Raw genomic sequence first — 992,602 nt, forward strand, 5'->3', positions numbered from 1 at the left:
CATCCTATCTCGCAGTATTATTAAATGTACTAGCTTATCTGCATTGATATTTCCTACGTACACTCCACATTAAATCGTGTGAATGAATGTATATGTGGTCTAACTCTAGCTACACATACAGATAGATCGACACAATATAAAGTAGCACGTATATATATCATAATATGAACCAGCCTGTAACTGGTAGGCACCCACTGCGGCCAAGGTCTTGTCGGCTTACTAAGCGAAAGATTGGCGATTTCGTGGAACGACTTTTCCAACGCGCGCGTCGGATGACCTTCCGTGCACCAAAACTTTCCATTCACCCACACAGCCTCAACTCCCGATTTGGTGCCCCAGAATAGGGCTTATGCATGTGTAGAATAATAAGTTCGGGATAGATTTTCCATATATAGCCTCAAATGCGACTAAAAACACGTATTTCAGTGAAGATCACCACTAAGAGGTCAATGGCTTGATTTTATGTGCTCGGATCAAAGTTCGGTCTCGAAGGAATTAATCTAGACATCAAAGGATCTCTTAACTATTTAAGACACATTACCGGGTGGGAACTTTCTTGTCGGAGTTTAAACTGGCAGGCGTTAACCGTAACGAGGAAAATGAGAACGTAAAATAAATGCGCCATGTGAGGGATTCGAACCCTCACCTCAAGAAGTGTGGAACGACAAATCTGACATTCCATATTAGTGCCATGCGCTCTACCAATTGAGCCAACATGGCAATATGCTTTCTGCACCTTCCAATATATCTAACGACTATTTATTCAACAGTTTCTTGACCACAATGATAGTTGCACAAGCAAGCCTTTTTCTGTGAGGGTATGTCGCGATTCCTGAATTCCAATTGAAATCAGTTTACAAAATACAACTAATCAGCTGAGCTCAGATGCTGAACGTGGAACATTGCATGGAACACAGTGGCAATTATATGGTTATTTATTTTTTAAAACTATAATTTCACGTAAAAAAGCATCGGGTAGTACAACCTGACGAGAAACAAACGAGGAGATCTTTGAGGTTTTGTCATGGGTTGGTTGGAGATGAGATGCGGAAACGCTTTTGATCCCAAAATTCGTCGCCACACTCCACTGGCATTTCAGTATCGAAACTAAAAGCAACGGTTGAGTTAATCTGAAGTTTCCAAAATTCAAATTCGATAAACTCACTCTTCCTCTCGCAACGAACCTGGTCTTTCCAACAACTGTTTATCGACGTATATCCAGAACAACCAGAACCCTAATCGGACCCGTGGATACACCTGTACCCCAAAAACGATCAAAAGTCAGCCCGGCGGGCGCTCACAAACCGCTCGCCTCTTCAATTCATCTGGTGAGCTTGTGGTTTATGGGTTTACGGCGGTGCGCTCCCAGTTCAACAGCATATCGGATCTTGAGCGTGGATGGCAAAGGCGGAAGGGGTGGAACATCGGTATGAAGTCCGGTCACAGCGAAATCGCAACGAAGATCAATTTTTGTCGGTGTCTTAAATGCATCCTCCAGTTGTTCCACGAAGCTTCGTCGATCTGAAGCTCCAGACTCGTTGAGCTTGTTCAGCTTCCCAGTGAAATCGAACGACTTCTTCGTATGGTCCTCCATGATCTCATCATCAACAAGGTCGCCATACTCATCGACGACACTGGCGGGGAAGATGGGAAGATGATGGTTCCGTTTACCGCAGGAGTCCAGGCTCGACATCCTGCACTAGAGCAAGCGGTGGATCTGCCTGAGGACTCGGGGAGGCCTGAACGATAATGTGTCCTCTCGCTGATGATCCGAGTTTCCTGAAAAGATGTTCTGGAGTTCGTCAGGGTATCTGAATCAGGCTCAGATAGCTCAAGAACATCGACCGCAACATCTGAACCGCCCATGGTACCAAGCATTCGTTCAGCCCTGGAGGGAAGGGGCCGACTTGTGGTATGATCTTGCTCAAGATCGCTATTCTCGCTGCCTATTTGAGAGAAGGGAGGACCTGTTACAAGCATGTCTGCGGCCTAGGACTGATGTGACTAATCTTATGTACTTCGCTCTGTGTTACGGCATTAATACGGCATGGTCAACATATATTCATTATATACTGTATTGAGTTTATGGGATATGTACGACATGGGCCAGTTTTGGTAGTGTAATTGATAACAAGGAATTGAGTTGAGAATAAATGAATTGAACTACACCATTTAATTGAGAACAAAATTGATTGAACGTGATCGGATTCTTATCACCGATAAATAAGCAACTGAAGTCAAGATCAGCGGTGTATCGAACGAGGGGAATTAAATACCAGGCTTGAACTTGCTTTAACGTGGGGTCTGAAGTGCGCAGGTTGAACAGGTAGGCCTGTAAGTCATTCAGTGAGTTTTGGTCAAGAGAATGAGAATAAAACTTGCCAAGTAGTCCCGGTTCCAATTTCGAATGGAATCCGCTGGTTTACAGAAGTAAATGTTAGTAAGATAATACTTTTTACAAGTCTAAGTACGAATTAACCCTTTGTATCGCCTCCTCAATGATCTCAGTGACTGTTTCTTCGGCGTTAGATGCATATGGATCCTCAACCTCCATCAGGAATTTCTCGTTGTGACGAGACCCACCTTAGAAAGAGGTTGGCGAAAGGAGAGCGAAGAAATTGAGTCACTCACAGTATCGACAATTGACAACTGGACGTGCGATGGCTTCTTCGTCGAGGAGGGTGTGAGCGATTGCCTCTAAAAGAATGAAAATGTAAGTTAAAGTCGGATATTCAATACATAGACGCACCTGAAAGAAAGCGAAGTCGAGCGGGGATCTGGATGAGCCAGACCTGCTCTTCGCCTCGACAGCGCCGCCTCCACTCCCCCATCCTCCGCTTCCAGTCGTTACTGGCGCCGACCTTGACCATTATAGTGTTGGGGGGGGATGTTGCGTCGACGATAAAATAGGCATAAAGGTAGCCCGGACCATCTGGTCTGGGGGAACCCTTTGAAAGGATGTCAAGAATTCGATCTATCGGAGGACATCTGTGAGTAATTCTCGACGCAAATAGTTACTTACCTTCGTTGTTCATCGGAGGTCCGGAAGCTTGAATGTTGAACGGTGGTTGAACTAAGTCAAGCAAATGAAAATGTAAAGTACTTAGAAACAGGAAACCCCGACTCACCGGCAAGTAAGTTCAAAGCGTTGAACTATGATTGGATGTAAGCGACGAAGTAATGAACGAATGGAAAGGACTTACTAAGTAATACGCAGGTACAAACGAATTCTGGCAGTAAGTCAGGCGGAACGTAAGAGGGATTGAAAGCAGGAAACAGTAACTCACCGACAAGTAAGTTCAAAACGTTGAACTAAGATTGAAATGTAAGCGACGAAGTAATGAACGAATGGAAAGGACTTACTAAGTACTACGCTGGTACAAACGAATTCTGGCAGTAAGTCAGGCGGAATGTAAGAGGGATTGAAAACAGGAAACAGCAACTCACCAGTAGATTGTCTCCAGCTGCCTACTTCGTACTCTGCCTGCAAACTTCACCAATTTGATCGTTCGAAAGTAGCCCTACATTGCTTTTCACCGAGTTCCATAGTGCGAGTACTGAACCGCTTGCTGCCTCCAGGCTACCGAAATGTGACTTCAGATGCTGTCTAATCTCCTTCGTGAGACCAGCAGACGGTTCTTGTGTCCACAGATGCTCTCTCTCATTACCTCGCAATCTCTTGACCCGATCCCTCGAAACGTCCGTGCGGGTCCATGACTACTGAGTTATTCATAGCTTCGGCAGCACCGACGAGGGTCGGTTGAAAACTGACGATGCTCCACAGCTTCAAGACGTCGTCCTGGACCTTCTGAATGTTGGCGTGACCTGAAACGAGCTAGCTAGTCGGCATCTCCTCCACGGAAAATTCGTTATTCGGGGAACGGTGTTGTAGTCGAGGTTTGGCTCTCAACGAAAGCAGCACGAGATGGCTTAATGTTGGGACATGCAAACAAGCGAACTTTATAAACAGCAAGCGGGAAGGAGGTGTCAGGAGCAGGAGGAGTCCAGGATAACTCCATAATCTGAAAGGGATATCAGATATCGTGACATATAGGTGAACTTTCGCAGGGACAGTCTCTCACCTTGCTCCAAACGTGACTGGCATGCTTGTTCACCAGCGTCTGCGTTGGATCTCCCAACAGCAACTCGGAGACGATTAGAAAACGAATTTCTTCCTCGCAATCAAGCGCTTTTTGAAGGACGTGGCACCTGTAGCAGTTGGTCGCCAACTCGACGATACGGCCTCTAAAGAAACGTCAAGAACCGTAAATAATAGCGAAGAGAAGGAGATGAAGAAAATCTGAGGCCACGAACCTCATACACGAGACAATCTTCTTCCTCTCCTCAGCTGTCGAGGCAGCTTCGAGGCATCGCTGTACCGCCCAATTACCGAACCTAAGCACTAGTCAGAACCCTGAAACAGTAGGAGCGAGTATATTGAGCACTCACCGATGAGCCATCATCTCGTAACCTCGCACACAAATCGCATCCACAATCTTGCTTCGCTCAGTCGCATCGGCGACCTTCAGTTCTTGTTGCAGAAAGATGCTAAAGACGATACCCATTGTTAGTGCCGGTCATCGATATGATAATCCAAATGTTACCTGGCCTGTTGGTCGCTGTTCTTGATAATCCTAGCGACGAAGGAATGATACGGCGGCGAACTCGAAGGATGAAGTAAAGACAAGAAATTGATGGGTTGAAGAGGTTCATGCGAGTCCCTAGGACTGCCTTGAGTGGAGTGCCTCTGATGAGAGTTGGTGTGAGAAGTGGCCTGAGACTCCGATGGAAGAGATTGCTGCTGCTGTTGCTGTTGGCCGCTGGGATATGTGCTAGGATATGGAGAGGCGCAAGATCTGATAAAGGCGAATAATCAGTTCATCGAAAGCAAAGTGATAAGACGAAGACATACGAAAGTGATCTGAGATGCTGAGGTGCGTGAATAGAGTCTTCAATTCCACCACCGCTCAAGCTACTATGAACCGTTCCCGTACCAGAACTGGCTGCGCTTCCATAACCGACAATTCCGAGTCCTACTGCTCCACCCGCTGATGATATGGCATTCGACCCGCCGTTATGACTGATGGAAGGCGGAAGTCTCCCGTCCTCAACCATCCTTTGCCATTCGCCCAAAGGCAAACCAAGTCCAATCGAGCCATCAACCTGAGCTTGCTGCTGATGTTGATACGACTGGAGTGAGGCAGCCGTCGTCTGGTGCTGCTGCTGATGAGCGAGCATAGCTTGATGCTGCAACACCTGGGGAGGAATTTGCATTGACGCCCACTCTGAAGGTAAGGCCGCACCAGCTAAACCTCGAGAGAGCGAATCTGCCATGTGATTGGTATTGCTAAATGAAGGAAGAGAGCCCTCGACCGAACCTGATGTACGGCGAAGGCTTGTTTGGAGTTGAGCCGGTACAGCGTTGGTTGGAGATTCACTGATGCTGAAAAGCTTCTGGTTAATGTTGGCGGATGCTAAAGCGAGAGCGGCTGAATGATTGGTAAATGGAGAATAGGAAAGAAACATGTTATTGGAGGCGCTCGTAGTAGGAGATTGCTGCTCCATGAACGTTTTAAGCAAGTGAGAATAAGAAGACGCGTCAGGGGAATGAATGCAATTCGCGGCACCGGACGTCTGAGAGATTGGTCGCGCCCCGTTGGCATTATTAGCGTAGGAGGTAGAGTAATTGTTCCCTGTACGAGTGGGGGAAGGTGGGTCGTAAATCAAAGCGTGCTGCTGAGCTAGATATGCATTAGCACCAGGGCGAGCTGCTGAAACGAGGTTGGTCGGCGAGTTGAGGCCAACGTATTGCTTGTAGCTGCCGTTTTCAACGAACGAACGTGCGGGAGAAAGGTCTGTAGGAGTAGGAAGAGTGGAAGAGATGGAAATTGGTGAGAAATCGGGCGAACGAGATGCTGATTGATCAAGGTGGAGATTGAGCAAAGAAGGCTTTTGTTTGAGATGGTAAGGCTCGGGCGAATTGAGGTTTAAAGTACGAAGTAGCTGCTCTACGTGCTGAAAAGAATAGAGAAGGAAAAGTCAACACGATGTGGACGAGAAAAAGCGCATATAGCTACCGAATTATCCAGTTCAGGCGTAATCGTCTTCCTACCATCACCAATGACGCCGATTTCCTTCGTGGGTGGCTGCTGCTGATGTTGCTGATAAGGAAACCTCATATCCTTGGCCTGAGGAGGCGCTGGACCGAAGACATCTTCGCGAGTCACAAGAGGATGACCCGGCGAAGGCATGCTCGAGGAGTGGTGCAACTCTGGGCGCACGGAAACCTGACACTGCTGCTCCTGCTGTTGCGGATGATTAGGCTCTTCGCGTTCAGCTACAACTCTGGAGAAAGAGTCGAGTGTACGAGGCCACGTCGTCTCAGACGGCTGAGGTTGAGGAGCCCAGATTGAAGCGGCGGTCGTAGCATTAGCAGGAGGTGCTGTATTTAGGTGGCGTTGACGAGCGTGCTGATCGTCGAGCATGGAAGAGAGCGGTGAAGGCATTGGAAGAGTGTCCGTAGACATGAACCGTCACGTTGAGCTCGAGGATGTTGATGATGGCGACGACAACGGGGAAAGAGTGAACAAAACAAAGGGGGTTGATGGTGGTTGAAAGGAAAGAGGTAACGAAGAGGAAATAGTTGAGATTTGGGTTTTAGTCTCCGAGCCTTTTTTATACCAAAATTTGACAGAGAAGCTTTTGGTTTTGCTCTGACCTCGCTGAACACCGCGGGACCTTGACTCAACAACTCATCGACGATATCATCCTTGGCGTGGTCTTCAAGATTCTCAAAAGCATGCTAGAGATACACCAACCGATCAGGGTAAATGATGATGGAAAGAATAATCGACCGAAACAGCTTACCTGAACAACTAAGGAACCCGTTTCGTGGCAGGCCAGAGCAGCCCACTTGCCCGAAAGAGACTTGTTCACATAGGCAGAAATGGGAGGAGCAGGAGGAGTCCAGGATAACTCCATAATCTGAAAGGGATATCAGATATCGTGACATATAGGTGAGCTTTCGCAGGGACAGTCTCTCACCTTGCTCCAAACGTGACTGGCATTGCTTGTTCACCAGCGTCTGCGTTGGATCTCCCAACAGCAACTCGGAGACGATTAGAAAACGAATTTCTTCCTCGCAATCAAGCGCTTTTTGAAGGACGTGGCACCTGTAGCAGTTGGTCGCCAACTCGACGATACGGCCTCTAAAGAAAACGTTAAGAACTACTGTCTACGACGTTCGGGGTTATTCGTTTACCAATGCATTGACGAACCAGACGACATGGTGGACGGTCGCTGTAGAACCATAATTGTCCAGAGCTTGCGAGCATCATCGCGCTTTCGACGGAAAGGCGATTGATTGCGGTATCTGTGTTGGCACCAATCGACAAAGTTGTGGACCCAGATTGTACGGTGGGTTGTCTCAGCGCAGAAGGAAGGCCTAACCCGAGCAAGCAGCACTTCGTTTGCCCAGGCATTAACCTTTCTCTGCAGCTACATTGGGACTGGCAGCCAGGTCCGTGTCTCTTCTGCTTGACCTTCTTCTCCTTGGCGCCTTCTCCTTCTTCTTGGCCTTCCTCTTGGCCTCCTCTTCCTTCTTGACTTTTGTCTCTACGTCAATCATCTCTCCTGGGCCTTTAGTTGATTCCGGCTGCCTATTCTGACGAGAGAGCACATGGACCTCGTGGCTCGCAAAGTTAATGGAGTTCTGACCGTTAGACTGGTTCAGGAAACGTGTAGACCACCAGTTGCATTGGGAGGAGCAAGAAAACCTCCCAGCTTTGGTATGGCAGCACGAGAGTAAGGTTGCTGAGGAGCTGAGGGTTCGAAATGTTGCGAGTGTAACCTGGAGAAATTGTAACCTGGAGAAACGGTGGAGGATTCTAAGCAACTCAGGATTGAGTTCCGGGTGCCGACTTGAAATGATCTGGAGCCATGAAGTGTTCAGTATCAGCCGGTTACGCTAAAACGATAGAAACAACGGCACTCCTAGAGCGAGGAGGCTCAGGACGAAGAAACAGACTCTTCCCTTTACGTTGGTTTTCTCTCTTTCTCTTTCTCTTTCTCTTTCCGAATCTTTCCCCCCGGTTCCAAGGGTCCATCACTTTCTGCTTCCCTTCATTCTCTACCTTGAGTTTCAGTCCTCACCGGTTGTGTCACCTGGTGGTATGTTCAACTTCCTCTAATGCACCTCCCGATTCCCGTCGAAGCCCGCTTCTAGACCTTTCTTCTTCGCCATGTTTATTTCACCCATCTCTAGGTCATTCGTCAGGTTGACGTTAGATGTGGGAATCCACGACGTGCAGCCTCCAAAGTGCGCGGGGTGTGATCCGAAAATCAGCTCCTCTCTTTGGACTTGTACTTGTCCTAGAAGACCCAATTTTGACTTCTTCTGGGACCAGATGAATCGTTCTCAGAACGCAGGGAAAGAGCACAGTAGACCACGACTGTCTGTGTTGACAGAGGGTGTTTGCTTCTGGAGAGAGAGCGGAAGCACATTGGCGTGAGCAGCAACAAGGTGAATGCTGAGGACGTTCGGGTTCACTTGGTGAGATCAAGTAAGTATGCTGGCTGATGCTTTGGGTCGGAGGGTAAAGCGCATCGTATCACAGAAAAACTGTTTATAAATTGGAGCAAATTGTGGAGTGAGAATTTTCAAGGATTTGATAAGAAAATGTGACACGTTTGAATTAAAACCGAGGAGGGGAAATCTTACCCATAATGTGAAACCGCTCGATACATAGGCGGCGAGCATCACTTAAGGCCCCAATAGTACCTGCTACGACGCTAAAATTATAGCTGTTTAACTGCTTCCATCAACATCATCTTATGTTGCCGACTCAGGGTTCTCGTTAATAAATTAACAGACAGGACAAAAAGCTAAGAATGTATACGGTCTCACTAGTAGTAAGTCCGCCTACTCGTCCAGGCTCAGAATTCATCTCCGAAGTCACGACATAAGTCCCAAGAATTGCTTGCCCAGTCGAACATTCCTCTAGATTGCGTGAGTAGAGCGGCCAGTGATCACCCAACTTGTTTCTCTAGGGCATATAGGACCGCCAATCGGGTACCGTTACTCTTCTCCCAAGAGTTAAACCTTGGCCTTGGACTTCCATTGATCGGGCGAGTTTGATCTTGCCATTTGTTCTCGACCGATCTGCTTTGCTCTCCCTGCTGCGGTATGCGTGGCAAATTTCCTATGCTGGTCGATCTCTGCGAGCTAAGAACTCTGCCACGCTTTCAGGTCTTTGGCCCGAGCCATGCTCAGGAGCAGAAGACGATTGCCAGAGTCATTGTGAATGCTGTGCAATGGTGCAGATTCCTGAGGCGCACTTGAAGGACCCGCACTGGTGCCTGTTGTTGAGGACCACAGAGTTCTGTTTCCATGGATTGGGAGGGGTAAAGATAAAAGCCGCAAAACAGATGGAGGTAAGCTGGCATCTCTTGTTTCCATTTTCCCCACCTCGGTATTAGGAAGGGGCGGTGTGGCAAAGTTGGTGAAAGGGCAGCACTCATTTGGAGGTTGCCTGTGTCGAGTTTAAAACGCCATCACTGGCCCATTCACGGATCGTTTTTTACTTGGCACTGCTTGAATGGTCCTTACCCCATCATGTCCGCTGAACGAAGTAGTTGTTTACTGCGCTTCGTCCTCCGAATCGAACGCGACGTTGGAAGCCACTTTCGACTGGCCTGAGATTTAGGCAATTAATCAATTCGGGACCCTGTGCAGGGCAAGCATTATTCATCAAAAGGGACGCTGATTTGGGGAGAAGGTTCCCTAAGGATACGGTACTGGCGAAGCGTGCGGGGCGTTTGGTGAGGGTTCCCGAGAGAGATATTGGAAAACTTCTACAGAGACACACGCTCCATCTTTTGATCGCATTGTAGTCCTTCGTGCAAGTTGGGGTGCAGCTACCTCCTGTTCGAGAATATCTTCCTCTCGACCTTTCTTCAGAGGAGAGTATTGCGAACTTCAGGACACACGTCCATCTTTTGATCGGATTGAGCTAGTCCATCGTCAACTTGAGGCGCAGGCACCTTACATGTTCGAGATTTCTTGCCTCTTGACCTTCTCCTTCCAGAGGAGGTGTTGGAACTTCAGGACACACGCCCATCTTTTGACCGACTGGTAGTCCATCGCCAAGTTGAGGCGCAGGTACCTTCTGTTCGGGAATTTCTTCCTCTTGACCTTCTCCTTCCAGAGGGCGCAAAGCCTCTATCGCCGACGTAGTATCCATCCCGATCAAACACATCTGCCGGTGCGAATTGCGCCGTGCCACGCTTGCAGATCCCCCAGTTGCCAAGGAAGCGCATGCCTCCATTCATATGTTTCTATGTCGATGCCTTTTTCATGTTCTCCTCGATACATGTAGCGACTCGACGGCAGCCTATCCACAAAATCATGCAATAGGACATTGTCTAAGAACAGCTCGAAGTAATCGATTCGTTGATGCACCTTGAGGACGCGAACAGAGTGGCATGTAAAGCAAGGCATTGTTGCGCTAGATAATCATCCCGGATATCCAACAACGAAATTGTCAATAGGATTGTCATGCGATCCATACACACCACCTGTATCTCATTCTGTAGCCACTCCAATAGATCTTCAGCACGGCTTGCGCTCCTTCTAGACCTTTTCAAGTTTGCGAACGACGGATTTATTTTGTAATATCGCTCCTCCCACAACAAGCTACCCATCTGAATGATATTGTATGTCGAGAGGAGATCGAGGAGCCCAGACATGGTCCAGGTTGGGCAACATCTTCCCAAGATTCTTGGATGTCACCGGTAGTCCGAGTCGATGAGCTCGCCTGCCCAGAAGCAGATGATGCGGCGAATGCCATTCGATGATCCGTATCATCCAGGTTAGTAAAGACGACTCCATGGGTGAAGGTATGTAGTATACCCATACAGGTCTCGCCTCGGTGGTTGCCGTGAAGAAATGTGATCCATGGCAGAGGGAATTGTCAAGGGTTACTACATAGTGGGGAGTGCAGGGACGCATCAAGCTGATTGCACGAGAATGAGTCAATAGATAGAATGAGGGGTTCTGAGAACTCACAAAATATCGCCCGTCGCAAAATCAATGGAATGGGAACCATCGACACACTATTTTCCATGCCGGTCTCAAATCCACAAAATCCCGCTTGGAAGTCGCCGACGGGTCTTGGGGTCCGGGAACAAGCATGAAAATTAACTTGACTCCAGTCTGGGGTGCAAGCATTGTACAGTAACCGCTTGTATCAATGTGAGAAGGGTGGTTGGCAAATTTGGTGGCGAAAAGTGCCAAAAGCCAACCTTTGAAGGAGGGGGCAGCCTCTGAAGAGGGGAGATCTTTTAGTATGGAACGCCCGGCGCCTGTCATTAGGTGACATGGACGTAGCTCCTCTCCGTAATCCTTTCAATGTCCAAACAGTTTAGCTGTTTGCCACGGGCCCAACTTTGTTCTGATAGCATCTGTACACATCAATGAGACAACGACAACAGTAGTCAAGAAAGATTACGACTCACCAAACGCCAGCCTACAGCAGGACGAGGTTAGTTGAGAGTAAATCGCTTCGAAGCGCAAATATTCAAACTGTGGTTTGAGACATATTGAACTAGAACAGTACATGTAATACTAGAGTAACATTAAACTTAAATAGTACAGTTCAACTGCAAGTTGACCTAGTGAGCTCAACCTTTAGTTGAAAACTCCGCAGTTCAACCCTCAATATACTGCTAAGTTAATGACGACATCGGTTTGTATACTAATACTAATATACTAGTAACTAAGAATAATTAAGACAGTTAATACAAAATGCTACGTTATAATTGTGAGTAGTATCATTGTTAAAGAGTATTAGAGCGAACGAAGGCTGATGTTACTGATTTTGATTGTGTTACACCCGCGCGTGGGCCTTTGGTGTACTTACCATTTTTGGATGTGGCTGTGCAATCTCTACTGGTAGGGAAATTAGTCAACACATAACCCGTTATGGTAAGTGGGGAGGCAACACACATTCTATATCACCTTCCTCTCTTAGGCTCCAGATCGCTTTGGTAAAAAAATATTATTTCATGCTTCAGTACTCAACTTCTGGGTTGAATAAACTCCAGATTTGAACTTGAGGGAGTTCAACATACACAAAGTTGAACTTGAGGGAGTTCAACATGCATACAGTTGAACTTCTGGGTTGAGCTCAATTGAGTTGAACTACTGTATATATAATATTACAGCAGTTCAACTCAGTTGCCCCAACCAATATTGCAAGTTGATCTCATCCTATCTCGCAGTATTATTAAATGTACTAGCTTATCTGCATTGATATTTCCTACGTACACTCCACATTAAATCGTGTGAATGAATGTATATGTGGTCTAACTCTAGCTACACATACAGATAGATCGACACAATATAAAGTAGCACGTATATATATCATAATATGAACCAGCCTGTAACTGGTAGGCACCCACTGCGGCCAAGGTCTTGTCGGCTTACTAAGCGAAAGATTGGCGATTTCGTGGAACGACTTTTCCAACGCGCGCGTCGGATGACCTTCCGTGCACCAAAACTTTCCATTCACCCACACAGCCTCAACTCCCGATTTGGTGCCCCAGAATAGGGCTTATGCATGTGTAGAATAATAAGTTCGGGATAGATTTTCCATATATAGCCTCAAATGCGACTAAAAACACGTATTTCAGTGAAGATCACCACTAAGAGGTCAATGGCTTGATTTTATGTGCTCGGATCAAAGTTCGGTCTCGAAGGAATTAATCTAGACATCAAAGGATCTCTTAACTATTTAAGACACGTTACCGGGTGGGAACTTTCTTGTCGGAGTTTAAACTGGCAGGCGTTAACCGTAACGAGGAAAATGAGAACGTAAAATAAATGCGCCATGTGAGGGATTCGAACCCTCACCTCAAGAAGTGTGGAACGACAAATCTGACATTCCATATTAGTGCCATGCGCTCTACCAATTGAGCCAACATGGCAATATGCTTTCTGCACCTTCCAATATATCTAACGACTATTTATTCAACAGTTTCTTGACCACAATGATAGTTGCACAAGCAAGCCTTTTTCTGTGAGGGTATGTCGCGATTCCTGAATTCCAATTGAAATCAGTTTACAAAATACAACTAATCAGCTGAGCTCAGACGCTGAACGTGGAACATTGCATGGAACACAGTGGCAATTATATGGTTATTTATTTTTTAAAACTATAATTTCACGTAAAAAAGCATCGGGTAGTACAACCTGACGAGAAACAAACGAGGAGATCTTTGAGGTTTTGTCATGGGTTGGTTGGAGATGAGATGCGGAAACGCTTTTGATCCCAAAATTCGTCGCCACACTCCACTGGCATTTCAGTATCGAAACTAAAAGCAACGGTTGAGTTAATCTGAAGTTTCCAAAATTCAAATTCGATAAACTCACTCTTCCTCTCGCAACGAACCTGGTCTTTCCAACAACTGTTTATCGACGTATATCCAGAACAACCAGAACCCTAATCGGACCCGTGGATACACCTGTACCCCAAAAACGATCAAAAGTCAGCCCGGCGGGCGCTCACAAACCGCTCGCCTCTTCAATTCATCTGGTGAGCTTGTGGTTTATGGGTTTACGGCGGTGCGCTCCCAGTTCAACAGCATATCGGATCTTGAGCGTGGATGGCAAAGGCGGAAGGGGTGGAACATCGGTATGAAGTCCGGTCACAGCGAAATCGCAACGAAGATCAATTTTTGTCGGTGTCTTAAATGCATCCTCCAGTTGTTCCACGAAGCTTCGTCGATCTGAAGCTCCAGACTCGTTGAGCTTGTTCAGCTTCCCAGTGAAATCGAACGACTTCTTCGTATGGTCCTCCATGATCTCATCATCAACAAGGTCGCCATACTCATCGACGACACTGGCGGGGAAGATGGGAAGATGATGGTTCCGTTTACCGCAGGAGTCCAGGCTCGACATCCTGCACTAGAGCAAGCGGTGGATCTGCCTGAGGACTCGGGGAGGCCTGAACGATAATGTGTCCTCTCGCTGATGATCCGAGTTTCCTGAAAAGATGTTCTGGAGTTCGTCAGGGTATCTGAATCAGGCTCAGATAGCTCAAGAACATCGACCGCAACATCTGAACCGCCCATGGTACCAAGCATTCGTTCAGCCCTGGAGGGAAGGGGCCGACTTGTGGTATGATCTTGCTCAAGATCGCTATTCTCGCTGCCTATTTGAGAGAAGGGAGGACCTGTTACAAGCATGTCTGCGGCCTAGGACTGATGTGACTAATCTTATGTACTTCGCTCTGTGTTACGGCATTAATACGGCATGGTCAACATATATTCATTATATACTGTATTGAGTTTATGGGATATGTACGACATGGGCCAGTTTTGGTAGTGTAATTGATAACAAGGAATTGAGTTGAGAATAAATGAATTGAACTACACCATTTAATTGAGAACAAAATTGATTGAACGTGATCGGATTCTTATCACCGATAAATAAGCAACTGAAGTCAAGATCAGCGGTGTATCGAACGAGGGGAATTAAATACCAGGCTTGAACTTGCTTTAACGTGGGGTCTGAAGTGCGCAGGTTGAACAGGTAGGCCTGTAAGTCATTCAGTGAGTTTTGGTCAAGAGAATGAGAATAAAACTTGCCAAGTAGTCCCGGTTCCAATTTCGAATGGAATCCGCTGGTTTACAGAAGTAAATGTTAGTAAGATAATACTTTTTACAAGTCTAAGTACGAATTAACCCTTTGTATCGCCTCCTCAATGATCTCAGTGACTGTTTCTTCGGCGTTAGATGCATATGGATCCTCAACCTCCATCAGGAATTTCTCGTTGTGACGAGACCCACCTTAGAAAGAGGTTGGCGAAAGGAGAGCGAAGAAATTGAGTCACTCACAGTATCGACAATTGACAACTGGACGTGCGATGGCTTCTTCGTCGAGGAGGGTGTGAGCGATTGCCTCTAAAAGAATGAAAATGTAAGTTAAAGTCGGATATTCAATACATAGACGCACCTGAAAGAAAGCGAAGTCGAGCGGGGATCTGGATGAGCCAGACCTGCTCTTCGCCTCGACAGCGCCGCCTCCACTCCCCCATCCTCCGCTTCCAGTCGTTACTGGCGCCGACCTTGACCATTATAGTGTTGGGGGGGGGATGTTGCGTCGACGATAAAATAGGCATAAAGGTAGCCCGGACCATCTGGTCTGGGGGGAACCCTTTGAAAGGATGTCAAGAATTCGATCTATCGGAGGACATCTGTGAGTAATTCTCGACGCAAATAGTTACTTACCTTCGTTGTTCATCGGAGGTCCGGAAGCTTGAATGTTGAACGGTGGTTGAACTAAGTCAAGCAAATGAAAATGTAAAGTACTTAGAAACAGGAAACCCCGACTCACCGGCAAGTAAGTTCAAAGCGTTGAACTATGATTGGATGTAAGCGACGAAGTAATGAACGAATGGAAAGGACTTACTAAGTAATACGCAGGTACAAACGAATTCTGGCAGTAAGTCAGGCGGAACGTAAGAGGGATTGAAAGCAGGAAACAGTAACTCACCGACAAGTAAGTTCAAAACGTTGAACTAAGATTGAAATGTAAGCGACGAAGTAATGAACGAATGGAAAGGACTTACTAAGTACTACGCTGGTACAAACGAATTCTGGCAGTAAGTCAGGCGGAATGTAAGAGGGATTGAAAACAGGAAACAGCAACTCACCAGTAGATTGTCTCCAGCTGCCTACTTCGTACTCTGCCTGCAAACTTCACCAATTTGATCGTTCGAAAGTAGCCCTACATTGCTTTTCACCGAGTTCCATAGTGCGAGTACCGAACCGCTTGCTGCCTCCAGGCTACCGAAATGTGACTTCAGATGCTGTCTAATCTCCTTCGTGAGACCAGCAGACGGTTCTTGTGTCCACAGATGCTCTCTCTCATTACCTCGCAATCTCTTGACCCGATCCCTCGAAACGTCCGTGCGGGTCCATGACTACTGAGTTATTCATAGCTTCGGCACCGGCGAGGGTCGGTTGAAAACTGACGATGCTCCACAGCTTCAAGACGTCGTCCTGGACCTTCTGAATGTTGGCGTGACCTGAAACGAGCTAGCTAGTCGGCATCTCCTCCACGGAAAATTCGTTATTCGGGGAACGGTGTTGTAGTCGAGGTTTGGCTCTCAACGAAAGCAGCACGAGATGGCTTAATGTTGGGACATGCAAACAAGCGAACTTTATAAACAGCAAGCGGGAAGGAGGTGTCAGGAGCAGGAGGAGTCCAGGATAACTCCATAATCTGAAAGGGATATCAGATATCGTGACATATAGGTGAACTTTCGCAGGGACAGTCTCTCACCTTGCTCCAAACGTGACTGGCATGCTTGTTCACCAGCGTCTGCGTTGGATCTCCCAACAGCAACTCGGAGACGATTAGAAAACGAATTTCTTCCTCGCAATCAAGCGCTTTTTGAAGGACGTGGCACCTGTAGCAGTTGGTCGCCAACTCGACGATACGGCCTCTAAAGAAACGTCAAGAACCGTAAATAATAGCGAAGAGAAGGAGATGAAGAAAATCTGAGGCCACGAACCTCATACACGAGACAATCTTCTTCCTCTCCTCAGCTGTCGAGGCAGCTTCGAGGCATCGCTGTACCGCCCAATTACCGAACCTAAGCACTAGTCAGAACCCTGAAACAGTAGGAGCGAGTATATTGAGCACTCACCGATGAGCCATCATCTCGTAACCTCGCACACAAATCGCATCCACAATCTTGCTTCGCTCAGTCGCATCGGCGACCTTCAGTTCTTGTTGCAGAAAGATGCTAAAGACGATACCCATTGTTAGTGCCGGTCATCGATATGATAATCCAAATGTTACCTGGCCTGTTGGTCGCTGTTCTTGATAATCCTAGCGACGAAGGAATGATACGGCGGCGAACTCGAAGGATGAAGTAAAGACAAGAAATTGATGGGTTGAAGAGGTTCATGCGAGTCCCTAGGACTGCCTTGAGTGGAGTGCCTCTGATGAGAGTTGGTGTGAGAAGTGGCCTGAGACTCCGATGGAAGAGATTGCTGCTGCTGTTGCTGTTGGCCGCTGGGATATGTGCTAGGATATGGAGAGGCGCAAGATCTGATAAAGGCGAATAATCAGTTCATCGAAAGCAAAGTGATAAGACGAAGACATACGAAAGTGATCTGAGATGCTGAGGTGCGTGAATAGAGTCTTCAATTCCACCACCGCTCAAGCTACTATGAACCGTTCCCGTACCAGAACTGGCTGCGCTTCCATAACCGACAATTCCGAGTCCTACTGCTCCACCCGCTGATGATATGGCATTCGACCCGCCGTTATGACTGATGGAAGGCGGAAGTCTCCCGTCCTCAACCATCCTTTGCCATTCGCCCAAAGGCAAACCAAGTCCAATCGAGCCATCAACCTGAGCTTGCTGCTGATGTTGATACGACTGGAGTGAGGCAGCCGTCGTCTGGTGCTGCTGCTGATGAGCGAGCATAGCTTGATGCTGCAACACCTGGGGAGGAATTTGCATTGACGCCCACTCTGAAGGTAAGGCCGCACCAGCTAAACCTCGAGAGAGCGAATCTGCCATGTGATTGGTATTGCTAAATGAAGGAAGAGAGCCCTCGACCGAACCTGATGTACGGCGAAGGCTTGTTTGGAGTTGAGCCGGTACAGCGTTGGTTGGAGATTCACTGATGCTGAAAAGCTTCTGGTTAATGTTGGCGGATGCTAAAGCGAGAGCGGCTGAATGATTGGTAAATGGAGAATAGGAAAGAAACATGTTATTGGAGGCGCTCGTAGTAGGAGATTGCTGCTCCATGAACGTTTTAAGCAAGTGAGAATAAGAAGACGCGTCAGGGGAATGAATGCAATTCGCGGCACCGGACGTCTGAGAGATTGGTCGCGCCCCGTTGGCATTATTAGCGTAGGAGGTAGAGTAATTGTTCCCTGTACGAGTGGGGGGAAGGTGGGTCGTAAATCAAAGCGTGCTGCTGAGCTAGATATGCATTAGCACCAGGGCGAGCTGCTGAAACGAGGTTGGTCGGCGAGTTGAGGCCAACGTATTGCTTGTAGCTGCCGTTTTCAACGAACGAACGTGCGGGAGAAAGGTCTGTAGGAGTAGGAAGAGTGGAAGAGATGGAAATTGGTGAGAAATCGGGCGAACGAGATGCTGATTGATCAAGGTGGAGATTGAGCAAAGAAGGCTTTTGTTTGAGATGGTAAGGCTCGGGCGAATTGAGGTTTAAAGTACGAAGTAGCTGCTCTACGTGCTGAAAAGAATAGAGAAGGAAAAGTCAACACGATGTGGACGAGAAAAAGCGCATATAGCTACCGAATTATCCAGTTCAGGCGTAATCGTCTTCCTACCATCACCAATGACGCCGATTTCCTTCGTGGGTGGCTGCTGCTGATGTTGCTGATAAGGAAACCTCATATCCTTGGCCTGAGGAGGCGCTGGACCGAAGACATCTTCGCGAGTCACAAGAGGATGACCCGGCGAAGGCATGCTCGAGGAGTGGTGCAACTCTGGGCGCACGGAAACCTGACACTGCTGCTCCTGCTGTTGCGGATGATTAGGCTCTTCGCGTTCAGCTACAACTCTGGAGAAAGAGTCGAGTGTACGAGGCCACGTCGTCTCAGACGGCTGAGGTTGAGGAGCCCAGATTGAAGCGGCGGTCGTAGCATTAGCAGGAGGTGCTGTATTTAGGTGGCGTTGACGAGCGTGCTGATCGTCGAGCATGGAAGAGAGCGGTGAAGGCATTGGAAGAGTGTCCGTAGACATGAACCGTCACGTTGAGCTCGAGGATGTTGATGATGGCGACGACAACGGGGAAAGAGTGAACAAAACAAAGGGGGTTGATGGTGGTTGAAAGGAAAGAGGTAACGAAGAGGAAATAGTTGAGATTTGGGTTTTAGTCTCCGAGCCTTTTTTATACCAAAATTTGACAGAGAAGCTTTTGGGTTTGCTCTGACCTCGCTGAACACCGCGGGACCTTGACTCAACAACTCATCGACGATATCATCCTTGGCGTGGTCTTCAAGATTCTCAAAAGCATGCTAGAGATACACCAACCGATCAGGGTAAATGATGATGGAAAGAATAATCGACCGAAACAGCTTACCTGAACAACTAAGGAACCCGTTTCGTGGCAGGCCAGAGCAGCCCACTTGCCCCGAAGAGACTTGTTCACATAGGCAGAAATGGGAGGAGCAGGAGGAGTCCAGGATAACTCCATAATCTGAAAGGGATATCAGATATCGTGACATATAGGTGAGCTTTCGCAGGGACAGTCTCTCACCTTGCTCCAAACGTGACTGGCATGCTTGTTCACCAGCGTCTGCGTTGGATCTCCCAACAGCAACTCGGAGACGATTAGAAAACGAATTTCTTCCTCGCAATCAAGCGCTTTTTGAAGGACGTGGCACCTGTAGCAGTTGGTCGCCAACTCGACGATACGGCCTCTAAAGAAACGTTAAGAACTACTGTCTACGACGTTCGGGGGGTTATTCGTTTACCAATGCATTGACGAACCAGACGACATGGTGGAGGTCGCTGTAGAACCATAATTGTCCAGAGCTTGCGAGCATCATCGCGCTTTCGACGGAAAGGCGATTGATTGCGGTATCTGTGTTGGCACCAATCGACAAAGTTGTGGACCCAGATTGTACGGTGGGTTGTCTCAGCGCAGAAGGAAGGCCTAACCCGAGCAAGCAGCACTTCGTTTGCCCAGGCATTAACCTTTCTCTGCAGCTACATTGGGACTGGCAGCCAGGTCCGTGTCTCTTCTGCTTGACCTTCTTCTCCTTGGCGCCTTCTCCTTCTTCTTGGCCTTCCTCTTGGCCTCCTCTTCCTTCTTGACTTTTGTCTCTACGTCAATCATCTCTCCTGGGCCTTTAGTTGATTCCGGCTGCCTATTCTGACGAGAGAGCACATGGACCTCGTGGCTCGCAAAGTAATGGAGTTCTGACCGTTAGACTGGTTCGGAAACGTGTAGACCACCAGTTGCATTGGGAGGAGCAAGAAAACCTCCCAGCTTTGGTATGGCAGCACGAGAGTAAGGTTGCTGAGGAGCTGAGGGTTCGAAATGTTGCGAGTGTAACCTGGAGAATTGTAACCTGGAGAAACGGTGGGAGGATTCTTAAGCAACTCAGGATTGAGTTCCGGGTGCCGACTTGAAATGATCTGGAGCCATGAAGTGTTCAGTATCAGCCGGTTACGCTAAAACGATAGAAACAACGCACTCCTAGAGCGAGGAGGCTCAGGACGAGAAACAGACTCTTCCCTTACGTTGGTTTTCTCTCTTTCTCTTTCTCTTTCTCTTCCGAATCTTTCCCCCCGGTTCCAAGGGTCCATCACTTCTCTTTCCCTTCATTCTCTACCTTGAGTTTCAGTCCTCACCGGTTGTGTCACCGGTGGTATGTTCAACTTCCTCTAATGCACCTCCCGATCCCGTCGAAGCCCGCTCTAGACCTTTCTTCTTCGCCATGTTTATTTCACCCATCTCTAGGTCATTCGTCAGGTTGACGTAGATGTGGAATCCACGACGTGCAGCCTCCAGTGCGCGGGGTGTGATCCGAAAATCAGCTCCCTCTCTTTGGACTTGTACTTGTCCTAGAAGACCCAATTTTGACTTCTTCGGGACCAGATGAATCGTTCTCAGAACGCAGGGAAAGAGCACAGTAGACCACGATGTGTTGACAGAGGTGTTTGCTTCTGGAGAGAGAGGCGGAAGCACATGGCGTAGCAGCAACAAGGTGAATGCTGAGGACGTCGGGGTTCACTTGGTGAGATCAAGTAAGTATGCTGGCTGATGCTTTGGGTCGGAGGGTAAAGCGCATCGTATCACAGAAAAACTGTTATAAATTGGAGCAAATTTGGAGTGAGAATTTTCAAGGGATTTGATAAGAAAATGTGACACGTTGAATTAAAACCGAGGAGGGGAAATCTTACCCATAATGTGAAACGCGTCGTATACATAGCTGCGAGATCACTTAAGGCCCCAATAGTACCTGCTACGACGCTAAATTATAGCTGTTTAACTGCTTCCTCAACATCATCTTATGTGCCGACTCAGGGTTCTCGTTAATAAATACAGACAGTACAAAAAGCTAAGAATGTATAGGTCTCACTAGTAGTAAGTCCGCGCTACTCGTCCGGCTCAGAATCATCTCCGAAGTCACTACATAAGTCCCAAGAATTGCTTGCCCAGTCGAACTTCCTCTGATTGCGTGAGTAGAGCGGCCAGTGATCAACAACTTGTTCTCTAGGGATATAGGAACGCAATCGGGTACCGTTACTCTTCTCCCAATAGTAAACCTTTGCCTTGGACTTCCTTGATCGGGGCGAGTTTGATCTTGCCATTTTTTCTCGACCGATCTGCTTTGCTCTCTCCTCTGGCGTTTGGTTGGCAAATTTCCTGGCGTTGGCCGCATCTCTGCGAGCGAAGAACTCTTGCCACGTTTCGCCAGGTCTTTGGCCCGAGCCATGCTCAGGAGCAGAAGACGTATCGTCAGAGTCATTGTGAATGCTGTGCAATGGTGCAGATTCCTGAGGCGCACTTGAAGGACCCGGCACTGGTGCCTGTTGTTGAGGACCACAGAGTTCTGTTTCCATGGATTGGGAGGGGGGTAAAGATAAAAGCGGCAAAACAGATGGAGGTAAGCTGGCATCTCTTGTTTCCATTTTCGCCCCCACTCCGGTATTAGGAAGGGGCGGGTGTGGCAAAGTTGGTGAAAGGGCAGCACTCATTTGGAGGTTGCCTGTGTCGAGTTTAAAACGCTTTCGATCACTGGCCCATTCACGGATCGTTCTTTTTTTACTTGGCACTGCTTGAATGGTCCTTACCCCATCATGTCCGCTTGAACGAGTCAGTTGTTTACTGCGTTCGTCCTCCGAATCGAACGCGACGTTGGGAAGCCACTTTTCGCTGGCCTGAGATTTAGGCAATTTATCAATCGGGACCCGTGCAGGGCAAGCATTTTCATCAAAAGGGACGGTGATTTGGGGAGAAGGTTCCCTAAGGATAGGTACTGGCGAAGGGGGGGGCGGTCTGGGTGAGGGTTCCCGAGGAGATATTGAAACTTCTACAGGACACACGTCCATCTTTTGATCGATTGGTAGTCCTTCGTCAAGTTGGGGTGCAGCTACCTCCTGTTCGGGAATATCTTCCTCTCGACCTTCTTCCAGAGGAGGTATTGGAACTTCAGGACACACGTCCATCTTTTGATCGATTGGTAGTCCATCGTCAACTTGAGGCGCAGGCACCTTCTGTTCGAGAATTTCTTCCTCTTGACCTTCTCCTTCCAGAGGAGGTGTTGGAACTTCAGGACACACGTCCATCTTTTGACCGACTGGTAGTCCATCGTCAAGTTGAGGCGCAGGTACCTTCTGTTCGGGAATTTCTTCCTCTTGACCTTCTCCTTCCAGAGGGCGCAAAGCCTCTATCGCTCGACGTAGTATCCATCCCGTATCAAACACATCTGCCGGTGCGAATTGCGTCGTGCCATGCTTGCAGATCCCCCAGTTGCCAAGGAAGCGATGCCTCCATTCATATGTTTCTATGTCGATGCCTTTTTTCATGTTCTCCTCGATACATGTAGCGACTGACGGCAGCCTATCCACAAAATCATGCAATAGGACATTGTCTAAGAACAGCTCGGAAGTAATCGATTCGTTGGATGCACCTTGAGGACGCGAACAGAGTGTGGCATGTAAAGCAAGGCATTGTTGCGCTAGATAATCATCCCGGATATCCAACAATTCGAAATTGTCAATAGGATTGTCTTGCGCATCCATACACACCACCTGTATCTCATTCTGTAGCCACTCCAATAGATCTTCAGCACAGGCTTGTGCTCCTTCGTAGACCTTTTCAAGTTTGCGAACGACGGATTTACTGTAATATCGCTCCTCCCACAACAAGCTACCCATCTGAATGATATTGTATGTCGAGAGGAGATCGAGGAGCCCAGACATGGTCCATAGGTTGGGCACATCTTCCCAAGATTCTTGGATGTCACCGAAGTAGTCCGAGTCGATGAGCTCGTCTGCCCAGAAGCAGATGATGCGTGCGAGCGTCATTCGATGATCCGTATCATCCAGGTTAGTTAAAAGACGACCATGGGTGAAGTTATGTAGTATACCCATACAGGTCTCGCTCATGGTGGTTGCCGTGAAGAAATGTGATCCATGGCAGAGGGAATTGTCAAGGGTTACTACATAGTGGGGAGTGCAGGGACGCATCAAGCTGATTGCACGAGAATGAGTCAATAGATAGAATGAGGGGTTCTGAGAACTCACAAAATATCGCCCGGTCGCAAAATCAATGGAATGGGAACCATCGACACACTATTTTCCATGCCGGTCTCGAAATCCACAAAATCCCGTTTGGAAGTCGCCGACGGGTCCTGGGGTCCGGGAACAAGCATGAAAATTAACTTGACTCCAGTCTGGGGTGCAAGCATTGTACAGTAACCGCTTGTATCAATGTGAGAAGGGTGGTTGGCAAATTTGGTGGCGAGTAAGTGCCAAAAGCCAACCTTTGAAGGAGGGGGGCAGCCTCTGAAGAGGGGGAGATCTTTAGTATGCGTGAACGCCCGGGCGTCTGTCATTAGGTGACATGGACGTAGCTCCTCTCCGTAACTGCCTTCAATGTCCAAACAGTTTAGCTGTTTGCCACGGGCCCGAATCCCTTGTTCGTACACCTGCCGGATTGTACCTCGAACGATGTGTGCGTTGGCATTTGCCCCATTTTTTCCGCGAAGACTTAGGTCTGTCGTAAGGATTTTAAGTGTATTATTCCTCTCTCATCGAAGGTATTGGCTTACCATGCATCTCCCGGATTGTATCTAGTCTCCCGATCCGGCTAAGGACTCGGGTACACCACTCCTGGTCCCTTTCGGAGATGGTACCGTTCCCTTGGACAAATATATGTCTGGCGGAGAATGCGGTCTGAAGTGCCGTCCTCGGTGTACAAGTATACTCATCATGGCTCATTACCATGAGGGACGGATGGTGCTTTCGAACACTGTGCACGGCTGCAAGGCGTTCCACATTTCCATTACTTTGTACGTCAAAGAAGGGAAGGGTGTCCAACAGGTCATCATTGACTTGGTTGCAGGCCAACATCAAGTTCCAGACCTCTTCGAGGACATGTTTTTCCTGACGCTCTCGTGAGACCACCCAACTTGTAAATACAATAGACATATCACTCACATGAAATCGCATTCGAACTATGAGTGAATTCCCTGTATAGTCGTACAACGTCCACTCTTCTTTAGAGTGGTACCAGGCTACTTTCGAGGAATCGAAATTGAGCTTTGGTACAGTCTTCGCTTTGCCTTTCGTCCCTTTATTGTTTTTCTTCCCCTTCTGGACTTTGACCACAGATTCTTCCTCTTCAAGTTCATCCACTTCGGAATCGTCACCTGCTTTCATGTCCTCTTCGAAATCATCGTTTTCGGCTGCCTTCGTTTCCGTTCCCTTCAAACGATCTGAACGCCTGTTCTGATGATGTTCCAGACCTTCTCCTGCTTCCTCCGCTACTGCAAGCAATTCTTCCAAGAAGGTGATCTCTTTTATAACGACATCGTCGGGATGGTAGCCCTCTTGCGGGGTGTCTTCATGCATTTCGATATCGGAGAGGTCAGAGTCCTCGTCAGAGTCTAAATCAGTAAGCTCAGATTCCTGGTCCACGTCAGCTAGTGCAAAATCCCGGTACTCGGCAAGCTCCAAGAGACCATCCTCGAACTGAACGCTTGGATGGCATCCGGTATAATATTCGATCTCTTCCCCAAGTGACAAGACGCTGGCCACATCATCATCTGGGAATGTCGTAGATTCTTCGTTGTTCGGTACGGGCGGGATTGACGGTGAAGGTGCGATGGGAGATGGAGGTGCGATGGGAGATGGAGGTGCGATGGGAGATGGAGGTGCGATGGGAGATGGAGGTGCGATGGGAGATGGAGGTGCGATGGGAGATGGAGGTGCGATGGGAGATGGAGGTGCGATGGGGGGTGGAGGTAACGGTGTCAGATTAGAATCACCCCCCATATACACATCCTCCTTTTCCGCAGCTTTAGCTGCTGAAAGTACTTTTGCCTCTTCTTCAAACTCCATTATGTACGCCGATAGAATTTGAGGTCGTTGAGCCTTCTTTTCCATCAGTTGAAATTCTCGCAAGGTCAATCCAGTGTCTAGAGTGATGTCAATTACACCGATGCCGGGCAGTCCGGATTGCGACTCACCGCTATGAAAGTATCGCCTGTCTTCACTAGAAAGGGAAATCTCGTCAAACTTCGGATCACTCGGTATGTGGGTAACAGCATCGTCGAGGAAATTCGTCAGAGACTCGAGGGCTGTCTGCTGCCCTTCCACAATTCTCAGAACACAACGCCACATACTGTCATCTAGGTATCTTATCACGGGCGGGAAGTTATTCCCCAGGTGCAGCCAGTGCTATCATTATAACGTCAGGTTTTCGTACGACCATCACGGTACCATCTTTTACCTGGAATAAATCGGAGCGCGGAATGTGCTTTTGCGTAGTTCGTGCGCCGACAAGCAGAAAGAGGGACGATATAGCAAGAGCACCGTAGAGAGGGCCTCGAATCGTGGCTGGGGTCAGATTATGGTCGAGTTTTAACTCTATAATCCGTCGTCGAATGGCTACATTCTCGGGACCGTCAACTTGGCTGTTTAAAGAACGACATCAATATCGATAACAAGGTTGATATAAATCCCCCACCGTAGAAGTGCTTCCTTCAATTCACTCTCTTTCGATGGGAGATCAGGATGGCCCTGTAGCGTGGAGGTGAGTATAAATTCCGTGATCTCGACGCACATGTACTGACCATCTTGAAGTAACTAATAAAGAACGCCGCTGCAGATATGTTCTCCAGAACAATGGCCAAGGTCGCCTTTCCACTGCTTTTCTCCAAGGCGAATAAGTGCCTAAGGAGCAAATTAATCTCACGGGACTCCAGGGTTTCGCCGACGTTTGGGAAATCAAGCGAAATGGTATCTCTGTTAGTATTCTGCTCCTGGTGTACCTGCGTGTGCAACGTACGAATAAGGTGTGGCCATCTCTCTAGTTGGCGAAAGCTGGTCTGTTGATTTGTTATTCATGTGTTTCGCACATGGAATAGCAATCACACTCACAAAGCTCGTCCGCTCGAGGCCCACGAACCTCGTTCGGGGAAACAAATATGGATTACGAATGGTCAATTGGTCTTCTCTTTCTTTGGACAGGAGCGTCAAAACTTCAAGTAATCGGAACCCAAAGATGCCCTGGTACAGTGGTTGGATTTTCCTGTCCTGAACCTTCGCTCCGTCCTTAAAGAGTAACTGCCCAACAGCCTGAGAATTCCCTTGTTCCGCTTTCCAATGGAAGAGAGAGCGCAGAACATTGGTACAGGCGAGCTTGATGGCCATCAGCGTTCGATAGATGGGAAGACAACTCGAAATCTTACTCTATATGGAGGGGCTACAAAATCTAGCTTCTCCGATGCAGTGGTCATGTTCATCATAACCGTGTGCCAAGGAATGGTCGGCCAGTCGAGGAATTCTTGGGTAGGGTCCAGTTCCTCACCAATGATCCACTGGTTGTTCACTTGGCTGAGCTGTAGCAGGGCCTGCTCGCTGGAAGGACCTGCTCCGGGACTTTCGAGGAGAGGCTGCGAGTGGTACCCCAATACGCTGGAAGGGCGCTGTAGGGTTACATTCACGGACGGCTACCAAGGAAACTTCAGTAAATCTGCCACCGAAGAACATGCTCCTTTGACCTCTTTGCATGCCAGGGTTGGTTGGACATGGTTAGATGATTGGAAGTTTATCACGCACATCCCCTAAATATAAAGATTCATTAACTTCTCGAATACTGGGCAAAAATACCTGTAACTGACGGAAGACATCCCTTCAGAACTTTGGTTCGTTTCTCCTTTCCTTGGTTTCCGTTGTTTCCTTCTGGAGATTGAATTTTCCTGCACAACGAACCGATCAGAGCTGTGATGATGTCAATACGCAAACTCACTGTAATATTGTCTTGCGCTTGATCTACTGAAGCTCGTTGCTTTCCTTTATTCGAATTCATAGTTGGGTTCTTCATGATCAACTAGACGGGGAAAGTCAATTCAGGAACAGGGAACCTATGAGTTTTCAAGCGAGGCGACAGGAGAGAATATCCCAAAAAGGAAAGCCCCACCGCGTCCGTTGCTGACAAATGTACCAGTAGGTTTTCTTCCCAAAAAGGAAACACGTTGCATATGCGTAACGTCCATGGTAGTGGTAGTACTCCTGTGTAAGTAAGATATCTACGACCCACAATTCTCGGGCGTATAAAGATCCTCTAGCCCGCACCGCAATAGCCATGACATCGTTGTCTGGCTCTTTCGACGATTCAAGATATGCGTTATGTTATCTTTTGGACATTCCGTTCGCTCAACTCATTGCGATTTTCATTTTATTTACGGATTTATGGTAGTACACTAATAAGAACGGGAGGCAAGGATACTTACATTCTGGAAGGGCCTGCTGGATGCGTTGATGGTGGGGGGATGGTGGTTGCGGTCAAGAGTCGTTTGCTTGTTCGTGTTTGGGTCAATCAGGGTTTGACACCGGCGAAATGTTTCCCGGCATTCCATGGGAAAGCCTCGGCTGTAGTCATCTCTTTGCTTTCTCCTCCTTTTTCTCGCCCTCGTTCTCGCCTCAACTTGCAAGATTTTTCCCATAGATCGTTAATGCGCAGCTATTTACTTTTTTCACAATCATTCCTCTCTCGGCGCACCTCATTCACATCCAACAATTTCAAGGAGACCCAAAATTCGACGGACGAGGACGCAAAGCTTGTGCCGACCATACATTGTCAATCTTCTAGGCCGTTGAGAAGAGTCAGAGGGTGACGTTGAACCTTGAATCAGGACCAGAGAGGCCCTTGGAGGCTACGGGACGGGGACAGCATATGCACAAAGCTGAGTGCTTTTGCAACACAGATCTTAATCTTAACTACATCTCTCTCTCTACCATCCTTTCGGAGTCGTAGCAGCGATTTACAGATCTCTCTGGCCCTCTCGACCTCAACGCGCGACGTAGGACGACTATTCTAACCTGGCCTCTGCCCTCATGAAGGATCACCACATGTCTTCGCGAGCGAGTCTGCGTCAGATTCCGAGTCCTCATCTGGATTGTATCGTTCCATGTTCTATTGGGGACTGTTTCTCACCATGCTGCCTTAGCGCCTTCATGGAAACTCATGGCAACCTCTATGATAGTCAAAGCTCCTTTCTCCACGAACGCCATCACAGCCCACCACCACTCCTTGCCGAGATGTCATTTGAAGTTATGCTGCATGACGAACGTCTCAACTGGAACTCGATGTCAGATCGCTCCGGCCTCCTCATTCTCCCCTCACATCCCGATATTCTCTTTCCGATTTCCGAGTTGTCCACTTTCTGCCTGGCTGCCTGCCCATCTCTCAACTTGTACATACCTCATACCGGGGTTACAGGGCGTGGGGGATTCCTTTCAACACCCGGGAGGAATTCTCCATTTCGAGAATTTTGCCCACCTCATTATTCCGATGTACTTAAAAGAGACTGTTTAAGTACGTTATCATATTAGTATACCGAGTCTGTACTAAATTCTCTTGTATTATGTCGCATAATACACGATCTTGTCTGATACAATTTGAGTTTCATCGGAATTCCAGATATTACAGTATTGGGCAAAATATGACTACGATACGTGGCCAGACACTACGCAATATACAGTATTCCGGGGCCTAATCAGGCCACATCTACACCCTCCTGTCCAATGCATATATCTCCACCAAATACTACAACTTCGTTGTATTCTTCTTGACGCTAACTTCCGCATTCTAGAGTAAAGACCAAGTCAGATATTGTTAAGTCATAGAAGGCCATTAGACGTGTACCTTGTATTACTTTCCCCAGACGACTGGTGAAATAGCTTCATCAGTGCGTATTATATGTGCAAACAAATGACCTTACTCACATTCAGCTGCAGCACCCTTCAAATGACCAGGTAGCAACGAAGTTAGATAACAATATGTAGAGCGACATACGATAAATCTTCTCGGACTCAAGTCTTGTCTTCTTTCATGCGGTAACTGTTGGGTTTAAAGAGTTGTTGGAACTCGAAAATTCACTCAGAAAAGTGCTAGTAAGTACATACCAATTCGCTATTGATCTCTACTCACGATATTGCCCAGCCATTTGAATTGATCTTCTCAACTGATACATGAGTAGACCATCTTTACGGATCCCAAGGAAGTTTATCACGCGCACTATCTAAATATAAAGATTCATTAACTTCTCGAATACTGGGCAATAATACCTGTAACTGACGGAAGACATCCCTTCAGAACTTTGGTTCGTTTCTCCTTTCCTTGGTTTCCGTTGTTTCCTTCTGGAGATTGAATTTTCCTGCACAACGAACCGATCAGAGCTGTGATGATGTCAATACGCAAACTCACTGTAATATTGTCTTGCGCTTGATCTACTGAAGCTCGTTGCTTTCCTTTATTCGAATTCATAGTTGGGTTCTTCATGATCAACTAGACGGGGAAAGTCAATTCAGGAACAGGGAACCTATGAGTTTTCAAGCGAGGCGACAGGAGAGAATATCCCAAAAAGGAAAGCCCCACCGCGTCCGTTGCTGACAAATGTACCAGTAGGTTTTCTTCCCAAAAAGGAAACACGTTGCATATGCGTAACGTCCATGGTAGTGGTAGTACTCCTGTGTAAGTAAGATATCTACGACCCACAATTCTTGAGCATATAAAGATCCTCTAGCCCGCACCGCAATAACCATGACATTGTTGTCTGGCTCGCTGGGTGCGTTGATGGTGGGTAATGGTTGTTGCGGATCAAGGGTCGTTTACCTGTTCATCTTTGGGTAAGTCATGTTTGACAGAAGCGAAATTATTCCCGGCATTCTATGGGAAAATCTCGGCTACAGCGCTTAGCCGACGCGAAAGCCGGGAATAATTTCGCTCCTGTCAAACATGACTCACCCAAACACGAACAAGCAAACGACTCTTGAACTGCAACCACCATTACCCCCCATCAACCCAGCTGGCCCTTCCACACGAATGTAAGTACTTTTTCCTTCCCATTGTTATTAGCGTGGTACCCTAAACAGTAAATAAAATAAAATTTGCGTGAATTGAGCGAAAGGAATGTCCGACAGCATCACGCAGATACTGAATCGTCCTGCTCGTTCTTTTTTTCTTTTCTTTATGTGCTTTTACGTATTACACAGGGACACTGAGACGGAAGGTGTTCCGCCAGATCCTGTTTGCTCCGGCTGTTTCAGTAAAGAATATATTCACAATTGAACCCTCTCCTGTTCATATTAGTAAATGTCAAAAAATTATCCTATCTATTATTACCAACTAACACCTAGTTGAGTAGGAATACCTACAAGCCCACCACGCACTCACGGGTTGAATCGCGTGAAGCAAGGACAACGATCAAAACAGGCAGCAACAAAAAATTCAAAACACCTTGGCCAATCCCCCTCTCTTTACCAGTCTAGTTAGGCTTTGGAGGTCTCGCCTTCCACATCGCCGTGATAATCCTCCCCTCCATCGGAGGAGATGTCGATGATGCAAAAGAAGGGCTCTTAGGACCAGTAAGTTTAATCATTCTTTGTTGAACAATTGGGGCTTACTTTTTACTTGCCTCTCTGAAGAGGGTGAACGTTTTCGTTTCTTTTCGCTTTTCGTCCGTACGCCGATGTCGACGGTTCTAGATGATGACAGTATTGGAGACGACACTCGTCCTTGCTGTGAGCGCCTACCCCTCGAGATACTCGCAATTGAGCTTCTGGATATGGGCGTAGGAGATGGTGGCAACGAGCCGACGGTCGATTCCGTCTCCGGGGAAGGTGACGGGGAAGGTGGTGGTGACAGGACCAAGTCAAGGTCCGAATCCAAATGGGTGGTAATTTGAGGAACGGCCATCCTGGGAGGAGTAAGGAGGTTGGGAGGAGCAAGAAAGTTACGGGTAGCGACGATGTTGGGAGGAATGACGCGGTTGGGAGGAGCGAGGAAGTTGGGGGTAGCGACACCGCCGGCGGGAGCAACGACGTTGGGAGGAGGACATTCTTCACCGGTCATGGAGTAGTATATGATATTTTGATGTGCATCAGCGACGATCTGCAAGAGAGTGGTCTTCACCTCTCGCCAAACTTCCGGGTACTGGTGTATAAGGGTGGAATAACCGTGCGGGCTTGCCCCTGTCAGGGTGCTTACCAACAGCATCCGCGCAAGATCGTTGGTGACATGGGTGGGATGCGGCTGTCGGAGATGTATATGTCGTACGCCGTCGTTGGTTGCAGTCTGTAAACATGTTAGTTAAGCTCTCTCGCGTCAAACACTCATGTAGACTCACTTTTCGGTACGGGGTACCGACAGTAGCAAAACTGTTGCCCTTTCCTTGGTCTATGTTGATGCAGCCATTCTCAGCCCCTTGCTTTGCAATGGACTCGACTCCGTGTTGGAACAAGTTTTGAATGTGTTTTCTAACCAACACGATATCTGGATGCACCATGATTGAACGAGAAGACAGTAAACGGGTGAGCGGTAACGGCGCGTGGAAGGTAAGGAAATCGTCAATTGGCGACCGGCTTTTATTCATTTCTTAGCAGAGGCATGACTTCCAAAGCATTCGAAAGGCAGATAAAGTTTGTGACACGGTGACATTCGGCAGGACCCAGGTTTCACGTATCGTGGAGGACACTATTTGACTTCTCGTGGATCCTGAATTCGCGTTCGAGGTTAGTAAACCCTATGACGTGATGTTCGGAACAAGGGATGGATGCCTAAACTTAGCAGCTCAAGCTCTCTACTTGTTCAATTGATCGTCGGTTGAGGTGCGTGGGTAACTTACGCATGTTGGTAAAATTTCGTAAACTTAAAAAGGCGCGCTGTTTGTGATTCGGTTAGCAATTTCAAAATCGCGTTTCCTGCTTTGGCACTCCTCGGACTTACCAATGAGTATTCAATTCCTGTCGGATATCGGCAGTGTTATTCTTACCCCTCGTGGCCTTCCTGAGCCTGGCAACAGGTGGAATTTGAGGCTTGCGGAAAGGTTGGGAGAATGCGGTCCTCAAATTTGTCGCGTAAGCAAAATTCTGCTGGAAGACTACGGTTGACTGGTTAATTTCAGCAAAGTCCATTGTTACCGGAGTCCGGCCCGTATGTGACAAGAATAGGAATTCTGTCCAGTGCGGTACAATAATTGCAGAAACGAAATCGATAGGCTAACCTCGTATGTATTGCTTAGACAGTTTCAATATGTCAATCAAAAATCAAGAAAATATATGTTTACAGGTCAAGATATGTGGCTAGTTGTGTCTATTTCAAAATATCCTGCAATATCTATGACTTCAAATCAGAGCAGGTGAGCGTGGATCTCAACTGGCTCGATTACAGGACCAACATACCCTTCTGATCCTTTTATTAGATACATCTGTGGAAGGAGAGCCCTGCCTCTTCGATGAAGAACGGTCTGAGCTTGCTAGCGTGTCCAACGAATCCGGAGACTCCGGCATTGAAGATGGGCCGAACTGTGAAGGGGCCAGTGGAGGAGTTGGAGGTGAGCTTGGGTCTGTTTGTGAGGAAGCCGGTGGAGGCGGCGAAGATGGCGGAAGCGGCGAAGATGACGGAAGCGGCGAAGATGGCGGAAGCGATAAGTATAAGTCGTAAAATCTGTCGTCAGATGAACGCGATACACCGTCGCTGGAAGATGGCTGAGGTGGCGAGGATGGTGGAAGAGACGAGTTGTAATCGCAATCTGAAGGCTTGTCGTCAGATGAAGAGGTAGCAGGGTACAGAATCCATGAGATATATGATGATGGGGTACACTCACCCGTTTCACAGGAACGTTCTATGTTACTCGCGGCGTTCTCCAGCCAACGTTGCAGAGGGTGAATGGCCGTCTCCATAAGGTCGTCTGTAAGGATTGACATCGTATCCATGTCTTTAACCCTGACACCAAGGACACTCAAAACAGCAATGAATTTCTTGAACTCGCGTACGACGTGATCTGGGTGTTGCGGTTGCAGATGAACGATCGATTCATGGCCGTCTGGGCTGTTCATCTATCATGTGAATTATGAGCGCATACGCCAGGTTGTGGGGAAGTAGACTCACTGTCTTGTATAACGTACCAATCGTTTCAAAGGTTCCATTAGTACCGGTATCGATGTAGTACTCTGTTGAGTCGTTTAGGGTAGGCTTTCCAGCTTCGTTCAACAGCCTGTCCAACTCCTCTACAACCCACTTTCGGAATTTCAGGACGACCGGGTGAGGCATAATCGGATCACGGAGCACGAAGCAGTGAGAAAAAAAATAAGAAAGAGTTATGAGTTGCTGGGAGGAAGGCGAGTTGGGCTCCAGTGGTTCTTATTCGCCTCTGACACCTCTAGAATGAACAGGGAGATATCACGTCTTCGTCTTTTATCATTCCACCAGCGTTAGCAATTTGTTCTTCCGGGATTAACAAACCACGGTCACATTCTTTTAAAGAGTTGTACTCGACCGCTGGCTCCACTATGTCCCTATTACCTCAGCCTTCGGAAATACTAGAACGTTATTCACTACCCCGAGTTGAACATACAGCACAGGAAAGTATGGTCGTTTTCAATACTCATTCCCCAAACTGTTACTTTCCAGTAAAAACTAGTTGCGGCGTTTGCGCGATTGAACCAGAGGTGGTTCATCCAATCAACAACTTGAGCTGAACATCATTCACCGTGTAAACCGTGACGCTTTCAAACTCGTTTGTTAAGCCGCGGCAACTCAACTGAAACCTCTTACTCGGGTCTTCCGTCGGCAGGCGATGTCTATCGAAAGATTGCCTTCACCCGCACTTGTAACGTTCGTGCGAAAAAGAAACTGTTTGTGGGATTGGACCAGAGGTGGTTCAACAGTTTGAGTATCATTGGCTGTGTAACCTAGGCTGATGCTCTCAACTCGTTTGGTAAGCTACTGCAGCTCAGTTGAGAACTCGCGTTAAAGTCTTCCGTCGGCAGGCATCTATCTGAGATTGGCTTCAACCGCATACATAACGTTCTGCAAAATAATGGTAAATTCTGAGTGGCTTCCATCGTGACAGAATCTGTAGATAGTATGCTGTATTAATTTCCGTTGTTACTGTCGGGATCAATAACACCGAGCTGTCGGAACACCACTGGTTCGCTCGCAGCAAATATGAGAAGTCGTAGAGGGCCCTATTCCTCTGTTTTGGAACCTCTGGAATTTTATTTCTCCGATAAGCGGCTGAGCGCTATGGTGCTTCCATTCTCTTTCACCTCCCCGCTACCATTCACATGCCCCTCTGCAGGCTTTCACAACGCCGTAACGATCACTTCTACAGGAACTGGAACATGTGGAATTCATTCCTCCGATAAGCGGTTTAGTGCACATGGTGTTTCCGTTCTTTTCACCTCCCTACTATCATTGACGCTCTCTTCAGACTTTTAAAAAGTGTGCGTTGATTTTCTTGCATAACCGTCTTCCCGAATCAGATGCAGCGTTCGCCGTCACCTAACACAGAATCAACCTCCGTTCTTCCCGTCAAGCTTCGAGGGAAGGGCGGTAGGCCCTCGCCATTCTCAGGGGAGCAGCTGAAAGCTCTCCAGGGTTACCTCGGGGCTTGGGACCAACTCCTGGTTAAACATGGGCTCCACTTACTCGCCAACGACAATCGAAGGAAGGACCCTGAAGCCGTCAAGGATTGGCTCGATGGCATTATCTCTCGATGTATCCAACTTCCCGCCTTCGCCGACCTCGACATGGAAAAGAAAGATAAAGGACAGTGGAAAAAGGTAAATCTCTATTCATATTCATAAGCTTCCTACTGAATCGCGACACTCAGTCCATTGAGGATTTTTTCAAGAACGTAAGATACCGAAAACTAATACCACAACACACGAAAACTCTCGTGGATCGCTACCTTAAGGATCAGTCGTCGCTTTCTTCGGAAGCTACCTTGAATGGGAAAAAAGCATTGAAGACAATTATTGGGTTGACAAAATGGCGAGGAAAGTCCGCTAAAGAGATTTTCGAGGGGGAGAATAGCGAGGCTATCGAAAAGGAGACCGACATATTGATGGAGATGGCGAAGCCGTTGGGTAACCGCGGGGCTCTTAAGTGCCGCGCTGCTGCTCAGCTTTGGAAAAATTCAAATCAACAAGAGTATATTGCGCGAGAGGAGCGAGAACTTGGTGAACTTGGTGACATCTCTCAGTACGATCGATATAATATCTTCCCATGCGTAGACACTGAAACTGTTTCTAAGAACTCGCACAAATTTTCTTCATGGAATGCACTCACTGTTGTTCAACATCTGTCAGAGCGGCGCCTTGGGAAATGTCGAATTATCCATGAGTGTGGCTTGGAGGAATCCTGAAACCACCCTGGTAGACACCAAACAGTAAATGTTCACTTCAGTAACCCACTGGAGGTCTGACATCCCTTGTCCAGCATCGAAACATCAAGTCGCCCGCCAGGATGTTCGAAGTTCGTGAAAGACGACCAAGAGCAGACCATTAATAAAATGTGGACCGAGTGGGCTGAAAAGGCCGTCGAAATGGAACCCACCGGTGAGTATCTGCATTTGAGCGTCATTGGAAATTTGGGAAGCTGTCCAACAGGCGCACTTCCTGAAGAATTTATGAGTATGCAGATAAAACTGAACACACGACGTGTTCCCATCCTATCTGGAATATCCCTTGACGGGCATACGGTCGACAAACAACGCCTGTTCTTGAAGAACCTTTTTACTTACCTTTGGCGTGAGTCTTTCAACTGCGTTTTGTCTGGTCTTCCTGATCTTCCCTTGTCAGACCTATCCGCTGGCAAAGGCTCACCACCGTATGAAGATATCGCAGCGAATCCCCAGAGATACTACGACACGAATGTCTTTGACATTCCCGTAAACCTTTCATCCCTCGAATCGCTGAAAGGTTCCCGCATTACTATGCTCATTGAGTATCTCACGGAACTAGACCCTGCAACACCTTTCGAATTTCTCCCGCACGGGACTATATCACCCACTGTGGAAGAGGTATCTACTCACAATGCACCCGAACCAATGGACATTGACGTGGCAGTAGCGACAGGTGAGTAGGATACTGTTGAAAAGGTTTTATCCTGTCTTATTGTTGGGTTCCGTCGAAACAGATCCGTCAGTGCACACATATGTTGAAAACCTGGCCCCTACTCTTCAACTTCCGCTGCCGCTGCCGACGCCAGAACTCGAGGAACCGTTCTACCTCCAGTCTTTCTTACAGTGCTCTCCACCTTCTTCGCCTACACCACCTCCCCTAGCTTCAGATGCTGAGGTTTCCCCACCACCGACCCTACAGCTTCCGCTGCCACTGCCGACATCAGGAGTCGCGGAACCATCTTCACCCCAGTGTTCGGCACGGTTCTTTGCACTGCCTACACCGCCTCCCCCAGCTTCAGATGCTGAGGGAATCTCATCACCGACTCTACAGCTTCCGCTGCAACTGCCGACGTCAGAAGTCGCGGAACCATCCTCACTCCAGTGTTCAGCACGGTCCTCTCCACCTTCTTCGCCTACACCGCCTCCCCCAGTTCCAGATGCTGAGGAATCATCCTCACCCCGGCTTTCGGCACGCTCTCCTCCATCATTCGCGCTACTTCCTTCACCCACATCGCGTCTATCAATTCCAAATGGTGAGGGACTATCATCAGCTAACCTTTTGTTAGAGTCGTCGTCGTCTACGTCTCCATCTCAGTCCCCATCCCGATCTTCGTCCGTACCACCAACTTCTCCGAGTTCGCGACCCTCATCATTGCTCCCACCACCCGCAGCCTTGTCCTGCGGGGAGTCGTCCGCCGGAGGGCATCATACACCAGGCTGTAGGAAGGCCGTTGCGTCTGGTCCATCCCGAGAAGTATTGCCTTCGCCCCGGAGGACTCGTTCGAAGCGGCCCCGCGAAGAGGAGGCTCCAGTGCGTCGTAAGAGCAGTCGGTTGAGTGAGAACGAAACGGCCTCATCTGCATCACGTGGACGCGGTAATGCACCTATTACCAGAAGCCAGGTGAATGCTAGTAAGAAAGAGGTCGTTACCACCAGGAGTCAGACCTCCGTTAGAGGTGGGAAAGGCGCTAAGCGAGGCAAGGGTGTTCGGAAATAAAGGTGAAGTCAGACAATTTGGTTTTATCTATTTCAAATTAATATTGACATACCTTTCAGTTTCACGAAACTTTCCTGATCTCTGCCCCTTCTCATCTCTGCTTCAACGTTGCTGGCTAGCTCGTCGCCATCTAAATAGCGCGATCGGCGATTTCAAACCCCATACACCCCCATATACCTGGTATAACTAATCTACCGTCAAGTTCAGTACAACGTTCATCCGCTTCGACCTCAGTTTCTTGTTTCTCAAACTCAGAGTCAACTCAGCAGGTTCAAGTGCTCTGACACCTGTAGTTTTCACTACATCTTGTTGTTGCATCCCATGAACCAAGTTCGGCTTAGTTTCTTGGTCCACCTAATATGTATTTAACGGATTTTTGATATTTTTGCTTTGGGCAGTAAGAAAGTAACACTCAATTCAAATAACGATAATGGTCTGGCGATCTTTTTCTGTTTACTGCAATGTGATACACGGGTAGAAGTATCGAATATTCTCCCGGCAATCGAGTATTCACTGAGCAGACGAAGGAGGGACTCGATCTATACACGCTTTGAAGTACAAATTTCCCGGGCGTCAAGTAGGTAACCAAATTTGGACAGTGGCAGTGCAAACCTCTACCAGTAGAGAAATTCCGGATTTGGATAGTGGCAGTGCAAACTCTACTGGTAGAGAAATTCCGAATTCGGATAGTTTGGATACATCACGTGAATGTTTACGCTGAAACAATCAACTTCACCCCAACTTTCAAGATGCCCGACCTCAATGAACGCATGGAACGTATCAAGCGTATCCAGTCAGGCTTGGAGGAAAAACCGTGTTACTCATACCGGCTGCAGAGGATCGAATTACACCCGACTCTACGATTTTCTCCCTCTCCTCTGCCATGCCTTTATGAGTGGCTGGACGCCCAGAAGTCTTCGGAACCTAGTGCGAAAGACGTTCAAAACTACGTCCCTCCTCCAAAGAATGAAATGGACGAACACGAAATGCAGGTCGACGAACAACGAGTGGAAGCTGAGAAAGAGACAGACCCACGCCTTGAACAAAAAACGTACGAGTACTTGAATTGTCAGTGCAAGGGTTTACGCTGAACTACTCATAGAGTCTTATTAGAGTACCCTTTTGCTACTCCCGGTTCAATACAGATATCCGAAGAGGATATTGCTCGACTAGAGCCAGGAGAATATCTTAATGATAATATCATTGAATTTGGACTCAAGTGAGCGTTACTTAATTGGTCAGATTTCCTTGTTCATTTAATCTATTGAAGACTGTGGCATAAGGAGCTCGAGGATAAGAACGTCAATCTGTCCCGTGACATATACGTCTTTAGCACATTTTTCTTTCGCAAACTAAGGATGAACGAAAGTGATCCACATACAAGGTGTCTTTCACTCGCTCCTTGGCAACATCAATACCTGACCTCTTTATAGCAGCAGGAAGTGCTACGAGAGAATTGCCAGATGGAACAAGAATATCGATATATTCGCGAAGAAATACCTCGTGGTTCCTATACATGTCAATGAGGGGTGATTTAGTTTCAAATACAGTCTAAATGTTTCTCACCCCCGTTGTACAGGAACTTTAAACACTGGTACCTTGCCATCATCTTCCAACCTTCATTTATGTTTTCTTCGCACGCCAAGTTAGCCTCACCTTGTTTCAAAGTCTGCGGTGGCTCCTGTTGACCTTAGATTGCAGGCCTTCTATTTATGTTCTCGACTCCCTCCGATGTTTGCATCAACAAACTATAGGCTTTCTCGCAGAATATCTGAAGAACGAAGCGATCGAGAAGAAGCACCTGAATAGAGATGTTCTCAACGAACCGACCGGGATAGTTATGCAGGTGAGGCTCCTTGACTCACTTCTATTCCATCTGCACCCATCCACATTAGGTTCCTCAGCAAACTAACGGCTCGGACTGTGGAATATATATGTTATATTTCGTTCGCACATTCTTCAAGAACACGAACTCCATAGGAGATATGGTCACCAATAAGGGTGGAATTTGGGATATTAGTGGCATCCGTGGCCACCGCAACGAATTAGCAGCTCGTATAAGGGAGCTCTCCGAGGAATGGAAAAAGAAGGTAGAGAGATGATTCATGTGAGGCGAAGTGTAGGCTATCTTGTATGCATACTTACGCACAAAGTTGTAGGTAAAACTGTGGGAACTGACAACTTTGCCTCAAATTACTTACTCATACTTCCAACGCCTCAATCATGTATCTATACTTCACTGAAAAATAACCGAGACGGGGGGAATACTTTGTAGGCTGTGGAACTCAAGAAGCCGAAAGTTTTCTCATGGAAAGCCGGCCAGCCTTTGCCCTTTCCCACAGTGACTCATCCAAACATGCACAAAGTTCAAATCCCTTGGACCACAACCGCCACGTCCTTCCTAGGTGAGTTGCACGATCTTTTTTTGAAATAGCTACTGTTGTACCCCGTATTAAACTGTCAAGATATTTTATACACCATTATTTAGTTGGTAAGTAAAGTTAGAATCATGTTGCAAAACCCTGCCTTTCAACCTTGACACTTCAGTGTTCGAAGCTAACATAATGTGTAGTCCCCACGTCGCCCTAGAGACCTAATTCGGTCTAAGGTATAAAATTAGATTGTCCAGTCATCAATGGCGACATAAACTCTCATTCATGGTATGAGGTTCATCAGTTGCAATACCAATACTAATTTGTCCCGTCAGCCAACGACAAATTTATTTCTAGATATTGAAGCTCAGCCCGACACCTCAGACGAGGAGGACTCATTCGACGATGAAGTGGAGGGCGAGAACTTCATCGTTAATGCGGAACTAGTTGGCGATGACGAGGAAGAGCAGGTTCCCAGTAGTAACTCGACTGGACCATCGTCTTCACGTTTTCCCAATTCATCAATTTCCACCACCACTCTAAAAGAACCAACCATCTTCGACGGCGTAATCCACCGTTTTGGATCTGTTCTGGAACCGTCAGGCTCAGATGTTACGGAGCCTCCAGAGGCCGGGCAAAATCTTCTTTTAATCGACAACATTCCTTTCTCCGAGTTACATGCCATTTTTCCCTATTCCTTTTCCTTTGTCGACTTGGTCTCGCTTCGCTACCATGAAACCGTTCCCTCTGACCACGTATACGTGTCCAGCGAGATTGGACCTCGACGAGCACCCAACCATCCCCCTCCGTCTTTCCCCAAACCGCCGACTCCAACACAGGATCGTATCAATGACTATAACAAAAAAGTGAAGAGTGGAGAAATCAGGCCTCAGAAGCGGTTCGTGACCAATAGCGCTCTCTATTCGACCAGCTGGGTGCCGGCACCATACAAGGTGGTCGAAACAGACCCGAAAACAGGGAACTCGATGACCATCACAGCGCCTCGGCTTCGAGATACTCGCAACCTTATAGGAAGTGAGGATCTTCACCTACGCGATAACCCTGCCAAGGCTCTCAGACGCTCCTGGGCGTCTTGGGCGACCGGAAAGCGAAAGGCACCCTTTGAGGGTTTTAGTCCTCGTCAGCTCGCTCCAGGGGAATGGGTGCGCGTAGTCAAAGGCACTTACGCGGGCGACGCAGCATTGATATATCGTGCAGACATTGCTACGACAGGAGAAAGAGGATACACTGCCCTTATTGTCCCTCGGCTTCCTCCACTGCATGAAATAGACCAGAGATCGAAAAAGCGCAAGCGGCCCCGAACATACCCTGCACGATTGTTTGACCCAAACGAATACGAATTGGACGTGCCTCAGAAGAAGCTTCCCAATTTCTCGTTCCACGGTTACACACTTTCTTACGGACTACTGTTCAAGTTTTTTCGAGTAGGAAGCCTTACTCCAGTACAAACTCTCTCTGCTGAGGCTTGGGCACCGTTCCAACGTCATCCTTGGTCGTCGTTATTTCCAATGCCGGATCCTGGATTATGGAGATTTGAGGTTGGGGAGCAAGTACTTGTTCCATTCGTCGATGTCAGAAAAAAGAAGGATTGCGCAGGTATCAATTCTTCGCCGAAGGACTGGATGGTTGAGAGGCGAGGGTCCATTTCTAGCGTTTCAGATGCGGGTTTTGAAGTTGAGTTTGAGGATGGGGTCAAGACTGTCAGATTGACCTCACTTCGGAAGGCGATAATTCCTGGAGATCACGTTCAGGTTCTCGCAGGTGTTCATGAAGGCAAGGAGGGTACAGTCGCTGCAATGCACGGGCCTTTGGTCGCGATATCTCAGTCAGGAAGTCAGAGAGGTATTGTAAGTCAAAAAATAGTTCGTTGTGATACCACGTTTAAATGACGCGGCTTAGGATTTTTTTGCGAATATCAACTCTTTAGGGCGCCGGGCAGTTGCCTCCTTTTCTAACTCAAGTGAGCCATGGGTTGGTACGGAGGTGACCATCTTTCGAGGACCACGCGCTGCTCAAAGGGATGGTGTCGTTGTCGCCGTTGAGAGAGGACGGTATAACGACTGTTTAATTTTGACGGTCTTCATACCTTCGATGTCCTGGACTGTTGAAGTTGAAGACTCCGATGTCTATCAGAAGGGGTAAATACTGTTTTACAAATTATCCCTTCTGCAGCTTGACAGTTTCATGCCAGGACACGCCAGCATCTTTGGGAGCTTCACCCGCTCAGTTCAACGCAATCGCAGTACCAAATTGACCGAAGCTTGAGGGAGATGCGTAGCGGGAGAGTGCCTTGGAAAGGTCTTCTCGTTGGAGTCATCAATGGACAATACAAAGGCACCACTGGGATGGTTGTAGACGTGAATCGGATTGACAAGTTTGCAAAATCTCGTTTGGAAGTCACTGTTGAACTAGATATGGTACGCGGTGGCCAGGTCATCGCCCCTCAAAAAATACATTACGACCACGTCCGCGAACTGCAATCAGGCCGTTCACTCAACGATTTCCGGCCGGTGACGGCCGAACAAGAATTCTATCTCCCTCACGAGGATTTTGTTCCCTCGATCGTCCAGTTTCGTGCCCGTCCTGTGTCATTTCCTACGTTCAAACACAAGGACAGTGTTGCGCACCTTTCAGTTGCCGAGTTTAGTCAGTGGCTTCAGCAAATGGAGGTGGATGGTAGACATGATGCGGAAGATGGAGGACTTATTATGGAACGCTCGCCAGGGGGAGCGCCATCTTGTGCTGCGGTGGGCCAAGCTTCCACTCCACCTCCTCCGGAAAGGTCTTCTACTCCGCTACCCGAGCATGGATCGGAAAATGTGTGGGACCCCGAAGAACTGGATATTTGGTCGCCTCATTATGACAGCTTCTGGCGTTCCCTTCGACCTCCACCAGGTTCTACTTCAGAAGGCTTGTCACCTTCACCTTCGGCCCCGGCTCGACCACCTCTTCCGCCACCATCTTTTACACATTGGCTCGGTAATCCAGCACTTCTTCGACTCCCTATCCTCGTTGATATCGCGCGGGGACAACACTGTACTATTTCAAAAAAGACTGGGGTATACGTGAAGGCGGTGGAGGGAAGCTCGGGAATAAAGGTGGTTCGGTATCAACAAACGAAACACAAGTTCACTGATATTCCGCTGGAAGACGTCGCTCCTTATCGCAATCGACCCAGGTTTGATGCCTTGATGGTCATCGCCAGAGCCGATAGTGATGAGCATATAGGGAAACTCGTTCGCACTGTGGAGGTGTTCTACACCGGCTCGGGACCTGCCGAAACACGATGGCATCTCTGCGCTGTTGTCAATGGAGTTGGGCAAAGTTCAAAAATGACAGGGGAACTTCTTGAACTGAAGGGGTACCAGGTAGAGACCGTGCAAGAGACCAAGGCAGACAAGGAATGGGCAAACTTGAGACTCATGGGCCATATCAGACGTCACGTCGGAGACGATCACAAAAAAAAACGTCGGAAACCTGGTTCAATCAGCTACGAAAATCTCACGGCGTTCATCCAGTCCCTGAATGCTCCCAACTCAGATCTCGCGACTATGGCTACTTGATTATAGTTTATCACTTGTCTGTATCTAATTCTGCTGTACGTACAAACATTCTTTTTGTATTGGTATCTCGGACAATCTATATTTCCGAAGCACACTAACACTTCCCTTTTGGGAAGCGGGCATTTCGGGTGGCTCCTGCCTTTACAGCATCTCGGCGCTTTTCTGACTTCGCTTAGCGAGATGGTTTTATTCTTACCGGTGATCCGCTTTGCTTCATTAGTTTCTACATTCTCAAGTAATCTCCGCTCCAGGTTATTCACGTAATGATGTTTCAAAAATCGGGACAGGGTGAGTGCGTTCTTTTCTTACCTCACCTCCCTTCGTATTGTTGCTTTCCTGCCTTCATGCCACCCTCCACGCCATCGCCACGAAAGCGAGGGAGGAAAAATGCACGCCTCATTGACGAAGCATTTGAGCAAGATGTTCACAGTGGTCTACCATCACCCAAGCGTGTGCGGATATCTAACATGATAGATGAGCGTGGTTCCATTGCTCAATTCACTCCGGTACCTCGACATTACTCCAAGCCCACCCCGGTTTTACCTACTCAACCCGAAGTCCACAACCTACCTCAGGAAACTGCCAATCTTTCCGAAACAGAGCCTGAGGCTTCAGAGAAAGAGGAGCAAGGGTTGGACGAGAAGCTTAAAGAGGACGCGACTCGGGTAGGTAATCTCCTCGTCCTTCTTTCCTTTGTTCTAAAGGTTGTTCTGCAGCGTCGTGCACTCTTGGGAGCCTACCACAACAAGTTGCAACAGGCCGCAAACCTCAAGTTCAAACGAGAGGCTGACCCTACCACTGGAACCCCCTGTAGTTGTAACTGTGCTAGGGTCCGTTCTGTCAAGTGTTCAGAGTGTCGAGGACTCCCCTTACTTTGCGAAGAATGTTGGGTCGACTCTCATAAGCACAATCCACTTCATTGGGCGCTCGTTTGGAACTTCCAGCAGGGATACTTCGTCAAACAAGATATTTCGACTCTTGGATATTCCATCCCCCTTCTTCATGGTGGTGTTCAACGTTGCACTCATGCCAAGGAGCCACAGCTATTCATAATCGCAGACATCAACGGAGTCCACGCGACCAAAGTTACCTTCTGCAGGTGCGAACAGGGGGGGGGAATGGACAAGTGGGCACAGCTATTCACGCTTGGCCTCTTCCCGTCTACCGTTACGGAGCCTCAGTCAGCGTTCACATTTGAATTGCTACGCCACTTCGAAATGTTCGTTACGCAAGCTCAGGTCACCTCACTTCAATTTATGAAGTCACTACGGCGACTGACTGACAATGTTTTTACGGGACATGTTCCAGTAAGTCAGTTTACTTACGTTACATCATACTAACCAAGTTCTTCGCAGGATCTCTATAAGCAGCTCAATGACGTATTCCATATCTGGACGCTAATTGAAGCTGAGCAGCGTTCAGGTGAACGACACGAAGTACGCGACTGGTCATTGCAGAATCCTTCAAAGAGTTTAGTTGTCCCATGCCCTGCATGCCCCCGACCCGGTGTGAACATGGAGATAGGCTGGGAGAAGGCTCCGCATTCAGTCCAGTGAGTAGCTGTGTAATATCGAGACGATCTCCCTTTAAGATTTTTTAGACATTTGTATCAAACACGATTAACCTTGGATGGCAATTTCCAAGCCAACCATTTCGCCAAAAATAATACTGATCCCAATGACGTGTCGATATGGGGAGACAGAGGTTATTACCCTAACTATTCAGCCTATCTAAAACGTTGTGGTTTTGAGGAGGTGTCATCGACTGAAGTACGTGTTGTTCAATTGTCCTACGTCTTTTCTTTTACACACTAAATTTCCGCATCCTACCATGCTAGAAATCCATTTGCGGGCACCTCAATTCCATCAACAAACAGAATAAAGTCAAATTCAAGGGTATGGACATCAGCGGGATCGTGAATTGTCAATGCTGCCATGTATTCGTGCGATCCTCTGTAAATTTGAAGTGCGGCGAGAGGCAAGTCTGTTCTGGTATGGTAGCTCCTCTGAAAACCCGCTTATGTCATTGCTAGATGGGTATGTGTTGATGAATGTCTCAGTAGAGGAATCAGACAGACGCTCCCCCCTCAACCTAACCAAAAGGTGGGGCAGATTGTGGTCAGCTATGACTCCATGTGTTCCTATTGCAAGAAAATAGTGGAACGATGGACAAAATTACACCCAACTCTTGCTCCGCTTACTAAACAAATGCGCTGGGTGATACCTGTTTGTCACTGCCGCAATCACACTGCCAGTTGTGAGCCTCTGTATCTCTATGTCTATAAGGAAGGTGTCGGGGAGTTCAAGGGTGAAACGGCAGAGCAGATTTGGGGCTTCCTAAACGGAATTGGTCCTTCAGTACGACAGATGAGCTTAGGTCGACGCGAGGACACACTGAACCTGTGTATTGGATCCTGGAATTGGAGGAAGACTGTTGGGATAGGTCAGTTCAGTTTGGGGTTTACAGTACTCTGGTTCATTACCTAGCCCATTAGGACGGCAACTGTACAATGAAATTGGTGACCTCAAAATTCGATACGTGAAAAACCGAGACCACCTGCTCGGACTCTGCGAAATCCATGGGATGAAGGCAGTACAGTGGTCTACGATGGACAGATCGCCCCGAGTGGATAGTACGAAAAAATTGTCTGTCAAATCGGTTTACATGCACGACAACGATGTGAAGGGTAGGTAATTCCCCCTTAACTATCCGCTTACTCCATTGATACGCATATTCTTAGCACCAACGCTGGAGTCACTTGCTGCCCAACTGCGAGTCGCCTCTGAGGAAATTGAAACCCCCTCCGGGAAACAAAGGATGAGCGTAGCAGCTAGATATCTCGAAGACGGCACGGATCTTATGTTGACTCAGTCAGTGTGCTTGTTTCGCGATCACACAAATCAATCTCAACAAACATATAGAGAACACTTGAGGCGACATATCCGTAACCAGTCTGAAGGCTTACCTGATACCAAGGAACTCCTCAAGCGTAGAAACAAGCTCGCCCTGCGTCTGGGAGCCTTTCGAAAGGAGCAGGGGAAGATCATTTCCCCGGATGCTGCTTTGCAGTATACCCTGGGCCTTCCTTGTCATCCAGAAGAGGAGATTCTGTGCATGCCGTGCGACTTTGATGAGGAGGAACGACTTCAATTCAAGCTAATGCCTCTTGCTAGTCGACAGGTCAGGCTTGTCAAAGGCAGGCTCTTTGACATAGTCCGCGTTTTAAGAAGGGATGTGCGTGTCCTCACTGCTGCCCGCGATCGGAAATCCAAGCATGACCGTGGTCAGGCTGCCAATACTCGGTCTACGAACCAGATCCACAGTTTGCAGTCAAAGCGGGACGGGCATATCCAAGACTACGAATTTTTGCGGGGGACATTGCGCAAGTTGGGAGCCCTTGACGAGGATGAATGGCCCAGGCTCAGAGTCGAAGACACATTCCGAAAGTCCACCGAGCAGCGTCGCCTACCTGGTTCGTCACGGATTGAAGAAGGCACGCTTTGGAAAAACATTGGAGTCTCTCGAGTTGACGATGCTGAGTTGGGAGTGCAAATGGAGTTGGGTCAATTACAACTGAATTCGGAGGACGAACCAAGTTGCAGCACTGAATTTCACTTCGGTGAGTTATCTCCTAACAGAGTCTGAAATCTTGTGTTAATGTCTCTACTAGGCACGCGGATGTCCAGAGCTCAACGTGACTTCCTTCACGTTTCTTAAATGCATGGCAGTGACATTTCCACATTTCAGCGCGACCCCAAACTACGGACTCGGTGCCACAGAGGACTGGCGACAGCAAGAAACCGTCGGCCAAGAAACAGCATTACAAGGACGTCGAAGAGTCCACAATCGAAAGCCAGCAACGGGCACGCAATGACGGATGGATCTGGACGCCAGGAAAGTTAAAGAGGATGTCGCTAGTGGAGATCCAGCAATGGGAAGACACTTGTCAGTAATATAACGACACGGCGTTAGGTTAAACGTCTGACTATTGCTTAAAGCTGACCAAGTTCAATACTTTCGGGCTGAGGCGGACTACGAGCGGGTCCGTGAAGAGCTCGAGTTCAAGCATAGCTGCTTCGGAAACTCTATACGATATTTCTCCGAGAAACGGGACTACTGGAAGACCTTAGCTTGCACCAGCGTTATATGTGGGCATATTGCGTATGCAAAAAAGCAAGAAGCAATGTATGAAGCTCTCCGGGCTGACTGCGAGACCAAATACAAGCTATGCGGCATTCCAATGCTTGTCAATATTCCGGATGGAAAAATTCTTGGAGATCAAGTCATGCTGTTCCGGGAAATGGAGGAGAAAAGGTTTCCCTTCAATCGGTTCGTCTTTCTGTTATCTTCCCCCTTATAATCTGAACTTAGTCTCACTAGATACGCTGAGCGGCCTTGCTTCCGCGATCCTACTGTACATGTAACCGGTTTTGGAGACACTCGTGAAGGAACTGAAGAAGGCAATACCTCATCCTAGGCCAGAATCCTTTTTACATCGAGCCCCGATCTTAGAAGACAAATAAACGGTTCGCCTTGCCTGTAGTTCAACACGTTCAATCTTGTAGATACCCATCCGGACTATAACGACGCATTGCCGGTATGATCTTTCTAGATAACTCGTATGGACTGTAATGGTCCAATGCCAATAAACCCTTGAACGTGTCCGGCCTCTCCGTGGTTCAAGGCTTAGTAACTGCTTCTGCGCAGACACAAAGTCGGCAATGGGATGTAGGCGATGATTGGTTTCTGGTCTACGCCAGGTTTGGGTAATCATGTCAAATTGTTCGCTTTGCCTCTGAAAGCTCGTGGAGCGAAGGATTGACCCGTCCCGGTCAAAACTGGACGTCGGAAAGTCGCGTTGAGGGCAAACCCCCGGGAACACCGTCGGATGCCATTCGCATTTCTTTCGCGACCTCTGAACTCATATACAGGTCTGTTTCAAGGGTCAAGGCTCGAGCGAATCACCAAGACCTCGACATGTAAGACATCCATCTCCTGAAGACGCAGTTGGATTAGGTCAGTGTGGTTGGGTACATTCTTTTTATCATTTCAACATTCATTTCATTTCTTATGTGTTTCGCTCCCTGGGTACACAATCAGTGCCCGAAAATGTTTCTGTTAGCTTTGAAGATAAAACAGATCTTTTAGTGTCTTCAACTGATGTCCAAGCTAGTGTCAGTTCTCAAAGCACCTCCCTCCATCTCAAGGCGACCTCCATCTCACAGCTCCTTGATTGCAAGGAGCCAACACTGTTACCGGGTACAGATAGCCTTCCGAGCCATGATATCACGCCTGGCACCGATATCTGCATTGAGCTGCCGAAACCCTTGAAGAGCTCAACTTCGTCGTCAAGTTCCCGCCCATCAGATGGTCAATTGAACAAAGCTTTCAAGTTTGGGAGAATGGTATCGAAGACTTCCCCCGAGAAGGAGAAATCACCCATGACATTGTCTGATATAATTCCTCCCCTATCTCGTGTTCGCACTCTCTCCGATTCCTCCTCCGCAGAAGTGGACGACTCAGTTCTCAAGTCAATCTTGGAGAAAGCAACGGAAGTTCCTAATCGTCAGAACGTTCCCCGACCACGAGTGAATTCCGACTCTAGTATCAGGGTTCGAGCGAGGGGTAATGTCCAATCGACCATCCAGTACCGTCATTCTCGCCACGAATCAGGTATGAGCTTCATTGGGTTTGATTCCTTCGAGGAGGTCAGGCGCGGATTCGAGTTCCATGACTATCGGCCAGCTTTCTATCCTCCGAGCACTACCAATACTAGGCGGAACGTTCATGCATGACAGGAATCCACTGTCAGCTTCGCTTCCGTCTCCTCGTATGGTTTCGTTCTCAACAACGGGGTTCCTGATCCATTCGACTACGGATTGCCAAGCTTGCGAGAGAGGCCTTCCTCTGAGGATATGTCATCTATCTCCATGAGCGTAGACGACACATTTTCATTCATGCGTCATCCATCTTATCGACGAAGGCGCATCGAAAGCGATGCCTCTAGCTTCTACTTCAATCCCATTGCTCCTCCAAATGCTCGTGGTCATCGTCGCCAGGAATCCAACATGTCCGTAGTTTCCCAAGGTCCCCCTATCAGTCTTTACAACCGTAGTGCGCACAGACGGAACGAATCTAGTGCTAGCATCAACTCATCCTTTGGCATGCATGGCGCAAACGCACGTACGTCTTGGGTGCGTCATCGCCGAGGTGCATCAGCCGACTCCGTCGACAGCAGTCGTTTATCCGTTGTGCAATTGGGCAGACCTGGTATCGGCGACAAGATGTTTGACATGCCTGACTATGGCGCACCACTCACATCTATCTCGGCTTCTCCAGAAAGTACAATGGGTGAACAGTTTGGGAATCGGACTACTTATGATTACGACTCCATTCTCGACGATGATCAGCAATCCGCTACTGTTGAGGATTCGTTGTTTGAACAAACTGGCAACAGGAGCAGCATTTCTTCGGACTCCGTGTTTGGCTATGATGACTCGGGCTCTCATCAGTTGATGCCTACTACGCATTATCGGCCGTTGTCCTCACTAAGCATGCAGAGCAATCACGCTTCCATGAGGGAGGATGACACCATGATCAGTGTATGTAACTTTCCATTAACTACTATACCCGACCCTAACTCGGTATTCATAGATGCTTGGTGGCGGGCATGTTCGCCGTTGTTCTGTTGGTTCCGTCATACAAGCCTCTCCATGCGTTCGCGTTGGCAAACGGAAGCAACCTCCGGGAACTCAGGTTAACGAAAAGGAACCTGGCCATGTGAAGACCCAGCCCTCGATCGCTTCCACTTCTTCGTCTAAGGTCGGAGGCGAGTGTATGATTCGGGCGAAGAGAGGGGTATATGAAAGACAGAGTTTGGAAGAGGGTGCCTTGATGGCGGATGGAGAGGACCTTTCATTCTCTCGTAAGTTTTCTCAGACGAATTCTAGCAGCCTTATTTCTCTAATTTCGGTTTGACAGTTGGTTCCCTGCCAGTCTTTTCAAAACCTGCGCCCACTTCACGCTCACGCTCCAGCACCTGTACTTCGATTTCAAGTGGTGCCGAAACCCCTCCATTGTCATCCGCAGATGGTTCGTCTGCGTCTGAAGGCTCCCAGTCCAGCATCGATATCGAGCAACTCAACAGGATCCTCTCCAACACTAGTCATCCGGCTGCTATCCGCCCTAGGACTAGAGCTCGTGCTCGAGGACAAGGCCATCGTCGACGTATATCTCAAGCGAGAGCATCCCGCTCGTCCGTATACGAGACAATCGAGGAAGAGCTCTGGAGCGAATCCTCACCCGATCACTCTGTGAGCATGTCGAAGAACAGCCCTACCGCAATCCAGCCGGTATGTGTTGTGGACCCAGATGCGGCCTCCATTCACTCAACTGACTCCTTCTGGCACGACGAATCGCGTGTCGCTTCTTTACGGCGTTACAACAAGTTACGACACGAAGCGGAACATACGGTCAAGGAGAGCCAACGAGTTTGGAGCGATACACCATTTTCGCTTTATGCGTTGCAGTGTAAGTGCTGTTTTTCTCTCCTTCCATGTGTTGCGTTCTGACTTCTTCACTCTAGCATTTGATCCACCCCGGCATCCTGCTGGTATGCAAGCGTTGCTAGCAGACTCTGTGCAGAACTATGGGCCATTGCCCTCAGAGCTTCGCCCTCGCCGTCGACGTACTTCTTCGAGACCTTCGCCATACCCTCAAGCGAGGACAAGCAAGGTTTCCATGTCGCAAGAGTATCTTTCCCATTCGCCTCCCGCAGTACCTCTTCCACCTGTTCCTGCCCGTGTACCCAAGCTCGAGGATTCACCGCTACAGCTGAAATCGGTCAACACAAACATTTCTTCAGCGAATGCCAAGACGTCTTCCCTGAAACTCAAGAAGGTACTTGCCGCTGTGAACAACAACGCCGAATCTTCGGACTCTTTCAACCCGTATATTGCGTTCGGACAAGGTGCGACCTCGTGTAGTCTCTGCGGCTAGACGCACAACGTTGGGTTGGTCTAAGAGAAGTACCGGTAAATCGTCCTCGGATCTCATGGAGAATTCTGGCACCATGATGACGTGAGTTTCTATCATTTATTTAGAGCTCTCGTCGATTTCTGACAGTTTTTGATTACAGACCTGGCGAGACCCTTCGATTGAGTCGACCTCGACCAAGAGGAAGACCAACTCCTGCTCGTCCTCAATCTGTACGAGTTTGATCGTCTCTTCTTGTCCATCTTTCAAATGGTTATGCTCTGCAGTTGGGAAGGTTGGGCTCGATGGTCAGCCTTCCTATCTACGTTCCTATGCCCTATGCCTCAGTGCTTTTGTTACGTTCACCTTCTTTAAATTTCCTCTACGGCCTCCCACGTTTTTTGTTTCTTCACGCTGATGCTCACGACGAGAAGGATAATGACTGCTCACTGCGTCATGTTCACCACGTTTTTGTTATTTCCACACACGATTCTTAACATTACGTTTTCTGCTTTATTTTTCTCCCCCTTTGCTCTGATTTACGCGCCTTTGTCTCCTATGGTTCTGTCATTGTTGTTTTGCTATCGGCCACTGCTTTTGCCCCCTTGCTGTGTCCACTTGGGGGTTATTTTCGTTTCCTTTTGTCTGTATAGTTTGTGATGATATAAGACAAAAGTACTGTCATGCCTCAGAATACAATATCGATGTATCTTTTCGTAGAACGAATATATGTGCATCAATTCCTCGCTAGTGACTTGCCGGTAAGATATCAGGACGTGTGCTTGAGAGTCGGAACTCTGGTATACATAGATAGCGATGTAGCACATAACTTCTACTACGCAAGCTACCCCTCTCATGAGGTCACTTGCCTGGCCCGTGCGCGCCGGTGCCCGTTATGATCTCCTAAACACTGACAACGCTCTGTTGTCTCTCCTTCTTCATCATTGACAATTTATCACACCCATCTTCTCCGATGGCCGACCCACTATCCGCAGTGGTAACCGCTCTCAAGTGCAAGCAGATCATTCCCGAAGGCTTCATTCCCTCAGTCTTGTTCTCCATTATCCTTCTGGAAAAGAAGCTACCTTGAGCACAGAACTTGCAAGAGAAGACGCCTTAGACGAACCACAGATTGACTTTACGCCCATGGTTATGTCCAACAAGGCAGCTGGCGATTCGACGAGCAGTGAAGGGGAGACGATGTATACGTTGGTTATTCCAGAAGTATGTCCACTGTCGCTAAGTAAGGCTTTTCATAAAACAGCATCATGGTCAATACCTGTCATTCTGCCAGAGTTGGCAAGGTCATCGCAGGTGAGTCACTTGTACCTTGGATCAGCAGTACCGGCAGTTCCAATTTCGGGGACCATGCCGTATAATCTATTTATCTATCTGTAGGCCCAATGTAGCTCCAAATATTATCGGTTTTGCTCACCATTGAGCTTGTTCGGTAAGAAGGTAAATATATACATACAAATGATGATTGGCGCCCCGGCGTCATTGTAACTTGCCTAAATAGTAAATTGCCTACCAGTAGGTTTCGTACAGCCACATTCACACGTCTGCCCGAGGTAATTACACCTACTTTGAACTACAGGACTAGTGCGTGAAACCGGAGTACTGATGGTCAGGATGTCATCGGAATACACGTATCCTCGTGACATGCCTCCTACATCCTCCTCGATATTCTAATGTCCAGAATATGGCTGGCGTCTATGTATTCCAGACATATCCCAAATATATTTCCGTTATAATTTGGACTTAAACAATTTTTTCTCACACATTCGACTTGCAATATAAGTTACCTCGATCGCGACCGCCAACGTGTACCTCTTATCGCGAATCATCAATCCGATTTCCTCTGTCCATTATATGTTGGTTTCTGGGAGTTAGGATGGGTTTGGGTTTGGGTTGGGTTGGACTTATTATGCCCAAGGTGCGTCCGTCAATGCACAATATTATTGACTGTTACGACTTACAATTACGCAGGAATACAATTTGAATATGATTGCAGATGTCAAAGTTTTGGCTTCGGCGGTACCGTTTTAGGGTTCAAGGCGCAACAACATGGAACTTTACCTTCACAAGAAAGCTTATGGAGTAATACACAGGAAAGAAGTGGCAGAGACAGCATTGAGATATATACGCTATCAAGTGTTCTAGAAAATCTCCGCACAGTGAATGCACAAACGGGGACTGGGGATTTGGTGAGCACACTGTGGGGTAACATCGAAGAAGCGTCAGCTAAGAGCTTGAAGCCGCTTTGCGTGCTAGACAGCCTCAGCTGATGCTGAGATGTTCCCAGTGGTTCTAAATTTCAACAAGATTTCAATCCCTTGCAACCTATTAGGAGGATCGAGCACCGACTTCGGTCAGCCCAGCTGCTGGCAGCTATGCTCGCCTCTGTCATCTGACAACGCTCCACAGAAAAAAAAAACATGTATACAGACAACTTAGCGCACACGGTTGAACTGGTCGAGTTGAACCAAACAATGAACCACGAACTGCCGGCCGGTTGAACTCATAGCATAGTTCAACTCGGCCACCAGTTCAACCTTGTTGAACTCGGTTATCTCTAGCTCATTATGTTTTAACATATTTGGTTCTTCTGTATGGTTCGAACTTCAGGTTGAATTTCTCTAGTCCAATAATAACAGAAATGGAGCAAGAATTCTTGCTGCAAGTAATTTTGAAACACTTAGAAATTCCCTTATAATACCGCGTATCCACAGTCTATCGATGGCCTGCTGGTGTAGTAGTTAAGCCTTCTATATATGTACGTGCCCTATATGCTATAAATAGAGAGATAAGTGATATCATTCCTGCTGTCGTGGGTTCGAATCCTGCACTGCTTTAACAAATTATTTCTTTTACTTCTAAGCTGGTTCAACCGCAATTCCGCCGAACCAGTTCAAGCTCAGTGTTATTAATTAATTAATCCGTAAGCATACAGTTCAATACGTAATTGAACCTTAGTTTGATTATGTGCGCTTCGAACCGATATATTCTCAACTAGGCTCGTCCTACTTTTCCGCACAGAGTTCATACATAATCACAATCACAATACATTATGAAGGTGCTGGAGAGTCTCTTCTCAATCCGAAACTGACCAATCTACGAAAATCTGAGAACACCTCTCGCCGCTCCCCTCGAGAAGCATCCGACGCGTTCGCTCCAGTAGAAGGTCCGCTAATGGGAGGAGAGGTGAGTCCAGCGAATATTTTGTCTTGCCCTGCCACAGGATGACTAGCCAGTGTACCGAGAGCGCCACTGGAGGGATCCATGTCTAGAGAGGTCAAGAATGATGTACTTTCTAGTTCCTCTTTCGTACTTGTGATGGTGACAAAACGATCTAGAAGGTGGTTTTCATCGTTCTTCGGGACCCCCTTGAGGTCGAGAATCTAATTCGGACGAGTCAAATAATCGCAATGAATGAATCGAAAATGAATGGTGACCTTCTGGAAGTTAGAGAAGGAAGCATCCCCAATCAGTAAGGTATAGTTGAGAATGAAACCTTCTGCCGGGTCCTGTACTGGCCATGAGCGCTGACCACAGTCACCAGAAACAATAAACTTACGATAGGCGTCACGATCACTTTCAATAACGATTCGAGTCTGCTGGTACTTTTCGCAAGCGAACGTGTATAACTGTCCGCCGCATGAGCTTGGGCCTGACTACCGATAAGAGGCGGCTATTACCTAGTCGTGATTAAGTTCTCTCCGGGCATCTTCGACAAGAACGCTTTCACTGTTTGTAGGTCGATCAGAAGCTATCAAAAACTTCAGCATCCAAAGTCACAAGGTTGAAAGACGCGGCACTAGTACATACCTGCTCAGCCCCAATCTCCTTCAAAGGACGACTTCTGACCAGAGAGTTGGTAAATTTAGCGACGAGCAAACTATGGGCGGAAAAAGTCGGTCAGCGGAAGTATCATGTGTTCGAGTGCGATCGCTCACCTACAAGCCTTGTCAAAAAAGTTGCGAAGGTACTTTTTCTGCTCTATAGTAGGTCGGACCACTTCAACAACTTGCTCTATAGATCTGATCAAATCGGCAGTATACGCTGAAGGACCCGAGACTTGGCTGAGAGTCGACCACGGAGAGCGAAGCATTGCACTGAAAGCCGGATCGCAGGCAGCTTCAAGCTCCCGTAATTGGATGACAATCGCCGAAGATATCACACTATGTCAACTATATCAATCGTGTGCTTCAAGTTAACGTCCAACAAAATACCTGAGAAAGAGATCACACTCCTCCTGGAAGGAAATCTTGTCTTTGAACTCATTATTGACTTTGCCTTTGACCTTGTCTTCGAGCTGAGGAAGCTGTCAGTAAACAACTGGAATATCGATAGTTCGTCTCAACTTCAAAAGCAGTGCTTTGACAGTAATCCGCTGTGTTTATAACAGTGGCAGCTTGTTTCAACTCGCTGACGTCAAATCTCGACTCTGTTGACCTGCGACTTGCAACCGGCGGTCTGTTGAATTAAGTGTTATTGACAGCGACGAGAAGCGCTTCATATTGCATACCGTTGTTTTAAACTCGCCCCGAGAACCTCCTCTGCATTTGGGAGGGATCAGAAAGCAACGAAAGTGAAATACTTGTCCACTGACCAGCGTATATCTTGAGCCACTTCTTATGAACATTGTAGAGTTCGAATAGGGACTGTCCAGTGGACAACTTTGCACATTGCTCCAAACTTTGTCCGTAGAAGTAGAATAACTCTGTTGATGACGGGAGCACTATCATCGGTGAAGAATCATTGCCCTGGCCTTCTTCCGTAGTAGATGCCTCGAGCGAGGCTCGAGGCGTGCTTTTCGGAACTTTGGTTTTGCGATGTGGAGCGAGCATGTCTGTCAGTGCCCTGATAGGCGAGTCAGCTGCGATAAGGTAATGGTAGACCTCCTTACTTGTCTTGCGCATCCACGAATACTCCCATGTGAGACTCAAAGGAAGTTTTAATCGACTTTGGCGGACGAGAAGTAGTGGTGGCGGTGTGTTGTAACATATCTTGAAACTGTAACAAGACTGAGAAACACCACTGCATGGACTGCAACATTGAGACGCACAGGTGTAGCCCATTTCTTGGACATGGAGGACTCAAATTCGCTCACTATTTGTAGGTTCTCCAAGAGGAGTGTAACGGTAATAGGCTTTCCGGCCCCCGAAAGGAGGGTCGTGATGTCATCCCTAAACAGCCGTGAAGGTCACTTTGAGGTTTCCAAATGACTGCATGTTTAATCACCTGGTTACTTCCGTGAATTTTGCCAATAAATACCATTCTACCCTCCATTCCCCAGGAAATACTCGTCCTTGTTCAAGCTCATGATTTTGTAACAAACGGCGGAACCACGCAAACCTGCGAGAGATGTTGTCCAAATGACCAGCCTCGTCGGATGTGCGAAATATTCGTCGATATTCCTTCAATTCAAGAGCAACATATCTCTCGATCAATTGAAAACGGACGTCTGGGCCAAGAACATCCACAACGTGGCAAGCGTCTGCAATGACCGTAGGCCGGACAGGCTTTGAGGGATCCTGTAAATAACTGAATTGAACGAATTATCATATCATTTGCTACTTTTTGTTAGCGGGACTTACAACATGTCGAAGTCTTGATCAATGAGGGCTCGTATATTATGCTGAAGTTCTTGTATACGCTTCCATATTTGCATGATACGAGGAATCGAGATGTATTGTTTGAAAGAATCGGAGATCTGTTTGACGGCCTGCGGAGTTCATTAGTCGAGCATCGTGATTTCACACCTGGGGAGACGAACGGCGAGGGTCTGAGCTATTTCTCCGTACTTCTTTTCCCTCACAAGGTCTTCCAACTGAGTCAATGCACTGACTTCAAGGATGTGAGGATAGGATACCAAATCGAGAAATTGGGACATACCGAGCATCTGCAATCTCTTCAATGTAGTCATACTCAAGATGAGATTCTTCTTCGCCAAATCGAGCACCTGAATATCTTTCGTGATACTTCGAACGACTGCTTCAGATTCTGTAGCCTTCTCACGAATACGCGACATTTGACCGAGTAATTCCTTTGAGAAGATATTAGAGCCCAAGCAACCGGAATCTTATTGCAACCTACGTACTGAAATCATCTCCTGGATGAGCTGCATCCTGTCCGGATCCTGATTGCGCTTCAATTCTTGCCGCAAAGTTTCCAACTCATGTTGAAGGTCCTGTTTCGTTTGAAGGAGCTTCTCTCTAACATTTTCCGTCTGTGCTAGTGAAGCCTCTATGCCTGCATGAGCTTGCCGAACGTACTCACTCATGTATTGGACTCACCGTCGGGGAAAAAGTTGTTCAGTACTTCCTCAGGTTTGAACTCGCTTGAGAAAGGTTCAAACGGGTCAGAAGATTGGGTCTCTAGGACGCGTTGGATCGAAAGAACAAGTTCGCGAGGCAGCTCATCGTTGTACTGCTGCATGGATGCGAAAAACACGTGCCAGTGGGCCGTACTCTGAACCTTGGTTCTAAAGTTAAAGACTATCTTCCGTAACGTTAATGAGCCTGGCTTGCCAGGTTAAGGTGTATCGGTTAATTCGTAGACGTAGAATGATTATAACATGGATAGAATACAGATACAAGCACAAAGGTAAAGGTATCCAGAAGTGAGGATCTAAAGCTAACTGAAACATGGAAAGAGTGGAAGGGAATTCGGAAGAAACAAGGGATAGCTAGGTGGGAAACATCCAGCGGAAAGATCCACCACCAAAATAAACCAAGCAAGTGTTATAGTTGTACAAGTTCAAATAAAAGGTTACAGATAGCGCGATAGCAACATGGGTCCGTACAGATGAAAAAGGAATCGCGGTGGCTAGTGATGTGAATCACGAACTCTCGGACCAAGTGGGCGTCGACTTTGAGAATTTAGGAGATCGTTGGACAGACTTCGAGTGTGCGTTCGAGTTTGTCGGGTAGTAACAGGCGCAACAGGTGTCGGTGAATCAAATAACAATGGTAAACTACCGCGACTCATTGGTGCAGATGCTGGCGGGTCAGCGCCGGAGGTATTCGTTACTGGCTGAGTGGGAGTCGGGGGAATAGCAGGTAAAGGAGGGTGAGGAGGTAAATGGAATCCAAGTCTCCTGGGGAAACCGTTCTCTGAGATATCATCCGATTCACTTTGCCTGAAATGAAGGTCCGATATAGACATGGGAACACTCTCTACAGGAGATATTGGATTCAGTTCTGAGAGGTGGATTTCAGCTCTACTGCTACCATTATTTTCAGCGCCAGGGACGACACCGGGGAAGATAGGCGGAGATGGCTTATGACCTTCTGGGTGGTGTGGAGACGCAGGGAGCGACGTCGGGAACGGGAAAGAATACGAAGGTGAGGAGAGATCAGCAGACAGTTGGGAAGAGGGAGATGATATAGACTCTTGTTGATTGTGGGAACTAGGTGTCGTCGTGCTCCATCTGCTTCGTGCACCCACTGGCCGAGAAAAAAAAGAGGTACTTTGGGGACGACTACCTCGCGAGGACGCGTGTTCATTGGACGTGCGTCGAGACGCGTTGGAAGAACCAGCATTATCAAAATCAAGGAAGGAGGGAGAGTCGATTGCCGAAGATCCGGGGGGAGAGGAGCCACTTTGAACAAGGGGAGCTAGAGGAGTCAATCTGAATGAAGCCTGAGGCGGTTTAGGTAATGGTTTGACAACTCCGGAGGTGTTCTCTTGTCTGTTTGTTGGTGAAATCACTTGATCCTCGCCAAACCTGACCGACATCCTGTTGGGTCTAGTGGTTGCTGTGAAACCACGATTATCTTGGGCCGATCGGGGTTGTGGCGGAAGTGGATGTCCAAAATCAATTTGGAAAGGACTACTTGCCCTGACATCAACGTACTGCACTGGATGATCAGGTAAGAGGGTGGCCGATTTTGGTTCCCTTTCAGTAGTTGGAACGGATGTGGACGGGATAGGTGGAGACTCCTCTAACGTGCTCAAATGTCCAGGAAAACTTTCATCCGTTCGTCTGCTGGGATAAACGCCAAATGTAGCAAAGCTGCTCACACTCTCGCTTGTACGAGGGCTTAAACCCCGTATGGCGGCTCTGGCTGTTGAGGCTCCCAACACACTTAACCCATCATCGTAAGTCCGCACACTTCCTCGATCGTCGGTTCGGGTGCTAGTATTCCTCGACAACCGTTGATTCCTAGACGGACGACTTTGAACCGACTCTTCGTATGAGCTCGCGACGTCCTCGACAAATACTTGGGGGGCTTGTTGCTGTGTGGAGCCGTCGCCGGATACACAGATACGTTATCAACAGAGGGGTCTAGGTGTTCCACATTATCATCTATTAACAGTAGGCCGTGGTTATCGGTTCGACCATGGAGATTTGGTGACGATTCGCCAGGACGGTTAAAGGAGAATTGATGGGATGCAGTCGAGGACGACGATAAATAAGACAGTGAGGTGATTCCAGAAAATGATGAGCGTGGTTGGAGATGTGATTCTGATGTTTTAGAGAGATCAGGACGAGATTCCGAAGGAGTGTGAGGTGGTGGATTCTGAGTTCGGAGGGGAGGAAGGTCAATGGTGTAGCTGGGAGTAGAGGAGGAGGACCCTTTCTTCTTGCTAGACAGCCAGCTTTTCAAGCTACCGGCTCTACTGCCCTTCGACCCACCATTCTTGGAGGACCGGGAGAAACTGAACGATCTTGCGCTGAGTTCCTCGTTTTCGGCCGCGCCATCCAGATCGAAGTTTGATGATTTACTTTTATCTTTTGGAGAGGGCGTGCGTCGAAATATTATACCCAAATCTTTACTTGCACTTGCACCTTCGACATCTCTTTTCCATCTCACATAGTCATCATTCTGCTGCCCGTTGAACCGAGGCGCGATGTCCAAGATCAAATCACTGGGTCCTGGCATAGGCCGGGTCGTCCGTTTCAAGAACTCCCGCCGCTTTTTGCGAGGACGATAAACAAAAAAGAAGAAGAGCATTCCCGTGATAACAAGGAACCCAAGAATGCCTGCAAGCGTTAATGCTGCTATGGTTCCAGGCGACAACGCGCTCTTGAAGGCTGCCCCCACGGGAAACACAGGCGATGAAGGCGTGCAGCTAGCATTTGCACTGCGGGGAGATGAAACCAATCAGAATCAGTAAATGGAAGTACGGCCTCAAGGCTTACTTCGGATCTCCGGAAGCGAAGACTTTAGCACCTCCCATCGCTAAAATCAATGCCCCCCCGCTTTCGTTTGTTATTTCATACGTGTGGGTTGTATTAGGATCGAGGCTGCCCGAGAAGAACAAGAGGGCGTTGTCCTGAGTGAACGACGTGCGCGCGGAGGACTGAGTTGTGATGTTGTCCAGTCTCACCGAGTAATTTGCGCCGGTTGGCAAGACTGTTCCCAAAATCTGAAGCGAAGTGCCTGTACAAAGATAGTTACTAAGGAGCTCCTGCAATGGGTCAAGAGTGATAAGCTACGACACCGTACCTTTGAAGGAAGCACACGCCCTATCCTTAACTGTATTGGATTGATGAAGCGACGCAGGATTGGAATGGTTCCAATTACCGAAAAAGCTGATGGTATTATCGGCCAAAGATTGTAAACTGAAATTGGAACTAGAGTAGAAGTGAGCATAAGTATACCATCGAGATGTGTGTGACCCTCACCTAGGTACAGGAGAGGTGATGATAGCTTTGTCGAAAACGATGAAGGACTGTGTTTGGTTCCGTGGTGCATTGGAAATAGTTTTGGTAGTCAATATAAAGGTATGATTGGTGTTCGAAAGACCACTAATGTTGGCGAGAATATGATTTATCGGATCCGGTGAGTAAGTTTGCAAGACATTATTGTCGACAGAGACCTGGTATTGAGCCTGGGTCGCTGATCCCATAAGCTGTATCCCAGTACCTAAGAAACATGTTGAAAATTGTTCGAAGAAATCTAAAGTTGGAACTTACCCTGAAAATTGATGAGGAAGGAAGCATCATTTCGAGAGGTGACATGAACGGTGGTGCTGTTCTCAACGTTAAGAGGTGCGCCACCAAGGCTTGTACTATTAAAAAGAGGATTCCAGCCGGCTGTGAAGTCGGGAGTCCCAGAAGTGTCTGCGAAAGGAAAATACAAGATCGTCGGAGACGTGTCGTCCACCACAATTGTATCTTCGTCGGCCATCTAATCATGGGCTATGCTGATTGTGAGCAGGAACCGATGATGGATGTGGATACTCCACAACGACCAAAAAAAGTGGGAAGATTCGGAGGACGTCCTTGACGGCAAAACAGCGCTCGTACCCGGTAAGATGGTCGTCGTCGTCGTCGAGAATAAGGATGATTAAATCTGAATGTCACCCGTCCTGCTTTCGTGTGGGAGTCGGGTAGAGCATCCGCGCCGCACGGTCACGTTTATGTAATGCTAAGGGCGCTCAACTAACCTCCAAGGTCACCAACATTCCTCCAGTGGCTGCTTCGATTTTAGGCTAACGTTACTGGCTACATACACAACAAAGCCCCCCAGTTTGTCCTTCAAAACCCCAAAATTCAATACAACCCGGCTAAATCTCCTTCCGCCACCAAGACATCTGGAAGCTACAAACCCCCGATTAATTGCAATTGCAGTGCTCCTGCTTGCTTGACATCGACCTACCTTCATGCGTTGTGCCTTCCAGTGTCATCCGGAATGCAAAAGGGTAGTGTGATGCAACCCTTGGCTCATAGTCTAAACCATTTGGGAACACCCATCTTCCTCCGGGCCATCGTTTCATACATTCGGAGTGCCTACCCTTCTCTTCCTCTAGATCCGGTCATCTTTCAATCCATCTTTGTGTGTCTGATAGCTGGAAACAAGCATTTGATTCTTCGTACATCTGAGGATGATGTTGCTCTTGTTATGAGAATTGCTGCTAAGGTGAGGTCTCGCCACGTTTTGCCATTCTGAGTGTCTGGACATCACCTCGACCGTGCTTTATAGATATTATCCTTAGTTTTTGGTTTGGCGACTCATAGGCTACGCATACGCGCCAAGGAGCCCGCTCTTTCCGCGTCTGTCGGTCCGAACTCCTTCCTCCGGTCGTTGTTCCTGCCCATTTTTCCTTCCAACGCAAACGTTGGGAGTAATGGGTCGATCTATAATTCGCAAGATGATTCATCCACCGTGACCGGTCGCAAAGGAAGGAAACGCCGGCAGAGGCGTGTCTCCTCACGTTCACACTCACGTCCAACTACTGGTCAAAGTAAAGCCAACCAGTTCCCTCGCTCTGTATCCTATCCCAACGACATATCGCTTCCAAAGCAACCGCCAACCGGAATAAACCCCGACCCATCTTGGGATCATCATATACCTCAAAGCCGCTCTACACCGTCAAACCCGTTTGCTTCCGATTCAGTCAAGTCTTCGTCCGCTCTAACCTCACCAACCTTTCCTCACTCTCATTCCGATCCATCTCCGATCCGTCCCCGCGATATTTCCAATCCACAAGTACCGAAAGCACTTGTCATTTCGGGACTGGAGAATGCAAGCTTCCTCGCCCAAAGAGCACTGACAACGGTACTGACCGAAAAGCAAGTTGTCCTTGACGGACTGATTCCGAATGAAGGCAGTGGCGCAGATTCCAGACGTTCGCGATTCATCAATGAAACCAAGGGTATCCAGGAACATGATATCGACGGTGTTTGGCCACTCCCGGACGACTTTTTTCTCCTATACGTCTGCCCACTCAATGAATGGGAGCGGCCTGACATCCACAAGACATTGGTCGGTTGATCTTCACATGATGATCTTTTAGCTGATATTATGTTTGCTAGCTGGACAAATTCGCCATGAGCGCCACTGTAACACTTCAACCATCAACACGTTCCGCCGCTAGTACCTTGTATCGTCCACATTCGTTTCGTGGATCTCCCGTATTATCGCCTGTTCCGCTGGGACCAAATCATGCGCCCGCTTCCTCACCTCCGTTTTTCACTCAGTCGTTACCTGCTCGTCAGTGGTCTCCCAGCCCACACGCCTCCGCAGCGGCGGTCAATACATCTCTGATTAGCATGCAATTCATTTATACTCTTCGGGAGGTTTGCTCAAGAGTTCACTTTCCTCCACCTCTTAATCTGTACCTATTAAATCTGTTCTCTGCCGCGACATATCATCCGCAACTGGAAGGAAGACTATTAACTGCGGTGTCGACGAAGAATGCCTACGATTTATGTCGTGCGTGGCGGGTGCTCAAAGGCGATCCGACCGGAACGGAACTTGTCGAAGATACCGTCCTCGTTGAGGATGAGGCCCCCGCAGATGCCCCGGGTAATGAAGCCATTGCCATCGGGAGCGAAGATATCACCCACTTCAATGATGATGCGGCGCACCACTTGGGGCTGCAGATGGAGTTGGGTAGTGATGAAGACGAGTATATTCAAGAGGATGTATTCGACTTGCCGATTCTCGAGGTAACTCAGTCAGACGTTGCGAGGATTGTCCCTCGAGTTATATCTCACAGAGTCAGAGTTCGTAATGGTCCGCAAGACGAGGTTCTAGCCAGTGCGATGTTCGGGGCAGCTCTTCCTTCCGATGATCTCGACGGCAGAAATCGTGCTGAGCGGGGAATACACGGGAACAAGATCACAGTTAAGGATATCCTCGTTAGTGTACTGCAGGAGGTGTAGTTCTCTATCTTTGTGAATGATGCACAGAAGTGGAGACAAGGCTCGACGATGACCAGCATGAAATACTTATGATTTTGAATGACAAATGAGCGTCTTTGGTTGTCCATAATTGAATTGTTGCGCTGCTGCCGGTGGATTCGTCATTCGGCCAATTGACGTGACCAATCTGAGTCAAAACCTAACATACTTTATTGCGCGGTCGCGAAAAGGGATCGGGTCGAATATTAATATTTCATCAGACCCACACCATCCTTACCACCACCTTCAATACCACACACAATGTCCTTGAGGCGGAATGGAAATGCTGAAGCTGGGCCATCCAAGAAGCGGCGGCTTCCAGGTGCCTGTGATCTGTGTAAGGTTCGTATTCTTTACCAAGTCAGCTTAAGCACGAGCTCATCTTCATGCTTTTCTGTTCGCTCCGTAGAAAAGGAAAAGTGAGTGGATCATGCACCCTCCCCCGGACCTATACTGAAGTTACCAGTTCGATGTGAGTATTACCGTATTTGATATAGGTCAGCTTCTGGATGGAGGTGCGTTTTTCTAGGCGATGGCAGTGAGAGGCCCAACGGTCACTGCACAAATTGCACGAACAGTGGGGTAGAGTGCACGCATGTAGAGCTCACAAAGGTAGGTCCATGCACAATGAACAACTGAATCTTGCTCACGTACAGAATGACAGAACCTAGGATCTGCGAAAGGGTCAGAATGTTGTTTTTCGGAAGGTGCTTTTTGGTTTGACGCATTTAACAGATATGTTGAAGGGTTGGAGTACCGACTTGAGAAGATGGAAATGTTGTTGAATAAGGCACGCCATCCCTTTATATCGTTCTCCAGTAACTGACGATACACGCAGTTGTTGCCAGGGGTTGATACCAATAACGAGCTGGACACTGAAGCCACTGAAGCACCACACCTCGAAGAAGAATCGATACCACGAAATGACCTCGATGAAACTGTTTACAAACTCGAAAAACTCGATTTAGAAACACCTTACTCTCGGTATTACGGGAAAGCAAGGTACCGATTTGTTTTCCATATCAAAGTGATGGCGCTAATACAATGATAGTGGTTTGTATCTTGTGGAGACAGCTTTGCAACACAAGGAGCATCATACCGGAAAGGAGGTCCCCAAAGTCCCAATGAAAACAGCGTTCTTAGAAGAGTTTTGGGAACCTCCCCCAGTAAGTCCTCACGCAATGTTATTGATTATTCTCTTATCAAGCTGAAACAGACCCATGCCTATGCGGTATCTACACCCGAGTACGATTTCCCCGAAGAGGACTTGATGAACGACCTCATTGATTTGTACTTTGTGAAGTACAATTGCTTCGTCCCACTCCTCCATCGGCCTACCTTTGAACGCTCTGTCAAGGAAGGACAACATCTTCATGACCATTCGTTTGGTGGTATCTTATTATTGGTGTGCGCCTTGGCAGCGAGGTACTCCGATGATCCAAGAGTGTTTTTGGAGGGGCCAGAATGTGCAAACTCTGCTGGTTGGCAATGGATTAGGCAAGTGCCTGTTGTCAAGGTACCGTACGGAAAGCCTTCACTGTATGACTTGCAAGCTTATGCGGTACGTCTGCCTCTATGGTGTTTTCCATCTGAGCTGACCTTTGTTTAGCTTGCTGTGCCATACTTGCAAAACTGTACATTATTCGTTCAAGCGTGGACTATGGTCGGCTTTGGATTACGACTCGCGCAAGACGTGGGTGCGCATAGTCAGCGAGGAAGTCGTCCACCAAACGCTCAAGATGAGTTGTGGAAACGTGCTTTCTTCGCCCTCCTTTTCTATGAACGTGCTCTCGGAAACTTTTTCGGCCGACAACCGAATCTCCATGAAGATGAGTATGTACTTCCATATACTTAGTCAGGGTTTCACCTCAGTTCACTCAATACCTTCTGAAGGTACAACGTCGATCTCCCGTTACCCGTTGACGACGAGTTTTGGGACTGCACTGACCCGAAGATGAACTTCAAACAGCCACCTGGCAAGCCTTCCTCTATAGCATTCTTTGGGTATCTAATTAAGCTCAGCGACATAATGAGTTACGCTCAACGCATGGTGGTAAGTAATGTAGTTTTTCGTGTTGTCGGCGTCTCAATAATTTTTCTTTCTAGTATTCTCTTCGTAAGCCAAATATTATAACGGGCAAACCCAACATCCAATCGGAACATCAAATCATAAGTGATTTGGACTCGGCTCTGAATAGCTGGCTCGATTCAGTTCCAGAACATCGTGAGCAACTCGTTGAATCGCAATCGATCAATCAATCTGATAACCTCTTTCCCCTCTCTAGTTAAATGGGATCCGAGCCGTCCGAAAGATCTTTTCTTCGAACAGTCAGCCTCTTTGTGGATCTTATTCTACAAAGTTCAGATAATGATCCACAAACCTTTCATACCGACACCCAAACGCCCTTCATCATTATCATTCCCTTCCTTGACGATATGCACCACCGCTGCTCGTGCATGCAGTCATATCGCAAGGGTCCTTCACGCAAATAACATAACACTTCAACTGAGACACGTGGCTACAGCGATGTTTTCAGCCGCGGTTGTTATCCTCCTGAATACTTGGACGGGTAAGCGGTCTGGGACGACAGGTAACATGGATAGGGACCAAGCAGACCTTCAGTCCATCATGGATCATATGAAGCAGTATCACCAGAGGTGGCCTCTGACAGCGGCATTTGGGTAAGAGTGTTCCACTTGTGCTGGATTGTTGGTTGAAGCCTAAGATCCCATTCCAGTGATATCATTATGGATTTGGCGAAAGTAAGCCATGTACCAATACAGGGACACAAGAGGAGGCGGTCTGCGGAAAATCTGAAGGAAGAGGCACAGAAGACGGTGAAGTCCTCACCTAAAGAGAGAACGTTAGCTGGATCCCGTCGAGCGTCGTCAAAACTGCTACAAAACCGCTATTCTTCGTCTCCGGAGATGTCTTCAGCCACAACGTCTTCTGGAGGATCATCTAGATTCCCTTCGGTATCGTCATTCAATTTTAGCCCGGAGCTTCCGGGTCTTATTGGGGACTTTTCAACGCCGTCGACCTCGTCACCGGCGAGCTCTCCCCCCTATCTTCCTGGCAATGGTGTGGACGGGTTACCGGATACGAGTGCGAGCGGTTACAGTGCACCTTCGTACTCACAGCAACTTGATATCGATACGTTATTTGCGTCGTTGCCTCCTATGAACGACCCTGCGATGTCGGTTTGGTCATCAACGCAGTTCGGTATTGAGTGAGTAGTGCTTGTCGTGTTCGTTGCCTGGTATCAAGAATGTTGACGGATGGTATTCTCCTCTCTAGGATGCAAGATTGGGCGCCGTACTTTACTAATTTTGACCAGGTGGACCAAACGACACCTGGATATCAGAATCAGACAGAATATGATGCTTCGGCTTTACGGTTTTGGTAATTGAATAGCATCTGTGAATAATGTGTTGTTTTATTTCGTGTACCTTTAAATGTCGATTCAGTGTAGTTGCAGCAACGGAGGAAGAACAAAAAAAATGACTTGAATAGACTAGGGACTCCCTGGCTGGGAGTCGAACCCAGCTTTCGCGCGTCTTCAGCATGACAGGCGCGTGTACTAACCGATATACTACCAGGGAATTATATGAATGGAAAATGTCTTGTAGTATATAGTGTTCAATCCCCCGCGAAGGTCGTCCGTAAGTGGTTCTTTGAGAGCACCCGAGGCACAGCTTGTGGCCTGTGTCAAATACAATGAACTTCCCGTATTTCATTGTATTTAACACAGGTCACAAGCTGTATTGTCAGTTTAATAATTGTTGTCGTCTGCCCCAATAGGCCTGGCGCTAGAGCCCCCTGGACGCATGCTTGGATGAGCGTCATGATTTCGAATTCCATTGACGGGGAACAAAGAAGGCATTGCAACCGCCGAGTGAATGTGGGAAAAACTGTTAAAAATATTTATAAAAATAAAGCATTTTACCTGGCAACGAGCTGGCCGGCGGTGCTTGTGATTGATCCCCCTGCGATCCTGTCCTCTGGTTCAAATTGAAACACCCTCAACTCTACTGTTGTCATCCTTTCCTCTCGCCTTCATCTTCCTGGGACTGCGTCTCACTTTTCTTTCTTTTTCCTCTTTCTCTTCGTCTTCTGTTCTACCACTCCACGTTCTTTTTCTTCGCCAGCCACCAATCTTGCGACTGGATCGCCTCGAGCTAATATGTCTCTCAAAGCTGAACTCGAAACCTGGGCTGCAGCTCTCAAGGCGTATGATGAGGAAGATTTTGAAAAAGCTTTGGATCTCTTCTCTGTGCGTTCGTCCTTTTGAGCCTTTTGTTCAGGGATGCTGATCACAGCAATACAATAGCGCATTGCTGATTCGTCAAAAATCTTGACAAACATGGGTCTCATTTACGCTACCCTCGGCGAACACGAAGCCGCTGTGGAGAAGTTCATAGAGGCTACCGCTCTGGATTCCTATCTGGCTGTGGCGTGAGTTGCCATATCTTCTTTTTTCTTATCGAGATTTACTCATCTGGTCCTGTTAGATACTTTCAATGCGGAGTCTCTAATTTCTTGCTAGCTCGATATGACTTGGCATACAAAGACTTTGAGGAGGCACTACTTTATTTGAGAGGAAATCAGGCCATGTATGTACCAACGGCAATTTTTTGTCCCCCGATACCAGCTAAACCCTTGTGTCCCTCAGAAATTACGAACAACTAGGTCTTAAATTTAGATTATTCTCTGCCGAAGTCTTGTTCAATAAAGGCCTCTCGCAAATCTACATGGGACGAACGGACGAAGGCTTGGCGGACATGCAGGAAGCGAAGACGGAGAAAGCAACTGATGAACATAATGTGATAGATGATGCAATGGCAGACAGGGGTGAAGGTTATACTGTCTTCAGTATTGTACGTTCGTTCCCTTGCGACTCAGTGTCAACCCCGTCTGACGTTCATTAAAGCCGGTCGGTGTCCTTTACCGTCCCCCTGAGAAGAAATTGAAGAATGTCGCTGCCAAAAGCTACATGGGCAAACCTGTGAGGTTACCTCCTTAATTTACAATGACGGTATACTAATCAGTTGGTTCCGCCGACAGGTCCTGATTGCTGCTAGTGATGCCAGAGACGTAACAACCGGTTTTTCCGGTATCAACAACCTTAGACAGGGTGTGACTCCCCTGGGCGTTTTCATCGACCCCTTAGAGCAAGAGAAAGGTAGTTTGGGTCGTAGCCAGACGGTACCGCCTCAATCTACCAAACGCGATGACGATGCACGACCAGCCGACCTTTCTCGGTCCAAGACAACTCTCAGCGTTCCCACAAATGCTCGTGAACGAACTTCACCTATCACTGAGTCCCCTTCTGCATCTATCAACAGGAGTAACACGACCTCGACCGTCAGAGGTGCGGGCATGGGTGGCCCCGTTCGCGGGCTCAGCGTCAAGAAACAAGCTTCCCCTATAACAACCAATGTACCTCCCCCGCCACAAAAAGGTGAGTTCACAAAACTATACACATTTCTACTTGTCACTGAGTTTTCCTCTCCAAGAAGACAGGAGCCCGAGAGAGAACACAAGTAACCGAGTCACTGAATTCTATGACGATTACCTCGACTCTTACGGAGCTTCCGATGAACCTCCACCACCACCCCCTATGCCTGTCATGCCTTCCGGACCTGACCGTGTTGCTGCTTGGGCACGGTCAAATGCGAATCCTAATGCTGGCTACCCCCCACCAACGAGAAACGGGTCACGTAGCGCACCGGGTAGTAGTTATGCCCCAAGCTCTTATGGAGGACCGACCGTCAGGCGTAAGCTTACCAGACGTAATACCAGCAGTGCTCGAAGCCGTATTACCAGCGCTTATGAGGAGGAAGAGGAAGGTTATGTTAGTGGCGATTATGATGATGGTCCGTTTGAACTTGTCAAGATCAGAGTCAAGGTTCGTAAATTCTTGACTCCCCCCCCTTTAAAAAATTTTATTTCATACTTTTTTAGCTTCACTACAGGGATGACGTTCGGGGAATGGCTTTGACACCCGAAACACCCTTTGAAGAGTTCATGGACAAAGTGACGACTAAATTTGGACGATCATTCGATGGTTTAGGGCTCAAGTTCACGGATGAGGATGGAGGCAAAGTAACGCTTGCTGACGAGTCTGACTATGAGCTCGCCATTGAGACTGCTCGTGAGAGCTCAAGGGGCAAGCCAGAGGGAAAGCTTGAAATTTGGTGCTCCGACGTTTAGATACGGAAGAGAAAGATCTCTTATGTTGTTGTCTGGTTTTTGTCTCTTGGGATTATACTGGTTCGATTTTACTTTCTCCTTGCACTTGCTGATACCAATTTCTGATATCGTCTATACAACTTTTTTTTTTTGCTACCGTCAGCCTCTTGCATCTACATACCCGCGAAATACGTACACGCGGCCGCCTTGTTTTGTTTTTTTTCCCCCCGTGTTTACAATATCTCAAATCTATATGACCTCTATTAAGAGACTGTGTTATCCCAAAGCAGTTCCTCCGCAGCCGTAGATGTCAATATTAATCTCCTGCACAAAGGCAGCTGACACCAGCTGCGGAACACGCGCATTATCAATGTTTCTACACATTTTTGGAGCGGAGTAATGTATTATTCCTGTATCCTAAGTAGACTAGCATCGCGGTTGTGTAAAATACAAAAAGAAAGAACAAAGCTGTCCGAAATAGTGAACAAAAAAGCCCTCCATAGATATCAAAAGAAGGGAAACAAAAAAGAAGAAGAAAGCGTTTCGTTGAAAAGGAAGCAAGGAAGGGATCGTGCAAGGGGGTTAGCGTGGTTGAATGAATAAAGATAGGTCGAACAACAAAAACAAAAACAAAAAACAAGGTCAGCGCTACGCAAAATAGCGGACCGTCCATCTAATACCCCGAGGGCCTCGTATACGATTTCGACGTATCGTAAGCACGAATGAGTTTTGCCTGGTCTTGTTTTCCCGCCGTCTCCGTCTGGCTGAATGCGAACCCGCGATTCCGCCGCATGCGTTGTACTGCGCGTACTTTCTTGATGGCCTTTTGGAATCTGGTTGCAAAGGAAAAAAGAAAGGGTCAACGGGGGTTCTACAGTAACATACCCAAAAAAAGGGTACATACTGCTCCTGGCGCGGCCGGTAGTCCGGAATATTGTATTTCTGTAACTCTTGTGCGATGTGGTAAGAGGAAGGCATGTATGTTCGTCGATAGCTACCATCACCAACGCGACAAAGAATGTTATGTAGTGAGTAACATGAGAAAAAAATAAGGAAGATGACGTACTATTTCCAAGCAAAATCTCGAGCAAGGCATAATATGGGAACCATCAAGATCATGAAGTAGAATATGCCGTTTGTCCAGAGTTGATCCACAATTCCTTGATATTCCGTCGAGAAACCGATCGCGGGAGCCACGACTGCGTATATCGGCAAGAATACCATAGTGAACGCGAAGGAACCAGGAATGGCTGAACAAAGAGATTGACGTTAGTAAGTATGAAAGCGGGATGGTCGAGACGCAAAGATAGGGTAATGTACCTGCTACTGTATACTTTGTCCAGATACTAGAATATTCAGAATCCACGTTAGCGTACGTTGCAGAAAAGGGAGAAAAAGCCCGTACTCTGATATCAAAGCGGCCTTTCCTAGGACCGTAAGCAGTACAGCAAGATACAGCGCAGTTCCCCAAACCCAATGTCCCGTGTCAAGTCCAGACGTTTGCTTAATATCGCCCCACCAGAGGATGACGGAGAAAGCGTATAGGATCTGGACATCGGGAATCAGTTAGCCCCGCAACACACAAGGTCGACATGACGATGGCACTGACCAGTGAATGATATAGTGCGTTCGTTATCCACATCCAGAACGATGTCTTGGTGAAGAATTCGTTCTTCTGTCCCACCATGTACAATTGAGGATACCGATCCAGTATTCTTGCTGAGACAAATTGATCGAAGATTCCGATCACAAGTGGAGGCAGGACGGTGAACAAGACGTTATAGAGTGAAAGCGTCCACGATTCGTACGCGATTTGACCAGAGAAATTATTAAAGAAGGAGTACTACAGGTAGCAAGACGTCAGTCATGAAATGCAAGACAGCTTGTCGAGAAGGACTCGCCCAGAACTGGGTCAGGTAAAGTGTAATGTTCTTGTAAAAGGAATCTGGAACGGAAGATCAGGATAGGATAGGCATCCGGAACTCAAATCACCCACAAAGGATCAGTTTGGAAAGCCGTCTGTAGCTCCATGCCCCATGAACTAGTAAAAGTTTCTTCAGATAACGAAACTGAGAGATAGCAACATCGGCTGAACGAGCAGCTTGCAGACCCTAGGAGACCGTGAGGACACACAGGATTACTCGGGTACTAAAAATACCAACCTCGACTCCAGAGATACCGACACCGACATGAGCCGCTTGGATCATGCTAACATCATTGGCACCGTCACCGATGGCAAGCAGAATAGCCTTCTGGTTCTTTTTGACAAGCTTGACTACGAGAGCTTTCTGTAATGGTGACACACGACCTGGAGGGCAGCAGATCGATATCGAACACGAAGTTACTCGTGGAACGTAACTTACAGCATATCACTGCTTTGCACATGAGTGCGAGCTCAAGGAAAACCTTGGATATAGGCTTCTCCAAAGCGAACGTTAAACTCTTGCCATCTGAAAAACAATGACACTAAGTATTGGATGATGTCCAGCAGGTGTACGCACCTATAATTAGCGCCAGATCCTCCAATTCGCCGGTACTTCTTTGATTCTTTATCGCTGACAGCCGTTTGGTTATGAATTCCTCTGTATCATGAACATTTCCCTCATTAACAATAACCTATATCAATCGTGAGTATCCTCCCACTAATAACCAACATTGACATCACGCACCAAGTTCATAGACTCTGAAATCAATCGACAACTCATCCCAATATTAATCGCTGTCTCTTGCCGGTCGCCCGTGAGCACCCACACCTTGATCCCAGCCTGTTGTAATGTGTGTATCGTATCCGGCACACCTTCCTGAAGCTTATCCTCGATAGCAGTAGCACCAAGCAAGAATAGATCCTTCTCAATCAACTCGGCAGCCTGATCGAGCGCTTCCCCGCGTCCATTGATGGTTTGCGCAGCCTGCTCATATATAGTGGCCCACTGTCGGTATTCTTGCTCCGGGATGTCACGGGAAGCTAAACATAGCGTTCGAAGACCTTCCGTGGCGTATTCCTACATTCACGAAAAGGAAGACAGGCACTGAAATTAGTAGATGGATGGACTAAGAAAGGAAAGAATTGTACTTCGAGGTGTGCCAATGTCTTCTCCGTGTAGGGCTGATTCTTGCTTAATCGTTCAAGAATGACCGTATCGGCACCTTTGCAAAAGACTTTGACCTGACCATTCGGCATCCTGATAACCGTCGACATCCGTTTCCTGGTAGAATTGAACTCGCAGACATTCAATATCTGGAATTCTTGGTCTTGCCCCTGTATGGTCACAAATACAGATTTCGGTTTACGGGTCTGAAAACGAGGGTCAATCAATGTTTTGAAGGTAAGGAGGGCGGAAAAAACTCACGTGGAATTGAAACCCAAGTAGCTCTGCACCAGCCACCAAAGCCGCTTCATCAGGGCTACTTGCCTGGAAAACCAACTTCCCATCCTTCATCTCCGGAATGACCGTATGACACACCGCCAGTAATGTCAGAAACTCTTGAATGACTTCCCTTTCCTTCTCGTTCCGGCTTCCTAGGCTTGATGCAGTGTTTACGAACGGGTTGTGACTCCTACCACCACTTTCCAGATTCGCCATCATCTCTTTGAACGTTTTCCATCCATCGTCCCCATTCTCCCCTCCCTTCTTATTCTCATCTACCACATCAGCATATGCGATTCCGGCGATAGAACACATTTTAAACTCCATCTCGTTCCTGGTCAATGTACCTGTCTTGTCGCTGAACACGTACTCTATTTGACCGAGTTCTTCTACGAGCGATGACGTTCGGCACAAGGCGGGTGTGTCGGTTTTAGCGTAGTACATGTCCAAGTCGGAGTTGATCAGTTGGGCTTGTTGATATTTGACGACTTCCATGGTCACGATAAGGGAAATGGGGATGAGGTTGTTGTAGAGGATGATAAAGGTTAGGATATCTACAAGCGAATGTGAGGGTCGATCAGTCGTAATGCATTTCCTGGCGATTTACCTTCAATGAAGCCCTTCGCTGTAGTACACCGTGTTCAGTCGATTTATCAGGATAGGGATAATAAGTACGAACCTCTTCCACTAAGAGACGAGGTTTCAAACAAGTACCATTGCTGAGACGAGAAGAACCACGTCCGTATGCTACTTCCAACAGTAGATCCTATGGAGAGCAGGAGCAACAACACGAATAGGAACAAGATCTGAACGTTGACTTGTCTTTCCACATTAGTCCGCTTGATGGGTGCAGCTCTATGAAGTCGTTGAACCTTGTAAAAATGGAATTCGACTGATATGCACTGCTTGACACTCACGTCGCGTTCCGCATCAACTTCGTTTCATGACCGGTGAAAACAACCAATCCATAAGCCCAAGGGGTATTCCTAAGTTGTGCACCGCGTAACAGTAATTGATCGGGGCCAAGAGAAACTTGCTTGGGTGTTCCCATATTTGTTAAGAGGTCGAGTGTTCCCTCATAGGTATAAAGCGAGTTGTTGGGATGTTCGGAGCGAAGAGTACCGCGAAGCTCGTTAGCGAGTTTCGGAGAAGTGAAGGGTGAGGTGTGTGGGGAAGCTTGTTTGATTTTGAGATTGGTCTCGCTACGGGTATCAAAAAACAATTAATCAATGTCGACTGAGTTGATCGTGGCTAAGAAAACGGTAAAGCAACGCACCCATCCAAATTTGATGTTTCGATGTAGCACAGGCCTTCAGGTTCACTCGAGCTGAGAAGGATCATGTCGGCAGGGATGAAGTCGTCACTCTCTAACCGTATAACGTCCCCGACCTGTATATCCTTCCAATTCTTTTCCATAAAAGTGCCTTGCTGCGTCAACGCTTTCGCCTTTCGAGAATTGAGTTCCGAATCCGATTGATGTCGTTTCTGAAGACATAAAGAGCATAAGGGATTAGATATTGGAACATTCAAACGACGACGCACCAGATCCTCCTGAACTTCTTTGAACGCAGATGCTGCTAGAACAACGGCAAGCGGTGCTATGGTAGTGTACTTATTTGTAGGTGACACGTCCGGGACCTGTTGTATACAGGCAGTGAAAAGGAAGAAGACGTTGGCATATTTGGAGAATTGTTCTGAGCAAAAGGTGAGGATTGAATAAACATAACAAATAGGAGAGACGTTTCCAGACGCACCGAAAAAGAACTTGGGAATAAATGTAGCAGCATTGTATTTGCTAGTAGAGATATAGTTATTGACGAACTCTAGATTAGCTGCCTCGTTATTCAGGGCAACGACTCGTTCTCCGGTCAAAACCTTCTCCTTCTGCCAAGGCCATTTCCATTGTCGCTTTCTCTTAGGGAGTTTCGAGGGTTTTTCCGAGTGGGAACGTGTCGAACCGGCCGTAGGGAATTGGTTGATATCGTCTTCGTCAAAGTTCCAGCCTTGAGGCATACCGTCTCCGCTAAGGCTCGTCTTGGAAATACCTGCAGGCGGAGCTGCTGATCGTGCAAGGGGTAAACCACTCTCCTGAGAGTGCATGGCCTGCGGATGACCAAAAGCCGAATCTGGGATGGGATCGTCGTCGTCGTCAAAGAAGGGATCTAACAATTGAGGATTGTTCGCTGAAGTTGGAATGGGCGACAACGGATTATTGGAAGTTGAAGGTGGATAGCCGTTATGTGCTGGCTGATACTGCCCCGTAGCTGGATTCGCCTGCGAAACTAGCCGCAGAAAGTCGTCGCTCATGGCGAACTTGAAGGAGAAATATGTTTACAGGATGGAGGTTTGGTGCAGAATGAGTTAGCGGACGAATGGTTTACCACGCGCAGTGGCTGCGTGGCGACTGTGACCGGGTTGGCGGCTTACTCCCATATTCTACATTTTAGCTTCCAATGTAGCCTTCCAAGTTCCTTTACACGTAATTTACGGTGCTTTGACCCGTATCTCCAACCTTGCTGGAACCACAAGGCCATCAACTTTGCTTGAACAATTTTCTCTTGTGAGCGTTTTATTTAGTTTAATAGTGGAGGCAGCATTTTGAATACATAATACGAATTCGTGTTCCGACCCTGACAGGATAGTACGTAGGAGGATTGCAACGTGAAATCGAAACGAGGAGGTGTTGTCAAAAGCGAGCGGGAGCACAAGTCGCAAACACCCAGAAAGATTCCATCTTCAGTTCTATCTAATTTCTAGCCACGACCCAAAAAGCCGTGTTGTACATATGACAAGAAAGCAGACAGAGTCCACATTGGCATCAATAAAATTCGACCAAACGAGTGAGCTCTTGCTTCTCGTTCTCTCCTTGGTTTGACAATGCATCGCCCAACGTCTTTGGCCAGAAGGCTCAGCTTTCGGTAGAAAAAAACAAACAAGAATGGAAGCCTCACCTTGTTGACGGACAGATACGTCTCCACCAATTCATTTCCCAATACCTCTCTCATAACCACATCTTTCTCTAAATTCACCCTTGCCTCCTCGATAGTCAAAGGCATCCTCTTCGTAATCCCTAAAGTCTTCCTCTCACTGTCATCCATTTGCCACGCACATTTCGGTCCCCGGCAATCCTTTACTTCCAACTTTTTCTGCCCCCTAAGCCCCGTTAAACCCGCCCCAATGATTGCAGTCAACGCCAAATACGGGTTCGCCGTCCCATCCACAAACCGCATCTCAAAGTTCCTCGACTCTGGCGAAGTCGCATTCGTCAATCGAACAGGGGCTTCACGGTTCTCAGTCCCATAATGAACATAAGTCCCTCCACTCCAAACTCCGTCCATTACGCGTTTATATGAAGCTGGCGTAGGAAGTGTGATCGCCGCAATCGCAGGTAGATGTTCCAAGACACCTGCTAAAAAGGTCGATTCGGCTTCTGACATCTCTTTTACAGGTTTTTCGGGTCCCTCCTTCTGATGAACAGAGATATGTACATGAGCCGATGATCCAGCGGTGTACATGAATGGTCTAGGAGCGAAGGTCGCATGGAGTCCATGTTTAGCAGCTAGATTGACGACGAGCTCACGGACGAAGACGACCTGGTCTGCTGCTTCGAGGGGATCGAGAGGTCCAGATACGACTTCGTACTGTCCTGGTGCGGCTTCAGAGTGAAGCATTTGTAGGGAAAGATTCGAGGCTTCCATAGCGTTACCGATTTCCTCCAGAAGAGCGGCCTCTTTGGATCCGGTTAGGAAACCAGCTGAAGCTGACCATTGGTGCATGTTGGAAGCGGTAACTGGTCGCGTAGAGGAAAGAAGGATGAACTCGGTTTCAATACCGACAAGAAATTCAGTCTTGAAGTTCTTCTTCGTGTCTCTGTCAGGAATTGTCGTTAGATAGGCAAAGCAGGCGGGCGAAATGAGCATCACATACTCGACCACGCGTTTCAGTAGCGAACGCGCACATAGGGGTACTTGGACAGTCGGATTACCGTCTGGTCCGTTGTACGGTGTCTTCTCTTCCACGTAGCCAAGGAGGCCTAAGTGACCTGGAGCAAAAGACAAAGGGCGTAATGTGGACAAATCTAGCGCGTAATAAAACTCTCCGATGGACGTAAAACACGGTGGGGTAATGAGGTAAATGAGGCCGAGAGCGACTTTGGCGAAGTTGACACCTGGTCGTTTAGCCTGGACGAGTTCTTTGAAGTAATTGATAGGAAGTACACGACATCGGCGGACGTTGACGAAGTCAACCCAGTAGATGCGGACGTATTCTGTACTGACAGTCAGATAAAAGTCAAGTAGCAGCTCAAGTACTTACTGTGCCCATCTTGAAGTGCTTTGTCAAGAGTGAAAACAGTCTTCTCTAGATTTTCTGGCTTGTATGAGACACCGTGGTTGTATTCCATTCTGGGGGTGGTGGATGATGGAAAGCAAGCCTTTGGGCGGAGCGCCAGGGCGTTGTTGTGGCTGATGATCGATGAATATTGCGAGTTCTTATGAGCCCGAGATGGGGTAATTTCGGCACGAACGCCCCTACAGCCAACTCCGAGTTACGGTTGTAAAAGCTCAAGCGCTCAAGCGCCAAGCACGCTCTCGACGTTGGGTCAATAACGTTTTCTGGTTTACTAGTAAAGGTCTCTCAGTACTTGACTGGCATCCTCAATTCAGAGGAAACGTCGGCCGAAACCAGTCTTGAATCCAGAGCCGTCCGATATGTCCGGTACCGCGTGATAGGCGGTCAGAGATGTCCGGGAGGTCCGAGTGACCCGGTTACCCGCGAAGATTTCCTGAAAATTTTACGTTTACAGTCCTGTTCCATTTCACTCAGGAATCTTACGTCTTTGAGCAAGCCTTGATGCATGATTTTGTGACGCTATCATTGAATGTGCGAGCGAACGACAAATCGATAACGTTTGGCGTTGTCATCTTACAGAGTGCCAGTCCGCATTAATCATTCTTCGCGTCTACGGGTTCGTATTCCGTTTTTCTTATCCTGTAAACCCCGCCGTTCCTTTTCTACTTGGCTATTTTCAAAGTCTTATTCCTCGAGCAAGTATGCACGGTATCGCACTGTGTCTCTTGGCAGCCCTAGGGATCCAGCACGCTTTCTTCAATCGCGTCGCCACCAAAGCAGGGACCCATGCACAGTTCTCATTACTCCTCCTTTGTATCGTCTGTTCTGTATTCGTAAGGCCGCAACAGCGCTGTGTCCGCGAATTTCACTTTTATCCATGTCTAGCACTGAAGCCCCTTGCGACTGTTCGAAGCGTGTCATGAATCCATTGAAACTCGTTCTTGATGCAAGGTTTTCTTGCTCTTGCATATCCCGAACCCCCAGATCTGATCTGATTTGCTTCCATACTATTACGAGCTAGCATTTAAAGACACTGAGATAACCCTCAAGCCTTCTCGCTTCTTTTTTCAATGCTACCTTCGCGTCTAGTGTCCTCAATGGTATGCACTGGACCGGTGAACCAATACATCCCACCATACTTTGGGAAGAAGTAGTATCCTAACGAGAGTAAGATAGTTCCGCCTACGACCACGACCGTATAATTCATCGTTTGCTCGTCGGGAACTGGCGAAGCGGGGAATAGGAAGACGAGGATCATGAAAATCATGTAGGCTGATGCAACAGTTGCGACGGGTCCGCTCTGGAACGGAAAAGGTCAGAAATCGTCCACCACTTAACCATTGACATACCAAAACACCCAAACTAAACGGTCCTTTCACAAACTGACTCCCACCAACGAACCTCGCAATGATCGGAGTGACAAATCCAATGTACTGACACACAACCGACATTGTGAACACGGCCGTGATAGCCACTGGTCCGGCGAACGAGATCAACCCCAAAAGCAACGAGAGGAACGCACAGAAGAACACAGCATGTACCGGCGTTTGCGTTCGTTTGTTCATTCGGTATATCAACCTAGAGAATGGAAGACCGTTGTCTCGAGAAAACGCGAAGATTTGCCTTGATCCTGCGATGAGCTGTATTGTGGAAAACTGAACTCAGAGAGTATTTTCAAGACTAGGAAGAAGCAGACGCACATAATCCATGCCCGTCATGAATAATGTAACAACGATGAATGCCCAGATGACCACTGTGCCTTTGGGACCGACAGAGTTGGCGAATATCTGCCACGACGCGTCAAGATACGAAAGCTTGACAGGGAGTGACAGGGCGACGTACCGTAGCCATAGGCTGTCCAATGGGATCATTAATCACCGCTTGAAGATCGTTTCCAATGTGGAACGCTAATACAATGTTGATGACTTTCCCCCCAAGTACTGTCAGATATCGAAGACGTGCTAGGAATATTTTTCACTCACACCAACCCAGTAAACAGCCCAGAACCGTTGCACACATGATTGCGAACGGAACTGCTCTAGGGGCATTTCTAGCCTCTTCACTGATGTGCACGCTCGTATCGAATCCCCCTGTCGAAGCAGAGGAGCAAATCGGCGAGTGAAGGAAAGCAGATGCGTCAAAGCAAACTTACCAACTGACCAAGCCGGAGCCAGGAAGCTCAAAATGAAGGCGTATCCATTGTTCCAACCAGATACTGGGTTCCGGACGAACTGAGTAAAAAAGAACAAGCGACGGTAGGCGGGACTCTACGCACCATTCTCAAAATGACCAAAAGCATACGAGGCGCTATTTACAAATTCACGAGGAGTGGCTACGGGGAGAGCAATGATAATGGTCAAAAATAGCCTTTTGGGAGATAACCATCAGTACCCCTTTCAAATAAAACTTGTACGCGAGATGTCCTTACGCGATATTGAGAAACACGTAGAAGTACTGAAGTCTTGCAATAACTTTCGTCGCCAGACTTGCCATAATAGCGTGAAGCACCAAAAGGGCGCAGTAAAGTCCGCTACAAGAATGCTATCAACGACTTGACTTCATCGTGGGTCCGCAAAGAGGGACTTACTAAATCTGAGCGTTTGTTGGAACAAATCGCCCCCCCGACCCGATGGTCACTGCTGCCAGAAGCTGTGTAGCACAACCCCAGTCAACGCTAGCAAGTCCTGCAATGTACGCTGACGTGTTGATGTCTAAAGGCATAAGGTCAATCCGTCATCTCTGGCTTCGGGGTGGTCATTCTATAACTCACATCCAATGAGCCAGGAAAGAAGCTTGCGGTAGCGCGGAGAGGAGAATTTGAAGGTCCAATAATAAAGTCCTCCTGCAGTTGGGAACGCGGATCCGAGCTCTGACATCGCTAAGCCTACGAAGACCAGAAAAAAACTGCAGGTGAACCACTTTTCGTGGCAGGTTTTGGGCTCAAGGTGATGTTCACGATAGAGACTGAACACGCACCCCCCATATCATGCCTACTGGGCCTCCATACGGTATAGAGAAGAGGAGAACAGCACTGGGTTGTGTGGTTCAGCTTGTTGAGAGATACGGGAATTCGGGAGGACTCACGCAATGGACTGAACGACGCCAACGATGCTGAAGGAAAGTCCGAAAAGTTCAATTCGAGTAAAGTCTCTTTTGAACTCCTGCTTGTATCCCAGGCGGGCGAGCACATCTTGATCGTTGACAGAAGCGTGGTCTACGCTGGTAGAAGAAGACTTGTCCTCGTTAGACATGGCGCTAGAAAGAAAAGGTCCGAGCCATCAAGGGAGTATACTTCTACTTATGGGTCGCTATTTGTTCGCCTGAGATTCCATTTACTTAGAGGAGGAGAGAAGGATGCCCGAACATTCCGTGGTTATAAATGAACTGCCCGAAAAGTCTGTATTAAACAGGTCTTGAACCGTCCTGCCAAAGCAAGTCCCAACCTCCCTTTCCCAAGAACTCGCAAATGCACATGTGTCGCAAATCAGCGTGTAGAGTTGCTCGGTGCACGTAGCACGAGTAGAGAGAGGTCGAGCGTACTGCCAGAAGAATAGATGGGAGAATGCAGTTCAACGGATGGATATTAGCCGACTTGCAACCATCCTGCCCAAGACTGTAATAATATTAGCATTTGAAGAAGGCGCATCAGCACGATTTTGGCTTTTTAGGCTTTTTTTGCTGGCAAGGCACACTAGTTTTCGCCGAAAAGCGTTTGGTGGCCGAGACGTGTAAGCCCAGGGCACCGCGGACTAACCCCACTAACCCCTCGCTATGGCTTTGTGCTTCTAAGTTATGTATCCGTGCTACTTAATGAGCTACGGTCTCAGAAATTTGAGGGAGGAACGCACGATAAGCGGCTTGTAAGATGTGGCAGGTCTTATAAGCCGGCAATGTGAGAAGAACGCCTTCTTCAATTTCCAGGGTTCTCACGCTGCTCTGATACCGCTGTCATTTCCACGTCGGAATGGGAAGTTCTTCAAGTTGCATGCATGTAATCTGAATTTGGCTGGTCTAATCCTGTTATCGTCCACAGAATAAGTATTTGTCGTCTCCTTACTGTCCAAAACGAGGGCAATGCGAGTGAGTAACGTTTGTGAATACTGTGCGTTGAGCTACTGGTATTAATGTTGGAGACGTGGTGAGAGGAATGAGAAGTTAGATTCAAGAATGCATGCGGCATGCGTAATCCTGGGAGCGGACTCTCCAGTGTTGTTCAGGACACTGTCACGGTCGGACGTTATCTACGAACGACGCTCGGGTAGGCGGATCGAGACCGACCCACTGTTTTTCCTGTGTGATTTGTCGGCCATGCTGTCCACGGGACACACATTTTGTCCATGGACATTGTGTCCGAGCAACACTGAGGGTCGAGATTGCTTTTAGGTTGGGTTGGTCGTTCCGGCAGTTCCGAATTCTGGGACCACGCCGTGTAATCTATCTACTGTATCTATCTATCTGAGTCTGAGCCTTGTAAGTTACAACTATCACCCAGGCCTTTGCAGCGGTTAAAAGACCGGTACCGCGGTCCGGCAGGCCTTTAAAACCGTCCCGAGTTACCCGTCCTTTATCTGCCAGCAACCACGACGTATACCCCACCTACGAACCGAACCCGAGGCAAGGTAAACGGATGATCCAGACCTGATGAGTATCGTTACTCATGACCACCGATATGGTGTCCTTGGCGGTTGTTATTGGTGACTGTAGGTGCTTGCAGCTGAAAGGATAAAGGCATTAATTGGCGTCATCACAGTACCCGATGAGCAATCACGTCGGGTCTCCTCGGTATTGTCACCCACCGGCCGCGTCCTCAGAAGGCTGACATCTCTCAACCTCTCTCCGCGGCCACAAAGTCCTATAAAAGGGACTGCTGGGTGTCGCAGAATGATAACACCCGCCTCTACCTCAGGTCTTTTCAGATGTCGAAACCCACTTTGTACACCTTCGGTGCCTCCGTTTGGTCTGCTGGTCAGTTTTCTCAACCCTATCGCATCGCATCGAGCTGACTACTGGCCTGCTATCAGCCGCTGAACTAGTAGTGTAAAACGAATGCCTTCCATGAATACCTGGTGACATGCTCACGGAAGGTCTTGTTTAGTGCTGAACTATTCCAACCTGGCGCCGTCGACACTAAGGTTGTCAACCTTTTGAAGGGCGAAAACTTTGATCCCGCCTTCGTCAACCTAGTCAGTGCTCTATTCTGCCCCATGAAAGTCAAAGCTGATGTCTCGACAGAATCCCAATGCCACTCTTCCAACCCTTGAGGCAGATGGTAAAGCCTACAATACTACCCAGGACGTCGTTGCGCACCTCATCAAGCTGTCCGGCAAGAACGTGAAAGGGGGTAGCTCGTTCATCCAGAAGATACACGAAGATCAGATTGACCCCAACTTTTCTCTGCTTCTTGCGGTATGTCTTTTCTCAAATCGACCCTTGTCCTATCTGATCCGTTGACCAGCGTAACGATGAGGAGAAGAAGGCCAAAGGTGACCTTATCGTTACCGAATTCCTTTCTGGCCGTGCGTGTCCCTATCCATTTTTTTTCCGTTTCGCGTTCTGATTTTTCTATAGGACAAGATGCTCTGGAGAGGTTCTCAAAAACCCCGGAAGCTGCCGCACTGAAGGAGTCGTTCTATGCGCCGAGGATCACTGGTAACGGTGGTCTCCTCGCAATCTATAAGGGAGAGGCCTCCGAAGATGCCAAAAAGGGGTACTACGCTACCTCCGACAAGCACTACAACACAGTCGGCGCATTCATCCATGACGAGCTTCCCAAACACCTCTCCGAATCTGGATTTATTGGTGGGAGCCAGCCTGGTGAAGATGATTATCACTTGGCCGCTTGGATAACTCGTACTGCTGCCACGGTCGGTGCCAAGACGGGCGAAGATGGGTTGCCTGCTTTTGAGAAAGCGTATGGAAAGCCTCTGCCAGCAAAGGTGGCTTCTTACTGGAAGGCATGGTCATCCAGACCGTCCTTCAAAACGGTCTACGCGGAGGGTCTTCATTAACTTAGTTTCCAGTGGTCGCGTGTACTATATTCTCTGTAGTGTATGTACTTCCAAATAGAACCATAACTTGCAATTGCACTTCATTCTGAACCGACTGGGACCCCGAAAAGGAGAGGGTGCATGTGGACGCGATTAGCCGATCATGTCATGATTGCCCTCAATTCATCCCTCATTTTTTTCTTTTGACCTCGTACGTGGGGGCTTAGCGCGCGCACTCGAGCAGGGCATGCCTTCCTCCATGCATTTTAGAGCACCTTCATATGCTCGCGGTCGTCGTATGAGTCGTGCAGGGCTCGATTCTCTGCCAAAATACGCCGCCGACGACAGAAAACCCCCAATCCTCCGTCGCTCTCGCTCTGCATCGTGGTCGAGTTATTTCTCTCTATCTATACCTGGCATACGACATAGATTCAGGCTGTGGCTGCCGACCCCCGCTGGCCTTCGCCATTTATTCAGTCCTCGTTTCGGCCGCAAACGAGGCTCCTTTCTTGTTTTTCTTGCCTACTTGGCCTTAATTTTCACCATCTTTGCCCTTGCCTCACGATTTGGGTCTAGACATAAAACCTGGCATAGTATTACGAGTGTTCAAACGCTTGTCTTCAGGAGAGAGGATTTACAGAGAATATGGCATTGGGAGATAGCTAGTGGCCACCATCCTAGCAGACGTAGAAGTGAGTCTCAAGTTCGTCTAGCCTGTCCTGATCTCTTATTTCCACAGTCCCAAAGCAATTAGAGTTTCATACATCACCAGAAAACCCTTCTCTTCCCCCTCGCTCAGCTAAAAGTGAGCCACACGGTACCATTGGTGTCGGTCCCAGCCGCGTTTACCTCGACATCCAAAGTCACGGCGACCACCTTCCTTATCCACCTCGACCTGTACCAGGAAGTGCAGCCGACTTCGATACCATCATGCAACATTGCGACTTTGGAGCTGGAAAGGTGTGTAACGTGCTGTCTACAGGCGACTTTGAACTTAAGTTATTTCCCTAGTATGTCCGCGACTGCCTGGAAGTGCTCCGCGTAGGTGCAGGCCTCGACAGTGGCAAGCGGGTGCGCCGTGTTATTCCTGAAGACTGGAAATACGTCTTCGTCGAAGACCCTGAATCCCTCAGTCACTTCACTCACACGTCTCCTCAACCTCCTACCCACCAACAGCCCCTACAGAACTCCTATGATGGCGTGTTACGAAGTGAATATGAATCTTCAATGGGCCCATCCGAAGATTTCGCTAGAAGCCGCAGAGCTGGTTGGGAACCCTCACCAATCCAACTGCCTGTTGTGCAACAGCCATTCCTCCGCCGTGACAGTGAAAAGAAGTCAGGCTCTAGAGTCTACTGTGACCCAGAACATCCCAGAATATTCCACATGTTCTGGACCGGAGACTTCACGGACAAACCTTATCTTGCCCTTCTATCCTTCCTGTTCACTCAGAACCTTGGATTACATCTCTCTCCGGATGACACAGCTGGATTGTCACAGATATGTGCACCCAAGTTATGGATGTGGATCAATCCCGGATATGTATTCACGTTGAAAAACCCGAATGCCCGTGAAGATATGTTCGAGTCTTTGCGATCAAATCAATGGGCAGCACCCTTCCTTCACTCTCGATTCCAAAACGTCATCGAATTCAAGTTCTGGAACACGACTGAGCAGTTGGAGAGTGTGGAGGAGCTCAAGCACGACTGGCGCAAGGCCAAGACAATCTTTAATTCGGGTGGACATTTGATTCCTGTACCTTCCCAAGCCAAAAATTGGCCACCTGCGGAACTTTCGGGCGTCTCGGTGGAAAATATGGAATCTGATGCGGCTGCTCCATCTGCAGAACCTCAAGGGACGATGGAAACGGATAAGATCTCCGTTGTTCTTTCGGATATGGCACGGTTCATTGTGTGTCATAACTATGGTGGGGTTTACCTCGATGCAGATACGCTCTTCCTTCGTGATTGGGAAGAGCTATGGGGTTGGCGTGGAGCTTTTGCGTACCGGTGGTCGTGGCATGAAAATTACAACACTGCGGTGCTCAGACTTAACAAGGGCAGTGCTTTGGGAACGTTTTTGTTGAGGACGGCGTTGAAGAACGATTTTGATTTCCATCCGATGACGATCACGGACTATCTTAGAGATGCGAAGATGGAGGAGTTGTTGTTCAGATTACCTGATGCCTTGTTTGATTCAGCGTGGTTGAATATGGAGGGCTACCAACGAGAGAGACCGCCGATGCCGAATTTCTCGAGGTAAGTGTTTCTACCTACCCTTTCATCGCTTTCCGCAGCCCCCAGTTGAACTGATCCTTTGTTGAATAGGTTCGAGGAGTTCTTTGAGACTCCGGCGGTGGACAGTGCCACTCCTCAGGTGGTCGGGTTTGATGGTTTCTTCAAGGGCGCGTTCTCGTATCATTTCCACAATTCCTGGTACGTAACATCATCTCATCTGTTTTTCTACCTCTGATCCTTCAATCGTAGGTCACGATTATCGGATTCAACGCGGAACTTCCCCGATCTAGGTTCTCGACTTACCGAAAATGCGAACGCGACGAATACCGTGAAAGACAAGCAGGACCTGGATTGGTCGGCGGTCATGAAGCGAACGTTTGAGGCGTATATAAGAGGAGAGCGGGGTAATATGTATGGGGAATGGATACGGTGGTAAATCTGGAAGGATACGCTTTGATCCATTTGGTAAAACGCAGAGGTGGGCGGCGAAATGTGGTTGCCAGGTATTTTTTGTTTCATCTATTGTCAGTTATTCGAACTACGTCCTCTTTTCACGATGTGTCAATCCTTCGATTACTTTCGTTCGTTTCAAACTTGCACTTTCCTTTCTTAGTACACATCCTTTGAACCCCTTTCTCTTTCTGATGGCTGACCCTACAGTCTACTGGACTCTTCTCCGTTTTGAGATGTAATTTGATATATTAGTTACCTACTTACTTTTTTAACTTACTTGCTTGTATTCAAACTCAATTTAGTTCTTGATATCACGGAATCGGTGCAATAGATAACTGTAATTGCAGTAGATGTAGATGAAGGATAAATATGAAATAGTCCGAATGGATACAGGGCTAGATACAACTTTCCGTAAGATCGAGTAGATTAAGCTTGGCTGTCGTATGGTTTGTTGTAAGGGTGATGGAGGTCGACTTCGTGAGGCTTGACGGCGGCATAAGGCTGGGAGAAGGGATACATGCCCACATTCCGAGAGCCGACGTGCTGGTCTTCGATGTACTTGATGCAGTCGGAAATAATCCAGCAAGCGTCTGGAATGGCGGAGGGGTGCGAGTGAGTGGTCATAAGGGTTTTGGGCGGGCGGAAAGAACGACGTACAGGATAAAAAGAGAATGGGGATCAATATGACCACGATGACGATTGCAATGACTGCGCCAGTGGAAAGTCCTTGACTTTTCACGCAGGTACCGGAGCTTTCTGAGCCCAATGTGCAGTTATTGTCTTTCTTTACAAAGAAAAGTACGAGCTGGATGATTGACAAGATGCTTGTGGCAATCAAGAAGCCTCGGAGGAACCCAGAGAACGTGCGGACATAGTTGACTCTCTTTATGAGAACTCCGATCAGACTTTTGGTGTAAATAGGTCAGTTGTTCGTTTCGATGGAGAGTGAACCAAACTAACCCAAAGAGCGAGACAACGGTGAACAGTGTGTATATAACCCCGTATACAATGAGCATTATCTTCTGCCCCCTCGATAACTTGAAATCAGGTATTTGATGTCGTGGATCTTTGACTATTTGATCGTTGAAGACACAGCAAACCAGCGCAGATGTGGATGTGTTTCACTTACTGGCATTAGGATGGTCATCAAGGTAAACACCTGCCCATGCTATACCCGCTACAAGGATGGCTATGCCCAGTGAAATCAAGGAGATGATGAAGGCACCAAAACGGATGGGCAGACAGCAGAGGAAGTGAGGGGCCATGAGGGAAGTGATATACGAGAAGTTGCTGCAGGCTCCATTTTATATGCTAATAGGTGGTGCAGGGTGGTGTGCACAGCCCTCGTCCAGCTCGGACTCTAAAGATTTCCGTGCGCAGTACGTATGCACCGGAGGGCTTCTACAGCATTCCAGGTATCAGTAATTTCATCGATGATCATGTAACACTGTGACTGGACTCTTGCAATCTCCATATCAAGTTGAGCGATGTATGGCGATGTTATTTAGCTGTGCATAATCATCTGAACCAGGTATCGATACTTTAAATTTTTCTAACATACCCCCATCTACTTCTACTCTTCGCATCCTTCCCATCGGCTACCATGCAAAGACACAGCTTCACCGCTCTCAATTCCAATTTCATCGTCGATTACGAATACCAGTTCGTCAAAGAGCTTGGCCAAGGTGCTTATGGATGTGTCGTTGCTGCTAGACATCGCCAGACGGGAGATGGATGTGCTATCAAGAAGATTACAAACATCAACACCAAGGTTCGTGTTTCTTGTACGTATTTTACCGGCGATGAGGGGTTCTGACGCTCGGTAACAAGCGTATCCTAACCAAGCGATGCCTTCGCGAGATCAGGTATCCATCGGTTCGTTTGACTAACGAACGGCTCGTGCTGAAGAGTCAAAATTCCTTCCAGGCTTCTTCATCACTTCCGAGGTCATAAAAATGTACGATTACTCGTCTCAACTCCAACCAACGCTCTCATGATCTTTCTTTAGATAACTTGCCTCTACGATATGGACATCGTGTTCAAAGCTGACGGAAATTTCGATGAGGTCTACCTCTACGTATGTATCTTTTGGTGGACTTTCTGGATGGTGTTCACTCATTTTTACGCACAGGAAGAGCTCATGGAAGCTGATCTACATGCCATAGTAAGACATCATCGATCAATTTTCGACTTTCAGGACTGAAATGCAGATCAATAATGCAACAGATTCGTTCCGGACAGCCTCTCACTGATGCCCACTTCCAATCTTTCCTTTACCAGACTCTCTGCGGTCTCAAATATATCCACTCTGCCAATGTTCTCCACCGAGATCTCAAACCTGGAAACTTGCTGGTCAACGCCGATTGTGAACTCAAAATCTGTGATTTTGGCCTCGCTCGAGGGTACACACCTGGAAGTGGTACTTCAAAAGCTGCAGGGAACCAAGGTTTCATGACCGAGTATGTCGCTACCAGATGGTATCGTGCGCCTGAAATCATGTTGAGTTTCGCGAACTACGTTAGTTTGGCTACTTATATTTGACCCGTAACCGTTACTGAAGGTTCCCTTTTCATAGACTACCGCCATTGATGTCTGGTCTGTAGGATGTATCTTGGCAGAACTTCTAGGTGGAAAGCCAATTTTCAAAGGACGAGAGTGTGTTCTCATGACCTTCAGGGCGGGTACACTCATTAATTTAACCCTTTTCAGTTATGTGGATCAACTTAACCAAATCCTCCATTACCTTGGTACTCCTTCCGAAGATACACTTCGTCGCGTTGGATCCCCTCGTGTTCGTCCAATACCTCTATTTATTTATTGGTGCCATTCAACTCACCGTCTGGCGATCTCTCACAGGCGCAAGAATACATCAGGTCGCTTCCTATCAAACCTCGAGTTGCATTCAATGTTCTATTCCCTCGTGCGAATCCTTTGGCGATCGATCTACTTTCGAAAATGCTCTGTTTTGATCCTGCAAAACGGATAAGCTGCGAGGAGGCCCTTAACCACCCGTATCTCCAAGTCTGGCATGACCCTGCCGACGAGCCTATCTGCGAATCTGTGCGTTTTGTTTTCTCCTTCTTCCCTTGGACTCCTTGGTTGAACGTTCGTTCTCGTAGAAATTTGATTTCTGTTTCGAGGACGAAGATAGCATTGACGGAATGAAGAGGTTGATTGTTGAAGAAGTCAACGAGTTCCGTGCTGAAGTACGCGCTCAGGCTAGAGCCACTGGTCAGATTCGCAGACAAGATAGGTGCGTGTGTGTGCTGTGACGAGGGGAAAGATATTCATACCCTTTTATCTCAGCTTGCCTCTGCCTTCTCGTGATGAGATCATGAACTCGCCCATGCAAACGGAAGGACACACCTCCAATTTTACTACTCCCCCTCATAGCTATAACCGCCCACCGAGCCCGATTATGGATGATCCTAGTGAGGGTTTGGAGCGTGAGCTTGCTGTGACACAATTAGGTGCTAGACGATGAAGGTCCATGATAAGAGCAAAAGGAGAATACAGAACGTTAATGGAAAACGTAAAATGGTGTCTAGTTGTGCCAATATGTATCTAAGTAAGTTATGGTGGTTAGGTTGTGATTCTGCCTTTATTATAGTATTCGATACTCGCTATTTATTCTGAATGTATGTGTGAGGTACCTGGTGGTCCGTGCACAATGAACCACGATCATGTGGTTGCTCCGCGTGGTCGACGCGTTGAAGCGAAGTTGGAAGTTCCCACGAGTTCATTGTTGAACGTTGATGGTTGACGATGAAGGCACCTCTTCGAGACCGCATGGCTTCAAACTCCCCAGGCCCGATGAAGAGCTCAATTCTCCAAGCCTCTGATATGGACTGGAACTCTCCTCCTAGCTCCTCGACAACCTCAGATCCAACCTCGCCTCTACGACTGACGAAGCGAGACCCACAACAGCCAACGCAAGCAGACCTCGCTCGCCGTTCTTCATCTAGTTATAGAGCAATGAGGACCAACAATCTCGTCAGCAAATCTCCCTTTAAATCTCAAATCCCAATACCTTCGACTCCTTCGCGACAACCCGTAGTCCCCGTACTTTTCCCTACTCGCAGAGTTTCCGGCGAAAAGCGACCTCGCCCGCCCTCGATGCATTCCCAGGCAGAAGAGGAGAATGAAAGGCCCTTTGCACTCAAACGAGAAAGAAAACAGTCGAAGACCTTTCAAGGATTGATTGAGAAAGAGCCAGTAACCAAGAGCCCTTTTCGCCGGTTGCCTTTCAAGCCGGATGACAATGTGCCTCTTCCACCAGCATCACCACCCACTGCACCACATCCTCAGGAACATGAGCTCACGCAACCCAATCCACCGTTTACTTCTCAAATTCCAATACTTGGGTCAGGATCGCCGCTTCGTCCATCCCTAGTTTCCAAGCGAATGCATGGCCCCCGGCTCAGTGGGGAGCGACGTCGCACCAGGCGCAAAACTGTCACATGGGACCCTCATATGGATGTCGTGGAGATCGATCGCCTTGAATACAGTGATGAGAATGCTCTCGATACTGACGAAGAGGATGAGTATGGCGACGACGATATGGAGGACCCCTTCTTCCAAGGTCAGCATTACCAGCAGGGAGAAGCTACTGACAGCGTTCCAAACCTGGACACAAGTCCGAATCCAAATGATTCATACGAAAGCGTTGATTTGTCTGATTCTGGGAACAACGAATCGAATCCAGATTTGCGCTTGGACGGCGACACTAGCATTACTGGACTGGTGGAAGACTTATTCGCTGGGCATAGCGCCAACCTAACGAGTACGCCCCCTCGAGATCATCATGATCTCCCTGTAGACCTCGAGACGGAGGATGGCGTCCCACTAGGCCGTTCGCACCATCGCGAACGCACGCTAAAATACCACCAGCAACTGCATAACGATTCGCCCGCGAAACAAAGTCCTATTCCCTTCAATCATCCCATCTCCATCCCTTACGATGGTTCAGGAGCTGCCTCACCTGTTCCCCCCTCCACCTCAACGCCACCTCGTCGTTCACCTATATCTTCCCCGCCACTCGGCAGATCAACGCATACTGAGCGAATCCAAGCTGTAAGGATGGATGAACACACTATTGACAAGGACGTGGAGATGTTGCCGGACTCTCCATCTCCCATCAAACCGAGGCAGCAACTGACTTATGAATCAAGCGGAGGTCTGGAAGGGATGATTCCCAAGTTTGACTTGGGTGCTGGTATATACTTTCTCAGTGCATGGTGGTTACTCTGTTCTGACGAAAAGTTTTCGTGCAGCCGGAGTTCAAAGCACACCAGATCGTACACACGTTTCCATGAACGCCGACTTCGGAGACGATCCGTTTGCTATGCCAAATATCAAGGATGAACGACTTCCAGAGGAAGGTAATAGTAGCTACGTATCTGCCTCCTCCGCCAACGAAAACGACCGCTCGGAGATGAACTTAAGTATGATGGAGAAAGACCTTGGGCAGCCGAACGAGGTGAGTTCAGGTTGTTCTATTATTTGGCAAATATCTGACGACTCGGAATACAGCGACTCTTGAATACATCGATGGAAGATGCTAGGTCTCCGATGTCTCATCCCGATATCTCCCTCTCTCAATCACCCTCACTTCCATCGTCTCGTTCAAGTAAAGACCATTTCACTCCCCTTTCTCCAACGAGGCATCTTGCCAGGCGCTCTCCACTTCCACCAATTCCTGCGGGAGTGACACCTCATTTCGGATCACCGCCCTCTGGGATAGTGTCACGGTCAACGCCATCACCTAGATTACGGCCAAAAATCAGTAGAGAAGACGTCAGGATGCGTCTAATGGGTGCAAGGAGGTTTGGAAGTGGAAGTCCTGTGCCTCCACCTTCATCACAAAACGAAGGAGAGAGGAGGACGGAGAGCCCACGTCATTCAATGATTGACCGTGGCCAGGAGAAAGATATTGGCGATATCTTGGATGAGGCACCGCCACCATCAGAGAGGATTAAGTCTCCAGATGTGTCGATGGTGACCGAGAACAGCGTTGAGGAAGCGACTATCGAGACCGCGACGACCGCGATCGTTGTTGGTGTAGCTCAGCACCATCACCATGCCCAAATAGATGAGGCAGAGGAGGATCTTGATGAGGTTGATAGCGATATGCAGGAACAGCACGATGAATCAGAGGAAGAGGAAGATCATGAAGAGGAGTTTGGAGTCAGAAAAGCTCCCCCGATGCTTGGAACCTTGGGACTCGGCGGGACGTCATCCAAGTTTGACCTCGACTTTGGCAGTAAGTTCGGGCTCGGGAAGTTGAATATCGACTTGGGTGATGCCGATCTAGGATCCTATAAACCTGCGCGGACACCATCTAGTCGGCGAGGTGGTATCAACGGTAAGGAGAGTGTCGCTTCTCGTGCATCTGGGGACTCGCTACACTCAAAGTCGAACTCCATTACTAGTAGTAATGTGGTCAGGATGGGTGCATCAGAGGAGGATGTGAGTATGGACATGAGGAGTGCGCTGGATAGGCTTATGGACGATGTTGGAGGAAATGTCGATCCACAGCAACATCGCGATCACTCGACGACTACTACAGAGGCAGAAGATGCTGAAGGGCGTGACGACGAAGACGACGACGACGATCAACCATTGGGTCTCCGGGTTGGACAAAGTCACCAGGCGAAGGTCATGATGGAATCTACATTGCCAGACGCTCCATTGAGTCGCACGGCCAGTGGATCTTCCTTTGCGCCACCACCACCGCCAAACAAAGATAATATCCGTTCTAGGGAGGCCATGATACTCCAGAAGAGACGGGAGATGAGGAGAATGGAGGACGAAGAAGAAGATATGCTATTCAATAGCGGGCACATACACATTCCTCCCAGAAAGAGTCGTGATATTGGCTTGGGCCGACCGAGTAGAAGGAGGAGTATGAGCACCGGGGATGTCCAAGATCCAGTCAAAAGGGACAAAGCCAAATTGGAAGTCGATCCTGTCTCTGAGGATCCGTTGGAGGAAAGCATTGAAAAGGAACTGCAAAAAATTGACGATGAGCCCAAGAAGGTAAAGAATGTCTTTTTCATTCGATGTCTTCACGGTGGCTGAAGAGGAACCTTCGCTTGCAGAAATACCACATTCGGGAGAGAGAAGCTATTTACGCTTCGTCCGATATTTCTCATATGGCTGGCCCGGGAGACGTCAACGTTGGCAAGGCGTGGAGAGCCATCCGACGACCCTCAGACATGGTACGGTCCGATCTTGTTCATAAAATAAGTCGTTGCTGACTTTTGGTTGCTGGAATGTAGAACGAGTACTCCAAGCAGATCAAGGAGTACCGCGCCAATCAGAATCCAGGTAAAGCCTATGGCAAGGTATTCGTCAAAGGTATGTTTTCTTCTCGTGTTGACCACCCGGAACTAATCGCAACAACAGTGGTGGGCGTAAAGAATCTCCAAGTACCAATTCCTGAAGAACGAACTACGATGTCCTGCACATTGAACAACGGTATTCATTTCGTCACGACACCTGAATGTCGGCTGGCGAAAGAGTGTGGGATTGGTCAGGAGTTTGAACTGTTAGTGTCCGTTCCTTCTCAACGTTTGGCGATTATTGATCTTCATGGTCTCAGGATTGAACATAGCAAACTTGAGTTCACACTCACCTTGAAGATACGCCGAGATCCGCATATAATAACCCAGTTCAAAGCTTTGGCCCCTCCGCCACCACAACCACCACCCATGGTACAGCAAACGTCATCTTCGTCGAGCAAGCATAGTGCCCGAGGTGGTGGGATGTTCGGCCTCTTTTCGTCTTCCCCCAAAAAATCGAAAGACAAGGAAAAGGAGCGAGTCTTGGCTGCCGCACAATCCCAACCGCTGCCTCCCCCAGTCCAACACCGTTTACCAGAAAATCTAGCTCGATACATGAAGTCAGATGGAACCTTTGCCCGCGCATTCATATCGTTCAAGGACATCGCCAGCCGGTGTGACGCGAAACTATTTGAGACATCAATTCCCCTTATAGGACAGCGTCTGGAGCTTGGAGGCAAGGCGTCGATGTTGCAAGTTGGAGAAATGGTCCTTCAAATGTTCAGACTCCCGCCTTTGGCTGGAATTGCACCAGACCAATTACCGCAAAGCTTGGAAGAGTGTCATAGAGGCTTAAGACACGTCAATTGGCATAAAGTAACTTATTTTGAAGGGACGCTGACGCAGAGCGGGGGTGATTGCACTGTACGTTGTCGGATCTCCACTGAAGGTATGAGGGGAAACTGAATCGTACTCTTTTTTTTCCAGACCTGGCGTCGTAGAAGGCTGAGAGTTGTAGGAGGCAACCTCATAGCTTTCAATGACGTTACGAAGCGGGTGACCTCCACTATCAACTTGAAAAATGCCATCGCAGTAGAAGATGATCAGGAGGGGACAAACATGATGAGCCCTGCTTCCGGTACGAGGAGTAATCGGGAGTACGGTGGTTTATACGGTGTGGAGCGTTCTTTCCACTTACTTTTCCCTGGGGGTGAAGAAATTTGCTTCTTCGCTGACACAGACGAGGAGAAGGCACGGTGGTAAATCGATGGCTTCTGTCGTTCATTTTTCGTTGCTAACAAGCTCTTTTAAGGTTGGAGATACTTCGTGCGTTGGTTGGGCACATACCTCCCCATCCTCTATGGGCCGAGCTGCTTTGGCAACGACAGACCGATCTTAATAGCCGTGCCAATATTAATGCAACACAAGCTACTGCTGGTCGGTAAACTGTGGTATCTGGATTCCCCTTTTTTTATTTCCCTCCGTTGCCTCTGATATTTTTAAGAATCTCCCTTTACGACTGACCTCGCCGTTTTCGTTGTTTTACTCATTTAGCTCTAATTCTCGCTGTCGCAAGTCTTGTACCAAACATTTTATGGTCCTATGTGTGCATGAACCGTATCCATATGTTTTCGCTCTTCTTTTCTCCTCTTGTAAATAGGCGTTATTGCACACCTAGTGTAACTTAACCTTGCCCATCAATAGATGCTCTAAACGCTAGGACTTCGTAGTTCCGTCCGAGGATGCGGAGAACCTGCGGAGAACTGCCGTCAAGACAGGTTGGTCACTGTCGCGCCGATGTTGATGCGGGTCAGCTGTTCAACGTTCAACGTTCAACCTCAACGTAGCTCTTGTCGTCTTCACTCTTTCTTTCTTCAACATTCATGGCGACCCTGGAGAAGTATGTTAGTTATGACATGCTCAGACCACAAAAACAGACTGCACACGGCATGTACCATAAAAATCCGAGTGGACGCTAGAACGGAAGAACCAACGCAGAGGCAGTATCATTACACCCAGAGTCATCGAATCACCGAAAATTGCCCTCTTACTAGCACATGGACTACATCTACCCCGACTTTAGCCCTCTTGATATTATTTTTTGAGATAAGGTTGGGATCCTACCAATGTGATATATAACGGACACGGACTTGGAAGGAGAATCCCGGAACATGATGTTGTTGGTTTCTTTGGCTGTTCTGCTCGTCCTTGCCCAACTGTCAAATGCACAGTCGCCCGCTTGGGGACAATGTGGCGGTATAGGATGGCGGGTACTCATCTAGCGACATCTAGCAACGCTCATAACTTACTTTAGGTCGGGACCCACCACCTGTGTATCAGGTTCTACGTGCAGTGTTGTCAACCCTTGTGAGCTGATGTATCTGAGCTGAGCAAAGATTTTTGCATGACTGACTCTCCTTTCGCAGATTACTCCCAGTGTACACCTGGAAGTGGAACCCCCACCTCCACTTCTGGTGGCTCTAATCCCCCTCCCACGACCACTACTAGTACGGGACCCCAACCTACCGGTTCTCAGATTCGTGCGGTTCAGGATCCTGTCTTCCATTTATATCTTCAGAACAACAGTACGCCACGGTTCATTCCTTTCATACTCCAAATTCTCATCTTCTTTAGACGGAACTGCGGTGTTGGGCCCCGAGTCGTCGTCCGGCTATTTCGCTATTGGTAGTAGCATCAAACTGAATACCGACTCCGGCTCTCCCCTGTATCTGAATGCCAACACTGCAAGTTCGACATCATACAAAGCACTGACTTTTGGTGCGACTGCGACGACCACGAACTGGGGATTGGAGGGAGACACCATTATCATTACGTCTCCAAGACAGCTCAACTTCATCGCGTGCAAGGCTGGAAGCTCTTCGTTGTACAGTGTGTTTTTGCAGACGGGGAACGATGCACCGAGCGGGCAGACTTGTACATCCATAATAACGCTGCATCTTCCATGCTTGTGTTAGTATTTGACTTGCACAACGTTGATAGTCGATCGTCACCTGACCGCTTGTTTGCTCCATGTTCATTGTCCACGCAACGCCGATGTCTTTATGGTGACCACTACGCCACTCTCAGATCTGACTTACAACCGATTGGGGTGTAATTGGACAGTGTGGTATCGTATGCGTCACACTTAAGCACTTGTTTGCTTTTCCCATCGCTCTAAGTAGACGTAAAGTATACCAGCCAGTGCATTGCTGTATTGATGAGCTATTTGAACCGTGTAAAACTTTTCGGGGGCTTGCCGAGAATCCGTCGGCGTCGTCTCCGTGCGGAGGTTGTCTAGAAGCTCGACCGTAACATCCTTCCAAGTGTCTTTGACTACGCGTTTAGGAAAGGACTTCTTCCCATACTTTCTAACATCGGTCATGAGCCCGTCGATAGTTAACCGATTTTTGATAGCATATGTCCATCTGTTCTCCACAGTACGGGCATTCTGCTCGTTCCGAATGGACTTCCAGAAGTTCCCGTTGCGATACCCTCCATGCAGGAGTACGAATAGGAAATTCCGTATGTTCCTTGATACCGTCTTGTTTCCTAGTGAGTTCCAAATTTGTTTGCTTGACGGTTCGGTTTTGACTGTCTTCTTCGCTCGTCTTAGGTTTTTCCTTGTTTTCCTTCTGTCTCTTGCCTCCTGATATCTATGGGAGTTGGATTTGATTTCTTTTATGCCCTGGTATGCAAGCATTTGGGTTAGTTTTGATAGCTCCGTGCCGGAAACCTGGAGGAATGGTCAGGTCTGCTTCTCTTTTTAATCTTCCCTCTTCGCCAAGCTCATCTGCCTTCTCGTTTCCAGCAATACCGGAGTAGCCTTTTACCCATTTGAAGAGGACCAGCGCTTTCCGTTCTCTCAGTCGTGCTGCCGTGACTGCAATCATCTGTGTGTTTTCTACTCCAATGAATCCGTTGTCTTCCCACTTTCCGAGGTGTTTCGTAAGTCCTTCTATTGCATATTTTGAGTCGCTGCATATGACCAGATCCCGAGCAGGTAATTGTTCCGCTCTGGGCTTCTACAACTTCCGTAAACGCGGCTTTTACGCTCGTCGTGCTTCAAAGACCTGTACGCTTTCTCGAGACTTCGTTTAGGAAATTTGACACCATCAATCCACCGACGGTCAACTCTGCCCAGCTCAAGTGACTTCACGATAGTCATCTTGTTTCCTGGATAGTTTGGCATTTGCAACCAGGCAACAGTGCGTCTTCTGGATCAATCACCTGCTTCTTGAATTCTTATGAATTCTTAAACCAAACGTCAAGGTCTAGATCATGAGCTTCGCTAACAACCTTCGAGCGTATAAAAAGGTCTCGTCCGGATAGTATTAGCTCAAAATGAAGTTCGCCCACCTCCTCGTCGCCGTCTTCTTCGCTCTCCACTCGAACGCAGTCATCGTCCAATTCGACAAGATCTACGACAAGCCCGAGGGCCGACTCGAATCTGTCGCCTGTTCTGACGGCCCTAATGGTCTTATCACTCGTGGCTACGGACCCACCTTTGGCACTTTGCCTAAATTTAATCACATTGGTGCTGCCAGTGCTATTGAAGGATGGAACTCTGAAAAGTGTGGAACGTGTTGGGAATTGAAGTACACCACCAAGTTCACTCAGAGGAGTATCGTCATTTTTGCCATAGACCACACCGAGGAGGGTTTTACCATCTCCGAGGGAGCGATGAATGATCTCACTGCAAACCAAGCAAAATTATTGGGTCGTGTTGATGTGGTCACCACCGAGGTACCATGCGCTTAATATGTAAGTCCGTTCTTTCCTTCGACCTTGACGCTCGAAACTCATTCATGTCCATAGTCTTGGTGAAGCGCTACTTCGTCTTTCAACACGCAAGTGAACATGTAGAAAATTGTGCATAGAAAGTACAGAGTCACGGTTGGGAATTATGACACATTGAGATAACAGTCTGGAGATAATGTTACAATTTAAAAATGATCAGCACAACGACAATCGCAGTCGGCCACTGGGCAGACATGATGACCAGGTCCTTCTCCATCGTTCCCAAAAAACCACCCTGAGATATGAGAAACATGTCCACCATGCCTACATGTCTGACAAATGACTATCGCTTCGTCAACGGTATCTGAATGTCGTGGACGTCAAACACCAGAACATCTAACAGTCGGAACAACCATACCTGACTGATTCACAGAATCGCGCGCCACGAGCTGGGCATTGCGAACAGGATCCTGGACGATGGACAGTACCAACAAACAAACCGAACATCTTGGTAATCCTCTGCTACAATTAGGACATACCGTTGGCTGTCGAGGGAAAAATGGGTAAGTAAAAATAAATCAAAACTTTCGTGGATCTAACCTTGCCCTTCCTAGGCGGAATCTCTCCCTGCATATTGGGAACAGGTGTAACGGGCTTATTGCAATAATTGCATCGGATAACAATCTGCCTCGGTATCGTAGGCCACTCCACTTTCCCTACCGAACCTTTGTTTGCCATCACGCGCCGCCCAATCTCACCTCTGTTGATATCAAACTCAACCCGCTCATGAAACATCTGCCACGAGTCCAACAAATCACGATATATCTCCACCCACCTTTCAACTCTCTTCTTGTCTTCCCTCCGTGCTCGCGCAGCTTTCCCCTTCTCTGTTTTCGCATTGTTTGGCTGGAAAAAGTGGATATTACAAGTAAGGCCCATCCATCCCAAAAGCGCTGCGCTCTGCACATCAGCTGTCCTATCCACCCACCAACCAAGAACCTCTCTTCCTTCCGGTGAAGCTAGTCCTGTAACAGCTATCAAATCCAAACCAATATCATCATCCATCTGTTCTGGGTTCTTCGCCATCTGGTTGCATCGGCGGAGATAACTGGACAGACTCCAATCGTCGAGAAAAATGAAAGCGAGGGCAAGGCGCTCCCGGAAAGCGATGTTCAGTTTCCGTTTTGGCTCTCCATCTTCTCCAATACCAAGAATAGGTGAAACATCTCGAGTTGTTAGATATGTGAGGATGGCCCACAGGTACGGGTCCTGCACTCTGGCTCTTAGGCGTGAGTAGTGGGCGTTGAGCGGGCTCGGGTAAGGTTGGACTGTATTGATGGTCGATTGAGCAGGAAAAGCAGAAGGTGCAAGAGCAGCAATGGTGGCCGACATCATATGATGAGTTTCATCTACGTAAGAAGGGTGCTCTGTAAGCTAAGATTGGGGGGAACCAAACGAGAGTAATACCCACCACTACTACCGATAAGCATTTCGACAGCCTTTTCCCACTGTCCGAAGAATACAAGCCAACAAGCAATCCTGGAAAGCTCGTCTCTGCTGGCAGGTTGACTCGTACCACTCCGGACAGACCTCGAATCAAACCCAACCAAAGCTTCATTTTCCCATCCCAGTAACCCCAAGCATACCTGCCGTTGCAACATCTTCGACGTCGCCACTCGTATGGTAGTTTGAGATCCCAATGATGAGAATCTCGCTGCTATCTCCTTCAAAGCAGCGTGCCAAGTGTTCTCTCGGTTCGGAGGGGTCGGGATGGGTGAAGGTGTGCTTGTGCTTGACACATGTCTCCTCTTCCATTTCGAGCTGTGCTTTCCGGACCTCTTGGCAAGAGGTTCACCTAATAAACTTCCCTCGAGCAACAAAGGGGGCAGCTCGACATTATTTCGATGAACGGGCGTGGCATCTGCGCTGATGGATTCTTCCATGGGCGAGTCGGTTCCCGCGGTCGCTTTATTGGATGACAACAAATCCTGATTATCGGTCAGTCCATTCCAGATCCTCCAGACCCCTTGGTAGGTAAAATCATAACCTTGGACATGAGGAGTGGGGGCGTGAAGATGGGTTTGCGTATCTAAGGAACTAGTTAGTGGGTGGTCCGCATCGGAGAAGATCAAGTAGACACTCATACGGTGAATCCAAGTCCACAAAGTCGACAGATTTTGTGATTGTATGGCGTTTCCCTGATCGTAGACGAGGGTAGCATTTTGCGATGCCTGTTGGTAGGAGCATGAGGACAATCACCCATTGCAAATCAGGCGAAAATACATACGTTCCCAAAGCCGTAGCCTTTCCGAGCTCGACGCCTCATGACTGACGAAATATCATCATCTGCTAGAAGCGTATATATAGGATCGAGCCGTGTGCCACCAGGCTCCCTTGTTGGTTTAGTTTGTCGTCTCCCTCTTTCAACGGTGAGGGGAGCATGCGATTCTGAACTCAACACCTCCTTGCTCCTCTGACTTGCTTTCGATGGTTCAGCTCCATCAAAATTACGCGGGTGTGCGTCAGCGCGAGACCATCCATGAGGGTAATCATCATAACTTTCCAGCTTGGATTGTGACTGTGACTTGGATTTGGATTTGTCGGTCGACGGAGATGGAGAACCCGCATATTCGTTCCACTGCTCATTGGATGGCGCTTGTGATTCGTTGTGAGCAAACCCAATGCCGCCTATATGACCTTTAGCGCTCCAAGCTGCCTCCGCTTTTGGTGAATCGTGCAGTGTTTGGAGAGCTAATTCGCCTGCAGAGGTAATCATTACGATTTTAGTAGATGTGCTGGGTTGCTGCCGGTTATAAAATGAAGGGCTTGGAACAAGAGCAAAAGATGTGAGCGTGCGGGGTTGGGATGGATAGTGCTCAGGCCCAGTGATAGGAAGAAGAGGGTTTGCTTAGAAGGGTGTTTCATCAACTGGATTGCAGGATAAAGAACGGTAGCTTACTCTTTCGCGTGTCACTCAATACTAGTGAAGTCGCTATGACAGAGGAATCTTTGCTTATTTCTCGTTCAACGCTAGGCAAACTGGCTCGCCCACCCCATGAAGGAAAATTGGGCCAACTTCTCTTGGGTAATGAAAGCGTTTGCTTTCGACCGTCAGAGATGGTACTTCCGGTACTATTTTCCCTATCTCGGAGTGAGCGGCCCCTATCTCTTGTTGAAGTGTTACCAGAGACCAGATCACTGTTCGTGACGCGGCTCAGCACATCTGTTTGCGAGAACGTTGACCATGCAGAGGGTACAGATGCTTCTAAAATATCCCACAAACGAACGTAGGGCGCGTCTTTCGATAGAGTGGCCAGCTGTCCCCTCCGATTGGCCGAAAATTCGATGGAAATGTAAGGCGAAGTGACTCTTTCTGGTGCAGAGCCAGAGATAAGTCCGGTCCCTTTCCTGGGTAAGCTTGCCAAAGACGTGGTAGAGGCCGAGGTGGTGAGTTGAGCAGAGGGGAAAATACCGCCGTCTGCAGCACCGTCTCGCTCCGTGAAAGTTAGGAGAGAACCACCTCCGAGATTCCTTGCGTCCCAAACTGTAACTACTCCATCACCCCAAGACGCAACTCGATGAGGATCAAAAGGATCTGTGACTACGCCCTGCACCTTTGAGGCAACATTTGCAACAGGTCCTCCTCCGGTCCCGTTCTGGAGATTGGTATTATTATTACTCGAGGAGGGCCGGGCACGTAGATCGAATAGACGAAGCCAACGGCTGGAGATTCCGGCTAGAAGGAGATGAGAGGAGTCAGGAAGAAAAGCAAGGGATGACACGTAGTCTGTCGTGGCGTGAACTTGCAGCATGCGATTGTCGAATTTTGTACCGTGCTCCGTACGAGGGATAGCGGGAGAGGACCTGGTGCGTAGAATTTGATTGGAAACATCCACACCATTACTTGTAGAGCTGTTAGAGGTCGCCCCTCCAAAGGATAATATGGGAAGTGCACTATTCACATCCCAGATAATCAAACTCGCGTCCCCTCTGACTTTATCTAACCCTACCGCAAGATAATTAGGATCCTTCCCAGAAAACGCCAAAGTGTTGCATGCTCGTTGATTCTTCACAGGTAAAGACACGACAGGACCAGCAGACAATATGTTGTCTGCCCCAGTATATCGCGAAGATTCCAGGCGAATTAAATCGACGCGACCATTACTATGACCTACGGCCAACAGGTCATCAAAGAGCGGCTCTGGAGACCATGTAAAACACTGTCAGAACATTGTCACGCCAAGATTCTAAGTAATACAAGTGAGATTGTACCTTCATTAGATTCAAGTCATTTTGAGAAGTAATATGCCTGATCTCAGGCTGACCAGGAGCACATTCGTAGAGAGTTATTTGAGAATTCCCCGCGACTATGAATCGATTCAAGTGTCTGGGATGCCATGCGAGTCGTTTTTCCACAACTGTGGTAGAGTTGGTTTGAACAAGCATTCAATGGTAGCGGAGAACAATGAACGAGACGGTGGCTGCGCGCTGCGCTCTTCTTCCCTATTATACCCTCACCATGCCCGATCCCGAAACACAATCCTCACACAAACAAGCACCTAGACCCAGTCCTCTATTCAATTCTCTAGTAAGTAGTTCGGTTCGTTCATGCATAGAGCAAGATATATTAATATCTCAGTTTGCAGGAACAATAGCAGCGTCGGTTTTGATTTCTAGTGCATTTTGGTTACGACGGCGAAAGAATATCCAGTTTTCTGGATCTCCGCCTCGAACAACCATCAAACGTGGAGGACCCAACCGTTTCCATTTACCCACATCAAGCTCGAGTGATTTTGGACCGCCAAAGCGCGTCGTAATACAACGTGCACACGCGCTTCCCCAATTGTCATATTCTCCTCCACCTCCCGAAGAATCCCCTCCTTCCACAGAAGAAGGGACTCCAGAAGATCTGAACAAGGAGCCTGTTCAGCTGGATTTCAATCCTGCGTTTCTGACGATCAAAGCATTTGGAATCGCAACCTTCGCTGTCGCAATAGGTACGATCGGTTTAGTATGGGGTGTAAAAAACACGATGGGTGTCGATACTGTGGGTTTATCGTTTGTCGAGTTTCCTCGAAACTTCCTCACATAGACGTCTTACTTTCAGACTGAACAATTTGCCCAACGGATGCGAGAGCTCATTATCACTCGGATGCCTATTTTGTCCTCGCGTATACATCGTTCACATCTCGACGAAAATGCCGGCTTAAAACTACACCTGGACCCCCATTGGAACTGGGATAAAGCTGAGGAAAGATTGAAAGATGCATATGACAAGGATGGAATCTCCGGTTGGGTAGAGGCGGCTGTCCGAGAGCTCGAAGCGGAGGAGGCAGTGGAGCGGGGAAAGAGAGCCATAACCGAGAGCGGAGGGAGATAACTGGAATCCACACTAGACTATAGACAATATGGTACGTACCTTTGATTTTTCTCTCCCTGGGGCAATCCATTTGACACTCAGCAGGAGTGATACATCAAGAGGTTTCCTTCGTTCACATAAACCAGCCATATGGTCTAAATACGAATGAAAGCTGATGCAAATGTGGTAAAATTCTAACGAGATGAGCCTACAAAGCTTTTTATTGATCTTCTTCATGTTTCATAAGTTTGACTTCACACCATCCAACCCCCAAAACATTCGAATACACTAATGGTAGTTATCATCGTCTGCACCGTGCACAAAGTCGAGCTCGGCGTTCGGACGTCCGTGCAAGGGCTAATGAAGAATAAGGTAGAGAAAAGATGGTCGTTCTATTATCTTAGAGACGTCGAGAGGACGGAACGGATGCGGCGGAAGACCTCTAGATTGTTGTGGTACGACCAGCTATAGGTGAATGACGTGTGATCGAGGTGTTGCCGAGCAACCTAGGAGTCTGGAGGCCGACGGTGTCTACGGGAATTCCCCATCTTGTTCGAACAGAGATATGAACCTGTCGTTGGTACTGGGCACCACTATCAGGAGGTGCAATTCGTGGACATCTTGCTGTGCTGGGAGACATCTTTCGTTCCCCTAAACACAACTCATGTATGCGTGCGGTGATCTCAAGTCATCAAGTTTGAACTCGCCCTTTCTTTTCGTGTTTCAAGCTCAAATTTATTGCTGAACATATCCTTGAAAAATCACAAAACTAATAAAAACTCAGGAATCGGCCCTACCATCCATCGTAACGCCAACAAATATCTCATGAGCGGACTCTTACTCCCCATCTTCTTACGCATTCGGCACACCCTGAACCACGTCAGGGTAGGCTTGAGCGATAAGCTGGTAATACACAGTTGCAAATTGAAAACGAATAGGAAGATCAGTCGGAAAGCCACTTACGCCGAATAATGCCGGTGCACGGATGGCTAGGACCTGAGGATCTTCTCCGAGACCGACGAATCTGTGTGGAAAGGGTACGTTCAATTCCGATGTTTTGACCCTTGACCTAGACAAAAGGAAAAACCGACATGGTCGAAACACCAGCTTCGATGGCGGATGACAGTGTCAGAGCTGCAGAACGAGGGATCAGCAAAAAGCAACATCGGGAGGACCAAAGACAAAACACATACAGCACATGATTCCAATTAAAAATGCAAATAGGATAACAGGGGCAGTATACTGTCCGTCAACATTGTAAGACGGGGCGGTAACTGCAAAAACACCATATGTCAGTTCCGAGTCCCGATCATGATCATGAGAGCGGGCACTCACTTCGAAGATATAGATACGCGAATAGCGAGGATAGCATTCCAACAGCGTAAGCACCCCACGTCAACGCTTTGGAGGGTTCAAACCGGTCAGACCTGCACATACAAGTAAGTGGAAAACTGTGCTCACTCATTCCCACTAACGAATCGTTAACGAGAGCATCTATTCCACGGTCTTTGAACAGTCTCCAAGTGTCCTTTGCGGCTGCGATGTATGGCTTTCCATAAAGCGCTAAATGCCAAACATCAGGGGGGGAATATACAGAGTGCAAGAACAAGAAAACACACCAATCTCAATATAGGCATACCTTCCAAGTCTTATATTGAGTAACCAAAAAAGATCAGAATGCCATCGTATCTCACCTATTGAAGTATTCGACGGCGGACTCAATACAGCCGACGATACAAGCCGCACAACAAGCCAAGATAGCCTCCACGGCTATGTGTTTTGCGTGTGAGAGACAAAAAGCTTAATGACAATATTATAATTAATAGACTCACGATGACCCTCAGAGTTCGCATTGTTCTGTATGGCTTGTAGAATCAACTTGATCAGTTCGAGGATTGTCACGATCAATGAGCCAAACGCGACGGATCCCAAGGACGTAGTCGATGCACGGGCGAACGATGACCAGTTGGGATGATTAGGCTTTTCCACAATAATCAAAGGTAGTGCTAGATTCAGAATGGGATAGGTTGCTTACCATCTCCCCTTGTGAGCGCGGTCCAAAGTAGTACCAGGATCCATAGGCGCCACCAGCGAGTGTCAAAAGTGCAACGTTACCGATGACCTGAGAGGTCCAGAGAAACGAAAACGTGGCGTAAAAAATCAAGCCAGCTACTTTTCCGGATGAGCATGCCGACCCGGTGCAACCTGGGAATCGTCAGCTGAGGGTATAAACGGGAGGTTAGAGAAACGAACTCGCGCCTCCGGGAGTCCACTTGGAGTATCTAAGTTGAATTTCATGTCAGTGCACACATCCTCGGCGAAATGATTGGGAATTACTCACATTGCCATACAGGTGAAGACATACCACCTAAAGATTCATAAACAAGGGTATGGCAAGGAAGGCTCAGATATGATACTTACACCGCAAATGCTGCTTGGACGATAAGAGACGTAAACGCCACTACATAGACAGTCTTGTGGTGTTTCGAAATGTCTATTACAACTTGCAGAAGGAGTGACGCCAAAGGAATGCGGGATTTGTATCCCCAGTATGACAAAATCGAAAATAGGGCGATCACAGTGAAGATGATGGCTCCCGCTTTTGAGGATTGTAAGTAGCGAATGAGCGGATCGGGCTCGGGACTCACAATAGTATTTGGTAATCCAGTAATAAATGCATATTCCGCTGTATGCGACCACGAGTTGAAGTCTAAATTGCCGGTGCCGATACAACAGAAAATATGACGTACATGTTGAGGAGAATACTGAGGATGAGAGTGATGTGCATAACCATTTTCGTGAACATCCTAATGAGGATCAGGTAGAGCGAGGAGAAAAGAACCGCTGCTGCAGTCGCCAGCAGCAATAGGTATGCCGTGCTCCTAGGAAGCAAGAAGATAAATCCTTCGAAAAAATAATAATAATGAGGACCTACGCGTTCAATGTAATGCTGGTGCCCGAGCGACCTCCACTTTTCCCTAGACCACCTCCTTTACCACCGGTGGAAACCCATGAGTTGAGAGCGATTCCAGACAATACGGCAAAACCAAGAAACTAAGATTAAAAAGGGTCGATACACTAATGGCGAGACTTAAAAGAGGAAGTACCTACCTGGAGAATGAACAAAATGAGGAAAATGGGGTCGTTGATCCTGCTCTTCGGCTTGAACCTGTCATTCGCGTAGGGGTCCTTCACATCCCCACCCCCATAGCCACCATAAGCGTCATCAGGTGGAGGTGCGTAGCCTTGCGCGTACGACGGAGTTGGCCCAGGATAGGGAGCGTACCCCTGTTGATACTGAGGATCGCTACCCATTTTGTTCTGGTTCCAGCCCGACATGAACTATAGAGGGAAGAAGTTCTAACTGGACTGTTCGCTGAGTGGGAGTATGAAGGAGAGTTGAGCCTGTCCTCATGTTAACGTCACTGCCTGGCGAGGACGTAGATCGCATGGCGGATCCGAATATGCCAATGACACTTGGATTGGATATACATACTAGTACTGTATCAATCATTTATGCAGGTATCACTATATATGACATGCACTGGGATATGTTCAAAGTGAAGGCATAGACCGGACAACTTTTCCTTCGTTTCGTGCATGAACCTTGAGTTTTTCGAGGACGCCAGAATTCGCCCATCTGTCAGGCGTAGAACGCTTCCCTGTTGACCAGTAGTAGATATCCCAGTCAGGTTCGTCTAATAGCTATAGGAAATCGAACGTTGAGCACCAGGTATGAAACGATACTTATGCCGACGCACCTTATCATACTCCTTCAGCTCAGCTCCTGTCATTGCAACTAGATGGTCCCGTGCGAATGTACTCAACAAGAGGTCAGTTTCGAGAGTCCCACGTTTGCGTGACTGGTAAACAAGTCTAGCACGCATGGTTTGAAGTGATTCGTTCGGACGTTCGATTGGAGTCGGAGGAGGAAGATCTGTGGACGTCTGGGTATTGGCCAAGTGCTCTGGAGAATGAGGAAGCGGCCAAGGATCTCGCCTACGACTTGTTGTTGTTGAGAACAGCAAGATCGCTGTTCTCGACGGCGCCAAACCACGGTTACATGTGATGGTAGAGAGCATGGCTCGGCTCAGCATGCCGATTGGGGGCGGTACTTACAACAGCAATTATTCCGAATTTAGACATACGTCATATAGAGCGCTCAGATTTCAAGTTGTATTCGAACCACCATCTTCATCGATACTCGACGGACAGTTTCCTCCAATTAAAGAGTAGATTTACTTAGTTGTACAATGCCCAGCAATACAGCTCTTCTCTTCCTGCTGGTTTTCGTCTTCGCCGTATGTTTGTCTGGCAATGGCGTCTACGCATTTGGTGCAGGAAATATCCCTTCGTGAGCTTTTTTTTCAAATTGAATATTACCCTTCCTTGCAGTTTTCTATCGTTTAACTGACATGCCAATCTCTTTAGCTTCGCTTACATGGAAGGACGCGCTTTTCGACACGGTGATATAGAGGACGTTCTTGCGGAACTGGCGAAAAAAGGTGCCGGTGGTTTTGCCCTCGCAAGCGTGATAGGCAAAGGTGGAAGTAAGTTTGGTGGATTGGACATCAAGAGAGTCTATTTCGGGTGAGTATTAATGCCGGGATTACGACAGTGATCTTTCCTGATCGGCTTAATCATAGGAATTGGCTGAGAGACTATAGTCAAGTACGAATTACTCGCCTGATGCAAGGAGAAGATATGCTTACTTGGTGATTTTGCAGGCAGTCGATATCGCAGGTTTAACCAAATTACCCTTACAAGTGCGCCGTTTCCAACCCACTTCGATTGCCGTTCCTGTCTTAATTCTGCTTTAGACGATCATCAATCTCTGCATGGCATTGGGTTTCCTGGTTCGTTTTATTTTCCGTCTTCAATTAGGTTTTGCCGTTAATATCCTCTTTTGTAGGCTCATGGTTACGCTACCAACGAGTTTGAAGTCACAAGAGAAAGACTTGGATGTTATCTACCCGTAAGTCAGCTCTTCATCCTTCATTCAAGCCTTGACCCTGTCTTTTATAGACCGAACACATTGATAACCCTAAAGGTTATGGTGATGGTCAAGACGCAAGGAAATTTGATCCAAGGTTGCGAGGACCCGTCAACGTCAGTTTTTTTCTCTCCATTCTGTTCCTTCGCTCAAACCACCTTTCTCATCAGCCAAGGGAGCTTGAAATCGATCTGAGGACGGGCATGAAGAATTATATTGCCAATGGTTGGTTTTGGCTTTTTCTCCCTCCACGCATTCCACTCATCAAACACTAAGAAAATGGCAACTGGGACACATCGAGAGCACTTGTAAGGCGCACACTCGAGCAATGCATTCACCTCGGTAGAAAGCAACGCTCACAAGGTAGAAAGGAGGATGAGTATGAAGCATATCGGCTTTTGGGTACCTTGGTGAATAATCTAGTCAATTCAGTCCCTTCGTAGGTGGCTGAATTTCTATTTCTCTCCGCTAGTTGCATACGCTAGAGGACTTTTCAGCACATTCAAACTTTTGCGAACTCACACTCATGTCAATGGGCTTTCATGATGTCTTTCCTCACGTCGGTGATCGCGTCAGGATACAAGCACCAAACGGTCAATGGGTTGCACCAATCGTAACTGGCACATTTGGATCCAGTGACTTTATCCACTCATTGCTTGGTGAAGCCGGTGATCACTTGGTGCGTGATTTTTTGTATGGTCTCCTAGGACGTCTTTTTGACGTTGGCATGGTAGAGTCAAGCTTCTGTAACCGACCTCAATGCAGAAATAACTAAAGCGAAACAAAAGGATCGTAGCAGAGGGCCTGGTGGTGGTACGACAGACCCTGCGGGAGTACTTCGGGACCTCCTCTTCAAGCTTCCTGGAGGGGAGGGGAATTCCATGTCAAGGGATATGGAGGGTGTCGAGCGGATCAGGGCACAAGGTGAGAGACACAGTGTTTCGCAGTGTCTATTGTATTGACTGCCTTCAAGGTCAGGGAGGTTCAGGAGGAAAGAAACCTGAAGAGATGTCTCCTCAAGAGCTCCATGCCGTCCTTTGGCAAGTTTTGAGCTTCCGTGATAGCGTAGTGAAAAAGATCGAAAAGACCATCGAAAAGATTCCGGGATTGGGCCCTCTGATTGAGAAACTCATGGAAAGTATTTCCGTGTTCGTTTTCACGACTTTGGAGGTGCCGTTTTGTTTCTCTATGGTCTGACGAAACATTAATCATACGCAATAGCCATTCCTAAAACCTATTCTCAAAACGGCTACTGCTGGTCTTCAGTCTGCTTCCGGAGAAGTCATAGATAGCCATGATCAGTATGAGGTATTCAATGACCCTCAAGCGGTGAGCTTTTACTTCCTTCAAATTCTTCGTCCGTTGACTGATTCATTTTCTAGTCGGATCCTACCCACTCTTTCCTGAGTAAAGATCACTTTGTATGTTCATCACAGAGTTCCGTATACTCAGTCTCCTCACTTACCGCCTATTCAGAACCTAATCTTGAACGAACCCGCTGGTCATATCGCCAGAGTCATTGTGACTTACGCTGTTAATCTCGTTGTAAAGGCATGGGATGACCCTAGTGTGAATGTAAGGGGCGTTACGGAGGACATCTTATCCTGCTTGTGAGTAAAGGTCTTTTCTCCTTCTTTCTTGACTGACACGTTCCAGATTCCACCCAAACTTTCAGGATCCCAACTCCAAAATCCAACGCGAGATGCTTCAAACAATGAAGGTTTGGGTAGACGGACTAGGGAAACGAAGGAACGAGGTTTTGAGCCGCTTATCGAAGGAACGTGTCAAGAAACATGAGAATATCCGGTTAGCGGGAGAAGGAGGAGCCCCAGAGGCTGTTGGATCTTATGCTCACAGTCAAGGACTAGCTGCTCAATCTGGACTGCAGGGTTACATCAATCAGATTCCCGGAGTACAACAGGCTCAAGGGTTTATGGGTAATATCAGCGGCGGTCAAGGACAAAGGAAAGATGGACCGGCGCCTTCTTTGCCTGGTGGTTATCCTGGGGCATCTTCTCACTCTCATGCGAATCAGAGTAGCTGGCAACCACCTGCTGCACCACCACCAGGTGGTGGTGAAGCAGCGTCATTTTATGGCGGAGGTGGGCCTGGAGGTGGACCAGGTGGACAGTCAGCACCTCCACCGTCTTTCCATGGTGGACCAGGTGGATATTCAACACCATCGTTTCCTGGTGGACCAGGTGGACATTCATCACCACCGTCTTTTCCTGGGGCGCCAGGCGCACATGCGGCGTCATCGCCTCCACCTTCTTTCCCCGGTGGACCGGGTGGATATTCATCACCTCCCCCATCATTCCCCGGCCCTGGCGGTCCACCCTCTTTCCCCGGAGGAGGTGGTCACAGTGGATATGCACCTTCATATTCCTCTCCTCCTCCCCCGTCTTTCCCCGGAGGAGGTAGTGGTCCACCTTCCTTCCCGGATGCGGGTGGTTTCGGGGGATATCCCGCCGGTCCAGGAGGGTTTGCACCTCCAGGTGGTGGTGGACCACATGAACCTGGTTTCGCTCCTCCTCCCGGTGGATTTGATGGGTTCCCACAAGCTCAGCCTCCTGGTCATCCCCACCATCATCCTCATCATGGCGGCGGCGGCTATGGACCCAATTATGGACAAGGACAAGGACAAGGACAAGGATGGTAAATTTAACGTTTGGAAAGACTTGTAACGTGTGACCTGTACTCGAATTTCTTTGTTGTATAAATTATGGTCGCATCATTGTCAAATACATGTATTTAAACCCGATGGACACATGGATTAATGTCAGATGGGAGAGCTGTGTTGTTTGGGCGATACTCTGACCGAGCCGCATGCGCAGCGCTATCAACATCGGGTTCCATTCCGCTCTTCATTTCATTCTCGACAAGGACAGCCCGACTGTGCACAGCGACAGCAATCACGAAAAATGGAACTAGTTCCAGCAGAAAGTTCCTTTTGACAACTTTCTCTGGGTGCCAGCATTCGAACCTATCGCTACCTGCATCATTCATCGATATATCGGACGAGGTGCTTATGGGTCGGGTCATCCATCGTCGGCAACCTTTTCCTGCGTAGTCAGACCGCAGACGTGGTTGAAAAAAACCAAGTGAAGCACAAGGATCGTATGTATTTTGTACTTTGCACATATGCTCACCAGGAACTTCATTCAAAGAACGCTTTGTGATATTCCAACTAAACCCCTCAAGAGAAAGAAAAATATGTAACGTAGCGGTCGCTCCCTACGATTAGCCCCGAGTCCGTAAATATTGTTGCCAATTGTCGTAAGACACAGAAAACAGCGATGAAAAAAAAAAGAATATATGCCTACGTTTCACCAATGTTCGAATGGGTGGATGCAATAGATACAGTACAAAGGACTCGGGACTTAAGCAGAAACCCCTTGGTTCTTGAAACGCACGACAATGACGGTAACATTGTCAGTGGTATGATGCGAAAGGGCGTACTTCAAGAGTTTCTGACTGGCAGCCTGTGCATCTTCAATGTCGCGTATTAGGTCAACAGCGCCTTGGTCACTGATGACGTCCCAAAGCTATATGTGAAGATCACGATTAACGTTTTGGAATCAAGAAGAGTCGGAGACACGCACGCCGTCACACGCCAAAATTAAAAACTCGTCATCATCGCACAACTCCGTTTCGGTAGTGTAAGGAGCGCCGACCACGAACTCTTTCATCGACGAATCCCCCAAGCTTCTCGTGACCGCCAACACCCCATTCACCCTACCACTCATGACAAATCCGCCAGCGTCTGTGATCCGCTTAGCTTCTTGTTTGTCTGACCCTTTATGATCGTAAGTCAACCGAACGGCCTTGCCGGTACGACAGAGAACTCCTCTCGCGTCGCCAGCATTGGCGCAATATAGCACCTTTCTTGCGTCGGGTGGTGGTGTCCTCACTGCGATATTTTCTCCAGATTCCCGACGTGATAAACTGGCCGGCGAACCAGACCTTGGGGTCTTCGGCGAGGAAATGCCCGTGCCCAAGCTCTTGAATGCATTCTTGATTCGGGTGCCGCTCAACTTCTTCTCCTTCTTTCCATTACTTCCATTCTTGCCCAAGTCATCCCCCGATCCCGCATCGGGAGTCTCGGCATTATCGCGATCGTGGGTATTATAAGCGTTGTCTTCGCCATCGGCGACATTACGACTCCGACATGATTTAGGAGATTCTGGAGCAGGAGAACAACGAGACGAGTCCACTCCCAGGAACGATTGTTTTTTGTTTTCATCCTCGATTCGAACGAGGGCAGTGACCACGGTGCAACCTGAGTGGATCTTACCCTCGGATTCTTCCGCCATTCGTGAAAGATGTGCATCGACTTCTTGAAATGATTGATTGAGGATATCTGGGACTGTAGAGTTGGGTTTCGATGGGTTTCTCAGACAATGCAGCAGAGTCTTGACAGGTACAGCGCACAGTAAGTTTCTGAGTTATAAATGGCCATCGAAACCTACCTCGTGAAAATTATTTCCACACCACTCAGCAGCGTGTTTCCCTGCGTGTCCGTCGAAGACTGCGAAAAATCCCTGTCCGCGTATGTTGTCAAAATCGACGACAAAGGAATGGGAGTCTTCCATCGTTCTTCGGGTGCCCTTGTCTTCCGAAATACCGACTTGATATGACGTGTTCTTGGTGGCATGTCGATTTAGGACCTATATCGCGAAGACGGTGAGTTGGAAGGTAAACCGAGTACACTCAGGAGGAACGTACCCCATGGGTGTTGAGGTCGGCGGTGGTAATTGATTTTGAACGTGCATTCAGAGAATCGGTGAATGGCAGTCGGCGCATTGCCAGAGTAGGTGATTCTGGAGATTCTGGAGGCCTGGTCTGTGTCAGCGCAGCCGAGATGATGGTCGGAGTACGACTCACGCCATTGTGATCGTTGCCGCAGATGCAGAGTTTGGTGCTAATTCAAATTGGGATATGGGTCTTATCAGATATGGAAGCAAAGAAATAAACTCACAGAATTGAGAACTATCCATAACATCAGGCATTGGAAGGGGGATCGGGTGGTGGTGGTGGAAGTTGAAGATTATATTATTATACAAGCCTGTCAGTGACTCTAGATCAGCGTCAATGCAACATCATTGCCACAATGACGAAGTGGATCTTAGCCGTGAAAGCGTGCCACATAGCAATAGATGGAGGTATCCAATTACATCCAGAAAGTATACTAAAGCTCATTATGACTACAGAACAAAAAGCTACACGTGTTCCCAAACTCCCATAAATTAAGATTGAATGGACAAAGGAAACAACAAAGGAAACAAAACTCAAGGGGCAGGCGCAAACCGTACCACCATAACAGTAACATTGTCCCGGCTGAGGAGATATTCGTTCTGAAGAGCGAAATTCACCAGGGTCTCGCTGGCCTTCTGAACGTCGTCTTGGCGACGGATCATATCGACGGCCTGTTGGTCGGTAATGACGTCCCAGAGCTACGGGTGTGTTAGCCAGGGTAATAAACAATAACGGAACAGATACAGACACCATCGCAAGCAATTATACAGAATTCGTCGTCCTCTTTCAACTCCGTTCTCGAGGTGTATGGTGTGCCTATAACATAGTCCTTCAAGCGAAGCCCCTCATAGCGTACATGGTCACCGAGACTTCGTGAAACTGCCAACGCTCCCAATACTCGACCTCGTAGGACAATTCCACCAGCTTGTCGTATCCGTGCCTTTTCATTCTCATCGCTGGCCTTATGATCTTGTGTTAACCTCGTCGCAACCCCATTGCGGCACATGACAGCCCGTGCATCTCCAGCATTCGCGCAGTATAGTACGCGACGAGCACCAGGAGAGGGTTCTTTGAGAAGACCCGCTCCTGGTATTGAAATCGAGCTTCCAAGAGATTCTGGTATTCGCTTGATAGAGGACGTTTCGAATGCGTTCTGCGAACCCTGCTCATTCTCGTAACGCAGAAAAGCTACGACAGCTGTTGAACCTGAATCACACCACTCCACGTGGTCCTCAGACACCTTCTCCAGCTTCTCATCGGCCCTGCGAAAGGCGTCCTTCATGATGTCGTTTGGGGATGAATTTGCACTGTCATGTATGGTCTCAAGTAGAACCTGAGCGCCAATTGATTCTCAGCCAGGACATCATTCGGAAAGACAAGTGGACAAAACCTTGTGGAAATTTGCACCACACCATTCTGAGACATTTTTATTCCCATGACCATCGAACACCGCAAAGTATCCTTGCCCACGAACGGAATCAAAATCGAAGGCGAATGCGTGAGTGTCTTCCATTGTGGATCTTATTCCTTGGGCGGCGTGGATACCAATCCGATAAGGCATATTTCCTGACGGAAGTTGATTCAGTACCTATGTACAGATGTCAGAATCGAATCGGAACTGCCGACTATAAGATCGGGAACATACCCCATATGTTGTTGAATCGCTTGCAACAGTGATAGGTTGAGATTGGGCGTTGTGTGACTCACTGGAAGGATAGACGTTATCGTCATCGTTGAACGCGACGGTGAAAAGAACCAGCACGTACTCGTTGGGTTGTGTCGAAGGAGGTAATGAATTCCTGAGAGCCATACTCACCACTAAAAATTCGGCTGATTCCTGGAAAGAGGAGGGGAACTCACAGATGTAATGTGGGTTTCATGTCACGAATCAGCTTATTTAAAGTAGGGCACACCTGACTCGAAATGCTATAAAGCGCTTCTACATGATCCATAAGTGACAGAAAGGCGAGAGATAACCGTATGCGTACGCACTGGTTTGAGGACGAGGCGGTGATAGTCGTAAGAGTTCTACAGCCACGAAATTCTTTTGACGTTCAGGCCAAACACGCCATTATAAGACGTACATATGTAACAGGCTTTGAAGTCCAAAGTGGAGGAAGGAGAGAGGAAGACAAGTGGGGGGGAGGCTGGAGCCAAGTTAGGCAAGTATTTATCATGTACGTCACAGCCTCAGCATCGATTGCCTCCGCCTCTCCATCTCCCCTCATCGACACGTCCACATTTCGAGTGCCCGTCGAAACTAGTGGATGTCGCAGCAATCAACAGCTCAAAAGCCTTCGCTCCAGGGGGTCAGAATCAAAGCAAGAAAGGGCGCCGTAAAAGCCCAAGCAAAGCACGAGCCAACTGGCATGTCATTTCTTTTAACTTTTCTCCAGCGCAGTGCACTTAATTTCACCCTCAAGTCTTCAGAGACCAACTTTATAAATATCTAGAAACCGTACCGGAAGGCGATTTCGATTCTTTCACCACAAAATTAATTCAAGCAGGTTCAACTCTCGAATATCTCAAATATGCAGACACTCTTTTTGAAATCATCCTCGTCGGCGGACTCCTCCAACCTGGGGGGAGCTACTATGATGATGGCGCTCCAATCTCGCCATTCACCATCTTCAATGCAAAAGAACCGGCCCAAGTAGACGATCTCAAAAAGTATGTCGAGGTTCTGAACAAACTCATCCGGAGGTGTGTAATTCAACACATATGTTAGAATTCCTTCGACCACTCACCCGTTATCAGATACAAGTATCTACAAAAACCTCTCGAAGAGTCTGCTCTTCCCGGGATTCTGCAATATATCCATCGTTGGACTCCAGCTCAGAAAGACAAGGTAGCGGTGACCACCGGTCTCCTTCTCGCTCGAGGTCTTGCAAGCGCATCTTCTCTTCAGAGTCTTACGAAGGATCATCTCATCAAGAACGGTAAGTACCCTGAATGATCCTCGCAAATACACCGCTCAAGCCGTCTGCTTTTAGATGTATCTATACATGTGCTGACCTTGATCATTCGTGCATACCTCTCCGAGCAATCTATGGAACATCTTTCTTTGACTCTTAAGAAGGGTGGTATCAAAGACCTCCTCCTCTTCTTCCCCCCCAGCAAGCGTGAGACTCGCTACCTCGAAGAATACTTCAAGAAGGAGGGACTTTCTCAAGTAGCCGATTGGTGGGCGAAGAAACAGTATGCCATTGTGAAAGATAGCATCGTAAAAGATCTATATGCTCTTCGCGAGCGCGAAGAATCCAACGAGGCTGTAAGAAATATTTGTATCATCTCAATTACATCCCTCGTCGAAACGCCCCCTTGCAGATCATCGTTGCCATCAAATCACAACAAGAAACTAATCCTATTCCCGATACCGAGTTGATTCTCTGTATCTGGCAAGGACTGATGTCGTCCGTCGATTGGACCGCGCGTCCTGATCAAATCGAAGGTCTCGTTGTGCGTGAGGTCGGGGTGTGTTCTATTTTTCAATCGCTCACCTGTCACCCTGTCAATTAATCGATATGACTTTCCCAGAAATTTGCCCCGATTCTCGAAGCCTTCTGCACTGGCGCCAAAACTGAGGTTGCCCTTATCAATGTTGTACAAGTGTATTGTTACGAGGATACTCGCGTCATCAAGACATTTGCACAAATTCTCAAAGTATGTCGTCTTCCGATGTTCTGTAACTGTGACTAATCCTATTTATCAGGTTCTGTATAATAAAGACTGTATCTCTGATCAAGCCATTATCTATTGGCATCAAAAGGGCTCAAAGCCTCAAGGCAGGCAGCATTTCTTAAAGAGCACGGAAGCATTAGTTAAGGTGAGCTGGAACAATTCGTTCTTGACAATTGTCCCTGACTTCTTGTGTATCACAGTTCTTGCAGGAACAGGATGAAGAAGACGATGAAGAAGAATGAGGATACCGTCTTATAAAATTTCTTATTTCTCTTACCTGCGTTTATATCACGATGGAAGGTCTGCATAGACGACTACAATGCCTTTATTTGCCGTATCTTGTAATATTGACAACACGTAGAGGGTACAACTCCTCGAGTTACAGAGAAAGGATGTCATTTCAGTTATCAAAGCAAATCTCCTATCTACCAAGCTTCTGGCATGGGCGCAAAATCTCCGACCCAACCATTTGAGCCGCCCATCTGCAAGAATATACCATCAGAGCCATTGACAGGAAGTCCAAGATCATTGAGACTCTATTAAAACTATATCAATATACAAGAAGGCTAAAACTTAGAAAAAATCTTTACCTGTTCTTGTAGCCAGAGTGGAATTACCGATGGACTTACAACACCTCCAGGTCCGAAACCAAGTTCTTCCATCGTGAAAGGTGGAGGTAACGTGGGATCAACGAATGAGGTTGGGGTCATGACCATTTCCTGGAACCCCGGCGGTGGAATAGAAGGCACCGGTGTTGTAATGCCACTGTTTAATCCAATCCTACGCCGCAAATTTGCCAACATGATACGAAGAGTAACAGCATATCTAGCAACGGGTCAGTTGACGCGACTAGTATATAGACTAGAATACTTCCTACCTTTCGGCCGCGACATCAGAAAGTAGTTGTGCAAGCTGTTCAACTTGCGTGCTGATAGCCCCGAGGTCAAGTTCGGTCGGGAACAGACTGGCCATTTTGAGGAGGAAAAGGCCGGAAAAAGCAGCCGTCACAAGGCTATCGTGAACAGCATATCGAAGTGCAGCACTGTAAAAAAAGGTGTTACAAAAACGCTTCTGGGTCCTCGACAGCTTCACACTTGCCGATATTCGGGGGAGTTGAGGAATATGGAAAGACACGTGAAGGCGGCGTCTTTCGCCTGGAAAGCCAATTCACGTTGCTCAAAGGGCATCTTATCCCAAGACACCCCACGCAGCGCAACGCAAACTAACCATAATTTAGCATAATGCAACTCTCCGACAAGAATTTTGCGAAGAAGGGAGTTTTCATCCATGGTTTGTCCTGTTCCCGGATCAGGGTCTGACAATCTCGAAGAAAGAAGAAACCTACGGTGCAATTCGTCACAGTCTTGCCACCACTTATCGAGCGCCACATTGGCACGACGAATGAATGCAAGTGTATTGTGGTTCACTTGGCCATTCAGTGGGGCTAGGGTTTCGTATATTTGAGCTTGGGAGGTTGTCACTGTCAGCTCGTCTATACCCAAAATTGAACAACGCCTCACTTTTCTGGGCAATCAGTTCCACTTGTGATATCAATCTAACATCTGTCGGCGAGGCCATTGGATGATTGAGAAGCAGTCGACAGTGACGGATGGAATTCTCGTCCCGAAGAACGATGGGCCGCCCAGTCCCCAAACTCATCCTTCAGAAGAAAGAGTGACGGGTCATTTGAGAGAAATACTTATCAGCTGAGGTTCACGTACTGATGATCAAACCAATAAAGACATAACCAGATTCGGGCAGATACCACTATAAGATACGGCGCTTCAGTGATGTGGAAGAAATAGATAAGTAGGTAGGTACCTAGGTCTCGTTCTTCTTCCTCAGTCCTTTTCTTGCCATTGTCGTCCGCAAGTTTCTCTAGGGCCCGATGCAGACCCAGATCTAGGGCCATACGCATCGCATGTCCACTTGGGAGCCACCCATTTGTGCTCCAGGCAGCCAAAAGCAACATGCCTACATATTCTGTATCAATAGAAGGTTGAACACGTTGGGAGCAACAGGCGAACCTTGGACCGCTTCTTTCCGGACCACTGGCCCGAAAAGGGAAGACCTAGCAATACCCTGCGCCTCTTCCAAGCACTTGTAGAAGGTCGGACTAAGGGGGCCGTTTCCGCTCCGGATTTTACCGGCGACAGCGAGGATAGCATCGAACGTCCATGGTGTACGTTCCATCAAGCTTTCATATGTATCATAAGCGGGGTCGAAAACTGGAATGAAGAGGTGGCATCCTGCGAAAAATCTGTATACACGTGAGAGAGAGATCTAAATAGCGCTAAACTCCAGATTGGCTGCCATTTACATGTTATACAATTCCCTTGCCTCCGAATCGGCGACTAGACCCTATATTAAAAATCATCAGTGAGGAAGTAACAAATAAGGAAGAATATAGATGCCTTTTCAACAACGTGAGGGAACGCATTGCGCGGAATAGGTTCAGCACGCTTGCGTTTTTTAACCCTGTGAAATCAACAGATGAAAGTCAGGTTAAAACCCTACGTGGTGATAGTCGCTGATTTACCTTGGTGGTGCGGTGGATGGCGCTGCTGCCGCTTCAGCTGCCGCATTGGCGAGCCCTTGAAGAGCTTCAATTGGAGCATTCAGCGTAGCTCTTGGAAGGGTGTCCTCGGACTCATCATCTGATGAGGGTGCAGTGCTGGGAACTATTCCGTATGTAGCATATTTGTGTGGCTGTTTGAAAAAAGAGTTGGTCTCGTGGAGATCAGAAACGATAGAAGGTGACGAACGGGTGGCGCGAATCCAGGGAGAGGAGGAAATGATTTGATTCTGTCTTCACCACCAGGAAAATTTTCTCCTTCATGACTGCTACTTGCTGGAGGATTGATGCTGGATGGGGGAAACAATTGGTTGCCGGGGGCTTGTCCTTGTAAAATGGCGAGAATTCTTTCAAGCGTTGATTGCATTCCAATCATATGGCTTTGCATAACCTTAAGGGTGGTCTTTAAGTTAGGAAAACGTCGTTATATTGCCACGCGACATACCAAATACTGGCCTTCGAGGCGAGAAAGTCTCCTGAAAGTAAAAATCAGTAGCTAGACCCGGGCGAGGACAGCGACATGCACGTACTCAATGCCTGGCCCAGCTAAAGCTTGAGCAGGCCTCTTCTCTGGTTTTTCAAATACACATGGCGTTCCGCTCAATTGACAACGTCGGCAAGGAGCCTGGGGGAGGAACGAAAGAGACCCGGGCCGACGGGGTGAACGGTCCAGTTAGAACATACGGAACGGGTCGATGCATTTACAGAAATCGCGACGTACTTCTCCTTCACATCGATTCTTGCCTTTCCTACAGGCCGTACATGCTCGTGCACCTCTCTTGGGAATGTGTGCCGGTTGAGGAGACTGCGGGCCAGCCGTAGTGTCGACAGGTGATCGTGCCATCTCTGTTGTGCTGCCAGTTCTTCGACGTTTATTAGCAGACTCTGAACCATTGGCCGTTGTGGATGAACTGGACATAGCAAAAAGAAAGTGGCAATGTTTGCGAGCGTTGAATGAGGGAAAGAGCTGGGGGCGAGCAATGGACTGAGAGTTTGTGAGACCCACGGTATTCAACAACAACACGTGTCACAACAGATTAGTGGTCAGTTGACCAAGGAGAAATTTCAACTCATTCCCTTATTTGGACTACTTCATGGCAAATATCTGCTTACTACTTTCTCCGGCAGTACGGTAGTCGTTGTTCAGGCACGAAGCGAGGGTGGTTTCAACCTTTTTTTCTTCTACAGTACAGGCGTGACGTGTCGATGAGAACATTATTCAGTAAATGTCTTCATACTCGTCCTCCACTCCAAGGTACTTCCGAATATCTTCAGCGGGAGCACCATTCTGCCGTGTAAAGTAGGAAAGCAAGACTCCAAAGTTATCTTTGTTCACAGCGTCAGCGCTCTCTTCGATAACATGAAGAAATATACTTTCAACACACCAGTCCAACGCAATGCCGCTTCCTTTGCCAGTATAATTCCCCTTCTCGTCTCTTCCAGCTTCACTGGATCGCAAGCACCGTATGCACTCAGCTCTTCATCTAGTTTGCATACTTCCTTCTTCAATGTGGTCAGCTTGTCTAGAGCCGCTCTACGCTCGTCCTGTCAACCACAATGGGATTCTCAGAAAGGAGTCTAGAAGCCAAACCACGCACTGTTTCCTGCCTCAAGGATTTTTCCTTCTCAATAGCGTCGGTGATTTCTTGGAGTTGAGCTTCATTGGCTGCTTTCGCTTCTTTAGCAGCATTCAGTCTGTTTTGTATCTCAAAAGGTCTCGGCCCTGTATTCAATCAAAATGACAGCATATCCGACTGACCATCGTGCCTTGCTGGGATGGAAAACTCCAAAAGACTGTATTGGATGGATCAGACCCAGGTCGAAACATGGAAAGAGATACGTGCAGTTTGAGGAACCGATCTTGTCTGCCTGTACCAGTCCATCATCGACCAGGGATTGCAGAATCTCCTTCACTGACTGGGACACTGAAGTCCGACGTTGAGCAAGCAAATTTGAGCACAAGAACAAGAACGAGTCAAAGCGCACCTATACCCTTCATCTTCGGAGCCAGCTTCTCGAGCTCTTTCAACTGTCCAGTGTAATATGAGGACGAAGTTTCGACTTGTATTACTAGACAAACCTGGTAGAAATCTTTCTAAAGTCATTCGGTCCTTTGAGGGCATGGAATAACAGCTTAGAAACAAAAAGGCTTACGGTTTCATGGAAAAGCTCAAGGAGCTTCGTCCGTTTCTCTTCGACAGAAAGTCCTTTCGCCTGCGATACGTCCTTATCCAAACATGACCAAACGGCTTGCAACGCATACACTTACCATTGATCAATTGTGCAGCGCGACGAAGAAAGGTAAAGGATGTAAAGGAGGCGATCACGTTCACATTCGGAGGACGCGTCGACGTCGCGTCCATCGCGCGTGTTGCCGCAGAAATCCGCTCCTGTTTCTTTTCTGGCAGTACGGATAGTTGGCCTGTTAAATAGGTCGATAGTTGTAATTGCAGAGTGACAACATGTCGTACACATGATAGATATGGAGAAGAAAAATCAACTCGAGTGAATAGTGATGTCCGATTAGCAATAATAGACATAGACAAAGAAACGGCCACTCATCCAACAGGCCTAGCTTTCAAAAAGTAAGCTACAAAAGGGGAAAAACCAAAGATCGAAGGACTGAAAACAAAAACGAAAGTCCGATGGTGTGATGGGTTTCAAGAACGAATTGGTCAGAAGATAAAAGATATATTTACAGAATGAATTGAAGGAAATGAGAGACAGAATCTCGAGAAAGGGCGATACAACGATGAAGAAACAGAGGAATCTGCATGATGACGAATTCCGCAGCTACCTAGTAAACATTTCTAGACGTTGATCTTGTGAAGGATACCGATATGCAACGAATTCCGGATCCTGAGCAACGAGATCTTCCAAACCCTTCCTTGAAGCGACCGACATGCGGAGACCGGAAGCAGGCCCACCAGTATTGCTGCTCAGGACGCTATGTCGCGACGACGCCGCGTAACCTGTCAGGACATCCTCGGGCCCATCACTGTAAACGGTGGGAGAATGCATATAACTTTCTTTGTTCATGTCTTTTTCTGACACAAGGCTTTTCTTCCCAAATAGCGACGATAAACCGAACCGAGATTTTCGCTTCGTTGGAACAGCGACAGAATTCCGCGCAGGGGATATGAGATCTCTCAAACCGAGAGACCGTCTCGAACTTCCAAACTCGTCGTAGTTGGCGGTAAGAGGCCGAGAAGCTAACCCATTGGTGGTCCTACTCAGGATGTTTTCAAACCTCGGCCTCGAAGTCAAACCGCCAAACGACTGCCGTCTCGCGCCAGTACTTCGGAAAGGTGCACTCGGGGGTAGGAAATCGTGATTAGGCGATGCCCCCGGAGGTAATTGACAATCGTAAGTGTAAACGGTTCGTGGACGAGTATCACTTGAGGTACAGTCAGGTCGGGGCATCGCTTCAGCAGGTAGAGGTGGTAATGACTTATCACGGAAAGCTGGAGATAAGGTAAGCGGTGTAAGCCAACCGTTATTGGGAAGAGGAGGCGGCGGCGAACTGGGTGGTCTAGGGGAAGCGCGTCCTCGAAGATCAGGTTCCGACAACGCTGAATGGACGCCTTTGGGACTAAGGCGACCGCTCTCTGGCTGCCGGAGATCCACGCCAAAAGCCTTACCATTGACTTGTTTGTCTTCAGGTGCCACAGTGTCTTGATCAGCACCGGACTGACCAGAAGAAGTAGGTGAAGGAATGCTAGAGGAAGGTGCGGTGACGGGCGAAACACTGGCTGTCAATCCGAACTTTGGGGAAACCGTAGATGGAAGAGAGGCTGTGGAGCTTGAAGTATGTCTTTCCCCAGGCATACGATCGACGAGATACGAAAGTGGGGGAGGAGGTGCTAGTGGAAAATCATCGTCAACTTTGGGCATAGAGTCCGAGGCTTCCTGGGGCCTGCTCTTGTCTTTTGATCGGGTGACCATCTGCCATATCTTTGCCAGACCTTTCTTCTTCTTCTTCTCCTGTGAAGACTGCCCGGATGTGGTTGTTTCCAACTCCACCTTCGGCCAGTAATTGCCATTGTGGTTCATATCAGCCGGAGACACCACATCAATCTTGCGCTCAGCCTCACGCTGAAGGGCGACGCTATTCAAGAACAAAAAATGAGTCGATAAACCATCTTTTTTAGAGTGACAACTTACTGCATATCAATCATGCTTCCAGACATCCCAGATGGTGCCAGACTGTCTTGGCTGAGCCATCCGCTGCCTCTTAAGCCACCAAAGAAACGAGACCGTCTTGGTGAAGGAGATAAGCTTTGCATATCCGAGAACGATGCCTGCGAATATGCACGTGGAATATCAGGGCGATCGCCAGGACCGGTGAAGACACTCATAGGTCTCGGTGCTGAACTCGCTTGGGAAAGTCGAGAGTACGGAGACAGGCCGATACCATTGTCCGTATGAGATGTGGGAAGGACCAGACTATGAGTAGAGACGAAGGAAGTCGCATCAATCACAGAACTGCGCGATGACTTTCTAGCCCGTCTTTCCTCTCTTCGCTGCCTGGACCTTACTTCTCGTTCCTCCTTCCGCACATCGACATGTTCAACTATCATCCCATTTTCGAGAAGGGTGACGTCCCTGGAATGAGTACGCTCATGAGTGGGAGCAAATGCGGGTGAAGATGGGGTAGACGGTGGTTTAATGCGGATTCCACCAGTATCATCAGCAGGGGCCGCACTGTTGCCCGTGTCATATGCCGAACGCCTCAGCTGGGAGTAGGCATCGCGCATCCGGTTATCCAACTGTCGAGCCTCTTTGATAGCCTTGGTTTGTGCGGTGGCTTGAGCTTCCAACAACGCCCGCTGCGACTTGACAAACGTATTCAGAGTCTGTTGTCGGGATGTTGGTTCGCGTGGGTTCTAGGGAAACAGTAAATGAAGGCCGAAGCCATAGATAAACTTGGTGGAAACGCACCACACTTAACCATAACTTAATATTCTGTTCAGTTAACTTCCCACCATACGCCCGAGGTCTGGGGGGTGTCTCAGTGTTTATGATACCGGTAGCTTCCTCCTCTGCTTCTCTCCGTTTGAGTTCCTCGTAATGGATATCGCTTTCCCTATCCCACACTCCTGGGGAAGCGACATCCACATCGGCCATATCTTGATCTCGCATGGCACATTCTAGGCAGACTTCTTCTGCCAGAGGGTTCTTGGGGAGATAAACAGGGTTGACTGGCGTAGGATTGTTTATAAACGTCGGTTGTTGAGGGTACGCTCTTTGCCTCGTTGAAACCGGTGGATTGTAAGTGGGAGAGGCTGATAATGGCATGAATGACGGAGAGGTGGATCTGTTTTGATTATTTGGATTGCTTGCTCCGATTCCTGCTGCTGGTAAAGATGGGTGGCGTGGTGCTGAAGGAATGGTAAGTTCTGGGGGATGTTGTGGTTGAGGAGCACTGCTGCGAGTTGGTTCGTCGGGTGCGGGTAATGCTTCAGCAGGAATTTGAGGAGGCAATTGGGGAAGGTCACTGTTTTCAAGACTGTAACGTTCGACTACTCGCCGAGGCGCGCCTTGAGGTAACGAATATGATACAGCATTCCTGGGTTGCTCCTGGGACTGATTAATGGGCGATGAAGATGGGCCAGCTTGAGCTTGAGGAGTGACCGAAGACTGAGTTGCCCGGCTGGAAGGAGAAAGCTTCTGTTCTGGAGATGAATATTCTTGCGACGATGAAGTCTTCTCTGTCGTACTCGGATCTGCAGTGACCAGCCTCTGTTTGAAGTATTCATCGTCTTCTTTCGCCTCCTTCTCCCAAGCAGTCATGTTCTGAGTACCCAGTAACACAGGGCTCGACCTCGTGGTGCCTTTTAATGTTGAATGCGGGGGTAACGATGGATACCGACCGTCTCTGAATTCATAGTCTGTCATAAGAGACCTTGAGTATGCACTAGAATGCACTCCAGGTCCAGAATCAGCAGCTGAAGGGTAAAGAGTGGCGGCCATGGAGGGCTGAAAGACTTTGGGGGGGATGGCGGTAAAGAACCTTGCTAGACGTGTGTGACGACGCCGACAACAGTAGCACTCGACGAGAGAAGAGTGCCTTCCCAAGATCTTAAGTCAAGGAAAAGAAGACTGCTGATCGTGAAGGTCAGTGCAGCACAACTGCTGATACCGGACCTTACTCCCACGCTCGACAGGGCTAATTTCTCATCCTGAATTCCGAATTATAATTTTCGTAATGTGTATGAGGTTTTGATGGCCTCATGTTGCTGAACTAAGGTTCAGACCATTTAACATATATTTACATGCCGGTATGAAAAAATCTAACCCCCCTCCGCCTTCTAGCCTTACTCGAAAATTTTACTTGCGGTACCTGGGGGTAGAGATTTGAGCTTTTCTGACATAGCCGAATTTCCTTCAAAACAACTTACCAGAGAACACCCTTCCTGTACCGCCTCATTTTCCGCTGAAGTTGAAGCATTCCGTATAGCAGTGCTTCAGCCGTCGGCGGGCACCCTGGCACATAGATATCAACAGGTACGATACCTGTTCGCAACATTGACAGGACGAAATTGATGAATTTCATCAAATATAGGAGAAAACGGGGAACGGGGTACTCACGGTCACATCCCCGGACTACTGAGTAAGAGTAGTGGTAGTACCCTCCCCCATTCGCACACGAGCCCATAGAAACAACCCATCCTACAACCGACCACGTTGTTCAGGTTTCACTTCGGAATGAAAGCTTCAAGACGTACGAGGTTCAGGCATCTGATCATAAACTCTTCTCAAGGCGGGTGCCATCTTGTTCGTCAAGGTTCCGGCAACAATCATGATTTCCGACTGACGAGGACTGGCACGGAATATGATACCCAGTCGGTCTTGATCGTATCGAGCAGCAGCCATATGCATCATTTCTACCGCACAACATGCAAGGCCTGGTAAACCAAGAAAAACGGAAAAAGAGGATATAAGAAGCGTATGAGTGTAAAATTGTACAAGACACGCACCGAACGTGACTGGCCACATGGAACTTTGTCTTGCCCAGTTGGCTACTTTATCAAGCGTCGACAAAACATATTCTGATGGTAGAAGTTTCATGAGCCTTTTGATCCTTCCTGAGTCCTAACTTGAGGCAACACACCAGCTTTGTTATTGGGCTGCAATAAACTCGCCTGGTTAGATCCCCTTGCTGCGAGAGCCGTAACTGGCTGTGAAATTGTCGGTGACGAAGATGAAGGCGAAGTTGAAGAAGTGGCTGAAGTGGCTTGAGAGGTATGCAAGGAGCAGAGGGCTGCAAGAGAAAAAAATAGTTCAGTATATTGAGAGTAACCGTCGACAAGTTTCATTCACGCACCAGTTATGCCAACTTGGGGACGTAAAGCTGCCTTTCGACTGACATTGGTGGCTAATGAACAAATAAGTTCAATAATAACCGTAATTCTGAGGAATTAGAATGAACTTGCCAGCTGTTTTGAATAGAGCAGCCATGACGGTGGAGGAAAGCGGAGGATGCAGGTTGCTTTAATTCGCTTGCTCTGATTGGTGGAGTTAAACACGTGATTGGAGCTCCATCATGTGACGGTTGTGACGGTCGCGTCAGACTTTAAAACGCGTCCGGCAAATGTATGACCCGTCCATTCAGCATCATATGTGGTATCGCATGGCACGGAGACCAAGAATACAGTACCCATATATATAACTCACTTGAATCAGATCTCAGAATTAGTTCACCAAGATTGATCTTGTTTTCAGTTGATAGCATCTTTGTGGTTAAAACTAGTAGAGCTATTGCAAAAGAGGATAACCAACGTCGGAAGATCCCGCATTCCCGGTCGATAGTCAGTACCCTAATCCACCAGATCGGACGTTTTCGAGATCCTGAATTTCAATTTATCAGACTACAATGAGTTACAAGGACAGGTACAAAACTAGAAAGTGTGCGAGGAAACAGATGCAAAGAAACAATGCAAGGTGGGTATGGAAGAGTTTACAATGAGTAGTGGATGAGGTGATGATACAATGATACGAGTATTCGAAAGGAAAACAGGGAAATATGAAATGCCAAACTACGACTGAGACAGGATCGACAAGCTTGACAAATGTATGCGAAATTCGATGTGGTATCTCGGGTATGGTATCAGGGGGAAAAGTTTAGAAAAGGGGGTTGAAAATCAACACAGGTATAGGTAGGATTTAAGAGAGGAGCAATACAATAAAAAAAGACAAATGCAGTGGATCATGATTGACCATGCAACCAGGGATGGACCTTGATCTCCTCGATGGTCGCTCTTGTCTTCGGATTCGGATCCAAACAATGCTTCAACAAACTCATCGCAGGGCTCGAAACAATCTTCCTCCAATTTGTCAAGCCTATCCTACCAGCGATCGCATCTTTCACGGTTGGGAAAGGCGATGATCCCGTCAAAAGGTAGGATAACAGGACACCAAGCGTCCAGACTTCTGCAGGTGCTGCTTGATAAGGTTTCTTGAGTAAGATTTCGGAGGAAGCGTAAGCGGTAGTGCCGTAGAATAAGGTATAATATGGTCTGGGTTCGGATGGGTCGACGAAGGTAGCGCTACCAAAGTCGATGAGTTTGACCTAGAAGTATAAAATTAGCAGAAAAGACAAAGCGAAAATATATTTACTGTACCTTGAGATTACCGTCTATAACAATATTTTCGTCTTTAATATCACGATGAGCCACGCCCTGGGCGTCGAGGTAGTGCACCGCATCAACGATCTGCATAAATACATGACGCGCTTGATCCTCCGTCAGTCGTTTGTGTTCTGACTGCTCTATACACTCAAACAAATCGTGGGAGGCTCTTCGGTTGAATTTAGGACGAGGAGGGGGAAGTGTCATGGATTTCGAGCCCTTTCCCACACCTACGACTTCATCATCTGAAAGGGAAAGCAGCGACGTGTCTGGTGTAGAAGGACAGGAGCTAGATAGCGAATCGACGGAGACAGAGGGTGTTAAGGAGGGTAAAAGTGCGGGGATCGATGGAGAGGATTGTAATACAGAGGGTTGTGGTGGGACCTGGTGACTTTGCCACGGCGAGCCATGAAGTTCTTGAACCTGCTCCAAACGTTCAGTACTACGCACCGGAGAAATCTCGTGAGGACGGACTTACCAGGTAGAAATACAGCGAATCTTCGAATAGATCCAGACACTTGACAATATTCTCATGATTAATCACGCTGAGGAGCATAACCTCAGTAGGCAGCCGACCATACATCTCGTGTTCCATCCAAGCATGCTGTGGAACCTTTTCCTTAATGATAAACTTGACTGCAACCTCGTGGTGCGTGCTGCGATGTTTGGCGGTCATCACAAAACCATAACCACCCGACCCAAGCTCATCCTCTAGCTGGTAAATCCGAACAAAGTGCGTGTTCAGCTGATGACCCCGGGGGAAGTGAGGAGAGTGTAGATGTGAATCGAGATTGAGGAGAGAAGCACCAGAACGTGATGAAGAGGTGCCAGAATAGGGGGGATATGTGTTTTGTGACTTGTGTACAGATTTCACTGGCGTTGAGTGCGAAGGTGAAGGTGAAGAAGTCGCTGAGTAAGAGTGAGGAAGATCTCGCTGCAAATAAGATGAATCGTTATCGTTGTCGCTCATTGATTTAGGCGAGGGTTCATGAATAGGAGAGTCGTCGTAATTGGCTGGCGACAATGGCGGCGAGTCGTGAGACATTGAACGGGAATTTAAAAGCAGAGATGGCAAAAGAGAATCCTCTTTCTGTGAATAATGATCCGCAGAAATATCATGTTTCGCCAAAGGGGAATCTGAGTTGGTGGGGAGTCGAATAAGGAGGTGAGGCTGTTCGTGAAAAGACGGGGTACGAAGAGAATCGCTTTCTGCTGGAGAATGATAGCCTGTTTCAGAGGGCGAGCTTGGGGAATACGCGAAATCCGGAATGATGATGGGGTGTAGATGAGGGGAGGTCGAGCTTGATGAAGAGGGGTCAACGGGGAGCGCTGAGGAGGACATGATGGTAATTGAGGGAAAGATGGGAAATGAGGAATAGAGGACCTAGAGAAGGATATATATGGGCGAGGGGACAGCAGTTGCCCGCGGAATCCTTCGCAAGTCAGAATGTGGTCAGAATGACAGACGCGCTGCTGAAGCTCAAACGCGACTGTCACACTTAAACAGCTATAATTCCCACGCTCGCGAATAAGGCAGTGGCGCTGTGGATCGCAATACCCTCGATTAAGGCGTATTCGTCCTGTACCTCAAGCCGCAATGCTTGAGCATTGTCTGAGTCTCCCCATTAACACTGACTAACAAGGAGTCCTTGAACAGTTATTGCACCACCGGGACCGAGTGACATCCCCAAGAGTGTTTCTCGGAGAAATCAGAATATCCACCATTCATATTCTGCCACTTGAAGCTTGTCCAGCCGCGTAACGTTTCCGGTCTACTGTTCATACTCCATGCTTGTAGTCGAGTTAGTTTACCACGTTGCCCGCGACAAGTCACGGGCGCAGTTCGACTGGATTGTTTAAATGTTTTACTTGGCGCAGAGGGGGCTGTACAGATAGCACCAGGAACGAGTTAACATTGGTTGGATGATCCGGATCTCCTTAAGCTTTTAATGCAGCGCGCATCGGTCGGAAACACTCCCGAACTAGCTGCTATGCGTGGTTCATGTACAGACGCGAGACAAGACGGCAATTCTCGACCGCCTTCAGGGCCCACCAAACACGAAAATGCCGCGAGTCGTCGAAAATTTATTCTATAGCACAAACGAGTACTCCAGCCCTGATTGGAAAGTCCCTCCGCTAATCATCCCCAACATCCACCTCGGCCAAAGCCCACATGTAATACACACCTACGTAGATCGACGTTCAGTCTCAACCCCCCAAAAAAAGGACAGAGAAGAACTACCTAAACTTCGATACGGCTTCCAGCTCTCCGTCAACTCCTCCATTTCATTCGGTGTCAAAAATGCACCCCTGATTGAGAAGTAGCAGGGAAGTGAAGAATTGAACAGCCAACTATAACTCACTTAATCTTCTTCTTGCCCTCTAACCGGGTCTTCAACACGGACGCACTCAATCCCTCCGGTAAAGGAGGGGGCGGCGACGAGTCGGCGGCAGATCTTCTCAACGCGGTCTTTATAGAAGGCGTAAACGGTGGGGGAATTGGATCTTCGTCAGATTCCGCTTCGTTTTTTTTCTTACTTTTTTTCTTGCTCTTCTTGACCGGCGTCGCAGGAACCAAGGGTATAGGCGCAGGTGGGAGTGACGACAAATCCGAGGGGACAGCCTCAGTGTCAGCATTAGAAGAGGAAGGAACAGGAACCTGGGTTTTAGGTTTCTGTTCAGTTTTAGATTTCCTAGACTCCTTATGTGGAGAGATAGCAAAGTTGTAACTCGGTGAATGTAGTGCCAAAAACCAGCGAACAAGTCCGCGTTGAACCCCGAGATCACCAACAGGGAGGATATCTGGTCGGCGGAGGGAGAATATAGCAAACATGTCCACTGTGAATGATAAACGAAACCTTTCATTTCGTTCAAGAGCAGGAACAGGAGGAAGGAACAACATACCAGTCCACTATCATGATGATGAGAAAGAAAAGTGAGCTAGGTTCGCGGCAAAATTGGAAAGCAAGGAAACTCACTCTTCCAATTCCGCGAACTTCAATGAGAATCTGTGCCAGCTCTTCGTCATCCGCCGCGAGCAATTTCTGGGTCGACAAACGCCCATCTGCGAACCTCATGGCAAGGTCGTGAACTACATGTTGTGATTGCTTCGTCGCACATTATGATGGGAAGAAAACGATTGATGAGACACACCATACTCTGCCTTTCTCTGGCTAAGTCCTGCTGTACGCAAAGTCGCAAGGTCGAGTTCCGCGACTTGGCGGGGAGTCGGAAAGAACGAAGTTGGGGATTTTGAGTCTCTGTTTGTAACAAGTCAACTTGGTGGAAGGAAAAACATAGATAGCAGAACTTGCGCACGCGTAATCAGCGTGATTCTCTGGAATAGCAGGGTTGAACAGTCTGATGAACTTGTGGTTGATAGACCGAGCGGCCAACCAGGAAATTTGTTGGCCAAGTATTGACGTAGTCAACGCCCTGAGAAGCGGGAGCGAACTCACCCGTCAGTGGAATTATAGATGGGAAATCGCTTCCTTGTTCACCTGAATGGGTGAACCATTTCCAACTCCTCATAAGGCTTGCACTCTAATCTCTCGAACACATCCTTGAAACGGGGGTCTGCACTGATAAGATGCGCTTTTGCATCCTCAAATGAGAAGGATAGTTTGGCGGGGACAAGGGCTTCAGGCTCTTCTACATCAGGTAGTGCTGCTAGCGGTTGCACTACAGTCGAGGTCGAAGTAATGACAGAAGTAGTCTTTACAACTTCCTTGATTACACGGGCCTTCTTGGACTTGCTCCGATTCACTTTCACTACGGCTTCCGCTTCATCATCTTGGTCTTGAACTTCGGCAGCCTTCCTCTTCGCCCTCTTCGAAAGTGCTGTGTTCGCTTTCTTCTCGGAAGCGATTTCGGCGGTGGTGATACTTGCAGCTGAACGAGTAGTAGGCATCCTGGGACTAATTATCTGTGAAAGTGACCGGAAAATGTTCATATAACGGTTGAGGAGTAAAAAAAAACAACTTTATTATACTCATCTCCTTTCAATTGGTATTTGTAACGAGGCAAAAGCTGACTCGGTACAGTAATAAATTTAATCATGAGCGCAGCCGGCAACGCTCAGCGGATCTTATCATCGTTGTGTAGAAAATCTTATCTAATCTCTCCCCGAAAAGCGCAGTACCGTCATTCTGGCGTCAGGACTCCGAATCCCAATCCCAATCTCTCTCCATTACTACCACCATATACACCATCTAACATGCCTGACAGTTCCGTATTCCCTTGTATCCAATCGAAAATACCTCACTCAAACATTTAAATCGCAGAATTCATGGTCATCTTCAAACCTGGAACCCCACAGTCAGAAATCGATAAATATGTCAATCAGGTACAGGATAATGGTGAGGCTTTATTCGATGACCTTCTTTCCGTCGTAGAGAAGGAAACTTACGGGGTATCGTGACCATAGGGGGGGAAGTTCACCATAAATTCGACTCCACTCTCCACGTACGTCTCATCTCTCAGACGCTCACCCGATAGCCCTCCCACTGGATGTATTACAGGGCTTTTCGGCGACAATCCCTGAGACACAGTTGCAACAGCTTCAGAGTCTGCAAGCTAGTGGTCCTATCGAATACATCGGTACGCAAATATTCATGTTTTGTGGATTTGACTGAACTGCAACGTATGATATAGAACCCGACACTAAGGTGACAATCCAGTAGAATGTAAGGCATGTAATGGATGACAGAGTACATATATCGCAAGATGTAACTATGTCTAGTGTAATCAGGAAGCCTTTCTGAATCTCGCCACCAACGTGGTGCAACCTGGGGTTCATCGATTCCGATTGACGACGGAAATGACCCGTCGTCAGGCCGGTGATATTGATTATAGCTATCAATCGCTGGCTTCCATTCAGGAGACCCGGTGTCTCGCGTAAATCGCTACAGTATATTACTTTGCGTTTGCTCCACGTAACCTACAATAAAGGGCCTTGACCCACACTGGTGAGAATGGAGGTCATTCGCTGTGATGCGACCGCTCATCTGACCATTGATTCCGTATTTTCTCACGTTTATATTCTACAATGTACTAATAAACAATTCAGAACGGAGCTTCCCGTCTTTCTCCCCAAGTCCTCTTTTCCTCAACTAGTCCTCGCCAGCTTCAGCGTCGACGACCACGATGGTCCCGTACTTCATCAAGAACCTGATTCCGGAACGCGAAGCGAGGCAGAATGCGCGGCCGCTACTGACAGTCCTCAAGGGCTTGTCTTGGCTGGCTTGGGCTCAGTTTTTCATTGGGCATGTCGTCCTCGCTACACATATCGGCATTCTTAACTGACTCTTGGTATTCTCTTGGTCGCCGTAGTTGGCTAGCTTGGACTTGCGATGCGATCGACTTCTTCTCCGTTTCACTCAGCGTACCGAGTCTCGGCAAAACATTCAATAAAAAGAACCCAGACATCGTCAGTTCTCACTTTTCATCTCCATCCAATCCTAAGTAATACAATGAACAACTTGACAGACAACAGCTATTACTCTCACTCTCCTTTTGCGCTCTGCAGGTGCTGTTATATTCGGATTCATATCCGACCGTTATGGACGTAAATGGCCCCTCGTCTTCAACCTCGTCCTTGTCGCCATCCTCGAACTAGGTGCCGGCTTCGTCCAAACCTTCAAGCAATTCCTAGCTGTCCGCTCACTCTTTGGAATCGGAATGGGTGGAATTTGGGGTCTCGCCGCTTCTACTGCTCTCGAAAACTTACCCGTTGAAGCTCGTGGTATCGCATCAGGTGTTCTCCAACAAGGTTACGCCGTCGGGTACCTCTTTGCCGCTTGTATCAATCTCAAACTTGTTCCTGATGCCTCGCCCAATCTTGACGGTGAAGGGTGGCGAAGCTTGTTCTGGTGTGCAGCGGGAATCAGTTTCTTTGCCGCTATCGTTCGAGCTGTCATTCCCGAGTCTGAAGTCTTCTTGAAAGCTAGGGCGGAGGCCAGAGCGAGGGAACGTGCCAGTGGTTTGACCACAAAAAACAAGACCAAGATCTTCATGAAGGAGACAGGCAGAATGTTGAAGAAGCATTGGAGATTGTGCATTTACGCCGTGTTGTTGATGACTGGTTTTAATTTCCTCAGTCATGGTTCCCAGGTAAGGACCTTCTTCGCAATGAAGATGGTTTGACATCTAACATGGTTGAAAGGACCTTTTCCCCACTTACATGCAAGACACGAAAGGTTTCGACTCGAATCATGCCACTATCGCCACCATCATCGGGAACTGTGTACGTTTGCATTTCTTTTCCCACTCCGATTTTTTAATGGACCTCCTTTCCAGGGTGCCATCGCTGGAGGTACCATCGCCGGATGGGGTTCGCAATACATTGGGCGTCGATTGACAATCATGTATGTCATTATTACTTCCCGCTCTCTCTATCTCCTCCCGCACTCATCACCTCCTATTTCCACCAGCATCTGCGTTCTTCTTGTTGGTGCCTTTATCCCACTTTGGATTCTCCCCAATACCTTCTCAGGCCTTGCCGCTGGTGCCTTTTGCATCCAATTCGGTGTCCAAGGGGCATGGGGTGTCATCCCGATTCAGTTGGCAGAGATGTCTCCTCCTGCGTTCAGAGCTACGTTCCCCGGTGTGGCGTATCAAGTGGGCAACATGGTCAGTAGTGCCAGTGCACAGATTGAGGCTAGTGAGTGATCCGGTTGTTCCGTTTGTTTTTTTACATTACTAAACCCATCAAAGCTGGAGGCGAACACCAGCGAACAACACTCATCGATCGTATCACAGGGAAACCGAAAGATGCACCCGATTACGCCAAGGTCCAAGGCATCCTCATCGGAGTTGTTGCCGCGTACATTTTAATCGTGACTATTCTGGGACCTGAAAATCACGGAAAACACTTTGAAAAGTATAAAGCCGCCTTTGAGGAAGGTGCTGGGAATGACGAGGAAATGGACGAGGATGCTATTCGGGAAGGGATTAGGAGGCGGGGTGAAGAGGATTCGTCTTCTTCTGGTGAAGGGAAAGGGGAGAAGGACTGAGAGATGGGCGGCTACCCTGATTTATTTCCTAATCTTCGATACCTGTCTTCCTTACGATTGTTGATGTCTTCTATTGATACCGCGCCCATAATCCAGATACATATTGTCTATGAAATATCAAATATTGATACCAATACTGTCTAATGTCCGCATGTACGACATAGTTCATGAAAAGACCCTAGCAACCACGAAGAGAAGAACAAGAATCAGCCCTCTCCCAAATAACCCCAACCCAACCCGGACTCGCACCGCACCATTCTTGAATTGCCTCCCAGATGAAATAGGAACAGTAGGGGAAGGAACGGCACCTCCTGTTGTATACGCCCTCACATGATTGATCTCAAAATACGCGTTATCGTACTTTGGTGAACCTTGTCCTACAACGTTATCCAAGTAACACTGTGTGGGTCCTCCTTGCCCTGGCTGTCCTCCCTGGTTTGATGTGCTTCCGCCACCGCTGTTGCCGCAGGTAGGAAGATAGTTCACCGGATCCCCAGCCCAGATTCCGCATAGTGTAATATCAAGCACGAGATTCTGGGGTGAAAAGAACTGGGGAATGTTACACGATTTCGAGGGGTAACTTGCAGACGGAGGACCCCAGTCTGACAACGAGAGAGAGGGTGAATTCGAGGATTGGAGAAGGGAAGACGGGATGGATGAGCGGGGGAAGAACCAGATGCTGTAGGTTTGTTTATGTTCAGAGTTTGAAAAATAATGATAATATAACAAAACGGCGTACTAGATCCCCGTAACATCAAACTGTGTTGCATAAACCCCTCCACCAGCTACTGCAAATCCGGGACCATAGCTGTTCCCAGAGGCTTCCATGACCGTGCACCCAGAAGGAACAGAACAATCCACTTCCCTCGTGGTACCCTTTTGTGGCGAGGGTGAGTGTACACATCCTGGAAGGGTATGTAAAGCGTATTGGTTCGTCTGCATCCCGTTTATACCCTCCATAATGTCTATTTCTCCATTATCAGGCCACACCGGTCCTTTCGTCCAAAACGCCGGCCAAACGGAACATCCATAAGGTATATGAAGAAGATCAATCACCCAAAGAGACCCAACGCCATAAGCATGTTTCGAAGTGATCCTGACTGAGTTTCGTTTTGTGTTAAATGGGACGAAAGCGCTGTTGTCGATTTTGAGGATCGAGGTTCCGGTGGGGGTGGTGGATACTAAACGCTGAGAGAACGCGTCTTCCCTGTTTAGCCACCAGACGTCACCTAATGTTAGGTTATCCCAGCTACCGTAGAAGTCCCAGTCATCGAAGAAGGTCGGACCGGAGTAGTCACGGACTAGGTCGTAGGCGGAGACAAAACCTATGAGGCCTAGCAGGAGGAACAGAGGGCGCATGGTGGTACTTGAGCAAATAATGACATTTTTAGGGTTTTGGAGCGGTGCGTGCTGCGTTGGTGGTGATGGTGCTCGCGCATGGGAAACACGAGGCCTCGAGGCAGGGGTTTTACTGATCATGAGCTCATGGATGATAAGCAGGTACCAGGTACCTTACAGACATTTGAAAATACTTAACACAGTCAAGGATGTGCAGAATAGGTAGGTAAGTATAAAGATATGCAAAAGAAGGTTTGAAACGAACGAATGTGTCAAATGTCCTCGATTTCAATCCGTAACGGTCATAAACATGATAGAAGAAAAGATTTACGCTCATGAGGGGTATCTAAGTCACGGGAATCATAATGGGGAGACTGGGTATGGCTGGCTGATTCGTCGAAGCATCCTCTGGTTGGGTATAAGGTGCTGACGGCGGGACCCTTGCTGGAGGATTCGTCACAGTGGGGGGTGTGGTCGGAGAATTGGGGGCTGCTGGAGGTGCAGGAGCAGGAGGCACTTTCGTGACAGAGCTGTCAGGCTTCACGTCCCCCCCTTTGTCGGTCGCCGGTTCCTCACTGGGTTCCTCAACAACTTTACCCGGTGCTAGAGGCGGAGTAGGAAAATCCCAAGGTCTGGGAACTAATGCAGCCGGCATTATCCTACGAATGATCAGCTTAGAAGTTACTAGGAAAGGTGAGAATCCTACCATGTAGCAGCACAGACCACACCCTGGCCCTTATCTTGTCCTTTGATAGCATTGAACTCAAATTCTATGAACTGAGCCATGTACCGAACAAAAGGAAGAATTTCGCGAACACCCGAGCTAGCGAGAGAGATTGCAGAGAGATAATTCACTGCGGTATTGGATATCGATTTAACGGTCTGGTAAGACGAAATGAGATTACTTTGAGTTTCGAGCGAAGGACTGGAAGACATACACCTAGATATGCAATAGTGGGGGTAGGAAGAATAACTTCTAGTCCCCACCAATCTAAAGACGGATAAGCTTGGGCTCCTCGCATTGGGATGAAGCCACCCACATGTAATTACAGATATCCGGTCCGTTGGCGGATAAACGCCTAATCATACTCCTTGGGTGAGTAATCTATCACTGTGAATAGAACTACAACTAACCAGTATGATCCGGGGCAATTGACCTTCCTGTTGCATATCCAAGAGCCATGAGCTCCGGAGTGATTCTCTCGATACCGTTTATGACTGTTTCCGCCGTGGGAATAGCACCAGCAAGAAGGCCTTCTCCATCCCCCGGTTGACCCAACCCAAAATCAGCCGATTTGAGGAAATCCACAACACGCATCTCGCTGATAAGAGTAGAAAACTGGTCCACCGGGTTGTGTTCAGCTACGTCGCCTTCTCCAATTGAGAGCTGAGCGAAGTGTAATTCATCTTCTTTCTCATCGGAGTGTTCCAAGCAGACGGCATGAATCGGTACGGAAGATTTAATTGATGAGACACGGTCTTTCGAGGGACTATCCGTGTTGTCTGCAGGTGGGAGAGCACGGAGTTGAGCGATGACTTTGTTGGCGGTCTTGGGTTTGGACAAATCGGATTTCAACTTGCTCATTCGGGGTTTAGCGATGGCAGTGGTGACAGTAGGAGATGATGCTGAAGGTCCTGAGATGATGTCTCTGACCATGAGGGCTGTATTCTTCGCCCGGTTCTCCGACTTGGACCTCCTTGAGAATGCGATTCGTTTTGACAGCGCGACTACTACATTGGACTCCCTCTCGTGCTCCTGTGCACCAGTCAAGATGGTCCTGTGTTTGTTGGAGTGCTCCTTGTGAGATGGTGAGGGCCTTGTGAATGTCGGTATCGACAGAAGTCGTGCTTTAGGTTTCGGGGGAGGTTCTGCTGGTGACGAAGCTTCCGCGATAGCTAACTGGGGGAGAGGAACGTCGTCCGGAGTAGGTTGTCCAGCTGGTGGGTCAGCAAATGAATTCTTCGCCTTCTCAGCGCTGTGGGTCACGACACTGGGAGCATTCTGAGGCTCAGCACCGTTGAAGTAGGCGAAGAGACCCATGCTGAGCGTGAGAAATTATTGTAATACGGAATCCTCACTTCATCATCACTCTCATATGTAATTTATAAACTCGCCAGCCCATGTTCCGTTCTTACTCTTCACCGTCACCTGCTGTTTCTGGTTTTTTCAGGACGTCCTACCCGTCATGCCTACTGATGGAAGTCATCGCCAAAGAGAGTTGAAGGAGATCATACGGTGCGGCACTTCCACCTTTCTTTCCCTCTTTGTGTCCTAAAGGGTTCATGTCCACAGAAATTTCACCCCAGCATGGTAAGCCAAGGTCTTTCGGCTCTATGTTATTATACATAAAACTTCCATTCTTCAGGTTTACAGTCATTATGGGTGAGCCCCTCTCTTTAGCTCACCTTCCATTCTAACTGCGGTACTTGTTCTAGGTACCGGCTCAATCAGCCTACTTTTCAACGCGTTTCCTTACGGGAAAGACGCGAATGGAATGCACATCATGGCGCTGATATTCTTCTTCCTCAACCTTACTTTATTTGTCCTGTTCACTGTCATCTCCCTCGCACGATATGCCTTGTTCCCAAAGGTTTGGCCTATTATGATCTCTCACCCGCTCCAGAGCCTTTATACCGGGACGTTCCCCATGGGCGCTACAACATTACTCAATATTTGTGTCACCCTCATCAATGAGAAATACGGCGTAGGCGGTAAATCGTTCCTCTATGTCATCTGGGCCCTGTGGTGGTTAGACGTCGCGATATCCATCATTTGTTGTTGGGGCATGCTTCATATCATGTAACTTCGGTTCCATCTTCTCCATTCAAGCTCCTCAAGCTTTCTTCTATTCAGGCAAACCGCTCACAATCATTCATTGGAAAGAATGACCGCCGCTTGGCTTCTTCCAGTTGTTACACTCATTGTCGCCTCTTCCACAGGCGGTGTATTGGCACCCGCTCTACACAAGTACAATCCATCGAGTGCGCTTGTCACCCAAGTGTTCTCTATGTTCATGGTCATCATCGGGTTGTCCCTATCCATGATGTTGCTGACTGTGTACATGATGAGGCTCATTATTCACGGTCTACCGCGCGGTGCCACCGTCATTTCCGTCTTTCTCCCATTAGGTCCTATGGGCCAGGCTGGCTTTTCCATACTCATAGCTGGCCAGTATTTCGCGACTGTATTCCCTTTGAAGGACGGAAACTCAACGATCTTACGATCCCCCGCTACCGGTGAAACGATGAACGTCATCTGCACGTGCATAGCGTTTGTCCTTTGGTCCCTCTGTTCTATGTGGTTTATCTTTGCACTTCTCGGGATGCAGCAAGTTCTAAGAGGAGGTCGGATTCCGTTTAAGGTACCCTTTTGGGGATTGATTTTTCCGAACGTACGTTTTTCCCCCTTATTTTTATTCCAGAAAGCTGATTTGTTGGATAAGGGTGTATATGCAAATCTTACCATAAGCTTGGGAACTACATTTGATTCACCCTTCTTCCGTATTTACGGGAGTATATACGCCGGAGTGACACTGTTGATGTGGATTTTCGTTGCGACGAGGACGGTGTATCTGGTCTATACGACGGAGATCTTCGAGGCTCCATGTTTGGAAGATGCCGATATGGCAAGAGTCGGGATTGCTGAGACTCGTTCACGAAGTTCGTTGTGCGAGAACGGTCCGGCTAGAAAAGACTAGTGATTTTTGTCTACCTTACATTCGAACACTCGAGTAATAAAATTCAAATTTCTTATAGCATACAATAGAAAATCCGAACATGTATCGATGGTGCATGCACACCGTTTACTCTTACTTCAATGTGTATAGAACTGAATCATTTTACAGTAAGGCAGCCAAACGCACCACTAAGTGCTTCGTGCATGCTGGAAAATTTTCGATGCGTTTCGGTGCATCCTTCCGCGGGGAAGCCCTGGATAAATTTATCGTCACAGCCACCTGTCAAAGGACCAACATGGCCAGAATCCATGTCGAACACGTTCCAGTCCAGAGTTGTTAGTTGTCAACAATGTCGCCTCACCGCTGCCTCATGTTAGGTCGCAGGTCCGTATCTACTGTCCCCAAATCCACTACTTGCGTTTCGTCGTCGAAATGGAATCCTCACCATCACAAGTTGGTCACGCAGAGAAAATCATCGTTCCTCCGTGTGAAAGTGGGTATCATTCACCTCTGTTAGAGGATCTTCTGCTGACTACTTGAATCGTTAGCAAATGAAGAATGCAATCTTCCCACTGATATTTCCATCCGCTCATCCGATGGCCGACGATTTGGAACTCATTCCCGCAACCTGGAATTTTGCAGCGAAGGATTGATTGATTCAAGTCGGAGAGAAGAAGAAGACATTGTCGTTTCTGAATCGTCCGACATCATATATCTACTTCTTCAGTTTATGCACAATCTACCTCAACCAGACCTTCGATCACTCCCGTTCGAAGTATTGGCAACGCTCGCATCCGCCGCACAAAAGTATTCAATACACAATGCGATCGGTGTTTGCAAACTGTTGATGGAGTCGGTCTTCGTTTTCATAGTTCAGATTCTTGATATGAATTTTCACTCTGGGCTTTCTTAGGAAGAACGCCGAAGAACATCCATTTGAAGTGTACATGTACGCGTCAAGGGCAGGGTATGAGGATATTCGAGAGAAAGCCGGGTGGTGAGTCGCATTATGATCCTCTGGAATGGTCTGACTTTAAACTCCTAATAGCCTTGCCATAGAACAGGATCCTCTACGGGTGTTCTCGTACGCTGTTTGGGCGAATGAGGTGTACACGAGAGACCAAGCGGCTCTGGCAACTGTTCATCTGGACGCTGAAGAGATTATCTACTCGCTGAGTCGATATTACACTGTGTTCACCAAATGGCATAACATATTTGTGGCCTGGGCGAGTGTTTTCTTTCATTTTATCCCCAAATCTGTTCTTACTTCCTTCTGTAGGTGAAATTTCGAGATCACATCTACCACACCTTCACTGAGGTTTTGAGAAACCCCGATTCTCAGATGCGACAAGAACATATATCCGGTGACTGCCCAAGATGGAATGAATTCTACTGCAAGATGTTGGTCAAGCTGATGAACGAACGGCCGTGCTTGGAGGCTTTTGAGGACTGTGTCGATGAGTACCGATATATCGTGGATGATTGTGCAGCTTGTAACAAAGGGGTGGAGACATGGAAAGTGCAGATAGCATCAGCGATGTCAGGCGGAAACATGTCCTTTAGTTCGTTTGTCAAGTCATCGAGTAGTCGGGATTGACGGTCAAAAAGGTACTTACGAAGTCGATTACATACAACATACGATACAGAGCAACAGCCTACTTAGTTATTTTACGTGGACCATAACAGAGCATGGTGATGTAGATCTTTGACAACAAGTCTGGATTTGAATTGTGTGCGAACTAGAGATAGCATTCATGTAGACGGTGGCGCAGGTTCGTTGTCGTCCCTGCGCTTTCCGAAGGCGCCCGTGCTGAACTTTGGACAACAAGCTCCTGATTGATACCATGTATCGAATGATAGATACGAACATTAATAGCAGCCAATCTAGTGTCAATAAAGTGTAAGGAAGGAAGTGGCTGTGTAACCTGTAACTCTCACGGCCGGTCACTTCGAATTGAAGCGAAACTGGCTTCACCTCACCTCTTTTATCAATGCCTAGAGCAGGCTATCAGCCTCTTTCACAATCTGTAGAAGAGGAAGAGACAGATGTAGCTGTACTTGAAACCCAATTACCCAAGCCTGTCAAGTCCTCAACACGTGGGCTTCGTCGCCCAGGACGTCCGCGACACATCGACCTTACCAAGTTGGATAATGCATTTAAGAGGTGAGGAGATATCTGTCTTCATTAGCCAACATTGACTTAATCTCTTTCCAGATGGACTGACTCTATAGCACAGAAAGTTAAGCGCAAGAAGAAAGCACCCTCGGGTCATTCGAGGAAACCAATATGGCGGAGTGTGTTCGAGCCAGCAGTGCTAGCACCCCCAGTGCAATCAGCCATCGTGAGATTGGGTACCAGGCTGAGCTCGCGCGATCAATTGACCCTCACCATGCAGGTTAAGACTCTTGACCACAAGCCCCCTATGACACAGGCGGAATTCGATGCGTACGTTTCAAAGGTTTTATCTTATAGTTAACCTTACTCTGTCTATCAGGGTAATACGGTCCGTTAAAACGGCCATAACCGAAGGGATACATCCGAAAATGATTGTGAAGGGGAGTAGTGGGTCATACTTCGCAAGAGCGAAGGATGAACACGGTCATGTTCGTACAGTCGCGTGTGTATCTTGTTTCCCCTCCAATATCGTAACTGACTTATTTTTCAGTGTCTTCAAGCCTAAGGATGAAGAACCTTACGGCCGCCTTAATCCCAAAGTCGCCTTACGAATCTTTTTCGAACGTCACTCCATTTACTTTACCTCTCATAGACAACCAAATGGCTACATCGTCAATTTAGGTGGATTATACCGTTTGGACGGGCTTGTTTAATCCCAAACTTGAGGTATGTAGACCTTTCTGCTCATTGTTCACGACTGACCGTTTCCCAGTTACGTCTCGGAGGCTGCAGCGTCATTTCTTGACGAACGTTTGGACCTCAATATCGTACCACTAACACGATTAGTATCCTTATCTAGTCCGGTAGATATGGTCGCTTATGTCTCTTCCTAGACTTACCATTTTTTTCTCGAGGCGTTCTTCTATGACTGGCTGGATCGGACTGCGGCCAAGAAAGGGAAACCCTTACCTGAGAAGATAGGAAGCATGCAATTTTTCTTACATGGATACACAGGTGTGTCCTCACGTTTTCATCAATCTATATTCATTTATGGGCTTGGACAGATGCATCCGACTTCCTGCGTAAACATCCCTGGCCCGGACGTTCAATAGCTGATACTTTCGACGACTCTACACATAGACGGGGAAGCGTCTCTAAACGTTTTCTTGGTGCGATGAAAATAATATGTGGGAAAACTGGTGACAGCGAGGACATCGATGACGACTACGAAGAGGAAAGACTGTTCGACGCCACTGAGTCTCCAAACGGTCGCGGCGTATTCTATTGGAGTCCGCAACTCCAACAAAGCTTTAGGGAGGAACTCGAAAAGTGAAGTCGCCTTCTAAACTACGGGTTCTGATCCCACTCATCTATGCACACCCTTTCCAGGCTAGTGATTCTCGGTGAGAACTTGCATCTTTTCCTAAGGAAGAATAGGCCGCCTCACACAAATTTAGATTACCTTATGCTCAACACTGATCGTGGTGCGGATAACTACATGATCAAGTACTGCGAAGGTGAAACCGAGAAACTTGTTGATGTCGCCCCCGCGCGCTCGGGACACCACGGAATGCCATTGATGAGTGAGCTGAGAAGAACCGAAACCTCTGCTAGTGGTTCCCAACCTACAATGAACCCTCCTACACCCCATCTATCTATGAATCTGCCCTCCTCTTCATGTTCGGAAACTGGCGATTACAAGCAGAAGCCACACATTCACATCGCAGCCATTGACAACTCTCTATCATTCCCGCACGAGCACCCACAGGGTTGGAGATCATACACCTACGGATGGCTTTACCTTCCTGTCAGTATAATAGGACGTCCGTTCAGCGAGAAGACACGGAACCATTTCATTCCTATACTCACTTCGAAAGCTTGGTGGGAAGAAACCTCTTATCAATTGCAGAAACTATTTGAAGTTGACCCGGACTTCAATCTCAAAATGTTCAAGGTAAGACAAGAGTCCTCACCAGAATCATCTTATTGACTCTATACAGCGTCAATTGGCCGTCATCAAAGGTACGATACCTGGCGGTCTTATAATCTTCCAACACTAAACGTCATTTCCACCCTTAGGTCAAGCATTTAACATCGTACAATCCTTGAAGCACGCCGTAAGCTACTTATTTTTTTTCACATCGATCTGTTTCCTATGAATTGTTATAGGATGAAGGACCACTTGAATTGACTCGGAGAACGAAAATGCTTGTTTGGGACGATGAGATTGAAGTTCCTGATGGGCCAGAACCGGATTCGGCTGGAATTCCTTCTCCAGGGTCTCCTAAGCTATCAATTAGCAGCGTTCCTATTCCTCGACCACGACGTCGAAGTTCTGCTAGTGACAACTTCCCTCCACCGATGCGCAGAACGTCCACCGACGCAACGGGAGTTCCCCGCCCCGTCCCGTTCGCTGCCAAGTTTCAGAAAATCCATCCGGGAACAACGGGTGTTACAATGCTTGAACATTTGGAGAGGCTTGATGCAGTCGAAGCCAGTCTTCAAAGGCTCACTATAGATGAAGAAGCTGAAGTTGATGTTGCGGAGTCTTCGTCCGCGGCGAGGCCGATACCCCGCGAATCAAGTGGTAGCGTTCGCAGTCCTTCAAACTCGATTGGTGCACCGACCTCACCGTTTTCACCTCCTGGTAGCCCCTTGCCTACAGTACACGAGGTTGAACCTTCCGCTGATGACTCTAGTTCTATCTCAGAGGAGGACCTCGTTGCGCTTTCTAAATCCACCTCCCATGTAGAGCCCGGCCCTTCACGTCATACTCGCTGGGTTAGCGAAACCGATCGTCGAGGCATGGACTGGTTGAGAGAAGACCCTGACCTAGTGACTACAAGGACAGTCATTGTAGAGGTGCGAGTTTGGTATTCGTTACAGTTGTTTATGGTGTTGACACTTCGTCTCGCGTTTTTCTAGCGACTGGAGACCGTCGACAAAAAGCCTTTATTGTCTTGTTGGTAGATGTAGTTTTTCTATCGGGCATCTAATGGACGATTATGGTTGTATCATACTCCAACAGAACTAACGGAGACACGATAACGTAACAGCGTTCTTGCACCTTTTTTCACAAGATTATCTATGCTGTTCTGAGTACTCGTTTATTCATGACCAAATGCTGATACAGCGTTACACATTGGTTTCTCCCTAAATCCTTAACTGAAATAACGAAGGCGCGCCATCCAGCAAGCAGAAGTCTTTAGTCCCCCTCAGTCATCAACCAGTTTGCAAAGTCATCCAGGCGTTTCTTCTCAGCTTCTTCCCCCTCTCCCTCGATTTCATCGCCAGCATTATTCAGTTTGAACCTTTGCTTGCCAACGTAAAGTGATGCTTCTACCTTCCGACCAGCAAAAAATCTTCCGTTCATCTTCAACACACACGCCTGTGCGCTGATTGGGTCCCGGAACTTGACGGTCATCACGCCTTCGGGTTCTTGCTAGTGACAAAGGCAATCTGAGTGAGTGTTGAGAGTAAGATTGTAGGGAACTTACGTCGTATAGAACAACATTTGTGACCTCTCCCAATGACGAACATTCCTCTCGAACCTCCTCTTTGAGCTCCAAAAGAAGAGACGCGTCTTCTTCTAGTTCCTTGAGAGTGAACATATGCTTCAAAATAACTACACGGCTGTTTTTGTTGACCATGTTGACATCCTCTTCTGGCTCGATCGAAGGACCAAATCCATCCTCATCGTTCCACTCTTCCAACTTTCTGCATGAGGAATCGAACTAAGTGATCAGAGGGAGAAGAAGGCAAACGACGAACTTCTGCATCTTGACTATTCTCTTCGTTGCCTTCTTCTTGTTCATGGTCTTCCTCGGTTGATTATGATCGCCCACGCCACCGCCAGCTTGGTTTTTGTGCGTGAAATCCGCCTTTGTCACCCTCATCCTACTCGAAGGGTCGCCCAACCTCAACTCGAACTCATCCAACAGGCTGACCGCCAGTGTAAGAGAATCCTCCTTGAAATAAACAACCAAAGCTTCCCCGCTAAATGAACCATCATCTCGCGCGTACATCTTGACTTTGGGGTCGCCTTCGTCGTCTTCTTCCAAAACACCATACTTGGAGAAACACTTTACAATCTCGTCCATTTCCGCATCCAGCGGTAAACCAGTAACGTAGACGGCAGTGTTCTTGGACTTGCGTTCTCCGAGCTCTTTTTCTTTCTTGCGTTTCACAGTGGTGGGACCAGTTTCCATTGGAGTAGCGGATGTGTAGTCTTCGACTTTACGTTTCTTGTTTTCGCGTACCAATACGGGTGCGGCGGGTGTCTAGTTCCAACAGTTTCGTTTTGAATAAAGAAGACTGGAATCAATAGGCGGAGACAACAAGACTGAGCAAAGAGGAACAAACACGCACCGCTTCGTCAACGCCAGCAACGGAGTAAGCGGCTTGTTGCCTCTTTATGAGGTCTTCGTCAACCTGTCCAAGTCAAGAAGGTATAGGTTTTTATAGAGAGGTCGGGTAGAAAGAATATAGGTTCTCCAAACGGACAAGAGGCATCCATGAGCCTTTAGAGACGTCATATTCCATCTCTGTCCCATCGTCCTCTTCGTAACGCCAAGTTTCGGTCTCCTTGTTGTAGTAGACCCTGAAAGTTCAGGACAAGGTAAGCGTTGTTGAGTTTGGATTATGTATTTTTAGTCGCCTACCGTAGGTCTGAAGCGAATGCTGCAGGAACGGCTGGAATTGGTTGGGGCAGTGTAGGCAGTGGGGGTTCGGAGGACATGATGGTAGTCTCTAATAGTTTGTCAATGTTTTGTTTTGGTTGAAGCTCGAGGTTTCACTTGACTAACCGTTCCCTTCAAATTGGTGTGGGTAAAAGACCAGGAAAAGGACCAGAAAGAAAAAGCGCGCCGGTTAAAATGCAGGAGGGTCGTGATCGTTGTAGAGAGTAACTGTGACTGATAGCTCTTCTTTCTCTGTAACAATTTCCTCGCATCCCCCTCTTCCCCCTCTACTTTATTTACTCTAGAAGGTGGCTTTAATATCAACAAGTAGGGTCCTTTTTATCTTCTTTATAACCGTCTGCTCATCGAGAAATAAAGTCGACAACAATGGAGGAAGTCTCAACAGGCTCTGATTCTGATTATTCCAGGTTCGTCCCAATAAACAAAAACCATTTTTCCAACATACCAAGCTTTCATTCTCATCCAGCTCGGTACGGTTTTCCACAAGTCTCCAGTTAATCATCATACGCTCAAGAACAAACGGATCGTATAGTGGATCTCCTGGTTCCTCTCATCCAAAGGCAACGAATACTTTTGTGAAGTTGACGAAGATTTCATCTTGGATCGCTTCAATCTCACTGGGCTTAACAATGAAGTTGCAAACTATCCACAAGCGCTGGATCTCATTACAGATCAACTGGGTCGGTGTCAATTGGTCTGTTTGATCCACGTTTTAGTCTGATTGGTCATTTGCCCTGTAGACGATGAAGTGCAAGATGAACTCAGAGGTTCTTTGGATGTCCAGGCTAGACTTTTATATGGTTTAATACACGCACGGTGGATTGTAACCGCTCGAGGTCTTGCAAAAATGGCACGTAAAGCGTAGCTCTTCACGGGATAAGCTTGACTGAAATCGCCGCTCTGTATAGCTGGAAAAATACAAACGTGCCGAATTCGGTCGTTGTCCACGAGTACACTGTCAACAACAACCCCTCCTCCCAGTCGGTCTTACCGACGTACCATACGAAAAGTCTGTAAAACTTTATTGTGGACGGTGTGAAGATATCTATTCACCCAAGTCTTCACGGCATGGTGCTATTGATGGGGCGTATTTCGGCACTACTTTCCCTCATCTTTTGTTCCTTGTCTACCCGACATTAATTCCGCCGAAGAGTGGACCGACTGATATCGGTTCGTCAAGTCGAGAGGGAGATGGTCGGTCGAGAAGGCGGAATGCGAGAGAGGAACCAGAGGTGGCACCAGCCGAGGGCGGGGGAGAGACTATTAGCACGGCGAGCGTTGCTCTGAAGGCTGACCGGTATCGGCCCAAGATATACGGTTTCCAGGTGAACGAGATTGCGAAGTTGCAGAGATGGCAAGAGGCAATACGAGATAGGTGTGTTTGAGTTGTTGGCCTTTCCTGGATTTCCTGAGAGAAGCTCAAGTGTTTTTATTCTAGGCAGGTAGCACGTCTAGAAGAATTAGAAGAACGGTCATGACCCATATACTCAATACCCACCACTCTGTTGATTTGCAATTCGGTTCTCAATATATCCATCTTTTTTTACTAACCATACTCGATGTTTTCCTTCAACTAGGAACTAGGAACTTCTCGAATACCCAGATGATGCAAACTTCACACTCTTGGAGAGGAACTTATGTCCCTCGACGAAATGAAGACTGCGGCCCTCCACCCTGGTATACCTACTGGGAACCGTCTAGAGGGTCGAGTCAAGAACGGAAAGCTGATGGGCGCAAGTCTCGAACTGTTTGTAGAGCATTTGAAGAATCCGGTATCATGCTCGAATTACGCCTTTAGGGATCTATTACATGTATTGATTTATGTTCGTCGCATCTATTTGTAGAGCAACATAGGGAAGTATGCATGGGGGTCGTGGGGAGCATCCGGTGCCCTTTCTGAAACCCAACGTTTGTACGGAGTGGGTAACTTTGGAGGTAACTTGGACTCGGTATATACTTTTGTCGAGGAAGTGATCGTAGCGATGGCTGCAGATAGATCCATGCGCTCCCGAGGTGCTGAAATTGCTCCTACGTCCTTGGCTTCGCCTTTAGCAGCAGGTGCAGCAATACTAAACGCGTGAAGGGTAGAGAGGTAAGTAAAAACGATGGTTTTATAGAGAAAGGACACGCACGCTTGGTTCCCAGAGTGCTCAATCAAAAGGGAAGAAAGCCCTGCTTGGGTGACTACAGAAAGTTGAGGATAGGCGCGACGAACATCACGTTTCCAGTACGGGTTTTGAGCAGGGTCCGAGGCTGGGTTAAGATGGAAATTCAATACATCGTATAGCACAACAAAGCTAGCATCAAGATTGACCTTTAGTAGCTGGCGTCGCGTACTCCTCCAGCCTAGATCCAGGAGGTGGCCATCTGTTGACACCTTGCTTTGGCAAACCACTGGAAATTTCGGGGTTTATGACGACCGCATCACCTGGTACGTCGACAAGTTAGAGATAAACGTCGAGAAAAAACAAAAGAAATACTTACGAAATCGCTTCCAAAATCCTTTTGGTGCCAAATGATAGAGAGTTGACTCTGCGGCTTTCTTTGAAGCCATTTGAGAAAGCTCGTGTAACAACGCCCGTGTTTTGCCGAGTCCAAGCAAGTTCTCACGATCTGCGCGTTACGGTGACTACCTGTGACTACCTTCTTCGTGAACGTACAGTACTTACTTGTTGTTGTTCACTTCCAATATCAGCCTGTAATGTGGATTTTTGATTTGCGGGTGAGGTTATTAGTACGACAAGTTCCATGTCGTCTAGATCTTTCGATCCTCCTGCAGGCCTCGATAGCATGTAGAACGATATGAGTGTTCGCGTATTCTGCTCAAAACTGGAGGCATGACGAGAGTCAACAATAAGAACGAGATAGAGGATAACGAGTATTCCGACTTTCAGACAGAAAAACTTGAAAGGAAGCAGCCACGAGGGCAGAAATTTCAAATGAGACTACTTACGTCGAGCCTCCCAGGTTCCGACTGACGTCGTGGAACGGTTTGAACAGGATCAGCGAACAAACACCGACACGACTGGCCCAACACGGAGTGAGGAACGTGATTTACTACCATAAAACCGGAGGAGTGCAGGCGTGCGGTCTTATCCAAGCTTAAGGGTAGTTCGTTGCTTCAATACCTCAATATTACCTCAATGTCCGATGACATAAATTTCCCTTTTGATTTTTCTCTTGGAACAGTCATGCGGCCTGTCTGAGACTGTCAGATAAGGCTGTTCTGTTTCCAAGTTTGGAGGTCTGGAGTGCGGGATTACCGTGGCAAGCTTACTCTGTGACACAAACCATGCCACTCCGCATCCGAGATATCTGGCTCTCGGAATGACTACACTCGACCTGCTCTCCAAGTTCCGACGATTGTAAAACCTCTGATTTCCTGGAAATTAAACACTGAACTTCATCCTAGGCTGGCAAAAGGAAGCGGCCTTTTGCGATTTCATCCACCCCGGCGTCAAGATCTGTCGTGATCTGAGTACTAGCCGAGTACAAGTTTTCGGTAAGAGAAAGGCTCCATATCGCATCAACTTTCATTGCAGGGGTCCAGAGTGGCTGCGATCTCGCAAACCCCACAGCCGAGGTAACGGCACGCAACGAACTTACAATCCGCAAAGAGGAAACGGGGTACTAAATTCCATGGCACTTGACATTATTCCTGGTGCCTGCAAGAAAACGATGAATGGCTCGTTAGTCAAAGCGGAAACGATGCAGCAAGTAACCGTCGGGATTACATTCGTTATCCTTTAGAAGATGCAAAATTGCGCCATCGGACCCACTCTTGACTAGGGTTCGCCCATGTATAAATTACGCGGACCTACATACCTCCTGACTCGAAACTTGCCTTGTCTTGCCATCTTCACCACCGATGACTTTGACCTTCGCTCATCCACCACACCTATCTGAGGTGGCCCGACGCGCAAAACCTTCTTCATCTGCTCCCACCCCTTCGGCTACCTCGTCTCCGGAGGATCCCCATCAACTTCCGGTCTACGACTCAGGAGCACCTGTTCTCTATCTACCTCCGCTACTCTCCTCTCTTCCTAAAAACGTCCCGGCAGTTCCTCTTTCTTCTGAAAACCCGCCCTTGATCACCGAAACCCATCTTCCGGACATTGATCCTGCTTCTCTATCGCTTCACAAAGCCCTTCATAATTTCCATCCCATCGACGCCAATTACGCGTCGACTCCCTACAAGAATGCTTTCAATTGGTCTCAACTGACCCTCCCGGAAGATGAAGAAAGAGAATGGTATTGCGTCGTTTTCCGAAGCAAAAGGAAGGCTGGGAGTGATGGTGGATGTCAGTACCTGTTTCAGCTCGTCATTGTTGTTCTTAATTCATTATTCCTCCCCTTTGAAGCCCTGTATGAAGCAGACAAGAAGGCTCACGAGGAAGCCGTACGAAACGGAGGGGTACGTTCATAATTACTCCGAACTGCCGGCGGTTCTCATCCGTTTTTCCACCCCTTTTTCATACAGTTGATCATGTACTGGTATGGAATACCCAACCAAGAGACAGGCATGAACCTTGCGACCTGTATATGGCAGAGTAGAAAACACGCCATTGCAGCCAACTCACGTCCTCATCATCTAAAGGCGATGAAGCTGGCTAAAGATTCGTATGAGATCTATAATTTGGAGCGATATGTGTTGAGGAAGCCGAAGGGAGATACACACGTGGAGATTACGTCTTTTGATGGCGGAGAAGTTGGATGGTAGATTCGGACCGGTCACGGTTATACCCAGTTTGCCTTGTAATTTGCTATCGCGCTGTCCCACTCGTTTTAGTTTACCTAGCGGCATATAGAATAGGTTATTTGTATGTAGGTAGAGTCATAGACAAGTATTCACGATGGAACATTTTTGAAGAGACTGCGATACCCACGTATCCTTGGTCGAGACTCCATGACAGCATTTCGGACCTAAAAGTTTTCCGTAGTCCGCCATTATACGTAACTGAACGGGAGCTGCATTCGTTATTCATAGTTTGCTTGTAGGAATAATGTTCCGCTAAATCTATGGGGAATGATCCTGATCTCCCCATGATTCTATCGATTCCGTCGAGCCTTGAGAGAGTTGCTCACGTCCCACTTCATTGTCGGCTTCTCGTCCACTGGGGCTCTCTTCTTCTTCTTCCGTTCTTGGAGATCGGAGTACTCTCTCCCGTTCGGTACCACGGAGCTCTACACCTCGGTTTTCAATTCTTCCGCCTTCGAACCTTGGACGCGCCCCCTGTCCCACCGTCGCATTACCTGCAAATCGATCCAACGCGTCTAATAGCCGACTCTGGAGAAAATTACAAAATCGTTCTCGTTGATTAAAACTTGATGACTACAGGGTAAAAGCAATAGGCGACTCGCACCTTGACTTTACCGATGTCCTCTTCTCGGGATGGTTCCCGTCGAATTCCACCGTCCCGCAAGGCCGAGAGATAAATACCTGGAGCCGTTGCGAACGCTGGAACCTCAACCCCGAGAGGTCGCGGTGGAGATGACCAGGGCGCTTGTTCCGGTACACGTTCCGTTGCAAGTCGTTCTTCATTGTGACTATCAACACGTTCACTAACCTGCCCAGTTACCTCCAAGGAAGGCATTGTTTTCTGACCACGGGGATTCTCAGTCCCGGACTGACTTGGACTAGGCGGAGGTAGAGACGGTAATCTGAATCTGAACGGGCAAGACGTTTCTGGCCGTTCAGTGTCCAGGGGTGTATGTTGGACATCTGTTTCAACTTGTTTACATGGGGTTGACTCTGCTTGCGGACAGAAATATTCTGGTGGGTCCATTTGAAAGGAAGTTATAGACGAGGCTTGGTCATTCTTCAGGTAATCATCAGTGGAACTAGCCATCGGTAGACTGTCGGGTTCAGAGGAATAGACATTGCTTGTATGTCTACGTCGCGCGGTTTGCTGAGCGTGAAGGGAGGAGCGGGTAGAGGCATTGCGAGAATCATCCTCCATGGGTATCTCGTCGCCGCGTATGATAGGGTTATCCGGATCGCTTGAGGGCGGAAGAGTACAACCTCGCTTGACCATAGAAGCGGCATTATAGTTGTGCGTCCGAGCAAATATGTCGACGTTTGACTGCTTTCTATCAAATGGAATCCATTGAAATTGAAGAGAACCGGCATCGATGTCAGGCAATGGGATATCTGGTATGGGTGAATCTGAAGAGGGTTCACAAACACCTTCAGGTCGAGAGGTATAATAGACCGGTCCTGGCGTGGTAAAAAGATCTGAGCATGTTTGGGGAGGAAAAGAGTGCGGCGATAGAAAATTGGACGAGTAAGATTGATTGAGCGAGGGGGTGTTAAGCATATCTCTGGCAGGCGTAGCAGATAAGCGAGTATCAGCACCTAAAGGCTTGTGATTTTCAGCAGGATAAATAGTAAAGTCAGTTGCGCAATATTCATTAGCAAAAGTTATAAGCAGGGGTGGGCGCGATGAGGGCAAATTTGAAGCAGATATCGAAGCAGGTCCGGGTTCTGAGAAAGGGATATTTTGGGCATTGGAGGGAGTTGCAGGTAAGTGTTCTTGGAGTCTTGGCTTCTGCTGAGGCCCACGGTCAATTGCTCGAAGGGCGATTGGAGACGCAAGGTGCTCTTCGTGCACGAGCTTTGGAGATAGCGGCGAAGGGAAAGAAGCTCGAGAACAGGCAAACGCGCTTTCTTCTTCTATCCGTGGGGAGCTATCGGATTGTTGACTTTCCGCGAGCGACATGGATTTCGTTTGAGGATGGCTGGACGATCTTGGCAAAAGCAATCGTAGGGGGTGGGTTTGATGAAGTGCAGAGAATGTTTGGCGCAACCATGAAGGCAATGGTTCTCTAAACTACACAATACCGCTGTTATTATGCCATCCAAGATTAAGAAAAGTGGGTTGACTGACCTGACCAGCCTGATCATCTTCGTTTTGCTCCTCCAAACCCGGTAATTTATTCTTCATCTTTAGTACGGAAAAGTCATCACCAAGAGCTCCGGATTTGAGTCCATCATAATATGGATCAATGGGTGTCATGGGCAAGCTGTAGCTGCTGCTTGAGGATGACCTATTCCGATTCTTATTACGAGTCTGACGTGAGCTTGACGATCCACTGGGAGAATTGTATGTGGTATTCATGGCTTCAACCATGCGGTCAAAACGAGAGTTCAAGCCCATTCTACGACGTTTGGAAGGTGGAATATCTGTGTGACTCGAGATTACGTTCACAGTCTCAAGGATGAAGTGAACACGTACCGTGAAAACGCAAGCCTAGCATTGATCTACAAAGATATCAGCTCGATGCAGGTGTCAAAGATTGCGACCCCCGAACCCTTTTTCCTCATCTTGTGCCAATAGTTCGGAGAAGATCCTTGAACGAGCAGGCATGTCATGGGCGAAGGTGAGTTACAGAGTGTAGATACTTGTGGGTCCAAGGTCGAAGAGAGAGACACGTTACATAAGCAATAGGTGAAGAAATTCCCACGCAAACTTTTTTTTTCGAAGCTTCGCCGGCAACTTGACGAGTGCCTTCCCTTCTTCATTAACGATGGTCTCTAGCCTAGCGGCTCAGTTGACCCAGAATGCTTCGTTAAATGCCTCTTTGCTCGTTGATAGAACTCTTCGGAAGCCTACAGAATCCTACCTTTTCACTGGGAAAGATGCCGACCAGTACGACTTGGACTCCGTGTACGCTTTGGGCGCCAATGGTTTCATACAGCTCGTTTCTTTGGATCCTGGATTAGGACAATACGAATCCGCCCTGTTCTCCTATACCGCAAAATCCATTGACAGGACGCTACTCACGGCAGCGGCCAATTCTCAATTGGATACGTCGATCAGATCGTTTCTGCTGGCATTGGGCCCATACTTGTTGGAAGTGCCAACGGGGAAAGTGATCGAGTGGCTGGTTCGACGGTTTAGGTGCGTTTTGTTATTCTCATACACTCTCACTTGTTGATTCTTTACTTTAAGGGTTAACGAGTTCAATGTGGAGGCACTCATCTCCGTGTTTTTACCATACCACGAGACGCCACATTTCGCAAAAATGAATACTATCCTACATGTCAAGTGTGTGCACTTTTGTTATACCGATATCGTGGTGTTTGAAAATGAAACCCCTAATTGTACAGAAAGAACACGACCTGGAGCTTTTTATTACCATTCAAATCTGCAGCGCAAAGTGTTCCAAGAATCGCTTTGGTAACAGAAATGAAGAAGAACTCGGAAGTGGCTCGCCACATCTCTTCACTCCTCCCGAATGCCATTAAGGAAGGATACTCGCATCGGACACTGGTCGCTTTCAATGCCGCAACACTCCACGACTTCATTATCCACAGCGACACCCTCGAAGAAAGTTGCATTGCGTATCTTCTCCCAGCTTTAGTCGAACCCCTTCAAACTGGCTCCCCGAAAGATGCTATTGTGGGTTACTATGATTTCTATTTCCCGGACGTTCGATGTTTCTCAAACAATAATTGCAGCTCGGAAGTTACATTCTGATTTCGACGCTATCTCAAAAATGCAAAGTTACACCGGCCGCCCTGAAGGCATTAGTTGTATCAATGATTTCATGCGCGCATGAAGTCGGTGTAACACAAGTTGTCAACGCGCTTATCTCAGTTTGCGAAGCTCAGGATGTTTTGGAAGAACTTCCAAATCACACTGTGAAATCGTTCTTACGCCTCAAGGGCATCAACGAAGAGGTGGAGCGGGCAATGAGCTGGGAGGGGTCGGAAAAGTTGATAGTTCCGTTAGTCAGTGGGATTGGTCGCAGGTATAATTTGGGGTTTGGATGTCATTTCTTGACACTTTCTGATCGTGATTCTAGATTGAAGGATGACACCGCTGTTGGATTTGTCGAGACTGTCATATCCAGCCCCGTCATTCCAACTCTAGTTATTCGTCATTTAACGAAGATTTTGTTGACACAAGCTGTGACCGCCGACCCATCGTCTGCGTCTGATCTGGTTGATGTCCTCAATATGTTATTGTATAACATCCTTCAACGACACCCTGTACTTTTCCGCGAACTGATTGATGAGATGAGTCAGGCAGGAGATGAAGGGACAAAACATCGGTTCGAGCAGTTGTCAATAAACCTGAGCATGGCAAGTCGTGTTCTGTCGGGTCATCACCGATGCTCAATATTTTGTCCAGGGTTACGCATCCTCAAAGTCAGGAGGAATCGAAAATGTCGACGACATAGTTGCAACCAGCAATGCTGACGACCAGATTCGGGCGACTGCTGTGAAAAACTTGTTGGAAAAGTCTGAATCACTGGAATCTAGGGATGGCGAAGTGCGTTCAATCTAATCTCAATGAATCCGAATCTTACTGTCTTCGTAGGAATCCCTTCATGCTGCGCTTCTGGCGCGAGTGCAAGACACGTCTCAGTCGGTGCTCGAAATCTTATACACCAACAACCCGCCACTTTTCCTCCGGGTAGCCGCAAAGAATCCTCAGATTTTTTTGGATTCCCTTGATGTCGCGCTCACATCCTTTATCGCAAAACCAAGACGTGCTATACTCAAACTGCATCTGGGGTTTCTGTTAGAACATTTCTTCCCCAAAGTGGACGGCAATGACCACATTGTTGAAGGCGCCTTCCATCGCTTCATCTTCCCCTTTTTGCTGTATTCCAAACCCAGACAACATACTGCTGACCTTGTATGGGATGCTTTGGACCACTATCTCAGTCGTGCGAAGGGTCCTTCATCCTTGAAAGAGCTCCTAAAGGGCTGCGATGAAGTAAGGAAATTACACGTTCAAGAGGATCCAATCGAGAGAATGGCAAAGATAAATCAGTCTCTTGCAGCAAGAATCGCTGGTACGGTTGTTCGCGTTCGTTCCGGTGACTGTGACTCATGATACCTCTATAGAAAATGTTTTAGCTTCAAATGAATATCCTCACCACCTCGACGAAGTGGTCAATAAGTTAACGGATGAAAATTCCCACGCCCGGGTCTTCGGCTATCTTATCGCAAGGGCGTTGGTAACCAGACTCTCTGGAGAGCACCAAGTTGCGGCCGCAGACCGCATCTTGAGTGCTATAAATTTGGAACAAGTTGCCGCCTCAGAAGATGCATCAGACGATGTAATCGAGGTTTGCAGTCTTCCCTGGCTTCTTGACGTCCACTGATTCTTTCGATGGCACCAGATCTTGAAGAAAGTCGATCACATTATTGTCCTGAAACCCAATAGCAAGAACACCGCATGTTGGGTGCAAGTCTCTACCATCAACACCTTATCACAGATTCTACCTCCCGAGGGTCTTTCAGTCGACTTTATCTCCTCTTCGCTTCAGGTAACCTCATCACATTACTCAACCGCGCATTTTTTCGACTCACAACACTACAGAGAAACCCTGACGACCGTGGTTATCACTACGCAAAGGTGATGCGCCATATATACAAGATATGCAACTCTCTCAGCCCCGCCCTTAAGAAACATCTGCTTTGCAAGGTTTTCTTAAGCCTCAAAGATGATGCCCTATTGTTCTTCGCTGGCATCTTCTCATCAAAGTGCTACGATTCGGAGAGAGATGATCTTGTCAAGAACCAAATGAAGGCATCTGCTCTCCACTACGCCTCAGCATTTGTGGAGGCAGCTGAAGACTCTGAAGAGGCCGGAATAGATTTCCAGACGATTGTTCCGTGTCTCCTTGTTGCATTACAAGACAAAGCTCTCGAAGTCAGGAAAGGAGCGACTGAGCTGTTGGCCAGAATTAAGCGGTCGACTAAGAAAAAATTTGGATCCGTGTACGCTTTCGACATTGTCTACGGAGACAACAAACGCAAGTTGCTCCTTTTTATCATTGCGCGACTGACTGAATTTCGTGAATTGTAGATGATATCCAGTATTTATCGCAAGAGGATTTCAAAAAGTATATGATGTCGCTATTGAATCATATTGAACATTTTCTGCATGACCCTCACTATGTTCGGGTGTTTCACAAAGACCACCTTGCCCGCTCTTCTAGCAATCCGAAGAAAGAAGCGAAGTATGGTCTATTTCGAACCCGATCACTATAGAAACTCAACTCGTTTGTATAGTTACAGACATCGTGTCCTGTGCTACATTCTTTCTCATATCACGGCCTCAACGGAGGCATCTGCTCAATTAACTCTCCTCAGCACCATTCAGGACGTCTCCGACAAGTCCAAAGTTGAGGCTCTCCTACCGATCATCCAACAGATCACTTCCATCTCGGAATCAGCATCCCGCCATTTCGGCAGCTATCGGGACGAGATCGTCAGGTTGACCACTAGCGCGTTTGACACGTCTGTCACGGATGAACTGAACGAGAAACCTCTGCTATGGGATACCTACCTTGCTATAGTACAAACCTCTGTGAAAACTGGTGTGTTGACTTGGAACTGCCTACGGCAACAAGATTCTAATGACATGTGGCAGCTTCAATGAGGGAAGTGATTACAGCAAGAATAACGAGCATATTTCCAAAACTCCAACAACAACGGAAAGTGGAACTTTGTCTCAAACTCGTCGAACTGGGTTCTGGGGAGGGCTCCAACATTGTGGGTTTTCACTCTACACCTTCTTTAGGGAACTAATCGTCTATACGTTTATTCAAGCAAACATACGTCAAGAATTTACTGTCGATCATGTTATATGAGTCAGTAATTGTTATTCAGCTATTAAATTCGCTTCGTATGGAGGTTGTCGATGGGCCGCGGTCCAGTAAAAGGGCGAAACTAGCTGAGTAGGGTTGTGTTCAAGTTGATCCATTCTCATCCTGATATTCGAAGCGAAGGCCTTGCGAGCCCGAGGACCTTTTATTGCGTTTAGGTCTGCTTGCGGAGGTTCTGGGCTCTGTATCACTTCCGAGCTCCTTGGATCTCATTTCCCACCTTTTGGAGACTTTGAGTAGAGTTATGCAATCAACACCCTCCGTCAATACGGACGTTATTTTCATAGAACAGTCATTAATGTCTGCCATCGACAATGTGGCCGGGAAAGTCAAGGTGCAGTCTGACCCTTGTTCTAATGGATTTAGTATGGTTATTGTGTCCCTGTTTAGGAGACAAATCGAGCCCCAAATGCTATTAGATTAGATATTCTCGTGGAACTCATTCGAGGTCTGTTCTCCCGGTATGCTCGCTCATAAGTCATCTCAGCCCCTGCTACAGTGACGGAAAATCCTCAAACATTTCAACAGGCGTTGTTGTTAATTGCCAATCTTGCACGTTTCGCTCCAGACTCTGTGCTGCATAACATAATGCCGGTGTTCACTTTCATGGGTTCTAACGTTTTCCATCGTGATGACGCCTATAGCTTCGCAGTAGTTCAAAAGGTAGTAATACTCGTCTATCCCCCCGCCACTGGCCTAATCCAAAGCATTCAGACCATCGACAACATTGTTCCTGTTATGGTATCCTCGCTCAAGAAGACAAACAACGCGAGGCTCGATCTTTATATCGCATCGAGAGATTTCCTTCGTGTGTTTACTGATGCTGCAAATCACATTCCAAGACACCGTCGTACAAAGTATGAGATCCCGTTCCTTTCGGTTGGATACCGTACTGATTCTATTCAAGTTTCTTTGCACACCTCGTTGATGTCTTAGGGCCCGGCGATTTTTTGGCACCGGTCTGTTTACTACTTGTGGAGAAATCAACGAATAGGATCATTCGACAAAATACTGATGATTCTCAAACTGCCTTAGCGCCACCGACCTCGTTGATACATCATTATTCTGCTCCGTTACAGATCAGTGTAAGCATCACTTCCCCTCTACTCGAATAAGCTAACAAAGTCCCCTTAGGCATTAGTGGAAATGTTGCATGAATCCCGACGTCTAGCAAGTCGCGCGAATGGTGTAGATTCTTCCCAGCCTACTCTACTTGACGACTCGTTGTAAGTGAGACTGCTTTCTTCCCGAAATTTCTTGATACGACTTGAATCATAGACCCGAGGAGAGCACTATATCCCCAACTACCATGTCCAAGCGCCGTGCTCAAGCCATCATAACGTTTGTCGGACATGCTACGAAAGTGTTCCCTTCCGCCAAGGAAACAAAAGCGTCGTCCTCAGAAAGCCCTCCTTCTTTGAGCAATTTGGTTTCTCTCTTCATCAGTCTTGCTACGATGAAGAGTAAAGAGTCTGCGCCCGATCTGAGAATCGACGAAATCGTTAGAAGTGCGCGACTCGCGTTATCTAAAGTATTGAGTATAGTACCGGCCAGAGACTTTGTTGGTGCTATCTTGTCAATGTTGGGATCTGGCGATGGATCGGTTCGTTCCCATGCATACATGTGTGACTAGATGCTCGAAACTGACTATATGCGTTAGGTACAAGCAGGTGCTCTGGATCTCTTATATTCACGGCTTCCAAAAATTTCGACTTCTGTACGGCAAGAGGTGGTTCCATCCATCGTCAAGATTGTAGAGAGTGTGCAGACGATATTATCTCATCGCCCAGAGAAGGCTGCAATCTTCTCAGCCCTTAAGGCCATTGAAGCTATCGGTTCAACTATGTCGCAAGGAGAAGAAAGCTGTTTGACCAATCTCATCTCATCCATGATAGTTTTAATAAAAGATCGAGAGCTGGGCACCAGCGCAATGTCAGCTTTGGCCCCGCTGCCGTGAGTACTCTGTTCGATCCAAGACTGAAATGCGTCTAATTTTATTGTACAAAAGATCCAAGCTTGGTCCACGACTCATCCCCTTCTTCCGGGAAATAGTTTCTCAAGCGGTCGTGATTCTGCCAGAAGCCGATCAAGGTATTGACTTTCAAAGTGTTCGCTGAAATCACCTGTGATAAACAAACCCCGCAGATCTTTCATCTTCGACGATCAAAGTGATACATGGCTTCCTCATGTCGATTCCCACTCTCTGGAGCTCCGTGGAGCTAAACCTAGTCTTAAAACTCTCCCTGGATTACAAAGTCTCGCCACACTCACAAGAGGGTATTGCTATGCTAGTTAAAACAATAACTAAACGAGCACTTTCCAAGGTGCTCTTGCCGACGATCTGTGAGCTGTGGCCGAGTCTTGAGAGATCTTCTCAACCGGTAGGAAATTGGTGTCCTGACTCGAAGAAAGCATGATGCTGATGGGAAATGCCAGGTTTCCCTCAACGGATATTTCGATATTACTAGGCGCTCAATTCGTAGCGCGGGTAGGACCGAAGTTCAAGAACATCTTCGAGCACTTTTCAAGGTCTTCCTCGGGGCGTTTGAGGCTGTCAAGGCGCTTCCACTTGAACGAGACAATGTAAGAAGCTCTTTCTCATACTTTCCAATTTCTTATCTTGTCGTCACAGGCCAAAGCTCGAGCGATATTGTCCTTCGTTGAGCTTGTTGTCAAGCTTAACGAGTCAGCATTTAGGCCCCTTTTCCGTCGTTTACATGACTGGACTTTTGTGGAGGGTAACGGTAAGGGTTACCTTTCTCAACAGAAAACCTGATACCGAATCTTGCCCGGCAGATACCTCGAGGTCCGTTACGTTCTGCCAGATCTATATAGGTCTCTTGGACTACTTTAAGGTACGCTGATCGTCTAAATTTTCTTTCGCCTGTTTATGCCTTACATTTTCAGAACTTGATGAACCCGTACATGACATTGGTTATAACACCGTTGGTCGAGATTATGAAGGACCATATCACCTCCACATCAACGAACAAGGAGCTCCTTACCGTTGTTCTAGAAACCTTTGCGAAAAGTATTAGCTACGATGATGGAGGTTGGCTATTTCCTTGACGTCCTCTTTAGTGGATTTAACACTGAATATTCCTGTCTTTAAAGGATACTGGCGTGACGAAAAGATACGCCAGGTCACACCATCCTTAATAAGTTTGATTCCCATTTGCGCCCAGCTGAATATCAGCGAAGGGAAGGCTTACCTACAAGATTCCTTAACATCCACAGCGGAACATGTCCTTGACGATACCCTCCTCAAGACTATAAACCTGGATATTCTGATGCACACGCGATCGGAAGACGCTTCTACCCGTATTTTTGCCCTTTCGTGCTCTGAAGCCCTTTGGAGAGTGCATGGCGGAAAGTTGTTAGGTAAAAAGATCCAAATCCATGTAGATAACGTATCTGACATTCCACTGCAGGGTTCGTTGCAGAAACGGCTACGTTCATTGCAGAGTGCTGTGAAGATGAACATGATACGGTTGTGAAGGAATCTTTCAAGTTGAAGGATGCGGTAGAAGCGGTGGCAGGGAGTATAAACGGGATGTGAGATGTGCTTCCTAGGTTATAAACCCAAGATGAAATATCTGGCCTTTACTGCCCATAGGCTTGTACCACGTATCCCACAATGAACGATCTGTTGCAAGTAGAGATCAAGGGCTCACGACCCTCTGACAATTTCATTGGATGATCATGATAATAAATTCAGCACGAAGAATTTAAATATGGGAATTGTGAACGTGTGTTGGAATGTTTTACATAGTTGGGAAGAGAAAGAGAAAGTCGTTACGGTGACTCTGACGGTCAGCCGTCTATACGACGATAAGCGCGGTTTCCTGCGGCCCACTTGTGCCCCAAGTCAGCCGCGATACCAGTCGCCAGAACTCCGAGGGCAACGAAAACCGAGAGTACCCAGGACGCCGTGTTTAAGCCGTATCCAACGCCTGATTATCGTAGAATGAGATAAATGGGGGGAAACGAATAACGAAAGCACGCACCAAAGTACGCTTCATCGAAGGTGCCCCGGTATGTACCAGTACGTTTACTGTCGGTTACAATCGCGAAAGCAACAATTCCAAAAGTAGCTGATGAATACAAAGAATCAGTTCCATAGCGAAGCTGAATGTACATACAAAAAGGCTCACCATGAAGCATAACGAGTCCAGCAACAGCCTTCCAAATTCTCCTTCTTCGGGAACCTGTACTGACGCCGACGAGGATCGCGAATAACGATAAGACTGCAAAGCCAGCTCCAAGCTCAACAGCATATCTAGCACTAATCCAGGCCGTGCAAAAAGACTCGTTCTCCTTTTCACAAGCATCCTTCACTCGCATGGGGAACTTGCGGCAGCTGTAATCGGTATAAGAGAACTTGCCATTCTCTCCGCCTCCTGGAATGTTGACGACTTTGTATTCACAGAGCTGGGTAAGACCATATTGAAAGGTAATTGTTGTGCGGAGAACCTCGGGTGTTTTGACGACCAGCCTGTTAGAAAAGTGAGAATACTTACAGTAATCAATGTCGGACGCTTACCAGTCCACCCGACGCAGGGAAAGTAAATTCTACCACCACATTAGATAGATTTCATGATTTTGAAGGAGTGCGCTTACTAAAACCAAGCTGACTATGACTGCAAAAAAAGTCACAACATAGGACGTTTTCCGCATGATGGAAGGTGTAGCAATTAAAGGGCACGAGTCACTGTAGCCTATTCTCCCACCGATGACGTCATTGTACCCACAATCGTTCCCAGTACACGAATTCCTACAGTTAAGACCATATACTTACATACAACAGAGGTCTACGAGATAATTATAACAGTTTCGTTATCACCCCCAGTCCCTACACTATTGATAAGCAACGGAATAGTAGATAGAGAAAGGCTCAAGCCACGACGCACCTTCGTCTTCCCTTCACGAAATAATAACTTCATCCCTTCTTTCACGAATTCTGGGTGGGAAATGAACTCAAACTGTACAGTAGCACGGTCCCCTGTTCGGAGAATTCCTTGTGGATGGTCCATCGAGACGATTCTCACTGTCTGACGGACAGCCTAATTTGAAACCAGTCAATCAAGGCATAGACATTCCCAGGCGACTTACTCCACAGTGCAGCATAGCTTGATAGTTTCTCTGTAACGTTGTGTTGTGGCTAATTGTCATCATTAAGCCAAGATTGAGTAGCAACATTGAGAAACACGTACTAAAGAATGAGGACTTGTCCTTCAAACTGTCTGACCGCTAAAAAAATCTTGAGTTGCATATAAACGACCTTGTACAATGAACGTCACCCTTTGGAGGAGGTACTTCTGTCTTTTCACCCTTATGCACGAGCACCATTCCTTTCCGAACCGTCGACCGACGTACTCGTTTCAGTGCTACAGACACGCATTGCCGTCACTGTTGCACTGCATGACAGAAGTGTTAGATTCACAACCACGGTAAATACCAAAAAACAAACCGTTTTCGCTGCATGTCCTTCACCGAAGTCGTCTGATAATTTCCGTTCGAATCAGGGCCCAGTATCACAGGATCTCCTTTCGATATCCGTCCGCTGTTGACAATACCGTTGACAACTGTGCCGACGTACGGTACCGACCATACCTCAGTGATGGAGAACTACCGAAGCATCATGAACGCAAGAAATTGACGTGGGGTTGGGCTCACAAACCTCTAGGGGCTGATCGGGAGCAAATTTATCAGTGTCAGCCTCGCTCGAAGGGAGGAGGTTCAAAAATGTTCGCAGCTGTTATAAAACATGATCAACGGTTTTTCGCCGTGTAAAAGCTCCGATGGGTATTCACATAGTCGAGACCTTCTCCGGTGACATTGGAGACTTGGAATATGGGGCATGACCTGGAGTCAGGGCGTTGAGCTGTAACCAATTGAACGAAAGCAGAATGCTAACCTGTCCTTTCCAAACGTCATCGCGGCTTCAACGGCTGTTTCAGCAGACTTGACGAAGACAGGCATTTTTCTGAACGGCTCTCAATCCACCATACATAGGTAACAAATTATCAGAGAGAAACTAACCGGCAACCTGGGCTTTTTAATACCTTGACTACTTGTTTTATTGTCTCTGCCATGACGTTTACTGGCGTCATGTCGATCTTGGTGTTTGTTTTTCTTCGTCAGTTGAACCATCGCTTAAGGAAGTCGCTCACTGACTTTGGTTACACACACCACAATTGGCACGCTCAGAGCTAGTGCTATTGATAAATGTTCCTTCGACATGCCAATAAGACCGGCATTGGCTCCAACTATCAGAACAACACAAGAAGGCGCGCCAGATGTCAGACCGTACAAAGTAGTCTTGAGATACTTTTCGTGTCCAGCCAGATCTGTAGTATAGCTAAATTTCCCAAAGAACGATGGCTAGTAACGGTTGGACTCACCGATAAATGAAACAATTTTCGCCGCTTGGACGGAAATTTCTTCCCAGCCGAGTTTCTCCCTTCGTATGACCTCTGGATCGGTCGATCCTGCTGTATCCGGTAAGATTGGTTTACCGGCAGGGTCAAATCCCAGGATCTACGTGGTTAAATTATGAAATCGTGGTCAAAGATCTTCAGATGAGATACCCACTTCCATTCCTACACTGGACGTTCGACCAGTTTCAATTTCGTGTTTGTGACGGAATAGTCCTACTCGGGCTCTTCCTCTTCCATCGTCCAAAGCGCCTGAATGAACGATCAGGGACCGAAAATCGCAAACAAATTTTTACGAACCTCGGGTGAGAACGCCTAATGTCGTTGACTTGCCGCTGTCGACGTTCCCAACCACCGCACAACGAACCTCGGGTGTTAAAGCCACGCTGGCAGGAGGTAACCGTAACAGTATCGATGTACGTGGATGATTCCCTTTCGACTCAAAGAGAACGCAAGTCTGGTGATTGGGGATGTGTGATATAGGAAGAGGAGAAAGGAAAAGAATTCACCTTGCCACCTATTTCTTCTACTACGTTAGCTATTTGATTGCGTAGATAATCCAGTTGCTCGATAGTCCGTTCGATTCCTGTCCATCCTTCCTCTTCGGCATCCTCGACGAGTTCGTTTGCAAATAGTTTCTCACGGGGAGGCTGAACACCTATACGCAGAACATACTCCCCGTGATTCTGAGTTATCAACGTTGCAAGTATATCTCTTGCATTATCTCTTTCAGTGGTAGAATTGGCGAGTAGCCAGGACTACAGTGTAAGTGAGCAGTAAACTATCGTGTCAAAGTCACAACACTCACCATTATCCTCTCCTGCATTTCGGATGTATCACTCTGCGTTCCAGCAGATGTTTCGTCCTTCGACTTGCCATTCATATCCTTGCTTTCTACCGGCTTCCCACTCTTCTCGATAGTCTCCACTACATCTTTCATTTTTCCCTTAACGTCTTTCTTGGTATCTTTCGCCGTGGCAGGAACCAGCACAGCGGCGGCCATATGAGCTCTTTGTTTCGCAACTTCCCGATGGTGTATTTCCTCGATCTCGGATTGGAACGTGCTGAGCCTTGTCTTGTTCGTGTTTGTTGGGGCCATGGTAGAAGATCTCTTTACAGGCTTTTGTACGAGTTGGAAACAGATTGTCGAGTCAAATCGAATCCTCGATTGAGTCGAAATGACTAGGTTCAAGTAATGATCGAGCGTTTATTCTTCGTCGGGCATAACGCGAAATGAGCTGCCATTCATATTCAGCCCTGAGTATAAAAACATAAGATAGTGCTTACAAGTATCTGTATCTTCGATTCCGATATCGCTATATGTAAACTGTGGTTTTCTAATCGTGGGTGGGTGCCGCAAAACCTTAGTGATCTTCACGTGATCAATATCCTTATGGGCCTGTACACCTCGACGCGTTCTCCGCTCTTCTCAACCTCAACTCTCATGTCATGAATCATCTTTCAACTTCCGCTCCTTCAACATCTAGCACTAGAATTATATCCGGATCTACCCCTGGTCTGCTCGATCCTTTGCAAAGTCGGAGAGTCCTTCGCTACTCTCATTCCAAATTATCCTTTGCCTACCACGACCCGCGAACAGCCTCAGCTCATCACGCAACTAGTGGCGCTCATGATCTATCTGGATCGCGACGCGTTGTGATAGAAATGACGGGAGATATTGCTACATGGAAGTTCGTGCCAAAGGCGTTACTGGAACAAGGTGTTGTGGATGAAGGTCAATGGCCTAGGGTGGTTGACATTTGCGGGTATTGTTCTCAGTTCCTCGTTTTCTTCTCGTATCTCACCATTTATTCAAGGGAACTTGTCGAGTGCTCTCAAGACCAGTGGGATATCTACAAACTCGACTGCAAGTACGAGTGCCGTGTACGCTTACCACCTGCATTGTCTACGATCACCCTAGCAACTCCTTCCATTTCGAGTACAAAGCAGGAAGTACCTCATATCAACGGAAAGCACCAGAATGCTACAATAGATAACACTTTCCCGCGACTTGTCCCAAGGAAAAAGTTTCATCGACGTGATTCTCCCCTTACATTTCACTTGAGTCTGTCTGAAGATGAGATAGACGAAAGCGAAGTCGAGGAGATGATCGTGGACCAGCCACCTGCCAGATCAAGATCCGCTGCCCCAGGCTCCAATGGCCGTTCCAAACGATTTCGAGAACAGATCAGCAGGAATAGGCAAGCAAGGAGAGAGAGACTAGCGCGAAGAGCAGAGAAATTGGCTCAGCAGGATGAGGTACTCCTATCCACCAGTCACGAACAACCAATTCATGGGGATGAGAATTCTTCCCCAGATGCTCAATCCAAACGCAAAGGTACTCCAAACGTAAAACCCTACTCCATGATAAGCCTCCAATAACGCTCCTCTTACAGTCACGAGTCTATTCCCATTCCATGATACGCACTACGTGAACCCCACCGAAGAAGAGCGCAATATGAAGTACTACGAACACACAACCAATTCTAAAAGAGCCAGAACCCTATCGCCGATGACCGCGAAACGAGATTTGGACGCGAAACGTCATCGGCGAGCGAAGCAAAAGCAACGTTCGAGACAAGCAAAGATACGTGATCGAAGAGAACGATGGAACGAACAATTCATGCGCGAAATCTTTGCGGAGGTACCAGAGCTTAGAGAGACGCGGCAGAATGACCCCAATAACGAGTCGGATGAAGATGAAGATGAGGAGGAACAAGAAGGAGGAGACGAAAGTTCCGGCGAGAGCGAGAGCGACGCCCCATTCCAATCTTGGGACGAGGTAGACGAAGCCGCTGCCAGGGAAGCTGCAATCGCAGAATCACGGAGAAAGCTGGCTGAACTTGAAAAGGATCGGCCTCTCTGGGAGGCGGAAGCTCACAAGCGCGCATTACGTGAGAAGGCTGAGGAAGAAGCCGCGCGGTTGCGTCGTGAACAGAATCGATGGGCAGAAGGGCGATTTGCCGAAACTCAGAGGCAAAAGCGGGCGGAAGAGGCCAGGAAACGCCAAGTGGATCCTCGCGTGCATGAGGAGCGTGTTAGGCGGCAGCGAGAAAAGTATGCGCGAGACCGTTGGTCCTACGGAATCTGGACGAATCAACGAGCACTAGAACGCTACAAATCGCTTTGCGAGTCATTCGACAGCACCAAGTTCTCGGAAGAAGAACCGTTAATTTGGGAAGCTGTTCCGTGGCCCGTATTAGACGCACCTCGAGCTTTGACTGTTGAATGCATTAGTTGGGATGCCGTGGAGAAGTTTTTCAACACCGCACAGAGGAGTATGAGAGAGCAAGATTTCAAGGTTTTCGTGGAGAAAAGCCACCGCCGTTTCCATCCCGACAGATGGAGGGCTAGAGGGATATTAAGGACAGTGGCTAATGATATGGACAGGGATAGTCTTCAACTTGGTGAGTATGCTCTCACTCGAGAACGAAAGCAACGGATTGAATAAATGATTTACTTCAGCGGGTAATACTGTTTCTCAGGCAATAACACCGATTTGGATGAGAGGAAAGGAGCGCTAGAGATAAGCGATCTATGAGATTCTACTGACTCCGTGTACTGTAGCAGTACATACTGTATTGATACTTGCGGCCCAGGCTTAGCAAAACTGAAGCGCAGCATTTTTTAAACACACCCTTTATTTTTAAAAGCTTGACGAACCGTCTTTAGCTTGAGAAACAGAAATCGTCATTCTGGCATCAGGCGCAAACAAGGTCCAAACAAGCTCATGCGGTGGGCTCGTGCATACTTCCACTTGGAGTAGCTTTGCTGTTTCGACCACAGGCTCCTAGGTTTGTACAAATCCCTTGTGCTCTCAAAGCACTTCCATTAGCAAGTGTCAACATCGGAGCTTCTCACCGTCATTCTTATTCTTTCTCATAGATTAGCAGCAAGCTCTGAATGGCCGACACGCGTCTCGACAGAAACGCTTTGCGACGGTCTCGCTCTGCCCCAGATGTCCCATTAGAGTCCAGTCGACAGCCTCTGACAGTAATCCTCCCAGCCCCCAGCGATCTCATCAACGGTCCTCGTAGTGCTGGGCCCTCTCACTCCTTTTCGTATGGCCAAGGATCGGAACTATCGACGATTGCGCCCTCTGGAACCACCATAGCCTCTCCGCCCACTGCCAGCACATCTTTTCGAGAAACACAAGCAGTTATGCGAACAACGCCAGCTGCAGCTCAAGATCGACCTCCACCTCGGCAATTTCACCCTCATCGTTCGTTCATTTACCGAGCGATGATCTATTTGGGCTATGGTCGAGGGGCATCACCAAATCGGAAGATCTTTGTTTCTCTGCTATGGAATCTTCTCTGGGGCTTCGCTCAGGTTCTTCCTTCTCATCATCACTCTTACTCAGGTACTCAAACTCTTTGCTTACAGATCGTGACTATTATCGGTGTACTAGCTTATGCCGCAAGCAAAGAAAGCCCGGTGATGACCGGTGTTAACGAATGGGCTGCGTGCAGTCGACCTTTGGGGGTGTGGTCATGCTTATGGATAGGGAGAGTCTTTGTGGCCTGCATTCTATCATATTGGGGTTGGAGAAGAGACCGAACTGCGTGAGTACATGGATGTGCTTCTCATTTTTGCGTGGATTATTAACTACAGTGTCAGACGTGAATTACGCGATGATCCTGAAGCGGGAACATCCAATGCTATATCTGAAGCTTCACATCCAGCGACCCCTCCCGACCAGTCACAAGGTCGGAATGGACGTGCGAGTCATCAACATGGTTCAAATTCTTCTGCTTCAGCAGATACATCCATACTCCCTCATACCATCTTGTTCAGAAGGTGAGCGGCGATATAGCGGCTTCCCATCCAGTGCAACGTGGTAATCATCTATCTCGGCAGATTATCTTTATTTTCTTCATTGTATAGCTTGAGCTGGTTTCTGACCGCCCATATTCTCGTCTACACATCTGTCAACTCCTGTCGATGGTCATCCCCACATCTATGGTGGCTCGTCTTCAGCATCCTGTGCATCACTTACTTGATGATCTTGGAAGTTGTCGTTTTGGGGCTGGTCATCTTCATCATTGGTCCTTTCATCTTAGTATGTGATCACTTTCTAAAACGGGGAATAAAGCTTATACAAATCTACAGCTTTTGTGGAATATCTTTTTGATATGCGTCGGACGCCATCCACTTCAGAATCCACATATGATCAAGCCAGAGATCGGAAAGCTTCCGAAATCAGCTGTAGACCGCATTCCACTAGTCATGTATATACCACCCCCCCCAGATGCACCACCCGCAGAAGGTCCAATCAAGTCCCCCGAAGCAGCACACTTATATCCCCCGAAACCTCCGCAAGTTTCTCCCTCCCGCTCGAAAAGGCGGTTTAAATACATCAGAAAGTTCTCGAAGACGAAAAAGCAAAACACTGGTGACGAAAAGGAGGCTGGAGATGGTGTTCCACACGAAAACAAGGAAGACTCTTGGGAAGACCATTGGGAGACGGAGGGCTATCCTTTCGTTGTTTTGGACAACAATCGTGCTGCTTGCGCTATCTGTCTCATGGATTTTGAAGAACCGAAAAGGATAAGTAAAATAAACGGAACTGACACTCAGGAAACACTGGCAGGACCGAATTTATTGACGAATAATGAATCCATCGCAGATTCACAAAATATTGCCGAGGAGGAACGGGAACGCGACCCTGCTACTATGAGATTGGAGGATGCTGGAGTGGGCGCACAACCGCTTCGGCTTTTGGCATGTGGCCATGTTTTCCATGTACTATCCTCTTGTTTTTCAAACTACCTGTGTTACTGACGATTTCAAACACTAGAAAACGTGCCTTGATCCTTGGTTGATCGATGTTTCTGGCCGCTGTCCTGTATGTCAGAGACGAGTTGAGGTTTCCGAGTCGAAAAAGAAGAAAAAGGGAGCCAGATAGTCCTCGTGATGTCGGAACACCTGTACATTCTAGAAAGCCATTAACTAGCGTACTGTATTTCTATTTCCACAGAGTATATATATTACAAAAAAATAATTTATAACTCATTCAACCTCTAGTTTACGACCATCCCAGTCTTCCCTCAACCGAGATTCAACAAATACGTCCAACTCCTTCGCCTTTTCGACCGCAACATTGACGATCTTCAATACGTCGTCGGGTGCGAGAGGTACACCACCACTTTTCTGCACGACACATAATTCACGCTGGGCATTGAGGGCGATCGACATCAGTCCCCCACTCAGCCGTTGCTCCAATTGATTCGGGTCTAAAACGATAGGTAGAGATGTGTCGTGGAAAAATGCAAAAGTGAAGCAGTAGGGTGTGTGGTGCAGAGAAAGTGGTAGCGGAGCTCGAGATGTCGGTGGATGCTACACGGTGGACTTATTGAGAAACGAGGATGGAAGGCCGTTAGTAAATGATACGTACAACCGTAACTTTGTCCCCGACGACCTCTACTTCAGGTCTCCGAAAATGTTTCAATGCGACGAGACCCGCTAGACAAGCACAATCGAGGAGGTTTCCCGAATCTGCCAGACAGTGTACAGTGAGCCGGAGATGCCACACCTAGCGGGGAGGATGTCAGCAGCAGAAGATTGTGGGTTTCCCATATGAGAACATACTCTTTGTCCAGCCTGTATACAAAGTGATTCTTTATCGACGGTATCGCTCCTTCTAATCACTTTATCCAACATTCTTGTTATCGTTACTTCTTCTTCTGAAGGACTTTGAAAATTGTAGTCAATCCTCAACGTAGAAGTAAAGGCATTGGAAAAACACGCACCTACCGACCAAGTTCATACTCGCTCGAGGTCATTGGAGAAAGCTCAGAATGAATGGTTATAAAGCCTTCAAATGGTCGTTCTGGCGGAGGTTTGACCATCTTCGCGTCGACATTTGCGAGTACTCTGAGCAGAAAAAAAAGATATCAGGAATCCCGAACTGAGAAAGAGAAAAAAGCGTTGCCTAGTTTTTCCAAGTGCACATTCCACGGTACCAAGTTCTTCACTAAAGGTGATTTCAGGAACACGCATTTCTAGAGGAAGACGACCATCGAGTCGTAAAGATTCTTTTAGAGCAGAGAAAAGAAACTCTTTTTCTGGAATGGAAGGTGATGGTGGTCGCATCTTAAGTTGGCGCGTAATGCTGACCTGCTCGTCCGCGGATGTCAAACGTTCATTATACAGGACTGAAGGGTAGTACAGTAAACTGTAGGAAGTTGTACAGTATAGCCTTGTCTGAGCGGTCCATTGTACACGTCTAATCGAGTCAATTGATTAATCTAACACGGAGTGTATCTTTGCAAGCCAATTCCATGAAATGAAGGAACTGAGGAAGTTTCTTAATGATACAGTACCACCAAACCCACCAGAAGCGGCAGTAGGAATACGGTGACATGAGCCATAATCACGGTAGCCGAACTTTTGACTCTCTGACCTGAGAGAATCGAGGGACCAGAACTTCCCCACAATGTCACGTTGCGGTAATAGGTGTGTGTGTCAACGGGAGTGGACCAAGTGTCGTCGGAGCCTGTAGGATAATATGAACGCTTGTTGAACAGAGTGGCATTTGAGGATAATGACCTCCAAAGAACGTTCTGTAGTGAACGACCTCGTAAGCGAAAGTCCGTAAGAGAATTCTGGGAGAACGTACGAGAAAAACAAGCCATTGACATCGACTTCTGAGCTTGTTCTGAATTGAAGGTCTTGTTGCGATACCACTTGAAGATTGTCAATGCTACAACGGAAGACGTTCAATTGGATATTTGATGACCGAATGACTAGCAAGTTTTTACTAGAGTTCAAGATTGCCGTTGGCAACATCTGGGGGATTGTTTAGTTGGACTAAAAGAGTAACACGGATCCATCTGTAGTCTCAGGAGTCAAAGACGATACGTGAAAATGAACCAAGTTGGCATACTTTCCCCGGGAAAAAGTGAAGGATCCCCTCGACACACTGATGCCAAAGTCCGAATTGCATGTAACACTGCTTTCTTGGCAAAGACCATTTGGAGACTGGATGTAGGCGTAAACTGGGCCGCGCGACGCGATTCAAATCGAGGATTGTCGGTTCACGCGATATTCGTACCTTCCCCGGCACCGCCCTTCCTCCACATTAGTCGAGTACTGAAGCAATCGTGTCCAGTGGGCAGGTTTCCACCGCTACAACCAGTCACGTTCGGACCACCTCGCAGTCCTGGAAGCTTCCCTCCCTTTACCCAATCAAAGCCTTTGTCAAATAAAAGATCGTAGCTGAGCATCATAGACCGGTAGGGTTGATCATTTGTAGAGTTCCAGAGGTTGATGAACTGGACACCCCCGGTATCGTGCGAGTAGCTTCCTTTGGGGTACGTGACTCGTAAAACAGGTCCTGGAGAGGCGTTGAGCGGATCGGCAACAAAAGCGATACTTTGAGAGCCATCTTGAATTTTGGCCTTCTCCAAGGACCACTTGGAGACTATATGAGACTGGGAATCGGAGCTAGAGAGGGTAGAAGTGGGAAATGGGAACGAAGTGCTAGTAGCAAGCGAATATTGAGAAGCCAACGCATTAGTTCCTGCTTGCAGTGACAATGAAAGGTGAAGTAAAGAAAGAAAATAAGACGAAGTAAGGGGGAAGCATCGAGAGTAGGAGGGACTGGACATGATGGTCGAGAGAGGGAGACTGGTCACAACATCGGGCCTTCCACCTGAGAGGGGCGACTATGTAAGCGGTTATACTGAAAGTACATCGAGGACTCAGGTCCTTGAGGCTTGAGAGAGGGAATAGCCCACGTGACCTGCCCATCAATTATGAAGCTGACGGTCAAAAGCGTCCTGCGATGCATTCATGTTCAGCCAATCTTCTCGAAAAGGTCCTACTCGCGATACCGACCATGAATATACCCAGCCACTGTTATCAGAGGCCGCAGAAAATGTTGATGACAACGACCACGTCGTATTCTCACTAGACTCAGATTCGGATTCTGACGAACACGTTGGCAACCGAAGGAACAGGGACGACCATTCTGTACGGTTCCAGGAGGATGTGCACATAATTCCACCTCCGTTGAGGTCCACGGTATCTTCTCGGGAAGCTCGTACGAGGTCGCCTCTTCATTCGTCACAATACTCTGATTTTTCCACGTAGAATTCGAGCTTGACTCGGATGAACTCGACGATGAAGAAGACCAAACCTCAAGCGTTAGACGAGGGCATATGGATAATACAATGCCGCTGATTGTAGGACTATTCGATGCGTCTGCACGGCGCAGTCTGGATGCCTCTGTACCCCTAGGTGAAAATGGCTATGATCCGGCGGTGAACGTGGATTTAGAGGAGTTGGCTGCAAAGCGTACTGCTGGTGGAGGTTTACTCGACTCTATTGCAAACATGGCGAACTCGATTTTGGGAGCAGGTGCGTGGTCTACACTCGTAAATATAGGGAGTAATTGTGAGTTAACCTGGATCATCTCATAGGCATTATTGGTAGGTATTTCTCAAGCAGATTCTCGGTACAAAATCTGATATGGATCCGGTTCAGGCCTTCCGTACGCTATCAGCCAGGCTGGTTTCGTTACTGGTCTCCTGTTACTCGTGTTTTGCTGCGGTTTGACCGATTGGACCATCAACCTGATAGTCATCAACGCAAAATTAAGTGGAAGTCAGTCGTACATGGACGTCATGAGTCGTTGTTTTGGCTCCAGTGGACGTGCAGCTATCTCTTTTTTTCAATTCACTTTTGCCTTTGGAGGTAAGCTTTGGATCTATCTGGACATTATGTGTGTGCTAACAAGCAAAAAGGGATGATTGCTTTCTCCATTATAATCGGCGATACAATACCCCATGTCATTACCTCGATATTTCCCACTCTTGCTACGATGCCCGTACTGTGGATCTTCACCAATCGGCAGTTCATAATTTTTCTATGCACAACTTGCGTTTCATACCCCTTATCCTTACATCGCGACATTCACAAGCTTTCTCGCGCGTCCGGGTTGGCTCTGATTGGAATGTTAATTATCGTATTCGCCGTGGTTATTGAAGGTCCTCACGTACCCCCGGAGCTGAAGGGCGACCCATCCAAGCGCTTCTCGCTCGTCAACTCCGGCATCGTGCAGGCCATCGGTGTTATATGTTTCGCTTTCGGTCGGTTCCCCATTACGTGGATTTTCGGCTTTTCAGCTCACCTTTTATATAGTATGCCATCACAACTCGCTTCTTATTTATGGAAGTTTACGAACGCCGACTCTTGACCGATTCGCTCAAGTAACACATGTATCGACTTTGTTGTCGCTGCTATGCTGTTGTACCCTCGCCATATCTGCATTTGTTGTATTCACAGACAAAACGCAAGGCAACATCCTGAACAATTTTCCTTCAGTAAGTTTTCGATCCTCCGACAACCTCACGAGTGTTTACCCGTCTTCTAGAATGATACGCTAATTAATGTGGCGCGTTTTTGCTTTGGGCTCAATATGTTCACCACACTCCCTTTGGAACTTTTTGTGTGCAGGGAGGCAAGTGCGATCGTTAGCTGGCAACCTTGTGCTAACCATGAAAATAGGTAATCGAACAATACTTTTTCTCGCACGAACGATTTAGTCCCCAACGACACCTGTTTTTCACGACGACCATCCTTTACGCCTCAATGCTGAGTGGGTTAAACCTCTCCTCCTATATACATTACTTATTTTTCTTCTCCAGTCGCGCTCGTTACTTGTGATCTTGGAGTGATGCTCGAAATCACTGGTGGTGTATCGGCCACGGCCATGGCATTCATTTTCCCAGCTGCCTGCTACCTCAAACTTTCAAACCAGTCGGAACCGTGGTACAGCCGTAAAAGACTCCCAGCTTTGGCCTGTGTAATATTCGGTGTGACCGCGATGACCCTCTCCCTATTTCTTGCCTTGCGAAAATCTTGGACCCCGCAAGGAGACGCAAAAATTTGCATGTGAATCGATATATGTACCCGTTAACTACATACTATATGGACGCTCTTTGCAGCACACGACTTCTCTAATGGATGCATGGACACTATAATGATATGTAGACTAACGCTAAGAGCCTGATGCAAGAAAAATGGATTAATCCGCTCCAATTGCCTCTTTGAGGCCCTTTACTTCATTCAACTCCTCTAAGCGTAAGCCCTTTCCTTTACTTTCCACTGCAGAGAGCGGGGAAACTTGCACGGGTTGGTAATTCATCCAAAAGTAATCAATTTTCTCGAACGGCCATGGATCGGGATTGCGGTCTTCCGGAGCGCAGACGAGTAACCATATCGCATCGTATCCTCCGGCTACGTGCGTGGTGGGCAGAGAAGTTCAGCAAAGAAAAAAACCACGTTAGACAGCGACATACCACCAGGAACGCCACCTCCGATTACACCTGCTTGCGAAATACACTCATCAAGGAGAGCTGTCTGTTCTCGTGGCTCGATTGGGACACCAGCCAGATTACCCATTTCCCTCATTTTTTGACGTATCGCCTGAAAAAATACGATGTGTGAAAACGTCCCAACGAAATAAACTCGCGTACCTCAGTAACTTGATGGACCCTATAGAATGTTTCGGCGACATCAGTCTCCTCCCTGGATAGGGAAGGATCAGCGGTCCACTACATAAGAGAAGAAAGCTATCAGAAAAGTTTGAAGGTTCCAGAGCGTCGATGCATTTTACTTGTAAAGGTTGTAGAGATGAAATGTATTTCAACGCTCTGCTGTAATTTTCCGGATCCCGCGAGTGTAAATCGGTCAACTGTAGGAGTGCCTTCGCGAGGGACTGGTTTTGTTGGTCAATTTCATTCCAAAGGGCTTCGGCTGTGGAGAGACAAAAATGAGGGTGTGAGTGAAGCTTCAAGTTCAAAAATCTCTTGAAGAACCTTTCACGCTGTTCTCCTTGCGCCATTGAAGGACTTTGCCCACCAACGACGGCGTGTCACTTCCCGCGTCGACATCTGCAAGCATTAACCGAGTCAACGGCGGAAGCGAAAACGGTTGGACACGATGATTCCAAGCTTTGTTTGACGGTGAAAGTATGTTAAGCAGTGATTGCGACGCATGGACCTGTAAAGAATAAAAAGGATCAGGAAAATGATGGCCTCGATATAAAAAGACCGCAACAGGAACTCTGTTCACCGTTTCTTCTGACATTAAATCTTTGAGCACCGCCGGATCGAAGCGCGTGTAAATGTGGCTACCAAAGACCGCCGCAGATACATCGAATCCACTACCGACTTTTCCTTGAGCGAGGCAATGCACGAATTGGGAAACGTTATGAGTGAGATGTCGATGCTCATTGTCGTGGTCATCAAAAGCGGAGGTTGGAATTACGCCGAAGTGAAGTAACAGAGAGGAGACCAGCGACGTTATCAAGGCTGCAGATGATCCCATACCCGTCTTGTGAACTTCTGAAAGCGGAACTCCTTGGGGGCAGAACGGCCGAATTTGGGACAGGGATTGCACGCTACGAGGAAGGCCCTTGGACTCGAGCTATGGGGCAAGGTGACGCATCAACGATGATATACTACGAACGATCCCGACATTTAATGTACCTGAGCTCGTTGTGAATAGAAATCATTATCTCCAACGATCACGATGTCAAGCCCTCGAGCTAGGATTTCAGAAACTGCATCTGTACCCCGAACTTGACAGGCCAATGATATCGTGCTTTGTAGTGCCAACTTCACGAATTTGTTTGTGCTTGAACTAGGAATACTCTCGTGTAAGCCCGTGAACGAAACCGCTGAGCCGTTGGTATACGTTACTTTTGTGATGAAGCCTCGACGACAACGGCTGGCTGAAGTTTGACAGAATACGACCAAACAGCATCCCTGAATTGCGGAGACCGAACTTGGATTACTGGTTCACCGAGACTAGAGAAACCTTGAACGACAGTGTAGAATCTTGGAGACGCGGAGACGACAATTCCCGAATATGCTGGATCGAGAACAAGATAGCCCCCCGCGACAAGAACCTTGCCCGGGGCAGAGACGACTGTGGGCTGACTCTGGATCATAGTAGGGAAGAATCGAAGTATGCTTGCTATACACGCTCATGGCCCTTATATCCTTTCTGCCTCGAGATGTCTGGTGATGAGATAAGCGCCATAAGGAAGCAAGCGGCCGTTGTGTAAGAAAAAAGGAATCCACGCGTATTAACGATGGCTAATTCTAATTTCCCAATTACATATCTGGATATACTGAGACCCTGAACCTGTAAACCATCCAATCACGCCCGTCCTCCATTTCCGAACCATGCTTTTTGTTGTCCGCATGTTGCATTCGTACATCCAGGACACCGAAGTCCAAGCTGCAAGCTCGTCGGTCCCACTTTTTTCTGGTTAAGATGCTCGGCGGCGATATCTGCAAGGGCTCGTATGAAGACCGGAGAATCATTTAAAGACTCTGATCGCTCAATTCGTATCCCAAGCTTTGGCAGGAGGGGGAAAAAACGTAAGCGTTCATGGGACCCCTCGAGGTAGAAGGACAGAAACGTACTTCTCGCGCCTCTTCTGCGTACTCTAAATCAAGCTCATACAACGTCTCGATATGGTCGCTAGTGAAGGCGATGGGTACGAGAATAACCTTCTTTCTCCCTAACCGAGCTAAACCTTTCAAAGCTTCTCCTGTTTGCATACCCATCCATGCGGAAGGACCGACTTGTGATTGCCAGACAAGCCGGTATGGATTTGAATGTCCTAAGCGATCCATGACTGTGGATACTGACGCCGAAACCTCAAGAACATAGGGATCCCCGCGGTTCACCACGGACATAGGTAAGGAATGGGCAGAAAATAAAAGAACAACTTCTGATCTTTCGGAAGGAGGATATTTAGCGAGAGAGGCTTCGATATTCTGAGCCACAGCCTATAAAGGGAGAAGGTAAAGGTTTCACTTTCTTTGTATGTTTGAAAGAAACCGGCGCACCTCAATGAATCCCGGATGCGTTCCCCAACGGTCAATCACGCTCCATTCAACATCACCAAACTCTCCCGCTCTGCCTCTCCTGTACAATTCATTCAGACTGCTGCCTGTAGTGCTGCAGCTATATTGAGGATACTGGGTAAAGGCAATCGCACGCTTAACGCCATCGGCCTTCATTTGACGCGCAGTCTCCTCGGTGAGAGGGCGTGCATAACGAAATGCCACGTAGGGTTTGTGTGGTGCTGTTTCTGGATGGAGTTCGTCGAGTAACTTGACCATGCCCTCCCCCTGAATTTGGGTGTATCGAAGAATCGGAGAACCTCCTCCAATCTCGGCATATTGCTTCTCTATTTTTGGTGTCCTTCTCTTAGCTATGATAGGCGCAAGGTATCTTTGAAATGGCAATGGAATCAAGTCTCCGTCGGAGAAGAGATTAAGGAGAAAATTGTGCGTTTCCTCGACCTGGAACTCGATTGAAATAAAAATGAACAGAGTCAAGAAAGGTAGCATACGGTTGATGGGCCGCCCATATTGAGCATAACAACCGCTTGTGATTGAACATGAGACGTAAATCGGATGGAAGTTCAATGTAAACAAACCTGTTGGACTGAAAATTCCATGAACGAACCGGCCCAACAATGATGGCAGGAATTCGCGTTACCTTTTTGAACCACTTTGTACGGTCGCGAGAGAGCGGAAGTATTTCGGGAAAGAGGATGTCAAGGAGGTGAATCTGGATAGAATCATGGTGCTGGAGGAGGTCGGAAAAGAAAGGTCAAACACAGGCTCACAGCACAGCGACCTGCCAATGCCATCCCGGATTGTTGAGTACTGTTGGTCCGTATTAGCAAATGGCGAAGTGTCTCGAAGTGCCCAATCACAGCTTTTGGCTTTATAATAGGGCTGCTCAATTCTTAAATTGACCGTCAATATTTTGACCGTTCGCGACCATCAACTGACCATCACCTAGAATTTCATACTCCGACAGAAGCCGATCGGCGGATGAGCGCACAAAAACTCGGGGCGTCCGATACTTGGTACAGTGGGACTCAAATCAACCAGTGAATTTATGTAGTCCATAGATGAATAAACTTGAGGTTCAAAGTAGATACTGGTGCAAGTACGTGGCACAATACTGAGAAGAGTAATTCTATTTTACCAATGGTTGTCAAATGGTTGTTGACTCGGATACACCGGTCTTGAACTTGACAACCTTCGTCGTTGGCCTCTCTCTGACTCGGACTCCATGTCCAACTCGTTGGATATCGTTGAGCTTTCCGTTGGACATGTCGAATGTATTCGGAAGTGGTTAGCGTGGGCATTGAGGACAATGGAAGGGCAATCCAGCGAGAGATGACCGCCAGGGTTGCACACCACGTGGCCGCCGATGTCGGAGTATGAAATCCTAGGTGATGGTCAGTTGATGGTCGCGAACGGTCAAAATATTGACGGTCAAATTAAGAATTGAGCAGCCCTAATCCGGTGCTGCACTGGTCAATTTATTTTATTCTAAAGAAGTGTTTACTTATAAAGAAATTAATACTTTCACTTCCGATACTGACGACGGGACACAAGGGTCGATCGATCTTTTTATAATATGGACGGGGTACTAGGTGAATCAATGGGAGTAGGACGCGACCCGTGGACCGCCCGCCATAGACCAAATGAGCATCTAAGAACGCCTTACATGCCATGTATTGACCTTGCTATTGCTCGAGGAATGGGGAGCAGTTTGCCAAACTATTCCAAGTCAAATCGCGGTCCTCCAGACATGACTCTCTGCCGATAGCCACTTTGAAGATTCGACTCACTACATGGTAGTGAAAGGTGATAAGTATGGGCGGTACGGTGAAATTTGCGGTGACCGCCTTGCCCACGCTCCAGGTAGTGAGGAGTTGAGGCCTTGAGGTCTTGGTGCAAGTATATTGACTACGCTTGCGAAATAGCGTCCTTTGTTTCCGTCGCGAGATGTTGTCGAACGACGGGTCATTTTCACCTGTAGCTGGGTTTAAATAAATAGCAGCAAGGCATATGCATAAGGTCCTGGCTTACAGTATGGATCTTGTCAGGACATGCCTTTCCATGTGGCAAAATATTACTCCTCAATTCGAAAAACATCTTGTCTGTCCACTTCCAGGTTAGACAAAAGCTAGGATTGGATTCCTGAGCAGTAATAGGGTGATCACGGATGATCTGAGACATGCGCTTCTTGTTCAAATCCGACGGCGGAGTGTTCAGATTATAGGTTTCACAGAGTTTCCAGTAGGACAGTCATCGAGTTCTAAGTTCTGGCTGAAGGCTTTGCGAGTAAGGAAAGTATGTAGAGGCGTAAGGAAGATTCAGCATGAGACAGCAGTCACGGTGTCCGGTGGCTGTGTGGTAGGCCGTCCGTAACTCCTTGATGCTCATTGGCTGACTGCACCGGTCTTCCGAATTCACGCGATTTCCCCTCCAAGTCACCGATTTACCTTCCTCCACTCCTTTCCACATCCTCCATGCAGGCCTCGGTATCTGCCCTACGCGCTGCCACTAAAAGGGTGTCCCGCCCTCATACTAGGGCATTCTCTTCCACGCTTCCAGCTTTCCAGGCAGAGCCTTTGCAGAAGCCGATTCTGAACAAAGAGTTCAAGATTTACCGTTGGGTAAGTTCTGTGGGACTCATCATGTTCTGGTACTGACTCCATTCTCGTCCAGAACCCAGATGAACCTTCCAAGAAGCCGACCTTGCAATCATACACAATCGACCTTAACCAGTGTGGACCTATGGTGTGTTCTGGGTCCTTTACAGGTCATATAGCAGGCATGTTAAACTTGACCCTTTCTTTTAGATTCTCGATGCTCTTATCAAGATTAAGAATGACATTGATCCAACCTTGACCTTCCGACGATCATGCAGAGAGGGGATCTGCGGTTCTTGCGCAATGAACATCAACGGGCAAAACACTCTTGCATGCCTTTGCCGAATTGACAGAAATAGCTCCAAAGATACCAAGGTTTATCCTCTTCCTCACAGTCAGTACAACTTTCAACTGGTTCCTGATATCGTGACTGACTGAAGCTCTTGGCATTTAGTGTATATTGTGAAGGATTTGGTACCTGACTTGACACAGTTCTATCAGCAATACAAGTCGATTGAACCCTATCTGCAAAATGACAATCCTCCTGAGAAGGGTGGGTTCTTCTGCTGTTCCTTCCAGTCACACGACTGACCTCGTTCTTCAGGCGAATTCATTCAGTCTCAAGAGGATCGTCGTAAACTTGATGGGTTATATGAATGTATCCTGTGTGCCTGTTGTTCCACTTCTTGCCCATCGTATTGGTGGAACCAGGACGAATACCTTGGTCCCGCTACATTGATGCAAGCTTACCGGTGGATTATTGATTCCAGGGTGCGATGCATCTTACTTTCTCTCTATCTCCGCTCACTGTTTTTCTCTATTTTAGGACGCGAAAGGTGCTCAACGCAAGGAGAAGCTACAGAATGAGATGAGCATGTACAGATGTCACACTATTTTCAACTGTGAGGATTCCGTAGGTTATCGGTATTGAACTTGCACTGACCATTTCATGCAGGTGCGCGAACTTGCCCTAAGGGACTCAACCCGGCGCGTGCCATCGCCGAGATCAAGCTCCAGTTAGCAGCGGATTAGGGCCTTTTGAAAAGTTCGTATAACTCTTATCATGTAGCATTTCTTTATTCGTACTTCTCTGGTGGTGTGTACACGTACAGCAACATTGGATGTAATGTAAAGTCGTCAAACCAAACCGCCAATTGTGGTTGGACTTGGCGCACAACGGTCGAACTGCATTAACCTATTTCATGCTCAGCAAGGAGCTGCAACCAAATGAGACTTCGTGCTCCGCTTGATGGCTATTGAGGACGTACCATGTTCGGTATGCCATTTGATATGGGATAGTTGTGATTGCAATTGGGACAGACCATCACACCCTCTTCTACGTGGATCTGGGGAACTAGAAAGTCAGAACCGACGTGAGATAAACCAGGTTTGAACCGTTACTTCAAGCAAAACATGATGTAAATTTTTGAGAAACTCATCGTCCAACATCTCGGGCTGTTCGATAGGCAAAGAAGTGTCACCAAGCTATATAGAAACCCTCATGAATCAGTAAAACAACACTCTTTTGAGTGAGGATCGGACGTACGTGCCTCCTTCGCAGAATCGATGAGAGCTTTCCACTCGAGTTTTGTGAGGAAATGTTTGAGAAAATCTGGGTTGAGTTCTGCTTCGCGAATTTCTACTTGTACATCCTTGAACTTGAGGGGGAAGTTGTTGGAATTACAGCCCTTTGCATGGCAAGCGAGGAGATTGTGAGTGATGAGGCGAACCATGGTGAAAAAAAATAAATGGTGTCGGACAGCCGAGGCGTAATAGCGTCATGACTCAGCGAAGATTTTTGTCAGAACAACATGGACTGAAATTGTACGTTCGTTTCTATCTTCCATCGTCCTTTTGATTTATTCACAAGCATGACTTTTTCTGGTGCTCTAGTTCGTCTCTTGCTACCACGTTTAGTCTTCGTAGCACTCACGTCTTGGCTTTTAACTTCGATGAATAGACTCTCACAGATCTGAATGACTTCATCACACCCTCTCAAATATGCATCAAACCAGTCGAACAAGTTCGTTCGCAGGATGAAGAAGGAACGGACCAAGGTACCGCTTCGGTATGTTCTAGCATTTCCTTTTTGTTTCTCCATTCGCTCGAGAACAAACGAGTTACCCGCCCTGGACAGACGGAGATCCGCATCGATTCGAGCGGGGCCTATTACGAAGTCACAACGAGACCCTACGGTGATTCTGCAGCAGAGAACAAGGTCATCAATGGCACATCTTCGACGAGATACGGGGACTCGGGTGGAAAACAGTTGGAGCAAGCACAAGTCAACTTGAATGATTGTTTAGCGTGTAGGTCAGAGTCGTTGATAAATTTTCTACCGGTTTGACGCTAATAGGGGTTTGGACTTTCACAGTGGCTGTATCACCTCTGCAGAATCTGTTCTCATAACACTCCAATCCCACACGGAAGTGTTGAACTTTCTCGAAGAGAACACCTCTATTTCCCCGCCGTCGAAACGGAAGATTCCAGTCATATCAATATCTCCACAAACGCTCGCGTCTTTGGCTGCTTCGATATCATCCAATAGTGCTCAGTCGCGTGTGACACCAAGGCAAGTTCTCCGCCGACTGCGCGTGTTTTGCAAGGAAGTGTTAGGGTTCTGCTACGTATTTGATACAACATTCGCGAGGCATGTGGCGCTTAGGGAGCATTTACAAGAGTTTATTGAACGAAGAGAGAAACATAGAGAGAGGCTCAAAACCGTTGGCGATACGACGGATCCACCTCAATTACCGATGCTATCGAGCGCGTGTCCAGGCTGGATCTGCTATGCCGAAAAGACGCATTCAGAAATGTTGCCCTTTATCTCCAACACCAAGAGCCCACAACAGACCATGGGAACCTTAGTGAAGGAGTGGATGGGGAGGAAATGGGGTAAATTGTGCGCGTCTTGTCACTTCCCACTTGTTTCGATTGACTGATCTGCGGTTTTCCTTTTCTGACTCTTCTTCACTTTTCTTCACATTAATGTTCATTTCCACGCAATCTGTTCGAACGCTTGCGGTGTGCGGATCATACATGGTAGACCTGACGGGATTTACCACGTCACGGTGATGCCGTGCTACGACAAGAAGCTCGAGGCATCAAGGAGTGATTTCTACAACGATGTGTATTCAACACGCGAGGTAGACTGTGTTATCACAACGGGGGAACTAGAAAGGCTTGTTCAGGAAAAGAACTTCAATCTAGCGGCTGCAGTTCCCGGCGAATTGGAACTGCCACCTAGCACTGGCCCTGAATCGTCGATAGGCACGGGTCCGGGAGTGGCGGATTATACATTCCCAGAGCTTTTGCGACACTCGGGGAGTTCATCAGGCTCATACCTCGACACCGTCATGTCTCACGTCATAGAGCGCTCAGAAGTTCCATTAGAGCTTTCTGTGAAACAGATCCGAAACGCTGATTACGAGGAATACGTCCTCAGGAAACGCGAAGGAGAAGTGGTGTTCAAGGGAGCGAAATGCTACGGGTTTAGAAATCTCCAGAACGTAGTGAGGAAGGTCGGGAAGGAAAGTGGCGTCCGAACAGGTGCCGGTGCCGCAGGGAAACTCACCGGTAGAGGAACTGCCGCCAGAAGAGGCAGAAGAGGTGCGATGGATGGATCAAGCGCAAACGAGAATGTAGGCTATGACTACGTCGAGGTTATGGCATGTCCCGGAGGGTGTGTCAACGGTGGCGGACAGTTGAAACCTCCGGCAGCCGCGATGAAAGGAATGTTATTGGACGAAGAAGGGTTCACTCGTGACTGGGGCAGCAACGGTGCGTCAGTCGAAGCGGGCTCCGGAACGCGATGGGGAAACAGGGAATGGAACAAAAAGGTTGAGGAAGTCTATTGGCATGATCTATCAACGCCCTCAGGCTCTCCTGATGGAGATGGAGAAGTCAAAGAAGAGCTTGGGGAAATAAAGATTGCGGGTCAGAGTTGGACAAGCCATATGACAAGGATATCAGATCAGCTTTACATCGATATCACACAGGAACTTTGTCGTTCCGACGCGCTATATTCGCCATTCAGGACGCAGTATCGTGCGGTTGGGAGCGAGGTGATAGGGTTGGCTGTCAAGTGGTAGAATGGTTAGCCGTGCTTTATTGTAACACAATCGATAGACAATAGACAAAGAGTCGACAACTAAATCTAGAGAAATGATGATATGGACTGCCGCCTCCGGCACTACAGCGTGGGTTTTGTAAAATTACCCGACGGATCAGTAGTTTTTGCCGAAACATCATACATAACGTACGCGGCCTCCATTGCCTTAGCCATAGCCATACGCGGACGGTCTCTGGGCTACTCAACCGCTCCATTGTCCGTATGCTTCCGCTCGTGGGCAGTAGGTGTCCGAACCAATATATTGCCTATCTGGCCAGACTATGCTGGGACACACGGTGCTAGGGCGCCAGGGTACACGCGCGTTGATTCATGAACACCCGAACATTCCATTTCCGCGTTGTGTGTACGAACACGCTCCACTATGATCACTGATGTACAACTCGAATCGACTATTGTTGCCATAGGATCCGACCGAGAAAAAGACTCGCCTCTCCACTCTTTTAGACTTTCAATTGAAGCCCCCCAAAAGGAACTTGAACGAAAATAATCCTAGGTGATTAAATCCATCGTAGGCGGAGGTCATGTATTAGTATGAACCGGATATCGTAATAGAATTAGAACCAAAGGTGAGCACTGAGTACTGAGCGCTGACCCTTCTTGCCTTCCGCTACATTTTCACATCCTCTCCACCCTCTCCGAGGGTTCTACAGCGCAGGTGAGAAAGATTCGGCCGACGAAGGGATAGATTCCGGCTTGGGATGTCGTCTCGGCTTGTAGATTATCGCAATAATCAATCCAAAAATGATAAGTAACAGGAGGAAGATGCAACTCCGCCTTCCGGTACTTTTCTGATATCTGTTCAAGTGACGGTATGTCAACCAGTATTTGACAGGAGAGCTAGAACAAGATATAGTTTACCTTGTGGCTGTATTTAGCTCTTTAACGGCTTCGTCCATCTCAACGGCAGTCTGCTCAATGTTATACTCAATACTGTCCAGTAGAGTGCCTTGATCGATGACCAGCGCCGAAAGATCCTTGAATAATTCCGCCAGGGAAGCGATAGACTTTGCGATTTCCGTAAGTTCGCGGTCACGCCTCTGAAGATCTAAAGGATCGGCTTGAGAAAGTGATAGTGACTGAGATTGTGTGTGTGTCTAGAGAGCAATCAGTTCGTCGTGAGAAAGGAAAGGAACCGAAGCAGGCCATGTATTCGACAAGATTCGACGTAGAAGTCAAATGAATGAATGAAGCGACAGTTTCAGTTTACGGCAAAACAAAGAAACCAATAGCGTCTTCAGCAAAGTGGCGTTAAATACAGAACGAGACCCACCGCTGCTTCCACGTCGTCATCGACAGCACTCATTCCGGCCGACCCTCGTAGCGATATAGTGCCTGAGGCAATCAATAGATCCTGATTTTTTATCGCATGACCCTGAAGTTCTATGTCGAGAAGTAAGATGAACCCGCACGTCAGTGAAAGCTCAAGGAAAATAGGCAAAATAAGCGACATAGTCGGTCTCATGACTCTGAAATTAATGTGACGTGAAACGCGGCGTAGTAGGGCGCGTTGCGTCTAAAGCACATGAGCTGTAGGACGCGAGGAAAGGACGGAAAAATAACGGGCGACAAGGGGTTAACCAAAAAGAACGCGATACGTACTTTCCATATATATCCTCTGTTTCTTCCGAAAGGTTGCACTCATATCCTGAACCTTCGCGGCGAGAGCACGCTGGACGTTCTTAGCAGCCTGTCCCTCGGACTTTGATGCATCGGATTGTGGAGGAAATAGATGCAGGTTCGTGGGGTTGATTCGTTGAATTAGAGACTGACATGTTCGGAAATCCTATTTCGGGAAAAGAGAGTCAAAAGATTGGATATGATTCCTCGAAAAGTAGTGCAAGCCTTGGTTATATCCGTAGTCATTGCCTCGATTTCCTGTTCCTCGCGAGACCGGTCCGTAAAACCGGGTAGGACATGCTTAGCGTGCAGTTTCTCCAACTGAGCAACTAGGGTGCGAGTAGGCGTAGTAAGGCGCTGTTTGTGACATTCTTAACACGAGACATCCATACTCTTCGCTTGTGTATCTGCAAGAACGAAATGGACTTGTTCTGATATGTCTACCCTGCATAAGGGACAAAGAATTCGAACTGAAGTGATATCTGGGAAAAGAACACGAAGAACTGACCACTTGGGAGGCAGGTCTATATCGACTGAAGTATGATTCGTGGACATAAGACCTTGTTCCTCGTCATCTGCAGTGGCGTCGGGTTCATCATAAGAATTTCTTCGTCTTGAACGAGAGAACCGAGTAGACGAAGACCTGGAATCACGGTAAGAGAGAAAAAGGCCAGTCCTTGAGCGAGTGGTGACAGCACTGGCGGTGGTGTTCATGGCTTAATGACATAACACGATGCCGTCCAGAAGAGGAAGTTGTGACGGCTGTGATTTCGGCCTGTGACCTCCTGATGTCCGAATCGGCTGTGACAGCATTTCGTGACGTAGTTTCATGGAAGGAAATTTGAACTCCGCGCAGCGCGACATTACTATAAAAGCGACCATGTCCCGCCTCGACCGTTGTCCCCCCTTTTCGATTATTCCGACGCCTAAATTTCACCTCAAAGTCTCTATCCATGTGCAACCTTGAGACGTACGTCTTGCTCAGAAAATTTCTGCTCATTTCTCTCATCTTACTTTCGACTTATCTAGGGAGGGCACCAAGTACGGTTGCGGACATTATGTCAAGGTGACTTCCGATCTAACCTCGGCCAAGTCATCGTACGCCAAGTTTACTGTACTTTCTAGACGCGGGATGTAAGGAAACTCGACTGTGGACGTTCTACCTGCACATTGTCCGCTAGGCATCCCGTTAACTGCAAGTCCCCCGAGTGCAATCTCGTGTGTTGTTCCCACTTTCTCATATCTTATTAATTAATCATGCCCGAAATTTATTATAGTATTACGGTCCCGACCGTAAAGAAACTATCACATACACCACCGAAGAATACTGTCCTCCATGCCACTATTGGTTCAAGACCAAACGAGGTCTACGCTGATCTTGCCGACTACCTTTATTCTTGACCGCTCGCCGGTCGACTGCGGTCCGCAATGCTGTTCAATCTTCGAATTCGTGTTCGCCAATAACCTCATCAACCTTATTGTATCCGCCACCTACTTTGCCAGTAATCATCCTGCATGATTTAATCCATACAAATGAACGGCTCACTGTATTATCTGTTTCCTTGCTATCCTAGTTACTCTATCTATCTTGCAGTACTGCAACTGCTTAAATTTTACACCTGTGTATAGTTGTCGTGTAACCTAAATTACACACCGATTGAATACCATTAAACTGTACTTAGATTGTTCTTGCATAGTTCCCTTCAGAATCACCGACGTTCCGGCGGGTACATGCCTTTATACCCGGATAGGGGCGTGAGACCTAAGAACTTCAGGTACTGTATGGCATGATAAACCGTTGTAGTGTCTCGCAGGTGGACAAAGGAAATAGGAACTACTGTACATAGATAGCAGCAGAGGAAGGAACTCCTCTATCAGTGTGGTTTCCAGGGGCCAATGGAGTAACTTCATAAGGGTACAACCTGAGTCTCCCACGAATTCCCTTTCCCATCTTTGTCGACTGGCCATAAATCGTAGTGGTCACTGGACTCAAGCTTCTCTGTTGAGTTGCTCTTACATTCTTTTCATTCACCATCATGTATCCTCCTCAACCGAACCTGGGCAAAGCAACCAGTTCACAAACCTCTTTAATCGACCCGAACCAAAGAAGAGTCCAACTCAACCAAGGAACCTCTGCCGATTTCGCTGAACGTGGTGCTATTCCCGGTATGCCCACCCCGGACACCAGCCCACGACCAGGACTCAGTCGTAATTCGAGTTGGGACATGCTCAAAAGATTTGAGCATTCGTACGAAGAGTTTGATTCCAGAAATGCAAAGGAAAATCATCTAGCATTCGCAGACGGGGATCTACCTCAAAACAAGGTTAACCATTTTCTGCTTACGGTTTTGTAATGGCTATTGAGCTCGCTGTCATAGGTGTCTAAAGTCTACCACTACCTCCTGAATGTATCTATCGTGACGAGATGGTTCCTGTTCATCATACCAGTCATGGGCATCATATGGATTCCTGGTAAGCCCGCATGCTTTAGTATCGAAATGGCTTCCACTAATAACTGGTCTAGCTATCTTGCAATTTACAACTTATCCCAACGGTGAAATTTGGGCAGTGAAGCTATTGTGGTGGAGTATCTGGCTAAGCATTGTATGGGGAGGTGCGTTGCGACCCAAGTCTTGTAAGAGACCCGTTCGCTGAAATGCAAATCTGTTACCAGGCTGGTGGGCCGCTCTCGCTCTATCGCGTATACTACCTGGAATCATCAGGTCTACCATTGGTGTCGTCGCTTTCGGAACGCGGAAGTACATCGACTGGGCTGCAGTGCTTCACCGCTATGTCGCCTTGTTCGTCTGGACTCTTGCGTTGTGGATTTCCTGGCAACCATTGATCAATAGAAGACAACGATCAGACGCCTCTGATAGTAGTAAACATATCATTGACTTCATTTCCAAGCTTCTTTTCGGCATCTACCTCTGTGCAGCGGTTTTACTATTCGAAAAGTTTGCGATTCAGTGGATTGCGGGGAAATTTCACGAAAGGAGCTACGCTGGTGCGCCACACTCGGTCGCTGTTAGCATATTTCCCGAACTGACTCGCGTCTCCAGAGCGTATCGCAGATCAAAAATTTGCCGTCAGGTCTCTCGTTACACTTTATCGAAATTCGTCGGACATACCAGGTCGGACAGACACGCTGAAAGGAGCCGACTCGACTACTGCGCTCAAGACACGAAAATTCTTCAAAAAGGCACTGAAAGGTGTCAGAAATGCTGCGACAACGACAACGACAGCGTTGGGTAACGTGGCTTCAGAAATCGCTGGAAGGTAAAGACCTCGAACTGGTATCGACTTCAAATCCTGATCAACTTCAAACTAGCTCTGTTCTACAACCCAACTCGCCTCAGGCCATGGTCAAAACGGCGCTGGAGTCAGCAAATAAATCCCGTTTACTCGCTCGACGTCTTTTCTATTCGTTTGTCAGACCGGGATCGGATTACCTGTTCGTGGAGGACATCACCAAGTTTTTTGCCTCGCAGGAAGAAGCGGATCGTGTCTTTTCCTTGTTTGACCGAGGCGAGTTCTCAGTCGAGCTCATCAGCAGACCTGACTTTCTCACCTCATCACACAGACGGAAATGGCGACGCCTCCCGAGATGAGGTAGAAATGGCATGCATGGACTTCCATCGCGAACAACTTTCAATCGAGCATTCGATGCAGGATCTGGACAGTGCAGTGGGAAGATTGGACAACATTCTCATGAGTTTATATGTGATCGTTGCGGCGTTGATTATCGCTGTTTGCCTGGTATGTATTCAAATTCACAAGCCACTCTTTCTCTCTAACACTCTCTCGATAGGAAGCGCAATTCACGACGGTTATTACCGGTGCTGGGACCTTGATCCTCGGTATGGACATCATATTTTACCCAATTAAAGACAGATTAACCAACACTGTGTGATATTTAGGTCTGAGCTGGCTGATTGGTGGCAGTCTGACTGAAGTACTCACTAGTATCATCTTCTTGTTCATCAAACATCCGTTCGATGTGGGGGACAGGATTGAAGTCAGCAAGGCTACGTACTCGGTGAAGGAGATCAGATTGTTGACGACTATCTTGGTTGATGGAACTGGTACTACTGTGCAAGCACCCAACAAAGTGTTGAATGATCTGGTGAGTATCATATCTCCGTATTACACCCGCAACTTAGTCGTCTTCACATCTAGTTCATCTACAACATGCGCCGCAGCCCTCAACTGTCAGAAACATTCACGTTCGAGGTCGCGTTTGACACGACGTTTGAACAGCTTGAGCAATTACGGGCCAAGATGTTCTATTTTGTTCAGTCACAGAGGCGTGATTATCTACCAGCATTTGATGTAAATGTTGTCGGTATGTTTTTTTCTGATTTTCCGCTCGAGTTGGGGGCCATCTCTGATTCATAATTCTCCGTTCGATTGTAGATTTCCCAGAACAAGAGAAGATGGTACTGAGCGCTGATATCAAATATAAAAGTAATTCACAACAAGCGGCTTTGAAAGGTATTTGGCTTATCTACAGAGGCACATACGTGTTTAATCAATGTTTTAACTTCCCTTTCTCGTCCCTCTCTCCTTTCTTACGCATAGCAAAACGCAGGAACCGATGGATATGTCAACTAAAAACGACATTGGCGGAATTAGGTATCTACGGACCATCTGGAAATCCTGGAGCAACTCCGGCACCGAAACGCTACACTGAAGTCCCATGGGAGGAAGCCAAGGCAGGAGACACTAAACATCAGCCTATCACCTCTGGATCAACCCCGGCTGCTGGTTGGAGATTGTCAGACTCAAATGCTGGCATGCGTAAGTCATACCTCCATCGCTCTTCTAAATGCCCCTGAGCTCTGTGCTTATCCCTTCTAGATAACGACGTAGACAATATATTCGACAGCCCTTCTGAACTTGCTATGCCTGAGCCTCGTCGAGGCCTGTCGAGTGGCCGGGTTACCCCGAATCAAACACCAGTGATACCTTCTATGCCTGGCGTAGCAACGGTGCCCGCTTATCCCGCTCCTACTTTCTCTAGTCGTGCAGGAACGGATTCTTATGAATTGACTCAACGACGTTGAGGGAATTCGATACCCGTGCAGACTCGAACCCTTTCTTAGTTGCTGGTGAGATAATGGTTTTTGTTTTTCTTTAACTCACGCTGGCTGTGACCATCCTTGCCCCATTTACTGGACATTTATATTTATTGTTATCTTCCCCATACTTTTACATAGAATATATCATGTATGAACGAGCAAATATAATTACACGCGAGATATATAATATTTCCCCCACATATCGCAACGTGGAACCTAGACATTCCACCCGTTTGATTGCTGAGTGGGACTTCCCCAACCAGCAGAATTCCCCCAAGTCGATGCTCCTCCTGACCCTGGACTAGAACTTGCTCCCCAGGTGCTGGTGCCACCCCCGCCACGACTTGGACTAGTAGCACCACCCCAAGCACCAGTACTGCCTCCATCCCCCCAGCTACCACTACTTCCACCCCACCCGGTCGATGCTGCAGCCGCAGCCGGGGCTGGGGCAGCGTCAGTCGTGGGTTGGTCAGCATTGGGGAGCATATCAGCCTCGGGATGAGATTTAAGACCTAAAATGAGGTTGGCGAGCTTCTTCTGTAGTTCTGCGAGACCCTGAAAGAAAATTAACACAATGAATGAAAAAGGGGTGAAAGAAGTCTATTCACCTTCATCACGACTTCTTGAGGTCCCAAACTCCCGTCAGTCTCGACGTCAAAATAGAATTTGTTGGGTTTTGCGTTAAAATCAAACGATTCATCGTCCCGAGGTGGTTCCTCCTCCTTCCCATTTTCGCTGACAGGCCATTCACCGCGTTCGTCGACCTCAAACCAATGAGATGTATGTCGGAGTTTATTGTGAGGGTCATATTCGAAGGCAACAGCAGAACATGGAGACCACTTTGCGTGTTCCTTTGCTAAACCCTGGAGAAATAAACTTAAGAGTCAGATTAAACGGGAAAAGGGGTACGATCGCCGACGGATTTAACCTTTTTTGCGATACAGCGAACGTTCAATTCCTGGCCTTTCCGTATCTTACATATCAGGACCGGTTGAGAACCTAATCTATCTGTAATGCCGTCAGGAGCCTTGATCGCGCAAGCTTTGAGAGGAAGAAAGAAAAAAAAAAGAAATGTGATGCGCACTTTTGTTCACCGGTGTCCCGAAATCTTTCGACCGTTTAGCCAACTCTTCTCCCGTGTCATCGAAATCAATATTCATTGGCGGTTCGATCGTGAGGTGATTACTCGTGACATCCATAGTGACAGCATCCGCACAACTGACATTGAGGAGGAGGACTATTGAACAATAAGGGCAAGATGAGGTACAATTACAATCCTGTAAAACTCGCAATTAACTCGACTAGGTTTTGAGAGAAATGATAGTTACTTGCCCTAGAATATCGCATGGCTTCGTCGCAGGCCGTACTGACGAGAGGTATCATCCCAAGCCGGTGAGCAATGAATTCATCAGGTAATACGGTAGTGTTGGTCATAAATTCCACCATGTCTATCGCTATAAGTGACGTGAGCAGAATCCAGATACTCCACATTTGTTAGCAAACGCACCGACAGTGGGGAGGTCTGCCATCACCACCCTCCGTAAAGAATTTGCGAACCTATTTGGCTAGTTAGACAAGCCAGACTTTTCGTCACTTCATCAGGGCTTCGCGTACGCAAGGTCGACATTTTCCAAAACGAAATTAACCTTCTCATTTGTGAGCTCGCGAATCCGGACAACTGGTTCAAGTTCAGCCGTTCCGTTCATTTCAAAGCGATGATGGTGAGTGCGGGGGGCAACTTGCTCAATGTCGTATTAGTAAGCAAGAGGCGCTCGGAATCGAACGCACTGCTATTTACAATAAAAAGTAGAAGACAACACACTCATGACATTATCATACAAAGTCCAAGAGGAAGTAGATATATGAAGAGTGGAAAATTAGGTGGGCATCGCATTGATGCTTGGAACAGGGGGAGCACTAACAACTTGTTCATCTCTCCGGCGTCGATGACGTTGGATAGCGGAGCGAACGTAACGTGAAAATCGCCCACTTCGCCTAGAATGTGTATTGCCAACGGTAGGACCTTGAAGAGGAGGAGCTTCTTCGTCTTCTTCATCTTCTCCGGAGAGCATGTTCTCCAAGGCGAGAAAATCTGTTACATTGTGCTGTTAGTAGGCAGTTCGGCAAGAATGATATAGAAACGGACCATGTCGACAGATTGGACATGAGCTTGATAGTTCAAGCAGCCATGGATCGACACACTGCTGGTGGAAACGATGGTGGCCTTCACAGGGGAGTATCCGAAGGTCGTCACCTTCCTCAAAATCTACGATGCATATTGGACAGGTATCACGACCTATAGCATCGGGTACTACATCCTCGCGAGAAGTGCGAGAAATGTCCTGAGGTGAACGTCTGGCGAAAGAGGTGGAAGCCTGGTCACTGGCACTAACAACATCCTGACGAGGCGCTGTGTCTACTTCCTTGCGAACGGCGGTGATTGATGAATTGTCGTTGTTTTCTATCTGTGATTGACTCTCCTTAAATTCCGTCATTCGTGAGGTCATCTCCAAAGGGGGTGTTGATGAGTGTGCATGTTCAACGTCTTTGAGTGAAGGCTGATCAGCATGATCATTGCTACCAAACTTGACAACTGGGAAGGTGTCGAGAATGGCGCGTGTGAGCCCCCTGGCACGACTTTGCAACATGCCACCATTATCGCCCATACGCGCGCGAGGCCCATACCGTTCCGGGTGACGAATAGCACGAACCGCCTAAAAGTACAAAAGCATTGAGCTGCCTGTTATTGTTAGAGGCAAAAATGACCCGTACACCGGAAATGATGACGATACAGAATAGAGCTGACACGCAACCCGTAATGGCGTACAGGACGATCCTGCGGATACCCTCAGATGAGTTAAGGAATTGACGTAAACAAGACAATCACTCACATAGCCAAAGCTGTGGTGGAACGCTTTTCATTTTTACCACTTTGACCGTTGCCGTTATTGTTCGCCAGGGTGAAGTTCGACGTCTCCGTGGCATTGAACGCAACCAGAGAAGCAATGAGATAGCCGTTGGTCAAGACGTTGCCATCTTGAATGGAGTTATGTACCATATCGTACGAAGCATTTAGACGGGAAGCGTTGTAGTCATTGTACATCTTTGCAAAAGACTCGTTCATCGACCCAAGTTGTCCAAATTGGTATTCAATGAGACGTGAAGACGTCAAGCTTTGAGTGGAGAAGATATCGAATACCTGATCGAAAGTGGTTGGATCTGCGTATTCCGGGTTGATAACACAGGCGTAGGAGTATAGAGAGTACAGAAGCTTTCCATATTTCAAGTGATGAGAAGATCGAACTGATGGTAAAAAAAGATTGACATACAGCGCCAACTGCTCCCCTGTCTCGAGCTAAGGTGAAAATGTCATCTACTTGAGAGGCACTTGTCTCGTTGTGATCGCACGAAACCAAAGCGATCCAGGGTGTTTTGGCTGAATTAGACGGTGAGTAGAGAGGTACGGATAGCCCACTGTGACGTTGACGTACTTAAGTCCGTCGAATTGTTTACAAAAGCTTCTGAGAAGTGAACCAGAGCACCCTGTAGACTATGTAAGTATTCAGGTAATTTGAGGCGAGTGTGTCGTTTCGCACCTGGCTCAATCCTTTGCTACCGTTCCCGACCAACTCGTAAGAAATATTCTGCATGTAAGATCTATTGAAAAGACATTATTGAGCAACAGATCTGACCGTTGAAATGGCATGAAACTAGCCCGCTTGGAAACCAATGAAGATTGAGCGAAGAAACATCGGTTGCGTTTGGGGCTCCAGGGGCACCATCATTAGAATTGTTGGTAGGAGAAGCAGGAATATAGGCAAAATAGGAACGAAAGAGAGAGACAAAGAATAATGATGCTAGCAGGCCCTTCATGATTCTGTCGTCTCGATATCCCAAGGAACCCCCGCAGAGAAAGGGAAGGTGGGGATGACAGAGGGTGGAGAACGCAACTCGTGGAAAACGCCCAGCCAGACCAGCCTCGGATCGACTGTGCTCACGTAACTTGCACGTAACCTACCATCCGTCTTCCGTCTCACCCGAATTACTGCAAGCCAAGCTTCAAAGCGTCATGTACAAGTACAATGTTCATAACTACCAGCAATTGACCAATTGTAGTCGCAGGACGGCATGAGCTAACCAACCATTGTGGGTTAGGGGGTTCAGGAGTCTGTCTGCGTCACGCTATTGAATGTCGTTGCACTCTGAGTCAAGGATGAGAGCCTTCTGTATGCAGTTAGTGCGCAAGAAACGCAAGGTGATCGTCATTAATGTGTACAGTTGCGCAGCAGCTACTGGTACCGTCAAGATCTCTTGGTTTGATGAAGTCCCGCTGCCGGTTCTCTAGTAATTTAGGTTTAGATTAGCGTTCCAGTGGCAATAAAGTCGGGAGTTCCGACTCCATTTCGCCAGTCGTACGCAAGCGAGCCACGAAGGAAAGTCTTTTCCACTCGACCCTGCAGCTTCATGCCAACATATGGCGACACTTTGTTCTTGAAATTCAGACTATCTTCAGTTATCTGGAGTTGCCCGGTTAATTCCAAAGGAATCGAAATGAAATAAGATAAAGGGAAACACCCACCTCCGTTTCCACATCCGGATTCCAGAACACAATGTCCGCGTCGTAACCTTTCGCGAGCTTACCTTTGACATGATCCAGCCCAGCATGTTTCGCGGTATTCACACTGGTCCATCGTATGATATCGTCAAGAGTGACACCCCGCTTGCGTCCTTCAGTACAGAGAAGACTGAGTCCTATTCCAAGTGAACTTATGCCTCCCCAAGCCCCCATGATATCGCCTTTGTCAAGCAATTTCAACTCAGCAATACAAGGGCTGTGGTCTGAAACAACGCAGTCAATCGTTCCATCTTTCAGAGCAGCCCAGAGTGCATCTCGATTCCCTGGTTCCCGTATTGGAGGGCAACATTTGAATTCGGGACGTCCCGACGGAATGTCGTTTGAAGACAGGCATAGATAATGAAAACAGGTCTCCACTGTGAGTTTCGCACCGGAGGCTCTCGCAGCCTTGATGATTGGAAGTGCAGATGCAGCTGATAGATGGACAATATGGCACCGCAATGATGGGTAAGATTTTTGCAAATTAATAATTAAAGTTATCGCGTCGATTTCCAGTTGCTGGGGTCGAGATTGAAGAAAAGTAGAGTAAGAAGTGCAGTCGGAGTTCGGCTCTGACGTCGATCTCGGCTCTGCTTCTAATTCTGCATGGAATAACAGGGTTGTAGACGGAAGATCCTAAATATGCTGATCTCGGTCGTCGAGTTACATCGTGCAAAAAGGAGGTAAGTACCTGTAGCAATCTCATTGATGCGTGAAGATCGCTTTCAGATACACATGGAAACTCCTAGTAAAGAGAAAATTGTTGGTCCGGACAACATGCGATTAGGATGAGATTATACTATACCTCTACACCGCTCTCGATTAGAAAACACTTGAAGCCTTTGACACCTGCTTCTACAAGTGGTATGAGATGACCCTGAATATGTATTCACTCAGTCTGTATTTACTTGGTGAACTACAAACCCACTGTCCCTCACCTGATTGGCTGGTATAACTCCGCCCCAGAATGCCACGTCAGTAAAACATTGGCCCTTGGCGGCTTCGCGTTTGACTTGAAGGGCAGGAGCGCTTACGGTAGGAGGTATTGAATTCAAGGGCATGTCGACGACAGTGGTTATTCCTCCTGAAACTGCCGCCCGGGTACCAGACCAGAATCCTTCCCATTCCGTACGACCAGGCTCGTTGAGGTGGACGTGTGCACTGAAACAGGACTCAGTTTCTGAATGGGATACCATATAGGACAGAGAGAGATTACTCGACTAGACCAGGTAGTACCACACTATCTTTGGCATCGATCCACTGAGCATTTGTGGGAAATGAAGGATCACCGACAGAAAATTGGCCAGAACGAACTTGTTCAATCTTGCCAGAACTTCTATTGACGATTATCGCTGCAGGGTGAAGACCTTGAGAATTGGGAAGTAGAACTTTGGAACCGGTGAATATGAATGATGCCATTTTTCGATGGATGGTACTCAGGTCTGTACATGTTTGTTTGCGTTCGCGTACCCATCAATTTCCCCATCACTAGATCAATCCCCTCTCAGAGTCACAGGCAGTACACGATCCGGGGCAGTTGTTTGAGGTTGGCGGCCAACCTCAAACAACTGCCCCGGATCGTGTAGCCTGAACAGCCAGCTGTGTTCTGCACCCTGTTCAATATATTCCGTGTCGGTAGTTTAAGGTGTGGCGGTGCAGGATTGCACTAATTATCCGTAGTAGAAAGGCTTGGAGCAGGAGGAGTCGGCTATCTGTATCTAGAAGTTTAGTGACCTACGTACATATGGCATATAATGTTTCTGAACCTTCATGAAACAGGCTCCATTATGCGCCCACAAGCCTGCGTGACTGCGGCTGAATAGTATCCCGGAGCCGCCCACGCAAGCGCCGCGAGATCACGGCATGTCAAGTTGAAGCCTCTTACACTTTTCTCGCTACTTCGTTAAGCTTGTTCGTACTTCGCCATTTCATTTTTCGTGCTCGCCACCTTGAAAGCTTACATTTTCTGGTTCGACGGGAGGCTCGCAAGCGTATTGAAGCTGGAGCACTTCGCTCCAACATCAGGACATGCACCCAGGCCCGTCATTTCAAATCATCGTCGATAATCATGATTTTTGATTTTCTCTCAGGTGTTGAGATGCCTACATGCATCCCATCATTACCTCGCTAACCGACGGGTGATGGTAGCATTCTTCCTCTCTTCTCTATCGGGCAATCGAATCGGAAATCGGGTCAAAGATTCTGATGCATCGCCATATATATAGTTCTGGTACGCCCTATATAACTACCAGGCTTCCTCGTGGAACCCCCTGCCTCGTCAAAGCACCCTTTCGTTTCCCAAGCGTTATGTCTTTTCAAGAAAGTCAGAACAGAGAGCCGGACTTTCTCTCCAAACCTCCATCTCCTCGTCGTCAGCTTCCTTCCGTGCCGCGCGAACGCCCCGTCTCGTATCTAAGGCCCCTTCCTCCTGTCCCTCGAACTCTATCTTGCAAGAGATGTCACTCTAGAGTAACTTCCATTAGTTTTCTGCTTCCTCTGGAAGCGGTACGTCAATCCCATAACGTCTACACTTGTCGTTTGCTGACTCTCAGAGGTCATACAGATACCTCCCAATTCTCGTGCCTTCAGAGGATTTACTGGCAAGGCATCGCTCTTCACTGAAATGTCAGTGCTACTATTTGGATCTTCTCACCCGCGTTCTCACTCCATTTTTCATGAACAGACATCATGTTCGGCTGTCAGCACCCAGAGTCAGACTTATGGCAACTGGAGCTCATACAATGCAAGAGATAACTTGCTTGCACTGCTCTTCCTATCTTGGATGGAAGATCAGCCGTGCCCACGATCGATCTGAAAAATGGAAGGAGGGCCATTACCTACTCGAGCTCGAAAACCTTCTCGCCGAGATGTCATCTTCCCGCATACGCGACGACAGTTCCTCGTCTGATTCAGATGACAGTAGCTGACAGGGCGGCTCTTTTCTTCGTAATGATGAACGACTTGGCTTCGCTTTGTAACAGTAGCGTGTATTTCTAGGTTCGCCCGCGTCATTTCTCTCCTTGTCTTCGGTTTCTCGACGATGGCGCTGGATTGTTTTTTCCACATTGAGGTACCGTTTATTTATATTTACGGCCTGGACTGCTGTAGGGCGTCGCTCCTTCGCAGTATGCGTTTCTCCTTATTTTGGGTGTGTACATGACGACTGACCACTTACTTTATTTAAGTTATTCTTATTACCTATCAAGGGAAAAGTGGTCCCATCATACTATTACTAGCTATCGCTTCAAATACGTTGTGTGATTCGACTGCAATGACATGACCGTGTTTTCGTGGCGTCTTAACTACTTGGCTTGCCCTCGGGGTGTGCCGAGGATAAATACGGTAACTTCCGTGTGGTTTGCTGCGAACTATTGATTAACAACTCTGCTTACCGGGAAGACGACTAGCGACATATCCAAATCACCATCTGTCATTCCCTTGTCCCACAGCCGTTGAGCCAGTCAGAAGACTGAGGACTAAAGAGTAGCGCAGGTTACTAATGGTATCGCTATAGTCTGCAAGTACCAATAAGCCTGAGTGTACCGCAGTCGACAAAGAGTGAACTGATAGACAGATAATTGGTTGACTACGCTGCAGCTATAGTAATAGCTCAGGAAATATACCCCAAGGTAACTGTGTAAAGAAAACAGCGAACAGAAAGAAGACAGAGATTTCACCGGGCCGGAATTACCGACATGAAATTTCACTCGTCTCTTTCCACGCCTGTGTTCCTCAATGTGTGCGCCCAATGGCCGCGGCTGATGACCCGACAAAGGCACCTTCAGTCTCAACGTCAGATGTAAAGACGACCTTGGACTCTCTACTCTCTCCTCAAGCAACTACCACAACCTTTCCGGCGTCCTTGAGAGCATCCGTTGCGGAGTCTGAGCTCGATGATGATGAAGCACTTTTTTCGCCCGTAGAGCTTTCCACCCGTGCAAGTTTGGGCCACGCATCGTCCAGCGCGGACACAAAGAAGCACAAAAAATCAGCTTCTGTGACCACAATTCGTTCTGGACACGGCTCTGAACCTATCTCGCTCATTGTCAATCGCGACAATGAGCTCAAGAATAACAGAGGAAGCGTGGAAGGTCATCAGAAATTGCAAGAAGAATTCTCCCGTTTACACAAGGAAAAGGGAGATGAAGCTGTAGATCATGGTGACAATGCGATCGACTGGGGTGCGTTCTTGTTCCTTACATCTTTCGATAACTGATCATCTTTCTCACAGATTTTTGGGGAGCTGTTATGTCCGGTAGCCTCTATTCCATATGTGGAGCTTTGAGAAGATTTCACTGATAGCTTTGGTACCCCCCCAGATTATACCAAATTTGCAGAAGAACGGTCGGAAGAGTTAGCGCGAGCAATAACGAGAGGAATCCCGGATACTCTGAGAGGGATGATGTGGCAGTTAATGTATGTGGGAAGATCCACGCGCAAAAAAAGTCTGCGTTTGACAGAAACACCACTGTAGGGCCGCATCAAAAGACGTAAAACTTGAAGCCCAATATCTCATACTTCTCAAAGAGTCCAGCACTCACGATAAAGCTATACTCCGTGATCTGGGGAGGTAGGTCTTCGCCTCCATTACTGTTGATACTCTATCACCATAACTGAATGTATCAGAACATTTCCCCATCATGATTACTTCACCGATGGGCAAGGTATAGGACAGGAAAATCTGTACAATGTCCTGAAGGCATATTCTCTGTAAGCCTCCCTCCATTCACGCTCTTGTTGACGCTGATGAAAACGCAGATATGATCCTCAGGTCGGTTATTGCCAGGGACTCCCCTTCGTAGTTGCAATTCTATTGTTGAACGTAAGTTGCAGTTGCAATTAATCATAATCACTCTTCTGCGCGCTCAATTACACATCTTAGATGCCGGATGAAGAAGCATTTTCGCTATTTGTTCGGCTGATGGAGGTGTACGACCTTCGTGGACACTTTCTCCCAGAGATGCCAAAACTTCAGTTGCGGCTGGTAAGCTGGTTCGTAATCATTCCTTGCTAATCTTTTTTAAATAGTTGGGTTAGTTTCAGGTATGGGAGTTCTACACCCTTCTGAGTACATAGATTTTTGATAGTGGTGTAGTTTGATCGCCTGATCGAAGACCTACTCCCAGTCCTTCATGTACATTTCCTTCGACAGGGCGTCAAATCCAGCATGTTCTGTTCTCAGTGGTTCCTGACTATGTTCAGTTATCGGTGCGTTTTTGGTGGACGTTTTATTGTGCTCTTCTAATCATCGGTATAGATTCCCGCTAGAGATTGTCTTCAGGATATACGACAGCTGTTTGGCGAACGGGATTGAAGCTATGTTCGGGTTCAGCATCGCACTGCTCCACAAGAACGAGGACCTACTTCTCAATCTAAATTTTGACCACATACTGGAGTTTCTGAATACCAAGTTATTGGACCGATACAAAGTAGGTAAAGCATGGCCAGTTCCTTAGAGTGCCTAACTATCGATGCTAGGTAGAAAGAGGCGATGAGACAGATGGTAAATCAACCTACGACGTTGGCGGATTTGTAAATGACGCGGTAGCAATGCGTATCACCCCCTTCATGCTGGACAATTACAGCCATGAGTACGGCGAAAAGATGGTCAGTCTACTCCACTCGTCGAATATCGCTCACACGCTGATTCTATGATCTATCAGCGTGAGGCCCACAAACATGCTTTAGAAGTTGATGAACTCCGGTCGAGTAACCGGTCACTGTCGACACATGTGTAAGTAGGTGTACCACCATTGCCTAGTGACGATCAATAACCGTTTCCTTCGGTCGTTTCAGGAAAACACTCGAGACCAATTTGGCCCAACTAAACACGGAGCATGTCGAGGTTTTGGTAAGGAAGATAAGTTTTGTGTATTTTGTAAAGTTGCTGATTTTTTTACCCTAGAATGAACTTGTAAAATGTCGACTTCGAAACGAGGAGTTAGAGGCTGAGCTTGTACGCTATAAACTTCTGTAAGGTTCAAACAATGATCTAGCGATGGACTTCTTTTCCTTACTTGTTTATCATCAGATACGCTGAAGCTATGCATGCAAGTGAAGACGCGCAATCATCACAACGCATATCTTTGAATCAGATGTTCGGTGGCTTCAAGAGGAGTAGTAATAACTCGAAGGGTTCTTAATAGAAAAAGTGGCTGCCTGTCCGGAGCTAGATGGGTGCGAACGTACCTTACCTTAAGGTAGATCTATTCTTGCGTTTCATGACATTGCATCCTTGCGATGTTGTACCTGTACCTGTACCGTTGATATTCGGGCGTTAATGGTCATGTGACAAAGAAGTAATTAAATTTCCGCTTCCTTTCCGAGTTTGCAGTATGTTACTGTATCCTGGTCTTCGCAGGTACTGGTCAAGCCCGCGTTGCTTCTCAATCTCTGAGCAGATTAATTCGGCGCATTATCACCAGGTTTACAGGCGGTTCACTCGCCGGAAGTCCTTCAATCTTTCGGGCAATGCGGAACTAGTCAAAAAAAAGCGGTCCAATGTCATTAATCCCTGGATCTTTTATCCTGCATCATTCTTGGTGGCCACAGGTGTAGGGATGTTAGCGTATCAACAATCTCAGTCTTTCAGGCATACAGTTTTGGCTGTGGTTCGGTGTTCCAGGGTTGCTCGTATGCCTTTTATATTTATGTCTGACTTGAACTCAAACTTTCTGTCTTTTTAGGCGCCGCCTTACTTGGAATTATTGACTACAAGAAGACTTTCTCAAAGTCCTATACCTCTGAACATGATTACCAGTTAGCCTACTCGCAGTGTCATACCCGGAGTGCTCAGAGAGTCCTGAATGCACTGTTGGCTAATGGAGGTGTGTGGACATCTCAAGGCGTTGATCAACATTCGGTTTCAAAGCCTAAATCCCCGTGTGTAGGTATCTATATCAAAATGGGCCAACACCTTTCATCTGTGGCCGTGCTCCCTAAAGAATGGACCTCAACAATGCGACCGTGAGTAGTGTGAGTTTCGTTCCGATGAATGACGGTTGGCGAAACTTCGGGCAGTCTACAGGATCAGTGCCACCCAACTCCTTACGAAGAAGTGGAAGCACTATTCCTAAATGATATGGGGAAATCCATCACCGATCTGTTCGACGACTTCGACCCTACTCCGATCGGAGTTGCGAGCCTGGCTCAAGTGCACGTTGGACATCATAGGGATTCGGGAAAGTTGGTGGCCGTCAAGGTATGTGGGAAGGGATTTCGCTTTCATGACCCAGTGATTTATCCGTTTAACTAGCTTCAACACCCTCATCTCGCGGAGTTTTGCGATGTAGATATGGAAATGGTAGAAGTTGTATTCGGTTCGTATCGTTTGCTTGACGGGACTACGTTTTTACTTACCGGAATCGATATCTTGAAGGTTGGGGTGCGTATCTGCTTGGTATCAGCGCCCACTGGCGTGCTCGCTCTTACCTGAATAAACCAAGTTAAAACATTCTTCCCGGATTTCGAATTGACATGGCTCGGAGTGGGTTCTTGTCTCCAAGATGTTCGGATTTATGATTTACGTACAATAGGAAGAAATGCGCACAAATTTGCCCAAAGAGTTGGACTTCGTCAACGAGGCAGCCAACGCGGCCAGAACGGTTGACAACTTCAATGATGTCCGGACGTCTCTTTACATACCTGCAGTCATCACTGCGAAGAGGAGGGTGTTGATCATGGAGTTTATACAAGGGGGACGCGTAGATGATTTGGAATATCTCGCGAAGGCCAATATTGATCGCAATAAGGTTGCTCTAGAACTATCGCGGATATTCAATCAAATGGTTTTCATAGATGGCTGGTTCCATGCGGTATGTTTGTTACTTTTTTTTTTTGAAAGGCACTGCTTCTTATGTCCTCCAGGATCCTCATCCAGGTGTGCTCATTGTGAATCACGCCGAATCTGCTCGCTGAATTCTCACTAGGTAACTTGCTCATACGACCCGCACCAACATCCTCAAAATCACCGTACAATTTTGAGATTGTACTTCTCGACCATGGCTTGTACTTTGATATCGACACGGAACTTCGGTTGAACTACAGCAACTTTTGGCTTTCACTCATGGCCCCCGGTTCGCGTTCGACAAATGCAGATCGAAGAAAATATGCCCAGCTGGTCGGGAATATTGGCCCCGATCTCGTATGTTTCTCCCCTTGCTTCTTCATCTCTTCCGCAATTCATACGATCATTGCAGTATCCTGTGTTTGAAGCCGCGATCACAGGAAGAGCAGCACTGGAAGGAACATGGGATGCCGCCGAGAGTTCTCAAGAGACCTACCAGAAAGCCTCTGGAATGTTAAGCGCCACACGTCAGAGTGAAGAGGAGATGGAGGCGATACGATATGCGGTGGCGAATCGAAAAGGCCTTCTCGTATCAGTTTTCGATGTACTGCGGAGAGTTCCCCGGCGTGTATTAATGGTGCTAAAACTGAATGATCTTACAAGGTTGCCACTATATTTCGATGGTATGTTATGTTGTTGACCCTTTCATCCCTGTCAGAAATCTGGATAACGCTCTGATGACTACACACTCAAATGTGAATAGCAAGGATCATTTGGGCGACTAATTAAGCTGACTTGCCCTATGTAGGTACGAATCTTCCTGATCATGGCGAAGATGTGTCATTTGGCGGTGTGGAGGAACGACCAGAAACGTCTGATAAACCAAATGAGGGACAGAGGGTTGCTTTCGTTTGGTTTGTTGCTTGAATATTTTGGTTGCTGGTGGTAAGTATACTCACTTATCAAGATCATTGCCCGCCTTATTGAACTGTTTCCCGATAGGAGATATAAGAGAGGTTTTACGTCTCTTGTTTTTGTTGAGTCTGTTATGGATATCCAGGGATTCCTGGTCAAATCCAAGGCCTGGATACGCGGTCTTCTGTCAAAAGGATTTATAGGAGCCCGTCAAGCAGCTGCTGGGCTGGCATAATCGAAGAACACTGCCACTTCCAAACAGACTGTTATGTGCAATTGGATTCCGCTGATCGACAAATGGTGTCAAAGAGGACACAGTCCTCACTGGTACACCGATCTTCAAGCCAAGATACGATACGCCATAAACAGTGATAGGATATAGTATTAGATACTCGAGGCGTCCAAGAGGGTGTAGACTCGGCAGTTAATACTACATTTTCGATATCAGATCCTCCAGCCGACTTCTTGTTTTTTGCACATCCGCTTTGCCCTTGGTCTCTCTCACGACCCATCCTATCAGTCTATTCAAGACATTCTTGTTGCCTGACCTAATGGCAGCAACTTCAGAGGGAAGGGCTTCAATTGCGCGTCGACATATTTCGTCTGCATGGTCAGTGGGGCCGATAGAGATGAGATCGAGGTCCTTCGCGAGCCTTCTTATTGACGTATCAGGGGATGGTGAATGGAGGAGGATGTGTCGTAAAAGTAACCTCCCGGACGATCTCGTCATTTCTCCATTTGAGACCAGATCTATGAGAGTACCCATCTGTGAAGTTGCAAGGTAAGATGTAGAAAATGATTTTCCCATCGTGGAAAGAAGGCCAAGGAGGGTTTGAGTGATCCTAGAACAAGGGGGTCAATTAATTCTGTGTGAGATTGGAGGATGAAGGACCAACCAGTTGATGACCTCGCGTGGATCCCTTCCTTTGCATAAAGTGTCGAAGTAAGCTACAGAATTCGTCGAGTGACTTTCATGGTTCGAAATGGTGCCGCCATCGAAAGGTACATCTAGGGAAGAGTCCAATCCCATCAATACGTCAATGCTATCCTCACTGACACCACGGGGCCCGTAGGTATTAATGAGACGATTCCGAGTGGCTTCAGGTGTCGGTGGTAAGCGGTTTCGGACGTGTTCAATGGTATTCTGAAGTGAAAATATCAAGGAAGGCATCACGACGTCGAAGCAGTTCCACAGACCTCATCAAGGGTAAGAGTTCCCAAATTCGGGTCAGGCATGTATCGATAATCGGGGGCATCCTCCTTTGAACGGATCGTGTAGGTTTCCCAACGATGCTCGTCAAAACCTCGCGTTTCCTGGCTGACTTGCATAGGTGATGGTGCACAAAGAATACTTTTCTGACGTTCAATTTCGTGTTCTACGGACGTCAACCACAAATTTAAGGGGGGAGGAAATTGAGACGAACTGACGAATGCCCGCAACCATAAATCTTACACTGTTGATGTTCTTGATCTCACAGCGCGTTCCAAGGGGTTCGCCATGTCGGTTCAAGGAAACGTTGATATCACATCTCAGAGAACCCTAGAAAAGTTGTCCTGAATCTCCCGTTTGCAGATAGGAATGTTAAGGGACGTACTGCTTCCATGTTTCCATCACTGACTCCCATACTTCTTAATAACGTTTGCAGTGAGCGCACATACTCCGCAGCTTCTTCTGTAGACCTCAAGTCCGGCTCTGTAACTATTTCAATTAGTCCAGCTCCCGCCCGGTTCAAATCAACTAGAGTAGACTGTGTTTTGTAGTCGAAAACTGATTTCCCGGTGTCCTATCTGGAGCTCAGATGGTAGGACATAGATGAATCAAAAGTGCGCACCTGCTCGAGCTGAATCTGCTTGATTCGGACACGTCTACCCAGTTTTGGAAGGGTAAGGGTCCCGTCGAGGGCGAATGGTGAGTAGTATTGAGTAATTTGATACCCCACCGGTTGGTCAGGATAGAAATAATGTTTTCTGTCAAAATTTGATCTTGGTTTCAAGTTGCAGTTCAATGCTAAAGCAGCTCGAACAGCCAAGTCCACGCATTTCGGGTTGAGTTTGGGAAGCGTTCCGGGGAAAGCTGCGTCGAAAACGTTATATCGAGAATTGGGAGAGTCACTGAGAAGTCCGTTCGTGGCCCTTGAGAATAGCTTTTGACGACATTTCAACTGGACGTGAGTTTCGATGCCAATAACGACTTGCCAGGCATCGGAGAAAAGGCGAGCCATACATACGGCTTTTCTTCGAACGTTGGCAAATGTGTATTTCAAACTCCGCCAGGGATTCGGGCATCCCGGCCCAGCACAGTCTTTCCCTGTCTTCAGCTGTCACTCGTAAGGCTCAAAAATTGGTATTGCCATTCTATCAGATGTTCTCGTCATTTTCTGAAATCTTCTGCGATTCCTCTAGCTTATTCAACAGCTGTCACTTTATTTTGGAACACAGTCTACATGCCGACTGCGGGACACGACGATATAAGAGATTAGATGTGTACACGTGCTACGCATCTGCTCATCGAAATTGAATTAAAGGGGCTTGACCGAAAGAGAGAATGAATCGCCCCTAACAAAATTTTGCACTTCCAAAGAATATGGTTTGTATTTCTAGGTATCAGTCTGTCTTGCCCATAACTGATGCCTTCAGGAAACCAAACAAAAGGAATATGTCAAAGGCTACGGAGTGGACTGGGAGAAAGTCAAAGCCACTCTTGAGGTAACCGATGATCATGACTGTGATGGGCGAATTGACGAAGCAATGGCCTGCAATGGCGCGGATTTTGGAATATGTCGATCACGAGGAAAATTGGCTTTGGATGGGAAAGCCCAACACAGGTAAACAGGTTCGCGGTTAACTCATTCGGCGAAGGCGCCTTTGATACAGATGCGGAGGCTTTGAGGAAGAAAGAAATTACTCCGCCAGCCTATCCGCAAAGCTATGTGAAACCTTTTTATGCCCGACCTATTTGAGATTTTGTTTTGGTAATGAAGCGCAAGGTGCGTTCAAAAAAAAAGCTCCTATGTATGACTGTAGCTGATATTCACGCAGATATCATCCACTGAATTTTACCAGATGTGAATGACTACGGAGAAATGCATACAACGTTATCGCGATGTTTATCTACATAATGGTAATGGTTGGGTTGCAGCGTCGTCGTGGGCGTTACTAGTTTGGTTTGGGTAGTAATAAGTACACCGTAGTAACAGCAAATCGCAAGGAAACTAAATAATACAGCGTCAAGATGTAACACACTGGTCACTTTGTTTGCTCTGTGAAGAGTCGGTCAATGACAGGAACACTTTTCTTCAACATCTCCCACTAGAGGACGAGAACAAATGAGAACATGAGAGCAAACCATCCGATGTGAGTTAAGTCGTACCTGGTCTTCAGTCAGAGAGATACCCTTCTTTCCCGGTTTCTCGTCACCATCGTTCCCATAAAACTCTCGGATGTCGATGAGCGGCTTGCCTTTGAAGTTACGAACGGTGGCGCGTCTCTTTTTTCCGATATCGACGAAAGAATCTCCTTCAGAAGTCTTGTGAACCTGAATTGAATCTGTTACCTGCACAAATTGAGATTAAAAGTTTGATTGGGGACTAGAAACGTGACGGGAACGCGAACATACCGAAGAACTAGCGGCCGTTCCTCGAGAGGTAGACGCCTTTCTTCCCTTCAAAATGGGTCTCTCTTCCTCTGAAACTTCATTATCTTTTTCTACTGGCTGAGAAAGAAGGTAAGACAGGGCTCCTCGGTGATCCTCTACAGGGCATGTACTTTAGGTTTCTTGACGGATTTTTTCTTGGGTGGGGGAGAGGCTTCCCGCGACGCGTCAGACTCTTCGAAATCCTCCTCTTCGCTTTTCGCCTTCCTTTTCGCCATACGAAGAGAGTGAAGGTTCAATGAGGTGGGAAGTTATAAGTAATACGCGGTCGAGTCAGTTTGATGGCACGTGATGGACGCGCTTCGGCCCTCGGAGTTGGAGGGTCCTCCACACAGACCGCCCTTTGAGTATATACACTAACATACATTATGCCTAGAAATAAAATTTATTCTCAGAGCAACGGCTCTCGTCACAAGCAAGTCGTTGCAAGCTGCCTTGTCTGGGCGAGGTCTGGATGCGTTGGTCCTAACTTAGGGTTACTAGTGACGTTGTGACATGCGCCTTCTTAGCAAGGCTTCAAATCTCTTTCTCGCATCTTCTCACCTTGAACTCTTGCCACAACTTACTCTTCTTCTGGCTTGATTCAACTGCTCGGGACATTCCTACACATTGCTGTTGGGAATGAAAATCCTACACAAGTCGAAGAGGACAGTTCCTCCAGTAGGTGTCTACTCAAATCTCACTATCGACGCGCGTTCCCTCATTGTTTTTTGGCAGCCCCCACAGGTGGCGGAACTTATTAACAAACTTCTGAATACAGCTCAAGATGATCTCATCTCAACTTTGGAGGACATCGATTCTTGGAAATGGCAACGTTCCGATTTGAATGCCTGGATCAAAGTCCTTAACAAATTCGATGCCATATTGGAGGACATCATTCGTGATTATGATATAGACAGACTCCAGATCAGGGAGTTTACGTCCAAGACGAAGGCCTTACTCTCTGAAATACTACGTTTCGAGAGATTGTTGTTGGAGAACTCTACAAACCGAAAGATGTACAATTCATACGATGTGAGCCCATCTCTTCTCAAGCGTGGACTACTGATTTACCACATATCTAGCGACTCAATAGCCTGCTATTCACTTCGGACCTGGGCATTCTGATACTCACGCTCAAACTTCTATTGCGGCCATCTCAGCAATACTCTTCTCAACCTGCCGTGTCCCAGGCGCTCAACATCTCCACACAGCGCCTCCTAGCTCTGGCTAAACGGTGGCCTCATTTGCGTGAATATGGGATTGAACTTGTCGAATTGGCGAATTCGAAGGGAAGTAACGAGATTGATAATCTTCCCGCTGAAGCCAGAGACGTAAACTTTACCTTCTATCGTACCGATGCTGGATCCAAGCCGAAGGATGAAGGAGAGCAACCGGTGTCAGAAAACACAAGTACACCACGTAAATCCGCACCTACTTCCGCCCCCTCTACTTCCTCTGGTGCAGTCAATATTCAAATAGAAGAGGGAACTTTACAAACCAAGCCACCCATGATCGTGTTGGCTGATGCCATTGCTGCCTATAACATTCCAGACTCCGAGAAGTTTGATCTGCTATGTCGTATTCGGGCATCGGCTACTTTAGTGAAAGGGCGGGAGGAAGACAGAGAAAAACTTGTTGTTATCCGTCTCATATCCATTGCTATCTACGCTCACACCCATCCGGAGAGTCAGGCTGCAACGTCCCTTTTTCTGTTTGAACCGGATCTCATTACACATATCTCTGAACTCTTAAAGGTCGAGCGAGATATCTCGATCCCTGTTCAGACAGCTGCCATAGCTGCGTTGGATGCGTTGGCCAGATATAGGTCTAAAATCCAAGAAGTATTGACATCCGTGAACGCGGGTGTTAACCACGGGATTCTGATGGGCTTGGTCCGCAAGACTGTGAACGATATATCAAACCCCCAATCCTCTATCCTACATTCCTTCGTCGAGGCTCTTCTATCATTTGTCACGTTCATCGCCTCGCACGCATCTGGTGGAAACATGGTTGTCGGTGCAGGAATCATTCCATTACTGATTCAGATCATCGAGAACAAACTTCCGAACCGACTTCCCGTGGTTTCGAAGACTATGCAACTGGTTGACAATGTTTTGTATAGCTTCACCAATGCTTTCAATCTCTTCTGTTCCTCTCGCGGCGTAGAAGCACTTGTTGATAGGATCGAGGTAATATACATTCCCGGCTTACAGGTTTCAATTGCTGACCGTCCTTTAGTACGAGGTCGATCTCGACATCAAGGATTATGGTGACTCTCAGCGCTCGCGGGAGATATTTGGGTCGCATGGTGCGTTAAACGGAATTGGTTTTGAGAATTGGAAATGACGTTACAGTAGGAGAACTTCCTGTAACCCGTGCCGCGGCTCTGAAGCACATTCTTCGGTCTCTGCATCGTATGATGCAATCCTCTGGGACCTCTGAAGGTTTACGAGGACTGATCGATACCACTATCCTCAAATCTATCAAGAAGATCGTTGAATATCGTGGCTTATTTGGACCAAGTGTTCTCCCAATAGGTAGCTCCTACGCGTTTATACTCGTGTACTAGTCTCATTCATGTACTCCCGAATAGCCATCAACATCATGTCGACCTTTGTCCACAACGAGCCTACATCACTCACAGTCATTCAAGAAGCCGGATTGCCCGAGACATTTTACAAGTCGTTAGAACTGGGGTTGGAACCAGCCATCGAGGTGAGTCCATTATCGAATGCGGAGAGCCAAATTTGATTTGTTGGGTTCCAGGTAATCCAAGCTGTTCCCAATGCAATCGGGGCACTATGCTTAAATGAAGTCGGTCAAGCTCAAATATCCGCTCGTCCCAGTATCATCCCAGCGATCTTTTCAATCTTTACCTCAGATCGTCACCTCAAGATTCTATTGGAGAAAGAAAATGCAGTACTCATCGGCACAGCGATTGACGAGCTAATACGACATCATCCCACATTGAAAGCTCCCGTGTTTGATGCTCTGAAGTCCACGATGAACAAAATCGAAGACCTTGGAAACGGTTATGATCCTCCGGAGGAAATTCGTCATTGGTATCAGCTCGTACCCGTGCTGGGGATACAGGATGAGAGCAAACCAATGGACGGCGTTGAGGCTTTCGATGGCCCAGAAGTTCCGGCTTCTTCCGAAGGAGATCAGGCGACAGCGAGTTCTGGGAAGGAGGAGTCGTCATCCAAGCCTCACGATAACAACATCGTATCGTTCATTGACATCGTTGGCAGAGTGCGTTTCCAACCATTGCCCTAACTGCATAGCAAGCTTACCTGGTGTTCAGTTCTTGGAGGGTCTTTTCCAACATACCCCGCACTGTCGAGATTTCATTACTGCAGCTGATGGGCTTACTCGTCTTGGACGATTGACTGCCCTTCCCTGCCTTCCTTATGACTTTGCAAACAGCGTTGCTTCCGACTCTATGGTGCAAATTATGCGCACAATGACTGAGGTTGCCACTAGCGATACCCTGGTGCACCTAGCTGGGCTTGTCAGAGAATCTTTAGCCGCCACCGAGCCCTTCTGGTCTGCCGCCGAGCCGGAGTCAAAATTGCTACCTTTCGTGGACGTAAATGGCGAGTGGTTCTTCTTTATTTTCACATTCATCGGTTCTGAAAGAACGAAACCTCTAGCCGATCGTGTGGTCAATGATAACCACTACTTCCGGAATCTTGTTACTCTCCATATCCGGATAACCCTTCTTTCTGACGTCTTTGCTACGGCTGGGTATGCTCACGGCCGTGCTGCTATCGCTTTACTTCAAACACTGATGAGCAATACCTCCCCCCAAGTCGTGTCTGACCTTGGCTCACTTCACCGGGTCAGCGTTTGGGAAAACATCATCTTGAGAAAGGCACTTAGTGGGATAGGCATCGAGCTACCCCGAACACCTGGTTCATCGTCTTTGGAAGGGTCTCCAGACCAGGGAAACATCGATTTACCTGATCAGAATGGCTTGCTCACTAACTCTACTGCACTCAATGGTAGTGCCGACGGACAGAATACCACTCCTTCGTCTGTGACACCCCCCAAAGAATCCCCGGTGAAAATGGGCCCTCGAGAACATAATGCTTTCGCCTTGAAGCATTTAACTCACGGCTTGCCGAGTGCTTTGGCACCCTTCTTCCAAGGTAAGCTGGTAACCCAAATTTGGAAGAATTGCACGTGCTGACTTTCTTACTTAAGCTATGGTGAAGATGTTCCACTCGAGGCGTACGCCTGATTCGGCACAAAAGAAACAGATGCTGGAATCTTCTGCTGTGGTTGCTGATATCATGATGAAGCATTTGAGTTTGAAAGATCTCGGTTGGTCCTCTTTTGGTCTTGTTTCAACCATTAAATCCAAACCTTCCCCGCCTTAGGTGATACGTCTAGTCGTCACACATACTCTGGAGTAATGCTCGGATTAGTTACCGTCCTCTTGATAGATGGTAAGGTTCTTATCTGGACATTTAAAGCAGCTTCTCATGACCTGTGCCAGAACGCACGACTGCTCATAGCCTTCATACTGTCGAGTTACTGGCGTTTTATCGAGTAGGCGGTCTTCAAGCTGTGCTCGACGTTTGTCGAAACTTCATATCTTCCATTGAGACCGTTAGTGCGCTTAAGGAAAGCGAACGAACTGAGGCGCAGTCGCAAGAGTTATCACATGCTTATAGTGGGCTGAAGATTACCCTCCACCTTTTGCATCCCCTCGTGTCCGCGAAACCTCTGTTCGAATCAGGGCAGACTATAGTTGTCATTTCCAAAGACAAAGTAGAAACGGACCCCGAATACTTCGAGCCCCACAACTTCCTCGTTCGTCTACGTCTGACAGTTCTACCACTCCTTCGCGGTCTTTGGGAGTCCTCATGGCTGATAAAAGCCCCTTTGAGCGTCAGTAGATCTATAGTGCAAGCGGTTCTGGAAGTCATCAGCGGGGATGATGAAATAAAGAATGAGGCTGAAATTGGTGTTGGCTCAATGTCAAACGCCTTCTCAAGGCTCGCTGCCGTCTCCGATGAATCGCGTCTACGGCAACTTACGGATATGGGTTTCCCACGTTCAGCAGCGGAACAAGCACTGCAGCGTACCAACAACAATGTGACTGCTGCCACCGAGATCCTCATTGCTCAACCCTTCCCCTTCCCTCCGGACCCAGATCCTGAGCCGCCTGTCGCTTCAGGCTCAGAGCCTTCGGAACCTCTCGTCTCCGAACGTGTCTCTGAAGAACAAGGGGCCCAGGCAGACGCAAGCTCCACGTTGGAATCTAAGGATGTATCAGGGGACTCAAGCGAAGTTTCCAAAGTTGTTGGCAAAACCTCTGAACAGTGGCGTAAAGAGCTAGATGAAGCCAGAGAGGAATTAAGGGCAGGCATCAGTCGTCAGGCTTTATTATTAGTGGATGAACACCTCTCCCTGTTATTCGATCTCCATACCGCCTTTGTCAGACCACCGAACGCACAACAACAAAGGGCTGTACAGGACCTGGTGGATGACATCAAGGCATTTTCTCCATCTGCCTATGATGTTCAAGAACAGCCCCTTGCAAACAGGTGCCGACTTCTGGCTTTAGTTTTATTTGAAACACCGTCGTCGTTGAGTCTCGAGCTTCGTGCCTCTCTCATGGAACATCTATTGGCACTTCTTCTATCCAATCCTGTCAGCATAGACATAGATCCCAAACAGCCGACGATCCCCAAGTGGCTAGCAGCCCATTTGCTTGTAACCGAAGCTCTTTTCATCCTCTCGGAGGAGCCGAAAAAGATTGACTTACCCAGCGAGGGCGAGGAAATTGTGTCCCACCCACTCTTCGTCGGACCGCCCTTGTCTGAGGCGCGCACGATGGTGTTTGATTTCTGTCTGAGGCTTTTGGCCATCCCGGATTTACCCAATGATGAATTACTGTCTGCCCTACGTTTGTTCGTTTTACTTACTCGTAATCACGAGTTTGCGAGTCAGTTCGTCAAACGTGACGGTCTTTCACTCCTCTTCAAGCGCCTGCAGTCCTCCCCAGTTACCGGAAGTTCTTCATATGTGGCCATTCTCCTGAGGCATATAATCGAACACCCTCCGACGATCCAGAAAGTCATGGAACCCGCTATCAAGCGTTATTTCAACTCACCTCGTACACGCTCTGTCGACGTGACCACTTATCTTCGAAGTTGGAACACTATGGCCTTGCATAATCCTGCTGCATTTATCCAGGTCACTCAGTCTCTTTGTCAACTTTCTTCGCCGTTTTCCTCCAACTACCAGCTTTCATTAAAATCCGGACCCTCAACCGATGAAAAGCTGGCGGATCAGGCTAACACCACTCTCGAAACCACCGATATGCAGGTGGACAGTGACCCTCCTTCGACTGAGGCAGTGGAAGCTGTAATGAATTTCCTAATCTCGGAATTAATGTATGCATCCAAGGAACCGGGAAGCCTCCAAGTTACCGACGTCCATTCCCCTCAACTTTCTTCGAATATTGGCAATGATCCCATGGTGATGGACGCTACTTCTCAGGATCTTCCTTCGCCTAAAGGAGACGAAAACGCCTCGAAAGGGAAAACGCAGCATCAGTACATGTGCTTCTTGATGCAATGCATGACAGAGCTGCTATTCTCGTATGATGCCTGTAAACATGCATTTCTAACGTATTCCCCCAAGAAGCGCCCGATCACGCCCGCCAAAGAAAGCTCGAATAGGTTTAGAGCAGCTACAATGAACTTCCTTCTATTGGATCTTGTCTCCTTCGGTACCATTAATCCACAAAGCAATCCTGAGGGACGAGGGAAGATGACTGTATGCAATTGGGCGATGTCTGTGATTGTTGCCCTTTGCGTTGATAGTTCGTCTGTTCAAGAGTCCAAAGAGGTATCCACGGAGCTCATCTCAGTCCGAAAATATGTCCTCGAGTCCATTAGCCGCGGTATAAAGGATTTGCCACCAGAGAGTGTAGACGCACGCTATGGGCGGTTGTTGGCATTAGGAGACCTTTGTCACCGCTTGCTCACCGTCCGGTTCAACTTTTCTTCGCGAAAACAAGTGGAGGAGACACCAACGCAAATCGCCAAGGTCATGTTGGAGAAAAACTTTGTGGCAACTTTGACGAATTCGCTTTCCGATGTTGACCTTAACTACCCGAACGTCAAGAACCTTATTGCTGCAGTTTTGCGGCCTTTGGAGTATCTGTGAGTCGCCCACTCTAGTGTGGAAGCCGGTTTACTTATGTATATTCGATCGTTTAATAGGACGAAAGTCGCTATCAAGATGAGCAGAAACCCAGGGAAAGGCAAGGATACTCTCGAAGGCCCGAACGCAGAAAGTGTATCTTCATATACCTCTGGAAGTGACGGCGAGGAAGAACACGAACGAGAGGAGATGCCCGATTTGTATCGGAACTCAGCACTTGGGATGTACGGCGGTGTAAGTGTCGTTCATTCATTCTAGTCAATATTGAACTTGAGTCTTTGCAGGAAATGGATGATATGAATTTCAACGAAGACGAAGACATGGATGAAGACGACGACGAAGACGAGGGAGATGAGGAGATGGATTTCGGGGAGGAGACAGGCAGCGAAGATACTTCCGGCACTGAAGATGAGGAAGACGATCCAAATGAGTTGGAGCATGAAGGTGAACCGGAAGAAGCATGGGACGGAGAAGGGGAGGATGAAGAAGGAGAGCAAGATGGACTGGTTGAAGATGATGCGGATGAAGATAATGAGGATGAGGAAGACGACCAAGGTGATCACGGACACGAAGATTTGGAGGACGGAGAACAAATGATCTGGCAGGTTAGTCCAATCCTTCTGTTCAAAGATTTCCCGTTCAAACCAACCTATTCCAGGAAATACGAGGGAATATGGATTCAGAAGATATGGGTGAGGATGGAGAGGAAGAAGAGGAGAGTGGAGGTGAGGATTTCCCCTTGCCGTCAGTAGAATTCCTATAACTCCGGCGAACAGGTCCCATCCAGATCATTCATGAAGAGGACGAGGAAGAACCCGACGACGAGTAAGTTGCTACATTGAGCTTCCGTGAACAGGCAGTGACAGCCTCCAGTTTCGGTCAAGATATCAATATAGCCGAAAGTGGTGACCTAGTCCGGGATATTTTTGGCTTTGGTGACCCCACTGTTGGGGCTGGTGCAGGCTTTCTCGTACCTCGCCGACACCGTAGTTCAGGTGAAGACTTAAAGTTTGCTTGACTTCCCCATTATTGATTGTTTTGTTCGTGGAAGATAACGTACCGATATTTGGTCGTGCTCGCAATGGTCCTGCTCCACCACCCGAGGCCACTGTCCATCCTCTTCTGTTGGATTCATCGTCTACCCGTGCTCACCCGACTGACTTACGGAACTCCCGCCCACCTCAACGTTTAATGGCGGGTGGCACAACTGAATTACTTCAAACGATCGAAGAGTTGGTCGGTGGAGGTGCCATACAATTCTTTCACCATCTCATGGCTCGTGGAAGAGGTGGGGCCGTCCCAGAAACCATCCGCCTTGATGTCCCAGCCGGTGCGTTTATGGAGCTGGGTCGTAATTTTCACTCTCGCCGACCTCAAATGGTTTCGGCATCGGTACGGATGGAGCGAAACCCGAGACCATCGGCCTCAGTCAATCAGGCCCGGTCTCTTGAACCTCTTCTCACTTTACAACGCTGGGCAGAGGAAGTGAAAATTCTCCACGGCAGCTTTGTTGGTGATCGCGCTGCTAAAATCGCCAACCACCTCATCATTGCATTGCTTCCTTCCGCAGTCGAAGCCGCCAAACAGGCAAAAATAAAGGACGAGGAAACCAGGAGGCAACAAGAAGCAGAAGAGAAACGACGTCAAGAGGGAGCAAAGGTTATGGAAGCAACAAAAGCAGAGGACAAATCAAAGGACGGCACTAAGGATCAACCAGGAGTTGATACGACGGAACAACCAGCGTCTCATGAAGAGGGAACCTCACTTACAGAAGGCATTCCGCAAAGCTCCGCGGTTCCCGAGGATCAGGCCATGGAAGACGCACATGGACTTGTCGTTGTCGCTGATGATGATGCGGAGATGGTCGATGTCACCGTGCCAGTTGAGCCAGCGCCGACCTTGCCTGTTGCTGGCCTAGTGACGGACGCTTCTGCGCAACTTGAACCCGGTGCTTCTGCCGCCCCCGAGACATCCACCTCTGCACGTGCCCGAGTTACTGTCACGATCCATGGAAGTGAAGTGGATATTACAGATACCGGTATTGACCCCACTTTCCTCGAAGCGTTACCGGATGACATGCGCGAGGAGGTCTTGAATCAACACATACGAGATCAACGTGCCTCGCGAATAGAAAGACCGCCCGACTCACAGATCAGTGTTGAATTCTTGGATGCTCTACCCCCTGAGATACGCGCCGAGATTATCCAGCAGGAAGCTATGGAACGTGCCCGGCGTTCAACTGAGGAAGCACAAGCAGCAGCAAGTGCAGCACGGATACCGGCTGACATAGACCCTGCCAGTTTCATTGCTAGTCTCGACCCGACTCTGAGACAGGCAGTTCTTATGGAACAAGATGACGGATTCATCCAAACGTTACCGGCACATATGATTACAGAAGCAAATGCATTCAGAGATACACCTCGTCGTCACATGCATATATCGTCTCGAGGTGGCCCACGTTCAATCCCTGCCAGTGCTCCGGGCACAACTGCACGGAAGTTCTCTCCTCAACACGACGCTATCCAGTTGCTAGATAAAGCCGGAATCGCTATTCTCGTCCGCTTACTGTTCTTTCCCAATGTGCTAAAGAAATCTCTCCTTTTCAGAGTTCTGGTCAACCTGTGCGAAAACTCGAAGACCCGAACCGAGTTATTTAATTTGTTGCTAAACATACTCCAAGACGGGACTGGGGATCTCGCTGCCGTCGACAAGAGTTTCTCCCAGATGTCGTTCCGCAACTCTAAGCCGCAGAAGTCCATTGGAAAGCAGAAAGCGATTTCGGATCTGGTTGTTTCATTATCACTTCCTCAAAGTCAGGAGGCAGTTCCCGATTTAATCGCTCAGCGTTGTCTCGAAGCTCTTTCATACATAGTGAATTCCAACCCAGCCTCCTCGCTCTTTTTCCTCACCGAGCATGAATTAACGGCTGGCTTACGACGTGCCGTTTCGAAGAAAGGGAAAGGGAAAGAAAGACAGATGCCTCAGACACATTATCCTATTGTCCTCCTTCTTGGCCTACTCGATAGACAGTCTTTACTTCGTACTCCATCCATTATGGAGTCCGTTGTCGGTCTTCTTGCCACAGTCACACGACCTATAAAGGAAGCGAAATTGCAAGCAGACGCCTCCAAACCGACATCCTCTACCGAAGCCTCAATGTCAGCCCCTACCGCAGGCACCAAACCTCCGTCCGACGCTCCGTCAACACCCACATCCAACGTCGTTGAGACAAATGACACTCCTCCTGGCCCTGAGAGCGTGCAGCCCGACGCCTCACAAATATCAACTGGTAAGTTCCCCTTTCTATTTAGTCCAATGTCTAATTGCTTGTTCTTCTTAGATGTAGCCTCTGTGCCCGCTCCTGTACCCTCTGCCACCACCGCTCCGAAGGACCGTGACCTCACACTACAAGCAGTCGAGCAACAAATACTTCTGGCCAACCCACCTCAGATACCCCACGCGGTACTTCGACTCATTGTTAATATTCTTACCGTGGGCGAGTGCTCGTCGCGTACCTTCCAGCAGAGCTTGAACCTCATCCAGCATCTTTCTTATATACCGGATGCACGCGATGTCGTCGCCCAAGAACTCAAAGCCAAAGCTCAGGAGTTCGGGCATACCCTTCATAATGATCTTGACGAGTTGGCGGGCGCTCTTCATGGTTCTGAAACTGTGCTGAATTCCGTGGCGTCAAAGTTCTCTGCACCTTCGTCTGTACAAGCAAAACTGCTGAGAGTTTTGAAGACGATAGATTACATGTACACGCCTAAATCATCTACAAGTGCTGCAGGCAGTGATGAGGACGATTCTGACAAGGTCCAAGCTATATACGAGTCGTTCAGGTTCGCTCCTCTATGGAGACGTCTGGGTGACTGCTTGGCCATAATCGACGAGAAACCAGAAACAGAACATGTTGCAACCGTCCTCTTGCCACTCATAGAGTCCTTGATGGTGGTGTGTAAATATGTGGGATCAAAGGCCTCATCTCTATCCCGAGTTCTACGCATGACTGCATCCCCAAAAATCCCGACCACCCCCCGAGAATCGATGGAGGATCTATTCGTGAGTTTCACAGATGCCCATCGAAAAATATTGAACATCATGGTTCGAAATAATCCTTCGTTGATGAGCGGATCCTTCTCCCTTCTTGTTCACAATCCTCGCGTCTTGGACTTCGACAACAAACGAAACTATTTCAATCAACAACTTCACCGACGACCCCATGTTCGGGAACACCATGGTACAATACAGCTCAATGTGCGCAGAGCCCGGGTTTTCGAAGATAGTTTCCAACAGTTCCAGAGTAAAACAGGGGATCAAATCAAATATGGCAAGCTCAGCATTCGATTCTACGATGAAGAGGGAGTTGATGCAGGAGGTCTTACGCGCGAATGGTTCCAAATTCTAGCAAGACAGATGTTTGATCCGAACAACGCATTATTCCAGCCTTGCGCAGCGGACAAGTTGACTTACCAACCTAATAAGAACTCGTGGGTCAACCCGGAGCATCTTTCCTTCTTCAAGTTTGTTGGTCGAGTTATTGGAAAGGCGATTTATGACGGACGCCTGCTTGACGCGTATTTCGCTCGAAGCCTTTATCGTCAACTCTTGGGAAAACCAGTTGACTACAGAGACGTTGAATGGGTGGATCCTGAGTATTATAACTCCTTGTGTTGGATCCTAGAGAATGATCCCACACCTTTAGAGCTGACGTTCAGTGTTGAGGATGACGAAGTGAGCACACCTTCTCATTTACCTTTTCTCTGCCTCCGACCGTCTTCTTTTCCATTTTTCTAGTTTGGTGTGAACCGAATATTCCCCCTCAAAGAGGGCGGTGAAACTTTGCCAGTTACTCAGGAAAACAAAAGAGAGTTTGTGCAATTATCCGCGCAATACCGCCTATACTCCTCTATCAAAGACCAGATCGAGAACCTCTTGGGTGGCTTTTACGAGATAATACCCAAAGACTTAATCACCATTGTGAGTTTTCTATTAAAGGATCTCTGCAACCATACTCACGAACTGCGATTAGTTCAATGAGCAAGAGCTTGAGCTGCTGATCTCTGGCACTCCCGACATTGACGTCGATGAATGGCGAGCAGCTACTGAATACAATGGGTACACAGGCTCTGATCCTAACATTGTTTGGTGGTGGAGAGCACTGAAGTCATTCAACCGAGATGAAAGGGCTAAGGTGCTCAGTTTCGCGACAGGTACTTCTCGAGTACCGCTGGGCGGTTTCCTTGAGCTACAGGGAGTTCAAGGCAACCAGAAGTTCTCGATTCACAAGGCGTACGGAGAGTCTGATCGGCTACCTCAGGCGCACACATGTAAGTACTACTCAACACAAACTGTTCTTCATTTGCTGATTTCTACTCAAGGCTTCAATCAGATTGATCTACCGCAGTATTCGTCATATGAAATGCTTCGACAACAAGTCTTGCTCGCTATCAATGAAGGAGGTGAAGGATTCGGTTTCGTATGAACGGCTTGGGAGTTAGTGGGACAAGATTTACTACTTTTAGAATCAGCATATCAATGTAACAACGTATCGCACTCACATTCACATATATGATACATCAATTCTGCGACTAAATAACAAAGGTAGATTTGATGAATAGAAGGTCATGTGATGAGTGTAGACCGGTTAATGGTTGACCGGAGTACCTACTTAAAGCTCACCCTCAAGTCCATTATTGCTATCCTGATTGTTCCAAGATGCGCGCTGTAGTGGTGAAAGAACTCGCCCATCATACCAAGATTCCGATAACGAAGGATGCACCAGAACCTCAAACATCCGAAAACCAGCTTTTGGTAGACGTCTATAGCACGGGCCTCAACTTTTTCGATGCAAGTCACTACCACTGTCCTGATCTTTAGCTTTCGCTGACATTACGAAGTAGATTCTACAAGCACAAGGAAAGCACCAGAGTAGACCTCAACTTCCCTTCGTTTTGGGTACAGAGTTTGCAGGCAGAATTTCGAGGAATTCTCCAATTCCGAAGGGGTGCAAGTTCAACAGAGGGGACCGCGTCTTCGGGGCGGGTCAGGTTAGTTTTTTTTTGCGTTACTTTGATACCTTGACAATGAACCCGTCAATATACAGGGTGCTTTCGCGGATAAAGTTGCTGGTAGGTTACGCTCAACTCGATGATGTAAGGGACTCAAGTCAATTTTTCAACTTTACTGGCAGTCTATCCGGAGCAGCTGCTCCCACTTCCCGATATACTTACTTACGATGAAGGGGCCGGTAAATCTTTCCTCTCATTGAGCTTACTTGGAATGGCTTACTGATTCATAGGCCTCTACGTGACGTGGCCCACAAGTTATGAGGGTTTGGTTGGTCGCGCAAACATGAAACCAGGTGTGTCGCCGCTAAACCACTTTTTGAGCGCAATTGGCAACATTACTGAACTCATCGTAGGTGAATGGGTACTGGTTACAGCCGCAGCGGGAGGTGTTGGGATTGTGGCAGTACAACTGGCAAAACGTGAGTTCATCCTGCCTCCTCAATAGGCACACTCTCGACTATTTGTAGTCCTCGGTGGGAAGGTCATTGCGGCTGCTGGATCCAATGAAAAGATGGAGGTGGCAAAACGTTTCGGCGGTGCTGACTTTGTTGTGGATTACACAAAACCTGGTTGGCAAAAAGAAGTTTCGAAAATAACAGGGGGCAAAGGCGTCGATGTCGTTTATGACCCTGTTGGACTCATTCAAGGTACGCGCTTCACACGCGCTCGGACCGAACTAATAGAGCTGGTGTTTACTTTTGGAAGATACGTTTAAATGCATCGCTTGGAAGGGTCGTGCTGTTGTCGTCGGTTTTGCCGGTGGGGACATAGAAAAGGTTCCAACGAATCTTATCCTTCTCAAGAACATATCTGTTGTGGGCCTTCATTGGGGAGCGTATCGAAGCATGTATTTCTCTTTGTGTGGCTATTCGGGAGAGTTAACCCCTACTTGGACATAGTCCACGAGCCCGGTCAAATGGACACTGTGTGGCACGACATCCTAGAGTAAGGTCATTCATTAATTCCATGGTTATATCCTGATCATTGACAACCTCCTCCAGACTTCTCAAGTCCGGTAAGCTAAAGCCAGTGACATATACCGATATCTATCCGTTCGAAAGGATATCCGATGCCATGTCGGCATTAGAACACAGGAAGACGTGGGGGAAGGTCATCGTGAGGGTCAGAGAGGATGATAAGACAAAGTCTAAATTGTGATTATCGATACAGTGGAATGGATGCACACAAGGAACTTGTAGCTCTAGTGTAGGAGTCGGTTGTAGAGGCATGTTCATGCGCGATTTCCATCGCTCTATCATACTCATCAAGCTCCATGTCACTCTCCAGTTCTAGCAGAAGCGCCTCTTCATCCGTTCCAGTGGGCATCAATTCATCTGATTCGTCCAAATTCTTCGGTAGGCGACAAAACATGAGTGCAGGTGCAAGTTGACCATGTTGTAGCTCAGTAGCGGAAGTCTCCAATGCATCGAACTCTCTCTCCTTTGCAACTACCGCCTCCGTCAAGCCTATATTCTTGCGGGTTCTTGAATGTCCCATAATCGTTAGGGCGTGGTTGACAGTATTGGAGGAAATCTAGAGGAATCCTCCTATTATGAGACATTTAAAAAAGAGTCGTTCCATCGAGAAAACTAACCTCTTCATGGACGCTCCCGAAGCGCCACACTTTTGTTTGACCTTTGACTCGTCGTTCCTCCTCTCGTAAAACAATACAGTGATGGATGATATCGGTGACAAAATTCTTAACGATGGAGCCTAATGTCTGAATAGTGGCTGCCGATATACTTGAAGTAACCGCAGCAGGCAGTCGCTCGTCCGATGTAAGCTTGTAAAGGCTGAGATAGGGGACTAAGGGCATTTCAAGACAGCGACATGGCAGCACATACCTCATCAAGTCTCTTAAAGCACCGAGATAGAATAAACCTAAATCGCGCGAGACTAGTACATCGGCATCGACTCCGGACTGTTTCCATGCCTCTCGTTCAAGCTGCACTGATGTTTCTTTTTCTTCGTCCTCTGTTTCCTGCTCATCCGCTGACAGATCAGCGTCGTTCAAAGCGTCGTCGTCAACGTTGTCTAGCTCGTCTCGATCGTTCTCCCCATCTTGTAAGATTTTTGTCTTCTTGCCAGGTTGGAGCTTATCCGCGTGAAGGTCAGCTGTGGTTCCGGATAGTCCTGCTCTCTTGCGACGCATATACAACCGCTTGTAAAGGCGCCTGCGTGAGGCCGGGCTAAGCGGAATCTCGGAGTCAGTGGGACGACCATTTGAAGTGGACGGTGATTCTCCATCGACCATCGAAGGGTTTGATGTCGGAAAGTGCGCATTTCGATCGGTAGAGTCCTCGAAATCCCCTCCTTCCCGCAGTATCTGATCCATAATGCGTAATTTGTCAGAGTCGAGGGGAACATCCCATTCCTCGCCGCTCAGACCGAACGTTTCCGAGGTGTCCTTCAGCTTGTAAGACTCTCCCTCTTCTACCGATATCCATGAATCAGATACTGTAATAGCGATGTCGAGGTCATTTCGAATAGGTTGAATTTTAGCTGATGCTTGTTCAAGAGCCGCAAGATAGAAACAAACGTCTGCAACGGTCTTTGACTTGATATCAAGTGCAATCAGATCCGGCCTGAATCGCGTATGAATGGAGAGCGAATGAAAAAATCTTTCTTTTTCAGGTGGAGTCCAGTATCCACAGGGAGGTATGGTTGACGATGAAAGCTCCTTCTCTCCTACACCTAAGAGGTGTCGTTGAAATGCGCTGACATGTTCTTGGAAGTCATGTAGGTAGAATTTGGTTGCATCTACAGTGCCGCAGACCATCCTTGCATGCATCGAGGGTGGATAATTAAGAATATTTATCTCGTGGGTAAATAATTCCGCGGACTCACGGACCCACGGTACTAATACAAATGGGATACAATAGTACATCCTCCACAATGTACGAAGCTGGCAGTATCTTTACTGAATAAATATTTATGCGTATGGAAAGTATGTCCAGCAAAAGGGTTTTACGAACTTATCTGGAATGTTTTATAGATTTGCGACAACCTTATCCTCGTTCATGCTACGCACACGTTCCTCCCAATACCGTCGTGCAAGTTTTCGCAAAGGTTCCTTCATTATTTTCCCCGAGGGAGTCAATTCTGCTCGGCAATAACGGAACAATGAGGAAACAGTGGATACGAGATGAATGTGGTCTTCCATACCAAATGGCTTGTCAGATACGACAATCATGACCGGGACCGCGAACCTAGGTAAACTAGAATCCAGGTGAATACCCGTCGGATAATGGAGAGCGGAAACACCTACTGTTTCCGTGCAACTTCTATTAAACTATTTTCGTTCACCGTTCCGCGGAAGGAGGGCTTTACAGAGACGACTGCCGCGACGAGTTCACCCAAACGGGGATCAGGTACACCTACCGCGGCTGCTTCCATGATTCTCGTATCCGTGTAGAGAGCATTCTCGACTGCTACAGAAGCCTATTTGATTATTGAGTACTCTTGTCGGACAAAACAGCAACCGGGAAAACCCACAATGTTCTCCCCGCCTCGGATTATTATGTCTTTTATTCTGTCCTTGACATGTAAAAATCCTTCCTCATCTATTATGCCGATGTCTCCGGTCTTCAACCAGCCGTCCGAAGTCAAGACTTTACTTGTTGCCTCTGAAAGTTCAATTAAAACCTGAATCCCGTCCAATGATCCTCACTCACCAGGATCACGCCAATATCCCTTCATAATGTTTGGACCACGCCTAACAACGTATTGAATGAGAATGAAATGACGGGAGGGCATGGGTAAATCTTACAGCCATATTTCGCCGACGGTCCCGGGAGGGGCTTCTACGTTACCGGACATGATGACCATGTCATTGACCGGACAAGCTCCGCCGCTGGACAGTGTGTCAAAAAAAAAAAGATTGCAAAAAACGAAAGAAACTTGCGTGCTCGTAGGTCTTGCAATGTAATCATCACCGGCAATCTGCGCTCTTTTAGCGTTATGCAGAGAAATCACGTAGTCGTGCTTACCGCGACAGCGATAGAGTTAGTTTCGGTTAAGCCATATGCTTGGCTCCTGTGATGAGGAGACGTCAAATTTTGATAGCTGGAACGAATGGAAAATGCGGTAACTAACAATCGGGTGTTCGGGAATACTCTTTGAGCGGTTTCGACGAGGACATTCGGTGCAGGGCATCCTCCGAAAAATAGGCCTTCAAGTGGGGACCCCTTGAGATGGGAGTCCATAATGTCTTGAACCATGGCTGGAACACTAGTACGAGAAGGTGTCAGACAAGAAAAAAAAGGGAGGATTGCACCCTCACCCTCCAGCGACGCTGACATTCTCCTCTGAAATAAGCCTTGATAGGAGAGGTGATCAGGACACATGTTACTGTGTTGTTTCACTGTTGTCTGTACCTTGAAGCTAAAACAAAAACAGTCGGTCCCTGGCTTGTGGCACCATTTTACAAAAAGAAATGCTCACCTTCTTCTGGTATCCACTTGCGCATGAGAATTACCTTGTATCCGAGCATAGTGGACATCATAGTGTAGCTCGTAAGGCCGGTGACATGAAACAACGGAACGGCGACTAGTGCGCCCTTCTGAGGACCAGCGTTCTGCACGGGGGCGAGATCTTCGCCGCGGCGTAATGCTGCTCTACGAGTGCCGACTAACGTCTACAAAAAAAAGAACAAAATAACTCTGTTAATGAGGAACCTGTAGGGGAGTGGGATGGCTGACATTAAGGACGTTGGTGAGAAACTGGCGTTGCGTGCTAGGATCACCGGTCAGGGTTGTTCCTTCCTTTTCGACGATAGTTGACAGACCTAAGAACTCCTTTGGGAAGACCAGTGGTACCTGATGTCCACTTTCAGCAAAGGCCCATAAAGAAACACCAACCATACTAACCTGAAGTGAACATTATGACGGCATTGTCTTCTGGTTCGAGATCCACGGCGGGTATTGGGTTTGCAGTAGTGGTCAAGTGGTCGCGTAAGGCGGAGTGAAAATTCTCCATGCCTTTCCACTTCCTCTGACCCTCCTGTTCATTGACTGTGATTACGAGGACGCCGGTAAGGTAACGGCTGTTCAAGATAGTGGCTGAGGACGACAGTCTGTCGGCTCGTTCCACGTCCAGCAGGAGAAGTTTGCACTCTGTGTGTGTCACGCAGAAGGCTAGTGGCTCGACGGGAAGCCATCTGAACCCTTTGTTAGGCTCAAGGAGTTCGGGAGGAAAGGGATTCACATACGCATTCACATTGACCACGACGGCGCCGAGAAGCTCTGAAAGTAAGTTATGAGGGGGCTATACTAGAACGATGAAGCTGAAACCAACATACGGCTAGCCCAGAAGACAACAAGGTATTCCGTGCAATTTCTACAACAAATACCGATCCTGTCCCCTAAAGTTGATGGGGGACGATAAGCTTTCGTCGTACGGCGAGAGATACCGGCCTACCCTTTCTGATACCATACACAAGATAGAATAAATTGGCAGTCTTTATTGCCTGCTCATGAACCTGCTGATACGTCATTCGTTGCCGTCCAGGCTCGACAATATAAGTCTCCGAGCCATGTTGCGAGACGGAGGATAGCCAGAAGTCTCGAATAGAAGGCCACAAATTGCGATACACGCGTTGTAACCTTCCATCTATCAGTCGTTTTTCCATTTCGTGTAACGTTCCGGGTGCACATAGTAGGCTGTCAGCTATGGAAGGATCAGATCATGAGGCAGGAGTTATAAATAAAGTAAAACTCACTCTCGAGTAGAGAACGTTTAGGAGACGAGGTTGACATCATGGTAGGTGGTAGTGTGGTGGGAAGGAATGGATGTTAGATCGGCGAGGCTGGGTTTATGAGTGATGAAAATCACGAACTGACATTCGCGGAATGTCGAACTATAACATAATTGTAATGTTCATGAGAGCGCGCAATAGAGCAATCTCCGAGGATTGTCAAGTTTCCGCGGCTATCCAATGATACCCCGACCTGACCTAGCGTGGCACAAGGGTAAAAATAAGACAAATCATGAGCTGGAGAGCCATCCACAAGTAATGGAAGACAATAAAGCAGTAGTTTCGGGGCTGATTCAGCAGCGAGCTATCTGATCTTCATACTCGGTAAGATGGACAGGGGCGAATTCACAAGCCTACGCTGTCTGAGGAAGTAACGAGGCTTCGCAGTGAATAGACGCGAGGATCCATTGGAATGGCAATCTCGTGCAACAGTCAAGACCTCATTTCGTTTCAGGTTCATCTGGAGGGAAGACGCTGGGTGCACGTGTCGTACACTTGAGGACCAACATACTTACCCGGTGCAGTCAACACTCCGTCGATATCTCATCACAAGCAAACCAGTCCGCGGACATGAGGTGCAGCCTAAGGCTCTATAACCGTTAAATAGTCACTCAAAATACTCCTGAAGAAGGAAACATGCCTGGGCTCGAACGAAAGACTTCATGTGCAGGAAGTCCCTGCTCAATCCGTACGGGTGTCCTGGAAGGTTCTACAAAGAAGTTCTCCGAATTCTCGTCCTCGTCCGTGCCGGGATAGAGCTTCCGTCCTTTAAGAGACAACCATGGTTTTGAAATACCGGGTTGATAGAATACAATTGCCCAACACCCATATTGAATTGATGACCTCGTACTTCAAAACCAATGAGTGGGAATCCAAACACATATATTAATCAGCACCTTAACATTTCAGAGGAAGGCAAGACTTTCACCAAATAAGTAAGAGATGGCCAGTTTCACTTAGGGTGTGAAGAGCGCCCAGACATTGATACGTTGCCGTCGGGTCAGATTGGAAGGAAGCAAAACGTCCGTAAGTCATCCCAGATTGGTCCGGATGTATCTGACAGCAGAGTGTACGGACTCCTTCCGAATCATGACGAAACCCCGAATTTATATGGTGCTCGCAGTGCCTCGGAATTTCCATCGCAAGGAGTCTCGCTTCTGGTCCCGAAGGAGGTTTCCTATCGCATGCATCGCGCTGGTTACACTGGATATGCACAGCCGAGGACGGTTGACCGACTTTCGAAGATTCGGACCCGTAAAGAGATCGAGAACGCTAGAACGGGAGTCATACGAGTAGCTCAGGTCGGGAGCCAGGATGATGTTCGCGAAGTCTCCATGATCCCTAACTTTAAGCAGCTTGAACCAGTTCGAATTATGTTGGTGGCCTTTGGGCGTGAGGTTTGAACGGTGTAAGTCCTGGTCACGAGCGGGAGCTATGCGCACCTCTTTACCCTCACTTATGGCCTACAACAGATTGACAAGAAGCGCTACTTGCAGTCGGAGATAGACCGAGGAGTACTGGCAGGAGTAGGGAAAGACCAAGTTAACGACCGGCCCGATTGATGTGACATGCTGTTGTCGCTCACCCTGCAGTCACTCTGCCCACAGTGTATACGACCATCACACCTATTTTCCTGAATTCGACGTTAGCTCTCCCTTCAAATCGTTGTTAAAAGTATACCGTTGCATCGAGTATCTCCGAATGTCTGTCTGTCCGGAGGAAAACAGGGAAATTACAGACCAATCCAGCTTTTGGTCAGTCCTTCAGTATTAAACATAGTTGAAAGTATTGATGTTGGCGAACGGGATAGGGAATCTGGTCAGCTAAACTGGGATACTCATCGAATAGGTTGGGCTATAGCAGGCAAGTAACAAATTGTAGTTCCTTCAAAGCCGTGCTCTAACATTCACCGGTAGGCGGCTGTACCGTTGTCGTGCGTCCCCATTCGTTCTCCTACTCTATGGATACAGTTGAATAGTCTCCTTTTTATATTCAGACTGTTGTGGTATCAACAATATCTGTTCTCCAACACTGCCGGTATGCTGTCCAATGTCTCAGCATGAAAAATGACCCCTCATCTTAAACCAGGAACTACACCAATCGCGCTGAACAACGTCAAATGTTTGTGGACCAACCTCTGTTCGGAATACTCTAGCTCATCGCAAGTTCAGCCTTCGGATCCTTTACATGCCGCCAGTATACGCGATAATCTCGTTCTTTTCTTACCGTTTCTTCCGAAGTTATACATATTATTCTCTGGTTGAGGTTGGTAAGTATGTCCGATCTTGAAAGTTTTCTATAGCCCCTCATCTCTTTTTCTCTTAGCATACGAGGTTCGTCTTCCCAACAACTTTCATTCTTTGCCTTCATTGAACTGATTTCCAGGCGGTAACACTAAGCGCATTTTTGTACGTGGTTCTCTGTCGCTTCCCAGACACTTTTTACCTAAACATCATACCTACCGTAGATTGCTCCTCATCGAATATGTTGCCTCCACTTCAAGTGGTCATTCTGCCGACAATGCGATGGTACGCAAAGACAAATCAAAGTTACCTATTCCTGTAAGTAGTCTTCAACGTATATGTATTTTACCTCTCAGACACCGCTTCTACAGTTTTGTTGTTGGAGATATCGCCCGACGAAAGTAATTAGCTGCTGCTATGACTCAGTTTCATATTGACAACCCATTGACAACCCATTTTCTAGGCGTATTTCATGTATACAGTCAAAGTCAGTGTCTCGTTGAGGTTCTCTGAAATGTGCTCATTCCTGATATAGTGGGCCGTGCTGCAGTATGTAATTATTCGCCCAGGTAACTTTCTCCCTCTCCGGCTACGAAAACACGATTCACATGCTAGGATATAGCTACAACGATCGCCGGCATCATATGCCAGGCACTCGGCGTTTTGTGTGAAGCGGCGGGTTTTGATCCACATTGGGCCAACGTCTATCTACAAGCCATTGATTTCGCCAGTATAAGGTAGGTTAGGACATTCTCACTTGAGCCTCCATAACTGACCGAATCAAGTGTGGCGCTATACGGACTTTTGTTGTTCTATGGTTTGACGAAGGAAGAACTGGCAAAACGCAAGCCGCTGGCGAAATTCCTGGCAATCAAGTTGATTGTTATGTTCACCTTCTACCAGTCTTTTGTGGTACGTTGTTCACCTCCTGTTAACCGAATTGTAATCAATATCTGTGTCTAGTTTCATGCGCTAGAAGACAGAGTTATCAAGGGTATACAAAACTCAACGGCCTTCTGTAGAAGGTGCTCACACGTCGTTTATAGCTACCCCTTATTGGACTACAACCAACATTGCTAATGGACTGAATGCGCTCGCGATATGTATTGAAGTACGTCTATAAACAGGCTGACGCGAAGTTGAGCTTGACATTGTGCCTTAGATGATCTTTTTTGCTATCCTTATGTGGTGGGCGTATAATGCAAAGGACTACGAAGTGGCCGGACAAAAGCCTACACACATCTGGAGGCCATTGTGGGATTCGTAGGTCTGTTTTCGTTGCCATGCTTTCTTGGTGTTAACCGGTACTTCTTCCACCAGAATCAACTTTGGCAAGTTTTTCTCTGCTGCGCGTTTTCTGAAAAAATTAACATTCACTTGACGATACAGCCGATTTCGCGCAGGAAATCTGGGGATCGTTCAAGTTTTTCATCGACTATTTCCGTGGAGTGCCCACAGCCCATGGCCATGGACACAGATCTGATTTTGCTCAAGCGTTTGGAGTCGGTGCACAACGTGGGACATACTCAAAGACGGTTTCTCGGGGAGGATCATTCAACCACAGTGAGTATCCCCCAACCCGTCAACCGCGCATGAGCTATGATGAGGATATCAGACTAGCACCGTACAACTATGGTGACAGGTCTACATCCGCTCATCACGATTCGGCGATTAACGTCAACGATGGAGGCAACCGCTGAAATGTATCGAGAGACATATTACTTACTATCAATCATTTGTTCCAAATCCGATACCCCCTCAATTGCCATCGATAGTTTGTACGAATCGGTTGTTTCGCCTCAGTCATACTACAAAGTAGTCTATGTGATTACGTCACGCGTTTGTACGCGCAATCGCTATCTGTTTCTTCTTGCGAGCGACAATGTCGAAGCTCGACCATCTCAGTCGAATAATCTACCACGAAAAACAGCAGCCGGGCTCAATGCTTTGTGCTCAACACGCTCTCAACAATCTGCTTCGTGAGTGGCCCAACTCAAAGAGCCCTCCTCCTTCTCATTCTTTCATCAAACAGAAGGGAACTACGTGCGTTGAGGTTCCTTTCTCCTGGAATAACATTGCTGTGCTAACCAATATACCAGTTTACTGCACCGGACCTCTCAGAAATTGCTCGAAATCTAGATAGCTTGGAGCAGAGTTACGATGAGGACAGGGGAGCAAGTAGCAGTAATATGGACGATACCGGTTCTTCTTGACCCGTTAGTCATGTCCGTACTAAGACTAAGACTATAACCTAGGATATTTCTCCGTTCAAGTTCTAGAGAATGCGCTGTCGGTGTGGGGTTTGAGGTGAGTTTGATATCGATCGAGTAACGACGAAGACTCACATTTTTCGGTATCGCGACGTTTAGCCTTGTACGATGGAGAGGAGAGCAAATGCGTCCCTATCAAGAGCATCCACAGTGTGTTAAGAGTTATCTGACCCGTCGTCTGGCATTCAATTAATCGGCTTTCGAAGTACCCAACAGGCATTTATATTGAACTATCAGGAGCATTGGTATACCCTTCGTCGCTTTGGACTCGAAAACGATGAAGGCGGACATTGGTTCGATTTGAATTCTCTCCTTCCCGCACCTAAATGGGTCGGCCGCCTTTACTTGGGGATGGTTTTGCAACAGGCAGAAGCTGAAGGTATAAGTTTCTCTCGTACTTAGCATCCGACTCTCTTATCTCTTGAAACTGAATGTCTACTTCAGGTTATTCTGTGTTTGTAATAACACATCTAAACACTTCGAACAGTTTACCGCGTACAGACGTAGATCAACTCGCCGCTACTATACCCGAAGACAGTCTGCAAGACCCCTTAGATTCCCAACGACGAGAGGCAGCTTATGCGGAGGGTCTAGAAGATGAAGATTGGGAGCTCCAAGCAGCACTTCATGCATCATTAGGAGGAGCCGTAGCAGAAGCTCCAACCCAACCCCCTCGGCTTCTGAGAAGACCCATACCTTTACCAGAATCTGGTCCGCCTTCCGGTACCGGATCTGGAGCTCTTACTCCGGCGACACAGTCGACCTCACTCTTACCGTCAGTCCCGAGTGAAGATGACGACACTTCCCAGTTAGCTGCTGCCAGCCGAGAACGCGGTCGCAGGATGTTGGAGCAGATGACGGCCGAGCAACACCAAGCACAACAAGATCTATGGCGAGAAGGTAACAGACCGGTCCGAAGAAGCGAAGACCACGAATATGAAGAGATGCTGAGGCGCGCCATTGCAGAGAGCGAGGCACTTGCAAAGACCGAAGGACATCTTGGTTGTGAAAGCAGCAACGACGGAAGTGACATAGACGTGGACGACTCTTCACTTACACCTCACACTCCCCGAATCGCCCCAGTACAACAAGAGCGTGTGTACGATGATGATGATGCGGAACTGCAAGCAGCCTTGAGGGCGTCTCTGGAGCAGATGCCACCCGGTTGGGTTCCTCCTGGAGAGTCTGCTTCGGTGCCATCTTCTTCCACCACGCAGCCGCCGTCCTGTGGTTCCGCCGTCTTAACGACCGAACCAGACGACACCATTGATGAATTATCAGAGTACGAACCTGAACAACCTTCATCTGACCAACCTGCCCAAGAAGTGGATCAGGAGGAGATCAGGAGGCGAAGATTGGCTAGGTTTGGTGGCTGAAGAAACTTTACACGAATACCAATAATCGTATCACAGTACAAATTGTGTAACGTTACAATCAATTTTTAAGTCTGGATGATCCGTTACCGCTGTCACCGCTTGGCGCTTAAACACTTTCCTTATTGACGCGTAGTCGTGACACTGACTACCTAACACCAACATCCTTCATTCCTGGCATCCTTGTTCCAGTGAAGTTAAACGTCGATATGATGCTAACAAGTGCTTTCCGAATCCCGCGCTTTCTCTTCGTTTTCCTGTTCATAACTTCCACTCTCACTTTTGAGGGGCAAACGTTTGACTGTGGACTCACAATCGACAAATTCACATTTGATTTGACTCCACTCAATGGCGAGCACACAATATCGCGCACCAGAGAAACCCCGCCGTCCAGAATGGAAGACATTGTGGTTTTCAACCTATGCGAAGACCTCAAGGCGAAGGAAGGAGTATCCGAACGAGATCAGGTATGCATGCACAATTCTAATTCTCTCCACATATCGCAACTGAGGCACGCCTTCAAGTGTCCTCCTGGCACCCGATGTTGCCTGACAAAAGTCAACAAGAAGGACGGTGAACCAGACAGAACTGTTGCCGTCCTACCAGTCGTGCAGACCGCTTCTCTGAACCTTTCCTCCTCTATCATAACATGTACGTAAGTCTCGTCCTACGTCTCTACACTACGAGTTTGTTCTGAATACAGTTGTGTGCAGCACCGAAGGGACTCTCTCTTGTCTTCTATGGCGCGTCGTATCCGCCCTCTGGTTCGGGTACACCGCAGTCGCTCAACATGACGTTATTATGTACGGCTGAGGGATCTGGCCCTCAACTCAAGTCCTACAATGGTACAGAGATACAAGTAGAATGGAACACACCCTCAGCTTGTGGAACGATGGAGAATGACGATGGAAAGAACGATGAAAAAGGCGATGATAGCAGAGGGGATGGATCGAAACAAAGTGTAGGAAGTGGAGTGGGGTGGTTCTTCCTTGTGTACGTGTCTTCGCATGTGTGCACGTCCTGGCCTCTCAATACACTCTTTAGCCTTATACTCGCATTTGCCACCTACTTTGGACTAGGCGCGTATTACAACTACGCAACCTACGGTGCAAGTGGAGTGGATCTAATTCCGTACGTGAATCATTTCCTCTCGAACATCCACAGCATTTAATCGCTAGAGAATAGGCACCGTGACTTCTGGAAGGAAGTTCCGTATATGCTAAGCGACGTTGTGTCTCATTTATGCTCTTCCGTTAGATCGCGACGGACATCTAGTCGTGGTGGTTATATATCTGTTTGATTCTATTTCTCCTATCAGGATTGTGGGTATCTTGTAGACAATTTGGTAAACCTTCTTCCTGATACTGGCAGACGAAGTCAATTGAGTCGACAGTCGTGCGTTGTCCCGTGAGAAAGCTAATCTTGCTCACTTTCTTCCAATTCAACCTTGGCCCAGTTCATTCTTAGTTTACTCCCTTTCTCCTGTCGCTGGAAACAGAATTGGATGGCCGCCTGGTATGTCGTAGTCGTTGGAAGAAGGGTCGGAGTCTTCGACACATGGTGCGTACTTGCCTCCATTCGGAATTTCGCAACTCAACTTTGTTAGGCTCGAGGCGGCAGCGCTTGTCGACAATTTATCTCAGGCTCGACACGCTAAGTGAGATCTACGAAGTTACAGGGAATTTTATTTCAACTTATCGAGTCAGATTCAAGTCCAGAGACGCCGCTTATGCTGCATATGAAGCGGCCAAGGCCAGAGGTGAAGTCAAAATCGTGGATGCCAATCCGTCCATCTCTGGAGATATCCACAACCCTGCGATGACCGAGGATCCCTCACCTCTGAACGGTTCCCCGTCTCAAGTTCGAGTGTCACCCACGAACGGTATTAGCTCGGACGTGCCCAACGAACTACGACAGTGTCATACGCTGACAGCGTCGCCGAAACCCGAGTCTTCCGCTCTCGTCAGTGGTGACCAGACTACAATCGAACAACGCCCTCAAGTGGCAGAAATGTCGAGGACATCCAACGAAGAGCAGCTTCCAGAGCAGAGTGACTCAGGAACGGCAGGCACTCAACAGCCTTCGTTCAAGGTTTCCGCTTCACAAAACTATCGCATTGCTGGCGTTCGGACGGTGGAGTTTCACAGCCCTTCAACCAAAGGGAAATCGATAAGCCGCGAGGATCAGGATGTCGTCCGAGACTCTGGTCGACCACGATCCTCCAGAATCCAACGCAATGTCGACTCAGACGTGTCTGAACCGGAAAGTCTCGTAAGCGTCGAAATCATCGATAACAGAAGAGTTTCCGGAAAGTTCAAGATACCTGCTGTGGTTCCTCCGTTACAAAGCATCTCTGGGACTAAAACCGCAGGTATCGGGCCAAACCGCCGAAATAGGGTCATTGAACCTGTACCACACTATTATACCTCCTCTCTGGAATTTCAGGTGCATTCCAGATCAAGTACCACAGCCTCTACATCTAGTTCCCGGCGCGCGTTTGTCTCGATGGAATCTGATGCTAACGGTTATCCCAGTGGTACTGATTCGTCTGGACCTGAAGACGTTACTCCGAGGGGATCTCAGACATCCCGTCGCGACAAGGGGAAGGCAAAGCAGTCCCCACTTGTATTGATTTCATCAGATGATGAATCTTCTGCTAATGATTATGACATAGACCCATCAGTTTCTGAAATCGCTACTCCTAGCCAGAAGTCAGTCAAGAATTCTGAGGTTTCAAGTCTGAAATCTCGCATAACGACGTCCAGCAATCATATCTACCGGCGACAAGGTTTGATGGAGGACATACACATCGTCCCTCACAGCTACATGCTTGAAGCTCTAGGACTATCCCAGCCTGCCCATATACCAATCCAAGTGTACGAGCCGGGAAGCGATCCACGGTCTCCGATAAGGAAGATGGTCTTCGTACCAGAACATGACAGGTCAGCGTTTCGGCATCCAAGGCACCCGTATTGATTGCTCATTAATAGTTCCCCTACCTTTGGCAGACCTTCTCCTCGACCCGCTCGCCCGCTCACCCTGTCCGGCTTCAAGTTCACCAAGATATGAACTTCGTTTAATTTCTTGTATCTAGTACCGTAAGGAGTGACAATCCAACAATGATGTTCTGGTGTTAGTTGTTTCCTTTCTTATGGCTGTGATTCCTTCACCTCCAGACCGACATGACCCTTCCCTACTCAGGAAAGTAGACCCGGTCTTGCAGTTGGATCCATGACAGGGCACACAGTTTGTCCAATTCCAATCGACTGGTGACTGGGACCCTGTGCTGACATCTTTCAATGGATGAGTCCTACGCCAGATTGAGGACGGTGACACTATGAAGTGCCAACCTCTTTCGCGCAAGATGAGTGGTGATGCATTGATGTATGACGCGTTCCTACAGCCCGTATATCACGTTCGTCGACCTGTGGTTCCACGCGTGATGATACCACTCGCGCGACCTGCTACGGAACTTGACCTTGAGCCAGAGGCGGGTTGTATGTTGGGGGGTGTGCCGCCACGAGTATTGGAGGTCACTGAAAAAGGCTTGAGATAGATTGATACAGAAAGCTGGGAACTCACCTCCTCTGGAAATGGCACTGGCCCCTCTCGCACCTCGCATGGATGCCCTTGTTCCTCTAACCCCCCTGATAACGCCACTGGAAGCCGCTGCTCGTTCTCTCTCGGCACGTTCCCTCAGTTCCTTCTCTAGCAGTTCTTGTGCCTCCCTCGCTTTGCGCTCCCTCTCGCGTTCAGCTTCCAGTGCGCGTTTTTCGGCCTCTTTCCTTTCTCGCTCTGCTACATCTGCTCTTTCGCGTTCGATAAGTTCCTCATCCTGAAGAAGAGTTAATCCTTCAGTGGTTTTCATGTTGAAAGGAAGACGCACCGCCTCTGCACCTTCAAACTCTTCATCAAAGATAAGGCGAGCAAATTCTTCTGATCTGGCAAGTACTTTCATGTATTTGTTCAGGAGCATCTCAGTGATGTTCAGTTGTTCCGAAATACGCTATAGGACGCGAATGATCTTCAATTTACAAATGCGATACAAAATGGTGATGAGACTTTACAGTATTTGCAGACCCCACGCCATCCAGAGCATCGTTAAAGGCCGTGAATGCAGAATTGAGCTTCTTCAAGACGACGATATCGCGCTGGAGTTTTTCTTCGCGTTGTCTAACTGCTGTCTGAGCATTTGTTCGCTTCTCTTCTTCATCCAACTCGTCATTTTGAGTTAGGACTTCTTCTTCACTATTTTCGCGTGATTCCGGAAGATCGCGTGCTTCTGCAAAGGGCTGAGCGAGCAAGCTGAAAGGCTTGCTCTGTATTGTTGTTCGATCCGATAGTGAAAGTTCAGACACTGATGGATCACCGTCGCTAGTGACGGTGAAGGTCGTGGAGGTCGAAGGAGGTATAGGTGATTCCGACATAAGTTGAGATGTGGAATATATATGGATATCATCAGAAGATTCGCCTTGCTGCATTGTAAAGCGAATGAAATGGCCAGGATATACCTCCGTCACGCGTCACGTTGGAGGCTAAAAATTGGTTTCCTTCCTTATAACCAAGTTGCTGGTTTGTCGTACTCTCCTCGATTTCTTATTTCGAAACCTCATTCACGATGCCTCAAAAACGGAGACACGAAAAAACTCAGTATCCATACTCAGAAGGCCACCACTCCTTCTCCAACGACGACTATAGCGAAGTAGACATTTCGGCTGCATTAACTTCCAAGAAACCGCGAATCGATCAGGGAACGGAGGAAGAAGACGAAGAGCTTGCTACTTTTCTACAAGAATCTATCGTAAAAAGGAATGTAAAAGATGGAACGGAAACGGTCAAAAAGGTCAAGGGGAAGAACAAATTAGCGAAGGGTGAGATCGGCGGAGGGAGCTTTCAGAGCATGGGTACGTGGTTCATTTCCCTTGCTTTGCATCCAAATTTACTTGTTCTTAAGGGCTACATCCTTCTCTACTTCGTTCTCTCGTACTTCAGGGTTACCGAGTACCTACCCCGATACAAAGGCTGTCGATACCCGCTCTCTTATCGAATCCGCCCCAGGACCTTGTCGGGATGGCACGAACAGGGTCTGGAAAATCTCTTGCATACATGATCCCATTAGTACAACGTCTAGGAGGTCGCCACTCCACAACGTTTGGAGCACGCGCTCTAATCCTTCTTCCGACTCGAGAACTTGCCCTCCAGATATTGAAAGTAGGCAAAGAATTGACAAGAGGGTGGGATCATGACAAGGGTACCCATGCCGGTGATCAAAAAGAGAGCTCTGACACCAAAGGAATGAATCTACGGTGGGGTCTCATCGTAGGAGGCGAGGGATTGGACGAGCAGTTCGAAATGATCTCGAATAACCCAGATGTGTAAGCTGGCCTTTTCATCTTGAATCTCAGCTGACACCGTATCTCAGGATAATTGCAACCCCAGGACGTCTATTGCATCTGGCAGTAGAGATGAACCTCGACTTGAAATCTGTGCAATACGTGGTGTTCGATGAAGCAGATCGGCTTTTTGAAATGGGATTCGAAACGGCACTTAACGAGATCCTGGCTCGACTCCCACCCTCTCGTCAGACCCTTTTATTCTCTGCAACACTTCCAAAATCTCTAGTTGAATTTGCGAAAGCCGGTCTGCAGAATCCAAAACTCGTGCGGCTGGATGCAGAAAGTAAAATCAGCTCGGATCTCAAGATGGCATTCTTTTCTGTCAAACAGGCAGAAAAGGATGCTTGCCTACTCTCACTCCTGCGAGATGTTATCAAAGTTCCCCTCGCGGGTTCTGATAAGAGCACTGAAGTAGACAACAGGGGGAGAGGGAAGGGCAAAGCCCGAGATGTCATGACTATGCCTCATCAGACTTTAGTTTTTGCCGCTACCAAGCATCATGTCGAGTACTTGATGAACCTCTTGACGACAGCAGGTTACGCTGTATCTCATATCTATGGTACCCTTGACCAGTCCGCGAGAACCTACCAAATGGAACAGTTTCGTCGCGGGTTCACCGGTATCCTGGTGGTGACTGATGTGGCCGCGCGTGGTATAGATATACCCGTTCTCGAGAACGTAGTCAACTATGATTTCCCTCATGGTGCTCGCGTCTTCGTACATCGCGTTGGTCGAACTGCACGTGCAGGCAGGCAAGGCTGGGCATGGTCCTTCGTGACTAACTCGGAGCTACCTCATCTTCTTGACCTTCAACTCTTCCTTGGTCGCACTCTGAAGTGCAACGTCGAGGAAGGTGGCGATAATTCGTACACGGAGTCCCTCGTTCTCGGGCCATTTGAACGAACAAAGATTGATGAAGATGTGGAATATGTTCGATCTTTAGATGATGTAAACCACTCCCTTCCATCTCTACGCGACGTTATGAAACGAGGCCACACCATGTACGAAAGAACTAAAGGAAAGGCTAGCCCGCCGAGTTACAAAAGAGCCAAAGAGATGATGAAAGATTCAAAATGGGTACTGGCCGGTTCCGATACAGGTGTCCATCCCGTATTACTGAGGGGATCTGACGAGTCCGAACGACGCACACAAGAACTAGCACGGCAGTCCCTTTTCAAAACCATCAAGTCCTTCAAACCTACAGAGACCGTATTTGAGGTCGGAGCCAAAGGAAAGGCCGGAACTACCAATGCTGCATTGATGAAACAACGCCGGAAAGCGCTGGACAAATCGATCCAGAGGTCGCTTACATCGACTTCTACTGCCATATGTGATGGCGACGTCCCGTCTCAAAAGGGCTCTCAACAAGAGATGGAAATGGCAAACGAGGATGAGATTGCGGTACGTCTCGGATTTCGAGGTCCCACGATTGAAAACGCATCATTCATTAGGAGATATTCGACAACCCGAGCGGAAAGAAGCAAGGCTTTCGAGACAACGACTTCTATATGTCCCATTACCAAAAAGACGCGGTGTCTGAGAAAGGGTGTGCCATAACAATAATTAGAAACCATAATCTTGAAGTTAACATAGGTTCTAGCTACTCGCTTACCGATGGCGCCTCTTTCATTGAGCAAGCTCGAGGAGCTACTTTTGATCTCGCAGGCGACGGGGCGGTACCGGGCCGACAACGACATCAACTCAGCTGGGACAAGAAGAAGAAGAAATTTATCAAGGGCGACGGCGTCGGTGCCGACAATGTGAAGTTGGTCAAGACAGAGAACGGCGCCAGACTTCCCGCTTCTTATCGAAGTGGCCGGTTTGATGAGTGGAAGTCGAAAAATCGTGTGAGTCTGCCCAGAGTAGGAGAGGAGGAGGGTCCCTGCTCCAGAAACGTCGCAAAGGGACAGAAATATAGGCACAATAAGGTCACTGCCGCGAAACCACTAGACTACCTTCGTGGTGATTACGAGCGGAAGTTACGCCACACGAAGAAACAGGGTGACGGTACCGCAGAGGACGACAGTCCGAGCAATCTCCAAAAATCTCCGAAACTCGCAACCAGAACCAAAAGTCGCTTTGCAGGAAAGTCCATTGGACACGTCAAATCGGAGCTCAAGAATGCGGAACAAATCCGGAAGGGCCGGAAGATTCAGGAGAACCGTAAACTCAAGAATGCTAGACCTAGTCGTAAAGGCAAACGGTAGCATTTCAGTCGTGTGTATTCTACTTGCGTACAAATGTTTGGAGCTATCGATCCGCATACTCCCATCTCGTTTCGTCACTGGGAACCACGAGAAGTTCTTTCCCTTCTGATAGATCTACTCCAACACTCTTGAGAGCATTTACACACCATTCGGGATATCCGTGGTCGCCAAAATATTCTTCGAAAAACTGTCGAAGATATTCAGGGAACTTTCCGGCGAGAATTGCGTCTCTCGTTTGTCCCATCACTTGTGCCTGGAATGTTATATTGTGTATTGTGATTGCTGGGCGTATTTATCAGTCGTCTTGGTAAAGCTGGAGCGGAAGAACTCACCATGTGCTCCTGCAGTCTCGTGGGTTATGAGATGATGCAGGAAGGCTCTGGATGTTTTGTCTCGACAAGTGGGACATGGACATGTCGAATCTATCGGGCTCAAATCCTTTGCATGTTTGCTCAGCTCTGCCGACGCGTGGCTATATCAGTCGGATGTCGATTGAGCAGTGTACATTTCTTACTTAAGTTAACAGCACCTTTTCGAGTTAGTGCAACACCAAAGCGAGCAGTTCGGGTGGGGAAAACGCAATCTGCCTGGAGGGTATTCTTAGCCATTTGTCAAGTAATTGAAGAGAGTGCTTACCATGTCCACTCCAAGTGCCACGCAGACAAGAAGATCTACAAAAAATCGAGAATAGGTAAGCGTTCATTTGGTGTCTTTGTTCATTACCTTCCGCAAAACCAATTCCCATGGAATAGCGGGGTCCTGTGGCGATTCCGGTCAGTTCAAGAACACGAGCATCCATCCGATTCTCACTGTCTTCCGGCAATTTGGCTGTGCACTGGCTAATTCTGAGACAAGTGAGCATAACGCAAGCTTGGGTAGGGTCCACGACATACAGTCGCCAGAAAATGTCTAAGAGGTGTGGTATGAGTTACAGCTTGAGTTATACAGACGGGGATGCATGCCTTTTTCTTCGCCGCCACTAAGGCCTCCGATAGCATATCCAGCAACATCGTCCTTGCGGTCAACCATCGCGTCTAAACATCGATCTCGTAATTTGAAATCAAGGCCTCCTTGAACGATGGCGAAGAGATTCTGCCTATCGTCCTTTCCTGAGGATTTATGGTAATTTATACAGCGATCGAGCCACCGAACGGAACGCTCTGAGGCTTCAGCAACACGAGGTCCAGTTTCTAGACTTGAAACTATAAGCAATTATAAGCCCTGACTTCGAGACAACGTCTGTGCTCAAATCCTCACCCACATCGTCAAGTTGCATAATAATATCTGCACCGATGGCATGCTGAATCGAAATACTTTCTTCCGGCTATTATGATACGCGTCTGAGAGGACGATAACTAGACAGAAAGAGTGAACTCACTGTCAACATTGTTGGTTCTCCCGTGAACGGGCTCTGGAAAAGTGCACCCTCTTCCGTAATGGTAGTAAACTTGCTCAAAGAGACCAGTTGAAAACCTCCACTGTCCTGTACAAGAATCGCGCTCGAGAAACACGAACATCGTTCGATTTCGATACACATACAGTGAGCAGATTATGATTCCATCCTTGGAATTCATGAGCTCCTCCGGCGGCCTTGAGAACGTCTATCCCGGGACGCAGGTTGAGGTGATAAGTGTTGTTCAAGATCAAAGTTATGCCCAAAGATTCTACTTGCTCAGGAGTCAGTCCTTTGATTGCAGCTTGTGTCGCGACAGGCATGAAGGTAGGTAGCATAGTGGGTCCGTCTAAATAAGTCTGAACATTACATTACACCCGAAGTCGAAAGAATACTCACGAGCCAGTGTCATACGAGATACACGGGCCCTTGTCGTTGAGCATCTCGCGATGATCTCAAATTGCATGCCTCCGATGTTGTGTCAGAAAAGAAGATTACTATATACTCCGGCCGCGTTGGTTTTGGCACGCGACGTGTCTGCTAACCTTCATCATGCATCTCTCACTATCGTCGGCAACGACACTGCTCTCACTGTCGTCCTCAGCTCTTGCATTTTATCTTCCTGGCGCTGCACCTCGCAACTATGCTCGTGGCGAAAAAATTGACTTGTTCGTTAATGCTCTTACTCCTATGCTGGCTGGGAATGACAATGCAAAACTCGTACGTGTCATTGGCAATATAACTTTGTAGCAATCCAGTAACGTGGGCCTTCCGTACAGAAATCATTAATAAATTGTGGGTTATCCTGAAATTCGACGGTTTGATGCTCAAAACGACCCATTTAAGATGACTACTATAACCCAAGATTTCACTTCTGTCAACCGGAAGGAGGACCACAGAAGCAGCCGGAGTCCTTGGGGTCCATCTTATTTGGGGATAGGATATTCGACTCGCCGTATGATGTGCGTGAATACTGGTCTCTCATTGTCTCTTGCTGACTTTGGCACAGATCAGAATGCTTGAAAATAACGGCACTTGTCAAACTCTTTGCACGGTTGATGTACCACCGGAAGATGCCAAATTCATTAATGACCGTATTATTGAAGACTACGCGTTGAACTGGCTTGTTGACGGACTCCCTGCTGCGGAAATGAAGATGGATACGAGGAATGGTGATATGTTTTTTGACATGGGTTTCAATTTGGGAAATGACAATGACAATGACAACGACGAAGAACCATTTGATACACCGGCCCTCAACAACCACTACGAAATTGTCTTACGGTTAGACACACATCTCTGGGATCATGATGACTGTCTCAAGTCTATTACAGCTATCATAGATTCAGTGAAGGCGTTTATCGGGTGGTGGGTGTGCTAGTATGGCCGTATAGGTAAACACACCTTCGCTTCTGTCGTCTGAAATGGCAGCTTGAACGGTCTTCAGCATCGGTGGACCTCAAGACGGCGTCCCTACATGTGAGACAGACGAAGACAAAATCAAGAGCCTTGTCCTAGATGAAAAAACCACGCAGTCTATCCGCTACACGTACCGTGTAACTTGGAATGTGCGTTCACGTTCACTGACTGGTCTAATGTTTCACGAATCTATAGCTCAACTTGGAACAAGGAATCCGCAACTCCTTGGGTAAGTGTCCAGAGGCTCCCTCGTGAATTTCCAAAGAATGTCAATTTTAGGCGACGCGTTGGGATAATTACTTGCACATATTTGATCCTCGAATCCACTGGTTCAGCCTAATCAACTCAGTTGTCATTGTCATCTTTTTGTGCGCTATGGTTGGTTTGATCCTCTACCGTAGCGTATCCCGAGATGTAGGTGGTCCGAATGAGATTGTGCGCTATCAAGTTACTGATCATTTTTCTCAGATCTCTCGCTACAACGCGATTGATGTTAGTGTGAGTGTTCACATCAAAGGGTGGGCACACCAGCATTTACTCACTTTCTGACAGGAGGACGTGCAAGAAGACTGGGGATGGAAGTTAGTGCACGGGGAAGTTTTCCGAACACCCAAAAACCCCATGTTATTAGCAGTCATGGCAGGTAACGGGTCGCAACTTTGTGCAATGGTTGCCATCACTTTAAGTTTGTGCATCTGCATATGTGATGAGGTCGACTCTCTGATTTTTGGTTCAGTATTTGCACTCCTTGGTTTCCTTTCCCCTTCAAATCGTGGTTCTTTGGCCACGGTGATGATGGTGTGCTGGTCGTTTTTCGGAGGGTATGTTTATCATCACTTTCTCGGTCAACGCAGGCCCTGATACCTAGCATTCTATAGGGTGGGCGGTTATATTTCTAGTCGGCTTTATAGCTCTTTAGGTGGAACTAGCAAACGGAAGAATTCTTTCTTTACTGCCACGATACTCCCGACTTCGATTTTTGCCGTCGTATTCATCCTCAATTTCTTGCTGATCATGGCCGGTTCGTCGGGCGCGGTTCCATTTGGTAACTAGTTAGAACTCTATATGTTTATGCTGTTTACTGACGTTTTAAACAGGGACATTACTGCTGATCATTCTGATGTGGTTCGGTATATCTGCCCCTCTCTCTGCCGTTGGTGCATACTATGGGACAAAGCACGGCGTAAGTGGACCACACCACTTCTACACTCATTTCCCACATTCCACATTACAGGCCGTTCGCCATCCTGTAAGGGTCAATCAGATTCCTCGTCAAATTCCTCCCTCTCCGAAGTATATCAGACCTTGGGTAAGTAACTATACACCCGTCCACCTTCCGTTAGCTGATCATCCGAGTAGACTGCGGCTTTGCTTGGTGGCATTCTTCCATTTGGTTTGTCTCCCGCCTGATGGATCTGGCTATTAACTCATCTACACGACCGTTAGGTGCTGCGTTCGTCGAGCTCTACTTCATCATGTCCAGCCTGTTTGCTTCCCGAGCGTACTATGCTTTTGGATTTATCGCTTTGACAGTAGGCGTTATGGCCCTTACAACTGCCACCGTCAGTATCCTCTTTACATATTTCATGCTCTGTGCCGAAGAGTACAGGTTCGTGAACCACGCGCACTCAAAAAGGACGCTCATCATTTTAATTTTAGATGGCACTGGCGTTCGTTCCTTATCGGGGGAGGAAACGCGTTTTGGCTTTTGGCGTACGGACTCTTCTACTGGGTATCCCGTCTTTCTTTGGATTCGTTCTCTAGCGTCGGGTTGTACCTAGGATACCTTTTCATACTCACCCTCCTTGATTTCCTCGCCACAGGTACCATTGGCTTTTTGGCATCATACTGGGCAGTCCGTAAACTTTACAGCGCCATTCGGATTGATTAAATGGATAGATACATTGTACTTTTTCGATTGTAAGGCTTTAACAACACCTCGGTCACTTCTGCTCATGATTGGGCGACTAGTATGAGGACTTTATCTTTACCCGCTCTAATAACCGCCACCCGTCCATCGAGAAGGTCGTCAACTCCGAGAGTGAAATGAATTTCGGGAACAACCTTGTCATTGACGTAGAGACCTCTGGATTGAATGAGCTGCCGAGCTGCAGCTAAAAGACAAACAACAGGTCAAACTGCGAATGAGGACCACGGTGTATGATTGATACTCACAAGTAGAGGGAAGGAGCCCATACTTCGAGGACAACTTCATCACGGAGACACCTAAAAGCTCGTCTAACGGACACGATTTCAAGCGCGGGTCATCCTCGAATGCTTCAAGAAGGGATTGTACATCCAACTGTTTACCACGAGCTTCTGCAGACCTGAACATTGTTTCTGTAAGCCGTTGCGCTTTTTGCAAACCATGCTCTGTCATTCCGTTAATTCGTTTCCTGTGCCTTGGTAGAGATGGATCACCTTCATGCACGAGTTCAGTAACCTCGTCAGCTAACCGTCGCTGTGCCGTTCTTCCCTCAGGTATTCTCTAAGGGACATTTTTCGATGAGATGTTGATACGGTCCGGAAGGCAGACAAACCTGATGCACATCCATAATATGTGTGATCTCTGCCAGAGGCAGCATAGTGAACAGCTTGAGGTACTTCTCTACTTCCGAGTCTTCAACCTTGAGAAAATACTGCGGGAAACAAAACTGAGTGTACTAGGAGCACGTATACATCAGAAAAGTCCCACCTGATAGAAATCAAATATGCTCGTCAAGTCCGAGTCCAGCCAAATCGCGTTCCCTGCGCTCTTCCCAAATTTTGCACCCGACGCAGTCGTTAAAAGAGGCGTTGTGATACCAAAAACTTCGGTCTCGGAGTCTTGTTTGATGCGGCTAATCAGCTCAAGCCCAGCTATAATGTTACCCCACTGATCAGATCCTCCGATTTGGATTGTACACTGAAAGTTCTCGTGTAGGTAGTAGAAATCGTATGCTTGCAGTAACTGGTACGTGAATTCGGTGAACGATAAACCTGTATTCGAGTCCAAACGAGAGCGGACACTGATTCGGACCATCAACACGCAATGATCTGAGATAGTCATTGACGAAACGAACCTCTCCCTGTTGAGCATTGTATTCACTCGAGCGTGAATGCCAACAGTCCGTAAAAAATCGAGCATGTGGTAGTCTTTATGCCATACAAGATTGCTCTTGACTTCCAGATCAAAGTTTGAATTAACCCAAGTTCCGGACGGTAGTCGTGTTCGTGCATAGTTGAATGCTCTCCCTAGGAATTGCTTGACGTTTTGAGATAGAGAAGCGACATTGCGTTCGACCTGCTTGACATTTACTGGTTCGCGTTCTGTTTTCCGTCCTGAAGGATCTCCTACGAGTCCAGTAGCACCACCGATCTGAGCAGAAGAATGAACCAAGTGTTAGTGTTTTAAATACAGCTGGAAGTCGCAGCGCACCAGCGGGATAACCGTATGTCCCCGAAGCCGGAAATGAAGCAAACACATGAGAGGGAGCAAGTGCCCGATGTGCAGGGAGCCTGCAGTGGGATCTATTCCTGCATAAACCACTCGCGACGCAGTTGAAAGCGCGGCGTTGAGCTCTTCAGGTCTGCTAGTAATATGTCAAATATCTTTGGAAAAACAGTATTCTCGACTCTTACCGCGTCAATTGTTGAATAAAACCGCGTTTTTTCAATGTCTCTAGTAGAGATACATGTCTTCTCTGAAGAAAATGACATTTTCTCGAACGAAAAGCCCGCGTGGTTCGTGCAAACATAACATCCTCGGATAAATTTCTGCCTTACTAAGCGCCTTAGACTGGTCCATCTCTTGTGGTGGTATCTGGGCCGCCGAATCTCTGAACTGCTGGCCACATTAACACAACGGCGCGGAAAGGTACTCAGAAATTTGTTCAACGAATTATACTACATATGCGAGAACTCGAATGCAGTCAAATCATTCATCAGGCCAAACAGGCATATCAATCATTCCTGCAGGAATGCCTTCACCTCTTTCTGAATAAGATCAGTGTCCTTTGTGTTTGACCCACCTCCGGCTTTTCAAGGAGGTCAACTGTTGACTCTGATATCTTATAACAGGCGCAACTCACCCATGTGGCCCCAGACGGAATCTAGGATGACAAGACGCGCTCGTCCATTCATAAACTCAACTTCCAATTCGTTATCCTCGGGCTAGATATCCGCGTTGGAAGACTTCGAACTTTCATAAATCCAATCTCACCGGGAAGTAGAGATCAGTCTTGCAAGGCATCACTAGTCCTTTCGCTTTGATATTTCCGAGGCATTGCTTCAGATTTCCGTTGTCCCGGATGATAGAGACATCTCCCGTCCGCCAGGTATTTAGTAGCGTCAGCATGTCGTTGGCATCCCAAGCGGCCAGGAAGCTGTGCTCCCAGTTCTCGCGGATGAATGCATTGAGATCGGGATATCTTTGAGCGATCGATTTAGTTCAATGCCCTGGGGCTGACACGCCCAGATGTTGAACGCACTTTCCATCGTACAGGTGCTGGTCTTGACGGTACCACTGTCGACAGCGTTCGTCAGTCAAGACCAGGGCAAGTTTGGAGTGGAATGGCCGTACAGTCTGTCCGTATGCCCATGCGCTATAGACTCTGCCGAAGGCACGGATCCCGTGGTCGGGAGGGGATTTGTAATGCCCATTGTCGAAATCCTTGGACGCTACTAAGGCAGCCTTGGGCCCCTCAAGGAAACTGGTGCGAAAATCAATAAGATTTCGAAATAGGGTGATGAAGGCCCACCAAGCATTGTGGTTACTAGTACGCGCTGATCCGCAAAGACAGATGAACCTTGTCAAGGTCAACAATTCTCAATTTCGGACGAGACCCCAAAGTGATCGTGCCCTGACCTCTTCACGAATTCGGGATATATGACTGCCCAATGGTAGGCCTTGGTAATACAACCCAATCAGTTCGATCAAGGATGTGGATATGACATGCCATGAAACTACCTGTTGCCCTCCCATGGAAAATCCAATAACACAAAAGATTTCTTTGACGCCCAATGCATTTGTTAAGACGGTATATTGAGCACGTCTATAATGGATGGCGTGTCGTGAATCCCGGCTCCCAATGGAATCCAAAAAGCTCACATGTTATCTTCATAGGAGACAGCAGGGAAGTATGGACCATTGTAAGGTGCTGGCTGTTAACACGTGGTCTGTCGTCAGTCACTTCTCACCGAATCCCATCGGTTAGAGTTGTACCGTGTTCGAAGGTGAGGACGACTATGTAAGGTGTTGGTATAGTGTCGATTACATTGTAATGCACAAGTACCTCTCCATTAGAGAATAAGGCAAACGTCACGACGAAGTATTTCCTCGGATCGAGTACCTGTACAGGAAGGACCACTCAGCAGAGCGTTATATGAAAGGAAAGGAACCTGGTTGCCTTGTCATCCCCAATCAGATACTCCTGGCCTGGATCCGAAGTTCAAGTAAAGAGCAAGGTACGGCTATATCGTCAGAGTACACACTATTCAGTTTGCCGCCATAGCATGTCGGGAAGACGATGCAGGGGTTCTGTGGATCGCCGTAGGTGCGATACGCAGTGAAAGCCTCAGGCAGGACCCCGCCAGAGACACGCAGTCGGCCGTGCTTATAATATTGTACCTGAGGCGACATGGAGGTTGAGAGTCGAGGAGTAATGTGTGAGAGTAGTGGGATCAAGGCGGGATCTCATCAGTGTTTCGGTGCATAGGTCATGGGATGAGACAGAAGACGAAACGAAACGAGTTCAGGTGCCCATGGCCAGTGGCAGTTTCCTAGTTGCTACAAATAAGCCACGGCTGATCAGGTTTTCGGCGCCTCAAATGAGACACGATTCCCCGTCATTCACCAAGTGAAGATAAAATACGATTCAATCAGACACAGGAACGCTGATGTGAGCGGTCACAAAGATTGAGCTTTGCAGGTCTCTGTTTCTGATCCTAGACGGGTTCGCGCGCGGTCGTGTAATACCCGTGAGAGAATTCAAAGGCATGTGACGTGCTTACAAGTTTCAAGTCAGCGGAGTTGAAACCTGTGCAGTTTGTTGGAATAAGGTTTCGGGAGACAGCGAACTTGACTATCTTTGCGCTTCGCCTCCGTATAGTACTCACCTCAAGAATGGGCTGTGAGCATCGTCCTCATCGTATATGAAAGAAGTATTTTTTCTCACTGTTGAAAACAGCCAACAAACCTCGTGGACTTCAGGCCGCTCGCAAGCTTCGAAACGACCGACGTGACAACCGCTGGGTGCGTTGCTGATATACGTTTTTTAAGATCTCCATATTCATGCCTCGTTTCACCGGATAGGCGGACAAGGCTTATAAAAAGCGTGCCCTTGGAAACGTTTACAAGACCTCGCCGACTGGAGGATCTTCTCATGCTAAAGGAATTGTGTTGGAGAAAGTCGGTGTCGAGGCGAAGCAACCCAACTCTGCTATTAGAAAATGTGTGAGGGTTCAGTTAATCAAAAATGGAAAGAAGGTTACTGCTTTCGTACCCGTACGTTGACATTCCATCGAAGGTGTTCCCCTATTTACGCAGTCTCTCAGAACGATGGTTGTCTTAACTTTGTCGATGAGAACGACGAAGTCCTTATATCTGGTTTCGGTCGCCGGGGTAAGGCTAAGGGTGATATTCCCGGTGTACGATTCAAGGTAGTGAAGGTCTCCGGTGTTGGTTTGTTGGCGCTATGGAAGGAGAAGAAGGTTCGTGCTTGCACAACTTATTTGCTGCCGTTTTCAATTTCTGACTTTCTATTCAGGAAAAGCCAAGGTCATAAGCAATACCATTTGTTTCGCTACACCGGTGCCTTTTCTTAGTTTCTCTATATATGATCATGTATTGCTCGTCATGGCCATGCACTTGTCTCTACAATTTAAGCAACATTATGATCATATTTGAAGCGCGTCGGTGACAGTGATCCGCATCAGGCTCGACATAAATTATAAGAGACATGCTCGGCATGGCCCATCAGTACAAAACATTGAGTGGGAATTGTCATGACGCTTCGTCCTCCAACTCGCAAACCTCCACCTCCACCCCCACGGCGTGTTACCAACAGACTGTCAAACTCTGATAAAGGATGTGAAATTCAGGACAAGCCACTTGGAATCGCCGGTCGAATTGCCAATCTGCGTTTGAACCAAGTTGGATTGAATCCGACACGAAGGGAAACGAAAGCTTCGGAGTCGAAAACTTCTGCCGAAGAGCTGGTTGTCCAGGTTGAGGAAGCTATCGTTGAGGAACCTGTGGGGCCATTTATACGGGCACATAAGCCTACTTGGGAAGAAATAGAATCCAGGTACGCAGAATGTTCTTTGACCCGTAAGCTAAGCTGAGAACCAGCCCAGAGGACCTGCTTTTGTGCGTGCTATATGTCGCAAAGCACCACCGATACCAGGCAAGGACAGCCCTACGCCGCCTGTGCCAGTCAGGAGATTACCTCCCATGTCTACCCGCCTCCCTACTCCTCCTCCCGAACCCGAGCCCGGAACTTACCATGACGTGGTCCATGATGAACTGGAAGGAGTGGATCGGATGCACGATAGTTGCATAAAATGCCACGATTTCTCCTTCATAGACGACCATGCTGCACAATTTCCCCGACATACTGTGACCTCGTTAGAACAACTTGCCTGTGATCTGACTTCCCCATGGCAATCAGAAACAGAAAAATTCAGAGCTATATTCACTTGGTTACACCACAACGTAGCATACGACACACAAGCGTTTTTCTCAGGAAATGTTAGAGCTGCAACTCCCAAGTCTACATTCCAGTCTGGACTGGCGGTGTGTGACGGATATGCCGGGCTATTTGTGACTTTGGCAGAGTATGCAGGGTTACAGGCACTCAAGGTTTCTGGTCATGGAAAAGGTTTTGGTTATGTTGCTCCAGATGTCAACGCCCCTGCCCCGCAATTCGAGATGAATCACGCATGGAACTGCGCTCTTATGGACGGAGAATGGCGCCTTGTCGATAGCTGCTGGGGTGCGGGGGCTCTTGACGGGCTTTCATATCACCCTCGGTTCACTCCATCATGGTTCACGTCTACTAATGCAGAATTCGGGAAGCGTCATTATCCTGAAGATCCCGGTTATCAGCTCGTGTCTGAAGGTGAAGGAGGTGTGATTTCATGGGAAGACTACATCCTAGTCCCTGAACCTCCAGTCATCTTTGGTGACTTTCATGAACACAGTTTCTCACCGCATTTTCTGCAACCCGATGTGAAATCTGTACAGGGAGGAACAACGGTCAGCTTTCATTTATTCAAACTCTGCGAGCACATGTCCACAGCACAAGCAGACAACTATGTGTACTTCGTCAATACACCCGATGATAACAGGATGCCATTGACTCTGAATGACGCAGGTGGATGGAGTGCGAATGTATTCATACCCCGTGGGGCAGGAGGAGAAGTTTCCATTTTTTATGTGAAGGAGGTGAACGGTCAGGACGCGAGAGGTCTGGGTGTGCAGGGCTTCAAGGCAGTCATGGGTAAGAAAGCCATGTCTTTCGGAGGCCTGTGTCGATGGATCGTCGCGTAGAGAACAGCTTCCGAAACCAGTGCACATTGAGGTGCTCATAAGTAGAAATGTAATATGGAATATTTTATACTAAGGGCATTATCGGCATACTTCTTGAGATTCGGGCAAATAATCTTTGTGGGGCGGGGGACGAAAAACAAACAAACAAACGAAAGATAGTCCAGATCAACCAGGAACTTGTACGCCCATCCCGTCCAAATATTTTCGCAGATCAGCGATTAACTCGAGCTGCTCTTCGACCGCAAGACCACGGACTATGGTCTGCAGAACAGAACCGACACTCACAGAATGTTGGCGTATCAAGCTACTGTAATAGACGTAAGTGAAAACACCCATTAAGAATCTACGCAGGCGATCAGTAAATTTAATACCTCTTCGTCTAAGGTATGATGGGACTCACTGGCAATCCATCCGATCCGTCATGCCCCCATGTCCAGGAATGCTATGGCCAAAATCTTTGATATTGAAAGCACGTTTGAAACCAGAAGCGAAGAAACCACCGAAAGGTGCGACAAGAGAAGCGAAGCTTGACATCACCAAAAGATGTCCGAAATATGGAACATATGGACTGGTCGTCACAGTGCGTCCGAGCTGAAAGGCCGTTATGTCAGTGGATCAAGGAGAAGACGTAACGAACAAAGACATACTGCTGTAGAGAGCAGTGAGGTGAACGGTTCAGGGATTGTCCACTCTTTCCATTGAAAGACGGGGTTTGGCACACAATCGACATTGCTCCACGCGTTGACACCCAAGTCATGCACTGGACATATCATATACTTGAAACGCATGAAGTAAGCGCCCCATAGCAAGCTAAACACCATCGTACACCAGAACGCGCCCAAAAATCCTTCGACTGTTTTTTTCGGTGAGAGTTTGATTAGCGGTGTGCGTCCGAGAGTGATTCCGCAAAGGTATGCAAAACAGTCGTTGCAAATCACCAGCGACGCCGGTACCCAGAACCATATCAGCCCTTCCAGAATATTGTTGACAACGAAATGGCTGATTGTGTAGACCATCAATGAGGAGTATATTCCTTCAGGGGAAAAAAAGCGCACCTAGAGACTACTATGAGAAGGAGGCTCATGTGAACCCAGCAAAATAATCCGAATTGCTGCTTGAGATAGCCTTTCTTTAATGATGTAACGAAGCCCACAAATCCGATGGTGTATAGCGTAAAGCTGATGATACGATGGTTGGTTGCGAACGCGTGAAGTTGAGCGTCAGAGAATACGACATGCTAAATGGAAGATACGTCAGGATCAGCCAAACTGCGCTGAGGTAATGTTACCTTGAAGTAATAGATGATACTCTCTCCGTATAAAAAGTAATTCGTGACGGCGAAGAAATACCAGTTGAGAGTCTTACTCCAAGGATCCTTCCCGTTCCCATTCCCGTTCCTTCGTTCGCTGAAGCCAGGTTGTGGCGTCCCTTTCAGAGAAAACAGCGCAGTCACCTCCCTATACACAAGAGTCTGACAGAGCATAACCAGAATGATCAAGTAGGCGTGCCCGAGGAGCAATAGCCCTAATAAAATGATATATATATATTCAATCGAAAACAAACGCGATAGTCATATGAAAACCCACCGATGAAACCGCCAATCATGATGAATGTCCAGAGGGTTCGCGTTGTGAGATTCTGCTTCTTCTTTTCGTCCCGAGACGGTGGTGGTGCGTTCGAGTTGAAATGCGGGGCTTCGATCTGGAGTACTTCCCTCGGGGCTTCATGGACGACTTGGAAAGGTTCGACCGGTTCCAATGGGGGCAGAAAGACTTCAGCTGGTTCTTCATGTGTGTTAATCTTAACCTGGTCTGGTTCTCGTTCCTCAGTTGCCGGTGCCTCAGCAGAAGACGGAGGTGCAGAATGGGATACCGCAGCAGTTGAAGGGTCGGGTTGCACACCATGAGCAGCATCCTCAATAGTCGTTTCCGGAGGAAATTCAACTGCAGTTGCGCCAGGAGGTGAAGGCGCAACATCGTGTAGTTTACCATTCGGTAACGCGGTTTCCTCTTTATTTTGTTGCGCTTCAAAACGCGCCTTTTGTTTGGCTTCTCGTGCAGCTTTTTTCAGGGCACTCTTCGAAATTTTCAGAGTTGGTGGCACTGGAGGCTCTACCTGTGGACTAGACATGGGTAATGTCTTAGTTATTCCGCAACAAATAATGGAAGGACGAACGTTGTTTCTGGCTCTGCGACCTCTTCGACCTGCTCCTCACTTTCTTCATCCCCTGACTCTACAGCTAAGGCGGAGAAGAGTGTCTGGGAGGCAAAGCGACTTTTCTGAGCGTTCATGACGCTGATGATGGAGCGATGAAGAAATGAAGGTTAAAACAGTAGTACCAGCACTAGATGTCACACTCCGTACACGTGCACAGCAAGTTAATGATATGTATTACAACAATTAGAACAATACGTCTCAGATACGTTTAGTCCCTGGTTGATGGAGTCTACATTATGACTGGTTTCCTGAATCAGAGTCTGATAAAATTAATCCTCAGTCCGAAGTTGAGGCGGGAAAACCCTAGAATTTCCAATCCTCGTCAACTTCCAATGCCCATGGAACTGGCAGGGGCATTAGTATCTCGGGGATGACATTACGGAATGAAAACGTCTGACTTACACTTCGTAAGAAGTGTTTTGGAAAACAGCTTTTCGATGGGAACATCATGTATCTTGCACCAAGAGGCGGTAATGCTAAGGTGTTGCCGTTAGCTAATGGTTTGATATACGAATACTAAACACCCACCGCGGATCGAGATAATTAATTTTACTGTGCGAGAAAGGTCACAAGTCGAGACCATGATACCAGAAAAGAGACGACAAACCTGGTACTAAGTGCAACCTCTTTGCCTTCATCTCTGTCCATCATCTGTAATTTACAGGTCTTAATCTTCTCCGTGGCTTTCTCAATCTGTTCTATAATCTTCTCCGCCGTTTTCGAGGTTTTCAACGTCGCCGTCTCTTTACCACGCTCCGACTCCAATTGCTTGAACTCCCTCTCGATGTTTTCGATCTTATGCTTCAGTATTAAATCTTTTTGGGGCTTGCCCCCGTCCTCCACGAGTTTTTCGTTGTCTTTGGCAAACCTTTTCTCGGCCTTCTCTATTTCTTTTGCTTTGAGGTTTTCCTCGTGCGTCGCGATCCAATCAAGTTCTAAGTCTGATTCATCATCATCTTCCCTGAATTTTGCTTGCTTCTTGTACTTCAGGTCTAAACCGAAAAGCGCATGGCGAAGTTTCATGCGATCATATCTGAGTGCTTTGAGCTGTGCAATTTCAGTATAGTGAGAATCTTCGTTAATGGGTAGATTAATACCTTGTATCGCATTTTTTCCATTGACTGGTCGTGCGTCTTTGGAACGCTCCTTTGATGGTTGCAGAGGATGGCGACCAACCGGTTGGCCTTGTTATAAGCATTGTGCTTCTCTTGCAATGAGGCGTTCTCAAGGTTGGCTTCGTCGAGCAGTCGCTGGAAGGTGATTGAGGCGTTATAGGTACGGAACACCTTCGCAGTCAAGCCTTTCATTTCCGAGTTCAGATGTTTATTTAGCCCCGATGTCTGCCCTCATGGGATGAGCAGTGGAATGGACCAGATACGAGAACACCTTACATTCACTCGGTCAAACAAGCTGTCGTCGTCATCCTTATTCTCCTTGAATATTTTGATATTCTTGTAAACTTGAGGATCAATCTGGACTCGATTGTAGTATCGAATCGAGTCTTTCCCCAAGAAGTCGAAAATGATGAAGTGAGGGGGCTCCAGAGTAACGTGTTCACAGCGAAGAGAGCAACAGCCGACAGTATCAGCCTCGTCTTCACCTTTTTCGTTGCCCGCTCGAAGGGCAAGCTTGTCGATGAAATACATCGCAGTAGCACGCTGACGTTCTGCCATGACTTTGGATTTGAGATCAGACGTATAATTGTTACGGATTCTGTCAACGTGTTTCTGAGAGATAAAAAATCATACAAAGTTAGCGAAATACGAGGATGGCGAAGCGGTTGCCAAACCTTGAGCTCTCTAGCCTTTTCGAACTTTATCATGTCGCTCTGACCCTTAAGTGAACTTCCGGCGGCAAGGAAAACGTATTTGTGATTCCCATTAACATTCTCTGTCCAAGTAGCCAGCCAAGTCACCGTATTGTCGTGCTGTACTGCCTTCCATTTCCCAGGCATGTTGGGAATAGGAATAGGTGCGTCCTTCCCGATGTTTAACGTTATATCCTCCGGTCGTATTCGGAACTGGGGAACATTGATCAAACAACGCAGGGCAGCTCAAACTAAGATAGGTCACCTTGAGGGCTCCTGTTCTAGGATGTTCACCCCGTCCTTTGAAAAGGCCGGGAGGTTCTATTCTGAAATTACCCACTTTCTCCTTTCGACCGTTGAGAAGACACGCCGTGTATTTAGCCTCTGTCTCCTCCTTCTTCTTTTTGAGTTCCTTCTTTTCTGCGGATGACATAGCTTTCTTTCTCGCTTTCTCCGCTTCAAAGTGCTCAAACATGGGACGGAAATCACATTTTGCGAATGATGTGATCTGAACGTCATTACGCTACAACGCGACTCAGAGCCTGCCCGCTAAATGGTCGTGTGCCACTCACCGGCGGGTGATTTTCTAAGACCTTCTTCCAATCTTCAAAGAAATTTTTGTTGAAAGTATTGTTCTGGGCGTAGTCGGTTTCAAGCAGAGCGGCATAAAAACCGGCTACCTCTTCCGACGCAGGGGGTAGATCTACTTCTTTGCCTTTCGAAAAGTGAGTGCAATATTGGGGGGGAAACGATGGGTTTCTCACCATCGTATTTCATCTTCACGTTTGAAGGCAAAACTTCATAAGGTGGGGGAAAGCAGACACCACTGTGCTCAAGCGTTATCCACTTCACGGTGTTGTCCTCCTTAATGTTGATATCCCACCAACGGTAAACCTCCTCGTCCTCCTCTTCCTTCTTGGCTTTTCGCTTGCCCTTCCCGTTGGCCTTGTCTTCCTCTACTTTCTTCTTTGTTGCCTTCTTCTTAGACTTTGACAAATCTTCGCCAAATCCGTCCTTTGCTTTCTGCGGGGACGGTGTGGCGAGAGGTTTGTCGTCCTCAGACGAAGATTCAGTATCTTCATTCTTCACCTTCTTTGCCGATGCCTTAGCGATAGGCTTGTCGTCGTCGTCGTCGTCGGACAGTTCCACGTCACTTTCCACCTTGACCTTCCGCTTTCGGGAAGGCTTACTCGCGCCTGCGCCCGAACCCTCATTCTTCACCCTCTTTCGCGGTGGTTTCTTCTTGACCGGCGTTTGAATCGACTCCTCGTCATCGCTGGGTCCTTCTTTAACAGCGACCTGCTTTTTCAGACCATTGCGTTGGGCAACGGAGACGGGAACGGTGGTCGCAACCACTGCACCTGGCATACGAACTGCAGTGGAAGATTGTTTGGGAGGTGACGAGGCGAGAGGAGTGTCATCGTCACTTGAGCTTTCGGAAACGGCTGCCTTCTTCCGTTTCAAGTAACGGCGGGGAGGAAGAACCGAGGCTCGCCTCGTCTGTGACTAAGTTGAAGTGAGTCAACACATGGAAAGGTTGAGTGAACATGCCGTGAGTAATGACTTGAAGGGGACACACCAGAGGAATGTCATCTTCATCTCCGTCGTCGTCGTCCATCTCGACGTCGCTATAGTCAGGATTTTTGCCATTGAGGTGGCCGTTGACACCCTTGACAGGGCTAGATGAGGCTAGGGGACGATCATCGTCTGAGTTAGAAGTGGTATCTCCCGACATGATTTGGAAAAGATGGGACCACTAGTCTCTATGGTCCCAAAGGCAGAGGGTAGGAGATGAGGGGAAGAGAAAAAAGGTTGAACTTCGTGTTTTGAGGTGGCGGGGTCTTGATGTGAATTTTCGCAGAGTCCGCCGAGACCGGCCCTAAATTCACTGAGTCACATCACGGTTATGATAGCTGTCACACCAGGTTACCGATCTTTCCCAACGCCCAACCCAAAGTTAGCCTTCTCTCCTTCAAACCTTGAACAGACTGACGCGGTCTCTGCAGCATGTCCAATCTTCCTCTTTATAGAGATCCCTGGGCAAGACGAGATGCCTGGAGGAAACACCCTGTCTTTTCCAAAACGGCAATGGTTCGCAGTATGTTCCCAGGATTCGGAATTGCTGTGGTTGCGTTCACTGCCTACGTGATTGCGGACAATGTCTATCTCAGTGCAAAGAAATCTGTTCACCACTAGTAACACATGTGGGTCTAACCCTCCTCTCAGATACCCAGAATTTCTCACGACTCGCAGGATCTGTGTAATTTCCAATTCATATTGTTAGACATTTTCTACACATTTTCTGCTTCATGGGACTCGGGTTACTCAGACACCTCCGTTGGACCTTTGGCCGTGGAGACAAACACCTTTCGACAACGAACCGCTCTTCTTACGTGCAGTCCAGCGTGTCCGAAATCTCTTTCTACACGCTAGGCAGCAATAACTTCGAGCCAAGTATAAGAAACTGGTGGGCAACCTGGCATTGCTCGGTTGCTTCCCATCGACTTACCGTCTTTTGTGAGCTTAAGAACCTTTGAAGACATCCACCCTCATGAATGAGGGTGCACTTGCATCTCTAATTGAATTGTGTTGCTCCAAATTATACTACAAACATTGGTGGATTCTAGTTAATACACTTTCTATATTGAGATCTATCAATGTTCACTGGCCTGGCCCGTGAAGGAAGCGCTTGTAAACGGGATTGCCAGTTTCTTCTACGTAGGTGTAGTTGAGTTTCCGTAGAAATTCGTCGAATATATGGTACTCGGATGGAGGCACCTGGATGCCAGCCAGAACCTTTCCAAGATCTGCAGAAAAATATATTATGACAAGGTTGGTCCTTAAGGTTCACTGCTTACCGGCACCATGGTTCCGGTAGTGGAAAAGACTGATATTCCAGTCAGTTTTGAGGCCGATCAAAAAGTTTCGCAGAGCGTTCGGCCTCTCAGGGAATTCTGAACGGGAAGTACCACATCAAAACATAAATTGTGGCGAATTTCAAACGAACCCACCGAACCGGAAAACTCTCTCATTGGGGACGAATTGTGATCCACCCACCATGTACCTCGCATGACTCTTTGCCATTTCGTTGTCGCTGATATCAAAACCTTTCATATCATTGTCTTCTAGCGCTTTGAGAAGTGTCTTAATTTCTGTATTTCTATCAGTCGTCTCTAGCTTGAAGGAAAAAAGCAGATGCGCGCGAGCTGGAGACGAATGAACATTATATCGGTAGATGAACTCTGTAACCGGGCGAGGGTGGATGACTGAATGTAAGGCTGTAAAGCTAGATGTCCCGTAAGATGCAAATATGCCACGTTTGAAGGGGACGATGGAGACTTGCCTGCCAGGTTTCTCGGGTATATCAACACTGATGAGGGCTTCTCGGCCTTCACCCAGCTCTGCGCGTTCTGCGACAAAACGGAGTCGATCAAAATTCATGTTTGCGCCACTAACGACCGCAACGAATCGTTTTTGAGCACCAACAAGCTTGTTTTCCAGGATGAAATGTTTCAAACCGGCGAGGGCAAGTGCGCCCGCAGGTTCCGTAATGGACCTTGTTTCTACAGTATGCCAGTCAGTGCCAAATATAAACCAAAGCTTACGATGAAGTAAAACCTTCGAAGATATCCTTGATAGCTGCACAGAGTTCGTCGTTATCTACCAAGGTGACTCCATCAAGGAATTCTTGACATATCCTGAAACACTCCTTCCCCACAATCTTGACAGCTGTACCGTCTGCGAATGGCCCAACATCCGGCAATGTTATGCGTTCTCCCTTCGCGAGGCTTTTATGCATAGCATCCCCATCTACCGTTTCAGCACCGATGATCTTTGTCTTCGGACTGCCAATCCTCTTGACGTATTCCGCAATTCCGGATATGAGACCACCTCCACCTATCGAGGCAAATATTCCATCTAAATTCTCGGCATCAGGAAATTGCTTGAGAATCTCCAGCCCGACAGTTCCTTGGCCGGCGATCACGAAAGGATCGTCATATGGAGGTACAAAGGCAATGCCGTGAAGATTTGCGAGGCGAGCGCATTCCGCTTTGGCCTCATCGAAATCCACACCATGTAAGATTGTTTTTGCACCCAGTCGAGCGACATTTCGAACTTTAATCGAGGGAGTCCCTCTGGGCATCACAATCGTGCACGGTATACCTAAATGCGAGCCCGAAAGAGCGACACCTTGAGCATGATTTCCTGAAGTTTGCGAGTCAAACATGAGATTGCAACGAGTTAAGATCATGGCACCCACACTAACCGGCACTACAAGTGATAACACCCTTCCATCTCTCTTCCTCCGAAAGGCTAGCCATAAAGTTGTATGCCCCTCTGATTTTGAAACTAAAAACCTCTTGCAGATCTTCACGTTTCAACCATATTTGATTTCCCAACTTGGCACTGAGATTGGGGGCAAATACAAGGGGTGTCTCCTTGATGATTTCGTAGACTTTTGAAGTGAGAATTAGACGAAGATAGTCGGGAGTTTGAGAGGAAAGTAGATGATGTTTCGAAAGGCGGGGATAGGCCAGTGGCTCAGGAGCATCAGAGCTGTATTCAAGTGTTGCAGTTGGCGCCATGAGTCTGAAGAAGAAAAAACTGGGAAGTGCACGTGCATATCGGACTTTCTTTCAGACTACCCTTAGGGATTTGCAGCCTTCTTCCTCCCTTCCACGCTCATTATGACTCAGACTTCGTCGATGGGCCCTCCTTTATCTCCTCGTGAGATAAGGCGCTCCGGTCGTCGTTCTGCTCCTTCAGTATCTACTTCAAACTCAAAATCCCCAGACTCAGACCCTCCGCAACGTCCTCCAATCGTTTCCTCTGGCAGCGGTGGTAGTCGTAACAAGCGTCTGAAACAAGAAGATGTCGACGAGTCGGTTGTCTCTGTCAACTCAAATCCAACTTCGAACGGTCGCGGAAAGCGAAGGTCGAAGGAAAAACCGGCTCAACACCAACAACCCCCGGAGCAAGTTACAGACACTGTTGTTACTGATCTCCCTGTAACGCAATCTGAGGAAGAGGAAGAACAAGGTATTACGCGTTGTGTATGCTCAAGTACTGGTACGTTCGCATATAATGACTTCGTTTCTTCGCTTTCCATTTACATCCTTCCGCAAAGGAGAGGACGACCCGGATGCTGGCGAATTTATGGTTCAATGCGAGACTTGTAAAGTCTGGCAGCATGGCTTGTGTATGGGATTCGAGTCCGAAGATCAATTGCACGACGATGACTATTATTGCGAACAATGTCGACCAGAACTGCACACAGAATTGTTGAAGTTTGTGACGTCTTCCCACACTCTCCCTTTTATTGCAGCTCACCTCGGTCGTACAGAAAACTCTCCAAAAGAGCTCGCCAGTCATCAACTACTTCTCATCACACCGCTGTGCCCACATCGTCTACCACATTCAGGTCGCATTCACCCACTCACACGAGCAAGCAACCTTCCAAACGTCGAAACACGATGAACAGCAGAGATGCCGCCTTTGATGAGAACTTGAAGGAGATTCTAGAGTCTTCGGCGGCAGAAGCAGGAACAGGTTTAGAGACCGCAAGTTTAGTGTCCAACAATGGGAACGCCTTAACTTCACCTCCTGATGCCGAGGATTCGGTGGAGACGGCTCCAAATAACCGGAAAAAGAGGAAACGTGCTGATAATGATCCGTGAGTTTGTTACTTGGCACCTCTACTATTGATTTAACACACTCCAGTGCACCTGTCAAAAAACGTACCAGGTCTATGTCGACAGCTTCGGACCATCCTGCTGCAGTACCGTCCCTCACTCCACGCGAAGAGACTCCTACTTTACCGAAAGCTCCTACTACAAATACTACGATGCAGAAGCCCCCAGGACGAAATAAACGCGGTGGACGTAAAGCCGCAACAACGATAGAGCCAGCGGTCGATGGAGAGGGTTGGTTATCTTTTTTTTTCACTGTCTATTAGCCTCACACCCTACCCAAGGAGTACCTATTCAGACTTCTAAGAGGCAAGGAAATGGTGGCCGGAACAAAAATGTTGGTGGAAATAAACGTCCACCCCAGTCAACAGCCGGCGTGGGATCCCACGATTCGCGTCGTGGTCAAGCGAATACCAACAGCAATCAAAATGCAGGGTCAAACGCGACAGATAACTCACGTGCGCATCGTAACACACACGCTTACGTTGTTTCCCAACAGCCACTTTTCACATCTTGGAACCTGCCTGATTATCTTGCTCACTTGGAGGCCGTACTTCCCACGAATGTTCCTAAACCGCTAGAGGTTGTGTCTGGTATCACCGGTCGAGGGGAAAGCATAGAAAGGACGACAGAACGAGGTGTTAAGGTGAAATGGCCAAGTAAAAGAATGAGCGTTGTGGACATGAACAAGAGAGTGCGTGCATTGGTCGAATGGGTTGGGAGAGAACAAGCTAGTGCTTCAGAAAGGGCAAGGCGACGAGAGTTTTTAGAGAACGCGTTGAAGGAGAACGCTCTACTGGATAAAGAGGCAGAGACATCTGGAGCAGGCAGTGATACGATGGTCCTAGACTCGGGGCCACGTAGTGCCTCACCATCTGCAATACAGTCTTGTCATGAAGATGTCCTGCTGTCAGGGGGGGAGTCCGAGCACACCTCGTTGATGAAGGATATGGAGAAGCTCATGACGGATTTGATTACATTCCAAGAACGTTTTGGGCCAGGCGTGAAGGCACGGGACAGGGAAAGAAGGCATGCTTCTTAGCATCGCTTCTCTTTATATCTTGTACTTTCCCGACCTTGCACTACACAACTGTTACTATCGTATTCCTGTATTTTATGATCGTCATCCCCAGCCTATCTAAAACTGCTATCGTATACTTCATATTCCAGTATATCGGGGCTTCTGACCTCTTCGCCTTTCAATGGTCCCATGATCATTCATACTCTATGCCATTCTCATTCCATTCGCAACGCCAACTCATTACACCACATACACCAATGACCATATAATCCTAAATAGCCATCCCTCACCGACACCGGTCAGACCGGTCACCCCCCGGTCCCAGCATTGATACAACATCCTTTCCATTGCCTCTTCGAGCCGGAATTCGATAAAGATTACTCCTCGTGCTCGCATTCATTTTCGATTTCTGGTAATAACCGTGTCGCAGGGGGCAGCTGGCGGATTACTGGTGTTAAAGTGGTACTCCGTCCCGTCCCGTTCAGTCCAGAACCGTTACATTCCATACTCCCTACATCCCTATTCTACACCCCTACTTATTTGACTTATATAGTTCTCCTATTCGTCGGGGTCACCTCAGTTGTCGTTCTTACACACTGAGGTGAGCCCCACTAATTACTTCACTTATTTTCTTTACTTATCTCTTATTTAGTCTTTCTTTAACAGGTAGTTTATATTGAATATAGTTGTCGTTCTTACACACTGAGTCTTTCTTTAACAACTGGGTCCTCGTCAATGTCCCTTGTTGATGGGGCCTCCGGCCCGTACGGCCTGAGCCTGAACTCGCACAATAATACTGTTGACCTAAGGACCGGACGATTTTATCCCCCTAGTTGTGATTTGGAGTGTGTCGTCGTTGGTCCCATGAGAAATTGGCCGTACTGTTACTTGTAGGTACTAAGGTGTCATCTGCACACGATTTAAATTGTCGCAAAGTTACTATTCTGTTTAGGGATATGCAACATTTTCGAGTACCACTTCCACACACCACTTACTGTATCAAAAATTTGACTAGAGTATTTTAATAGTGCTCAAAACGTTGACCTGAATTTATGAGGATTTTAGGATAGCTGTAAGAAGCCTCGGAGAGTGTCCGAGGGTGATTCGAGAAGTGCAAAGCGTTTTGTCACGTATCGTCACGTCCGGCAAGACTTCGGCAAGTAGCAAAGCTCGCGCCAGGCCAGCTCACTGCCGTCTCGCTTACAGGTCGATTTGGGACCTCTGCTGTATCGTTTGGCTTATTCCACACTACCGTTCACTCCCCTGCCTCTGAAACCTTGTATTTAATGCTAGTGTTTTCATTTACACTTAACTACGTATCTAAAATTTTGAGATATATTCCGGAATGTACCGTTCCTGGGCTGTCACGCTGTAATCACAACCAGATCTGAGCTATATCTTAAATTTCATTTCATATCCTTTGTCTTTCAGTGGCTACAACTGTACATACAAGCTCATGTGTAGTCTACGGATCCTACAAAAAATTGCCGAGCCCACAAATAAATGGGAAGACCAAGTTTTATCCAAATTTTGCATATCCTTGTCATTTGCACATCGGAAACCAGAATAGTATCGGCGGCCTTGTAAGCGGAACGATTTGATATTCTTATAATACTTTTTACGTCTCATCCGGCGAGTGATCCCTCCTGAAAGGCGGCATTTTACGACATGAATTCAATTTTTTACCCTTAAAACCTCCCTTAATTGGTACCTTGCTACAGGAACGTTTTATTATAAACCCCAAATGCCTGATTTTACCTTAAAATCCCTTACAAGCGCTTTTAACCAGTTTCGGCAACTTTGCGACAAAATCCGAGCATAAGGCTCGCTATCGAGAGTGTTGCCGATTCTGTACCGCCATGGCACCTCCCAAACACGATGATTTCATGGACATGGCCTCTGATTCTGACAATTCTTTCGACGAAGGTCTGCAAAGGAAGGGGAAGGGGAAGAGTAAGTCGACAGACAAACGCAAAAAAGATCAGAACAAAAGGAAACCCAAGGATGTGGTGAATCATCCGTTCACCAGTCATTGAATTTTCAATTGACTCGAAACCATAGCAAGCCTACACCTGGGAGGCTTCATACACTCGTTCATGGGAGGCTGTTCGAGAAGACGAAGCTGGCAGTCTGCAGCATGCAGTGGAAGATTATGTTGCCCGTGGGAGGCGAAAGCGGTAGCTTTTGGTTCTTCTTTCCAGGAATTCTTCGCGTTTATCGCGTTCAAATAGGCTGCAGGATCCGTCAACTGCTATTAGGAGGACTATTATACGACACTTGGTACTAGTATTGGATTTGTCTGCATCCATGTTGGATCGAGATATGCGGCCGACGCGTTTTTCCTTGACCCTTCAATATGCGCGAGAGTTCGTCCTTGAATGGTTTGACCAAAACCCTCTTGGACAGATGGGAGTAGTGGGAATGAGAGCAGGTGTCGGGGAGCGTATAGGAAGTATGACAGGTGAGTCGCGCACTCAATAAACTGTAGGGGGAAGCTGCATGATCATATTCTTCAGGCAATCCTCAAGACGTCCTCAAAGCCATTTCGGACCGACATAAACTCGAACCTAGCGGTGATACAAGCTTACAGAATGCTGTTGAAATGGCCCGGAACAGTATGAAGTGCGCATTTTCAACTCAATCCTTTTATCCGCTGATAATTGACCAGCCATCTTCCAACACATTCCTCGAGAGAAATCGTCATCATATTTGGTTCTCTTACTACCGTCGATCCCGGTAATATTCATGAAACTTTGGAGGAATGTATCAAAAGCAAGATACGAATATCCATGGTTGCGCTAGCGGCTGAGATGAAGATATGTCGTGATCTCTGTGTTAAAACTGGTGGTGGGTCATAAAAGGCTCACGACTTGAACAACGTGCTGACTATCGACCCCACAGGTCAATTCGGTGTGGCACTGAATGAAGGTCACTTCAAAGACTTGCTCTTTGAGCTGGTCCCTCCTCCCGCCCAACGGTCCCTTTCGCGAGCAGCAGGTGCAGGAGCGACCACAACATCTGCAAATTTAATGTTGATGGGCTTCCCGACGCGTCTACCTGGCGCTTCTCCCCCAAGTCTATGTGTTTGCCATTCAGACCTCAAAAGTGACGGTTTTCTCTGCCCTCGCTGTCTCGCCAAAGTTTGCGATGTTCCAACTGACTGCGACATATGCGGCTTAATGATCGTCAGCTCTCCTCATCTTGCTCGTAGTTATCACCATCTCTTCCCGGTTAAACCTTACGTTGCCGTGTAAGTATTTATCATCCTCCCCTCTAGCGGTTGTACTGAGTCACCGTCTTTTTCTGCAGCGAGTCATTGGATGAAAGTTCTCCTACATGTTGCGGTTGTGCTCGTCCGTTTCCCACAGTGGTATCGCAGACGGTGACAGAGGGGGTCAGTCCTATTGGGAGGTACCGCTGTCCTGATTGTCGGCAAGATTTTTGCTCCGACTGTGATGTATTCATTCACGATGTGCTACATTGTTGCCCAGCTTGTGGCAAGTAAAACCCTGGCCGTAAATCAAGAGACGAGAGCCGAGTACATGAGCTGATGGCCTTTATGAAGTACTTTGATTATTTTCAAGTACTCAAGGTTAAATATGAACTTTTAAGTTGTGAGGAGATATCAGACTTTGCAAACTGTTAACCATGGAGAAACCATGCCGTGCATGAATACCAATCCGCGTTGGGCGTCGTGTACGACAGTCGTCGAACCTGGAGCAAGGTTCCCGCTATCCTCGAAGGCCTTATTCACGGACGGTTCAGCATTGAGTACATCGATTGGCTTAGAAAATGTATTCACCCTTTCAATCTTGAATTTCTCCCCGTAGAATGAACTGGGGCCCGTATTGATACTAAGTTTCCACGAGACTGATGGGGCTGTGGTCGACCGATGTTTGATATAATTAACCATGGCCAGTGCGTTGGGGAATCCTGCAAGATAGTCAGAGAAACTTTCAGTTAATTTCATCAAGAGACTTACCGGCTGCCCACAGGACCCCGTCAGTATCGATAGACAGATTGTCTATAGCGGTCTCTAAGGAGGGATGTCAGCAAACCCTCCGAACGTTCCCAAATACTACACGAACCATATGAAATAACGTCCGTCAAAACGATGCTATTGTCTTCCTGCCTATCGTAAACACGGACTGCTTTCCCGAGGCAACTTCCGACATATATGGTTCCATTTGGAGCTTGTACAATTCCATTGAGATGCTTCATATTCTTTGCAACGAGCTTGCATCCATCGTCAACATGACAGTATCCAATCGACGTGGCGGGGTTGAAAAACTCTCGGAGTGTTCGTAACTACAGCCGCTGAGTTTCGAATAGAAAGCGTAATTTGAGAGAAAAACATACCAGTAGAACTTTATGAGCGTGATCGTTGGTAAAGTAAAAGCTCTTTCCATCCATAGCGCCAATAAGGTCGTTGGGAGTAATAATGGAGGGGTCCTCAACGGTTTTGATATGAACTAATTTCCCGCTAGTAAGTGTGGTTTTGAAAATCTCTACTGCCGAATCTGCGCCAACTGCTCTTGGGTCACCATGACGAGGTGGACGATGGTTGACCAGATACACGAAGAGTTCGTTGGGATTGGAAGACGACGGAACTACGTCCATGCCATGAACCGACAATCCTCTGTCAGAATCAAATTTATCCAGGGCTAGACGTGTAATTTCCTTGGATCTGGGGTCGAAAATGGCGACATAATCTTCAGTCGAACGGTGTTCTGCGTCGAAATCTTGACCAGACGGTGACCAGCGGGATCGACTTTCGGGAGTCGAGCAGGCGAGGAAGAGCTTGCCGGATGGTTGGTGTAGGACAATCTCTAGAACCCAATCAGTACTAAGATAAATGAGTATGTGCCATAAGAACATACTTTCACAGGCCTGAAGTTCTGGGATAGTGATACAGTTCGTGAAATTGTTCAGGGGTTGATGAATTCGGAAGATGGAGAGTGCGTCCATGATTGGCACCACATATAGCTGATATAACCCAACAGAGACAGCGAGGACCGAGAAAACTACACTCCATGCGATCATAGTCATGATGGTAGCGTTTCGGCGACGTACCCCACACGTGACTTTCCGGCTTTCTCGGGATTTTGGATTTTTGGCACCAACTTGTGGCGGCTTTTCGGCTTCACCTCACTTTGGTACCTGGACGAATCGGCAGCAAGTTGCGTGATGTAGAATACATGCAAAGCCTACTTATCACTACTTATGATCTCTTATGATACCTGGTGAAAGTGTCTGAGAGTACCTCAAACTTTGCAGACCGTTAACCAGGGAGCAGCGATGCCATGGAAGAATACCAATTGACGTTCGGCATCGTGCACAACAGATGTAGCGCCTGAGACCAGGGTACCGTTGTCTTCGAATGCCTGTTTCATAGGAAGGTTAGCGTTAAAATCAGCTGATGAAGTTATCTGCCACCGACCCGTTCAACTTTGAATTTCTCACCGTAAAACGAGTTAGGGCCGGCGTTGATGCCAAATTTCCACGCAACTGAAGGTGCGGGCGTCGTCGGACGTTGGATATGGCGTGCCGTAGACAATACACTAGGAAAACCTGAAGATCTCTGTTCCAAGAGGGATGTATTATGATGCCATCATATAAAGCTCACCTGCTCCCCACACAACCCCGTCAACATCAATCGAGAGGTTATCCAGAGGGGTCTCTAGAAGATTTGTCAGTCGTGGTATTGTGGTAACGGCTGCTAGGTGAACAGACCGCAAGGTATCACGTCCGCCAAAACGATAGAATTGTCTTCTTGTCGATCGAAAACGTGCACTGCTTTCGCAAGGCTACCCGCCACAAAGATGGTTCCATTCGGAGCCTTCACGATGCCATTATTACCTGTCATTTTCCTTGCTACAAGCTTGCAGCCATTGCCAATATGACAGTAGCCAACCGAGGCAGCAGGCCTGAAAAATTCTCGGAGTGTCCGTAGCTGGGATTTTTTCGTTGACATCTGAATGACATGTTACAGGGCGGATAAAATGAATACCTTCATAACCTTACGACCATGGTCATTGGTGAAGTAAAAGCTTTTACCATCGGAGTAACCAATAACATCGTTGGGGGTGATGATAGAGGGATCCTCAACTGTGCGCAAGTGAATTAATTTCCCGCTCGTGAGTGTGGTTCTGAAAATCTCTATGGTAGAGTCTGCACCGACTTCCTTGGGGTCATCGTAAAGAGGGGGACGATGGTTGACTAGATAGACGAAGATCTCCTTCGGATTGGACGACGACGGGACGACATCCATCCCATGAACCGACAATCCTCTGGCCGAGTCGAAATTCTCAAGTGTCAGACGCGTAATTGTTTTGGATTTGGGATCAAATATAGCCACATAGTCCTCAGTTGATCGACCCTCTGCGTCAAGGAGATCCATAGGGGGTAACCAATGGGTACGACTCTCGGGAGAAGAGCAAGCGAGAAACAGTTTGCCGGAAGGCTGGTGTAAGACGATTTCTATACGCCCGTTAGAGCATTCTATCAATCGTTTACGAGAGGAGCTAACTTTCACAAGCCTTGAGTTCTGGTATGATACTGCAGCTCGTAAAATCGTTCAAAGGTTGGTGTACTCGGAAAACGGAAATTGCGTCCAGAATAGGCGATACATAGAGCTGATAGATTCCGACGGAAACAGCGAAAATCGAGAATACTACGCTCCATGAAGCCATTGCCATGATAGCGTAGGTTTGAAATCGATGTGATGGGTGAGACGAAGTTGAGACGTTGAGATGATCATGTTGGATGAAAAGGTTGAATCGGCAGCAAATAGCCGGGACATCTGCTGGGAAAGTCGCGTTAATCACGTGGTCGACCACGCTGGTCGAATAGCTCAACTTACGCCTGTAACTGGCCCCTCACAAGAAACTCGTTGTACATCGACGCTTGTTCATTGACGGTCCTGTTGAAGGCCTAGGCACAAATGTCACTCGTCAGCCCACAACCATCCTCAGCGGATCCTTTCCAACTCGAGCGACTCGCAGAGGAACTTGTTTCTCGGGAAACCTTCAATAATGAGGATGCCGTTCACGACTTGCCAGAATACGTTCCGCTTTCACACGACAATCCATATCTGACCGCCGAAACTTTCGACGTGGAGGAGTTCCTCTTGTCTAGATCCCATACATCTCTCCAAGACTTGAAAGCAGAACTACGCGATTATCTTTCATCACTGAAGGAAGAACTTGTGCAGCTTATCAATGACGATTATGAATCATTCATCAGTTTGAGCACTGATTTAAAAGGGGAGGATGTCCGATTAGCCAGCCTTCAAGCGCCACTCGCAGGTCTAAAGCAAGAAATACAGGCATGAAACTTGTATCCTGTTTCGTCAAATAATTCACCGGTCGCATACAGATTTCTAAAGCTGATTTACGTGCGATACAAACCACGCTTGAGGAGAAATTGAGGAAGAGGGCCGCACTCAGAGAAGAAAAGGTACGTCTCCCTAGAATAGCATCTCGGTGACCAAGTAACATATAAGCAGGCACTACTTCATTTGCTGTTGAAAATATCGGAATCTGTGCTGCGCTTGGAAACACTATTACTCATATCGTCATCCGACAGCTCCGAAATGGATGGTATCCAACCTGTGAATCCTAATCAAGAACACCCGGAGGAAAGGTTAGATCGATTGTGTTGCCTTTCTACGCTTACAATGACCACCTGTGAACAGAGAAGGAAACCGTGCCAAACATCTCAGTCGTGTTGCAGCCGAATACACACAACTTTTGTACCATGCGAACAAGGCGCGGACTGAAAGATGCCTCTTTGTAGATGAAATTCAATGGGTTTGTGAGCCATTCTTAACCTCTAGACATGTCATGGACTAAGCCAAGTGATGTAGAGGATCGATCGTATACAATCAACCATATCCTCCGACCTTGACCATCTCTTTGGCACGACGTTGGTACTTCTGACAGAGAAGAAGGGCGAAAGCGAGAAGTCCAAGGCGATCACAGATCTGACCGAATGTCTGAAGACATATGATATGTTGGGTCTTTGGAGGGATGCTGAAGACGTTATGAGGCGAGAGGTCGTCCGTCCCTTTATCAAAAAGGTGGTAGTTGATATTTTGCCAATCCCACATTCGCCCTGATCAGTACACATAGACAATTTTCTCCGGAACATTGAGCGCCCCCCATTCGCCACTACTCCCTCATACACCAGCTCCCCAGGCAAAAACACCAGCTTTCATTTCCTCGACAAGAACACCATACACCCCTTTTACGTCTAGAGTGTTCCATCCTCCCCATTCGCAAGGGAAAGGTACTTCACCCTATGCGTACATTCTGGATGAAAGTAAAGATCCACTGGCTGCTCTCTACTCCCAAATATTGCGCTTTGTTGAAAGAGAACTAAGCGGGATCATGGATATCGCTGAAAAGGTTTCTCTGAAATCTTTGTCGTCTAGAAAGCCAGATAAAGGCGGCTCATTTACACCTCGGTCTGGTATCCTAGTGAAGACGTTGAATGAGAGTGAGAGTGAAGGAACGCGCGGCTTTGAACTACTTGGGAACGTAGTTTGGGAAGAATTCGGGCGAGCAATCATGGATGAATTGGGGAATTTTGTGTTTGCCTCCGGTAGACCGAATGAGTTCAAGCAGGTGAGTTTGACAACTCGAATAATGGACTGATAGGTTAATAACTCATGGAAGCATCATGAAATCACCCAAGCATTTATAAGATCGCTCGAGTTTCTGGCACCTTCGGTCTATTCCATTGAAAATATGAGGAGACATCCAATATATGTCGCCTTTGAGAATCGTTGGCAACTCTCTGTTTACTTCCAGATACGGTGGAAGGAGATTGTTGGTAAGGTGGAAGAATCACTGGCAGAGGGAGAAGTTGACCTGAGTGAGAATTATCGTGAGTTCTCATTTTTATTCCCTACCCACAAGTCCGAAGCAAATTTTCGACCCTAAGCAACGAATAGTTTCCAAACTACTCAGGCGTCCGATATCTGGATTGCCATCACCGCTTGTTGGAGCGCCGAGGTCTTTATTCCCGAACTTAGCCATAGGTTTTGGAAGTTGACGCTTCAGGTAGGCTCATCAACCATTCTAATGTCCACATCTCCTAACCCATGAAAATTCAGTTACTCAGCCGATATAAACGGTGGCTGGAAGAGACAGTGATAACAAGTCATAGCACGCGGCCATCTACGATAGTTAACGAGAAGATATCTGCCTCGAGATCATCCACACCAGTTCCTACACCCGATTCAACTTCTAATGAAAATGCCGCAGCGGATGACGCCACCTTACGAACATGTGCCGCTGTCATCACGGATATCCAGACTATACAGAGAAGTACCATGACATTATGGAACGAAGAAATCTCGATGATGCTTCCAGGCGCTCATGCGGAAGATGACGATGGGGTCAGTGCTGAACGTACGTTTCTATGCTACTCACGAGGCACCATACTTATGTTTTAGTCGCCTTACGGAGGGCTGTCGATTCACTTGCAGGGTTAGTGACACCATTGTCGAAAATTATTGTGTCTGTCCTGTCCAGGCGCGCTTGCGATGCTTTGCTTCCCGTGCGGTCGATACCCTCTCAGTTGCGAGCAATGTCCAACAAACGACCTCCGTCCGAAGCAAGCCCATTTGTGGCCACAATCATGCGACCAGTCAAAGCTTTCTTTGGGGTAACTGGCACTGGTGAATCTGTGGGTGTATCGTTGAAGAACGAGTTCCTGGTGCAATACTCAAGTGAAGTGTTTGAAGAAGTTTGCCAAAAGTGAGCCGTTTCATTGCAGTGCACACAATCATCTGCTCCCTCCTGAGGTTTCTAAAACAGATACGTCTCATATATCACTGCAATTAAAAAGGCGGAAGATTCCCTCAAGCGTTTTAAGATCGGCAAGAAGAAAACGTTTTCACTGTTTGGTTCCAAAGATGACGAAAACCACGAGAGTCGTGATGAGGAGCGGATTAGACTCCAACTCATGCTGGATGTGGAAGCATTCGAAAAAGACGGACAATCATTGGGGATCAATCTGGAAGACAGCCCTTCCTTTAAATCTCTCAGTGAACTTGTCGAAGTGAGTGAATGTGAGTCGGTTTTGGTCAGCCTTTCATGCAAAAGTCCCAACTCAGCTTGCAACCACTGCAGTACCGGAGGCATGAGTCCCTTACACCTCCCTGCACTATTCATATCTATTCATGTTTAATATCCTGGACGTCTAATTAGAAGAATTATTAACCTAATCATGATCCCTGTGGGAAACAGCTAGTGTGATGAATAGATCCTGTCCGTGAAACAACAAATTGTACACGCTCAACCTGCTCATCAGAGGGAAGCGCAGATGGAATCCCTTCGAATATTGGCTTCCTGCAATACGTGCAGTCTTGCCTTGATGGTGTCCATCCTCTAACTTGTTGTCTCGCTGCTTCCGCCATGGTGTCAAAGACGTCCCGGTCCAAAAGATGTTTGGTGATTGTCAACATGTCTCCATCCGACCGATAGGACTCCAACATGCTGGTCAGTATGCTGCGGAATTCGTTGTAATGGGTGCGTGTAGTTGATTCCGACTGGGTTGCAGAGTTAACAAGGCGACTGAACAGCCGTGGGAAAGAAACAGCACGCGTTGAGGTGACCGACACAAGAGCACTGAAAGTCTCTTGTATCAGAGACCGAAGTGAGGCGAGGGATCTCCACCGTGTCTGCAGATGCTCGTCGATAAAGACATTTTCTGACTGAGCTGATAGGACTTCTGCAGAACAACAGCTCGAGACAGTCTGCACGCAGCTTACTTGGCTGTTCAACAACCTGAACCAGATATCCTCCAAAGGCACCTCAGGCTGCGAAGTACTTCGACAGTTTTCCAAGCATATAGAAATACCCGTAAGGACTATTTTTTTGAGCTTCTCTACAACCGACTCGATTGAAGTGGGGGTATCTTCGCCTGAAAACAGGTCAACTAGCTTGAGCGTCAAACGTTTGTCGAAGAGCTCAGCCTTTGAGAGTGCGTCCAAAGGTCGTCCCAGTGAGTTGAGAGCCCACATCGCCGCATCGAACACTTCCGCATCTTCACAGGTTGTGACCACTTGTTCCCAGTCTGGTATGTTTCGAGGAAGGTGCTGCAAAACTTGAATGACGTCATTGGGTGCGAATCTACACTGCAAGGAAACATATAGCTCGCACAGGGAGCTGTCGACTTTATCTGACGGATGTGCAACATGGATGGGGTATAGATACTCGTCGTGCTCCTCTGCAGGGCCCAATAACTGTCGAAGATAACAAAGACGGTCTTCATCGGAGTTTTCGCCGAGAAGCTCGACGGCACGTGCATGGGAGGTAGGAGCATATTTGTCAAGTAAACTGGCGGTGTTGGACACGCTGCTTTTCAACAAACTGGGTATGGAGTCCTCAATAAAAGAAATAAGGTCTGCGCGTGAGTCCGCTGTGCCCAAGACTTCATCGATGCTCGAGAATGTATCATAGGAACTCAAGCCTGAGTCTTCCAGATATGTTGAGAGTAGCGGTAGCCACTTCCCATCCCGACGATACCACGACCTAAGGATGCGATAGAAACCAGCATCTTTGAATAGCTGTAGTATCCCCTCACTGTCGTGTGGATTATACACAGACAGTAAGAACTCGGCAGCCAACTGACGATCCTCTCGAGTCGATTTGTCCGGATCTTCGGCCAAACCAACAAGAATAGCGTGTAGGGAGCTGGGAGGGATATGATTCTGGAGGGAGTAGGAGTATTTGGCGATGTTGCGGGCAAGAAAAATATTGATGAATGTAGCATCGACGGGAGATACACCAGTAGACAGGATTTCCAGCAGCACTCGGACAATTACCAGTCGGCTTACAATGATATCTTGTGACTCATCGTTGAAATAGGCATCCTCGAATGCTATGTCCAGAGAGTGCAGGAAGGATTCTGAATCGAATCGTAGTAGTTGGCGAACATAAGGAAACGTTGGCTCTACCCCTCCCTCCTCCTCGGCCGTGAGTACCAACTTTCCTCCTTCTCCTGGTGGCCAGATACTGGAGCGACCAAAAAACAGGAAAGAATATACATCTTTCTTCGCCTGAATGGCGGCCTCTTCCGGTAAAGGCTCCTCACTGGGATAAGTGAGTCCTTGCAGGACATCCGCCAGGTAAGGGTAGATCTTGTACGCATTCAAGATTAGAGGCTCCAGTTCTGCATCATGCGATCGACTTCGGCGAATTTGATAAATACTGCGGATGAGGCCTAGGAGTTCCACCACAGGAGCTACGTAGTCTCTCAAAGCACGTGTGTAGACATAGATCAACGCGTCGTATAGATGATGTGTTTGGCATAGGGAAATAGCTTGATTTATGTCCAAACACTCAGCGTCAATATGCCATATTATGCGTTCGACTCGTTCAGGTAAGTTGTCTCCGTCGTGCATTGCAACGAGGCGTTGGGTTATCCGAGGGGGAACATATCGTATCTCGTTGTCGAGGACGAATGTCTCTAATTGGGTTAAAAATATTCGTGTAATCCCCGAGTCATCGTAATGTTGAAAGAGATCCTCGAATAGGAACTCATAGTCATTGAGGGCGATGCAAGCACGACAACAGGTACCAACGAGGTTCTCGAATAGAGACGTTCTATCAACTCCTCGACCATCCGGTGTGAAATGAGTTCCGTCGGTCATGCGATCCTCCGAAAAAGCGTATCGAGTAGATGCGGTCATCAGCTCACGCAGTTTCTTGCCAATCACTTCCCTACGCCGACCCACATCTTCAGGAAGCCCATTTGTGTTTCCGGTGGAAGTCCCGAGAAAGTAGGAACGTGTTAACTCTATGGCACCAAGGAAATCGCCCTCTTGGACCAGTGCTAAGATCTTATCTGCCCATGTCAGAAAGGTGCCAACTTGGACTGATTGGCGTCCCTAATTTATTTTAATGCTAGTAAGTTATCGCGAGCACATGCAACGGAAGAACTTACCAAGAGGAATATTTTTCCCTTGTAGGTTCTCATACTATGGGACACATCTCCAACAGACCTCGAATATGATGCTCCACTGACAGTTGTTTTCAAGGAGGGAGACACCAAAGAGAGACCATCAAACTTGACGTGTTCGATTACTTTAGAAAGCGAAAGATCGTAGGCCTGCAAGGTTGACGCAGTCAAGACGACAACTTGCTAAAATATACAAGTAAATATTGACATCACAAAAGGTAAGGCAGAACGGAGCAAACGAACCCACATTGACATTGAGCCATTGAAACGCCAGCAAATCTTCATCGAAAACGATTTCCCCAACATCCTCGTACCCAATCGTCCCAACTTCAATTTCACTTATCTTGCCGGTTTTCGGATTGCGAACCGTTTGCTTCACTTTGGATTCAATCACTCGAATAAACTTGAGCGTACGCCCCCAACTATAGGCAAGTAAGGGGTTGGAAACGGAGGATGGGATACTCCTTCCATTGGCCACTTTTGACGAGGACTCTCCAGTGGTACCAGACGTCGAATCTTTACTAGGAAACCAACACAGTGTACCTCTCCATCTGGATTGTGAAACCGCCTGAACATCCGTAGCTTCTGTCTTTCGGGTACATTTAAACCACGTCTTCGGCGTCGGTTTTAAACCGACCACGACAAGCTTGGAAGGCGTGAGAAGCGCTATGATACTGTAGCCATCGGTCGGGTGAGAGGACGTTCCAAGCGGAAGTGGCATCATAGATAAAACGGTATATTTTATCTTCTTTTGAGCCCGGGAAGGTACAGTGGTAGAGTTGGGCTTCTTCGGAGACACATCATCGAGAGGATATTTTCCCAATATACGAAGAATGTCCGGGGCTTCGACAAAGAGAATCTTGCCTAAACTATGGTAGAAAGACAGGCCATGCTCATCAGCGGAGACGAGGGCAGTATGTCGCGTGGCGATAAAACCTATATTGACAATCCTTGAGCCCTGTATATGACCTTCCTTCCGTCCTGAAGCAATAATGGTGAGTGTAGTGGGCGGTACAACCCGTGCAGGAGTGTGTGGAGTTTTGAGGTCGAATAACTGTATATAGCCAGTCGAATGCCCAGAGGCGACATAGGTATGGTCGTGCGACAGAGCAAGAGCGGTGACAGCACCAATGTTCTTCTCTGCGGGAAAAAATGAGTTTGAAGGAGTGGAAACAACGTTGAGAGGAGGGCAAACCTGCGGCATTCGTACATATACATTTCAAGGTCTGCTTGAAGTCATAAACACATATCCTCCCCTCGTCTGTACCAATGCATATGAGCCCGTTGGCAGCAAGTACGGTCGGCGACCCAGATGCAGCTCCCAGTACCGAGGAGACCTTTGTCGAATGAGAGGAATATATGTGCTGGTTGATATTCCGTAGCTCCGTCCATTGGAATGCATCAGTCTCGAGTTGCTTAAACTTTCCATCAACTGAATCGGAAGTGTTCGAGCGTAAATTTGAAATTGAGGACATTCGTGATATGGAGGAGAAATGAGAATGAGAATGAGACGAGGTTCCGGGGAAGATGTTTGATTGTGAGGTTGCGGATGGTACGGGTGAACCTTGAGGTGTGTAGGAGCGTAGACGAGAAACGGTGGGGTGAAGAAAAGGCCTTGCAAGACCAGAAGATTCAAGTCGCAAATGATCTGGCTTGGGAGATTCAAAACCAGAAGAGATGGACATGGCGTCCTGAGATGATATTTCATGGGACTGTCAAGGATATGTTAGCCTGTTTCTGATAAAGACGATTGAGTGAGTGCACCAAAGGCTCATCATCGTCAGACTGTTGCTGCCCATAACCATCGACAATAAGAGACCGTTCTACTTCATGTGCATCCGTGTCATCCTCTTCCTCGTCCTCATGATCAGGTCCCAAGACGTCCCTCAACCGGTCACGATATCCTACAGAGACGTTTGCGTCGACCCCAGAGTACAGAAACCCTTCTTCATTATCCAAATCGTTAACTTCTTCTGAATGTTCCTCCTCGTCTGAGAACAACTCTTTCATGCGCGTCGAATAATCACCGGTCTCTTCGTCATCTTGGCCACCGCGTTCATTGCCATCGTCGTCTGGTCGAGGATAGACAAATCCTGATTCTTCTGAATCATCCTTTTCGATACTCCTGGTAGGAGAATCGGTCATCGTTCAGGAGTTTCTGGGCGGAAGCCTGCCCAAAGCTTGACCGCGGAAGCGTCTATGAATCTGAGAACGAGCCCGCCTGTGGCAGTGCAGGGTTCCGTGCCTCCGAGTCCCATGTTTGTTCCCGACCACGGTCACACCATAGTTCTCTAGTGACATGAATGAAAAGCATTTGGAATGCCACCTCAACCTCTCAACCCAACAAAATCATCAGGGCCTCCCGTTGTCGTCCCTGGAACTGGCAGAAACATCATCCTGAATCCTCTTCAGGTGCGAATCTTCTCCAGCTCTACATACATAATTTTGAGGTATCCTTTGAACAGAGGGGAAATCCCATTCTTGAACACGTCAAGAATGTTGGAACAGAATACGGTGATATCGTAGCGGATTATCAGGTTGGACGAACAACTGGTGTACTGTACCTTAGGTGAATACATTGACGGGTCCTTGTCGCTCTTCGTCTGAACATTGCCCTAATTACAGCTTGAAATATCATCGGCTACATCCAGAATATATATATACTCGCATCGAAAAGCTTGGACACAACTACGGTCTTCGAATTCTTTTGCTCCTATGCGACGTCGTGAATTTCTTATTCAGTCACACTTCGACTTTGCGATCACTCACTTTCTCTTTCCAAACAGACACAGCATAAAGACCCTATACGAGAATTAACCAAGGTACGGGGACTCCTAATGACCCAAAAGCTCGATTAATTTATTGTCAAAACCCTAGGTTTGCTTGATCAACGAAATTACAATCATCGTAGCTTTTTCGTGAGCAAACCGATCTCTACCTCTTCTCGGCAATCTGAGAATTTCTCTTAGCCCTGAAGAAGCTGGACATTACCTCGCCACCTTCAAGCAGTTTGAATTCAAACCGCCGACACTCATCAAAGAACGCGTTGACAAAGACTACAATTCAATGCTCCGTACATCCCTAACAGGTATCAGTAGAGTGAACAAGACCGACGTCGAAACACTACGTTCGTCTTTTGGGGTACTCCCTTTTCTCTCCTTCCATCGCAACTTTATTTTTCATCCATCCTTGTCTAGAGCGTTGCCGCCATCGCAAAAGCCAATACAGAACAACTTTCCAATCTGCCAGGTTTTGGACAGGTGAAAGTGAAGAATATCAAAAACGCATTTGAAAAGCCTTTCCGCAATCATGCTACAGATACTCTCGCACCGATGTTAGCATTTCAGGCCAAGGATACGGAATTGTTGAACAACAACCAGATAATGGAAACGGATGTCTCTACTCGTAGTCAAGAGAAGGGCAAAGGGAAGGAAAAAGAGACCTTAGCTCAAGTCGACAGTCCCCCCTGGGATATAGAATCCCAAGAGCTTGATGGCGATAGAGGTCGCGCACCCTCGGAACCTTGGGATATCGAGCTTGATCTGAACTGAACAATGAAAAAAACTAGAGTACAGTAATTTATCGAATTTCGTTGCCAAATTACAAAACTCTAGATGTAGAAGTTACACATGATGATACAGGAGACAATGATTCTCCAAGCGGTAGGTATTCAGGTATCGCGATACAAGTTTGGTTTTCTATAGACGAGTGTGGACACGAGGTAGCCTCTGATATGGTTGACCGACGTTGTGGAAAGTCTGAGTGCCAAGGCCAGAGAACAAATTTAAAACTGCTTTTTGCATCTTGCCATCACGGATCGCCTATTATCGTAAAAGAGACGGTCAGTCATATCGCTCGATGCTCAATGGGATCAGGGGCATTACCTCGTGAATAGTTGAAATCTGCTGTCCAATCGTATCATTTTCACCCATCTCACTTGAGAACGAATTAAAGTTCTCCAATCCGTGCATCTTTACCCCGAGACCAACACGAATGTACTCGTAAATCATCTTGGTCTTGCCGAGATGGGGTGAAGCAGGTGCAGGACCACGTTCGCCGGACAGATAGACCTTTCGGAGTTCGTTCATGAGTGTTGTAGCCCTCGAGGCAACATTCGAACGGAAAGTGCTGATAGATGACAACAATCCTGGGCCGTCGCTACCCGTCTGCAGGAAAAGCTCTGTCAGAATGGGGACGCTGGACGCCGCTGCTGCGCTCATTTGATCTGCAACGTCCATTGTGGAAGTCTGGTCGAGCGTCTGGAACATTATTTTGAGGGCTTTCGAACCGAACATAGACTGTCTTGAAGCGTCCAAGTGAGAACGGAAGACAAGTCTGAGCTCATCAGCGACAATTCGCTCAAAGCCTTCGTCGAAATCGACGCGGAGGACACGTAAATCCAAAGCTGGTAGATCTCACATGAGTAAACAGCGTACTTATGATGTCAGATTGACGTACCTTGGCAAAGAATGTAGAGGTAGGTGGATGTCAGGAGAGAGAGGACTTCAAGTGAGCTGATAGTGGCTCTTGCAGACACGAGCGCCAACGAGCTAGTTTAACGGGCGTCAGTGTTCCCAAAACTCACAAAGACAGAGAAATGTCGACCTACTTGACAGCTTGATTGTGCATTTCGGCAGACTGGACATGGGTCGAGACGGGGTTTGCCAAGTGGCCCAGCTCCGCAACGTATGCCGCCGTTGCGATATCGGCTCCCTTAGTGTGATAGTTGAGAGAGGGATCAGAAGCCGCTAATGACGGAGGGAGGCCTCGATTCATCGCTGGGTTGACGAGTTCGGTACTTTGAGCGAAGATGAGCTTCCCAATGTGGTGTAGGGCGAGTCTAGTTTTCTCCATAGCATTGGTGACAGCCATAGCCTGGAAGTTGCCACCGTGGTGGATTTCACCTGTCTCTCCATCGATTAGTGGGTTATCGGTAGCTAAAGAAGAAAAAAAGGAAAGGTAAGCGACCTAAGTTATGCCAAAAGCGATAATGCAAACATACTCGAGTTACACTCTTGTGTGACGGCGGAGAGAGCCGACAAAAGGTCTTCAATTTGTGGTCCAATGAATTGAGGGGAAGTACGGAGCGGGTATCGATCTTGTCGTAAAGAATACTTGTCATCTTGAAGGGATACCTCTTCTTCGCCAAGGTGAGCCAGTTTACTACCGTCAAGTAGATTCCAGACATTATTGGCGAACTCAACCTGACCGGGATGAGGACGGGCAATGGCATGGATGAAGGGGTCATAGTTTGCTCGCGTGCCACTAAGGGCTTCGGTGCCCATTGCCGTACAAACTTGACTAAGAAGGGCGAGGTGGACCGCCTCATTGAGGGCTAAAGCAGCGACAGACGCCGAAAACGCGGTGCCGTTGACAATACCCAGAGGCTCCTTGGAAGCAAGGGGCATAGGCTGAATATCGTGATCGGCTAATGCTTTGTTCGAAGGTCGTATGGTACGAGCACCCATAGCTGCAGGTCCATCAAATACCCGGATCGAGGGGTTACCAATGATAGTTCCAGCGATATATGAGAGAGGTGATAAATCTGGAGAGGTCGTTGCTGTGAGTGAATTTCGTATTTACTGGAAATGAGACTTACCACCAGAGGCCGAGATACTGCCACGTAGGGGAACGAACGGAGTGATGTTGGCGTTCATAATTTGCTGGATCTTTTCGAGTAGTTCCCACCTGGATAGGCTCATGTCAACAAAACGCATTTAGAAACCTGAATTGGATCTTACCTCACACCGGAGTGACCACGAATGAGTGAGTTCAGGCGAATCAACATTGCGCCTCTATTCTAATGTCAGTTAAAGAAAGAGATGGAAACATCAAATGATGACTTACCGAACCCACGACTCGGGCATACTGGTCGATGCGACAGGATCCGAGAGGGGGAGAAGCTCAAGAGCTTTGAAGGAAGAGGGCAAAACACCAGTGTGCTGATGTTGGAGGAGGGCTTTGCCGAGAAGCAGGGGTTGATCGGTTCTGGTGTCCGCTGGATTATGTGTGAGCTCAAAGGTCATACACAAAAGACTGATTTGAGCTGACCGCTGCCACCAAAGCCAGTTGATAGACCATAAACACTTGCGCCACTTTCGACTTTATCAGCAATAACGGCGCGGCTCTTGAGGACAAGTGACTTGATGGTGGGCGAGTTGTCGAGCTCGACCTTGACATTATACCTGGCGGCGGCAGCTACAGCGGCAATGGATAAAGTAGAGCCATCGACCCTGACTGGGGTCTTTCCTGTCCTGAATCGCGTGTAAGTTTCAGTCAGAAGCAGCATGACCATACATACTTGTAGACTTCGAGCTCCCTGTTGCTTTCGATGAATTTGGCGAGGAGAGTGGATGGTTGCTGAGAAGAGGAAAGCACGGCGGGTGAGCCTTTCATAGGCTGGCCAAGGTTGTTGCTGACATCGGTAGGGACCATGAACACAGTGACGACGAAAGTGGTGGGTGAAAGAGATATAGATTGGCGAGAGGGGCTTTAGGCTTTTATACTTGGGGACCGGCTTAGATCCGTCTATGATCGAAAGCGAGCCAACTTGAGCCCGTCCGAGTAGATAAGTAACCCCTTGACACCTCGTTTTCTCAACAGAAGTACCGTAGTGCCGGGTATGATCTTTTCATTGGTTCCAAGATCCTCCCGAAAGAAGTGTTGCATAAGTTGTGAGCCTACAACCTGAATGCATCGTCATTGACCACTTTGTTCTTTCGTCCTCTGGGTATCAAAAACAGCCTCTGAGACCGGACGGCTAATCGAATACTCACTAAGACCCGCTCATAGATGGTGTATCAAACAAAAAAGAGAAGAAAACAGGCAAAAGTCGAGTTGCGTTCAAGATCCTTCCGAGATCTCCAGAAATCCTCACCATCTCGGTTCGGTGACGATAAACGTTTTTCAAATATAGCCATCGAGAAAGGACGTGACCATGTGCGTTGGCGTGTCTGTCAAGCAGGTCAGATAGACACTCGTTGTAGAACGTTGAGTCCGTATCTGCGACGGTGGAAGAGCCATAATGTACGTCAAAACTTTTTGAGGCACCTTTTGGTATCAGAAATACACAAAGGCACAACATGTCTGATTTGCGGCAGTGACGTTGCCGACGACGTCGACGCCCTTGGAGTACTACTCTACAGTCCCACTCTACAGTAGATATTTCTGTAGGCGTTTTCTGTCCTTGGAGTATGTAGCTCAGGACCTGCGGCATCTGAATGGCGGCGGCCGGCTAGTGCATGCCGTAATTCAGAAAGATAAGCTGCAGAGAGCTGAGTTGTTCGGTCGACACGGCGACGTACGTTTACAACATTACCCTCCAGACGGGCTGTTCGGAACTCAGCTTGGCCTAACGGGGTCACTCGGGCTTCTCCGCAAATCACGGGTAAGGATAGTCACATGACACCGACGTAAGAGTTGCTCCTTTCTCTCTTACTCTACCTCTAGAATTGCATGGATGGCCATAATCTGCACCTAGTTCCATTCCATTTCTCAGAACTCGTTGTCCTTGGACGACGAGATGATCCCGCACCACCTCCTCGCCATGGGAATCCCGTCGTCGCTTTTATTATTGGCCTCGCAATTATATTGCTAGCATCCATTCTAAACGCTGCAGGTCTTAATCTCACAAAATTAGATCATGTAAGCCCTTTTAGAAGAATCAATAACTATACCGAATACCTTTTCCAGGTCAGAACAAGTTCTATACCTAAAGCCTCAAGGAGAAAAGATTGGTTACGCCCGCTATGGTTATTAGGAATGTTACTCTACATGTGCGTCGACTACCTTTCACTCAACGCAAACTCGAATCCACCTCCTTAATATTAGATTATCTCAACTAATTGGAAGTACTCTGGCTCTCGAGTACATGCGTGCTGGTCCGTTTGATTCCTCCTACAGATCCCACATCATTATGCTGATTTCTCCCCAGAATATGTCGCTCCGCTCGGCTCCACATCACTTGTTTTCAATTTTCTATTTGCTCGTTTTCTCGTAGGAACACCGGTGACGAGCACGGATATCTACGTAGGAATCAGTCCACGATGTCTCAGAATTTACAAACGCCTACCAATTCCTCTGTCTTCATTTAGGGTACCATCGTTGTCATCCTCGGAGTAATCGGCATCGTCGCGTTTGGGTCTATCAACAGCGGACTTGCCAGCGAGACTGACGTCGGTCGTCTCACGTATCTCTGGAATAGAGGAGGCTGGCTTCTTTACTTCTTTCTCATGTCCTTCGCCCTCTTTCTCCTTCTTCTCTTCACAACAAAACTCGATGCAATCCTCGCCGCACGTTCGGACATAAGCGCTGTTCCTTTTGCTGGCTACCCATCCTCTACACGTAATAATGATGCCAACTCACCGCAACTGAACGGAGGCGGCGCAAGCATTGTTAAGAAAACTTGGCTCAAGGTGAAACAGTTTTGGGCCAACGCGTCCATCAAGACCAGCCAGCTATTAGAAACTTGGACCGCTCCAAAGGGTGATAAAGCGATCGCGTGGACTCTAGGTATTGGTTGGGCTTGCTGTGGTGGCGGTTTAGCGGGTGGTACTTTGGTGTTTGCAAAAGCTACGTGAGTCCTCCCGTTGTTCTGGTGGTGTCAAGAGCTGTCAATACTAAACCAAACTCATGTAGGGTCAAGCTCTTATCTGGATCGCTGAGCCATGAAAATCCCGGAAATCAATTCGGGCATCCAGCGCCAATCTTTACCATCATACTTTTGGTATGCACCGCGGTGCTGCAAATTGTGTGTTTGAACCGAGGCTTGAAGGTCTATGATTCGACTCTGGTAGTACCCGTTTTTTATGGAGTCTATACTGCGACCGGTTTCTTGAACTCATTGGTACGTTATGTCAATTTCCATACACACATGGTCCCGAATACTCATGTTGGGTCAGATTTTCAACGACGACGTTGACGCCTACAAATCTTGGGCGCTGTTCCTTATATTCACTTCCATCATGATCCTCATATCGGGAGTTGTGCTTTTGACCCACAAGAAACCCGAACCAGGATCTATCAAGCCCGTCACACTAGGCGTGCCTGCACGCGGTAACAACAAGATGAAGGGGGCCAAGATGGCTCAGAGCAATTCAGACGGGGGGTCTGCAGGAGAAGACGGTGAACGAGAGGTTCTCTGGACGGTGGGTGATGGAGAGGATAATGGTGGTGGTGATGAGGGTGATGGTGATGGAGAGGACGAGGACATTGATCACCATCAGCATCCTCTCGGTGTGTCAACGGGTTCAGCACGACGAGCGAGTGGTTCCCGAGTTGCTACCCATGGAGAGGAAGGCAGGGGTTTGATGGAAGATGACAGAACGTGATGGGCACATATCTTGATCTAGCAGGGATGGGGAGGAAGAGTTGGACAGAGACTGAACGTAGATGATTACAGTAATATTTTTTTTGTGCATACCTACACATTAGCGATCCACACAGTGGTAATACGCCAAGGAAGGATACCATGTTGTTATCATTCGACAACACAAGAACAGGTCGTTACAGATCCAAATTACGGTCAATAAATTACTTGCTAAGTACCAAGAATTAAGAAAGTAGAAGTTGTCCTACGGCATCCTGTCGTTCCGTTTATGATTAAGTGTCTCCCCATGCATGTCAATATCGTTATTTCTCTTCCAATCCGCTCAACATAGCGAGCCACCTCTTCTTATCGATGACACCTTCATCTGTGAGAGGGTTCGTAAGAAGCGGAAGAAAAACAAATAGTTCGCACTCACAAAACCCATCGGTATCCGTTACCACGACATAGCGAGCACCAAGTTTAACGAAGAATTGGTGGACCATTTGCAATGGAGAATTAGATTGTACGGTAAGAGGGGCCTATAGTTTGATCAGAATCCAATGTACGGGGGACGAGGAATATAAATCCTAACGACCAACCTGATCCATATAAATACTGAAATCAAAGAGATCCAACCCATCTTGAGCGCTTTCCAATAAAGACGAGAAAGAAGAAGAAGCAATCCTTCCCCGACGGGCATGATGAGCGAAATGGACCTCTTCATCTCCTTCGTCAGCAACGAGGCCTAGAGAACGATTGAACCATGTTTATTTCTAACAAAAAGTTCCAGGAGGATGAAAATACATACTGAGAGCATGCTCCAGTTCATTAGCACCAATATACCCAGTCATCCTCATTCTATCATCGTGAGCGTTCTTCTTGAGGATTGGAAATCCACTATCGTCATTACAGAACGAGGCTAACACTTGCAGCTGGTCCCTGAGGGATTTCACTGTGTTAGGACGGTCAAGCCGAATGACTTCAACGTCGCGGACCGTGACATTTTCGATTGAAAAATCTCCCCAAACATACTCGTGCTTAGCTTCGAGGTAAGGTAGCTGCTGAAGGTCAATGACAAGATCATAAATGCCCTTGGGTTCGAGTGCATCGGCAACCGTCTTGGCGACAAGCACAGCAAGCATGACGGGAACAGCATAGGTCAAGGTATCTGTGAGTTCGAACATGATAACAGCCAGGGAGACCGTGGTTCTCTAGAAAGCTCGGGTTATTTGTCGGAAACAGCGGTCTACGAATGTTATAACTTACGGTAACACCGGACAGAGTTGCAGCTGCTCCTACCATGGCATACAATCCGGGGATGATACCTGCGTTCATGGCCAGTCAATCAGTGGTGAAAAGGAGAGGTACCTCTTATCGGCTTACAATCCAAATCTCCTCCACAAGCTTTGAATATCGGAGTCTCTGGACGCTGGTATTGCCAGTAGCGCATCCAGATACCAAAGACACGACCTGCAAGCGCACCTACGCCAAGAGTAGGTATGAAAATCCCAGCAGGCAGTTTGATGCCAAATGTAATTACGGTTAAACCGCCTTTAACTGCTAAAGCAATGAGAAGTGCGTTAACGACAGGCATGACATGGTCAAGCGAGCCTGGGTCGACAATGCAAAGGCCGGCATGGGTGTTTGTTGATCCAGTTCGACACTCGGCAAAAAGGCTATAAACGAGTTCGGTTCCTCCCATACGGGTGTAAGGATTGAGAAAACAAAGCATTGTTGTCAATAGCGTAACCTAAGAATCATGTGTATCACTCTCAGTGCGGGGGAGGACAATGAGATGTCTTACCAGGAGAACCTCAGCAATGGGGTGAGATCTTAGCCAGGTGCCGCTGCGAACATAACGACTCCATCTGATGTTCAATTTTGAGAAGTAAGCACCATAAACACCCTGAGAACAACGTCAGGAGATGAAACGGCTATGAATAGGCATGCTTACTCCGAATACACCAAGCAGGAGGAAGGGCAGTAGCTCGTATGCGTGCCAATCTTTCTCGTAAGTAACTTGCAATAGAACTAGCTTTCCTGTCCCAAACGGATCGAGCATCTTCAAAGTGATAGCAGCGACCATGGCACAGAAGAAGCTAAGCAGAAATTTGTTACTGATGGTACGACGAATATCGGAATAAAATCACCTCCTCCACATAACCTATGAAGTGTGCATTAATATAACTAGAATGAGATTCATATAAATGCTTACTTTGGGCGGGAAAAAGTAAGAAACCTCTTCCAAACTGAAGAGGGTACCACCGATAGGGGCACCAAAAGCTACAGCAACACCTGCGGCACACGCAGCACTGAGAATTTCGCGACGCTTGGCTGATTTGAAAGAATAAGTGAATAAGTGAATACCTTCGCGGAGCGCTATGAAATTTACCTTCGTTGTTCTCATATTTACTGTGGAATCTACTGACGATATTTCCTACACAGCTGGCGATGTGTACGAATGGACCTTCTTTGCCGAGAGACAGCCCAGAAGCTACAGAGAGAGCTAAGCCCACCGACTTGGTGAATAGAGTGCGACCTCCAAGGTAGCCGTGAATCACGAAACCTAGAAACGAATTAAGTGTCCTTTAACTTTTATAATTTGGCTTTTTGATAGGCCGCACAACGAACCGGAAAGTATGGTCTTGACTTCGGGGATTCCACTCCCAGCAGCCTGATAGAAGTTTAACGGAATCACATACAATAAAGTGAATGGGTGAACGTTCTCACATAGAACATGACCTTGCGTCTTGGGGCGGCTCCATTAGGAGTGCTCGGATCAAATTCAGGAGACAAAACGCCAGACTCTTTACGGGTCACAAAAGTCGTTGAATTAGTGAGATATATCGTCAGAAGGCATGAGGTCAGCGCAAGAGTGAGCTATGCGAAGGATTAGTAGAGGTATTTGTCGAAGTATATCGCGAACTTACCGCAATTGCTGTATATGAAATATATTCTAGAAACTCGCTTCCGGCTTCACCATCCTTCCGCTTCAACACCTCAGACCAAGTCCTCCACGAGAGGCACACATCTTGCGTTGCCTTGCTTGAAAACACAGCAGCAACCTCGTCCGCTTGAGGGCAGCAAAATCGTCGTGCGAGATACCATCCCCTCGTACAATAACCCTCTTTGAAATCAAACAACAGTTGCTCACTGCGTACAACGAGGAAGGCAATGATGGCCGTCAGAAAGCCGACAACGGTGACAATAATCCAGCCCAAACTCTTGTCAAAGGCAAGACGTAAACGGGACCTCCACGACTTTCCTCTTCTCAGTTTTGAAAACCGGGTGGAATCTTTAATAGCGTCGTGCAGCCAATCGATGGATGTGAATGAGGAGTACCAGACTCGGATGCCGTTGATTTTTGCATCCAAATGGGCAGACATGTCATCATTCCTCGAATCCAAAGGGGCATCGTAAGCCGAAATGGGGCGTAGCGAAAGTCGAGAGTTCCTGAGGTCAAATGTTGAGGATGCTGGGGATTGGAGTATAGATGAGGTGCTTCTTCGAGATAGCGGCTTTTTGAAATGAGAGATGGTTCCATAAGTATCTGAATGATTTCTAGTTGCATTCGGATGCAGGGGATCCGTTTCACCCGATGTATCAGCTTGGGTGGAAGCAGGAGTCGAAATAGCACTGTCAATGCGGAGAAGGCGTTGACGTCGGTTGATTGTTGACAGTGGAGGACCGAGAACGCAGTCCGTCAGGCTGGGCTCGCTATTAGGCATCATGAAAGAAAAGTCCAAGTATAATATAGCGACACTACCCCTTCAGACGTGCCGGACGGGCCGGACTTGCTCTGGTAGCTGTGGGAAAATTTGAACGTGGCAGGGACATCGTTTCCCGGATAGCCGGAAATTAGTACTTAGTACTTGGGAGGCTTTTTGAGTCTTTGGACTACTTGACTCCAATACCCCACCATGTCTACGACCCAAGCTGGCATCTTCTCTACTTTGCGGCCCTTTGGTCTCCCACCCGCTCCCATTCTCTCCCTAATACTGACCTACGGTCTCAACTTTGTGGCTACTCCTCGGCAGTACTATGGTCCTCTCCTTGGGAAGAACAACGACGACCCGGCGAGCCTTCTCTCTCGTGCAGAACATGAGAAAGGGGTGGTCCCCCCAGAGAAGCTCGTCAAAATTACCAGAGCCAAAGGAGCCGCTGCTAATCTGGCAGAAAACATGCCCTTATACGTAGTGGCGAGTCTCGTCAGTTGGTTGGCTGGAGTGAAGCCTGAATATCAGAACGCCTACCATAGTGTGTGGTTCCTCTGTCGTGTCGCCTATAAGTGGGCGTATCTACAAGGGAACGGCACGCTTAGATCTATATTCTTGTGAGTTTTTTTTCCCCACAGTATTCGGTGTTTCGGAGCTAATGTGCCGGAACGATGGATTAGCTTTTCGGCTTCCGTCTCCACGTTCGTGATGCTGATCCACGGTGGGAACTTGCTAGCCACGAAGTACTGAGTTTTAGGGTCTGGACTCCCAATCATAATGTAACAATACCTGTACAACGAAAAACACACAGAGTTCGCTTCATTGTTCCGTGCGCGTTTGGCTTCTTTGAAGTATCGTGGTCACTTGACTTCGGCGCCAACAAAGCTGAGAGCAAGGTAGAACGACTATCTTCTTCCGTAACGAGCCGGGCTTGCCAGGCTAGCTGAGAGCAGATGAGGCTGCTGCGATGGGTTCTCCGATCGTCCCGTGCTTCGTTCAAAACGACCCATATTCTCCTCAAATAGCGTAGTCGGCCATTCTCATCTTGTTGCCCGGAAATTCAATATTTCAATGCCGGACCGCATCAAGCGTGATTTTGAGATTGAAGCATTATCTAACTGCAAGTCAATGTGCTTGTCGTCCTAAAATCATTATGCATTACTTGAATTTGAGTAGCACTGTTTATATGGGACGCACGATGATTTTAGATTGCCCTAGTACCCTCTCGCTTTCTTGTTTTGTTGCGCTTATCAACGCGACTGCAGCTTCTGCAAGTCGATGAGCGCCGCATGTTGCGTTACGATAACTGCAAAATAAATATGTTCCCGACGGTGCCTAGGAAACAGACAATGTTGATTATACGACGTGGAACAACTATCGCTACAGTGGAATCGGGGTTCGAGTGGCTTCGGCATTCAAATCTTGAATGCAGCATGACTAGTCCTCCCGTTACTTCTTCGATGGCTATTTCCAGGGTTGCTCTTCATCTTCATGATGGTCCGCGAGATCTCTATTTGAATAGGTAGCGCCTGAGTCGAGCGTGTTCGCCATTAGCATTTAGGCACTGATCAACTTGAGGGTCAGTTGGAAGAAGCTACCTCGATCGTGTGAAAATTCTCGTCTGCCCTCAGCTTCCTTTCATTCATCATGGTATGCTCGTTGCATCAGTCCTCCGTTTCCCTCTACTCACTCTCGACAGCCTCAAAACGAGTATATTGAGGAACATATAAAGCGGCATGGAAGACGGTTAGATTACTTCGAAAAAAAGTACGTAGTTGACCTCACTTCTCCTGAAGAATGACAAACTTTTTCGATTAGACGCAAGCGTGAGGCTCGTTCAGCTCACCGCTCATCGGCCGTCGCCCAAAAAGCCTTCGGTATTAAGGCTAAACTTCTTCACGCGAAACGACATGCAGAAAAAGTTCAGCTCAAGAAAACTCTCAAAGCCCATGACGAGCGAAATGTCAAACAGGCGGACTCGTCCACTGTTCCCGACGGTGCATTGCCCACCTATCTGCTCGATCGTGAAGGTCAAAAAGATGCAAAGGCGTTGTCGAGCGCCATTAAGCAGAAGCGGAAAGACAAAGCGGCCAAGTATGCTGTTCCCCTACCGAAGGTTCGCGGGATAGCAGAGGACGAGATGTTCAAAGTCATGAAGACAGGGAAAAGCAAGAGTAAATCATGGAAGCGGATGGTCACAAAAGCAACATTTGTCGGGGAGGGATTCACAAGGAAACCGCCAAAAATGGAGAGGTTTGTGAGGCCCATGGCGTTACGATACAAAAAGGCAAACGTCACACATCGTATGTCTTGAAGCAGCTGGATCTTCTGAAACCCAATCTAAAAAATCATATCTGTAGCCGACCTAAAGGCCACCTTTCAACTTCAGATTCTCGGTGTCAAAAAGAATCCCCAATCGCCCATGTACACACAACTTGGCGTCATGACAAAAGGAACTGTTATAGAAGTGAACGTCTCTGAGCTAGGCATGGTGACCACAGGGGGAAAAGTTGTTTTTGGTAAATACGCGCAGATTACCAACAACCCCGAGAACGATGGTTGCATCAACGCTGTTCTCCGTACGCTCCTTTTCATCCCCGATATCTGATTTTTCACTGACTCTTGTTTCCAGTTGTTTAATGCTTTGATTTTCTTATGACTTTTGTATCAATATCAATATATTGCGTAGTACGGCGCCAAACCGTGTAGGTGGCGTGACGGTGAGAATGGATGGCCGGTTCCAAAATTGGCCCATTTCCGCCTTTTATAATTTATGGTTGGAAAATGTCACCATGGCCAGTAGGTGGGTGGATCTTGAACCAAATCGAAAAAATTGATTACGCTATGCTTTAAAACATTGTAGCTGCTTTACAATGCATTGTTGGAACTCATTCAACCCTCATTTGGTCCCAATTGCAGCTACATTCTTGCCATATACCAACCCAAAATTGCCTTTTCCCAATACGGACCTGAAAGGGGCCTCGATAGCGTCATCATGGCCGCTTCCTAGAATGGCATCCCACCCCTCCCCTATTTAATGTTGTTTCTTTTGGCTTCATACCTTGACGTCCCTCGACTTAGCTGTGGAACGATGGGTCAATACTGGAATTTGCTGAACCTCGACAGAGAGCAGAACATAGGGCACTTGGGAAAGTGGCTGGAATGGTTTCCCGGCATCAGCTTTTCCGACCTTGCACACCTTCAACGTGTTCTGAGGACTCCGCCCGACCCGTCGCAAGGCAGACTCAACCGGGGAAAACCACCAAGGCTAGCTTACATTTCCTCTGCCCTCTTCAAGTCTGTGGTGCTTATTAGTTCTCAGGTACATACATGTCTGGGCCTGGAAGTCCAAGGAACGTGAACCTCAGCCTCCAAACTTCACAGCGACAATCCATGACCTTCCGAACGAGCTTCACACCTTAATATTCTCCTTCATAGCTGATTACGAGACCGCTCTATGTCTCGGCATCACTAGTCGTCATTTTTGGGCAGCAGGGACGGCCCGCATTTCATCTCTGTTTCTCGAATTCTGCGCCAATCCAGAAGGCTGGGCAGGCTGTCGCCTCATGTTTATGGGCGAGTACGCCGACAGTCTCCCTAAAAAACTCACCGACGCGCCGTGCGAAAGCGACCGTCTCACGATCGATGAAGCACACGAGATATACAGCTTCCCCAGAACGCGTATCCCGTTGAAGGGCAGCCTCGGACGTGTTATTGACGACGTTGTCGCTCGAATTCAACAATTTCAGCCGTGGGTGCATCCTTTTGATGGATGGTGTGTCCGAGACACTACCAACGCCGGCTCTCGGATGTGGGTCCTTCGAAATCTTGACACCAAGGAGTACATTCGACACACAGACATTGACCATGACAATGACAGTGAATATCGGGAATTCTATGACGTGGGCCACAAGTTCGCTCTCAGGACGTCTTGGGGAGACATCGGTCACCCTGTTGCAAGTGGTGCGTGGGCGGGTGATAGATTCGATATTGTGCCTGAGGACGACCTCGAGATTGTAGTAGGAGAAGATGGTCAAGTCACAAAGGTGAATGGGTGGGAGGACGTCACCGACGAAGTGTCTAAGGAGATCGATTCTCTGGTTGACCTGTTATAACGCGGGCTTGTCCAGTAGTTGCAGCAGCTCAATTTCAATCTTATCCTTCAAACATAACATAATACAAAAATACTCTTTCCCTGATTCCCTCTGCCCGACTCTCCAGAAATTCTACACTGTTTTCCTAGATTAGGTACTGTGCATAAGTATAGTACAGTGACAAGAACAAGAACAAGATATGATTCCCAATCGGCCCCCAGTACGCTGACCATTGCTTTTCGCACGCACAAGGTTTCACTCACCGATCACCCTCCCTCTAAAATTGTTCGAACATGGCAAACGCTGGACTTGGAGTACCTGTCAAACTACTTCACGAATCATTGGGACATGTTATCACAGTCGAACTCAAAACAGGGCAACTGTATCGAGGAAAACTGGCGGAAGGTATGTTTGATCACATCTATCGCGTAGCGAACGACTCAAATCTTATTTTCGTGTTTTTTAGCTGAAGACAACTTGAACATATCACTAAAAGAGATTACCGTTACTGCAAGAGATGGAAGGGTATCTCAACTAGATCAGGTCTACATACGGGGAAGTATGATTCGGTTCTTCATCGTCCCTGATATGTTACAGAACGCACCGATGTGAGCTGCTGGTTGATTTTGTCGTTCATCTACTGTTCTAATGTCGATTACTAAAAGGTTCAAACGTGTTGGGCCAAACGCAATGAGAGGAAGGGGTATTGGTACGGCTCGTGGGCGAGCAACAATTATGCGGGGTGTGTTTTTCAAGTTGTTCACCTGATTATGGATGCTGATCTGTTGTTACTTTCTATCCAGCGAATGGTGCGTTTTGGGTTCTGTTTCGAGGCTTATGGTTGTCGCTGACTTGTTCGTTTTGCCAGCTCGACGAGGTCGCGGTGTTGCGCCCACAGCGGGCCGTGGAATTCGACGATGATTACTTCGTTTCTTACGTCGACCGAACTCGTTCTGTCGTTATGGTCGTGTTGTAAGAATAATGAAGCTTATCATCGGTGTTGACAGCTGTAGTGGCCATCCCTAGGTCTCTGCCTACTCTTACCAGGTCTCTGCATTGTATCTACTACCCAATCCAATAATATCTTTTCGTCGAGTAATAGCTTGATGTCAAGACACAGGAGGAATGTACATACATCAGCCACTAATTTAAGATGCGCGTGCGGCGTGTTTGACAATAGCCGCACATTTCTTTTCATTCAACTTCCATCATGTCGAACCAAAATATGGACATGGACGTGGATGAACCTGCCGCTCCTGACCCTCTCCCTGACCCACCTGTTCGTTCATATTCCGTACCACTCCGCGAATCTGACTTGACCGTTGGCTATGTCTATTCTGCTGAAATGACCAATCATTACGATCCACAAGGGCATCAAGAGGATCCCAAACGAATAACGACTATATGGCAGGCAATACTTAAAGCAGAATACCATCAAAGAATGAAGTCTATACCGATTCGACCCGTGAAAAGACACGAGGTACTTCTTGCGCATAGCGAGGATCATTGGGATAAGGTGCTGGCAATCGAACGTGTGTTATGTCCCAAACATCTCAATGTACATGCTTCTCACCCGAGATTGGAGCATTCAGACATGACCACACAACAGATATTAGATTCTAGAGAATATTACGAGCAGCTCTCTTTATACGTGATGCAAGGTACAACTCGAGCGGCTTGCCTTAGCTGTGGAGGCGCGGTAGAGGCCTGTCTGGCCGTTGCTCGTGGAGAATTACAGAAGACCTTTGCTATAATACGTCCTCCAGGTCATCATGCAGAACCAGATGAACATATGGGATTTTGCTTCTTCAACAATGTTGCGGTGGCAGCGCGGGTCGTACAGCAGAGCACAAAAACCAAAAGAATCTTGATACTCGATTGGTGAGTCGCAACTCAGTCGTGAAATGCAGCGGTTGAGTCTTACGCTCGCCAGGGACGTGCATCATGGTTAGACAGTTTCTCTTTTTGTTCTCCAACCATTAACTCGACGTGAATTCAGGAAATGGTACTCAAAAGGCCTTCAATGATGACCCGTCTATCCTGTACATATCCCTCCATCGCTACGACGAAGGAACCTTCTATCCATGTGGTCCGTTCGGTGGCCTACAATCTTGCGGTGAAGGACCCGGAATTGGATAGTAAGCTTGCTCTCCTTCTTGTGGTTCTCGGGTTTCATAAAAGTGGTAGTTCAGTAAATATCCCCTGGTCGGGGAAGGGGATGGGAGACGCCGACTACATACACGCCTTCCAAAAAGTGGTGATGCCTATCGCGATGGAGTTCGCCCCGGAATTGGTCATCAGTGCGTGTGAGACGATTCTGTTTTGCTCCTAATCTCATGCGAAGAGTCTTTAGTCTCCGCTGGTTTTGACGCGGCACATGGTGACGAGCTCGGAGAATGTTGTGTCTCCCCGACAGGCTATGCACATATGACCCATATGCTTTCTGGGTTAGCTGGCGGAAGACTGGTTGTCGCACTGGAGGTAATTTATCGGTTACGGTTTTTGGCTACCATACAACGTCACCTAATTCCTAGGGAGGTTACAATATCGACGTTACGACCAAGTCCGCAATGGCAGTCTTGAAGGTCATCTTAGGAGAAGCCCCCGATGAATTACCTCCTTTAATCGCCAGTGAATCAGCTACCGAAGTCGTATGGCTTGTTTCCAAGGAGCAAAGCAAGTACTGGCGAAGTGTCAATCCCAAGATCTGCGAACCACGCGAAGGTAGAAACAGTATTTTGTTTTATTGGGAGATATTCACTCTTCCGCATATCAACAGAGGTTGAACCGATCACATTTTCCATACCCGGTGCGTTTCTTTTTTTCTGAGTATGAATAGCTCCTCCGACGTGTCTTTCAGAAATACTCAAAGCCCATCGACAACATTATCTTCAATCTGTTCATAACATGATGACAGTGCCTCTCTTGGGTGATGAGCTCAACAAAAAGTTGTCCAGTCAGATAATGTGCACGTAAGTATCGGCCCCCAGTACGAAGTTCTGCTACTAACTACTGTGATCAGTCATGACTTGTTCGAGAATAATACGATGGTCGTGTTTGCACATGAATTGTGAGGTCCGCCTTCATTCCTTTGAGTAGATATCATCTCAAGGCTTTTCGTAGCGGGAATCTTCGAACCGAGCTTGCATCCGCGGTAACTTGTGATATCAATCTCGAAAAATCATATCTGGTAAAGTTAGTTATCTTCCACCACCCAATCAGTCCTTATTTCAATCTTTTCAGCTCGATTTCTCGAAAGAGCTGATAACGTGGGTGAGGAGCGAAGGATATTCGTTACTCGACATCAACCTTTTCCCCAAGCCGACCCCTGCTGTGACTATTTCTAAGGTACTTCTCACCCTAATTCTATTCCCTCTTAAGCGACCGACACAACGAATTTTGCGATAATTTAAGCGCTCAAGGTCTGCGCCAGATATTGGAAAGCAAGTCACTACTTATCTCTGGGATAACTACATCCAGTACGACACTTCCTCGCGCAAAACTTACGGGTTCTGAAAATTCTCTCTGTATCAGACTTTCTAGCGCACAAAGAGTCGTATTGATCGGGCACGGTCCTGGTGGTCAAGCAATCATGGATCTACTCGAAAACAGGAGTAAGTATCCTTTTTCATAGAAATAACTTTACTCATGTATGTCAAGCCACGAGTGTTATGAACACCGTCCGTGCAGTAATTCAAGTTGTGGGACATACCAAAGTCCCTATTTTACCGAAGTACTCAGACGAACTCAGGATATGGTACACTCAGGTTAGACTACATATCAATCCTCAACACACTTTATTCATTCGAATCATCGGCAGCGCTCTTATGTTGTGCTACCTTCAAGACATCGAGTATTAGGACCAGAAACGAAACCGAGAGATCTTAAAAGACATGGACACTTGTGCCCCATCGGTGGGTATTCGTGATCGTTTAAATCTTGCATATGAACCATATTAAGCTTGACTTTACAGAGGAATCCCAACCTCTCAAAATGATTATGCGCGCTCTACCTGGCATCCGTGAATATGTCAAGACTGTTCTAGAAAAACCCTAACAGTGAAGAAATTTGATTCGCGTCTATTCCTAGTCTAAAAAAGCTGTGCCCAAGATACCCGAATCACATTAGTACCATCTCTGCGTTGAAGCTCTCGCCTATCATGTTCGCCGCGCAATACATCTCACCGTCTTTCGTTGAAGTCACCACGTACAGACGAAAGGTCGCATTCGTACTTGGCTAATTAGGGTTATTGGCCTCCAGGAAACCCGAAGTTATATGTACTTCGCTACTCTCCTCCATGTTTCGGTTGAGAGTGTGATCCTTCCCGACCTTAGAAACGCTTGTTCTTCATGGAGGGGACCCCGACCGTTGGAAATCGGACGAGATGCATTCCTTCATGGAAATGTTGTCAAGAGCGTCGATTTCGTCCTTGACAGACGTAAGTATATTTACTTCATTTGAGCAATCGGACGAGTTCGACTTCGGTGAGGAAGTACTTCGTGACAAGGGATTGTGCTGCACATCGAACATAGGCGTGATCAGAAGGGTGAAATAGAAATCAAATCACTTGGACGGCACCACCTTCCCCGAAAAGTCTCTCGCAACCTCTACACTGCTCTGGTGGACTGCCATCTTATCGGTGGTTGTGAACTCGCACTGGATGTCGGGACTGCTGGTCCACAGAAGCTTGTCGATATTCAGGTCAACTTCCTGCGTCGCATGCTTGGCCTCGGAAACCGTTCCATCGTGTCCGTATTGTTCACAGAAACTGCGCTGTACCCGATTCGTCAGCGATGACTTTTGCTTGCATTGAGGTACTTACTATATCTCATTACACGCCCACCACCACCTGCTGGAGGACTTCACCTGACGACATTAGCGATGAACGCGAGCAACCGTCTCCGTGTGGCAGGGAGGTCTTTCGTGGATGTCTGATCTTGACTTGGTCATTTCCAAAGTACTAACAGATAATGACAGCCTTCTTCATTTACCGCCAACAGAGGAGTCGACTGAGGAGAATATCAAACAGTTAATCAAGACAGTGAGCTTGAATGTCTGTCGAAACCTACAACACGATGTGGACTCGTTCTCTCGATTGTCCCTTATCCGTGACCGCCTGGATCCTGTCGACCCCACAAAAAGCGATGATGCGGCAGGATTTCACACTCTCTACGTTCGCCATTACTTGACGAACATCCCTAATCATAGACACCGTATATCACTCACTCGACTCTTGTTGGGTGGGTTGGTACCATGCGTCTTTAGGGCGGCACCAGCGCGTACGGTGAGATCATCAGATGATTGGGCAAAGTTTCTGTGTCGCGCCTGTAATGCTCACTACGAAACTCCTGAGCATGTAATGTTTGCCTGCACGGGGGATGTCGAACTATCAGCACTCCGTAGTCAATTTATCACAGATATTGCCTCACGGACAACGTTGCAACGTACCGTACGTTTTTTGTAGTCTGGTAGTATTTAGGCTGCCTATGGTCTACCATCTCCAAAGAGGGGTGAGCTGATCTAGTTCCGGCGGTTCCCAGATATCTGGGACCATGCTGTGTAATCTTCTAAGAATATATTGGAGTGGCAGTGCACTCGCGGGAAGGGCATTCGCGATCTAGGATCCCCCACCCCTCGCTGTGAGGGGAAATTCCAACGACTTCCGGCTCAGTCAGGTCGTGGCACCGTCGTAAAATTCCATCGAAACCCAGTAAATGGCTGTTGCGGAGTAGAGCGCCATGGTCCTCAAACAATGAGACCGCCATGGACTCGATAACACAAACTGCCTCTGGTACTGAGGTGACCCATAAGGCGGAACTTATCTGCAGTGTTTCACAAAGAACCCCCCTACGTGTGACATGTCACTGTGCTGCCCACTACGCTTCATGAATAACGAACCATGATTCGGGAGGACCATCCTTCTGAACTCATCGAATGCTCGAATGCCGACTTTATCCAAACATATTTTCAACGAAACTTCCTTGATGATACATTGGTGGATAGCATAGTAGAAAAGTTGAGGGGTGGTAATGTCCTGTTGAAGAATGGTTGGCCCGATCTTCGCGTTGAAAACGACACGTTCGCACCTCTCTCCAGAGTCGCTTCGGCCATTGCAAAGGTCGCCGAGTCCTGCGGTGTTAAGGAAAAGCGGAACTTTTGGGTTGTGTCGAACCCCACGAAAGCGGGCGAGTTCGACACTATGGGATATCGACATTTCCCTGATGTGCGATGTGTTAGCAACGACACAAAAATCCAGCTTTGCTGCCCCGAACGCGTAGCCAACAAAAATGCCAGTAACCATATACAACCCGATGAAGAAAACGAAGGACGATTCTCTCGTGCGGCTCACAATGTATCTGTATTGGGGGAACTAAAGCCCCACGACGCGAAGGCCACAGCTCAGGACGTCAGTCTCGTGGCACCTCTACTTCCATGGTTAACTCCCTTTTTCTCCTCAGGATGAGAAGAAACTTCTCTTCGCAGCCAATGAAATCATGTTTGATGATCCGACCAGGCGATTCATATTTGGGTTCACCATAGAGGCGACAACGATGCAGATTTGGTTCTTCTGCCGATCGCACATTGCCAGGTGCGAGAAGTTCAACTACCATCAGGTCCGCATTCTGCCCTGACTGATATGCATGAGGCTAATTTGAGGTTCAGGAACCACGACCATTCATTAAATTCCTGTTGGCGGTAATGTTTGGCAGTCGGGAGCAGCTTGGTTGGGATCCTACGGTAACACGACTTTCGAAAACGGTGAACGGTTCGAATATAATCGGTTACGAGTACAAGATCGGTCGCAGAACATTTCACACTATCGGAAACCCAATCTCTGAACTTTCAGCATATCATCTTGTTTCCCCAGCGACGCGAGTCTGGAAAGTAGTCACCCAGACTGGGACATCTGGTTCGATGTATGTGCTCACCGACGTTCGGCCATACAAGGATGCCAAGCTCGAGAAGGAAATTCTGGACGATATGTTCGACAAGTTGGCCAAGGTTGACAAGGAGAATAGCAGAAATGGCACACCTACCACGCATGCAGAGGCCGCGAAGCCCTTCTTCCTCACTATCTTGGAGGATGGGCCCGTGGCAAACACTGAGGGCGAGAACGACGTCACTGTGCTCCCCCCTACTTATCAGCAGGTCCAGTGGACTGATGCCCAACAATTGTGCATAAGGTTTAGCTCGAGAGACCTCATCAGCGATGGTCTTCCTTTGCCCGACCCGTATAAGCTCCATGTTCGTCGGTTTGAGAGACGGAAACATGTACGCCGTTTGGTGAAGGAGATCTGCGAGAGCGTATATGAATTGACTGACATGCTGCAGTTTATCAAGTGCATGAAAGATGTACTCCGAGGTTAGTTCATCGTTAAAGTTGGGATTGTAGCTCATTCTCAAAGATATTTAGGTCTGTTCTACCTGCGCTTGGCTGGGTATGTCCATCGTGACGTCAGCCCTGGAAACTGCCTGTTCCATCTGAACCAAGGCAAAGTGTCCGATGTGGAATTCGGAAAGCACGAATCAAGTTGTACGGTTCATGATCCCATCACGGTTTGCTCCTCGCCTCCTTCCTGTCTGTCGCCCTCTAACCCATATCCGTCTTCCTAGGGAACAAAGGAATTTATGGCTGTGGAATATGCCGATGGCAATTATCTATATGTCTCTCAACTAGCACCTCACCTCCGGACTGGTCCCTCCAGGATATTGTCACTCCCATCGCTCTCAATAGACGTTGACAGACGTGTTATCTTCAACTACTACCATGATGTGGAGTCCGTAGCATGGATTTATCTATGGTTTCTCCATAATCGGTTTCCGTCGTCCATCCACAAAGCATTGACACCGAACAAGCGGGCTGAGCTACGGAAGCTTTACGAAGAGAGCAGTCGGTACTTTTGGGCTGTATCGGTCTGGAGGGCGAACGTCGTCACGGGCATATCGTCGATACTCACGGAACTCGCGAGACGTTTTATTAGTCTCTATGCAGGGAATGAAGAATTGGTAATGCCGCTTGCGCTGTTTGAGGACCTGCGAGAAGCATACGAAAACCTCGAGAAGGAACCTCAGGAACCTCGCACACAGGATCCTTGTTTCCATTGGCCGAGATCCTTATTTTCTCTCAAATTATACGAAACCTACATTGCCTGTTTCCAGGAGATACTTGATAAACAGAACAGTCGGGGTATCTTCACTATTCCAGTCAAAGCCACTTGTATATTGTTGGAGTCTGAGTAATAGCGCAGGTGCTGCACAATAGGCCAGATGCCTGAGCCCTACTTGGAGTCTGACTCAAATGCAAGAACATAAGTTACGCTCCGATTGCTGTGCGGTTACCTCGGCTCTCTCGGAGTACCATGGCCCCTAAACCGAAAATTCGTCTCGAAACAAAATCATCTCATTGAGCGAAACAAATCTATGTTTCCTTTGTGTTGATCGGATTGTACTGTATGTACATTGTACATGTATTACATGGGATGTAAATCGTTACCATGGATAGCTGTGCCGGTTACCTCGGCTCTCTCGGAGTACCACTAAACCGAAAGTTCTCCGTCTCAATATTGAGCGAAAACACCACCGAAACCACAAATCGTTTCCACCGTGACCACAGACTACCGCCGGGGCGGATCTACCTTTGTTTTCTCAGTTTCTGAATAGGGGCTGTTCTATGATCACCCGAGGCGGTGTTCGACATGGTGATACCGGATATAGCGCTCTTTAAGTGCTGTTCACCATCTCTCTTCCCCATCAACCCCCACCATGCCACGCACCTATTGGAAGGAGTTCTTTTTCAGGAGCAAGACCTTTTGTTGCTGTCTGCCTGTGAGGTTTGGCTTGATCTCTATGTCGTTCTTGGGCATTCTTTTCGGAGGTATCTTATCCATCATTTGCTGGTTTGAGGTTGCAAGTGAGTTTCCAACTTTTCAGTTTACATCGAGTCATTCCAATTTCCTCAGATGTTGAACTGGAGGCACCAACGAAAGCGGCGCTCATAGTTGGTGGATTGGTGGAGACGATTCTATTCGCGGCGTCCATGTTGGGGTGCGTTGTGCGCGTGGTACGACTAGCACATTGACTACACTGACTCATTCGTCCTCAAGTTTCATAGGTGCAATTGTTCGCAAACAGTCGTTCGTACAGACCTATGCGTATATTCTATACGTGCACTTCGTGCTGAACCTCGCGGTCGCCGTGTACCTTCTTGTTATGGTCACTAAAGCGGCTTCGACTGCGGTAGTCAAGGCTTGCCAGCAAACTGTGAAAAACACTGGAGCACAAGATCAGTGCACCGGTTTGCTCAAAAGTGTACGTCTGGTTATAGTAGGCGTCTCAGCTGTCGTCTTGTTCGTAGAGCTGTGTACGCTCCCGTTCATCTGCTGTGTTTGCTACGTTTTGACGATTGTATCCTGCAATTTTTCTAGATGGGGCCATGATTGCCGCTCGGTACCTGAATCAGATCAAAGTAGAAAAACGAACAGCTCGTTCATCGCGTATCCAAGCTGCAGAAGAGTACGAAATTCAGACAAGGAAACGAACTTCCGGAATAACTCCGGGATTCAGTCCGCCTTCAGACTTCTCCCAGGATTTCAATCCATATGAAGCGGCCAATGTTCATCACGATCGCAGCACCGCGGGCTCCTCCCATAGCTACCAGAGTGTGCCATTATTATTACAAGATGGAAACGAGGCATATGATGGAGAAAGACGGACCCATGGACAGCTTGAAGAGGAGGACGAGGCTCGTATGCGGAAACCGGGTGATGCTCAAGACGATGTCGCATTTCCAAACCCTTTCCTTAGTAGAGACGAAACTGGGGGTGCTGTTAAAACTGTATACAGGCCATCACAACCAGCAGATGAGAACGAGCTTCCTCCACGATATTCGTAGATAATCCCCGGACCAGTGATATCCGGTGCACCCTTCTGGATTATTGGATCATTGAAGTATGTATCTTGTCATTTTTTATTTGAGACACCGCGAGTGTGGTATTTAGAAGTAGCTTATACCGGGACGCGTTTGTTTTCTGTCAGGTTATTCACACATTAGGAACAATACGATCTTTAGAAAACTCGAGCAAAGTGTATTATGACAAACTTAGAATCTTGTCTCAAGGGAATGCAGAAATAGTTTACGACACAAACACTACCCACTATCCCCGTTTGCCGTTATATTAGATGTGGTGCTTGCTGATGTTGTTGCGGCTGAGGATAGAGGGGTAGCAGATACCTGAGCAACCGATGGAGAATTTGTGCGGGACATCAAAGAGTTCAAGATGAGAGCTAACCCGCTCATCTGAGCTGGTTGAAGTTGTGATACATTGATTTCCAGGTTGAGCATATTGCCAGCGGAACCACGTAAAATAGCAGCGGGAGCCGGTTGTCCCGTTGCTGGTGCTGATGCTACGGCGGGTATGATACCGAGTTGATGGAGAGCTGGGAGTGAAGACAGAGGTAGTTGCACAGGAATTGCAGATCCGACCTGATAAGGAGCGGAGGATGGCGTTGAGTTTACAACAATGGGGAAGGTAGCAGAAGAAACTACCGACGGTGATGCCGCCGTTGGTGCGGGTATGGCGGCTGGTACTAGCGTTGATGTTGTCGGTGCTGATGATCCATGTACTGGCGCTTGGGCTGAGTGTGATGTAGATACAGGTGCAGCTGCAGCTGCGGTGGGAGTGATTGCGAAAGTGGAGATGGAGGGAGGTGTTGCTAACGCTGTACCGTACGCCTGGGCGTACGCATACGGATAGGCTCGATAGTAAGCAGTCGGTGCGGTGGGAACACTCGTTGGTACAGCCGAGGGATAGTAAGAGTGTCTCGGTGTACTGGAAGCCGCTCGCTTTGCTCTTTCTAGTCTCTCTAGTTCAGCACGGGCTGCCCTAAGCTCGCTGTTGAGTTTTGCCAATTCTGATCTCTCAGTCTCCAGTACAACTTGATCAAGTACTACAGCTGCTTCCTTGAAAGGTGTCTAGATATCGGGGTTATGAACGAAGAAGCTGAAGACTTGGATCGCACACTAACTTGGCCCGTTTTAATCCTGGCAATTCTGAACCGCTTTTCAAGGTTTCTTCGCCTTTTGAAACAACTCAAAGCAAACTTCGTTTCTACGTATCATGAGTAGATTTTCTAGTCGGAAATGTAAGAACCTGCCTTCATTTTCCTTCCTCAGCTGATCCGCCCTACTCTTTCCCTTACGATCGAATATCAGAGGCTTCAGATCCTCCTTGGGATTTAGATATATGTGATAAGGAAGAAGGCGTTTCACTATGTCGACAGTGTCTATAAATGGGGAATCGACATCGGGGTTGAGGGCGGCGGCATGATCCTCTGCCAGTCGTGATACAAACCTGATGACAATCGTAAAGATAGCCATGAAAAGATAACGTCGAACGTGGCCTCACCTGGCTGCAGTGGCATCTGTAATCTCATTTTCCTCCGAGGTTCTCAATTTCTTCTTTTGAGCTTTTTGAGGGGTCGGATTGTTACTCGACTGCCATGTTGATGGCCCAGGTTGTGGCGACTTCAATAATGACTGATACGACGAATCTGAGGTTTTTGGGGCAAAATTGGCTATGAATTGCGGGTTTGCAGGTGTAGAATGGGAAGAAAACGTTGGAAGTGGGTCTGTCGACATTTGCTACGAGGTTTGTTGTGATTTGGGCCAAAAAGGCGCGTGACCTGCAATTAACCGTCCCTCTCACTCCCCACTTGCCCGTCATACTGGTTGGCTCACAGCCCAAACTTCGGAAGTCGATGGGACCACTCTGAACTAACGCAAAATGATCAATACTCTACTTCTAATTGCCTGCATATGCGTGGATCTCGCAATCTTAATCTATTTCTTCTACTGGAATCGTTTCATTGCTTGGGTATTGGGTCTGGTAATTCGGTTGGTTTACTGGAATCAAGGAGCCTCGAGCCTATGGCTTGAAATAGGTAATTGAACAAGTGTCATCTTGAAAGTTTATATATACTCAATACGCTTTAGGGTCGATTCAATTTTCGCTATTGAGCGGAAGAATTCTCCTTAAGGATGTACGCTACCATACAAGTAATCAGACTATCAAGATAGTACAGGCGCAAATACTATGGCGTTATTGGATACGTGGACCCATGGCGGAGGATGATATTGGGGGGCTTGTGGGGGAAGAAGGTGTGCATTGTTTCAACCTTGTAAAGGAATTTGACCATTGAAATGAACTTCCTGCACATCAGAAATTTCTACCACTCGTCGCCCTCCATGCAGAGTCAGGATCTTTCTCAATGGCCTGGAATGGATCTTGTATAACAGAACCACGGCATACGATGATATACTGGCTCAAATGGGTTTAAATGCAACTGTCCCCGGTGAGCCTACGAAGGAACGAAATGTCTTGCGCAAATCCGGTGTGTAACCCTGTTATATGATGATTCTAAGTGTTATTTACCTACTGGTAGCCACCAATATTTCTGTGGTCCCATCATCGTTTCTGGCTAGTTCACTGAAGTCTCATGCTCCCAGGTTCATCCTACGACTCGGTTCTTGGGTTCAGCAACAACTACCAACCCTTGATCCCAAGGACCTACTCCCTTTAGCCATCGAAGTAACGAAAGGTGCGATCATATGCGGGAATTCGTCAACCCCTAGCCTTCTAGTTGCCGAATTCCAGCGAGTAAAAGGAACTTTTGGCATCACGCCGGTGAGTGGTTGAGTTTTGTTCTGCTCACACTGTAACTTATTTATGTGCTGTATAGTCCCGTTCTCAATTTGATCACTACAAGCAAATGCTCACCTTGAGCTTCAATCATGCTGTCGTTCGCCTGAAGGAAAACAACAACTATCACGAACCTATGACTGCCACAGGCGAAGTGGTAAATGATTATTTGAACAAGTATGGCCTCATCCCCCTTCTTTTTTTATGTCAGTGACCATATATTTGTCAGTTCTACGCAACAGGGTTCGCACCATGTCACATATAACGCGTTCAGCAAGCTCTGGAATCGTCTAAAACTTTATCGCAAAATCAACACCTATTTCAACCGCCAAACTGAAAGTCCTCCCAGAGCGAAGTCGAAAGCTAACCTTGAAGATACCCCCGTTGGAGCGGAGTTCTGTTCCCTTGAATATGCTGTGGAGCGAAAGGTCCTCGAGACACCTACTTTGGAGCTGCTCTACTACGTAGATGTGGCGGGGGAAGTCCCATCTCAAGTAAATGGCACAATTACTTCGACAACACTTGATATTGGAAATGGTGATGCGGGACCTGAATGGGGTATCGATCTTGTCGTGGTCGGAGGGACAATAAGATATGGCCCTTGGACTGACAGGCAACGGTAAGCTTATATTGTTGCATTAGGATCAGGTTCTTCGTTCATTTACTTGACCCAGGGCTGAACTTCAACGAGCCTTTTTCCCGTCTACGTACCAAACTGCCGACCCCACCACTCGGTTGCAACCTGGGGACCAACGACTATGGACAGCCTTCAAGGTATTCATCGAGTTTCGGCAAGAGGTCGTTCTGCATGTCCCTTTTCGAGAAGCGTCAAAGGTACTTCCATCCACATCCCTTATGTCGTCATCTCATTGCTCAAGTAGAACTGGCAATGGGATGGGTTGACTGACTACCTAAATCATCCACGGACGAGAGAGCCGGGCCACCTCCACACCACAGCAGGCGATCGCTCCACCATTCGTTACCTCCTGCCGATGGTGGCGGGTCCCAATGGATACGAGCCTATACTTGAAGTTCATCTCGATACGATGACCTTGACTTCAAGTCTCAACGATATTCGATTAATTACTTCGGAGACTTGCCGTGTAAGGCCTCTCGTACTGTTAATGACTCGACGCTGAACTACTTTCAGATTCACTGTGAAATGCCCTCTCCGTTGAAGTGGAATGCAGAACGTTCATGGCTAATATCTGTGTCACTGAGAAGTCCCACATTGTTCATACTCCGGGATCATATCAACATGTTTACTGATCTAGGAAAAGATTGGGCGTCCGGTCCTCCGACGCAATACCACCGTTTTGTTCCTATGGTTTACCGTATAGACCTTGAGTTCCACCAGTACGAGCTTAATCTTTACGCAAACGATCAGAATATAGTAGACCAACCTCTCACGAAGGAAGAGAATGGTATGTGCTCCTCTTTTTCTTTTAATTCTGACGTATCTCATCTGTTCCAGCTATTTTGACTTTGTCCGGGAATCGTCTCAAGACTCGTACCACCGTTCCCTCCAACGTGTTCCGCCCCGATTATAGCCAAGTGTCGTTCTCTGTCGAGGTTCCGGATATTTTTCTCCGCTTGTCTCTTCCGCGTTGGAACATCATGGCTCCTTACGCTCCTAAAGATGGCAGTAGTCTGGCCAGAATGGGCTCTTTGACCATTGATGGATCGTATCTATATTATGCGGACGTGCATGAAGAAAACATTGATCAACTCAAACTCGAATTCGAAGTCAGTCTATAATCTATAACAGCATTGTGCCCAGTCTCACACTTCTTAGGTTCGCAATTTGGTGTTCAAGGCCTTGGGATGGTCTATCCGTTATCTCATGATCGTGCGAGAAAATTATTTCGGGTCGTTTACTCATTTCTCGACGTTGTATGAATATCTGGAGCGAAGGGAGAGAGGGCTTCCACCCGGTGATCCAGTAAATCAAAAATACCGATACGGAAAAGTTGGTTCATCATAGATTCTTATCGAGACTCTGTTACTCACATTCTCCCAGGCGAACATGCTGCATACCGATTTGAGTGTAGTGGTACAAAATGGGAAGGTCCTCCTCCCCGCTGGACTTCCAGGACACGAAATATCCCGTACTCACGATGGTGTGGAGTCATTCTCTAGGCTCGGTCCAACCGTGGTCCTGGGTTTCCCGGAGCTCAAGGTTCACTTGAGAACGCATGATCACGGCATGGGTACGTTGAGTAACACCCAACTGTGGTTTTCCTTCGACTGAATAATTATAGAAATGACACTCAACATGGATACTGTATCCAGTACATTGGAGCATGATCTCCTTGAAAGCATTCCCCATTACACGCCGCAACTCGGCAATAATATCCTGATCATTGACGGTAAGCTTGTTATTGCCAAAGGTTTCTACTCTGACACTTACATCTAGGAATTGATATCACGGCAAATCGATTATTCGGCCCGCTACCAAGCAACCTTACTTACGTCTGTATCTGGGAAATCCACGTTGGACACGTCAAATCTTGTTTCACAGCTTCAGAGGGTTCGATAATAGCGGCAGCCGGAAAGACCTTTAGCATCAATTTCTCAGACGTGTTGAATGCTCCAGCGTCTGATTACATGCCATCTGCATACCCAGACCGTGAGCGTGATTTTTATATCTATAGTCGCGCGTACTAAAGTTACATACCAGTTACCTTCCTCAAAATTTCACTGGAAGGTTGTAACATTGTTTGGAAAGCTGCAGATGCCACCTTGCACCTCGCCCTCACTTCAGGACTCAAATTCAATCATAATGACCTTGGTGGTCAGACGTACCGGAAATTAAGTAGCATTGTGTTGCCTCATCTTTCCATCAAGACGTTTTTGAAAGAATCAAATGACAATGTTTGGCTTGAAGCAAGCAGCATCGATTCTGACCTGTATCTCGACGTTTATACTTGCCCTGTTGGTTGGCCGGCTGCTGCTGAAATGCAAGCTGCGTTCGTTGAAGAGCAAGATCGAGAAACCGGGAGAGCTGCAAGAATGTTTGATGTTTTACGGAAACGCGGTGGAAGCTCTATAGGTAGTTCGTTTTGAAACATTTTATAGTCATAGTATTGATCAACTATGACAGGGCGCACCTCCCACAGATCAGGACTCTATCTTCCCCCTCCAACATTATCCAATCACTCTCGATACCGTTCACGTACTCGTCGTGGTACAAAACTGAGTCGTATCGACGTAGACATCTCTGGCAACGAGGGACAGTCATCGGATTCGGAACGCGGCCAAACTCTCTCCAAGGAAGGCCTTTCAACGTGCGTTTCTCCCGTTGTTCAAAGTACGACAATTGATGAATGTCAGTTCTTCGCAGAGAGTACGACGTTCAGAGGTGGTGGATGCAAACGACAATATAAGCTCCGGGGACGAGTCTGACGATGAAGATTTGACTGATCGATCAGATAGTGATTGGCTAGACCGAGGTGAATGGCCGCTGTTCTTACTCTTCGACCTAAAATCAACCTTAGTCAGTAGACTTTGCGGGCTCAAAATCTGGTACTTCCCCGTTAGAGGCACTTCGACTTATTACTAGGCACTACATTGCTGAACGCGGTTTGGAACCTAGTCTTTGGGATGTTTCCGGGCCTTTCCGTTGTGTTAGAGTAGGTCTATCGACACATTCTGATGAGACGAACATTGACAAACACTTCAGAACAGCATACTACCCCCCTTTTCCTATTTGCCTCCTTCTCATAATACCGGAGCGTTACGTATACCAAGGACTATTCACGGAAAGGATTCGAGCACCCTCTATAGAGTGGAGCAACGTCGTACCTTGGAAGTGAACATTACGCCCCTAACTCTCTCGGTATTTTGTGCGCTTGAGGAAGATGTGGCTGACTCGGTAAGTCTAAACCGCTGACAAAATATTCCAGACATCTCAATCCTAAGACAGGTTCTGACTCCAGAGCTCGTGCTCGATAACGCCATTGCTAGCTACATCACTCGGGTTGTTGATGAGCACAAGTCGGAAGCGTCGAAACGAACCGCTTTGGACATACATTTAGAGGCGGCCGTTGTTCGTGTTGTGCTGCACATAGATGACTCCAATCCTAGCGACGATGTACGAACCAATGAAACCCTCTCAAACAGATTCGCCATTGTGGAATCATCCTCTCGCCGGGTCACGCTGTCGGGCATTATTTCACACAGCAAGTCGGAAGTTACGGTCAGCGTCGATCTTACGAAAACCCACATTTCATCCTTCCTGTGCATGGATGGGCACACACCTTCTACTCCTACCCCTGCTTTATCAATTTCTTTCGGTGAAATTGTCGTAACGACCTCCGAATTTAGTATTGGCGTAGGATGTTCTACCATCTTTCTGCAGTTGACTCACGCTGCTCCCGAGCTCTTGGTGCTGGCTGGACTCTCCTTGTCTGATCTTGCTTCCAGATTGAAGGAAGCCGATAAGAGAAGAAAGGAAAGAGTTCATTCTGCTATTCATTCTGCACTCTCCAATATCATCAGTTATTCAGAGAGAGACCTGTTCATTGATCGTCTCTCTGCTATACAACCCTCCTTTCTCGTGCAGGTGGGACTACCACATCGGCTACGCACAAACACCGTATTTCGACTCCTGTATCATTTACGACATTGCCTTTGGCATCTTCGTGAAAAGAGTTCGTCCTTTCGAGTAGCTGGCCACGTCGAAGTACAGGGATTGAGCGGTCGTATAATCCGAGACTCGCTAGAATCTCGGCTCAAGAGTCTTGATTCAGATGCGTTCAAGGAAGCCGATCTTGAGGTACTTGGCTCCCTATTCCACTATGATGCAGAGCCAACCACGCCATCGATACAAACACCCTCGTATTTTACCAAATACCTCACTTTCAAAATCAAGGATATGCGCGTTGTCGTCCAGGACCAATCGAGTAATGTACCCAGCGAGCTTTTGCTGGATAACGTCACATCATACATTCGTATTCGAATGCTAGACCTCTCGGATGATTTGCAGGGGAATCACTTCACAACTATCTCACAGACCTCGTTACGTCGCAGAGAAGCCCGAATGCAAAGGGTATCTGTTGCATTCACTTTGGGAGTTATGCGCCTGACAATATATCCCCATCTTCTCAACGTCATGGAGGAAATATTACGCGTACAACACTCTCACCAGCGACCTGATTTCAGACCGCACAAGTTCAAAGCTATCAGATTCAAACAGGATTCAAAGCTTACTGAAACGATCCATTTCGACGTCACTTGCTTGTTCCGAGATCTACTCGTACAAGCTGTTGCCGAATCATTGATATTTGAATTTGGTGCTACCACGTTCCATGTATCATCCGCTTTTCTGATGCAGAGGGAACGCATTCAAGCCATGAATCATGCGATCTTTCTAGGCAGTCTATTCCTTCGTGCACGTTCACCATCATGCAGTTCGAAGCGGAGTGAACATGATGAGCTTGCATCCTTGATAACCTCAGACCTCAGAATAAGTTCTGTGCTGCAAGAATCTTTATCCGGTGGGGACAGGCGGGTTGTAGCTGGCATTGGTGCGTTTCGGTTCACCGTACCACGGAGTGCACTTCGACTTTATCGTTTTATTGAGGAATGGAGGGAAGATTTTTTGCCTGGCATTGAATCGACTATGCAGGCACTGTTGGCAGAGCTTGAGCGGCCCCAAAATAAACCAAAACCACCAGTTCGCCCCACAAGTAGTCAGTATAAGATAAAAGTCCATCTCAAAGAGGCCGGAATTTATCTTCGTGTCATGCACAATACATGGCTTTCATGGGAGGTTTGCGACGCCGTCGGCCACGTGGAGTATCTTCCCGGATCACTAGCCGGATCACCCAATGATAAGGCACTAACCTTCGGACTTGATCTTTCCTCTCAAATATTTTGCATTGCGTCCCGTTCTCCTGAAACCCGCGCAGAAACGGTTTTGAAGTTGAAGCTGCCTTCCCTTTCCTTTTCCGGTCACTATGAAAAGGATTGCATCCACACTATTGCTCTTATGCAATTTCTGGAGTTTAAGATCAAACCTTCTCATTGGGACACATTACTTGGCGTCCAACAGAAATTCGGGCAAGACTTTAACGATCTCGTTGCTCTTGTCCAGAAATCCCGAATGAATCACCCCTCTCGAAATACTCTAAAAGCACAAAACATCTCTCGACCTTACGCAATCTTCATCAAAATGGAAGGTTTTCGTATTGGCTTGGAAGGTGTGTCCGCGGTATTGTACTTGGAATGTCCCGCTATAGGCGGGCGGTTCGAAAGCAGCTCAGAGAAAAACTGGTCAATCGTGGTCTCGGACCTTGCCCTCTCACTCGCACCGAGGGCTGTCATGGCCTTTCCTAGACATCAACGTTCAGCATTTGTGGTCATAGATTTCAGGTTCATAGGTTCAAGCCGGAAACACACAGCAAGCGTACCCGGCAAGGAGTTAAAACTGTCTGTGACAAAAGTTCATGCCGTCATGCAGCCAAGTTCAATAGGTGAAATTGGAGACTTCATTGATCAGTTGCAGGTATGGAAATGGAAATGAATCAGTTTTAAGAACATTCCTAACTCAGTTCTTAGACGGAGATGCTTGAGCGTCGTGAACAACGATCTCTTGAGCTTGCTGCATTCAAAAGTAAAGCTCAACAGATCCTCAAAACATTCGAGGTCACCCCGTCACCGCAGCTAGAACAAGAAAGTACACAACCGAAATTACCTTTCTGGCTGAACCAATATGTTATAGAATTCTCCATTCGCAGTGTTGGGGTTGCGTTTCCATTAGCTCACGACCATGATATGAGTTCGACTTCCTCTGGGGAACGGGCAGTCAAGGCCTTTCTATTTTCGATCAAGACTATCAGTTTTGAGACTCACCGCGGCGAGACTGGTCAAGCAAATATGAAGAGTCTTTCTTTCCAATTTATTTCGACGTACGGCATTCATAATTTTTTTTGTCTGATTTCCTCTGACGTCGCCGCACCTACAGTTTCAAACAGTCCGACCCTCAAAGTTTTTCTGGTGATAATCACGAGACGCACAACCGGTTGTTATATCCAGAAATGAACGCTCACGTTCATTCCTCCGGATATCATCTTTCTCGCCAGATCTACATACGTGCTATCGTGAGCAGCTTTTCCCTTGACCTTGATTCCACTATACCCGGATATGTATTTTCTCTATTCGACGTCTATCGGCAAGGAAAGGATAGGGTTGCCAGGCTATCTGCCAATACTCCTCGACAATCGTCTGCCACGAACACAGTGGCTGAAACCAAAGCATCCGACCTTCCCACGTCCAATTTCTTCGCGTCTTTCAGTTTTCATAGTGGTAAAGTGTGCATGTACAGTGCGGCTGCGATCGCGAGCTCGAGCGGAAAGCCGTTTTCTGTCAGATGGGAAGATGCGCAAATTATGGATCTCGGTGTCGAGGTATTCAATCTTCCTCAGGTATCGGTTTGGGCAGAGTATCGTGCTTCAATGCCACAACGTCCAGGCCGTTCACAGCGCGAAGTGGAACCCTCCATCCTTATGTTCAAGGGTACGGTTCACTCGAGTCAAAACGTCCTGAGGCCCACTTTGTTGCCCTTCCTGACTGAATTGATGGAATTGGTAGAAAACCGACTGCGGATTGTTCAGTCACCCTCTGAGTCTCTCCCACTAACTGAGGGCGGGAAGAATGTCGAGAATGCAGAGGATTCATCCTTTCCTCAGACCCCGTCCTTGGTACAAGTCAGCTTCAGTCTCCGAATCGACCAGTCGAAATTAGAACTTAGCTGTCATCCGGATGTCAACGTCCTCGCGGGTCTGACCTGGGAGAGTGGAGGGTTCGTTGTAAATGTTTCCCCCGGCGCCCGACGAGTTACCTTCACCGGGAGTGTGGGAGGTTTATCGGTGGGACTCAAGCATGGATTTCTGAGCGAAGATTGCGTCAGACTAGATGCTAGAAACTTGGGTTTCTCTGTCGCATTCTCGAAGACCAATGTTGAGGACGGCTATGTTGTGAGCTCAGTGTCGTTCGTTTTGGACACAGAGTTTCATGGAGGGGTACGGTTCTCTCGTTTACAAGACATGCTTTGCTTCAAAGCTGTCTGGTTGGATCGGATTCCGGTTTTTAATGGACATCAAGAACGCTTAGAGGATTCGAATCTCGCCACTCCCTCAGAAAATGCGGAATCGTCGGAGTTGACCTCGAAGCAAGTCTTCACAACTGTCCTTCTCATTAGGATTCGGCAAATCAACTTGGATATCGACCTGGGCCAGTCTATCACCAACATGAATTTACATCTCAACGATGCGGTGCTGCGGACGAAATTGACGGAATCGAGCAATGAACTCTTTCTCTCAGTCACCGATGTGAAGGTTTCGGGTAAAGGAAATATGGCAGGGCGAGCAGATGTTTCTGATTTCATTTTTCAAACTATCCGTCGAACCAACCACAGCTTGTTTTCGGAGGAGGAACACAATCGTATGCTGGAGCTGCGAATGACAAGCGGTCCTTTGGTGATCGTCGTTGAATCAGAATATCAACGCTTACTACACTATCGGTACGTCTCTAACTCAAATTCCGTGCATAATATTGATGTTCTTTTCCGCAGTGCCGAACCCCTTCATATAGAGATCCTTGATGATTGGTCAATGACAATGCCTCAGTTACAAGAAGCCAATCACCCGCTGCATCTTTCCGTCACTGTTACCAGCCCCGAAGTCTTTGCCGCGGCCACTGTCAATGCAATTCCGAAACTCATGACTTACGTGAACAGGTTCAAGGCGAATCTTGAAGCTCAAAGAGCAGGCGCCAGCAGGGAGTCAAAAACGTTCAGGATCTCCCAATCCCCCAAACCTGACAATCCATTGTCAGCAGTTGCTGAAGCTATGATACATTCTGCCCGAACTCGTCTAAAGGAAGCGGACGATAACCTATCTTATGTCATCCAACAAGACATGAACCTGCGGCTTGACCTTCTTCAATTAATTGTTTTCCCTCGTCATATGAGGGATTCAGAAGTCGCCCAGTTCGTAGGTCGCGATGTATCTGGACATTTAAGCCGACTCGTTGAGTTGACATCTATCGCGACAATGAGAGACATACACTTGTCGTTCACATCCATGAAGATTTCACGGGTCACTCAGTTGGGAAATGCGACAGTGCATTCTGGAGATGACTTCTTCGACGGCAAGCAGTGGTTATCAGTCCTCCTGAAAGATTCGGTGTCAGCAGATATCATTGGGCTACCATCCATAAAAATGCATATGAAAAGCGAGGAAACGCAGCAAGATGGGAGGAGGCAGCTCAAATACGACTTCGATAGTCAATTTATTCGAGGGCAGGGCGTCCAACAAGACGAGAACATTTATATCACTCTCAACGTTAGCCTTTATTCTTGGTTGACGGTCCTTCGTAAGACGCTTACGAGGGAGATGGAACAAGTCAAAACAACAGCCGATTGGAGGGTTCTTCCATCCGTCATCCCAATACGACTAGACCCAACCAACATTTTAAACCCTCCCAAGGCTTCGACGTTACCTCCACCCAATGTTTCGGATGTGCCTACTGCCTCGACGTCTCCAAAACCGGAACAAAACGAGCCATCCTCAGGAGGCGACATACTTCTGTATCTGCCTGGTTCTCGAAACATTGAGCGTCTGACTATGCGACAGTTGGGCGATGCTACTCCCGACGTTATGCACCCATTCTTCATGAAGAAGGCAGGCTTCAGCTTGGAGGACTCTCTACCGCAATATGTCCATGAATACGCGACAACACCTCTACAGGAGATACTGGAGGTTTTATTGAAGTTATATAGCAAACAGTTGCTTTTACCCAATGAGGCACACTTGTAATCTATCCTTCGTGCGCAAGTATGTGTGACATATGATTTGCAAAAACTACCGTCCAGTAAACACACTAAGGAGGGCGAAACAACCATAGAGTAACCCAATAGGATATGCGACCAGTAAACGTTGATCAGACATTCGAAGAACTGCAACGAAGATACCCGACGCGGAATATGTACACCATATAATAGAGAGTAGAGAAAGAATGTAACCAAACATGCCACTTGATGATGATTCAGTCTGCTGGAATGTCTTGAGAGCGTGCCACTCACTCTAATGTAACCATGATGCTCAGTGCGCCTACCCCCACCAATGGAAGTAAACAATACCCCAAAACCGACGCGACCCGATAAGCATCAATGCGTTTTTCGGACATTAAGTTGAGAAGGATATAGATAGAGATGGACCCGAAGAGTCCAACACCGTATATGTAGCCGAAATTTGGTTTGCCAGACTTTGAACAACCGTTAGGCGAAGAGTTATTATGCCTTTGATAAATTGTGACGCACAAAGAGTAGAGATGTCGCGAAACAGAAGATGAAAAGGATAGGTCCAGCTAAATCTGCGTCATCCATTATACGCTCGTCGACACGACTGAGTGGATTGAGGACGGTCCTTGACTTCATACGAATATGAGGAAAGTTGATTCCAAGCTCTGTGAAGAATATGGCCTTGATATATTTCTATTTCTATTTAAAGTCACTTCCTGGCGTACCTTCCAGTAAAGGCGGCTCTCCTTCTAATCCTCCAGTACCAAATGCCGTCCACCAGCCCCCCTGAGGTTGTATGTTTCCTCCGAATGCACCCCCCGCTGCAATGTTTCCCTGAGCTTCGTCTAAACTGGGTCGTGAACCGGGGTAGAAGCCCGCGTCGACTACTGGAGCAACTGGAGAGTAGAATTGAAGGGGTGCTCCTTGGGATTGGGTATAAAAGCCATTTTGAGAAGAGGATGAGTTGTATGAGGTGTCTTGCCACATAAGTCGAGGGAAGGAATGCAAATTGCTGACTAAGCTGTGCAACTCCTTCCACGCCATGAACGTTACTGAAAGGACCAGGCCACTTCAACGCCTCGCGTTACATTCTTCGACTACCTGTGCAAGCCAAGCGAAAGCATACGGTCAATGTATATTGGCAGTGTATACCGACGTTAGAAAGGATATATGCAAGGAGGAGTTTGCGAAATTCGGGCAATGTCTCCGCGAAGCAGTACGTTTAGCAGTTCTACGAGAAGATGTTCTTCTGAATGATGTTTCGAACTGCTAGATGAAAAGAAAGTGGTGAATGGTCAATCCAGATACCGATAGAATCCTCAAGTAAAACGTTTCCTGATAAAATATATTAGATACAGAGGTATTAGTCTAATCAGCATCGTCCAACGATCCTGGAACGTTATTGCTCTCTCTTCCACCAGCTGTTCCGCCAGCAGGACTTCTGACTGAGCCTGACCTCATAAAGCGGGTCATTTCGGTTGGTACTGTCCAAGAAGTTGTATTGGGGAGTGGTAAAAGGGAATTTTGGTTTTGATGGTTTCGGGCAGTTGAAGGAACACTTCGCAATCGTGTTAGGGTAGAAGATAGCCGGATATCGAGAACATAGTGTAGGGAATCATCCGGAAAAACAGAGCCCTTTTGGCTAGATAGAGATGCCCCAAGGGACATTGTTTCGCCGGACAATGGCCATGGCGGAAGGGGTGTATTATTGGTTGAGTTGTCTTCACGCTTTTCTCCAAAGTTACAGATTTCGAATGAAACGATGGTGAGTATGAATTGTAGGAAGAGAATGAGTAAGTCCAGACTGAGAAGTTGCAATTTCGTAGGAACATAGCCTATGAAAAAGATCATCATAATCGTACACCTAGCATAAATCGTAATTCACGCACCCAGTCCAACAAAATCCAGAATGATTGCCCTTCCCTCGTGTGCACCATATATCGCATGAGTCCATATACTAGGCCCGTTGAGGGCCACCAGCACCCCAAGGAACCCTCCGAGTGGTAGCGGGGGAATGAGCTCCCGACAGATGATTTGACAAATGATTCGCAGAAGAAGGTGAATGATCGAAGGAGACTGAAAGAAAGACAAGCAATGCAGTTGCAGCAGAATAGAATCAAGCTGAATGTGTTCATGAGCAAAATGTTTCCCAACAAACGAGCATGAAAAGGTCCCTCACCGAGTTCAATATATGTTTGCGTTGTGCATGATAGCGATTGGACATGTCATACAGTAGTGTTATTAAGAGAGAGGCCTAGCATGATCCGATTCCCATTCCCATTACGTAAATGAGCGAGCCACTGAAAAGACAGCGATGTGGATGCTGGTCGACACACTTGTCAAGCCCACCAAATCCCGGCGGACCCTGACTTGTTAGTATTTGATAGATAGATAGATAGATAGATTACACAGCGTGGTCCCGCAAGGGAACTGCCGGAACTACCGATACTACCCTAGAGCGAGCTCACCCCTCTTTGGAGGTGGTAGACTATAAGGAGCACAGCAGCCTCGTACTACTCTACACAAATGGTGTACTGTAGTAGTACTAGTACTAATACGAAAGTAGAGGTCAAACATAACCGTCGTCGTCGGTGTCGACATCATCTCCGCAGTCTGAACCGAAATTGTCCACGTTGTTGCCGCTGAGGCTGGCAAAATCTTCCTCCACACTATCACACCCACTATCATCTGCATCGTCTTCAAACCACAGAAAACCCTCCAACACTTTGTGCTGCCACAAGTTGACTACGTGGTACACAAATCTCGCCGTAGGCGCCACCGTATTCCAGGAAAAAACGCAGTTCTTCAAGAAATCAAATGCCTGAATTTCCGTAGCAGGCGCATCACGACGTTGGGGAGGTAAAGATGCAATAAACTGTCGACGAAGCGCTGATAGATCAACATCTGCCGGGCAGGTAAACATCACATGCTCTGGTGTTTCATGACCAGCATTACATGCACGACAGAACAACGCAACACCATCCTCCAAAGGTTTCGGCGTACGCCCAGGTGATGCTCTGAAGACGCACGGGACCCATGCACCCAACAAAAGTCGTGTGAGCGATATACGATGTTTGTGATTGGGGATGTTTGTCAAGTAGTGGCGAAGATAAAGAGTGAAATCGAGGAGGATCGTCAGTCTTATTAGGGTCCACCGGATCTCGACGATTGCGGATAAGTGAAAGTCGCGAGAAGGAGTCGATATCGCGCTGCAAGTACCAGCAGGTATTCGCACTCATCTTCTTGATTAACACGTTAATATCTTCCTCTGTCAGCTCCTTTACGGAAGGTAAACGCAATGGCGAGCCAGAAGCAGTCGGCAAATTGGAAATGACAACCTCCAGATCTGATATCCAGGAAGAACTCCCCGCCATACGGAGACGGCCACTAGCCTGCAAAGCCAAGGTAGTCAAGTGCGTGGTTCCATTCGGTGGTGGTGGACGAGTAACCAGGTATAATAGATACCTCAAAGCCAGCAATAGTCGTCGATAACGAACAGGGTACAGCGCTGTCTCTGTATACAAGACCGATATAATCGAGTGGTTCCCGAGACCCAGCAGACGTCGAAGAAAGTTGACCTGGATATCGACCAGCTTCTGTGGGCCCGCCTTTCCGACATCCAACGCCACTTCGCACCCGTTGATCAGGTGGCAATCAACCAGTGCGGTGTAGAGGTTACGAGACACTGTGTCTCACTGACACGGTTGGGACCTTCAACATAGAGGTGAGACTTGTAAGCCCCACGACACCTCCTCTGGAAATCGCACCACCTCTGCACCTTCAAACTCTTCGAGCAAATTTTTCTGATCTGGCAAGTACTTTCATATATTTGTTCAGGAGCATCTCTGTGCTGTTCAATTGTTCCGAAATACGCTACTAATAGGACGCGAATGATCTAATGCGATACCAAATGGTGATGAGACTTTACAGTATTTGCAGACCCCACGTCATCCAGAGCATCGTTGAAGGCCGTGAATACAGAATTGAGCTTCTTCAAGACGACGATATTGCGCTGGAGCTTTTCTTCGCGTTGTCTAACTGCTGTCGGAGCGTTTGTTCGTTTTTCTTCATCCAACTCGTCATTTTGAATTAGGACTTCTCGTTCTTCACCATCATCGCGTTCTTCTACAAAGGCTGAGGGAGCAAGCTGAAAGGCTGGCTCTGTATTGCTGTTCGATCTGATAGTGAGAGTTCAGATGTCAGACACCGATAGATCACCGTCGCTAGTGACAGTGAAGGTCGTAGAGGTCGAAGGAAGTACATGTGATTCCGACATAGTTTGAGATGTGGAATGTATACGGATATAATCAGAGGATTCGTCTTGTTGCATGCATTGTAAAGCGAATGAAATGACCAGAATATAGCACCGCCACGCGTCACGTTACAGGTCTATGTACAACGAAGTGACGTAGATATCGCTCTTCGCTTTTCGAACCATGATTCGGGAGGACCATCCTTCTGAACTCATTGAATGCTCGAATGCTGACTTTATCCAAACATACCTTCGACGAAGTTTCCTGGATGATACATTGGTGGATAGCATAGTAGAAAAGTTGAGGGGTGGCAATGTCCTGTTGAAGAATGGTTGGCCCGATCTTCGCGTTGAAAACGACACGTTCGCACCTCTCTCCAGAGTCGCTTCGGCCATTGCAAAGGTCGCCGAGTCCTGCGGTGTTAAGGGAAAGCGGAACTTTTGGGTTGTGTCGAACCCCACGAAAGCGGGCGAGTTCGACACTATGGGATATCGACATTTCCCTGATGTGCGATGTGTTAGCAACAACACAAAAATCCAGCTTTGCTGCCCCGAACGCGTAGCCAACAAAAATGCCAGTAACCATATACAACCCGATGAAGAAAACGAAGGACGATTCTCTCGTGCGGCTCACAATGTATCTGTATTGGGGGAAATAAAGCTCCACGACGCGAAGGCCACAGCTCAGGACGTCAGTCTCGTGGCACCTCTACTTCCATGGTTAACTCCCTTTTTCTCCTCAGGATGAGAAGAAACTTCTCTTCGCAGCCAATGAAATCATGTTTGATGATCCGACCAGGCGATTCATATTTGGGTTCACCATAGAGGCGACAACGATGCAGATTTGGTTCTTCTGCCGATCGCACATTGCCAGGTGCGAGAAGTTCAACTACCATCAGGTCCGCATTCTGCCCTGACTGATATGCATGAGGCTAATTTGAGGTTCAGGAACCACGACCATTCATTAAATTCCTGTTGGCGGTAATGTTTGGCAGTTGGGAGCAGCTTGGTTGGGATCCTACGGTAACACGACTTTCGAAAACGGTGAACGGTTCAAACACCATCGTTTATGAGTACAAGATCGGTCGCAGAACATTTCACACTATCGGAAACCCAATCTCTGAACTTTCAGCATATCATCTTGTTTCCCCAGCGACGCGAGTCTGGAAAGTAGAAGAGGTCACCCGGACTGGGACATCTGGTTCGATGTATGTGCTCACCGACGTTTGGCCATACAAGGATGCCAAGCTCGAGAAGGAAATTCTGCGCGATATCTTCAAGAAGTTGGGCGAGGTTGACGAGGAGAACAGCAGAAATGGCACACCTACCGCGCATGTAGAGGCCGCGAAGCCCTTCTTCCTCACTATCTTGGAGGATGGGCCCGTGACAAACACTGAGGGCGAGAACGACGTCACTGTGCTCCCCCCTACTTATCAGCAGGTCCAGTGGACTGATGCCCAACAATTGTGCATAAGGTTTAGCTCGAGAGACCTCATCAGCGATGGTCTTCCTTTGCCCGACCCGTATAAGCTCCATGTTCGTCGGTTTGAGAGACGGAAACATGTACGCCGTTTGGTGAAGGAGGTCTGCGAGAGCGTATATGAATTGGCTGACATGCTGCAGTTTATCAAGTGCATGAAAGATGTACTCCAAGGTTAGTTCGTTTTTAAAGTTGGGATTGGAGCTCATTCCCAAAGATATTTAGGTCTGTTCTACCTGCGCTTGGCTGGGTATGTCCATCGTGACCTCAGCCCTGGAAACTGCCTGTTCCATCTGAACCAAGGCAAACTGTCTGATGTGGAATTCGGAAAGCATGAATCAAGTTGTACGGTTCATGATCCCATCATGGTTTGCTCCTCGCCTCCTTCCTGTCTGTCGCCCTCTGACCCATATCCGTCTTCTTAGGGAACAAGGGAATTTATGGCCCTGGAATATGCCACGGGCAAATATCTATATGTTCCTCAAAAAGGAGCTTGCCTTTGGACCGGTCCCTCCACGATGCCATCGCTCTCATTACTCTCAGTAGACGTTGACAGACGTGTTATCTTCAACTACTACCATGATGTGGAGTCCGTAGCATGGATTTATCTATGGTTTCTCCATCATCGTTTTCCGTCGCTAATCTGCGAAGTATTGACGCCGAATAAGCGGGCTGAGCTACGGAAGCTTCACGAAGAGAGCAGGGTGTACTTTCAGGCAGGATCGGCCTTGAGGATGTACGTCGTCACGGGCATATCGTCGATACTCACGGAACTCGCGAGACGTTTTATTAGTCTCTATGCAGGAAATGAAGAATTGGTAATGCCGCTTGCGCTGTTTGAGGACCTGCGAGAAGCGTACGAAAACCTCGAGAAGGAACCTCAGGAACCTCGCACACAGGATCCTTGTTTCCATTGGCCGAGATCCTTATTTCCTCTCAAATTATACGAAACCCACATTGCTCGTTTCCAAGCGATACTTGATAAACAGAACAGTCGGGGTGTCTTCGCGATGCCAGTCAAGCACACACGTATATATGTCCAGGAGGATCTCAAGCGGCCGGCAGATGACGAAGTGGCTAGTGCAGTGCCGACTAAAGGCCCAGAGAACGGAGAACAAGAGTCTTGAACAGAACCTTGTCCTAGCGTTTGTTTCCAGTGAGGGTTGTTGGTGGGGGGCTGTGTGGATGGCATGATGCTGCCCGTTGGGGGGGGAGTGCTTTTATCGAGATCTCATCAACGAAGAAACTGTTGATTGTGGCTTCCCATCCTAAACACCGCCATTGTCCCGCCGTATTTTCATTATGATTATTATGTACAGCACACTGGAATAATATTGATCATTCTGAAGCCGTTGCGCCCAACCATCGCCATGAAACTCAGTGCCAGCTCAAGTGCTAAGTTGAAAGGTATCTCGTCTAGCCCCTTGACTATGGTTTCGTGTAATACCAGAGTAAAAGAGTTACAACAGATGCTTCCGACTATTCATAACAACGTCAAAGTTTTACAGATACTATGTACATAACAGATTGCACGAGCAAAGGATGGAATGATATTTTAAAATCAAGGTGCGTATGGATAAGAAAAGTAGGCCGTGTGAGGAAAGCCAAGTCGCGGTTGTGAATGGGGACCCTGCGTGTCGCGAGACTCAGCATGCGAGGAGTACGATGGAGGTCCGTTGGATTGATAATTCCATGGTTCATATCCAAGGTGTGGCCTGTCAAAATCTCCATGAGTTGGAACATTCACCGTAGAAGAGATTAATCAGCACACTGACTTATATGCTGGATCCTTGATAGCGAACGGGTGATAAGAAGGGGCGGGGATTGACCTAGCATTGGACACTGGATGATAAGCACCTCTAGAGTCTATCATAGCGTTACTGCTAGTCCCCCCGGTCGAGCCGTTATGATGACCATATTCATCGACCCCTCCATAATAGGCCGCTAGAGGGGGGACGACATACGACTGTCTTCGTGGGGAATTATTGTAGGAGATTGATGGAATCCTATCAGATATTGAGTACTGGCTGATATCGGGTGCTTGAGGAGTAGGTTGCCAAAAGAGCGCTGAATGTGATAGTCGGTCTGGTCTTGTATCCAACTCTTCGACACCGTTAGAGTTAGTATGGTGATCGTCCAGACCGCTCGCGAATGAAGAATACGACTTGGGCTGAGGAAATGCCGTCTGAGGAATATAGGGAAGTGGATACGATGTTGTTGGCGAAGGCTTTGTATTCGTAGTTGTTCCCGCCGAAGGCCAATGAGAGGGAGGATGAGATGCGATGGGCGCCGCGTCGAAGTCTAATCCACTCGCAGTGGGCGCTTCGCTCGGAGCCGCCGTCAGCTCATGAAGAGTGTACATCGGTATTTCCATCGTAGCGTTTTCGACATTGTTAGGTAAAGCTTCTTGTAGTTTTGCACTAATTACTTGTTAGAAACAGAAACCAGTCAAAGCAGTGGATTGCGACTCACAGTATCAACGGAACATGGCCGTACCGCGGCTTTGCCCATTGCAACGCCTTCATAAGTATCTCTACCTCCTCCAGCAGTTCTTGGATAGATTGAACATACTTTGGCTTGGTGTCTTCCTCCTTGTTCGTAGCTTTATGCACTCTCTCCTTCGCCTTCAGATGCCAAACCTCAATGATAAGGATGGCTGCAGCGACTTGAGCAATGTGTACCAACTCGATCACATTTGAATAACCGAACTGCGTCTGACGCTCAATTATACGCACACAAGTTTTGGCAGCGCTGCTACATAACGCCAGTGCAGAACAAGGGGAAGCGACGTTTCCATCCAAACTAGTGATTCGTAAAGGTCGTATGAAGGGTCGATGCACGAGAATCTGAGTGAAGTAATAGGTATTGTAGAGCATCGTTGACTGGTTGGATGTAACATGGTCTTGCATATCCCTTCCCCACCTTACTACAAAAACGGTTAGCGCAAAAACGCATAAAAACGGAATGCCCCTTACAGTATTCTGGAATCTTGTCCATCCACGCTACTAACGACCTGTCCAATCTTTTCACAAGATCTTCTGGAGCGGGAGGCTTCATGTGTTCCATTAGGCCACCGTTCGGACGGACACAATACTGACATACGTAATTGTGTTCAAATACTGATGACGAAGTGGTAAAAACACTTACAAGGGTCCGTATTGCAAACGCTATTACGTCCGTCAACGATAGCCACAAAATGAACGACGTTAGTCGAGATGGTTTTCCCGTAGGTTGCTGGAAAGCCAACGCGGGATCATCATTCTCCCAATACTCGTCGTCAACGTCCAGCGGAGGGTCTAAATCGAAACTGGCCACAAGACAACAAGGACAGGTCAGAGGAAATAGACACCGACATAAAGATACCGAAACGTACTTCTCATCATCAATACTGCAAGGTCTCCCCAGCGCTGCGCTAGTTACTCTGTCCAATCCAACCAACATCCAAAAAGCACGTTTCCATAACTCATCGTCCACAGTAGGGGTTCGATGATAGATAGTCTTGCGGTGAGCCCCTGCATCTTGAGCCTTTCGCATCCCCATCGTTATGAAAAGCCATGCAGTGGTCTGAGTAGAAGTGCCACGTAGAAATAAAGACATGGTCTGATGTAGGAGTCAGTTGATTGTCTCGCTCATCGGAAGACGAATAAATAGAACATACACTGAACGTTTGAATCTCGAAAAGAGAAGCAGGGAAAAACAGGCTGCGGCGCATGCGATGAACGCTGACGCATACAGAAAAGTAGTCCCAACCAGCCAGGGTCCAGTCAATCGTCTCTGCGGGCTTGACTTGTTCACTTTCCGGAAGGACACGAACATCTTGGCACCACCGGCTGCCCAGCGCAAAGATGGACATTGTGAGGCAAGCGAACCAGATATTCCGCTCGTGAAGTCGGCCTTTCCATTGACGCTCGAAAGTGGGCTTATGAATCAGAGGAAAGAGGATATTGATGTGATGGAAGTACAAGTCGAATAACGTGGTGGTAAGCTCCGGGGGTGGAAATTTCGCCAGAACGTCGGTCAGAAATTCAGGTGACCGTATGTGGAGTCCTTCCCATGCAAACTCCCACTGGAAGGCATCTGTCAAATGAAGCCAAGGTAGAAAAGACTGCGACATACCTTTGGGAGGCGCCAGTACTCGGGTCGTCGTGTGAAGTTGGCGTTGAACGATGAAGGGTTTGACAGTCGTTGACTATTCAACGAGGTTGCACCATCTCTGTCCAGTGTTTGTTGAATATGCATCTGCTTGAACTTGCGTGTAACGTCAATTAGATTCATCGAACTGCTTTTCCCGTGAAATCGAACATGATTCTCCTCCTGCTCTGCAGGCGCATCTGCCCCCCTCAACGTCAGTCTTGCCATACCCGTGGTGAATTTATCAACCAGTCCGTCAGAGTCTGACGAGTACGGATTGTTTGACACAGAGTCAGTTTCTGATTCCGAATCGTTTGGGTCAATAAACGCGCGTACGCCACTGTGGGAGGTCGAGGGAAAACTGATGGGTAAATATGCATGCGAACTGTGTGATTCAACGTTCGCGGGGTCTTCCAACCTCCAAGAGTCTCTTAGGATCGGAGGACCGAGTTCCTCAGAGAAGTCCTGGTCAGGTCGTAACTAAATGTGCATGAGCTAATGATAGTTTGGTGAACAGAATTTCGCTTACTCGTTTCAGGACTCCTTCCATAATCTCCATTTTATCCTCCAGAGATGTAATGTAACTGAACGAATACATCAGTGACCACTCCGTCGGCAAGGCCGTTTCCAACTCACGCTTTTGGAGGTCCCCTTGGTTTGGAGGCTTCGCTAGATGACGAGACTCAGCAATCTTGAAAAGTTCCAGGTAATGAGTGGACATACAGGTAAGTGCAAAGCTTTCGACTTTGCGCACACTTTGTACAGACGCTGTCAGGCATTTTAGGGCCATCACATTTCGTTTTCCTTCGGCGACAAGCATCACACGCTCGGTCTACCTTCCGTTTCCTGCGCAAAGAGTTGGCAGCATAATGATCTTGGTTGTGGTCCTGGGTGGAGCTGGGGGAGGTTGGCGGTAACGAGCGCGAGCTTGAAGGATTTTGATTAGGCGCGAATGGATCCATTGGAGTCACGTAAGAGGTAGAACCTGGTTGCATTTGGTATGATAAGAAAGTGGACGACAATGAAGGTACTGGAGGAGGAGTTGGAGTCAACCTTGAGAAGACGGTAAAGACTAGGATCCAGATGACCTAGAGCTAGGCGGATAATAATTCGTCACATGCACTGAGACCCGGAATATGAAATATATGCATTACCTCCAATTCAGATTGGGTTCCGAGAACGTCTCCTCTTGAGAGGTTGTAGGCCACAATCCCGACCTAAACCAGACTCTCGCAGACGGCTAGATGGGATGCACATAATGCAAAGAGGAAGTGAGGCGACTTGGAAGTCAGAACCTTCATCATTATCGAAATTTCACACGCTTCCGTGGTCCCGGTTCGGTGCCGTTCGGACTTATCAGCTTACAAAGAAAGGAATTTGGCAAGGGAATTGTAATACAATTTTTTTTCTCGCCCATGCTCTCCAGACTCACCTCTTCATGTTTGATCCTTCGATATCAATCCAGGCTCTACGCCGCTAACTGGAACAGACCTTCCCCCCCTCCCCTTCCCCGGGAACAGCAACTTGAATTCGAAGAACTTCAGCGTGTAGCCCAAACACCTCTTGCTTTCAATAAAAGTAATGTTACAGAAGCAGATTTGTCCTTGCACCCTGATGCTCGCGAGCCTTTGAAACCAACCTTTGACGGCGACGTCAACCCCGCCACCGGAGAACAAGGAGGCCCTAAACGTGAACCGGTTGGGAAATGGGGGGATGAAGGCGACTGGAGCTTCAAGGGACGAGTATCTGACTTTTGAATAGCGACGGAGCTGTAGTAAGTGACTTTTCCGAATCTAAAATTATTCTTTGTGCTTTAGCTCAACTGGCTCAGACTCAGATTATCTCCTCTACACACAAATATAAGCCAGCACACATTACATTTCGATCCTATCAGTCACTTGTACCCTCGCATACACGAGATCGCCATTATCTTACACTAGGGATGTTCAGCTTCATTGCGCGTATGACATGGGAGACAGCGATGGGTTGCTTTTGCGCATGGCCCACCAAGAGGAGCTTCATGCCAGATCTTTCTCGTACCCCGCAACAGCTGATTCTCTTTACTCTTGCCTTCAGTTCGGATAGTGTAATAGGAGGCATTCACGTCCGATTACACGAGATACGTAGAGTATGCATGCGATCTTGGGGTGCACAATAAAAATACAGTTCGTCATGATGATTGTCCTCCAGAATCTCATTCCTTCTCATGTAAAGACCGTATGTATTTGGCGGGTATCGAGCTCGTTTCATTCATACAGAGAACAGACTTTGTCTACGCCTGGAGAATTGGAGTTGAAATGGACTTGAACCAGAGAAGAGCAAAGGAATACACTGACTCTGTTTCTTCAAAATAACGATCATGAATAGTCAACACAGTCGTCAGTTCTGGATGGCCTGAATATGTAGAGGTGGAACATTGACTTGTGATATCAGAATGTTGCTCGAGGTTGAGTATGAGGCGACATTCCTGAGAGATAACTCGGTGCTAGGCGCTGAAACCGGACGAGGACGACTTACGACCGATGCGATACACGAGATCATCCACCTACGATTTACAATAGTCGGTGAGGATCATGCCATTTCGATAAAAAAAATTGGAGGAGGACTCACGCAGAATCAGTTGCGGAATAAGGAAGATCTTTCAAAATGAAAAGTAGCAGACTTCCCGTCTCCACTGGAGATCATCAATCATCAGCTGCACAATTAATCACAATAAGATGATCAACATACCAACTAAAACACAAAAGGCAATCGTTCCATCACGAATCATGAGTTGGATTATACGAGCCCTCCCCCACCGCCCACGAACATATCGTATTATGGAGAGAATTAGAATGATAACCTGGGAGAGCAGGGCTGCAATGCTGTAAATCGGTAAGGACGGTACACAGGTAGAAAGGAAAAACAAGCACTGACCTAAAGTAAACAAAAGATTGCGAACTATGCGTAATGAGATCAAAGGAGTGTATGTCATTTCGGGGGAACGTCAATCCAAGTCCAATAGCCACAGCAGTAACTTCCGCGAAAAGAATAAGGAGAAACCCGACGCCAACCCATCTATGCTTATTATACAATGCATAAACTAGAAACAAGGAAAGAAAAGACCGTCAGTCAGGGCTTTGCAAGCAGGTATAGCTGTATCACTTACCGCGAGCCATCATGACTATCTCAGCTCCCAACATAATCAGGAATACTGGAACGACTTGCAACCCAAACCATATTTGCAGTGCTGATTTATGCGCTATCGTAAAGGAAGGATCGTAAATTATATGAAATTCGATCGCTCTGAAGCAACTTGATAGAGAGAGACTAGAGTCAGCGCGTAATTGTCGCAGAAAAAACAACAACGATACTCACAATTGGGTTAAGAGAGAAAAATATCTCACAAACAGGAATGCCCATTTTGTCCACGAATTCGAAGGTTTCCTGTCCGATATCTTCAATGCGGTAACATCTCGGTTTATCCGGCTTGAGCTTACGACCAGATATATTCTACCTCCCTGTCAAAGGTAATGCAAATATCCCTAGACAGAACCCTCCTCCATCAGCCGGAACGATTAGGGAGGTTGGGGGAAAGTGGATCTAACCAGAGAAGAAAACAGGAGGCAGAGACTGGAAATGAATGAATTGAATTGCGTGTCAACGTTCAGTTATTGAACATAAAGCTAGTGCTTACGCGAGGAGCGTGAGAGGTCACTAATCAGCCTCGAGACCATGAAGTCTAAGCAATGGTTCGGGCGAGGCGAGCAAAGCGCCTGGGGTTGAAGGGAGGGAACAGTCTTGCAAGTCGTGGAGGGTTGGGAGAAAAGGGACTGGTACTGTTTTCCACGCAGGATTCTGACGCCAGTGATGGTGTGTCAGAATTTCAAAATATACCCATTGTCATTGAGCCAAGGTCACGGTGGTGAAAACCGATGAAAGTGTGAGTACGTGGTACTGACCATTACTGACCATTTGACTTGGGAAACAAGAGTAGCTCGGGCATGGTGGTTGCCCTGCAAATGCCGGTGGAAGACTGGGCCAAATTCGGTAATTCTTTTTATCCCATTTGGTTATTTGTCGGTGGTGGATATAAATGAGAGAAATTATTATTATTATCAGGATTTTAAAGGACCCCGTATTCTTTCTAGTATTGGTCTCAGATCCCGAACCGTAGCGCCTGTCCCAGAGGCTTTGCGGTTCCCTTTCCTGTTCTGATCCTTGGAGACAGTGGCTAGCACGACCGTGCCGGGTGATTTGGCATGTTACATCCATTTTTTCGGTGATCTGGTGAGATTTGGCATGAAAAATGGCCAAAATTAAACTGAGGGCTGACCGGGCCGTTTTCGTACCGTTCCCTCCCCATTACTCTTTCCTACACAACATGACGATCCAAACGACGGTTGACTCACAAACAGCATCAGAAATACGAATCGCTATTCACGAGTGTTCGAAAAGGGGGTTATCTGACGCATCGAAATGGTTCGTGTCATGCTTGATATTCCAGCTTCGTTCATCGTACCCCAACGCAGGTTATCTGAACTTCTATTGTCATTACCGTTGTCGAAACGTAAAGCTTCGCTACCTTCACCACTTCTCGACGCGACCTTTTCAACCTCTACACCTGCTCGTAGTCGGAACTCGCCCCATCCCGATATGAACATGAGCATGTCAACTGAAGAGCCAGTTGGATCGCCCATTCCTGGTAGACAAAGTCAATCTACACCCCAACCGGCAACGCAAAGTCCAGAGTTCCATTCTCATCGGCATCCCCACGCACCCCATCTGCAAACTTATTCGCCAGATTCCTGGAGAGATGCGGAGGAGAAGGATATAGATCAATTGGCTACAGCACGAAGTTTCATGCAGTTCAAAGATTACGGACGCGTTTCTTCTGTTTTGATAGGTTGTACGAGCCCTAATGCAACATTTCTTTCGCTATACGCCCGGTTTCTGGTGTGTTCCATCTTTCGTCCTTTCAAAGTTAAACCCTGATCCATGCAGGCGCACGAGTTGTCCTCGGGCAAAAACTGGCATAACTTCGATCGTGATTGGTTTCATTGTTATTGCTTAGGGTTCCTCTAACTCATTTACTTAGATAATCGACGCCCACTCCCGCTCGGACTTGACCAGAAATTTCACCAGTTATTGGGCGAAGTGGCAAACACCACCGACCCTTTTCTACTCTATTTGTAAGAAACCACAATCACCCGCGGTAAGATTAGGATATGACATCTGATATTCAGGAAAGCTCTTTTCTGTTCGCGCCTTTCACTCCGTGAAGAAGCTATCGAAAATGCGCTGCTTTCTCTTGCTGGTTTTCCTTGGTGTTGGGCTACTTGGTGTTTACTCGCAAGTTGTATAGGCGACGGGGAGGAAGTGAGTGACGGACAAATGCCCTCGACCATTCCATTGACGGCTTGTTTCTTGCAGCTCTCATCTCTAATATCATTACTTCCTCTGCCTCCCACACATCCACTGGTCCAAATATTCCAAGTCAAGACCCTTATTGACTTACACATACCCACTGAGAACGAGCTCAGTTTGTGTGATCTCCTTGTAGGCCCTGATCACTTCCCAGGTAGTCTCTGGATCATGAGTCTCAAGGCTTGCGGTTTTTTTTACATGCATGGTAAGTCTGGGTACAGTTTCCTCTTTGCCTTATCATTCCCCCCTTAATCTCAGGCAAGAATTCAACCAGGCTGAGAGCCAGTTCGATCGGATTCTCGCTCTCGATCCGCAAAGGATAGAGGACATTGATATTCTCTCCAACATTCTCTATGTGACCGATAATCGGCTGAAGCTTACAAAACTTGTCCACGACTTTGTGCCGCTTGGCCAAGACAAACCAGAAATATGCTGTTTACTAGGTTAATACCCGCCCTTTGTCTTTCCAAAATCACGCATGAATGTAACCTTTCAGGAAATTACTACTCTCTCCGCGCGGAACATGCCAAATCCATCAAATATTTCCGCCGGGCTGTCGAGCTTGAGCCAAAATTCTTATCAGCATGGACTCTGTTAGGACACGAGTATGTGGAGATTAAAAATTCTCATGCAGCCATTCAGTGCTACCGACGTGCAGTTGGTAAGAGACCGTTTTGTTACTTCTACGAGAAAATTCTCATCTTTTCAAGGCTCTGATCGAAAGGACTATCGAGCATGGTATGGCCTGGGGCAAGCATACGAATTATTGAATATGCACCAATACGCTCTGCATTACTATCAGTTCGCGGCGGCTTTGAGGTATGGTTTTCCACGGCTCTAGTTGTCGCTAGTAATACGGTGTCACTTGTAGACCGTACGACGCACGGCTCTGGCAAGGCCTTGGCCAATGTTACGAAGAAATGGGAAGGTTAGTAGTTTATTTCCTGCCTCCGTCCATAACGCACAAACGTGCCCTATCCCTTGGCCAGACTCCGGGAAGCTATCGAATGTTACAAGCGCGCCTTGATTTCGGCCAATCCGCACGAGATCTCTGTGAACATTCTATTAGCGAAAGTTCACCGAGATTTAGACGAACTTTTTGAGTCAATAGCTTACCACCGACGAGTAGTAGAAGTGTGCCAAGCAGACTGTAAGTCAACCCTGTGTTCATATCAGCTGTCGTCTAACCTTTTCTTTTTTTTTCTTTCCCTTTGCTATGTATGTAGTGCGGCCCGTGCATGAGTATGCCAAGTCCGCTTTGGAAGTGGCCGAATACCAAGTGAAGATACCAGACGGTGATTTATTTCTCGCGCAAGAGTATGTGGAAATTGTGGCCAGAAGCAATACAGAGGAAGTCATGCGGGCATCAGAGCTGTTGAAGGTCGTGCTTGCTGCCATTAACGAGAAGTATCAAGCGGAATCTGACGGAAATAATGAATTGGAGGAGAAAACCGTTGAATAGACTTCTTCTGTATAGTGGGGGTATGTGCTATATAGTTGAATCCTCGAACTTGAAGCAGAGCTCTACATAGAATGATCGAGGTAGTCCAAATTCGGCTTAGGGGTTGTGAACCGGGTATTGTTCCGTCGTTCTGAACTGAGCCAGCTCGGTTGCTACTCGCTGCTTCCCTCTTCGCTTCCTGTGACCCGTTTCTAGCCGATTCAGTTATATATCGTGAGCACAAAACTCCAACACAACGCCACGGAACCTCATCCCTGAAGGCTTCTCTAACGATCACTGAACTTGCGGGGAACTTGAAGCTGAATGATGCTTTCCAGCGATCCTCGTCTGCTGACTTGCATGCTAAGCTGGACACGAAGAATGGTGTTGAGCCTTTGTATTTAGTACTGCGCCAGTCATGGGTATTAATGACTCCGAGGACGATTACAGAAAGAGTATTGGCGCTGGGACAATAGTAACGCGCTAAGCGTTCAATATTATATCCGATGTTCAAAACTCAACGATCCGAATCATCCGATCGTCCGAAATGCACAACCGACACCAGAAACCTCATGTAAATAAATGGACCATCGATTTCGCGGTTTCCTCCAATCTATTGTCGAAGCGTCAGCCATCCCCCATGGTCGCGTCACGGATCCAAGTCCGATAAAATTTTCATGAAAATCGCAACATGACAATCATGAGGTGGGGGGAGCCTGAGGATAGGGACGGATGAGTTTAGCAAAACGGTGGAGCTTAGAAGGTAAAGCGCCCCCATATAAAAAGATGAATGGCGTGGATTATAAACGTGTCGAGACCTTTGAAGGTCAAGCTGGTCGAAATCAGGCTAGAAGGCGTATTGAGAGAGCTATTGTGAATAGCACGTACAGCGATTATTGATTGGAGCAGTGGCAACGTGACTGGAAGACTTCCTGAAAATTGAGATGACGGAGGGGATTGCTTCACAGCACTATAGTCTAAAGTTTCGAGGGTATCGCAAAGCCGGTGAGAGCCTGTTTGAGCCTGAACAGAGGAAAACTTGAGCCAGAGGAGTCGGGTACAGGATTAGAGTCCGCTCTTGGATTGCGTACTATATACGAGTTCGTAATAGGCATGGTGGGTCGCTTGAGAGGCACTTATAGCAGACTGAGATGAGTGTCCTATGGAGACCCGACGAACATTCAAAGCGACTCGGAGAGATTTTCACAGTGCTTGCACGCATATTGAACTCTAGCGGTGTATTGATATCAATGTGGTTTGGATGGCGTACTTATGGGCCCATATAGGTCCCAAGTTCCCAGTATACTATATACTCAACAGTCCGAGACGTATCAGGCAATTCGCCGCGTAAATGGAAAAGCAATCTAATACATATAAACAGCAAGATGAGCCAAAATCGTCCAATTCACCACGCCTCGCTAACTCAGAAGAGATCCACCGACGCCCGTTTCGGGGACACAACAGCCACAACCTTCGCATTCAATTCAAACAAGTCACCAGAAGTAGTGGCAACCAGATCAGTCTCTTCGTCGTCAATCTTTGCGCCGAGTAAGTCCTCGAGATTCTTAGACGCCAAGGCAATAGCTTGCTCTTTACTCAGCTTGCCGTCGGCTTCCAAAGACGCCTAGATTGTCGTCTTTGTTGAGAACTCCTCTTCAAGAGGAAATCAACACGGACTTACCCAAGCAACGTCAAATCGTGTACTCCTCGCGCTCCATATCTCTAAATTCCCAATACCGACCGTAACATTCTCGGCCACGAGCTTCGTTATCGCGTTATGTTCTGTGAGTGGTGGGCCAGCAAGTCTAAACCGAGAAGTTAACGAAGTAAGTCATGAAAGGAAGGTTCTCCACTCACATCCTCACATCTTCCCAAACGTGGGGGAAAAGTCTCGGTGGGTTCAGAATTACCCCAACCTCAGCTTCCCCGAGTTCTTTCGCAAGCAAATGAGCCTCTGAGGCACCTGTGACGGTGAGTTTGATGGAGAATCCCTTCTGGTATTCTATTTCTTTCTTCAAAAGTATAAGTGTAGCAATGACATCCGCGCTATGAGCTTCGACAACCAAAGGCATAACACGCTGTATGGATCGATTTCAGCATTTCCAATGCTGACGGGTAAAGTATGTCCTCACTTGAAGTACCAGCTTGAGCTGTTCACCCAAATCACCTTCCGGAGGGTTCAACAACAGCCTTCTAAGCACTGCAATCTGGGTGCTAACACTGGGCGAACCAAAGTGTCGGACAGAAAAATGAAGTCCGGTCACTTCCTGAATGATGGCACCTTCTTCCAACTTGTGCGATGCCCCCGTCGAGAACATAGTACTGAGTCCTGAGAAGAATTTCCTATGACTAGGAGCTGTGATGGCGGTGGTTACACCTCCTCGGTATGCTAGCCTAAGTGAAAGATTAAGAGGCCGAGTGAGAAGCAAAAGAAAGAAAAAACGGACAAGGCATCACGAGTGTTATACTGTAACCCATCAACTGCTCGTACAACTGCAGAGTCACCTCCAAGAATCGACGGAACAGGCGACATTAGCGGATCAAACACGTTTCCGTCGTTCGTCGATGGTTCTTGGTTTATAGCCTCCAACCCCAGCGGTGCACCAAATGACACTAGCGCCGGGAAAATCGAACCGCCCTCCAAGTCGACGACCAGCACGTCCGCATTTTCAACGAAATGGTCCTTGACACATTGACCAGAACAAGTGATTTTCCCACTTCGAACAACGTCTCCCAATGCCCCCTTCTCTTCAAAAGAGAATAATTTCCGGACGCCAGCTCCCGACCTTGTGAATACGCTCTTCACATTTGTGAATATGACTGTCTCGGCTGAACTCGTTTTCGGCGTTAACGGAGGGAGTCCTTGATACTTTACCGCTTCATGTGCTTCTTTGTCGAAGTTGGGAACCTTGGGCGTTTCTTGGAATGCCTCTGGCTTGCTGATGACGTATGGGTCGTAAAGTTGTTGTATACCATCAATGAAAACTTGTACCGGCGTGGCACCAAGAGCTAGAGGATGGGAGTCCCATATGACAACGTCGGCATCCCAGCCAACTTTCAGATAACCGATACGGTGACCCATTCCTGGAGACGATAGAGTATATGAATATTCTAACGAGGAATGGGAAAGAGGAAAGGCATACCCATAACCTCTGCAGAGTTGCTGGTGACTGCTGCTATCGCCAAATTGTCCGGGAGCCCATAAAAATGTGCTTGCTGCGCTTCGTACAACAAGTGTCGCGAGTCCAAAACCGGATGATCACTCTGAATGTGTTGTAAATACGAAAGATTCACGAAGGTCGAATGACTTTACCTTCATAGTGACTCTGATGCCATGTTCAGCCAGAATTTTAGGTGCGAATTCCGAAGCGCGATATGCTTCTCTTTTGTATCTGTGAGTGATGAACAGGGGTAAGTGAGGGTTCGTTGTAACCCGAGGCCACGAGTGGTTACCTCGCGTTTGTGGCGAACAACGCGACTGCCGGTGTATTCCCTAACCACGCATTTAGCTGGATGGAATGCTCAACCAAGAAAACTTACCGTAAGCCTTTTTAAGAAGATCGGGAACAAGATACGTCTCCATCGCATGGTGGAATGCAGCAATTGGAAACTTGAATTCGTTCGATAGCTGAAGTACGGTTAACAAGGATCCTTGTTGAAAGCCGCACCACCTACTCTAACCAAAGCGTCGAGATCGACCGCTTCGTAACAGTGGATATTGACCTATTGACGAGCCAATGTTGATGAGAAAAGAGATGCAAGGTTGTGTATTCAATACACACCTTTACACGGCCTCGGAGTACATCAACCAGTGCTTCCCATTTTAAATCATGTGGGAAATCGCCAAGTCCTTCAAAGTCGCCCGCCTCTGCTCGAGCACAGAAGTCGTCTTGTTGTTTCTTGATCTGGGCGGCTTTGTTATAGCTACAGACAAGAAAGTAAAATGACTCTGATCGGAGTTTCAGTCAAGACGAGACCACTAACGCTTCACGGAAGGCCCAGATGGTATCCTAAGCTTAAGATAGTGAAAAACATATCAAGAAGTTGATATTTGTAAACCCACCATCCTGGTATCCGAATAAACTCGACCTGCGAGAAAAACGTGCTTTAGGTAATGGGATATATTAGATGCAACAAATTATTAATTACTCGGGTTCTCCCCTGATAAAGAGGGACAAAGATAATTGACCATTGATGCTCTGATGCTCTCGAGGAATACATACCACAAGCATGTCTGAATCAAGCATTAGTCGTGGTCATCATCCGCAGGAAAGAACCGAAATGATTAACTTCATATGACGCCAAGGTGTAGTTCCAGCTGAATGTCTGGAAATGGAGGTTTTCAAATGAAGGTTCTCAGGAGGTTCTAAAACCATGGAAGTCGGACTGCGTTCATCCGTTTTGCGAAGTTTGATGACAAAAGCCTGGCCACCTGATAGAAGCGGGACCTTAGACTTCAGAAACATTGGGAGACACGCGATAAACGTACCAATCGCGTTTGCTGAGCCAGGCAACACGACGGAAGTCGTGACACCACCTGAAATTGAGAGCGCATATGAATCATCGTGAGTGTTGAGCCCATCCAAAGAGCGCATCCAGGGAGCGATAGTTCCTTTGACAGAGTTGTCGTCTTCAGCACCTTCCAATGAAGGGCTAGAAGCATCTCCAATGTGACTGTGCACATCGACGATTCCGGGCGTGACATAGCGGTGTTGAGCATCCATAACAACGAGCTCGTCATCCTTGTATTGAGATAACAACGATTTTCCAACATTTCCCAAAGCCTTTATGAGACCTTTGTCGAGTAGGATGTCACCGGAGATGATTTCAGTTCCATTATCCATTCCCGTCCATATCTTCGCGTTCTTGATCAATGTCGGTTTTGTTCCGTGGACAAAACGGTCAGATTCCGACCGAGAGTAAAAATCTGAAGCAGGCCCTGCTTTAATCTTGAGAGAACGACATCGTTGGAGGACGTCGCGTTGGAAGTGGCCTGCGGAGTTGGTACGCCGACGAGGTGCAAAGTAATCGAGCGTGAAATTGAATCCAAATACTAGAGAGAGTATAAGAAAGGCAATGCCGATGTTCCTCCTGGAATGAGAAGAAGAAGTGGTGTAGGACCTGGAGGACCTGGAGAGTTTGTCCATCCGTGTGGACGGAAGGAAGGCAAACTGCTGTTTCAAGTTTTCTCACGGGCCATGGGGTGTGTTGCTTGGTGGTAGCCCTCATGTACTAGCTGCAACTTCAGTCCCCACTCCCTGAGACCTTCAAAATATTAAAGGGGACATGGGGAGTCGCTATAAGGCCTGCCTGGCCGAGATTGACAATACAGAAACCTAGGACTGCCAGACGTATATATTATATATGTCTTCAGCCGAAAAATCGGTTAAAGAAGAATATTCGAACACTTCATACATGAAGTTGAGAAAGGCTTGGTCGAAACGGCAAGGTTCCAGTCATAACAAACTTCAGTTTTATGTAAAAACATAGATTTCACTGGGTCTAGTGAATTTCTTAACACCTTCTATCCTCTGAAAACGGAAGGTCCAGGTATTGTGTAAGTAGTCTGATCTCCATCGGCGATAATGTCGACAATAAGGCCGGGGTCAGTCCTACGGAAGAACGATATAGTATTCAGCGATGGAATCTTAAGAAGGCTAAACGAGTACGCACTGCGAATAACCTCCAGGGAATTTCACAGTTTGTGTAGGTACAGCTTTACCGCTTCCCGTCAGTTTCAGCTGAGCGCAATTCGGGTAGAATTGCGGAATTTCAGGTACGTGGATCGCAATCAACTGAGCATGGCGGAGCTACGGTCAGCCAGAGACAAGCACGAGCAATTTCAAGCGTACCTCATGTCTGATCATGTACTCCCCTGGTTGGAGGGAGGCAGGGATGACGGATGTCCTGAAGATGAACCGACGTTAGATACAGATTAGAGAATGGCGACGAGAGTCGAGTGAAGTAAGCTGACCAACTATTGTTGTTTTGAACAACTTGACCCATTCCCCATTCTCCAGTAGCAAGATCTCCGGAAAGCAATCCAGCTTCGTCAATCTTAAACTGTGTTTTCCCCATCAATATCATGCTCCATGAATGATCTATGGACTGTAGCAGGAAAGTCATACCCAATTCAAGGCGGATGTATCAGCGGATGTACATGATCCTGGGCATTGTGCCATGTAGACAAGGACAGGCTACAAAACAATTAAAAGCAACGTTAAGGCAAGTTAAGTGATGACGAACCCCGATGGTGTGAGGCCACGGGTTCCAGTAAGCAGTTACAGAAGTGCCCGCTGAAGCGCCGAGTCAGTCAACTGACTCCCGGAAAAGAAAACGACGGAACCTGTTTACCTGCGACGGTCGCAGAAAGCTGTTTATTCAAGGCAGCACCGTTGTAGTTGCACGAGAGCGCGGCGTCTTGCACATCGGTTATTGGGTCGTATTGGTCCCATTCACGCTACCAACAAGAGTAAGTTAACGGAAAGGTTAGCCCCGCGAAATGCCCAATTACTTGGATCGACGATTGTCCAACCGCGGACGTATATGGAACGAATCTGAATCATCGCGTAAGCCCAGTTGGAGCAGTGCATCATTACGGACATACCCGTTGTACCAGACTTTCCCGAATTTATAGTCCAAGACTCCGCCATGGGCGACAGCCTGCGCGGTTAGTGAGTTGTCAGCTGATGTGATTGTACTCTGGGAAAAGGTGTTTGAAGCCTACCCGGTAGACGAGAGAACCCAAGAAGACGAGAGAACCGACGGCTATTGAAGATCGAAGCATTGAAATTGGCATCTCTCCTAAGAGAGAAGTTTACCCTTATATACCGCCTTAAGGCGAATCTCGTACTCGTCGGACGACGGAAAAACATGGATAAGGAGGGTTAATATTCGGTCGGATTGAAGACGGCGCAAGCTGGGACAATGAGGGGGATGAATTGTAACTGTTGATAACGCTCGGTGGCAGGGGTAAGAAAGTATAGAACTCAGAGGTGGCGATATAACGTCAGTACAAAAATAGCGGCAGTCAGTGACTGTCGCTTACTGATTTCCATGCTGTGCGGTAAAATACCATCGATAGAAAGGTGAAAGTCCGGCCGCTGTAAGTGACTTGAACATCAAAGAAGAAAAGCACGGATAGCAAGTAAAGAACGGATGTGCGGGAGAGCACGCAGTTGGGACAACATTCCACAATCGTCGGTCCGGATTACTCGAATGCCGCAAACATAGCATTATGATTGTAAAGAGCTACATCATGATTCATCAACCGGGCCTGAATATGAAGAAGTAGGTACATACACACATATGCTCAGTCATCGTGTATAACAACCCGTGACGATTCTACTGCGGTTGCCTGTGGTTCATGAGCTGACAAGGCATCTCCGGCATCTGCCAGCGAGGCGCGCTCTGCTTGAGGTTCATCGTCATCTTCAGACTCGTCTTCCCCATCATGCCGTTTAAACACGAGTTCCCTGCCATTGATTAACCTTCTCTTTTTGAACGGAACCTCACTTCCAGGTCCATCCACCGCCCTTCCTCCCTCGGCCGCTTTCGATTCAGATGATTTGGTGGTTTTTAATCTTTCCTTTTTCTTCTGGCGTTTTGCACGGTTCTTAGCCGTTTTTGCCTCTGCAATTGCCTCTGCTTCTTTCCTTCGCCTCTCAAACTCGGCCGCCTCTATTTCCTACGAGCACGAAACGTACCAGATGAGTGAAAGACGATAGAATGAAAGGAAGATCTTACCTTCCTAGACTGCTCCTCCAGAAGGTTTAACCGTTCGTACTCCCTCCGTCTACTTGCTTTGTAGACGTGAAATTCACCACTTCCTGCGCCTGCACTCGAACCTTGAACATTCTTCATCATCTCCCGCGGAGGGCGTATTGTTTTGTCTTTCAGTTGTGTCGGAATGTGAGCAGGTTTGGAGGGGTCTTTGAGCAGCTTATCGAGTTGAACACGTTGACGTTCAGTAGCAGTAAGCGCATGTCGATTGGCTGGGCGGGATACATCCTTCTCTGCTTCCGGACTCGTCATCCTCGATGTGTTTATGGTGAAGTTGAAGCGTGGGAACAGTCGTGGGAACTTTGTGTATTTACTACAAAGTCCACTCCAACACTACTGGTACGTGAATCAGAAAATCTAGGTCTCTTTCAGTCCCTCTAAGTGCGATTTCTTTGAAGCGTTTGAACTCTTCAATTATAATCTGCGCCTATTCTCTATTTCTCCAGCAAGTGGGAGCCAACACATCCTCCCATCGGGATTGTGAAACTCGTGACATCACCACCCTATCATCCGGACAATATCCTGAATCCTGAAAGATTCCGCAGACCGCTCGTATTTGAAAATCTCGAATTCATACTCTGAAATATTGGTTACGCTCCAGTACATCGTGCAACAGCATATGATTGGAGCGACTCCCCAACAGAATCGCAAGGCTGCAGACGCGACCGGGACTCGAGAGAGATAGCCTTGCAGCTTGAGGTCGGAAAGTCTCAAGCAGAGTGAATATGGGGATAGCTGGTCGAATGGAATACCACCACTGTAAGGAAGACCTAAGAGGTGTCTTTCGTGCAAAGCGATTGGTCTCTTCGTCTGCTGTGGGAATCTAGAGTGCATAAAGGTTCCAATACGACCGCAGGCAAGACTGTCTGGGAGATTTGTGCGGTTGGTCCTGATTTATTAGACTTTCATCGGGGTCGGACTGAGGGTCATAATCCCAAGGTGTTGCACTCGTCGCAAGAGAGGCGCATCGAACCAGTGCCAAGGGAACGATTGCGACTGTGAATGGACAATACTCGACAGCTGCGGTCGAACTAAGAAGAACGGTGTTTCAGAACCTGGTTGAAGGGTGGTAGAGCTCAAAGTCGAGCGAAGGAAAATACGAGGGAGAGAAAAGTGCAGTCGAACCAGTCTCTGTTCAACAAAGCTTTAGACATGAATCCAAGAATGATAAATATGAGGTTGTCACACCTGCCAGTTGATAGAGGTGCATTTGGAGCCAGGCCCTGACTTGTTGGCAGAGCCTGAAACCTGAAGTAGGGTCAACGTTTAAACGTTTATAGGCCGCCCAGGATAGTTGTGGAGGCCTGAGGGGCCGGAGCGACATACATGTGGTAGCGCAGCCGCCTCCGTGATCACGCTGAGCAGGCGCTACAGACAAACCTGTATTTTCGCGATCAAAAACAGGATAGCTGGTACTAGCCGTTGCAGACATGGGTATTGGCGTGAACGATGCCCGAGCAAAAGTCGAATTTCAAACTCGACGGCTTGACTTGCTCGACTCCGTACCACAGTCGCAACCACCGTCGTTGCCCAAAGACTCTTAATCCTCAGAAACTGGGTCCGGCGACTTCTCTCTCTCAAATCGACCCGGTCATAGGAAGTATCTCGAGGCTTCCCAGGTCTGCGCCGTGTCCGCTCGAAGGCTGAGGCACTTACGAGTACTGTCAGGATGATTGCCATCCGATCTCGGTGAAGGTGGGAACACCTGGAGGTTGAGTCATATCACTGGTACTTTCCCCGCAATGCTCGGAGATCCATTCCGATATTTCTCTCCTCACGAAAGGTTTGGAACAGAGACCAAGGTGCGATACTTGTGTGCAAACATGTGCGCCACTGTACGGTAGTACGGTACGAATCCCTTCAAACCATCGGGTCCTTCGGTCCTTCTGCAAGTTTGAGAACTTTCAAAAAGCCACCGAATTCACCCCCTTGGCCCCTCTTCATCTCCGATCGTGGTTGTAAGGTAGCCTGAGTTGATAGTAAATCATATTTCTTTCTACGAAAATTACCAGATACAACCCTGACCGAGAGTACGGTACTCGACTCTGTAAGGAAAATTTTTCAAAGCTCTGATTCATAGAAATATGGGAACACTTATTTAGGAAGACATGTATGCTGGTGCGATTTGACGTGGTCCGTATTGTCGCTCGCGAGCCCAGACTGAAGTCAACTAACTTAGGGCTCAAACGTCAAAGCTTCGTTTGTGGATGCGCCTTCGTTTGTTGATGTTCTCGATGGAAATGACAGCTAACGTTGTAATGATGCTGATTCCAGTGTCTGTTTTCAAACAAGCGCAGATTGAAGGCGAGTATGAGAACGGAACGCGAGTATTTGCATGTCAATCTGTTTCTTTGTCTTTCAAAGTCCGTGCCACGTCGTTGGAACCAGGGTCCTTGTTGCCTGCGACGAACCTTCCACAATCGGAGTTGCATTGGAACTGGAATCTCTCGCGGTCACCTTCTGCACGGTCTTCCGTTGCTTTTCCTGATGTGGGGGTGAGTGCTGCCATTGTGCTTCCGAATCACGTCGATTCATGCGATCATCTTCACTTGAGGTTTCCCTTGACCCCAATTGAGACACACTATACCGCTTATTCTCCGGACCGTAGCCTACTTTACCGAGAGGATAAGTACGAGGCTTGGCTGACGTCGGGCAGGAGAATGCAGGCACCGAGGAGGGGGAAACGGACATATGATGCGGATGCGTTCGTCGGTCCCTAAGTTTGAATCATGAACGCATTCCGTGGTTAAAGTTACCCTGCTCCCGTGCAGAAACCGGACTAGAAAGCAACCAGAAAGTCCCCGAGGATATCATCGTCGGAGAACGGGAGCAGGCGATAGGTGTCAGATATCAGATATCCAGTGTTTGTTGTTGAAGCAAGAGCATCGAGCATGATACCGCTTTCGCTCGAGTAGGTTTTGTGAAAAACGTAGCAGTGAATTACATGTTCATTTCCTCTAATTCCTCTAATGACCAATGCTTCTTGAGGTTTTCGGCTTTCAAGTCATCTACCTAGATTTCAGCGATAAGCAAGGGTCGATAAGCTTTGAACGGGAAAAAGGGCACCTCTTGATCTAAGTGATTGAAAAGGACGTCCCTGAAACTGTCCAGACAAGCACGCATCTCCTCGGGCGAATAAGTGCTGGGTTCCTTCTTGTATTTTTTGACCAACTCCTGCAATTTGTCCATGCCTGGAAGAAACCATATTTTTGAGTTCCCGAAAGTCGGAAGTTCTTGGCAGGGAAAAGAGAAATCGAATCGGAACGAACCCTCGTGTATTCCCCTGTGAGATTTCAGGTGCTCCGAGTCGGTCGCAAACTCCTTCATTTTGATGGCGAGCATTGGGAAGACGTGTCGCTCCTCTATCGTATGGTGCATAGTAAGATCTGAATCGAAAACATATTCATGAATTGACCAGGACAGTGACACGAAAAAGCGGGATACAGACGTTGATTCAAACGTCTAGCGGATTCAAGATATAATGAAAGGGACCATCCTCGCTTCGTGAATGAACCATCTGCAAGCTAGATTTCCGCGGTTGAATTGACGACAATCCCTTGGCGTGGAAATGTGTTTAAGGGCTCACTTCGTATAGGGTGTTATCTTTATCCGGGAAGTCAGAGCAAGATCCAAGAAATAAGAAAGTAGAGTCTCTGACATTCGTCTTTAAACCACTGATGGAGACTGTTCATATGGTCACTAAACTGTTGCACGGGAAACAATCAGAAGTCAGAAGTCGGCGCCCAAAAACAAAAGCCTCACACGGTTCCATCTTCTTTCCTCTCTCGTGGCAGCCGACATGATTGTTCTGAAGCGACGGATGGTAGTTGAAGACCTAGTGGGGTGGAAGCAGCGCCGAAAGAACATTTATAATCATAACCCACAAACAAACATCTTTAAGGAACCGTCAGCAAGTCCGCGGCCGCTTCTGTTTTACAGCTCATGCTTATGTCACACTGACATGTTTTACGTGTCGAGAATTGACACAATGACCTTTTTACGCGATTCTCGACACGTCATGCTTTTGTCACTGTGTCGCTTCACGTGCGGAGATCACGTCTCCTTCACGTCTCACAAAAATTATGGATAGCACCGCGACAGATGCAGAACTTGACACACTCGTTCAGTCAGGAGAAGCTCTGATTGCCATGATCTTGCAAGGCGAACCGAACACCTTTATAGAAAATCACATTAAAATGGGTGCACCGCTGTGGTATCAGGATGAACTTGAAGGGATTTCTGCACTCCATGCCGCTGCTTATATGCAAAATGAAGTCCTGGTGAAATATCTTCTCGCCGAAGGAGCTGTCTGGAATGTGGGTGGGTGAGGCGTCGGCTCACTTGATGATCTTTTTTGGGCTGAAGCTTATTCACGATTCTGCAGTGGATCATTTGAATCATACAGCGGGCGAGATCGCCCTATCGTTCAACAATGAGAAGATTTATACTCTCATTCGAGATCATGGAATCCGCAGTGGTAAAGTGGTCTAATTAACGGCTCTGACTTTCCTTATTGACTGTATTGCGGTGACAGAGATGTTATTGGGCATTCTCTCTTCGAAGTCCAGGCCACAGTCTCCTGCGAATTCTCTGATTCTAAACAATCCCGATCAAACGGCTGCCGGTTCCACAAGTACATTCTTAAAATCGAAACTTTCCTTTGTAACCGACGATCAAGGGCAGGAAATCTGCGTGGTGAAAGCAGAAAACGAGGAAATCGGAGTAATGATGGGATGGGAACGAGGTATCATGGAAGAAACAGTGCGGGCACTGTGCGAAGGGCATCCTAATCTAGCGGGGCTCCGAATACTGAATATCGGCCATGGGCTGGGGATCGTGGGTTGCTTGTTTCCTTGCCCGTCGCTCCTTAAACCATATAATTCTAGATAGACAGCCTTTTCCAGGGCCTCTCCGTCCCTCCGGCTCTGCACTACATTGTCGAACCACATCCCGACGTACTTCAGTTTATGAAGAACAGGGGCTGGTATGGTAAAGCAGGTGTGAAAATTTTGGAAGGAACATGGTGAGTTGCGTGATCTTCGAAGGCAAGTGCAATCATTTAGGGTGCAAACTCCCCAGGCAGACTCAGATGGCTGAACTGATCGAGATGGGTGGCTTCGATGTGGTTTACACTGACACATTCTCTGAAGGGTATAGGGATCTTCGAGATTTTTTTGAGCACCTTCCAGACTTGCTTTCCGGACCGCAGTCCCGCTTTGGTTTCTTCAATGGCCTTGGGGCAACGAGTGAGTTGGCCGTCTACCCATATTTCTGATCCTATCATCCATCATGGTTACTGGGCTCTGTACAGACATCCTCTTTTACGACGTCTACACCCACCTTTCCGAACTTCATTTGGCCGAGGTTGGATTGGACGTCAAATGGCGCGACGTCCATGTAAACGATGAGGGGGATCGGGGCCGCTGGGGCAAAACTCGACAATATTTCAGTGCACCTGTATACCGTTTACCTGTTGGTAGCATGGGCACCTTTTCGTAGTGGTTTAACATGTCGACTAAAAATACACTATTTGTTGCTATCGATATCACGACTGTATTTGGTCAATGCAAGCGATGCAGAGAAGGCAACCGTCGTTGTGGGTGTGGGACGACGCAAAGGAAGATATTCATCTCTCCTTCCTTCCTTCATCATCAAAGCCCAAGTGGCCACTAATTGCTCATTGACTGAGCCAGTTTACAAGGAAAAGCCTAGGTCTTCTCCCCTATAATCACCTCGTATCGTCTCAACATTCGGACTGGTCCCAAATGTTCATGTTCTCAAATGCTGTCCGGAGAAACGCAAACGAGATCGTGTTAGTGAGTACCTGGTCATGGTCTCTATCGCCTGATATGAACGCGCGGTGGCATTTGCATATTTCAAGTATCTCTCCCCAGGGCAACCACCACCAACGACGGTGCCTTTTGAACTTCAGAATCAAGTAAGTCAAGGAATAACATGTTATGGCATTTTATTCACACTACAATTCGGAAGATTACTGCTGGAGTCTGGGATTTACGTATCTCCAGTGTGATACAAGCGTGTTCTGGGTACAGCAAACCATGGTTCGAAAGGATCTGGATGGTCGCGGCATTGATGTGAGCCGTTTTTCCCATCGATTGAAGGAGGTCATTAAATTGTGATTGTGTTGTGATTCTTCCAGTGCATTCATCGCCGCTCCGATAGCCCTTCAACCTGTTGTTTTCAGCGCAGTTTTGCGCCGTGATTCACTTGGGCCGCTTACAGCCGAGAGTGTGGTCGAGGTTTGTTCTTTCTGCCTTTCATAAATTTACACGTCCCTCTGACATGAATACTAGGCAAAGGTCAAGTCTTTCCTTCTTACGTGGCACAGCTCGCGGGACTGACTAAACCTCAGGCAATCTTATTCGGTATCTTTATTGGCACCATCCTCGTCTTCCTGCTACCCATCGCATTGTGGAAATTGATGGTATGGTGGCACGATTCCTTGTCAATACTGAAACTTACGGACCCGTAACTTTCCTAGGGACGTACCCATGTAAACAGGATGACAAAGAGGTGGACTGATGCCGACCGTCAACAATTTGGACAGAACGCAGCGCCTCAATGGAGGGTGAAGAGCCCCGGGATATTCAGAAATAGTATCGTGCGTTTTTTGCGGGATTGAGATTGAGCTTCTTCGGGACCAACTATAAATTTATTGTTTCATTTCAGGTGCTCTCCATTGGACTCCCTCCCGACGCCGCCAGACCATCATTGTTCCACCCCAACGCGTATCTGCCATCATATATCAATGCACCCCGAGATGCTGACGCGGATTATTACTATCCATATAAACCAGAGCCCGGGTTTCCTCGGATGGGCGTCGTGGGCAACGTGCCGTTGTATTCAGACGAGAAGCGTGAACTCGCTTACCAGAGAGTATAATCAACGGGAGAAACATTAATTATATTGTATCGAGCCGGCGGGTTGTCTTCTCGTTTTCTATTCTAGAAATATGGAGTCTTCACGAACACAATCGTGTAATGACGCGACTTTTGACATTACGTTTTTGAGATACATGACAGCCATGACTTTGGCTAAAACGTTCTACTTCCGTGTCCACCGGTCTTCGCCAGAGTGACTCCCAGCTCGTTTTGGGCTGGCACTGCGAGCGCGACCTTCTCGTTTACCAGGTTCCCATCCACCCCCACCGTGAGCTGGTGGAGGGTGTAATCTCCGCTCGAGCCGTTGCCCGACTCGTAATGAGTCCACGAGCTCTTTCGAAGCTAACCGCAAGTGCATAAAATTACAGAAACCTCCACGATTGCATTCCCCGTTTTCATTTTGGCGACAGCATGCTTCACGGAAATCGGTGACGGGGGAGAGTTCTGCATAAAGTGGTCGACCTAAAATAAAAGGTATCAGACGAGGTCAGGTTCCAAGCAAGGAATGCAGAGTCGTGAAAGTTCGCACCTGCGTACCAACGGTCGTTCAGGTTATCAACTGCAGCTTGCGCCTCTGTCTCCCATTCGTATCTTGCGTACACATTTCCAATCAAGTGGTCACCCACGTTATCACAAACCTAACAAATTGATAATAGTCAAGGTGCCGTCCTGGCATTTGGCAACTGATACATACATGTAGCTCAAGGAGGTGCCCGAATTTGGCGAGCTCGCAGTATAAGTCTTCATACACTGCGTCAAAGCCTTCCTGAAGTTCCTTTTCGGTCAACTTGCAAACCGGATCGTGAGCAGGGTTATGATACACGTTTGGCAAGAGAATGGTCTGTGAAAATGGAGGCCTGATATGTTTTCGAGAGCAGCGGTCGCCGTGGCGGCATGCGCCAATCTAGGAAAATTTCATTAGCGGAGGGCGGGGCGATATTGGCTGATTCCAACCTTGTAGTAGAAGGAACAATTGACACGGTCTTGTTCCGTTCCAAAAATGTTAGCCTATTTGGCAAACTCTGCTGTGAGTGATTTTCTGTAAGAAAATGTAACACGAATCCTACCAAGTGAGAAGCCATTTTAGTCGTATAAGTGCCAAGATGATTTGTGGGTTCAAGTTTGGTATGCTGAGTCAGCAACAGGTTCCACCTTTCCTCCTCGGAGTCGTTGGTACTCTTCAAGCATTCAGCTCAGCTGCAAGATTCAGCACAGATGACATTAACAAGACCTGGGTCGACAGACTTATGAACCGTGGGACCTAACATGTTTGTTATTTTCTGCATTCGCAGTCTTCAAGGTTCGTGACATGGACCCCGGAAAATAGTCAAGTCGGTCGAGTCACTCTTCTCACTGGAACGTTTCCGGAACGGATTACTTACAGGTATGCGTGTTTGTACATTAAAGCCCAAGGTTTGGCGGGATATTCCCGAAGTCCTGATGGAAACTGTCTATGACAGGCGTCCTGGCCAGACTTCTGGAAAAGGAGATGTGGGGGGATAACCGAATCCGATGTTCCATCGGTGGGTCACAGGTAGACCTAGATTTGGCAGAGTCGCCTGAGTGCCGTTGTGCTGAGAATCTCGAGCGGTATTGCACTTTGTCGGTCGGGACCCTCGTAAGCAAGAGACTCAGACTGGTGGCCCCCGAGTTCGCTGCCGTTCCGTTGCTGAGTGGGCCGGTTTCTCGTACATATCTGGGAGAATCTTTTGACCCTTTCCACCATCCTGTTGTAAGTGTATTCCACAGTTCAGTAGCTTATTCGGTTGATTAAGCGAGTTAGTTGACAGTGACTGCTACCTAGAATGCTTCTACTGAGTCGTAGAATGCCTCGTGTCCGACGACCCCAACTATTGAAATACAAAGATATTGTATTGGCTCAAGCAGCAACTCTCAAGTACCCTATTCTATTCTCATCCACTTACATATCTGATATCCATCTTATCTCGAACTCTAAGCGTAGCGTAAATGGCTTGGCACCTCAATCTCCTCGCTTTTCTCACTGCCTGCGAGTCTCATCCCTTGTACACAAAACGATCAAAAGAACGACAAGCATGGGAGCTCCGCTTTTCTGCGTCTGACATACCGATTTCGGCTACGGCATTTGCCATTCATGTTTTTCACACCCGCGAGAGGAAGAACAAAGCGACCACGACCGATCACATCACATCACAGAACCACAAACCACAAACCATCCCAGACCACTCTCTGGTGGGTTTGGTGGGTTCCTGGCTGTGAAAATTTATTGGCCATGAGAAAGAGCGGCGGAGGCGAGCTGGGACCAATGTTAATTTTCAATCTCGTTCTTGGCACTTGAACCATGATATTCCCGAATCCCCGGGCGTTCTTCCTCAGCTTCCTATTGAACTTTGTATTACCATTGCTCAACAGCTTTTTGATCTAGAAGGGGTTAAATCTCTTACTGATAGCCCCTAAACTCGTCATTCAACACAAAGCTCCTCGTCAATCGGGGTGATCTGGACTTCCTCGCTACCTCAGCTACTATAACCCATGTCACGAAGTCGAATTACAAGTCGGATCAAGTGGAAACCACACAGACTTGAATTTGTGGAGACTCCAAGTCTGTCCAATGAGGGGAACACGAGGGACCCGCTGCAAAAGTCGATATCCAGAAATTTTGCAACTTAAGCTTCTGGTAATTCGTCAAGGTATATACTTATCTCAGTGTTATGGTTACATGGTACAAAGGAAGATAACTACAGCATATCTCAGGCTCTAGAGGGCTCCCAAGACATAAACGAGTCCTCTCGTATATATGAATTCGGGTTCATGTTTAACATATCCCACGGCTGATGACTAGTGTCTGATACTGGCGACACGGTCGAGAGGTTTACGTTCTGAGTCAGTTTGTGATTGTAGTCACTAGGACACCTGGCATCAAAGTAGGAGCCCACCGGACAGGCTTGTCTAGGAAGGGTAGCGTTCGTCGGCATGGTGTAAGTGTCGAGCGATGTGAGTCGGTTGCTATATAATGAGTCAAGGTCAGTCAGAAAGTCGCGAAAAAGTTGCTATAAACTTTCCTAGTGTAAACATCCAGTTCGGCAATATGTTGATGAAGGGTGCACGGTGGACCCATTTGATGGAAGCGGGATTGAGCCATGGTCTGAGCTGCTTTGCGAAGTCGCAATGATAATTCGAGTAAGGCGTTGTAATTGTCGGCTTCAGCCAGGCAATTACATCGCGTATTTGCGTTCTTCTCCGAGAATGGCTCGCAATAGAGCAGATCGCTTTGACCTCCGTAAGCGCCATCATACCCTGAAACGGGTCCACTGGGATAAGGCGAGAACAAGGCAGTTAGATCCAGTCGAGGAGGGGCTCTGGGATCGTTTAGTAATGTGAAGGAAGACTCGCTGGATGGCGTAGTACTGCCGGGTGAAGGGGAGCTAAGGGCGGGGGTGTTGACTGGAGGACTATATCGTGCCGGGCTTGGTGCACCAGGACTCGATTTGGAGAAGTAACACGTGGGCGATGTTGCTACTGCTGGGCTAGAAACCGCCTCACCGAATGCGCCAGACCTGACTGGCTCATTCGAAACAGTAATTTTTGGGTCTCCCATCGGATCCTCTCGAGGTTGTACCCATCGCGGATGTGGTTTATTCTTTAACTAGGCAACAAAAAAGTAAGCAAAATCCCCCTGTAACAGAAGAATTTGACCCTTTACCTCCCGGATCACGCCTTCCAACTCAGCCACTCGTTTGAGCAGCCTAGAGCTCTCATCTTGCGGGTCCGAACGTTGATTGGGGTCGTCTACCTCGTAGACACACAATCCGGTCTGGTAGCACGAGTCAGCATTCTCGACGAGCATTGATTGAACGAGAGGGTAGCCTGCACTCACCAGGCCGAGTTGTGTGCATCGCGAACATGCAGGACGCCTTCTATCGCACTATCAGGGTAAATTAGCAAACAATATAAGATTAAGAAGAGAAGATATGGTTACCATTCGCTTCGAAGTGTGACAATTAAGGCAGGATTGTGTAGTCCGATTACGACGCCTATCGTAAGTCAGCGACTGAGGAGCAACTCAAAAGTGGAAAACATTGACAACAAACCTCTTTCGATGGTCGCCATCTGCGGTTACTTTGGCTTCCGAATTTCCGCTGGTTTTCTTCTTGGCTTTGGTGGCTGGCTCGGTGATCATTTTTTTTTTGGGTTACGGGGAGACCTTGGTTCAGGGGTGGTGGTATTTGTATCGAGCATTTGGGCTTGGCTTGGCTTCCCGACGACTGTATTCAAAGAATAATGGGAAAATAGAAGTGTACACTTTTTCCAGCAGACCCCACCCGACAGGATACTCAGGGCAGCGACGGAAAGTTGAAGTTGATCTATGATCGGAGGGCACTTGTCGAGATCTTACAGGGGAGAAGATGGTGCCACAACTAGAAGACTGAATGGTCGAACCCTCGCATCAGTCTTGGCCTCATTAAAAAGGAAGGAAGAGAGAGGACCAGCGCGTAGCTGTCATAAACGTTTATTGTCGGTGCGTACGGGACCGGATTAATACTGCCAGCATAAGTCTATGCCGAGTGGCCCGTTAGTATATGAATTACTAGATACTAGACCTACTATAATGATACTAGCCATGGAGTATCTGTGATTTTGCATAGCTGCTGCCAAGGAATCGTGAGGTCGAGAATAAACCGAGCAAAACCCTCAATAATTAAATAATAATAATACCCTAGAAAGTACACCATTCAACCAGTCTAGCAAGGGAGTTCATTAAGTGGATCATTACCGATTGAGCGTCCCCGAACCACGACCTCGGTCCGCCGCTAGACATTCACATACAGAATGGTCGGCGCCAAGGACACAAAGAATCACTTTGAGTAAACCCCAAGTTTCCTTCGGCCCTCTGCTACGCGGACTTGTGTTGAAAAAGGTTATGCTCACTAAAAGTTACGTTCAATTGTTGTCGATGTCATGCTTGGCATCACAGGCAATGATACAGTCGAAAAGCGCAGCTATAAATCCCTCTCGAACCCCGTAAACACTGATACTGAAGGACATATGAAAGTAACTTACATTGTACATACTTAGCAGAAAGAATCTCCGAGAATCTGAGCCCACATTCGTGCAACAAAAAAGGGGTGGCGGCAACTGATGTCGATTCCGGGTGATTCACACTGGTGTGCGGTCCGGAAGAGAAAAAGGAATGTTCTCTTTCGTGGATGGCATCCACGCCATGAGCAGACTTCTTCTCCGAAATGCTGGTATTGGCTCTGATTCATGCGTTTGCCAAGACATTACGGTCAGATTGGAAACATTTGGCAGTTGAATAGCGATAAGGGGACTTGTACTTTCAGCCCAGTAATCGTGCTCGTATTTGATGCGATGACGGACCTATTCTGATTGAAGTTTTCGAAGCAGAATGTGGCAGTCGCGCTGAAAGAAATGAGCTGTATTACAGATAACAAGGTCGATCCGAGTCACGAAATTATGTTCAAATGAATTAAACAGATATGACACTCCCAAAAGTCCCCAGTAAAGTAATCCACCACGCCCGATATAATGCCTTCCAACCCTCCTCATCAGCAATTCTCTTGGCACAATCCACCAGTCCAAGGTACGGATCCTCTTCATTTCTTAGACTATTCGTAACCAGAGAGATGAGCACAGATCGACAGAGCATACTATAATGAACACTTGCCCAATGACATCTTCATCAGTCCCAGAAAATTCGTTTGGCCCTTCAGCATCCCCGGTAATTTCTTGGGATACGGAATTATATTCCGTGGAAGAGTGGTTGCGTTGAATTGCCAGACGCGTCGCCATCACTTCCAAGGGAGCGAGAACGATGACGCTCAGAGAGAGAATGATCAAGTAGATTCCAAACTTCAAGTATGAGACTTCCTCAAAGAACTTGACGGTCTGACTGGGTAGGAGGAGTCGACGTAAAGGATTGAGTCCCATCACGACAACAGCAATATGGGAAACTTCTGCTGCCAACAAGCCTGGGGTGAGATAAAGTATCCATGGTCGACGGCGTTCAGTCGGAGTCAGTAGCACCCGGAGGGACTTGGCAGCGTTGAGCCAAGGAAGCCTCAGTGGAGTCGTGATTGCGCTGAAAATGACCATAAGATACGATGCAGTCGGAGTTCTGGTCAGGGAACTCACCGATATGTCATGATAGACGTCGGAAGCGATATTAACATCAAAAGGGTGCTATAAAACAAGGTGCCCAGTATGCTCGCTTCTGGAGCGCGGTACTTCCCATGGGAGGGTTTCGGTGTATCCATGAAAGCGATGATGAGCCCAGTCACGAACGCGGTACTCAGCAAAGTTGGCACTTCACAACGAGGTTTCGGTTCAATTTAATGCAGGCTAACTGATGTGAACAAGAACTCACTGAAACCCTTGTACAGCCCGAGAACCCCCTGCATGTGGAAATTTGAGATAGACCGATAGAAATCCGAAAAGATGAGTATACCTCAATGTTGTAGACCCTTCTCATCATCCCAAAGTACGACTGGACTACCGGACCTGAGGACCTTATTCATTTACTGTTCTCTGGGGAAAACCAAGGACCTACCGGTGTGTGGTTGAGCACCGCCCTCTGCGTCCAACTGGAGTCCCTTGGGATTGTAGTTCGCCCTGAACCTTACAAGTACTCCTGTGAGGGGAACGAATATAGCTAGACTGACAGATATCGAGAAAATGATCGCTAGGAAGTCGAGTATTCCGATTTGCATGACTGTAAACGGTGGTGGTGGTAGCTGCTGCGCGGCCACGAACCCCAACCACTGCCAGCTGTCATGTGGCAGTGGCGGTCACGTGATATTGATCAAAGTATATAACGGAGACAAGGGTAAACAGCTTCTTGCTTCCGAACCATCACCCACTCGCCGACGTCGCCCTAAATTTCACTTTCAACACTTTCCAAATTTACCTTCATTTTCTATGTCAAAACTACTGCATGAGCTACTTAGCCAATAGATGTCATCACGCTCGAGCGCTTTTGGCTTTTTCTCGTAAGACACTGCGTTTGTGGTCTAAAGAAGACTCAAAAACTTAAATAGATCTAGGGTACACCATCTAATTGTTCGATTGTCCTCCAAATTGGCAAAAGACTAATGGTATCCATCGATATTGGGAAATGCTCTAAATCTGCATCGATCTTTCTGGTCCAATTTACGTTCCCAAGCCGCAACGACTGATAGGCACTCAAGGCAGAGCAGTTGGTTTACGATGAAGTAGAATAATTTGCCTTTGTCCTGGGCCTCGCAGGAGTCTGAATTTAGAGGGTATCGTAACGGTGTTTCATTGAGTTGCACTTTCAAAGGCTATTCCTTTCGTCCCTAGTGTGCTGATTTACGCGCAACTTGTGAATGAAGCTGCAAATTTTTCTCTCTTTCCCCTCGAGACTACTGTGGTGTGCACAGAAACGCGATCTATATGGAAGCTCTGTTCCATCTTTCTACATGTGCCATCCTGGACAAGGCGTGTCTGTGGTGGTGTCGTTGGTGGTCAAGTTTGGGCACTAGGTGCGCTGGCTCTCGCATACCAATTGTAGCTCTAGTTGATCACTGTTCTCGCGAAGTTGAAGTTAGTCCGACGACCACACCATCCTACTATTCCGACACCCTCACCTTCTGGACTGACGTTTTCCTTCGAGGGTCATGTCGACTATGCATGGGCAGGGGCGGAAGCCTGTTGTCATTGTCCAGTTTCTACTTGCGCCAACGCCTACAAGCCCTCCACTACTGCCTTGCGTGTTCCAGTCTACCTGTTTCTATCCCATGCGAACAATGCGATCGTTTCGACGACAAGTTAGCTATGTCTTATGTTCGTTGTACTAGATAGTCTTTATGAATGCAAATCCATTGTTATGTGCCACAATCATTTGGCGCTCCGACGAGCTGTGTTCTGCATAATAGAGTTTGTCAGTCTGTTGAGGACGTTCGTCACCGTTGTCCAAACCTTGAACTAGGCACAACTTCCTGCTGCCTCTTAACGCTCTCATTAATTATTAGACCGTCGACTATGTCGTCGAGCCACGAAGCAGAGAAGAAGGCGATTGTGAGTGTTTTGATGATTTGAGCGATACTAAGGTGCTCAACATTGGGTCTGAATTTTTTTCTCCTCTTCTCCTTACCAGAGAGCCGCCGCGCTAAACGACCTGAAATTCAAACGAGCAATTCACTCAAACCAGTCTTCGTCATCTTCGTCGGGATCGACCAAGATTCAAGCCTCTTACAAGCAACCTCCGCCGCAGTCGAGAGATGGCACAATTTCTTCACGATTTTTTCCGGTTACCTCTCCTATCATCGGCAATATCCTCGTACCCTCCAGTCCTTCACCATCTTCTCAAAACCAAGGAAACTATCATCCATACAGCTACCAGCCTTCCACTGACGTGGCATCGGGTTTGGGTCGTGGACAGTCGCGTCTGTGGGGATTGCAAGAACACTCACCTGGATACGATCCATCGACTGCTCTTAGCGGTTTCCACAGCGCAAACGGCACTCATCCACCTCTTCATCGTCCGACAATCCCCGGTCGCCAACCTACTCCAAAACGTGGGATTTCAGACGTTGTTGTCCCCCCCGAATCCTCTGGAGCCATCGATTCACCAGGCTCTCCTGTTATTCAACGAGCTGGAAAACGACGCAAAGTCGTGAACGGTCTCGATGCAGCAACATCCTCGGACGAGTCTTTACCCGAAATTGCAGGTCCTTCGAGGCCACGAATCATCAGAGGCCGGACAGAAGCGGAGAAGACAACTCAACCAGATCTACTCTCTGACCCTCGGTTCTTTACGTTCAAGATCACCCATCCTGCTGAACCTCCAGACCGCGTCAAAGCTGCTTGGCTGCAGGCAGAGCAAGATTCCACCAAAGCCACGACGCTACTTCTTGATGCAAAGTGGTCTCCTAATGTCACCCCTCCAAAGTTATCGTTAGCGGAGCGAGGAAAGGTAGACGCTGTAATTGAGGCTTCGAAACAACAACGATTGGCGGTGAAGGAAAAAGGGAAGAAGTCCATGATATACGCCAATAGATTGGATCTGTCGACCACCAGTACCCAGAATACTACTGCTACTGCCTCACCACCCAATAGCGACATTATAGACCTCACTGCATCACCAGCTTCTGTGCCTCCCCGACCTAAGAAGCGTATAAAAAAGATGATATTGGACTCAGAGTCGGAGAACACTGATAGCGAGGACGAAAACCCACGAAAGCGGACTAAGCAAGAGAACACTGTTGAATGGCAGGCATTGACTTTCTTCAACACCAAAGCACCCGAAGCCCTGCAGGAGCTCACAGGTGTGGTACTTTTGTGATACCCCCCGATATATATTTACCTATTTTCCAGGGTGCACACTAGAACAAGCTCAGGCAATTATTGCCAAACGCCCCTTTGATACGGTGGAAGATCTCAATGAAAAGCTCGGACAAGGAAAGAAGAAAGCTGGTCCCGCTGGCATCAGCCCCCGCATGTTCGAGGACTGCGTCGACATTTTCCATGGATACGATATCGTGGACAATCTTCTCGAAGATTGTGAACAGATAGGAGCCAAACTACGTTCTTCCATATCAAGCTGGGGTCCTACCTCTATCGAGCGAGACGATTCATCAGGCAACATAGCTGAGGACGGTGCCCTGAGCCTGCGGACCCTCTTGCCTTCAAAGGAAAGGAAGCTGAAAGGCTATTTGGACCAGCAACCCTCACTTGTGTCAAGCAACGTGAAACTGAAGGATTATCAACTCATGGGCGTTAATTGGCTCCACCTTCTCTATAGGAGCAATCTCAGCTGTATTCTAGCGGACGAGATGGGTGCGGATTCAGTGTTTGTTCATTCTAAGCCCATTATGAAGCTGTTCCTTAGGACTTGGCAAGACTATACAAGTCATAAGCTTTTTCGCTTATCTGAAGCAGCAGGGCAATAAGGGACCGCATCTTGTGGTTGTGCCGTACGTCCGATCATCCTGGTCATTAATATACCCTCGCTTACCGATCAAAAGCTCGTCGACACTTGAAAACTGGTGTCGAGAATTCGCGCGGTTCGCTCCGTCGGTCTCAATACAGACCTACTATGCCGCAAAGGAAGAGCGGGTTCATTTGAGGCACACTCTGATGGAAACTCAGCAGCATCAACGTAAGGATGGAAAAGGATGGGATGTGTTGATCACCACCTATAATCTGGCTCAGGGAGATGGGGATCGCAAGTTCTTCAGGCAGATTGATTGGGATGTAAGCGCGTATTTTGGGCAACCACAAGGGTATTACTGATAAACACATTCTCGAAGTGCTGCGTTTTTGATGAAGGCCACGTCCTGAAAAACTTTCAGTCGCAACGCTATAGGGCTCTCCTACGAGTAGAGTCGAAATGGCGTCTTCTCTTGACAGGCACACCACTGCAGAATAATTTACAGGAGCTTGTGGTTAGTGGCAATAACTTCTTTTGTACACGCTGTGACCTGATATCCCATGAAGTCATTGATGAATTTCATCCTCCCCGATCAATTCGCCGGGACCTTGGAGAATCTACGTGCGATCTTTAAGGTCAAAGGTGACTCCAAAGTCAGCTTGCTTGCCCAAGAAAGGGTATCACGGGCGAAAAAGATGATGACGCCGTTTGTGTTGCGCAGACGGAAAGATCAGGTACATTACAATCTTTCTATAACAGAACACCCATGTAACAGGCCTTACCCTCCAGGTCCTGGATGACCTACCGAAGAAGACGGAGCGCATTGAGTGGTGCGAAATCACTCAGCTTCAGAAATCAATATACAAGGAGACACTGCAACGATCCCGCAAGACAATCATTGAGGCGGTCGATACCCCAGAGCCTGAACAGCCCGGTACCAAATCGAAGGCACCGAAAAAGACTCGTGTCGGAGTGAATACAAAACCCAAGAATAAGCAGTTTGTTGAAAACAGTGCCAACGTCTTAATGGATCTGCGGAAAGCGGCCCTTCATCCGATGCTGTTTCGTTCCCGGTTTACGGATGACATTCTTACCGCAATCACCCAACAACTCTTGAAAGAACCGGATTTTAAGAAGCGTGGTGCATTGTTTGAGATCGTCAAGGAGGATATGACAGTAATGACAGACGCAGAGTTGCAGCATCTTTGTGGCTTGTACAAGGTTGTACCCTTTCTTTCTTGAGTGCGCTTTCTCGCTAATCGCCTATGGACCTATAGTCAACTCAGAAATTCCTCCAACCCAATGACTGTTTTTTGGACTCCGGCAAAATTCAGGCACTACTGAAGCTTCTCAGAGAGTATGCAAAGCAAGACAGAAAGATGTTGATCTTCTCCCAGGTATATTCGTTACGTTTGTTCATGATTGTTTCCCTTCTCAACCGTTCGCTAGTTCACGCAAGTACTTGATATCCTGGAGCTTATTTTCAAGGAACGAAATATCAAATACCTGGTGCTGACGGGCTCAACTCCTGTGGATGTCCGACAATCGCTGGTAGACGAGTTCACGGAGGATGAATCCATATCCGCCTTTTTATTATCTACGAAAGCAGGAGGTGAGGAGCCGGTCGTGTCGACGAGGTTTTTTTTAACTGACATTGAATGGTTGGTAGGGATGGGAATCAATCTCACTGCCGCATCTGTAGTAATATTGCAAGTATTCCGTGGTTACAGTTCATGAATAAACTGAACTTACAATCTCTGTCCATAGGTTCGATCAAGACTTCAACCCCCACAACGACAGGCAAGCTCAGGATCGAGCTTACAGGATCGGACAAAAACGAGAAGTCGAGGTCGTCAGATTGATAACCCGGGGTACCATCGAAGAGGATATGTTAAAGCTCGGGGAGATGAAGCTCGCTTTGGACGAAGCTGTCGCAGGTGAGGATGGGAAAGGAGAAGACGACGATGGTGCACCGGAGAACGCGGTTAAAACGTCATTGATAAAAACATTGCGACAACAGCTGATAGATGAGGAGGGCTCCGATTCTACGAATTGAACAGAAACATTTTATGTGTAGATAGCTTCTTGATCACTGTGCACTCATTCCTGTCACCATCCATTCAAAGATCCAATGACTAGGTGATACACTCTATCGTGCGGCCTAATACCAAGTCGATGAGAAATAGAGAGAACAATATGCTGTATTCATCGTGTAACCTCTGTAGTTTTTATTGGGGTTGCGATACGGAAGAGTAAAAACATGAAAGACAACGAGAGCAGAGCAAGCGAGATGATGACGGTACCGGCGAGTACAAGCAGGGTGAAAAAAGGGCAAATTTCGACAAGAAATTATAGGCAAGGCATCGTGTGCTAGTTATATGCGCCTTGAGAGGTAGGTAGTGGCTCCACAACGAAAGCCATGATCCAAAGGAGGTATGAACTCTGGTTTCCATCTAGAAACAGTTCAGAAGGGTAAATGGCTGAGTAACCGAATACTCACTCATCCTATGACTGTGGGTCATCACCGAGGATGACCACGTCAACGTCCTTATTCGTCTTTACTTCCTCTTTCTTTTGCAATAACTCCTTTGCCTCTGGACTTGATCTCCAAGTACTAAGACGATTGACCCAAAGTCTCTTCGACTTCCAATGACCCTCGCACATCGCCAACAACGGAAAAGCATCCTCCATCCATTGAGTGTATTCATTCAGGGTCTCAGCAGAGACGGCGCGGAAACGGGGAACATCTGCTTGGGTCTTTTTGGTAAGATCAATCCAAAACTTATGCACTTCGGCATAAATCATTCGTTTTTGAGACCAGGGTATGGGTTTTCCGTTTTCGTCCTCGAGGAAATGGTTGCCCTTTATTTTAGTGGATTCAAAGAGGGCAGCGCGGAAGTCGTGTTCGTGCCAGTACTTGATATTAGGGTACTTTTTGGTCTGGAAGTTGGACGACGAGTTGAGAGACTCAGATGGTGGTTTCTTTGTGTTGGAAGGTTTGGACTTGTTCGTTTTAGAAACAGAGCAACCAGATTTCGCCTTGCTTGAGGGTTTGGAAGAGGCGGGTGGCGAAGGAGGCTTTTGGTCTTGGGGCGTTGACGAGGACGATGCTATGTAGGATGGTAGAAGAGATGATTCACCGCTCTGTCGGGACTGCTCACGCCCCTCGAAGGTGTTTGATGCGAAGGTAATCCGGAGAGATTTGGCGAACGCAAGAGCAAAATCGATCCAGTCACGGCCAAGCACAACTTCACAAGTGGCTGGATCTTCTGTGACAGTAAAAGGAAAAGGTGGATGAGTGAGGTAGTTGCTATCTTCACCTGCGGACGGAACTTTAAGCACAGATACATTGAGGAAGACTGTCATTCCGAGAGAAGCACGGAGACTCAGAACAGATAGGAATGAAGGGGAGATATGAGAATGGTTTTGTTCAAGGGAGTGGATGACGGCTCCTTCCATCATATCGATGAGATACGGCGTAGGATCTACTTAAAATGCGTTAGTTGTGAGCTCAGCTAGGATTTCATGGGCAACGAACTACGTCGAGAAGTTGAGAGAGGTTGTTGTCGTTGCGGAGGAGCGTCAGAGTGTTTTGGATTTGCTTTAGAAGTAAAAGAAAGTCTCGATCCGGCTGTTTTGGTGAATGGACTGGGCGAAGAAAGGCTTTCTTGTGCGTGGGCAGAAGACTTGGAGTTCGGAAGGGAAGGGGCAGATCTGGAGTGTTCGTATTCAACTGATGAATGGTCTTTTGATGAAGCAGAGTTATTAGCTGTGGATGGATGGTAGATAGCAGTAGGCAGTGCAGGTCCAGAATGACTAGGAGAATGCGAGACGGGCGCAAGGTTCAGCGGTTCAGCGGGGTCCAGTGACTCTATATATCTTGGAGGGGAAGTTGAGGGTGTTTGTAGCATGCTAATAGGATGCTTGTACTGCAAGGACTGTTGACGTGGCTGGGAATACAGAGCTGTTTGAAGATAGTTTCTGACAAGCGTTGTCAGCTCAAAGCTCAATAAACGGTAGAAGCATCTCACTCTAGTGTAAGGTATTGATTCAAAAGATGCAAATAAGCGGGATTACCAGCTGCAACGAGGTGATCGTGAGATGCATTGGCGAGGACCATGACTTCCAGATCACTTGTAGTGGTTTCCTTTTTCCAGCTAGAGGGAATATGCGCATTCTGATACTCAGCGTAAGGGTGAAAATGTTGACGAGTAGTTCTGGGCCGCCGACCACCAGAATGTTCCTCCATGTCGAGGGAAAAGCGAATCATTGGCTATCTACGTCACTTATGTAACAGCTCGTGTGACCGTGATATGACAACTTCAGAGTGATGCTTGTGCTTGCTTTTCTTGACTTGGAGGGGACTCGCTTCCTCGTTGCTTCATTCCGGTACTGCGTCGCACCTTCACTCTAAGGGCTCCTCGTTTCATTCCTTCGCGGCTTGATGGAATTGAAAATATCGAAGACTACGAACCCGGCGGGTACCACCCAAGTACCACCCAATATCCATAGGTGACACCTTTGACCTGGGCCGCATCAGGGTCCTTCACAAACTCGGATTTGGAGGTTCTTCTACTGTTTCGCTAGCACGCGACCAACAGGAGGGGGCAAAATCGTTTGTTCAAGTTTCAAGTGATAGAATGCTTCCTCATCCAAGGCCCCGAACGAGATTCCCGAGAGGCTGGCCATTTCCCAAAAATCTCAGAGCCATTCTCACGTCCTCCGAGTCTGTCAAATTCCAGACTGTCTATCACCATTTCTTCGTACAAGGCCCGAATGGTTCTCGTTTATTCCTTGTGTCTCCTCTTGCAGGCCCGAGCATCCGTGCCATGTCTGATTCTCCTGGCTGAGTTGCTGGTAGTCGACGACTACGTGTAGACTTAGCTAGGAAGGTCTCTAAGAAATAGCAATAACAGTACACCACATGCACTGTGCGGGTGTCGTTCACGGAGGTAAAGAGCATTCTCCTTTCTATTGACCACCGAACAAATAATCATAATCCCATATAGACCTGATCACTTCAAACATCTTATTTTGCCTGTCTCCCCACGTCACTGAATGGTCAGACGAGGAAGTATACACTCATCTGGGTGATCCCGAGACGGAGGATGTCAGAACTCGTGACGGAAAACCCCCCGGCCCTCAAGCATCGGCCGTTCGTATTCAGATGGTGGGTCATGCTGCTTTCCTATCTGGTGCAGCTTGTCCTTAATACAGCTTCTAGAAACTCTCAGGAGCACCCAGCGTGTTCTTGATCCTCTTCGCTCTTCGGTTGTCATTCTCCTCGAACCATAGATTGCGCTCCGTAAAAGAATCCCACCAGGAGTGGGTAATCGTCCCAGCGTCTCGACCGTCTGTTTGAGAATGTGACTCCCCAGGAACGATTCAAAGAGGGCGAATCCAGAACGAATTTCGAAAATGGCACACGCGAGCGCCCAAACATCCGCCTCTGAGCCTGCGCGCCTCTCAAAACATGCTTCCAGTGCCAGATAACTAAACGCCGTTACGCAACGGGGTAAGACTGGCCAACATCAGGGACAGGAGTACTCTCTTGGAGGAGCGAGGGGTCCGAGATCTTGGAATTCTGGATGGGTTCGACGAGCACAGCTGGTGCGTGAAGAGCTTGGGGCTCAACAGCCTGAGGAAGAAATTGAATTGTTGGGGGATCTTTTGGGGGGATGTTGGGACGTGGACCGGAGGAGAGGATTTGTATGCAAGACGTCGTTCGGCATCCCTGGTTCACTTTCTAAAGTTCCGTTCGGTTCGTCACACTCATTGCTCCTTACCCCATCCCGTCTCTACACGATTATCTCTGGATGGGATGAGGTCTGATGTTTTCCCCCTCTCGCACTGAGAGGCTTCAAGTCACAGTGTCGAATCAGATGATACGAAGGATGTTCCTCGCTATGAATAGATTGTCCAGGGTACTAAAAGCTCCCTTCTCTCTCAGCCTATTCAATGTAGTTTCTTCGCCATTACTCTCGACCGGAACGAATCCTTTTCCGTTCTTGTACTTGAACACCCAGATTTCAGGGTTAGGAGCGGTCTACGTTGCAGGTAGTGCCGCGGTCACGCTGGAATCGACATTATGGTGGAGGCTGCAAGGGATCGAATTGCAATAGACTGGCCAAAATCACTGTCCAGAAGAACCTCCGTAATTTGTGGCAGTCTGGATACACTTACCTCCGCCCACGTCCCAGCGCGTGTTGTCCTGTGGACCCCGTGTCCGCCCCAGCCTTCAGCCATACACCACCGCTGCTATCAAAACAACTTAATCACAGCTGTGTCCATGCCTTTGGCCTGGGCTGCTTGGGTCATAAGGTTTGTACAACTGTAATAAGAGCGGGTTCGACGGTCTAGTAACCTGGTGATGCAGACCAGACGTGGGTGTCACTAAAGGCATGCTTTCCACAAGTTCGCGTAAGGATCCTCCAAGATTTCAATATCAGCTTTCGAGTCATATTTGACAAATACAACAAGTAGATGACCTCTAACCACTCCAGCACGAAACGCTCGTGCTCTCCTTAGCTATACAAACGTGACGCAAAAAAATAAAGTCCAGATATCCTATAGATTTGTGTCAGTCGGATTACATTTATAAGTAGCATTTGGAATCGCTGATATTAGAGTTGTATTCTCACAGTCACTTCTGTGCATCCACATTCTTCGATATGGCAGCCTCTCTCAAATCGGTCGATCAACTCACAATGACTTTTCTTGTCGATAACTGTATCGAATGGTAAGTGGCGTAGTCTCGTTGTTCCTGGCAATGTACTCATTTCGCCCGACTAGGTTCACCAAGCTTCCCCCAGGGTTCTCTCTCGAGATCAAGACCCATCTTCAAGAAAACCATATGAGAGTTGACAAGCTTACAGATACTCCCATCCTCGATTTCGACAAGTTTTGCTGTGGTATGCTCACTTCTAAACCACTCCCAAGCTCAACCTCTTACTGGACCCTGCAGGCGCACATGGATTCGCCGCACTTATCGTAGGGAGCTTTTCACATCTTACAACCCTTCCCTGACAGCCAACATTGATTGCTGATTCCGACAGGAAACTGAAATGGAGGGTGAACCAAGACAATACACACTCTTCGACACCGGCCCAGATAACACAAGCCTAGTCCGCAATATCCGTGCCATGCAAACCCCGGTAGAGAAGATCACACGCGTTGTTCATTCCCATTGGCATAGCGATCACACTGGCGGCCTTCTTTCCTTCCTCGACTTTCGACAGAATCATCCGTCAAGCGCAGATGCAGCTCCCTGTATCATCGATGTCCACCCTGATCGACCCGTTGCCAGAGGAATGGCCTCGGGACCGACATATACCAAGGTGATAGCCCGACTTAAAGAAGATCCATCCTTCGAGTCGATTGAGAAATTTGGTGCAAAAGTGGAAAAGAATGCGGAAGGACACTCTGTTGCGAATGGAACGGTGTGGGTGAGCGGAGAGGTTCCAAGGGTTACGGATTTCGAAAGTGAGGGACTAAAGGGGCATATGAGGTGGAAAGACGGTCAGTGGGTGTCCGAACCTGTGCGTAGCCTTCTTTCTTGAACTTCTAAATTATGGAAGCTGATCTTACTTGTCCAGCATATCATGGATGAACGATATGCAGCAATCGATGTAGTTGGGAAAGGCCTTGTGATAGTCAGCGCGTGAGCCTGGAAAGCGTTGAACCTTTGAATCAGAGCTCATTGTGCCTACAGATGTTCCCATGCCGGTATAATCAACGTCGTCAAGTCAGCAGTCGATAAATTCCATCGACCAATCTACATGGTAGATGAGCACTACTTTTCACTACCGTGAGGGAAAATAACTCAAGGTCTTCTCAGATTATCGGCGGCCTTCACCTTGCAGGAAACGATATGTTTCCTCGCGTGCAGCCTACTGCTGAATTTCTTTCCAGAACTCTCCGACCATCACCTACCTATGTTCTCCCTATGCATTGCTCTGGATTCCAGGCAAAACTGGCTCTTGAGAAGGAGCTCGGAGATGGATGTGTTCCTGCTGGAGTTGGCATAAAGTTCGACGTGACGGGGGATAGAGGACATGACGCCAGACTTAGTGCTGCTTCGTACAAGTGATAAAAAGTGTGAAATCCAGATTCCCAAAAGTAGCATAATAACATTACCGTACTACAATTAATGGTGAGCGACTAACAAAGTATATCTGAGAAAAATAACCATGACACTGTCCTCTTATCCAAGGTAGTGCCAGATGAGCCAAAAACAGAAGAATGTGAAAATCGCGCCAGCGATGAATATGTACATGTCCTGTGTACTGGATGATCATTAGAATAAGTACTCTTATGACGTTCTGACAGACTCACCTCCGCCGTTCAATCCATCCAATGACATTCCTACTCAGCCCCAGCGTGTTCGCGGCCCCGATTAGCCTCGAATGTGTCCCCTTCAAGATATTTCTTTGGTCCACTAGATTGTCTAGCACGTCTCTTCCTTGTGCTAGAAAGTCATCCAATTGAGCATGAGTATTTTGGATGAAAGTATGCTCTCGTAACACATGGTCTTCTCGTAGTTGCGGAGTCGGTCCCCGGAAAGGCGATTCCGAGTGTTCCGAAAAAGAGGAATTAGATGATTGCGGTCTCAGACCAGGATGTAGCATAGATTGGGGTTGGGTGGTTTGAAACCGACGTCGTGTGTCGGAGGAGGGGCCTGACGTACTGAGAGATGTGCCGGTGAAGAGCTCTGCTCTTTGAGCCGCCTCTCGCTGTAATGCGAACCCGTTGGTAAATGGGTATTGATTGACACGACAACTTCAGCGCACCTCTGCTAGAGCTTGAGCTTTGAGAGTCTCGAATTGACTTCGAAATTCATTGTAATCACTTCGAAATTTCTGAACGCGCCTTTTCCAACCAGGGTTGAATACCATGTGAGTTGTATTTCATACTGTTCACGCTTACATTTGAGCCTTTTCTTGCTTTGCTTTTATCATTTCGCGTTTTGCCATAGAGTCGTAATCATCTATTGTCCGGTGCATAGCCGCCAAGGAAGCTGAAATCTGCCCTAACATGTGCTACCTGTGAGTGTGATGCACTCTGTTCGGATTGCGAGAGAAAGCACCAAGTAATGCAGGAGAAGAATCGCCATTTCGTAGTCGTTCAAGGTCAGCCTGGATGGAGCTGGTTTGGCGTACACCAGCGGTGTACAGGGAGTTCATGATCGTAGACAGAAAGAGAAAACGTGAGGTCACATGCAGTGCTACGCGCAGCGGCGGGAGGCGTTCATTGTCAATGTCAATATCAACGTGTAACAGCGTGCACGCGGCGAAGATAAGGTAAAGTAACACGAGCGTCTCGATGTTCTGAGTCTATGTTAATGCCGTTTGGTCTTCTTTCCTTTTAATCTGCCTGCTTTCCCCCCAGCCAACTCTGCTTTCTGTGTTCTCCGTGCACGCTGCTTCGATCTTTCTGCTTTGCGAGCTTCCTTGGTCTCGTATCGTATCTTCTTCGGCTTGGGTTTCTTTTGACTATTTATATATCTTTTCTCTCGTGTTGTAGTTTGCGGCGGCTGCGGTGGTGGTGGTAGCGTAGATTTGGGTCTCTCAGCGTCGTCTTTGGGACCATGTAACAAGGCGTCAGGGTCAAAATCTTCCACGATGGCGACAGTGGCGAGGACTTCATCGTCAGCAAACTCTTGTTCCCGTTCCATTTGATCAGAATCGTTCGGGGTCTGTGAGATACCCTTCCATTCGGGATCATCAGCTGGGGTCTAGACATTGAGTATGGAGGTGGGTACAGAGGGGCACTGGTACATACGGAGTAGAGCACCGTAAGCCTGCTCAACCTGGGCGGCATTCTCCGCGGCTTGTTGCTTTAACATACGCCGTTGCTGGATTAATATGGATCAACATATGTAAAGATGAATGGGGATAAGAGTTTATAGAACCTCGCGTCGCGTTTCTAGACGTTCTTGTTTCTCGCGTTCGGCTGCTTTTTTCCTGGCGGCTTCTGCTTTTGCTACCTTGCGTTTGTGAAAACCAGTTAGGAACTCTCTACAAAAACTGAGTAGATTGGATGTGGCGACACTGGACGGACACACAGTCTGGCATGTTCGTCGAAAACAACTTCCTTGACTTGATTGCGCTTTGCTTTCTTCTTGGAGGCGACAACGGAGTGAGAATGAGTGAGGAGGTGCAAGTTGGAGGAAGACATAGGGAGTGTTCACGTGACCATACAGGGGCAATTTACTTGGGAGTGCCTCTACCGGCGTTCAGCTGCTCAGCCAGCACAAGTTTTCTCGCAGGACGGTCATTTCATTACAAAAACTTAAATTTACAACGCTCGTTACGATCTCGTCAGTCTTTTTCCCACCTCCGACCTTTCTGCCATGTATCCCTCTCGCTATGCCTCCCCATGGCATCCTCCATCTCAAGTCCACCTCTTCCCTCACAATCCCTACCCTCAGCCTCTGCCACCTCCCCAGCCAATTGCCCATAAAGTTTGGATTATCGATTGTAAGTCTTGTGGGACTTTTCTCACAAATCGCGGTATGAAGGTCAGCCTCCAGTTACCTCCTAATCGCCCAACTATCTCAGTCGTATTTCTATAGGCAGTGTTACTCTTACATCCCGATGTGGCTCTCTTCTCTTCGGACGCGCTTCCAGTCAACTGCTCCGCCTACAGTTCTAATCCTGACGTTCTTCGCCCAACGACCTCTTGCCGTCCCCCAGCGAGGACTTGTGAGTGCCTCACCCAGACGTTATGCTGCCATGGCTGTGGTGCCGCAATTGGATATATGATTGTGATTCCCGTATGTTTTTTGCTCTCATCCAAACGACCCCACGACGCTGACAATACTCTTTACTCAGTGTATACGCTGCACATCATCTATCACGGCGACGAACCGCGCAACAAACGGACATCGGTTCGTCTTTCATTCTAGCGAGGTCTCTGGATCAGAACGTCACTATATACCCGACGAGCCGGGTGTTATACCCTTTGATTCTGCGTGGGTTCCCTCTTCCCCTCCCACCGATTTCTCTTCATCCTTCGAGCAACCCTCATCGTTGTTCTCGTACGAAGAGTATACCCCACCAGCCCATTCAGAATATCTTCCGACACCCCCTGTTGATCTTGCCGACCTATCGCCGGTCTCCTCGACAATGTCATCACCCACCGCAGTCTCGTTTTCGTTCCCATTCCCTGGTCCGACATCAATTCAACCACGGTATCCGTCATCCCCACCGCCGCTCGTTCCAGCCTCCCCTCCATCAGACGATTCCATTCGTCAGTTCATGTACAGGCACTCCACCAATCTACTGTCCTTATCAACTTCATCAGAAATGTCTCCGCCGCCGCCTCCCGTACTGCCAAACCCAATGCCATATGGCATGCCCTCGGAACCGCTCGAGGCGTCAAACAAGTTGAAGGCGGGTGATGTTTTGTATTGGCATCACCTAATTCGACACGGCGAGATACCAGGTGTAGCAAATGACCCTCGTGCACGAAGATCTCCTTCGAGACCAGTGGGCTATACTACTCAACCTCCTAAATTCTTGTTCAACCGGTGAATCACACCACTTTCTCAAGTCCTCATCTTTTTATACATGTAACGAAAATAACGAACCACCGTTACTCATCACACGACAATTTCCTATCTTTACTGTTCCTTTCTTTGGTGGATTTCGGAGTATTCCTTGCGGGTGTATAACCCTTTCGAACTGTTTATTGGTCATTATTTCTTTTCGTCAAAGGCTTTACGAGCCTCATACCACTGTACAATATCTGCATCTTGACATACGTATGTACATACTCCATTTTCTCAACGATTCTATTCGCACCCCCATAGTTGCATGTGTTCCCATCCACGCGTCACGCCTCACAAATTTTTCATCTCTCTCTTTTCAACTGGGCAGAACGCATGCGTGTCTATGTAATATCTCTTCACCGAGGACTACAATGCATAGTGATATTCTTTACCGAGGACTAAACTATGTACCTGTTTGTACCCGTGTTCATTTCACAGACTTTCAGAATGTAGACTTGACATGGTGAGCTTACCACTTTAAGGAGTTTGTGGAAATCAAGAAAGTTCGGCTACACGCGTGTGTTTTCTGGAAACTTGTGAAATGACAAGTTGCATGTCGGTCGCATGTCCTCGAGTGATCCGTCCCCGTGCGCCGCCGGAATATCTGGGATAGAAATCTCCGGGTTGGAGGTGGCCCTTGACTAGAGGGACTTATCGTCTCGATGAAAACGGATACGGTTTGAAAGAGCCAAGTTTTGCATGTTATGGTGTGTCGATTTGACGGTACTTGGAGTACAGGTGGAGAGGGACTGGGACGAGATATTCAGCCGTCGTGTCCTCATTGCGGAGGCTTTTCCCAACGCTGTTTGGAGGTATAGAGATTCCGAGAAACGAATATGTAGACATAGAGTATCCACTTGATGGGCAGAGTGTTCTTGGATTGTGCGGCTGAGATTGAGCTGCTGTCTGATATCCAAGCTGGAAGCTCGATCGATACACGCCACAGATTTGACGTCCTGTTGTCCGTATACTGACAATCGAGTAACTCAACTTTCACTGCAGTTCCAAAACCGGTAATGACACTCTGCCCACCGTGCGCGTGGATAGGCCAGTCTGGGTATCAAGCCAAATTCGGTGGCACAGAAGCTGTAGGAATGGGCGGCGATGGATTCAGAACCAAAGTTGTCAGTTGGTTGCAGTTGGTTCTCAGTTGATGCCGTTCTTGTTCTGAGGAAAGAATGGATAGATACACAGCGCCCTCAAAGTGATTACGAGCGTAGAGTCATCCTTAACAGGATTCTGAGTCATATTGTGCACGTGATCAGTGCCAATATAAACCGCCGCCATGGTGTGGCGGTCACCTTCATCCATTACCACCACCAGCTATGCAGATTTTCGTAAAGACCCTCACCGGAAAGACCATCACTCTCGAGGTCGAATCCTCGGATACTATTGACAACGTCAAAGCCAAGATTCAAGACAAGGAAGGGTAAGTGGATGACGCCTTCGAAATCGTGTTTGATAGACTGAGGACCCTCTTAGGATCCCCCCGGACCAACAGCGCCTCATCTTTGCTGGAAAGCAACTCGAGGACGGTCGTACTCTGTCTGATTATAATATCCAGAAAGAATCGACCTTGCACCTTGGTGAGTTTTGTGTCACCGCGTAGCTATCTCTCTCTCACAGCCTCATCCTATCAGTCCTTCGTCTTCGTGGAGGCATGCAAATCTTTGTCAAAACGCTCACGGGAAAGACCATCACTCTCGAGGTTGAGTCTTCCGACACAATTGACAATGTCAAGGCAAAGATCCAAGATAAGGAAGGAATTCCCCCTGATCAACAACGATTGATCTTCGCCGGAAAGCAGCTTGAAGATGGGCGCACACTCTCCGACTATAACATCCAGAAGGAGTCTACTCTTCATCTAGTTTTGCGTCTCCGAGGGGGAATGCAGATATTTGTCAAGACACTTACTGGAAAGACAATCACACTCGAAGTCGAGTCATCGGACACTATTGACAACGTGAAAGCGAAGATCCAGGACAAAGAGGGAATTCCGCCTGATCAACAGCGTTTGATCTTCGCCGGAAAGCAGCTGGAGGATGGTCGTACGTTATCGGACTATAACATTCAGAAGGAGTCGACTCTTCATTTGGGTATGTTGCTCGCAATGATGTGGTGTATGTTTTACTAACGCTTGAACCCAGTACTTCGTCTTCGTGGAGGCATGCAAATATTCGTCAAGACATTGACTGGCAAGACTATCACGCTTGAAGTCGAGTCGTCGGATACCATCGATAATGTGAAGGCGAAAATCCAGGACAAGGAAGGCATTCCTCCCGATCAACAACGTCTGATATTCGCTGGGAAACAGCTCGAGGATGGTCGCACTCTTTCAGATTACAACATTCAAAAGGAGTCGACCCTTCACCTGGTATTACGTTTGCGTGGAGGAATGCAAATCTTTGTCAAGACTTTGACAGGGAAGACCATCACCCTTGAAGTCGAGTCGTCTGACACAATTGACAACGTGAAGGCAAAGATTCAGGATAAGGAAGGCATTCCTCCTGACCAACAACGTCTAATTTTTGCTGGCAAGCAGCTCGAGGACGGCCGCACTCTGAGTGACTACAACATTCAGAAGGAGTCTACCCTTCATCTCGGTAAGCATTATTTTGGTTCCCCTAATCGTGGCAACCTTCTGATTTTCTATGTAGTGCTTCGCTTGCGTGGTGGTCTGTAATAGTTGTAGCGAACATTACCACTTATGCTGTACTGCAGTAAATCTCTTAGTTACGCTTCTGTTCTCAATATTAGCTTGAAACAAGTTGTCGTTGTTTTCATCGTCAAACCGATACATCCGGAACCCACATAAAGAGGGCAATATAAACAAATGAAGAAATGATATAATGGCGATGCGGACCTGTGGTGGTCACAGCCGTGTCACGAGGAGAAAAAGTGACGGGACGAGACTTTAAACTCTCCTCTGTCTACCACAACGTCCTCACTCCTTTCCTCCATACCCAGTATTTCCACCTCCATACTTCTTTCCCCTCCACTGACACGCTGCCATTTGCCCCATTGCAATGGCGCCTACTGTGTCGTCGTCGTCGTCGAAAGGGGCCGTTGCATGGCGTCCCACAAAAATAATGAACATGCGCGATTTGTCCAAGGACGATGACTTTTTGAGCCATCTGTTGGTCGAGAAACTTGGCACAGGTAATGTTCCCCTTCTGGTGCACAAAATGGACCCTTCTCGCCGACTACCCAAGGTCCCGGCGCAGGACTTACTGGATATTGTCAGACGCGTACGGATTTTCAACTGTATTCTCCTGCCAGCTGTTTTTTGCTCACCTCAATCATCTTTTTATTCCTTAAAACCAGCTCGTCATAGGCAAAGGAGCCTTGAATATCGTCGTTCGTCAAACGGTTGATGACCTCCTTAGGTTAGAGTTTGTGAAACCCTTCCACGCCCTCCCACAGTTGACAATTCTACGTCATTTCCAGGCTAACACCTATCCGCTACTATCTTCAATCCTACACTCAAAAGCAAATTAACGCGTTCGCCACGTGTGTTTCCACCCGCATCTGTCCGAGCTAGCATTTCAAACTAACCAACCTTTGCAGACATGCATCGCGATATTTCGAGCTCTACCAGCCTGCAGGCTCCATAGAAATCTCACATACTTCACGCTATTCCCATCGCACTGGGAAATCCGAACTCTGTATTCTTGCCACGAAGCCAATGTCACCTGGGACCGTGATTACAGAGCTGAAGGGCTCTATGGCAAATCTCACGGAGGAAGAAGATAGAGAGCTGAAACGGACGGACTTACGGAACTTTGACATTCGGAGGGACTTCAGCGTTATCCATTCCAAGTCTATGAAGAAGAACCACCTTTTTCTTGGCCCGGCCCGATTTGTGAACGTGAGTTCTTACTCGCTACCTCTTCTGAGGGTTCCTTTATTGACACGACACATGACAGCACGATTGTGACAACAACTGTGAATTATTTCGCGAAGGCAGATATATCACGTTTCGAGTCATTAAACCCATCGCTATTGGCGAGGAGATCACAGCGCACTATGGCGACGGTTATTGTACGCACCCCTGAAATTCTCACCTGTTTTCCAGAAGAACTGACACGGGTTACAGTCGGCAAGAAGAACCGTCATTGTTTATGCGAGACGTGTGAGAAGAAAGGGCGCGGCGGTTATGCGCCAGATCACGACGACAACGAGGCAGAAATGTCAGATTCTAGTACGGATACTGATGACGAGTCGGGTACAGTTTCCAATGCTGGAGATTTAGGCAGGGAAGCGACGAGAAAGAAAAATCTGGATGAACGACGCACACGACGTGGCGTGTATGCTGTGATGAATAAGGAAGAAGATCTTTCAGACGAAAGCGAAAACGAGGAGGAGAACATTTTACCGCTCGCTGGTGCTCCCGATATTCCTGCCGCGGTGGAGATTGAACTCGCAGCAGAAGTCGGTTCAGAATTAACTTCGTTGTCGTCATCCACACCGCTTTCGGATGTGATCCAGCTAATCGCATCAACCTCTTCAGCATCTCGTTCGACGTCATCCCTCAGCTCCTTATCCAGCTCAGTCTCAGCTGTCGAAGAAAATACGACATTGTCGACTCCGCAAAGCAACTCGTCTACTCCTTATCGTTCCATTATTTCAACACGTCTTCAGAAAGCACAACAGGACTCTCCCTTGACGGCTTCTCCCTCTCGAAATCGATCAACCTCGAAACGAGCTACACGATCTACATCCATCCAGCTTTATCCATCGAAAGGCAAAGGAAAGGCCAAGGCTGTCGAGACGCCGAGTCATTCATTGCCTTCTACACCGGTCCGATTGGATAAGGGGAAAGAGAAGGAAGGAAGTATAAAGATTAAGAAGGAGGAGGTTGAGATCCGAGTTCTTCGTACTAAGCCCTCAGTCTCTTCGTCACACCAGGATGACCAGAGAAACATTTCATCAAGGCCTCAAGGAGTTCCCAAGGGCCCAGATGGGAAGCCTCTTCCCTTATGCATGACCTGCAAGAATGTCCTTCCGGTGATTTCTGTAGATTCCAAGGTAGTCTGGGGACTCGGCATGGAGAAAAAGAAGAAGTTGAAGCAAGAATGTCCTCGGTATGTTATATGCTTTCATGAGTATTTTATCTCTAGTCTGACCCGCACAATTGTCAGCTGCATGCGGCACATGGCCATTTACGGACAACCTTGGCCTCGAAGAATCCCACTTCCAGGCGCAGCTTCTTTCGTTGTGACACCAAGCGAGGACAACCCTTCAGTCGAGACCTTGCGTCGAGTTACTCATAATGCTTTACCGACTCTGGATCGCAAACTTGCCGCTGCTGCCTCTAAACGAATACGGCATGACGAATCCAGTTTGGAAGAGCCGGTGTCTAAGAAATCAAGATTGAGCCTGTCTTTGTCGCCGGGAAAGGGCCGCAGTCGAGGCAGCGAGGGCAACGAAACCCCGATCAGTGAACCTCCCAAGCGCAAGCGTGGCCGACCACGTTTAACATCCCCTCGCCCTACTAAAAAGGCTCAGGTGATAATTAAGCTTGAGGAGGAGGAAGTCACTCTCCATTCATTCAAGGATCAACCTCGTCGTTCCAATGGACAATTCGGCGGGAAGTCCAATTCCGTTCCCCGAGCTGCTTCGCAAACCGAAGCTTCTCCAATTCGTAACAGAGAGCAAAGAGCACTTGAGAGGGAGAAGCTGAGGGCCAAACTTGAAAAGGGCTCTAAACGGTCGGGCGAGTCTGAAGTGAACGATCCTCCTTCTAGCAAGAGGCGGCGATGGGATGATGAAGGCCACAAGGTTCCTCTCCAAAGAATGGTCCCAAAGCCATCACCGTTTAGGACTCTTAGCGGTTTGATGTCAAAGCCTAACCCGATGCGCTTCGCTACTCAAGCGTGGGCAGGCCCCTTAGTTGCGGAGGATGGCGCATCATCTGAGGAAGACAAAGGACCCGATACTCTAGAGGATGCCGCTTTACCACCTGCTGTCATTGACATTACCACTGGCTTTGATTCCGAGAAGTCCAGTGCAACAGTGGGAATGATACCTTCACTGACCTATAAGCCGAGTCCATTCAACTTTGCACGACGCAAGTGGTCTTCCATGTCCAGGCCTCCTACAGAAGAACCAACGCCGCAACGCGAAGACGAGGCTTCTGAGTTCGACTTGGAGAGTTTGTCCACGCTTAGTTCTTCTGAGGCTACCACTCCAATTACACCCCCTTCCTCAATAGCCGAAACCTTGCTGGAAACCAACCAGTTCTTTATGGATTCAAAGCCAGCGCCAACCCGCTTAATGACGACGAGCAGGTGGGACGAAGTGTATTCTTCAGATGAGGAAGTTCGTGTCCCTTTCCAACCAGTATCACTAGCTTGCTGACGAATAACATAATCCAGGATACGCTTCATTTTATACCCCCGCCCATTTCTCCCCCAAGCTTCGTCCAATATTCGGCAATTGTTGCTGCAGACAAGCAACGTCAGCAACTTGATGTTCTGGGGAAGCTTTCCGCCTCTGATAAATCACTCACTCGCATATCGTCGCGATTTCTTTCTTCTCATCTTTCTGATTCTCCCCCGAGCCTTATCAGCGCAGGCTGGGACGATGACTTATGATATAATGTTATTGTTTCTCGTCAACTTCGTTAGCGTTTCTTGCAATTGAACTGTATTTATACTCAGGTAAATACCTAATTGTTGTAATTCGCGTTTGATTATGTCCATATACAGGTCGTAATGTTAATTCATACCCTAATGTCGACTGCAGTTGAAAATTGTTCAAGACCTCCACTTTACCATCGCCTCAAAAGATACATATAATTGCTTCGACTGTGCACCGTCTGATTTGAGTGAACTTTGCCCTGCCTCAGAATCTCGTCTGTCGACAGTAAGTTTACCGCGATGACCGACCTGGAATAAAGTAATTAGAGGAGAGACTTGAGAGAGAACAGTGGCTGGTTCGCCATCCAGAAGATCAATGCCGCCCTCCGAAGCATGTAGGTTGATCCTGAAGACAGAGCGTGAGTTAACGATAAATATTCTTGCTGAATGATGACCATCTCTCCTACCATCTTGCACATCGAATCGACCATTGCCAGCCATCGTCTTGGGCAAACCTCTGAGAGCTAGTCATTCATTGAAAAGCGACGCAACTTAGTCTCGACGAGTTTATGGTTTAAAGCCCGGTATAGAAGAGCATTCGGAATGGTATACTGGTCGAACCTGGAGGATGAATCTGATGTATGATTCAAATTCAACCGCGTCACTGCGTCTGTTGTTCGCGTTGGCCTTTTCCTCACCAGGACCAGCAAAGGTCAAACCACTCTCTGATTTTCCTCTTTTTTTGAAATACGCAGGACAATAGTGTGTTCCCGCGACACCGCAGGGACATGGAATTAGAGTAGTACCGTCGCAGTCGCGGTCTCAGCATGCCTAACACCTGGTAGGCAAGATGTTGGCGAGCAATGGGGCCAAAAAATCTTATCGTGAGTGCAACACGATTTCAACTCTTGCCCCCTCAGCTCTCACCAATTCACCTTATGCCTGACACAACATATACACCTAGAGGAAATTTGACGGCTTCGAGACTATTGTCATGAGCAGCCTTAAGAAATCAACGCTAATTTCCATTATTCAGCACTACTCTCGCTCGAAGACAATGGTCGTCTGCACCCTAAAGACTCTGGAAATCATCGTCAACTCATTATCTGCTATTCAGATTCTTACAAGTGCCGAAGCTCCCCAAGCGGGGCCACCTACCACCGCTCTTCAGAGCGTGAAGCTCGCAGTGATAGTGAAAAGCCTGTATCGCCTCATTTCCAAGAACTGCCTCAATCTCAATCCTGAAAGCTCGCTCGCCTTTGAAGGACCAAATCATTCTCGACCTCGACCTCACCTTCGCTTTGGGCAACTCCCGCTCATACAGTGCTTGAATCCACTGTTTCAAAATCAAATTGTCGGTCCGAGAGCAAGGCTCTTGGTGGGCACTATTTCAGTCAGTCGCCACTCTCACCATTTTGTAGAGCTACCCTATGGAACGAATGATAACATTTTCATATCAATCTGAGAACTTCCTGCCTAGCAAGCGTCCGGAAGTCATCGGACATCTTGGCGGCTGCAGCGAGCTACCACTATTATTTGCGGCACCTGCACGGGAGGGTGCAGTTGCAAGTGTCTGGGCAAGCAAGTTGCGCCCTGGGTGGTAGTGAGTACGATCGCTCAAAATACAGCCTCGAAGTACACTGACTGTACGACCAGGCTGACAGCACCGGTACTGCCATTGAATTCTGTGGCGGAAGTATCACTTGTGGCCACAATGCCATTCACAGGCTCTTCATACGAGACAGAGGCGACGGTCTCACTGATTCTCGTTACAGCACCACTGTTGAGGACTTGGGGCTGTTTTGAAACGTGCGTGTGAGTCTATCGACGCCGACGACGAGCACAGGACTTACTAAAGCAGCGACCATGTTATCGACAGTGTTTCGATTTGAGGATCTGTTGTGGACCGTTGTTCGCTTTTGAAGTTGATTCGAAGGCCAGAATCCCTAAGGGTTTATATATCAGGATCTATGGCCTAGTCCCCGGCCTTCTGACTCGCACATAAACGTGCCATACCGGTCAGCCGCCGTCTCTACAGCACCCATGGACTAACAAGACAAATGCCACATATTGAGGTCGCGTAGGGAGTTGTGGGGATTGCGGGTCCCATTCAAACATTTCACATCATGAGAAACGCCGAAATCTTCAGTGAGGCGGTCCCATCAGAGGGTTGATTCAGTGGAGTAGGGTAAGCCTTGTTCTCGATGAGAGACCTCAGGCGTGCTCGTCGCTGGGGTGCTAGGACCACCCTACAGCGAACGTGTTATGTATTGTTATTTTTATTAGGTTTTACATTAGGATACCCGTGCTATGTACAACCCCACCGTGGCAAGTGCAGAGTGCGACCACAAGACGAGGTCAGTAATAGGATAAATATATTAAACAAGTGTCCAGCCTTATAAATCTCTCACCTCCACAATACAGAGTTGATATTAATCTCTATATCGAGTCAGAGCTTATCAAATGGAAGAACAAGAACCGTGGTGTCATCGACACGCCTGCCCGATCTAACAAAAAATTGCGAAAAAATCGCGTCCTCTTTGGTACCATCCAGTGCGTGAAACAGCAATTCCACAGCTGCGTTGCGACCGTGCTCGTCCCAGCCCGCTCGTTCCTCCTTCCCTTTATTGAGCCACAACGAGATGGCTTCTGTGATATGCTCGGCTTTGTGTGTTCGTGAAAAAATATCGGTCAATCCGTCAGAGGAGAGAATTAAGCGGGCGTTCGTAAACGAAGGTCGAATGTGAACAACGTCGGCCGTAGTAGAAAGGTACGGCGGTGTCTTCAGGCGATTGGCGAGGTCCCAGAATCTATAGTTCGGGTGGAATGGAGGTTCCGCCAGGGCAAAGACACGCTCGGTGTAAACATATGGAAGTTTGAAGACCATGTCACCTAGAGCTAAGAGAAGTTGAGGTCAAGCCGGTTGATCATTTGCTCAATGGTGCGGGGCGTCTTACCTCTTGTAAGAGTAATCAGTCCCAACGTCCTATGGTTACATACACATTCCTCTTCGTTTGCGTGTTGTTGCTTAACACGCTCGACCTCATTTTCGTTACCGCAGTTGTGCACATGGGTAAGCAATCTCACACCCCAGCCTTCTTCTGAAGGCTTTGGCTGACAGATCACTCGTGAGGGATAGTTGTCAGGATAGCGGAAAAGAAATGAACCTTGGTACGCACATGCTTGACAATCGCCCAAGTTCGCAATATGAATTGCCTTGAGCGGGTCAACCAGAGCTATCAGCGCCGTTGTGCCGGTCCTCGCTCGCAATATCTTCACAGATGATCGACTGGGCTCATCGGGGTCTTGGATTACTCGTCTGATTTCGTCGTCACTAAGCTGAGCTATTTCCTGCTCCCCGCCAGGAAAAAATCTCTCAACATCGACGCGAATGGTCTCATCAACCTGGGTGATGCAATCCTGCAGAAGCTTTGCTATCACTGTATCAGGAAGCCGGTCCTTGTCCAATAGCTCGGAGGAGATGGCCATCTTGATACTGGCCGGCAACCTTTCCTTCACAAAATCCACGGCCTCTATACCTGCACCATGGCCTGAACGCCTTTAGCATGGCTGGCGAACGAGTTACTTTCAAAGAGTACTGACCATCGAAGATTGCGAGAAATTTCCATTTGCCGGTAGAGAAGGACCAGTCGGCGACGAAGTGTCTGTCCTCGACCTCATCAGTTAGAGGCTGGAAAACAACCGTGTCAACGCCACAGGCGTGCTCAGCGGTGATTGCAGGAGATAGCTTGGTGCGATTTTGTTCAACATGGCCTTGGAGTGGGGGGAGCAGAGATCGGGACATGATGCATGATGCATGATGCAGATGGATGGAAGTACTACCCAGGCGGGGGTTGATATGGTACGTAACAGACAAAACGTGCTTCCCGTTAAACTCCAGCAAGACAACGGAGTAAGATCCACTGATTGTGCCGACTCTTTTTCTTTTACGGAGTGATGATTCCCAACGAGATGTCCCTCGACAGCATCATACACCCTAATGTCGACTGCAGTTGAAAATTGTTCAAGACCTCCACTTTACTATAGTAAAAGATACATATAGTTGCTTCTACTGTGCACCGTCTGGTTTGAGTGAACTTCGCCCTGCCCTCAGAATTTCGTCTGTCGATAATAAGTTTACCGCGATGACCGAACTGGAATAAAGCAGTCAGAGCAGAGGCTTGAGAGAGAACAGTGGCTGAACAGACCATGAATGAAGCATTTGCCTTTTCACTCTATAATTGTCCCAAATACCGTCAACTGTCGGGTCGAACGGTTCGCCATCTAGAAGATTAATGCCAACAATGTTGCCCTCAGCATGTTGATCCTGAAGACAGAGCGTGAGTTGACAGGGGATATCCTTGCTGAATAATGACCATCTCACCTGCAAAGCGACGACAACATCTTGCACATCGAATCCACCATTGGCTGCCAGCGTCTTGGGTATGATTAATAGAGCGTCGGCAAATGCTTGAACACCCATTTTGACCCTGCCTTTAGCCGCCTTTTTCACTGGACCACTCAGGTGAGCGGAACACGCGACCTCGAAAGCGCCTGCGCCAGGTACCAATGATTCATCTTCCAGAGCGTTCTTGATCGCTCGCAGGCCATCACGAAGTGCATCTTGAATCTGCTGTATGGTGTAGGCGTTGGGTCCTTTGACGAGAAGTGTCACAGACTTCGGGTCTTTGACTTCCTCCACAAAAGTGTACTTTTCCTCGCCGAGGGTATGTTCGTAAACCAAACCAGCCCATCCGAGGTCTTCTGGTTTCAGATCATCTACGGAATTTTGAGCAAAGCCTCCGCACATCAACTGTAACCTAGGAAGTATAACGCTTTAATATATGGAAGAATGTGATACGAAAACTCGACGTACCGCTCCATATTTCGACGTTTCGCCCGTCTCAAAGCAAAGATGCCGTTTTTTGCCAAAATGTCCAAACTTAAAGGATCGATGCCCTTCTGATTGATAACGACGAAGTTCTTCCGCTTCTCTTTACTGTCCACTGCTTGGTCGCAGACCAGCCGTTTTAATTCAACGATCTTTTTCACCTTCTCGTCTACGAACTTGCGCTCCGACTCTACGAGTTTTTCTCGCTGCTCTGCTGAGGAATAAAAGAATCCAGAGTTTACCTCTCTAACGAAGATAAGAATTCAAAGGTTATAACCAATATCAGAATTGGTCAACTCACGTTTTCTCGTATTCCAAACTAACATTTAGTGTTAGTATGAAAGCGTTCTCGACACGTTTGGGCATATCCGGGTGGCGTGCGCCATGGTCGAGAACAAGGCCACGAACCAACTGAGTTTCTGATGCCGTCCGGTGCTGCATCTTCATAATTTCCACCATGTGAAGATCAATGGGCTGCCTCCATTGATCTTTTAAATCTGTTAACGATGAACAAAGTACCAATTTGACCAAAAGTAAGGTTCAGACCTTTGTGAGGGGGCGGAGGTCGAATGGTAAGAACAGCATCGGTCACGTCTGCGGATAGTTGCTTTGCGAGTTGTGCGTTCACTTTTGTCGAGAGAGAGGTATTGGCGACATTGATTAGTGTCGCTCGGTCGAGCTTTGCGGGTTGTTTGAAAGTGTCGAGGAACTAATTTGGATGAGAAAGCGATCCGAATGTCACACATTGATACTCACCGCCAGAGCTTCTTTTTTGGCCAGATCAAAACCTTCACCAATCACAGTGGGATGAACTCCTTCACTGATGTATCGATCCGCCTGCTTCAACAACTCTCCCACCAGAAGAACAACACTCGTTGTCCCATCTCCTACTTGATCATCCTGCGCAACAGCAGTACGTGCAATCATAGCGGCAGTTGGGTTTTGTATCTGCATTTCTGATAGAAGAACTTTTCCATCCTTGGTCATTTTGATCTGTCCGGCACCATCGACGAGCATTTTGAGGGTTCCGCGGGGGCCTTTGTGGAGGAGTTGGCCTTCAAATGAATCCAAAATCTGTTTGCATACCTAGATTCCCTTTCACGACATTTGCGAGACCCATTGCTCCATTGGTGTTCACCTATGGCAGTTCAGGCTAACGACACGGACAAAAACGTACACATAGAAAACAAACCTGAAGAGCGGCCGACCTCCGCACACTTTCGGCCTTGGGATTGATGAGCTCGATTGAGGACATGATCGATAATCAGTGGAGGAGGTATGAAGCTGAGGATCTCTATAGTGAACGCGACACGTTCAAACGGTCGCCTTCCCGTGGGAATTTGAGTGCCTCAGTTCCCACGCGCTCCAAGTTGTACACTGAATTACACTACCAAAACTGGCCCATGTCGTACAGATATGTGCTACTTTATATATATCCCATAAACGCAATATATCGTGAACATATGTTGACCATGCCGTAATAATGCCATAACACAGTTCAGCAAAGGGAATTCTGGCGTCCCTTGTTCCGCCCGTGATGGAAATGGGTCCAAATGGCATTTTTTACCTACCAAAGGTCAATGTATGCAGGAGTAGGGCAGGAGGACCACTGGAAACATTTGTGCTGAGTATTTATGGCATTGTCATGTGACTCTACATATCGTGAACATATGTGGAGACAGATGGTTACTATATAAAGTAGCACATATGTCGGCTATCTGTTCAACAATTGGGTGTATGTTATTTTGAGGGTCCTGATAAGAAATTGATAAGATTGAAGAAGTTAAGGCCCCCTTCGTGTGAACGGCTTAACGTTAGGTTAGGTTAGCTTAGCCTCGTTATGTCACATATTGTAACACTTGTAACACTTCATCACACTCGCCGCGTGCGACACCGTTTGCTGCATCTGCCATCGCAAAATGACCCGTTTATGCCTTCAACCTCGGCATACTCCTCATATTCCAGTGTCGTGGGAGGAACGGCAGCAGGCAAAAGAAGAGAAGCGGAAAAAACTCGGTGTTCCATGTTGGTAAAGAATGTGTAGAATCGAAGGAATATCGGATATGAGGCAAGACGCGACAACGCGGCGGGTTCGAGCAGCGTGACAAAGAGTGACAGCTTATTGTAAGACTCTCTACATGACTTGGCGCGATTTGGTGCGGGAAACGAGGCTAACCTAACCTAACCTAACGTTAAGCCGTTCACACGAAGGGGGCCTAATGCCTCTCAAAGACATGTCATTTGTATACATGATATAGATAGCCATGTAGTAATACAGGAAATACAGTAGTTACAACGACATTTCGTTCTGGCGTTCTTGTTGGTAGTACAGGAAAAGTAACCGTGAGGTAAGAGGGCTGAGCAGTGAGGGGTAATGGCGTGGGAAGCAGCTGGCACGCCGATTGGCCATCAATACAGTACTGAAATACTTGGCGGTTTACCAAATTGATTGCTGTTTGTAAAGGGAACATTGCTTTTGGACGAATTTTCGAATGTCGCTGTTCGTCGCAATGCTCATTCTCCTTTTCCTGTCATTGTCATCGACGGTATCGTCGCCACTCTCTTTTTCGTCGTGCTCAAACCACAATTCGCAATGTCCTACGTTGCCGCCCATATCATGAACAAAACTCGCCGTTAAAGGAACCTGCTGCCGCAAATAAATGCACTGTCATGGGCAACGTTGGTCATATTACGGTGTGGGTAGGTTGTTGGTGAAGTCACATCGACATCCGCGCGCTCTATGGTCTCAGCAACAACAGCGAAATATAATATGGAGACAACAAGCTCGACATGCATTCACGATCGCCGGTCAGGACTCAGCGGTGAGTTATGTTAAAATTTATGCATAATTTGGAGATTACGTCAAATGTTGGTGTAAAACTCGACATATACGCTATCCCTCACCTAATGTCCAAGCGATAACGATGGAGATTCGATGTCTGTAATTTCCCACTTCGCAAAGGTAGTGGCGAAGGAGTAAGGTATGCATTCGGGGGTTCTTCTCTTCCGTTTGGATCAAGCGGCGCGATCCCGAAGGCGGCACGACTCTGACTTTTCCCACGGAGACCACGTTTATTGTTTGGCGAGACATCTGAGACAAAATGCCTCCGGTAAAAGTTCAGCTTACCCGGTAGGCTCTCGTTCAACCTTTCTCCTACCAACGAAATTTGCGGTCGAAAGATGTCGGAAAACGTCCCCAAAAAGACAGAAAGCCCCTACGATAATGCCAGGATCAAGTCCGATGTGCAAGATACTCTTCAAATGTCGTTGAAGCGGATACAGAACATCAAAAGCCACCTGGACAGTGCTCCCAGAGGACAGAGATTGCAGGGTAAAGTATGCATCGTAACTGGTGTCGGATCCATGAAGGGAATTGGGTATGTAATAATAATCTTGTTAACTTCCTGCTAATATTGATATTCAATATTCAGACGAGCTTCAGCGTTACGCTATGCTCATGAAGGTGAAGATACTGTTGGCGTTCATTCAACTCGTGTATCACTACTTATCACTTCTTTTCTAGGAGCTGCTCATCTCTATTTAGTCGACTTCGATGCAACGAACCTTCCTGAACTACAATCCACCATTGAACGAACGTACCCGGATGTCAAGGTAGACACGACCATTTACTCACGTCTATACATGTCGACATTAATTATACTCAGGTAACCACCGACGCATTTGATTGTGCTTCAGAGAAGCACATCGTCGCCCTGTGTGAGCAAGCTTTGAAAGAAGAAGGTCGTTTGGACGTGTTCTTCGCGAATGCAGGTATTGGGACTAGAGATGTTTTGGCCAATATTTCCTCCGAAACTTTCATGGAAACAATGAGAGTCAACACCCTCTCGTGAGTTCTTTGGACGCGTCGTTCATTTTCCTTGATAACAATTCGGATGTGCGGATATTAGCTGTTTCCTGGCAGTCAAATACGGGTCGGAAGCAATGCAAAAGACGAATCCTTCAAGAGGAAAGGAGCTTGGTGGCGGTAGTATCATACTGACCGCCTCTAGTAAGTTTTTTCAAGTACTAGTGCTTTTCATCAAGTAGTCTTCATGGATGTTACAGTTGCTGGTATCCGATCCGGGGCTGGTACGGTTGATTGTACGTCTGGTGCCTGTTCTTGTTCTTGGTTTTGGGAATTGAAATCGGGTTCCAGACTCTGCGTCCAAGGCTGCTGTGAACTCCCTTGCAAAAACTTGTGCTTACCAGCTCGCACGAACTGGGGTCCGTGTGAACACTATCTGCCCAGGTATCATTGAGACTGGCATGACCGCTTTCACATTTGAGTATGCTCGACGGAGAGGTACTATGGGTAAAATGGGGCAGCTCAACCCACTTGGAAGATGGGCGATGCCGGAGGAAGTTGCTCAGCTAGCAACATTCTTGGCATGCGGTGAGCATTCACTCAGCGTTGTAACTGTTCTATTACAAACGACTCATGGATGGCAGATGATTCCAGTTATGTCAACGGACAAAACATCGCCGTTGACGGGGGACTTTCATCCTCCCATCCGACCGTGCCCGGGAAGTTCGTGTAGGCTTGCGTGGCTTTCAGAGACCTCTCGTCCAACCACCTGTAACAACTCGCACATTCGCATACTTATCCGATTCCTCCCGGTAGAATTCATTGTAACATCTATGCCATTGTACAAAATGTGTAGATTAGGCTTACTAATCAGCTACACTGTTTCTCTGTGAGTCGGGCTATTTCATCGCTGGTTTTCTTCCAAGATATTCGAGGGATACCGAACCCATGGGTGAGCCTGGAATAAGATGTCCCTCCCAGTCGGGCTACGGGTCGTAGAAGAGCCGGGTCCACTTGAAGTCCATCTGGTGAGAGAACTGACTCCCTGACGTGAATTTGCTTGATCAATCCGAGGACGATAGTTGTGGTAACTTCATGAGAGTCCAGGGGGGTCACGTCGTGATGAAAATGTAACTGGGGAGCATCTCATGAGTATTTTTTCAGCGAGCTCGTTGAGGACATCTAGCCCTCACATTGCATTCCATACTGACAGCGCTCTCTTTGACGCAGGGCGGTTTGACTTCTTGCTACAGAGAACCGGTCGATTGGAAGGTGATCTCAGGGTACGCCTTGTACTCACACTTGGCTCCATCGTGAGACCGCTGACAATCCATTCATCCACATGGGCGGGTGCCTCGACAGAGCAAGCGTTAGCTGCTTCAATGAAGTTCTCACTAATGATATTGACTGTGAATTCCTTGGTATTGAGGATATTTTCTCTCGTGTCCTTTGGTCGCTTCGGGGACAGTAGGAACGACACACTGATCAAAGGGGGGTTATGGGAGACCTGTACGTGTGGAAGATACCCTTCATCCGGAGGTAAAGATACTACGCGACTGGACGTACCATAGAGAAGTAGCTATGTGCCGGGACATTAACGTCATCAAGGATTTGCACGTCCGATATTCAATCACCTGAATGGGGCAACATTAGGCGTTCCGTCTGAAGCTAGCGAGGAGACGAAGGCAATTGGACGTGGTATAATGGCAGAAGTAAGTAAGCGGTAGGCATCTCTGTCGCACATCCACTTCAGAACAACTGCATACGGATAAAAACAGACCAAATGCGCACTGTTTGGAGGTATCCTTCATCACCCATGTTTTCCGAGGTGTCTTCTCGTATTCGGCCTGCCACGATGCTCCATCGCCCAACTTCCAGGTTGGACATGGAGGCTGCGATAGCTCGAACGTTAAAGTCTCTTGAAATTGTGGACGCGAATGATTGAAACGACGTAGTGAATGTAAGAAGAGTCGCGCGGTGGCTCGGGACATGATGATGGAGGTTTGCAACTGTTCGCAATGTTAACATGTTTGCGTAACAAATCAAAAGCCAGTAAGAAAGCTTGAATTGTTAGGATCGAATCCACAGTCCACGCCAACCTGGGGCAGTTATTCTAATAATAAGAATGCCAACTCCCCCGGTCTTGTCGTTGCTCATACTACAGCGACAGACTCTTTTGCTACGTCTTCACTCTCACTTTCCGTTACATTCTTATACTATCTGTCATTCACCGCCTCGGGAACGACAGATCTCATACCTTGCCTTTACCCGGAGAAAGGGAAACGTGTCATCATCTCTCTCACTACATAAATTCAAGCCATTAGTGGTTATATCTAGGCACTGTCCACGTCGCTCTTTTCAAGAACTCGAACTACCGTCTCGTTACCAAGCCCGAAGGATGTCGACGCGTAGGAAGGATGTCAACAAGCACCAGAATGGCTCTACTGTCAAGCCCGACGATGAAAACAACCATTCACACTCGCACTCACATTCGATATTCGGTCATTCCCATTCCCATGATGATGATCACCGCCATGGTACCGACCAGATCATGGCTGCGTTACAAGGTTCCGGTATGTTACCTTACGGTAGAACGGTGATTTTATGCTCTGACCACTTTGTCGAATTATAGCTGACCGAGGCAGTAAAATCACGTTGATTGGGTTGTACTCGAACGTAGGTTTAACGATAGCGAAGGGTCTCGCTGGGTGGTATCTACACTCAGCGTCATTATTGGCCGATGCCGGACACTCCTTGAGTGGTGCGTCGCAAAAATTACTCTCTGAGTCTATCTAACATCTAAACATACAGATCTTCTCGGAGACTTCGTTACACTCTTTTGTTGGAAACTATCTCGGAAGCAACCTTCAGAAAGGTATCCTTATGGGTTCGCCAAATTCGAAACATTAGGAACAACTGTCGTCTCTCTGTTACTCATAGGCGGAGCACTGGGTATTGGTTTCCACTCGTACCACCTACTCTTGGCTGCTCTCACCGAAACTGCCCAAACCCTCCCTACTGGGCCGCTCCAGGAAATATTGACCAACGTCACACAAGCTGCGCCCGGGGTTCCTGGAACGATGCAACATCATCACGGACATACCGTTGACCCAAATGCTGCTTGGTCAGTGCTTGCTATTTTCTGTTTCAATAGCTCCTTACTCATGATAAAAACTTATTAATAGGTTCGCTGCAATCAGTGTGCTGGCAAAAGAATGGCTATACAGAGCTACCAAACGTGTAGCAGACGATGAACGCAGCCCCGTTTTACTCGCAAACGCGATCCACCATCGGAGCGACGCGTATTCAAGTGTAGTTGCTCTCATCGCCATCCTTGGAACATCTTTGTTTCCCCAAGTCCCTCTTGATCCCATAGGTGGTCAGTATCAACCGATGAAGGGTACTCATTTCAAAGACGTTTGACTGACGTTCAGTAACTAACAGGCCTTGTCGTTGCTTTCGTCATCCTCCAGCAGGGGACTTCACTTTTACTCGGAGCATGGGGTGATCTCACAGATGCTGGGGTTTCTACAAAAACAAGACAATCTCTTAAGAGTGCTTTAGGCCCCCTGCGTTCCGATTCCTCTCCAGTTTACCCTGCGATCATCACGGATATCAGTGAGCTGCGTGCCCGTCGGGCAGGGTCCCTGTTATACGTCGATTTGACTGCCCATGTTTCCAACTCCCTTACAGTGGAGCAACTTTCTGTACTCGAGGACGAAATATTGCGTACGATGAAGGAGAAACGGAAGGAAGTTGCTGAAGTGCGGGTGCGATTTAAACCTAATAAAGTAGAAACGTGAAGAATCATACCCATTCAATCTCACTACCACCCACTTCATTTTCCGTCTTCTGCACAAATGCGCCAAGTATATCTTCATGTAATGGTAAAGATACAATTAGCGAATCTATTTAACAGGAAAATAAAGATATTAATAATGACTTCGGTTCATTAGCAAGGAGAAATGTAGTAAGCAACGTCAGGTTGAATATCAAGAGCACATTTATTAAAGTGGAAATAGGGCTCGACCGGTCAGGTAAAGTATAGGGGTGCGGGTATAGTTGTATCCAAGATGGATGACAATCTCAAGCCCTTTTCGAGAAATATTGTTTGATATTCTTTGGTTTCGCACCACCACTTTTGAGGGCAGCAGAACGCTGATAATATAGTCTCATGGAGAGATTCTTCAGGATGGCCTTTGTTCTCGAACGATCCAAATGAGCGCCTCTTGTGTCAACTAGTAGAGAAAAAGATTATGGATAATCAGTGTGTAAGAAGGATTAAGACATACTGATATTGGAATGGAGTAACTCGACACAGTTCATGGCACGTTGTATTGGAGGGGTCGGCTTTTCGATTTTGCTCGGGCTCACTTGGGATTCGAGACGGGCGGCTTTTGCCTGAGCTGCAGCCAGAAGTTCCTCTGCAACATAACGCGGAATATCGGATAATGCAGTCGACAATATTTCCGTGTGGAACCCAAGGTCACCATAGTCTGTTTCTGGATGGATTTTGAAAAGGTTGGAGGTGGATCCGGAAGGAGCCAGACACAGAAGCAGAGGTTCCAATTGAGGGAGGTTGCAATACTCACTCTGTCGAGATGTGAGTGATGTGGTTGCACAGCCGTCAATATTTATAGAACCATACCTCCGACACAGTTGTTCTCTCAAGAAGAAGACAGTGAGAGAGCCATCTTGCGATACGCAGAGTACGACCGTCTCCTGCAGAAAATATCGAAACAGCATGCGCACGGTTTATAGGCGTCAGAGTCGAAATAAATTTCAACGACCTTGAACATATCTTGGATTCCTATAACTCGATGAGTACTATCGAAAAGTATACAATTGACTTCCTCACCAAATCATTAGCAACAATAGGGCCAACCACTAACGAAGAGCAAATGGCATGAGCCGCGACCAGGATATCTGTCCTCAGTTCCGATGACGTAGCCGGATCGAGGGAGATAGCACAAAGTGCCACGAGGACTTCCGGGGCATCGCCGGATTGTATCTTTCCCGAGCTACGGTTTGCTTGAATATTATCGCGAAAGCATATATACATGAATCCTCACCTTCCTGCCAAGGTACAAAGCTGGATGAGTCGCATAAGGGAGTTCTCTCTTTCATCTTTCGTGACTTGAATGGGCAAGACGCTCGACATCCAACCAAACGTCCCTACGTTAGCACCCAGCCTCGCCATGATATTCACCATAGATTGAAAAGGAAAGAATGGCTTCGAGGGCGATGTATCACTCCAACAGGTACGAACAAAGTAAAAAGCAGCCTGCATGAGGCCAGTATGTCTAGGTGTAAGAGCTGGAAACGTTATGGGTGAACTGAGTGACCATGTTGGGATAGTTAGAGCATACCAAGATCACAGATACAAGACATAACGTCAACATTGACAGCGAGGTCAATCCTGTTCATGGCGCCACTTTGTAATAACAGGCAGGCGAAGGATGTATCTGGGATGTAATTTGAGTCGCCGAGAGGTGAGAAGTAAGGACGGGATTCCCACCTTGCTCCTGCAGTGCAGCTTTGAATGATTGGAGGATGGGAGTACGGTCGGCGTTCTTGAAGTCAGAACGGGAGTCCACATCCATCGCATCTTCAACCTTTGCGACCCAAAGAGGATGACCAACACGCTTCACCAAGCGATGATCGAATTCGCGAGTTTTCTTGTCGGATGCTAATATTGCAGCGACTGCTTTACCCCGTTCAGCATCCTGAGAAAACAGCCTTTCCGCGTCGTTCTCATCCAGGTCGATATCGACATTATATCCACCACGATCATCTTCCGAACCGTAGCGATCAACCTGTTCCTGGATTGCCTGCCATGCCATCTTCTCATCCCCCATCCAATCCTCCATTTCATCGTCCGCATCTTCTTCTCCATCCATTTCGTCTCGTAGTTCACGTTTACCCGCCACCGCATGTTCTGCACTAGTAAAGGCATCGGTACCTTTGCCAGCGCTGTCGGCTTTGCTCTTCTCTTTCAAGAGGGCAAGCAGGGGGTTGATGGGTTTGATTTTTGATCGCTTGAATTCCTTGAAAGGGACCACTTCTTTGGTAACAGGTTTCCTGGCAAGTTGCCTCAGGTTGTATTTGCTAGACCCAGCAACCGTCGGATTCGACTTGGAAAAAGGCAACTCTCTGAGTAGATATGAAGAAGGCCATAAGTATGGAAGAAGACTCTGAATGAACTAACAACTCACGGAATTTCCTTTGCCTTCTCTTTGCCTTTATTGCTACCAACGAGTACAGGCAGATCAGGAAAGTCATCATCCTCCCCTGAATCACTCGGGCTAGGCAATTCCGCGATGGGCTCAGGACTGGACATCACTTTTGCTCGCGCCTTGGCCCGAATTTCTTCAATTAATTGGCGAGTCTTGGCTTCAGAGTCTAGAGTTGATGCCATTCGTTCGGGTGCTGGGCTGCTCGATGGAGGAGTAAGAGGTTGCATAGAAGGAGAACCGAATGAATAAGGTGTGTCTGGTTCAGTGCCGAAAAGACTGTAAGATGTCGACTGGGGTGTGAAGAGAGGAGAATGATTATCGATATCCATAGATACAACATCTTCATCTTCAAAATCCTGTTCGGTCTCCGTGGGCTCATCCAACGCGGTATTGACCTGAGCACTTGATGTCTTCCGTGCGGGAATTTCCACTTCGTCAGACTCGCTCCCAGGAACTATCTCATCGCCAGCAACGGCATCCGGCAATGAGAGCCTCTGTTTCTTTAGATTCCTGAAGCGTACAGAGGTAGGATGGTGAAGCAGATTCTCTCTAGGGGAAAGAGGCGTCAGAGGAGCAGCGCGCGTCGACGTGGATCTATTGACGCGTTGGGAGCTTTCTGAATTATCAACGTCAAGGTCCGAAAGACCAACTGCTTTCCTTTTCTTGCTGGATGCATGAGAAGACGTCGAGGGCGACTCGCAATTGAGTCGCTCTGAAGATGGAGAAGGATGGGGTGAGGTTTGCATTGGGGTATCAGAATTGACGCTACTTGATTGCGTTTGTTTCCGAGTAAAATATCGAGTTATAGGCGTTCCAGCAGCCTGAACTTTCTTCGCGTTTCTAGCCATCGGTAGTGGTGGCGGTCTAGCTGAACGCGAGCAAGCACGTGTTTGACGCGAACAAGTCGATGTGACTCGGATCGACACGGGCAGGCCGTGATATTTCCTGCCAAACATTAAAATGAATATTTTGTCAGAAAGTTAAACAGATATTATGGAAATACTGGTCCGAATATAGTGCATATTTGACCCCGGATATACTCTTTATATGGGAGGAGAAAGATTGATGATTCCTCCTTCCATATAAGGAGTATATCTGGGATCAAATATGCACTATATTTGGACCAGTATTTCCATAATATCTGTTTAACTTTCTGACAAAATATTCATTTTAATGTTTGGCAGGAAATACCACGGCCTGCCCGTGGTGATTTGGATTCGTAAAACCGCAAATTAAGACGCATCCGAGCTGAGGTGCTGAGCGAATTGACGTTCGTAAACGGATGGATTTGAGATATTTACTTATTGAATGGCATACACATCACTTCTTCAAAGAAAACGACAAAGGAAGAACGTGAATGGATTTACGAACAGTAGCCAACGCCTTTGCCCCTGACAGTCTCCAAAGCCAGAAAAAGCCAGAAACAGCGCTGAGCAGGCCAGTCGCCTAAAAAAAGGGTATGTCCGTCATAAAAGCTACGCGTACGTTTGACTGAACTCACCGCACCTCTCTTCGGCAAGTAATTGATACATCTAATTGTCCCAAGCGTACACCGTGGATATAATAACATTGATCTCGCTAACCTAGTTTCATTACTATACGGTGCAAGTCCTAAATGCGGGATAACAAAGCTACCCTTCTATGTACGTTGTCTACGAGTATATGATTTGAGCACTTTCTTTATAATGAGGACGAACAAAGACTTACGCCATGCCTCCATAACCCATGGCAGCACCTGATTCCGCAAGTTTCCGTTGCCTGAACGCCTATGGAGTTCGATTACTTAGCAGACGATCAGACGGAGGAAGGAAAGGATACTTGCCTTGCGGTACTTGGTCCTCTCATACGTAACCAAACCAACAACTATTAATGCAATGACGGATATTCCAGCAAAGACACCAAGTCCAATCGGAAGGACAGAGATACTCTTCCCAGGAAGATTGAACGCTTGGGTAGAGGTAGCGCTAGCTTCAGCAGCCTGAGCGGGAGTTCCAGTCGAAGAGGCTGTCGTGGTGGTAGAACCTGTTACATCAGCACCGGCAGTTTGACTTTGACTCGTTGCATCTGTAGCAGTGATGGAGGCCGAACTGGAGGATGTGATACTTGTGGTACTCCCAGAAGCAGACGCAGAAGGAGTAGTCACTTGGGTGAGAGGAATTGTCGATGCACCCTTTCCATAAGAAATATGGTCAGCTTCGATGAGATATAGATCCTTGTGGAAAATGCTCACGTTAACAATTACTGCGGGTGACCCACTGGAGGTAGCAGATGCTGATGCTGAAGTCTATAATGCCGTGAGCGTCATGACAACGAAAAAGCGACGATGACAACGAACACTGGCACTGGTTGATGTCCCACTCCCTGAAGCTGAGGAAGAGCTGTCCGTACCAGAGGTGGAGGAGGTTGAGGATGAATCGGTAGAAGGGGTTGATGAACCGGTAGAAGTAGTTGAGGTGGACGTAGATGAACTGTCCGTTGACGTCGATGTGCTGGAAGAGTCACTAGACGAGCTGCTGGAACTACCGGATTTCGACCCATCTACACTTATCGTGCATTTCCTCACTTCCTCGAAAGCCGGCTTCCCATCCTCATCCTTTATTGGAGTTAACGTGATAACACAGGTTTCCGTGACTGGACCACCTCGCCTAGAAGTATGAGATATGAATAGCTGCCACAATGAAAGGAGATGGGTTGCGCACGTCAGGGTATTTGTGACGGTCATCAGCGTAGTAGATCCATCATTATTTTGCCTGGTAGACACTGGAGCAGCTGTTGCATTCAGAGCAAAAAAGAAGAGTAGAAATTTTGAAAACATGATGAGTAACATGAGATTAACACGAATGGAAGCTGAATCTGAACGAGGAGCCCGGGACCTGCGGTGCTCGACGTTGAACGGAACGACGGGCGTTCGCTTTGAAAAAAGTAAAAGATTGGAAGGGCCCACGGGGCAGCGAAGAGAAGCGAGGGGGAAGAAGCAGTGACTTAAAGAGACTGCCGCAACCGTTGACGATCTAGGGTTGTTAGGTGGCACTACCACGTGGCACAGCCTCCAATATAATGTGTTACATTCACATATCTAACATCATCTCATTCCTCCTTCCACAGCCTTGTAGATATTCCCCTCTGCTTCTCTTGTCTTTCGTCGTTCACGCCGCCACCTCAGTATCTGCCCTATCACTTTAGCAACCACCTCAGTACCGTATTGTTCGTATAACAGACACATCCCGATATTGGTGACCACTGCGATGAACAGCGTCCATCTCCCTTCGACCGGTAATGTCATCAACTCCAAGATCTTTGTAACCGTTAACGGTGGCGCCAATAATACCAGTAGGTTGAAAAATGACAGCGCGATCAGAGCTATCATCAGTAACGCTAAATGAATGTGTCAGCACATCCTCCGGTTGCATCAAGAAGCACCTCAACATACCATTTGTATACATTGGTTTGCGATAGGGAGGCCCAATGCTGAAGATAGCTGCAACAAGAATATACTGGAAGCACGTTACTAAAAACAGCACAGTGTTTTCAAAATTTTGCGATTCAAGTTGGTTTCCCCCCTCCTTAGGATCAGGACCAGGCGGAGGCTTGTACCTAAAATTGAAACATCATATAATGGGCATGCGGCATAAGAAAGCACTGACCACTCTCGACTCCGCACCCAAAGATATGCCCACGTCTGCACCGCACTCGTAACAATCATTTGTCCGATTATACTTGCTAGTACTCTCTTTGAAACAAGACTTGCTGTTGGCCGCTTCGGATGGATGCGCGGGAACGGCAAAGTCCTGCCCACTAACCAAAAATCAATGTTCAAGTGTATGATCTTCCATGACTCGCTTGCACTCACTAGTGACCGCGACGGGAATGATAATGAATAGATCGATATACAAAAACTGGATCAAAATGTTAGCATCAATTGTGTATATATAGCAACGTCGAGTACCTGAAAATCTCCAAGGGACGAAGCAAAGGAGTACAAGAGCGTTACCGACGTGAACTGGATAAGGGAATACAGAGCCCTGGCGTGAATCTCATTTCAGCGACCATTCAACAAGTTCAAGAAAAGTGGGAATATCACATGTATTTGAAGCAGCTAAAGCTGGTCACCAAAGCTGCACGTCCTTCCTTGATGAGTTCAATAACACAGCCGATGTCTGGTATACTCGAGGTGAAGGGAGCAGCAACGCTTGCTTCAGCTTCCGAAAGTGAGATTCCCACATCAGCAGCCTTGAGAGCAGCACTATATATATCATATTTCCAGTCAGCGAAAAGCCTTCGGATCAAGGGGGTACGTGGAAACACACCAATCATTCGCTCCATCACCAGCCATAAGGACGGTATACCCGAGCGCTTGAAGTCGCTCTACAATCTCGTTCTTCTCGTCAGGGGACATACGTGCAAAGATCTGCGCTTTCACAAGCAGCTTGATACCAAGATCAGTAAAGAGAATTCCAGCGAGAATGACCAACAGACAACTTACTCTCTGCATGGTTTCAAGGGATGCATAGTTAACCATCCATCGAAAAGCATCGCCAGATATAACAAGAGAATAATCATGGTAACCGAGGTCGTCCTCGTCAACAGTGTAGTGAGGTGGCGCGGGTAAGGGCTTCAAACTGTAAGGATCCAATTTCCACGAAGGCTCGTCCACCGAAGACCATTCCAATCGAGCATCTGGCGACGCAGAATCGCCTATTACAATCTCAGGTTTTCTGGGGCCAATCAAGATGAGAACACACGTACCGAAGGCGAATGCAGGAGAAAATATGTGCGCAGCTTGGTTAATCAAACCGCATTCCCTTGCTACGCTGACAGCGGTCAACGAGTTATCCCCAGTGATCATTCTACAGGCAAGATGAGCAGAACGTAGAGCTTGTATAGCCGGAGCAGTGCCAGGTTTTATCTTGTTCTCGAAGATGACTAGACCCAGAAAACGCAACTTGCTTTCGGTTTGTTCCCTGGAAGATGGACATGAATATGGAAAAACAGACTGAGATTCCAGAAGTTGTACCTCTTCATGCGCTGAGCTTTCAGCCAAGAAAGACCCTCGATACTCTTGCCAGCCATAGCGATCACACGGTAACCACGCTTCGTATAGTAAGACAGGAGATCATCGTAATCCTGAGGAACTACAGAGAAGGAACATTAGTTGACAAACACAAAGAAAAAGAAAAAGATTCCGAGTAGACGTACACGAGTCTTTCTCGCAAATTTCAGCCATAACCTCGGGAGCGCCCTTCACGTAAATTTCCATGCTGGGGCTCTTCAACCGCTTAACAATCACACTCATTCTCCTCAGAGCGGAAACAAATTCGAATGTTCGTATGACACCCAACTCCAGGAAATGTGCGCGCTGGAAAAAAACTCTGTGACCGCTTTCAACAGAGGAATTATTGAACGTTGAATACCGACCTTCGTACCTCCCTTCAAGGCGTCCTCTAATCTAAACTGCGCACTCCCAGGCGGCCTAACCACAGTTTGGACAAGACTCGTTTGCTCCCTCACCGCACCCGTCTTATCCTTGATCACTCCCGTCCCCGAAACAGCATGTCCTTCCTCCAAAGTCCACTTCGTAAACTCGAACATCTTCATATCCAACGGATCCCCGACCATCTCGCCTTCAACCTTCTTCAACGAATGACAGGTAGCAAGCGCATGCAAAAACGACGCTCTATCGTTACCCAAAGGAAGATCGTGAATGTCTTCAAGTAACTCTCCAAATCCATGTCCATTCCGGTCGATCGCTCGTGCTCCCAGGATATCGAGTCCATCTTCAGTTAACGTCCCGGTTTTGTCGAAGCAACACACATTCACTTTTCCGGCGATGTTGACACGGGTGGGAGAAGTACAAAAGATACCTGACTTCCTGAGCCTCCCAATTGCGAAACTCGTTCCAATTGAAAGGGTGGCAGGGAGAGCAGGTGGGACAACAACGGTGATGAGGTCCAGAGCTCGGACGAGGATGGTATGCCAAGGTAGCTAGAGGGACAAAAATGAAGGGAAAAGTATCGTCAACAAAAAGTCCCCTTGGGAGCTGTATCACATACCCCAATCCTTACGAAATTCACCGCACTAAGACTGAATCCGAGTACTGCTATTCCTGTGAGAACACCGATGAATCTCATTGAGTCCCTATAGAATTTAAAACCGATGGGTTTGGGGAACAACATCGACCGGACTAAAGCACCCTTTGTAGTGTTGAAGCCTGAGAGGAAGAGTTGAATAGAAATGAATCAATACAATCAGCAATCTCACCAGTTCGCGCAACCAAAGCAAGAGCCGGCCTTCCAACAACAGAATCAACCGACATAGCACCCCTTATCCTCACAATCTTGGTACCACCATACAAGAAAGCCTTGGGATTCTCCGACCTCCCGCTTTTCCACTTCATTAAATCATCGTCCTTCACAGGAACCTTGCTAACTGGAATACTCTCTCCAGTCAACATGCTCTCATTCACAATGGCATCACCAGAGAGAAGGAACAAGTCAGACGGCACAATGGGGAGCTGTGAGCTGGACAGGTTGATGAGATCTCCTGGAACTAGTTCGGTCGAGTCTTTTTCGGTCCCTGGTGGAGAGGTTGTGGTTGGAAGATTCAGGATTCTACTTCTTGCTATAGAACATAACAAGAGTTGTAAGACGTACAGGAGCCATTGATCAGGACGTCTACTTTGCACGAGAAACGGGACATGTCGCGCATCCGTGCTATTGTCTGGAGTTGAAAGCCCGGCAATCAGAATAACCTTAGACAGAACCTCAGATGGATCCACACCTTCTTGGTATCAATTAATGTAGCTGTAATGCTGGCTATTGAGATGACGGCAATGCAGAATGCATAGTAGTAATAGTCATCCAGAGACCATAGTATGACGCTAGCAATTTGGAAAATATAGAATGGATGGATTGCCTGCGTAAACACAGAGAAAGCACAGATCGGTCAGATCTGACAGTATGGAGAGTGGAAAGCTCACACACCTCGTCCACTAATAAAGAAAGTGTGGATTTCCCTAGAATGTCGATCGCGTTATTGCCGAACAGGTGTAGGCGTTGTCGTCGGGTCCCTTGTTCCAAACCAGTACTGACGGACGCAGGTGAAGTCCAAGTCGAGTCTCGCCATTGTCTACATAATATCATGATTATGTGACACTGTCGGTTCAACCAAGGAAACCAACCTGAGAACTACGAAAAGCCCCGTTCGTGGATCAAGTATGAATCGAGTATACCGATAATCAACCGTCAACAACTTGCGGAGTACTTTACTCTCCTCATCGTATGTGTCGTCCGATACTTCTCCCGGTGCAGCAAATCCTAGTGCGTCTGGAATATCCGCGGGAAGTGCGGTATAAATGGGATAGGGATACTCCATTATCTTCATTGGAAACAGAGCGACATCTGTATGCTGGGTCTAAGCGGCCAAGCAATCGGTGCGTCGGAAATTCGGATTTAAAAATCGAGAAAGGAAGGGACCGACCTCTACAACGACGAACCCTTTTCTGATATTCTTGAAGGACGTTTCACGCGTAACCCAGCGCAACCATAATCGAGGAAGCCAGTGTCCCAGGAGTGCTAGTATTCCACATGTAAGGAAACAGCTGAGCCGCCAGAGATGCTGTCGCCAGACAATCGCTTCGTATCCTATCATACGGATGGTGGTGTCCTCGTCCTCCATATAGAGTGTTTGTCGACTTGGCGGACCCGAGGGAGTTGGCTCCGAATCCGAGAATGGTATCTCAATGTCGATACGCGACTCTCCTCCAAATATAGGGTCGGAATTCAAAAGCGGTAGGTTTTGCGCGAGAGAGGGAGAAGGGGGCTCGGAATCGTACTGCATACTAGCGGTAGTAGAGATGTCATCGCGAGAAATAAGAGAACGAGTGGCGTCGGCTTCGTCAGACAGATCTTCTCCGGATGAATACCCCCAGCGCTCCTGCTCGTCGTCACTTTCGACGGCGTAATCAGACCCTACTTCTGAGCGTGAACGTCGGCCAACCGATCCGGAAGACCTTCGCGAGACAGAAGAGCGCCTGGAGCGGTGACCAGTGCCAGAGTCCTGAGTCAGGGTAGTGGACTTTCCAAAAAGACTGACTAAGCCGCTGATGACACCTGAACGACCAACAGGCGAAGGAGATCTATGCCTTGCTCTTCTCATCGAATAGCCATCTGCGTCGCTTCCACCTTCGCCGTCTTCCGAGCCCAAAAAACCATTATTAGTTTGAGAAACCTGGCTATCCTGGCTCAACCTTCTGTCCAAACTACGCCGCCCAGAGTCGATGCTTTTCCTTCGACTACGTGTCCATCCTTCGCTACTTCTCCTCCCTGGCTCCACATGCGACATTCGCGACACACTGGAGGGAACGGCGGAATGGCCTGGCCCACTGAAAATACTTCCTTCAACCGTATCATCATAGGCACTGTATTGGGAATCACGTCTTGAGAGTCGACGGTAGGATATGGCGGCTTCAATGTCAATCGGTGTCGCTCCTTCTGTGTAGTCATGAATGATAGTTGAGCTAGGTTTTGAAGAACTAGCGACGGGAGACATCTGTATGGCTTCGGAAGAGGGAGCTCGAGAGTGCATCAAGTTAAGTACTCGCCCATACTCGTCGTTTTCTCACGCTTACTTCTCTTAAAAAATAATTCTTTTACTTAACAGAGAATCTCCTATGAACCCTATCCTCCTTCTTTGGTAATCTCTCATCTGGTGCTGGCCGCCGTTGCCCATGGTCAGCGTCAAGCGTGTTCTTCTGTACCATCATTATTCTTAGGCCTTCAAACATCCAGAACTCTTCTTTTGAGTACTACTTGTAATTATTGTGTCTTACATAAATTAGCAGATTATTTTGGGAATTTAGCAGCGGGTACCATATTGCCAAACTAGGTAATTTCCTATTATCCATAAAAGGCAACTACTGAATTTCGAAGAAATGGCAGGGTACTTACCGGTTCTAGTAGTTCAACCACTTATGTAACTTTCAGCAAACTTGTCACTGACATGCCACATGCGTCCAGCGATTCTGAACCAGAGAGAGTAGCCTTTGGTAGAAAACGCGCCGATTCTTCGTTCGTTCTCATTCATTTTGTTCTTCAAACGCTCACTAATACATACTCATTTATGTAGGAGCAGCAGGGAATCATCTCCTGGACGTGGTCGCCGGAAACGATCCTTCTCACCCACCTCTGACGATGGAGATCTTGTGGTTCCTCCGATCGCTGACGATGATACACCTCCACCAGAAAATCGACCATTAATCAGGCAGGCTTTGGGATTTACGGCATCCGGAGCACCTAGTGCTATCCAAACATACGAAGCCTCTTCAGTATCATCTTCAGCTCGAAAGACCAAGTTTCTGCCTGGTCAATCAGTAGAGGTCCTCCCAGAGCCCAAAAAGCGGCCGAAAAAGAAGGAGCGAAAGGGCACTTATGGTGGTCATACTGGAAGGTTCAGACTCACCGACGTTCCTCCACTATCTGTTGCTACTTCTACACTTGCCCCGACAACCTCTCAGTTCAGTTCTTGCCCCGCGCAACCACAACCCCCAGCGTCATTTTCAGATCCGGGATCTTCTTCAGGATTCACCCAGCACCCCCCATCTTCCTTTGCAACCCAACAGCCATCGCCGACGCCCACCCATCACTCTGTCAATTCTCCAAATAGTTATGGATTCTCGCCTCCACCCGTTACTGCCAACTCGAGCTGTCCTCTGCCACTACAGTCTTATCATTCATACCCTGTTTCCGCTGCTCAGTCTATGACCCTGGTTGCTCCCTCACATACGCCCCCAGCTACCTTTGCGACTTCGTCGTCTTCACTGATGGCTTTCTCTCTTCCTAAGCCTACCGGCCTTCCCTATATCAACCCTTCCGGAAACAGCGGCTCTCATAGCAATAATACGAGTATGAAGACCACTCGGAAGGTTGGTTCAACTCGATCGAAATCCTCCAGCCAAACACCCGGGGTATCCACAATGACATCGTCACCCCTTCCAGAGTCCAACGCTCCTACTGTATCATACTACCGTAGGAACTACAATGATAAGACGCTAACCAACAGCCGTGCTGCATCGAGGCAGTCGTCTCAGACAGCGACAACCGGGGGGAAAGACAACTCAGCTCGTCGTAAGCTTCTTTTTCTGTTTTGTATGACCGGACTTTTACTCATATTCTGCCAGGGGAGAGTCAAGCCCAATCGAAACGGTCTCAAAATCAATCTCGTATCCAAGAGCCGCCGCTACCTAGACCCAAGCGTATGGTAACGCTCCTGATATCAGACATGCGGAGCGGCAAAGAAGATTCTCTACTCGTCGAAGTAAGCGTTCCCATCAGGCCGGTGGAACACGAAAACAAAGATGCTGGATTTTGGGCACAGGCAGAGGATGTTGTACGTTGTCTATTACGCCACTCTTTGTTCTGCGTACTGAATGACCCTTAGGTCCAAGAACTCCAAGCATCAACTTCTCGCATCGAAGGTACGCATCTTTGAACTCTGGTCAACTTTATGCAAAGTCAGCCATTGCCTCAGGGGATGCCAAAGTTTTCACCATGCGGGGCAAGTATCGTCAAATCTTTATGCGATCAACGTGGGACCGCAGAAGTCATTTATCTTCATGGGAGGTGTCTCCAGCAAATTTATCTGTCGCGTCGGACAGAACGCTTCAGCTCATCGTGGTAGCGGTGAATTCCTGTCCCTATAATCATGTTTCATGTGTTGTCACTCATGTCGTTCGTGTTTAGCCCCCGAAAAATGAAAGTGCCCCTTCTCCGGTTCATATTCCTCAAGACCTGCGACCCGATTCTCTCTCGCCTGAACCACAACTGCAACCCGAACCACAACTACGACCACAACCGCCGCCGCCGGCACGATCTCAGAATCAGTACTCGGAAATATTGTGTAGCAACGTTGAACCTGAACCATCCCAAAGTGAATCCAGCCGCAAGAGATGTCGCTCCATGAGCAGCTCTCCCTCCTCTAAATCGCCAACTTCAATCTATTCTAGGGACTCAAAGCGACCCAAATTGAGCACTGGCCCAGATGTTTCCGATATTCCTCAACCTACTGTTCATACCCATTCCGATGAGGAAGACATTGAACTCATCGACCAACTCGACCAAGACCTCGTTCAGAATCACGATTCTCCAGGGTCAGATGACGACCAGGAAGAAATCGAATCACGGATTACTGAACGAGTAGATTGCCTTTTACAAAACGATGAAGAATGGCCGAGGTTTTTTGGCTACAAGGCAAAGCCTAAACACGTACCGGCGATGTTGCAGCAATACGGGTTTGTGAAGAGGATGGCGGATAGATATGAGGGGAGGAGGGTGCCATTTAGGTCGGTGAGGGGATTGAGAATTAGGATGGTGAGCTTTTTTGCGGGGTCTGACGTCCTCTCATATATCTGTTTCATTTTCACCCTCTAGATTCACATACTGAAAGCCCTCCATCTCGATGAGGATCCCAAATTTGGTGATGACTGTGTGGAGACTATGAATCTCCTGGCGTTGTATGGGCCGGCAGGTAGCCGGTTGCAGGATCCTAGGGTGAAGGATGAGATGGAGAACACTCAAGAACCTGAGTATAATTCGAAGCCCATCAAGAAATTTTTGAGGTTGTTGCGCTCGATTGACGAAGAGTGGAAGGCGAAGGGTATTGAAACAACGCCTCCAGGAGACTCGGAGCCTATGATTCGGAGAAATGACAGTGCAATTAGAGATGAATAGATACCTCCAGACTGGATTCTGGATCTGTAGAGAGTATGCAAGTCTGCGTAAATATGCATTAGTGCTATGTATTGTTACATACATCATCTCGAGACAATTTGTTACATTTATTCATACTTACTGCTAGGATATATATATATATGTTATATATTATCAACCCCTCAAGAGTAAACTTCCAGAGCAGTTGCATAGAAAACTGCATCAACAACGTCCTGTTCAACACCCAGCTCAGCCAAAGACTCCCTGGCCAACTCATACCATTCCCCTGCGCTGATCTTCGTTTTGGAGATTTTGGAGGGGAAGGAGCCATATATGATTCTTTGATAACCAAAGGCTTCCATAACAGGCCCCACTACACAGGCGGTCAGTCAAGCAATCACTTCCTAACAAAGCAACTATCCGGGTGACAACTCACAATACATCTTGATCCTCCGCTTCCACTCCTTTTGTTTACGATTCTCGTTGCTTTCTAGACTAGGCGTCGAATCCCCCGGTACAGTAGGAGCGGCCTCCCAGGACGGCGCCAAGTACTTGATATACACCTGAGGGTGCAGTGAAAGTGCAGCCACCTGTGCCTGGAATTTCCTATAGCTGGTGTGATTCATCAGTTTCACGATCGGTAGTTCGAGTTGATGAGGTGGCGGGAGCAGATTGGCTATATAAACCGAAGCTGTCAGCGGGAACGCTGTATATAAAAATAAAAATAAAACACACAAAGGATGATAGGTGGTACTTTTTCAAGGTTCACCGTCGCTTTGTATAATAGATCCTCAAGCGTATCGAATACATCTTCCTTCAGGTCAGCCTGGACATCGATGTCGACCGGTCGACCTTGCTCGAGAGCCCACTTGAGAGTGGACACGTTCTGAGGTGTAGCTTTGGCATTGAAGGTAGTAGCGAGCGAAACTGGAATGGGGGAGTTGTGAAGGACTGCTGTCGTTAATAATTCTTCTGGTGGGGCATCCAATTGGAATGGAACCATAACAGATATAATCGATGTCTTGGACTTATCGGCGGCTAATCTACAAAAACAGTTCGACGCGCTCGCCCCAAGTTTAGTGAAAAAGACATACCTGGAAATAACCCGTGCTATATCTGCGTCTACCGTTGGGAGAGCGGCGACGAGGCCGCCAATACGAATGCCTAAGGTCTGTCCCGCATGGACCTTCCATTGAGATAGATCGTCATCTGAGGACAACAGTGCAACACTGGCATCGAGAACCTTTTCAGGATGAACGGTGCTAGGACTTGGTGGCAGTGGGAATCTTTCAGAAGTGCCAGAGTTAGGTGGGGTAAATGCAGAGAGGGGAAGACTGGGATGAGATTTGGGTCCTTTTCGACGGATACCAACGCCCGGAGAAGTTGGTTGTGGGGGAAGAACGGTGCTCATTGTGGGATTCTGTCGGATAGAGTGAAAGGGTACCGTGGTACTTATAACAATTGTGTGATCATCACGACCATCTCTGATTTTATTCATCAACGCACGTGGCATTTTGCGGTGAAAAGGACGACTGTTGTCGTTATGCTGTATAAATTGCAGGCTATCCTAGATCCTCCTCGACCTCGGAAGATGTCGTTATAATAGAGTCTGTCGTCTTCTCGCCCGCTATAGCTACCCGACTGTGCGGCAGATGCTGCATCCCTCGAGCGCAGCATTGAGGTCGGAGACAACCAACGATACCTTCACAGCGACATGAGGATCATCACCATCGGTTAACCGGACTTGGGACGAAAGATTGGTATCCAATGTACTGCCTGTCAACCTCCCCGACGCTATAATCCCGTATATTGCCCTGAAAGCGGGATCTCTCACATGAGCGAGATCAATCCACATCTAGTAGGACAGTATCCACAGATCCTACGTTTTCCATCATGATGGCATTCAGAACGGAACCTCCCGTTTGCAATCAGCGACAAACTTGCGCCCTCCATCGGGAATTGCAGCACTTTTGCGTTGCACAGAGAAATCATTCGCAGAAGGTATCATTGTAAGGATGGACCATAAAGGTATTCTACTTTTATCTGCAGGACTTCACAAGTACTCACTATTGGGTTTATATGTCAACCTTCAATCATATCAGCGCGCTGGGAATCACCTTTGCGATCCGTGATCCGTGTCCTGAATTGTTGTCCATCGTTGAACCATGCTGTGACGCTGGATACAAGTCGTCAGTATGATGAGGCTTCAACGTACCAACGCCAACCTTGTCTTGGTCCTCAATTTCTTCTCGAATAAACCTGTCAAACGCTGCTAAGGCATGCTCTCGTTCCTCTGCTTTTCCAATACCTATGCCTTCCTCGAGCCCTTGATTCTTTCCGTATTTCATTCCCTCATTCCAGCCGTTAATCCGTCCTTGCTCAAACCCAGCGCCCCTCCCTTCATCGTAGCCTCTTTGGTACCCCTTCTGCCAAATACTGTCCCGCTTTTGGCTGAACTCCTTTATCATACCGTCTTTCAGACCCTCCTCCCGCCCTTTGGCTCTAGCCTCGTGCATCCTAAGGGCACTCTCAGCTTTTCGAACGTCCTCCTTTGCCTGTCGGGCTAACCTCTTGGCTTCAATCTTCCCCAGTTCCTCACAATTCCCTCGTTCTTCAGCCCGTCTCAACGCCTGCTCTAATCTCAAAAGTTCCGATTGTCGCACCTCTAGTTGTTCGCGTGATCTCATCAATTCTACAGCCAACTTTTCTGTTGCCTCTTCTGCTGTAGTGACATCTGCAAGAGCTTCTCTCAAGCGTACTTCTGCATATTCAGCTCGTGAAAGTGCTTCATCTGCCCTTTGAATCTCGTAGTCAAGGGAATCGCTTCGTGCCTTTACCAACTGCCATTCTTCAAACCCTTCAAATGCCACACAAAGTTGCTGTCGGCGGTCACGGTCTGATCGGAAGCCCGACGATATTCCGGAGCACTTGCGTGGGGGTGAGCCTGTCTTTTGGGGGGCGTCCCGTGGGCCTTCTCCCAGGATTTTAGCGAGGATCGACGAGAAGGAAGGGTTATCATTGGGGACATCTTCATAGTCTACTGGTCTGTTGTGGACTTGCGTATCGATTATTCTGTGGCCCCATGGTGATGGCTTCCGACTCACCTATCGTCCATTTTGGGTGCAACGTATTCCGAAGGCATTCTTATAGAGTGAGGACGACTGGGAATCTGTCTTTATTGGCTCTTATATAGAAAGGAATATCTTGGGTCGAGAGCATAACACGTTTTCATCGCATGGAAAGTCCAAGCCTGAACGCCTCAAGCTCAAGGGCGGCGCGCCGCACGCGGGAGTGTCCCTTCCTATTGCGGAAACGCTTTCTCCACTGCCACCCTCCATTTCCGGGGACGGCGGAAATCATGATCAGTGTCAATATTTGTTATTCGATGCTGCTTCAAGTCAAGTCAAAGGCTTCGTTTCTATTCGCAGCTATCTCTATTACTCTTCGGTCGAATTAGCGTCAATTCGAAAGGCCTCGATGGCGGATCTAGAGACTGGGAGGTGTGAGGTATAAAAATTCGTCTAACTTTTACACCTGGCCAGCAGACCCAGTGGCCGACCATGGCAAGCTTCCGTACTGGTACTGCTGCACTACTTCTGGGCCTCTGCTGCCTTGGAACTTTGGCATCGCCTCTGACTCTGACCGCTCGTGGAATTCGACATGCCTCAGCCCAAGATATAGAAGCACTGGCCCCATTTACCCAGTTTGCGCGCGCAGCCTATTGCCCCAAACATAAGCTGCATGGATGGAACTGTGGCGGTTTGTTTCCTTCACTGGGAACCTGCAGCATTCGACTATCATTGAATTCCGATCTTAGAGGCTTGTGCTGCCATTCCTGATTTCAAGCCAACCTTGGTGGACGGGGATGGAAATCTTGTCCAAGATTGTGAGTTCACGCACACCACTCGGGAAATTCTCGTCAACCGACGTCAAACCAGATTTCGTCGGTTTTTGGCCTGAAAAATTAGCTGTCGTCGTTACACATCAAGGAACCGATCCTACCAAGATGTAAGTTCATTTTATGTCATTTAAACAACGTACGCCCAGCGGTGCCCACAATCACTGGCCAGGTTTGCGCTCATGACCGACCTCAATATCGTCAAAGGACCTCTCCAGTCGGCGTTGTTTCCAGGAGTCCCATCCAATGTTCGCGTTCACTACGGTTTTCAACTTGAACATGCGAAGACTGCCAAACAAATCAAGGAAGAGGTGTTGAAGCTCATGGAAACGCACAACGTGTCTGAGATTTACACCGTTCGTTACATCCCTCAGTATCATCTCGCTCCATTGAGTTACCCCGTTTTTAGGTTGGTCACTCTCTTGGAGGGGCCTTGGCTCTTCTTGATGGCCTATTTCTTACGCTTCAAATTCCCTATGCGTCAATTAAGACCGTCATCTACGGCGCCCCTCGTAAGTAATTCATCGGCTGTTGATTGACCACGTACACACACGAAATACGATACACTAGGCGTTGGCAACGAAGCCTTTGCGCGTTTCATCGATCAAATGGTGAGATCAGTTTGTTTAGAAGGGGTTCAGCACTAACATACTCGTACGATAGGTCCCGGACTTGACTCGTGTAAATAACCAGAGAGGTAAGAATACGGTCATAGTCGATCGGGAGTTGGCGTACCAATGGCCACTAGATCCGATTCCAGTCCTTCCACCGAGATGGCCTCTGGGGTTTAAGCACCCCGAAGGTGAGTTGCATCTCACCGGGTCAGGTTCTGCTGTTTACTGCGATGGTATGCTACCATTCGTTCGACTCACGGCAATTTTATTGCCTAACTTCTTTGTCTTTTCTTGTAGGCGAAGACAATGATCTCGACGTCGCGTGCCAGGACAGAACCGTACACGAACCCATCATACTTACGGGCAACCTATTCGATCATGTAAAGTGGTTTCACCAGTATGGAGGGTTTTGATTTTTAACTCATTTTGGAACAATCAGCTGGGTCCCTATGAGGGAATACGCATCGGAACGATATTCTGCAATTGATTTCCGATTCGGTTGTCCTGTTCTCCGTGTTTCTTGAAGCCTTTCAGTCTCATTTCGAGTATGAAAGCCATCTTACTCGTATGTTGATTCTGTATTATACCAAACTCCCTGATATCCTCAAATTCTTGAGGAGAATTGAACCAAGATTCTCTTCATCTGTGTATATGTATTGTGGTTCCACAATCCATGTCCAAAGTTGAAAAATAGATCATCGAACGGTTTCCGCCCTTCATTGACCATGACCATCCTCCCACTTCTGTTGCCAATCCGCAAGCCTCTCCATCAAATCCGCCCACTGACTCTCATTTTCAATCGCCTTTAACCAAGCCTCAGATTCACCTTTGGCAATGACTCGTCCCCACGCTCTTTTTAACAAAGACGATCTCTTTCGCGCATCTCTCCGCCACTGCTCTACGAACTTCTTTCCATCGTCAGGGAGCTTCTTTCGCTCCTTCAAGTAGTCAACGAGTTCATCTTGATAGTCCTGGGCTTCTTGGTCTCCGCCCACCATCTTGTGTCCGACTACATACGGATCGTAACCTAAACCTTGAAGCCGATTTTCTCGATAGACGAGGTCTTCCATCATTTTGTGGCGCGGCGGAAGGATGGATGGGTCAGCCAAAGCATGAGCGAGTAGCAATGATTGTGCGATATCCGAGGGACAATTTGCAATCAAGACAGGTAGACCGATGAATGAAAGCGCGGTGGGAGGTAGGTTGGGTGAAAGACTGAAGATATGTCGGTAGAGAGGGAAGATATATCTCAGATTTGTAACGAGCGAAGAAGCGGTCGAACAATTTGCCTGTGTCCTCGGTGACGTTAGGAGTTCTGGGACAACGTTAGAGTTGGCTGGGGCACGAGTGAGGAAGGGGACTAGATAGTTGTAGCCGGTAGCGGCGATAACTGCATCCACGGACTCGAGGGAGGAGCCATCAGTGAAGAGGATGGAAGACGCATTAAAATGATCAATAATAGGCTTTACTGTAACATTTGCTCCAGGTGGTGGTTCGGAACCTTCTTTAAGTGATTGGTAGGTCTGTTGTTGCCTCGTATTGTAAACGATACCCTGATTCTGACCAATCGGTGACTCACCTTTTTAGAGAGAGGCCCTACTTGTAGCACAGCGTCGCGACCACTGGCACCACTACCAACAACGACGACCGTCATGTTCTGGTAATGTTCAGGACTTCGGTAAAATATGGAGTGGATCAATTCTCGTTTGAAACCGCCCGAGGGTGAGTTGGCTAGCCAATCCTCTGTACCATTCCACCTTGGTAGACGAGGATAGTGATTATGCCCGTTCGCAACGATGAGGTGGTCAAACTTCCTCCGAATCACCTCCTGAATTTCACCTTCAACTGTATGATGAATCTCGACGTCCCACTGACCGTCTGTGCTATTCCCAAGCCACCCAGCGGCGTGAACAGTGTGATTGAGGTAGATAAAGCCCGATAGGTTGTGATGGGAAGTGTAGTCGACATGGTATTGCTCTACGTATTCATGTCCTGGAAAAAGAGGTGTTTTCGGGGGAAACGGAAAACCTGGATATGTCATCGTTGGATGAGGTGTGTTAGTTATGAGTCGCGGATACAAAGGTGATTCCGGCAGATATGATGGGTTGGGAGGATTGGGGTCCGGAAGCCATATTCCACCAACATTTCGACGTTGTTCATACAGGGCGATATCCCAGCCTGAACATATATTCCCAGGCAAATCCAGAATAGTCTTTAGGATCCCGAGTCCAGCACTTCCTGCGCCAATAATTGCCACCGCCTTGGAGGGAGCATTAGAAACAGATGATGATGCGGAGAGTGGATACTGGTTATCCCCGGAAAACCTGCGATTAGGCACACCAAGGGCTTGACAAAACAGTAAGATGGTGAAGACGAATTGTCTATGGTGAACCATACCAGAGCAGATTTCTGTGGGTTCTGAATCCCACAGCTATCCATTTATGAGTCTACATGCTTGAAGAGCTCTTCCATCAGTGATGTACGTGACTAAACTGGGGTCACGTCGAATCGCTGACAATGGTGGTAATATGGCGCAATTCCGGGCAACAACCAAGTGTTTTATAACCGTATTTCGCAGAATCGCTTCTTGAATAAGCCAACAGTAAGCGGGAGTTCGGAGAACTTCAAAATTGACGCACCATTTAGGTATAACTAATCGAGTTTCCCACGCCAAATATTGATCCATAACTGGCGGGAACTCCAAGAGCAGATAATCATGAAGTTCCTTGCCATGAAAATAAAAAATAAAACAAAGGACCAACAATTCCTACATCGACGTTACAGCACGAATGCATCAGAACCTCTAGCCCATTGTCAATCGTCATCCTCCTCGACGTCTCCGAACTCAAACATCCCAAGTCTCTCCCTCTTAGCTTCCAGCACCGACTGCTGGAGCTTCTTCAACAGCTGCGGGTACGATCCAATATACTTGCACCCTTTCCGATCAATCATGGCGACACCTTCACGAAGTAGGTCCGCATTGATGCATGAAAGAGAGTCTTGAGCGGTGTTGGTATCCGAAGGATCAATGAGACGAAGATGAAGAAGGCTGCTTTCTCTATGATCAACGTTTGCTATCTAATTCAGATGGGTGAGATATTTGTGGTGGTAAAGGACGCCCGCGAGTACTCACCAGCTTGCGACCTTCGCAGAGTGACCTGAATCGACCAATAGCTTCAGGAAAGTAATCGCTTTCAGAATCGACGAGTTTGATGAAGCTCAATCTCGCGTCATGCGCTTGACCTGGAAGTAGCCGGAATTTAGGATCAAGAGGTCGTATCTGTGAAAATGGGACTGTTTCTTGGTTTCCGTAGTCAATGAAGGTGAGCTCTGCCTCCTGCAAATATGGGAGGTGAATAACATTCAATTGGAAGAACTCAAGGGCATACCTTTTTGAGAGGTGACGAACGACGGATTTTAGCGCGGTACCATGACCCATCAGAAAACTTCGCCGAAACGAGTTCGCCCCCCTTCGGAACGAAACCGGCGGGTGTTGTCACGGACCCAGAGTGGTGTAGGGCGAAGTCTCGCATAAGTTTTTCCAACGAAGCAATTCCTAGATTACAAACCGGAACAGTGGTGAGTGAAGGAGGGCGTACGACAAATGTATACCTACCCTCTGTGTTCAGTAATTGAACAGAGAACACAAAACCATTCTTAGTACGAACATCGCTAACGATAACATCGAGGTACTCCTGCTTGAGAGGGCCGGTCTCGTCAGCTACGTCCGCTTGTGTTGCAGCAATCTCAGCCTCCTCATCGTAGTCCTTCCACAACTGTGCAAGAAGTCAGTTGGTTCAACAGGTATCTGGAACAAACTTACGTTAATTTTGGCGCTTTTGGCTGCTGCCTGGAAAAACGTTTTAGCTTCAACCAACTGGATAAAGTCAATGATCCAACCTCCGCGTCGTAGAGTTGTTTGGCCCAGGGTAGTCCATCTGCAGAATACGAGTGGACACTGGCGAGTCCCTCTTGCACGAGTGCGATTGCGGCATTCTCAGTCTTGTTGAGGTATAACGCCCCGATGAAGCCTCCAGATTTATCTACGGTTTGGACTTCAAACTCTACGTCTCTTTGCATATATCGTCGGACGGCGAAATCCAACGCTTCTTGACCGTAAGGCTCGGACTTTTCAGATGCATTTCTTGCCGTCCGAGGGGCCCGGATACCTGCCAGGCGCAAATATGAGTCAATCCTGTTTCAACAAGAACGAGGACATAGTATCACCGCCAAGAACCAGAGTTAATGTTTGATTGTCTTTTGGTAAGTATAATCTGTACGGTTGGAATGAGAAGAGGTAGATCGAGAACAATGTTTAACCCACTTGAATCGAGATCCAGCGGCCACATACTCTACAACTGCAGGTAATCTTCCAAGCCGTTTGAAGCCGTTTGCAAATTGGGTGGCACGGGAGGCAGTCTGGGAAGGTGTCAGTAGTCATAGAGTGAAAACATAATGGTGCGAACTTCTGAGATATTGAGCGGTTGCTTTGGCGGAGGTAACTCTTTCCCAGAATGTATTCCTCGAGCCGCCGCAACCGCTCTAAGGGGAAGATCAGTTTTTTTCCACGATACGGTTCGCAGGAACTGGGGCAACTTACGCTTGTTCAGCAGCCATCAACTTATCATAATCCGGTGAACGGTCTTCATCGTCGCGTTTGTGGCGGACTACCCCTGCCAGACCTTTCTCTATGAGCTGCTCTGCAATGTTGCTAAGGTGGGTTGATTAGCTCTTCGTGGGACTAGAAACTCGAAACAACGCCCACGTGTTACCCCCACCAAACCTAACTGTGGCACACTCCCTCTCTTCAAATTCCCCCTCCTTTGGCCGGACAAAATCGACGTTGACCTTGACACTTTTACCGATGAGTTTCTTTCGTAAAAATTCCCTGGCCTCTTGTGCATAGAAAGCTTGCTTGGGGTCTGAAAGCCTACGCGATGTAAGTGAACACGTCGTGTTTCAATTGCAAAGAATCATTGTACTTCGGTCCTCTTGTGGAGCTAAGCTGCAATCGTCGCTCCCTGCCTGAATCCTTCTCAACTACTGATATTTGGTCACCACTCCAGATACGAACGACCTGTGCCTCGAACGTTCGGTTCCCGTTCAGAGATGCTCCAGGTTTGGAAACGGAGGGAGCCGGCACACTTGCATATAGGCACGCGCGCTTCTCTTTCGCCGACTTTTCAGCAACTCGAAGTCGTTCCATATTTCCACCGGCAGCCAGCATTCCTGCATGCCAGTCAACGACACGAGCCAAGCCCGCAGCGACCAGGAACTCGGCAATATTTCCAGCAGGATGCAATACTGTTAGAGTGGCTCAGAGGCTTCTCGTTACTGAGTAAGTAGGACACACCATTTCCGATGAGGACACTTGCGGTGGCAGGGGCATTGTTGTTGGCCGCAGACTGGAACGGAGTTACCGTCGAGGTTGGAAGCGAGAGTATCTCCACCTTAACAGAACGCTGTAAAAGACGAGATTCTGTGAAGAACTTGGCCTGTCCAACAAAAGATGTATTAATATTGCAACTAAACAATTACATGATAGAATGGTAACGTAACCCACTTCTTCACCCCATGGTTCCGCCGTTTCTCCCTGCTTAGAGGAGGCTTTAGCAGAACGGACGCCAGCCAATGCTATATTAACCATTTGTTGGTCTCCTTCGGGCAAAAGCAGGCGAACTCTCAGAGTTGATCCGTCACGGACTTGCTCCACGATTGCTTCAGAGGATTTCGTCAAATACATTAAACATTCCGGACTAGTTTGAGACGGACACACCATCAATAGTTTTCCCTTTCCACTCAGTCAAAAACGCCTGCGAATCGACGGGCATGTTGTGATGAACGACCCGTGCCTTACAAAGGTCCTCAATTGGGTAACTGGAAACAGGAACGTTCGACAGACATATAACTTACCTTGGGTCCATGTGGATTCCAGCATCCTTTTCCGCTCGATTTGGCTTCGTCTTCTAGTTCACGTTTCCGGTTGTCCTCTTCGGTTGGTTCTCTTTTTGACTCCTTCAATTTGGCCCAGCCATTCTTAAGAAGTTCCGTAGCGAGGTCTACCCCACCAATCTCGCCGTTGCCTATATCCCTAGGAACATCGTCGTTTGAAGGTAACGAATGAGTGGAAACGAAAGATATCTCCTTTCCGACAGCTAGCGCCCTAAGGAATTCGCGGGATTCGAAAGCCCATGCCTAATTATATCGCGGTAAGGACACTTATTCGATCCAAAGAACTAGATGCTCACTTCGTCGTCCCTGGTCGAGGATCCCATTCTGGGGGCACTGATATCTGCCAAATGCAGCACCCTTATTATCATTATCTTCAGGACGACGCGTATACAGATCACAGCTCCGGAACACACCTTTCTTTGGGAGCCTGTCCTTGAGGACCCGGACGACCACGAAGAACTAGAGAGTCGCCAGAAATGACACCTGATTGTGGTATAAATGTATAAGCTGGTGTTGGCGTTGTAGACGACGCAAGAATTACTTTTGACAATCTGGATGAAATGAAAAATGAGTAATAACTAATGAGTGAGTGGTGAAGGGCACTACAGCTTTCATGGACATAGTCGACAATCTTGGGATGATATGTAGGGATGGAAATGAGCGTGTCTTTGTGTCTTTACTTCCGGGGCCCAACTTTTTCGCCAAAGACGCAATTCCCCACGGTATGCGTCCCTGACACGTATGTAGTACAGTACTTATAAAGTTCAGTAACGTTCTCAATCCGTCGTTCACAAAAAAAGATCAGCTTGAAACCGTTTACTGATACTGGGTTGTTCGTGCTATCTCGCTATAATCACAATCACAATCTCTGTCTATGTAACCACGCATCGAGAAGAGCGACCGGCCTATCCGAAAAATTGCAGACCTTTGTGAACCGCGAGTGATAGAATTCGGATGTCGTAAGACCAGGAAGACTGTGACTCGAAACGACAACCACACCGGACGACACAAGTCTCCGAGTCCCAGCAGGCAGTTCGAAGGCGTTGGCTGCTTCAAATAAGGAAAGAAGCTGTCGCTCCAAAACACACGAGGAAGTATGGCCGTAGGTGTCAGCCAACGTATCGAATCTTGATTGCTCCTGAGCGATTACGGGCTTCCAAAGCTAATAATTAGGACCATTTAGCCTGATGTACGTCAATCGGGCGTTAATGCCTACCTTTTAGCTCTTCAGCCTCTTCTCGTTGTTCATAGTCAAGGACCAAGCGCTTCAATTGTTGTTGTTCAACTTTGTCTTGCAGTTGGGCGCTACGGGTGTGAATAGCCAACGCCGATTCGGAGGGAACGGCAAGCTGTCGAGTCTGTAGTTCGGTGAGCGATCGCCAAACACCATGGATAATGTGGCCAAAATACCTGTTGTTTATTCCCTTTCTTCGTCACGACTGTGAAAGTCATCACGTCTTTCTTATTCGAACTTCTGGAGTCGTCTTGTTCTTCCACCCTCTTCTTTCGAGCAGTTGGAGGTAAGATGGCTGAATCCCATAGAACGAGTGCAGTCTTTTTGTCAACTTTCCTTGCTTCGTTGGAGGTGTCGGTAACAAGCTTCGCAAGCTCTTTAGCGAATTCTGCGTCTGCCTCTTCAGAGGGACCGAGGTTTTCTTGACTCGACGATAAGACAATTCTTTCTTCCGGAGAGTTGGGCCTATCGTTGACCTAGCCAAAGATATCAACCTCGCTTAATTGACGAAATAAAGGAATCGAGGCTTACAATCACGTTGTCTTGATCCTCCACCTCATCTTCCTCTTCATCTTCCCGTTCATCATTCTCCCTTCTTTCATCTTCACCGCCGCTTTCTTCTCCACTGTCCTCACCATCAGTAACTGTAAAGAATATGATTACTCGCGGGAAACTCAAAGTTAAACATTCGCCTTACTTTCGACATTCTGGAATGTTGAATTCATCATTTCGTCCACTGCAAGCACCGCCTCTTCGATGGTCTTGACAAGTTGAAATTTGGACCTCACTGCCTGCAGATGTCATGAGATTCCATTCAACGAAAATTAAGAAGGGTCCTTGCCTCTAGTGAATCAGAGAGCATGAAATCCACATCCATCGGAAGTTCGTCTTTGCAATGCACGTAATACTAAGATACCACGATCAATGCACGTTGACAAGGAGTAATCAAGCCACCAACTTGAAAAAAGACCAAGAAGTTATCCAGTTTCTTCTTCTGAGTCCCGTGATCAAAGCACATGCCACACGTGTCTAACAGTGCGCAGACAAGGCGAACGCGGAAGAAATCGTCAGGCATGTCCAGAGTGCATGCTTGGTGTGGTAGAGGTCGACCATCCGCTGGAAGTGTACAATATCAGGTAACACTCAGTAGGTTAGTAAATGTACACTCACGATGTCCAAAGGTCACCATTGACCACAGAGTATCGAATATGATCCCGGAACTCAGAAGTCGATAGATGTATAGCTCGCCCAGGTATTTTATGGTGGCCATTCTTCGCTGATTTGTGCTATAAACGTTCTGCTCCAAACCTCGTCGTACATCTTCCAAGACCTGATCGACGACGGCCACCGAAAAGGATGGGTGGTATCTTTGTAGATCGTATGTCAGCATAGCCATCAAGCTGATGTTGCTGAATTTGAGCTTCCAAGGTTTTGTGAAGAGTTTGAAAAGGACATTGCGAACGTTGGCGTCATCCCAATCTAGCTTTCGAATGAGCTTGAACACCTTGTCTATGGTTTTCTTGGCAAGTACATCGAAGATAAGATGGCGTATGAAAAATTCCATAGGTGTTCGTTCCTTGTCTTGTCGAGGTGCTCGTTCAGGAGGATTACACTGAGTATAATTTAGGCACGTCCTTTCAGTGCAGATAGCTTACAGACCTGATAATATGCATTCTCCAGTAAGAGAAGCTGTCTCTGATCAAAGTGTTGCATGCTTTGTTTTCGTCGCATCAATTCTAACTATAAAGGTTTAGGTGCTGTAAACGACGAAACTTGGATCTGCTCTCACCATGGTCCCAAATCGTTCTCGTGTGTCTTCGCTTCTCAGTAGAAATCTTCCGCAACCTTCCAATAGGAGGGCTAAATTTTCTACGTTATTACCAGAGAAGTCGTCCAAGCACACTTTGAACATGTGAAGGATGACATGAGTAGGGACAACACGGAATTTCGTCAAGTTGGAAATGAACATGATATTCTGGGGATACTCGAGAGATTAGGGACGAGAAAACAAAGGTGGAACAGCCGGCCCACCTTCAGTCTGGTCTCCGCAAGGTCTTTCATAACGTTCTTCTTTCTCTGCAAATACCTGAACTCGTCGTCTAGCTATTGTAAACATGATGAGAGTGCGCCTGTGCACCAAATGTAAAACACGTACAGTTCCGACAAGCTCGGTACCAATGTCCGGCATGTACTTATTAAGAGTAGCGACCAACCGAGAATAATGTGGCAAAAGGTCTGTTCTATTCTTCGGTATTTGGGCTAGGAACTATAGAAAAGGTATTTAACGTTTCCAGTATTTAATGCGATGGTTACGTACCTTCACAAGTCTCTTTCGCGCCGCTTTGGAATTTAGAAATGCGAAGTCGATAGCAGCTTGGTCGATCAAAGCACGATTGGTCGCATCGGGCAGTCTGGCCAAGAGTGCGGAAAGGAGTTGTGAAGGACCCTGAGGTGCAAGATGAGGTGACAGAGGTGGAGTCGTTGCTTTGGGGGTTCCCGGAACAGGGGTTGGAGCACTATAATGGAATGACGAGATGTGAGTTGGTAAGGGAAATAACGGACAGTACTGACTCGTCTGTGATATCGTCGGCTGCTGCTTCGGGAGTAAGAACATTGTCGTTTAGTTTCTCCAACTCCTCCTCTAGTTTCCTGAATTCTTCTTTTTCTTGTTCTAGCCTCTTCTGGGTCTGCTCTTCGTCCTCCTCCTTTGGTTTCTCTTCCTCATCAATACCAAGAACGCTCTTAGGAACGAAATCTTTCAAATCCTGAACTTCCTCGAAGAATTTTCTTTCCTCTTCATCTTCCCACTTCCTGTCGGCGGATAAGAACTGGTCGCCATCTTCGCCTCCCAAAATGCTGCCACTGTTGAGACCAATTTGTATAGAGTCGGCCTTCCGGGACAAGGTGGGTAATTGAGGTAAAGGCAAGCAGAGGAGTTCAGAAAGACTAGTGGAAAACCTTGAAAAAAGACCGGTAAAGATGGATTAAAGACGTACTGTTGACAATTTGCTAGCAATTTTTCATAACTTTTAGTCATCTTCTCATACGCCTGTTGCCTGTCTTCGAAGATTTCTCCGGACTTGATATAGGCTTCATGATTACGTCGATCTTGTTCTTGCAAACGCTGTGTCCTAGAGTGAGTAAATGCGCATAGTTGAACTAGATGTCACCCGATTACCGTATGCTCAATCAACAATTTTTTGCACACGTTATCAAAATACCCTTCACACATCCGCTTGAACCTATCGCGCGTATCCTTCTCTATTAATTGATCCACTTCATTTTGAAGAGAGGGAAACCCGGCCAAAGCAGAAGGCTCTTCTGCTTGCGAGAAAGACAAGGAGCCCGGTTCTGAAGTTATCGATATCTGTTTTGAGGGAGCGGTGGGGGCGATACCAAGGAAGGGCAACGAATAAGCCTTGAGAAAGGAGGATAATAGTGGCAGGGAGGAGAGACTGGGGTCGTTAGAGAGCTGTTGACTTCGTTAATGCACTTCCCAGACGTGCGCGATTGAGTGGCGAACCATTTCCTTCAAAACCTTCATAATCCATTCGCCACCACTTCGCCCAGGACCATCTCTGATCACTCCTACCAGCGCCAATTCAGAACATATTCGCAGGATGGGACGCTGCCGGGTAACCCGAGAGGAATCTTCTTTTTCCCTCTGTTCTGCGGTCAATGACTGCAGGGATGCTCTTGATGGAACACTAAGGGCATTTGCGAGTGAAGTGACTAGAGCAGGTGTAAAGGATTTTGGAAATCGTTGATGTAAGTGAGAAATGGCCTATTGCACGGTAAGATCTCGATGTCGTACGAAAGCATAATATTGTGACATACTTCAACGGCGCTCCATACGTCCTTCTCCGTTTTACATTTGACAATTCCATCCATGACGGCCCCTACAATTTCCTCGACGTACTTCTCAAGTGACAGCGTATCGATATCCTTGAGTATTTGGTCACGGTTATCAGCTGCCATTGACTGACGCATCCGCTTGATGAGTGCAGTATGTCGTTTCAGTGAAGAATCAAGCTTAGAGGACTCTAAGGTTCCAGATTAAAATCAATTCGCGTACAAGGTATGAGGAAATGTGTCACAGCCCACCTGGGGAAGATGGGTATTCATTGAGTCCCTTGAGCGCGAGCCGTTTGTCATGTCGGGTATTCTCGTCCTCTATCTTGCTGTTGACCGTAGAACCATTGGTCTCGACGATGGTCATCGTAGTAGTCGACAAATAATGATCGTCTCGGTGCCCGGGTCGCGTCCGTTTTTGGTATCGTTACCTAAGCTTCTTCGGACACGGTGCCCCCATTCGTTCTTCATTGCAGGATCTTTCTGCGATGAACGTCGACGACGATTATGACGAATATTTTGACGATATTGACGAGCAAACTTTAGCCTCATTGGCCGAGCTGGAACAAAAGAACGCCTCCAACGCGCCCGAGGAACCTCCAGCAAAACGCCAGAAACTTCACCATACACCGGACGCCTTTGAGCTCGATGAACTTCCCGAAATCTCTGTTCAAAATAATTCTTATTACACCGACATAGACACTCTCTTATCGGAGCGGGATCAGAGGCCACTCATTACCACTCGAAACGACCATACGAACGCCAGCACCATTCCATGGCCACATTTAGCCACTAGAAACGCCCATCCATCAAGTCAACACTCAGTGCAGTTGAATGCTAGAGTTGGCTCAACTGGTTCTCATCACCAAGCTAGGCGGGGTGGCTTGCGGAGACCCAATTCTAGGCTTGCCATCATCACGTCGGCGTTGGCCACTTCTAGGCCACCCATAACTCCTGCACCTCTTCAAACATTCAACACCGGACCTGACCCTCACACACTAGAGCAGATAGACGCATTGAAAAAGAATCTCAATGAGGTGAGTAAATATCATTGCTGAATAACCCAAACTCAGATAATGCATAGTTGCATGAAGAAAACACGAGAATTCAAAACTTTCTGAGGGAAGCGCAAGAAGCGCGGTTCTCCAAAGAAGGCGAAGTGACCATTTTGAGGAAAAATATGGAGAAGGTCTAATCCTTAGTTTCTAACTCCGCGTTTGTATGTCTCAAGTACCTTTTTAGACTGCTCAGGAGCATGCTAACCAGCTAGCTAAGTTTCGAGCTGCAAAAGAAGAGGCGGATGCAAAACAGTTGAACATGCAAAGAGAAATGAAAGAAGAACTGGCTCGACTGAAATCTGAGCTTACTTTTAAAGTGAGTGAGGTGCGATGTGCGGTGACAGTCCATCAAACGCTCACTACCCTTCTTTCATCTGTGAAATGGTTTGAAGCAAACCGAAGCTGAGGCCCATTCGCTTAGGAAACCTCCCGCGTCCGCCCGCAAGAAACAGACGCAAGCTTCACAGTTACCTCCCCAAACCCCCGTAGGGAATGGTCGAGTGATCAATAGCGTATTACTAGACAATCCGGCATTTCGTACACCTATGAGGCCGCCACCCCAGGTCAATCGATATGCACCATCCCCTGAGGTATCGCGAAAGAGTTCGTTACTCCCTGGATTCGTGAACGCGTTCGATCAATCGAGGCAAAGACGTACTAAGCCCGTCTCCAAAGCATCTCAACCTGTACTGAATGACAACCCTTTCGACGTGACGGAGGGATCAGCGGAAAGAGATTCTTCTCCAAATCCTGTCTCAAACTCACCTCCGATCATACAACACAATGATGATATTCTAATGGACGACCTTCCTGGCGTAAATCTCGATGCTAGTCATAACATTGACCAAGAAGTGGAAGACGCAGAAAGTGACACTAGTGAGGACCATGAACTGGTCTCGGGTGTGCCTGCTCCGCAGTTCCACTGCAATGCCGAAGTGAGTTGATGGTGTCGACTTACAGTACTTGCGCCCCTCATTGTTTCTCAGCTTACCAGAATTGTCCTTACCCACACGTATGTGGTAGGCAAGCTTCCAACGTTACAACTTCTCGTTGAATCGGCTGCATCTACGCCTGACTTTTCGTCTGCGGAACTCTTTTCCTCCTCCATCACTTCTATACTTGAGGTTCTTTCTAACACCTCTGGGAATTTTGCTTACGAATATAGTATCTCTATCTTAACACGATGTCTACTTACAATACTTAATACTCTCAGGGTCAATCATCTGGTGAGGGCCACATCTACCATGTCCGACGAAGCACTGAAATCTTCTGTAGATACCCCCAATGATCTCAGTTCTCAATCTACTTACTGCGCTTTTACGGTTCTTTCCCGATTTCCATCTTTCGCTTTTATCATATCCCGAGAGCGAAAGCGATAACAGGTCCAAGATATCGGTTCTACTCTGCCAGATTGTGATCGAACTTCTGGATACTTCAACAACTCACAACTTTCTCGACACACTTTCAGTCGAAGTATTCAATCTCCTCGAATCTCTCGTCTGGAACGTGCCGCAGAACATGGTCGTCAAGTAGGATTTCTGTCCATTAATCTCCTCCAAAGCTGCTAATGTAACCCCGCAGGTTGTCCGTGTTTTGTTGCAATCGAGAATTGCCCTCGATCTTATTTCACACTGCTCAATCCCACTCGTTTCTATCTCGCAGTACCCGCTTTCTAGCGTTGCTTTTTTCGTGTATGTCTCGAGCCTTTATCATGCTCTATCACTAACATATGCGAAAAGACCCTAAAATGTACGAATATTGTGTGACTAACACGACGGACACAACCGAAGACGGGACTCCTCTGGATTTCAGTCGCACTCTCAACTTGGACCGTCTATGTTCTCTATTGATAGATGTCCATCGAGATGATCCAGACGTGAGTCTTTTCTCTTCTTTCGATTTCTTTCGCTCGTAAACTTATAAAGCTTGTGCCCAGGCGATAAGCATGAAGAACCACATCCTCATGTTCTTCACCGCGTTCTCACTGGCACATTCCGACGCCCTCAACCTACTCGCCTCCTCATTAGTTTTCATACCCTCGCTCATCACTCACGTCGCATACCTGTCAAGACCGATTTGGGAAGAGGAAGACGCAGAAGGTTTCGAACCTCAGTTTAGACCTGCATCATTGTGCGTTTTTTTTCACGAGGCCCTCTTTTCCTTTTTTTTCAGTCTGAGCTTGGTGTAATAGAACAATTCGGGCTCTGAGTAAAACGTTATCACTGCTGCATCACATCGTATTCAACGCTACACCGTCTGTCAACCTTCCCGACAAATTTTTACGAGCACACCCACGTGCTTTCAACGGAATAAATCATAACTTTATTGTAGCCTTTGGACGTTTAAGCTACGCGGCAGCTCCAGATTGGGTTGATGTCGAGGAAAGGCGTATGATGACAGGGATGATAGGTAGGCTTCAATTTTCCAAAGACGGCCTTACCGACAATCTAACGAGTACACAGAAATGGCCACAGAATTATTGGAGCTTGTGGTTGATGGTCCAGAGGGAGACGGTGTTTGGTTAATGTACCACGACGGGCCGGTTGATGAAGCTATGGATGAAGGAGAAATGGAAAGGGAAGTCATTGGGCCAGATACAGCACTTTGTCAATCTTGAACGCGTTGTCTGTGGTCTGTGCATGTGATTGCCAAGGGTCAGCCATCTTGACAATCTCATTGATTAGACTCGCTCTGACCCGACGGCAAAAACGGTTCACCCAATCGATCCTCCTTTGAAGCTTCCTGGTAGGATGTTTTTCTGACATCGCCAGTCTTTTCACTCGCAGATCACACATCTCGACTCTGAAGGTCGACACGAGGCGCCGACTAATCTGGAAATTATGATGAGTACAACGTGGTATCATGGATTTTATCGTGAACACACTTCCAAACCGGATTGCGGCCAGTAAGGGGCCCCTTCGTGGTCCAGGACTGCTTTAATGGAACCTAATTTTCCGTCCGCATCCATCCAGAACTGCCATAGACATTCGTTCCAGTTCGAAATACGATCCCGGAGATATAAGAACCGTTCTGTACACCATGATGGAAAATCTCGACGAATGAGTAAAGGTGTAAGCTCCGGAAGCGGAAATGACAGCGTGGCCGAGGGACCGATGATCACACAAGGCGTACTAGAAGCGTTATCGTGTTGAGCTATAATAGACTCTCTGAAGGCATGGGAAGATGATGAACTGAGACCTCCAGGAAGTATCAGAACAAACGGAGTTGAAGCCAGTAGCCTTGCGAGATTAAGAAGCGCATTGGAAGAGTATGTCTCAGGTCGAGCTTGGATGTGAAGTACATGGACAGCAAGATGTGAGAGCGGTGGTTCGCGCTTGAGATTTTCCAGAGATTGATTTAATGCAGTAAAGGAAGTAGCATCCTGGGTAGTGACAAGAAGCGATATTGGACCTATTCATCGGGTAAGGCTGTGTGACGACAACAGACTCGAGATACGCACCTTTCCAGTGAGTTCCCCATTGCACGAGTTTGTCCTCATTCACCAAAAGTTCTGATTCATCTGCCCAAAGACAGAGGGTGACGGATAGGTTGGAGGGATTTCTGGGTGTGAGCCCTACTTCTAAATCCTTGATCCCCGGTTGAAAGGACACGACTCGCGAGAGTTTCAGACTGTCTGATATGAAACTCACAGGCGAGACAGGACCTATGCATTGTAAGACGACAAGAAAGACTTTGGGCAAAGACCGACTCGCCTGTCTTCTCTCTCGCGTCCCCTGGTAACGTAGCAAACCGGTTGCGGTAAACCTTGTAGGGTGCATAGACCAAGCTGAAGAGGCAATAGAGAATGACTATGATCTTGAAGGAAATAGTTGCCCAATGAAAGACACGAGTTCGTAAAGACGCTGTATGAGGAATTTCTGTGAAACTGAGTCGCAGGAATGACTCGGATAGTTTCGGAATTTTGGTTGAACTTGAGGATGGCGGAGGTAGTAAAGCACCTTGACCGTGTTCTTTGGTTATGCCAGTAATCGAGGAGGAAATCCGAAGTCTTGAACTAGCAGTAGAAAGATGGCTTTGGATACTTCCAGACCCAGAAAGCTTTGGCGAGCTTGACATGGTCGATGACCGGGACAGGTAGACGAGCGGCTATGCTATATCAGTCAGCTAATTGCATCATCCTCTGTAATTCAATCACCCGTCTGCCTTTGTGAATGCTACATCGACTAGCTACCATGAGTGTCCCCAAAACTCGTATTTCAACTCTCCCACTGCCCCCCTCAACTCATCTCATTACACACAACCTTACCCCGGACCCACACACTCCCTCTCCCAAAGCTTTTATCAACCATGTCATTCCTAACAATCCAAGTATCCAACGAAGAGCCAGATTAATCTCACCCGAAGCTCATTTCTCCTATGTGACCCCATTCCCATTACCATTCCCTTACCACGTCGAGCCTCCAAAGGACGTCAACGAAGAAGATCTGGACAAAAGCAAGGTCATCGAACAATGGTTGAGCGATCGAGAAGCTAAACATCCTCGAGATGACGATGGAATCGAGAATAAACTGAGGCTACACTACCCAAAGAATCGCGACCAACCAGGAATACTTATCGGTCTGTCCGAGACGGGTTTAAGAGACTGCGTACCCCACTTGGATGTTGGCGATGCATTCGCTCAACTTGGTACACCCTCCTTGGTAACTGAACCGGTTTCTGTCAACGGAAAGATAGAAAATCCAATATCGTCCTCCGAAGACGCAGTTGCTGTTAGACAAGAACTCATCGACGTCCTCAGTGGTCATGCTGTCTTAATGTCTTCCGACTATCCTGCTGCCGAAGGAGAAGAGGGAGAACAGAAGCGAGGTTTCGTTCCATGGTCCTTGAGATACTCCGGACATCAATTTGGTTCGTGGGCAGGTCAACTGGGAGATGGTCGTGCAACATCCGTTAGTGAGTATCAAAAGTTCCTTTGTAGTGCCCTTCATTTCTCAACCTCAATTTTGTGCTCAGTGGTCACTCCCCATCCAAACCATCCCGAAGAAACCTACGAACTACAGCTCAAAGGAGCGGGACGAACGCCCTACTCACGCTCAGCAGATGGACTGGCTGTGGTAAGGTCGTCCATTAGAGAGTTCCTATGCTCCGAAGGTTCGTTTCCAATCCATATTTATTTCACAAACATGTTCATCTAACCCTCCTGCTCCACAGCAATGCACGCCCTTCAAATCCCCACCACCCGATCTCTCTCCTTGATCTCCCTCCCTTCTCTACCCGTCGCTCGGGAACGCATGGAAACTGCATGCATAATGACCCGCGTAGCACCATCCTTTATCCGAATCGGCAACTTTGAAGCTCTCAACGGACCGATGCGGATGATGTTCTTCGGCGGTGGGCAACAAGAAAGTAACTTGGAAGCGCTAAGAACATTAGGAGAATGGGTCGCAAAAAGGGTGTTGGGGTTGACTGTAGCTTTACAGGGAGGTGCTTGGGCTAAACCGTTGTTGATGGAAGTCGCGAGGAGAAATGCCGTGATGGTAGCTGGGTGGCAAGTTTATGGGTTCATGCATGGGGTTATCAATACGGATAAGTGAGTTGTTTGCGGTGTTAGGGTTTGCGGCTGGCTGACTTCTTCTGACACCCCAGTGTTTCGATTATGGGTCTGACTATCGATTATGGTGAGCCGGGATCAGCTCTTTTTTCCGGAGCTTTGTGTGATGTTGATCTATGTAGGTCCATACGCCTTCATGGACGTCTTTGATTCAATGCATATTTGTAATCATTCTGACGATGGGGGTCGATATACTTACAGAGTGAGTCTCTATTTAGTTTCCGGTTGGGTACCAACTCATAATTGTTACTTTCAGAACCAACCATCCATGATGTAAGCATACGTTCTTTTCCCTAACCCATTATCTAACTATTTCCTCCATAGCATATTCGCCCTACGTGCTCTCTTAAACGCACTCTCCCCGCTCATCGGTGCTGAACTCTCCAACAAAGGAAAACCCATCCCAACGGACTTCTTCAAAGACGCTTCCGAGGAGCAAATCGACGAGTGGAAAGCTGCAGCGATGAAGGAATGTAAAGACGAATTAGAAAGAATGACCCAAGAGGAAATGAGCATCGAGTATGGACGGTTGATGCGGAAACGTCTTGGACTCCGTCGGCAAGACGAAACAGACGAAAGTCAATTATCACGACCGTTATTGAACATTTTGGAAAACCAAAAATTGGATTTCCATCGTACCTTCCGGGTTCTTTCTTCCTTCCGGCCGTCCATGGAGGGTGAAGAGTTGGATAAATATATTCAAAGTCTGTTATCGAACATTTCCGAGCCTTTGATGGTAGACGAAATGGACGCTAAACGGGAATGGAGGGAGTGGTTAGGGAAGTATAAGGACCGTATCTTGAGTGAGCAGGAGTTATGGACCGGGGAGGAATGGGAGAAGCTGCGAGTAGAAGAGGCGAAGAGGGCGAATCCGAGGTTTGTATTGAGGCAGTGGGTGTTGGAGGAGGTGATTAGAAAGGTGGAGGCTGATGCGGAGAGTGGGAAAAGGGTTTTGGGGAAAGTGTTACAGGTAATCGTTTTTTCCTTGTTGGTTGGTCGGTCACCTTACTTACCCCCTCTGCCATCTTAGATGGCTTGTAACCCATTCGATTCTTGGGGTGCTGAAGGCGACGCCAGAGCAGAGGAGAGTTTGACTGCAGAGGAAAAGGAGGAAAGACGGCTTTGTGGTGTAGGGGAAGCATCTATGTTGGGATTTCAGTGCAGTTGTTCGAGTTGATATGGATCTGTCCCTACATACAGATTTCAATTGTACAAAGGATAACATAACTAAAAATGGGTTTACATAGTTATCGACGATACCAAATCTGCTCAGTTCCTCGCCACTTTTGAATCCGTACCATCACTGCTCGCATCTCCAGCAACCGGCGATCCAGTCCTCCCATTCTCGGCGTCACTTAGACCATTCTCGCCCTTACGGAGGTAGAAATAGAGCGGGGGAAGACCAACGAAAAGGGCGCCGATGATGTTTCCGATGTAGGCTGCGATGAATGATCTTGAGAAAAAGGAATAAGCGGGAGTGAACACAGATTTTAAAACAGGAAACTCACTTGCGAATGTATTCCGCGACAGTTAGCTTTATAAAGGGAATCAGTTTCAGTCCTATAGGACTCCAAGGACTTATGTACATACATCGGCTCCGAACATCATCCCCATCGGAACAGAAAACATGTTTGCGACCACTAGAGTACGGGTATGGGTATCAGAGGGTAATCGTTTGGTTCGTTGAATCGCGAACACATACCATGGTCATATCCAAGCGCAACAAATATCTGTTTTAACGTGAAAAATCAATGACATAAGTAAGGGAAAAGGACGAGCCATACCCAGATCGGCATCCATATCGCAACAATCTACGTCCCCGGGTGGTCAGCTGCAAGGAGTAGATGTACAATATAAAAGAAATACGTGCCTTTGATATCGTCTCTCTAGCGGCTATTCCTTGCTAAGACGGGCGGTCAGACAAACCGTGAAACCCGAAGAAAGGAAAGAAAGAAAGAAACACTTACCCATACCGCGACACACACCAATAAATTGCAACCTATTCCCCTTAGGAATATCTGATGCCACTGAGGATCACCGGCTTTGTGACTGTTATCATGGATAAGTCAGACTAAGGAATAAATGCAGAAGAATGGTGCTTACATTGCAAAGGTTCGAATATAGGTACGGTAAGGTTCAACTGAAACGATGGCGGTATCTATATAAAAAGACAGGAACGGGATTATGTGAATTCATTCAATCAAAGATAGCCTGCCGAAGACGTACATCTGACGAGAATGGCAGCATAAAACAGACTGCCAACGAGGTTTCCGAATGTCACTGAAAAAAAAAAGAAACACGTCAAAAGACTGGGGATTGTAACACCAGCAAGGGACAAACGAACGAACCGATAAGCCAATTAACGAACACGCTCCACCAGGGGATGACGCCTTTGATGGCACCCATGGGCATGATCTGAGCAAAAAATATATATAGGTGGTTGATTCCAAATGTGGAAGAACTATCTCATACCATCATGTTACTCGTCAACAGTTCGGTGTTGGTCAATGAAATCCTTTGATGAACATTACCACGAGGAAAGGACAAGAAGAATAAAACGAGCAACACACATGATAAGCCCCACGGGGAAGACGGCAGCAGAGCCGACTAAACTGATTTTAGTAGAGGTCAATAAGGAAGCACCAGAGAAGACCATTCACCCTTGATAAGACCTGGATTACTCTGTGTGAACCCAGGAGAACCGCCTGCTACTACTTCGGACAATAGGCCTCCAATCGATAAGTAAACGCCGCCGAGCTGGAAAACAGGAGAGTTGGAGTTGTAGCGCAATCAAGTGCTAGAAAGATCTTACAAACTATCAGGAAATCAGTTAGAGATGGCTTGGCTAGTAGGCTTGGGAAAGACAGCTCACAGCTTTGATAAACACGGACTCGTATCTATCTCTATGTTTGTGAAGCGCGCTTCTAAGCAAGGCTGCAGTCACTGCTGCTGGTTTGAGGGTGCTTGGGTCGTCCATGGTGAAGTTGGGGGGAAAAGCGGGATGAACAGATTTGTCCTTTTTATTTCACATCGTGGTCGGAATTATATATAGCACTGTTCATTTGTTGAAACTCCGGAAGACTTCCTCGAAATAGCAGCGGTCGGTTATAGCTCTTTTTCTCCGACTCAAAGGCCGAATACCCCCGGGTCGCCCACGGGAACTCCGTTCTTTGAATCTTCGTCAACACTGGGCCTTTGCTCGCCATTCCGTTGCCTTCACCGACAGATGTCAACCCGTTTCCGTTCTTCTATCGGCCTTGAAAGTAAGGCAAAAAAAAACGTTTCCTCACCCCGTGCCTGGAGCTGAGAACCACTATCCGCTTTTCGACTCTTAACTCCCAAGCTGATCATTGATACTCGCAAAGTGCGTCCGCATATGGTTCTCATGCTTGTCGTTGCCTGGGCTCCCTATTTGACAGAGGTGGGATATCAAACGAGAACTTGGGGGTCGAAAAACAAACGATGGGAACTCACTACGATGGGAACTCACTACTTTGGTGTAGGTACGCCTGAGTCTTTACTCGTGCGTCGCAAGCGCTGAGTGGAACTTTCGCGGGACAGTGTATTACATAATACGCAGGCCAAATACCCTTTGATTCCCGAATCCCCGATTGATCAATGTAGAATTGTGAGAAAGTCTATATTTAGATCCTCGAGGTAACCTCTGGGTCCTGAAAGCGACGAAATACAGCACGTAAACACAGCCGACGGGGTTATTCTAAAATAGCAGAATAAATAGTAGTACCAGGTTTCTAATGTCAACAGTAAGAGAGAAAAAAAGAACGCCCTTCATCGTCTAGTCGATTCAACCCTCCGGGCCACTTCCCGGCGCCTCTTATTCGACAACGTAGGCGGAGGAAATGGCTCGGGTAACCCCTGCATAGGTCCAGGTTCCGAGAAGAAAATTCGAGGTTGCCAATCCGGTGGTTGTTCCTTCATGATAGAGGAATTTCGAAACTTTTCAACCATACTGGCTTTACCCCTGTGCGAAAATATCAATCCCATGAACATCCATAGAGAAAAAAAAAACATACTGAATATCTGCATAACACATATCCAGAACCTTTTGAGACTTGCAAAGATTCCACTTCCGCCCAAGCTTGGCTCGAGCAAACGTGAGTAGACTCTCGACAGTCATGAAATTGACAAACGCATAGCCGAAATTACACTCTAGTCATAGAGAGAGAAAAACGTCAGTCAGTTGTGCTTCAGACACGAGAAACGCCCAACCCACTTTCCGTAAAATCCATCCGCAAATAAATAAAATCAATCTTCCTCCCAACAACACCTTGGATGAATGTGACCAGCCCATCACTAGTCAACTTGTTGGGGATGTTTTTAAGCATCACCGTCGTGCGGAGGTCTTCCCTATCCTGGAGCCGGGACAACGAAAATACGTTTCCAGCAGGTCCAGGTCCAGGTCCAAGCAGAGAAGACGAAGACGATGGACACGTGCTTGGGGTACGCGGTGGAGAAAATGAGCAAGGACTCGGAGCGACGCCAGCAGCATACCAGGTGTTGTCGCTGAAAATATATGGAGGACCCGGAACTGGGACAAAGGGACAAGGACCTGGAGCAAAGACAGGAAGAAAGTCGTACCACCCGTTGACATTGCTTATGAAGACCGGCGGCTCGAATTGCGGTTGAGGCGGAAAGCAATACGGGTTGAAAGGTGGTGGCCCAAAAGCTTGCGGGGGAATAGCAGCCGTCATCGGGAGACCTCGAAGGCCCAAAGGGGCGAACATCGGGGTCGGGGGAGGTGAGACGGCGGGTCCTGCAGTGTAGATGATCGCAGAGGAAGCCTCATCTTCGCAAGGCACCGGAATGACAGGTGTAGCATCCACATCGTCAACCCAACTTGGGCCAGGACTGGGACTGCGTGTCAATGGCGGTATGAGCAGCGACGACAAGGGTACCTCCATCTTGGCAGGACGTCTCGGATCTGAAGAGGGAGGAAGCCAGATGTTAGGTAGACTTGGACACCGACGCATGTTTTGCCGAGTAGAAAAAGGAAACGATTTTGGGAGAATCTCTGCAAGTTCATTTTCCTTCGACCTTTTAATGTGCTATAAATCGTCCTCTTCCAAATACTGAGATTCTTGACCGACGACTTGGTCGGTATAAGCGAGTTACCTTGATTGGGCAGGGTTGCAGTTTGCGTTTGTCAAAATCAAAATGGAGTCAGATCTCACGCAAATGGTGTGGAGGTTGGACGATAAGGTAACAGCGTACGTCACATGTCACGACACACCTTATTGTGACCGGTCGCGTATCAGTTCCAGTCAAATTCGGCGATACATCCCTCCTTTTTCCAATGTTTTGTTCCCATCGCTTGAATCGAGATATGCTTCGCCACATGCCCACAAACACGAGCCAGAAAGAATATGAGAGAGAGACCAAAGACGCAAAAAGCACGGTAACTTGCAGGTTTCAAGTGCATGGGCACGTCTCGCTTGACTTTTTGTGCCCGTCCTGCTGGGGAAGGAAACTCGCACATATAGCACCACTGCCGTACAGATCCCCCAGCGTCCACCGCCAGCCGCGGAAAGCAACAAAGGTCGTCTTTTTTTTTTTCCCTTCCAGATTCCGCTCCCACCTGATCGATCATCCTCACGCACTCGGGGGGCACAAGTTACCGCACAAGCCTCCGCTATACTAGCATAAAACAAAGCTTAACACACTAAATCTTGAAGACATTGAAATGCGGAACCTTGTTTCCTTCCTTTTCCTTTTTTTCAATCACAGGTAAGTAACTTTTGAGATTCGAGGGTCGGTACCTAAGGGAGTCGCGTTCGCATTACTACCCCCTCTGCCTCCGCGCCTTCGATTGAAGCCTATTAAACGTACACGTTGCTGGGAGGGGAAAAGGTTAGATCCAACCTTGTATTACGGACGTTTTATGGATCTCACTCGGGAATACTAAGTGGGGCGGGGGGGGGGACCTGAAACATCTTGAATTTTAAAAGAAGAGAACCTCATGATACCGCTGGGGGGGGGGGTGGAGATATCAGAAGGTCAGAGGTCTTTTTTTAAAACAGTCCAACCGCCTACGCGACCCTGGACAGAAAGAAGGATGAGATGTGATTACAGAGCGCATTGTTTTACGTTGGTACCCGAACGGCGATGAGGAAGTGATGGAAATGGACAGAAAACAAACAAACAAATACGGTGAAAACGACGGAAATGAAGAGAGATGGAACGTGAAGAAATCTGGTCATACAGTCGGAACCTGAAAAAGATAGAGGCCGCGGGTGAGCGTCGGAAATCGGAAGTCAAAGAATAATACAGGAGCAATACGAAGTACATTGGTGACAAAGTAAGCAACGAGTGCGGTCACGCTGGACCTACAAGTCCGGACGGCGTGGTCTGAGTACCGGCCCTCCCTCGATTCCTCCGTCCTCCGCCAGCTCTCAGCATCTGAAGGTCCGCATGATGGCTGTGTGTATGCATTGGCAAGTCTAGGCTGACACTCTCGGCCCGGCCCTCCCTACCCCTCTCCCTCCTTCTCTGATGCGTCGCCTTCGGGAAAGGTTCCGGAAGTCCTTGCATCGGTCCAGGCTCCGAATAGAAGATCTTGGGTCTCCAGTGCGGCCTCTCGTCCATGATACACGAATTCTTGAATTTTTCAACCAGCGCTTCTTTTCCTCTGTCAAACCCACTCATTCAGCAGCCACCCAGTCTCGAGAAGACAAAACATACTGGTAGTTGGCATAACACATCTCCAAAACCTTCTCCGACTGGAACATATTCCACTTGCGTCCCAACTTCGCTTTCGCAAACTTGAGCAGATCTTCTACGGTGATAAAGTTGACGAAAGCGTAGCCAAAATTACAATCTGGTGCCGAGCATCAGTCAAATTAAAGAGTCCCCCACTAATCCTGAACTCACTGTTGGAAAAATCCATCCTGAGGTACACGAAATCGAATCTCCTTTCCACCACACCGCCAATGAACCGGATCAAATCGTCGCAGTTCATCTTGTTAGGAATATTCTTCACCATGATCGTCGTTCGCGTGTCCACACCACTGCTGATCCGTGGGATCGAGAGCAGATTGCATTTCGGCGTGCTGGTGGGCAGAGATGGGGATCCAATGTTCGGTGAAGACGGTTGAGAACTTTCTGCTTGGGCGACCTCGGATGGATTTTTATCCGTGTTTGCAATAGCCAAAGCCTGCACGCGGACAGGATGTCGCTGATGCTCCCGAAGCGTAAGGTTAGCAAGTGCCGCGTCGACAAACCCAGTTTCATTATGGATGGGTTGGGGAGGAGGTGCGGGTGCCCAATACTCTGTCACGGGCGGTGGCGGACCGGGAACACCAGGAAGACAGTCGTACCATCCATTGTGGCTGAAGAACATCGGTGCCTGCTGGAACGGAAGAGGGGGTGTGCCGGGACCGTGGAAAAATACTGGGGGCGGTGGAGGGGACATGATATGAGGGAGGGGAGGGGGAAGGGGGAATGGGTGCGGTGTTAGCATGTGCGGTGGTGGTGGGACGAACGTCGTAGGCGACGGCACATTTGGGAACGTGTAGGAAGGACTGGGCTGCATAGGAGTCGTACTGTAAATGACCTCGTTGGGCTCGAGTTTGGCGCCAGGCCAGGACATGAAGAGCGTAAAGGTTGATGTCACAACAGGCGACGCTTTGAAAAGGTCCCAAAGGGCAGACGTGTCGTTGAGATTGAAGTATTCAGCTTCGAATATATACTGATCTTGACAATGAAAAGAACAGAGAGTGCCTTTTGACTCGAGAAACGCTTTTACTGAGGGCTCTGGGTCACCGTCGGTCGGAACGACTGAGATGCGGAACGCGGGACTTCGAAGGGCATCAGCGACTGGGTGAGGACCACACAGCTACCGAGTGTGAGCAAGGACCACTTGAGAAAGGTTAAAAAAAAACAGACAGGTACCTCTACAAATTGGTCGACGGAAAGGAATGCAGTTGTAACTTGCTTATCTTGCAGGTACTGCTTGATATATTTGGGAGGAGTTTTGAGGATTTGCTGGAGAGCGACGGCGTCGCGCGGGTCATTGAGAACGACGACGCGACCATTCTCCTCTGAAGTACGATAAACGGAATGAATTGGATTTCCACCAGGAGGCTTGAGAGAAATTCGAAGAGTAAAGTTCAAATACGCGTCTTCGACCGCAGAAGGGATGGGGGAAACACTCAGGACACGCGACACTTTTGGGTCTGTGGCCACACTGCCCAAACTAGAACGAGGAGTGAGCGGAGGGGTGAGGAGAGACGGTTTGTTGAGATTGAGCTGCATAGGGTCAGTAGGACGAGAGGAAGGAGGAAGCCAGATGTTGGGAAGACTGGCAGGCATTTTTCTTTCGAGAGGGGGTAGGGGGGATTCTGAAAAAAATTTCGGTTCTTCTTTAGCTGCAAATCAATCCGGAGATGAAGAATTCATTGCCAAATCTAGTAAAAATTTCGATGGATCTTCGCAGATCTCCGCTAGAACATCCCCCGCTGCTCAATTTCCTCCAGCCTCAACACCCGTGGGTAATTCTCCAGTGGCTCTCGCCGTATTTCCCACACATCTTCGCTGCATTTCCCCTCCACCCGTCGACGAGCCCACCATTCTGCTCGTCGTCGGATCCATTGTTCTCGTCGTTCCTCGGGTTCGAGCCATTTCAATCCCATACAAAACTTCCAGTCCTCCAATTTCTGTGAACATCGTGTCCCTTCACCAGATCTGTAATACGACTTGATCTGTGATCGCATAGCTACCAAAACAGTCAGCTACTCAGTGTACCAAGTGAAAATATAAATCACAATACACACAGTTACAGCTGAGATACGTGTCAAACAAATTCAGACAACTTGGTGTTTCTTCAGGTGTCGGATGAACCAATCGGAGGTTTCGTTCCTCCTCGGCCACGACGCGTTCAAAATACGATACTTTCGTCTCTTCCGGTGCTGGTGCTGGTGCTGCCACCGTAGGTGAGCTGCTCGTAGTTGTTTGGCTTCCCCATGGCCACATTGTCTTCTTGAACGTCAATGTGAGATACTAGAGCGCGACACCGTCACACCGTCACGCGACTACGAGCTGAACACCGTCCACGATGCCCCTCTACCAAATGCTTTGTATATCCGCTCATTATTCCGACTACGTTCGTTCTTTCCTTTGTTTTCCCCCTTCAAAATGGCAATCCTTTTACTTATAGCAACACATAAAACAACTCGTCACCCAAACTTGTACTCACCTCATGAAATCGGGCGGTGTCGTTCGAAAAATAGATTCTTGGGGAACTTTAGTGTTGCCGCAACGAATGAAGAGACATAAGACTCCACATCGTATTGGGGAGTGCGTAGTTTCTCTATATGTCATCTGTTACTTCCACTTTTGACGCCTGCCTTTTCACCAGTTACTGGACTCTCCACTTTGACACCTCCCCGAGAACAATCCAATCCTTGAATAAAATTTTGAGACAGGATCCCTTGGTCATCCGGTGGACTGTATTGAGGTGTGGGAGTAAGGTGCGTTCTTTCTACTCTTCTTTCTGGTCTCTAGTTACTGACATTCCCTTTAGGTGGAAGATATTGCCCGACAAGGCCGTGTAGCAATTCAAGGGAGTGATGCTTGGAATGCTGCAACGGAAAGGATGGATAGGATATAAGTAGGGCGGGCGTATTCTTTCTTTCTTAATACTCTCGCTAATTCTTTCTAGACATCAATATACACATATCTCTCAACTTATTCTGAAGACAAACACATTCAATCACTGCCTTCCTTCCACGGCGTTTCACTTACGATTGGTTGGACCATACAAGCACAATGTCGAGGTTTGAAGAATGTTTTGAAAAAGACGGTGTCGAACGAAGTCAAGCACCGAGCAGGACACAACCGGTTTACATTTACTCAATACAGTCGTGAAGGTGATCATTTCAGTGCAGTAAGGAGAGAAAGGAACGACCTTGCGGACAACACCGTAAATTATTTAAATACACCCACACTACGCCTCACGCAGCCTAAGCCAACCACTCCGCGATAGCCTTCAACGTCTCCGTCCTCTCCGGTTCATGTATGGGCAATGCAACATAATCATGCACGCCATCCTCAGCAACATACCACCTCACCTTCCCTACTCCCAAACTTCTCACCATCCGTTCTTTAAGTGTATGAATCTGATCATACAACACCTCCGCACCCCCAACAGCGAGAAATGTCTTCGGAAACCCAGTAAAGCTAACATCCTCATCCCCTAGCTTTAAAGAAGCGGGCGAAATGTACGGATTTCTATCCGCAAAGCCTAACCCATGGGGACCTGTAAACGCGTGACCAGCATATCCGGATGAGTGGTTTCTCTCAGCAGAGATCCCCAAGTAATCTGACGGTAAATTCCTAATGAGAGAGGAATCCTGTCCATGATGGGTGTGGTTGATATCCACCCACGGGGAAAGAAGGATGAGAGCGGAGGGAGGACCGAGAGGTTTGATAGCGTCTTTGTACTCGACCAGATACCTCGTTAAAGCTTGCGCGAGATTCCCACCAGCCGAATCACCCTCAACTATGATATCTTCCGGTGAAAATCCGACTTCTTCAACGAGATACTGGTATGCAGCTAACGCATCCAAAAGCGCAGCTGGAAAAGGATTCGCTTCCTTCCAGGGCTTAGCCGAAGATAGACGATATTCCGGACTTAACACTCGAAGAACATTGTCGCAATTTTTGAGTAAACCCCTTGCGATGCTGGCAGTAGCGTCGGAAGGATGCGCGGATAGCCTGATGTACGCACCACCATGTAGTGCAAGTACGACTTTCTCTCCTGGCATGGGGGACGCTCCAGGTTCAATGGTAGATCCCTTTTTGTGTAACCAATAACCAGGAATTCGTGTCCCGGATACACCAGCTATCTTCGCTGAAAGTTCGAGGGAGCCGGTGATATAGGAAGAAGATGCGGGGGAGATCCAAATGCCTGGGACGTGTCCGTCACCTTTTGGCACGGGTTCAATAGCGAGGTGGGTGGGTGTTTTAACGAGTGGACCGGTTCTATCAATACAAGGGTTTCAGCTTCGGGTTGAAAAAACAGAGAAGCGAAACTGACCGGGAGGTAAGAGCAATCATGTGCCGTATGAAATGGATGGTGACTGCACGTCTGAGATCCCAGGAATTCCGGGGTCGAAAAGACCTGGAATGTCCGTATTCAATGTCATGAACTACTTCCTACAGCAGCTTCATTGACGCACCTCGGGATAGATGAAAGGATCCAGACCGGAAAACGAAAGAAGACAGTGGTGAAGAATTGATAAGTGAGGTATAGACCTTTGATAGGTTGTTGACGGTACGGATAGTAGGCCATGGTGGTAGACGTAGAAGGAGAGACTACTGTGTACGAGTGTCAGATCGAACCAATAATCACGAGCTTCTTGACAACGGCCGATGTCCTCACTACCACCACCACTAGGAAAACTCCCGGGACTTTATTGGGACTCTGAAAAGAAACGATACTTCACTTTACCTGCACAGACAGTACACGCTTCCTCACCTCCCTCAACCTCGACGCAGGCATCTTCTACTCCCAAGAAGAAGAAGAAACGTGAGACCGTCAACAAACTCGATGCGAATATTACTAGCGGAGCGAAGGTCGAGAGGTCCTCATTACCGTCACAATCTATAAAAAAGAAACAACGATCTCGTCGTAACTCAGACGACTCCGATCTACAACTCGAATCAGGATCGGAGGTTGGTGTATCTATATCTACCGCTCATTCGACTAGGTTGAACACCAGACGGAACTGGAAAAGTCTACACGACACTGTATGTTTTGGGTCAGGACTATTAGGTTCGGGCTATTCAGAAAGGGAACGGGCTAGGAGGTACGCGTGTTCATCTGGATTATATGGTCTGTCTTCCAAGCCTCATTTTTTGGACTGCTTTATTTGTAGTGGACTCGTAAAAGCAAGACTATCGAATTCGCAGTCTCCATGGAAACATACCCAGGCCCCTCTCATCATAGGAAATACCATTACAGCGCTAGATTTTTCGAGCACCGGTAGACATCAGAGAAGATTCGTCGGAGATAGTCTGGGATGGTTGTACACCTACTCCCGACTGTGGGATCGGAGGTCCCCGCGTGAAGAGGAAGATGCAGACATGGAAAGAGATTGGTTATATTGGACTGGGGAGTATCAAGTGAATCTACATCCTGGAGGTGAGGTACGCTAGACCGTGTTTGTCCCTTCTCCCACTCTCTTACACTCGAGTTTCCGCAAGGTTTCTTCGATTCACACCTCAGAAACTCGCTGTGTCGCAACCTGCTTCGGTCCCACCACTAGAATATGTGTTCAGCGATTCGATAGGGATGACTTACCGTACGTCAATAATCAAATCACATTGTCCATCCTTTCTGATGTATTAATCAGAACAACGACTCTTCTTACACTACCCTCCCACATCTACGACGTCCGTTCCTCCTGCCTCGTGCAAGGGACCGAAACGACTTCACTAGGCATCATTCTAGGTGCAGCCAAGAAAGCCGTTTACATCCCCGATTTGGAATACTCTAGCCAGCGAGAGATGAGGATGTTGGAAACAGACAGCGACGTGTTTTGTGTGACTACCAGCGCCGAATTTTGTGACAAGGTCGCCTTCGCTGGGTGTAGAAACGGCGGAATCAAACGGTTTGATCTGAGGGTTTCGTCTGCCGGTGTTGTCAAAGACAAAGGACAGAGTTCAGTGGTATACATGGGCGCTATCACTCGTTGTCCCAATGAGATGGTGGTTGGGTGGATGAATGGGGAGGTGAGATCTTTCACCGTTATTTTTGTCATCCAAGAAATCTCACCAGGATACGTAGCTCAACGCATACGACCTACGATTCTTGAGGTCAACTGAAACAACCACACCGACTCGAATCTTCAAAGGACACGTCGGGGGCAGGAATAAACATCACCATTGGGAATCGGTAAGCACTTATTTTTTCTCGACATTCCTTGATGTACGTTTGCTCAAACCTAGAGCTGCCCAGGCGACAACGATGACACCCTATTCAGATTTCTTAGTCTCCGCCAGCGAAGACGGGGCTGTTAGGATGTGGTCCCTCCGATCTTCCCTCTCTACCGAAGAAGCGATCGAATTACCTAAAATTCGGTCAGAGGCTGGGGACGGTCACGTAGTTCGGTGTGTCAGTATGTTTGAACGAGAGGAAGGAGGTGCGTCTGGGTTGCCGCAGTTGTGGGCTTCGACCTCCAGAGGTGTGGATGAGGTGTGGAAGTGGGAGCCAGGACATTTACTGAACTAGGCCCGTTGGTTCTCGTGGTTGTCGATGGAAATCCGAGGGAAGATCATGTCATCGGCTGTAAGAAATTAGAATCAAGGTGAACAGCGTTCGAGGCTCCTTTTCTTGATGGTCATTCGAAGAGCACATGCGATTTTGATTATGTATGATCATATCACTCTGAAGCGCAATCACAACCTCTGATTCCAGCCAACTTCAAACAATCATCCTCAAAGACTCCATCGAAGAGCGGAGCCACAACATTCCAAACTGGTGTCCTTTGAAGCGAAATCGGGACGGGGATTCGAGCGTTTTTGCCGAGATAGATGATTTCTTTTTCTTTTCTTCATTGCCGATGCCGATGGCTCGGACTCGGCGTTTTCATTGAGCATTGTAGAGGGAGTGAGTGGCGGAACGGAGAATTTTGATCAGGATTACGGGGGAGTTGTAGACCACTGAGTATATTCTTTTTGCACAGGTGCGGAAAAGAACTACAGAAAGATACATTATTATCGGGAATTTCGATCCTTCCCAGGCAACTCATGGCAGTTCAACATGTTTTGTCGTCACAGTTTGTCAGGTTGAGCAATTAAGCGCTCATAAGGTTGACTTCTAGTCTTCTAACTTACTGTATCATGAAGTTAACGGACTTGCTTTCCACAAAATTGTGGTTCTACGCGACACTCGTATTCACCGCTCATGGTAAAGAACTGGGCGCTCAGAGACCCTTGCACACAGATCCCTGTGCTGCTATCAGCGAGAAAAAATGGGTGTCCCCTCGGGAAGCTCGTGAATGCCTCTCGAGCTATCCGGTAGACCCAGTGGTCAAAGCCAATGTGAGTTCTGTTTCTCGGAGGTCCCATTCAAAGCTTTAATGATTCGTTAGATTCTCGAAGTGGCCAATAAAACGCTTGCCTTCCACACGTCCACCTATTACCAAATTCAAGCACCACCTCCATTTGAGGGTGATATTCACGAAGACCTTCATCGGTCTATTGCTAGAATCAGCCAAGAAGAGTATCAATCCGAGTTCGAGTTCCATCTGGACTTGTTCAGGACATTCAAGAGGGTGAACGATGGGCACTGTGTGGTGATCAACTATTGTTATGATTGTACGTATCAATGTTCGTTGTTTGAAACAGCTTCGAAATAACGGAAAGAAACACAGCTCTATACATTTCCTACCTTCCAACACCCCTTGTACTCCTCACGGAAGCGGACGGACAGTCCCAGAACGTGTATATCGCGCCAGAAGCGTTCCAGGTGGCCACTGCTGAATTCGGAAGCGAGATGGAGCATTGGCAGAACGTACTTCCCGAGCACTTGAGAGGACAGCTGGAATCTGTACGGCGTTCCTGTGATATTCTTGATCGCACCCACTCATTTTCTTTCCAGCTAAACGGAGCACGCGTTCTCCTTATTGACGGAGCGGACCCTTGGGTCGCAGTGAATAAGAATGCTGAGACCACCGGAAGTTACCAAGCATTTTCAACGAGACAGAACTCGTCAGTCAACTCTTCACTTCTCCTCCTTAATGCCTCCTTTACCAGCATCTCCAGTTTTTTCTCCAGCTACTCTCGTGGGGACAAAGGATGGTTATATACTATGGGTAACTTTGCTCAACAAGTTCATCCATTGACCGATGAAGTCACTTTGACAATCCGACGGGTAAATAGAAGGACAATTGACGTGATCACCGTGAGTGCACCTCTGTTTCAGATAATTGACTGCGTTTTGAAGGATATCCTTGTAAAAAGTTGCCTTATAGGTCCCGTTTAGGCTCATTTGCGAAGAACTTCACGGATCTTCCTACCTTTCGCTCTCGAAATTGTATCGCGAAAGTAGGCACGAATGGCGTCGACCTTTATTCTGAACTCAATTCCTCGAGTATTGACGAACTGGAGGTCCCAAAACCGGTCACGGCCTTCCAACAACAGCCGCCTGTGACAATCGAGGACGCGAGAAGAAATCCGATGAATGTCATACTCGATGGCGCTCCCTTGACCAACATTGAACTCCCGGAAACCTTGACGCCCTCTGGAACGCCGCTTAATTCCAGCTATACCGTCGCTCAATTCTATACCTTGAAGGGTGAAGACGTTGGGGTGCTTGCACTTGGTAGTTTTTCCGCCCGGATTTTTACTCTGTTCCAGAAGAGCCTTCTGGAGGGGTTGCAAGAGTTGAAAGAATATGGAGTGAGAAAGTTGATTGTGGACGTGGTAAGCCTTTATTTTAGATTCTGTCCACCCTGAACCGTGGTTGATAGTTTCAGTCTAACAATGGAGGTGGTCGGTCCTTCCATTCCAGTTTGTGTTCTCGTATTATTAACCACCGCCTATTTTGCTACAGGATATATCTGTATAGCACACGTAAGTCAAAAATCGCAGGCGAAATAGTCAGTTCTAATAGCGTAACAACCAGTGGCTTCATAGGATCGTAAGTGTCGCGGTCACCCTCTGGTTTCCCATGCTGATTTCAATTCGGAGGGCAGATTGTGGGACCAAAATCTACAACAGAGCCACAAGCAGGATTAGACTCTGCTACCCGTGCGGGTTCACTCGCTCAACTCATCGTCAAGAACATTGCAGCGGGAGGTGACCCTGAAGAGCTGCTCGAATACAATCCAATTCAGTGGAGCAACGCTTCCCATGTCAAGTTCGCGAATGGAACGGATTGGATGGAACCTCTGGACAATCGTAAAGTAAATGGACGGGAAGATCCATTCAGTCAGAGGTCGGATCGTTTTTTCTCTTCATAGGATAATGCATTGATTTCCCCAGGAAACAGACTCGGACAGGAATGTCAGCCATTTGGGATGGAGCCCCCTGCGGAACCCCTATTCAAGCCTCAGGATGTTGTTATCATTTCCAATGGAAGGTGAAGTCCTCTTCGAGTTGATCCTCTTCAGAGGTTTGGATATTCACCATATGATTTATCTAGGTGTGCCAGTTCGTGCGCATTGTTCAGCGTAGGTTCCAAGTCGATGATGTCATGAAAACTTAGCACAATCGACGCAGATAACGATGTCTAAACTGGAGTCAGTCAAAACGGTAGTGGTTGGTGGAAAGTCAGACGTACCTCAGCAGTATTGCGGTACTGTCGGTGGCCAATCTACGGATTTCTCAACCATAGATACTGAGATCAAGGTAAACATTGCTTCGCAAGGCTTGAACGGGCTTCTTGTCCATTTTTGATGTTTCTTTTTAGAGTACCCATCTGAAGAATCACACATTGGCCCCTCCGGACTTGTGAGCTTCAGCCCTGCACTTGCATTCTCCGTTCGATGACCAACGATTTGATGTCGTACTAGAATTGCCAACGTCGTCCAAGGAATCACCTGGCGGCTAGGTTTCGGTTTCGGACAACACTCTGAAGAGCCGGAAGGTCGTTCATTTTGATCCTCACACTTGGGCGTGTCTCATTTCTTTTTATCGCTGCAGAATGGCTTGATCATCCCGCAGACATGAACTTACCTCTAACTGCAGAAACGTGGGTCTTCTTCCAGAATATCTCGCACGTTTGACTAGAAAACCTTTTAGGGTAAATAACCCGATGGCCATCTGGGAAGAGGTTTCCGAGGTTGTGTTTGGAGTGACACCACAATTACTCGTGCAGGGTTATTAGCGGGTTGTGGCATGTAAGGTGTTAGATAGGAATCATGTAGTTGATTCTTGGACAAGTTCGGATGTTCGATACCATTGGAATTATTTATATACTGGAGACCCAATCCGATATCGCTTTCATTGTGGCTGCCCAGGTAGGTGAAAGCCAGGGGAACAGCAAGTAATCGTGGGGTTCATCCTTCCCTTCCCAATATGTTACTCGCTCATCGATATCTCTTACCATCCGTCCTTTCAGTACCTGAATTTGTGGGTGCAAGTTCTCTGCCTCACCAGCACAAATGAAGGATTTCGGGAAACCCTTAAAGGAAACAGACAAAGAAGGGTGAAGGGATGCTGGGGAAATATAGGGATTAATATCTGCTGCGCCCATTCCATGAGGACCGACAAATGCTTCCTTCGCGTAGTCCATACCGCACGGTTCGGGGTCGTAATCGGCCTTGAGAATAGAATTGGATCGTGGAACGTCGTGCGATAGACCAATATCGCACCACGGGGAAAGAAGAAGAAGTCCACCAGGGGGTGAAGGCATGTCCGTAGTGGTTTGGTGTTCCACAAGATAGCGCGTCAGAGCCAAAGCGAGGTTGCCGCCACTGGAGTCTCCTTCTATGATGATGTTGGAGGACGGAACACCAAGGGTGCTGACCAAGTAGTTATACCCTGCGATGGCGTCAACGAGAGCTGCGGGAAAGGGATTGGATGGGATAAGAGGATGCGTAGCCGACAATCGGTATTCGATGGCAAAAACTGTCGTGATATTCGAATTGGTCTTGCTGAGCAGTGCGTGAGCCAAAGTAGAATTTACACCCGAAGGATGAGCGCTGCACTGGATATATGACCCGCCGTGAAGCGAATACACCACTTTCTGCGATGGATTTGCAGGGTGTTCAATTCGAGTTCCAAAAAAGTAACCGGGGATGCGTATAGGTTTCACAGAGGCTACGAAGGCCCATGTTTTCAATTCGCCAGTGACGAGGTGAGAAACAGGATCGACCCAAACACCGTCCTTGTCTTCTAGATCTCGAAAAGAGGGTTCATAAGTTAGAGGTCCAGTCCTAAGGTGAAGTCGAGGGCACTGCACAATGCAAGAAGCTCAATACTGACTTGTCCATCACATTCACCAGATTACTTATTAACTGAACGAGAATCGTACGACTGATAGAACGTGTTGGTACAGGACGCCAACTCCTGTAAAGGCATCAATCAACGTTCCAGGATCTGAAGACCAAGGGTATACTTTAGAAGAGCTATGATTACCCATACTGGGATTTTTATGAAGACTGTAGTGAAAGCTTCGTATGCTAGATAGATCGTTTTCAGTGGCTGACGACGATACTGCAAAGTCATGGTAGGCAAACAGGTGTATTGGTATGTGCAGCAAAGGTGTAAGGCATGACTGTCGCGCTTTTCAAAGTCCGACTGACGCGTCTTTCTTCGCTACTTACTTCCAAATGGCATGTCCACCTTCCCAGTCGCGTCAAGCTTGACTAACTATCCCTTAACAGGCACCTAAACGTCGAAGATCTGTATCACCTCCGGCTGGCTCCTCTCCCGCTCACCCGTCTGCTTCTCCTCGACGCCGAGTTTCTCAGTCATCGCTCCCTCCATCCTCTCCCCCGCCACCCTTTTCAGACACAGATGATAGTTTGGACGATAGAGATGCTGTCCGCGACATAGATGATGAAGGTGAAGACGAGGAAGGTGATGGCGAAGATCTTTTTGACGATAACTTCCGAGCGTGCGTTCTTTGCCCTACGTATTGCCTAATCGACGTGTCCTGAGCCTTGTTTCTCTTTTTACCAGGGACTATGCCGCAAATGAGGAATTGGACAGATATTCAGAAGCTGACATTAATGACGATGATGAATTAGAAGAAATATCTGTTGCTGCGCGTCGTGCTGCAGAAGCTAAAATGAGCCGTCGAGATCGAATGGAACGCAGTGGTAGAAGAGGCACTCGCGCTGCGCGACGCTCCCGTGCTCTACCCTTCTTGGAAGATGATGATATGGATGAAGCGGGCGACGACGATGTGTTGCGAATGAAAAGGCGCACTCGAAGGCAATATGATGAAAGAATAGATATTGACGATATTGATGGTGCAGAAGACGTACGTGATCGAATTCTCGCTCAACTATTTGGAGTCTGACGTCTACCGATGTTGTAGGAGATGCCTTTAGAACAGCTAAGCGATATCAAAGCAGCGTCGATCGTTGAGTGGATCGCAAACCAACGTGTTCGACATACTATAATGAAAGGTTTCCGGGACTTCCTGTTCTCCTATACAGATGACCAGGGATCATCGGTTTACGGCAATCGTATTCGAAATCTCGGCGAAAGTAAGCAGTTTACAAGAACTGGAACGATTTGAGCTAACATCCTTATCTATCAGCCAACTCGGAATCGCTTGACGTCTCTTATACCCACCTAGCAATTGCAATCCCCATGCTGGCCTATTTCCTTACCAACGCGCCTTCAGCAATGCTAGAAATTTTTGATGAGGTCGCTCTGGATTCCATCCTTTACTACTATCCGGCATACGAGCGTATCCACTCTGAGGTGCATGTTCGGATCTGCGACGTACCTCTGAGTCTCTCTCTGCGAGAACTTCGTCGTGCACATCTTAATAATCTCGTCAGGGTTACCGGTGTCGTGACCAGGCGCAGTGGTGTATTCCCGCAGTTAAAATACGTCAAGTTCGATTGCAAGAAGTGCGGTGCAGTGTTAGGTCCTTTTTACCAGGACGCGACAAAAGAGGTTAGGGTCAGCTACTGCTCAAACTGTGAAAGCAAAGGACCTTTCGCTATCAATACAGAGCAGGTGTTTTCTTTTCCTTGTCCCCCACTCTGCTGTCTTTAATTGTCATTTATTCCCAGACTGTATATCGTAATTATCAGAAGATGACTTTGCAAGAGTCGCCCGGTTCCGTACCTGCAGGTCGGTTACCTCGGCATCGTGAAGTCATTATGCTTTGGGATCTTATCGATAGTGCAAAACCTGGAGAAGAAGTGGTAGGCAGCTATCTGTGTTGTAAACTGTCTGTTTCTTACGTGCCGTACAGGAGATAACTGGGATCTACCGGAACAACTTCGACGCCGCTTTGAACTCCAAGAACGGTTTCCCGGTTTTTTCGACGGTGATAGAAGCGAATCACGTCAACAAAAAAGAAGATCTCTTTGCTGCCTTCCGTTTGACGGAAGAAGACGAAAAGGAAATGCGTGCACTAGGTCGCGATGACCGGATAAGAAAACGAATTTTCAAGTCTATAGCACCATCTATATACGGACACGAGGACATCAAGACCGCAATCGCACTATCACTCTTTGGTGGGGTGTCAAAGGACATTAATCACAAACATCGCATTCGGGGCGATATAAATGTCCTGCTTCTGGGCGATCCAGGCACGGCGAAATCCCAATTCCTCAAGTACGTTGAAAAAACAGCACATCGATCGGTATTTGCAACCGGTCAAGGTGCATCCGCGGTTGGTCTGACAGCCAGTGTTCGCAAGGATCCTATCACCAGAGAGTGGACATTAGAAGGGGGAGCGCTAGTTCTTGCTGACAAGGGAACATGTCTTATTGACGAGTTCGACAAAATGAACGACGCAGATCGAACATCGATTCATGAAGCTATGGAGCAACAGTCCATCTCTATTTCCAAAGCAGGTATTGTCACCACTCTCCAAGCTCGTTGTGCAATCATTGCTGCAGCCAATCCAATTCGTGGAAAATACAATCCCACGATACCTTTTCAGCAGAACGTCGAACTTACAGAACCCATTCTGTCTCGCTTCGATGTGCTTTGCGTAGTGAAGGACACGGTGGATCCCGTGATGGACGAACTGCTGGCTCGATTTGTGGTTGGCAGTCACTTGAGGAGTCATCCAGACTTTCAGAAGGAAACAGAAGAAATGAACGTTGGTACGTCCTTGGACGCTGATGTGAGATTGTCTTTTGAATCTATACAAAGTCGGCCATTCTAAAGATAGCTTTCTCTAGATCATACCGCAAGATGTTCTTCGCAAGTACATAATGTACGCACGAGAAAAAGTTAAACCAAAGCTGTATGAAGTCGACCAGGACAAGCTTTCGAGACTGTTTGCGGACCTTCGACGAGAGTCAATGGCGACCGGTTCGTATCCGATTACAGTTCGACACCTCGAAAGTATGATTCGGATGGCTGAAGCAAGTGCGAAAATGTGCCTGAGGGAGTATGTGCGGTCAGACGACATTGATTTGGCCATCGAGGTCGCTGTAGGAAGCTTCGTTAGTACTCAAAAGATGAGCATTAAGAAGACGCTACAAAGGGTATGCTCAAACTGTGTCTCTCAAGTTTGGACTTCAAACGCTGACTCGAGAAAACTTTAGGGCTTCAGGAAGTACCTTACGCACTCCAAGGATCACGAGGAGTTGCTAGCATTCCTGCTCGGACAACTCGTCAAGGAGAAGGCTAGACTCTATCAGCTCCAACGACATGGGCAACCGGAACTAATTACTGTCAAACCAAAAGAGTTGGAGGAGAGGGTGAGTTTCCCCCAAAGTCCTGCGGATCTCCTCTGTTGATGCTTCATCTCCAGGCCAAAGAACACGAAATACAAGATATATCTCCCTTTCTCCGTTCCAAGCTGTTTGCCGCCAATGGCTACAACCTTGCGGATAATGCCATCGAGAAGAGATTTAGTCATCGAGAGGAGTAGAAATGCTTTTTTTTTTGCTTCCCTTTTGTTTGTTCGCGTTGTGTGGTTATAAGCTCGAAGGTGTATAATGTATGTAGAATGACTGAGGGGTGAATGAAGTATATCAAATGCAATAGGTACGCGTCGGAAATAATCAGCTCTGCGACTGAGCTGTAGAACTATCTGTAGGAGAGTTGGGATTCTCTGTTTTCGTGTCCGACGTGTCCGGACTCGAGTTCGGCGGCTCCTCATCTTCGTCGTCCATTATTTCTAGGGAAGACCAATCAGGGAGGGTTATTCCGGGAAGTAAGAAGCGTACCATCCGCGTAATGCTCTGGGTGTTGTCTGAAACATGTCTGCATAGCTTTGAACATCTCGACGCAGTTGATACCCTTGGGCTCTTCCTCAGAGAAGACGAAACAAGAGAATGCCTCTCTAAACTCCTGTCCGCAAGGACCATACGCCATTCCTCCCAGACAAGGGCAATCCCAATTAATTTCGCCGGTCACTGGATTGAAAGCTCCTCCAGCTTCAGTACTACCTTCCCCTTCTGATTTACCCTCAGATTTTTCGCCTTCAACAACAGTAGATGCGGCTTCTTCCTGCTCTGAATTCCTGGGAGCTTCCGAACGAGAGCGCGTTCGTTTTTTTGTCGGTACGGACTTGGCTGTTTCGGAGGAAGGACCGTCTAAAGCTACCGTGTTTTTGGGTGCTGTCAAGAGCTATTCAGAACAAGATCAGAATTTAAGAAAAAGGACAGACAGTCGAGTGTCGTTGCACTGTCGAGTGCAATTCTTTGGCCATGGGTCAGTCGCCATGTAATGTAGGAAGCTACTGCGACGGAAGCTCCCACTGTAACACGAAGTCGGCTTGAGGACACACGACTTCGGGTAGTATGTTGCGGTATTTGAGTATGCAGGCAACGCCTTATGCACTTCAGACTGGAGAATCTGGAGAACATGGTTTCTCAAGTGGTGGTTTCTCGCTGAGTAAGAATTATGCCGAATCCCGGCTGTTCCGATCCTCCTTCCACCAGACAAATATAATAGCAAATATGTAACATACATATACACAAGGACAACATAAGTTATTATTATTATACAGAAAGAATCGAAAATATATATATATTTGCTTCTGACTACCGGCGAGCCATACCAGGTGTATCCAGCACAATGACATCGAAGCCCATTGCCTCCCATACCGATTACTGTCAACTCATTATCAGAAGAACAACTCGTCTGCCCAAAGTAGAACTCACGCGTTGCTTTTCTCGACTCATGAGCTCGTTCAAAGACCTTGCAACTATTCCAACTCCTTCTGCAACCAGTGCTTTGTCGCCTTCATTCACCCTTGACATCATACGCTGGAACCTGTCCGGGTGCCACCTGAGCTGTGCATTACGGATACGGTCTTTTCGCGACAGATTGTGCGAATGAGCCGAAGAAAGCAGGAATCCGGCTATGGCAGATAGGGTGATCTGCTCTGGGCTCCTCGGTTTGGACGCCAGCGGCCACGGAATGTTTGCGAAGGTAAGATGTTCTGAGGCCGAGGTAATAGTCTTCCACTGGTCCTCGTATCTCCTCCAACTGTCTAGCAAAGTTTTATCGCTCCTAGGCCGTTCGTGATACCTCTGTTCTTCGTGCCTTTTGCGCCTTGCATCTTCACGTCTCCCTCTATCTGCTGCTTCCTTCTGTTGACGGATCCGCTCTTCCATACGCCTCAGTTCCTCCCGAATGAGTTTTTCCTTCCTCCTCTCCCTTTCGGCTGCTGCCCGTCTCATTTCCTCCTCGTGTCGCATCCATCTTTCCGCTTCAACTTCATATCTATACATCATATCTTCCCACATTCGCCTCCGGACTCTTTCCCCAATCTCCTGACGTGCTGGGCCATCAGGAAACCTCTTTTGCTGCTCCCGGATCCATTCCTCGGTGTTTCTCCCATGTACTTCTAGCTTGACGAACTCTTGTTCGACAACCCAAGCATAAGTGTCCGCCATAGGCTGCCATGGAGTCGCTTTCAGTCCCCGACCTGCCTGAATGTCCGGCTTCTGGTGCAGAGACGGCACAGACTGGGAAGTCTGAGAATATAGGTTGTGGTGCTCTCTTGAACGAGTGCGATGAGGCATTTCTGGCTGAGGAGGGTGCAGAGGCGGGATACCTTTCAGTGCTTATTGCAGCGAGCTTGATATGTTGATGTACCACGCTGTGTCCATACCAAAGATGCGCCTCGTTGCAACAGGCAGGCTATGCATGTAGACCTATGTTAGCAAGAAATTATGTTAAGCCGTAGCTAGTGAACACAAAAGGAAAGCATGCATTTTCTGTCCGGCCTTACTATAATGAGGCATTGGTCACGTGTACCGGATTGTACATAGAGGCGATCGCTAACAGCGTGTTCACTTCACTGTTCTGAGCACTGGCGCTGGCAGCACTCTCCCCATTCGTTACAATCCCAGTGTTTGTTGCTTTCGTCACTCCTTTGCTCATTCACAGTACTAACGATATCTTTTTTTCCTTTAGAGAGCCGTTCAGGACTCGTCCACGATGGACATCGAGCAGTCCGCCGCCACAGAGCGAGAGCAGCGCATGCTGGCCGTAGCAAAGCTGAAGAGAGCCGCTTCTCTTCCAAGGTTAAAGGATGGCAGGCGACCACCGATGCACACTGAAGCTGTCAGCGAGGGCGAAAAAGGAAATCCTGAGGAGGAATTGAAGCCCGACATCGACACACCTCCACCTGAAGCTGTCGAGGAGCCGGTTGAAAATGAACAAGTCGGAGGAGGACCATCAGCTGCAGAGGTCGAGGCTGAAGATTTAACTGTTTCGTCTCCACCTACGCGGTCCAAACGCCGTTCTCGCTCACGATCACGCTCCAGAGGTTCTAGGGATTTCAAAGGGAAGGCTAGAGCTCAGCAATCACCGACTCCTACTCTTATTCAAGGCGACTCTTCTCAAGATGAAGCTTTAATTCCATCACAAATTACCCTTCCCGTTATTCCCCACCTCATCTCCCCGGTTCCTTCCCAACTTCAGCGTTCTATGCTGCTCAGTCGGACACCCACCCCAACTTCTCAAGAACATACACTTTTCCAATATCCCGGTACTTCCCCTCCCACGCCTTTACCCACATTAGAAGCCCTTCAAAAAGGTCTTTTTCGCTCAAACAGTGCGGGTCGAATGATGGCCATGCACAAGTTGACCGGAGGAACGGAGATCTACGAACCCTCTCCTTCGCCAACGCCACCTATATCAGCTAAATTTCGCCGCAACAACACCGTCTCTGGCGGCGAGCGCAGTGCTGCGCGAAAAAAGCTGATCGACACGCTTGGCTCACGGTCCAAAGCCACTGCGCCCAGTAATGCAGATCTCGACCAAGGGAGTGGTACTGAAGAGCTTCATACGCCCCAGGCACCATCACCATTACCAACGCACAAACGAAGGCGGCGTAGGTCTCGCAGAGGCTCTTCCGCCGGTGGTGCTGGCAGTGCTGCGACTCCAGAACCTGACCTTCCCCCCACGACCTCCAATACTCCTCAGGTTCCTCCAACAGCGCTTCCGCCAAGCTCTCTGGATAATTACTCTGATATAAGAGCTCTCACTGCTACCCCAAATCAAACGTCTAGCTCTGGAGCACACAGTCCTAGGAATCCTAGTCCTCTGGGCCAGACCGACGAATCTCATTTATCGCCGTCATCCGTCAACGTTATTAATCCAACTGATCGCGACCGGCCAGAGCGAACTCGCCGACGTAGTGTTGTCGTTGAAGAGGAGGAGGAAGACCAGTCACCCGTACCGTTCAACCCACCGCCACTGCCCTCTACCCCGCCCAACCTCTTTGTTACAAATGGTTTCATTTCGAGACTTCCTCATAGCTCAGATCCATCGTCCGACATGTCTGGTGAATATACAAGGACCTCTGGCATTAACATACCTGTTTATATCAGCCACAGAGCCCCTTCACGAGAAGACGGTTTTCCTAGCAGTCCGTTTGGAACCCCTCTCAAGGAGAAGCCATCGAGAGACGAAGAGGAAGAAGAAAGAGTCTTGTATCCTGCCGATACTTATCGGGATCGGTCTATGTACGGCAATGACAATGAATTTGAACGTGAAATTAGCTGGGTAGCGTCACCAGGTACTTGTCTTCTAGCTTCTCTCAAAGCCAGGTCGACTGACATGTATTGATAGTGCCTGAAATTCGCATGCCTATTCACGACGACGATGACGACGGAGTTGAAGAAGAGTACGAAGAGGAACAAATTTTCGAGGACCGCCCTTCATCTCCTCAGTCTTCAGGTGGAGAGGGGTATGAAGATACCTCTCCTCGCGTTTCCTCTGGCTCCCAAAATGTCGGAGGAGAGTCAGAGACTTCACCTGACACTACTCCATCATACGCGCCTCCTTCTCCCTCTTCCGTCGCTCCATTATCGGTCACAGCGTCTGTTCCCCGGGAAAGTGATGGCTCTGTGTCTCCGACTTCATACCCCACCAGGTTGTCAGTCGTCTCTCGCATACAAGGCGAGCGTTCACCCATGAGTCCTGATTTTGGAGATTTTGACCCGTCGAACGCGAACGATGTCTCATCTAAACGAAGTGGCGACTCGACGTCTACGAGTGCATGGGAAAAAGTGAAAAATACCTTCAGATCAAATTCAAGTCTGGGTCGTCGTTCCAGATCTAACAGTATCGTCACCCCAAGTCGGAGAGAACAGACCGAGTCGAGTGCTAGTCGGGAGAGCGGCGCGAGCTTGACCAGCCCAAAACTTGAGAGGTCGGAAAGTACCAGCACCTTTGCCGCTCAACAAGGGCAGCCACCAATGATGTCTCCTTCTGCATCAAACTCTATATTATCCTTATCACCCACTCCTGGCAGCCGCAGTGGAACCTCCCCTGTTCCTCCCCCTAATTCCGCAGATCTGTCCAAGTATCAGAATGCTAAGCTCTTCCCCTTCCCTGGGATGAAGAAGTTGGAGGAAGAACGCAATCGTGCAAAGGGACTTCATATAGTGGCATCTGCCTCTACACCTGATGTCAGCGCGATCTTCAGCAGTTCAGAGGATGGAATACCTTTCACGCAACTCTCGAACCCAGCCTATACCTCCGCTCGGCTTCCACTCGTCCAGAAAGTGTCCGACACGAACCTCGTTGGGAAGTACATGGCTCCTCCTCTTTCTTCTTCACAATCGTCTCAACCTGATTATTTCAATATCACGCCCTCACCGTCCAGCCCAAATACCAATTCTATCAAACTTCCGATGACATTACCGGGAGTGAAACAGTGGCTGAGCAAGAATTTGAAGCACAAAGTTTCGTCGCAGGATTCCTCTCCGGCTTCTCTAGCCATATCCCCTCCGCCAATTGGGAACGGCAGTTCGTTCAAAAAGCCATCTCTTTCCGATCTCCTTCGCATTCGTAAAGACAGTGAGTTGGGTACAGAATGGGAAGAACTCGGGAACACATCAACTGACACGAGCGGTAACACTTTGACTGCAGTCAAGTCACAACCGCATTCTCCCCTTCTTGAAGAGAAAGAACACGTTGTAACACCGATGACGCCGCCTGCTACCTCACCGACGCCTCTCGGGGAACTCTCGGAGGTTGAGAAGACACCGAAGGCACAGAGGAACATGACGTCACCAATGTCTGACGACGACAACTCACGACTCCCAATACTTGACCAGTCAACCGCTTTACCCTCCCCACCTGATGCGTTGTCGACCACGCCTGACCCATCGTCGTCGTTGAGTGATTATCCTCTCCCATCTACGTCCGATTGCTCGTCAACATCCTCCCGATACTCTGTCGGTGGATTCCCTGGTCCCCAAGGAGCTATCGTACTGCAGCAACTGGAAGAACAGCTAAGTCGAAGCTCACGCAGCCCAATGTGGGCTGCTGCGATAGATGATCCACCACGCAAGCTGATTCTTTCCTCACCCGTACTTCAAGTCGTGAACTCCAACACGGTCAAAGACCGCTTCTTGTTCCTCTTCAACGATCTCTTCGTGATCGCAAAGCCAGTTTTGCAAGAGGACGATGTCGTCACGGATCGGCCCGTTCCCTTCCCGGAACGAAGGTTCATTGTGAAGAGTGTTGTTCAGCTTCAGCACGTTCGTGTGCCATCTGACAGGAGTGAGCCTTCGAATAAGGCCTCAGGCGTAAGAGTACCCCCACGCAATCCGATAATCAGAACCTTTGTTCTTAATTTCAGCAAGGATCCTGATTATGCCATCTCCGCTCTGTTCTCAAAGTCTGGTATATCGGACGATCCTATCCTTCTCGGACAACTTCTCTTCAGAACGACAGAGATCGATAGGGTGCAGCTCGGCTCTTACTTGTCACAAAGGACTTCCAAGCTGGTGCTAAAAAGCTACCTGGATAGTTTTGGGTTCGTTCACTTGCGGGTGGACAGAGCACTACGCGTGTTTCTGCTATCTTTGCATGTCCCCTCGCGTTCGGTCAGCAACCACAGTGCACTTGAGTATTTGTTAGACGCATTTGCGAGCAGATGGTATGAGGCAAATGCCAGATTTATTGCGTACGACAAAGACCTTGCAATACGCTTGGTTCGAGGACTAAACCAACTGAACGACCTTCTTCACGGTGGCTTGGCTTCTGAACCAGGCCTCTCAGGCACTCCAAGACGTAATATTACCTCCCGTGACTTTATAGACGCCTTTAGGAGATGTGACGGGAAATGTCTAGTCCCGGATGAATTGCTCGAGGATATCTATCGATCTATCCGAGTGGAGAGGTTATGCCATGCGAGGAATACTCAAGCAACGGGAAAGGCAGATATCATAATCTCGAACAAACGTCCCCTACCTCCTCGACTGACGTACAAAGTGACCTCCGAGCCAGTCTCTTTCCGCATCCCACAACCTGACCCTCACTTCTGCATCCACCTCTACGGTCAAGATCTGATAATAGACCCACCGGTGCTGACATTTGAGAAATCGTCGGAGGCAAGGTTCCGCGTCACAGGTAACTCACTGGGACCGAAGACAATTATCATGCGTAGATCTGGGTCCAATGCGTTGAAATACGCAGGCCTACCCTTGGCCCTACGTATCACCATAGAACGTGCATTCATGCGTCATACATTCCAAGTAGCGTTCATTAATCACTGCGGAAACAAACGGAGGTACATGTTTAGTGTGGACGATGCTCTTATACGACATCAATGGACAGTATCGTTGCGCCAACATGTCGATAACTCTATTTCTGCTGCTGCTACATCGTCAGCCTCGCCAGGACCATCCAAATTCTATCGGGCTGCAGAAAATGTGGCGTTCAGAGTTCTGCAGGAGATTTTAATCGGGCCTGCCGCATGCTCGGGACCTGCTGGAGTTATGGAAGCAGCCATCCGGAGGCTGAACGACTCTCGCGTGAATGGCTATGCTCTGTCGGGTCCTGAATATTCACTATCGAGCCCGGTACAGAGAAATGTTCGTATTCCACCGCTTCACGTTAGGTCGAAATCACGAAGCAAGGTCTATCATCGCACCAGGGCTGGAAAAAATGAGTCCGATCTCGTCATGAATGGTCGTCTGCAAGACCAGGATTCATTCGACAATGGGACGAAGGCTAGTAGTCCGGGGTCATCCGATCAACAAGCTTTCTCTGACCAATCCGATTCACCTACTTGGAGTGGTCGAGACTTGGAGATGCAATGCTTACAAAATAGTTCGATAGCCCTGGTACTGTCGTACTTGCAGGTTGGGTCGCCCGAACATGTTTTGCGTTCTTCATAACTTTGCGAGACACCTTTTTTTGATGGCGAGTGTTCGAACATTTGTATGTTCTTTCTCTCTTGTGCTTGGGACTCTGGTTGAATGCGTTTGAATTCCTAGATTGTCATTTTGCTCTGATCGTTTTCTCGTTTGGTCATGCTTCCTGCCGTTAGTTTATTTCACAACCTCACCTTATATAATTTGGATACATCTACATCTCTTGTCCTCGTTGTTTTCACGTCGCATCTACTTACGGTGATTATAAATATGCTTTCAAAGAATATATACCGGCGAAAATCGATGGTTGACTTTATTTATGGTAGTTATCAGTGTACATTGACTTACTTATTTCTCTATAGACATCCTGTATCAATCAAGTCATAAATCATTCAACATACAAACCATTTTCCTTGTGCCATTGCTCGAGAGAAAGTTCTGGATAGTCTTCGAAGCAACTTTTCTCCCCCTCCGGAAGCCGAACGTAGTCCGGCTTATCTACAAGTTTCAAGCATACCTGTCGAATGAAACCCAGCACAACAGGTCAGATATCGTGTCCAGGCCACGCAGACATGTTACAGTACCATTTTTTTTGGAGGCGAGAGCTCAGGCGAATCGATGGCGGATGCAAAAGGATGAATGAGCTCCGGCCTTGAAGACGATCAGTCAAAATGACACTCGGTGCTGGGCGGTAGGATACTCACCAGGACTTCTCATAAAGCCATAACATGGTGGAACATTTCGAGCAAAAACTTCTTTCTGAAGACGCTCTCCTTTCATTGGGAGTATCGCGGTCCAACATCGCATGGTAGACGCTATATTGTATGATCTCGATCAGATAGTCGATTCGTGGTTGAACAAAGAAAGAAGTAACCTGATGTGTTCCTTGCCCTGCGTAATGTTCAAGGTTTTGTAGTAACCTCCGAGATTGATAGAGCCATTTGTACCTCCGACTTTTCGGCAGATAGAGCACAGACAGAGCTATAGTATGGATCGGGATGATTGAAATGGAAGAATAATCTGAATAGTTTGAAACTGGCCTGGTAGGGGACAGCAGTACTTGACTGCAGAGAAAAGCGGATAGCGCCGCAGTGGCAGCTTCCTTTGAGTTCAACGGGCATTAGACGTTTAGGTTCTGTGCCAGGCTGTGGTGACGACATTGCCATACGGCCGGCATATTCCAGATATTCGAACTCAGCTCAACTCCCACACTTGAGCCTTACCACCTCAGCCATATTCTCGCTCTTTCATTTCCACCAGTAAGTCGCTGTTTTCCATCCCTTTTTCCTTTGGAATCTCTTGATGATTATTTTCAAAAAAAAAATGTATACTGATTTAATGAGTCCGATCCACGTGGATTTGACGAACATCTTTCATTATGAACTACAATCACTATACTCCCTCCTGACCCATGTGTACTGACGACTGCCCATACAGGCCCTGTACCTTCGACAGCTACATTTTGTACACCGAATCTATGTGTCACAAATACATCGCATTTGCAACTCCCCAGTCCACGGAAATTGTACTCGAAAGAGGTATCGAACCACAGCCGAGCCCGCCGTTCTCCCGCAAGACCGTCAGTACCATGACCTCGTAGCTTCCATTCCCATGATGGATTTCGACTGTTATCCCATTCTTCAATGGGAAGGAACTCGTGCGAAATACAAATGGGTTAGGAATACTACCAGGGAATGGCATGTGCACGAAACAGAAGAACAGACGGACATAACAACCAGCCCAAATCAACTGCTGTGGGACCTTTGTCGCACCCCTCCAGATTGGTACCAAAAAAACAGGCCAGTCAGGAGAGCTGGATACGATGTTGGGGACTAGGGACTGAGCTGAAGAACCACTGACGGTCCTGGACCTCTCGAAATGGTCCTTTTATACAGTGTCCTATAAATTATGTTGTTGCCCCGTGCCATTGGAGGAGTGCGACCTCCAGGGCTGCTTGCAAGCCTTGATTACATCGTTCTCCACAAGCCCTCGTGTAGCCTTAATCCCCATTCAATGAGAATCTCAACACAGGAGCTGTCATCTCCATCTATGGTTTCACGAATGCCTCTTTGGTCTGTTACTCAGACAATCTTACGGCCCCATAGTACCGACATTGGTCGATGTCGGGATGCACATTCCTTGATTGCTAGAAGTGCCCGTCCGATCCTAGCCTCGCTCCTTGCACGCTTTGCGAAAATTAATTGGCATGTTCCGTGGGGTTTGAACATGCCTGTGCATCGATTAAAGCTCATTCCAAGATCACGAACATCGGAAAGTTTCTGTTTAAAGCACCCAACCTTTCAACGTTTCAACACTCAGTCCCCATCAAGTTATGTTCCTTCCTCTCTTTGGTGTCCGCGTAGTGGCACTCAGATCTCATCACCTGGCCTTTTGAGATTAGTGCAGAACGCATTCAATTTCAAGTTGGAGGTCGGGATCCGCGAGAATCATGCCTCCAAGAGTGCGAGTCCTGGCCGATATCAGATTTGGAACACTGTGCCAGGATACACTTCACATAATTAGCTAGATACGCGTAAATACTGGTAGTGTTGTACTTTTTAGGAGAAGTGTTGGAGCAGCATACAAGCACCGTTCCATTTACTTTACACCAACACATTTCACCTCTGGAGCATCACTAATCAGCAACGAGCGATGTGACAAACATAAAAGCGCACCGAAAGTCAACGTAGCGTTGCCTGGAATAGGTCCGCTGCCTTTCTTACCATATCCCATCGCCGGAGGAATGGTAAGGAGACGTTCTCCGCCAACTTTGATTCCAACTAGGCCTTCGTCCCAACCTTCAGAACTACATCAGGACTTCTTCACAGAGTAGGCAGCATCGATTACAAACCTCTGATGACTTCACCATCGCCAAGACGAAATTTGAACTACAAAGATTAACAGGAGAACATGCGGATGACAAAGGTCAGACTTACTGGTGCTCCCTTCGTGTTGGAATCAAAAACTTTTCCGTCGGCTAATTTTCCTATGTACCTCATTTCAATCTTCTGGCCTTTCTTCGCTCCAACACCGTTTCCCACCTTGGCGTCTTTGATTTTCAGACCACCAGGGAGTTCCTTGACCGTAGCTTCAGCTTTTTCTGCCTGGTCCTTCTTGTCTTTCTTATCCTTTTTGCCGGCCTTCTCCGTCTTCTCTGTCTTCTCCTCTTTATTCTGCCGCGCCACCTCGACCTTTTGTTTCTTGTTCTTTTTCTCGACATTGGAGGCAGGTTTACCTTCAGCCACGTCAGATTCCCGTGCCCTCTTCTTAGTTTTCGCAGCACCCTCAGCTACATCCTCGATACCGCTATACAATGTTGAGAACGTGAATCTTGCGACCCTGACGGGGAGGGAAACGTACCTGGCATCGCTCTCCATGCCATCCAGGTCGTCAGGATGCATTTCAACATCCGAACTGACTTCCTGCAAGTCATAGGCTCCTTCGTCGTCGGAGCCTATATCCGACTCCCCGTACGGAGGCTGGTTGGCATTTTGATCTGAGGAGGGAAGATTTAGATTGGGAACTGATTTTCTCTGTATCGTAAGGTTACCAATATAATTTCCGATCATATATACGGTGCTAGACGGAAGGCAGAAGTTGAGCAGGCGTTGTATAGCAGGGGAAAAGGACGTGGCACACACTTCTTGCCGACGACTTCGAAAATGTATTCCGTCTCTTCCAATAACGTGATGTCAAGAACGGTCTGCTCCGTCTGCAAGCAAGCTTTATCACCCTCCTTGCCATGAACCACAAAGGACATACCTTGCCAGCAACCAGCGAACAAACAAAGGCTGAAGAGGCGCCTTTTTCCTTCATCTCTTCACCCTCCTCGTCGTTTCCGTCGTCTTCATCGATCGAAATCCTCTCAAACGTCATCTTCAGGACGGTCCTTCCCTTCTCATCCACCAGAACATCTCCAAGAGAGGCATTGGTGATCCTTAGGTCGGCGATTGGAATCACAGATTCAGGTTTGCCGGGAATAAACGCGTGCGACCTATATAGGCAGAAATGAAAACAGTACATTGAGAGGGGGAAAACGCGTCCTTACCAGAGTCCAACTGTGACGGACATTGTTGATCAAGAAATGAAAGTTTTCGTCGTGTTGACCGAAAAAAAATAATTCGCACGGTATTAATTAGAACTCCGATTGGACGTCACAAGAGGTTAGTGAACTTGTAGTGAACATCTCATTGTGTAATCGTTTTCTAAAGTCGAACGGTGTTCTTAGATCCGTGTAGTAAAGCAGCTGCAATCAGTTGGTAATTTAGAGAGAGAGAGAAATAGCCACGTGATTCCGGATATAGCGGTTACGACATTACTTGTTAGTTACTTACCCTCATTGTCCCATGGTGCGCTCAATCACCTTTGTGTTCAAGCATAAACTCACCTCATAATGTGCAGTCGAACGTTCTCAGACCATATCTTGCGGCTGTTAGATCCACTTTGACTGCTGCCCTTACCTTGGAGAACTTCTCGAGCCAGGTGTGTGTTCCAAAAAAGCAAAAGCATCGCCAGATACGCGATCTCATCGTTCTCACCAAGGTCGTAGAAAGGCATAACAAACCAGAGGTGGAAACGGGGTGCGTTTCATTACCGACTTTGTCCTCTAGTGTTGTTGACAAATTTGAACAAGAGGTTCAAAAGAAGTCCTCCTCAATCCCTTAATAATCTCCCGTAACGAGAATGAGCGTGTCCTAATCGAGTCGTCAATCAACTCGATCCGCCTCAGCATAAAGATCAAGCAAGCAGACGAGATTGAACGTATCCTCTGTCATAAGTTCACTCGTTTCATGATGCAACGAGCAGAGAACTTCATCGTGCTGCGGCGAAAACCTGTACCCGTACGTCCATCACACAAGTTGATCCCGTCTACAAACTGATCCCTCTCCAATCTCATCAGGGATACGACATATCCTTTTTGATCACGAATACTCATTCTGAAACCATGTTGAAGCATAAGATCGTTGATTTCATTATACAGTACGCCCTCTCCTTGTAAGATGCTATATTCGTCACTAATCCACTGTCAGATTCATGGAGGAAGTGGACAGAGAAATCAGTGAAATGAAGTTGAGTTTGAATGCCCGGGCTCGTATAGTTGCGGAGACTTATCTCGCAGCCGTGCGTAACCCACCCTTAAAGTCGACCCGATCGATTCTAATAGTTTCTTTCACCAGATTGCCACGTAAAAAGGTGCTCCTTTATCATAATCCAGACTTACAACGGCCATGTTCCTCGTTGTAAACTACTTTGGACCTGGGAAGGCCAAATGCAATGTACATTAATAGTAATTGAGTTCCAGCGGGAAAGACATTCGGCCCCAATCATCACTAAAGTTTTTACCCGATTCATACATGCAAAAACCTTTACAGGCCCAATTTCCTCGCCAGATTTGCTTTGACTCGTTCTTTCCATTCCCTATCCAGGATTGCATACCCAGTCACATCGCTATAACCACCATCGCCCACGTCTTTCCATGCCTCTACTCGACGGGATTCCAACCTAGCATCGGCTACCTTTTCTAACCAGCCTCTCATAGCTAAGTTCTCAGCACTCGTTTCAAATGTCACCCGATGGAATCCCCGTTCCTCGAAGATGTAAGTCAATAATGCATAAAACACTATTATTCCATGAGTCTGTGAACGCAACGACAAGATTAGGGTAATGTTACTTACCATCTGTAGCAACTCCACCCCTGTGCACGTCTGCGGACAGTATAATTCCCACTTCACATGACTTTTGACTTTCATCAATGTAGAAAATCATTGTTCCTCCAACGAACTGCTTGTTTCCGTCCTTGTCGACGGTGTAAACATGGAACTCGAGTTTTGATGGATCGGTGAGCCTTTCTTCACGTAATTTACGCGCATCTTCCGTAGAACAGTGTTCGGGAAGGAGGCGCAGATACTGTCGCGTTACTGCATGGCATCGAATCTTCGCGTTCGCTTCGTCGTTTGCTCCATCGGCGGGTGCTAATTGTAAACGCCCGGTAGGGGAATTGAGAATTATGTTGTGAAGAGCCATGAGCGAGATGTATGTAAAGTAGCTCAAATTCTGAAATATACATATCAGTTCTGCGAGAAAAATGAGTCACCTCCAGTCAGAATGATGAGTTCCGCGGTCGTCGCTGGGAGATAGATATCGATAGATACTTACAGTGCTGATTCTGCCCTGTATCGTCGGTGCCGAGATAGCTTGACCCCGATTCCTGCAGTTGCAGATTCTCCCTCCACTCCTTCACTAAATGCCTGAGTTTCGGTCAACGGGGGCAAGGGCGTGATGGATTGTCGACAAGCGTCGAGGAAAAACAAAATGGGACAGTTAGTCAACAGATTCTGAGTTGACAGAGTACCAATTTGTGATTTAGCCGCGAAATCTTTTTATCGACTACAAAACACTACAACTTGAATCATTATGACACATTACAGAGTTGTAGAATATACACATTATGACAAATCCCCAGTAGGATACACAATTCACTGCCAACAAAAAACGAGTTTCCTTGGTTCTTCTGAAATCCGGCAGCTTGACGCGCTCGTCATCTGTAACAAATATCTTTCGAGACATTGCAAATGTGAGGACAAGGTAAATGTGAGGGCAAGGGAAGGTCACTAGGGGTGTTCAACATACCGTGTTAAGGGTTTGTTTCTATACCCCCTTCAACTTTGAACGTTTGAACACCCCTAATCACACCTTTCGGCCCGGTTACAAGCACAATGACCCGCGTCTATCCTCTCACTCAGAACAGCGCAGCTCTCACATCTCTCTCCAACCTCGCCTCGTCTAAGGTTGTCAAAAGACGTGCTTCATATGCGTATTTATTTTTTTACTTACGGTTTTCTCCAGTTTAAGTCTCCTTTTCATCTCTTATTTCAATCAGTATATAGTAAATTCGCAGTTATCGAGACTACCCCTCAGTCATCTTCTTCACACAACTGAGGTGAGTCTCAACATATTCACTCACGAACTCGTAGTTTACTTCAACACAGTGTTGCTCGGACACATTGTCCAGGGACAGAATGTGTGTCCCGTGGACAGCGTGTCCGAGAAATCAGTGGCGGACACATTTGTTGTCCGTGTAGCGGACACAGGAAAAACAGTGGGCCGGTTACGGTCCGCCTACCCCGTCGTGCATAGATAACGATGAGCGTCACAGATACATGTTTGTTAGACCTGTGACCGGTCCGTGTATGACGAGTTGGCAACTGAGTATACACAGACCTGTAAAGCGGAAGCAAATCCTCAGCCAGACAATTTAGGGATTTGCCGAAACCGTATAAGGAAATTTAACCTGCCATATCAAGTAGAGTGAATCGGGAATACAATCTGTGACATGCACAACTGATAAGATAGAGCACGACTGATAAGATATCTGCGGACACGCATCTTCTGACGCGACTTGTCCTTGACCTCTTCCTCGACGGCTGGATACACCAGGCAGCTATCACTTCTAAGGTCTGAAATCCGGTGAGTGGATCTGTTCTCATATCTCAATTATACTCTCAAATTGTCTATGATTCAATTTTTGTTGAGCCTTGTCAAAAGCAGATTCATCACTAGGCTTTCAAACCATCCTCGACATCCACTGTCTTCGCTAAGCAACGATGGCCTCCACTGCGGCGTGTCAAACACTGACGGAATATATTGAAGAAGTAATCAAGATGCCGAAAACATTATTACTTCAAATTATCGAACGCTATAACCTCAAGTCATGCTCCTCATTTCCACATGCCTACATCACGTCGCTTTCTGGCAACGACCTCACCATTGCCCTGAGAACTATTGCTGTCGCGTTTTACACAACAAACGGTCGCGAGATACCTCGAGAACATCAGCTTCGCTTTGGCGTCAACTCCATCAATTACGACTCGGTACTCATTGCAGGGACTGGCTCGGGGAAGACTCTAACTATCGCCATGCTTGTTCATCTGGTGGGTGCCAACAGGATCACTGTCACTCTCTCCCCTTTGAAGCGCCTCCAACTGGCTCAAGTACGCTCATAATTGTTATTATATAATACCGCTACTTACCACTATCCTGTTAGGCTCAAGAATTCCTCGACAAGTACAAGATACCGACACTAGTGGTTAATGAGGAGGCACCACGGGGCTAGAGTTCTGGAAGGTGCGTTACACGCTCTCTTACGCATGTATCCTTACTGGACTTTGTTACAGAACAACGTCTGGAATAGTCATACCAGGACCGTCGGACGCTACCGCCATCTCATCGTTACACCCGAACAGCTATTCAAAATGAAGCAAGGCCAATTTTCGCGGCTTGGACTCCTTCTCCATACCCAGACCTTTCGCCGCGCGGTTTCCCGTGTCTGTATTGACGAGGCTCATTTCATCTTCTTTGCCGGTCTCCCGCACTATAGCTTACCTGCCTTTCGACCGACTTGGGGCCACTTGAATGAAATCAAGATTTTATTCCCTCGTACACCATTCAACGTTATGACTGCCACTTCACCTCCTCATGTTCTCCTTGCTATCGAAAATGCTGTATTCAAGAAGGACTACAGCACAGTTCGGTATTCCTGTAACCGGCTGAACCTGATCTATGCAACTCACTGTGTCGCTGGATCACTGGAAAACTTGAAGAACTTTGACTTCGTCCTGACCTCTCCCTTCTCTCTGGAAAAGCAGAAACAAGTACTGATTTTTTTTGACCGCATCAGTCTGTTACGCAAGGTTCTTCGACATCTGCGCAACCTATTACCCGATGACCTACTGGTGGACAAGAGAACGGTTATCCAATTCTATGATAGTTCCATGTCAGCAACGTTTCTCGAGAAGGCACATTCCGATTTCACAACGCCAGGTGGCCCGTGTCGAATCTTTTTGGCAACGACCAGCGAATCAACGGTGGGTGACTGATTCACAGCTGAACAACATGTGCTGACCTTGTCATAGGGGATCAATTTTCCGGATGTTTACATGGTCATCAATGTGAACATACCACCGAGTGGTGCAGACGCCAAGCAGCGGCTAGGATGGGCACTACGTCAAGGCGATAGCTCCGGATTTTTTCTTATTCTGTATGAGGAGTGGGTTACGGATATTGGGCTAGAGGAGTTTAAGGAGAACAAGGTCGCATTTGGAGGGGACCCGATAGACCCTGCGCGAAGCTAAACGACAAGTCAAGTGTCAGAGAGCGTGCTGCGTATTCTATGGTCGGACTATTGAATAACAAAAGTCTGTGCATCTGAAAATTTTTTCGGGACTATTTACAAGATGAGACTCCCAACGGTACGTTTCTCTTCCTATCATCTGACTGTCCTCTCACCTATATTGATAGCCCTCGAGTTTACAGCTCCATTCTGCTGTGATCGTCACGGAGATGGGTTCCTTCTTGATGACTTTCTCCCCAGTCCGATGTACAACCCAAATTCCAACAACAACAAGAATGAGTCACCTGACAACAACGAAGAGCCTAGCGACAACACACTGCGTAACCGGTATCGAACAATCACAGCACGATATGCACTCCATCTTAGGTTATGGGTATGGCGGCAAGCGGAACATGAGAAGGATGGATTAAGGGCAGTCCGACCTCCAGAAATGATTATATCAGAGTACCAACTTATAGAGATTTCGAAGGCTCTACCGAAAGATGTGGAGACACCGGAGCTAGTCCAGAACTTTCTAGGAGAGGGGAAGGATTGGGCAGATGAATGGGCATTGAAAATTTGTGAAGTTATCAAGGCTTTCGATACAGAGTTTCCGCAGAATGAGGCACGGAAACGTAAACGGTTGTAATTGAAGTTTTCTATGTAATACATAATAGTCAATTATTGAGTTTACCTATCGTCATCTGTTGAGAACCCGAAATTCATTGGAGATACCTCATCCTCTTCCACCTCAAAGGCTGCCTCTTTCTCCAAGCCACAGAACAGTGCCATGTTTTTGTTATAGGTTGGAATAGTGGTCTTTCGTATCTTGTTCCACCCTTCAACAAGCAAGTCTGGCATGGCTTTGACCTCCACATCTACGTCACGGTTAGGGATAAATGTCAGCAGATCCAACTCTTCGACCGCGCTAACAATGTCCCAGACCAAGGACATCGTGTTCTCTTCTGTATGCCCTTTTTTTTGATAGCTGGTCTCCATCATGGAGCGCATAACGGCCTTGACGGCAATAAGGGATTTGATTGCAGCAGAGTAATCGCCTAAACGGTCCCAGGAAGCATACATTCCTTTGGATGCATGTAATTTCTACGACAAGTGAATGTTTAGTGAATGTTTGAACAGTTGCGGCAGATAAAAGTTCATACTCACCTTAACCTCGTTTATTGTGTGCTCAATAGTCATATCCACACCGGAAAATGTGTCGTTGTGTCCTTGAAAATTGACGAGGCAGTTGTCTCGAACAATATTTCTAGAATGCGGACTCAAGTTCAAACCAAATGCAGCAGCCAAAAATATTGGGACTTACGCAAAATCCTCCGGCCATATGTTATTCAAGTTGTCCAGGAAATGAAGGAGCTCCATTGCATACTTGACGGATCCACATCCCCGGAAGATAGCCATAAGACTAGGTGTTATATCCTCTATCCGTCCGATATCTCCCGTCTTTGTGGCAACTTCAAATTCCCGCACATAGAGTAGATCACGAAAGAGAAGGCGAATGTTCTGATGGAGAATATCTTGCTTCGGATCATTCAGAGGTGGGAGTACTTCGGATATGGATGGACAACTCGGATCAGGATCAGGATCAGGTCATTTATTGGATTTTCGGGTTTTCGGCTCTGGCGGTGGAGTTGTACCGGGCATTGGACAAGCAAATTTCTCAAGAATATTGCGTGCCATCTCGAGCAATAAATGGGGTGCAGGTTTGGAGGAAAGAAATGTTTCCAAATCTGCATACTTCTGACCAACTTCTTGTTTCCAAGCTGAGAGTATAATTCCGTCAAGGATCTGAGAGAACGCGCTCGTGAGTGTGAAATAATCAGGTTTGTCGTTGCCAAGCCGTTTCTTGTCCATGCAGTTGAAAAAATATGAGAGTGACCCTGGTTGGCGAATGGTTCCATAGTGTTTCTCACGAATTCCCCATTTGAGATTCATATCTTCGTGGAATGGGGTGGGCACAAGCTGAAAAATCTCTCTTCGCTCCCATGGTGTGATGTCCTCTATCCGTAAGATCTGAGTGGAACGGATTCGAGAGATTGTGAGTTGATCATCAATTGAAAGTACTGCCATGTCATTGAGGGACTCCTCCAATCTCCCCATCTGATCAATATACGTGTCCCGTGGTACTTCAAGATTTCCATCCCTGCTAGCTTCTTCAATTGTGGTTATACGCAATGGATAGAACTTTGTTTTGGGAAGAGGGGGAATCTGACGGCGTGGCTTGAACTGGAGAAGGGGTGAATGGAGGATATATGATTGATCCGAGTCCTTTAATGATCCGGCAAAGGTAACAAGAGCGCGAACAATATGAATGGCAAGTTGGTGTTGAAACGATACTAATTGATTGAATGATGGCTTGAAGCTGAGAACAGAAACAGGCTTCCAGTTATGAAGACGTTCTAAAATAGGCTTGAGGAGCATGGACGAAGGGCTTTTGACAAAGCGGAGTGGATAACAGAGCACAAGGGTACCTGACTGAACCTTGCTGGGGGCATCAGGTCGCTGCTCGACGTGAATAGAAGTCGAAGCGTTGTAGTTGTCCCATGTAAGCATATGGGGCCCAAAGGATACAAAACGTGCATCATCTACCGAGCAATCTGCAAGGTGGGTTATTGTATTTTGGGTGACAGGATAGGATGTCGAGAGATGGCAGTGATTGAGAGTTTCAATCATTTGACGGGATGCACCTACAGCCTGAGCAAATAGACCGAAAGTCAATTGAAATTTCTGGCAGTGCGGCGAATGCATATGCAGAACTTGGGTCGTAACAACGTCAATTCCCTGAGGTATCCATGCCGTTAGTAAATGGCCCTTTAGATAAAGAAGGAAAAAATACCAAGGAATTTTGATTGTAACGTTCCGAACTCTTTCCGGATGAATTTGTCGCCGCATGGATAACCCGGTTCCATGCAGGTGTACATCTGAGTATGGAATGTATATCTTGACGGAAGTCGTACCGTTCGAGAATTTCCGGAGTAATCATATGTGAATAGAAATAAAACCTTGATTTGATGCCAGCAAATTCCTTTTCAATGCGCTCCGAGACCATATCTAGCGCAATAGGCTGCAGCCAGGGTAACATACGCTCCTGGATTGGGTCTGAGTTCCAGAGTGCATCAAGGAGCTGTCCAAGGTTGTCCAAGTCCTTTCGATAGAGCCCCGCAAGATGGTAATCAAATGAAGACATGGTAAGAACATTAAGAAGAAGTTCCCATAGAGACATGTTGTATTCTTGTCGCAATAGCCGTAGGATATCCTGTGTCTTCTCTTCTGAGGTACGGCGGGCTTTTCTTGTTTTCATTTCGGGACTCTCAGTAAACTCTGGCTCGGTAGTAGGTTTGAACGGTGAGTCTAAAGTCATTTCAGAGTCAACAGTAGGGATATAGAAAGAACCGGTGATTCCTGGGAAGGTGCTTGCATGCGAACACGGAGTCTGGGGAGTAAAAGAAACAGAAGCACTGCTGGAAGGTGTAGACGGAGTGAAGTGGCCAAGTTCTGGAGTATGGTTTGCATTCGACGTAGGCTGAAGGAAAGGCAAGGACTCGGAAGTCAAGGCAGGGAACTGAAGGGGGGTGAAAACTCTATATTGAGATGGAACTCGGTACAAATTTTGAGCTTTTTCTTGAGACTTTTTCAGTCTTGACACTGAAGGTAAGGGCTTGGTTTTCTGTGGTGGGTCATTTTGTGAAGCTGATATGGGCGCATCCACTATAGTTCGGCTGCTGAACGGGTTTTTTTTAAATCTTCTCTTTGGTTTGGCATTAGTAGGTAGCCTGAGATTTATTGATGGTTAATATGCTAATTCCTGCACGGAAGAACTGATATTCACGGTAGAGTGGATGGAGGATCCATGTGCGCGACGCGTCGTTGTATAACGTGATGGTAAAAAGCTTACGTGCGTGTCACAGATTGTATTCCCGATTCACTCTACTTGATATGGCAGGTTAAATTTCCTTATACGGTTTCGGCAAATCCCTAAATTGTCTGGCTGAGGATTTGATTCCGTTTTACAGGACCCTAACTACTCAGTTTGCCAACGCGTCAGTGACGGAACTGTGACAGGACTACATGTTTGTAGATAACGATATCGCGCCACCACCTCTCCTTTTATTATATGAGTTCATCTCATCCTACTTCCTGTACTCACATAACCATGGCTTCAGATCGAAGTGAATGGGTACAGCATTTCTTCAATTTTACATATGTATCATAAATTTATTAGTTGAACTTGACAGCAGCTTGGTTAAACCTGTAAGTAAAAAGGCTAAAGGAATATTGAATCAGAGGGACTTTGACAGAAAAGTGTGCATATAGAGACAAATGTACTTGCCAAATCCCAGACATTACAAGTGATAGCTGTCCTGTGCAGCCATCATGAAGAAGGGTAGAAAGACAGTCGCGTGGTGACGCCGGCATGTCTCCTGGTGCCCCATGATCGTGGGCGTGGGAAGGTCAAAACTACAAAATGTGTCCGCCACTGACCTGTCGGCTACACGTGGTGACGGCTAGTGTCCGACAGTGTCCTGAGCAACACTGCTTCAACAGATACCTAATAGAGTTGTCGTCTTCGTCACACAACCCAATATTTTGGTTTCAAACTATTTACCCCGGTAAGACTCCAAGTGCGGAACTATGTAGAGTACAATGTATCATCCAAGTGAATTCGGTTTCAAAGTCGAGGACCCATCCTTGACACTGGATTGCTTAATCTTGTCGGATACCAAAGAGCTCAATGAGATCTGAGCCAATTGTTAGTAGTCTGTTGGTGGAAAGGAGATAATCATAATTTATGGACCTTGCAGCCTGGCTTCCCTTTGTTGGCGCGGGGTTTCCGTTCTCTTCATCCCAGAAAATGCCTGGAGATCGTGGTGAGTGAAAAGACGCTGAACGAGTAAAAAGTGAAGTCGCAACCTGTTTGACCAAGTTCTTTTTGCGCTCTTGAATGTCAAGAACCTAGGAAACTAATCAGAAAAATGAGATTGACCGCGCATGCCCAAATATACCCTAGCTTCCACGGTGTTCTCGGATATGAGCTGGTATACACGGACGGGTCGTGTCTGGCCAATACGGTTCACCCGATCAATTGCCTGACTTTCGATTGCTTCCTGCCACCACCTTATGGTGTCTAGTTAGTAACGGCGAACGATAGATCGCATGAGAAGTACTCACGGGTCCATCCTTAATGCCGCAGGTAAGTCAGCGAGGGGCAAGACTAGGATACAACTTACAAGTACACGTTATTCGCAACTAGCAACAAAATTTAGGTCTGCGAGAAGACACGAGAAGATCAAAGTTTACATACCCGTCAAGTTCAAGCCGAATGCGCCCTACCCTACGATTCAGTACCGATCTCCCTGCGGGCTTCAGGTTTAAACGCACCGCTTTCAGTGACAACAACATGACAGCGGGGTTGTCATTGGTAGCGGAAACGATATCATCGAAGTCGTCCTCCTCGGGATAAACTTGCCTTGCCTTGCCTTTCCTGTTCTTCTTGGGCTTAGGCGGGCCCTCTTCAAAGTCAGAATAGTCCGCTTCTGATGTACCCAAGACGAAATCGTCGTCGCTATCCCCATTGTGATCGAAAGCATCCTCAGAATGCTTCTTCGAGATGCAATGCTTCCTACCGTTGCTCGCCTCAGGGGCAAAAATATGGGAGGGTGCATTCTTGCGAAGAGGGACAGAAAAACGGGCAATAGCCTCTTGTCTCTTCTTCGCCGACATCTTCCCGTCAAACCTAACAAACGGAATCCTGGAACCGTCTTTAGTGGACTGCGATTGCGCATCGACACCCTCTTACCCTTTTTCGGTCAGCGTTTCTGCAATCTAAGATAGAAGTTCATATAGTTTTCCGTTGCAAAGACACGACGATATACCTTGTCAATAAAGCCCTAGTTTCGTGCTGTTAGCACATAAACATGTAACAATGTGCCAGAGGCGTACCGTGAACTGAGAGAAGACCAAGGACTTCTCCCCAACAGGAGTGAGTTGCAAGAGGTGCACCAGTTGATCTATCTTAGCGGAGTCTGCGGTCTTAACATTGGATTCAGGTTCTTCATCGTGTGATACTGGCTGATTTGTATCTGTGGGTGGCAAAGGATCAAAAATATCTCCCAGTGTGATCGGTCGACGATCCTGAAGTAATTAACTGAGAAGTTTCGCGAGAAGAGAAGTGCTGACTTACTAGAGGACATATCGGGTTACGCGAGACGCTCTCCTTGATACTGAGGCGAGAAGGTCAAGACGATAAGAATTGGAGTATAAAAGAAAATAAGTCTGACGCACCAAGGAAAGCAAAAGAAGTGGGCGCATGAAGTGATTTTAGGTTCATCAGGGATCGAGAAGCAGATCGGACACTCCTCTGAGTCCTCGATCAACTGAGAGAGACGCAGTTGAAGCTGATACTTTTCCTCTGGAGTGACTGCCTTTGCTGGTTGGTCTTCGTGGAGCTCATACTTACGGAGCTCTTCAAGATAGTTTGCTGGAAGGAGACCCGGATGTAGGGCAAGCTGTCGCATCCGAGTCAGCATACCCAGTGCATTAGATTGGAGCTTGGGCTTAAAGTAAATGATGGAGACCAAAACACAGTCATGGAGGAAGTCTCACTATTGCGTTTCCAGTGCCGCTGGAAAGAATTGATTTGAACCGCTCTTGCGATATATGTTCGATTTCGTCGTAGAGTGCCTGCTCTGCCGTGAACATCAGGAAACGGAGAGTAACACAGATACTTTACGCGGGCATCTTCAGAAAGGGCCACCGGAACTCTAATCATTTCCACCTATCAGGGTTCATTACTGAGTACAACATGGTAGTTGATGATGTCCACGACCTTACCGGCGGGAAAGGGATTAGTGGGTTCCCAGCACCGTCTTGCATCTGCGACATGTTTGAGCTCCTCAAAGGAATGTAGTAGGCTCGTCGTACCTCTTTTGTCCTTCGAATGCAAACTTGGTTCATCAAAGCCTTGGGGACAAGTCAGATACTAGTATCATATATAATGACAGACGAACTCGTAACAGTTCAGCGCCTTCAGGGCGACCATCCTTCAAGGGACGAATCAAGAGTCTTTTGAAGAAGTCTTCGTTATCCAGGGGTTGGCAAATCCGCAGGAACGTCAGTAGAGACCCAAGGTCCTACCAGAATAAAGTCAATGCCTTTGCGCCTTCGCTAATCATTATTCACTATACACACGCGAGGAGAGTTGACCTATTCAAATTTGGTCCGATTAGAAGTAGCAATGCATGTGGCAAAACGCACGATTGGAGTACCCGTTAATATCCACCGTCTTTGGGCTTCAAGAGCGCATACGCTCTTCGCCATTTTGGTCTTTGGATTCCGGATTTGATGGCCCTCGTCGAGAATGATACGCTGGGTAATGAGAATAAGTCTAACCGAAGTTTTGCATAAGACAATGGAGAAGTGATTCACCTTCCACTTCAGCTCGAAAAGAGGTCGTTCAGTCTTCTTTCTTTTGCTTACTCGAACGTTTCCCGTCTCATGCTCAGAAACGACTAGCTGATAGGTGGTGAAAACGACATCATACTTTCCCAAGTCCTCTGCGCCCAACTTGTTCCGACTAGGCCCGTAATATGTACAGTATGTCATAGAATTTGCCGCGCAATGGTCTTGAGTTTGCTTTTCCCAATTTGACAACACAGACGTTGGAACCACTAAAGAAGGTTGTGAGATAGTTCAGCCGTGAATCCCATGTAAGCCTGAAACTGGCACTTACCAACGAGGGTGGCATTGGAGTAGTCGGCGGGGATATCGTTCTTTGTAGCAAGAATCAGTGCAAGCATAGTAATCGTTTTACCCTGTAATAAATCATTGAGGCTATCTGGGTTGGAATATATGAAGATGATCTACCAGGCCCTACACAACAAGGTTAATAATGATAACGGAAAAATGGAAAGTTGGACTTACCATAGCGTCGGCGAAGAGCGCTCCTCGACCGAGGGTGGGTGGGGATTCTTGTGGTGTTTTTGTTGCAACTATCATGCATTTTGAAAGATGGAGTAAATAGAATGATTGTTAGTACTCACTGTTGAAGTAGTACTTTTTGTTCAGCTTGAGGTTCTCCTTTAATTGCCAAAATTGAACCGGCTTATCGTCCACTGTCGCCGGTAAAACAGGGTTTTCGCGCTCTAGACACCATTGTAAGCCTTGTTTCTGTGATAGAGTGAACGACAGTCGATAGTGCACAAATGTCACAACATACCTGATGTTTCATAAGATTGACCGTCAGATTGCGGTTTTGGACGCCAGGAGGATCAGGATGTTCGGGCAGTGCTAAGATGTCATCCGCTGTACAAAGTGTATCGAGAAGGGAGGAACGTCTTCCTTCGTCATTCACTTTCTCCAATGTATTCAGCGTTTCTCTTAACTCAGCAGCCTTTTGCAGTGCTTCCTGTCGCCTTCGAATCCTCTCCATCTGCTCAGGTGTTTGCACCGCCTGACGTTGACTACCGGAAGGCCCATCAGGTGCTTGAACAGACTGGTATTGACTGCGTGAAGGCCCTGCATTGTTGGTCCGAGAGAAACCACGCTGTCCAGGTGTGGCCCATATGAGACTGCGTTCAAGCTCGCTTCTCTTGTCAGCTGGACCGTAGATTTTGACAGTTCTACAAAAGAGGTCGTCAACAAATCTTAATAACGTGGAAAAACAGAAAAGCATACATGCTGAGCTTGTATGTTGCGGAACGAGCTCCCACTAATTTCGATCGAGTGAGGACGCGATCGCGAGCAGGATAAAAAAGGAGAGCGTACAGTTTCCATCGTTGATAACACCTTCGATAATGATTTTCCCTGCATCAAGCATGGGCGCAAGTCTTGCAACGACATCGCGGGGAAGATGACCAACTTGAGATCCACCTTGACAGAATTTCGATCTCGATTTTTTGAGTTATTTAGAAGGCGCGTACCTATATTTGAGACGCAAATGGCGTTTCTGCATACAACTGTCAGTGGATCGGGTACGAGTCAAGCTCGAAGGCATGTCTTACCGATCGTATTTATTTGAAGGCTCCCTCCGAAGCACAACCTCCTCTCCAGGACCGACCAAACCTTGAAATAATCATGGACCATGATTATGGAGGTGAGGGATTATTCCGCACCTTTATAGTATTGTATTCCCACTACTTTGGTCATTAATTCACAGTACAGCTCATCCTTGACTTCCTCGAAATTATCTGGCTCTGTGTCGTCGTCATCGACGACTATGGTCTCGTTGGCTGAAGGGGTAGTGGGCGGCCTCTGAGAGCCTGACAGCTGAGGAACATGACGTAGAGCGCTCTCGGGGGGTGGTGCCTTCCTCTTCTGACGTTGCGAAGAACCGGCACTCACATTGGTCTCGCGAGAGGGGACTGGTAAGGCAGTTCTGGCGGATTTTGGTATGTCGCTCGGATTTATCCGTCGCAATGCAACAGCTGTACGAATTCTTTGCTGGTCGGAAGGCCTGAGACATGAGGTCAAAAACAAACTCATGCAAAACAGATGAGAGCATACTTCAATTCCGCGTATCCTCGTACGTCGTCGAGAACCGCCGCAAGTTCTAATAAGATGTTAGGGGTAACGCAGCCCCTACAGGTCCGCATTCATGAGGGGTAGCTTAACATGAATGAGAGAAGAGGGCCTAACCAATGTCGCCATTCAACCTCCTCTCCAAACTCGCTAGGTACGATGACACCGTAGCGAAGACTGCCGACTTCCATTGAGGTTCCCTAAACAATGAGGAATTTAAAGGTGGGCTTATGAATAGACGTAGTCGCGATGAAAACAACAATAGACGAACATTGCAGGGATGAGGACCATGACATTTGGCTCGAGAGCTTTTACTATAGCCAAGAATATGGCCCCTTGCGCCAGTGGCCATGAGTGAGTCAATTGAAAAGCCTTCACGAGATCGCGGTGCTGCCTATTCAGGATATTTTAGTGTATTTGTGCACATTGACGCGTCAACGCGTTTGCCTGTGTGCCGCACTCAGCTTAGTTACACACTGTTATCGCTACTATGTCAGACGTCGAAATGGAGCATGGAGGTGATCATATCAATCCTTTGAAGCTTTTCGTCGGCTCAATCTGTTTCAGGACTCGCCTACGACCCGGATCAAGATCCTGACGAAAAACGACGCGTGCGGAAAGGTTATCGAGACTTCGACAAGAAATTTGAAGGTACTGTAGTTGAACGACAAAGGAATTCTTCTCCGTTTTGACGCTAGCTGGCAGGGAGTACCCAATACTCCACCGAATGGCTTATGGAAGGTGTTAAGCAGAGCGATGAGATGTTTCGACATGGTAGGCGTGCCGCACTTTCACTCTTTTTTTTTTGCGTGAGTTGATGTATTACTTTCTAATCCCAGTGAAGAATCCCGGCGAAGCCACTCTTGATTCGAATATTTTAGTCCGGCTGACGACCACCGCCCATCAAAATGCTCGTAACCTGAAGTCAGGCTCTGGCGCCTTTGATGTGGACGACTTTGTTTCCCGACTTGTCACCTTCATGGGTGGACGCAAGATAGAAAAACGAAATCCCAACTTCTCGGATGACGACAGCGACGACGAATCTCCCCTAGAATGGGAGAAAATTGGAAGAAAAGCCCTCGCAAAGAGCCGGCGAGTGCCTGTCGTTGGATTCATGCAAGTGTTCACTCTGGGGATCTTGAATCTTCTGATTATCTCTACAGGCTTGGTCCCCTCTCGGTCGAACAAAAGAAGCGAGCTGCTGTCAAACGTGCAAAACTCGAGAAAAATAAGGCTGACGAGAGAAAGCCTCAGGAATTGAAGGAGGAAGACATTTCGCGATCCGAGAATGAGACGACAAAGAACGTGTCTATAGTGAGCCTCAGCTTCGCATCTCGTAGTCCACCTGAAGTCTTTTCGACGCACCCAGATCGCCAAACGTCTCGAGGAAGAGGGGGAGATAAACTTGTTCCGTTTTGTCATTAATCCAAATGATTTTGCACAATCGGTCGAGAATATGTTTTACCTCTCTTTTCTGATCAGGGATGGGAAGGTCGCACTGGAATCCAACGAGCACGGAGAGCCCATGATTTGTAAGTTGCTTTACTTTCGACCGAACTGCTCTCAATGCTCTTCCTATAGATATGTGCAGTCAACCATCCCAAGAAGACTTTGAGAATGGATTACGGAAGCGTCAGCTTGTGTTTGAATTTGACATGGAAACTTGGAGGGTAAGACAGTTTCCTGCATAGTAACTTACTGCTGAATACCATGCTTCCAGCAAGCCATTGAAGTCTTTAACATAAAGAAACCGAAAATTCCGCAGCGGGCACCCTCAAAGATGAGAATTGGTGATAAGTGGTATGGTTAAATGGCGCACTTTGACTCTTTTCCTTCCACCGTGCTCCTATTTTTACTCCTAAAGCACTAATTTACTGTACTTATTTTGCGTAAATCTCACTGGTCCATGTATCTCTTCACATTGAATAAGCAAAACCTCTTGCAAGCTCCTTGTCGAGGGTTTTCCTTAAGAGTCTCTTATACATAGCGTCATCCATCAGGTCCAGATCCCTGATGATAACAATAATGCAGCTTGCTTCCCGCCGAACAGTATCGTGATGATAACTGGAATTTCTGTGGACCATATAAGTACCTGCTCTGATCGCAAGACTTGGGCCAGTCTGGTTGATATAGACATACTACCGGTGGCTACATTTCAGATCCTAACCCTCAACGAGGGTAACACTTGTCCTCTAGCAATTTCGGACGACGCATAGTTCCAGAACTTGGATCCACTGACCCAATCACAACAAGACTAAGCTGCGTCTACTCAGACTACTTCTGGGACGTTGACCTGGGACACAACACAGCGAGATAAATTTACATCTCTATAGTACAAAATCAAATACCAAAAGGCGGCCACTGTTAAAAAGTAACTCACTTAACGAAGTAATGGGATTCAATCCAGACTATCGGTCAGAATAAAAATAATCATGTATGGACCAAGAACGATGTTACGTGCTAATAAACGGAGGGGCGTTCATTCCCAATGGTAGCATTGATGGATCTCTTAAAGCGAATTGTTCCCATGACTTACGACGAAGCTTTGAACGGAATCTGTCAGAACTAAATCCCAAACATTCACCTTGAGAAAAATACCGACATGGTCGAGCGCCTCCTCTCTCGAAAGTATGTTCATATGATCAGGTACATCGTTATCATTCTGAGGAGCTGTTCGATATAAATGTGAAGAACATTTGTACGGGAAACTCACAAATAGAGACTCGTCAAGTTCGCGGAAGTGAGCTTTAAGGTCCAAAGGTATTTGAGTTGGGAAAACAAGGGTATGAATGGTCGGTGTATATGGGCGCTGGTTTCTGACACGCGCACTCATTTCCTGTTGAGAAAGGATCAGATCGAAAACAGAACTCATGCGCTCCATCTCCTGACCGTTGCAACAGCCAAACCCAACCGTATATCTGCTCTCTTCCCACGAGCCGACCGTCCAACCATGACGAAGTACTCCCACACGCAATCCAGAATATGAACGAAATTCCGAGCATACTCGGTTTGCAAGGTTTCAACCGCAGTGACCTTAGGAGTATATGTAAATCCAATTTCCATAGTGTCCACCAAAATATAGTCACACATACCGGTGACTTTACGTTGTTAGTATCCACTCGCCAGATATGGGGTTCTACATCGGAAGAGTCGCACTTCCACTGCCAATAGTTAGCTGAAGCAAATGATCCTTCTCCCAGGACAATCCAAAACATTTCATCCTCGTCGTTCGATCCTTGTGAAAGTTCAACAACGTTGTCTTTCATGTTCCTGGCATATGCAAGGGCTGCTTCTCGTTCCATTTCAGTGGATCCGTGACCGTGCCAGACGTACACAGTGTCGAGGATGGAAAGACAGCAGCTGAACCCAGAACAAAGGTTCTTAATATTCTATGAACGTCGCCTACTCTCAGAAATGTCTCAAAGCATGATGGGGAATCAGAGCTCACAAGATCGATCTCGTCAATGAGGATTTGGCCTCTTCTGGATCGGACTATGTGCATCGCAGTATTTTCAGCAGACCAGTGAGGGCGAGATCCCTTATAAAGGCAGAAATGAGAAATAACCAACTCTTCTACATTCAGAAAGCTTGACGAACCTGTCGCGTAGCTAGCTTGTCACCGAGAACTTGAATCAAGTCCAACGGTTCGTGGTATTGATGGACAGGAATCTGCAGTCATGCCGTGTGGCTTTAGTGACAGAGAAATGAAGCTATTCAAGAGATTACTACCATAGCAGTGCCATATCGCTTTGCCAGCTCCTCCAACTTATAGCGTTCACGTTCACCTTTCTGGCTGTTTTTTCCAAACCAACCCCACACTACAGTGGAGACAAGGCCAGCAGACATAGATTTGGACCGGTGGACTATCGCCAAGACTTCCGTGTCGTAGAATATGTCAGCATCTTGGGACAGAGTAGTAGAGCTGTCGCCCGTAATGCTCATGACTTCCACCGAAATCGACACGACGTCCGAGAATTTACGATGAAAAGTTCTTCTGCTCTTCATGAGTGTGCTATAATCCACAGAAGGTAGAGGGTGATCGACGTGAGCTGTAAAACAATTAGCAAGGACCGAGATACTGTGCGGGAAATACCAACAAAGGTGAACAATCCGGGAGGCGTCAGGAATGTCGGGCTTCGAGATTTTGAAATCATCTTCACTTGGTATAACCTTGACGTCCTGCGCGACTTGACCATCAAAAACTCCTTGCAGATATTTACGGCCTTCAGAATCCGCTCGTGTCAAGGTACCGGAAGGAGTTGACAGAGGGGTAGCTTCCTCTTTGAGTGGGGGTAAAGGAGGAACAGCATACTTCTCAAAGGTCGACCTTCTTCTTTCCAAGTTCGAAGCTGTCAACGTCGGAAGGTGATGAGTTACGTCTTCACTTTCCGGAGGGACGCCATTGAAGGTTGCGTCTATTTCTACAGCAGGTTCCGCCTCGGTAGGGCTCGCAGTCGGCGGCCGTTCGGTTTCTTCATCAAACACCTGGGCGATATCCATAACAGTGGCCCGGTTTCCGGTGCTAGGAATACGAGTGTGGCGGACAGGCGTAACAGAGCGGTGGCTTTCGACCTGTGTCCTCGGCGACTGAACATTTGGACTTGATGCTTCTGGAGTTTTGTCAACAGCACGGTTTCCAGCATTGAACGTAGAGGGGTAAGAGGGTGTAACAGCAAGACCAGGAAGAGGTTTGCGACCGGCCATTCTGGACGGTTTCGGTGCCTCCGGTTGGTAATTGTCCCTCAACTGCACCGGCTTAATGTCAATAATGGGCTGATTGGACCATCTGTCCGTGACGCGCCCAGTACGAACACCGTTGCTGGAGGGAGGAGACACTTTGCTTGGAGGTGAAGATGGCAATTTCGTCTTCACTGGAGCACTCCCATTGTCCTGCACGTGCTCTGCTTCATGTATTGAGAGTGAACGTGCCGTGAATTGGATTAGAGAATCGTTTGCTTGTTCTCCAGCTTTGACGGTGGCAATTGATGGCTTCTTCGGTTTTTTAGCGCGCTCCTTGGTCGGCTAAGCCAGTGGTAAAGGGGAAAAAAATAGAAAATATCACAGCACAAAGGAATAAATATTATAAGAGGTAAAGGAAAGGTAAAAAACAAGATCAAAACGATCCATTTAAGCATAGTCCGATAGCAGTTTACCGAAATTGACGCACATGATTCAGAGCCTTTCCCGTATGCATGGGAAGCTTCTCACTGAAGTAGGCAGATTTTTTGGGCTTTGTTCCGAGTTCATCGACATCAGCAAACTCGGTAACGTCCACCTCTGTGGCGACGGGCTCGAAAAACACGAGTGTCGTTGCAGATCCCACTCCCGTCAACGTCAAGTCTTGAGATGGCACCGTGTTGAGCGTTTGCTCTGATGGTTTAAACTGGTTCTCATTGGAGTCTGATTTCGATGAAGGGAAAGAGGTGGCGGACCGCAATGGCTTTTGCACACGGGGCTCAGGTGAAGTACTGACCACAGGATCAGCGGTCCAAGACTTTCGCATCGAAATAGGTTTGGAGGAGATTTGGGGGATTGAGGAGGTAGTAGGAGGGGTCGTTAATACTTGAGGTTGCCACCTATCAAGAACGGAAGGTTTTCTCCCAGCCGACAGAGTTTTCTCTGGCGTCGTCTGTGTAGAAGAAGTGGTTGTTTCAAGCTGTTGGCTGGCCTTCACCATGTTTTGAACGAAACCTCGACCCTGCAGACGACTAAGACTCGGAGTAGTTTCCTTCGTTACAGGAGGTTTCAAAAACGCAGGAGAAGGGTTTTGCGATACCGATATTTGTGGTGCATGGGGCGGGCTGCGAAGCTGAGGCTGAATAGTCCTGGCGAGACACGGTGTCTCGACGGCAGGTTTGTTGGGAGGTGATTTTGGTATAACCTCTTCCTGCCTTGGCGTCTTCGGACGCGTCGGGCTTCCAAAAGACGCTCGTTTCTTCTTTGGCGATTCTGCAGTCTTTGCATCCGAGGAGTCTGGGGGTAACACGAAAGCAACCTTTGAGGGTGAAGTCCGTCCAGGTGTGCTGACTCTACGCTCCCTATTCCCTGTCTTCTGAGGCGAGGTCCGCCCACCAGTGGCTTCTTCACATAGCGGTGTCTTTCTACCATCTGCGGATGTAGATGGAAACGATATTCGTTCAGGGAATGACTTATTAGGACTGCTCATCGTCCTTTCACGATCTCGAGAACCAGACTTCGGGGGTGATGGTGGTCGCTGCGATATAACATCCGTATATCGTGACACCACTGACGAGGGCCCAGAAGACCCGATGAAAGGAGAGCTTGTAATCCGTTCCCTTACTGGTACAGAATTCGGTGAACTTGAGCCCGCATCTTTCTTCCAACTAGTTACACGTCCTGCAAGGGTTTCATCTCGATCGGAATTACTGTTTTTTGGCGATGATGGCTGCTTTACCATCCCAGGCATCGCAACGCCTCCTCTTCCAAATACAGGGTGAGGAGAAGTTATACGAGTCCGCTGCTCAAACTGCCTTGGGTCATGAGCATCCTGCTGCGGCGCATGCTTGTTCAGTCGAGGTCCCGTTGCTTTGCCACCCATGAACGCAGCGAGAGACATAGAAACACTCGACGGAGGACTAGCGTTTCCTGTAAGTTTCCGCATGGCATCCTCCTGTCCCCTCTGTCTGTCAGCTATCGTTTTCATGTCGGTAGTCGATCCATCATCTTCCCCTAGCTTGGGAAGGCGATCTCCGTCACCTAAAAGTCATAATAAATGATTCAGTTGAAACAAGGCAGCCGGACCAGTTGTGACACACCAAACTCTATACTGTTGGTACGACTTCCACCACCATACCCTGCACCGCGACTCCTCCGCATCCGTGCAATCCTGGAGGCGGCTATCTCTTCTTCCAGTTTCCTATGTTCAGCTTCTTCATCTGCATCCACTTGTTGTTGTAAAGCCCTGATCTTCGAGGTCCATTCTGCGAGACTGGCTTCTGATTTTGGGATACCGAGCTGGGAAGACGTTGTTGCTGGAGAAGTCATGGCAAATTCGTAAAGGGGTACGTGTGGCGATAGAATAAGGGGGTATATATATGAGGTGGGATCGACCGAGCTACGCTTGTTTCTGACCTCGCTCTGACCTCACGGTGTTAAAAGCATTCATGATTCACGTGCCACAGCCACAGCCACAAGTTGTGGCACCCTAGTAAAAATAGCTATTTATGTACTGTACAGTGTTGAGCGCGTATTATCCTTCATATCGGTGTTATGTACAAGAAGTGTCGGAAATGTCTCCTCAAAATTTCCCATCGCCACATCACGCCATGAAAACAAAGGCGGAAATTACGACGGCAAGCACCATTCCTGCGTTTCCGAGAGGCTTGACAGGGTGTAACCCCAATGCCGCATTTTTGGTTGCCTGCGCGACGAAAACACCACTTGTAGCCGTCTGAGATATTCCGTCAGGCGTGTTTCCATCTGGTATACAATATGATGAGTGAGCCATAAAAATAACAAACTTAACATACCAACGAACGAGGCACCGCAAACCTCTTTCAACGTCTGGTCCCCTTGGTCAACAATAGACGGGAAGTCGTTGCGCGCCAAATTGAAGGACGCCTTCATGCAATCTGTACAAGCCAAGTCTTTGGCACCAGTGGACACCAATTTCAACGCGTCCAAGGACAAATTAAGGTAACTAAGGCCATCCAGATTCAGCCCCCCGATGGCATTGTCGACGTTTGATAATGTCTCTACCGCGCAGCGCTGGCCGGTGTTGTCACTATATATTGCCGTTCATCAAAACACAAATGAATTGCAACGACTCGACTCACTCTTTGAGGCACGCGATTTGACGAACAGTAGGGTAGGCCTTCTTTGCGATATCTACGATCTGCTCTTGGACCCCCAGGATATTCAAACCTAACGCAGCGAGGTCTTGACTGCATCCACTCGTAAGGTTGATTGCTGCTGCACCAATGTTCTCATCAGTACAGGATCCCGAAGAACATAGCTTCGATAGCCAGGAATCGACGATAGCAGGTACAGAAACGGCATTGTTTCCTTGACTTCCAAGTATAGCCGTGACGAGGGCAGGCCCATTAAGGCAGGCAGCGGCTTCAGACTGTACCAGGCTCTGGAGTGAAGCAGAACAGGAAGACGATAGTGAGAGACTAGATGAGGTTGTGAATACGTTACTTGGCGCGTGGGTGATATTGGCAGATCTACGCACGAATGAACGGGAACGAGACCAGCTCCAAGCACGATGGTGGAAAAAAGAAGTGTTCTGGTATGGCCGAGCATACTGTTAAAAGAAATATTGAAGAAAGAGGTGGAAAAAGAAAGAAGCAGAACAGGTAGAATTGTGTTACGGGTGCTCTTTTATGTGTTGCGGTAGATGCACATATATAGCCTAAAACGAGTGCGAAGCACGGGAATCGCGCAGAAGATCATTGATGTTGATGATGGTGTCCAGAAAGAAAGATTCAAAACAGCTTGTGTCAGTGCCCTGCATCAGACATTGGCTAATTACAACTCGGGAAGACTTCGAGCAAATTGCGAGTGCTGACACAATCAAGGGCGCCTCATACTACACACAGAAAGTCGAACGAGTACCATTTACCGGTACCGAATTTCAACAAAAGTGGTCGTTAAATACAGTCAGACTTAACTTAAGAAAGGCAAAGTGTCCAATGCATGTCTTATACATACTCCTCCTCCGATACCGAAAACCACAGAACGATTGTCTAAGCAGCCATTGCGAAAAGACCGGCAACAGCAAGGAAGGCGTAGGTAGCGGAAGTATCGGGGAATGCAGAGAGCATATGAGCCGCGTTTCCTTTACTCGGTGAGGCAACAGCACTTTGAGTGATTCCCGAGGGGTCTTGACCATCTAATCAAATTCGGATCAATTGTTCCACCCACAAGAGTAAGAAACGAGAAGTATTCACCAACGAAGGAAGAACCACATTGTTGGGTGATATCGCTCTTGGATCCGTCGAAAGCGTTAGGGATTTCCTTATTGATGATGTTGTATTGGGCTTTGGTGCAATCTGAGCAATAAACCTCTTTCGGTATAGCCGAGCTGTTCAAATTACTGCTGCCCGTGATAATCTTAGCAAGGTTATCGATTGACAGGGGTCCAACGACACTTTCAACCGCCTTCAATGTCTTGGTGATGCAATTATCGTTGCCACTATTAACAGAGATAAGGTTGGCGGTCTGACCTCGTAATCGACAACCACTTACTCTTTCAAACAAACAACTTTGCGAACCTGGCATTAAATAATGAAAAAATATGAGGTGTGGACGTGAATGACGATGCTCACAGTAGGGTAGTACTGTCGAACCACGGCCTCGATATTAGATTGCTGGTCGGATGTGTAGCCTACGAGAGATAACTCTGCGGAGCAGCCACTGGTTAGAGTGCTGACTACGAAGTCGAGAGTAGAGTTGCTGCATGGCTAAAAGGACATTCAGATGCAATCTTTTGAGTTGAAAAAAGCGCGCTTACTGAGACTCCACAAAGGCTAAAGTAGGCTTTAGAAAAGATATTAACAAATAGTAACAGGGAGAACTTACGAGTCAAGCCAGTTGCCTATCGGCCCCACAAGGGAGGTGCTCGAATTAGTGGCTGCAATACCGACCAGGGCTGCAGGAGTGAGACAGGCGGCAGCATCTTGGTTAGCTGCAATATTCTTCAATGCATTTTGGCACCCAGGGGTCAGGCTATGAGAAGAGTGTAAGTAAGTCGATTGTCAAGCAGTCTTGTGGGGAAACAAACTTTTGGGCAGAAACAGTTGCAAACCCGGCAACGAGAGTAATAGCGGCGAGAACTCGAGTCATTTGATAAAGATAAAAAGTCGATTAATAGAATGTTTGAAAGAATAGGGTTGTGGTTGAGAAGAAAGAGAGAATTGTGGAAGCTGACAATGTCTCCTATACATATAGCCTGAGCGCAGTCGACACAGCATTTGGATCGGCCAACAAGGCCGCGCGCAGACATCATGGAAATTTGTCACGCCTCACTGCGCCAAGTGCTGTACCGCCGACTCCATCGAATTCCACTAATGACCAGCACAGACCTTCAGAACTTTCATGGCTCGCCTGCAACTTCTAAACCTCGTTATCGTACCCATACCAATTTACCACTCTTATCTGTCACAACCAATCTTCCTCTCAAACCGAAGATAATTCATGATGTCCCTATCGATTCCAGCACTCCAACCATCTCCCTTTCTATTCACTCTGCATTCCCGTCTATGCCGACTCTCACCGACTCTGTCACCATGTCGCTTTCGGGCGTGGTATTCTCATATAACCTTGGTTCTATGAAAACAGATCCGCACGAGATCACTGAATTGTTGAAGGCCACATCAAGTGAGCGAGGTAACTGGATACTTGTAGCGGCCTACTATCGGCGCAACTCTAATCCTCGTGCCGCCATCTTCGTGATTAATAGCTTACTTGAAGGTAAGACTATTCAAGCGTACCGCTCGTCCTCATGTATCATCCGCTTATTCTCCTGTTAACCAGTGATGGCCCAACATGACGTACCTGAACAGGAGTTGAAACCTGCCTATTTACTTCTGTCGAGCTGCGAGGCCGACCTTGGGAAACAAGCACGAAATGATTCCACGGAATCTGCTGAGCACTACAAAAATGCTCAAACCTGGCTTCAAAAAGTTTATGGCACGTTTGCTTTTGATGGCAACCCCAGCGAAGCCAATATCCTGTCTACGCCTGGAATGGCATCCTACCCACCACGTAGATCTCCTGCTGATACTATTGCTCACAAGATGGACCGCCCTTTACCACCGCCACCTTCTTCCCAGGGCCATGACAAGATCTTGCAACGCGAGATTCAGTCTCTACGGGATCGCCTTGATCACCAAGGGAACCTACTTGCTGACGTCCGTTGCTCCAAACGAAAACTAGAGGATGAATTCAATTCAGAGCGCAACCTCCGCCGCAGGCTTGAACGTCGTATAGCCGACCTGAGGCGGAAACAGGATGCTACACGGGGAATGGATTATCATCATGGACATAGATATCAGCCCTAGCGCCCTATGGATCTTTACACTCCGTCTTGCCCGTTTTTCATCCAATACCACTCAACTGCTCATTCATCCGGCTTTCCCTCGGTTTCTCCTTATGTTTATTCGTACTTATTGCATCGGCTTATTCTGGAACCGGCCCTCACCAAAGACATCTCTCCTCATCTCGGAATCTTAGGTCTAACGCATTCTTTGTCCTTGTGGTTGTAGTCTCTACTCGCTGTCTGTACTCCATGCTCGCTCTAACACAGCCTGAACACAAATCATCATTGTGTGCTTTTACATTCCCGCTCCTATCCGCACGGTTTATCCCGTCATGAATGTATATTCAAGATCTGGACCAGATACTGACGTTTCAAAACGAAGGCCTGTAAGGTGTTCAAAATTTACTTCTCCACTTTACCTATTGATGTTCTAGCTCGGAACTTTGACGGGATCACAAGTAACAGGCCTATGTTGGACTCTCGGTGTCAGGAATCACTGTTGTTTTGAGAGTTTCCAATCGGGTTCAGAAGTTGTTTAAAATATAATAATTTCCCCCGTGTTATACATAGTTATATTGGTTCACCTATTAAAAAGTGAGGTGAGCAACGCGATCGATTGGTGCAGCATATGGACGAATTGTTGAACTAAGTTGATGACTCGCGGAGTTTCTCCGTAAAGGCGGCTCGATACGCGGGAGTTTCAAAAAAAATTTCGACTGCTGAGACCGTCAACGCCACACTCCTCTGCACTTATGATTGAATATCTTATTTCAATGCGTTGGATACAAGGAGTATACTGTATTATCCTAACACATTATCGAAGCCGAAAACAACCTATTTCCCACGGTGGATCTGGTGGGAATTTCGGCTCAACAGACTGAGAACAACCTTATTTTGATATACTGCCTAGTTTTCCGGGAAATACCGAAACTGCAAACTCTATTTTTTGGTAGGACATAACAATTACAAACACAAGACCCTGGAAGGTGAGGGCGAGACACTAAGTTCGACGAACTCACCGTCAATTTACGAGCAGAAAAAAAAAAGGCCGCCCGCCCATTCCCTCAAGACTCAACATGGCCGCAACAACACTGCCCAAGGAAATTTCGAAACTCGGCGGGGAAGTCAAGCTTTTTGGAAAGTGGGATACTCAAGAGTATGTTGGCGGATGTATTTGGGATTATGGATATGGCTGACATTCGATTTCTCGATCTCTCGCTGTGCCTCTTGAATGGTAGTGTTGAAGTCAAGGACATCTCCCTCACGGACTATATCCAAGTCCGTCACGCGGTTTACCTCCCTCATACCGCTGGTCGTTACGCCAAAAAGCAATTCAAGAAGGCCCAGATGCCTATCGTTGAGCGATTGGTCGACAGGTGAGTATTGTGGGTTACATCTCATAAAGTGCGAAGGTTGATCTGGGTTGATTCTTAGCTTGATGATGAATGGTCGTAACAACGGCAAGAAGCTTCTCGCAGTCCGCATTGTCGCCCACGCTTTCGAAATTATACACCTCCTTTCCGACCAGAACCCCATACAAGTCAGTAGCGGAAATTCAGTCTGCATGAATTGTTACGGCCTTGGTGATTCTAACATGAACTTTGTCTACCATGGCAGGTTTTGGTAGATGCTATCGTCAACACTGGTCCTCGTGAAGATTCGACGCGTATCGGTTCTCAGGGAACTGTCCGTCGTCAGGCCGTCGATGTTTCCCCTTTGAGACGGGTGAACCAGTCGATTGCTCTGCTCACCGTCGGCGTAAGCACTTTTCGTCTTTTAATACCCCTGATAGTATCTCAATTCGAATGCATCCAACTAGACAAGGGAGTCTGCATTCCGGAACGTCAAGTCGATCGCTGAGTGTCTCGCAGATGAGCTCATCAATGCCGCAAAGGGTTCTTCTAACTCGTACGCCATCAAGGTACGCAAAATCATTCATCATTTATTCTCCATCTAATGTAGTACCTCTGTCTTACAGAAAAAGGACGAACTCGAACGTGTTGCCAAATCCAACCGGTAAAATATTCTACCTACATTTTCAATGTTGTTGTTTGTCGAAGGCACCGGACGATTTGGGGAATACTTCCTTCGGCATTGGTATTCTTTCTTCTCCTATCCAAGTATTTCTATTTCATGCTTCATGCTTCATGCCGGTATGCCATGAAAATACACCGAATAAGCTCTCCATCGTTTCGGGGTACACTAGTGTGATAGTCCGATTGACATTATGCACATCTAATAAACCTTGAACGGGATCCTCTAATGGCAAGTCGCCGAATTCCTTTAAAGGAATAGCGGGATGGAAAGATTGTTAGCTCGGTACCTGCACCTCATCGTCACCATTTTTCAACTTATCCCATGCGAATCGGTTGGAGTTGCCACGAAATGAATGAACGACCCTCAAACTTTGGACCCTGGATTTACATCTGTAGAACTGACTGTGGCGCACTTGTCCCTTGCGGGGGGGATGTCAGTGGGGCGTTCAAGCAATATGTAGTGCTTGAAATGCAGAATGACTTTATGCCAAAGGGGGGTTGGAATAAAAAATTCAAATGGAAAATAGTTTACGTTCTTCCCGGTATTTTTAATTATCTCCGCGTCCGGAATGTGACTTTTTTTGCGACCTCGTCGGGGACCCTACCAGATCGGTCACAAAATGGTTTTGAATTGGATGGCGGTGAAGCTTTTGAAGGTTCGCAACATCGGGAGGGACACTGGCTCCACAACGGGTTGGCAGGATGCTGTGTGCCCGACGTTGTTTCAAGTTTGAAAGCGCTTCAAAGAAGTGCCAACCTGTGAGGTTACAATCACGATCAAACAGCGGGACTTAATGCTATCAGCGACCGGAAGCTAGTCGTGATGTTCGTAATCCAACAGCAACGACAACACAAGAGATTCGAACCCACCATTCGACATTGGGTTATTATTTTTATTCTTCTTCGTGTGTCAATTCTTCCACAGTTTTACATCCTACACAGACCGAATAGTAGAGTGAGAGAAAGGTGATCAAGTCAATGCAGGGGGATAAGACAATTGCGGTGAGGTGTGAGTATGCGAAAAAAAATAAAATAAAGACGAGCGAGGGAGAAAAAGAAGAAGAGCTGTACAGAAAACAATGAAGAGAGGTAGAAACAGGCGTACTTTGTTGAGAGGAATCGATACAGGTCACGTCTCATGGCTGTAAGAATAAAAGGATTGAAAGCGTGATCGGGTCCGAGGGTTGAGGAAGAAAATGCACAGAAGGAAAGCAATCTATCAGGCAGAAAACCCTGGAGATAAAAATGCGACGCCAATTTCCAGTGCAATGTATCCGACGAAAGAGCAAAGAGGAACGACAAAGCCGAAAAATGTAAACAGTCGGTATTTGAGTTGAATGGAAAGCGGGATACAAGAGAGGGTTATTGCGTTCTTTTGAATTGTTGTGTCTAGCGCTACAGGTTCCAAATTTATTTCGGGATGATTGTTGGGGGAAAGGTAGTGATACCCTTATGTAGGGAAAATGTTTAGAAGTGGAACTTCGTTGTCCATAAGAGTCTGGACGATGTCCTAAGCGTGGATGGCTTTGAGGACGCGTTCGACGGACTACAGGAATCTGTCTGTAGGATGGGCAGTGCCCAAGGGAACATCCGATATGGGAGGTTCTGTATATGCCGAAGCCCGCATTAAACAATGGGAGGCACATACATATTTGCTTCGTTCACCGCTGAGCCGAATTAGATCCCGGAGTAGGACCATGTGGTAAGGGGCGCTGAGAATAATTATGGCCGGAATGGTGGGTCTCCGACTGTTCTGGTTTTGGAACGACGCCTTTAAGCCCTTTATAGCCATAGGCCTTCCCAAATTCCCGAATCATTGCCTGCCCCATGAGACACACCCAACCGAGGCCTTCGCCGTTTATACATTGGCCGGGCCAAAAGAGCTCACCCTCTTCGTCTTCAATATCCGGCTCGTGTTCGTCTGTTGGAGATAGCGTAGAATGTACCATGCGCGCAAATGTTCTCGGGAAGAAACGAGCCAAAATGGGAAGTGTGAGAGACTGCTGTGCATGATTCATGCTCGAGGCGGCAGCGTTAATGCCCGCTGTCTGGTCCTTTATGGCGCCAATGAGCTGGGGAGTAACACTAACAGAGACTTTATTCGCAACAGATGTCACATGTGGTGGCACTGGTGCACCATGCTGGTATGCAGAAGGTAGAAGACGTATGGGTATTGCTGGCCCCACCGGAAGAGCTGGGGGCACAGAGGATGGAGAAATGGACGTCGAGCGGGTGCTGCAAGACGTTGAGGTACCCTCTCGATTTGTAGGAGTCGAGTTCGCGCTGTTGGTCGGACCTATACTAGCGGGAGAGGGAAGCATAGGAGGAGTGGACTGCGGTTTATCGCCTAGTAAAGCCGAGTTGGAGCCAGTAGAAGAGCTACGTTCTGCCTCTGATATGGCATTCACGACCGAATTCCGAGCAGCTTCCACAACCTTGTCAATTTCTGGATCGAGATACGTTCTCGAACTATATACGACCTTCCGTGTATGTATAAAGGCTTCGATCATCCAGCTAGGTAATTGGTAAGATGGGGATTAGGGACCGGGATCAGGGTAAGAAGCTTACATCAGGCCACAGAATGCCTTTTCTGCATCGTTGATACCCTCTTCTGAATGCCATTTTGCCTTGCACCACACCAAAAAGGCTTCAATGGTGGACCACGTCTGGGGATTGCATGCCCGGCGTATGTAGTCCCTACACCATAATGAGTAGGTAAAGCAGACGAGGGCATCTAGAAGCTCTAGCCGGGCAATAAGACCGCCATATTTATGATATGATGAATTTGGAGGAGGAGGATCGGTTAAAGGACGATACTCCTTGTGTGTGGAAGGATAGGTGGACCAGAAACGGGCATCACCAGAGTATTTGAGTTTACGACCGGCGGCATGGTAGGTATCGTGTAGTTGCTCAAACCATCGGCCGGAAGGAACACCACGCTTGGGTCTCCGGATGGGAACAGCACTCGATATTGAGTCTGAGGGATGCGATGAAGACTTGGAGACTGATACTGAAGGAGGGGGCACTTCCTCTGCTACCTCACCGTCTTCGGTAGGCTCGGACCGCGAAGAGTAAGCAGGGGGCTGGTTCGATACACGAGTAAGGGCTGAGGGTTGCTGAGATTGCTGGTGGCGCTGAGAAGCAGACTGCTGTCTATCGGAGAGAGAGCCTGTTCTTGGACGTTTCTGACGATCCGAGTCAAAAGCAAGGTCAGACTTGCGCTTGAGTGGGAGGGCTGGGGAAGATTCTCGAGAACAAGGAGGCGAAGGGGGAAGTGCATGGGGAGGAGGGTTTATAGGAAGAGTATTGAGGATCTACGAGGAGACAAGGTTGAGGACCTTGCGTGGTGACATCAGGGAACGGGACTTACCTCGAGATGCTTGAGTAGCTGCTGTCGAGTGAATCTTATTGTAAGGGGAGAGGTTGAGAAAGATTAGAAACTGAGAAAGGGAAGTTACTATATACCGTTTCTTTGGTCTATTGGACGTTGAGGATGTTGAGGCTGAGGACATGGTGGTTAGGGACAAGATGCGACAGCGAAACAATTCAGCGGTCAGCCCAAACGGTCCAGCGGCCCCAGCAAAGAGGTCGAAACTACGGCGGTCTTTCGGAAGCACATCGTCACGGTCACATACCGCGTGCCATTATTATTATTTTGCGGTGCATGTGTGACAATATACCACTACGCTGTGACACCCCCTTGACCTCTTCCTCTAGTGAGATGGTTTAACTTTTTAGGGCGAGCCAGCGAACGTCCGTATATGCTTGAGCATGCAGCCCTCAACCAAGGAGTCAATAAATATATGTGCCGGGTCTAACCACCGACAATCACCTGTTCAACATCTCAACACAGACTCAGTTGCGCGTTAGTCAACTTTTCGACATTAGCATCCCCTAAAGCTATCCCGCCACACGGCAGTAAGCACTAGTAACAGCTTCACAACAGTTGCCTAGTCGTCGCTGTGATTCTCTCTAGGAATTCACAGTAAGCGTATTGGACTGAAAAGCTGAGCTGGGATGTGAACGTAATTCAGGAACTGGACTCTAGGTCGATCTTCTCACCGACTCGATGTAACTCCGGATCCGACAATCTTGGAAAATGGTATAAAAAGTCCGCTTTGTACCACTTCCCACTCATGTTGCTCTGCATTTCTCTGCCCTAGGCTAGTCTAATCATTATATTCTGGCTTGAAAATACGGTGATACGGCCGATAATATAGCAACCCCCATCCGCTGACCCACGACCTGGATTGCAATCGCCAGTGGAAGCACTCCGAGGGAAAATCGGGAAAGGTACGGGATACGCACTCGAATGATGGAATTCTACCTTTCTCCCTCGAAAACAAATTAACACGGCCGGTGAAATCCCAGTAAAGGCATTGGACAGCTGATGAAAGTTGTGCAACTTTGCCATCCTGCAAAGGTACATTCCATCTGTTAATGATACAGGTACATGTGGCCCAGATTCTCAAAGAATGCATGAGCTAATGCATAGTATGTGAGCATGCGGCGGAAGGGCGATTAGGCTTCTAGTAACGAAGATTCCGCGAGAAAGGCATGACAGCGGGAACCACCACGTGCACCTTCAATTTCTCGTCGGTCGATGGATCCTACGTGACCCACGTTCTGAAAAGCCCTCCGATCACCAAGGACCGTTCAAGACCGTCGTCCGAGGGGATACCGAAGGTCACGTGTTCCTCGAAAACCCCTGTCCTCCCACTCCACTGAAGCCTGTTCAACGCCACCACTGCAGCCCATTCAACGCCACTAGAACACGATGACGCAGTCCTCTTCCTCAATGAAAGGTATCCCACAACTCCGAACCTTTATTGTCTCTATTAGTATGGTGGCTCTGCTGTGACGAAGACACGGTCATGTGCTACAAGCTAGCGTGACAATTGTCACACTCTCGATCGCGTCAGGCTCCCAGCGCTCCCAGCGCTAAAGCAAAGTGCCAAGACATTGGCAAAGGCATAGAAGACATCCAGAAGGTGTAAATACATTAGAACAACGTAACCAAGAAGAGCAAAGCGATTGCGACAGTGGATGGTGGTACAATAGCTTGGTGTCAGAACCCTTTGAGAGAAGTCGGACTCGGAGAGAATCGTGATGGCACAGACGTAGGGAATGGTTTCTAGACGGGAAATTGTCGTACAACATGCAAGAAGCCAGTGAAAACAATACAGTAGAATATAATAATGAACAGGTATCGCGAGATGTCCAAGAAGAAAACCAAAAAAAAAAAAACAACAAAACGCGAGGTCTCTTGCCATGCTGAGAAGAGTCTAGTTAGAAGTGCGAATGCGAGCACGCGCACGAGTCATCATTCTGACCGATGGCGTTCCCTTGCCTCGAGTCTTTTCCCGACTAGCGGAAGCAGAAAAGACGACACCAGATCTTTTAACCTTTCTGGTTCTGGTTTTCACAGACACAATTTCCGCATCGACAAGAGTGATCGTAGTGAGGTCTGACATTGGCGATGATCCACGGCTATCACCATCAGATCCAATGAGAGTCCGAGCTGATGACGATGATCCACGGCGAGCATCTGTTTCGGGTTCTTGGACTGCGCTGTTTGCAGCAGGCGGCAACAACGCGACAACAGCAGAAGGGGAACATGAACTGCTCCTGCTGCTATCGGACCATTCGGGGTCTCTAAACTTGGCGGGTCGACGGATCGGTCGAGCACTATTACGGCGAGATGATGGTGCTGATGGTGGTACCGATAGTGGTGGAACAGATCCAGGCGGGGTGGCAGATATGCACGTCGCAGGTTTCGCCTCAGGCGACACCTCGGTCGCTGGTCTCTGTTGAGATCGTGTAGTGCGCATCCTCTTTGCGGCGGAAGCGGGAATATCGTCTGCGGTTTCAGGAAGAGGTGACATCGTATTCGTAGACGATGGCATTTCTGTGACTGCTTTTCGTTTACGAAGGGTTGGACCCTTTGTAGAAGTTTCAGCTGATCTTCCACCTACTAAAGTAGGGTACCATGGCTCGTCGTGAAGGATATCGTGCCATGCCTGACAGTGGAGTTGTGGAAGAGAGTAAAGCATGGAGTCACTCCAAGTCCTGGAAGGTTGTATTACGGCAGGAGAGGCATCTTGGCGTCGTTTGAATATGTTATCGCGAGTGTAGAACTTGAAATGACATACCACATATGCGATTGAGAACCTCAACTGTATTCGCCTTCCTCTCGTTACTCCAAAACAACCAATGCGCCGGGTCACTAGGATGTAAGAAAACCTCAATCGAGCACAAGGCGAGGACAGTTTCCGGAGTGCAAGAAGGTAATGTCAATGTCTTGCGAATGTGTGCAAGACATTGCGATATAGCCGGATGTTGGTGAGTTAAAATGATGTGGTTTCCTTCCTGTACGACGCCCTTTGAGATATGAATCCTCGATTTCTCCTGGGTCTGGTGTGGGATCATGCCGTTGTGATTAGGAAGCGCTTGGGATGGTGAGGAACAAAGCCTGCGACGCTTACGCGCAGCGTCAACACAGTCTTGTACGGACCAAGGCTCTGATCGTGCATTAGATTCTGGTAGACGAGCTGAAGAAGAAAACTCGAATGATTGAGATTCCTGGCGTGAATGTGGAATCGGCAATGGGCTTTGTGGATGGAATGGAACCATAGTCGGCTTCGGAAAACGCGAAAAGTAGAAAGTGGAAGAAAAGGGAAAGAGGTTCTGTAAGAATAAGACTTAGTAGAGTGCAGACGGGAATTTATGGAAGGAAGGGTGACGGGAACGGTGAGGATTGAAGCCAACCTGTGGGAGATGAAGGTAAACCTGCGGGCTATACGCAAATCGGTCGTCCATTTATGGCAACTTCGTCTTGGACTCAGTGGCTCAACGGTAATTTTTTATTCTTTCAACAGTCTTTATATCGTTTCCATGCGTAGATGGTCAAGGAGATCCCAAGAAATCAAGAAATCGTGTTCAATCGATTACATTCCTCTACACAGATATCCACCATCAATCGCTACTGCAAGCAGCTTCGATCGACTTACATCTTGATAGCTGGAAAACCGCGACAGTCTATGTCCAGCATGCCTCGGGCGCGTGCACGGTCTACCCTCCGATGAAGCCCACCTGGGGCCTCCCAAGCTCGACTTCCAACTCCTCGACAACACTGTTCCACACATCCAGCGACAAGTCTGAAGACGGGATAATGAGTATTGCTCGTAAAATCAGGTGTGTATCAATCTCAGGTGGACTAGCATGTGGTGGCATCGAGGGTACCGGGAGGCCTTCCTACACGAGGCAAGAAGCATGTCAGTGTACGATATTGTGTGTCACCGTCCCATCTCATCTGGGTGGCCGTTTTGCAAACACTCACATCGCATTGTTCCAGATAACCGAAAACTTCCACTGGACTGAAACTCTCTTGGACCCAGCTCAACATTCTCTCCTTTTCTAATACGAGGGAAATGTCCACCAGTACTCCGATCCCACTGTCAAGAAGGACAAGATACCCCGTGTTTTCGTCGTAACACATATTTCTGCACAAAACACGTTTTAGGCTCGCTTTGAGCTGCTTTACGCCATGAAGATGTCGTGAAAATCAACATACCGGCCTGCTAAACGTAATTTCTTTCCTACCAACGCACCTCCACGCTCCCTCACCGAGGCAATCCTCACGGGAGCCCCTTCATCTGTCTGTTGTGGCATCCCACGATAAGACTGGCAACATCAAATGCGTTCGCTTGTGTTTTGAACACAGATCCAACCAACCAAGGCTGGGTTGCTGTGCCTGCTTGGTGTCAAACTGAAGTGGTAGACAAGATGGGTTTCGGTACCGTGAAGTTGCCAAATTACGGAAAATACCCTTTTCTCACACTTGGATAGCCGTGCAATCGCATTGTTCCTTGTACAGCACTGTATTCTCAAATGCAGCAAACTATTAGATATCGAACGTCCGGGTTTCGATCTTCCGGCCAGTAGTGGTTATGATTCTTCTCTCGTCAAAAGTTACTCTACTCTGCCACAAGCCAATGTCACTGTATGTGAGTCCGGGTTGAGGGCTCGCAACCTCGCTGCCACTACCAGCCTCTAAATCCCAAACCCAGATGCTACCGTTCAAGCCGAAACTGACGCATCGACCGTCAGCCAATGCCAACGACGATATGGGACCTAATTGACCATTCAACGACCGAACGAATGTCAGCTTGGGAGGGGAGCTGGATACCGACGAAGGTACCGGAAGAGATAAACGGTAAAGCTGCAAGGTTGTCGGGGAATATAACGAAGACGAAGTATGCAGAGACGCTGCGCCTGATGAAGATGCAGGAACGGTAGGTGTTGCTTGCTCAAAAAACGAGTCACCTGGGGCGAGGACTACCCATTTCCCGTCCGACTGAGTATCTGCTATCCGGGTGACCTTCCGACCCCATTGTTCACGCAAGTAACGAAGTTTTCGGTCATCCACCCAGCCTTGCGGGACGTCAAGAGCTCTGGCCGTCCTCGTCGATAGGATGGTCAGTGGAGACGGTTCATTCGAAACAAGATAAGAGGAGCTAGAGGCGATGGTCACATTCGGGGATGGCGATGAATGCGGGCCTGCTATCATGAGCTCTGTCGCTGCGACAGACCAATGAGCAGGATAGACCGGTAAAGCATAAATCAAGATCAATTTGTACGTTTGAGGCGACGGTGTTGATAGAACTAGGGATGAAGGAGGGAAAGACGTGTAGGACGACAGAGTTTGCGTCAAGGTGACCCTGTCAGACGACAGATCGTAGATGCAAAGACAAAAAGCCTCGGAGAGCGTGATGAGAAGGGGGTGGTGATACACCGCCTGTAATATTGGTGTAACTCTAGACGTTCTACGATGCGGTGTGTACGTCGACTTGCGACTGGAAGTAGAAGGATTGATATGGTCGATGGAATACACGGAGAACTCCCCTGTGGAGATGAAGCAGGCTAGTCGCGTTTGTTCGTTTGTGGCGGTAGACTGGTCTAAAGCCAGTGCTGTGATACTGGCTTGTGTATTCTCGTAAGTTGAGCGACAACACAACTTGAATTCTGGTTCGATAAGATATATCGCGGGCGAAACGCATTCGAAGGTCGGGGCGATTATAGTTGTAGAGCCACAAACTAGAACGTGTGTTTGGTAGGACTGTTCTATGGGAGTATGATGTAGAAGAGAAACCCCTTCTGTCGAACAGCGGCCTTGATAAGAGCTCTTTTCAGCCTGGACAACAGTCCTTGAGTAATGGAGCATACCTTTTCGCCAGTTGGAGCTTACACGAAACATCCATTTCCAATCTTTATATTCTTCGACCTTGTTATCTTGCGTTTTGGCTCTCGTTGGAAGTGACTTGACTTCTCGACCGTCTGACCTGAAACCCCTTGCTCCCCGCAGTCTTGAGCCAAAAACTTTCAAGAATTGGGCTTTCCAAAGCGCATTGTCCGTCGCAAGTCTAGCCCTAATAAGATGGTTTACTAGATTGGGTTTTTCCAGCCAAAATGACCGTCTATTCTTACCAGTTTTTGTTAGTTGCTTGAGCTGCACACAAGTCTATCCATGACAAATGTGAAAAGATACAGAAGACTAGTTCATCATAAAGAGCATTGTCGAACGTGAGTCTGATTCGGCTATGTTTACTGCATTCTGAGAGGTTATGCAAGCGCTTTGCCGGGGGAAGAGGAGCTGGAGATAAACGATGTTTAGACATGGGAGGAAGAAGGCAAGCCGCGGTACCTTCCTACAAACGTCCCGCCATGGCTCCCTCTCGAGGTCTTCAGCCGATCGCACGAAATCTCCATGTATCTCTTTCCGGTCATAAAGGCCCCGTCCACGTTGCCCGATATGCGAAGGGTACTGCAAAGTACATATTGACTGGCGGGCAGGTACGTTCCAGTCCACCGACATGATACCTCAAGTCTATTGCACTCATTGAACTTAAATATCCTAGGATCGTACTGTACGTTTATTCAATGCTAGCCTTGGAACTGAAATCAAGGCTTTCACCGCTCATGGATACGAGGTCCTCTCGATAACAGTGTAAGCTCATCCAGCGCCGTACCCGGAAAAACAAAAATGACCCTAGTACTGTCGTCAATAGTGCACACGATAATGCTAAGTTCGCATCCTCTGGAGGTGACCGCTCTGTCTTTGTATGGGACGTTGCTACTGGCACAACTACTCGTCGACTCGCTGGCCATATGGGCAAGATACATGCAGTCGAATTCAACGAGGATGCGAGTGTCGTCGCCTCAGGTACCTCTTCAGTTTATGCGACATTGCCTTACTGTCTCTAATACACGACTTAGGTTCCTATGACTCGACCGTAAGACTGTGGGACTTACGGTAAATGACAATACGATCTGTACTCAGTCACACTAATCGTATCCTTAGGGCACAGTCAAGGCAGGCAATACAAGTGTTAGAAGAAGCTCGAGACGCGGTTCAAACTATCCACATCGACTCCACCATGATCACAACCGGCTCCGTCGATGGCCATGTACGCACGTATGATATTCGAAAAGGAGAGCTGCGATCAGACTATATTGGCAGTGAGTTTCTTCATCCGCGTTAACTGGTTCTGAGTATTGACTTGAACAGGCCCTATAGCTGCAGTTGTTCCAACTCAGGATTCTCAGACTATGCTCGTTACTTCGCTGGATTCTCACATCCGGTTGATGGACATGACGAATGGCAACATGTTGAATGACTTTACAGGCCATGTAAACATGTCCTACCGGTGTCGTGGATGTTTCGGACATGGGGAGGCATCCGTGGTATGCGGTGATGAAAAGGGTATGGTTTGGGCATGGGATTTACTGGATGTACGTCCCTCTATTGATTTTGCACTATCTGGGTTGCTAATCTCAAATAGGCCAAAGCCTTAGAGCCCAATCCTCCGCCCAAGGTGCATCAAAAGGTTATAACTTGGACCGAACATCATCCTTCGGATCCCAATGAAATGGTTACAGCGAGTGCGGATGGGACATGCAAAGTGTGGCGTTCGCCATCCTCCGAGTGATGCTTGAATAGTACAAATGTTCCAGTTCCAGCTTGGTCGAGTAAGATGGAGATGGAGACTAATGTGTGTATTGTACAAGCAGAGAAAGAACGTCTGAGCCAGAATGAAGTACTTGCAGGAAAATCATCAAACCCCGATTATGATCTATATTACGGAGGGCAAGGTCTTGCAGCAGGCGACCCAGCTGAGATGTCACCGTTTGTTTGGATTCTGCGCCTCTGGACGCAAAGGTTAAAGCTCGGGGTTGAACAAAACCTGGAATGCTACGCACCTCGACGTGTTGCGTCCTCCAACAACTGGGTGTCTACATGCTCTGCGGGCAATTGTACATATCTGACCACAGATCCACGAATGAAGCAGTTTTTGACGGCCATCTGAAAGGTTCTCCTTCACAATTTATCCCATTTCCATCAGCAATCTTCTTACCATGTGGGGATGCCTTGCTTCATCCAAGACTTTGATATTGTCGAGTCGAATATTCAGGAATCTATCCAGGTTCTACAAGTTCAGTACGTGACGCAGAGCTGGCCACTGCAGTAGAAACACACTGATCGACGGATTTCAACACGCCAGTGATAGAGAGGTCGTTCTTCAGCTCCACGATGACCTGTTGGTCTGTGAGGGTCTTGAACACAGAGAAAATGAGCTAAAGCGGTGAATAACACGTCAGTCGGTAAAGAATATGGTTTGCAGGGGAAGAAAGCATGCCATGTCAGATGGACGTTAAATTCAAGGCGCGCGCTAATAATGTCAATTTTTCTCTGCTCCAAGTCCAATTTAGAGTTCTCGATGCTCTACGCAAATGGTTAACTTAATTTTGGGATTACATAGAGGGGATGTGTACGACCGCTGCCAAGGTTTGTTTCGCATGTAATTTTATAACGAAGAAAGGTAGGGAAGACATGGTCGGCATAACATTGTGGTAAAACATAGGCGAAACAAGTGGAACTCGATCCTCCATACCAACCAAAGCTCGCTCGTCGGCGAAGAAAACTTAAGCGCCGTGGGCGTGCTTCTGCTTTCCTGTCCTGATTTTCCTGACGTAGAACTGAGAGAATGTGAGAGAGGAGACCTGTCTCCAATCATAATTGAACTGACCTCAAGCTCCTTGCCTTCAAGAATGTAGCCATCAGCACGACCAGACTGACCTGGCCGACTTGAGATAGCAGCATAGAGGCGGCCAGCAGCGAACTGGGACTCTATAAGGGGGTCAATCTTGGCGTCTATAGTCGTAGTTCAGTAAATGATACCGGAAGACGGGCAGATCTCGTTGGTACCTTTCTTTCTCTCGTCCAAGTTTCGCTGAACATGGTGGGACAGCTTTTTGGGCTCAGCAGCGCCTCCCTCAGCAGTAGCCTGAGTCTGGGTAGATTTGCCTTTCTTCGTCACGGGTTGGGCATACTGTTGTATAGAGACAAGATGTTAAGCATCCCCAAGACTCTTTTGATTTGTTGAGAAACTCACGTGTGCTTCATACCACTGCCTGAAGGGGGTTGCATCGATCTGGATGATAGCGCCCTTGACTAAAGTGTTCGTTCGTACAAGTTCGTTGTTCGATGCGTTGTAGACCTTTGGTGAATTTAGAAAAACGGAAAGCTGATTCTGGACTGAACAAAAACGCACGACGCTGATAACTCTTGTTTTCCGTGTAACCCGCTCAGAGCCCCATGAATAATTCCCACTCTCCAAACGAAGCGCACGATACTTGAGGTTTCCACCACGGACACGGACGGTATGGATACGTTTGGCACCAAGCTTGGTGTTAGCGGGTTGACGACCAAGCTCGAACTTTCTCTTTTTGCGGTAGTGAGCGCGTTGAGCTCCAGAAGCAGAGCGTTTGTGCCTTGACGAGCGAGAAATACCTAGAGAGGACGAACTGAGAGCGAAATCGGCTAGTAAATGAACAACACTTACCCATCGGTGTCTTGAGGTGGGAGGTCTTACAGAGTTTCGGTGTCGATGATGTTGTGATGCTACGCGTGGGAATATAAATAAAGTTCAAACTCTGCTCGGCAAACACCGATTCCCTAACTAAGCACACAGGAGAAATTTTACTCAGAAGCTCCCGAAGACTCAAAGTACTTTGATTGCACCTGCACTAACTAGTACCTGTCCCTTCAACGCTACGCCTTGTATGGAAATTGCTTGACTGAAGTTCTGCATCCTCCTTCATCATTGCAACCTCTGTCATTTTGGGTAGAATGAGATTGAGTAATGCCCCCACAAGTCCTGAGATGAGGACTGAAAGACAACTCGTCAGTGAACAAAGACGACCCAGCACAAGAACAAATTTTTCATACACGGCGTGCTGAGAACGATCGTGATTGAATCCAACAATCCCTTGACTCCTTTACTCGGATTATCGACGCCATCAAAAAGGTGAGTGAATATCTCTGGCACTAAAAGATCGGCCAACCCGAAGGCTAGAGCAGTAGCGAGGACAAAGCGATCTCGACGGTCAAACTTGTTATAGGACAATACACGGATACCCGAAACGGTCACACTTCCGAACAAGAACGTGGTGACCCCACCCAAGACAGGATTAGGAATTGATAAAAAAACACCTGAAATCTTCCCTAATACGCCAAAAAGAATCAAGAAGCAGCAGCACCATCGTCCTGCGCCCCTGTTGGCGCACCGAGTAATGGCGATAACACCATTATTCTGAAGGCCAAGTAATCCCGTCAGTTTGATAGGTCTAGTCATTTGAGAAATGAGACATACCTGAGCAAAGACTGACAATGGAGTCACGGTGAACAGAGCAGAGAAAAAACCACCCAGTCCATCACTCTGAGATCAGGCTATCATGATTACTTTGATCAAGTACTTGACTAAAGGAAACATACCAATATGCCTCCTTGTATTCTAGAGTCGAATTCAAGCCCATCAACAGCCTGTCGTGAGACCTCTGCAGAAGCAGTAATATCACCTATAGCCTCCATAGCTAGGGAAGCTGGTCCCGGTTCAACTCAAGTACAGGAAGAAAAGTAAGCTCAGGACTAACAATACACGGCCAACATTGGCAAGATGGCAGGAGGATGGACTCGGATTTTGAAGCTATGCACCCTATCGTCATGGCCGAGATTAGGCATGAGAGTCGGCGAGAAGTGGCGAATCCCATACCATAGGAACGTTATAGCCGGAGCAGATTGTATAGAACTTCCATCGATGTATCCAGCTGCTCCCGCGACAATACATCCCACTGCCAGGCCAACAATGATACTTATATTCTTGAAGAAAGGAGACCCGAATATTTCGGTGAGAAGAATGCTGAAGAACGAAAGAAATCCCAGTCCAACGAACTCGGGCGAACCCCATCTACAGATTCCTTCAATACCAATACGTCAATTGATTGAAAACGACAAATAACATACGGAAGCGGGCGTGGGGCTTGAATATTGGGACACAGCTGAAAGAACCCGCTACTCGGGCGAGAAGAGCAGTCGTTCGAACCACCTCCCCAGTTCTGAATGCCGGATGAACCGATGAGAGAGGCGCCAATCATAAGAATCACAGTACCTATCCTTCGCGTTCAATCGTGGAAGTGATCGAGACCGTCCTCCAACCTACCGGTCACCAATGGAGGGAACACCCGTTTCAGAATACGAGACGGTACGAATGACATGAAGATCTCGAGGAAGGAGCATATGAGCGATGTGCCTGAGTAAGGAAGTCAATTAAAGCGGGAGGTAAGTCGTGGTCTCAGTAACCTAAAACCATCCCATACGCATCAGGACATGGGCCTCTTGTTGCGGTCCCGTCTGCGGCGGTAAATGTGGGGCATATGCCATCGGCGTACATCGTGTCAAATATCTGGACCAGTTATGAGTGGTTAATCCGAACTTGTTCTGAGACACGATTACAGACCACGTTGGCTGTACTCAAAGTCGCGAAGCTAGTTCCAACAACTGTTACTAGCCCAGTCCCGAGATAGTATCCTCGAAATAGTCTGATTCTCCACATCTGAACGAGGCTGAGGATTCCTAAAAAGAGTATGTTCGATATTCAACAAGTCGAAAACTGAGATGCATAATATCAAACTCACCACAACCGATAAGGGAAGCTGAAATCAAGTACACAGAGGTTTCCGAATCCAAATTCAAAGCAGACGCGAAAATAATGGGAGGGGTTATTAGACCCGCAAGCATAGCAAGGGCATGTTGCAGTCCGTTGCAGATAGCTAGAGCCAACGGTAACTCTTCGTCTAGCCCATAGAACGGAGGTAAAGTCCGTTCCCTGCTGCGACATGGCAAAGAAGGAATAAACAGCCTGAGATATTGGGATGACTCGAATGTTCAGAGGTTGACGCTATGAACTGTTATATTGACACACCAACGATAGTCATAGTTCCCAAGCCATCCTTCACGAGTAGTCAATTTTGTTTTGATACGTCCTGCTCTCGAGCACAAACGAGAAGATGCATTGTTTGCCGATCGCGAGCTTAGCTCACGTCCAGTTTCGATTAACGGACGATTTGTCTTAGGTTGTTCCTCTATATCGGGTGAAGCGGGATCCATGGCCCATGGGTGGAGAGCGTGGAGAAAGAAATGACCATCTTCAGGAGTCGCTTATTATTTGCCGATTCCCGTACAACGGCATATTACCCGGTGGTTTTAAGACTCAGCCTGAGCTACACGAATCGGAATGTTAGAAATACTCTACCCTTGACACCTTTGGAACACAGACCTTACACAGTCTTACACCTGTTGTTCTGAGAGTTTGATACAGTCCAACCGTAACCACACAGAACCACATCTCCTTGAGATAGTGTGTATGTCAAGGATAAGGAGGACCAGTCCGGGGGAGGCGCTTAAAACGTTGAAATGGGCGCCAGCTTCAACGAACTGCAGGGTTGTTTAAGGTAGCGGGCATGACTATACTTACCTCATCTTTACGAGCAATTCTACTCATGATAAACACAACAGAAAATGTAACAAAGGTTTCGAGTTTGTAATGCTCAAATGATGAACCGAGTATATGGACACAAGTTGAAACAAGGCCTCGTAGAGTTAAAGTAGGTAGTAATGGTTTAATTCTTTGCGTTCGGCGTTAAAGGTCCATACAATTCGTCGTCAGATCTATGGCAGTAAGCCGGGGTATATTAAAGTACAATGTCGTTCATAGTTCCTGCGAGGAAAGTGAGATCAAAAAGCAGTAAACACAAGCTCAGAGACGTACAATCATGTTGAGGTTACCAGACAAGAGGCGGTTTTCCAAGATACAGCCGTCAGGAATGTCAATCCGTTGGCCTTCATTGGCGACAACTAGCGACCAATAAATATGAGCTCATCGTCGTCTCGAGAATACAGAAGGCACACACCAATAACCGTCCCGCGCAGCGTGACGTTACGACCGAAGGATACATCGCCGGTAACAGTTAAGTGGTCGAGCTCAAGAATCTTTGGAATCTTCTTGAAACGTTTCTGGAATTGCTGGATCTGGAGTGTCTTTTAGATATCTAATCCCTGACACAAGATGATCCCGACCTTTTTGAAATGGTCACCCAATTTGATAACGGGTGTGGTGTCAAACATTCTCTGCTCGTTGATGACAAGCCGACCGTGTCGAAGAGAGTAGATGTCACTTTTGATAAGGAGAAGATCCGAGCAGCTCTTCACAGGTAAGAAACGGCTACGAGGAACGTTAATCCCGTGAGCATTCTTGAAATGCTTGATCGCGGCACCGGCAGCGGTCTCGAGCTGACGAGATGGCACATTTAGAATTGTGCTTTACGTGCTGGATTGGAATATACCTGGAGGACAGCCTGGCCATCTTCAGTCACCTTAGGGTTGATGATGATTTCGAGCTCCATTCCTTCGTTCTCCATGATACGTTTGAGCGCTGTAAAGAAGATTGAGAAACATGTGATAACCACGGAATGGCACGTTTACCTTTAAGGTTGATCCATAAATTGTTGGTGTTGAAGATCTTGAATTTACGGACTGACATAACGTTAACAGACGAAACCTCGAAAAAGCTGAAGTAGTACACACCTGATTTGAAATCTTCAACATGCTCTGAAGGAACTTGAGCAATTTCAAGGAGCCTGATGGAACCATCGTAGTCAATGATAGTTCCACCCTAGACGAGGCTAATCAGAAATCCGCAATTTTCGGGAAACTTCCACATACCTTGACGTCCGCTTTCGTCTTATCCGTGACTTCCATGAGGAACTCAGCTCCAGTCTCCATCATGTGTTGGAGAATATTCTCGTCAACCCTGAAAACGGCGAATTTAAGGTCAATTGCAATATGCATGCGTCGGAGGCTTACACAGCACCCAGGTTGTCCGAGTTGGAAACGAAAAGGTATTCTTTTCCTTCCGCCAACAGCTGGTCGAGTACGCCGGAGTGGAGCAGGGCATTATATAAATCACCGTGGCCGGGGGGGTACCAATTCTTTTTATCATCATCTGCCCTCTTTGGCAAGGGTAAGAGGCTCTCCTTCAAAATACGGGGGTATCTGGACTGGTTGAAAGTGGTGATACGCAACTGCTGGTTAGCGTATTTTTTGATGATGCGGAGGGTGTCTTCGTGGGTATTGAAGGAGGTCATGAGAATGAGGGGAACATCGACGCGGTTGGTGGTGTTCAAGTGTTCGATTTGCCTAACGGTCAGATCAAGGAAAGTCATGTCATCTTTAACTTCCAATGCACTCTTTGCACCGGTCATTCCTTGTAGTACATCCTTTTGAGTCAATTGAATAGACGGCGATTAGATCTGATCATACCCATGGATGTACCAAGACCACCATTGACTTTGAGAACAGCGAGCTTATTGAGGTTCTTTACATCCTTTGAGGAGGGAAGGCTGGCATATGGAACTATTTGATCATCAGCAGGAGACTTGATACGATCCCAGTCGCTTCACAACAAACTATGATTAGCAACTAGCGGGTATATGTAGCTCGATAAATATGACGTACAGCTCTTGGCTCTTAGCGCGTTCAGCGAGATAACGCGTGAAGAGGAAGAAGAACGACTGCATTTCAATATCAAAAGCCTGCGGAAGGACCAGCCATTAGAGCGAGATCGCGAAAGATCTGAACAAGACGCGAACCCTCTTGGTAGCTGGATCGTCGACAGTCGCTACGAGATGGCTTATCTCGTTGCGCATGGCTTTTGCAGCGACTCCAGTGGTCGCTGTCTTGAAATCGATGTGACTGGTACCGCGTACACGGGCATTGAAGGAGTCAGATTTTGGTGCAGCGAGTTGATTAGACATTTTGCTGAGGGGATATGAGTGGGGAGGAATAGCAATCAGGAGTATATTCTGAAATATACCTGGGATGATGGAGGTTGGTGGGAGAGGATGAGAGTAGAAGTGATTCCAATTGGGGGGCGGACTTTGTCCTCTGTAATGGGGCTCTTGCACTGTATCTGTGATGACGAGTGCTTTCAGTTGCAGCGTGATGCTCAGGATGATGCTGTGGCTCCAACGAATTCCCGGACTGGGGTTCTTCAGCGATAACCTCGAATAAAGCCCAAGATTGACGCTTTGCAGAGCGGCGAGAGACTAACAGCGAATTTCCTGACGTGGCGGGCAGAGCTTTTATACGAAACTGGATTCCGTGAGCAAACGTGCATTAAATCCATTTTCGCTTCGCGTAGATTTTTCCCAGATACACCTCCAACTGCTACCCTGTGCCTTGTATCACACATCCACTAAATCATCATGACATCCGGGCCCTGATTCTGGTCAAGTTTGCAACCTTCAAGCTGGCATGTTGCCTCTTCAGGAACATGCAGAGATTGATCAACTGCCAGTGACAAACAAGTGACTACATATGGTCCCCCTTGATGTCGCTCATCGATTGAAAAAAAACCCTCAATAATCGATTGGTCCGGAATTACAACAACGTTGTCCATACGTATCAGGAATCAGTCAATATCCATAATGAGAGAAGGAAAAGCACGGTCAAGGGGAAAATAGCCACGTCTCTGACGTCCCGCAGGAAGTCTCCTACAAAGGTGCCTCGCCGAAGGCACAACAATGTTAAACAGGAAAAGGTCATTCCACACGACGATGTACCGTCTCTTCGATCCCGGGAGGGAGGAGGTTTCCTGGTACCTGTGGACCTCATTGGTAAGGGAGCGGAATACCCCGTTTCCTCGTCTTCAAATCCCTTCAGCGAATAGCTTCCCTCACTGAAACCAACCGCCCGGAGACGCACTTCCCTGCGATGAGAATAGGCTTTCTCATTAGACCTGCTCCTTTGGCGGGAAGTAAGTGGTCGGACGCGCTTATGAGAAAACACCCTCTGAACGACATGGTACGCAAGAATTCCCAGGACGGAAAGTATCACAAGAGGGATGTAGCCCGACAGATATATTCCGAGCTGATCAGGCATGACGCAGGGTGCAGCTATGAAACCCGGTGTCGATCCCTCTCCTGATGCAAGCGACAACATCTGGTATCCAGGTCGTCGTATCCCCATGGCCATAGACAACGATTTGACAGTAACCTCGCGTATCTGAGTTGCGTTATCGGATGTGGACAATACGTGAGTATAGTCACAATAGTCATGGTCGTCGCCACTGCAATATGTTTCAGACAAAGCTGAGGTTGCAAGTGAGATAATTCCTACCTCAAGACTAATACCGGTTTGAGACTCTCCAAAAGGAAACGGCTCGAGTCCTTTCCAAGAGTATTTTGATAGCCTATACCAACGCCCCGATGGATTGATCCCCTCTCTCTGAGCGGTCCACAATACGACCCCTCCGGTCGCGAAAGTGGAATATGGTTCAGTAGGATGACAGGCCGCTCTTGTTCCTCTGCAAAGGAGGTCAGCTGGGTGTATTCGACACGCAGTATATAAATCTTACTTTTCGCAAATCTTTTTACAAAATCAATCGTCCCGCCAGGAATGGGATTCCATTGATCATACCCAATTCTATAGCCATGGCGCTTATAGTCCTCCTCCACCAAACTTGGACCATTTAGAAAGACAAAGGTATGGTTGCCAATGGTGACGTCGAAGTTCAAGGGGCCGAAATGAGATATATACCGCTCATAAGCCTTTGGAGAGAACCAAGAATGGCTTCCTAACCTTAAACATGAGAGATGAGAGACCGGTCGGAAGAAGTTCAAACCAAACATACCCGATATCGTGGTTGCCTGGTATAGTGTATCGAGGTATCTCCTCGTCCAACTTGAATATGGAAAGAAACCTTCTGTAATATGCTTCGTATCTTCCTCGGTGATTAGGGTTCGTTTAGGCTACTAATTCATAGATATGTTTGTCCGACTTACTCAGAATCCGACATATCTACTCTTCCGCCATCCATCATGTCTCCGAGAAAAAGGACAACATCGGGCCGGGAACGTAAAGCGCTACGCCAGTTCTTCCGTAGATTGAGGTCTACTATGACCTGAGAAAGGTACTGGAGGAGAACATTGCGGTCAGGATATGAACGATGGTCAAGAATTTGAGGATCTGCGATGACTAAAACGTGTGTCAGATTGCTTCCCTGTCAAGTAAAACAGATGAATAAGAGCGCAAGGTACCAGAAATTACTCGGGCGTACTATAGAAAATTCAGCGTCCAACCAGCTGCATGCTTTCTGAGCGCTATAGAATGTGCCCAACTCGAACCAGAGCGTGATCAGAACCCATGCCAATCTCAGTGCATTTTTCAGGCCGTTTCTTCCCAGTTTCCTGGTCATTTTGTCGTAGAGTAATGGCGATAGCGAGGCAAAGAGCCACTATGTTAGAGCTCTTTAGGTTGCACGTCCATGACAGATTTGACGAACGCGGAACGGCAAACGACGCATCCCGATCCATTTCAAAAAAGGAAATCGTTATCGTTATCCGGACATGCGCTACGACAGGGAGGAGTGCAAATTTCTGAAAATAAGACATGACCGCTAGCCTTCTCAAGGCCTTTATCCGAACAAAAACCCCTGCAAACTGATTCCGGAGGGATTTCAAAAAAAATTTCTCCCATTTCTATCCGGAAGCGTGTTAGAGGTCCTTCTCTCACCGTTGGTGGTCCATTCAGCGCTCAGCATTTACTTTAATTAATGCAAACGAGATTATAATGATACAGCTGCAAGGCTCTAATGATGTTCGGAGTGTCCGTGTCCGTGCGCATCGTCGTGAAATGGATGGCGACCCTTTCAAGTAGTGTTCAGGAATGATTACGACAACAACACTGGCCATCGACTCACTATGAGCTTACCACCATCCTGTCTGAAAGATGGTCAATTGACGACCGAGAAATAGAACGAGGAGGACATACCGAACACGATAGAAAATGAAGAACCACATGGTTGCTCCCAACGCTTTCCCAAGGAAATTGTGCGTAAATCCTGGAAGGTGAGGATGAAATCCTGAAGCTGATTGGCCCAGCAGTTTCATCGAGAGAACAAGAAGAATAAAGAGTGCAAAAACGTACGATGTGGTGCACCAGGCATGTTGGGAATCGGAACTGAAGAAGGGTGTTTGGTCCTGTTGACTGCGTCGTCGACCTCCGTTCAATTTCGAGCACCAACGCAAATTGAACGCGAACCCACCGCTCTCCTTACACTCACTCCCATGACGCGATGAACCGCACGGAATTATTACAGACTCAGAAACATGGCCATTCTAGGGTCACCTATCATGCCCTCAATAGGACTTTTGATCGTCTCTTCAAAGGTATCATCGCTTCGACGTTTCGCACTTGCATGCTCCAATTGGTAACTCCTTATAGAGAATTCATTGAAGGAGATGCAGGACGCTGTGAGAAGGAAACTTGGCTTGCCCGAAAACGCGCTGGTTATACTATCTCAAGTTCGTGGCGGGCAGTTGATTGACCTTGAAGACGGTGGGCTACGTCAAGCATGTGTTTCTCGCTTCTGTTTCCTCAGCTTGATTCTTTAGATGATGATTTCGATGCATTTCATGCAGTAATTCACTCAGTGAGATGTGTTGATGTGAAGGTCACATTACAGGTGCTTTCTAACCTTCTCGTTAGCGCTTCTAAACGCTGACGAAACTTACTTGCTGGAGACGGCTGTACCACCTATCACAACTCAAACGATCACCCCGAATGCCGAAGAGACTGAGGACTCAATAAATCACCGCAAGCGTAAGGTGGCATTCTCTGAAAATGAAGATCCTATTTGGTCTCCTTCAATCGACGTGGACCAAGTTTTACCGCCCAGCAAAAGGCGTCGCAGTAACTCAGTTTCAAAGTCTAAACACCCAGAGGTCAATCAGCACGACTGTCCCCCTAGTAACGACGACTCTTCCGTAAGAATAGGGCACTCGGCCAATTCCAACTCCTCAGACGAGGATGTAGTGATGGAACCATCCTCGTCATCTGTACTTCCTCCACCCTCAACGTTCAATGATACTTCCATTATCGCTGCATCAGACATCACTGTTACCGACTTCGATCAGACAATGCATTCGCTAGCTGCCCCTGCTCTTCCCGAGGCGAAACGAAAGCAAAAGAGAGTTAATAAGGCGCTGGAGGGCGCAAATAGCAGAAATAAAGAAGAGATTTCCACCCAGTCAGAGAGGAAGAACAAGAAGGAGATGGAGAAGCCAAAGGTCATCGAGACTCCAAGTAATCAGGAAAATACGGCCTCTGCTGAGACGTTGAAGATACCAGAGAGGAAGAAGAGGAAGAAGAAACCGAGATTGGCGAAGGAAGTAATGGAAAGTGAACTTCCCAACCAAGACACAGTGAGTTTGAGTATGGTTGAACGATTTCCTCAACAACTGGCAGATGCAATTTCGAAGAACGCTGGTATGTGCCCTTGTTCCGGTTGAATGTAAGCTAGTATTGACATTACTGTTTCAGATGGTGAACAACGAGAGAAAGGTGCGCACGTACCTCAATGCTCTTGTATTGACGCTCATTCTTCATCGTCAGATAGAAAGAAGAGGAAGAAGGGCAAAAAAACTGAACCTGATAAAACCGATGCCCGACCATCAGGAGCAATGAATGGCGACTTTCACGATGAAGGTTGAACCTTGCCCACCTCTTCGCATAGCTGTCTTAATGATCGAGACTTAGTTTCAGAGCCACCCGTTCCATCAGGAAAAGCAGCTGAAGATGCTGCTCCAGGTGTGTGTGCTTGGTTCCCTAAAGAATATGGTTTAACTTTTTATGATTCGAGATCTACCAAAAAAGAAAAAGACAAACGCGAAACAGAAGGCTAAATTCACCCCGAAGAGTAATTACAAATCAGTCTTCAATCCTACTTTTCTCTTACCTTCATTTTAGATTCATCCGCGGATGGCAAGAAATCAGAACAGTCTGCTGAGATGCTATTAGTCAAAGAAACCGTTCAGGAAATGCTCCGCAAGAACGCGGAGTCATCACGGTCCTGCTCATCGAAGGCACCTAGAGTAGACGATAAATCTACAATGGAGCATTCCAAGCCACAGATCAGCAGTAACGTAGTTCATGTGCTCATTGTTGGTTCAACCTCAGGCCTAACTCATCACCACCACATCTAGATTCGAGCAACAACGGCCGTCCAAACTTTCGGCGAGTCTGACTCTGATGATTCGATCCAAGCCATGCGCCTAGCTGCCCAACAACGCTACACAAAGCGAGGGAAGGAGCGAACATTACCCGACATCGACATAGAGGAAGTTATTCGAGGCCCGAGTGTAAGGCGCCTGACTCTAGATAAGGTGATTGGAGTTGACATTGTTGGTCAACGCAAGGAGAAAGGCGTCATCCTTGAGGAGGAGGAGACCCCGACAAGGAGAAGATCGATTGCCGCTCGGTTAGCGTCATCTGATTCTGAGATGGAGGCAGACGGCGAGGAGGACTCGATGAAGGAAGATCAAACCACGAATACTCCAAAGGAGCCCCCTGTTTTACTTCCTACTTCAGTGGACAAGATGCCAGATGCCGTCTACCCAACAATCTCAAATTGGTCTACCTCCTCGACGGAGCCGGATGACGATTCGCAAGATGTAAATTCCAAAGGCGAGACTGATGAGGTCGTTCGTCCGAGTGTTGATCGGCAAGAGGATGCTGAAGAGCTATCCAACAGTCGAACCTCGTTGCCCCGCGACGTCCCTGATCCTATAGAACCTATACCCTCGCCAGCTCGGGAGACAAGTCCTATCCAAGCTTCCCAAGGCGATGTTCATGTATCCCCTGTCAATGGACTAATGACCAAACGTGGGGGAACCGCTTTATCGGCCATCCCCGCTCCTCGCACCTCCCGTAAACGTAGGAAATCAATAAGTAATCAACCTGTGTCCGTGCATGAGACAGCGGTTCGAGAGAGCGTAGCGAAAATGACCAGGAGCCGTACCAAGCTGGCTGCCAATACTCTTTCCCGAAAGGGCCCATCTCCAAGCGCCGCACCGGAACCTCAGGAACCGGAGGCCCCTGGAAAGGATACTCCAGAACCCACCCGTACGACACATTCGCTGGGAGACCTAGACCAGACTGGGGATGACAACGTTCCGCACGAAGCATGGACGGCATTAGACGACATGTCTCCGACTGAACCCGAGTCGTCGCTTATGATGATAGACCAGTTGCGAAGCTCTCTTGAACCTGAGCCAGACTCGCCCTTATTCCTGTCCAGCGAAACACAACCAGGTTTCCCCTTCTCGCAATGGCGCGATGCACAGTTGCAGGGTGCGAACGGCCTTGCTCACTCGCCTCGGGACTCACAGGACGAGGAAGAGGTGGTGGCATCGGTTACCTCTCAGAGGAAGAGGCCCTCTGCACCTCCCACTTTCCGTAGCCTGACACAAATTGCGAGCCAGCCCAAGATCTACAGCTCGTCACCTCTTCTACCACCGTCCATGGCGCCCCAGGTAACCAAAAAGGAACTCTATGGATCTGTTGCAAATGGGTATGGAGACGAGTCTGAGTCTAGTTCTGAATCGGAAGAGGAGATATCCCATATCCCAAAATCCAGACAAGCAGGAAAGAAAAGTTTGTAGTTGGATGCAACTTTTGTGTCGTTTCCTTCCTCCTCTTGGACCCGAACAAGTGAACATTTGCAATGATTCCGCCTCATCATTTCTTGATATGTTTTGAACAGTGACACTGAACTCAGTGGGTTTCACTCACTTCCTCGCATCGATCAATCGCTGAGCCTCGGAATGCCCAGATTGCGGTTGCAAGAGAGACATGTAAACTTACTGCTTTCCACTCTTTTGGAATCGATTACCCTCACTTGGGCCGCCAGACAACTACATACAGACTTGCGTGGATGTCCAGATGTGTTCTGGGTTATCCATCGTGTAAAGTAATAAGAATAAGAATATTTGGAGATACACATTTAAATTTGTGTTAGGAGGGCCATCGTGCCGAGCATTGATGTCATGCGACATTTCTCGCAAAGCGTGCTCACTGAGCAGCGCGCAACTCTGCAATATACTCCACCGTGAACCGAGCCGCAGTAGCATATCCCCCGAGGCTCTTATCCAACGTGTGGGGACAGGTTATGGTGTGAGCGAAATCTCCCTGACAAGCCAGATGGTACTTGTGGATAAGCTTTTCCGACGGCTTGGGGAAGTAGACCGTGAGGGCGTGAGGGTTGAGAAGAACATTCTCAAGTCCGGCTTCCCTTAGCTTCCGAGCCATCGTCTGCGCCTCGGCGATACAGGCGATCGCCCACTGCCTCAATTTGTCTGCTCCATAACGTTCAATCAGAAGCCAGAGTTCGTAGATGGCGTGCGCGTCTCGCGAACCTCCCATAGTTTTGTCCTTGGACGCAATATATTCGACAGCCTTGGTAGCGATGTCACTATGCTCCCGCTTCATCAGGATAACGCCACATGTCGTCGGCATTCCGATAAACTTGTGACCCGAGGCAGAGATGCCGTCGATGTCGTGCTGAAACCCTGGAGTGATGGCGGGAGACGCGTCGACGAGGGGAAGATATACGCCACTGAAGGCAGCGTCGACGTGGACGTAAAAGTTATCTCGCGGGCGTCCGGTGTCTGCAATCGCCTGGAGAGCCGCAGGAATGTCGTCACGGCCTTCCTTGACGGTCGTGCCGTTCATCAAGCCCAGAATGATGGGGACCCCTGCGTGCTTCTTGAGAGCGTGCTCAAGCTTGGCGATGTCGATGGAGCCGTCGGAGTTGGTGTCGACCAATTCGAGTTCGAGGCGATACATGGCGGCTGCCTTATCGAAGGAGTAATGAGCCTCCTTGTTGCAGATGATGACGGGTGGGCGTTTGTGCTTGGCTGAGAGCACCCTCATTCCGACATATGCGCCCCAGAGATTGCCTTCGGTGCCGTTTGCAGTGACATAGCCCCAGAACTTATATTCCTTGCCCTTGCATCCCCAGAGGTGTTTGAAGAATTCGAGTACGATGGTTTCTTTGTCGAATGCCTGGAGGGGATACTGAGAACCGGCCTCGTAGTCGCCCACATTGTGAATGTGGCATTTGCTCAACTTGGCGAGCTGCTCCTCGACGTACGGGTCAACCAAAAGATTGCGAGGGTAGCCGAGAAAGTTCTTGGTGTCCTGGTCATACAGGTCAACATCTCTGGCGACAGAAGCTGTCAACTCTGCCTGGGTTCGGGCTGGCCAAATGAAGGGAGCCATTGCGAATGATGGCTGAGGATCGGTTGAGGTAGGTGAAAGCGACTTGGGAAAATTGACCGTTCGCGACCATCATTAGCTACGATTTCAAACTCAGACAGGAAAATTTTGACGGTCAATTTATAATTGAACAGCCCTAGTTGAAGGTGCTCGAAAAGCAAGTGATGGAGAGCGAGTTGCTTGAAGGTTTGGAGAGTCGAAGCGGCGGCGCTGGTGTCTTTATGCAGGACTGTCCCTCGATCTCCGCGGAGATGCGTTGCGTCGATGGCGCATCAGCTGACCGGATGTCCTTACATCCGAGCACTGTTTATTGCTGACGTGGCGTCTCAGTTAAGCAGGTTTGAGGGATTTATCAGCATTTCGGAGATTGCGGTCAGCAATGCGCGCATCGTTGTCGCGTTTATCTGCCCCGCACACTGGGGTCGACGCCAAGGGCGGCTATCCGGATAAAGCGGCTGACGTAGTTTTTCAAAGTTCCGCATCCGATACAGGGTCTTGCATCCCTTCGCGCACAGTTCCACAGCGACCCAAGTCATCCCAATCCCCAAACGCTTTCCACTTCAATCATCCTAAGCTCAAGTCATCGTCATGGCTTCTCCCGATTTCGCCAAAATCCTTCAAAGCTCTTACGGCACGCCGTTTCCTGGCCTCCTCGAGCATTTTTTTCCTCAGCATGACTACGACGCGATCCTGGAAGGAGTGAACGCCATTCCGGAAGCCGAGGTCGAGGCTCGTATGAAGTTCCTTTCGGGCAAAGTTCCGGGCCTTCCGCTGCTGGCCGATTGCCTTGCCAAAGAGGCAAAACTCAAGCGGAAGCGGGAGCTGAATGCGACGCTCCTCAACAATCTCGGCCCTGACGAGCCCGGCATCAACGCTCAAGTTCCATGGCAATCGTCTCTCGCCTACAATGGCGTATTCGACAATCTGCTGGCCAAGTCTCCAGTCTTGACAAAGAAAGACATCGAAGAGGCGAAAAACATTCCTGCTCCAAGCGGAGGCAGGGCCTATCTCTTCGAACTTTTGAAGATCAGGAGTAGCACTGGCGAGGTGACTGAATGGCATTGGCTCGCCATTGTGGTTACCAACGAAGGCGAGACCTACTTCCTTGAGGGCGTCTGGAACCTCTACACGGTTGAAACTGCGAATAAAAACAGAGATGTGCTCGCCGAGTTGTATGGGGACATCACCAAGAACTTCGAGATGATGCCCGCACCCGAGACAACCTTCCAACAACTCCACGGCGGTACAGCTATCGGCCCCGAAGACTTGACGCTTGGTGGCGAATACTCGGCCGAAAAAACCTATGCAATGAATTCGCAGAAGGCTTTCGGTTGGGACCCTGTCAAGAACGGACGGCCCTTCTGGTCAGTCAAGCACGTTCTGGAGTATAACGATCTGTCACCGGAGCGGCTTCAGCACTTCATCGCAGTAACCAGCCTCGTGAAAAAGAGCAACGACAAGGGTTCGCCCCTTAGCACCGGCACTCACTACATCCTGAACTCCTGTGTCACTATCATCATCGCCGCCCTGTTTTACGACGACACCGAGCTTCAAAACAAGCCGCTGCATGAGCTGATGGTCGGGCTCGCCAAAAAGGCTGACCACATCCACGTGTCGGATGACATTACAACGACGGTCGATCATTTCCGCACCGAACAATCCCGGTTCAGCACAACCACTCCTTCCGCGTTTGCCGAACACGTTGGAAATACGATGGAAATGAAAACACTTCGTCAGAGCCATGACGGACAGCCTCCCTCTATCTCCTGCTACTTCGCCAATCATCAGGTTGCGCAGACCCCAGCCATCGCCGCGCTCTTCGGTATCGCAATGCAACTCACCACGCAGGCATTGGAAAATATGGTGGTTGCTCTTCCCCGCAGGATCACCAGTGTCTAGGAGCAGCGACGGGATCAGGTGTGTTGGAGCGGCAATGAAGTGGAGGCAATTCGGGTAAGGCGGGGACAAATTGTTACTTGCGTAAACAATGGGGGTTGGAAGGTCACCCGGATGGGAAGTGGGTAGTCAGCCTTGGTTGGTTTGATCTGTGTTCAAAACACAAGCGAACACATTTGATGTTGCCAGTCTTATCGTGGGATGCCACAACAGACAGATGAATGAGGGAGCGTGGAGGTGCATTGGTAGGAAAGAAATTATGTTTGGCAGGCCAGTATGTTGATTTTCACGGCGTAAAGCAGCTCGAAGCCCAAAACAAATATGTGTTACGACGGAAACACGGGGTATCTTGTCCTTCTTGACAGTGGGATCGGACATTTCCGTCGTGTTAGAAGAGGAGAGAGTATTGAGCTGGGTCCAAGAGTGTTTCAGTCCAGTGGAAGTTTTCGGTTATCTGGAACAATGCGATGTGAGTTTTGTAAAACAGCCAACGGTGACACACAAAATCGTACCACATGCTAGTCCACCTGAGATTGATACACACCTGATTTTACGAGCAATACTCATTGTCCCGTCTTCAGACTTGTCGCTGGATGTGTGGAACAGTGTCGTCGAGGAGTTGGAAGTCGAGCTTGGGAGGGTGGGCTTCATCGGTGAAAACGGAGGGTAGACCGTGCACGCGCCCGATCGACATGCTGGACCATCGACTGTCGCGGTTATCCAGCTACATATCAGGATGAAAGTCGATCGAAGTTGCGTGCAGTAGCGATTGATGGTGGATATCTGTGTAGAGGAATGTAATCGATTGAACACGATTCCTTGATTTGTTGGGATCTCTTTGACCACCTACGCATGCAAACGATATAAAGACTGTTGAAAAAATAAATTGAGCCACTGAGTAAACTTTTTGCTATCTGAGAACTGAATTTTCTGGTGCCAGCCTGGCAGCGGTTGCAAGCGAGACATGTCTTTTAACGACTTTGTCTCAACTAATACTGCCTAGTACTATTCTTTATACCTAAACTTATCGTGCTTTCCCCTCTTTTGGAATCGACTACCCTCACTCAGGCCGACAGACAACTACATACAGACTTGCGTGGATGTCCAGGCGTATTCTGGGTTATTCATCGTATAAAATAATAAGAATAAGAATATTTGGTAGATACACATTTATGTAAATTTGTGTTAGGAGGACGTTGTCCTGATCTTGTCCATGCCGTCGCGTGTCCCAGTTTTCTCTAAAGTCTCAGCCGAATTTGCTGTCACTCTTGAGCCGAATACAACCGGATCTAAGCTTCCCGCAAATCATTTCACATTTCAAGCTCACTGCTTTCTTTCATATATAATGCCAAATTTACACCAAACGCAGACTTGCCGGGCTACTAACGTCGATTTGCTATCAGCCACACTATCGTCAATATGACCCGCTTCACCGCAAGGAATCGATACCCTTTACTAATGAGCTGGTTGCTTCTCTTCGCCCTGTGGATTCTCTCTGTTGATCGTAGCCATGCATTCACACAGCGTACGTCTCAACGTGCCTTTCCTCGGTTCTTAGCTTAGGCTTGTCACCGCTAGGTTCATGGGATGAGTCCGTGGGACTCGCCAATCAGGTCGTCTCATTAATGACATTGGACGAGAAGATTGGAATGGCGACGGGTGTAGGACAGTTCAGTAGTGGGTTCCCTCACTTGCCAAGACATATTTCTCTGTTCAGTCCGCGTGGAACTCTCTAGGTCGCTGTGTCGGCAACATCAAACCACCCTCGCGTTCATTTTCAGTTTCGGGACTGACCATCACGATCCCTCCGCTTTGTATGAGCGATGGACCGGCTGGAATGCGTTTAGTGAAGGATGTGACGGGCTTTCCCACCGGAATCAACGTCGCCAGCACCTTTAGCAGAAGGTTGATGCGAGCTCGTGGGGTAGCTATGGCTGAAGAATTCAGAGCTAAAGGTATCTTTTCTTTCGATGGGGTTACTCGGTCTAGATACTTACCGTCAAATACTAATAGGTTCGCATATTTTTCTCGGGCCTGCCATGGACCTTGTGCGTCATTTTTACCCATCCAAAATCATTCAACACGAAGAGCTGAGGATGCGGCTCTAATAGATGCGGAACCCAAAGATGGGAAGAGCATGGGAAAGGCAAGTGCTCTCTATACGGTATATCATGCCAGTCCTACTCAGACTCAACGGTCTTCTGTCACATTTCAGCTTTGGTCCGGATCCGTATCTCAATGGCGAAGCATCTTTCGAAACGACCACAGGGGTGCAAAGCGTTGGCGTTCAAGCGTGTGCCAAGCATTTCATAGCGAACAATCAAGAACACTGGCGGTACGGACTAAGTGCCGATGTCGATGATAGAACCCTTCACGAGCTTTACTGGTGGCCTTTCATGCGTTCCGTAGAGGTGTGCTGTTTATTTATACTCTTTTTGTTGATTTCTGTATTCTTGGTCAGGCAAACGTATCCGCGGTGATGTGTGCATATAATCGCTTCAATAAGACATCTTCGTGCCACAATGAAAATCTCCTTGGTCCCAATGGAATATTGAGGAAAGAGGGTTTCCAAGGTGCTACCAAAGTTTTCACTGTAAAAGCATTGCTGTTCTGATTCTGATTCTTCAGGGTTTGTCGTGAGTGATTGGGGGGCCACTCACGATTCTGCCAAAGATAATGCCCTTGCCGGTTTGGATATGGAACAGCCTGGAGACTTCCTCCTAATTGGTGCGCTTCGCTCGTCGATATATTCGTCGCGCCTTGAATTGATTATCCCTTTAGGAGGAGGTGTATATGGCAACAACTTGAAGAACGCTGTGAACGATGGTAGTGTCCCGGTGTCGGTGCGATTCTTGAGCTCCTGGGTGTAACCTTTCAATCGACTTACCTGTTTTGACAGAGGCTAAACGAAATGGTAACCCGAATCCTGACGCCCTGGTTCCGACTTGGGCAGGATCAAGTGAATTTTTTTCTCCTTTGACGAACAGCTCTGATTCGACTAGTTCACGTTTAGGATTTTCCTTCTATCAGTTTTGATGTGCAGCATCCCGACGGTACAGGTTCGCAGAACGTTCCGTTAAGCGTTCGATCCGACGCTCATACCGCTTTGGCGAGAGAGATTGGTGCAGCGAGCGCAATCTTGCTTAAGAATGCTAGAGTCACGAATAATGGTGCGTACAATTTTGTAACTTTGTAAATTCATCCTGATTTTTCTTCTCAAGGACAGTCAACTGGAACATCTATTAGAGGTCTTCCCTTATCACAAAGCATTGTCAAATCCATTGCGATCATCGGACAAGACGCTAGACAGCTGAACCAGAACTGTCCTGGAGGGTTAAATGCTTGCAATGACGGGACCATGGTCATCGGGTGAGTTCGGTACCCCGCTGTCACCACTCTTCAATCCTAACAAAGAACGGCTGTAAAGTTGGGGCTCCGGCTCGAACTCGCTGGACTTCGTTGTTCCACCTGTCGATGCAATCACGGATTTCATTGGAAATTCGGCGACAATTACTACTTCATTATCGAACGATTTAAACGCAGGGGCGAAGGCAGCAACAGGGAAGGACGTAGCGATCGTTTTCGCCAATGCGTAAGGACCTTCAATATTTCTCGCCCTTGCTTGCTAATTTTAAGCTGACGTAGAATGAGCGGAGAACTGGGCTTCTATCAAATCGTCGTCGGCAATATGGGCGATCGGAACGATTTAGATCTTTGGTTCAAAGGCGGAAGTTTGGTTCGATATTTCTCTTACACTGGACTTCGTCCTTCCTTAGTTTGAATCCAGATCGAACGGGTTGCTTCTGTCAATCCAAACACCATCGTCGTCATTCACTCTGTCGGACCTGTTCCTCTCGGTTGGAACACTCATCCCAACATAACTGCTATTATTTATGCCGGTGCGCCAGGCGAGCAAACTGGACCAAGTCTTGTCGATGTATTGTGGGGTGCGGTCAACCCCAGCGGAAGATTGCCTTTTAGTGTGGCTGACGTGAGTCAGATTCTGCAAGCTTGGAGTTTACTTATCTCAATACATTTGGAAGTCGGAGGACTCTTATGGAACAACCATTGTAACGGGACTCGATGGTTTCCCAACTGTATGTTTTATTTCACCGCAAACGCCTTTTTCTTACTCAATCCTTGACAACAGATCAACTATACTGAAGGTCTTTTTATTGATTACCGCTACATGGATTCGAAGAACATCGCCCCGCGATACGAATTTGGATATGGATTGTCGTACACTACTTTCGAGTACTCGGGACTGTCGATTTCCTCATCTGAAAGTTCACATGTGGTTACCTTTACAGTCACAAACACTGGGGCTTTCGACGGAACCGAGATACCTCAACTGTATCTGGGATTCCCGAGTAGCTCTGGTGAGCCGAGGAAGGTCTTGAGAGGGTTTGAAGAAGTGAAGTTGGCCAACGGGCAGAGTAAGCAGGTTTCCCTGTCGGTATCGCAGAAGGAGATAAGGTGATTCTCCCCCTCTCGATTTATAGAAATACTGAAGGTCGCCGATTGTAGTATATGGGACTCACCGAGTCAGTCCTGGGTGCGACCCTCCGGCGCGTTCACGGTCTATGTAGGAGCTTCAATTAAGGACATTCGTTTGACTGGCACATTTTGAATGTCAGTGCCGGTAGCTAGTGCCCTGTCCCTTGTTATACGATAAGATAAGATACTGTCACGTGAGGAAGGAGTGTATCAAAAAAAATTTTTTTCTCCGACGTGTTGACTTGGCTTGCTTCTCTTCGGTTGACTCACTTGTGTGGTCGTCTATGCTTTTTACTCAAAGCACTCGCGACGAGTAAGTCTCCTCGTTATTACTTCTCTCTACCTTTGAGTTAAGATATCTGTCTCCAGTTATCTAGGTGACCTCGTATTTTCCTTGCCAAACACGTTCTACCTCTACTATGTTGCCCAAGGCATTGTACCGTCAAATCTCATCGTTTCCCCGACTTTCCAGAGGATTAGCTACGCATGCGCCTCTTTCCTCGATTCCCGCTTCTTTTCATTTGAAAACGGGACAAACCTTTAAAGGTCGTTCGTTCGGTTCACCACATAGTGTTTACGGTGAGACTGTCTTTTCAACCTCAATCACATCTTGTAAGTCGTATTGGTTATTCTTATATAACACACTCAAGGCCCAGCTCTTATTAGACACCGAATCTATGACCGATCCATCATATCGTGGACAGATATTAGTCTTTACCACACCACTGATAGGAAACTACGGCGTTCCTCACAACGGTGCACCCTACGATTCTCAGGATGTAGGAGTGATATTGGAGTCCCAAGGCATACAATGTGCTGCGGTCGTTGTTGCTGATGTTGCCGAGCAGTTTTCGCATCACGCTGCTGTGGAATCTCTCGCATCTTGGTGTCAGCGTTATAAGGTTCCTGGAATCACCGGCGTCGATACTCGAGCAATAACGAGGCTATTGAGAGATCAAGGAACCACCCTTGGCCGCCTTGCTGTCGGCGCGGACGCATCTCTTCCAGCACCGGATGCTCACGAGTACTGGGATCCCTCCTTAGAGAACCTGGTAGATCAGGTTTCTACCAAAAAACCTTACGATCTCAATCCCACCGGTTCAATCAAAGTCGCTGTTCTTGATTTTGGAGCCAAAGCCAACATTACGCGCTCGCTCATCCGTCGAGGTGCAGCCGTCACTGTCCTACCATGGAATTACGACTTTAATGTTATTCGCGATCGGTTCGACGGTCTGTTCTTGAGCAACGGGCCTGGCGATCCAGCTCACTGCATGGAAGCCGCACTGAATCTTCGCCGTACCCTGGAAGAATGGAACAAACCGATTTTCGGAATCTGTATGGGTCACCAGATTATTGGGATGGCAGCAGGATTGGATGCATATAGGATGACGTTCGGTAACCGTGGTCATAACCAGCCCGTGCTCGCCTTAAAGTCAGCCGGTTCCATCACTGCGGGTCGTGTGTATGTTACGAGGTATTTCCATCTCCCGGGCTTACCTGACTAAAGTCTCATACTCGTGCACAGCCAAAACCATCAGTATGCACTGAAACTTCAAGATCCTTTCCCACAAGGATGGGAACCTTTCTTCATCAACTGTAATGATTCTTCCGTTGAAGGGATAAAATCGACGTCCGATTCTGGCAAGAAGGTTTGGGGTGTACAGTTCCATCCAGAAAGCGCTGGTGGGCCGCTCGACACGATTGAGGTGGGTAATTTTATCGTTAGTGTCCCTCGATTGCTCATTCCCGTCGCCGTTCTCTAGATGTTCAGTGACTTTGTCGCGGAATGCAAAGCACATAAGCTTCAGAATCAAGATACCCTTGGAATGTTGAATGTAGCTTCACCTCTACAACGTCAAACTGTTCCCCCACGCGTTGCAGTTGCGGCTTAGAAGTTTATTTGTGTAGATTGCGTGTTATTACATTCCGTTACCACGAAACCCATTATTATGTCATACGAACACCTCTGAATCCAGAACTACATATGAACTTTCTCGATCCTTACGATATTACTGTGCCTGCAACAAACACTCCTCCACCTGAAAGCTCAAGTCAACAAAGCTTGAATGAAGAAGTTTCGCAGGTCATCACCTCGCTTAATCGGTTTTGGGGAGGTTTCAGGCAACAGGTACGACCTCGGTATCCTTTTTCGGACTGCATCAGCTCAAGTCAGTGGCTTCAGAGTCAGGCTGTATTGGAGACTGCTCGTAAAGACTTTAGTGGAGTTGTAACCCAGGCTCAGAAAGAGCTCACAAAGCTCACTGGCGAAACCTCAAATGAACCCGCAGTAAATCGATCTCAGACTGACGACGCTGAACCTCGAGCTTCAATCGAAACTTTAAAACCTTCGTCCAGTTCTGCTTCTACAACGTCCTCTTCCGCGGAAGAGTCCACGGCCAGTACAAACGGTAGTATCACTGCCTCGAACCTCTTCTCTCGTCTCCAAGTGGCTCTACCTCCGAATGTGGTTACCACAGTGCAGAATAACATACCTCAATCGTTGAAAAACACGGATTTTTCACAGTTGAGGATCAATCTTACAAATGAATTTCAAAGATTGCAGGGGGTTACTCGCTCCCAGGCCGAAGAATATGTACAGAAGAGCGAAGTGCTACTTCGAGAAGCCATGAAAGAGGCCGGAGATGTTTTACGGGACGCCGTAAAAGTGATACCCCCAGAGCCGGGGTCTAGCAACGCAAGCGTTCCTGTCATGACATGGGATGGAACGGATATGTGGATGCTACATTCAGATGGCACAGAAGCCACAACATCTTCGGAAAAGGGCAAGGAGAAGGCAACCTCGAATTCAGTTGCCACCCGTGCAGAGGCTTTGTTAAAATTGCTCAAACATGACCCGGAGATTTTGAAACACAACCCGGAGGCAGACCAGTCTATAGGTACACTGTATCTGAAGTGGGTCGGAGAGAGTGTAGATAAGGTCGAGGACGGTATGGAGAGTGAAGAGTGGCAGCGGAAGATAAAGGCGGAACTGGATCACGGTGACGATGCTCAAGCTTTGCAGGCTACTTTGAATGCATTGGGTGCGATAATGACGTTTATATTGACTTGTATCTGCATCTCACTCCTTTTTGCCTCATTAGTGCCTAGTGAAATCTCAGAGGACGTGTTCTGGAAACGATACTTCTATCGAATCCATCAAATACGTCAGGAAGAGGAAAAGCGCAAGGTCTTGATTCAAGGCAAGTTACTTCCAATCCTCAATAGGATACGTTTCCGTACTCATTCGTTTTGTAGGAACTATTAACGACGATGAAGATTTTAGTTGGGAAGATGAAGAGGGTGAGGAGGAATCTGTAACGCAGAAGGATACCACTCCTACCTCACCCAGGTCAAGAGGTGCCACCTTGACACCTCAAACAAAGGATCCTGCTACCAGTGTCGCGTCAGAGGGTGCAACATCACCCCAAGCCAGCACGCCTGCAAACACAAGTCCGAGGCATAGTAGTGAAGAAAGCTACGACCTTGTCTCGTCAGGTAATGTTAGCGCGAGCGGGGAGCGCAAGAAAGACTGTCAAGCAAAGATGGACTCCGATGACGGTGACAGCGACTGGGAATGATGGCGTACTAGTTTGTAAAAAGATGGATGATCTCGTAATATATACCTATCTCAATGGTCGAATCTCGTTCTCAAACGTACATGACAACGAGCGACGCGAATGCCTTTCAAGTGTACGGGGAGTAGATATGTTTTTGATGGACATGCTCGTCTATCCCCAAATACGCCATAGATGCATCGGATACTAGCTCTATGTATACGCCACAATCAGGTCCAAGATCATCTCAGTGTCAAGATGAATGTTGTTTGGGTGTTGTAGAGAAGAAGGGTAATTGTGTTGCGGCAAAGCCAAGCAGGCCCAGTGCTAAAACACGATTCAAGTTACGCTTCCGATATGACAGAAAAAATGTACGTACCATAACCCGTCACCTTCTCCAAAGGTGAATGGAAATAAACGCTGGTGGTCCCACCAGCAAAGAGCCAGATGCCAATCAATGCCGCATTCACTGTTATTGCGAACTTGTGCGCAATTGTCCATTGACCACAGCGTAACGACGCTCGTAACTGGTCGGCAAGGAACAAAACAGACATCGTAAGAAGGAATATATGACCTGAAACGTCGTGGCCCCTCTGCAATCTAGGAACACCTTTCCAATCAGGGGGTACGAACGAATTGGCGAAGACATCGGGATGGCTCTCTGGCGTTACGGTAGACCTGGTGAAACAAAAATCGGTGGGAACTGAGACTGTTTCTCCCGCGGGAAGAACAACCAAACATTCTCCTCCTGAAGCGAGAACAACACGATGGATAAGGGGAGGCCCGAAAAACCAAGTCGTAAATGTTAACCAACAACCGGTCTCCACTAACCACTGGACCACTTTCGACAGAGAGCGTACACATGATGGACTCGTTGACCACAATAAAAAGAAAGCAGCTGTGGTCCATCCCCAGGCTTTCTTTATGAAGTAGGCGTTAAGGAAGTTGGATTTTCTAGCCCAAAAATGCGTCTGGCCAAGAGGATGCGGTAAATGAGAGAGAAGAGGATTTGAGGTGTCGAGGTAAGTTCCATAGGCGACCGAATATAGTGTTCCAAGGAGTACAACGACGGTGATTGCTGCGAAAGCGATGGGGCGAGGGTCCCGGTCGGTCATGGAGGTTAAAGTTGAGGTCAGGCTGGCCGCCACGTTACGTGCCACATCATGACGCAATTTTTTGATTCTACTGTACAGTACGTTATACGGTACATTTTCTTTTCGGTTTATGCTTCCAGCCAGTCCAAAAATTCCGGAGTAAAGTATGTGAGAATCAATGTTGCACCTGAGAGAAATCGACTGAAACTCAAACACTAGAAACATTATCGTTTGCATACCTGCGCGGATCATGCTATCCACAGTTTCAAATGCCATAGTACGGAGGTCATACACGCCAGCTGCGGCGCCAGCGTGGACCATCGCGAATTCACCGCTGACTTGATAACAGGCCAATGGATGATCTGGCGTAAGTTCGGCCGCATCTGAAATAATGTCTAGGTATGGAAGGGCAGGCTTGACCATAATAATGTCTGCTCCTTCTGCCGCGTCCCGTTGCTAGTCATCAGAAGTTGAGAGTTAACGGGCATAGAATTTAACCAGTGGTACGCACAATCGCCCTTCGCGCTAGTCCCTTAGCCGATGGAGGTAGTTGGTAACATTTCCGGTCCCCAAAAGAAGGGGCACTGCCTGCTGCATCCCTAGGAAAATGTTATTGTACCATTGAGAACATAAAAGCTTTTGAGAACTGTTTAGTTTTACCTGAAGGGGCCATATAAGGCGCTAGCAAATTTAGCAGAATAACTCATGAGAGTACATTTATTTCCAAAGCCCTGGTCAATCAAACCTCTCTTGATAGCTTTGATACGACCGTCCATCATATCGCTGGGTGCGACACAGTGTGCCCCAGCTCTTGCATAACTGACCGCTACTTCAGCAATGCGGTCTACGGAGGGCGTTGTATCTATAGTTCCGTCTTTGTGGAGAAGCCCACAATGTCCATGGTCGGTATATTCGCATAGGCAAACATCGCACGCAATGTATAGTGAAGGGAACAGCTCTCGCAGCTTCTTGATGGCAAGAATGACTGGTCCAGATGGGTCATCGGCGGGAGAGCCTTTTCCGTCCTGAAGGAGAACCTAAATGAGAAAAAGTCTTGCGAATGAAGTGCGCAAATAAACTCACTTTTGCGCAATTGGAAGGAACACCAAATAGAATCACACTGCCTAAGCCCTTTTTCATTAATGGACCCAAAAAATCTTCCAACTTGTTGATACCCCATCGACGCTGATTTGGTAAAGTGGGGATGGTTTCGCTGGCTTCTGGATTATCCGAGATGAAGATGGGATACATTAGCATTGACTTGGTCAATTGTTTTCTGCTTTGCCAAGATCGCGACAAGGGGTGCTGGTATCCACCTTGCAATATCGAACTCGAGAAAAGGGGTTAATCCTTGTCGAATATTGCACACAGAAAAGAACACACGAAATGTCCATCTGTTATCAATTCCTAAAGTTTAGCGAATTAACTGTGCAATCCACTTAATAGTTAATTAGATAATTTGGGCGTACTGCGTTTAGAAGATATTTCGAGGATCTTTATGTGGTGAGGACGGTTCAGCCTGAAGGAAGAGCAGATTAAAGTTCAAGTGATACTTGAAGTAACGGAGATGCACACTGCCGAGTCACACCGGTTACACTGACAGTATTGTTGCGATCACGTCGCGTTGTTGTCGAGAAGCTACTTACCAAGGTACAGTATGCATGTGCAAGCCTACCAAGTGATCATGAAGAGAAGGAAACGACTGGGTATAAGCTGGAAATACTGTGAACATCGTAAATTGCGGCCCAATTGCGTCGACACCTAAATTATTCGGATGCTTCGATTCACTGTCCGAATATATCGATGCCGCTCAGTACTCTATAGTACGAACGAACGTCTCTAGTACACACCGTCTGTCTGACGCTTCTACAAAGAAAATAGGTCAAATTGACTCCCGTTTCTCTCTCACAGCTTGCCACCCATAATCCGGAGATCATACTGCGGTATACATTCTGTTCTTGTTCCCAAAAGTCGACTCCTTCGAAAAGAAAATCGTACGACCCTGAAAAAAGGGCGCTGGGGTGGTCATGACTCGAGTCGTCCATATACTGGACTCGAATTCGGGTTAAAAGAGGACATCGTGCTGTACATGGTAAAATCTGCAGCAGAACAAAAAACATTAGGAAGTGCAACTCTGGTGGATCGATTGACAATTAACAAGTAGAAATAGTTCGAACCAAGTCAGAGACCACCACCAAGCACAACCTTTCTTTGAATTGTGAATGAATATTTGGGAGGATTCATGTTCCATTCAGGGCCCCAAAACAAAAGGATAAAGAACGACATTTCTCCCCACAGCCAGTCAGTCTGAGAACACTTTCCGGCGGCCGAGCTGAGGTCTCGAATATCAGAAGGGTTGTTCGTTCAAGCAAAAGAAAGACATGCCAATTGTTGCGATCCGCATCCAAAATGAAGAAAAAAGGCCTCAGCGCTTGCATGATAGCTATCATAGGACTAATCCAAATAGGATTTAGGTATCGTTCTGATGGCAATTTCCCGCTTCGCAATTTGCAATGACGGAACAGGAAGGGAGGTGATGGCGCACCTTGGAAATTAAAGGAACCATGGCCATGGTACATTGAGTGAATGGAGATGGAGGATACTCCGATAGCCCTTGAAACCAACTGAGAAATGGGAATCAGAATCTTGGAAGAACGACAAGGAATATTTGATCCAAACTTGGGATTCGACTTGTGTACTGCATCTGGTATACGTTCTGAGACTCCGTCTTTACATAGTAGGATTCCAACGAGACCGCATGGCGTTGACTTTGTGTATATAATTATTGGCTGCTCATCGAGAAACAACTGAATGTCAAGCACAGACGGACGTTTTACACCTTGTATTTGAAGGGTATCAACTGGTTGCCGCTGATTCGGATCCGGTGAGCAGGCCAAAGCGAAGGCGAATCGAATGGTAGATCCCGTTCAGCTGGCGAAGGCCGTAAGCGCCGAAAGGTCCGCATGGGTCATCCTGAATGTTCTGAATACATAGGATGGGATAAGAAGGTGAGGAATCGCTAGCGCGAGAGCGGGACCAGAGGAGGGAAGAACATGGATGACACCCTTGACCCGACTCGGGTTTTCTGAGTGCACAATAAACATGCGAAATACGCGAAATACAATAAAATGTTATTGTGGGTTGTAAACAAAGCAGCGCACAGCCCGAGTCAAGCACAACGGATCATGAAGTTGTAATGTCCTGACTCCGAGTCCGAGTCAGCACAGGTAGGTGTCCTGGCGTGGGAAATTAGGGACGACCACGTGATCTTGTTTACAAGCTGGGGCGTGGTGACCGCGTACAATATTCGTGGACAATAACCTCCATTTCTCGACGACGACCATCTCTCTCTGTCCGTTTTATTCTCTTATTCTTTGATCAGCAAGACAATAGAAGGCTTTAGGGTCTCAAATACCCGTCTCGATATTACTTCAAGCCCACAATTATTCAACTTCACCTACTCAGGATCCACCATATAATCTATTCTCGCTTTGTGCGATACACCTAATGCTTGCTTCCCCACCAGTACCATCCTTTTACAACAGACAGCGTGACTCCAGCATGTCTCCCTCATGTCGTTCTCACTCCAACGCTCGCCGCAATCCCAATGTTCGACAAAGACCTCTCTTCTCAGCTCGTCCTGAAGGCTCTTTTTCGCAATTACCTGCCAAGCATCCCCTTCTTCCACTCGACTTCCACCGTTTACCTTCTATTTCCGGGCCATTTTCATATGCAGTGGACGATGACGAAGATGCGAGAGTCTTGGAATCACCATCGGCATCTCGTTCGCCCCCATTCCCGGTCCTAACTTCACCTCCACTCCTCACACCAATAAAGAGATCGTCAGGGGACTTCGACGAACTCAATCAATCTGCTATTTTTGATACACCCTCTTCTATCCAACATATCCCTCATCCTGGTGGAGGCTTAAAGAGAAAACCGTATCGACAATCCACTCCACTTCGCAAACATACCCTCACACCTCTCAGTATTACTTCCAACCCGACTAGAGGAAACCAAACTCCATCTATGGACCGACTTGCTCCGCTGCCTCTTCCCGCTTTCACCGCCCGCACACCCAAATCGAAATCGGCCGAGCATAAACAGACGTCAATGCATAGTCTACGGATTACGGACTTGAACAATTCCGATGAGGACCTTCACACAGGCAACGATTCGGGTTTGGACGTTGGGGATGAAGAACAAGCTGATGCGCTATTTCTTGGAGGAGATAATCCAGCCTTAGGGGCAGTGATATTTAGAAAGCCTTTGCGAATGAAAGGGAGAGGAAACAAAGATTCAGATGAAGTTGCGGAAGCCATCTCACCGGGAGGTCATATCACGAAAAGGCGCGCTCGCTCGCGGCCTCTGTCGAATGAACTTCTCGAAAGTGTTCGTGCGCCAACATCAGTAAGCATATCCTCATGAGTAGAGTCCATTCCAATCATTCAACGTATCTTTAGGCTGCCATGCCTAAAACCAGCGGAGTGATGTTCCCGAATTCCAGGTCAAGGAATGATTCTTCTGGATCCTCTTCCTCTGATCTGGTCTCCCCAATCCCTCGCAGGCGGGTCTCTGGACTACATTCACCTCAACCTTCTGTTCCGCCACAACTGAAACGTGCTCCTTTTACTCGCGTGGATTCTGCGACACTATTTTTTGGCCCTCCTGTTCGATCGTCCCCAGTCGCACCCCCTCCCAGGCGGGCGAGAGTTAGTACATCCGTTTCATCCCCCAACGCCACTGCTACCTCAAACTCGTCATTTCGGCCAAAGATGATGAACCGCCATAGTTATTCAGGTTCTGGATCGTTGTCTGCCTGGGGTGAGATGCAGGTTAGAGCTAACGCTCATTCTCCTCAATCGTCTCCTCCGCGCGTAGCAGAGGGGACCGATAATGAACTTACAGACGAGGATGACTCTATGATCATCGACGACATTCCTCCCAACTCTTCCTTTACCCCCAGTTTATCTAGAAGTACAGCCTCCCCTCAGAAACAATCCGACATGATATCCAAGAAATTCAAGGCTCGGGACTCTGGGATTGCCCTAAGTGACGACGATGCCATGGACATATTCGCTGATCATCCAGAAAACACCATGCCTCGCGCCTCGACCAGTATTGGTTCCCTTTACTCCGACGGAGAGGACGGCCTTATCACACCCGGGGCAGGCCCCCGCCCAGGCTCTGGTTGGCCGGAAACCGTCATAGTTGCTGGAGGTGATGACCCTTACGCTTTCTTGTCTCCCACCACCAAGAATAATCATGACGTGGACGCGTTCATCTTGCGCACCCTGGCCGCTGCATCTAAGGCGCCCCAGGAAGAAAAGAAAGCTCCTGGGACCCCCGTCAAGAGAACTAAAATCAGCTATTTGTCAGGCGCAAGGCCATGGCAAAGTGCTGTCACTCAGAAAGTCGGGCTAGCTCAGCGTGAGCAGAAGAAAGCCAAGGCGCCTAGGAAGAGTTTGCCTGCCGTGTTCCCCTCACTGGGGAGGAGAAGCAGCAGCCGATCATTATTGGAAAACGCCACAGATTCGGAAGATGACTCCGACGACAGCCCCAGCACCGCTAAAGATCGTTATGCCGGATTAGGCTTAGGTCGACCTCCGTTTCCGATACAGGTTGGGAAGAACGGCATAGCTCGGACTCGTTGGCTGGCGCGCCGCACCAGTAGCGGTGCATTTTCCAGTGGGAGCGACTGTTTGTCAACCCCTACACGAAATCAAGGTATGTGTCTTTTGACAAGAGATATTGATCCAAATGCTGATACCGAGTTTTAGGTTACCGTCCAGTCCAGCACTCGCCTTCTAAGAATAGCTCGAAGCTGTCGCCTGCACGCTCTACTTCTGGGTCTTCAAACAGCTCACTGGCCACATTGAATTCGCCTGTCAATGCTCGCCGAAACTTACCCATCTCTGGCAACAGGCTTGGCAGAGCAAATGAGGTTCTCCTGCCTGAGGTGCAGTCTAAACCCAGTCGCTTTGAACGCGATTTTGTCGAGATTGCCGAGATCGGAAGGGGCGAGTTTGGGAAGGTGATAAAGGCGAGGATGAGAGTCAACGAATCTACCGAATGCTTCGCTATCAAAAAGTCGAAACAGTTTGAGGGCGCCCGTCATCGGTGAGTTTATTCTGGGTGTAATCTTCTGATGACACTGATGGACCATGATCTTAGTCTCCGGCTGAGGGAAGAGGTAGAAATCCTTCAACACTTGGCCAATAAAAGTGGGAGCAGGGGACAGCCCAATGTTTTGGCGTTTGCTGATAGCTGGGAGGAGGATGAACACCTATACATCTGCACAGAACTCTGCGATTTGGGAAATTTTGCGCGGTTCTTGTGGGAATACGGACGTGTATTTCCACGACTCGATGAAGCAAGAGTTTGGAAAATAATCGCCGATTTGAGTAACGTAAGTTGATTCATGAATGTTGGCCGAATAAGACATTGAGATCTATTCCAATTTACAGGGTCTCCGATTTATACATGACTCCGGTGTCATACATCTGGATCTCAAGCCTGCCAACATTTTTGTCACGGGCGAAGGCCGATTCAAAATTGGTGATTTCGGAATGGCATCACTTTGGCCTCGTCCGCGTACTGCATCTACATTATTCCTTGGTGCTTTCGAACGCGAAGGTGATAAACTCTACTTGGCGCCTGAGGTCCTTCAAGGAACATACGGAAAGGCAGCAGACGTTTTCAGGTATGTCGCGCGATCTTAACGGTGTTTGTTTTCTCACGTCAAACTGCATGCAGTTTTGGGATGACGATCCTGGAAACGGCATCCAATATCGTAGTTCCTGACCAGTAAGTACCTCTACTGCCCCGTGATAAGGTGCGCGGGAGCTAATGTTTTGAAACACTTAGAGGTGAAGCCTGGCACAGCCTGCGACGTGAGGATTTTTCCCAGGTAGACCTGGACGATAGCCCCGAGTTGCTTGGCCTGATTCACGGAATGATGCGAACTGAGCCTTCGCAACGGCTGACCACTGAGGAGGTTTATGAGCACCCCGTCGTTTCTCGGGCCAGGATAAAGATGGAACAGGTGTACGAGACGGCAGTCAAGAACGGGAGCCCAGTGTTCGCAGCATCTCCATTGGCAAGCGTGAGTGCGGGATTTTTGAAAGAGATCCTTGATCTGTGAGTGGGGTGACGGTGGCGTATCCCGTGCCACGACAAAACAGACAAGGATAACGAAAGGAGGGACCCCGAAGAGCAGCAGTAGTACTTGTTGATGTTGATTAGCTATATGTTATCATTTGTGGATTGTTTCTTGTATAATTTGCAGATTTGCTAGCATAGAAATATCGATTTGTTGAACGTTTTTCTGGAAGAAAGTAAGTTTAATAAAATTATCGAAGGAAGCTCGAAGGAGACGAAGAAGTGGTAGACTGAGCGAACGTTGAATTGTTGATTTCTCTTTTTATTTATTTAATTTCTGTATATCTGACTTATTTGTTTCTTACGGGCCGGGCGAGTTGACAAGGCGAAAAGTGAGAGATCCTGTCTGCTGCCGTTATTATCGCTCTTTCTGGCAAACGTCCACAATCCTATACTTAATCTCCCAACTTTTCTCAACAAATGTTTCCTTGCGCTCCTTCTCACTCTCTTTTTCATTCAACGCCTTATCCGGACCCTTCTCATCGTCTGCATTCGCAGTCCTATCCCATTTCCACTTCGTCCAACATGGATCCCGCTGCCGTTGATTTCCGTGCTTTCTATCCTTACACACCCAACGAAGTCAAACATCGAAAGAGAACAACCAGCGCTCAGCTCAAAATACTCGAGGGCATCTTCAAGCACGACACTAAGCCCAACGCCGCCCTCAGAAACGAGCTCGCTGTTCAGCTGGACATGACTGCAAGAGGTGTTCAGGTGCGTTGTCTTTTTTTTTGCCATACTCGAATATCTTTTCTTAAGGATTTCAACTTTTTCTTTTTCCACGCAACAGGTTTGGTTTCAAAACCGTAGAGCCAAGGAAAAAACCAAGGCCAGCAAAGTTGCTGCTTCTACGAACCAATCGCCGAGCGCGTCGAGCGACACCGCCTTGAAAGATGCTGTTCACGGACATGAAAACGCATCTGAACTTTCCTTTCCTCGTGATCTCCCAGAGCTGTCAACAGATCCCTCATCACAAGAGTCAAGTCCGACAAGTGGCTCACCACCCCACTTACAGCTCGTCACCGAATCTTCACATGCTTCTTGGCAAAGCTCACCTCTCGCTACCCCCGACGATTTTAGACAGCAAGTTGATTTTAGCGATGTCTGTTTCATACGGCGAGGGTCGCTTCCAGTCGACGCGTTCCCCCTGCCAGAGGACTGTCACGGCCCACCCTTGGTTGGTCATTTGGATCCTTTTACCCGACGGCGCTCAGTAGACGCTAGTCTTCATCGGCTAGCACACAATCCATATGCTGGTCTTGCTAGGGCCAAACACAGCGGTCTTGCAGGGCCCCGAATCTCCGGCCATCTCGCTGATAACTTTTCCTCTGCTCGTAACGCTTGCCTTTCTCACCACACAGGGACGCCTAGCGGCCTTCAACTGTCACAGCATGGGTCCTTGCACACGCGCCATTCATCCATGGAATCCCGTCCTTTTCGTTGCTCCCCACCCAGTTTAATTAACTCTTCCTCGCCTTCTCCACTTTCACCGTACTACTCTATAAGGTCATCTCTACCGGATAACTCTCTCTTCGCCTTCTCCTCTCGGACTGTCGCTGCTCCTATTCCGGGGCCCCTGCCTTCCCCCGACTTCTCCTTTGGCGCACCTGGCGTAAACATACACTCTTCCGAAAGCGACCGTGGCTCACCTGATTCTTCCCATGGATATCTGTTCCGAGGCGATGAGTTTGATACAGAGGACGACGCCACCTCGGCGTCCTATGATGGCTTCTCAAGGTTCGGCTCAATTGCTTCCGTTGCCAACAGCGACTCTAGCAACACGAGCGCGTACTATTCCGAAGTAGGCAGCTGCGTTTCAGAAAACGAACTGGGATCAGAAGTTAATCTTCAAAGCAGGAGAGCTTCATGGTATGTTCTCGAGCCTAATGTTCTGGTTAATCTCACATAGATATTTTCGTAATTTAGCACGCCTAGTCACTTTGTTGGTCTCATGTCCGGACTGAATGTCGCGAATGAAACTCAGGGCAACTTAACAAATGGCGTCTTTGAGCAAAGTCACCCAATGGCGCTCAAGGAGGGTGACAGGGCACCTACTTACCCATCACCTACATCGACAATTTCTCGAGGTAGCAGTCCCCCTGGAGTCAATTCTGCGAACGTGACTGTCACCAGTTCGAATGAGCTCTCCTACCCGATACAGACCAATGATCAGGTTTGTCCGATGATCTTCAAGCCTTTCGCATACACTCACATCGTTCTACCATTACAGTCTATTATCAACCTTCACTCCGGATCGCCTATACTGGATGGGGAGACATCTTTCTACAACCAGGACAATAACAGTTTTCCTCCGAGTGGTTTTGGAGATTATCATCCATTCACTTCCGTCGACGGTCAGGACAATGTTGACCACTACTCTCCCGAAGGTTACCACCAAGCGCAAGAGTCTTACTGCATGAATCCATCGATTTCAACTTCACAATTCCTCTGAATAGGCGATGTTGCATCGCTGGCATCGCTACCTTGAATTCGGCCCTACTATCACCGCAGACTATCTTACGTTCATTTAAAATGTTTCCGCCGTTTCTCGGCCATCTAGGATCTTGCAACCCTTGCAACTGTTAGCATAACACACCTCATAATGTCCCGTCTTCGTTTCACTCTCTCTTTCTCTCTCCTCTCTTTCTCAAAATCTCAATTGTTGTCATCTCCGCTGTGGCAAAAAGCACCCGGTATGTCTATTGTAAATGTAATCTACGGTTTGTTGTTTTTCGGTTTTCGCCATCTCTCCTGCTATGATGCTTTACTCACTCTTTGACGATTTCTATCTATCTATAACTTAACTGTGTACATACTTGTTATCCTAGAGCTGCTTAGTAGTGTCAACAACGTTTGTTGCCATGTCAACTCTGTCTGAGTCGCGACTCAAAAAAGAAACACATTAGGGATGCTTTGCTTAGGTTCTAGTTTCGAGGTGACTACACATGTATATTTTGGGATGGCAATAAGTACATATGGAGTTCGAATCTGTTCGAAATTTAGCCCTGGTCGTCCCGTATCGGCGCCGGTAAAAAATTTCCAAGGTGAGAGCCATCAGTTCGGGCTTCGACTGCCACCTATATCGTACTGGGGCTGCAGCTGGTTGTGACCCTTACGGGCCAAGGAATTGTCTTTCTATCAAGTCGGCAGTGATCAACGTATTACATACCCATACTTACGATAAGACTCGATAATCGATAAACGAGGTGCGAGCGCGAGGGATGGATCGATGGATCATGGCAGAGGGGTTTAAACCATCCGTCCGTCTCTTGACCTTACATACAAATAAGGTCTACTCGTCGACTGCACCAGACTGACCAAAGCTAATCTTGATTCTTTCGACGAAAGCCACCCGGAAGTGGAAGACGTGATGCCAGACCTGTCCCCGAGCTGTGCCCGCGCAAGTACCAACAAAATCCATTTACTGTTATTGTTCTCCGCCAATGGAAGATCCAATCACCATCCAGGCTTCATGGACGTCGAGGGGAGTGAGAGCAGAATTGCCTTAATTGGCCTCCATTGATTTTGTACAATTTTGTGACTCCCAATGCCGCTGAAGACCCCATACCCAGGCCACTAAAATCAAACGCCGTGACTGACGATGTCAGTGGCCATACTATGCTACCGGGAAGTAGTAGAAGAGTATCGTTCATTGGTGGGAGTTCACGATCAACAGCAGGCCCGCCCGTACAGCAATGAGAATATGACATCTTGCCTTGACAAACAAGAAAACTTTGAATCTGACGGTGCTATGACTCACTCCGTCCATACCCTGTTGACCCCTTGGAGGTTTCGTATAACAGAGCACCTTATGATGCCGCGGCAGTGAGGTTTCCCCGTTCCGGGTGTGAATGGCGTCTTGGTCCAGAAATTCTCGTGAGTGAGCTGATGGCTACCACTGGTACTTATCAGGTTTTCGAACAGAGTAGTCGTCAACAACATGCAAGTCTCAATTCGAAAAATCTACTCACTGCTTTATCATCCCAGATGAATCGGTAAACGAGCTATGGAACATTCTCTCCCCATTGGCATCTAGGTGCTCTCATCTGCACCCGGGTCCTTCAATTTCTTCAGATCTGTCCAGGGAAGGGAGGCATTTGGTCTCCAGAATGGAGCATCTTGCTCTCGAAGACACGATTATTAAATTCGACGCAGCCTTTACAGACAATAGCCTAGCGGTCATCATAGGGTGATCGTGAGATCCTCTGCTGAGTGGCTTGTACAATCTCAAGAGGTAGGTATCGTATGATTCTTTTGAAGCACATTGAAACCTATCATCCAGTACGGGTTGACCTTGACATCGTTAATCCGCGTCTACTGGATTCCAGCTAACCGCACCACCCTTACCACGGTCCAAGGAATCCAAACGTTCCATATCTTCGGCGCCAAGAACAAAATCGTAGAGCTGGGCATTTGAATGAATGCGAGAGGGGGTCGCGCTCTTTGGAAGAGGAGAGAACCTTCTCTCAGAAAAGGTTAACCATACCATCTTCAACAAACATAATCATGCACCCATACCCTTTTTGCAAAGACCATCGCAAAGCAATCTGAGCCTGGTCGCGTTTATACTAGATATCAATAAGTATGCTGAAGGTTCCTGCAGCATCGCCGGAGGGACTACTTGCCTTGGTTGCAATGGACGTGATCACTTCGTGGTCTAGCTTACCCCTGATAATGGGACAGTAAGCCTCAACGACAATGTTATGCTTTTGACAGTATCCGACAATCGGACGCTGTTGGCAGAGGGGGTGAAGCTTTCCGTATATCGTCAGCGCAGAGAAGAAAAGTAGGCGAAGGTTCATACCTCTACTTGATTCACAGATGGCATTTCGAAACCCGCGTTCCGAATCTCCTCTAGATGCTTGACTCCACTAGTCATACTTCAGGAGCGGCAAATTGAAATGAGAATAACTAAAATTACTAATTAGACACCCCGACTGTCCTGATTTTCCCGGCAGCCTTCGCTTCTTGAAGGGCCTTATATGTAGCGAGGCGTTTCTCCGCACCAGATAAGGGATCATGGATAAGAAATAGGTCGATGTAGTCTGTCATTATGTCGGCTCGATACTGCTAGGGGTATGAGGAAAAATCTTACCAAATCCGAAGCGTTGCAGAGATTCGTCAACACCTTTCAATGTATTCTCGTAACCGTGAGACTTAGATGCACATTTCGTGGCTTGACCGCATCGTTTTCAGCGAAGAGAGGACCGCCGACTCGGAGGAACTCACTGATAAATACTTCTGCTCGGTCCAGTCCACTCTCGCGGACTGCTTGACCCACTGCTGCTTCATTCCGGTACGCCTGTGCAGAATCGATGTGTCTGATAGAATATATGAAGATGCAAAATTGTGGACTCCTCGCAAATCCAAATACCTGTATCCAGCTTTGAATGCCTCGAGTGTTGACGGCCGAGCGTCATAATTCTGATAAACGCCAAAGCCTAGAATAGGCATAAAGTACCCTAGGTGTTCAAGTTCAATCTCTTCAGAAAGTTGACCCGAGTAGCCGACCAACCAGACGAGAGCTTTACTTTGGAGGAAAGTGTCAGAGCAGACATGATGTAGATGTAGATATGAGAAGCCAAGTCAGAAGAATTGGTAGAGATGACCGGCATGCCCGGGTCACGGTCACATCTACAGGTTCTCGCGGTCTCTTCTGTCCCAGTATATCCCTTGCCTTTCCGTACGTCACACGAATGGCTACCTACAATTACATAGATCCCGTCAACGCTAATCTGGTAAGCTGAAGTATGAGTATTCATCTGCAATATGTCTAACGATGCGTGCAGGTATGTTGCATATGTCGGTATGGTTACATGGTCTGTCTAGTCCCCCAACATAAACCAACTTGTTTTTGCCAGCATGCCGTTCATATATCCTTACACTACCACAACTTGCGCACATACTTTCTGTCGAGACTGTATCACAAAGTCTCTGGAGACTACATCACAATGCCCGATCGATAGATTACCATTGCGTGAGGCGAATTTGCAGCCAGCAGGACCCATCATTAGATCTGTGCGTCGATAAAGGCCGTTTCTGTCGAATTGTCTCTCACAAAACACAGCTTGTCGATGAACTCCTTGTGGAGTGCGTGAACAGGCATTTAGGTTGCATGCATACATGTCAGCGACAGCTGATGCCTGTCCACATCTCAAATTCTTGCCCTTTCGAAAGCATTCCTTGTCCGGACCAGGACTGCAAGGAAATGATCTTTCGGAAGGACGCCAATCAACATCGTGACTCACACAAAACCATGCTATGTAACAAGTGCGGTGAAGATATACAAAGCATAGGGTTGAAGGCGGGTGGTTCTAGGCATCCCATGCCAGCTTGATGCTAATATATACTCTAGGCTCACGGTTCGGCGTGTTCGGGCAGATTCACGACGTGCGAGTTCTGCGAATCGGAACTAGAACACTCTATGCAAGCATCCCACTTGGTAGTCTGTCAGGAAATAACCGTGGCTTGCACTCATGACATCGATGGGTGCGCTTGGGAGGGTAAAAGGAGTGAACTTTCCGCACACTTGACATCTTGTGCATACCACGCAATAAGCGGTTTTTTCGCAATCAACAAGGCCCGAATAACAGCCTTGGAGGATGAGAACGCTGTTTTGAAACGTCGGGTGGACACTCTGGAGGCACTGTTGAGGATGGCTGGATGCGAATTACAAGCTGCAAAGATAGCGTTGGGGCCTTGGTATCATTACTCCCTGAACTTGCATCCTCAGCTTCACTTGCCGACTGAGCTGCCTTTCGACCTTCAACCTTCAAGTGCATCGACATCTCAAAATGGTAGTGATGAACAAGTTGGTGACAACCCGGTCGGTCCGTCGTCGGTACCCTCAGAACATCCCGATATTCTCGCATCGTTCTTTCCGAACGAGGATCTACCTGATCTACCCCGATTACCTGCACCTCCAAGAGTCCCATCCATTTCCTCGACGACTTCCAGTCAAGGCTGGGAATCATTCACAGTTAACAATACGGGAATACGGCAAAATCTCCATAATGCTGTCGCACCCTTGAATCTCAGCACGACTTTAGAAGGTTCGCTGGAGGCGCTTCGACAATCTATTGTCACAATTTCCACTTCGCTAGATTCCCTGGGACGAAGGAACGATATTGCGTTGACCAATGAGACTTTCAGGATCAACGAAGAGATTATGTCTCTGAAGGCAAATATGCACGGGCTTCGCATGCAGGTAATGAATTTCACGCAAGCCCACTCCTTCATATGATGACCTGGGGATTATAGGTACACGCGATATTGATGGACCGGAACGCTCAAGTGATTCGAAGAGTTCAAGACTCTCAGGATGGCTGGCCCGCACCTCAGCGGTTTCCAGGGTCTATACAATCATCGGGTCCTGGTACGAAGCTTTGAACGATTCAAGGTTCGGCGAGGTTTCCACGTCCTCGATGAAAGTTCATATCCTTGTGTTGGTTACGCTGTGTTGTTTACTAACACCCTGTCTCGATTGCCGTGTTTATCATTGAGGCAGTGGTAATTTGTGTCTGAACTCTGTTTGTAAACAAGGTACTTGTGGAATTTAGGTTGTACAGCAATTTTGGGCTTTGCATAGACTGCATAGACTGCATAGAGTAAGCCTATACTTAGGACCCGTTGACGGTCCACGTTATCAAGCGGAAGAATCGGAAGAGCCCCCGTGCGAAGCCGCCGGCGTAACGCTGTCATGTGATAGGGATACACACGTGTGACATTCTCGCGTTTGTTGACGCGCAACTACCATGTTGTTCGCAGAAGTCCGATACTACCTCTCTGAATCTTTCCCCACGAAAAAGTATCAAGAACTCAGAAAAGAACTCGATCAGAATGGTGCAAAATGTGTCGATTCACTAACGAACTGCACGCACGTTATTACCGACTCCTCCGTGTTTGAAGGGTACAAGGAAGCTGGTGAGAATATGGTTGTGGTCTCGGTATGTTTCTTTGTTGAAAGTCTGAGAAGATGCTTACCATTCAATCAGGATTTATGGGCTACACGTTCGATCACGCTGGGCAAGCTACAAGAGTACGTCGATAGACTTACCCAAGTGTTTAATTATCTGTCTGAACCTAAAGCACCCCAATTTAGTCCTGCGTTTTACTCAGCAGATCCGGGAATGATATTTTCCGGCATTATTGCATGCGCTACAAATGTGAGATAAATCACCATGCTCCCTCTTCGCGAATATAATACTCAGTCATATGCCTGGAGGAACAGTTGTTACCAGTTGACTTGGAAGTCCTTTCTGCTGGTATAGTTGCTCTTGGTGGTCAATGGCGGAGGCAGTACACCAAGGACGCTACACACTTGTTTACGCTTCACGATGGTTCTATCGATTATCAGAATGCGATGGAATTTCAGGCAGAGAGTGGTATGAAGATTGTTACCCCTCATTGGTTCGATGACTCAGTCAAACTGGGAGTACGAAATCTGGACACATCACCGTACGAGTGGCCGGATCCGCTGGTGCTCAAGCGGGGAAAGCAGAAGCAACAAGAAGTCGTGAAGAAAGTGAAAAGTTCGGATCCAGCTAAGGAGGCGCTGTTCAAGACAGCTGCATGGGATTCTGACTCTGATATTCCAAATACATCCGGAAATGCAGTGTACGGAGGGCGGCGGGTTTTGTTGAGTAGGACGCTGGAACTTGGAGACAGAATAGTGGCAGTCGAGAGTGGTATCAGGAGAGCCGGCGGTAAAGTGGTCAAGCACAAGAAGATGGAAGACGAACTGGTAAAAGTTGACGAATGTGACATTTTCATAACTAGATTTCGTGGTGGTGCAGGATATTTCAAAGTATGTCTCTGTATGTTCGCCGCAGAAAGGACGCTCAACATCTGTGTTAGGCCGTGAAAACAGGAAAGACGATAGGGACTCTGCAATGGCTTTTTCACGTACAATCCACAGGAGTCTTGACCCGACCGCTAGATCAGTTGCTTCATTATCCGTACCCTTCCAAACCTATTGAAAATTTTACCAGCCACGTATGTCACCACTTACTTCGCAAGGCTTTTGTATTAACATCTTTTGAAGCAAATCACGATATCGAATTATACAGGAGAAGCTCGTGAATATCTCAAGCGGCTCATTGCTGCTATGGGTGCCCAATTCACCCCAACGATGTCAAATCGCAACACAGTGCTTGTAGCCGCTGAGTACGACACGTTCAGACTTGTCTTTTCTCGACAACATTAAGTCCTTTCTTTCAGAGTGCACAACGGGGCTAAAGCAGAACGAGCACTCGCATGGTCGATTCCCATCGTAAACCACCTTTGGTTGGAAGATTGTTTTGTACAATGGCGCAATCTCACAACTGGACTGGAGAAATATCTGGCTCATCCACCAGGATTCGACTTCTACACCTGTCTAGGCCAGCGTGGGGTTTCAAAGGCAGTAGAGGATTTAGAGGAAATTGTAAAGGCAGAAGTCGAGGAGCAGGAAGCAGAACTGGTGGTCTTAGGCAATGACGTTGCCATTGGGATACCTCCCGGAACGGAGAATAGCGCAAGGGATGCTACAGAAGTCGCAAATTTCATTGAACCTGGCCCCGTGGACGTCGATGGGGGGGCGGCTGATCATGATATGGATGTGGACGGACCCATAACACCGAGAACATCGCCAATGAAACTTGCAAAATCCCCTGCCTCGAAATCTGCGTCGAAACAGACTAAGACTCTGTCATCTCGTTCTCATCGTAAGAAAGAACCAGAAGAAAAGGCTGCTGCGGAAGACGACGAACCTTTTGAGAAACGACTGTCCAAAGTCTACGGTCGAGCAACCCGATCTCGAAATTTGGTCAGTCAGGAAGACGACGGTCTATCGATGGAAGTAGATCAAGAAAAAGAGAATAAAGTTGCGCAGGTAGTGACCAGGAAAGCCTCTAACTCGGGGGTCAGCAAGGGAAAGGTGACACTTCTTGTTTCAAGCGACGATGACAGTCCACTGTCCTCCCCGCCGCAGAAGAGGTTCCCACATAGAAAGAAAATTCAGATCATGTCGAATGAATGGAGGAGTGAAGATGAGCTGTCGCCAGGGAAATCGTCGTCAAAACACAACAAGGGCGAGGGATCAAGTCGTATCGGAATCAGTGTCTCCCCTACGAGAAGCATGGTTGACGTCGTTGTCCCTACACTCCAGTCCATTACTTCGCCACCTGGTCAACGGTTGACGAAAAGCGAGAGCATTCATGTAGCCGCTAAAGAACAAGGAAATCGGAAACGAAATTCGAAAGCTTCGATACCTCCGTCATCTCCACCGGTTTCGTCCGCCACCACGAGGGTTAAACGGTCTGCAGCCACAAAAGCGACTGAAAAACTGCACAATCAAGTTATGCCAGACGTTTTGAGCTACCAGCAGCAGTTGAAGAATTCGAAAACGAAGGGAGGAAGGAAAAGTTTGGGTGCTTTCTCTTTGGTAGACGAGCCGCATAATGTCCGTCGAGCATCAAGGATACATTCCGCCGAAGAGGAGGGTGAATCAGAAGTGGATCCACCGTCTACGTCCGGCAAGCTGCAGAAGCAGAAAGGAAAAAGGAAGTTCATCGATGCAGAGGATGAGGTGGAGCGAGGACTCGTGAAGTCGAAGAAAGGAAAGAAACTGGAAGTGGACGATGAAGGAGAGGAAGGAAATGTTACCACCGCTACGTATCACGGTGGAAAGAGGAAAGCCGGGTCCAAAATTGACAGGGATAGATTAGATAAGGTCGAAGTTGAGGAAACTGACGCGGAAATATCAAGCAGACAGAAAAAGCGCAAGGTCGAGATGATGACAGAGATCCGAATGTTGACAACGCAGGTGACTTTGAGGGATGAGGTCTCAAAGGTTAGTTTCTTTACATTGTGTTAATACTATAAACTGAAGTTTACTCGTGCAAGATGTTGTTCAAGCTCGGGGTGAAGATGGCAATGGCCTCGAAGCCTTGGGATTGCACTCATTTGATAGTGAAATCCCTCGTACGCACAGAAAAGTTTCTGTGCGCAGTTGCTATAGGAGCATATATTGTTTCCGAAAAGTGGGCTATTGAGTGTGCCAACGCGAGGAGATTATTACGTGCGTTATCTCGTCTCTTGTTTCGGTTATGTGACCCTTTAATATGATGTTCGCAGCGGAAGAAAAGTATATTCTTCATGACCCAGAGGGAGAAGCTAAATATGATATGAACCTGAAGGTGTCTTTAGAACGTGCTCGGAAGAGTAAAGAAGAAAAGAATAGACTGCTAGAACGACATATATTCTATGTCACTCATAGGGTTCCTGCAGACGTTAAAATGTTGAAGAACGTCGTCACAGCTTGCGGTGGACAGGTACCTACCTTCAACTCTCCTACGAGTTTTCCGATCATTAATGATGCTTCGCTACAGTTTACTTCGCAAACTCCAACCCCCCGAATAATTGAAATCAGTCCTGCGATGCGACATGTGATATCGTGCCCCGAGGATGCCAATGTGTGGGGCCCGATTGCTCAGAAAGGTCATAAGATCTATACGCAGGAGTTACTTTTGACTGGGGTTTTGAGACAGGAAATTGAGTGGGGAAACGAGAAATGGATGGTCGAGGGAAGTTTCTGATCTAGTTCAGTTCTCGTGTATGGTAATTAGAGGTGGATGAGAACAATCCACGAAAACTAAGTATACCTTGTATGTTACGAGACTGTGTACGATATGTGCATGTTTCCTATATTGTATTACATCTTTGTATTGGTCACTTGAGAAGAAATTTAATTCTAAAAAAGAGTGGTACGTGTACCGTGAAATCATAATCTGGCGGTGGGAAGAGAAATTAGGAGCAGAACGTAAAAACAAGTAAGGCAGTAAGGAGGGAAGTTAGAACGTAAAAACTCTTATTTTGTCAGGTTGTGGTCTGCAGCTAGCCGGAGTGTGAACATTAGGCTGAACTTGTGTTACAGGTGGGAGGCCGGATACGACCAGCGATCCAGATGGACTGACTTCGAAAGCGTGAGGTGATTGTGAAGTGGAAGCAATGAATCCAGAGAAAAACTCTGTTGATCGTATGTATTTGCGTCCTAATCGACCTGGCGTGGGCTTCGGGTTGTAGTTTGCATGTTATAACGTTCTTGGCACTATTCATCTCAAGTTCATCGTTTTTCTGTTGTTTGCATCGAAATCCTCCTCGCGACTAGCATAACCCCCCATTCGCGGCGTTCGATCAACTCTGAAACCTTATGCCGCACACAAAACATAAAAAAGAGAAGAATTGCACCGTCGACGCTACGAGTCTAGGCAGGCGCAGGCGCGCTAGCCGTTCTGTGAATACCACTCTGGGCTGCAGCGAGTTTTGCTTCCCTGAAACGCAAGCAGTCCTCTACCCACTTTACCATGTTTACTTCATCCGCTTTGACGGGCGTTAACCATTGGTCCTCTAACAACTCCGCATACGTCGCCCTATCCTCTGGTTGCTTACGCAGACAGCTTGCAACCCATTGTCTCGCTTCCTCCGAGTATATTTCGTCTGGTAGTTCGGGCGGATCGTCGTGCACAATAGCTGTAAGCTGTGCAAAAACATTCGAGTATGATTCAGGCGGATATGGGTATGAGCCGATGGCAATTTCAATAACGGAGAGTCCCAGGGACCATACGTCGGATTGGACGGTGTAGGTGGCAGTTGCAGAATGACCTTGTGACTCTCCCTTGATTCTTTCTGGCGCCATGTAACTCTGACAACCAATATTCGTCTTCGCGAGAGACTTTTCCAACTGCCCCGACACACCGAAATCGCAGAGTTTAATCTGCCCTTTCCTGTTGGCTAACACATTGGTCGGCTTGACGTCTCGGTGAATAACTCCGAGGTCGTCCTTCAGAAATTTCAATCCTTTGACCATGGATTGTGCTATTCGTGCTAAGACGGGTTCTGGGACTCCGGGCCAGGTCAATGTTTGTGGCTCTTCGTTTTTCTTCGAGATTGTGAGGGTTTCACCATGTTGATTGCCGAGTAGTTTCGCGAGAGAGCCTGCGTCCATATACTCCATACAGTAGTAGACGCAGGATTCGATGAAGAAGGCGCCATAAAACTCAACAATGTGTTCAGATATAGCGGAAGATCGGTGGAGAATGTCAAGCTCCATAATGATAGCATTCAATTTAGACTGGTCTAATTCGAGTCGTATTTCCTTCGGGCATGATAAGACATCGACGAAGAAGATCTCGAAAACAGAAAAAAGCTCGCTTACTTTCATGGCCATCTCCACGTTTGTAGGTTTGTGGAGGATTTTCTTGACGGTACCATAGTTGCCTCTCCCCAGTTCATCATGGAGCTCGAGCTGATCCATGTTGATGGAGAAGGAGGCACCATTGGAGAAATTGACTCCGGATGCGTGTAGAACGGCTTTTCCTGAGAAATTGAGAACGCCCGAAGGATCGCTAGATCAACGTAAAAATAGCATGAGGGGTGAGTTTTCGGGGACTGGGGGGAAAGCGTACACGATCTTGGAGAAGCTTGCAAACGAACTTCCGAAAGAAGCAGTAGCCAACGGTCCTCTCTTGACCTCTTGCTGCGGCGGAAGCTGAGGCCGACCTGCGCCCAATCCGGCAGCACTTGCCCCTCCGCTAGCAGGGGTAGGGAGAGCATTCGGATTGATGTCACGGACATTAAACGCTGCTTTAGCTCGCCTTGCAGCTAAACCAGCTGGCTTTGCTGCGCCTAAAGCTGGCCTTGTAGAAAAAGCCGATGTAGGGGGTGGATAGGAAGCAGCTGCTCGAAGAGCTGGATGTGAGGGGGGTGTTGAGGAGGATGGGTGGTCATTGATATTGACATTGTGGAGACCACTTGTTGCCTGATCGATGCTGGGCGATTGACGATTGGCAAATGCAGCTAACTTGGCTTGCAAAGAAGGGGGTATGGGCGTCGAGGCGGGCTGCTGTTGTCGCTGGTGAGCGAGCAGACTGCTTGTAGTTCGACCGCTCATTGCAACCCTCCACTCTGATTATGTAACTCAATTTTCATGCCTCTTACCCTCACATGCGGCAACGACCGTCGAGTGTTGACGAACCCCCCGGGCTACGATGAAAAACTTGCAGCGCTGAAACAGATTGTGAAGGACTGGACTGGCTGCAATGAATTCAAAATGATTCACAAAGGTGCTGTTATGAAGGACGATAATGCTCCCCGTGCGAGTCACTTCCCCTTCTCTTTACCGCCCGCACTCACGTCGAACACGTTCAGTATCTGCGTATCATATCAAACACAATTCTACGATAGCCATTATACCCAAAGTCACCGTCCCTACCCCTGCTACTTCATCGATATCCAAATCAGAACAGAATACTGTTACTCGTATCGTCGATGAACTCAGCTCTGTTCGTTCCACTCTCGTACTGGACCTGCAATCGTTCGTCAATCATCCAACGGAGAAAGAGCATATGCGTCTCTCAGAATTGCTCCTGCAATCTCTGCTGCGCTTAGATGCTGTTTCGCCCGAGCCTACTTGGGAAGCCGCGCGAAGAGACCGAAAAAATGCAGTGAAAGAGGTGCAGGGTTATATAGACCAGTTGGACGACGCTTGGCGCTCTAGACCAAGATAGATGTCGTTCGCACACTTTTCCTTGTGCGGTGTATGTCATGCCTGGATCTCGCCTCGTCTGTCTTCCCTCATGGGGAATACTGGGTGTTCGCAAGCCAGGTTTCATCGCAATAGAACCAGATCGTGGCAATCGCTACGCCTCTGAACCTCACAAAGACCTCTACTCCGCGAGACCTCAAGACCCCGTATGCCGGCTGAAATGATGGTCGTGGTGAATAACATACTTTCTGCAAAGGTTTCTTGGACGTTCTTCAAATCGGAACAAATGTATTCTATGCTACGATGTGGACGTATTCAAATAACCGTTCCCATCTAGAATACCCTCGCTCTGCATGAACATGAGCCACTGTGCTTCCATACCAGAATCACCTGCCATCGACATCTCCGCGGTTGAGGTAGGAAACATTGGGCTCCAGCCGCCCATGTTCGTATCAGATTCAGGATAGACACCCATCGCTGGAGCTTCAACGGGCTCACACTGTTGAACGTGCCCGGCCGTCGAAAACATGGACAGAGTAAACGGATCGCCACCGTAAGTAGCCAAGATCTCGTCTTGTGGTGACGAAGACACGCCTCTGACCTTGCTCCCACTTTCACCTAAAGATTCTGACTTGCTGCCAGCTCCATCCTTGTTTGGCGAGCACGACATACCATCAGGAGTACGTCCTGACAGAGTTTTGCTCATCCTTAATTTCGTGTACCCAGCAAATATCTCTAGCTCGTCATCTAGAGGAATTCCAAAGTCACCGAGATCTTCCACAGCCTGGGTTTGTCCTTGTCCCTTCGTCAGGCTGAATGTTCGCCCCGCCTTGTCGTGAAATTTCTTGAGAATGGTGTGTGCAGCTCTAGCACGACTTGAGCATTCGTGCATCATTGAGAACATCTCAACAGTAAGCCCGAGCTCTATGAAGGCCCTTGATGCCAGAGGAGAGTTGGGGCAACGAGTGACAATTGATCCAACAACCACCCCGGCAGTGAATACTATGCGTTGAGCGTCTTTGAATATCGCTTTGTTCATGAACGTAGGACCACTTACAGCTATTGAAAATCATAAAGGATCTGCTCATCAATGCTGGATGTTTGGAAAACCACTTCACATCCAGCTGGATGATCATCGTGGCAGCCCTGTAAGCGGCCAAGAATGATGGCGCGTAAGGACTGCTCATAGGGTTGTGGGGGAAGTCAAGTATAGCTTTGACAAAGAATGACCGGTGGATGTGCAACCATGCTACAATTCAAATAAGAATGTCAGCAAGCACGGAATGAACAGGGCGTAGTAACGCAACTAAAAGCGCTCATTAACAATCCTCTCGGCTGGAAACAGGTATCTGTTGCGTAGTTATAATCAGGCGGCATTCCTTGTTGCCGGAGCTTTTTGTCCAATTCGAGTATGACATCGTATTCAGGAATCTTTGGAGTCAGCGTTGCGGCAGAAACAGATACAACCACATCTTTGGCGAACTTCCATCCCCAACGCATACCTGATGATACAATGTGAACAGCTACAAAGTGATATCCAAGATACGGACTTACATCTTTCTCGTTCCTCGTCCATAGTCGGGTCCTCATCGGGGAGAGGGCAGTCTACGAATGATATGTTCATCGAAGGTGGTCTCCCGAGATTCAGGCTCTAGATGAAAATGAACCATGATGATGTAAAGAGAGAATTCGGAAGAGCTCACGAAGAATGTATCAAGCGTGAAAATCTCCCAGAATAGAGTCCTGCGACGCTGAACAAGTTTGGGTTCTAGGTGCCATTGTGGGCTTTCTGAATCTAGACCGTCGTCAGCAATCATTGGATTGCTGATCCAAAGAGATCTTACTTACGGAGTCCTAGCTAGAACCATGGACGCAACATGGGACGATAATGTTTAGAGGAAAACATAAAAAGGCTCACTGACCCTGTAAAGTAATCTCGCACACAACCCCATCAAACACCAAGCAGTCTCGGGTGAAAGCCTAGGTCCGCCATGGGAGTGATACAAACTCGCTAATGCCAATGCTTGCACTGTCCCTATCTCCAGCGAGCCAAAAACGTTGCGTAGGGAAAGGCATGCCCGCCCTAATTCAAAAAAGTTTTCTGCTTCAACGCTATACGGGGGTATAGTGAGGTCCCAAAGAGATCCAAGTGCAAAGACAAGATAGAGTATAGCAAGACGATGTGGGGAGACAGGAATTGCTTCTTCGTCTTGATCTTCATTTGAAGCGAATGATTCAACGTATCGATACACGGGTGTAAGAATTTCGTCAATTAGCTCGTCCCGAAGCACAACTTTTGTTGTGATCGTTCCTTGAGCCAGGTAGGTTTCGCAGAGAGACCAAGCTCGTAGCTTGGGTGGTAGAAAACTTAGTATCAATCTAAGTGAATGTGGGACGTTCCAGGTGCCCCCACCGAACGGGAAAGAATACGAAAGTTGGGCTACTTCTTCGGAGACGAACGTATAACTTGTTGGTCTGGATTCAGTTGTATGTAACTCAGCCGCTACACCCTACAGATTGATGAGTATGGTCCTCAGCTTGTGAAAGATTACAAACATACTAGAAGACTCTTCCGTAAGAGAACGGGAGTTAGATGGTAAGTGAATGTCATTAATAGCGAAATTAGTACCTCAGACCCGGCTGATCTCCCCAGATACCTCGTATCGCCGTACTCTCCAAGTGTGAGCGTCCCCAGTGCATCGGATAATTCCACATCTTGGGAATTCGAGCCCTCCTTCTCTTCCTTGACGAGGTTTGTATCTGAAAGCGCTGGGGGAAACTTGATCTTTAGGTATTCCTCCCGGAGGAGAGGATGCCGTTCGGCGGATATGGAACTTTGCAAGATAGCGAGAGCATCCTCGAGTTGACGGATACGCTGGCCCATTTCTTCGATCTTCTTATGGAGCGCAGTAGTGTCAGAAACTACCATTCTGTTTCATGACTATGTGAGCATAGTCTGAATTGTAGAGGTACTAATGGATGCGTACCGTTTTCCAGGGGTATTAGTGAGCGTCCCTAGGCATGTACAGTTCAGTAATGGTCCGAAACTACGGGAAGCGTCCTGACCGGTTGGACACACCGATCCGCATCCTCTCCGAACTGGGCGGTCACTCAAGTCAATGAAGAAATGAAACGTTCGAAACGTTTGAGAACGCACGACAGGAGCTACATGGCGTCTTCTTGTCACATTTTAGTTTGAGTCTGATATGAGTTGGTTTGGATATTGATATTTCTTTCAGCATTCTTGAATTACCTTCTACATTCCGCGCAAGATATCTGGGTTTCGCAGAACGTGGAATTCAGATTGATGTCACGGCAGAATGAATGAAGATGAACCTGGCCCTTTACACGTCTTATATCAGTTTTCTCTTGAGGGGTCAGTTGAGGGAAAGTGTGGAAAGACGCTGCATTTGCAGACATAAGGAGGGTAATCAGTGATGGTAGGGATTGACGTACATTGCTCTGACTCGACGTTATTATTAAGAGTAAACGCCGCAGCGATGCCGAAGTATGATCAGAGAAATAGAGACATTGACAGACTGTACTTGAAATGCATTGCTAAGGGCGCTTACCCATTTGTGTGCGCAAGTTTGTCAGATTCAGAGTGTTTCTATCGAGTAGAAAGTCTCTGCAGTCACTCTAATCGAGTCATAATCTACTTCTCTCTCTCCACACTACATCGTTCTCGAGCCATCGAAATGTCTTTTCTTCCTCACGATAGTGCGTATTCTCCACTCGTCCCACCCACACCCCATTCAGCCTCCCTTTTCAGTATCTGCATCCTTCGATTTTCCAAAAGAAGAAGAAAAAGTTATTGCGTTCTGGAGAGAAATCGACGCGTTCAGAACCAGTCTCAAACTCTCTGAAGGTCGTCCTGAATACACTTTCTACGATGGCCCTCCATTCGCCACTGGGCTACCCCACTACGGTCATCTTTTAGCTGGAACGATCAAGGTACATTCTCTAGCTGAAGCAAATCACTTCACCATCCGATTTACTGTTATCAGGACATCGTCACCCGCCATGCCCACGTCAGTGGATTTCATGTGACGCGGCGATTTGGATGGGACACTCATGGGCTTCCTGTCGAGCATGAGATCGACAAGAAGTTGGGTATCACTGGCAAAGACGACGTGATGGCCTTGGGAATCGACAAATACAATGCAGAATGCCGAAAGATTGTCATGCGATATGCCGATGAATGGAGGGCAACTGTTGAGAGAATGGGAAGATGGATCGATTTCGACAACGACTACAAAACCCTTAATACGAGTTTCATGGAGTCGGTGTGGTGGGCTTTCAGTGAACTTTTCAGAAAAGGAATGGTTTATCGAGGACTCAGAGTCATGCCCTACTCGACCGGGTGCACTACGCCTTTGTCAAACATGGAGGCCGGCCTGGCTTATCAGGATGTGAACGATCCTGCCGGTGAGTCGTACATGGATCATATTCTCTTCTTTGAACAGTCTAAATCTAAACATATCTCCACTAGTAACTGTTTCCTTCCCTTTGGTAGATGACCCGAAGACGTCGTTGCTCGCGTGGACAACGACACCGTGGACGTTGCCTTCCAATCTTGCGCTCTGTGTTCATCCCGAGTTCACCTACATCAAGATCCATGATCAAGAAAAGGACCAAAACTTTATCATACACGAGAATCTCCTTACCACTCTTTATAAGGACCCGAAGAAAGCTAAATTCAAGAAGCTTGCACAATTTGTAGGGTCCGACATGAAAGGGTGGCGTTACGTGCCAGTTTTCGAATATTTTACTGAAAAGGTGCGTTCAACCTTCATATTTTCTCCGAATTTCTGACAACATCATGAATAGTTCGAAGACAAGGCTTTCAGGGTATTGAACGACACGTACGTGACTGCCGCCGACGGTACTGGCATCGTACATCAAGCACCTGCTTTCGGTGAAGATGATCACAGGATTGCCCTTGCTCATGGAATTCTGCGTGAAGATGAGATGCCCCCTTGTCCTATTGACGATCGGGGCTATTTCACAAAAGAAGTGACTGATTTTGCCGGCCAATACGTGAAGGTTAAGCGCCATGCTTTATTCACCTTGCCTTTGTTCTGAACTATCTGATTTTTTTAGGCCGCGGACAGTCAAATACAAAGGTTCCTAAAAGCCAAAGGTCGCCTCATCGTTCAATCCAACATCAAGCACAGTTATCCGTTCTGCTGGAGGTGAGCATGTCGATTTATGTTTTCGAAAACTTTTTCAGATATCTTTTTATAGATCTAAAACCCCGCTCATCTATCGCGCAGTACCTTCTTGGTTTGTTCGGGTAACCCCGATCGTTGACCAGTTGATAAAGAAGAACGCCGAGACACTTTGGTTGGTCAAGTTGTTTGATTCACAAATCATCGCTGCTGATGTGTTGACAATAGGGTTCCTCAATCTGTCGGCGATCACCGTTTTGGGAACTGGCTCGCCTTAGCCCGCGACTGGAATGTTTCCAGAAATCGATATTGGGGTACACCGTTACCCTTGTGGGTCAGTGAAGATCTTGAAGAGGTATTTACATTCATCCATTCCTATCACCTAATCTAATCCACGTATCCTAAATTAGACCGTGGTTGTTGGTTCCGTGGAAGAATTGGAGAGACTATCTGGTGTCAAAGGCATAACCGATTTGCATAGAGAGAGTATAGATCATATCACCATTCCTTCGAAGGTAGGCAAAGGAGATCTGAAACGAGTTGAAGAGGTGTTTGACTGTTGGTTTGAGTCGGGAAGGTACGGCAGTCTGCACTCTTTTAGTACTCTCTAATGGCACTCAACTGTCGAACTCAGCATGCCCTATGCGCAGGTTCACTATCCCTTCGAGAACAAAGAGTTGTTTGAAAATTCATTCCCAGCCAACTTCATCTCCGAGGGTATAGACCAGACCCGGGGATGGTTCTACACCCTTCTGGTTTTGTCTACCCACCTCTTCGGGAAAGCGCCATGGAAGAATTTGATCGTGACTGGCCTTGTTTTGGCAGCGTGAGTAACGGATTTTATTCATTTACCAATATTCTAATCCAAATTCTCGTAGCGACGGCAAGAAAATGAGCAAGAGTCTCAAGAACTATCCCGATCCTAACATCATCATCAACCAGTACGGTGCTGATGCCACTAGAATGTTCCTCGTCAACTCTCCCATCGTCCGTGGAGACAATCTTCGTTTCCGTGAAGAAGGAGTTAAGGACGTCATTTCCCGGGTCCTTTTGCCGTGGCTAAACTCATTCCGCTTCTTCCTTGCCCAAGTCGCACTCTTGAAGAAAGTCACTGGACACGAGTTCAACTACAACCCACACGCAGTTCTTCCTCAGAATGTCATGGACCGATGGATTCTCGCGAGGTGTCAGTCGTTGATCAGACTCGTCAGAGAGGAGATGGCTGCGTATCGACTGTATACCATAATCCCGCGTCTTTTGGATTTGGTTGACGAATTGACCAACTGGTACATCCGGTTCAACCGAAAAAGGCTCAAGGGAGAAGATGGGTTGGAGGACACACTTTCTGCACTCAATACACTTTTCGAGGCTCTTTTTACTCTCTGTAGAACCATGGTCCGTCTCTTACCGTTTGCTTCCAGAGTCACAATGCGAATTCACCATTTATCGGTTTTCAGTCCTCGTACACGCCATTTTTAACGGAGAATCTGTATCAGACTCTCCGCCTATACATTCCAGAGGACCACAACGCTACTGATACTCGCTCAGTACACTTTTTGCGGTTTCCAGAAGTGAAGGAAGAGTATTTCGACGCCGATATCGAGAGACAGGTGGCACGAATGCAAAAGGTGATCGAGCTGACCAGGAATATCCGGGAAAAGAACAACATTCAACTGAAGGTATGTAATATATTCAAGTGCAACTTGTGAATTTCGTCATTTAAGTGCCACCTGTAGACACCGTTGAAAGAGTTACTTGTATTCCACCCCGAGGAACAATACATTGCAGACATCAGGCCTCTTCAGCGTTACATCGAGTCAGAGCTGAATGTTCGTGATATCATCTTCTCGTCGGATGAGAGTCTGGCTGGAATCCAATACCGCGCTGTCGCCGATTGGCCTATTCTAGGACGGAAACTCCGAAAAGATTTGGGACGCGTCAAGAATGGCTTACCCAAGGTGTCTAGCGACGACGTGAAAAGCTATATGGCGACCGGAAAATTAATGGTCGATGGCATTCCCCTTGTTGAAGGTGATTTGGCTGTGCAACGATATCTCGAAGTCGATCCCGCTCGATATGGGACACATACCGACAACGACGTTCTTGTCAGATTGGATATCCAGAAACACCCTGAACTCCAGGGAGAGTGGTTGGCGCGAGAACTCATTAACAGAGTCCAGAAGCTGCGCAAGAAATCGGGTCTTCAAGCAACAGATGACGTGGACGTGTACTATTCGTTTGAAGGAGGCACTGGGACTGAATTGATCCAAGCAATGAATGATTACGAGGAGTTCATTCGCAAAACCATAGGGGGCACTCCATTGGATATCACGACTGGGAAAGCAGGTGGTTTACACCTCGTCACAGAGGAGCAGGAGATATTAGAAGTCAAGTTCTCGTTGACACTAGTTAGACCGGAACTCCACCGTTCGCAGGAAATCAAATGAGATGTATATGTAAATGTAGACTGCTACTGCTATAACGATATAGTACATGTGTAAAATGTTTCTTGAAATGTTTACTTTTTGGAAGAACCAAACCCCGCAAAACCCATCATCTGCGCCATTTCGCTGTTCTCAGTGGGATCAGCCAACTGTGTAGCCAGAGCCTTCTCTTTTTCAGCTTTCTTCTGGGCCTTTTTCTCCTCCCGAAGAGCTAGTTCCTTGGCTTTGATTTCCGCCAGCCGTTTGTCAAAATCATAGGCTTTGGCAGATGAAGCCTCTTTCGTTCTCTCTCTCAGTAACGCTATTCTTGCACGCACTTGCTCTAGTGTCGAGCGTTCTACCTTGGTACTCTGTCCGAGCGCTCTCAGGTCTAAGAATAACGGAAACGAATGAGATTGCAGAACCACAGACAAGTAGAAAGAGGGTTACGCACGGGCTCTACTGTTGATATGATCAAGATATCCCGTTGTATCCTTATATGTTCGATTACAAGTCTCACAGTAAAAACCGGGCTGTCCTGGACCTCTTCCACCAGGATTCTGGACGACCATAGTTTTGTTCAGATTCTTATCTAAATCAAGTGAACCTTCTCGTTGTTTCATAAGGTCTGTAGGTTTAGGTAGATCCTTTTTGGCGCCTTTCCGAGGCCGTTTCCCTTGAGCATACTAAAGGCTCAGTCAGTTGGATGCAAGGTTGTTATTACGGACGTACCCTGTTTCAACCTTTCCTCATTCTCTTGCATACGCTCTCTTTCCTCTAAATCCTTTTTCCTGGCCTTTTCTGCATATTCTTCCTTGTCCCATTTCTTTCTGAAGTCGGTGTCACTGGCTTTAGTGCCATAAGCACCTGCCTTGTCGGGCATGAGTCGTGAGGGAAAGGAATGAATGGAAGACGCGGGTGCACGTGCATTTCTTTCTGCTCCCTCCGCCATTACTCGACTCACCTTTCCGTTGACTTTGACTCATTATGAGCGAACCTGATTTCGACGATGAAATTCCTTATTCCGCCTCTTTCCCCCTTCCTTTTCGGGTCCTCGCTCTCGCCGGAATGGGCATATTGGGATGGGCTACCAATTTACACGGCCTCGATAAATTCGGTATAGATGCACCTATTGTTTTGGAACTTAGAACGAACGACTCTCTTCCCAGAACAACTCCGAGGCGTGAAAATTTCCGACTCGGAACCCAAGCTCCTTCATCCCATTATAAAACCATATATCGCCTCGCCGGTCTATACTTCTCATGGTTTTTTGGGACGTGGACCATCTATTTGTTTTTTACGCAGCGTGATCCAAAGGTCGTCGACGTGTACGGTTTTCTACCAGGACTTCTCACGGTTGCCATTATTCTCGTTCTTTTATGTCCATTCGAGGTGATGTACAAACATGAACGCGATAGTTTTATCCTGTAAGTCCACACTGAGCATCACGAACGAATAAGATATGGACTCAAATACATTCAGATCACTACGGCGATGTTTGTTCATCAGAATGGATAGCCCAGTGTACTTCGCCGATGTCGTGTTCGCGGATGTGTTGACATCGTATGCGAAAGTTCTCGGGGATGTGTTTTTAATATTCCGGATGTTATATCCCGGAAATAGTATGCTCGTGAAGCCTGTAGACTCTGGTTGGATCAGGTGGCTTGCGCCAACTGTTATGAGGTGCGGATTGTTACTGTTACTCATATCATTGAATATCTTCCTGACCTGAAGGTTTGGTATTGCGAAGCCTACCATTTTTCTTACGTTTACGACAATGCGTCATCGAATGGACTTCGTCAAATAATGAAAGCAATCGACCGCTATATAACGCTGTAAAGTACGCGACAGCTTTCCCTGTCATCTTTCTTTCCGCAGCGCAGAATATAGTCGAATCTGAAGTTCGGGATGGTAGGGGGAGTGAGGCCAGTAATGGGTCATGGCACGGTGAACATCCGCTGTTTAGACTATGGTGAGTTTCAATCTATGGCGAATTATTGTTCACGTACTTACAAAGATAAGGAAGGCTATTAGCTGCGGTGGTCAATTCGTTGTATTCATACTGGTGGGATGTGAGCAATGATTGGGGACTACACCTGCTCAAACCTAGTGAACTATCCGCCAAGCTTCAGCCACCCAAGCGCCTCATTCTCCCTCGTCTCCACTCTGGCTCTTCTCTACTCCGGCCATATCATTCGGAAGGCATTTCAACAGAGTTGAATGGGGGACGCTATCCTTATGGATTTCGGGCTCCTCTTCTCTATCCCATACTAGTGTACCCCGTTATGATCTTCCTGAACTTCGTTCTGCGCATGACCTGGACCATCAAATTGTCAAGCCATCTCCATTCGAAATCCGATGGTAGCATGACATTTTTCTTGATTGAGGTGGCGGAAATATTTCGCAGGTGGATGTGGGTATTTTTCCGTGTGGAATGGGAAGCCATCAAAAGGGCTCAAGAGAAACCGGTCGGGGGAATCAGCGATCGTGGCTTGACAGAGGACGTGGTTGACTACGAACTGTTTCCTCCCACACCTGAAGAGGTTCCTACGACTGTGATTGGCCTCGCACCGGCCCCTAGAGGACTTAGTTGAACCTTAATCCTGTTACATGTAATGGTTTTCATGTGCCCCTGCAACTCACAATACTAAGGGCTTGATATAAATAGGTATCTTAAGAAAAAACGACCCAGGCCAATCAACCCAGGCACGATGTTCTTCTGTCACAACGGCGGACGACCAGTGTATTGTACTGTAACCCACTGTGCTCAGTCCTGGAAAGTTTTGGGTCATGAATAGCCCGAATGAAATTGTTACAAGCTCATGACTATGTGTCTTGTGAAGGGCAATCATCTGATGAACGGCGCAGAATTGAGCCTACCATGTTCACAAGATCGTGGGGTACCCATACAGACCCCCTATAAAGAGACCGTAGTCAGACCACAGTTTACCCCATCATATCCTCCAGTCTCTTGAAAGCATGAAGGTACCGGTTGTGTCACACGGTGTGTTTCCTTCTAGCTCATCGCTATTTAATAGGTCCTCGCTATTCTCTATAATGGTTACAAGGCTGCTGAAGAAGAGCCTCGACTACTTGGTACAGTCGAGAATCAAGTGAGGATCATTAGTATTCAATACTCCACTCCTGACGAATGTTTATGTTCTTTCCCCCCATAAAGCTTGGGCTTAGGGAGTGGCTGGAGTCTCAAGGACACGAGCTCATCGTCAGTAGTGACAAGGAAGGACCGAACAGCGATTTCCAGAAACACCTTGTCGATGTATGTCGATGATCTTGTCCGGTCTACGCCGTCACTTATTCGTACACAGGCTGAAGTTTTGATTACGACCCCCTTCCACCCAGGTTATCTCACGAGGGACCTCGTCGAGAAGGTGAGATTGAGTTTGGTTCAGAGTCCGACGTTTAACTAATCCGTGATTTCAGGCAAAGAACCTCAAAATATGCATTACAGCTGGTGTTGGATCTGATCACATCGACCTTAATGCGGCTGTGGATCACAAAATCCAAGTCTTGGAAGTCTCTGGATCGAACGTGGTCTCTGTTGCAGAGCATGTTGTGATGAGCATTCTCCTCCTAGTTAGGAACTTCATTCCCGCGCATGAAGTAAGTTCCGGGATCATGCGTTTAGCATCATATCTGAAACGAACTTCCGGTTACAGATGATTGAACGCGGAGACTGGCAAGTTTCGGATGTTGCCCGCAATGCCTACGACCTCGAAAACAAGGTCATCGGTACCATTGGTGCTGGTCGTATTGGTTACCGCGTTCTTCAACGACTTGTTCCATTTGATCCCAAAGAGCTCATCTACTATGACTATGCTCCTCTACCCGCTGCTGGTGCAGCAGCTGTTAACGCCCGACGGGTCGAGGATCTCAAGGTTGGTCATTTGCTTCATCGTACTACAGTCCCTCGCCCAATCTCTCCAGGAATTTGTGTCTCAATGTGATGTCGTCACTGTGAACTGTCCTCTTCACGAAGGAACCCGCGGTCTCATCAACGACGATTTGTTGAAACATTTCAAGAAGGGCGCTTGGTTGGTCAACACCGCTCGTGGTGCAATTTGTGACAAAGATGCGGTGGCCCGCGCTTTGAAGAGCGGTCAACTCAGTGGTTATTCTGGTACTGTCCCTTTCTTTCGAAATCATGTCCTTGCAAAAGTTGATTACGAACTGCAGGGGACGTGTGGGACGTGCAACCCGCTTCAAAAGACCACGTCTGGCGTACCATGAAGAATCCTCTCGGCGGTGGCAACGGCATGGTCCCTCACTATTCTGGTACCACTTTGGATGCTCAAGCACGGTACGCCAACGGAACAAGGAGTATTTTGGAGAACTACCTCAGTGGCAAGCCTCAGGAGCCCCAGAATATCATCATTGGCCTCGGTAAATATGAGACCAAGGCTTACGGTCAACGCTGAGTTGGATTTGCGCACAAATGGACGGTCAACGCAAGTAGAAAACAGTGTAATATTAGTCACATATCTATATACATCGGGTGTCCTTTCCAATGGGGTGTCTGCATGAATGGTGCACTACGATTCACGTTTGATCCGTTCCTTCAATTGGTTCCTCATAACTTTCTCTAGTGCATTGGCGCATTTATGGTAAATCGTCCCCTCATCATTGTAAAGTCGGCAGTTGTCGAATACCAACTGTGCGTCTCGGGTGAAGTCATCAACCGTGCTGTACTGGTTATTATCGAGTTTGTGTTCCATAGTGCTGAAGTCTACAAAATACATCTCAATGAATTCAACCCCAATGCATTAGACAATCAAACGCAGGCGTACCCATCGGTTCCTTGATATAAAAGAGATAATCCGCAACGTCGTCAACATTGACCGGCTTGAGGAAAGGCCACGCTTGGTTATGATTTTGCAGTTCTCGCAGTAGATGATCCATGAACAAGCGGTCAGCGCTCTTCGGCACTGTCCTTCGCAGGCTGCCAGAGTCGGTCAGTGACTTATCGACAGCGTAAAAAATCGACTTGAATACCTCTCTGCCATCAAGGGTGACCATCCACTTTCCCCTGCAAACGAGGCAGTTCCGTTAGCGTCAATGGCATAGACACCAGAGAACGTACTGAGTCCTGGTACCTCCTTGGGATCAACGACCACACCTGGCGGTGCTCCAGCCTGAAATTGAGGCAAGCCGGGATGCACAATGTGGGATCGAGACATTTGTCGAATTTTGGTCATGATGGCTTCCTGCTGCGAATTTACAATATTCGTTTTGTCAAGATAGTCCACCTTCCTAAGCATGGTGCACTGCATGATCGTGCCTCCTTCGTAATCTTTGATATAACCGGCCCATACAGAACGATCCAGCGTAATATCCTTCGAGAACCCTTGCTTTTCGAAGTAACCGACAGCATAATTGTCAGCGTAGGTCAGGAAATGCCACATATCGGGGTATGTGTTCCTAATGTGGGCCTTGAAGTGATCCATAAGCATCCCACCATATCCCTATAACATAGAATCCTTGAGGATAATCCACGTATCAGGGGAAATTGCAACTGACCTTAACTTGGTCAACCGAGGCAGTCGCGAAGAAGACAATCTCAGCGAAACCTCGCTGGGGGAACGGCCGATAACATATCCCTCCTACGACCTTGTATCCTCGTTTAAGGATGGCAAGCGCTTTGGAATTGCTATCGTAGACCAGTCGCGCTATATACTCCCTCGGCATCTTGGGTAACTGCTTTTGAAACAACGTCTTGAGTCCCGTCAAAATAACGAGAGAACGCGGTTGTTTGTCATTTTCGACTGCTGTTACACTGATGATACCGCTCCTTAACTCGACCACAGCAGCCTTCTCCGTCTTCACAGGGGGCTACCGCACAGTAAGACGTGTTGTTAGGACGAAACAATATATACTCACACCGCTGGACTCTGCCGAGTCTACGGGAACGCCGGTTGCGAGGCGGTCTAGTTGGGTATCGTCAAGTCTTTCTTCCTTGATCTTTGATTCTACTTCGGTAGTTCTCCCATTCCCGTTCATCGTCGACGACAGGGCGGGGACCCGGGAGGCAGCTGCCTTCTTAGAGGTTTTTGAGCCTTTGGGAGGAGCCTTTGCAGCACTTTTCTGTGCCATTCTCGCTGCCAGGGGACGATCTTCCTCGTCGTCATCATCGTCCTCGTCAAGTAGTGCTCGGGTACCTTGAGCATCATCACTTCCAGATGAAAAGGATATCCGACGTTTCTTATTGGGAGGGGGTACATCCGAGTCACTGAGGATAGAGGATTCCGGGGATGATAACGGAGGACTTCTGGATAGTAGAGCTGCAATCGATATGGAGTCTAGTGAAGAACAGCTTGTAGTCAAAAACGCCTTACCAGACGAAGTGGAACCTATTATGGGTGATATAGGTGCTACAACAGAGATTGGGAGTTTCATGCGCTGCCTGAGCGATGCAATGTCTTCGTCGCTATATTCGAAATCGAGAAGTTTGTTGACGTCCTGTCATGATATTTACTTGAGTATGAATTCAATCTCCAAGAGGGTACAGATTAGATACCTAAACTTATCTTTAGAACAGAGTAGATAGTAGATAGTCGTGTCTTGAGCCTGACCTGAAGAAGCTCATCTAATCGAACCGCAACTTGGCTTCTCCGTCTGAATTCTTCTGGGCCAATTTCGTGTTCGTTGGCACCATGCTCCACTGTACTATGGCCACACGAACATGTATCAAGATAGCTCGTCGGTTCGTCATCGTCCGAACCATATTGCCCAAGGTCACCGAGTAGTGGGGGATTTGATGTATCGTCAAGTACGATTTCAACTGCAGGTGGTGGAATCAACCTTTCACATGTCGAGCAAACAGAACATGGTGAGTGACGAGCAATCTTCAAGGAGAGGTGAGATTTGGTGAGGGTATGTAGATCATGAGATGTTGGATATAGATATTTCATAACTGGGAGTGTTAGTGAAAGCGTGGAGGACAGTCAGGTCATGTGGTCACAAAGTACTGCGACAACAAAAAAGTTTCCACTACGATGGGAACGAGCCAAATTCCTTACATCACTAAATTGAGGGGATGTCGACAATCCCTTGTCCGGAGGAACAACGGATTACCGGTAGGTACCGTAGATACAATATTGCTGCCATAATTTTAGGATATTGCAAGGCATTGTATAACATTATCCCGTTTGCTCGAAGTCACCATATGATTCGCCTCGTTGCGATGAGATGTGCTCCCTGTCCCTAATAACAATATCACACCCGTGGTTGTTCCTATTTGCAATGTTGTAGCTCTATTGTGTATGATGGCAAGCACAAAGATGGGCAGGTCTGATACAGGCAGTCACTCCAATGTGGAAGCGGAATTAAGGAGAATGACAACCACCTATCGTGCTTGCTTGCGTCCGGTAACATAGAGTAGTTATGGGAGGCCATTAGATTCTAGAAGAATCACTGGTACGTGAACTTCAATGTAATATCTAACATACACGCAACGATAGGAAACCGTAAAACAATTATATTGTCTGAAAGTTACAAGTTTGACTAGTATAACTACAGCTTGATATAGACTATGCACGAGTAGCAGTGGCTGCGGCAGCTTTACGGCGACGCTGCGTGTGAAGGGTATCCTTGTGCCCTTGTGGAGGGTCGGAGGAAGTGGATGTGTCGGTTTCACAGCGAGAAAAAATATGCCTAGTTTACGGTAGTCTCAGTGAGCAAAACTATAAGCTCAATCATACCAGAAAAGTACTTGCCTTCGCCCACCAGCCAAGAGCCCCTTGACAACCTTGTCGTCCTCGGAATTAGATCCAACATCTTCAAAGTAGTCAACAGTAGAATTGTATAGGCGGCCTTCGTAATTGAATGGAAGGTCGGAGCTCCAAGTACTGGCGTCCGAGAGTGAGAACCGAAGCTTGGCGAATAGCGCTGTTAGTTGGCGTGCAGGGAATAAATCAAGGAAATACTTACCAGAACGGAACAATAACCGATGCTACGGGGGGTTGGAGCACCCACATCCAGGATCTGGGTAACATTTTTCGTGCAGATGGACGACCACTCTTGATGCGTTTGGCAGGTGGCTCTTCGCCGTCATTCCTCTCTATCAGAAACTCGTCCACTGAGCCTGGCGATGTAGAGACCATGCGTGTGCATGGGTTTGGTGAAGGGGGGTTACACCGCTGAAGCGAGGAGAAGGAGAGGATGAGTGGTATTGAGGCATTAGGTATGTCACCGTTTGAGGGCAAGTTGGACAGAAAAATCGTCTGACTTGCGCTGTTTTATGGTCACGGCCTGTCATAGCTTCCCGTTCTGGATTTTAGACTGTTATCATGCCAACGCCCACACCTCGCTAAACACAAATTTGTCATTTACAATAATTTTTTCTTGAATGAATCAGCTCGGGAACTCAAGTACTCAACTATCTGGGGTGGTTCCGTGTGGGAGCATACCGTGTATTCTCTTGCCGTCCCACACACCGTGTAATCTCTCGCCTCTTTCCTATGGCTCTACAGTATGTAACGTTCCCAGTCCCTTCCCAACGTCCATTCCAAATCAATAACGCGTTCGTCCTGTGTTCAAGTTTGGTTCAAGTTGAATAAGACGTGATCGAGAACGCTAATAAAAAAATGAATCATAGAGAACTTTAGGGTAAATTATGGACATAGTAACAAGTGCACTCACCAAATTCCAGAGTTTAGAAGTGACAGCTGCACGGTCTAGCTGGCTGTCGAGGGGGAGGCAATGGCGCGTCGCTGGCAATGGCGCTGACTAATTTCAACACTGGGGGGTTAGCCCACCTGATAGTCATATCGTATTGCTCATGGTCGCGACTCACCATCCGCGAACCTGCAATACAACAGACTACACGGGACTACAACTAGACTACTTGACAGCGTACCGCTCGGCCAGCTCCTACGGCCTACACACATACGGGATAGACCTTGCTCATCCATTACAATGTCGTCCAATACCCGATCCAGAGTTGTAACCTGCTACAGTTGCAACGTCATGTTGGTAGCCCGCTGGGAGATAGGCATAATTAAGGTACCATTAGAGACGAACTTATCACCGATTAGCATATCGTAGAAGATCTTTATATGATTAGATTACTCACAAGTTTATACCGGGCTATACCGGCGTTTCCTCAATTTAGTGATGTACAGTCTACGTCAATGTCCACCTAGTCACTCGAAATCATGCTGTCTATACGGCCTCTCATAATCCTGGTTCTCCTCTATCAGACTTTCGCTTGGATCAACTATCCCACAACCGGTTTCGCTTCGTTGACACACTATGAATTACCTCAAGATTGGGTGGCGGCTTGTGGATGCACTAGAAAAAGTAATCTCTATCCAACCGCTGCACTGTCGCAGATGGCCTTTGGAAGTAGCAGGGCCTTGTTGTATATCAAAATAAACACGTGGTATTAATCTCCGTTAGTCTATATAGTTACTGAATACGTACAACCACACCTCAGTGTCTAACCGTCACTGAGGTGTAAGTCGTCTTCTCTTCTTTTCCTATATTCAGAAGTACTCATCTTATCTTCTATAGTATACTCTCTTTAGGTACTATATCTTAATACAAGTGTCTAACCGTCACTGAGGTTATACTCTCTTTAGCCACTCTCTCGCACTCCGGAGCTCCGACGGACTCCGACGTTTCTCCGTTCTTACACTCTATTCAACACTGCGCATCACAGGTTATGGGCCCCGGCAATGAAACCGTGTCGTCCTCGACAGCTTTGAAACTGGTACAGAAATTACCTACCCTACAGGAGGGAAGTGCGAACTGGTCAGACTACAAGTCCAGAGTCGTTAACCATGCCGTGTCCAAAGGACTCAAACGGCACCTGTTCGGGACTGCACGGAAGCCGGAAAAATTAGTGTTACAACAAGATGGGAAGTGGTACAAAGAAGGATCGTTGCTACTACCGGTAGAAGAAGCGGCCGTAGAGAAGAATGAGGATGCATGGGATGAGTACGACCAGAAGGAGGCTCAGACCCGAGAATTCATTTATCAAACCATTCCGAAATCACTCTTCATACGGGTCCGGGATTTACCGACGGCATGCGACGTTTGGAAGAAGCTTATAGATGTCAACGAAAATCGCGGATCGCTTATAGCGGCCGATTTATTGACGAAACTTCAAAACATGCGATTATCGGAAGGCGGAAACCTCCGGAATCACATTACGGAGATGAAGGAACTCCGAGAAAAGTTGGCCGAAATGGGACACCCTGTTGACGACCTTATGTTTACATCTAACATCACTCGTTCCCTATCATCGTCCACCATGTACAAACCTGTACTCACCTCAATCTCCATCATAGCCCGAAACAGCAGTCAACCAGTCGATATTGAAGTACTTTTGTCAAGTCTCGAAAGTGAGTATGACCAATTGCTAATGCAGGCGGAGGAGAAGAAGTCGCAGGAGGCCCTTGTAGCTTCCTTTAATAAAGCTCGCGGATCCAACGGAAACCGAAAAGGGAACCGTAGCGGAAAAAGCGGAAAAGGTGGAGGTAGTGGAAATCCCCACAAGGATACCACTTGCCACAATTGTAACAAGAAGGGTCACATCAAGACTGATTGTTATGCCGAAGGAGGAGGTAAGGCGGATAGCGCGCCTGCCTGGTTTAAGGCATTGCCGAAAGAGAAGCAGAAAGTTGCGAAGGGTGCTAACGTAGCCGAAAAGGAGGAAAAGTCCGACGGAGTTGCGCTCTTAGCTACTAGTTCTGTGGACTATGCAGCGTCCGAACACCGGATCACGTCGGATTTCCGAAGCGAACATACAGCCAACGCGGCTACCCGCACGGACTCCGATAAAATTATAGATTGTGGAGCAAGCAGCCATTTTACCCCAGATCGCGATAGTATAAGTGATTACATCGAAATTCCTCCGGAGCCTATTACGGCCGCCGACGGACGATCTTTTAATGCCATTGGCAAAGGGAATATGCAGATTTACTTTCCGATGGGACCCGGGAAAAGTCCGACGAAAGTTACGTTGAAGAACATCTATTATTGTCCACAAATGGTCTACACTCTTATTTCTGTCAGCAGCATGGACCGAGCCGGATGCAAACTTACAATCCACAACAGTACATGCATTATTCAAACGTCCGATGGAAAAATCGTCGGCCGAATTCCCCGGATCCGAAATCTCTATCGTATCACAGATCATCATGCTCACGCTGCCGAATCATCTACTCCGGACATTACTCTAAGTCGTATGGAAGCACATCGGATTCTTGCCCATGTCAACTATGACGACATTGACTACATGATCAAACACGAAATGATCACTGGAATCCGAATTGATCCGAAGTCACCTCGAGAATTTTGCGAAGACTGTGTCAAAGCGAAAATTACTCGGAGGCCATTTCCGAAGGAAAGCGAAGAAGAATCGTTCCAACCAGTTGTTGGCGGAAAAGTCACGGCCGATGTTTGGGGACCCGCACCCGTTAAATCCTTAGGTGGTCACAATTACTTCATTGCTTTCCACGACAAACACACTCGGCAATCGCGGGTACACTTCATGAAGCATAAATCGGAAGCTCTGCAGAAGTACAAGGAGTATGAGGCATGGATGATGACTCAACGGAATCAACCTATCCAAATTTTCGGAGCGGACCGAGGCGGAGAATTTTTGTCTACAGAATTTGACAACTATCTTGCGTCTAGAGGAACCATTCGTCATTTGACAGCCCACGATTCGCCGCAATCCAATGGCAGATCCGAACGGATTAACCGGACAACACTGGACATGGCTCGCGCACTGTTGATACGTGCCAAGTTATCCCGGAACTTGTGGGCCGAAGCAATTAACCATGCTTTTTGGGTTAAAGATCGACTTCGTCATAGAGGACTGAAGAATGATCAAACTCCGCTGGAAGCCGGAACCGGATGAAAACCGGACATTGCAAAAGTACCAGAATGGGGACGGAAAGTGTGGGTGAAGGACTTAGAAGCCGGAAAGCTAGACTCAAGGGCAAAGGAAGGCAGGTTTGTTGGTTACGACCAAGCAACCAAAGGGTACAGAATTTACTGGCCTGAAAAGCGGAAAGTTTCGGTCGAACAGGATGTAGTCTTCAACAAAGACGAACAATTCGAACCTGGAACTGCTCACATTGAGGGGGAGACAGACTTACCTGATTTTCCAACCTCTAGGAATTTTTCCGAGTCCAATCCGAGCATTTCCGGTACGCCACAAGTCCCCGCCGCTATTCCACCACCATTGCCACAAATCCCGGACGATCCGCCACCACCAACACCGCCGAGAACTCCGGAACCCGAACCGGAACAGCCTCCGGAAGCTCCGGAACCCGAAATAAATCGCCGTCCGGTAAGAACAACAGCTGCGAAACCTGGACCCGGTGGTTGGAGAATGATGAACAACATGAACATGAAGGCTCATCATATCAAACCCCGAAAGAACGCCGCGTTCGCCGGATTTGTAGACGAGGAGGAAAGATTAGAACCAGGGGGAGTCCTGTTCAATCTAGAGGAATTAATTGCGGAAGCGATGGTCGCCGTAGAAGACGAACCAAGTGTAGAGGAAGCATTGACCGGACCCGAAGCGGAACTCTGGAGACCGGCTTTTCAAGCCGAATACGATCAGATCGAAAAGATGGAAACCTGGGATCTAGTAGAGTTACCCAAAGGTGTCAATCTTGTCGGATCTAGATGCGTCCTCCGGAGAAAACGGGATTCCGAAGGAAAAGTTGCCAAGTACAAGGTGAGAGCAGTTGCAAAGGGTTTTACGCAGAAATTTGGCGTAGACTACACGGATACGTTCGCTCCGACGGTGCGTCCGGCGACGATCCGTACACTACTTGCAGTCGCCACAAGTCTCGGAGCCGAAATTGACCACGGAGATGTCAAAAACGCCTATCTCTATGGTACACTGCCACCGGACCAGAAAATCTACATGGAACTTCCTCCGTACTACTCCGAATTTAAATCCATTCCAACCCACCTTCACGGAAAGCGAATAGTATGCCGACTTAAGAAATCCTTATACGGTACAAAGCAGGGAGCACACGAGTGGACCCGAGCGAAGGAGGAGAAAATTTGCGGAACCATGCACTACACCAAATGTAATGCGGATGAAGCCGTTTACTACAAATTTGATGGTACAGTTTGGAGCATTATAGCCAGCGCTACGGATGACTTTGTTTTCATCGCGGACTCCAAAGAAACTAATGCACTTGCAAAGAAACAAGTCGGCGAGCACTTTGAACTCGTTGACCTTGGTGCATTTAATTGGTTTCTAGGAATGAGCTCATCCCGGAACCGAGAAACCCGAAAAATCTATCTGGACCAACATGCGTACATTGACCAAATTGTAACGCGTATGGACCTTCAGGACGCTCGGACCGCAGATACTCCGATGGAACCCGGAATTGACCTTAGTCTCGAATCCCCTGCCATATCACCGCATCCGTTAAACTCCGACGAAAAATCCCTTTATCGTGAAGCAATTGGCTCACTGATGTATGCAAGTATCATGACTCGCCCAGATATCACGTTCGCCGTTAATACCCTTTCTCAATTTCTTGAATCTCCCCGAACAACTCACCTAAACGCCGTTAAACGTGTATTCCGTTATTTGAAAGGAACTCGGGACGTTAAGCTCGAACTCGGAGGAGACAAATTATACCTGTCCGGATACTCGGATGCCGATTGGGCATCACACACACACCGCCATTCTATCTCAGGATTCGCATTTTTTATCGGATCCGGAGCGGTCTCCTGGAGTACGAAAAAGCAACCTATCGTTACGCTTTCCAGCACGGAATCCGAATACGTCGCGTTAACTCACGCCGGTAATGCGACTTAGTTGACTATGCTACAAGGTTCTTTTTGCACTTTAAAACAGTGCTACGGAGCGATATTTATCGTATTAAGAACTAGAGTGAGCCCGAATTGCTAGTTAAAGCTAGTGCCGCTAGTAGGATGTGCCGTAGGCGCAGCTAGACCAGTTAGAGAGAGCCGTAGATCGTGTCAGAAAACTGTATGACCGTTCGAAACCTGTAGAACACTATGAGCAGAGGACTTAAGCGGTAATCCACCGAGTTCTACTCTCTACATTCTACTATGCACTGGCATATCAAGGGATTGTACTATTAGAAGACTTGTAGTCTTCACAGAACCGTTCGTAGCAGAACTTAACAAAGTCAAAAGACCTTCATACTAGGAGTACCTACTTCTACGGGGGATTTAGTTGACAAGAAATCGGACATTGGACCACACAGACTAGGAGAAATTTGATATGACCGTAGATCGAGTCCCGATCTGAGGAAAAGACAAAAAGACATGATACAGATCCCAGATCACAGATAGAGTACCCAGGAACCAGGCAGGAATGAACAACGGATCTTGGAGTCCACACTGTTCATGTGCTAGGGCGATTCGGAACTCTGGATCCATATGCTGGAACTACTTGGACACACAAAGTCCATATGATTTGATAACGTCGAAATACAGGATAAGGTCCGTAGGCAGGAAATACCATATGGTACGCCTATGTAGGTCCATTCTACATGCTGAAACAAGAATGAAGAACGGTCCAGATTGGTCCAAAACATATGATTCGAATACGGAAAAGCTCCGTAGACAAGATTCTGCACATGTAGCAGTCCCTAGCGATAAGACTCCGCATGGATTCGTAGCTACAGTGCATTATTTTTAGAGATAAAACAAGTAGAGATAGGATTACAAAGCTAGCATAGAAGTAGTATAAAAGCAGCTCATGTATCCGTAGATAAAAGAGTACTACCCGTGCGTAGGAAAGTCCTGAGTGGGTTGCCCGTGAGTAACTGCTCTTGACACCAATAGAGAGATTTGCCCTGTCTTTGTGCAGTGAAACGATAAGATTTGATTTGAACTATACGAGACCGTCGAGGTCAAAAACTAGAGAACTATCCGTCCGTAGGCCGCCGAGGTCTTGATTACTGTTTCGTGATCCGTCGAGGGTCTTAGCGTTCGTGTCCGCCGAGGACTTAGTTTTCGTGTCCGTCGAGGGCAATAGTCTCCAATCGTTCGAATTAGTCTTACCGTAGACGAAATTCATAGTCCCACTTAGTCCACTGGACAATAAACAGAGCCCCTACAAACCCTAGAGTCCCCGTAGCTGTGGTGTTTTACACTTGCAGTTACACATTGATTTCATAAGAACTTCATATGATATTGAGACGGTGATCTTGTGCGTAACCTTTGCCAAGCAGTCCACCCTTGCAATCTTTCCTGGTGTGTAGAGTTATTGATAGACTTTACACGGAGGTTTACTAGTTTTTGGGTTGATTTGGTGTTGGTGCTACTCCCGTAGCTCTGATATTAGGTTGACTCTTGAGTGGTATTCTTCGCCCATTACCGGCAAAGAAGCAATTTGGCTCAACAAGTTGTTATCCGAGCTAAGACCGATTTTACCGAACGCCGACAGCGGATCCAACGCAATGGACTTATACTGCGATAATCAAGGTGCTATTCGTTTATCAAAGGACTCTACATTTCATGCACGCACAAAGCACATAGACGTTCATTTCCACTGGATCCGTCAAACAGTTTCACAAGGACAAATTTCTTTATCTTATGTTCCGACCAACTTAATGATTGCAGATACATTTACAAAGTCCCTGTCTCGGGCTAAATTCGTACGCTTCGCATCCATGCTCGGACTTACTTTTGATTAGTGTTCATCTTGAGGGGGAGTGTTGTATATCAAAATAAACACGTGGTATTAATCTCCGTTAGTCTATATAGTTACTGAATACGTACAACCACACCTCAGTGTCTAACCGTCACTGAGGTGTAAGTCGTCTTCTCTTCTTTTCCTATATTCAGAAGTACTCATCTTATCTTCTATAGTATACTCTCTTTAGGTACTATATCTTAATACAAGTGTCTAACCGTCACTGAGGTTATACTCTCTTTAGCCACTCTCTCGCACTCCGGAGCTCCGACGGACTCCGACGTTTCTCCGTTCTTACACTCTATTCAACACTGCGCATCACAGGCCTACGGTATTGCACTTCTGTATTCCTCCATAAGTACTTTGTTCCTGACTGCCCCGATTCATAGGCGCCTCTTGCGGACGTTGTTTTCGTCTGACCCTCCTTAACTCGGTCACAGCTGTGCCAACATTTTATCCAGCCGTTCAGAAGTCTGTAATAATCAAAGTCACAGACCTCTGTCCTCTATCCACAACAGGATGGTGCAACGGAACCGAGAACGGGAACAACAAGTGCGTTCATATCCTCATCCCTTATGCTCTCGTACGTTCTCAATGTATTCGTTTGCAAGAGCTGGCCACAATATGAATTTCGACCTATCGTACCCCTCCGCGTCCATTCATTCGGATTTCTTTCCTTCCAATGTTTCTTTTTACGGCTATGCGGTACGTCAGGACCATCATCGGTCTATCGGATACCATTCTAACAGTTTTCCCGCATTATATGTAGGACTTTGGCGTATGGAACGTCAGCTACGAGAGCGTTTCTTGTTCTGACTGGGCTGGCTTTCAGGATGCTGGTGCCTTGGGCAGCACACCCGAGCTGGGTCCCGAAAGTGCTTGCTGCCCTGCCAACCCTACCGTAAGTTATAATTACAACTGTAGAGTTTTTGCTGAAAGATGTCTTCCTCAGGGATCCCCGAACGATACCTGTCCTTCTTATTCCGACCGAAATGGCATTGCGTGAGTTCCTTCTAGGCGAGTTGCTTGCAGTCGAACTGAAGGAATTTCAGCCCAAATACCAAGACGAGTTCCACTCCAGCGATAATTATACCCCGGCCCGTTATTCTCTCCAGTGCTTTGATTATTGTCGGATCTATATCATTATCCTTTGTGTAATATACACTTGTAACTGCTATAGCTCGTACAACGGACGTAAATGCATTATATATGCCATCGTCGGTGTAAGACTGGTTAAGTACTGATTAAGGAGCATAAGTGTATCGTCGGCGAATATGGAGTACAATGTCAGCTCAGGACATCCTAACAAGACATCCATTAGACGGCTCTCTGGAGGATTCACAACGTATTGAGAAACGTATCGGATAACGGCCCTACTTTTCGACGTCATCCATGTCCACTCTTCTATAGTAACCTCTTCTGGCCACGACTTCCCGGACTTTTCGAAATCCACCAAAGTAAGCAAAAGCTGCGCCAACGGCACCGATGAAAATGAGTCCAAAAAAGACTTTGCTGAAAAAGTATGACTCCGCTTCATTGGGCACCATCGTAGCATCGCTGGAAGAGACAGCAGAAGTAGAAGCAGCGGAATCGGTTGAGGAAGATTGGGATTGAGATGATGTAACTATCTCGTCCTGTTCACAGGTAGACCAGTTTATTGGTACGGGATTTTACTTCACAGAAGGTAAATTAAAGCTCAGCGTGGATAGGTACCTGGTTGCCATTTTCGTCAACATCCAATTCAAGCTGTGGAATCTTTGTTCAGTCATTACATTCCAGTAGTATGATCAATTGAACAGACCTCTCCACAGTCAGCAATGACGACGTCCTCCACGGGGCGGTCACTGGCGCCTTTTGGCACGTTTTCTGGAAGTATCACGGTGTTGAGTACAACGATGATGTTGTCTACAAGTCAACTCACCAATAGCAGTCACGATGTCCATTCCATCAAGAATTTTGCCAAACACGACCTGTGATGTAGCAATTGAGCCAGCCAGCATCGACAAAGTAGAGGTGTGCACTGACGTGTTTTCCATCCAACCAGCTAGTGACGACGGTGGTTATGAACTGAGAAGGACTTTGAGCAATCCCTTCAGAAGATTGGCGATGTATTACTCACAAATTGAGAACCTTTGTAAAGATTAGTTCGACCGTTCCCGCCCACAGAGAAGACGACTCACCGTTGGTGTCTTTCCCAGCGTTGGCCATTGACAACATACCGGGTGCGGTGTGGCGAAGTTTGCTTAACATGAAAGTGCTGTCAGCAAGTGATCCCACACTTCAGAATAATGTTCTCACAAGTTCTCATCAGCGAAACGATCGCCGTAGATAGACTGCATTGTTGTCGTCAAAAAAGGTTACGAGTAATGACAGAGTTCCATACCTTGCCTCCGGTTCCATCACCTCTAGCTATGTAGGATTCAGTGTACTGAAGATCGAGGTTAACCACCGAGACATACTAAAGTCACCACCCTGAATCCTGAATGATTTGGTAGTCAGAAGGACGGCCAATCCAAAACAGAATATGGACATACATGAAGTCCTTGATGACACGGTGGAATTTGGAACCCTTGTAGCCAAAGCCCAACTCCGTGCCATCCTTCTTCTTGCCGGTAGTGAGAGCACGGAAGTTCTCGGCGGTTTTTGGGACAGTCTGTATATAACGCCATGAGATTCATATCAAATGACGAGAAAAATACAGACTCCTCCATAGAGACCTAGCGTAACTGAGATAAAATACTCAGTTGCGAGAGGGAGTGTGTTATAAAGGGAACTTACTCCTTCCGAGGTCCTTGTCGCCGTGCTTGATGTCGAAATAGAGCTTGTTTGTGATCTTTGGACCCTTTGCAGCATCGACTGGCTGAGCGATGAAGAAAGAGGCAAGGGTGACAACAAGGAAAACGAGTGAGATACGACGAAACATGGTGAGAGTGGTAAAGAAAGGAGACGTGGCAAAACCCTTCAAATATGCACATTTGATTTCCCAATTTGGTAACAGTACTTTTTTTTGCCATGGACGATGGACTCGTGCTCAACCTAACAAACGACGATTTACCGGCAACGTCTAAACGTGGGTCCTCTTCAAAGGGAGGAAGATGGACAGATAGGTAGATTACACCCCAAAGTTTTTTATTTTGTTCTTATCCCCATAGGTTAAAGGCGAAAAGGGTGGAAAAGAGGAAGTGTCGGCCAAGTCAAGTTGAGCCTCCTGCCAAACGTGCTCGCCTCGAATTCGACCATGGTACGACTGAAGCAAAAGTTCAACACACACATTCCCAAGTCGTCTCATCACTCTTCTCTTACAATCCCAAGATTGAAGCACCTAAGAAGCACCCTCCGACCAAAAAACTATCTATTCCGAGTAATGCACCCCTTACAGACGCGTCTACTTTCTCCGGATTGGGATTAAACCCTCTATTATGTGCACATCTTTCGACCAAGATGGGTATCGCTAAACCGACCTCGATCCAACGTGCTGCATTACCTCCCATTCTCTCAACTTCACCCGAATTCACCGAACGGGACATCTTTATACAATCCCAAACAGGTTCAGGAAAAACACTGTCTTTCCTTCTGCCTATACTTCACGATCTTCTACCCTTTGGTTCGCTTTCATACATCGATAGGAAGATCGGGACACTGGCGATCATAATTGCACCAACGCGAGAGCTTGCCACCCAAATATCGGAAGTTCTGGAAGCTTTGCTGAAACTCCGTCTTCGTGGGGAGGACGAGTTTGCCGATGACGAGACTGTCTCACGGAACACGCGTTGGCTCGTTTCAGGATTATTGATAGGTGGTGCTACAAAGACTCACGAAAAGGCACGCCTACGGAAAGGTCTGCCAATTGTAGTATCTACGCCCGGACGTCTTTTAGATCACTTGCAAAACACCAGTGCATTTAACGTAGCCAAGTGTCGATGGTTAGTCCTTGACGAGGCTGATCGCTTAATGGAACTTGGTTTTGAAGAGACCCTTCAGGGGATTCTCAAGGGGTTGGACGGTCACCGTAAACTAGCTCTGCAGGCCCAGAAGGAAGGCATTGGGAAAGACGTTGGCGGATGGGATTGGGAACGCCGGAGAAGGACAATTCTCTGTTCTGCAACAATACGAGAAGACGTGCAGAAATTGGCTGGCACCACCCTCACGGACCCTCTGATGATAAAAGCAGCCGCTCCAGAACCTGACTCTATCACCCCCACACTGTCCAATCCGTCTGCAAGGCCCAACTTCGTCCCACCTTCCCAACTCACTCAGAATTATATGATCGTTCCGCTCAAGTTGAGATTAGTGGTCCTGATTGCTCTTCTGCGGCATCTAATTGCGAAATGTAAGGATCAAACTGGAAAATTTATCGTCTTCGTCAGCTGTACCGATGCTGTCGACTTCCTTTGGGCTCTTCTGGGAGGATCTTCAATGAGCGGAGAGGAGGATTCCGGTGGCGGCGAATCATCAGAGAAAGAAGACTCTGACGAGGATACAGCTGGAACCAAGGCCACTCCAATCTCAGTCAAATGTTCACTCCTCCCCAATACTTCTGTCTATAGACTGCATGGTTCATTGAACACACAGACTCGCCTTGCTTCTATACGAGGATTTTCTGGTAATCCCAAGAATGGGCCTCAATTTTCTATTCTCCTCTGCACTTCAGTTGCTTCCCGTGGTCTGGATTTACCCCTTGTTCGTGGGGTAATTCAATACGATTTACCGACAGAAGGAGGCGCCACCGAGTATGTGCACCGAGTTGGTCGAACAGCAAGAGCCGGAAAAGGCGGTGAAGCCTGGAATATTGTCGCACCTAGTGAAGCCGATTGGGTTCAATGGGTGGAAGGGAAAATGCAGGCGCAAATTGACGGGAAAGATTCGATAAACTTAAGGGGCACTGCTGCAGAGGAAATGCTCAGAATGGGATTCGCTGGGAAAGAATACGAGGAGCGTGCTACACAAGTACAGCTTTCATTCGAGAGATGGGTATTGCGCAGCAAAGAGGTAAGAGAGGCTACATCGTTTCACCGCGTCATTGACTCCATCTGGATCCAGAATCATGGACTAGCCCGTAAGGCCTTTCTTTCGCACATGAGGGCCTATTCGACACATCCATCCGACGAGAAGCACATGTTCCATATTCGACACCTTCACATCGGACATTTAGCAAAGTCCTTTGCTTTACGCGAAGCTCCCAAAGCAGTCACTAGTGCATCTGGAAAACACAAACTGAAAGATAACTCCACGAAAAAGATAAAGCACTCAGGAGAAACAAAGGAGGCTGGCTCGGGTGATGCTGAGAAACGGATGCGTGCTATGGTGCGCTCTCAAGGTCGACAGTCGAAGAAAGGTGGCGTCATGGAACGTTCAGGCACATCTGAGTTCCAGATTGCAGGAGGGTACGATCTGGAAAAACTTGTTACATCTCGATAGCTTTTTGTCATTGTAGTCGTATAACGTCAGCCTTATTCTGTCCAACAATTGACGACGCGTCGACGTCTCGTGATGGGAAACTAGAATCATGTAACTTAATGGTAACCTGACTCGTTCGTCTCAAGTGCCAGCGCAAATGTCCCCTCCAACTCCTGCACCAGATGTGGTAAATACTCCTCCAGTAATAACTCTCGGTGGCACGTATACGATTCAGGTTTGCTTTTCCTTCCCTCTCTTCTCCTTTACTGACCGTCTTTCTGTTCAAGGCGGTTTCTGTAGGATGCAAAGTCTATATTACCCGCCTAGGCCCCAACGGGGTGAAGGAGGAAAGATTGGCCGAAATTTTGTCGATTCGTGACAAGCCCGTTAACCCTTACAGTCGTCGTACTATACCCAAGGAAGAAGAGGCAGAGAAGAAACTCGAAGAAAAACTTGAATTCTTTGTGCACTGGGACCAATTCAACAAGCGCCTGGACGAGTGGGTCTCTGGGGACCGCGTGGTACTTAGCCGTGACCTCGAGTGGCCTCGTCCCAAAGCTCCCGCTACCACTAAAAAGGCCGGCACTCCGAAAGCACCTGCAAAAGTTCCAGCCAAGGTTCCTCGGTCGAAGAGCTTGCTAAAGAAAGCCACAACCAATGCAGCACTTACTCCTATCGACAATGCCCCTTCTCCTTCCCCGTCTTTGCTTCCTTCTCTCAAGCGGAAAGTACCTCACGATGAACAAGAATTGCGCGACGAAGAAATGGAGGATTTGGATGCAGATGCCGACGCCGATGCTGACGCCGATGCAGATGGTGATGCAGATGGTGACATGGATGTAGATGGTGAAGGCGACTCAGAAACATTCGAACTCAGCATCACGGACGTTCTCCCCGAATCTTCTGAGCCTCCGCCTGTTTCGGCCTTTAGCAAGGACCAGGAGATCGAGAAACTGAGGACGTCTGGCTCCATGACACAGTCGATATCCGAAATCACTCGCGTAAAGAATCTGAACCGAATTCAAATAGGAAAACATGAAGTCGAAACTTGGTATTTTAGTCCGTACCCAAAGGAATATGCCCACCTCCCCATCCTGTACATATGCGAATTCTGCTTGTCGTTCTTTCCTTCCGCGATGATGTTTTCTCGCCATCGACAACGATGTACTATGTTGCACCCTCCTGGAAATGAAATATATCGACACGAGGATTTGTCGTTCTTTGAAATCGATGGGAAACGCCAATTGACGTGGTGCAGAAACTTGAGCTTGTTATCCAAGTGTTTTCTTGACCAGTGAGTCCTCCCTTGCCTTAAACGCGGCCCGTACCATCTTCTGACCAGCTTTGTTCAGTAAAACGTTGTACTACGATGTGACGCCTTTCTTATATTATGTCCTGGTACGTATGAATTTTTCTCTTCTCTAAATGACTTGGGTTTGGACGCTGGAAATTATAGGTTCAACGAGATTCAGCCGGGTGTCACATCATTGGATATTTCTCCAAAGAGAAAGAGTCTGCGGAAAACTACAATGTCGCTTGCATTATGACCCTTCCTCAACATCAGCGTCATGGCTACGGAAAGCTCCTAATCGAATTCTCCTATGAGCTTAGTAGAAAGGAGGGCAAGCTGGGCAGTCCAGAAAAGCCACTCAGTGATCTGGGTTTGTTGGGATATCGGGCGTACTGGAGTGAAATTATCGTGGATCTTTTGCTAGAGTCCGAAGGGGAGATTAGCATCGACGAAATAGCACAGAAGACATCTATCACGCACAGCGATGTCATGAACACGTATGTTTTATTATCCTCCCTCGTTTTCTCCCCTTTGGTACAATGCCATTGATATGGAAATAAACAGGTGTTCTACATTGCAGTTATTCAAACATTACAAGGGTCAGCATCTTATCGTTCTCAATAACGCAGTGCTGGAGCGTCATGAGAAGATAAGGAAGAAGAATCGACGCCGGATTCATTCCGAGAACTTAAGGTGGAAACCTCCTGTATTTACCAGGGACCAGTTGAGATTTGGATGGTAGTGAAGACTTTGTAGTTTTATGTAATAACAATTGTACAAGTAGAGTAAAGGTCGTCTAGTGGAACGACGCGATGTAGACATATGTATTTCTTGATCGCCTTCCAGCAGAAAGATCACTATTTCGATTCCCCTCGCTTGCGCCTCCTAAAGTGAATACCATCTTCGAGCTGATCTTGCGGCACCTGATATACCGGTGACATCTGGAGATCTGGTGGCAACTGCTGTCGACTCAGAGTAGGTGAAGGCGGCTGTGAAGGAGCAGGTGAAAACACGTCAAAGCCCGATAACTTGAGGTTATTTCCTTCGGACGTGAAATATTCTGGAGGTGATGCGTCTGGACTGGTTGCTTCTGGAGCAGCCAGTGACGACTGGCTGCTGGCGAGAGCTAAACTTTGGGGGGTTCCCCCACCTCCAACCAGGACAGTCGTTGACGATGCAATCATCGTGTCATCAGTTTTTGGAGAGTCTACGCGGATACTTGGAGGTGGGTGCATAGTATGGAGGGTCTTCCTATCGCTGGTCGAGGCCTTGACATCGTCAACAATCCCAAGCGTTCTGGCGATCACATAGGATGAAACGTCCTGACGAAAGAGATTCGCTGATTAAATGACACTCTATGCGCGGGTATATATTTATTGCAGTCACCAGTAAGCTCAAGACGAGGATAGGGAGAATGAGAACGAGTGCAAGGATCCGGAAGACAGAAGCTGAGAAAGGAGAAAGAAGTTCCAGGTCATGAGGGCAAATAACAAAGAAAAAAGAAAAAAGACCTACCGACTCTCGCGACGTTAGATTCGGGGTGATAGTTCCACAGATAATCGACGTAGTAAGACCAGAGGAGACGAGGAAAAGATGTGCTTGTGACATTTGCCATGGTCGTTTTTTTCACGAGAACAGTATCGAACCGGGCCGGAAACAGAAACTCGAAAAGCCGTTTGACTTCCCACTACCACCATGGCAAATGAGCTCGTGAGGGGCCAGGCGATCCCAGGATTCGTCGAGTGAGATCTCTTGCTAGTCAGTGGGGCAAGCTGCTTACTGAGAACTTCTACTCAACCTGCATCAAAAAAAGATCATCGCCAAAACAACCGTTCTACCTACAGATCCAAACCTCAGCTGACTGGACCGAGGCCGCAGACACCCTGTAAGTTAGGAACCTTTTTTTCTTTTCAATACAAGCATGCGTGTGTCAAAACAGCTCTAAATAGGCAATACGGGGAACAAATTCTCCCTACTTCTCCTTTTTTTCTATTGCTTTGCTTCGCTATCAACCAGAACATATCAATGGTCCCTTTTCTGCGTTTACTTGGTCAGCTTTATAGGTTCCGTACGGCAGCGGGGAGGCGAAATGACGCCATCATTTAATGTTGTGCAGGGAGAAGCCTGTGGAGCGAATCCTTGCTGTCTGTGCTGTATTTGAGCTGTGTAGATGTCATTTTCCCTCTCAACTGACTATTTTTGCGACAGTGTTTAATCCAGGTTTGACTCGCAACGCGTGGTATTGGGACCTAGAATGTTTGTTTTGTTTTTTCTTCAGTGGAGATGGATCGGCGACAAAGTGTTACTATTTATTCGCCCTCAAAAGTTTAACCGTTCCCCGCGCCACGGCATATGGGAGCCACGCGAAGGGCAAGCAGAGAATTCTGACGGGAGGTGAACCGGATCCATTAGTATTAAATATCTCACGCACAACAGGTGGAGGCTAAAGCTGTTGTCGAGTCGGGCTCAAACGCGCTAAGAATGGCCAAAAAGCTCCGAACGCAGGTCAGAAACCGGAAGTTGCGAAAAACATCCGATTCCACAAAGTCCACAGTATACTATGAGTACAAGTCAACCAAAAAGGGCAGGGAGGGGGAGGAAGGAAAGAACATCCAGACACGAAAGAGAACAGAGCACGACATGTGGAGCCATGTAAACGAAAGAAAAGCAAAGCATAAGAGTGAAAGAATGCGCTAAGGATACATAACATTTGATGGAAAGACAATGCCGTCAGGTCTGACGAGTACGATAGGTCTTCGCTTCACAATCTGAGTTTCCGTAGGTGGCAGACATCCCAAAACCTCTGTACATCTCACTTCCACGAACGGTGAGGGATCAGAGCCAAAGAAGACCGTGACAGGATCGGTCTTGGAGAAGTTTTCCCCGTAAACAGTCAGCATTTTGGATGCGTGAGGATTGGGTTTCGCGAGGACCGCCCTTGAGGACGCACAATTGGATTTGGGCGCCTCGGCTGCACGATCTGGGGGTAGGTATTTTACAACGCCAGGGAAGGGTGTCACAGGCTTTGAGGGTATCGGGAACGACCCTGTTTGAGGGGCGTGCTGATTATCGTAAAGTACCGGTGGTACATAGAAATTATACCGAACTTGGTCTGGTGTGATGGAGGTCAATTCATTGAAACAACGTAAAAAGAAAAGGTCTTCACCTGTGCCGACTATGGTCCAGACACTCGTTTCGCCAATGTCCACTTGCCAGAGGGCGCCAGAGGAGGCTCCAGAATCGCTGGAGGAACCTCTGCGGCCGGATGTTACGGAGCCCGCTGAACTTGGTCTGCGACGTCCTTTAGGGACAGTCTTGCCAACGCCACCAGCGCTAGAAGTCGACCGCTTCTTTCTGACCCTGCCACCATCGTTGCTGAGGAATTCAGATGTCGGAGAGTCCGGTCCATCCAGACCAAAGTATTCATTATTGCTTGACACGGGGGTGGAGGAGACAGGCGAGCTAGGCATGCCGGGGGACCCTGACCCATGACTACCACCCATGTTCCATTGCCGACCGTCGACTGGGCGATAGGTATTGACTTTTTCACCCATACATGACAGGAATGCACCAGTGATACCTGGAGTACCAAGTTCAGGTAAACCCTTGTTACCATCGTAAACTTCGAATGCGACTTTGTGCAATTGCGAGACAGGGTCACCGCAGACTTCACCTGGGGAGCAATAGTGGTCAGCGACACCTTTTGCGCCTTCCTGTAGACCCCCACCGACGACAGTGGTTTGGTGGTCCACTTTACGGATAATAAGGACCGGACTGACAACACCAGAGGTGAGGCACTGGAGAACTACGGTTTGGTTGTAGTAAATGGGTATAGGTGAGCCATTATTGGTAAAAGATATCGCGTTGGGAGGGGGAGACGGGTAATCAGGTTGGGGTGGTGGTGGCGGGGCTGCATCGAGGCCGCCAGCGGGTTTGTTGACGTCAACGATGTACATGACGAACGGATCTGCAGAAGAAATTAAGATCGAGAGCTTTGTCACAACAGCAGGAGTATACTAACCCCAACTAGCGGTGCGAGCAATAAATGAAGGAGTGGTCGCCCTTGCTCGTTGATCCAGACCCATAAGGGGCGCACCATCAGAACCCTTGAACGAGGAACCCGATCCAGAGACGCAGAGGTATTTGGTCGACACGGTTTGCGACCGAAGGCGGTGGAATAAAGAGATGGTGGAGCCATGATTGATGCAAACTAAAACAAAAGGTTAGAGTGCTCAAGAAGAAGTAGAATTGACTTACGCTCTAGGTTCTTTGCGCTCTGCCTCTTTTTACTTGGTTTTGATATGACTTTGATTGGACGACTTGGGAAAACGCCAATGACTCGTTCGGGTTCATCATCAGAGCCAGCGGCACTGATTTTGACTAAAGCCTCGACTTTCTTCTTCTTCTCGTCAACGTCCGAAATAAACAACTGCTTGCCGACGCAACGGCCGATATAGGTAGTTCCAGTAGGGGGGTCGGTGATATCAAACGACTTTCCTGATGAACTTGTCCAATCGATGGAACCTTCCTGCGGCGCGGGTTCTCCTGATATGGAAATAATGACATGTGGAGGACAAAGTTTTGGGTCCTCGCCCCGACGAACCACATCGGCCCACCAGGAGTTACCAACCATAATGGCTGTCGGCGGCGGACATAAAAACCTATTTGAGATGAATTGTTAGACAAAAGCTACCATGGTTACGGTGATGGTGAACAATACCGTTTTTCTGTGCCGTAAGATTTTTGAGCGACCTTGCTTGACATTACAATCACAGTTCTTTCGCCAAATGCGAGGCGATTGGGGGTACGAACGTATTGGTCCAAGAAAGGACTTTCAACAAATTGAGAAATGATGATTTCGAGCAGGACAAGGATACTCACCGAATGAAGGTTTGAAGATCGTTTGAGGCTCCCATTATGGAGGAGTTGCGCAGACCAACGCGAGCGAGCTCTTCGTCTGCCATACGAAGAGATAGATCGTTATGGGGGCTTGGGAGGTAAGAGGACATGGCATCGAAGGCGGAACCTTCTTGGCGGTAGGGATGATTGGGATTCGACGGCATGGCACGCAGCAAGTCGGGGTTTTGAGAGGACGACATGGCTACATTGGAGTTGACGGAATGACCTGGTTGAAAACGGCCAAGACGCTCAGTATACTGCTGCAGCGCATTCGGGGAGAAGGAAAGGCCGTTGGCGACGCCACCCATGGCAAAGTCCTCCTGGATCTCTGAGGGAGGGAAGGACGATGGATCCCCAAAACGCGTATGAGAGAAATCCTTGTTGTTGAAGGGAGGGGGGATGGGGTCATTGGGGGTGAGTGGCGAGACTTTGCCACTGGAGTAGGTGTTCATCATGTCGTAGGGAACGCCGGCGGGGGGGAAAGAGGAAACGGAGTCTGAGAAGGACGTAGGAGAGTACATGGGGGTATCGCTGTTGAGAGGGTATTGGGAAGGGTTGGAATCATTTCTGAAGCGAGAGGGAGGGATTGCGGATTGAAAAAGGTGCTCCTGGGAGAAGTGATGAGCACGGGGGCGTGGAGACGGTAGGAAGAGACTTACCTCGAAGGAGTGGTCGATGTCAGAGGACTGGTATAGGCGGTGGTGGTAGTCCATGGGCAACTTTGGGAAGGGGGGACGCTGGGTGAGGAGGTCGGTAAGAGCCCAGCGGCTGGCCGGTGTGGGGATCTCTATGTGGTTTGATCGGACACGTTCGGGTGTTACCGATGCCCAGTTGGCCATAACAAACGAACAAATGGCCAGTTTCTTTATATACATTCCCCAAGACCCCCGATTGGCTGTTCTCACCCTGCGTCCCTGCTGACATTGAATATTTATTATTATATGATAATATTATACTGACTTTTTCGAATCAATCAACGGTTGTTGCGGCCAATCCCGCGGCTTTCCTCCCCTGTTACGTCGTCCCCGAAATGCCGATGTCACAGCAGATCCTGTCCCCGATCCGTCCAAGCAGTCGACGTACCACGTGACGTAGCATCGACCGAGCAGGCAGCCCACGACGACGACGGCGAGCTGTCTTTCTCTTTCATGTCAGTTGAATCCCATCGTCTCAACCATCCTCGTCCCCGTCATCCGCCTCCTCCTCTTCGCTTGGAGCCCTCCTCCGTCAGAACTTCGTCCTCCTTTACGCCTCAGTCCCCCACTCTCCTCTATGACCTTCCCTCAGCAACCTCTCTGTCTCCTCCCAATAGTCCTTCTCCTCCTCCCACTTCTCCCGGTAGATCTAGAAGAAATGGACATCGCACTCCACCCCTCGGCGGGCGAAATCGCTCGCAGACTCGCAGTGATTTAGAAAAGTTTTCAGAGTATTGTCGGCTCTGGTAAGTCTTTGTTTAAACATTCACATCACCGCACAGTCTCTGATCGTGATTTTTTTTATTTTAGGTACTTTCATCAGGATGAAGAAGCAGGTCGACTAATGACACAGACAATGGCAAACCTTCCTCCGTCTCAGAGAGCTCCCTTCTCGCGTCTACAATCCTCTATGCGGTCAACATATCATCGTTCGGTTAACGTCAGGCGAACAGCAGAGTTTAATGCTCATTTGAGTGCCACCCAACCTGGCGCTTCTCTAACTCCTCACGCTAGATTAGATATCAACGGCCCGGCTGCGAAGAAAGAGCGGTATGAACGGTTCGAGCGTTTTTTGAGGAGCTGGTGTACCATGGGTATGCCCGGACCTCAACCTTTTTTCCAATCCCGTGAGTCGCCTCTTTTTTCCTTTGTGTCGTCATCGCTAATTTCAGTAAATCTATCTTACTGCGTTCTTTTAGTTTGGGCTATCATGCGGTTACAGGTGCTTCCAGAAAATGTTGGGGGAGCGGGCAGAAACCGAATTGAATGGCAATTCGACGACGCAGTATTCAAAGAGGCAGCGTGAGTACGATCTTCGAACAAAATATGGCTCTGGACTTGCATCAAACTGATATATACATTTTTTATCCCTGTTAGGGGAAAAGACTTTATGCTGGAAGCCATCGACGTCCTCAAAGGGGTGAGTTCCTTCCCATGGCACCTTACACTCAAAAAAGTTGCGTTGCTCATCTTCATTGGACAAAGGTCCTCGGGTTCGAGGAAATTCCTTTTTCGAGGAGAATTTCTACTCTGACTGGTGGGGACCCGTATCCGGATCTTCATTCCATCCATTCGCGCTCCACCTCGCAACCTCTCCTCAAGGGGGAACACGCAACAACGGTTATACATTCCAAACGGGCACGCGCCCCAAGTGACCCGTTCATTGATAGACCCGCGCATTCACGTCCTTTGGGAAGCCCACATCCCCCCATGTTGATTTCCGCCACGTCCGATTCATCAGACGAGCCGTTGACATCTATTCAGGAAGTGGCCACGTTTGATGATGAAGAAGAGGAATACTTGCGTATATGGACGACCCCTCTGGATATAATAAATTCCGAATATATATCCCTCATTAAATTGTTTCCTCCCCACGTCACTAGGAGGCCTTTACCTTACTTCCCGACCACCCCACCATCACGACCTCTTGACATTGAAGAAGGAGACGACGACGATCAACAACAACTACGTATAGGTACTGGAACCATCAAGATAAGTCGTAAACAACGTAGTGATGGTTGGCAAGGCGGGTGGTGGTCCCGATTTCTTATGTGGTGGAGGGGAATATTTTGCTAGTTCCCAGTGTTAATCTTTCCAGCTATCTCCTCGCAGTGTAAGTTGTGTTGCGACTGCGATCAGACTACGCAACCACCACTTATATCATTTGATCTCGCATCTGTATTTGCTGCTTTGCATAGATTCAGTGCCTGTTTGAATAAATCGGGGTGCTCATTAGTGCAGCACACAGTCTCGGGTTTCTTGTCTACTCTGTTTTGCCCAGTACAGTGGGACTGCTATTTCCAGTATCCTGGTCACTGAATCCATGGATTCGGTGCTCCAGTGGTTCTAGAAACCTTTGAGGATAAGGACGGGCTCCTCCCTCCCTCTTGCTTGCTGTGCATCATCGGCGGACTGGTGAGTGTCCTATGAGTACCTCCGAGGAAATATGATCTTTACTTTCGACCAGAAGACGAGCTTCAGAGGCAGTAGACAGTAAATCACACGCGCTTTTGTGCGTCACTTGTATCGGTGGCGTGTTAAACGTGGCGAGCCTACAATACGATTTCGAGCACGTTGATTGGACTAGAAATTCGCTCATTAGACTCGACCAATCGCAAAGAACGTCCAGTCCTCTTCTTTTTTTCAACTATGAGAAACTGGAACTATCGCGTGCTGATGGGCGCTCGCCCGGTATGAAGGATTTGAATGAAAAATGGAAAAAAAAAAAAAAGAGTTCAAGTTTCTCCTTTCACGAAAGAACGGTTTTCCACGGATTCGGGTTCTTTTGGTCGTGAAAAAGGTGGGAGTTTGAGAAAAACAAGTACTTTAGAGGCAATCGGAAGGCTTCTTACGGAGATCAGCGAAAGTCACTACCTCCGCTTTATAGGGAAACCCATCCACGGTACTTTTTTTTTTCACGTTTGACTAAGGACACGGGAAAAATAAGCAGGTGGTTTTTAGTTCCGTCTCGGTACCGACGGTAACATTTTACATTAGGTTCGGGTTTCATTTCTCAATTACTTCTTCAATTGCCATGCGAGAGAGAAATAGAGTATCGTCCGACTATCGGACAAGGAACCTTTGTGAGTGGGAAGTTTGGAGAGTCGAGGGAATGGCATTTCTTGATGTTCCAACGCCACAGAGAGCGTCGACCCGGTCAACTTGGCAAGATTACCTTTCCAAAGTCTCGGAAATCGAGTAACGACAATCGTCGAGAGTCCCAACGACGTCCGCAGGATTTTGGGAGATCGAGCGCAGCCGTAAATCAGAGGAAGGTGTATCGAATCCAAGTGCGGTATAACCTCAAGCAGTAAGCAGAGAGCAGGCACAGTAGAACTCTCTAACAGGGAGGTTGTGTGGCCAAATCGGATTTTTGGGGTCCGAGACAACGACGGTACCGTCAATGTCTCGCGTCTCGAAAGAATCTCCCACTGGCAACACGGTTATGACCGCAAGAATAATTACCCCTCATCTCTCAATTCCATTGCTCCACGGATCGCGCCATTCTCCTAGTCTCGTGTGAGCTCAGTATCTTGAAGGAAGAAGGAAATGGACCCTCAATTTCTCTCCATTTCACTACGGATATGTTGAAGATCATTTACCAAAAAGGCTGGTGTTCCATACCCTTTCCTTCCCGGTACCTCATTTGCACGGCTATGGGAATTCAGTATCACGATAGAGTATCTACATCAAAAGGTAGAAGACATACGGGCAGTCGGAATGAAAAGTAACCGTGGTCGATATTGGAGAATCCGAATAGGCCATTTTGGTACACAAGAGAGTGGGTAGCGGAAGCCCATCTGGCAGCCTCAGCCGTTCACGATTTTCAACGTTTCGACGCGTTGTACTCCTCCCATATTACTTCGATAGCTCTGGGACCAAGGTCTGCCGTCAAGGTCCACCTCGGATCTTGCAGATTGCGCAAGAAGGTAGGGACACGGGTGCCGGTAGTTGGAGGCAATCGTTCGAGTACCTGAATATTGTTTCCTTCTTCAATGCCAGTCATGAAGTCGCATGGATAGTTAATTTTTATCGCACCCGCGGTCGAAGGTCCTTGGAGTATCATTGCGAAATGACAGATGTTAAACAGATAGCGGCTTTTTCGACTTCCCATGTTCAGAAAAAAAAAGGAAGCACCATCATCGCAAGACCGTGTGTGCAAGCGGTGGCCAACGGAGATACCGGGAGTACGCGTGAAGTGGTAACCTTCCTCTCGATAACAAGCCGGTGATTGGTTCGAGACGATGAGTATGAATCCGAAAAGTTGTTGTGGCGGACAGGTCATGATGGTACGATAACTGCAGTTTCCCCGCCATTCGCGAGTGATAAGGCGAAGGCGAAATATACGATAAGGATTTAGCTAGGTAGGCAGGCACAAAAATAGGACCAAGATTAACAAAATACATTTGACAAGCGAATTAGCAACAATCGTTTGCACCTGATCATTGCCGCTCCTCGCGTAGTGCATTAATCTGTCCTTCGAGGCTGTAAGTAAGATTTATGCGATGTGAGTTGCTCTTCCTGGTAGGAGGGGGAGTTGCGTACATTTCGATTTTCGCCTCCAAACTGCCAGAAGTGGACTCATCAATATAAGCACGTATCTTGAGGAAAGAACCTACCGTGCGTTTTTTAATACTTCCGCAACGTATTTCTGCTCGATTACCTTGGCAAATGAAAGTTGTTCATCAGTTGTGAGAATGATTTTGTCGGCGGGAGAAGTGTTTGATAGACATTGAGTTGGGATGGTTGAGTGGCTTGATTCCGCCTATATTATGATGTCATAATGAGGGCCAATGTGATTCGCGGAAGAATTCAGGAAAGACGACGCACAAGCTCGAATATTAGTTTCTCATCCTGAAGAGGATTGAGAGACCGCGCTTTCCCCTTAGCCCGCGTCTCAGATCTAAATAGGAGCAACTGTTGGCTAGGCGGAGTTCTGAGGCCAGTAACAGGGGCAAAAGGATCCTCCTCTTGACTTAACAACCGATCGAATTCATCTTCGGGCTGCGTTTCCTTTGCTCCTTGAGCCCGGTTTTCAGGTTTGGATGGAGTGGATTCCAAAGATATCTGTGAAGAAGCGGCTGATTGTTTGTCCTGAGAAAGGCCTACAATTATGTTTTGCATGCATCTCTGTTTCTGTTGCGGTGTTCTAGATGGGGTGGCAAGTTGTTTCTGCTGGGAGCCTCCTGGATATCGTTCAAGCACCTTTTGGGCTTCAAAAGGCATTTGGTCGTTGACGGAAGGTTTAGGGCGCTTGGACGGAGTGCTCTGTGCTTCAGAGTCTTCGGAATTACGCCTCTTAAGCGAAGTCTCGGTTTGACTTGAAGTGGCTGGGGTGCTTTGGTGCTTAAGCTGAACTTCATCTGCCCAGCCTGTGAGAAGGTTATGATACTACGCCTCAAAGTTGAACAATTACAATTACTCACACCATAGAGCACAACGTTTGGTACGACATATATAGAACTTTCTGTGATCAAGGAGGGATGAGCACCAGAATAGACACATCAGAACGAGATAACAAAACCGATTGGGATTCTTTGATGTTTTACTTGTGAGGCCGGCTACTGGCTCACCGCACGGACAGAGGACAACGCCGTCAGAGCCCACTGTAACAGGGTACATCGTGGTTAATGAGAAAGAGATGGAGCCTGCAATAAGCAGGACAAATTGACATAATTTCCAACCCTCTCTCGATCTCTGTCCCATGATTTCCGTTCATACCAAGAGAATAGCTTCCAGCGACCCTTCAATTCCGGTGTTCGCCCTGCAAATAACGCGGCTGGTTGACTCATACATGCTCTGGGTAGGGTTGACGGGTGACGACGTGTCCAGAGCTGCGGCTCGAGGACACCTGTGCAAAGACTGGATATGTGCAATGCCTCCCCAAAGTGTAAGTATAAACAGTAACCTCTATTTGCCTGATGTTGACTGTGAATAGGTCAGCGCCCCTACAGTCGCAACAAGCATATTTCGAACTAAGAACGGGGATGTGGCATTATCGATGGCGCAACGTCTAGGTAAAAGTGACTTTTATTCCAGAAAAGATAAATGATATAAACCATGAATGGGCTGCAGCGAAACGACTTGGGAAGCAAATATTCCTGTCTTTAGATGTCGGTGAACAAGATGTGAAAGGAATTGTGGCGATTGAAAAGGGAATATTGAATGAACTGACGAGAGAGTAGTACTGTACATATTGAATCCAAGCAGTGTACAAACCTTCGCTGTTTGTTATTGCTGTAACGACGACCGTCACCGCCCGCCATGTCAGATTCTGCCGACACTGAGCTCCCTCGTTGGGCACCATCGTATACTACAGTTCCTTTTCCTTCTCTATCATCATCGTCGGCCACAGCACCATATCTAGCTCGTAGCGCGTCTTTCTCAACAGCCGCTCGTCGTCATCGTCAGCAACCAGCAGACCTCGAGGCATCTCACTCCATGCAACAGTCATCGCAGAACTCGTTCTATTCGCCTAGTGTGGCATACCATTCCCCATCGATGGCCCCAAATAGTCTTTCTTCACCAGCTTCAGCATCGGCAGATCCATATTCTGATATGTGATACCCTTCTCTTTTCATCTCCAAGGAATTTGTCCTAATTATCACCTCTCTAGCTCAAGGTCTGGTCGTTCACCCCTTCGTGGTCCACCTGCATCCAATTCCGGTTCACTTCTTGACCCTTACTCGCCCCAGCATTCGTCTCAATACTCGCCAACAGCAAACACTGCCTATCCTTATGCGGCAGCTTCTGATCAACGACCACATCCACCTCCACAATCGAACTATTCCACCCATAGTCGATCGCATTCACAAGTCAAAAACGAGCCCATGTCCCCTCCAGTCAATCCGTCCTACTCACCTCAGACACCACTACATCCTGGTTCAGTCTATTCTCCAGCATCTTATGGGATGGACACAAGTAGTCCCGGCCTACCACAACCACCAAGTCATCTGACACCTCATGCAGCAAGAAAAAACTCGGTCTCTCAACCTCCAACCCCATTATCATACATGAATCAGAGTTCCTCAGCGTATTATTCTCAGGAGCAAAACATGCAAGTCGACCCACCACAACGACGTCGGGCGTCTGGTTTCCGACGAGTACGTGATGCACGCGATATCCAACCACGTCTGGATGCTCCATCAACGGATCGAAGGATGGGCAGCGACGGACATTATATCTCGGTGCGTCATTACCCGCTACTGCTTCAAATTTGCGTTTACCTTGTCGCCTAAGCCTTTGCAACAAGTCACCGTTAACCTTGTCGACACATACCACATCTGCAATCCACAATTTAGATACGAGTCCACCCACAACCCAAGACGTGTTTTAACCAAACCAAGCAAACCTGCTCACAACGAAGGATACGACAATGATGACTACGACTATATTTTGTATGTCAATGACTGGTTAGGGACAGAGGAGGGCCACAAGTGCGTTACTATTTGTACAATTCGTCACCCTATGCCCTCATCATCTTCCAGGTATCTTATTCTGGATATCCTTGGTCAAGGTACCTTCGGCCAAGTGGTCAAGTGCCAGAATATGAAAACACACGAGATTGTGGCAGTCAAAGTCGTCAAGAACAAGCCTGCGTACTTCAACCAGAGTATGATGGAAGTCACCATTCTAGAGCTGGTGCGCATCGCGTCCATCGCGTTGAGCACTTGATTGCTGACTGTCTGCCCTTTCTGGACAGCTCAATAAGCAATGCGATCCCAATGACGAACATCACATACTAAGACTTCGTGATTCGTTCATTCATCGGAACCACCTGTGTCTTGTCTTCGAGCTTCTATCTTCAAACCTATACGAGTTGATCAAGCAAAACCAATTTCAAGGTCTGAGTACGCAGTTGGTGAAGGTGTTCATGGCACAGCTGTTAGATGCCATGACTGTTCTCAAGGACGCCCGTCTTATCCATTGCGATTTGAAGCCAGAGAACATTCTGCTAAAAACGTTTGTGTTGCCTGTCACTGAACTCCAAATTCACAACTAAAAATCCATTTAGGCTCCAGTCACCTCAAATCAAAGTAATCGACTTTGGTTCAGCGTGTCACGAACGACAGACTGTGTATACATATATTCAGTCCAGATTTTATCGTTCCCCAGAAGTCCTCCTAGGGCTCTCATACTCCGCCGCCATTGATATGTGGTCTCTCGGCTGCATTGCTGTCGAGTTATTCCTAGGGCTTCCGCTCTTCCCTGGAACCAGCGAATATAACCAGCTGACTCGGATAATAGAGATGCTCGGGTACGTCGTCACGCTTAGCTCTAACACTATTCTAATGCATTCTCTATTTTTGGGACTTTCTTTATTGCTAATACTTGCGAATTGCAGAAACCCTCCGAACAGCATGCTGAATATCGGCAAGCAGACGGCGCAATTCTTTGATTCGTACGAAACCTACAACCCTCATACAAATCAGACCGAAAAAAAATATCGGTTGAAGTCCATTGAACAATATTCCCGTGAGCATGGTACCAATGAGCAACCGGGGAAACAGTACTTCAAGGCCACCTCGTTACCTGAAATTGTCAATACTGCACCCATGCCTCAATCGAAGACACCCTCAAGAGCTGCACATGAACTAGAAAAAGGTATGGAATCTATTCTATTTTCTGTTGAGGAAAGTTAACGTATTAATTCTCGTGGGCAGAAATGAACAATAGAGCATCATTTATCGACTTCTGTCAAGGTTTACTGGACTTAAATCCTGTCACGCGGTGGACACCACAGCAGGCCAGATTACATCCATTTATCACCGGAGGAAAATTCTTAAAACCCTTTGTGGTGTGTATCCCTCATTTGCTTCAAAGTTATTCTTGGCTAATTTGTAAATGCAGCCCGATACCCTCACGCAGGGTCAACAAGCTGCCGCTGCCACCTCCACCAGCTCTCCCAATCCCAAGCAGCCTTTCGGGGGGCTCCTACCCTCTCAGCCGAAGGGCACCAGGGCATACCAAGATGCAGCATCTTACGATCAACATCTGAGGCAGCATCAAGCCTATACCGCACAAGCTCAAAGTCAAGCTGCGAACACCTTCCGTAACCCGTACCTCAATCAAGCCCAACAGCAACAGCCACAGCCACCGCAACAGCCATCTCAACCGCCGGTGTCGACGTACTCGGGTCAATCAGAACAACCTCACTCATTCCCTCAACCCCAACCTTACGGAGGGGGAACTCAGCCATCCAGCACAGCGCATAACAGGCTTCCACATCAAAACTCATCGGGGCATCTCAACACCAGCGCTTCAGTCGGAAGTTACTCAAACCATCCGCCCCTAAATTCTTCCGTGAATCCCAACGTACCGTCAACATCCTACTACCCCAATCAGCGTAACCGTGCCAACACCATAAACCAAATGGATGCAGTCCCGCCGGCTCTTGCACGTTTGCAACACATGAACCAAGACGTTATTGCAGGCAGAAACGCTTTGACTCCAGTATTGAATCGAGACGATGCGATGAAGGAATGGGAAAGAAGGCAGTCCGGGAAGGCGACGGCTTCTCAGCCATACCCTCAGTTAGAGTATCTCCAGCAGCAAGCAGAACTTGCAGCTGTATCCGGTTTGTCGAGTTGGGGAAGTACAGGGTCCTCGAGATACCCTCCTCCCTCCAAACTATCTCACTCGTACAACGCAAATTCCATGGAAGAGGATACCAGTCGACGTGACGCTGTCATGTCGAATGTCCGGTCTGCTGCCCGCGGGGATGGGAATGGAGCTGCTATGTACGGCTCTGGTGAGGTAATATCCAATCCTCCGCAAGCATACAACAGCAGCTCCACTTCGGGGAATAGGTATGCCATGACCTACACTCAACCGCCTCAGCAGCAACAACAAGCATCACCGAGTGTCTTTGACTCTGATAGAAGAACGAACACAGGAAATATGTATGTTCCTATGCAACCGGATTCCTACCAATCGTACTCCAATGTCACGCCGTCGTCCGCAGCTGCCGTTGCTGCTCGGCACATAGCACCTGCAACGCAAGCTATCCCACCATCGTTCTATGGCGCTGGGGTAGTTTCACCAGGACAAGCATTGCCTCAGAGCCAGCATCGAAACCCGTTTTCATTAAACGAGTCTTCACCGCAGATGTCCAACGCAAAAGATGGTAGGAGGGATAGTAATGGAATGGAAAATTGGCCAAGATGAACTGATATACGAGAACGGATCCTAGCTCACATCATGCACCGTGATTTCCAATAGCCAGATCTTCCTTCAATTGTTTCAATTCCTTTTCCAACACGACACTGATATCCTGCTCTGAGAGTAAGTTTGTTCTCGCATATATTCATCGCTATCCTCATTACTTACAACATACGATAACCTGTTGTCCAAACTCGTTACTTACATTTATTTCTTATGAATTCTTTTTCTTATCTTCTTCATGCAAATCCTACATCAAATGCAACTGTCGGAAAGACACTCTGTCATGCTTGTAAGTTGTCTCAGGCACGTTTGCCCGCAAAACACCAGTAGGCAGTTGTGTCTAAAATGTAGTAAAGACCTCTTCTATCTCCCAAGCCCCCGTCCAGTACTTGATGTGGCATTTCAGTTGGTCTCCGTCACGGGCAACCCGTTTGGGTAAGCCTCCAAACGTTCTGCAAAGAACTATGTCTTGACTAGAGGTTTTCTTCAACGGAGTTTTGGGGCTTCTCAACAATGTAAAATCGCACCTTCTCAGACGAAGGACAGGACAAAAGTCATTAGAACCATCGCCCACGTATACGATACGGTCGTACGCGGGCGCATGTCTTGCCAGGAACGCGTCTAGTTCTTCGCCTATCCAAACGGGTTCTGTCAGAATGTCCCGCAATGCCGCGAAGACATAGATTTCACCTTTACACATGTTGGGGCTGCACCCGACTTTGCATTGGTGCTGAGGCCCGTCCGCACTAATTCTGCGCCTGAGGTTAAGAAGGCCAGATTCCTCAAAGTGTGCTGGATTGGTGATGATTTCTTCGAAGAGAGTCTCTAATCCCTTTTCCTTGATCGTGTATTCTAAATTGAATCAACGACTTTTAGCACAGCGGAGACTCTGACCTCCAGAATCGTGTTGATGAAAACAGAATTTGCGTTGGAAAGACAGAGGAAGGTCGTTCTCCCGCCTGCTTTCAATTTGGTCACGGCTCGGCCCATTGCGGGATGCTATGCAAACATGAGATATCGTTTGGCGGGGAGCGAACAAAAGCCTTACATAGGGTATAGATCTGAGGACATGTTCAATTTCCTCTCTCTTTATTCCCCTTGTATGAGCTTCGCGTAGGGATTGTGCGCTTAATGGGCCAAGGTCGGAAAAAAGAGAATGAGAAAACCGTGAGCTCCTCACACAAGATCGGTCCACTGGACTTTGTTATCGAGGTCCTCCATTTTTCGACGAATATCGGGTGCCAAAACCTCGAAGATCCATCTGTCGGTGTCCTGATCAGCCATAGACCTGAAAACTTTTTAACTTCCATTTCATGTAATATGATATGGAAGAGAATTACCAATCGAAATCGAAAACAACGAGCTGTCTTTCTACGGTCGCCATTCAATCTTGGAAGAAGAAGAATATGCTGAATATTTGATTTGGTATCTATATCGACGCCACTTGACAGTACGCGACACGCTTACCTAACGGATCAGCGCGAATGAGCTTGAATGCCTACTTCAGTCTGTACTGCCAAGGCATCGTACCAAAAACTTCCAGGCGTTCTAGAGCTCACTGAAACCCACCTCTTATGGACTCAGGATGGGAAAAGAAATCCATTACTTCGACTTGCACGGTCTGAAGCTGGTGGTAAGTAACACTGTTTACCTTTCTCGGCCAGTTCTAACTATCCAGGATAATAGCCCTTTTCTGCAGTAAAGAAGGTGCACCTCAGGTCAGACTGAAGCTTGACATGAAAGGGGGTGAAATCGGTCATAACTTCACGTTTATCTCGCCCCAGGCAATCGCGTACGTCGAGCGTGAAAAGTTTAAGACCGAGCTGGCTGCCAGCATTAGCTACAACCGCAACTCATTAGATCAACCGCCCCAAGCGACACCCTCAAAGCAGCATGATACCCAATCTACCTCAGTGCCACTGTCAATTCCCTCTAGACCGTCAAGTTCCCGAGCTGCTTCCGTTACAAGCGATACTATAGCCACCCCCATTATACCCGGCAGCGATCCTGCATCCGATTTCCGTTTGCGGAAGAACGTGCTTTTGGGCAACCCAGACCTCGCAGCTTTGCATCGAGAGCTGGTCATTGGAGGTCACATCACCGAGACCGAGTTTTGGGAAGGGAGAGAGGTATGTCTTGTTTGTAGGCTGTGCAGATGTGCCGTTGTCTCACTTGCTTCCAGCATCTTCTTCTTGCACAAGTCGCTTCGGAAGGCCAGAAGAAAGGAAAACCTGGCCAACTCGTTGATCCTCGTCCAGAAACCGTAGAAGGTGGCGAAGTCAAGATTCGGATAACCCCGCAACTTGTTCATGACATCTTTGACGAATATCCGGTTGTCGCTAGAGCTTACAATGACAACGTTCCCAGCAAGGTATTCGATTCCGGTTCTCGCTCGTGCTCTTTCCACACATGTAACGTGTATCTTGAAATGAAGCTCTCTGAGGAAGAATTTTGGAAGCGGTATTTTCAGTCTAAGCTGTTCAATGCGCATCGCGCCTCGATTCGTTCTTCGGCCACGCAACATGTTGTCAAAGATGACTCAGTCTTTGATAACTATCTGGAGAAGGACGATGATGGTTTGTGTGCAAGTTATGTTGGCATTTCCATAGTTCTCATTCGCAATTAAATCAGAATTGGAGCCGCGTAAACACAGAGATGTTGACTTAGACCTCTACATCGATTTGGGCGCCACTCACGAGGATCATGGAGCAGTAAGCGTTAGATTTTTAATTTTTGTTAATATTCAGATTGAACGACCGATTTTAGACCGGAAACGAGAAGGATATAACGATGCAAGCAGGAAGGCAGAAAGGAGCATTGCCTTTGATTCGGAAATTCAATGAACATTCGGAACGACTGCTCAGTTCTGCATTGTAAGTTTGTCTCCGGGAATACCTAGCCGTCCTCAGGCTGATTGATGTTAGGGGTGAAGGTCCTGCAGCTAAGCGACGGCGAACAGAAACCGAGGCATGTACCTCTCGCTGAAACTTATGTGAATCTGATTAAGTGCCAAATTTCCTGGTACAGGATCGGTACCAGCCCATTGAACTCGAGGATTTGAACAACTCCGAATCTTCCTCCGGCATCGTGCTTGAAATGCAAGATAGGCAAAGATATTTTGAGGGACGCATGACGGGCGTTACATGCAACGATACAATCGAAGTATGTTGTCTCTTACTGAACTCACAGCCAACTTCACAATCTTCCGAGTGTAGAAAGTGGATATAAGGTCCGTTATTCGTAGCATGTCTCTAGATTTGAGACCATGGAGCTCGAGGCTTACGGAGGTGAGTTGATTCTTCGATTAATGCGGCTGTTCTTCAAAGACTGACCATCAATCAGCTCAACATAGCGCGTGAGTCTGGGGATAATGTCCTTCTGTCCATGACTAGGAATGTTGCGGCCCGCTTAGACGTGCTATCAAGGAAAAGTACGATTATATTACGCGACATTTTTTGCTCCTAACATTCCCCGACACAGATGACATGCCTGAAGGGCTCTTCATGCAAATGAGGACATGTCAGACCGCTGCTAACGAGTTTTTGCGCCAGTATTGGCAAGCAACGTATCCTTCCATGAATAACTCCCAAACACTATCTCTCGCAACACCGGCTCAAAGAGTTACAAAAGCGGCCAAAATGATTGGCTATCTCTCCAAAACACGGGAGAAAGTAGACGCCATTGTTCAAGCTGCACAACAGCAGGACATTCATCCCCAGCGCATACAAGTCGTGAGTTCCGCCCGTATAGTCTTTGGCCTCAGCTGCAACCTTCTCACAGGCCATGGAACCCCTGCTCAATGCTGTCGAGAGAGCACTTGAATTTCATCGAAACAAAAAGGGGCCCCGTGCCTAATGACAACATTATACCAGGTCATAATTCTACCACTTCGTATATTATAGTCCAATCATACTGTACGATTCCGCATATTTACCGCATGTATACATAGATAAACATTATTGAATAATACATATCTGAACTAGGACCCATATGGTTGCGTCGTGCGCCGAGATTCCGAAGAAGCAGTACATTCATATGTTGTGAACATGACCAGTAGGTGTAACGCAAGAGCGTAGAAGATGAAAAAAGTCCTAGTACGGCGGTTGCCCAATATCGACCTCGTGAGCACGAGCACACCTCTTTCAACGGGATTAAGGTTTTGAATTGCCCGCGATGCTTCCTTCAATTACAGCCGAAAGACGCTGTCATTACGGGGTCTTTGAAGAGTTTTGAAATGAAAACAACTCACCCGACCCCTGAAAGCCTCGAAAGGGTTCATCGCTTCTTCGTAACGACTTCTATACTTTCCCATATCATCCAGGCTGCCAGATGGAGCTGGTAGAGGGTCGAGTTGGGAAGTGACTGGACGGGTTCCTGCCTCTTCACGATAGCTTTGCATGTATCTGACTTTTTCGTATAACTTGAGATTGTCTAACTGTAGAGTCTTGATTTCCCCCCGAAGTTCTGAAATGATCTGGAATTGCTTCCTGAGTTCCTGTAGATGTGGGGGAGGTATTGAGAAAAACCACATCATGAAACGGGAATTGATCAATATTTTTACCTCTTCGAGCTCCGCATTTCGCTGCCTAAATCTATCTCTCTGGCTCGTCACGATGGGTAGAATCGAGGTATCAGCAGATGAGGTAAACGGTATTGGTGTACTGCGAGCAGAAGAATCCTAAAGGAAGTATCGGAAGTCAGCATAAGCTGATGTGAGAAATGTTGTGCAACTCAATTACCTCTGTTTTTCTAACCCCAATTCCAGCAAGGATATCAGCGGTATCAGAGGAGCCGGCATCTTCCGTTCTATGGCTGTTCATGGACAACAAATCATTTTCCAACTTCTCGTTCAGCGCCTTTTGTTGTTCTAACTCCGAGGAAGCACTACTGAGTTGTTCCCGCGTGGCCTGGAGTGAAGCTTCCAGCTCCCCATGTAGAATCTGACAAACGAGGTAAGAACAACAGCATTATAATTCGTCCGACGGGGAGAAAGATGGTTACCCTAAACTTAGTTAATTCCTCCATGATACGCTTGTTCTTCGTGGCCAGGAGTGCCTCGAGAGATTTGGCCTGTTGTCCATTTGCCTTTTCTGCATTTGGGTTTGGCAGATAAACACCAGTGTCGTGTCCGTTGACACCAGTTTGATCATCGGACTCGGTAACATCTTCGTCAAGCCCAGCAAATTCGACGTACTAAGAACAACCTTCAACGGTAATTCGGGACGAAAATGCAAAGGAGATATTTGTCACCTTCATGATTTCTAGTTCTCGTTTGATTTCATCATAGTCATGGTATTTCCTTATACGATTCTTCAAATTGCCTACTTCGGCCACCTGATGGAGTAAACTGTGTTTGTCGACAAAATGGGTGTTGGTAAATCAATACCTTGCGTTCTATTTCCCTCATCGTCTCTTGCAGCTTCTTGTTTGATGATACCTCTACCTCCTCTGCTGTACGTCGTTGAATGTCCAACGCCCGAGACAATCTTTCAGTCTCTGCTTCTAGAGAGGTCACTTGATTTTCAAGCGATTTCACTCTGTATTTACCAATTGCAGCCTTTAGAACGAATGCTTGTCAACAACCACAGGGCGAAGACTCACTTTTCTGAAGACTCCGTGCCGCTTCGCATTGTTTCTGTTTCTGCTCGTAGAATTTCCTAAGCATGATAATGAGTGTGAAACGTTTAAATTTTTCAAAGAAATACACGGTACATTACGACGCTCGAGTGCTGCGATACGACTGTTAGCTCGGCCCAGATCTCCAATTATCATGTCGACTTCAGCTAGTTTGGAGACTACTTCCTCATCTGCGATACACAAAAGGGTTGATTTGCTAGGTCAGAGGAGAGGAGACTTATGGTGTACCTTGGCGTTGACTATGGTCCAAAAGTTTTGCCTGAGTAGTATCATTCGAAAGCCGAAGGTCACGAAGCTGATTCTTCGTCAGAGAAAGCTGACGTTGAAGATCCTTTTCTCTACGGTGCATCGGTCAGTCGGTAAAGAGTGTCAAAATCGAGAGCGTTGCTATTTCTCACCGTTCTTCATAGTTCATCAACTTTTCGTCGTAGATTGCATTTAGCTCGTTTTCTTTCTGAGCGAGCTTCTCTTGTATCAATTCCTCCATCTACAAACTAGGTCAGAAGGGATACTTATGTATGCATGAGGACAAGAACCTTTTGCTCCAATTGTTCCACCTTCGCCTCAGCCTTCTTTTTCGCGGCCTCAACGTTGGATAAGTCGATAACTCGCCTTGATAATTCAGCATTTTCTTCGCGGACACGTTTAAGTTCCAACTCGAGGTCAGAAGCTTCTGCTGCCTTTACAGCTTGGTCCTTTGGAGGGGTGAGTTGATAAGTTATTTGGGTATCGAGGTAGAGACACAGAACGTACGACAGCAACTTCCAGGAGTGGGTACGGGTCTGGTGCTTCAGCTAGCACTTTGTATACATTCAAGAACGCGTTCTCCGAAGCCTTTGACCTTTTCGTAAGATTGTCGATTTCAGTTTGGTAGGCTAAAAAGGCGAAATGAACAGAACTGGACAACTTCTGTATGGACACAACACACACCCTTCAGCAGACCTTTCCACGCAGTCATCTTTTCATTGTCAGGGATCTTTTTGAACTCTTAATCATGGAAGTCAATACTTCAGTGGACATGGAAGACCAGCGGTAGATTATAATTGGGACCTTTTGTTTTGTCAGCGAGAGCCTTTCTTCCGACCACGTTTTCCTTCTGGTTGTCGACAATTTCGATTCCTTGCGCGTCGAGGGTCTTCTGCAGCTCTGATAGATTTATTTCTAAATGGCACACTTGAATGAGATAATACCAGAATTTCAAAGGTAAAGACTGACCTCTCCATGTAGAAAGAGCACCAGAAAAGTCGGCCATCCTCGACGTCGCGTGTAACGTTGGCGAGCGCCCGGGCTTAGCCTGGCTGGACGTGAGGCACGTGACTGATATTTCTTCCCAGCCTCCATGAACGTTCTGCGAGTGCAATGGCAGGCAACGTCCTTCCTTCGTCGTCGTCATACCCTCTATCCTCCATTCCATCGATATTCTCATAGCTCAACGTTCGTCCCACCTTCTCAACTCAATAACGTCTCCAGCCGCTTCCGGACGCGACGTCGGAATCGCGACAACGAAGGCGCCGACGAACTTCCCAAGCACGAAAACACAGACGCTGTAGCAAAATCAAAGCCAGAATCACCCAGCTTTTATACTGGACGTGCAACATATCACGATTCATTAATTGAACTGCAGAATGCCATAAATCGAACCCGTGCAACACTTAAAACCCTCCAGCTGCTCCCTCTTCCGGATTTTGCACGCGAAAGTCTGAAACCGATGCCTCCAGTTTGGAAAACGGCCGCAGAAATGTCTCAAGAGTTTGATACTAGCATGACGACCTCGCGGTACCGAAGAGTCACTGTACTCCTCAATGAACTCAACCAATATCTTCGTATTGCCACCACAGCCGGTTATTCCGACTTGGCGACGATGATTGATGGAGTGTTGGGTATGTTTGAGAGTGGGAAGAAGGAGTCGTATCTTACCCGTGGAGAGAGAAAACCTGTTATACTTGACCGGTTTGGGAGGTCGTACACGGTTGGGAAGAGAAAGACGGGTGCGGCCAGGGTTTGGATGATCCCGGTTAGAACTGATTCTTCGGCTTCTCGTTCGATGATGACACCACCTGGAGTATCAGACGCTGCTACAGAGGATTCGGTCATGGACATACTCGATACGAAGGACACAAAGACCCAAGAGCAACGGATCACCGTCACCGCTTCCACGATCCTGATTAACAACCTTCCCATATCTGAATACTTTCCCTTGCCCCAGGATCGAGAGAGAGTCGTTCGTCCTCTAAAAATTGCCGGTGTATTGGGTAAATACAACGTGTTCACGATTGTTCGTGGAGGAGGTACATCCGGCCAATCTGGTGCTGTGGCACATGGGATCGCAAAGGGTATATTCGCGCACGAACCTGAGACGGGCTCAGTTTTGAAACGAGGTGAGGGTTGGGTTTAACCATTCATAGGTTTTACCATTATTGAAACCCTTCCAGCCAAACTCCTTAGACGTGATCCTCGTATGGTGGAGCGGAAGAAGACAGGTCTCGCAAAGGCGCGCAAGAGGGTTGGTGTTTTTCAGGTTTATTTCTGTTTCCGATTCATGTTGACATCGTCTTTTACCCCCTTCAGTACACCTGGGTCAAGCGTTAGAGTGGGTTTATACTATGCTCATCATATTTGTACCCTATTGAAAAAAATCATGATAATGGCTGAAATCTCGGATCCAACTTCAAGTTCTAACTTGAGGCCTTGAGGGCTTCACTAGCGCTAAAAACGTGGTTTCTTGTAGCAGGAGTCCGGATGTTGTACAGATTATCAGAACATAGAAATACAATGTAGTATCGGTACAAAAGATGCTCAACTCTCCTCATCCACGTAATTGGCCATGGGGTCCTCAGTCATCTTACGCTGTATCCGGTAGGCCTCTGAAATAAAAGTTAGAGTGTGAGCAATATTGTTCAACAATTTACGCACCAAGCTCTTCCTCAGTAACATCACGAGCGCCGCCCATTTTCCTCTTCTTTCCAAACCCATCAGACTCGTCTTCATCACCTCTTCCTCTCTTCTTCTCTTCCTTGATAGCACGCGCCAGTCGTTCCGGGTCCAACTTGATATCTCCCTCACCCACTCGTTGCTTAGAGTAATTCTGGTCAATTTTAGTTAACGGTTCACTACTGCTTTGAAGTTTCGGGGGCGGTTCATGACTGGAAGAATGTGCCTCGTTGGTCAAGAGATTCTGGGCAGTAGAAGCTCGAGCTGCTTCAATAGCAGCTTGACCGGCACAGTATGAAATATGAATTGTAGAATGGCAGCAGGCATATCCCCACAATCCTGAGCCTGGGTCGTACCAGGATCCCCAGACGGCGGTATGGTTGTTGACACGAACTAAAAATAAAGGAATACATGTCAGTAAATCCTCGACTTCGAAGCGATATGTGGAACTGGCCATCTTCAGGATACTTTGAACGGGCCTTGGCACGCTCGAGCCCTTTAATGACCTGTCCCGCCCTCGAATACTCGACGTAGTTCTCCGTTTGACCTTGTAACAGTTCTTTGGGAGCAGTGGCCAGAAATTCTTCACCACCATACTTTGCAAGAATGCTGCTCTTGGAAGTTTCCTTGAGCTCTTCCCGCTTTTGTTTGAATTCTTGGTGTAAGAGTTCGCCCTGTGTCGGGTTTGCGTTTAAATGGACATCATTTCCACGAGCTGCAGCTTGCCAGGCGAAGAGCTGCAATTGTTGGACAGCTGGGGCCTCACCAGTAGAGCGGAAGAAGTTTTCTCCTGCAAATTTGGCCTAAAAAACGATTCATTAGGGACTTTCTTTCATACAAACACAGTGGAGCGTACATCTTCTGCGGCAATGTCTTTGAGGGGCGCATCACGCATGGAACGGGTTTTAGGATCGTAGTAAGCACTAGAGGGATCGAGATTGATGAGGTACTTGGCCGTATCTTCACGAATACGCAAGTTTCGAACGGTGATTCGAGTTTTAGCGTCGAGTTTCTGCCCGACAGCATCAGCAGCATCGGCGTATTTGTCTTCATCCGCATCTTCTTCATCACTCGACCCAAAGTCGGGATCATCCTTTTTCTCCAACTTTCCTGCTTTCGCGACCTTTCTGACAGCAGCTAAATCCGTAGTGGTTTGATTGTCGATCTCCTCTTCCCTCAACTTTTGCCTAGCAGCTTCAACAGCGGTGTACTCTTCGTATATTTTGCTATGCTCTGAGACGTCGTAGCCATTCCATCGATCTCGCTTGGCATCATATCCCAAAGCAACGTCCTGAATGACTTCGTCCGGTCTGATGTTCTTGCTGGTGTATTTAGCACCTTTCTTCCTAGGTCTTTCGAGACAATCCTTTTTCTTGTGCGTCATGGCGCCGCAGTTCTCACAAGCACCTCTACGGTACTTCTTCGCCGCCGGACCTTGTACAGAACCTCTGTCGTACCATTTGTCAAGACTATCTTTTCCAATATCCTCCTTTTCGCTACGTCGTTGATGGCTGAGAGAGGGAGCGCCGGTGTCCAAATACCATGGAGCCTGAGAGATATATTCTGTTAACAAAATAGAGTAAGCTAGTTTATGGATGATAATGAAAAGCAGGGAACTAACGTGGAATATGCGGGTTGATTGGCTTGCCCTCCTCGTCTAAAGCAGCGGGTGCTGTTCCTGCTTTACGAGCAGCTTCGAGGTCCTTTTGTCGACGGAATTCTTCACGGGAAAGCTTTCCAGGTGCTGTATGATATGAATAAGATATCCAGTGTAATATAAGGGTAGACGGACGTACCAGAAGAAGAGGCCATGAAGGGATCTTGGTCAGAATTCCCACATGTAGCCACCACGTGGTATTAAGCGCCCATCGATGGCTTTTGTTGCAGTCCATGGAGGTGCTGGTTCGCACAATACTTCAACAGATAAAGGAATCAAAAAGGCACTCCGAGAGTAGGTATTTCCCTCAGTTTTCTTAAACTAGGAAATCACCTCTTACGCAGGGCTTGTCGTGTTGGTCTTCCTCAAACTCACGTTTCAGTATTGAATATCGTCGAATATGCAATCATAGCCTTGGAAGACGACCCATGTTTGAATGCGGGATTCGGTTCCAATTTGACTTTGGATGGAACGGTGGAATGCGATGCCAGTCTTATGAATGGAAGCAACGCGTTTGGAGCAGTGGCCGCTGTATCAGGTGCATATATCTTTGCCCATCACAGTGGAAGACTGAGGTTTCTCAGCTTTATAAGCTGTCAAAAATCCAATTCGTCTCGCCAGATCTATCTTGGACCACTCTCAGAAATCAGATCCTCTGGGTCGCATACCACCTTTACTCCTTGTATCGGATGGTGCTCGAGCTTTCGCCATCGAACACGCTATCCCAACCGTTTCGCCAGAGTCTTTGGTGTGCGACAAAGCCAAGAATACTTGGTCGCGATGGAAGGAGAAGCATAACAGTGGTAGTATTTCTACTACTGATATTGGCGAAATACACGCGTTGCAAGACACTGTCGGTGCTGTCGCGGTCTGCGGGGATGCTGTGGCCGCTGGTGTTTCCAGGTAACTGTTGTCCCTTGCGCCCACCATTCCCTTTCTGATTGAAAGACAGTGGTGGACTACTGTTAAAATTTCCAGGTCGCGTCGGTGAGGTCTGTCGAGTATGCAACGGTTTTTTCCTCTCCTTTCTGAAGTCGGCCGTTTAGGCAGGCATCTTCGGAGCAGGATGTTGGGCTCAACGGTGGGAGCGCTCTTCACCCAGTTGCTTTAGTAGACATACTATGGCTTGTAGCGTCTCTGGTAAGATTTCTTGTCGTTGCTGTTCTGCAAATTGTAGCTTTATTGCTTGTTACTCAGGCGCTGGCGAGTATATCACACGCGCTTCCTTAGCTCGCTCGCTAGGAAGGGCCATGGCACGCAGCTTTGAAGATCCACATGATGTTATTCGTCATGTTTTGGAGGAGGAATTTTGGATACCTTCAAAGAGACTGGGGGATTCGCATCCGAATGTTGGTATTTTATTAGTCACAAGGGAGGAGGATTTATCTAGAACAGTCGGTGAGCATCCCTTACCCACAACCTCGGCTTGACCCATGACAGTCGGGCAGTTCGACTATGGTGCGCGTTTACAACACCAAGCATGGCAATAGCCTTTGCTTCTACGGCTAACCCGAGTCCTAAGGTAGGCTCCCTATCGATGAATTTGTGACTGTATTTATTATCTCTGTTTCAGGCCTTTGTTCTTCGACAAAACTTCGCATCAGCAGCGGAAGATGATAATATGCCACTTTTCATCACCGCTTACAGTCTATAATCACCAGACCGTTGGTGTTTGCACGTAATTAATCTATTTGCGTGCAGGAAGTTCAGGAAGTGGTAGTGGTTCGATATCATCCGACTAGACGTGGCCATCATCGTAACCATCTGCCACTCGTGTTGCTGGACGCCAACTTCTTGGATGCTCTGACGGTCAGAGAAGTTGGTGGTGATCGAGAACGCTTCCTTCGGAGCCGACGTTTTCCCCGACGAAACTTTAAGCCATCTTATCCATATCGTACTTCCAATGCAAAGAAAACGAATTCAGGATCCGCCCGCCACCTGGTTAGAGACGATAAAGGAACGTATCGCGCTCCGGAGTCGACAATCGACCAGATCGATGGTTGAATCGAAGTCGAGAAGGTTGAGCACGAGCCTCAGGTTTAAGAAGGCGCCAGCTGGCTGGGACGCCTCACTGGCAGCGGAATCTCCATGTAAAGCTGACCTTGAGCTAGTTACTCCCGGAGGAAATTTTTAATGCATAATCTCACACTACTACTGTTAGCATTCATTGTTACTATTCAGGACCTGAACTGTTCATAGGATCTGGAACGATGAGGCAAGTTGTGTTGTAATTCGAGTTCGAACGTTTGGCCCGAGATCTCGAAGGTTGGGAGCCAATGAGGAGATCTTGCGCTGACGATCATCCGGCGGGGAGAATAGGCGGAGTGTGTGGAACCGGGCGATATGTCTCCGGCGATGGAGTCTTCTTGGTTCGCCGCGAGACCACGTTGCGGAACAGTCGTAATCCCGGCGGTCTCGAACATTGATATCGAGTCGTGAACACTGTACTGGAAGAGTTGAAGTCCAGGTTCGGTTTCAAGGGACGAACAGTTGCGAGGTGCCAGTGCCAGAAATGTCGTAGTACTACCACTAGCATTAGCGAACCGAAAGTTTCTGTCCCTCGGAAAGGAGAGGTTGAGTGACTGGGACACCCCGCGGATATGGTGCCAAGGTGCTTATTAAAGTGGTGGACAACAGGAGAGAGCCTGGAAAGTTGCCTCCAGTGCGGAACACCCGAAGACAGCTAACCAAAGTGTGTCGTCGTATCAGGCAGTGGGCGGCGAGATGCACAGAGAAGGAGATAACGGGGATTTAACGAAATGCTATGACAGTCCCAAGTAGTACATAGTGACACAGAGTTCAGAGGAGGCCAATTAGGTAGTGTCAGGACACGAGGCTAGCGGAAAACTTTGCCAGGGTACCAAGAATAAACTGTTGATCGTTATACATCAGTGGAATCGCACTTGTGACCCCGCAAAAGCTATCACCGAGTGCACCAGGCCAAAAGCTGTCGGGTCTTGGATGGATTTCATGCTCTCGATGCCGTTGACTTCGAAGGCCGCTTTCATGCCAAAGAGGCATCAGTAGAAGGGTGAAGGAGAAACTTGAAAGCCGGTGGGTACCCGGTGAACCCTTCCCCGAAAATCGAAAGCAAGAGGGACACTGGTTGACAAGGTTCCGAGGGGGGATTCGGTGGCAAATATCTCCTGCTACTACAAGCGAGGAATAACTTCCAGGGTTGGATCACGTGGAGAGGTTCGTAGACAGGTCCTTGCGAGTCCATTTTATAACTTGAAATATTCCATTTACAAAAAGATTTCTAGAAATTTGAACTTTTCGGCGGTTTTTTCGGGGCGTAATATGGCGACCTGACAGGCGTACAAGCGTCATTTCGACGAGTATTCAATCGTGTACTGCAGTTCATGCATCGTGGCCAAACAATATATTGACGACGGAGCTTCCCAGAGTATATGCTGAGCTTGGTTTACGGTACCGTATTTGAGGCGTAATTGAACGATATAAGGCTAGCCGTTCCGCCACGGAGCATGCATCACTTCATCAATGAAGTTGAGCATTCATATCTTTAAAAATTGGAAGTAAAAAAAAACTAAATGCAAGAACCCCCTCTACTTACCGATGTCGTATTCCACTCCACTTGATTTTTCGAGACCAGAGAGAAACTGGGAGGTGTTAGAGCGGGTTCGACAGCATTCTTTGACGGTGGCCTGACAAGTAGACAAGGGGGAATTTGGAACACAAACTTGCAAAAAAGAAATCGAGATGGTGGCAGATGCGCCCTCTGTCAACATTTAATTACTTGTCCAAATGGGGGAAACACTTACCTAATTTAGTACTAGTCGAGAATTTACGTTCATATTTTACGTGCTAAATAATACCTTCTTCTGTCATGTCTCGGATTCCAAAAACTAAACCGATATATAAATTCACTGCACGTCCGACTCTATCTCCCCCGCAATCCATCCTCTCCTTCTCGACCCGCTAAGTGCGATATACTCTCGTTTCCCCTTACCTCTCCCTCTCCCTCATCGCCCTTGTCGACGTTGACGCTCTCTTCAAGATGTCGTGTTGCACCTCCTCAGCGTTCCCCTCACCTCCGTCATACCAGTCCCCCCTCTCATCTGTTAAAGTAGTGAAACCTGAAGAACCTGAGGTTCCCGCGACACCGCTGACCCTCGTAGACTTCACCACTCTCGTTAGCGCTGCATTATCATTCAACACCCCCATTTTTGAGCCTCTTGCGCTCCCTTGCCGCCCAAATTCAAGTTGCTTTTCAAGTTCATTTCAAAATAATCTGCGGTCATTGAAAACTGAGGAGAAATTGACAATGTTAAAAAAGATCAAGAGCGTTTTGTTGCGCGAGCCACAATCGTCTGTTGTCCCTACAAAGCGTTCTCCTCGTCAGGTACCAGAGCTGCCTAACCTACCCCTCCCACCTCCTACGGATCCTATATTCACGCCTCATATGCCGCTACCTATTGCTTTGGAGAGAGGACTTGTCAGCTGCAGTACTGAGGTTAGTATATTCGTGTTCTGTCGCGCTCTTTTGCCCCTATTCGCACTTCCGGACGTGTCCCTCTTCCCTTTTTAGCGTTATCGAGACATTAGGCTCACACTCCTCTGTTACAGCTTATCAGTCCTACGGCTAGCGAAGATTGCGAGTCATGTCAGCTTTCTTCTTCCTGCTCCCAGCTCTTTTCGCCCTGTGCGGACGCTCAATCATCATCGAGTTCGATGTCTAGCGAAGGCTACTCTACAAGTGGTTCGGAATCCCTCTCACACGCGTCGTCTTCCGTATATTTCACATCGGACCCGGCCGACCCCTTCGCCAAAGGCCATGTCCAAGTCGTTCGACGGAGCACAGGGTCGTCCTCCAGCAGTAGCTCATATGGATCTGTGTGTATGGGTGCATATACCTTGGGCAACCATCCCTATGCCACTAGTCAACGAGATCATTCACCGCCAAAAAAGTCGAAGAAGAAGTTCATTACGGCTACACCTCCCCCGTGTCCATTGATACTTCCGCCTCGACTGCCGATGCCCACCAGGCCATTACCACCTACGCCCGATACAGCTTCCCGTAATCAGCTTACCCCTAGGTCTCCGACCAGAGATTGGACGCTGGATTTGCCTATTGAAGGGACAGCATTTGATTCGTTCAGAGTCGCACCAGGGGGTGCGAGCAGACGGAAGGTCGGTGCAAAGACTCGGAGGGCCAGACGTGCCAGTTTGAAACTGGCTGTGTTGGCAAATTTGGGCCAATTTCCAGTAAAGAAAGATGACCCGCTCGGTGGCGATTTGAGGCCGGGTCACAGGAGGAAGGGTTCCCCCTTCCCTCTACTTTTCGAGCTGCCTCCAAATTCGATAGCATCACCTTCATCTACGCCTACATCTCTGCGAACACCCGAGTCTCCACAACAACCTAGGAAGTCGAGACCTCCTATGCTTGTACTCTCTCCCGCAGGTTTACCTGTTCCTCCGCCCTCCTCAGGTTCCGATGTGACCATTCCCCCTATTTCACCTATTTCCATGTGCTCTTCGACTGAGAGTGCGGTTAATGAACCTCTCGGCGGAAGAGCGAACGTCCCCGGATGGTTTTCTGATGACTGTGCTGTATCCGAGCAAGGGCATAGAAAACCCCATGAGGAAGAAGGAAAAATAGATGGAGAGGAAAGATATTGGACTGCTCCAGAAAGCACGAGCACTCACGCCCACTAAGGTAAGAGTTCTGGCTTTGTTTGTGTACGCCCGCTGATACTGACGAAGACCGTGTTTTAAAGTCATCGCGCTAGTATGTTTGTTGTTACAAACTCACAGTTGTTACATTCAGTCATTTAAATCTGTTTCCTGTCATTTCTGATTCTGTCATTTTGTCGGTCGTTTCGCGTTTTCCCCCCGTGTAAATCTGTAATTGTAATTGTGATTAGATTGCGCTCCATTGACACTCGCTGTTGTACTTCTTGGTCACCTCAATTTCCCCGGTCATTATACAATATTATTCTCTATCGTACTATATCACTTACGTAGCGTTACCCTACATAAAGAAATCAATTTCTTTTTGTATAGAATAAAGTGTCCTGGCGCGAGCAAGATTAGGGTCAGGGTGGATCCGTCAGATGCGTGTTTGTAATCCTATATCCTATATATAATGGGACAAAGAGACCTGATTATCAGCGATTATCAGCGATTATCTCCAAAAATATCCTATATATAATGGGACAAAGAGACCTGATTATCAGCGATTATCAGCGATTATCTCCAAAAAATGATCTATGCGACAGGACCAGGGTAAATTAAAGCGGAGATCGAAATTTCCTGCGTGCACGACAATGTCCCCTCCCTTTGAGCTACAGTAACGTAGTATTTTTCATGTTCCTGTTTATTTATTCCTACTGTTATCTGACATGCATCTATACTTCAACTGTTATGAGATGTAACTTTTATATTCCCACACACTTTTTTGGTAATAATTTGTCATCTCTCACTGTCTCCTCTCCCCTTCTCTAACTGTACTGTTTTTCCACAGGTTACAGGTTTTTCTGTGCATGGGACAGGGAGGGAATGGGGTAGGCCACCCTGTACAAAGTTCTGTACACAGTACAAGTCCTCCACCTGCTATTTATGTCACCCACTATACAACATGTACTGATTTGGCACAGAATACTTTCCCCATGGGTTTGTACCTGTAAAATGGGATAGAGCATGGCCATACCTGCAGATAGGGAAGTTGGAACAGCACGGGTTGGTGGGTTTTCCTGTGCATGGGATGGGGCTGGAATGGATTAGTCACCCTGTACAAGTCCCATACCCACCATACTTTTTTCCATGGGTAACGGGTAGGACAGGTGTAATTACGCCTCTGACACAGGATGTTCACAGAACAGGTCATGTGATATGAATACAGTGGGCCAAGGGACACAAACTTTCCCCCCATGGGTGATTCATGCTGTTCACTACCTGCAGAACTCCTACAGAGCACAAGTAAGCAGGTGTATAAACATGCAAAAAAACTCGGCACAAAGGGCCGGGTCATAAGCTTGTTGACATTAGTCGCGTTCAAAGTTGAAACAGCTACTTTGTAAGTCTGTAAATCGGCCCAGCTGTAAGTGCTAAACAACCAAAAAAGGAATGTGATTAGTAAGACTGCCGCGCCAGCCCAGCTCGCTCGAAAAAAATAATGCCCACCCCAGTTCAATACGTCAGGCGTTCATTCTACCGTTTTTGAGTTTAAAACTCTCTATATTTTCTCATAATAGTTCAAGCTAGTCGATTTGTCCTAATTAAGCCCAAAACTTAGTCCCAGCAAGCAGTGGAGGGTGGGGGGGAGCTCACGGAAACCTCAAACGTGTCGCGCGGCAGTCTTACTAATCACCTTCCTTTTTCAGTTGTTTGGCACTTACAACTGGGCCGACTTACAGACTTACAAAGTAGCTGTTTCAACTTTGAACGCGACTATTGTATGTGAAATTATATCTCTCATGGTATGTTCACCTTTTTTTCGCGATGTTTGGTCTGTCTTGTGGGATTACACCGGGGGGATATGGGGCAGTTTTCTATCGGTCTCTCTTCAGAATGCCGCGGCCTCGTCAACACTGAGGCCAGCTTGTGGTCAATTGATTGCTTGCTTGCGAGCCATTAGACCTGTTCTCAGTGATCCGTATGATTTGAACAAGATTGGGAACAGGAGGACATGATTCTCGTACTTCTTGAATGAAGCTACTGTTCGGTTCGTACTCGTCCAGACTCGTCCCCTTGGACCGATTCAGGATTGAACTCATGTTCCCACTCCCAACTTGAAGTACCCAATGGCAGTAATCACCAACCCTTCCACTTGACGTGTAAAGAAAAGACTTCGGCAAGGGGTGATAAGACCGAAGAAAGTGTTAAAAGGAAATTATGTGCTTGACTCTGTGTGAAATGCTGGAAGAAATCCAGCTTTGGTTGCGGGCAGCGGACGTCGGTCCGGAGTCTTTGTTTTATAATTCAAACTCCACCGCGCCTGCCATTTTCTTTCCACGTCGTCTTTGACTTCCGGTCATCATACTGTTACTCGTAAGGTTAACATCTGGTATGACTACTCTATCATGTTTCTGATACTTAAAACTCCCTCTGATTCAATTCTCCTCCAGCTTCTTCAATGGCTAACATTATAGCAGCGATGGAGCCATTACCTGGGTGACTGGCAGCAGGGACTTGTCCGAACTTTGAAGTGGCATGAGCGGTCTGAGATGTTATACGAATGGTGCGGGCTCTTTAATCCCTTGTGGAGATCCTTCCAACTCGACTCACTTGCCAGTTCCGAATTGGTTCCGAAAAGACGCCAACCTCAACATTATATGGGATGTCCGTCGTACCAATCAAGATGACCTATTGACGGACTCCGCAACATCGAAGGAAAAGTGGCGCTGCTATCGACGACTAGAAAGAAGGCTACCACCAGTACCAAAAACAACAACTGCTCCTACTGTTGCCATATACCATCTCCAAGAGCCCACAACAAAGTGTCCACTTCCATACTTACTGTCCTCCAGTCCCCCTATATCTTCCCCGAGTTATCATGGTTGCTGTCGGCAGAAGGAGTGTTTTTTGAGTTGGATATAAAGTAATACTTAGCTGTTAATGAAGCTAGAGGGAAATTTAATCAGAGGGAAATCGAGAGATCATAGAAAATATATGATAAAATATGCATGCCAAATTCTGAACCTTACAGGTGACAGCTGCACCGTGAGGCTGGATGTCGAGACGGCGACGACGCACAGAAAAAGACGAGTGCTTACAGACCGGGGTGCCCGATCGAACCGACGATGCGGTTGAGATTGAATTACAGTACATGGCAGCCTACTGTGGCTGTGGTCTATTTAGTTAACCAGGGTCGAAAATCACATGCAAAGTGCAGCTCTTTTATGGTGGACTTTCCTACCAACTTCTTATCCCCTCTACTCTATCATGATAGACCATTTACTTGGTCGCCCTAATCCTTCCTGGAAACGTACTCAGGTCAAATCATTTCTCTAACATTGACAATCATCGTCTCTTACACTCCATATCTTGACAGGTCTTCCTGGTTCTTCTTTTCTGGATATGGCGTATCGTTCGTGGAAGCGATGGTCCCCCACACGTGTTGGGTTTGAAACGAGCTAATAGATTTCTCAGTATGTTAGTTCTTCAGCTTTTTACCTCATACTAAAGACCTCGATAGAACGCTTCAGCCCATGGCAGATTATACTCACTACCCTCACAACAGCCTATGCCATGCGAAACCTCGATAAGATACTTGGTTTGAGTTGTGAGTACATTCTCACATCGGTTGCAACAGCCTCTGAAACACCCTTCTCTACAGCACCTGAACCACTAGCTCGGCTCGTATGTCGCTGTCATGAACTCATCTTCCTTGTTGATCGGAATCATACAATGCTCTAATTACAGTATTCTCCTGCGTACTACCGGGCAACTTGGATTGTTACCGGACTCGATGCAGGATTTGCTACAGCAATGTCGGTTCGACCCAAATGGTGCGTTGCACGGCTGATATTTCAATTCAGAGTTGACGACTGATAAACTGCTTGACAGGTTACGCGATATATGTTCTATCCTATTCTCCGCGTACTACATAATTTATGCGAATGAAGGCGATGAGAAGGTGCGGAAAGCTTTGGCGTGCGTCACTGCCTTACTAATTGCTTGTTCATTCCAGTTACGTCGTTTCCGAGCTGTTCCTACAGTTGAAATGCTTCGGGGTAGGTCATTTAAGAAAAGGCCATTCTTTACTGTTGACTCATTCGAAAACTAGCTACATGGGAAAAGACTTCGAACCCATACGTGAGCTCATAACCAACACCTTCTTGGTAGACTTACGGATCTTTGTCACAGATCCGATTGTTCACCTCTTTATCCTTACCATCTCTGACCGTTCGACGCAAGATTCTGCTACCGAGACCCAAGTCCTCTCACTATCAACGCCCTGTAACCGCGTATCTGTTTTATGCCTTGCCTGCCGCGCAGCTTTTTGATGCCACTGAACTGGTCCTCGATTTCCCGGGTGGAGGTTTCCTTTGTATGACTCCAGAGCATCACGAAGAACGTTTGAGGCTCTGGGCTGTCAATACAAAGAAACCAGTTTTGTCGATTGATTATGGGAAAGCACCAGAATGTGAGCTGGCCGAGTTGACATTATCACCTGCATGGTCTTAACCACTCAATCCCAGACCCGTATCCTTTTGCAATAGACGAGGCGTTTGATACGTATCGAATATTGGTTGAGTCTAATGGTACCGTCATAGGAATGTCTGGAGAGAGACTTGCAATTGTTTTAACTGGTGATTCGGCTGGTGCCACAATGGCCTGCGGTGTCGTTTTAAAGACGCTGGAGCACAATAATTCCAACCCAACCAGACCATTGCAACTGCCCCTTGCGCTCTTACTGAATTATGCAGCTCTTGACTTTAATTTTGCGTCCTGGATGACGCAGGATAATCTTCGTATCCTTCGTTCCGAACAGTCTTCGGGGAATCTCCATGGACTCGCGGAGCAGAAGGACCATCTCTCCCATCTCTCGCCTCTCAGTATGGTTGACGACAGTGGCTCAAGTGGCAGTACCTGGAATAGGCGTCCGAAACGACAAAGTAGCTGGCGTGATACTATTCGTGGGTTTTCGGGAGCTGTTGAGGACAACGATGTGGTCAAAGAGCCTTCCACTTTCCGCCGTCCTCGTATGCGCCGCTCGTTGTCGGCTTTGCGAGCCTTCTCTCCGGATTGTCGTGAAAGTCCCGACATGGGAACGACGTTTCACAAACGGGAACAAGACAAACCTCTTCATGAAAGGGTGAAATACGACCCAAACGCCTGGAATGAAGCCGTCTCGTCCGAAATGAAACAGCAAGAACTATCTGCTGCTGTCCTTGAAGCTGATAACCAAGCTGCGATAGCTAAAAAGAGCCAACCAAGGGAGAAGAAGGAACCCGTTGGTACAAGGCTGACGTTGACGAGTCGAGCAGGATATTTTCAAGATAGGATTGTGACGCCTAGCATGGCGAGTTCGCTCCAGAGGCTTGATTATTCCTGTCAACTAACCTCCTGTAGATGCGAGCCATGGCTCTATTATACGTTGGTAAATGGAATGCCATCAGAAATCGTGACCTCCTTTGAATCATTCCTTTACAGGCCCCTATAGAAATCCGGATTTTGCGACCAATTACTATATCTCTCCTCTCCTTGCGCCTTCGGAGCTTCTGGCTAAATTTCCGCCTCTTCTTTTGTTCTGTGGTGAGGCCGATCCCTTTAACGACGATTCCATATTGCTAGCAGGTAATCTCCGTTGGAGAAATTAAACACCTGATTATACCGCCTAATATTATCGTTCTAGGTCGAGTAAGAGAGGCTAAACGTGCACGGAAGGTCGAGCTAGACCTAGCTCTGTCGGGCAAGAGTACGCGGTTCGGTGAAAATCTACGTATGAGCACGGCAGAACCTACATCAGTGGAAGACGCTGCCCGCATGAGGGAAGAACGAGACAGGCTTGCCCATGAAGATGATTGGGTTCAGTTAACGTTATTCGCAGGTAAGTTATTCGCTAAAGATGTGATTCTCCCGTATCAATTATTATAATTGGATAGGCTGGAGTCATGGTTACCTACAAATGTCGGCGCTGATGTGGGAGGCAAAGGCGGTAAGGATTCAGTAACGTTGGAATGTACTCCTGATGGACAGTTTCTACATTTAGGTCATTGAGGATCAAGCTGATTGTATTGATGACGCGTTTTCTCGTTACCCTTCGAGGGCATCAGGAAGCACACTTTCAGAGGCTGCCCTAGTTAATGGAGGAAGCCTGAAGAGAAACGACTCGGATGATTTTGGGATCACATTCGTTCCAAAGAGGTATCAGAGCCAAAATGGATTCAATCCCGACAAGGAGACAAGTGTTACTGAGTCACACGGACCGGCCGAGAAAATAATCGAATCGGAGGTCCCGAATACTGACGACGAGAATGTTCCAAAGCCGACAGGATCGAGTCGACCACAAGCAGGAAATAAGATCAGCGAGATCGAACTAATGCGACGACGACGACTACTTGATGCCCATATCTTTGAATGAAGGCAGATACAGGACTTTAACGTTGTAACAATATGTAAAATCCCAGGCAATATATAAATCCCAAAACTAGCACAGCTTGAATGACGGGAGAAGCCGAGAGAAGGCCGAGAGAGTGGCAGTGTGAGAACGTCATGGTCATCACGCGGTAGACTCGGAAACTGAAGTGAACTCTCAGACTCCGAGTTCCCATCAACAGCATGTCTATCGAAACCATAAACACTTCGCCTTTCGCTCATCTCATCCCAAATTCAGGTCCTGAAGACTCCAATTTTCCTTCGCAAATGCTTCCTCCTCCCAATCATCTTCGCCAGCCTCCAGGTCCTTTAGACCCTCCCCAACTACCGCTTCCAGGACCTCCTCACGGCCTTCCTGAGCAATACAGACTCAATCCACCTCCCAACTCTTCCGCCGTGCTCTCAAATCCTTCTCAGTTCCCGGGTACCATTCAACCAACTGACATCTCGAATGCGGCGGCGGCAGCAGCAGCAGCAACGGCTATAGGTGGTCTACCCGCCAGCTATTATCCGTCTGCGTCTGCATCGGCTTCCTCAGGCGTACGATTACCTCCCATTCTTCAGGTACACCCTCCAACTGCTGTATGTGGTTTTCACCTCATTGAAACGGCGTGTATTTTGTCTCTTTGCGCAGGTCGAGAAGCAGCAGGTCACCACGTCTGCTACACAATTGGCTAGTGCTTCCAGGCGTCGGAACGAGGCACAGTTCACCTGTCCTGTGCCTGGATGTGGTTCTACTTTTACACGGCGATTTAATTTACGAGGTCAGATATCCTCAGTCATGGCATTCACCAGTTGTTTATCCCTACAAACAGGTCATTTACGATCGCACACCGAAGAGCGTCCATTTGTTTGCGATTGGCCAGGCTGTAAGAAGGGTTTTGCGCGCCAACATGACTGCAAGTGCGTTCTACTCGTGCTATACAGCCTATCCCTTTTGTCTCACTCGCGTCGCCGCCTTTCAGACGACATCAAGCTCTTCACACCGCAAAACCGCAGTCCAACGTTTGTCAAGGGTGCAAGAAGACGTTTAGCCGTTTAGATGCGCTGAATGTGCGTAGTATCTCCTTAATTCTAGACGGCCTTATTAAGTTTTATTGGCTGCAGAGACACTGTAAGTCGAATTCTGACCTTCTGTTATGAGCTCCGGAAACGTTTTCACCAAGACTTTACCGAAAGACTGGTCGAAACGGTTTTAGGATGCCTTCGAAGACCAGTACCAGGCGCTAGTTCAACGTTTTCCAATTGTTCTCTTTCCCAATTATACGAACTGTCGAACTGATTTCTTTGATCATTCAGTGCGTTCTGATGGTGGTGCGGAATGCAGGGAAAGATTGTCAGTGGAGACTCAATTAAAAGAGGAGGGGGTACCCAGCTCCAGTATCGACCCCGCATCAACGTCGTAGTTCTCGGAGGTTGAGTTTCTGTTGTCTCGCTCTGTTCGTAGTGTATCACGTGTAATAAGCGCCCTTAATCACAAGGCCGGTGATTACCGGCATTTGAATGGAGCGCCCGAATTTCTTGTGTAACTTCCACCACGATGGCATTACCTGCGCTGCTTAGTGGTGCAGAATGTGGTCCTTCTAACCCTTTGCAGAATCTTTCCAAGAGATTTGACCAAGATCGTGGTGTACAACAGGTCAGTCCTTTTCTTTCTCATCATTCTACCAACACTCACAGCCTGCGTAGGACCTTTTCAGTGCGGCTCGGGCAAGTTCTTCTCGAGAGGTGTGCGATAAGTCTACAGAATCTGAATGTCATACGCTAACTGTAATTTCAGGGATTTCGCTCAACAATAACTAGCCCATCATTGCACGATCACAACGATGCAGCTCAATTCTTTAACCCCTCGAACGCCTCTAGTATCCCAAATTTCCGGAGCGTTGATGCCTTCAAACTAGAATCACTTCGAGGAGCTCTTCCCCAACAAGAGCAACGAACGATGACACCAGACTTGGGTTGGGCAGCAGACTTTATCCAGAAACAACCCATGATGAAAGCCTCGACGACCCAAAATGTCAGTCCGATGTCTCCCATTCAAGCAGATCGCGTTCAAACACCAGTAACTGCCAGGACATCCTTTCTCTCACCTGGTGCGCTCACGTTATCATATACCTCATCTGCAATGGTTTACCTTTTCTCCCTTTGGTCTGGGCAGGGGGAGTAATGCAGTGGAATACCAGAATACCGATGTGGTCCGGTACGCAATTCACTCAGCCTACGTATAAATCACCAGCCAATCGCGACCGTACGGGAATACCATACTTCCGCGTTCAGACCTCCGCTAAAATGTGCTCGATTGTAGATGTTTCATGGGACAAGGAATTCGATGCCCACCAAATTGCCCATCCAGAGACGTCGGAACAGTTGGTAGAATCCGCTGCACGTGACGAACAACAACAAACACCGCAGGATTCGGATGAACTATCTCGTACCGCTGGTCATTTGCTCGACATCGTCAAAAATGAACAAAACCCCAAGTTTCAGAATAGTCAGTTCCTCAACCTCATGACGCAATTGCGAGATCGTAAGGTTGTTGTGGAGGGGAATCAATTGGTTGACAACAACGGAACTTCGTCTGTCACTCCTGTCGATGTCAAGGGTAAAGGGAAAGCTGTTGAGCCTCAGTTCTATGGGAACAATGAGATGGAACTTCTGGGAGATCATGGGATGTATGGTCCCTTACCGGGGCAACAGCGGCAGCAATACTCAAATCAAGAGGAGGACAACGATACCTATTTCCGACAGGAAAATGCAGAATATACACGGTTCTGGAACGAAGTGAATGCCACACAGGGTATTCCGTCGAGCGGTATGCAATATAGTTGGGACAAGTTACAATATGACTGGGACCGGTTTGAAGCCACGGAGCATGGGATTCGACCTATTGCACATTATCAGTTCCAACAAAACAATCCTTACCTTCGAAACGGGGAACAGGTCGTCCGTGAACGGGGTGATGAACGGCTAGAGGTACGACCTTGAAAAGCTTAACCTGGATGATACTCTGATTTCATAACATTGTTAGTCTGTTCTTGAGCTGGAGGCTGCCGTCACACGCGATCCCACCAATGCCCACGCATGGTTTGAATTGGGAGTGAAGCAACAGGAAAACGAACGAGAGCAGAAGGCTCTCGCTGCTTTACAACGCGCTAATGAACTAGACCCCTCTCATTTGCCTACCTGGCTAGCTCTAGCCATCTCCAATACTAATGACGGTAACCGCGTTGGGGCTTATGATGCTGTCAAGCAGTGGATAGTGCGCAATGAACGACACAAAGCTGCCGCACAAAAATATCTTCAGCGCTTTCCCGAACCCAGAGATGCACCTATCAAGGAGAAATTCATTCATATCTGTCAATGCCTGATCAATATGGCACAAGCAAGCGCGGATGATTTGGATGCCGACATTCAAATGGCATTGGGCATTCTTTTTTACACAGATGAGGTGTGTGTTAGCAATTCGGCCGGACTTTCACGTAACAACCGAGTTCTCTGGTAGGACTATGCCAAAGCCCAAGATTGTTTCAAGGCAGCGCTCTCTGCGAGACCCGATGTTAGTCTTCCCGTCTTGGTTTCGTTGTTTTCAGTTAACAGCTTGCTTAGGATTGGCTTCTTTACAATCGAGTAGGAGCTACAATCGCCAACCAAGGGATTGCAGATAGCGCACTGGAGTATTATTACCGTGCTTTAGAGCTCAACCCCGCGTATATCCGTGCCAGGTACTCGTTATGTTACGGTTTTCCACCGATGTTTCTAACGCCGCCGCCCAGGTACAACTTGGGAATCTCTTGTATTAATCTGCGGGTGAGTGTCATGTGTTCGTTTCTCTTAGTTGCCCAGGGTAACTCTTTTTCAGAGATATGCGGAAGCTGCACACCATATATTCAATGCATTGTCACTCCAGGATGCGGACAATATACATGACGACGAGGGTATGAACGACGCTCGTGGAATTACTTCCTCTACTCTTTGGGATAGCTTGAAAACAGCGTGTTTGCACATGGAAAGAACGGATCTCGCGGGAGTATGTGACCGTCAAGACTTTCAAGGTAGGAATTCATACCAGAATTACATTACTATAGTCTAAAATGCTCGATAGCATTCCGAAAGGGATTGAACACGATTTCAATGTAGTGTGGACTGGGGCTGCTCTGTAGATTCACGATCTCAAATGTTGTTTACAGCCATGACGCATCTACATCCAGACCCTTCAGTTTACAAACGTGCCTTCCTTTCATAGATGTTGCTCCTGGAATCAAGTATTAGAATATGACACGAACAACGAGAATGGCTCACAAGATTGTAGTCCTAGCCGTTTCTCCTTCTCGATTTGCTTATCCCGCACCTGCTTTAGCTGTTCGAGCATCGCGAAGTCATCTGGTTGCACTTCTGGCGTGTCTGCCAGTTTCTTCAACTTTTCTGCCATCTCTTTTTCATACGCAACTTCAGCCCTTTGTTGAGCGACCATATCCCTGACGTCTTGCACGTCATTGTCAGTCATAGGAATTAGCGTAGGTGGTCTTCTAATCATGGTCAAGAAGCAGTGAGACCTACACAGGGCTTTAATTCAGTGCCTGCGGTGCTGCGGCGAAGCCAAAGCCAAACAACAGAAAACCACGTAGCCGTGGGCCGAGCAACCTATAAGCACCTTTCCTTCATTGTCTGGCCTCTTCATTGTTTAACCACCCACCATGGAAGCTCTTCTTCGTGTTACAGACGCTGTCAAATCCTTCAGAGTATGGCTCGATAACTAATAACGCCAAGAACTTGAGACTCACATTCGTGTTGATGCTTTTCCACAGGAAACAAGGCTCTCTGCTCTTCGACCGCCCGGAGAGTTCTTTGATTTTCATCGAGTATCAGGTCCCGCAGATTTAAATACTGCTACTCAGGTCGGTACAATGAGTTTGCATTCACAATTCTCCGCTCAAATCAGACTTCTGTTTTATAGAGAATAACGTACAACACTCGTTATTTCTCAGGTGCGATTTGCCTCTATATGAACCATCCTCGTTTTGTCGCCATACTTAGTATTTGGAAACAGGAAACTATGTCTTGATTATTGGCGCTTTGTCTGTGTATGCAGTGTAAGTGCATGCTCAAGTTCCACTTTTCCGAACTTCTGGCTTTTTCCGTCTTGACTCTAAACATGTACTAACGCTCATTGGTTTGGTTTCTAGAATCAGCAACTACCTCCTTCTTTTCGCTCTCATCTTTCTTATCGGAGGATTTATCGCTATAAACAAGTTCGGTGCGTATTCGCGATGTTTTCTCTCCGAAATCGGTACTGAGTATTTTTATTTTTACAATGTTTTAGCTCCCGAGCCTGTCCAAATGGGTGAACATACCATTACTCAAAAACACCTATATGGTGTTCTTTTTGTCGTCGGCATCCCACTCTTGTGGCTCGCATCTCCGGTTATGACCATCTTTTGGCTCGTCGGGGCATCGGCGATAATTGTTCTCGGTCACGCTGCTTTCATGGAGCCAGGCATCGAGAGCGAGTATGCACAGGTGCAGGACACCGTTTAAGCTGTCTTTTGTTTTGATTTTTTGTAGATTTCCTATACGGGCGGAACGTTCGATCTTTACTATTTTTTCTTATCCTCTAGTAGACTGTTGAATGCTACGAGAATTTTTCATAATTATTATAATTCAATCTAAGTTGGGGTTGTAACTACATAAAGCTGTAACATCTGGATTGGGAAGAATACCTTCTATTCAAGTATTGTTACTTCGACACCGCCGTGCGTGGTCTGTTCGCCGAATCACATAATCCCGAAGTTTACTCGACCCCGGGACGCGCGGTGTGCCAGCGAGCAGAGGGAAGGATGGATCATTGAATGTTCCGCTGTGCCGTAGCAGTACATAACCTAACTGTGACTTGCATCAGACGAAGGGACGACGAGCTATAATTGTCCGTTCCTTGCCCCAGGCATCGCGCCAAACTTCAGTGGCAAATCCCGCCGCCTGCATTATATCCTGCACGGCAGCAGCTTGGTTGCAACCAATCTCAAGTGCCACAAGGGCCCTAGGAGATAGAAAACCTTCTCGAGAACAGAGCCATGCTATGGCACGGTAGAATTCCAAGCCAGACGGGCCCCCAAAGAGGGCTTTCGGATCCTCGTGTCTCACCACGCTCGCGGGAAGGCGAAGGTATTCATCCCAAGAAATGTAAGGGGGATTCGATGTGACGATGTCGAACGGAGGTGCGAGATGATGTGACAAGCTGCTCAGAAACTCAGGTGAGAGAAAATTTGCTCGGACCGCATTGAACTGGTCAGGGGAAAGTCCGCACGATACGGCGTTCTCGTTCGCCAATTGAACGGCGTCGGATGAGATGTCGATTCCGTGTGCGCGAACCCCGCCTTTAGCCCATATATGACAAAGGAGAATTGGTATGCATCCTAGAGAAAGGTAAGCAGTCACGAGAAAGTATCATGTGTGTAAGTCTTCAAACCTGTTCCGGTTCCGAGGTCCAATAAGGAGAGCGGACGAGAGACGGCCAGCTTTGATGGTGAAAGGAGCTGTGATAACTTGACTACCCATTCCTTGATGTAAATAAGAGGTAGAACGCGGTACTTCGAAAGTCAAGAGCGATTACCTCGGTTTCGGGACGAGGTATCAGGACGGGAGGTCGTACACGGAAATTGAGATCAGAAAAAGGCTGGGAACCTAGGGGACCATAGTGAGTATATAGGACCGAAGTTTCTTGAACCAAGTAAACTAGCGATGGACATTGGACAGACCAATGATGTACTTTACAGATGGGGAGTGAGAATAGATCATCTTGTAGAAGATTGAACCTTACAGCCAGTGGTTCACCACGAAAAGATCTTCTCAGAAAGGACCTGAACTGAGCTAGATTTTTTGCTGCGAGAAAAAGCCATTTTATTTCTTGAGAAGAAGGGCGAACTGACATGAGGGACTTATGGAGACCTACTTGATGTGTGATGGCAGTGTGACAATCACCGATGCTGTCACAGACATAAAATGTAAGTGGACATTTCGGACCGCGGATTTATATTCGCCCGCTCCTTTTGCTGCTGACTGCCAGGATGGCTTCAACCACGACCACAACAGCGGCCACAGCTAGTCTCCTCCCCATAGCCCCTGCGCTCTCTCCCTCTCAATGTAACCCGAAAGCCAAGCGAAAACGTGAGCCAGAACCTGCCGCATCCGGCTCAATCGCTCGCAAGCCTCGAGACGGTTCAAAGAAGAAAAAAGCTGTCAGTTCATCGTGCCCTTCTGACGCCTCTTTAATATCCTCATCTCATACCTGATAGGCAAGAGCATGCAACCAATGTCAAAAGGTCTCTCAGTCTCTTTTTGCATTTCATGACTGTCACTAAATTCTCGTCCAGGCACACCTGACCTGCAATGATTGTATGTTTCCATCATTACTTTTTCATGACGCCAATATGTATATTCAATCCAGCGAGGCCTTGTGATCGATGTATAAAGCGCGGTATCGCAGCAAATTGCACCGAAGGGCACCGAAAGAAGGCCAAATATTTACTCGATGACGATGAACTGGGTGAGTAAATCTTCTATATTTATACTGCAATGGTTGATACTCATAGAAATGCTCTAGAGCAATTAAAACGAAATAAAACTCAAGCACCCACTCCTGCAAGCGCATGCACAGCCGCCCTAAAACCTATCACCCGCCCTCCGACGCCCCCACGTCAGTATTGTGTACTACGGTGTCCTATCGTTATATTCATGCCATTTCCTTGTAGCGGACAACTTAGTTCCCGAAAGCCCTGCATTCGACGTCCCATTTGACACCAATTTTCCCTTTGGTTCCGAAGCTGCAAATCTGGAGTACTCCATCCTTTCCGCTATTCTAGGTAATCCGAGTCCTCCTCAAGGTTCCCAGACACCTCCATCGTCCTCGTTCTCGACATGGCCATCGACAGACAGTTTTCCTTACCAATCTCCTCGACTGTCGACGTCATATACAGATAGCTTGCAGCAACCGCCAGCACCGATGCCCCAACTGAACTATACTTACCCAACGCGCGTTGTTGAAAATGCCGCTCCAGCGCAACCTGAGACGCAAACAAACAAGCAAGCAAAGGCTGATGGCCCCCCGCATCCACTACAACCCCGCTACCCACTCGAAAACCGTCCTCGATCGCCCCCTTTACCCATTTTTCTCGACGAGGCTCATGGACTTCTCTCGCCACCCCAATCGAACCCTTCTCCAAGTCTCTCGTCGGCCAATACGTCAGACATAAACTTTTTTGGATTTAATGACCTCAAAGGGCGGCCGGCGTCAAAGTTGCAAAGCATCAATGACCGGGTCGTCAAGCCTTATGACTACACGGAAGGTTACCATTTCCTAATGAAGCATCTTCCCACTCGGTACGTTGCCGCTCAAGGATACTTATAATACTTCTTTGGAGTATCCTCAGGGTATCTCGGTTCTCTGATCGCGATATCTATGTTCTTAAAGGTTCGAAAAGAACGACATCTTGCGTATTGTACGGGCATTAGCGATATTCCGACCCTCTCTTATTGCCCTTCAAATGCCATTATCACTCGATGACGAAATCTTTGTTGAGAAGTGTTTCCAGAGGACTTTACTTGTATGTCTTGCTCTTGCATTTGCATGATTTCGAGGCTAACTAAAGATTATATTCACAGGAACTCGACAAACTTATTTCGTTCAGTGGGACCCCAACAGTAGTGTGGAGGCGTACAGGGGAGATTTGTTTGGTCGCCCCCGAATTTTGTATGTTGACGGAATGGACCATGGAAGAACTATTAGGCCAGAAGAAATACATCTATGAGGTCAGTACAAGTTTTCCTTTTCGACTAGTCACAAGCCTTTCCCCTGACACCACTCTTTGCCAGCTTTTTGAAAACCAGTCCGTGGTAGAGTATTGGGAGAACTTCGCCTCACATGCATTTGAGAACACGACGCAGTCTGTTTATTCGCATTGCGTGTTGCTCAAACCTAATGGTGCACCTGTCCCCGCCACCTTCTGTTTCTCTATACGCAGGGATCTTTTCGATCTTCCAAGTGTGGTTATAGGTACGCCGTTTCAGGTCCACGGCGAGGCTTGGAACTAATGTCTGTCATGTCATAGGACAATGGTTACCTCTCCTATGACCAGCCTATGACCTTTTCTCCTATGACCTTGAAAAAACATCATCCATGACCATATTCAACTCTCCATTTTTCTCTATTCGCATTTATGTTTATCTCAAAGTTAATCGAACCCGGCCGGGATCAGGACCGCCCTTTTATATACGTCGTTTTCTAGAGATTGCTCTCAACGCTTCGAACCGTTTTGTTTTTCGATCTCGAAGTTCCCGACACTTCATTCTATGGAATCAGCATTGTGGTTGATTCCGACTCCGCACAGTTAAATTTATTGGCATTACTTATAGTGCCATTGCGCATACATCATTTGTATTATCGACTGCATGATCCTGTAGTACTACCTAGTTTCCTCTATTTAAATGCATTACTTAGAGGTGTTCAAAGTTGAAGATACCCTTGGTGCTAGACACAAGTCCACAGTACTTCAGTCACGCCTGTGTCAATTAACTGAAACCTCTACTTTTAGGTATCCTTAGTGAACTGGTGGAGATAGATAACAAACTCAAGTTGGTATCTCATCAACTTATTCCAGAAGAGGTAGAAATTTGTAAAGGATTTGCAGTAATAAGTCACGTACCAGACTGATGCGATATTCCCTTTGGGCAACGTTAGGTAGGCCATATCTTGGCCACATACTTTGGAACGCTCACGGATCTTACTAACGACTTTCGGGAAAATTGGGCGACATCTGACGTTCACACCGGCCGAATAGCTGCCCTGCCATCGATTCACGTACCCGATCATCCTAAGATAACCTTCAAACGTATCCTCGATGGTCTTTGAAGTCGTGAACCTAGCAAAGTTTTCTGAAGTTTTTGCGTCCACTACCGGTACGGGTGGCTTGGTTAACTGATGGGCTGCATGGCAGAGATTGATGAATTTCAAAATGAACTACGACAGAGCTTTCTAGCTGCGCTCTTGGTGGTCGTGTGGTGTCAGTATCTGATGAGTTTTTCGCAGAGGCCTTTCATTTACTTCTCGTAGAGGTACGACTCTGATCATTCGGGATAGTTTTACTTACTTACGAGTTTGTTACTAGCCTGCTACGAGTTTGAAGGGCCAGTTTGGGCCTAATGGGGCATTATACAGTGGATGGGAGAGCAGGAGGCACAATCCCACCTTCGACTGGTACTTGATTTCATTCGCCCAAGTGTTTGTCCCATCTGACTCTGGTTAGGTGTATCATCAAGCTCGGAACGTCGGGGACAATCGTGGGTTTCGATATAGATACGGGGCATTTCAATGGTCAGGATAGGAGCTGCCACTCGATTTCATTGAATGTGACCCCTTACCGCCTTTCTGGATAGGAAATGAAGCACCTCAAGCATCAGTCGATGGATTTTATGATCCAACATCGGAAGATCCTGACAAGAACGATGCAAGAGTATGTCTGCCTTCTTCACACTCAGTGACCATTAAGTTGTTGACGATTGAACGCCTCACACAAGTGGACGGAAATCCTTCCTAAAGTCAATCTCGGACCAAATTCTCGACATCTCTTTACGGTACCACCTGGTTCTCGGGCAACATTTGTCAAATTGAATATGTATCCAGATGGCGGTATTGTGAACATCTGGTTGCGCATCTGCTCTGCCGTGCACAGTGTATACTGACTCCAGTGATTTCCAGGCCAGATTCCGGGTTTACGGTCATGTTATTCCTATCGTACCAGAGGATCCGCTCAAGAGCTTTGACTTGGCCCACGTATATGCGGGCGGACGGGTGGTACTCACGTCCGACCAACATTTCGGCGTAGGGGCGAATCTGATTTTACCTGGACGGGGAAAGAATATGGGTGATGGTTGGGAAACGAAACGTAGCCGCTTGCCAGGACATAAGGACTGGGCGATCATACAGCTGTGAGTCGAGTCCTTTTCAGTATGACATGAATGAAATGGATCCAATGTAGTTCAACGCCGGGATACCTTGAACAAGTCGAGATCGACACCAATCATTTCAAAGGAAATTTCCCAGACAGCTGCGAAGTTCATGCCCTTCATCTTGACAAGGAGGTGGACTGGCGTGTAGGGCGCGCCGAGGATCAGGATTGGAAGGTGGTGCTACCGAGAATAAAGTTAGGACCTCATAGGCAACACTTCTTTCAACTCGAGAACGTGGCTGGCGTGCTTTACACTCATGTGAAGGTTACTATTCATCCGGACGGTGGCATCAAGAGAGTACGTGTGATCGGTAGGCGGTCGAGGAAGGAAGCGTCCGAAGGCGTTACAACTATCGAAGAAGAATCTCCAAAAGTCAAGGATATTCAGCTGGCCCTTACGAAAGATCAGAGCTTGAAGAACAGTAAGGTTCTACCTGTCTTGCCGCTCACCCCGGAAGCATTCGCGCCGTTTGGACAAGTAATTCAAGCATATGGTGACCATGCGGCTGCGCCTAAAGGCATCAAGATCACTCCAGCTAATGGTGGAACCGCAGACAAATTCCACAAACTCTCCTTACTAGCTCAGTCATATCCCGTTGGCGCTGGTGCTACCACCGGCATTTCGGTCTATAGGTGCCAGCCTTTAACAGACATCGCCATGGACGGCACTTGCCAATTAAAGGAGTTGGAACGTCATGCGTTTACGAACCAGGTGTTTGTTCCTATGGGAAAAGGCTTCGGAGAAGAGTTGACTCATCCTGCTGAGAAATATTTGGTTGTGGTGACGAAGAGTGGAATGGATGATAAACCAGATCTAAATTCGCTGCGAGCGTTTACAGCGACCACAGCACAGGGAATAGTGTACAATACCGGAATTTGGCGTAAGGGACTTTATCCCTAAGTGCATGTTTACTGATTCTGACTGGTTTTGTTTGATAGACCGACCGATTACGGTTCTAGAGAAGGTATGTCGTTCTACTTGAATAGGATTCCTATTTCTGATGTCAGGAAATTAGCCAATGGACTTTGCATGTGTAGAAACACAGATAGGAAACGGAAGCAAAGCTGACTGTGAAATCGTGAAAGTGGATGAGGAAATAAGATTGAGGATATGGTAAACTGTAGTCACCCGTGATTTCCGAATTCAGAAGTCAGATGTTTGCATCTGTTGTTACCTCCACCTCCCTCAATCACTCCCCTCCATGTCCACGGCCAGAAAGCGCTCTCGCAGCATTGAATCTGATTCTGCGAGTCTCAAGAAATACATCATGACAGACGAAAATGGAGCACCACATGCCAATGTCAACGGTGTCGTCAATCAGCAGGAAGACCTCGAGCTTTCTGGTCGAGACAAACTTGAAGTTAGTTGCGTTCATTAACCACAAATGTCACTTCTTAAACGTTTTCTTGAATCTCCATCGAACAGCTTTTTCGAAAGGAGGCAATATACCGTCGTATGAAGCATTACTCACGCGAATGCGAGTATAATCAAGCTCGTATTGCGGAATTGGAGGAGAGGAAAGTAACTTGTGAAGCAGGTCTCGCTGCGATGTCGGCTTGCTGGCAACTAGTAAGGGCCTTTGATATTCTTGTCTCTTCTCTTCTCTTAGTTCACCACTCGTAGCTGATGGACACGTTACGGTCGATGGTGGACCCGGACGATGAAGAGCCTCCTACAACAGACGAGATTCGAGGTAAACACTCTTTTTACATCAGTGTTAGCGAGGAGACTAACGAACGTCACTAGACTTATATCATATCAGCACTTTTGTTACAGAAGATACCATGCCGGAGCTGAAGTCGAGTCTGGAAAAAACTCAACGAGCAACCGCTCAAGTAGTATCGAAGATCCTCAGCAAGGCTGGTGTGCCTGCGAAACATCTCGATGCTCAGAGTCGGAAAGCGCAGGCTGAGGTACGTGTCACATTGGTTTTAGTTCACGCGATTGACCCTTCTACAATTAGTCTGCTGCTCTGAAGTCGCAACTGGATCTTCTGCGAGTCAAGCTACACGACTCTGAGGAGACAAGCCAACGTTATAGAGAAGCTCTTTCCGCCGCTGAAAATCGTTTAGAGCGATTGCAAAGTAAAACAGTGAAGGCGCTTCAGCTCAAGCCTGCCCCCGAAGCAGAGGAACAAGAACGTATGACGGAAAGAGAACAGAGAAAGCCGTCCTCTCCTGAAGTGAGTGGTCAGGTTAATTGGTGGGAGTTTTGACTGTTCTGATGATTTTTTTTCTCGTCTAATTTATTGTGCGTACAGCGTAAGGGGGACCATGAGGAGATCGCGCAACTTGAAGAGGTTTATTGGCAGGATATTGCTGAATCCAGAGAGAAACGAATATTTGAACTTGAGTATCAGGTTATGGACTTGACTGGGAAATTACACAGCGCTGTAATACAGGTCAGTTTTAACACATACATAACGGTCCTCTCTCGCTAGCAAATCTCCTGATAAGTCTTTGTTAGATGCAGACGCCGACACTTCAACAGCTTGCGAATAGCGTTCATTATAAGATGCTCATGATGCGTCTCTCACAAGTTTCGACGTCATTGTCCGAGAAAGAGCAGGAGATCGCGAAGTTGAAGATTGAGCTCCAAGAGAGTATATCGGCCAATAAAGTAGCAGAGGAAGCATTACAGGCATGTCCATTGTTTTTTACTCGTTCTCTTCTAATGGCACCCATAGAGGGATACAGCGCAGGAAATAGCCGACCTGAAAACTTTAGTTGCACAACGGGATACTAACCTTGCACGTCTACGGGAAAATCGGGATCAACAAGGCGCGGAGTTGCACGAACGTAGACTAAAGGAATCAGTGAGAATCACGTCTTGTGAGGAGCATAAAACGTTAGCCGCGTCTCGAGCGGTACGCCGTTCCGTTTTCATTCTCAATTCGATTTCCGATCGACTTGAAACCAGGAACGAATCAATGTCTTGAATTCGCAACTCAAACGATGTAGATTGCAGCTCGCTGCTCAAGCGAACCGAGAAGATATAGTTTCATTCCTTTTGGAGGTTCCTAATGATGACATGAATTATGTCGAAGCTTTACACTTGGAACTTTCGTACGTCTTGGTCATTTTCCTCTAGTCGACTGTTTACCAAATTTCCTCGTAGCAACGTCAAGAAACGACTTGCCACTTTAGAACAAGCTTGTTCAAACCTTGACGAAGATCACCCCGATATAGCGCGGCATATTCAAGCTGAAGCTGAAGCATTGCAAAAGCTGTCAGACGTTTCTACAGAATTGGAGAGGTACCACACGGTTTACGGCGAACTTTCATCCCTACACCCTGATGTTAGTCAACTCGCAAGTCAGCTTCAACAGAAAGAAGGCGAACTTCAAAGGCTCAGGTTGCTTGATAAGCAACGTGAACAGGTCAACATCATTATTGTCGCTTGGAATACCTCGTCGCTCACAATTCGATTGCAGACGGAGACATCGTTATATACTGAGGTGGAAAAGCTTTCCGCAGCGTGGGAGGCCCTTGACACCCAGGTTAAAGGAAAGGTGTTTGATTTGACTGCTATGGAGGATAAACTTGTAAAAGCGTTAACTGAAGTTCGTCAGTTCCATGTACTTTACTGAATCCTCCTTAACGAACGCTGATCTATGCAGAAAGCAAAAGCTGAAAACAAGTTTTATGCTTCGATGCGAGACAAGGAAGCGACCGAGTTGGAACGAAAGAACCTGGCTCGTAATCTCGAAAAACATGCCAAGGTGGTGGAAACGCTGAAGGAAAGCGAAAACAAGTTGAAGGAGCAAATTGTAATATCCCCTGTTTGAATACTCATCGACAACGTGCTCACATGTTTTGTTCAGGCTATGGCTCAAAAAATTTTGGTATCACGAGAGCAAAGTTCCAATTGTCACCAAAAGGAAATAAATGACCTTCGGATGAAACACAAGGAGCTTGAAGGCTTACTGCATGAGGAGAGGACTAAATACCAGACGGTGTGTTTCGCGACTTTGAGTAACTGATTACTTCGGCTCATGCTGTGAACCAAGCTGTTCCGGAACACGCACGCGGTGGAGAAAGACACACTAAACCTGCAACGTCAACTCCGAAGCAAGATGGAAGACTGTGACCGCTCGAAGAAGGACCTGCAGCGGCAAGCTCTGAAGTTGCAATCGAAGGAGAGATTGTTATCATCTAGGGCAAGGGCGACTGATCAAGATGTCGACTCGAGAGTGGCTGACTCCATGGTACGCCTTTTCTCCCAACCCTTATAACTGATGCTGATCCCCTTTTATTTAGAAAATACTGAGATGTTCAACATGCAATATCAATTTCCGTAAAGTCCTGCTCACAAAATGCTGGCATAGTATGACCAACCAAAGCTTGATCCAGACGTACACTGACCTCTCTGATTCTTATAGCATTTTGCAAAGACTGTATCGAGGCGAGAATATCAACACGGCAACGGAAATGCCCTGCATGCAATGTGGCATTTGGACAGTCGGATGTACAGACTATCTTCTTTCAATGAACAACATACTTTTGCACTTCTTCACTTATCATTATATGTACTTAGATATACACCACCCCTCTCTATTGGAATCTTCGACAATTATATTAATTTTTGTCGTGCTTCGAATCAGGATAACCTGCTGCGGCCCTACCTTTAGACTTTCCTTGCGTTCACCCTCTGTTCCTCCACTTTGTACCTTCTTTTTAGAGAGGGGACACCTGCTCTGTTTCAAGACCTTAAATTTCGTGATCTTGCGTGATAAGGAAACAAGCGAAGAATAGAACAGAATTGCTCCTTCGGTTAGCCTGACCGGGGCCCATAAACGGTGTCAGGTTGCTGATAAGACGGGTTTTGAACTTGTGGGTTTCCGCAATTCTCTCCCTTCGACCATTTGGGGCTGAAATGGCTAACACCACGTTGGACGAGAAAACACAGACGGATGTTGACTTTGAGGTGCTGTCGGAGAGTCGGATCGTAAAGCGTGCGTCATTGGATGACTTCCCGTAAGGATGTGCAAATAATCTCCTTTCAAATAAAAGTTTTGATGTAAACTGGAAATTGGGAAATTGTCGAATTATTTGCAGATGCCTCCCGCAATGCTGGAAATTTGCATGAAGTGCTCGGATTTATCACACGTGTGGTAGCTCGCCAAGGGCGTAAGCGCGGACAAACTTCCATATCTGGGCTGGAAACCATGTGGACTCACCTCGCTTAACGAAATATTGCAGCAAAAACAGTTTAGAAAGGGGTCGCTAGGCCTTTCTAAATTCAAGAATTTAGAACATGCCCTGATGTTCAGATTCTGGTATTTGTTGCCAGGTATCACTCGCTTAACATATCTCCGATGATTTTCAGCGTTATTTGCAACGATATTTACAAATAATCCTTACGGGAAGTCATCCATTGTTGCCTATGCTCAGATGGGCGCGTATCAACCACTTTTGACACTAGCCAAATGGTACCGATCGACTTTTTACAATGCGCTTATCCTTGGAATCTGCAACCTCCTCGCACCCGGCATCTGGGGTGCTATGAATTCTTTAGGTGCCGGTACGCGAACGTTCAAAGACTTTCAATCAGAAACTTATGCTCATGTTGTGCAGGGGGCGCCCAAAAGCCATACTTGGTAAACACGGCCAACGCCCTGACATTTTGTTTGATGGTTGTTTCCTGTTTTTTCTCGAGTCTCGTCGTTCGACGGGTTGGAATCAAATGGACGCTCATCATTGGGACTCTCGGATATTGCCCCTATGCTGCGGGGCTTTACACCAATAATCGGTTTGGTACAGAGTGGTTCGTCCTCCTCGGCGCAGCACTGTGTGGTCTATCCGCTGGGCTATTCTGGATGTCGGAGGCAGCAATCGCCCTTTCATACCCGGAACCCCATAACCAGGGTCGCTTCCTCGGCTTTTGGCTTAGCTTCCGACTCGGAGGGCAGATCCTTGGGGGTGCTATTAATCTTGGCCTTAATACCGGCAGAAACGAGGCGGGAAAGGTATCATACGTCGTCTACCTCATATTCATTACTCTTCAAGCCTTGGGCCCCTTTGCCGGGTTACTCTTGAATCATCCACACCAAGTGCAGCGCACAGACGGTGTGAAGGTTGGGTTGTCCATCACTGACGGAAGCAAGAAGGAGCTGAAGGCAACTGCGAAGTTGTTTTTCAGTAAATCTTTCTTGTTGATTGTCCCTCTCATAACCCAAGCTGTGTATTCCGAGGCTGTCGTATTCACTTACCAGTCATTATGGTTCTCGGTTCGAGCTCGTGCCTTGGGATCGTTCCTCTCTGGAATCGTGGCGATTATTTCTGGAAATCTTCTTGGCGTTCTCCTTGACTACACAAAACTTTCAGTCCGCAAGAGGGCCAGATGGGGTTTCTTCGGCATCCTTACTTTGCAAGGCGCATGGTGGATATGGGCGACGATCCTGGTCACGGAGTATCGCAGGACCCAACCTACTTACGATTGGGTCGATCCAGGTTTTGGACGTGGCTTTGCATTGATTTTGCTCCTTGTTATGGGATTTCAGCTGAACTACATGTATTTGTAGGTAGGAATTCACTCGTGACGCGCTTTTACTGACCCCTCGAGGTCAGATATTTTGTAGTTGGTGAATTAGCAAAGAGTGAAGCGGAAGTAATACGGATTGCAGGCCTCTTGCGAGGGACCGAGTCGGCAGCCCAGGCTGTGAGCGTGAGTTACCTCGGTGTGTATTTTCTTATTGGTGTACTCACCTCGTATCAGTATGGACTAAACAGCATTGAGTTCTTTGCGCAAGTCGGCGGAGTTTACGTGAATTTTGGGCTTTGGGCCGTCTCAATTATTCCAGCATGGCTCATGGTCCGGAAAATCGGTGTTAGTGGGCGATAAGTAGGAAGAGCTGAAAGCTTCGATGGCAGCAAATATCAAAAAGTAAAACCGGCACGTAGGAGCTGTTACCAGGGGATCACGCAGTTTTCCAGTCTAGACGTTGCCTATGTATCCGTTGGTCATGAATCGAGCTCTGAGATGATTGCAAGTCCATTATGGACTGCGATTGATGACACAATTTTGTGTAACGCCGAGAACCAGATGAAGATTTAACATGACTTTATAGTGTTTCGGTACGACGACCCACGACCTTCCGCATCCATATCCATCACCTTCCACATGTTACAGCCGTTGCCTTCATTCTGCACGCCGCTATAGCACGACCACCAATACTTGTCCATCCTGTCGTCGCTGCGATGCTTCATATCAGGCCGCAAGATCATTGGTACGTCGCATTTGCATCGGGGAATAGATGGCGGCCGAAAATCTGGTCGATAAAAGCGAAAGGTGATGTTAATGCGACAGTTGGATGTTTCAATTGGTGATCCGGGCTCGGATGGATGAGCTGGCCGAAAAAGATCCATCGAGGATTGTGGTGGAACTGAATGCTTGAATTTCTCTTGACACGACGCATGCATGATGATAAGCTTCGAGATGAATCAGAATAGGATCATCAGATGGAGGTAATGGATACTCACAGAATTATGAGGCAGCGGGATGTTGAAAGTTTGTGCGCGACGACTTTCAACCTCTTGCGAGGGTATGACCTCACGAAGGCTAAAGATTCTTCGTGTCCCTGGTGTGTACGGTGAGTCGTTTTGCGAGTCAACATGGTACTGCAAATGACATATCCTTTACCTAGACTTAACGACGCAATAGTGCACATTGGTCCTAAATAAGTCATCTGAAGAGAAGCGTCTAGACGAATAAAACAGCGGGTAATAAAAGTGGCACCTGATCGGAGTGCCAACCAACACTCTCGTTTCGTCCTTCATAGCAATTTGAGGCAGCTACATTGGCACGCCAGAGAAGCCCAGAAGGATCACCATCACCAGCCCACTCCAAAGGTAATCGAGGCCTCTTCTGAAGTTCGTTATTCACGATCTTTTCGATGATCTCACATGCCTCTTCCATAGGGGAAGGAAACACTTCTGGTGCATCTGTAGGGCGACCATTATACCTGCGATAGCATGTAGTGTGAATAAGCTGGACAAGCATCAACTAATAACGATTATAGTACCAAAATTGGGCGGCTTGTTGCCAGCTGGAATCGTCGGCAATTCCATCAGTCTTCCTGGCGTAGAAAGACGTGCGATGAGGACTCTCGACCACTCGATCAAACAACCACCACTTATTCCGTTTCCAACTCCGGGATGCATCCTGCATTGTATAGAATAATTTTGACGCAAGCTCAGGGGGCAACACAGAAAGATGAAGTGTACAGGGTGTGTATTTCGCAATCATGGTAGGATTGGACAACAAAAGTGGAGGTTTCTGTTCTGGGATCTTCTTTTTGGAAGGAGGAGGTTGATGAAGAATGTTCATTAAATTCACAGTTTCGGGATGTTTGCTTGAATGAGACGGCGGTTTTCGAACAACAGAAGGCCCCGAGGATCCACGGTTTACATTGTGTGAAGAGCCCTGTTCCTCACTTTTGGAAGTCTTGTTGGAAGTCCCTTGCTCAAGCCATTCTTGGAGGCCTCTCCTGCGCTTCCTGCCTCCGCCAACGTCGCAAACTTGGGGTGTTGTATCTGCCCCAGAGTTGAGACGTGCAGCTGCTTTTTGAGCATCTCCATTGCACTGAACCAAAGCATCGAGGATAATATCTGCGTCAAGCTTAGAGTCTAAAAGACTGGAAACAATTCCAATAAGAAGATCGGTGTCCATGACGGTAGAAACAGGTCCCGGTCAGGTCCTGCAGCTGAATAATGGGTTGACTCAAAGTGAACATCGAGGCAATTAACCATGTTTTGGCCACGTGTGGTTCACATTGCAGCAGCTGGCGGCCAGAAACTCCGAACTTCGTCTTTCACGCTCATGTATCTCTTCGCTTAACGCTCCATCCATGTTTGCTGCGCCTGCTCTTCTTCTCGGTCTCAGCGCACGACTTTTATTGGATTATGTCTCTCGTTCTGGAGGAGAACAAACCTTTCGCGATTATTTCATGATGGGCCTCTGGGAAGGCGTCCTCTGGTGCATCGTGAAAAGTCACGATTTGGCAATTCCAGTGGCGATTGGAATAGCTGCTAAAGAGGCTATCGCCTCTACCTTCGTTCCCAATGCTTTCCAATCCATCACCTCACTTCTCGGAATTGTCGTCGGCGCCGTTGGGACAGATCTTTTGTCTGGACTAATTGATCAACCAGTGGATAAAAGGACGTCGTCAAAGTCGCATCATTCCTCGTCGCGCAACCATCGTAGTCACGGACGAAAGGCAAGGCACTCACAATCTCCTCGTACGCAAGCCAATGCAGGCGACCGGTTTCGTCCACCACGTCGAACAGTGTCGGACATCACGTCCGTGGATTCCGACTCCGAATTAGTTGGTCCGAAGGCCACAATGTCGCCCATTGAGAGAGAGGTCGCTGCCTTGAGAGCTCGTGCATCCTTGGCCGATAGCGAGCGTCGTCGGTTCAAGGAGGAGAAGAAGTGGGCCTTGGCCGATGGTAATGTCGAACTTGCAAAACAACTTAAATGGCAAGCGCAGAAGTACTCTGTACTGATGAAGAGTTTTCATCGCGAGGCGGACCAAAAGTTGTTGGAGGGTGCGTGGAATCGACATGCTTGAGGATCTGGTAACCGAGCTGCCTGTCTTTCTAGCTTCGCGAAGTTCGGGTTTACGCTCACGCTCTCAACTGCAGACCATCGAGGAATACAACGAGACTACACAGACTACCCCTATCACATCGAACAATGGCCGTCATCGTAAATCATCAAAAGCTGAACAACCGGTTGTTCACGTCGATATAAATCCTTCACAGGTCAAGTCGGCCATACGGGTCAATGTTCGATGACATTTAGCCACCTTCACGATGATTGTGCGTTCTGATAAGTTAGCTTCTCTTCTGGTTCTTCACAGGTCTCATCCTTTTTTGCAACATTTTGTAGAGCATTCTCAGGAAGGCCTCTTGCAGAGGGGTTCGAACAGGAACGACCCGATGCTTATGGCTTGCTCGCAAATTGGGACCAACATATACCTCTATGAATGTTGCAATAGACCAAGCACTTTGGAGCGGCTTATTTGGGGATGTTGATTATACTGAGTTTGTTTGGTCACAGCCTTTTCATGATTAGTACTCGAGACACCACGAGCATAGCTGCCGTCCTTAAGATTGATACATAGTTAGAACACCGCTGACAGTGCATAATGACATCTTCATGGGATAGATAACTGTTTTTTTTTTTGAACTAGCCGTCCCATGTCAAGAATTGAGATTTATGGAGCATGGCCATTGACAACGGAACGAGGTAAATGCCTTTGATCGCTTCCTGTCGGTGGGGTTGCCGGAGGGCGCGGTGTCGTGGACGGCCGCGCCGACGACGACGATGGAGTGGGAGCCCTTGAGCTGTTTGATTGTGGCAAGGGAGGCCTAGAACTGTTGAGTTTCTGAAGCGTCTTGATGGGAAACTTGGTTCGACACGTTGAACAGACGGGGACCGGTTGACAGAAAACTAGGAATGGTCAGTAACGACCGGCTTAAAGAATGTGGGCGACTTACTAGATAAACAAACAGAGCAGACGAATCCGATATCTACGATGTTCTTGTGGCAGAAACACGTTGCACGGAAGTCAATTTTATCTTGCGTGGGAACGGCTATCGTTCGACGGACAGATGGTGGGGACAAAAGAGCCATCTTTGGATGCAGTCAGATGGGTTGCCTCGTGTTTAACTCGGGCGGTAAACCCCGACAGGGAGTGGGCGAGCTTCACTCACAATGAGGTATTGCAGCAAAGCATCCTGACGTTCGGCATAAATAAAAGAACCGCCGGTGAGATGAGTAGCTTGCTGTAGGAAGACGTTCTCAGGCCCTGATATCTGACAGGCATCGATTGTGACTTTCTGAAAATTACCGAAGATCGTAGTTTTCTTGCATCAATGACGAAGAAAAAAGTCTTACTAGTTTTTGAGCAGAAAAAATGGAGTTCATGACGGGGATATAAGACGAAGTGATATCAGGGGAGACGGAAACGATAAGAATTCTGGGATCTGGGAGGGCAACAGGCTCCAACGACTGATCTGTAGAACTGGTAGTGGCTGCATTGGCTTCTACAGTGAGCCTATTGATATCTTTGGATGACAACATACTCAATGCAAAGATGATGGAGTGTATTGCATGTAGGTAAGCTTACAGCAAAGGGCCTTTGTCAGGGCGCCCACCAATGCGACGGGCGCTGAGACGACAATGTTAGCACGAACGCAGGTTGCATGACGAAGACCAACCATCAAGATCGTCGTCGGCGATGAGCTCGAGCTCTCGAGCTATGCGATTCACCACAGTCGAATCGACGAGCTTGAAGGGCGGGTAAGAATTGGCATCATTCGGAGGTATTTCAGCGATGGGATCAGATGATGAATAGAGCATGACGCTAAGCGGAACATGTGAGTGCTCGAGATGCCACGAAACATGCGAAAATGTAAAGGGACCTCTTGGCGGGGAATGCGCCAAAGACAGCCAAAGTGTTTTCATGCTTGGCAGCGACATGGGCATTGAAGAAACCTAACAAATGAGAGAGGAATAGGGAAAGGTTCAAAGTATCCCAACGGGATGGATCGAGGTCGATGACAACAGAAAGATGGGAAGGGCGGTCCATGACTACGCACGCTGGCGGCGACGGCGGTTAGCGTTGAAATAATTGAAAGTTGGGTTGGCCTGAGAGTACACCGCAGTCGTAAGGATGATATCCTCGCAAATTCCTGGTTGGTGGGATGATGATGGTTGTGATGAAAGAGGCAACGTGTGGGAACACTGTCGTCCGCGGCCACGAGCCCCATTGTTGTCACAAGTTGAGAACCCCGGCGCCGGCGATGAAGCCGATGACGATGAAGGCAGCCGGCTGGCCGTCTCTCGCCGTCCGTTGGCGATGAACTCGAACAGGTCACCCGTCACTACCTGACGCCGTCCCCATCGCTCTCTTTCTCCCGTCATCATTCACCCCGTTCCCCTCCCCCCCTTCGTTCCCCTCAATGTCCCACCTCAATATCGACTATGCTTCAGATGACGATGACCATATGCTCATCGACGATGACAATGCAAGAAACACTTCTCAGGACCGTGATGCAGATGGCTCGGACGACGACGAGCTCGTTCCTGTCGGTCATCGTCCACTAACGTCTTCGTACCATAATTCGCGAATTTCCGTACGTTCTCACTTTTTTCATGGAATGTAAGGCGCGCCTAACTCTTGTTCTCTACAGGACGATGAAGACTCCGTACGCAACGTCTGAAATATGTGACATTGACCATAAGCTCAGTTGTTCTCTAGGGTTATGAAGACAAGGCAGATGAAGCTGATGAAGATGAAGAAGACGACGAAGAGGAGGATGGCACGTACGCTGGCGAACCGCGCTCTCGGAAGAAGGTTGTAAAGAAGAAGAAAACCCCTACATTAACTGCTTCCCGTCCCAGAGGTGAGTACTCTTCCTAATAATCCCATCTCGCTCGTCGCTCAAATGGACTTACCCAACAGTGCCCACACGCCATGTCTCGGCTTCAGACTCGGACTCGGACTACGGTTCTCGTTCGAAAAAGAAGAAGAGAACACCCAGGCCTCAGTTCGAGGAGATTCGTGTGTCCAGCAGAGGTGGCAAAATACCCAATTACATTGATGACGTTCAGGACTTTGAGCAATTTGAGGATGAAGTCGGTGATGATAACGTCTATTACCCAACTGCGCAGGTTCAGCCGTACCAAGAGGAAGACGAGATTGAAGCCGTGCTGAGTCACAGCCGTGACGAGGGTCGCGAGAACGACCCAGAGGATATTTGGTTTGATAACATTGCAAGTCAAGTGATGTTTTCGAGACAACCCAACTGATTTCATCCCTCTAGCGGTTCCACATAAAATGGAAAAACTTTTCTCATCTTCATAATACGGATGAAACCTACGAGTTCTTGAAACGCTTCAGAGGCTTGAAACGCGTCGACAACTATATCAAGACGTACAAGTTTTGGCAATCGAGGCTCAAAGCTCCAGGCTTGTCTCGGGAAGATCAAGAAGCACTACTTCTGGATAAAGAACGTGAAAAAGAGGACCTTGAAACTTTCAAAACTGTTGAGAGAATAGTGTCCCATCGTGAAGCGGAAGATCAGGATGGTTCCCCGGTCATGGAATATTTCTGCAAATGGACTGGTCTCAACTACGATCATTGTACCTGGGAAACGCAGAAAGACGTCAATCCAATCGCAATGCCACAGATTGAGGCCTATCGTCAACGGGAGATGGAGGCCAAATTCCCCTACAAAAGCGTCAGCTATTCGAGGCACAACAGACCGAAGTTCGAAAAGATCAAGGAAGATCCTGAATGGATTGCAGCGACGGGTTGCCAACTGAAGGACTTTCAGCTTACTGGGTTGAACTGGCTCGCCTATCTTTGGTGCAAAGGGGAAAATGGCATCCTCGCTGACGAGATGGGTCTTGGAAAGGTAAATAAAGTTAGTTTTTGATCTTCAACTCTAATGCTAACCTTGACCCAGACTGTCCAAACGGCTGCATTCCTTTCCTACCTCTTCCATAAATTTCATCAATATGGCCCATTCCTCGTCATCGTTCCGCTGTCCACGATAACTGCCTGGCAGTCTCAGTTCGCTCTCTGGGTCCCTGACATCAATGTCATCACGTACATAGGGACGGCAGCTGCTCGGGAGGTCATTCGTAGGTATGAGTTTGGACCCTCCAATAAGAAGCTCAAGATGAACGTTTTATTGACGACGTACGAGCTGACTCTTCGGGACGCGAAGGAATTATGCGACATCAAATGGCAGGCGCTTGCAGTCGATGAGGTGAGTCGTCGTTGAGATCGTGAACGCGCATATTTACCCTCCTTTTAGGCCCATCGCCTCAAAAATTCCGAAAGCCAACTCTACGAAGCGTTGAGAACATTTACGGCTGCCTCCAAATTATTGATTACAGGCACTCCTTTGCAAAACAATGTTAAGGGTGCGTGTTCAAGTTGTTCATACCTGCGTCCTAAAATGACGATGTGCTTCATAGAACTGCTGTCATTAATGCACTTCTTGATGCCTGAAAAGTGTCAGTTTTTTATTATAGTTTACTGCACCCGACGTGAAATTCATTGCTTCATGGTTTTCCAGTCGCCCTGACGAATGAGTTTGATCTCAACGACGCTGATCATGAGGCGAAAATAAAGGAGCTTCACCAACAGCTCGAGTCGTTGATGCTTCGGCGTTTGAAGCGGGATGTTTTGAAATCGTTGCCCACAAAGAGTGAACGGATTCTGCGAGTGGAAATGAGTGGCCTCCAAACTCATTTCTACAAGAACATCTTGACCAAGGTAAGCCCGCCTGCTTCCTCGCTCCGTTCTACTCTGATACGTTGCCACCCAGAATTTCCAAGCTCTAGTCAAGAGTGCAAACGGGAATCAAAATATCAGTTTACTTAATATTGGTATGTTCCTCTGTAATACTTGATCTCCCTAAGCCTAACACATTGTTATCTCGAGCCATGGAGCTGAAAAAAGCAGCAAATCATCCTTACCTCTTTGATGGAGCGGAGCCTCATTCAACGTCGGAGGAAGAGACGCTCAAAGGACTTGTCATGAACAGTGGGAAGCTGGTTCTCCTCGACAAACTTCTGGTTCGTTTACGCCAGGACGGCCACCGTGTCCTTATCTTTAGCCAAATGGTTCGTATGCTGGACATCTTGAGCGACTACATGTCTCTTCGAGGGTATCTACACCAACGACTAGATGGCATGGTATCTTCTGATGCACGGAAGAAGTCGATCGCTCACTTCAACATGCCCAATTCGCCAGACTTTGCCTTCCTGTTATCGACAAGGGCAGGAGGACTTGGGATCAACTTGGAGACAGCGGATACTGTGATCATCTTTGATGTACGCTGCATCTTCATCTTTTCTGTGCTCCAAGTTTACTCATCTAGTACGAACTCGGGTTCAGAGCGATTGGAATCCGCAGAATGACTTGCAGGCAATGGCTCGGGCGCATCGTATAGGTCAGAAATCTCACGTCAGCGTCTATCGGTTCGTCAGCAAAGACACGATGGAAGAGGATGTGCTTGAACGTGCGAAGAAAAAGATGGTGTTGGAATATGCTAGTCAGTCCTCTACTCTTTTGTAGATGGCCTTCCCGCTCTCACACTGTTTTTCTTTTCTTACAGTTATCAATCAGATGGATACATCTCAAGCCCACTTGAGTTCAAAGGCTAATCCAATGAAGGAGGCAGTCAAGCCTGACAATTTGAGTAAGGATGAACTCACCGCTGTCCTGAAGTATGGGGCACAAAAGATGTAAGAATCCGGCAACCCTCAGTGTCAATGTCCCCTCATATATTGTTACAGGTTCGACAAGGACGATAAACAGCAGAGCCAAAAACTCGACGAGATGGACCTCGATGATATTTTAAATCGGGCTGAAGACCACGAAACTCTTGAGGAGGCTGATGGCGGAACCTCCCTGGGAGGAGAAGGTTTCTTGGCTCAGTTCGCTGCTGTCAGCGACGTCAAGAATGACATGAACTGGGAAGACATTATACCACTTGAGGAAAGACAGAAATTCGAGAAAGAGGAGGACCAGAGAAAGGCGGAGGAACTGGCTGCAGAGGAACTGAGAGATCGAAAGCGGAATCTTGCTCCTGTTTCCTACGAAGGGATGGATGTCGACCATCCGCAAGCACCGTCAGCTCCCAAGAAACCGAAGGCGCCTGCTGCTCAGAGGAAGAGTGCCAGTCAAAAGGCGATGGAACTGAAGGAACGTGATGTTCGCGTGCTCATTCGAAGTATGCAACGTTGGGGCGATATCCGACAGCGGTATGATATCATCGTCAGTCGCTATATCCGCTCTTCAGTATTGTACTCTGATCCCTTCTGTTAGGTAACCGAATCCAAGCTTCAGGACAAAAATAGGGCGATGATATTGGATGTCGCTGACGAGATCATTGACATATGCGCAAAGGCAGTCAGAGAACACGAAGACAGCAAACGGATCAGACAATTGCAGGGGGAGACACTCACCAATGCCCAGAAGAGCAAAGCAATTCTGGTTACATGTCGAGGCGTGAACAATGTGAACGCCGAAACTGTCTTGTCGAGGAATACTGACCTTCGGATCCTTTACGAAACGCTATCCGTGCTTGAAGACCCTTACAAATGGTCTATACCTGTCGATAACATCCGCCCTACTCTCAATTGGTCAGGGAGATGGGGCCCCCAAGATGATGCGATGTTACTTGTAGGCGCGTATCATTATGGGTTTGGGAATTGGGAACAAATGGCGAAAGACCCCAAACTTAACCTTGAAGGCAAGTTCTTCTTAGAAGAAGGGAAGAAGGGCGAAGATTCGGCCAGTCGCCCAATTCCGAATGCGATACATCTGGTCCGGAGAGGGGACTTTTTACTTGGTCTCTTGCGTGAGTACAACGAGAAGATCCGATCATATGAGAGCTCGTTACGATCGAAAAGCCATAAAGTTTCGGCATCACCTCCTCCGCAAGTTGCGTCCTCGTCTTCTCATGTTAGCAGCATAAGACGCCGTGCAGAAATGGAAGCAGTGGCATCCGTTGATGATCCTAGTACACGTAAACGTAAACGTCGACCGACACCTACATTTACAGATTCCGAATCTTCGGATGAATGGTGAGTCACATATCTTTATCTTCCCATTCTATGGGTACTCACACCATCCTCATAAAGCCCGTCGATGGATGAAGCCTCGACGAAAGAGGAGCTGAGACCGGTGAAGAAGCAGCTGAAGCAACTGAAGCTATCTGGCGAAGATATGCCCCGGGATGACAAAGTTGCAATCCTCAAAGACTCCTTGGCTGCGATTGGTCGTCGTATTGAGACTGTTCTCAGCGTGAAGCAGGCGGCGGGAGAGGACAGAGAGAGGTGGAGACGCCATCTTTGGACGTGAGCAAAACTGAATTTTCGGAGTGGGCTTTGACTGACGACCATCTGTACGACAGCTTCGTGACACTATTTTGGCCCAAAAAGGTGAAAGCGTCGAAGCTTGAAGAGATTCATGCGAAAATGGTCATGAAAGAGGCCGCACCAAATAATAGGGCCAGCGTAGAATCGATGAAAAAGCCCCGGTTGAGCGGACCGGGGGCGAAGACGAATGGTTCGCACGCTGGCTCCAGCAGCTCGAGAACAAACGGCAAATCCCACCACAGGTAGTAGTGCCCATAATCAATTTAAGAAAGACCTGGATAATTTCTTTCCGTGTTGCCTCTACTTTCTTTCGATTAATTTCCCTTGATCTTTTCGCACTTCCCCTTGTTGTTAATATTATCTCACTTTCCCTTGTATTTGGTATGTAGAAGTTGTGTAGCCTCAAATATTGCTCGGTTCATTCAGTACAATATACCTCATTACTCTGAATCTACACGAGTTGTCCATGTTGTGTTCATGCCTCTCTGGAACAAGCAACATGACTCGAACGTCATGCTACTCCGTTACCTACTTTTTCGATAATCGTAGTGCTGATGAGTTTTCTTCGCTGTCATGCTCCGGAAGGTCCCAGGACACCTGTTCAGTAAAAATGAATTACGTGGCCCACGACACAAGACTACTCCCTTCCAACTTCTTAATGCCATCCTCGCATCCTGGCAACCTGCTCCAAAACATAGTCACTATCACTCGTGCCCATGCTGCTAATCTTGGACAGCCCGGTAACATCATCCATTTCCACATATTCCTTCCACTTCTCTAACTGGCCATGTTCCAGGTTCAGTGACCGAGCAACGTTCGACAAATAACTCAAATCAGATGATAGTTGAGCGGTGCCAGTGGTAGTTAGTCGTTTAATTTGAGGGAGGACATCCGACGTTAGATGAGCGAGTAAGGACTGCCCGATGGAAGATAACCAGGCAGACGATACTGTCTCGGGGTCGATAGGTAGAGGTTTAATGTTTGGTGCGATAAAGGACTGACGACGAGGATGAGTGGTTTGAGGTACGACCTCTGGGATAGTTGTGGATTGTTCGGGAATGCTCTTTAAAATCTCTGGATCGACATTGGGCAATGTATGTAGCGAGAATGCTAAAGCGTCGTCGTCGCCGTGAAGTTCAAAAACTTGGGGAAGGTTGAGAAGGCCTTCCGTGACCCGCAATATCACGTCACTCGGAGACAGGGAGAAGGTCGGAACTTTGAGCTCGTTAGAGGTTTTGGGTTTTGCGTCTGATTGAATCATCCAAGACGACGAGGCATATGAGTCGAGAGACTTCCGGAGCGGAGACCCGATCGTGGTTTCCAAAGATATTTGGCATGCCCTCGCGAATTCAAACACGGCTGACCGAGCTTCGGTCAATAACAACGGTTCTCCAATGTGACGGACATCACTGTCAAACCTCTCTAACAGTGCATGAAGCTCAACCGAATTGAGTGTCGATTGATCAAGCAACTGACCAACTCCTTTACACGGAGTCATTGGGAAACTCGTCGGATCTCCGTGGTAGAGTTTGAATTTCACGGCCGTTTGAGACAATTCCGAGCGCAGTCTTACCTCAAACGACATCATCCTCTCGAATATATTTCTTGCCGACCCTAAGAGGTGCAACGTAGTCTGAAACTTCATCCAATCCTCTGCAGTGTAGTCAAGCCCTGACAGATCTCCCGAAGTGTGCATCGACCTTTCCGATGTCGAAGAATAGCTAACGTCGGCTGTCCACATATCCACAAACGACTTCAAGAACCCATCAAGTGCCTGTACCAAGCCTAGGGCACCGTAGCCATGAGTGAAGGCGGTATATCTTGTAAGGCTCTGCTCTGCTGCGCTAAAGATGTCGATGGCTCGTTCTTTGATCATCCGAGCTTGATCATGAGTAGACGACCTATCGGAAGCGTCACTGGATATGATCCCACGTAGACTATCGTCTAAAAAGCGACGTTCAAGTGTGCCATAATCCACTTGGAATTCGAGAAATGGTTGGAATAGTTCCTGTTCCCACTCCAAAGCGTCTGCAGTTTTAGAGATTTTCGGGATCATTCCAGATGAAGATCTGTTTGAACCGGAGCGTAACGATACTGACATTCTCATAGAACGTCTCCTACTGTGTCCGGGATGTGATGGGCCGACAGGGGTCTGCTGTGATGTATCATGAACTCCCTCCGATGCAGGGGATGCGGCAGTGAATGTCATTTTCTGCATGGTTTTGTCTACACTGCCTGCAAATTCCTCTGTCTGATGGAAGATTTTGATGAGTTCTATGAAAGCGGAATCACCGTAATGCGTGAATAGTGACCCTAATCGCTGAGGGAAGGTAGGGTGAAGCGAAGCGAAAGTGGAGGATATGAGTGAGGATAAAGATAACTCTGGGTCGGGGAATATAGCAGGTATGGAGTTTCGCTCTTGGTTGAGAAGAGAGAGCATCGCCGTGTAGAATTTGGTAAGAAATTCGCTGAATGTTTGTCGTTGTGCACTCGAGACGTCTGGAGTGTCACAATCCACAAGACTTGCCTCTTTCCATAAAGTAACAAGAGAAGCTTTTCGGGAACCGTTGTAATAATTCCTGAACTCTTGCTCTCGTTGGATGTTTGAGAATATCGAGAAATAGTTTCGGCAAGTATTCAGGTCCTGTTCGTTGATTGCAGCGACCAACGCAGAACTAAGGGATGCTTCTAACTGATTCTGTAAGTTGATCAGCAAGTTCCTACGAGGATCATATTCTGGAGTGTTTTGAAAGACAACCATGCTTCTGTTGGCTTCAGACAACCTCGATGCAGCTTTGGCGTAGTTTTGCACCGTCAACAAGGAGGCAACCTCCATCTCCAACGTGCTCCAGCTCTCTGCTTCCCTTAAGACCTCTCTAGCTGCTTCCATATGACCTTTGATCGTGTCCAGACGCTTTAACTCTTCCAATGCATCGTTGGTTGCCTTTGGAATAGTGTCCCTGGAGTTTTCGCGCACAAAATTCAACGCTGTCTGCAGCGAAAGCGTGCCATCCTTAATGAAATGAAGGTCATAGGTCAGACGGGGCACTCCACGCGAAACATCGTCGATTATTCGTTCGAGTAATGTTGATGTGTCCTCGCAAGCGATGTCTAAAGAAGCAATGAGGTGCACGATTTGTTGGTCCAGGTGCGAGAGGTTCTCGACAGAACCTTGGGTACTGTCCTCGTTGCTCGAGGGAGTGAGAACATCGTTTATCCACGAAGTGAGGTCTTCGTAGTCTTCCAGACTCTCAAGAGGGTCGGTCGCGGTCAGCGACATACTTGGCGCCCAAAGGTGGGTTCATCGATATACTGTACATGTAAAGTATGTAAGTAATGGGCGCTAAAAACCATACTTCCTAATCAGGAAGGTGTCGATAAACTCAATCACAGTACATGGGGGCGGTGTGTTCATAACCATCCAAGTGCGTACTTCGGTAGAGGGATAACAATAACGTCACTATCGGAAGACTCCCCAATATTCCTCCAACACCAAGCGCATAGAAAGTAAGGACTTTCTCCCAGTCTTACGTCTCCAATAATAGACCATATGGCAGGTGCCCTTGAGCAAGCCAAACATGTTTCTAGAACGGTTGGCTCTCGGTGCAATGTAAGCGGGTATCCGGAAAGTGGGTCTGTGCTATGTTTGAGCCTGCTCTCGGAGGTAAGACAATACGAACACCATGATCAGAGTAAAGTACCTGATTCCGTCAATCACAACGAAATGTTCACAGCTTCCTTCATGCAGCAGCCAGTATGGCTCGCCGACTATTAAACAAAGGCTTTGCAGAGGAGTGTCGTGCATCGAAGTAGAAGCCTTCTTCGCCTTTGTCAATTTCGCGGATTGCTTGTGGAATTTGGCATGTTCTACAAGTTTGCTGAGGACCATAAATGATGAGTTTTGGGAAAGTAATGGTAAGATGCTCACCTGGCATAATCGCTCTCGGTCATGCCATCACCATAAGCAATCCCATTTATACAGATAACAGCTCCATGACTACCTTTCAGGACGTCTGCATCATAACCGACGACACGAGAACCATCACGCTTTTCTGTCGGAAGTTCATTGGATATACACGGTATGGCCTCCACGAGATCGCCCAGGGTTTGCGAGGATACAACACAGTGCTGAGAGCTCCGTGTCAAATGACTCAGTCGCCATGGGAGTCGATTATGAACACTGTATGCAATGATGGCTTGAGGGGACACATCTCCCGGAGTCTCATCCAACGAGGTTTTCTTCTATCGATGAAGTCAGGACTTCTATGAACAGTCACCAGGGGAGAAGGTAACATACAATTTCAGAGTAAATATTCAGGTCAGAGTTCTTCGGTGCTCGGACGAACAATGAGGCTTCGGGTGGTAGTCTGTCGAAAAGGTTTAGAAAGGGCAGTATAGATGAAGGCGGTCGATAGACTCACTTCCAACTTGTTAATGATATTCTGTCCAATCTCGATTGGAGTTCAACGATGGCTTGCGAAACAGGTGGTGATTCGTTGGGGACTTTTTTGCGGGGTCTCGCTGATTTAGAGCTTCCGTACAAATGAATCACTGTGGATTCGTGTTCTTTACAGAGATACGACGACTTTGCCGTGTCGTTCCATACGCTCAATATGGACGATTTGATGTCTTCGATGCTACGCCGATATGGATGTCGTAGAGAAACAAGACGCACAGACATACCTGCATTGTTCGGCCAGAGATTCCTGTATTTCCTCGGATGGTATATATGTAATTGCCTTCACTTTCAAAGCATCTTGAATGAAATCTGTGATATCAATTTGTTCAGAGGGTGGGCCAAATTGAGAATTGAGGTTGTACGCGAGTCGTGCGTTCATGAGGACAACATCAAAACAAGCGCCAACAACGCGAACACGTTCTCCCAGTGTCCAGATAGCCGTCTTGCTGCACAACCAACTATGGCTGCTCATGTATGTCTTCTACCAAATGGTGAATGCACCATATCGCTGTTCTTTTGCTCCCAACTGAAAAGCAAAAAAATAATAATAGATATCTGGCAAATACTGTCTTCGCCCTCGAACTCACGTCTTTCGATGTCACCAACCGCGTTCATACCTTTACCCCATCCACGCACCGGTTGGTAGCCGCAATTTTTTGGCAGACGCTCTACTTACAAATTTCCTTCGTAAGGCATTCCAACATTGTTCTTACCCTCTTTGCGCAATGAATCTGAAAACTCGAAGAATATATCGAGTTCGAAAGAGTGCATATTGGAGCTTCAACACGTAACTCCATCGAATCCGAGGTCTTGGTTCGTCGGAGATGAGGTTCTCGCAGGTGCAATATGACGTGTCATTCTACTGTTCATATAGCAGGAAACTTACACCACCTACTAGAGGGGAAGCTGATGTTTCTCCTGCCTGTAGATCCGGTCTTCTTACTCATTTACATTTTAAAGTTCTTCACCAAGGTTGGCATCATTTCTTCTCAGCAGTGATGCAGCTCAAAGGTGATTTAGGATGAAAGGTCAGGAATATTCAGGCCTGCAGATGACATTTTTGAAGACGCCGCTCTAAAACTTGAAGCGGCTTCATTGATATCCAAGGAGTCCAAGGGGTCCTCTTTGCATCTATCTTCAAAGGATATTCGAACTTTTACCTCGATGCAATGCTGTAGGAACGTGATGGACAAGATATGCGAAGCAAAAAGTGCGCTTACATTGCTTTGGATTTCCGACCATGGTGTAATTTTTGGACAGACGTTACCGCAGAGATCGTTGTGTATCGATTCTCTTCCGATAAAGCGGTTGAATATCTTCGACGAAAAGTTGAACGTCTGTCCACCCTGGAAGTTGTCCAGACATCGCGCATTCTCATAAGGAATCTCGCTAAAGACGGATTAACGGAGGACGGGTATGAGGATTTGCTTGAATGTACGTGTTTCTGTTTCTCTTCAATCCGTCACGTTCTGACCTGGGTGTATAGTGGGACGTGTGAAGACGGCGTGCGACTTGGTTTCTCAGTATTTGAGTCCAGACTTTCGGTCTTTGTTGTTGGCTTCATACGACTTCAAAAAACTAGACGAATACTACAAGACGCTTGAGGAGGAGAAGATGTGCATGGAGGCACCTACCAATGATGCAAAGAAGACCAAGAAGGAGCAGAGCTTGGACGGTATTGTTGACAATAAGCGCAAAAAGGGAACGATTAAAGGGACTCAAGGAGTGGAGAAGCTGAAAAAAGTCAATATCAATGGGATGGCGAAGCTGACCACTTTCTTTGGGAGGAAGTCGTAGCAGGACAGTAAGTAGTACAATAGTGTTACTACTCCTGTACTTGCAAGTTGTTTGCGCGTCGTGGGTGGCTGAAATAACTTTCCTTTCTTCAACCATCATCTGGTCCTCCAACTCGCAATCATGACCAAGGAATATATCGACCGAGCAGTACAAACAGAACCCCCTCGTCATCTCTCCCGTTCGGATAATCCCAGATCTCTCAATATTCAGCCTTCAGGAGACGCATATAACCGCCCCTCGCATCCCAAGAAGCCCTTACAATTAGGTCAAATCTCCAAACCGTCTGAGGCTACTCTCCCCACAAGGCGTGTCGTGTCTTTGCCTGAGTCCTCTCCCCCTCATAGATTCAAGCCCACCAATGAACGCTATCGCATAGCCTCAATGTCGGAGGCCCATTCCACTAAAACCATCAAAATTTGCACTTCGGCTGATAGTTCTTTATCCTCGGAATGTCTCGAAAGCTCTGTTTCGTTGGACTCTTCTCAATTGTCTTCAGACCTCTACAGTAATCGTCCTCAACGTAGTAGTTCTCTCGCCAACGTAGCCTTTTCGCACACGCCATCTCCACCATCCTCTCCCGAATCTTCAATAATGATCATCGGAAACAACGTACAAGTATCGAATCACTTCCTGAGTTCCAGGGCCCGAATTGACAATGACGATGAGCAAGGTTTGTGGTACCCCAATTGGCTCTATTATTAGCTGAATAACTGCGGAACTAGGTTGGACAACATGGACTGATTCGCCCCCCCGACCTATACCAGCCCTGCACGGCCCACTTTCACTGCCATATGCTCGGTGTCCATCGTGAATATATTATATTACCCGAATTTGAGTCTTAACTAAGTGCTTTTTGATAGCGGTGCTGAAGGGATTTTGGTGGAAGGTGAAGACCTATCGCACATGATATGGGGTCTCCGTCAAGACGAAATAAATCCTTCTGGACCCCGAGAACCACAGGAAACAAAAGCTGTTACGAGGGTGTCTCCAGACGCTCCTGTTACGCGACAAGCCACCCAACCCCATCCCTATCTCACAACTCCGAGCAGCCTCGCCTCTAGTTCTCCTGCCTTCAAACTTTGGGGAAACGATGCTTATCGACCTTCGCCGCCGCTTCTTACTCCTCGAGATACAGATTCTTGGTGGTACGAGTGCGACGACAGCGACGACAGTCCAATTATCATCCCTCCCACACCGCAGCAACTGAAAAACTTCTTAGAATTGCAGTGTATCTTTGAACTCACCCATCCAGAAATCGCAACGGGAGATGCAGGGCTTGGTTTGTTTTGGCCAAAACCGGGCCAAATAGCTATTGACACCACTCTTCCCCGTCAGCTACAAGCATCCGCCCCAGTCTTCATTCCGAATCCTAAGATTAACCGGCAGGTCCCTGAGATCATTCCCATTTCTAATATCGGTGCTACTGGTAGAGGACGTTCAATCTCTGCAATAAATATAGCCACGGAATACGCTCTGCAACAAGCCAACCCGTTGATTACAACTCCCAACACCGCATCAACCCAATGGACCTCTCGCTTTCCTGACGTATCGCCTGTATTGTCAGATGATAGACTCCACACAACCTCGTGCGATGGGTTTGAAGAAGAACAACGTGTCCTGAATCTCGATCAACTAAACGCTGGTGGTAAGCTGTTGGTGCAAGATCAAGCGACCGAACGCGATGCGGCGTCGAAGGATCCTTCTTCCAACGTGAGGCTCATCCCCACTGACGACCTCCCTCTCAGGACTCTGTGCCCTTCTGTCGCATCTCACTCGAAGACATCTGCAGGAACGGGAAATGCTCCGTCGTCGAACCTGATTGTCCCTAAATCTCAATCACCAGAACTCATTCGATCGTCGGCGCCACAACCACGGTCAGTGCCATTCGCACGACTTATGCAGCGCCGGCTATCTGCTGTGCGAGAGGAAGAGTTGGGCATTCGTATACAAGTATCTTCAAACGCACCCATTCCTAGACCTCTACGAAATCGATACCCTGGTTTCCATAACGGAGCGCAAGCCCCCAACAAACCATACTTTGCACAAGCTTCCCAGAATCATCTAGATATCCCTAACAAAGCGTATGCGTCTCCATCTAGCCCTGTTCCAGAGGATGCTGGTCGTATACTCTGTTCTCGAGTGTTGACAAACTCTGCAGTCGCCTCCAGTCTCGATGTTGGTTCAAAGCAACCTGTCGAATCTGGATCATGCACTCCAAGCCCAGTACCGGATCCTGTCAGTAAAGAGAACCTCGCTACAAAAAGCGGCGATTGTGCCAGTAAAGGACCCATAAAAAAACGAGGGAGGAATCGAGCAAAAAAACAGGAGAGTTCAGTTTTCAAAAATCCGAAGGATTGATTGTCGGTGGCTACAATGCTCTTAGTTTGTTTTGATATCCTTGCTTGTCTTCAACATGGCAGGCCGGATTCCATAATTCTTTGCAGTTCCATGTGTATTGTACTGGGGGGGTACGTACAGGTCTCGTCCCTAGCTAGGAAATTATAGATATTTCCTTCCTGCTTCCTGCTTCCACATTAAGACTTGACAAACAAATCCGTGAATTTATCAACAGGCATTTTGGAGAGACCCTGTCCGTCCAATACAGCACCCAGAATTCTGAGGCAAAAGGTTGTCAGCACCATGACTGATGATGCAGATGTCTACTCACTTCTTCTGATGGGCCGCGGCGAAATGGTGGGAAACGTGCCTAAAAGTAGACTGAGATAAAGATGCCCACAGGTCTGGGGCAGACTCGATACGTACCTCTTGAACTTGTTAATCAAAAGCGGTGTACCTTCCTCTCTTCTTCGCTTATGACCGACCGGGTACTCGACTTCCACTTCTTCCAGTACGGTACCGTCGTTCAGCTCGACGAGCAGAGCATTTCCAATTGAGCGCTTGCTGGGCTCATGGTAATCAACACTGAAACGTTTGTCTTCGACACAGTAGATCTTGGCTCGAAGGGCGTCGATTCTGGGGTCGGCTGCTGCTGCATCAGTGCTTGCGATATAGAGTTGAGTAAAGGCAAGTAAAGAGTTGATCGAATGAACTTACTAGCTCTCAGACGTGAGTTCGCCGAAGATGAGAGGGTAGGCGACCATGTAGTTGATAGCGTGACTGGCAAATAATAGCTTAGATAGTGACCATTGGCCTTGAATGAAGCGAGAAGGCTGCTTTACTCTCTGTCCGCAAAGTTGTCCAAGGGACCTTGCTTATCAATTATACGAATAGCGGCTTCTTGTGTCCTAATTCTAACGCTCTTGATGTCGTCAGAAGTCTTGTTCATTTCCTTTAGCTTGGCATGAATGATGTGAGCGGCCTCAACAGCAGTTTGAGCGTGGAACTCTGCTGGATAAGAGATCTTAAATAGAACGTTTTCCATCACGTATGAGCCGTAAGGGACCTGGAATTCGAAGGGTTTACCCTAATGGAACGTTCAGTCCGTCAGATTCGAAACCGACACGTGAGTCGCTGGACCTGCCTTGAATAAGACATCATAGAAACCCCAAGTTTTGGCAGTCAAGACAGACGGAAGACCCTTCTCCCCCTTCTTCACGAGTAAAGCGAGATTTACAGCGCGAGAGCACGCGTCACCAGCCGCCCAGGATTTTCTTGGGCCAGTGTTGGGGGCGTGACGGTAAGTACGAAGAGATTGACCGTCAACCCAGGCTTGAGAGATAGCGTCAATGGTTTGGTCACGGTTAAGGCCGAGAAGTTTCGACACCACGGCAGTCGATGCCACTTTGACTAGGACGACATGATCGAGTCCTACTCTGTTATAAGAATTGAGAAGAGCGAGGCAGCCTTGAATCTCGTGTGCTTTGATCATTCCTTCCAAAATGTCGCGTACGGTGAGAGGTTGGCCTTGACGAGCGAGATGATCCGCAACAGCAAGGATGGCTCCAAGGTTGTCGGAAGGATGACCCCCTGCAAGTCAGTAATGCGTGAATAAAATCTAGGAGCAGATAGTAAGTGGAATGCATTTACATTCAGCAGCCAAAAAACAATCGTTGAAGTCGAGCCAACGGATAATGGTGCCGATATTGAATGCCCCACGAATTGGGTCAAGCTGATAGTTGGTTCCCGGAATTTTGGTTCCTGTTCGAGGTGAGGATCTAGTTATATCAAAGACCGCTTATTCCATGCATACCGTTCGGTACAATGGTTCCCTCTACCACAGGTCCCAAAAGCTTGGCGCACTCGGGGAACCTCAGACCTTCCAAACCACATCCAATCGTGTCAATCAGGCAAAGTCGAGCTGTCTCGAAAGCTAGATCGGATTCAACCTTGTAGTTGTGAATGTAGTCTGCGATATCTTGGAGAACCCTGTCAGCCTCTGGACGAACAGTGGATTCTCCGTGGTGAGTAGACATGTTCCGCGTCCGCGTCGATAAAGCTGGTGCTGTGCTCACGATTGGAGAGGAAATATGAGAAAAATAATGCTGTCTGGGGCGAGCGAAATGACGGAAAGAGACAGCAGCCCTTAAAAATCTCAACATGAGAGTTCCAACAACAGGTACGAACACGAGTTGGAGCGGAAACAGAACCGCGACTCCGGCACCAGCTATAACGTTATATATATACACGACCTGACTAATGTTCTGTTCACTTGTGAATTATGATGCCGACGCACACCTTGTTGCTGAGTACCTCATCATGTCGGAAGACGAAACACCTGTTCTTCCTCAGAGGGGATGGAAGAAACGACGCCTTCAAGGAGCTTGTGACACCTGTAGTACGTGCAGAGTCTTAAGATGAGCCAGCCGAAGCCAGTTTATTGATGGGTTCTTTTACCGTTGGTCTTCTATTTTACAGGAAGGTGAGTATGTCGACTTTCTTGGAACTAGAATATCAAAGGGCTAACCATTTAATAGAAAGAAGAGTAAGCCGTCTTGAAATCCACATGTAGACACGAACGCTCAAGGATCCCCAACGTAAACGATTAAAGTCAAATGTAATATTGGACTCTGTCCGTATAACCGTCCCGTTGACCGTTTAACCTGCAGGTGACAGCGCAAGTATGCCTAATAACCAATGTTCCAATTGTATTGCCTTCAATTTGGATTGCACTCATTCCGAACCTACAAAAGTTTGTCTGTCCCCTTTGTTGCCCCTGGGACACTCACTTAATACTTTCTACTCAGAAACGTGGACCTAAGAGCCGATACGTAGAAAACTTAGAAAAGCGGGTCCGGAGTCTGGAGGCAATTGTTCGAAAGGTGTGCAATACGACCTTTTCCTCTTTATACCCTTCCTTATTCTCCGTATATCCAGTATGCACCACATATCAATGTTGATGAACTTGGAAAGTCTTCTTCGTCAAGTCCGCTCTTGTCCAGCTCCAATGGCTCGTCCCCTGCGGCTACTAATGAATCCACCGATCCAGACGAGGAAGAAGATGATTTTGCCCATATTGGACTCTCCGAACAATTCCGGAAGATGACTTTTAAGGAAGACACGATCCATCAAACATTCTTTGGCCCATCAAGTGGATTCATGCTCTTACAGAAGGCTCACGCAGCGAAGACTGAATTTACCGGTAAAGAATCCATTCATTCGAAACATTTCAAACGCGTTGAATATTGGGGCATCCACGCCGTGAGCTAGTCATTTGGATTCCTGATTAATAAAAGCATTGAACCTGTATCCTCTAGTGGGAGGGCGAGTTTAAAAGTCGCTCCTCGGAGCAGTACTATTTTCCCGAAGGCGATTTGCTGTGGAGCCTTATCTCGTTATACTTTGACAATGTCAACATCTACCTCCCCATCCTACATGGTCCAAGCTTCAAAAGGTCAATTTACGAAGGCTTACATCTCCACGACCCCCAGTTTGGAGGTATGGTGTTACTCGTATGTGCCCTTGGCGCAAGGTACTCCGATGATTCCCGTGTCTTTTGGGTCTCGGGAAAGCAACTATCTGCCGGATGGGCTTGGTTTAGACAAGTACGGATGACTCGAGGAAGCTTGTTTTCTGAAGCTAGTGTCTATGAAATCCAGTTTTACTGCGTAAGTGCATTCTACTCATACTCAGACGCCTCCTTTCTCATTCTCTTCTAGTTGGCAACGCTATACATTATAGGAACTTCCAACCCCCAGGTGTCATATATGTTAGTAGGAATAGGTCAGTCCATGATGGGATTAGTACTAGTTTACCGAAATGTTGATTATCATTCCTGAGCAGGTATGCGATTCGCGATAGAACTCGGCATACACCGGCGGAAACCCGAAGGCACGAAGAATACCATTCAAAACGAATTAGAGAAACGAGTTTTCTGGTCAGTGTTGCGCTTGAAATTGGAGTAGGTTGCCACCACTTATATTGTTCTTCAGGGTTTTGCTATCGCTGGACCGCTGTGTATGCAACTTTACTGGCCGCCCGTCGGCACTACGTGACGAAGAGTAAGATCCACACCATTCTCTTCCGTTATCCCATCTCACTCTTTATCCCATAGCTACGATCAAGAATTACCTGTAGATTGCGATGATGAATACTGGCAAACTTCTGATCCTGATCTGGAGTTCAAACAGCCACCGAACAAACCATCCAAGATCTCTTGTTTCATCTGTTACCTCAAGTTATGCGAAATTCTGGCATTCACATTGCGGACTCTATATTCAATTAAGAAGTCGAAGTTGATGTTAGGCTTGGTGGGAAATCAGTGGGAACAAAGGATCATATCTGAGCTTGACTCTTCTCTCAATAATTGGATCAATTCCATCCCAGAACACCGTACGTGGCTTTTTATACCGACTTGTTGATTTCTGATTGGGTAACTCTATCTTCAGTGCGATGGGACCCTAGTCGCGAAAATGTTGTATTCTTCAATCAATCAGCTTTCCTTCACCTCAATTATTATAACGTTCAGATTCAAGTACATCGACCTTTCATCATGAAGTCGTCACTCCTGATGTTTCCGTCGCTTGCGATATGTACCAATGCAGCACGTTCGTGTATCAATGTGATGTATCGACATTCGCAGAGAGACAGGATGGCTTTACCACATACTTTTGTACGTCTTTTATCTTTACTGGACCTGGTACGATCACGATGAATGGACGATATTCTCTTCTCAGTATGCTTGCTTTGGGTCTGGCGTCGTTCTCCTGACACACATCTGGAACAGTAAACTTGCCGGGATGAAGATAGACGTACCAAGAGAGATGGCAGATGTCCACAAATTAATGCATGTGCTTAGTTTGCATGACAAACGGTGAGTTGGGTTTCATTCCTTCAGCTATCCCGATATTCATCATTGGTCAGATGGTCTCCTGCTGGCAGGTTTTTGTGAGTCACTTTTCGGATCTTAGGGTTCAACATTGAACGGTCCGGTCCTCAGAGATCTTTTCTGTGAACTTGCTCGAGGTTTGAACGAGCACGAAGAGGCGGCGACTACTACTCCACCATCACCTCCTCTTTCATCCCAGAGTCCCTCAGTTCACCCCGCATATCACATATGGCAGGACATGGATAGTATGGAGACTGAACAAGTTCCGTCGTTACCATTCAACACAGCCGAGCTTGGACGGGAGAGATCTGGGTATTTGTATTCACCTCTGCCGCAGGTCGTGCCCCCAACTCTGCCGGCGGCTCTCCTCAATAATAATGGGCAAGGGGCTTATGTTGACGGACGTTCCCTTGGGACACCAGAGATGGGCTACAATGGATCGTACCCTCAAGCGGTGCGACATGGAACTCATGATCAAGGTGCTCATGATTATGTTGCGAACGACTGGCAACGTCATGATCCACATGCGATGTGGCCCAATATACCACCTGGCATTGAATTCGGGTGAGTTTTCACGATTGCGGCAACCAATAACCCCTATTGATGGACAATTGTACGATAGCCTAGATGAATGGGGACATTACATTGAGAGCTCGTTTGTTGGCGCATCATAATCTCCACTGTCGTAGTATAATAGCCTTGTATAACAGTGCAACGTATGGAATGCTAATTTCGATTATTGCTGTCGGACTGGTATTCGGGGTCCCGAGTCACTGCTCTCTTTCTACTGCGATCAAACAATATGGGTAAGCTGCCCTTGAAACTGTCCCAGTATTAAACATGACTCGTAACTTGTCTTGAATCCAGCTACGATCGACACAGTTTCATTCAATGAACCTCATCCGCCACGAGAAAACGCCATCGAAGCCTTTCAAAATGTATTAGGCGATATCAAACAGGCGATCATCGATTCTCGTCGAGATTGGGACAAGCATGAACCTAGGATGTGGAATAGAGCGCAGAAGTTGACCGATCAGCAACTGGTGGATTTTAAGCTTGAGGTTAGTACTTGGGGGTGGACGCGCTCTGGACAAGGAAACTAAATTTTTTTTTTGTCGCATTCAAGAAAGATCTAGTACTCGTAAGAAGTGGACCGACTACCTATGGCACGATCATTCTGGGAAAGATTAGAATTCCAGCTGTTAACGATGCAGAAGGTGAGGGTTATATTCACGTTAGGATTCACGACCCACCGAACAGGGTAAGTACATAATTGGTCCTCCTGATCTGTGGTGAGGGAGAATTTACGCTTTCCTAGGGAACCGAAGATGTCAAGTTTCACTCGATTTTAACTGATGAGGGCAACCGAAATGAAGACGGACAACCCACGACATGGTGTGCGATTCAGAGGAACGATTATCCTCTTGAATTTTTCAACGAGTAGACATATTGTATGTAATAGTTGTTGGCACGTTGTAGCCAGGCGTTGGCACCGACATTTCTCACACACGACCAGAAACTGTGTTACAATCGACAATCGATATCAACTGCTGTCACACGTACTGTTGCGGTGATATAGGGTATAATAGTGTAGGAAAGCGAGTGTGTATATAGTAGTTAAGTAGCCCACGAACCGGTAGTGATTCAGCACTAACAGTGGTCAAGATTGTGGTATGTTCCGAGACTGAGAGTATAGGGGTTTTTATTCTGGAACCAACCATTGCACATTTGGTGGATGCTGTTAAGAGAAGCCATCAGATACAAAAATGACATGGTGTGAGAGGATAAACGCACTAGTCAAGGTTGTTCTGGCATCTACAGCAAGAACTCGAGGCGGCTGCAGTAGCAGAGGCGATGGTCATACCTTCCGTCCAACCGTTGTACATGCCGATGGCTTTGAGAACGTTGCCGTTGTTGTCGTTCAAAGTTTTCTTGAAGAATTGAATGCCCGTGCGGAGGTTATAATCCTAGCGATGTGTTGTCAGAATGGAGACAGCGGGACTCGAACGTGGGAAAACTGACGACATCGTAGCAGTTGCCACCAGGAGCATCGCCACACTTGTCCTTGGTAAGCTGCATGATACCGGCTTCTCCGCCTCCTCCGGTGGTGGACGGATTGCAACCGGACTCTTGCATAGCAATGGAGGCCATCAAGGTTGGAGGCAGTCCGGCTTCGCCGGCGTATTGATAGAACTTGTCAACATAGTCACTGCAAGCCTTGAAGGGAGAATTGTTATCTCCGATCGCAGCACGCAGGTCTACAATCTTGAGGTCGCCAATTCCAACGTTCTGGGGTCTCCATCCGTCGCCGTCGATACCGCAGTTGAGCCAGCCTTCGGATCCGTTGGGATTCTCCTCTGTGGAACGGGTTACAGTTTAGAATGGGGATGGGTGACGAACACACTTACTGGTAGCGCCAATATCGCCACAGGTGGAACCAACGTTCAACAGCCCATCAATAGCACTACCACCTTGGTTGTTGCCGTTGTTGTTGTTGTTGTTGTTGTTGTTGTTCTGGCCTTGACTTTGGCTTTGGTCCTTGTTTTGATCCTGGTTCTGACTTTGGTCCTTGTTTTGGTCCTGATTCTGACTTTGGTCCTTGTTCTGGCTCTGGTCCTTGTTTTGACCCTGGCTCTGACTTTGGTCCTGGTTCCCGGTGACGTTCTGAGGAGGGGGAGGTGTCTATTTTGAGGTTAATCAGTGAGGATGCCAAATAAAAAGAGAAAACATACACGGTTCTTGCAACGTTTAGCTCCGTCACGACGGGCGAGACGAGCATGACGGGAGTTCACCGTGCGGAGGTGATGAGGCGAAGAGGCCTCGACGATGAAAGCAGTGCAAAGAGCGACGATGGCAAAAGAGTGAGCCTTCATGGTGGTGGGAGGGCAAGGTGGGATGTTTTGGGACGCTGCCACGAGGCCCTCTTTTATTCGCCATCTGTTTGATTTGAATTTACGGCAATTTTGACAGCGCTGATCGGGTACCAAGGCTACCCACAAGACCCAAGAGCTTTGCAGAGCTAGACTCCGTTCGCCTCCAGACCAGATCCCAGAGAACTGCCAACAAAGAGCCAATGTGGTTTGATTCTAAAATGCGCGGCGCTGGCATGGCGATAACGGCAGAAAATGGCAGAAAATGGATCAGGAGTCAGTACACAAAGCAGTACCAGGGTTTCGTAGTCCGACCTGCCGTCCATGCCTCTCTTATGTATGTACACTACTCGTTGTCCACACATTTCGAGTCGGTGGAGCTCTTCCGCTTAAGCTCTCCCAAGGCGGTGTATCTGTCCAGGCGTCTTCTGATTCAATCACATGACTGCTCGAGTCATGTCACAGCCTGTCAGTCACACACGGCACTTGAGTCACAGAGACCCCGAGACCCCGGACACTGCGCAAGTGACTCGCGCCCTCGCAATTGACTCCAACCAAGCCGTCGTACAGCCTCCCGACTTAAAGGTCTCTCTCTCAAGTTCTCCTCATCGTCCTCGTCCTGAAGTGCTCTCTTCTCCGTCAATAACTACCAACCCTCGTCTCAGTAGCGTCAGCTCTAACGGAACTTTTGGTTTGAATTCACTTTAGAACAGTGGATTCGAACTAAGTTCCTCTCGACTCCCAGCAGGCACAATGTGCTCACCAATTATTCCTCGTATGCCCCCGATTCACTCTGTCGCTACTACCCAAGATTACTCTGCTACCGTCTCCAAGTCTGATTTTACCGTTCAAATCCCCAAGTTCACTGATGAGTATTCTACCTTCGTTTATTAAGTTCCCACAACTGTAGCGATATATCACCAACCTCCCCACTCGTCCTTTTTTGACTTCTTTTTCTTTGCTCCCCACTCTCAATCGACTCCCAACTCGACTCTCAACTTGAATGTACCCCTCGATCCATTCTCTCGCCCATAGGGCTCCTCCTGCCACTCGCACAAGAGTTCGTTGGCAGCCGTATAATTCACTGCCCACGACATCTGCCTCAAGTTTCACATCACGTTCTCCTTCATCTACTTATCTTAATACCCCCACTTCATCCGTATCATCATCCCCTTCCCCAATTCCTTCCCGTACATGCGATTCCGAACGAGCCAAAATACCACAGCAAAGGGATCCCGCCCAATCTCGCGAAAAGAACAAGTATGCGCTTAGCCTAGTCGGTACGTCAAAGTGCAACCTCATTTACACCCATGGTCTCAGTCGTAATTAATCCAGACCAAGCCGTCAAATCTCTTCACGAAATTTGGCATCCCCAAGATATACCTGTGGTCTTTCTCACTTCTTCTCGGGCTACGGTCCCGGGCACGACCACTGACAGTTCACCTCCTTGCAACTCTGCGTTCAACTCAGTCGCATCGCATTCTTCCTCTTCCTCCACGCAATTGAGAAATAAGCAATTACCATCTCCCAACTCCCCTACTACGCATCCATCACCTCCCAATTCATCCCCTACTCCATCCACCACCCAATGCAACGATTCCCTAGAGGCATTGTTGAATCCTCGCAACATGGTTCCTATGAAAGGGTTCGTGCACGAGGTCCTCAGACGCTCTCGGACTTCTGGAACCGTTCTTCAAACTGCTTTATGTTACCTCGAAGCTATCCGGGGAAAGGTACCCGAACTTATTCGTCAGGAAAAGGCTGGCGAAGGGCTCAAGGGAGAACTGGAATTGGATAGCCGTATAACTCCAGCCACGGAAGCTGAGCTTGAGCTAGAGGCTCTGTCGAGCACTAATTCCAGCTGTAGCTCCGGATTGCCTACTCTTATAGTCAACGATGCTGGAGATGTTATGGATACTGTCAAGGTTTCCTATTCAGATGATGTTGACTCTATCGATACAAGTTCGACTAGTGCTACTGCATATGGGATTGGTGAAGCAGTTGCACAGTCATCGGTCGAAGACGACACATCGAAGAAACCAAAAGCTACCAGCCCTTCGTTAACTCCACTTCCTCCCCTTCCATCTCCTCTACTTTGCCCACGACGAGCATTCTTGGCGGCTCTGATCCTCGCTTCCAAGTTTACGCAAGACAAATGCTACTCAAACCGCGCTTGGGCCAAGCTTTCAGGTCTCCCACCGCGGGAGATCGGTCGTTGCGAGCGCGCGTTGGGTGATGCACTCGACTGGAGACTATGGGTGGGTAAGTCGCCAGCTCCAAGTTCGCCGGCTACCTCCGCCTCGACGACAACGACAAGCCCAAGTTCTACGCCGCCAGTTACTGGCACAGGCAATTCTAGACCTGTATCGCGTTGTCACAGCGAGAGTAATCTTCGTTCGTCAGCGTCAGAGAGATCCGCCTTTCTTGTTACCGATAAGGTTAGCAGTCACCAGAGGACCCTTGGTCCTGTGTCAGCTAGACCTTTAGCTACGAGATCTGGGTCAGGTTTACGAAGAGCCTCGACGCTCCCCGTGGAAATTTTCGCTTCTTCCCCTACCTCGTCGTTTTCTGGCCAGGGCTCATATCACTCACGTTTGAGAAGCAACAATGTCGTCGCACAATGGATCAGTGGTCAGTCGCACGCTGACCGATCCGATCAAGAAATGTACTCTCCCGAAGTGGAGTCTACAAAATCAGAATTTGAGGTGAGTCCTTGTTTACATTTGTTGGTTCGGATTGCGTTTCAAATGGACATGTTCTGATTGGTCTTTTTCTTTTTTTGTTCCTCCTCCCTCCATCTTCCTCTTTACGTCCCCAAAACTCCGTATACGGCTCTCTATCGACTCTCCACCCCGAATGGTCGCTTCGTCTCCTTTCACCCCTTCAACAGACACATGTCAGCGTGTTCACTAGCACACATGTGACTTGTCCCTCGTCCAGTCCTTGTCCCCCGACACCTGGCCTCAGTTATTCCCCTTCTACGACCGAATCTTCTTTAGAGAGTGGAGATCGTACAATTCAGATGTCAGCATTTACCTCATTCGAAGAGGTCGCTACCTCTGGATCGTTCGGCTCGGTTGGGTCGTTGAACACCCACTTGGGGGTGGGATGCGGAACTACTGGTGTTACCCCCTGGATAGGATCTTCCTCCCCTGTTTCGATCGGTAATCATAATTCTGATTGCACTTATGTGCCCCAGACGAAATTAGACCAGCCGCCAGTGTACTTCAGTGGGTATTCTAACTGGAGTGGTAGAGAGATAAGTTTGGTTGATACAACAGTTGGGATGATCGTATGACTAGAGGCATTGGTGATGATCTTGTTCAGCTTCGGAAAAATGCTGTTCGAGGTTGTCGCCACTCTACGATGTGGCATTCTACCGATTCCTTCCTCGATTTTTTTATCTCCGTTCTCTCTCTTTTCTTCTATTCTTGTTATCATTCCTAGTGTATACACAACGACATATAGCTTCATAAAATCCTGGAATCTCGTTTTCTCCTCTTTACTTGTCTCGCCTCTATTTCCTCTTGTTTGCTTCTCCAATCCGAAAACCTTGGGCTCCCATATCTTGTGCAACCTGCTATATATTCCTGTCGCTTTCGTTTATGGGTACCCCTTGTTGAAAATACATATACATATCTATATCACTTCTCTTTTCTATTATAAGTGGCGACCCATTGTTTTCGAGCTTGGGCTTCCTTCCTCATTTTCTACTGCAGATGCGGAGACGTTGACGATGTGCACGTGGTTCACTGCTTCAAACCTTCCCGCTCGAGTTCAAACTTCCACTCCGTTTGTACGATATCTGTATGTGTTCGCCTACATCAATGTTTTCATACCTCTTCCACACTTTCCGTATGTGAAGCATTCTGACGCTTTCCATCAAGTAGGTTACGGCAAGCGCAGGCAGGGTGGACGAATAACGACGCTGCCAGTGAGCTCAAAGCCATCCAACTTACCTCCCAACTTCCACATGCCCCACCCATGACTAAACCAGTCCCTTTCTTTGAATGAACGTCAGGCAGGGATATGTATTGCGCGGTAAGGATGTACCTGGTTGCAGGCCCACTTGCGCAGTGTGCTGGAAACCCCTTCTTGACGATTCAAGCCTTTCAAGTTGGCAAGAATGGACACAAAGGAACATAATGACGATCGTGTGCCCAAATCTTCACGACAGCATCAAGTCTTGCCTTTCTCGATCCGTTCTATTAGAAATATACGTCGCCGCCATATGAGGAAGGAGTGGTCTCTGTTGTTTGTGCAGCAAGGGCCCCGGGGGATGATGCGCTCACCAACCTGTTGTACTGTGTCACCGCAAGATACTAGCCGTCCCCCCTGATCAAGACTCGAAGTGAAAAATCCGCCGCCCTTCGTTTTTATTCTTCCTCTCGCCTTTATCTATAACTTGACTTGCCACTCTTTTGCACTCCCTCTTTACGTTCTCGCCAGCGCCGGTATGTGTAACGGATGGAGGTCTGAAATGACGATCGTAGTTCTCTACGGAACTTCCTGGCAGAACTTTTGAAGTGATCTTCGACCTTTCCTTTAGGCCTCTGCTACCGCTACTGCCATCGGTCCCTATTGAAGATGCCAGAATAAACTTGGTTAGCGGGTGTCTATTCACTGACATCGCTTGTAGCTAATGGAGTTCGAGCCTCTCTTGTCCTAACTTTTTCCATTATCGAAGGGCTGGTTGCAGAACGGCGACCCCTCGCGCCACCTTGAATAGTGCTTCAATCTTAATTCGCCTCTGATGCTTGGCGGTAATTTAAAGCTAAGATTGTGTCTTGTGTTTGAGGAAGATGGACACCAGCGATTGGATTTGTTTAATGTACCTCTCCAAGTACTTGTACTCTTCACCAATGTACGCGCAATGTCGAGCTGGATATAAAACCGAGTCAGCGTGAGAAAATGGCTACCTTGCAACGTACTTCACATACCTGATCCACATTCAAACGGAATGTCGAGTTCTGATTCATCACCCGCCCTCTCGGCGAGTACACCCCCTTCGTCTATTCCCTCCCCACAAATGAACAAACTTAGTCTATCGGATCCAGTTGTAGTCAATGACGAAAACAAAGCCGCCGCTGCAGAAATCAAAGCCAAAGCTAACCAGGCTTTTTCAAGTGAGTAGTCTCACGTACCGATTTAGTCGTCAAAACTGATAGGCGACGCCCTTTTGATCTGTCATCGTCGATCGTGCTTTCCCCTAAGGCCATGACTTCGCCAGGGCTGTTGAGCTGTACTCTGAGGCTATAGAAAAGAACCCCAACGATGCGACAATATGGTGTAATCGCGCCTATGCAAGGATGAAGCTGGAGGAATTTGGATATGCCTTGAATGATACCAGTGGGTGCGACACAACTGTGTTGAGAGGGATATGATACCTGATCCAGCAAAACTCTTCCTTCCTCTCATTCCTTTTCGGTACCCGTTACTCAGATCAAGCAATTCATCTGGATCCCAAATACGCCAAGGCATATTACCGGTACGTTGGATACCTATAGTTCGCACTCCGGGACTTGTGTTCTAACCGTGTTGTGACTTCTGCTCCAGACGCGCGACATGTTACATTCAAATTTTGAAGCATCAGTCTGCCATCTCCGACTTCAAAAAAGTTCTAGCGATAGAACCCAATAATGAAACTGTTCGAATGCAAATGGTATCGACGCAGAAGTTGTTGAGGAGAATGGAGTTTGAGAAAGTAACGTTGAGCTGTTGCCATGTTGTTGCGCTCTGTGATTTATCAAGGTGGAACTAATAGGCAATCGAAACGGAGGAAGAGAAGAGCGCGGTCGTGCGATGCAAAGAAATCATTCACGAAGGTGCGATTTTACAATCCCAGCCGTCCCCTTGTTTGCATACCTACAATGATCATGTTTAGGCGGATGTTTCGTGGAGAGAGATTATTCGGGACCCCAACTACCGCTGGAGGGTGACAAGTACACTATCACTTTGGAATTCATTAGAGGAATGATACAGTTGTTCAAAGAGGGCAAGAAGCTTCCTAGACGATATGTTTGGGAGATAGTCATGGGGGCTTATGAACATTTCATAAAGGAAGGGAGTCTGGTTGAGGTGGACTTGGCTGATGGGGTAACTTGCGATGTCATCGGGGACGTCCATGGTGAGTGCTATGACATTTATGTACCATAAAATGCTGCTCGGAACTAAAACATCAATAGGCCAATTCTACGATTTATTACATCTTTATTCTTTGACAGGAGAGCCGAGCGAAAGACATTACCTACTTATGAACGGGGATCTGGTGGATCGCGGTTCATGGTCTGTCGAGGTCATACTTACCGCCTTTGCATTCAAGTGTAAGCTGTAGAATCTTGCAGGGTGCTCTTCTGACACGACATGCAGGGTTATATCCAACGTTCATGTACATTAACCGCGGCAACCATGAAGCGAAGGACATGAACAGTACGTATGGATTCGAAGGTGAAGTCAAACACAAACACGGGGACCAGACCTACAAGGTCTGTCCAAATACCTTTCATTAAAATTTAATTCTGATTCCTTGAAAGCTCTTCGCATACGTATTCACGACATGTGGGTATTATCTAGAGCATTTTCGGACCACGACTGAGCGGATATGCGCAACCCAGTGCCTTTGGCAACGCTCGTTAATGCAACAAAACCACCGACAACGAAGACACCTCAAACAATTCTTTCGCCGCAGGGGACCAAGCGATATTTTGTAGTGCATGGTGGCCTCTTCAGCAAAGATGAAGTGACGCTGGAAGACGTACGCAAGATAGAGCGTGTAGGAAAGCAACCCGGACAGAGTGGGTTGATGTGTGAATTATTATGGACCGATCCGCAATCAATGCCTGGTCGAGGACCGTCCAAACGAGGTGTGGGTATAGCATATGGGCCAGATGTGAGTAAGAGATGGTGTACCAGTAACGGAGTCACGGGGATTATAAGGAGCCACGAGGTTCGGCAGGGTAAGTTTTGTTTTCCTCGCTCCTTATTATACACGATGATGATGATGATGCAGATGGGTATGAGGTCGAGCACGATGGTCTATGTACTACCGTGTTTTCAGCTCCGAATTACGTGGATCAAGCAGGCAACAAGGGCGCATTCGTGAGTGTCGCTCTACTCGTTATCCGTCAGAGCTGGGGACTCAGTGAATGTCGTGTTGTTACTTCCAGATACGCATTGACTGTGCAGGTGAACAGAAATACACGCAGTTTGAGGCTTCCCCTCACCCAAATGTGAAACCTATGGCGTATGTCCAGGGGGGTCTTGGGAGCTTGATGATGTAGTACACCAGGTACATCATATTGTTTGTAGATCTAGCTAGGAGTGAATTTTTGTGTGTGTGAAATTGGTGTCACCTGATCAAGTGTGCGTATTTTTCCAAGTGCGGTGCCGCAGGACGTTTTCGCCGGAGCTGGATTCAAGTTCAACCTCGACTTCCCTCGCAGGCTCACTCATGGATCAAACGAAAGCCAGACTTGTTTCAAAACTCTCCAATTTCTTTGAAAACGAAGACGACGAGCCTCCATTTCCAGTGCGAATTGGATAGTATTCATTACTAGCCTTCGTACTCAACGACTGACAAACTACCCTTCGTGTTCGTTAGCCCAAAGCCGTAGACGACGCGAAGTTGTCACAGTATACTGCAGGAAGCCATCGAAAATCTCGTCGCGAAAAGGAGCAGGAGGTAGCCGAGGCCAAGAAACGTGAAGAGGAAGCCAATGCAGCTCAGGCATATGCAGAATTTTTGAATGCGTTTGAGGGCGAGGGCATCGGGAGAAGAGGTGAATCTTCTTTCGTGAAGGCCTCAGGAGATTCAGGGTCTACGTATAATCCATCCAAGGGTTTCGCATCGAGCTCTGTTGCCAACGAGCGTAAGGTGTATTCTATTTCGCTCACTAGTACTCCCAGGACTCGCAATTCATCGTTTATTAGATGTCTCCTCCACCCATGCCTGGTCCTCCAAAACCCAAGGGAAAACGCGAAATGGACACGTTCCTTGAAGAACTCAAAAAGTGAGCGGATGAGAGCATTGGGTATATTCACAATGTCGACAATGATGTATTCCAGGGACCAGGCAGAGCGGGAAGCAAGATACTCTCGTCATTGTGCGTCTAGTTCTAGAATATCTTCCCGCAGAAGCCTCATTGTCATTGCAGCTCATGGCCGTTCAGTTACTGCCATGGCTGGTATGAATTTGGAGTTCCGTCTCCGAATACTCCCTAACAGACTTAAATAGCTTATGAAGGTCAAAGCGGCAGCAAGGACAGAGGCGATCCTCAGGTACCTGTGTTTCCTCTATTCGAAAACAGCAAGATGCTTTTAATAATTATTGCAGACATCTAATATCTTCGTGGCAAACCTACCCCCTCACGTCACCGAGCAATCACTGGGTAATTTCTTCGCTCGGGTAGGCCCTGTCGGATCGGTGAGGTTCCTCCATGATATATTCGCTTGGCAGGATTTACGAATCGTTTCACCGTCAGGTCAAGGTTATGTGGCCGCGAAATGATGCAAGCACCGGTCCTGGAGCAGATATGACTACGTCCAGAAGGAGTAAAAATTCGGGTTTGAGTGGTTTCGTATCTTTCATGACCAGGAAGGATGCGGAAGAAGCTCTTCGAGAGTTCGACGGCTTTGATTGGGGAGGCTCTGTTCTACGTGTCGGGTGGAGTAAGGCCGTGCCTATAGCAGCCAAACCTATGTTCAGTAAGCTATGGCAAGAATGTGAATATGGCTAACTTGCGTCACACTGATTGAACTGTCTTTAGCTTCGTCGGCATCGAGGACCCGGCATCGAAGTCGCAGCCGTAGCATAAGTCCAGCTAGAGCTTACCAAGGAACTAGAAGCACACACTCCCGAGAACATCATGGATCCTATCGCTCACGTAGTCGGTCCAGGGATAGTCGTTCTCGTTCTCCGAAGCGATACCGACGTTCCAGAAGTCGCTCGCCAAAGAGACATCGCCGTTCCGACAGTAGTGATCGCGAGGAGGAGACTATCACAGATACCTTCATACGTGCCGTGGCAGCCGAAGTGAAGGGACACGACTCGAAGTATGAAGGTAACTTGCGAAAGAGGGAAGCAAACAATTCCAAGTACGGATTTTTGCGAAAAGAAGTGAGTAGCTATCCCTCTACAAATTACTGGCATTCAAGTATATAGCATCGTCGGCACGCCTTTTATCGTGGACTCATTGAAGATGAACGTCCTTTGTCTCCAGAGTTTGACGACGAAGTAAGAGTGTTTCTCGTGATCATGACTATTGGGTTTTCTCAAGGAAGGGACAGGGTTACAACTCCGTTTATTCCACGGATTCTGCGGAGGAATCCGAGCGCGAACGGACACGAAAGGTGAAACTGGGAAGATTGGCGAGGAAACGATTTGAGGCCATCTTACGTGCTTTGTCCGGAAAGCGGGGTGAAATTGCTCGATGCATGGCATTCAGTTTAGAACATGCAGAAGCTGCACACGAAGTGAGTCCAGTTGTCTATCTAGCCATTATTGTGTGTTGAGTGCAGCATCAGGTGGCCGACATAATAGTTGCTTCCCTTCTGGTGGATGAAACACCTGTGCCACGAAAGGTGGCTCGTCTTCACTTAATTTGCGACATCCTGCACAATTCCGCAGCGTCTGTTCCAAGCGCTTGGAAGTTCCGGCAAGAATTCCAAGCTCGCCTCGGAATTGTCTTTGACCATATGGCCAATATCTATCATTCATTCCCCGGACGGATAACAGCAGAAACATTCAAGAAACAGATTACCTCCATAGTTGATGTCTGGGAAGACTGGATCGTATTTCCGCCCGATTTCACTTCAGAGCTCCGTGAGAGACTGGAAGGCATTCCAGAGGACAAACAAAGCACTGGAGAAGAACAGATTCATGAAGAGAAGTCTCCCGTCTTTGCATCACGGTTCAAAGTTAGCACATTCCGCTTAGCAGATGAACATCTTGGAACCCATCCTGGAGAAATTACTAGCCCTAGACCAGACGTTGACGGAGAACCTCTCAATGACGATGTCTATGATCCGTCTTTAAACGAAGACATCGACGGCGCGCCGATTGACCATGACTCCGACAGTGAGGGCATACCAATTGATGCTGACCTCGACGGTGCACCAATCGATGACGACGACATTGATGGGATACCCATTGACCATGATATCGATAGGAACCCGATACGTCGTGAAGGGGCTGAAGATCTTGATGGAGAGCCCGTGGACAATCTTGATGGAGACCCTATGGATATGGAAGACTGAATGATGAACAACTGCGATCGCCTTGATTTGCCGAACGTAGGGGACGTGAGCGGGTTTTCCCCCGCGCGACCAAATCCTCCATCAGTGTGGCAGATGGCCTCTCATAGCCTTAGTTATACTTAAGTTCCCTTGAGCCAAATAATTCATAGGCCATCCATATTTTGTATTAGGATACTCTTGTGATAAACAAAATGAGGTTCAATCTGGTTCAGTCGGAAGATTTAACCAAAAATAACGGCAGGGGAAAAACCCGCTCGTGCCCTATCTGCAAACCGCTATAACTGAATCTTTTCCCAACAAAATGACTACCAACTTTTGAAAACGAGCATTACTTTGAGATATATCCAAATCCAGAAATACATGCAATTAACCAATCAATCACGTTGCCGTTGAGACCGTCCAGACGATGAAGCCAGCCTAAGAATAGCACTCTTTGCGACATTTATGTCCGACTCGGAACCTGTGGTCTATGATATCAAATGTGCATTAAAGAGTGAACTTGTGAGCGACTGACCCACGATGACAATGGTGTTGTTGTCGCGGCCAACAGTGATATCTGCGCCAGTTTCGTTTCGCAAACGAGCGACATTCGCCCCCTTGGAACCCACGATACGAGGGAAAGACGATTTGTCCGGCAGCGTGAGGAATCCGACGTGGGACATGCCCTTTGCATGTTCGATTGCTTCCTCCGTGAGCTTGCGAGCACGCTCCAAGCCAGCTTGATCACGAGCTTTCAAGGTCCAAACAGAATCGCCTTCTTCTGCATTCTTGTAGTTTTCAATAACCTCCCATTCCACCTCTGGAACTGAAACAGGCTCATCCTCCTCTGCGTCAATGCGAGCAGCCGAGTTATCCACGGATGGTGTCGGTCTGGCAGGAACACTCCGAGACTGAGGCTGGACAGACTGATCAACTTGCACGCCGAAGGAGCGCAAAGTTCGGAAGAAGTTTCCTTGTTGAGAGATAGTGTGGTGATACTTCAAAGGAACACTGATCGTATCTGTAACTGATTCGGGAGTCGCACTCTTGACTGCAACCTAAAGCGGACTCAGTTCAACTATCTGACTGACAATACCCAACAAGCGCATACCTTCAGATCCGCTATAGCCTTTTCACAAGCGGCACGAGTCCCGGAAACTTTGACAAGGTTGGCAGGGTCTAATTCACCGAGTTCAGCCAAATTTTCCGCCTCGCCAGCTTGAGCATACGATCGAGACCCTGGAAACTGAACCTGTGTGCCAGTGCGGTTCTGCAGGTCGTTTAGATGTTGCCCATTACGGCCAATGAGAGCACGGTAGTTGATGGCAGGAATCTCTACGCCAAGTACAACGCGATCGCGGAGGACGGCGACAGCTTTCTCCAATTCAATCTGGAGCTTGGCGACGAGTTTTGCTTCACCCCTGAGACGGACTTCGTCGGAGGGTTCACCTTGACGAGGGCTTGTAAGAGATAAGTAGCGGTCGCAAGTAAAGACAGGTAAATTCATTCCTCACAATCGAATTAGTCCAGCTAAGAGACGAGAATCAGTGGGGCCACCACAGCGGGATACCAAATCTTTCAGTCCTTGTCCACCAGCGCCAATTAAAGTCCTGTGGTACTTGTTCTCAACAGGGACTACGATGTGGACTTCGTCAGAAACTTGGTCAGCGATAGCGAGGATAGCAGTCTTGGCAGCGTTGACCGCCTTCTTGGTCCCACGGACAGTGATGTTGGTCACTGAGGCATCATCAGCCCTATCGACGTCAATTTGTGCCTCAGTAGCATCCTTGATCTCGTTGATTGAGGCACCAGCTCGTCCGAGTATACGGGGAACTGACCGAGTAGGGACAGTAAACTTGAGGACGTTATTAGTCTCCTTTTCAAACTCGACGGCCTATGGCATATATCAAGATCAATTCACAAAATGAAGTGACATACATACTTCGAGAAGTTCAGCTTTGGCCTGTGCGACGCCTTTTTTCCCGCCCTTTAGAAGTACTTCATCCAATTTTAAGGGTTCTCTCGTTTTGCTTTCGCCGCTATCGCTTACTTGGCGAGGGAAGGTAATCTTAACACCATATTTCTCCTCCAATCTGATCACATATTTCCCGTTCGTACCAATAAGGGAGGAGTGGTACTGGCTAGGGACCTTCAGGATCTCTGAGGTTTCGTCAGCCTAATTCAAATTTATATCAGTGTATATGCTCTTTCCCGCCACGAGAAAAACTCACAAGTCTTTCAACCTGCGCTAAGATCCGTTTCTGAGCCTCTTCAACGTTTTCCTTACGACCAGTGATCTAAGAACATATACGCGGATATGGACGCGAGTATAGAGCAGCCATAATATCACTAACCTTGACCTTTGACTTTTGGTGAACAGCTCTTTTCTTTTTGGCACCTTCCTTATCTTTGTCTTCAACGTCGTCGAATACATCGATTTTAACTCCTAGTTGATCACGAAGTCTGTTGACACCTGCACCCTGAGAACCAACGATACGTCCGACATATTCACGTTCAACGTCAAACTGGGTCGACTGGAATTGAAAAATTGGCATGAGACGTCTAGTTTTACCTGAAAGAAAAGCTCACAAAGCTGTTGATGATCTCGTCATTTCCAGCATTCTCGACAATCTTAAGGATTTCCTTGACGGCGCGGGACACATCAGCACTAGCACCCCGGACAAGAATGGTGTCCTCAGTAGCAGAATCACTAGCATTGATACCAAACTTGACGGAAAGCGCCTTGTCTTCCCCAATGATCCTGAAAATCCATGAGACTCATCCTTTCCTGGAAAGTCAGGATACCCACGCGTTCAAAGTTGTTCCGCCATTACCGATAATTGCTTCATGCCAGCGTTTCTCAACTTGCAAAGTTTCACTTTTCACGTCGGCAGCATCCTTGGCCATCTTTAAGAGCTCTGCGGCAACCTCTTCAAGATGCCTCGATTTCTCGTCGGGAGAAGGAGAAGCACCAGGGGAGAAGGGATCGTAAACCAAAAGGACCGAAGACTTCTCGTCAGATTCGTGAGGGAAGTAAACTGAAACATTATGAACATCATGGAACTGCTTGATCCTAGTAAGAAGAGATGAGGGAGTGCGAGTGTCTTACAAGGATCAAACACTTACTTCTTGGCGTTTTTGCCCGTAACGACGCGGTGAACAAGCCAGTCGATGTTGACCTCTTTTGTGGCACCAATAAGCTTCCCAATCAGCTCCGAAACCTGCCTCACGACGGCATCGACTTGAGGCTTATTGCCAACGATGTCCAGATTGAGAGAGTGAGCTTTCTCGGCCGCAGCGGGGGAAGGTAAGAACACCAAGACGCCGGGATTAGCGTCCGCTAAAGTCTTTGGGTATTGAATCTGCGTCATGTAAGCCAGGTACTGCTTGGAGAGCGCGATGGGACCAGGAAGGGGGAACTCGTGGATGTGTTTCGAGTTCGCCTGTTCCATGACGATAGCGAGACCGGAAACCAAGTTGTTGCCCTCACCCCAGACGGTGACCTCGTCGCTTGGATCGTCGGCGGGCGCGACAACGACAGCACAGTTGGTCTTTGCAAGAAGATCCTGAGCAGCCTTGTCGACCAATAGCCGATGCTGGCGCTTCGGCAGTGACATCTTGATTGATTTCAGGTTCGCTTTCAGTTCCTCGACCGTAGACTTGATGGACTCGATGACCCGGACGACAGCTTCACGATCCCCTTGTACAGTAACCTCGCGAATGGCCTTATTAAGGGACAATTTGACATCTCCACCTTGAGCTGCCTCTTCGAAAGCATTCTTCCTGGCGATAATGAATGGAAGAACGTGGACGGGGATGTCCCGAACACGTTGTGTGGATTTCGAAGTCTTGGAAGCTATGATCTGATTCAACAGTTCTTTAGCCTCGTAAGCAAGGGGCTGAGGTCCAGTGAGCGTGATAGAGACTGTTGGTTCATCTTCGTTCTCATCGTCAGGACTAGTATTGACACCGTTCGCAGCCGGGATTGTGACCGTTTCTTTGCGAGGAACGTCCACTTTGACACCTGTTTGGTCCCGAATCTGTTTCAGGGTAGAGCCTACAAACGAAGTAAGTGACGTTTGATGACGCTTTATCAACACAGGTTGCACAACCTTTGGTTCCAATGATTGTGGCAATGGTAGAAACTGGAGCCTCTAGAGTGAGAGTGATCTATGACAAGTCGATCAACAAGAGGCCGCAGATGATACAAAGACAGAGCGCACGATCGGACTCAGTAAAGCCAAAAGACTCTTCTTAGCCTTGTCTAATTCCTTCTGAGTCTCGGCCTTGACGTGAAAAGTGGTCTGACGAGTCTTCTGGTTACCGGAAGCTTCCATCTTGACCTTGTACTTTGCCATGACCTGCTTCATGACTTCTCCAAGCGTAGCAACCTTGCCATCTTTGCCAGCGGTGGTGAGGTCGATGTCGCCCAAGGTCAAGGTGTCCGTGAAGAGAGGTTTGTTGATTACCGGTTTGATGCGAGGGCCATTCGAGGTTCCCCAAGCCGAGGAGACTGCTTTCGGGGGTCCGGTAGACGCAAGAGATGGGAAAGCAGAATGGGAATCGGTATCCAACTCCTCAGCAGATTTCTTACTTCGAGATGCATTGAGAGCAGAGTCAAAAGGAGGAAACGGATCCGGCGTTCCTTCTTGCTCATGCTTTCGCTAAAAGGGATCTTGTGAACACAGACCGTTGAGATACGTGTAACAGAAAAGAACCTACCTGGAGGTCAGCAGCAGAAAGCGCCATATTGAGGGGGGTGTCCGAAGAACAAAATGCCTTTGACGAGTAAACCTGAACGCTTGAGTCAAGATGCAAGTGAGCACTCGACTTGAAACTTTTCTGAAGTGGTGGAAGAAGAATGAAAAGTGGATTGGACCCTGAGTGCGTGGGACTTGACCCAATAGTTTGTCTGTATTTACAACGGTACTGCGCACGTACAAGTCGTCTGTCTAGTGAAATAAACATACGGTACTATACGCCTGATTCAGCTCAATCTACGCGTACTTGTCGTTTGAGCTCTGTATATTGCTCAGTTTCCGTCCCGTCTTGCGCTCGACCACGTGGCGATGGGTCCTGTTGACGTGGAGGCTAAATCCGCTGTTCGAACAATTCAGCAATGTCAGATAATCCTTCCTTGAATCACGACTACTACGCCGAATGCACTCCCTGTGTCGGCTCATACGAATACTCCCTGCTCTACCGTCTCTTTGGACATCAGTTCTTGCGGAGTCATTTCTTTCAAACACCCTCGTCAGGAAGGATCAATTGCAGAGTGTGTTGGAACATCAGCCGGTAGAGGTCTCTGAATGCAAGAATACTCCAGTATGTTGTATTTACGTTTTCCCCCCAGGCCAACCATACTTAGACATATTCGAGCCTACCGGCCCCATAGATGCTACCCTATGTGACTACGAGACTGTTGAGACCGTTAATCGAGCTCTATTCAAGAATCTTCATGAACTCGTGCAAACGCCTTTCTTCAAATACTTCCAAGTACATTGAAAGTTTCTCGTTATTGCCGTTCACCTGTGAATCTTTAACTAGGTTGATCTTTACCGCGAATGCCCTTTTTGGGACGATTATGGATCCTGCAATAATCCAGGATGCGCCATTACCACAGTAGATGAGGTGGGCCCGCGTCTCTACCCTCTTTCTCCGCCCAACTCTCATACCGAGATCAGAGTGAAATTCCTCCGAGATGGCGAGCGAAAGCTCTCAGCGAAGTGGATGCCTTGGTAGACGATCAATATCGTTTACCTGGTTGCTACTATCGCGATTCCGACTTCTGCTTCTTGGATGATAACACAGGTTGGCAACGCGTTTCATCTCCACACTTTTGGCGCCTTGGCTCACGAACATAAAGAGGGTGACTATTATGACCTCACACTCGTTCCGGAACGTTTTACGGGGTATTCTGGACCTGACGCCCATAGAATATGGCGGTCAATATACGAGGAAAATTGCTTTGGGATGTCAGAGTTGAACCTTATGTCCGGTTCCTCGCCAGCTCTCGTTTCTCTCCCAGAAACAATGTCAGATGTGCTACGAGAAGATGGGAGCGTGAATAACGAACAATGTCTGGAAAAGAGAGTGTACTACAAAGTTATATCTGGTGTGACCCCGACACAACTGCTCTATGTTGCTGTATCATCTCATTCTTTTCAGGCCTGCATGCATCGATATCAATACACATATGCATGGAATATCTGAACCAGACAACTGGTGAATGGGTAAGTATTGTATCTTCAACTTTCTCGATTTTTTGGGTTCTTCTTCACTACTCGTCGTCAGGGCCTCAATCTCCAATGTTTCGTCAACAGAGTGGCCTCTCACCCAGAACGGCTGCAGTATATTTACTTCAACGTCGTCTTGATGCTACGAGCAGTATCTCGTCTGGGGCCGTACTTGTCTGCTTATGATTACTGCTCGACTGGCAATCACGAAGACGAGGTTGAAACAAAGGCGAAGCTTACCAACGTCATAAACCTTGCTCAAGACGCCGGCAAGTTTGACGAAACTGTACTATTCCGGGGGGAGAATGCAAACGTAAAGTATACTATTTTTGTTTTGCATTCACATCTCACATTGCGTTAAGGTTCTCAAAGAAGAGTTCAAGCAACACTTCCGAAACGTGACGCGTATCATGGATTGCGTGGGATGTGATAAATGTCGTCTATGGGGAAAGATACAGACTACTGGATTAGCCACAGCTCTTAAAATCCTATTTGAGTTGGACGAGAAAGCCCTCGAGTAAGCTTAATCCTCTGCTGGCCCTCGTTGAAACTCACGTGGCTCCAAAGTCCCGGTACAAACCACAATCTGTTGCAACGCTCCGAGGTTGTCGCGCTCTTGAACACTTTGCACCGTCTGAGTGAAAGTCTCGAAGGCGTAAACCGTTTCAGGAGAATGTGGTCAGAGATTAGCTCTTCAGAAACAGAGAACCTTATTCTTGAAGCCCAGAAAGCTATTGCGGGAAGGGTAAGTACTTCAGTGCTCCCTTAGGACAAATACACTCACAAACCCACCCGTAACTTCGTTAATTTACAGACATCAACCGCTGAGCCCCCCCGACCTACAGATTTCGCGGACGTTGTTCGACGCGTTCAGTCTATATTCACGGTTTGCAGGGAGAGCACGACGGAGTGTTTTAGGTTCTTAATAATGATGTGGAGGAGAGGGTTGCAGTCCATAGGATCACTTCTCCGTCCATCGGGAAAAGAAAACGGACCTTTGGGTCCATTTCACGAAGAGTTGTGAATGGACGGGTTGAGGTGGTGAACATTTTAGATCTTTGGATGATCAGATTTATGTAACTGGATGTAGTCCTTTGATGACAGAAAGTGGTAAATATTCTGAGTGGGACCTGCGCAAGCTAAACACGGCCACGGCTTCTGAGGAGCCAGTTTTAAACTTACCCTTTACCATCGTAACGAGGATCAGGGCGAGGGGTACAGAGAGTGTACAGAGTCAGGCGGCGTGAGTAATTCCCCGCCGGGTGGCTTGCGTCAGAATTCCTCATCGGATTGCACAACTTTGACGAACAAAACCTTCGGAAAACTACGGCACAATCACAGTTAAAAGCGGTAGAAATGCTTGGTGTTTTCCTGTCATAAACTCTCTGGGATTGGTCTCCTTCTCTAATCATGGCCAACATTCCTCACGGTGGTGTTCTCAAGGTCGGTCATGATTTTTCTTGAATGTCGCTCGTCTCATTCTCTGCCAGGACCTACTCGCTCGCGATAGTGGTATAGCTGTGCAATTAGAAGAGGAGGCAGCCTCACTTCCTGATCTCACTCTGACTGAGGTGTGTGTGTGTCAAAGTAATGCATTGCGCTATCTCTCAGACCCATATTCACCTCAAAACTGTAAGCGTCAACTTTGCGATCTCGAATTGATTCAAAATGGTGGTTTCAGTCCACTAGAAGGGTTCCTGAACGAAAAGGACTACAACAGGTTATTTCCAGTTCACTAATCTCTTTGTCGACATTCCTTATATGTCCTTTTCTCCAGCGTCGTCGATACTCTACGATTATCCGATGGAACGTTATTCCCGATTCCCGTCACTCTTGATGTCTCTAAACAGGACATTGAACGCCTTCCGATCGTTACGGGAACACGGTTAGTGTTGAGAGATCCTCGTGACGATGAAGCCCTCGCAATACTCACAGGTGAGCTGAGCTTTCTACGCCGCCAGTCATGATTATTAAACCTCTGCAGTTGAGGACATATATGCCCCCGACCTCGTCAAAGAAGCTGTAAAGGTTCTTGGTGCTGATGACCCGGCACACCCATCTGTGGCCTATCTTCGTAACAAAGTGAAAGACTTCTATATTAGTGGTAAAATTCAAGCCATCCATGCACCAGTGCACTTTGACTACGTCGAAAAACGATGTCAGTAAGATATTCAGCATTGTCCAAGTGCCTCCGTATGACTGAATGTCGGCAGATACACCGGCCGAACTTCGTGCTCATTTCAAGAAACTATCCTGGAGGAAAGTGGTTGCTTTCCAAACTCGTAATCCCATGCACAGAGCACATCGTGAATTGACGATCAGGGCTGCTCGACAACATCAAGCGGTTAGTAGATCCGACCTAATACTCAGGAAATACTCGGTGCTGAATCCATATCGGACAGAACGTTCTTGTTCATCCTGTCGTTGGTTTAACTAAACCGGGCGATGTCGATCATTACACTCGTGTCCGAGTGTACGAGGCTATCATGGCCAAGTACCCCAACGGTATGGGCCATCTTGCTCTTCTACCTCTGGTCAGTTTCATTTTAAGTTTCATACCCGTTGATTTTTTAATTCACATGAATGCCCTTAGGCTATGAGGATGGCCGGCCCCCGTGAAGCCGTTTGGCATGCAATTATTCGAAAGAACTTCGGTGCCACCCATTTCATCGTCGGCAGAGATCATGCTGGGCCAGGAAAGAACTCACAAGGACAAGACTTCTACGGGCCATACGACGCACAGGAACTTGTGACGAAGTACCATGATGAGCTTCAGATCGTGATGGTCCCTTTTCAAATGATGACTTACGTTCCGGCGACGGATGAGTACCAACCCATTGATGAGGTTCCCAAGGGCACGCAGACCTTAGACATCTCAGGAACTGAACTGAGACGGCGGTTGAAGACCGGAGCTCCCATCCCCGACTGGTTCAGCTATGAGTACGTTCATCTATATCGAATGTCGCGCTACATGACGTTGAACCACGATTAACAGGGCTGTCGTCAAGTCGCTTAGAGAGAGCTACCCCCCTCGAAACCAGCAAGGTTTCGTTATTTTGCTCACGGGACTTTACAACTCTGGCAAAGAGAAGATTGCCAAGGCATTACAAGTTGCCTTCAACGAGCAAGGTGGACGCAGTGTGTCTCTCCTCCTCGGTGATGACGTTCATGAGGAAATTTCAATAGGTATGTTGTGATCTGTTATACCTCACTTAACTAACATGGGCACAAGGTCAGTCATATACTCCTGAGGAGAGGAGCCGTAGTCTCCAAAGAATTTCCTTTGTGGCGGCAGAACTGGCGCGAGCTGGTGCTGCTGTCGTCGCCGCCCCGGTTGCTCCTCAAGAAATAGGCAGAAGACAGACGAGAGATACTGTCGTGCAATACGGGGGTGCAGGCGGCAATTTCTTCCTCATTCACGTCGCCACGCCTTTGGAACACTGCGAGAAGACTGATCGTAGAGGAGTGTATACGAGGGCACGTAAGGGGGAAATCAAAGGCTTCGTGGGAGTGGAGGAAACGTACGAAGCACCCGCGAAGTCGGATCTAGTCGTCGATGCATCGAAGCAAAGTCTGTCAGAGATAGTTCACAGTGCGTCCGCCAAGTTCCCATCTTTCCTTGGTCTGACGTCGAATTTCCAAGGTATCATCCTGCTGCTCGAGACGACCTCATTGCTCTGATCCGTGTGATCTATCATATAAAGTATTAGACGTGTATGTGGAAGGACATCTAAGTATCGTGCAAGTCATACCTCCTCTGCCGAACTCCAATTAAGAAGTTATGAGAAAAGCATGGTCTCTATGAGAAAACAAACCTTAGTGGAGATCCGACTCTCGAAAACCTTGCGGAGATGTACTTATACGGGAGAATCATCGCCGCGATGTTCCCATAGTACCGTCTTCCTTCGGAAACGCCACGATGGTTATAAAATCCGCACGATTATCTTCGCCTCCATCTAGGTCTCTTCCCTCTCCCCATGTTGCTTCAACGTTCGGTGTTAGTTCTAGTCGCTGTGCATTCCGCTCTTGCGAGTGACGCTGCTCTTCAGCCTCAGAAGATAGTGCTATCCTCCCGTATCGCCCCTACACCTTCTGCATTGAAACGAAGGCAGCTGTCACAGGCCAATGTCCCGCTTGAAGACTTCTTCAAGGGAACAGACCTCCAGTGAGTTTTTTGCCATGCGACATTCTCACACTGATTTGAATTGCGCATGGAAGGTGGTTCGGTAATATATCCGGTGAGCACTATCATTCTCGGCAGTCGTACCATGGCCATACTTACTTCATTTAAGTGGGAACACCTCCCCAGGATATCACCGTCGTCTTTGACACGGGGAGCTCGTCACTTGAGTTTTCGAGTAAGCAATTGTGGCATCCTTGACTCTGATTCTGGGCCGACCCGTTCTTCCTGCTTTTAGGCACTTTGTGTAACTCATGTCGGAATGCAGCTCCCAAATTTGACCCTTCTCGGAGCTCAACATTCGTAGATGGTGGACGAACATCCTCTATCACTTTTGGAACAGGAGTAGGAGTAGACCCTGTGGTTGGGGATAACTACCAGCTCACTTTGAGGAGTGGTACGGACACGGTTACCGTTGGAGGCCTCAAGTCAACAAACGTCCCCTTATTCCTCATAACTGACCAAACACCTACGTTCAACATCGACCCTTTCAGTGGGATCCAAGGTCAGTAATGCATGCACGGCCGTGTTCATCTTTTACATAAAATTCAACATGTCATTGCAGGGATGGGTGCCAGAGCATCCGGCTTCTTTGCGAGCCTCATTGCACAGGGCCTCCCGTGTACGTTCGAGCAAATCAATACTCAGAAAAAGAGCTGATGATCAGGCAAATTTAAGCTCTCTTTGGACTGTTTTTGACCCCGTTATCTGTCGGTAATGCAGAGTTGACCATTGGAGGAGTCGACAGTTCTAAATTCTCGGGTACCCAATTCCGTTTGTTCAACAAAAATTACTGGTACTGAGGTACATTGATACTCGTCAGGGCCGCTCACTTTTGCTTCCTTACCGGGCCGCGGAAGCTCTGCGTGGACTCTAACGTCAACGGGTGTTTCGGTGAACGGCAGGACAACCTCAACGTTGAGCACCAGCCGTAGCCTCATTTTCGACAGTGGAACGAGCAACATGATATTCAACACTGCTACTACGGAGGTAACGTTCCCACCATTAATACAGCCCGTATTACACTCGAATATGTCTACTTCGTTTTTTTAGGCCATCTATGCTCTAATCTCCCCCGACATCAAACCAAACAGTGCAGAGCCCGGAACGTATGGTATCGCTTGCAATCGTATTTCTAGTTTGCCTGCAAAGATCGACATCACCTTTACCGCGCAAACCGGAAGGCCATTCAACTTGACCATACCATCGAGCGAGTTGAGCGTCGGGCCTTTCGCCAATGACCCGTCCCTCTGTCAGACTCTCATCAACGCTGTCGATAATTTCCAGATTGTGGGTGCAAGTCTATTGAAGCATTACTATAGCGTCTGGGACGTCGGAAACCAGCGTTTAGGCTTTGCTGCGATCTAAAAGATGAACATATTATATTGTATATCGAGGATACTTAGGGGTCCGGAAAAAATAACGTGTAGAAAAATCGTATTCTTTTGTTCTATGGATAGCTTCTCATTGATCATTCATAACACTTGCGCTAGTGCGACTAAACGGTCGTGGTCTTATGCTAACGTTGAAAGATACCAGTAGTAGGTAATAAGTATACAATCTGTATGATATAAGTACGTAACTAGAGTATATACATCTAAGTCTCGACCATACGGAGGTAATTCCAGGTAAAATGCCCATCATGAAGGGGATTTGCACAGGTAAAAAAAAATAGAACCCCATGCGATCACAACGTGCAAGATGTTGAGTCGAACGCGAACCCCTAAGTAGAGCCTGGAAGTAAGATCTTTGTAGTGAACTCGAGATGGGAATAAGAAGGATCGGTATAATTGCGTCAGAGGTTTAAACCCGAGTTGCCATTAAATTCGTTAAATTCAAGAGTTTATTGGTATCTGTCGTTAGTAGAATCCAAGATGTTCCGTGGGGGTGGAATGTTGTACTGGGGGCGGTGGAAGGGTAAGAACAGTCATGAGTACGAGTTCCCTAAAGTTATCAGAAATACCTCACGTAGGAATGATGGTCAACTGAGCTTAGGGACGGTAGCATGGTGGGAGGGGGTGGAAGTTGAGGATGTTGTGGATTCCACTGAGGCAGGGGGTGATGATGGTCTATAGGCCTTGTGCCCGACGATCCCCGGGATGAGGGAAGCGTTTCTGGGGTGTAAGGCGATTCGTACCGTGATGGGTGGTAGGGGTTTGGGGCAATGTCAGGCAGAAGATGTGAACTGGAACTGGATGGCTGGGAATAGGCGAATCGTCCTCTAATAAATCTGAAATCAGGTATCTTACAGTAAGAGAAATGTGAACACCTTACTGGCGACGAGGCTCATTCGGAGGAAGGGGAGCCAGTTGGAGGTATGAATCTCTACAGGTGTGTGAATTCACAAAGAAAAGACAAAGAAAGCCTCATTAGAACCGGGACGTACTGGGACCGTCGCGAGATGAGTGGAGGGATGCCAGCATCCAGCGACTGTGATTGGATTCTAGGGGGGGTTCTCTCCCGTATGGGAGGAGTGGAGCCGTCTGATATCGAAGAGTTCGCGGTAGAAGGTCCTCCGTCGACAGAATCTTTTCTCGAGGTCGTCTTTCTTTTCGCCGGCACACCTTCTGGCCAAGTACACTGAATCACAGTCAGAACATGAGCATGTAATCAATCTTGGTAGGATGAAAACTTACATCTCGTTGCCCATGCGTACAACGCATGCAGTTGGGTTTCGTTTCGTCGCACTCGAGTCGGTATGTCAGAACACACACAGCGGTCGGATGTAGCTCAACTCACCTTGATTTTTTTCACGCGGCATGTCATGCAACCGGTCTTACTGCGGGTATACTTGGGACGCTTTCGCTGTGCAGTCGTTTCTTGCCGCATCGAAGGAGGTGGGTGATGTGGTGATTGACCATTGGTAAGTTGAGGCGAAGCTGTATAATACTGTTGCTGGGGAGGAGGCAAATAGTGGGGTTGAGAGCTATAATGAAAGATAGAATGATGAGTAGAGAAACGCGGTATGAAGAGCAAAACTGACTAGGACATGTTCACGGAAGGGAAACGTCGGAGGGGTGAAGGCAGTGGGTGGAAAATATATAGTGGGTTCAAAGACAAGAATCGGACCAAATGGTCATGTACGGAAGGACCGGTGGATCACCGAATATTAGATCTAAGGGTCGCAAAGGTGTGGACAAAGGGCTCCAAGCCAAAGGGAGTGCCACTTTTATAGAATGTTGGACAAATAATAACATAAAATAATGCGGAATTGAAGTAGAAACTGGCAAAAAGGCGTCTGCTTGTGGCTTGCACGCTGTGAATGGGCGATACATTTACTCTTGGGGGAACGCGTTCGGGCATGAACGTGAAGGGTTCTCTGGGAACATTTATCCTCCCTGACTTATCACCTTTTGGTATTCCGATCAGCGCCGTTTGTTTCCCCGCTCATCCTGGTGCAGAACACATAATTACTTCTTGTACATAATTTCATTTTTCCGCCGCAAGAAAATACCTCAGGCCTTCGCAGTGCTACTCAGATCGAAAGCAAGGTGGGAAGGTCTTGTTAATATAATCATTTGATGAAAGGAATGAGAGCCCGGCCTTCCACCGTACGAGAACGACAATACTCGACGTTCCTTGCATACTGCGTAAGACCCCCGAAAATGGCAACGAGGCTCAACAAAGGCGTCTTTTGACCTAAAATTCTCATGTGGCACTTCCCCAGACTCAGGTATGGGACCTCCGTGCACGCCTTTGATCAACATGATAACTATGGATTCATTCGCGTTCTTATCGTCGTGAACCCTCAGTCCTAAATTTCAACAACCAGGACAGTATAGCGAGATTCTCACAGTCTGAAGCATCAAACAACCTTGAACCGAAACAACCGATAACTTACTGGAGGCGCATTCATTTGCCCGCCGGTTACAGTATGCGCTAACGATTCCACCCATGCGATCATGAAAGATCAACCATCATTAAAAGCTTGACGGCAAACCGTGTGGCTGTACTGACCGCTTATTTGTGATTTTCGTTTGACGAAGTTTGACGACTCGAAGAATCAAGAATGATGCCGATGCGCAACCGCCACATTCGTATGCGAATGGCAAAGCTGTATAAACCTCTGTGAGTCGTTGGGGATACGCGACGCCTTTGAACCATTCGTAAGTAAAGAAGGGAATTGCAAGGGTGAGTCTTGAAGATGGCAACGGTACAATAGTTGTGGCCTACCAAAGTTATATTGGTTTGGTTCAGATTTCTGTCGAATATGGAGTCGAGGTCGAGGTAGGATGTATATATATTCCTTGGGCCTGGTTTGCTTGCCCGTTCATATAATTCACATCTGGACCGGTCATGGGTTGGCCCGCCGTTTGACAGTTTCGTAAAAAAAACCACCAGGCTGGTCCACAAAAAAAAAACATGTATAAATTGTACTTAACTTACATGAGGGCAGGGTCGCATTTTCATACCCTTGTTCTTTTTGACCTCGGTCCGTATGTTCACAATTATCATAGGCATGCATAAAGTAGGCGTTGGGGGGAAAAAAAATTAAAATTCCGGATGGCATGGAGCACACATCGAATCAGTAAACACACATTCATTTCTGATATTCGGCCCCCAACATGAACTCTAATCGATGTCAACTGGATGCTCAGGCTAGCCTCTATCCCTTACATCACGCCTATATCACCAGCTACCCAGGAGCTCAGCGCTCAGCGCTCAGGTGTCCACCTATGGTTTGGGAGGGACTATGGTTGCCCGCCACCCATGTGTCTTTAGGCATAGATTAATCTGTAGAAAATAGAAATAAAAATAAGCTATTGCTAGCTGCGTGTGATTGGAGCTTCTAATCAGAAATCGAACTTCAGGATCTGCACAAGTGCTACTTACATACTTTGCGGATGTTTATGTAAGCATGGTGGTCGCCAAACAGTCGCAGCCCGTTTACCTGCGCGACACAGCCACCTGATAGGCGGGCCGGTGCTACTTCCGCTTTGCCGACATCAAACACGAGTCCACACGCACCCACAGTGTCGGGACTATTTGTTTGTATGGTATTATGTACTCATTCTAGCCAGTTTCTTGTGTTTGAATCCATAGAATGTCAACTAGATGTAGAAACTTATATACGAATGTTGTACGCGGGAAAAAAAAACTATATGTCGTCAAAACCAACACTTGCAGGACCTACTATGAAAACGAAGAGTATACCAGGAGAGAAAAGTGTTCCATTAGGAGTGTGTTCCGACCGCCATTTAACACGAGTTGAATCATGGATGGTGGTCGTTAGGGGGCGACTCCTCAGGTGAATCTCCAGATGAGTCTGCGGTGCTGTGATCATCACTGGACTGAGGGCGGGAAAGGGTTCCAGTGTTTGGACGAGACGTGCTCGTGCTGTGAATGCGACTTTTAGTCAGCAAGTTGAATGATGAAGGCAACTTAAGGAAACATTACTCGTCTTTCGATCGTCGAGTCTTTTGCCAGCCCCAGACCTGACGTATCCATCGTGCCATATGAACCTCTTGTTTCATGACACCCACAATCCAAGGATGGCTCAGCATGTCCTTGGGAATTGGCCGGTTCCTCGCAATAGCTGTGAGTCTACGCAATCGAATGGAATAATGTAAGGATCCAGGTTGTATGCGTACAGCAGATTTCTTATGTCACTCACGCTTGCTTGACGAAGTCTTTCATATCATTGCTCCAACGGACTTCGCCTTCGTCTTCCAATCGGGGTGGCTAGTAGTATTGAAATAGGATCAAACTTTTCTCGACCCTCGATGAGGAAACACACCTCGCCAGACGTAATGTACATCATCAACTCAATAGCCGGGAGGTCGTTCGGGAAGGGGAATTTATTTTGAACCAGCTCTAAAAGAGAAATTCCTAGAGACCAAACGTCAGATCGAATGGTATATTCGTTCCCCAAAATGCGCTCAGGCTGCAGTGAAAAAACGGACATGTGAGCAGAAAATATTGGAGAGAGCTGATCGAGCATTTACAGCCATGTATAGACTAGTTCCGGTGAATGTGGCAACGTATGACTCGACGAGTTCGCCCGACACGCCGAAATCGCACAACTTGACAACGCCTTCACGGGACAGTAAAATATTCGAAGGCTTGATGTCCCGATGGATGGTCTTGTTTGCATGGAGATGTGCAAGGCCTTGTAGAACCTGATGTAATGAAATGTCAGCCGGACTGCGAGATTTGACGATAAAACAGAGAAAAGAACAGACTCCTTCAGAGATTCTCCCGGCAATTTTCTCCCCTACCACTGCTCCAATCTCCTTAATGCGTTTCCCTATAGCCTCTAAACTTCCACCCTCGCAATACTCCATCAAAATCATCACTTCACTAGACGAAGGAGACATGAAAGCACCATAGAATCGTATGATGTTCACGTGTTTCGATCTGGCCATTATAGACAGTTCGCGGAGAAGTTGTTTAGTGGGTGCTGAACGTGTAGTAATCGTCTTGCGAGCCATGATAGTTCGGTTACGCTTGTCCCTCACTTTATGAACTGCACCGCTGGCACCTTCTCCAAGACGTGAAACCTCTTCTAAGACATCGTTCGACCATGAAGTGGAGAAAGCAGGATCCAATATTGATTCGTCTTCTTGCGAGTCGGACGGATCCAATTTCTCGATCAATGTGCGAACCTCATGAACAGGATCTGAGGGCTTTGCCGGTGGAACAGTTGTGAGAGTCGAGGAAGGGACGATTGTCAGTACATCTAGAATATCGGATGCTTGACTCTGCTCGTTTCGAGGGCCACCGGCGTAATAACTGTCAGGACCTGGATTACTCTGTATTGGTATTTGAAGAGAGATTTTTGGGGTTGTAGAACGTGAACGAGGTGGCGTTGGTACAGCAAGGTTTTTTGCTGTTAATGCTGTCGGAGGGGAGTGTTGCTGGTTCTGACCCGAGGACTGAGGACGTTTTGTGATGTTTAAAGGCTTCGTTTCGCCTCTGTCTGGAATGCTGCTCTGAGGAAGAGGAGAATGAGAGCGATGCGAAGGTTGTATCAGTTGTCGAGGACCGCTAGGTCGAGCATGAGGAACGTGAGCCTGCATCATCGTTGTCCTCTGAGTCGTTCGCACTCGAGCAACCAGCTAGTATTTCATCACGTGATCTATATTTGTTTACTTGATGTCAGCAGGTCGGGTAACCCTAGGAACCCACTCTGGACCACCACCACCACACTGCCGGTTCTCCGCGGTCTACCAGGACGTCCATGCAGAATGGCTTTTCTCGACCGTAGAGGAATAGATCCCACTCAGCTCATTGGAAAAGTTCTCAATCGTGCACGTCGCTCAGCCGATCATCCAGCGCTCACTCTCGACTTTTCCGATAGCACGTCATTCCAAGTCCTCGTCGACGGTTACAATCCCAGGCTCAAGGGAATTCCAAAAGAATTAGAAATGGATGACTCCTTTGACGACATTCTCCTCTCAAATGATGGTTTCGTGGGCCTCCAAATCATAGATTGTGCCCTCATCACGCTTTCCGACAAGGCATTTGAACGGAAGCAGAGTCATTCCCCAGAAACCGATCTCCGTTGGGACAAGCACCATCTTGGTGTTGCTTTCAAGTTTTCCGAAGAGAACCCCCGGTGGCATTGTGTGTGGGCTACTCTCAAAGACTATGACAAGGAATTTGGGGACTGTATATTCCGGAGTTACAATGATGTCTACATTGAGAAGCTCCAGCGGTCCCCTCGTAAACCACCCAGATCTCCCAAAAAACTGGCGGACCGTTAACATACAGATATTGCGCTTCAGGTGAGACCCATGCTCGCTTCTTGGCTTGTGTTCGGACTCACCGTTTCCAGGAACCGAATCTATCCTTGAGAGACTGTTACGCGCGTTGAGGCTCTTCTTCGAAATGTTATCGCCAGTCTTTCGCTCTGATAATTTTTCTTTTCAAAATTTGCATTGAGCATCCCTCCAATCTCACACAGCATAAGTACATCTCCCTGCAATTCCCTACATTTGTGTACCACCCGAACTTTCAACCATACCTATATCGTCTAACCAGCTATCCTATTTGTATTGTCATTGCTTTCGGATTGTTGTCGTTGTTGTTTAAACTGTTAACTGCTAAGTTGTTTACTTATATGATGTACAGACTTCGTGCAAACATGCGTACAAGCCAACTGTTAACTGCTTATGATGTACAGACTTGATTCAAACATAGTACTTGTTCCTTCGGCATCCTCCGCAGTCCAAGAAGGGTTTCAAATTTCCGATAATAATAATGATAAAACATGTAACGCATGAAGATGTTCAAGACTAGTAATACTCTGGGAACCTCACTTGCGGGTATCGGGATCGAGCTACATACAGTCATCATTAGAAATATGTATAACGATTTCTCAAGATGCATACTAACAATATTCATTTGCAAGTTTCGGCAGGTAATAAGTAAGAAGCACAAATTTTCTCAATTCCTGGAGCCGAGCTGGATATCAAAGCAAATACCAACGATTCGTATAGCGGAGTACTTGCTAAACCCATGTACTAATAAGTAGTCTGGGAGACTCAGAGTCACTGTACGGGAAACGGTAAGTATGTAGTAACGGTAACGTTACCATCGCGCTCACTCCTTTGAGCAGTGAAGGCTTCGACGGTATGTTCGATGTCCCCCAGGTTACTTAGGTACAAGCTGAGTACTGGAACGCTGTACCAGACATGGACGTTTGGCGGGTCCGATAGGTAAGTATGTGAAGCAGGGTCGGTGACATCCCTGCGGATTCGGAAGGTCGAGTATTCCATGTATTGGATCGACATTCTTCGGGCGAAGGGAAGGATGGCTAACGCGGGTTTCAGGTTTCATTTCCCCTTCTTTGGAAAACCTGTATGTACTGAGTTGACGAAAATGATGGATGACAGGAGCCTAAAAAAACGCGCCCAACAGGTCGTGTCACCGTACTCGTGGAATTCAACTGTGAACAATACAGACAGAATGTCTCCGTACTTTTGGGCTCGACAGGTTTGCCTACAGTATACGTACGACCAGAAACTCGAGGTCGAATCCGTCCGAGAGCCCGTCCGGTGAGTAGGATGGATAGCGTGTCGGAGGGTTCGGTTGGCGTGTAAACCCGATCCAAACGCGTAATCAGACAGGGACCATTTGAAGGGTATGTCAAGGTTCAACAGACATGGAGGGTGACAAAACCTTGCCGTTGAAAGTTTCGCGGAACGTTTGTCATGTAGAAGTAGTAGAAAGTACTTTGTAGTAGAAAGAAGCTGGAGCTCTCAGAAGGCTACCAAGCGGGGTTCCATTTTCAAACTCCGTGAGGCTCGCCAACCCTGTGAAAGCTGTAGGCCTCTCTTACCGATGACCACAACCACCGCTTCTCGAGTTTCCTTTTCTTCCCTCACCCCTAACAACATTGGCACCGTCCGAAAGTTGAATTCAGTTCTATTTCCCATCAAATACACGGAAAAATTCTATGAAGGCATCATAAACCCACAGGTCGAAGACTTCTGTAAACTCGGTTAGTGGGTTCTCCAACGTTAGGTGTTCACGTCCCAATACAAATTACTTCCAGTTTATTACAATGATGTTCCAGGTTGGTGAAGACATTCCCGAAGTTTCATTTAGTACCGGTAGGATGGGTCATTTATTCGCGTCAACGTCAAATATAGTGGGGACCATTTGTTGCCGGATAGAGAGCAAGGATGGAGAAGATAATCTGTATCTAATGACAATGGGCGTATTAGCTGTATGGTTTTCAAGTTTTCTTCTGACTTCTTTCGGCTCTGACTCGCAGTTGTCGTAAAGCCGTACCGCACTAGAGGTCTTGGATCGCAAACTCTCCAGCAAATTTTGACCGCTGCATCGTCACATACAACTCCCGCTATCAAGAAGATATACCTTCATGTACAGATATCCAATGGTGCCGCGAAGAGGTTTTATGAGAAACATGGCTTCAAGGAAGTTGGTATTCATAAGGATTACTACAAAAAGATTATGCCCCACCATGCTTGGATATTGGAGAAGACTATCGAGCATTCGTAAACAGGCACCGTGTGTGTTTTTCTTTTACATTTCTTTCTCGATCTGTTGATATCGACCCACAAAGTCGTAAAAATACAATGATTAAAGCTAGATAATGTATGAATTAGAGGAAAAGGAAAAGAAAGAAAAGCAAATCCAAGAAAAGAACTTCCAGATATCATTACGACTTCTCCAACCATGAAAGTTGTTGAAAAACTCCAATGGGGCTGTCAATCTTCCGGCCTCCCGCAGCCTTTAACCAACTGGAAACTTAGTTAGCAATTAGCTGGCTTAGCAGTGTTGTGCCCAACACACCTGGTGGCGTTTGAGCGCGTCTTTCCTGGTGAAGGTTTTTCCGCAACCGCCATTGCATGTGTATGGCTTCTCTCCAGTATGGGTTTCTCTGTGGCGTTTCAAGTCGTGCTGACGATTGAAAGAGAGGGCACAGAGATCGCAAGAGTATGGCCGAGACTGGGTCGTTCCCTGTGTCGAGGATGGATGTCCTGGTGGATACAAAGTGATCTGATTTGTGTACTGGCTGGTGGAGTGTGTCATGTTCGTGTTCGACGATGAGGTTTGGGGATAAGGTTGGTTTGGCGAAAACGACCGTGAACGGGAATGTTCATAAGGATGTGACGCGGACGGTGGGTGGGCAGGGGCCTGGAATTGACTGTATCCATGCCCGTGTGATGATAGAGTGGAAGGTGAAGGTGGCGACATCGAGTAGTCGCGATCTGTACGAGAATGGGCCAAATTCGAACCTGGATAGCTCTGCTGGTTATTCATTTGGGCAGATGGTCTGTACGGGTCGTAATTGGCAGTCTGGGGAAGTCGCTGACCAGCGTACGGTGCTGGATACTGGTGCGAACTTGGATGATGGGGGTTGGAGGGGTAATGATTACTCTGAGAGCCATATGCTTGGCTCTCCCACTGACTGGACGGGTAATTTCCCTGCCAATGCGAAGTCATTGGCAGCCGTTGACACGAAAGGCGAACGAATACTTACCTTGCCGCTGGGATTCATAAATTCCAAATTCCAAAGGACTGCCACGCAGGAGATCCTGAAAACCAAGCGACTTTCACTGGAATGGGAGGTGAGGCGAGGTTCTTAACTAGACTTCAGGCAATATAAGTTATTTCGGAAAGTGGTTGTTCAGATGCTGAAAACGGCGTACCCATTGGCTTATTGACGTGTTTATAATAAGCATTGCCAGATCTCGCCGTGTATCTTGGATATATTTCCTTCTAATCCCAACTTGATCTCTGGTCCTGAAGGAGCTTAGCAGTTTTCTTCACACAGCCGATGACTGACCGACCGTGATGACAGAAATCCAGAGACAGGATATATTTTTAAGGGTAAGTGCCTACAATCTAAGATCCGTAATACATTCTCTAGAGCCAGGAACGATTTGGACTTGCTTCCCGAAAGTAGACTTGTTTTCCCTTCAAGTACATATAAAAGTTGAGAATACCCTTGTTACGATCAAACCAGCTGAGGTCAAATATTTGAAGCCGGGATGTAAATCGCGACGAGTTCCCGAACCAATCAAGGCCGATTTGCCCGTTCCCCTGTGGATGCTTGTAGTTATTGAAAGCATCCGAGCAATGATAAGAGTATCAAGAAGCTTCCATGAGTGACAGTTTGTGTGTAACGGAGCAGGCCAGTTTTACCATCCGGAAGACGAAGGGACACACCCTTGGGGAAATTGGTCACTTGACTGTAATTCCCATGCCGATGCCATCTCCATGAAAATTAGATCGTGAAATGAAGGTAACTATCCACAAGAGATTTAAGATAATAACAATAACGTATATATCGACTGTGCTCTCCGCTAGTCGGAAAACCTCAACACCAACCAAACAACACCGATAATCAATAGAATAACAACGAGTAGGAGCCCTCCAGCGTAGAGTAAGATGTCGTAGGGGAACCGACCCTCATCTTCGACCACAGCAGTTGCCTCTTCCCGACTCTTTCCGTATTTTTCCCGAATATCCTCGATCCTCTTCCTCATCCTGAGATCCGAATCGATCTTCTGGTCGATTTGCATGACCTTGGTCCGCGCGTCTTCTGGGTCAAAGGAAACGGCTTGACCGGAAGAGGAAGGCAACAACACAAATGAAGGATAATGTACTTCGCACCATTGTTCAATCTAATCTATGTTCAGCGTCCAATTTCACATGGAAGACGTTGGACCAACCTTCCCGCAGGCAACTGATATTCGAAGGAAGTTGGGATCAGCAGTACTAGCACGAGCATGGATCTTGCGGCAATAAGTGCGGAAGATGTGGGAAACCTCTCGACTGTTGGTGGAGCCCATGATTAACTACAGGAAGATCAACTGTTATTAAACTTCGCCACATAGGATGCACATCGTCCTGACATACCGATGCGGCTTGTGCCTTCCTAATTTTGATGTTCCTCTGGAACAACTCTGGATTCATGAAGCACAATTCTAGCGTTGCGATGGCCATGGTCGCCGGGATGGCACAGAAGTTAAATACGCTTTGGTTCTTGAGTAACTTCAGGTAGTCCAGAGCGTCCGTCAAATGTCCCATCGCATCTAGTATCATCTCGCTTTGCACCCATTGTGCGTTCTCAGCTTTCTCAAGCTGATACATTTCTGACATTTCTGTGAAACCGTACTCCTTCTTACCCCATATTTCCCGTGGCCAAAAGAACCGTTTTTCATCGACGTCTTCTCGGTAGTCACGTATGATGTTGGTTTTTTGGAGGAGGAGGCCCATAGAATTGGAAAGCTCCAATTGACCGGCGAGCCATTCGGCCTCTTTTGTTGAGGCCGAAAATAAGCCAGAAAGACCCTCGCCGACAAGCCCGGCCACGTAGTGACAGTAGAGATTGTAGTCATCTACGGTTTCCAAGTAGATTGAAGACGTTGTAGCTGCTTTATGCGCGTAATCGGCCATCCCCATAGCCATTTTTTCCGCCATTGATAAAATCACATCTCGATAGCTGACGGATGCTACGTCAGCTATTTGGAAAAGGAAACATGAAAGAAACGCACTGTCTGGGAAGCAGATTGAGTTCATCGACCACGTTATGATATTCTACGAGTAGTTGACGGTCTTTCTCATTCGGACCATTTTCCGTGAATGTCCATCCTTGCTTGACGGTGAGTTTATGGAACTGGCGCATCAAGGGCTGTTTTTTTTCGTCGGAAATCGTCATATCATCTTCAATGGTATCTAAGCCTCGAAGCACGAGGTAAAATAAGCACACCTTGGACCGTAGACATCAGTGCCATTGCGGCGAAAGCGAAAGAAACTCAAGCCACGCACTACTCTGGCCAAATCCCCGTCCAACTCTTTAATAACTGCACTAAAGCTTCGACTTGTGATGTCCAAGAAGTCCCAGCATCTCCTCATTGTCGCCCTGTCCCAACCGGAGGCTTCATGTTCCTGTTTGGCCGTTATATCTCGTTTTTGCTCGTGATAAAGCGAGTATTGCAAAAGAGTGCGAAATTCCAAAGGGTGCGTGAGAAGAAGAGTGAACCAAGCTAGTGCACCCATTTTCTTGTTCAAGAATGAGATGGAAGAGGAAAGAGGCCGAGGAGTGGGGTGAAGATAATTTGTACCTGTCGTCGTTCGACACTCCTCGTACGATCAAAAGAATTTTTGTGGCAGGACCGGGCCGCTCCTCCCGGCTATGTGCTCAGCCTTATAACCACCACGATGGATCTTCCTCTCACCCCTCCCATCCGTATACAGCCTATGGAAGAGCGTTCCGTATCTTTAAAAACTACCGAAAAACTGCTTGATGCTTTTCTTGACGATTTTCATGCTCGCACAAGTGCAGTGCAAGGTGGAAACACCAGTGTTTCAGTTCAGCTGCAAAAGTTGAAAGATGCCCTTGCACAAGAAAATTCCGGAAGGTTTGCATTCCATGTTTCGTGATGCAACTTCTTTATTTTAAACTCTATCTCTTGACCAGATATAAATGAAGCATTCCTGGGATAACGGAGTGCTATGATTTTGCAGTAGTGGGCACTCAGTGTCGAGATATCGTCGCTCATGAATCGAACACAATCAACGCATGTACTTTTTTGCTGCCACCTAAAGCAAACGTATCCGAGTTTCTCGAGAAACGCTCTATATTTCCACTCCTGGTTTCCAGGGTGAGGCGTTAGATCGGTAATTCGTCCAAGAGTTATGTATAAGTTGTATAGGTCATGGTATTCTGTCGTTTTTTTGATCCAGGACACCAGGACACTTATGTCCTCATGTTTTCTATTCGAACGCTGTCAGACGAATCCGATGCGATAGTACTGCGGGATTATCATCTCAAACAGTTTTGCAAGTTTTTCAGCATTTATATCGGCAACTATGTCCAAGATCTGGCTGGAAGGACTTTGACTTTCCTCGACTGCTAATGGGCTGATGGCGGTTTGTGCTAGAATGAGTCGTCGCTGTAAGTGTACATTAGGTCCCCGGCATCCCACTGAGTCCAAAGGGGATGCTTCGAATCCTCAGTGAGCGACGAATTTTGTCCGCAACGGGAACCCAAGATTTGGGTAATGGAATCGGAATCTGGCTCCGAAGTTATGTGTACTATATCACCAGGTCTTGCCAGTAATGGTATAGCATCTTTGTATTTTTGGTCTGGCAGATGTTGAGTCCCAAGGTATCAATGATACTTCAGATTTCCCAGCGAACGACTCCCTTCACTGCCGGCTTGCTGGCTATTGCTACGCTAGCCAAACGCTTGCTAAACGCACTTGATATATTGGCCAGCTACTAAACAAAGCCTTCGGGTCGCAGTGTTCATTCTGGCATGAATGGACCTCCTCCGAGTCCGTTTCCTGTCGGTCAAACGATCAAACTTGTCTTGCAACCACAATCGAGTATGTCTGACAGTCAGGCAGACGAGTTCATTGTTTGTTGACAACACTTGGATAATTCCAAGACACGTCCGGTTGTGCAAAAGGATAAATCCTGTTCCCCGTGTGGTGATGGTCTCTCAGCCGTTTTCAGAATGCAAGTACTCATACTCACAGAAGGTGCAGTCTCGTCCACAGCCTTAGCTCTTCAGTCTAAATCCATAATGGAACGCTTACGAGCATTCTAGGTCGAGACGGTTACGGGGTCTCGATCTATTTCCAGGACACCAGCATCTACAGTCATTTTCGGGGAGATGGTATCCTTCATAGGGTCGGGTGTTGCAAGGACCCTGGGGTGATCGCCATAACATTCCTCCAAAGATGTGCTGGCCGAACCAATTTAACAAGATTCGGCAAACTGGTCTCCCATGAAGCTCTCGAAAAATGGGGCTAGTATCACGCAATTTCCGCAGAATGCAATGACACATACCTGATAATCACGAGAATGTACTCGCCAACTGGTAGAATCAGCCATTAAGACTTGACCAGACAGAATCGCGGAGTACGGTCAGAAAGAAATGACCGAACGTCTTGAGAGGGCGATCTTCCTGCTCTACACAAGAAAGAAACAAGCGTGTGTAGCCTCGTATCCGGTACATGTCTTGCTTGTGTGGGTCGAAAATCCGCAATTAGCCTGCACCGTTTTAAGTCATCAATTACTGCCGTGTTGTATGCGCAGGATTTTAGAAAGCAAAGTATAGGCGGTCTGGTAGTCTTGATACATCACAGATTGTGGGCTGTTGTAGACCGTCGTCGTGTTGCTCTATGGTGGCATTTATCGTTTGACAAGTGGTGAGTGTGGCGATGTTGATGCATTGATGTTTCACCTGATACGTCCACGCCTCTCTGTTCGCCGTTTTTTCACTCGAGAAATGGTTACTTCGCCCTCGAATACTGATGAAACCGGTCCCATAGCCATCTCTATCCGTCGAAAGGTTGGATATATTGCTATACCGTCAATCATCAAACTTGACTTTCGTTTAACAGCTGACGGCGCTCGAACCCTCTGAGATTGCGATTGTGAATGATTCGTGGTGAGCACTGGTGATTGCGCTTTGGTTACCATTCTATGATCCCTAAAATCCAGGCAACACCGACATCACGCTGCAATGAGAGCCCAAGGTGGAAATAATGGAGAAACTCGTGAGTGGTTACAGTTGCCCGGACAATCTCATTGACGTATTTCTGGGGAACTGTAGATTTCTCCATTCACATTGTGTCTGATGCCTTTCAGGGAAAGGTAAATCTATGCTCAACTGCGCTCTCGATGTTTATGTATCACTCCGTTTTTGTTATAGACAACCATACAACGCCATCGCATGATCTACGATCTTCTTGTCGAGGAACTGCAACAAGGCCTGCACTCCCTGTCCTTGAAGACCAAAACCCCAGCCGAGATTCAGAAATGAAATCTGACTTAGTAATCTTTGGTCAACAATTTGAACAACGGTTCTCGTATGCAGCGCCAGTTTGACACACCGCCTCCGAATTTCCTGATACTTACTTAGTGACGATCCATACCTCGTATTTTCAGCAGTGACCGTGCAACGCGAAGTTACATCCCGTTGACACCCATATCTTACTCGGCTGTGTCATCACTAAGCGTGGCTACTGGTGAATTGAACTGAGTTGATACCCCCCCGAGTTCGTATCCTTCGCATTTATTGAGGGGCCCTACCTCATTTGACAATGCGGCTTGCTCGCGGTATTTAGACTCGCGTGTTGCCACAAAAATCTGAATCCTATCATGTCGTCTTCAAGGAACGGTGGTGCGCGTCCTACGCTTCCCTCCATCCGCGATGTATTTCGGGGTGAGTTATCAATATTTTCTGATTCTTTGTTTTCGACTGACGTTCCTCGCCGTAGAGGAACTTCGTAGTCCCCCTAGGACTCGCCCTGAATCACCTTCTTTGACACTCGCTCGACTCCGAGTCGATGATGATGTCTCGTCAATCCAACGTGGCCCGCCTAATCATCTGGGTGACGTGGTACGTGAAATTAAAGCCATCGGATTGCATGTCGCTTACACGTTCAATTAGCGGAGCTCATACACCTCAACATCCGCTGTTCGAAGGCCCTCCTTACCTTTACCTCCCTCCACTCCCCGCAGTGTACCTACCTATCCTTCACAAGTTGCATATACGTACCCGCATCCTTCGTATTCAGGGCCCTCTCCCTATATCCATCAAGCACAGGAGCGCACACCGACCGCCGGATACCAGATGCATCATCCGGGAATACCCTATGACTCACGGTATCCTCCTGTTCATGATCATCGCTTGTATGCTCGCCATCCTGACAATACGCCGCCGCTGGGAAGCTCGTACAAGCATCACGATTTCCAGGAATCATCGAGCTCCCAAACCGATCTGCATATAATGGATCAAAGTTTACCCGCGGGCTCCAAGTACGAATGTGGGTATTGTGGTAAGGGATTTAACCGTCCTAGTAGCCTAAAGGTAATCCAAATCTGTATAACCTTTGATGATCATTCACATTCTTTCTTGCAGATTCACTTGAACAGTCACACGGGAGAAAAACGTTAGTTGTCTAGCCATAATAAAAGGTGCTCCATGAACTAACATCATGTGTTTCAGCCTTTCGGTGTCCAGTCGAAAGCTGTGGCAGAAGTTTCAGTGTTCTAAGTAACATGCGCCGACACGCCCGCGTACACACGCAACCTTCCAAAGATACCTCAGGAGACGAAGGCAACGATAGCCACACACACACACGCCGTGGCGCGTCCCCACCAAAACCTGGAAATGCCGCCCCATCGCTTTGGCACTATCGTCGGGACAGCAGTGGTTCGACCTCTAGCTCTGGTTCTCGCAGGAGCTACAGCGTGTCATCTGATTCTGGTGATGAACTGGACGTCCCAATGCCACCAGGAAAACGAGCTCGTGCATCTTATGCAAAATAATTTTTTTTTTTAAAAAAAGACCCTCCCAGTCTCCGACAAATTATTATTTATTTATCTTATATATATTTACATTTTGTACAATGGACCATCGCACTTGCATTGACATTTATTTAACCGTATTTATGTTTAAGTATTTATGTAAACGAAGTGTAGCAATTAGCTTGTGTACAATTTTAAAAAAAACTTTTTACATGGCTGCAGAAAACATGGTGATGGATGAACGAGTGTTTCCAGAGCCATCGACTAGAAGTGCGTCCTGTGGTGGGTGAATATTCATATTCTCAGCGCACTCGTGAGGCTGTAAGAAGGAACTTACTGCACAGCTTGAACCCAAGTCTTTGTGCTTGGATTAAGAATAGGGCGTTCTGAGAGAACGTTGATAAACTTACTAGCGTTGCCAATCCATCCCGGTTCCCAGTACACAATGCCAAGTCCATGGCCACCTGGAAGGCCAGCGACTACATCTCGGATTTTAGATACCTGATTTGTAGATATATTTCACCGTCAGAGAGCTTTTCTTAATCAGTATGGTACTAACCCATGAAGTCTGCCCGTCAGTGCTGATTGGAATTGAAGGCTCGCTCATTGTTACACCAGGACAAGAAACGGCCCAGTCAGTTTCCACGATCATGATGTCCTAGGGGAAGTTCAAGGCCGCGTTAGTAAGGGGAGGGAGCGGACTCACTTTATTGTATTTGGTGATCAAACTTGTAAGAGACGATTTCAAGGCGGAGAGGGTCGCGCCGGTATTGTAAAACGGGTACATTGAGAAACCCATGATATCGATGTCAGATGTAGCGAATTGACCGGGGAGGAAAATTTGCTGATAAAAAGAGGATACGGCAGAACCTTTCCATCCGTCAGCGAGGTGAACCATGATCTTGACTGATGAAGAGGCATCTCGGACACCTGTACGTTGGGTCCCCCATTTAGATAGTTTCCGAATCTGAGGTGTGGTGAACGCCAGGGACGTTACTTACCGTTGGCTGCCGAATGAAGGAGCTGAGAGAGGGGGGAGTAGCCATTAACGGAGATACGTCCTGTAGGCCATAACATGCCATCGTTGATCTCATTTCCAATCTAGGTGGAAATGAGTTGGCATTTATACATTTATGTCCTTTATGGCACACACCTGGATAAAGTCAATAGGGACACCTTGGGCTGAGAAAGTGGAGACGAGATCTTTGGTGTAGCTACAGCAAGAAAAGTCAGATCAGGACGGAGGAGGAGAGGGGTGGGTATGCCATCAATAACGTACGTGTAGATCTGTCATAGCGTCAAAGCAAGACCAGTCGCAAAGTAGCTAAATTATGAAGGAAAATGACAAAAACCTTGCTGTTCAATCCGCTCAAATCCGTAGGCCAACCAGATGGGATTGCTTGATGACCAGGGTCGGCCCCTTACCGCGATAAATGAGGCATAAAATAAATGAAATCGCAGGTAAGCGAGCCAGTAACTCACAAGTGTCGCTGTAGTGCAAATCAATTAACAACTTCATCCCAAGCGCCTTTGCCCTTTTTGCCAGTTGTATTCCATAATTCAGATCGTAATTGGCATCGCTGGAGCTGGTCCAAATACGGATTCGTGCGAGATTGGTTCCGTGTTTAGCAAGGATAGCGTCGAATTTGGCAGCTAGACTCGGGAAGAGAATTTGTACCTAGTACTATCGTCGTAGTAGTTCAAGGGTATAACGTACTACTGCCACTGTCTTTGTACGTGCGACCACTCTTTTCGAGGTTAATCAAGGAAGAGTAATCGGCTCCATGATAAGTTAGGGCACTGACGAGAGGTGTCAAGAGTGAGAGTGCGATGGCCAAGGGCGCAAGACGTCCGAAGAGAATCATTTCTCGAGAATTCCGGTGAAATCATGGTTTCAAATTTCAGGATTTATGTAGCAGGCCCGGGTTAACTTTGGTAGAAGGTTGGGAAAAATGCAGAAAGGACCGGAAACCGCGCCGCAAGATGGCGACGATCCCGCCTGACCATTAGAATAGTTTTTACAACCGTGTCAACGCTGATCCCTATCCAGACCTAATATCTCCCACTCCTCCTGTGCCTGTTCAAACGACTTGATGATCATCTTTGCTTTCTCCTCCGTTCTGGGAACAAAGGCGACAGGATATATTTTGGGCACACTGACAAAACCGGTGGTAAAAGTGGCCTCTTCGTCGTTGATATCGGGAACGAGGGGATTTCCGGAGGTGGGGTCACGGGGGACTTGAAGGTCGAATGCCCAAATGATGCGAGCAAGGACGAGGAAGAGGGAATCTTGGGCTACATTCTGACCTACACAGAAGCGACGACCCCAACCAAAGACGAAACTAGTACCGGGTCAAGAGTACAGGTAAGGCGAGTTGAAAAGAACGACGTACTGGTCTCGATCCTTGTGATCAGGACCACTGTTCCACTTGTTGCATCTGGCATCGTCGAGGAAGCGTTCTGGGTCGTACGCAAATGGATTGGGATAAGCGACGGGGTCCATATGGATGGCCCAAACGTTACCGACGACTGTAGAATTTTTGGGGATGAGGTAGCCGTCGTAGTAATCTTCCTCGTCGGATGAATGGGGAATGCCTTGGAGGAAATGTAGGTTCATCACGTGCAAGGAGTTTAACAATTATTCAACTCACCCATGATGGTAGGAGGTCTCCTCCGTAGTGTTTCCTTGATACAAGCGACTAGATATGGCAGGTTGCCCTCGTCCTCAAAGCCGGGCATCCTCGACTGGCCAACGACTCTGTCGATCTCCTCGCGGAGGGTCCTCAAGACGTATGGATGGGTGACCATGAATAAGATAAAGCTCTGCATGGTACTCGCGGTCGTGTCTGAACCGGCCTCAAGAATGGTACCGGCCGTATAGGCGAGGAGTTTGTCTGTTAGATGGCCATTGGGGAGAATGCCTTTACCAGGAGCGTCTTCAATCCCGGTAGAGTCTATACGCTGGCGGAGATAGGTTGAGACGTAGTTTGTTACGTGCTCTTTCCCAGCTCTTAATTCATTTTTGCAGCGTTGGAGGAGGCCACCCCAGAGTTCCATTTCCCTGTGAGTAGTTAGCATTAAGGAAGAACTGGTGACTGACTCAGTACTGACCATTCGTGCATTTTGCGGGCTGCTACACGCCATGGGGCGAGCCAGTCGGGCAGCTTGCGAAAGATGGGGAAAGCATCTGCCAGGTAATTTCCTGGTTGGCCAACATGAGCAAAGTTGGCCAAAACGTCATATATCTTGTGCCTGGTAGAAGTGAGAAGGGCTGTTTGCCAAAAAAGGAGAAGATTACTTTACAAGTGTGGATTATCAACGACACGGTTGACACGGTTTCCGTAAGTGGCCGTCATGACAACGCTTGTGGTCTAAGGTCCAATCAGCGCGTCTATTGAGCGAGGGATGCTGGACCCACATAGCGCCGAATAATGGCAAACCAGTGCCTATCTGGGACGCCGTCGCCGACAAACTCGGTGAAATCGGCCGAAAGGCTTTGTTGGCGATGGCACAACAGGTCATACAACAGAACGCGGGATTCCAGTTCCTGGGTGCGTCGCATCTCTCTGATCTTGGCGGTTGTAAACAGGGCCTGCATAGATTTCTTCGCAGCCTTGTGACTTGATTAATCTTATTTCTAATTCCACCCAAAAGCGCTGACAGACCTTCCATTCTTTGTCATACGGGAGAAACACCAGACGCTGTCCATCGCTCATAATATCGTGTGCGACATGGGGGGGTGCACGGCTCGAGTATTTTCTGGCCCTGTTGTCCAGGATCTCGTGCGCGACTTCCGCAGAGTTGAGGACAATCATTGTTTGTGGACCGAGACGGAGGGAAAATATGGGTCCATACTGTCTGGCCCATTTTCGAAACTGATCACCGTGTTGCTTGGTTACTCTGAGCTTGGCGTCAGTGGACGTAAGTTACTTACCTGCGGATAAGGCCGCAGTGTCGGTACATGAAGCAAGTTGCCGACTATTGGAAGACGGCGGGGACCAGGAGGCAGTTTTCTGTCAGCGATTGACAGGTGAACGTGATGAACAACGACCACGAGAGTGAAGGAAATAGCGATGAAGATGATGACCATGGGTGTTGCTCGGCCTTTTGCCAGCATACATCGATGATTTATAGCTGGAGGTTAGCCTTGGTGAATCACATGAATCACGTGATGCTTATCGGATGAGCGTGGGTTTGCGGGTCTGCGTGGATGCATATCAATGTCACGACAGACGTCGTGGGTAATCCACATGGTTGATTGTAGGTAGCGATTCCGATGAAGTCTAAGTAATAAACTCGAATGTCAAAGCACTAGTGAGAGACGTTTCTGTTCAGAATACGACTTACTCAACTTGGATGATAGTTGCCTTGAGGCTGTGGTTGTCTGGCCACGTGGGGCGGTACGCTGGTAGTTGTAGATCCGGGATTTGCTGCGTTTTTGATACCCATGAACACTCATGAACATCGAAGAGACTGAGAGAAATAGCCTCGGAGCAGGTCACGGGATACTACTCTTGGCGCCCAGCAAATGCATTCTGATTGGCTGCTTGTTGTTCTTATGTCATTTTCTCACGCTGCCCTGTTCCTAGCGGGCAATCAAGGACAGGAAACAAGACATAAGTTAAATTATCAGAATCTACTGATATTCTATCTTGGTACATGATAAAAACGTGTTCCAATAATCATTCCAAACTTTCGAGATACTCGCAGGCAGCCGCGACTCGTTGAGAGACCAAAGGAATCTGATGCAAAAAAAAAAGAAAGAAATGTCAACGAAGTCAAAAAAGCAAACCATACAACATGGACATACATTAGCTTCACTAAACGGCTCAAAGTGGTTCCCTGGTATATCCATCACTCTCACTTCAGTGCCTACGAGCTGCTGCCAGCCAGCAACAGCTTCGCGAGCGTCGCTCCGATCACTCAACCATGTCGGTATTTCCATGTCTTCTTTCAGTTTCAACCCCTCAGACGATCTGAGGAGAACAAGGGAAGGATGAGGGCCGTCGGTCGACGGTTGGTATTTTCCAAGAATCGCCGAATTCATTTGGAACTGTGCCTTTACGAGTCGGGCAACTTCTGATTTTGAAAGTCGCTGGTCCAAATTCACGACGACGTCTATGAGAGAAGAAGAGAGCGGAACGTGATTGACTGGGCTCGGGGAGTCAATCAGCACAACTCCCCTTACGCGACGGCCATTCTTCATCCGCATAAGTTGGCGGGCCGCTTCGTAAGCCACAACACCACCGAAAGACCACCCTGTTCAAATGATTGAGTAACAATATATGTAGTTGCAAAAAAAAAAATACGTACCACCTATAAGAACATCTCCTTTTGTCGACTGTGAGATGACTGATGCATACTCAGCCGCCATCGATTGCAGGTCATCCCACGGTGCTGATGTAGCAAAATTGGGATTGAAGATTCCCCATACGCTCCGCTTGATATCTGTCATTCGCATTCGGCCATAGTAGTTGACAAGCCCACTACCGTCGTGTATGAGAAACAAAGGCGTTGCGCTTCCACTAACTTGAAGAAGCGGTAAGGGCATTTGATCAAGCTGGAGCGCCTTCGTTAGCGCCCCAGAAAGGGGGCAATGCTGTTTGCTAAGAACAAAGTCGTTGAGATCTCGAACCGTCCGATGGGCAGCGAAAAGGTCTTGCGGAAGTGATACGGAAAGAGTGTTCTGGGCTGCTTGCATCACTTCGATCGAACTTAACGAGTCGAGCCCAAGACATTCCAGATTCGTATCATCACTAAATTCTTGGGCATCAATTCCAAGGATATCTGCAATCACGGTCTTCACGTTTGAGCAATCAGCGACAGTCTCTTCGCCAATGACAGTTTTGCAGGACCGTGGACTTGAGAATGTGGAAGTAGCGGGAGAGGAGGAGGGGTTTCTCTTAGATCTTACTTCGGCCACGATTTCTTGTACAGTGGATAAACTTGATAGCACATGTACATCGAGCTCCGTGTTTGCAAAGAGTGACTGTAGTCGACTAAAAATTTCTATCCTCATCAAGGAGTCGACGCCAAGGGAGGCAAGGTCCGCAGAGTCATCGATCGCTGTAACGGGGAGATCGCAGGTATCCGCTACGGCTTTTCGAACTGATTCCAGAATGTCCTCTTCGCTCACGATAGGCACAATAGGCGCAATAGGTGCACAAGCTTGTTCTGTAGCCAAGCCTCCCTTAGAGGCTACCTCAGCAGCAATCTCCGTTATCGTATGTAAGGATGCAAAGGCGTGTGCGTCAAGCTGCGCAGCCGGGAACAGCGTTTGCAACCGACTGAGGATCTCAATGCTCATAAGGGAGTCCACGCCGAGGGAAGAGAGATCAGAGGTGACCTCGATCGTAGAGATCGGAAGGTCACAAGTTTCAGCTACCGCCATCCGGACTTGATTCACAACGTCCATTCCTCGAGAAGGCGGAGCGGCACTCCTTTGTGCGATCGGAGCAGGCACAGTGGCACTTGAAGGATGCGGTTGCGTACCGCCTCCTTGGACCAGATTCAAAGCACGTTTCAAGCTTGCAAGACGAACCTTGCGAAAGTGCATGCGCTTGAGATGAGCAACGATCTGTGGACGAGAGCCGGAAGTGACCGCATAAGCGTCAGCGAGAATGAGACCGTCCTCCGGCAACCAAGCATTGCGGCAGAAAACTTCGTACGTCGCATCGTAATCTACTACTTCGGGCAATATCTTCACGCAGTCGACTTGACTGCAAATATAAGCTTCTGTCGTGCTCGCTTGCATGTTTGCAACGAACCCTGCGACATGCAAAAGGGTGTCCATAAAAACTGGGTGGACGACGTACTTCCCTGGAGTCTCTGCATGAGGAACTTTGATCGTCGCATGAGCATCCATACCCGAAGGGTGTACGGTCAACGACCGCATCGAATGATACTGCTTGGAGTAATGAACAACCCGAGGGAATATAATCTCATACGCTGTGCGCGCCGAGAACAGTTCTGCTTCCTCGTTGGTATCAACAGCCGCGATCTCTCGGTTGAGCACAGGTATGTACTGCAGGAACTTTTGCGAGGCCTTTCTTGTACTCTCCCAAACGAACTTGCCATTACAATGTGTTTGCTCAGTAGATTCGCCAGGTACAACGGAGAAAACGGAGAAGGTTCCATTGTCCAGAGATATCGAGGTTCGAACGCTTCTCGCATCTTCCTTGGCGTACACAAGTGGTTTCGCGTAATCGATGTCCCGCAAAACTATATGACGATCAGTGTGCCTTTCTTCCGTCGAAAGTCGAATCGCAGCCATCGCGAGTTCATGGTAAACCGATGCGGGACATAGAGGATAGTCTCCGACCATGTGTCCAGTGATGAGTTTAGCCAATGAGCTTATGGGTACGTCAAAGATGGCCAGATTGCCGTTGGCAGGCGAGGGACGCTGGACCCATGAACGAAGCAACGAGAATTCAGACACCAAGTCATCTGAACCTGGTACCTCAGCTGGCAATTCAATTTTAGGCTGATTGTCTCTGAAGGCGACCCAAAACTTGGATGGAGCGAAAGGATATGATGGAAGGTCAACACAAGTGACATGTCCCAAATGATTGTAGACGTCACGCCACATGACATGAGAAGTTTCCAAGAACAGGGAACACAATGAGGAGGACAGAACAGTCCATGGATCTTGCTGTTTCCTCAAGGACGGAAGCAGGCGCACGTTCTTGGGTAGAGCTGGACACGCTTTCATCATGGGCAAAGTCGTTGGATGGGGTCCAATCTCAATCCAAATACTAGAAGAAAGCTCAGCATCGGCCAAGAGCATTGCGAACCCTTCGGAGAACCTGACGGGTTCCACACAGTGGCGGGAAAAGTAGGTGTGTGTGAACACAGCCGAATCTCTCGGCTCTATCAAGCTGCCAAATACATTGGAGACGATGGGAATGGTTGGGGGACTGAGTCTGATGGTCTCTGCGACAGCATCAAGTTCCCGCACCAGGGGTTTCATGGCGGGTGAATGATAGCCAAACGGAACATTCAGGATTGTATTCTTGAAACGCAATTCGCTGTCCAGGCGTGCCTTTAGAGATTTGAGTTGGCCATGTGGACCAGCAACGACACAGTCCGACACACTGTTGTAACAGGCAATGCTCAGGCAGTCGAAATCCGCTGATGACGCAAGGACTTCAGCCATCTTGGGAGGATCAATATTGACCGCTATCATTCCGGTGGTCCCGAGGGCGCACGTCCGAAGCATGAGTCTTACCCGAGATGCAACTATGAATAGAGCACTTCGGAGACTCAGCACGCCTGCGATGACCAAAGCTGCATATTCACCAAGGCTGCATTCCAATCATAAAAATCAGCCCTCGGAATAACGACGTAGACGGACCTGTGCTTACCTGTGTCCGATAACTGCTTTGGGCTTGAGGCCCCATGACATCCAGAGTTGCGCCAACGAGTACTCCAAGGAAAACACGGCAGTTTGATAAACCTCAAACTCATCGCCACTTTCAACGCCGGACGGTAAAATGACGGATAAGATATCATTGAATCCCATTCGAAGAAGGATATCACGACATTCGTCAAGATGTCTCTTGAACAGAGGGCAAGTTTTGTAAAGGTCAGCGCCCATCCCGACATACTGCCCTCCTTGTCCAGAGAAAACAAACGCGACGCCAACATCTGCTGATGACGTTGTCTGAGCCGGAACTGCCTGTTGTAGCTTATCTATCAACTCCTGACGGGTAGACGCAGTGATGGCCAGCCGCGACGAATAGATCTGACGACGGGCCGTCATGGTGTATGCCAGATTGCCGAGATCCACATTCTCGTTTTCTGGGAGCTTTAGGTAGTCGACATAACGTTGCCTGAGTGCCTCCAATGCACGCGCATCCTTGGCAGAAAGACAGAACGGAAGTGCAGTTGAGGGAGTAGAACTTTCCCGAGGAGCCTGGGAATATTCTTCCAGAAGGAGAGCACCATTGGACCCAGCCGCACCAAAGTTGTTCAACATGGAAAGTCGCGCAATACCCGGCTCCGAAGGCTCCCATTGCGATGCGACGGTATCAATTACGGTGGTATCCGTATCTAGCGGTGCAATGAGCGGGTTGAGATTCTTTAGAGAAATCAACCGTGGGATAGTCTTATGCCGGAGCATGAGAAGGAGCTTGGCCAGGCCAGCAGCACCACTAGCAGCTTCAAGATGGCCGATATTGGCTTTGATAGAGGTGATGTGCAAAGGGTTCGATTTCGGACGACCGATGCAAAATGTCCTCCGGATGCTCTCCAGCTCGTTAGGATCACCGGCTTGAGTCCCTGTGCCGTGCGCCTCAATGACGTTAACGCGATGACTGTCAACGCCTGCTTTGTCCAACAGCTTTCCGAACAATTTGACTTGAGTGGGCGCGTGTGGATGCGTGATGGAGTGAGCGTTGCCTGACTGGTTTACTTCGATCCCACGTATAACGCCAAGGATATTGTCGTTTTCGGCGATGGCATCAGAGAGTCGCTTGAGGACGAACAGCCCACATCCCTCAGAGCGTGAGTATCCATCTGCTGATGCGTCAAACGCTTTGCATTGTCCGGTCGGACTCAAGAAGTGTCCACGGTCTAATCCGATCATCATCTATTAACAAATTGAGTGGGGGTGCTCTTGATTATTGTTCTTTGGCACTTACATCGGGACTGGTAATGATATTGACACCTCCAGCAATCGCTGCATTGCAATCATTGTTGGACAATGCTCGGCACGCCTGGTATAATGAAACCATAGACGAGGAACAAGCAGTGTCGATAACGATGGATGGGCCGCTCCAACCCATGGCATATGATATACGTCCGCTCAGGAAAGCGCGAAGGGTGCCTATTGGGAGGATCAATCACTTCGAAACAGATAGAAAGGCGTAAGGGAACGTACCAGTGCTGTAGTAGACGTCTATTTCATCCCGAAGGTTCTGAATGTAGTCATCGGTTGCGACTCCAACATAGCATCCAAAGGTATCTTTCTGGAAAGTGGGGGTGGCATCCGGGACGTAACCGGCATTTTCGAGCGCCTCGTAAGCGGTGTGCAACAAAATACGTTGTTGAGGATCCATGCTCTTTGCCTCTCGGGGAGAAATCCGGAAAAAGTGAGCATCGAACAAGCTCGGATCGGCAATGAAATTTCCTGTGTGAGCTTTCATAGCGCGTTTTGAGGCCTTGTCCGAGGGACGATTGTATTCGGATACATTGAAACGTTCCATTGGAACCTTTTCAAGAGTCAGTTTTATTACACCATGTAAAAGGGGACGAGTTGACCAACCTCGGACACTGTATTTATGCCCTCTTCAAGCACCTTCCACAACTTGGCCACGTCTGGAGCTCCAGGCATGTTGATGGCCATACCCACGATGGCAATGGGTACACGCCCGTCGTCCGAGGGCAAGGACGGTACTTGGGAGAGGTCGACTGTCGTGGTTAGAGGCAAAGATTTTGCCATGTTACGAGCAAGGCCGGTTCCAGGACCGAAATTGAGGAGGGAAACAGGAACATCTCCTGGGAAAGCTTGAAATAGACTACTCGTAACTTTATCCCAATTTACCGGTTGAGTCAGAATCATATCGGTGACCGCTTCCAAGAGGGAACAGGAGACGTCGATGATCTCCCCGGTAAAGGTCGAGCGTAGAGGAAAGCAGAGGTCATCGGTGGTAGGGAATTTGATGTTGCGTCGCTCGACGTCTGCAAGGACCTGCTTGCGGACACCGTCCTTGTGAATGGGAGCATGGTAGAGTGTATCGACCGGTAGAGTGAGAATGCGACACGAAGGGCGCAAGAGATCTACGAATGTGTCCAGGATCTCCGGAGGCCCAGATACCGTCATGGTAGTGTCGTTAGTGATGGCCGTGAGATAGACTGTTGGGGTCTAGGAAAGTTTGAGAACTCTAGTAAAATTGCAAATAGAGTGATAGCATACCTTTGCGTTAAACGCATCCAAAGTTGATGTGAGTTCTGAGACTGGTATGCCTATAACGACACGACTCCATGAACGACGTGTTTTACAGTGTGATAAGTCATCGTTGGTATATTGGTGGCAACGTAAGCCGAGCCAGAAGGCGAAGCGGAAGATTTGAACGGTATGTCTGATGAAAGACAACCTATCGGGAGAACAGGCAACTGCGCATGCTGGGAGAATTCCAGAAGAGAATCCGAGGAGCCCAAGACCGTGATTTGAATTGGTAGTTAGATGATGGGAAAAGGGAGTAGAGGAGGCTTCGACATGGGCGTAATACCGCAGGACTTGGACGAGAAAGAGGGAAAGACTAGAGAGAAGGGCGTTGTTCACTGGTGGATCACAAACAATGGAATTGAGAAAGTCCTGAGGAGAAGTAAAGGATGGAATGTCGAGAACCTCGGACGGCAATGAAGCACTCTCTTGCTGGAAAGCATCGTAGCAAGCGCTCAGGAGAAAGGCGGCAGCTGGATTGGAGGCATCGTGTACGGCCTGATCACGTAAGGCACGAGAGGCGATTGCATTGGTGCCGTGTCCTGCAAAGACAGGGACACTGATGATTTGAGAGGAAGGAGTCATATCGGCGGTGAGGTGGTAGACCTTGAAAGAATGGATGAATATATAGGCCTAAGTAGCTGTCCCAGCGTGCAGTCTGTGCATGTCATACGGGCTAACGAACGTTGGGTAGTTGGGTATAATCAGGATCTCTGAGGGGTACATGACCTCAGCCGAGCTAGACAGCTGAATGGGCCCTGAACAAGGGATTGGACTATCAGAGTACATATCAAATAGCGAACTGTAATCTGTTCACCTGTCTTAGGGCAGTGGCGATCTGTCTTTGACTGTCCATTTGAAATTGGCGTCGTGTAGAAATGGAAACTACTCGACAATGGACGCTAGAAAAGGAACTAAGTCGGTGGACCGTGCATGACCAATCCCACGGGATCTCATGGGACCATACCACGTGCATCGCAGAGGTAGAAAACTACCCATTTGTGATGGTGGATGAATGGTGTCGGGAGGGTAGTGGGTGGTCCACCATGTGCATGAGGTTTTGCTGGTGTCAGCTTCCACTTCGCAGCTTGGCGCCCGTAGACAGACACTCTTGCTGTAAATCCGAAACAACGCCGACACCCACTTGAAACCCGGTATAAAAGAATGGTTGAATGCAAGTTGCATGTACCCACCATCAATGGCCCTCCCGCTAGCGGGAAAAGTCGCGCTCGTCACTGGTTCGTCTCGGTCCATCGGAGCATCCATCGCAAAACGACTTGCTCAGGTAGACACCCATTCAATTTCAATTCCTCATTCTTGTTCTTATTGCACCTTAGGACGGTGCAAATGTCGTCATCAACTATGCTACCAGTGCAGATGCCGCCTCCGAGGTAGCCGACGAAATCAACGCTGGAAAAAAGGGCAAAGCTGTCATTATCCAAGGGGATGTCACCACCCTTGACGAGGGCAAACGCGTCCTCCACGAAACCGTAAAACAACTGGGCAGAATCGATTTTCTTATTCTAAGTGCTGGCCTTATGGGCAGCAAAGTCATGAACGACGTCGATGAAGACTTTTTCGATCATCACATGAACATCAATGTCAGGACACCCTTGTTCATGATCAAGGAAGCGATCCCTTTACTTCCCGCTCCAGGTGAGCCTCCTCTCTCGCCCAATCACACATGAAATGATGAACATCTTCATCTTCCAGGTGGCCGTATCATACTCTTTTCCTCATCACTCACAAAGGCTTCCGGTGTCTTACCCAACGCCCTCGTTTACCTCGCTTCCAAGGGTGCCGTCGAGCAGATGTCCAGGGTCCTTGCCAAAGACTTGGGAGGCAAGGGTATCACCGTAAACACAGTCTCTCCCGGTCCCACAGATACCACCTTGTTCAGGAACGGAAAGCCAGAATCCGTTATCCAGTTTATCGCTGCGCAGAATCCCCACAAACGACTCGGCCATCCCGACGAGATTGCACCTATCATCGCCTTCCTTTGTAATCCCGAAGCAGGCTGGATCAACGGCCAAAATATCCTTGTCAACGGCGTAAGTCCCTCATCGTCAACTTCTTCCATTCGTCGCTCATCCGAAATCAGGGTTTCGTTGTCTGAATACATATGTATTTACACCCAAAACATTCATTCCAAATCTTCAGGTACCCAGCCGTAATGGTCTCTAAGCCTCTTGCTGTATTGCTTCAGCAACTTGGGCGGAATCGTGCTGTCAGGGTGAGCTGTTGGTCAAGTCAGTGATGATCGAAACTGTCCCTCGGTTTAAAAACGGCCCACGTTTATGGAATGAGATTGGCTGCCATACCGTCAGTAACAATCAACCAAGGTAAAAAAAGCTCACGTTGTCTTTCCCATTCCTCGGCGTGAATCGTACGCTCGAACCGGCAGTCGAAGGATTCACTTCAAATCCAACTTGTTCCATTACCTTCAAATCTTCAGTATATAAGAAATAAAATTAAAAACCAATACCAGTGATACCTTTACGAATGTTTCCCATTTCATACCAGCGCTTCCCTTCGTATCATCTTCCGCCGTGTGCAAGATTTGATGCATGTACCCTCGAGTTTTCTTGCGCAGATTTATAAAGAAACTTCTCTTCTCCTTCTTGTCCTGAGGCGTTTCCTTCTCCTCTTGACCCACTCCAAGTCTCGCAAGAACACCTTTCGGTTTGGAGAATAATGACGCATGGTCTGGTCGCGACTTGAGTTTTCCCTTTGGAGCATCCAACTTCTCAGACTTGATATACGAATGAGCCGACTGAGCCGTCGGGACCTGTTCCAATGGAGGCATGAACGACGTCGTCGACTGATTCGCACTTGGCACCGGTTTCGGTGGTGGTGGTGGTGCAGGTGTTTTGGCCTTGGGAACCTCTGCTGCAGGGACTTCCACAGAAACCTCTTCACCCTCCTCCTGGTCTTGACCCCCAGTGCCACTAGCTTTCTTCTTCTTCTTGGGTTTCTTCTTCTTCTTCTTCTTGCTTGAACGAACTTCATCTTCATCCTCCACTTCTTCAATCGTGGTCGCGAGACTTGTAGAACCTGCTCTCAACATCAGTTTCCGTCTGTAAATTAACTCGTATTAAACGTACCCTCAGCCGCCGCAGCCGCCTTTTTCTTTGCCTTTTTGGAAAGAGCCAGAGGGCCAGTCTTACCAGCCGGAGTGGCCTTGAGCTTCGTGCTGCTTTGGAACATGCGACCTTTACAAAAGATATCTCAATAAATCCTTTCCAAAAAAAAAAGAAAGACGGTCGGAATACCTCTCAGAGAACCAAGCAACTTCAAGAATGGATTGCCCTCTCGATAGTCGGTATCCGCCTGGTCTTCAGGATTGTTCCAGTCGACAGCATGAACGGCGTCCATAGCCTCTTTATAAAGCTCCCTGAGCTCGTCCTCCTGGTCAGTGTCATACCCACTTTCGTCGTCGTCCAGACCGTCATCAGAGTCACTATCGTCGCTATCACCAAAATCATCCTCCGACTCTTCAGTGTCTGAAACAGAGTGCAGCGGTGGCATCGAGTCATCGCTCTCCACGCTGTTCGTGATAGCCAGCATCCCCTTTTTCCCTCGTTTGTTGATATTTGAAGCGGGTGCGTCGTCATCAATATCCGAGTCGGCTCCAGCAAAGATTGGGAAGGGATGCCATCTCGGCGTCGGTTTTATCGCTTGCGTCAGATTCCAAAGTGTATCGATGTCTTTCCCAGAGGTGGATTTATAATTCTAAAGAGATCATTGAGATAGAAGGCCTTTGTCAGCTAGGTCGAGTAATATATATATAGATATACCCACCGCGTTGACATACTTCCACATATTGGCTAAGACTTCCGCCTTTTTCGTCCTTTCCAAAGGATAGATGGCATCCTTAAAGCTAGCGTGCTTTTCCGCGGCACCTTCGGAATACAACTGAGCATCCACCCATTGATCGTAATCAAGAGGCATTTTTTTCTCCTCATTTTTCCATGGTTGAGCATTGGGTGAAAGGAGAGGCGTCTCAATGAGATCTCTTAACTGGACACAAACCTGTATAGCTAATCATTCAACGCAAGAAACATAGACCACAACAGAGAAAAATCTTACTGCGAGATCTCCGACCGCATCCCACAGCGCTTGTGGAAATCGCCGAGCTTCCTTCGGGGCTTCTTTGACAGCCTCGTGAAGAATAGCGTATAATACGTTTTGAGGATATGTCCCGTTAGGGAAACATAACTCGATAATGATACAGTCCAGAAATGATCGGCAGGCTTCCCTTGCTTTCAGCCAATCAAAAAATACTTTCTTCGTTCCGTTATCTGCGATGGTCTCTTTGAAATAGGGTGCGTAGTGCCCTGTAGAGTCTGGATCAGTGACTTGCGGCCCTTCGAAAAAAGGAATCTTACGTGTGGTTGTAGCGAGGACCGCAAATTTGGTCTGGTTGAGTTTGACCAAGGTGTCAATCACATCGTACAAGGCAAGGTAACGAGATCGTAGTTCCTGATTGTTGCTGAGTTGCTGAACAACCTGTTTATTGGACAACCCATCTTCTTCCAACTCGCACAGACTATCGGCAACGAGCTTCCAGGCAGAGGCAATCATGTAGGAATTATGGATCCTAGGGGTGTAAACCGGAAAGTTCCCTTAGCCGATTATGGACATATGGGAGAAAGCTACCTGTCAGAGACAACCGAGGCGAGATAGGTTGGATCGCGAGTGTGGTCTGGGGCGTTCTTGGTCTGAGGTGCACGAGCTTTCAGCTCCTCCTCAATAACACCATAGAAAAGATCAGGATCTTTGAGATTTCGAACGTCGTCGATGAACTCTGTTCATTTTCTCGTATTTTGGACCAGAACGAAGAGAGTGGTTGATGTGATGAGTACGAACCATTGAATTGGGAAATTGCTATTTCTACACATTCTTCGATTCGAAAAGGCGCTCTGAGAGCTGTTTGAGCTTTTTCAACCAAGTCCTCTTCATGAACGATAAGTGTAAGTGAACGATCATCCCTTGAACACAAAACGAGAGAGAAACGATAACAGACCAGCTAAAAGATCTAATTTCTCGCTACCCGTCATTTTCCCTGTCAATACGACCTCCCCCGTGCCTCTGGCTCCATGCTTTCCATTGCGAAGGACCAGAGCTCGTTCTGTGGTAGGCCTTATGGTCGCACTACCACTTTTTTTGGAGGATACGACTTCTTTAGGCCCGGTTGAGATGATATCTCGCGAAGTAGAAGGCTTCGCCGTGCTTTTCGAAACCTTGATGGGCATCTGAAGGATATTGTGCAGAGCCAACGCGCGGTTGAAGACAAGCCGTGACTAGCCTCGATGGTGTCAAGCAGCTGGTCCGTGCGCCAGCTTGTTTTACACTGCCATTTTACGTACTTTTGGAAACCGTTATCATTAATTTTGTGGCCAAAGGCACAACAACTCTTACAATGAAGGGAACTGAATTGTGTAAGATGTCGAAGCCTTCGATATCAAACGTTGATCCTTGCCAGAACAAACGCTCCAATACCCTTTCAGACTGTAGGTGCACATCTTTGCATTCCCAACTTCGACGTGAAAAGGTAAGTGATTTACTCCACATACCGAGAGATGACGTCAAAATGCCCCCAGTGTTTATAGAATTCAGAAAGGCCATAATCAGTATGCGCTACGTTTAAAACCTGTTATAATAATAATATTATTGTAGTACTTTTGCCGCTCAACTTCTACATATGGACTATTTGTACGAAAAGGTTTCGCATAATCTGTTTAATATATATTCATGATTTGAGATTCAAAGTCCGATCAAGCTGTGTTTGCCAACTCAACCCTATTCGTATATCTGTCGCCTCTCGTCCCTCTCTCTTTCTCCTTGAGCTGTGCTCGTTATTCGCCGTTTTCTTCACTGTTCCTTCTTTCCTCCGTCGCAAACCTTTTTCTCTCGTCTTTTCGATTCGAGCAGGCTCCTAGTTTACCTATCGCAACCTTTTCCTGGACTCGTAAACAATGGGCAACCTTGTGTGGCATGACTTTGCGCGATACGTCTCTATCACAGCCAGTCTCTGTGAGTCGCACAGTTGACTCTGACCTTTCCAAAGGTCTCAAGAAACACTAACAGATGCTGTGTGGTCTGGATTCTATGGCATTTATTTCCGTAAATTCTTTTGGGACTTCATTGGTGGTACTCTCCGTGATCCAGGAGGACTTCAGTACGTTGTAATTGTTCATGAATCATTCTATACGGAAATTTACCTCTTTATTCTTTCTAGACCAGCTCCTGGAGCTGCGGTGTTCATCACTCTCATCGTAAAGAATCCCATCATCCAGATTTTCGCCATGATTGTCGGACTTTTCATGCTTGCACTGGAATATCCCCTACCGCAACTGAAATCACTATCAATTCATCGTAGTTTTGCTCTCAAGATTGTACTGTTGTTATTCCAGTCGTTCTTGACTCTCTTGTTTTACCAGGTGGGCTTGGATTTACACCCGCCGTATGATTTTGTTTGTGACTGACTGTTGGTTGGCAGGGGACGAATTCCGCCCTTTGGTCTCTCATCGCCGCAGGGTCTTATGCGCGCGCAATTATACTCGGAGAGACAATGGAAGAAGCGAAGGATAACAGGGGCAAGGGTGGACGGGCCTGATTAGTGGTCTCTCCTTCCACTCAGCCGTCCAAGTCTTGTAGTTCTGTGACTGTTGCTTCTGTAGTTGGAGTTGGATGATGACGGCTTGATGAACTGGTTTCATCTTTCCATTCTTTAGTTCTTGTAGAATGAGGGACAGGTTCACTTTTCTACGGATTCTCTTGTACATTATTCTCGTAGAAATGTGAGCTGCGCTCTGGTTACGACGATGAGAATTCCAGAGTTTCGGATTTGATGAGATCGACCATGAGGATAGCAACCGCGTCCACATCATTCGAACTGTCCCGTTACGTACGGCTCCTATTAGTGTGTATGATGGAGGTCTACTTACCGTTCCTGATCATGATACAGGGGCTGTACTGTACTTACGGTCATGGTATTACACTTACCTCTCAGTCTTCCGTCACCCCCTTGACTTGCTCATCGTGCACATTCCCCACACCTACTGCCCTCAGAATCTTCGTCACCCCCTCCTTCTTTACCGCCTCCAGTTCTTCGTCACTCTTCACCAAGAACATCCCAGCGAAGCCTAAAGAATTGATGTTCAGCGTACTTCCTGTATCCAGGGTGTAAATGTCTGTCTGCCTCGGGATAATGTGCATATGTTCAAGAGTTAATATCACATTATACGATGCTTTTCCGCTGGGGTAGTCGACGTCATAACGGATGGAAGATATCGCCAGGTCCATCAGAGATACAAATGATTGTGTGAGGAGTCCTTCTACTACTTCGGGCTTGGAGGTCGCGAGATTGGAGGGAAAACGAACGACATGATTGGCATATGGTAAACGTGTGACGGAGAAAGGTTTATCTGGCGTTTCGAGGTGGATTTGACGAGCGATGGCCTCTATGGGTGGTCCGTCGCCTTCAATTTCTATGAGTTGTAAGTGCTTATGGGCTTGACTGGCACCACTCAGTTCGCCACCTGAACAAAAAGTGGGTTGGGTGTACTAATTCTGAGAACACTTTCTCTCTTACTCACAATTGTAGAAGGCAATCACGTTTTTAAGCTTTTTTCGCGCAGCGACTATCAAAGCGTACGCATTAAACAAGTCATCAGGTGTTGGAGGTGATGATTGCAAACGAAATTCTAGATCATGGTCAAGGATAAATGACAATACCACGTCTGAGCGAGACCAAATTCCGACCTTTGGTGACGAGGAGAAAATGCTCAGGAACCACGCAGTATTTATTTAACTAGATCGAATAGAACCGATGAGAGTTCTTTTCTTTCGGGAATGAATCAAGACATACTAGTATAACATATTCTTCTTCATCTTGCCTTTGATCACGTAGATACCCTACGAAAAGTCCCGTATTGTAGGGCGGCGCAAAAGGATCGAACGGTTTCGAGTCATTCTTGGGAGTTTCGACAGTAGAGCTGAAGTCGGGAGGTGGAAGTTGCGGTTTCTTCTGAAGAGCGGGACATAGTCTTATTTCGTACTAGAGTAGCAGGCGGTGTCAAACGGCAGCTCCGAAAAGGCTATAGCAGAAAACGATTCACTTCGACACCGGATTCATAATGGTGATGAACACTCGAGGGAAAGAAGAAGAGATCTCCAGAAGCTAATGCTTTTTCGTACTGCGAGGGAAGCTTTGCAATGATTTCTTGGGGTAACATGACGGACTCTCCGCGGGAACTGGTATTATGTAAGGCAGTCACGGATTTCACTTTTCATGGACGACGAGTTCAGCACAGTTTCTTTAGACGACATCGACAGCCAACCAGATTCCCCTATAGACCCACCAGCTACAAAGCCAACCGGCTCAGGAATTACTCTCGTCTTACCCTCTCTCAAATCTCTCAAAGCTGCAAAAGCCTCTAAGAAATCAAAGGGCAAAGCCTCAACCTCCAGATATGGTACACCACTCCAGGAGAAAAAAGCGTTTCGTCCATTGAAACTCAAGCCACTGAAAGAAGTTTTGACAAAACTTATTGCGCAGATCAAGAAGTGAGGACTATCTTCACTTTCAATACGACCCTTTTGGGCCTGGATCTGAACACGTTTGGGTATCACAGAAAAGATGATTATGCTTTCTTCCTTCAGCCGGTCGATATCAGCCAAGTGCCGGGTTACACTGACATCGTGAAATTTCCTATGGATTTTGGTACAATGTCGAATAAAGTTGCCCGTGGCAGGTACCGGTCACTCGAGGAGTTCGCTGTAAGGTTTTTCTTCCCTCCGTAATTATCGCTACTAACAGGGTTTACAGGATGACTTTCGACTGGTGGTTAATAATGCGAAAGCTTTCAATCCTCCTGGTACCATTTATCACACTGAGGCTCAGCGAATTGAGACTTGGGGACTGGATCATATCGCTAAAGCCTCTGCCACCGTGATTCAGTACGAAACCGATTGGAATATCGAAGTCGAGAAAGACGAAGAGCCCGATCATCAAGCCATTGAGGAATATATCGACCCAATGGATATTGATACGCCAGGGCCGCCAGACATGTCGGGTACTCCGGGGCCTTCAACACAAACCTCCAGACGAAGTACTCGACAACCTTACCGGAAAGCTGCCAACGTTCCTTCTCTTCCTGCCGCAAAACCTTCTACCGAAACTATTGACGCTGAAGGCAGGCTACCCGGTTCAAAAGAAGGACTCGGAGCTTTTCCCGCTGGTTCAGACTGGGCGAAGACTATGCTCGCGTTGAAACTTAAAGGTGATTTCCCATGTGTGTCAGTAATAACCGACTCTAATGAGTCTCATCTAAGGCAAGCGTTACAAAACTAAGAAGGAAAGACTAAGGGTTGAAAAGGAGGGCCCTCCTTTACGTCCCGATGGAAGTCTGGATTATTTTGAAAGTGAGTCTTGATTTCAATAGGAAGATCCCATTCCTGTTCAACTTTTACCCAAGTGGAAGAACCTTTCCCTGTACTCTCTGCTCTGGTGCCGGATACCCGTACACGCCCTTACCTTTCCCCACTTTACCCTCCCCTACTGCCAACTAATGATCATTACCCTTCTCACTCTCAAACCCCACAACCACTTGCCCAGTTCCCTACGGCCGTCAACCTTTCTTGGGATCGTCCTCCAATCAGCGACCTTCCAAGCGAGCGATCGACTAAGTTTCGCTATTGGAACATTCAACGAAATGCCAATAACCGAGGTCGAGCCAAGGACCGGGACGAAGAGCGAGATGAAAACGATGAGTCAGATTGGAAAGTTGGCCGAGAAGCTCACACCACTGACTTTGGATCCTTTGCAATTTTGGCGGCGGAGATTGCAGAGGAGATGAAACGGCGAGGCACATTCAAAGATGAGGAAGAAGGAACGTTCAGTTTACTTCGCGATAGTTTGGACCCTGAACTGGTGAATCGCCCACCCGAAAAGAATATCGCGATTTCCCCTTTGCAACATTATTGGAGCGTCAATCGTGCGATTGAGGGAGAGAGTTACATCCGGGACGTCGTGTATGGCGGGTCTAGCGGTCTGGCTTATGTGAGAAGTGTCGCAGAATTTTTGACTCCTCCTGAGGTATTTGGTTTCTCCGTGTGATGGATATGCAAACAGAGACCTGAACTCGAATTTTTCGTCATAGGATATCTCATCCGCAACTGTGAGCGACGTTTCAGGATTCCATTTGGCTGCCTTTGCAGAACGAAATGTGGTCGACCCACTGACGGAGACTCGACATTCATTGCTCCGTGAAACGCCGCGATGCATGAGACTTCTCACTCGTCCCAAAAACCTCGGTCGTCTCAAGGTCGACAAAGTCACCTCACAAGTAGCGAAATCCATGCACGTCTATCCGGTGGCCACACAGGCGTTACTAGCGTTACAGCAGATACGATTTCATAAAATTGATATGTCTTCTCTTATCCAATCTCCAGACGAATTGTTCCTCAGTGATGAGGAATGGGTAGGAAAGAATCTGGAGGAGAGTGACAAAGACGTGATGGATGCAGACGGTCAACCGCCCACCGTCAGAATGGATCGGGTCCTATCCTATGTCTCTCGAGCAATTCTTGAGAATAGCCGCAAGCTAGCTTCAGCATCTGGCGGGAAAAGTGGATCGGAGGAAGGCGGCGAGGATGCTAACATGCGACACATTCGCCTCAACCTATTGGCTCTTGCGAAGAGGGCACCTTTAGACACTATTGCACGATTACCAAAGGAACTTGTTCCAGAGCAGATTAGACAGTATATTCCCACTTTTACTGTCTCTTCCCAGACGAGTTGATATTATTATTCACTAGATAATGTTTATATCAGCTGTACAGTCTTTGACTACGGATCGCATTACTAGAACTGGATGGTCCATATTTTTAGGAGCTCTTACGAAACGAAGGCAGGGTTGCGGAGTGGGTTTGACGAAAGCCTATTTCTGTTTTCATGGTGCTTCCAGCATATTTAGCTCCCTGAACAAAAAACCTTGGCTCCCCGAAATAAGTTCCTGAAGATAGATAAGTTATTACACGCTCTAACCGCCCCTCTTTGGAGGCGTTAGACCATGGGGGCCCAGCGGGCTGGTAAGAAAAACAAGTCTATACTGCGTACCGTAGGAATTGTCAAAGGTAGGACACATCTACCTCGTCGTTATCGAGATCACTGAATTCGAACGTGCTTTGCAGCACGTGTGGCAGTGCAGCTCGGTTACGTCATTCATTTATTACGCTATCCGTAGTAAAACGTTTATTTAGGACGCTTATGTAGCTCCCAGCTCCAACATACTCCCCAATGTCTCCTGTTCACTATATCGACCCAGGTATGGAGGTGGTTACGCTACTCTCTCAACTTGATAATTGAAGCCATAAACCGGGCAGATCCATTCCCTCAGCCATCCTCGACAGTCCCGTTCAAAGTATATGCAGCTTCATCCTCTGAAGCAGCCTCATTACATGGGTATTTTTGACCTCTACCTTGCTGCCTTGATAATATCCTTAAGCGCTTCGTAGGCAGAAAGCGAAAACACCAATCATTGCAGGGTCGATATGTGGTAGTGTTATGGGGTGCGTAGTTCGACCGCTAAATTCTGAACAGAATTCTCAGCCTACAATTAGATTAGCTTGGCTTATCGGACTCTTCATCTATATCAGAAAACGTTATAGACGAAAGATACGAAAAAGAGCAGCTGAAGCCGAGGGCAAAGAGCCACCAGCGCTCAAGTCGAAAAATGTTGAACCAGGAGAGAAAATCATCATTCCCCGTCAGTCCAAACTCTCATTCATTGTTGTACTCCGCTCTCTCAAGCTTTCAATAGCTGACCCCGCTGTTATCCTTGGCCATGGTCGACCTGGCGAATACATTTCACCGGACAGCGACCGCAAGCAACGGTCCTGCCCACCTAGTCCTCGCCCCCGACTGCATGAAAGCGAGCCCGTCATTCCTACTGGAAATGCATTCGCTACTAGCAATCCTGATGATGCAGGCATGCCTGGATCCTTTCCTCTCGCTACTTCAAAATCATTTCCCGAGGAACCGAGACCTCACTGAAGTACTTCTGAGCCACATCTTTCATTGTATATGGGTTTTTGGACAATTTGTTATACATTGGATACATTGGGTATGTTCTGGTTTACTAGATATCTTAATCGCAGTATGCTCCCAGGCTAGCAGGCTACAAATGTTCAGCGATGAGAGACCGAAATCGACTGGGAATACTCACTGCTACATCTCGAGCATATCGATACAGTATACCTCGTTTCACGTTCAATTTCCCCTTGTCGGATGTCTCCCAATCCTTCCTGCGGCGCGCTTGTTCGTCCTCGTCTACTAGCCAGGTAATCGTGCGCGCCTCAGAGTCAATGATAATATGGTCTCCATCCTATAGAGCAACCAATGAATTAGACTTCACACAGGACACCGAGTGAAGCAGACGTTCCTTGACTAATGCAATGGCTCCACCCAGACGTGCTTCAGGTACTACATGGCCAATGATAAATCCTCGGCTGGCACCTGAAAATCGTCCATCCGTGATTAAAGCAGTTGAATTGCTCAGTCCAGCGCCAGCGATGGCACCAGTGGGACCTGGCGGAGCTGTGAATATCTAGCCAATAGGGCAATTAAGAGTCATACCTAGCATCTGATGAGAGAGTTGGTCAATGGTGAGTGATGGGTGTACACAAAAAGAGAGACATTAGTGCTGCACCTCAGGCATACCGGGAGCTCCTTTAGGTCCTTGATACCTGAATATCAGCACCATACCGGCCGTGATCTCCCCTCTTTCTAATGCGGGGAAGAATCCTTCGAGACTAAAATTGAAGCACCGCATGTACTAGTGAGCCAACGAATTCAAGAACGAGGTAAATGGAGTACGTGCCTATCGAAACATTTCGCAGTGCCCTCAAATTTGCTTCCCTCTTTACCCGTGAGTTTCGCGACTGCCGACCCAGGACACAAATTGCCTCGGAGAATAGTCAAGTGTCCTGTGGATTTGAGGGGGTTGTCCAACCGCCTGATGACATCTTGGTCGTCGAAAGAAAGCTCAGGGACGTCTGCCAGGTTCTCCGCTAGAGTCTTGCCGGTAACGGTGAGTTGGCTACCGTCGATGAGGTTGGTATGGTTGAGGAGGTATTTCACGATGGCTGGGATACCTCCTACTTTGTGGACATCTTCCATGTAATATTGCCCTGAAGGTCTGGGAGGTAGTTCAGAAGCCAATAAGACGAAGGTTCCCAATATAGGGCACTTACTTCAAGTCGGCGAGATAAGGCGTTTTGTCAGCAATCATCTGGAAATCGTCTACATTGAGCTGACAAGCACGAAGAGATCAGAATCGTATATGCCTGTATTCCGTGTGTTTTTCGTACCTCGATCTCAGCCGATCGCGCCATCGCTAGCAGATGAAGAACCTCCAGGTTGTCCGGTGTCAGATAACCATGGGACACGAACGTTCCGGCATACTCACAGCATTCGTGGAGCCACCAAGAATATTGACAATTACTATTGCGTTGAGGAAGGATTGTCGAGTGAGAATATCCCTGAGAGAAGGAGAAAGGTCGATCGTCTACTTAACAAACTGTGAGAACGGTTGTCCTAGTACCTTGGTTTCAGATCCAACTCAAGTAACTTCCTCAAATACTTCCCTGCGCGAATGCACTCTTGCACTTTCTCTGCAAAATATGTTAAACACGTACTAATTCATCAAGATTGGCCAGCGTAACAACATACCGGGGTTTTCAGCGGGGATGCTGGATGAATATGGCAAGCTCATTCCGAGGACTTCCAATGCAGAACTCATCGTGTTTGCTCTGTACTCGAGGAGATGAGCAAATTTAACTTGAAGAAAGATACGGTCCCTTACGTATACATTCCACCGCAAGCACCAGCTCCAGGACATGCATGTCTGACGACATCGAATCTTTGCTCGTCGGTGATTTTTCCGATAGTGTAAGCGCCTGGAATAAGGTATAAGATGAAGAACTGGATGGTTCAAAACAGTAGACTAAAATCTCACCGAAAGACTCGAACGCATCCGAGATATTGACGGTGTCGCCTTGTTTGTAGCCCATAGAAGGGCAATCTACGTGCAAAACATGAACAACGAAACTCTCTAGTTGTCCCAATTGACTGCACACCAACGAGGCGCCTCCCGGCTTGGATAGTTCCACCGTATATGATTATGGTCGGGCGGTTATGGCGACAAGCAGCCATGAAACAGCCAGGCATGTTCTTGTCGCATCCAGGAATGGAGATATTGCCGTCGTAGTGTTGCGCCTACGACAATACATGGTGAATTACGCAAGGACAAACCACTACGGAACACACCATGACGACCTAGGGAACTGGTCAGTGTAATCGAGTCGGCGAATGGCGGGTGCAAAACGTACCGCTTCGATCGAGTCAGCGATAATATCTCGACTGGGTAGTCTGAAGCAAGAGAACTTATTCTGGGACACGACAAATCCTCGGCGGCTGTAACTTACGAGTAGCGCATTCCTTATTGTGAAAAAAATAAAATCTAGTCGTTTACGCAATTTAAACGATCGGGGAATTACCATCAGTCCCCATCGTAATGGCGTCGCTTGACACCCAAAGTGTCGGAACGCAGCTAACGAGGATGATAGTATGATGCGCACCTCACTCCGATAGTATTGAACAAAAGTCCAACGAGATCTTCTTCATGGCAACCTTGTTTGACATATTTCGCTAGATCCAGCTAAACACCAGATGAATTGCGTATTCATGGCTTTGATGTGGCAAAGGGATACATGCCAAGTGGTTGTTACACGGATTCCCTATAAATGTCCGCAGCTGCGATGATTAAAATCGACATACGAGAAGGGTTGGACATACCTTCCCACCAAATGGGAGAAATTCCAATCTAGATTGAACGTGAATCGTTGAGGTGAAATGCAAGAAGGAAGTCTTTTTGGATACGCGCTTGTGGTTTATCCATATCTGCTTCTTGAAGGCCGATGGCGTACACTATGAACGTTCGCCGTGAATGCAAGAACGATCTAAATCCAAGTTTTCAGCTAACACATAGCTTGCGCTCCCCCTTGAGCCTTGGGACGTCAGCATTCTCTCAGATAGCGATCCGTAACGTAAATACCTTGTTCTGTGTGATTTGACTTGAAATCTTATTGAGCTTCACATTGTTATTTGGGGGTGATTTGGACAACGAGTGGCTGAAGAATCATTCTGGTCAGCACGAATTCATGAAGAAATGTAAGTTTTTAATTCACATTTGCACTCCGGACATCTCGTTTCAGAGCTGGGAGTGAGAGTAGAAGGTTAAGATGGGAGAAAGTATAGTGACTCGCGCTGCCTGGAAATGCTCGGACGATTCGGGCCGTAAATCCTCTGCATATGATTTCTGCAGCCAATAGAGTACAAAGGATTTCATTTCTACACCTGCTCACTCGTGTTCTAATGGTCAGTATAAGTCTAGAAATCGAACCCTTCCTTTCGGAACAACTCTAGAACGGCCTTTTCAGATCGTTTCTCTTTCGTTTGTTCAGCTAAATCCGGTCGCTCCTGCGTTCATGTTCCAGTTACTAGTCATAGACTCAGAACAAATATTGAACACCAACCATTGCAAGAAGTGTACGTCGTAACGTAAACCAGACCTGTTCGCTGGTATCGCCTGACGTTGCCTGTTGAAGTGCGAGAGCACTCAGGAAATGCTCGGCTGCTTCCTTATGGGCACCAATGTTAAGGCCTGCATGATACTTCGTCATCACCACGATCTTCACAGTTGATAGGAGCACCTACAAGCGACGCCGACGTTATAGATCGCTCGAGTATACGTTGGTCGCAGCTGAAGAGCTTCCTTGTATGCACCCAACGCCTCTTCTGGTTTATTTCCATTCGACAACGAAGAGCCTAACCTGTTCCAGAGGAGATAATCACTGGGACGTACGGTCAATGCTGTCTCAAAGCAGTCCTTCGCCCTATCATACTCTCCATTGGTATAGAAGAGGACGCCTAGAGCTATTTGAACATCTGGGTCCACAATCCCTTGACTGTGTTGGTTCCGAGTAAGATTCAAGAATAATTCTGTGACACGATTATGAGTGTCCCATGGGGAATTTGTGGAAATGGCCTTGACCGTTTCCTCCGGAACTTTCTGGTCAGGATACTTGGCCATAAGCCAGCGCAGTAGCATCATGTGAGAAGACCTATCCAAGGACTCGTTGGTGTAAGAAATGGCCAACGACTGAAGGAGAACTTAGTTTCGTTGTGAGGGAGAGAAAGAATCACGAACCATCATTCCTGCACCAGTAGCGCCGACGCTTTCCGCACGCTTGACTCCTTCAGTCAATGCCCGCATACCGAGATCTTCGCGTTCATCCATGTTGCGCGTTTCCCCTAGTAGAATCCAGGCTTCGTAACCACCCTCTCCGAGATCGCCTTTTTGGATGGCGGCTTCAATTAGTAAAGCGGCTTCAGAAAGAGAGCCATTTTGCTCAAGAAGTGCTTTGGCTTGTTGGAGCATAGAGCTACTGGAGGTTGAAGGATCGATGTATTTGTTATCAGCTTCTACAGTTAGCCATCAGCCTTTGTTGAAGGAGTCATCTACAAATGAATCGCACGTACCGAACTTGTACGGATCCAAGATGGGCAGACCATCCTTGTCGAATTGAAGAGGTTTATCTACGACAGTCTCAGGAAAACTTCCACCGTTTTCCCATGCCTCTTGCATGGACCGCCCATAATCATAATCCAGCTCGTCGCGTTTTGCGTTCATTAATTGGTTGAACTCCGCTTCCCACTTTGCTAGTTCTTCTTGAGGAGGAGGAGCTTCTGAGTTCTGTAGATTATCCCAAACTCTGGATATTGGGAATTGAGATGCCTCCAAGACTGAATGACAAGATGAACCTTACTTGCGAAAATCATCACCCAAAACCCCACCGTCCTCCAGGTTCGTAGCCTTTAAAGCCTCTTGGATTTCGTTGACTTCATCCGATAGTTCGACTATTCTAGAATTCTCAGATACTTTCTGGATCGGATTTAGAGAGGCAGCGTATTGATCGAAGGCTGCTTCAAAATCTGCTTCGCGACCTTTCCCCTTGCCCTTGTCCAAAAGGAAATGACTGTTGTAATTCTCCATCATCGGTTGACCAACAAACGAGTTTCGAAAAGTAAAACCATCTTGTATACCCGGCCGTTGCATATACATAGCTGCGTGTTGTGCTGGAGTAAGTGCGATTGTGAGAGTTCAAGATATTTCGGAAAAGTTCATTACACGTACGATCAGGGCTAGCAGGCACCGCGGTAGCTATTGTACTATTTTGCACCGTGGTCGAGCCACCAAACTCCGCTGCCCACTGAGATTGCGGGCTGCTTGCCTGGAAGGCCCGCATCTGATGCTGTTGCTCTGCCACCCATGCATCGTTGACTGGCGCCGAGAACCCTCGCATTTCATACGCGAGTTCTGGTGGCGGTGAGAAGGGGTGCTGAAGGCCGGGCCCTACATTGTTCGATTCGAAGAATTGGCGAGCAAGGGCAAGATCTTGTTGACTCGCTGTTGCAGTGGAAGAACCGGGAAGATGTTGAAGCTAAACGAAGGCATGAATTCGACCGTAATAGTACTTCCTCTATAGACTTACCCGTGACGATGACGGTCCAGCGATTCTATCCTGTCGTACTCCGATGAGATTTTAGAATGGAGAGAAAGTTGGGTTATTGCTGACCTGTTGTAAACTGCGATCCCCCTCGGTATGTTTCAAGACTTGAGAAAGAGGGTTCGATACGGTAGAGCATTCCGCGCCTGAGATGAGGGTTTGAAAGGACATGTTGTGGTTGAGAAGTAAGAAGCAGAAATTCTATGATTCAGCATTGGGCAAAGCTGGAAGTTGCCGAGGGCCGATTATCACAGGGGCCGTCCGATTCCCTGTCGCACTTCGGACTTGAGCGGGGTCGACTATTCCCAACCATGTTACTCTTAGCGGGTCGTCGCATACTCGTTTGCAAGCATGCACTACGCGCTTATGCGACCACATCTACGCCTCGTGTCCTGATCTTCCTCGAACATAGGCAAGGTGCAATTGAATCCGGTTCTCTTTCAGCATTGACCGCTGCAGGGCAGTTGGGTGGAACTGTTACAGGGCTCGTCGTCGGTGCTTCAAGTCAGATACCTGGTGTTGTTGATAAACTCCAGAAGTGAGTGCATCCCCAGTATTGGGGCCCTTTTTGCTCATATTTGTTTCAGGTTCAAAGGCTTGTCCTCGTTGCTTCATTCAACTTCCGACCTCTACGCCCAGCCGATACCAGAGGCAGTTTCGCCCCTCCTGGAGAAAATTCTCTCAGAATCTCGATATACACACGTTGTTTCCGCCCCAACCTCTTTCGCAAAATCCTTACTTCCTCGTGTAGCTGCTAAGCTCAATGTCCCAACTGTTTCGGAGATTACTTCTCTCGAACATGACTCTTCATCAAATACCACAACCTTCACTCGCCCGATCTATGCTGGTAACGCCATCTCTACCGTACGACTTCCTTCCTCTATCCCTATCAAATTCTTTACCGTTCGCGGCACCTCCTTCGACCCTGCTCCTAGCGAGGACAGTAACGTCGTTGAGGCAACAGCCGTCGATCCTGTAAACGTTTCCGACTTGCCCACTCGGCATGTTGAAACCCGTATCGCAAAGTCCGACCGTCCCGATCTCAGCATCGCCAGTCGCGTCGTTTCTGGTGGTCGGCCCTTGAAAAATGCCGAAACATTCGCGGCTACTTTGTACCCTCTGGCCGATGTCTTGGGTGCTGCAGTGGGTGCGTCTAGGGCTGCGGTAGATGCAGGCTACGCAGACAACTCATTGCAAGTGGGCCAAACTGGTAAAGCCGTAGCACCAGAGCTGTACATCGCCCTCGGTATCTCTGGAGCCATTCAACATCTGGCTGGAATGAAAGATTCAAAGATGATCGTTGCTGTGAACAAAGTACGTCAGCTGCAACTCTCAGTACTTTTTGTTGAGTTTCAACCTAATCTCAGGACCCCGATGCCCCCATCTTCCAAGTTGCGGACGCCGGACTTGTTGGGGATCTCTATGAAGTCGTCCCGGAACTGATTGAGAAATTGAAGCAGTAATCTTCTGAACTACCATTAGCCGTATAATATAGTTATACTTGCGCTTCATATTGTAAATCACTGATGAGCAGTCAGCTCAAACCAGGACGACGCACGGACGACGCACATGATCTCATCTCTCACTCCTGCAGCCTACAACACACCTCGACCTCCTACCATGACTTTTATTAAAACGCTTTCGCCATTAAAATTATCAGGGAAGACAATAGTCATTGTTCGTGTTTAGTCATTGTTCGTTGTCGTACCGGGGTCAAGATATCTGTCGTTAGCCTGTTGTGTCCACCGCAAATGTCGCACAGCTAGCTGCCGATCTCCTTATTGCCTCGTTGGGACTTGAGCGCGTCGCCGTTTTCGATTCAAGGTACGGAATACCTCTTGTAGGCTCATCTGAAGACGGCGTAGGAATAACTACGGCTTTCGAATGTGAGTGATAGCTACACGAATTTCTTACACTTCCCTCATCTGACTTAAATATATTCATTGTTCAGTGTACGGTTGCGAAACCTCCGAAATATTGGTTTTTCAACAAAGATGTCCACCTTTGAGGGCGAGTAGCGTCTAAAGACCCTTTCTACTCTGATTGTGAGATCGATGACCGATATTGTTACAGAATCGAAAACAAGAATTCATTGATGAAGTTCTTGCGTTCTTGCGACAAGCAGGAGTTTCTGGGTGCTTATTTCTCTCAGGCGTGGATTCCTCTAATCGGACGGATAATCAGATGTTGTGAGTAGAGCTGCTACTTTCTTCTCGAGTCCCACTCAATAATAAATCGTCATAGTACGCCAATATATCAGTTGCAGTCACCCATGAATAAGAACAACAACTCTCTCCTTTCTCGCCTAGCTGAAAGTCCTATGCCCACGTACACGTCTCCAATGTTACGTCGACCAGGAGATTCCAATGATGGTACCCAGATACCGTTTATACCCGGAGGTGGTCTCACACGCCGTTTCCTTTTGTCGCTCCCGAGGGAATGGTCAATTTACACTGCAGCGATTCTCATGTTCGCGATGGACGGTGACAACCGAGCAGATGCACATCTACTAGCTTCTGCAGTTGTAACGGTTCTCGGACTAGAATCGAACATCAAGGAATGGAAAGAACCTGAAAGTTGGAACCAAGGACTGTTTGGAACGCCTCATGATTCCACTCTGTACGGGTAGCTGGAGGGACACGATCGGTAAATTTGTGGTGCTTGTAATAGTAGGCTATGTGCAGTTACATCCAATGTCAGACACCCAGCTATCTTCTGCTTCCTTTTCCTGCTATACCTATCTCATGTTTTCGACCCTTTTTCTTCCCAGCAGCTTGTGAGAGCGTCACATAAGCATACGGGTCAACACCATTTTTCTTCACATCCCCATTAGCGCGCTAAAGTCAATGTTGCTTTGCGTTACTGAGAGGTCACGGAGGGTGGAAGTCATTTACCTTAGCCTTGTATTCTTGTCCGGGTTTGGTGTGGAATTGCCTTGATTTTTGTTTCTTTGAATTATTTTCGACGACCTCCATCGGGTCATCTTCCGCATCTTCATTCTCGCGACGCCGTTTCTTGGTATCCTTGTTGAATTTGACACGCCCGTTGGGACCTCTTGTAAAACCATCCACAGACGTAATGCTTTCACGGTATGCGCTTCCGACGACATCGTCCTTCGACTTCAGCGTATGGCCATTCACGTCGTCGTCAGAAGCTTTTGCGTCAATAATCATCTTGCCAGTATCCTCATCAGTCTTGAATCTCGACGCTTCTTGTCCAGGTTTCCTTCTCTTGTTTGAGGAACCTTCTATCAAACAACAATGACGATTGAGCTAATTTAAAAAACGTGGAACATATGAGATAGATAATGACTCACTAGCAATGCGAGAAGCGACTCCTTGTAACAAGTCCATGGGATCATCGTCATCCATACGAAGACGTACTTCCTGAGCTTGTTTCTTGTTCGAACGAGCTTCCGGACGATAAGCTGCTTGGTCATCATCACTGTCGTCAAGCTCGCTTTCACTGCCGTAGATAATATCCTCAAAGGCATCCCCAGTTGTCGGACCAGCATTTGATAACTCAGAAACCAAAATTCCCGAGTCAAAAACGTGAGCATAACCAGGACAAGGTGAGCACATACAGGATCTTCATCCTCTTCCTTGTTAGCCTTCTTTCTCTTCGCTCTTTCTTTACGCTTCTTGATGTTAACCAATACCTTGGCGCCGTCTTCATTACCCGCATGGGGGTAAACATCTTCCCAAGGAAGCCGTCGAAGGAGTCTTTCGAAGATATGCCGGACTTTGACCTTGAAGTGATTCTTATGATCGTGAGACCATGTAAGCAGAGCGGGAACCAGGTCTCTTAAATGGACTTGAATAATGTCCACAGGGAAGGTATGAATGGAAAGCTTGACAAATCCAAGGACCGACTTGACAATCTCGCGATTGGCGGACGAAAGGAAGACAAGAAGCGTAGTGAATATCTCCTTCTTCATGTCGTTCGATATATCATCTGTTATACCTTAGTCAATATGCCCAACGAAAAACTAGGGTAAAGGTCGAATGGATACCTTTGAACTCAAAAACTAAGCGGGATATTGCGGTAATCGTCGCGCTGATCATGTGAGGTGTTGAACCAGCAAGGCCTCCAGCAACCATTTTCATAAATTCTTCGATGGTTGCAGCCGCTATACGGGTTTCAGAACCATAATGGCGGAGAGGCGTGGAAGAGTTGCTACCTTCCATTGGGATATCATCCTCCACACCGTCAAGCATATCTCTCTTCACAACGCCACCCTCACTCATCTTCTTGCCCATTACAATGATCAAATCAAACGCGGCGATTCGAGCTTTGTCCGAAGTCTCCTTCGTTCCCAGTACTGCCTCAGGTATCATAGAGGGTATAAGGTGTAAGGCTGACGGTGGCATATATGGCAGTATTGCAGCCAGTAGGTTGAAACGGTCCTACAGGAGGTCAGAGCGGTATTCGAAGCTGAGAATCAACCTGTACCTTCTTTGCAGCACTGAACAATTCATCCACCGAGGACTCAAGTTCTTGAAGGACCTTCTCTGCCTCGATGGGAACCTTCTTTCCTTCCGCGAGTTTGGTGAGAATTTTGTAGGCACGTTTTTGGACGCCATTGGATTTGACAGTGAGAATATCTTTTGATGAACAGAGTTGGAAGAGGGCAATTGAATCTGCACTCGATAGAAAAGGAAGGAGAATGAGTACGAGGTCGAGAGCCATAAGCGCTGTACTTTCATCATCACTTGCTTTACCGGAAAGCTTGGGTAGTTCGCCTTCGAAAATGTCGAGAACTTTACGTAGAGCTCTCGCCAGCGCCTGATGAATGCCTATGAGTTTATATCAGAATTATTCAGAGACATCGCCTACCTTCCCATCCGCGATTGATGCCCAGGCTGTGATAGCCTCACTCATCGTTCCGCGTGAATCCCGGTTAAGGATACTAAAAACGTTGAAAAGAACTGCCAGCCAATTTTCGGCTTGCGTGCGGAGGAAATCGATGTTTTGGGCTGCTTGTCCAGGTGTGCTGAAAGAGGGATTCGGGACGTCGTTTTTTCCAGCTCCTATAGCCACGTTAGATTCCACCACCACTTGCAATCCCTTGAGAACTGCGGGTCGGAGGTCGGGTTGGCTGTAAAGGACTTGAGATAATAACTGAGAGAACTGCTGGTTGAAAGTCTGACAGAGGAATGGTCAGTAAATGATAAAAACTTAGGGCGCTGCAACGGTACCAATTCAATATCCACAGATCCGTGACAATAACCGGGAAAACCGTTCCAAACTTGATGAACCAAGACACTCCACACTTTCGCTTCGGACTCTCGACCTTCCGCCTCCGCCTTACTTTGTAGGTCGAACATGCGCTCGCTCAAAGGCACGAAATAAGAAGCAAAGTGCGATAACGGCGAAGGATGGGGCTGGGCAAGCAAGGGCAGAAGGAAGGCACGAGGCACTCCATTTTTACTTGGAAGTACAAATAAATGTTAAATGCGAGAACGGGTATGTGTAGAAACATGGTACGCACCGTTTTTCAGGCTCTAGGTTAAGCGGAAGAGTTTCCAGAATGAGCTGTGGCCCTAAGATACGCATTGCGGTGGACAGCGCTGTGTCCGCAGCCTCTTTGTGCTCAAAGTGCTTTTCTATACGAAGCTCACCAATTTGCTTGATTAGGGGTTGTATAGTAGCAATATGGGAGGGTTTTATAGGTTTACCCTGGGGTAAACTCAGAGTTAATGAGGACGTTATGGATAGAAGATGCGGGATGGCTTTGGTGTAAGCGACGGAAGTGAGAGCCTTGGATATCTGTGCCACCATTCCTTCTAGAGTTAATTTACCGTCGGTCCCTTCGTCCATCGACAGAACGGATTGACATAGAGTACTAATAGACTGCATCGCGGCTTCCCTGACTGCACCGTTAATTGATTCCAGGTACGACCATATCGTTTTCCAGACGGTAGGAGCGCGACCCGAGAATGCGCTTGGACTCATCTCCCTAAATACGGACATGGCGGCTGAAAGAACCCCAATCCATCCAGGACTTGAAGTTGTGTCCGTTTTGGAAGGTGGGAAGGAGAGAATGGTCTTTAACACTTCTGCGATAACATCCTCATCCGTGTCGAATGTTCCGCCATCTTTAGATAAAACGAATACATCCGACATCGCAGAATACGCCAACTGAGAAAGGTAAGGGTTTCCGAGCCGTGGAAGATGAAGAAGAGATTTCGTCACGGTAGGATAAGCCTAGGAATGTGATGAGACGTAAGAGAGAAATCAGATGATTTGCTACTCACAGACGGGGGAAGATTTGCAAGAATAGGATGAAGCATCGCGAGAACGTGTATGTGGGATTCAGTATCGATGTATGAATTCTTTGTCGATGAAGTAGCAAACTTGTTTTCCCCGGAGAGTTTTGAAATTGTCCACTCTACGACTCTATCTGAATAAGGGTGTTTGGCGAGGGGAAGGGGTGGATTCAAGATGACATCCTTCACAACTTCTGCGGCCTTCTTGCGGACTTTTGGTCGCGGATCCACACACAATTCAAGGATAGTAGCGAAAGCTTGTCGTATGCCATGAGCCTCTAGTTGCGATCGGTCAATCGATGTAAAAATGACTTGATAGAGTGATAGTTGTGATCTGAGAGCGGGTGCATGACATTGGAGGGAAGGAAAAAGAGGCGCAGTGAGATTCAATATCGTGTTCAGATTTGCCCGGATGACTGAGACCGCGACAAACGGTGAAACGAGGGCAAGAAGATAGAGTTCTGCGGGAAGAACGTCTCCTTCATTCAAAGATATTTCCTTCTTCTGTATTGTGGCGTCGAGAGTCGTAAGGAGAGCTGCAAAATATGCTGTGGACGTTCTTTCAGTTCGTTGTTCATCAAAGGTTGACTCGACAGCAATGAGAAGTTTGGATGGGGTTTTCTGGTGAGGAAGAGAAGACGAAGTATGGGCCCGGATTTTTGAAAGAGCTTCCTGCATTGTTTTTGTTGAAACCTGGTTTTGACAAGGACGCGAAGAGCTGCTGTTCTGCAAATTTCTTGGTTGCTTAGTCATACACTAACCGTAGTTATCGATGGACAACTCTTTTGAATGTTTGTGACTAAAGTATGTACATAGTGCAGTGTAACTTCGAATGTATGGACTGCCTTGGACTGTCTGGAACTGAGCCACATCTTTTGTCACGTACGCAACGTATACAAGTAATAATGGAACCCTTCTCCTAGCTGTTTGATTTCCAAGGTGGTATTTGGAACTTGCAGAAACCTCTTCCGGAAATGAGGCTGGCCGAAGGTCAGGTAAATGAATATACCACTGCCTTTGCGAAGAACTCTGCTAAGTGTGTCAGATTTTGTAGAAATTCTATCAATAGCGAGAAATGTACCGAATTGCCTCTCGGACCTCGCGAGTGCAATCATCTATGACTCGCTGCGGAGGATTCTTCAAGCGATTTCGATCAGTATGAAAAAAAAGCGAGGTATGAGATATATATACCCAAATATCTCCTTTGACGGTCATCATCGCGTCCATCGTTCCCTTGTCAATAACAACATCGAAGGTATCGTCCGCAAATGTTACGTCTCGGACGTCCATTTCGTGCCCTGCATGATCACCGAATCAATCTTTGCAATTGGTTCAGTAAGAGCTATCTCTATTCACATTGCATGTCTGGTCGATCTCGACTGTGTCGTTGCTGCATCTGTTCGATGAGGACGGCCGAATACTAGTGGTCATGATAGACTAGAAAATCACCAAGCTGGCTAGATATGAAAACTCACGTCGATGTTGACAATATTTCTAAACCCATCATCGTACATCTTTGTTGAATGAAGCGTGTCAGCACCGTATACTTATACATTCGAGCTAGTAAAGACTTGCCTCTTCTGACAGTTTGGAGTTTCCGCATCCCAACATTAAAATTTTGGAAGATCTGTCGGGAATTAAGTCCTGAATGATATCTGATATTTCCCCGTATGACTTGAACCAATCGAATGATCCATTTTCTGACTCTCTGGTAGACGACGAGTGTCATGCGAAGACTCTTCCAATAAGGATGGGTGTGTACTGGGCGTATCTTTGATTCCTGCGTCCAGTGCGTCGTCTGTGAGTATTATCCCAGAGTGACAGCGTGCTATCGTACCAGTAGTCCTTAGTTCCGTACTGCTCATTTGACTCTGGAAGGGTGTTCATGGCGATTCTACCGTAAGTTGGTTTGATGATAGACGTTGAGAGAAAAGATCAGTCGGAAAGTGCCGAAGCGCTACCCGTGTACTTGAAGTAGCGCCGGTAGTCCGTCCCGATACCAAAATTGAGATCTGGACGCGTTGAATGTGGCCTTCCATCTCGTCGCTCATTCCGTCGTTGAACATGCGAGTGGCCCCATACCGATTTCCCGCCACGCTCCCCCTCTTTCACCATGAGTCACGATTCATTCATTCAGTACACGTTAAAGTCTGCTATACAAATGATGACCTCGGGTGCCAGGCACTCGCTTTCTCTATCGGGAGCAATCTCATACGGTGGTCAAGACATTCGCTACAGCCTCGTCCTCTAGTTCCTCCAAAGCTGTGTTGGTCGCAGTAAGAGGTCAAGAAGCTGTCCTTGCTAATTGACACTTACTGAATCTTTTAGCGTATCCTGCTCCATCTTCAAACTCGATGGCCCTGCTCAGCAAGCCATTATCTGCTCGTGATTTCAAGACGATGGAAGACCCGATATAACTTCGCCAGTCCGACTTACCATTGCTAAGGGTAGGAGCAGCAACGACATCTTGAACAAGGCTGATCGTAATTGCGGCAATGAGGAGCTCTTTCCAGGAAGGCATGATTAGGGATGGAGAAGCCAGAGACCGACAGATATTTGAAACGAGATACTAGTGCCAGCCTTTTATCACCCTTTGTGAGTCGGCACTTTCGGATCTCATGCTCCATTTCTGAGCTTTGGTTTTCACTGACAGATACGACTACAGTGATCCTTGAATCATCAACCATCTTTGGGTTGCATCAAGAATAGAACATCCCCAAATTGGTGCTCGCGGGAGCCTGTGCTCGCAGACGCATGCATCTCTAATGTATGGTGGACATTCGGGCATATTGTTATCCGGGAAGAACAAGATGCGTACAGCTCCATCATCGAATCAACTTCTCAATTAATCATCGTCTGATCAAACCTTCTATTACCCTCATTCCCGTGCTAACTCCGTTGTCCCCACACACATTCCTTTTCCTTTTCCTTCCAGGTCCAGAATTGTACTCGTAGGGGGATGCTGCGCTATTCCTTCGTTCTGGTAGCCCTCATCAACGGAGCTCTTCTCTGCGCGACTATACTACACACATTCACTGTCTCGCCTACCAGGACCTACAGTAGGCCAAGGTTCAACTCCGCCTATTCGTTAACGGCTTAACTGACAACTGCCTTCCTCAGCGTGGCGCAACCGTGATTATCCCATCGAACTACCAGTCGGTCAGATTCCCACCGTCGAAATGACATTCCAAGAGTCTGCACGATTCGGTTTATCCGACCCGGACAGCAAAAAGAACTGGGGGGTGCTCTTCAACACCAACTCGTTCGGTTTGGGCGTCCAGCACCTTGGTACCTACCACTTTCGATATGTCTCAAGTGCATATCACGCACTACACTGTCTATACACGATGCAACTCGACTTTGACAAACCGAATCACGTTAAGGAGCCAAGTTCTCATTTCGTACGAAACCTTTGCTAATTGTTTGTGAGAGTTCCTCGTGTTTTGACCTCTCAGCAGGTTCATTGTATGAGTTACTTGCGCCAAATCTTTACATGCAATGCCGACATGACATTAGAAGATGGCGATTTCATGCGACGGAACTTAACGACCGACCGAGTGAGTGATACTCGCAAATGTAGGGATTGGCGGACCGTGAAGGAATGGGTGAATCAGAACAACAATGAGTGGTTCGTTTATAATAATATCACAGTCGAGTAAACTCATGTTCGTATATATTCCCCGTTCAAGCACTGGGGTACTGAATCATAAAAACACCTGTATAACAAACAGTCTTCAGTAAAAAGTTCCCCCCGTTAATTCCAGTCTCTCTTACCTGGACTGAGATCACTTAAATTTTGGGACCAACCCACTGATGTTTCGTGGTTTCGTGCGCTAAACTCAAACGAGTGTAACGAGTTTAAAGGGCAATGAAACGGGTAAGTATAGTTTTCGGGTGGAGACGAAAGTGAGATGGTATCGATGAGCCGGTTTCTCGACGGTCGGGTGTTCCATGAAAGTGTCGCTATGTCCAACCGTTCCCACTTATGCTGAAGACTCCAAATGTCAACGACATTCTCTCTTGGATCTCCTGAGTTCGGCGTACGGACGACCAGCTCACAATTCTCCATCTTATAATCGACGGCATAGAACTCTACGATGGTTGAGAACTGTAATGGCACGTTCATCATTCATACCGTACATGGCAGAAAACAATCCACTCACCTCCGCATCCACCTGAAATGGACGGTCCTCGGGAGCGACAAGGCCTCCCCAATTGGCGAATTTAACAGGGTCGTCACCATAGACTTCGGTAGGCTTCTTGCGATTGATGCGAGAAAGAAGGTTGGGGTAGATCACGATAGGTTGTGCCTCCCCGAGACCTTCAGGGCTGACCTTTTCCAAGCCAATGAATTGGTTAGGCTGCCTCATTTTTGCTACGTCACGAAAAGTCAGAACCCTCGTCGGTCTGGATAGTTGGAAGGTGTAGATGTTGATAGCTGTGGCAATGAGGCAAATGCATACAGCAACCCCGATGGTAAAGCCGCCATTGGTAGTGTCTTTACGATCTGCATGCCCGTGTAAAGTCAGCGTTGATGTGAAAAGGAGTGGTGATTGACAATACCAGGCCGCATCGGACTGTTCTTTCGAGGTTTGCAGAAGAATCGACGAACCCCTGTCTCTTGCCAAGAATTTTATGCAGACAACGATTGTGACTCAGACGTGACCATAAATAGTTCTCAGAAAAGATCTCACAATAGCGAATACTTCCACAGTTTTCTACCCGCAGAATCATCCCGCTAGCCACACATGGCAAGTGCTTACCGTACCATTCTTGAATCAGAATGATGCATTGAGATGATGGAAGTAAAGAATACTCTGAAGGATTCCGTCACCCCCGCCGGTAGATCCCGCTATCTATCTATCTCCCGCGCTGATATCAGTCAGAAACCTTGCTGTGTGATGTATACGGCTTTGAGACATAGGTTAGAGCCGGAAGCAAAATGTAAAAGGCAGGAAACCCACATGCGTGTTCAATTGTTTTGTCTTGCCACCAGGATACCCTAGTGTCCGGTTGAGCAGCAACAAGCAGGAAGGTATGAATAGAGTCTGTGAGGCAATGGAAAGGCTGTGACCAGTTGGCGGTAATGGAAATGTCGACATTTCCCAATTTCTCGTTGACTGAAGGACGAGTGGCGTACGAGAGCCGAGAAGAATCAAGTACGGTGTCAGCTCCCAGCCGAAAGATGTCGATACTTCCCCAATCTTCGTTCGGAAGATTGAGATGTAAAGTGCACTTCTCTAATTTCCAATCGATGGCCCTAAATTGAATTACGGTTGAAATCTAGCTTCGAGGTAAATATGGATGCCTGGGTGAGTAGATACGAAATGACTGGAGCTCACATCACGATCTATTTGCACCCTGCGCACCTCAAGTCCTTCAACTATCTTCCGACTCTCAACGCCAGTCAAAAGGGGAGAGTGTGGATGAGCTTCGTCAATCCGGGCGACTAAGAACGGGTAATTGATTACCGAGATTAGGTGGTCGGATGTACGGTTGATTTTCTCCAGTCCCATGAACTGGCTAGGACGCGATAAGCCGTATAGCCGATGGCTGAGCTCCTTGGATTGGAGCTCATAGAGACTGAGGTTGTCGGTGGCAGGATAGTTCAACGAACGATGGAAGGTAAGGAATACGCTCAGGCAAGCACTGAGCAAGCAAACGATGGTTGAAGACACCAATACTATACGATGTGTTAGGGAACGGTCCCTGTTATGGCTCGTGCCGTTCTCATACGTGTGGTGCGGGGAGAATTGGCCACTTTCGTCGAATTCGAGGTGGTCAGAGTCATCAGGAGACGACACAAGTGGAACATCCTCTCCAGATTCGTTGTGGCTTTGGTTTCCTCGACGAGACATGGCTGCTCGATAGAACTTCAACATGATGAATAAGAGAAGGAGTACTAAGGTGACGGAGAGCCAGTCGGTATGTTTGGTTGGCTATGCGTTGCTAGAAATAGAAACAAGATATATATATTTATTATTTCACTATACATATGGAAAGCTTACCAGGGATTCCGACACCTGTTGGCCTCGGTGTGTGTAGACACATACGGGTACTACATAATATAGCATCCTCCAGAGCGTTGAGTCCAGCCTAATTCTTCAAATTCCTGAGAGCGCCGCGATGGTCCTGGATGAGAGTGACCACATGAGTTGAACTGGCGCGGGCAACGCGGCGTTGAGTCGAACGTGCTCTTACACCTCATCTACTTCTCATAAGTTACTCATCAAGATTCGATTCAATGTTTCTCTCATGACCCTCCGATACACTGCCAATAATTAAATAGATAACCGGCATGTGTGCTTCCTGATATGATCGCCATCCGCCTCTACCTTGCTCTTCTCCCGGGACATTCTGATCCTGTCACATCCTGTCCATAATGTGAGGTTTAAACCGGGTGATGCATTCAATCAAATTTCTAACTCTTCAAGTCCTTACAGACTTCTGCGGTCATGTCTCCAACGACATCATATGGGCCGATTGGAGAGTCACCAGCTGAGCTCCTACTGGAGAGGACCTTCATGCAAGCAGGTTATCTTACAGGCTTCGGGTACGGTGCGTATAGCTTACTCAGATCCTAACTTGACATTATTGATTAATCCACGACAGGCTTCCAGCTAGCACTTTGGATGGCTTGCATGCGAATCCTTTGGCGTCGAGTTCAGAAGGCAACCCCTGGAAAGAAGTCCGCGCTGTATCTGATGGTCTACATCACCATTCTATGCATTATCGATACTATTTGGACTGCAGTATCAACATTCGGATTACAAGCAACTTTTATCGACAACCGAAACTATCCTGCCCCTGATCCTGCTAGTCCGGGGGGTCCTATCGCCTATCTACAGGTCGAATTCTCGCAATCCTTCAATATCGTTGCACAGGTTGTCTTCACACTTGGGAGCCTTATGACAGATGCACTCTTGGTACATTTACCGCTTTCTTGTCTTTGGCATCGCTAACCTTGGAGACTAGATTTGGCGATGTAAAGTAATTTGGGCTGCAAACCCTGTCAGAAGTGGGTCAACTCTTGTTATAATCTTCCCGATAGTTATGTTCTTTGCTTCGCTTGGTAAGTGTCAACATAAATGCCCAGAGCTATGTTCTAAGCCAGTTTCGGTAGCATTTGGCGTTGTGTTTGGAATACAAACGGCTTCCCCGGAAGGCTTGTTTAGCCAAAAGACGGCATCTTTTGCTGTCCCATTCTTGTCTGTCCTCTCTCAGTTAATTTCCATGCGTCCTTTCTGACATTACTTCCAGCGCAATATCGCTGTCGCTCAATATCATATTGACATTATTGATTCTCGGAAGAATTTGGTACTACCAAAAGAGAGTAAACTCGGTCCTAGAGATCGAGTATTCCAAGCCGTACTCGCTGTTATCCATGATGTTCGTGGAGTCGGCAGCATTAAATTCAATCATCTCCATTCTGCTATTGGTTACATTTGCCTTGGGACATCCTATTAACCAGATCTGGCTTGGTCTTACCCCCGCCACACAGGTGAGTGCTTGTTCTGCAATTCTCACTACTGCCCGCTTCTCACAATATTATAGAAAATTGCAAGTTATCTTATTATTTACCGGGTTGCTCAGAACAAAGGCTGGGCATTCTCTACCACTCGCCAGTCACGACCAGCTGTTTCGATGGCCTTTGCAGCGACTAGTGATGAATTAGATACACATACTAGTCGTGGTGTCACGGATACCGATATGTCGCTCCAAATTCTCACCCTCGACGGAAAGTCATCAAGAAATGCCAGCATTCAACGGGAATTTTGAAGGCCAATCGGGTTCTTTGTAATGTCCTCTTGTATCCCAAGTTGAATTCACCCTGATTGAGGTACATAGTAGCTCAGACGCTAGCGCTCAGGCTGAACGCCGTATAATGGCCGCTTGTTTTATGAGAACACAAGCTCAGGCACATAACATGCCCTATAAAAAATCGAATATCAGGTACTGTAGGTACCGACTAGACCTCCCAATGTCTCCGTACTATGGCCCTACCCCCGAGTCACCGTCTGAAGTAATGCTAGAAAGGACTTTCCTCAGTGCCGGGTATCTGACTGGCTTTGGATTCGGTCTGTCTTCCGTGGCGAAATCAAGTAAAAACTGACGTTCCTCTTGACTGAAGGTGTCCAACTGGTGATCTACTGTGCTTGCATTTACACACTGTGGACGAAGCAGCAGAGTGCGCGATCCACCAAGATCTTCATTCCGTACCTGACTCTTCTGTGCCTACTCAACTTGTTATGGACGGCTACCTCTGCGTACGGGTTACAGCTCACCTTCATCGACAACAGAAACTACCCGGGAGGAGTAATTGGCTTTTTGGGCATCGAGTTCGCTCTTCCAACAAATGTAGCGTCAACAGCTTCATACATCGCGTCTAATCTTCTTGCCGATGCACTCATGGTAATTATCTTCAGCTCTCTATACCGAACGCAAAACCTGAAGCAACCTTATATCCACAGGTTTGGAGATGTTACGTTGTATGGTCAGCCGCTCCCAATACAAAGAGGGCAACTACCCTCGCTGCCATTGCTCTGCCGTCCTTTATGTTCTTGGGCTCTTTGAGTGAGTGCTGTGCTACCGAGTCTGGGTGATTGACCAACGATGTTTGGAACAGTTCTGGCCATACTATTCGCGCTACAAACAACAGGACCTGAAGGTCCGTCTCCATCAAATCTGATAACCGTTCTAATTACTAAAATTGTTTTTTTTACCCAAGGTCTATTCTCATCCATCACGACTGCATTCGGAACACCCTTTTTCGGTCTATCAATGGTTCTGAACATGGTGATTACAGCTCTGATTGCTGTCAGGATTTGGGATTACCGCCGACGGGGACAGGTCAGCTCAACCTATGGCGATAGCAAAATTTCGTTTGGTGCCATCTTCATTGAGTCTGCGGCCCTCTACTCCATAATTTCCCTGTTGTTGGTCGTCACGTTTTCTATTCAACACCCAATCAACCAAATATGGCTGGGACTCGCTCCCGCTACTCAGGTTCGTTACTCTATACGATGTCTTTACTGAGATGGCTCAGTAGGTGTCAATCAGCTCGTCGCAAACTACCTTATCATTTTGAGGATTGCCTACGGCACGGCCCTGGCTAGAGACTCGGATAGCACCACTACGACTAGCACGGAGGGGTATGGTGGTAGCGAGGAAGAGAAACCACTGCCGCCTTAATTGTTTCAACCAGAAATTTATCTGCACGATTTGTATCGAAGCTCTGATGCTCTTTGCTAAAATATCTTTCTAAATTTTACACCAGTTACGGCGTCGTAAGAGGCCGCAAATGGCTAGCTCAAATCTGATTGTAAACCACCGTAGAACTTTGCTTTCCCAATATTCACTCGGTGCGTTCCCGCGTTTTCATACCCATCACCGCGCCTGGTCATTGGAGGAAGTAAGGTATACGTACAGGGACGCTTTGATCGGAAAAAAAAAAATAATTAGTAATGTTAAGCGCGGTCTCTTAAGGCATCTTACGGACCTTATGTCCGAGCGCTTCTGTCCCGTGTGACATGTTATTCGCATCAAATCAAACACCGGGGACTTGGGTGTGAACCAAAGATAATTGAGGCACACTGACCGTTTTCTCATGTGCCACAAGATGAATGGCCGTAACCGCGTAGTGGGATGGTTGGCGTTATCAAGATGTTCCCGCACCCGGATTTCAAAATTCATAGTACCAGAATGGGCTGAAGCTGGTCATATTCAAACTTGTCCAGGCCATTTCACCGGCCCTGTAAGGGAGGAGTCACGATTTCCGCGATGGCCATTCAGCTAAATTACAGAGTACTGATTGTACTTGTTCTTGCGGCCGCGGTCCTACTACTCTCAAGATCAACCTCTTAGCATTATGTCCCGTCGATCTTTGTTCTCCAAAACTTTGCAGTGGGGAGCCATTGGGCTCTCGGTCCTTACAGCTTTCAACATCCTCCTTGTATACCGGACCTTGAACTTAGATGTGGAGAGTCTCTTCGAAGAGAGCTATAGTCAGTCACTTGCCACTGTACCTAGAGAGGATATCCTACTTACGAGTCGCTGTCGATACGTCGATGTCTTATTGCAGCCTGGATTAACAAGGACTATCCCCTTCAGATGCCGGTGGGCAAAATCCCGACTGTCGAAATGACGTTCCAAGAGTCCTCCCGTTTCCAGTCGTTTGCGGAGCCCAACAGAAAGGCAAACTGGGACACCCTTGTGAAGAATCAGTTTGGAATTGGTTTTCAACATCTTGGACCATACCATTACCGCTACATCTCAGGAGCTTATCATTCTCTTCATTGCATCTACTCCATACAGGAGGACTTTGACAAACCTGACCACCTGAACCACCCTAGTCATCATTTGGTTGGCCATTTTAGTTCCAGCGAATGACTTGAAGTAAACCACTAACTGGTAATTGCTCAGATACATTGTCTGATGTATTTCAGACAGATATTCCTCTGTAACGCGGACATGACCCTCGAGGCGGGGGACTTTATGACCAAGAACTTAACAGTCCAACGAACGGCGGATACGCGCAAGTGTAGGGACTGGAGGACAGTGGCGGAATGGGTTGATCAGAATACCGGGGAGTGGCTCAGACTTAATGGTATACAGTTTGATACGTAGCTAGTCACTGCTTTTGTTGAGTGTACGCTTCCCAATTTTTCTCTGCTTCGGTGTAGATAACCTCCCAGTCGTTGCACATTTGGTCGTATCCGCTATGTGTGAAGGTTGAGCCTTGGATTTCGGTCCTCATGTCCATCTGGCAAAGAACGGTCTGCCGCAGGTAGTTCATACAATGCTGAACCAACTCGGATGTACGATGGCTCCCTTCGTCCACATACGCCTGCTGCAAAAGTTCGAGGCAGCGTAATTGGTGAAACATCGCGACTGTGTGGGTAGTGATCATGCCATCCGCCTCTTCGATGCGAATAACATGTCCCCCGCTGGGAAGCATGTGTTTCCATGCTTCTGCTCCCATCTTATACCGCGACGAAGTAGGGATGATGTGCATTGCGACATGTTCCAATTTCGGGATTGACCAAGTGAGGCGAGGTTCAGCTAGAGCATCGAGAAATTCAGTTATGGGAAGTTTGAAAGATGAGACAAAACATACTAGGCAGATTGCGTACATACTGTAGAATCCCTAAGGCTAGAAGAAGCAATACAGATCCAACGAACATGCACCGAGGTTTGTTTGTGGCGAGACAGCTTGCGAGCATTGTTCTCAGTAGGAAATGACCTGCGAAAAGAAGAGACGAGAGGAAGACCGAACCGGTACCTAGCTCTCTCAAGGAGTCCGGTAACGATAGGAGCGTCTTAATTGTAAAATTGCAAGACAAAAAAGGATTGTCGACGTATAGCATTTTGGGGCCGAATTTCTGTTACAACCAGTGATGTATTGCGGACTGTATGTAGAGCATATATCGGTTCATCAAAGTCATAGGTACTTTGCGGGAGAAGGAGCGGGAACAGAGTGCAATCAAGCAATGATGCATGATGAAGGAGATGCATGATGGAGGAGACAGCGCGCACCTGGATGTTAAATCAAGCGCCGGGCACCGCAAAGCCCCATCTGGCTCTCGCATTATTATACGAACTAACCAGGATGCGTTCATTCTGTATTGTTTGGTTGCAATGTCCCCTCCTCCTGCTGCATACGGAACCTGGGTCTCCCCTATAACCGCCAAAGCCGTCGCCGCTCAGGTTTGGGCCCATTATTATTATTTGAAGCTTACTGATGATGCGGTACTAGAGCTTTTCAGGAGGCATCGAGGATATTATAATCGACCCCGTTAACTCAGAAGTTTATTTCGCGCAAAAGCGTCCAGAAGAAGGTGACTGAGTCGCCCTATGCTCTTTGAATGGTTTCGTTCAAGGCGGACCAATCTGCTACTAGGTGGCCGATCTGTCATTGTCAATGCGAGCGATCGCAAAGACCTTTTCGATCGAACTTGGGACGCGCGTTCGCAAGTACATGAGTATGGAGGAGCTGCAGCCATCGTTTTCAACTCTGTGTTATATTTCTCCAATTTCGATGACAAAAGAGTTTACATGCGTGAAGCAGGAAAAACTCCTACTCCAGTCACGCCCGGTGCGTGTTATATCCCACTCACTCACACCTATTTATCCCATCGGTATCCACAGAGAACGACAAGCATCGCTTTGCGGACTTTGCTATCCATCCAAAGTGCCCCGAGCTTCTTATTTCTATCTTGGAAGACCATGCAGATCCTCATCCGAGTCGAGTGAAAACCTGTTTAGCTCTGATCAATACTACTTCCTCCACTGTAACAAAAGTAGTCGAAGGGGCCGATTTTTATGCATGTCCACGATTCAGTCCTAGTGGTGATCACCTCCTTTGGCAACAATGGTACGTCGTAGTGAAGTGCGCCTCTAGAAGACCTTGACATCAAACATCCACGCATAGGTTCTTCCCAGACATGCCTTTTCAAAGCAGCGAAATCAAGGTTGCGAAGGTTGTCCTAAACCTCGACGCCAAAAGCCTCAAAGTCGAGTCTCCGACCCATGTAGCTGGGAAAACGGAGGAGGTTTCTGCTCAAGACCCTAACTGGGCCTCTGATGCCTGTTTATTCTTCACTTCGGATGTTAGCGGCTATCAGAACCCCTGGAAGTTCGAGTTTGAGAACGGCGACACCTCGACAGGATATCCTTTGCCCATCCTTCGCGACCCAGTTGAGGAAGAATTCGGGCTTCCTCAGTGGTGGCTCTCTCGACACGGCTCAGGTGCCCTGTCTGATAATCTTGTCGCATTCATGTCCATGCGGAAAGGACGTTCTGCACTTTACATCTGCGACCTGCGAACTGGGGATCGCACCGAGGTTCCCACTACGTACGCCCAGATCGAGTGGATGCACGGAGATGGAAAGGGGAAAGTGGTCATGCTAGGATTACCTTCTGACGCGGATGAGCGACTCGTCTCACTCACTCTTGGCCCCGATGGCAAGCCTACCCTCACGCTCCTTATTCCACCCAGCGAGGGTGACGAATCTCTCCCACTGGAGTTTGTATCCCCTGGTGAATACCACGCTCTCAAACTTGCGCCCGATAACCGTACATGCCACATCACCTACTATTCACCTCGAAATCCTAACTATTCTGGCGGTCTTCCTGGCGAGAAACCACCCATCGTTGTCCACATTCATGGTGGCCCTTGGTATATGGAGTCTGCCAACTTGAACTGGACGAAACAGTTCTATACTTCTCGTGGATGGGCACTGTACGTTCTGTTCAACTGCCAAGCGACTCTAAATGCACTGATATACACCTTTTCCCAGCGTTGATATCAACTACGGCGGTTCTACTGGTTTCGGACGTGCTTTTCGAGAGACGCTTGTTGGGAAATGGGGGGTATTGGAGATCCACGACGCTCATCAGACCGTTCTGCAGCTAGATGCTCTAGGTCTCGCCGATGCCAAACGAGCCGTTGTTTATGGAGGTTCTGCTGGAGGCTATTCGGTTCTCCAAATTGCGACTAACCTACCGAAAGCCTTCGCAGCAGGATCACCTCATTATGGAATTGGGGATATGAGGAAGCTCGACGAAATCCTGCACAAGTTCGAGTATTATCTATGTGACCGTTTGATGGGAGGTACTTGGGAAGAGTGTGAGGACGTTTGGAGAGAACGGAGTCCTGTGTACCATGTTGACAAGGTGGAAATGCCTTTATTAGTGAGTGTATCCCAAGTTGTGCTACCGTATTCATATCGACGCCAATCCTGTACAGATCCTTCAAGGAAAAGAGGACACCGTCATCCCAGCGGAGCAAATGATCGAGGTGGAAGAAAAGCTGAAGGCGAAAGGATGTAAAGTCGAGTTGATTTTGTTCGATGGAGAGGGACATGGATGGCGAAAAGCAGAGACAGTTGAGACTGAGCTTGCAAAATCGTTGGAGTTTTTCAACGAGGTTATTGGGATAGGGAGCGCTATGCGCTAGGTGCCGAATCATGAAGAAAACATAACTATAGTGAAGCGCTTAGCTCCATCACAGTATGTTGCCGAGGGAGGGGTTTGAAATCGAATTGTGATGCCAGCACGACCCTTCAAAGGTGTCACCGACAGAGCGTTAAACACGAGCACTGATCGAATGGCCAGAGTCCGACGGTAGGTGTAGTAAATTTGGAATATATTATTATTATTTAAACTCTTGGACCCCGGAGGATACTGAAGGACCCGACGTACAATGACGACGTGCCTATACTAAGTACGTCCGGAAATTTTGGTATACGTGTCATGTTGATATAGGATGAAGAGACCGATAAAAGTCAAACAGAAGAGGACCGAATTCGCGCACGCCGTTACAAACAGATTTGAGTGCTGACCCAATAACGCGTCGACCTTGTTTATCCATGACGCGTTCAAAGATGGGAGTACCTACAAGCCATTCAGTGGATGGCATGGTGCAAAGATAATTGGTTGAATTGGCTCCGATAGCGACGCGTTGACTAGAACTGGATGCAAAGGAGCGTCTCCCGCGTCCAACTCTGTAAGAGACATCCGGATGTCTTGCGCTAGAAGTGAAAGTGTAGTAAGAGCGATCAGCGTTGCTTCCCTCAATGCTGATAGTGTTGGAGGCTCATCGAGCAAGAGTTCGAGTATTTCGTATGCCAATAATAGGGATGATACATTCGCATTGTTGACTAAACCCGACACGGTTTGTGGTTCTCCAGGAGGGATAAGAGTCCTACCAGGTTTAGCAAACAGCCTCGGGAGAAAGTAAGCTTGCATGATGCAGGATCATCTATCAAAAGGTGGTAGAGGATATAGCAAGCTCTGAGTTGCTGGCGAGGCGTGATGGCGGGTAAAATAGAAGGTGAGGAGACGAATCGGTTCAGAACGCTGATGATAGTGCTGGCAGTAGGATCGGAGGGAACTTGGAAGTGAAGGAGCACGGATTGTATGGGTAACACTATATAAGTTGAATGTTCAGGGCTTCGGCGCAAGCTCTGGGAGGGATTACACACCACATACACCCTGCTAGCTGAACATCAGCAATCCTAGATCTTGCTATTGCATTAATCACAGAGGTGAAAATTTCCTTGTCCGCGAGTGGCGAAGCTGCCAGCGTCAACAATGCAGCTTCTTGTACCTAGGAATTCAAAGTGAGTGTCGAAACAAAGTTAGAGGCTCTTAAAAGTACCTTATGCACACGACTGCCCAGTAATCCGATCAGTCTTCTAACCACCCATCCTCCTTGTCTTCCCGGTGCATTGACACTATGAGCCGATGCCTTCTCCTTCTCCCATCTTCTCCTCGACTTGATCTCCTTCAGTCTATCTTCCGGTGGTACCCACTCTATCACAGTTGCACGACTCTCAGTGACTGAGCCAACGGACAACAGAAACAGCTGTGTCTGTGGGACTGGGCAAGTAGGGAAGTACGATGTCCAATGAATCGACACGAAAAAGGATATCGAGCGCAGGTTGTGCTTCGTTTCGAATTGCTGATGCGTCTGGTCATGTCCAACGATGTCGGCTGTCGTCAATATTGTCAATGATCTGAGAGTACGAGCTAAAGCTGACTTGAGATGTATCGATTTAACCTATTTGGAAACGTTTCTTTCAACGCTTCAAGCAACGCCGGAAGTCTATCTCCCCAAAGAAGGCTGGTAAGAGCCTCATCGGAACCGCAGGGAAATAGAGCTGATAAGATGGGCTGCATCAACTTGGATATCGATTGAAGCATTTGAAAGGCATTTGACTAGTCTGCCTACGGGCGTGAAGAGTGTAGCGACGTACCCCTGTAGCAATCCGGGTGAGAGCAGATAGATGTACAATGACCTATTCTTGTATCCTTTTAATTGTTCAACCGTTTCTATGGTCTCGGCAGTCATGAATAAGGAAGAAACTGGAATAAAGTGGCTGTGTGCATGCCCCCGACATTACATTGACGCCAGCTTCCTATCCTCTTCAACCTAGATGGAGTTCAGAAGACCAGGTCCGACGCCTACACCTTGGTCGTACTGGCTCATAAGGCAGGGAATACTAGCTCGTTCGTGCTATATTCATGATTTCCAACGATTACTAGGCTCCTATTCAAATTCGTGCTCAAGATATTCTATGGAACTATTGTCGTAGAAAATACCCACTTGATACCAGAAGACGGCTTTCCATGGTAAGAACACATTTTAATATTCGTGCGTCAGCTTAAACTTTCAATGGCAGTATTGTTTGCGCCAATCATAGCAACTCTCTTACCGATGCATTGTCAGTTATCCTCTGAAATTAGAGAATCCAATTCCCTCATCGTTTTCAGGCTTCTTGTCACGTCCATCCCTTCCAAAGCAAGTCGTTCAGTTCAAGTCACCTACTTTCCAACTGGTGCTTACAATCCTGCATAGAAACGGAAAATGTTACGGCTGACCGCGAAATCCACCCAATTTGGAAAGAAAACGTTCACAAGCTGGCTCATTGAGAACGCAGGAACCGTACCTATTCAACGTAAGCGGGATTTTGAAGGTCAAGAAGTGGACAATACCGAGGTCATGCATCATCTTATGAAGGTATGGGTTGGTCCAAATTCAGATTAGGTTTCTGTGATTTTTTTCAGGCATTGGAAGTTGGCGATGCCGTCTGCCTGTTCCCAGAGGGTTTTAGTCGATACCATCCTACAATAGCCCCGTTCAAGACGGGTGGTAAGTAAACTAAACTTCTCCGCCTCTTCCGTTGTACTTAGCTATCAACGCGCTAGTCGCCAGATTGGTCTCAGATGTCCTTTCGAAAAACAGAAGCCATTCAGATTTCAAGATTTCAATATTGACTTGCTCAATCACTTATATGTGAGTTCTACCCTGCAACCTTGCACGAATTTATACGAGACAAGATAGGCATCGCCAGCATTTCCGTTCTGATGTTTTGGTGACCTTTCACGAGCCTATGGTTTTCACACCGAAGGTAAAGTGCCAAATGATGACGGTGATTGTCCTGGCTAACTATGTGAGCATGCTAGGACAACCCCGAATTATTGAAACCTGTTGACTACAATGTCATTCGCGATCTGACGGCGCAAATGCATCAACAGATTAGCCACGGGACTCTGGATTCGCCGTCATGGGGATTAGTACGAACGAGCAAACTCGCCGCGCGAATTTACGCACCTTTGGGAACTAGAATGAGCTTAGGGGATCATGTTCGTGTTGTCCGGACCTTTCTTGACGCATTCAAAACTGTCAGAAAGAAAAGGGATCAGTCGCTAGTTCAACAGGAAGATGACCAGCACAATATAGACCCATCTTTTATTTCCGAGTTAGAAACTGATCTCAAGGTAATGTCACTGTTTTCTTCTTCACCGGTTAATACCGAATATATCATAGGCCTACCAAGATCAACTGGAAAAATGCGGGATAAAGGATGATCGCATCAGACGCGAAATACTTCCTCGTCGCACGATCATCTATAGAATGATACTTCGTCTTACTTGGGCGTCATTCCTATTGATAATATCAATGCCGGGCTTGCTCTTGTCACTACCCGTGTACGTAGTGACATTTTACGCCGTCCGTAACTTCAAAAAGACGGGGCCAGTCTTTGACACCTACGATGAAATTGCCCAGTATAAGCTCATTTATGGGCTCATCTCTGGTGTTGCAGTCTGGGTCATCGGTGTCCTGGCAACGCTTCCGTTCGTCCTGATCACGAGCCTTTTAATTCCAGCGTTGATGTGGATGACCCTTCGATGGATAGAGGACGCTGTATCTTCTTTCCGGTCATTCACCGCTCTGGGTCGTTTGTTCCTCATTGGAAAAGATACCCTGAAGGAAATGTATGATCAACGAAAGGAGTTACATGGGCGGATCATGGACATGGCTATTGCTCTGGATCTTCCTGCCAATCCAGAAGAATACTTTGCACAAGCGGGTGGTAAACAAAAAGGTCGCGTCCAAGGATTGTGGGAGAGTAAAGCAAAATACTTCTCGATCCGACGGCGTAGAAAGCGGGACTGGAACGAAACCCTCCGATTATACGATAAAGTGGATTATCCCGATGACGACTCCGAGATATAAATTGCAACTGCGCTCAAGGATATGAACAGTAGTAAATATCTGTGTACGTGGATAGAGTACATGGAGGCATGCATGATATTACTTAAGAACCTCAGTAACAAACGATCCATTAATATTAAATTACCGTGTAAGTAATTTCCGGAACGGCCACCTTTTACGTCGGGTCATTCAGTATCCTACGGGTCCAGATACGCATTTTATTCCTGATAATAAGAACGCGGACATAACAATTTTCACAATGTTTTAACGCGTGAATCACGTTTATCCTGTCTGAAGGGACCTCCGACCAAGCGTCCTTCAAAGCTTCATTGCCGGACGGAGACGCGCTTTGGATCACGTGCGACTCACTGCACAGCACGTACGTGAGTTTTTTCTTTCATTGCTTTGCCAGCTGCTGCCAGCCTCCAGGTCTTTGGCTTGACCAACTTTATATTCTCCACGACTACTTCCAACTTGCTTGTATCACTATCCTTAGATTTTCCCAAACTTCCATCTTAGACTTGTATTATCAGCAGCCTTGGATCGCTCGTTGAGTAATCTTCCGATCGATACCCTCGTAGAAATTTTAACTGCCACGACAATGTCCCCCGGAGTCGACAATTCACAATTCCTTTCTCTCGTTGAATCTCTGCGTACCGCCCCAACCGCACCCGGTAAGTCCTGTATCGATATTTCACCGGGATATATATGCAACTCGATCATTCTTTCAAAGATGCCAAAGGTGCTGCAGATAGAATCGCATCACAAGTTTCAAAATATGGTCTACAATCGCTTGAGTACGATTCAAACTATCTTTACGATTTCCTTTTCTGACTTCAATCATAGAGACTGTAACATCATCCAAACCATGCATACTTTTGCCATGAACAAAAAATCTGGCTACGAACGGGAATCTGCAGCTATAGCTTTCCAATCATTTGCCAATATTCTAGGTCCACCCGCTGCACCTTTACTTCTTCCTTCCCTTCCCATACTTTTCGATCTATACATGGACAAAGGCGATGTCGTTCGCATTGCCGCGACAGCTGCGGTGAAGGCGATCATCAAACTCTTTCCTCCCGAAGCTACTCGTATTCTTTTCAAGGCTTTGTCTAACGTCGTGGAGAACGGAAAGTGGAAAAGTAAAGTCGGCGCATTGGACGCGATGCGAAATTTCACGTCGTCCGCTAAAGAACAGGTCGCCGCTGAGTTAGGGCACATTCTCCCCAAAATAGAAAATGCAATGCATGACACCAAGTCAGAGGCGCGTCCAGCCGGTTGTCATCAGAATATCGTTTTTTTTAAACAATTTTCCTAGGTCTCAACTGCCGCTATCAAATGTGCAACGTCATTGTGCGACACTCTTGCCAACCCTGATATTGTTGTCCACATCCCGACTCTCGTCAAGTGCATGTCTAATCCAGATTCCGTAGCCGCCTGTATCAAAGCTCTTTCGTCCACTACCTTCGTCGCAGAGGTCACTGCCCCTGCACTGGCCGTCCTTGTCCCACTTTTGATTCGTGCACTCAATGATCGCAGCATGGAGGTTCAACGCCGTACCGTGGTTGTAATAGACAATTTAGTTAAACTCGTTCGAGATCACAATGTCGCTGCTCTATATTTGAGCCCGTTAGTCGAAGGAACGGACAAGATAGCAGAAGGTGCCTCATTTCCAGAAGTGAGTCTCTACTATAAATTTGTATTCCTCGCGAGCTCATCTATACCAGGTCCGTGCGTTCGCAAATGCGGCACTAGAAACCCTGCTTAAAGCAGGCGCATCCAGGGATGGTCCTCCGCCAGTGCATCGAGACACCGAGGGCGAAATAAGGGAGGCAGAATACGTTCTACTGACTTTACTTCCCGAACAACTCCGAGATCCTGCAGCAGCTCACATCACACCCAATGGCCCCCACAAACCTAGGTACAATCAATTAAGGTTATCTATCGAATTTCAGGCTTCCTTAGTCGCCGATCTCTTCCATGACCGCAAGTTTTATGAGAAGCAGGCTTGGAGTCGTTGTGTCGGTGTCTACATGAAACTTTGGCTGGATGCTGAGGGTGCCGCTACCTACGCTGAAAACATTCGTTCGCACTTTTTGAATGCCGATCAAGTGAGTCTTTCTAAGCATTCCTTCAAGTTACTTCATTGAAAATGAAATCTTTATGCAGGCTAAACATGCTGTGGCCACCAATGGTACTGAAGAGGAAGAGCTTTTGTGTGATACCCTCTTCTCTCTCGCATACGGGTCACTACTTCTACTCTCCCATACAACCCTTCGCCTCATTCGAGGGCGTCGATATGGTATCCTTGGTGCAAATGGATCAGGGAAATCGACGTTGATGCGACAATTGCGTGATGGAAAGGTGGAGAACTTTCCGCCTCAAGATCAATTACGATGCGTCATGGTGGAGCACTCCCTACAAGGAGAAGATACGTCGTTGTCCGTACTTGATTTTATCGTTGCAGGTATGTTGAAACGACCGAGTGGTTTTAGGGATCAATCCTGAGAACGCTTCAGATTCTGCCCTGGCTGGTGTACCCCGATCAAAAATTCGAGATCAACTCGTTGAAGTCGGGTTTGACGATTCTCGTCAGTCTGACATCGTTGGTAGATTGTCTGGTGGATGGAAGATGAAGCTGGAGCTCGCCCGCGCAATGCTGTATAACGCCGATCTCTTACTCTTGGATGAGGTCGGGAATGCATTTCTGTCTAATTTCGTCGATTCGCATTGATAATTGATTCACAGCCCACTAACCATGTAAGCTTTTGCCATGGATATGTACTATTTTCAGCTATGAAACTACTCACAGTTGGACCGTGCATCCGTAAAATGGCTCGAGCATTATCTTATCGCACATCAGAATATAACTTGTTTGATTGTCAGTCATGATTCTAGGTAAGTATGCACGCGTACTGAATTACCATTCAAGATTTTTAACGAAAATCAACAGTTTCTTGGATAATATTACCACCGACATCATACACTACGAGAACAAGAAGGTGGATCTTATCCTGGTTCCGCCTATTTTGACACCTTATGCTCCTCTCAGCTTGTGTATTATCCCGGAAATCTGTCCAAGTTCGTTGAACGCCATCCTGAGGCCAAGTCGTACTACACTCTCGCTGCTACTTCGATCAAGTTCTCGTTTCCTGCACCCGGATCTCTCATGGGTGTTCGAAGTAATACAAGAGCCATTTTGAAGATGACGAACTGCACTTTCACCTACCCTGGACGAAGTACTCCAAGTCTTTACAACGTTAGCTGTGCGCTTTCGCTATCAAGGTCAGCCTTTCAATGGTTCCTCCTTCATACACATAGCCAACACGCCATTGTGTAAAGTCGTGTTGGTGTGGTTGGGCCCAACGGTGCAGGCAAATCCACGCTAATCAAGCTGCTGACTGTATGTCTATTTTTCCCATCCTTTTCTATTCTGTCCCATTGATGACTTCACAACAGGGTGAGACTGTACCTCAAGAAGGCACAGTATTTAAGCACCCTTCCCTGCGAGTGGGATATGTTTCTCAACATGCTACACATCACATCGGTGCGTCAAGCAATAGATTGCGAAATTGCTAACTGATCGTTGATATGCTCGGTAGAACGTCATTTAGAGAAGACACCGATCGGCTACATCCAGTGGCGTTTCCAAGATGGGCATGACCGTATGTTGTTTCCTCATTCTTGTGCCACATCTTTACAACCGGATATCAGGTGAAATACTGGAGAAGGCCACTCGTGTACTTACCGAGGAGGAGAAAAGGCTATTAGACCAAGACTGGGTAGGCAGGAACGGCACCAAACGGAAGCTCGAGGTAAATTGACTTCGTATTAATCATTCATTCGGTTATCTGCATATACTGAAGGCTCTGATGTACTCATTATAGATCATAATGGGTCGCCAAAAGCTGAAGAAGTCCTTCCGATATGAAATTAAGTGGCGCGGGCTCGACCATAAATTCAACACCTGGGTCCCTCGTGAAGACCTAATCAACAAGGGCTTCGTCAAACTCGTCCAACAATTCGACGATCTAGAGTCATCCAGAGAAGGTGCTGGGGCCAGAGACACGGCGGCTCACCTAGTTCGTAAGCACCTCGAGGATATAGGATTAGATGGGGACATCGCACAATATAACGAGATATCGGGACTTTCTGGAGGTGCGTGGTGCGGTGCTCTTGCGTAATGGTTTACTCAAGCATCAACAGGTCAGAAAATTAAGCTCGTGATAGCTGCATGTCTTTGGAATAACCCTCAGGTTCGTGTGATGCACGTGTTTTTTTCTGATTCTGCCCACTCAACGATACATTGGTAGATATGCGTGTTGGACGAGCCTAGTAATTTCTTGGACCGTGAAGCCCTTGGAGGGCTAGCTATTGCAATCAGGGACTGGGCGGGTGCCGTGATTATTATTTCTCACAACCATGAGTTCGTTTCTGCCCTATGTATGTTTCAAACTGTTTGTGGAGGATTTGATCCTGAACCATGCTTTTACATGCAGGTCCTGAGATATGGCAAATTGAAGCGGGCTCCATGACGCACAAGGGCAAAGCTGCGACAGTCGAGGATGCGTTCCTGGACAAGAAAGGAAGCGGCACGAGTACGCCTATTCGTTCAAGGCTTGCCTCTCCCGCTGTGTCTACGAACGCAACGCCAGCTGGCAGTGGTGCAGAAGATTTGGCGGCGGTAACGGGGACGGCCACTCCTCCCATCAAGAAGAAGAAGAAGTTGACTCGCAATCAACTCAAAGCCCAAGAGGAGCGACGAAGATTGAGAAAAGTCAATTGGCTCACGCATGGTGGGCCCAAGCCTGAAGATACTGACAGTGACGCTTAAAGATGTCGTTTGTTCTGTGTTTTAATCCATTTTGAGTTAATTTCGTTCTTTATTCATCGTCGACCGTGCGTCGTGCGATGGGTCGTGAATGAAAGATCACCACGTTGCAACCACATTTAACACTTTGCCTTGTGCTGAGATGTTGCGCAGACATGCCTCATGGCTTGGAATATTCTGCTTAAAGCCTCCTAGTAGGCAGGGGTGTTTTCCATCTCATTTATTGCCATGTTGGGCACTGTCGTCCATTCCTTCTCTATTGTGGCTGTTGTCATCCTATGCTTGTTCGCTTCTATCCCCCCTGTGCTGGCTCATGGCTTTGTCCACACCGTTACGATTGGTGGTCAAGAATATCCTGGATGGAATCCCTTTAGTGATCCATATCTCACCCCGCCGCCATCTAGGGTAATCCGCAGGGTTCAGAGTGACGGTTTCGGTGCGTACAGTTTGGCTTCGCTATGGTTGTGGCGTGCCAAAGCCTGTTGATGTCTTTATTGCAGTCTCCATCGACGACCCTGATCTACCGTGTCACCATGACGGGAATACAGGGAACGACACTGCAGTCATCGAGGTAAACGCGGGATCCACGGTGGCTTTCCAATGGGGATATGTACGTCGGGCTTTCTTAGTCGAAGTGTAATGCTGACTCGGAGAACCTGTGTAGTGGCCGTCAGGTGTGTGTTTATCTTACACTTTGGAGCTGTACTATTGAATCGACCACTGAGTTGTTCAAATCTTGTTGACACTTAGATCACCAGGGTCCTGTATCTACGTACATGACATTTTGTAATGGCGATTGTAGGTCATTTTCGGTGACTGGCGCCAAGTGGTTCAAATTGGACGCCGGTGGTTATGATACGGAAACCAAATTGTGGGCATCAGACAAGCTTAGAATGGGTGGGCGTTCATAAGACAACGTTGGCACATTTCTCTCATAACCACTGATCCCGATAGACAATAATTCGTGGAAGTCGACTATCCCGGCGTCTCTGTCTCCCGGCCAATATGTGAGTCAATACCATAATTCTCTCCAGACGGCACATCATATTAATACACACTCATCCCGCCACAGCTCATACGAAATGAAATGTGCGTTGAGGTGTTAGTGCGAAATGGTCGGACTGACACGAACACCACGATAGCATCGCCCTACATTCTATCACTCCCCAGAATTATCCCAGCTGTGGGTAAGCCTCCAAAACACGGAAAGTCGGGATCTCTGTAAACTGACATCATGTTATCCTCAAGGCAATTGAACGTCAAGGGAAGTGGTAAAGGTTTCCCGTCTGACAGGGATCTGGTTTCTATTCCAGGGCTCTACGACAATGTCGCATTTCCAAACATATACAGTGATTTTGGATCGTTTACTATCCCCGGTCCACCACCGGTTTCCCTCGATAACTCAAATCCACCTTTTACCGTTACCAGTACACCATCACCAACGGTGGTGCATGCTGGGACCACAACACCTTCTGGTGGTGACAGGCCCCTGAATCATGACGCAAGAGTTGGGCATTGTCGTCTTACTTCTCGAAGGAGGACTCGATAGAAGCTGATACGTAACAGGAGTCCGCTCATCCGTATTGCAATGATAAGAAAAGTCCGTTTGTTAGCCTGCCGTCCGACGTGCTTCGATTGCATGGGTTTGCCCAGAAGCGGCTTATCGATTGTTCAGACTTATGTGATTGAGATATGTAATTTTGATGAGTACTCCAGGTTTCAGTTCATCAACTGTAGATCGATCGTGTGTCCAGGGGAATAAGGATTGAATGGCATCGAAATGTAAGTAACTTGAACGGCATATTCAATACAATCTATCTACATTCATTAGCCTTCGATCTGTGAAACTGGGAACAGATAAGATGGTATTCCGAAATAGATGCTAACTACTGGACTAATGCACAAATTAATGGTCCAATCATAAGAAGTATCATAACAATACGCTGAAAGAAAAGGAAAGGAAAGGAAAGAAAATAGTAAGGCTACAATAATGTCGAGAAAGGCTAGCTGCCTTGTAAGATCAACTTGAATAGAATCTGTAAATGACTTTCGTTGAAGAGTTTCAATAACCTCGACCTGGCCATTTACGGCCTTCTATGGCAACAGCACTCTCCTGCGGTCTCGTAGTATGCCGACGGTGAGACGATGACAATGCTGGAGAGAGGTGAGGATCTTGTGAACGGGGGACATGCGCATGTCCTCCTGACGTTTCATATCCACTACGTATTGGATCCTCGCCCAACAAATCAGGTTGAGCAGACAGGGCATACCCTTGATGGGACAAAGTGTTAGAAGACGATTGTCGGGTTTGTCGCATGGATTGTCGCTTGTTCTGAAACCTAAGCAAATTGTTCCGATGTCAAGGAAAAGAGCGTCAATACAATTTATTTATGCTCATACTTGGGGAGAACACTCGCCATATCTGTACACTTCTTGCCGACATGTCCAATAGTTTAGCTAACGCTAACCGGTCTTCCGTGGATGGAAAAGGGGTGCGTGCGTAAGTCTCGTTGAGAATTTTGAGTTGTTGGGCATCGGCTCTCTTTCGTTTCTTTTTTATGGTGGGTTCTTCCGAGCCGATGGTAGGTGAGACTGGAGGTGGTGTGTACGAGGGATGAGACATCTGAGATGAGGTAGTTGTTTGAGCAGGAGTGAAGGTCTGGGGAATCTGTTGACCTCGCATGTCTGTCAAAGGAACGTCATAGCTGAAAGCACTGGAAGAAGTGGTAGTGCTAGTATAGGGGTATGCATTTGGATACGAAGATGCGGATGATGAACGAATATCCGCATTCCCAGGGACTTGGCCATAGGCCGACTGCTGATAGGATGTCGAGTTCCATCGCTCGTCCCGATTACCAGAGGGCGAGGATGTATTCAATGGTGGTAACTTTCTGGAGCCAGCGACAGGGGTATCAGCAGACGTCGCAGAAGGTCTGGACGATGAAGGATAAGTTGGGTAATATTCTTGAGTCGCATATCGACCATCGGCGTGTGTTTCGTAATATCCGAAAGATGTCAGTGCGGGCGAGGTGGCTACTTAGAAATGGGACGAATAGAATGGTTCTCTATTAGCGAGGGGCAAAGGAGTAAATTCTGGTTAACTTACCGGCGTTCCCTGAGTGCATCCACTGACTATAGATTGCCGGATTATATTCGCAACGGTTTGGACTGGATCTCGGTTGAGTGTATGGGTTAGAATACGACGAGACCGGCGCTGTAAACATAAAGGGTGGGGGTCCCAAAAGAATCGTTGAGTCTGGTGTGAAATCTCAAACACCAAGGAAAAACAGACCTGGAAAAAGTGAGGTTGGAAAAGCAGAAGAAAGAGGAGGGAGCACAGTTCGCCCACCCTGTCCAGTCTGGAAGAACGCGCTACTACTTTGTGATTCGCCTAGTGGAGGCGTTTTATTTGATTTGTTAGCAGTATTGAAGTAATGATCGTCTCTTGAATTTGACATAGTAATGGGATGAGTAGAGAAGGTTTGGAATGAAGAAGACCAAGTTGACTGTGAAGGGAAATATGATTAATGGAGCGGGATATGGGAAGGGATGCTGGAGTCAAGGGCGCTGAATATATAATTCCACCACACGCGTGTCGACGAGTCGTAAACAGGAAACAAGGTAACCAGCTGAAGGTGAAAGCAGCGTCAGCGGGCACACCCTTTGACAGCAATATGGCGATGCCGGAAACACAAGTAATCAGGAACGAGCGGGGGACGAGGAAGGCATGTACACCGAGGCGCAGAATGCACGAGGTGGGTGGGCGGCTGCTAGCGTTGCAGGGCAAGGGTAAGGAGACACGAGTGTAGACCGTAATGGGGGGTGTGAAAATCCTCAGGTTCTGGACTTGAAGAACCTGTAATGTTTAAGAGCTTGTCAGAATGGCTGAAAAAAGAAGAGAGAAGGATCGGCTTTATTGTTGACACACAAAGTTCGACGAATCACTGAATGATCATGATCTATAGATTCACGAGCAAGCCGGAGCATATAAAAACAATTCAGGTCACCAACTCCAACTATTCCCATAACGCCGAAAACTCAGTGACATTCTAACTGGGAAATTAAAACCTCGTGTTGAAGAATTTTTGTGATGTTACCGAGGGGGCTGAAACTGAAGGGACGGTCGCATGTCTCCCATTCTTTTGGCCGGCGGGAAGCTCCTCCTAGAGGACAGATCCGCAGCTGCCACTAGTACGTACAGTTTTGTTGCGACGAATGAGATCGAGTCGAGGCATGTTTGAAAAATTTGTACTTGATGGAACAGCCCTTGAAACGGGGTCGGGAGAGCAATGACTGGCCCGAGCATAGGCATAGCAGCATGAATAACTACGCTCTAGTCCAGTGATGGTGAATCCGTCTCCTGACTTGCTTGAGCTAAGTCTTTGAACGTGTGTGGGCCGTTCAGTTCCGCACCAGTATTGGGGTCCCAAGAGCCCGGCTTGACATTACGAGGTAAGAAGTGAAGTAAAGAACCGTTTTTACTTACCCATTCAAACTCACGGACGACCCGAGCCCGAGAGAAAAGAAAACGAACACTCAGCTTTGCGCAAGCTTGAAACACGCCCAATTCGCGCGGTTATCGTCAAGTGTTTACGACATAGAGATCTCGAACACGTGCCAATGTCACACAGTGACGATATACTTCCTGTTTTGGTTATTCAGCATCTCCTCCTTCTCCGAGTCCATATTCCCTTCAGTTTTCCATGTATTCCTCCGGCCGTAGGCCTCTTCCTACACCCCCATCTAAGGGCTTTAACAAATATTCAAATTACCCTTTAGGACGGCCCACAGATCTATATCCTACCAACCCCTATTACTCTTCTCATGCTCCAGATAATGCTTACGATCAGCCATCTTCCTCTGCTTTGCCTGCTGGAACTTTACTTCACAAGGGCTTCTACGATCTTCTCTCTATGATTCCTACTCCATCACCTTCCCGTTTACTCTGGAACAATTCTCAAGCACCAGTGGAAACTGTCGTCGCCGGTCCGCGCTATGAAGATATGGCCCCTGCAGGCGCTATCTCAGGAGGGCCGTCTTATCCTGCTTCTACGCCCCTCAGTCTCGTACCGAGGAAAGGACGAAGGATCAGTAAAGATATGGTTTCAAACCCGACTGGTTTTGTGTATGTGTCCCTCCTTTTTACTGTGCTGAACCACGAACAGCCCCTCAACCTTCTCTTCTCAATGTAGTCATCTGGTGCATGCCTCAGACGCGGATCAGGCGGAAGCTCTGTTGACCCGATGGGGTCCAGACGGTCTAGGGAAGCTTGGAGGTTCGAGTTTCACTTATCTCCCGTTTCATCTTTCGCTCACACCGAACCGTGCCAGATCCCCGTTGGGCTAACCCAATTAAAAATCGAATCCGCCAGAATAATGAGGCCCGCGCATTAAATCAACCTATCACTCCTTCCCACCCTACTGAAGCGACTCCGATGGACGCCGGCATTCTAGGTCCTCTCCGGGTTGTTAACGGTATCAGTGCAACCACCACCTCCACTTTGACTACCGCCGCCAGAGAAAACTTCAGCACCAGACCAATATCCATCGCGGATGGTCTACCAGGGCGGCCCGGTAACTCCACCATCCGCTGGGGCGGGGGCCTCAAGCAACAACAACCTGTGATCCAAGAGCATGAAGATCAAGAACAGGGAACATCCAATGCAAATCAGATACCTATCCAGGACATTGTTCGACAAGTCACACCAATTATACCATCTTTAGCCACCCTGGAGAAGGCGGTTTCGGCCAGAATCTATTTTGAAAATCTATACTTTCCCCTTTTTCGCCATGCTCCTTCCAGAGAACAAAGGAGGCTAGCAATGGAACGGGACATGGAGGAGATGCAACTCGGTCATGCTCATCGGGAAGGACTTCGAGAACGCTGGAGGCAGAATGAGACTGATTATCTCCGCGAAAAGAGACGCAAAGTTGATGTTTCCGCGTTTACTATCCTCAAGACGATCGGACATGGTTGGGATCCCTCTGCTTCGCTCGAAGTCATACGTTAATACCTTTCTTTGAGGCGCTTTTGGTGTCGTCTCTCTCGTAAGGGAACAAACGACCGGCCAACTTTATGCGATGAAACAAGTAACTGTCACCTCAAAATCTAGTCATTTACCATGGACTGATGACTCTCCTTGAATAGCTACGCAAGGTAGACATGCTCCGCAAAGGCCAGGAAGGCCATGTCAGAGCAGAACGCGATATCCTTAAGTCGGCTTCACTAGTTTCTTCTCCCGGCGGAGCAGAGTGGATTGTCAAGCTGTATTACAGTTTCCAGGACCGTGATAATCTGTACTTGGTTCGTCTTCACATGAAACATGAGGTGCGATCATCTTGATTTCATTTCGGTCTCTTTTCCCTTAGGTTCTGGAATATATGGGTGGTGGAGATCTCTTGAACCTACTGATAGAAAGAGATGTCTTTGATGAAGAATTCACTCGATTCTATATAGCGGAAGTGAGGTTCATTCCTTCCGTTTGCTTCGCTCCAGAATTTGACATCCATTCCTATTGACAGATGGTACTTGCTATTGAATCGTGCCACAGACATGGGTTCATTCACCGTGATATTAAGCCGGACGTGAGATATATACCGCATTTCCTGTCTTTTGTGTTTTAACTTTACTGAACTCGCTTGTAGAATTTCCTTTTTGACCCAGAAGGGCACATCAAACTTAGCGACTTCGGTCTTGCGTGGGTGTATGATCCTTTGAATGCGAGTAATGTGATGCTGAAACCAGATCTTCTTCAGGACCGATCTCCATTGGGCGCACGATACTTCATGTACCAAATCACTCATTTGAATCCCGAGATCTACTTCCATCTAATGGCCTCTCCGCAGACTACGAACAACAGCGACTTCATCTATTACATAAGCACGGCATAGACTTGGAAGACAGCAACGGAATTGCTGACGACAAACGAACGAGGCGCATGGACCGCAAGGAAGTGGAGAAACTGATGGGTGATGGTGATGGGTCGGGCGGATTATTTACTTGGAGGGAGAAGAATCGAAGAAAGGTTCCACCATCCCCAGATTCAACCTCGGAAGCTTCTGACCTTTGTTTTATTGTTCCTTTCCTTAGCTGGCATACTCCGTGTAAGTTGCCGCTTTCCCGACATCCCCTATACAACGAGAACTAACGACGTTTGCGAACCCTTCTTTAGATGCGGAACAAATTCCTACAGTATGTCCTTGCGTCGTCGTTCCAACCTTCTCGTGTCCTAAAGAAACCTAGTGTCTCCCGAGGTAATCCGCGGCAACGGTTATTCTTATTCTTGCGATTGGTGGAGCCTAGGAGTCATTATGTTTGAGTGTCTTTACGGGTAATGCATTGTCCACTTCACCCATACATTAACTGATGCTTTGCTCTCAGCTTTCCCCCTTTCGTCAGCAACTCGGTGGGCCTCCTTCCGCTTTTTTGTTGGCCATATGCATACCGAGTTACTGACAACATCTCGGTACCCTTACAGCGACACCAAACTAGAACGAAAATATTGAATTGGAAACAATCGTTGAGGTTCCCCTCCGAACGTCAAGTGTCGCGGGACGGGGTGAATTTGATACAACAACTACTATGTGAACCTGAAGACCGACTAGGCTCTCAAGGGGCAGTATCTCGACTCCCTTCGTCTTTCCACTCACCTAGAAGGAGCGCTTTCCTACCAGGTCCAGAACCTGTCGGCGTAGATGGTGCACATCTCATCAAAGTATGTCGCTTCAGGGACTTCACTAGACCACAATTCCACCAATTAATCTTAAACCTATGGTTCAGGCACATCCTTGGTTCAGGGGAATCGATTGGGCAAGTATTCACCGCTACTCCGCCCCATATCGTCCGGAGCTTCGCCATCCAGAAGACACCCGTCATTTCGATTCTGATATCCCAGCAGAGGTTCGATTATTTTTTAGGCGGCGGTTCTTTAATCATCGACTGACTGGTTCACAGCCATTGGCACCTGCTAACGGAGCACCACCAGAAGCAACGAGAGATCTAATGCTCAAGGACAAAGTGCACGGGCAAGAAATTCTTGCTGTACGCAAGGCACTGGCGTTTGCGGGATTCACTCATAAAAGCCCAAGGCCGCTCAATTATGCGCGAGCAGACCTTACTTTTGAGCGGGAACAAGATGCCGATCAACAGAAGACCATACGGGGACGGTCCAAAATACGTGTGTCTCGAGAAACTGGCAGAGGCCGTGCCATTTCAATGTAATCATGCCCGATATGAACGAGTGGACCAATCCCGATTGCGCTGCACACTGTGGAGACCTGTCGCGTGTGGCCGATTTACACGATCTAGTCAATGTCTGTCGCTGAGGTTTCGCCTTCATTCTTTTTTTGTCCGAAATTATATGTTCTTGTTTTTGTTCATCGATTCATCCCATATTGTCTGACTCGATCTTGGGATCTACTTAATATATTGCTGTTTTTACTACACCCGTTTCGCCTTTTCTTTCCTACGTTCATGTATCGTTTCATCTGTCAGTGTTTCCATTTGTCATTATCGGATAATCTGTTTTGTATTTCAGGTTGAATGTATGTTGCTACTTCATCTCCGTCCCCGGCGTGCTACGTACACCGAAAGTTTCCACTAGCCCTGTTTCCTGATACTATGCCGTGCACTGACTTCTGAAGATCTTAAGAGCCAGCCTCTTGGTCTTGCTTCCGACCTAGGGCCGGGTCGAGCCTTCCATCCGGTCCGGTTCGTTGGTTCTTTGAGGTTCTGATCTTCATTACAATTTAAACCCTTGAGTTTCCCACTTCTGAGAGAGACTTTCGCCGATGTCTCCATATACTACTTGTGCCTGCAGCTTGGTCAGTACTTGGTGCTTTTCAACAACTTTTAAGTATCAACGCTGACAACTTGGTGCACGGAAACCCGCAGTGCGTACAGATCCTCTGCCTTGAACACGCCAGCTGTCCATGTCAGCGTCCACCCAGTCGTCAGTAAACGAGATCAGTAGCGTCCAGCGGAACTCGACTTCATTCTTATCCATGTCTCGGGACACAATATCACTGACGCAGTCCGAAGGTGTGGGACCGGATTCACGTTAGTATAGTATTCGATCTTCGTTACTTTTGCTGCATCGGCGAGTCTTCCAATGGTCAGAATTAACCTGCTAGTGCAGCATCAAAACAAGATGGTACATTGCCATATTGAACTCCTTGAGAGCTCGACATTTAGGAGAAGTCAAAGATCAAACAGGGAAGACTTGCGACTCCGTGCAAAGGTGTTGTCACCCTTAGCAGAACTTATGCCCAATGATCAATGAAAGCGTCAGAGCGTCGTGTCGCTTTGGAGAGGAAATGTTGCCAATGTAAACTGTTATCTTCAACACAAGCGCTGAATTTCGTGTTCAATAAATCCGAATGGAAATCCGAAGGATACATGCGATTGATGTCAGGAACTTACGTTGCGTCTGGCCCTTCGGCGGGAGTCGTTTTTCTCCATTCTCGTTTACTCGCTCAATTCACGTACGAATCCTGCAAATAACACGGATCGACCGCCAAAAGAGGGTCAGGACATCTCAACGCACTTGTTGACGCGTATACGAAAACCTTCAAGTCCGACGGAATCGTTGGCATGGATTTGGGATTTCAATTGTTGGTATCACGATTCATCGGCGTGGTCTCTATTTCATGATACCTCAGTAATATCAGATTTTGTCATATGCACTCTCGACCCTGTCGTGCTCTCAGAACTGACGCTACTGACAGGGTCTCTGGAGGCCATATTTATTGCCTTCATAGGAGTCGGATTTATTTCAGCTACTTTTGGCGGATGAATGACAAACCCAGTGGACACAATCAAGTGGATATTGGCCGGGCCTTCCTCTATCAATCAAAATCGAATTAATTTTACCGACCGGTCAGTCACACCAGGCGTCGTACGCCAATGGACTTCTAGGTTTTGAGGGACTCCATAGGAGAGCTGGTGCCAATGTTTTCCGTGGCGTTGCATCTAGAACTGTGCTGGCACCTTATGACCAGCTTCAAAAGCTGGTATTTGGTGAAGTATACGCATACTGCTGGTTCCGGTTAAACAGAACGGTTCAAGTCCAAATCGGACTCGCTTCTTCACGTCCGACATTCAAGCACTGTTGGATAATTAATGTACAGATTACTATGTTTGAGTTTTCATGAATGAGTGATGGTAGCCTGGTCGGTCGTGAACAAACCTTATCCACGTTTGCCCATGACGAGCAGGATTCACAGACAAATCGTGGATCGATATTGCCTGATACAATAAGTCATCTCACGAGGAAGTAAGGTATAGTTCCCTCAACCCGTTGAGTCATGATGTGAGCTTTGCAGTAGGTTTCAGCCGTTTCCATTTTTAAAGACCAGTTGAAATTAAAGGCACATGAGTGTGCGAGGATGTAAGATTGCGTACTGAGTAGTGAAGGCGTGGAAGAAACATGATGATTGATATAAACGTCATACCAATAGAGTCCCTTGTGATAAAGTGACGAGCAAAGCAAAAACTTCGCAATCTAGATAAATGTTCTGCAGGGTGAGATTGGGGACGGATCTGAAGGATTCCTTGGAACAGTATTGACTTACCGAGGAGTTGGAAAAATGTATCACCGGGTATATTTATACTATTTCCCATGAAGTGATAGCACTCTAAAGCAGACAGGGAATGGAAGAAGTGGTTGCTTGATGTACTCCTCGTCGTCCAAATCGAATTTCTGCAGGACAAATAGCTTGACAAGTATGACGTGCACATACCCCGTGAACCAAACCAAACTCAAGGACTGACCTCAGATCGACTTTCCAGCCATACAGCACAGATACACAAAGGATCCATCACGCCCGAGCGTTTCTATTTGAGTGGGTTGCCCCTGCAACGATGTCTCCTTAACCAATCCGGTAAAAAGCGTACGAACGTTCGCCTGGAAAGCAGCGGCATTATGAAGGTGGAAACGTCAACAGCGCAAGTTTCTCGTGGCGGTTTTATTGAGGAGATTGTTAGGTCTTTCCATTTGATTGGTGGGTTGTATCTTCCTAACTATGGTAGACGGTCCGAGCTGATGGATCCAGATGGTGACGAGAAATTCCTCGTTTTCGTGTTTTGTTCCATCGTCAAATACTAGATGATGATCGATGGTGAGTGATGATTGCTTGGCGTAAAAGCTTTACCTGTTTACCCACACAATTTTTCTTGCAAACGGTGTGCAATCACAGATGATGAGAGTTATACGGCAACTCTGTGTGGGCAGTTCGGGTTATCCAACAATACCACGTTTGTACATGCCTATGCGGAGGGGTCATCGAAGAGAGGGGCATCCCTTGTCCTCAATTCCTGGTATGCCGTTCAAGGCACCCAGAATCCCTCGGTTCTTTTTAACGTTTTGCCATGCAAGTGCAGTGGAACGGCGTGTCTCTAAAATAGACGATAAATAGACAAGACTCGTTCGGAGGTTGACGTTGTGTCTAAAACCCCCTGGCTTCTAGAGGGCCTTCCCGAGCGAGCGGTATACAAATGCGGAGCGACAAAACAACTTGAAGGAGTAATTTCAGGACGGACGAAGAGCCTAGAGGCAGTTCCTTCGCCGGTATCAGATCCAAATTACTCAAAACCTTAAGAGAGGCTTCAGCAGTCCAGTTAAGCTATGAGATATAATTAATACTCAAGCCACGTTGTTCGTCGGCCAAAATAGCAACCATACCTCGAAGAATGCGGCCCCCCCTCTGGAGTTTTTCCCATCGAACTTCAATTGTGTTCAACCACCTCGCGGAATACACGAGATAGTAAAACGTAGTCCAGATTCCAGCGATATCGGGAGACGGACCTATACGTCCAGCGAGAAAGGGAATCGTTTTGAAATGCTTAAGTGATATCAGCCACCTAAGTTGGGAGCTACGATTAGTCCCGTTGATGGAACTGCAGGTATACGATATGACAAACCGAGACGTCGCGAATGTGTTGGATATTGAATATTGAATATTGAATGTTAACGTTGATGCATCAATAGGTCAACGCAGGTGTGCGTACGTTTTTTTCATGGTCATAGACGGAAGAAATATTCCCACGAGCCGGGAATGCGACTCTACGGTCTGACAACTTCCCATTCACTCATGGGCCGAACTATAATTTACCACTTGTGCGTGCAGTAACTCACGCGGAGCTTGTTAAAGCCTCAAGATAAGTACATCGACAGTACATGATAATACAACGACCCATCATACATCAACCTCCTTGGAGGTCAGTGGCACTTGCTGTTTCATCAACCAAAACGACGTTATCCTACTCGAAAGATCTACAAGACCGTTACCCCCTGAGATTCGTTGGACAGTCACCAACAACTTACAAGTCACCAACTACCTGGGGGCATGGCAGCCCCCAAGTTTTGTCTTGTATAACGTAGTAGTCACTGACACTCACCAACCCTCCCTGGAAGACGTCACTGAAGTTTGTCGACCCTCTGAGAGGATCCTCGCATGAGGGTCATTGCTCCAGCTCTCGACTCAAATTCAAATTATCCCCGCGGTGGTTTCATTCCGTCATGTCGGAAACTAGAACGATATTAAGGTCCGTTCCTCCGTATCTATAGAAAGGAGCAGGCTGCAGGACAGTTCGGAAGTATTGTGAGAATGATTCATACATTGAGCCGTGGTCACTGTCATTGGAAATAACGACGACATATACAATGAAAGGGGAGTTACCAGTCGGTCGTTGGCGGTCACCAGTGAGATTTCCTATTCCAATTTCCGAGCATATAGCTCTGAGCATGAAAGACTGATGGTTTCTTTCAATTTCGAATGAGAAATGTAGTCAAAGCCGCGCGGCTGTTCGGACTGACGAGCGGATATTTACTGAAAAAATGGACGGAAGGGTGTCATTGGTGTTGCTGTCTTCTATGCTCTCTGTGCGCACGAGATTTATAGGTTGCTAGGATCGAAAGTAGCAAATAATCGATGGCAGTTTACAATTGGAATAATATGGGATGGGATATTGAACGACGTCGCGATATAGTCATGTATTGAGGGTGAACAAGTAAAGATATTGTCATTCGGCAGACTTTGCTTTGACAAAAGCAATTTCTCGGTCTAATGCATCCTTGAGCGCTATGGCCTGATCTTCAGTCTTCACTCGAGCGCTGTACGTCTGGGCAACCCCAGCCTCGTGTCCAACAAAAGAAACGACTTTCTGGGACTGAGAGGGCTTAAGGCCAGGATAGAGATTGAAATTCTTAAAGTTTTACAACTCAGTGATAATGATTATAGTAGGGGAAGAAAAGAACATACAATGTTGATTTTCCCGTTGCTGCTGTTACGTAGTAACAGCCGCCTCTGCTCGCCCACCTTGTGTTTCTTCAATCTGAGGATGCCTATTCCAGAGAGCTTAGAACCTATTATTCAGGGGATCCATAATTGACGTACCAGTGCCCAATTCGACCCAGGAAGTCTTTTCACCATCCTTCTTCATTTTGTAAACCTTCGACTTGACCGAGTGAACCGTCTCTTCATCCTGTTCTCCTTCCCCTTCCTCATCGTGGGGATTAGGGCCAAACATACCTGTCACAGCACTATCCTCAGTCCCTTGCGACTGATGACCGTTTGAATCCGCTTCCACCACAGTGGGGGTTGGCTCTCCAGAGCCACCTTGCGTCGCAGGGGAACTTGCAAAGGAAAAACCCTTGCCTGCGCCAGAAGTAGAACCCCCACCCGACGTGGCGCCAAATGAGAATGGAGTGGTGGTGGTCCCAGCACCAAAACCGAAACCGACGGGATTACCGATACTTCCCCCGCCAGGACTCGTTTTCGTACCGAATGCCCCACCAAAAGCACCAAGGGTAGGTTTTCCAGATGGAGGAGGTGTGGAGGGTGTCGCGAATTTTTCAGTGGTTGAAGGATTTCCGAACAAGTTACCTGCAATATTGCTTTCACCAGGACCACCGAAATGGGAGGTAGAACTCGAGAACACCTGCGTAGAGCTATCTTCTGGTTTCCCGAAGAGGTTGGCGTTTGTGGTTTTCGAAGTGTCTTTGAAGAAGTTCGCGTGGGCAGGTGCCGTTGTAGGAGTGGCACCAATTGGAGCGGAAAATGGAAGGAAGGAGGGTTTCGACGTTGAAGAAGGCGTCGTGGAGCTTGGGAAACTAAAAGAGGATGATTTCGATGTCGCGTTATCGAGAGTTGGTATGAAGCCTCCATCAGGAGTGGTTGAGGTAAATGGATTCGAAGAAGGTTTGAAGCCAATGAACGAGGACGGGGGAGTGGGCATCGCAGTCGGCGACTTACTGGAGAAGGACGAGGATGGAATAGTGGAGGTGGTGAAAGACTTTAAGGTCTTTTGGTCATGCTCTCGTTGAATATCGATCCTGAGAGACTTGTAACGCTCTAGCAGACCACTAACGTCCACAAATGGATCGTCCTCTACCGCCTTCGATATTGTCGACAAAAATGACACATTAAGGCCACGAAGTGATCTATAATAGTCTACAGCTGGACCTTCTTTTCCCAAAGTCGAGTGAGACGTGATATCGGGAATGGTAGGCTGCACGGCGAGCGAAGACTTAGAATTTTGAGATGTGGTGGAGGTACCGTTGGTTGTGACTCCACTAGCAATATTGCTAAATGCTTTTGCTGTAGATGTTGCGGTGGGTGAAGCACCCGTTGAAGGAGAATTTGAGACGGGTGTTGAAGGATTGAAAGGGAATGGCGTAGCGCTTGGGGCACCGAAGCCTGCAAATAATCCAAAGGTAGAGCCAGAAGGCTTCTGCCGACGCGCAGGAATAAGTACCATGAATACACATCACCACAGATGATAAGTACCGGTGTGGTTTCCTCTGTCGTCGCGCCACTTCCAACAGAAGTCGAATCTAAGGTAGTGCCGACTTTGGCCCTCTTCGGTAGAGCACGTATCCTATGAAGGTAAGTACTTAGTTTCAACGCCCACTGCTATGTTTCCCGCAACGCACTTCCGTTCCGTGAGTACCGACTCATCTGCCTTATGGAATCCTCTTTGCTCTTCTGCTTCATCGTCATCCTGCGAATAGTCGAGATCAATGCAAAACTCTCATAACAGAATAGAGGATTAAACAGACATCGTAGTCACCGTCTTTGGTGATTTGTTTCTCTGCCACTCGTTTCATCGTGCAGGAGTCGTGTAAGTAAAGGTTGAACGCGTGCCAACCAAGCACGTGTAAACATACAGTAGAACCCCGTGGGAAAGCAAGGCCTCCACCAAATCCCAGATCGCGATAGAAGTCAAAGCTGATTTATTCATGGGAGACCATACATATATTCAAGGCTCAAGTATACCATCATTGTCAACCCTATGATCTTTTCATTCGACGCCTGCTAGGCGATCAGTATTCTCCGCAATATCTCCCTCTTCTGCTCCCCAAATCCGATGGCGTCCAAATACCCCTCCGGACCCCCATACCTATCGGTCAGGTAGTCATAAATGGCATCCACCACAGCTCCCGGGGCCTCCAGATAGTGTTTAGTCATACCAATCTCGCGCACTTCAGTGAGCATGGACTGGTAAATTCTCGACAACCCATTTGAAGAAAGTGTGTAGTCGTGTTTTACTGCATCGAATTCGAGACTTCGGGTCCTTTCATCTCCTGTGCGACTGAAGAGCACAAAAAGTACGAGCATGGTAATTATCTCAGAACGGTCTTTACCTTGGGTGCAATGGATCAGGACGGGATAGGAGAGTGGATTACTGAGTAGATTAAGAGCCTGGAATGAAATCAAGTACACAAATACGAGTGCACGGAAGCGAGGTCACCTGTAGGATCTCCTCCTGACAAAACTCCAGCATATCTAAATTGAGGCCGACCATCCCTTTTGAAGAGAGCACATAACTACCGACGAGTCGTATGGCCTTCATGCGGAACTGAAAGAGCATGAGGAGGAGAAACAGGCTGGAGTAACAGGGTCAGTGACGATAAAGAAGCATTCTACCGGTTTCCAGACAATGACTCACACAGCCCGGAAAAAACCCAGCTCCTTCAACAGCTGCATTTCATAGCGTCGACTGATAAATTGGATGCGGATGGTCTCCCAAGGCATTTCCTCACCATCAGCTAGCAGCACGGCCTCCTCTTCGGCGTCGACTCTGGAGGTCCTGTTTTCCCGTTTGTTCAACTTCTCTCGCTTCTTCTCGGCCTGAATATGTTCAGATTTTGTCCGTAAATCAACTACAGTTTTCAGGCCAAAACCTATATCCGAATCGTTGGATTTTGACGCGAGTCTCCGGAGATCAGAGAGTGTTGCTTGGTCAAGCCTTCCAGAACGAAATAAAAAGCCCTCCTTTAGTGTCGGAATGCGTCCTTGGTAAGGTCTGAGTTCTAGGAAATGATTGACGACACGTCCGATGTCTCTGAAATTGTGAATACCCTCGAATTCGTGACAATAATGGTGGTTCGTGTCCAAGACACTGGACTGCATGGAATGTATTACGTAAGGAACCGCTTTCGTCGGGTCAGGACTCAGCGCTTCAGCACTAAAGTACAGAATACATATTAACTACTCAAGCGCAGTCCTTTTACTCTCTTCCCTGTGGCTGTCAGTCTCAAGAGCATCCTTGCTTTTCTCTATGGCTTCTTTAGCTTCTTTTCCCCATTTATCAATCTCAGTGCAAGCCTTCCGCGCAACAACGAACACTTTCTCGTCCAACACTGTCTCAACTGCCTTTCGTACGTCCCTATCCAACCCCTCGGAAACCCGATCAAAGTCTGCCCACCAACGTTTCTTGGCTTTTTCCACATGAGACTGAGTTATGCGGACTCCAACTGTGAGCGAGAGTAGACCAAGACCAAGTGCTGTGGTGGATTCGATAGTCCCGAGTAACGGGAGATGAAAAGTGGTTATTGTAGCCAGCCATGCAGCCCAGGTGAATCCGACTGCGGACGCTACAGAAGCACTCATACCGAGTGTGGCCCGTTGGCCTGTAAGGTGAAGTTCCGTTGTTGGTGCTGCAAGTTGAGAGAGACGTATACGTAGAGGAGATGTCATGGAGCCGGGATGGAGGCCATATGAAGGAAGGCGGGATTGCTGTTGCAGAAGGTTACGGATAACATTGAAGGGAGGCGTTGGTACGGCATTTGAGGTAGGAGAAAAGGGTGGACCTTGAGAGGGTAAAAGAGAAGACGCCTGGCATTCAAGTCGTTCTTGAAGATCGGTTAGCTTGCCTGAATAGAATGTTAACTAGCATAAGTTCAACTTCTTGTTAGTATGGTGGAAATGGTAAGTTACGTGTCCCTTACATGCTCTTCTAATCCTCGACACCAAGCTCTCCCAACAGCTTCTTGTACATAGTTGCTAATTTCGTCTACGCGCCATATCATCCTCCACCAGGTCAGTCGATCCATCGAAGGTGTAATATCATTCTTGGCCTGGGCTACAGCGTGTCGAACGCGACCGCCACCTAAGATTTCCTTGATGACTTTCTCTTTCTCTTCTTCCACGGATGCACGCAAGTCGCAGACTTTATCTAGGAGGTTATTGACCTCCGTCTCCGCAACCACGAGTTGACCTAGCTGCTTCCGCTTCCGAATCGCTTGGATTGTCGGCGATTCCGCAAAATATTGCTTCAATGTCCGCAATATGTCGCCGGCACGAGAACCAAGAAAATCGTGTCGATAAATTTGTACTGCAGCAGATGACGACGGGTCGGCTCGAATCGCGTCGAGACCGGCACGTGCGCGACCAGGATCGATGAATAACACCTTTTTGGTACGGATATGAGGCGGTGGTCTATAGGACGTCGTTGGTATGGAAGTGTAGACCAGGATAGTATTAGGGTTGTACACCGTCGGAGCAGGCGATCCAGAGACTGGGTCGACTACACAAATAGCGATGTCGGCATCAAGTGGAGGTTGATAGGAATATTCCTGTTGAACAGTCACATCAAGAGGAAATTCTGAATAAAACGGAGAGATTGCTGTTGTCTTAAAGGGAGCATCGAGGACGACGTTGACGATCTTTTCCGTTAAACATCTGCTGCCGTAGAAGACGAGTTTGACTGTAGAGGGTAACTTGGACATGCGACGTGGCTGTGCTCGTCCACTCTTTCTTCTCACCATGCTCGACATCGACGACATCATCCAGAGCGATGCCTATGACGACGAGCAAAATCACAAATCTGCAAATTACTGCCCGCCAATGTCGCTAGGAATCAAACCTGTTCCGCCTCCTCCACCACTACAACGAAAATACGACCCTGTTTCTATGAAAGTTCACAAGGTTGTGTATCCTCCCAAGGAGAGCTGCTTCAGGTCCGTCGCTCAGATATTCTTTCATCTTACATACATTTACGCTCTTCCAGCCTTCCAATCATCTTTCCGAACCTTTCAGGCGGCAATCTTAAATCCCGGGTGGAGACTCAGATAAGAGTCACCATCGACCTTGCCCATCCCACCTCTTCACCTGACCCGACATCCTATGACCGGGTGGGCTCCTGGAAATACCTAAAACTACCACAGGGAACTGCTACGAAGCGCAGGTCGAGGAAACAAGGACGAATCGGTGCGTTTACTACCAGCTTTGTCGCAAGGATCGCCGCAGCTACTACACAATTTACAGACCCAGATCCTCAAGACATTCTTTATCTCACCTTCAGTGTGAATTGCGCTTCAGAGCCGTGCAGTCGCGTCGTCAGCTGTAGTTCATGTCAAGCTCGCGAAGCCAAGCGCGTCGCTAAAAAAATCGCTGCTCGTGTCCGACCTCCAGCACCCTCTGATTCCGAGGCTGACGACGCACAACCGATTTCCAATTCCAATGATCCTTCCAAAACTTCCCCGAAATTCAAACATGAAGACCCTTCCTCTATCATTCAGTTTAACTGCTCGCCTCTGATCGACTTCTCGAACGGAACTACCGTATTGCCACTTCGTATCACATGTTACTGTCGTCATCACAGGGAAAAAGTAGGATTTCATGTCAACTTGACCTTGGTTGACTACATGGGCAGGGTAGTTGGCGCGGGTACCACAAAACCTATCATGATCACGGATGATCATAAGAGTGGAAATCCGGCGAAGCTATTACATCAAACACAAGAGCAAACCGTCTACTCAACTCAGGTTGGCTGGAAAGCTCCTACTCCACCTGCAGCCACCGCACCTTCAAAGCGGAGGACCGCGAAGGATACCAACAACTTAGCAAAGGCATCAAGCAAAAAGAAACGTGCCACACCTTACGACACTTCCTTGAAATCAAACCGTGTTTCATCCCGAGAAACTAGTTTATCTCTGTCAAGTGCACCCTCTCCCGATCCCACAGCTTCCTCTCCGATTTACGATCACGATGTATCTCATACACAGGACCATGAAATGTCGTCTCCACCAGAACACTCTCCAGCGACATTATTCGGGCAAATCTCTGCTGCGACTCCACCGTCATCATCTGAAACTCCGTCCCTCAACTACAGCTACGGATGCACTTCACATTCACAGGACTCGCAATCAGAATCGTCGCCCGATGGTTTGATAACCCCCACTGACCTTGGTCCAGCTCCGACACTCTCTCTTGATGTCGCCATGCTCAACGAACAGATGTCTGACACCGACCTTTTCTCATCGAGTCCTCAAGGAGTTACCAACTCAACCAATCATCTTCTACCCTTCCTCTCACTCTTTTCCTCTCTTCCACACAATCCGAACGCTACTGCATTACCCTCACCTCCCCCACCCGTAATTCACCGTCTTATTCCTTCGTGCGGTCCTACACATGGTGGAATTGAAGTAACTGTTTTAGGCGCGAACTTCCATATGGCGTTGGTGAACGAGTTAACGTGTGTGTTTGGTGGAGTCGAGGCTACCAGTACCACAAGATGGAGTGATAATGCACTGGTCTGTGTTCTGCCACCGCGGGCGCAGCCAGGTGTTGTAGAAGTCGAAGTTAGAGTTGGGGGCGAAGAAAAACGCGAGGATGCGCAAGGGCAACAACCCACACTTTTCACCTATTCTGACGAGAGCGACAGGGCGTTAATGGAGTTGGCGCTACAAGTTGTAGGTCTCAAGATGACCGGGAAGATCGAGGACGCAAAGAACGTTGCAATGAGGATTGTTGGCGCCGATATCAGCAATAATTCCTCTTCATTGAACACTGCCCATGATAATACTTTGAACGGTGGAGTCGCCAGTACTCTTCTCACCGCGACTTCCGACTTTGAGTCGCTTGTTATTAAGTTCCTCTCTTTGCTTGATATTGCTGTTGAGCCCTCTGCAAACCCTAAGGTGTCGACGCACCAAGCCCTCCGTCACTCTACACAAGCCGGTCAGACGCTTCTTCATTTCGCCGCATTTGTTGGCTATCCAAAATTGCTTCAATTCCTTTCTGACAGATGGGAAGGAGATGGAGAGATAGACAAGAGGGATAAAAATGGAATGAGCGCACTTCACTTCACTTTCTTGCGTCTTGGTGGGAGTCCTCAAGACAGGGAAAGAAGGATAGAGTGTGCGAAAATATTACTCAATGCCGGCGCAGATCGAGAGGTAGTGGATGCTCTTGGAAGGACTGCAGAAGAAATCGGCGGCGAAGCTGTTGCTGATATTTTGCGTAAAGTCCTGGAGGGTGTTGTTGCGCAAAGGGATACGATCGAGGATGCGGAAGCTGAGCACAGCCATCTTTCGCCAGTCGTGGAAGACGGAGACGAATGGTGGGGAGATGCCGAGGATGATGACGTCGAGTATGCAGAGATCGGATCTGTCAGAGATAGAGTGAGGAAGAGGAGACAATTAAGGAGAGCGTGTAAGGAGAAGGATCAGGCTACAGTTGACTCAGCTCCATCCCTCCCGACGAACGAGAAAGTGACGGAAACTGACGTCCACGGTCAGAAAGCCCATGAGAAGGAGAAGATTAGAGATTTAGGCCCCGACGAGAAGCAGGCATTGTCGTTCCTCGACATGTTGAGCAGGACGATGGCCCACCTTCCTGGTGCTCATGCTCTTCCGTATTTACCGGTGAACTTACCCAACTTGCCCCTACCACCGTTGGCATTCCCAGTGATGCTTCAAGCCCTTTTCGGTGGTGCAACTAATACCGAACAAGCAGAAGACCCGGATGATACCGACAAGCCAGCGGTGACGATGGGAGAGTGGAAGGCGTTATGGGAGAAATGGCTTCTCACATGGCAACAGGGAGAAGCAGAGGAGGAAGCACCGCCAGAGTATACACCTCGTGCCGAACCTGAGGAGTCTCATCAACCTCAGCAGCTAGAAAGAAGGTGTCCCACGCCTGAGAATAGCGTTGAAGAACCTTCGGGATCGATACCGAGGTTCGAGAATTTACAGGAACTAGGCCCTCAGACAAGCAGAAGCGCGGCTAGCAAGAGAGTAACAACCGATTCATACCAAAATAGCCATGTAACAGAACAAGACCTCTCTGCCTACCGTTATCAACCGAAGATGAAGGCAAAGAAAGGGTTCAAAGGGGATAAGATGTTGGTGCTGTTTTGGATACCCATTTTGCTGAGTAAGTGTATACCTTGGCTCCGACTAATGCCCTGGCTGATGTCTGCTCTAGTATCTCTCATATGGGCTTGCCACACTGGTCTCCAGTTTGCTATACGAGCTGTCAAGTCCCCTGTGGGATGGAGTTTTAATAAGATTGTTGCTGAGCATTAGGACCTCCCTTTCCTTTTCCGTTCTTCTATCATTATACTTCAAGGATTTTCGATTCTGTAGACATTTCTTTCATCACTCTAAGTCTGCTCGCGGATTAACCTATTTTTATTCCCAGTTGTCTCCGTTATAATGATTTATCCTCTTTAAAGTTGTTGAGTTTGTACACGCCCAGAGTAGTAAACTAAGTAAATGTAGTTATCCTGTTTGCAGCCACGCCACACACCATCAAGGGATCGAGCTGTGTATCCGTCTCGCTCTTGTCGATGGGAACGGACAGAGTTGTTCGCGCTGCCCGACTTGACCCCGGATCGTCGCCGCACTTAGCTGTCAACGACAGGTCGAGCTTTTCTATTGATAGAAAATTAGATCCTTCCCGCCCAATTATGCAACAAGGGTGAACGTCTAATCATGGGTAGACATCAGGCGGTGAACATTGAATCCCGAATATCGAGCGAACAAGCGCGCTGTTCGTGTCGCGCGCCCAAGCTTCGTACTGAAAGCGGGACTTGCGTAGTTCTGGGTAGCTGGTAGTGTCTCGAACCCAGATTTGGTCGTGATAGCCCGTCTGGTGCCTTCACTTTTTGGGAAAGGCCTGACGCTGACAACAGTGCCTACCACACGACCTCCGCGGGTCATATTCCATACCGTTGACATCGCTATATCTGAATCTGTGGATGTAATGCTAGTAGGAGCCATCTGGACGTTTCAAATGCATGTTTGACACTGTTAAACTGTTGACGACCGAGAATAGATCCTTTGCAATTCACATTTCAGAGATGCGGATAGAGAGGCGTAGGTGGAGTGGACAGAAGGGAAAAGGGCTAATTTCTGACGTCAGAGTCCGGTCACGTTTCCGCAGAGCTGTCACATGTCACTGCTACATGTCAAAGCCCAGCTTGCGAAGGTACGGTCATGATTCGACGGAGTCGGGACTCGTTGCTCATCCTCATCTTTCTCTGACGCTTTGATAGGCGGTGCCCTGTTAACCAGTGTGGTATCGCAATGCGAGCAGCGCGATATCAATCTCTTCATCTTCACGACACGACGTCCTGATATCCTTTGTACCTGCTTGGATTGTAAGACTACTTTCATTGTGGGTAGTAGCTGTTGATTCAGGCACCCATGGTCGCAATACTTTCACACTATCCAAGGATCGGGTCACAAGGTCCAGATTCGTCTTTCAACGCACCCTTTGCCATCAATCACTTCAAGATATGCCCTTTATTACGTCCTAGTTTTCGAGGTCTTTCCAAGTCTTGTGATTGACTTCACCGGGATGGTCGTCTTTTCAACAATCTAGTCAGATCTTCAAGCTCCTGCACCATTGCTCAGATGCCAGAGTGATCTTGCATTGACCAAGACCGTAAATCCTGATTTTCAGGGAAATGCCAAGCCGCGTTTTACTATACAACTTACGCTCATGTGTAACATGACATGTACACAAAGTCTTCCCCCTTTGGGGACAGCGGGGACGCGGATCTCAGTCTCAGTTGTCCCGCTGTCGCCGCTGAGGCGCTGCGATGACCGCCGTCGTCGAGTAGGCTGATCCTAGACCCTCCCGACGCCCGACCTCTTCAAGTGACGACGAGAGGCTTAGAGGACCTTGCGGGCTCGAAATCTCCTTTCCCTCGTGGGTTTGACTTCCTTGCAAAGTGACCGAGTACTTTGTTCGGAACTTCACTTGGCTAGAGTAATCTCGATGTTGAAGGCCTCGGAAAACAGCTCTTTGTTCGCCGCCGTCAGGACGATTTAGGGCCATCAACACATATGCACGATTTACTTACGGAATGTCAGGCTTTTTGGACTTGATCTTTAGGTTTAGAGGGAGCGTCAATGTCATTGTCAATGTCCCATCTCGGAGAGGAGCCATCGCCACTGTTGCGGAAGCCTTGCGTTGACGTGTCTGGATCAGAGGGTCAACCCGTTCTGCCTTTGTTTGCTCTCACCGAGAAATAATCTGGATGACTGAAGTGAGATGTTTCTCTCTGAACACTAAGGTGCCCACAGATGAGTATGTTGAGAAAGTTCTTTTACAGTTGCTATTCCCACTCATCAGAGCGACTCTGCCTCGGTGTCAGAGCCAAGATTCCGAGGGCGAGCAAGGTGCGAAGCAGCCACGAGGCTTGGGCGGGTTCCTCCATTGAAGTCTTCAATCAGAATCATTTCCATCGCCAAGCCCATTGCCAGCTTTGAAACGAGAAAAGTGAATGTTCGCACTCCTCGCGGTTTCCCCCTCATCGATATCTGTCGGCATAGTTGTGTAAAATCCGGCTTCGGTCCAAATCGGCATCGAGTCAGATTGGCAACTCGGCAGATCTATTTTTGGTGTGCGACCGCCGACAGTGATCGGTGAAGGTTGGTCCAAAAATCGATCCGGACCGTGGACAAGATAGGCCGCGCCTCCGTGGCGAAAACCCGAGCAGCGACGGCGGTCAGAGGTAATGGATACAGTTATTTATTATGTGCTACAAATATTATGGTCAACCCGCCTTAGGTGTTCCCGTGCTTTGACAATGGCACTCCACCGCTATTATCATCCTCTTCATCATCCCCGATTCCAAAAAGTTCTTCCCGCTCGTCCCAGACATTCTGCAGTTTAGTCTGATCTTTGTTCCCCTTTGAGCTTCCGACAGCCTGAGCGGGGCTTGCTTCGGTACTTGTCGCACCACGGGTTCGATACAAGGGTAATAATTGAGTGCCTGAGAGCACGAGTTCATCGTCAGCATCTAAGTCTTCGTCGGTTTCTGAAATTGGCTCATCTGTATCCAGAGGTCGGTACAAACGAGCAATCTACGTGCTCTTCCTTTAGTTGGGGTTGAGAGGCAAAATTGCAAGTGTGACGCACTTCTCTTCTATGTCGGTAATATCGCTCTAGATGGAAAGCGGAGTAAAGTCCGATGGTCGAACCCAGCAAGTTTGCCTGCGATCGAGTCAGGGGGATGATTCTCATAGGAGCGTAATGACACGCACTGCAACGTCTCCAAATTCAAATTCCTTGAACTAGAGGAAGACAAAATTAGGCTCGACTCTTGAATAAGGTTTGGGACGCAACTGGAAGCAAAGACTGCACAACCTCGCTCAGGATTCCTCCGCAAAATAGGCAAGTGAAAACAGTCAATATCATTCCCGAGTTCCTCCATAACCACACCCGTCTGGCATGTCTGCGTTTTTAAAAAAAAGTCAATAGAAGAAACGGGGCATCAGAACACGAAACTAACTCATCCACGTCGACGATGAAATAAAAGACAAAAGTAGCGACCCAGAAGCAGATGAAACGGAGAAGTTTGTCACTTAGAGGAAGAGCTTCATGGAAGTTTGTAAACCCTAACAGCGCGAGGGATAACATCGTCATCGTCGTAAAAAGAACGAACCACTGTAAGAAGGATCAGTTATAGGGAGGAACAGTGGGGTGGTGGTAAACTTACTGGACGAATACGGAGAGGATTGTCATGGTGGTAGTTAAGTAGACGAACATGATAGGATTTCATAACGGCTCTTGCGACTCTAGAAAAAAACCTCCGCACATCAGAAGCCATTTCGCAGTTCGTCGACGACGCCGAGAGTTAAAACGTTAACGGTCCGGTCCGGTTGCAAAATGGGCCACGTGCAGGTGCAATGTGTCACGCGTGACTGTTCACCCCAAGACCTCTACGCTCGACGACGACCTACCTACTTTACGCGTTGCCCTCTAATCAAGAATTCCTTTGACTTCCATTTTTCTGGAAACTAAAACAACGGGGTATCCAACCCAAAATCATACCGCTGTTGAGGTGTGCGTAGTTGTCGTGAGGGTGTTTTACTCCTAGTTGCGCGTCAAGTTTGTCGACTTATGATGAACATCTGCATCATACAGAGACCAGACCAGTTTTTTTTCTCAGGTGCGTCTTTCAAGTGAATGCATGCTACTTATATCTTTATTTTTGCAAGTTTTACCGCACCCTGTACCAGTTGAACGGGAATCAAATATTCGTTCTGCCTTCCATCGTGACCCGGGTGTTCATCACGAAAATCAGGCCACTCTTGATATGTCAAGACCAAGGATCTTGCACAATTCAAGGTATTGCAGCCCCAGACGGTCAGGATTGGTTGACCCGAAGAATGGGTCATCAAATACGTTTGCCCAGTATCCTACCCATGTGAAAAATCAAAGTCCATCAGACTGAGCTGCGATGTTGTGGAGGTCAGGGGTGTAGATCTTGTCTTTTGACATTTTGGAAACGAACATCGTTACAAAGGAAACGAACGCGTGCGTCTGGGTACCTATGTCCTCGTTTTCCCATCTACTTACATCCTTCAGATAGAGACGGATCAGTTCGCATTTGGCAACGCCTAGGCAAAGTGCGCATGAAAACGGACTGAATACCGTCAGATATCTTTCTCGTTCCCCGCCGAAGCCGTTACCTGCCCTCCTGTCTACTACAAGCAGCTCATGAAACCCCAATGTCATCGGATGCCCTTGAATCACGTTGCCTATCTAGAGATGTGGTTTTGGTCCTAAGCTTGGCGATAAGTAAATAATCGTCGAATGCCACGGTAGTTTTTGACTCCCGTGAATACCTTTTTCATTTGACGTGCTGATAGATTCTACGCAGGTCCCTCCCGAGACCTTTTGGTCCTGCCGTGGGAGTCCGATAATGACCTGCACAACTTGACTCTTACCGCCACCCCCCGTCCACCGCATCCCAAGCGCTCTTCAGCCAGTTATGGTTGCGGGAAGCATGACGTTTATTCAACATTACGTATCCGGTGTTTTACATTCATATCTGCCAAACGTCAACTCGGGTAGTTCCTGTTTTTGCGGACTTTCCAGTTTTCCCTCGTCCTTGGAGGCTTTGCGCATGGAAATCGTATACGCGTAGCCATTTCGATCTCGGAAGTGTCAATCATTTGGGTGATTTGCAGCTGCTACCCCCCTCCCCTGGAGCTCCCGCAATGCGTTGTTGAGTTTTAGAAATTGAAAAGGTGGATTTATGTGCTCCTCGGGGAAGTCATTGCGACTGACTATAATTAGTGAAGATCATCATATCCTGACCCGGCGGTCCTTATAACTCCAGCTTCTCAAAATTGCGGCTCCCACATTCCCAAGGGCATCAGTCTGTGAATAAGCTCCTACTTTCGTGGTTCAATGTCAACTCCCCCATCCACTCCTATCCGCCGCGCAGCGACGAAACAATGTGAAGTCTGCCAAGCTACATTCACACGAAAAACACATCTCAATCGCCATATGCGCTCTCGTGAGTGACTCTTGTACTGGACGAGTGGAGAGGTATCTCATTTCGCTCCTATGTCAGATACGAATGATCGCTCTCATAAGTGCAAGGTATGTCGTCTGTATCTCACATGTGAAGACATTCTGACACTGCACCTTCAGTTATGCAATTCTCAATTCACCCGCAGTGATCTCTTAACGCGGCACAAAAAGATATGCGGCGGGTTGTAAGTATTCCGTTCATACATGTCAAACAGCACTCAGCTCATAGGCTTCCTTTTTCAAGTCGGTCACGCAGAAAGTCCTGCCAAGCATGCGCAAAAGCCAAATCACGATGCGACTTGCAAACACCGTCGTGTTCCAAGTGCATATCTCGCGGTATAGAGTGTGAATACGTTACTGGACCTGCGGCACGGAAGGTCCCAGATAGCGCCTCACCGGCGCCTGGGATCCCGAACTGCACAATTTTCCCGTTTCCCCCCTCCAATACCAAAAGCCCTTTTGATTTCGATGCAGACATCATACGAAGGCCTTCATCATCCTCTGATTCTTCATCAAGTTTGTTTGGGACGGACTGTGATAGTTCATCGGTTTGCTCATCACCAGCCGATATGTGGCCGACAGCCGCGGGTTTACCTGATTTCGCGGGTCAAGATCCGTCGCTTACAAATATAATGGACACAAGCGCACTTTTCGACATCCCCTTCACCAATATGCACCTGAATTCTGAGTGCGCGGCAGGAATTGATGGCTTGAGCGCATCAGAATGGGACAGCCTTTACGAAGAACTCTCTACCTGTGGTGAATATTACAAACCTGGCTGGCCAGTCGAGGTTGCTAGCTGTCCACCTCCCCATATTCCGCAATCTTCGTACCCATTTTCTGATAAAACATGGCATAGTGGTGTATTGCCACAAATGAACGTACCTCCCCTTACCGCCGCTCAGCTCCCCTTCTTACAATGTACTCCTCTGGCCAACCCTGATACTGTCAGAACCATCCCAACGTCTACCCGTTCTCCGCATAGTCATGAACCTCGCTCACCCAAGGTAGACAACTCGCTGCTCGATAACTTTCGTAGGTTACAATTGACTCGTCTTTGTTGAGGACAGCAAAGGCTGAAATATAACCTAGAGCATCTGTTTCTTACAGACTTCCTTACGCAACTTCCTATACTTCACATACCCTCCTGGAATGCCAACGATAAGCCGGATGTTTTGATCAAAGCAATGCAAGCTTGCGGGGCGCTCTACGCTAGAACCATAGAATCAGAAAAATTTATCACCGAAGTTTTAAAGAGCGGCCGAGAAGAAATAATCATGGACTTTGTATGTATGGCTACTCAATTTTGATTTTGACTGCATATTGACTTCGTTATCTAGGTTCGACAAACAGACCCGATGCAACAAACATATCTGATTCTTGCTCTCGTTTTGATCCAGTCGATTGGTCTATTTCATCAATCGGCTGAACAGCGCCGGTCGTCCGCAATATATCATGCTATAATCGCTCCAGTTAGTCAGTCCAATTTTCGATTGTTTTCATATCTCATAATACATTAGCAGATGGTTAATCGAAGCCCTGCCTTCCAGGAGTTGCTACGATGGTCGTTTCCCGTGGACTTCCTGTTCAGCTCATCTCTCGATGACATCTGGCAGGAGTGGGTACGTTTTGAAACTGCTAAGAGGTGAGAAATCTCCTTTCCCGGCTCTCCAATAGTTGTTTTTTGAATCTTTTTTTTTACTCACGAATTCACTCCGCAGGGTGTTGTCTGTATTTTACCTACATGATTGCTGTCAGGCAATCTTCTTTGCCACCCCGCCCACTGGCTGTCTGTCAGCCAATCTATGTCTCCCGTGTGAACCTGCATTGTGGAATGCACGGACTTCACAGGAATGGTACGCATGTTTGCAGCAGCCATCCCGTTACGGCTCTCCCGCAAGTCGTTTAAAGGGCCTTGACCTTCAGCAAGCCTGGTCTAGCTTGGTAGAACAACGACCACCCGCGGTTACCACTTATACCTCGGCTTTTGGCCATTTCATTCTTGTGCACTGTGCACTGGCTCAAATATTCATCCGAGTGGACAGTGGGACGGACAACGGAGCCGGTCTTCCCGTATGCTTCACGAAAACGGGGTCAGAAATCGACACACCGTTAGCCATTCACACTATGCGCAACGCGTTGCACAATTGGCTACTAAATTGGCAGTACGAGGCGCTCCAGTGTCATGGTCCAGAGTCTCCGACGAAACTGGTTTTTGCTGAAGACGCACTTCCCTTCTATTGGCTCTGTCAAATCTCGTTATTCACATTTTGTGAGGGGAAGGGAAGAGGACCAACTGTCAATCCCGATGTCCGGTTCCAGCTAGTCAAAGAATGGCTTGATCGTATACGGGAGTGTTTAGGGACACAGCAAGCAGCGCCTGCTCAATGCATCAGCAGTCTCATGAAACTTCGTCCGCAATATACTACGGTCAATGTGGTGAATCCTCCCATAGATCGTCCTGATGGATTACTTGAACTTTTCCCGACCTTGTTATCATAGCCTTTGCTTTCGAACTCTAGTTATATTATTCATAACAAATAATCTGTATTCCACATCACCAGACTTGTACCACGAAGCATACAACTGTACTTGCATTTACATTTACCTATTTTACATTCACCATACAGTCTTGACGGCACAAATTGGACTACATAACTTTTCACCATTTCCGTTCATAGAAGTGTACCCCCACTGTAACCGTATCACGAGTGTTTCATACGAATTTAGAGACTAACAATTACACCTCACATTCCGAATCGTTAAGGACTACTTTACATTAAAATGGCTCTGTGCATTATGCCACACCGAGTTGAGAACAAATGCTTCACTCAACAGCAACTCAATCTCGTGATCTCCCCATTCCTGGGTAGGAAGCGACTGTAGAAACATGATGATCCCTTGAAAATCCATTTGCCGGAGTTTCTCACTCCATTTGACCAGGAATGCAGAGCAAACATAAAGATGAAATTGTGAGAAAGCATCTGGACCTTCTGCCTGCCTTTGAGGTGAGATTTCTGGGGGGGTAACTCGGAGACGAGGAAAGCTTACAAGATATGTATCCCACATACGAATCGTGTTTTGAACAGTGATTTCACGCATTAACAAACAGTTCATCCATCTGAAGGCGAACTGCATGAATTCCACGTTTTGCTTCTCCAAATGGGAATAGAGAGGAGCTAAACGGTGTTGGGGGGAAAGCTTTGCTACTGAAGGATTCTGCACTTACCATCTATACGAGCCACTAGCTCCGCCATTCGTCGAACACTTCTCTGAATACCTGGTTGTGCAAATATGTAGTTATCCTGTATCCCATCTAACAGCCTCGACAGACACCAGAAAGAATCTGCTTCAATAGCATTTAAAACATTTGTTGGAAGATGTGCGGGATCGAAGTTTTCGGTATCGGAATCTAAACAGTGGTCAGAAAACACAGACAGGGAGGGTAAAATATGTAGCATACCAATATACGCAGAAAGGAACACTTGAAAGAAGGGTGTGACGAGATCGTTTATTCCTTGAACATATCCACTTGCTGGATGGCGGATCGCCCAAACATATAGGATGCGCTCTAGACTCTAAAACGAGCAGGATGGAGGAGGTGAATGGACTATGTTAATAAAATGTGAAACTGAGGGAAGACCCTCACCCTCTGCGTGGCCCCGTACATCCATAGCCTGACACCAGGTCTCGTCCGCGGAACATCTATCTCAATCTGATGCCATATTTGTTGATCTAGGCCGTCACGGTCCCGAGCGAACGCAACTTCAACTAATGACAGATACTCTTTTCGTTTCCGCGCCAATGTAGACACACGGGAAGGACTCGGAAGGGGTAAATACCCCTGAAAACTATAATGAGACGTCGGTGGAAGACAGGTCCATGATGGAACTACTTACGAGTAGTAATTGCCAGGCCATAGGTCGGAGTTCTGATGGTATTCCCGCCCAAGCTAACTTTCGCAGTTCGGCTTTCCAGCAACACGTTTGAGTCGAAATCAAATCACTATAAGGATGAAGTAAAAACTGTACCGATGCTCACGTCCTGGCTCGATAAACAATCGACAAACTTGAGTCTACGGTTAGTTCGTATTGAACGTTCGCGCATCAGTTTCGCAGATTTTTCAGGGTTCGGGAACGCGTCCTTAGTTTTTCGGCTGGCAACAGACGAATGCGGATCTGAACGCTGCATTCGATTTTGAACGCCGTACAACGGGTCTACATTTTTTTCAACGGTTAGTACACAACAAGGCTATGACATCAAACAAAAGAGAGGCACCGTTCACAATTTCATCGAGATTTTCACGTAGAGTGCCCTCAGTTTGTTTCGGTTTCGCTGACACTGTAAGTACAGAAGGTGACCGTGAGTCGTTGGTTGGTTCAGGGTCCATCTCCCCAATAATCATGTCGCTGTCAACGTCTGCATCCCTTCCTGGAGTTTCTTGCGATGGTTGAGAACCAGGATCTTCTTGAGCCGGTGAACTAGACCTTGCATTCCGTGTTCGAATTATCGTCCATTCAGATTGAGGTGGATTAGACATTTGAGGACGAGGAGGGTATGAACTGGGATCTGGGGCATGGAGATGGGTGTATGAAAAAGAAAGGTTGCTGTCCGGACGGGGAGAATCTCCATTATCCGAGGTACTATCCCAGGCGTCATCCTCAGCCCATTCGTTGTTGTCGAACGTTGAGGGACGAATGGCAATATGAGGTCGGGTAGGTGGGGGTCTGACCGCAGTCATAGATGTCGTTGAGCTACTTGATACCGTGGGAAATTGAGCTAATATCAAGTTCGTCATCGCCTTTGACGACGTCCAGCCCTGTATCGTCATTGTCGATTCTCAATGACACTCGCCGCATTTTCTACCTGTACTCTCTCAGATGCCCTCCTTAAATTGGGCGTGGCCTCTGCTGGTCACTTTCCTGATATTGTTCGTTTCTCAGGACCAAAGATCTGTGGCCCAGCTTACACCGTTAAGATGGTCTACGCCACCGACAAAGAGGCTCCCAAGTTGGATCAACATTTCGTGGATACTGCACCTTCGAACTCAGTTATTGTCATAGATGCTCCTACACGTGCTAAAGATCTTTTTCTCTGCCAGTTGACTAGCTACGTTCTAATATTTCTTACTCGACAGATGCAAAGAATGCAGTATGGGGTGGTTTAATGACCGCTGGTGCAATAGCTCGGAACGCTTTAGGCGTTGTGATTTCTGGTCGCTGTAGGGACCTTGCGGAGCATCGCTCATTGAATTTCCCCGTGTTCGCCCGAGGTCATTCAACTGTTGGCCAGTCTCCATTTACTCGGCCGTCAGCAGTAAATGTACCTTTAGAGATCAGCCCCTTCGATCCCTACGACGCGTATTCTGTAGCCTCCCCTCAATTTCCTTCCGTCTTCGTCAACCCGGGTGATTGGATCGTCGGTGACGAAGATGGTGTTGTATGTGTTCCAAAGGAGCTGGAAACGAGGGTCATGGAACTGGCAGCAGAGTTAGTAAAGATCGACGATAGATGCATGGGAGATATCAAAGCAGGCAAAGGCATCCAGGCGTCGTTCCAACTACATAGAGGAAAATGAAATTCCCATTAACACGTAAACAGTATGTAACCTCTGCGTGTACAAGTACAAGTACAACATAGACATGAAATAATTATAAATAGATCGACCTATTGTCCCAACACAATTCAACGTTTACTCTTGGTCCCGTTGGTATCACCAGGATCTTTCATGAACCATCTCCAACCTTCCGAGTTGGATGTTGATTTAGGTTTGGTTTTGCTTCCTGTACTCTGCTTTGCAGGTTCGCCATTTTCGCCTTCAGCCTGCGCTTGTCGTATAGCCCCTCTGCTCAGGCAGAAATCGATATGAGCATTTAGGCCCTGATTGTCAACCTTCATTGATTTTCCGCACACGGGACAAACTTGCTCTGTTCTAGCTCCCGGACTGCATGTGGTAGGCGTTTCAACATGTTCTAATAGTTCACTCTTGGATGAATGCTGCGTATGGGCGGAACCTGTGCTTTTAGGCTTTTCGGTAAGCCGGATTCCTTGAATTCCAATGGTGCTTGAAAGTCCAGGTGCAGACACGGGTGGTCGCGATCGGGAATGCCCTTTGACAGTAGGAGATACTAGCCCTTCATGGCCTCCTTCATGAGTGTCCGTGTGCCCTACACTGTTTCCTCCCTGCGGGGATGGACAGTCTAAGGTGTCCGTATCGTCTTCGTTAAGACGCAAGACGTCTTGATTTAGTCTTGTACGTTTCCTCGGACTATCAGCGCTACCGTCAGTGGTGTCGAAAAACTTGAAAAAGTCAGAGGGACAATGAATCATATCCGAAGATAGAACACACCCTCTTAATACCGGTTTCAGGGTCTGCCGAAGCCCTTAAATCCTTCAGTTTGGTGAGGCGCAGACCAATTAGACGGAGGTTGAGTGGAAGCTCTGGCAATAAAAGTTCCTTGCCAGCCTGAGGTCAATGTAAGTAGTAATACCGTCTCTTGATGTTCCTCCCCGACTTACCGCGAACAATTCGTCTTTCTTGGTGAGACATCGATCAAAGGACTTTGCCCGAGTGAAAACTAAAAGAACACGTCTATCAGACCACAGGTCACTCTGCAGAACGAAGTGAAACCACCCGCCTTGATACGTATCTAACTTATATTTGAGCGTTACAGTACGACCTGTCCAGCCTCCTTCGTTCATATCGTGCTCGAGCTCGACAGCAACCTCTTCGAGCTTCTTAAGAATCTCATCTCTATCTTTGAGGGGATTGAAAGTCCTATAGTCAAGCTAAAGTGAACATCTATGGGAGGACCAGGACAAAATCTCGGACCTTTCAGCACCAATACTTTTACGTTCCTCACGTAAGTGAGGTTTCACTATGTTGGATGCAATGCCTAAATAGGTTTGGAGAAGGTGACGCAGACCAAAATATTTGTCCAATAAGGAAATGGCACCGCGCTGAGTAAATATATCGCCGCAAGTCTGAAGCAGGTGTTCAATTTTTGTCGACTTGGAATTCACTCAGAACAACAAGTGCCTACCTGAACTCCGATAGACTCGAGTAATCTTTCCGTAACTCTCCCAATTCCAGGTATCTTGCGAATGGAGAGGTCTTGCATGAACTCTATGATCGCTTTGCTCTCGAAGGGTAAGTAGAATTGTCCGTTAGGCTTATTCTATGAAGATGGCAGTCGTGACACATTGTTTCATGTACAGTGGGTTTACTTACCTTATCGGAGCATATCTTGCAGTTCAGTCAGCACCTACACCAAAATAGTTCTGTTGTTCACTCACTTTGGCAAGCATCTAGAGAAAGTGTGATAAATTGGATATGTGAAAGAACGGGGACAGATGCTTACGAGATTGGGTGCTATCCCTGCGCTCACGGTGAGGTCTGTCTCTTCATGGACCGCTCTACGCATTTCTTGCACACATTCCTCTGGGCCGATGTTGTGTTCTACACAATAGTCTGTAATGCTTTGAGAGCTCAATGAGCACGGGAAAAAGGTGTAATTAGAACATGACCAACTTGAGATACCCTTCATCGCAACCAGCCGGACACATGTTGGGATCATATCGTGTAAAGACGGCCATGACCCTGTCGGACATTTCGGAGTAACGAGTATGATGTATAGGTAAGAGTATCAACTCCGGGCATAGTTTCTTCGCTATAAAGCCTAATGATTAGAGCAAAGAAAGTGGTGAATACATTCTCTTCATAAGACCGCGAAGACTCACCTGCCATGCCAGACCTTACACCGAATTTGCGAGCCTCGTACGAAGCGGTGGTCAGAACGCCTTTGCCAACCTGAAGGGTGGTGAGAGTGAAGAAACGAGGAAATGGCCGCCAGATAACGTACGCCAAACGGTTTACCTCTGAGCTCGGGATTGTGAAGAAGTTCGACGTTCTATGTAGCCATCGCTCAGATTCTGTACTGGTTTGGGTAGTCTGGTACGCTACCGCGAAAAACGCGTCCATATCGACGTGAACAATGACTTGAGATAGATCTCGCCCGCTTTCGAGCTCTGAAATCTTGAGAATCGAAGACTAAGCGCGTGTTCGTGGTCTGCATGTTTGGAGTAGTCTCACTAAGCGATCCACGTTGTGTTCCACCTTCTCTGTCGCATTAAACTCAACCGATAGACATATTTTGGTTGTGTCGGATGACGCACGTAGATCTGCAGCTCTCGTAACTTCATCTCGCTCCTTTAGTATCTTCGCTATCTTCTCGGTTAGGTCTTTGTCTTTACGCTTCTCGTTCTGAAACCGTGTCAACTCGTTATTATTATTGAGCTAAGAAAAGGCCTCTTGCCTCATAGAATTTAGAGCCTTTCGATGCATCTGCTATGATACGGTTGATATCGGTCTGGTCTTTGGTGAGCCCTGCCTTGCCAGATGATGGACCGGCCAGACGTTTGAGGAGACTAGCGGAATCTTGGGACGGCTGCAATTCAGCCAATGTTGAAGAGATATGTTGCTCGGAATCACCCGAGGGCATTTAGGCCGGTTAAAACGAACGAAGTAGGTGCCAGTGGTGACTGCGACAGAAGGAGAGAATGGGCGCTTGAGACTCGGTGGTCGAAAACCGTTAGGTGACTAAGCAACCAAAATGTCGCACGTCACGCGCCACGGTCGAAAATTGACGGCCATACTCTTAAAAGCGCTATGTCAATTATTCGGATTCCCAAGACAGCAATCGCACCGCCCTACCATAGTCCGGTGGTTCAAACGTTCAAATCTAACGCGGGGAGATAGTTGAGCTTGTCAAATTGACTGACAAAATTGGTGACCGAAGTCCACCTTGTCTCGCGTCTGTGAACCAACACCTCATGGCAATCTTATTACTCGATGACACTTCGCGAGCCCTTGTTGTCAAATCCTCCACGGTTTTCGAGATGCAGAGGCATGATTAATACAGTTCCTCGGTTTCCAGCGCGCCATCCCGCCCCGGTCGCCAATCCTCTTATCTTAGGACTACCATCCCCCGCCGTCCTATCGTCGCTGTTGCTGAGCGCTGAGCCTAACTTATCAAGAAATCGATGGAGTCTACCCACGCGATGTTCCAGAATGGTCACAGATATATTTAACGGAATGAGTAACGAGATGGAAGAGGCCACTTTTAATTCAGGCGACTCGAGAATCTTCCAAATACTGATTTCAGAATCGGCGCACCTCATCTGAATCCCTTAACCCTTATTTTCTGCTCTGGATGATCACGGTTATGTAGGCTCCCAGCCTCAGTTTCGTTATGTTTTTGTTTGGTCGAATGGCGGACGATGTTGAATAAATTTAGTGTTTCAGAATGACCTCATTTACTGTCGTATCCCGATTCTCTTGCTCATTGGACGTCCCGTTCTTCCTAAATATCTAGTTGTGTACATATAGGTAGTATTAAATCAAGCTGTGCAAGCATATGGTACATACAATGACCAAAAATAAGGACAGTGACCTACTTAGCTAGATGGCCCAGACAAACGATTACTAAGATACCATCAAGCAGCAGCCGCTTGAACTGGAGTGAGTTCAGGGAGCTTTGTAGACCTCGGAAAAGAACCAGCTTTCTTGCTCGGGAAACCTATCCTGAAATTTTGGGCCGGCACGAAACCCATGTCCTCATAGCTAACCGCCCGGGACATGCCCTTTCTCTCCTGACTCGCGCCATCGTGCCGATGTTGCTGTATCCAAATCCGATGGAGCAAAGCTGTACAGCTCTTTCTGAGAAGCGATCCAACAATAGGACGGTCACTCAACAAAGCCCAACACCTCTTCGGTAAGGTGGTGAGCGGGTAATGTACCTTTGATTTTCCAGTACACCACGTGGGATAGATATCATGTACTACAACAGTCGCAACAGCAGGGTTCTGCGAGCCGATGTAGTTGTGAAGATGAAGGGAGAATTCGCCGCCTTTCACCACGCCATGCTGAGAGCCTATTTCGATTTTGAAGCCCTTTTCAATTTGATACTGTACTGGAATGAATCGACCATCTTGAACGAAAGGAATGCCACCGAATAACATCAGGCTTGCGCGTTTACCAGAGCACTGAGGGTGCTGGCCCTCCCCAATAACGTGACTAATTCGTGCGATCAGAGACTGCAAAGGGGTGTTATGAAGGTGCATCGAGCGCACAGTCTGGAGGAAAATTGTGGTGAATTTACCCCCGTCTTTGCCTTCGATGGCACTTCCGCCAGCCCCAGAGGCATTGATGACAGTATGAGTGGTGCATCGGGGATTATGAAAGGCGAGGTTGGGACTACCCTCCACAACCGCAAACGAGCCAACGGCCAGGTCGCTCGACGTCGCTTTGTGTGTTGATGTCCAGCGAGTGGACTGACGGTCGCAGGAGGTGGATTTAGGGCAAGAAAAACATGAATCAATGATGAGGGTGATGTTGTCTCCCTTAACTGAAGACAGCGTTTGGAGAAAGGAATGCATATCCCGTGCAGAAATGCCAGCTACTCTTCCTTCTGAATGTTTTGTATCGTGGTCATAAGTGCAGAGTATCTCGACGCTGGTTCTCCCGAGCTTGGACGTTGTCCAGTCAGAGGGTGCCTTCATCGAGCTGCCATGACATGCAAAATAGATCAGAACAGCGTCACCAGGCTCAACGGCGTCATTATTCAAGAGGTGATTTGAAAGCTCAGCCTCGATCTTCTGCTTGGTAGCGTGTTCGTCAAGCAGCATAGATATGTGCTCCCGGGGAACGGCAAGGTCGTCTCTGAGCCAACGGCGCACTCGTTTTGCATCGTCGACGCAGGACTGTAAATCCCACGTATCGCCGGACTTGTATTGGTCGATACCGACAATGACAGCGAAAAGACGAGTAGACATCTGCCAGACAGTGTCGGAAGATACGCTGTAGCACTGATGGAGAAAGACTCGGAATCCGGGAAGGGCTTTCAGAATTGGGAGGTTGGCTCGAACTTTGCTTTTAACCCAATCACAAGGGCTGCAAAGGCGTCTATGATTTGATGAGTCATGCGCAACTTAAAAACGCGAAGACAGCGAGGCATTGAGTTGTAACCGTAAGTAAGGATCCCAGATTTTGGATGATGACTTGAAGACTGTGCCAGCAATGATCGAAACACTGCTAAGAATTGACGTTCAAACGTTCGTTTCCGCGATTTAGGTTCTGAAATTATGAATGCGCGTGCTGTGTCCATTTAGTGCCCTTTACGTGACTGATAAACCAGGAGCTTTGGAAGAAGAGGCTTAGGCAAGAGTCAACCGGTCTGGCTCGGAGTATGTATACGGATGGTACTGTAGAGACTGTGCAAAGCAAGACCAAACAACCACTTCGCAATGAGTCTTGTATGTCAGCAATGTAAAGAACCTCTACAGGTATGTTCTTCATTTGTTTCTACGAAATACTCTCTTTGGAGACTGATAATTGTATTCAGCTAGATGCATCGATTGTAGACTTGGCCCCATCGGCATTCGATACTATCGTTGCCTCTTTACCACCACCTGCTTCAACATATGGTCGCCGTGCGTCTGAAGCAGAGAAATTAGACCAACTTCCTGCACCTTCTTCGGTTAAAAATGTATTGAAGAAGTCGTCAGCTACTTCTAGAACTTCGTTGTCTCCCAGAGCACAAGCGAAACAACCACAGCAACACCTTCCTCTACCCAATGAGTCGTTTGTTCTTCTCCAGGACAGCATAATCCGAAACATCCCCACAACACCACCCAACGTGCGTCAGGAAAAAGGATCGATCAAGGCAAAAACCTCTCCAAAGAACGAGTCGGACCCTATTCAGCACACTCTAACACACCCCCCGCCTCTTTCCCATCACCTTCGTTCGACTGCACGTCTCTTCAACTTAATATCTAACCGTACCGACATCGATCACCCTCTTTGTGCGGAATGCACGCAGATACTTCTCACCTCTCTACAACGTCAGCTGGATGAGACAAAGAAGGAGCGGGATGGCTATCTTGCTTTTGAGAAAGAGGTGAAGAAGGAGCGGGAACGAGACTCTCAAGGAATTTCCAGAGAAGAAGCCACAAAGAAAATTGAAAAATTGAAATTGGAAGAACTCGCGGCTGTTGAACAACTAGTAGAGGCCGAAAGGGAGCGGCAAGCGTTAGACGAGGAACTTCGGGTTTTGGAACAAGAAGAGAAGATGCTCGAATTAGAAGAGGCCGAGTCCGCGATCTCCCCTATTCCCGCTTTCGATTATTCTGATATCCATCGACTATCTAGTTTCTGGCGCAATCATAATGACAATCTGCTGGCCACCGACCATCAATTAGCGCAGCTTGCAACTATTCGGACAGCCTACACCGCCGATTCGGCAACTTTGGATAAACTCGAGCGTACTAACGTCTACAACGACGCGTTCTGCATTGGACATGACGGGGTTTTTGGTACAATCAATGGTCTACGGCTGGGTAGAGTTCCAGGTGTTCCCGTTCGCACTGACATTCTCTCCCGCGACCCATCGTATCTGACCTCGTGTTTAGGTCGAGTGGGCCGAAATCAATGCAGCCTGGGGCCAAACTCTTCTTCTGCTCCATACAATCGCGCGGAAATTGGATTACAAGTTCGAGAAGTAGAAACCCTTTTTTAAATTCTTACCGTTCTGTCTAACTTGACAGCAGCTATCGCTTGGTTCCCGTGGGGTCTTTCTCGCGCATTGAAAAAACAACCGGTGACAAGGCCAGTTATGAATTGTATGGGTCTGGTCATTTGGGAAGACTGCTACACAACCGTCGTTTTGATCTGGCAATGGTCGCCTTCATCGATTGCTTAAAAAGCCTCATAGACTACATCAAATCTCAAGATCCCAACGTAGATTTTCCACACCAGTGAGTCCAGTGTTGACTGTTTATTTTTGCAAACTAACCGCGATCGTAGAATATCAAGAGAGAAGATAGGTGATGTATCTATTAAACTTCAATTTAACCAAGAAGAGGCATGGACAAAGTCGCTGCGGCATGTCCTACTTGCATTGAAGATATGTTTAAAGTGGGCCACTAACGGGGTGAATGGGTAAATACCGCTACTCCAGACGTCCGTTCTCCATTGCGGACTGTGCGTTGATAGATGATCTTGCCCGTCACGATTCCGTTATTACTGCTGTTATGTTACACCGGTCCGGATATTACCATCGCCTGAAGTCTCGGGCGTCCGCGTCTTGCATGACAAACCGGCCTAAGAAGAATTGCGCAATGATTTATAAAGCACTTTCATGGCATTTCTAATCATTTTATAAATGGCGTTCAATTCACGCCGACTCGCATATAAACAACCAACTTGCATCTAGACTACATCAATGGGCCTCCTATATCTCGGAACTCCTCTCACTTGGGAGGACGCTAAACAGTACGCAGACCACGTTCGACATCATGGTATCACTCAATTTCTGAACATTTGGGATCGCTTGAAGGACAAGACAGGAGATGAACTGCTCTGGGGCGATGAGGTATGTTTCGACCCTGTCTTATATCGCGCAATGATAATCAACCGTTATCCTCAGATCGAGTACATGGTGATCTCCTTCGATGACGAAAAAAAGAACGCAAAGCTATCTTTACGGCAAACCGAGATTCTGGCGAAACTTAGCGCAATTGTCAGTGACATTTGCAGCGAGTGCGATTCTTCGTGAGCATGACCATCAATGCATCTACTTCGGAAGTTCCCTAAGTGCAAAACAGGATCGCCGTACCCACTTTCCATCCCGAATATGGCCGTTACATGCTCGAATCAACGCCTGGCTCTCCTTACACTGGAAGCATCTCAGATTTGCTTATCGTTGAGCAAAACATGCGATACAGGTGCGAGTGTCCTTTTCTTTAGCAGCGTTAGGCTAAGTATACCTTTCCTCGATGTTCGATCAGGCGGAGTCTGGCTCGACGACACCTTCAACCCAATGAGGTACCTTTGACCTTCACATCTTTCCCGCGCCTCGGTAGCCCCGGACAATTCACAGAACCTTATCATGACCCGTGTGATGCCGTTTCAAGCCATAGTCTCTTCCTTCCAGAAGAGATAACCAATCCTCATGCTCGTTTCCCGTTGGTATCCCTTTTCTTCTCTCAGCGTCCCATCGATTGTGTTAAAAGATCCCAAATGCCAACAGGACACTGACCGCAAATATCAGACGCAGGCGTGGGTCGAAAGTAGCCATCAATCTCCCGATATACTTCGACGAGAAAACCCCTCGGCCATTTGTGGACCCAACAATTCCTTGGGATCGCACTATCTATCCAGAAGATCCAGGTAGGAAGAGTGTGCTCTTTGTTCCGCCGGAAAGCTCAACCACTGCTCGCTTAGAGGCCAAAAATGGGGCGGCTCTCTCAGATCACATATATCTAGACGCAATGGGTTTTGGGATGGGGTGCTGTTGCCTACAGCTGACATTTCAAGCGTGTAATGTCGCCGAGGCGCGGCGTTTATACGATGCCTTAATACCTGTCGGTCCGATATTGGTACAGTCGACCACTCCTTATCAACAGAGCTGCCTCTGATGGCTATATATAGCTAGCCCTGACTGCTGCCAGTCCAATTTGGAGGGGATACCTCGCGGATGTCGATTGTCGTTGGAATGTGATCGCCGGCAGCGTTGACGATCGTACGGAAGAGGAACGAGGATTGAAGGTGAGCGATTCGTTTCATCGCGTTTGACGCGTGTGCTGACTGTACGGATTGCTGGTCTCAAGCCTCTCGTTAATGACCGATATAAGATTCCAAAATCGAGATACGACAGTGTAGATCTTTACATTTCTCAGAGCTGGATGAACAGGCCGGAGTATAATGACAACCACTTACCCATCGATGAGGGCATCTATGATCGCTTAAAAGCTCATGGTACGCCTTGCAATTCAATTTAGTTTAGCCACACCGTATAACTTGATGCATCTTCAAGGCATTGATGATCTCCTTTCGAAGCACGTTGCGCATCTTTTCATTAGAGACCCTCTTGTTGTATTTTCCGAAACCATAGATCAAGATGACGAAACTAGCAACGACCACTTCGAGGTACCTTTTGTTTCTTGGCCATGCAACGTCCCGTTACTAATACGATGACTTTAATAGAACATCCAATCGACTAATTGGCAGACCTTACGTTTCAAACCTCCCCCACCAAACTCTTCAATCGGTTGGAGGGTTGAATTCAGGAGCATGGAGGTGCAGATTACAGATTATGAGAACGCCGCCTTCGCTGTCTTTGTGGTGCTCCTTTCTCGAGCAATCCTATGCTTCAATATCAATTTCTACATTCCTATATCGAAGGTGCGTCGGTCTGGTATGGACCACATTGCTTTATTCATCAATCCATGTTACAGGTCGATGAGAACATGGAGAGGGCGCAGGAGCGGGCGGCTGTCAAGTCCCGGCGGTTCTTTTTCCGGAAAGACGTATTCACTGATGGCACACCGTTTTCGTCCCGGTCCTCGTCTCCCATGAATAAGGAAAAGAAACTCTTGAATCATTTTCCCACTCCGCCTCCGCCAGAGAATGGTTCCCATCGGAAGTCAGTAGAGGAGGAGTACGAAGAGATGACCATGAACGAGATAATGAACGGCAAGGTCGGGACTAAGCCTGTGTTTTTCTTTGCCAGTTGCGTAATGCACGTTTACCTCTAGGGAGAAGATTTTCCGGGTCTCGTGGGATTGGCGGCGGCCTATCTAGATACCCTAGATATTGATCCTGACGAGCTGGTCAAACTACAAGGTTATCTTGACCTTGTCCGTCGTCGTGCCAATGGCAAGTGACAAACAACGATATCTCAATCATGTACTAAGGCTTCCAACAGGATCGCTTCTTACAGCCGCTACGTGGATGCGGAACTTTGTCCGGTCACATCCTAAATATGCTAAGGACTCGGTGGTCAGCCAGGAGGTAAACTATGACTTGATGGTCGCTGTGGACGAAATGTAAGTAACGTCTTTCTGCGCTCTAATCTCAAATTTCTGATACTTCGCAGCGAAAGAGGTGTTCGAAAAGCTCCCGAATTTTTACCAGAGGACTATAGTGGCGGCAATAGAGATGCAGGCTCTATCAGGGTGTAAGAATAGGAAAACTACCCGTCCTTTGACTCGGGTGATTAAGTTATTGGTCTCGAAGGTCCTTAGGTTTTAATTCGCTTTGTAAAAATTACAGCTATAGATACTATACACATACGACATAGAGGAACGATATTGTGCAGCAGCATGGACCTCAGGCTGAAGACAGGCTTATCTATCTATCTCTGTAACAACAACAATCGGGCATACGGAGTCCCGAAAATAATAAATGTTCATGATGAGTTCTAATCTGTTCCCAAGTCGATGAGGCTGGCATCGCAGAGACAATCGAAGACTCAAGAGAAAACCACAAGATTAAGCCTGAGCGCTCAAGTTTGAAAAGCCAGGAACTCATTTGAGCGTGTTTAACTCTCGTGTATGGTTAGGACTCATGACTCGGAGAGACTCAAGGCACTTCACTGAACCGTTGACAGGCATCTCGAACTACGTGCGTGTCGTCAGAACACGAAGAGACTTGAAGTACCTTTCGGAGCTGGCGACTACAACTGACTTTCTCTACATCTAAGTTCTAACCAAGCATCTAGGATATTTTCCGACTGTAAGCACTATATGCCTCGTCTACTTATTTTATTGACTAGGTCCATATGTTTGACGCCAGCACAGAACGAGCCGGGAGAATGAAACGAGGGCACCTCAGAGCTTAGAGTTGGGGATGCTGGAAAGCTTTGGGCCTACTAAATGGACACGGCTTTTCCTATTTCTGGGACAAGCGCCTATGTAGTGGGCGCCAGTCACGACGTGACCTTGGCATTCACCGAGTACACCCGCAAATACACGAACTCAAATCTTCCGAGTTCCTTCAAAGTACCTATGGCCTCTCTACGATTAATAACCTCTGCTGCACGGCGAGCACCTTCGACCTTTACCTCGGCGAGACGCGGATATGCAGAAGCTACTGATAAAATCAAGCTCTCTATGGCTTTGCCTCACCAGGTTTGTCTCGTGAAAAAGTAGACCCGCGCAAAACTGACTAGGTTTAGTCCATCTTTTCTTCCACAGACGTAGTTCAGGTTAACATTTGTGCTGCTACTGGTGACATGGGTATCTTGGCCAACCACGTCCCTTCTATTGAGCCGTTACGTCCGGGGGTTGTCGAAGTAGTAGAGTCCAGCGGGTCCAAGAAGTGGTTCAGTGCGTGTCGTCATACCGTTTCTTTGGGTTGCTTTTAACATTGTTCACAAGTCTCTGGTGGATTTGCGACTGTACATCCAAACAACAAGCTCACTATCAATGCTGTAGAGGCAGCGCCTCTGGACGCTTTCTCACCCGAGGCATGTTCCCTTTTTAACTGTTGGTCATGTTATTCATCGAATACACCAGGCTGTCCGCACAAATTTGCAAGAAGCGTCGCGAGTGGCAAATGGCAACGGAAGTGAAGAAGACAAGATGGAAGCACGTATAGAAGCAGATGTGTATGAGTCGCTACAGCATGCGCTCGGCTCAAAATAATAGCGGGTGCACATAGCCTGTTGCGTTTCTAGTTTGAGTGGGAATATACACACTTTTGAGAGTTGCAATACTCTTCCTCAATGAAAGCTCTTTGCATGAAGTTGAGATCTTGAGACTTATCCCCCCATGTATATTATATGTCTCTGGCTTTGTTCACTTCCTCTGTATATCTGTTTTCTGTGGTTGGTTTCAATGTTCAACGTTCAACCTTGACATGCAGAGGGCATGACGATAACGGGATGACGAACTGGAGTCAGAACTCCACTCCTTTTACATCCTCCATTCCATGAAGACCGTTCGCGAGCGTTCAAAAGTACGAACGAAAAGGAGGAGCTCTTCAAATGGCAAAATCCTTTCAACACACCGCACCCTGTTAACATTTCCGCACCGATTTCTGGGCACAAAGTGGATTCGTGGTAGGGGTTCAGGCCGCAATGTCAATCTGATTACAGCCCAACGCAATCCGGCCATGACATTGCCAATGCCAGAATACGCGTCAAATAACTCCAGCAGTAGAGTCGTAAAGCTAGAAAATGATGTTTTGTCAGTCGACACAGGATCAAATGGTTTGATGTCGAAGCCATTGACCGCGGAACCAAAGCCTAGATTGCGCAAACATCCTCCAATCTGGTCTGTGGTGAGTTTCGACTGATGTTCCAGGAATAATCACAACGCTGATTTATCCCGCAGTCACGACAGGAAGTGTGCGAGACATTCGACTGGTTTCGTTCTTATCAAGGAGGTGTTTATTTCAGCAAAGACGTTGTTAAAGGCTATCTCCTGGGCGGATTCTCTTCCAGGTGAGTGTTGGAAGGGGTATCATTGAATCTGCGGCTTAGCTTCCCCTCAAGGCGCGATGGCTTTTTCCTTGAGGGAAGATTAATCATCTCACACGGGTTAAGTATTTCCTGATTATTGCCAATACCTTGCTCACACTATTACTGGCCTGTAGTGGTGGCAAGTCGGAATCTCTGTCGTCTGTAAAAGGTCATATGAAACTACAAGGAGCGGGTAATCAAACGGCCGGGGACAAGTCTGTTCGAGCCCTTCTAAATAACTATGAACGGGGCCTTCCTCTTGTTCTCCTAGTCGACCACAAATATACCCACTTTCCGTATGACCTACGTGGCAGTAATATCTCGTATGCCGTATTGGGTCTGTACTTTATAGCTCATGCTTGGGGTGAGTTGCAAAGCAACATTTTCCATCTTCGAAACTCATGAATATACAGCGGAACGCGAAATAGTAGGAGGGAAGAACGTGATTAGATACAAGTTCGCCTTCCATTGGATTGATAATGTAGGTTTTCCCCGCCATTTGGTCTGAACATGGCTCATCTTGACTAGGCTGACCCTTGGTGGTGGGAGAAGGATAACTCGATGGATGTAGCTATGGCTACAGGATCGTCCGACGAACTCGTTTATCCCAGTGAGGATGGCGGTCTACCCAGAAGGACTCCAGGTTTCCCGTCTTAATCTTATGCGAGGTGTGGAAGCTTGCCTAACCGTGTGCTTTCAGAGAAAGACAGAGTAGAGCCGCTGTCAAAGCGAAGGTACGAAGGTCTTAGTCACGATAATGGTGTTAACTGTACATGTATCCGCAGGCCGTCTCGGGACACGAGTTTATATTCTTCTTGCCGACAATGTGGCATTGACAGTCCACAAGTTTTCGCGATCGGCTGGACCTGTCTCAACGCAACATGTGTAGCATTTTGGACTCATGCAGGCACTTCGCCACCTGAGGAATGCGTATACAACACCCAGTTTCTACAATTACTTCCTTTCCCGAATAATCTCAGAGAAGAGTTGAAGGATATACGACCTTCCGAGCCAATGACGGCGCCTCGAGATGGTATTACGACGATAAAGTCATTTACGCGAGGATTCCATTGCCAGAATTGCGGAAGACTCTCCTGTCGGTACGTTGAGGTGTCCATGTTTCCGGGAAATCCATCAAAAACTACCTCGCAGCTTCAAGTGGCAACAATGGGAGTGTTCAAATTGCGGTGTGAGTGTGCTATGTTTGGCCGTATCTGCCTCTCGATTGACACCATACAAAGCAAACTCTTCAGGTTCAAGGGAAAATGAGGCCCGCAAATGAATTGAGGAACATACACAGTGGCATAGCGCTCAAAGAGTATGTTAACCCCTTCTCCGGTAAGTCAGTCAATGCCTTCAAGCTTGGATTGTCTTCCATGAACGGACCCAGGCATCAGACGCCTCCCGCGCAGGACCTTTAGCGACAAGAACATCTCCGGCGAAATTGATACATTTGAGCTACCTGATGGAAGGTAATGTCAACCAAACCAGAATTTGAGACGAGTGCCTTTCATCGCCTTTTAGTGGTAACATATACCATGTAAAGACACCTGCTATGCGACTAGCACCGTTGGATGAGATATTCCTCGAGTAAGGATTCCTCGCACGTGTACTCCTCTTCCCGTACCTGATAACTCAACCAGATATCAAAAACAAGCTGACAGAGGCGAACTTTTATTCCGCCGATGGCCACTACGAAGTGTGCGTTAATTTGATTGTTCTTGCAACACTAAAATCCTATTTGATTGTGTAGCATAAGTGTCAGTCTATTCAATCAAGACCTCAGCACCGAGACGCTAATCTCCAGCCTTTTTCTCAGTGCAAGGAGAATTGCTTACTCACTACTTTTCGCACAATTGTGAGTATTGCCGTCACTTAACGCATTCTCGACATCTACAATAAGTCATAATCATCTAGGCGGAGAACCATACCACGTAAGGTTTTCGACAGCTTTATGGTCTGACATGATCTTTCATATATCACTACAGTATGTGGGAGGAGCTGCGAACACCGTTCCCTGGGACCAAGCTCCTGGTGCTGTCGTAAAAGCCCGAGATTTCATAGGTACACGCACATCTCAGGCCATAGGAAGTCGTGTAGAGTTCAACGAGGTTTTGAGGTATAACATACTGGTGGTCCTCAACACTTAGTTACTGATTCACGTTCCCGTCTGTCCAGTGCCGCGTACATGGAGGACCAGAAGATGTCGGTAAGGGTATAGCACGAAAGATGGGTCGCTCCTGACGAACACGTCCTACAGTTCCATACCGATGACGAACCAGGGTTGGGACCAACTGTTGCTGGTCTATCTTTAGGATCCCCCGCGCTGATGCATTTCAGACGCCGTGGACGGGGACCCTCCGGTAAACATGAGTCTGTCCTTACTGTCGTTCTTCGTCATGTAAGCGTCTTTTTATTCCGAATGTCGGCGTTATTGTAATCCATGTCTACCTCAGGGCGATGTCTTGGTCATGCATGGGAACGGTGTGCAAAAAAATTACGAGTACGGCTTCCATTTTCGGATACCTTCGCCTTGTCCTCATTCCTTGATCGTAGGCACACAGTGGTACCGGTTGACTTTCGAATTGCAGCTACTGCAAGATACATAGATCCTAAGCGGAAGTTGAAATAGGGTCGATAGAATTAAAATGTTTAGGATACTGTTTTGCATTCCGCGGATATTCCTTTCCTCAACTGATGCTATCCCCGATCTGAAGGAGACGCTCGGTAACGTGGTATTCCCCCGTAGTCCGGAGGTATATGGTTGGAATTAATTCCCTTCGGCTATGTACTGTTCGTCAACGACCACCAGGGGAACAGTCAGATCTACTTACAATGCCGCTCCTCTGCTTCGCATGGAAAGCAAATAATTCCGCAATCTGATTTTCCATATTCTGTTTTTCTCGATATAAACGACTGACTTCCTGTGTCATCCCGTGAACCTCGCGCTTGAGTTCTTTCTTGAATTCCTCGACGTGCACTGCACATATTGATGAGAGAGGGTCAGTAAATGTCCAGACACGCACTATGAACGTTGATCGCAGTGGCTTCTTTCATGGCTTCTACGAAACGCAACCGCTCCCCACGAATTTCTTGTGATAGCTCTGGTTCCCAAGGTCAGCTGCAATAGGGGGAGAACCAGGACAACGACAGCCACCTTCGGTGAGCGTCTTGAGGAGTACTTCATGTTCTTGCCGGTGTTTGTCCATCAATTGGGCTAGAGTTTGAGGAGCTAAAGATATATGGAATAGTCAATTTGAGTCTTGATTCGAGACTTCTGCCATAATGACTCACAAACAATATGGCCTACACTTGAGTTGAGATGGATCGCAATACTATTCACCGTTTCCTGTAACGTAGCAGCGTGCTGTTCACGCACACGCGTGTCTTGAACAAGCTGGTGAACCGATGCAATCAAGTTTTTGCCTTGATCACTTCCATCTGCGTACAATCCAAGCCCATCACACAAACGTTTGAGGGACGCCGACATTCCGTGAATGTGTGAAGTCCCATTGTTTACGAAAGCTTCAAGCCACTAATCAAACGTTGAAGTCACTGCAAAAGAAGCACGTTCACGAACCAAACGTTACTCACTATATTCAGCTCGTTTAGATATCGGACGCTATCGGCTTGTTGTTGTGTTTGCGCCATGCGGTGGGTTTCTTCCTCCTTTAAAATTTTGAGTATTTCCGCAACCTTCGACGATCCATGCTTATTACATAAAATATGATTCCTAAGACAGCACTCACTTCGGGTTGCATCAGCGGTGCGCTCGATGAAGGGCTTTCTACCCTCTGCGAAACAGCGGCACTTAGTTTGGCAACATCTTCCAACTTCCCCAGAACTTGAGCCAGTTCAGATGCCAGCGACGTTCTCAGAGCCTCTAAAGCCTGCAAGGTTTGAGCATTGTCGCTGTGTTCCCGAGGCACTTGTTCCTCGCTACGTGCTTCCATTCCCTGCAATTTCTCGTCGATTGATTGGAGCATAGCGTGAGTATTGCTGAACTGGCTGTCTGCATTCGAGACTAGATGGGTTATATGTTCCAAAGTAGTTACAACATGCTCGTTCCTCAAGTTCATTGACCGTGCGAGTTCCTTAGGAATGTTCTGAATATTCAGTTGCAACGACAGAAACTTGTCATCCAGTTGTTCCCGATCAGCCAGCCGTGTCAAATGATCTTGTAAGACCTTGAAGTCGGAAGAAACGAGCGAGTTAACAGGATGAGGTGTGTGGTCAGTCAGTCTAGATTCGTCATGATAAGCATCTATAATTGAGTATCCTGCGGACTGCCCGCTATCCAGATGGCGCATAGGAATTGATTCAAGAGTGTTTGTGCTTCGTCGGTCCAATGATGGTTCATTGAAGGGCAAGGGATGATTGCTCGAAGTTGCAATTGAAGGGTTTTGCACGTCCACAGCGAGAGCCGTAACTTCAGCGTACGTGACATTAGAACCAGTGTTGGGAATGGAAGGTTCAAATGTTGCTACGTCAAGCGGTTCGATAGGAGTCATAGGGAGAGCTCGTTCTCCGACGTCGGGAAGAGGTTTAGCGGTATCCAATGTCGATTTCTTGAACGTTTGGTCGACGAGGGACTGCCGAAATGCACTTTTAGCCTCTTGAGCAGATAAAACGGCGTCCCTATTGCATGTTATAATCATACTCAAATAGCGGTTTCATGGATTCCGAAAACATACCAGATACAACTGATCCAACGAGCCCGTTCCCGTGTGGATATCACCGCGAATATCTCCCTTGGTTCGTTTTGGTATAGAATCTCAAACACCTTATAGTCCTCGTCCCTTTCTATAGGCGGAGGCAGCGTGATATCTTCCACGTCCACTTGATTCTGGGTAAGAGATCGTACGTCGATACAATGTTTCAAAAGAACGGAATATTGGTCCGACTCCTGTTCAGTCGACCACGAGAGCAGAATTCGCGTTTCCTCGAGGGTCGCAAAGCAAGGTATCCAGGAATGGTGATGGATGCGTGATAGATACAATAATGGACCTGAACGTGTAGAACCTGTGGATGATGCGGAGGATTGAGAAGCCGTACGCTCCATTGGAAGAGGTGCGGTGTCTCCGGGTACTGTGAGGTCATGAATATAATTCTTTTGATGATTGGGTTCCGCCTTGAGTTTGTTATTCGCCTTCTTCAAGAGGCCCATGAGGTTTCGGAAAGACTGTCGTACAGCTGACTTGTCCGTTTTGGTCGACAGAGAAGAAAGTCGCTTGAAAACTGAAGGAGAGGAGGCTGGTTTAGAGACAAAAGGAGTGTATTGAAGAGATTCATAGCGATGGATGAGTTGTTTTGTGGACTTGGTGCCCTCCATTTCCCTTGGGCCTAACATGGTTGCGGAGGAGACAAGGAGGAGAAGCACCAAACGTGGTGCCGGCCTTGTTCCGTCTCTTCTCTTTTTCCGAATTTGACCCTACAAATCCACTTCGAGGCCTTTAAATGCCCACAAGGGTCATGGAGCCAGAATCAAGCTCAACAAGTCATGGTCTACCATCTAGTTCCCCTGGTCTTTCTTCTCATTCGAACTGTATCAAGGTCAATGCTCCTTATGCTATGTGTGCGTTCCCGAGTTTTGCTCACTCCCCGTCTCCAACAGTGCTCCCGCTGCAAGTGGGACTAGCCTTGCTGCTCCTACCAATCTTCCATCCCGTGAGACTGGTAAAACTCCTGCTTTAGGGTGAGATCCTTGATTTGAACTGTTAACAACGACCGTGACGACGTCGTGCACTAGTTGGAACACATGGAATGCATATGGTTGTAGTAAGTACCTCTGGTATAATCCTCGGTCTAGCTTTGGCTCATTATCTGAATCTCAGACATAAACGAGGCGAAGGTCCTTGCAGCGGCCCAATCTTTTGTTGATTTGGGACTAAAAGCAGCGGGTTATCAATATGTCAACATCGATGTCAGTTTCTTCGTTGGCTGATTTCCCCCTTGAGATGCTTATATTCTTTGTTTAAAGGATTGTTGGTCTGTGAGATCTCGGGATACTTCTACTCAACGCATCGTACCCGATCCTTCCAAGTTCCCGAACGGTATTAACGGTGTCGCGAACAAAGTGCATGCGCTTGGTCTGAAGATTGGTATCTACAGGTAAGGTGTTTGAGTCAGTGTAGCTCTCACACTTCTGATCACACATGTAGCGACGCTGGAACAGCTACTTGTGCTGGCTACCCCGGCTCTCTTGGAATGGAGAGTATTGACGCCGCGACTTTCAGTTCTTGGGGCATTGACTACTTGAAATATGGTAGGTTGCAGAAACCGAATAGTTAAGGCGCGCCTCAATCTTTACTCTCGTAGACAATTGTAATGTACCGGGAAACTGGAGTGATACAGTAAGTGGATATTTATCACTTACTCCGAGTTTGGCCTAATGACCGAGTTCAAGACGGCTTCGGATGGCGACTGGTAGTAAGTGCTAGTCCCGACTCCAATTTGTTTCCCGCCTGACTTTGTACTCTTTAGCAACTCTAATTCCGCTATCCGATACCGTCAAATGGGGTATGATCTGTTTCTCAGCCCATCATAGTACCTGATTACATCTATTTCTATTTAGTGGTGCTCTTGCTACTCAGTCTCGCCCTATTCAATATAGCTTGTGCCTCTGGGGGAATTACAAAGTCACAACGTGGGGTGCCCGAGTGGTACGTTGATTCTTTAAATTAAGCATGCCCCCGACTCACACTATTTAAAAGGGACATTCATGGCGAATGGGTGGTGACGCAGTGTATGTTCTTTGCATCAACGGCTGCACGGAAGGCATTCTCATGGCGATCTCTAGGCCACAATGGAGCTATGTAGTAAGCGCTATCACGAACAATGTGCAGTATCTGTCTTCTATCGACTTTTATGGCCACAACGATATGGACATGATGGAAATCGGTGAGCACTTTCTTCCACTGCCCGAGGGTTGACTCACGTTCACGGTCAATAGGGAATAAGGGCCTCACCTTGGCTGAGGAAAGAACGCATTTTGCTGCTTGGATCTTCCTGAAGAGTCCCATCTTACTGTGAGTCCCACTATCGATCCTAATCATGGGTACCAGAAACTCATGAATATGATACAGAGGCACAGACGTTGGTACTTTATCCTTTCAATACGTCACATTCACTTAAGTCAATCTAGCTCTCGGCATTGAGTGCTGCTCAAGTCGCTGTAATCACCAACCGTGAACTGCTGGCATTTCATCAAGACACCACTGTTGGCGGTCCTGCTGCGCCCTTTAAAGCAACGACGAACGCCCCAGTCACATCTCCTCCGGAATATTACTCTGGCAAATCGTCCAAGGGAACACACGTTTTCATCATCAATCTTTCGTCTTCTACCGTTACGAAGACATTTGCGCTGTCGCAAGTACCGAATCTCGGATCCGGCAACTTCAAGATTCACGACATGTGGGCCGGGGTAGATGTGAGCGGCACGTTCTCGTCCTCTTCGACCTTCTCCGTGCAGGTTCCAAGTCACGATAATGTGGCGTATCTCATCACATCCGCTTAACGTCATGTATTAGTGATATTTACGCTGCTATGACACGGTCTCAACAATGCTGTACTGTTGTATACTTCGAATACTGGCTTTGCTTCTGTTTCATTTACAGTTTCAATATTGGATTCGACTGCTGCGTGCTGCATGGCATCTTAAGGGAAGTCCGATAGCCAGCTGAAATATGACGGTTTTATTCGATTCCGAGCATGGCAGTGCTAACACCCGTCTTGATCAGTGGGCCGCTAAATGAGAGATCCCATACATACCTCTACATGAATATCTAGGATACCTCGCTCGAATAATTTTGGCAAAGCTTTCCGGATGACATTCTCAATACTATCTTTGTAACTGCGATTCGACCGCACTAACATGGTGTTGAAGTCGACGACAATAAAGAGCCGTTGCAAAGAATTGGAGGGTGGAAGGCTGAGTTGTTCATCGAGGGTGGTCCAATCCGGCAATAAATGGAGATGGGCAATGTTAGAAGTATCGGGGACACTCAAATCCAAGACGATGACTAGCTCTCGGAGACTTGTGCGGGATAGCAAGGATAGTACCTTATTAGCTAGTGGCAGGCCAACCACGGGTCGGAGCACCCCCGCACACTCTGATACGAGGACGAGCTTTTCTAGACTTTCAAGATATTTGAGCATAGGAGAGGACGTTAGAATGGCTGACAAAATAGTGAATGGTGGGTGGTGAACATCTAAAGGGTAACTCTTACGGATATGCAGATTATCACCAGGGCGTTCACGGTGAACACCCAGTGTGAGGCTTTTCAGAGATGGACCCATGACTTTCAATAACTCCTCCAGTAGTGCAACGGTGGTTGGATTGGCATTATCGCGATAGTCGGCATGGAAAAATGCTGCCGCAAGGACCAAGGAATGAAGAAGTGACAGATCGAAGGCACCCAATAGCCACGATAACACGTCTATACGCAGCTCAGCACTTGAGAGTACCAAATGGCGCAGGCGGTTAGACGGGTTTACGCCGTTCGAGAGAACAACGCCTGAATCGGTACAGATTGCTCCATAAGAGGCGGTCCAAGGTTGTGCTCCTACACGTTGCAGGGACAGGCTCGACAATTTCCCAGATAATTTGGAGAGACAGTCGAATAAGTTGAGCGGATTTGGGAAGGTGACGTCCCGGATTTGGAATGTGTGCAACCCCGCCAATTGACCCAAAAAGACGTTATGTCCATCTTGCCATTCGTGGTGCAAGGACTTTATTGAGACACCGCGAATGTGGGTCAGGGTTCGAGCCAGTTCCGCTCCAAGGTCGGTGTCCCATGCACGGTGACGGGTCGATGAATTGCTGGACAAAGTCACATGCATGATGAACTTGGCGAGATGTGGGGAAATTCTGAGTCTTTCAATCCATTTTTTGCCGCTGTCCTGCGAGTTCGCGATGGTAATCTGTTGAAAGAGCACTCGTTGGGCTTGGTAACACCAAGTTCGAGATACCAATGAACAGGACTGGAGGGTGTAAAAGTCGACTTTGGGGATGAAGTTGAAAGTATATGAAACGAGTTCCGGGGGAAGGGAGAGCATATAAGCTTGAGACATCGTGGTGAAAGGAAGAAAGAGGATGGTGAGAGCTCATTGAGCAGGAAAGCGTGAATGTATGATTAGACTAAATGAATATTTCTTCCTTGCCGCGATTCTGATGATCCGTGTTTGCGCTAAATCAGACTGTTGAAACCACTTGCAATGACCCATAGATGATGGCAGTGTTCTGGCCTATGAGCTGACTCGGACAGAGTGGAAATGAGCAAACTGCATTCAGAATGAACGGTCAGGTTCGAGAGGAAGGAAGAAGCGAATGCTCACCTTTTGATATATTCCAAATCCCATGCATGTTTTGTCGCGCAGCACTGAATTGCTTCGGTGAAGGCTATAACTTTGAAAAGGGCAGAACGGCGATAATTAGCGACGGGCCGGTTACAGAACTACTTACCGATCCGTTGACCCCCAATTTGGGTCGTGTTTATTAGTGCATCTGGATCGAGTACTTAGGGAAATTTGGTCTGTTTTATGTTATCAGGCAAGCCGCTAAGGAATTTCATCGAGGCCTTCGGTGGTTGCTCAAGGACCGATGAACGTCCATTATCGATCATACTCAATGTTTTATCAGACCCTGTTTTTTTAGCTGTCAACGACGTCAGAATTACAGTCCCACGATATGTAACACACGCTGCGAAGGTCATAACCAATGCAGGTTTCCTTCGACTCCCATGCTCTCAAGCGTGAGTTCGAATTTGACATTATGTTCATCTAACTCATCTCAGGCAGCTTTTATCAGGGCATTGACGTGTTTATCGAGATATGGAGAGGAGCTTACCATATATGCAACGCCCGAGACTCTATCTATGTCATGTACCAACTCGTCCAAATCGGCTTACTGTCGTTTTCGGTATTCCAGACAATTCTTTTCGAAGTATAGACTAGGAATTTCTAGAGCTGGCACGATCAACCCAGAGGGAGATACTGTTACCGGACAGCTCATGACCAAAGTTCGTGTTTCGCAGGTTCGGTTCCATTATCCTGATTCCACCTTTTCTAGGGGTTTCTTTCAATTTTAAAACACCATTTTGGGGATAGCTCAGTTGAAAGATGCGATATATCTATCGTAGAAGGAGAAGGAAACGCGAACAAAGACGAAGATGAGGAAGACAGTCTGGAAAGTAGGCTAGTTGTGCGATTGCATTGCAAACACGGTGCGAGACTTACTCCCTTGTCCGATTGTTTAACTGATCCCTGATCACTGGAATCTCGACCAGGTGTGGTCAAAACACATCGACTCGTCCTAATGACACCACAGTCTCTCATGGCACCGGGCGTGCCAGATACATCGGAAGAAACTTTCTTGAGGATTGGGCCCCGTGCGATCAGGGAGATCATTGAGCACTTTCCGCTAGCAAGAGGCATCAAGGCTGATCCGCAATTGATATGGAGCTTTGAGGACACAGAAGTGCATGTAAAAAGTCTGGAGTCTTCCATTGACAGTAAAGGTCAGATTACTTGTGCGCTCGTGGGGTGAGTATTGTGCAGCTAACTCGCCATATTTTAGGGAAGGCTCAACTATCAACCGAACTTGTAATAAGCGCGGATGAGTTTGACGTATACAACCTCGAGGCTGCTCCAATAACGCTGGCATTTCACTTGCGAGAATTCAATGTAATCTGCCGACGGAATTCTATGCTCTGGGTCTTTGATCTCACTTTCTTCTCTCGTCAAGGCTACAATTGCTTTTGCCGAAGCTTCGTCACTATGTTTCGATCTACGGTTCACCGTTCCTGCTGCACCTCTCTTCATCGACGTTGAAGGAGACGACTTTGAGATTCTTTTCGTAATCTCCACGAGTCAGGTACAAGTTTCTCCAAGTCAACAAACTCGGCCAATGCCTCAGATGGTCAAAAAACGGGCCCGGGAGGAGACTCCTAGTGATGCGTCCGGACGATTCAAAAAACCGATGAAAGCTGTTCATCCAACCGACCGCGTTTCAATGGCTCGAGATGATATCTCCTCTAGGTCGTCTATTCCACCATCGTCAATGCCTCCTGTTGCAATACCTATCCGTGATCGGCGCCCGACATCTCGGGCATCCTCGGCACGCGACAGTCAACAAGGCATCGCTGCAAATCCAGCACCTCAGATTAATGAGCCGTTGTTCCTCCCAAGCACTTCACAACTGTCGATTATGGATGAAAAAGCCCTTCAGGAATCGGGTTTGGGAATAGAGAATATGACAGTAGAGGAATTCAACGCCATGATAGCAGATGACGGAGATGAAGATATTCTCCCTCAACACATCTCACCGTCGCCAGCACAGCTGGAAAGTTTCGAACTCATCGAGGACGATCCTGGTTTGGCACCGACTCAGGATGGATCATCGGTTGACGACAACCAGTCGAAGGTATGAAGTACCTTGATGATCATTTTTGAGTTTATTGATCCCCTTTTTCAGACATTTCATCCCTTGTTCGAAGACTGATTTGATACCGATAAGCCATTGTATAACTGTGTTTCTTTCTGTATTGGTGCAATGTTGTCGTACTTCCGTTGTATCAGATGTGACAGAGGTGCCAAAATTCTGACACCTTTATTACCTCGACCGTGGTGTGTTCCTGTAGCCATTTAGCGGTCAAGGTATCCTCCAAGTCATCCTCCTCTGTCGTTCCCAGCCTCAGCTTAATAATCCCATGGCCGATCTCCATCCTCTTCTCTAGTGCATCTCGTAGAAGTGAGTGCTTTCCGAAACCTAGGTGTAGGTCAATGTTTAGTATTTTCAGCTCTGGCCACAACACCCTATCTAGATGTGGAGAGAAGTAGGTTGCGTCGGATATGTTGCGAAGAATACTCGGAAGATAACTGTCTCCTATAAACGTCAATTCCGAGACCGATGGGAAGGATATGAAGAATTCGTGGTATTTGAGGACCGTAAAATCGGAATCACAAAACACAAGGGAGTGCAAGAGAGGAAACTTGGTAGAATGTGGCGACAAAAGGAAAAGATCGAGATCGTGCTCCCGGGCACCTATCAAGCCAATCTTGCCGAGGTGTGGTGCATCAATCGTTATCAAGATGTCGCTAAAGCTGGAAGCCCGGAAGCTAGAAATCGCCAGTGTTCGCAGCGTAGGCAAGTTGATCGAGTTATCCTGTAACCACGGTTGGCCTCCAATGATATCGCCGCAGATAGAAAGGTTCAGTAAGGAAGGGCAGGAGACTAAGATGGCTCGGAATTCGTTGTATCGGACACGCATGCATTTCGTATGGTCAATGTACAGGGACCTGACTGTACGCAAGGGAGGTCGGAAGAAGTAGATGGCAAGTCCTCGAAGACGCAAAAAGGTTAGACGGGGGCATCCGCCATTGAATATCTGTGGTGCGGAATTATCGTTTTGGGCTGGGCGAAAACGATCTGAAAATTCGACCCCGATGGATAAATATTCTAAAGCAGGTGCGCGAACTGGGATCAGACGTGATATTATGGGACTTTCAACATCCTCTCGATGAGAATCAAACCAACATCGACGCCACCGGTTTGCATGCTGCAAGGCAAGGTCCAGCATTTCCTGAAGTCTTTGGTTATCTTCATTCTGATACGGTGGACCCTCGCAGATGATACTGATATCTAGCATGCATCCTCCCGAGCGCTGTAGATAAGCTTCCACGGCTGAAGGGGAGGTGCCAGATTGGATGGAGAGTGTGGTCCATAGAGAACGAGTACCAAGTGCAACTCGTCGCCAAACACCACTGACATGAGAGACCAAGACTTCGAATGGAAGGTCAGATTGCTCGTTGCTTGGTACAGAGTATTCCCACAAGTCGGGGTGCAGCTCTGTCCGCGGGTCATTCGACAGACCGGTTTGGAAGATCGAGGATAGGACTTCCCATGGAATCGTTGTAAAGGGGGGACGTTTGGTAGACCTGATACCGATTGAAGGCATACCTGACTCCGTCAAAGAGTATTCAAGGGGTTACTTCAGAGTGGTTGGTACCGTGTACCGTGTTTGAGAGTAGACCCTCCGTCAGAGAGAACCGGGGGGGGGGGGGTGGGGGCTACTCGGCGTTGTGGTACAAGTGAAAAACGAAGTGCGAGAAACTTATTCGGTGCTTATTCTCGACTGCAATCCTTGAACCTAATTCGCGTGAGATATCGTGACTTGAGCATTTCCCGGTAGTTGGCGCAGCATTAGGCTTCGATCCACGGGATTCGGGACGAGAAATAGCGCCGACGCAGCACGCAACAGTCCGAACTCACATTGACGTCGAGCTGGGATAGAATACCTATACATATATAAAAGCAATCCAATTAAGTGGGGTGGTCTATAACCAAAGGCGGGGTAAGATAGTATGTCCATGAAGGATACGTCTACTGCAATCCGGGGATAGAGGGTGATGTCTGTGCCTGAGCGGGCATGGGGGCTGGTACTGATAGAAAAAAATAATCAGTTGACTGGAGCGTAGGACGCTGTGATTGTGCACGCACAGGGAGCCATTTGTGGTCGCTGTCCTTCGCTGAACACTCTGCTCATCAAAACACCGACACCCTCGAACACTCCCAGTAATATCCCGCAAGCCACCGCTGATCCAAACGCAGATTTCGGGCCACCTCAAGAAACAGAAGCGGGTAAGTACATGAACTGAAAACTATCCCTCCATACGTACCGCGTGCCGCAAGACACCCTCCAGTCATAAAACCAGATATTATGGCATTCCATGCATCTTCTTTTTGTCTAACTCCTTTCACAGCACAGTCAAATGTCGAAAACATCCCACCCCATACGCCAAAGTTTCCGCCTGTCACTGGTGCTCGAGCTTTCATTGATGCTATTGCACCAACGAACCGTTCACCCTAACAGACAAAGGGTCAATATATAGACGCATTCATGTGAGACAATGTCAAACGTACCCGAGGTGAGTTTCGAGCACCTTTTATGCTGTACCAGATACCACCACCAACGGCCCCCATTGAGAACGCACCACCGAAATCGTTGAGAATGACCCATGGACTGAAAAAGGGAACTGGGGTTAACTACAAGCTGGAAAACGAAACTCAACTTACCAGGGATCTCTGGTGTGATCTGCGTGTGCCATTTTTTATTGAGGATGAGCAAGGGAAAGCGTATAACAGTCAAGCCAATAGAATATGGAGGGATCGGGTGGAGAGGGAGAAGTTTTCACTCTCAGGCTTCACGTGCGACTCTCAATCTCGTGATCGACGCGTTTATTTAGTATTGGTTCGTTATGGAGGTTTGACTATTGAAATATCGAAAGTTTAAACCTTGACCATCATGACCTCCTCATCCTCCACACCCCGTACCATAACCCAGTCTTTGCTACGGCGAACGCAACAAGTCTATGTTGAGATACCTCCCTCTCCTTTTCATACTTCTCGCCCTTCAGCGACCTCGCCAAACCCTCCCTTATCACCGACCAGGAGCAATATGCCACAAGCGCCAGACGCGACAACAAGGAAACGAAAGTTATCGAACGCTCAGTTACCGAATACAAAGAAGCAAAAACTGGAACTGAAGTCTCGTCCCCAAAAAGAAAACGCGTTAGGTCCTGCGAATGAATGCACAACAACCAGTCAAGGAACGGCCACATATTGCCACCAATGCGGGAAGAAAAGAGAATTTTCCGGTATGAATTTGTGTAGGCATTAACCCGGAATGTCTGCTGACAGTTGTAATTTCTTACCCAGAACTCGTTTTCTGTACTGCTACACACACACTTGTCAAATCGGGCAAGGAGCGACGTTGCGCAGCTAAATATTGCCTCCCATGCATCAGGAACCGTTATTCACAAGACTTTGAGAGTACTCAGGCTGCGGAGCAACGAGTCCAAAAGGTGTCTCCGAAATATATGTCAGTTACGCTCCTGATATTTCTTTAGTCTGTGGATAATCGACTGACATCCGATATCTAGTTGTCCAAAGTGTCGCGACCTTTGTAACTGCTCTATTTGTAGGAAAGCGAAAGGACTGGAACCGTTAGGGTAAATGCTTATCCGTTTTTGGCTTGTGCGATATCTTGACCGTTGTGATGATTCAGCAAACAGCCTTCCCGTCCTAATGTCCAAACCAATGGCAAGAAACCGGTCCCCAATACGAAGCTTTCGACGAAATCTTCCGTGTCGGCTTTCAGGTCAGACCCAGCTCAACCCGAGCCATTCACGAAACCTCCATCCAAACCACTTCCAAAGGTTCGATGGCAAAGCTTGCCAGTGAACCTCTCTCTTGAAGAAGTTGAAGCTCGTATGCAAATCCGCGAATTTGTACTCCGTTTTGAAAGGACAGTTGGCCGGAATATTGGGAAAGGCAATCTTGAGGAGCTAGAATGTATTACAGGGAATAATGTCGAAGATACAACTAATTGGGTCAGTGAAGGTTGTGTAAAAGCGGTGATCTTGGGCTTGCTTGGCACACTTGCCGATGAGGAGGACGGTGCTGCTGCTAGGGTTCGTAAGTTATATCTCATCTCTCGACTCATCTCTAACATATTCGTTGGGCTCGTTCTCCAGGTGATCCAAAAGACCATGAAAGAGATTCGTTCGTCAGGTATCAATCTGACCAAGATTTGGACCTTCCTGGCATCTCTACGGGACTCGTTATGCGCTCCTGCGAATGTCAACCAGTCCGTACACAGTGGCAACTCCGAATCCTCCGAAGGTAGAATCATCATCGAATTTCCCGACCCACTTCCTCCCACCAAGGGCATCGTAACCAACTACAATACTCGAAGTAGCCGCTCCGCCAGCAACAAAGACACTTCGCCCGGAGTTATTATCGTGAACTCCTCACAGCTAGTTCCAGTGATAATTGGCCTCTTAAACACTGTGGTTGAGTCCCATACCATTCGTGAAGAGTTGGAAGAAGGAATAAAACGCAGTAAAGAGGTGACACGTGAAGTACGCGAAGGAATAAAGAGGGAACATGAGAGATGGGAGCAGCTGAAGCAAATTCATGCCACATTACCCTCCGAGGTATTTTCTCGTATATTCCCAATCTGGTAGACTGTTTCTGACCATCCTCCTTTTAGATTATTATCGCGAAAGTCGGGGAGGACCGGCACGCGCACAAGAAGAATATACAAGGTTTGGAAAACTCTCTCAAAGTCGTCTTGGTTTCCTGTTTGCCCCGTTTTTCACCACTCGGGACTGACCACGATGGCCGCGTGTTCTGGGCAATGTCGCCGGGAATTCGCGACAGGGAGTTCGCTGCGAGCGTGATCACCGCAGCGACTGCCGAATCCTCAAAGCGCAGGAAACCGATGCGACGCCCCAAATCCAACGAGGAGATAGCGTCTTTCAAATGCTGGTCGTGGTTCGTTGCGGTATGGGGCCAACGACCTTTGCTAGGCGGGGTCAACGAGACAGAATCTGACTCGGATGAAAACAAAGAAGGATGGTGGGTGTTTTGGGAACCTGAAGAGATCAGAAAGCTCTCCAGTTGGATAACCATTCGGAACGGGCTCGATGTGAAACCTGGAGATTGTGATGGAGCCAGGAGCAAACAGCAGCTTAGAAACCTTGTCAAGAACTTGCAGGAATATTCAACCACACTGGAATGGAGATGTAACGGAGGGGAAGAAATGCTCTAGATTTTTCTTGGCTGGCATACGTTACCACTGCTAGATCTTGAATCGCCACGTACATGTATATGTATACCGATCATCCATATTTGTCTCATTTCTGGAAGTACATATACCTATTGACTTCCCAGATAGTACCCATTTGTATCTTGTTCACTTACACTATCACCGACTTTTCATGAATTGCGCGAAACTCCTAAAGATGCCATACCATCAAGGGTCAAGGGCCGTTCAATACACAGGCTCAATTTTTGAGCAAGCCGCGCCGCTAAGATATGCTTGCACTATCCGAGCAGATTAGTGGGGAGTGAATGGGGGAAAAATCGATGTCGCTGACCATAATATGGGATTGTGAGATGAGGACAGCAAACACAAACGCAGGGCATGTGCAGTAGGCTGAGACTGGGGTGACCGACAAGTTGACTAGCACGGTGTACGTCGCTGTCGAGCCCAAAACATCGAATTGTATATGTCCCCAGGGCGAGATGTTCTTGATGACTAGTATACTCGTATAAGGCGGAGTAAAATCAAGGGAACTTTGAAGCGGTACCACACTGTCTGTCTATTAGGTCCAGGGCAGCGAGAATGAGGGAGTCCGGGAAGAAACTATGAAGAGCGTGTATGAAGTCTTCAGGAAGAGCTATTTAGAAGCAATTTAGTTGTTCTGCTCAAAAGAAGAACTTATGATGTACGTTGTCTGGGCTCCAGATTCGCTAGGAGGGTATCAACCAAGGGTATAAGTTCCGTAGAATGCTGCATCGATGAGAATCATTGATCAAACATCGGTGAACAAGCAAGAGCATTGATATCGAGCGCTAGGCGCTTAGCGATCTTGTACGCGACCACAATCATGAAAAAATTCCTCTTCGTCTTCGCTCAAGCTCATCATGCATTTCGAGTACCAGAACTGAAATCTATCTCAGAATTGTATTGTCTCAAGATCGTCATACCAGAAGATCAAGACCCACTTCGTCCGTTCATGGTAATTGAGTTGGAGAGCGAAGCTCATGCTCGAATACTTACTAAACGATGCATATTAATCAAGTGAGTGAATTTACAAGCTCACTGTTCGCTGAGAGAACTGAACCAACATCAACAAGGTCTATATACGAGTTTTATTGTCAAGGGGATGATTATGAGCACCTTCATGATCGTAATCGCGAAAATCGACACCTTTGGTCTCGATTCATAGCAGACACTTCATTCAAGTTCGCTGTATCAGCATATAACCACAAGATACCGCAAGTTCGTCAAAAGGAAATCGTGGAGAGCTTTTCATACATGGGCTTCCTCGGGAAGATTGACATGAAAACACCCGACATCGTCATGGGATGCTTTGAAGAATGTGCGCTTTTCAGGGAAGGTTTCAAGCACTTCTGAACTCAGCCATCACGTAGATGATGACCGCCGAGGTCAAATACGAGACAAACATGAAGGGGATGGAAACTTTCGTCAAGTTTACTTTGGTAGATTGGTACGAGTTTGTTCTTTGTCAAAACTCTCTGGATACGACGAAGTCTAGGTAGCAGAAGGTACCGCACGGGCGTTGATTTCTATGTTTGACGTCAAGAAACGCACGTACTTCGGAAATACCAGCATGGAATCTGAAATCTCCTTGTTAATGGCAAACCAGTCATTGGTGAGAGTCCCTATCTCCCGCTCGCGCTGCTTTGCCTTACTTTACTAGGCTTCACCAGGGAAAGTGATATACGATCCTTTTATGGGAACTGGGAGCATGGCCTATGTCAGTAGAAATATTCATGCACAATTTACGTATCCTGATATTCAGTCGACAGCCCACAGCGTATTTTGGTGCTCATGTATATGGTTCCGATATCGATGGACGGCAAATGCGTGGAAAAGGTGACGGTTTTTCTGTTCAGATTTCCTTTCGTACAATGCGCTGATATTCATAGACGATGTGAATGTGCTCAAACAGGTGACGTTTCAGGGGTTGTTCGAGCCGCTTCCCAGTACGGTGTGGCGCAGCAGATATTGGATCTGTGTACTTTCGATATAACTCACAATCCTTGGAGGTGCGGAGAATTATTCGATGCAATCGTCACTGACCCTCCTTGTGAGTCGATTTACTAGTTGTTAAATAATGTTCATTTGAAACTCCTTCAATTAGACGGTGTCCGGGCAGGTGCGAAACGGCTAGGACGTAAAAAAGAACTCGACGCAGAAAGGGTGCTGCTCTACTTTTACCACAGAGCAAATCCTCAACCGTAAACAACATGCGGCTACCTCTTTGTCTTCTCGCTGATTTTTGGCCTTGCAGTGATGATACACCTTATATTCCACCTACACGACCGTATGAACTATCCAACTTGGCGCGGGATCTAGTCTTACTGTCTCGGTATCTTTTGAAGCCTGATGGCCGACTTGTGTTCTTCTTGCCAACGGTAAACGATGAGTATGAAGAAGTAGATGTTCACTCCATGCTTTGCGAAGGCATGGAGGTCATAGCCAATTCCCTTCAGGATTTCGGCTCGTGGGGGCGCAGGGTAGGTTATCCTTCATTCAGATCTTCAATGGTTTATCCACTTCTTTTCTAGCTCGTGACGATCCGGAAAACCACATCGATTCGATATCCACCACCTTCATTCGCTGCTCCGACAGAGATGGCAGAATCCGAACACGTCCCTGCCCACAAGGGTTTTCGTGAAAAGTATTTTCAAGGCTTCAAAAAACCAGATGGAATTTAAGCATCGAGGCAAGATTGTGCATGAGGTTACAGTGAATAGAAAGATAACAGATGTTGTCAATGTTGAATACTATGCAGTGGCATATCGAGTCGCTGCTTCTTGGGCCTTCTTCTCAGCAAGCTCTTGACTTTTTTGCTTGCCACGGATACACACAGTGAATACCGCTGCGATCTGGAGGATAGAGTAGGGTGCATATTGGGAGGCGTGGTATCGGGCGATGCACGAAGGGGGATCTTCCACTGGGTTAAATCATCGTTTTAGCTTGATTAGCTTGAAAGTATGGATGTCAGAGAGTTACATCAACCTAGTACGAAAACCATGGAAATCCAGATATCCATTGCCCATGAACCGCAAGAGGGATGAATTCGCTTCGGCATTCCGTGTTCTGTGTCACATCTTACATACTAAGCTCAATTACATTGTAACGAATGGACACCTTTTCATTACGGCGAAAAGGGCGAAAGGGCCGCCTGTGTTACCCGGTTTTACCAGAGGGAATGAGAAATACAGTCTGCTCACCGCTCATGAGGGTAGGTCCTGCCCGACTCTAATTTGCTCTGAATATGTTTAGAAAATATCGTGGCTGCGATCACCAAGCACTTGGCCATAACCCTCCGGTTGTTCTCGCAGGTGCCTAGGCTTCTCTTATGGCCCCTCGTCGTCGTAACCTGCGGGTTACTTTAGAGGGATGAGCCAACGTCAGTGGTCGAACACATGTTACTCACCATGATCGAGCCCGTCAAACTGAAAACGCGTTAAGAATTAATCCCGGGATTCAGGAGGTACTGATGCTGCTACTAAGAAGCCAAAAACAAGACAGCTGGCAACTAAGTCAATACGGGCCTTCGAACAAAGCTTTCAAAATTCAGAGAAGGGCGGTGGTCACTTGGAGGGACAGGGTTTTCAGATTGCACTAAGAAAATTGCAGGGGGTGACCACGGTTGTGGTGAATATGGCTAGGCAGAGGTGAACCGGTGACAGTCGGCGGCAACTCTAACGAGGTATGCGTCCGTCCTTGCACATGATCTCAGCTGGCTCACCACCTTGCCACCGCCACATCATCCGAAATGAGCGAGTACTGGGTCTCCAAAAAACGATATTTCTGCAAATATTGCGAAATTTACATCGCAGACGATGCTCCTTCTCGCCAACAGCACGAAAATGGCTTGCGTCACAAGGGAAATCGAGACAGGTTCATCCGAGGGTTGTACAAAGAAGGAGAAAGGAGGAAAAAGGATCAAGAGGAGGAAAAGCGGGAGATGGCCAGAATAGAATCGGTACGCCAATTACATTCGACGCTACGACAACCCACACTAACGCACGGTTGTGGTCTTTTTTCCTCTGCAGGCAGCTCAGGCAGCATTCTCGCAAGACGTCGGTGCTGGTCGTGCGAGGGCAATAGCACCAGTAGCCTCCTCTTCCAGCGCTCGCAAACCCGCGACGAAACCGGCGAATCCTTACGCCAACTATTCTACTGCAGCGTCGTTAGGTTACACGGATCCCGATGCAGCAGATATTGCTGCAGAGCAAGAACGTCACCGAACGCAAGGTGTTGCTGGTGAATGGCAAGTTGTTGAGGAGCCTCCAGCTATCTCCACACCCACAGTTGAACCAGCAACCACCACTGAAAAACGACCAGCAGAAACGCCAGTCGATTTGGAAGATACGCGGCATTTCAAGCTACAGAAAATCAAACTTGGAACAGGTCTCGGACAGATATATGACCCCGGTGTTATTGCCCTCAAGCCGAAGAAGAAGGAGTTGGAAGAGTCTGGGGTACCATTGGAGCCGAGTGCGGGTGCATTCACGACTACCAATTCGTCTGCTTCCCAATCATCAACGATGAATGACAAACCCAAATGGACAAAAATACAATGGAAACATGCAGAAGACAAGTTGCCTCAGAGTCTAGCAAACCCCGATAGACTAACTGATAAAGAGCCCACACGAGACGACGCCGAAACCGGTCAAGTCCCCATCGAACCTGACAGTGATACCTCCGAAAATGTGCCTCGAGAAGTGAAAGTAGAGAGCATCGAGAATGTGGATATAAGGGTGCGAGATGACATGAAGCCAGCTGTTCCAAGAGGTGATGCTCAGCAGAGTGGTTCTATCGAAAAACAGGAGGCAGCTAGTGGCAGTAGTGGGGCTCTCTTTCGAAAGCGAAAAGTACCAACAGCAGGAAACCGAGGTCGCAGAGAAATTTAGTTATCCGCATCCAACATTCCAAAATTTCATCTTCTCTCGACAGGATCTGTGACCTGGAAGAGAAACGACAACTGGGGTACTGTGCCGACGTGAGTTCACTCTTTTGTAACTCATTATGACTAGTATCGAATCCAAGCCACCTCAGTCAGAACATGATTTATCCTCCAACTGTCGATAAGTACAATGCCCTGGTGTATACGGGGTATGGGAGGATATGGGCAAGTCACAGTGTTAGTATCAATACTCCTGGGTTCCGAGGGTCGACAGTACATTGAAATCCATGCCTACAGACAAGTTTCAGAGAAGGAACGCAGAAAACTAAACCACTCAACTTCTTCATCGCGGCTGTAACTGCTGGCTTTAATTTAGGTGTCCCTTCTTTCGAGTGGTTTCCCCGGCCAACAATCACGCGGAGACTCTCCTTCCCATCCTTCAGTGCCTTCCGAAAAGCAGCTTCCGTCGCATCCACGGCCTCTTCGACGAATAGTCCGTGTACGTCGATCTCGTCGCCCCCCATCTCTTCAGTGTTCTTTGCTATATGTAACACTGTCAGCATAGAGAACATCAACGTATTGGCAAGAACGTCACCTAGATAGTATCGCCTTTTAGCGCGTGCATGTAGTGTATCGATCCGGTGTTCACATTCTTTCACGTCACCAGCTAATATGAAAATGTCTTTCTTTTTACCCTCGTTCCTGGCTTTCTGCAGTTCTGACTTCAGTCGTGTCTTCTCTTGGACCTCTTGCCATGCCCTATTCCGAAGTTTTTCTGCTCGTTCAAACAGGATTTTGGGGTCCGTGGTGGAGATTATACTACCAGCCATGGAAGAGGCAGGAGAGGCAGGAGATAGGACGTCTAGGGCTGACAGTGCAGGTGAACCCAATTGGAGATGTGGGCCTGGTGGAGGGATGGGAACAGGAGTGGCACTAGTAGTAACGTTGGAAGTGGATGGGTCGATTGTTGTAGAGAGTACTTTAAGCAGCAAAGAGGGACCTGCTGTAGGCACATCCTCGATAATTGTTGGTCCACCGTGTGAGATAAAGGCGGGTCGTGGTGGTCTCATATAAGGTGGTGTTGTCAGCTCGTCGAAGTCGGAATCTACGTGAACCGGGTCGTCGAATCCGCGCAGAACAGGAGTTTGTAGAGGGTCAGCATCGTCATCGTTTTGCGCGCGGACGACCGGAGCTTCCCGGTAGTGTGTCTCTGTAGGTAAATTTGATTGAAGCGCCACAGTAGGGAAATAAGAGGGCGCTGGAACTGGTATCGGGCGATCTGGGTCCGCTTGTTCACGAGGTGTCGGATCGGTGTTCGAGATTTGGGTTGGCGTGGAGGTGGAAGGGGGAAATGGAGAACGAGGGAAAGTTGAGCGACTTCCTTCTGTAAGCACTGGTACCACCAATTCTATGCGGTGCCCCACAGGTGTTTGCAGAAGTGGGATAGAGGAGATGGGTGAACTGACGGGATTCGGTAGGGGTTCGGTGTTTGCGATTACTACCTGACTGGGTATGTGCATCTGAAGTGACTCGATGGGAGCAATTGGCTGCTGTTGGGGGGTTAAATCAAATCTGGGGGTAGGCGATACACCGGTGGGAGTGGTTGAAGAAGAGTTGGAGGTGATTGCAGATGATTGTGATTGTTGTCGTGACGAGGATGGTGTGTGAGTAGCAGATTCCGGAGAAGTGGGTAGAATGAAGGTCAATGACCGAGAACGGGAACGGCGTCGTGATTGCGGTGAATGTGTAGCCGCATGCAGCATTGTGTGAGACGATCCCATTCGTGTAGGGCGTTTGGAGTCCCGCTGCAGCCGAGTATCGTAAAAATGTTCGGGTCCCATCGCATCTAGTGCAAGTACTGTTAATATGGACCATGACACAATAATGAAGACGTAAGAAAAGCTGCCGGAGATGGTGAAATCCACAAGAGGACGCAGTAGATATGCAAGATATGGGTCGTACGATGCTGGCATTGACGATGAGAGCATGTGCAGCCAAGTTCCTTCCCAGAGACCTAGAAACACCGGGATCACCATGCTAGGTCGGTAGGGTTGGAGAACATTGCTGAGAACATAACGGAGAACAAGGCTAGATGCTGTCGATACTAGGATGTCCATGAAGAATGAAGAAGAAACGTTTTCCGCAGAACCCTTGCCATAAGCCAGCTAGCGTACGCGTTGGAAGTCCTCGAGGCAAGCGGTCACAGTTGACATTTTCCTCCGGTCGCACGTGATGCCGCGCATCTATAAAAGGCAAGAGCTACTCTCGAGTACTCAGTGTGAACCAAAGGGCTGTTTTCAATCTGAGAGTAACAATATGCTCCCATACGCACAAGCTACGCCTACGAGCAATAATTACATGTTGAGGGGGGCCTGGTAGCACTGGTAGCAGAGAAACTATGTGTCCTTTTGAAGCGATCGTAATGACTCAAGAGAACAGAATAATAGATCTAACCACCGCCAGAAAAAGTCGCTCAATCAACATCCTTGACACACAGCCTAATCGTACAGTCCCGACCGCGTTTCTTGAACCGATAACGCGACCCGCAATGGTTGAGCTTTTCGCGGTCAGTCAAAGTGAGGGTGACAGTAGTCTGTGATGGAAAAGTATGCTGAGATTTTCGTAAATCATGGCAAGTTCGTTCTATAGTTGAGGGGAGATGGTGGATAACAACTTAAACCCTTATGTACGCGTTTTTGGGAATCACGTGCGACTACCACGTCCGTCACGATCACGTACCCATACGCGTCGTGTGTTCCTCAACGGCCAACTCGACCATCACGATGTATCAACATCCTGCTGCAGCACTCTCAGAAGATTTTCATGACAGTATGGAAGTTGAGCAAGCTCTACGTGGCGATCACCAGCCCAGCATGCCTCATGATTCTTATTCGCAACCGCAATACCAGCCAGGTCAATATCTCGAAACCATACATACCGGGGAAACTCTTCAGCTAGAACAACCATCGCCACCAAGGAAAAATTTTGACCCACGGTTAGCGTGGCCACAGAACCCCTCGCATGAGTCGTTATCTTATTCGGACACTTGCGCACAGTCCTATCCCTCTTACGACTCTCATGACTCTCATGCCTCCCGTCACTACGAGGGAACTGTTGATCCATTTAATTATGACGCAGAGGCCTATACTTCTGGGGCCAATTTGCACTCATATCCCCGTTCAAGATCTCCGACACCCGCCGTCGACGACGAAGATTACTACATTATCGAAAATAACAGTTTTCACTATACTGGGGCTCAACGCGTTTATTCAAACTCAGAGAAGGAGGTCCTCAGTGGATCGGATATACATTACAACTACTATGACCCACCTCCATCGCATTCGTTTGAGGAAATGGACGTTTCTCAATCACCCCAGCCATCTGGTCAAGTAGAAACGCGTCATTTCGGTTCCGCCCCCGCTGGAAGGGTTGCACGGAGACACAATAGGAAGAAGGCAGTGAGGCTCAAAGATGGGAAGATCTTCTCGGAAGCCTTGCCTATTCCAGATAGGCTGGTGTTGCCACGGAAAGGAGAACTAGAGATGATGGAAACACAGTACACGGCAGTAACATGTGACCCTGATCACTTTGAGGCGGAAGGGTTTGTTTTGAGGCAGACTTACTTGGGTAGGAGAACAGAGTTGCTGATTGTCATCACGATGTACAACGTGCGTGCAGAGTCTATATCCATTCCAACTTTTCTGGAGTTTATATTTTCTTCATCAAGGAAGACGAAATTCTCTTTTGCCGTACACTATACGGTGTCATGAAAAATATACAACATCTCTGCACACGTAAAAATTCGCAGACCTGGGGTGCAGACGCGTGGAAAAAGGTATGGGTGTTATTTAATGTGTATGAAACGCACACATCGTGATTACGAGTGCAGGTTGTAGTGTGTATTGTCGCGGACGGTCGATTCAAAGTTCATCCAAGGGTTCTTGACTGCCTTGCACTTCTTGGAGTGTATCAACTTGGGCCTATGAAGAACACCGTTTTAGAAAGGGAAGTCGTGGCACATCTATTCGAATACACCACTTCATTCGGCCTCGATCCCAACTTACATTTCAAATACCCCGACAAGGGAATCGTGCCTACACAAGTTATCTTCTGCATAAAAGAGAAGAATCAGAAGAAGATCAATAGTCATCGGTGGGCGTTCAATGCTTTTGCGAGACAACTTCAGGTATGCATCTTTGATCGAACTGGGTCGTCCTGTTCATTCGGTCGTTCTCGTGAAGCCCAATGTCTGTATACTTCTCGACGTTGGCACACGACCAGGCCCGAAGAGCATCTACAGATTGTGGAAAGTTTTCGATACACACTCAAACGTGGCTGGCGCGTGCGGCGAGATATCCACTTATAAAGGCAAAAACTGGTCGCTTCTCCTCAATCCCTTAGGCAAGTACCCGTTCAGTCTATCTACCTTGCACGAATGGTGACTTAATGATGGCTGTTTATTTCTAGTCGCCGCTCAGAACTTTGAATACAAGATAAGTAGCATACTGGACAAACCAACCGAGAGTTTATTTGGTTATATTAGTGTCTTGGTAGGGCCCGTGATCGTTCAAAACTTGACATTATCACTCATTCGTCCAAGCCTGGAGCGTTCTCAGCGTACAGGTACATCGCCCTTCAAAACGACGAGAAAGGCATTGGTCCACTCGCTTCTTACTTCAAGGGTGAAGTTTTACATGGACGTGATACGGATATATTCACCTCCAACATGTGTACGTCTTTCTGATTAGCCTTTGGAGAGTTTTTCAATGCAGTGTGCCATTAGATCTCGCGGAGGATGTGAGTTTTACAATCGTCATCCTCTTCGAAGTTGATTTTGACATACTTTCAGCGTATCTTGTGTTTTGAACTTGTAGCTAAAGCCAACGCGGATTGGTAGATTTCATGTGATGCTCCTTTTTGATTTCAACTAACCCGTCCCTGTAGGGTTCTCAAATATGTCAAGGGAGCAGTGGGGGAAACTGATGTTCCGGACGCTCTACCAGAATTCATCGGTCAGAGAAGAAGATGGTTGAACGGGTCATTCTTCGCCGCAACCTACGCCATAGCACACGCTGGTAAAATTCTTCGTTCAGGGCACAGCGTCACCCGCAAATTCATGCTCATGGTCGAAACGGTCTATAACACGATAAATTTATGTTTCGCTTGGTTTGGCATTGTAAGTTGAGCTCCTGAGGATGATTCCACTACTGACCATAACTCAGGGAAATTTCTATTTGTTCTTTGTCAGGACATCTTCTTACCTTACTTGCCGTTTTTCGACTGATTTTGTCGCTATAGGTTGTATTAACATCATCTCTGGAATCTCCGTCCTTCAAATTACAGGGAATAGAATATCTCAACACAATTCTACAGGTCAAACTCACTCCTACTCGCCGTCATACATCAACACAAACCTAATTTACAGTATGCCTTGGTTTTAATGATCGCAGCTTGTTTCCTGTTCTGTATGGGAAATAAGCCTCGAGCGTGAGGTTTCTTTTCCTTCATCATAACGCTTGTCCCTTATGATCGTTCGTATTAGCTCGATTTGGAAATACAAATTCACCGTCATCTTTTTTAGTATCTTGATGATGTACATGGCATTCGCTTCTGTGATGTGCGCTATAGTGGCTACGGAACAAGGAGGAGCAGCCAACTCTGCGATGTTGTACAGTGTTATCATAACATACGGAAGTGGGTACTGTCACTTCCTATCCGATGCTTTTACGCTCAACTATTGGGCAGTGTATGCAACTGCCAGTATCCTTGCCCTCGATCCATGGCATATGATTACGAGCTTTGTGAGCTACATCCTGTTGTCTCCAACTTATATCAACGTGCTGAACATGTGGGTGATCATTAAATATCATCATGATCGTTGATTGACCCTGGCTTGCTTCTAGCTATGCCTTTTCCAACCTCGACGATGTGAGTTTAACGTTCTGAATTTCAACATTCCTGATAGTGCTCCCTCTCAGATTTCGTGGGGAACTAAACAAGACTCCGTTGTTGAACATGATCTGGGAGCAGTTGTTCAAAATGTTGGGTCCCGCGTTGTCAATGCTGAGTTTCCGGAAACGATGCCAGACGCAAATACACTATATGAAAATGCGATAACGAACCTGCGGAAGCGAAACGCCCCTTCTCCGAAGAAAGGAAAGGGTCAAATGCCCGTCGAAAAGGCTCGACTGACCAGTAATGCAGAGAAAGAACAAGCAGCGAAGGACTATTACGCTAATGTGCGAACCAATGTGAGTGGAGAAACAAGGACATATTGGCATTGTGACTGACTTCTCTCTTCAAGGTTTTACTTGCATGGGTGATCTCAAACGTAGGTTCTGCACAAGCTTGCCTCCTTTCGTCGCCTACGTTTTCTCTTTAGGTTCTTCTTATTGTAGTCATCCTCAAGGGTGCAGAGCCTTCGGGGACTTTCGACCAAGCAGAATCTTTCAATCGTACTAAGGGATACCTCATATTTATTCTCGTTTTCACCACGCTGAGTAACTTGACTGTGAGTCCGATGCGTCTTACGAGTTTGACCATTGCTGATTGTTACCTCTAGCGGTTTTGTGGATCTACACTATACCTGTTTGTCAGACTGATAGCGGGCTAGAGTAGGACGTTCCTTCATTCATGCTTTCAGATGGATACTATCTATCGCACGATCCATGCTACTACTTTATTTGTCAATATGTGGTTCCCCTCGCCCATAATACGTTTTCGCCCGGGGGACCTCTCGACCCAAACATTTCTCCCAACAAATCAATAGCTAAGTTGGCTAAGGTGCTGCAGGAAGACAATTTGAAAAGGGGTATAGATGATTTGAGGGTACTCTCCTTCCGGACATCGCTCAGAGTCAGGTCGGTTTCTTTTGAGATGTAAGTTGCAAGAGTGAAGAATATTGGTTTGATACACATTGTTAAGCACATTGGGCGGATAGATAAAGATTACAGTACAACAGTCGACGAGTCATCGCATAAAACAGTTGTTAGTTATGTAAACACCGACGCAAAAAGGAAGGCACATTCTGCAACTAGGAACCGTAAATCAAGTTATACAAGGTTCTTGCTGGTCGTGTCCGTACATTGAGACCAGATTGTGGACGCCTTGCCGCTCGACGAGCTGGCGATCGGGACGGTGACGAGGTGGATCGAAGGTGTTGTCGCCTGTCCTCGAGGCGTGAACGCATCGACGCTGGCGTGGAAGAGATAGTACCCAAAATCCTATCGGGACACTGTCCATGGATAGTCAAAGAAGCGAGACTGTCCAACAAGCCACTGCCATTCTCTGACTCGTCTCCATCCATATCAGATCCACCTATAACCGACCAATTCTCGTCCGAAAAAGCAGACGATATCGGTGTTGATGTCTCGATAATAGTCGATAGATGGGGCACTTCACGTTCATGATCCGACTCTGCCAAATCAGAGGGCGAGTCCAAATCCGAATGGAAGTCTGAATCTGAGGCAAATTGGGACGAAGTGTCGATGTCTGTTGCGGGTGGTGTATCTAATCCAATCGCAGCATTATGGTCTGGTCGTGTTACGTTTGGACGTAGCATGTAGGTGAGGCGCCTTCCGGAGACATCTTTACCTGTTGAACAAAATCACAATCAGCATCGGTAGTCAATATTATACAGGGCAAAAACGCACTGTAACTGACCACATTATGAAATCTTGCACAGCAGTGAACGACATAGCGGGCAAAAGGATCGCCTGCTGTATCCCAGACGAGCTGTAATGGTGTCCGAGAGACTTCAAGGACGGTGTGAGTGTTGCCTAGTGATCTTCCTGGTGACTGCAGAACGTCTTCATGGAGATTTGGCGCAACAACAGCCCCTCCAGCATCCAACCACGCCATGATCTCGGTTTCTATGTCCCCCACTAGAACTTCAGCACGGTACCCACATTTTCGCAAGTCTCTTCTCATTCCTTTCAAGCTCATAGAGAACCTCCCTGCGTTCGCAGACTTTGCATCGAGCTCTGGGGCAAGCCTGGAAGGCACCTTGGCAGAGCGAGAAAGATAAGGTGGTAGAGGTTCTGGAAAAGTGACTTTCACCGGCGTGGCTTCTATCAAATAGTCTTTTCTGGTCGCAGCCACAACATGGGGGTTGTCGATAAATTGAGCTAGTCCAGTGTTAATAATGTATTGGCCAAAGACTGTGAAGCCCTACAGCAACTGTAGAGTTGAAAGAATTCAGAACTAACCGTTCTCCTTCCTTCTCACCCATCGTCTTCCACCGTTCTCATCTCTTCTCGTCTTCTTGGGTATCCTGGGAGTGTCAGGCGGTGTAGCTTTGAAATGAGGTTCGTACAGATGAGCATAACGACTCGAGACCCCGGGATTGCGCAACAATGAGGGAAACGATAGCGGGATCGGAGCGTCCAGAGATAATTTCGGTTCGGCTTGCTGTCCTTCCATTATACTAATTGCGAGGCGCGAGAAGTTGATCCTCAATGTCAAGAAGTACAGAGGCGTAGCAGAAGTGATGCCGGAGTTTGAATGATTCTGACCACATTTGACTCAGTTACAAATATCTACAGACAGTACATGCGAAACGGTATACAAAACGATAGCTAATAATAGATAGTGACAACGATAGTAGTATATATACCTGACTATCTGTTAGATCTCCAGAAAATGCAACGTCCTTATAAACCTGGACTGGACCCAGTAGATCTTGCTACAGAAGTTACACGAGAACCGGTTGGTGCAACTGACGGAAGCCGCGAAGGAGCAACAGAGGTGCCTCGATGTTGATGCTGTTGTTCCCAGAGCTTCTCTTTGGAGCGCACTTCAATGTTTTCGAACGGGGCATCTTGAGAAACTCTGATACAATCCCGAGTGCTGAGCACCAACAACTCGAAGAAGAATGATGCAGCCGCACGGCGCGAAGCCTTAAAGGTGTGAGCTTGGTTCAAGCGACAAAGAAAGCATTGTAGTCTATACCTTGCTTGCCATTTTCTCAAAACTAAGGTATTTTCCCTCATCTTCACCATCCACTGGTCGGAGTTCCCTTCGGATAATCGAGAGAGCCTTCACCGTGTTCTTACTATAACCTTTGCCTTCGGTGTCTACGGCATCCTCTTCTTGAGTACTCTGCGTCTGATTCAGTGGGCGAGAATCGAATACAGCGATGTGGCACGATGCGTCAGCATAAGATTCTTCTCCCTCCTCCATTAGAGCGGTTTCGGGGCCAGGCGTGGACAATCTGCTCAGTGCTGACGGAGCAACCGACTTCGACCGTGCTCGATCCTCATCCACTACTAGATCAATTCCGGCGTCCCCGAATTCTGGTACGGTTAACTGAAAATCCTCGATTCCCATCGACTGATCAGGAAACTCCAGAGCGCCTGCAGGTCCAACACTTGCCCGTCCGAGAACATCACTGCCCATTGCAACACTGGGTGCAAGGCTACCTGCACGTCTCCCAATTTCCACATCTTCATTTTCGTTTACGCCCTCCTCCAGACGCGGTCTCTTGTTCGGACCCTTGTCTGGCGAGACTCCTCTGCGCTTAGCCGAGCCGCTGACCGGACGCATGAAAAGCTCAGAAAGTTCAGGTGCTAAACCGGGTGGAGCACCACACAAAAAAGTTCCGTTCGGGGTGATTTTGGTGGGTAAGAAGTGTGAGAGTGGGTCATTATGAATATCCATCAGTCTGATAACGACAGTAGATCGAGGAAGAAAGTGGGGTTCAGTCAAAATATCGCTTAGGTCTTTGTCCTGCTGATTACCCAAGCCGCCTCTACGTCGACCTGCTTTCGCACCTGGTCCCCCGTCTTGCAATTCAGTAACAGAATCAATCACTTGCTTCTTTTCTTTTAATTTCTTCTGGAGCTTGGAATTTTTTGGTGTCTCCTCCACCGGCAGCCCAATCTCAACTGGGGGCGGAGTTGGTGGGACATCGGAAAGTGGAGAGGCTGTGAGAGGAGTGGAAATGAGAGATGAGTTGAGACGAACGACTCAATGCCACGTACAAGCACGGGAAGGCGACCTAGTTTGACCAGGAGTCTTCTCCCCATCGGCGGGAAGAGCAAGGAGGCCTTCGACCGGAACCTCGTCAAACCCAACGCCAAAATCGCCCAGATCCAATCCATCAAGAGGCATATCTACTTCCATATCTGCGCCGAACTCATGCTCCGAGGGACCCCGACTTTTACTCCTATTTGACAACCAATCCAGGCCCATGCCACCAGCTTCCTCCATAAATTCGGCACCTATGGAATTACGGAAGGGGTCGGCATCTCGCCCAACACCAACGCTACCGTCGACGCTCATGGAATCTTGATTTTCCTCCCCTTGTTGATTAGGCCCATCACCAAAGTCGAGACCGAGGTCGATTTCAAAATCTTGAGAACCGATCCCGTCTGAAGGGCCAATGTCATAATTAACGTCAAAACCAAGAGGTTCGAATGTGTCTGTCGGAGGTAGGGTAATGTCATCTATGTGGGCCTGGTGCTGACCAACCGTGGTAAGCTGCCGTTCTTCAAAGTCTTGTTGCCTGTCGAGAATGATGCATTTGAGATACAAGATAGGGAGGTGAATATCGCTTTGAGAGCAAGAGGATTATAAAAGGATACGAACCAGTTGATATCGGGTATGAATAAGTCCAGGTCAGGAAAGTCGTTGCTCTGTATAGTGATCGCATTCCGGTTCGCAACGAGCTGCTCTTCGTTCATGTCTACAACACCTGGGCGAAATGCCTAGATATGGACCGTTCAGAAGGAGACGAGATATTAGAAGCCAGATAGCATACCAATTTGATCTTTAGAAGGGCTTCGTTGCAGTCATCGAGCAAGTATTTGGCTTTACGACTATAGATCCGCACGACCCCCAAAAGAAGTTGACCGCTAACTCTCAACGCCATGAACTCTACCTCCTCGCCCATAATCGCATCTAGAGACTAGAATATTGCCAAACGAACTTAAGAAGGTAAAGAGATAGCCGTACCTACGGACTCCGCTATATCTGTTTGCAGGGTCTGGGTTTTAGAGAGTTTCCGCTCCATGTGGGCTGCGAGCCATACTCTGCCGAGCGGCCCTCGCCGCGATTGGAAGACTTCTGAGTAGAACTAAAGGAGGACGTTGAGCATTGAGCCGATAGTTGGCGAATGTCCATACCATGAAGGTCAAGGGGAAAGAGGAAAGGTGTCGCGTCGCGTGCAGGTCCTCAAGTCGAACCGTCGTTTAGATTTGTCAGTGTTTGGTAACCACATGACGCGACTTTCTCAGGCTGCTCGAAACTGCTTTTTTTGAATTTATGCTTTCTTCCTCCTTCCGACGCGTTCCACGTCGTCCAGCCCCAAGATGTCGGCGTGCAGGTCGTTGTATTACGACTTCTAATACAGAAGGTGCCACCGAGGTACCGCCTCCTCTACGAATAAAACCATGGAGGAACAAACCGGATACCAGTTTTCAAAGGTCAACCAATGGCACTTCACTATCTCGTTACAATTTACGCCTCTCTATGGCAGCTACTAAATCTTACGTTTCTTCATGCTTTGAGACCTTGTCGGAAATGAAAGAAAATAATGTCAAACCCGACCTTTCGACCTACCACCCTATCCTCCAAGTACTTGCCAATATCCGTGCAGAAACGGAGGCGTTGGCAGTCTATGATGATATGCTTTCTAACGGCATTCAACTTGATATTCATGCTTATAATCTTTTACTTGATGTGCGCGTTTCTTTTACATCTTCACGCCGTTTTATCTGTATCCCCACACTGAGTTGTCATTCAGGCTATTCAACACAGGTCTTCAGGTGAAACATGGTCAATTCTCCATGACATGAGAAAGCAGTCAATCAATCCTAATTCTGGCACATACTCCAAAATTATCCGAATATTCACGGCCGCCCAAAACTTAGAAACGTCATTGGTTCACTTGCAGGAAATGCGGAGGAAAGGTGTCGAGCCCGAGTTTGAGACAGTACAAGATGTCGTGGATCTCGCAGCAAAACAGGGTCATCCACGCCTCGCTCTAGATTTGATTGACAGTCTTAAGCATGTCCTAGTGCGGGATATCGGATTGAATGTTTGGAAGAACTGCCTAAAGGCGTCTGCTAATATCCTTTGGGTATGTGCCACTCCCTCCTTATAATTTCAGACAATAATCATGTTCCGCAGAAAGACGGCACTCTCAAGTCCTGGGAAGCTGTTGTTAAGGATGAGGCATTTGAGCCCGATGAGAGCCTTTGCGTTTCTGTGCTCCACGTTGCGGGACATCATGGCCTGCCTGACCTATCGGCCAGCGTTCTCGCTGTCTTAAAAAAATCCGAAATTCCTTGGAACGAACCTCATTTTGCTTCCTTAATTGAAGCTTTCACGTGTAATGGCCAAATTTCTGAAGCATTCACTACCCTCAACCTTATGCAGTCTAACAACATCTCCATTTCACCGACCACCTTATCACCCCTTGTCGAGGCGATCAAGAAGGACGAAGATTCATTGGATGCTGCTTGGTCTATTGTCGAGAATCTTCCGAAGGCTCATATCGCTGCTTTGAACACAGTTATCAGAGCCGCAGGTGCTCTTGGTGACTTGCAACGCGCTGTTGGCGCCTACAAGTCTGCAACCGATATGAATGTAGAACCAAACCTCGATACCTTCCATTCTCTTCTCGAAGCAGCTTTGACTGCACGACGTCCGCTTGGCGACATAATCATGGAGGATATGAAAGCGGCTTCTATTGATCCGGACCAACGGATATTTGAGCTGCTGATCGACCTCTCATTGACCCAGGAATCTTATGAAGATGCTTTTTACCACCTGGAAGAGATGAAAGCTGCTGGATTTACTCCTCAACAGTCAACTTATGAATCCATTGTACGGAAGTGTGCGTTGAATGGTGACGAACGGTATACCATTGCATTAGACGAGATGAAGGAGAAGGGCCATGTGCCATCGGGACCATTCCAGCGGGAGGTGTTGTCAGCTTACAAAAACGTGTCCCTACAACAACCTGACGCTCCCAGTACCTCTTTCTCCTCTCATGGCCGCGGTGTACTGGACGGCTCGGCTCAAAGATTCATTGAGGCAGGGGGGTTGGTTTAGTCCACATATGATAATTACTGTGTCCATCCGAAAATACACACAAGAGATCGAGAGGCGCTGAGTCGTATTAGGTAGGAATGGGAACAGGGACATCCATTTTGTCATCCACGTTCAGTGCAACGACAAATCTGCTCACGAGGTTATACCCACCGGTGGTCGCGGTAGCCTCTACCATCTGTTGATCGTTCAGAAATTTGCGAAGACCGTTAAATACGTCGTCGGGCACGCGAACGGCCTTCGTTATCCAGTCTGCAAAGAGCATCGCAGCAGCCAACTGTTCTCCCAATACATTCCTGACGTCCTTTTCGCTGGAAAAAGGCGGCGTAAAACGAATCACACGAAGATGATCAGTACTGAGACCAGCGGAGCGTCCCACAGGCTCATGCTGAATCCTGAGTACAATCAAAATGTCCGTGTAGTAAGCCCACACAGGAGAAAGACAGTGGGAAGACTTGCCACTCGTACGAGGCCTCATTGAGAACGGCAATCCTGAGAATCTAAAAGGAGTTATCACTGAGCCTCCACGAGCGAAAAAGAGGCGATAGACTGTACTCACAAACAACTCTCTCATGGTTGGTGGCAACGTATTATTGTCTCGAATGATTCCGAACAAGTCATCCCAACCAGATGCGACCAGACGCGCGTTGAGTCTGGAATATTCATAATCAAGTACTTTTTCAACTCGTTATTCTCCATTTCAGAATTAAAGGACACCGACAAAACTCCATCCAGGTCTAGTAGAGTCCCATTCACCCGCCTGGACCGAATGTGGTCTGCGATCTATGTTCGGCGGTTTTTTAGAACTTGGTAGTACAAGATGCAAGTAAAGACGACGTACTGGGTCTGTTCCTGGTGGTGGGAAAATGTATGGGACACGGGCAGGCAGGTCATCGTCTCTTTTGGCGTGTGCAGCATGCCCGCGAGAGGATACCGACGCGCCGAGTGCGCTAATATGGAAGAGAAAAAAGAGGACAACGATCACTGTGCTGCTTCCGAGAATCATTGGCACGTAGATTTCGGAGGGGTTAGAACAATAGCCCAAAAATGAGCACATTATATAGGCTTTCGAGGTACACATGTGATGCATGACATCCACTCTCATTCTCTTCCCACCAGTGAACGTGGGTAAGGGTAGAACAAACTAGCGACGAGTTTCCCAAGTATGCGAACATAGAACAGAAGCTGACTCAGTACTTGAGAGATTTGAGAATAGCGCAAGGAGAATGACTGTGGTATTGGTGACTAGCCAGGTAGCATGAGTACAGGTGTAGATGACTTTGAGCGAGTAGCGTGCAATTAGTATAGGCATTGACAGAATCAAGACTTCGACTGTCGGCGACTACAACCACAAGGTAAAATTAGTAAACATACCCTATATCATCATAAATCAGTGACATACAAACTCACAAACTTCACATTTGCGAGCGCCGCACTCAGCAGCTTTTTTGAAAATACTCCCTGCTCGATCGCCCTCAGAGCAGTAAAGGTCAATATCGATCAAAGAGACACGATAGACAACGTGGACTCGCGCAAAACGTCAGGTCTAATACCAGTAAGTGGATTGTGGGCATCGAAATGTGTGAAGTAGGGGGGGAGTTCGGCACTGGAGGCAAGTCTGAATTAGTGGCGATTATTCTCGAGCAGTCTTGAGCTATGTAGTGTGTAGCATATCGAGCAAAGCATCACCTCTTGGTATATAGAAACCATACGTGGATATACCAGCTGTTCTTCTCGGTGGGTTTAGCGAATTCAACACAGCCTTGATTGTCATTGTAAGAGGTGTCGATTGTTGGAAACCGTGTCAGGGTATTTATACGTTGAAGGCCTCGAACGGAGTACTAGGTAAAGGGAACAGGAACCGTATACAACGACGCGAGATTAAGTGTGTCGACGTAAACACTTAGAGAGCGTTCATCGACTATGGCCAAGAGATTTTCGGGGTCGAGGGTACTTTCTAGTATGTCTATTGAGGTCAACGGCCTATGGGGCTCAAGGGTCATAACGCTAACCAAGTGGCACAGCTAACAGGCATATGAGAAATGTTCGCGACGATGAGGGTCGGTCGCAAGCTCCGATTGAGGTGATTTGAATGCTGTCACGACCTCGACTTGTGGGAGAAACCACCGAGGCAGAATCGGCGGTCATAGCGACGCGTTATTCTCATTCCGAAATATACTTATGAGATGTGTTAATCGATCGAGGACTGAGTACCACGCACAATCGCGGTTTGCTGGTCTACATAATCCACACGTCTGACTCCGAGGTGCGTTGGATCTTGAAAGGTTCCCCAGTTCCAGAAATGGTAGCATATCCCATGTATGTGTCTTGCAGGTATAAAGAGTTTTGAGCAGAGAAACTGAGAGAAGTATGAACTTGGGCAGATACAGATAGATCTGTGAAACAGCTCCTAAGTAGTGAATGGAACTTCATACTCTCGCGTTTTTGTATCCTAGTATAACAGATGGATTTTGAGTAGTATCTCTACTCTCCCAACATGATCTGACTGTTGAAGGAGAGTCGTATTGGTGCTCGGGGCCATGCCATTGGGAGAATTTAAGGTGATCTAAAACAGTAATAGGTACCTGCAATTGGGTGGTAAGGAAAAAGATTGAAGATGGCAGTCGCCTTATGAGGAACCTCTTTCAAGTTCAGTTTCAAACTCCGTTTCAACATGCATTGTCGATTATCACAAGCTTCATGTCTCCCCGCAACCTCAAAGTACCATCGTCGACCGGGACAGTTCCTCGTGTTGACCTCAAACAGCCTCTCAAACACATCAACCACTCTTCCCAGACTCGCTGCTTAAAAACTGGTGATCTCATTCAGTTTTATGGCCATCACATGGTTTGGGATGAGCACTGTGTTTCCGAAGATGTTGTTATCAAGCAAGCCCCTCCTTTACTCCAGAGAGTTCTCTAGGACGCTTATATCACTTTGATAGGTGGAGACTAGAAGGCGACCCGTTATGCGATGCCGCCTTGGTCCATCTCTTGTCAAATACTTCTTCCGATGGTATTTCGGATATGTACCATAAACTACAAACCTTTGTCTCCAAGCTTGATGTCCACGACAACGCGTCGCCCGCCAGCACGTTCTGGAAATCTATCATCGACACACCTCCCAGTGATTTACGTGTAACTGACGGAGAGTTTCAACGTGGACGAGCGCTTTTCTTGGATAACAGCGTCCAAATAAGTCAGTCATTACTTTTCTTTAGTCTAGCAGGCGGATTTGCAAGGTTTGGTGTCTCAGCCATTGTTGCTTTCACCCAGTACACTGATGCGCTTTCTTAGTCCCCGGATTGTCCGGACTCTCGAAGCTGTCTCTTATCTGGTTCCTTCCCCCGAGAAAAAGCTGTCGTCCGCCTCCAAAGACAGGACCTATCGTCGGCTTTTAGAGACATTTCAGTTTGTCTTGGATGTCATGAAGTGTTTTGCTCCTGAATCCGATCTCGATGGCGCAACTCATATTCTCCCAGGGGGTGAAGGATGGAAAAGCATCATTCGTGTCAGAATGCTCCATGGAATAGCGAGAGCCAGGGTACAAGCAAAAGTTTATCATGAACCAGATGTCCCTCGGAGTCTGAATGACGTTCCAATTAGTCAGGAAGACATAAGCGCCACGCAAGTCCACTTCCCTCGTCTTTTCATCCCCCACCCTTCTGGTCCTTGACTATTTTTACAGACTGGCATCGTTCTCGACTGCCTCATTATGGACTCTTTCTGAACTCGGCCTGGTACCCACTCGTGAAGATGCCCAAGCTTTTCTCGCCATTTGGAGGCACGTCGGGTTCTACCTGGGTGTCTCTCCCACCATCTTGAGGCGTTACTTCTCTGATGTTGATGTCTCAGACAAATTTTTGGCTTCGATGGTTATCCACTTGTTTTCTCCCGATACTGACGACGACACTTCCTTCCATGCTCCAACCATGCCGATTCTTATCGCTACGGCCGGCCGACCCCCTTTGTATCATACGCCAGAGTGGAATTGCGCGGTTGCACATCGGTTATTGGGACACGACTTGGCGACGTATCTCAAAATACCCGAGCCACTTTGGAGTATGAGAATTAGAGTTTGGGCAGTCTTGGTGTCTGAGGCCATTCCTGTACATTTTGGCAGACTCTATGGCCGGATCATTAGGTATGGATGGCTGGAAAAAAGAAGGTCGGTTTACGCTATTGTTATGCCCATGGTGTTAAGGACCAATCTGGGGATGAGAAGAACGAAATTCAGGCCCGGAGGCGATGTTAGTCCGCTTCGATGGGAAGATGAGAGCATTGTACCAGATAGAGACGGAGCACGAAAAGCTAGAAAAATGTTTCGAGAAGTGATCTTGGAAATGGTTTGCGTGCTGCTCGCCGTGTCTGCACTAAGTATTTATGCTGGATGGAAAATATCCCATTTTATATCTATCCACATATTATGATGCCGTTCCCCCGACTTACAGTTTAAGGACACTTTGACGCCACAATCACTGGATTCTACTAGACTTCACTACGCTTTACATTCATGTACATTCGACTGCGAGACATTGTCTCGATTCTTTGCCAATACTATATTTTAGCCAACAATATACAGGAGGCCCAGGTCGCTTCAATCCAGTATTTCAAAGAAGATTCGGCTTTCCCAAACATCTGCGACTTTAGGCTAACCGACGAGTTCACTGAACCTCGAGCAACCTTTCCACCACATTCACACGTCCAACGAGACGAAGGTACACGAAGAATCACAAAGGAAACCTTCATGCAATTGGGTGAGCAAAGCCGAGGATCAAATTTAAAACCAGAATTTCGTTGATCCCCGATCGTTAGATTACCTCGCCATGTACCAAGTTTCGCAAATCTAACTTCAACTTCTCTCTTTCTAACCATCATGTTCAAACTATCCTTAATTCTCTCGTTTTATTTCACTTATATTCCACCTTCTTCCGCAAATATTGGATACATTCTACCCATCAGCCGTCGTTCCGTCAATTACCCAGATGAAAATCGCGATTTCGATCTCGGTTTCGCCGTCTGTTTGCATTGTTATTCTTTGCATTTCGACCCACTGATCTAGCTTGTACAAAGAGAACTGAACTCAAAGGCGTCATTCGAAAGTACACAGCTATACAACAGCGAGGTCTACTTCTCAATACAGACAATGACATTTCAGACTTTGTCCATGATAACTACCCCGATGTCGATATTATCGTTGACAAGGCTTTTTCAGCTGGAAATTTCGATGAAGTCATTCAGACCGCCGAAGCAATAGCCCCTACTTTCGACACTTTACCTCTTGTTGACCAGATTGAGGAAGGACTGGACTTGGTTTACTATGGGGAAGTTCAGATCGGCACACCTACACAGACGTTCAGCCTTGATATCGATACGGGCTCGGCGGACCTTTGGGTTCCTTGCGACTGTGCTCGTTGCCAGTCAAGGCAGTATAATCCAGGCAAGAGTTCAACTTACCGCCAGAAGGACGATGCATTCGACGTCGTATATGTCAGTTCTCGAGCTTTGACGTATTAGTACCGAACGAACAAAGACTGATCATGACTGCTGTTAGGGGACCGGCTGGGTTCATGGGAGGACGGTTATCGACAGAGTGAGCATAGCGGGAGTTACAATCGACAATCAGACCTTTGGAACTATCAGCCATGAAAGTGCCGATTTCCGGGCATATTCTAATGATGGGATTCTCGGTCTAGCGTTTTCTACCATTGCCCAGTGCCACGAGCATACAATTATGGAGAATGCTATTTTACAGAAGCAAGTCAACGTCCCCATATTCTCTGTGCACCTTGAACGAGGTCGCGAAAATGGATCGGAGGTAACGTGCATACATCTCATCTCTCCCGCTCCCGATCTAAATCTTCTGGATATCAAAGTTGTGTATAGGTTGTTTTCATCCTTCCAAAGCCATAGGTTCTCCCTCATGGAACAGGGTCATTGATCGAGTACGTGTCTGTAACCTTGAAACCATGAAATCGATACTCAAGCGTTATTAGACATACTGGTCTATATCCTTGAACGCGTTCGTGGTTTCTGGCTACTGGAACGTGTTTGCAACGAAGATGTCCGCCGTACGTCGACAGGTTGTCTCTCCTCAGGCCATACAAGTGCTCAATTGCCAATCAAACTCCGAAGGTCATCGATACCGGAACCACTCTTATTTATCTTCCCGGCGATGCAGCCAATCAATTGTACTCAAAGGTCATCATTTTCTTATCTTTATGTGTGCCTCTTCAAGCCGTTGTCCTGAATCCTAGATTCCTGGTGCAAAGCGTGCCACTGATTATGGTGCAGGTTAGATCTATGTATTTTGATTTCCTTGACCATTTAATCCCCCCCTCCCACAACCAGGGTTCTACAGCTACCCTTGCAAAGACGCCTTCGGTGTGGAGTTTGTTTTCGACGATCGACCATTGTCAATTCACCCGGATGATTTCAATCAAGGTGAATTCAGCTTCAGCCCCCGTTCACGCGTAAGATCTAACATGATTTTTAGGAATGACCAGCTCCGATCCTAGGTATGTATTGTCATGGTTTCCTTCCCTTGCTGCGTTAAACGTCGTGTCCTGCAATAGTCAATGTATTGGGGGTATTATCGCGATTACGGATTCTTCATGGCCGTCAGACCTGGCCATCATAGGTATCTTGTCAAACGATCCTATCCTTGTTACCCATATTGACGCGTTTTGTTGTGTAGGCGATGAATTTTTGAAGTCATGTATGTATCCTTCAATGCACTAGATGCAGCGCCTGACAACGATACGTGGCTTTTCAAGGGTATTCTACATACGATTACTCCTCCGGTGGACGAGTGGGCTTCTCTCCTAGTATAAATAATCACTTCCTTCGATCGTGAAGCTTTAACACTACGATATCGCGTATGTAAACCGACAATGTATCAAACTACCGCCTGTTCAACCGAGACTTGATTCCCACAGGAGTCAGATCTGGTGGAAGCATCCCGGACACGGTCTGCACGACATCCGCACCGCCTACTTCCCAACCACTGTCTGCAACAATGATTATGACATTGTCCACGAGTCGTGTAACTGACCGTCCCAAACCGAAACGTTCGCCTGTCGATTTCCTCCACTTGAGCAAATTTGTTAGAAGCTTCAATTGCCGTGTCAGATAGCGCTGTCTGGAGGGTACAGATTCAGGGTCAAAGGGAGGTGTTGGCCTTGCGCTCGCAGTTGAAGTGTATCGAGATAACTGTTCTTCTATCTCTGAAATCACTGTTTCGAAGCAAGCTGCCACTACTTTCGGGAGAATCTAGAAGAAATGTTAACGAGATCGGTCGACGGAAGGTGCATCAAGTATCCCTCACCTGTAGTTTCGGGCTACCATGCTCGACAGTAGCTTCAATTTCTTCCTCAAGATCGATCATTCTCTTGATATGTTGACGCGAGTAAACGTCCAATGCCCCACTCTCAATAACCTTCCCCAATCGGGGTATAATGGCTGTGGTGATCATGGAAGACACTAAATCCCCGTCATCGCCAATTACCCGGGTTTCATCTACAGGATCGCCAGGTCGACAATACTCGTGTAATCCCTGATACCATCGAAAAGTATCCAGATTTTTGGGCTCCTAAGATTCAAAAAGGATGTTGTCAGCACGGCAGATATTGTTGGGAACCAAAGGACCGCAAACCTCAATAGGATCCCAGCCCAGGGATTCCAGTCTGGCCCAGAATTCCCACACGGACACGACACCTAATCCGCCCCATGCACTGAAGTAACTGTCTGCGTATTTTTCCCTCCAAGCAATCCACTGACCCTTCCCTGGATCTAAGAATTCTTTCGCTTTGACATCTGCCAAGACATCTTTCGTCCTTGTTCTGAGTGATCGGACAGCTGAACGATAAGCGTCCTCATCATGAGATGGTATCTCAGAGTCTGTCGAGAAGCCCTCTTCCTCATTCTCCTTCTGGCGCATTTGCAGACGACGTTGACGACGAGCTAGACGAGCTGCGCGACGTAGACGTTTTTCAACTGCAGGGTCCAGTTTTGGTATCGTCCGACCTAATTCATCGGTCTCTTCCTTCAAGTCATCCTTTTCGGTCTGTACCGGTAAAGGTCCGAGGAGGGTAGATAAATCGTCGTCTTCATCTTGCCTTCGGCGTTTGTTTACCATAACAAATCGTTCTTGAAGGAGAGATACATGCTCTTCTTCCAACTTTTCAAGCATAGGGTACTGTGGGGGGAGTTTGAGAATGAAATCAAATAAATGAGAGCAACTGTACCTTCTCATCCAAGAACCCAGCAACGCCTTCGACCCACTCGCTGAAGGAACCAAACCATGCACGTTTCTCCTCAGCTTTACCGACCAACTCTCTCAACTCTTTTTCTCGCTCATCGACTTGTTCTCGTTCTAGTGCGAGAGAATTTAGAGCAGCTGTATTGTGTGCGTGGGAGGTAGTTAGCTGAGCCATTTGTCGAGTGAGCCGTGCAAGAGAAGCGCTAAGTGTCGGTATGGGCGTCACCGGAGGAACTAGGTTTGATTTCAGCCCTCAAGTGTAAAGGATGAAATCAAAAAACTTACTCGGCGCCGGTTTGTATGTTTGCTCCTTCACCTGTGGCAAGTCTTTAATGAAATGCCCGCCTCGCCGAGATTGCTCTTGCTCCCATTCTGCTGTTTCTTCGTCTTCGTCATCCTCATCACTAGCAGGTATTCTTCAGCGAATCGTAAGTGCAACTTGGAAAAGGCCACTCACGCCTCCGCAATCATCTCCTTCATCTTTTCGCGACGTTGACTAGCTTCAACCTTTCTGGACTGTTTGCTTAGGGCAACCCGTTCTTGTGCACTGGTATATTCGGCGAACTCTGACGCAACGGTGAGGATGAAGTTTGACCGAGTATATGGACTCACCATCGTCTGCTTCCCCAAGCTCATCTTCTTCTCTAACAAGGCGACTCTCTGGATGAGGACCCTGGTCTTCGTATTTTGACACCGATAAAGAAATGTAGTCATCAGTACCGGTAGCTGATGTCCGTATGCGTTCTCTTCTCTCTCTGGCGGTTTTTATGGAAGATTCAGATGGAATGAAAGTTTCAAGGTTCTCTGACTAACTGATGAGCACAGGTTCTTATTTAATAAAAGAGGATTACAGTACCGAAGGCATCCGTGGTCCCAACAGCAGTCCCGCCAGATATATCTATGTCAGATGGATCTGTGGCCGGAGCCGGAGCTCGCGCTGAAGGAGTGCTTGCTTTAAGCTCGTTCAGATAAGCTTGGTCATAGGTCGGACGACTGGGAGATATTGTAGCTTGATCTAGATTTTGTGGGATACTTGTAGACGATAGAGGTTAACAAAAGGGACGAACCGATGTTGGGAAGAACACGCACGATCCAACTGCCATCTTCCGACTCAGTTTAGATTTTTTGAGCTGAAAAGCACCAGTATTCTCCTCGCCCTCTTCTTCATCTCCAACAAAACTAAGACGAGATTTGGGTTTTTTGCGCCCTGCTTTGACTTTCAGTTGTTTGGCAGTGGTGAGAGGAGAATCTTGAGAGATTTCTGCGATATCGTCGACTGGAGAAGGGTCTCTGACACGTTGAGGTTTCGATTTGACGCGTTTGTTGAACATGAGGGGTCCCGGTAAGAGCTAACAGGGGTGACTCAGATCTGAGTCACGGTACGTTACGCGTTATGTGCCTGGCATGGCGATGGCTTGCGGTTTTCGATGCTTGCCATCGTCGGGGGCGATTCGATCCTTGGACGGGATCGAACTACACCGTATAAAACCCAGAGCCCCCTTCTCTCTACGTAGCCCTATGGAACGCTTTCCTCGCCAACTAGTCCTCAACAACAGCGATGCCCAAATATTCTCCCCGGGACTGAGCGCGAGCCCCGGCTCCGCCTTCTTGATCCCTTTCATCCTGGAAGTAGCTCAACCATCTTCCGAAGCCTCCATCCTCACCTTCTTGCAACTTCATGATCCACATCTCGTTTCCTGCAGCTACGTACGCTGCGCATGGTTTTTTGTCGCCTTGTTCTCCATACTGCGGGAGGAAATGGTTCGTTGGGGAAGGCACGGCAATTACATCGCACTCTCCGAAGCTTGGAGAGATTTCTTGTCCAGCCGACGACAACGGATCTACGAGCAAGTTGTGGTTAGATCAGCAAGTGACAGCCCAACGCTTCCTGTTTGCTATCGTGTTGAATCTCAGTGCCTAGGTTGAACTCGTAGAAACCGATCTTTGTCGAGCGGACATTACCAAGTCACCGTCTCGAAGTGAGTACTCCCATTTGCTTAATAGCATGTGCACATACTCACACCACCAGAGGACGCCCAAGCCGCTGCAGAGGCATTAATATTGCAAATATGCCGTATGACCGGGGAACGCCCTTCTTCTCGTGGCAAAGTACAACTACTACTCCTTTTCGATGACGCAAGCGTCCTTGAAGCCAGCGAATACACCATCATCGTTACTTCTCACCTATTCATACATCTCCCCGTCATGTTCTTGCACATATCTCCCCCTTGGAAAGGAGGGCCCTCCGAACGTACTGAGGAAGATGTTAAAGACCTGGGGCATTATCTCTCCGCTGAAGCCCTTGTTCCATTACCTCTCGACATGCCCTTGGATATACGAACCAATCATCTTTGGGAGTTCCTTAGTGGCCGGATGATGTACGTACAGTCTCATTACCCATGTTCGGTATGACTCACTACAGAATCACCTAGCTGGAACGGCATTCACTATGATTCCGTTTCTATTCTCCACGCTAGGGTGCCTCCAAAGCATGGAGAACAGACAGTTGCCAGATCTAAAGCTACAGAGCCTACAATCCTAGACGACGGCGAGGCGAACCCATTTCGGATGATAATCGATAGCCGGGAAGAATCCATCATTGACAAAATCGGAGGGTCTACTAGAGTCGATTGCGAAGTCGTTGAATTTCCTTCCACACCGACTCGCCTTTTAGACTTCTTAGAAATGATCTTTGGTGCGGAACAGATGTCGCAACTCTCCAAGTCGACCGTGACAGAACTCCCCATGTTCGGATATGTTTTCCGAAACGCGTGGGTCCACTTCACTCACGTTGTTCGTCCAGACGACAACCAAGAACAACAAATGATGTCCCTGGGCTCGAAACTAGAAAGCGCTCTTTCACAGCAAGCAGCGCTTGTGGACTCGTGGAGAAGGATGTTGATTCCGGTGTTTTCTGGGTCGTCTGCCCAGGCGGTGCGTCGTGAAATTGCCACTTCTGCTGTGGTGATTTCCTTTGGGGATGTTAACAACGAACTCGAGCTTGAATCTCTACCCGACTTACTCCCCCAGCTCTTTATACAGCTACATGAGGGTTTGGGTTCTGCGATCCGTGTCGAAACGAGGAGAACGAGTTCGAACGGTGCATTTGGTTACCAGATCACAGCTTGTAGGCTTAGGATAACAGGACTTTTTGACGCCACACAATAACTCTGTATATGACTACTATGCTGTAGGACTAGGCACATATACGCTGCAAATCTGCAACCAACTCCTCCTAGAACACGGTCGTCCCCATGCGACTCACAAATTTCCGAGAAAACCAGCACCTCACGGTCTTTCAGGACGACAGATGATCAAGGCCGTGATGAGAAGGAGGACAGGAAAGCTCCTACTGAAGGGAACTACTTGGAAGCAGTTTCTATCGACAAAACGTAAATGGACGCTTATTTCCGATCTTTGTTTTACATAACAGGAATTCCGTTCCCATCAATTACCAGGTCGGATACTCTCGGATCCCGACTGCAGTCGCCTTACTCAAACGCAATACTGCTCAGTTAACACCACAGTAAGTTATGGGGGTGCGCACCGAGTATCCGATGCTACCCGAAAGGTCCGCCTTTTCCGGTCCGAGAAACGAATTTTCAATGTGGTGAACATTTGTGGCGTTGTTGAGCAGTAATCGAGTTATGAAGACGTTAAAGAATAGGAGCCGTCGCATCGAAATATGCATACACTATTATACAGCGGCAATGTGCTGTGTGTACTCGAAAGATGAGTCGTACTTGAACACAGATTCGGAGTGGAAAGTACTTACGAAAGCACATCTAGGGATCCGATCCCGGCTCTTCAACCGCTATAGTTGGCGAGGGGTTGCGCCATGTAAGGGATAGAGGTCGGTTTATGAGGATCATGCTCGCCCCAAAGATAATAATCCATTCTCCTATGCATAGTTATAAACTGGGACGGCAAGAATCGGATGATGCTGGTCAACAGAAGAGAAACGAGCACAAGGAAACTGAACACTTTTTTTTTTTACGAGTCAGTTACTGAATGGTTGAACACGAACGTTAAGGAGTGGGCTTGCCGACAAGGAATTTCTCCCAAGGTTCCATAACGCTCAGTGCAAAGGTCCCTTCCACCCATATCCTGACACGCCACGACCAATACGCCAGCGAAGACTTTGATCTGGGCGGACGAAAGGAGCGTTTATCCGGTCTAGGTGTTAGATGGGAGGGGGGGTCTCGCAGCATGGTGGAACACAAAGTAAGGAAGGGATGCTACTACTTAGACTGTCGAGTTATAATTACTTTAACCTCGGTACTCTGACAAAGCTGTTACATGTTCCCTTGTTTTACATGTCGTGGACCTGTTCAGATACTCGTTCTGGAGGGCGCTGGACGTAATGCAATGTGTGCAAGGCGCCGCACTAGATACACCGCCAATTGTTGAACAGATAGCTGAGATATCTGCTACTTTATATAATCACCATCTATCTCCACATATGTTCACGATATGTAGAGTCACATGACAATGCCATAAATACTCAGCACAAATGTTTCCAGTGGTCCTCCTGCCCTACTCCTACATACATTGACCTTTGGTAGGTAAAATATGCCATTTGGACCCATTTCCATCACGGGAGGAACAAGGGACGCCAGAATTTCCTTTGCCGGACTGTGTTATGGCATTATTACGGCATGGTCAACATATGTTCACGATATATTGAGTTTATGGGATATATATAAAGTAGCACATATCTGTACGACATGGGCCGGTTTTGGTGGTGTACATAATTAGTAGATAATCCTCGGGTCCGGGTAAAGTTGACAATATCCCTTTCATTCCAAGCGTACACTACCCAACGATAGTAGAAGCGAGAAGACGATATAGCACAGCCCTGGGTAATAGAAGAAGAATCGAATGAGTGTGGTAGATGTCGGATCCATGTAGGATGCAATACGAAGAAATGTAGATGATAGAAGGTAACGAGTATTGAGGAGTGTCCCGGCTAGTGTTCCTGACAAAAGTCCCCGTAGACTGCCAAAATAGCTTCGTAACAGCGCGAACTGGGAATGAGTAAGAAGAGGAAAAGGCGAGCAAACTGGGTATACGTATACAATACACAGTAAAGAGGACGGATGATATGATGCAGCAGCCCAACGCAATATGTAAGCCGATACCGGACCGATGATTTTTGTTGATGCGGGAGGACGACGATGAAGGTAGAACAGCCGACCAAAAGTAAAAGAGAGACGAGCAAACGAATGCGATAATTGATGGCGAAAAGATAACTAGATATAGGGAAAGCAGGGTGGTAGATCCATTCGTGGTAAATGCAATTCAATGCAACCAAAGCAAGGTGACAAAAAATACTGGACGTTAAGCTTAGGGATGGTGATCGCGCGTGGCGTATAGATACCGGCGGTTAGGTAGGACCGACGGGAGTATGGCGAGCAGTATATGACCACGCTTCAGGTAAAGGAGAACTCCCGCGATACTCGTTCATTCCCGTCCCAGGTTCAATATGCCTCGTACATCGCCTACGCTTTCGGGTGCCAAATCCACCAAGAAGGGTACCAAGTCTGGTAACTCAGCATCATGAGGGTCATTAAACCACGAGGAGACAGGGACCGCGTTATTTTGGTGGAAAATGTATGATGCAGGAGAGTTATCTAGAATGATGGTGGACGAGAGCGGGCGACCCAGTTGCGAGAGGTCCTGTGTGATAGAACCGAGGTGAGTAACGTCAATGTTGTCCAATTCAACCGCTTACCTTCACATAATTCCCTTTATGTGAGTAACAGCTCTCCCTAAACAGCCTATGCGCAACGACCTTCGATGTATCAAGTTGGTCTAGGACTGGGTCCGCATACTGTAAAAGAGGTGAGGAGATTAGATGGAACGGATCAGAACCCACGTACTTTACTTAGACTGGCCGTGAAGACGACAACCTCGTATATCCTTCCCATCTCCTTCAGAAATAAATCCACACCAGGCCTCTTGAGAACATGGAAGTGATGCCAATGGTATTCAATCTCAACAGGCACGATAAAGTCCGGGTTCGGAATAGGCTTGAAAGAAGAGTGAACGAGTGTCTCGTCTAAATCTAGAACAAGACATTTTCTTCCGACGTGTTCAGGTGCAATCGGAGGTAGAAGTGGCATGGGAGTGCCGTCCTGCAGAAGCGGGATGTTAGAAAGAGTGACAAAGAGGGCAACTCGAGGGAAAGCGGAAGGAGTGGCACACCACAACAAACAAATGTTGATTGTCAAACAGGATCTTCAACTCACCGGTCCCAAGGGAATACCAACGCCTCCACTCCGTATCAGCCTCTCTTCTTCCTCATCTTCCAACGCCGAAACAGACTCTGTAAGATGTGTTTCATCCGATTCTTCGGTAGTACGAGTCGTCGTCCTTGACAGGTCAGTGGTGATTGGAATAGGCGACGGCAGATTCCCAGGCGTTGAGCGGTGAACTGCTGATGAGCCAGGTGGTTGAACGGCGCCACTCGTGAATCCATCCGTTTCGTCCTCTGGTAAGAGGCGAGGGGTCGGCGGGGGTGGAACGACGACTTCTGCATCTGGATTCTCCAGTGGAATGGGGGTAGTTGTCGATGAAGGATGTATAGGTACCATAGCTATCTCCTGCATCTGAGCTTCGGTGGCAGTGGAGTTTCGTATATCTCGGTCACCGACTGATTGGGAAGTCGAATTCGTGTTGCCGCTCGTGGTAGGCGCGGGCTGCTTGACCTCGATTGTAGATTCTGCACGCTGACCAGAAGGGGCTACATTACTTGTAGACTCTACAGGCGTTACGGGTTGCAAGCCAACACAAGGGACGACCTTATAAACGACTCTGGTAAGAAGAGACGGTCGATGCTTATAGGACTTTGATTTTGATCGTCTGTGGGATGGAGTGGACGAAGGTGACGACTTGGAGACTTTATGAGGTAATTTAGACTCGGAGGTTAATGATTGTTCTGAAGATTTATTCCGTCGTCTGTAGAACGGATTACCGGAATGTTTGCTTCGAGAATTAGTGAGGGTGGAATGATCATTGAGAGAACCCTGCTCCCGGCTGTAGTTATTGCTGTCATCATCTTCTGGTATAGCTGATGTAGTTGCGGTGGATTGATTTGGATTTGCGGGCGTCAAGGTCGCTGGAAGGCGGCGTGCAGGGGATTAAGAAAGACTCGGGAGCAATGAGCTGAGAAGACGTACTGGTGGTACTAGTTGTCGCCTCCGTTGTCTCTTGAAGATGAGAGGAGAGCTGGGGAGTATTGTTATTTTTCCTAGACGAGATGGATAAGAGACGTTGCCTGAGCGAGGGCGACGGGGGCGACGAGGCCATAGAGCTCAGCGACAATGTCGACGACCACCACGACAAAGCTAGCGCACAGTGTGGCAAGATGAAAACTCTCACGTCATTTCAACGAAAAGTCGTACAAATTAGGATAATGTGACAGAGGTGACAGGTGACATAAATCTGACTAATAAAAGTGGGCTTACCAAGACACAATCGTTTGTAAGCCTCCCCCCGGCTCAAATGTTGAGTTTCGAGCAGCCAAACCAGCAGAACACTTCAAGTCAACCTCAGTCTCAACAACAGCCAAACCAGGCTTTACGTCTCAGAGATGAGCCTCTTCCCATAAATCCTCAGCCAGCTATCACATCTAGATCCCGTAAACGAAAATCCCCTCCAGACCCATCTATCACTCAAGATAATTCTGCCACTTCTCCTCCCGGTCCTCAGCAGATATCTCCTCAGCATGTTCTCAGTTCCCACCCCCCTCCTCAATTAATGCATCATCACCCATATCCATTTTCTGGACCTCCTCCCGAATTCAATCCCAATCATTCTCCTGGTATGCCACCCCAAGGACCACCACCACATACCGGTGACCAGCAGCAGTCACAACAACCACAGCAGCAGCAGCTTCAGCAAAGTGCACCTTTAGCCTCGCCTACAAGTACGGGTAGAGCTCTCAGCAATAGCAAAAGGGCCGAGCAGAACCGTAAAGCTCAGCGTGCCTTCAGAGAGCGTCGGGACCAGTCAGCCTTCTTTTTTCTCCGTGGGTTCATCCATCTGATCCATCTCTAGACACGTCAAAGCTCTTGAATCCCGGTCTCAGCTCCTCGATGCGGCTCTGGCTTCAGCTGATGAAGCTAATCGTCGTTGGGAAGAATGTCGCGCACTCGTCGATCAATTGAGAGTAGAGAACGCCACATTGAGAGCTGCCCTCAGTCAGCACGTTCAAGCTCTGCCTTTACCTCCGACTCTCCAATCTCAGCCCCCCCAGCAGCTCACCGAGCAGCAACCCAAGGACGATGGTAAGAAAGATGACAAGAAGTAGAGTCGGTAGAAAGGGATCGAGAAGTTCACAAGAAGTATATTATTCACGACGCACCTTAACTCGCTTATATCTTTTTCCTCTGGCTTCCATCGCTTCGCACTTCGTTGCGCAATCCAAGTTTGGGAATAGCTTTAGTAGCCGGTCGTATGTATGTATAAACATGATCCTGTATCTGTCCGAAAGACTGAACCTGCATCGTGTGCTGTCGCCGCTGGGGTAGTCATTGGCGAAAGGAAAGCTGGACTTTATGTAACCCATCTTCTATACCTATGTTTGTCATGATGTTAGACGGACTCTTACTTCGGCAAGCCCCAGGCAAGCACATTGACTCTGGCGTTTCCCCCTTCTTTACAGTATTATATGCATTACATATTTGGCTGGGTTACCGGCCAACTATTCCTTGAACCTAGCAAAAGCGACATTGCTCTTGCCTTTGTCAGCTATTGTCGGGTAAGCTCAAGCGTACCTGACATTTAGGACAAAATCATTTCGTGTTTCTGAGTTATCGCGTTTTTGGTAGCCAGATCTGATTTTATTGGTAGTGTAACGGTAACGCTTTTCTGGTCACGTGCACCAGCCGACGCGTTCATCTTCCTTGGCCAGAACCATCATGTCGAAAAATGTGACGCCATGGATCTTAGAATATCTCATCGACGTGGCCCAACAACATGGAGCCGACACCAGTGCGTTTCCAGTTTCCATGAAGAAAAAGAGTGTTCAGATTATTGAGGTGAGTTACAGTTACTTGCTTTACGAGTTCAACGTTCAACGTTCAGAACGTTGCGTGATAGTGAGGCACGCGCACATAATATAAATGTCTAGTCCATGACTTACTCTTCTGATTGTCATACTTAGTTTCTCAGTTACGGCCCTGCAAAACTTGACGAAGACTCCATAATTTGGGCTCGTATATCCGACAAGAAGCATCACATTCCGGTTAGGTTTAGCAAGGAAAGCGTCGCAGAGCATCACAGGTATGTCGTCCTAGCGTCACAATGACTATCACATAAATTTATCCTCGGCGTACAGGTCCTCTGGCCACCACCTCACCTCTCATCGAACGTCTCTCATTACCATCAAGAAGTACCGACTTATGCTCTCGCGCATTCCAAATCGTGATACTTTGACTACTTGTTCACATTTGGTATTGGATTGTACGGAATTCTCGTCGAGGAGCTCTTACAATGAACCACGTTGGGGTAATCCTCAAGATGTTGAGGTTGTCCGTGACATAAGAGAATGGACTGCGGGTCTAAGAAAAGGCGGAGGAGATGGGTAAGCCAATGCTACACGCTCGTGGTCCATTGGCCGATAGCTTTCTATTATCCGACTTTGTTGATCTAGGAACGTGTTGAAGGAACGAGCCAAGAATCAAAATGGAGAGACCCATGTCCAAATCTTGCTACCCGACGTTCAAAATTCCTTGTCTCGTCCACGGCAACCACAACCACCGCTGAAAGCACAACCAGCATCTAAAGCACGTTGCTCAACCTGGAGAGGTAAGGGAAAGGAGGTCGATCACTCTTTCGCTAGGAAGCGAGAGCGTCGATGGGTGGTACGTCCTACTCGCATCTGTCCTGATTATTGAATCAGGCTAATCGGTTACCAGGCATATTCACGATATCCAGAAAGATATTCCACGATACCTGTGTCTGAAGGGTGGAAGGAGGTGGTGAGAGGGCTATCTATTTATGGAGATGAGGAAAGCTGTGCTATGAACTGGAAGGCGGCCAAACGTAACACGAACAGTATGGTCAACCTCATCCATCGCCACAGGACACATTTGATAGTCAAAACAGGGTCTCACCCACTTGATCTAGGATCTTCCCAACCATCGCAATCTCAGCTTTACGAGTCATCCGCGAGAGAAGGTTAGTGATCATTTGAACTTACTCAACATTCTCTGTATGATTTTGTTAGACCCAGCGGAAGAATCCAGACATGGGTCTTGGCCATCTCAACAAGCCACCCCTCCACCTTCCGGTTCCCCTGAGCCCCAGTCGCGTGGGGAACAGGAACCTGCACAGAGCAGCGGCAGATCGGCTTCCCCCTTGAGTGCTTGGGATTCAAGTGAGGACGAAGAGGACAAGCAAGTGCATGTCTCAGGTATCTCACAGTCCAACCTACCACCCTCTTCATACTCACCCCTATTCGCGTCGCCTTCGCCCCATCGTCACTCCCGTTCATTAGGTCCCACTCCTGTTCAAAGCCAACGTGCTGAATCATACTTAGCGCAAGGGCGGAAGTTAACTCTCAACGCCGGGAATCACCAAAGCTCCAGTCTCATCGCATCTTCTCCTGAAATGTCCAAAATCGCAGAAAACGGCCGGCAACACTCCATGTCCCCGCTTAGATCGTCACCCTTGGTATCACATGTAATCGCAACGCAAACGGTAAACTACTTGTCGTCACCGTCCAGGGAGTATGGGTTGAATGTGCGGAGGAAGGTTTCGCCCCCGCCCCAGCCACAACCTCTACCCTTGGGAGAGAAACCCCTCGTGTTGGTGCCGAATTCTGACACTAGCGGCAGCCAAGGGCAGACTCAAAATCAATCACAGGAGGAGCAGGTGAAGAAAAAGATGGAAGTGGAGGAAGCTCACAATAGTCAGGGGTCCATTGCTTCCCCCATCCACATTCCAAGTGGGGGAGGAAACCTCTCCGAGGGATCGATTGTGCCCGAAACCCAGCCACATGGTTCAGGAACTAAGATTCACGGTCAAGATGAAGAAGAGTTAACGGCAGATGGCAATGAATATGTCAGGGAGGTGGAGCTCTCCATGGAAGTTCATCCGGGAACCATTGTTGATGATTGTGCGGGTGCGGAGGGTGAAAATCCTCCGGATCAAGTTGATGATAAACAGAATCAGCAACTAACCTGTTTCAAGGAGACGGACCTTGATCACACTGGTTTCCAAGAGGATGATGCACAGACTTTGGAGCATTTGTTTGGTTTGCGGAGGAACACTATACCTGATATCTGTTACAGTCGACAGGATTGGGTCAGGCCTAGTTTCATGGAGCCGACTCGCGGTCACAGCGAGATTTCCCTGAAAAGGAAGGGAGGTGACCTCGGTGTCGACGATCAGCAAGTTGATGGACCCGTGGGTAAGAAGGCCCGGGTGAAACACGATGCAGTCCGCCGCGAACCAATTGCCACACCGACTTCCATCGACAGGGAACCGAAGGCGAAGAAGTTGAACGGCTATACTGTGGGTCTCGACGATATGAAGTCGTCTGAGCCTTGGATGATGACTTGGGAGCGATTGGGGAGAATTTTACTGACGACCGGTAGAGCGCGAGTGCATGATTTCAAAAGTAGGCATGTATGAACTGCGGGAGGGCCTTTCTTTGTCTCGCGACGGCCGGGTCCGACGATGTCGGTAAAAATGGTACTGAGGTGCTGTAGAAGAAGAGCTGGTTTGCAAAGTTTTATGCGTGTATCTGCTCAGCTGAGAGTGCTGGTAAGTAGCTGGACTGAAAAGCGGAATCATTGGCTATTTTACTGTACCTGAGGCCTTACTTGTTTTTCGTTGTCCGTCAGGTATGTAGTACCAATCACTCTACTTGGTCTTACCTCCATGTTTTTAGTTTCTTTATCATGCACTTAGAGTGGGCACCTTGCCAGTTCCTGGTTCAAGACACCGGGAATGTGATATTAAATGAGAGCAACGGGAAATGTGAAGAAACTACTTGTGATATAAATATTTTGAAAGAACATTTGGGATCCGGTTGTAAGCGAACAAGGGGAATGTGAAGAACAGTCAGAGAGTGTACAATTACCCTCCTTCGCTGAAAGTGAAAACGGCTGCAAGTAAGTAAGGACAGTCATAGCGCTGATGTCGTAGACGTGGAATTTGGTGCGAAGACGGAGAACATAACCCCAAATGCGAGCTGTCAACTGGAGGGAGAAGTGTGTGTAGGGATTGGGCCGCTCAAGATATGAAGCAGTTTGGGTCCAGTGAGGCATCGGTTTGAGTGGTGAAACAGCAAAATACTGCAAAGCGGTACGTGACATACTGTCACGCTTTGAATCACTGAGCTGTGATTTGGGAATTTGGTTCTGCCATCTCCTTGCGACTTGGGCTCATCGACAACCCTCTTCGCTCGATATCCTTTGTTTGCATTTTCTCTCTCAATCTCTCCTCAATCACAGGCTGAGGTCGCTACTATTGGCGGCCCAGTTGTGCAAACCTGTCTGCTCAAGTAAAATCAGCCAGCCCGCTTGCCCACCCAGGCCAATCTGCAAGCCTCAATTACTCCTCCCGGAGGGACTCTCTTCTCATCCTCATGAGCATCTCTTTTGGCGGCCTGGGCATTATTTCGCTTCGCAGACCATTTGCGGAGTTGGTTGGCACCATCCTGGGCAAAGGCGACATCCAATCTATATTCTGTCTTGTCGTCTTCTGTATCATCTTTCTTGTTTTGGGTGAGTTTTCGTTATCTCTCGTGTTTCTCTCGCCCATGATATCGCTTTTCCCTCGTGTTCATCTCACTTTACTCACCCTTCTCGCCCTTTCAGCCTACCTCACGAATCCCTCCGAAACATCATTTCGAGCTTACCTCACCGAGCTGTCTTTCCGACAACATCTAAGTCGTCTCGACAATATCGACGATGACACTGATGTCCATCAGGACGATAATTCAGATCATATCTCTTTTAGACACGGTACCGCCAAAGCTCATCCCACTCTCCCTTTTGAAAGTCGTTCTCCTTTTCATTTTGCCAACCGCGCATCGGTATCTCTCCGAACACCGAAGCACGTTTTCCACAGTTTTGGGATTTTTACGATTGCTGCGATTCTTCCTGCCGCCAAATCCGATCGCTCTGTGAATGATCATCGTGATACGTCGATGATATCAGATTCGTGGTTTGTCGGTGCTTTTGGAAAATGGTGGCGGGGCGGTGTGTTGGAAGCTTGGTATCAGGATGTGATCGCTCGCTCAGGAAATGTCGAAGAAAGTTGGAGCTCTGGGATTATGGGTATGAAGACCTTGGATAGACTCAATGATTGTAGTGGTACGTGCAGGACACTTACTCTGTGGTGCGATGCCTGACATAGTGTACATGCGCAGCCCTTCCCGGACTACCGATATCTACCAAAAATCTCCCTCCAAATGGCCCTTGTCGGGGCTCACCTCCCCGTCTGCGGAACCGTGATAAATCGTCTCAGCGCACTGGTCTGCTACACTCACGCAGTTCAACGCCCCCTCCTCTTCCTAAGGCTGCGTCTCTGCCTCTTCACACGCCTCGGACCCAAGCACACACTGACCGTGGCACTCCGCAAACCGTTTCCCCTTCCGCTCCCGCGCAGCCCGTTGTTTCCAATATCGAGGAACAACATAGTGTCGCTTCAGGCGTAGGACCTCAACCAACCTCATTCGATCAATCGCCTCGTGTGATAGAATTGCTGCATCAGATTTCACTTTCGAACAGTTCCATATTGGATTTACGCGCCCAACTAGCAGATTATCAGGCTGTTGCAAGCCAGTCGCGTGCTCAACTTCAACAGGAACTTGATAGCTGTAGGGATAGGAAGAAACAGGAGGATACCGCCAGGAATGACCTGAAGTCACGTACAAAAGCCTTGGATGACTCCAAACGCGCCGCTGAAAGTTTAAAGCGGGATGCAGAAAAGAAGCTTCGGGCCGCCGAGACTGCTCGTGAGGACGCTTTGCGACGTATGCTGTATCTGGACAAAGAGATAGCTACCCTCCAGCAGCGTCTTCTCGATGATGAGGATTCCCTTAAAACTTGTCGAGACATAATTACCGAGGAGGAGCAAGACGTCACCGAAGCGATAGCCCGAAAAGGGCGTGAAATTAAGGTCGCAGAGGACAACATTGCGGCTCTGAACAGTCATGCACGAGATCTCGAAGATACGTTGAACCAAAGGACGGTGCGCTTGCGGCTAATGCGAGAACAAGCCGAATTACGAAGACGAGACTCGTTATTGACCGACCACGTCCTCAATAGCAGCGATTCCGGAACATGGCCTTCGAGTGGAATACATTGTTCTCCAAGCGTTTCTTCTCGCTCACGTCTAGACCACGTAGACAGCACGCATGTAAATTTTCCATCCGACGGCAGTGACGTCCTTGAGCGAACACGACGCTTATCGGATCCACGAGATTGCCAGACGCCCGGTCGTCCTTTGAAGTTACTTCTCGGAGGGATGTCCAACTTCAGCGGCGAAACGCTTCCGACTCAACGTGGCCCCAGCTACTTTGACCATCCCCTGGTACCGTTCGGTACTCGACCTCCTCAGATTGGCTCTTTTTCACCATTTGCAGAAATTGACCGCCCTCCCCCGACCCCTGCTGTAGTTCTCTCACCGTCAACTAGTCCGGCATTTATCTCCAGTGCCGTCGACAATATTGATGGCAGTTCACGCTCTTTCCGTTCCGAGAATGACGCATTTTTGGAAAGGGATTGGAGAGACAAGGGTTCCACCGAAAGCCCAAGCCACCAGCCGGAAAATGTCGCCAAAGTTCCCGTATGCATATCACCTATTGCTGATGAGCCTGACCACGATCCGTTCGAAGTACGTGTATATACGCCTTCAGAACGCGATCATCTTGCAGCAGTGAGGAACAAGGATAGTCTCATTCAACGTCACAATTCGGACCCTAGCCCTCCTGGATATGAAGTGGAATCCGTTTTAGAGGAGAGATCTAGTCCGAAACGATGGTTCTCCATGAAAGAGAAGCCGAAGAAGGGATTAAATCCTGACGCAAAGGTTTTCGACATGTTCCGAAAGTCACAGCCCGTTGTACCTTTGACTACCACTCCTGCTGTTTATGATGCGTTAAATCCCACTGGCCTTGGTTTTAAGCTCATCTCGTCCACCACCTCTGACAGCAGCACCCTTCTTCGTGCCTTTGCGCCTTCGCCTGCAGAGCGTGAGGCTCTCCACCGTGCGCTCGGAGGATCGACGAATGCGAGCTTGGAACGGCTTCCGAGCTTGAGCGATGTTGGGGGTAGCATTCCTCCTTCCCCGAACCATATCCATACTCAAGCTGTTCCTACTCAGCGGGATTTGAGCAAAATTCCGTCCTGGCTCCAGTCGTTGCCTCGCATCCGCAAGCCGAACTTCAGTCCCTGGGACGATGAGGAGCCAGCTGTCGCAGCTTTGTCTAATGGTAATGGCAGACACTGATGATCTAGGAGATAGGTTTTACTTTCTTGAAGTGTACAGGGTTGTGAATTCATGATCAAGGACTAATACAACAGAGGTTGTCTTGTAACACAATAGGGTGAAATGAGTAAGATGGTAGTGGTGGTTCGATGACTCTGTGATCAGTCCTTGTTAAATAACTTCCTGTGTTGCAATACAGATATTATCTATTCTGAGTTGACGTTGATGAACCGTGGGCTGAAACCCTATTTATCTATGGATTGCACTAAAAGGGAGTTCTTGCATTTTCGGTCATGACATTCCGTACCAAGGCCGTCGTAATCAAAGAGAAAAAAAGAATGGTGCTGTAACAGAACGACCCGACCTAGAAGTAAGACACCAGGTATTGGGTCAAGCAGCGAAGTGAAAGCAAATTAACAGCGAAACTACTTGCGGCGAAAACATTACTTATGTAAACACCCAACAAAACAAAAGGGAGGGGAGTAAAATGGGTAAGCGGAAACCAACTCAACAAAGATGACAAAGATAGGAAGGAGTGTGAGGATAACGGTGAACGGTGAACTCTCTGCAATATCCATCGATGTATAGTGCCAGAAGAGTGGAAGGAGAAGGGTCAATTCTATATCGTGCGCTAGTGAAAATGCACAGTTGAGCTGCTTAAGGGTATAAGTTTTAGTTTTGAGATGAGTGTATGGGTAAGAGTTAAACCACGGCACCAGGGCGAGAGGAAAAGGGAAGCGAGTTAAGATGATGATCCAAAGCTTGAGTGGCTTCTCCGAGAAATCGATTGGCACATCAATGAAACTGAGTCGCCAATGCGATAGACATCGGGTCGAGCTATGAGAAGCCATGAGAATCAAGTGGTATGTGGCAAAAATGCTCGAAAAGAGGTAGGCTGTCTCTCCACATTCCTATCACTGTAGCAAATTTTCACCGCGCGCCATCAAGCACACCTCTGACATCGTCGACAGCGCTTAAGTCTGCGAGGAACGGAACGAGATCAGTTAGCTCTGTGTCGTGCGGATCGTTAAACCACGAGGAAACTGGCACGGCATTGTTTGGGTGGAAGATGTAGGATGCTGGAGAGTTATCAAGGATGATGGTATCGCCTATTGGTCGGCCGAGTTGCGAAAGATCCTGGACGAGATCTAAATGAGAGGAACGCAGCGTGAGAGCGCGGGGCTAACCTTGACGTAGTTTCCTCTATGGTTATAACAGCTTTCTCTAAAAAGACGGTGTGTAATGGTGTGACTAGTGTCGAGTCTATCCAGGACCGGATCCGCGTACTTTGACGAGATGAGTTAAGCATGGGATCCATCTCTTCATGCTGGAAAAAGCTAACCTTGCTCAAGCTGGCAGTGAAAACAACAATCTCGTACAACTCGCCCATTTTCTTCAGAAAGTTATCGACCCCTGGGCGCTTGATAACATACACATTATGCCAATGATATTCAATTTCCACGGGCACCACAAAGTCAGCATGTTGTATGGACTAGAAGCTGTTCAGAAACATTAGTGAACACGGACATGCAAACACATACCTTGAAACTACTGTGCACGAGGGTTTCGTCTAAATCAAGCACAAGACACTTTCTGCCGGCATGCTGGGGAGCAATCGGTGGTAACAATGGTTTTGGGACTCCATCCTACACAGGAAAACGGAGGTCAGAAAGTTGGATACAAACTGGGTTTATTGCACGCACAGAACCTATGGGAATACCTGCACCTCCGTTCGTAATCAGTCTGTCTTCTTCGTCCTCAACATCATCCAGATGCTGGACATCTTCCGTCTCCTCATCCTCTGTGAAGCTGGATCCGTCCGTTTCTTCAGGGTCTGGTGTAATTCCATTAGTAACTGACGTTGAATGATGAGAATGTCTTTTGTTTATGGTGCCACTGGCACCTGGCGGAACGACAGCACCAGAAGTAACACCCTCGGTCTCGGAAATGGGAAGAAGTTGGTTGGTCGGTGTCGTGGGCACAATTACCTCAGTGTCCGAGGAAGGAGCGGGTATTGTCAGTGGAGGAAGCGAGTCTGATGGTGCTGCACTTGGGCGTTGGGCCGGAGATTCGTCCCTGGCCGACTGTGGTGCTTCTGACGTGTCTCTTTCCGGAGTTTTAACAATTCCAGTTAAATCATTTTCTGACGGAGCTATGGGAGCTGGAGTAGGAGTATCAATCTCAATAGTTTGAGAACGAGGGGAAGAGGGTATGCAGGGTATGCAGGGTATGAGCTTCCGAACAAATCTGGAGAAAGCAGAGGGCTTCTGAAGAGGCTTCTGCTGAATCTCCGACGTCTTTTCCTTTCCGTTAACATGTGGAGACTCTGGGAAATTGGATTCCTCAGCTGGACGGGTTCGAGGGTTGGAAGTACTGAGAGTAGTGGAAGCCGAAGGCTCTTGGTCGTTGCTAGGCTCGTTAAGCGCGTCTTTCGGAGCGTCGTTGGCGTCCTTGACGTCGTTGTGGACGACGTTGGTGGAAGACTCCATGAGGCCAATGAACGGGGAGTCCAGAGCTGGTAGACTTTCAGTCTCCCAACTTTACGCCAACTTTGCTCATGTAAGCACAGCCAAACAAAAAAAACAGCGCGCAAATCTTTATTCACAAGAGCTCTAACAGAGGCACACTATTCGAAAGTGATATTAATCCAGAACTGCATATTTCTGCAGATGTGAGGGTATCGCTTCTCTAAGCTCCTTGGTTTCTAACCATTTTTTGGAGAAAAGTCGACTCTGGTACCGATACGCCCCGTCGCACAAGACAGTCACAACTCGGGACCCTGAAGCATACACAGAGGTCAGTTTGCTGCCGGATTAGTGACATGCGAAACATTCACCTTTACCGAGCTTGACAGCCAACTCCACAGCGGCAACCACGTTCAGCGCTGAGCTTGCTCCAAGATAAAGTCCTTCCGTGTCGAGCAAATCGTAGAGGGTGGCTATGGATTTCGTATCGGGAACGGTGAATGCCCCATCTATGTCACCAACAATGGTGGCCAGATTATCCGTTACACGACCTTGACCAATTCCTATGAAACAAGTGAACGAAGACACCCTTTTTTGTTTCACCCAAACGTACCTTCCGTAATCGAACTGCCCGTTCTTTCGATTAGTTTTCCCCCGCTGTTGAGATAACCTGAGGAACAGAACCGTTGGTCTGTGATTCAAAGAGAACGAAAAGAAGGCTTACTCGCCAATACACTGCCCGGCGGATCAGCCAGCCAAACTTGGGTCTTCCCTTTGCTCTTTTCCTTCAGGTACTTGCCCACACCAGCTAGAGTCCCGCCCGTTCCAGTGGAACAAATGAATCCATCCAGTTTACCCTTCGTTTGCTCCCAGATCTCAGGGGCGGTCGTCTTGTAGTGGGCAGCAGCGTTTGCCGTGTTATCAAACTGATTAGTCCAAACTGCGTTTGAGGTGTTTCTCGCGAAATCCCTCGCTTGATGGTTGTAGTTTGCAGGATTCTCATAAGCAACGGCCGGAACAGGGTGTACCTCAGCCCCAAGCATGCGAAGTAGGTCGATCTTTTCCTGGCTCTGAAATATGGAAAGGATGTTAGTCGAGAGCGAAACCCGATGTGTGGTACAGTTTCACTTGAGTGTTTGGCATAAATATCACGCAACGATAGCCTCTTGCTCGGCAGACATGAGCCAAACCAATTCCAGTGTTTCCAGCCGTTCCTTCTACAACTGTTCCTCCTGGTTTTAGTCTGCAAAAGTAAATACAATCAAAGGAGTTTCAGGCAGACGATGTTGAGCTGCCTCTTACAGCCCTTTCTCTTCCGCATCAATAACGACGCCGAGTGCTGCACGGTCTTTGACGCTTCCACCAGGATTCTGGAATTCTGCTTTGCCATAGATATGAGACCCTGTCTTCTTGGAAAGTCCTTTGAGGTATATCTAGAAGGAAACCCACGTCAATAAAGAAAACCTTTTTGGCGAGTGGAAACCTAACGAGGGGTGTATTCCCAACAGCTCCATTAAACCCTTCTACAGCCGAGGTTGTGAATGTTCGTCGTAGAAGCGACGCGCGAGTTGTTGAGAACATGACTACGAGGTAAGAAGAAATTGTTAAGAGCTACTTAGACATTTTGAGCGAGCGGGAACAGTGAACGGGTAAGAGAAAAATAAGCACGACATTCTGACACCACTCACGTACTTACAGTCGTTCTCAAAAACCTTGCGCCGCGTCTTTTGCGCGTGCGAAAAATTAAAGAAATTCACAGAAATTCAAAAAACTCTGTAAATTCAGTGTAGCTCTATTCCACTCTATATGCATTCCTTTTTCAGTCGCAAACGCCCGGAAATGTCATGGTCTACCATCACATCAACACAGATATGAAGAAATATGCATCGTACTACCTCCTAGAAGAAGGCTCTCGATGTCGTGTTGGATGCTCTGGGTGTTTCAGATGACAGTGTACAGCAGTGGAGATGGAGTAAAGAGAAACATAGGGCTGTCAGAGCACTCACACTACCTCAAGGACATCCAAGATTTCTCGAAACCGCTGTATCCGTCGAGTTGAATCAGCTGGTGTGCAAGACACCCTCAGTTTTCGCTTCACGAAATCTGGACTACCTGGCAATCATGCACGGCGGCCAGTCAATATCGATACCAACGATCCAACGAAAGCTTGTCGAGCTTGGACTCCACCAGAAGTACTTAGGAAAAATTGCCTTGCAGCATTATGAAGCTCTTCACACTGACAGTGCGTGGTTGGATCACATCATTCAAAACTACATGGCTGAACAGATTACATTTGTTGACAGTGAATCTTCGAAGTATGGTCGTCCAATTGCAGGGCAGTATGAGCACAACATAGGGAAATTCCAGAAGATTTCAACCGAGGCGAGACGAGAGCGAAGGTCCTCAATCACTCCCCATTCTAAGGCTTCGGCTGTGTAGCTTCGTAGACTTCCCTTCCAGCTGCTCAATATCATACCCGTAGCCTGTTTATGCTGTTGTCAAGCTGGTTGCAAGCTGGGCTAAGAAATTTCAATGTCAAACAGGTTTTTCCTCTTCAGTCTTCACTCATGCCATTTCCCTCTTTTTCAATAAACACATCTTCTCAATCACTCTGGAACCCCTTGTTGCCATCGACCTAAATCCTATTTTCCAGAATCCCAACCCAGAATTGATGTTTCCGAAGGGCTGTGGTTACCACGTCATACCTCAGCGGAAGAGTGCCCCGTAAAAATAGCTTTTCCTTGCCGCCATCCTCTATAAAATCCTCAGGATGATATAGGAATATCAGTCTCTGATTATATGAATCTCAGTACCTTTTCACCAAGCTGAAGTGTCGTTGGGCCCGCACACCGTCGTCGCCGACATGGCCGGATTCAGTAGCGTTGTTCGTTTCTTTGACTTGTTTCCGGACTTGTTTCTGGACGTATGTTGTAGCACTTGATATTCTGATGCAGTTCCAGCAGTAAAAGATGTGAATTGAGACGTAGAGCGAATTAAAATAATTTACAGGCATTTTTTGAATTTTTTTGAATTTTTTAATTGTTCGCACGCGCGAAAGACGCGGCGCAAGGTTTTTGAGAACGACTGTACCGCAAACTGCTGCTTAACTAAGAATAAGCAACCCGCGGTCACAGCCATCAACAGAACCGTTTTGCTCAAGGTTTGCTAGAGGTCCGAAGTCGTTCTAGGCATTGAAACGGTGCAATTTTTATGCAGAGTATACTGTATGGAAATGAAACATTTTATCAATTGGAAATTATAATCATACTTGGCAATCCGAGTTACAAGCGACATCCAAAATTGTAGCGCCATTATTGTTAAGTTTGCCTTTGTGGTGCCACGTTGCTGAGGGCAGCTTGATGACTGTCACCTAAGCCCGGTTCAACGCATCTGACGAAACGAGGTGACAATCGTCTGAGGGTTGAAACGTTGAAAGCTGGCCACACTCACCATTAGCGACATGCACAAATGTGATCACTCAAGGAGAATGGGAAAGATACTAGATGCTCGTGCAGTCCTTCCGCTCGTTCAAAAAAATCGCTTTCTCAAATGAGGCATGTGAGATCATCCATTAGTGCGAGATACTACCGGCCGGTGACGAACGAATGAAGTGATAACAGATATGAAGGGGGTATGGAAAAAGAATATCAAAAAACAGACAAAAAACGAAAGGCATGACGTATGGGTGTAGATGTCCATTTGACGACGTGGGCGTTGCGTTCCATGCATAACCATAAGCAAGTATTGTGTTTGGGAGGGTGTAACGGCTGGCGGGGTTCACGGGGGCACTACGTACCACAACGTGGTGAGAGGGCAAGGTCTCGTAGTATTGAAAACATAGGAAAAGAGACTGGTGTGCGTTTACTGTTGGCGCTTCTTGACGTTTTGAGACAGCCACTGCAGCCCTTCGAACAAGCCTTCCCCAGTGGTTGCACAACTACAGACGGCGCATCAGTACCCAAGATTGGCGGAAAGGTTTTAATACTTGCCTAGGGTGAACGTACCACGACCGATCCCGCATTCTGTGAAGGCCCAACTTCTCTGTGACTTCAGCTGGTGACATTGCTGTGGAAGTGGTAACGATCAGAGATGCCGTTGAGTACATTGGAAAAAAGACCTGTTACCTCCCGGTAAATCCTGCTTGTTAGCAAAAACCAATAGCAAGCAATCCTTCATCTCTCGGTCACCCAATATCCGGTGAAGCTCTTGCTTCGCCTCGTCAATCCGCTCTCGGTCCTGACTGTCAACCACGAACACAAGGCCCTGGGTTCCCGTGTAATAATGTCTCCATAGCGGCCGAATCTTGTCTTGCCCTCCGACATCCCAGACATTGAATTTGACGTTCTTGTACGTTACCGTTTCAACGTTGAAACCAACTGCAGGCAATGAAGAGATCAGTCCAAAAACCGTGAAGGAAAGATTGGGGGTACGGTCAGGGGGTGTTGAGGCAGCAAATCAAATAATTTAGAAATTGACACGAACCTGTTGGAATTGTCGTCACGGATTGGTTCAGCTTGAGTTTGTAGAGAATGGCTGTCAGGCCGTGGTCAGTCTTCCGCCAAATCATACGACAATGGTGAGCATCCGCGAACTGACTAGTCTTCCCAGCGGCATCCAATCCTAACATCAGCAATCTCATTTCCTTATTCCCAAATATTTTCCCTGAAGCCGATTCGCGACAGGTGTGGATAAAGGATTTCCGGAGTGTCAATGAGTATGAGAAGGACCTGGACTTGAAAGGTAGCGTACCTAATGCCTTCGAGAGATTAGCACCCATTTTCCAGCTATAATTTGCTTTCCAAGAGACTTGGCAACGGAAGGAAGAATTAACGAGTGACTTGTGGGTGGGCTGGCTGTCGCAGACAAAAGTTGAAAGAAAGTGTTCGGTCACACGCGTGGTCACAGTGACAACTTAGCCGAAGAGTAAACAAGCACATTTTCCAATTATGTGCGGTTTTCTTGAGATCGTCATGGTGGATAATGATAATAGGAGCTATTCCGTGAGCAAAAAATCTCCGGAACCTGTCAATATACATGTACTGTACCCGAACAGAACAAATCAGAAAGGTGTAACAGAATGAAGACAGGGATAAATCAGTCAGGCAAGGAATGCTAACAATGGACGATAAGTTACGGTGATGTCTTCATCTGGCTCTGGCTGAAAACTTTGAGCCATCCATCCCCCATGTCCTGCTTGAGAGCCTCAATCCGTCTTCGGAACACTTCCCCTTCATCAACATTTCTCTCATCACCGTCATAAGGAATTGTCGAAGGTTCATAAACAGAGGCCGTAACCCTGGCTCGGCGCAATGCTGATGAGGAGAAGGTTTGGGAGTTACGCGACCTTCTAAAGGCTAGTGCATCCTCTGGAGGTTCATTGAATTGGTCATCGGCTAGAGATGGGGTGAACTGTGAATGAAAACGACTATGGCGTGAGCGGCGGGCAGGAGATGCCGTTTGCTGGGTGGGTTGCTCTGATGAAAAAAGTACATGTTCAACGTTAAAATCGTCGGTAGGTACATTCGCCGACGAATGCTGAGGTATCGTTTCCGCTTGATGGAGAGTATTAAATGGTTCGACTACCTGGGTATCGGATTGTAAGGGAATTTCCTCTGAGGCCCTTGATTGAATCTTGACTGAACTATTGGATATGGTCCTCCTATGACCGACAACCGCCTCTGGGTTGCTGCGTTCGATGTCCAAATCCACGATTCGCTTCGGTTTCCTTCGACGACCTTTGCTGCTGACACCGACAGCACTCACGGGTCCGAGATGAGGAGAAGGGTTCGAAGATCCAGAAGGCGAAGGCTTTTTGTCAACAGCTTCGAGAGGCGAACCAGGCTGAGTTTGCGAGTGTGGATGCGGGTGGCCAACGGCAATGGTGGGTGGAGAATATGCGGCGGAAACTGGACGAGAGGAGGTCATTTGCTGAGAGGGAGGAGCAGTGAGATTGTGCTTCTCGTAAAACCTCGGGGGAACTCCATCCAGTTTGACTGTCTTCCCTTCCTTCCAGAAATAATCTAAACATGCAATCCGGTACGCCTCCTCGAGTTCCACCAGAGGATTGTTCTCCACCCACACATCCGATATGTTGGGAAGGCTTGCCAGTCTGCCAATTTCAGCGGCCTCCTCAATCAGATTACCCCGAAGATCGACGCGTTCAAGAGCACGGAGGCGCTCGAGTCCACATATGGATTCTAGCCGGTTATGAGAGAGATTCAGGAACAGCACCTGTCCGAGGTTCTGGTATATACCCAAGACAGAGTCAATCATGTTGTCAGAAACATTGAGGGAAATTAGATTGTAAAGAGCACCGAGCCCTGGTGGGATGGAGACAAGTAAATTGGAGGAAAGGTCGAGGTGAGTGAGAGATGAGAGATAGGGGTTAAGTTCAGAGGGAAAGAATGTCAAGGCATTATCGGAAAGTGAGAGCTGTTTTAGCCATTCCCACTTACGGGGCGAAAGTTGCGAAGGTGGAGGTGAGGGGGACAAAGTGCCAGTGGTATCAAGAACGGGTTCTACGGAAGTCGTCTCGCCGTTGGCATCTTCTGGCACTGAATCAGGAAGTTGAGAGAAATGAAAGGATGTCGGCTTCAACACTCCTTGCGGAATCCTTCGTCTGCGCTTCCTGCTGGCACTACCTTCTCGCCTAGCCTGATCGTCCAGAACTGCTCCAATAAAGATATCCGACACGTCCTCCAACCCGCTCTTCTTTATCTTCAAACTCCACAAACTTTCCGCAAGTTTATCCCATCCCAACAATGCTCGAGGATCAATGTCTATACATTCTAATGATTGTAAATTTTTGAAAGAATCCATCGGAATGGCATTCTTATTAGGGGGTTCGTTCACCAGCTCTGCGATGCCTTTCCGACCAGGGGCTGTGATAGAGAGAGCAGGGAGCTTTGTAAAGCTGCTAAATAAATATTTGAGCTCTGCATCTATACTGGTTGGCCCGGCACGGCTCCACCATCCTGCACCAAGGGATAGATTGGAAACCACCGACAGTGATGATCGTACTGAGGAGAGTGAGAGCGTTTCTGACTTGTCTGGATCCGGAAAGACGTTGATGTAGCTTAGTGGCCGAGATGGGCAGTCTATACGAACGTCTAGAGTGCCAACATCGATACCGATGGCTTCAAGGCGCATCAGAAGATAGAATAGATGGTGAGTGTCGATAGATAACACTACAGGCTTTACGCTTGTCCCAGCAGCAGGATCTGAGAACCAGCCTACTGGATTGAAGACAGAGGCCGATTCTGGTGGACGTCGTGGTGCACGGCGGGGCCGTGCAATGACTGCCTCTGCGAGACCACGTTCATTGGACCGAATAAAGGATGCGATACGACGAATGTAATCGTCTCCGTGTTCGTTCTGCATATCTATAAGTTCCCGTGAAACGAATGAGGGAGAGCAAAGACGAGACTGGGAAACCAGGCCCAAGTAATTCCGGATCCAGGAGCGCTACCGTCACAGTCACACCTACGCGTCTTTCAACCATGAAGATAACCGTTAAAACGACGCAGCAAAAGGTCTTCCAGGTCAGTTCTTCTCTTATTTTATTTAGGATCAGCAGCTCACTCCACATTTAGGTCGATGCTGAACCCTTAGATACCGTCGTACACCTTAAGGGCAAGATCGAGAGTGCCCAAGGATATCCTGTTGCCTCACAGAAAATCATCTACTCCGGTACGTACTTTCAATAGTCTCATTTGCAGGGTACATTCAGATCGGTTCTTCTAGGTAAAATATTAGCCGATGACAAGACAGTCGAGTCTTGCGGGATAAAGGAAAAAGATTTTTTGGTGCTGATGGTTTCGAAGGTGCGTCCATGTTCAACTCACAAGATCCTCCCTCTCAGATTTATTCGTAGCCAAAGCCAACACCCACCTCAGCAATATCGACTACATCAGCTCCCTCTGCTCCTCCATCAGTATCACCAGCACCAGCAGCACCTACGTCAGAGTCATCCTCCACGGGCTCGTCACCCACTGCACCTGCACCCCCTACCACTTCTGAACCTGTTCAGCAGCGTGCTTTTGGCGACACCGCCTCGTTTTTGTCAGGTCCTGCTCTCCAGGAGACCATTAATAATATGGTGGAGATGGGATTCCCGAAAGATCAAGTTTTGAAAGCAATGCGAGCCAGTTTCAATAACCCAGATCGGGCCGTGGAATACCTGATGAATGTATGATTCTTGATACTGTTAGTCGTAGAACATGACTCACTTGTTATTGTTCTGGTAGGGGATTCCGGGTCTCTTGGAAGCTGAAGCCTCCGGAAACCCTCCAGGTGCGCAGGATAGTGCAGCATCCATCGCACCAGCTGCAACCACTTCTACGCCGGCTGTTCCCCCTCCCAATCAACCTCAGAATTTATTCCAAGTGTGTTCCTTCCGACCTCATCCTCACAGTATTCTATTCCTTTTTATTGATTGCGTTTACTAGCTGGCACAAAATCAGCAACAAAGTGGTGGTGGAAACACTGGAGGATTTAGCTCAGCGCCAGGACAGCATATAGATATTGAGGCGTTACGAAACAACCCCCAGATCCAGCAATTACGTGAAGTTATTGCTCAAAATCCTGATTCTGCTGGAGCGGTCATTCAGCAACTTGCAACCCACTACCCACAGCTAATACAAACCCTTGCACAAAATCCAGATGCCCTTATGCGGCTTCTGGATCTGGACCCGCAGAGTGTGGCCCCGCCTGGTGCTCAGGTCATCAATGTCACAGAAGAGGAGAGAGCAGCGATTGAACGTGTAAGTCCCGTACTATGTGCTCTGAAAACGCTTCACTAATTCCTGATGAATATCTAATTAGCTGGAGGCGTTTGGCTTCCCCCGACACAAGGTGGTGGAAGCGTACCTGGCCTGTGACAAAGACGAGACGATGGCCGCAAACTACTTGTTTGAACACGGTTATGAGGACGACGATGATAATTGAAGGTCATAAAGGATCAATGGGTTTGTATAGTAGTTTTCCCCCCCCCCCCAAGTATTCGCTTGTATGATAAACGTCAACGTCAAATCGTATTTCACGAGGACGCATGCTCCCAGCAGTCAACGAGAATTTAGGGTCGCACCGATCCCGCGTGTTCGAGGGCCCACTCGTTAATCATCGATCACCTTTGACTAACCGTGAGTGGGGTTTGATATATTATCAAAACGAGTACTTTACATTAAATTAAGCTAGCTTTGGGTATATGTCTATCAACTTGAACTTCCAGTGTTACTACCTGTGGGAGACGGAGGGTTGTGATCTGGTGGTGGTGCCTGTCGGGTTCCAACTGGTGTCGGGTTCTCGTTAACGATTTGAAGCTCTGCCTCTATTCGTTCTCGCGCACGGACAACTTTGGATTGTAGATAGTGTGAATGTGCTGGAGGAGCTTTTACCTTTCCAGCGGAGGGAGCTGGAGGAGCTGGTGAACTGTTGGCTTTGAACAGATGTTCATAGTTCTGCACGCAGTAACTCTTGGTCATTAACATGCCATTACGAAGCTAAGTCATACCCACACTGAGAATTTTCTCCATTTCCTCTCCACGTTTGGTGTTAAGAATCAGGTGAGCCTCGTCCAAAGCCATCCGATATTGCCGTGTTAGCTGGTCAGTCATTGATCCAGAGTTGGCATGAGCAACACCAGCTATATCAGAGCCAGCCATGGCACCTGCCGGCTTGTGTTTAGCATCTTTTTTTCAGAAAGTAAGTGACGTGACTGGAGAAGTTTTACTGGGACGTACTTTTTACAGCTTGTCTTCCAGCTTCAAGGAACGCTTTGCCCAAGATTTTTGAGCCGGTCAATACTATTTGTATTATGACGCGAGGTGAGGCCTGTATTGACACGTCCCAAGTGAGCAAGTATATTAGTTCAAATCGAAAAACTGACCATGAAGGAAGGTAAGCGCAGGTCAACTGAACTTGAGCAGTTGAGCTAGAAAGTGATCACGTGCTTCTAATTTTCTCCCTTCTGCCAGTGCACAGTGCATTACATGCCTCAAGCAACACACTCGACAAGGAAGCGAAAGCACTCCGAATCAAACGTCCACGGGCTTTCAAAAAAAAGATCTAGGCATGCGAGCAAGGTCAAGCACGACAAGGGAAACACGAGGGATACTGGATTTCAAGTCGTAAAGGCCTCACTAGTGGTCTCCGTTCCTCCCATATTCAGCATCGACCCAAAGTCGGGTGTTGCTGAGATGCTTGACTCCATGATAATGCGGTAATTACTTGTTTCAACGCCGGTTTTCTTTCTCACAGAAGACTCACTCAACGATCAGGTATATTCCCGCATTCGAAGGCGTTGTGCTTTCACACTCAAACCCTCGGTTCTTAGAGAAGCAGGCCTCAATACGAGCTGATTGTCCATTCCTGATATGCAAAATATCTTTTGATGCCACCGTGTGGCGACCGCGGGTTGGCATGAAGCTTGGTACGTTACGACCGATAAGGGTTCATCTTTTCCCTTCAGCCTCATTCGTGTCCTTAGTCGGGAAAATCAACTTATGTTCACCCGATCATGTCTCATTGCTCGTTCACAAAACTTTTAACGTGTCCATACCACGACATCACATACCGACCGATCAATACGTATTTGAGTACGGACCAGCTGAGAATGACCCAGAGTTTGGGGTTGCTCAAGGAGGAGCCGAAGATGTTGAGAAGGAGGCGGAGAACTGCGGCGGAAGATGGATCGATAAAAGCACAGACATGCGGCTCGGGGAACCCGATGGGCACTTGGAATTTACTGTCGTTGGGTACGTCTACATAGTTCCCTACCTGTACGGCCTTTGTTCAAGTATCCCTATTCTCAATTAGACTCACTATAGCTAATGAAATGTTATCCCTACTGGGCTCCATACAATCCGATCCGTTCTCTCCGTCACACATACACTTACCCACTGCCAAGGCTTCAGAAACGTCCGATGCAGAAAAAGTTGATACTCAGCTCCGCACACTTACACCTGCAGACGAGGAGGAGGAAGATGATAGCGAGGAGGATACATCCAAAGTTTTGAGAAGACCAGCCGACCAAATGAACCCTCGACAAACTGCGGAGACTGAGTATCATTCAGCCGAAAAGAATACGAAGCAGAAGAAGAAGCAAAAGGTTGTCAACAAGTCAGGTGGGGTGGGGGCTATAATAAAAAAGAAGAGTTCTGGGAAGGGAAAAGATCAAAACTTGTAGCGTACTAAATTCGCTCGCAATTGTTATGTATCGTCGGCTAGGCGGTCCCGGTCAACTTTTGTGTTTCAAACGGTCTGCTCAACCTACTTCCCGTCGCCTTTGGCGACGAGCAGCCCATTCATCCTCCATCTTACCTGTTTCAAGACCTCACCGATCGACAGAGAAGACGCCATACCGATGTATCAAGTTAAAAATAACGAAATGCAATGTTTTTTACCACTTTCATGACACGTTCTTTTCTATTCTAGTCGGTTACTAGGGCAGGTACAGGGTATTTGGTTGCAGAGTATATCGATAGAGCTAAGTGCTTCTCGATTCACTACTTGTTTAAATGCCCGCTATCCTCAGTGCTGTCCGCGTTTCGAACCTTCCTCAAGACAACAATATTGAATATTCCTTCACGATCCACCTACTGGCAGCCAAGAGAAGATGCCCATCCTGCAACATACTCCAGATGCTTCACGTCTTCACGTTAATATGTAATTCAATTCCATTTGTAATTTCGTGTGGGTTCAAATAGAAATTCCCTTGAATTTTGGGTTATTTTTACTAGGTATCAAGCTCTTCAAACTACATGATTTCACAACAAGGCGGGCTTGCGAAAGGGAAAGAATATTCCGATTGCAAAATTCTCTGGCTTTTTTTCACCGCTCACACTGGTGAAATTCGCGTGGAGTTCATTTTGGATTCTGAGTGAATCGCCTGGCGGTGAAGTTCGCGAACTTCTTTGCACAATGTTCGTGGTCTTCGAGAGAACTCTACTTGTGATATAAACTGGTTCTATAAATTACTGGTAATACGATACACTGCCGAAGGTCAAGTAAACTTCCTCTAAAAATGTGCGACCACCCACAACAAGGTGAATACAAGAGAAAGATTAACTCCTTGCCGGCGTCATCCCATATGCCTGTTGTATACCTTGCAGTTCATCCCACATTCGCTTGGTTTCCCCAACGACGTGAGTCAATCTATCATAATCTAACAACTCCTCGCCATCGGAATCCGTGAAGGAGGCCACACTACCCTCCCCATAATGCTGAAGCAAGTTCTCGATCTTACTCTTTTGCGTCATGGCGGTTCGAAACGTATCGAGGTATTCCAGATAAGATGACCTATACCGTGCACGAAGGCCAGCATGGTCACTCGGGAGCGGAGGTGTCAAGCGTCCGTTGCTCGTCGGTAACGTGACACCTGATGAAGAGGCGGTGTTACGAGAGGGTTGAAAGTGTGGCACGGGAATTGGCAGAGGAGGAGCGGGCATCACAGTATGATTCCGTGTGGATACAGAATCTACACCAGGTTTAGTGTCGGCAATGGCGCTTTTGTCCTCATCTTCCGAGGATGTATAGATAGGAGATTTACGCCTTGATTTAGAATGTGATTTGTGTGTGGAAGATGCTTTGTGTACAGAAGGCATGGGCGACGACTCCTTTTTTATTTTGGGTAGTTGACCAAGCGGTGATGATTCCTTCTTGATCGTTTCCTTCTTTACCACTAGAGGGGAAGGGGTGGAATCTGCGAGTTGCTTGTGCGATGTGAGTATATCCTTTGGACTTTTGACGAGTTTCTGAGGACGGTCACCAGATTTCTGGGCATGCTCTCCACCGTTGGTCAATGCATGAGTCGACCTTTGCTCATCATTAGTAAATCTTTGTTTTTTCGAGGACGATCTGCCACTCCATGAATCATCATCGCCATCGCCGCCCCGAGCGAGAGGTTTCTTCCGTTTGAGGGTGCAAGATTCTTTGGCCACTGTTGACGCTGACGGGAGACGCTGATTTTTGTTCTTCTCTCGAGTTCTTTCTTTGTCTTTCTCGTTCTCTCTTTCCAGTGTCCGTTCAAGTTCCAAACCTATCTCTCTACCGGGATCCCTCTCCCGCTCCCGCTCTCGGTAATGGTCTCGCCCCCCCTTCCTTTCTTTTTCACTCCCCGTCTCTCGTCGTTGTTCCCTGCCTCGATCCCTCTCCCGATCATGCATATCATAGTCTCTTTCTGATTCGACCCCTGCTTCTCCTTTCAACCTCTTTACACGCTTTAGTGGAGCGGCATCATTACCATCGTGACGTTCTAGCCTTACATTTGACGAGACAGAAGCACGTTCTGGGTTTCTACCTGCGTCTGATTTTACTCGGACAGAATGGCCGGAAGGAGCAGGGGATCCATCTTGACTCAAGCTGTCGGAACGCCTCGGAGAATCGCTCGCTTTGAGTTTGAAGCCAGACCCTGGAGGTTTTCGCGACGTGGGAGATGAGCGTGTTGGCATCTCTGCAGCAACAGACGCAACCAGTGTGGTCCTTTTCTTGGGAACAGAAGTAGACGTGGTGAGATGCGAGGCTGGTAGGGGGGATAGGGTAGATGAGGTGGCCGGTTTGGATCCTTTGGCTGTTCCTCCCTCGTCCTTGACTAAAACATTTTTGGTTTCCATTTTGATAGACCTGGTCTTCTTTTCCTTTACTTCTTTAGAAGATATACCTCGTTTTGGGACCACCGTCGATTGTCCATTCGCCGATTGTGTCGATGTTGTCGCAATAGGGGCTACAGCAGATTTATTGTTGCGGAATTTGACGTGTACCCAGGCGGGATCACTTTCGGATACACCAAGGTTAGCCAGAATCAATCTTCCTTTGCGCGCCATTTGAAGCCTCTCAGACTCGGAAAGCGTAGGCCATTCGTAAGGCCGAACTTCCAACCAGGAATGCGGCTTCAATGACCATAGTCGTTTGGCGTTCTGTTCTGCGACCTGGGACAATCGTGGGACGGATTCAGGGTATGAACATAATCTGGGCAGTGCAAAGTAGGCAGAACATACCTCTCCGAGAGCGTCATTTATCTCTCTTCTGGTAACGGGATCACACTCCTCTGGTCCGACAGCTCGAAGAACATCGTCAACAGAAGGTTCAAAATCGCTCCTTGCGAGATAATGAATGATTTGCTTTCTCAAAGCAACGATTTCGGCTGACATTTGAGACGAGGACAGAAGGTGAGATGTGCGGGTATGTGAAGCAATGGTGGACGGATTAACAAAAGCAGAAAGCCTAGGTTGATCGCTTGGTTTGACTGGCTTCCTCCACATCGAAGTAGAGTCTTTCTTCCTAGTCTTCGAGTTGGCGTGCTGGGGAAGGTCCGACGGGGTATCAATGTATTTTGTTTTCGGAGCATCTCTCTGTTCTCTAGCATCCTTCGTGGCCATCTTAATTCGAGCCTCGGTGCCTGGGTCGAGTTCACGATCTGTGAGAGAGAGCTTCCCGACGACGTTGGCGTGACATCTGAGAGGAGCATTAAGTTTGTTGGCCGTGGCAGCGCGAATATATATTTCATGAGAGATCTCCTCCTTCTGAAAGCGAACCGGAAAGAAGGATTTGCCAATATGAAGACCAGGACTGTCGTTATTGAGGTCGATGTCAACCTGAGGTTGAGCTGGAAAGGAGTTGAGGGCATTCAAGGCCTCAGGATTGAGACGGACGACAATAGCACGCTTGGGTAGCGACGACTGGCGTGGGTGAAGGGGTATCCTTGTTGTCTCGTTGGGCTTGCTCGACGTTGGCAGTGGCATCCTGCGAAGAGTTGTATTCCAAACAACGGCAAATGCGGGCACCGGCAGCGCCATCATATACATAATCCAGAAACCACACCGCCTCGACTGTGGGGTCTTTCAGGACCCCTGTTTATACCCTAAAATGCCTGAGTCCGGAACCCCCGACTTCTATCCGGATCCCAAAAAGGAAATCGCTATCCGGAAGCCACCTCAGGCATCGTCCAGGGCTTGTTTCTATCCGGACAATTGATTAGGCATCTATCTATAGAGTATATTTTCTATGTATGGTGTAAATAAGAGAGAAAAAAGTTCACCTTTAAGCTTTAAGCTTGTTCCTCTTCTGACTCGTCCGATACAGTTGCTGCGGCGCGTTGTCGACCTTTTTCGGTGGTGACAACACGGTGTTGATGTCTTCCTTCCCATCGCGAAGCTTACAGAACGTCAACCAATCTTTCTCTGAGACCTTCAACATGGTGGACCTGCGCAGGAGAATCGCGTATACAAAGGAAGAATAAGGAAGGCGTATGTGCAGTAAAGTCGAACATAGCTCGGTAGTGTTTCTGTGTTAATGCATTCCCCTCTTCCAATCCACATCAACTTCTCGAAATTTGCAAGCTCCTCGCATTTCTTCATTGTCTGACAGTACATCCAACCTGTCATTTGTATCCGTGATTGTTATATCCATTTCGGGAGGGCGCGATATTACACGTAGGAGCACGCGCTGTCAGCGGGAGAATCAGAAGATGAAAATTTTCTATCAGTTTGAAGATAAGATAACTACGAATGTCGGCCACTACGGACTTCTACGGACGTTGGATACTGGCTGATACTCTAGGTCAACCGGCCTCACCGGCCATCTAGCTAGCCGTCTCGATTCTATCCGGACGGGCTCAGGCATAGGCCAGACCGCGTGTTTTTATCCGGATGATTGGCTCAGGGATTGGCAAAAATTTGGCTTGATCTATCCGGATGGGGCTCAGGGATCCCAAAAATCTCCCCCATTCCTATCCGGATAGGGCTCAGGCATCTGGCCCTATTGCCAGGGGTCCTGGTCTTTCTTCCTAAGTTCGCCTACAACAATTTGAAATTATAGTTCAAATGCCTAATAATAATATATCTCAATGTATGTAAAATTAGTGAATTTCACAACCCGTTGTCTTTTCACAAGAGATGATTATTAGATAGATAGCCTGAGATTACTGTAGCCTAAAAAGTACTACACATAGTGTGCTGTACCAGTTTCTGAAAAAGTGGGAGGTATATAATGTGTCTCCGTTTCGAAGTGTCGAGATCAGTAAATTTCCCTTTTTCAATATCACTCTGAAATGCAGCAAAGTAGTGCAGCAGAAGCTGACTGTACGGTTTATACAGAAAAAATCATTATAAACTTGCATGCAATACCGGAAGGTGTGATTACTTCACCCGTCCGGCCGCTCTTACTAAGTTTGAGCTTGAACTTGGACAAAATGTAGTACTAATAATGCCAGAGTACAAAGCTATCGACGAACAAACAACTGACGATCTGTCAGTATAGATATAGGTATCTAATCGAGTCTACTGCTTCCCTGACCTTTTGAATCTCCCCCATTCCAAAATGGCGCTAGTTATTCTCAAGAGCTTCTTCACAGCGTCCTTGCTGGCTCCCAGCCGTCGTTCTGGAGATATATCCATAAAGGACTTCAACTCCTCCGATTCCCTGTTAAGGTCATTCCACATTCTATAGCCGGTGTTCGTGCTCGTTTGTTGCACCAAGGGCTTTGACGTGGCGTTACGACTTAACGCACCATAATTGAGATAAGACGTCTTGGTCCATTCCGCAGGAGAAGTCACGTAAGTCGCTCTCTGAGAAGTACGGTTGGACATGAGGGGGGAGTGGAGACCATGCGAAGGTCGAGGTCGAGGTCGAGCCACCGCCTCAGGCGAACAAAAAAAGTTCATGGAATAGGACTTGCGGATATTCATCCATGCAGATCGACCACGATCGATGGAGTTGTGGATCTTTCGCTTCTCTGCCCGCGTGTCCAGACTTTCAATTGATGGGGAAGACTTCAACGATCTCATTTTCGAGGCTTTGCGAGGAAAGGGTGGACAGGTTGCGGAGGGAGTAGTGGTGAGGCGAGAAGAGTGACATAGAGAGGGAGGAACGTTGGAACGGTCGTCGTCATTGGCAATGTAGCCTGAGCGGGAAGGAACTGGGAGACTTGCCGGCGGTCGCGATAACCAATTGGCCGACTTGAGGACAACCTGATATTCTGGCTGGGTATTGAGGCGGTGTTCCTGCGAGATTGCATGGAGAGCGGTGTCGGCGAGGGGTGATGAAGTTGAGTCTGATGGGATATCAGAGAAAACATCGGGAGACTGTTTCCTGGTAAACCTTAAGACGGCTGTATGAGGAGCTCTCTCGCCCAGCTGAACAATACTAACGTCATCCTTGGTTAACAAGGGTGAGCTTTTCACACGACGCAACAATGGACTGATCGGAGGAGGTTCTGGGAAGTCGAATTGTATGGCCTTCGCAGGCGATATATCAGAGTTTGACTCTAAGCTGCTGAGAACGCTGCCGAGTGTGGTTGATGAATTACATGACCTCGCGCTTTCTTTGACAACCGGCAGAACCAGAGAGTCTGTAGACAGAAGATAAAGTGGCCACGGGGTATTTGCAACTGACGGACTAAAGCCACGGCGAGGATCGACCGGTGGTCCTCGCGTGAGCTGCGAAGACAGGTCTGTCATGGAGGAGAGATGCGTGTGCATCGACTCGGGGCTAGGTAAAGATACTGTACTTGACGAATGAGGTAGAGGAGGGGCAGGGGTGGATGGTGGACGGGATGCCAGGGGGGGAAAGACCTGACTGTTACTGGTGCGAACAAGTGAGCACGGCGAGGCAATGAGCAGGACGATAACGAACATACCGAGGACTCGCCGAGTGTGCGTGAGTGGCCATGGATGGAGAAAAGTAAAGCAACGATCCTCGAATCGATCAGCCTCACATTTGAGGCAGACTGCGCAAATACGTTGTAACATTTCATTCAATATTAGGTAAGACAACGACAGAAGAGGAGAAATCCGCGAGTAACATCGTGAACAAAATCTAATACTTCTTTCCACCCGCCGCCAACTGTAGATGTGCGCTATACTCGTCGTATGGCAGCTTCGACAAAGGAATCTCGCGCCACAAGTCAGGTGTAAGGAATCCATATGCTCTTGTGATCTGTTGAAGCGACGTTTTCAGTTATCGCCTCCAGCTCTAGCAATCACTTCCAACTTACCGCAGCGAACGTCGCCTTCAAGAAGTTACCCATCGTTGCCGTCGATCCTGTTGATTGAGTATATACGTCTGTAATACCAGCCAGCTGTAGCAATCTCTTCGACGCCGGGGCAGCGACAATACCAGTCCCTCGCGGAGCCGGAATTAGACGACACATAACAGATCCGACTTTGCCGCTGACTTTGGACGGAACGGTGTGTGGTTCACCGAGTTTGGCACCCCAGTATCCTCTTCGGACAGGTATAATGGAAAGTTTGGCGAGAATAATCGCTCCCCGGATAGCGGTCGCGACTTCCTTTGCACATTTGACACCAAGCCCGACGTGACCGTCAAAGTCACCGATGGCAACGAAGGCTTTGAAGCGAGTACGCTGACCGGCGCGAGTCTGCTTCTGCACAGGCATTATTTTCATGACCTCATCCTTGAGTTTCGGTAGGAAAAAGTCGACGATCTGGAATTCCTTCACGGGGAGAGAGAAGAGGTAAATCTCTTCCATGGATTTAATTTTGCCGTCTTTCACGAGACGTCCGAGCTTGGTAACCGGGACCCTGAATAGAAGGGGGGAAACGATAGTGAGTACTGTTTGAAATCGGATCCAAGTGCGTCAGACATACCACTCCTTCTCATCGTCTTTGCGAGCGCCACGACGAGGACCCCTGCGTCCCCTACCTCTCTCTCCACGACCGCGTCCAAATCCACCTCGTCCACGAGTTGCTTCAGCCATATTTGGGTCTAAACGGAGGGACGAAATCTGTGAGTTCAGTCAGCACTTTGTCGACAGTCATCGCAAGCACAAAAGAGCCATCCAGCTCAGGTACCACCAAAATGTGGAGAAGAACTATTGAGTGTGATGAAAGCAAGGCGAAAAAGCTTGAACGAGGTGCTAATGGGCGAGGTACTCACAGTCTTGAGGAACGTTGACAACGATGAAGAGAGGACAAACTTTGAAGCACGATTCGGACTCGGGGTGGACCCCGGACACTTGGGTCACGGCCAACTGCCAATGCTTAGTCATAACCTCCAATCTTGTTTCCAACTCCAATCGTTCGTCGACACAATCTTCTCAGTCAATCCTCAACCCTCTACCAAGTTGGCATATGTCGTTGAATACCATGTCGAATTCAATAAAACACAAATCTAGTCTTTGCCCCACGTAAGTCCCACCATAACAAAAGGCTAAACTACCAATTCTTATCTTTTCCAGCAACGGTCGTCAAGCCGTTGGGGATGGGGCTGCCTCTTTCGACATCGAGCCTAGTGTACTTGCCGTGTGCCAAGTTCAAGGTAACGACGACATGTACTATTACTCTACTACGTTCTCTGGAGGACCCGGGGTGAGTTTTTCTCCATGTTCTATCCCTTTTACCAAACTTTACATTGACCCCTCCAAGTGGCGCTTTTGACACCCCGAAAGTAAAATGCCCTCCTGACCGAGGGTCGTCGGAATGTGTGACAGGCAGACCGGCGCCATTTTCCCCCTCCTTCGAACTCTCTTCTCCTCTTACCCATGTTCCTTTACAAAAGCCCATCGGATATCCCACATCAGCTTTCAGCTCTCCACGCGTTTCTCGTCCTTTTAGCATTCCGCACCTAGTTCCAAGTACCACCGGGTCTGCATCGCCAGATATCTCCACACCCCCACTGACGCCTGATGATGGTAGTGATTGCAGTGAGAGTGTTGGGGTTGGTTCACCTGACTTTGGTCCTCAGCACAAAAAGGATGCACTCGAATTCCTTTTGACTGTGTTTCCTCGTCATGGGATATCAGCCCTCCCTCACGCGAAGAAAGTTTCAATATCTGCTCAGAGCCTTGGATCGTCGTTTGAAGGTATGATTTTGGACCTACCTGGGCAAAGGAAGACCCTCTATGTCGACGCCAAGCATGCGGAAAGCATTAGTCTGCGGGAAAGGTGAGTTGCGATCTTGAGAGGTGGAGTATTTTCATCGATGTCTGACTCTGCATATAGCATTGTTGCCCTTCTTGATCTTGCGGATGAACTTCTGGAATGCTCTGCTCTTGTCATTGTATTGGAGAGATCTTCACCAATGTTGGGCGAATTTTTACACTCCTTCATGTATGTTGGTGGGACGGTTGTCGTCAAACCTCCTTTTCCGGTCGATCCAGCATTTGTTCTCGTTGGAATGGAAATCTGATGATGTGCTATGATTTTGTATATGCTTTTAGCGTCCGTAATAATCTTCTAATATACTCCCGGATCCTACTTGATGTACATAACGAGCTCGAGTCCGTGATCCCTATCGCGTTGTGAACCGTAGTGCAGACGTGCCTCGTGTGTCCTTTCCCTACGCTGTCACTTCACCTTGGTCGGATTTCGAAGTTTGACATGTCGACGTTGCTGAAAGTCCTCAAAGCTCTGGTGAATATTTTTTGCGGCCTCAAGCAGGAGCCAGAACGACCTCCACTATCGTCATGGCAAAGTCCCCTCCCGCAAACCCACGACCAGCACCAACCATACCCTCAGCAACACCAGCAACCGCCGCAATGGCAGCAGTCACCATCTCATGGCAATCTTTCTAAACCTCATTCACCTCCTCATCACGGTGGCATTGTCAGTAAATAATTAAATTTGCGACGGTGTCCATGTTGTGACCACTGACGTTTGTTGGTTGGCACAATGGCAGGACCAGAATCAGATTAACCAGGCTAACCCTTACTACATCGATTTAAGGAAACGTGCCAATGAAGACGGAGACCAGATGGCGAAATGTTTTCAAGAAAGCCGTGCGGCCTATGCTCGAGGAGATGGAGCAGCGGCAAAGCGGCTGTCTGATGAAGCAAAAGAACATCAGAGGAGAATGGAGTCTTTGAACAAAGAAGCCAGTCAATATATCTACATCGGTGAGTTTTGTCCATCGTTTGATGTACACATCATCGTCACCTTCTTTCAGAGAACAACAAGGTCAAACGATTCTAACTCCCAGTTGAGTTGCTTTAAATTTGATGCGTTAATTCCAAAGGACAGTAAACCTGGAGAGATCGACTTACATGGCCTACATGTCAAGGAAGCGATATTTCATACAGACCAAGCTTTGGAGGAAGCAAAGCGACGTGGTGAAACCACATTACGTCTCATAGTCGGTAAGTTTTCCATGGATGTTCAACCTCTCGTCTTATGCCAATGCGAGTCTGCATGTCAGGTAAAGGTCTACATTCCACTGGTGGTGTCACAAAAATCAAACCCGCAATAGAAGAGCTGATGCAAAAGTAGGTCGAATCCTTCCCCCCACCGAACTTTAGCTAATCGTTTTATTCCGCACAGGCATCAGCTCGTAGCCGAACTAGACGATAATAATGCGGGGGTTCTGGTCGTTCATTTGAATTCGGGTCGAGACAGAGGAGTAGGACCTGATGAAATTGCCCATCGTTTGGACTGCGATGACGAGAGATGTACAGTTATGTGAATGGTTCAATACTCAATAATGTCAGGAGGGCCCCCAACCGGAGCCACAAGATGAGCAACCTTTTTCGAAGCTCCGAGTCTGTAACCCCTAGATCTCTTTGCAGTGTGGCTGATTACCGTAAGTAACGCTCGTTTCACGTCAAATTTACTTCCAACACGTGAAGCAAGGGGGTGTAGAAAGATTTAAAGAGGTGGGAAGCGAAGCTTTTCCTTTCGCCTCTCCCCTCGTCGTTTCTGTTCCACGGGAGATGCATCCTTCCTCTCAGCTGTCGTTTCTCCCGCTTTTAGGTGTCGCACTATGCATCGCGGCCGGTGACGCTCCGTTCAGTGCTTCTTGCAGACAGTCAAATAATCGCTTACAAGTGGGGACGTATCAGTTTTATTCGGACTGCGATTTCCAAACTTACTGTGCCGCGAACTCGACATGTGCCTATAGAGGATGCAGGTCCGATGACTTTCCTTTCGGTTACCCGCAGGACTCAAACACTATCCCACCGAAATGTCCTCGAGGACAGTTCTGTCCGGATGAAATGGATCACTGCCAGAATCTCATTCCAGTTGGTGGTGCGTGCCAGTTGAACCGTGACGGTAATTGAATGTCTTGTCTATCCATGTCTCGGCTGACCCTCGCGTGGGACTACATATAGATCAGTGCGAAGCACCTCCCAACTTTAAGCAGTTAGCAGACCACACTGGCCGTGGTTCAAACGTCAACGGGTCTGTCTGTCTCAATAACATCTGCATGTACGTATGGAGATTATTCCTGCAGGTGCATTTATCTCATTGATGAGCAGGTGGGCAAACGTAACGTTGAGTGAAGAGTGCGTTGTAGAGAACACAGCATATCTTGCTTACACGGCAAGCGGGAATGAATTTATCGATATTGTGTCAAGGTGTGATGAACCGTTTTAGGTCACCGCCCAATCTCACTCGACCACTCGAGCAGAGGCAACTGTCGGGTTGGTTCCTATTGTGACTCTCAACAGGGAAGGTGTATCCGGAGCAAAAAGAACGAGGAACAGTGTGCCGCGGATAAAGAGTCAGTGATCAACATCGCATTTGTGTCAAGGCAATTCACTTAGATTTTTGAAGATGCGACTCGTGGAATTGCCTCAACAACGGCGTATGTGGCATTGACTCCGCTGCATCCTTTCATCTCGGAGTACACGTATTTACTCTCGTCGGCCTTGGGATTTGTGGAGGTAAGTGGAGGGGTAGGTCACTCAGGCTTGTCAACAGCGAAACTGATGCGCAAAATATCCTCAGGGATGCTTGTTACCCTTTCCGGCTTGTTTTTCTTGCACCGAAGACAAAGAGATGTTGACAGAGAGAAACGGATCCAATATTGGCGCGAGCAAGTGAGCATAGATTGCTTCTACACTCTGGTTGTTGGAAATGAACAATTAACAATAGAGTGCGTTCCACCAAAATCTCAATCAAATGAGGGAAACCGCGCGTGCTTCCCTTCAATCTTTTTCGGGATTGATGGCAAATAGATCGGATGATTCACATTCACCCATCCCTCAGGAGGGAGTGACCAAACCAATAAGTCGCTCTGGGCTACGAAAAAAGATGACAGCAGATGATGGTAGTTCTGACTGCGATGAAAGCTTTATTCATTCACCCCAAGCGAGTACGAGCGGCCGGTAGACGTTACAGTACTACCATGGTCTATCACTGACCTATCAAGCAAGTTATCAGTGCGCGAGACTGTTTTTGAAATGGACTGTACGTCCCGTGGGTATTCTCTATTCGGCTTCAGTACACTAGACAATTATCATTTGTACCAAATCCCAAATTCGGAGTGTTCTTGTCGAGTGGATGTTATAGTTAGTCCCGCCCAACAAGCCTAGGGCCGGTATTGTGCAAAAATGTGTCCAACACTGATCTATCAGCCACACTGGCCCTTGATCAATGTGGCCGAGCAACACTGTATTTTTTGGTCATACTTGAGTCTAATAACAGGATACAACTAGTCCTCTCAAGAGTACACCGTGACAACATTTCTCATCATTCTTAAAATGAGTTTCTGCAGAACAGGATTGTCTGGAAGTTCGGCATTTCCAATTGCCAGCTTTACCAGATAAGCAAAATCAGCTCGGGCAACCAGGGATAATTTCGTCCCTGCATTTTGTTGTTGTTTCGCTTGCTGCTTTTCCTGAAACTGTGTGGCAAATGTCGTCGAGACAAGCTGCGCACGATCTACGACTTTCGATGGAACACCAGCAAGATTTGCAACGTGTGTGCCGAAGGACGACATCGATACCCCTTCCACCAGCTTGTAGAGAAAAACGATCTTCCGAATCATGTCAGAGTCAATCATTGACGAAGGAATTTTATTAGGACAAACCTCCCGTCTTTCATCGTCAACAGAGGTCGCCATGTGCATATTGCGGATATTGGGATGATAGGCAAAGTCGTCTGTTAGGGAGCCGTAATGAGTAGCAAAGAATGCGAGAGGAAGTGTAAAGGTGGCGAGCTGATGCAAGACGGCCTGCCAAGACGAGGAGTGAGCTAATGACTTGATGTAAACGATTTTATACGTACGCCTGCAATTGCCATGCCGTCCTATTTCTCGTATATAGTCAACGAGCCAGAGAAACGGATTCGGAAATTCTTACGAATGTAGAGGTTCCACGGCCAAGTTCTGCAATTCTTGTCAGTAAAATTGGGATACATTTCCTTAGTAAACCCACCATCAAGAATTACGAGTGATTTGGGCGTGGCTTCACGAAGGATCTTACAGCTATCATAGAAAAATGCCATTAGCAACTTGCTGCCGCTGTAAAAACAATACCTACCATTCGTCTAATTCGACCTTGAAAGTGCTAGAATTAGAAAACATATTGTCATAGGCGCCCATACGCGTAAGGATGGAGTCCACGGGACATAATCTAGTGAACGGCCAGGGTTAGGACATATTACATTGTCAAGATTTTTGCGCAACTTCCCTAGCTTCCTCAGCAGGCACAAACATTCCTAACTGGGCCATTATCTTACACCAAGTGAGCCACGGAGTGAGGAGAGTGAGGAGAATACTAACGATACCGATCGCCGTCATTCTCATTACCTGTACAAACGTAAGAATATGAAAGCATGTCGTTGCAAGCCAAAATAACTCGCCGTCGATTTTCCACTGAATGTGAAATCTTTTCATGTTAGATTTCTTTGAACGAACAACGATAACTCACGCCATATTTGGGCCTAAAGGGTTGGGTCAGATGTTTATGTCCATACTAAAACCAATACCCACCGGTCAGCAGAACAATATTTCCTTTCTCACCGCCGAGATTCACGGTGTTAGGAATGAAATCCTTGAGGGACGCAATGTTGGGATGCCTAAGATGCTTGAAAGCCACCCAAGCGGACTCCCCTTCCGTAAACATCGGTCTGCACGAGGGTTCTCCGATGGCAACTGACGACTTTGCCAAACTAAAGAGGCAATCCAACTCGGCGAATACTCGGACGGCCCGTAACCAGACTGCCCTATCTGCGTCAAATTCAGCGAAGAGGCGATGCTTGAAGAGCTTGATAGCCGAATTCCTTCGTTCGCGAGCTTCTTTCAGAGATCGTATGTCTTTCTGAAGCGATGGAACGACCCAGCGGGTCTTTGTCTGGTCACATCAGCAACGGAAACCTACTAGATGAAACGTTGCCTACTTTGGTGCCACTATTTTTGGTCCAATCTTTGGGCACTTGCTTCTGGCTCGCAGATGTCTCGACAAGATATATTTCCTATACACACCAACAATCAACTAATATTCACTGGAAACACGGAAAAGGAGGACTCACCTTGTTTCCAACTGCACTGTGCCACCAACTGAGGGAACACCTGAAGAAGACCTGTATTTAAGACCATTTTTATTTGCCTACTTGCGTTTGCTCCTACCCGACAGATTTTTCCAGCCGTTTGAGTTCCTTATTCAATGAACTCTCCAAACGACGTATGTCAGCCATAACTTCATCGTACTGCTCGTCCTTTCCTTCTCGCGGAATCAACTCATTAATGTCTATAGTAGCATGCCAAGCAAAATAAGCAAAAAGAAGAAAAAAGACCATCATTGGAAAACATACCCTTATCCGTCGAAGGTTTTTCGTACATCGATTCGATATTCCTAATATAGGGAGAAAGAGCGGGTGCACCTCTTAGCAGACCCAAAATCGTTTTAGACTTGAATGACTCGGAGGTCTCAGCGAAGTTTCCCAAACCTTTGCTGAGCTTATCAAAAGCCTGTGTGGACCGTCAACCTAAAGCAAACGACAACGCATTTGCGAACACGCACCGACAAAACGTTGAGAAAATCCTTGACTTTGCAATTTTTGGCATGTATACGAGAAACTATACGTTCCAGGTCGGGTAATCCTCTGGCAATACCAATAAAAATGTTTTCAAAGGTGGGATGATTTATGAGATCCTCCACAGAATCCAACCTAATCTTGATTAGGTCCAAGGTCCAAACGGCGAAACCAGATAAGACGAACCGCGAATTAATGTCTGAAATTTTGTGCAGAGGCATGCATAACCAGACTCGAAACAATCTCTTGCCAAATGGTGTGATGCACCGACTCAGCAACTTCAGTAGCGAGCCTGCTTCTGTACCCTCGTTATTCAATAAGACCTGTGGATGATATCTCAGAGTTTTGAATAATCTTGAACCAAACCAATTGGAACTAACCTCGATATGAGCCAAAGTCTGCCCATCAAGGACTAGGCCTTCCCCTCTCTTCATAGGATCATAAATGTTGAAGTTCTTCATTGTCAGAATATCTTTGTCGATGTTGAGTTGTTGGAGATACCTCAGATCATGTGTCAGCATAAAAGGCTAAACAAGATCCTTACCAACACGGCACAAGAAGGCTTACCATATCATGCAACCAAGAGCCTCGATAGCACACTTGGAATCCACCAGTGCTCTAATAGGTTCGGGGACACCGCTAGACAAGATGCTATCTGTCATTGTTTCTTCATCGGTCGGAAAGCGGTTATTCAACTCCTGGAGTGTAGCCTCGTAATCCAAGCCTTCCACTTCCCGCAACCCGGTCCACGCACAAGCTCCAGGTAAAATTGACTTCATGAGCCGAGTGGTAGAAACAGAAAGATTTCCCTGGAATGCCTATGAGCATAGAGAACAAAAATCGGCGGCGAAGACGAGTACTCACCTTCGTGAAAATGAGCTCTTTGGGTCGTATCTGCCTCACGAGAGTCTCGAGTTTGGTGCGACAGATGTCATCTTGGAAGCCGCTGAGGTCAAATTGAGACGTCGAGCAGTCCAAGACACAAACGCCAAAAACGTTAGACAATCCATCTTCCGACTCGATTTCACGAATCGATATGCAATGGCCTGCTTCATCGTCGGTAATCATTTCCCCATCGACGAGTGTGCCATTGGTGTAGACCTTGTGGAGCTCACTGGAACTCCAAAATCAACAAGCAATTTCAATAACATTGATAAACGAACCGTCGAACAATCTTGTCCTTCTCCGCTGGCTTGGATTTCCCACTCTTCTTGTCACTGGCCATACGCATTTCCGCCCCAAGGGCAGTTTCCGCCTGGTCCACGCGTCCCACCTTGTACCCTGTTCTTATTAGTGAACCGTGCAAATAGATGGAGTCTTTTAGCACCTCTTCCAAGAAATTTTCTGGTCCAATGGTGAGATAATACTGGCAGCGAGGGGATGCCGGGACTCACGCAGCCCAAAAATTGAACGACATTTCGGGCACTCCAACCATACACATCTTGACACGGTCTGTGAGCTTTAGATCGAATTCCCGATGTCCAACTCTTGCGTCGTCCTCGTAAAGCTGTCAAAACTTCAGACACTGGAGAAGGCGGCGGAGATTCGCGGGCTTGCCTCAAAGAATTTTCTGAGAAAATCATTCAGTTTTAAATACATTGATTTGCATCATACGCTCACCCTTTTTGGAAGAACAAGACCTGTTTGAGGTTAATGACGGAGAATACAGATGAAATTCTTTTAGATGTACCGTGTCATAGTGATTTTGCTTGATCTCCCAGAACTATGCATATCGAGTTAGACGTTTAGAACTGCTGAGATTTCCAAATGTACCTGTTTCTCGAAAGGAGTGAACTCCTTCCAGGCCTTGGGTGGAACAAAGAGAGTACGAGGGTCATATTTCGGATCTTCGGGGCGCCTACCATCTTTCTGAAGCAAAGTGAGCAGCAAAGTATCGACAAGCGGTTCAACTTACATCCATAACGTCAAGTAGGAATGAGTAGGGATTCTCAGCTGCTTTCTTTTCGTCCTTTTTCGCTTGCTCACGACGTTCTGCCGCGGTCAAAAACGAAACGGAGGATGTGTAGGATGTGTTCTGGTGCGTTGAAGATCCAAAGCCAGATCTCGTTCTAACTTTGGTGTTCTTCCTGACCGGTTGTGCCGCCCTTTCATCGTCAGTTTCGGTCAGAAGTGAACGTCGAGAACAAGAGGAGGCCCTTGAAGACGAGGTGAGATGCTTGCTGCCAGACTCGGAATCCGAGTGAATAACGTAATCTTCATCATCTGTCGATGCCCTGGATGATGCACGGCCTATGATTTCCAGTCAAGGGTCGTCGGTTACAGTACGATAGACTTCACGCACTCCGCTTGTTCGAGGATTGCTTGAACCGTGTCAATCTCTGATTGAAGGTGCCTAAACTCCGGTCATCCTCTTCTTCGTCCGAAAGAGGGCTAGACATTCTTGCTCTTTTGCTGCCGTACCCTAACAGCACTGTTCAGTAATGAGAAATAGGTGTTAAAGGGAACAAGACCTAGTCTCAAAACGGGCGATGAATCTGAACTCGCCGGAAGAGAGGATCTTCTGGAGGTGGTAGAGCGTGCAGAGGCGAGGACATCTGAGTCTGAGTCTAAAATGACTTTGCGCTTTCCCAAGTAAGACGTTAGCCCTACGGGATGCTATATGATAGTGCGAATCCACCTTGTTTATGCGTTGCTTTGCAATTGGCTCCTCAGGGTCAGATAACATATCTATATCTATAGCATCGCTAGTAGGGGGGGTATCCTATTCGCCGTAAACTCAGATTAATATTAATGGGTACCGCGCGGACACGAAAATTTTTACTCACTTTCAAGGTGCTGGCTGGGGAGGAAGATGTGTTGGGGGCTGAAAGAGTAGAATCCAGTACATGAGAGGCTGGCGTCTGAGGAGTAACGCTAACGGCCTGCTCAGGAACCTCTTTCTTCGACACATCTGTCTTTTCTATATCTGTAGCTGACGTTTTCCGCGCTGGCTTAGTGGAAGAACTTGATGAGTTATTCGAATGTTTCCCAAAAAAAGACATGAGGCTCTTCTGCTTCAGAGTTTCTGAAGACTTGGACTTTAAGTTTGAAGTCATGGTGGTTCGGTCGAAGTTCATATCAACGTGGTCGCGATCTTTACCTTTGTTTGTAGCTTTATGTAAGCGGTTGAATATACACAAGCTATCCCCTTGCCAGGTCCATAATTAATGATAAGAGTCCAGTAACATAAAGCTCATAACTCTACTCATTCGGATTCGTTCGACCAGCCTATGAGTTGTTGGTGAGGAGACATATAACCATTGTGTGAATAAACATACTTGATAATCACCACCGCGATCAGGTCCCTCGCTACACCCGCACAACCAATCGTGCCACCATCGTTGTCCTGAATCTCTATGTGACCGTTGAATATGATCAGGATGTAATGTTGGTTGAGGTACTGGCGGAGGGGGTGCTTCTATGGGTGGTGGTGTCCGTGGTGGTGGAAGGCCAAGGGGTCTTGGGGGCTTCACAAACGATTCGCTGGCCGTCAATGTAGCACAGTCTGACAGGGTAGACTCGCCATCGGCAGGAGCATTTTCTGGAGGGGTTGTTGGAATCATGACAGCAGTGACTTGATGCGAATCCGCTAAATGGGAAAGTGATTCTGAAGGATGGATGAAAGGGTTATCTAGAATGTTAATACTACCGGAACCTAAAGGTGGAGAGGTTCTGGGAGAAACGGCTGGAGAAGGCGCTAGACTATCCATGGGTAGATGGTCCATTGAGTCCCGAGAGTGTAAAGCAGCATGATTTCCCCCAAGAGAATGACGACGAAAATGGCCGGATCCTCTCCATAAAGAGCCGGCTACCTGTGACACAATAGACGAACGGTTTCCTGTGTAAGAGTCGCGCGCAGCCTTCCGTCTCAATCTCTCTGCTACTTCCCAACGACGCAGTGTCTACCGTGATATTCAAGTGCTCAACACGAGAATTCAACCCGAAGAGAAAGATAAACGACACCTCTTCTATCCGCCTGATTTCTGAAGCACCATCCTTCCCTGGTGGGTATGTTATGGTGTGCTCCTCGTCGTCGGAGGGTATTGAGTCCTCCCGTTGCTTTCCTTTACTCTGCGATGACTGTCTCCAGAGTTGTTCTTCGTCACCATCTTCATGTTGGTCCGCGAGATCTCTATCTTGAGGTGAATAAGTAGCGCCTGAGTCGAGCGTGTTCACCATTGGCGTCTGTTGGAAGCAAGTCGTTGAACTGTTGTCGTCATTTCTTCCACTTACGTTAGCTATCGAGTTGAACTGGTCGGCCCGGTTGGAAACCCGGGCCGAAGCAAGGGTGGTAATTTTTAACCAGGTACGGGGGCCCGTCTACCGTTAGTTACGTTCAGCAGCCCTAATCTTTTCATTGACTGACTCGTTTTTCACCAGACTCCGGGGACAAGCTTCCACGGAACCCTCCTTACCCATCCTTCCCACTCTTCCTTGAACATCTCTTTCAATGCTTCGTCTTCTTTTCCCATACGACCTAACAGCCCGATTGTTATGAAACCCGTAAGGCCAAGATACATACACAGAACAGCCATCCCGACTCTGCTTTCCAGGATTCCGCATTCCCTTGCCATGGATCCCTAACACGCACGTTGTCCATAATCAGCTTCTGAATCAGTGGTCAAAGATCAACGGACTTACTGGTCCTGTGTGCAGCATAGCTATTCCAACGACCGTGCATACAACTCCTGTGTACCCCGGGTGTCTAGTCAGTGAGTATGGACCGGTCGTCACCAATCTATGTCCACGCTTGATGCTCATCTCGAATGTGAATAGGTCTCCGAGTTCTCGATAGCATGAATATCGAATCATTCCTCCCAAGGCAGCAAGTGCGGTGCCCATAATACAGAGAGGCGAAGCGTGGATAAAGTCAACACTTTCCTTGCCACCGAGAAGACCCAATATCTGTCGGGAAAGGTTGCAGGAGGGAACAAGAGCCGCAGAGATTACAATCAGTTCCGAGAAGGCTGCGAACCAGCATATTATCTGAATGAAACGTGAGATATGAATTCGATCTTCTAGTAATGGACGTACTTTGACGAGCGTTGGACCGCATCGTAGCTTTACTAGAACCTCCCAACTTGTGGAGGGTGCCTCCTCATCTTTCAACGGAGGGGGATGGGGCGGTGTAATTGTAATATCCAAACCCACCATCGCCAAGAGTATACAAAGTACTCTGGTAAGTAGCGACGGCAAACTCATAGTGTAGAATGGAATGCGATGGGGTTACGGTCTGCTACCTCTGACCGGAAGCCTTCTGTGACTATATAAAGGGACTCTTTATGTGGAAACCCCTCTCTGTTATCAAAGGGAATCTGATGCATCTCGTTATGGTGAGTGTCCATCGAAGTATCTGATCCTGGTTGATGTTTGTGAACCAGTCACAGATTGTGGCACCACCTATACTGGGTCATGGAATCGCCTATCGGCGTTGCCCCTGGCCAGAGGCTGACCATTTTAGACGAGAGTGTGGTAGTGGATCCCCTTCAGGAAATGAAATTCGTCGTTCTGAAGCTAGGACATTTCGAGAGTTTTTGATTTTTCCTGTGGGACTCCGCTGTTACCCCTCTAGACTCAAGCATTGTGGGTATCCTGTTCTTCTACTTCGTAGACGAAGTGATCAAAGGGAATTTTATCTCGCAACGACAAAAAATTCAAAGGCGTCGCGGATCCTCTTTGACAACTGGCTGAAAAGATGGGCTCATACAAGATTTCATCACGCTTGTTCAGGTCCTTAATCTTGTACTTTGCACAATCAAAGCGTGTATTAAAGGACGGGAGAAGCGACCTTCCACTGTTACAAATTGAGCTCACGAAGCTTGTCGACTAACTGGTTGCACGTTAAATGTTTGTTGTATGATCCTCTTTGAGATCTAATGTCGTTCAAATCAATTATAAAAAGAACTCGCCATCAGCAGGTTAAGTTGGTTGCATCATCCATGGGTACAGGACCCATGCTTAACGGGTGTGCTAGACAGTAGCGTGTGTTGCGATCTGAACATTCAACGAGGGCGACAACACTCTCGAACCGAGAGAACGCATATAGGTTTATTGCTGTCTACAAACGCAACAAGAGAGGAGTGCCGTAGAACAACCTTCCTCCGCCCAATCGAGGTGGGTTATCCGCGATGCTCAAACAGCCTCTGAAACGGGAATGGAGAATTTAGAAATATGGGAGAAAAGAGGAAGTAACGTAAAACGAACGGTGTAGTGCGTTATTAAGCTTCGTGACGCGAGATTGAGCGCTGAGATCAATGGTCTTGTCGCCAAAATCGACAACGATTCCTCCGAGAATGGATGCGTTAACCTGCGGGGGAAAAAAAGTTTGTCTGTAGGCGGAAAAATTACAAATGAATTCAATACGAGCAAACCTTGTTGGTGAGTTTGATAGTTTTGGCCTTCTGGGCGGCTTGGGACTGTTTGAGGATCGTTTCGAGGCGGCCGAGTATATCCTTCTGAAGAGGTGCAGCAGAAGTAACGGTGACCGTGAGCTCTCCTTTGTATTGCGCAATAAGGTCGTTGAAGCCTTCAATAACGCCTTCCATCTCTCCTAAACGGCCGTTTTCCGACAAGACTGCCAAGAGGTTCTTCGTGATATCGGATATGGGAGTTTTCTTTGCACCAGAAGACTCTATGCGGTAAAAGAGGGAGTTCAAACCAGCTCCCCGGTCTTTGGCGGAGAGAGTGGGATTATGGATGAAAGCATTGACTTCTGGCGTTTGCTTCATGGTCGCGGCTACATGGGCGAGTTCGGTATGAACTTGGCTGAGAACCTGGGGTGACTTTGCGAGAGCAGCCGCGTAGACAGCATTGGAATACTTAGTGGCAATAGCTGAAGCAGCTCGGCGACCTGTAGTTGGAGTAACGGGAATCGTACGTGCAGCAGACGCGAGCAACATTGTCAACGATGGGAAAGAGAGCATTGGACGACCGCGGCCCAAATCGGAAGTAAATCTGACATAAGCAACTCTGATTAAGCTCCTGTTATATACGTTCTGAGCTGTAATCCACTTAACACATAATATTCTTTTCAAATTTCCGTCGTGTTCTCTCCCGCTGGGTCTGATTTGATTAACAACTCTGCAGACAACGTGTTTTGTGCAGGAAAGTTCCAGAAAACATGTGTACATAATGAGAAACGAGGCAAACGCACTTGTTACGTTGACGGTGACTGTGGTGCCCGGACAATCGAGATGGCTCGGTCATCGTCTTCCTTTCCTACCACCATCACCTCCCCCATTAGAACGTTTAGAGCAAGAATTCCATTCCGGAATCGATTTTCAACCATAACAGCAATTTCAACGAACAGGGACTCGGCAAAGACCTTTATTGTCCATTCTGAACAATAGCTAACCGTTAGTAGTACAATGCACTTACGACAATAACACCGCATTGACTACGACCCACCATTTATCACACAGATTCCATTTGGGCCTTGTCTTCTTTCTTCCCTCATGTTCTTTCCTACAATCGCCAGGTTGCGAGCTCTCACTGTTCTATTCACGACTTCTTTCCTTTTCTCTTCCTCTGCAGCTCAGCAAGATAGACTTTGTGAGTGTTCATGTTGATGAACCAGCATGTTTTGGCACTCACCATCATTATCACCACTCTTCCAGTCACTTCTTCCGTCACATATTGTCAACCACCTGAATCTCTGCTCATTCAACAATTCGACGTCACTTACTTCGCCAGAAATAAATCCGTTTCTTTCAATATCGCTGCCTCCAGCGTCGTACGTCTGTTCTTGTCTCATAAATGAATCTATCCTCTTAGCTTTTGTACAGCTTCCCGATGTCGCAGTTTCCGCGAATCTTTTGTTCAATGTCTATGGCATGAAGCCCGTCAACTTGACCCTTGATCTTTGCAAGGTTTTAAGTGGTGCACTTTGCAAATTACCCATTCACGAATTTGTCGGCCAAGACTCTCTCACCATCCCCGACTCATTTAGCAGCAAAATCCCCGACATCGCTTATAAAATACCAGATTTAGAGGCCTATGCCCAATTCATGCTTACAGAGACCGATAGCGGCAGAATTAGAGCATGTGTGCAAGCCACTCTCTCCAATGGTTGGTCTACACATCAGCCTGCGGTTGAGTGGTCTACTGGAGGCGTGGCCATTGCCACCTTAATAGGTGCTATTTGGCAATCGCAATCTCCATACACACCTCTCCCGGTCAGATTGATTGACTTATTGTCCCTTTACCAGACCATCACTGTCACGGCCTTCCTGAACCTCAACTATCCATCCCTCTATCGCTCGTTTACACTCAATTTCGGTTGGGCCATGTCCTTGTTCACATCTTCACCCCCCACCGTTCAGGACGCTATCGATAATATGCGAGCGCGTACAGGTGGAAAGCTTGCCAACTCCACTCAAACATCACCTGTAGGATTGGTCAACCGGAAATTGTCACCTTTTAATGAAAACATTGCACTTACTCCAGAACCCTCGATTTTTATCCAAGTCCCTAATACGTTCCTTTCCGCTTTTTCGATAAAGAAAAGCACGCACTCATATCTTCTCTCCGACGTGCGACTCCAGCAACTGGCGACTACTGGAGACGCCCCTTCCGGGACAGTCCAAGTGGTCACGCAAGACTCGTCGAACGTCCTCCAAGCAGGTGTCCCATTATATGTCAACTCCCTTCATATCGCTACTGCGAATGCATTCATGACGGTCTTCATTTGCTCATTGATCCTAATCCTCATTGCAACGTTACTGTTTGTGGTGGGATATGGAGTTATGTATACGATAGAGCGGTTCAACCTTGGTCACCGTGACAGCAAGCTCGAACTTGATTCTGTGTATCCATCGTTCGTCAGAGCATGGTCCCTTCGCTTGGTATGTAACAGCTCAGTTTACAATCATGATTACTCATACGTTCCTGATAGGCACTGATGATGTTTACACCGCTTATGGTTTTCTCCATGTATCAATGGACCTTGAGAGATTCGTGGTTGTCGGTTCTTTTGTCGGTCATTACATTTCTAGCAATCACCGTCGGCCTGTTCTACACATATCTCGCCATCTTTCGTCGTCGTCGGTCAACGGACATAGAAGGCCTACACAACACTTCCACTTTCCTTCTCTCGCATGGACCCGTTCTTGCGCCGTACCGTATTCAGCGATATTACTTCTCCCTCTTTTACGTGGCGTCCGCGTTCCTGAAAGCTCTCTTTATAGCGGCCGTGAGATCTCAAGGTCTAGCCCAAGTTGTTCTTCTTTTGTTGGTCGAAATCGGGACCCTCCTCGGTTTTCTTGTGTTACGTCCACACAAGACTAGAGGAGGAGACATCTTAACCACCTTTTTGGCCGTCGTTCGCGTCATTTGTACTGGCCTTCTATTTGCTTTTGTTGAAAGCTTTGGTGTGCAAGCAATCCCACGTGTCGCTATCGGGGTTGTCATCGTTGCAATATTCTCGATCTCGGTCATCGTGATGGTCTTCAATATCCTCCTCAATCTCGGTCTCCAGAAGCTATGGAGGAGAGGAAAGAAGGAAGAACATTCCCCGTCTAGTACAAGGCAGGACTCGGCCGACAACATCCTTGAAAAGGGTGCTTGTACGCCTACTCCCTCTGATGCCGCCAACTCCCTTATGAGTCGGGCACGAAATCCAACACCAGATCGAAATATCCCACTCGATCCGTCTGTCATCCAGCCCTACCCAACAACACCGTCGACTGCGACCAGTCCTACAGATTGCGCGAGTAATCCTCGTGACTCCGCCTCGACCAACCTTGGGACCATTTTACCTAGGCGATGGTCAATAACACCGTTACACTCCCCCACATCCTCTTCCGATGACCATCCTCCTTGCACAACAACCCACCAGGCTGTCAATGCTCTTAGCAGAACCTCTGAAGAATCTTCATACCCTCCATCTTCGCGGTTGAGATGAGCAATTGTTACGACATGAAACTGACTATCCTAGAGTTACGACCGTATTTAGTCTCTTGCTTAGCTAGCATAATTTTCGTACTTGAGTGTTGCCTGCATTTTGACGACCGAATTATTTCCTTTTTAAAAGCACATCTTTTCGTTTCTTGAACTATATTTTATCCCACTTCAGTAGAAGATTTGTATCACCTCAGTCACTTGTATTTTTGTTCACTGTTTGAGTTATTTAGACCACCGTGGTCGGTAGTTCAAACGTTCAACTTCCCATGCTTGCGAAAGAGCGGAAGAGCGATGATATTGGCTATCTACGTCACGTATGTAACTCAGGTATGTACATATAAGTAAATACCTCGATAGCTCTTTGTAATAGGGCACAAGACGCAACGAAGAAAAATGAGAAATGAAAAGTAGTAAGAAAGAAAGAAAAGAGAAGATAGCGGTAAGACATTTTAGGTTTGTTATATGAGTGGAGGATCATCGGGAAGCGAGTCAAAAATTGTCGGTGACGGCGGTTTATAAGCGGTTATAAGCGTTATGCCTTTTCTCACAAGGCATTACAAGACGGTGACACTTGCCTTATGGAGAGTTATTTTAACCTTATAGAGCCTTATTTGGCTTACAACCGCTTATGAGCTTCCTGGAAAATCTCCGAGATGTCAAGCGCTTTGGAGTCACTGGAAAAATTTAGTCATTTTCAGTGCATTTTCAGAAGAGCAAAACACTCTCAAGAGTGTGACTTTTTGTATTAATTTCACAATCTGGAAATTCATTAAAAAGTCCAAGTTTTCATGATGTTTTAGAGGAAGGAATATGTTCTCAACATCTGGGCTCCTCTGGAAGTTTTTGAAGCTCTAAAACATGGCTAAAATGGAACATGTTCTGAGCATATTGGACCAACTAAAATTCTCCTGAAAGTCCACATTTTCTTCCTGCTTTAGTATATCTAAAATACCTTTAAAAAATGGAATTTTGATAAAATTTCCAAATATAGAAAAGCTGTTGAATATTTTACACTTTTACTGCATATTTGTCATCTTGCAATTTGGTGAAAAGCCATGCTCTTGGAAGTATTTTGCTCTTCTGAAAATGCACTGAAAATGACTCAATTTTTCCAGTGAGTGTTGGCCTAGGCTTGTGACCAGCCATTCTTTCAAACTCCGCGCTAGTTTGAAAGAACGGCTGGTAGGCACTGTTCACTTTTAACCATGTCACACATTTGTGATGACGGACTTGTAAATATTTTTTGTTTGTTGTGACAAGCCAGAGATGCACAGTGAACTTCTTTATTGTGCCCTTCTCCTTCAACCGTTCTCAACAATTTTGACTCATCAGATTTATTATTTCCCATGTCATTTATGTCTGTCTCTGTGGATTAGTCAGGCTGGTAAGATTTCAAGCTTCAAGCTTCAATCTCTCTGCTAACGAAAAAAAAAAAAATTGCCATGCACACACACAACTCCAACCAAATCCATATTCATACCCCCAGTACATGCTCTCCTCAAATCCATACACAGTCAGCTACAAGATGCAAGATAATGTACCAGTTACCCTATAAACACCGGAGTGGGCAAGGAATGCAAGTCATGGGCTAGCTCTGTATGTTCGCTTTCTCCCAATCTTTACCATGTTACTCAGTTCGATTCATCCAGTTATCTCAATATGCACAACATTCCTCCCAGTGACCATCTACACAACTCAATGGCAGCTGTACCATCCTATGGTGCTTAATACCACCTCTGTTGAAAGTGAATGCCCCTCACACCGGTAGTTATGTTACCATTTCATATTTTATTCTATTCCCCTATTTTCACAGACGTGACCCTATCTACGAACACTTTATTTACTCGAGTACATGCCCCTAAACACCTCAGTCGTTCCACTCATTGTGTGACTGTCTGAGGTGTGTATACAGTAAGGCACCATAAGCAAGGGGTGCCACAAAAATTATTAGTGGATATCATGCTGGATTTCCCTGTCAAGGCCGTCCCAGACCCCCCCTCCTACCATATATGGTATATTATTTCCACATAACACGTGCTGTGGCAGTGCTTTTTAGGTGTTCAGTCCAGGCCAGGTCTGCCAGGATATGTGGTAACAGGTTGGTTTACATGGGTTTCTAGGTCACAGTGAGTTTATTTGAGTTCATGAATTATTTTTGAGTGCAAGACTATTTTTTAAATGGTTTAATTAAATTACCACTTAATTGAATATGAACTTTCACAGAGTTTCCCAGTTTCTTTGCTGCCAAAACTAAGCTTCACATTGCTAGTACTTCTGAAATTTACTCAAACATACTCTGACAAATGAAATTACACACTCTGGAGTACCTGGTTTTTTTAAAATCTTTGCTTATTTACTGAGTACAGGGTGAAAAAAGCTTACAAATACATTCCAGCATATAATTTTGGTGCAATTTTGCTCAAATTTTGGTGGTTAACTTGCTCAATTTCGAAATTGGATGCCTAATGCTCTATATGGCTTAATAGGGACAAAAAATTATCCCATTGTTTTTTTAAGACCCCCTTGGGACCCCCAGCATGATATGACCAAGTTGCCCGAGTGACACCCCTTGACCGTAGTGTAGATGGCAGAACGGTTTTGGACCGATACTGCTGGGCAGAACAGCAGTATCTGATTATGGCAGAAACTCCGCGTGAACTTTAAGTTTGGTGCTGTATCAACAGAACTCTCGCTACGTGTGCCTACACAATACATCCGTTCTAGCCTCAAATAATGTCCGAAATCGCCCAATCTCCTCCTGTCCCAGTTCTTACAACCTCAACCTCCTCAACATAAGCTGCTGGTGCAACACCCTCAAGAGCCTTTCTAATTTCATCAAATTGAACACATCTCCACTGGTGATTGATGGTCCATCCTCGTACAAATCTCCCCCAAAGACTGATTGTTCATCTTCCAGCTCTTTTTCGAGGTCTTTGAATGCCGTGTCTACAGGAGTCTCATCTGTAGAACCCTGGGTTGGATCAGGTGTAGTGTCAGAGGAGTCCAATGGTGGTTTCCAGGTCATCGAGTCTTCAAGGTCTTCTACAACAGCGGAGGTTATGGTGGGACCTTCAGCAGTATGCATATGTGCATGTTTACAGTGTGTAGACTTCGCTGGTACTTTCTCTCGTATAGTTAGCTGATTCGAGAGATGATTACGGACGACAGCCAGCTTCTCAAAGACCAGTACCGACAAGCTGTTCTGCTTTGGTGTCTGAACGCCACCAAGGCGTGAGAAGAGTCGTTCACCTTCAGCAGAATGAGGAACAATGGAATGGATGATGATAGCGAGGGATTTGAGCGGGTACTTGATTGCCTGGATAGGGAGGGACTTCCACCACTCTCTGGCATTTCCTGTTCCACCTGCAAAGGGGTCCTTGCATTGGTAGTAGCATTCGAGGTCATTTGACAGTTGCATAGCCTTGTCCAATGACCATTTCCACTTTTTTGCCAATCCCAGTGCCGTTTTCTTGATATCAGCCAGTGTGAAGCCAACTCTATCACAGATAGCTAGTTGATGGCAGAGTGGGTGTAGGAACAGAGTGAGTTTATGGATCGGTGTAGCAATTTTGTGGAACCGCTTGTCAAATACAGCACGGGCATGGTTGAGAAAGGCAGGATCTTTGTTGCCTTCACATCTCATCTCCGATAATGTCCTTGTGGTACTAAGAAGCTGTAACATGCAGTCTGCGAGTGTAGCCTGTCGGGACTCGCAGTCACCAATCATGTCAACAACTGGCTTCACGACTTTTATAGTCTGTGCCAGATAGGTCCAGCATGCATTGTCCATAAGAATGATTGTAACGACTTCTGAAGATACTGCGGAAAGGCCGTTTTGAGACTGTCGAGTATCAGGCCAGACACAAATCATGCTCAACGGAGTTCTGTGCATGAGGACACTAACTGCGAGAAGTATAATCACATACCAACGCAACTCGCAGTTCTTTTTCAGCCCTTGTGAGACTTCGTTCCTTTTGGCTTCTTGTTTTAATTGACCACCCCAGTAATGTGAGCCATTAAAAAAGGTGACGACATGATTTCCCTTGCTCAGACTTTTTTTACAGGAGGATACGAACATATCTCCCTGACAAGTGTATTCACCTGATGGAGAAAACATGCTACAGTCTGGGAAGAATTACTGTGTATTCTGGAAGAGGATGAAATGGTGAGCTTACAATCAACCAAGGAAATTGTCCTTCAAGTTTCTTCCGAAACGACTGCATCACTGTCGGGTTATCAGTACACACTGCTATAAAACACTGTGCATCTTGAACCCCATTATTGTCCATGGCCTTTAATGATGTCTCATAGATTTTTTGAGCACTTCCACGATGTCCTGTCAGATCTGCAAGTCCAAGCACAATTGGAAGTTCATCAACCTGTGCAGCAACACTTCCATAAAGTGAGTGCCACAATCTATCCTCCCATCCATCAATGATAAATGTGGCGACTCTTTCGAGCTTAACCAGTACGTCCACATTATGTAAATGAATTGAACTGGCTTCACTATCGAGAAGGGTATTAGAAACCACATAACGACTAGGACATTCATATGAAGGTCATAACTCTTGACAGAAGTCACGAAGATACCAGTTCTCGGCACTCTTAAATGTGGAATTAGAGTGAACAATGTATCTATATCTGATTCTATCAACTGCATTCTGTCTTGCTTGCAATACTCACCGAAGTAGCTTCACATCTGCTCTTCCCTTTTGAACCTCAGTCATCGGAATATCAACAACTCTATCCAGCCTTCCTTGCATTGCAACCTTTCTCTTTTTCCCACTTGAGATACTAGCCTCAGCCTGGGAACCATTGAGCTTCAAACTCGGACCCTGCTTCTTCTCCTCCATATAGCAGTGAGCATGGGAGCATGCGGATCCATCAGCTTGAGGGCATTCTTCAATTGAAACGATGTGATGTGCCAGGGCATTGTCATGGTGTTCTATTGATGCACCCTTTGAGTCTGGTAGGTCCCCACAGTAATTACATTTGAAGTAATGCTGTTGAGACTTGTTGGGAAGGCCATCGAGCTTGGCAAAGTGTCGAATGATGAATTCATGGTGTCCTTTAGGCATTTGAGTGAAGGTAAAATTTCGCTGGGCTCTTGGTAAAAATTGTATTACTAATATAATCTGCCAGGTACTGCCAACGAAATTCTGGTTCTGCCATCTGCCTGCCATTCTTGCCAACCATTTTGGCAGAACATAATGCCACTGCCAACAAACAGCATTACTTGACCGTAAGATTAAAATAAGACTCCATAAGGCAAATGTCACGTTGTAACGCCTTGTGAGAAAAGGCGTAACGCTTATAAACCGCCGTCAATATTTCCGACAAATGTTTCGTCCTGTTCCTCCGTTTTTTCAGTGCATTCGTTATCGTCCTCGATATTCTTCTAGCTCCTCGAGCAATCATTTCGCATTCCCTACTCACGCCAATCCTACCCCTCATCAAATTTTTAATCTTCCGCAAGGTGCTTCGCAAGTGGAAATCAAAGAACGGTGTGGGTTCTTTTCCCTCAATCTTCAACCTCGCTGGTAGTCGAATCCCGTTCATCATCGTTTTGTAGACTTTGAGCTAGTTCGCATCTATCACCCAGATAAGAACAAATCCTCAGAGTCCTCGGAAGAAGTTGCGCATGCTCGCTTCCAGGCTATAAGCAACGCCTACAACATCTTGAGGGGACCACTACCACCGTCAAATACGTTGCAGCAAGCGACCACAGCGTCCAGGAGGGCTGCTCATATACGACGACATCGAGAACTTCACGCATCAGGCGCGGTCGACGACCGGTGGAAAGACCGCCTTATTCTTTTTGGTACTGTTGCCGTAAGTTCTTACGGTTCCAGCGGAAGATTCCAACTACTTGACAAGTTCTGGAATGTATTATAAATCTAGGCTGTGGTAGTGTTCGCAGTACAAGCTATGATCACCAGGCGAGAAGCATTGACACAAGCTATGGACCGGACGCACTTCAATCGTGTCCAAGCTTCCGAGAGGAAAGCTACAGAAGACCCACGATTATCGGCGGTCAATAACGAAAATCTGAAACCCAATTGACGATGATTAGCGTCCAACTCATCTAACTCCAGTACTCTGCAGCCTAGTGCGAGTCAAGACTAGATTATAGAGGGAGACAAATCGTTCCAGTCATGTTTTCTACTTCACTATAGAATACATAACCGTTCCAAAACTATGGTATGTCTATTGCGTAGCACTTCCAAAAATTTGGTAACGCCTGCAAATGCTAGGGCCGATCTCGTCATATTGAGCTTTGGTGTGGCACGAGGTGTAGAATTCAGGCTGTAAATGAGAATGAGTATCGAAGCCCAAAGTTGTGACACCCAAAGGTACGCTTACGAGGTCTGCCAATAGGGAGCCTCCAAACCAGACAGCATACCTAAGGACCATGTTGGGAATCGCGGTATCTTGGTCAAGGAAGAGGTCTTACCTCTGGCGTTTGTGGGATATAACATCAACTTCGACACCAGATGACTATCGCGTTCGAATTAGAACGAAGTTCCTCGCCACCCATGTAATGAAACTTGCCTTTGATGTACTTCCGCTAGCCAAGACACTGGCGTCCAATCGACGATCAACCAGCTGCTTGAGATCACGCTTGAGACGGTTTCCAAAATGCTGGAACATGGTAGATCCACCGGACAGAACGATGTTCTCAACCAGAATGAGTCTAACCATCTAATAAAGCTTGAAAGATCGCACCTTATACAAACCGCGACGAACATCGATAGGTGATTGTTGTATCACGTCGTCAACGATGTCAGGCAATGGTGTTAGGAAGTCCGAAGAATAAATCTCAGGATTAAAGAATATTTCGGGTGCAAGGAATCGCTCATAGCCGACGTCGATCGAGTATTGCTAATGAGACGATTGGGTAAATTCTGAACAATATACAGGTCACCACAGCGGAACTCACCCGTCCTGTGACACTGTGTTCCCCTTCGAAACGCTCAAAGTATTTGTAGGGTTCCGCATCATACTTCCTAAACTCTTTCACAATGTCCTGGCACACGTAACTGTAGTTCTCCTTCACTTTGCTAGCGATCTTGAGTTGATCTTCTGGTGGAGTAGCCGTTGTTTCTCCACGTTCTCGCAATAAATTGAGGACAAATTGGGTTATATCCCGTCCAGCGATGGGAATATGCTTGATAGCACTCCCAATAACGTAACCCTCCGCGCAAGGAATGACATGGGTGACACCGTCGCCAGAGTCGATAACGGTTCCAGTCAGCGTACGATCCATTACGCGTGGTGATGTCCAGGATGCAGCAAGTGCCAGGACTGCCTGTACTGCGATATAAAGGCCCTTGATGTTGAATGACTCAAAGAAGATTTCTGCGGTCTGCTCTCTGTTTTCAGGAGGATTGAGAGGAGGTTCGGTCTGGTACAGATTGAGTTGTCTATGTATGCAGGGAAACTACAAGGAAACGAACCAAGAGAAAATAATGATCTTCGGGCTCTGCCCTCAGATACTTGAAGATTACTTGTTCCCAGTATCGTTCCATATGATCCCAATTATCAATCATACCATGTCGGATGGGATAGTGAACACCGTATCCGGGAGTCCTCGCATTAGCCAATGCTTCATCACCGATAAAGAAGTCAAGATCCTCCACTCCACGTTTAGATGCGAGATGGCCTGGCTTTGACGGCACTGCGGGTGCGCGAGAGGACTGAGTAGGCGACCCTCTAGTAGCTATAGCGGTAGGAAAAACGCTGCAACCATGGCATGGAATTAGCGTATTCTCGAGCGCACATGGTTGAAACCGATACATACAAGGATGGATCTGAATTTCCTGCGAAACTGAAACAAGTGATCAGCCAAATTTCTGAATGCACTCCCTTGGCAGGGAAGCACAAACCCTATCTTAGAGTATCCAGTACCATTATCACAAATAATGGGAGCTAGCTGGGACATGTTATGGTGGAAGTTTTGGGAACTGCGACGCGATGCTGACAAAGCAAATCCATCGACCTCCCTGCCAAAAATGTGCACAGTAAAGCGCAACCCGTTCTCCTCGTTTGCTCAAATTCGCCAGGTTTCCAGTTCTCCTTATGGTCGTGCACACGTATGGAAGCGGCGAGCACCTGTTCTTATCAACCCGATGGTCCCAAAATTTCCACAGCGCGTCATTCGTGCAGATGGCACTACATTCACTCACTGGACCACATCTCCTCGGTCTATGATTCGCCTCACTAGAGACACTACCAATAATCCGGTTTGGAATACCCATTTGTGGGCAGATGACCAAGCAGTTCAGGACGAAGCTAGCACTACAGGAAGGCTAGGTCGGTTCAACAGGAGATTTGAGGGCATTGGAGGTGCAGGGGGAGAACAGGTAGATTGGATGAATGGCACTGGCTATCTCAAGTTGGAAGGAGAACTTGTTGATCCAGGACAATACTTGAAAAAACAGAAGAAGGGAAAAAAGGGTGGAAGATGAGCGTTGTAAGTCCATATATATGCTATCTTTCTACGGCTTTTTGAAAGGTAATCATCAGAGAATTATACTGTGTAGTGCAACATGAGTATTGTACTTCATCCAGTAACGATTTTGTCACGCGTACAATTGAAGCTTTCACTGCTATTCCCATCTTCCTGCATATTACCTCTTCGCCCAGTCATTCTCGTTCAACGCCATGCCTTCTATCAGAAATGGTAAGGAGTTGCGTTTGTCCTCATGTTCATGGTACTAAATTGCCCTATCCAGTCCTAGAGAGTCCCACAGATCAGGACACGTTTAACACGCTACTCTCATCTTCAACATCTATCTCTCTTCAGACGCCTATAAGCAGATCCGAGGTGATTTTAATTGTAATCGCTGCCTTCTTTGCGTTGGTGGCCACCGCAGCCATACTACGCGTGTATATTTCTACTTCCGTGTCGGATTCATGTCCTCAAACTGCAACTAGAGGGGCTCGAAAAATCTGGGTCAACGTTCTCCGCTCGTTTATCCGCGAAGTGCCCTCCGCGGGGTCTGCCTCTTGTCACACTGATCTTCACGGCGGAGATCCATGTCACGATCCTGAACCTGGTCCAAACCCGCGCTCAGATGCATTGTATCCGACAGTACCGTTATCCGGTTCACGTAACGACGTTGACGACGAGTCTGCCATTCTCTCAGTCCATGCGGGTTTCACCAGTGTGTTGAGAAGAGGTCAGCGAAATCGTACGGGCTCCCAGTCATCCGCTGCTACTTCTACTACTGCCACCACCATCACGACGACGGCGTCCGATAGCCTTTGTACTACTACTATTCCGAGATCTTCAGTTACTTCGATGACCTCGGCACTCGAACACAGCGACTCTGAAGCTGACCTGGATGGTATTATTGGCACGGGAGAGGAAGGATTCGTCTATGAAGTTAAAAGGGCTCAGACACAAAGCATGGAGGTCAAGAGAGGTGTACTGGTATGCTGGAGATTTTCGGACACTAATACGCAGCAGAGGGCCTCGTTATCATCGCCACCACCGATAGTCGTCGTATCGGAATCTGAAGAACCAGCAGATGCGTTCTGGGCCAACTCATCGACAACGGACACAAGATTTCCTTCCGATGGTTTTCTGCATCCTCAGTCTACCCCTTCCCTTTGCAGCCTTCCGAGCTCGGAATCTAGTACGAGCAGCATTTCTGTTGACTTGGATGAATTTCCTTTGCCACCGAAACTAATCACTTCACCCTCACGATCCACGAGCTTTTTGACTGTACCCGGGAACAATGTTACGACGTTTTTGAAGGATGATACCAGGGAGCCAGAACGTTCAACCGTTGACCATGTCATCATGTTGTATGTTTTAGAATCCGATTGAAGCCGTATTTAGCTATAGGTATGTACTGTACCTGTTGTGCATTTTTCGGCCTCTTCCGTTTACACGTGATTAGCATTATTCACATCGCTACATTCGCCGCGTCCTCCTCAGCCTTTCCTTTCATCTGGTCTGTTGAGGAGTGCACTCATTAATTTGCATGTCTATCATAGGGATTGGGCTTATCAGGTTATGAGCCTTTTGATTGTTCCAAATCTCTACGATTGATTGGTAAGACCGATTCATAACGCTTGGCTTGCGTTTACGTTCCTTATCACCATTTTTCCATTTCCATTTCATCATATCATCCCACGGGATCATATCAACATATCGAATCTCGATCAATTGCGATCTCGATGATTTCGCTTTTTATCAATCATATCGCCATCAACACCATGTTCCTACATCTTGGATGAGTCCAGATGTCGTCAAATCGCCAACATTGCCCGCCTCAAAATCCACAACGCAGTTCTTTTTCATTACCTACAGACCCATCTGTTAATTTTTTCAATTCCAACACCATACTGAACCTTCCTTATCAGATGTCTTCAAATATTCCATTTAGACCAGTTTTTTCTCCTTCTTCTCCCACTCAAGGTGGTATTCCACAGTTGGCACCTCCAATTCGACCTCATTACACATCTATTCCTCGCTCTTCTTCATCACAATACAACTTATCTGCAATAGAGGCCAACAGCCAGAATGTTTATCACACTCTGTCTTATGGCTCTTTCTACATATGGTACTGCTCTACGAGAAATGAGGACTGCTACCAGTGGTACTCAATCTCGAGAGTCTGTTTTCTCCTTGTTGACTCAACTTCCTTTTTATATTTCAACGGACCAAGTTCCTTTCCCTGATAGCACTCCCGTTACTCCACAGTTGAATTTGTCTACAATGAATGATACTATGGAAGATGGGGGTGCTATGTTATCGTCATCAGAGGATCCCACTGCTTGGCCTGATGATTCAGATACACACGTTGGTGATGCTCTGGATGCTAATCATGTTCAAAACAAACAACAATGGGATTTGCCTCCTCACATGTCCCATTCTTCTCATAATTCTCAATATGTTACTCATTCTGAAATTTCCACTTTGACTGATACTATTAAAACTCTTATTCTTACTATACAGAATCAACATTCATCTAATGGACGACAGGACAATGTGACACTGCCATTACAGAACTCATCGATACCTGGAGTTCATGCACCATATCCAGGTGTGACACCATTAATGAAGAACTCACCTGGGTTGGGGATGTGTCATGAACTGAACCAGGAGTAGTACCTACCGCCGACTTTTCCTCCTATACGGTCAACTGCTGTTGGACTTGGCATATGATCAAGGGAGATATCATGTGAAATAGGTCGATTTATAGGAGGGTACTCCTAATCTTAGAGAAGGGGTCATCGGTATAGGAGTACAACCCTTTCTACTAGATAGGTATTTAAGGAGTACTTAGTGGTAGATATTTCCCTAGAATTTGATCTCCTTTGTCCTTTGTCTTCCTTGGTCCTTCGTCTTTTATCCTCCCTATCCTTACCTTTCGCCTCTCCCATTCACTCATTCGCTCTACTTTGTCCAGGTCACCCTTGTCAGGGGACTCACCGTCTAATTGGGATTCGGACTCACCCTAGAGTCCCTTCTCTAGTGTTAGAGTACAGGATGGGGTACACATGGACTAGGTTACAGGTATGTGGTACACTACACTGGTGTACGTTGGGTACCGTCTATTGTATGCTCTTGTTGTTATTGGAGTACCGGCTCGTGAGGATACGGTCCTCATTGTAGGATGCTCTCATCGCCGAAGGTCTACTCTCGTCATAGGAGTACGGTTCGTCATATGGTTCACCACACGGTTCACAGGTATTCATGATACCAGTAAGGGTGAAGTATACCACTCAAGAGTCAACCTAATATCAGAGCTACGGAAGTAGCACCAACACCAAATCAACCCAAAAAACTAGTAAACCTCCGTGTAAAGTCTATCAATATCTCTACACACCAGGAAAGATTGCAAGGGTGGACTGCTTGGCAAAGGTTACGCACAAGATCACAGTCTCAATATCGTATGAAGGTCTTATAAAATCAATGTGCAACTGCAAGTGTAAAAACACCACAGCTACGGGGATTCTAAGGTTGGTAGGGGCTCTGTTTATTGTCCAGTGGACTAAGTGGGACTGTGAATTTCATCTACGGTAAGACTAATTCGAACGATTGGAGACTATTGCCCTCAACGGACACGAAAACTAAGTCCTCGGCAGACACGAACGCTAAGACCCTTGACAGATCACAAAACAGTAATCAAGACCTCGGCGGCCTATGGACAGATAGTTCTCAAGTTTTGACCTCGGTGGTCTTGTATAGTTTAAATCAAATCTTATCATATCACTGCACAATGACAGGGCAAATCTCTCTATTGAGTGTCAAGAGCAGTTACTCACAGGCAACTCACTCAGGACTTTCCTACGCACGGGTAGTACTTTTTTTTATCTATGGATACATGAGCTGCTTTTATACTACTTCTACGCTAGCTTTGTAATCCTATCTCTACTTGTTTCATCTCTAAAAATAATGCACCGTAGCTACGAATCCATGCGGAGTCTTATTGCTAGGGACTGCTACATGTGCAGAATCTTGTCTACGGAGCTTTTCTGTATTCGAATCATATGTTTCGGACCAATCTGGACCGTTCTTCATTCTTGTTTCAGCATGTAGAATGGACCTACATAGGTGTACCATGTGGTATTTCCTGCCTATGGACCTTATCCTGCATTTCGACATTATCAAATCATATGGACTTTGTGTGTCCAAGTAGCCCCAGCATATGGATCAAGAGTTCTGAACTCTCATAGCATATGAACAGCATGGACTCCGAGATCTGTTGTTCATTCCTGCCTGGTTCCTAGGTACTCTATCTGTGATCTGGGATCTGTATCATGTCTTTTTGCCCTTTCCTCAGATTGGGACTTGATCTATGGTCATATCAAATTTCTCCTAGTCTGTGTGGTCTTATATCCGATTTCTTATCAACTAAATCCCCGTAGAAGTAGGTACTCCTAGTATGAAGGTCTTTTGACTCCGTTAAGTTCTGCTACGAACAGTTCTGTGAAGACTACAAGTCTTCTAATAGTACAATCCCTTGATATGCCAGTGCATAGTAGAATGTAGAGAGTAGAACTTGGTGAATTACCACTTATAGCCATTTGCATAACTAATGAGACTGGTCAACCATGCATTTTATATAGAATTCAACGACATATACCTATCATTCCGGTGTCCCCTCCGGACCTTCCCATTAGTTTTAGAAGAGTGGAGCAGTGCCGTAACCATAAGTGAGGGAAACTGGCGATAATCGGTATCGCGGATATACTCTACTAGTACCTAAATAAACGCATTTTTAACATTTTATATATAATATAATCAAAATGGGAACATAATATGAGGATTAGAGCAAGCCCAAGCTGCTAGTCAAAGCACAGGTCTATTTGCGGGTTATCCGAAGTACAGAAAGTACGAAACACCCTATAGATGAGAGTCTTCGACGTTCTGAAACCTGTAGGAACTGATGAAGCAGCCTTTAAAAACCTTCGTTCATTTGGATAGGCCTCGTCTCACTCGCAATTACCTGTAGCAAACATGGGGACACTTGATTTTACTATCAATTTATTGATTTCTTCGATATTGGTTGAAAAGACAGAAACAACTCTTAGAAGTACATCTGGAAGTAACAATCGGACGGATGTAACTATCTAAAGTCCACTTCGGACTTAAGGAACAGAAACAATGCCGGTGGCTGTAACTTACAGCTGGAAACAAGAAAAGGGGCGGATGTCGACGATGTCCGGTCAGAAAGGACATTCTACCAGGAAAGAACCATAGGAACGATCCCTGGAATGTAGATCGAGCAGTTTTGGACTATTCCAGATCGGATAGAACAAGAGAGAACAAGGGAGCACATGGGGACTCGCCTTGGAAACAAAAAGGGGTCAGGATGTATCCACATGCAAATGTCAAAGATATCCGACTCGGAACAGGAATAAAGAAAATATGAGGAAAAGGAATAAGGAATACTATATTCTGGACAGTTTGATATCTAATTGACGTGCACTATACCTGATTAAGGGTACTTTGGTATCTCTGAAAGGGATTTCTCTATATTTTCGACTTTTTATCATATCTTCGACGTTTGATTATTATTTATTCGAAAAGGCGTATATAAGGAAGGGTGGTAGCAGCAGTATTTCCCCAGTAACCTACGACAGAAGCCTAAGTGCTTTCACTAGGGGACTCTGGCTCATACTTTGCCCCACTTCTTTGAAGTTGGTGTTTGTATTTGGAAAAGATTAGATTTGAACTTTGAATTTGATTTGAATTTGTTGCCACTTTGGTACTTGGAAACTTTGAACTTGTAGAGTCACTTTGACTCGAATTTGAATTGAATTTGATAGTTCTATTTGAACTTAGAAAGAATTGAACACCTCCTCGAAGTAGTGAACTTCGTAGAAAGCCTTTGTCATTTTGACTTGTGAACACAGAATTTGAATTTGTTTTGAACCATATAAAGCCCCACCCTTGAAGTCATATCTTAGAGTTCTCAGTGAACCTTGCTGAGAGCGTCCATTGATACCGACCTCCACAAATCAACTACGCTAATTGCTAGTGTTGGGTTTGGTTTTGCGCACTTCGTGCTTGGAGTGTGTTTTGCTGCACCTTGTGGTAGCTTTTAGTGCTGTTATCATTGGTGACCACCGCAGGGGGTGGTATCACTAAGAAAAGACTTCATTTACATTGTACATCTTGACTTCAAAGAAGTTCGCTTCGAGAAGTTACCCTATACCCGTTGAACTTTACGGAAGAATCTGTCAAAATTGCTCCTAAAAGCGACCCACCAGTTGCGAATAAAGGAAAAGCGTTAGAGACTTCTAAGAAAAGAACAACTTTGACTTCGACTGTTGCAGGACAGTCACAATTGTTTGATCACAGTCTCTCAAATATTCAGAAGAAGCTTGAGGAACTGAGAAAAAGGAATACAGAACAAACAAGAGATTCGGAAGCAGCCCAGTTAAGAATAAATCAATCTTTAGCTGAGTTGCCGACGAAAAGAGGGTATTTTACCGTCGAAGAAGGCATTAGTACTGCTAGTCTAGTACCATTACCATCTTCCTCACGTGAATCATCTTTATCGAGTTTGTTGTCAGACGTAGAATCAGAATTTAGAATGTCGAATAGAAATGAATCAATGGCGCCGACAGAAATGTCGGATCGCCCACCAAAGAACTCCTGGATGGAGCTCTCCGAAGAAGCGAGAGATGTCCTGAAAGGGGACAAATACAAGTTGCAACTTCAGGTCTTTAGTAAAGATCACCCGGAACATTTTGAAGGTTGGCTTACAGCCTTAGAGGATTATTTCCGGTTCCATAACATAGAGAATGGTGAAGCGCGGATCAATTTTACTATGACCCAGATGGACATAGCAACCAGAGAGCTATTAGCGGAGGTTGTACCGTCATCTCGAGGTTATGATTGGGAAAAATTCCGAGAAGAGTTACTTAAGGAATTCCCGGAAGCGCAGGACAGGAAGATTGGCTCTCGTGAGCGTCTACTTGCCATTTGCGAGAAAGCGAAGTATATACCGATTGGACATACCTCGAAGTTAGCTGCGTTTAATCGTGAATTCAACTTAGAATCGAAGAAGTTGAAAAATGTGAATCCGCCGTTGATTACGAATGTGGACCTAGTCCGGTATTATATCAACACCTTGGAGCCCCGCTTTGCGGAGGAGTTACGGAAACATCTGTTTGCCAAAGCCATGGCAGAGTCCAGTAAGGACATGGACATCGCTGAAAAGCTAAAGAAACGTCAGGATCCGTGGATGATCGAAGATGTTCAGGAAGCGGCTATCAACATGTCTGTTATGATGATACAAGGTGCATATTTACCAGAAGTAGGACAATCAGGTAGAGATACCTATGCGGGGTTAACGCCTGCAGGGTATACGATGCTTCATGGTGTAAGACAGTCTGAAGATCAGTTTTTGAGACCACCGGTCCCGGAAACTAGGGAAAAGAAATTCAAAGACAAATGGGAACAGAAAGTTTCGTCTTCGATGGACACATATAATGTGAAACTCCGAGAATTGGGACAGCAAGTCTCAGAATAGAATAAGGCAATGGAAAATAATAACCGATTACTCCTTGAATTGATGAGAACAATGAAAGTGAGTACCGGAAATGGGACTCAGAATAACGGAAACCAATACCAACGTCCTGGCGATAGAACGCGCAATGGAAATGAGTCTTCGTCCAAGTCTAACTGGGTCGAGGATATGCAGTGTTGGTTCTGCAATAAGGAAGGACATACCATGAGGGACTGTCCGGAACAAGCAGATTTATTGGCGAAAGGAATTTTGAGAAGGAATGCTGATGGAAAGTTCGAGTTAAAGAACGGGGACCGGGTTCCATTTGTGAGATTCGGGGAACCAGGACCAACTCGTGCGGAAAGGATTTGGGCAATTGCCAAAGAGAAAGGATGGACGGCTAAGACTTCGGTGATGGCACAGAGCTTAATGTTTGAAGTCGAAGAAGAGCCAACGCCGGTCTCGAACTTCCAGTTTGCGCTGGAAGAAACTATCAAAGAAATGGGTGACTCAGATGAATCGAAAGTATTATCGGTTCTGATGAAGAAACTCAATGGCTCAAAAAACTAGAAGTTCCAAGGAAAGGGCAGGGCAGTAAAAGGGATAAGGCCCAGGAAAAGACCCTTGAGGAACCTCGAAGATTGAAGCCGGAAGTTGTGATTTCGCCGCCGAAAAACTTTGATAGATCCAAGTATGTAGTTCCACAGTTGAGAAAAGAAAATGAAGAAAATGATAATGCGCCGACTTCAAAGAAGTCAAAAGAAAAGGAAACTAGCAAGGAACAAACTTCAGAGAAGGAAGATCCTCAAGAGAGACACTTTGATCGGGTAGAACCGATTGAGAGGATATTTCAACCAAGGGATTTTGCTTTACCCAGGAAACCAGAAGAAGACCAGGGAAACAAAGGTCAAGGAAGCCGGAACATTTCAGAGAAAGTCGAAGACATTAGAAGGGCTATTAGGCCTAAGTCGGAGAAACTTTCTTTGAATGATGACGATTGGAAAGTCGTAAAGCAGAAAGCGGTTGAAGAGATTGCGGACAAAATTCTGAGACAGGAAGTTGAGATTTCGACGTCGCATGCTATAAAAGCTTCGCCGGAATTACAGAAAGCCTTGTTAAGGAAACTTAGAAATCGAAGACTGCCTAGAAGGGATGCGAAGTCCTTTTTCGAAGCAGAAATAGATGAAAAGTTAGTAAAGCAATTTTCTAACTTTGGAACGGAAAGTAAGTTCGTCGATCTAGATGAACTTGAAGTTGACCAAACATTTGAAGTTTTGGAAGAAGCTAGAGGACAGCTTGAAGCTGGTTCAATAGTTCAGAAAGATCCGGTGGAACAGTATATCAGAGACCTTCCTATGGAACAGCAGCGTAATGTTTTTATAGTTGCTAATGTAATGGATGGTCTTCGATGTATTTATCCAGAAGTCAATGGGTCCAAAGAAAGAGTAGAAACTATCATAGATAGTGGATCTCAGATAGTTGCAGTAGATATGGTTGTAGCTATTGGACTTGGAATGATTTGGGATCCAGATACAAATGTGGTTATGCAATCTGCAAATGGTCAACTACAAAGGACTAAAGGATTAGCAAGGAATGTACCTTTCACATTTGGTGAAGTAGAAGTTTTTTTACAACTTCATGTTGTCGAAGATGCTCCTTATCAGATTTTGTTGGGAAGACCTTTCGACGTTTTAACAAACTCAGAGGTTCAGAATTTCCCAGATGGTGATCAACTCATAGTAATCACTTGCCCTAATACTAGAGTAAAGTGTACTATACTAACTTACCCTAGAGGTGAGGGAATTAAGATTCGCCATAAAACAAAGAAGCCAATCCTTAGAAGAGAAAATGCTAGAGCCAGACAGGCTAGAAAAGAAAGAGAAGATGAATTAAAAAGAGAGGAAAATTCAGAAATAGAAAATTTTCAATGAGCCTTGAGGAATTGCTAGATGATCAAGGAGAGGTTGCATTGAGTTTTATTTTTGAGGATAATAAAATTGAGATAGAAGGGTATAAATTACCAGAAAAGAATAACTTTGAGTCAGTAGAATTAGCAGAAGCGTTTGTCTTAGCTAGTAAATCTGATTTCGAAGAAGTCGCAGCCTTGTTAGCCTCTAGTGCTAGAATAGAAGAAATAGAAAAAGGATTAAGTGGAGAGAACCCACTTATCAATGATAACTCAGAAACTCCTTACGGAAACCCTGAGAATCTAACAGGTTTAGAGCCAGCCTCTGTATTGGGGAAGTATAAACCAGTGCACTTGAAGGTTAGACCGCAACTTGCACCAATGCCAGAAGAATTTAGGGTACAAAGGAATATTACTGGAGATCCACTAGCGGAACTTCCAGAACTATCTCCTAATCCACCTGAATATTCGCCTGGAGAAAGATACACTTTAGAAAGGAAAGAGGTCATTGACAAGAATCACTCCGAAGATTTCTTGTGGCCAGAAGAAAGGAAATTGTTGCATCATTTCATGATAGTACAGGAAAAAGGATTTGCTTGGTGTGCAGAAGAAGGAGGAAACTTCAGGACAGACTTCTTCCCTCCAATCAAATTTCCAGTACTACCACATACTCCATGGGTGGAAAAGAATATTCCTATTCCACCTGGGATTTATGAAGAAGTATGCAAGATCCTGAAAGATAAGATAGCAGCTGGTGTTTACGAACCCACTACTTCGTCTTATCGGTCTAGATGGTTTATGGTTTTGAAGAAAGATGGAAAGAGTCTGCGCTTAGTTCATAGCTTAGAAGCTTTGAATAGAGTTACGATCCAACACTCAGGAATTCCACCAGGAACAGCAGAGATAGCTTCTAGCTTTTCTGGAAGAGCATGTTTAGGCATGTTGGACATCTGGGTTGGTTATGATGAAAGACTGATAGATGAAAAGTCAAGGGACTATACTACATTCCAGACTCCATTTGGTCCTTATCATTTGGTTAAATTACCAATGGGTTGGACAAACTCTGTTCCATTATTTCATGAAGATGTATCATACATCTTTAGAGAAGAAATGCCACATGTCACAAGACCATATATTGATGATGTTCCTATCAGAGGACTGGCCTCTAGATACGAAACACCAGATGGGTCATTTGAAACCATACCAGAAAATAAAGGAATTAGAAGATTTGTTTGGGAACATTTCCAGAACGTAAATCGGATAGTTCAGCGCATGAAGTATGTTGGTGGAACCTTTTCGGGTCCTAAAGCATACTTGTGTGTATCAGAAGGGTTAGTAGTAGGACACAGAGTGTCCTATGAAGGAGAAAAGCCAGTAGAAAAGTTGGCAGAAGTCATCCTATCATGGGACCCTGCAAACTTTGAAAACAGAACGCATATAAAATCTTTCTTGGGCACAGCAGGACAAATGCGAATGTTCATTAAGGATTATGCGAAAATTACACGTCCGTTGACTAAGTTGACTGCAGCGAACGTACCTTTTGTCATTGGGGAAGCGGAGATGAAGGCTGTGAGAACAGTTCAAGAAGCTATTCAAAATGCGCCAGCACTCAAACCCATTGACTATGAAAATCCTAATGGAATTACGTTAGCGGTAGATACTTCATGGCAAGCAGTTGGATTCTACTTATATCAAGAAGATCCAGAAAATCCTCGCAGGAAGTTCTTCAACTACTTTGGTTCCATTACCCTTAATGAAAGAGAAGCAAGGTTTTCTCAACCGAAAAGAGAATTATATGGTTTGATGATGGCTCTAAGAGCTACCAAATATCAGACCTATGGATGCAGAAACTTAACAGTTGAAACCGATGCTAGCTACATAAAAGGAATGTTAGACAATCCTAGTAGCGCGCCAAATGCCAGTATCAACCGTTGGATAGAAGAAATTAGACTCTGGAGATTTACCTTAGTCCATATCAAGGGATTAGTACATGGGCCAGATGGTTTATCGAGACCACCACCAGGTGGCAAGTCAACTGAGAGACCAGAAGGTTGGGAAGAATTTCTAGAGGATGATGATGGAAAACCGGTAAAATTCAGGATGGGTGAAAACCAGACTGAAGAACCATTAGAATTTGAGACCTTCAAGGATCATATAGATCCTAGGTCAGGATATTTTAATGAAGTTGTAGACTTCACAGAGTTAGCTACAAATGTAGTGGATTTTGAGGAAGAATTGCAAGAAGTCAGAGATGAAGAAAGACTTTGGGCTTATTATTTTGAGTCCTTTCATTATAAGAAAGAAAGTTGGGCTAGTAGCTATTCACTAAAGGAAGTGGTAGTTATCCCATCAGAAATAGACTTGGAATGGTCCAGGGACCATCCATATGATGAAATTCATCGAAGTCAAGAAGCAATTGATCAAGATGAAGGAATTCCAAAGATTATTGACTGGTTGGTCAACTCAGACTCAGATGTCTTGAAATTAATGACCGCATCAGAGAAAAGTAAATTTATACGAAGGGCTGCTAAGTTCTTTGTAGACAATGAAGGAAGATTATACAGAAAGTCTTTGGATGGTTCTAGCCATCATAGATTGTTTGTACCTAAGGAAAAGCGAATGTGGATGCTAGTTGCATCGCATGACAACTTAGGGCATAAAGGAATGTTCGCTACCAAAGCTCTTATTGAGAAGCGATTTTGGTGGCCTCACTTAGAGGAAGATGTGGATTGGTTTGTCAAGTCTTGCAAGCCTTGTCAAGAACGGAAATTGGAGTTACTTAGAATTCCGCCAGTTCTTACCCACACTCCTTCTCTATTTCAGAAAATACATATTGATGTTATCAAAATGACACCTGCTAGTAGAGGATGCAAGAACATTGTGCATGGAAGATGCGCGTTGTCTAATTGGTCTGAAGCAAGAGGTATCGCCAATGAGAATGCAAGGCAACTTGCGGAATGGTTCTTTGATGACATCTTATGTAGATGGGGAACACCTGAAGAGATCGTAACAGATAATGCTCCTCAGATGTTAGCCTTGACTAAATGGTTAAGAGACAAATATGGAGTTAGAGGTATTTGTATCTCACCATACAATTCTCAGGCCAATGGAAAGATAGAAAGAGCACACTTTGATATAAGACAAGCATTGGCAAAAGCCACCAGTGGGAATTTACACCACTGGTTTTATTTCTTGAAACATATCTTGTGGGCAGACAGAATTACAACTAGGAAGAGTCTAGGGTGTTCACCCTACTTCTTTGTTTTGGGGGCAGAACCTATTTTGCCTCTAGATCTGGTAGAATCTACTTGGTTAGTCAAAACACCTGAACGGGTTTGGACCAGGGAAGAACTTATTGGATTTCGTGCTCAAGCCCTGGCAAAACATCGTACACATGTATTAGATATGGTGCAAAGGGTATCCGAAAATAAAAGAAGGAATCTAAGAAAATTTGAACAAGACTATATGCACACTATAAAGCCGTATGACTTTAAACTGGGTACATTGGTCCAAGTTCGAAATACACAGATTGAAAAGAACTTAGATAGAAAGATGTTTCCTCGATACTTTGGTCCTTGTATAGTAATTAGAAGGACAAAAGGAGGTTTGTATATCTTAGCAGAAATGGATGGGACTCTTATGAGAGGAAAGTATGCTGCTTTCAGAGTTCTGCCTCATGTGGCAAGATATACTCCGATCGAGTTACCTTCGGAAATAGAAAAACTTATACATTTGTCTAAAGAAAAGTTAGATAAATTAGTAGAAGAAGATGAAGAAGTTGAGTATGGTCCGGACAAAGACTATATCTTCGACCGAATTCCTAACTTGCGACTTAGCGAAGAGGAAGCAGACATCGGACACAACTTCGAAGAAGTTGAAGAAAGCGATGTCGAAGACTAAACTCAACTTCAAATCAATCACATTTGCGCAACAGCGCTACAGACGACAAGTACAGTATAAGTCCAAGCGAAGTGTATGGATTATATATTTTACTTAGAAAAGGAAAACGGAAAAATGGTAAATTAGGCGGAGACGTAGCCAGTCTTCGAGGTCTCGCCTTGGACAGAGACGTCCTTGATGGCCTCCTCGATGGATTCGGTGTCCATAGAATCGTCGATACCTAATTTAGCAAGGCGGACGCGATTAATTTTGTCGAGCTGAGAAATAGTGAACTTGTACTGGTTGTGAGCGTAAAGGATGGTATGCTGAAGAGTAACCGCCTCAGTGCGCAAGAAGTTGGCAACAGAAAGAAGATGCTCCGGATCGTATTTGGAAAGGTTGGCAAAGGGCAGCAGCCCGCAATGTGAAGAATACGTTCGTGGCCTTCCTGACGAAGGCGGAGTTCCTCTTCGATGTGTCAGGACAGTACGAAGTAAGAAAGGAATAAGAGAAGATACCGGGTGTTTCTTCAGCAGTGTCAACGATTGGAGTTGGCAAGCGAGCCTTCTTGGCCCTGGACAAAGCCATGGCGGAAGTACCGTTAGGGCCACTCTGAAAGGAATAATTAGAATGTAACAGAAATCGAAGACTTCAAGAAACTGACTTTCTTGAACTTAAGGGCAGAATTAGCACGAGCACCCTTGCCCTTGGCAACGTCCTTACCAGCGGACTTGCCTTCCTTCTGTTTGAGGACAGAATGGATAGAGGCTTCGAGCCCCTCCATCTCCTGAAATTTAGTAAGGAAAAACAGAAACAGAGTTGGAAAGTACCTTTGGCTTAATGGAAGCATCAGCGACGAGTTCCATATCTTCGTCAGAGTCGGACCCGACCAACTCTGCAGATTTCTAAAGGAAAGAAACTATTAGTAATATCTTTGACATCGTTGAGATAGGAAGCGTACAGCAGAGCGCTTGGAGCCTTTGGCCTTGTTGCGAAGGGTTTCCTCTTGCTTGGTACGAATGGCCTGCACCTCGTGAACGAAAGCGAGATGACCGCAGTAGCTGGGAACCTCAGACACGCCGGGGACCTTCTGGAGCTTCTCGAGAAGCTCAACACATTTCTTGATGAAATTAAAGGCCTCGGTATCTTTCGCGATGTGGTAGATAGACATGGAAACAGACTACGGAAGTTAGTCGAAGAAGAAAGGATACGAATAGAAACAACGTACTAGACAGTTGGCAATAGCGCGAGCGCCTTCATCGGCGAGCACGCTCATATTGCTGGCGAGCATGGCTTCCATATGTTTGATGAAAGCATCGTTGTGCTTAAGGAAGTGGTCACGACCGTTCCAGGCAGGGACTTTGCTGGCAGTAGACATATCGAAGACGGTACGAGTTGAGAGTGTAGAAGTAAAAAGAACGGAAAATTGGGTGAGGATAGGAATGGCCTCACTGAAGCTTTTATACCGAAAGGTATAGTCAACGGAGTTGACAGTTCTTTTGTCAGGGGGAGAGGACTTGAAATTCGAACAGAATTTTGCGTTTTGCAACTAAGCAACGGCTAAGAATGGATCATCGATGTTGGTGCAACAGCCCAGAATTGCCGGAAATTCGATCTTCCGAATAAACCCTACACTCTAAGAAACAAGAGAACCATAAGGAAAACCATGAGGATGATCGAGATGCCATCGAGACACATATGGTTTCAATGTCGAAGATGGGGTCTTAGTAAAAGAAAATAGAAAAAGCACATTGAAAACAAGATCTATACTACAGACAGCGTGGCGTAGGAAATGTAGATCATGTCTAAATAAGGAAATTTGATCGGAACTCGACTTCGAAGATTTAGGCTACAGGAAATCCGCGGATATGTACCTAGCAGTGTTGAGTTCAAAGTCAAAGAAACCATAGTAGGCTTGTGGAGGAACATATTGGATGGAATCCGATACTATGAAGAAAGAATAGAAAACGGCGATGCACCAAGCTTCGACAGCGCCTGGAATTGAGGCAATTTCGAGCTTCAGGAATCCGACTCGAGCCATAGCGTTCGCAAGTCGATGAAAGAATGAGCGTGCAGCTGTAGGAAAAATGTGATAGCAGAGGGGACCCGTGATAAAAGGTCTCTGTGCTGGATCGAACGTGAGGACAAACTTGAAGTAAGGTCCGTCAGAATGACGTAGGGAAACCATGAATTGGAGTTGGATGGCTAGTTCAGCTTCTCGTTTAGTCGAAAGAGGCGTACGAAGAACGATCTGGTCTCCAGCAATGTAGTAGGAAAGCCCTACATAAGGAACAAAGTTCCTAGGGTATGCCTCTATTCGATGTCTAGATTCGAGATTGCGTATCAAAGACATTAGAATGGACTTACTAGAAACCAATAACTCATACAGCACTTCAATGGCTAGCTTCATGTTTGTCAGGATAGAAGGGAATATAGAAAAGAATAAAGGGAAAGTAGGACTTAGGGGTCTCTTCGATATCGTTGAAGTCACTAGACAGGGGCTAACGAAGGCACTCTGTCTAAGTCAAAAGTCTTCGAAGACTCTTAATTCCTTTATCACACAGTAATAGAAGGAAAAATACAGAGTGTATTTTTATGCTACACAGTAGCAAAGATATAGAAATACATTTTTTAAAGTAGTATGTATACTACTGAACAGATAGAAGCATTACAAGAAATAAGAAAAGAATAGGTCCCGAGACCAATGTCTCGAGAACCGCAAGTCCAAGCACTAGTCCATTACAAGATATCGGCGAAGGTCTCTAACAGGAATAGTTAGTGAGGTCGAAGATATCTAGGATATGAGCTGGACTTACACTTAGGTGAACGTCCAAGAGGATCGGAAGACGGGGCAACATCCCCAGGCAATGGTGCCTCCATCGAACGCTCTTTCCCCTCGACAACCGTTTGACCTGGCTGTTGAACCACGGATTCCTCAACTTCCCGAGCTGACGCGCTGTCATCGTGAACTGGTTCCGGAGCGTTCTGCTGAAAGGAAAGGAGTATTTAGAAAGGAAAATAAAAAGGAAAATGGATAGAAATATAAAGAAAACGTACTTGAGCGGCACTGGTCGAACCAAGAGCAACAGAGAAGGACTCGCCGGTTGTCGGGTTGAGAAAGGTCGTCGAAGACCCATCCACCTTGACCTCCGTGAACCCCTCTGCCTCTCCATCTTCCAACGGCCAATCAAAAAGGGCACTAAGCCCACGGATTGTCTCCGAAGAGAGCGCCAGACCGTCCGGGTGCAGTTGAAGATATTCGAGAACTACCTTCGGGTTGATGGCGACATCTTGGACCTCGTGAGCCTTGTCGACGATGTTGGCACAAAGGGAGGAAATCGAATCTTGAAGAGACCGCGCTTGTTCATTGAGCTGGTCATATATCTTCAAGAGCTGCAAGAGCTCGCCTAGACGCGAATGGAAGTCTAGAAAGATACGTTAGTCAAAAGAATAGAATGGAAAACAAGGACTTACTGCTGGGGGGTCGAACTCGCCCAGTCCCGGATGATGTCCATCCTAGACCAGGACTCCGACTTCGGCAGAATCCAACTGCACGGGAACCGAGACACCTTGCATCGATCACACTTCTCGCTTTTTGTTGTAGAGCGCTTGCACTTGACTTTTGTGGAGGCGCAGGAGAAGCATGGAAGCATTAATTCCTGTTCAAGTTGGATCAGCTTAGGAAAAAGAGAGTGACGGTTAGAACTTACTGAAGAAAGAGTCCGGCCGCTCTCGAGAACATCTCGAAGCGAAAAAGCGTCTGCCTCAGGAACGTTGAAGCGGAGCGGGACATCTAAGATAGGAATTAGAAACAAGAAAATGTTAGAAACTGGAAAGATAACTTACTATCGGCGTCAAGACCTTGCGGATGCTTTTGGGTTTGCGAATGCTGAAAAAGTAATGACTTAGAAAAGAAAAGAAGTAATGAGTATAAAACGGAGACTTACGATGTCAAATCGGCGATTGGAAAACCATTTCGAAGGCTTCGGAACGTAGGGAGATGGCGATTTAGGCCTAGCCTTGCCTTTCCCCTTATCCTTTCGAACCTCGGGGACCTTACCAGCTGCAGGTGTCTTCGAAGGTTCTTGCTTGACCTTCAGGAGGGTACCGGTTGAACTGCGCGTAGTGTGAGGGCCGGAGGACAAAGTCGACGAACTGGGTACTGGAGGGATCTCGACCTTCTTGATTTTCGACAAATCGGAGGGCGGAATCTATTCCAATTATTAGAATAGTGAAGAAACAGAAAAGAATAAGAGACTTACCAGAGAACGTGCTGGCTTAGGCAAAGGCTTAGGGAGCGGACGTTGGGATATGACCACCTCCAGTTGCTTTTTCGAAGGCGGAGGGGGATCTTTCTTTGAAAGTCTGGTAAGCGGCTATGAAGATATTGTTAGTCTTGAGAAAGAAGGAAAATATTAGGAGAACTTACTTCTGGGGAAGGAGAAGGTTTCAGGTCCTCTTCGGACTCGATTTCGTCTTCCTCTTCCTCAGAAGAGACTACTGCCTTGGATCTCTTCGACGTTGGCTATAGAATGGTTAGAAGAAGTCTAAGAGGGGAAATGACAGCTTACCTTGTGCATAGCGGTCTGTTTGAGACGTTTAGCTGGGGGATCGTCGACGATTTCGACTTCAGAGGAAGAGGCCTTCTTGTCGTTCTCTTCAGACCGGCGTCGTTTTGAAGACATCATGCGGACCATTCGGTATCCGGGATGCCAGGGAGAGTAAGGGCGAAGTTCAAGATCGGGGAGAACATCGTATAGAAAGTTGACGGAAGGCGCAGCCTTAAAGTTATGTTGAGGCTACGGAAGACAGTTAGTATCGAAGACAAAAGAAAGGAAATATGGAACGCACAAGGTTATATGTCGCCCAAGTGGCGAGTTCATCAGCAGAAAGCACCCAGGAAGCTTCGTAACGTTGAGAATTCGCTATCCTTGAGGCAGCAGAAAGGATCGATCCCACTGCAGGAGGGAAGCTTCGATGAAATGAAAACTTGCGGAATTCGAAAGCCAAGTGATCCTAGAGTGCGAAACGCGTCAGAAATGAAACAGAAAAGAATAGACAGGAAAATAACACGTACCAGCTCTGTTCCGCAATGCTTGAGAGCACAGAGGAGGAGTCCGTCGCGTGAAAGTTCTTCAGAGGGAGGAAACGTGATTGCGTCGCCGAATGTGCGGTGTATTGTGAACATGGCCTCATTGAAGGACGAAAGATCGCTGAGCGCCGCTGGTGAAAGGCCCGAAAGCGACGAAGAGGAAGACATGGTAGAAAAAGGGAGGGAGGAGAGTTGGAAAACGAACCCTTGAACCTTGAAAATATAAAAGGGGCGATCGGCAAACCCCAAATTGACTTAGAAATATTTTGAACATACCTCTCGTGGAAGTAGTGGAGTGGGAAAGTTCTAAATAAGGAAACCTTAGCTACAGATCTTGAAAACGAGTTGATGGCTAACTCGCTAGTGCATAATCAATTCAATTTGATATCGATAAGGCTTCTAAGCGAGATATATGAAGGAACCGATTGATGTGGGGGCTTAGAGTCCTCGGGAAAGAAATTTTGGACTTCGAGGAGGTCTAATCAACCAAAGAACATTGCGAAACAGGTCGTAGACATTGCGGATTGACTCCGGACAAAGATAATATGGACTGAGGACAGTCCTTTCTTTTGTTAGGGGGAGATATCGCGGATATAATCTACTAGTACCTAAATAAACGCATTTTTAACATTTTTATATATAATATAATCAAAATGGGAACATAATATGAGGATTAGAGCAAGCCCAAGCTGCTAGTCAAAGCACGGGTCTATTTGCGGGTTATCCGAAGTACAGAAAGTACGAAACACCCTATAGATGAGAGTCTTCGACGTTCTGAAACCTGTAGGAACTGATGAAGCAGCCTTTAAAAACCTTCGTTCATTTGGATAGGCCTCGTCTCACTCGCAATTACCTGTAGCAAACATGGGGACACTTGATTTTACTATCAATTTATTGATTTCTTCGATATTGGTTGAAAAGACGGAAACAACTCTTAGAAGTACATCTGGAAGTAACAATCGGACGGATGTAACTATCTAAAGTCCACTTCGGACTTAAGGAACGGAAACAATGCCGGTGGCTGTAACTTACAGCTGGAAACAAGAAAAGGGGTGGATGTCAACAATATCCGGTCAGAAAGGATATTCTACCAGGAAAGAACCATAGAAACGATCCCTGGAATGTAGATTGAACAGTTTTGGACTATTCCAGATCGGATAGAACAAGAGAGAACAAGGGAGCACATGGGGACTCGCCTTGGAAACAAAAAGGGGTCACGATGTATCCACATGTGCAAATGTCAAAGATATCCGACTCGGAACAGGAATAAAGAAAATATGAGGAAAAGGAATAAGGAGTACTATATTCTGGACAGTTTTATATCTAATTGACATGTACTATACCTGATTAAGGGTACTTTGGTATCTCTGAAAGGGATTTCTCTATATTTTCGACTTTTTACCATATCTTCGACGTTTGATTATTATTTATTCGAAAAGGCGTTAATGGGCGAAGAATACCACTCAAGAGTCAACCTAATATCAGAGCTACGGGAGTAGCACCAACACCAAATCAACTCAAAAACTAGTAAACCTCCGTGTAAAGTCTATCAATAACTCTACACACCAGGAAAGATTGCAAGGGTGGACTGCTTGGCAAAGGTTACGCACAAGATCACAGTCTCAATATCGTATGAAGGTTTTATGAAATCAATGTGAAACTGCAAGTGTAAAACACCACAGCTACAGGGATTCTAGGGTGTGTAGAGGCTCTGTTTATTGTCCAGTGGACTAAGCGGGACTATGAATTTCGTCTACGGTAAGACTAATTTGAACGATTGGAGACTATTGCCCTCGACGGACACGAAAACTAAGTCCTCGGCGGACACGAACACTAAGACCCTCGACGGATCACGAAACAGTAATCAAGACCTCGGCGGCCTACGGACGGATAGTTCTCTAGTTTCGACCTCGACGGTCTCGTATGTTCAAATCAAATCTTATCGTATCACTGCACAAAGACAGGGCAAATCTCTCTCTATTGGTGTCAAGAGCAGTTACTCACGGGCAACCCACTCAGGACTTTCCTATGCACGGGTAGTACTTCTTTTATCTACGGATACATGAGCTGCTTTTATACTACTTCTATGCTAGCTTTGTAATCCTATCTCTACCTGTTTTATCTCTAAAAATAATGCACCGTAGCTACGAATCCATGTGGAATCTTATTGCTAGGGACTGCTACATGTGCAGAATCTTGTCTACGGAGCTTTTCCGTATTCGAATCATATGTTTTGGACCAATCTGGACCGTTCTTCATTCTTGTTTCAGCATGTAGAATGGACCTACATAGGTGTACCATATGGTATTTCCTGCCTACGGACCTTATCCTGCATTTCGACGTTATCAAATCATATGGACTTTGTGTGTCCAAGTAGTTCCAGCATATGGATCAAGAGTTCCGAATCGCCATAGCACATGAACAGCGTGGACTCCGAGATCCGTTGTTCATTCCTGCCTGGTTCCTAGGTACTCTATCTGTGATCTGGGATCTGTATCATGTCTTTTTGTCTTTTCCTCAGATCGGGACTCGATCTACGGTCGTATCAAATTTCTCCTAGTCTGCGTGGTCCTATGTCCGATTTCTTGTCAACTAAATCCCCCGTAGAAGTAGGTACTCCTAGTATGAAGGTCTTTTTACTCCGTTAAGTTCTGCTATGAATGGTTCTGTGAAGACTACAAGTCTTCTAATAATACAATCCCTTGATATGCCAGTGCATAGTAGAATGTAGAGAGTAGAACTTGGTGAAATACCGCTTAAGTCCTCTGCTCATAGTGTTCTACAGGTTTCGAACGGTCATACAGTTTTCTGACACAATCTACGGCTCTCTCCAACTGGTCTAGCTGCGCCTTCGGCACATTCTACTAGCGGCACTAGCTTTAACTAGCAATTCGGGCTCACTCTAGTTCTTAATACGATAAATATCGCTCCGTAGCACTGTTTAAAGTGCAAAAAGAACCATGTAGCATAGTCAACTAAGTCGCATTATCTCCCCCAAACAAAAGAGGACTGTCCCCAGTCCATCTACGGACTGAGTACAACATCATCTTCTATCATTTGAATTGATCTACGGCTCTTTCATTTGGTAGTTCTACTAAAAGCCTTCAAAATGGCCCGTAGATCTACTCCATCTTATCTACGGTATACACTCTAGCGTATAACCGTCAAGTCTCTGACTTGGAGAAATTTTGAGCTCAAGCTCTACGCTGACCAGCGCTAATGTTCCCAAAAAGGAAATGTTCCGACATCAAAATGATTTTCCCACGCCAGAACTCCTACGATGCAATGTTCCGTCATTAATTACTTCCATCATTTCTTAATTATGGCCTCATCATTCCGTAGATGATTCCAACAGCCTCGAGGCTTTAATTTCCGTAGATCTGGAATATTCTACAACATTCTGCGATGTTCTATGGTCATGTGCTGGTTCATATTTCGGATTTGGCTATAAAAACCGCAGCAGTTGGACTTAGCAGAAAATTTCTTTCCTCCCTTCTCCCACCTACTCTACGGTCGCTCTTCGCCGCCGTCGCTCAAATCTCTTTCATCACTACACTCAATGTCCTCAATGTGTGTGTAAACAATCTACGGAGGCTTCGGAGTCTGCTCCGAGGCCCGTAGATTGTTTCTTTTCTTATATGTTTTTATGGTGTTGGATACTAACACAACACCATAGGTCATTTTCCCATGCCTCCCAAACAATCCAGCAAAAGTAAGGGCAAGGCTAGGGCTGTTTCAGCTGCACCTTCTCCTCCTCCGCCCGCTATTCTCGATGTTCTGGAGGAAAACCTCCGACATATCCATGACTGGACGGCGGGACTTCAAATCCAATATATCGCCAATGCAATCGACGTGCCCTGCATGCGGTGGGAGTTTCAGAAGAATAGCAGCCTCTTGGTGCGTATCCATTCACTCATTTCTAGCTCATTTTATTCTAAACCTGCCGTAGAACGACACCCATCGACAGCTGCTCCAGTATCTCGGACAGGGCTGGGTTACCCCGGCACTTCGTATGATGGCTTCGCTGTCGACGCTGGCGGACGACTGGGTAGTTCCATTCGATGAATGGCGCTATACCCCCGAAGACTCCGAAGCGCTTCTGGATCGGTTTGGTGGGGTAAGATACTTCTATTATTTCCCCACAATTTTCTAAATCGAAACCGTAGACTTTCTTCTTTGATCAACCGCCCCCAGAGGTGTATCTTCCAAATGCTCCTAGGTTAGATCCTCGATCTACGGTAAGTTCTCATCTTTATTCTATCTCTGAGGAAGCTTAAAGTTCGATCGTAGCTCCCTCCCAACTCTCACCTCCTTTCGCCAGCTGTAGCTTCAGGTTCAGCAGAAGCAGAAGTGACTATGGGTTCAACCCTAGTAACCGATACTCTTCGTTCCCTTGGTTCATCCAGGGAAGTAGAGACTTCTTCTGCAGGGGCTGGACCATTGAGAATTCAGTCGAAGCGCAAGGTAAGCTACTGTTTTCGTATCATCTTGTCATGTTGTTCACAAATTTTAGGCTCCTGAATCGCCTACGGCAGGGCCGTCGCACTCTAAAAGGTCAAAGCCAGTCAAGGCTTTTGTCCACTGAGTCGCTTTTGCCAAGTCTTCGGGTGATGACGACTCTTCTTTGCCAACCGTGAGTCTAAGTTTCTTCTCGTCTATATCTTTTAATTTCTGAATTCTGTTCTAGCGTTACAAAACTTGATCTCGCACAAAGAAGAGTGCTGTCCCCGCAGTTTCTGAGTCTGAAGCTATGGAGGTGGACCCTCCTTCTGCTCCATCCCCTTCAAAGGTTTCGAAAGGAAAGGGCAAAGAAAAGGTGACTCCTAAGCTCCCTGCCGCGTCCGTAGAGGATCTGTGGACTTCCTCCGCTCCGGCTCACCGCTTTCCCGAATCCTGGATCGGGGAGGCCCGTAGTGAGTTCTTTGTCCTTTATCCTCATCATTCTCTGGCTAAAACCGTAACTCAGAAATGGATCTCCAATTCAATTTAGGTGAGGCCAAGTTAAGCCTCGAGTCTCTTTTGAAAGCCGGCCGCTCCGTAGCCTTTGTAAGTCCATCCTCTTTTGTTTTTCATGTCATTCAACACTGAACCACTTAGTTCAATCGTTTTACCCCGTGCGGTCGCTGCTCTCACTTTGGTTACAAAGATTGTACGCCAACTTGGGTGCCTAGCGGAAAGACTGGCCACCGCCCCTCATGTGCTCGCTGCTTCGCTGGGAAGCAAAAATGTACCTTTTTTGATCCCGACGATACTATGATGGGGTTGAAAAAGCTCGAGGTTGCTTCTAGCAACAACCAACGTACATGTTTCGCCCTTTCTAACTGTCAATCTTTTCTAATTCTCCGTCTCTAAGTGTTGGCCAAGATCGTTCTACGGCTCCTCCACGAGCTACAAGCGTTCGAGGACCTTTGTATCGCGCTGCTGGCCACATACAAGTCTGCCCTTTCTGTGTGGACTAACATTCAAGAAAGCCAGCGGATGCTGCGGATAGCTGGGAGGGACCCCGTGGAAGTTTTCAAAGGTCTTCAGACCGATGAAGACTTCCACATGTCTCCTTCTCAAGTTACCGCTCTCGCCGAGGCCCTTGGTTGGCCCATCTCGGCTCTTGTTGCTGGTGAAGCTGAGGAGGATGTTCCAGCTGTAAGCTTCACTTTCTCTTATCTATGGGAGTTTCCAATTCGTATCTGATCTCACTGTTCTAGCCCTCTACTTCTATCGATCCCCCAGTTTCTGTAACTACTTCTGGAATCTCCGAGAAGGAAAGTGAGGCTGAAGAGGAGGGGGATGACAATGAAGAGTCTGATGAGTCTTCATCGGGCTCTTCATCACCTTCTGGTAATGCTGTGTCCCCCGTAGCAAAGTCTGCTACAGTCCAGGAGGAGGCTGAGGTTCCTCCAGCTCCGAGATCCGTAAGTCAATCATTTCGTTTCAATATTAAAGAAAAATGTTCCTTTTATTCACATCGTTTCCAGGAAGTGGAGGTCACCATCAAAGACTTGATTGACGACGAAGCCGAGGAAGCAGTAAGTCCCCACCATTTCCGTAGAGAACTTCTAATCTCTCTTCTCTAGAGTTCCGACGATTCAAGTGCGGAAGAAGAAGAGGGGGACAGTGAGGACGAGGGAGAATCTTCGGATTCTTCCTCTCCTTCTGGCCGCCGCTCTCTCGATCCAGTTTCTAAGGCGGTCATTGCCAAGCTGGATCAAGACAGGCGAGCTGTCGAGAGGGCATTTGGCCTTCAGCCGCAGCGCAAAAGGTAAGTTCGATATCTCTATCTTATAAATTCAAAGTTGCTAACTCTTTGTTAGAGCTTAGTAGTCTTTCTTCCTTTGGACTTCTTCTAGTATCAAATCCGTAGTCGTTTTCGTATCTTCTTGGTTGTATCAATAGTCTACTTTTATTGTAGCTCTCTTGATTCTTGTATTGGGCATCTGCCTTCTTATCTTGTATTCTTGGTATGCGCTACGGCGCCTAAATTCCTCTTTCTGTATTTCTAATCTCATATCTTGTACTTCAATCAAAATTTGTTTGATTTGTATACAGTGTGAACTAAGTTCTAATAAGCTCAACCTGAAACTTTACTTGTAAAGTTAAAGTCTCATCGGCCGTAGCTCCCATATCTCTATGCTCGGAGTTAGATGAATCTATCCGTAGCACATTGTTCAATCATTCTAATCACTATGCATCTCTCGTGTAGGTTCTCGCTTATAAGTTTTTCTTAAGCGATGGTTATCTTTTCAGGATCCGTAGGTACACCCGTATGTTCATGTAGGTGTTCAAATCGCAAAACTTGAATCTACGGTCAAATTTTTAGGAACCTAAGGTACCTCTCCCCCAAACAAATGAGCAGTCAACTCCTGTTGACTAGATGTTGGATCCGGGAGTCCTTTAGGACCATAAGGTAGAGAAAGTCATCTACGGCTGGATAGTAGAGTGCAAAAGGTATAAAAGGTTGACTGTAGGTAGTCAATTCTTCACTACCCAGCTCTACCAGCATTCGTAGTAACCAATTCTCAACTCTTACATTCTTATATCTTTAAAATGTCCACTCGTAGCGAATTCGTTCCCACTAAAATCTGGGTCGAACGCGCTGCTCCGATCGTTGAACAAGTCAGCCAGTTGCGTCCCTACGCTAACAAGCTGTCCGCCGAGCTGTTCACCAAACAGCTTCTCGACGTTGTGGTACGTTCAGCACCGCTCTTTCATCTCTGTTTCATTGCAATGCTTCTGCCGTAGGTTCAGACCAAGCTCCAAAGCTACCAGTCTGCCAAAGACGATGTTGCGTTTGATCTTTATCGCAACGTCGTCGAGATGGTCACCGCTGACATCGAACAGTTCTCCCTCGATAAGAGTGTTGACTTCGCAAAGGCCAAATCCTTCTACGTCGAGATGTGCACTGTGCGCAACAGGGCATCTGCTATCAAGCGCAAGAATGTAAGCTCTTAGTTTATCAATCTTTCTAATTTTCAATATTGACTTTGCCGTAGGGAGCTAGCTCTTCTCGCAACGAAGCTACTATCGAAATCTCTGATACTGAAGAAGCAAACAATAAAGTAAGCCCTCCAGTTTGTTCTAAACCTATCTACGGCTCAATCCTTTTACCAGAATGACGACTTCAAGATGAAGGACGCCACTAAAGGGAAGGATCCTATGAAAATTCGCATTTCCAAGAAGAAAGAGGTCCGTAGATCGCATTATTCGTTTCATATAAATCATTTCTAATCTTTCCGTAGATCGAAGCAAAGCCTGCTAAGAAGGCTCGTATCGATAAGGCAGGCGTAGACCTTACGCCCAAATCCGAGGGTGAGTATCCACCTTGGGACCGTCCTCTCTTTATTCGCGGCCATAGCATCACTTATGACAACTTGTTGGACAGAGGAGAAGAAATGCAGAGAGTCTACGCATCTCTCTGTACTCAAGGTCATAGCCAGCATGCCGGCCCATTTTGGTATGGACTCTCTTTCTGCGTCCGACCTCACCGCCATTCAGACCCTCCTCTGTATGGAGGTCAATGCATCGGCCTTTTCGATCCTTCACCAAGGAGCAGCGTACCGGGCAGCCTACAAAAAACTCGTCGAGGCAAATCAGCTAGTCCTTTCCTGCCTCGCCCTTTCCGTCGAACAGTCAGCTACGTCGACTTCAGCACAGGAGAGGTCTACAAACCAGCCTACTGAGGCGGATGCAGGTGCTCCTATGGAGTCTATTCAGTAGTGTATCTTTCCGTAGATCACTCTTTTAACAATGGCTGGCTGTAGCGATAAACGGTGTCCGCTCCTTTCATATTACTGTCATTTCATATACTTGTGCACTAGTTAGATTTTATTAGAATCTAACTGGATTTTTCGGTTTCATATGTTCAGTCAGACCCGAGAAAATCTAACTTTCTTCTTAGCAGACCTAGTAACTCTCACTGGATCATCCATTGGATCCTCAGATTCGCTAGGTAGCTCAATTTCATTATCACTTTCTGCCGTAGCTGAGGCATTACCATTCAGCCTCAAGTTTTGAGCCCTGTCAAAGATGTAGTCCACTCCAAGTTCATACTCAGTTGGTTCATCTTCGTTAGCCATGGCTTCTAACTCATCTTTAGATAGCTGAATTAAATCTTTTATTTCCGTAGGAAGGTCAATGTGGTATCGCGCTGCGTGAGGTAGGATGCGAAAGGCTCCATATTTTCCCCGTAGCAACGTTCCATCCATTTCCGCTAAGATATAAGAGCCACCTTTAGTTCGTCGAATGACTACGCAAGGCCCAAAGTATCTAGGGAACATTTTCCTATCCAAGTTCTTTTCAATAGCAGTATTCCATACTTGAACCAAGTCTCCGGGTTCAAAGTTTAAGGGTTTTATAGTATGTATATATTCCCGTTTGTACTGGATCAAGCATCTACGCTTTTCTTCTGTAATTCTATCTTGCATAGCTGTTACATGTGTTCTGTGTTTAGCTAGAGCTTGCGCTCAAAAGCCAATCAACTCTTCTTGGGATAGAAACCTATTGGGTAGTTTCACTAGCCATGTAGATTCCACAATATCAAGTGGTAGTATAGGTTCCGCACCGGTAACAAAGAAGTAGGGGGAGCAACCTAGGTCTTTCCTAGTTGTTACTCTATCTGCCCACAAAATATGCTTCAAAAACCAGTACCATTTCGCAAGGTCTCCAGCTACGGCTTTCAAAAGCGCGCTCCGTAGATCGAAATGCACTCTTTCAATCTTTCCGTTTGCTTGAGAATTGTACAGTGAAATCTTAATGCTACGGACACCATATTTGTCCGTAAGCCACCTTGCCATAGCAATCATTTGTGGTGCATTATCCGTAACAACCTCCTCGGGACAACCCCATCTACTAATGATATCGTCAAAGAACCACTCTGCGAGTATTCTGGCTGTATCACTTTGAATAGCCCTTGCTTCGGACCATCTCGATAGTGCGCATCGTCCGTGAACAATCAGTTTACAACTGTTGCTAGCGGGAGTCATACTTAAAACATCTACATGGATCACTTGGAACAGCGACGGTGTGTGAGTAACCACTGGTGGTATTCTCAAAAGATCAAGCCTTCGATCCTGGCATTCTTGACAGCTACGGACAAACCAATCTATGTCCTTGTCCATATGCGGCCACCAAAATCGTTTCTCCATGATCGACTTAGTCGCAAACATTCCTTTATGTCCCAGATGATCGTGACTTGCTACAAGCATCCACATCCTCTTATCAGGAACTACATACAACCTATGTTGTGTGGAACCCTCCGTAGACCATTTGTAAAGTCTCCCATCGGGGTCTAGAAAGAATTTTGATCCCAATGTAATGAAACTGTTCATTTCGTTTTTAGACAACTCGCGTACAAAATCCGCTTCGGGATCTAGGAGCCACTCTTCAATTTGCGGGACTTTCTCATCGAACTTTTTAATCTCATTCGTATACTCATGTATAGGCTTATATGGATGAGAATCGTTCCAACTGTCATCTACGGCGGGCGGGACCACTGGTACTTGCTTCAAAAATGTTGAAACGTAGTCTGGAGGTTTCCGTAGCGCCCAATTTCTTATCTTATCTACAAAGTTTGCTTCATCTACAGCGGACCGTAAGTCTTCTAAATAGCAAAAGACAGATGTAGCCAACTTTGGTTCTTTCTCAGCTAATGAAACCAAATAACCTGACCGCGGATCTATATCATCCTTGAACGTATCAATGTCAAAAGGTTCATCCTCGATTCCATCTCCCATTCGAAACTTTACTGGCTGACCATTGTCGTCGACCAGGAATTCTTCCCATCCTTCTGGTCTAGGTGTAGATATCCCACCAGGAGGAGGTCTCGAAAGTCCATCTGGACCATGTACAAGTCCTTTAATATGAACTAGTTCAAAATGATAGAGTCTGATCTCTTCAATCCACCGGTTAATGCTAGCATTCGGAGCACTATCCGGATTGTTCAACATTCCTTTGATATAGCTGGCGTCCGTTTCTACGGTCAACGGTCTACATCCAAAAGTTTGATACTTCGACGCTCGTAGCGCCATAAGTAACCCGTAGAGCTCTCTTTTAGGTTGTGAGAAGCGAGCTTCTCTCTCATTGAACGTTATAGACCCAAAGTAATTGTAGAACTTCATTTTTGGGTTTTCGGGGTCTACTTGGTACAAGTAATAGCCTACACCGTGCCAAGACGAATCTACGGCCAAAGTGATACCCGTCAGATTCTTATAGTCAATGGGCCGTAGCACGGGTGCATCACGGATTCCATCTTGAACCTCTCGGACAGCTTCACAAGCTTCCTCGTTCATTTCAAATGGTACAAAAGCTCCAGTGAGCTTATTCAATGGTCTTGTCTTCTTAGCGTAGTCCTTAATGAACATGCGCATTTGTCCTGCAATCCCCAGAAACGATCGAATATCAGTTTTGTTTCTGAAGTTTTTTGGATCCCAAGAGAGAATGATCTCTGCAAACTTCTCTACAGGTTTTTCACTGTCGTAGGATACTCTATGACCTACTACCATTCCTTCAGCGCAACAAATGAAAGCCTTTGGACCTGAAAAGGTACCTCCCGCATACTTCATTCGCTGAACTATTCGATTCACGTTCTGTAAATGCTCCCAAACGAATCTACGGATGCCTGGATTCTCAGGAATCACCTCGTAGCCTCCGTCGGGCAACTCATATCTAGTACTGGGTCCTCGTATAGGTACGTCGTCAATGTATGGTCTAGTAACATGAGGAATTTCTTCCCGTAGAATGTACATTACATCCTCATGAAACAAAGGGACCGAATTAGTCCATCCCATAGGTAGTTTTACTAATCTATAAGGACCAAAGGGCTTAGTTTGCAACGTAGTAAAAGCATCTCTCTCACGTGTAGGTTCTCGCTTATAAGTTTTTCTTAAGCGATGGTTATCTTTTCAGGATCCGTAGGTACACCCGTATGTTCATGTAGGTGTTCAAATCGCAAAACTTGAATCTACGGTCAAATTTTGAGGAACCTAAGGTACCTCTCCCCCAAACAAATGAGCAGTCAACTCCTGTTGACTAGATGTTGGATCCGGGAGTCCTTTAGGACCATAAGGTAGAGAAAGTCATCTACGGCTGGATAGTAGAGTGCAAAAGGTATAAAAGGTTGACCGTAGATAGTCAATTCTTCACTACCCAGCTCTACCAGCATTCGTAGTAACCAATTCTCAACTCTTACATTCTTATATCTTTAAAATGTCCACTCGTAGCGAATTCGTTCCCACTAAAATCTGGGTCGAACGCGCTGCTCCGATCGTTGAACAAGTCAGCCAGTTGCGTCCCTACGCTAACAAGCTGTCCGCCGAGCTGTTCACCAAACAGCTTCTCGACGTTGTGGTACGTTCAGCACCGCTCTTTCATCTCTGTTTCATTGCAATGCTTCTGCCGTAGGTTCAGACCAAGCTCCAAAGCTACCAGTCTGCCAAAGACGATGTTGCGTTTGATCTTTATCGCAACGTCGTCGAGATGGTCACCGCTGACATCGAACAGTTCCCTCGATAAGAGTGTTGACTTCGCAAAGGCCAAATCCTTCTACGTCGAGATGTGCGCTGTGCGCAACAAGGCATCTGCTATCAAGCACAAGAATGTAAGCTCTTAGTTTATCAATCTTTCTAATTTTCAATATTGACTTCGCCGTAGGGAGCTAGCTCTTCTCGCAACGAAGCTACTATCGAAATCTCTGATACTGAAGAAGCAAACTATAAAGTCAGCCCTCCAGTTTGTTCTAAACCTATCTACGGCTCAATCCTTTTACCAGAATGACGACTTCAAGATGAAGGACGCCACTAAAGGGAAGGATCCTATGAAAATTCGCATTTCCAAGAAGAAAGAGGTCCGTAGATCGCATTATTCGTTTCATATAAATCATGTCTAATCTTTCCGTAGATCGAAGCAAAGCCTGCTAAGAAGGCTCGTATCGATAAGGCAGGCGTAGACCTTACGCCCAAATCCGAGGGTGAGTATCCACCTTGGGACCGTCCTCTCTTTATTCGCGGCCGTAGCATCACTTATGACAACTTGTTGGACAGAGGAGAAGAAATGCAGAGAGTCTACGCATCTCTCTGTACTCAAGGTCATAGCCAGCATGCCGGCCCATTTTGGTATGGACTCTCTTTCTGCGTCCGACCTCGCCGCCATTCAGACCCTCCTCCGTACGGAGGTCAATGCATCGGCCTTTTCGATCCTTCACCAAGGAGCAGCGTACCGGGCAGCCTACGAAAAACTCGTCGAGGCAAATCAGCTAGTCCTTTCCCGCCTCGCCTTTCCGTCGAACAGTCAGCTACGTCGACTTCAGCACAGGAGAGGTCTACAAACCAGCCTACTGAGGCGGATGCAGGTGCTCCTATGGAGTCTATTCAGTAGTGTATCTTTCCGTAGATCACTCTTTTAACAATGGCTGGCTGTAGCGATAAACGGTGTCCGCTCCTTTCATATTACTGTCATTTCATATACTTGTGCACTAGTTAGATTTTATTAGAATCTAACTGGATTTTTCGGTTTCATATGTTCAGTCAGACCCGAGAAAATCTAACTTTCTTCTTAGCAGACCTAGTAACTCTCACTGGATCATCCATTGGATCCTCAGATTCGCTAGGTAGCTCAATTTCATTATCACTTTCTGCCGTAGCTGAGGCATTACCATTCAGCCTCAAGTTTTGAGCCCTGTCAAAGATGTAGTCCACTCCAAGTTCATACTCAGTTGGTTCATCTTCGTTAGCCATGGCTTCTAACTCATCTTTAGATAGCTGAATTAAATCTTTTATTTCCGTAGGAAGGTCAATGTGGTATCGCGCTGCGTGAGGTAGGATGCGAAAGGCTCCATATTTTCCCTGTAGCAACGTTCCATCCATTTCCGCTAAGATATAAGAGCCACCTTTAGTACGTTGAATGACTACGCAAGGCCCAAAGTATCTAGGGAACATTTTCCTATCCAAGTTCTTCTCAATAGCGGTATTCCGTACTTGAACCAAGTCTCCGGGTTCAAAGTTTAAGGGTTTTATAGTATGTATATATTCCCGTTTGTACTGGATCAAGCATCTACGCTTTTCTTCTGTAATTCTATCTTGCATAGCTGTTACATGTGTTCTGTGTTTAGCTAGAGCTTGCGCTCAAAAGCCAATCAACTCTTCTTGGGATAGAAACCTATTGGGTAGTTTCACTAGCCATGTAGATTCCACAATATCAAGTGGTAGTATAGGTTCCGCACCGGTAACAAAGAAGTAGGGGGAGCAACCTAGGTCTTTCCTAGTTGTTACTCTATCTGCCCACAAAATATGCTTCAAAAACCAGTACCATTTCGCAAGGTCTCCAGCTACGGCTTTCAAAAGCGCGCTCCGTAGATCGAAATGCACTCTTTCAATCTTTCCGTTTGCTTGAGAATTGTACAGTGAAATCTTAATGCTACGGACACCATATTTGTCCGTAAGCCACCTTGCCATAGCAATCATTTGTGGTGCATTATCCGTAACAACCTCCTCGGGACAACCCCATCTACTAATGATATCGTCAAAGAACCACTCTGCGAGTATTCTGGCTGTATCACTTTGAATAGCCCTTGCTTCGGACCATCTCGATAGTGCGCATCGTCCGTGAACAATCAGTTTACAACTGTTGCTAGCGGGAGTCATACTTAAAACATCTACATGGATCACTTGGAACAGCGACGGTGTGTGAGTAACCACTGGTGGTATTCTCAAAAGATCAAGCCTTCGATCCTGGCATTCTTGACAGCTACGGACAAACCAATCTATGTCCTTGTCCATATGCGGCCACCAAAATCGTTTCTCCATGATCGACTTAGTCGCAAACATTCCTTTATGTCCCAGATGATCGTGACTTGCTACAAGCATCCACATCCTCTTATCAGGAACTACATACAACCTATGTTGTGTGGAACCCTCCGTAGACCATTTGTAAAGTCTCCCATCGGGGTCTAGAAAGAATTTTGATCCCAATGTAATGAAACTGTTCATTTCGTTTTTAGACAACTCGCGTACAAAATCCGCTTCGGGATCTAGGAGCCACTCTTCAATTTGCGGGACTTTCTCATCGAACTTTTTAATCTCATTCGTATACTCATGTATAGGCTTATATGGATGAGAATCGTTCCAACTGTCATCTACGGCGGGCGGGACCACTGGTACTTGCTTCAAAAATGTTGAAACGTAGTCTGGAGGTTTCCGTAGCGCCCAATTTCTTATCTTATCTACAAAGTTTGCTTCATCTACAGCGGACCGTAAGTCTTCTAAATAGCAAAAGACAGATGTAGCCAACTTTGGTTCTTTCTCAGCTAATGAAACCAAATAACCTGACCGCGGATCTATATCATCCTTGAACGTATCAATGTCAAAAGGTTCATCCTCGATTCCATCTCCCATTCGAAACTTTACTGGCTGACCATTGTCGTCGACCAGGAATTCTTCCCATCCTTCTGGTCTAGGCGTAGATATCCCACCAGGAGGAGGTCTCGAAAGTCCATCTGGACCATGTACAAGTCCTTTAATATGAACTAGTTCAAAATGATAGAGTCTGATCTCTTCAATCCACCGGTTAATGCTAGCATTCGGAGCACTATCCGGATTGTTCAACATTCCTTTGATATAGCTGGCGTCCGTTTCTACGGTCAACGGTCTACATCCAAAAGTTTGATACTTCGACGCTCGTAGCGCCATAAGTAACCCGTAGAGCTCTCTTTTAGGTTGTGAGAAGCGAGCTTCTCTCTCATTGAACGTTATAGACCCAAAGTAATTGTAGAACTTCATTTTTGGGTTTTCGGGGTCTACTTGGTACAAGTAATAGCCTACACCGTGCCAAGACGAATCTACGGCCAAAGTGATACCCGTCAGATTCTTATAGTCAATGGGCCGTAGCACGGGTGCATCACGGATTCCATCTTGAACCTCTCGGACAGCTTCACAAGCTTCCTCGTTCATTTCAAATGGTACAAAAGCTCCAGTGAGCTTATTCAATGGTCTTGTCTTCTTAGCGTAGTCCTTAATGAACATGCGCATTTGTCCTGCAATCCCCAGAAACGATCGAATATCAGTTTTGTTTCTGAAGTTTTTTGGATCCCAAGAGAGAATGATCTCTGCAAACTTCTCTACAGGTTTTTCACTGTCGTAGGATACTCTATGACCTACTACCATTCCTTCAGCGCAACAAATGAAAGCCTTTGGACCTGAAAAGGTACCTCCCGCATACTTCATTCGCTGAACTATTCGATTCACGTTCTGTAAATGCTCCCAAACGAATCTACGGATGCCTGGATTCTCAGGAATCACCTCGTAGCCTCCGTCGGGCAACTCATATCTAGTACTGGGTCCTCGTATAGGTACGTCGTCAATGTATGGTCTAGTAACATGAGGAATTTCTTCCCGTAGAATGTACATTACATCCTCATGAAACAAAGGGACCGAATTAGTCCATCCCATAGGTAGTTTTACTAATCTATAAGGACCAAAGGGCGTTTGCAACGTAGTAAAGTCTCTCAATTCCTCGTCGATAAGTCTTTCATCGTATCCAACCCAAATATCTAACATTCCTATACATGCTCTTCCGGAAAAGCTACTAGCAATCTCAGCTGTTCCAGGTGGAATTCCAGAATGCTGAATCGTGACTGCATTCAATGGTTCTAATGAATGAACCAGCCGTAGACTCTTTCCATCTTTCTTTAGTACCATGAACCACTTCGATCGATACGACGACGTAGTAGGTTCGTATACTCCTGCTGCGATTTTGTCCTTCAAAATCTGGCAGACTTCTTCGTAAATCCCAGGTGGAATAGGGATGTTACGCTCAACCCAGGGCTTGTGAGGCAACACTGGAAACTTAATCGGCGGGAAGAAATCTGTACGAAATGTTCCACCTTCATCTGCACTCCAAGCGAATCCTTTCTCTTGGATTTTCATCAGGTGGTGTACCAACTTCATTTCTTCGGGCCATAGAAAGCCTTCATTATGATTATTTTCTATGATTTCCTTACGTTCTTCTGTATACCGTTCTCCTGGACTGAACGCAGGAGGGTGCGGCGATAGTACTGGCATCCCTTCAAGCGGATCCCCAGTAATATTCCTAAGAACTCGGAATTCTTCTGGCATCTTAGCCAATTGTGGTCGGACTTTAAGTGCTACTGGCTTATATTTTCCGTAGACCGACTGAACTGTATGTTTTCCAAGCGCCGTAGCACCCTGGGAAACATAGTTCTCACGCTCCATAGACTGCGAGCTACTCAAGAATGTGCTATATGAATTCATAGGAAGACTTTCTCTCGAAAGCTTTCCTTCTAAGTTGCGTAGAGCAAGCCCCATCTCTTGTACACACGCATCAAGTTTGATAACGTAGGCATTCAGAGAGTCCATAGACGATAGAATCTCATCTATTGGGGTTTCGCCCGTATAAAGGTCCTTAGGACAGTTGTCTATAGTCCCGTAGTCTTGCAACCATCTTTCCTTATGAAAAGCTAGTTCATTAAACAAAGTCTTTCCACGTTTCTCAGGATCCTTAGCTAACCTATCCAAATCCAAGGCTATACATTCGTCGGTTTGGTAGTGATTTTCGTACATCCTTTGATGATAATTTACTAGCGCAGATGCTTCATTTAGCATTGTATCAAATGCATTTTTATTTTCAACCGCACCCCCTACAAAACTTCGTAGTCGGAGCAACGGGGGTATCAATCTATTTGGATTTTCTTCGATTTTCGACGCCTCAGCGAGATCCTTGAAATTCGTACTAAGCGAATCAACAAGTTCACATAGACTATGGGTATCTTGAGCCTTCAAGAGTAAAGCTCTGCCGTCTACGGCGACCTCACTAAGCTCATCTATCTTATCTTGTTGAGAAGAGTCCGATCGATGTGCCAATTTTTGGCTGTTGAAGCCTTCGAGGGTTGAACCTCTTCTAGTAGTACAAAGCAACCGTTCTCGTTCCGTAGATTCACCATGTATGGAATCTAGGGAATTCGAAACTAGTGCTGATGAATATAAAGAAAGAAAACTGTCCGTAGCACAAGGAGAAATAGAAGCACTGTTTTTGTGTTTTGTATCTTCTGTATGTTTTTGGTCTTTTTCGTTTATATCAATGTTTTTCATCACTCTCGAATCAGACTGACTAGTAGTCCTTTCACTATTTGAAGCTTCTATGAAGGCTCCAGCCAGCTCCGTAGGAGAGAATTTTGTATTTATCAAATTTTTATATTTTTCAATTCGTGGAACACCGTGAGCATCTACGGATATTTGTAGAGCCACCTCTCCTTGATCCTCTATCAATTCATCAAGGTGGACTGAAAATTTGAAGATTCAGTCCCTCATTGTTCTCTTTCTTTCTGCGCTTCCTCTGAACTCTGCGTCCGTAGGGTTGGTTCCCGCTTAGGTTTTATCTTAATGCCTTCCCCTCTCATGTATGTAGGGATGACACTTTGAATTCCTTTGTTTGGGCATGAAACCGTAACCCACTGATCTCCATCCTTGAAGTTTTGCACTTTTGATTCCGTTAGGACATCGAAAGGTCTACCCAAGAGAATCTGAAAGGGAGCTTTCTCCACCACATGAAGTTGCAAGTATACTGTTACTTCACCAAACTTGAAAGGTACATTTCTACACACTCCCAGTGTTGGTTTCAGCTGTCCATTGGCAGACTGCATGTGAATCACTGAATTTGGATCCCATTGCAAGCCTAATCCTTGAGCAACCCATGCGTCAATCGCGATTATTTGCGATCCACCATCGATCACCGCTTCTACTCTTTCCGTAGAACCGTTAACCTCAGGAAAAACACATCTGAGACCCTCGGACAATCCAGCTACTATCACGACCTTCTGTTTTTCTTCAGAATCTAACTCGGTGCGATAAACTTCCACAACATCTCGGTGAACTACTGAACCCGCTTCCAATCCGTCTTCTTCCTCTTCTAAGGTTTCGAACGAATCTACGGTCTCAATATTATCTACTTTCACAAACTCCGCTTCTTTATCAAAAGGTTCCTCAGCCGCCGTAGAGTCTTTTATCGGATAGTCTAACGTTTGAAGGAACGCTTTATAGTTCTTCATTTGAACGTGCTTATTCCTAACTCGCCGTAGCAATGCCTTTCTGAACTCTTCTGAAGCCGTGAGCTTGTTCAAGCAGACACTAGCCAGATTGGCCATCATTTGGTCAATTAGGTCTTGAATCACCCGTTGCTTATATCTTTTCGTTTCAACATTTTGAAGATTTTCCGTAGACGCTTTCTTCACATTTTCGGACTGAACCTTCTTAGATTTTGAAGCACCCTTGTCTTCAGGAATTACGCTTCGGGGCAATACAGAATCCCTTGGTTGTGGGACACGTTCTACGGGCTGAATTTTATCGAATACCCTAGGTGGCGGAGTAGAAGGACGTCTATCGACCTGCGACGGAGGTTTTTCTTCATCCGATTCTGCTTCATCTTCTTCTTCAGAGACCTCTTCTTCGAAAGGCTTTCTCTGGGGTATCACATACGGTTGTTTTCTTAAAAACGACGGCGTAGATATCACTACTTGGGGTTTTGGTGGTAATTTTATTTTTTTGGGGTCCTCCGGTCTCCTCTGGGTATCTCGAGATCTATCTCTCTTATCTGAGGAGTCCATCATTGGACCTTTTAGTTTTTTGAGCTGTCGCCCGACTGGCGACGAGTCTCTACCTCCAAAGCAGCAATTCTCTGTAACAAAACTTCTATCGTAGGCACAGATTGACGGTCTGAGAGATCATCATCAAGATCCAAGTCTCCCTGTAAGAAGAAACTGGTCTTTTCAGCACCTGGCCATCCCTTTTCTCTAGCGATAGCTCTAATTCTGTCTGCTCGTGATTCTTTCTTCACTGGATCAGGCGGTGGGAGGTTATTCCCATCGTACATCTCCAATCTATTCGTATGTTCATTCTTAACTATCCACTTCTTCTGGGATAGCTCTTGTGCTTGCCTGCATTCTCTCCAGAAATGCCCGGGTTCATCACAAATAATGCAATTTTTGTCCGTAGGCGCCCTATATGGCTGCCCCGCGGCCGTAGAGTTGGATGCGATCAGGTTCGAAGGCCTAGATCCACCGCTACTCTGCCCTTGGCTTCCATTATGATATGCCATAGCTTGCATGTTTTTGTAGAAGTTAGGCTGACTGAAGTCAGGCATCTTCTTCGAAAGCTCAGAAACTGCACGCGCGAAGTCGTTCATTCGAGTATTCTGTGCGTCTACGGAGGCCAAAAGTTTCATTGTCAACTCGTCAGAAGCTATTTCCTTCTTGTACGAAGACAATGGAGCTATCGTAGGCTCGATTTTTGCACGAGTGATCAAAGGGGTTCCTACGGGAGCCGCCGCTTTCACTCCTAGAGTATAGCTAACAGGATCTAAGCCCTGAGGTGCGTAGCAATCGCCTACTAACTCATTACTTATGGTCAAAGCCATATCCCTAACTTGGGAGAAAGCAAAAGGATCTAGCTGGGAAGCCACCCACCCACTATTTACTTCTACGGGCTTTTCTGCCTGCAGGTTTCGAACGTAGTGAGGGTCCCGTAGCCTCTTTCTGATCTCTCGCCAGAATGTCGGGTCTAGACATTCCGCAAACTTCTGTACTTTCTCTCGATTTGACAAACTTCCTGCAAGTTTGTCTGCTTCAAATTCAAACTCCATATTAAACGAAGTAAGCTTTTGTAGCTGCTCTTCTCCTATACCAGAGAACCTAGCCTTCAACAGATCTAAATTCTCCAGTGCTCCTATTTCTAAATCCCTAATCGACGGGAACGAATCAAACATCTCTTTCTCAAAAGCGGCCCAACTATAGCCTCTCGTAGATGGTAAATGATGTGCCAGGAGTCGAGAGGTCTCGAACTCCATTTGAATCATTGCTAGAATGATAAAAGATTCATCTAACTTCCAGCCCTTGACTTTCCCATATTGTAGGATAGCCGCCATCCATTCCCGTAGATTTCCAGGATCTAGATGGTTGAATGTGGGGAGCCTTCGTTTCGACGTATCCTTGTCCAATTCTTTCAAAGCACCTTTAGAGAACTCCGTCCAGGACTTCTTTATCGGTCTTTCTTCATCTGGCACACCTGCCGCTACTGGGTCATTCGATATATGGGACATACTTGTTAACGGTCTCTCAAGAAATAAACTCGGGTTTAGTTCAAAAGAATAAAACTCTTCTTCCCGTAGGTCAAAGTCTGAATTGTATTCGGAGGGTAGAGATGATAACGGTGAAGAAAACGGTTCAAAGTCTTCAGTTAAAATCTCTGGGGTTTCGTATGGGGTTTCTAACACTTGGTTTCTAGGACCTTGCGTAGATCTTGTATCTCGGAAAGCTTCTCTCGGACTTCTGTCAAAAGAGAAACCGGGGTTTCTTAAATTGTTTGGGATAACTTGGGTAGCTCCTCTTCCTTGCGTAGAATTGCGCGTAGATCGAGAAGACTGACCAGCTCTCGGTACTTGAGCTGGGGTACTAGATGCTAAAGCCGTAAGACTATGTGTCTGTAAGACTTGTTTGCCAGCCGCTAGTGAAGTGCGAGTATTACGTCGCTGTGAACTAATCTTTCTGAGAGAAGTTCTTTTGGTTTTTGTTGTTTTTGTAGTTCTCACCGTAGGGCTAAAACTACCGGAATTTCACAATATTTCATTTGATACTGAATGTAATCTTATTTCCACCCCCTGCGGTGGTCACCAGAGAATGGGCAAGGAATACTACTCAAGAGTCAACCTAATATCAGAGCTACGGGAGTAGCACCAACACCAAATCAACCCAAAAACTAGTAAACCTCCGTGTAAAGTCTATCAATAACTCCACACACCAGGAAAGATTGCAAGGGTGGACTGCTTGGCAAAGGTTACGCACAAGATCACAGTCTCAGTATCGTATGAAGTTCTTATGAAATCAATGTGTAACTGCAAGTGTAAAAACACCACAGCTACGGGATTCTAAGGTTTGTAGGGGCTCTGTTTATTGTCCAGTGGACTAAGTGGGACTATGAATTTCGTCTACGGTAAGACTAATTTGAACGATTGGAGACTATTGCCCTCGACGGACACGAAAACTAAGTCCTCGGCAGACACGAACGCTAAGACCCTTGACAGATCACAAAACAGTAATCAAGACCTCGGCGGCCTATGGACAGATAGTTCTCAAGTTTTGACCTCGGTGGTCTTGTATAGTTTAAATCAAATCTTATCATATCACTGCACAATGACAGGGCAAATCTCTCTATTGAGTGTCAAGAGCAGTTACTCACAGGCAACTCACTCAGGACTTTCCTACGCACGGGTAGTACTTCCTTATCTACGGATACATGAGCTGCTTTTATACTACTTCTACGCTAGCTTTGTAATTCTATCTCTACTTGTTCTATCTCTAAAAATAATGCACCGTAGCTACGAATCCATGCAGAGTCTTATCGCTAGGGACTGCTACATGTGCAGAATCTTGTCTACGGAGCTTTTCCGTATTCGAATCATATGTTTTGGACCAATCTGGACCGTTCTTCATTCTTGTTTCAGCATGTAGAATGGACCTACATAGGCGTACCATATGGTATTTCCTGCCTACGGACCTTATCCTGCATTTCGACGTTATCAAATCATATGGACTTTGTGAGTCCAAGTAGTTCCAGCATATGGATCCAGAGTTCCGAATCGCCATAGCACATGAACAGCGCGGACTCCAAGATCCGTTGTTCATTCCTGCCTGGTTCCTAGGTACTCTATCTGTGATCTGGGATCTGTATCATGTCTTTTTGTCTTTTCCTCAGATCGGGACTCGATCTACGGTCATATCAAATTTCTCCTAGTCTGCGTGGTCCTATGTCCGATTTCTTGTCAACTAAATCCCCCGTAGAAGTAGGTACTCCTAATATGAAGGTCTTTTGACTCCGTTAAGTTCTGCTACGAACGGTTCTGTGAAGACTACAAGTCTTCTAATAGTACAATCCCTTGATATGCTAGTGCATAGTAGAATGTAGAGAGTAGAACTCGGTGAAATACCGCGTAAGTCCTCTGCTCATAGTGTTCTACAGGTTTCAAACGGTCATACAGTTTTCTGACACGATCTACAGCTCTCTCTAACTGGTCTAGCTGCGCCTACGGCACATTCTACTAGCGGCACTAGCTTTAACTAGCAATTCGGGCTCACTCTAGTTCTTAATACGATAAATATCGCTCCATAGCACTGTTTAAAGTGCAAAAAGAACCTTCTAGCATAGTCAACTAAGTCGCATTAGCGGGTTTAACGCCTGCAGGGTATACGATGCTTCATGGTGTAAGACAGTCTGAAGATCAGTTTTTGAGACCACCGGTCCCGGAAACTAGGGAAAAGAAATTCAAAGACAAATGGGAACAGAAGGTTTCGTCTTCGATGGACACATATAATGTGAAACTCCGAGAATTGGGACAGCAAGTCTCAGAACAGAATAAGGCAACGGAAAATAATAACCGATTACTCCTTGAATTGATGAGAACAATGAAAGTGAGTACCGGAAATGGGACTCAGAATAACGGAAACCAATACCAACGTCCTTGCGATAGACCACGCAAAGGAAATGAGACTTTGTTGAAGTCTAACTGGGTCGAAGATATGCAGTGTTGGTTCTGCAATAAGGAAGGACATACCGTGAGGGACTGTCTGGAACAAGCAGATTTATTGGCGAAAGGAATTTTGAGAAGGAATGCTGATGGAAAGTTCGAGTTAAAGAACGGGGACCGAGTTCCGTTTGTGAGATTCGGTGAACCAGGACCAACTCGTGCGGAAAGGATTTGGGCAATTGCCAAAGAGAAAGGATGGACGGCTAAGACTTCGGTGATGGCGCAGAGCTTGATGTTTGAAGTCGAAGAAGAGCCAACGCCGGTCTCGAACTTCCAGTTTGCGCTGGAAGAAACTATCAAAGAAATGGGTGACTCAGATGAATCGGAAGTATTATCAGTTCTGATGAAGAAACTCAATGGCTCAAAAAACTAGAAGTTCCAAGGAAAGGGCAGGGCAGTAAAAGGGATAAGGCCCAGGAAAAGACCCTTGAGGAACCTCGAAGATTGAAGCCGGAAGTTGTGATTTCGCCGCCGAAAAACTTTGATAGATCCAAGTACGTAGTTCCACAGTTGAGAAAAGAAAATGAAGAAAATGATAATGCGCCGACTTCAAAGAAGTCGAAAGAAAAGGAAACTATTGAGGAACAAACTTCAGAGAAAGAAGATCCTCAAGAGAGACACTTTGATCGGGTAGAACCGATTGAGAGGATATTTCAACCAAGGGATTTTGCTTTACCCAGGAAACCAGAAGAAGACCAGGGAAACAAAGGTCAAGGAAGCCGGAACATTTCAGAGAAAGTCAAAGACATTAGAAGGGCTATTAGGCCTAAGTCGGAGAAACTTTCTTTGAATGATGACAATTGGAAAGTCGTAAAGCAGAAAGCGGTTGAAGAAATTGCGGACAAAATTCTGAGATAGGAAGTTGAGATTTCGACGTCGCATGCTATAAAAGCTTCGCCAGAATTACAGAAAGCCTTGTTAAGGAAACTTAGAAATCGAAGACTGCCTAGAAGGGATGCGAAGTCCTTTTTTGAAGCAGAAATAGATGAAAAGTTAGTAAAGCAATTTTCTAACTTTGGAACGGAAAGTGAGTTCGTCGATCTCGATGAACTCGAAGTTGACCAAACATTTGAAGTTTTGGAAGAAGCTAGAGGACAGCTTGAAGCTGGTTCAATAGTTCAGAAAGATCCGGTGGAACAGTATATCAGAGACCTTCCTACGGAACAGCAGCGTAATGTTTTTATTGTTGCTAATGTAATGGATGGTCTTCGATGTATTTATCCAGAAGTCAATGGGTCCAAAGAAAGAGTGGAAACTATCATAGATAGTGGATCTCAGATAGTTGCAGTAGATATGGTTGTAGCTATTGGACTTGGAATGATTTGGGATCCAGACACAAATGTGGTTATGCAATCTGCAAATGGTCAACTACAAAGGACTAAGGGATTAGCAAGGAATGTACCTTTCACATTTGGTGAAGTAGAAGTCTTTTTACAACTTCATGTTGTCGAAGATGCTCCTTATCAGATTTTGTTGGGAAGACCTTTCGACGTTTTAACAAACTCAGAGGTTCAGAATTTCCCAGATGGTGATCAACTCATAGTGATCACTTGCCCTAATACTAGAGTAAAGTGTACTATACCAACTTACCCTAGAGGTGAGGGAATTAAGATTCGCCATAAAACAAAGAAGCCAATCCTTAGAAGAGAAAATGCTAGAGCCAGACAGGCTAGAAAAGAAAGAGAAGATGAATTAAAAAGAGAGGAAAATTCGGAAACTGAAAATTTTCAATGAGCCTTGAGGAATTGTTAGATGATCAAGGAGAGGTTGCATTGAGTTTTGTTTTTGAGGATAATAAAATTGAGATAGAAGGGTATAAATTACCAGAAAAGAATAACTTTGAATCAGCAGAATTAGCAGAAGCGTTTGTCTTAGCTAGTAAATCTGATTTCGAAGAAGTCGCAGCCTTGTTAGCCTCTAGCGCTAGAATAGAAGAAATAGAAAAAGGATTAAGTGGAGAGAACCCACTTATCAATGATAACTCAGAAACTCCTTACGGAAACCCTGAGAATCTAACAAGTTCAGAGCCAGCCTCTGTATTTGGGAAGTATAAACCAGTGCACTTGAAGGTTAGACCGCAACTTGCACCAATGCCAGAAGAATTTAGGGTACAAAGGAATATTACTGGAGATCCACTAGCGGAACTTCCAGAACTATCTCCTAATCCACCTGAATATTCGCCTGGAGAAAGATATACTTTAGAAAGGAAAGAGGTCATTGACAAGAATCACTCCGAAGATTTCTTGTGGCCAGAAGAAAGGAAATTGTTGCATCATTTCATGATAGTACAGGAAAAAGGATTTGCTTGGTGTGCAGAAGAAGGAGGAAACTTCAGGACAGACTTCTTCCCTCCAATCAAATTTCCAGTACTACCACATACTCCATGGGTGGAAAAGAATATTCCTATTCCACCTGGGATTTATGAAGAAGTATGCAAGATCCTGAAAGATAAGATAGCAGCTGGTGTTTATGAACCCACTACTTCGTCTTATCAGTCTAGATGGTTTATGGTTTTGAAGAAAGATGGAAAGAGTCTGCGCTTAGTTCATAGCTTAGAAGCTTTGAATAGAGTTACGATCCAACACTCAGGAATTCCACCAGGAACAGCAGAGATAGCTTCTAGCTTTTCTGGAAGAGCATGTTTAGGCATGTTGGACATCTGGGTTGGTTATGATGAAAGACTGATAGATGAAAAGTCAAGGGACTATACTACATTCCAGACTCCATTTGGTCCTTATCATTTGGTTAAACTACCAATGGGTTGGACAAACTCTGTTCCATTATTTCATGAAGATGTATCATACATCTTTAGAGAAGAAATGCCACATGTCACCAGACCATATATTGATGATGTTCCTATCAGAGGACCAGCCTCTAGATACGAAACACCAGATGGGTCATTTGAAACCATACCAGAAAATAAAGGAATTAGAAGATTTGTTTGGGAACATTTCCAGAACATAAATCGGATAGTTCAGCGCATGAAGTATGTTGGTGGAACATTTTCGGGTCCTAAAGCATACTTGTGTGTATCAGAAGGGTTAGTAGTAGGACACAGAGTGTCCTATGAAGGAGAAAAGCCAGTAGAAAAGTTAGCGGAGGTCATCCTATCATGGGACCCTGCAAACTTTGAAAACAGAACACATATAAAATCTTTCTTGGGCACAGCAGGACAAATGTGAATGTTCATTAAGGATTATGCGAAAATTACATGTCTGTTGACTAAGTTGACTGCAGCGAATGTACCTTTTGTCATTGGGGAAATGGAGATGAAGGCCGTTAGAACAGTTCAAGAAGCTATTCAAAATGCACCAGCACTCAAACCCATTGACTATGAAAATCCTAATGGAATTACCTTAGCGGTAGACACTTCATGGCAAGCGGTTGGATTCTACTTATATCAAGAAGATCCAGAAAATCCTCGCAGGAAGTTCTTCAACTACTTTGGTTCCATTACCCTTAATGAAAGAGAAGCAAGGTTTTCTCAACCGAAAAGAGAATTATATGGTCTGATGATGGCTCTAAGAGCTACCAAATATCAGACCTATGGATGCAGAAACTTGACAGTTGAAACTGATGCTAGCTACATCAAAGGAATGTTAGACAATCCTAGTAGCGCACCAAATGCCAGTATCAACCATTGGATAGAAGAAATTAGACTCTGGAGATTTACCTTAGTCCATATCAAGGGATTGGTACATGGACCAGATGGTTTATCAAGACTGCCACCAGGTGGCAAGTCAACTGAGAGACCAGAAGGTTGGGAAGAATTTCTAGAGGATGATGATGGAAAACCAGTGAAATTCAGGATGGGTGAAAACCAGACTGAAGAACCATTAGAATTTGAGACCTTCAAGGATCATATAGATCCTAGGTCAGGGTATTTTAATGAAGTTGTAGACTTCACAGAGTTAGCTACAGATATAGTGGATTTTGAGGAAGAATTGCAAGAAGTCAGAGATGAAGAAAGACTTTGGGCTTATTATTTTGAGTCCTTTCATTATAAGAAAGAAAGTTGGGCTAGTAGCTATTCACTAAAGGAAGTGGTAGTTATCCCATCAGAAATAGACTTGGAATGGTCCAGGGACCATCCATATGATGAAATTCATCGAAGTCAAGAAGCAATTGATCAAGATGAAGGAATTCCAAAGATTATTGACTGGTTGGTCAACTCAGACTCAGATGCCTTGAAATTGATGACTGCATCAGAGAAAAGTAAATTTATACGAAGGGCTGCTAAGTTCTTTGTAGACAATGAAGGAAGATTATACAGAAAGTCTTTGGATGGTTCTAGCCATCATAGATTATTTGTACCTAAGGAAAAGCGAATGTGGATGCTAGTTGCATCGCATGACAACTTAGGGCATAAAGGAATGTTCACTACCAAAGCTCTTATTGAGAAGCGATTTTGGTGGCCTCACCTAGAGGAAGATGTGGATTGGTTTGTCAAGTCTTGCAAGCCTTGTCAAGAACGGAAATTGGAGTTACTTAGAATTCCGCCAGTTCTTACCCATACTCCTTCTCTATTTCAGAAAATACATATTGATGTTATCAAAATGACACCTGCTAGTAGAGGATGCAAGAACATTGTGCATGGAAGATGCGCGTTGTCTAATTGGTCTGAAGCAAGGGGTATCGCCAATGAGAATGCAAGGCAACTTGCGGAATGGTTCTTTGATGACATCTTATGTAGATGGGGAACACCTGAAGAGATCGTAACAGATAATGCTCCTCAGATGTTAGCCTTGACCAAATGGTTAAGAGACAAATATGGAGTTAGAGGTATTCGCATCTCACCATATAATTCTCAGGCCAATGGAAAGATAGAAAGAGCACACTTTGATATAAGACAAGCATTGGCAAAAGCCACCAGTGGGAATTTACACCACTGGTTTTATTTCTTGAAACATATCTTGTGGGCAGACAGAATTACAACTAGGAAGAGTCTAGGGTGTTCACCCTACTTCTTTGTTTTGGGGGCAGAACCTATTTTGCCTCTAGATCTGGTAGAATCTACTTGGTTAGTCAAAACACCTGAACGGGTTTGGACCAGGGAAGAACTTATTGGATTTCGTGCTCAAGCCCTGGCAAAACATCGTACACATGTATTAGATATGGTGCAAAGGGTATCCGAAAATAAAAGAAGGAATCTAAGAAAATTTGAACAAGACTATATGCACACTATAAAGCCGTATGACTTTAAACTGGGTACATTGGTCCAAGTTCGAAATACACAGATTGAAAAGAACTTAGATAGAAAGATGTTTCCTCGATACTTTGGTCCTTGTATAGTAATTAGAAGGACAAAAGGAGGTTCGTATATCTTAGCAGAAATGGATGGAACTCTTATGAGAGGAAAGTATGCTGCTTTCAGAGTTCTACCTCATGTGGCAAGATATATTCCGATCAAGTTACCTTCGGAAATAGAAAAACTTATACATTTGTCTAAGGAAAAGTTAGATAAATTAGTAGAAGAAGATGAAGAAGTTGAGTATGGTCCGGACAAAGACTATATCTTCGACCGAATTCCTAACTTGCAACTTAGCGAAGAGGAAACAGACATCGGACACAACTTTGAAGAAACAGCGCTACAGATGACAAGTACAGTATAAGTCCAAGCGAAGTGTATGGATTATATATTTTACTTAGAAAAGGAAAACAGAAAAATGGTAAATTAGGCGGAGATGTAGCCAGTCTTCGAGGTCTCGCCTTGGACAGAGACGTCCTTGATGGCCTTCTCGATGGATTCAGTGTCCATAGAATCGTCGATACCTAATTTAGCAAGGCAGATGCGATTAATTTCGTCGAGCTGAGAAATAGTGAACTTGTACTGGTTGTGAGCGTAAAGGATGGTATGCTGAAGAGTAACTGCCTCAGTGCGCAAGAAGTTGGCAACAGAGAGAAGATGCTCCGGATCGTATTTGGAAAGATTGGCAAAGGGCAGCAACCCTGCAATGTGAAGAATACGTTTGTGGCCTTCCTGACGAAGGCGGAGTTCCTCTTCGATATGTTCAGGACAGTACGAAGTGGAAAGGAAATAAGAGAACATACCAGGTGTCTCTTCAGCAGTGTCAACGATTGGAGTTGGCAAGCGAGCCTTCTTGGCCCTGGACAAGGCCATGGCGGAAGTACCGTTAGGGCCACTCTGGAAGGAATAATTAGAATGTAACAGAAATCGAAGACTTCAAGAAACTGACTTTCTTGAACTTAAGGGCAGAATTAGCACGAGCACCCTTGCCCTTGGCAACGTCCTTACCAGCGGACTTGCCTTCCTTCTGTTTGAGGACAGAATGGATAGAGGCTTCGAGCCCCTCCATCTCCTGAAATTTAGTAAGGAAAACAGAAACAGGGTTGGAAAGTACCTTTGGCTTAATGGAAGCGTCATCGACGAGTTCCATATCTTCGTCAGAGTCGGATACAACCAACTCCGCAGATTTCTAAAGGAAAGAAACTATTAGGAATATCTTTGACATCATTGAGAGAGAGGAAGCGTACAGCAGAGCGCTTGGAGCCTTTGGCCTTGTTGCAAAGGGTCTCCTCTTGCTTGGTACGGATGGCCTGCACCTCGTGAACGAAAGCGAGATGACCGCAGTAGCTGGGAACCTCAGACACGCCGGGGACCTTCTGGAGCTTCTTGAGAAGCTCGACACATTTCTTGATGAAGTTAAAGGCCTCGGTATCTTTCGCGATGTGGTAGATAGACATGGAAACAGACTACGGAAGTTAGTCGAAGAAGAAAAGGAAATGAATAAAACAATGTACTAGACGGTTGGCAATAGCGCGAGCGCCTTCATCGGCGAGCACGCTCATATTGCTGGCGAGCATGGCTTCCATATGTTTGATGAAAGCATCATTGTGCTTGAGGAAGTGGTCACGACCGTTCCAAGCAGGGACTTTGCTGGCAGTAGACATATCGAAGACGGTACGAGTTGAGAGTGTAGAAGTAAAAAGAACGGAAAATTTGGTGAGGATAGGAATGGCCTCACTGAGGCTTTTATACCGAAGGGTATAGTCAACGGAGTTGACAGTTCTTTTGTCAGGGGGAGAGGACTTGAAATTCGGACAGAATTTTGCATTGTGCAACTAAGCAACGGCTAAGAATGGATCATCGATGTTGGTGCAACAGCCCAGAACTGCTGGAAATTCGATCTTCCGAGTAAACCCTACACTCTAAGAAACAAGAGAACCATAAGGAAAACCATGAGGATGATCGAGATGCCATCGAGACACATATGGTTTCAATGTCGAAGATGGGGTCTTAGTAAAAGAAAATAGAAAAAGCACATTGAAAACAAGATCTATACTACAGACAGCGTGGCGTAGGAAATGTAGATCATGTCTAAATAAGGAAATTTGATCGGAACTCGACTTCGAAGATTTAGGCTACAGGAAATCCGCGGATATGTACCTAGCAGTGTTGAGTTCAAAGTCAAAGAAACCATAGTAGGCTTGTGGAGGAACATATTGGATGGAATCCGATACTATGAAGAAAGAATAGAAAACGGTGATGCACCAAGCTTCGACAGCGCCTGGAATTGAGGCAATTTCGAGCTTCAGGAATCCGACTCGAGCCATAGCGTTCGCAAGTCGATAAAAGAATGAGCGTGCAGCCGTAGGAAAAATGTGATAGCAGAGGGGACCCGTGATAAAAGGTCTCTGTGCTGGATCGAACGTGAGGACAAACTTGAAGTAAGGTCCGTCAGAATGGCGAAGGGAAACCATGGATTGTAGTTGGATGGCTAGTTCAGCTTCTCGTTTAGTTGAAAGAGGCATACGAAGAACGATCTGGTCTCCAGCAATGTAGTAGGAAAGCCCTACATAAGGAACAAAGTTCCTAGGGTATGCCTCTATTCGATGTCTAGATTCGAGATTGCGTATCAAAGACATTAGAATGGACTTACTAGAAACCAATAACTCATACAGCACTTCAATGGCTAGCTTCATGTTTGTCAGGATAGAAGGGAATATAGAAAAGAATAAAGGGAAAGTAGGACTTAGGGGTCTCTTCGATATCATTGAAGTCACTAGACAGGGGCTAGCGAAGGCACTCTGTCTAAGTCAAAAGTCTTCAAAGAGTCTTAATTCCTTTATCACACAGTAATAGAAGGAAAAATACAGAGTGTATTTTTATGCTACACAGTAGCAAAGATATAGAAATACATTTTAAGTAGTATGTATACTACTGAACAGATAAAAGCATTACAAGAAATAAGAAAAGAATAGGTCCCGAGACCAATGTCTCGAGAACCTATCACAAATCTGCAACTCACCTAGTTTCTTGATGTGATATGGAAGAGTGATAGAAGGAGATTAGTAGTGAAGCTTAGATGGAGAGCACAGAGATGTTGTATGAAGACAAAAGATGTTGTTAAGTCTGAGGCTCTAAGGCTCAGGCTGTCTAGCTTATATACATGAATTCTATCTAGGACCCCAGATACTATACTAAGACCTCTAATACTCTATTTGAATAGTAGCACATGGTGTGCTTGGTAATTGTCTGATTGGAAGACCCCAGGTACATTCCAGAGAACAATAGTACTCTGGGTAACACTGGGTAACTATATGGTACACTGAGTAACACTGGGTAACACTGGGTAAATATATAGTACTCTGGATAGCTCAAGCATGCTTGGCAACAAGGATCAACATCTAGACATCTAGCCTGCCAAGGCTGTTGCTAGTGTGATCTAGATCTGACATAATTCCCCTAGATCTGATCTACAATCTGGAAGTGTCTAGAATGGTCTAGAACAAGTCCAATGGTCCACTCCATATTTGGGATATCTAGCAATAAGATAAGATAAACACATGGCACAGATAAGATAAATGTTAGATAGGGATAAGACAGTGAAATCTGTGACAGAACCGCAAGTCCAAGCAATAGTCCATGGCAATATATCGACAAAGGTCTCTAGTAGACTTACTTAGTCAGGTCAAGGATATCGATGATGCAGACTTACACTTAGGCGAACGGCCAAGAGGGTTGGAAGACGGGGCAACATCCCCAGGCGACGGTGCCTCAACCAAATGCTCTTTCCCCTCGACAACTGTTTGACCCGGCTGTTGAACCACGGATTCCTCAACTTCCTGAGCTGACACGCTGTCATCGCGAACTGGTTCCGGAGCGTTCTGCTGAAAGGAAAGGAATATTTAGAAAGGAAAATAAAAAGGAAAATGGAATAGAAATATAAAGAAAGCGTACTTGAGCGGCACCGGTCGAACCGAGAGCCACAGAGAAGGACTCGCCGGTCTTAGGGTTGAGGAAGGTCGTCGAAGACCCATCCACCTTAACCTCAGTGAACCCCTCTGCCTCTCCATCTTCCAATGGCCAATCAAAAAGGGCACTAAGCCCACGGATTGTCTCTGAAGAGAGCACCAGACCGTCCGGGTGCAGTTGAAGATATTTGAGAACCACCTTCGGGTTGATGGCGACATCTTGGACCTCGTGAGCCTTGTCAATGATGTTGGCACGGAGGGAGGAAATTGAGTCTTGAAGAGACCTAGCTTGTTCGTTGAGCTGGTCATAGATCTTCAAGAGCTGCAGGAGCTCTCCTAGATGCGAGTGGAAGTCTAGAAAACAGATTAAACATAAGAATAGAATAGAAAACAAGAACTTACTGCTGGGGGTCGAACTCGCCCAGTCCCGGATGATGTCCATCGTTGACCACGACTCCGCCTTTGGCAGAATCCAACTACACGGGAACCGAGACACCTTGCATCGATCGCACTTCTCACTTTTGGAGGTGGAGCGCTTGCACTTGACTTTTGCGGAGGCGCAGGAGAAGGATGGAAGCATTAATTCCTGTTCAAGTTGAATCAGCTTAAGAAAAAGAAAATGACAGTTAGAACTTACTGAAGAAAGAGTCCAGCCGCTCTCGAGAACATCTCGAAGCGAAAAAGCGTCTGCCTCAGGAACGTTGAAGCGAAGTGGGACATCTAAGATAAGAATTAGAAACAAAAATGTTAGAAACTGGAAAGATAACTTACTATCGGCGTCGAGACCTTGCGGATGCTTTTGGGTTTGCGAATGCTGAAAAAGTAATGTCTTAGAAAAGAAAAGTAATAAATATAAAACGGAGACTTACGATGTCAAATCGGCGATCGGAAAACCATTTCGAAGGCTTCGGAACGCAGGGAGATGGCGATTTAGGCCTAGCCTTGCCTTTCCCCTTATCCTTTCGAACCTTGGGGACCTTACCAGATGTAGGTGTCTTCGAAGGTTCTTGCTTGACCTTCAGGAGGGTACCGGTTGAACTGCGCGTAGTGCGAGGGCCGGAGGACAAAGTCGACGAACTGGGTACTGGAGGGATCTCGACCTTCTTGATTTTCGACAAATCGGAGGGCGGAATCTATTCCAATTATTAGAATAGTGAAGAAACAGAAAAGAATAAGAGACTGACCAGAGAACGTGCCGGCTTAGGCAGAGGCTTGGGCAGCGGACGCGGAGGAATCACGACCTCGAGTTGCTTCTTCAAAGGCAGCGGAGGACCTTTCTTCGACAGTCTGGTAAGCGGCTACAAAGATATTGTTAGTCTTGAGAAAGAAGGAAAATATTAAGTGAACTTACTTCTGGGGGAGGAGAAGGTTTCAGGTCCTCTTCAGACTCGATTTCGTCTTCCTCTTCCTCAGAGGAGACTACTGCCTTGGATCTCTTCGACATTGGCTATAGAATGGTTAGAAGAAGTCTAAGAGCGGAAATGACGACTTACCTTGCGCATAGCGGTCTGTTTGAGACGTTTAGCTGGGGGATCGTCGACGATTTCGACTTTGGAGGAAGAGGCCTTCTTGTCGTTCTCTTCAGACCGGTGTTGTTTTGAAGACATCACGCGGGCCATTCGGTATCCGGGATGCCAGGGAGAGTAAGGGCGAAGTTCAAGATCGGGGAGAACGTCGTATAGAAAGTTGACAGAAGGCGCGGCCTTAAAGTTATGTTGAGGCTACGGAAGACAGTTAGTGTCGAAGACAAAAGAAAGGAAATATGAAACGCACGAAGTTATATGTCGCCCAAGTGGCGAGCTCATCAGCAGAGAGAACCCAAGAAGCTTCGTGATGTTGAGAATGCGCTATTCTTGAAGCCGCAGAAAGAATCGACCCAACAGCAGGAGGGAAGTTTCGATGAAAAGAAAGCTTGCGGAATTCTACGGCCAAGCGTTCCTAGATTGCGAAACGCGTCAGAATTATGATAGAAAGGAATAGACAGGAAAATAACACGTACCAGCTCTGTTCCGCAATGCTTGAGAGCACAGAGGAGGAGTCCGTCGCATGAAAGTTCTTCAGAGGGAGGAAAGGTGATTGCGTTGCCGAATGTGCAGTGTATTGTGAACATGGTCTCATTAAAGGACGAAAGATCGCTGAGCGCCGCTGGCGAAAGGCCCGAAAGCAACGAAGAGGAAGACATGGTAGAAAAAGGGAGGGAGGAGAGTTGGAAAACGAACCCTTGAACCTTGAAAATATAAAAGGGGCAATCGGCAAACCCCAAATTGACTTAGAAATATTTTGAACATACCTCTCGCGGAAGTTGTGGAGTGGGAAAGTTCTAAATAAGGAAACCTTAGCTACAGATCTCGAAAACGAGTTGATGGCTAACTCGCTAGTGTATAATCAATTCAATTTGATATTGATAACACTTCTAAGCGAGATATATGAAGGAACCGATTGATGTGGGGACTTAGAGTCCTCGGGAAAGAAATTTTGGACTTCAAGGAGGTCTAATCAACCAGAGGAACATTGCAAAACAGGTCGTAGACATTGCGGATTGACTCCGGACAAAGATAATATGGACTGAGGACAGTCCTTTCTTTTGTTAGGGGGAGATATCGCGGATATACTCTACTAGTACCTAAATAAACACATTTTTAAACATTTTATATATAATATAATCAAAATGGGAACATAATATGAGGATTAGAGCAAGCCCAAGCTGCTAGTCAAAGCACGGGTCTATTTGCGGGTTAGCCGAAGTACGAAAAGTACGAATTACCTTATAGACGAGAGTCTTCAATGTTCCGAAACCTGTAGGAACCAATGAAGCAGCCTTTTAAAAACCTTCGTTCATTTGCATAGGCCTTGTCTCACTCGCAAATACTTGTAGCAAACATGGGGACACTTGATTTTACTATCAATTTATTGATTTCTTCGATATTGGTTGAAAAGACGGAAACAACTCTTAGAAGTACATCTGGAAGTAACAATCGGACGGATCTAACTATCTAAAGTCCACTTCGGAAACAAGGAACGGAAACAATGCCAGTGGCTGTAACTTACAGCTGGAAACAAGAAAAGGGGTGGATGTCAACAATATCCGGTCAGAAAGGATATTCTACCAGGAAAGAACCATAGAAACGATCCCTGGAATGTAGATCGAACAGTTTTGGACTATTCCAGATCAGATAGAACAAGAGAGAACAAGGGAGCACATGGGGACTCGCCTTGGAAACAAAAAGGGGTCAGAATGTATCCACATGCAAATGTCAAAGATATCCGACTCGGAACAGGAATAAAGAAAATATGAGGAAAAGGAATAAGGAGTACTATATTCTGGACAGTTTTATATCTAATTGACATGTACTATACCTGATTAAGGGTACTTTGGTATCTCTGAAAGGGATTTCTCTATATTTTCGACTTTTTACCATATCTTCGACGTTTGATTATTATTTATTCGAAAAGGCGTATATAAGGGAGGATGGTAGCAGCAGTATTTTCCCCAGTAACCTACGACAGAAGCCTAAGTGCTTTCACTAGGGGACTCTGGCTTATACTTTGCCCCACTTCTTTGAAGTTGGTGTTTGTATTTGGAAAAGATTAGATTTGAACTTTGAATTTGATTTGAATTTGTTGCCACTTTGGTACTTGGAAACTTTGAACTTGTAGAGTTGCTTTGACTTGAATTCGAATTGAATTTGATAGTTCTATTTGAACTTAGAAAGAATTGAACACCTCCTTGAAGTAGTGAACTTTGTAGAAAGCCTTTGTCATTTTGACTTGTGAACACAGAATTAGAATTTGTTTTGAACCATATAAAGCCCCACCTTTGAAGTCCTATCTTAGAGTTCTCAGTGAACCTTGCTGAGAGCGTCCATTGATACCGACCTCCACAAATCAACTACGCTAATTGCTAGTGTTGGGTTTGGTTTGGTTTTGCGCACTTTGTGCTTGGAGTGTGTTTTGCTGCACCTAGTAGTAGTTTTTAGTGCCGTTATCGGGGTCAAAGGCCGGCAGGAGAACACTGTGCGTCCGGAAGGTGGGGCTAAGGGCACCAAATTGTTAGATTTCTATATATCATACATGTTGAGCGAGTCTCATTATTTATGCAAAGGGCTGTAAGTCCTCTGCTCATAGTGTTCTACAGGCTTTGAACAGTCATACAGTTTTCTGACACGATCTACGGCTCTCTCTAACTGGTCTAGCTGCGCCTACAACACATTCTAGCACTGTTTAAAGTGCAAAAAGAACCTTGTAGCATAGTCAACTAAGTCGCATTATCGGTACAAGATTATCAGTTGTGGACTGTCTTCTGGGCTTGGGATGGTGTATTGTCATACATCTTGATGTCTCACCTTGCACAAGTGGTAGCTGTCACCTTGCCTCCAGCTTTTGATCCTATGACTGCTCAATGTCGTACCGCTCGAGATATCCTAATCATTCTACGACAATGTTATGGCATCGCCGACTTTCCATGTACAGTGTTGGTTAAGGAAAATCTGTGGAACAAGACACCCAAGAACTTGGAACACATTCTGGACTTTGTTATTGAATGGAAGGCTGATCTCAATGCACTTCTGTCACAGATTTCACTGTCTTATCCCTATCTAACATTTATATTATCTGTGCCATATGTTTATCTTATCATATCACTAGATACTCCAAAGATGGAGTGGACCATTGGACTTGTTCTAGACCATTCTAGACACTTCAGATTGTAGATCAGATCCAGGGGGAATTATGTTAGGTCTAGATTGCACTAGTAACAGCCTTGGCAGGCTAGATGTCTAGATGTTGATCCTTGTTGCCAAGCATGCTTGAGCAACCCAGAGTACTATATATTTACTCAGTGTTACCCACTGCACCATATGGTTTCTCAGGCTCCACCATGTGGTTTCCCAGGCTTCATCATGTGGTTTCCCAGGATTACCCAGTGTACCATATGGTTTCTCAGATTGTTGCTAAGGAACCATTGTTCTGGAATGTACCTGAAGTCTTCCAATCAGACAATTACCAAGCACACCATGTGCTACTATTCAAATAGAGTATTAGAGATCTTAGTATAGTATCTGGGGTCCTAGATAGAATTCATGTATATCTGTGCTCTCCATCTAAGCTTCACTACTAATCTCCTTCTACCACTCCACTACCACTACAACACATCAAGAAACTAGGTGAGTTGCAGATTTGTGATAACTTCATCAGGTCTCCTATCCGATCAACTGGGTGGAAGCCATCAACAGATTCTTGGCGATGTTACTGAATGATATCCTCTGGGAGAGTATTCAGAATTCAGGGATGATAGCTACAGCAGAGGATCCTCATATGTTGGATCAATCTTCATGGGATTACTTTGCAGATATTGTCCTACAAATGGATGTGAATTGTTCCATACATCAAAAGATCTGTACGGCTGCATATTCTATAAATGGATCTACTCGTTCTCATCAGATTCCTACTTCTTGTGGAAATGAAACTCAACATGATAGTAACCATTCGAACACATCATCCTCATCCCGAAATCATATTTCTCCCAATTCCAATTGAAATGAATGAAATGGCAATTCATCTTTACGACCTCAAGTGAATCTTGTCACATCACCTTCCTTAACTTCTCATGCTACACTACCGGATCCGGACCCACCTCAGAATATAGATGATAGTGATCATACTCATGTAACCGCCGATACAAATGAATCCAACAAAGAATCTTTTGACAGTTACTTGAATACACCACTGGAAGTTCCTCCGGGATGGTTATCATCACTTGTCACTGAGTCTCCTGTGATTTTCTCTGCAATTGTCAGAGAGTATTAAGGTCTTTTGGATTCTGGAAGTTCGAAACACTTGTTTAATGACAAATGTGTGTTCCGGAATTTCAATTCAGCTGCTGTTCTGTCTATTGGAACTGTGAATTGTGGAAAACCTTCCACACATGGGAAGTGGATTGTTCAAGATTCACCTCAATGATGTTTGTTTTCCTGAAAAGACATTCATCATTATGTTGGATGATGCCTATTATGCTCCTAACTGTCCCGTCAATTTATTCTCGTTCGGAACATTCCTTGAATGTGGCATAGTGATGTATTATGATGGCGATGAAGGTTGAATCTACATGAAACGACCCTCACCAAGAGCGTTTGCTGTAAAAATCATGCATTGATTGTTGTTTGTTAAATGTGAATTCATTCTACCTCCATCTTCAGATTCTTTAGATGCATCTCAAATGCCTCTTTCATATTTCTGGATGAAGATCTTCTCCTTGCTGCACCGATTTCCGAAAAATGAGCTCTTAACTTTGACTTGGGTCACAATCGTCTTATTCATGCAGGACAGAAGATCATTAAACAGGTCCTCAGCGGTAAATGTGGAACAGGATTTGAGAAAATATCTTCCAGTATTCCTCAGACTGGAATATATTGCAACAGCTGCATGAAAGGAAAAACACCACAGCAACCATACTTTACCTCTGAGCGTCGTACATCTAATCCATTGGAACTCTATATGGATACTTGCAGACCAATGCCTATTGTGTCTCCACATGGGAACTTATATTTCCAAGTATTAGTGGATGACTTCACGAATGCAAATGCAGTTGTGTTCCTCAAGGATCGTACACAAGTTCTGAAAGCGATTCAAAATGTTTTGAATAGATGGGAAACTCTTATGGAAAGGAGAGTCAAATCTATTTGTTGTGATGGCTCTGCTGAACAAGTGGAAGGAGATCTATTGGAGTGGTATGGACTACATGGTATACAGATGCAAATCACTGCACCTTACACACATGCTCAAAATAGGACTGCAGAACGATTCATTCATACCCTGGAAGACAATATGAATGTATTGTTGTTATGGTCTAATCTTCCTCTATTATTTTGGGAAGATGTGATATGAACATCATCTTATGTTTGTGTCAGGAGTCGATCCTTGGGTGAGGCGAGCTGACAATTGAAGGGAATGTTAAGGATGTGCGGAATGACTCAGAACTGAATGGAACCGAAAGGAGAAACAATAAGATAAGAGATAAGATATGTACTGAAGGATATACTAGAAGAGGAATGATCTAAGATGAAAAGAGGAAAGAAATGGAGTTGATCAGAGTGTGTCAGAGAGCGACGAGGAGAGCGAAGGAGATAGTGAAGAGAATGACAGAGTCTTGACAGTAGCCAAAGTTATTGGACAACGGCTCCCTGAGTCGAGCTGCCTTAGACCAGGTCACTGGGAAACCAGAGTCGAGTTTAATTCTAAAGAATGTAACTACTAAGTCGTACATCTTATATAGGATAGAAATGTACAAAAAGGCAGCCCAAGGAGATATGAAGCTATCTCCATGGGTTATGAAGAGGGTCAAATTGGTTGGAGAGTGCGTGATCTGAGGGGACGCTATAGATTCTCTAGAGACGTAATCTTTGATGAATGAACACTGGGATATCTTAATCGTGTTCCTGATGACTATTATGCACCTGTTGATCCATGTTCCTTGAGACCATCATAACCTTTCAATGTTCCTCAGGATCTACCAACTGCAGAACAGCCATTTATTAATTCTCCTGATATGACACCAGACTTACCTGTTCGTTCAAAACCACAAAATGATGCTAACTCATCAGAGTATCGTGTTCGTCCATGCAGAACTAGAGAATTCACAGAACATGGTCAGGAATGGCAGGATAATATCAGGAGAAGAGAGGAATGGAGAGCTGATGTTATTCAACGATGGAACATTAAAGATAATGGTTCAAATCTGAATATGCCTGCAAGTTTCATGATGTCATGTTTAGCTGCGGTGGAACAATTAGTTGACATGGACACCTCATCCTCGTTGGTTGTGATACATGATGATGAATGTCGAACTATTCAAAACTTTGCCATACTGGAGATTGTTACCAATGGTCTTCTTGGAGATGGTATATCTTTCATGAGTATCACTGGATCTAATTCGAAATTTGACTTACGAAAACCTCCAGATAATCAAAAAGAAGCATACATGCATCCAGATGTTACCAAATGGAAGGGGGAAGAACAAGAAGAGCTCACCAAGGAAGTCTTCCATATTGTCAAACGTCCAGATGGTGCAAATTTAGTTGGCCTTTGATGGGTTTATGCATACAAGTATGACAAATTTGGAAATATTATTTGTTATAAGGCGTGTCTTGTTGCTCAGGGTTTTAGTCAATGTCCTGGAGACTATGAAGACACTTATGCACCTGTTGCACATATGTCGAGCATCTGCATCATCATTGCACATGCTATCAAATATGATCATCATCTTTTCGTATTTGATTTCAAGACAGCATTCCTCAATGCTCCACTAGTGCAGAAGGTTTGTTGTCGACAGATTCTTAGATATCTGTTGGATGACAAGATGACGATTTACATTCTTCAATGTGCACTTTATGGCTTGAAACAGGCATCAGCAGAATGGTACAAAACATTGTGGGATGTTCTGAAGGGTTTGGGTTTTAGTTGTTGTCCATCGGACATAGCAGTTTTCTGTGCTAGATGGGATACTTCTCCTGATAATTCTATTCTGTCAATACAGGAACCTCTTGACATTGAAATTGGAATTCACGTTGTTGATGGTTTGTGCAGCACAAATTCTGAACCTCTTTATTGATGGATTCTTCTTCAAATTGAAATTCATTTCATAGTGACAGATTTAGGGGATCTCAAGCTCTATCTCAGCATTTCGTATATCCATGATCGGAAATCACATTGCACTTGGTTACATCAACGACTGTACATTGAAGAACTGCTGGCAACATATGGCATGACCAATGTGACCAAAACTCAACTACCATTGCGTTGCAAGCTATCTGACTTACCATCACTGCCACCGGGATTTCTTCCAGATGTACCCACAGAACCTGATCAACTACAATCTCTTTATCTTTGTTTGACTGGATCTTTATTATATCTTGCGCTTTCTAGTCGTCCTGACATATCATACGCAATAATGGCTTTGAGTCAATATAATTCAAAACTGACAAAGGCTCATCTTCTCGCTGCTAAATCTGTACCTTATCTTGCAGGTACTATAGATTGGGCATTGGAATATGGGGGTGATTGTGGGGGAGAAATGATGTTAACAGTGCATCCCGTTGATGACATGGTATTTACAGATGCAGACTGGGCATCAGATGCGTCGGACAGGAAGAGCATATCTGGTTATGCTGTTTTTCTGTATGGTAGTCTTGTTTTGTGGTCAGCATCGAAACAGAAAGCTGTTGCTCTCTTGTCAACTGAAGTAGAGTATATGGCTCTTACTCATTGCTTATGAGAAGTTTTATGGATCAAGTCTTTTATGATGCTCATGGATTTACCGGTTCCTTCATCATTTCCGATCCTATCTGACAATCAAGAGTCTGTTTTCATGTCATCATCTCCAGTCACCTCGGGGAATTCAAAGCACATTGACATCAAGTATCACTTTATTCGGAATCATGTTTTGTCAAAGGATGTTTCAGTCTCCTGGGTTCCTACTGAAGACATGATAGCTGACATTTTTATGAAACTGTTACCAATTCCACTTCATCTCAAACATTGCGTGGCTCTTAGACTTGTTTCCCTTTCACAAAGATTTCAATCTTCCACTTCTAACTCTTATACTTGAAAAAAGTTTTTTTTTTTTTTTTTTTTTCTTACATTATTTGCTCTTACTTCATTTCATACATTTCTACAGATCATCCGATGGGGGTGTGTTGTGCATTTTTTGGCCTCTTCCATTTACACATAATTAGCATTATTCACATTGCTACATTTGCCGCGTCCTCCTCAGCCTTTCCTTTCATCTGGTCTGCTGAGGAGGTACGTGTTGGGAGCATCTATGGACGCCTCCTGTTATCATGTGGCTACTGTTTATATACTTGCACATTACATCTCCCTCCTCATCCTTTACTATCCCAGTATCTGGTTTGAGGAGGTATGTTCTTTCTATTCTTGATACTGCACTACATTACTAATACTATATACATTACCAGCTATACTAACTTCGTGTCGTCTGCTCTAGGTAATGTCTAATATATCCTTTACTATCACAGTATCTGGTTTGAGGAGCTATACTAACTTCATGTCATCTGCTCTAGATGCAGGTAGTTTCCTCCCCACAGGTTATAGGCCTCTTTTTTTGAGGACTATCTGCACCGACAAACATCTTTCGACCCCAGATACTCTTGGATCAACAAATTATTATTTTTTCTGAGTGATCTTACTGATCATTATGACCAAGGGGGCCCACCGATTAAAAAAAAGACCGTGGGTCAGTTTTCGCTGAGACGACCCATTGAGGGACCCCCCTCTCCCTACATAAGCTTCCCACACACTATATATGGCAGGTACACATGTCTTATGTTTTTGGAATATCAAATTTGGCTCCAGCTCCTCTTCTATTTAACTTTACACTGCTCATGAACGATGCTATACATTCTTTTCTCATCTACTCATTTTTGAAAACAACCATATAATCAAGGCCAACACATCATGAATGTTATGTAGCCTTTATACTTGCATTGAAGGCTCGGTTCACCCTCACCTGTCTTTTCATCCTTTGTGACCACACAACTATCAATGATGACTAGTTCTGGTATTAGTATTTCATTAGATTCTATATCTTTCTGAGTCTAGAATATTATATCTGTTAGCCTTTTTAAGCTAAGATTTTTTGGAAATGAACACCACCATCCATCACTCTGATTGACTATTCAATGAGTTTGATGCTTTTGGGCATTAAAAAAAAATTACAAACAGTCCCAAAAAGTTGATTACAACAATTACTCCTAGATTACATGTTTGTTGCACTTCAGAAGCTCAGAATTGGTTGAGAATTGATGATCTGGACCCTGGAAAATTGCGGATGTAGGTGGGTCTAAAAATTTTTATTCGGCCTGCTGGCCAGACCCCCCCCCCCAGATCACAGTCAGGGGTTCAAATTGGTGGGCCCCCTTGATTATGACCCTGCCCACCATATCTGATCTCGCATGATCTCCATCATCCAAATACTCCCATGGCCTCTTTTCATTATGGATCTCCCTGATCAAACCCATACAGACATATTGGAGCCTTGGATTATTGGAAATCGGCAAATCAATCGTGATCATGACAGACGAGAGGTGTTTCTGACACCAACATCCACCCTGACAACAAATGCTCAACAGCATCAGGATGAACCCCAGGTCAATCGCGTTCCTCATTCCATCTCAGGTGGCCAATGGATTCATCCGTTGGCTAGTGGTGTGCATTCATCTTCTGATAGATTAACTCATTCCACCACTTTCCCTTCGACGAATTCATTCCCTCTACCTATAGATAATACGTCTCAGAATTGCCCGTTACCTGCAAACCCACCTTCGTTTCACCAATACTGTACTCAGAATATCAATTCTCACATTACTTCTCCTTGTATTCCCGATTCTTTTCCTGCTTTAGATAATACTCTTGATATTCAAATCCTTCATGCTCTTCAAAATCTTACTGTTACTGTACAACAAGCAATCCAGCAAAATAATTTTCCCCCGCCAGCTCAATCAACGTCTTTTACTGAACCCATTCACCACAATGTTAATGTTTATGCACCTATTCCTTCCCCTTTACATACTTCATCTTCTCCTTTATGTACCGTACACTCTCCTACTGTCCATTTTCATGCACAACCACGTAACTGTGATGAGAACACTGGCCTTGGGGATATGCAACATCTGACAGTACCCACACCTTTGCAGATACATGACAATCGCCATGATGTGTACATTCAGACCCACCCGTTATTCCAACCCAGTCCGTCGCTCGGTTTACTTACTTGCTGAAGTAGCGGCTGGTCAAGTATCCAATGCTCTGACCTCCATCAAGAAATTGGCGGAACTGACTGGAAAGAAAGATTTTGCACCATGGGACACATCTGTTCTTGGCGCTATATCACAGCTCAGACTTATTGGACATATTCGTTCTGATGGCGATGCTATGCATGACCTCGAAAATGTGGATTTTTGTACCCAGCCTATTGTTGCCCTGCCGATCCCTACAGATCTCTCGAGTGTGGAACAGATTGAAGAATGGGGTCATTACAGTGCAAACAACAATTCCATTCTTCAAATCCTTTTATCCAGGATGTCGGATTCTGTTTTTACAAGCCTACCTGGAGCTGATCAATATGGAGTATGTTGTACGGCCAAGGACCTTTACGCTGCAGTCAAACGTCAATATAGTCTTGGAAATACGACTGTCATCAAAGCTGTACAAGATGATCTTTTTCAAACAAAGGCTACAGACATGTCAAAAGTCGAAGGTTACCCTCGAGAACTACAATACTCAGACCATGGTCCTCACTCGAGCTTGTCCTACTATTGACTGGCATGACATTATCCATCATCTCGGAAAAGGATTGCCTGATACATCCGCCATCTTGTCCATTAAGGATCACCTCCTTCATGGTTACAACGACACTATCTGTTTGAGATCCACCTTTGACTCTGTCTATGAAATGGTATCGAACTGCATTGTGACCTGGTCTTCCACTCATCAAAAGTCCTCACTGACTGGGGGTGCGAATAGGGGTGAGAAGAATAATAATGATTCACGAAAGCGGTGGGAGAAGTCACAACGACAAAGATGTGCTACTCCAGGATGGAACTGGTGGGGTGAAGTAGGAAAACGATGTCCACATGATGGGAAGAAAGTGGAGGCGGTAATGGGCGAAGAATACCACTCAAAAGTCAACCTAATATCAGAGCTACGGAAGTAGCACCAACACCAAATCAACCCAAAAACTAGTAAACCTCCATGTAAAGTCTATCAATAACTCTACACACCAGGAAAGATTGCAAGGGTGGACTGCTTGGCAAAGGTTACGCACAAGATCACAGTCTCAATATCGTATGAAGGTCTTATAAAATCAATGTACAACTGCAAGTGTAAAAACACCACAGCTACGGGGATTCTAAGGTTGGTAGGGGCTCTGTTTATTGTCCAGTGGACTAAGTGGGACTATGAATTTCGTCTACGGTAAGACTAATTCAAACGATTGCAGACTATTGCCCTTGACGGACACGAAAACTAAGTCCTTGGTGGACACAAACGCTAAGACCCTCGACAGATCACAAAACAGTAATCAAGACCTCGGCGGCCTATGGACGGATAGTTCTCTAGTTTTGACCTCGATGGTCTCGTATAGTTCAAATCAAATCTTATCGTTTCACTGCACAAAGACAGGGCAAATCTCTCTATTGGTGTCAAGAGCAGTTACTCACGGGCAACCCACCCAGGACTTTCCTATGCACGGGTAGTACTTTTTTTTATCTATGGATACATGAGCTGCTTTTATACTACTTCTACACTAGCTTTGTAATCCTATCTCTACTTGTTTCATCTCTAAAAATAATGCACCGTAGCTACGAATCCATGCGAAGTCTTATCGCTAGAGACTGCTACATATGCAGAATCTTGTCTACGGAGCTTTTCCGTATTCGAATCATATGTTTCGGACCAATCTGGACCGTTCTTCATTCTTGTTTCAGCATGTAGAATGGACCTACATAGGTGTACCATACGGTATTTCCTGCCTATGGACCTTATCCTGCATTTCGACATTATCAAATCATATGGACTTTGTGTGTCCAAGTGGTTCCAGCATATGGATCCAGAGTTCCGAATCGCCATAGCACATGAACAGCGCGGACTCCAAGATCTGTTGTTCATTCCTGCCTGGTTCCTAGGTACTCTATCTGTGATCTGGGATCTGTATCATGTCTTTTTTGTCTTTTCCTCAGATCAGGACTCCATCTATGGTCATATCAAATTTCTCCTAGTCTGTGTGGTCTTATATCCGATTTCTTATCAACTAAATCCCTGTAGAAGTAGGTACTTCTAGTATGAAGGTCTTTTGACTCTGTTAAGTTCTGCTACGAACAGTTTTGTGAAGACTACAAGTCCTCTAATAGTACAATCCCTTGATATGCCAGTGCACAGCAGAATGTAGAGAGTAGAACTCAGTAAATTACCGCTTAAGTCCTCTGCTCATAGTGTTCTACAGGTTTTGAATGGTCATACAGTTTTCTGACATGATCTACGGCTCTCTCTAACTGGTCTAGCTGCGCCTATGGCACATTCTACTAGCAGCACTAGCTTTAACTAGCAATTCGGGCTCACTCTAGTTCTTAATACGATAAATATCTCCCTATAGCACTGTTTAAAGTGCAAAAAGAACCTTGTAGCATAGTCAACTAAGTCGCATTAGCGGGAGACACAACGGGATCTGTTATCATGAATATGTCAGGAGTCAATCCTTGGGTAAGGCGAACTGACAATCAAAGGGGAAAGAATGACTCCTAGGTAGGATTGACCAGACAAGAGTGAAGTTCTACTGTACACTTGGAGTACTTATATACTACACTACTTAAGGGGTAAGGGGTTGAGGGGCAGGGGCCTCCCTATCTATGATGGTCTACAGCGATTGCGAGTCAGACAGAGTGGTCGATGGTGAGGAGCTGAAGGAATTGAAGGGAGGATGATTGCAGAGATCAAAACGATCAAGCACAAGGATGGAAGGAGTCATGATAGCACGTGAAGTGCTATGGAGGAGTACTTGGAGTATGGCAAGTTCGTGACATTACCCCCCCCCCCTTAAGGGCCTTCACCCTCGAAGGCTTCATGGTTATACCATATACCCAAGACTGACTTTTCCAAGTACTTTCGGTGTAATTTTCTTGTGGTCGAAATGGCAGGATCACGTTAATCCGTTGTGGAGCACTCAGGTTGGAACGATGGAACTTTTCGATCATCTTCTTACAACCATTGCCAAGGTTGTCAACCGGTTCCCATGTGGATTCTGATAATGCATAGGTGAGCCATTTGACGAGACGGAAGCTTTTGTCCGACAATTGTACACCATCTTGGAGTCCAATATCTCTTCCATGTCCCATACAGCTTCGTCGTCCTCAACACTCGCTGGTTCTTGGTAATGCGACTTAGTTGACTATGCTACAAGGTTCTTTTTGCACTTTAAACAGTGCCACAGAGCAATATTTATCGTAATAAGAACTGGAGTGAGCCCGAATTGCTAGTTAAAGCCAGTGCCACTAGTAGAATGTGCTGTAGGCACATCTAGACCAGTTAGAGAGAGCTGTAGATCGTGTCAGAAAACTGTATGACCATTCAAAACCTGTAGAACACTATAAGCAGAGGACTTAAGCGGTAATTCACCAAGTTCTACTCTCTACATTCTACTATGCACTGGCATATCAAGGGATTGTACTATTAGAAGACTTGTAGTCTTCACAGAACTGTTCGTAGCAGAACTTAACAGAGTCAAAAGACCTTCATACTAGGAGTACCTACTTCTACAGGGATTTAGTTGATAAGAAATCGGATATAAGACCACACAGACTAGGAGAAATTTGATATGACCATAGATCAAGTCCCAATCTGAGGAAAGGGCAAAAAGACATGATACAGATCACAGATCACAGATAGAGTACCTAGGAACCAGGCAGGAATGAACAACAGATCTCAGAGTCCGTGCTGTTCATATGCTATGAGAGTTCGGAACTCTTGATCCATATGCTGGGGCTACTTGGACACACCAAGTCCATATGATTTGATAATGTCGAAATGCAGGATAAGGTCCATAGGCAGGAAATACCGCATGGTAGGCCTATGTAGGTCCACTCTACATGCTGAAACAAGAATAAAGAACGGTCCAGACTGGTCCAAAACATATGATTCGAATATGGAAAAGCTCCGTAGACAAGATTCTGCACATGTAGCAGTCTCTAGCGATAAGATTTCGCATGGATTCATAGCGATGGTGCATTATTTTTAGAGATGAAACAAGTAGAGATAGGATTACCAAGCTAGCATAGAAGTAGTATAAAAGCAGCCCATGTATCCATAGATAATCTTAAGTACTACCCGTGTGTAGGAAAGTCCTGATGCCCATGAGTAACTACTCTTGACAACCAATAGAGAGATTTTGCCCTGTCTTTGTGCAGTGATATCGCGATATAAATCGGAAAAGACCTTAAAGATGCATATTTATACAATTTTAACACTTATGAGTTATAAATTATGGGATTAATAGGACTAGAGTGAGCCCGCATTTCTAGTTAAAGCATGAGCCTCTACAAGAGACTTTATCTGTACAAAATGTACAAAATTAGGAAAGATGAGAGACTTCGCTGAAGTTCAGAAAACTGTATAAACTTCGGGAAGCAGCCGTTTAAAAACCTTCGTTCTTTTATTGGAAGGCCTCCTCTTACTCCTGGAATGCTCATAGCAAACATAGGGATTTTATTATACACTTTATTGAAACTTCAACAAAGTCTGGTTGGACTGCTCGGATATATGGAATTCTCGGATATAGGAATCCAAACAAGGATAAAGGAAGGAACATCCGATTCTCACAAACGGAAAACAGAAAGAATAGGAACTTCTCGGAAAACCAAGGAAACAACTTCAGCGAAGTGCACGTGTTATTTGATTTCAAGAGGGAAACCTTGGGGACAGGGCCTAGGATCGAGGCTAGATCTTCTCCAAAAAGGAATAGAACAGGAAGAGGAAGAATGGATACGCCTGAAACAGGGACTCGTTCCCTAGGAAAAACAGGAGAATGTGGATATGTCAGGTACTTCGGCGAAGTCAAGTCTCTACATCGCAACCAGGAAACAAGGAACAGATATTCAGTTTAATATTCGATTGGGCACTTCAGCACATAAAACTCTTGTATTATACCCGATTAAGCGAGTTTCTGTTCGACTGAAAGGGATTTCATTATTATTTACCAGTTTCACACACATTTTGGACTTTTACTATTATCTATTAGAAAAAACCGTATATAAGGAGGGCAGGAAAGAGGGATTTTCCCCAGCAACCTACGAGAGGAGACGCAGTTCACCTACTAGGATTCGCTCGAGATTTGACCTTTGCCCCAGTCTTCACTGAAGTTGGTGTTCTGTGTTTGGAAGGATAGATTAGATTATTGCAATTGAATTTGGTATTGGCATATTGTCTTGGAATTGAACTCTGGATATTGAAGTCAATTTGGACTTATATTGAATTTGGATTGCTATTGTCTAGTTTGGATATTGAACTTGAAACCGAACTTCGGCGAAGACTTGTAAAAGCTTTGTTGAAAAGTCAGATATCGAATTTTGGGATTTGTGAATCATATTGTCACTCTTGTAGTGAAAGAACCTTGATTGAAACTTCTATAAAACCGAAGACCCCCCTTATTCTATCTTTCCTGGTGCCTCTTAGTGAAAACTAAAGCCTTAAGAATACCGACCTCCACCCCTTACACTTGTGTATACTCTTCTTGGTGTGGTTTTGGTTTGCGCACTTCGTGCTTGAGGTGTGTTTACTAGCCATATTTAGTGGTGTTACACAGCGTTATTAGTGATATGATAAGATTTGATTTGAACATACGAGACCGTCGAGCATAGGAATCCATTCATCCCAATTGTCCTGTCTCCAATTACAAAAGACCCGCAGGTACTGCTCAATTTCCATGTTGACACGCTCCATTTGGCCATCTGTTTGTGGGTGGTATGCTGTCGATATGTTCATCTTGATACCCAGGATGTTGTACAGCACCTTCAAGAACTTGGAGATAAATACTGTACCCCAATTGCTGATCACCCATTCTGGGAGGCCAAAATCTCTCCAAACCCGATCAAGGAAGAGCTTCACAATTCCTTCGCTATCAACTTCATCCTAAGTGGGTACAGCATGTACTCCTTTACTAAGTTGATAACCACTACCAGTATAGCAGTGTACCCATGAGCCTCTGGGAGCTTGGTGATCAAGTCACAGGATATATATACTGCCACAGTTGACTAGGTACAACGTTAGGACTTAAAAGTCCTCATGGTTTACCAGGAAAGGTCTTTGTTCTCTTGCAGGTAGGGCATCCCCTAGCATATGCTTTGACATCCCGATAGATTGTGGGCCACCAATAATATCATAGTATAGGTTCGGTGGTTTTTGCCTGCCCTGGGTGTCCCGCAAAGTAGGCGTTGTGATGAAAACAAATAATCTCATGCTGCAAGCTCTTTTCAGGGGGTACATATGCAGGTTGTCCTTAGTCAAGTAGTCCCTGTGGTTCTCGACATTGCCCTTGTTTTCTCCCATTTCCAAGACCTTGACTTCCCATTTTGCCTTGTGTCTCTTGATTTCTTTCAGGAAGTGATCCCCAGGAGTACCTTTGGTACTCACAGTGTGAATGGCGCGAAGGAATTCAGGTTTTAAGAGGGTGATGTCTCTGTTATCATTTTCCCCCCTCTCATGGCCCTTTTGTCTCAAAAGTAAGTCCAGCTTAGTCTGCGACTTTCCGGGTTTATGAACCAATACAAAGTCGTAATCTGCTAGTGTCACCAACCATCTTGCCTGTCATCGATTGAGTGTTTTCGACGTCATGAAGTACTGTAAATTTTGGTGATCGGACCAGATTTCGAATTGTACTCCATTCATGAGATAATGCCTCCATTCCGAGAGTGTGTGCATAATAGCCAACATTTCCTTATTGTGGATATCGTAGTTTCTCTTGGTTTCATTCAACCCCTTTGATAAGAATGCGATCAGCACCCACCCATCCTCTTGCTTCTGGGATGTTATATCTGTGCCGGATCCATTCTGGACCAACTGGATTACGGTCCACTTCCATCCAGTCCCTAGTCTATGACCAAGGATTATTTGTAACAAAGACCAAGATGCTTTTACTTACTATCATTCCTATACTCCACACATTCACATTATTTACTCCACTATCTCTACTTGGCCAAGTGTCCATACAGTCTACTAACTTCGCTTAATTCCTTAGTCTGTCCGACTCGGACTCTGATCGGATCTCACTTACTTTCACTCTATCTCCTTTAGATATCTCGAGTACTATATAAGATGTACTTCTTAATAGCTAGTACTTCAGAATTTAACTCGACTCTGGTTATCTCATTGATCAGGTCTAAGACAGTTCGACTCAGGGAGTTGTTGTCCAATAACTTCGGCTACTGTCAAGACTCATCACTCTCGTCTCTCTCAACGCTGTCCAAAACATTCCAATCACTTCTGATCACTTCTTCATTTCTTCTTTCTTTCTATCTATCATTCTATTCATTGGGTCCACTTGGGTCTGGTCGATCTCCACACATCCTTAACATGGGACAAGATTGCCCCCATTGCAAAGTTCAAGCTATCTGCTTCAACCCTAAATGGTGCATGATCGATAGGGAAATGGAGTACTGGGTCCAAGCATACTGTGTTCTTTAGCAAGTCAAATGCTTTCTGCTTGGGGGCTTCCCACTTCCATATGTGCTCCTTTTTTGTTAAGTCATTCAAGGGATGGGAAAGGTTGGAGTACCCATGAATGAACTTTCGGTAGAAATTCGTGAATCCTAGAAAGCTTTGAATGTCCTTAACGCATTCAGGCGTTAATGGGCGCTGGGAATGATATATCAACCTCTATCCTAAAGAACAAACCAACCTATCAGTGCTATGTGTAGCACTGACAAATCAATCAATCCTCAACAATATAGCTATCCCAGTTGTGAAGAGTCTATCACCACTCAACACCCCAGAAGAATTGCAAGGGTGGAAATGCTTGTCAAAGGGTACACTTCTTATCTCAAAGAGGGTAATACTAAAGACTAGGGAAAGCTAGCTCTTAGTTACAGCTATCTGTGCTATGCACTTGAACAGCTAGGGGTTTTGTATTAGGGTTGCTTTGGTTCCAGTGGACTTAGAAAGGAGAGTGGAAAGCTAGGGGTCCTCGGTGGACTATGAAACTCAATACAAAGACTGTTCTCTGAATAACTCTGAAGGTCTTCTGAACTGTTCTCTGAATTGCTCGCTCTTATCCAATCTCTTATCCAATCACTGATTTAACAGGGCAAATCTAATCTCTATTTGGAGGCTACGCGTGGGCAGTTGCTCCGAAACTTTCCTACACACTGGCAGTACTTGCTTGCCTTAACTACAGATACAGGCCTGGTATATATACAATTTCTACACTAGCTTACAAATTGTCTTTGGGCTTGGCTGCCCATGCTGGGTTCTTGCAGGTGATGCTATCTAGCTGCATTCTTGCTCGCTAATACCGCTAACATATACCTCTAACTTCGCTAGCTCTTTCCGCCAGGCATCTCAGATGCACACGGTCTGGAAGAGTCTAGCTCTTAATATCACTGGACTCTATTCATTGGTTAGTCTCTTGGCGAGAACTCGTATGGTTCAGCGCATGGAATCCGATCCTCAATCCTATCCGAGAGCGCTAGCTCTCTCTGACCTGTCCGAAGACAGTCTCTCTCTGATGCTTGCACATGTTCGGACACCTCTCTGATCGCTCGCACTTAACTTCACCTCGTCCTTGGTCTTGGGCGTGTGTTTTACTTCTTTCCGTAGCATCCGCTTGGTCCATATGAACCGCTATTGCGGATATACTCTACTAGTACCTAAATAAACGCATTTTTAACATTTTTATATATAATATAATCAAAATGGGAACATAATATGAGGATTAGAGCAAGCCCAAGCTGCTAGTCAAAGCACAGGTCTATTTGCGGGTTAGCCGAAGTACGAAAAGTACGAATTACCTTATAGACGAGAGTCTTCGATGTTCCGAAACCTGTAGGAACCAATGAAGCAGCCTTTTAAAAACCTTCGTTCATTTGCATAGGCCTTGTCTCACTCGCAAATACTTGTAGCAAACATGGGGACACTTGATTTTACTAGCAATTTATTGATTTCTTCGATATTGGTTGAAAAGACGGAAACAACTCTTAGAAGTACATCTGGAAGTAACAATCGGACGGATGTAACTATCTAAAGTCCACTTCGGACTTAAGGAACGGAAACAATGCCGGTGGCTGTAACTTACAGCTGGAAACAAGAAAAGGGGCGGATGTCGAAGATGTCCGGTCAGAAAGGATATTCTACCAGGAAAGAACCATAGAGACGATCCCTGGAATGTAGATCGAGCAGTTTTGGACTATTCCAGATCAGATAGAACAAGAGAGAACAAGGGAGCACATGGGGACTCGCCTTGGAAACAAAAAGGGGTCAGGATGTATCCACATGCAAATGTCAAAGATATCCGACTCGGAACAGGAATAAAGAAAATATGAGGAAAAGGAATAAGGAGTACTATATTCTGGACAGTTTTATATCTAATTGACATGTACTATACCTGATTAAGGGTACTTTGGTATCTCTGAAAGGGATTTCTCTATATTTTCGACTTTTTACCATATCTTCGACTTTTGATTATTATTTATTCGAAAAAGCATATATAAGGAAGGGTGGTAGCAGCAGTATTTTCCCCAGTAACCTACGACAGAAGCCTAAGTGCTTTCACTAGGGGACTCTGGCTCATACTTTGCCCCACTTCCTCGAAGTTGGTGTTTGTATTTGGAAAAGATTAGATTTGAACTTTGAATTTGATTTGAATTTGTTGCCACTTTGGTACTTGGAAACTTTGAACTTGTAGAGTTGCTTTGACTTGAATTTGAATTGAATTTGATAGTTCTATCTGAACTTAGAAAGAATTGAACACCTCATCAAAGTAGTGAACTTTGTAGAAAGCCTTTGTCATTGTGACTTGTGAACACAGAATTGAAATTTGTTTTGAACCATAAAAAGCCCCACCTTGAAGTCTAGTCTTAGAGTTCTCAGTGAACCTTGCTGAGAGTGTCCATTGATACCGACCTCCACAAATCAACTACGCTAATTGCTAGTGTTGGGTTTGGTATTACAAAAGACCCACAGGTACTGCTCGATTTCCAACCCAAGCTGCTATTTGAAAGGTTCAGTAAAGGTAGTTGGCTCTAAGGCCTGAAGCATCAATGAGGGTAGTCACCCCTAAGGGCTATCTGAGGGCAATCCAAGGGCATCTGTCCTCACATTGCTCTGCTCTGCCTTCCTAAATAGAAAAGCCACATGAGTAATATTTAGAAACTCTGGCCAGCTTCCCATAACCAAGCTCTGAGCCCATGGCTCCCAGGCCACCAGACAGTCCCATTTCAAAAGTACTGCAAAGGGGATTGAACTGTAGGCCTTAAGAGTTAGTAGTGGTGACATGCACTCTTACCACTATGCCAATTGGCCTTACTGGTAAAGGGGTTGTATAGTACTATATTGTATAGATTTTAGTGCAGCAATCATTCAAAAATAACCAAAAAACAGGTTCTAGATATTTTATACACTTCCTTCTGCACTCTCTTCATCTCTATACTCCTCATTATCAATATTGTTATCATCTTCCTCGTCATCCTCCTCGTTGTTATCTGGGTCTTCCTCACTGTTGCCCTCTTTATCCATGGGATCCTCCAGAGGCACACTCCACATTATGCGCCATTTATGTTCCAGCCGCCTCAGAAAATGTTCTTGCTTATGCATGTAGGATTGCAAGCCTTCTTGAAGCCCCTGGTTTACGTTGACTGTTCTTGAATCAACTCTGCTTCTCCACCACTGTGCCTTCCACCCTAAAAACCGAAGTGTCCGCTGCATTTCCTCCTGAATCAGCATAACCTCTTCTCTAGCCCGAGCAGCTTTAGCCCTGCTCTTAGCCCAAACCTCCTTAAGCACTTTGTCGCCCTCGTCCGTACCATCATTCAGGTCAATGTGTCCTGTCAGCCATATCCAGGACAGAACCATTCAGATCACACCAGTACCATGCTCCACTTGTACAGACATGTTGCCTTGATCTTGAGATATTAGATTGATGTCTGTACCAGGTGCTTGTTACATCCATGCTGGACTGATACGGACTGACTGGTCACAATCACTTTCATTCTATTCTTACTTACTCCACTTACCTTAATCTCCGTACTTCCCATTAAGCCTACTCCATCGGCTTGGGAGTCGGCAGTCTGAATGCGGATCCGACTACTGTCTCCATCTCGGACCTTGTACATTTCTATCCTATATAAGATGTACGACTTAGTAGTTACATTCTTTAGAATTAAACTCGACTCTGGTTTCCCAGTGACCTGGTCTAAGGCAGTTCGACTCAGGGAGCCGTTGTCCAATAACTTTGGCTACTGTCAAGACTCCGTCATTCTCTTCACTATCCCCTGCTCTCTCCTTGTTGCTCTCCGACACACTCCGATCAACTCCATTTCTTTCCTCTCTTCATCTTAGATCATTCCTCTTCTAGTATACTGCCTAGGCATATGCCGGGCCTCGAGCCCTGATGCTGAGGATAGCATACGCCTAAAACAACCCAACACCCACATAAGGCATACTCCGAGGGGTACCAACCCCCTGTACTCCGACCTACTACGAGATCATACTCCAGACTAATGCTGGCGAACCATCCTACGGGCCTATTAGCAATAGAGGATGACAAGAGCTGGCGACCAAGGAGAATGAATAATGATGATGTCCGATATTGTGAATATCCGTGAACTGTATGTCGAACCGTACTCCTATAGCAAGAGTAAACCTTCAGCAATGAGAGTGTCCTGTGATGAGGACCATATCCTCACAAGCTGGTACTCCAATGACAACGAGAGCATATGATAGACAGTACCCAACGTACACCAATGTAGTGTACCACATACCTAATCCATGCGTACCCTATCCTGTACTCTAACACAAGAGAAGAGACTCTAGGACAAGTCCAGACCACAATTGGACAGTGAGTCCCCTAATAAAGGCGATCTGGACGACGTGGAGCGACAAAGTGAATGGGGCAGAGGTGAAAGGCAAAGATAGGAAAGGATAAAGGAGGACAAAGGAGATTAAATTCTAGGGAACTATCTACTACTAAGTACTGCTTATATACCTATCTAATAGAAAGGGTTGTACTCCTATACTGATGACCCCTTCTCTAAGATTAGGAGTACTCTCCTATGAATCAACCCATTTCACATGATATTTCCCTTGATCGTATGCCAAGTCCAACTGCAGTTGACTCTATGCGAAAAAGTCGGCAGTAGGTACCACCCCTGGTTCAGTTCATGACATTCTCTTAGAACAGTGTAATGCTCTATGCAAGAAACTATAGTCATGGTCATCGATACGGCTCATCTATATACCAGGACTGCTGAAGGCGTTAACTGCAATGGGGGACCTGCTTCTTGACAGATCCAATGATGAAGAAGACCCTGAAAACATTGTGTTGTGGTTGCCATCATCTCTCACCCAATGTATGACAGCAAGCATGTGTTGACGGTCTAGCAGATATGGAGGCAAGACTCCAGAAAGCACAGTGTTTTGATGCTTTGGATGGCGTGCATCACACACTTAGGCTAAAGACACAAATGCTTATCTTCAAGTATGAGAATATTTTGGGTCAATGTCAGGGGGTGAAATCATGAACCATAATCAATGGAATCCACAATCGAGCCAAAGCTTTTGCTGAAACTTACCACGCAGGACATAAAACACTGATTTGCCTGGTAGGGGCTGGAGACTGGGAGAAGGATCTGCAGCCACTGGCAGATGCAGACGTTAGATTGTATGTGGACCCTGTTGAGGACATGCAGAACAACTTGGAACTGAACAGAACAGAAAGGAGAAACGATAAGATAAGATATAAAATATGTACTGAAGGATTCACCCTCCTGACAGAGAATCTTCTGATGATGATCTGTGCAGTTGTTGGTGTCAGCTACAGTTTTCTGCAGCTTTCATCTGATGAATATAAGATTGAAAGCTTTTCCTACCAGTAAGACAGCACTTACTGTGATTCCTCCGAAGCCAACCCTAACGTCAAGAATGATGCAGCACTTGTTGTATGGTATAATATCCCACCCTTCTTCAGATGGTCAGATTCAGCATCGGCGAGCTCCTTCTCAACCTGCTTTTGTGAAAGATCTGGATCTCATACATCAGCTCTGGACGAAACATAATGAGAACCTTTTCTCACACATCTTTTTCAGCCTATAGGGATTTACACCTGTCTTGTGAAATCTTCTCCCAGTTCCCAAGGAGCTTCCCATCAATGGAGTCTGATAGTCCTCTGTGTGCTTCAGTTTGTTGATTCTGATCTTTGATAGCCTGGGTGTAATACCGTAATATTGTTGTACCTGAGATATAATTGGTCATTAATCGTAGTTTAGCTAACAGTAGAAAGTAATCATACCTAGGCCAAGAAATTTTGACCAGTTATGATGCCCAATGTGGTCATTCAGCATCAGAATTCTTGATCTGGGGCTCATTGATTTAGTTGTAAATCCAGCAGCGTTCAATCCACCCCAAACTCTCTCTACACATTTGCAGTCAGCATAGCCTATTCCCCAACACAAACTACAGTCGAGTTTTTCATGAATGATAGACACCCAATCTGGTGATTTCAGATTCTCTTTCCATGACACCATCTGCTGGGATAGATTAACAAACCACTGGCAAGCAATGTTGTATGCAACAATGACCAGCAGCATGAACTTTAACATTAAGAAGACTTGTTGGAAACTTTGAAGATGATGATGAAGGGCATAAGTGTAGATGAAGTCCGAGTTGGCATATCTAAATTATTGTCAGCTTATTGTGAAATGAAATAGTATCATGTACATACCTTTCACCCTTCTCAAGATTTCCAACACCATTTGCTAGAACCATCTCACTTCTACCACAGACCACCGCGCCTATTCCTGTATATCTCAACCCACATGAATTCCTAGTGTTCTGCTGTGCCAGCGCCACGAAGCCTACACAGGAGCTGATCTGTACCATTGTTAGTCAATAGAAGCTAGGAAAGGAACACTTAAAGCCTACATCTGAATCATCTGTGTGTGCCAATACATGCTCTTCATATGGTTTGTGTGGGACAAAATATGCCCATCCATCATCATACCCTGGGTCCCTTGACCACGAGGATACTAGCTGATTCTTGAGCTTGAAGTTAAAGTCAATGCAAAGCAACAAGGCATACAAAATCTGAAAACTAGTTAGCAAAGTTGAATCACATTCCAAAGAACAATAAATCAGCTACCTCTTTTCCTTTGATGCTGTCTCCCATCCTTCAGCAAGATTAACCCCGGGTCATGGGCACAAAGGGCATTGTATAGCAAGCTCTCCCTCAACCATTCTATCCACTCCGGAGTCATCATGCCCTCTTCCTGCTCGTTTGAGCATCATAAGATGCCTCCATTGACCTAAGACTCTTCATAGAGCTGGATACCTTGACGTGGTATCATTAAGACAAGAAGTTGGAGTTAGCTTCTCAAGATAGCTATACATGTCCATCGTCGAGAGCTTGGATACGAGTAATAAGGTGTAAAGTTGTTCCAGGAGAGAGAATGTGAAACATGTTCTGACTGCATCCTGGGTAGCAGGATAGAGACAATGGCAAAGAACCTGGATATGGGGAGGAATGGAACAGCTGCAGTGACAAAACTCAATGTTGAGACGATGAATAACAGTTGTGTGGAGTACAAGGAACATTTGGTGACCGCTTTTGGCATTTGGACAATGGCTGCTGAGATGGTTAAGCCTAAACACCAATCCTATGTCATACAGACTGCTACCAATAAATGAGCAGTCTGAACTCCACCTCTATCAAGAAAGCTGGACGTGATTCTTGTTTTAAGTCACAGATGAGATGATCAAAAGACTCCTTTGAGAACACATCCTCAAAGTCCCAGAAAGATGCAGGCAAAACATCACAAAGAGATGTCTCTGTCTGATGATGCTTTGAAAGAGCTTCAGCTAAACACTGAGAAACAGTGCCAGTAGCTGAAATGGAATGGGAGGAAGGAACTGGATGAAGGTTGCATGCAAAAATGCGATCACCTTCCTCAACCACAGTCTCTGAATCAGATCCAGAAACTGAGTCAACATCCAATGGTGAACACTGAACATCATCATCCTCGTCATCAACTTCCTCTACAAAGGCAGGCAAGGGCTGAGATGCATGTTTGCGCTTTTGCTTTGACTGAGTACGACGGACATGAGCATCATGTCGAGACTCATCTCTGCAAGTCCTACAAACACGCGGACAGCGACTCATCTTGACCTGCCCTGCAGACCAGTCAATCTCTGGGTTATGTCTCCTAAGCCAAGAATGGCCTAGAATAACATTCTGCTTGCCCAGAGAGGTGACAGAAAGGAGAGTACGTTCAGTGTGGCCCTTGTACCCGAGTACAATATCAACCATCTCCCGAATAGAACCATTCTCATTCAGGGAGCCATCAACATTGTAGACAGGGATAGGGTGAGAGAGAGGCCTAGGCACAAAGCCATTGGCAGAGGCGTACTCCCGATCAATGAAATCACCAGTTGCACCAGAATCCACCAATCCAGATGTGACCCTCAACACACCTGAATCAGTAGCCTGGAGCTCTAGTGGAATCTCAAGGGAGTTCTTGCTAGGGGTAGCAGCAATTTTAAAGAACTCTGGGAGGTGCCGTTCCCAGCGATGACGCTTAGGAAGGCAGGAAAGAGTGGGGGGAGTGGAAGGAATGGAAGGGGAGAGAGAAGAAGAAGTAGGGGATGATATGACTTTGCTAGCAGTCTCAGGTTCAGACAGTGGTTCTGAATCATCCTCGTGTATTGGATGGTGTAGATAGAGACAAGCATAGCGATTAGAAGTAGACAGGGGTATACCAGAGCTCACCTGCCTAAAAGTCAAAAATCCTCCTTCTTCTCTGCTCCAACAACATGCTCAGATGACTGGGACAGCTGTGCAGTATCCTTATCCAAGGCCTGCTGCTGGTAGAAGTCCATGGCATCCTCCTGCGACATGTAGCGAATGTCAAAGCGAGCAGGACACTGCTTGGCAAAATGATCAAGGCTACCACACCGATAGCAAGCAGGACCGGACAGTCGTTAATGCTAGCCTTGGTAACCTCGTGTTTGGGTATATTTGGCATCTGCAATTGTTATGATAGTTGGGACAGGATTAACAATACCCCTTGTCGCATTGCGAAAGCCCCAGATGCTCCTTTACTATTAGTGGTCGCCACGCCTCCCTGTCGTATTCTCTTTGAGCTCGAACCCTCTTATTCATTCTCTTCCATAAGCTCAGCTATCGATCTTTTGGTTGTCATTGGTGGCCTTCGGGTCGTGTCTCGATATGTGGACATGAGATGATTCACGATGTGGGGGAGACAATCTAGAATAATGATATGAATGTCCACAGCGCACCTTGAGCTACACATGAGATGATATGTGGACTCTCTAATATTTATGGCAACAATTGTATGAAGCGAGACCAAACCCGGTCTCGCTATAATGATGTCACAAAAGCTGGTTATTCGTAAGGGTACTATTGATACTCTATACAGCTTTGTGATGCCACAAAGGCGCACTTCAGGCGTACTGAATTACGGCAAACAATTGGTACGAGCTAAAAGGTCGTGAAAAATGCGGGTTAAAAGACGTGAACAAGAAGGAATAATAAGCATGTAATATGGAACCCATCATATTGGATATGCTATCAAAAGGTATGTTGCGGTTTGAGGTCAAACTACCGAGCGGGGAAGACATCACTGACTGGAGTCAACAACAAAGCATAACTGGAATCATGCTGCATCGGTTACTGGCATGAAGCGAGTAGAAGAGAGATTGTTGTGGTGTTGGTACATATGTTTTTTGAGGTCAAGATACCGAGAGGGGAAGATGTCGCTGACTGGAGTCAATGACAAAGCATGATTGGAATCATGCTACATCTGTTAGAGGCGTGGAGCAAGTAGAAGATAAGTCGCTATGATATTGGTACATATGTTGTTTTTTGAGGCTAAGATACCAAGAGAGTAAGATGTCGTTGACTGGAGTCATGCTTTCTCAGTGGCAGAGAAGATAGCCAAGAACAGGAATTGAATAGAAGAGTAGGAGAGGGAGCCAGCAAAAGAGTGGTGAGAGAAGGTTGAAGTCGCTGTTCAGGATACATGTGCCATGTATCCTGAACAGCGACGATGGTGATGGATGTTTGTGAGGTTTGTGCGTGTTCCTGACCTGGTTAGTTATGACTAATCTTTTCCCAAGCCATCCAGTCAACCATACAGCTGGCTATCTTTCCACATGTACAAAAAATATAGATACAAGCTAGATACAAGCAACTGTTTAGTGTAGCAATACTAGTGAATTAGTTACAAGTAAAATTTGAAACATATGGTACTACAGGCTACAGTCTGCATGGCAAAATTGGTGGAAAACCCAAGAAGTTGTAGTAGGTCTGTACATAGAACTGAACCAAGATCCTTTCCCATTGGTCTCCTTCCCCCAGCATCTGAGCGATATTTGAGTCGTTACCTCGATTCCATAACTTGTGCTTCTTGCCTGGCCAAGAAGAGTCCATTAACTTCCAGAATGCCTTCAATGCTACGAGCTGATCCGACCAGTGTTCATATAAGGGCAACCCTACTAGAGGTGGAACAATGATCACACAGGTCTAGCAGAGGGGAATCCAAAGTATATTAGGCAGCAATAGCTAAAACATATCCAAAATGCGCACCTAGCAGAGGGGAATCCAAAGAGAAAAGACTAAGGAATCCCTCTGACCAAGCACTACTATATCTAGCTAGTCACATGTCCATGTCCATATATATCCAGTACAGTCCATGAAGGGAAAGAGAAAGAAGAGAATGTAAAGTGGGAACGATAAATGCTATAGACGTAAAAATGGGAGTATATACCTTTCGAATGTGCGCAACCATACTGTAAAGACCGTTTGTTGATACCATACGAACTGCAGGTGCAATAAAGGAAAGAAATCTAAAATGCGTAACTCGGTGAGATAGGAACATGGAAAGTCAAGGGGATGTAACAAGGCGTATCTGTGTGGGATCCATAGTCACAGGGTGCAACTAGGTCATGTTTTATGTGCTCTCTTGAACCGTGCAAGCCGTGTCTCGATTGATGTCCGGGGGCAGATCCTATAAGCCAAACAAGTGCACAGCTCCGAACTAGAGATCTAAAATTGACCAAGTCCACCAAAGCAGGATGTCCCCTTACAGTTCAGCAGTGATACCTAGATCCTGGGATGATGAAGCCATGGCAAATAGGTCACTGTATCCCCGTAGAACTTCTTGGATCAAATGTAGGCGGTGTCGACGATGCTGCGCTCATGCGATAGCGAGATCTGCCTCTGTACAAGTCGGGGTAGGCTGTGGCTTTGTGGAATTGGCCAACTCATCCAACACCATCATTTGAAACCAGAAATTCAACATGCACAACTTGTGTACTAGTCCTCGCATAGATTTGGCATTAGGATCTGCTTCTATCGACGCTGTTACCGACACTCCTTGGGCATACTTGTTGAATAGCTTTTGAAGCCAAATTGTCCCCTCTTGGTGGTCCTTTGCTTGCTTGTCTGTGGCTTCGGACTTCGTATACAGTCCATGAAAGGGAAAACTGAGAACCTTCCTCCATACAGCAGGTCGCAGGGGCATGGGAAGCTCGTTACCATCTGCGAGACAGCTTCGTTTGAGAAGTGGTTTACGAATATGAGCCCATTGCAAGAGATATGTAACCTGACGTTGCCGATCGCTAGCTCCGAGAATTAAGGCAGAATCCAGCAAAACAGTCTTCAATCTCAGATTGTGGCCAGGAAGCATCTGACATTTTCCAGGATGTGATTGGTCGATAGATCTATTCGCGTCTTTCCAGGCGGAGATCACACACAGAATGAAAGGATTATTGGGAGGTAGATCGTCAAAAAGGTTGTGAGATGGCTGGGGTTCTATATTGAAAGGGTTCTTGCTGTGAGCAAACACTATTTGTGCAATTTCAATACTTCATGTACGTTTTCCCTTCACCTTCCCTTTCTTGTCTTTCCTGTTGTAAGGCTTGGAAGAGGATGCTGCGGTGGAAGGTGTTCTGATTGGACCGGAACTCGTTGGCTTCAAGTCAGAGGGCAAGGAAGAAGTGGGAGAGATGATACTTCCTACCCCGAGCAAATAGGAAGACTGATAGGCACCTTCGAGGTGGAGGTTTTCAAAAGGACTAGGGGTGTCGAAGCAAGAGATAGACACTACCCTGATTGCGGCAAATTTGGCGTCTGAACCTGCCTGACCGGTGTAAATGACAGGGTAGCTAGGGGAAGCCGCTTTTTGAGTGATATTGAGATCGAGGAATGGGTCAATACGACGAATTATTTGGAAATCAAAGTCGTTGTAACCTCTGATAAAGTACACGGGAAGATTGGCACGAAAAAGCATCAAAGCATCTCTGTCATTCCAGACAAATGCTCCCATCTGAAATGCATCTGTGCCCTCCAATGCGACTGCTTGAGGCGAAGAAGAGATGGTTGACATCTTGGGCTTATATACTTCGACATAATCCATAATGGCGACGGCAGTCTTCCAGGAACGCTGAATTTCAGCGACGCCTCGAACTGAATTATGAAGAGATAGTTGAACAGAAGTGAGTTGATGTAAACATAGAGTGATGGTGGTATCCATCTCAGACAAGGAGTTCTGCCAATCTGGATGGGACGTCAAAAACCGCTTCACCTGCTGACATAGTGATGAGACGGAATCAAGGATTTTGGTGCTAATCCAGTTGAGCTCAGCTCTGCAAGAGCCAAAGTTGTAGTTGATCTCCCTCCAGTAATTATTCCACATACATCTGTCGTTGTAGTAGGGACTCGTCTCATCTGTCGGGAGCTTGGGAATATATGCGAAGTAGGGATAATGGGGGTTAAATGGTTGAGGGTATTGAACTGGGTCATCTTCGCTGTAAAAACCGTCTTCACGACGGTACAAATCGCGAGTGGAACCAATAGGAGGACGAAGCATACGGTTTTGATTAGAGGTGCTCACAAATTCTCTCGACTCTGGGAGAAGGGTACTACCAGTAAGGCCATCACCGAAGTCCATGCTAGCTATGGACAGAAAATTTAGCTTGAACAAAAAGATTGAAGCTTTGCTACTTACTAACGGATTCATGGTGTGTCAAGAGAACAGGTGGAGCTGCTTGTTGTGCCATGGCAGGGAAAATACTGAAAAGAATGGAGTAGTTGTTGATTCAGTTCTCCACTGGAGTGAAGAAAGGATGATAAGACTGGAGTCTTAATCAATGAGGAGACGAGAAAACAGAGGAAGGGAGTAGGGGAGAGAGGGATGGAAGTTTGAGTTCAATGAATTTGTATGATGGCTTGAGAGCTCAGTTGCTGCGGTTGGGTCCAAGTCTGAAGCTGCTTTTCCTGCACTTGAGTGAAGGAAAATCAAACGACTGGAGTCGTCTGTACTCAGGTTCAGATAGGAGACAATGAATGGTAAGATGAAGTTGGTGCAGGGATATCTGGTGTAAGATAGCCGGTCTTCCATGTAACTGCGATAGTCGGCAGGATGCTGGCTGTGGTGGCTTGGGAAAAGATTAGTCATAACTAACCAGGTCAGGAACACGCGTATGGCACAAACCTTGCAATCTTCCATCACCGTCGCCGCTGTTCAGGATGGCTTGCGCCATGTATCCTGAACAGCAACTTCAGCCTTCTCTCACCAGTCTTTCGCTGGCTCCCTCTCTCTTACTCTTCTATTCAATCCCCATTCTTGGCTATCTTCTCTGCACTGAGAAAGCATGACTCCAGTCAACAATGTCTTACTCTCTTGATATCTTGGCGGTCTTCGATTCCTCCTAAGTTTATTTGTCAACCCACCCTTCCCAAACAGATGCAACTCCAGTTGTATCCGGACTTTGACTCCAGTCATAGTTCTCTGCATACCTCTTCTTTCCCCTTCGTATAAATTGTCATACTGAATTGCTCAGCAATGGAACGAACACTTTGACACTGTAAGGGGACAACCTGCTTTGGTGGACTTGGTCAATTTTGGATCTCTAGTTCGGAGCTGTGCACTTGTTTGGCTTATAGGATCTGCCCCCAGACATCAATCGACACACAGCTTGCACGGTTCAAGAGAGCACATAAAACATGACCTAGCTGCACACTGTGACTATGGATCCCACACAGATACGCCTTGTTATATCCCCTTGACTTTCCATGTTCTTATCTCACCGAGTTACGCATTTTAGATTTCTTTCCTTTATTGCACCTGCAGTTCGTATGGTATCAACAAACGGTCTTTACAGTATGGTTGCGCACATTCGAAAGGTATATACTCCCATTTTTACGTCTATAGCATTTATCGTTCCCACTTTACATTCTCTTCTTTCTCTTTCCCTTCATGGACTGTACTGGATATATATGGACATGGACATGTGACTAGCTAGATATAGTAGTGCTTGGTCAGAGGGATTCCTTAGTCTTTTCTCTTTGGATTCCCCTCTGCTAGGTGCGCATTTTGGATATGTTTTAGCTATGGCTGCCTAATATACTTTGGATTCCCCTCTGCTAGACCTGTGTGATCATTGTTCCACCTCTAGCAGGGTTGCCCTTATAGACACTGTGAGTTTTACTTAGTCTTGGTTTTGCACTGTATTATTCAAACACTCTTCCTTCCCCATCATAGCTGTAGTCCACCTCAATGTTTCGAGTAGACCCATTCCAACGAAAAATTACTGATCATTTCGAGTTTGTGGAAACCAACCAATTACTTGAGAGAGTTCTGCAGTCACCGAGGAAGGCTTATTTTGTATTCTATCTCACGGTGAGTTGAGGTGTTGTACCACTTCGATTTTCAGCTCAAACTCAGATAGAATGGCCTGCGCAAAGTCTTCGAATTTGAGGGGCTTCCTCGGCGTACTTGACTTTCCGACCATCATTTGTTACTTGCACAGTACAGGATAAGCAAATGACTGCAACTCAAGCTGTTGCACATGGACGGTTGTTCCTACGAATGGGTTTATATTGATTGGAAGGAATACTTTAACTTACACACTGATGGGACACCCATGTTTTTCCACATGTCAAACGATCCGTTGCCGCAAATGTGGACACAAGATGTTGGACCATACGTAGAAGGCCTATAATAGCTTTGTTTTGGGTGAGTGATTAAATTGGCACTATGTTTGACTTGGCACGTTCTAACTTCTGGGTTTCTTATTGTTGATTTGCATATACTAGAATGCAATCCATACGTAAATTGACTGCGATTCTTTCGTACAAGTTTTGTCCTCATCCCCTTTCAGTGAGAGTGTGAGTGAGCAGCCAGGCAGATCACCGATTCTGGGTGTAATCCAACTGTGTCGGAAACCCTGAAGGCCAACGAAGCTAAGCTTGGTCTTGCTAACAATGGCCCAGAGACATGCCCAAACCACGGATATAGATTACAATGGACATGACAATGGGTTGGTAACGTGGAGGATGTAAGGGGGTGTGGAGGGGGATGTGTAATTCACGTGGTATTCTACGACAATTTGCCCAAATCGTGCGGATAACATACTGGTGATTTCACCAAGTTCGCACTGTTGGACACGTCTTGTGGTTGTGTCGGAACGTGTTTTGTTTGCATAATACATCTTTCAGTCTTGTTGATCCACAATCACCGAAATTGATTCCAACCTTCCTGAGTCCTCTACCAGTGATGAACTAGACCCCATCATGCGCTCATGACCAAAACGCTCCCAATGCCAGCAAGGAAACTGGAGTGGAAAACAGCGCGGTAATGCAAGAAAAACACACCAAGCAGATAGATCAACAAATCTATTGCTTTCAGTATTCTCTAAAGCGGGGGTCCGAAAGTTTGGCTTGTTGAAGGTTATGCATACCTTCTTTGATCTCTCGAGATGAAGACAAAACTAACTCTGATTGTAAAGTCTGGTTCAAGATAGTAGAATTCTCTACTACCAATCTGTTTTTATTTATATTTATATGAATCTAACAGTCTGAAGCCTACTTTGGCTTATGAAACTCGAACAATCTGTTGTGGCCCAAGTGCCTAAAGTTCCCAAGTGAACTATTCCAAATACCAAATTCCAAATCTGACAAAAGTCCCCAAGTGGACTTAACCAAATACCAAATCTGTATTCTGATAAAACCAATACACACTGACAGAGTCAGGGCAAAATCCAATCACTTCGAGAGTTCCTGCTTAATTGTACAATTTGGGCAGTACTAACTGCTTGATTGCACCAACTTGGGCAGTACTAAACTAAAGGATCCTAGCTTTTACAGGGCTCCTTGTATACTGCTCGAGAACTAGAAAATATGAAAAGTAAATAATAAACAGATTTTCTACTGAATCTCTGATTTAGATGAAAAAAGAATTGGAATAGACATCGAATTTCCTTCTTCAGCCATTTCTTCGTCGCTTTTGAGTATAATCTTCTTCTTCCCTCGCTCTTCTCCAGTCTTCTCGGTTTCTACCATGTGCAATCCTTGTAGGTCCAAGCCCCTCTTTCTTCTGGTCTGAAGTCGGACACATGGTCTGTATATTCGATTGCTCCTTTCCATTCCACATCTTTCCGCTGCTATGATCAAATGAATCTCATATCTCTTGTTCTCCTAATCTGCTCAATGTCTGAAAACACTTTCCCTCGGATTATTTCTAATCTCCTCTTATCTGACTTCTCTTATCCTATCTCTGAGTAATCTAATCTTATTCAGAAGTTTTCAATCCCAGATCTCTAACTTCGCTCTAATATCTGTTAATGTCTTAACAATCTGTCTGTAATCTGTTTTCCTCGATATATAATAGAAGTAAAACAAAATAGTTTAATATCCCTTGATTACCCAAAACATGTTACTGAAGGCAGAGAGGCCAATGAACATAGAAGGTTTGGAAATAGCTGTCTTCTCAAAGTCCTACAGGTTTCGGATTGCTCTTCTCGAAGATCTCTCTCTATTCAATTTCCTTCAAACAGAGGTCTAGGGTTTTGACTAGCAGATTGGGCTATCTCTAGTCCTCTTATTCCACTAAATATTATCTGCTCTTCTTTCTTAAGGGCAAAAATTGAAGTCTTTTATAGTATTGTGCAAAACAGATGCAACAGCAGCCACGCTGAATGTTGCCCATGTAAGTTATCTTGGTTATTTTGACGCATGTACTCATCTTTCAATTACCAGACTGGGAAATATGTCTTCTTGGACAGTCAGAGAGACTCTCTCTCGTCGAAGATTCCGTACTCCAAAGCTGCCAGCAACAAGTCCCTAGCAAGTAGACAAATTTACGATATGCTCATCAAGGACCCCCTTTTCACATGTCCAAATGGTCACACGTTACAGTCCTGGAAGAAGGTTGGTTTTCATACATAGATCATTGGTTTAATGGATGACCCACTATCAAAACTGGTCTAGACACTTACCAAATGGTATCTGAATAATGTCAAAGACGGTACCGTTGGCAAGACCTCCACATTGAAGCACGAGGGGACACCTATCGCAAAGAAAACTCAACGGCAGACAGAGAAGGCCCCAACCAACCATTGAGCGTTGACAAAACTGTTCAACACTCTCACTAAGGGTGCACTGAAGATCAAGAGTGGCAAAGATATCTTTGCGGAGGAACATCCACATCTTATCGAGCGTATGATGCAGGAGATGAATAATGCAGATGATGAGCATGTCCTCGGCATCTTGTGAGATGACTTGAGCCAAGAGGCAAGAGAAGAGTGGGAGACTAAGGCAGTCAAAAAAAGTCCTGTCCTAGAGTAAGCAAACTTTGTTTTCTGTTCGTCATTCCTCTCTTATACTTCAAGCAGGAACCAGCATGGGCTTGAAAAGGGCCTCAGAGCAATCGTTCAAGCGATTTTGCAGTCAGGTTTAGTCGGTGATGCAGGGATCACCGTGGTGATGTGTTTTAACAAGCAAGCAGAAGACGGCCTACTGCCCTGCATGTCCACTTCTCAGTGAGTTTGGATGTTCGCTTTTGGCCCTTCTCTGAACTCTGGCTGACATTATTTGAAGTTTCAATCAATGGTCGGGTTCTATCGAGAAGATTGGGGATGGTGATGTATGGCAGTATTGCAAGGATCTTGTTGTGAATATGGAAGAGAAATTCATTGATTGTGTACAAGGAAACTGTAAGTTGCCTTTGGTCTTAGATCCTTGTTTCCTGAATGCTTTCTTACAGAATTCGACATTCTTAACCTGGCAACCGACATCTCTACCGATTCCAATGGCAAAGCACGATTCCCTGCCATTCTCATGGACAATTTCAGACCAGTCGACTTGTGCCAGATTCTTGCAGATTGGATGACTACGTTATGGGGTGAGCATGCATGTTTCTCATTCTCGTTGCTCAGAGGCTGACCATTGTCTACAGTACAAAGTGGGCAGAGGGCGCCTGTTTGATATGCAGAGATAGAGGCCACCCCCGGTCACTTCTTTGATCCTCTCCAGCTACCGTTTGCTATGCAACTCAGTGACCCTACGGACAAAAACAAAATCTCCAGTGCTGACATCACCAACCTATCCTCTCACCTTGTCAACAACTATACACTCAATGGTCAAGTCTTCACCCTTATCCCATCAGAACAAGCAACAGTAAAAGATAATGCTTATATGACCTACGACAACGTTTCTCATAGTCAACGTAGCAACAACAAACAGGTTGAAGGGAAGAATGGCGTGGATGCTGAAGTGGGTCAACACAGTCAGGACAAAGGGAAAGCTAAGGCCTACGACAACTCCTCTGATTCATCGACAGATTCTGAAGAATCCGAAGAATTGGAATCTGATGGCAATGAAGAGCACCACCACAAGATTGGGGCCAACGATGAACAGGAGGAAGACGAGGAGGAAGACGAGGAAGACGAGCTACCTAGTCCCTGCAATCGCAAACTGGAAGACACTGTAGAACAAGTAAGTCTTTGCCATGTCTACAAGTGTTTCAGGTTAATGTTCAACTTATAGGGACCTACTACGCTGTACCATTCTTTGCCCCCTGTAGTAGAAAAGGTAGATCCTCAATCCATTCACATCCGATTCAGTTATGGAAGCTGATGTTTGTGTTATAGGGACCACACCCTATGCAATGCCAATCTCATCTGACCCCAACCCCTGCTCCAGAACCCCCTATTCCGCTGATCGATATTTCTTTTGACGTTGATCAAGATGCTGAGCAGACAACAGTCAAGGTGAAGAAAAACAGCCGCAACACATCAATGACTGTACCTCCCCGGACTCGAGGTGCTGCTAAGGCAGGAAAACTGGAAGCCGAACAATGTCGACCATCCTGTTCAGCAGCAGGGAAAGTAAAAGAGAAGACCACAGAGCAGTATGGGCTAAAGCAAAACTGGGGAGGACCATCAGGCACTATTGGAGCCAGCGCATGTGGGAATATGGCAGGATCTAAGAGGAAGAGAAACAAAGCACAAGGTTCAGGGCAGGAGAGGGTTCAGAAGAAGTCGAAAAGGATGTAGCATTTCCCATTTCATATTGTATCTTATCCTGTCTTATCTTTCCTTTTCCTTTTTCTTCTTTCTTTCTCTCTTTTCTTTCTTTTCCTTGTTGTTTCTTTTGCTTCTTACCCTGGTAGATTACCAAATTTATCTTTGTATTTATCTTTTTATCTTTTCTTATCTTTCTTTGTTTTATGTTACTTTACTTATCTTACTTTCCCTTTCAAGTATCTAAGAATTAATGGTGTAAAGCAAGGTCAAATATTGTGGTATCTTAAGTAATATATACTTAAGATTTCTTAAGATTTTTTCAGTGTGATATAGGATAAGTTTACCTTGGAGTAAGTAGAGCGGTAATTCTCTCGGTGAGTGTACTTTTTCTATTGCTTTCCTTACTTCTTTCTGAATCTTTCTTAGTGTTGCAGTGACTCTCCGAGAGTCTTCAAC

At 47.2% G+C, this 992,602-nt stretch overlaps 371 protein-coding genes and 1 non-coding gene across 417 annotated transcripts; 181 read left to right on the forward strand and 191 right to left on the reverse strand.

Annotated features, from left to right (window-relative positions):
* Positions 1 to 54,115: 54,115 nt before the first annotated feature.
* E1B28_000431 (uncharacterized protein) lies at positions 54,116 to 57,588 on the reverse strand. Its single transcript, XM_043146257.1, has 18 exons — positions 57,429 to 57,588; positions 57,233 to 57,378; positions 57,028 to 57,178; positions 56,909 to 56,979; positions 56,730 to 56,857; positions 56,374 to 56,676; positions 56,198 to 56,318; positions 56,039 to 56,145; positions 55,742 to 55,992; positions 55,658 to 55,688; positions 55,494 to 55,605; positions 55,362 to 55,444; positions 55,086 to 55,310; positions 54,958 to 55,027; positions 54,828 to 54,898; positions 54,707 to 54,776; positions 54,585 to 54,656; positions 54,116 to 54,530 (listed from the first exon to the last, which is right to left on the reverse strand). Exons 1-18 carry the CDS (start codon positions 57,568 to 57,570, stop codon positions 54,198 to 54,200), a joined length of 2,487 nt encoding a protein of 828 aa, XP_043014957.1. The 5' UTR covers positions 57,571 to 57,588; the 3' UTR covers positions 54,116 to 54,197.
* Positions 57,589 to 57,960: 372 nt separating this feature from the next.
* E1B28_000432 (uncharacterized protein) lies at positions 57,961 to 58,872 on the reverse strand (the record flags this gene model as incomplete). The annotated part of the gene is made up of 1 exon (XM_043146258.1): positions 57,961 to 58,872. One exon carries the CDS (start codon positions 58,870 to 58,872, stop codon positions 57,961 to 57,963), a length of 912 nt encoding a protein of 303 aa, XP_043014958.1.
* Positions 58,873 to 59,222: 350 nt separating this feature from the next.
* Positions 59,223 to 61,271, reverse strand: E1B28_000433 (uncharacterized protein; the record flags this gene model as incomplete). The annotated part of the gene is made up of 5 exons (XM_043146259.1): positions 59,223 to 60,222; positions 60,281 to 60,521; positions 60,588 to 60,715; positions 60,767 to 61,007; positions 61,058 to 61,271. The coding sequence occupies 5 exons, from the start codon at positions 61,269 to 61,271 to the stop codon at positions 59,223 to 59,225; spliced, it is 1,824 nt and encodes a 607-aa protein (XP_043014959.1).
* Positions 61,272 to 61,513: 242 nt separating this feature from the next.
* E1B28_000434 (uncharacterized protein) lies at positions 61,514 to 63,808 on the forward strand. 2 transcript variants are annotated; one of them, XM_043160697.1, is made up of 3 exons: positions 61,514 to 62,003; positions 62,067 to 62,849; positions 62,900 to 63,808. In XM_043160697.1, the coding sequence occupies exons 1-3, from the start codon at positions 61,776 to 61,778 to the stop codon at positions 63,749 to 63,751; spliced, it is 1,863 nt and encodes a 620-aa protein (XP_043014960.1). In that variant the 5' UTR covers positions 61,514 to 61,775; the 3' UTR covers positions 63,752 to 63,808. The 2 variants fall into 2 exon arrangements, with proteins under 2 accessions (XP_043014960.1, XP_043014961.1); XM_043160698.1 differs by having other exon boundaries at positions 62,067 to 63,808.
* Positions 63,809 to 63,967: 159 nt separating this feature from the next.
* E1B28_000435 (uncharacterized protein) lies at positions 63,968 to 67,256 on the forward strand. The gene is made up of 14 exons (XM_043146260.1): positions 63,968 to 64,111; positions 64,179 to 64,188; positions 64,236 to 64,241; positions 64,299 to 64,381; positions 64,434 to 64,559; positions 64,608 to 64,771; positions 64,821 to 64,935; positions 64,986 to 65,330; positions 65,379 to 65,602; positions 65,663 to 65,822; positions 65,876 to 65,993; positions 66,055 to 66,451; positions 66,508 to 66,999; positions 67,068 to 67,256. Exons 1-14 carry the CDS (start codon positions 64,031 to 64,033, stop codon positions 67,174 to 67,176), a joined length of 2,430 nt encoding a protein of 809 aa, XP_043014962.1. The 5' UTR covers positions 63,968 to 64,030; the 3' UTR covers positions 67,177 to 67,256.
* A 35-nt stretch (positions 67,257 to 67,291) lies between these two features.
* On the reverse strand, positions 67,292 to 67,372 carry E1B28_000436. The gene has a single exon. It is a non-coding gene; the product is annotated as a tRNA-Asp (tRNA).
* A 362-nt stretch (positions 67,373 to 67,734) lies between these two features.
* E1B28_000437 (uncharacterized protein) lies at positions 67,735 to 70,222 on the forward strand. Its single transcript, XM_043146261.1, has 8 exons — positions 67,735 to 68,043; positions 68,101 to 68,225; positions 68,282 to 68,383; positions 68,443 to 68,647; positions 68,701 to 68,775; positions 68,835 to 69,231; positions 69,287 to 69,678; positions 69,735 to 70,222. Exons 1-8 carry the CDS (start codon positions 67,954 to 67,956, stop codon positions 69,981 to 69,983), a joined length of 1,635 nt encoding a protein of 544 aa, XP_043014963.1. The 5' UTR covers positions 67,735 to 67,953; the 3' UTR covers positions 69,984 to 70,222.
* Positions 70,223 to 70,344: 122 nt separating this feature from the next.
* Positions 70,345 to 75,742, reverse strand: E1B28_000438 (uncharacterized protein). Its single transcript, XM_043146262.1, has 20 exons — positions 75,085 to 75,742; positions 74,873 to 75,024; positions 74,607 to 74,815; positions 74,248 to 74,532; positions 74,010 to 74,185; positions 73,938 to 73,955; positions 73,313 to 73,884; positions 73,036 to 73,257; positions 72,632 to 72,964; positions 72,464 to 72,578; positions 72,326 to 72,412; positions 72,125 to 72,270; positions 71,959 to 72,073; positions 71,864 to 71,907; positions 71,572 to 71,805; positions 71,368 to 71,510; positions 71,283 to 71,308; positions 71,029 to 71,212; positions 70,867 to 70,956; positions 70,345 to 70,795 (listed from the first exon to the last, which is right to left on the reverse strand). The coding sequence occupies exons 1-20, from the start codon at positions 75,635 to 75,637 to the stop codon at positions 70,636 to 70,638; spliced, it is 3,864 nt and encodes a 1,287-aa protein (XP_043014964.1). The 5' UTR covers positions 75,638 to 75,742; the 3' UTR covers positions 70,345 to 70,635.
* Positions 75,743 to 75,871: 129 nt separating this feature from the next.
* Positions 75,872 to 77,925, reverse strand: E1B28_000439 (uncharacterized protein). The gene is made up of 4 exons (XM_043146263.1): positions 77,645 to 77,925; positions 77,258 to 77,597; positions 76,282 to 77,200; positions 75,872 to 76,223 (listed from the first exon to the last, which is right to left on the reverse strand). Exons 1-4 carry the CDS (start codon positions 77,730 to 77,732, stop codon positions 76,149 to 76,151), a joined length of 1,422 nt encoding a protein of 473 aa, XP_043014965.1. The 5' UTR covers positions 77,733 to 77,925; the 3' UTR covers positions 75,872 to 76,148.
* Positions 77,926 to 78,506: 581 nt separating this feature from the next.
* Positions 78,507 to 81,953, reverse strand: E1B28_000440 (uncharacterized protein). Its single transcript, XM_043146264.1, has 14 exons — positions 81,738 to 81,953; positions 81,529 to 81,676; positions 80,765 to 81,483; positions 80,657 to 80,711; positions 80,451 to 80,598; positions 80,268 to 80,391; positions 80,109 to 80,210; positions 79,956 to 80,047; positions 79,833 to 79,895; positions 79,663 to 79,770; positions 79,523 to 79,605; positions 79,381 to 79,467; positions 79,030 to 79,320; positions 78,507 to 78,980 (listed from the first exon to the last, which is right to left on the reverse strand). The coding sequence occupies exons 3-14, from the start codon at positions 80,929 to 80,931 to the stop codon at positions 78,726 to 78,728; spliced, it is 1,575 nt and encodes a 524-aa protein (XP_043014966.1). The 5' UTR covers positions 80,932 to 81,483; positions 81,529 to 81,676; positions 81,738 to 81,953; the 3' UTR covers positions 78,507 to 78,725.
* A 302-nt stretch (positions 81,954 to 82,255) lies between these two features.
* On the forward strand, positions 82,256 to 83,766 carry E1B28_000441 (uncharacterized protein). The gene is made up of 7 exons (XM_043146265.1): positions 82,256 to 82,380; positions 82,431 to 82,645; positions 82,702 to 82,717; positions 82,776 to 82,863; positions 82,913 to 83,086; positions 83,136 to 83,196; positions 83,249 to 83,766. The coding sequence occupies exons 2-7, from the start codon at positions 82,597 to 82,599 to the stop codon at positions 83,686 to 83,688; spliced, it is 828 nt and encodes a 275-aa protein (XP_043014967.1). The 5' UTR covers positions 82,256 to 82,380; positions 82,431 to 82,596; the 3' UTR covers positions 83,689 to 83,766.
* A 72-nt stretch (positions 83,767 to 83,838) lies between these two features.
* Positions 83,839 to 86,675, forward strand: E1B28_000442 (uncharacterized protein). Its single transcript, XM_043146266.1, has 5 exons — positions 83,839 to 84,359; positions 84,407 to 84,627; positions 84,679 to 85,925; positions 85,995 to 86,102; positions 86,154 to 86,675. The coding sequence occupies exons 1-5, from the start codon at positions 83,915 to 83,917 to the stop codon at positions 86,338 to 86,340; spliced, it is 2,208 nt and encodes a 735-aa protein (XP_043014968.1). The 5' UTR covers positions 83,839 to 83,914; the 3' UTR covers positions 86,341 to 86,675.
* E1B28_000443 (uncharacterized protein) lies at positions 86,651 to 87,648 on the reverse strand. Its single transcript, XM_043146267.1, has 4 exons — positions 87,487 to 87,648; positions 87,318 to 87,429; positions 87,015 to 87,262; positions 86,651 to 86,947 (listed from the first exon to the last, which is right to left on the reverse strand). The coding sequence occupies exons 1-4, from the start codon at positions 87,620 to 87,622 to the stop codon at positions 86,784 to 86,786; spliced, it is 660 nt and encodes a 219-aa protein (XP_043014969.1). The 5' UTR covers positions 87,623 to 87,648; the 3' UTR covers positions 86,651 to 86,783.
* On the forward strand, positions 87,649 to 89,994 carry SPM1 (Subtilisin-like proteinase Spm1). Its single transcript, XM_043146268.1, has 11 exons — positions 87,649 to 88,128; positions 88,188 to 88,222; positions 88,284 to 88,314; positions 88,366 to 88,434; positions 88,489 to 88,521; positions 88,584 to 88,874; positions 88,933 to 89,012; positions 89,067 to 89,148; positions 89,214 to 89,417; positions 89,477 to 89,610; positions 89,664 to 89,994. Exons 1-11 carry the CDS (start codon positions 87,961 to 87,963, stop codon positions 89,839 to 89,841), a joined length of 1,305 nt encoding a protein of 434 aa, XP_043014970.1. The 5' UTR covers positions 87,649 to 87,960; the 3' UTR covers positions 89,842 to 89,994.
* A 128-nt stretch (positions 89,995 to 90,122) lies between these two features.
* Positions 90,123 to 95,085, forward strand: E1B28_000445 (uncharacterized protein; the record flags this gene model as incomplete). Its single annotated transcript, XM_043146269.1, has 9 exons — positions 90,123 to 91,572; positions 91,631 to 91,836; positions 91,890 to 93,395; positions 93,458 to 93,577; positions 93,638 to 93,716; positions 93,765 to 93,906; positions 93,961 to 94,564; positions 94,628 to 94,899; positions 94,953 to 95,085. The coding sequence occupies 9 exons, from the start codon at positions 90,123 to 90,125 to the stop codon at positions 95,083 to 95,085; spliced, it is 4,512 nt and encodes a 1,503-aa protein (XP_043014971.1).
* A 726-nt stretch (positions 95,086 to 95,811) lies between these two features.
* E1B28_000446 (uncharacterized protein) lies at positions 95,812 to 96,615 on the forward strand (the record flags this gene model as incomplete). The annotated part of the gene is made up of 4 exons (XM_043146270.1): positions 95,812 to 95,906; positions 95,955 to 96,007; positions 96,067 to 96,225; positions 96,275 to 96,615. The coding sequence occupies 4 exons, from the start codon at positions 95,812 to 95,814 to the stop codon at positions 96,613 to 96,615; spliced, it is 648 nt and encodes a 215-aa protein (XP_043014972.1).
* A 170-nt stretch (positions 96,616 to 96,785) lies between these two features.
* Positions 96,786 to 97,340, reverse strand: E1B28_000447 (uncharacterized protein; the record flags this gene model as incomplete). Its single annotated transcript, XM_043146271.1, has 1 exon — positions 96,786 to 97,340. One exon carries the CDS (start codon positions 97,338 to 97,340, stop codon positions 96,786 to 96,788), a length of 555 nt encoding a protein of 184 aa, XP_043014973.1.
* A 641-nt stretch (positions 97,341 to 97,981) lies between these two features.
* E1B28_000448 (uncharacterized protein) lies at positions 97,982 to 98,398 on the forward strand (the record flags this gene model as incomplete). The annotated part of the gene is made up of 1 exon (XM_043146272.1): positions 97,982 to 98,398. One exon carries the CDS (start codon positions 97,982 to 97,984, stop codon positions 98,396 to 98,398), a length of 417 nt encoding a protein of 138 aa, XP_043014974.1.
* A 185-nt stretch (positions 98,399 to 98,583) lies between these two features.
* E1B28_000449 (uncharacterized protein) lies at positions 98,584 to 102,823 on the reverse strand (the record flags this gene model as incomplete). The annotated part of the gene is made up of 8 exons (XM_043146273.1): positions 98,584 to 98,741; positions 98,796 to 98,922; positions 98,978 to 99,786; positions 99,849 to 100,466; positions 100,524 to 100,608; positions 100,665 to 101,284; positions 101,337 to 102,597; positions 102,650 to 102,823. 8 exons carry the CDS (start codon positions 102,821 to 102,823, stop codon positions 98,584 to 98,586), a joined length of 3,852 nt encoding a protein of 1,283 aa, XP_043014975.1.
* Positions 102,824 to 102,861: 38 nt separating this feature from the next.
* On the forward strand, positions 102,862 to 104,084 carry E1B28_000450 (uncharacterized protein). Its single transcript, XM_043146274.1, has 4 exons — positions 102,862 to 102,965; positions 103,017 to 103,424; positions 103,485 to 103,788; positions 103,842 to 104,084. The coding sequence occupies exons 1-3, from the start codon at positions 102,897 to 102,899 to the stop codon at positions 103,755 to 103,757; spliced, it is 750 nt and encodes a 249-aa protein (XP_043014976.1). The 5' UTR covers positions 102,862 to 102,896; the 3' UTR covers positions 103,758 to 103,788; positions 103,842 to 104,084.
* A 504-nt stretch (positions 104,085 to 104,588) lies between these two features.
* Positions 104,589 to 107,075, reverse strand: PNS1 (Putative choline transporter, neither null mutation nor overexpression affects choline transport; the record flags this gene model as incomplete). Its single annotated transcript, XM_043146275.1, has 17 exons — positions 104,589 to 104,639; positions 104,700 to 104,760; positions 104,828 to 104,870; positions 104,930 to 105,010; positions 105,072 to 105,137; positions 105,198 to 105,299; positions 105,356 to 105,375; positions 105,431 to 105,506; positions 105,569 to 105,716; positions 105,772 to 105,941; positions 105,990 to 106,018; positions 106,078 to 106,104; positions 106,158 to 106,335; positions 106,385 to 106,422; positions 106,487 to 106,618; positions 106,672 to 106,790; positions 106,848 to 107,075. 17 exons carry the CDS (start codon positions 107,073 to 107,075, stop codon positions 104,589 to 104,591), a joined length of 1,569 nt encoding a protein of 522 aa, XP_043014977.1.
* A 216-nt stretch (positions 107,076 to 107,291) lies between these two features.
* On the reverse strand, positions 107,292 to 107,623 carry E1B28_000452 (uncharacterized protein; the record flags this gene model as incomplete). The annotated part of the gene is made up of 2 exons (XM_043146276.1): positions 107,292 to 107,441; positions 107,498 to 107,623. The coding sequence occupies 2 exons, from the start codon at positions 107,621 to 107,623 to the stop codon at positions 107,292 to 107,294; spliced, it is 276 nt and encodes a 91-aa protein (XP_043014978.1).
* A 281-nt stretch (positions 107,624 to 107,904) lies between these two features.
* Positions 107,905 to 112,032, forward strand: E1B28_000453 (uncharacterized protein). The gene is made up of 17 exons (XM_043146277.1): positions 107,905 to 108,090; positions 108,168 to 108,326; positions 108,383 to 108,407; positions 108,464 to 108,502; positions 108,557 to 108,592; positions 108,649 to 108,711; positions 108,762 to 108,845; positions 108,900 to 108,954; positions 109,006 to 109,139; positions 109,202 to 109,408; positions 109,464 to 109,653; positions 109,703 to 109,899; positions 109,951 to 110,058; positions 110,112 to 110,150; positions 110,206 to 110,339; positions 110,386 to 111,846; positions 111,897 to 112,032. The coding sequence occupies exons 1-16, from the start codon at positions 107,990 to 107,992 to the stop codon at positions 111,386 to 111,388; spliced, it is 2,574 nt and encodes an 857-aa protein (XP_043014979.1). The 5' UTR covers positions 107,905 to 107,989; the 3' UTR covers positions 111,389 to 111,846; positions 111,897 to 112,032.
* Positions 112,033 to 112,109: 77 nt separating this feature from the next.
* On the reverse strand, positions 112,110 to 113,738 carry E1B28_000454 (uncharacterized protein; the record flags this gene model as incomplete). Its single annotated transcript, XM_043146278.1, has 6 exons — positions 112,110 to 112,274; positions 112,332 to 113,141; positions 113,199 to 113,396; positions 113,455 to 113,566; positions 113,614 to 113,650; positions 113,708 to 113,738. The coding sequence occupies 6 exons, from the start codon at positions 113,736 to 113,738 to the stop codon at positions 112,110 to 112,112; spliced, it is 1,353 nt and encodes a 450-aa protein (XP_043014980.1).
* Positions 113,739 to 114,017: 279 nt separating this feature from the next.
* On the reverse strand, positions 114,018 to 115,364 carry E1B28_000455 (uncharacterized protein; the record flags this gene model as incomplete). The annotated part of the gene is made up of 6 exons (XM_043146279.1): positions 114,018 to 114,182; positions 114,233 to 114,817; positions 114,875 to 115,072; positions 115,130 to 115,190; positions 115,251 to 115,283; positions 115,345 to 115,364. 6 exons carry the CDS (start codon positions 115,362 to 115,364, stop codon positions 114,018 to 114,020), a joined length of 1,062 nt encoding a protein of 353 aa, XP_043014981.1.
* A 281-nt stretch (positions 115,365 to 115,645) lies between these two features.
* E1B28_000456 (uncharacterized protein) lies at positions 115,646 to 117,554 on the forward strand. The gene is made up of 8 exons (XM_043146280.1): positions 115,646 to 115,851; positions 115,908 to 116,187; positions 116,242 to 116,423; positions 116,478 to 116,755; positions 116,812 to 116,958; positions 117,022 to 117,147; positions 117,197 to 117,310; positions 117,366 to 117,554. The coding sequence occupies exons 1-8, from the start codon at positions 115,752 to 115,754 to the stop codon at positions 117,405 to 117,407; spliced, it is 1,269 nt and encodes a 422-aa protein (XP_043014982.1). The 5' UTR covers positions 115,646 to 115,751; the 3' UTR covers positions 117,408 to 117,554.
* Positions 117,555 to 120,744, reverse strand: E1B28_000457 (uncharacterized protein). The gene is made up of 16 exons (XM_043146281.1): positions 120,462 to 120,744; positions 120,271 to 120,365; positions 120,186 to 120,216; positions 119,931 to 120,131; positions 119,705 to 119,874; positions 119,580 to 119,643; positions 119,486 to 119,526; positions 119,193 to 119,425; positions 118,987 to 119,139; positions 118,887 to 118,932; positions 118,686 to 118,825; positions 118,511 to 118,630; positions 118,264 to 118,462; positions 118,043 to 118,207; positions 117,756 to 117,990; positions 117,555 to 117,701 (listed from the first exon to the last, which is right to left on the reverse strand). The coding sequence occupies exons 1-16, from the start codon at positions 120,657 to 120,659 to the stop codon at positions 117,591 to 117,593; spliced, it is 2,202 nt and encodes a 733-aa protein (XP_043014983.1). The 5' UTR covers positions 120,660 to 120,744; the 3' UTR covers positions 117,555 to 117,590.
* Positions 120,745 to 120,959: 215 nt separating this feature from the next.
* On the reverse strand, positions 120,960 to 122,012 carry E1B28_000458 (uncharacterized protein; the record flags this gene model as incomplete). Its single annotated transcript, XM_043146282.1, has 9 exons — positions 120,960 to 121,066; positions 121,126 to 121,285; positions 121,339 to 121,463; positions 121,500 to 121,534; positions 121,581 to 121,665; positions 121,727 to 121,769; positions 121,821 to 121,835; positions 121,895 to 121,954; positions 122,004 to 122,012. 9 exons carry the CDS (start codon positions 122,010 to 122,012, stop codon positions 120,960 to 120,962), a joined length of 639 nt encoding a protein of 212 aa, XP_043014984.1.
* Positions 122,009 to 125,878, reverse strand: E1B28_000459 (uncharacterized protein). The gene is made up of 3 exons (XM_043146283.1): positions 124,682 to 125,878; positions 123,905 to 124,626; positions 122,009 to 123,848 (listed from the first exon to the last, which is right to left on the reverse strand). The coding sequence occupies exons 1-3, from the start codon at positions 125,711 to 125,713 to the stop codon at positions 122,534 to 122,536; spliced, it is 3,069 nt and encodes a 1,022-aa protein (XP_043014985.1). The 5' UTR covers positions 125,714 to 125,878; the 3' UTR covers positions 122,009 to 122,533.
* Positions 125,879 to 125,949: 71 nt separating this feature from the next.
* NDUFS7 (NADH dehydrogenase Fe-S protein subunit 7 ndufs7) lies at positions 125,950 to 127,272 on the reverse strand. The gene is made up of 8 exons (XM_043146284.1): positions 127,177 to 127,272; positions 127,068 to 127,118; positions 126,855 to 127,004; positions 126,721 to 126,792; positions 126,469 to 126,648; positions 126,332 to 126,412; positions 126,142 to 126,256; positions 125,950 to 126,083 (listed from the first exon to the last, which is right to left on the reverse strand). Exons 1-8 carry the CDS (start codon positions 127,199 to 127,201, stop codon positions 126,071 to 126,073), a joined length of 687 nt encoding a protein of 228 aa, XP_043014986.1. The 5' UTR covers positions 127,202 to 127,272; the 3' UTR covers positions 125,950 to 126,070.
* A 305-nt stretch (positions 127,273 to 127,577) lies between these two features.
* Positions 127,578 to 129,783, reverse strand: E1B28_000461 (uncharacterized protein). Its single transcript, XM_043146285.1, has 3 exons — positions 128,849 to 129,783; positions 128,365 to 128,793; positions 127,578 to 128,312 (listed from the first exon to the last, which is right to left on the reverse strand). Exons 1-3 carry the CDS (start codon positions 129,710 to 129,712, stop codon positions 127,950 to 127,952), a joined length of 1,656 nt encoding a protein of 551 aa, XP_043014987.1. The 5' UTR covers positions 129,713 to 129,783; the 3' UTR covers positions 127,578 to 127,949.
* A 515-nt stretch (positions 129,784 to 130,298) lies between these two features.
* On the reverse strand, positions 130,299 to 132,440 carry E1B28_000462 (uncharacterized protein). Of its 5 annotated transcripts, none has more exons than XM_043146287.1 (9): positions 132,366 to 132,440; positions 131,871 to 132,297; positions 131,689 to 131,805; positions 131,524 to 131,630; positions 131,349 to 131,461; positions 131,275 to 131,281; positions 130,734 to 131,208; positions 130,613 to 130,680; positions 130,299 to 130,556 (listed from the first exon to the last, which is right to left on the reverse strand). In XM_043146287.1, exons 1-9 carry the CDS (start codon positions 132,427 to 132,429, stop codon positions 130,507 to 130,509), a joined length of 1,428 nt encoding a protein of 475 aa, XP_043014989.1. In that variant the 5' UTR covers positions 132,430 to 132,440; the 3' UTR covers positions 130,299 to 130,506. The 5 variants fall into 5 exon arrangements, with proteins under 5 accessions (XP_043014989.1, XP_043014992.1, XP_043014988.1 ...); XM_043146290.1 differs by having other exon boundaries at positions 130,734 to 130,840; positions 130,909 to 131,208; positions 131,871 to 132,440; XM_043146286.1 differs by having other exon boundaries at positions 131,871 to 132,440.
* Positions 132,441 to 132,503: 63 nt separating this feature from the next.
* Positions 132,504 to 133,174, forward strand: E1B28_000463 (uncharacterized protein). The gene is made up of 5 exons (XM_043146291.1): positions 132,504 to 132,596; positions 132,654 to 132,728; positions 132,797 to 132,834; positions 132,891 to 132,969; positions 133,024 to 133,174. The coding sequence occupies exons 1-5, from the start codon at positions 132,587 to 132,589 to the stop codon at positions 133,050 to 133,052; spliced, it is 231 nt and encodes a 76-aa protein (XP_043014993.1). The 5' UTR covers positions 132,504 to 132,586; the 3' UTR covers positions 133,053 to 133,174.
* Positions 133,175 to 133,301: 127 nt separating this feature from the next.
* On the forward strand, positions 133,302 to 136,647 carry E1B28_000464 (uncharacterized protein). 2 transcript variants are annotated; one of them, XM_043146293.1, is made up of 8 exons: positions 133,302 to 133,634; positions 133,702 to 133,798; positions 133,858 to 134,481; positions 134,534 to 134,614; positions 134,668 to 134,735; positions 134,802 to 135,031; positions 135,085 to 136,064; positions 136,126 to 136,647. In XM_043146293.1, exons 1-7 carry the CDS (start codon positions 133,516 to 133,518, stop codon positions 135,381 to 135,383), a joined length of 1,518 nt encoding a protein of 505 aa, XP_043014995.1. In that variant the 5' UTR covers positions 133,302 to 133,515; the 3' UTR covers positions 135,384 to 136,064; positions 136,126 to 136,647. The 2 variants fall into 2 exon arrangements, with proteins under 2 accessions (XP_043014995.1, XP_043014994.1); XM_043146292.1 differs by lacking the exon at positions 136,126 to 136,647 and having other exon boundaries at positions 133,302 to 133,798; positions 135,085 to 135,527.
* On the reverse strand, positions 135,549 to 136,742 carry E1B28_000465 (uncharacterized protein; the record flags this gene model as incomplete). Its single annotated transcript, XM_043146294.1, has 2 exons — positions 135,549 to 136,062; positions 136,123 to 136,742. 2 exons carry the CDS (start codon positions 136,740 to 136,742, stop codon positions 135,549 to 135,551), a joined length of 1,134 nt encoding a protein of 377 aa, XP_043014996.1.
* Positions 136,743 to 137,067: 325 nt separating this feature from the next.
* E1B28_000466 (uncharacterized protein) lies at positions 137,068 to 138,762 on the reverse strand (the record flags this gene model as incomplete). The annotated part of the gene is made up of 5 exons (XM_043146295.1): positions 137,068 to 137,380; positions 137,428 to 137,603; positions 137,660 to 137,712; positions 137,762 to 137,800; positions 137,856 to 138,762. 5 exons carry the CDS (start codon positions 138,760 to 138,762, stop codon positions 137,068 to 137,070), a joined length of 1,488 nt encoding a protein of 495 aa, XP_043014997.1.
* A 145-nt stretch (positions 138,763 to 138,907) lies between these two features.
* On the forward strand, positions 138,908 to 140,419 carry E1B28_000467 (uncharacterized protein; the record flags this gene model as incomplete). The annotated part of the gene is made up of 6 exons (XM_043146296.1): positions 138,908 to 138,957; positions 139,015 to 139,032; positions 139,088 to 139,104; positions 139,158 to 139,521; positions 139,576 to 140,113; positions 140,165 to 140,419. 6 exons carry the CDS (start codon positions 138,908 to 138,910, stop codon positions 140,417 to 140,419), a joined length of 1,242 nt encoding a protein of 413 aa, XP_043014998.1.
* Positions 140,420 to 140,830: 411 nt separating this feature from the next.
* Positions 140,831 to 141,995, forward strand: E1B28_000468 (uncharacterized protein; the record flags this gene model as incomplete). The annotated part of the gene is made up of 5 exons (XM_043146297.1): positions 140,831 to 140,891; positions 140,947 to 141,250; positions 141,312 to 141,395; positions 141,447 to 141,624; positions 141,678 to 141,995. 5 exons carry the CDS (start codon positions 140,831 to 140,833, stop codon positions 141,993 to 141,995), a joined length of 945 nt encoding a protein of 314 aa, XP_043014999.1.
* Positions 141,996 to 142,329: 334 nt separating this feature from the next.
* On the forward strand, positions 142,330 to 145,601 carry E1B28_000469 (uncharacterized protein). Its single transcript, XM_043146298.1, has 15 exons — positions 142,330 to 142,562; positions 142,614 to 142,740; positions 142,795 to 142,844; positions 142,894 to 143,016; positions 143,065 to 143,113; positions 143,167 to 143,240; positions 143,287 to 143,377; positions 143,429 to 143,528; positions 143,579 to 143,843; positions 143,904 to 143,917; positions 143,972 to 144,468; positions 144,515 to 144,536; positions 144,594 to 144,631; positions 144,684 to 145,376; positions 145,440 to 145,601. Exons 1-15 carry the CDS (start codon positions 142,390 to 142,392, stop codon positions 145,482 to 145,484), a joined length of 2,361 nt encoding a protein of 786 aa, XP_043015000.1. The 5' UTR covers positions 142,330 to 142,389; the 3' UTR covers positions 145,485 to 145,601.
* On the reverse strand, positions 145,602 to 147,416 carry E1B28_000470 (uncharacterized protein). 2 transcript variants are annotated; one of them, XM_043146299.1, is made up of 7 exons: positions 147,320 to 147,416; positions 147,176 to 147,263; positions 147,018 to 147,114; positions 146,883 to 146,945; positions 146,286 to 146,794; positions 146,012 to 146,231; positions 145,602 to 145,956 (listed from the first exon to the last, which is right to left on the reverse strand). In XM_043146299.1, exons 2-7 carry the CDS (start codon positions 147,250 to 147,252, stop codon positions 145,720 to 145,722), a joined length of 1,203 nt encoding a protein of 400 aa, XP_043015001.1. In that variant the 5' UTR covers positions 147,253 to 147,263; positions 147,320 to 147,416; the 3' UTR covers positions 145,602 to 145,719. The 2 variants fall into 2 exon arrangements, with proteins under 2 accessions (XP_043015001.1, XP_043015002.1); XM_043146300.1 differs by having other exon boundaries at positions 146,286 to 147,114.
* Positions 147,417 to 148,967, forward strand: CKB2 (casein kinase 2 regulatory subunit). Of its 3 annotated transcripts, XM_043146301.1 has the most exons (7): positions 147,417 to 147,520; positions 147,572 to 147,621; positions 147,681 to 147,684; positions 147,747 to 147,894; positions 147,955 to 148,064; positions 148,123 to 148,589; positions 148,639 to 148,967. In XM_043146301.1, exons 2-7 carry the CDS (start codon positions 147,581 to 147,583, stop codon positions 148,658 to 148,660), a joined length of 792 nt encoding a protein of 263 aa, XP_043015003.1. In that variant the 5' UTR covers positions 147,417 to 147,520; positions 147,572 to 147,580; the 3' UTR covers positions 148,661 to 148,967. The 3 variants fall into 3 exon arrangements, with proteins under 3 accessions (XP_043015003.1, XP_043015004.1, XP_043015005.1); XM_043146302.1 differs by having other exon boundaries at positions 148,123 to 148,967; XM_043146303.1 differs by lacking the exon at positions 147,681 to 147,684 and having other exon boundaries at positions 147,448 to 147,520; positions 147,572 to 147,625; positions 148,653 to 148,952.
* E1B28_000472 (uncharacterized protein) lies at positions 148,968 to 149,824 on the reverse strand. The gene is made up of 4 exons (XM_043146304.1): positions 149,699 to 149,824; positions 149,529 to 149,642; positions 149,347 to 149,467; positions 148,968 to 149,283 (listed from the first exon to the last, which is right to left on the reverse strand). Exons 1-4 carry the CDS (start codon positions 149,766 to 149,768, stop codon positions 149,049 to 149,051), a joined length of 540 nt encoding a protein of 179 aa, XP_043015006.1. The 5' UTR covers positions 149,769 to 149,824; the 3' UTR covers positions 148,968 to 149,048.
* Positions 149,825 to 150,900: 1,076 nt separating this feature from the next.
* On the forward strand, positions 150,901 to 152,088 carry E1B28_000473 (uncharacterized protein). Its single transcript, XM_043146305.1, has 2 exons — positions 150,901 to 151,628; positions 151,695 to 152,088. The coding sequence occupies exons 1-2, from the start codon at positions 151,083 to 151,085 to the stop codon at positions 151,932 to 151,934; spliced, it is 786 nt and encodes a 261-aa protein (XP_043015007.1). The 5' UTR covers positions 150,901 to 151,082; the 3' UTR covers positions 151,935 to 152,088.
* Positions 152,089 to 152,153: 65 nt separating this feature from the next.
* On the reverse strand, positions 152,154 to 154,587 carry E1B28_000474 (uncharacterized protein). The gene is made up of 4 exons (XM_043146306.1): positions 154,526 to 154,587; positions 154,450 to 154,475; positions 154,102 to 154,397; positions 152,154 to 154,044 (listed from the first exon to the last, which is right to left on the reverse strand). Exons 1-4 carry the CDS (start codon positions 154,579 to 154,581, stop codon positions 152,533 to 152,535), a joined length of 1,890 nt encoding a protein of 629 aa, XP_043015008.1. The 5' UTR covers positions 154,582 to 154,587; the 3' UTR covers positions 152,154 to 152,532.
* A 106-nt stretch (positions 154,588 to 154,693) lies between these two features.
* E1B28_000475 (uncharacterized protein) lies at positions 154,694 to 162,528 on the forward strand. Its single transcript, XM_043146307.1, has 30 exons — positions 154,694 to 155,115; positions 155,167 to 155,262; positions 155,325 to 155,616; positions 155,676 to 155,968; positions 156,023 to 156,302; positions 156,352 to 156,492; positions 156,541 to 157,021; positions 157,074 to 157,297; positions 157,352 to 157,498; positions 157,552 to 157,987; positions 158,041 to 158,194; positions 158,247 to 158,554; positions 158,608 to 158,729; positions 158,787 to 158,914; positions 158,966 to 159,176; positions 159,233 to 159,290; positions 159,342 to 159,505; positions 159,557 to 159,699; positions 159,750 to 159,927; positions 159,977 to 160,068; positions 160,121 to 160,445; positions 160,503 to 160,795; positions 160,851 to 160,933; positions 160,988 to 161,223; positions 161,279 to 161,425; positions 161,475 to 161,586; positions 161,639 to 161,697; positions 161,750 to 161,894; positions 161,957 to 162,223; positions 162,274 to 162,528. The coding sequence occupies exons 1-30, from the start codon at positions 154,742 to 154,744 to the stop codon at positions 162,399 to 162,401; spliced, it is 6,117 nt and encodes a 2,038-aa protein (XP_043015009.1). The 5' UTR covers positions 154,694 to 154,741; the 3' UTR covers positions 162,402 to 162,528.
* A 127-nt stretch (positions 162,529 to 162,655) lies between these two features.
* E1B28_000476 (uncharacterized protein) lies at positions 162,656 to 163,519 on the reverse strand (the record flags this gene model as incomplete). Its single annotated transcript, XM_043146308.1, has 5 exons — positions 162,656 to 162,795; positions 162,850 to 162,936; positions 162,997 to 163,337; positions 163,386 to 163,414; positions 163,463 to 163,519. 5 exons carry the CDS (start codon positions 163,517 to 163,519, stop codon positions 162,656 to 162,658), a joined length of 654 nt encoding a protein of 217 aa, XP_043015010.1.
* Positions 163,520 to 163,664: 145 nt separating this feature from the next.
* E1B28_000477 (uncharacterized protein) lies at positions 163,665 to 166,378 on the reverse strand (the record flags this gene model as incomplete). Its single annotated transcript, XM_043146309.1, has 17 exons — positions 163,665 to 163,694; positions 163,753 to 163,905; positions 163,955 to 164,003; positions 164,056 to 164,092; positions 164,143 to 164,160; positions 164,219 to 164,259; positions 164,313 to 164,470; positions 164,523 to 164,597; positions 164,656 to 164,707; positions 164,760 to 164,828; positions 164,885 to 164,961; positions 165,020 to 165,192; positions 165,247 to 165,382; positions 165,437 to 165,531; positions 165,580 to 165,736; positions 165,789 to 166,037; positions 166,088 to 166,378. The coding sequence occupies 17 exons, from the start codon at positions 166,376 to 166,378 to the stop codon at positions 163,665 to 163,667; spliced, it is 1,860 nt and encodes a 619-aa protein (XP_043015011.1).
* Positions 166,379 to 166,728: 350 nt separating this feature from the next.
* E1B28_000478 (uncharacterized protein) lies at positions 166,729 to 168,803 on the forward strand (the record flags this gene model as incomplete). Its single annotated transcript, XM_043146310.1, has 4 exons — positions 166,729 to 167,045; positions 167,097 to 167,617; positions 167,676 to 168,686; positions 168,745 to 168,803. 4 exons carry the CDS (start codon positions 166,729 to 166,731, stop codon positions 168,801 to 168,803), a joined length of 1,908 nt encoding a protein of 635 aa, XP_043015012.1.
* A 131-nt stretch (positions 168,804 to 168,934) lies between these two features.
* On the forward strand, positions 168,935 to 171,296 carry E1B28_000479 (uncharacterized protein). Its single transcript, XM_043146311.1, has 6 exons — positions 168,935 to 169,611; positions 169,666 to 169,844; positions 169,900 to 170,079; positions 170,140 to 170,341; positions 170,392 to 171,024; positions 171,080 to 171,296. Exons 1-6 carry the CDS (start codon positions 169,183 to 169,185, stop codon positions 171,185 to 171,187), a joined length of 1,731 nt encoding a protein of 576 aa, XP_043015013.1. The 5' UTR covers positions 168,935 to 169,182; the 3' UTR covers positions 171,188 to 171,296.
* E1B28_000480 (uncharacterized protein) lies at positions 171,292 to 172,048 on the reverse strand (the record flags this gene model as incomplete). Its single annotated transcript, XM_043146312.1, has 4 exons — positions 171,292 to 171,618; positions 171,677 to 171,814; positions 171,871 to 171,973; positions 172,032 to 172,048. 4 exons carry the CDS (start codon positions 172,046 to 172,048, stop codon positions 171,292 to 171,294), a joined length of 585 nt encoding a protein of 194 aa, XP_043015014.1.
* Positions 172,049 to 172,398: 350 nt separating this feature from the next.
* Positions 172,399 to 174,019, reverse strand: E1B28_000481 (uncharacterized protein). 2 transcript variants are annotated; one of them, XM_043146313.1, is made up of 6 exons: positions 173,336 to 174,019; positions 173,168 to 173,279; positions 173,043 to 173,114; positions 172,901 to 172,984; positions 172,831 to 172,844; positions 172,399 to 172,777 (listed from the first exon to the last, which is right to left on the reverse strand). In XM_043146313.1, the coding sequence occupies exons 1-6, from the start codon at positions 173,889 to 173,891 to the stop codon at positions 172,590 to 172,592; spliced, it is 1,026 nt and encodes a 341-aa protein (XP_043015015.1). In that variant the 5' UTR covers positions 173,892 to 174,019; the 3' UTR covers positions 172,399 to 172,589. The 2 variants fall into 2 exon arrangements, with proteins under 2 accessions (XP_043015015.1, XP_043015016.1); XM_043146314.1 differs by having other exon boundaries at positions 172,399 to 172,844; positions 172,901 to 173,114.
* A 56-nt stretch (positions 174,020 to 174,075) lies between these two features.
* On the forward strand, positions 174,076 to 176,182 carry E1B28_000482 (uncharacterized protein; the record flags this gene model as incomplete). The annotated part of the gene is made up of 9 exons (XM_043146315.1): positions 174,076 to 174,325; positions 174,376 to 174,642; positions 174,705 to 174,713; positions 174,769 to 174,978; positions 175,029 to 175,373; positions 175,426 to 175,607; positions 175,658 to 175,744; positions 175,792 to 175,882; positions 175,932 to 176,182. The coding sequence occupies 9 exons, from the start codon at positions 174,076 to 174,078 to the stop codon at positions 176,180 to 176,182; spliced, it is 1,692 nt and encodes a 563-aa protein (XP_043015017.1).
* A 129-nt stretch (positions 176,183 to 176,311) lies between these two features.
* On the reverse strand, positions 176,312 to 178,240 carry E1B28_000483 (uncharacterized protein; the record flags this gene model as incomplete). The annotated part of the gene is made up of 8 exons (XM_043146316.1): positions 176,312 to 176,523; positions 176,586 to 176,712; positions 176,763 to 176,840; positions 176,903 to 177,042; positions 177,105 to 177,288; positions 177,361 to 177,714; positions 177,777 to 177,930; positions 177,990 to 178,240. 8 exons carry the CDS (start codon positions 178,238 to 178,240, stop codon positions 176,312 to 176,314), a joined length of 1,500 nt encoding a protein of 499 aa, XP_043015018.1.
* A 104-nt stretch (positions 178,241 to 178,344) lies between these two features.
* On the reverse strand, positions 178,345 to 180,025 carry E1B28_000484 (uncharacterized protein). 2 transcript variants are annotated; one of them, XM_043146317.1, is made up of 6 exons: positions 179,809 to 180,025; positions 179,747 to 179,754; positions 179,660 to 179,694; positions 179,151 to 179,609; positions 178,722 to 179,090; positions 178,345 to 178,653 (listed from the first exon to the last, which is right to left on the reverse strand). In XM_043146317.1, the coding sequence occupies exons 1-6, from the start codon at positions 179,892 to 179,894 to the stop codon at positions 178,453 to 178,455; spliced, it is 1,158 nt and encodes a 385-aa protein (XP_043015019.1). In that variant the 5' UTR covers positions 179,895 to 180,025; the 3' UTR covers positions 178,345 to 178,452. The 2 variants fall into 2 exon arrangements, with proteins under 2 accessions (XP_043015019.1, XP_043015020.1); XM_043146318.1 differs by having other exon boundaries at positions 179,151 to 179,694.
* Positions 180,026 to 180,759: 734 nt separating this feature from the next.
* On the reverse strand, positions 180,760 to 181,508 carry E1B28_000485 (uncharacterized protein). Its single transcript, XM_043146319.1, has 2 exons — positions 181,200 to 181,508; positions 180,760 to 181,149 (listed from the first exon to the last, which is right to left on the reverse strand). Exons 1-2 carry the CDS (start codon positions 181,347 to 181,349, stop codon positions 180,958 to 180,960), a joined length of 342 nt encoding a protein of 113 aa, XP_043015021.1. The 5' UTR covers positions 181,350 to 181,508; the 3' UTR covers positions 180,760 to 180,957.
* Positions 181,509 to 181,609: 101 nt separating this feature from the next.
* SDH2 (succinate dehydrogenase complex, subunit B) lies at positions 181,610 to 182,799 on the forward strand. Its single transcript, XM_043146320.1, has 7 exons — positions 181,610 to 181,789; positions 181,842 to 181,913; positions 181,976 to 182,159; positions 182,220 to 182,318; positions 182,370 to 182,536; positions 182,592 to 182,667; positions 182,721 to 182,799. The coding sequence occupies exons 1-7, from the start codon at positions 181,643 to 181,645 to the stop codon at positions 182,795 to 182,797; spliced, it is 822 nt and encodes a 273-aa protein (XP_043015022.1). The 5' UTR covers positions 181,610 to 181,642; the 3' UTR covers positions 182,798 to 182,799.
* A 104-nt stretch (positions 182,800 to 182,903) lies between these two features.
* Positions 182,904 to 183,358, reverse strand: E1B28_000487 (uncharacterized protein). Its single transcript, XM_043146321.1, has 4 exons — positions 183,312 to 183,358; positions 183,167 to 183,250; positions 183,034 to 183,111; positions 182,904 to 182,982 (listed from the first exon to the last, which is right to left on the reverse strand). Exons 2-4 carry the CDS (start codon positions 183,212 to 183,214, stop codon positions 182,956 to 182,958), a joined length of 153 nt encoding a protein of 50 aa, XP_043015023.1. The 5' UTR covers positions 183,215 to 183,250; positions 183,312 to 183,358; the 3' UTR covers positions 182,904 to 182,955.
* A 208-nt stretch (positions 183,359 to 183,566) lies between these two features.
* On the forward strand, positions 183,567 to 185,968 carry E1B28_000488 (uncharacterized protein). The gene is made up of 4 exons (XM_043146322.1): positions 183,567 to 183,657; positions 183,726 to 184,078; positions 184,140 to 184,667; positions 184,812 to 185,968. Exons 1-4 carry the CDS (start codon positions 183,637 to 183,639, stop codon positions 185,854 to 185,856), a joined length of 1,947 nt encoding a protein of 648 aa, XP_043015024.1. The 5' UTR covers positions 183,567 to 183,636; the 3' UTR covers positions 185,857 to 185,968.
* A 195-nt stretch (positions 185,969 to 186,163) lies between these two features.
* Positions 186,164 to 188,263, reverse strand: E1B28_000489 (uncharacterized protein). Its single transcript, XM_043146323.1, has 7 exons — positions 188,023 to 188,263; positions 187,907 to 187,959; positions 187,740 to 187,843; positions 187,497 to 187,680; positions 187,168 to 187,277; positions 186,756 to 186,991; positions 186,164 to 186,692 (listed from the first exon to the last, which is right to left on the reverse strand). Exons 1-7 carry the CDS (start codon positions 188,226 to 188,228, stop codon positions 186,542 to 186,544), a joined length of 1,044 nt encoding a protein of 347 aa, XP_043015025.1. The 5' UTR covers positions 188,229 to 188,263; the 3' UTR covers positions 186,164 to 186,541.
* Positions 188,264 to 188,399: 136 nt separating this feature from the next.
* Positions 188,400 to 189,195, forward strand: E1B28_000490 (uncharacterized protein). Its single transcript, XM_043146324.1, has 4 exons — positions 188,400 to 188,484; positions 188,544 to 188,580; positions 188,640 to 188,732; positions 188,792 to 189,195. The coding sequence occupies exons 1-4, from the start codon at positions 188,468 to 188,470 to the stop codon at positions 188,888 to 188,890; spliced, it is 246 nt and encodes an 81-aa protein (XP_043015026.1). The 5' UTR covers positions 188,400 to 188,467; the 3' UTR covers positions 188,891 to 189,195.
* Positions 189,196 to 189,449: 254 nt separating this feature from the next.
* On the forward strand, positions 189,450 to 192,580 carry E1B28_000491 (uncharacterized protein; the record flags this gene model as incomplete). Its single annotated transcript, XM_043146325.1, has 13 exons — positions 189,450 to 189,838; positions 189,893 to 189,986; positions 190,039 to 190,128; positions 190,189 to 190,521; positions 190,577 to 190,793; positions 190,846 to 191,042; positions 191,098 to 191,273; positions 191,326 to 191,374; positions 191,435 to 191,640; positions 191,694 to 191,859; positions 191,931 to 192,008; positions 192,096 to 192,314; positions 192,375 to 192,580. The coding sequence occupies exons 1-13, from the start codon at positions 189,551 to 189,553 to the stop codon at positions 192,578 to 192,580; spliced, it is 2,319 nt and encodes a 772-aa protein (XP_043015027.1). The 5' UTR covers positions 189,450 to 189,550.
* A 231-nt stretch (positions 192,581 to 192,811) lies between these two features.
* E1B28_000492 (uncharacterized protein) lies at positions 192,812 to 194,301 on the reverse strand (the record flags this gene model as incomplete). The annotated part of the gene is made up of 7 exons (XM_043146326.1): positions 192,812 to 193,150; positions 193,204 to 193,458; positions 193,524 to 193,603; positions 193,680 to 193,872; positions 193,928 to 194,049; positions 194,103 to 194,152; positions 194,210 to 194,301. The coding sequence occupies 7 exons, from the start codon at positions 194,299 to 194,301 to the stop codon at positions 192,812 to 192,814; spliced, it is 1,131 nt and encodes a 376-aa protein (XP_043015028.1).
* A 171-nt stretch (positions 194,302 to 194,472) lies between these two features.
* On the reverse strand, positions 194,473 to 196,245 carry E1B28_000493 (uncharacterized protein; the record flags this gene model as incomplete). Its single annotated transcript, XM_043146327.1, has 7 exons — positions 194,473 to 194,687; positions 194,742 to 195,309; positions 195,368 to 195,431; positions 195,487 to 195,866; positions 195,925 to 196,031; positions 196,087 to 196,138; positions 196,192 to 196,245. 7 exons carry the CDS (start codon positions 196,243 to 196,245, stop codon positions 194,473 to 194,475), a joined length of 1,440 nt encoding a protein of 479 aa, XP_043015029.1.
* Positions 196,246 to 196,824: 579 nt separating this feature from the next.
* Positions 196,825 to 198,728, reverse strand: E1B28_000494 (uncharacterized protein). 2 transcript variants are annotated; one of them, XM_043146328.1, is made up of 7 exons: positions 198,525 to 198,728; positions 198,427 to 198,470; positions 198,149 to 198,371; positions 198,016 to 198,087; positions 197,902 to 197,955; positions 197,175 to 197,846; positions 196,825 to 197,112 (listed from the first exon to the last, which is right to left on the reverse strand). In XM_043146328.1, the coding sequence occupies exons 1-7, from the start codon at positions 198,627 to 198,629 to the stop codon at positions 196,951 to 196,953; spliced, it is 1,332 nt and encodes a 443-aa protein (XP_043015030.1). In that variant the 5' UTR covers positions 198,630 to 198,728; the 3' UTR covers positions 196,825 to 196,950. The 2 variants fall into 2 exon arrangements, with proteins under 2 accessions (XP_043015030.1, XP_043015031.1); XM_043146329.1 differs by having other exon boundaries at positions 198,149 to 198,165; positions 198,245 to 198,371; positions 198,427 to 198,728.
* Positions 198,729 to 199,086: 358 nt separating this feature from the next.
* Positions 199,087 to 200,508, forward strand: E1B28_000495 (uncharacterized protein). Its single transcript, XM_043146330.1, has 5 exons — positions 199,087 to 199,248; positions 199,301 to 199,715; positions 199,774 to 199,835; positions 199,894 to 200,335; positions 200,396 to 200,508. The coding sequence occupies exons 2-4, from the start codon at positions 199,416 to 199,418 to the stop codon at positions 200,135 to 200,137; spliced, it is 606 nt and encodes a 201-aa protein (XP_043015032.1). The 5' UTR covers positions 199,087 to 199,248; positions 199,301 to 199,415; the 3' UTR covers positions 200,138 to 200,335; positions 200,396 to 200,508.
* A 450-nt stretch (positions 200,509 to 200,958) lies between these two features.
* On the forward strand, positions 200,959 to 203,353 carry E1B28_000496 (uncharacterized protein; the record flags this gene model as incomplete). The annotated part of the gene is made up of 15 exons (XM_043146331.1): positions 200,959 to 201,391; positions 201,442 to 201,465; positions 201,530 to 201,626; positions 201,685 to 201,780; positions 201,837 to 201,920; positions 201,969 to 202,032; positions 202,093 to 202,194; positions 202,248 to 202,253; positions 202,306 to 202,418; positions 202,468 to 202,639; positions 202,689 to 202,817; positions 202,874 to 202,944; positions 203,007 to 203,061; positions 203,116 to 203,183; positions 203,242 to 203,353. 15 exons carry the CDS (start codon positions 200,959 to 200,961, stop codon positions 203,351 to 203,353), a joined length of 1,626 nt encoding a protein of 541 aa, XP_043015033.1.
* Positions 203,354 to 203,545: 192 nt separating this feature from the next.
* Positions 203,546 to 205,249, forward strand: E1B28_000497 (uncharacterized protein; the record flags this gene model as incomplete). Its single annotated transcript, XM_043146332.1, has 9 exons — positions 203,546 to 203,843; positions 203,897 to 204,037; positions 204,101 to 204,176; positions 204,231 to 204,411; positions 204,466 to 204,529; positions 204,589 to 204,594; positions 204,656 to 204,696; positions 204,746 to 205,024; positions 205,139 to 205,249. The coding sequence occupies 9 exons, from the start codon at positions 203,546 to 203,548 to the stop codon at positions 205,247 to 205,249; spliced, it is 1,197 nt and encodes a 398-aa protein (XP_043015034.1).
* A 26-nt stretch (positions 205,250 to 205,275) lies between these two features.
* Positions 205,276 to 205,781, forward strand: E1B28_000498 (uncharacterized protein; the record flags this gene model as incomplete). The annotated part of the gene is made up of 3 exons (XM_043146333.1): positions 205,276 to 205,353; positions 205,409 to 205,659; positions 205,715 to 205,781. The coding sequence occupies 3 exons, from the start codon at positions 205,276 to 205,278 to the stop codon at positions 205,779 to 205,781; spliced, it is 396 nt and encodes a 131-aa protein (XP_043015035.1).
* Positions 205,782 to 206,341: 560 nt separating this feature from the next.
* On the reverse strand, positions 206,342 to 208,158 carry E1B28_000499 (uncharacterized protein; the record flags this gene model as incomplete). Its single annotated transcript, XM_043146334.1, has 6 exons — positions 207,744 to 208,158; positions 207,507 to 207,695; positions 207,340 to 207,451; positions 207,109 to 207,287; positions 206,808 to 207,055; positions 206,342 to 206,753 (listed from the first exon to the last, which is right to left on the reverse strand). The coding sequence occupies exons 1-6, from the start codon at positions 208,131 to 208,133 to the stop codon at positions 206,342 to 206,344; spliced, it is 1,530 nt and encodes a 509-aa protein (XP_043015036.1). The 5' UTR covers positions 208,134 to 208,158.
* A 75-nt stretch (positions 208,159 to 208,233) lies between these two features.
* On the forward strand, positions 208,234 to 208,975 carry E1B28_000500 (uncharacterized protein). Its single transcript, XM_043146335.1, has 4 exons — positions 208,234 to 208,255; positions 208,315 to 208,498; positions 208,549 to 208,898; positions 208,951 to 208,975. Exons 2-3 carry the CDS (start codon positions 208,496 to 208,498, stop codon positions 208,738 to 208,740), a joined length of 195 nt encoding a protein of 64 aa, XP_043015037.1. The 5' UTR covers positions 208,234 to 208,255; positions 208,315 to 208,495; the 3' UTR covers positions 208,741 to 208,898; positions 208,951 to 208,975.
* A 35-nt stretch (positions 208,976 to 209,010) lies between these two features.
* On the reverse strand, positions 209,011 to 209,840 carry E1B28_000501 (uncharacterized protein). Its single transcript, XM_043146336.1, has 4 exons — positions 209,677 to 209,840; positions 209,528 to 209,623; positions 209,282 to 209,464; positions 209,011 to 209,220 (listed from the first exon to the last, which is right to left on the reverse strand). The coding sequence occupies exons 1-4, from the start codon at positions 209,779 to 209,781 to the stop codon at positions 209,158 to 209,160; spliced, it is 447 nt and encodes a 148-aa protein (XP_043015038.1). The 5' UTR covers positions 209,782 to 209,840; the 3' UTR covers positions 209,011 to 209,157.
* A 252-nt stretch (positions 209,841 to 210,092) lies between these two features.
* E1B28_000502 (uncharacterized protein) lies at positions 210,093 to 222,320 on the forward strand. The gene is made up of 22 exons (XM_043146337.1): positions 210,093 to 210,223; positions 210,281 to 210,577; positions 210,628 to 211,734; positions 211,784 to 211,853; positions 211,903 to 212,082; positions 212,139 to 212,260; positions 212,312 to 212,797; positions 212,850 to 213,141; positions 213,199 to 213,696; positions 213,752 to 213,871; positions 213,928 to 213,996; positions 214,047 to 216,726; positions 216,787 to 216,961; positions 217,012 to 217,332; positions 217,386 to 217,452; positions 217,504 to 217,552; positions 217,601 to 217,722; positions 217,779 to 220,016; positions 220,068 to 221,461; positions 221,525 to 221,707; positions 221,760 to 222,057; positions 222,109 to 222,320. Exons 1-22 carry the CDS (start codon positions 210,185 to 210,187, stop codon positions 222,210 to 222,212), a joined length of 10,911 nt encoding a protein of 3,636 aa, XP_043015039.1. The 5' UTR covers positions 210,093 to 210,184; the 3' UTR covers positions 222,213 to 222,320.
* A 73-nt stretch (positions 222,321 to 222,393) lies between these two features.
* On the forward strand, positions 222,394 to 223,885 carry E1B28_000503 (uncharacterized protein; the record flags this gene model as incomplete). Its single annotated transcript, XM_043146338.1, has 11 exons — positions 222,394 to 222,577; positions 222,631 to 222,777; positions 222,834 to 222,858; positions 222,921 to 222,977; positions 223,029 to 223,091; positions 223,152 to 223,217; positions 223,266 to 223,445; positions 223,504 to 223,641; positions 223,698 to 223,743; positions 223,800 to 223,813; positions 223,860 to 223,885. The coding sequence occupies exons 1-11, from the start codon at positions 222,446 to 222,448 to the stop codon at positions 223,883 to 223,885; spliced, it is 894 nt and encodes a 297-aa protein (XP_043015040.1). The 5' UTR covers positions 222,394 to 222,445.
* Positions 223,886 to 223,956: 71 nt separating this feature from the next.
* On the reverse strand, positions 223,957 to 225,589 carry E1B28_000504 (uncharacterized protein; the record flags this gene model as incomplete). Its single annotated transcript, XM_043146339.1, has 3 exons — positions 223,957 to 224,331; positions 224,393 to 224,591; positions 224,643 to 225,589. 3 exons carry the CDS (start codon positions 225,587 to 225,589, stop codon positions 223,957 to 223,959), a joined length of 1,521 nt encoding a protein of 506 aa, XP_043015041.1.
* Positions 225,590 to 225,787: 198 nt separating this feature from the next.
* Positions 225,788 to 228,557, reverse strand: E1B28_000505 (uncharacterized protein; the record flags this gene model as incomplete). The annotated part of the gene is made up of 18 exons (XM_043146340.1): positions 225,788 to 225,900; positions 225,964 to 226,016; positions 226,067 to 226,239; positions 226,294 to 226,424; positions 226,473 to 226,513; positions 226,568 to 226,651; positions 226,703 to 226,740; positions 226,788 to 226,833; positions 226,894 to 227,028; positions 227,081 to 227,116; positions 227,175 to 227,181; positions 227,242 to 227,434; positions 227,499 to 227,532; positions 227,585 to 227,615; positions 227,667 to 228,041; positions 228,098 to 228,160; positions 228,217 to 228,465; positions 228,518 to 228,557. The coding sequence occupies 18 exons, from the start codon at positions 228,555 to 228,557 to the stop codon at positions 225,788 to 225,790; spliced, it is 1,842 nt and encodes a 613-aa protein (XP_043015042.1).
* A 638-nt stretch (positions 228,558 to 229,195) lies between these two features.
* E1B28_000506 (uncharacterized protein) lies at positions 229,196 to 232,655 on the forward strand (the record flags this gene model as incomplete). Of its 3 annotated transcripts, XM_043146343.1 has the most annotated exons (21): positions 229,738 to 229,928; positions 230,146 to 230,307; positions 230,364 to 230,416; positions 230,470 to 230,486; positions 230,550 to 230,590; positions 230,642 to 230,674; positions 230,725 to 230,822; positions 230,879 to 230,886; positions 230,939 to 230,961; positions 231,021 to 231,114; positions 231,168 to 231,197; positions 231,260 to 231,283; positions 231,332 to 231,365; positions 231,419 to 231,533; positions 231,582 to 231,708; positions 231,760 to 231,790; positions 231,843 to 231,907; positions 231,959 to 232,059; positions 232,117 to 232,127; positions 232,186 to 232,359; positions 232,412 to 232,655. In XM_043146343.1, 21 exons carry the CDS (start codon positions 229,738 to 229,740, stop codon positions 232,414 to 232,416), a joined length of 1,437 nt encoding a protein of 478 aa, XP_043015045.1. In that variant the 3' UTR covers positions 232,417 to 232,655. The 3 variants fall into 3 exon arrangements, with proteins under 3 accessions (XP_043015043.1, XP_043015045.1, XP_043015044.1); XM_043146342.1 differs by having other exon boundaries at positions 232,186 to 232,655; XM_043146341.1 differs by lacking the exon at positions 230,879 to 230,886 and having other exon boundaries at positions 229,196 to 229,961; positions 230,026 to 230,307; positions 230,725 to 230,830; positions 232,186 to 232,655.
* On the forward strand, positions 232,640 to 234,534 carry E1B28_000507 (uncharacterized protein). The gene is made up of 7 exons (XM_043146344.1): positions 232,640 to 232,775; positions 232,829 to 232,839; positions 232,896 to 232,998; positions 233,052 to 233,103; positions 233,166 to 233,216; positions 233,273 to 233,445; positions 233,511 to 234,534. The coding sequence occupies exons 1-7, from the start codon at positions 232,679 to 232,681 to the stop codon at positions 234,440 to 234,442; spliced, it is 1,419 nt and encodes a 472-aa protein (XP_043015046.1). The 5' UTR covers positions 232,640 to 232,678; the 3' UTR covers positions 234,443 to 234,534.
* A 300-nt stretch (positions 234,535 to 234,834) lies between these two features.
* E1B28_000508 (uncharacterized protein) lies at positions 234,835 to 235,739 on the forward strand (the record flags this gene model as incomplete). The annotated part of the gene is made up of 5 exons (XM_043146345.1): positions 234,835 to 234,906; positions 234,964 to 235,090; positions 235,153 to 235,432; positions 235,484 to 235,570; positions 235,625 to 235,739. The coding sequence occupies 5 exons, from the start codon at positions 234,835 to 234,837 to the stop codon at positions 235,737 to 235,739; spliced, it is 681 nt and encodes a 226-aa protein (XP_043015047.1).
* A 204-nt stretch (positions 235,740 to 235,943) lies between these two features.
* E1B28_000509 (uncharacterized protein) lies at positions 235,944 to 237,508 on the forward strand (the record flags this gene model as incomplete). Its single annotated transcript, XM_043146346.1, has 4 exons — positions 235,944 to 235,999; positions 236,046 to 236,096; positions 236,146 to 237,381; positions 237,430 to 237,508. 4 exons carry the CDS (start codon positions 235,944 to 235,946, stop codon positions 237,506 to 237,508), a joined length of 1,422 nt encoding a protein of 473 aa, XP_043015048.1.
* A 342-nt stretch (positions 237,509 to 237,850) lies between these two features.
* On the reverse strand, positions 237,851 to 238,866 carry E1B28_000510 (uncharacterized protein; the record flags this gene model as incomplete). Its single annotated transcript, XM_043146347.1, has 4 exons — positions 237,851 to 237,975; positions 238,022 to 238,274; positions 238,326 to 238,445; positions 238,507 to 238,866. The coding sequence occupies 4 exons, from the start codon at positions 238,864 to 238,866 to the stop codon at positions 237,851 to 237,853; spliced, it is 858 nt and encodes a 285-aa protein (XP_043015049.1).
* A 103-nt stretch (positions 238,867 to 238,969) lies between these two features.
* E1B28_000511 (uncharacterized protein) lies at positions 238,970 to 242,106 on the forward strand. Of its 2 annotated transcripts, XM_043146348.1 has the most exons (5): positions 238,970 to 239,343; positions 239,394 to 239,814; positions 239,862 to 241,236; positions 241,287 to 241,381; positions 241,436 to 242,106. In XM_043146348.1, exons 1-5 carry the CDS (start codon positions 239,058 to 239,060, stop codon positions 242,040 to 242,042), a joined length of 2,784 nt encoding a protein of 927 aa, XP_043015050.1. In that variant the 5' UTR covers positions 238,970 to 239,057; the 3' UTR covers positions 242,043 to 242,106. The 2 variants fall into 2 exon arrangements, with proteins under 2 accessions (XP_043015050.1, XP_043015051.1); XM_043146349.1 differs by having other exon boundaries at positions 239,862 to 241,381.
* On the reverse strand, positions 242,107 to 243,923 carry E1B28_000512 (uncharacterized protein). 2 transcript variants are annotated; one of them, XM_043146351.1, is made up of 11 exons: positions 243,835 to 243,923; positions 243,582 to 243,784; positions 243,421 to 243,525; positions 243,300 to 243,366; positions 243,005 to 243,244; positions 242,936 to 242,951; positions 242,853 to 242,887; positions 242,766 to 242,801; positions 242,679 to 242,713; positions 242,375 to 242,629; positions 242,107 to 242,324 (listed from the first exon to the last, which is right to left on the reverse strand). In XM_043146351.1, the coding sequence occupies exons 1-10, from the start codon at positions 243,899 to 243,901 to the stop codon at positions 242,495 to 242,497; spliced, it is 939 nt and encodes a 312-aa protein (XP_043015053.1). In that variant the 5' UTR covers positions 243,902 to 243,923; the 3' UTR covers positions 242,107 to 242,324; positions 242,375 to 242,494. The 2 variants fall into 2 exon arrangements, with proteins under 2 accessions (XP_043015053.1, XP_043015052.1); XM_043146350.1 differs by having other exon boundaries at positions 242,375 to 242,500; positions 242,557 to 242,629; positions 242,679 to 242,801.
* Positions 243,924 to 243,952: 29 nt separating this feature from the next.
* On the forward strand, positions 243,953 to 246,745 carry E1B28_000513 (uncharacterized protein; the record flags this gene model as incomplete). Its single annotated transcript, XM_043146352.1, has 16 exons — positions 243,953 to 244,155; positions 244,215 to 244,230; positions 244,282 to 244,397; positions 244,445 to 244,719; positions 244,770 to 244,829; positions 244,883 to 245,003; positions 245,066 to 245,083; positions 245,134 to 245,268; positions 245,323 to 245,352; positions 245,407 to 245,539; positions 245,591 to 245,675; positions 245,733 to 245,899; positions 245,952 to 246,163; positions 246,214 to 246,247; positions 246,301 to 246,463; positions 246,514 to 246,745. The coding sequence occupies exons 1-16, from the start codon at positions 243,988 to 243,990 to the stop codon at positions 246,743 to 246,745; spliced, it is 1,965 nt and encodes a 654-aa protein (XP_043015054.1). The 5' UTR covers positions 243,953 to 243,987.
* An 8-nt stretch (positions 246,746 to 246,753) lies between these two features.
* On the reverse strand, positions 246,754 to 248,600 carry E1B28_000514 (uncharacterized protein). Its single transcript, XM_043146353.1, has 8 exons — positions 248,476 to 248,600; positions 248,273 to 248,423; positions 247,917 to 248,212; positions 247,550 to 247,862; positions 247,395 to 247,493; positions 247,276 to 247,342; positions 247,030 to 247,227; positions 246,754 to 246,968 (listed from the first exon to the last, which is right to left on the reverse strand). The coding sequence occupies exons 1-8, from the start codon at positions 248,589 to 248,591 to the stop codon at positions 246,808 to 246,810; spliced, it is 1,401 nt and encodes a 466-aa protein (XP_043015055.1). The 5' UTR covers positions 248,592 to 248,600; the 3' UTR covers positions 246,754 to 246,807.
* A 100-nt stretch (positions 248,601 to 248,700) lies between these two features.
* E1B28_000515 (uncharacterized protein) lies at positions 248,701 to 250,760 on the reverse strand. Of its 3 annotated transcripts, XM_043146354.1 has the most exons (13): positions 250,327 to 250,760; positions 250,242 to 250,270; positions 250,128 to 250,184; positions 250,058 to 250,078; positions 249,944 to 249,996; positions 249,803 to 249,887; positions 249,701 to 249,741; positions 249,594 to 249,641; positions 249,416 to 249,545; positions 249,324 to 249,358; positions 249,056 to 249,263; positions 248,925 to 249,006; positions 248,701 to 248,870 (listed from the first exon to the last, which is right to left on the reverse strand). In XM_043146354.1, the coding sequence occupies exons 1-13, from the start codon at positions 250,472 to 250,474 to the stop codon at positions 248,800 to 248,802; spliced, it is 1,008 nt and encodes a 335-aa protein (XP_043015056.1). In that variant the 5' UTR covers positions 250,475 to 250,760; the 3' UTR covers positions 248,701 to 248,799. The 3 variants fall into 3 exon arrangements, with proteins under 3 accessions (XP_043015056.1, XP_043015058.1, XP_043015057.1); XM_043146356.1 differs by having other exon boundaries at positions 248,925 to 249,263; XM_043146355.1 differs by lacking the exons at positions 250,242 to 250,270; positions 250,327 to 250,760 and having other exon boundaries at positions 250,058 to 250,150.
* Positions 250,761 to 250,957: 197 nt separating this feature from the next.
* CRP28 (40S ribosomal protein S23) lies at positions 250,958 to 251,618 on the forward strand (the record flags this gene model as incomplete). Its single annotated transcript, XM_043146357.1, has 5 exons — positions 250,958 to 250,964; positions 251,022 to 251,086; positions 251,147 to 251,338; positions 251,389 to 251,544; positions 251,601 to 251,618. The coding sequence occupies 5 exons, from the start codon at positions 250,958 to 250,960 to the stop codon at positions 251,616 to 251,618; spliced, it is 438 nt and encodes a 145-aa protein (XP_043015059.1).
* Positions 251,619 to 251,838: 220 nt separating this feature from the next.
* E1B28_000517 (uncharacterized protein) lies at positions 251,839 to 253,384 on the forward strand (the record flags this gene model as incomplete). Its single annotated transcript, XM_043146358.1, has 2 exons — positions 251,839 to 252,140; positions 252,190 to 253,384. 2 exons carry the CDS (start codon positions 251,839 to 251,841, stop codon positions 253,382 to 253,384), a joined length of 1,497 nt encoding a protein of 498 aa, XP_043015060.1.
* Positions 253,385 to 253,549: 165 nt separating this feature from the next.
* On the reverse strand, positions 253,550 to 255,675 carry E1B28_000518 (uncharacterized protein; the record flags this gene model as incomplete). The annotated part of the gene is made up of 7 exons (XM_043146359.1): positions 253,550 to 253,727; positions 253,785 to 253,975; positions 254,032 to 254,383; positions 254,440 to 254,621; positions 254,673 to 254,908; positions 254,971 to 255,506; positions 255,560 to 255,675. 7 exons carry the CDS (start codon positions 255,673 to 255,675, stop codon positions 253,550 to 253,552), a joined length of 1,791 nt encoding a protein of 596 aa, XP_043015061.1.
* Positions 255,676 to 255,904: 229 nt separating this feature from the next.
* On the reverse strand, positions 255,905 to 259,143 carry E1B28_000519 (uncharacterized protein; the record flags this gene model as incomplete). Its single annotated transcript, XM_043146360.1, has 11 exons — positions 255,905 to 255,945; positions 256,004 to 256,077; positions 256,130 to 256,153; positions 256,209 to 256,648; positions 256,699 to 256,941; positions 256,993 to 257,328; positions 257,391 to 257,621; positions 257,674 to 257,931; positions 257,981 to 258,123; positions 258,173 to 258,914; positions 258,988 to 259,143. 11 exons carry the CDS (start codon positions 259,141 to 259,143, stop codon positions 255,905 to 255,907), a joined length of 2,688 nt encoding a protein of 895 aa, XP_043015062.1.
* Positions 259,144 to 259,975: 832 nt separating this feature from the next.
* On the reverse strand, positions 259,976 to 262,058 carry E1B28_000520 (uncharacterized protein). Of its 3 annotated transcripts, XM_043146361.1 has the most exons (6): positions 261,670 to 262,058; positions 261,027 to 261,614; positions 260,752 to 260,971; positions 260,420 to 260,694; positions 260,267 to 260,362; positions 260,001 to 260,215 (listed from the first exon to the last, which is right to left on the reverse strand). In XM_043146361.1, exons 2-6 carry the CDS (start codon positions 261,550 to 261,552, stop codon positions 260,070 to 260,072), a joined length of 1,263 nt encoding a protein of 420 aa, XP_043015063.1. In that variant the 5' UTR covers positions 261,553 to 261,614; positions 261,670 to 262,058; the 3' UTR covers positions 260,001 to 260,069. The 3 variants fall into 3 exon arrangements, with proteins under 3 accessions (XP_043015065.1, XP_043015064.1, XP_043015063.1); XM_043146363.1 differs by having other exon boundaries at positions 259,976 to 260,362; positions 261,676 to 262,018; XM_043146362.1 differs by having other exon boundaries at positions 259,976 to 260,215; positions 260,420 to 260,971; positions 261,676 to 262,018.
* On the forward strand, positions 262,035 to 264,351 carry E1B28_000521 (uncharacterized protein). Its single transcript, XM_043146364.1, has 5 exons — positions 262,035 to 262,478; positions 262,537 to 262,696; positions 262,753 to 263,082; positions 263,130 to 263,332; positions 263,383 to 264,351. The coding sequence occupies exons 1-5, from the start codon at positions 262,097 to 262,099 to the stop codon at positions 264,138 to 264,140; spliced, it is 1,833 nt and encodes a 610-aa protein (XP_043015066.1). The 5' UTR covers positions 262,035 to 262,096; the 3' UTR covers positions 264,141 to 264,351.
* Positions 264,352 to 265,935: 1,584 nt separating this feature from the next.
* E1B28_000522 (uncharacterized protein) lies at positions 265,936 to 267,632 on the forward strand. Its single transcript, XM_043146365.1, has 7 exons — positions 265,936 to 266,128; positions 266,181 to 266,296; positions 266,351 to 266,580; positions 266,636 to 266,741; positions 266,788 to 266,966; positions 267,021 to 267,369; positions 267,429 to 267,632. Exons 1-7 carry the CDS (start codon positions 265,979 to 265,981, stop codon positions 267,622 to 267,624), a joined length of 1,326 nt encoding a protein of 441 aa, XP_043015067.1. The 5' UTR covers positions 265,936 to 265,978; the 3' UTR covers positions 267,625 to 267,632.
* Positions 267,633 to 267,660: 28 nt separating this feature from the next.
* Positions 267,661 to 269,198, reverse strand: E1B28_000523 (uncharacterized protein). Its single transcript, XM_043146366.1, has 6 exons — positions 269,000 to 269,198; positions 268,479 to 268,948; positions 268,208 to 268,427; positions 268,102 to 268,155; positions 267,922 to 268,052; positions 267,661 to 267,864 (listed from the first exon to the last, which is right to left on the reverse strand). The coding sequence occupies exons 1-6, from the start codon at positions 269,166 to 269,168 to the stop codon at positions 267,745 to 267,747; spliced, it is 1,164 nt and encodes a 387-aa protein (XP_043015068.1). The 5' UTR covers positions 269,169 to 269,198; the 3' UTR covers positions 267,661 to 267,744.
* Positions 269,199 to 269,288: 90 nt separating this feature from the next.
* E1B28_000524 (uncharacterized protein) lies at positions 269,289 to 270,903 on the reverse strand. Its single transcript, XM_043146367.1, has 6 exons — positions 270,649 to 270,903; positions 270,130 to 270,599; positions 269,853 to 270,072; positions 269,746 to 269,799; positions 269,560 to 269,690; positions 269,289 to 269,503 (listed from the first exon to the last, which is right to left on the reverse strand). The coding sequence occupies exons 1-6, from the start codon at positions 270,815 to 270,817 to the stop codon at positions 269,384 to 269,386; spliced, it is 1,164 nt and encodes a 387-aa protein (XP_043015069.1). The 5' UTR covers positions 270,818 to 270,903; the 3' UTR covers positions 269,289 to 269,383.
* Positions 270,904 to 270,954: 51 nt separating this feature from the next.
* Positions 270,955 to 274,456, forward strand: E1B28_000525 (uncharacterized protein). 2 transcript variants are annotated; one of them, XM_043146368.1, is made up of 12 exons: positions 270,955 to 271,446; positions 271,497 to 271,577; positions 271,627 to 271,763; positions 271,816 to 271,930; positions 271,987 to 272,199; positions 272,252 to 272,746; positions 272,798 to 273,008; positions 273,066 to 273,184; positions 273,238 to 273,535; positions 273,580 to 273,883; positions 273,944 to 274,197; positions 274,259 to 274,456. In XM_043146368.1, the coding sequence occupies exons 1-12, from the start codon at positions 271,063 to 271,065 to the stop codon at positions 274,270 to 274,272; spliced, it is 2,625 nt and encodes an 874-aa protein (XP_043015070.1). In that variant the 5' UTR covers positions 270,955 to 271,062; the 3' UTR covers positions 274,273 to 274,456. The 2 variants fall into 2 exon arrangements, with proteins under 2 accessions (XP_043015070.1, XP_043015071.1); XM_043146369.1 differs by having other exon boundaries at positions 273,580 to 274,197; positions 274,259 to 274,356.
* Positions 274,354 to 279,317, reverse strand: E1B28_000526 (uncharacterized protein; the record flags this gene model as incomplete). The annotated part of the gene is made up of 5 exons (XM_043146370.1): positions 278,856 to 279,317; positions 278,287 to 278,803; positions 277,339 to 278,231; positions 277,077 to 277,274; positions 274,354 to 277,020 (listed from the first exon to the last, which is right to left on the reverse strand). Exons 1-5 carry the CDS (start codon positions 279,234 to 279,236, stop codon positions 274,354 to 274,356), a joined length of 4,656 nt encoding a protein of 1,551 aa, XP_043015072.1. The 5' UTR covers positions 279,237 to 279,317.
* A 30-nt stretch (positions 279,318 to 279,347) lies between these two features.
* E1B28_000527 (uncharacterized protein) lies at positions 279,348 to 280,642 on the forward strand (the record flags this gene model as incomplete). Its single annotated transcript, XM_043146371.1, has 7 exons — positions 279,348 to 279,503; positions 279,557 to 279,660; positions 279,717 to 279,816; positions 279,878 to 279,913; positions 279,969 to 280,009; positions 280,061 to 280,232; positions 280,289 to 280,642. Exons 1-7 carry the CDS (start codon positions 279,411 to 279,413, stop codon positions 280,640 to 280,642), a joined length of 900 nt encoding a protein of 299 aa, XP_043015073.1. The 5' UTR covers positions 279,348 to 279,410.
* A 107-nt stretch (positions 280,643 to 280,749) lies between these two features.
* On the reverse strand, positions 280,750 to 283,551 carry STR11_1 (Phenylalanine ammonia-lyase str11). Of its 2 annotated transcripts, XM_043146373.1 has the most exons (10): positions 283,393 to 283,551; positions 283,143 to 283,345; positions 282,939 to 283,089; positions 282,833 to 282,886; positions 282,691 to 282,779; positions 282,094 to 282,636; positions 281,701 to 282,028; positions 281,550 to 281,641; positions 280,976 to 281,496; positions 280,750 to 280,912 (listed from the first exon to the last, which is right to left on the reverse strand). In XM_043146373.1, exons 1-10 carry the CDS (start codon positions 283,524 to 283,526, stop codon positions 280,790 to 280,792), a joined length of 2,238 nt encoding a protein of 745 aa, XP_043015075.1. In that variant the 5' UTR covers positions 283,527 to 283,551; the 3' UTR covers positions 280,750 to 280,789. The 2 variants fall into 2 exon arrangements, with proteins under 2 accessions (XP_043015075.1, XP_043015074.1); XM_043146372.1 differs by having other exon boundaries at positions 282,939 to 283,345.
* Positions 283,552 to 284,509: 958 nt separating this feature from the next.
* On the forward strand, positions 284,510 to 286,590 carry E1B28_000529 (uncharacterized protein). The gene is made up of 7 exons (XM_043146374.1): positions 284,510 to 284,735; positions 284,784 to 284,866; positions 284,922 to 284,971; positions 285,025 to 285,119; positions 285,185 to 285,666; positions 285,729 to 285,936; positions 285,992 to 286,590. The coding sequence occupies exons 1-7, from the start codon at positions 284,547 to 284,549 to the stop codon at positions 286,418 to 286,420; spliced, it is 1,536 nt and encodes a 511-aa protein (XP_043015076.1). The 5' UTR covers positions 284,510 to 284,546; the 3' UTR covers positions 286,421 to 286,590.
* Positions 286,591 to 290,174, reverse strand: E1B28_000530 (uncharacterized protein). Its single transcript, XM_043146375.1, has 14 exons — positions 289,329 to 290,174; positions 289,129 to 289,278; positions 289,030 to 289,072; positions 288,791 to 288,964; positions 288,614 to 288,732; positions 288,549 to 288,562; positions 288,353 to 288,497; positions 288,203 to 288,304; positions 287,782 to 288,148; positions 287,665 to 287,723; positions 287,207 to 287,609; positions 286,998 to 287,143; positions 286,835 to 286,937; positions 286,591 to 286,783 (listed from the first exon to the last, which is right to left on the reverse strand). Exons 1-14 carry the CDS (start codon positions 290,127 to 290,129, stop codon positions 286,722 to 286,724), a joined length of 2,688 nt encoding a protein of 895 aa, XP_043015077.1. The 5' UTR covers positions 290,130 to 290,174; the 3' UTR covers positions 286,591 to 286,721.
* Positions 290,175 to 290,318: 144 nt separating this feature from the next.
* On the forward strand, positions 290,319 to 290,864 carry E1B28_000531 (uncharacterized protein; the record flags this gene model as incomplete). Its single annotated transcript, XM_043146376.1, has 2 exons — positions 290,319 to 290,731; positions 290,795 to 290,864. 2 exons carry the CDS (start codon positions 290,319 to 290,321, stop codon positions 290,862 to 290,864), a joined length of 483 nt encoding a protein of 160 aa, XP_043015078.1.
* An 897-nt stretch (positions 290,865 to 291,761) lies between these two features.
* Positions 291,762 to 292,754, forward strand: NSA2 (Ribosome biogenesis protein; the record flags this gene model as incomplete). Its single annotated transcript, XM_043146377.1, has 5 exons — positions 291,762 to 291,764; positions 291,814 to 291,881; positions 291,933 to 292,417; positions 292,475 to 292,693; positions 292,747 to 292,754. The coding sequence occupies 5 exons, from the start codon at positions 291,762 to 291,764 to the stop codon at positions 292,752 to 292,754; spliced, it is 783 nt and encodes a 260-aa protein (XP_043015079.1).
* Positions 292,755 to 293,680: 926 nt separating this feature from the next.
* On the forward strand, positions 293,681 to 294,229 carry E1B28_000533 (uncharacterized protein; the record flags this gene model as incomplete). Its single annotated transcript, XM_043146378.1, has 1 exon — positions 293,681 to 294,229. The coding sequence occupies one exon, from the start codon at positions 293,681 to 293,683 to the stop codon at positions 294,227 to 294,229; it is 549 nt and encodes a 182-aa protein (XP_043015080.1).
* A 272-nt stretch (positions 294,230 to 294,501) lies between these two features.
* On the forward strand, positions 294,502 to 295,129 carry E1B28_000534 (uncharacterized protein; the record flags this gene model as incomplete). The annotated part of the gene is made up of 5 exons (XM_043146379.1): positions 294,502 to 294,613; positions 294,675 to 294,816; positions 294,874 to 294,950; positions 295,012 to 295,017; positions 295,077 to 295,129. 5 exons carry the CDS (start codon positions 294,502 to 294,504, stop codon positions 295,127 to 295,129), a joined length of 390 nt encoding a protein of 129 aa, XP_043015081.1.
* Positions 295,130 to 295,389: 260 nt separating this feature from the next.
* Positions 295,390 to 298,574, forward strand: E1B28_000535 (uncharacterized protein). Its single transcript, XM_043146380.1, has 17 exons — positions 295,390 to 295,740; positions 295,801 to 296,089; positions 296,142 to 296,155; positions 296,208 to 296,346; positions 296,396 to 296,508; positions 296,562 to 296,689; positions 296,743 to 296,932; positions 296,988 to 297,017; positions 297,069 to 297,180; positions 297,231 to 297,278; positions 297,332 to 297,398; positions 297,452 to 297,556; positions 297,623 to 297,687; positions 297,743 to 297,822; positions 297,869 to 297,975; positions 298,029 to 298,122; positions 298,182 to 298,574. The coding sequence occupies exons 1-17, from the start codon at positions 295,419 to 295,421 to the stop codon at positions 298,262 to 298,264; spliced, it is 1,986 nt and encodes a 661-aa protein (XP_043015082.1). The 5' UTR covers positions 295,390 to 295,418; the 3' UTR covers positions 298,265 to 298,574.
* Positions 298,575 to 299,819: 1,245 nt separating this feature from the next.
* Positions 299,820 to 302,576, forward strand: E1B28_000536 (uncharacterized protein). Of its 2 annotated transcripts, XM_043146382.1 has the most exons (5): positions 299,820 to 300,614; positions 300,667 to 300,822; positions 300,872 to 301,571; positions 301,623 to 301,765; positions 301,823 to 302,576. In XM_043146382.1, exons 1-5 carry the CDS (start codon positions 300,108 to 300,110, stop codon positions 302,447 to 302,449), a joined length of 2,133 nt encoding a protein of 710 aa, XP_043015084.1. In that variant the 5' UTR covers positions 299,820 to 300,107; the 3' UTR covers positions 302,450 to 302,576. The 2 variants fall into 2 exon arrangements, with proteins under 2 accessions (XP_043015084.1, XP_043015083.1); XM_043146381.1 differs by having other exon boundaries at positions 299,820 to 300,822.
* Positions 302,577 to 302,956: 380 nt separating this feature from the next.
* On the forward strand, positions 302,957 to 304,287 carry E1B28_000537 (uncharacterized protein). The gene is made up of 4 exons (XM_043146383.1): positions 302,957 to 303,119; positions 303,169 to 303,253; positions 303,313 to 303,569; positions 303,634 to 304,287. The coding sequence occupies exons 1-4, from the start codon at positions 302,972 to 302,974 to the stop codon at positions 304,098 to 304,100; spliced, it is 957 nt and encodes a 318-aa protein (XP_043015085.1). The 5' UTR covers positions 302,957 to 302,971; the 3' UTR covers positions 304,101 to 304,287.
* Positions 304,288 to 304,374: 87 nt separating this feature from the next.
* E1B28_000538 (uncharacterized protein) lies at positions 304,375 to 305,863 on the reverse strand. Its single transcript, XM_043146384.1, has 5 exons — positions 305,614 to 305,863; positions 305,363 to 305,559; positions 305,234 to 305,316; positions 304,759 to 305,180; positions 304,375 to 304,691 (listed from the first exon to the last, which is right to left on the reverse strand). Exons 1-5 carry the CDS (start codon positions 305,844 to 305,846, stop codon positions 304,613 to 304,615), a joined length of 1,014 nt encoding a protein of 337 aa, XP_043015086.1. The 5' UTR covers positions 305,847 to 305,863; the 3' UTR covers positions 304,375 to 304,612.
* A 45-nt stretch (positions 305,864 to 305,908) lies between these two features.
* E1B28_000539 (uncharacterized protein) lies at positions 305,909 to 318,136 on the forward strand. Its single transcript, XM_043146385.1, has 24 exons — positions 305,909 to 306,148; positions 306,201 to 306,365; positions 306,428 to 306,598; positions 306,650 to 306,891; positions 306,947 to 307,083; positions 307,136 to 307,525; positions 307,581 to 307,740; positions 307,788 to 308,009; positions 308,057 to 308,330; positions 308,381 to 308,652; positions 308,702 to 308,875; positions 308,927 to 309,116; positions 309,168 to 309,275; positions 309,323 to 309,535; positions 309,587 to 309,958; positions 310,010 to 310,193; positions 310,240 to 310,358; positions 310,411 to 310,538; positions 310,589 to 310,780; positions 310,832 to 313,414; positions 313,468 to 313,817; positions 313,874 to 315,430; positions 315,482 to 317,927; positions 317,985 to 318,136. The coding sequence occupies exons 1-23, from the start codon at positions 305,992 to 305,994 to the stop codon at positions 316,725 to 316,727; spliced, it is 9,606 nt and encodes a 3,201-aa protein (XP_043015087.1). The 5' UTR covers positions 305,909 to 305,991; the 3' UTR covers positions 316,728 to 317,927; positions 317,985 to 318,136.
* YIPF5 lies at positions 316,773 to 317,755 on the reverse strand (the record flags this gene model as incomplete). Its single annotated transcript, XM_043146386.1, has 4 exons — positions 316,773 to 316,944; positions 316,994 to 317,175; positions 317,231 to 317,376; positions 317,437 to 317,755. 4 exons carry the CDS (start codon positions 317,753 to 317,755, stop codon positions 316,773 to 316,775), a joined length of 819 nt encoding a protein of 272 aa, XP_043015088.1.
* Positions 318,080 to 318,935, reverse strand: E1B28_000541 (uncharacterized protein; the record flags this gene model as incomplete). The annotated part of the gene is made up of 3 exons (XM_043146387.1): positions 318,080 to 318,546; positions 318,601 to 318,832; positions 318,891 to 318,935. The coding sequence occupies 3 exons, from the start codon at positions 318,933 to 318,935 to the stop codon at positions 318,080 to 318,082; spliced, it is 744 nt and encodes a 247-aa protein (XP_043015089.1).
* Positions 318,936 to 319,143: 208 nt separating this feature from the next.
* On the forward strand, positions 319,144 to 323,803 carry E1B28_000542 (uncharacterized protein). The gene is made up of 7 exons (XM_043146388.1): positions 319,144 to 319,570; positions 319,627 to 319,936; positions 319,987 to 321,654; positions 321,707 to 321,862; positions 321,912 to 322,617; positions 322,669 to 322,811; positions 322,869 to 323,803. Exons 3-7 carry the CDS (start codon positions 321,148 to 321,150, stop codon positions 323,568 to 323,570), a joined length of 2,214 nt encoding a protein of 737 aa, XP_043015090.1. The 5' UTR covers positions 319,144 to 319,570; positions 319,627 to 319,936; positions 319,987 to 321,147; the 3' UTR covers positions 323,571 to 323,803.
* A 10-nt stretch (positions 323,804 to 323,813) lies between these two features.
* E1B28_000543 (uncharacterized protein) lies at positions 323,814 to 327,866 on the reverse strand. The gene is made up of 13 exons (XM_043146389.1): positions 327,729 to 327,866; positions 327,560 to 327,668; positions 327,298 to 327,501; positions 327,211 to 327,243; positions 327,104 to 327,158; positions 326,560 to 327,054; positions 326,102 to 326,509; positions 325,817 to 326,043; positions 325,591 to 325,750; positions 325,419 to 325,536; positions 324,916 to 325,369; positions 324,219 to 324,863; positions 323,814 to 324,158 (listed from the first exon to the last, which is right to left on the reverse strand). The coding sequence occupies exons 3-13, from the start codon at positions 327,351 to 327,353 to the stop codon at positions 324,005 to 324,007; spliced, it is 2,805 nt and encodes a 934-aa protein (XP_043015091.1). The 5' UTR covers positions 327,354 to 327,501; positions 327,560 to 327,668; positions 327,729 to 327,866; the 3' UTR covers positions 323,814 to 324,004.
* A 108-nt stretch (positions 327,867 to 327,974) lies between these two features.
* Positions 327,975 to 328,456, forward strand: E1B28_000544 (uncharacterized protein). Its single transcript, XM_043146390.1, has 2 exons — positions 327,975 to 328,348; positions 328,406 to 328,456. Exon 1 carries the CDS (start codon positions 327,990 to 327,992, stop codon positions 328,329 to 328,331), a length of 342 nt encoding a protein of 113 aa, XP_043015092.1. The 5' UTR covers positions 327,975 to 327,989; the 3' UTR covers positions 328,332 to 328,348; positions 328,406 to 328,456.
* Positions 328,457 to 328,801: 345 nt separating this feature from the next.
* E1B28_000545 (uncharacterized protein) lies at positions 328,802 to 330,575 on the reverse strand. Its single transcript, XM_043146391.1, has 11 exons — positions 330,251 to 330,575; positions 330,162 to 330,186; positions 330,054 to 330,098; positions 329,932 to 330,000; positions 329,723 to 329,868; positions 329,491 to 329,656; positions 329,305 to 329,438; positions 329,185 to 329,248; positions 329,092 to 329,119; positions 328,911 to 329,041; positions 328,802 to 328,852 (listed from the first exon to the last, which is right to left on the reverse strand). The coding sequence occupies exons 1-11, from the start codon at positions 330,288 to 330,290 to the stop codon at positions 328,825 to 328,827; spliced, it is 876 nt and encodes a 291-aa protein (XP_043015093.1). The 5' UTR covers positions 330,291 to 330,575; the 3' UTR covers positions 328,802 to 328,824.
* A 336-nt stretch (positions 330,576 to 330,911) lies between these two features.
* Positions 330,912 to 333,501, forward strand: E1B28_000546 (uncharacterized protein). Of its 4 annotated transcripts, XM_043146392.1 has the most exons (12): positions 330,912 to 331,035; positions 331,086 to 331,509; positions 331,558 to 331,600; positions 331,652 to 331,745; positions 331,800 to 331,932; positions 331,987 to 332,185; positions 332,244 to 332,423; positions 332,477 to 332,641; positions 332,691 to 332,799; positions 332,852 to 332,908; positions 332,970 to 333,130; positions 333,207 to 333,501. In XM_043146392.1, the coding sequence occupies exons 1-12, from the start codon at positions 330,938 to 330,940 to the stop codon at positions 333,440 to 333,442; spliced, it is 1,899 nt and encodes a 632-aa protein (XP_043015094.1). In that variant the 5' UTR covers positions 330,912 to 330,937; the 3' UTR covers positions 333,443 to 333,501. The 4 variants fall into 4 exon arrangements, with proteins under 4 accessions (XP_043015094.1, XP_043015095.1, XP_043015096.1 ...); XM_043146393.1 differs by having other exon boundaries at positions 330,912 to 331,509; XM_043146394.1 differs by having other exon boundaries at positions 332,691 to 332,908.
* Positions 333,502 to 334,592: 1,091 nt separating this feature from the next.
* E1B28_000547 (uncharacterized protein) lies at positions 334,593 to 338,598 on the reverse strand. 2 transcript variants are annotated; one of them, XM_043146396.1, is made up of 17 exons: positions 337,911 to 338,598; positions 337,712 to 337,853; positions 337,645 to 337,655; positions 337,571 to 337,582; positions 337,485 to 337,510; positions 337,406 to 337,431; positions 337,204 to 337,345; positions 337,097 to 337,144; positions 336,962 to 337,049; positions 336,875 to 336,914; positions 336,735 to 336,813; positions 336,565 to 336,685; positions 335,869 to 336,505; positions 335,554 to 335,815; positions 335,279 to 335,499; positions 335,103 to 335,226; positions 334,593 to 335,045 (listed from the first exon to the last, which is right to left on the reverse strand). In XM_043146396.1, the coding sequence occupies exons 1-17, from the start codon at positions 338,566 to 338,568 to the stop codon at positions 334,845 to 334,847; spliced, it is 2,838 nt and encodes a 945-aa protein (XP_043015098.1). In that variant the 5' UTR covers positions 338,569 to 338,598; the 3' UTR covers positions 334,593 to 334,844. The 2 variants fall into 2 exon arrangements, with proteins under 2 accessions (XP_043015098.1, XP_043015099.1); XM_043146397.1 differs by having other exon boundaries at positions 334,743 to 335,045; positions 337,571 to 337,853.
* Positions 338,599 to 338,945: 347 nt separating this feature from the next.
* Positions 338,946 to 340,208, reverse strand: E1B28_000548 (uncharacterized protein; the record flags this gene model as incomplete). Its single annotated transcript, XM_043146398.1, has 10 exons — positions 338,946 to 339,033; positions 339,095 to 339,216; positions 339,274 to 339,328; positions 339,396 to 339,484; positions 339,550 to 339,618; positions 339,668 to 339,717; positions 339,776 to 339,881; positions 339,936 to 339,978; positions 340,029 to 340,084; positions 340,149 to 340,208. 10 exons carry the CDS (start codon positions 340,206 to 340,208, stop codon positions 338,946 to 338,948), a joined length of 738 nt encoding a protein of 245 aa, XP_043015100.1.
* Positions 340,209 to 340,733: 525 nt separating this feature from the next.
* E1B28_000549 (uncharacterized protein) lies at positions 340,734 to 341,455 on the reverse strand (the record flags this gene model as incomplete). The annotated part of the gene is made up of 2 exons (XM_043146399.1): positions 340,734 to 341,108; positions 341,168 to 341,455. The coding sequence occupies 2 exons, from the start codon at positions 341,453 to 341,455 to the stop codon at positions 340,734 to 340,736; spliced, it is 663 nt and encodes a 220-aa protein (XP_043015101.1).
* A 2,106-nt stretch (positions 341,456 to 343,561) lies between these two features.
* E1B28_000550 (uncharacterized protein) lies at positions 343,562 to 343,894 on the reverse strand (the record flags this gene model as incomplete). Its single annotated transcript, XM_043146400.1, has 1 exon — positions 343,562 to 343,894. One exon carries the CDS (start codon positions 343,892 to 343,894, stop codon positions 343,562 to 343,564), a length of 333 nt encoding a protein of 110 aa, XP_043015102.1.
* Positions 343,895 to 344,143: 249 nt separating this feature from the next.
* Positions 344,144 to 345,004, reverse strand: E1B28_000551 (uncharacterized protein; the record flags this gene model as incomplete). Its single annotated transcript, XM_043146401.1, has 6 exons — positions 344,144 to 344,215; positions 344,270 to 344,589; positions 344,652 to 344,727; positions 344,790 to 344,806; positions 344,862 to 344,907; positions 344,966 to 345,004. The coding sequence occupies 6 exons, from the start codon at positions 345,002 to 345,004 to the stop codon at positions 344,144 to 344,146; spliced, it is 570 nt and encodes a 189-aa protein (XP_043015103.1).
* A 262-nt stretch (positions 345,005 to 345,266) lies between these two features.
* On the forward strand, positions 345,267 to 346,768 carry E1B28_000552 (uncharacterized protein). 2 transcript variants are annotated; one of them, XM_043146402.1, is made up of 6 exons: positions 345,267 to 345,523; positions 345,588 to 345,680; positions 345,738 to 346,039; positions 346,090 to 346,226; positions 346,283 to 346,449; positions 346,515 to 346,768. In XM_043146402.1, the coding sequence occupies exons 1-6, from the start codon at positions 345,286 to 345,288 to the stop codon at positions 346,700 to 346,702; spliced, it is 1,125 nt and encodes a 374-aa protein (XP_043015104.1). In that variant the 5' UTR covers positions 345,267 to 345,285; the 3' UTR covers positions 346,703 to 346,768. The 2 variants fall into 2 exon arrangements, with proteins under 2 accessions (XP_043015104.1, XP_043015105.1); XM_043146403.1 differs by having other exon boundaries at positions 345,267 to 345,519.
* Positions 346,769 to 346,968: 200 nt separating this feature from the next.
* On the forward strand, positions 346,969 to 348,106 carry E1B28_000553 (uncharacterized protein; the record flags this gene model as incomplete). Its single annotated transcript, XM_043146404.1, has 8 exons — positions 346,969 to 347,019; positions 347,085 to 347,141; positions 347,195 to 347,298; positions 347,364 to 347,463; positions 347,518 to 347,523; positions 347,577 to 347,648; positions 347,706 to 347,825; positions 347,894 to 348,106. The coding sequence occupies 8 exons, from the start codon at positions 346,969 to 346,971 to the stop codon at positions 348,104 to 348,106; spliced, it is 723 nt and encodes a 240-aa protein (XP_043015106.1).
* A 162-nt stretch (positions 348,107 to 348,268) lies between these two features.
* On the reverse strand, positions 348,269 to 349,396 carry E1B28_000554 (uncharacterized protein; the record flags this gene model as incomplete). The annotated part of the gene is made up of 6 exons (XM_043146405.1): positions 349,372 to 349,396; positions 349,173 to 349,302; positions 349,060 to 349,113; positions 348,800 to 349,009; positions 348,635 to 348,743; positions 348,269 to 348,567 (listed from the first exon to the last, which is right to left on the reverse strand). Exons 2-6 carry the CDS (start codon positions 349,185 to 349,187, stop codon positions 348,269 to 348,271), a joined length of 687 nt encoding a protein of 228 aa, XP_043015107.1. The 5' UTR covers positions 349,188 to 349,302; positions 349,372 to 349,396.
* On the forward strand, positions 349,233 to 351,186 carry E1B28_000555 (uncharacterized protein; the record flags this gene model as incomplete). 2 transcript variants are annotated; one of them, XM_043146407.1, is made up of 5 exons in its annotated part: positions 349,233 to 349,359; positions 349,433 to 349,489; positions 349,566 to 349,837; positions 349,896 to 350,002; positions 350,069 to 351,186. In XM_043146407.1, 4 exons carry the CDS (start codon positions 349,233 to 349,235, stop codon positions 349,896 to 349,898), a joined length of 459 nt encoding a protein of 152 aa, XP_043015109.1. In that variant the 3' UTR covers positions 349,899 to 350,002; positions 350,069 to 351,186. The 2 variants fall into 2 exon arrangements, with proteins under 2 accessions (XP_043015109.1, XP_043015108.1); XM_043146406.1 differs by having other exon boundaries at positions 349,889 to 351,186.
* On the reverse strand, positions 351,113 to 352,264 carry E1B28_000556 (uncharacterized protein; the record flags this gene model as incomplete). The annotated part of the gene is made up of 5 exons (XM_043146408.1): positions 351,113 to 351,730; positions 351,788 to 351,898; positions 351,962 to 352,009; positions 352,064 to 352,118; positions 352,176 to 352,264. The coding sequence occupies 5 exons, from the start codon at positions 352,262 to 352,264 to the stop codon at positions 351,113 to 351,115; spliced, it is 921 nt and encodes a 306-aa protein (XP_043015110.1).
* Positions 352,265 to 353,495: 1,231 nt separating this feature from the next.
* On the reverse strand, positions 353,496 to 354,845 carry E1B28_000557 (uncharacterized protein). Its single transcript, XM_043146409.1, has 6 exons — positions 354,653 to 354,845; positions 354,551 to 354,603; positions 354,470 to 354,497; positions 354,238 to 354,409; positions 353,771 to 354,184; positions 353,496 to 353,711 (listed from the first exon to the last, which is right to left on the reverse strand). The coding sequence occupies exons 1-6, from the start codon at positions 354,810 to 354,812 to the stop codon at positions 353,573 to 353,575; spliced, it is 966 nt and encodes a 321-aa protein (XP_043015111.1). The 5' UTR covers positions 354,813 to 354,845; the 3' UTR covers positions 353,496 to 353,572.
* A 97-nt stretch (positions 354,846 to 354,942) lies between these two features.
* On the forward strand, positions 354,943 to 360,144 carry E1B28_000558 (uncharacterized protein). Its single transcript, XM_043146410.1, has 14 exons — positions 354,943 to 355,091; positions 355,140 to 355,604; positions 355,661 to 356,139; positions 356,219 to 357,389; positions 357,439 to 357,900; positions 357,953 to 358,037; positions 358,089 to 358,317; positions 358,374 to 358,508; positions 358,561 to 358,728; positions 358,784 to 359,215; positions 359,272 to 359,391; positions 359,444 to 359,606; positions 359,664 to 359,703; positions 359,762 to 360,144. Exons 3-14 carry the CDS (start codon positions 355,933 to 355,935, stop codon positions 360,048 to 360,050), a joined length of 3,501 nt encoding a protein of 1,166 aa, XP_043015112.1. The 5' UTR covers positions 354,943 to 355,091; positions 355,140 to 355,604; positions 355,661 to 355,932; the 3' UTR covers positions 360,051 to 360,144.
* A 355-nt stretch (positions 360,145 to 360,499) lies between these two features.
* On the reverse strand, positions 360,500 to 362,243 carry E1B28_000559 (uncharacterized protein; the record flags this gene model as incomplete). Its single annotated transcript, XM_043146411.1, has 3 exons — positions 360,500 to 361,479; positions 361,533 to 361,975; positions 362,026 to 362,243. 3 exons carry the CDS (start codon positions 362,241 to 362,243, stop codon positions 360,500 to 360,502), a joined length of 1,641 nt encoding a protein of 546 aa, XP_043015113.1.
* A 675-nt stretch (positions 362,244 to 362,918) lies between these two features.
* Positions 362,919 to 363,356, forward strand: E1B28_000560 (uncharacterized protein; the record flags this gene model as incomplete). Its single annotated transcript, XM_043146412.1, has 3 exons — positions 362,919 to 362,946; positions 363,004 to 363,164; positions 363,219 to 363,356. The coding sequence occupies 3 exons, from the start codon at positions 362,919 to 362,921 to the stop codon at positions 363,354 to 363,356; spliced, it is 327 nt and encodes a 108-aa protein (XP_043015114.1).
* A 1,309-nt stretch (positions 363,357 to 364,665) lies between these two features.
* E1B28_000561 (uncharacterized protein) lies at positions 364,666 to 366,083 on the forward strand (the record flags this gene model as incomplete). The annotated part of the gene is made up of 7 exons (XM_043146413.1): positions 364,666 to 364,733; positions 364,787 to 364,905; positions 364,959 to 364,984; positions 365,050 to 365,532; positions 365,590 to 365,654; positions 365,706 to 365,775; positions 365,832 to 366,083. 7 exons carry the CDS (start codon positions 364,666 to 364,668, stop codon positions 366,081 to 366,083), a joined length of 1,083 nt encoding a protein of 360 aa, XP_043015115.1.
* Positions 366,084 to 366,197: 114 nt separating this feature from the next.
* On the reverse strand, positions 366,198 to 367,176 carry E1B28_000562 (uncharacterized protein; the record flags this gene model as incomplete). The annotated part of the gene is made up of 5 exons (XM_043146414.1): positions 366,198 to 366,279; positions 366,329 to 366,726; positions 366,784 to 366,862; positions 366,920 to 367,022; positions 367,080 to 367,176. 5 exons carry the CDS (start codon positions 367,174 to 367,176, stop codon positions 366,198 to 366,200), a joined length of 759 nt encoding a protein of 252 aa, XP_043015116.1.
* Positions 367,177 to 367,331: 155 nt separating this feature from the next.
* E1B28_000563 (uncharacterized protein) lies at positions 367,332 to 368,170 on the reverse strand (the record flags this gene model as incomplete). Its single annotated transcript, XM_043146415.1, has 4 exons — positions 367,332 to 367,720; positions 367,775 to 367,847; positions 367,905 to 368,010; positions 368,058 to 368,170. 4 exons carry the CDS (start codon positions 368,168 to 368,170, stop codon positions 367,332 to 367,334), a joined length of 681 nt encoding a protein of 226 aa, XP_043015117.1.
* A 65-nt stretch (positions 368,171 to 368,235) lies between these two features.
* E1B28_000564 (uncharacterized protein) lies at positions 368,236 to 370,742 on the forward strand. Its single transcript, XM_043146416.1, has 3 exons — positions 368,236 to 368,513; positions 368,568 to 368,768; positions 368,827 to 370,742. Exons 1-3 carry the CDS (start codon positions 368,346 to 368,348, stop codon positions 369,526 to 369,528), a joined length of 1,071 nt encoding a protein of 356 aa, XP_043015118.1. The 5' UTR covers positions 368,236 to 368,345; the 3' UTR covers positions 369,529 to 370,742.
* Positions 370,743 to 372,459: 1,717 nt separating this feature from the next.
* Positions 372,460 to 376,285, forward strand: E1B28_000565 (uncharacterized protein). Its single transcript, XM_043146417.1, has 8 exons — positions 372,460 to 372,793; positions 372,870 to 372,931; positions 372,993 to 373,055; positions 373,113 to 373,413; positions 373,472 to 373,586; positions 373,642 to 374,629; positions 374,687 to 375,866; positions 375,923 to 376,285. Exons 1-8 carry the CDS (start codon positions 372,572 to 372,574, stop codon positions 376,139 to 376,141), a joined length of 3,150 nt encoding a protein of 1,049 aa, XP_043015119.1. The 5' UTR covers positions 372,460 to 372,571; the 3' UTR covers positions 376,142 to 376,285.
* Positions 376,286 to 376,837: 552 nt separating this feature from the next.
* E1B28_000566 (uncharacterized protein) lies at positions 376,838 to 378,051 on the reverse strand. The gene is made up of 2 exons (XM_043146418.1): positions 377,980 to 378,051; positions 376,838 to 377,923 (listed from the first exon to the last, which is right to left on the reverse strand). Exons 1-2 carry the CDS (start codon positions 377,992 to 377,994, stop codon positions 377,744 to 377,746), a joined length of 195 nt encoding a protein of 64 aa, XP_043015120.1. The 5' UTR covers positions 377,995 to 378,051; the 3' UTR covers positions 376,838 to 377,743.
* A 267-nt stretch (positions 378,052 to 378,318) lies between these two features.
* On the reverse strand, positions 378,319 to 380,009 carry E1B28_000567 (uncharacterized protein). Its single transcript, XM_043146419.1, has 4 exons — positions 379,730 to 380,009; positions 379,306 to 379,665; positions 379,084 to 379,251; positions 378,319 to 379,024 (listed from the first exon to the last, which is right to left on the reverse strand). Exons 1-4 carry the CDS (start codon positions 379,929 to 379,931, stop codon positions 378,576 to 378,578), a joined length of 1,179 nt encoding a protein of 392 aa, XP_043015121.1. The 5' UTR covers positions 379,932 to 380,009; the 3' UTR covers positions 378,319 to 378,575.
* A 110-nt stretch (positions 380,010 to 380,119) lies between these two features.
* Positions 380,120 to 382,337, reverse strand: CCT6 (T-complex protein 1 subunit zeta). The gene is made up of 9 exons (XM_043146420.1): positions 382,210 to 382,337; positions 382,104 to 382,155; positions 381,774 to 382,054; positions 381,564 to 381,726; positions 381,319 to 381,514; positions 381,003 to 381,263; positions 380,511 to 380,946; positions 380,335 to 380,453; positions 380,120 to 380,280 (listed from the first exon to the last, which is right to left on the reverse strand). Exons 1-9 carry the CDS (start codon positions 382,270 to 382,272, stop codon positions 380,196 to 380,198), a joined length of 1,656 nt encoding a protein of 551 aa, XP_043015122.1. The 5' UTR covers positions 382,273 to 382,337; the 3' UTR covers positions 380,120 to 380,195.
* Positions 382,338 to 383,487: 1,150 nt separating this feature from the next.
* Positions 383,488 to 385,652, forward strand: E1B28_000569 (uncharacterized protein). Its single transcript, XM_043146421.1, has 8 exons — positions 383,488 to 384,394; positions 384,449 to 384,480; positions 384,541 to 384,629; positions 384,683 to 384,864; positions 384,926 to 385,026; positions 385,083 to 385,118; positions 385,174 to 385,410; positions 385,467 to 385,652. The coding sequence occupies exons 1-8, from the start codon at positions 384,198 to 384,200 to the stop codon at positions 385,553 to 385,555; spliced, it is 963 nt and encodes a 320-aa protein (XP_043015123.1). The 5' UTR covers positions 383,488 to 384,197; the 3' UTR covers positions 385,556 to 385,652.
* A 40-nt stretch (positions 385,653 to 385,692) lies between these two features.
* On the reverse strand, positions 385,693 to 386,813 carry E1B28_000570 (uncharacterized protein; the record flags this gene model as incomplete). The annotated part of the gene is made up of 6 exons (XM_043146422.1): positions 385,693 to 385,956; positions 386,016 to 386,069; positions 386,123 to 386,329; positions 386,389 to 386,401; positions 386,457 to 386,555; positions 386,614 to 386,813. The coding sequence occupies 6 exons, from the start codon at positions 386,811 to 386,813 to the stop codon at positions 385,693 to 385,695; spliced, it is 837 nt and encodes a 278-aa protein (XP_043015124.1).
* Positions 386,814 to 386,936: 123 nt separating this feature from the next.
* E1B28_000571 (uncharacterized protein) lies at positions 386,937 to 388,713 on the forward strand. The gene is made up of 5 exons (XM_043146423.1): positions 386,937 to 387,395; positions 387,455 to 387,583; positions 387,634 to 387,946; positions 388,008 to 388,201; positions 388,267 to 388,713. Exons 1-5 carry the CDS (start codon positions 386,948 to 386,950, stop codon positions 388,623 to 388,625), a joined length of 1,443 nt encoding a protein of 480 aa, XP_043015125.1. The 5' UTR covers positions 386,937 to 386,947; the 3' UTR covers positions 388,626 to 388,713.
* A 65-nt stretch (positions 388,714 to 388,778) lies between these two features.
* E1B28_000572 (uncharacterized protein) lies at positions 388,779 to 391,957 on the reverse strand. Its single transcript, XM_043146424.1, has 8 exons — positions 391,038 to 391,957; positions 390,341 to 390,975; positions 390,192 to 390,287; positions 389,895 to 390,138; positions 389,681 to 389,843; positions 389,471 to 389,632; positions 389,115 to 389,415; positions 388,779 to 389,060 (listed from the first exon to the last, which is right to left on the reverse strand). Exons 1-8 carry the CDS (start codon positions 391,904 to 391,906, stop codon positions 388,909 to 388,911), a joined length of 2,622 nt encoding a protein of 873 aa, XP_043015126.1. The 5' UTR covers positions 391,907 to 391,957; the 3' UTR covers positions 388,779 to 388,908.
* Positions 391,958 to 392,697: 740 nt separating this feature from the next.
* E1B28_000573 (uncharacterized protein) lies at positions 392,698 to 393,885 on the reverse strand (the record flags this gene model as incomplete). Its single annotated transcript, XM_043146425.1, has 6 exons — positions 392,698 to 392,710; positions 392,766 to 392,824; positions 392,881 to 393,228; positions 393,289 to 393,342; positions 393,394 to 393,703; positions 393,758 to 393,885. The coding sequence occupies 6 exons, from the start codon at positions 393,883 to 393,885 to the stop codon at positions 392,698 to 392,700; spliced, it is 912 nt and encodes a 303-aa protein (XP_043015127.1).
* Positions 393,886 to 394,140: 255 nt separating this feature from the next.
* Positions 394,141 to 399,605, reverse strand: E1B28_000574 (uncharacterized protein; the record flags this gene model as incomplete). Its single annotated transcript, XM_043146426.1, has 19 exons — positions 394,141 to 394,433; positions 394,489 to 394,652; positions 394,703 to 394,853; positions 394,909 to 394,954; positions 395,005 to 395,080; positions 395,140 to 395,301; positions 395,366 to 395,484; positions 395,542 to 395,753; positions 395,805 to 396,019; positions 396,073 to 396,190; positions 396,255 to 396,414; positions 396,474 to 397,040; positions 397,109 to 397,266; positions 397,317 to 397,631; positions 397,709 to 397,775; positions 397,836 to 397,970; positions 398,039 to 398,183; positions 398,236 to 398,468; positions 398,535 to 399,605. The coding sequence occupies 19 exons, from the start codon at positions 399,603 to 399,605 to the stop codon at positions 394,141 to 394,143; spliced, it is 4,407 nt and encodes a 1,468-aa protein (XP_043015128.1).
* E1B28_000575 (uncharacterized protein) lies at positions 399,105 to 402,790 on the forward strand. The gene is made up of 9 exons (XM_043146427.1): positions 399,105 to 399,644; positions 399,717 to 399,941; positions 399,995 to 400,123; positions 400,182 to 401,179; positions 401,233 to 401,441; positions 401,493 to 401,529; positions 401,583 to 401,734; positions 401,795 to 402,421; positions 402,482 to 402,790. The coding sequence occupies exons 3-9, from the start codon at positions 400,056 to 400,058 to the stop codon at positions 402,779 to 402,781; spliced, it is 2,391 nt and encodes a 796-aa protein (XP_043015129.1). The 5' UTR covers positions 399,105 to 399,644; positions 399,717 to 399,941; positions 399,995 to 400,055; the 3' UTR covers positions 402,782 to 402,790.
* Positions 402,791 to 402,942: 152 nt separating this feature from the next.
* Positions 402,943 to 404,171, reverse strand: E1B28_000576 (uncharacterized protein; the record flags this gene model as incomplete). Its single annotated transcript, XM_043146428.1, has 4 exons — positions 402,943 to 403,133; positions 403,197 to 403,436; positions 403,496 to 403,803; positions 403,855 to 404,171. The coding sequence occupies 4 exons, from the start codon at positions 404,169 to 404,171 to the stop codon at positions 402,943 to 402,945; spliced, it is 1,056 nt and encodes a 351-aa protein (XP_043015130.1).
* A 642-nt stretch (positions 404,172 to 404,813) lies between these two features.
* On the reverse strand, positions 404,814 to 405,447 carry E1B28_000577 (uncharacterized protein; the record flags this gene model as incomplete). The annotated part of the gene is made up of 3 exons (XM_043146429.1): positions 404,814 to 404,826; positions 404,878 to 404,936; positions 404,986 to 405,447. The coding sequence occupies 3 exons, from the start codon at positions 405,445 to 405,447 to the stop codon at positions 404,814 to 404,816; spliced, it is 534 nt and encodes a 177-aa protein (XP_043015131.1).
* Positions 405,448 to 406,320: 873 nt separating this feature from the next.
* Positions 406,321 to 407,685, forward strand: E1B28_000578 (uncharacterized protein; the record flags this gene model as incomplete). Its single annotated transcript, XM_043146430.1, has 8 exons — positions 406,321 to 406,519; positions 406,578 to 406,646; positions 406,699 to 406,768; positions 406,831 to 407,014; positions 407,068 to 407,170; positions 407,229 to 407,269; positions 407,322 to 407,505; positions 407,570 to 407,685. 8 exons carry the CDS (start codon positions 406,321 to 406,323, stop codon positions 407,683 to 407,685), a joined length of 966 nt encoding a protein of 321 aa, XP_043015132.1.
* A 303-nt stretch (positions 407,686 to 407,988) lies between these two features.
* E1B28_000579 (uncharacterized protein) lies at positions 407,989 to 409,313 on the reverse strand (the record flags this gene model as incomplete). The annotated part of the gene is made up of 2 exons (XM_043146431.1): positions 407,989 to 408,795; positions 408,852 to 409,313. 2 exons carry the CDS (start codon positions 409,311 to 409,313, stop codon positions 407,989 to 407,991), a joined length of 1,269 nt encoding a protein of 422 aa, XP_043015133.1.
* A 773-nt stretch (positions 409,314 to 410,086) lies between these two features.
* E1B28_000580 (uncharacterized protein) lies at positions 410,087 to 413,845 on the reverse strand (the record flags this gene model as incomplete). The annotated part of the gene is made up of 20 exons (XM_043146432.1): positions 410,087 to 410,350; positions 410,406 to 410,609; positions 410,662 to 410,828; positions 410,889 to 411,048; positions 411,096 to 411,122; positions 411,173 to 411,441; positions 411,500 to 411,546; positions 411,597 to 411,691; positions 411,739 to 411,814; positions 411,873 to 411,983; positions 412,038 to 412,202; positions 412,255 to 412,576; positions 412,626 to 412,767; positions 412,836 to 412,990; positions 413,049 to 413,124; positions 413,186 to 413,467; positions 413,521 to 413,581; positions 413,638 to 413,707; positions 413,766 to 413,775; positions 413,828 to 413,845. 20 exons carry the CDS (start codon positions 413,843 to 413,845, stop codon positions 410,087 to 410,089), a joined length of 2,721 nt encoding a protein of 906 aa, XP_043015134.1.
* A 159-nt stretch (positions 413,846 to 414,004) lies between these two features.
* E1B28_000581 (uncharacterized protein) lies at positions 414,005 to 418,701 on the reverse strand. Of its 2 annotated transcripts, XM_043146433.1 has the most exons (19): positions 418,563 to 418,701; positions 418,296 to 418,501; positions 417,982 to 418,242; positions 417,637 to 417,930; positions 417,455 to 417,582; positions 417,030 to 417,404; positions 416,776 to 416,974; positions 416,614 to 416,724; positions 416,490 to 416,561; positions 416,248 to 416,433; positions 416,118 to 416,198; positions 415,629 to 416,070; positions 415,417 to 415,574; positions 415,300 to 415,365; positions 415,156 to 415,249; positions 414,990 to 415,102; positions 414,635 to 414,934; positions 414,441 to 414,582; positions 414,005 to 414,386 (listed from the first exon to the last, which is right to left on the reverse strand). In XM_043146433.1, the coding sequence occupies exons 1-19, from the start codon at positions 418,675 to 418,677 to the stop codon at positions 414,334 to 414,336; spliced, it is 3,396 nt and encodes a 1,131-aa protein (XP_043015135.1). In that variant the 5' UTR covers positions 418,678 to 418,701; the 3' UTR covers positions 414,005 to 414,333. The 2 variants fall into 2 exon arrangements, with proteins under 2 accessions (XP_043015135.1, XP_043015136.1); XM_043146434.1 differs by having other exon boundaries at positions 417,637 to 418,242.
* Positions 418,702 to 418,765: 64 nt separating this feature from the next.
* Positions 418,766 to 422,152, forward strand: E1B28_000582 (uncharacterized protein). Of its 2 annotated transcripts, none has more exons than XM_043146436.1 (12): positions 418,766 to 419,347; positions 419,395 to 419,529; positions 419,586 to 419,684; positions 419,761 to 420,303; positions 420,355 to 420,594; positions 420,644 to 420,897; positions 420,950 to 421,059; positions 421,108 to 421,244; positions 421,305 to 421,498; positions 421,560 to 421,777; positions 421,831 to 422,022; positions 422,107 to 422,152. In XM_043146436.1, exons 3-11 carry the CDS (start codon positions 419,628 to 419,630, stop codon positions 421,983 to 421,985), a joined length of 1,908 nt encoding a protein of 635 aa, XP_043015138.1. In that variant the 5' UTR covers positions 418,766 to 419,347; positions 419,395 to 419,529; positions 419,586 to 419,627; the 3' UTR covers positions 421,986 to 422,022; positions 422,107 to 422,152. The 2 variants fall into 2 exon arrangements, with proteins under 2 accessions (XP_043015138.1, XP_043015137.1); XM_043146435.1 differs by having other exon boundaries at positions 419,395 to 419,499; positions 419,553 to 419,684; positions 421,831 to 421,999; positions 422,053 to 422,152.
* Positions 422,153 to 422,155: 3 nt separating this feature from the next.
* On the reverse strand, positions 422,156 to 423,147 carry E1B28_000583 (uncharacterized protein; the record flags this gene model as incomplete). Its single annotated transcript, XM_043146437.1, has 3 exons — positions 422,156 to 422,194; positions 422,253 to 422,779; positions 422,829 to 423,147. The coding sequence occupies 3 exons, from the start codon at positions 423,145 to 423,147 to the stop codon at positions 422,156 to 422,158; spliced, it is 885 nt and encodes a 294-aa protein (XP_043015139.1).
* Positions 423,148 to 423,533: 386 nt separating this feature from the next.
* E1B28_000584 (uncharacterized protein) lies at positions 423,534 to 426,117 on the forward strand (the record flags this gene model as incomplete). The annotated part of the gene is made up of 8 exons (XM_043146438.1): positions 423,534 to 424,282; positions 424,343 to 424,480; positions 424,541 to 424,919; positions 424,976 to 425,007; positions 425,063 to 425,142; positions 425,197 to 425,213; positions 425,265 to 425,910; positions 425,971 to 426,117. The coding sequence occupies exons 1-8, from the start codon at positions 423,541 to 423,543 to the stop codon at positions 426,115 to 426,117; spliced, it is 2,181 nt and encodes a 726-aa protein (XP_043015140.1). The 5' UTR covers positions 423,534 to 423,540.
* Positions 426,118 to 426,209: 92 nt separating this feature from the next.
* On the reverse strand, positions 426,210 to 428,488 carry E1B28_000585 (uncharacterized protein; the record flags this gene model as incomplete). The annotated part of the gene is made up of 16 exons (XM_043146439.1): positions 428,415 to 428,488; positions 428,231 to 428,348; positions 427,813 to 428,154; positions 427,601 to 427,697; positions 427,511 to 427,547; positions 427,413 to 427,455; positions 427,289 to 427,355; positions 427,167 to 427,220; positions 427,044 to 427,098; positions 426,908 to 426,989; positions 426,811 to 426,843; positions 426,725 to 426,751; positions 426,643 to 426,670; positions 426,531 to 426,580; positions 426,449 to 426,474; positions 426,210 to 426,393 (listed from the first exon to the last, which is right to left on the reverse strand). Exons 3-16 carry the CDS (start codon positions 427,915 to 427,917, stop codon positions 426,210 to 426,212), a joined length of 888 nt encoding a protein of 295 aa, XP_043015141.1. The 5' UTR covers positions 427,918 to 428,154; positions 428,231 to 428,348; positions 428,415 to 428,488.
* Positions 428,489 to 428,729: 241 nt separating this feature from the next.
* On the reverse strand, positions 428,730 to 429,931 carry E1B28_000586 (uncharacterized protein; the record flags this gene model as incomplete). The annotated part of the gene is made up of 3 exons (XM_043146440.1): positions 428,730 to 428,922; positions 428,975 to 429,110; positions 429,175 to 429,931. The coding sequence occupies 3 exons, from the start codon at positions 429,929 to 429,931 to the stop codon at positions 428,730 to 428,732; spliced, it is 1,086 nt and encodes a 361-aa protein (XP_043015142.1).
* A 1,645-nt stretch (positions 429,932 to 431,576) lies between these two features.
* E1B28_000587 (uncharacterized protein) lies at positions 431,577 to 433,268 on the reverse strand (the record flags this gene model as incomplete). Its single annotated transcript, XM_043146441.1, has 3 exons — positions 431,577 to 431,775; positions 431,829 to 432,792; positions 432,849 to 433,268. The coding sequence occupies 3 exons, from the start codon at positions 433,266 to 433,268 to the stop codon at positions 431,600 to 431,602; spliced, it is 1,560 nt and encodes a 519-aa protein (XP_043015143.1). The 3' UTR covers positions 431,577 to 431,599.
* A 131-nt stretch (positions 433,269 to 433,399) lies between these two features.
* Positions 433,400 to 433,928, reverse strand: E1B28_000588 (uncharacterized protein; the record flags this gene model as incomplete). Its single annotated transcript, XM_043146442.1, has 2 exons — positions 433,400 to 433,671; positions 433,730 to 433,928. The coding sequence occupies 2 exons, from the start codon at positions 433,926 to 433,928 to the stop codon at positions 433,400 to 433,402; spliced, it is 471 nt and encodes a 156-aa protein (XP_043015144.1).
* A 77-nt stretch (positions 433,929 to 434,005) lies between these two features.
* E1B28_000589 (uncharacterized protein) lies at positions 434,006 to 434,718 on the forward strand. The gene is made up of 4 exons (XM_043146443.1): positions 434,006 to 434,252; positions 434,314 to 434,425; positions 434,479 to 434,565; positions 434,617 to 434,718. The coding sequence occupies exons 1-3, from the start codon at positions 434,155 to 434,157 to the stop codon at positions 434,563 to 434,565; spliced, it is 297 nt and encodes a 98-aa protein (XP_043015145.1). The 5' UTR covers positions 434,006 to 434,154; the 3' UTR covers positions 434,617 to 434,718.
* A 63-nt stretch (positions 434,719 to 434,781) lies between these two features.
* On the reverse strand, positions 434,782 to 436,266 carry E1B28_000590 (uncharacterized protein). The gene is made up of 3 exons (XM_043146444.1): positions 436,136 to 436,266; positions 435,994 to 436,077; positions 434,782 to 435,938 (listed from the first exon to the last, which is right to left on the reverse strand). The coding sequence occupies exons 1-3, from the start codon at positions 436,246 to 436,248 to the stop codon at positions 434,918 to 434,920; spliced, it is 1,218 nt and encodes a 405-aa protein (XP_043015146.1). The 5' UTR covers positions 436,249 to 436,266; the 3' UTR covers positions 434,782 to 434,917.
* Positions 436,267 to 436,294: 28 nt separating this feature from the next.
* On the forward strand, positions 436,295 to 438,461 carry E1B28_000591 (uncharacterized protein). Its single transcript, XM_043146445.1, has 6 exons — positions 436,295 to 436,765; positions 436,835 to 437,105; positions 437,163 to 437,260; positions 437,312 to 437,690; positions 437,746 to 437,853; positions 437,917 to 438,461. The coding sequence occupies exons 1-6, from the start codon at positions 436,329 to 436,331 to the stop codon at positions 438,187 to 438,189; spliced, it is 1,566 nt and encodes a 521-aa protein (XP_043015147.1). The 5' UTR covers positions 436,295 to 436,328; the 3' UTR covers positions 438,190 to 438,461.
* A 304-nt stretch (positions 438,462 to 438,765) lies between these two features.
* On the forward strand, positions 438,766 to 441,793 carry E1B28_000592 (uncharacterized protein). Its single transcript, XM_043146446.1, has 17 exons — positions 438,766 to 439,001; positions 439,052 to 439,277; positions 439,334 to 439,509; positions 439,561 to 439,670; positions 439,725 to 439,863; positions 439,923 to 440,384; positions 440,438 to 440,453; positions 440,515 to 440,534; positions 440,587 to 440,601; positions 440,657 to 440,898; positions 440,953 to 441,042; positions 441,106 to 441,133; positions 441,183 to 441,311; positions 441,373 to 441,413; positions 441,476 to 441,549; positions 441,606 to 441,654; positions 441,705 to 441,793. The coding sequence occupies exons 1-17, from the start codon at positions 438,801 to 438,803 to the stop codon at positions 441,787 to 441,789; spliced, it is 2,103 nt and encodes a 700-aa protein (XP_043015148.1). The 5' UTR covers positions 438,766 to 438,800; the 3' UTR covers positions 441,790 to 441,793.
* Positions 441,794 to 441,873: 80 nt separating this feature from the next.
* E1B28_000593 (uncharacterized protein) lies at positions 441,874 to 443,139 on the reverse strand (the record flags this gene model as incomplete). The annotated part of the gene is made up of 3 exons (XM_043146447.1): positions 443,023 to 443,139; positions 442,890 to 442,973; positions 441,874 to 442,840 (listed from the first exon to the last, which is right to left on the reverse strand). The coding sequence occupies exons 1-3, from the start codon at positions 443,130 to 443,132 to the stop codon at positions 441,874 to 441,876; spliced, it is 1,161 nt and encodes a 386-aa protein (XP_043015149.1). The 5' UTR covers positions 443,133 to 443,139.
* Positions 443,140 to 443,236: 97 nt separating this feature from the next.
* Positions 443,237 to 446,481, forward strand: MCM2 (MCM DNA helicase complex subunit; the record flags this gene model as incomplete). Its single annotated transcript, XM_043146448.1, has 10 exons — positions 443,237 to 443,239; positions 443,291 to 443,523; positions 443,589 to 443,892; positions 443,950 to 444,121; positions 444,175 to 444,602; positions 444,659 to 444,793; positions 444,844 to 445,725; positions 445,784 to 446,092; positions 446,153 to 446,308; positions 446,362 to 446,481. The coding sequence occupies 10 exons, from the start codon at positions 443,237 to 443,239 to the stop codon at positions 446,479 to 446,481; spliced, it is 2,742 nt and encodes a 913-aa protein (XP_043015150.1).
* Positions 446,482 to 446,614: 133 nt separating this feature from the next.
* E1B28_000595 (uncharacterized protein) lies at positions 446,615 to 447,421 on the reverse strand (the record flags this gene model as incomplete). The annotated part of the gene is made up of 3 exons (XM_043146449.1): positions 446,615 to 446,730; positions 446,780 to 447,172; positions 447,223 to 447,421. The coding sequence occupies 3 exons, from the start codon at positions 447,419 to 447,421 to the stop codon at positions 446,615 to 446,617; spliced, it is 708 nt and encodes a 235-aa protein (XP_043015151.1).
* Positions 447,422 to 447,664: 243 nt separating this feature from the next.
* Positions 447,665 to 448,585, reverse strand: E1B28_000596 (uncharacterized protein; the record flags this gene model as incomplete). The annotated part of the gene is made up of 2 exons (XM_043146450.1): positions 447,665 to 447,667; positions 447,719 to 448,585. 2 exons carry the CDS (start codon positions 448,583 to 448,585, stop codon positions 447,665 to 447,667), a joined length of 870 nt encoding a protein of 289 aa, XP_043015152.1.
* A 251-nt stretch (positions 448,586 to 448,836) lies between these two features.
* E1B28_000597 (uncharacterized protein) lies at positions 448,837 to 454,433 on the forward strand. Its single transcript, XM_043146451.1, has 4 exons — positions 448,837 to 448,916; positions 448,980 to 450,588; positions 450,642 to 454,247; positions 454,304 to 454,433. The coding sequence occupies exons 2-3, from the start codon at positions 449,004 to 449,006 to the stop codon at positions 454,202 to 454,204; spliced, it is 5,148 nt and encodes a 1,715-aa protein (XP_043015153.1). The 5' UTR covers positions 448,837 to 448,916; positions 448,980 to 449,003; the 3' UTR covers positions 454,205 to 454,247; positions 454,304 to 454,433.
* A 134-nt stretch (positions 454,434 to 454,567) lies between these two features.
* On the reverse strand, positions 454,568 to 455,346 carry E1B28_000598 (uncharacterized protein; the record flags this gene model as incomplete). Its single annotated transcript, XM_043146452.1, has 5 exons — positions 454,568 to 454,697; positions 454,765 to 454,831; positions 454,885 to 454,995; positions 455,055 to 455,161; positions 455,221 to 455,346. 5 exons carry the CDS (start codon positions 455,344 to 455,346, stop codon positions 454,569 to 454,571), a joined length of 540 nt encoding a protein of 179 aa, XP_043015154.1. The 3' UTR covers position 454,568.
* A 1,234-nt stretch (positions 455,347 to 456,580) lies between these two features.
* Positions 456,581 to 458,276, reverse strand: E1B28_000599 (uncharacterized protein). Its single transcript, XM_043146453.1, has 9 exons — positions 458,229 to 458,276; positions 457,943 to 458,174; positions 457,822 to 457,892; positions 457,731 to 457,759; positions 457,541 to 457,676; positions 457,117 to 457,486; positions 457,032 to 457,068; positions 456,856 to 456,978; positions 456,581 to 456,804 (listed from the first exon to the last, which is right to left on the reverse strand). The coding sequence occupies exons 1-9, from the start codon at positions 458,249 to 458,251 to the stop codon at positions 456,779 to 456,781; spliced, it is 1,047 nt and encodes a 348-aa protein (XP_043015155.1). The 5' UTR covers positions 458,252 to 458,276; the 3' UTR covers positions 456,581 to 456,778.
* A 101-nt stretch (positions 458,277 to 458,377) lies between these two features.
* ARPC4 (Actin- protein 2/3 complex subunit 4) lies at positions 458,378 to 459,433 on the forward strand. Its single transcript, XM_043146454.1, has 7 exons — positions 458,378 to 458,529; positions 458,582 to 458,662; positions 458,723 to 458,760; positions 458,814 to 459,021; positions 459,081 to 459,160; positions 459,211 to 459,301; positions 459,358 to 459,433. Exons 1-7 carry the CDS (start codon positions 458,527 to 458,529, stop codon positions 459,367 to 459,369), a joined length of 513 nt encoding a protein of 170 aa, XP_043015156.1. The 5' UTR covers positions 458,378 to 458,526; the 3' UTR covers positions 459,370 to 459,433.
* A 113-nt stretch (positions 459,434 to 459,546) lies between these two features.
* Positions 459,547 to 460,519, reverse strand: E1B28_000601 (uncharacterized protein; the record flags this gene model as incomplete). Its single annotated transcript, XM_043146455.1, has 3 exons — positions 460,337 to 460,519; positions 459,856 to 460,274; positions 459,547 to 459,800 (listed from the first exon to the last, which is right to left on the reverse strand). Exons 2-3 carry the CDS (start codon positions 460,202 to 460,204, stop codon positions 459,547 to 459,549), a joined length of 603 nt encoding a protein of 200 aa, XP_043015157.1. The 5' UTR covers positions 460,205 to 460,274; positions 460,337 to 460,519.
* Positions 460,520 to 468,011: 7,492 nt separating this feature from the next.
* On the reverse strand, positions 468,012 to 471,103 carry E1B28_000602 (uncharacterized protein; the record flags this gene model as incomplete). Its single annotated transcript, XM_043146456.1, has 21 exons — positions 468,012 to 468,046; positions 468,103 to 468,163; positions 468,219 to 468,260; positions 468,311 to 468,422; positions 468,477 to 468,485; positions 468,536 to 468,554; positions 468,610 to 468,634; positions 468,687 to 469,056; positions 469,105 to 469,130; positions 469,181 to 469,195; positions 469,248 to 469,439; positions 469,489 to 469,528; positions 469,590 to 469,855; positions 469,911 to 469,988; positions 470,038 to 470,082; positions 470,139 to 470,267; positions 470,315 to 470,437; positions 470,496 to 470,510; positions 470,562 to 470,672; positions 470,733 to 470,974; positions 471,037 to 471,103. The coding sequence occupies 21 exons, from the start codon at positions 471,101 to 471,103 to the stop codon at positions 468,012 to 468,014; spliced, it is 2,022 nt and encodes a 673-aa protein (XP_043015158.1).
* A 34-nt stretch (positions 471,104 to 471,137) lies between these two features.
* Positions 471,138 to 473,014, reverse strand: E1B28_000603 (uncharacterized protein; the record flags this gene model as incomplete). The annotated part of the gene is made up of 11 exons (XM_043146457.1): positions 471,138 to 471,176; positions 471,228 to 471,295; positions 471,347 to 471,473; positions 471,523 to 471,925; positions 471,981 to 472,014; positions 472,071 to 472,175; positions 472,226 to 472,251; positions 472,307 to 472,367; positions 472,418 to 472,758; positions 472,809 to 472,883; positions 472,941 to 473,014. 11 exons carry the CDS (start codon positions 473,012 to 473,014, stop codon positions 471,138 to 471,140), a joined length of 1,353 nt encoding a protein of 450 aa, XP_043015159.1.
* A 242-nt stretch (positions 473,015 to 473,256) lies between these two features.
* E1B28_000604 (uncharacterized protein) lies at positions 473,257 to 474,773 on the forward strand. Of its 2 annotated transcripts, XM_043146458.1 has the most exons (8): positions 473,257 to 473,341; positions 473,391 to 473,474; positions 473,529 to 473,597; positions 473,663 to 473,939; positions 473,987 to 474,137; positions 474,193 to 474,355; positions 474,405 to 474,493; positions 474,544 to 474,773. In XM_043146458.1, the coding sequence occupies exons 1-8, from the start codon at positions 473,314 to 473,316 to the stop codon at positions 474,631 to 474,633; spliced, it is 951 nt and encodes a 316-aa protein (XP_043015160.1). In that variant the 5' UTR covers positions 473,257 to 473,313; the 3' UTR covers positions 474,634 to 474,773. The 2 variants fall into 2 exon arrangements, with proteins under 2 accessions (XP_043015160.1, XP_043015161.1); XM_043146459.1 differs by having other exon boundaries at positions 473,987 to 474,355; positions 474,544 to 474,772.
* Positions 474,774 to 475,276: 503 nt separating this feature from the next.
* E1B28_000605 (uncharacterized protein) lies at positions 475,277 to 479,828 on the reverse strand (the record flags this gene model as incomplete). The annotated part of the gene is made up of 11 exons (XM_043146460.1): positions 475,277 to 475,366; positions 475,426 to 475,485; positions 475,537 to 475,659; positions 475,713 to 475,856; positions 475,916 to 476,212; positions 476,272 to 476,361; positions 476,421 to 476,492; positions 476,553 to 476,872; positions 476,921 to 477,845; positions 477,991 to 479,540; positions 479,600 to 479,828. 11 exons carry the CDS (start codon positions 479,826 to 479,828, stop codon positions 475,277 to 475,279), a joined length of 3,900 nt encoding a protein of 1,299 aa, XP_043015162.1.
* Positions 479,829 to 480,102: 274 nt separating this feature from the next.
* Positions 480,103 to 481,088, reverse strand: E1B28_000606 (uncharacterized protein; the record flags this gene model as incomplete). Its single annotated transcript, XM_043146461.1, has 4 exons — positions 480,103 to 480,263; positions 480,314 to 480,567; positions 480,620 to 480,958; positions 481,018 to 481,088. The coding sequence occupies 4 exons, from the start codon at positions 481,086 to 481,088 to the stop codon at positions 480,103 to 480,105; spliced, it is 825 nt and encodes a 274-aa protein (XP_043015163.1).
* Positions 481,089 to 481,531: 443 nt separating this feature from the next.
* E1B28_000607 (uncharacterized protein) lies at positions 481,532 to 482,630 on the reverse strand (the record flags this gene model as incomplete). The annotated part of the gene is made up of 7 exons (XM_043146462.1): positions 481,532 to 481,677; positions 481,736 to 481,980; positions 482,034 to 482,059; positions 482,114 to 482,248; positions 482,299 to 482,314; positions 482,367 to 482,513; positions 482,569 to 482,630. The coding sequence occupies 7 exons, from the start codon at positions 482,628 to 482,630 to the stop codon at positions 481,532 to 481,534; spliced, it is 777 nt and encodes a 258-aa protein (XP_043015164.1).
* Positions 482,631 to 482,812: 182 nt separating this feature from the next.
* E1B28_000608 (uncharacterized protein) lies at positions 482,813 to 484,379 on the forward strand. The gene is made up of 2 exons (XM_043146463.1): positions 482,813 to 483,257; positions 483,321 to 484,379. Exons 1-2 carry the CDS (start codon positions 482,855 to 482,857, stop codon positions 483,845 to 483,847), a joined length of 930 nt encoding a protein of 309 aa, XP_043015165.1. The 5' UTR covers positions 482,813 to 482,854; the 3' UTR covers positions 483,848 to 484,379.
* Positions 484,380 to 484,833: 454 nt separating this feature from the next.
* On the forward strand, positions 484,834 to 486,094 carry RPS5 (ribosomal protein S5). The gene is made up of 6 exons (XM_043146464.1): positions 484,834 to 484,981; positions 485,064 to 485,201; positions 485,260 to 485,365; positions 485,443 to 485,583; positions 485,645 to 485,746; positions 485,804 to 486,094. Exons 1-6 carry the CDS (start codon positions 484,902 to 484,904, stop codon positions 485,843 to 485,845), a joined length of 609 nt encoding a protein of 202 aa, XP_043015166.1. The 5' UTR covers positions 484,834 to 484,901; the 3' UTR covers positions 485,846 to 486,094.
* A 625-nt stretch (positions 486,095 to 486,719) lies between these two features.
* E1B28_000610 (uncharacterized protein) lies at positions 486,720 to 489,487 on the reverse strand. Its single transcript, XM_043146465.1, has 4 exons — positions 489,327 to 489,487; positions 489,232 to 489,265; positions 488,430 to 489,175; positions 486,720 to 488,375 (listed from the first exon to the last, which is right to left on the reverse strand). The coding sequence occupies exons 1-4, from the start codon at positions 489,371 to 489,373 to the stop codon at positions 487,523 to 487,525; spliced, it is 1,680 nt and encodes a 559-aa protein (XP_043015167.1). The 5' UTR covers positions 489,374 to 489,487; the 3' UTR covers positions 486,720 to 487,522.
* Positions 489,488 to 491,146: 1,659 nt separating this feature from the next.
* On the reverse strand, positions 491,147 to 492,494 carry E1B28_000611 (uncharacterized protein; the record flags this gene model as incomplete). Its single annotated transcript, XM_043146466.1, has 2 exons — positions 491,147 to 491,961; positions 492,014 to 492,494. 2 exons carry the CDS (start codon positions 492,492 to 492,494, stop codon positions 491,147 to 491,149), a joined length of 1,296 nt encoding a protein of 431 aa, XP_043015168.1.
* A 438-nt stretch (positions 492,495 to 492,932) lies between these two features.
* Positions 492,933 to 493,532, reverse strand: E1B28_000612 (uncharacterized protein; the record flags this gene model as incomplete). Its single annotated transcript, XM_043146467.1, has 3 exons — positions 492,933 to 493,115; positions 493,201 to 493,363; positions 493,435 to 493,532. 3 exons carry the CDS (start codon positions 493,530 to 493,532, stop codon positions 492,933 to 492,935), a joined length of 444 nt encoding a protein of 147 aa, XP_043015169.1.
* Positions 493,533 to 493,764: 232 nt separating this feature from the next.
* Positions 493,765 to 495,538, reverse strand: E1B28_000613 (uncharacterized protein; the record flags this gene model as incomplete). Its single annotated transcript, XM_043146468.1, has 3 exons — positions 493,765 to 495,032; positions 495,087 to 495,289; positions 495,348 to 495,538. 3 exons carry the CDS (start codon positions 495,536 to 495,538, stop codon positions 493,765 to 493,767), a joined length of 1,662 nt encoding a protein of 553 aa, XP_043015170.1.
* A 46-nt stretch (positions 495,539 to 495,584) lies between these two features.
* Positions 495,585 to 496,849, forward strand: E1B28_000614 (uncharacterized protein; the record flags this gene model as incomplete). The annotated part of the gene is made up of 7 exons (XM_043146469.1): positions 495,585 to 495,713; positions 495,779 to 495,867; positions 495,929 to 496,083; positions 496,137 to 496,173; positions 496,222 to 496,379; positions 496,429 to 496,652; positions 496,703 to 496,849. The coding sequence occupies 7 exons, from the start codon at positions 495,585 to 495,587 to the stop codon at positions 496,847 to 496,849; spliced, it is 939 nt and encodes a 312-aa protein (XP_043015171.1).
* Positions 496,850 to 497,041: 192 nt separating this feature from the next.
* On the reverse strand, positions 497,042 to 497,560 carry LSM2 (U6 snRNA-associated Sm-like protein LSm2; the record flags this gene model as incomplete). The annotated part of the gene is made up of 5 exons (XM_043146470.1): positions 497,042 to 497,067; positions 497,121 to 497,223; positions 497,276 to 497,336; positions 497,398 to 497,495; positions 497,558 to 497,560. 5 exons carry the CDS (start codon positions 497,558 to 497,560, stop codon positions 497,042 to 497,044), a joined length of 291 nt encoding a protein of 96 aa, XP_043015172.1.
* A 283-nt stretch (positions 497,561 to 497,843) lies between these two features.
* E1B28_000616 (uncharacterized protein) lies at positions 497,844 to 498,767 on the reverse strand (the record flags this gene model as incomplete). Its single annotated transcript, XM_043146471.1, has 6 exons — positions 497,844 to 497,897; positions 497,948 to 498,072; positions 498,127 to 498,250; positions 498,314 to 498,418; positions 498,473 to 498,711; positions 498,764 to 498,767. The coding sequence occupies 6 exons, from the start codon at positions 498,765 to 498,767 to the stop codon at positions 497,844 to 497,846; spliced, it is 651 nt and encodes a 216-aa protein (XP_043015173.1).
* Positions 498,768 to 498,913: 146 nt separating this feature from the next.
* Positions 498,914 to 501,683, reverse strand: E1B28_000617 (uncharacterized protein). The gene is made up of 13 exons (XM_043146472.1): positions 501,536 to 501,683; positions 501,182 to 501,479; positions 500,895 to 501,118; positions 500,717 to 500,832; positions 500,560 to 500,662; positions 500,420 to 500,509; positions 500,224 to 500,368; positions 499,973 to 500,167; positions 499,854 to 499,915; positions 499,696 to 499,802; positions 499,574 to 499,639; positions 499,150 to 499,513; positions 498,914 to 499,090 (listed from the first exon to the last, which is right to left on the reverse strand). The coding sequence occupies exons 2-13, from the start codon at positions 501,364 to 501,366 to the stop codon at positions 498,948 to 498,950; spliced, it is 1,800 nt and encodes a 599-aa protein (XP_043015174.1). The 5' UTR covers positions 501,367 to 501,479; positions 501,536 to 501,683; the 3' UTR covers positions 498,914 to 498,947.
* Positions 501,684 to 501,773: 90 nt separating this feature from the next.
* Positions 501,774 to 504,424, reverse strand: E1B28_000618 (uncharacterized protein). Its single transcript, XM_043146473.1, has 13 exons — positions 504,131 to 504,424; positions 503,907 to 504,075; positions 503,773 to 503,849; positions 503,578 to 503,711; positions 503,122 to 503,521; positions 502,981 to 503,068; positions 502,843 to 502,930; positions 502,741 to 502,791; positions 502,602 to 502,690; positions 502,336 to 502,548; positions 502,170 to 502,287; positions 502,028 to 502,113; positions 501,774 to 501,976 (listed from the first exon to the last, which is right to left on the reverse strand). The coding sequence occupies exons 2-13, from the start codon at positions 504,069 to 504,071 to the stop codon at positions 501,968 to 501,970; spliced, it is 1,518 nt and encodes a 505-aa protein (XP_043015175.1). The 5' UTR covers positions 504,072 to 504,075; positions 504,131 to 504,424; the 3' UTR covers positions 501,774 to 501,967.
* Positions 504,425 to 504,600: 176 nt separating this feature from the next.
* On the reverse strand, positions 504,601 to 506,606 carry E1B28_000619 (uncharacterized protein). The gene is made up of 6 exons (XM_043146474.1): positions 506,375 to 506,606; positions 506,100 to 506,317; positions 505,949 to 506,038; positions 505,673 to 505,896; positions 505,435 to 505,621; positions 504,601 to 505,384 (listed from the first exon to the last, which is right to left on the reverse strand). The coding sequence occupies exons 1-6, from the start codon at positions 506,510 to 506,512 to the stop codon at positions 504,721 to 504,723; spliced, it is 1,521 nt and encodes a 506-aa protein (XP_043015176.1). The 5' UTR covers positions 506,513 to 506,606; the 3' UTR covers positions 504,601 to 504,720.
* A 213-nt stretch (positions 506,607 to 506,819) lies between these two features.
* Positions 506,820 to 507,292, reverse strand: E1B28_000620 (uncharacterized protein). The gene is made up of 4 exons (XM_043146475.1): positions 507,244 to 507,292; positions 507,088 to 507,184; positions 507,017 to 507,038; positions 506,820 to 506,962 (listed from the first exon to the last, which is right to left on the reverse strand). The coding sequence occupies exons 1-4, from the start codon at positions 507,260 to 507,262 to the stop codon at positions 506,906 to 506,908; spliced, it is 195 nt and encodes a 64-aa protein (XP_043015177.1). The 5' UTR covers positions 507,263 to 507,292; the 3' UTR covers positions 506,820 to 506,905.
* Positions 507,293 to 507,391: 99 nt separating this feature from the next.
* On the forward strand, positions 507,392 to 510,758 carry E1B28_000621 (uncharacterized protein; the record flags this gene model as incomplete). Its single annotated transcript, XM_043146476.1, has 10 exons — positions 507,392 to 507,485; positions 507,541 to 507,654; positions 507,711 to 507,781; positions 507,840 to 508,584; positions 508,639 to 508,659; positions 508,711 to 508,803; positions 508,855 to 508,905; positions 508,958 to 509,014; positions 509,065 to 509,240; positions 509,301 to 510,758. The coding sequence occupies 10 exons, from the start codon at positions 507,392 to 507,394 to the stop codon at positions 510,756 to 510,758; spliced, it is 2,880 nt and encodes a 959-aa protein (XP_043015178.1).
* A 409-nt stretch (positions 510,759 to 511,167) lies between these two features.
* E1B28_000622 (uncharacterized protein) lies at positions 511,168 to 512,376 on the reverse strand (the record flags this gene model as incomplete). Its single annotated transcript, XM_043146477.1, has 1 exon — positions 511,168 to 512,376. One exon carries the CDS (start codon positions 512,374 to 512,376, stop codon positions 511,168 to 511,170), a length of 1,209 nt encoding a protein of 402 aa, XP_043015179.1.
* A 585-nt stretch (positions 512,377 to 512,961) lies between these two features.
* Positions 512,962 to 514,272, forward strand: E1B28_000623 (uncharacterized protein; the record flags this gene model as incomplete). The annotated part of the gene is made up of 1 exon (XM_043146478.1): positions 512,962 to 514,272. The coding sequence occupies one exon, from the start codon at positions 512,962 to 512,964 to the stop codon at positions 514,270 to 514,272; it is 1,311 nt and encodes a 436-aa protein (XP_043015180.1).
* Positions 514,273 to 514,486: 214 nt separating this feature from the next.
* Positions 514,487 to 514,939, forward strand: E1B28_000624 (uncharacterized protein; the record flags this gene model as incomplete). Its single annotated transcript, XM_043146479.1, has 2 exons — positions 514,487 to 514,514; positions 514,572 to 514,939. The coding sequence occupies 2 exons, from the start codon at positions 514,487 to 514,489 to the stop codon at positions 514,937 to 514,939; spliced, it is 396 nt and encodes a 131-aa protein (XP_043015181.1).
* A 788-nt stretch (positions 514,940 to 515,727) lies between these two features.
* E1B28_000625 (uncharacterized protein) lies at positions 515,728 to 518,899 on the forward strand (the record flags this gene model as incomplete). The annotated part of the gene is made up of 18 exons (XM_043146480.1): positions 515,728 to 515,794; positions 515,848 to 515,946; positions 516,006 to 516,224; positions 516,283 to 516,317; positions 516,381 to 516,415; positions 516,485 to 516,680; positions 516,731 to 516,842; positions 516,898 to 516,996; positions 517,051 to 517,112; positions 517,169 to 517,228; positions 517,283 to 517,439; positions 517,491 to 517,638; positions 517,697 to 517,861; positions 517,915 to 518,005; positions 518,057 to 518,260; positions 518,313 to 518,366; positions 518,420 to 518,745; positions 518,797 to 518,899. 18 exons carry the CDS (start codon positions 515,728 to 515,730, stop codon positions 518,897 to 518,899), a joined length of 2,232 nt encoding a protein of 743 aa, XP_043015182.1.
* Positions 518,900 to 519,185: 286 nt separating this feature from the next.
* E1B28_000626 (uncharacterized protein) lies at positions 519,186 to 520,658 on the forward strand (the record flags this gene model as incomplete). Its single annotated transcript, XM_043146481.1, has 4 exons — positions 519,186 to 519,378; positions 519,433 to 520,240; positions 520,292 to 520,472; positions 520,530 to 520,658. 4 exons carry the CDS (start codon positions 519,186 to 519,188, stop codon positions 520,656 to 520,658), a joined length of 1,311 nt encoding a protein of 436 aa, XP_043015183.1.
* A 92-nt stretch (positions 520,659 to 520,750) lies between these two features.
* On the forward strand, positions 520,751 to 522,344 carry E1B28_000627 (uncharacterized protein; the record flags this gene model as incomplete). Its single annotated transcript, XM_043146482.1, has 3 exons — positions 520,751 to 521,807; positions 521,868 to 521,966; positions 522,022 to 522,344. The coding sequence occupies 3 exons, from the start codon at positions 520,751 to 520,753 to the stop codon at positions 522,342 to 522,344; spliced, it is 1,479 nt and encodes a 492-aa protein (XP_043015184.1).
* A 229-nt stretch (positions 522,345 to 522,573) lies between these two features.
* On the reverse strand, positions 522,574 to 523,435 carry E1B28_000628 (uncharacterized protein; the record flags this gene model as incomplete). Its single annotated transcript, XM_043146483.1, has 2 exons — positions 522,574 to 522,647; positions 522,700 to 523,435. 2 exons carry the CDS (start codon positions 523,433 to 523,435, stop codon positions 522,574 to 522,576), a joined length of 810 nt encoding a protein of 269 aa, XP_043015185.1.
* A 34-nt stretch (positions 523,436 to 523,469) lies between these two features.
* HEM2 (Aminolevulinate dehydratase) lies at positions 523,470 to 524,988 on the reverse strand. Its single transcript, XM_043146484.1, has 8 exons — positions 524,884 to 524,988; positions 524,798 to 524,821; positions 524,498 to 524,744; positions 524,160 to 524,439; positions 524,075 to 524,095; positions 523,926 to 524,013; positions 523,654 to 523,870; positions 523,470 to 523,601 (listed from the first exon to the last, which is right to left on the reverse strand). The coding sequence occupies exons 2-6, from the start codon at positions 524,806 to 524,808 to the stop codon at positions 523,940 to 523,942; spliced, it is 633 nt and encodes a 210-aa protein (XP_043015186.1). The 5' UTR covers positions 524,809 to 524,821; positions 524,884 to 524,988; the 3' UTR covers positions 523,470 to 523,601; positions 523,654 to 523,870; positions 523,926 to 523,939.
* Positions 524,989 to 525,884: 896 nt separating this feature from the next.
* E1B28_000630 (uncharacterized protein) lies at positions 525,885 to 526,182 on the reverse strand (the record flags this gene model as incomplete). Its single annotated transcript, XM_043146485.1, has 3 exons — positions 525,885 to 525,896; positions 525,960 to 526,038; positions 526,094 to 526,182. Coding segments are annotated over 3 exons (180 nt in total), but the record flags the coding sequence as incomplete, so codon positions are not given.
* A 543-nt stretch (positions 526,183 to 526,725) lies between these two features.
* E1B28_000631 (uncharacterized protein) lies at positions 526,726 to 530,807 on the forward strand. The gene is made up of 7 exons (XM_043160699.1): positions 526,726 to 527,824; positions 527,878 to 529,141; positions 529,195 to 529,534; positions 529,589 to 529,823; positions 529,882 to 530,117; positions 530,171 to 530,221; positions 530,282 to 530,807. Exons 1-7 carry the CDS (start codon positions 526,922 to 526,924, stop codon positions 530,556 to 530,558), a joined length of 3,306 nt encoding a protein of 1,101 aa, XP_043015188.1. The 5' UTR covers positions 526,726 to 526,921; the 3' UTR covers positions 530,559 to 530,807.
* Positions 530,808 to 530,942: 135 nt separating this feature from the next.
* Positions 530,943 to 533,437, forward strand: E1B28_000632 (uncharacterized protein). Its single transcript, XM_043146486.1, has 4 exons — positions 530,943 to 531,289; positions 531,366 to 532,444; positions 532,502 to 532,748; positions 532,806 to 533,437. The coding sequence occupies exons 1-4, from the start codon at positions 530,996 to 530,998 to the stop codon at positions 533,025 to 533,027; spliced, it is 1,842 nt and encodes a 613-aa protein (XP_043015189.1). The 5' UTR covers positions 530,943 to 530,995; the 3' UTR covers positions 533,028 to 533,437.
* A 410-nt stretch (positions 533,438 to 533,847) lies between these two features.
* E1B28_000633 (uncharacterized protein) lies at positions 533,848 to 536,195 on the reverse strand. Its single transcript, XM_043146487.1, has 10 exons — positions 536,091 to 536,195; positions 535,950 to 536,037; positions 535,805 to 535,896; positions 535,671 to 535,751; positions 535,497 to 535,620; positions 535,380 to 535,446; positions 535,201 to 535,329; positions 535,094 to 535,143; positions 534,547 to 535,035; positions 533,848 to 534,479 (listed from the first exon to the last, which is right to left on the reverse strand). Exons 1-9 carry the CDS (start codon positions 536,188 to 536,190, stop codon positions 534,879 to 534,881), a joined length of 888 nt encoding a protein of 295 aa, XP_043015190.1. The 5' UTR covers positions 536,191 to 536,195; the 3' UTR covers positions 533,848 to 534,479; positions 534,547 to 534,878.
* Positions 536,196 to 536,221: 26 nt separating this feature from the next.
* Positions 536,222 to 538,228, forward strand: E1B28_000634 (uncharacterized protein). Its single transcript, XM_043146488.1, has 6 exons — positions 536,222 to 536,313; positions 536,365 to 536,381; positions 536,437 to 536,593; positions 536,643 to 536,879; positions 536,931 to 537,782; positions 537,836 to 538,228. The coding sequence occupies exons 1-6, from the start codon at positions 536,272 to 536,274 to the stop codon at positions 537,962 to 537,964; spliced, it is 1,434 nt and encodes a 477-aa protein (XP_043015191.1). The 5' UTR covers positions 536,222 to 536,271; the 3' UTR covers positions 537,965 to 538,228.
* An 83-nt stretch (positions 538,229 to 538,311) lies between these two features.
* Positions 538,312 to 542,151, forward strand: E1B28_000635 (uncharacterized protein; the record flags this gene model as incomplete). The annotated part of the gene is made up of 10 exons (XM_043146489.1): positions 538,312 to 538,521; positions 538,570 to 538,613; positions 538,677 to 538,740; positions 538,806 to 539,381; positions 539,432 to 539,569; positions 539,619 to 539,740; positions 539,795 to 541,406; positions 541,460 to 541,634; positions 541,691 to 541,887; positions 541,945 to 542,151. The coding sequence occupies exons 1-10, from the start codon at positions 538,330 to 538,332 to the stop codon at positions 542,149 to 542,151; spliced, it is 3,327 nt and encodes a 1,108-aa protein (XP_043015192.1). The 5' UTR covers positions 538,312 to 538,329.
* A 668-nt stretch (positions 542,152 to 542,819) lies between these two features.
* On the reverse strand, positions 542,820 to 543,776 carry E1B28_000636 (uncharacterized protein; the record flags this gene model as incomplete). The annotated part of the gene is made up of 2 exons (XM_043146490.1): positions 542,820 to 543,710; positions 543,771 to 543,776. 2 exons carry the CDS (start codon positions 543,774 to 543,776, stop codon positions 542,820 to 542,822), a joined length of 897 nt encoding a protein of 298 aa, XP_043015193.1.
* Positions 543,777 to 543,965: 189 nt separating this feature from the next.
* E1B28_000637 (uncharacterized protein) lies at positions 543,966 to 544,505 on the reverse strand (the record flags this gene model as incomplete). Its single annotated transcript, XM_043146491.1, has 1 exon — positions 543,966 to 544,505. One exon carries the CDS (start codon positions 544,503 to 544,505, stop codon positions 543,966 to 543,968), a length of 540 nt encoding a protein of 179 aa, XP_043015194.1.
* Positions 544,506 to 544,541: 36 nt separating this feature from the next.
* On the forward strand, positions 544,542 to 545,121 carry E1B28_000638 (uncharacterized protein; the record flags this gene model as incomplete). The annotated part of the gene is made up of 2 exons (XM_043146492.1): positions 544,542 to 544,707; positions 544,763 to 545,121. 2 exons carry the CDS (start codon positions 544,542 to 544,544, stop codon positions 545,119 to 545,121), a joined length of 525 nt encoding a protein of 174 aa, XP_043015195.1.
* On the reverse strand, positions 544,543 to 548,539 carry E1B28_000639 (uncharacterized protein). The gene is made up of 14 exons (XM_043146493.1): positions 548,436 to 548,539; positions 548,353 to 548,375; positions 548,257 to 548,300; positions 548,166 to 548,198; positions 548,087 to 548,114; positions 547,729 to 548,029; positions 547,660 to 547,668; positions 547,022 to 547,609; positions 546,948 to 546,957; positions 546,803 to 546,894; positions 546,654 to 546,750; positions 546,407 to 546,601; positions 546,157 to 546,348; positions 544,543 to 546,101 (listed from the first exon to the last, which is right to left on the reverse strand). The coding sequence occupies exons 1-14, from the start codon at positions 548,517 to 548,519 to the stop codon at positions 545,398 to 545,400; spliced, it is 2,400 nt and encodes a 799-aa protein (XP_043015196.1). The 5' UTR covers positions 548,520 to 548,539; the 3' UTR covers positions 544,543 to 545,397.
* A 213-nt stretch (positions 548,540 to 548,752) lies between these two features.
* Positions 548,753 to 552,717, forward strand: IRS1 (Isoleucine--tRNA ligase, cytoplasmic; the record flags this gene model as incomplete). The annotated part of the gene is made up of 13 exons (XM_043146494.1): positions 548,753 to 548,819; positions 548,872 to 549,053; positions 549,107 to 549,527; positions 549,592 to 549,878; positions 549,930 to 550,145; positions 550,203 to 550,294; positions 550,347 to 550,445; positions 550,499 to 550,625; positions 550,681 to 550,847; positions 550,905 to 551,096; positions 551,149 to 551,665; positions 551,728 to 551,949; positions 552,007 to 552,717. Exons 1-13 carry the CDS (start codon positions 548,798 to 548,800, stop codon positions 552,715 to 552,717), a joined length of 3,255 nt encoding a protein of 1,084 aa, XP_043015197.1. The 5' UTR covers positions 548,753 to 548,797.
* On the reverse strand, positions 552,664 to 553,596 carry E1B28_000641 (uncharacterized protein). The gene is made up of 3 exons (XM_043146495.1): positions 553,426 to 553,596; positions 553,148 to 553,369; positions 552,664 to 553,084 (listed from the first exon to the last, which is right to left on the reverse strand). Exons 1-3 carry the CDS (start codon positions 553,574 to 553,576, stop codon positions 552,789 to 552,791), a joined length of 669 nt encoding a protein of 222 aa, XP_043015198.1. The 5' UTR covers positions 553,577 to 553,596; the 3' UTR covers positions 552,664 to 552,788.
* Positions 553,597 to 553,680: 84 nt separating this feature from the next.
* On the forward strand, positions 553,681 to 555,287 carry E1B28_000642 (uncharacterized protein; the record flags this gene model as incomplete). Its single annotated transcript, XM_043146496.1, has 4 exons — positions 553,681 to 554,120; positions 554,176 to 554,376; positions 554,444 to 554,665; positions 554,720 to 555,287. 4 exons carry the CDS (start codon positions 553,681 to 553,683, stop codon positions 555,285 to 555,287), a joined length of 1,431 nt encoding a protein of 476 aa, XP_043015199.1.
* Positions 555,288 to 555,672: 385 nt separating this feature from the next.
* Positions 555,673 to 557,129, forward strand: E1B28_000643 (uncharacterized protein; the record flags this gene model as incomplete). The annotated part of the gene is made up of 8 exons (XM_043146497.1): positions 555,673 to 555,678; positions 555,732 to 555,806; positions 555,872 to 555,970; positions 556,020 to 556,082; positions 556,135 to 556,314; positions 556,371 to 556,589; positions 556,639 to 556,831; positions 556,888 to 557,129. 8 exons carry the CDS (start codon positions 555,673 to 555,675, stop codon positions 557,127 to 557,129), a joined length of 1,077 nt encoding a protein of 358 aa, XP_043015200.1.
* Positions 557,130 to 557,173: 44 nt separating this feature from the next.
* E1B28_000644 (uncharacterized protein) lies at positions 557,174 to 559,662 on the reverse strand. 2 transcript variants are annotated; one of them, XM_043146498.1, is made up of 7 exons: positions 559,281 to 559,662; positions 559,044 to 559,167; positions 558,589 to 558,989; positions 558,229 to 558,540; positions 557,704 to 558,173; positions 557,499 to 557,650; positions 557,174 to 557,437 (listed from the first exon to the last, which is right to left on the reverse strand). In XM_043146498.1, the coding sequence occupies exons 1-7, from the start codon at positions 559,617 to 559,619 to the stop codon at positions 557,244 to 557,246; spliced, it is 1,992 nt and encodes a 663-aa protein (XP_043015201.1). In that variant the 5' UTR covers positions 559,620 to 559,662; the 3' UTR covers positions 557,174 to 557,243. The 2 variants fall into 2 exon arrangements, with proteins under 2 accessions (XP_043015201.1, XP_043015202.1); XM_043146499.1 differs by having other exon boundaries at positions 559,226 to 559,662.
* An 8,989-nt stretch (positions 559,663 to 568,651) lies between these two features.
* E1B28_000645 (uncharacterized protein) lies at positions 568,652 to 569,576 on the forward strand. Its single transcript, XM_043146500.1, has 5 exons — positions 568,652 to 568,912; positions 568,972 to 569,065; positions 569,130 to 569,261; positions 569,313 to 569,362; positions 569,413 to 569,576. Exons 2-5 carry the CDS (start codon positions 568,985 to 568,987, stop codon positions 569,516 to 569,518), a joined length of 369 nt encoding a protein of 122 aa, XP_043015203.1. The 5' UTR covers positions 568,652 to 568,912; positions 568,972 to 568,984; the 3' UTR covers positions 569,519 to 569,576.
* Positions 569,577 to 571,299, reverse strand: CPR2 (Peptidyl-prolyl cis-trans isomerase B). 3 transcript variants are annotated; one of them, XM_043146503.1, is made up of 14 exons: positions 571,139 to 571,293; positions 571,064 to 571,086; positions 570,895 to 571,013; positions 570,820 to 570,839; positions 570,744 to 570,769; positions 570,659 to 570,693; positions 570,541 to 570,602; positions 570,480 to 570,490; positions 570,386 to 570,427; positions 570,282 to 570,330; positions 570,162 to 570,226; positions 570,074 to 570,106; positions 569,738 to 569,994; positions 569,577 to 569,662 (listed from the first exon to the last, which is right to left on the reverse strand). In XM_043146503.1, the coding sequence occupies exons 1-14, from the start codon at positions 571,281 to 571,283 to the stop codon at positions 569,653 to 569,655; spliced, it is 897 nt and encodes a 298-aa protein (XP_043015206.1). In that variant the 5' UTR covers positions 571,284 to 571,293; the 3' UTR covers positions 569,577 to 569,652. The 3 variants fall into 3 exon arrangements, with proteins under 3 accessions (XP_043015206.1, XP_043015204.1, XP_043015205.1); XM_043146501.1 differs by having other exon boundaries at positions 569,738 to 570,106; positions 571,139 to 571,299; XM_043146502.1 differs by having other exon boundaries at positions 569,577 to 569,994.
* A 73-nt stretch (positions 571,300 to 571,372) lies between these two features.
* On the forward strand, positions 571,373 to 573,778 carry E1B28_000647 (uncharacterized protein; the record flags this gene model as incomplete). Its single annotated transcript, XM_043146504.1, has 3 exons — positions 571,373 to 571,467; positions 571,513 to 573,349; positions 573,401 to 573,778. The coding sequence occupies 3 exons, from the start codon at positions 571,373 to 571,375 to the stop codon at positions 573,776 to 573,778; spliced, it is 2,310 nt and encodes a 769-aa protein (XP_043015207.1).
* Positions 573,779 to 573,914: 136 nt separating this feature from the next.
* On the forward strand, positions 573,915 to 575,790 carry E1B28_000648 (uncharacterized protein; the record flags this gene model as incomplete). The annotated part of the gene is made up of 5 exons (XM_043146505.1): positions 573,915 to 573,992; positions 574,045 to 575,051; positions 575,110 to 575,155; positions 575,214 to 575,545; positions 575,613 to 575,790. The coding sequence occupies 5 exons, from the start codon at positions 573,915 to 573,917 to the stop codon at positions 575,788 to 575,790; spliced, it is 1,641 nt and encodes a 546-aa protein (XP_043015208.1).
* Positions 575,791 to 575,905: 115 nt separating this feature from the next.
* Positions 575,906 to 576,753, reverse strand: E1B28_000649 (uncharacterized protein; the record flags this gene model as incomplete). Its single annotated transcript, XM_043146506.1, has 3 exons — positions 576,564 to 576,753; positions 576,435 to 576,496; positions 575,906 to 576,370 (listed from the first exon to the last, which is right to left on the reverse strand). Exons 1-3 carry the CDS (start codon positions 576,661 to 576,663, stop codon positions 575,906 to 575,908), a joined length of 627 nt encoding a protein of 208 aa, XP_043015209.1. The 5' UTR covers positions 576,664 to 576,753.
* An 817-nt stretch (positions 576,754 to 577,570) lies between these two features.
* E1B28_000650 (uncharacterized protein) lies at positions 577,571 to 580,786 on the reverse strand (the record flags this gene model as incomplete). Its single annotated transcript, XM_043146507.1, has 7 exons — positions 577,571 to 578,160; positions 578,215 to 579,015; positions 579,070 to 579,258; positions 579,306 to 579,709; positions 579,769 to 579,879; positions 579,930 to 580,555; positions 580,607 to 580,786. The coding sequence occupies 7 exons, from the start codon at positions 580,784 to 580,786 to the stop codon at positions 577,742 to 577,744; spliced, it is 2,730 nt and encodes a 909-aa protein (XP_043015210.1). The 3' UTR covers positions 577,571 to 577,741.
* Positions 580,787 to 581,011: 225 nt separating this feature from the next.
* Positions 581,012 to 582,897, forward strand: E1B28_000651 (uncharacterized protein). The gene is made up of 5 exons (XM_043146508.1): positions 581,012 to 581,388; positions 581,453 to 581,769; positions 581,842 to 581,944; positions 582,020 to 582,062; positions 582,128 to 582,897. The coding sequence occupies exons 1-5, from the start codon at positions 581,096 to 581,098 to the stop codon at positions 582,716 to 582,718; spliced, it is 1,347 nt and encodes a 448-aa protein (XP_043015211.1). The 5' UTR covers positions 581,012 to 581,095; the 3' UTR covers positions 582,719 to 582,897.
* Positions 582,898 to 584,139: 1,242 nt separating this feature from the next.
* Positions 584,140 to 586,343, reverse strand: E1B28_000652 (uncharacterized protein). Its single transcript, XM_043146509.1, has 7 exons — positions 586,167 to 586,343; positions 586,069 to 586,109; positions 585,473 to 586,014; positions 585,262 to 585,407; positions 585,188 to 585,208; positions 584,352 to 585,127; positions 584,140 to 584,296 (listed from the first exon to the last, which is right to left on the reverse strand). The coding sequence occupies exons 1-6, from the start codon at positions 586,262 to 586,264 to the stop codon at positions 585,085 to 585,087; spliced, it is 891 nt and encodes a 296-aa protein (XP_043015212.1). The 5' UTR covers positions 586,265 to 586,343; the 3' UTR covers positions 584,140 to 584,296; positions 584,352 to 585,084.
* E1B28_000653 (uncharacterized protein) lies at positions 586,329 to 586,907 on the forward strand. The gene is made up of 2 exons (XM_043146510.1): positions 586,329 to 586,532; positions 586,581 to 586,907. The coding sequence occupies exons 1-2, from the start codon at positions 586,347 to 586,349 to the stop codon at positions 586,692 to 586,694; spliced, it is 300 nt and encodes a 99-aa protein (XP_043015213.1). The 5' UTR covers positions 586,329 to 586,346; the 3' UTR covers positions 586,695 to 586,907.
* Positions 586,907 to 590,809, forward strand: E1B28_000654 (uncharacterized protein; the record flags this gene model as incomplete). The annotated part of the gene is made up of 9 exons (XM_043146511.1): positions 586,907 to 587,202; positions 587,259 to 587,829; positions 587,882 to 588,078; positions 588,130 to 588,283; positions 588,345 to 588,604; positions 588,657 to 588,899; positions 588,987 to 589,246; positions 589,306 to 589,439; positions 589,493 to 590,809. 9 exons carry the CDS (start codon positions 586,907 to 586,909, stop codon positions 590,807 to 590,809), a joined length of 3,432 nt encoding a protein of 1,143 aa, XP_043015214.1.
* Positions 590,810 to 591,058: 249 nt separating this feature from the next.
* E1B28_000655 (uncharacterized protein) lies at positions 591,059 to 592,271 on the reverse strand. Its single transcript, XM_043146512.1, has 7 exons — positions 592,147 to 592,271; positions 591,987 to 592,094; positions 591,855 to 591,933; positions 591,701 to 591,805; positions 591,497 to 591,644; positions 591,334 to 591,439; positions 591,059 to 591,279 (listed from the first exon to the last, which is right to left on the reverse strand). Exons 1-7 carry the CDS (start codon positions 592,188 to 592,190, stop codon positions 591,147 to 591,149), a joined length of 723 nt encoding a protein of 240 aa, XP_043015215.1. The 5' UTR covers positions 592,191 to 592,271; the 3' UTR covers positions 591,059 to 591,146.
* Positions 592,272 to 592,300: 29 nt separating this feature from the next.
* E1B28_000656 (uncharacterized protein) lies at positions 592,301 to 594,770 on the forward strand (the record flags this gene model as incomplete). The annotated part of the gene is made up of 12 exons (XM_043146513.1): positions 592,301 to 592,439; positions 592,493 to 592,935; positions 592,989 to 593,177; positions 593,241 to 593,382; positions 593,438 to 593,517; positions 593,573 to 593,679; positions 593,731 to 593,773; positions 593,834 to 593,968; positions 594,022 to 594,093; positions 594,149 to 594,236; positions 594,287 to 594,537; positions 594,587 to 594,770. The coding sequence occupies 12 exons, from the start codon at positions 592,301 to 592,303 to the stop codon at positions 594,659 to 594,661; spliced, it is 1,764 nt and encodes a 587-aa protein (XP_043015216.1). The 3' UTR covers positions 594,662 to 594,770.
* Positions 594,771 to 594,785: 15 nt separating this feature from the next.
* Positions 594,786 to 597,708, reverse strand: E1B28_000657 (uncharacterized protein; the record flags this gene model as incomplete). Its single annotated transcript, XM_043146514.1, has 16 exons — positions 597,659 to 597,708; positions 597,494 to 597,604; positions 597,374 to 597,430; positions 597,197 to 597,318; positions 596,980 to 597,138; positions 596,842 to 596,930; positions 596,672 to 596,781; positions 596,519 to 596,613; positions 596,408 to 596,463; positions 596,193 to 596,343; positions 596,057 to 596,140; positions 595,808 to 595,999; positions 595,546 to 595,746; positions 595,368 to 595,484; positions 595,056 to 595,301; positions 594,786 to 594,986 (listed from the first exon to the last, which is right to left on the reverse strand). Exons 1-16 carry the CDS (start codon positions 597,693 to 597,695, stop codon positions 594,786 to 594,788), a joined length of 2,028 nt encoding a protein of 675 aa, XP_043015217.1. The 5' UTR covers positions 597,696 to 597,708.
* A 66-nt stretch (positions 597,709 to 597,774) lies between these two features.
* Positions 597,775 to 599,142, forward strand: E1B28_000658 (uncharacterized protein). Its single transcript, XM_043146515.1, has 3 exons — positions 597,775 to 598,821; positions 598,876 to 598,946; positions 599,012 to 599,142. The coding sequence occupies exons 1-3, from the start codon at positions 597,783 to 597,785 to the stop codon at positions 599,030 to 599,032; spliced, it is 1,131 nt and encodes a 376-aa protein (XP_043015218.1). The 5' UTR covers positions 597,775 to 597,782; the 3' UTR covers positions 599,033 to 599,142.
* Positions 599,143 to 599,149: 7 nt separating this feature from the next.
* Positions 599,150 to 601,187, reverse strand: E1B28_000659 (uncharacterized protein). Its single transcript, XM_043146516.1, has 5 exons — positions 600,996 to 601,187; positions 600,231 to 600,937; positions 599,829 to 600,177; positions 599,357 to 599,767; positions 599,150 to 599,307 (listed from the first exon to the last, which is right to left on the reverse strand). The coding sequence occupies exons 2-5, from the start codon at positions 600,756 to 600,758 to the stop codon at positions 599,240 to 599,242; spliced, it is 1,356 nt and encodes a 451-aa protein (XP_043015219.1). The 5' UTR covers positions 600,759 to 600,937; positions 600,996 to 601,187; the 3' UTR covers positions 599,150 to 599,239.
* A 54-nt stretch (positions 601,188 to 601,241) lies between these two features.
* On the forward strand, positions 601,242 to 603,220 carry E1B28_000660 (uncharacterized protein). The gene is made up of 8 exons (XM_043146517.1): positions 601,242 to 601,325; positions 601,376 to 601,569; positions 601,625 to 601,934; positions 601,984 to 602,023; positions 602,078 to 602,171; positions 602,229 to 602,429; positions 602,480 to 602,553; positions 602,605 to 603,220. The coding sequence occupies exons 1-8, from the start codon at positions 601,246 to 601,248 to the stop codon at positions 602,683 to 602,685; spliced, it is 1,074 nt and encodes a 357-aa protein (XP_043015220.1). The 5' UTR covers positions 601,242 to 601,245; the 3' UTR covers positions 602,686 to 603,220.
* Positions 603,221 to 604,873: 1,653 nt separating this feature from the next.
* E1B28_000661 (uncharacterized protein) lies at positions 604,874 to 607,027 on the forward strand. The gene is made up of 3 exons (XM_043146518.1): positions 604,874 to 605,505; positions 605,619 to 606,708; positions 606,756 to 607,027. The coding sequence occupies exons 1-2, from the start codon at positions 605,050 to 605,052 to the stop codon at positions 606,705 to 606,707; spliced, it is 1,545 nt and encodes a 514-aa protein (XP_043015221.1). The 5' UTR covers positions 604,874 to 605,049; the 3' UTR covers position 606,708; positions 606,756 to 607,027.
* Positions 607,028 to 609,884: 2,857 nt separating this feature from the next.
* E1B28_000662 (uncharacterized protein) lies at positions 609,885 to 613,150 on the forward strand. 2 transcript variants are annotated; one of them, XM_043146519.1, is made up of 15 exons: positions 609,885 to 609,986; positions 610,045 to 610,141; positions 610,189 to 610,275; positions 610,330 to 610,352; positions 610,416 to 610,501; positions 610,560 to 610,629; positions 610,684 to 610,726; positions 610,780 to 610,808; positions 610,860 to 611,139; positions 611,195 to 612,018; positions 612,069 to 612,096; positions 612,150 to 612,293; positions 612,352 to 612,546; positions 612,602 to 612,654; positions 612,709 to 613,150. In XM_043146519.1, exons 1-15 carry the CDS (start codon positions 609,936 to 609,938, stop codon positions 613,078 to 613,080), a joined length of 2,382 nt encoding a protein of 793 aa, XP_043015222.1. In that variant the 5' UTR covers positions 609,885 to 609,935; the 3' UTR covers positions 613,081 to 613,150. The 2 variants fall into 2 exon arrangements, with proteins under 2 accessions (XP_043015222.1, XP_043015223.1); XM_043146520.1 differs by having other exon boundaries at positions 611,195 to 612,096; positions 612,150 to 612,546.
* Positions 613,151 to 613,277: 127 nt separating this feature from the next.
* Positions 613,278 to 614,237, forward strand: E1B28_000663 (uncharacterized protein; the record flags this gene model as incomplete). The annotated part of the gene is made up of 5 exons (XM_043146521.1): positions 613,278 to 613,658; positions 613,729 to 613,858; positions 613,910 to 613,997; positions 614,060 to 614,147; positions 614,202 to 614,237. 5 exons carry the CDS (start codon positions 613,278 to 613,280, stop codon positions 614,235 to 614,237), a joined length of 723 nt encoding a protein of 240 aa, XP_043015224.1.
* Positions 614,238 to 614,634: 397 nt separating this feature from the next.
* On the forward strand, positions 614,635 to 617,231 carry E1B28_000664 (uncharacterized protein; the record flags this gene model as incomplete). The annotated part of the gene is made up of 11 exons (XM_043146522.1): positions 614,635 to 614,733; positions 614,784 to 614,822; positions 614,875 to 615,187; positions 615,253 to 615,342; positions 615,400 to 616,067; positions 616,123 to 616,542; positions 616,597 to 616,650; positions 616,701 to 616,816; positions 616,868 to 616,901; positions 616,954 to 617,146; positions 617,197 to 617,231. 11 exons carry the CDS (start codon positions 614,635 to 614,637, stop codon positions 617,229 to 617,231), a joined length of 2,061 nt encoding a protein of 686 aa, XP_043015225.1.
* Positions 616,902 to 617,684, reverse strand: E1B28_000665 (uncharacterized protein). The gene is made up of 2 exons (XM_043146523.1): positions 617,394 to 617,684; positions 616,902 to 617,346 (listed from the first exon to the last, which is right to left on the reverse strand). Coding segments are annotated over exons 1-2 (237 nt in total). The 5' UTR covers positions 617,629 to 617,684; the 3' UTR covers positions 616,902 to 617,344.
* Positions 617,685 to 617,750: 66 nt separating this feature from the next.
* Positions 617,751 to 618,629, forward strand: E1B28_000666 (uncharacterized protein; the record flags this gene model as incomplete). Its single annotated transcript, XM_043146524.1, has 6 exons — positions 617,751 to 617,833; positions 617,900 to 617,989; positions 618,049 to 618,079; positions 618,142 to 618,184; positions 618,278 to 618,348; positions 618,415 to 618,629. The coding sequence occupies exons 1-6, from the start codon at positions 617,789 to 617,791 to the stop codon at positions 618,627 to 618,629; spliced, it is 495 nt and encodes a 164-aa protein (XP_043015227.1). The 5' UTR covers positions 617,751 to 617,788.
* Positions 618,630 to 618,986: 357 nt separating this feature from the next.
* Positions 618,987 to 619,837, reverse strand: E1B28_000667 (uncharacterized protein; the record flags this gene model as incomplete). The annotated part of the gene is made up of 4 exons (XM_043146525.1): positions 618,987 to 619,504; positions 619,558 to 619,648; positions 619,702 to 619,772; positions 619,816 to 619,837. 4 exons carry the CDS (start codon positions 619,835 to 619,837, stop codon positions 618,987 to 618,989), a joined length of 702 nt encoding a protein of 233 aa, XP_043015228.1.
* A 285-nt stretch (positions 619,838 to 620,122) lies between these two features.
* ERT1 (Transcriptional regulator of nonfermentable carbon utilization) lies at positions 620,123 to 622,575 on the forward strand. The gene is made up of 10 exons (XM_043146526.1): positions 620,123 to 620,326; positions 620,384 to 620,410; positions 620,462 to 620,483; positions 620,536 to 620,634; positions 620,692 to 620,784; positions 620,840 to 621,467; positions 621,559 to 621,691; positions 621,750 to 621,896; positions 621,960 to 622,140; positions 622,196 to 622,575. The coding sequence occupies exons 1-10, from the start codon at positions 620,156 to 620,158 to the stop codon at positions 622,216 to 622,218; spliced, it is 1,524 nt and encodes a 507-aa protein (XP_043015229.1). The 5' UTR covers positions 620,123 to 620,155; the 3' UTR covers positions 622,219 to 622,575.
* A 237-nt stretch (positions 622,576 to 622,812) lies between these two features.
* On the forward strand, positions 622,813 to 625,274 carry E1B28_000669 (uncharacterized protein). The gene is made up of 9 exons (XM_043146527.1): positions 622,813 to 623,042; positions 623,113 to 623,198; positions 623,252 to 623,340; positions 623,390 to 623,457; positions 623,520 to 623,596; positions 623,661 to 623,777; positions 623,842 to 624,071; positions 624,122 to 624,972; positions 625,031 to 625,274. The coding sequence occupies exons 1-9, from the start codon at positions 622,985 to 622,987 to the stop codon at positions 625,072 to 625,074; spliced, it is 1,620 nt and encodes a 539-aa protein (XP_043015230.1). The 5' UTR covers positions 622,813 to 622,984; the 3' UTR covers positions 625,075 to 625,274.
* Positions 625,275 to 625,359: 85 nt separating this feature from the next.
* Positions 625,360 to 628,583, forward strand: E1B28_000670 (uncharacterized protein; the record flags this gene model as incomplete). Its single annotated transcript, XM_043146528.1, has 16 exons — positions 625,360 to 625,452; positions 625,518 to 625,661; positions 625,716 to 625,785; positions 625,839 to 626,005; positions 626,056 to 626,274; positions 626,353 to 626,493; positions 626,559 to 626,732; positions 626,779 to 626,958; positions 627,012 to 627,157; positions 627,210 to 627,471; positions 627,526 to 627,654; positions 627,712 to 627,861; positions 627,916 to 628,047; positions 628,102 to 628,299; positions 628,352 to 628,418; positions 628,474 to 628,583. 16 exons carry the CDS (start codon positions 625,360 to 625,362, stop codon positions 628,581 to 628,583), a joined length of 2,382 nt encoding a protein of 793 aa, XP_043015231.1.
* Positions 628,584 to 629,485: 902 nt separating this feature from the next.
* E1B28_000671 (uncharacterized protein) lies at positions 629,486 to 631,060 on the forward strand (the record flags this gene model as incomplete). Its single annotated transcript, XM_043146529.1, has 4 exons — positions 629,486 to 629,615; positions 629,669 to 630,611; positions 630,662 to 630,758; positions 630,810 to 631,060. The coding sequence occupies 4 exons, from the start codon at positions 629,486 to 629,488 to the stop codon at positions 630,933 to 630,935; spliced, it is 1,296 nt and encodes a 431-aa protein (XP_043015232.1). The 3' UTR covers positions 630,936 to 631,060.
* Positions 631,061 to 631,123: 63 nt separating this feature from the next.
* On the reverse strand, positions 631,124 to 631,895 carry E1B28_000672 (uncharacterized protein). The gene is made up of 3 exons (XM_043146530.1): positions 631,734 to 631,895; positions 631,574 to 631,671; positions 631,124 to 631,522 (listed from the first exon to the last, which is right to left on the reverse strand). Exons 1-3 carry the CDS (start codon positions 631,777 to 631,779, stop codon positions 631,145 to 631,147), a joined length of 522 nt encoding a protein of 173 aa, XP_043015233.1. The 5' UTR covers positions 631,780 to 631,895; the 3' UTR covers positions 631,124 to 631,144.
* Positions 631,794 to 632,762, reverse strand: E1B28_000673 (uncharacterized protein; the record flags this gene model as incomplete). The annotated part of the gene is made up of 2 exons (XM_043146531.1): positions 631,794 to 632,055; positions 632,116 to 632,762. 2 exons carry the CDS (start codon positions 632,760 to 632,762, stop codon positions 631,794 to 631,796), a joined length of 909 nt encoding a protein of 302 aa, XP_043015234.1.
* Positions 632,763 to 632,864: 102 nt separating this feature from the next.
* Positions 632,865 to 634,259, forward strand: E1B28_000674 (uncharacterized protein). The gene is made up of 3 exons (XM_043146532.1): positions 632,865 to 633,640; positions 633,696 to 633,913; positions 633,984 to 634,259. Exons 1-2 carry the CDS (start codon positions 632,941 to 632,943, stop codon positions 633,887 to 633,889), a joined length of 894 nt encoding a protein of 297 aa, XP_043015235.1. The 5' UTR covers positions 632,865 to 632,940; the 3' UTR covers positions 633,890 to 633,913; positions 633,984 to 634,259.
* Positions 634,260 to 634,280: 21 nt separating this feature from the next.
* E1B28_000675 (uncharacterized protein) lies at positions 634,281 to 635,828 on the reverse strand. 2 transcript variants are annotated; one of them, XM_043146534.1, is made up of 7 exons: positions 635,522 to 635,828; positions 635,318 to 635,463; positions 635,227 to 635,268; positions 634,995 to 635,164; positions 634,811 to 634,936; positions 634,595 to 634,730; positions 634,281 to 634,547 (listed from the first exon to the last, which is right to left on the reverse strand). In XM_043146534.1, exons 1-7 carry the CDS (start codon positions 635,686 to 635,688, stop codon positions 634,312 to 634,314), a joined length of 1,023 nt encoding a protein of 340 aa, XP_043015237.1. In that variant the 5' UTR covers positions 635,689 to 635,828; the 3' UTR covers positions 634,281 to 634,311. The 2 variants fall into 2 exon arrangements, with proteins under 2 accessions (XP_043015237.1, XP_043015236.1); XM_043146533.1 differs by having other exon boundaries at positions 635,318 to 635,828.
* Positions 635,829 to 635,972: 144 nt separating this feature from the next.
* On the forward strand, positions 635,973 to 641,408 carry E1B28_000676 (uncharacterized protein). The gene is made up of 17 exons (XM_043146535.1): positions 635,973 to 636,235; positions 636,293 to 636,307; positions 636,361 to 636,505; positions 636,565 to 636,875; positions 636,926 to 637,519; positions 637,571 to 637,876; positions 637,925 to 638,033; positions 638,088 to 638,126; positions 638,189 to 638,388; positions 638,441 to 638,501; positions 638,557 to 638,948; positions 639,013 to 639,169; positions 639,233 to 639,362; positions 639,414 to 639,894; positions 639,946 to 640,706; positions 640,764 to 640,979; positions 641,036 to 641,408. Exons 1-17 carry the CDS (start codon positions 636,062 to 636,064, stop codon positions 641,244 to 641,246), a joined length of 4,302 nt encoding a protein of 1,433 aa, XP_043015238.1. The 5' UTR covers positions 635,973 to 636,061; the 3' UTR covers positions 641,247 to 641,408.
* Positions 641,409 to 644,286, reverse strand: E1B28_000677 (uncharacterized protein). The gene has a single exon (XM_043146536.1). It carries the CDS (start codon positions 644,278 to 644,280, stop codon positions 641,656 to 641,658), a length of 2,625 nt encoding a protein of 874 aa, XP_043015239.1. The 5' UTR covers positions 644,281 to 644,286; the 3' UTR covers positions 641,409 to 641,655.
* On the reverse strand, positions 644,287 to 645,850 carry E1B28_000678 (uncharacterized protein). Its single transcript, XM_043146537.1, has 7 exons — positions 645,684 to 645,850; positions 645,422 to 645,637; positions 645,298 to 645,367; positions 645,002 to 645,242; positions 644,929 to 644,942; positions 644,702 to 644,878; positions 644,287 to 644,652 (listed from the first exon to the last, which is right to left on the reverse strand). Exons 1-6 carry the CDS (start codon positions 645,836 to 645,838, stop codon positions 644,741 to 644,743), a joined length of 834 nt encoding a protein of 277 aa, XP_043015240.1. The 5' UTR covers positions 645,839 to 645,850; the 3' UTR covers positions 644,287 to 644,652; positions 644,702 to 644,740.
* A 14-nt stretch (positions 645,851 to 645,864) lies between these two features.
* Positions 645,865 to 647,262, forward strand: E1B28_000679 (uncharacterized protein). The gene is made up of 7 exons (XM_043146538.1): positions 645,865 to 645,950; positions 646,011 to 646,097; positions 646,152 to 646,298; positions 646,358 to 646,431; positions 646,480 to 646,669; positions 646,720 to 646,893; positions 646,946 to 647,262. Exons 1-7 carry the CDS (start codon positions 645,920 to 645,922, stop codon positions 647,254 to 647,256), a joined length of 1,014 nt encoding a protein of 337 aa, XP_043015241.1. The 5' UTR covers positions 645,865 to 645,919; the 3' UTR covers positions 647,257 to 647,262.
* A 114-nt stretch (positions 647,263 to 647,376) lies between these two features.
* E1B28_000680 (uncharacterized protein) lies at positions 647,377 to 649,614 on the forward strand (the record flags this gene model as incomplete). Its single annotated transcript, XM_043146539.1, has 3 exons — positions 647,377 to 647,926; positions 647,979 to 648,063; positions 648,117 to 649,614. The coding sequence occupies 3 exons, from the start codon at positions 647,377 to 647,379 to the stop codon at positions 649,612 to 649,614; spliced, it is 2,133 nt and encodes a 710-aa protein (XP_043015242.1).
* A 48-nt stretch (positions 649,615 to 649,662) lies between these two features.
* Positions 649,663 to 651,804, reverse strand: PDH1 (ATP-binding cassette transporter CGR1). Its single transcript, XM_043146540.1, has 8 exons — positions 651,407 to 651,804; positions 651,244 to 651,354; positions 650,738 to 651,183; positions 650,436 to 650,680; positions 650,311 to 650,373; positions 650,020 to 650,256; positions 649,925 to 649,963; positions 649,663 to 649,872 (listed from the first exon to the last, which is right to left on the reverse strand). The coding sequence occupies exons 1-8, from the start codon at positions 651,753 to 651,755 to the stop codon at positions 649,791 to 649,793; spliced, it is 1,572 nt and encodes a 523-aa protein (XP_043015243.1). The 5' UTR covers positions 651,756 to 651,804; the 3' UTR covers positions 649,663 to 649,790.
* Positions 651,805 to 652,276: 472 nt separating this feature from the next.
* Positions 652,277 to 655,155, forward strand: E1B28_000682 (uncharacterized protein; the record flags this gene model as incomplete). The annotated part of the gene is made up of 13 exons (XM_043146541.1): positions 652,277 to 652,345; positions 652,401 to 652,475; positions 652,531 to 652,854; positions 652,911 to 653,261; positions 653,313 to 653,376; positions 653,437 to 653,530; positions 653,586 to 653,654; positions 653,708 to 653,985; positions 654,042 to 654,265; positions 654,330 to 654,466; positions 654,517 to 654,540; positions 654,593 to 655,045; positions 655,104 to 655,155. 13 exons carry the CDS (start codon positions 652,277 to 652,279, stop codon positions 655,153 to 655,155), a joined length of 2,214 nt encoding a protein of 737 aa, XP_043015244.1.
* Positions 655,156 to 655,248: 93 nt separating this feature from the next.
* E1B28_000683 (uncharacterized protein) lies at positions 655,249 to 655,995 on the forward strand. Its single transcript, XM_043146542.1, has 4 exons — positions 655,249 to 655,287; positions 655,349 to 655,542; positions 655,608 to 655,698; positions 655,810 to 655,995. Exons 1-4 carry the CDS (start codon positions 655,284 to 655,286, stop codon positions 655,923 to 655,925), a joined length of 405 nt encoding a protein of 134 aa, XP_043015245.1. The 5' UTR covers positions 655,249 to 655,283; the 3' UTR covers positions 655,926 to 655,995.
* E1B28_000684 (uncharacterized protein) lies at positions 655,996 to 657,376 on the reverse strand. Its single transcript, XM_043146543.1, has 5 exons — positions 657,214 to 657,376; positions 656,890 to 657,163; positions 656,504 to 656,838; positions 656,276 to 656,448; positions 655,996 to 656,219 (listed from the first exon to the last, which is right to left on the reverse strand). Exons 1-5 carry the CDS (start codon positions 657,352 to 657,354, stop codon positions 656,132 to 656,134), a joined length of 1,011 nt encoding a protein of 336 aa, XP_043015246.1. The 5' UTR covers positions 657,355 to 657,376; the 3' UTR covers positions 655,996 to 656,131.
* Positions 657,377 to 657,818: 442 nt separating this feature from the next.
* E1B28_000685 (uncharacterized protein) lies at positions 657,819 to 661,201 on the forward strand. Of its 2 annotated transcripts, XM_043146544.1 has the most exons (3): positions 657,819 to 658,631; positions 658,687 to 660,056; positions 660,242 to 661,201. In XM_043146544.1, exons 1-3 carry the CDS (start codon positions 658,355 to 658,357, stop codon positions 660,647 to 660,649), a joined length of 2,055 nt encoding a protein of 684 aa, XP_043015247.1. In that variant the 5' UTR covers positions 657,819 to 658,354; the 3' UTR covers positions 660,650 to 661,201. The 2 variants fall into 2 exon arrangements, with proteins under 2 accessions (XP_043015247.1, XP_043015248.1); XM_043146545.1 differs by having other exon boundaries at positions 658,687 to 661,201.
* Positions 661,202 to 662,311: 1,110 nt separating this feature from the next.
* E1B28_000686 (uncharacterized protein) lies at positions 662,312 to 664,631 on the forward strand (the record flags this gene model as incomplete). The annotated part of the gene is made up of 12 exons (XM_043146546.1): positions 662,312 to 662,477; positions 662,566 to 662,700; positions 662,794 to 662,839; positions 662,908 to 663,055; positions 663,116 to 663,176; positions 663,236 to 663,478; positions 663,537 to 663,674; positions 663,721 to 663,836; positions 663,885 to 663,909; positions 663,966 to 664,307; positions 664,361 to 664,449; positions 664,518 to 664,631. The coding sequence occupies 12 exons, from the start codon at positions 662,312 to 662,314 to the stop codon at positions 664,629 to 664,631; spliced, it is 1,623 nt and encodes a 540-aa protein (XP_043015249.1).
* Positions 664,632 to 664,718: 87 nt separating this feature from the next.
* Positions 664,719 to 667,752, forward strand: E1B28_000687 (uncharacterized protein). Its single transcript, XM_043146547.1, has 12 exons — positions 664,719 to 665,129; positions 665,189 to 665,224; positions 665,281 to 665,360; positions 665,416 to 665,453; positions 665,505 to 665,534; positions 665,585 to 665,628; positions 665,684 to 665,773; positions 665,832 to 666,054; positions 666,117 to 666,466; positions 666,512 to 666,583; positions 666,637 to 666,822; positions 666,874 to 667,752. The coding sequence occupies exons 1-12, from the start codon at positions 665,097 to 665,099 to the stop codon at positions 667,603 to 667,605; spliced, it is 1,914 nt and encodes a 637-aa protein (XP_043015250.1). The 5' UTR covers positions 664,719 to 665,096; the 3' UTR covers positions 667,606 to 667,752.
* On the reverse strand, positions 667,753 to 672,445 carry E1B28_000688 (uncharacterized protein). The gene is made up of 13 exons (XM_043146548.1): positions 672,307 to 672,445; positions 671,808 to 672,248; positions 671,697 to 671,754; positions 670,711 to 671,641; positions 670,394 to 670,657; positions 670,174 to 670,345; positions 669,939 to 670,118; positions 669,816 to 669,881; positions 669,527 to 669,760; positions 669,099 to 669,478; positions 668,696 to 669,044; positions 668,120 to 668,642; positions 667,753 to 668,065 (listed from the first exon to the last, which is right to left on the reverse strand). The coding sequence occupies exons 1-13, from the start codon at positions 672,331 to 672,333 to the stop codon at positions 667,980 to 667,982; spliced, it is 3,711 nt and encodes a 1,236-aa protein (XP_043015251.1). The 5' UTR covers positions 672,334 to 672,445; the 3' UTR covers positions 667,753 to 667,979.
* Positions 672,446 to 672,553: 108 nt separating this feature from the next.
* E1B28_000689 (uncharacterized protein) lies at positions 672,554 to 674,942 on the forward strand. Its single transcript, XM_043146549.1, has 10 exons — positions 672,554 to 672,909; positions 672,964 to 673,080; positions 673,132 to 673,215; positions 673,269 to 673,395; positions 673,451 to 673,699; positions 673,753 to 673,817; positions 673,879 to 674,133; positions 674,183 to 674,337; positions 674,388 to 674,565; positions 674,635 to 674,942. The coding sequence occupies exons 1-10, from the start codon at positions 672,745 to 672,747 to the stop codon at positions 674,842 to 674,844; spliced, it is 1,605 nt and encodes a 534-aa protein (XP_043015252.1). The 5' UTR covers positions 672,554 to 672,744; the 3' UTR covers positions 674,845 to 674,942.
* A 288-nt stretch (positions 674,943 to 675,230) lies between these two features.
* On the forward strand, positions 675,231 to 677,501 carry MET3 (Sulfate adenylyltransferase; the record flags this gene model as incomplete). The annotated part of the gene is made up of 11 exons (XM_043146550.1): positions 675,231 to 675,263; positions 675,311 to 675,391; positions 675,458 to 675,540; positions 675,598 to 675,755; positions 675,805 to 675,978; positions 676,034 to 676,164; positions 676,223 to 676,354; positions 676,414 to 676,760; positions 676,816 to 677,006; positions 677,053 to 677,412; positions 677,464 to 677,501. 11 exons carry the CDS (start codon positions 675,231 to 675,233, stop codon positions 677,499 to 677,501), a joined length of 1,728 nt encoding a protein of 575 aa, XP_043015253.1.
* Positions 677,502 to 677,797: 296 nt separating this feature from the next.
* E1B28_000691 (uncharacterized protein) lies at positions 677,798 to 679,368 on the forward strand (the record flags this gene model as incomplete). Its single annotated transcript, XM_043146551.1, has 8 exons — positions 677,798 to 677,985; positions 678,039 to 678,058; positions 678,113 to 678,178; positions 678,239 to 678,505; positions 678,566 to 678,622; positions 678,679 to 678,762; positions 678,824 to 678,990; positions 679,054 to 679,368. The coding sequence occupies 8 exons, from the start codon at positions 677,798 to 677,800 to the stop codon at positions 679,366 to 679,368; spliced, it is 1,164 nt and encodes a 387-aa protein (XP_043015254.1).
* A 126-nt stretch (positions 679,369 to 679,494) lies between these two features.
* Positions 679,495 to 681,292, reverse strand: E1B28_000692 (uncharacterized protein). Its single transcript, XM_043146552.1, has 7 exons — positions 680,984 to 681,292; positions 680,740 to 680,926; positions 680,637 to 680,687; positions 680,387 to 680,580; positions 680,275 to 680,325; positions 679,969 to 680,221; positions 679,495 to 679,900 (listed from the first exon to the last, which is right to left on the reverse strand). The coding sequence occupies exons 1-7, from the start codon at positions 680,989 to 680,991 to the stop codon at positions 679,844 to 679,846; spliced, it is 801 nt and encodes a 266-aa protein (XP_043015255.1). The 5' UTR covers positions 680,992 to 681,292; the 3' UTR covers positions 679,495 to 679,843.
* A 1,724-nt stretch (positions 681,293 to 683,016) lies between these two features.
* Positions 683,017 to 685,061, reverse strand: E1B28_000693 (uncharacterized protein). Its single transcript, XM_043146553.1, has 6 exons — positions 684,183 to 685,061; positions 683,946 to 684,119; positions 683,738 to 683,884; positions 683,615 to 683,682; positions 683,398 to 683,544; positions 683,017 to 683,337 (listed from the first exon to the last, which is right to left on the reverse strand). The coding sequence occupies exons 1-6, from the start codon at positions 685,020 to 685,022 to the stop codon at positions 683,214 to 683,216; spliced, it is 1,500 nt and encodes a 499-aa protein (XP_043015256.1). The 5' UTR covers positions 685,023 to 685,061; the 3' UTR covers positions 683,017 to 683,213.
* A 60-nt stretch (positions 685,062 to 685,121) lies between these two features.
* On the forward strand, positions 685,122 to 686,142 carry E1B28_000694 (uncharacterized protein). Its single transcript, XM_043146554.1, has 2 exons — positions 685,122 to 685,727; positions 685,778 to 686,142. Exon 1 carries the CDS (start codon positions 685,188 to 685,190, stop codon positions 685,704 to 685,706), a length of 519 nt encoding a protein of 172 aa, XP_043015257.1. The 5' UTR covers positions 685,122 to 685,187; the 3' UTR covers positions 685,707 to 685,727; positions 685,778 to 686,142.
* Positions 686,143 to 687,279: 1,137 nt separating this feature from the next.
* Positions 687,280 to 688,073, forward strand: E1B28_000695 (uncharacterized protein). Of its 3 annotated transcripts, XM_043146555.1 has the most exons (5): positions 687,280 to 687,445; positions 687,500 to 687,520; positions 687,597 to 687,673; positions 687,733 to 687,980; positions 688,034 to 688,073. In XM_043146555.1, the coding sequence occupies exons 1-4, from the start codon at positions 687,286 to 687,288 to the stop codon at positions 687,967 to 687,969; spliced, it is 495 nt and encodes a 164-aa protein (XP_043015258.1). In that variant the 5' UTR covers positions 687,280 to 687,285; the 3' UTR covers positions 687,970 to 687,980; positions 688,034 to 688,073. The 3 variants fall into 3 exon arrangements, with proteins under 3 accessions (XP_043015258.1, XP_043015260.1, XP_043015259.1); XM_043146557.1 differs by lacking the exon at positions 687,500 to 687,520 and having other exon boundaries at positions 687,280 to 687,463; positions 687,521 to 687,673; XM_043146556.1 differs by having other exon boundaries at positions 687,500 to 687,673.
* Positions 688,074 to 688,171: 98 nt separating this feature from the next.
* On the reverse strand, positions 688,172 to 689,371 carry E1B28_000696 (uncharacterized protein). The gene is made up of 4 exons (XM_043146558.1): positions 689,124 to 689,371; positions 688,955 to 689,065; positions 688,264 to 688,899; positions 688,172 to 688,211 (listed from the first exon to the last, which is right to left on the reverse strand). The coding sequence occupies exons 2-4, from the start codon at positions 688,970 to 688,972 to the stop codon at positions 688,179 to 688,181; spliced, it is 687 nt and encodes a 228-aa protein (XP_043015261.1). The 5' UTR covers positions 688,973 to 689,065; positions 689,124 to 689,371; the 3' UTR covers positions 688,172 to 688,178.
* Positions 689,372 to 689,674: 303 nt separating this feature from the next.
* E1B28_000697 (uncharacterized protein) lies at positions 689,675 to 691,598 on the reverse strand. Its single transcript, XM_043146559.1, has 5 exons — positions 691,249 to 691,598; positions 690,975 to 691,189; positions 690,337 to 690,922; positions 690,150 to 690,275; positions 689,675 to 690,101 (listed from the first exon to the last, which is right to left on the reverse strand). The coding sequence occupies exons 1-5, from the start codon at positions 691,477 to 691,479 to the stop codon at positions 689,781 to 689,783; spliced, it is 1,479 nt and encodes a 492-aa protein (XP_043015262.1). The 5' UTR covers positions 691,480 to 691,598; the 3' UTR covers positions 689,675 to 689,780.
* On the forward strand, positions 691,568 to 692,240 carry E1B28_000698 (uncharacterized protein). Its single transcript, XM_043146560.1, has 2 exons — positions 691,568 to 691,841; positions 691,901 to 692,240. Exons 1-2 carry the CDS (start codon positions 691,642 to 691,644, stop codon positions 691,908 to 691,910), a joined length of 210 nt encoding a protein of 69 aa, XP_043015263.1. The 5' UTR covers positions 691,568 to 691,641; the 3' UTR covers positions 691,911 to 692,240.
* Positions 692,241 to 693,718: 1,478 nt separating this feature from the next.
* E1B28_000699 (uncharacterized protein) lies at positions 693,719 to 694,255 on the forward strand (the record flags this gene model as incomplete). The annotated part of the gene is made up of 5 exons (XM_043146561.1): positions 693,719 to 693,781; positions 693,834 to 693,880; positions 693,934 to 693,989; positions 694,046 to 694,086; positions 694,145 to 694,255. The coding sequence occupies 5 exons, from the start codon at positions 693,719 to 693,721 to the stop codon at positions 694,253 to 694,255; spliced, it is 318 nt and encodes a 105-aa protein (XP_043015264.1).
* A 338-nt stretch (positions 694,256 to 694,593) lies between these two features.
* On the forward strand, positions 694,594 to 695,766 carry E1B28_000700 (uncharacterized protein; the record flags this gene model as incomplete). Its single annotated transcript, XM_043146562.1, has 5 exons — positions 694,594 to 694,657; positions 694,713 to 694,834; positions 694,886 to 695,305; positions 695,357 to 695,387; positions 695,444 to 695,766. 5 exons carry the CDS (start codon positions 694,594 to 694,596, stop codon positions 695,764 to 695,766), a joined length of 960 nt encoding a protein of 319 aa, XP_043015265.1.
* Positions 695,767 to 695,893: 127 nt separating this feature from the next.
* On the reverse strand, positions 695,894 to 697,610 carry E1B28_000701 (uncharacterized protein; the record flags this gene model as incomplete). Its single annotated transcript, XM_043146563.1, has 11 exons — positions 695,894 to 696,046; positions 696,083 to 696,102; positions 696,156 to 696,246; positions 696,305 to 696,403; positions 696,452 to 696,675; positions 696,747 to 696,846; positions 696,899 to 696,959; positions 697,025 to 697,032; positions 697,098 to 697,165; positions 697,228 to 697,398; positions 697,463 to 697,610. 11 exons carry the CDS (start codon positions 697,608 to 697,610, stop codon positions 695,954 to 695,956), a joined length of 1,083 nt encoding a protein of 360 aa, XP_043015266.1. The 3' UTR covers positions 695,894 to 695,953.
* On the reverse strand, positions 697,269 to 699,942 carry E1B28_000702 (uncharacterized protein). The gene is made up of 9 exons (XM_043146564.1): positions 699,680 to 699,942; positions 699,411 to 699,620; positions 699,164 to 699,358; positions 699,049 to 699,116; positions 698,857 to 698,997; positions 698,397 to 698,806; positions 698,139 to 698,340; positions 697,463 to 698,087; positions 697,269 to 697,398 (listed from the first exon to the last, which is right to left on the reverse strand). The coding sequence occupies exons 1-8, from the start codon at positions 699,860 to 699,862 to the stop codon at positions 697,775 to 697,777; spliced, it is 1,722 nt and encodes a 573-aa protein (XP_043015267.1). The 5' UTR covers positions 699,863 to 699,942; the 3' UTR covers positions 697,269 to 697,398; positions 697,463 to 697,774.
* Positions 699,943 to 700,378: 436 nt separating this feature from the next.
* On the reverse strand, positions 700,379 to 707,585 carry E1B28_000703 (Type I Iterative PKS). Its single transcript, XM_043146565.1, has 9 exons — positions 707,508 to 707,585; positions 706,661 to 707,448; positions 706,010 to 706,609; positions 705,626 to 705,956; positions 705,387 to 705,571; positions 704,109 to 705,334; positions 701,059 to 704,048; positions 700,556 to 701,004; positions 700,379 to 700,487 (listed from the first exon to the last, which is right to left on the reverse strand). Exons 2-9 carry the CDS (start codon positions 707,273 to 707,275, stop codon positions 700,428 to 700,430), a joined length of 6,456 nt encoding a protein of 2,151 aa, XP_043015268.1. The 5' UTR covers positions 707,276 to 707,448; positions 707,508 to 707,585; the 3' UTR covers positions 700,379 to 700,427.
* Positions 707,586 to 707,888: 303 nt separating this feature from the next.
* E1B28_000704 (putative secondary metabolism biosynthetic enzyme) lies at positions 707,889 to 708,816 on the forward strand (the record flags this gene model as incomplete). The annotated part of the gene is made up of 4 exons (XM_043146566.1): positions 707,889 to 707,975; positions 708,028 to 708,346; positions 708,404 to 708,741; positions 708,792 to 708,816. The coding sequence occupies 4 exons, from the start codon at positions 707,889 to 707,891 to the stop codon at positions 708,804 to 708,806; spliced, it is 759 nt and encodes a 252-aa protein (XP_043015269.1). The 3' UTR covers positions 708,807 to 708,816.
* A 17-nt stretch (positions 708,817 to 708,833) lies between these two features.
* E1B28_000705 (uncharacterized protein) lies at positions 708,834 to 712,024 on the reverse strand (the record flags this gene model as incomplete). Its single annotated transcript, XM_043146567.1, has 12 exons — positions 711,717 to 712,024; positions 711,560 to 711,646; positions 711,350 to 711,497; positions 711,079 to 711,290; positions 710,780 to 711,027; positions 710,492 to 710,722; positions 709,963 to 710,422; positions 709,795 to 709,902; positions 709,185 to 709,744; positions 709,048 to 709,131; positions 708,984 to 709,002; positions 708,834 to 708,928 (listed from the first exon to the last, which is right to left on the reverse strand). Exons 1-12 carry the CDS (start codon positions 711,943 to 711,945, stop codon positions 708,834 to 708,836), a joined length of 2,481 nt encoding a protein of 826 aa, XP_043015270.1. The 5' UTR covers positions 711,946 to 712,024.
* Positions 712,025 to 712,478: 454 nt separating this feature from the next.
* On the forward strand, positions 712,479 to 713,563 carry E1B28_000706 (uncharacterized protein). Its single transcript, XM_043146568.1, has 4 exons — positions 712,479 to 712,726; positions 712,781 to 712,871; positions 712,932 to 713,133; positions 713,193 to 713,563. Exons 1-4 carry the CDS (start codon positions 712,669 to 712,671, stop codon positions 713,307 to 713,309), a joined length of 468 nt encoding a protein of 155 aa, XP_043015271.1. The 5' UTR covers positions 712,479 to 712,668; the 3' UTR covers positions 713,310 to 713,563.
* On the reverse strand, positions 713,550 to 714,945 carry E1B28_000707 (uncharacterized protein). The gene is made up of 5 exons (XM_043146569.1): positions 714,814 to 714,945; positions 714,564 to 714,752; positions 714,458 to 714,506; positions 714,292 to 714,399; positions 713,550 to 714,234 (listed from the first exon to the last, which is right to left on the reverse strand). The coding sequence occupies exons 1-5, from the start codon at positions 714,928 to 714,930 to the stop codon at positions 713,702 to 713,704; spliced, it is 996 nt and encodes a 331-aa protein (XP_043015272.1). The 5' UTR covers positions 714,931 to 714,945; the 3' UTR covers positions 713,550 to 713,701.
* A 24-nt stretch (positions 714,946 to 714,969) lies between these two features.
* On the forward strand, positions 714,970 to 717,954 carry E1B28_000708 (uncharacterized protein). Its single transcript, XM_043146570.1, has 6 exons — positions 714,970 to 715,474; positions 715,524 to 715,977; positions 716,030 to 716,119; positions 716,173 to 716,792; positions 716,857 to 717,832; positions 717,890 to 717,954. Exons 1-5 carry the CDS (start codon positions 715,409 to 715,411, stop codon positions 717,496 to 717,498), a joined length of 1,872 nt encoding a protein of 623 aa, XP_043015273.1. The 5' UTR covers positions 714,970 to 715,408; the 3' UTR covers positions 717,499 to 717,832; positions 717,890 to 717,954.
* A 41-nt stretch (positions 717,955 to 717,995) lies between these two features.
* On the forward strand, positions 717,996 to 718,751 carry E1B28_000709 (uncharacterized protein; the record flags this gene model as incomplete). Its single annotated transcript, XM_043146571.1, has 5 exons — positions 717,996 to 718,023; positions 718,082 to 718,160; positions 718,214 to 718,267; positions 718,319 to 718,464; positions 718,519 to 718,751. The coding sequence occupies 5 exons, from the start codon at positions 717,996 to 717,998 to the stop codon at positions 718,749 to 718,751; spliced, it is 540 nt and encodes a 179-aa protein (XP_043015274.1).
* Positions 718,752 to 718,845: 94 nt separating this feature from the next.
* On the reverse strand, positions 718,846 to 720,926 carry E1B28_000710 (uncharacterized protein; the record flags this gene model as incomplete). The annotated part of the gene is made up of 14 exons (XM_043146572.1): positions 718,846 to 718,875; positions 718,924 to 719,082; positions 719,113 to 719,285; positions 719,334 to 719,340; positions 719,407 to 719,509; positions 719,578 to 719,895; positions 719,951 to 720,009; positions 720,068 to 720,109; positions 720,166 to 720,238; positions 720,301 to 720,370; positions 720,429 to 720,508; positions 720,562 to 720,655; positions 720,715 to 720,780; positions 720,836 to 720,926. 14 exons carry the CDS (start codon positions 720,924 to 720,926, stop codon positions 718,846 to 718,848), a joined length of 1,365 nt encoding a protein of 454 aa, XP_043015275.1.
* Positions 720,927 to 721,482: 556 nt separating this feature from the next.
* Positions 721,483 to 721,962, reverse strand: E1B28_000711 (uncharacterized protein; the record flags this gene model as incomplete). The annotated part of the gene is made up of 6 exons (XM_043146573.1): positions 721,483 to 721,511; positions 721,554 to 721,581; positions 721,642 to 721,685; positions 721,741 to 721,765; positions 721,813 to 721,888; positions 721,946 to 721,962. 6 exons carry the CDS (start codon positions 721,960 to 721,962, stop codon positions 721,483 to 721,485), a joined length of 219 nt encoding a protein of 72 aa, XP_043015276.1.
* Positions 721,963 to 722,036: 74 nt separating this feature from the next.
* Positions 722,037 to 724,544, reverse strand: E1B28_000712 (uncharacterized protein). The gene is made up of 9 exons (XM_043146574.1): positions 724,397 to 724,544; positions 724,313 to 724,342; positions 723,955 to 724,261; positions 723,587 to 723,896; positions 723,300 to 723,532; positions 722,968 to 723,242; positions 722,475 to 722,919; positions 722,294 to 722,421; positions 722,037 to 722,237 (listed from the first exon to the last, which is right to left on the reverse strand). The coding sequence occupies exons 1-9, from the start codon at positions 724,496 to 724,498 to the stop codon at positions 722,148 to 722,150; spliced, it is 1,920 nt and encodes a 639-aa protein (XP_043015277.1). The 5' UTR covers positions 724,499 to 724,544; the 3' UTR covers positions 722,037 to 722,147.
* Positions 724,545 to 724,566: 22 nt separating this feature from the next.
* Positions 724,567 to 725,901, forward strand: E1B28_000713 (uncharacterized protein). The gene is made up of 3 exons (XM_043146575.1): positions 724,567 to 724,865; positions 724,915 to 725,641; positions 725,695 to 725,901. Exons 1-3 carry the CDS (start codon positions 724,639 to 724,641, stop codon positions 725,788 to 725,790), a joined length of 1,050 nt encoding a protein of 349 aa, XP_043015278.1. The 5' UTR covers positions 724,567 to 724,638; the 3' UTR covers positions 725,791 to 725,901.
* Positions 725,902 to 726,971, forward strand: E1B28_000714 (uncharacterized protein). Its single transcript, XM_043146576.1, has 5 exons — positions 725,902 to 726,004; positions 726,060 to 726,213; positions 726,279 to 726,337; positions 726,401 to 726,516; positions 726,572 to 726,971. The coding sequence occupies exons 1-5, from the start codon at positions 725,948 to 725,950 to the stop codon at positions 726,954 to 726,956; spliced, it is 771 nt and encodes a 256-aa protein (XP_043015279.1). The 5' UTR covers positions 725,902 to 725,947; the 3' UTR covers positions 726,957 to 726,971.
* Positions 726,972 to 727,035: 64 nt separating this feature from the next.
* E1B28_000715 (uncharacterized protein) lies at positions 727,036 to 731,274 on the reverse strand (the record flags this gene model as incomplete). The annotated part of the gene is made up of 11 exons (XM_043146577.1): positions 727,036 to 727,164; positions 727,222 to 727,574; positions 727,644 to 727,848; positions 727,911 to 728,281; positions 728,340 to 728,456; positions 728,508 to 728,733; positions 728,780 to 729,112; positions 729,164 to 729,472; positions 729,526 to 729,757; positions 729,819 to 730,534; positions 730,585 to 731,274. The coding sequence occupies 11 exons, from the start codon at positions 731,272 to 731,274 to the stop codon at positions 727,036 to 727,038; spliced, it is 3,681 nt and encodes a 1,226-aa protein (XP_043015280.1).
* Positions 731,275 to 731,658: 384 nt separating this feature from the next.
* Positions 731,659 to 732,483, reverse strand: E1B28_000716 (uncharacterized protein; the record flags this gene model as incomplete). Its single annotated transcript, XM_043146578.1, has 7 exons — positions 731,659 to 731,733; positions 731,788 to 731,894; positions 731,953 to 732,016; positions 732,072 to 732,110; positions 732,172 to 732,304; positions 732,359 to 732,376; positions 732,434 to 732,483. The coding sequence occupies 7 exons, from the start codon at positions 732,481 to 732,483 to the stop codon at positions 731,659 to 731,661; spliced, it is 486 nt and encodes a 161-aa protein (XP_043015281.1).
* Positions 732,484 to 732,621: 138 nt separating this feature from the next.
* On the forward strand, positions 732,622 to 732,985 carry E1B28_000717 (uncharacterized protein; the record flags this gene model as incomplete). The annotated part of the gene is made up of 2 exons (XM_043146579.1): positions 732,622 to 732,872; positions 732,925 to 732,985. The coding sequence occupies 2 exons, from the start codon at positions 732,622 to 732,624 to the stop codon at positions 732,983 to 732,985; spliced, it is 312 nt and encodes a 103-aa protein (XP_043015282.1).
* A 570-nt stretch (positions 732,986 to 733,555) lies between these two features.
* On the forward strand, positions 733,556 to 734,255 carry E1B28_000718 (uncharacterized protein; the record flags this gene model as incomplete). Its single annotated transcript, XM_043146580.1, has 3 exons — positions 733,556 to 733,655; positions 733,717 to 733,997; positions 734,055 to 734,255. The coding sequence occupies 3 exons, from the start codon at positions 733,556 to 733,558 to the stop codon at positions 734,253 to 734,255; spliced, it is 582 nt and encodes a 193-aa protein (XP_043015283.1).
* Positions 734,256 to 734,280: 25 nt separating this feature from the next.
* On the reverse strand, positions 734,281 to 735,169 carry E1B28_000719 (uncharacterized protein; the record flags this gene model as incomplete). The annotated part of the gene is made up of 4 exons (XM_043146581.1): positions 734,281 to 734,312; positions 734,371 to 734,704; positions 734,760 to 735,103; positions 735,160 to 735,169. The coding sequence occupies 4 exons, from the start codon at positions 735,167 to 735,169 to the stop codon at positions 734,281 to 734,283; spliced, it is 720 nt and encodes a 239-aa protein (XP_043015284.1).
* An 87-nt stretch (positions 735,170 to 735,256) lies between these two features.
* Positions 735,257 to 736,759, reverse strand: E1B28_000720 (uncharacterized protein). The gene is made up of 4 exons (XM_043146582.1): positions 736,605 to 736,759; positions 735,939 to 736,545; positions 735,561 to 735,879; positions 735,257 to 735,507 (listed from the first exon to the last, which is right to left on the reverse strand). The coding sequence occupies exons 2-4, from the start codon at positions 736,476 to 736,478 to the stop codon at positions 735,479 to 735,481; spliced, it is 888 nt and encodes a 295-aa protein (XP_043015285.1). The 5' UTR covers positions 736,479 to 736,545; positions 736,605 to 736,759; the 3' UTR covers positions 735,257 to 735,478.
* A 292-nt stretch (positions 736,760 to 737,051) lies between these two features.
* Positions 737,052 to 738,375, forward strand: E1B28_000721 (uncharacterized protein; the record flags this gene model as incomplete). The annotated part of the gene is made up of 6 exons (XM_043146583.1): positions 737,052 to 737,154; positions 737,209 to 737,522; positions 737,572 to 737,668; positions 737,720 to 737,804; positions 737,857 to 738,097; positions 738,151 to 738,375. 6 exons carry the CDS (start codon positions 737,052 to 737,054, stop codon positions 738,373 to 738,375), a joined length of 1,065 nt encoding a protein of 354 aa, XP_043015286.1.
* Positions 738,376 to 738,577: 202 nt separating this feature from the next.
* On the forward strand, positions 738,578 to 739,788 carry E1B28_000722 (uncharacterized protein; the record flags this gene model as incomplete). Its single annotated transcript, XM_043146584.1, has 6 exons — positions 738,578 to 738,674; positions 738,728 to 739,008; positions 739,068 to 739,170; positions 739,223 to 739,264; positions 739,325 to 739,602; positions 739,657 to 739,788. 6 exons carry the CDS (start codon positions 738,578 to 738,580, stop codon positions 739,786 to 739,788), a joined length of 933 nt encoding a protein of 310 aa, XP_043015287.1.
* Positions 739,789 to 741,226: 1,438 nt separating this feature from the next.
* E1B28_000723 (uncharacterized protein) lies at positions 741,227 to 741,779 on the reverse strand (the record flags this gene model as incomplete). The annotated part of the gene is made up of 2 exons (XM_043146585.1): positions 741,227 to 741,657; positions 741,713 to 741,779. The coding sequence occupies 2 exons, from the start codon at positions 741,777 to 741,779 to the stop codon at positions 741,227 to 741,229; spliced, it is 498 nt and encodes a 165-aa protein (XP_043015288.1).
* A 391-nt stretch (positions 741,780 to 742,170) lies between these two features.
* Positions 742,171 to 744,655, forward strand: E1B28_000724 (uncharacterized protein). Of its 2 annotated transcripts, XM_043146586.1 has the most exons (7): positions 742,171 to 742,302; positions 742,352 to 742,433; positions 742,496 to 742,690; positions 742,744 to 742,969; positions 743,027 to 743,836; positions 743,895 to 744,288; positions 744,344 to 744,655. In XM_043146586.1, the coding sequence occupies exons 1-7, from the start codon at positions 742,234 to 742,236 to the stop codon at positions 744,551 to 744,553; spliced, it is 1,986 nt and encodes a 661-aa protein (XP_043015289.1). In that variant the 5' UTR covers positions 742,171 to 742,233; the 3' UTR covers positions 744,554 to 744,655. The 2 variants fall into 2 exon arrangements, with proteins under 2 accessions (XP_043015289.1, XP_043015290.1); XM_043146587.1 differs by having other exon boundaries at positions 742,352 to 742,690.
* A 335-nt stretch (positions 744,656 to 744,990) lies between these two features.
* Positions 744,991 to 745,344, reverse strand: E1B28_000725 (uncharacterized protein; the record flags this gene model as incomplete). Its single annotated transcript, XM_043146588.1, has 1 exon — positions 744,991 to 745,344. One exon carries the CDS (start codon positions 745,342 to 745,344, stop codon positions 744,991 to 744,993), a length of 354 nt encoding a protein of 117 aa, XP_043015291.1.
* Positions 745,345 to 745,353: 9 nt separating this feature from the next.
* On the reverse strand, positions 745,354 to 746,301 carry E1B28_000726 (uncharacterized protein; the record flags this gene model as incomplete). The annotated part of the gene is made up of 5 exons (XM_043146589.1): positions 745,354 to 745,525; positions 745,581 to 745,705; positions 745,757 to 745,911; positions 745,979 to 746,068; positions 746,139 to 746,301. 5 exons carry the CDS (start codon positions 746,299 to 746,301, stop codon positions 745,354 to 745,356), a joined length of 705 nt encoding a protein of 234 aa, XP_043015292.1.
* Positions 746,302 to 746,488: 187 nt separating this feature from the next.
* Positions 746,489 to 748,725, forward strand: E1B28_000727 (uncharacterized protein). Its single transcript, XM_043146590.1, has 10 exons — positions 746,489 to 746,590; positions 746,644 to 746,730; positions 746,781 to 746,822; positions 746,872 to 746,899; positions 746,957 to 747,118; positions 747,166 to 747,250; positions 747,307 to 747,394; positions 747,443 to 747,509; positions 747,565 to 747,879; positions 747,929 to 748,725. The coding sequence occupies exons 1-10, from the start codon at positions 746,535 to 746,537 to the stop codon at positions 748,616 to 748,618; spliced, it is 1,620 nt and encodes a 539-aa protein (XP_043015293.1). The 5' UTR covers positions 746,489 to 746,534; the 3' UTR covers positions 748,619 to 748,725.
* Positions 748,726 to 749,198: 473 nt separating this feature from the next.
* On the forward strand, positions 749,199 to 753,431 carry E1B28_000728 (uncharacterized protein; the record flags this gene model as incomplete). Its single annotated transcript, XM_043146591.1, has 19 exons — positions 749,199 to 749,271; positions 749,331 to 749,394; positions 749,444 to 749,861; positions 749,916 to 750,275; positions 750,325 to 750,708; positions 750,767 to 751,064; positions 751,117 to 751,289; positions 751,346 to 751,357; positions 751,410 to 751,495; positions 751,551 to 751,599; positions 751,650 to 751,882; positions 751,940 to 752,000; positions 752,057 to 752,144; positions 752,200 to 752,262; positions 752,312 to 752,412; positions 752,485 to 752,755; positions 752,804 to 752,853; positions 752,911 to 753,040; positions 753,097 to 753,431. 19 exons carry the CDS (start codon positions 749,199 to 749,201, stop codon positions 753,429 to 753,431), a joined length of 3,249 nt encoding a protein of 1,082 aa, XP_043015294.1.
* A 225-nt stretch (positions 753,432 to 753,656) lies between these two features.
* E1B28_000729 (uncharacterized protein) lies at positions 753,657 to 754,977 on the forward strand (the record flags this gene model as incomplete). Its single annotated transcript, XM_043146592.1, has 8 exons — positions 753,657 to 753,864; positions 753,929 to 754,038; positions 754,093 to 754,102; positions 754,179 to 754,325; positions 754,383 to 754,435; positions 754,501 to 754,517; positions 754,571 to 754,615; positions 754,677 to 754,977. The coding sequence occupies 8 exons, from the start codon at positions 753,657 to 753,659 to the stop codon at positions 754,975 to 754,977; spliced, it is 891 nt and encodes a 296-aa protein (XP_043015295.1).
* A 299-nt stretch (positions 754,978 to 755,276) lies between these two features.
* E1B28_000730 (uncharacterized protein) lies at positions 755,277 to 757,991 on the reverse strand. The gene is made up of 5 exons (XM_043146593.1): positions 757,915 to 757,991; positions 756,778 to 757,284; positions 756,535 to 756,720; positions 755,846 to 756,464; positions 755,277 to 755,767 (listed from the first exon to the last, which is right to left on the reverse strand). The coding sequence occupies exons 3-5, from the start codon at positions 756,650 to 756,652 to the stop codon at positions 755,491 to 755,493; spliced, it is 1,014 nt and encodes a 337-aa protein (XP_043015296.1). The 5' UTR covers positions 756,653 to 756,720; positions 756,778 to 757,284; positions 757,915 to 757,991; the 3' UTR covers positions 755,277 to 755,490.
* Positions 757,992 to 758,080: 89 nt separating this feature from the next.
* On the forward strand, positions 758,081 to 761,991 carry E1B28_000731 (uncharacterized protein). Its single transcript, XM_043146594.1, has 16 exons — positions 758,081 to 758,553; positions 758,621 to 758,703; positions 758,759 to 759,400; positions 759,453 to 759,517; positions 759,576 to 759,731; positions 759,797 to 759,889; positions 759,950 to 760,012; positions 760,073 to 760,125; positions 760,184 to 760,215; positions 760,274 to 760,452; positions 760,518 to 760,531; positions 760,600 to 760,619; positions 760,671 to 760,758; positions 760,809 to 761,142; positions 761,208 to 761,327; positions 761,382 to 761,991. The coding sequence occupies exons 1-16, from the start codon at positions 758,132 to 758,134 to the stop codon at positions 761,646 to 761,648; spliced, it is 2,631 nt and encodes an 876-aa protein (XP_043015297.1). The 5' UTR covers positions 758,081 to 758,131; the 3' UTR covers positions 761,649 to 761,991.
* A 4,063-nt stretch (positions 761,992 to 766,054) lies between these two features.
* Positions 766,055 to 768,568, reverse strand: E1B28_000732 (uncharacterized protein). The gene is made up of 6 exons (XM_043146595.1): positions 768,487 to 768,568; positions 768,361 to 768,428; positions 768,215 to 768,305; positions 766,823 to 768,158; positions 766,688 to 766,770; positions 766,055 to 766,631 (listed from the first exon to the last, which is right to left on the reverse strand). The coding sequence occupies exons 1-6, from the start codon at positions 768,532 to 768,534 to the stop codon at positions 766,449 to 766,451; spliced, it is 1,809 nt and encodes a 602-aa protein (XP_043015298.1). The 5' UTR covers positions 768,535 to 768,568; the 3' UTR covers positions 766,055 to 766,448.
* An 86-nt stretch (positions 768,569 to 768,654) lies between these two features.
* Positions 768,655 to 769,840, reverse strand: E1B28_000733 (uncharacterized protein; the record flags this gene model as incomplete). Its single annotated transcript, XM_043146596.1, has 3 exons — positions 768,655 to 769,019; positions 769,072 to 769,314; positions 769,377 to 769,840. The coding sequence occupies 2 exons, from the start codon at positions 769,838 to 769,840 to the stop codon at positions 769,122 to 769,124; spliced, it is 657 nt and encodes a 218-aa protein (XP_043015299.1). The 3' UTR covers positions 768,655 to 769,019; positions 769,072 to 769,121.
* A 78-nt stretch (positions 769,841 to 769,918) lies between these two features.
* E1B28_000734 (uncharacterized protein) lies at positions 769,919 to 771,438 on the reverse strand (the record flags this gene model as incomplete). The annotated part of the gene is made up of 2 exons (XM_043146597.1): positions 769,919 to 770,599; positions 770,659 to 771,438. The coding sequence occupies 2 exons, from the start codon at positions 771,436 to 771,438 to the stop codon at positions 769,919 to 769,921; spliced, it is 1,461 nt and encodes a 486-aa protein (XP_043015300.1).
* A 13-nt stretch (positions 771,439 to 771,451) lies between these two features.
* On the forward strand, positions 771,452 to 775,832 carry E1B28_000735 (uncharacterized protein). The gene is made up of 4 exons (XM_043146598.1): positions 771,452 to 771,669; positions 771,720 to 771,919; positions 771,977 to 774,868; positions 774,920 to 775,832. Exons 1-4 carry the CDS (start codon positions 771,476 to 771,478, stop codon positions 775,018 to 775,020), a joined length of 3,387 nt encoding a protein of 1,128 aa, XP_043015301.1. The 5' UTR covers positions 771,452 to 771,475; the 3' UTR covers positions 775,021 to 775,832.
* Positions 775,833 to 777,440: 1,608 nt separating this feature from the next.
* E1B28_000736 (uncharacterized protein) lies at positions 777,441 to 778,590 on the reverse strand. Its single transcript, XM_043146599.1, has 6 exons — positions 778,446 to 778,590; positions 778,239 to 778,393; positions 778,073 to 778,181; positions 777,991 to 778,020; positions 777,866 to 777,940; positions 777,441 to 777,810 (listed from the first exon to the last, which is right to left on the reverse strand). Exons 1-6 carry the CDS (start codon positions 778,554 to 778,556, stop codon positions 777,511 to 777,513), a joined length of 780 nt encoding a protein of 259 aa, XP_043015302.1. The 5' UTR covers positions 778,557 to 778,590; the 3' UTR covers positions 777,441 to 777,510.
* A 1,555-nt stretch (positions 778,591 to 780,145) lies between these two features.
* On the forward strand, positions 780,146 to 782,773 carry E1B28_000737 (uncharacterized protein; the record flags this gene model as incomplete). Its single annotated transcript, XM_043146600.1, has 8 exons — positions 780,146 to 780,254; positions 780,312 to 780,340; positions 780,392 to 780,456; positions 780,516 to 781,306; positions 781,364 to 781,557; positions 781,612 to 781,743; positions 781,795 to 781,916; positions 781,993 to 782,773. The coding sequence occupies 8 exons, from the start codon at positions 780,146 to 780,148 to the stop codon at positions 782,771 to 782,773; spliced, it is 2,223 nt and encodes a 740-aa protein (XP_043015303.1).
* Positions 782,774 to 783,040: 267 nt separating this feature from the next.
* E1B28_000738 (uncharacterized protein) lies at positions 783,041 to 785,102 on the reverse strand (the record flags this gene model as incomplete). The annotated part of the gene is made up of 8 exons (XM_043146601.1): positions 783,041 to 783,268; positions 783,323 to 783,450; positions 783,501 to 783,683; positions 783,735 to 783,849; positions 783,921 to 784,115; positions 784,171 to 784,241; positions 784,303 to 784,488; positions 784,550 to 785,102. The coding sequence occupies 8 exons, from the start codon at positions 785,100 to 785,102 to the stop codon at positions 783,041 to 783,043; spliced, it is 1,659 nt and encodes a 552-aa protein (XP_043015304.1).
* A 12-nt stretch (positions 785,103 to 785,114) lies between these two features.
* On the forward strand, positions 785,115 to 785,848 carry E1B28_000739 (uncharacterized protein; the record flags this gene model as incomplete). The annotated part of the gene is made up of 2 exons (XM_043146602.1): positions 785,115 to 785,346; positions 785,409 to 785,848. The coding sequence occupies 2 exons, from the start codon at positions 785,115 to 785,117 to the stop codon at positions 785,846 to 785,848; spliced, it is 672 nt and encodes a 223-aa protein (XP_043015305.1).
* A 107-nt stretch (positions 785,849 to 785,955) lies between these two features.
* On the reverse strand, positions 785,956 to 788,771 carry E1B28_000740 (uncharacterized protein; the record flags this gene model as incomplete). The annotated part of the gene is made up of 16 exons (XM_043146603.1): positions 785,956 to 786,570; positions 786,620 to 786,736; positions 786,790 to 786,848; positions 786,909 to 787,048; positions 787,103 to 787,254; positions 787,314 to 787,448; positions 787,502 to 787,516; positions 787,567 to 787,578; positions 787,632 to 787,749; positions 787,802 to 787,949; positions 788,011 to 788,080; positions 788,133 to 788,180; positions 788,234 to 788,305; positions 788,363 to 788,391; positions 788,446 to 788,533; positions 788,586 to 788,771. The coding sequence occupies 16 exons, from the start codon at positions 788,769 to 788,771 to the stop codon at positions 785,956 to 785,958; spliced, it is 2,004 nt and encodes a 667-aa protein (XP_043015306.1).
* Positions 788,772 to 789,765: 994 nt separating this feature from the next.
* On the reverse strand, positions 789,766 to 791,540 carry E1B28_000741 (uncharacterized protein; the record flags this gene model as incomplete). Its single annotated transcript, XM_043146604.1, has 1 exon — positions 789,766 to 791,540. The coding sequence occupies exon 1, from the start codon at positions 791,101 to 791,103 to the stop codon at positions 789,766 to 789,768; it is 1,338 nt and encodes a 445-aa protein (XP_043015307.1). The 5' UTR covers positions 791,104 to 791,540.
* Positions 791,541 to 791,574: 34 nt separating this feature from the next.
* Positions 791,575 to 792,831, forward strand: E1B28_000742 (uncharacterized protein; the record flags this gene model as incomplete). The annotated part of the gene is made up of 3 exons (XM_043146605.1): positions 791,575 to 791,613; positions 791,673 to 792,686; positions 792,739 to 792,831. 3 exons carry the CDS (start codon positions 791,575 to 791,577, stop codon positions 792,829 to 792,831), a joined length of 1,146 nt encoding a protein of 381 aa, XP_043015308.1.
* Positions 792,832 to 793,550: 719 nt separating this feature from the next.
* Positions 793,551 to 796,290, forward strand: E1B28_000743 (uncharacterized protein; the record flags this gene model as incomplete). The annotated part of the gene is made up of 14 exons (XM_043146606.1): positions 793,551 to 793,700; positions 793,755 to 793,879; positions 793,933 to 794,052; positions 794,116 to 794,292; positions 794,358 to 794,497; positions 794,552 to 794,706; positions 794,759 to 794,875; positions 794,938 to 795,085; positions 795,144 to 795,256; positions 795,314 to 795,511; positions 795,565 to 795,807; positions 795,865 to 795,985; positions 796,035 to 796,155; positions 796,206 to 796,290. The coding sequence occupies 14 exons, from the start codon at positions 793,551 to 793,553 to the stop codon at positions 796,288 to 796,290; spliced, it is 2,013 nt and encodes a 670-aa protein (XP_043015309.1).
* Positions 796,291 to 797,036: 746 nt separating this feature from the next.
* Positions 797,037 to 797,880, forward strand: E1B28_000744 (uncharacterized protein). Its single transcript, XM_043146607.1, has 4 exons — positions 797,037 to 797,238; positions 797,286 to 797,436; positions 797,488 to 797,576; positions 797,626 to 797,880. Exons 1-4 carry the CDS (start codon positions 797,116 to 797,118, stop codon positions 797,752 to 797,754), a joined length of 492 nt encoding a protein of 163 aa, XP_043015310.1. The 5' UTR covers positions 797,037 to 797,115; the 3' UTR covers positions 797,755 to 797,880.
* A 5-nt stretch (positions 797,881 to 797,885) lies between these two features.
* On the forward strand, positions 797,886 to 800,583 carry E1B28_000745 (uncharacterized protein). Of its 2 annotated transcripts, XM_043146608.1 has the most exons (15): positions 797,886 to 798,391; positions 798,445 to 798,554; positions 798,606 to 798,650; positions 798,707 to 798,936; positions 798,986 to 799,053; positions 799,101 to 799,215; positions 799,273 to 799,306; positions 799,358 to 799,672; positions 799,725 to 799,761; positions 799,814 to 799,910; positions 799,963 to 800,044; positions 800,097 to 800,162; positions 800,216 to 800,332; positions 800,392 to 800,430; positions 800,490 to 800,583. In XM_043146608.1, exons 1-13 carry the CDS (start codon positions 798,041 to 798,043, stop codon positions 800,280 to 800,282), a joined length of 1,617 nt encoding a protein of 538 aa, XP_043015311.1. In that variant the 5' UTR covers positions 797,886 to 798,040; the 3' UTR covers positions 800,283 to 800,332; positions 800,392 to 800,430; positions 800,490 to 800,583. The 2 variants fall into 2 exon arrangements, with proteins under 2 accessions (XP_043015311.1, XP_043015312.1); XM_043146609.1 differs by having other exon boundaries at positions 798,606 to 798,936.
* On the forward strand, positions 800,537 to 801,204 carry E1B28_000746 (uncharacterized protein; the record flags this gene model as incomplete). The annotated part of the gene is made up of 5 exons (XM_043146610.1): positions 800,537 to 800,691; positions 800,751 to 800,781; positions 800,833 to 800,973; positions 801,029 to 801,075; positions 801,129 to 801,204. The coding sequence occupies 5 exons, from the start codon at positions 800,537 to 800,539 to the stop codon at positions 801,202 to 801,204; spliced, it is 450 nt and encodes a 149-aa protein (XP_043015313.1).
* Positions 801,205 to 801,272: 68 nt separating this feature from the next.
* E1B28_000747 (uncharacterized protein) lies at positions 801,273 to 803,944 on the reverse strand (the record flags this gene model as incomplete). Its single annotated transcript, XM_043146611.1, has 8 exons — positions 803,267 to 803,944; positions 802,322 to 803,210; positions 802,167 to 802,268; positions 801,867 to 802,107; positions 801,730 to 801,804; positions 801,599 to 801,676; positions 801,407 to 801,552; positions 801,273 to 801,356 (listed from the first exon to the last, which is right to left on the reverse strand). Exons 1-8 carry the CDS (start codon positions 803,920 to 803,922, stop codon positions 801,273 to 801,275), a joined length of 2,271 nt encoding a protein of 756 aa, XP_043015314.1. The 5' UTR covers positions 803,923 to 803,944.
* Positions 803,945 to 803,991: 47 nt separating this feature from the next.
* Positions 803,992 to 806,088, forward strand: E1B28_000748 (uncharacterized protein; the record flags this gene model as incomplete). The annotated part of the gene is made up of 15 exons (XM_043146612.1): positions 803,992 to 804,125; positions 804,187 to 804,267; positions 804,322 to 804,350; positions 804,407 to 804,495; positions 804,553 to 804,683; positions 804,734 to 804,837; positions 804,891 to 804,925; positions 804,979 to 805,001; positions 805,056 to 805,091; positions 805,147 to 805,234; positions 805,286 to 805,317; positions 805,372 to 805,472; positions 805,525 to 805,600; positions 805,658 to 805,667; positions 805,717 to 806,088. The coding sequence occupies exons 1-15, from the start codon at positions 804,073 to 804,075 to the stop codon at positions 806,086 to 806,088; spliced, it is 1,260 nt and encodes a 419-aa protein (XP_043015315.1). The 5' UTR covers positions 803,992 to 804,072.
* Positions 806,089 to 806,318: 230 nt separating this feature from the next.
* E1B28_000749 (uncharacterized protein) lies at positions 806,319 to 807,644 on the reverse strand (the record flags this gene model as incomplete). Its single annotated transcript, XM_043146613.1, has 2 exons — positions 806,319 to 806,749; positions 806,801 to 807,644. The coding sequence occupies 2 exons, from the start codon at positions 807,642 to 807,644 to the stop codon at positions 806,319 to 806,321; spliced, it is 1,275 nt and encodes a 424-aa protein (XP_043015316.1).
* Positions 807,645 to 808,290: 646 nt separating this feature from the next.
* On the forward strand, positions 808,291 to 810,072 carry E1B28_000750 (uncharacterized protein; the record flags this gene model as incomplete). The annotated part of the gene is made up of 7 exons (XM_043146614.1): positions 808,291 to 808,324; positions 808,371 to 808,591; positions 808,642 to 808,795; positions 808,859 to 809,089; positions 809,149 to 809,255; positions 809,317 to 809,994; positions 810,046 to 810,072. 7 exons carry the CDS (start codon positions 808,291 to 808,293, stop codon positions 810,070 to 810,072), a joined length of 1,452 nt encoding a protein of 483 aa, XP_043015317.1.
* Positions 810,073 to 810,394: 322 nt separating this feature from the next.
* E1B28_000751 (uncharacterized protein) lies at positions 810,395 to 810,777 on the forward strand (the record flags this gene model as incomplete). Its single annotated transcript, XM_043146615.1, has 2 exons — positions 810,395 to 810,717; positions 810,774 to 810,777. The coding sequence occupies 2 exons, from the start codon at positions 810,395 to 810,397 to the stop codon at positions 810,775 to 810,777; spliced, it is 327 nt and encodes a 108-aa protein (XP_043015318.1).
* Positions 810,778 to 811,693: 916 nt separating this feature from the next.
* TIM17 (translocase of the inner membrane) lies at positions 811,694 to 812,758 on the reverse strand. The gene is made up of 5 exons (XM_043146616.1): positions 812,647 to 812,758; positions 812,494 to 812,593; positions 812,250 to 812,436; positions 812,071 to 812,193; positions 811,694 to 812,012 (listed from the first exon to the last, which is right to left on the reverse strand). Exons 1-5 carry the CDS (start codon positions 812,676 to 812,678, stop codon positions 811,954 to 811,956), a joined length of 501 nt encoding a protein of 166 aa, XP_043015319.1. The 5' UTR covers positions 812,679 to 812,758; the 3' UTR covers positions 811,694 to 811,953.
* Positions 812,759 to 812,850: 92 nt separating this feature from the next.
* On the forward strand, positions 812,851 to 815,185 carry E1B28_000753 (uncharacterized protein; the record flags this gene model as incomplete). The annotated part of the gene is made up of 6 exons (XM_043146617.1): positions 812,851 to 813,227; positions 813,289 to 813,451; positions 813,513 to 813,581; positions 813,638 to 814,043; positions 814,107 to 814,568; positions 814,625 to 815,185. The coding sequence occupies exons 1-6, from the start codon at positions 812,876 to 812,878 to the stop codon at positions 815,183 to 815,185; spliced, it is 2,013 nt and encodes a 670-aa protein (XP_043015320.1). The 5' UTR covers positions 812,851 to 812,875.
* A 139-nt stretch (positions 815,186 to 815,324) lies between these two features.
* E1B28_000754 (uncharacterized protein) lies at positions 815,325 to 815,972 on the reverse strand. The gene is made up of 4 exons (XM_043146618.1): positions 815,869 to 815,972; positions 815,727 to 815,816; positions 815,514 to 815,674; positions 815,325 to 815,460 (listed from the first exon to the last, which is right to left on the reverse strand). The coding sequence occupies exons 1-4, from the start codon at positions 815,933 to 815,935 to the stop codon at positions 815,353 to 815,355; spliced, it is 426 nt and encodes a 141-aa protein (XP_043015321.1). The 5' UTR covers positions 815,936 to 815,972; the 3' UTR covers positions 815,325 to 815,352.
* A 54-nt stretch (positions 815,973 to 816,026) lies between these two features.
* E1B28_000755 (uncharacterized protein) lies at positions 816,027 to 817,884 on the forward strand (the record flags this gene model as incomplete). Its single annotated transcript, XM_043146619.1, has 10 exons — positions 816,027 to 816,220; positions 816,277 to 816,521; positions 816,574 to 816,650; positions 816,699 to 816,815; positions 816,864 to 816,920; positions 816,973 to 817,039; positions 817,116 to 817,253; positions 817,308 to 817,404; positions 817,458 to 817,683; positions 817,735 to 817,884. 10 exons carry the CDS (start codon positions 816,027 to 816,029, stop codon positions 817,882 to 817,884), a joined length of 1,368 nt encoding a protein of 455 aa, XP_043015322.1.
* A 1,067-nt stretch (positions 817,885 to 818,951) lies between these two features.
* Positions 818,952 to 820,092, forward strand: E1B28_000756 (uncharacterized protein; the record flags this gene model as incomplete). The annotated part of the gene is made up of 2 exons (XM_043146620.1): positions 818,952 to 819,161; positions 819,232 to 820,092. The coding sequence occupies 2 exons, from the start codon at positions 818,952 to 818,954 to the stop codon at positions 820,090 to 820,092; spliced, it is 1,071 nt and encodes a 356-aa protein (XP_043015323.1).
* Positions 820,093 to 820,329: 237 nt separating this feature from the next.
* Positions 820,330 to 822,202, reverse strand: E1B28_000757 (uncharacterized protein; the record flags this gene model as incomplete). The annotated part of the gene is made up of 2 exons (XM_043146621.1): positions 820,330 to 820,376; positions 820,417 to 822,202. 2 exons carry the CDS (start codon positions 822,200 to 822,202, stop codon positions 820,330 to 820,332), a joined length of 1,833 nt encoding a protein of 610 aa, XP_043015324.1.
* Positions 822,203 to 822,844: 642 nt separating this feature from the next.
* On the forward strand, positions 822,845 to 826,842 carry E1B28_000758 (uncharacterized protein). The gene is made up of 19 exons (XM_043146622.1): positions 822,845 to 823,753; positions 823,813 to 823,920; positions 823,975 to 824,271; positions 824,327 to 824,486; positions 824,553 to 824,635; positions 824,686 to 824,815; positions 824,869 to 824,882; positions 824,935 to 824,978; positions 825,030 to 825,261; positions 825,308 to 825,328; positions 825,384 to 825,458; positions 825,511 to 825,572; positions 825,628 to 825,779; positions 825,831 to 825,933; positions 825,989 to 826,013; positions 826,064 to 826,336; positions 826,390 to 826,416; positions 826,468 to 826,596; positions 826,648 to 826,842. Exons 1-19 carry the CDS (start codon positions 822,869 to 822,871, stop codon positions 826,696 to 826,698), a joined length of 2,871 nt encoding a protein of 956 aa, XP_043015325.1. The 5' UTR covers positions 822,845 to 822,868; the 3' UTR covers positions 826,699 to 826,842.
* Positions 826,843 to 827,118: 276 nt separating this feature from the next.
* Positions 827,119 to 828,506, reverse strand: E1B28_000759 (uncharacterized protein; the record flags this gene model as incomplete). Its single annotated transcript, XM_043146623.1, has 3 exons — positions 827,119 to 827,678; positions 827,738 to 828,211; positions 828,293 to 828,506. The coding sequence occupies 3 exons, from the start codon at positions 828,504 to 828,506 to the stop codon at positions 827,119 to 827,121; spliced, it is 1,248 nt and encodes a 415-aa protein (XP_043015326.1).
* Positions 828,507 to 828,736: 230 nt separating this feature from the next.
* Positions 828,737 to 831,211, reverse strand: E1B28_000760 (uncharacterized protein; the record flags this gene model as incomplete). Its single annotated transcript, XM_043146624.1, has 7 exons — positions 828,737 to 828,982; positions 829,035 to 830,008; positions 830,066 to 830,589; positions 830,673 to 830,791; positions 830,845 to 830,984; positions 831,039 to 831,159; positions 831,209 to 831,211. The coding sequence occupies 7 exons, from the start codon at positions 831,209 to 831,211 to the stop codon at positions 828,737 to 828,739; spliced, it is 2,127 nt and encodes a 708-aa protein (XP_043015327.1).
* Positions 831,212 to 831,347: 136 nt separating this feature from the next.
* On the forward strand, positions 831,348 to 833,141 carry E1B28_000761 (uncharacterized protein; the record flags this gene model as incomplete). Its single annotated transcript, XM_043146625.1, has 3 exons — positions 831,348 to 831,764; positions 831,829 to 832,164; positions 832,215 to 833,141. The coding sequence occupies 3 exons, from the start codon at positions 831,348 to 831,350 to the stop codon at positions 833,139 to 833,141; spliced, it is 1,680 nt and encodes a 559-aa protein (XP_043015328.1).
* Positions 833,142 to 833,208: 67 nt separating this feature from the next.
* Positions 833,209 to 834,144, reverse strand: E1B28_000762 (uncharacterized protein; the record flags this gene model as incomplete). Its single annotated transcript, XM_043146626.1, has 5 exons — positions 833,209 to 833,533; positions 833,598 to 833,638; positions 833,698 to 833,791; positions 833,860 to 833,921; positions 833,980 to 834,144. 5 exons carry the CDS (start codon positions 834,142 to 834,144, stop codon positions 833,209 to 833,211), a joined length of 687 nt encoding a protein of 228 aa, XP_043015329.1.
* A 1,694-nt stretch (positions 834,145 to 835,838) lies between these two features.
* Positions 835,839 to 836,060, forward strand: E1B28_000763 (uncharacterized protein; the record flags this gene model as incomplete). Its single annotated transcript, XM_043146627.1, has 1 exon — positions 835,839 to 836,060. One exon carries the CDS (start codon positions 835,839 to 835,841, stop codon positions 836,058 to 836,060), a length of 222 nt encoding a protein of 73 aa, XP_043015330.1.
* Positions 836,061 to 836,164: 104 nt separating this feature from the next.
* E1B28_000764 (uncharacterized protein) lies at positions 836,165 to 836,813 on the forward strand (the record flags this gene model as incomplete). Its single annotated transcript, XM_043146628.1, has 2 exons — positions 836,165 to 836,379; positions 836,435 to 836,813. 2 exons carry the CDS (start codon positions 836,165 to 836,167, stop codon positions 836,811 to 836,813), a joined length of 594 nt encoding a protein of 197 aa, XP_043015331.1.
* Positions 836,814 to 837,069: 256 nt separating this feature from the next.
* E1B28_000765 (uncharacterized protein) lies at positions 837,070 to 837,987 on the forward strand (the record flags this gene model as incomplete). The annotated part of the gene is made up of 3 exons (XM_043146629.1): positions 837,070 to 837,514; positions 837,706 to 837,894; positions 837,953 to 837,987. The coding sequence occupies 3 exons, from the start codon at positions 837,070 to 837,072 to the stop codon at positions 837,985 to 837,987; spliced, it is 669 nt and encodes a 222-aa protein (XP_043015332.1).
* Positions 837,988 to 838,013: 26 nt separating this feature from the next.
* On the forward strand, positions 838,014 to 839,993 carry E1B28_000766 (uncharacterized protein; the record flags this gene model as incomplete). Its single annotated transcript, XM_043146630.1, has 12 exons — positions 838,014 to 838,154; positions 838,211 to 838,627; positions 838,692 to 838,955; positions 839,014 to 839,082; positions 839,134 to 839,208; positions 839,273 to 839,338; positions 839,395 to 839,431; positions 839,489 to 839,581; positions 839,634 to 839,655; positions 839,713 to 839,777; positions 839,835 to 839,855; positions 839,914 to 839,993. 12 exons carry the CDS (start codon positions 838,014 to 838,016, stop codon positions 839,991 to 839,993), a joined length of 1,350 nt encoding a protein of 449 aa, XP_043015333.1.
* A 47-nt stretch (positions 839,994 to 840,040) lies between these two features.
* Positions 840,041 to 842,740, reverse strand: E1B28_000767 (uncharacterized protein; the record flags this gene model as incomplete). The annotated part of the gene is made up of 9 exons (XM_043146631.1): positions 842,487 to 842,740; positions 842,254 to 842,429; positions 842,010 to 842,201; positions 841,855 to 841,963; positions 841,683 to 841,801; positions 841,384 to 841,631; positions 840,792 to 841,334; positions 840,465 to 840,728; positions 840,041 to 840,409 (listed from the first exon to the last, which is right to left on the reverse strand). Exons 1-9 carry the CDS (start codon positions 842,726 to 842,728, stop codon positions 840,041 to 840,043), a joined length of 2,262 nt encoding a protein of 753 aa, XP_043015334.1. The 5' UTR covers positions 842,729 to 842,740.
* A 47-nt stretch (positions 842,741 to 842,787) lies between these two features.
* E1B28_000768 (uncharacterized protein) lies at positions 842,788 to 845,798 on the forward strand. Of its 3 annotated transcripts, XM_043146634.1 has the most exons (7): positions 842,788 to 843,263; positions 843,319 to 843,376; positions 843,427 to 843,775; positions 843,830 to 844,524; positions 844,592 to 845,129; positions 845,181 to 845,250; positions 845,309 to 845,798. In XM_043146634.1, coding segments are annotated over exons 1-5 (1,566 nt in total). In that variant the 5' UTR covers positions 842,788 to 842,801; the 3' UTR covers positions 844,594 to 845,129; positions 845,181 to 845,250; positions 845,309 to 845,798. The 3 variants fall into 3 exon arrangements, with proteins under 3 accessions (XP_043015337.1, XP_043015335.1, XP_043015336.1); XM_043146632.1 differs by having other exon boundaries at positions 843,830 to 845,129; XM_043146633.1 differs by lacking the exon at positions 845,309 to 845,798 and having other exon boundaries at positions 842,828 to 843,263; positions 843,429 to 843,775; positions 843,830 to 845,007; positions 845,065 to 845,129; positions 845,181 to 845,252.
* A 258-nt stretch (positions 845,799 to 846,056) lies between these two features.
* On the reverse strand, positions 846,057 to 848,767 carry E1B28_000769 (uncharacterized protein). The gene is made up of 5 exons (XM_043146635.1): positions 848,579 to 848,767; positions 847,649 to 848,517; positions 847,280 to 847,534; positions 847,132 to 847,230; positions 846,057 to 847,076 (listed from the first exon to the last, which is right to left on the reverse strand). Exons 1-5 carry the CDS (start codon positions 848,706 to 848,708, stop codon positions 846,861 to 846,863), a joined length of 1,569 nt encoding a protein of 522 aa, XP_043015338.1. The 5' UTR covers positions 848,709 to 848,767; the 3' UTR covers positions 846,057 to 846,860.
* Positions 848,768 to 848,884: 117 nt separating this feature from the next.
* On the forward strand, positions 848,885 to 849,978 carry E1B28_000770 (uncharacterized protein). The gene is made up of 2 exons (XM_043146636.1): positions 848,885 to 849,409; positions 849,459 to 849,978. The coding sequence occupies exons 1-2, from the start codon at positions 848,904 to 848,906 to the stop codon at positions 849,709 to 849,711; spliced, it is 759 nt and encodes a 252-aa protein (XP_043015339.1). The 5' UTR covers positions 848,885 to 848,903; the 3' UTR covers positions 849,712 to 849,978.
* A 306-nt stretch (positions 849,979 to 850,284) lies between these two features.
* On the forward strand, positions 850,285 to 853,674 carry E1B28_000771 (uncharacterized protein). 2 transcript variants are annotated; one of them, XM_043146638.1, is made up of 9 exons: positions 850,285 to 850,441; positions 850,567 to 850,685; positions 850,741 to 850,986; positions 851,056 to 851,266; positions 851,321 to 851,459; positions 851,511 to 851,582; positions 851,632 to 851,817; positions 851,902 to 853,247; positions 853,300 to 853,674. In XM_043146638.1, exons 1-8 carry the CDS (start codon positions 850,322 to 850,324, stop codon positions 853,038 to 853,040), a joined length of 2,232 nt encoding a protein of 743 aa, XP_043015341.1. In that variant the 5' UTR covers positions 850,285 to 850,321; the 3' UTR covers positions 853,041 to 853,247; positions 853,300 to 853,674. The 2 variants fall into 2 exon arrangements, with proteins under 2 accessions (XP_043015341.1, XP_043015340.1); XM_043146637.1 differs by having other exon boundaries at positions 850,285 to 850,506; positions 851,321 to 851,582; positions 851,632 to 853,674.
* A 75-nt stretch (positions 853,675 to 853,749) lies between these two features.
* On the forward strand, positions 853,750 to 857,070 carry E1B28_000772 (uncharacterized protein). Its single transcript, XM_043146639.1, has 3 exons — positions 853,750 to 854,137; positions 854,231 to 854,728; positions 854,785 to 857,070. The coding sequence occupies exons 1-3, from the start codon at positions 853,999 to 854,001 to the stop codon at positions 856,866 to 856,868; spliced, it is 2,721 nt and encodes a 906-aa protein (XP_043015342.1). The 5' UTR covers positions 853,750 to 853,998; the 3' UTR covers positions 856,869 to 857,070.
* Positions 857,071 to 857,290: 220 nt separating this feature from the next.
* Positions 857,291 to 857,698, reverse strand: E1B28_000773 (uncharacterized protein; the record flags this gene model as incomplete). The annotated part of the gene is made up of 1 exon (XM_043146640.1): positions 857,291 to 857,698. One exon carries the CDS (start codon positions 857,696 to 857,698, stop codon positions 857,291 to 857,293), a length of 408 nt encoding a protein of 135 aa, XP_043015343.1.
* Positions 857,699 to 857,777: 79 nt separating this feature from the next.
* On the reverse strand, positions 857,778 to 859,336 carry E1B28_000774 (uncharacterized protein; the record flags this gene model as incomplete). The annotated part of the gene is made up of 5 exons (XM_043146641.1): positions 857,778 to 857,984; positions 858,035 to 858,133; positions 858,190 to 858,339; positions 858,389 to 858,493; positions 858,551 to 859,336. 5 exons carry the CDS (start codon positions 859,334 to 859,336, stop codon positions 857,778 to 857,780), a joined length of 1,347 nt encoding a protein of 448 aa, XP_043015344.1.
* Positions 859,337 to 859,402: 66 nt separating this feature from the next.
* E1B28_000775 (uncharacterized protein) lies at positions 859,403 to 860,893 on the reverse strand (the record flags this gene model as incomplete). Its single annotated transcript, XM_043146642.1, has 6 exons — positions 859,403 to 859,626; positions 859,684 to 859,982; positions 860,037 to 860,382; positions 860,441 to 860,555; positions 860,615 to 860,745; positions 860,801 to 860,893. 5 exons carry the CDS (start codon positions 860,891 to 860,893, stop codon positions 859,912 to 859,914), a joined length of 756 nt encoding a protein of 251 aa, XP_043015345.1. The 3' UTR covers positions 859,403 to 859,626; positions 859,684 to 859,911.
* A 1,604-nt stretch (positions 860,894 to 862,497) lies between these two features.
* ARF6 (ADP-ribosylation factor, Arf Arf6) lies at positions 862,498 to 864,254 on the reverse strand. Its single transcript, XM_043146643.1, has 7 exons — positions 864,062 to 864,254; positions 863,909 to 863,974; positions 863,795 to 863,845; positions 863,437 to 863,688; positions 863,302 to 863,377; positions 862,763 to 863,249; positions 862,498 to 862,702 (listed from the first exon to the last, which is right to left on the reverse strand). Exons 1-6 carry the CDS (start codon positions 864,087 to 864,089, stop codon positions 863,174 to 863,176), a joined length of 549 nt encoding a protein of 182 aa, XP_043015346.1. The 5' UTR covers positions 864,090 to 864,254; the 3' UTR covers positions 862,498 to 862,702; positions 862,763 to 863,173.
* E1B28_000777 (uncharacterized protein) lies at positions 864,255 to 866,777 on the reverse strand. The gene has a single exon (XM_043146644.1). The coding sequence runs from the start codon at positions 866,690 to 866,692 to the stop codon at positions 864,443 to 864,445; it is 2,250 nt and encodes a 749-aa protein (XP_043015347.1). The 5' UTR covers positions 866,693 to 866,777; the 3' UTR covers positions 864,255 to 864,442.
* A 16-nt stretch (positions 866,778 to 866,793) lies between these two features.
* On the forward strand, positions 866,794 to 868,373 carry E1B28_000778 (uncharacterized protein). Its single transcript, XM_043146645.1, has 7 exons — positions 866,794 to 866,853; positions 866,905 to 867,001; positions 867,056 to 867,135; positions 867,186 to 867,500; positions 867,559 to 867,696; positions 867,760 to 868,074; positions 868,136 to 868,373. The coding sequence occupies exons 1-7, from the start codon at positions 866,812 to 866,814 to the stop codon at positions 868,256 to 868,258; spliced, it is 1,110 nt and encodes a 369-aa protein (XP_043015348.1). The 5' UTR covers positions 866,794 to 866,811; the 3' UTR covers positions 868,259 to 868,373.
* A 74-nt stretch (positions 868,374 to 868,447) lies between these two features.
* Positions 868,448 to 869,236, reverse strand: E1B28_000779 (uncharacterized protein). Its single transcript, XM_043146646.1, has 4 exons — positions 869,199 to 869,236; positions 869,053 to 869,143; positions 868,828 to 869,000; positions 868,448 to 868,770 (listed from the first exon to the last, which is right to left on the reverse strand). The coding sequence occupies exons 1-4, from the start codon at positions 869,199 to 869,201 to the stop codon at positions 868,525 to 868,527; spliced, it is 513 nt and encodes a 170-aa protein (XP_043015349.1). The 5' UTR covers positions 869,202 to 869,236; the 3' UTR covers positions 868,448 to 868,524.
* Positions 869,237 to 869,266: 30 nt separating this feature from the next.
* E1B28_000780 (uncharacterized protein) lies at positions 869,267 to 870,712 on the forward strand. The gene is made up of 4 exons (XM_043146647.1): positions 869,267 to 869,531; positions 869,590 to 869,741; positions 869,799 to 870,066; positions 870,128 to 870,712. The coding sequence occupies exons 1-4, from the start codon at positions 869,302 to 869,304 to the stop codon at positions 870,495 to 870,497; spliced, it is 1,020 nt and encodes a 339-aa protein (XP_043015350.1). The 5' UTR covers positions 869,267 to 869,301; the 3' UTR covers positions 870,498 to 870,712.
* Positions 870,713 to 871,242: 530 nt separating this feature from the next.
* On the reverse strand, positions 871,243 to 874,113 carry E1B28_000781 (uncharacterized protein; the record flags this gene model as incomplete). Its single annotated transcript, XM_043146648.1, has 2 exons — positions 871,243 to 873,237; positions 873,307 to 874,113. The coding sequence occupies 2 exons, from the start codon at positions 874,111 to 874,113 to the stop codon at positions 871,375 to 871,377; spliced, it is 2,670 nt and encodes an 889-aa protein (XP_043015351.1). The 3' UTR covers positions 871,243 to 871,374.
* Positions 874,114 to 875,586: 1,473 nt separating this feature from the next.
* E1B28_000782 (uncharacterized protein) lies at positions 875,587 to 876,976 on the reverse strand (the record flags this gene model as incomplete). Its single annotated transcript, XM_043146649.1, has 2 exons — positions 875,587 to 876,889; positions 876,945 to 876,976. 2 exons carry the CDS (start codon positions 876,974 to 876,976, stop codon positions 875,587 to 875,589), a joined length of 1,335 nt encoding a protein of 444 aa, XP_043015352.1.
* Positions 876,977 to 877,123: 147 nt separating this feature from the next.
* On the reverse strand, positions 877,124 to 878,024 carry RPS2 (40S ribosomal protein; the record flags this gene model as incomplete). Its single annotated transcript, XM_043146650.1, has 3 exons — positions 877,124 to 877,243; positions 877,302 to 877,848; positions 877,915 to 878,024. The coding sequence occupies 3 exons, from the start codon at positions 878,022 to 878,024 to the stop codon at positions 877,124 to 877,126; spliced, it is 777 nt and encodes a 258-aa protein (XP_043015353.1).
* A 276-nt stretch (positions 878,025 to 878,300) lies between these two features.
* E1B28_000784 (uncharacterized protein) lies at positions 878,301 to 879,557 on the forward strand. The gene is made up of 5 exons (XM_043146651.1): positions 878,301 to 878,453; positions 878,505 to 878,634; positions 878,692 to 878,910; positions 878,962 to 879,210; positions 879,268 to 879,557. Exons 2-5 carry the CDS (start codon positions 878,528 to 878,530, stop codon positions 879,452 to 879,454), a joined length of 762 nt encoding a protein of 253 aa, XP_043015354.1. The 5' UTR covers positions 878,301 to 878,453; positions 878,505 to 878,527; the 3' UTR covers positions 879,455 to 879,557.
* A 24-nt stretch (positions 879,558 to 879,581) lies between these two features.
* E1B28_000785 (uncharacterized protein) lies at positions 879,582 to 881,389 on the forward strand. The gene is made up of 8 exons (XM_043146652.1): positions 879,582 to 879,870; positions 879,944 to 880,160; positions 880,211 to 880,221; positions 880,280 to 880,400; positions 880,460 to 880,526; positions 880,582 to 880,840; positions 880,891 to 881,310; positions 881,370 to 881,389. The coding sequence occupies exons 1-6, from the start codon at positions 879,646 to 879,648 to the stop codon at positions 880,721 to 880,723; spliced, it is 783 nt and encodes a 260-aa protein (XP_043015355.1). The 5' UTR covers positions 879,582 to 879,645; the 3' UTR covers positions 880,724 to 880,840; positions 880,891 to 881,310; positions 881,370 to 881,389.
* Positions 881,390 to 882,703: 1,314 nt separating this feature from the next.
* Positions 882,704 to 888,074, reverse strand: E1B28_000786 (uncharacterized protein; the record flags this gene model as incomplete). Its single annotated transcript, XM_043146653.1, has 29 exons — positions 882,704 to 883,018; positions 883,073 to 883,216; positions 883,270 to 883,290; positions 883,344 to 883,369; positions 883,419 to 883,468; positions 883,524 to 883,616; positions 883,698 to 883,717; positions 883,766 to 883,792; positions 883,846 to 883,858; positions 883,914 to 883,926; positions 883,976 to 884,336; positions 884,383 to 884,457; positions 884,515 to 884,554; positions 884,612 to 884,732; positions 884,797 to 884,953; positions 885,006 to 885,153; positions 885,205 to 885,341; positions 885,399 to 885,519; positions 885,586 to 885,827; positions 885,883 to 886,132; positions 886,182 to 886,384; positions 886,413 to 886,588; positions 886,639 to 886,741; positions 886,792 to 886,887; positions 886,934 to 887,268; positions 887,321 to 887,440; positions 887,490 to 887,601; positions 887,657 to 887,740; positions 887,805 to 888,074. The coding sequence occupies 29 exons, from the start codon at positions 888,072 to 888,074 to the stop codon at positions 882,704 to 882,706; spliced, it is 3,873 nt and encodes a 1,290-aa protein (XP_043015356.1).
* Positions 888,075 to 888,083: 9 nt separating this feature from the next.
* On the reverse strand, positions 888,084 to 889,234 carry E1B28_000787 (uncharacterized protein). The gene is made up of 3 exons (XM_043146654.1): positions 888,982 to 889,234; positions 888,297 to 888,920; positions 888,084 to 888,246 (listed from the first exon to the last, which is right to left on the reverse strand). The coding sequence occupies exons 1-3, from the start codon at positions 889,195 to 889,197 to the stop codon at positions 888,220 to 888,222; spliced, it is 867 nt and encodes a 288-aa protein (XP_043015357.1). The 5' UTR covers positions 889,198 to 889,234; the 3' UTR covers positions 888,084 to 888,219.
* A 157-nt stretch (positions 889,235 to 889,391) lies between these two features.
* On the reverse strand, positions 889,392 to 890,172 carry E1B28_000788 (uncharacterized protein; the record flags this gene model as incomplete). Its single annotated transcript, XM_043146655.1, has 3 exons — positions 889,392 to 889,598; positions 889,660 to 890,004; positions 890,053 to 890,172. The coding sequence occupies 3 exons, from the start codon at positions 890,170 to 890,172 to the stop codon at positions 889,392 to 889,394; spliced, it is 672 nt and encodes a 223-aa protein (XP_043015358.1).
* Positions 890,173 to 890,998: 826 nt separating this feature from the next.
* On the reverse strand, positions 890,999 to 891,954 carry E1B28_000789 (uncharacterized protein). The gene is made up of 3 exons (XM_043146656.1): positions 891,390 to 891,954; positions 891,223 to 891,325; positions 890,999 to 891,161 (listed from the first exon to the last, which is right to left on the reverse strand). The coding sequence occupies exons 1-3, from the start codon at positions 891,939 to 891,941 to the stop codon at positions 891,151 to 891,153; spliced, it is 666 nt and encodes a 221-aa protein (XP_043015359.1). The 5' UTR covers positions 891,942 to 891,954; the 3' UTR covers positions 890,999 to 891,150.
* A 232-nt stretch (positions 891,955 to 892,186) lies between these two features.
* E1B28_000790 (uncharacterized protein) lies at positions 892,187 to 895,395 on the forward strand. Its single transcript, XM_043146657.1, has 5 exons — positions 892,187 to 892,373; positions 892,440 to 892,569; positions 892,635 to 892,750; positions 892,803 to 893,861; positions 893,912 to 895,395. The coding sequence occupies exons 2-5, from the start codon at positions 892,473 to 892,475 to the stop codon at positions 894,917 to 894,919; spliced, it is 2,280 nt and encodes a 759-aa protein (XP_043015360.1). The 5' UTR covers positions 892,187 to 892,373; positions 892,440 to 892,472; the 3' UTR covers positions 894,920 to 895,395.
* A 2,293-nt stretch (positions 895,396 to 897,688) lies between these two features.
* Positions 897,689 to 898,789, reverse strand: E1B28_000791 (uncharacterized protein; the record flags this gene model as incomplete). The annotated part of the gene is made up of 1 exon (XM_043146658.1): positions 897,689 to 898,789. One exon carries the CDS (start codon positions 898,787 to 898,789, stop codon positions 897,689 to 897,691), a length of 1,101 nt encoding a protein of 366 aa, XP_043015361.1.
* Positions 898,790 to 899,597: 808 nt separating this feature from the next.
* E1B28_000792 (uncharacterized protein) lies at positions 899,598 to 899,996 on the reverse strand (the record flags this gene model as incomplete). Its single annotated transcript, XM_043146659.1, has 1 exon — positions 899,598 to 899,996. The coding sequence occupies one exon, from the start codon at positions 899,994 to 899,996 to the stop codon at positions 899,598 to 899,600; it is 399 nt and encodes a 132-aa protein (XP_043015362.1).
* Positions 899,997 to 900,256: 260 nt separating this feature from the next.
* On the forward strand, positions 900,257 to 901,197 carry E1B28_000793 (uncharacterized protein). The gene is made up of 4 exons (XM_043146660.1): positions 900,257 to 900,424; positions 900,491 to 900,750; positions 900,820 to 901,119; positions 901,173 to 901,197. Exons 1-3 carry the CDS (start codon positions 900,259 to 900,261, stop codon positions 900,979 to 900,981), a joined length of 588 nt encoding a protein of 195 aa, XP_043015363.1. The 5' UTR covers positions 900,257 to 900,258; the 3' UTR covers positions 900,982 to 901,119; positions 901,173 to 901,197.
* Positions 901,126 to 902,877, reverse strand: ARP3 (Arp2/3 complex subunit, actin nucleation center; the record flags this gene model as incomplete). The annotated part of the gene is made up of 9 exons (XM_043146661.1): positions 902,805 to 902,877; positions 902,720 to 902,746; positions 902,376 to 902,658; positions 901,859 to 902,323; positions 901,645 to 901,800; positions 901,471 to 901,596; positions 901,373 to 901,416; positions 901,282 to 901,321; positions 901,126 to 901,224 (listed from the first exon to the last, which is right to left on the reverse strand). The coding sequence occupies exons 1-9, from the start codon at positions 902,858 to 902,860 to the stop codon at positions 901,126 to 901,128; spliced, it is 1,296 nt and encodes a 431-aa protein (XP_043015364.1). The 5' UTR covers positions 902,861 to 902,877.
* Positions 902,878 to 902,930: 53 nt separating this feature from the next.
* Positions 902,931 to 903,386, forward strand: E1B28_000795 (uncharacterized protein; the record flags this gene model as incomplete). The annotated part of the gene is made up of 1 exon (XM_043146662.1): positions 902,931 to 903,386. The coding sequence occupies one exon, from the start codon at positions 902,931 to 902,933 to the stop codon at positions 903,384 to 903,386; it is 456 nt and encodes a 151-aa protein (XP_043015365.1).
* A 196-nt stretch (positions 903,387 to 903,582) lies between these two features.
* On the forward strand, positions 903,583 to 904,753 carry E1B28_000796 (uncharacterized protein; the record flags this gene model as incomplete). The annotated part of the gene is made up of 2 exons (XM_043146663.1): positions 903,583 to 903,601; positions 903,654 to 904,753. The coding sequence occupies 2 exons, from the start codon at positions 903,583 to 903,585 to the stop codon at positions 904,751 to 904,753; spliced, it is 1,119 nt and encodes a 372-aa protein (XP_043015366.1).
* Positions 904,754 to 905,452: 699 nt separating this feature from the next.
* On the forward strand, positions 905,453 to 906,040 carry E1B28_000797 (uncharacterized protein; the record flags this gene model as incomplete). The annotated part of the gene is made up of 1 exon (XM_043146664.1): positions 905,453 to 906,040. The coding sequence occupies one exon, from the start codon at positions 905,453 to 905,455 to the stop codon at positions 906,038 to 906,040; it is 588 nt and encodes a 195-aa protein (XP_043015367.1).
* Positions 906,041 to 965,067: 59,027 nt separating this feature from the next.
* Positions 965,068 to 966,785, forward strand: E1B28_000798 (uncharacterized protein; the record flags this gene model as incomplete). The annotated part of the gene is made up of 3 exons (XM_043146665.1): positions 965,068 to 965,278; positions 965,856 to 966,277; positions 966,324 to 966,785. 3 exons carry the CDS (start codon positions 965,068 to 965,070, stop codon positions 966,783 to 966,785), a joined length of 1,095 nt encoding a protein of 364 aa, XP_043015368.1.
* Positions 966,786 to 976,222: 9,437 nt separating this feature from the next.
* E1B28_000799 (uncharacterized protein) lies at positions 976,223 to 976,681 on the reverse strand (the record flags this gene model as incomplete). The annotated part of the gene is made up of 1 exon (XM_043146666.1): positions 976,223 to 976,681. One exon carries the CDS (start codon positions 976,679 to 976,681, stop codon positions 976,223 to 976,225), a length of 459 nt encoding a protein of 152 aa, XP_043015369.1.
* A 2,232-nt stretch (positions 976,682 to 978,913) lies between these two features.
* Positions 978,914 to 979,991, reverse strand: E1B28_000800 (uncharacterized protein; the record flags this gene model as incomplete). The annotated part of the gene is made up of 5 exons (XM_043146667.1): positions 978,914 to 979,059; positions 979,116 to 979,498; positions 979,548 to 979,696; positions 979,748 to 979,909; positions 979,965 to 979,991. The coding sequence occupies 5 exons, from the start codon at positions 979,989 to 979,991 to the stop codon at positions 978,914 to 978,916; spliced, it is 867 nt and encodes a 288-aa protein (XP_043015370.1).
* A 4,045-nt stretch (positions 979,992 to 984,036) lies between these two features.
* On the reverse strand, positions 984,037 to 985,900 carry E1B28_000801 (uncharacterized protein; the record flags this gene model as incomplete). The annotated part of the gene is made up of 3 exons (XM_043146668.1): positions 984,037 to 984,653; positions 984,717 to 985,796; positions 985,849 to 985,900. The coding sequence occupies 3 exons, from the start codon at positions 985,898 to 985,900 to the stop codon at positions 984,037 to 984,039; spliced, it is 1,749 nt and encodes a 582-aa protein (XP_043015371.1).
* A 4,747-nt stretch (positions 985,901 to 990,647) lies between these two features.
* On the forward strand, positions 990,648 to 992,390 carry E1B28_000802 (uncharacterized protein; the record flags this gene model as incomplete). Its single annotated transcript, XM_043146669.1, has 8 exons — positions 990,648 to 990,661; positions 990,720 to 990,760; positions 990,886 to 991,023; positions 991,078 to 991,100; positions 991,155 to 991,616; positions 991,668 to 991,712; positions 991,772 to 992,172; positions 992,384 to 992,390. 8 exons carry the CDS (start codon positions 990,648 to 990,650, stop codon positions 992,388 to 992,390), a joined length of 1,131 nt encoding a protein of 376 aa, XP_043015372.1.
* Positions 992,391 to 992,602: the final 212 nt, after the last annotated feature.

This window comes from Marasmius oreades, chromosome 1 (assembly GCF_018924745.1).
Source record: "Marasmius oreades isolate 03SP1 chromosome 1, whole genome shotgun sequence".
Lineage (NCBI taxonomy): Eukaryota > Fungi > Basidiomycota > Agaricomycetes > Agaricales > Marasmiaceae > Marasmius > Marasmius oreades.

Excerpts from the sequence above, each read along its gene's own strand:
- E1B28_000779 (XM_043146646.1), bottom strand. Across the intron at positions 869,001-869,052 it reads TGGAAGACAAGCTGTAAAAA|ATGCTAAACACAAGCCGGCA; the intron begins GTACGTCCCAGT and ends TCTGAAAAAAAG. Across the intron at positions 868,771-868,827 it reads AAATGGAGAAAATTCTCAGT|AACTATGAACATCTGTTCAA; the intron begins GTGGGTATGACT and ends TACTGCGTGCAG.
- E1B28_000582 (XM_043146435.1), top strand. The coding sequence starts at position 418,799 with ATGAACGTCGACGACGATTATGACGAATATTTTGACGATATTGACGAG. Across the intron at positions 419,500-419,552 it reads TGAGGAAAAATATGGAGAAG|ACTGCTCAGGAGCATGCTAA; the intron begins GTCTAATCCTTA and ends GTACCTTTTTAG. Across the intron at positions 421,245-421,304 it reads TCCATCGAGATGATCCAGAC|GCGATAAGCATGAAGAACCA; the intron begins GTGAGTCTTTTC and ends GCTTGTGCCCAG.
- E1B28_000689 (XM_043146549.1), top strand. The coding sequence starts at position 672,745 with ATGCACTCCCTGTGTCGGCTCATACGAATACTCCCTGCTCTACCGTCT. Across the intron at positions 673,081-673,131 it reads CTTTCTTCAAATACTTCCAA|GTTGATCTTTACCGCGAATG; the intron begins GTACATTGAAAG and ends ATCTTTAACTAG. Across the intron at positions 674,566-674,634 it reads AGAAAGCTATTGCGGGAAGG|ACATCAACCGCTGAGCCCCC; the intron begins GTAAGTACTTCA and ends GTTAATTTACAG.
- E1B28_000644 (XM_043146498.1), bottom strand. The coding sequence starts at position 559,619 with ATGAAATATCTATATCCAACATCTCATGATCTACATACCCTCACCAAA. Across the intron at positions 558,990-559,043 it reads AATAGGTTCCACTTCGTCTG|CTCTACTATCCAGAAGTCCT; the intron begins GTAAGGCGTTTT and ends TATCGATTGCAG. Across the intron at positions 558,541-558,588 it reads ACTCGGCAGAGTCCAGCGGT|CCCCCTGTGAAGACGGAGAA; the intron begins GTGAGTATATAT and ends ACTGTGCGGTAG.
- E1B28_000652 (XM_043146509.1), bottom strand. The coding sequence starts at position 586,264 with ATGTACCCTGTTACAGTGGGCTCTGACGGCGTTGTCCTCTGTCCGTGC. Across the intron at positions 585,209-585,261 it reads GAAGTATTAAAAAACGCACG|TTTGGAGGCGAAAATCGAAA; the intron begins GTAGGTTCTTTC and ends CACTTCTGGCAG. Across the intron at positions 585,128-585,187 it reads TTGGAGGCGAAAATCGAAAT|CCTCGAAGGACAGATTAATG; the intron begins GTACGCAACTCC and ends TCTTACTTACAG.
- E1B28_000501 (XM_043146336.1), bottom strand. The coding sequence starts at position 209,781 with ATGGCGAAAAGGAAGGCGAAAAGCGAAGAGGAGGATTTCGAAGAGTCT. Across the intron at positions 209,624-209,676 it reads AATCCGTCAAGAAACCTAAA|CCAGTAGAAAAAGATAATGA; the intron begins GTACATGCCCTG and ends CTTCTTTCTCAG. Across the intron at positions 209,221-209,281 it reads TCTCTCTGACTGAAGACCAG|TGGGAGATGTTGAAGAAAAG; the intron begins GTACGACTTAAC and ends CTCGTCCTCTAG.
- E1B28_000697 (XM_043146559.1), bottom strand. The coding sequence starts at position 691,479 with ATGGGTGCACTAGCTTGGTTCACTCTTCTTCTCACGCACCCTTTGGAA. Across the intron at positions 691,190-691,248 it reads ACGGGGATTTGGCCAGAGTA|GTGTGCTTATTTTACCTCGT; the intron begins GTGCGTGGCTTG and ends CTACGGTCCAAG. Across the intron at positions 690,276-690,336 it reads GGAAGGCACAAGCCGCATCG|TTAATCATGGGCTCCACCAA; the intron begins GTATGTCAGGAC and ends ATCTTCCTGTAG.
- E1B28_000463 (XM_043146291.1), top strand. Across the intron at positions 132,729-132,796 it reads CAATCAGGTACAGGATAATG|GGGGGGAAGTTCACCATAAA; the intron begins GTGAGGCTTTAT and ends TCGTGACCATAG. Across the intron at positions 132,970-133,023 it reads TGGTCCTATCGAATACATCG|AACCCGACACTAAGGTGACA; the intron begins GTACGCAAATAT and ends CGTATGATATAG.
- E1B28_000439 (XM_043146263.1), bottom strand. The coding sequence starts at position 77,732 with ATGGAATACAACCACGGTGTCTCATACAAGCCAGAAAATCTAGAGAAG. Across the intron at positions 77,598-77,644 it reads AGCACTTCAAGATGGGCACA|AATACGTCCGCATCTACTGG; the intron begins GTAAGTACTTGA and ends CTGTCAGTACAG. Across the intron at positions 77,201-77,257 it reads CTACTGAAACGCGTGGTCGA|AGACACGAAGAAGAACTTCA; the intron begins GTATGTGATGCT and ends AATTCCTGACAG.
- E1B28_000653 (XM_043146510.1), top strand. The coding sequence starts at position 586,347 with ATGATTTCCGTTCATACCAAGAGAATAGCTTCCAGCGACCCTTCAATT. Across the intron at positions 586,533-586,580 it reads GTGCAATGCCTCCCCAAAGT|GTCAGCGCCCCTACAGTCGC; the intron begins GTAAGTATAAAC and ends GACTGTGAATAG.
- E1B28_000472 (XM_043146304.1), bottom strand. The coding sequence starts at position 149,768 with ATGGCTTCAAAGAAAGCCGCAGAGTCAACTCTCTATCATTTGGCACCA. Across the intron at positions 149,643-149,698 it reads AGGATTTTGGAAGCGATTTC|GTGATGCGGTCGTCATAAAC; the intron begins GTAAGTATTTCT and ends TCGACGTACCAG. Across the intron at positions 149,284-149,346 it reads GAGCACTCTGGGAACCAAGC|TATTGCTGCACCTGCTGCTA; the intron begins GTGCGTGTCCTT and ends TCACGCGTTTAG.
- E1B28_000479 (XM_043146311.1), top strand. The coding sequence starts at position 169,183 with ATGGCCGACACGCGTCTCGACAGAAACGCTTTGCGACGGTCTCGCTCT. Across the intron at positions 169,612-169,665 it reads TTCTCTGGGGCTTCGCTCAG|ATCGTGACTATTATCGGTGT; the intron begins GTTCTTCCTTCT and ends CTTTGCTTACAG. Across the intron at positions 170,080-170,139 it reads CATACCATCTTGTTCAGAAG|ATTATCTTTATTTTCTTCAT; the intron begins GTGAGCGGCGAT and ends CTATCTCGGCAG.
- E1B28_000564 (XM_043146416.1), top strand. The coding sequence starts at position 368,346 with ATGTATCCCTCTCGCTATGCCTCCCCATGGCATCCTCCATCTCAAGTC. Across the intron at positions 368,514-368,567 it reads TCACAAATCGCGGTATGAAG|GCAGTGTTACTCTTACATCC; the intron begins GTCAGCCTCCAG and ends GTATTTCTATAG. Across the intron at positions 368,769-368,826 it reads GATATATGATTGTGATTCCC|TGTATACGCTGCACATCATC; the intron begins GTATGTTTTTTG and ends CTCTTTACTCAG.
- E1B28_000464 (XM_043146293.1), top strand. The coding sequence starts at position 133,516 with ATGGTCCCGTACTTCATCAAGAACCTGATTCCGGAACGCGAAGCGAGG. Across the intron at positions 133,799-133,857 it reads ATAAAAAGAACCCAGACATC|ACAACAGCTATTACTCTCAC; the intron begins GTCAGTTCTCAC and ends ACAACTTGACAG. Across the intron at positions 134,482-134,533 it reads TCCTCAGTCATGGTTCCCAG|GACCTTTTCCCCACTTACAT; the intron begins GTAAGGACCTTC and ends CATGGTTGAAAG.
- E1B28_000655 (XM_043146512.1), bottom strand. The coding sequence starts at position 592,190 with ATGGCGACCGTAGAAAGACAGCTCGTTGTTTTCGATTTCGATTG. Across the intron at positions 592,095-592,146 it reads GTTGTTTTCGATTTCGATTG|GTCTATGGCTGATCAGGACA; the intron begins GTAATTCTCTTC and ends AAAAGTTTTCAG. Across the intron at positions 591,806-591,854 it reads TCCTCAGATCTATACCCTAT|CATCCCGCAATGGGCCGAGC; the intron begins GTAAGGCTTTTG and ends ATGTTTGCATAG.
- E1B28_000692 (XM_043146552.1), bottom strand. Across the intron at positions 680,222-680,274 it reads CCGAATGAGCCTCGTCGCCA|AGGACGATTCGCCTATTCCC; the intron begins GTAAGGTGTTCA and ends CAGATTTATTAG. Across the intron at positions 679,901-679,968 it reads CAGTTGACCATCATTCCTAC|TACAACATTCCACCCCCACG; the intron begins GTGAGGTATTTC and ends CACCGCCCCCAG.
- E1B28_000450 (XM_043146274.1), top strand. The coding sequence starts at position 102,897 with ATGCCCGATCCCGAAACACAATCCTCACACAAACAAGCACCTAGACCC. Across the intron at positions 102,966-103,016 it reads GTCCTCTATTCAATTCTCTA|TTTGCAGGAACAATAGCAGC; the intron begins GTAAGTAGTTCG and ends TTAATATCTCAG. Across the intron at positions 103,425-103,484 it reads ACACGATGGGTGTCGATACT|ACTGAACAATTTGCCCAACG; the intron begins GTGGGTTTATCG and ends TCTTACTTTCAG.
- E1B28_000785 (XM_043146652.1), top strand. The coding sequence starts at position 879,646 with ATGTCGACGTTGCTGAAAGTCCTCAAAGCTCTGGTGAATATTTTTTGC. Across the intron at positions 879,871-879,943 it reads CTCCTCATCACGGTGGCATT|GACCAGAATCAGATTAACCA; the intron begins GTCAGTAAATAA and ends GCACAATGGCAG. Across the intron at positions 880,401-880,459 it reads CACATTACGTCTCATAGTCG|GTAAAGGTCTACATTCCACT; the intron begins GTAAGTTTTCCA and ends TCTGCATGTCAG.
- E1B28_000678 (XM_043146537.1), bottom strand. The coding sequence starts at position 645,838 with ATGAACGCACGACTCGCGTACAACCTCAATTCTCAATTTGGCCCACCC. Across the intron at positions 645,368-645,421 it reads ATATCATTAACAAGTTGGAA|ACTACCACCCGAAGCCTCAT; the intron begins GTGAGTCTATCG and ends CCTTTTCGACAG. Across the intron at positions 645,243-645,297 it reads TGAATATTTACTCTGAAATT|AAGAAAACCTCGTTGGATGA; the intron begins GTATGTTACCTT and ends CTTCATCGATAG.
- E1B28_000571 (XM_043146423.1), top strand. The coding sequence starts at position 386,948 with ATGCCAACTCCCCCGGTCTTGTCGTTGCTCATACTACAGCGACAGACT. Across the intron at positions 387,396-387,454 it reads GGCTGCGTTACAAGGTTCCG|CTGACCGAGGCAGTAAAATC; the intron begins GTATGTTACCTT and ends GTCGAATTATAG. Across the intron at positions 387,947-388,007 it reads GTTGACCCAAATGCTGCTTG|GTTCGCTGCAATCAGTGTGC; the intron begins GTCAGTGCTTGC and ends ACTTATTAATAG.
- E1B28_000543 (XM_043146389.1), bottom strand. The coding sequence starts at position 327,353 with ATGCCTGACAGCGTCTGTACAAAGTGTGCGCAAAGTCGAAAGCTTTGC. Across the intron at positions 327,055-327,103 it reads TGGAAGGAGTCCTGAAACGA|TTACGACCTGACCAGGACTT; the intron begins GTAAGCGAAATT and ends ATGCACATTTAG. Across the intron at positions 326,510-326,559 it reads AGTACTGGCGCCTCCCAAAG|TGGGAGTTTGCATGGGAAGG; the intron begins GTATGTCGCAGT and ends GATGCCTTCCAG.
- E1B28_000768 (XM_043146632.1), top strand. The coding sequence starts at position 842,802 with ATGGCGATGGCTTGCGGTTTTCGATGCTTGCCATCGTCGGGGGCGATT. Across the intron at positions 843,264-843,318 it reads AGCAAGTTGTGGTTAGATCA|GTTGAACTCGTAGAAACCGA; the intron begins GCAAGTGACAGC and ends CTCAGTGCCTAG. Across the intron at positions 843,776-843,829 it reads TTCCTTAGTGGCCGGATGAT|CTGGAACGGCATTCACTATG; the intron begins GTACGTACAGTC and ends AGAATCACCTAG.
- E1B28_000745 (XM_043146608.1), top strand. The coding sequence starts at position 798,041 with ATGAAGACCGTTCGCGAGCGTTCAAAAGTACGAACGAAAAGGAGGAGC. Across the intron at positions 798,555-798,605 it reads CTGGGCGGATTCTCTTCCAG|GCGCGATGGCTTTTTCCTTG; the intron begins GTGAGTGTTGGA and ends CTTCCCCTCAAG. Across the intron at positions 799,762-799,813 it reads GGGAGTGTTCAAATTGCGGT|CAAACTCTTCAGGTTCAAGG; the intron begins GTGAGTGTGCTA and ends CACCATACAAAG.
- E1B28_000521 (XM_043146364.1), top strand. The coding sequence starts at position 262,097 with ATGACTCAGACTTCGTCGATGGGCCCTCCTTTATCTCCTCGTGAGATA. Across the intron at positions 262,697-262,752 it reads CTGCACACAGAATTGTTGAA|AAAACTCTCCAAAAGAGCTC; the intron begins GTTTGTGACGTC and ends TCGGTCGTACAG. Across the intron at positions 263,083-263,129 it reads AAACGTGCTGATAATGATCC|TGCACCTGTCAAAAAACGTA; the intron begins GTGAGTTTGTTA and ends AACACACTCCAG.
- E1B28_000442 (XM_043146266.1), top strand. The coding sequence starts at position 83,915 with ATGCCTTCCTCCATGCATTTTAGAGCACCTTCATATGCTCGCGGTCGT. Across the intron at positions 84,360-84,406 it reads CCATCCTAGCAGACGTAGAA|TCCCAAAGCAATTAGAGTTT; the intron begins GTGAGTCTCAAG and ends TTATTTCCACAG. Across the intron at positions 84,628-84,678 it reads GCGACTTTGGAGCTGGAAAG|TATGTCCGCGACTGCCTGGA; the intron begins GTGTGTAACGTG and ends TTATTTCCCTAG.
- E1B28_000688 (XM_043146548.1), bottom strand. The coding sequence starts at position 672,333 with ATGGCGCTTTCTGCTGCTGACCTCCAG. Across the intron at positions 672,249-672,306 it reads TTTCTGCTGCTGACCTCCAG|CGAAAGCATGAGCAAGAAGG; the intron begins GTAGGTTCTTTT and ends GATCCCTTTTAG. Across the intron at positions 668,643-668,695 it reads AGGCTATAGCGGATCTGAAG|GTTGCAGTCAAGAGTGCGAC; the intron begins GTATGCGCTTGT and ends AGTCCGCTTTAG.
- E1B28_000610 (XM_043146465.1), bottom strand. The coding sequence starts at position 489,373 with ATGTCCTCAGCCTCAACATCCTCAACGTCCAATAGACCAAAGAAACG. Across the intron at positions 489,266-489,326 it reads TCCAATAGACCAAAGAAACG|ATTCACTCGACAGCAGCTAC; the intron begins GTATATAGTAAC and ends CCTTACAATAAG. Across the intron at positions 488,376-488,429 it reads AAGGCATTCTGTGGCCTGAT|CTGGATGATCGAAGCCTTTA; the intron begins GTAAGCTTCTTA and ends CCAATTACCTAG.
- E1B28_000735 (XM_043146598.1), top strand. The coding sequence starts at position 771,476 with ATGCTCGACATCGACGACATCATCCAGAGCGATGCCTATGACGACGAG. Across the intron at positions 771,670-771,719 it reads CCCAAGGAGAGCTGCTTCAG|CCTTCCAATCATCTTTCCGA; the intron begins GTCCGTCGCTCA and ends ACGCTCTTCCAG. Across the intron at positions 771,920-771,976 it reads GAGGAAACAAGGACGAATCG|ACCCAGATCCTCAAGACATT; the intron begins GTGCGTTTACTA and ends CACAATTTACAG.
- PDH1 (XM_043146540.1), bottom strand. The coding sequence starts at position 651,755 with ATGTTGAGATTTTTAAGGGCTGCTGTCTCTTTCCGTCATTTCGCTCGC. Across the intron at positions 650,257-650,310 it reads GAACTCACGTCTGAGAGCTA|CACTGATGCAGCAGCAGCCG; the intron begins GTAAGTTCATTC and ends CTATATCGCAAG. Across the intron at positions 649,964-650,019 it reads TTGATTAACAAGTTCAAGAG|GCACGTTTCCCACCATTTCG; the intron begins GTACGTATCGAG and ends GTCTACTTTTAG.
- E1B28_000674 (XM_043146532.1), top strand. The coding sequence starts at position 632,941 with ATGTTTGCTGCGCCTGCTCTTCTTCTCGGTCTCAGCGCACGACTTTTA. Across the intron at positions 633,641-633,695 it reads GGACCAAAAGTTGTTGGAGG|CTTCGCGAAGTTCGGGTTTA; the intron begins GTGCGTGGAATC and ends CTGTCTTTCTAG.
- E1B28_000438 (XM_043146262.1), bottom strand. The coding sequence starts at position 75,637 with ATGAGCGACGACTTTCTGCGGCTAGTTTCGCAGGCGAATCCAGCTACG. Across the intron at positions 72,965-73,035 it reads AGACATTGGCACACCTCGAA|GAATACGCCACGGAAGGTCT; the intron begins GTACAATTCTTT and ends TCGTGAATGTAG. Across the intron at positions 72,074-72,124 it reads TCGGTATCTCTGGAGTCGAG|GGTCTGCAAGCTGCTCGTTC; the intron begins GTTGGTATTTTT and ends ACGGTCTCCTAG.
- E1B28_000597 (XM_043146451.1), top strand. The coding sequence starts at position 449,004 with ATGGACATCGAGCAGTCCGCCGCCACAGAGCGAGAGCAGCGCATGCTG. Across the intron at positions 450,589-450,641 it reads TAGCTGGGTAGCGTCACCAG|TGCCTGAAATTCGCATGCCT; the intron begins GTACTTGTCTTC and ends ATGTATTGATAG.
- E1B28_000515 (XM_043146354.1), bottom strand. The coding sequence starts at position 250,474 with ATGTCGCCTCAGGTACAATATTATAAGCACGGCCGACTGCGTGTCTCT. Across the intron at positions 249,997-250,057 it reads CGTCCTCACCTTCGAACACG|CCAGCACCTTACAATGGTCC; the intron begins GTACAACTCTAA and ends ACGTGTTAACAG. Across the intron at positions 249,642-249,700 it reads TATCCCGAATTCGTGAAGAG|GTTCATCTGTCTTTGCGGAT; the intron begins GTCAGGGCACGA and ends GACCTTGACAAG.
- E1B28_000529 (XM_043146374.1), top strand. The coding sequence starts at position 284,547 with ATGGATGGCCATAATCTGCACCTAGTTCCATTCCATTTCTCAGAACTC. Across the intron at positions 285,120-285,184 it reads TGACGAGCACGGATATCTAC|GGTACCATCGTTGTCATCCT; the intron begins GTAGGAATCAGT and ends GTCTTCATTTAG. Across the intron at positions 285,937-285,991 it reads CCGGTTTCTTGAACTCATTG|ATTTTCAACGACGACGTTGA; the intron begins GTACGTTATGTC and ends ATGTTGGGTCAG.
- SDH2 (XM_043146320.1), top strand. The coding sequence starts at position 181,643 with ATGCAGGCCTCGGTATCTGCCCTACGCGCTGCCACTAAAAGGGTGTCC. Across the intron at positions 182,160-182,219 it reads GGTTTATCCTCTTCCTCACA|TGTATATTGTGAAGGATTTG; the intron begins GTCAGTACAACT and ends CTTGGCATTTAG. Across the intron at positions 182,668-182,720 it reads ATGTCACACTATTTTCAACT|GTGCGCGAACTTGCCCTAAG; the intron begins GTGAGGATTCCG and ends CATTTCATGCAG.
- ARPC4 (XM_043146454.1), top strand. Across the intron at positions 459,022-459,080 it reads TGCGGCGAAAACCTGTACCC|GGATACGACATATCCTTTTT; the intron begins GTACGTCCATCA and ends CAATCTCATCAG. Across the intron at positions 459,161-459,210 it reads ATCGTTGATTTCATTATACA|ATTCATGGAGGAAGTGGACA; the intron begins GTACGCCCTCTC and ends ATCCACTGTCAG.
- E1B28_000487 (XM_043146321.1), bottom strand. The coding sequence starts at position 183,214 with ATGTTGGACGATGAGTTTCTCAAAAATTTACATCATGTTTTGCTTGAA. Across the intron at positions 183,112-183,166 it reads TACATCATGTTTTGCTTGAA|ATCCACGTAGAAGAGGGTGT; the intron begins GTAACGGTTCAA and ends CTAGTTCCCCAG. Across the intron at positions 182,983-183,033 it reads CAAATGGCATACCGAACATG|CTCCTTGCTGAGCATGAAAT; the intron begins GTACGTCCTCAA and ends ATTTGGTTGCAG.
- E1B28_000547 (XM_043146396.1), bottom strand. The coding sequence starts at position 338,568 with ATGGACAAACTCTCCAGGTCCTCCAGGTCCTACACCACTTCTTCTTCT. Across the intron at positions 337,145-337,203 it reads TACTCCGAGGCCGTGTAAAG|GTCAATATCCACTGTTACGA; the intron begins GTGTGTATTGAA and ends GCTCGTCAATAG. Across the intron at positions 335,500-335,553 it reads AGCTCAAGCTGGTACTTCAA|CGTGTTATGCCTTTGGTTGT; the intron begins GTGAGGACATAC and ends CGATCCATACAG.
- E1B28_000713 (XM_043146575.1), top strand. The coding sequence starts at position 724,639 with ATGTTACTCTTAGCGGGTCGTCGCATACTCGTTTGCAAGCATGCACTA. Across the intron at positions 724,866-724,914 it reads GTTGTTGATAAACTCCAGAA|GTTCAAAGGCTTGTCCTCGT; the intron begins GTGAGTGCATCC and ends TATTTGTTTCAG. Across the intron at positions 725,642-725,694 it reads TGATCGTTGCTGTGAACAAA|GACCCCGATGCCCCCATCTT; the intron begins GTACGTCAGCTG and ends ACCTAATCTCAG.
- E1B28_000675 (XM_043146534.1), bottom strand. The coding sequence starts at position 635,688 with ATGGACCGCCCTTCCCATCTTTCTGTTGTCATCGACCTCGATCCATCC. Across the intron at positions 635,165-635,226 it reads CCTGACAAAGGCCCTTTGCT|ATATCAATAGGCTCACTGTA; the intron begins GTAAGCTTACCT and ends TGTCATCCAAAG. Across the intron at positions 634,937-634,994 it reads TTTTTTCTGCTCAAAAACTA|AAAGTCACAATCGATGCCTG; the intron begins GTAAGACTTTTT and ends GGTAATTTTCAG.
- E1B28_000535 (XM_043146380.1), top strand. The coding sequence starts at position 295,419 with ATGTCGAACCAAAATATGGACATGGACGTGGATGAACCTGCCGCTCCT. Across the intron at positions 297,018-297,068 it reads GATCACATTTTCCATACCCG|AAATACTCAAAGCCCATCGA; the intron begins GTGCGTTTCTTT and ends CGTGTCTTTCAG. Across the intron at positions 297,557-297,622 it reads CTGCTGTGACTATTTCTAAG|CGCTCAAGGTCTGCGCCAGA; the intron begins GTACTTCTCACC and ends CGATAATTTAAG.
- E1B28_000474 (XM_043146306.1), bottom strand. The coding sequence starts at position 154,581 with ATGCCTGCTCGTTCAAGGATCTTCTCCGAACTATTGGCACAAGATGAG. Across the intron at positions 154,476-154,525 it reads GCACAAGATGAGGAAAAAGG|ATCAATGCTAGGCTTGCGTT; the intron begins GTTCGGGGGTCG and ends ATATCTTTGTAG. Across the intron at positions 154,398-154,449 it reads GCTAGGCTTGCGTTTTCACG|ATATTCCACCTTCCAAACGT; the intron begins GTACGTGTTCAC and ends CGAGTCACACAG.
- E1B28_000620 (XM_043146475.1), bottom strand. Across the intron at positions 507,039-507,087 it reads TTCATTTTCTATCGTGTTCG|ACAGGATGGTGGTAAGCTCA; the intron begins GTATGTCCTCCT and ends ACCATCTTTCAG. Across the intron at positions 506,963-507,016 it reads AGGATGGTGGTAAGCTCATA|GGTCGCCATCCATTTCACGA; the intron begins GTGAGTCGATGG and ends ACTACTTGAAAG.
- E1B28_000459 (XM_043146283.1), bottom strand. The coding sequence starts at position 125,713 with ATGGCCGCCACTCTTTACCCTTCAGCTGCTGATTCTGGACCTGGAGTG. Across the intron at positions 124,627-124,681 it reads TTAAGTTATGGTTAAGTGTG|AACCCACGCGAACCAACATC; the intron begins GTGCGTTTCCAC and ends CTGTTTCCCTAG. Across the intron at positions 123,849-123,904 it reads GGAAGCATGATTGATATGCA|CGTCGCCCTTCAGCGTGAGG; the intron begins GTAAGTTGTCAC and ends GTTCTTGAATAG.
- E1B28_000744 (XM_043146607.1), top strand. The coding sequence starts at position 797,116 with ATGGCCTCTCTACGATTAATAACCTCTGCTGCACGGCGAGCACCTTCG. Across the intron at positions 797,239-797,285 it reads CTATGGCTTTGCCTCACCAG|TCCATCTTTTCTTCCACAGA; the intron begins GTTTGTCTCGTG and ends GACTAGGTTTAG. Across the intron at positions 797,437-797,487 it reads CGGGTCCAAGAAGTGGTTCA|TCTCTGGTGGATTTGCGACT; the intron begins GTGCGTGTCGTC and ends ATTGTTCACAAG.
- E1B28_000461 (XM_043146285.1), bottom strand. The coding sequence starts at position 129,712 with ATGTCCTCCTCAGCGCTCCCCGTTGACCCCTCTTCATCAAGCTCGACC. Across the intron at positions 128,794-128,848 it reads ATTCGCTGTATTTCTACCTG|GTTCAAGAACTTCATGGCTC; the intron begins GTAAGTCCGTCC and ends CGTTTGGAGCAG. Across the intron at positions 128,313-128,364 it reads TTATAGACGGTAATCTCAAG|GTCAAACTCATCGACTTTGG; the intron begins GTACAGTAAATA and ends TTATACTTCTAG.
- E1B28_000634 (XM_043146488.1), top strand. The coding sequence starts at position 536,272 with ATGGCTACCTACAATTACATAGATCCCGTCAACGCTAATCTG. Across the intron at positions 536,880-536,930 it reads TACAAAGCATAGGGTTGAAG|GCTCACGGTTCGGCGTGTTC; the intron begins GCGGGTGGTTCT and ends TATATACTCTAG. Across the intron at positions 537,783-537,835 it reads TGCACGGGCTTCGCATGCAG|GTACACGCGATATTGATGGA; the intron begins GTAATGAATTTC and ends TGGGGATTATAG.
- E1B28_000520 (XM_043146362.1), bottom strand. The coding sequence starts at position 261,994 with ATGGCGCCAACTGCAACACTTGAATACAGCTCTGATGCTCCTGAGCCA. Across the intron at positions 260,363-260,419 it reads TGAGAGAGTTTTCCGGTTCG|AATTCCCTGAGAGGCCGAAC; the intron begins GTGGGTTCGTTT and ends CTTCCCGTTCAG. Across the intron at positions 260,216-260,266 it reads CTACCGGAACCATGGTGCCG|ATCTTGGAAAGGTTCTGGCT; the intron begins GTAAGCAGTGAA and ends ATTTTTCTGCAG.
- E1B28_000589 (XM_043146443.1), top strand. The coding sequence starts at position 434,155 with ATGAAATCGGGCGGTGTCGTTCGAAAAATAGATTCTTGGGGAACTTTA. Across the intron at positions 434,253-434,313 it reads ACTCCACATCGTATTGGGGA|TTACTGGACTCTCCACTTTG; the intron begins GTGCGTAGTTTC and ends CCTTTTCACCAG. Across the intron at positions 434,426-434,478 it reads TATTGAGGTGTGGGAGTAAG|GTGGAAGATATTGCCCGACA; the intron begins GTGCGTTCTTTC and ends CATTCCCTTTAG.
- E1B28_000437 (XM_043146261.1), top strand. The coding sequence starts at position 67,954 with ATGTCTCTCAAAGCTGAACTCGAAACCTGGGCTGCAGCTCTCAAGGCG. Across the intron at positions 68,384-68,442 it reads TTGAGAGGAAATCAGGCCAT|AAATTACGAACAACTAGGTC; the intron begins GTATGTACCAAC and ends TGTGTCCCTCAG. Across the intron at positions 68,648-68,700 it reads GTTATACTGTCTTCAGTATT|CCGGTCGGTGTCCTTTACCG; the intron begins GTACGTTCGTTC and ends CGTTCATTAAAG.
- E1B28_000777 (XM_043146644.1), bottom strand. The coding sequence starts at position 866,692 with ATGCAGAACGAACACGGAGACGATTACATTCGTCGTATCGCATCCTTT.
- E1B28_000470 (XM_043146299.1), bottom strand. The coding sequence starts at position 147,252 with ATGTCCTCCGAACCCCCACTGCCTACACTGCCCCAACCAATTCCAGCC. Across the intron at positions 147,115-147,175 it reads GCATTCGCTTCAGACCTACG|GGTCTACTACAACAAGGAGA; the intron begins GTAGGCGACTAA and ends CTGAACTTTCAG. Across the intron at positions 146,946-147,017 it reads AAGGCTCATGGATGCCTCTT|GTTGACGAAGACCTCATAAA; the intron begins GTCCGTTTGGAG and ends TGACTTGGACAG.
- E1B28_000780 (XM_043146647.1), top strand. The coding sequence starts at position 869,302 with ATGCCTCAAGCAACACACTCGACAAGGAAGCGAAAGCACTCCGAATCA. Across the intron at positions 869,532-869,589 it reads CTTGACTCCATGATAATGCG|GTATATTCCCGCATTCGAAG; the intron begins GTAATTACTTGT and ends CTCAACGATCAG. Across the intron at positions 870,067-870,127 it reads TTGGAATTTACTGTCGTTGG|ACTCACTATAGCTAATGAAA; the intron begins GTACGTCTACAT and ends ATTCTCAATTAG.
- E1B28_000481 (XM_043146313.1), bottom strand. The coding sequence starts at position 173,891 with ATGTCCAGTCCCTCCTACTCTCGATGCTTCCCCCTTACTTCGTCTTAT. Across the intron at positions 173,280-173,335 it reads GAAGGGCGGTGCCGGGGAAG|TTTACGCCTACATCCAGTCT; the intron begins GTACGAATATCG and ends CGCGCGGCCCAG. Across the intron at positions 172,985-173,042 it reads AACGGCAATCTTGAACTCTA|CATTGACAATCTTCAAGTGG; the intron begins GTAAAAACTTGC and ends CTTCCGTTGTAG.
- ARF6 (XM_043146643.1), bottom strand. The coding sequence starts at position 864,089 with ATGGGTGCTAATCTCTCGAAGGCATTAG. Across the intron at positions 863,975-864,061 it reads TAATCTCTCGAAGGCATTAG|GGAAAATATTTGGGAATAAG; the intron begins GTACGCTACCTT and ends AATCGGCTTCAG. Across the intron at positions 863,689-863,794 it reads CGTGACGACAATTCCAACAG|TTGGTTTCAACGTTGAAACG; the intron begins GTTCGTGTCAAT and ends CATTGCCTGCAG.
- E1B28_000431 (XM_043146257.1), bottom strand. The coding sequence starts at position 57,570 with ATGCAGCAGTACAACGATGAGCTGCCTCGCGAACTTGTTCTTTCGATC. Across the intron at positions 57,179-57,232 it reads TCATCCAGGAGATGATTTCA|GAATTACTCGGTCAAATGTC; the intron begins GTACGTAGGTTG and ends ATCTTCTCAAAG. Across the intron at positions 56,677-56,729 it reads GATCAAGACTTCGACATGTT|TTATTTACAGGATCCCTCAA; the intron begins GTAAGTCCCGCT and ends CGTTCAATTCAG.
- E1B28_000581 (XM_043146433.1), bottom strand. The coding sequence starts at position 418,677 with ATGACCATCGTCGAGACCAATGGTTCTACGGTCAACAGCAAGATAGAG. Across the intron at positions 415,366-415,416 it reads ACTTCTTGGTCTTTTTTCAA|TATTACGTGCATTGCAAAGA; the intron begins GTTGGTGGCTTG and ends GTGGTATCTTAG. Across the intron at positions 415,250-415,299 it reads TGCTCTCTGATTCACTAGAG|GCAGTGAGGTCCAAATTTCA; the intron begins GCAAGGACCCTT and ends TGACATCTGCAG.
- SPM1 (XM_043146268.1), top strand. The coding sequence starts at position 87,961 with ATGCAAAGACACAGCTTCACCGCTCTCAATTCCAATTTCATCGTCGAT. Across the intron at positions 88,129-88,187 it reads TTACAAACATCAACACCAAG|CGTATCCTAACCAAGCGATG; the intron begins GTTCGTGTTTCT and ends CTCGGTAACAAG. Across the intron at positions 88,223-88,283 it reads CGATGCCTTCGCGAGATCAG|GCTTCTTCATCACTTCCGAG; the intron begins GTATCCATCGGT and ends AATTCCTTCCAG.
- E1B28_000456 (XM_043146280.1), top strand. The coding sequence starts at position 115,752 with ATGTCGCAGCAATCAACAGCTCAAAAGCCTTCGCTCCAGGGGGTCAGA. Across the intron at positions 116,959-117,021 it reads TCGTTGTGCGTGAGGTCGGG|AAATTTGCCCCGATTCTCGA; the intron begins GTGTGTTCTATT and ends TGACTTTCCCAG. Across the intron at positions 117,148-117,196 it reads CATTTGCACAAATTCTCAAA|GTTCTGTATAATAAAGACTG; the intron begins GTATGTCGTCTT and ends CCTATTTATCAG.
- E1B28_000698 (XM_043146560.1), top strand. The coding sequence starts at position 691,642 with ATGGATCTTCCTCTCACCCCTCCCATCCGTATACAGCCTATGGAAGAG.
- E1B28_000457 (XM_043146281.1), bottom strand. The coding sequence starts at position 120,659 with ATGTCCAGTTCATCCACAACGGCCAATGGTTCAGAGTCTGCTAATAAA. Across the intron at positions 119,644-119,704 it reads CCATCCACCGCACCACCAAG|GGTTAAAAAACGCAAGCGTG; the intron begins GTAAATCAGCGA and ends TTGATTTCACAG. Across the intron at positions 117,991-118,042 it reads TCTGATGTCGCGGCCGAAAG|ATATGCTGTTACTCTTCGTA; the intron begins GTAGGAAGTATT and ends ACCCGTTGCTAG.
- E1B28_000494 (XM_043146328.1), bottom strand. The coding sequence starts at position 198,629 with ATGGCATCATTCATATTCACCGGTTCCAAAGTTCTACTTCCCAATTCT. Across the intron at positions 198,088-198,148 it reads GAGTTATACCAGCCAATCAG|GGTCATCTCATACCACTTGT; the intron begins GTGAGGGACAGT and ends ATACATATTCAG. Across the intron at positions 197,113-197,174 it reads ATCCGGATGTGGAAACGGAG|ATAACTGAAGATAGTCTGAA; the intron begins GTGGGTGTTTCC and ends GGGCAACTCCAG.
- E1B28_000641 (XM_043146495.1), bottom strand. The coding sequence starts at position 553,576 with ATGCCCGACAAGGCAGGTGCTTATGGCACTAAAGCCAGTGACACCGAC. Across the intron at positions 553,370-553,425 it reads TGAGGAAAGGTTGAAACAGG|GGAAACGGCCTCGGAAAGGC; the intron begins GTACGTCCGTAA and ends AGTATGCTCAAG. Across the intron at positions 553,085-553,147 it reads TCATATCAACAGTAGAGCCC|ACCTGAGAGCGCTCGGACAG; the intron begins GTGCGTAACCCT and ends CGTTATTCTTAG.
- E1B28_000608 (XM_043146463.1), top strand. The coding sequence starts at position 482,855 with ATGACCAGCACAGACCTTCAGAACTTTCATGGCTCGCCTGCAACTTCT. Across the intron at positions 483,258-483,320 it reads GATTAATAGCTTACTTGAAG|TGATGGCCCAACATGACGTA; the intron begins GTAAGACTATTC and ends CCTGTTAACCAG.
- E1B28_000772 (XM_043146639.1), top strand. The coding sequence starts at position 853,999 with ATGAGCATCTCTTTTGGCGGCCTGGGCATTATTTCGCTTCGCAGACCA. Across the intron at positions 854,138-854,230 it reads TATCATCTTTCTTGTTTTGG|CCTACCTCACGAATCCCTCC; the intron begins GTGAGTTTTCGT and ends TCGCCCTTTCAG. Across the intron at positions 854,729-854,784 it reads TAGACTCAATGATTGTAGTG|CCCTTCCCGGACTACCGATA; the intron begins GTACGTGCAGGA and ends GTACATGCGCAG.
- E1B28_000619 (XM_043146474.1), bottom strand. The coding sequence starts at position 506,512 with ATGACCAGGAAACTGGGAAGAAACGGCCTGAAAAATGCACTGAGATTG. Across the intron at positions 506,318-506,374 it reads TGGACGCTGAATTTTCTATA|GGAAGCAATCTGACACACGT; the intron begins GTACGCCCGAGT and ends TTTACTTGACAG. Across the intron at positions 505,622-505,672 it reads TGTAAAAAGATTTGCGAAAA|AGGAACAAGAGCGGCCTGTC; the intron begins GTAAGATTTATA and ends CCTCCTTTGCAG.
- E1B28_000537 (XM_043146383.1), top strand. The coding sequence starts at position 302,972 with ATGCCACGCACCTATTGGAAGGAGTTCTTTTTCAGGAGCAAGACCTTT. Across the intron at positions 303,120-303,168 it reads TTGCTGGTTTGAGGTTGCAA|ATGTTGAACTGGAGGCACCA; the intron begins GTGAGTTTCCAA and ends CAATTTCCTCAG. Across the intron at positions 303,570-303,633 it reads CGTCTTGTTCGTAGAGCTGT|ATGGGGCCATGATTGCCGCT; the intron begins GTACGCTCCCGT and ends CAATTTTTCTAG.
- E1B28_000684 (XM_043146543.1), bottom strand. The coding sequence starts at position 657,354 with ATGAAGGCTCACTCTTTTGCCATCGTCGCTCTTTGCACTGCTTTCATC. Across the intron at positions 657,164-657,213 it reads CTAAACGTTGCAAGAACCGT|ACACCTCCCCCTCCTCAGAA; the intron begins GTATGTTTTCTC and ends ACCTCAAAATAG. Across the intron at positions 656,220-656,275 it reads TGCCAGAACAACCTTGACTA|CATCCACCAAATGTGCAATG; the intron begins GTGCGTTTATCC and ends TTCTCTTAACAG.
- E1B28_000658 (XM_043146515.1), top strand. The coding sequence starts at position 597,783 with ATGAACGTTCTGCGAGTGCAATGGCAGGCAACGTCCTTCCTTCGTCGT. Across the intron at positions 598,822-598,875 it reads GGGCTCAGTTTTGAAACGAG|CCAAACTCCTTAGACGTGAT; the intron begins GTGAGGGTTGGG and ends AAACCCTTCCAG. Across the intron at positions 598,947-599,011 it reads TCGCAAAGGCGCGCAAGAGG|TACACCTGGGTCAAGCGTTA; the intron begins GTTGGTGTTTTT and ends TACCCCCTTCAG.
- E1B28_000523 (XM_043146366.1), bottom strand. The coding sequence starts at position 269,168 with ATGACTATGATCGCATGGAGTGTAGTTTTCTCGGTCCTCGCTGTCTCT. Across the intron at positions 268,428-268,478 it reads ACGCTCATAAAGTTCTACTG|TTACGAACACTCCGAGAGTT; the intron begins GTATGTTTTTCT and ends CAGCGGCTGTAG. Across the intron at positions 268,053-268,101 it reads CGGGGTCCTGTGGGCAGCCG|GATTCCCCAACGCACTGGCC; the intron begins GTAAGTCTCTTG and ends ACTATCTTGCAG.
- E1B28_000514 (XM_043146353.1), bottom strand. The coding sequence starts at position 248,591 with ATGTTTGCACGAACCACGCGGGCTTTTCGTTCGAGAAAATGTCATTTT. Across the intron at positions 248,424-248,475 it reads TTTATTCAACAATTGACGCG|ACCTGAAGAGCTCAACGCCG; the intron begins GTAAGAGTCGAG and ends TATTACTAGCAG. Across the intron at positions 247,228-247,275 it reads TACTGAACTCGTGCATGAAG|AGCATGGTTTGCAAAAAGCG; the intron begins GTGATCCATCTC and ends ACGGAATGACAG.
- E1B28_000618 (XM_043146473.1), bottom strand. The coding sequence starts at position 504,071 with ATGTCTAATCAACTCGCTGCACCAAAATCTGACTCCTTCAATGCCCGT. Across the intron at positions 503,712-503,772 it reads CGCGCTAAGAGCCAAGAGCT|CGACTGGGATCGTATCAAGT; the intron begins GTACGTCATATT and ends TTTGTTGTGAAG. Across the intron at positions 502,691-502,740 it reads TTTATGGATCAACCTTAAAG|CGCTCAAACGTATCATGGAG; the intron begins GTAAACGTGCCA and ends TCTTCTTTACAG.
- E1B28_000730 (XM_043146593.1), bottom strand. The coding sequence starts at position 756,652 with ATGTTTACAGCGCCGGTCTCGTCGTATTCTAACCCATACACTCAACCG. Across the intron at positions 756,465-756,534 it reads GATGCACTCAGGGAACGCCG|TAGCCACCTCGCCCGCACTG; the intron begins GTAAGTTAACCA and ends CCCATTTCTAAG. Across the intron at positions 755,768-755,845 it reads GCAAGAAGTGTACAGATATG|GTTTCAGAACAAGCGACAAT; the intron begins GCGAGTGTTCTC and ends CAATTTGCTTAG.
- E1B28_000708 (XM_043146570.1), top strand. The coding sequence starts at position 715,409 with ATGGATTTTGGTACAATGTCGAATAAAGTTGCCCGTGGCAGGTACCGG. Across the intron at positions 715,978-716,029 it reads GCTCGCGTTGAAACTTAAAG|GCAAGCGTTACAAAACTAAG; the intron begins GTGATTTCCCAT and ends GTCTCATCTAAG. Across the intron at positions 716,793-716,856 it reads AATTTTTGACTCCTCCTGAG|GATATCTCATCCGCAACTGT; the intron begins GTATTTGGTTTC and ends TTTTCGTCATAG.
- CCT6 (XM_043146420.1), bottom strand. The coding sequence starts at position 382,272 with ATGTCCTCAATCGAGCTCATCAATCCCAAGGCCGAAAGTGTGCGGAGG. Across the intron at positions 381,727-381,773 it reads CCAAAAAAGAAGCTCTGGCG|TTCCTCGACACTTTCAAACA; the intron begins GTGAGTATCAAT and ends CATCCAAATTAG. Across the intron at positions 381,515-381,563 it reads ACCTCCGCCCCCTCACAAAG|ATTTAAAAGATCAATGGAGG; the intron begins GTCTGAACCTTA and ends CATCGTTAACAG.
- E1B28_000485 (XM_043146319.1), bottom strand. The coding sequence starts at position 181,349 with ATGTCTCAGATCATCCGTGATCACCCTATTACTGCTCAGGAATCCAAT. Across the intron at positions 181,150-181,199 it reads GTCCTGACAAGATCCATACT|CTACAGGTGAAAATGACCCG; the intron begins GTAAGCCAGGAC and ends ATTTAAACCCAG.
- E1B28_000790 (XM_043146657.1), top strand. The coding sequence starts at position 892,473 with ATGTTCTTTCCTACAATCGCCAGGTTGCGAGCTCTCACTGTTCTATTC. Across the intron at positions 892,751-892,802 it reads ATATCGCTGCCTCCAGCGTC|CTTCCCGATGTCGCAGTTTC; the intron begins GTACGTCTGTTC and ends GCTTTTGTACAG. Across the intron at positions 893,862-893,911 it reads GAGCATGGTCCCTTCGCTTG|GCACTGATGATGTTTACACC; the intron begins GTATGTAACAGC and ends CGTTCCTGATAG.
- E1B28_000591 (XM_043146445.1), top strand. The coding sequence starts at position 436,329 with ATGTCCTCACTACCACCACCACTAGGAAAACTCCCGGGACTTTATTGG. Across the intron at positions 437,691-437,745 it reads TTGGGTGGATGAATGGGGAG|CTCAACGCATACGACCTACG; the intron begins GTGAGATCTTTC and ends CAGGATACGTAG. Across the intron at positions 437,854-437,916 it reads AACATCACCATTGGGAATCG|GCGACAACGATGACACCCTA; the intron begins GTAAGCACTTAT and ends AGAGCTGCCCAG.
- E1B28_000507 (XM_043146344.1), top strand. The coding sequence starts at position 232,679 with ATGTCGAAGCTCGACCATCTCAGTCGAATAATCTACCACGAAAAACAG. Across the intron at positions 232,999-233,051 it reads CAGTAATATGGACGATACCG|GATATTTCTCCGTTCAAGTT; the intron begins GTTCTTCTTGAC and ends ACTATAACCTAG. Across the intron at positions 233,217-233,272 it reads CCCTATCAAGAGCATCCACA|TACCCAACAGGCATTTATAT; the intron begins GTGTGTTAAGAG and ends CGGCTTTCGAAG.
- E1B28_000720 (XM_043146582.1), bottom strand. The coding sequence starts at position 736,478 with ATGTTGAAGTTCTATCGAGCAGCCATGTCTCGTCGAGGAAACCAAAGC. Across the intron at positions 735,880-735,938 it reads GGGTGCAAATAGATCGTGAT|ATTTCAACCGTAATTCAATT; the intron begins GTGAGCTCCAGT and ends CCTCGAAGCTAG. Across the intron at positions 735,508-735,560 it reads CAAAACAATTGAACACGCAT|CCGTATACATCACACAGCAA; the intron begins GTGGGTTTCCTG and ends TATGTCTCAAAG.
- E1B28_000443 (XM_043146267.1), bottom strand. The coding sequence starts at position 87,622 with ATGGCCCCTCACTTCCTCTGCTGTCTGCCCATCCGTTTTGGTGCCTTC. Across the intron at positions 87,430-87,486 it reads TGATGACCATCCTAATGCCA|TCAAAGATCCACGACATCAA; the intron begins GTAAGTGAAACA and ends ACGATCAAATAG. Across the intron at positions 87,263-87,317 it reads ACCGTTGTCTCGCTCTTTGG|TCTGATCGGAGTTCTCATAA; the intron begins GTTAGTTTGGTT and ends TTACACCAAAAG.
- E1B28_000502 (XM_043146337.1), top strand. The coding sequence starts at position 210,185 with ATGAAAATCCTACACAAGTCGAAGAGGACAGTTCCTCCA. Across the intron at positions 213,697-213,751 it reads TTTGGCACCCTTCTTCCAAG|CTATGGTGAAGATGTTCCAC; the intron begins GTAAGCTGGTAA and ends TTCTTACTTAAG. Across the intron at positions 216,727-216,786 it reads TTGCGGCCTTTGGAGTATCT|GACGAAAGTCGCTATCAAGA; the intron begins GTGAGTCGCCCA and ends ATCGTTTAATAG.
- E1B28_000569 (XM_043146421.1), top strand. The coding sequence starts at position 384,198 with ATGTCGGAAAACGTCCCCAAAAAGACAGAAAGCCCCTACGATAATGCC. Across the intron at positions 384,630-384,682 it reads GAACGTACCCGGATGTCAAG|GTAACCACCGACGCATTTGA; the intron begins GTAGACACGACC and ends AATTATACTCAG. Across the intron at positions 385,411-385,466 it reads AGCAACATTCTTGGCATGCG|ATGATTCCAGTTATGTCAAC; the intron begins GTGAGCATTCAC and ends CATGGATGGCAG.
- E1B28_000557 (XM_043146409.1), bottom strand. The coding sequence starts at position 354,812 with ATGCAAATCGGAATACTCGACTTCCTAGCGATCATTTTCTCGATATCT. Across the intron at positions 354,604-354,652 it reads CGGTGCTCAACCACACACCG|GTCCGGTAGTCCAGTCGTAC; the intron begins GTAGGTCCTTGG and ends TAAGGTCCTCAG. Across the intron at positions 353,712-353,770 it reads ACTGATGAAGATGTCATTGG|TCTAAGAAATGAAGAGGATC; the intron begins GCAAGTGTTCAT and ends GGTTACGAATAG.
- E1B28_000552 (XM_043146402.1), top strand. The coding sequence starts at position 345,286 with ATGGATAGCACCGCGACAGATGCAGAACTTGACACACTCGTTCAGTCA. Across the intron at positions 346,040-346,089 it reads TCGGCCATGGGCTGGGGATC|ATAGACAGCCTTTTCCAGGG; the intron begins GTGGGTTGCTTG and ends ATATAATTCTAG. Across the intron at positions 346,450-346,514 it reads CAATGGCCTTGGGGCAACGA|ACATCCTCTTTTACGACGTC; the intron begins GTGAGTTGGCCG and ends GGCTCTGTACAG.
- E1B28_000661 (XM_043146518.1), top strand. The coding sequence starts at position 605,050 with ATGTCGTGTTGCACCTCCTCAGCGTTCCCCTCACCTCCGTCATACCAG. Across the intron at positions 605,506-605,618 it reads TTGTCAGCTGCAGTACTGAG|CTTATCAGTCCTACGGCTAG; the intron begins GTTAGTATATTC and ends CCTCTGTTACAG.
- E1B28_000441 (XM_043146265.1), top strand. The coding sequence starts at position 82,597 with ATGTCGAAACCCACTTTGTACACCTTCGGTGCCTCCGTTTGGTCTGCT. Across the intron at positions 83,087-83,135 it reads ACTTTTCTCTGCTTCTTGCG|CGTAACGATGAGGAGAAGAA; the intron begins GTATGTCTTTTC and ends TCCGTTGACCAG. Across the intron at positions 83,197-83,248 it reads TACCGAATTCCTTTCTGGCC|GACAAGATGCTCTGGAGAGG; the intron begins GTGCGTGTCCCT and ends ATTTTTCTATAG.
- E1B28_000484 (XM_043146317.1), bottom strand. The coding sequence starts at position 179,894 with ATGATTCTATCCAGATTCACCTCCTTGACATCCTCTTTCCCGAAATAC. Across the intron at positions 179,610-179,659 it reads ATATGGGCGGCCCATCAACC|GTCGAGGAAACGCACAATTT; the intron begins GTATGCTACCTT and ends ATCGAGTTCCAG. Across the intron at positions 178,654-178,721 it reads ACGCAGAAGAGGCGCGAGAA|CTTGGGATACGAATTGAGCG; the intron begins GTACGTTTCTGT and ends CTCCTGCCAAAG.
- E1B28_000538 (XM_043146384.1), bottom strand. The coding sequence starts at position 305,846 with ATGTCGACAGACCCACTTCCAACGTTTTCTTCCCATTCTACACCTGCA. Across the intron at positions 305,560-305,613 it reads ACAGATGCCACTGCAGCCAG|GTTTGTATCACGACTGGCAG; the intron begins GTGAGGCCACGT and ends GATTGTCATCAG. Across the intron at positions 305,317-305,362 it reads GCTGAGGAAGGAAAATGAAG|AAACGAAGTTTGCTTTGAGT; the intron begins GCAGGTTCTTAC and ends CATGATACGTAG.
- E1B28_000769 (XM_043146635.1), bottom strand. The coding sequence starts at position 848,708 with ATGGCCTCGTCGCCCCCGTCGCCCTCGCTCAGGCAACGTCTCTTATCC. Across the intron at positions 848,518-848,578 it reads GGCGACAACTAGTACCACCA|CGACCTTGACGCCCGCAAAT; the intron begins GTACGTCTTCTC and ends GCCGCCTTCCAG. Across the intron at positions 847,535-847,648 it reads TTGGTATTCCCTTGGGACCG|GACGGCACTCCCATGCCACT; the intron begins GTGAGTTGAAGA and ends CCGCTTCTGCAG.
- ERT1 (XM_043146526.1), top strand. The coding sequence starts at position 620,156 with ATGGCTTCAACCACGACCACAACAGCGGCCACAGCTAGTCTCCTCCCC. Across the intron at positions 620,484-620,535 it reads ACACCTGACCTGCAATGATT|CGAGGCCTTGTGATCGATGT; the intron begins GTATGTTTCCAT and ends TATTCAATCCAG. Across the intron at positions 621,897-621,959 it reads AGAAGAAATACATCTATGAG|CTTTTTGAAAACCAGTCCGT; the intron begins GTCAGTACAAGT and ends ACTCTTTGCCAG.
- E1B28_000631 (XM_043160699.1), top strand. The coding sequence starts at position 526,922 with ATGCTTGCTTCCCCACCAGTACCATCCTTTTACAACAGACAGCGTGAC. Across the intron at positions 527,825-527,877 it reads GTGTTCGTGCGCCAACATCA|GCTGCCATGCCTAAAACCAG; the intron begins GTAAGCATATCC and ends ACGTATCTTTAG. Across the intron at positions 530,118-530,170 it reads AAGGCAGCAGACGTTTTCAG|TTTTGGGATGACGATCCTGG; the intron begins GTATGTCGCGCG and ends AACTGCATGCAG.
- E1B28_000706 (XM_043146568.1), top strand. The coding sequence starts at position 712,669 with ATGGGCAACCTTGTGTGGCATGACTTTGCGCGATACGTCTCTATCACA. Across the intron at positions 712,872-712,931 it reads CGTGATCCAGGAGGACTTCA|ACCAGCTCCTGGAGCTGCGG; the intron begins GTACGTTGTAAT and ends TATTCTTTCTAG. Across the intron at positions 713,134-713,192 it reads TGACTCTCTTGTTTTACCAG|GGGACGAATTCCGCCCTTTG; the intron begins GTGGGCTTGGAT and ends GTTGGTTGGCAG.
- E1B28_000475 (XM_043146307.1), top strand. The coding sequence starts at position 154,742 with ATGGTCTCTAGCCTAGCGGCTCAGTTGACCCAGAATGCTTCGTTAAAT. Across the intron at positions 160,069-160,120 it reads ACTCTACTTGACGACTCGTT|ACCCGAGGAGAGCACTATAT; the intron begins GTAAGTGAGACT and ends CTTGAATCATAG. Across the intron at positions 160,446-160,502 it reads TGGGATCTGGCGATGGATCG|GTACAAGCAGGTGCTCTGGA; the intron begins GTTCGTTCCCAT and ends TATATGCGTTAG.
- E1B28_000778 (XM_043146645.1), top strand. The coding sequence starts at position 866,812 with ATGAAGATAACCGTTAAAACGACGCAGCAAAAGGTCTTCCAG. Across the intron at positions 867,501-867,558 it reads CCGTGGAATACCTGATGAAT|GGGATTCCGGGTCTCTTGGA; the intron begins GTATGATTCTTG and ends TTGTTCTGGTAG. Across the intron at positions 868,075-868,135 it reads AGAGAGCAGCGATTGAACGT|CTGGAGGCGTTTGGCTTCCC; the intron begins GTAAGTCCCGTA and ends ATATCTAATTAG.
- E1B28_000572 (XM_043146424.1), bottom strand. The coding sequence starts at position 391,906 with ATGGCTAGAAACGCGAAGAAAGTTCAGGCTGCTGGAACGCCTATAACT. Across the intron at positions 390,976-391,037 it reads GAGAAGGCAAAGGAAATTCC|AGAGTTGCCTTTTTCCAAGT; the intron begins GTGAGTTGTTAG and ends ATATCTACTCAG. Across the intron at positions 389,061-389,114 it reads GTTACTCCATTCCAATATCA|TTGACACAAGAGGCGCTCAT; the intron begins GTATGTCTTAAT and ends TTTCTCTACTAG.
- E1B28_000789 (XM_043146656.1), bottom strand. The coding sequence starts at position 891,941 with ATGCTCTCTTTCCCATCGTTGACAATGTTGCTCGCGTCTGCTGCACGT. Across the intron at positions 891,326-891,389 it reads CTATCAAACTCACCAACAAG|GTTAACGCATCCATTCTCGG; the intron begins GTTTGCTCGTAT and ends TTTCCCCCGCAG.
- E1B28_000732 (XM_043146595.1), bottom strand. The coding sequence starts at position 768,534 with ATGAAACGAGTGGCAGAGAAACAAATCACCAAAGACGGTGACTACGAT. Across the intron at positions 768,429-768,486 it reads CCAAAGACGGTGACTACGAT|GATGACGATGAAGCAGAAGA; the intron begins GTCTGTTTAATC and ends GACTATTCGCAG. Across the intron at positions 766,632-766,687 it reads GCAACGGGAAAATCAACATT|AATTTCAATCTCTATCCTGG; the intron begins GTATGTTCTTTT and ends TAAAACTTTAAG.
- E1B28_000793 (XM_043146660.1), top strand. The coding sequence starts at position 900,259 with ATGTTTCGTCCTGTTCCTCCGTTTTTTCAGTGCATTCGTTATCGTCCT. Across the intron at positions 900,425-900,490 it reads AGTGGAAATCAAAGAACGGT|ACTTTGAGCTAGTTCGCATC; the intron begins GTGGGTTCTTTT and ends ATCGTTTTGTAG. Across the intron at positions 900,751-900,819 it reads TTCTTTTTGGTACTGTTGCC|GCTGTGGTAGTGTTCGCAGT; the intron begins GTAAGTTCTTAC and ends TTATAAATCTAG.
- E1B28_000495 (XM_043146330.1), top strand. The coding sequence starts at position 199,416 with ATGCATCGCCATATATATAGTTCTGGTACGCCCTATATAACTACCAGG. Across the intron at positions 199,716-199,773 it reads TTCTGCTTCCTCTGGAAGCG|ATACCTCCCAATTCTCGTGC; the intron begins GTACGTCAATCC and ends GAGGTCATACAG. Across the intron at positions 199,836-199,893 it reads GCATCGCTCTTCACTGAAAT|ACATCATGTTCGGCTGTCAG; the intron begins GTCAGTGCTACT and ends TTTCATGAACAG.
- E1B28_000672 (XM_043146530.1), bottom strand. The coding sequence starts at position 631,779 with ATGACTTATTTAGGACCAATGTGCACTATTGCGTCGTTAAGTCTAG. Across the intron at positions 631,672-631,733 it reads TATTGCGTCGTTAAGTCTAG|GGACACGAAGAATCTTTAGC; the intron begins GTAAAGGATATG and ends CGTACACACCAG. Across the intron at positions 631,523-631,573 it reads TCCCGCTGCCTCATAATTCT|CTTATCATCATGCATGCGTC; the intron begins GTGAGTATCCAT and ends TTCATCTCGAAG.
- E1B28_000536 (XM_043146382.1), top strand. The coding sequence starts at position 300,108 with ATGATTCGGGAGGACCATCCTTCTGAACTCATCGAATGCTCGAATGCC. Across the intron at positions 300,615-300,666 it reads CGAAGGCCACAGCTCAGGAC|GATGAGAAGAAACTTCTCTT; the intron begins GTCAGTCTCGTG and ends TTTTCTCCTCAG. Across the intron at positions 301,572-301,622 it reads CATGAAAGATGTACTCCGAG|GTCTGTTCTACCTGCGCTTG; the intron begins GTTAGTTCATCG and ends AAAGATATTTAG.
- E1B28_000677 (XM_043146536.1), bottom strand. The coding sequence starts at position 644,280 with ATGTCGCTGACCGCGACCGACCCTCTTGAGAGTCTGGAAGACTACGAA.
- E1B28_000488 (XM_043146322.1), top strand. The coding sequence starts at position 183,637 with ATGACTTTTTCTGGTGCTCTA. Across the intron at positions 183,658-183,725 it reads TGACTTTTTCTGGTGCTCTA|ACTCTCACAGATCTGAATGA; the intron begins GTTCGTCTCTTG and ends TTCGATGAATAG. Across the intron at positions 184,079-184,139 it reads AATGATTGTTTAGCGTGTAG|TGGCTGTATCACCTCTGCAG; the intron begins GTCAGAGTCGTT and ends GGACTTTCACAG.
- E1B28_000727 (XM_043146590.1), top strand. The coding sequence starts at position 746,535 with ATGGAGTTCAGAAGACCAGGTCCGACGCCTACACCTTGGTCGTACTGG. Across the intron at positions 747,395-747,442 it reads ACTTGCTCAATCACTTATAT|GCATCGCCAGCATTTCCGTT; the intron begins GTGAGTTCTACC and ends GAGACAAGATAG. Across the intron at positions 747,510-747,564 it reads CTATGGTTTTCACACCGAAG|GACAACCCCGAATTATTGAA; the intron begins GTAAAGTGCCAA and ends TGAGCATGCTAG.
- E1B28_000736 (XM_043146599.1), bottom strand. The coding sequence starts at position 778,556 with ATGGCTTCTGATGTGCGGAGGTTTTTTTCTAGAGTCGCAAGAGCCGTT. Across the intron at positions 778,182-778,238 it reads TTCATCGTCGACGTGGATGA|ACATGCCAGACGGGTGTGGT; the intron begins GTTAGTTTCGTG and ends TTAAAAACGCAG. Across the intron at positions 778,021-778,072 it reads TTGTGCAGTCTTTGCTTCCA|TTCAAGGAATTTGAATTTGG; the intron begins GTTGCGTCCCAA and ends GTCTTCCTCTAG.
- E1B28_000770 (XM_043146636.1), top strand. The coding sequence starts at position 848,904 with ATGTTGAGTTTCGAGCAGCCAAACCAGCAGAACACTTCAAGTCAACCT. Across the intron at positions 849,410-849,458 it reads TTCAGAGAGCGTCGGGACCA|ACACGTCAAAGCTCTTGAAT; the intron begins GTCAGCCTTCTT and ends ATCCATCTCTAG.
- E1B28_000669 (XM_043146527.1), top strand. The coding sequence starts at position 622,985 with ATGGTCTTTGAAGTCGTGAACCTAGCAAAGTTTTCTGAAGTTTTTGCG. Across the intron at positions 623,199-623,251 it reads TTCATTTACTTCTCGTAGAG|CCTGCTACGAGTTTGAAGGG; the intron begins GTACGACTCTGA and ends GTTTGTTACTAG. Across the intron at positions 623,778-623,841 it reads TGTATCCAGATGGCGGTATT|GCCAGATTCCGGGTTTACGG; the intron begins GTGAACATCTGG and ends AGTGATTTCCAG.
- E1B28_000703 (XM_043146565.1), bottom strand. The coding sequence starts at position 707,275 with ATGACTCCTTCCTCTCAAATCATCAGTGTCCCTGTCTTTGCAGGACAC. Across the intron at positions 706,610-706,660 it reads TGGATGCGTTTAACGCAAAG|ACCCCAACAGTCTATCTCAC; the intron begins GTATGCTATCAC and ends AAACTTTCCTAG. Across the intron at positions 700,488-700,555 it reads AGCCGTTTAGTGAAGCTAAT|ATTCCTTTGGTCTCTCAACG; the intron begins GTATGTCCATGT and ends TTTTTGCATCAG.
- E1B28_000542 (XM_043146388.1), top strand. The coding sequence starts at position 321,148 with ATGATTCGGGAGGACCATCCTTCTGAACTCATTGAATGCTCGAATGCT. Across the intron at positions 321,655-321,706 it reads CGAAGGCCACAGCTCAGGAC|GATGAGAAGAAACTTCTCTT; the intron begins GTCAGTCTCGTG and ends TTTTCTCCTCAG. Across the intron at positions 322,812-322,868 it reads CGGTTCATGATCCCATCATG|GGAACAAGGGAATTTATGGC; the intron begins GTTTGCTCCTCG and ends CCGTCTTCTTAG.
- E1B28_000546 (XM_043146392.1), top strand. The coding sequence starts at position 330,938 with ATGACGATCCAAACGACGGTTGACTCACAAACAGCATCAGAAATACGA. Across the intron at positions 331,510-331,557 it reads CGCTATACGCCCGGTTTCTG|GCGCACGAGTTGTCCTCGGG; the intron begins GTGTGTTCCATC and ends TGATCCATGCAG. Across the intron at positions 332,642-332,690 it reads GTGCTACCGACGTGCAGTTG|GCTCTGATCGAAAGGACTAT; the intron begins GTAAGAGACCGT and ends CATCTTTTCAAG.
- E1B28_000787 (XM_043146654.1), bottom strand. The coding sequence starts at position 889,197 with ATGGTGAACACGCTCGACTCAGGCGCTACTTATTCACCTCAAGATAGA. Across the intron at positions 888,921-888,981 it reads AAATCAGGCGGATAGAAGAG|ACACTGCGTCGTTGGGAAGT; the intron begins GTGTCGTTTATC and ends ATATCACGGTAG. Across the intron at positions 888,247-888,296 it reads ATCGCGGTGGTGATTATCAA|GCTGGTCGAACGAATCCGAA; the intron begins GTATGTTTATTC and ends AACAACTCATAG.
- E1B28_000632 (XM_043146486.1), top strand. The coding sequence starts at position 530,996 with ATGTTTCCTTGCGCTCCTTCTCACTCTCTTTTTCATTCAACGCCTTAT. Across the intron at positions 531,290-531,365 it reads TGACTGCAAGAGGTGTTCAG|GTTTGGTTTCAAAACCGTAG; the intron begins GTGCGTTGTCTT and ends TCCACGCAACAG. Across the intron at positions 532,445-532,501 it reads CAAAGCAGGAGAGCTTCATG|CACGCCTAGTCACTTTGTTG; the intron begins GTATGTTCTCGA and ends TTCGTAATTTAG.
- E1B28_000662 (XM_043146519.1), top strand. The coding sequence starts at position 609,936 with ATGATAGACCATTTACTTGGTCGCCCTAATCCTTCCTGGAAACGTACT. Across the intron at positions 610,727-610,779 it reads TACAGTTGAAATGCTTCGGG|CTACATGGGAAAAGACTTCG; the intron begins GTAGGTCATTTA and ends TTCGAAAACTAG. Across the intron at positions 612,655-612,708 it reads TGATGTGGGAGGCAAAGGCG|GTCATTGAGGATCAAGCTGA; the intron begins GTAAGGATTCAG and ends TTCTACATTTAG.
- E1B28_000665 (XM_043146523.1), bottom strand. The coding sequence starts at position 617,628 with ATGATTAGAAGACCACCTACGCTAATTCCTATGACTGACAATGACGTG.
- E1B28_000511 (XM_043146348.1), top strand. The coding sequence starts at position 239,058 with ATGCCTCAAAAACGGAGACACGAAAAAACTCAGTATCCATACTCAGAA. Across the intron at positions 239,815-239,861 it reads ATCTCGAATAACCCAGATGT|GATAATTGCAACCCCAGGAC; the intron begins GTAAGCTGGCCT and ends ACCGTATCTCAG. Across the intron at positions 241,382-241,435 it reads GACGCGGTGTCTGAGAAAGG|CTACTCGCTTACCGATGGCG; the intron begins GTGTGCCATAAC and ends CATAGGTTCTAG.
- E1B28_000633 (XM_043146487.1), bottom strand. The coding sequence starts at position 536,190 with ATGCCGGTCATCTCTACCAATTCTTCTGACTTGGCTTCTCATATCTAC. Across the intron at positions 536,038-536,090 it reads CAAAGTAAAGCTCTCGTCTG|GGTACTTTATGCCTATTCTA; the intron begins GTTGGTCGGCTA and ends TTGAACACCTAG. Across the intron at positions 535,036-535,093 it reads CGATGGTCTTTGCAAAAAGG|GTTCTCTCCTCTTCCAAAGA; the intron begins GTATGGGTGCAT and ends TTCTGAGAGAAG.
- E1B28_000453 (XM_043146277.1), top strand. The coding sequence starts at position 107,990 with ATGCCCAGCAATACAGCTCTTCTCTTCCTGCTGGTTTTCGTCTTCGCC. Across the intron at positions 108,846-108,899 it reads GGTTGCGAGGACCCGTCAAC|CCAAGGGAGCTTGAAATCGA; the intron begins GTCAGTTTTTTT and ends CTTTCTCATCAG. Across the intron at positions 109,140-109,201 it reads ATCGGCTTTTGGGTACCTTG|TTGCATACGCTAGAGGACTT; the intron begins GTGAATAATCTA and ends TCTCTCCGCTAG.
- TIM17 (XM_043146616.1), bottom strand. The coding sequence starts at position 812,678 with ATGGCACACGCAGATCACACCAGAGATCCCTG. Across the intron at positions 812,194-812,249 it reads AGGGTGTCTTGCGGCACGCG|GTGGCCCGAAATCTGCGTTT; the intron begins GTACGTATGGAG and ends CTGTTTCTTGAG. Across the intron at positions 812,013-812,070 it reads GCGACCACAAATGGCTCCCT|TACCAGCCCCCATGCCCGCT; the intron begins GTGCGTGCACAA and ends TTTTTCTATCAG.
- E1B28_000434 (XM_043160697.1), top strand. The coding sequence starts at position 61,776 with ATGCAAAAGGGTAGTGTGATGCAACCCTTGGCTCATAGTCTAAACCAT. Across the intron at positions 62,004-62,066 it reads TTATGAGAATTGCTGCTAAG|ATATTATCCTTAGTTTTTGG; the intron begins GTGAGGTCTCGC and ends CGTGCTTTATAG. Across the intron at positions 62,850-62,899 it reads CTGACATCCACAAGACATTG|CTGGACAAATTCGCCATGAG; the intron begins GTCGGTTGATCT and ends TATGTTTGCTAG.
- CKB2 (XM_043146303.1), top strand. The coding sequence starts at position 147,581 with ATGGAGGAAGTCTCAACAGGCTCTGATTCTGATTATTCCAGGTTC. Across the intron at positions 147,895-147,954 it reads TCTCATTACAGATCAACTGG|ACGATGAAGTGCAAGATGAA; the intron begins GTCGGTGTCAAT and ends TTTGCCCTGTAG. Across the intron at positions 148,065-148,122 it reads CTCGAGGTCTTGCAAAAATG|CTGGAAAAATACAAACGTGC; the intron begins GCACGTAAAGCG and ends CGCTCTGTATAG.
- E1B28_000679 (XM_043146538.1), top strand. The coding sequence starts at position 645,920 with ATGGCTGCTCATGTATGTCTTCTACCAAATG. Across the intron at positions 646,098-646,151 it reads TTTACCCCATCCACGCACCG|GCATTCCAACATTGTTCTTA; the intron begins GTTGGTAGCCGC and ends TTCCTTCGTAAG. Across the intron at positions 646,894-646,945 it reads GTATGAGGATTTGCTTGAAT|TGGGACGTGTGAAGACGGCG; the intron begins GTACGTGTTTCT and ends CTGGGTGTATAG.
- E1B28_000567 (XM_043146419.1), bottom strand. The coding sequence starts at position 379,931 with ATGTCCCGATCTCTGCTCCCCCCACTCCAAGGCCATGTTGAACAAAAT. Across the intron at positions 379,666-379,729 it reads ATTTCTCGCAATCTTCGATG|GTATAGAGGCCGTGGATTTT; the intron begins GTCAGTACTCTT and ends GCCATGGTGCAG. Across the intron at positions 379,252-379,305 it reads CTTGGGCGATTGTCAAGCAT|TGATCTGTCAGCCAAAGCCT; the intron begins GTGCGTACCAAG and ends ATCCCTCACGAG.
- E1B28_000714 (XM_043146576.1), top strand. The coding sequence starts at position 725,948 with ATGACTTTTATTAAAACGCTTTCGCCATTAAAATTATCAGGGAAGACA. Across the intron at positions 726,005-726,059 it reads CAGGGAAGACAATAGTCATT|CCTGTTGTGTCCACCGCAAA; the intron begins GTTCGTGTTTAG and ends ATCTGTCGTTAG. Across the intron at positions 726,214-726,278 it reads AATAACTACGGCTTTCGAAT|TGTACGGTTGCGAAACCTCC; the intron begins GTGAGTGATAGC and ends TTCATTGTTCAG.
- E1B28_000590 (XM_043146444.1), bottom strand. The coding sequence starts at position 436,248 with ATGGCCTACTATCCGTACCGTCAACAACCTATCAAAGGTCTATACCTC. Across the intron at positions 436,078-436,135 it reads ATCCTTTCATCTATCCCGAG|GTCTTTTCGACCCCGGAATT; the intron begins GTGCGTCAATGA and ends CGGACATTCCAG. Across the intron at positions 435,939-435,993 it reads ATGATTGCTCTTACCTCCCG|AACCGGTCCACTCGTTAAAA; the intron begins GTCAGTTTCGCT and ends TTGTATTGATAG.
- E1B28_000565 (XM_043146417.1), top strand. The coding sequence starts at position 372,572 with ATGGCGCCTACTGTGTCGTCGTCGTCGTCGAAAGGGGCCGTTGCATGG. Across the intron at positions 373,056-373,112 it reads CAAATTAACGCGTTCGCCAC|ACATGCATCGCGATATTTCG; the intron begins GTGTGTTTCCAC and ends CAACCTTTGCAG. Across the intron at positions 374,630-374,686 it reads TTGAAGCAAGAATGTCCTCG|CTGCATGCGGCACATGGCCA; the intron begins GTATGTTATATG and ends CACAATTGTCAG.
- E1B28_000695 (XM_043146555.1), top strand. The coding sequence starts at position 687,286 with ATGACCACAACCACCGCTTCTCGAGTTTCCTTTTCTTCCCTCACCCCT. Across the intron at positions 687,521-687,596 it reads TTATTACAATGATGTTCCAG|TGGGGACCATTTGTTGCCGG; the intron begins GTTGGTGAAGAC and ends CGTCAAATATAG. Across the intron at positions 687,674-687,732 it reads TGACAATGGGCGTATTAGCT|CCGTACCGCACTAGAGGTCT; the intron begins GTATGGTTTTCA and ends GTTGTCGTAAAG.
- E1B28_000639 (XM_043146493.1), bottom strand. The coding sequence starts at position 548,519 with ATGTCTGCAAATGCAGCGTCTTTCCACACTTTCCCTCAACTGACCCCT. Across the intron at positions 548,301-548,352 it reads TCTTGCGCGGAATGTAGAAG|ACTCAAACTAAAATGTGACA; the intron begins GTAATTCAAGAA and ends AACTCATATCAG. Across the intron at positions 548,030-548,086 it reads ACTAATACCCCTGGAAAACG|AATGGTAGTTTCTGACACTA; the intron begins GTACGCATCCAT and ends GTCATGAAACAG.
- E1B28_000659 (XM_043146516.1), bottom strand. The coding sequence starts at position 600,758 with ATGACGCACAAGAAAAAGGATTGTCTCGAAAGACCTAGGAAGAAAGGT. Across the intron at positions 599,768-599,828 it reads TTCAAAGTATCCTGAAGATG|TTCGTGTCAACAACCATACC; the intron begins GCCAGTTCCACA and ends CTTTATTTTTAG. Across the intron at positions 599,308-599,356 it reads TGTTACTGAGGAAGAGCTTG|AGGCCTACCGGATACAGCGT; the intron begins GTGCGTAAATTG and ends CTTTTATTTCAG.
- E1B28_000617 (XM_043146472.1), bottom strand. The coding sequence starts at position 501,366 with ATGGATCCCGCTTCACCCGATATAGAGGAACAACCTAAGACAAATCGT. Across the intron at positions 500,369-500,419 it reads GTTCCCTCCATTGGTGACCG|GTACTGTGATTCTTATGATT; the intron begins GTAGGTTGGAGG and ends CGCGAAGGATAG. Across the intron at positions 499,916-499,972 it reads CCGGCTATAACGTTCCTATG|GGTGCATAGCTTCAAAATCC; the intron begins GTATGGGATTCG and ends CCATGACGATAG.
- E1B28_000651 (XM_043146508.1), top strand. The coding sequence starts at position 581,096 with ATGTCAGTTGAATCCCATCGTCTCAACCATCCTCGTCCCCGTCATCCG. Across the intron at positions 581,770-581,841 it reads TCAACCTTTTTTCCAATCCC|TTTGGGCTATCATGCGGTTA; the intron begins GTGAGTCGCCTC and ends GCGTTCTTTTAG. Across the intron at positions 581,945-582,019 it reads GCAGTATTCAAAGAGGCAGC|GGGAAAAGACTTTATGCTGG; the intron begins GTGAGTACGATC and ends TATCCCTGTTAG.
- E1B28_000683 (XM_043146542.1), top strand. Across the intron at positions 655,543-655,607 it reads TGGTGGATTTTAAGCTTGAG|AAAGATCTAGTACTCGTAAG; the intron begins GTTAGTACTTGG and ends GTCGCATTCAAG. Across the intron at positions 655,699-655,809 it reads AGCTGTTAACGATGCAGAAG|ATGTCAAGTTTCACTCGATT; the intron begins GTGAGGGTTATA and ends AGGGAACCGAAG.
- NDUFS7 (XM_043146284.1), bottom strand. The coding sequence starts at position 127,201 with ATGGCTGCTCTATTCAAAACAGCTG. Across the intron at positions 127,119-127,176 it reads TGCTCTATTCAAAACAGCTG|CCACCAATGTCAGTCGAAAG; the intron begins GCAAGTTCATTC and ends TTTGTTCATTAG. Across the intron at positions 126,257-126,331 it reads AGTAGTCCGGGGATGTGACC|GTATCGTACCTGTTGATATC; the intron begins GTGAGTACCCCG and ends TGTTGCGAACAG.
- E1B28_000469 (XM_043146298.1), top strand. The coding sequence starts at position 142,390 with ATGCCTAGAGCAGGCTATCAGCCTCTTTCACAATCTGTAGAAGAGGAA. Across the intron at positions 142,563-142,613 it reads TTGGATAATGCATTTAAGAG|ATGGACTGACTCTATAGCAC; the intron begins GTGAGGAGATAT and ends ATCTCTTTCCAG. Across the intron at positions 143,529-143,578 it reads TTTCTTACATGGATACACAG|ATGCATCCGACTTCCTGCGT; the intron begins GTGTGTCCTCAC and ends GGGCTTGGACAG.
- E1B28_000731 (XM_043146594.1), top strand. The coding sequence starts at position 758,132 with ATGTATTCCTCCGGCCGTAGGCCTCTTCCTACACCCCCATCTAAGGGC. Across the intron at positions 758,554-758,620 it reads TCAAACCCGACTGGTTTTGT|TCATCTGGTGCATGCCTCAG; the intron begins GTATGTGTCCCT and ends TTCTCAATGTAG. Across the intron at positions 759,732-759,796 it reads ACCGTGATAATCTGTACTTG|GTTCTGGAATATATGGGTGG; the intron begins GTTCGTCTTCAC and ends CTTTTCCCTTAG.
- E1B28_000489 (XM_043146323.1), bottom strand. The coding sequence starts at position 188,228 with ATGAACACCACCGCCAGTGCTGTCACCACTCGCTCAAGGACTGGCCTT. Across the intron at positions 187,278-187,496 it reads ACAGAGGATATATATGGAAA|AACTTCAGGGTCATGCGATA; the intron begins GTACGTATCGCG and ends TTCTCGACATAG. Across the intron at positions 186,693-186,755 it reads GAGCTAAATACAGCCACAAG|ATATCAGAAAAGTACCGGAA; the intron begins GTAAACTATATC and ends TCACTTGAACAG.
- E1B28_000440 (XM_043146264.1), bottom strand. The coding sequence starts at position 80,931 with ATGTCTAACGAGGACAAGTCTTCTTCTACCAGCGTAGACCACGCTTCT. Across the intron at positions 79,321-79,380 it reads TCATGACGGGCATGGATTAT|CTCATCGCAGGATCAAGGCA; the intron begins GTGCGTCTGCTT and ends TCCACAATACAG. Across the intron at positions 78,981-79,029 it reads CGTTTAGTTTGGGTGTTTTG|AGCGGACCCGTCGCAACTGT; the intron begins GTATGTCAATGG and ends TTTCCGTTCCAG.
- E1B28_000685 (XM_043146544.1), top strand. The coding sequence starts at position 658,355 with ATGTACCCCTCGATCCATTCTCTCGCCCATAGGGCTCCTCCTGCCACT. Across the intron at positions 658,632-658,686 it reads GTATGCGCTTAGCCTAGTCG|ACCAAGCCGTCAAATCTCTT; the intron begins GTACGTCAAAGT and ends TAATTAATCCAG. Across the intron at positions 660,057-660,241 it reads CTACAAAATCAGAATTTGAG|ACACATGTCAGCGTGTTCAC; the intron begins GTGAGTCCTTGT and ends CCCCTTCAACAG.
- E1B28_000687 (XM_043146547.1), top strand. The coding sequence starts at position 665,097 with ATGCGTTTGAGGGCGAGGGCATCGGGAGAAGAG. Across the intron at positions 665,225-665,280 it reads CTGTTGCCAACGAGCGTAAG|ATGTCTCCTCCACCCATGCC; the intron begins GTGTATTCTATT and ends ATCGTTTATTAG. Across the intron at positions 665,774-665,831 it reads GGGTAGGCCCTGTCGGATCG|GTCAAGGTTATGTGGCCGCG; the intron begins GTGAGGTTCCTC and ends TTTCACCGTCAG.
- E1B28_000545 (XM_043146391.1), bottom strand. The coding sequence starts at position 330,290 with ATGGTCTCGAGGCTGATTAGTGACCTCTCACGCTCCTCGC. Across the intron at positions 329,249-329,304 it reads TGCCTTTTGTGTTTTAGTTG|TGGAGACGGGAAGTCTGCTA; the intron begins GTATGTTGATCA and ends GATGATCTCCAG. Across the intron at positions 329,120-329,184 it reads TATTCCGCAACTGATTCTGC|GTGGATGATCTCGTGTATCG; the intron begins GTGAGTCCTCCT and ends TGTAAATCGTAG.
- E1B28_000693 (XM_043146553.1), bottom strand. The coding sequence starts at position 685,022 with ATGATGCAGGCTCACGTTCCTCATGCTCGACCTAGCGGTCCTCGACAA. Across the intron at positions 684,120-684,182 it reads CCGGGAGAATCTCTGAAGGA|GTTCTACAAGGCCTTGCACA; the intron begins GTCTGTTCTTTT and ends TCATTACATCAG. Across the intron at positions 683,545-683,614 it reads AAAGACTTCGTCAAGCAAGC|ACTCACAGCTATTGCGAGGA; the intron begins GTGAGTGACATA and ends TCGATTGCGTAG.
- E1B28_000473 (XM_043146305.1), top strand. The coding sequence starts at position 151,083 with ATGACTTTGACCTTCGCTCATCCACCACACCTATCTGAGGTGGCCCGA. Across the intron at positions 151,629-151,694 it reads AAGCCGTACGAAACGGAGGG|TTGATCATGTACTGGTATGG; the intron begins GTACGTTCATAA and ends TTTTTCATACAG.
- E1B28_000544 (XM_043146390.1), top strand. The coding sequence starts at position 327,990 with ATGCTCTCCAGACTCACCTCTTCATGTTTGATCCTTCGATATCAATCC.
- E1B28_000512 (XM_043146351.1), bottom strand. The coding sequence starts at position 243,901 with ATGCAATTTGAGATCATCGCGAGATGCTCAACGACAAGGGCCCGTGTA. Across the intron at positions 243,785-243,834 it reads ATCTCGTATGACACTGGCTC|ACGGACCCACTATGCTACCT; the intron begins GTGAGTATTCTT and ends AGACTTATTTAG. Across the intron at positions 243,367-243,420 it reads GAGAACCAACAATGTTGACA|CCGGAAGAAAGTATTTCGAT; the intron begins GTGAGTTCACTC and ends GTATCATAATAG.
- E1B28_000758 (XM_043146622.1), top strand. The coding sequence starts at position 822,869 with ATGTATCAACATCCTGCTGCAGCACTCTCAGAAGATTTTCATGACAGT. Across the intron at positions 825,780-825,830 it reads TGTTATCATAACATACGGAA|TGTATGCAACTGCCAGTATC; the intron begins GTGGGTACTGTC and ends ACTATTGGGCAG. Across the intron at positions 825,934-825,988 it reads TATATCAACGTGCTGAACAT|CTATGCCTTTTCCAACCTCG; the intron begins GTGGGTGATCAT and ends GCTTGCTTCTAG.
- E1B28_000771 (XM_043146638.1), top strand. The coding sequence starts at position 850,322 with ATGTCGAAAAATGTGACGCCATGGATCTTAGAATATCTCATCGACGTG. Across the intron at positions 850,442-850,566 it reads AGAGTGTTCAGATTATTGAG|TTTCTCAGTTACGGCCCTGC; the intron begins GTGAGTTACAGT and ends TGTCATACTTAG. Across the intron at positions 850,987-851,055 it reads AGAAAAGGCGGAGGAGATGG|GAACGTGTTGAAGGAACGAG; the intron begins GTAAGCCAATGC and ends TTGTTGATCTAG.
- E1B28_000784 (XM_043146651.1), top strand. The coding sequence starts at position 878,528 with ATGGGGCTGCCTCTTTCGACATCGAGCCTAGTGTACTTGCCGTGTGCC. Across the intron at positions 878,635-878,691 it reads CGTTCTCTGGAGGACCCGGG|TGGCGCTTTTGACACCCCGA; the intron begins GTGAGTTTTTCT and ends GACCCCTCCAAG. Across the intron at positions 879,211-879,267 it reads AGCATTAGTCTGCGGGAAAG|CATTGTTGCCCTTCTTGATC; the intron begins GTGAGTTGCGAT and ends CTCTGCATATAG.
- E1B28_000462 (XM_043146287.1), bottom strand. The coding sequence starts at position 132,429 with ATGATTAAATTTATTACTGTACCGAGTCAGCTTTTGCCTCGTTACAAA. Across the intron at positions 131,462-131,523 it reads CCAGAGAAAGGCAGAGTATG|TTCACGACCTTGCCATGAGG; the intron begins GTGTGTCTCATC and ends CACAACATGTAG. Across the intron at positions 130,681-130,733 it reads GAGGGCAAGAAGAAGATTAA|GGGTGCATTTTTGACACCGA; the intron begins GTGAGTTATAGT and ends CTTCTCAATCAG.
- E1B28_000696 (XM_043146558.1), bottom strand. Across the intron at positions 688,212-688,263 it reads ACGCGCTCAAACGCCACCAG|TTGGTTAAAGGCTGCGGGAG; the intron begins GTGTGTTGGGCA and ends CTAAGTTTCCAG.
- E1B28_000754 (XM_043146618.1), bottom strand. The coding sequence starts at position 815,935 with ATGCAGCATTCTACGGAACTTATACCCTTGGTTGATACCCTCCTAGCG. Across the intron at positions 815,817-815,868 it reads GAATCTGGAGCCCAGACAAC|CTCTTCCTGAAGACTTCATA; the intron begins GTACATCATAAG and ends GCTTCTAAATAG. Across the intron at positions 815,461-815,513 it reads TCTCACAATCCCATATTATG|TGCAAGCATATCTTAGCGGC; the intron begins GTCAGCGACATC and ends CTGCTCGGATAG.
- E1B28_000660 (XM_043146517.1), top strand. The coding sequence starts at position 601,246 with ATGGCTTTTGTTGCAGTCCATGGAGGTGCTGGTTCGCACAATACTTCA. Across the intron at positions 601,326-601,375 it reads ATCAAAAAGGCACTCCGAGA|GGCTTGTCGTGTTGGTCTTC; the intron begins GTAGGTATTTCC and ends CCTCTTACGCAG. Across the intron at positions 602,430-602,479 it reads GGATTTATCTAGAACAGTCG|TTCGACTATGGTGCGCGTTT; the intron begins GTGAGCATCCCT and ends ACAGTCGGGCAG.
- E1B28_000435 (XM_043146260.1), top strand. The coding sequence starts at position 64,031 with ATGTCCTTGAGGCGGAATGGAAATGCTGAAGCTGGGCCATCCAAGAAG. Across the intron at positions 65,603-65,662 it reads CCGAATCTCCATGAAGATGA|GTACAACGTCGATCTCCCGT; the intron begins GTATGTACTTCC and ends TACCTTCTGAAG. Across the intron at positions 65,994-66,054 it reads CGATTCAGTTCCAGAACATC|TTAAATGGGATCCGAGCCGT; the intron begins GTGAGCAACTCG and ends TCCCCTCTCTAG.
- E1B28_000694 (XM_043146554.1), top strand. The coding sequence starts at position 685,188 with ATGGCTTTTCTCGACCGTAGAGGAATAGATCCCACTCAGCTCATTGGA.
- E1B28_000604 (XM_043146458.1), top strand. The coding sequence starts at position 473,314 with ATGTCAGACGTCGAAATGGAGCATGGAG. Across the intron at positions 474,356-474,404 it reads GCACGGAGAGCCCATGATTT|ATATGTGCAGTCAACCATCC; the intron begins GTAAGTTGCTTT and ends CTCTTCCTATAG. Across the intron at positions 474,494-474,543 it reads TTGACATGGAAACTTGGAGG|CAAGCCATTGAAGTCTTTAA; the intron begins GTAAGACAGTTT and ends CCATGCTTCCAG.
- E1B28_000575 (XM_043146427.1), top strand. The coding sequence starts at position 400,056 with ATGCCACATGCGTCCAGCGATTCTGAACCAGAGAGAGTAGCCTTTGGT. Across the intron at positions 401,180-401,232 it reads GAAAGACAACTCAGCTCGTC|GGGAGAGTCAAGCCCAATCG; the intron begins GTAAGCTTCTTT and ends ATATTCTGCCAG. Across the intron at positions 401,530-401,582 it reads ATCAACTTCTCGCATCGAAG|GGGATGCCAAAGTTTTCACC; the intron begins GTACGCATCTTT and ends CCATTGCCTCAG.
- STR11_1 (XM_043146373.1), bottom strand. The coding sequence starts at position 283,526 with ATGGTCCCTACCGATGTCAGCAACAACCTTGGCCAGCCTATGAAAGGC. Across the intron at positions 282,029-282,093 it reads CACACAAGAGTGTAACTCGA|CTACCGATAACCCACTAATC; the intron begins GTATGTTTGCAT and ends TTTCTTCTTTAG. Across the intron at positions 280,913-280,975 it reads AGATTTCAACTATTCACGAG|GCGATCCGTGATGGCAAGAT; the intron begins GTAATGCCCCTG and ends TTACGATAATAG.
- E1B28_000645 (XM_043146500.1), top strand. The coding sequence starts at position 568,985 with ATGAATTTCGACCTATCGTACCCCTCCGCGTCCATTCATTCGGATTTC. Across the intron at positions 569,066-569,129 it reads TTTCTTTTTACGGCTATGCG|GACTTTGGCGTATGGAACGT; the intron begins GTACGTCAGGAC and ends CATTATATGTAG. Across the intron at positions 569,262-569,312 it reads GCTGCCCTGCCAACCCTACC|GGATCCCCGAACGATACCTG; the intron begins GTAAGTTATAAT and ends TGTCTTCCTCAG.
- E1B28_000530 (XM_043146375.1), bottom strand. The coding sequence starts at position 290,129 with ATGATGCCTAATAGCGAGCCCAGCCTGACGGACTGCGTTCTCGGTCCT. Across the intron at positions 288,733-288,790 it reads TAAATATGAGAACAACGAAG|CCAAGCGTCGCGAAATTCTC; the intron begins GTAAATTTCATA and ends CTTTCAAATCAG. Across the intron at positions 288,149-288,202 it reads CCATTGCTGAGGTTCTCCTG|GTTACGCTATTGACAACAAT; the intron begins GTAAGACATCTC and ends CATGATTCTTAG.
- CPR2 (XM_043146503.1), bottom strand. The coding sequence starts at position 571,283 with ATGTTTCGTCGTATCTCACTCGTTTTCCTTGTTGTCACCCTTGCCTCT. Across the intron at positions 571,014-571,063 it reads CGCTAGGTCTCTATGGAGGA|ACTGTCCCAAAAACCGCCGA; the intron begins GTCTGTATTTTT and ends CGTTATATACAG. Across the intron at positions 569,995-570,073 it reads TTGACGAAAATGGCAACCAG|GACGAGATAGTTACATCATC; the intron begins GTACCTATCCAC and ends ACCTGTGAACAG.
- E1B28_000676 (XM_043146535.1), top strand. The coding sequence starts at position 636,062 with ATGTCCCACCTCAATATCGACTATGCTTCAGATGACGATGACCATATG. Across the intron at positions 638,127-638,188 it reads CTTCTTGATGCCTGAAAAGT|TCGCCCTGACGAATGAGTTT; the intron begins GTCAGTTTTTTA and ends ATGGTTTTCCAG. Across the intron at positions 639,895-639,945 it reads GACAGCGGTATGATATCATC|GTAACCGAATCCAAGCTTCA; the intron begins GTCAGTCGCTAT and ends CCCTTCTGTTAG.
- E1B28_000525 (XM_043146368.1), top strand. The coding sequence starts at position 271,063 with ATGTCACTCGTCAGCCCACAACCATCCTCAGCGGATCCTTTCCAACTC. Across the intron at positions 273,009-273,065 it reads TGACCTGAGTGAGAATTATC|CAACGAATAGTTTCCAAACT; the intron begins GTGAGTTCTCAT and ends TTCGACCCTAAG. Across the intron at positions 273,884-273,943 it reads TTTGAAGAAGTTTGCCAAAA|ATACGTCTCATATATCACTG; the intron begins GTGAGCCGTTTC and ends TTTCTAAAACAG.
- E1B28_000524 (XM_043146367.1), bottom strand. The coding sequence starts at position 270,817 with ATGGCAATGGCTTCATGGAGCGTAGTATTCTCGATTTTCGCTGTTTCC. Across the intron at positions 269,800-269,852 it reads GGCGGACGTGATACCTTGCG|AGACCCCTCTGGATAACCTC; the intron begins GTCTGTTCACCT and ends CAAATCTTCTAG. Across the intron at positions 269,504-269,559 it reads AGAAATTCAAAGTTGAACGG|GCATTCGAAGACAACGGTAC; the intron begins GTCGGTGGCAGA and ends CCTATGAAACAG.
- E1B28_000599 (XM_043146453.1), bottom strand. The coding sequence starts at position 458,251 with ATGTCCGTCACAGTTGGACTCTG. Across the intron at positions 457,893-457,942 it reads GTTCGCTGGTTGCTGGCAAG|ACGGAGCAGACCGTTCTTGA; the intron begins GTATGTCCTTTG and ends GCTTGCTTGCAG. Across the intron at positions 457,677-457,730 it reads TATGATCGGAAATTATATTG|ATCAAAATGCCAACCAGCCT; the intron begins GTAACCTTACGA and ends TTCCCTCCTCAG.
- RPS5 (XM_043146464.1), top strand. The coding sequence starts at position 484,902 with ATGGCCGCAACAACACTGCCCAAGGAAATTTCGAAACTCGGCGGGGAA. Across the intron at positions 485,366-485,442 it reads CCGACCAGAACCCCATACAA|GTTTTGGTAGATGCTATCGT; the intron begins GTCAGTAGCGGA and ends CTACCATGGCAG. Across the intron at positions 485,747-485,803 it reads CTAACTCGTACGCCATCAAG|AAAAAGGACGAACTCGAACG; the intron begins GTACGCAAAATC and ends TCTGTCTTACAG.
- HEM2 (XM_043146484.1), bottom strand. Across the intron at positions 524,096-524,159 it reads TATCAAAGCTATCAAGAGAG|CGCCTTATATGGCCCCTTCA; the intron begins GTTTGATTGACC and ends TAAATTTGCTAG. Across the intron at positions 524,014-524,074 it reads GCCTTATATGGCCCCTTCAG|GGATGCAGCAGGCAGTGCCC; the intron begins GTAAAACTAAAC and ends ACATTTTCCTAG.
- E1B28_000522 (XM_043146365.1), top strand. The coding sequence starts at position 265,979 with ATGGCACCTCCCAAACACGATGATTTCATGGACATGGCCTCTGATTCT. Across the intron at positions 266,581-266,635 it reads GCGTATAGGAAGTATGACAG|GCAATCCTCAAGACGTCCTC; the intron begins GTGAGTCGCGCA and ends CATATTCTTCAG. Across the intron at positions 266,967-267,020 it reads TCTCTGTGTTAAAACTGGTG|GTCAATTCGGTGTGGCACTG; the intron begins GTGGGTCATAAA and ends TCGACCCCACAG.
- E1B28_000490 (XM_043146324.1), top strand. Across the intron at positions 188,581-188,639 it reads GTTGCGGACATTATGTCAAG|ACGCGGGATGTAAGGAAACT; the intron begins GTGACTTCCGAT and ends TGTACTTTCTAG. Across the intron at positions 188,733-188,791 it reads AGTCCCCCGAGTGCAATCTC|TATTACGGTCCCGACCGTAA; the intron begins GTGTGTTGTTCC and ends AATTTATTATAG.
- E1B28_000702 (XM_043146564.1), bottom strand. The coding sequence starts at position 699,862 with ATGCTGGCAAAAGGCCGAGCAACACCCATGGTCATCATCTTCATCGCT. Across the intron at positions 699,359-699,410 it reads CGTATGACAAAGAATGGAAG|GCTGCGAAGAAATCTATGCA; the intron begins GTCTGTCAGCGC and ends TCAAGTCACAAG. Across the intron at positions 698,341-698,396 it reads GAGACCTCCTACCATCATGG|GCATTCCCCATTCATCCGAC; the intron begins GTGAGTTGAATA and ends ATTTCCTCCAAG.
- E1B28_000539 (XM_043146385.1), top strand. The coding sequence starts at position 305,992 with ATGATCAATACTCTACTTCTAATTGCCTGCATATGCGTGGATCTCGCA. Across the intron at positions 313,415-313,467 it reads ACTTCATTGATCAGTTGCAG|ACGGAGATGCTTGAGCGTCG; the intron begins GTATGGAAATGG and ends CTCAGTTCTTAG. Across the intron at positions 315,431-315,481 it reads CAACGCTTACTACACTATCG|TGCCGAACCCCTTCATATAG; the intron begins GTACGTCTCTAA and ends TCTTTTCCGCAG.
- E1B28_000712 (XM_043146574.1), bottom strand. The coding sequence starts at position 724,498 with ATGTCCTTTCAAACCCTCATCTCAGGCGCGGAATGCTCTACCGTATCG. Across the intron at positions 724,262-724,312 it reads CTGGACCGTCATCGTCACGG|CTTCAACATCTTCCCGGTTC; the intron begins GTAAGTCTATAG and ends GCCTTCGTTTAG. Across the intron at positions 722,920-722,967 it reads CTACTGGTGCAGGAATGATG|TCGTTGGCCATTTCTTACAC; the intron begins GTTCGTGATTCT and ends GTTCTCCTTCAG.
- E1B28_000592 (XM_043146446.1), top strand. The coding sequence starts at position 438,801 with ATGAAGTTAACGGACTTGCTTTCCACAAAATTGTGGTTCTACGCGACA. Across the intron at positions 440,899-440,952 it reads GAAGATCCATTCAGTCAGAG|ACTCGGACAGGAATGTCAGC; the intron begins GTCGGATCGTTT and ends CCCAGGAAACAG. Across the intron at positions 441,550-441,605 it reads ACACTCTGAAGAGCCGGAAG|AATGGCTTGATCATCCCGCA; the intron begins GTCGTTCATTTT and ends TTATCGCTGCAG.
- E1B28_000707 (XM_043146569.1), bottom strand. The coding sequence starts at position 714,930 with ATGTTACCCCAAGAAATCATTGCAAAGCTTCCCTCGCAGTACGAAAAA. Across the intron at positions 714,753-714,813 it reads ATTATGAATCCGGTGTCGAA|TACGAAATAAGACTATGTCC; the intron begins GTGAATCGTTTT and ends CTGCTACTCTAG. Across the intron at positions 714,235-714,291 it reads CGTGATTGCCTTCTACAATT|GTGGCGAACTGAGTGGTGCC; the intron begins GTGAGTAAGAGA and ends CTTTTTGTTCAG.
- E1B28_000558 (XM_043146410.1), top strand. The coding sequence starts at position 355,933 with ATGCAAATCCATTGTTATGTGCCACAATCATTTGGCGCTCCGACGAGC. Across the intron at positions 358,038-358,088 it reads CCGCATCTTGTGGTTGTGCC|CTCGTCGACACTTGAAAACT; the intron begins GTACGTCCGATC and ends ACCGATCAAAAG. Across the intron at positions 359,392-359,443 it reads AGATGTTGATCTTCTCCCAG|TTCACGCAAGTACTTGATAT; the intron begins GTATATTCGTTA and ends ACCGTTCGCTAG.
- E1B28_000724 (XM_043146586.1), top strand. The coding sequence starts at position 742,234 with ATGTCCCCTCCTCCTGCTGCATACGGAACCTGGGTCTCCCCTATAACC. Across the intron at positions 742,691-742,743 it reads TCCTACTCCAGTCACGCCCG|AGAACGACAAGCATCGCTTT; the intron begins GTGCGTGTTATA and ends CGGTATCCACAG. Across the intron at positions 743,837-743,894 it reads ACTTCTCGTGGATGGGCACT|CGTTGATATCAACTACGGCG; the intron begins GTACGTTCTGTT and ends ACCTTTTCCCAG.